The following is a 1,153,433-nucleotide window of genomic DNA, read 5'->3' as shown; positions in this document are numbered from 1 at the left end:
CAGTAACCTTTACCACTGTGGCATGACAGCTCCTGCAAATTCTTGAACACTAAAGGACTAGATTCTATATATCGCGCCTAAGAAATCAATGGCAAAATGAAAAACACCTAGGCGTATACTATAATACGCTTAGTGGCTGTCTGCATAACTAATTTTAGTCACAGTTATGCCAAGTAAAACTTGGTGTAAATGCTGACACCTAAATTAGAGGGGGGGGGGGGGGGGGTATGGGTGTATTCTATAATGCGCATAGATTTTAAAAATGCACATGACTCACCTATTCCACTCCCATGGCCACACCCCTTTTTAACTATGCGACTTAGAATTTACATGCATCATGTTATAGAAGATACTTAGATAGTTCTGCTTGTAAATTCTAATTAATGCAAATTAGTGTCAATAATTGGTTTTTAAGTGGCATTTATCAGCACTAATTGGCTTAAGTTATTAAGTTGTGCATGCAAATCCAGAATGCGACTGGATTTGTGCATGCAACTTAAGTCATGCTACATAGAATCCAGGGGTAAGGGGGCAATTCTATAAAGGGTGCAGAAATTGGCATATTAAAATTAGGGCTGAATTTTGATTACAATTTTAATCGTGATTAATCACCTGATTAAAGGTATGTAATTTAGTTATATTTTTCCCATTGCAGCTCCTTATGACTCTGGGCAAGGCACTGAGCCCTCTATTGCCCAGAGTCACAAGGAGCTGAAGTGGGAAAAAAATAATAAAATAATAACATACCTTTAATCACATGATTAATTGTGATTACAAATTTCATCAAAATTCAACCCTAATAAAAAGTCATGAAAAGATAAAAAAATACAAAAATGCAAATTGAAAAATTAGAAATTAAAGAACCTAAAACTGGCATGCAGAATAGCTATAAATAGCCTTACAGTTTTCAGAGCCTATTTCAGAAAAGCAAACCTAATTAAAATTCAGGTTGCTGAGGCCAAATCTGTAACTGCATCTGGTCACCCAGATACGGTTACAGAATAAATTGTAATTGGCATTAGGTGCTATCAACTTATGCCATTTAAAAAGGCAAGCGTAAATGTTAGCATGCAAATGTTGCACTGTAGCACATTACATAGAGGGGCATAATCGAACGGCGCCGGCCAGATCGATGGGCGGCCATCTTCGGGGCTGGCTCCACGAAGGGGCGGAGCCAAGCATATTTTCGAAACACGCATGGCGCCGGCCAAATCGCTCACCAGGGTTAGATGAGATGGCCGACTCTGATTTTCAGCCATAATGGAAACCGGAGCCGGCCATCTCAAACCCGGCGAAATGTAACGCATTTGGGCATGGGAGGAGCCAGCATTTCTAGTGCACTGGTCCCCCTGACATGCCAGGACAGCAACCGGGCACCCTAGGGGGCACTTAAAAAAATTAATAAAAAAATAAAATTAGCTTCCAGGTGCATAGCACCCTTCCCATGTGTGCTGAGGCCCCCAAATCTCCCCAAAACCCACTGCCCACAACTCTACACTATTACCATAGCCCTAAGGGGTGAAGGGGGCACCTACATGTGGGTACAGTGGGTTTTGGGGGGCTCCCATTTACCAGCACAAGTGTAACAGGTAGGGGGGATGGGCCTGGGTCCACCTGCCTCAAGTGCACTGCACTCACTACAAACTGCTCCAGGGACCTGCATATTGCTGTCAGGGAACTCGGTATGACATTTGAGGCTGGCATACAGGCTGACAAAAAATGTCAGATTTTGTGTGTGTGTGTGTGTGGGAGGGGGTGGGAGGGGGTGGTGACCAGTGGGGGAGTAAAGGGAGGTGATCCCCGCCTCCCTCCAGTGGTCATCTGGTCAGTTGGGGCACTTTTTTGGGACTTGGACCTAGAAAAAAAAGGGTCCAAATAAAACGGACCAAATTCTCCTAACGGCCGGCTTTCTTTTTTCCATTATTGGCTGAAGCCTGCCATCTCAACGCACGCCCCCCTCCCGCCTTTGCTACCATGCTGACACGCCCCCTTTCAACTTTCACCAGCCCCGCGACGGAACGCAGTTGAAGCCGCCCAAAATCGGCTTTCGATTATGCCGATTTGGGCGGATTCAGGAGATCGCCGCCCATCTCCCGAATTGTGTCGGAAGATGGGCGGAGATCACTTTTGAAAATCAGCTGGATAGTATTCTATAAGACACATGTGTGAGGAACCTGCCCTTGCTCCGCCCATGTTTACACCTGCTTGCAGTTGCACAACTATCTCCGTAATTCTCTAAAGATTGTTAAAAATTGTGTGTGCAAATTTGGGTACATGCTCAATTTGTGCACACAATTAACTAACAAGCTAATTAGCACAAATAATTGGCTTTTTAACAAGCAGTTATTGGCACAAATTAAATGTGGTTGAACTTTACGCATGTAAATTTTGGAATGGGATCCATGCCTACATTTTACATGTGATCTGAAAAAGGAGGCACAGAAATGGGAGGTGATCCTAAAATGAATGCATATTATAGAATAATGAGGATATGTGCCTAATGTAGGTGCATACATTTACGCCACTGTTCAGTCAGTGCAAATGGCTATGCCTAAAGTAGATGCGATTCCTGGGCATAAGCACTGTTGTAGGAGTGGAGGAGTAGCCTAGGCCATTATTCTAGGAGTGGAGGAGTAGCCTAGTGGTTAGTACTACAGGCTTTAATCTTGGTGAATTGGGTTCAATTCCCACTGTAGCTCCCTGTGATTCTGGGCAAGTCACAATCCTCCATTGTCCCATGTACAAAATAAGTGCCTCCGTATAATATGTAAACCACTTCAATTTTAACCACAGAAAGGCAGTATATCAAGTCTCTTTCTTTTCTATAAACTGCACCTAACTTTAAGCATGATTTATAAAATAGCGCTTTTTTCAGTACCAGTTTTTTTTGGGCCACCATATATAGAATCTAGCCCTATGTGGGTTGTGTACTAAACTTGTACAATACCACTTAGCACTCAACTGGTATTTACATACATGGATGTTACATTCACACACATGACTGCTATTATTCTAAAATCTTATGCCACAAATTGCACTTACATTTAGGCACTACGTGCCCGATATTCAGCTGCTAGCGGCCAGTGCTTTGACTACCTGTTGCCAGCATTCAACCCAGATAGTCAATGCCAGACAGTTGCCAGCGACCGGCAATGAATATCCACTTTTATTTTTGACCGCTGCAACTTAATCGGTTAAGCTGATATTCAGCGCCAGCCAGTTAATTGCTTAGTGGTTAAAGGTAGGCCTGCTATTTATATGGCCTGTTTTTACCACTAAGCATAGCCGAATTAACGCTGAATATCCATGCCTAACTGACCACGTTGCATGAAATAGCTGGTTAGTGGCTAACCACGAATATTCATTGGGAGATAACCAGTTATCTCTGGTTGAATATCTATGGTTAAGTGCTAAAACGCTATTTGACTGGCCAGGAGCTGGTTAAATAGTTTTAAATATCAGCCAGTAAGTTTATAGAACTAGGGGAAAGTGTATAGCCTATTACTGGGCAGGAAATGGGCATGGATTGCACACTGCATTAAACCCAGATTACAGTACTTTACATATATAATCACTATTGCACTTAGCGCAAGGACGTTTACTATATTTTAATTTTTCAGTGCAGTAACTGTATAGGAAAATGCTGGAAACACTTCCAACAGTGCACAGACTTTTTGTCCATTAATTTTTCCATCCAATGTGCAATGCATGCAAAACTTTTTCAAGTACTTCAGTAAGAGCACTTAAAGGGGGAAGTTATTAATGTGGGTTACCATTAAAACATATTTTTTTGTTACATTTGTACCACGCGCTTTCCCACTCATGGCAGGCTCAATGCGGCTTACATATTGTATACAGGTATTTTGTACTGTTAACTCCATTCTTTAGTAACTAGTTATCATAGCATAAAATGGGACTTATGGTAAAATAGCACATGTTAGTGGTAAAAATAATTATTGATAAATATGCCCTTAAGTGTTTCCAAAGAGACAATTCAGGCCACATACGGCTACATTAATCTTGAATAAAGGCACTCTGAATTAGAAAGAGAAGTGAAAAAGAAAGAAAATGAGCACACAAAAGAAATGAAAATATTACTAATAAAAAAAAAATTAGGGGAAAACATTTTTACTTTCAGCTAAAAGGTACAGAAAGATCATAGCTTGCTCACTTGTTCTCCAGAAGACAGGCCTTTAATTCAAAATTATGGAACTATTCTATATCAAAAGTGGCAAATGGACCTTGAAAGGCATAAAACGGCCCTTTTACAAAGATGCACTGAAAAATGGCCTGCGGTAGTGTAGATGCGTTTTGACTGCTTGCAGAATCATTTTTCAGGGCACCTGTAAAAAAATGCCTTTTTAAAAATTTTTGCTGAAAATGGACATGCAGCAAAATGAAAATTGCTGAGCGTCCATTTTGGGTCTGAGACCTTACCGCCAGCCATTGACCTAGCGTTAAAATCTCACACGGTATCCGGGCGGTATTGACCTACACGCGTCAAATGCCACTTGGCGCGCGCCCAAAACGCACATTCAGAAATAAAAATTATTTTTGGATGCGCGTATCGGATGCACACCAAAAATGAAATTACCGCAAGAGCCACATGGTAGCCAAGCGGTAACTCCATTTTGGCACATGTTGGGTGCACATAGACGCTTACACAGCTTAGTAAAAGGGCCCCCCAAAAAGGTAGAAAAACAGGAAATGGTTTTTGACATCCAATGAGAACTATTGCAACTAACAAAAAGAAGTGTGCCCGGCCTACTTTTACCTATACACTAGATCCTAATGGGCCTAGAAGCAAAGAGCTCTCCAGAGATAAAATGAACACGAGCTAATTTTGGTCTTCAGAGCAGAAGAACGCTAGTGACAGAGCCCAGAATAATATATCAATAAGCCTCTGAAAATAGCATTATCTGATAGAATTATTTAAAAAAAAATCTTGTCTTTATGAACTGCCTCCCATTGATTTTATATTCTTTTAACATGAAAAGAGTGTGATTTACTTTCAGATTGTCACAGCTATAAAATTATAATTGCACTTATATAGTATAATAAAAAGAAATGACTCATCTGATATATTTTCTATTTATACTAACATAGACATGCAGTTTCTAATTCAAGCGCTTCTTATTTGTACCATGCTCAAGGTTATGCATTACTTGACTGATTTTAACCAAAGAAAACTTATGTGACCATCTCTGAAAAGGTGACCAAAGTCTCCAGAAACAAAACACGAGAGTTTAATTAATTTTGTTAGAGCAAACAATTTGTGTAATACAACAGTCTAAACCCCATCCTTTTATGTGGAGAAATAAAAAAGTTACAGAAGTTCAAACATGTAACTTTTTTAGGGCCCTGTTTACCAATCACCGTTATAGGCGCGTTAGTGTTTTTAACTCGTGTTAACCATGTATGCACAGTAACCATGTTCGTGCCTACAATGTCCCTATAGGCGCCTACATGGGTATCACGCGCGCTAAGTGTAGACGCACAAAAAACACTAACGCACCTTAGTAAACAGGTCCCTTAGACTGTTTATGGACCCATGACACGAAAAACTGACCACTCAGCATTTTGGATCTGCTACTTTAGTCACCTTTTTCCCAGAGACAATCATATATTTGGGTGATTTATGAAGCATTTTCCATGTGGAAATCATGTTTTTACATACAGAAAAGAGATCTTATCAAATTGTGCTATTGTATACATGTGTGAGACATAGGAGCAAGGGAAAAGTATCTAGTATCTGTGTGTAAGCATTGCACAGTCTAGGCACATCATCTGGAAAAGGTTTGTTTGTATAGTAATACTTCTCAAATATTTGAATGACTGTATCATATCACCCCTGGAGTATTGTGTTCAATTTTTAAGGCCGCACCTTGCTAAGGACATAAAAAAGCTTGAAGCGGTTCAGAGAAAAGTGACAAAAATGGTATGGGGTTTGCACCACAAGACATATGAGAAGGGATTTGATGATCTGAAGATGTACACCCTGGAGGAAAGGAGAGACAAGGGTGATATGAAACAGTCATTCAAATATTTGATAGGTATTAATATACAAACAAACCTTTTCCAGAGGAGGGAAGTAGTAGAACTAGATGACATGAATTTAGATTGCAGGGGGGGAGACTGAGGAATAACATCAGAAAGTACTTTGTCATGAACAGGGTGCCTGGCTTGCCCTCCTACGGGAGGTGTAGAGATGAAAAAAGTAACAGAAATCAAAAATGCGTGGGGTAAACACAAAGGAATCCTTTATGGAAGTCATGGAACTAAACAAGCTTAGCAGTCATTAAATGGCAACACCAGTAATTGAGAAACAAAGCCAGTGCTGGGCAGACTTCTACGGTCTGTACCCTGATCATGGCTGAACAGATTCAGCTTCAGTAGTCGGAGAACAAGGCCAGTTGAAGCTTTTTCCTCTCAAGTTAAATGCTAATAGTGTTTAAGAGATCACCTGAGTGGTATTCACATTATATTGGGTGGAGGTTGTTTGTGTGTATTTTATATCTAAAATACTCCACTTCCTTCTGTATTTAAGAAAAGCCCATTATTAAGTTCTGGGTAGCACTGTGGGAACATCTGAAACAACTTTTAAACCATGCAATGCCCTGCTCTGAGAAATTGTGCTTGTTGGATTTAGATGATGGCTTGAAAATGCCAAGTGATGTTAAGGTACTGTTTGTTCAGAAATCCTGTTTAATGGCAAAGCTCAGCATATTGTTGCAGTGAATACAATCTGAGCCCCAATCTGTAGTTATGGAGAACCCAAATGCATCGCTTACTTTGTACGGAGCTACTGTCTGTATTGGGTGCTAGTCAAAAAAAGATTAGTTTATTCAGATATGGACCCCATTGTTGGACTCTTTGACTCCCTGATTTCATAGTGGTTTACTACATGCTTTATAGTGTTGACCAGTTTATTTATTTATTTATTTATTTATTTATTGCATTTGTATCCCACATTTTCCCACCTTTTTGCGGGCTCAGTGTGGCTTACAATACATTATGAATAATGGAGATACAGTTTGAGTCTGGGTGGTGAGGGTGGGAAAGAGAGGAGATGGGAATGGTTTATTGGGGAATGTGTTAGGTTATGTCTGCTCATTCCTATGTGATTTTACATCATGAAACTGAATAAAGATGATTTTTCAAAAATGTTTGCTTAAGAAAAACTATAATAGGTCTGTTCAGATTTAGTCAATATCATACAAACTGGAGAGAAAAAAAAAAACCTTGGTTTAAGGCACGCAGAGTTTCTGGTACTCTGTACTTAAAAAGAAATTGTGAAAATAAAGTATATTGTCCATAGTTCTGATTTCTTTTATAATTTAAGACAAAAACCTGTTCAGTATTCATTCAGTAGTTTTTCCTTCTCCCCCTCTCTCTCTTTGTCTCTAAATATATATCCTTTGCTTTATGTTCTACATTATTGCTTCTGATATTGCCGTTTTCTATGCAATTTCAAATGAATGCCAATCCCACATTTATATTAGACATATCTGAGATAATTTTGTAATGCATTTTCTGTGTATGAAACATGTATTATACACAGAAAAGAGATCTTACAAAACTACATGGCCAATTACACACACATAAGGGTGAATGAGCTCACTCATCTCTGTATCTTTTTCCAGATGTAATGGATTTACAGAGCAGTTAAAGTCTATGAAATACATAATACATACCAAAGGACTGCACTGCCGCCATTATGACTCAAGAATTAGAGCAGACAAGTAATAGTTCCATTTTAGATAAATATCTAAAGGCATAGGTTCTTGACACACAGAGGGGCATAATCGAACGGCGCCGGCCAACTATGTGACCAGCGCCGTAAAGGGACTGAGCCAACTGTATTATCGAAAAAGATGGCCGGCCATCTTTTCCTTCGATAATACGGTTGGCGCCAGCTACATCTCAACATTTAGGTCAAATGTTGAGATCGCTGGGTTTAGAGATGGCCGGCTTCGGTTTTTGGCCATAACGAAAACCGGGCCTGGCCATCTCAAACCGGCAAAATGCAAGCCTTTTCGTCATGGGAGGAGCCAGCATTTGTAGTGCACTGGCCCCCCTGACATGCCAGGACACCAACCGGGCACCCTAGGGGGCACTGCAGTGTACTTAAAAAATTGCTCCCAGGTGCATACCTCCCTTTCCTCATGTGCTGAGCCCCCCCAAATCCCCCCAAAACCCACTCTCCACTACTCTACACCACTACCATAGCCCTAAGGGGTGAAGGGAGGCACCTACATGTGGGTACAGTGGGTTTTGGGGGGTTTTGGAGGGTTCAACATATACCACCACAAGTGTAACAGGTGGGGAGGGGCCTGGGTCCACATGCCTGAAGTGCACTGCACCCACTAAAAGTGCTTCATGGACCTGCATACTGCTGTCAAGGAGCTGGGTATGCCATTTGAGGCTGGCATAGAGGCTGGCAAAAAATGTTTTATTTTAATTTTTTTTTGGTGAGAGGGGATTGGTGACCACTGGGGGGGAGTAAGGGGAGATGATCCCCAATTCCCTCCGGTGGTCATCTGGTCAATTGGGGCACTTTTCTGACACTTGGTCCTATAAATAAATGGACAAAGTGCAGCTGGCGAAATGCTCATCTGAGCCGGCCATCTTTTTTCCATTATCGGGCGAAGCCAGCCATCTCGTAACCATGCCCCTGCCCCGCCCACACCCCGCCTTCTATACACTGCCTTGAAGATTGGCCGGCTCCACGATTGAAAGCAGTTGGCGCCGGCCAAAATCGGCTTTCGATTATACTGATTTGGCCAGGTTCAGGAGATCGCCGGCCATCTCCCGATTTGAGTCAGAAGATGGCCGGCGATCGCTTTCAAAAATAAGCTCTATAGTATACCTATCCCTCAGCAGGCGGTAAGTAGTGACTGGTATAAGCCCTTCCTTAGTCTAATGGTTAGGGCAGCAGCCTCAGGACCTGGAGAGAAGGGGCATGGACATGGGAAGGGCATGGGAGGGTGCGAGGCACGTTGTTATAGAATTAGCAGAATCTGTACCTAGTTTACAAGAGGGGATTTACACCGGGTTTTCATTGGTGCAAATGGTCACACCTAAATGTAGTCACAGTTCACTATTCTATAAACTACGCCTAACTGTAAGCATGGTTTATAGAATAGCACTAAAGTGTTATTTTTTTGTGCCCATATTTTAGGTACCATTTATAGAATCTAGTCCTTTTTGCATAAGCTAAGCTTTAGTTCTGAAGATTTTGTTTCCACAATATAAAATTAATACAATTTCAGCAGCCTGAAACATTCAATATCAGGATTTGTTTCAGGCTGAGTATTTTGATTTTCTGGTTATCTTTGGCAGCCTTTAATCCCTATTTGTGTTTGGTTTGAATTCTTTCTTATTCCCATGGATATATATATTCAGTCTAAGGGTGAATCTGAGAATAGTATATGGGTGATAAATAAGTCAATTCAAATTAATATAAGTGGTATCCAATGAGATCAAGACACAAAGTTGTGAGTTGATATATATAAATATAAGTCAGCATCAGCCTGTCTTGAATTTCTCAGTTGTTTGACTTGAATATTTTTGATGCTGTTCAGATTTGCAAGGATTTGCCCATAGTCTGTTTGAACCACTCATTTAATTTCCTTCCATATTTTTGATACTGTTATACATTCTACTTTTGTGAAATTTGATTTTGTTAATTTTGTAATGTCAAACCAAAGTAAATAAATACAGACTTCTGGGGGGGAAAGCTGTATAAGGCAGTGGCAGGGTCATGGGTGGGCCCGGGTGGGCACAGGCCTACCCACTTTGGACTCAGACCCACCCAGCAGTGGCACAACAGCGATGTGACTGGAGGGAATCCCCAAGCCCCATCAGCTGAAGACTCCCAGCATCTCTCTCTGTAGATCAGGGAGGGGGGGTTATAACTCTACTCTCCCGACCCCCCCCCCCCAGTACCTTTAAATCCTTTAGGTCTTTGCTAGCAGCCAGCAGCAACACATTCCCCCTGCTCACACTGGCCCAAGCCTTCCCTCTGATACAACTTCCTGTTTGCAGAAGCTGTATCAGAAGGAAGGTTCGGAGCCACCATGGGCAAGGTGAATGAGTTGCTGCTTGTTGCTGCCAAAATCCTAAAGGATTTGAAGGTACCAGGTGGGAGTTAGGGGAGTGGAGTTAAATGACCCCTGATCACCTAGTGGTAAGGGAGAGATGCCAGTGGTGAGGGTCAGTGTTGTCATGCTCAAATTGGGCTCAGACCTGCTCAAATAGGATGTCTGACTACGCCCTTGGTATAAGGAGGCAAATTATCAACATGAGCTACCATTAAGATGTGTTATTTTACTATTAACCCCAGTTATTAGTAATTAGGACTCATTATATAAAAAGGAAACTCTGCTAAAACAGTTTGAGTTAGTGATAACTATACACCTCTGATTCAAACTGTATTGAAGCTGACTGATATTCTGTGCAACTTTGACCCAGATATTCACAGATCAGAGACTAAATTTGAACTGGATCAAGAGAACTTGGTTCTTCTCTACCATCTACTGACTAAAAAAGGAAATTTGATTTTCTGTATAGGTACTGACATTTCAGAGGAACCAAATATGCAAATATCATTGCTTTTCAACTTCTGATTTCATTATGCATCATTTAATTGCTCTCAGCTTCTGTTGTTAGTGTCTCTATGCGTCTCTGCAGATATGTTACAAACATGGGAATTGATTGAACAATTATTTTGCTTTTATTATTCTATATAATTAGATTAATAAAGGAAAAATGTTGTTTAGTCATCTCTCTGTTTGCCTTTTATGAGGCTCACGTGAACTTAAGAAGGTCTTGCATTTTGCTGATCTACATTGTCTAAAACCAGTTACAATAATAAGGCAGCTCTAGTTTCTTCAGTTATTTTCAGTAGTTTAGATCATTCACCAAAGATTTAGACCTGAAGCTGCCTTATATTCATTCATTCATTCATATGGAGGGGCATAATGGAACAGAAACGCCTATCTCCATGGGCGTTTATCTCCGAGAACGGGTCCGTGAAGGGGTGGGGCGGATCGTATTTTTTAAAAGAAAAAGACGCCCATGTTTTATTCGTCAAGGTGTGAGCTGGGCGTTTTTGCTTTTCAGCGATAATGGAATATGAAATCGCCCAGCTCAAAAACGAATAAATCCAAGGCATTTGTTCGTGGGAGGGGCCAGGATTCATAGTGCACTGGTCCCCCTCACATGCCAGGACACCAACCGGGCACCCTAGGGGGCACTTTTACAAAAACCAAATAAAAGGTAAAAGAGCTCCCAGGTGCATAGCACCCTTCCCTTGGGTGTTGAGCCCCCCAAATCCCCCTCAAAACCCACTGCCCACAAGTCTACATCATTACTATAGCCCTAAGAGGTGAAGGGGGGCACCTACATGTGGGTACAGTGGGTTTGGGGGGGTTGGACGACTAGTAGCATTAAGCAGCACAATTGTAACAGGTAGGGGGGGGGATGGGCCTGGGTCCACCTGCCTGACGTCCACTGCACCCCCTAACAACTGCTCCAGGGACCTGCATACTGCTGCTTGGGAGGAGGGTATGACATTTGAGGGTGAAAGTAAAAAGTTGTGAAACATCATTTGTTGTGGTGGGAGGGGGTTAGTGACCACTGGGGGAGTCAGGGGAGGTCATCCCCGACTCCCTCTGGGGGTCATCTGGTCATTTAGGGCACTTTTGGGGGCCTTATTCGTCAAAAAACAGGGTCCAGGAAAAGTGTCCTAAATTCTAGCTCAAAACTGTTCCATTATTGGCGAAGGGCGCCCATCTCTGTTCGCCCGATAACCACGCCCCAGTTCCGCCTTCGACACGCCTTCGATACGCCCCCGTCAACTTTGTCCGCATCCGCGACGGAGTGCAGTTGAAAGCGTCCAAAGTTCGGCTTTCGATTATACCGCTTTATTTGTTTTTGTGAGAAGAACGCCCATCTCCCGATTTAGGTCGGAACTTGGGCGTTATTCTCGTTCGATTATAAGCTGGTCATTAATCTATCTCATATTAAAATATAATCAATATTCTTTCCTAATTTGAACCCAACATTCCCTTACTAGCTTCCAATGTATTATAATCATATTGGCTATTTCAAAGTAGCTGTTACCTATTATGCCTGGCTCATGTTGGAGTATGCCATTTTTTTCCCTTCAAATGAGATTTATTGTCTCATTACTGTTCCGTTTAAAGCATGTCCTCATGCTCTCCTCAATGTGTGCTTATCCATGGGAATCTCTATTTATTATTTTATTGTTGATTCCAGTAAACTTCTAATCTTTATTCTCACCTCTTTCATAAATCAAACGCTATACTAAAGTGTGAGGTTTAATGTGTGGTAACAACCATTAGTGGAATCCTACACTAATGGCTACAGCATGGTAAAAAGTACCACGTCATACAAATCCCAGGACAAGATCAGGGTAGATTCTGGGCAGAGATCAGGAATGACCTGTTCTTTCAGCTATTATGTGGTACATTACCATATGGTAGCTAACATGACTTGATAGCATGGCTACACAATGCCACCTCAAGAACTGGCAGTCAGGTAGTGTGGCCTCTGTCCCAAGAAGATTAAAAAAAAGTCTTGCAGCTAAGGTCCCCAATCTGGCACTTAGTTACACCCACTTATCCCCTGGCATAAGTGGGTGTACCTAAGAGTATACGAATGTAAGAATAGCCATATTGGGTCAGACCAATGGTCCATCTAGCCCAGTAACCTGCTTCCCATGGAGGCCAATCCAGGTTGCAAGTAACTGGCAGAAACTCAAATAGTAGCAACTTTCCACGCTACCAGTCCCAGGGCAAGCAGTGGCTTCCCTGTGTCTATCTCAATAACAGATTATTGACTTTTCCTCCAGGAACTTATCCAAACCTTTTTTAAACCAGCTATGCTAACTGCTGTTACAACATCCTCTGGCAATGAGTTCCAGAGCTTAACAATTCACTGAGTGAAAAAAATATTTCCTCCTATTTGTTTTAAAAGTATTTCCATGTAACTTCATTGAGTGTCTCCTAGTCTTTGTACTTTTTGAAAGAGTACATATTTAATTCACTTTTACCTGTTCTTTACCATTGAGGATTTTGTAGACCTCTATTTTATCCTCCCTCAGCTGTCTCTTTTCCAAGCTGAAGAGCCCTAACTTCTTTAGCCTTTCCTCATATGAGAGGAGTTCCAGCCCCTTTATCATTTTGGTCACTCTTCTTTGAACCTTTTCCACTATATGTTTTTTGAGATACACACAGTGACCAGAATTGAACGCAATACTGAAGGTGAGGTCACACCATGGAGTGATACAGAGGAACTATTATGTTTTTGGCCTTATTTTGCACCTCTTTCCTAATAATTCCTAGCATTCTGTTTGCTTTTTTGGCTGCCACTACACACTGGGCAGAAGATTTCAACATATTGTCTACAATGACACCTAAATCTTCTTCTTGGGTGCTGACTCCTAAGGTGGACCCTAGCGTCAGGTAACTATGATTTGGATTATTCTTCCCAATGTGCATCAATTTGCATTTGGCCATTTCGATGCCTAGTCTTCCAATTTCTTATGGGCTTCCTGCAGTTTTCTACAGTCTGCATGCGTTTTGACAACTTTGTATAGTTTTGTGTCATCTGCAAATTTAATCATCTCACTGTCATTCCAATTTCCAGATTATCTAATCTAATCTGATCTAAGAATTTGTATACCGCGTTATTCAAAAAGATCCTAGGCGGTTTACAAAAATTAAATAAGTAACGTACTGTTACATAATCAACATTCAAGATATAAAAAGAAAAAAGTTACAATATTACAAAGAAAAATGAATTTAAAAAAACTAGACTTTACAGTGTTACAGAACCTATGTAATTCACAACAAAGGAATAAATAAAACTAGGAAGTGACAGTTACCAGAACAAAGTTATAAAACAAAAGATGTCTCAAAAAGATGAGTCTTCAATCTTTTTTCTAAAAGAATAATAGAAACTCACTAACCTAACTGCTAAAGGTAGATCATTCCAAGCAGAAACAGAAAAAAAAAACAGAAAAAGAGGCTCTCCAGTGCTTGCTATATTTCAGCCCACTAGAAGAAGGAAAAAACCAACAAACATTGATCCTTAGAATGACATATGTTTTCTAAAGAAGAAAAGTAATTCAGTTGAACAGATAAAGGAAAAGGTGCAAGGCCACAGGTTATCTTATAACCAAAACAGAGAAATTTAAACATCATTCTGGCATGTACAGGAAGCCAGTGACGAGTTTTCAACAAAGGAGAAACGTTAAATAGCACCGGTCCCAGTAAAGATCCATGTGGCACTCTGCTATTCACCCTTCTCCATTGAGAAAAATGGCCATTTAACCCTACCCTCTATTTTCCATCCAATAACCAATTCCACAACAGAACATTGCCTCCTATCCCATAACTCTAATTTTCTTAGGAGTAGTGCATTAATACCAAGTAGTATCTTGGTGCCAAGATGCTGTTATAGAACTGGCGTTCAGCCAAGAGGTGTTATGTTATAGAATTGTCCCCTATAGATCTAAATTTTTTTTTGTTACATTTGTACCCCGCACTTTCACACTCATGGCAGGCTCAATGCAGCTTACATGGGGCAACGGAGGGTTAAGTGACTTGCACAGAGTCACAAGGAGCTGCCTGTGCCTGAAGTAGAAATTGAACTCAGTTCCTCAGGACCAAAGTCCACCACCCTAACCACTAGGCCACTCCTCCATTCCACTAAATTAAGCTAGCCCAAAAGGAGGCATCTGGGAGTATGTTTTGCTTGAGGGAGAAAAATAACATATGTAGAGATCATTATATTAATCCATGGAATTTCCTGTTGGTGGTAAAGATGAAGATTGTATCTGACTTCAAGAAAGCATGGGACAAGCACATAGGATCTCCAAGGAAGTAAGAGGGAATAATAAATGGCACGGATGGGCAGAGTGATATGTCATATGGTCTTTGCCATCATTTTTATAGTTGGGTCTGTTAGATACTGTTGTATCTTGCATTAGAAATATTAACTTAGTACTTAATTCTGACAAAGCTACAGCTGGGTGGATTACAGGTCATATTTTGCATTCCTCCTTGGCACTTGTATTCTTTGGTTTGCCAATTCAAGTTGGGTATTGTCATAGATGTTCAAATTTCCTTTACCTAGCAAATTTCTAATGTTGTAAAGTCTAGATTATTTGTGCTGCACAACTTAAGATCTGTTTGGAAATTGAAGATGCTACATTACATACTCTTCTTGATGTTCTCTTGATTTCATGGCTTGATTGTTGCGACATCATCTCTCATCTTAACCTTAAAAGATTACAATCTTTGGAAAAAACTCTGTGGCTCATCTTTTATGTCAGGTCAAAAGTGGGATCATGTTAGAGGGCAAAAAAGGACTTTGAGAAGAAATTAGCGTTGGAAGCAAAAATACATAGTAAAAATTTTTTTAGATACATTAAAAGCAGGAAACCGGCCAAAGAGTCGGTTGGGCCGCTGGACGAAAATGGTGTTAAAGGGGCGATCAGGGAGGACAAAGCCATAGCGGAGAAATTAAATGAATTCTTTGCTTCGGTCTTCACCGAGGAGGATTTGGGGGGGACACCGGTGCCGGAAAGAATATTTGAAGCGGGGGAGTCGGAGAAACTAAACGAATTCTCTGTAACCTTGGAGGATGTAATGGGTCAGTTCAGCAAGCTGAAGAGTAGTAAATCACCGGGACCTGATGGTATTCATCCCAGAGTATTAATAGAACTAAAAAATGAACTTGCGGAGCTACTGTTAGAAATATGCAATCTGTCCCTAAAATCGAGTGTAGTACCGGAAGACTGGAGGGTAGCCAATGTTACTCCGATTTTTAAGAAGGGTTCCAGAGGTGATCCGGGAAATTATAGACCGGTGAGTCTGACGTCGGTGCCGGGCAAGATGGTGGAGGCTATTATTAAGAATAAAATTGCAGAGCATATACAAAAACATGGACTGATGAGACAAAGTCAGCACGGATTTAGTGAAGGGAAGTCTTGCCTCACCAATCTAATGCATTTTTTTGAGGGGGTAAGCAAACATGTGGACAATGGGGAGCCGGTTGATATTGTATATCTGGATTTTCAGAAGGCGTTTGACAAAGTGCCGCACGAAAGACTCCTGAAGAAATTGCAGAGTCATGGAATCGGAGGTAGGGTATTATTATGGATTAAGAACTGGTTGAAAGATAGGAAGCAGAGAGTAGGTTTGCTTGGCCAGTATTCTCAGTGGAGGAGGGTAGTTAGTGGGGTCCCGCAGGGGTCTGTGCTGGGTCCGTTGCTTTTTAATGTATTTATAAATGACCTAGAGATGGGAATAACTAGTGAGGTAATTAAATTCGCCGATGACACAAAATTATTCAGGGTCGTCAAGTCGCAGGAGGAATGTGAACGATTACAGGAGGACCTTGCGAGACTGGGAGATTGGGCGTGCAAGTGGCAGATGAAGTTCAATGTTGACAAGTGCAAAGTGATGCATGTGGGTAAGAGGAACCCGAATTATAGCTACGTCTTGCAAGGTTCCGCGTTAGGAGTTACGGATCAGGAAAGGGATCTGGGTGTCGTCGTCGATGATACACTGAAACCTTCTGCTCAGTGTGCTGCTGCGGCTAGGAAAGCGAATAGAATGTTGGGTGTTATTAGGAAGGGTATGGAGTCCAGGTGTGCGGATGTTATAATGCCGTTGTATCGCTCCATGGTGCGACCGCACCTGGAGTATTGTGTTCAGTACTGGTCTCCGTATCTCAAAAAAGATATAGTAGAATTGGAAAAGGTACAGCGAAGGGCGACGAAAATGATAGTGGGGATGGGACGACTTTCCTATGAAGAGAGGCTGAGAAGGCTAGGGCTTTTTAGCTTGGAGAAGAGACGGCTGAGGGGAGATATGATAGAAGTGTATAAAATAATGAGTGGAATGGATCGGGTGGATGTGAAGCGACTGTTCACGCTATCCAAAAATACTAGGACTAGAGGGCATGAGTTGAAGCTACAGTGTGGTAAATTTAAAACGAATCGGAGAAAATTTTTCTTCACCCAACGTGTAATTAGACTCTGGAATTCGTTGCCGGAGAACGTGGTACGGGCGGTTAGCTTGACGGAGTTTAAAAAGGGGTTAGATAGATTCCTAAAGGACAAGTCCATAGACCGCTATTAAATGGACTTGGAAAAATTCCGCATTTTTAGGTATAACTTGTCTGGAATGTTTTTACGTTTGGGGAGCGTGCCAGGTGCCCTTGACCTGGATTGGCCACTGTCGGTGACAGGATGCTGGGCTAGATGGACCTTTGGTCTTTCCCAGTATGGCACTACTTATGTACTTATGTACTTATGTACTTATTATTTGTTCTCCATTGGTTGTCTGTTCAATCTTGAATCCAATTCAATATTGCAATTTTAACTTTTACAGCTTCACGTTGTAAAATTCCAAATTATCTGGCACCCCTCACCATCCCTTACATTCCTTTCTCATTATATGATCATAGGTTAGTATAACCAGGTCCCTGTCTGACACAGATTGACAGTGTTTTATTCTTTCTAGCTCCAGTTTGGGAAATCATCCCCCCCCCCCCCACCCAATACCTCTTCTTTCTGAACTATCCTACACAACATTTAGCACAATTTGATGAAAACACATTCATTTAGCTTTCGGTGAGCTATCTGAGAACTGGATGTTGGGAATACCTCTCTGTATTTAATTTGAACAGTTTATAATAATGGTGCTTTATTTACTTATTTACCCCCTGTTTACTAAGCCGTGCTAGCAGCTGGCAGAACTCTAATTCCGACACAGCTCATTCATTTTGAATGGGCTGTGTAGATATTGCCACATGGCAGCCGCTAGCACAGATTAGTAAACAGGAGAGTTAGTGTTGAGACTAGTGGGCTCATTTCGAAAGAGAAGGACGACCATCTTTTGACATAAATCGGAAGATAGACGTCCTTCTCCCAGAGACGTCCAAATCGGTATAATCGAAATCCAATTTTGGACGTCTCCAACTGCAGTCCATCACAAGGACGTGCAAATTTCAAGGGGTTGTGTTGGAGGTGTAACGAAGGCGGGACTTGGGCGTGCCTAACACTTGGACGTCTTTGACCCATAATCAAAAAAAGCAAGGACGTCTGTGACAAACACTTGGACGTTTTCACCCGGACATGTTTTTATTACGAATAAGGCATAACAAGGTGCTTGAAATGACCAGATGACCACTGGAGAGAATCGGGGATGACCTCCCATTACTCCCCCAGTGGTCACTAACCCCCTCCCACCCTCAAAAAATATCTTTAAAAATATGTTGTGCCAGCCTCCATACCAGCTTCAGATGTCATAATCAGGTCCATGACAGCGCATGAAGGTCCCTGGAGCAGTTTTAGTGGGTACTGCAGTGCACTTCAGACAGGCGGACCCAGGCCCATACCCCGCCCTACCTGTTACATTTGTGGAGGAAACAGCAAGCTCTCCAAAACCAACCACAAACCCACTGTACCCATATATAGGTGCCCCCCTTCACCCGTATGGGCTACAGTAGTGGTGTACAGTTGTGGGTAGTGGGTTTGGGGGGGGGGGGCTCAGCACACAAGGTAAGGGAGTTATGTTCCTAGGAGCATTTTATGAAATCCACTGCAGTGCCCCCTAGGGTGCCCAGTTGGTGACCTGGCATGTCAGGGGGACCAGTGCACTACAAATGCTTGCTCCTCCCACGTCCAAATGGCTTGCATTAGGACGTTTTTGACATGGCCATCTTTGGTTTCAAAAGTCGCCAAAAGTCAGAAACGTCCATGTCTAGGAACGTCCAAATCTAGGGATATAAAAAGATTTAAGGATTTGGATGTCTCTGACGGTGTTTTTGAAACAAAAGTTGGACGTCCATCTTTTTTTGAAAATACGGTTTTCTCTGCCCCTGGATTTGAACGTTTTGCAAAGATGTCCAAATTGCAACTTGGACATTTCTTCGAAAATGCCCCTCTAGATGACTTTACCAATGATTGTGTGTGCTTTTATGATTGTGCTCATATGCCCTAATTAATAAATGATAAACAATAACTAAATTATACTCTTTCACTTGGGTTTTGAATTCTGGTCAGCATGGAGAACAGAACAATTAGAGGGGGCCTAACTCATATCTGCTGCTTGTTCAAATACCCCCGGATTCTACATAGATCACCCAATTTGGATGCAGAACCCAAATGTGCATGTAAATAAGTCAATTGGGTGCTAACAAACTATTATTTAGGTTAATTGGAGTTAATCACATGCAATCCAAAAGGGAGCATGGCCATGGGAAAGGCAGGGGCAGGTCATGGGTGCTCCAAATATTTAGGTTCCATGTTATTCAATACCAGGGATAGGTGCCCAACTTGTGTATCAGGATTTATACCAGGTTTCATCAGGCTTAAGTCCTCGTACACAAACTTGGGCATGGGGATCAGGCGACCCTCAGGGGGAGGAATGCTGGCTTCGGCCTAACCCCTGGTAAGCCTTCCTCAGCTGAGAGGTGCCCAGCTCTACCACCGGCTGCCTTTCAGGTGCTGTGGAGGACTTGCAGCTCATCTGCATATCCTTTACAGCCTTCTCCGGGGTGACTCCCATGTCCACTCTGATCTACTCAGGGCCTCCGCTCTTGGTGCCCAGCGCTCCCACCAGGCGCTGTGGAGGACTTGCAGCCCTTCTGCATTTCCTCACAGCTATATCTGGGATGACTCCAGTTCCACCCCGATCTTCCCAGGGCCCTCACTCTAAGTGCCAGGGTTTCCAGGTGCTTTTTGGCTAGGATCAGGTGACCCTCAGCAGGGGCGTAGCCACGGGTGGGCCTGGGCGGGCCTGGGCCCACCCATTTTCATCCCAGGCCCACCCAGCAGAAAACCAGCCAGGCAGCCACTATCCCTCCTCCGTTGGTTGTTGCAGCTTCAGCAGCGAATGAAGTTGCAGCATCGGAAGATCCATGGCAGAGGAAATCAGCTGGGGATTCATTCTACTGCAGCGCGGGACCAGTCTCATATCCGCTAACAGCTTTGCAGCGTCCCGACTCCAAGTCCCACCCCTTAAGACACAAATGGCCTGTTTCCGATACAGAGAAACAGGAAGTTTGTGTCTTAAGGGGCGGGACTTGGAGTCGAGACGCTGCAAAGCTGTTAGCGGATTTGAGACTGGTCCCGCGCTGCAGTAGAATGAATCCACAGCTGATTTCCTCTGCCATGGATCTTCCGATGCTGCAACTTCGTTCTCTGCTGAGCTGCTTCGTTCGCTGCTGAAGCTGTATGAGGGAAGGAATGGATGAGATCCTTGCCATGGGGAGGGATGGGTCATAGAGAGGGGGTACTGGGCATAAGGGAAGGAATGGGGGAGATCCTGGCCACACTGGATCACGGGAGGGGGGCAAGAGGAAAGAGAGAAGTGACAGGAAGATGCTGGGAGGGGTGAATGGTGAGGAGAAGAGAGGGAGCAGATGCTGGGCTAGAAGGGTGGAGGGAAAGAGATACTGGGAAAGGTGGCACCATGTGGGGGAGGCCAAGGGGGGCCAACATGAGGAGGATGGTGATTACAGGGGAAAGAAATACAAATGTTAATAGTAATAATGGGGAATAGATTGAAGATGGAAGGGAATGGATGGCTGGGGAAGTAGAGAGATGGGGACTAGGAGAACTAGTGGGTGAAAAGGAAATGGAAATCTGACAGGTATCTGCAAAGTAAAACAAAGGAAAAGGGGTTAGGATAAAATTTGGGTGGACAGAGAGCAGAAAAGAAAAAAAAAGAGAGGAAAGAGCTAAAATGGAAAGCTTAATATGTCAGAGGCAAGTGAAGTGAGGGAATGGAACAAGAGAGGAGAAAAAGACAAATGGACAGAAGCTGCTTGAAGGAGAAATAGCAGAAAGATTGGAAAGTTCAAAAGAGAACCTGGATCAACATGATGGAAAAAGAAAATAACCAGACAACAAAGGTAGAAAAGGCATTTTATTTTGAATCTTAACTGAAATATGATAGCTTGAGAAATGTGCATAGTGGATGTCACTTTATTGTGTTCAGTAGAAAAAGACATATATTTCTATTTTTATTTCTCCACTGTTGCAGTATGGTATCCGGCTAGTTGCCAGCCACCAATTCCTGCTTGGACAGTTCCCTCCTAGGACGTTTCCCCAAGGTGGAAAATTCCCTCCTAGATCTGTTCCCTCCTGGCTAGTTCTTACTGGCATGTAGTTTTGTCTTTTTGTGTTGATGTTTTGCTGGGGGGGGGGGGGGGGGGGGGTTCTTATGCATCATATTTTTTTTATGAGGAGTGTCATTGCGTGTCGTGGATGTGTTGGAAATATTTTGTGTAAGTTTTTATATATAATATTTTATGCTCTGTATTAATTTGGATTTTGGCTTATTTTAATTTTTTTGGTGTGGTGTGGAGTGTTAAAGGTAATATTTGAGTGTGTGTGGAGGGGGAAGGGCATACCCCCCCCCCAAAAAAAAAAAAACACTATCTGGAAGAGGAAAGGCAAAGAGATAAATTTAAGACTGTGATGTTTCATGATTGTTAAGGGTGGGAATTGTACTCCCTGGAGCAGTGGGAATTGTTTAGGTAGTAATTGTCCTAGGTGCGAACTGACCTAGAACCTGCAGTATATGCCAAGGCTCCCAGTTCAATTTTTGTCTACATATTTTTATTTCTAATTTGTGATCACTTGTTCTGTATTTGGTGAGGGTCTGTTGGTGTGATTGCAATGGCAGGTGGGGAGATTGGAGGGGAGAAAGGGAGAAGAGGGAATTGGGGGGGGGGGGAACCTTGTTTATTTTCTGCCCTGGGCCCTAGCATGTCAAACACCAGTCCTGACCTTTGCTGTGGCTGGAGGGGATTCCTAATCCCCATAAGCTGAGGTGCTCCTCTGATGGCAGCCAAAACTTCCTTCTACTAAGCTTAGCAGGCGGCGGTAACTACTACTATTATAAATTATTTCTATAGCGCTACCAGTTGTACGCAGCGCTTCACATCCTCGAGTCACCAATAACTAAGCATGCCTGGGGTGCCAACATCAGTAGCTCAAGCAGCCTGCCAAGCTTGGTAAAATGGAGTTCTTCAGAGGAAATCAGCTGATAGTGCTTGGGGATCCTCATGAGCTAAAGTGTTTCTGTTTCTATTTTGAGTTGGGAGGTGCTGGGGGAGAGGTGGAGAATAGGGGGAGGAAGGAGGCGGAACAGAGAGAAAATTTTGTGCCCACCCACTTTGGGCTCAGGCCCACCCAAAATTGGCTGTCTGGCTACGCCACTGACCCTCAGGGGGAGGAATGCTGGCTTCGGCCTAACCCCTGGTAAGCCTTCCTCAGCTGAGAGGTGCCCAGCTCTACCACTGGCTGCCTTTCAGGTGCTGTGGAGGACTTGCAGCTCATCTGCATATCCTTTACAGCCTTCTCCAGGGTGACTCCCAGGTCCACACTGATTCACTCAGGGCCTCCGCTCTTGGTGCCGCGCACAGGGAATTTTTCTCTTTACATCTATTTTCTCCCAGTCACTACTGACCTCACCCAATTATACCTAATTCTGAATCACGCTATGGCCCCAATACACATTCTCCTCCTTGCCCTGTCCCTTCCTAATCTTTTCCCTCAACCCCTACTTCTCTCCACTACAAGAACTCACTGCCCATCCATCGACTTCATCACCTCACCTTCTCTCCTATCCTCTTCCTCCCTCTTAGCTTTTAATCTTCACCTCTTTCTTCCTTCCATTTTGCCTTCCCCATTCCACCTAAATACCTCTCGCCTTCGACACCTTCATGGCCACACCTCTCCTACTCTCCTCCGCTCTCTTTTACTCCTTCTCTTACACTTAGCTGGTGACATCAATCCCAATCCTGGCCCGCCTCACCAACTATTATCCCAACTCTACAGATCTCACCGTGACCTCTCTAACCTCATCACTATTCCTCTACTCCCCTCCTCTTCTCTGCCCTTCTCTTGCGCCCTTTGGAATGCCCGCTCTATTTGCAAAAAACTCCCATATGTTCATGACCTCTTTATCTCACGTCACCTCCATCTGCTCGCCATAACAGAAACCTGGCTCTGTCCTGATGACTCTCTGCTTCAGTCGCAGCCCTCTGCCATGGCGGTTATCTTTTTTCACATACTCCTCGCCCTGCTGGCCGCGGGGGCGGTGTTGGATTACTTCTCTCTCCCTCCTCCAGATTTCAACCCCTTCTTCCACCTCAATCTCACTGTTTTTTCCTCCTTTGAAGTCCACTCTATCCGCCTTTTCTCTCCTCTGCCTCTTCGAATAGCGGTCATTTTTCGTCCCCCCTGATAAGTCCCTTTCATCCTTTCTCAGTGACTTTGATGCCTGGCTTGCCTTCTTCCATGATCCTTCCTCCCCCTCTCTCATCCTTGATGACTTTAACATTCCTGCTAATGATCCTTCTAACTCTTATATTTCCATGTTACTCGCTTTAACATCCTCCTTTAATCTCCAACTATGCTCCACTTCCCCCACTCATCAAAATGGTCACTGTCTTGATCTTATCTTCTCCTCCAACTGTTCACCCTCTAGTTTCCTTGCCACTGATCTTCCCCTCTCTGATCACCATCTTATAACTTTCACACTTAAATCTCCTCCCTCCCAGTCCCGTCCTATCTTATCTAATTTATCTAGGAATCTTCATGGTATTGACCCTTCATCGCTATCCTCCCATGTTTCAAACCTCCTCTCGACTGTGGAACCATCCATGTCTGTCAACGAGGCTGTTTCTTCTTACAACAATATTCTATCATCTGCCTTAGACACTCTTGCGTACAAAACCCCAACCTTGGCTGCCTTCAAATATTCGCTACCTACGTTCCTGTACCAGCTCCGCCGAACGCCTCTGGAGGAAATCTCGGGCCCTTGCTGATTTCTTACACTTTAAGTTCATGCTGACCTCCTTCCAATCTGCTCTTTTACACGCCAAACAGGATTATTATATCCAACTGACTAACTCTCTTGGCTCTAACCCTCGACTTCTCTTCACCACATTGAACTCTGTCCTCAAGGTGCCCCCTCCTCCAACTCCCCCTTCATTATCTCCTCAGACCTTTGCTGACTTCTTTCACAACAAGGTTCAAAAGATAAACCTTGCATTCTCTACCTCGCCACCTCTCCCTCCACTAGTCCGTTCCCCTCTCTCTCCTTCCCCTCATTCCCTTTCCTCCTTTCCTGACGTTACTATAGAGGAAATTACACTTCTCCTTTCTTCCTCAAAATGTACCACCTGTTCCTCTGATCCCATTCCCACCCACCTTCTTAATGCCATCTCTCCTGCTCTTATTCCTTTTATCTGTCACATTCTCAACCTCTCACTTTCCACTGCGACTGACCCTGCTGCCTTTAAACATGCTGTGGTCACACCTCTCCTTAAGAAGCCTTCACTCGACCCTACTTGTCCCTCTAATTACCAACCCACCTCCCTCCTTCCCTTTCTCTCCAAATTACTTGAGCGTGCTGTTCACCGCCGCTGCCTTGATTTTCTCTCCTCACATGCTATTCTTGACCCACTACAATCTGGTTTTCGCCCTCTCCACTCAACCGAAACTGCGCTTACTAAAGTCTCCAATGACCTATTACTGGCTAAATCCAGAGGTCAATATTCCATCCTCATACTTCTTGATCTTTCCGCTGATTTTGACACTGTCGATCACAGCATACTTCTCGATACCCTGTCCTCACTTGAATGCCAGGGCTCTGTCCTTTCCTGGTTCTCTTCCTACCTCTCCCTCCGCACCTTTAGTGTTCACTCTGGTGGATCCTCTTCTACTTCTATCCCTCTGCCTGTTGGCGTACCTCAGGGTTCTGTTCTTGGTCCCCTCCTCTTTTCTATCTACACGTCTTCCCTTGGTTCATTAATCTCATCCCATGGCTTTTCCTACCATCTCTATGCTGATGACTCCCAAATCTACCTTTCTACCCCTGATATCTCACCTTGCATCCAAACCAAAGTTTCAGCGTGCTTGTCTGACATTGCTGTCTGGATGTCTCAACGCCACCTGAAATTAAATATGACCAAAACCAAGCTTCTCATTTTCCCCCCCAAACCCAACTCCCCGCTCCCCCCGTTTTCTATTTCTGTTGATGGCTCTCTCATTCTCCCTGTCTCCTCAGCTCGAAACCTTGGGGTTATCTTTGACTCTTCTCTCTCCTTCTCAGCTCATATCCAGCAGATCACCAATACCTGTCATTTCTTTCTTTACAACATCCATAAAATCCGCCCCTTTCTTTCTGAGCACTCTACCAAAACCCTCATCCACACCCTTGTCACCTCTCGTTTGGACTACTGCAATCTGCTTCTTGCTGGCCTCCCACTTAGTCACCTCTCCCCTCTCCAGTCGGTTCAAAACTCTGCTGCCCGTCTCGTCTTCCGCCAGGGTCACTTTACTCATACTACCCCTCTCCTCAAGTCGCTTCACTGGCTCCCTATCCGTTTTTGCATCCTGTTCAAACTTCTTCTACTAACCTATAAATGTACTCACTCTGCTGCTCCCCAGTATCTCTCCACACTCGTCCTTCCCTACACCCCTTCCCGTGCACTCCGTTCCCTGGATAAATCCTTCTTATCTGTTCCCTTCTCCGCTACTGCCAACTCCAGACTTCGCTCCTTCGGTCTTGCTGTGCCCTATGCCTGGAATAGACTTCCTGAGCCCCTACATCTTGCCCCATCCTTGACCATCTTTAAATCTAGATTGAAAGCCCACCTCTTTAACATTGCTTTTGACTCGTAACCACTTGTATCCACTCGCCTCCACCTACCCTCCTCTCCTCTTTCCTCTACACATTAATTGATTTGTTTACTTTATTTTTTGTCTACTAGATTGTAAGCTCTTTGAGCAGGGACGGTTTTTCTTCTATGTTTGTGCAGCGCTGCGTACGCTTTGTAGCGCTATAGAAATGCTAAATAGTAGTAGTAGTAGTAGTAGTAGTAGGGGATCCGCTCTAAACACTATTCTCTAATGGGTTCTCAGAAATGAGTGAGTACAGTGCATTCTCAATATTCATGATGGTATGGTCCATAAAAAATATTGTGAACACCGAAACAATGTCCATATGTGAAAAGAGGGGTTAGGGTCCAACTATACCTATGTTTCCATGAAACTGCGGAAAGTGAATAATTATTCCTATGGGAAAAATAGGGTTAGGTTCCTGAATGGGACCGCACTTAACAAAAACCTGTACTGAAACTCATTTTTTTTTTTACTGTGCTTGCTGAGATACCAGATAGAATATACAGTATGTTGCATACAAAATGTTTTATTTGCTATACCATTTACAGTAGTAACAGTTTTAAATAAAGAAATTGCACAGCACACTGTTGGAAAATAAATACTATACAGTACTGCAAGAACAGTAAGCAATTAGTGTACTTATCAACGAATGCTGAATACTGTACCATGGTTATGTCACCATATTTTATGTTTATAACAAATTATTTTCTTGCAGTTTGTATCATTATGAAAACTGTGCTTGAAAAACACAGTTGCAGAACTAGAATGTTACAGTGCAGACTGGTAAATGGACATATACGTACACAGTAAGGAAATAGTACCATTATGAAAACATTGCTTGAAAAAAACAGCTTTACACAACAGTAATCATTTACAGATTAATAAGTGCTGCACTGTGTACTGTATCCCCAGAGATGGACAGACTTGCACCTCCAGAATGATAGTAGATGATGAAGGTGTCGGTACTTGGGGATCAGCTTCTACCAGATCAATCTCAGGTGCCTGGGTTTCGCAACTCGTTGACTGAAAGATTTGTCAGCCTTGTCTTTCCTTCTGAAGTCCATAAGGACTAGATTCTATATATGGCGCCTAAAAAATCTGCATGGAAATAAGCATATTCTATAAAATTTAGTCGTAGTATATAGAATGTGTCTTATCAATACTGCAGCACCTAAATCTACGTGCGTTCATTTATGCCAGTAAAAAACCTGGTGTAAATTCATACACGTAGACTGAGCCATATTCTGTAATTGCGCGCATAACTTTTGGAATGCCCACAGAATGCCCATAAACATGTCCTTTTTCAGCTATGCGCGTTTATTTTGAACTGTGTACTTTGCAATCTAGGCGCAGTTCTTTATAGAATACACTTAGCGATTTTTGCACATAAATTGTAATTATTGCTGATCAGCACTCGTTATTGCTTGTTAAGTGCTGTTAAAAACACTAATTTAGCTTGTTCTGCCAATTAGGTTGCACACTTATCTCAGTGCGAATCTAGGCACCATGAAGGGCAAATGCAGAGCTTGCAAGATACTTAAATTTTAGACTGTGCTCCAGCATGGGATCACATTTGTCCATATCACTGAACATTTTTTTTCCAACGTTGACACCCATTCTGCTATTTTTATTGATGTGAGAGGCATGATTTTTGGAGTCTTAGCCATCTCTTCATTATTATCACTGCCCTGATGCCTTGTTGCACCATCTCATCCAGGTCTTCATTGCTGGGCTCTTTTGCAGTCTCTGCCAAAATTTCCTCAACATCTTCTTGTGTCATGTCCTTGAAGCCTTCTCTGTAGTAGCTTCCATACGCCTTACACCTGTGTCAGGTGCTGGAGTGGGCAACTTAAGTTCAGGGGTAAGTCTCCTATCCCTTTTTTGTCTTGATTAGATTGTAAGCTCTGTCGAGCAGGGACTGTCTCTTACATGTTCAGTATACAGCACTGCATACATCTAGTAGTGCTAAACAAATGATAAGTAGTAGTAGTAGGTTCAAGTCCCACTGGGGCTTTTTGTGATGCAGAGCATATTAGATCCCTCTCCATAAGGCAGGCCTATGGTTGAGCACTTGATGTCAAGGAGGAGCTGCTCTGATTGTGGGCACTGTTGGTCCTTTGAACACTTCTCTCCTCTGTCTCTACCCCCCCCCCCCCCCCCCAATTTAGTCTTCCTTTCCCAGAGCTTGCCTATTAGTGTTTAAACCACAGCAGTTGTCAGTCTTGCATATCAGGCAATCAACACATACTTTAGAGAGAGGAATCACAGACATTTGTATGCTTCTATCTGCAAGCATTATATTTGAAACAAAAATAAAAAGGTTTGCAATTGAGATCAACACATGCTACATGGCTTGCATTTTGGTGCAGCTGGCTATTAGTAGGCAGGAACTTGACCAGCCGGGGGGGGGGGGGGGTGTTGGTTGTGGTAATTGAATATCTCTCAGGCACAGGAGGGCCAGGAGCTTAGGCTGTTGTACTGTAAATTTTGGCTCCCTATGCAGAGACATTGCTGTACACACCAAGGAATGTTCTTCTATGTGCAAAGGTATACATTCACGTTATGCATATGGAGGGAACATCTTGCCATTGCCACAGACATTTTCTCGAAGCGGGGACCAGTTCCACCGTTCACTTTGAACAATTGGTTTTGTTGTCCTCTCTCAATTTTCTACCTTTGGTCCCTGAACCTCTAAGACTAGCCCTGTTTCTGTGTAAGGACCTTTAGTAGCCCTATCAAATTGTGCTGCCCTAGGCGGATACTAATCTACTAGTGATCGGGCCAGCCCTTTAATTTTTAGTTAGAGAGGCAAGTTTGTCATAAAGCAAAAGGGCTGGAGATGAGCTGTATTATAGGAGTATTTATTTTTTCTTGTGTTCTTCTATAGTCTTCTTATTCAAAATGGATTAGGTTTGCACATGTGAAGAGCAATTCAATAATAGGGCAAATATGTGCTAAGTAGGTTAAACAGAGATTTGCATTTACACATTTGGGCTCAAATAATTATTCTAAACAGTAGCACCTATGTTATAGAATTGCCCCATCATCTCAAATAAAACTTTCCTCCAAAGCCAGGGTTTGTTGAAATTTCATGGGCAGACTGGATGGGTCATGTGGCCTTTATCTGCCGTCATGTTTCTATGTTTCATTTTCTCAACTTTACTGCTAATTCACCTCCTTTACCTGCAGAGAAACTTCCTTTGCTAAAAAGTTGACTTACTTGAAAAATGCTCCTCTCTTGGCAGCAAGCGTGCAGTACGTGTATGCTTATAAAATAGGTATATAAGCACATATGAATCCTATCGGTGTTCATTTTTTTCTGCATCCTAACATTAAAAAGATGGTCTGGGTTTTGGTGTTCTTCATTTGTTTTACCTTCACGCTTTCAGGCCTGCCTGCTTCTATGTTTTATTTTAGATTGCAAAGCAGTGGAAAGAGTCAGGCAGCAAGATTTTTGGCAATGAAGATTATAACAGTGGAGAAAATGTAAAGTGAAATATGAGTAAGCTCCACTAATAATAAAAAAAAAGATATATATCTCTGAGGAAGCCTGCTATCCGGGTGAAACGGTACCCGTTGGAGCTTTAAAAAAGATAAGTGCAAGCTGATTATGATTCAATGACTCACGTTATGAAGAAACGTTATTGATAAAGAGTTTAAGAAAATTAAGAAAGTTCAGAAAGTAAAGAAAAATAAAATTAAAAGGGTTTTTTGGACCAATGAATGAGATTCAACCACAGTTAATGCTGATGAATGAGCAATTTGCATAATATCAACAGCGGTGGTGTCTTATGTCCTTTCCCTATAAAAATATGTGTTTACTGGGTTTTTTTTTAATACGACCTCTTTGTTTTTCAGCAAATTAGAGGAAGCCCATTCAATTCCTATTGGCTTCCTCTCATTTGCCGCATGGGAAGTGCTAGCACAGCTTTGTAAAGTGTTTTTTTTTTTTTTCTAAGTGTACTGCTGCAGAATTTTTCATTGTAATTTTATGGAACCAGACTACATAAGCATTTGAGAGCATGTTAAAAAGGGCAGTGCACTGATTGAAGTATAGGCAAGTATTTTTGATTCTTGTCCTTAGATCATACTAGTGTTATATAATAGGAGTGTTTCATGCATTTTTTTCTGCTGTATGTCAGATGACTTCAGGAAAGCAACTTTGCATATCTGAAAAGGAATAATAAGCCTATTGCACAATGTAATGATATACAGGGTACTAAAGTATGCAGTCTCTTAACAGCATTTTTCAAACTCAGGATATAATTATTTATATTCATCTGAGTTGATGAATACATTTTCTACAAGGGAAACGATCTAAGGATTGTTCATTTTGATCATTTTCGTTGTTTTGTTTCAGGAGCAGGCATTGACTATGCACTAAAGTCATTGACTATGTACTGTTTTGAAAAAAGGTGCACTATTTAGAAAAAGGATGCACATTTTCCTGATAGCATATGGGTTCTCGCATTTGCAATGGCACACTATCGGGAAAAGATGCAGACTGTTTCAGAAAAAAATGTGCCCTTTTCCCAAACATAGGAGCCAACTTTTCAGAATTATTGGGGGTGCTCCATCAAAGAATTTGACACCATCAAAGAATTTGTTCAATATTGTGGGTGCTCAAGTACCCAGCACCCACAGAACTGGATCCTATGTTTCCAAATCGTGCACTTTCTTTCAAAAACGTTTCTACAACTATCTGCAAATGAAAAACATTAAATTTCATGGGTTTTTTTCTGCTTATTTTTGAGTTTTTAACAATATGCAATGACATAGGATATGTTGTTGACTTCTCCCATGTCTTTGCAAATGACAGCTCATTCCTAAAGTCCAAGCGTTCTAAGAGGTGTTTTGAACATACCTACATCATTTTGGTTTCATCCCATTATCAACATACATGCGATCAAAGTGTCTCCTGAGGAAGGCCCCTGTGGGCCAAAACACAACTTGTGTCGAGTCCTAGATGCTTAATAAAGTTGCAAGTTTGTACATCATCTGCTGCCCCCTACTTTTTTTATCGCCCTTGTTGTGACTGATTTGTCTGTGTGCCTACAAGGGTTCCTGTTCTTCTGTTTTCCGATTGCAAATGACAGCTCATTCCTAAAGAGATCCTAAGAATTTCTGAAATTGACCACCAAAAGATTTTTTTGGCAGCTATTATAGATAAAGGAGTCAAGTTATACCAATGACAGAGTAGCCTATTGGCTAGAATGGGTTGGAGAATTAGGGAAGACATGTTCAAATTCCACTAACATTCCTTGTGATCTTGAGCAAGTTACTTAGGGGGTCATTTACTAAGCTGTGGTAGCATTTTTAGCTCGCAGTAGAAATCAGTTGACGGAAACGCCCATGGGAGTCTCGGCATTTACCGCCAGCTGATTTCTACTGTGAGCTAAAATTGCTACCATGGCTTAGTAAAAGACCCCCTTAACCCTTTATTGCCTCAGGTACAAACTTGGGGGTCCTTTTACTAAGTGGCGGTAAGCACGAATGTGTGCTTCCCGCACACCAAAATGCATTACTGAAGGGCACGCTCAGGCATCCTACAGAAGTTCTCGGCATCTGCATATGCTTCCCACATGTTTTGGGGGGACAGAGAGTAGGCGTGCCCAGCAGTAATTGGTTAGCTACATTGCTGCACGCCAACCAGTTAGCACTTGGTTAGCTCATAAGCCCTTTCCACCTACTAAATAGGTGTCAGTAAGGATTCACACTAATAGCCATGTGGTGATTGGGAAATTTGTGCCTGGCCATTAATAGAAAAAATGCGTCCATTTTACAGCCATGCTACAAGTGGCTTCAACGAACAGTCAGCACAGGCCACCTTTTAGCACAGGTTACTAAAGGACCCCTTAGATTGTAAGCTCTTCATGGACAGGAAAATCCCTACTGTACCTTAATATAACTCACTTTGAATCACTCAGAAAGACATGAGCAAAATGCAAATATTTTTGGGAAAAAGGTTATATGGACACCAGCAAGAGTTGGTAACTGCATTTTGGGGCCACAAAACAAAAATGTTGTTACCATTCTATGAATTTACTGTTTACAATTTCACAAGTTATGCTAACATAATCCATCCCTGTGAGCTGCAATGTGTAATGCACTTCAGTATATTTTGGAAGGAATTAGGGTAAAAGAAGAGAAGGCAGTGGCTCCTACTACAGCTGTTGGTGCTATCACCACAATTGTGAGTTACTGACAGCTAAATAAACATTGTATTCCTTTAGAGCAGGGTTTCTCAACCCAGTCCTTGGGACACACCCAGTCAGCCAAGTTTTCAGGATGTCCACAATGAATACTACTGGAGTAGCTAAGGGGCCCTTTTACTAGTTCCATCGCTAGCGAGTGCCATTTCTGGTGCTACAGAAAATCAGATCTGATTTTCTAGTACAGGGGTTACCTGGCGGTAATTGGACAGTGTTGCTTGCTGCCCGGTTCCTGCCAGGTTAGTTCAGGATCCCTTACCACCACCTCAATGGATGGTGGTAAGTGCTCCCTCAAAATGACCACATGGCAAGTGCAAACTTACCGCATGGCCATTTCTTTTTTTGGCCTTTTTACCCACTGCGGTAAAAAGGGCCTTGGCGCACATCAAAAATGGCCACCGCCACTTGTTCAGGGCCCCTTTTACCACAGCTTGGTAAAAGGGCCTCTTCGTATCTAAGAATCTTAGATCTTCTTTCACTTGTTTTGTATCAAGTGTTTGGAGCAGTTTACCTAAAGACCTTAGATACTTGATGATCTAGCCAAGGTTTAGGAAACAACTTAAAACATGGTTATTTAAACAAGATCTTGGCTAAGTTATCTGAGCCTTTTGTTATTACTGGAAGTTTCTATTTTATTGTAATTCTCTGGGTTATTCTCTTGATATGTAATCTGGTATGTGCAGAATATAAGTAAATAATGTAATGTAATATGCATGAGATAGGTTTACATATATTGGAAGCAGTGCAGGCAAATTTATGTCATGCATATTTATTGTGGACATCTTGAAAACCGGAATGGCTTGGTGTGTGACAAGGACTGGGTTGAGAATCCCTGCTTTAGAGTTAAATAAATATTTAAAAAGGGAACTTTGAGCAGCAGCTTTAGTAAAACTTAGGGGTTGATATTTAGCGATAGTTGTCCGAGTAGCCGCACCTGCTGTTGGATAATGTTGCTGGATATCACATCTGACCACCTCTGTTCTGTCTGTGTCGTGCTGGGACAGTTCAAAAGTGGAGCTAAGATGGAGCTGAAAGTTATCTGGCTGTCAGCCATGTTCAGCACTGGTATCCACATAACTATTGGGGCAAGTTAGGCCAGAGATATAGTTGTCTGAATTTACTTGGATATCTATCCAAGTAATGTACTGACTTTTGGCACTATCAAGATAGCTCCCATTCACACTTAATATCCTGGTTCATTCTTTGGTTATAACACACATTGATTACCGTAACTCTCTATATCAGGGGTTTAGGGTTAAAGAATTGCGTCGTCTACAAGTTATACAAAACGCATCTATCAGACTGATAGCTAAGATACTGAAATTTGATGTTGTTACATCATGTTACATCCTATCCTAAAAATGCACATTGGTTACCAATAACCCACCATATTAAACTTAAGATTTTATTACTTTTATTCAAAACACTCTCCTTCATTGAACCTCAGTATTTATCACGACTACTGATTCCATACTGCCCTAACAGAACATTAAGATCTACCCAGCAAAATCTCTGTATCGTTCCCAGTTATCACATACTAGTACACTAACATGTTAGAGATACAACATTTTCTGTACAAGGACCACGCCCGTGGAATGCTCTCCCTCAGCTCCTAAGATTACAATCCTCTCTATTTAAATTTAAGACTGACCTCAAAATGTATGTTTTTGAAGATGCCTATCATGATACTTCTGCCCATCCGGGAGGGCTATTTGCTATGGAGTACCTCTATTCTTTTTTTCCATTCCCCTTTTAGTATCATGATTGTACTTCTGCCCTGTTACCCTTTTTATATCCTGTCTTTGTCTTATTGTCCACTGTTTTTCCCCATTTCTCCTTCTCCCTCTTTCATTTTTAGATTGTAAGCTGCCCTGATGGTCTCCAAAAGGTGGGTTAGTAAATACTAAATAAACCTGGAAACTTGGAAACAGCACTAAATACCCAGATATTCAGGGCTGGCATCTGGATACAGTTTGGCACTAAAAATCCAAGTAGAGAAAAACCCATAGTGGCTGGTGTTTTGTAAAAAAAATTACGACTGCCATAGGTTTAATATTACCTCATTTTTTGTAATTGGCACAATTATTTAATTGAGTTTTAGTAGCCATTAATGCTAGAAATAGAAGAATTGGCCATTTAACCCCACGCAGTAAAAATGGCCTTAGTGCACAGAAATGACACATGTAAGTAAATGCTAAGGCCACTTTTTACCGCAGCTTAGTAAAAGGGCCCCTCAAAGTGTTGAATTCCCAGTCCTTGCCAGATACTATGTCAGGGGCTAATGTACCAGGGTTGGAACCAGGGTACTTGATTATAAAGTCCTTGTATAATAAAGCAGAGTGAACCCATCCATATCTTTCCCTTGGAAGCAAGATAAATATTTCCATATTAACATTAATGTCCAATGACCTGTAGTGAGAATTTTTCTCTGAGGTGACTCTCTGAACTCAGGGCTCTATGCAGTACAGTCTGCTGAATTATGAATTAACAACGAAGAAAGTTAATAATATTTTCCACATTTTATAATCACAGTTTAATTTTAAAATATTACTAACTGCCCCACTGGTAGAAGGGAGGAGGAGTCAAGATGGCGGCTCTGGCTCGAGGCTCTGCTGCAGTCTGAGCTGAAATCTCTTTTGCTTTTGCTATATTCCTTCCAGATGCCCCATACAAAGAGAAAAGGGGTAGTAAAGGGTCTACCGCTATCGGCCCGAATACTTACCCCTGGTCAGCAAACACTCCAGCGGTTCGTCACAAGTACCCCAGCGGTAACCGGTGGAAGGGATCCCGCTTATGGAGCTGTCGGAGGAGCTTACTTCACCGCTTTGTCCTGCTATTCTTCGGGAACGTGTGGAGGTCTCAACGGAGCCGGAAGTCGGCGATCAGAGGGCCTCAGAAGGTGGTACACAACCCCAGGAAGTAGAGATTATGAACATGGAGCTTTCTTCTGCTCCCCATGCGGTGACTCTACAAACTATCTGGACTGCTTTACAACAGTTAACGGCAGCAGTAACAAAAACGTCTCAAGAAACGCCTTTAATGGTTAGTAAACTTGACTCTTTAACATCTGCGCTTGAGAATGTTAAAACTGAATCGTCAGCCCAAAAATCTGAGATCTTAACTTTGAAATCTGTAGCGGAAACATAGTAACATATAGTAACATAGTAATATAGTAGATGATGGCAGAAAAAGACCTGCATGGTCCATCTAGTCTGCCCAAGATAAACTCATATCTTGAATTTGTACCTGTCTTTTTCAGGGCACAGACCGTATAAGTCTGCCCAGCAGTATTTCCCGCCTCCCAACCACCAGTCCCGTCTCCCATCACCGGCTCTGGTACAGACCGTATAAGTCTGCCCTATCCTAGCCTCCCAACCACCAACCCCTCTTCTCCCCACCTGCTCCGCCACCCAATTTCAGCTAAGCTTCTGAGGATCCATTTCTGCTGCACAGGATTCCTTTATGCATATCCCACGCATGTTTGAATTCCGTTACCGTTTTCATCTCCACCACCTCCCGTGGGAGGGCATTCCAAGCATCCACCACCCTCTCCGTGATAAAGGATAAAACCAGGACTTCTTTAAAGTTGGAACAGATAGAAAATTATAATAGACGGTTGAACTTGAGGTTTATAAATTTCCCCATTGTATATGGAATTTCACCGATGGATCTTTGGAAAAAATACCTAATTGAAATTTTGGCTTACCCTCAAACTGCGGTTCCACCGATTAACAAAATTTACTATCTACCTGAATCTAAACAAACTAAAGTGACTCTAACAGATAATAACCAGGTTACGAACCTTCAAGATATTTCAGCTTTCCTGGAAGATTCTATGACAGAGGTGTCCACTCGTAGGACGCTCCTAGTAACATTTGTATTCGAACAAGACTCAAATGCCTTATTAAGACTGTTCTTTAAGAATTCACATAAATTATTTTGTGGTCAGAAAATTTGGATCTTCCAGGATGTGACTAGATTAACACAGGAACGAAGGAAAGCTTTCTTAGCCTACAGAGAAGAAGTTAAAGCAATGGGGGCTACATTTTTGTTAGCTTACCCATGCAAATGTTGTATAAAATACTTGGATAACAAATATGTCTTTTTTGAATCAGACCAGCTTAAATTGTTTATTGAAAATAAGAAGTTGTCCAGGTAGGATGTGTTGAGTTACTTAGCGTTAGAATTAAGTTGGGGGTATAGAGCCAGGCCATTTTCTTCTTTATTTGATTCCATCATTTAATCTCCTTTTTTTTCTTTCTCCTCCCCCACTAAGTATGGTGGTCTAAGGAAGCAATTGTCTATTATTATGTTTGTTTAACTTGCCTTTGAGCTTATATAACATTTTTATTTTACTGACAAATAATGTAGTTGGTAAATGTATGGCTGTATTACCATTTATAAGTGAGATCTTGTAAATTTTCAAAAAATAAATAAAGAATTGAAAAAAATATATATATATTACTAACTGTAATCCATTACACTTCTAATATTACAAAATCACTGATGGTTGTCCACACTAATGGTCCCAACACTAATCACTAGCAGGCTTATTTTCGAAAGAGAAGGGCGCCCATCTTTCGACACAAATCAGAAGATGGGTGTCCTTCTCACAGGGTCACCCAAATCAGCATAATTGAAAGTCAATTTTGGGCGTCCTCAACTGCTTTTCGTCTTGGCGATGACCAAAGTTCATTGGGGGGTGTTGGAAGCATAGCGAAGGCGGGACTGGGGCGTGCCTAACACATGGGCGTCCTTGACCGATAATGGAAAAAAGGGCGTCCCTGACAAGCACTTGGGTGACTTTACTTGGTCCATTTTTTGTTACAACCAAGCCTCAAAAAGGTGCCCAAACTGACCAAATGACCACCCGAGGGAATCGGAGATGACCTCCCCTTACTCCCCCAGTGGTCACTAACCTCCTCCCACCCTAAAAAAACTTTTAAAATATTTTTTCCAGCCTCTATGCCAGCCTCAAAAATTATACCCAGCTCCATGACAGCAGTATGCAGGTCCCTGGAGCAGTTTTAGTGGTTACTGCAGTGCACTTCAGGCAGGTGGACCCAGGCCCATCGCCCCCTACCTGTTACACTTGTGGTGGTAAATGTGAGCCCTCCAAAACCCACCAGAAACCCACTGTACCCACATGTAGGTGCCCCCTTCATCCCTAAGGGCTATGGTAGTGGTGTACAGTTGTGGGAGTAGGTTTTGGGGGGTTTGGGGGGCTCAACACACAAGATACCTGGGAGCTTTTTCTGAAGTCCACTGCAGTGACCACTAGGGTTCCCAGTTGGTGTCCTGGCATGTGAGGGGGACCAGTGCACTACGAATACTGGCACCTCCCATGACCAAATGGCTTGGATTTGGTCGTTTCTGAGATGGGCATCCTCGGTTTCCATTATCGCCGAAAACCGGAGACGACCATCTCTAAAGTCGACCTAAATGTGGAGATTTGGGCGTCCCCAACCATATTATCGAAACGAAAGATGGCTGCCCCATCTTGTTTCGATAATATGGGTTTCCCCACCCCTTCGCGGGGACATCCTGCGAGGACGTCCTCAGGAAAGCTTGGGCGCCCCGTTCGATTATACCCCTCTATATGTAACTTAGAATGATCTGATTGATTAAAATGTGTAAAAACAAATTACTGATTGTAATTGTGATTAATCTGAGTCTTAAGTGACAATATTTGCTTTATAAAGTTATACTTAATTTGACTTTATGAGTAAAATGAATAATAAAGCATAAATAATAGCATGAAGAGCAAACCCAAATATTTAATTTTCAATGGAAGATAACATTGTAAATTCTAATAATGGAAGAGGATTGCAATAATTCTTACAGAAATTGTCTGACTATCTTGCAATTAGTTTTTGTGATGAATTGAGCAATAGTAAGTACCTTAAACATTATCCTTTAGGATTAAATTACTATTTTTTAATTTTATAAGCTTATACAGTATATTTAAATCTTGCTTGGTAACAAATTTACACTGAAGAGATATTAAATATTTTACTTAGTAAAAAGTGAACGTAATGAGTTTAGAAAGCAGCACAGCATTTGCCTTTGTTTTAAGTGACATAGAAATTTGGAAAATAAATAAATGGTAATAATTGGTACCCCCCAATCTACTGCAATTCCATGCATGCAGCAAGGGGTACAAAACTCAGCTTCCACTGTTGACTTAGGCGCTGACTCCGTGGGTGCTGTGGGTGCTCGAGCACCCCCAATATTTCACCCACCGGAAGTTCCCTTTGTCCCTTCTCCCTCCCTCCCTTTGAGTTCCAGGCCCCCTCCCTCCAAATTTTAAAAGTCATCATCTTACCTCATTGGGGTTACGGCAGCAGCAGCGGTGAAAAGCGTGCAGGCTCGGCGCTCAGTTCAGTCTTCCCTTCTCTCTCTCTCAGCTCTGGTCCCACCCTCGGAGGGAGGGGGATGACCCTGGAACTCGGAGGGGGCAGGGGATACGACCCTGGAACTCGGAGGGGGGACCCTGGAACTCGGAGGGAGGGAGGGGGACCCTGGAACTCGGAGGGAGGGGGCCTGGAACTAGGAGGGACTGGAACTTGGAGGGAGGGAGGAAGGGACTTATCCTTGTGTCCTTCTGTCTGTCCATTCCTTATCTTTTTTGGTCCTGTCTGTTTGTCCTGATTTAAATTGTAAGCTCTTTAGAGCAGGGGCTCTCTTTCTTCTTCATGTTCAATTGTAAAGCGCTGCGTACGACTAGTAGCGCTATAAAGGTGATTTATAGTAGTAGTAGTAGTAAGGGACTGGAACTCAGAGGGAGGATGGGCCTGGAACTGGGAGGGACTGGACTTCAGAGGGAGGAGGGGCCTGGAACGGAGGGAGGGGGAGGGGATGAGGGAGGGAGAGAGAGGGAGAGGGAGGGGAGAGGGAGGGGGGCAGGGGAGGGAGGGGGAGAGGGTGGGGAGGGGGGAATGCACCACCTGTAAAAAAAAAAAAATTTCAGCACCCACCCCCCCAATCATTTTGAAAAGTTAGCTCCTTTGGCCTGAAGGATTGTGGAACCTGGGAACTGGGTTGAGCAGGCGCATTTCTCTCTGTGGATCTTTTCCTTGCTGAGACCCTCCTTCTTTCATTCTTCTTCATCTGCCTTCTGGTAGATAAGAACAGAAAAGAGTAATGGTGCATCCATGCTTCCGTGCTGCTGGGGCCTGGCTCACATTTGGAGCCACACTGATGCCAATCTATGGTTCAAACTAGAAACCCGAGTTCAGCATAAGCAAGAGGAAACTACACCATTGCAGTGTGTTCTTCTTCCTTACTGGCTAAATTTAGTAAAGGGTGACTGCGCCTTGAATACTGCATGCAATTCTGATCACCGCATCTCAAAAGAGATATATAGAGGGGCATAATCGAACGGGGCGCCCAAGTTTTCATTAGGGCGTCCTCGCAGGACAGCGGGGAAACCTATATTATCGAAACAAGATGGGCGTCCATCTTTTGTTTCGATAATATGGTCGGGGACGCCCAAATCTCAATATTTAGGTCGACCTTAGAGATGATCGACCTAAATGTTGAGATGGTCGACCTTAGAGATGGTCGTCCCCAGTTTTCGGCGATAATGGAAACAGAGGACGCCCATCTCAAAAACGACCAAATCCAAGCCCTTTGGTCGTGGGAAGAGCCAGAATTCATACTGCACTGGTCCCCCTGACATGCCAGGACACCAACCAGGCACCCTAGGGGGCACTGCAGTGGACTCCACAAATTGCTCCCAGGTGCATAGCTCCCTTACCTTGGTTGCTGAGCCCCCAAACCCACTCCCCACAACTGTACAACACTACCATAGCCCTAAGGAATGAAAGGGGGCACCTACATGTGGGTACAGTGGGTTTCGGGTGGGTTTTGGAGGGCTCACATTTACCACCAAAAGTGTAACAGGTAGGGGGGATGGGCCTGGGTCTGCCTGCCTGAAGTGCACTGCACCCACTAAAACTGCTCCACGGACCTGCATACTGCGGTCAGGGAGCTGGGTGTGACATTTGAGGCTGGCATAGAAGCTGGCACAACATTTTTTTAAAGTTTTTTTTAGAGTAGGAGGAGGTTAGTGACCACTGGGGAAGTAAGGGGAGGTCATCCCCAATTCCCTCCGGTGGTCATCTGGTCAGTTCGGGCACCTTTTTGAGGCTTGGTCGCAAGAAAAAATGGACCAAGTAAAGTCGGCCAAGTGCTCATCAGAGGCGCCCTTCTTTTTTCCATTGTTGGCTGAGGACACCCATCTCTTAATCATGCCCCAGCCCCGCCTTCGCTACAGTGCCGACATGCCCCCGTGAACTTTGGTTGTCCCCGCGACAGGAAGCAGTTGAGGACGCCCAAAGTCTTCTTTCGATTATGCCGATTTGGGCGACCCTGAGAGAAGGACGCCCATCTCCCGATTTGTGTCGGAAGATGGGCGCCCTTCTCTTTCGAAAATAAGCCTGATATTGGAATTAGAAAAGGTACAGAGAAGGGCGACGGAAATAATAAAGAGGATGGGATAACTTCCCTATGAGGAAAGGCTGAACTGGCTGGGGCTCTTCAGCTTGGAGAAAACACAAATGAGGGAAGATATGATAGAGGTATATAAAATAATTAGTGGAGTGGAATGGGTAGATGTGAATCACTTGTTTACTCTTTCCAAAAATAGTATGACTAGTGGGCACGCAATGAAGCTACAAGGTAGTAAATTTAAAACGAATCAGAGAAAATATTTCTTCACTCAACATGTAGTTAAATTCTGGAATTCATTGCCAGAGAATGTGGTAAAAACAGTTAGCTTAGCAAGGTTTAAAAAAGGTTTTGATATCTTCCTAAAAGAAAAGTCTGTAAGCCATTATTAAGATGGATTTGGGAAAATCTACTGTTTAATTCTAGGATAAGCAGCATAAAATGAATTGTACTATTTTGGGATCTTGCCAGGTACTTGTGACCTGAATTAGCCACTGTTGTAAACAGGATACTGGGCTTGATGAACCTTCGGTCTGTCACAGTATGGCAACACTTATATTATGTTATGTCATGTTATGTTAAGTGTATGGGAACTTCCTGTTTTATAGAAAACCAAAATGAAACAGCAAATTATAATCTGAAATATGGAGATACAGTACGATTCTTATTATCCAGACTATACTCAGAAGGGGGGGGTGGTCTGGATAATCATAAATCTGGACGATTGGACATACATAGAGCACACCATAGAACATTGCATATTGAACATTTCTTTTTTTATTTTCAACTGTTAATGATGAAAAAAAAAAGCAAACCATGGATTTCTATCTGCCTGCTTCCATGGTGGTGCTTGAAATTTCAAACCTTCCAGTGCTGGCTTTGAAATCAGAATCCCCCTGCAGTTGATGATTGAAAAATATTGCCTTTTTGGCTAATAGTGGCCCAGCAATTGATTGGCCCAATGATCTAGTTTGCAGAAACCAAAGATATAGAGCTCTATCTACCAGTTCAAAAGGTGACCTTTTCATGAATTTTCTGGAACAACTCCCTTCTTCTATTTGGAGAACTAAGACATAGTTTACAGTAGCATCACTTTGTCTTTTTATGTCAGACATTGTAGATGTTCCTATGCCATATTTTTCTGCCAACTTTTTCCTAGATGTCAATTTTTTCTTTTAATGATAAAACGTATCTTTTTCACTTTGACGCCATTTTAAACAGGCCTTTTCTCTGCTGCGTCCCCGTTCTCATTAGTTTTCAGGGCAGGACTTTTCTCTGCTGCATCCCCACTCTCATTGTCAGGAGGAAAAGGAAATGGCAGGGATTTTCTCTGCTGCATCCCTGCTTTCATTGATGTCATTTCCTGAGGGGGAAAGCGCGGACCGTGAGGATGAATCACTGGTAATATACTATACAACATGGTATATTTAAAGGGTGGATGCTGGGGAAATGGAGACAGGGAGGTGACACATTGCTACTGTTCCCACTCTGGCCCAACCGAATGTACTCCATAAAGTCCGGACTAGATAATTGGACATCCGGTTAATCAGCATTCGGATAATCGTGCAGTACTGAATAAGGTTTTAATGATGCCAGACAGTTTAATTTACTAGTGCTGGAAGAGGCTTATAAGGCTTAATTCAAAGGGGCACTGGAAAATCAGTGATTGCATTAAGACCTGATGGTGCCACTGTGTTTAGGGATATAATCCCAGTCTGTTCTTTAACCGTCACAAAATCTGCCTCTGTATTTGTTAATTTACTCCTGGTTAAGGCAGTGATAAATATTAACCAGGATGTAAAATTAATCTACTCATATGCTGATTTTCAGCAAAGAATATTGCAACATTTTTGGAAAAAGAAAATAGATGAATGGCAAGTAGACAATGATGGAATCTATCTACTACAAAGATGTTAGCATCTATGATAAAAGATGACATGTAGAGAGGTTTATGGGCATAGATATATATGTGGCATTATTTGTTTCCAGCAATTCTGAGAAAATCAACCGAATACTGATCTTACTTGTAACCCTAAAAGAATGCTGTTGTGTGTATGAATGCACTTTAAGAAAAGGAAAGGGACTTATATACTGTCTTGCTGTGGTTTTTCCAACTACATTCAAAGCGGTTTACATATTATATACAGGTGCCTGCATTGTGTGGGAAAGCACGGGGTACAAATGTAATAAATAAATAAATACTTATTTGTACTTGGGACAATGGAGGGTTAAGTGATTTGCCCAGGGTCACAAGGAGCTACAGTGGGAAGTGAACTCAGTTCCCCAGGAGCAGAGTCCGCTGCACTAACCACTAGGCTACTCCTCCATTGTAAAGCAATGCATTTGTGTTAAAACATTGCTTCTTCCAAAGTATAACAATTAGATGCAATACTTCACGGAACAGTCTTATAGTGGTACCACCAACAAATTTAGTAACCCATGGCATATACTTCAAAAACATTAACAGAGTTAGAAAATAATTATCTACAAATCAAGAAGGAAGTCCTGCATCTCATAATTGGTTACACAAATTTCCATAATTAAGTATGCATGGCTTAGCAATAATAGAAGAAACTAATCACAAAATACCCACTGCAATTGCCAGCAAGGGATTTGAATATATGAAGGATGCAAAGACTTTTTTTCTACACGGCTACAGAAATATGATTTTAAGCTTAAGTATTGTTTAAGCAAAAAATACTTGTGGTAGAAAATCTTTCAATGGCATTCTAACTTGGAGACAACAGAAACCACTGTTAAATATTTTTTTGTTACATTTGTACCCCACACTTTCCCACTCATGGCAGGCTCAATGTGGCAGGCAATGGAGGGTTAAGTGACTTGCCCAGAGTCACAAGGAGCTGCCTGTGCTGGGAATTGAACTCAGTTCCTCAGTTCCCCAGGACCAAAGTCCACCACCCTTACCACTAGGCCACCCCTCCACTCCTGTGGACACTGCATGTCTTCCTTATTTACAATCATTTTTCTACCAAGAATCAAAGGAAATAGAAAATCATTGTAAAACCAGTGACTAATGTCTATCTCTCAAAAAGGAATACAAGCAATTCACAAGAAATGGGCAGTGGCATCCTTTCCCATACCACACCCATGCCATATGCAAGCACCTGCAGACATTTGTAACTACGTTCAGGAGATCACAGATGTTGGCAGCATGCATTGATGGCATCTTTGTATAAAAGACTATGGGGGCCTTTTAAGAAGATACGTAGGCGCCTACGCGCGAACAATGTGCATCAAATTAGTACTACTCTCTGGCAACCGCATGCCCCAAACGGTAATTCGAATTTTGATGTGCATCCAAAACACGAGGCAGAAAATAATTTCTATTTTCTACCATGCGGCACTAACCAGGCGGTAATTGACAGTGTACACACGCTGATGATTACCGCCCGGTTAATACGTGAGACCTTATTGCTAAGTCAATGGGTGGTCGTAAGGTGTCGGGCCCAAAATAGAGGCATGCTGACTTTTTATTTTGCCACACATCCATTTTCGGCAAAAAAGGTCCTTTTTTGCAGGTGCGCTGAAAAATGGACCTGCACACGTCCAATACATGCACCTACATCAGCGCAGGCCATTTTTTTGGCACGCCTTAGTAAAAGGACCCCTAGATTCAGTAAATGGCTATTCTATAAATGGTGCTGTTTATAGAATAGTGTATAGAGTCAGGATCTAGGTCCAACTTCTAGGGCGAGGATTTACACCAATGGAAACCTGATCCCCCGAATTCTGTAATACTGTGTGCATCTTTAGTGAATGCCACTGACCCATCCATGGTCCTCCCATGGCCATGCCTCCTTTTTAGTTGTGCTCCGAAGAGGCATTTTACAAAGGCATGCTAGCATTTTTAGTGCACGCTAATCATTAGTGCATGCTAAATATTTGAAATTTATGGGTGTTTCTCTAATGTTTAGCACATGCTTACTTTTAGTGCGTGTTAAAAACATTAGTGCACCTTTCTAAAAGGGCCCCTAAGAGATTTACATGCCAATCTTAATAGAATAATTGTTATGATTGGGGTCTGAACCCCTCTCAAACTTACCTCTTTCCTGGGGGTCAGCTTCTTAGCTGGCTTCTGTTTCTTTTCTCTTTCCTTTCTGAGCTGGCTCTGTCTCTCTGTGCTGGCAGCTTCCAGCAGCATGGGGCTAATTGTCTCTTCACTGCAGCTGTGGGTGTAGTCTGAGTTGCTCTAACTCTCTTTGGGTGTACTGGCTTCAAGTGTTTCACGGTTTTGCATTGGTGTGGGTTGGGCCTCTCTGGGTCAGTGTGCTTTTGCCTAGGTCTAGGGAGTGTGACATCATCAGGGAGGGCCTTGATAAGGAAGTGGTGTTGTTTCCTTCAGGGCCTTTGCAACAGTGGTGTTTGCTTTAGGTAGGGTGGTGCAGTGTGCACTTCGGACGTTGTGTCTAGTTTCCCTGCTTGCTTTTGCTAAGGTCCAGGTTAGTGTTAGTGCAGTGTGCACTGGTGACTGTGTGTTTAGCTTTCCTGCTTTCCCCTTGTGGTTCCCCTGCTTTTCCCTCTTGGTTTTGGAAGCATTGCTGTGTGTAGGGCTTTGGAAGCTCTGTTGCTGATAGAAGTACTTCAGGGTTTGGTGTTGTTAGGAACACTGCAGAGTTTGCTGTTAGAAGTACTTCTGGTGTTTGTGCTTTTGGGAGCATTGCAGTCTTTGCTGTTGGTGTTTGGTGATTTAGAATCACTTTTGGCTTATGTGTTAGCTTCCCTGCTTTTCCTTGTGCCTCCCCTGTCTTCCCTTTTAGTGCTAGGAGCTCTTCTGGTTGCTTGCCAGAGTAGTGCTTAGGAAGCACCTTGTTAGTTGTATCTAGCTTGCTAGAGCAGTGCTTAGGTAGCTGGTTAGTTCTGTGTTCAGCTTATTAGTGTAAAGCTCTGCTTGTAGCTTGGTGCTTAGTAGCACCTGTGTTAGGTTTGTATTTAGTACCCTGCTCTGTTAGTTTAGGGCTTAGGAAGTCCCTTTCTTGAGCAGGGCTTAGGAGCTCCTGTTTAGTATAGGGCTTAGGAAGTCCTTTTTGTCAATTTACTGTTAGGAACACTCCTGCTGGTTTAGGGCTTGGGAGCACGTAGATCAGTTTAGGGTTAGGAGCACTTCTGTTTCCAGTCCTGGTCCCTATGTCATCCGGTATCCAGTAAGTCCTGTCGGCTACTCGAACCCAGGAGCTCAACTCTTGGGGGGCTTAGTAGCTAAGTACAGGTGAAGCTGTTGGACCAGTCCAGTGTGCTCCAGTCCCGTGTTCCAGTCCGGGGGACCAGTCCAGGGTGTTCCAGTCTGGTGTGCTCCAGTCCAGTGTGTTCCGGTCCGGTGTGTGTTCCAGTCCTGTGTCCTCCAATCCGGGGGATTCCAGTCCATGTGTTCCGGTTCGCTGGGCAGTGCCTGCAGTCCCTGCCGGTGTGCTTACCCAGTGTTGGTTGGTGGGTTTTGCCTGCTGCTGTCGCTCCTCGTCAGCAGCCCAAGGGCTCACGTTTGCTCCAGAGCCCGGCCCCGCGGGCTCTGAACCTGAGAACCTGACAATAATGCTTAGCAAGATACATATATAAATCCAAATTGTTGCCAATTAACACCAAAAACTGAATGTTAGCACCCAATTATTGGTGCTAAGTGGCTCATTATTCAATTAAATTTCATCCTGAAATTGGGTGCATGCCCAAATGTGTACAGGCAATATTAAGCACCATTTATAGAATCTGGGGGAAACTGTTTAAAAAGGAGAAGAAGGGATGCAATGATTTAAATTAATATTATTAATGTAGGCTTTGAAAGAAATTTAATGGATCAATGCACTAAAGTACATTAAAAATTGCTGTTAGCTGTAGGACACTGACCTCTTGTCAGAAATACTAACATTTATTGTATAGTGGTACAGCATGGTAGTCTGCAAACTAAGCAAAGAAAATATGATAATTTGACATACAGTGACCACCTAGCAATGGATACTCAACCACCTAAGGATAAATATAAAAGTTGGTCAGCAAAGTCACATGAGCAGAGTGTTGTGACAAGAGCGTAAAGTGCTACTGGAGAGAGGTAAAGGAGATGACAGGAACGAAAAGGAGGAAAGGAAGGGGCTTAAAACATAGAGAAGATGAAAGGGGAATGAAGAATAGTCAGCAAAGGAGGAAGCCCCATACTTGCCTTTAAAAAAAGGACTCCAGAGGTGAACCAGGAACTTGCAGGACGGTGAGCCTTACCCAGTGCCAGAGAAAATAGTGAAAACTATTATAAAGAATAAAGTTATGGAATATGTAGACAAACATGGTTTAATTGGACAGAGTCAGCATGGGTTCAGCCACGGGAAATCTTACTTCACCAATTTGCTTCATTTCTTTGAAAGTGGAAATAAACATGCGGATAAAGGGGAGCTGATTGATGTAGTGTATCTAGATTTTCAGAACGTTTTTGACAAGTCTCCTCATGGGATAGGAGACAGTGTCCATTTGTGGATTATAAATTGGTTATTGGACAGAAAACGGAGGGTAGGGTTAAATGGGCAGAAATCCAGTCCAAGGTATGTGCCTGCCTCTCTGACATTGCTACCTGGATGTTTCACTGCCACCTGAAACTCAATATGTCCAAAACTGAACTCCTTATCTTCCCTCCTAAACCAACCTCTCCCCTTCCCCCATTCTCTATTTCTGTCAACAACACGCTCATTCTTCCTGTCTCGTCTACTCGCAACCTTGGGGTCATCTTCGACTCCTCCCTCTCCTTCTCTGCCCATATTCAACAGATTGCTAAAACCTGTTGCTTATTCTTTATAACATCGCCAGAATTCGCCCTTTCCTTTCTGAACACGCTATCAGAACCCTCATCCACACTCTCATCACCCTCGCTTAGACTACTGCAACTTGCTTCTCTCAGGTCTTCCACTCAGCCATCTCTCTCTTCAATCTGTTCAAAACTCTGCCGCACGACTAATATTTTGCCAAAGTCGTTATGCCCATATCAGCCCTCTCCTGAAATCACTTCACTGGCTCCCTATCCGTTTCCGTATACTATTCAATCTCCTCTTGTTGACCTATAAGTGCATTCACTCTTCAGCCCCTCACTACCTCTCCACCCTCATCTCTCCCTACACTCCTTCCCTAGAACTCCGTTCACTAGGCAAATCTCTCCTAATTGCACCCTTCTCCTCCATCGCTAACTCCAGACTCCGCTCCTTCTATCTCGCCGCACTTTATGCATGAAATAGGCTTCCTGAGCCATTACGTCTAGCTCCATCCCTGACTGCCTTCAAATCCGGGCTAAAGGCTAAAGGCCTACCTATTTGATGCTGCTTTCGACTCCTGACTTGTAACTTTTATCTGTCCTTCCCTTATCCTTTTTGGTCCTGTCTGTTTGTCCTGATTTAGATTGTAAGCTCTTTTGAGCAGGGACTGTCTTCTTCATGTTCAATTGTAAAGCGCTGCGTACGACTGGTAGCGCTATAGAAGTGATTTATAGTAGAAGTAAGAGGAGGAGGGTGAATAGTGGAGTGTTGCAGGGATCTGTACTGGGACCGGTGCTATTTAACATATTTATAAATGATCTGGAAATTGGAACAAAAAATTAGGTGATAAAATTTGCAGATGACACAAAACTTTCAAAGTTGTCAAAACACATGCGGATTGATAAATATTGCAGGAAGATCTTAGGAAACTGGAAGCCTGGGCATCTAAATGGCAGATGAAATTTGATATGGACAATAAATTATGAATCGGCCGATACTTCCCAGGCTCTTTCTTCAGGATCACCCCAAGAGGGGAACCAACCAAATTCTCAAAAGGAAAGACTGGGAAAGGATCTGCAATTTGACCAACTGAATCTCTTTCTCCAACTTCTCATGCACCACCTCAGTATGCACCATAATAGATATCGCATTCTTTCATTTGTGCATCAAAGATGTCCCATCAAAAGGAACTGAAAACCTTCAGCAAAACTAGACCACAATAAAGAACTATGCTCCTGATCAGAATAATCTAATAACCAGGGCTGTATCATTTCCAGTTTAATGAGGGAGGGGGCCGTAACTAGGCACATCTGTGGCAGTAAGCCAACCAGTTCATAATTCTTGACCTCTACCCCACATCGTGCATTTGCTGAAATCTACACCCTTTCCTCTCACTCCTCCCAGCATTGAATTGAAAACATGCATGGAACTGCCCTCCAGAAACTCCTAGTCTCCCAAAGCCAGGAAAAGTATTTTCAGGTTTTCCAAGCTCCTGCTCTCCGGATTGAGGCCCCATGAAAGACAAAATATCTCCCAAGGAGGCTCCAGGCCAAAAAAAAAAAAAAAAGACATCCTGACATTTGTCATTTCTGAAAGCCACAAGTCCACAACCCTCCATCCCCAGGCCTGTGACTTATCCTTTGGCAAACTCCTCTTAAAATGCTCATCATAATTGAGCCTTACCCAACCCACATAAGTCCTATAGGTTCTCAAAATCATATCCGAGTAATGCAACAATACAGAGTACAAGGACGGTTTTGCTTCCCCCAAGACACTAGAATAAATATTAACTCCTAATAACCAAATAAAAATTGTATGCGATACCCTCCCTTACCCTTTTTCTTATCATCCTTCCCCTCCTCCTCTTTTTTATGATCACCACCCTTCTATCTTGTTCCAATAATTTAATAAATCAATGTAACACCTTTCCAAAATCCTGTGATGCAACTTAACCAACAGCTGAGAGTCTAAAGGCACAATCTCCCACAATATATACCCTTTCCTTATACCTGGGCCACTCCACTCACACCAGCTCCATCACCAGAAAACGTGCTCACCTAGGAGTCAACATCTCTATATCTTAGATGATTCAGAGTCAGAAGTCACAGAAGAATCCTATACATGCATAACCCCAGCATCACCACCCTAGCACACCTTTTTTTCAAGATCAATTCACTTCACTATATGTTGCAATTAACTCAAAAACTTTTTATCTCTCAAGCGCTTCTTCAGTGAAACACCCTCCTGTGCTTGTGCACCCTTTCCACCTCTCCATACCCACCTTCTACCCCACCACTCAGTTGTAAACTCAACTCCCCCTCACCTCTACCACCTCCACCCCTGCCCCTACCCATACCCTTGCCCATTATATTCACACCCAAAGTCCCAACACACTCACCGGCTTCTGCATGAGAACAAGCTGGTCTGGAAGTCAAAGCAGAAGTTTATTCCAAACGGTCATCCTGGTAAGAGAGACCATTAGTCGACCATTGGGATGAGCCAGCTACTGCTAAAGAAGCTTTCTTTTGCCTCATAGGCCCATGTTCAGGTTGCGCCCTTATTGCAGTTGCTTTCCCATCTGCCTGAGTCTACTGATGGCTTTTTTTTTAACTGATCCTAGCAGGCACTGCTGCAAACTTAGGGACTCTACGTTTTGGAACCATTGCTCAGTATGTAAAAAACGCACAGCCCCCCCACCCCCCCAAATAAAATTATAACTTGCACTTCTCACACCAATAAAGAACTGCCAATGACCATCCCACAACGCACACTCCTGGCGCTTTCTATTGCCAACGCCACAACGCTACTTTCAGTAGGACCCAACTTGAAACAGACTACAACCAATAACAAGTATGTTGTCACCAGATATTGTCACACGGAATTACCCAATCCATTTCCCCATCGATACTTCAGATTAACCAAATTACAACCTCCTCAGTCCCGCTGAACCACCACCACCACCCGAACCAGTCTTCCAGTGCAAATCCCTTCAGAAATAAAAAATCTTAGTTTCCTGTTTTCCCACCTCCAACCAATCTATGTCTCCCCCCAGACACACTCCAATAACAATCTGTACCCAAACCCACAGTCCCTTTAGCAACACTGTTAGCTTTGCCCTTATAATACATTTAGGTTAATTCTTATTCAATTCAGCTTCTCTAATTAGTTCTAATTAATCTTGTTAATATTCCATCATTAGCCCTCTCCACCCTCTTCCCCTTTCCCTAAGCTATTCCTTATTTCCCTAACCACAAATTTTCATTTACTCAAAACTACTATTCCTATCACCCCTTCTCCCCTCCCCCCTCCATAACTGGCCTAATCTCCAACTGGAGTGATGCCAACGTTATTTTGTCCTCGGTAATTCCTCAGGTTTCCTTTATCCTGTCTTTTTTTGAGTGTCCTTTTCTGTTTCTATTAATTTGTTGTGATTGTAATATATCTCTAAGCAGAGGAAAGTCAAGTCCTGACCCCATAACTACATTTGCTAATCTGAAAATTAGAAAAGGAAGTAAATTAATCATTCCAGAATACGGACAAGGTCTGTGGTATATATGGAAAAGAAAGCTACTGCTTTTTGATTGGATTTGTAATAGGAGAATGTCATTGCACGGGAGGTCAAACAAAACAAATGCATTTCTTTCACTACGTGTGTTTAGTTCCTGGTTTCGGGCTCTTTCAATCTTCAGTTCACCTTCATGACAGTAGAATTAGATTTAACCATCCATATCCCAATTAGGTATTGATCAGGAAGTGGTTTAATCTCACCGGTTGCAGTTTCTTTTCAATGGAATAGTGCAGACAGAAGGAAATGTTAGAATATGTGTTGCTGTCATCAATTTGGGTGTCTCTCAGAAAGACTATACAATAGCAAGGAAAATGACACTTAAGTGTTGAAAACGTAAGATCAGAAAGAACTATACTGAGAAAATAGTTAGACATATCCAAAAGGTACAAAATAAAAAGGATTAACTTAAAAGAGGCCATGTGTGTTACAAAAGAGAGAGGGGTCCATCTCCCTTTAAGACTGCAAAAGAGAAAAGAAAAAGTTTACAAATATATATACAGTGGGGGAAATAAGTATTTGATCCCTTGCTGATTTTGTAAGTTTGCCCACTGACAAAGACATGAGCAGCCCATAATTGAAGGGTAGGTTATTGGTAACAGTGAGAGATAGCACATCACAAATTAAATCCGGAAAATCACATTGTGGAAAGTATATGAATTTATTTGCATTCTGCAGAGGGAAATAAGTATTTGATCCCCCACCAACCAGTAAGAGATCTGGCCCCTACAGACCAGGTAGATGCTCCAAATCAACTCGTTACCTGCATGACAGACAGCTGTCGGCAATGGTCACCTGTATGAAAGACACCTGTCCACAGACTCAGTGAATCAGTCAGACTCTAACCTCTACAAAATGGCCAAGAGCAAGGAGCTGTCTAAGGATGTCAGGGACAAGATCATACACCTGCACAAGGCTGGAATGGGCTACAAAACCATCAGTAAGACGCTGGGCGAGAAGGAGACAACTGTTGGTGCCATAGTAAGAAAATGGAAGAAGTACAAAATGACTGTCAATCGACAAAGATCTGGGGCTCCACGCAAAATCTCACCTCGTGGGGTATCCTTGATCATGAGGAAGGTTAGAAATCAGCCTACAACTACAAGGGGGGAACTTGTCAATGATCTCAAGGCAGCTGGGACCACTGTCACCACGAAAACCATTGGTAACACATTACGACATAACTGATTGCAATCCTGCAGTGCCCGCAAGGTCCCCCTGCTCCGGAAGGCACATGTGACGGCCCGTCTGAAGTTTGCCAGTGAACACCTGGATGATGCCGAGAGTGATTGGGAGAAGGTGCTGTGGTCAGATGAGACAAAAATTGAGCTCTTTGGCATGAACTCAACTCGCCGTGTTTGGAGGAAGAGAAATGCTGCCTATGACCCAAAGAACACCGTCCCCACTGTCAAGCATGGAGGTGGAAATGTTATGTTTTGGGGGTGTTTCTCTGCTAAGGGCACAGGACTACTTCACCGCATCAATGGGAGAATGGATGGGGCCATGTACCGTACAATTCTGAGTGACAACCTCCTTCCCTCCGCCAGGGCCTTAAAAATGGGTCGTGGCTGGGTCTTCCAGCACGACAATGACCCAAAACATACAGCCAAGGCAACAAAGGAGTGGCTCAGGAAGAAGCACATTAGGGTCATGGAGTGGCCTAGCCAGTCACCAGACCTTAATCCCATTGAAAACTTATGGAGGGAGCTGAAGCTGCGAGTTGCCAAGCGACAGCCCAGAACTCTTAATGATTTAGAGATGATCTGCAAAGAGGAGTGGACCAAAATTCCTCCTGACATGTGTGCAAACCTCATCATCAACTACAGAAGACGTCTGACCGCTGTGCTTGCCAACAAGGGTTTTGCCACCAAGTATTAGGTCTTGTTTGCCAGAGGGATCAAATACTTATTTCCCTCTGCAGAATGCAAATAAATTCATATACTTTCCAAAATGTGATTTTCCGGATTTAATTTGTGATGTGCTATCTCTCACTGTTACCAATAACCTACCCTTCAATTATGGGCTGCTCATGTCTTTGTCAGTGGGCAAACTTACAAAATCAGCAAGGGATCAAATACTTATTTCCCCCACTGTACAGGGTGAGGCCAAAAAAAAATGTATCCCCTAGAGTTATTTTACAGTTTTCTCAGCAACCGCTTTGAATTTCAATGAGAAATTTTACGTACTTATCTCCCCCCCCCCCCCCCCCATTTACTAAGCTGCACTATCAGATGCCAGTGCGCTAATGCCAACACAGCCCATTCATTTTGAATGGGCTGTGTTGGCACTGATGTGCAGCTTACAAAACAAGGGGGTTAGTCATCTTACTTACATATTAATGTTAAACAACATTTCATTATCTTAACCTATATTGATGTTACTGACATTTTAGTGTTACTACCTAGTGATTTTTGCGAGTTAAAAATGTTTGAGCTGAAAAGTAGACAGCTAAGATGGCCTCTGTTTGAGACTCACCTGCAGGGCACTCTGTTTTCTGTGGCATTCCTTACCAGAGTTGCAGTCTTCTTTTCTCCCAGACATGAAGAGGAAAGGGAAAGACCCGGCACTGTCCTCTGCTCCGGCAGTAACCCTGCACCACATTTCTTTTCCGAAAAGCTGGAGAACACTCAACACCTTTAAGTTTTTGTGCCTCATTTTCAGAGAGGTATGTCTCTTGGAAGAAACAAATATCCATCCTCAGTCATTTGCAGAACAACAAAATTTTCTTGCTTTTAACTAGATTAATAAAACTTTTAACATTTAAATAAATAACATGCAAAGAAGCCATCAAAAAGATTTGCTCGGAGGAGGGAAAGGTGAGTAGTGGAGTGCCTCAGGGATCAGTGCTGGGGCCGATTCTGTTCACTATATTTGTGAGTGACATTGCCAAAGAGTTAGAAGGTAAAGTTTGCCTATTTACGGATGATACTAAGATCTGTAACAGAGTGGACACCCGGGAGGGAGTGGAAAACATGAAAAAGGATCTGAAGAAGCTAGAAGAATGGTCTAAGGTTTGGCAATTAAAATTCAATGCGAAGAAATGCAAAGTGATGCACTTAGGGAATAGAAATCCACGGGAGACGTATGTGTTAGGCGGGGAGAGTCTGATAGGTACGGAGGGAGAGAGGGATCTTGGGGTGATAGTATTTGAGGATTTGAAGGCGACAAAACAGTGTGACAAGGTGGTGGCCGTAGCTAGAAGGTTGTTAGGCTGTATAGAGAGAGGTGTGACCAGCAGAAGAAAGGGGATGTTGATGCCCTGTATAAGTCATTGGTGAGGCCCCACCTGGAGTATTGTGTTCAGTTTTGGAGGCCGTATCTTGTTAAGGATGTAAAAAGAATTGAAGTGGTGCAAAGAAAAGCTACGAGAATGGTATGGAATTTGCGTTACAAGACGTATGAGGAGAGACTTGCTGAACTAAACATGTATACTCTGGAGGAAAGGAGAAACAGGGGTGATATGATACAGACGTTCAAATATTTGAAAGGTATTAATCTGCAAACGAACCTTTTCCGGAGATGGGAAGGTGGTAGAACGAGAGGACATGAAATGAGATTGAAGGGGGGCAGACTCAAGAAAAATGTTAGGAAGTATTTTTTCACGGAGAGAGTAGTGGATGCTTGGAATGCTCTCCCGCGGGAGATGGTGGAAATGAAAATGATAACGGAATTCAAACATGCGTGGGATAAGCATAAAGGAATCCTGTGCAGAAGAAATGGATCCTCAGGAGCTTAGTCAAGATCGGGAGGCAGGACTGGTGGTTGGGAGGCAGGGATAGTGCTGGGCAGATTTATACGGTCTGTGCCACAACCGATGGTGGGAGGCAGGGATAGTGCTGGGCAGACTTATATGGTCTGTGCCAGAGCCGGTGGTGAGAGGCGGGGCTGGTGGTTGGGAGGCGGGGATAGTGCTGGGCAGACTTATACGGTCTGTGCCAGAGCTGGTGGTTGGGAGGCGGGAATATTGCTGGGCAGACTTATACGGTCTGTGCCCTGAAGAACACAGGTACAAATCAAAGTAGGGTATACACAAAAAGTAGCACATATGAGTTATCTTGTTGGGCAGACTGGAAAACTCTTTTTATTGGAAAAAACTAAAAACAAATAACATACAAATCAAAACCAAGCCCCTAGCTATACACGGTCCTCCTATCTATGTACACCCCCTCCCCCTCCTCAATAGTACAGTGGAAACTGTTTATTAGAAAGACCAAAGAAAAAAACCGGACATGCAAATCAAACCCCAGGCTCCTAGCTAGACATGGTCTGCCTATCTATGTACACCCCCTCCTCAATAATACAATGGATCAACCCCCCCCCCCCCCCCCACCCCCCACAACCCCTTCAGACAACTGGCACACAATCCCCTGGGAAGCATGTCCCCTCATGGCGGCTTAAGCCTCACGTGTCTCCACCACCTCGAAGCCACCCCCACCCCTTTTTCCACCCTTTCCCACTTCGCCGCTTCCTGCACCGCCCTTACCACATCCCAGCTGACTACCTCCGCCGGCCGGACCTCCTGGTACAGGGACACCCTGCAGCGCGCCATCCAGAGGCAGTACCGCAATATCACCGAAATCAGAAAGCGTGTTACCGGATCCCCGCGTCCCTCTCCACCCTCTGGGCCATACACCCAGTCCGCATAGCTGTAGTTGCGGAAACTGGGGATCTGCAGCAACGAGGAAACCCGGTCAGAGACCTGGACTGTAAATGGGCACCTCACCAGGAAATGCTCCATCGTCTCTTCAGTTCCAGCACATTCCTCCCGTGGGCACCCTCTATCCCGCACATTGCGATATTTCAAATTTCCTCGGACGTACAGTCTACCGTGAAAGGACAGCCACGCCAGGTCTTTATACTTCACCGGGATGCGGTTCGAAGCAATCAACCGTAACCCCTGCTGCATCCGTGGGGCCGGCGCGTCCCTCAGCGCCAGAGGAGCTGAGAACACCTGCGCCCGTACTCTGTCCATCCAGACCCCCCGTTGTCCTGCCTTCACCTCCCCCACCGTCAGCCCCCACACCCTCACCAATTTCACTAGGGTCTTGCAATAACTCACCCCCCCCGGAGCCCCCCTTCGCAGTGCCATTACCCTCCCCCCCTCCCGCCATAGGTCCCAATATCTCGGCCACCACTGCAGGACACTCCTAGCCCACCCCGGTGGCTCCCGCCCTACCGCCCTCCCCAGATTGAACTGCAGGAACAAAGCGCTGAAAAACAGGACTGGGTTTATCATGCCCACCCCCCCCTCCCTCCTAGGCAGATAGGTAACATTCCGTTTTACCGGATTCGTCCTGTTGCCCCAGAGCAGCCGGAAGAACACCCCATACAAGGCCGTGTACCGGCTCTCCGGCAGCAGGCAGATGTAACTGACGAACAGAAACAAAGGAACTAAGTGTGCCTTGATGAGCTGTACCCGCTCCCCCATGGTCATTTTCCACCCCTTCCATCTATCCACCCTCCCCTTCACTTCTTGGAGACACCTATCCCAGTTGTAGAGCCTATAATCCCCCTTCTCGAAGTATATTCCCAAGACCCGTATACGTTCCACAGCTGTAGGAAACCTACCTCCCAACTCAAATTGCAGCCCCTGATCCCCAACCCACAGGCTATTGGACTTTTGAAAATTGACCTGCGACGCTGTTGCCTGCGAGTATTCCTGGATCAGGTTCTGCAATCTACCTCCCTCCCTCTGGTCCGCTACCCACACTGTAACGTCATCTGCATACGCCACGACCCTTAACTGGTTATTGTCCCCCACCTCCACCCCTTCCAGCCCCTCCGCCCCCCCCTTCTCCAGCCGTCTTATAAAAGGGTCGATGGCGTATGCATACAACAGCGGGCTGAGTGGGCACCCCTGTCGGACCCCTGCCCCTACCTCAAACCCCTGCCCTCTCCACCCGTTAACCAGGGGAAAACACCCCGCATGCCGATAGAGTAGCTGTAATTGCTCTATCCAACCCTTCGGAAACCCATAGCGCTCCAGAATGCTCCATAGGACACCCCACTGCACTCTATCAAACGCTTTTTCCTGGTCGAGTGTTACCAACAGCCTACCATGCCCTCCCACTCTACTGCGTTCTACCCCCTCCCGCACCCACGCTGCAGCTTCCAAGACCCCTCTCCCTTTAACCCCACATGCTTGCGAGGCTGCTAGCAAATCCCCAGACACCTGCCTCATTCTCTGGAATAGCATTCGCGCAAAGATTTTTCGATCCGTATTAAGCAGTGCTATAGGCCGCCAGTTGGCCAGCATCGCCGGGTCCTTCCCCTTACTTAGTAGGATAAGAGCCGCCTCTGTCAAGGAACTAGGCAAGGAACCCTCCAACTGGGCTGCCCCCCATACCCTCACCAGGATCGGCACCAGCTGCTCCTTAAAGGCCTGGTAGAACTCAGTTGTTAGCCCATCCGGCCCCGGCGAGGTCTTCCTGTGGAGCGCCCCGATGGCTTCCTCCACCTCCTGTTCTGTCCACGGGTTCAAGAGGGCCTGAAGCTGGGGTCCCCTGTGACCTATCCCCGGGGTTCCTTCCACATAACACTCCATCTGCTCCATATCAATCTGCTGGGCTGAAAGGAACGCCGCAAAGTGGTCCCTCACTGCCCCCAGAATCCCCTCCTTGGTGTCCTGCAGGACCCCCTGTGCATCCCGCACCCCCTCCATCACCCTGCGCGCCCTCCGCTCCCGGCAGCATGCGAAGGGGTCCGGGCTACACATTTTCCCGAAGTCCCGCTCATACACCAAGGAGGTGTAGCGGTTGTACTGTACCTGCTCCAGGAGTGCTTGGAGATCATGTATTTCTTCCTCCCTCCCCCCTTGTGAAATCAATGTGTCCCTCTTTTTCTTTATTGCCATGCCCAACTTTGTCCTTTCCCTCCCCTCCCTTCTCGCCTGTCTGAGAAAGAATCCCCGCGTTCGTCTTTTCACTGTATCCCACCACTCCCCCAATGACTGAAATGCCCCCTGCACTGACACCTGATCTTCCAAAAACCGGCGGTACTCCTCCCTCACCTGCTCGCTACCTAACCACTTTAAATTTAGTCGCCATAACCCCCTCCCTGGCCTCTGCGCTGCCGCCCCCCCCACCTGAAGGAGGACCATGTGGTGGTCTGAAAAGTCCACGTCCACGGTTCGTGGACCCCCCAGACAAACCCCCTTCTTTACCAGGAATCTATCGATTCTACTTTTACACTGCCCTCGAAAGAACGTGAACCCCTCCTGTTCCTCACAGAAGGCCACATGCGCGTCTACCAGCTCCGCCTCCCGCATGATCCCTGCCAGCCTCACCCCGTCATAGCCCACCTGTACCGATCGTCCCCCACTATCCTTTTTCCGCAATATGGTGTTAAAATCTCCCCCCCAGACTACTTGGCGCGAAGTGTATAGGTAGGGCTTGATCTTCCCAAAGAGGAGCACCCTTTCCTTCTTGCTTTGGGGCCCGTACACATTCACCACCCTCAGTGCTCTATCCTCCCAAATCACATCCACAACAAGACATCTCCCCACCCCCAGCTCCACCACTCGCTGAATATTCACCCGGTGGGACTTAAATAAGATCCCCACCCCACCATACCTCTCCCCCGCCAACCCCCACACCGAGGGACCCCACTTCCAGGCCCGCCTTGCCCGCCTGATCACCTCAATGGACCGCAGCCGAGTCTCCTGGAGCAGGAAGCAATCTGCTTGGACCCTCGCGAACCAGTCATACGCTAAACCCTGCTTCTTCGGAGAGGCGATGCTGGCCACATTCAGCGTGGCAAATGTCAACACTAAGCCTGCCATCCTCATTGCGAGTCACGGGTCTGCTCACTCCCAACTTCTTTCCTTATCTCCTGGGATACCCCCTTCTTACCCTGAAGCAGGTCCTCTGCTATGCGGTCTACATCATCCCCTGCCAGATCCCCCTCCCCCCCCCGCAGCCGTCCTGTCTGCACCTTACCCCCCCCTCCCCCTTTCTTCCTTCCTTTCTTCTTTGCTCTATCCGGACCCACCCCCTGATCCCTCCCTCTCCCCTCTTCACCCCCGCCCCCTACCTCCTCCTCCGAGTCCTCCACCTCCCCCAAGTCCTCCAAGTCCTCCAGATCCTCCTCTAGCTCCACTCTGTCCCCCCAAGCCTGCACTTGGGCCTTCACCACCTGCCCGGCCCCCTCAGCTTTCCTCTTACTCCCCTTTCCCCTCCCTCCCTCCCTTCCCTCTTCCTCCTCCCTCACCCCTCCCCCTCCCCCCAGAGCCTTCCCGCCCTTCTTCCTACCACCAGTACCCTCCTCCAGTGCTTCCTCATATTTCCGTTTGCCCTCTCCAATCCCCCCTGCCGCCCCCTCTTCCTCCATTAACTCCACCTCTTCTCCTTCCCCCTGTTCTTCCTCCTCCCTCCCAACCTCCCTATCCTCCTCCTCCTCCTCCAACACCTGAAATCTGTTCCTCACCCCCTCGTACCTTTCCCAGAATATTTCCATCCCCCTCTGGGTCATGAAGCTCAAGTCATATTCTGGGATGTTGATGGGGTGTATACACGCGTAAAAGTCCTCGGGTATAAACCCCATCCCCATCACCAGCCTCAAGACCCGATCCCTGGAGGGCATTGCCCCCTCCCCTATCCATTTGAGCTGTACCACATTTCGCCGCTTAGGCAGCTGTCCACCCCCTGTCCCCGCTCCCCCCCAACCCCTCCCTGGGCCCTCAAAACCACCCGATCTCCCCCCCTCCCTCCTTCCCCCTCCCTGGACTACTGCCGCAAAGGACTTGGACCCCAGCCCCCACCGCCCCCCCTCCACACTTGTTCCAGCCCTTCCCTCTGCCTCCCCCCCCTTCTGTCCCTCTGCCCCTCCCCTCATCCCTCTCCCTTCCTCAATATCCACCGCCCCCTCCCCCTCCCGTTGTCCCCCGTCCCCTTCCCTCTCAGACAAACATCCAGCAACGTCCATAGTCAGTTCTGCGGCTTGGGCTGCCTCCAACTGATTGTCCTGCCCATCACCACTTCCTGGAACGTCCCTGCTCGTCCCTGCCACTGCAGGCTCCAGCCTCTGGGCTAATCGCCTCCTCTCCTCTGTCTCCTGGCGATACTCTGGCACCTGCCCAGTCAGGTCTGCAGCTGGCGATACCAGACTCCCTGCTCGCTCTGCCCCCGAACTCCCTCCAACCTCCGGCACCAGGGGCGAAGCCTCCGGAACTCCGCCGCTCCCCTTGGCTCCTCGCTCCCAGCCGTCCTGCTGGCAGGTCTGCTCCACCACCCGCTGCACATCTGTTAGACTTGCCATGTCCACTTCTGTAGTCAACGAAAGTCTCTCAACAATCGGGTTACTTCCCTCTTGCTTCTGGTGCAGTCCCTCCTGCGTTCTCCCAATGGCTGGCGCTTCCCGGGGGCATGGCTTGTCTGTTCCTGATTCCGCCACAGGCTGGCTGTTAGCACCCCCCGATTTCACCTCTTGTAATGGACAGCTGGTCAAATGAGCTCCCAGCTGCTGCCCGCTCCTATTCCTCTCTCTCCGACCCCTCTCCTGTAAACCGCCAGCTACTCCATGCTCAGGGAAGACATCCCCTGCTCCCGGACTTCGTGGGCGGGGCTTCTCCAGATGCCATGCTGCTTCGGTTTCCACTTCAGTCATTGCAGACCCGGCCAAAAATACCGGAGTCTGCCTCTGTTGACCCTTTTCCAACAGGGCCTCCTTCACGGCAACTGTCTCTGCTGTTTGCACAACTGCAGGTAAGCCCTCTGAGACTTCGACCACCACCTCTGTAGAAAACAGGCTGCTACCTGCGTCTCCCTCTGCTGCCTCCATTATCTGGAGTTTTGAAAAGTTACTGAGTTCTGTCCTCCCCTCCACAGGTAGGATCTCTACTCCAGCCCCCACCTCAGAGCCATGTCCTGCCGCTGCCTCCTTATCCTCTGGCTGCTGGGTAGGTGCTCTAGACTGTGTTGCCAACTGTCTCATGTATTTTAAAGTGGGGTCACCTCTGAACCCAGACAACTCTTTTGAGTCTAATGCTGCTGAAGACACTGAAGCTTGCTGCAACTGTAGTGTTCCTGAACCCCCAGACTGTGGTATTGAAGCCATCCTTTCTCGGTTAACATAGAGCTCCCTCAAAGGATTCACAGAGCCCTTTTTTAAACAGTTCAACAAGTGTTCTTTTTTCCCCAACAACTTTGATATCCGGGCTTCCTCTTTAACATACATTTGTCTGTGCTCCGCTGGGGCAAATTTACACATAGTTCTTGCCATTTTCAGACGTTTTCCTAGCTCCACTACTTCTTTTTCCACCAGCTTAATTCGTCTTACAATATTTACCACACTACTTGCTGGATCATCAGGGTCATAGCTCACTTCAAGGAACTCCTCATCTGACGATCCACTCTCCTCACTCTCACTCTCAGCTGCCTCCAGCAAAGGCTTCTGGCAAACTTCCATCGCCTCTTCCTTCTCCCTTCCTTGGAAGCGCCCTTCTGGGGCCTGTACTATCTTCCTCCCCCCTCCACTGTCTTCTCGCTTACCTTCCGCAAGCTGGGCCATGGAGGGGGAAATGCTCTGGTGGCCTCCACTGGGCTGCTTCTCCCTTCGGTCCACTGGACTCCTTTCCCTTCTCCCGGTAGTCAAACCAGGGAGAGAGCCACTCCTTTCGGCCTTCTGGTCCCGGGCCCCAGGAGGCCCCATAGCCTGGGACTTTCCTGAGGCCTTCTCCCCAGGGACCCTCCTCATCTTTGGGGAGGGAGCTAGGTCTCACTCCCTTTCCACTGGAAGTCAGCAGAGCTCTCTAAAACACCTCCTTCCTCCTCAGCAGACTGGATGGACCGTGCAGGTCTTTTTCTGCCGTCATCTACTATGTTACTATCCTGCTTATAATCGAACGAGAATAACGCCCAAGTTCCGACCTAAATCGGGAGATGGGCGTTCTTCTCACAAAAACAAATAAAGCGGCATAATCGAAAGGCGAACTTTGGACGCTTTCAACTGCACTCCGTCGCGGATGCGGACAAAGTTGACGGGGGAGTGTCGGAGGCGTGGTGAAGGTGGAACTGGGGCGTGGTTATCACCCGAACAGAGATGGGCGCCCTTCGCCGATAATGGATGCGTTTGTAGCTAGAATTTAGGGCACTTTTCCTGGACCCTGTTTTTTGACGAATAAGGCCCCAAAAAGTGCCCTAAATGACCAGATGACCCCCAGAGGGAGTCGGGGATGACCTCCCCTGACTCCCCCAGTGGTCACTAACCCCCTCCCACCACAACAAATGATGTTTCACAACTTTTTACTTTCACCCTCAAATGTCATACCCTCCTCCCAAGCAGCAGTATGCAGGTCCCTGGAACAGTTGTTAGGGGGTGCAGTGGACGTCAGGCAGGTGGACCAAGGCCCATCCCCCCCCTACCTGTTACAATTGTGCTGCTTAATACTACTAGTCGTCCAACCCCCCCCAAACCCCCTGTACCCACATGTAGGTGCCCCCCTTCACCGCTTAGGGCTATAGTACTGGTGTAGACTTGTGGGCAGTGGGTTTTGAGGGGGATTTGGGGGGCTCAACACCCAAGGGAAGGGTGCTATGCACCTGGGAGCTCTTTTACCTTTTTTTTTGTTTTTGTAAAAGTGCCCCCTAGGGTGCCCGGTTGGTGTCCTGGCATGTGAGGGGGACCAGTGCACTATGAATCCTGGCCCCTCCCACGAACAAATGCCTTGCATTTATTCGTTTTTGAGCTGGGCGATTTCATTTTCCATTATCGGTGAAAAGCAAAAACGCCCAGCTCACACCTTGGCGAATAAAGCATGGGCGTCTATTTTTTTTAAAAAATACGGTTCACTCCGCCCCTTCACGGACCCGTTCTCGGAGATTAACGCCCATGGAGATAGGCGTTTCTGGTCGATTATGCCCCTCCAAGTTATTATGTATGTTACTATGTATATAAATTATTATTTGCAACAACAACAAAAAAAGAAGTACAAAAGTAAAATTCAGCCTGATGACACAAAATTCCAAAAAAATTCCCCTAACATTAATTTTTAAAAAACCCCATTATGCTGCCAATAAAAGAAAACTAAAAGAAAAACCTCCAAATTAGAGGTAACTCATTTAAACAATGAAAGGTGCACATACATGTCTTTGAAGACGCCATATAGGGATTGACTGACCAGAAGCAATTATAAGGTTTAAGAAATAACCACCTAGAGAAAAATAAGATTAAGACAAAAAGAAAAAAATGTTAAGTTCATCAACTTTTTCCGCAAGCAGGGTCATCCAGGAATGCATGCAGCTCTGCATGTTTTTTCAAAATTCCCGATGATATATCAACAAGGGACCTGTTTACTAAGCCACGCTGTAGGTGCATTAGTCTTTTAGCACATGCTAAAAATTAGCGCACGCTAACACTAGATACACCCATATATACCTATGGGTGTCTCTGGAATTAGCACGAGATCATTTTTAGTGCTTGCTAAAAACATTAGCGCACCTTAGTAAACAGGGCCCTAAGTCACTCTCATGTGTGCTTGATAAAATGACCTGTACTGAGCACAGAGAGCTTTTAATTTGGGGCACACATCAAGAAACATTTTCCAGCGGTGAGCTGTAGTTTTAGATACATCTGGAACAAAGAAGATTTTCCTGCCAGCATACATTAGATCATGCTGATATCTCAAGAGCTTCAATACAACAGGTCTCGGTGAAACCGAGTTGCGGATCGAAGGATATTCCAAGAATATTAGGAATGAAGGTCTGAAGAAAACATATCATATTGTCACCTTCTGAAGATTCAGGCAGACCCAGAAGTTGTACATTACTGGGAAAGAGAGCGGTTAGCTAACTCTGCCAGTTCTCATTGTAAAATATCCACTCTGTTTAAAAAGCTCTGCACATTAGTAATTTGCACTTCATGTGCAGCTATTTTATTCTCCGCCAGCTTTACCTCATTTAGGGGATCTTTTACTAAGGAGCGCTTGCGTTTTGAGCTCACGCTAAAAATCAGCTAGTGCTAAATGCTGAGACGCCCAATGGGTGTAAAGCAAACTGAGTTGAAAGAGCAGCCAAATCATTTTTTAATTCTGCTGTGACATTTAAATTAGTCTGAACTCTGAATTAGTTCTCAAAGGGCGTGAATTTCAGAGGGAATCGCCTCACTTGAGCCTGAATCCGGTTTGGCTGGTGCTATTTTTTTCAGAACATGCTGGTTCATATTTAGATCGCTTAAACGCAGTATACACTACAGTGCATTTTTTCCAGCAAAAAAGGTGCCAGTACTCAAATGCCAGGCCACCCTTCAAGAGTGGGGTGATCACTGAGGGACCCACCCTACAATAGCCAGGCCTCCTGCAACCAGTCACAGAATCTATGACAAAATAGAATTGGTGTGTAGAACCTGAGCTCTTTCATTAAAACTTGGGGAATATGGGTCAATTTTAGCAGACAATGGAAAAGGTGCCGGTACTCAGTACCCCCAAGTACCCCCTCAAAAAAAGCCCTGGCACTACTACTACAACTAATACAAATCATTTTTATAGTACTACCAGTCGTACGCAGCGCTTCACAATTGAACATGCAGAAAAGAGAGTCCCTGCTCAAAAGAGCTTACAATCTAAATCAGGATAGACAGACAGGACAAATAACACAACAGCCATGCAGAATTTTCAAGCTGGCATGGCCTCATAAGGATGCCAGGTAGGCATGCCAGCCACCACCCTTCCCCACTTAAGTGTACGGCACAGTCAACAACCACGAAAGTGGAAGAAGGAACTGTAGCACAAGATATCTTCCAAATCACTACAAACATTAATTCTCCCTTGAAGGTTTTAGAACCATTATACTTCAGCAGACCCTTACTCGCCAAATGAACCAAAATAACCAAAAAGGAAGCTATTCATTAGAAAAAAAATTAGATTGGTTGGAGCACTGTTCTCATGCATCCGTCTGTCACAGGTCATGTGACCTCCAAACCCCAATCCGAAATGCTTTTAAAGAAATTATCTGTAAATTATCAAATACAAATTATTCAAAAATGAAATTATTGTTATAAAATTTATGTCACTGTGAGATCATTAACAGTAAGCTGGTCCCCTGGATTTTTTTTCCAAATAATGGTACTTTTACAGTGGAAACATTTTTGAATGCACAAAATCACTGAGAGATCTTGCTGAAGTCTATAACTTCATCATGTTTAGAGATAATCTTATTCTACTCAGCACATAAATGTAGATAGGAACAACAAATAAAGCTGTAAAATTTTATGTGGAAATTCTAAGCGGTTGCTGAGAAACCAGCAAAAAAAAACTCGAGGGGGTTACTTTTTTGCCTCACCCTGTTTATATCATAATATATATTATTGAGCTGCTGTGATGACTTACATTCCTCTATCAAGGCTTATGACAGGTTCATAGTTAGCACAGCAACAAAGCTCAGGAGTGTTGTAATATATATGTGCAAGAAATGACCAAAACCGTTGTCATCACTGTTCTTTTACTGCTCAGCTTCTGAGTATGTGAAAAAAAATCTATTCTGCAACAGTGTCATCATTCTCCATAATGAGCAGTAAGAAATGCAAATATATATATCGATTAATAGAGAGGGCAGTCTAAGCGACAAGTAATTTGTAAAAATGTTACTTAGTTTTACATAGGAAAAGTAATTTGAAAGACGAGTGCAACCTTCCTTTAATGAATAGCAATAATAAATGACTTCTTTGGTGTTCTTGTGACCCTGTCAAGTTGGCAAGGTGGTCTTCCCTTAGTCGATTTTCTATTTCGATCACTTTTGTTATCATGGTCTACAGCTGTAGAAAATAGCACCATCCATTAATTGATTAGCCATTATTTGCATATGTAGTTGGTAAGAAACTGGCAGGTTCATCTCCTTGTGGTTTAAAGGCCATCTGGGAACAAAGATGAGGGACATTTATCATCCTTAGGTTCTCAGTGTTGTTCTCATTTCTTCTCAGTATTGTTGCTAGAGTCATTCACTTGTCAGTGTCACAAAAGGCTCCTGAGCAAAAAGAAATGATTGTTCCTGCGCATAAGCATGAAGCACATGAAAAATGTCTTCAAGGCACCAGTATTTGAGCTTCTTGTTTCACTAGAGACTTGTAAAATAATATATAATATTGTGGGTGCAAGGCGCTCTGGGAGGAGGGGGGATTGCTTCCTTGCCACTGGCTGGGGGAGGGAAGGCGTGGACTTTGTCAGAGGCACAAGAGTGTTCGAGGGGGCTCAAATGTTTTTTTATAACGTTATGTGGAGAGATGCGGGGCAAGATACGTTGAAAACGTCTGCTCAATGTGCTGCTGCGGCTAGGAAAGCAAATAGAATGTTGGGTATCATTAGGAAAGAGATTGAAAACAAAAATAAGGATATTATTCTGCCATTGTATCGCTCCATGGTGCGACCGCACCTCGAGTATTGTGTTCAATTCTGGTCACCGCACCTCAAAAAAGATATAGTGGAATTGGAAAAGGTGCAAAGAAGGGCGACAAAGATGATACAGGGGATGGGACGACTTCCCTATGAGGAAAGGCTGAAGAGGCTGGGGCTCTTCAGCTTGGAGAAGAGGTGGCTGAGGGGAGATGTGATAGAGGTCTATAAGATAATGAGTGGAATGAAACGGGTCGATGTGGAGCGTCTGTTTACGCTTTCCAAAAATACTAGGACAAGGGGGCATGCGATGAAGCTGCAGTGTGGTAAATTTAAAACAAATCAGGGGAAATTTTTCTTCACTCAACGTGTAGTTAAACTCTGGAATTCGCTGCCGGAAAAAGTGGTTAAGGCGGTTAACTTAGCGGACTTCAAAAAATGGTTGGATGGCTTCCTGGAGGAAAAGGCCATAGAATGTTATTGAATGGACGAGGAAATAATGCACTATTTCTAGGAGGGGCGGGACAAATTGCTTGTTCTTTTGGCCTCTGTCGGTGATAGGGTGATGGACTCGATGGACCCTTGGTCTGTCCCAGCATGGCGATGCTTATGTACTTATGTACTTAAGATGGCTGCTGGAAGGAAGCTCTGAGATGCTGTTTCCGTACTGACATGATATTTTTCCTTTGGTTTTCACATTACTTCTTTTTTTTTTTTTTCAATGCCGAAGTGCTGAGGTAAATAATGCATTTATCCTACTGCGCCTGCTATCCTTCCAGTCAGACCGATGGATTGCTTCTTAACTTTGGGAAAGGAATTTGGAGATTTTGCTTCACTGCTGGTTGGGGCAATGGGAGGCGAACTGTCCCGCCTGCTTGAAGCAAATGTCACCTTTAGTCCCAAGCTACGTGTGCTGCCATTGATGCTGGCGCAGAGAGAAGTGAACAGTGCTATGCTATGCTATCTGTTTCATATAACCTGCCAATTCACAAAGGAATTCACAAAGGAATTCAAGGTGGAGTAATAAAAGGAAAGGGAAATGGGACTTGATATACTGCCTTTCTGAGGTTTTGGCAACTACATTCAAAGCTGTACTTATTTTGTGCCAGGGGCAATGGAGGGTTAAGTGACTTGCCCAGAGTCACAAGGAGCTGCAGTGGGAATCCAACTCAGTTCCCCACTGCACTAACCACTAGGCTACTCCTCCACTCAGATAAAAACTGACACAAAACATCAAGATGTAACAGCTATAATCAAACTAAAAACTAAAATAAAAAAATTAAAACAAACTAATTATCATTAGGGAAAAGATATGTTTTTAGAGCTTTTTGAAAGCAAGTAAACTGGATAAAGAACGCAACCCAATAAGTAAACTATTCCAGAGACGAACAGCACAAAACAAAAGAAGATCTAGAAAATAATGCCTTATAATGAATGCCTTTTGTAGACAGAAAAACCAGTAACAAAAAATTAGAAGTCCTCATTAAAAGTGAGTTTTTTAGAAACTTAAAATGATCAAAAAAAAAATTAGCAGAAAAAAAGCCACAAAAGTGTTTGAATACAAGACATATAACTTTAAATTTAATTCTATCTGAAATTGACAGCCAGTGCAATTTAGCCAACAATGAGGAGATACTATCATACTTTGAGCAACGAAATATCAGCCTTGCTGCTGAATTTTGAATCATTTGTAATCTAGACATCTGTTTAACCTTGACCTCACTGGAAGGAATGGGGAAGGTCCCTGAATTGGAGGCTGATCATGGAGAAAATCTGTAGTCCGGGAATCTCAGTGTTATATGAGGCTCAGGGTGCTGATGCACTTCAGCTTCTGGCTTCGAGGGAGGAGCCAATTCAGCACAGATGAACTTTGCAGTTCGGGGAAACACTGACCAAGCTTGCTCTGCCTGCAAAAACTGCAAGTAACACAATGGATTCAAGTTGGGACACCTTGGTGAGGTTGGAAAATTCATTTTGCACTGAGGGGTCCTTTTACTAAGGTGAACTGAAAAATGGCTTGTGGTAGTGTAGGCACAGGTTTTGGGTTCACACTAATCTATTTTTCAGCACACCTGTAAAAAAGTCCTTTTAAAAATTTTTGCCGAAAATGGACGTGCGGCAAAATCAAAATTGCCGTGCGTCCATTTTGGGTCTAAGACCTTACCACCAGCCATTGGCCTACTGGTAAAGGCTCACATGGTAACCGGACAGTAATGACCTACACGCGCCAAATGCCACTTGGTGCACGTACCTGGCACATGCCAGAAAATAAAAAATATTTTTCAGGTGCACATAGCAGACGCGCACCAAAAATAAAATTACTGCAAGGACCACGTGGTAGCCATGTGCTAACTCCAAATGGCAGCAACATTCCATGCTACCAATCCCAGGACACAGTGGCTTCCCCACATCTGCCTCAATAGCAGACTATGGGCCTTTCCTCCAGGAACTTGTCAAAACCGTTTTTAAATCCAGATATGCTAACTGCTGTTACTGCATCCTCCAGTAAAGAGTCCCAGAGCTTTTGTTGAGTGAAAAAAATATTTCCTCTTGTTTTAAAAGTATTTTTATGTAACTTCATTGAGTATCCTCAAGTCTTTGTACTTTTTGAAAGAGTAAAAATCGATTCATTTCTTGGTACACTGAGCTGTGACAAGATGTGATATTTAATAACAGCTTAGTAATTTCCAACCTTAATTGTATATTGAAGGATTGTGAGAATTCAATGATAATATTCTTAGACCTTATTCATAGCACTTTTTATTCATTTCCTTTAAAATCCTTATATAAAATCCAAGTTGCATAAAGGAATACATTTAAAATGTATTTCTTTTCTTGAACATAAAGTGTTAGAATGTCCCCACCCCCTCCCCGGTGATTGGCCTCTAGGTATTTAATTCTTCTATGTAAGTCTAAAGACTGATGTCCCAGATCCTGCCCTCCTGTTTTCCTTTTGAATTTTGCATTCTTTAATAGTGTGCCTGATTAGGATGCAGAGTACAAAGTACAGCCTTCTCAAATATCTGTTTAAAAACCTGGAGTGAAATCTGCTATGTTTTATCTACAAATCTGAAACAGAAACCTAACTTGAAGAAAGCAAAAGGAAAAAGAAGTATCATTATATGATAATTGGGCTAAGAGTTGTGAAAAACGTTTAAGCAGCTATCAAGGCCTAATTAATAAGGACATTACAAAAGGAATTATTCAATAAAATGAATAGTAAGGGGCTGAGTCACTAAAGCTCAGTGACCCATTCTATAGTTAACACAGATTACAATGCACTTTTTAGTGAATCAGCCCCGCAGGAAGTAATGGAGCTAGTGACAATGAATGTGCATGGTAAAAGTCATGCTAATGGTGGTGTAGAATAGAGAATGACATGGGGACAAAGTCTGTCTCCATCCCCACCCCTTCCCTGTGGGTTCTGCCTCCATCCCCACCCCTTCCCTGTGGGTTCTGCCTCCATCCCCACCCCTTCCCTGTGGGTTCTGCCTCCATCCACACCCCTTCCCTGTGGGTTCTGCCTCCATCCACACACCCCTTCCCTGTGGGTTCTGCCTCCATCCACACACCCCTTCCCTGTGGGTTCTGCCTCCATCCACACACCCCTTCCCTGTGGGTTCTGCCTCCATCCACACCCCCCTTCCCTGTGGGTTGTGCCTCCCTCCCCACCCCTTCCCTGTGGGTTCTGCCTCCATCCACACACCCCTTCCCTGTGGGTTCTGCCTCCATCCCCACCCCTTCCCTGTGGGTTCTACCTCCATCCACACCCCTTCCCTGTGGGTTCTGACTCCATCCCCACCCCATCCCTGCCGGTTCTGTCTCCGGCCCTGTCCCGTCCCCGCCCCATCCCTGCCCCATCACCTTGGGCTCTGTCCTCATCTGCAGAAGTCTCAAACACTTATGATTTTATATTCAAATCTTTTTATTAAAGTATAAAAAGGAACAATATGCTGTGCAACTGTTGTTTATAAACCACAAACAGAAAACAATAATGACAATTAGCAGCAATAATAACCCCCCCCCCACCACCACCACCCTCTACCCTACCAACCCCAACAAAAGCTGACTTCTACTACCTCAAGGAATTCTAATCCACCCTGTTAAAATGTCCAAGGGTACAAAATACAACCTGCTCTATATGCCCTAGCAGGGGAAAAATATATCCTGTGAAGCACTGTTGCAATTAATCCATGGATGAATCAGGGGCGTAGCCAGATGGCTAATTTTGGGTGGGCCTGAGCCCAAGGTGGGTGGGCATGGAATTTGCCCTGCCCTGCCCCGCCCCGCCCCCCCCCCCCCTCTGGTTTGCTCTTGCTCCTTTCTCCACCCCTCCCTGCCCACAAACCCCAAATATTAAATACTTGAGCTGGCAGGAATCCCCAAACCCTGCCAGCTGAAGATTTCCTCCTCCTCCTTGAGTAGCCAGCACACTTCCAAACGGCAGCCAGCAGCACTTGCCTCACACTGATGCTGCTGTCCAGGCTGTGCATGCTCAGTGCTTTTGCATGTGTGAAAACTGAGCATATGCAGAAGAGCCGGTCTCATCGCTAGCTCACTGCAAGTGCTGCTGGCTGACATTTGGAAGAGCGCTGGCTGCCCAAGGAGAGAAAATTTTCAGCTGGCAAGGTTTGAGGATCCCCACCAGCCACAGCAAGAGTGTCACAATTTTGGGTGGGCCTGAGTCCAAAGTGGGTGGGCCCTTGCCCACCCAGGCCCACCCGTGGCTACGCCACTGGGATGAATAAGTCATCAACGATCTCAGGATTCAGTCTAGCTCTCCTGTCTTCCACAGTGCAGGATCCCCTATGCAAATTTTACTAGTTGTGGCCAGCATGTTTGCTAGTTTTTGCAAAAAATTTAAATATCATCTGCATCACTCAAACATAAATAACAGCCCAGTTCATTAACAGGCTTCAAAAGTAGAAAATGGAATGGGGACAAAGTCCCCATGGGCTCTGTCCCCGCCCCATCCCTGCGGTTACCGCGGATACCTGTCCCTGTGTCATTCTATAGTGTAGAATACTACACTATAGCAAATCAGTCCCGTCATACTTTCAAATGGGAGAGAATATGCAATGCAAAAAAAATTCCAGGAAGTTGAGTCACAGGAGGCAGGATGCAGCAAGGGGAAAAAGCGCCTTCACTAGGTGAAGGCAGATTGGCTGCAACACTGGTGGCTCTACAGGGAAAGTTTGAGGTTTGTGATCCAAAGGGGAAGGAAAAATGAGAGATGCCAGGCTAGGAGGCAGAATTAAATGGAAAGTCAGTCCGGATGGGTATCAGTTGCCCACCAATGCTTGTTAAGCACTTTAGGTGTGTAAGCTGGAAAAGGGACCCAAATGTGTGTGACTTGGCAAGTCTGCCTTATGTGGTTCTTTCCCACTGGCACAACCCTACAATGGCTGATTTTCTCTGTTTTGCATTAATGGCCATCTGCTAATGTTACCATTTGTGTGCAGCCATTTTTAAAATTTACTATCTAAGCACTTACCAATACCCATTTTGTAGATATTAAGGGCTCGCATGGTATTCCTGTGCTAACCAGTTAGCAGACGCTAATGTAAATGACCAGATGACCACCGGAGGGAATCGAGAATCACCTCCCCTGACTCCCCCAGTGGTCAATAACCCCCTCCCACCCAAAAAACCCACTTGCAAAAACCTTATTTCCCAGCCTCTATGCCACCCTCTAATTCCGTACCCACCTCCATGACAGCAGAATGTGTTTGATCTTCTCACAGCCATTCCCTGGGTCATTCTCTTGGGTGCACTGCAGGGTCACATCAGCATTGCATTGTGGTGGGTGTAGGTTATTGGGCTCTGTGATTTCACTAGTTTGTGTTACAGTCTCACGATCTTGGTAGTTGGTAGGCTCTTCTCCCTTGGTGCTTTTCCCTCTGCTTACTGGGTCAGAGTGTGCCCTGTTTTGTTTCCGGTAGTCCACGAGGTAGTGGCCATTTTTGTAAGTCTGTTTTAGATCCCTTTCATGGTTTAGCCACGTTACAGAACTTAGTTCTTACCTTGAATGTTGCTGAAAGAGGGCATTGTACACCATTCTGCCAGCTCTGAGCTACTGCTAATCTTAGTACCAGGGAGACTTGTTGCCAGTGGGGCACAACCTCTGATCTGCAGTTAACTGTGAGTAAACGCGGTTATTGAAATAAAGGACTTTTTCAGCGAGATTCGTCTTACGGTGTGAACTGCTGTGCCAAGGTTATACAGCAGCAACAAGTCCTGTCCCTGGAGCAGTTTTAGTGGGTAATGCAGTGCACTTCAGGCAGGCGGACCCAGGCCAATCCCCCCCTACCTGTACCACTTGTGGTGGTAAATGGGAGCCCTCTAACCCCCCCAAACCCACTGTACCCACATGTAGGTGCCCCCCTTCACCATTAAGTGCTACGGTAATGGCGTTGAGTTGTGGGGAGTGGGATTTGGGGGAGATTTGGGGGTCTCAGCACCCAAGGTAAAGGAGCTATGCACCTGGGAGGTAATTTAATGTTTTTTCCTATTTTTTAAAAATGCCCCTTAGGGTGCCCGGTTGGTGTCCTGGCATGTGAGGGGGAACCAGTGCACTACGAATCCTGGCCCCTCCCACAACCCAAAGCCTTGGATTTGGTCGTTTTTGAGCTGGGACGCTTTGGTTTCGATTATCGCTGAAAAATGAAAATGCCAAGCTCAAACAAATGCCCACATCTCAAAAACGCCCACATCCAATGCATTTGCCTGGCACAAACCGTATTTGCGAAACTAAAGTTAAACGTCCATCTTTTTCGAAAAAACGATTCGGCCCACCCCTTCACGGAACCGTTCTCGGAGACGGACGTTCTGACACATGGGCGTTTGCGTTCGATTATGCCCCTCCACATGTACTAGTATTCTGTAAAGAAAAATAGGCACTTGTTTTTCTTTATACAATAGGCTTAAAATAGGTGCTATAACCAGTGCCTGTAGGAGGCGCCCTCTTAAATAATTATCCACCACAAGTATTACAAGCATCTTAGAAGAGGTCATGGGAATAGTATTAAAAGAGGAACATATCTGATATAAATTTTCCAGGGCAGGCCACAACATTTCCATCATCACAACTTGCAGTTTCACTAGGGGTTGGAGAGGGGCTAGAGGAGCAAGAGGACTTTCATACTGGATACTACATTCCCCAGTAAATGCTTCTTTATCCCCTCTCAGTACTTCCTGTCTAGGTTTCTGCCTTGTCTCATCTCTCTGTTCCAGCATTAATATAGACACTAGTGCCGATGATGTATCTATTGCATCCGATATTGGCTGGGAAACCTGCACATTCAACCCGGATGTACTTCCAGGTCGCTCCTCAGAGTGTGCTCTCTGTTCATTGAACATTCTGGGAGGGGGTCTAGCCAGGCTCAATGAGACTTCACCATCTATGTCAGAGTCCTTCCTAGCCCTGACTGTGGAACTGTCCAAAGTAGAACATGGTCTGGTGTGGTGAAGAAGCAGCTAATGGGGGAAAAAGGAACACCCTTCGGCTTTCCTTTACGATTAGGCATTTTGATAAAAATAAAAAAGCAAAAAAATGTAAACCCAAATCTAAGAAAAGTGTAAACAGAGCCTCCAGCACAGTGTCTCACTCCAGTGCCTCTTTGTTCCCCTCTTGTTTCCCTCTTTGTTCCCATCTTCAAACATGCTTTGAATATCAACCATTATATAGTATATATAAAAATTAATTCCATGAGGACGTTCTTTAAGAAATGGGGCATAATATGTTGAAGCCATTTCAACAAACCCCCCTGTTCAAGAAGCCACATGGCAATGCCAACACATCCCATTCAAACTGAATGGGCTTTGTCGGCATTACCGCACCGGCAACCTGGCTTTGTAAACAGGGGGATAAGAAATCTCAGTCATTTGGCATTTATATAAAACACTATCACTGTATTTACCACAATTTGGTCATTACAAAATTCAGAAAAACATGTTGAAGCTTTATGCTTACACTTTGGTAATGTATTAGAATATTGATATCATCCTAATCTCTATCATGTTATGAAACCAAAACAAACATTGTAATCTTTGTTTACAAATTTAAATAAATGTTCTATGTTTATAAAAACTGAATAAGTGTAGACAGGTGTGGAATTATGACTTAAGTGGTTACTTGGAATTCATTTCTGGAGAAGGTGGTGGAGACAAAAATGGTAACGGAATTCAGAAAGCACAAGATAAACACAGAGGATCATTAGCAGCAAGAGGATGGTAATGAAGCATTGGTGAAACATTTACAGAGCAGAAATTATCCAAAAATGGCAGTAGTATTGTTGCAAATGCAAGCAAAGAAGGAAACCCCCCTAAACAGCAGCATCAGCCATCCAAGAAGGCTAGTGTTACCAGTATACAGAGCTTGTGGTTGAAATCTAATCTTTAATGAGCATGGGAGGAAGGATTTTTTACAACTGCCCCTCTAACTTTGCTGGATTATTACAATATTTGAGCATAAAAAAGAAGGCCTGAATGTTGAGTTTAAGTATTAGTCTTTTAGGAAGCAGAGTGAAACGAGGCAATTACTGCTGAAATTGAAATGTACATGAGATACGTGGAGGGGCATTCTCGATATGACAACTAAGTCAGACTTTGAACATTTTGTGCTAAATGTCCCGAATCCGAATAGCAAATGTAACCATTTTCAAAAAAGCAAAATGACCATCTTTTTTTTTTTTTTAATATCATTTGCAACAAAGTTTTGTACTCTGTGAGTTTATCTTTTCAGGTGACTTGCGAAAAAAATGCACAAGTACAAAACGTAGAAAATCAAGCCATTGGGATGTAGGAGGAGCCAGCATTTTTAGCAGACTGGTCCCCCAATATCCCAGGAGAGCAACAAGCCACCCTAAGGGGCACTGCTGTAGACATCATATGAATTATCCCAGGTACACATCTCACCATTGCTCCCTTATCTTGTCTGCTGAGCCCTCCAAAACCCACTACCCCAACTGTACACCACTACAATAACCCTTATGGGTAAAGGGGGCACCTACATGTGGGTACAGTGAGTTTTGGAAGGCTCACAGTTTCTACCACAACTGTAACAGGTAGATGAAGGTATGGGCCTGGGTCCACATGTCTACAGTGCACTGCACCCACCACTACACTACTCTAGGGACCTGCATGCTGCTCTAATGGGCCTGAGTATAACATCTGAGGCTGTCATAGAGGCTGGTGAGTACTATTTTCATTCACATTTTTGGTGGGTGGGAGGGGGTCAGTTACCACTGGGGAAGTAAGGGGGGGTCACACTTGAATGCCTCCAGGGTCATTTATGGCACCTTTTTGTGTCTTATTCATTAGAAAAACAGGTCTAGACCAAAACGTTGAAGTTTTCGTCCTAGACGTTTTGGTTTTGTTCCATGATGACTGTAAAACGTCCACGCCCTAAGCCAGCACTAATACCATCTTTATTAACATATATAGAATGCACGTTACACATTTAAATAAGTAGCATACTAGCAAATACCCATATAAGTGCTATTCTGCAAATACACAATTTACATTAGCATAGATTTGCAAGGGGATATACACATGAGCAGAGCATGGGTGTAACATAGATGAGGCTCTCCCTTATGTACACAACTTTCAAAATATTTATAAATTAGACTGAACCCTGCCACATTTAGGTTCCATCGCTTATGCTAGCTTTATGTGTGCCTAAATGTTAGGTGTGCTGATATTGGGATAACTTCTGCTCTGTAAATGTTTCACTAATGCTTCATTACCATCCTCTAGCTGCTAATGATCCTTTGTTTACCTTGTGCTTTCTGAATTCCATTACCATTTATGTCTCCATCATCAAGGTGCCTAGGTTTCCATTAAAGAGTAGACACCTACCACACAGCCTCGGAGCACCCTGTTATAGAATTGCCCCCACAATGTTCTGTAATCCAATATCTTAATATGCAGCATAATCTTCCCATTTTGTAGTACCCATGCAGGAATGACAGATAAAGATAGGAGAGGTGGCTGTCAGGGAGCTGCTCATGCTGACAGTGCTACTAGCCAGGTCCCTATTGCATCCCTCTGCCCCTGCGCCTTTGGTGGTCCCTTTACTCCAACTTCCCCATTAATTTATCACCAAGAAATCAGTGTGATAGAGATTTAAAAAGTCATGAGTGGCACGGAACAGGTTAATATGAAATAGTACTCAACCCTTAAGATAGTTCTAGGACCAGGAGACATTCCATGAAAATGTCAATCAGATTTAAAATAAAGAAAATATTTTTTTTCAGTTAATGCTCAATTAATTTAGAATTTGTTGCTTGAGAACGTAATCGAAGCATTTAGGAAAGTTTGGTCAAATTTCTTGTCACGACCCAAGGTGAGCCTTTTGGGACGCAGCTTAGTTGACAATACCTAGCCCCTGACGGGCGGAGAGTGAGACACCTGTGCAAGGCTGGAGCTTGGAGCAGTGGCATAGGAAGGGGGGGCAGGAGGGGCGGTCCACCTCGGGTGCACGCGCTGGGGGGGTGTTGGCCCCGCTGGTTTCCTGCTCCCTCTGTCCCGGAATAGGTTACTTCCTGTTCCGGAGCAGAGAGAGCAGTGAACCAGCGGAGCCGACGCAGCTCCGAGCGACGTGCACTTGGGGCGGATCGGCCCTCCCGCCCGTCCCCCACAAGTCAGAATCCGCTCCGGAGGGGGGGGCACTGCGGGGGGGGGGGCGGTGTGCGCCATGCTGCACCTGGGGGGGGTGCACAGTGGCGGCCCACCCCGGGTGTCAGCCACCCTCGCTACGGCCCTGGCTTGGAGTCAGGGCTGGAACTGGAAGGCAGGGCTGGAGCAAGGCAAGAAGCAGGTCAGGAGCAAGGCTGGAACACGGAGCAGGGCTAGAATAAGACACAGGCAGCAACAGGAGACAAACTGGAACAAGGCTGCAACACACACTAGACAAATCTAGGACACCTGTTGCAAAGGCACTGGCTGGGAGGCAGGAACTTCCTTAAATACAACCAAACAGGAAGTGATGACATCAGCCAGCACCTTCTTGCAGAGCTATAAAGTGCTGGGTTTCTAGGAAGTAAACAGATCTTTCTTGGCATGGGATTGCTGCTGGAAACCACAGAGAACTGGTTAGGGGCGTGACACTTCTGGAGGACGTGCCTATTAAATATTATTAGACAGAGGCAGGGAGATCCCCTCCTCTTACTTAGAATGACTAGCAAGGATGTCAAATACAGGATGTGGAGTTTGAAGGACAATTGTTCTGACCCAGCATAGCGATTTTGTTTTCTTGCAATCATAAGTGTTTGCATACTAGATATGCAGATGTTATGATTGCTTTGCAGAAAGTGCCAAATTAATGAAATTGTCAAAAGTAACGTTTTCAATGAATACACATGCAACATTTATATAACAGCTAGTCAAATAGTTTCCATTAACTCTTGTGTCTACATATACGACTACAATATTTATTCTTTTAATCTCAAACATCTCTATTGTATCTTTGGACAACTGTTTGTTGTCCCAGGGAAGTCATCAAAGTAAGAGAAATGCAAATAAAGAAGTAAAGCATTCTTGCGATTATAATGAACTGCAAAGGATCTTTCAGTTTCCTTGTATGTATCTATAAAGCTGCACAGATGTTACTGTCTCATTAGAACTCACAGCATATGGAAACAGTCACGATTCGAAAAAAAAACTGTTGTGAGTGTTATATACGATTGTAGTCAAATTTTGTTTTCTCAGATCACAGAAAGGGGGGGGGGGGGGTTGTTATCCTTTCAATAGTGACAGAAAATAATCCTAACTCCCTCCTGTGAATAACTGCAAATGCAAACAATCATATAACTTCATGATAAAATTATACCAATTATGTATAATACAATACTGAAGGGCGACAGGAAATTTTCAAAAAGATATCACAAAGTTGCAAACAAATATCACAGAACAATGGAACAAATACAGCAACCAACTGGTAAATCCCATGTGGGTTAAGCAAGAAGACAAGAAAATAATATGGAAAAGGAAATGCTTTAGATAGATGAAAGGAGAAGAGACAAAGGGAAACTTATAAAATCAATATTTGACAAAAATATGAGTTCAAGTAAATAAGTTAAAAATAATAAAATAAATATTTACAAAACAATACTGGATTGTTTTCTAATAAACTAATAAGAATGAAAGAGGGATTATACTGCAGATGAGCTTTCAAAGTGCATAGCTTTATTTTTACATTTACTTGGTTCTTTATATACTGTCTTTCAGTGGGGACAATCAAAAATTCAAGGCAAGAAAGAGATGATGAGCAGGAAAGAGAAATATTGTAAAAAGTAAGAGCTAATTACTGCCAGTGCCAGTCCCTATGAACTGGTCCATCCTGGAAAGGTCATTATTATTGTTATTATTACTGTGGTCAATATTAAGCCAGCAGTGGGCAGCATTTTTTTTAAAGTGCTGATTGGCACTGGCTAGATGAGCCCCGGGTATTCACTATCGGGTCATGTCCAGGCACCAATATTGAATACTACTAATGAACTATCAGAATGAAATTAACATTTACATAAAAAAGTATTTTAATGTGCTCAGTTCTATCCCTTCTTACCATGGTATCCCCTAGGGAATATGTGGTAGAAACAGAGGAACCATCACTGCACAATAGGTGTTCCTAGAATATTCATAAAGTATGTACATACTCCCACGATAGGCATATCCACCTGCTGTTACAATTGTATAGCTCTATATATCATACAAATGTAAAACACAAAACATACTTTTGCATTACCTATCTGTATAGATGTTTACCTACACATAATTACTCAGTTGTAAAATATACACATTCATAAGGTACAATGCCCCAAACATGCTGTGGATCTTTTTTTTATCAGAGATGGCACATGATTTGCTAGATAAGTTATTCAATTATATAACTTTATACCACTCAACTCAAAAATTAACATGTTCATAACACACACTGATTCCCAATTCCCTTGGAAAACCCTCAAAGATATATAGAGGGGTATAATTGAAAGAGACGCCCAAGTTTTGCTGAGGATGTCCTCGCAAAACATCCCGGTGGAGGGGCGAGGAAACCCGTATTATCGAAACAAGATGGACGTCCATCTTTCATTTCGATAATACGGTCGGGGATGCCCAACTCTTGAAATTTAGTCGTCCTTAGAGATGGTCGTCCTTAGACTTGGTCGTTTCTGATCTTCAGCGATAATGGAAACCAAGGACGCCCATCTCAGAAATGACCAAATGTAAGCCCTTTGGTCGTGGGAGGAGCCAGCATTCGTAGTGCACTGGTCCCCCTCACATGCCAGGACACCAACCGGGCACCCTAGGGGACACTGTAGTGGACTTCACAAATTGCTCCCAGGTACATAGCTCCCTTACCTTGTGTGCTGAGCCCCCCAAAACCCACTACCAAAACCCCCCAAAACTGTCCACCACTACCATAGCCCTTACGGGTGAAGGGGGCACCTACATGTGGGTACAGAGGGTTTGTGGTCGGTTTTGGAGGGCTCACATTTACCACCACAAGTATAACAGGTAGGGGAGCTGGGCCTGAGTCCACCTGCCTGAAGTGTACTGTACCCACTAAAACTGCTCCACGGACCTGCATACTGCTGTGATGGACCTGAGTATGACATTTGAGGCTGACACAAAATATTTTGAAAGATTTTATTTGAGGGTGGGAGGGGGTTAGTGACCACTGGGGGAGTAAGGGGAAGTGATCCCTGATTCTCTCCGGTGTTCATCTGGTCAGTTTGGGCACCTTTTTGTGGCTTGGTCGTAAGAAAAACAGGACCAGGTAAAGTCGTCCAAGTGCTCATCAGGGATGCCCTTTTTTTTCCATCATGGGTCGAGGACGCCCATGTGTTTGGCATGCCCACCTTCTCTATGCCTCCAACACACCCCCGTGAACTTTGGTCATCCCCGCGACTGAAACCAGTTGGGGACGCCCAAAATCGGCTTTCGATTATGCCTATTTGGGCGACCCTATGAGAAGGATGCCCACCTTCAGATTTGTTTCAAAAGATGGGCGCCCTTCTCGTTCAAAAATAAGCCTGATAGTGTACCAACATGCAAATATGTATGTGCACCCCATGTGTTCAAACCTTATACATTCCCCCTTAAGGCATGTCCCCTTGACTTTGGCCGAGTTTCGCCATAGCTTCCTCAGAAGGGGAGCCTATTCCAAAACACGGATTACTCTAACATTGTTCCACTATCCTGCTTATTTTCGAAGGAGAAGGCCGGCCATCTTCTGACACAAATCGGGAGATGGCCGGCCATCTCCTGAAGCCGGCCAAATCGGTATAATCGAAAGCCAATTTTGGCCGGCTTCAACTGCTTTCCATTGCAGGGCTAGCCAAAGTTAAAGTAGGTGTGTCGGCAGGGTACAGAAGGTGGGACAGGGGTGTGGTTAAGAGATGGCTGGCTTCGGCTGACAATGGAAAAAAGAAGGCCTGCTCTGACGATCATTTGGCTGGCTTTACTTGGTCCATTTAATTTTAGGACCAAGCCTCAAAAAAGTGCCCCAAATGACCAGATGACCACCGGAGGGAATCAGGGATCACCTCCCCTTACTCCCCCAGTGGTCACCAACCCCCTCCCATCCAAAGAAATTTTTTAACATTTTTGTGCCAGCCTCAAATGTCATACCCAGCTCCATCACAGCACTATGCAGGTCCTTGGAGCTGTTTTTAGTGGGTACTGCAGTGCACTTCAGGCAGGCGGACCCAAGCCCATCCCCCCCTACCTGTTACACTTGTGGTGGTAAATGGGAGCCCTCCAAAACCCACCAGAAACCCACTGTACCCACATCTAGGTGCCCCCCTTCACCCTTAAGGTCTATGGTTGTGGTGCACAGTTGTGGGTACTGGGTTTTGGGGGGGGGGGGGTTGAGAGGCTCAGCACACAAGGTAAGGGAGCTATGTACCTGGGAGCTTTTTCTGAAGTCCACTGCAGTGCCCCTAGGGTGCCCGGTTGGTGTCCTGGCATATGAGGGGGACCAGTGCGCTACAAATGATGGTTCCACCCATGACCAAATGCATTGGATTTGGTCAGGTTTGAGATGACCGCCATTAGTTTCCATTATCGCCAGAAACCAATGGCAGCCATCTCTAATGCCGGCCCAAATGTTGAGATTGCCGGCCCCGACCATATTATCGATAATGCAGTCAGGTATGCCACTTTACGGGGCCGGCCTTAGAGATGGCCGCCCATATAGATGGTCGGTCCCGTTCGATTATGCCCCTCCACATCAACTATTATAGAACTCAATAATATCATGATTTTAATCCACTATACTCACATAATTCATTAACAAACCAGTTTTGGTCGTATTCCGTGACGGGTACCCCAATTCTTCTCTCAGCGTGTGATGTATCCACCACCACTTCCATTACTGCCTTTTAACCACATCTGAAGATAAACATGTCAATCCACAATTGGTTGCCTGTTAACTCCTCCTCCTCCTGCTCACAATATCTCGATTAAGTCCCCGAGGTTGAATCAAATCCCAAAGGAAAATAAAGCGTTGTTCTTTGTGAAACAAAATGTCACTCAACTAGCCCCCTCTATTGAGAACCACCTGCAACACTGTATATCACAATTCGGCTAATGTATGATGGCATGCTTACCAATGCGCCAATAACGATGCCTCAGCTTTCTTCATTTTTATGTTACTAATGTGCATTCCTATTGGAGTCTTGATTTTACGTGTTGTGTATGTATGCAATAACCATTGTCTGTCCGCATTCGCCGCTCTTTTGCAAAAGTCTGTGTGAGAAAACATTCCTGATTCTGTTAAAAATAAAGCACACTTGTGTGACCAGAAAATAAAACTTGTTTGTATGCTTGTCTGACATATGATGTAAGCTAACTTTTTACAAGAACCCTATCAGGCTTATTTTCGAAAGAGAAGGGTGCCCATCTTTCGACACAAATCAGGAGATGTGCCCAGGGTCGCCCAAATCGGCATAATCGAAAGACGATTTTGGCATCCTCAACTGCTTTCCATCGCGGGGACTACCAGAGTTTACGGGGGCATGTCGGATGCGTAGCGAAGGCGGGACTGGGGAGTGCCTAACACATCGGCGTCCTCGACTGATCATGGAAAAAAGAAGGGTGTCCCTGACGAGCACTTGGGCGACTTTAAAAGATGCCCTAAATTACCAGATGACATACCCTTAATCCCCCAGTGGTCACTGACCTTCTTCCACCCCCCAAAGATGTGAAAGAAACAGTATATATCAGCCTCTATGACAGCTTCAGATGTTATGGTCAATCCTAATAGAGCAGCAAGCAGGTCCCTGGAGTAGTCTAGTGGTTGGTACAGTGCACTGTAAAGAAGGGGACCCATGCCCATATCCCATTGTTACACATGTGGTGGAAAGTGTGAACCATCCAAAACTCACCAAAAGTCTACTGTACCGACTTATAGGTGACACCTGCAGACATAGGAACTATTGTAGTGATGTATGGGGTTTGGTGGGTTTTTCTCCCCATACAATATAAGGGGGTAACAGTGAGATGTGTACCTGGGTCCTTTTATGTGAAGTCCACTGCAGCACCACCTAGGATGCTCCAATACTCTTCTGGTATGTCTGTGGTGCCAGTCTACTAAGAATGCTGGCTCCTCCTACACCCCAATGGCTTGATTGTGTGTGTTTTTCCCTTGGTCTTTTGTTGTTTTTTTTTTTTTTTCAAAAATGGTCACAACAGAAAAATGCACTGATCACAAGACATCTAAAAATATCTAGGAAATGGCCATTTTTGAAACAAAAAGATAGATGTTTTTTAGGTTCAAAATGGCCATGTTCGCTATTGGATTTCTGGACGTTTTCTGCAAAACATCCAAAGTCAGATTTAGATGTCATATCAAAAATGCCCCTCCACATGAGTTAAGTTAGGACAGCTTTTTTGCTGCCCTAACTTCATCCTCAGAACTATCTGGATAGCAGCTGAATATCACTTATCAGTAGATTTAGGTATAATGCCAACATTATATTCAGATTGTGCCGGGTGGTAAGAATTTTCAGTGGTACTATTTGTTTAATGCCACACTAAAAATTCATGGATGGAGTTCAGAGAGGGTGCTTAACCAAATAGTGGTTGCTGCTATCCAGATAAATGCTTTAGACTATTAGGCCATTTATTCTTAACCAGTGATTGCACTTAAGGAGGTCAGTTTCCTTAGCCATTTACCCAGGTAAAATGGTCTGATTAAAAATTGCCCTTCCTGCCAGGTTGAACTGCACATGTGAATAATTTTATTTTTGGTTTGTTAAAAAGAGATGTTATAGCAGTGGCGTAGCCAGACTGCCAATTTTGGGTGGGCCTGAACCCAAAGTAGGTAGGCACAAAATTTTCTCTCTACCCCCCTCCCCCAGCAAAATGTAGTCACACTCAGATACATTTGTCACACAGGGTAAAGTGCTGCTTTTCAGTGCATCAGATTTCAGACAATTTATTTAATAGCCTAATCCTTTTCAGTGAACTTTCAGAGGCCAAAACCTCCTGCCTCAGGTCAGTATAATGCTGTTACGGTATCCTCTCCTGACCTAAGGAAGGAAGTATTGGTCTCTGAAACTTTATTAACACCATATTACTTTATCCTAAATTAAAAATACAATTATTTTCTTTACCTTTGTTGTATGGCCATTTACTTTTTCTCATTGTGTTGCTCCCAGTCTCTAGATTCTGCTTTCCTTCGTTTTCGCTTAACTCTTCTGCCAGGGTTTCCTGGCCATTTGTCATTTTTCTCTCCTTTTTCTTTGCTTTCTTCAATATTTTTCTGCCTCTCTTTCTCTGTCCAGATTTAATTCATTCTTACTATCCATTCTTCATCTACTTATGGCTTTTCATCTTTTTCTCACCCTTGTTCTCCCCATGCCCCTTCCTCTTATTCTCCAGTCTTTCACTACTCTCCTTTTCCATCCAGCAGCTCTCTTCTTTCTCTCCCCATCCTTCCAGTGTCTCCCCTCCCTCTCCCCATCCTTCCAGTAGTCTCCCCTCTTTCTTTCTGCATCCTTCCATCCAGTGTCACCTCTTTCTCCCTACCTTTCCATCCAGCGTCTTCCCTCTTTCTCTCCCCATCCTTCCACCCATCTACCCTCTCTCCTGATCCTTCCATCTAATGTCTCTCTCTCTCTCCCTCCTTCTAACCAGTGTCTATCTCTCTACCCTTTTCTGTTCAGTGTCCCTTCTCTCTCCACATCCTTCCAGTCTTGCCCCTTTCTCTCTGCATCCTTTCATCCATCTCCCCTCTTTCTCTGCCATCCTTCCATCCGTTTTCCCTCTTTCTCTCCCCATCCTTCCGTTTTCCCTCTTTCTCTGCCATCCTTCCGTCTGTTTTCCCTCTTTCTCTTTCTCTCCGATCCTTCCGTTTTCCCTCTTTCCCTGCCATCCTTCCATCTGTATTCCCTCTTTCTCTCCCCATCCTTCCGTTTTCCCTCTTTCTCTGCCATCCTTCCATCTGTTTTCTCTCTTTCTCTCCCGATCCTTCCGTTTTCCCTCTTTCTCTGCCGTCCTCCCATCTGTTTTCCCTCTTTCTCTCCCCATCCTTCCGTTTCCCTCTTTCTCTGCCATCCTCCCATCTGTTTTCCCTCTTTCTCTCCCCATCCTTCTGTTTTCCCTCTTTCTCCCCAGTCCCCATCCTGCATCCGTTTTCCCTCTTTCTCTCCCCATCCTTCCATTTTCCCTCTTTCTCTGCCATCCTCCTGTTTTCCCTCTTTCTCTCCCATCCTTCCGTTTTCCTTCTTTCTCCCCAGTCCCCATCCTGCTATCCGTTTTCCCTCATTCTCCCCAGTCCCCATCCTGCCATCCGATTCAGGCCCACCCGATTCAGGCCCGCCAGCCCCAGCTACAAAAAGAAGAAGCGCTCAGCTGATTGAGCTGAGCGCCGCCACCAACGCTAAAGACGAGAAAAAAATGTTAAAAAAAAAAAAAAGCGCGGCACCGCAAGCAGCCTCGAAGCATTGGCTGCTGGCTCTGCAGGCTCCTCCCGTCTCTTACGTCACTGGCCCTGTTTCGCTCCAGGGGCAGTGACATAAGAGATGGGAGGGGCCTGCAGAGCCAGCAGCCAATGCTTCGAGGCTGACTACGGTGCCTCGCTTTTTTTTTTTTTTACATTTTTTTTCTCGTTGTTAACATTGGCGGCGGCGCTCAGCTCAATCAGCTGAGCGCTTCTTCTTTTTGTAGCGCCGGCCCTGCTGCTCAACAGGAAAAGCAGCAGTGGCCGGCAATGGGAGCAATGGGAGTGGGCGGGCCAGAGCTGAAATTGGGTGGGCCTGGGCTCACCCAGGCCCACCCGTAGCTAAGCCCCTGTGTTATAGTGGAAGAGTTTAGGTCAGGAGAGCAAAATGGTGAATGTAAAACTATAATGCCTCCCCCCACCTCCCCATCCTTCAGGCACCTATACAAATTTTACAGAGCAAAGGTTTTCCTCCATGTGAACTGCAAGTAACTCATCTGATATATAATAAAATGTTAGCTCTATTTATAATAGTCTTGTTCTTATGTCAACTTAAGGCACCATAAAAAAGGTCTTTACATTGTAGAGAATTAGTCACTCACCATGTTCAGTCAAGCAGAACACAGTAGATGACAATTAAATGTGACATACAGTACATGATCAACAAACTTATTTGTGAATTTTTAGGGGAATTTTCTAGCTCCAGGAATACGAACAAGCTCTGATATATAAGTTAAATTTCTAAAAGTCCATGCTTCTTACTGCTTCAGTGTTTATTACATTTTTAGCATATTACATTGAATTCTCAATACTTTCTTCAATATACATATTTATTTATTTATTTGATGCATTTGCATCCCACATTTTCCCACCTCTTTGCAGGCTCAATGTAGCTTATATTATGCCAAAATGGTGGTAACCATTTCCGGAGAGAAGTACATATTATTAATTATTACAGTTAAAGTACAGAAATATGAAGTACATTAGAAGTATTTGGATATACAGTACATTTCAGGAGTTTGAAATCAAGGGTAATGAATAACGTTCATATCTCATCTAAAGTAAAATCCAGTAACAATCTAAAGACAATTTTGAAAGGTCTAGACATATAACTTAGGGGTCCTTCTACTAAGATGCTTTAGGTACTAAAGCACACCTAGGGGGTCTTGTACAAAGGCACGCTTGCGTTTTTAGCTCATGCTAATGATTATTGTGCACTAAACGCTACAGACCCCCATAGGGATATATGAGCATCTCTAGCATTTAGCGCATGCATATTTAACACACGTGCTAAGAACGCTAGTGTGCCTTTGTAAAAGGACCCCTAATGCAGCTAAAAATGGCGCACTGTGGGGTGTGCTCAAGCATTCTGTGCTAACTTCCAAATATGTGCGCACTAACTGTGCCCTAAGGGGCCATTTTACAAAGTCACATTAGGACTACCGTGGCAATGGTGTGTGGCAAATCAGCCCTACAGCTGTCCTACCACAGGAGCCCGGAAGTAGTTCCAGTGAGTGCCATGCGCCATTTCTGGAGTTCAAAAAATATTCTTTTTTAGCCCCGAGTTAGCGTGGGAGTCCTTACCGCCTCCCCAGGAAATGGCCGCACAGCAAGTGCTTAACTTGCTGCATGGTCATTTCTATTTTTATAAAATTCCTTTTACCCACTGTGGTAAAAGGGGGCCTTGGCGACGGCAAACCTGCGCACCGACACCACCAAAGGGGTCCTTTTACTGCAGCTTGGTGAAAGGATCCCTAAATCTTTTGAGGTACATGTCAAGGGGCAAAGAGTGGAGATTTCTATGCTAACCAGTTAGTGAATCTGCATTACTGCTAACTGGTTAGAACAGGGATATCACGTGAGCCCTGATCGCCTTAAAGAAAGGGGTGGCGGTAAGTGCATTTACAAAATGGCCACAAGCTAATAGCAATAATAATGCATGGCCATTAATGCAAACCAATATTAAAAAGGCATTTTTACAACTGCGGTAAAAATGACCTTAGCATGCAAAGAAGACCCGTGTAAGAGCAGGAACCCTTAAAGAGTTAGAAACAAGGGGTTAGATATTCAATGGGTTTTAAGTGGGCAGAGATGGGCTGTTCCAAGATATTTAGTGGCACTGTGTAATTAGTGCCAGTACAGTCTGTGATTTTAGTGAAACTGAGCATGTGCTACACTTTGCGCATGCTCAGTTTCACTAAAACCAAGCATGCATGCGACGTGAGAGGAAGCAGGGCAGGCAATGCACAGACAACAGCGCTAGAGAAAGGCTTCATCTGGCGGGGAGGCACCCTGTTATCTGTGCTGATGGGTAGGCTTCTTCGAATGCTGTCATCGCTCCAATTTCAAAGTCTGTCAGCATAAGTTTTGGACAAGCAGAATGAATCATTTTACCTCTTGCAACAGGCGATTATATGTTGAATGCTGTTTTGTCAGGTTGCAGACAGTATAAACCAGCTGGATTACATCCATCAGCAAATTGAAAGTGAATGGAATATAGTTGGAAAAAACAATGCAGGTACTACCTTGAATGTTCCATCTGCAATCCATAGTGTTGACGAGCCGTCTGTCTAATAGTTCATTTCATCCCAAGAAGAGTATGCAATCAACTCCACGTCCAGAGTCAAATTACATGAACTCCCTGAAACGAGAGGGTACTTTGAAATTAAAATCATTTGAACAAGTAAAGCATCTGCATTTCCTTCCACAAGAATCTTCTGTCTGTGTTGACGAAGTGCATAGCAAAGTATTGATATTTTCAGCGGTGCCATAAGTACATGTGTTGAGAGAGTCTCGGAAACTCTGCCTTGGGTTTCTTTTGGTCCAACACTTGCTTCTTTTATTTCTCTCAAAAAATATGAACGGAAGTAATCTGGGGATAGGAGAGAAAAGAATATGTTTTAGATTGACAATATTCAAATCCAGTCGTCCAGTAGGTGGCATGGAGGCAGGTCATGGGTCAATTTTCAGAGTATGTACCAGCCCCATGTTCCACTATATTCCAAACACTAGGTTCAGTGATTTTCTGGAGAAGTTACTGGGCCTAGAGATGGACTGATTGAATCAATGCTCTGCTAGTCTCAAACTTAGTTGTAATGCATTTAGAAAACCTTATTTGCCTTGCAAATTAAATTGAATGAAATTTGTATGTAAGTAAAATCAAGTTTTACATCCTACGAAAAAAGTAATTTATCCTGAATCTTGCTTAATTTTAATTTTCTTCTGTGATGCAGTGCCAGAGATACTCAGGCAGAAACAGCAACATTAGTAATCCTTCTTATCCAATTCTTCATGACCTGCAGTTGAATCTCTTTTGTTTCTATTTCCATATCTTTGTTGTTTCAGCACTATTGTACAAAAAAACATGCTTAGTTATGCACATCGGGGGCACAAGAGCAGTTTTGTGGTTGGACGGGAGCAAACAAACCAATTCCGGCCTGCCCCGAGCTCTTAATTGTTCATGTTGTGTTAGGCAAAATATTACTGGGATCATGGCCCCAGTGACCCACCCCATTCTGATTCCTCTGATGCAAATATAATAGCCCTTTTAAACATTCCTGACAATCAAAACTGACTTTTTGGGAGAAGAAATGAGCAGACCAGTCACGTACCAGTTCATACACTAAAAAGTTGTTTTATGTAACTTCCTTTAAGTATTGTTGATTGAGTTAAAATTAGATTTCTGTTCAGACTGATTATCTAATGTGATAGAAAAATATACAGCCTTGGAATTAATTTAGATTTCCATGGAAAATTAAACTGCTATAAAAGATCTACCCACTGAGACATTAAGCATATTCTATATATATATATATATATATATATATATATATATATATATATATATATATATATATATATATATATATAACTTTATCTGTTGATGACAGCTGTGATATGGCTGTCAGTTGAAGTGCCTTTTTTGTGAAAGATTAAAACATTCAACAAATGACTAATATTTCCTTTGAAAGCACTCATATAGACTTAGGGAAGTTAATTGGTTTAAACACTGTGCTTTTGTTGGTAATATCTTTATTTGATAAGTCAAAATAAACGTCTATTTTGAGCATGTATTACACAATGAATTATGGGGTCGTTTTACTAAGCCAGGGTAAAAAGTGGCCTGTGGTAGTGTGGGCACATGCTTTTGGTGAGCACTGGGCCATGCTTTGCCGTGGCTGGGGAAAAGGCTTTTTTATATGGGGGTAGTAAATGGCCATGCACTAGAATTACAGGTAGCGTGTGGCTATTTACTGCCTGAGCCCTTGCTAATCCCCATTGACCTATCGGTAAGGGCTCATATGCTACACGTGCGGTACTCATGCAGCATGTGCCAATGTGACCGCGCTGCCGATTACCACCAGGAATGCCCCCCCCACACAGTAGAAAGTAGAAAAATATTTTCTGCTGCAGGAAACAGCGTGCGCCAACTTCGACATTACTGCCGGGTGGGCATGCTAACCAGGCAGTAGTGTCGATTTTGCGTGTGCTACCTGCACGGAAGCCGTACTGCCGCTTTGTAAAAGGGAACCTATATAAGAAGTGAATCTACCTAATACAAAAAAAATCCACCCTGAGCTAAAGTAACCTGCTTTCTAGTGTGCTACTTATATGTATAAGTAGCAAAGTTACTTCTTATAAATGGAAGTAATGGTACTTACGTATGTAAAACCTTAAGTAATCGAGGAAAGGGTGATCCACCTGGGTGGATGAACACTAACTCCCACGAAAACACAACTGTCAAAAGGAAGTGGGAAGTGAACCAATGACTACAGGGAAACGGGATACTGGTATAAAAGGTATCGCTTTATTCACAGACTCTGTGAATAAAGCGCTACCTTTTATACCAGTATCCCGTTTCCCTGAAACCTTAAGTAATACCACTCTGTTTTGTACATTAATAACCTCTTCTGAAGAATGTGCTACCAAAACACATATGGGGCCAAACATTCAATGGAACTTAACGTGCTTAGCAGCAGTCATTAAGGGGACAATTCTATAAAGGGCTGTTTTACTAAGCTGCGGTAAAAAGTGGCCTGGGCTAGTTTTGGTATGTGAAATTGGTGCACAACTGGGCCATGTTTTACCGTGGTGTGAAAAAGACCTTCCTTTAAATGGGACAGTAAATGGACATTCGCTAATATTAAAATTAACGCACAGTTATTTACTGCCTGAACCCTTACTGCCACCTATTTAAAGGGTGGAAAGGGCTCACGTGCTACTCATGCGGTAATCAGGCAACGAGCAGCAATATGGCCGCCCTGCCAATTACCAACAGGAATACCCTGTGGTAGGAGATGGAAAATTATTTTCTACCATGGGAAATTGTGCATGACAACTTCAGAAGTAGCAGCGGATGCCCATGCTACCCTGACGGTAGGAGTACTGCAGTTTAGTAAAAGGGTCCCTAAGTAAGACCTGATAGGAGCCTATTCTACTTCCCTTTATAGAATGCATGTATAGCATGTATGCAAAGAAAACCACCCCAAAGGGGTGGAGGTACACTGGTTCCTACGTAAAAGGTTGCAGAAGCAAGAAGTAGGAAAGGTAGGCTCTTCTAAAAACCAGAGGAGATGTCCATGAAGAAACAATTCTTTATTGCAAGCGAAGTCGCTTGCAATAAAGAATTGTTTCTTCATAGACGTCTCCTCCAGTTTTTAAAAGAGCCTACCTTTCCTACTGTATTGCATGTATAGCATATATAGCTTTACTCATATAGGGGCCCTGTTACTAATCTGCATTAGGTGCCAACATACACATAAAGCAGCTTAAAATGGTTTTCCATGAAATGCACTCAGGCATTTTATTTATTTATTTATTTGTTGTATTTGTATCCCACATTTTCCCACCTATTTGCAGGCTCAATGTGGCTTACAATGTTTCATTATGGCAGTCGCCATTACAGAGTGAAAGGTATCAAATTGGTGTTACATAGAGAACGTAGATGACATGGAGGGGCATAATCGAACGTGAACGCCCATCTCCATAGGCATCTATGTCCGAAAACGGGTATGTGAAGAGGTGGGGCAGACCGTATTTTTGAAAAAAAATGGGCGTCCATCTTTCGTTTCGAAAATATGGTTTGTACGGACCAAAATGCCATGGATTTAGTCGTTTCTGAGCTGGGCGTTTGTTTTTTTTAGCGATAATGGAAACTAAAAATGCCCAGCTCAGAAACATCCTAATCCAAGCCATTTGGTCGTGGGAGGGGCCAGGATTCATAGTACACTCGCCCCCTGACATGCCAGGACACCAACTGGACACCCTAGATGTCAGTGTGGTGGACTTCAGAAAACGCTCCCACATGCATAGCTCCCTTACCAAGGGTGCTGAGCCCCTAACCCCCAACCCCCCTCCCCCAAAACCCACTACCCACAAATGTACAACACTATCATAGCTCTTAGGGGTGAATGAGGCACCTACATGTGGGTACAGTGGGTTTTGGAGGCCTCCCATTTACCAGCACAAGTGTTACAGGTAGGGGGGATGGGCCTGGGTCCGCCTGCCTGAAGTGCACTGCGGTACCCACTAAAAGTGCTCCAGGGACCTGCATACACGCAGGCCTCTAGGACTTGTTGCTGCTGTATAACCTTGGCACACCAGTTGACATCTGAAGACTAATCTCTCCGAAAACGTCCTTTATTAGAATAAGCACGTTTACTCACAGTTAACTGCAGATCAGAGGTTGTGCCCCACTGGCAATGAGTCTCGCTGGCACTGAGATTAGCAGTAGGTCCGAGCTGGCAGAATGTTGTACAATGCCCTCTTTCAGCAACATTCAAGGTAAGAACTAAGTTCTGTAATGTGGCTAACACATGAAAGTGATCTAAAACTGGCTTACAAAAATGGCCACTACTACCTCATGGACTACTGGAAACAAAACAGGGCACACTCTGACCCAGTAAGCAGGGGGAAAAACACCATGGGAGTAGAGCCTACCAACTACCAACATCGTGAGCATTTAACACAAGCTAGTGGAATCACGGAGCTCAATACCCTACACCCACCACAACGCATTGCTGATGTGACTCTTTAGTGCGCATAACAGAAAAAGTGTCACACTCACCCGAGAGCCACATCAGAACCAGGGAAAGGCTGTCAGAGGATAGAACACATTCTGCTGTCATGGAGGTGGGTTCGGCATTTGAGGCTGGCATACAGGCTGCAAAAAAAAGTTTTTAAAGTGGGGGTTTTTTTTGGACGGAGGGGGTTAGTGACTACTGGGGGAGACAAAGGAGGTGATCCCCAATTCCCTCCGATGGTCATCTGGTCAGTTTGGGCCCTTTTTTGGGACTTGGACCTGAAAAAAGAGGGTCCAAATAAAGCGGACCAACTTCTCGTCCAAAACGCCCTTCTTGTTTCGATTATCAGCTAAAGACGCCCCTCAGCAGTTGAAGACGACCAAAATCGGCTTTCAACTATACGATTTGTTCGCCCACGGGAGAAAGATGCCCATCTCCCGATTTGGGTCGAAATATGGGCGTCTTTCTCTTTCGAAAATAAACTGGATAGTAGAGTTAAGCAATTAAGCAAACAGATATTGGAAGAAAACAATTCAGAATATAGGTGAGGTGGTGATATGTTACAATTACAATTATTGATCATTGTGGTATGCCTTGTTGAAGAGATAGATCTTCAAAGATTTACGGAAGTTAATTAGTTCGTAAAGCGGCAGTGCATTCCACAGCTGCGTACTCATATAGGAAAAGCTAGACGCATGTGTTAGACTGTATTTTAGTCCTTTACAGCTGGGGAAGTGAAGGTTGAGGAATGTGCGGGATGATCTTTTAGCATTCCTGGGTGGTAAGTCGACCAGGTCTAACATGTAAGCCAGGGCATCTCTGTGAATAATTTTATGAACTAATGTGCAGACCTTGAACGCGATACATTCTTTAAGTGGAAGCCAGTGTAACTTTTCTCAGGGGTTTTGCACTTTCATATTTTGTTTTCCCAAATATGAGTCTGGCTGCAGTTTTCTGGGCTGTTTGAAGTTTCTTGATAATTTGCTCGTTACAACCAGCGTAGAGTGCATTGCAATAGTCTAGGTGACTCAGCACCATTGACTGTACCAGGTTGCGGAAGATGATCCTTGGGAAGAAGGGTCTTACTCTTTTAAGCTTCCACATTGAATGGAAAATCTTCTTAGTTGTATTCTTCACATGACTTTCTAGTGTAAGAATTTTCAGGGTGTATGAAACGGGAAGGGAAAAGTTTGGTGTGGTTATTGTGGTAAATTTGCTTGTGTTATGTTGTGAAGTAATTATAAGACATTGTGTTTTTTCTGCGTTAAGTTTCAACTGAAATGCATCCGCCCATAAGTGCATGATTTGGAAGCTTTGGTTAATGTCATTGGTGATTTCCTTTAAGTCATGTTTGAACGGGATGTAGATTGTGACGTCATCTGCGTATATATATGGATTGAGGTTTTGGTTGGATAGTAACTTGGCTAGGGGTGTCATCATTAGGTTGAAGAGGGTCGGTGAAAGGGGAGATCCTTGGGGGACTCCACATTCAGGTATCCATGGGGCTGATGTAGTCGAGTTAGATATCACTTGGTATGATCTTGTGGTCAGGAAGCCTCTAAACCAGCTAAGAACATTGCCTCCAACTCTGATGTATTCTAGGATGTTTAGTAATATTCCGTAGTCAACCATATCGAAAGCACTGGGCATGTCGAATTGTAGGAGAAGTATGTTGTTGCTGGTTGCAATAGCTTGTTTAAATTTATTCAGGAGAGTGACTAGTACTGTTTCGGTGCTGTGGTTAGCTGATTGGGAGTTGTGAAGTACTGCAAATTTATTTATGTAATTGGTGAGCTGCTTGTGGTAACTGCCAAATTAGCACGTGCTAATTCAGGCACTAAAAATATCAAGGGGCTGAGAGTGGGGGTTCCTGCATTAAACATTTAGTGCATCGACATTATTGCATGCTCACTGGTTAGTACAAAATTACCAAATGAGTCCTTACTGCCTACAAATAGGTGGCGGTAAGTGTTCATTCAATATTTTTTTTTAATGGTCGTGCACAAAAAAAGAAAAGGTCATCCTTGATGGTTAGTAAAAGAAAACTAAGAAGTGCTCTGTGCATTATAACTGGATCATAAGGATCAATTCAAAACATGCTGGAAAGGCAGGGGCGGCCCAAGACAATCAATACATATGCAGTTAAGTGTGGTTTACAGATTTGCGCTTAGCGCCAAGACCTGCGACTACATTTAGGCAAGACCATTTACACCAATGAAAACCTGGTGTAAATCCCTACGCTTAAATTAGGAATGGATTCAGCTAATTCTATAAAAATGCTCATAAATTTTAGGAATACCCCCTATCCACCATGCCCCTCCTATGGCCATGCCCCCTTTTTGGATTCACACACTCTAATTTACGCACACCTTTTTATAAAATATGCTTCTCTTCAATAGTCCCTTTCCCTTTGTGTCCTTCTGTCTGTCGTACCCTTATCCCTTATTGGTCCTGTCTGTCTGACCTGATTTAGATTGTAAGCTCTTTGAGCAGGGACTGTCTTTTCTTCATGTTCAATTGTGATGCGCTGTATATGACTGGTAGCGCTATAGAAATGATTTATAGTATAGTAGTAGTAGTAAAAAGATGCACGCGTAAATTCTAATTATTGCCAATTAGCGCCTATAATTGCTTGTTATTGCCCTTTATCGGCACTGATTGGCTCGTTAATTAAGTTGTGTGTGCAAATTAGACATGCATCCAAAATTTGCACATGTCACACAAAGCGCCATATATAGAATCTGGGGGTAAAAGGAGAAAGGGGGTGGGGTATAGCCTACCACAATTTTAGCTGTGCATCGCTAAACTAAACTCAGCCATCCAAGGTGGCTTTCTGACTGCTGAAGCCTGGATTTCTAAGCCAAAAGTGAATGGATACAATGGACCCAATATGCAAAGGGGTTTAGCTGGGCAGGAGATGCTCCTGCCTGGTTAAGTCACATTAAGCTGACCGGCTGCCAATATTCAATAGCACTTAATCTGGCAGTGCCACTGAATATCAGATCTAACAGGCCATTGCCTAACTGGCTAGGTTTGGGGCAGTCTAGGGGCATAGCTTGTGCAGAGCTTCAACTTAGCTGCTTAGTGGTGATAATCAGTCCCCTACTTGTCCTAACTTTTTTCCCCTTTTACAAAGTTGATCTAGCGGCTGCCAGTGCAGTAATGCTGACCCAGTCCATTCAAAGTGAATGGGCTGCATCAGCATTACAGCACGGCAGCCACTAGTGCGGCTTTGTAAAAGGTTTTTTTTTCTTTGCTGAGTTAACCAGACACTTGATTGAATATCAGCTGGTGCCAGGTTAACTTCTGAGTGACCACAGATATCCAAATATTCAGTGCCAGAAGCCGGACATGACTCAGCACTGAATACTTCAGCCTGCAGCTGTGAGTGGTTTCCATACTGCTTACTCCTGCAGGCTGAATGTGGGAGCCCACTGTGTTTATTCTCTACTGTGCACTGGCTTAACACAGCTGGACACTTGGTGCCAAATACCAGCCCTTATTGGCATAAATCTACTAGTTGAGACACATCATTGCGTTCAGGATGGCCCCTGTCATGGTTTTCTCAGAGACACAGAACCCTGTGGAAAACACCTGTCTGATTGGTTCAGTCACTGGGAATGAAATGTCACAAATCACAATGATTGTTTACAGAATTCACATAAATAGCATAGATTTTGATCTTACTAATTGCTGGATAGAGAAAAGACTGTAATTGTTCCTGCTCACTCTTTAAGAATTCTGCTTTGCATGAGAAGTTGCATTTTTCTTTCTTGGCCCATTGCCATTTGCATATTTCTATAAGCATTTGCACAGAACATTGAAGGGCATAGGACTCTGAGCTGCCAGCCTTGGTAGCCTGCCTGTAGTTAAAGACCTCAATTAACATTGTGTTTCTGTTCTTATCAGCTCCTCTGCTTATTTTTGCATCAGGAGGAAACCCTCCTGACCGTCTGGAGTTGAGTAGCCTAATGGTTACTGCAGCTCCTTGCGACCCTGGGAAAGTCACTTAACCCTCCATTACTCCAGGTACAAAAAAACATAGGCGGTCTTTTACAAAGTGACGGTAAGCCCAACTCGGGCCTACTGCTTGCTAAAATGAAAATACCGCCGGGCTACCACAGTAACCCAGCGGTATTTCCCACCCCAGCGTGTGACATTTCCAATGCTACAAAAATATTTTTTTTATAGCGCCAGTGTGTACCTGGCAGTAATTGGTCACTGCCGCGCACTACCCTGTTACTGCCGGGCTGGTGCAGGAGCCCTTACCGCCACCTCAATGGGTGGCAGTAGGTGATCCCCCCCTGAAATGGATGCATGTCAAGTGCTTCACTTGCCGCATTGCCATTTCTTTAAAAAAAGAAAGACCTGCCTTATACCCACTGTGGTAAAAGGGGGCTTCGGCGTACGTCAAAAACACATACCGACGCCAGCACAGGCCCTCTTTTGCCGCAGCTTAGTAAAAGGACCCCTTAGATTCTGAGCCCACTAGGCACAGAAAAAATAGCTGTATAAAATACATGTAAACTGCTTTGGCTGTAGCACAGAAAGGCAGTATATCTAAATGCATTACCCTTAGAACTAGAAGAAGTTCCGAACTGTGGAGCTCTTGCTAGCAGATCTTATAATTTCCCAGAATTCAGGGGAGATAGATAGCTAAAGTAATATTTTATTAAAGAATAATTGTTTTCTAGGGCTTTTCTAGGGTTTCTTGTTGTTAGTTGTTCATATGAGAGTTACAAGTAAAAGTATTTCTAGGAAGCTGATTTATTACTGTTAATATTACTATTCTCTGTTTCTCTGTAGCTGCTTCAGGAGAAAATGATCTTGTACTTACGATATAGCATGCTCTCAAAATAGATGTCAGATAGTACACTTGGCGGGTCTTTTACTAAGCCGCAGTAGCGTTTTTAGCTTGCGTTAGAAATCAGCTTGCAGTAAACACCAAGACACCCGTAGGAATATAATGGGCATCTTGGTGTTTACCGCCAGTTGATTTCTATCATGAGCTAAAATGCTACAGTGGCTTAGTAAACAACCCCCTTAGTAAGTTGGCTGTGGTCAAGCTGCATGATCAGAAGTTATGGGATCCTAGCCTCAGGAAATCTGATAATTGGTTCATGATTACATGCATGAGGGGGTTTTCTTTCACTACAACTGGACTGCTCACATACAGTGGGGGAAATAAGTATTTGATCCCTTGCTGATTTTGTAAGTTTGCCCACTGACAAAGACATGAGCAGCCCATAATTGAAGGGTAGGTTATTGGTAACAGTGAGAGATAGCACATCACAAATTAAATCCGGAAAATCACATTGTGGAAAGTATATGAATTTATTTGCATTCTGCAGAGGGAAATAAGTATTTGATCCCCTACCAACCAGTAAGAGATCTGGCCCCTATAGACCAGGTAGATGCTCCAAATCAACTCGTTACCTGCATGACAGACAGCTGTCGGCAATGGTCACCTGTATGAAAGACACCTGTCCACAGACTCAGTGAATCAGTCAGACTCTAACCTCTACAAAATGGCCAAGAGCAAGGAGCTGTCTAAGGATGTCAGGGACAAGATCATACACCTGCACAAGGCTGGAATGGGCTACAAAACCATCAGTAAGACGCTGGGCGAGAAGGAGACAACTGTTGGTGCCATAGTAAAAAAATGGAAGAAGTACAAAATGACTGTCAATCGACAAAGATCTGGGGCTCCACGCAAAATCTCACCTCGTGGGGTATCCTTGATCATGAGGAAGGTTAGAAATCAGCCTACAACTACAAGGGGGGAACTTGTCAATGATCTCAAGGCAGCTGGGACCACTGTCACCACGAAAACCATTGGTAACACATTACGACATAACGGATTGCAATCCTGCAGTGCCCGCAAGGTCCCCCTGCTCCGGAAGGCACATGTGACGGCCAGTCTGAAGTTTGCCAGTGAACACCTGGATGATGCCGAGAGTGATTGGGAGAAGGTGCTGTGGTCAGATGAGACAAAAATTGAGCTCTTTGGCATGAACTCAACTCGCCGTGTTTGGAGGAAGAGAAATGCTGCCTATGACCCAAAGAACACCGTCCCCACTGTCAAGCATGGAGGTGGAAATGTTATGTTTTGGGGGTGTTTCTCTGCTAAGGGCACAGGACTACTTCACCGCATCAATGGGAGAATGGATGGGGCCATGTACCGTACAATTCTGAGTGACAACCTCCTTCCCTCCGCCAGGGCCTTAAAAATGGGTCGTGGCTGGGTCTTCCAGCACGACAATGACCCAAAACATACAGCCAAGGCAACAAAGGAGTGGCTCAGGAAGAAGCACATTAGGGTCATGGAGTGGCCTAGCCAGTCACCAGACCTTAATCCCATTGAAAACTTATGGAGGGAGCTGAAGCTGCGAGTTGCCAAGCGACAGCCCAGAACTCTTAATGATTTAGAGATGATCTGCAAAGAGGAGTGGACCAAAATTCCAACAAGTGCACAAGAGGGTACTTGATATCTTTTTTCAAATTGGTTTTTACGTTTTTACATCTTTTCATCCTTCACACTTATGCAGATAAGCATTCCCATGTAGCGTCTTGTGCGTTTTAAAACAGCGCTCTCAATTTTTTGCACATGAGCTTTACCTATGTATTTGGGTAAATAGTTTTGTATACCCCCCTTTTTTTATATCAAGGTTTTCATTATTTTTTATTTTTTAATTTTTAACACATATATCTCTGGATAGGGTATTTCAAAATATTCATTCGTGATGGAACCGGCTTGACGTCATTTCCTGTTATGACTTTTTCTCGCTGTTCTCTTCTTTTTTTGTTTATTTTTTCGTTGGACCTTTTTCATTTGCCTACTGCTCAGGTTTTAGCTCATAATACGTTTCTCTTTTTTAGCAGCGCACAATCAGCATTCATTTAGATATGATCTTTTTTAGATCCTCACGGGATTGGCGTGACGCAACTTCCGCTGTTTTATTTTAAATCTTCTTTGAGTCCCGCATTTCCGCTTTCGTTTTCCATTTGTGAATTACTGGCTCGATAGGGAAGTCTATGCAGCAGCATCCTGGATTCGGTATGTGGTAATATTTAGTTTGCGATTGAGCCTTTGTAAAAGCACATAGCGTCTTCCCCATAGGTGAGACCTAGTTTTAAGTGGCGTTTTATCAGACCTTGTTTTTCGGTTAGATCGGATGGGTGCGACCTTTTTAACAGTGCCCCTACGAGCACCCTCAGAGATATTATTTCGCGGTTAGAGGGGCGAAGGTTTATACTTGAGTATACATATAACGACGTCTATATGAACCATGCAAGCGTGTATTCGTCTGTATGAACCATGGAAGCGTTTATTTGTTTTAACATTACAGTGACGCTTTGGCACGTTTTAAAATCAGCATATTTATTTTAATTTTTAGTTGTAGGACTTTCCGTCAAAGTCCACTAATGCGCCATTCTTTATTGTATTCTTATAGTCTTGAGATTTTTATGGTATCATCATGCGCCATGTTTTTTCCTTCTATATTTGTGCGGCTTGCATTATTGGAAATGTCTTTGAAGTCACATGCCCGGTTTCCCCTTGTGTGTCTTTTTCCAAATATACAATCTTTAATATATATTTTTTTATATAATTTTCACATATCTCATGTGTTTCCGTTCACATATTTTTAATCCATATATTCTCATTTATCATGTATACAAACATTTTTACATATTTTATTGTTTTTCTGGTTTCGCATATAGATCTGTGGTTTGTCTTCCTCAAAACATTTTCATACGGCTGGTCTTCCTTATACCCATTATATTATGATTTATTAATTCATTTATTGGCAATTCGTATCTATATGTTATGATTTTTTAGGTCTCTGTATTATTGTTATTATTATTTTTTTAAATTGTTTTGTATGTTGCTAAAAATTGTAGAGATGCATATACATTAGCATGTGCTTGTATTATCAACATTTATTACTTATCCCTCCTCTGTTTAAATGTTAGAATAATATAAATGGGATATATCATTTTGTGTTTTATTTTTATATTTATCTGACAAACGTCATATGTAATATACTCTTTTGTATTCTCTTTATTATAGAGTATTTCAATTTGCAGAAAGTTGATCAGTTATTATTTTTATCTACATATTCTCTTTCTTGATTGGAAGCGAATAGGTATGTTCCTTTATGCATGCATTTTCATACCTTATTTTTATGGTTGTTTATACATATATATGTTTTTATTTCAGTGTGTTACACATGAAATTTAAATGTTTGTTTAATGATTTGTATTTATGTTTATTTATTCATAGACCCCTGACGCAGGCCTATACGGCCGAAACACGATTCGTGTCGGGTCGTTGTTTTAATTGTGTTGCAAATAAAGAACTTGTTCCAGAAGACACCACGTGAGAGAGGACTTTTTTGTATCCACTGTTTTCCTTGCTACGTTGTTCTTTCGTGGAGAGAACACCTTCTGTGTGTGTTGGCGTGTTTGATATCGAAGGTACAACATGGCTTTTGAGCCATGGGACGATGTCCTCAGCTTCAGTGGAGAGAGATTACAAAGGTTAATGCAAGACTTTACACCTCTAGAAGGTGAAGAAGATCCTACTGAATCTCTCACAGATATGTGGATGAATATGGTTAAGGTTAATAAATCCATTATACAGAATGAATTGCATTATGCTACTCTGTTACAATATTGTAGAAATAAAAAGATCCCGAGGGGACTGAGAGTTATGAAAGAACCCAGGCTCTTTACTGATGATGAGGACTTCCTCAATCAGTGGTGCTCTATCTTGAACAAATGTTCTCTTGATTTAATGATCCTTATTATAGAAACATCTAAGAAAAGGAACGATACCTTACGTCCTAATGTGACTGAGAAATTAGAAGTTTTGAAAAATACTGATCCCAAATTTGACGAGGTCATTATTGATGTAAATAGGAGGATGGAAAATTTCAGGAGTGAAATTAAGAGGAGTAAGATTAATAAATTACATAGAGATACGGAAGACTATAAGAGGGGTTCAATATACCCATGGTCTAGACCAAAGAAAGACCTTAGACCTAATCAGTCAAGATCTAGGTCACGATTTCAAAACCATTTGGCCTTTAGACAAACTACAGGCTATATACACCAAAAGAATAAAAGATCAGCAGAATCCAATGGTTCACCAAATCATAGAAATAATAAGAGGATTAGGAGCGATTCAGAAGAATGTTTCACTTCACCTTTATCCAGCCCCACTCATGCCCCGGTAGCAGGCCCATCGAATTCTTCATCTTTTTTAGACAAAATATTACCAATGAGGAATTTAGAAGAAAGACAGCCAATAGGGGCCCATGCACAGTTCCCGTACAGGGGCCATTACATGAGAGGCCATTATTATCATCGGGGAAGAGGAAGAGGCCGGCCCAGAGGCAAGAGCTTCACCTATCAGAATCATTACAATCAACAATACTAGATAAAACAGATATTAATGAAGATACCCCTATTGTGAATCTCTCTGATGTCAACCTTACAGTAAATCAGATTCAAGTCCTTAAGAAAGGCTTTTCTTTTGTACCTACAGCTAGGTATGATTCATTTCAAACGAGGGTAGATATGTATCGGTTTTATAGGAAATTACTAATAAAGAAGTTCTTTTCTGGAAATGCAGCAATAGGTAACGATATTTCAGTAGTAAAGGACAAATCAAAATGGATGCCACCTGGCCCTCCTGATCCGGTTGTGTCTACATTTTATAAATGTGTCCTAGCAGACATTGATCGATTAGAGAAAAACAAATATAAGGCACATTATAATCTCACAAAAGATGAGCACACAGCCATGCTAACATTATCACGAAACCATGAGATTGTTTTGAAACCAGCTGACAAGGGAGGAGCAATAGTCATACAAAATAGAGATGATTATGTGAAGGAGGTTAGAAGACAGATTCTAGATAGACAATATTATGTTGAATTAGAAGAGGATCCAACTCCTGTTCTCCAGGAAGAGATACTAGGATTGGTAAATTTTGCCTATGATGCAGGGTATATAACATCGAAAGAGAAAAAATTCCTTACTATTAAATATCCTACAGTTCCAACTATTTACATGCTACCTAAGATCCATAAAAGATTGGATAACCCTCCAGGCCGTCCAATCGTATCTGGCAATGGATCTGTTTTAGAACCTCTCTCTAAATTTGTTGACCACTTTTTAAGACCATTTGTTCCACTAATAGAATCCTATGTTAGAGATTCTTCACATATGATCACTACCTTGGAGAATTTCGATGGTGCACTTGATGACTTGATTTTGGTCACCTTAGATATAGAGGCTCTCTATACCAACATACCACAGTTAGAGGCCCTACTGGTCATCGAAAACACTCTTGGGAGAAGAACTAAAGATAGACGCGTCCCCAATCACTTTATAATTACTTTGGCCACTCTTGCACTAACAAAGAATTATTTTGGGTTTGAGGGGAGTTTTTTCCAACAAATAAAAGGGACAGCCATGGGGTCAGCCATGGCTCCCGATATTGCCAACCTGTATGTTGCGGAGTTTGAACAGAAATTTCTGAAAGAACATCAATATAAAAAGGAAATAAGATTGTACAAACGGTACATAGATGATATTTTCATCTTATGGAAGGGTGATATAGAAAGTTTATTTACCTTTTTTGATTGGCTGAACACTAGGGATCCAAACTTACACTTCCAGATGCATTATCATCATCATGAGATCTCTTTTTTAGACATTATGATTAAAAAAACTCCTTATTCCCTAACAACAACGGTTTACAGGAAGCCAACAGATAAGAATAATTACTTACATTTTACTAGCTTTCATAACCGGTCATTAAAAGAAAATCTACCATATTCACAATTTTTGAGACTACGGAGACTTTGTACAGATTTTTCCGACTTTCAGGACAAATCTAAAAGTATGGCTCATAGGTTCAACAATAGAGGCTATCCTCAAGAATGTGTAAGGAAGAGTTTTAGAAAGGCCATTGGGAAGGATAGACAAGACCTTTTATATGAGAAGACAGACAAATGCAGCCCTGATTTAGTTTGTACATTGAAATTTTCACAATTCTCTGGAGGTATTAAGAAAATTATCAAAAAACACTGGCACATTTTAGAAACAGAAGAGTGCTTTACTGATTTAGTACCAGTGATAGCATATTCACGCAACCGTAACTTGAAAGAATTTCTGGTACCATCCACCCTCCCAGGTTCTAGTTCGACTATAGATGTGGTTAATGGTCATATCCCTTGTGGTAGGTGTTCAGTGTGCAAACATTCTTTGACTTTAACATCATTTTACTGTCAGAATAATCAAAAAAACTATTTTCTTAAACAATTTTCAGATTGTAATACTGTAGGTGTAATTTATATCATCAAATGTCCTTGTGGTCTATTATATGTGGGGAAAACTAAAAGGGCAGTGAAAACAAGAATAATAGAACATAGGAGTTGTTTGACAAGACAGGTGCAAAGTGCCCCATTGGTGCCACACTGGGCTGAGAAGAATCATACCATAGAAGATCTTAGGTTTTTTGTATATAAAAAGATATATATGTCATGGCGGGGAGGCAATATTGACGTTAAGTTGTTAAGGGAAGAACAAAGAACAATATATACTCTAAACACAGTTATACCAAATGGTCTCAACACTGATACGGATTTGAGTTCTTTTTTGTAAGATAGGTTTTAAGATGACAACACAGATCCATATATGCGCATCTGTTTTTTAGACATTTTCTTTTTTTTGGTATTCTGTTTTATGTTGATATAACAACTTTTTAACAGTTTGACTAGTACTCAATCATACTTTTTTGATTTAACTATTATATAGCCATTCCTTTACTATTAATTAATTTATATATATTTTTTTTGCTTGACCCTTTTAGAGTCTAATATGGTGTTATTGGTGCCCCCCCCCCCTTTTTTTAGTACCAGCCGAATTAATGCTATCCTTGTTTAGAAAGTATATCAACAAGTGCACAAGAGGGTACTTGATATCTTTTTTCAAATTGGTTTTTACGTTTTTACATCTTTTCATCCTTCACACTTATGCAGATAAGCATTCCCATGTAGCGTCTTGTGCGTTTTAAAACAGCGCTCTCAATTTTTTGCACATGAGCTTTACCTATGTATTTGGGTAAATAGTTTTGTATACCCCCCTTTTTTTATATCAAGGTTTTCATTATTTTTTATTTTTTAATTTTTAACACATATATCTCTGGATAGGGTATTTCAAAATATTCATTCGTGATGGAACCGGCTTGACGTCATTTCCTGTTATGACTTTTTCTCGCTGTTCTCTTCTTTTTTTGTTTATTTTTTCGTTGGACCTTTTTCATTTGCCTACTGCTCAGGTTTTAGCTCATAATACGTTTTTCTTTTTTAGCAGCGCACAATCAGCATTCATTTAGATATGATCTTTTTTAGATCCTCACGGGATTGGCGTGACGCAACTTCCGCTGTTTTATTTTAAATCTTCTTTGAGTCCCGCATTTCCGCTTTCGTTTTCCATTTGTGAATTACTGGCTCGATAGGGAAGTCTATGCAGCAGCATCCTGGATTCGGTATGTGGTAATATTTAGTTTGCGATTGAGCCTTTGTAAAAGCACATAGCGTCTTCCCCATAGGTGAGACCTAGTTTTAAGTCGCGTTTTATCAGACCTTGTTTTTCGGTTAGATCGGATGGGTGCGACCTTTTTAACAGTGCCCCTACGAGCACCCTCAGAGATATTATTTCGCGGTTAGAGGGGCGAAGGTTTATACTTGAGTATACATATAACGACGTCTATATGAACCATGCAAGCGTGTATTCGTCTGTATGAACCATGGAAGCGTTTATTTGTTTTAACATTACAGTGACGCTTTGGCACGTTTTAAAATCAGCATATTTATTTTAATTTTTAGTTGTAGGACTTTCCGTCAAAGTCCACTAATGCGCCATTCTTTATTGTATTCTTATAGTCTTGAGATTTTTATGGTATCATCATGCGCCATGTTTTTTCCTTCTATATTTGTGCGGCTTGCATTATTGGAAATGTCTTTGAAGTCACATGCCCGGTTTCCCCTTGTGTGTCTTTTTCCAAATATACAATCTTTAATATATATTTTTTTATATAATTTTCACATATCTCATGTGTTTCCGTTCACATATTTTTAATCCATATATTCTCATTTATCATGTATACAAACATTTTTACATATTTTATTGTTTTTCTGGTTTCGCATATAGATCTGTGGTTTGTCTTCCTCAAAACATTTTCATACGGCTGGTCTTCCTTATACCCATTATATTATGATTTATTAATTCATTTATTGGCAATTCGTATCTATATGTTATGATTTTTTAGGTCTCTGTATTATTGTTATTATTATTTTTTTAAATTGTTTTGTATGTTGCTAAAAATTGTAGAGATGCATATACATTAGCATGTGCTTGTATTATCAACATTTATTACTTATCCCTCCTCTGTTTAAATGTTAGAATAATATAAATGGGATATATCATTTTGTGTTTTATTTTTATATTTATCTGACAAACGTCATATGTAATATACTCTTTTGTATTCTCTTTATTATAGAGTATTTCAATTTGCAGAAAGTTGATCAGTTATTATTTTTATCTACATATTCTCTTTCTTGATTGGAAGCGAATAGGTATGTTCCTTTATGCATGCATTTTCATACCTTATTTTTATGGTTGTTTATACATATATATGTTTTTATTTCAGTGTGTTACACATGAAATTTAAATGTTTGTTTAATGATTTGTATTTATGTTTATTTATTCATAGACCCCTGACGCAGGCCTATACGGCCGAAACACGATTCGTGTCGGGTCGTTGTTTTAATTGTGTTGCAAATAAAGAACTTGTTCCAGAAGACACCACGTGAGAGAGGACTTTTTTGTATCCACTGTTTTCCTTGCTACGTTGTTCTTTCGTGGAGAGAACACCTTCTGTGTGTGTTGGCCAAAATTCCTCCTGACATGTGTGAAAACCTCATCATCAACTACAGAAGACGTCTGACCGCTGTGCTTTCCAACAAGGGTTTTGCCACCAAGTATTAGGTCTTGTTTGCCAGAGGGATTAAATACTTATTTCCCTCTGCAGAATGCAAATAAATTCATATACTTTCCACAATGTGATTTTCCGGATTTAATTTGTGATGTGCTATCTCTCACTGTTACCAATAACCTACCCTTCAATTATGGGCTGCTCATGTCTTTGTCAGTGGGCAAACTTACAAAATCAGCAAGGGATCAAATACTTATTTCCCCCACTGTATGTTGGTTTATACTGTTCTGATGATGCTTATGTGGAGTAGAGGAGCAACCAAGTGGTTAGGGCACTGGGCTTGACATCCAAGGGTGCCTGGCTCAAATCTCAGTGCTACTCCTTGTGATCTTGAGTAAGTCACTTAAGTCTCCATTGCCTTAGGTACAAAATTAGATTGTGAACCCTCCAGGAACTCACCTTGTGCTTATTAGCAACATTTCATGCTATCAATCCTAGGGCAAGCAGTGGCTTCTCCAATGTCCATCTCAATCTTTTTTAAACCTAGGCATGCCAGCCACTGTTACAACATCCTCCGGCAATGAGTTCCGCAGCTTAACTATTCTTTGAGTGAAAAAAATATTACCTCCTATTTGCTTTAAAAGTATGTCCATGTAATTTAATTGAGTTTCCCCTGGTTTTTGTACTTTTTGAAAGAATAACAAATTGATTCACTTTGACCCATTCTACACCACTCAGGATTTTGTAGACCTCAATCATATCCCCCTCAGCCATCTCTTTTTCAAGCTGAAAAGCCCTAACCTCTAGCCTTATCTCATATGGGAGAAGTTCCATCCCCTTTAACATTTTGGTCACTCTTCTTTGAACCTTTTCTAATTCCACTATATCTTTTTCTTAAATACAGCGACCAGAAATGAACAAAACACTCAAGATGAAGTCGCACCATGGAGCGATACAGAGGCATTATAATATTCTTGGTCTTATTTTGCATCCCTTTCCTAATAATTTGTAAGATCCTGTTGACATTTTTGACCACCGCTGCACCCTGGGCAAAAAATTTCAACATATTCTCTACAATGACACCTAGGTCTTTTTCTTGAGTGCTGACTCCTAAAATGGACTCTAGCATCAGGTAATGTGCATCACTTTGCGTTTGTCCACATTAAATTTAATCTGCCATTTGGATGCTCAGTTTTCCAGTCTCCAAAGATCTTCCTGCAATTTTCCCCAATCTGAATGTGTTTTGACAACTTTGAATAGTTTTGTGTCATCTGCAAATTTAATCACCTCACTTACTTTCCTTTATAGAATAGGTGCCTATATATAACTGTACTGTTAAAGAATTATCTCTTACAAGTGTAGAGGTGGCCCAATCATTGTGATGGGGGAATTAAGATTGTTTTGCCCCGCTGGATGGCACTGTAACTCTGGAAGGCAGTCATAGGGTACTGGTCCTGTTCACAAGCTGAAGACCATTGGGTAATGGTGGGGAAGCAGCCTTAATACAGCGGTGGACCAGTAGGAAGGAACCTGGAGCCTAGATGCCTTGAAGTGGCACCTGCTAGGGTAGAGCAGAAGAGACACCCAAGTCTCTACAAAATGAGATAAAGAGGGACCAAAGAACCCACCAACATGGTGGAACAAAAAACCACTATGGAACCTCAGAGGAACTAAAGACAGTAGGGTTAGAGATGAATAATCCAACAAACAGGAATAAGTAAAAAAAAAAATATATATATATATATATACATATATATATATTTCCACCACAAAGACTCAACATGGAGCCGTGTTTCAGCATTACCGCCTGTCTCAGGAGTCTGCTAATGTATGTTATGGAGAATAAAAAACTCTTTCTTTTTTAGTAGAAAATGTTACGGGTAGATGTGGTATAACATATTTATTTATTTATTTAGATTTTGCTCACATCGTTTTCAGTAGTAGCTCAAGATGATTTACATTCAGGTACTCTAGATATTTCTCTGTTCCAGGAGGGCTCACAATCTAAGTTTGTACCTGACGCAATACCTGAATGGAAGATAAGCTGTGTAACGTGGAATTGCATAGCTTCTTCTTGCCAAGAAGCTATATGATTCCATGATACACAGTTCTTAAAGAGTTTTTTCTCTATATCACATGTTAGCAGAGACAGGCGGTAACACCAAAACACAGCTCCATGTTGAGTCATTGTATAGAAAAAGAGTGGCCAAGTTTTACAACAGGGTTGAGCATGGATCCTGCTGTTGTGTTCCTCCAATAAAAACTGTGACTTTTTGTATTAAGTGTCTGCCATCTGTAGTAATTATTAGTCTGTAGAGGGGAAACAATGCAAATGAAGGGAGAACATTAGTCCCAGCTGGGTATGCTAGTAATAGATAATTAAACTTGGGGCAAATGTCCTATAGATAGTTTTCATAATTTTGCACACTCTAAAAGCTGGACCACAGTATCTGATTTCAGTGTTCTGTGCATTGAATTTATCTACACTTTCAAGTTCCAAAATGTATCATGCCAATACCTTTTAAGATATATGTATTTATGCATGCAGGTTTTCATTTAAACTTGGGTGTAAAATGCAGGGTAATTACGGTTTCCTAAACCAGACTGAGCCCAAACCAGAAGAGGGTGGTAGACGCTTGGAATGCCCTCCCGCGGGAGGTGGTGGAGATGAAAACCGTAACGGAGTTCAAACATGCGTGGGATATGCATAGAGGAATCCTGTGCAGAAGGAATGGATCCTCAGAAGCTTAGCTGAAATTGGGTGGCGGAGCAGGTGGGGGGAAGAGGGGGTGGTGGTTGGGAGGTGAGGATAGGGGAGGGCAGACTTATACGGTCTGTACCAGAGCCGGTGATGGGAGGCAGGACTGGTGGTTGGGAGGCGGGAAATACTGCTGGGCAGACTTATATGGTCTGTGCCCTGAAAAGGACAGGTACAAATTCAAGGTAAGGTATACACATATGAGTTTGTCTTGGGCAGACTGGATGGACCATGCAGGTCTTTTTCTGCCGTCATCTACTATGTTACTATGTTACTATGTAGACTGAGACTTCAAGTAAGAAGAGGCAAAAGACTGATCTTTTCAAAGCTAGAGCCTACAGTATGGATAAAGCAATTGAATTTAGATGGAAGGGGGTAAATTATGCAATCAAAATGCTTGAATGACTCCTGCGTGGCAGTACAAAGAACTAATACTGAAGCAACTACTCAACTGAATTACAGTTTAAATATAGGCACTAAGTAACCAGAATGTTGATTGTATATAATATATTAAAAAAAAAGAATTGTCACATTTTAGCCATAAATGCATTTCCTTTGACCAGGGGAAATAGCAGCTTTTAAACTGAAACCATAAATTACCAGTTGACTGCACAAAAATGATTCATATAGTTTTCCTTATTCAGTATGACATCATTAATTATGACATCACCCAGTACCACAGCAACACAAATTAATAACAGTTCCTTTCATAAATAATGTATAGTAAGCATATGTCACATTAGTATATTGGGGTTTGTATCCTAACAAATTAGTCATAAATGATTTCAGCGCTTTCTTCAATGCAACTCTATTTTAAAGCCTCAAAGACAAAGAACATAAGAATAGCCATACTGGGTCAGATCAATGGTCCATCTAGCCCAGTATCCTGCTTCCAACAGTGGCCAATCCAGGTGACAAGTACCTGGCAGAAACCCAATTAGTAGCACCATTCCATTTTACCAATTCTGGGGCAAGCAGTGGCTTCCCCCATGCCTATCACAATAACAGACTATGGACTTTTATAAGTACATAAGTATTGCCATACTGGTACAGACCGAAGGACCATCAAGCCCAGCATCCTGCTTCCAATAGTGGCTAATCCAGGTTACAAATACCTGGCAAGATCCCAAAAAAGTACAGAACATTTTATACTGCTTATCCCAGAAATAGTGGATTTTCCCTAAGTCCATTTAATAATGGTCTATTGACTTTTCCTTTAGGAAGCCGTCCAAACCTTTTAAAACCCGCTAGGCTAACAGCCTTTACCACATTCTCTGGCAACGAAGTCCAGAGTTTAATTACACTTTGAGCGAAGAAAAAGTTTCTCCGATTCGTTTTAAATTTACTACTTTGTAGCTTCATTGCATGCCCCCTAGTCCTAGTATTTTTGGAAAGAGTAAACAGATGCTTCACTTCTACCTGTTCCACTCCACTCATTATTTTATAGACCTCTATCATATCTCCTCTCAGCCGTCTTTTCTCCAAGCTGAAGAGCCCTCATAGGGAAGTTGTCCCATCCCGTTTATCATTTTCATCGCCCTTCTCTGCACCTTTTCTAATTTCACTATATCTTTTTTGAGATGCAGTGACCAGAATTGAACACAATATTCAAGGTGCGGTCGCACCACGGAGTGATACAAAGGCATTATAACGTCCTCATTTGATATTCTGTATATATTTTTGAAAATTTCTTTAAATAATGTGCATAGGGCAGTTTTATAAATGTTGTTTATGTGTGAACAATATTTTATATAATTACCTCATAATGTATTGTCTAACCATAACAGGCATGAGATCTAGAATAGGGAGGATAGGTTAGAAAATGAACAGCCATTCATGGGTTTCTGTTTGAAACTCCTGCACATATTACCACCAGGCATGCCCTTGTGCTAGAAAGGCCAGAAGCTGGAACTACCACTGGGCTCCTGAGTGAGCCCAGCGGTAGGGCCAATTTGGTGAGCAGTGACGCAGAAGTATTGCTACCGCTGCTTTGTAAAAGGGGCCCTAAGTGTCACCCTGTATACAGGACAAATACTGGGCACGCCTCCTGCATTTACCCCATAGACTTTGCACTTAGCATGTGCTAGTTTTTGCACCTACTGCCCCAAATATGTTAATATCTATTCTTATGTTACTTTCTAATGCAAATTAATTTGTGTCCTTCTTTCATTAGTTCTTTTATGTTATTACAATGAGCTCATTTTTAGTATTTTTCTAGTAGAAATACTCAAAGCCTTTTCTGCATTATTAGAAAATGACTGAAAATGAAAATGGATGTCTGTCCTTCATGGCAAGAAAGCTTTTCAGAAACTATTCTTCAGTATTTTACTGTCAATTATTTCTTTTAAAGCTTCAACCCAGTGGAACATTTTAAAAAGGAAACAAATTGTATCATTCCACAAAGCTGACTACTTTACATGAACTTCTGAGAAATATTCTGATTGCAAATGGAACTTTTCTGCTTTTTTTGACTGATCAATTTTGAATTTATACTCCTTGTCAGCTCTTTTCTGGTCATGGTTGCAGGACAAACAACTTCTCTCGGTCTTTGTGGTGGAAAAATTTGCATGCCTGCCAACTCAATGAATCACTTATTTGCTAGGCAGTATTAAGATATAACAGTCATGACTTATTCTCAAAATGATTCTCAATTAAGTTTCTCATCTCGGGTTTCCTATATTTGGTTTTCTGGACCAATGACTTTTTAGGATATCCACACAAATATTCCTAAATTACATTTGTTCCTAAAACCATCTTAATTTGCACATTTTGGTTACTTTGAAATTGGGAGGAAAGTCAGGGGATGTGTGCATGGTAAGCTTATTGGGAACAGCAAACAGGAGAAACCTTCATGAAAAGTAAACCAAACCAACAGGAGTAGAGGCTGATGGTACTTGTTAGATTGCATGCATATACACTGCACATGTGCTAGAATGTTATTTTGTGCATAAAATACCAATATTTATGCATGGGTATACAGCATACATAGAAAGTACACAAACACAAAGCAACACTGGGCCAGGGCCGTGCCAACACGGTAAGCGCGGTAAACGCTGCAGGGGGGTGCCTGCCTTCAAGGGCGCCGTGCCGTCGCGTTGTATTTTTTTTTTAAACTTACTCCTCCGCTCCCCTCCATCCCCGATTCCGCGGCGCTTTAAATTTACCTCGCTCCGCCTCCGACATCTGCGCAGCATCAGTGAAAGCGCTGCCTGTCTGACGTCTCTCCACCAGCCCAGCCTTCCCTTCGCTCGTTCGTTCCTTGTGTCCCACCCTCAAGGAAATGATGTCAGAAGAAGGCGGGACACAGAGGGAACGAATGAGCGAAGGGAAGGCTGGGCTGGTGGAGAGACGTCAGACAGGCAGCGTTTTCACTGACGCTGCGCAGACGTTAGGGGGAGGTAAATTTAAAAGTCCGGGGTGGGGTGGGGTGGGGTGGGGGTGGGGTGCGCGCGCCAACTGATAGTCTGCAGGGGGGCGCCAGAGACCCTAGGTGCGGCCCTGCACTGGGCCTTCAGTTTTGAAGGCCCAGTGTTGCTTTGTGGGTATAAGCATATGCAATCCAGTACCTTTTTGTCAATAATCTAGCACTTTATTCATTGTTTAGCACACCTCTTCTCAGCTCTGTCTTTTTAAAATTTTTACCCAGGAAATTCTCTTCATGAAAGCCAGAAAACATTGTGGATCCTTATGCTTGCAGTAAAGTGAAGAAACAAGCATGAAGCTCATCCCTAATACTGCAGATGAATGAGCTAATGTTTTACTCCTCCTCAGACCTTGTAGCATTGTCCTTAGCCTTCTTGTCTTCTGTACATTTCTCTGTATCCGCACAGAATAACTAATAGCTACAGTGGCATGAATTTAAATGTGCTGTGTGCTAAGGTCTGCCCAAGGTTTTGTGTACAGTTAGCTCGTGTGCAAACTCATTTCTACCTAAGGTATATTCCAAATTGTGCACAAAAGCAGAGCTAACCTGAATGCTTACCCATGCACACTATCACATCAGACCCGCTGTTAGCACCTAAAGTCATTGAAGATGTTCAAAATCGGTTTCTATTGAACAAAAATGTAAATAACCTAAAGAACTCATTTTCGAAAGAAAAAAAATGCCTAAAAAGCAGCATTTGGACGGTTTCTCACAAAAACATCCAAATCAGTATATTTGAAACCTGTTTTTTCAGATGTTTTTCTATGCTGTTCGTCTGCAGTGCATCCAAATCTCAAGGGGGTGTGTCAGGGGTGTGTTAAAGGCTGGATTTGGGCATTCCTAAGACTTAAACATTTTTCAGCATAATGGAACAAAACAAAATAAAAACTAAGACGTTTTGAGCTAGACCTGTTTTTATAACGAATAAGATACAAGAAGGTGCCCTAAATGACCAGATGACCACTGGAGGGAACCAGGGGTAACCTCCCAATACCACCCCCAGTGGTCACTGACCCCTCCCACCCACCCCCCAAAAAAGTGAATTAAAATGACTTAGCCTCTATGACAGCCTAAGATGTTACAGCCAGGTCTATTCGAGCATCATGCAGATCCCTGGAGTAGTGTAGTGGTCGCTGCAGTGCACTATGGAGTGAAGGACTCAGGTTCCTATCTCCCTCTACCTGTCACACTTGTGATAGAAGCTGTGACCCCTCCCAAAGTCACCAAAACTCTACTGTGCCCACATATAGATACCCCCTTTATCCATAAGGGCTATTGTAGTGGTGTACAGTGGGGGGGGGGCAGTAGGTTTTGGGTGGGTTTCGGAGAGCTCAGGGGGACAAGATAAGGGAGCAAAGGTGAGATGTATACCTGGGATCATTTTTATGAAGTGCACATAAGTGCCCTCTAGGGTGCCCCATTGCTCTCCTGGGATGTCTGGGATACCAGCCTACTAAAAATGCTGGCTCCTCCTATATCCCAATGGCTTGATTTTCTATGCCTTGTACTTGTTTTTGTTTAAAAAAAAAAATAGACATTTCTCTTTTTTGAAAATGACCCTCTTTCCTATTTTGGATTTGGGATGTTTTTTTGCAAAATGTCCAAAGTCGGACTTAGGCGTTATATCAAAAATGCCCCTCCATGTGTACTTTCTGCAATATTTCAAAGAGTAAAAACTCAAGTTTTTCCTTTAAGAAAAAAAAATAAGTAGATGTGTTAAAACTACACACACTGAGCCAGATTCAGTAAATGGCACCTAAAATTAGGCGGTGTTATGATCCATGCTAAGATAGTATTCTGTAAATGGGGCACTGTTCAGAGCAGTCTTTATACAATACTAGTAAAAAAGGCCCGTTTCTGACACAAATGATACGGGCGCTAGCAAGGATTTCCTCGGAATGTGTATGTTTGAGAGAGAGAGTGTGTGTGAGAGATGGAGTATATGTGTCATAGAGAGAATGAGAGAGAGAGACAGAGACAGCGTGTGTGTGTGTTTGTGTGAGAGACAGTGTGTGTGAGAGATAGAGTGTCTGTGTGTATGAGACTGTGTATGTGTCACAGAGAGATAGAGTGTGATAGACAGGGAGTGTATCAGAGAGAGTGTGTGTGAGAGACAGTGAGTGAGTGTGTGAGTGAGTGTGAGCCTCCGCTCCCCCCCTCGCAGGGCCCCCTCCCCACCCCCACCCCTCTGGTCTCAGGACCCCCTCCCCACCTCCCTCTCCCCTGCCCCGCCTCCAGCCATCCATGTCCAGCGACACTCTTCTCCACCCCATGTCCAGCGGCCCTCCCCTCCCCCCAGCTACCCATGTCCAGCGACCCTCCCCTCCCCCCCCCCCGGTGCATCAAACCCCCTTGCCACCTGCAGCTGCCAGTGGAAACGGTGTCTGGCCACTGCTGCTTCCCCTGTTGAGCAGCAGCGGCCGCTACAAAAAGAAAAGAAGCGATAAATGTTTTTAAACCCAGCCCAAATCATTCACAAATGCCCGAGTCTTACAACACAGTCTCTGCAGCCATAGGCGCCCGGTATTGAAGGCTTGGGGAGGCTAAGCCTCCCCAGCCGCAGCGAGCCGGCTCCTCCCCCTCCCTCAGGATCCGGTCCCGGTCCCTCACGTTACCGACCTGACTCTTCGTCTTCGGAGCTGTCAACGCTAACTCTCCCCCGCTGCGCTAGCGTTGCCGGCGTTCGCACTTTAAAAATGGCCGCCGAGACTTCCAGAGGCAGCCTCGCGAGACTTCTGCTGAAGTCTTGGAGGCCGCCCTGTAAGTCTCGGCGGCCATTTTGAAGCGTGAATGCCGGCAGCGCCAGCGCAGCGGGGGAGAGTTAGCACTGACAGCTCAGAAGAGTCAGGTCGGTGACGTGAGTGGACCGGGTCCGGAGGGAGGAATTCACCGAACAACTCGGGAGGGGGTGGCAGGGGAGAGAAGGGAGTCGCTGGGCATGTGTGGAAGGAGGGGAGAGAAGGGTCGCTGGGTATAATGGGTGCATGCAGGGCAGGGGAGAGGAGGATCATTACTGGACATGGGTGTATGGAGAGCAGGGGAGAGGAGGGTTGCTGTGTATGGGTGTAGGGCAAGGGAGAGGAGGGGAGAGAGAAGAAATGCTGGACATGGATGGAGGGGAGGGAAGAGTGAGGAAGGAGATAAGATAAGGGGAAAGGAAGAGAGGAGAAAAACTGCACATGGATGAAGAAAATAGGCAGAAGCTGAGGACCAGAAATGAAGAAGAAAGGAGGAAAGAAATAAATGGAAAGGAAGCCCTGGAAACGGAGGTAAGAGGACAGATAGCTGCAGAATCAGATACTGGGCCAGCATGATCAGAAAAATAGTCACCAGACAACAAAGGTAGAAAAAAAATCATTTTATTTTCATTATAGTGTTTGGAATATGTCCACTTTGAGAATCAGGTGCTCAACATTAAAAGTTTATATTTATTTACTTATTTATGGCATTTTATCCCACAATTAAACATGAATTAGGGTGTTTTGTGGCTCTACATGAGAATTGTGATGATATGATCTCATATTGTTGACAGTCTGCATTTTCCGTATGGGTGGTATATTGGTGTATTAGGTTCTGCCCAGTGTAATATTTATGGTACAGTAAGGTTCTGAGTGTGTTTTTGCACAAAATTGTGCATAGTGTTTTGCAGTTGAGCGATTGTGGTTAGTATATGCTTTGAGCAACCACTTTATTCTTTGACATATGATACATATCTAATATCTATATTTAATAAAAGGTATTAATTGTGACTTTTATTTTTATTTATTTTTTTCTGTGTGTTATCAGACAGTTATGGATTTAAGCTCCACCCCTGGCTCCACCCCTAACCCCGCCCCCTTTAGCCTCCCCAAACAGTTGAGCCACCGACCGCCTATGTCTGCAGCCGCTCCTCCTCTCGCCTGTCACGTCACTGCACTCCTCCAGGGTCTTACTCTAGGGGCAGTGACGTGGAGGCGAGAGGAGGAGCGGCTGCAGAGACTGCGTTGTAAGACTCGTGCATTTGCGAATGATTTGGGCTGGGTTTAAAAACATTTATTGCTTCTTTTCTTTTTGTAGCGGCCGCTGCTGCTCAATAGACAGCGTTTCTACCATAGGCGTAGTTTGACTGTTTCATTTGGGGGGGGCAAAGAATGGGCGGAGCATATTAGCATATCATTTGCATATATACATATGCAAATTATATGCTAATGTGGAGGAAGGAATTGAATTTACAGGCAAAATATCACAGATGCACATTTCAAAAAGCTGACATTTCAATTAATAAATTATGAATAAAATACTTTTATCTACCTTTGTTGTCTGATCATTTAGTTTTTCTATTCGCTTTGGTCCCAGTGTCTTCTGTTTTATTCAGTGTCTTCTTTCCAGTAGGCTTCCCTCTGCTCCCCACCCCTCGCAGTCCCATCCATCTCTTGCTCCTTCCTTCTGCTCCCCACCCCTCGCAGTCCCATCCATCTCTTGCTCCTTCCCTCTGCTTCCCACCCCACCCAGTCCCATCCATCTCCTGCTCCTTCCCTCTGCTTCCCACCCCTCCCAGTCCCATCCATCTCCTGCTCCTTCCCTCTGCTTCCCACCCCTCCCAGTCCCATCCATCTCTTGCTCCTTCCCTCTGCTCCCCACCCCTCGCAGTCCCATCCATCTCTTGCTCCTTCCCTCTGCTCCCCACCCCTCGCAGTCCCATCCATCTCTTGCTCCTTCCCTCTGCTCCCCACCCCTCGCAGTCCCATCCATCTCTTGCTCCTTCCTTCTGCTCCCCACCCCTCCCAGTCCCATTCATCTCCTGCTCCTTCCCTCTGCTTCCCACCCCTCCCAGCCCCATCCATCTGTTGCTCCTTCCCTCTGCTCCCCACCCCTCCCAGTCCCATCCATCTTCCCTCTGCTCCCCCCCCGCCCCCGCGAGGTCCAAGATGGTGACTCCGTTTACCCCCTCTCTTCCTCCCTCCCTCCGGTGCAGGCAACAGTCTTCAGCTTTTTCAGCGTTCCTGGCAGCGGTAGCGATGTACACGCTGCCTTCGGTCTGCCCCGGAAGTCTTCTCTTCAAGTTCCTGTTCCCACCTATGCGGGAACAGGAACTTGAAGAGAAGGCTTCAGGGCAGAGCCGAAGGCAGCGTGTACAACGCTACCGCTGCCAGGAACGCTGGAAAAGACTGCTGCCTGCGCCGGAGGGAGGAAGAGAGAGGGGTAGACGGACACGCTCCTCTCCGTCCGCTACTCCGCTTGGCTTCCCTGCCCTCTCTGTCTGCGTCCTGCCTTCCTCTGACGTCAGAGGAAGGCGGGACGCAGACAGAGAGAGCAGGGAAGCCAAGCGGATGGAGAGGAGCGCGTGCGTGCATGTGTTTTTTTTTTTTTTAACTAATGGCGCCTCATCGTCGTTTGGGGGGCTCGCCCCCCCCCAGTCTACGCCTATGGTTTCTACTGTCATCTGTGGGTGGCGATGGAGTTTGATGTGCCGGGGGGGGGTGTTGATTTGCTTCAGGAGGGGGGAGGGGATGTTTGATGTGCCGGGGGGATTGGGTGATGCGCCGAGGGGGGGTCTGTGGTGCCGCGCTTGTAGCTTTTTGATGCGCCACACCCTGCCACTTGCTCCGAAGTGGCAGGGAGCGGCGCACTGACAGCTGATTCTCAGGCAGGGGGATGCGTGTTTCCCTACTCCTCCCCCTGCCTGGGAATCAGCTGTTAGTGACGTCATCCTGGCTACGGAGCCTAGCTCAGCAACTCCAGGAGCCACGGACACAGGCAGTCCCACATTAGAACGTTGGTGGTTTGAATTATTATATAGGATTAGCTTGGAACTTCTCTCATCTAACTTTGAGCGCAAGCATTTACACCTAACAAAATCTGATGTAAAAGCTCACCCAACTTATGGCAGTTAGGCGTGCAAATGCAGATATTCTATAACATCTTCAATATTTATAGCAATATATTGATCCCAACTCTGGCCAAAGGTTCACAAATCTTTTAACATATGCTAGAGTCCAAGTTTATATTTTCAGAGCAGATTTAACTATAACCTTCTAACAGTCCTCAACAGTGCAACTCGAGACTGCTAAAGTGTTTATGCAGTTGCAAGAATCAAGCACATAGTTCGTCATTGGTCTCTTTATATTATCAGCATTAAACCTGTATGTTGTTATCTCCTATGTAATATTTCTCAAACTTTAATCCAAACTTTTTAAACTTTAAATAAGATAGCTTAACTTTCCTCCCATATGAGGAAAGGCTAAAGAAGTTAGGACGCTTCAGCTTGGAAAAGAGATGGCTGAGGAGAGATAAGATTGAGGTCTTATAACATCCTGAGTGGTGTAGAATGGGTAAAAGTGAATCCATTTTTCACTCTTTCAAACAGTACAAAGACTAGGAGACACTCAATAAAATGACATGGAAATACTTCTAAAACAAATAGGAGGAAATAGTTTTTCACTCAAAGTTCTAGAACTCATTGCCAGAGGATATGGTAACAGTGGTTAGCGTATCTAGGTTTAAACAAGGCTTCAACTTCACAATATTGTGAGGTGAGAACTAATAGCTGCCTACTAACATCCTAAAAAAATATTGTTCTCAGAAAATAGAAATCATCACATAGTAATACTGTATATAAACTGACAGGGAAGGAAAAAACCTCAAAGAGCTTCTAGGAAACTTCTCCCTTTATAAAGGTTCAACCATTCATCATTGCATAAAAAACCTTCCACTAACAGTTAACTTGTTGTCCATTCATTTAGTAAAGTACAAAAAGCAAGAGCAATCACTAATATAATTTATTTAGTTTTTAAAGTGCTTGAGACTGCTATATTTGAGATGTAAAGTATCCGATCCATCTTCAATTGCCAGAAACCAACATCGACCACCATTTCATCCAACTACATCAGGGTTCAGTGGCAAAATTCTAAATACAAAAAAATATATAACTAATTCAGCTACAGAAACTAAAACAACATAATAATATAGCAATGTCTTCTTTCACATTCCAAATGCTCGATCGATCACTGTAGAAGTCCTGTTACCAGCTAAGATGGTTCCTCCCTTAAATATCCTGACATCAGACACTCTCAGCATGTCTGCCAATCAAAACTTGGCACCATTGTGAAGATCAAAGAAATAAAAACAATAATAAAAACAAAAAACAACAAGATCAAAAAATCAGAAAAAATAGCTTAGCATTTAAACAAAGTTTAAACAAGTTCCTGGAGGAAAAGTCCATAGTCTGTTATTGAGATGGACATGGGGTAAACCACTGATTGCCCTAGAATATGAGGCATGGAATATTGCTGCTAATTGAGTTTCTGACAGGTACGTGTGACCTTGATTGACCACTGTTGGAAGCAGGGTACTGGGCTAGAAGAACCATTGGCCTGACCAAGTTATGCATACCAAAACTTTTAAAAATGGGGTTTGAAAATAGTGCGTTGAACACTTTGGCAAGGAAAACAATCCAAATGCTGATTTGTGCCATTTTTAAATAGTTTTCTCTTTTGAAAATTAGCCCCCAAACAGTGCATTTATCTTTCAATATGTTATGTAAGTGTGCTCTTTCCTCATTCCTCCTAAACATAAATATTTGGGAATGTCTCCTCCCAGTTCAGTTAAAAATGCACACGCAAGGTAAAAGGGGCAGTTTTTGGCCAAGCCATTTTGGCTAGGTCTATGATTCTTAGCCCAGTCTTCTGGACACACCACCTAGCCAGTCAAGATTTTATGCTATCCAAAATGAATATGTATGGGTATGAGAGAGATTTGCATTCAGAGGAGGCAGTGCATGCAAATATGTCTCATACATATGCATTTTGGATATCCCAAACAACCTGAATAGCTCCGTGTGTTCAGGGACTAGGATGACAACACCTGAGCTATATGAATCATCATTTCCGCTATCTGGTTAGTGGCTTTGAAAAGTGTCCTTATTATCTGAGAATGTCATACACATACACACATGCTCACAATTACAAACTGAAATGTACTTGATAATTTTCTCTCCAAAATGTATTGCTTTGTCCAGCTTTCAGGATGACAAAATATCTTCATTTACTTCCATGCTATGATTCACCTAATGCATTCAGTTTGTTCAATGCTATCTAAATGCTACGACATCAAATGCATTTTCCTTTTATTTTAGGTGAAAGTAATACATATTTTATAGTAATGACCAAATAAAAATTATTCCCTAAATTGTTGTCAGTGTCTCTTTCTATTTTCTTTACTTGACGAATTTGTGTGTTGCTATTCCCTCTGATTTGCCTGTTTTCTATTTAGCAGGACATCAAAATGATTGAGTTAAGAGATTCTATCAATTGGCTTTTAAATTAAAAGCAAAAGCAACAATTGCAAAGAAAACTTTGCAGTCATTTTGAAAGAAGCAACATATTCTATCTCTCTGCCTGATATTCAAAGTGATTTTATCAATCTGGAGGGGATCCTGGCTGTTAAATCACTTGAATGAGGTTAATTGCAAATACTCAATGACTTAGTACCGCTATTAGCGTCTGAGCCAAAACACTCTAATTTGTGGGTGTTCTGCAGCGGACTTGGCATTTAAGAGGTTAAGTGCCCTTATTCAACCCTTATCCCCCGGATTCTATATCGTTCACTTGCGTTCTGCGCCAAAATCCAAGCATATTCTATACAACACACATAACTTAATCGGCTTAACAAGCCAATCAGCATTGTTAACAACACTTAATAAGCAATAATGAGCACTAACTGACAATAATTAAAATTTACACACACAAATCACTGAGCGTATTCTGTAATGCACAGCGCAGGTAAAACAGGGCATGGTTATGGGCAGGGAAATGGGCATATCATGGGCATTCCAAAATTTACGCGCACAGTTATAGAATATGCCCTCTGTTCCTAAATCTACACGCTGGGATTTATGCCATGTTTTCGTTGGTGTAAATGGAGGCGCATAGGTTTAGGCAACTACGCATATTCTATATACATGCCTAAATCTAGGTGCTGCTTATAGAATACGCTTAGGCCGAATTGTTTTCTTTGCGGATTTTTTAGGTGACATTTATAGAATCCCTCCTAACTGCATAAGGTAATTGCATTCATTGATCCGCATGAAAAGCAATCCTGTCTTATGTAGCTGAATATTGCAGTTAACCGCATAAGTTTTATTGGTCAACATATAACCCGATATTCAATGCCTTTGCCTGAATGTGGCCCAGCATTGAATATCTGGAAATACAACCGGCAGCGGACATAAAAATACTGACCACTGCCAGTTGATTATCAGCTGCTCCATATCTGGAAATAGTCCAATATCATCTGACGTTGTCTTCTTAAATTTCTTTGGAATGACTGAAAGTCCAGCACCTTTCTGGCATTTATTGTTTTGAAAAGTGATATTAAAAGTTACTAAAATTACTTTCCTTAACCAATTCTCAGTACAAAATCGCATTGACTACTTTGTACTGTTTTGATCTTGCATAATAACTGGGACCTTACAAGCACCTCATTTTCAGACTGTTTATCTGGTTTTCCTTTTCTAACTGTTCAGCACCTTTTCTGGCTCATTTTTCAGAAATGATGCTAGAGATTGAAATATTTATGCAAAGAGATAGCTTGAGGCATCTGTATCCACAGCAAAAGCTCATTATAATGAGCTGATGGAGAGTTTCAGTAGGGCAGCCTCAGAATAGAGAAAAGGAGCAAATGCAGTCTTCCATTGCTAATGAAGAGATGTACATGATAAACCTGCAGTTTGTGAATTGCACCATTGTACAGATTTTCCTAGTTTCCATCACAATAGCTTCCACAATAATGTTGTATTTCATAGACTATATTACTATATGCTATTTCAAGGTAGGGCATTAGTTATTGCTTAGAAAAAAGTTCACATTTCTTATTTCCTCTATTACTGAAATGGATACAATATTTTATGATCATACAAATTAAAAATTAGTCATCTAGGAATAAGGCCAGATTTTTATTTCATTACAATGTCATGTTAATAGCTGCATTGTTTTAACTCACTTTGAACTCAAATAATCCATCCCAAGACATTTAGGGGTGTGGTCATCAAGATGTGTTGATACACTAATCTGTGTTACTTGGCCTTTACCACATGTTAAAGGGCTGTAACGCTGGGTGTGGTGCCCTAACACAGCATTAAACAGGTCACCCCAAGTTGCATAATAATGAGATCCAAAACACACTACAAGCTGCGTTATAGCCAGTAAAATAACTCCAGTTATTTTACTGCTTGGGGGGCATTAGGCCACATGTTAAAGGGGCCAGCACCCTTAAGTTATATCAGTGGCTAGTGTACCCCCCTATCTGTAAGCCTCTGGTAGGCCCCCTCCAAGCAAGGCCTCTCTTCTGCCACCCCCAACTAGACCCCCTAAACCCAAAGCCCACCCCTAGCGACCCTTCTAGCTGAAAATGCCCTTTCCCACAACTGAATATTCTCACCCAAGGCAATAACCCCTACTCTAAGCCCCTCCCTACCCTCCCGAAGGCCTTCCCCCTGGGTCTACTTTACTCAAAACTGTGGTGTCTAGTGGTCTAAGCAGGAATGATCCCCAGTCACTTCTAGCCTGCCAGCGCCTTCCTTCAAAATGGTACTGGCGACCCAAAGTGGTAGTCTCACAGTACTACTGCCAGGGGTCAGGTTACCTCTCTACCCTCATCTCCCCTTACGTTCCTACCCGTAACCTCCGCTCTCAAGACAAATCCCTCCTCTCAGTACCCTTCTCCACCACCGCCAACTCCAGGCTCCGCCCTTTCTGCCTCCCCTCACCCCATGCTTGGAATAAACTCCCTAAGCCCATACGCCAGGCCCCCTCCCTGCCCATCTTCAAATCCTTACTCAAAGCCCACCTCTTCAATGTCGCCTTCAGCACCTAACCACTACACCTCTATTCAGGAAATCTTGACTGCCCCAACTTGACTTTTCGTCCTTTAGATTGTAAGCTCCTTCGAGCAGGGACTGTCCTTCTTTGTTAAACTGTACAGCGCTGCGTAACCCTAGTAGCGCTCTAGAAATGTTAAGTAGTAGTAGTAGATTACCACTAAGAGTCGCCAGCACCATTTGAGGGGGGGGGGCATCTAAGATCACTTGAAAAGACAGAGCTAATTTTATATTAAAGAGAATAATGTAAAGGTGAAAGAAAATTATTAGGAAAAATTCAGCTAGATGAGATGGATCCCAGAAAATATATCCTATAGTCCAAATTACAATTGTGTATTTAGTAGGATAAAGAAAAGTTGTCCAACTTGAAAACTTATAACAGTGCTAGAGTAAGTATTCTTTCTTGCAGTCTGTATTAAACATGAAACATCTGGGAATAAACCAGCCCTGCAGCAGATAAGGTTTTTGAAAGGTTTCTCCAATGAATAGTTTCATAATCAATGCTTTATCTAGTTACAAAACATAAGTAATCAATAATATTGCAGGAAAAGTGGATGCTTCAAGGGATGTTTCCAGTTTCTGAGTTAATGAGAAAGAGTGCCAGGTAGAAACTACAGGAGAAGGAAAATATAATGCTTTTGCAAGAGAAAGGTAATTTTCTCTTAGTACTGACAAATATTTAATCAAATACTCAATTAGTAGGTTTCATACACGAACCCCTGAAAATTTTACCACAAGCATTACAGTGGAAGCAATGTTTTAACTTTCCTAAAATTAACTAAACATTTATGGTTGTATATATGTTTTTTAAAAAGTGGTTTGCAGCAAGCCAGTGTGCCATAAGATGTTTAAACTGTGAGAAGAATTGGACACTAATTGTAAACTTGCCTGCATCCATCTCAGCATGGTTTTAGTTCAATGCACAGTATGGAGACTCTGCTTATTACACTAGTAAAAGAAGTAAGGAGATCTTTAGCAGTTGGTAAGAAAGTTCTCCTTTTACAATTTGATATTTCAGCTGTATTTGATGCCATAGATCATTCTGTGGAGTAAAGTGGAGGAGTGGCCTAGTGGTTAGGGTGGTGGACTTTGGTCCTGAGGAACTGAGTTCAATTCCCACTTCAGGCACAGACAGCTCCTTGTGACTCTGGGCAAGTCACTTAACCCTCCATTGCCCAATGTAAGTTGCATTGAGCCTGCCATGAGTGGGAAAGCTCAGGGTACAAATGTAACAAAATAAAATAGATACTGTTGGAGATTCTACATGGGATGTTGCTACTATTGGATATTCTACATGGAATGTTGCTAGCAACATTCCATGTAGAAGGCTGCACAGGCTTCTGTTTCTGTGAGTCTGACGTCCTGCACATACGTGCAGCACATCAGACTCACTCACAGAAGCAGAAGCCTGTGCGGCCACATTGGTGATCTGCAAGGGCCGACTTCTACATGGAATGTTGCTAGTGGAATAGCAACATTCCATGTAGAATCTCAAATAGTAGCAACAGTGGAGGAGTGGCCTAGTGACTAGGGTGGTGGACTTTGATTTTGAGGAACTGAGTTCGATTCCCACTTCAGGCACAGGCAGCTCCTTGTGACTCTGGGCAAGTCACTTAATCCTCCATTGCCCCATGTAAACCACATTGAGCCTGCCATGAGTGGGAAAGTGCAGGGTACAAATGTAACAAAAAATAAATAAATTCTTTGGAAGGGATTCCAAGATGGCGCTGTGAATAGACACACCTGTGTTTGCTCCTGGAGGCTGCTGTATTTGTGAGTTTCTCTCGGTGCCTCTGTAGCCTCGTTAACCATGGGGAAGCGGAGGGGGAAGGTAAAGGAATTTCCCTCGGTTCCTGTGACCTCCTCGACGATGAAACAATCAACCCTGCAATTTCCCAGGCAGCAACCAGGTCCTCAGGGAACTTCAACCCCCCCACTGCAGCTCTCGGCCCTTCAGAGTCGATTGAGAGTGGAAACGGGGCTTCCTTGAGCCCTGTGGAGCGAATTGCACCTCCCCAGCCTGGAGGAGAGTTGCTGGCTGTTCAAACAGAGACAGACGCCGAAGTGGCTCAGCTGGTCCTGTCTGAGGGTGTGACTGCAGCAACGGAGATAGATTCTCAACTTCGGGAAACATTACTAAAACAGGCTTCAAAGGTATTGCCTCAAGCTATTGTTTCCAAGTTAGCTCGGGCTGATAGTCTACCTCAATCTCCTCCTGTGGCTAGTGGAGTGATTAGACCAGCAATTGTGACGCTGGAGTCACTATGGGATATGGTTTACAATATCCAAACCTCTATGCAAACTACTTTAAAGCAGAATTCTTCTGATATTGAAGTTTTTTCTGAGGCTGCCCTGCTTCAAGCACAAGTGACTGCACAGCAAACCCAGAAATTGGAACGTGTGGATATCAAAATTCAAGAAATGGGATCTATAGAAACAGCTTTGGTTAAAGACAATAATTTCCTACATAAACAACTTGAATACCTTGAAAATCAGACTAAAAGGCTTAACCTTAGGTTTCTTAATTTTCCCAAATCGCCGTTAATTTCTCCTTTGGAGATGGTTAAAAAATATTTGGTGGACATCCTGGGAATGGACAAGGACTCACTCCCTCCCATTACACGGGCTTATTACATCGGGAGTACTGGAGTGGTGGTGGGAAACCCCCCGTAAAATGGGAGGGAGTGAATCTTACCTCATTCCTAGAAAGCTCATTAGAAATAGTTACTCAGAGGTTAACTCTGCTTGTCACTTTCGCGCTGGAGCCTGATAGGAATGCCGTACTACGGCTTTCGTTGAGACACTTAGAAAATCTGTTTTTGGGCTCAAAGGTCCATATCTTTCCAGATCTCTCACGGCCTACACAGATGAGACGAAGGGCCTTTTTGGAACTTTGCCCCAGGGTGGTGGCATTGGGAGAAAATTTTGTTTTGCGATTTCCTTGTTTTTGTAATGTGATGCTTGAGGGTAAACATTTTCAGTTTGTAGATCCAAAACAGTTGAAAGAGTTTATTGATGCAAGAGTTGATGTGAATATAGTAAACCTTCCCTAATTTAGCAGGCTGGGGTCTGAACCAGAGGAAGCATCTATTGATTATTAATTTTTGTATTTTTTTTCTTTTTTAATTTCCTTAATCTTGGAATCAAATTTCTTTAACTTGTGGACAAATGGGCTGTAAAGATATATACTTATCATTTTTGTTTCCTAATGTTAAATAATGCCGATTGCATATTCACTTTATGTGGTGATATATTGGAAAATTTAAATAAAAAAAATAAATAAATAAATTCTTTGTTGTTATATAGGCCAAGTGAATGGGAATCACAGGTACAGTCTTTGACTGGTTTACTGCCTTTTTGAAATCTCAAATGTATAGTGTTCTTAAAAATGGAGAGGAGTCAAATTTCTGGCCATCACTTTGTGGGGTTCCATAAGGATCCCAATTGTCTCCACAATTGTTTAATGTTTATGTGAGCTATTTGGGTAAATATCTGGCAGATCTTAATATATTTTCACTTTCTTATGCTGATGATATATGTGTTTTCTGTCCTGAATAAAATACTTTGCAAGATACGTTTTCTAAAATAAGATATTAAATGAATATGGTGGAGATTTGGACAAAAGCTAATTTTTTTTAAATTCAATAAATAAATCATTATTCTGGTTTAGAGATTTGCAGAAGATTACATCAGTTAATTTTACTTTGTCTTCAGGCAAAACTCTCAAATTTGAGGGTAAATCCAAAGTTTTAGGGGTCATTTTAGGTTCTAGATTGTCCTTTGAGCCCCAAATTAATGAGTTAGCATGGAAGGATTTTTAACATATTTATAAATGACCTAGAGATGGGAGTAACTAGTGAGGTAATTAAATTCACAGAAGACACAAAATTATTCAGGGTCGTCAAGTCGCAGGAGGAGTGTGAAAGATTACAGGAGGATCTCGCGAGACTGGAGGATTGGGCGCCCAAATGGCAGATGAAGTTCAATGTTGACAAGTGCAAAGTGATGCATGTGGGTAAGAGGAACCCGAATTATAGCTATGTCATGCAAGGTTCCGCGCTAGGAGTTACGGACCTAGAAAGGGATCTGGGAGTCATCGTTGATAAGACATTAAAAACGTCTGCCCGGTGTGCTGCCGCGGCTAAGAAAGCACACAGAATGTTGAGTATTATTAGGAAAGGGATGGAAAACAAACACGAGGATGCTATAATGCCGTTGTATCGCTCCATGATGCGACCGCACCTCGAGTATTGTGTCCAATTCTGGTCGCCGCATCTCAAAAAAGATATAAAGGAATTAGAAAAGGTGCAGAGAAGGGCGACAAAAATGATAAAGGGAATGGAATGACTTCCCTATGAGGAAAGGCTGAGAAGGTTAGGGCTCTTCAGCTTGGAGAAAAGGCGGCTGAGGGGTGATATGATAGAAGTCTACAAGATAATGAACGGAGTAGAGCGGACAGATGTGAAGCGTTTGTTTACACTTTCAAACAACAACAAAACCAGGGGACACAAGATGAAGCTAGAATATGGTAGATTTAAAACAAATAGGAGAAAGTTTTTCTTTACTCAGCGTGTAGTTAGACTCTGGAACTCGTTGCCGGAGAATGTAGTGACAGCAGGTGGCCTTACGGAATTTAAAGGGGGTTTGGACAGATTCCTGAGGGAAAAGTCCATTGAACATTAATTATTATTTTTTTTTTTTTTTGGGGGGGGGGGGGGTTGCTGGGTTCTTGAAGCCTGGATTGGCCGCTGTCGGAGACAGGATGCTGGGCTTGATGGACCCTTGGTCTTTTCCCAGTATGGCAGTGCTTATGTACTTAAGTACTTTTATATATTTATGTAAATTAAGAAATATAAGGTCTTCTTTAAATTCTACCAGTTTTTGAATTATTGCTTAAACTATTTTAGCTCCATATTTAGATTATTGCAGCTCTTTGTACTGTGCTGTTAATTTGAATTTGAAGAAAAGGTTGCAATTTTTACAAAACGCATCTGCAAGACTGATTTTTATGCTAGGGAAATTCCATGAAGCTGGCTAACCCACTTTTATATAAATTGCATTGGTTAAAGGTGGAGCACCAGATTTACTTTAAAATGAATTATCTAGGATATAAGTTTTTACGGATTGGGTTCCAAGAATGTGACATGACTTTTAGTTAATCCGCCTTTAAGATTATCTTTAAGAAGTATGTGTAGGTTAACCTTAAATTATCCTACAATGAAGAATATGAAGTGAAAATCAACGTGGGAATGCTCCTTTGTATATCAGAGTGTTAAAGTCTGGAATAGAGTTCATTTTTTATTATTTATCTTTATTATTATTTTATAATATATCACAAAACAATGTGAATATGCAATCGGCATTCATTTTACAGGCAAAATAAAACTAAAATACATTAAGGAAAAAAAGTTTACGGCCTTTCCGTCCACAATTTAAGAGAAAAATGATTCCAAGGTTTCAAGAATCTAATAGCCATTAAGGAAAAATATACAAAGTCCAGTTGCTACCTCTGTTTTCAGACCCCAGCCTGCAATTTAGGGAGGGCATACAACGTTCACATCAACTCTAGCATCTAGAAATTCTTTAAGCTGTTTAGGTTCCACAAATTGAAATTGTTTACCCTCAAACATTACATTACAAATACAAGGAAAACGTAGCACAAAATTTGCTCCCAATGCCATAACTCTGGGTCGCAGTTCTAAAAATGCCCTGCGTCGCATCTGTGTAGGCTTTGAGAGATCAGGAAAAATCCAGACCTTTGAGCCCAAATGGAATAGAGTTCTTGTTCATATTTAATAGATTACCTCATTATATCTACTGTTTCGCAAAGCTCTTAAAATTTATTTGTTTCCGATTCATTGATTTTTTTAATTGTTATGTCATATTTTGAATGTGTTTTATTGTCAGTGATGTAGCTTCCTTCTGATGTGAAGTTAATCTTTTTTGTAATCTGCTTTGCAGTTTGGTTAAAGGCGGAATATAAATGACATAATACAATACAATTATATCTAGAGGAGCTTTATCCTTGATGCAGCTGCGTGAAACGTAATGTTTCGTCGAATTGAAAGGTTCATGTGAGCTTATATTTTCAGCTTTTGGGAGTTTTAATGTGAAAGATGATTGGAAAATGATACAAATATTTTTTTATTAAAAAACATATAAGTGGTTTTATAAAAAAAAATAAAATGTATTAATGAAGGTTTGAAGTGATGGTATTAGAGAGGATACTCATCTGATGTTTATATGATAGAGATTGTGGTAAAATAATATATTTTTATGATTTTAAATATTTGTGGTCATATATATCTTTTGCAGAATTTGTATCATATCCCTCATGCAGAGAGTAGCGAAAACACAGCTGCATCAGGTATCCCCTATTTTTACATTACTTTATGGATATTAAGGGGTGGGGGTAATTGTCAACATGGGTTACCATTAAGATGTTAGTTTACTGTTAACCCCAGTTATTAGTATCTAGGTCTCATTGTATAAAATGGAACCTGTGCTAAAACAGCATGAGTTAGTGGTCTGCACAGAGCCTCGCAGTTGCTAAGACCGGCCCTGGTGGGGGGGGGGGAGGGGGAAGCAGAGAGCAACATGCTGGTAAGTATGCGAATGTGTGGGACAGAAAGAGGTGGCAGTGTGTATTGGGAAGGGAACAAGAGAGAAGGAGGTATAAGAGGTATGTTGTTGGGGCTGCTGAGCCCCACTATGCTCTTGTTTGGCACATTTTCTGAATTCCCTGTTGTAAAATTCACCGCGTGCCACTGAGGTGATATCTAGAGGTGAAAGAATCTTGACATGGACACAAATCACTGATCACGCTGAAGGACAGGGAATCCAATATGGGAAACACCACCCTGGAGCTCATCAAGGAAGCTTTAAGAGAAGATGGAATAGGTCCCCCTCCCCCCATACTTAGTGAAATACCCCAAACTGCTAAATCTGAAGTAACCACAATATGCTCAAAAATCAGTAACTGAGGAAGAGACAGAAGAACTTTTAATTTTATTTTTACATTTAGCTACATGGAAAAATCAAAAGATAGTACGTTAGAAAATCAAACCCTATTTCAACTTATGCTCCAACTCCACTGTGCTCTGCCATGACACCAAAAGACCTTCAAAAGGGCAAAGCATGCCCCTTTGGGCATATCTTTTTGCTTATGTGCTTATGACCATGTGTCACAGGCAATACTGCCTTTTATCTCCATGGCTGAATACTGTTTATGTTTATTTAAAAATGTGATACACTGACTCACCTGTACCAGATCACAATGGTTTACAAAATAAAACCTAAAAAGCTCAAGTAAGAAAAGGAACTTCATAAAAGTAATAGAACAGACCTAGCACCAGTGGCGTTCCTAGCCAGGATGGCACACGGGGCGGATCGCCGATGCGCCCCCCCCCCCCCCCCCCCCCCCCGGTGAAATGACACCCCCCCCCCGGGTGCACGCAGCTGGGGGGGGGTGTGGCGGAACACACCTGTTGGCTCCGAAAAGTTCACTAACTTCGCTCGTTCGCTGCAGCTCCCTCTGCCCCGGAACAGGAAGTAACCTGTTCTGGGGCAGAGGGAGCTGCAGCGAACGAGCGAAGATAGCGAACTCGGAGCCAGGTGTGCATCACGGCACCCCCCAGCAGCATGCACCCGGGGCGGACCGCCCCCACCGCTCCCCCTTGGTACGCCACTGCCTAGCACACACTCCCCAAGACTAAATTCATTCTTCCAAGCATACTATTAATAGGCTAAAACAAAAATTGATAATGCCAGGGGGCTAACGAGAGTGTTAGAATGAAACTCTTCCAGATCCTGTGCATGAAGCGGTAGAAACAGTTAATGCAGCTGGGTTTTAAAAGTTTCAGACAAATTCCTGGAAGAAAAGTCCATAAAGCATTATTAAGGTAGACCCGGTGCATAAATTAGGTGCAGAGCAGGTGCATTCTATAACGGCACTCATAGATTTTAGAAATGCCCCGCCCATGACCATGCCCCCTTTTCAACTCTATGACTTAGGGCCCTGTTTACTAAGCCGTGCTATAGGCGTGCTAGCATTTTTAGCGTGCTCTAAAAATTAGCGCACTAATGCTAAAGACATCCATAAGAATTAATGGGTGTTTCTAGTGTTAGCATGTGCTAATTTTTAGTATGTGCTAAAAACTCTAGCGCACCTTAGTAAACAGGACCCTTGCGCCATGTTGCAGAAAACACTTAGGGGCCATTTTACTAAGCCACGTAAGTGTCTACACATACCCAATGCATGCCAATTTGGAGTTACTGCCCGGCTACCGCATGGCTCTTGTGGTAATTTCATTTTTGGCGCGCATCCGATACGTGCATCCAAAAAATAATTTTTATTTTCTGGCATGTGTCCGCTACTCACGTCAAGTGGCATTTGACACACGTAGGTCATTACCGCCCGGTTAACGCATCAGACCTTACCGCTAAGTCAATGGCTGGTGGTAAGGTCTCAGACCCAAAATAGACACGCATCAATTTTTTATTTTGCCACACGTTCGTTTTTTGGCAAAAAAGTTTAAAAAGCCATTTTTTTGCAGGTACGCTGATGTATCTGCGCACATCCTAAACCTGTGCTTACACTACCGCCAGCCATTTTTAAGTGCACCTTAGTAAAAGGATCCCCTAGCGAGTTATGCGCATAAATCTTAATGTCAATTAGTGCTGATAATTGCTGGTTAATGTCCAATGAACAGTGCTGATTAGCTATTTAACCAATTAAGTTGCGCGCATTTTTAAAGAATACGCGTTGAATTCCATGCGGAAATTGAGGCGCCATATATAGAATCCCGGAATAACTGAATACGGTACTCTTGTTTGTAGAAAAGTCTGTGAAGCACAGCAATCTCTCTTTAAATAAATACCAGACTTGGTAGATACATCTGCATTTGAAATCAATCTTACAGCACTTATTTAGTCAGATTACATACACATGCCTTGTGGGGAAAAGACTTATTGAATGTTTAACTGTCATGTTAAAAGATTTATTGAGCTTTCTATTTTTGCAACGTCTTTTTTCCAAGGTCAGTGCTGTTTTATTTTAGCCCAACATTGAAGGCTGGCAATGTCTTTCACTTGTCAGCACCCAGCTGATATTCATAATCCAAACAATTCGTTGCCTGTCAAGAGAATAAAAGAAACAAGTCACCTCTGATTTCATGATAACAAATGAGAAACGTCACTCAGGTCTGAGGAAAGAAATTACCCAGTGCAATGCAGCTGTACTGGCTTAGATTAAGAGAGTTTCTGGGGCATATTTATCAGTGATGAAAGAAGCTGGAGTGTTGATTTGGGGTTTTCTACAGCAGAATTTTGTATTTACTTAACAGGATGGAATTTGGGTACATGTCAGTTATGCAGAGATGCACTAACTTATTCAGGAATTTCCAGTCAAAAATATATATTAAAAAAAAAAAGGTGACATTTCAGTAGCAGGGTGTGATAAAAAAAATCTTTTAATTTATTCCTGATTAGAAATCTTTATATTTTAATTGTAAGGTGATTTCTATTTGGAATTGAGTTCTACAAACCGAATCCATTTGAAACCATAAAATATGCTATTTTTTAATGTCTTCCATTTGACTTCTAAAAACTAATGACAAGGATTAGTAATTTAGCTGAGCATACACATTTTCAGATCTTTAAGAAATAAATTGGTCCTCTTATGAAGCTGTGGTAAAAAGTGGCCTTAGCACATCCTTGCACAGGTCATACCTGGAAGCTAAGGCAATTTTTAGCAAGGCCATATAAATCCTGATTTTCTTTTCTTTTTTTCCATTAATGGCCTTATACTATTATTGTTAACAGGTTAGCACAGGAACACCCATTCTCCACCCCTGACACGGCCTCTCAAAAATTATATACATTTAGTGCATGGATAGCAAGTGCACATGGCAAGACTTTTAGCATGTCTCGCATTAGGCCATTTTTCCTGCATTAGGCACATGTTAGCACCTAATGCAACTTAGCACAAGGGCCCCAAAAGAAATTACTGTAATTTCCCTTCACTGAAGGATTTTTTGAACTAATTCTCATGGGCACTTAAAATCTTTAAAGGACAATTCTATAATTAGGTGCTTAATGTTAAGTGCCAAGGGCTAGATTCTATATATAGAGCCTAAAAAATGTGCATGGAAAACATTTCCACCTAAGTATATCCATTAAGCAGCACCTAGATTTATGCATGATATATAGAATATGCTTAGTTGATATCCTAGTGCCTAAAACTACATGCCTCCATTTACACTAATGAAAATTTAGTGTAAATCCTGGTGCGTAGATTTAGGCACAGAAGTCCATATTGTATAACAATGTATGTAAATTTTGGAACGGCCACGAATCACCTATTTCCCTGCCCATAACTGTGCCCTTTTTTGCCTACACACATTAGAATTTAGGTACAGTGCGTCACAGAATATGCTTAGCAAGTTATGCATGTAAATTCTAATTATTATCAATTAGTGCTCCCTATTACTTGTTAAGTGCTTTTAACAACACTGATAGGCTTGTTAAACCAATTAAGTTATACGTGTTGTTACAGAATACACTTGAATTTCAGTGCCGAATGCTAGATGCACTATATTGAATCCAGGGGCAAGATAGAATAACAGCACTTATGTATGTCAGAGGTGCCAACAATTGGCAGTTACACATGTGGAGGGGCATTTTCGAACGGGGACACCCATCTCTAAGGGCGCCCATCTCTAAGGACATCCCGGCGAAGGGGCGGGGAATCTCATATTATCGAAACAAGATGGGCATCCATCTTTCATTTTGATAATACAGTCGGGGACACCCAAATCTCAACATTTAGGTCGACCATCTCAGAGATGGTTGTCCCCGGCTTTCGGCCATAATGAAACCGAGGACGCCAATCTCAAAAACGACCAAATCCAAGCCCTTTGGTTGTGGGAGGAGCCAGCATTCGTAGTGCACTGGTCCCCCTCACATGCCAGGACACCAACCGGGCACCCTAGGGGACACTGCAGTGGACTTCACAAATTGCTCCCAGGTATATAGCTCCCTTACCTTGTATGCTGAGCCCCCCAACCCCCCCCCAAAAAAAACCCACTCCCCACAACTGTACAACACTACCATAGCCCTAAGGGGTGAAGGGGGGCACCTACATGTGGGTACAGTGGGTTTCGGGTGGGTTTTGAAAGACTCACATTTACCAGCACAAGTGTAACAGGTAGGGGGGATGGGCCTGGGTCCGCCTGGCTGAAGTGCACTGCTCCCACTAAAACTGCTCCAGGGACCTGCATACTGCTGTGATGGAGCTGGGTATGACATTTGAGGCTGGCATAGAGGCTGGCAAAAAATGTTTTAAACATTTTTTTTTGAGGTGGGGGAGTTAGTGACCACTGGGGGAGTAAGGGGAGGTCATCCCCAATTCCCTCCTGTGGTCATCTGGTCAGTTCGAGCACCTTTTCGAGGCTTGGTCGTGAAAAAAAGGGACCAAGTAAAGTCGGCCAAATGCTCGTCAGAGACGCCCTTCTTTTTTCCATTATCGACCGAGGACGCCCATCTCTTAATCATGCCCCAGTCCCGCCTTCAGTACAGTGCCGACACACCCCCATGAACTTTGGTCATCCCCGTGACAGAAAGCAGTTGAGGGCACCCAAATCGGCTTTCGATTATGCCGATTTGGGCAACCCTGAGAGAAGGATGCCCATTTCCCGATTTGTGTCGGAAGATGGGCGCCCTTCTCTTTCAAAAATTCCCCTGATAATGTACTAATATATGTGCCAAAGTCAGTGAGTGGTCCTTTTACAAAGGCACACTAGTGTTTTTAGCACATGGTAAAATAAGCAAGCAATAAATGCAGTTAGCTAATGATTAGCATGTGCTAAAAATGCTACTGTGTCTTGGTAAAAGACCCCCTCAGTGAATACCTGTGAGGGGAGTGTACATGTGGGCAGAGGATGGACCATGTCACCAAGAGATGCAAGCAACTTATATGGCACACTTAGGCACACTAATTTACACGAGGCCTTGATCTTTCATAAATGAACAGTCCTATAATTTTGGTCTGCCAATGACATTATGCATTAGTATTCTATAATGGCTTAGGCACACTTTGGAGTCTTTGTAGAACTGACAGTAACCAAGTCCCATTGCAGTGTCTGCATTGCCCCATTAATGATTTGCGGGATGCAAATGTTTCTAAATAAATACATATACCAACAAACAACAACATAAACCTATGGAAATAATGGACAATGGATCAATGGTTCAGGTAAAAAGTGTGTAATAGTTCTATTATGTATGATGAAATGTGGACATTTTGTGTTGATCTAGTTTTACAGTTATTCAGGTTCATTCATTGGAATATAAATAGGTATTTGCCATGCTGGAGTTTGCTGTACTGGGTATCCATTTTCTGGTCAGGGGCCATCTACAGACTCACCCCATTGTGAGAGGCAATCTCTTTCCCCAGAATCCTGAGCAGCTTAATTTCATCCTTTGTCCTCTCCCCACTGTGGGACAGTGGCACTAGCCATGTGGCTTGCAGGCTGGAATTCCAGGTTCTGCTTTGGGTACTTTTCCATGTTAATGATGAACCACGCGGACGGGGAGAGCAGGCAGAAGAGGCTGGGCGGGCCTGGAGCAAAAGTGGCTGGCCTTGGGCCCGTCCAGGCCCACTCATGGCTGCGCCCCTGAGGCACGTACAGTTGAGCTATATAAACAGGATAAGCTAGGTAGTACTAAGTTATTGGGATAAATAGATGGATGGCTAAACTGACGGCAATTTTTTTTATGACATGAGGAAGTGGTTTAAATTGCAGGATGTGAATCATTCTAAGCCAAGTGCAGAGTGAGTGGATAGTCAGCCAACACATGTATTCAAGACTTGGGAGAAAAAACAGGCTTTCACCTGCTTCCTGAAATAGATACACTACAATGTGATTTAAGTGGTGAACACAAATAACAAATATGAAGAGAGATATCCTAAAAGGAAATTTCAGAGCACAGTGATACAAAAGCTCATGGGAATTTAAATAGGCAGGTGTTTGGTACACTGAAATACAGCCTCAATAGAGACAAAGAACTGATGTTTCATCATCTAAAGCAAATGTACTTCCAAGCTAGGTATTGTTATATTAATAATATAGGCATGCAAACTTCTTCCTTCACCACATGAGAATGAAATAAATTACACGTTCACCAAAATATAATGGAATAACATTTGGCCACAGCTTTATTATTAACACTTCCAAGAATGTCAAACACAATGTTCTTATGCACATCTTCAAAATACCCTAATCCCAAACCCCTTAATTCTCCCCAAAGGTTTTCCAAACTGAACAATATAAGCCAATCGGCTAGTCGGTATTGACCTAGCTGAAAGCTTCATCATCACCCTGAACTTCCCTTCGACCCTGAGGTCTGTGGTATTGCAGGGCTTCGATCAACTCACTCAAGGTAGTAACACACTCGAGATCCCTAACCATTTCTATCATAAACAAATGCATATCCAAAATGCCCTACAGTAAGATCAGATGCACCCTCACCTTCTACCCCCTGCCCAAAGCTGCGGCTGCACTACCACACCGCCCTTGCTCAAGTACAACTCCAGAACCTAAAGCAACCAAACATTGGGAAGGAGGGTAGGAAAACCTGTAGCCTTCAACTATCCTGCCCACCCACCAAACAAAAAAACACCAAAAACCTTGTGACCCAGAATTCTCAGCGCTTCCTCTCCACATCTCCCTGTGCCACCAATAAAAATTCCAGCTTGTCCTCGCACACTGCCTTGACCCTGCACACCCCTTCCCTCCCCTTTTCACTAACACCCATCCTGACCTTTAATCCCCTGCTTTCCTCCACAAAATAGATCTGTCTAGCTCAGTGAGTTCAGCCATGTCATTATGTCCGTTGCTAAGTCTTCAAGCGTCTTTTATTTTTAGTCCTAACAATGAACAGTGTGCGTGTCATCTTAACATAGTTGCAACTCTGAACAAAGCAGATTACACTTTTTTAAATCATTTTTTTATAGAAGTGCTGTTATCGTCATTCTGTCTGTGCCAATACTAGTAATAAAATGTGGATCTGCATGCAGTATGGCATTCGTAGCTTGCATGTATTTCCCTCTCTGAGTAACTGTTTCATTTACTATACATTGCCTAGCGGCTGGTGTTTCCTAACCCAGAGAGTTTGCAGCTCAAGAAGGAATGTCAGCACAGTCTAAAGACAAGAATCCAATAAGGCTTGTCCACACATTGCTGCACAAGCCTCAATATTTAAAGGTTGAGCTGAGCCAAGGGGTCTGGCTCAGTTCCAATAGTCAAAATATGAGCAGAGATAGGTCAGACAATTCAGCAGAGTTTTTATTATGGAAAACAAGAACAACATGCTCAGATGTGAAAAGAGCAAGTACACAAGAAGTGACATTTTGTATTAGAATATTAAACATTTAACGCCATCAACACATTTTTACGGAGGGAATTCTATAACTGGGCAGCCATATTTATACGCCCCCATACATTCATAAATATCAGCACTTTTGCAGGTATGTGTATAAGTGGCAGCAAAGTGACTAAGAGGTCCTTTTACTAAGCTGCGGTAAAACGTGGCCTGCAGTACTGTGGGTGGGTGTTTTTGGCGCACGCTGGACCATATTTTTTTTCTGCGGCTGGGGAAAAAGATTTTTTTTTAAATGGGGGCAGTAAATGGTCATGCACTAAAATTAAAAGTAGACGTGCCTAAGTACAGAAAATTTGAGAGACTAAGATCATACCGCACATAGCCTAGCTTAGGAGTGAGGTTCATGCCTGTCATGATATGCGCAGAACTAAACCATTTGGAGAAATTGCCCTAAGAGTTCTTTGCTGCATGTTAAGATTATTGAAGGAGTCATTAAGTGCACCTACACTAACCGTGCAAGTGATAAGTACCGTACATTAACTGTAGTGTGCAGTCCATGCCCATTCTCCCTAACACAGCATGCAGTTAGCACGTGAATTAGCTGGCACTAACTTTCATGTCACCATTCTAGAAGTCAATGCACTCATCTGGTAACAGTGCATGCTAATTCAAGCATTAATGTGCTTTAGTAAAAGGGCCCTTAAGTAAATCAACTTTTGATATATTTATCTAACTTAGAAATAGACCCAGAAACTTTGATAGTTGTATTTTTAATAAACTTGCACTTCTCATAGTTGAACTAAAGTCAAATTACAGACTGTTTCTAATTGGAAGGGTGGTCACTTGAATATTAGATCAGTTAATTGCGAAGATAATACGGTAACTGATTTAGGGAGCCTTTCACAAAGCAGCAGTAAGCCCAACGCAGGCTTACCGCATGATAAAACGGAACTATCACCAGCCCCACTTGGCCGCTGGTGGTAGTATGCACCATTTCCAGCACTTTGGGAAATATTTTTTCCTTAGCGTGGCATTATCCCCGTGGTAATTGGGCATCACCGTGCGATTCCCGGTTACTGCCGGGGTTTCTGCGGGAGCCTTTACCGTCACCTCAATGGGTGGCTTTAAGTGCTCCCTGCCGCATGGCCATATGGTAAGGGTTATCTTACTGCATGGTCATTTTTTTGGGGGGGGGGGGGATTTTTACCTGCTGTGGTAAAAAGGGCACTGGCGCATGAGAAAAACAGCCCCCACTGCTACCACAGAGCTCTTTTCCCGCAGCTTAATAAAAGGACCCCTCAATCAGATATCAGTCCTTAGATTTTCTTCTGTCAGAAGAAATGTGGTTATAAGAGCATGGCAGAGTAACATTGTCAGAAATGTGTCCCACCAGTAATTGGATCAGAGTTAAAAAGGGAAGACAGGGGTGTGGCATTGGTGGCAGAGCAATTATGAGGTCAGATTAAGATCAAAGTTAGATAGTTGGAGGGAGTGGAATGCATGTTACATTTTGATAAGGATAATAAGGGAAGTTTTCTGATTGTGGGGCCCTTTCATCAAACTGCAGTAAAAAATGGCTTTAGCACGTGCTTAAGTGAGTCACTTTTACTATATGGGTAAAATGGCCGCTTTTTCTATTTTTTTAATTAATGGCCATGCGCTAATTTTCCCCATTAGTGTGTGGCCATAAGCGCATGAGCACTTATCGACACCTATTTGGTAGGGGTAAGGGCTCACGCGCTAACCATGTGCTGATTGGCTACCGCACAACAATGTAGCTGCATTAACTAATTAACACAGTACCTGCCTACTCTCTGCCCCAGCCCTAAAAAAAATCAAATGTATTTTTTAGCACATTGGGTAGAGCATGCACATGCGAAAAGACCACAGGATGCACTTTTTTTTGCGTAGTAAGCATGCATTAGTGCTTAACACAGCTTAGTAAAGGTGTTCCTATATATGTGCCACTTGATAGGTCTAAATGATATTTGTAAATTGTATTCTGTATGAATTTTTTTTATATGTATATACTGTTTTATGTTTTTACATGTTTTTAATTTTATGTATGTTTAGTTGGAACCCTTTTATAATATTTAAGGTGAGGTATCATTTTTTTAAATAAAATAAACAACTAGTGAGGTATGGGTTAAGGTTATAGATTTATTAGCAGAGTTAAATTTTAAGTTTGAGAAATTTGAATTTTTCTGCTAATTTTAACTTACATGTGAATGACTTTTCATGTTCTATAGCTGAAAATGTTTTGAAACAACTGGATAAAAAAGAACCTCAGCTATTTGTTTTTGTTTACTACACACAATAAAAGACATACTTTGGATTTATTTATTCACAGCATTTGATATACCATCCTTCTGGTTTATGGCCTATCACAGCAGTTCACAATGCTGTCAGCGCATAACTAAAATTTATAACATCAAATTTTAAACATAAAATTGTATAATTCAATATGATAGGCCCCAAAGAGAATAACAATTCTGTTCAACCTTCTAGTGTTATGTTGTCCTTGTTGGATCATTATTTGATTTGTTTTTCTTTGAGAATATATCAGCCTTCTGAGGAGCAAGTAGGTGATGTTGGGTGGAGAAAAGGAAGAGATAACATTGATAATGTTAAATGTAATCAAGCTATGGAGAGGCATCTTAAAAGAATATTATCTCAGGATAAGAAGTTGGAGGAATTGGTAGAAATCTAGGATTTTGCTGAAAGTTTTGAAGAGGCTCCAAGGAAAGAGGTTGTAAAGAAAAATACAAAAGGAAGTGGCTATAGACCATCAGTGGAAGTTTTAGAGCTTGTGGGTGAGATTAAGAGATTAATGGTTGGTGCTGCATGCTTTGATCTTAGGGAACTGAGATCAATTCCCAGTGTAGCTCCTTGTGACACTAGGCAAGTCACTCAGGGGTCCTTTTACAAAGCCACAGTAAAAGTGGCTTGCGGTAGTGTGGGCACGTCTTTTGGGTGCATGCTGGGCCACTTTTTACGGCAGCTGTAAAAAAGGCCAATTTAATGGGTGTGTGCAAAAATTAAAACTAACATATACCTATTTACGCCCTGAACCCTTACCGACAGCCAATGACTTAGCAGTAAGGGCTCATGTGCTTCCCATGTGGTAACCATGCAGCACATGCCAATGTGATCACACTGGTGATTTCTGCCAGGAATGCCCCCCATGGTACAAAAATAGAAAAAATATTTTATACCAAGGGATTCAGCTCATGCCAAACTCAGAATTACCATCAGGCTCATGCACTACCCTATTGGTAGTGCTGATTTGGCATGCTCTATCCGCGTGTCAGACCCCTAGGGACAGAAAAAGTACCTGTATATAGGGCTAGATTCTATATATGGCACCTGAGAATTCCACACAGAAAAAAATACACCTAGGCATATTCTTTAAAGCACACCTATATTTTATGGAATAGGATTACATTTCCGTTTGGTATATAGAATACGCTGAACGCCTCTCCACGTGATCAAATTTAGTTGTGGCCATTTACTCCAGATAGGCATAAATCCCGATGCCTAAATTAGGCACAGAGTAGGTGTATTCTATAACAATGCGCATAGATTTTTTTTTTGAAATGCGCATGCCCCGTTCATAGCCATGCCCCCTTTTCAACTATGCGACTTAGAATTTAAGCACACCATGATACAGAATACACTTAGCGAGTTGTGTGTGCAAATCTTAATTAATGCCAATCAGTGCTGATAATTGCTTCTTAACATCCAATTGACAGCACTGATTAGCTAGTTACGCTTCAATTTCCATACAGAAATTAAGGCACAATGTATAGAATTCTGGGGCTAATGTGTACAGCAGCATATAGAGACATATGTCTCTATGTACAAAATGACACCTACATTTATAAAAGGGTGTCTTTTATAAATTTAAGTGTCATTTTGTACATAGAGACAATGCATTAGCAGTTGAGCTTACTCAAATAAGTGATGTGCAAATAACATTACAACCGCACCGCACAATGAAGCTGTTTAGTTCAGTGAAAAAACACTGACGTTTTTGCTCCTGAGGAAGCTGAAGTCAGCGAAACGGATGGCTCCCTGAGCTTAAGAGCCTTTAAAGCAGCTTTAAAAGATAAGTGCTTGGTTTACCAGAGAGAATATATAATCTCATTTTTAATAATTTAATACTTACACTGACATATTATTGTGTGACATTGGTGAGAGGGTTAAGTTCTATATATATTCTCAATTGCACAAGTTACAAAACTTCTGGGTTTTTGACCGATGATGATAATATAACTGTGATGATCTTCCATCTACTCTGTATTGGGAACTGTGAGAGCCACTGAGGTTCTTTCCCTCATGAAGTAAACTTAATGTAAGTCAATAGATGCTTAAACAGAAATTTGTTCAGGATTCATTTTGGGTTTAGTATTATTATTTTGGGTTTGTTTCCTGTGTTTCCATCAATCTTAGAGAGAGACCCTTTTACCAGTGGCGTTCCGACCCTAGCTGACACCCGGGGCGGATCGCCGATGCGCCCCCCCCCCCCCCCCCGGGTGCAGCGCGACCCCCCCCCCCCTGGTGAAATGACACCTCTTCCCCCCCCAGCGAAATGACACCCCCCCGGTGCACGCCGCTGGGGGGGGTTGCCGCGGAGCGTGCCTGTTGCCCTGTCTCAGTCTGAGTTCGCAATTCGCATGTGTTCACTGCTCCCTCTGAGTCTGCCCCGGAACAGTTCCGGGGCAGACTCAGAGGGAGCAGTGAACACATGCGAATTGCGAACTCGGACTGAGACAGGGCAACAGGCGTGCACCGCAGCACCCCCCCAGCGGCGTGCACCCGGGGCGGACCGTCCCCACCGCCCCCCCCCCTTGGTACGCCACTGCCTTTTACTAAGCTGCAGTAAAAAGTGGCCTTAGTGCATCCTCACATGGGTCATTCCCACATGCTAAGGTTATTTTTACTGCCAGGGTAAAATGGCCAATTTTTCTATTTTGCTTAATAATGGTCACATGCTATTTTATAGACGGTAAGGGCTCAAGCACTAACTACTCTCTAATCAGTTAGTGTGTGGCAATGTAGCTGTGCTGATTAGCGCAGAAAACACTCACTCTCCACCCCCAGACCACCCCAGAGTTAATGTAACTTAGTAAAAGGGCCCCTAAATGAAGACAAGAGGGGCAAGGGATCTCAGCTTTACAAAAGGTGGCAAATCTTAGAAGAATATGGTGCATTCGTTATTTAGAGGAAAATTATGAAGGGAAAATGTTCAGCTTCAACTGTGTTCAAACCTACCTTATGCATTTTGGGGACATCTTGAAAACCCTACTGGATTGACTGATTACCTACCCTGAATTAACAGAGTACTTTATTCCACACTACATTGCATTAACACAATACAGTGATAATGCGTAGTTTTCCATAGCGAATAAAAGAGCATATGTTATCCACTTTCACATTTGAATGACTAATTGGTTAAGAACTCTGTAGCCTGAAGCTATTTATTTATTTATTTTATTTATTTATTTATTAGGATTTATTTACTGCTTTCTTAAAGGAATTAACTCAAGGCAGTGTACAGCAAGAATAAGACAAACATAGGCAGTAAAAGTATTCAAACAACAATACAAGGTATGGCATTGCATGCTGCAGGGTCTCACCATAGTATAGAACCTACAATCACTGCTCTTCTCAATGAGCTGCATGCTTGCCTTGACACTGGTGACATTGTTCTTATAGTGTCTTTGGATCTGTCAGCTGCCTTTAATCTTGTTAATCACACTCTGCTTCTATCTAGTCTGGGGAGACTGGTTTGTATTATTTTTATCTGACCATACTTACTCAGTTTCTTGTCCCACATCTGTCTCTGATGCAACTACTCTACACTGTGGTGTTCCACAGGGCTCAGTTCTGTCTCTACTTCTGTATAATAACTTTCTTAGTCCTCTCGCTACCTTGATACAGGACTTTAACATACAGTTTTTAATGTATGCCAATGATATTTTGCTCATTTTCCCAACTTCTCTGGTTCACCCTGATATTGGTCCATTAAGGACCTGTCTCTTTGCTCTATCACATTGACTGAGCCACTACAAATTAATTTTGAATTCATCCTTAACAGTTGCATGCTGGATCACTGGCCCTCTTTCTCGGCCAACTTTTGTTCCTACACTTTTCAGTCTACCTATCCCTGCAGTTGATCGTTCCATTATCTAGGAGTGTTTATAGACTCCAAATTCTCCTTTGAAAAATTGATTTCCCAAGTGCTAAAGTTGGGTTTTCTGTCCCTTCTCAGACTTTGGTCAATCTCTAGGTTTTTCAGTTTTTCTCTTCTCCATTCACTAGTTCATGCTTTTGTAATCTCAAGATTGGACTACTGTAACAACATCTATGCTGGTATCACCTTCCAGCAATGACATCATTTGCAAACTCTCCAGAATACAGCAGCTCGATTTCTGACTAAGGATAAGAGATTTGACTAAGTTTCTCCCATACTAGCCAAGTTGCATTCACTTCCTGTTAACGTTTGGGTTTGGTTCAAGATTCTTTGTTAGGCACATAAGGCCTGACACCTGGGACTACCTTTATATCTATCTTGTCTTATAATACCATATACTCCAAATCATTTTTTTCACTCTCTGAACACCCACCAATTAGTCCTTCCCTCCCCAAAATGGACTTACACGTGTCCATGAGGCATTCGTCCTTTTATTTTCTTGCCCCTAAATTGTAGAATGACCTCTCTCACTATCTGATCAGAGTTGTCATTCCTAAAGTTTAAAGCCTAGCTGAAAACTCATTTTTTTAATATGTCATTTAAAGCGTCAGGTGAAAGATTAGCCTGATGCATGGTGACTAGTTATTTTGATGTATTAGGGTGTGTATGTTTTATCTGGATTATATACATCTTTCCTATTTTAATGGTGTTCTTTTCTACTTATTATACTCTATTTTACCTGTTGTAAACCACTGTGACCAGTTGTTCAGAAACAGCAGTATATCAAGTACCTAATAAATATAAACATAAACAATGTCAACACAATACATAATAAAAGTTTTGAATGTCAAATATGGAACATATAGATAGATAAGACAGATTAACAGGAGTTAGAAAATAAGGGGCCTGATTTAAAGAAAATTGCATGTGAATCAGAAAGATGCATGAGTATTATCTTAGCTAGGGTAGGAGTGGTTAAACATGCCTTGCTACAGTATGTGCAGCCGATGTCACTCCTTGTGTGTGTGCCTAGCAAGTTAGTTACTTCTGAAGACGGCTTATAATGCAGTGGAGAGAAACTAGGAACGGATCAACCTGTTTGGTTGACCTGTAGTGGCATTTCAACCCTAGGGTGTACATGAGTGTATGTATAAGAAAGGATATGCAGGACAAATAAAAAAAGAGGGGCTTATATAGTTAATAAGAGGATGAGTACAACAATACTGCTGCTAAGGATTGTGATGACCATTTTGAGGCAGACCTGCAATAGGCAGAAACAAGTAGGCATCACTCCTGCCCATAGGGCCCTGTAGACAACAGGAAGATTCATGGTAAGCCTGGGGAGGGGGGCTACAGGGCTGGGGGCTTGCGTCAGGGCTCAATTTGTCTTAGGGAAGGGGAAGGAAGAAGGAGAGAGGAGCCTGCTCCTACTTATGCAGTCCCAGCTGATATTCAGCCGGGGCACACATAAGTGTCTTATGCGAGTTCCAGGTGAATATTAACCGGGTACTACATAAGATCCAGTAGCCAGCACATGCAGAATTAGCGCTGTATATTCATTGCTGGGGCCCAGACATGGCCTGGCACTGAATATCCGGAGCTAATTCTGCCCACGGTGGTCAGACCGCCATGAACTGAATATTGACAGGAATAGAAACAGCACCATAATATAGAGTTCCGGCCATCTGGCTTACTGGAGGATCTACTGAATATCTTTATTCAGGCTGAGGTGAATATCTCCCAAATGACTCTTATTATGGCAGCAATTATTGGATCAATGTAACAAATAATCCAAAAATGTTCATACGCAGAGATCATAAAGCCCCTATCTTGAAACTGTGGTTATTGACTGATCAGTGATCCATAATTTATTTAGCTAGTTGCAATCCCACACAGTGTTTAAGTGAATCATGCTTCACAAATAGATTTGTAGGAATGTATAACTGCTGAGTTGACCTTGTTATCTACACACATAATAACAGTTGTTCTGGCAGGCGTATTGTGTAAGCATAAAACATCTGTCTGTGAATACTATTCCAAGTAGATAGTAAAAAAAAAATGTATATTGCTGTTTATAGGAACACATACTACATAATATATTAGTGTCACTTCCAGCTAACTTCACACACACACACAGCGTCAATGGCCCCTTTAAGAGGTGTCTCTGGAGCATTTGGCAACAGCTTGGTAGCGCGATGCTCCCACACAGTAAGATAGCCCCAGCTTTTAGCTATCAGATGCACATTGCAAGCTGTGGTATAGCAATTACATATTAATAAGCTGTTTTACATGCATCTCATTACTATGGGCCCTGTTTAATAAGCAGCATTGTAGGCACATTAACGTTTTTAATGCACATTAAATATGTATGCGCATTAACCATGTACGTACCTACAATATCCCTATAGGCACCTGCATGGTTAGCGCGTAAGTTAAGTGTAGACGTGCTAAAAACACTAACACACCTTTGTAAATAGGGCCCTATGTACTTTGCAGCGACTTAGAAAATGCTGCATTAGGGCAATACAACTTATCTCAATGTCCTTTAAGTCATTTTAGGGGGCAAATAATGTGGGTTATTGCCCTAATAAAGCTTGATTACAGTCCCCCCCCCCCCCCCAGATGACTTTAGCATGCTTTGTGTGCATAAGCAAACAAAAATGAAGATAATGAAATAAATCAAAAAATAAATAAAACTAAACTTGTTCCTGGATACCTGTAGTGAGGCCATTTTTCAGTAGGAATGTGCATTCATTAGCTTACTTTAGTTTATTAGTGTACTTTTAAAATTTTGTCCTCGCTAGATCAATCTTTCACATGTTTACCTACAAATTAAAGCACATTAAGCTGATTTGCATGCATTAAAAAGTTCTAATATGCTTTTCATGTTTTAATTTAAGAATCTGTGAAATTAATTAAAAAAAGCCTGAAAATCTGGAGAAAAAAACAAAGTGGTCCTTTTACAAAGCTGTGGTAAAATCTGGCCTGTGGTAGTGTGGGCATGTCTTTTAGGCATGCGCTGGTCCATTTTTTTACCGCGGTTGGGAAAAAGGCTATTTTTTTTAATGGGCTGAGCCCTTACCACCACCCATTGGTGGCCTGATTGGTAAGGACTCACATGTTACTGTAACCATGCAGTGTGCGCCAATGTGGACATGCTGACGGCTACCGCCGGGAACACCCCACGGTATAAAATAGAAAATTATTTTCTCCCATGGGATTAGGCACATGCCAAACACAGAATTACTGCCGGGTGTATACACTAACCCGGCGATAGTGCCGATTGGGCACACGCTACAAGTGCATTAGCCCTCCCATACCTTTGTGAAAGGACCCCAAATTGAACTAAAAACGTGCACATGCTAACTACATGCTAAAAATTTATTTTTATTTTGAGGGGCATTTCACATTCCTGCACCAGTTAGTGCATCTACATTAGCATACACTAATTGGTTAGCGCAGGAACACCGCATGAGCCCTTACAGCCTTCAAAACGAGTGGCAGTACATGCTCACATGGTAATTTTTTTTTTAAATGGCCACATGCTAATGGCATGTGGCAACAATAGTGCATGGCCATTAATACAAAAATAGAAAATTGTCCATTTTACTGAAGTGGTAAAAATGGCCTTAGTGCTTAGGAAAGACAAGCTGAGGTCACTTTTTTCTAGCGTAGTAAAAGGGCCCCTAAATTTTCAAAATAGAATTTATCAGATCAATTGTCAGCAGGCCATCTTGAATATATGTTGACATGTCTAGTCTAGTCATTTCAAATTGTTCTTATATTCAGCAGCATCATCCCCTGCATTCTATATATGGTGCCCAGATTTGAATGTCCTAATTTTGACATGCTTCTAAGATACGCATGCAACTTAATTGACCAATGTGCTGTTAACCATAAATAATGAGATGTTAGCAATCAATTATTGCACCAGATAGCTAAAAGCTAATGATGACACCCCTGGCTAAACTACTATCGAACCAGAATCTAAACCCTTACATATACGCCAATGATGTAACGATTTACATCCCATTCAAACAAGATCTAAGAGAAATCTCCCATGAAATCAACCAAAGCCTACATATTATGAACTCCTGGGCAGACGCATTTAAACTGAAACTCAACGCAGAAAAAGCCCAATGCCTAGTACTCACCTCGCAATACAACAAGACTGAATTCACCACCATAAACACACCTAAACTAAGTCTACCAATCTCGGGTACCCTCAAAATTCTTGGAGTCACCATCGACCGACACTTAACACTAGAGAATCACGCAAAAAACATAACTAAAAAGATGTTTCATTCAATGTGGAAATTAAAAAGAATCAGACCATTTTTTTCCACGGAGTGTCTCCGCAACCTGGTACAATCATTGGTACTTAGTCATCTGGACTATTGCAACTCACTTTACGCAGGCTGCAAAGAGCAAATACTTAAAAAACTCCAGACAGCCCAGAACACGGCAGCCAGACTAATATTTGGCAAACCAAAATATGAAAGCACTAAACCCCTACGTGAAAAACTGCACTGGTTCCCACTCAAAGAACGCATCACATTCAAACTCTGTACCCTAGTCCACAAAATCATCCATGGTGACACCCCAGCATATATGGCAGATCTAATAGAACTACCACCCAGAAACGCAAAAAAAATCTTCTCGCTCACTCCTGAACCTTCATCCTCCCAAGTGCAAAGGCTTGAAATACAAATCAATGCATGCATCAACCTTCTCGTATACAAGCACACAGCTCTGGAATGCGCTGCCACGCAACCTGAAAACGGTCTATGAATTGACCAACTTCCGCAAACTACTGAAAACTTACCTCTTTGACAACATATATCATAAAGATCAGCACTATCTCTAATATATCCAGAAATGTTCTCTAATGTCTTCTGCTTTAAACTATCATGTATGTCTTCTGCTTTAAACTATCATGTATTTCACGTATCTCTAATATATCCAGAAATGCTCTTTAATGTCTTTTGCTCTAAAATCATCATGTATTTCACCACCATGTAACCCAAAACCCTCTGTTAAACCAATTGTATGTTCTCTTCTACCTCCAGCACCCTTGAAGAATTGTAAGCCACATTGAGCCTGCAAAGAGGTGGGATAAATGTGGGATACAAATGCAATAAATAAATAAAATAAATAAATCTTACTGTGTGGGAGCATCAGACCACCAAGCTGTTGCCCATTTGCTCCTGGGACACCTCTTAAAAGGGCCATTTGTTGCTGTCAGGCAAACAATGAGCACCCCATCCCTCCAATCAGCCCACCCCCACCTCTCCTACATCCCTTGATCAGATGTCCCACCCCCTGATCATAGATCCCTTCCCCAATCAAGACCTTACCCCCCCCCCCCTTGATCAGAACTTCCACCCTCTGATCTACTGGGTTATTCATGCCTTTAAAACTGTCACTCGTTCTTCCTTCTCCCCTCTGCCACCCATATCATGCATATTTTCTTGCAAATATGATTAACGTGAAAGGGAAATTCAAACATATTATGAATTACCAGAGAAGAAAAGAAGCTTCAAAGGTAGTCTATCAAAACTCAAATTATCTTAACCTTTGCTCTCAAGGGACTTGGCATCAGGGTAACAGCAACAGCAGAGTCTTAAATCAAATCATTTCCTCGTGGATATGAAGAAAGATGTCAGTACTGTACCATTTATGCATTTGGTACAGTATTATTTTCTATAGTAAAATAAACGGAAAAAAAACAAAATGTGTTTAGAGAATCATTCTTTCCTTATAGAACATTCACATTTGTCATTTTTGCCCCACTACAAGTCAGGGCCTATCTACCAACTTGTACTTAGGGTTTGCACCTAATGCTCCTTAACAGCTAATGTTAAGGCACATTAAGTGTAAAACCTCTGACAGAGATACAGAAGTTCAGGCCTCAAGTGCCGCAAACAGGTCAGGTGTTCAGGATAGCCCTGATCAGTGCCGTAGCGAGGGTGCTTGACACCCAGGGTGGGTTGCCGCTGCGCACCCCCCCCCCCCCCCCGGGTGCAGGGCACGGCGCCCCCCCCCCCTCCGGAGCGCTCCCCCCCCGAAACGCACCCTACCTTTCAGCGGGGGGCAGGCGGGAGGGCCGATCCGCCCCCAGTGCACGTCACTGGGAGCTGCGTCGGCTCTGCTGCTTCCCTGCCCCAGAACAGGAAGTAACCTGTTTCAGGGCAGAAAGAGCAGGGAACCAGCGAGCTGACAACCCCCCCCCCCCCAGCGCGTGCACCCGGGGCGGACCGCCCCACCGCCCCCCTTCCTACGCCACTGGCCCTGATAAATATGCATGAGATAGTTCTGCCTGGATAATATCTCCACTGTATGCAAATCTATCTCATGCATATTTAGTGATATCCTGCCAGATTCACGGCCTGAACTCTTGCATCCCTGCTCTAACTGTTTGGGACTTTCCCAGGACTTTGGAGAAGGTAGCAGTGAAAATAACATGGCACATTGGATATTAGTGCATGTTAATGGCACAGCAAGCTACTGCTACGTATTACTACTACTAGTACATTGTAGGCCCCATATAATGGTGATCTTGGGGTCCAGATATTTCACTGTGCTAAGTGAATCCACATTATATGAGGTCTTCAATATATAATAACAAATAAAAAAAAAAGATCCTGCATTATATTGAGCTGTATAATGTGGAGTCTACAATGTAATTATTTCTATAGTGCTACTAGACATTTGCATTTAGAAATTTTACATTTCCCCGTAAACAAAAGGATAAAACAAAAAGCAATAAACACCATTATCTAAAACTAGACAATGAACAGTATAAAATATCAAGGGAAAAAACAATTAATGACAGCCCACATCAGGGGAGAAAAAGAGTCTATGCATCTAATTAACATAAAATTAAAGGGAAATGAAGAAAATGAGTTCTTAAATTCTTGGACTCAATAAAAATTTAAATGAACTCCAAACTAGATATTCTAACTCCTGCTCAGCCTCATGTTCTTGCAGAAATTTTTCCAACTGAGAAATGTAACTAAACATTTACAGGGGAAACGGAGAATGAAACTGGCCCTCGAGCCATTCTTATAGAATCTGAGGGATAGTGATTCCTTATCAGCCCATATTTACCCCTTTGTAATTCATTCTTATATGAAAATTTCACTAGTTAATGCCACAACTATTACAAATAAGGCTGCTGTCATCCATGGTTTAAAATTGTTGATGTTAGCCTTCATTTATTGTGTGTAACAGAAGTATGGTTACTGGATTCAAATGTTTGTGCTGGAAATCAATGTTATCCCAGTTTTATACTTGGATCACATATTGTAGAACAGATAAATGCATGCATGGTAGGTGGAGGGGGGTGGGGATTGTTTTTAAAGAAGAGTTTTCAGTGACTCAGCAGTTATTTCAATTACCTGTGGGAATTGAAGCAGTATTATTAACATCCACTACATAGACTGTGAGTCTGGGTTATTGCTCAGTGGAATCCTAGCTGATGATTTTAATCTTTTAATTGAGACAGTATTATCTGTAAGGTGGATTTGAAGAATTTGCTGCTTTTAAGGGATTTTAACATTCATTCTAGTGAACAGTATTCTACAATTGCTGCTGACTTTTTAAATATCGAATGTTTGAGGTTGGACCAAAATATTTGTGGGGATTCAGATAAATCTAATAATGACATTAGGTCTGATCTTCCACTAACTGCCTTCCAGGTGCTATGGAGAACTTGCAGCCCATCTGCATATCATCACAGCCTTCTCCGGGGTGACTCTCAGGTCCACCCCGATTCACTCAGGGCCTTTGCTTCAGGTGCCAAGTGCTTCCACCAGATGCCTTCCAGGTGTAGTGTAGGACTTGCAGCCCATCTGCATATCCATTTTCACCCTAATCCACTCAGGGCCTTCTCTCCAGGTGCTTACTTTCCACTGCAACTGTTCCTGATGCCTTCATACATGTCAGTTACACCACTCCTCAAAAAACCTTCATTGGACCCTACCTGTCCTTCCAACTATTGCCCAATCTCCCTCCTCCCTTTCCTATCTAAGATACTTGAACATGTTGTTCCCTGCCATTGTCTTGACTTTCTTTCACCCACTTTCTTTCTTAATCCACTTCAATCTGGCTTTTGCCCTCTTAATTCAACTGAAACAGCGCTTCCTAAAGTCTCCAATGACCTGTTCCTGGCCAGAACAAAAGGTCTCTTTTTTATCATCATCCTTCTCAATCTATCTGCTGCTTTTGACACTATTGATCACAGCCTACTCCTTGATATGCTTCTTCACTTGGATTTCAGGGCTCTGTTCTTTCCTGGTTTTCTTCTTATCTCTCCCATCACACTTTTAATGTACACTCTGCTTCTTATCTTTCCCCCTAAACCAACCTCTCCTCTTCCCCCATTCTCCATTTCTATGGATAACACTCTCATCAGCTTGTAACCTTTGGGTCATCTTTGACTCCGCTCTCTCTTTCTCTATACATATTCAACAGACTGATAAAACCTGTTGTTTCTTTCTCTATAATATCACCAAAATTTGTCCTTTGCTTTCTGAGCATACTATCAAAACCCTTATCCACACTCTTCGTCACCTCTCACTTAGACTATTACAACTTGCTTCTCATCGCTTCTCCCATCTCTCTCCCCTTCAATCTGTTCAAAATTCTGCTGCATGACTTATATTCCACCAGTGTCACTATGCTCATATTAGCCCTCTCCTCAAGTCACTTCATTGGTGCCCTATCCATTTCCGCATACAGTTCAAACTCCTCAGTACCTCTCCACTTTTATCTTTCCCTACACTCTTCCCCGGGAACTCCATTCATTAGGAAAATCTCTCTTATCTGTACCCTTCTCCTCCACTGCTAACTCCAGGCTCCATTCCTTTTATTTGCTGCACCACATGCCTGGAATAGACATCCTGAGCCAGTACATCAAGCTCCATCTCCGCCCATCTTCAAATCTAAGCTAAAAGTCCACCTTTTTGATGCTGTTTTTAATTTCTTTCCCCTATTCACTTGTTCAGTACCCGTGTCTGTTTATCTTTCCCACCTTAGTAATTCTCTTCTCCTTTATTTGTCCTGTTTGTCTGTCCTAATTAGATTGTAAGCTCTGTCAAGCAGGGACAGTGTCTTCATGTTCAAGTGTACAGTACTGCATACATCTAGTAGCACTATAGAAATGATAAGTAGTAGTTGTAGTAGGATGTGGTGCCAACTTTGAATATGAGCTAATACAAGTTCCTTAGCCTGATCTTTGATTACTATGGGGTTAATTGCATGTTTATAACAAGGCCCACCCCTTAAAGGAAGGCTGATCACAACCGGGCTGAAGGCCCCTGAAGACAAAGGTGTGGGAAGGTGGGAGTAGGGAATAGAGGGAAGGGAAGGTGAGCGAGGGGTTAAAGTGAAAGGGGGCGGGCAAGGAGGGGAATCATGTGAGGGCTTGTACAGATCTGATGGGATTCATCTGTCAGACGTGGGGTTGGATATCTTTAATTCTGATATACAGGACTACATAGAAGCCATAACCTTAGGGGTTGGTCGCAATCAGGGGTGGGGGGAGCCCACGGCAAACGAGGTGTCGTTGCCGGAGGCAGTGGCATAAGGCTACGTAAGTTATGCAACGACAGTGCTGGGTACGCAGCACCTTAGCGGATAACAATGCAAAGGAGTTAATACACGAGTATGAAAAGAACTGTTGAAAGTTGCAGTACTAAGCAAATTATATGCCTGCATGCTAGCAGGATTAAAAAATCAACCTGGACACGGCTAGTCTCCTGGCTTGGACGGCCAGGGGGCCAAGAGCTTTGGTTCAAAGTTGTAGGTGCATCCTTATATGGGATGCATCAAGTGACATCGGGTGCTATGATAGACAGCACGGAGGAGGAACAGGGTGCTTGGATGGCACTGCCTGTGGTGACATAAGAATGAAGGGCTGTGTACTCAGGCGGTGGTTATGTTTACCAGTGAGTTTCGATTATGTTATGTGTTTTATGGTAAAATGCAATGTTGAAGGCCTGGCTGCGGCCAAAATAAAATTCCACATTCGTAAAGAAAAATGGCTTCTGGTGTAGTCCTGGATATTGTAAACGGGCCCGCAGCTCCAGTATGAGGGAGGAAGCTGCCTCCCATGAATAGCCAGAACTTCACAAAACTGCCACCAGGAAATACTTTAAAACCTTCCTTTATTTTCCAGATTCATAAACAAAACTTCACTCCAGAGTAGAGACTTGCTTCTCAGGCAGGGCTGTTCTGCCTTGCTTAGTACATCAGCCAATTACATATAGACTTTGCCCCCTTCCCTGAGGGGAATGCAATAGTCCTTTGGAAATCCCTGCTTTTTTTGTCCCAGTCAGTAGCAAACAAATAGTACTTGTCCCACAAGCAGGATTTCCCCTCAAGACAAACACTTAATCACCCAGCAGCCTTTACTTTCAGGAGGTTCAATACTTTTGGGACTTCCTCCCACCCAAGGTATTTCAGCCTGCTTCATTACTTTAGTGACCTGTCTTGCCCAAGGATTTTCAGCCTGCACTGCTCCTCTCCTCCTGAACTGAACCCCTCTTCCCACCAGGCAGCCCTCCTTCATAAACAAGCCTTCCAACTTCAGAGGTTCTCAAAAATAATCAGGTTTCAAAACATGTTAGTAATTCATGATTTCTCCAAAGCAAACAGGTCTCCCACAAGAAAAACAGGCTTTAAACCAAAATAAATTCCAAAACCATGTAGGTTTCCAAACCTTCAGGGGCTGCCTTCCTCAGCTCTCAAGCTCCCATTCCATTCTCCTTCCTTCCCCTGCTCAGGCTGATTAATTCCCTCTTCCATCCAATCCTCCTCCTGCTTCTCAGCCCACCCCTCCCTATTACAGGTGGGCAGCATGATATACTGATTGCGGGTCCAGGGGAACTGGCTCCTTCATTCACCCTCCCTCTTGTGGTCAGAGACGGTATATGGCCAGCTTGCCTATCCCCTGGGCTCGCACTGCTAGGACTGGAAATGCATTCTGGGATATGTAGTTCATGGTTTTGCTGCTTCACTCTATACATCGGGGATGTAGCCTTGTCACAATATGGAAGGAGTTATGTCTGACTGAGTGCTGAATACCCGTGTTGAAGAGCTGTAAGTGCTCAGATTTGTCTTATCTGAATAGAGTTGAAGATGAGGGAGGAAGGTATTCTAGGCTGATGCTTAGAACTGCCGCGGTAAGCCAACAACGTAGAAACCATACCGCTGGAACAGTGCAGAAACCTAGCTTGCCAGTGCTCAAAGGAAATAGTATTCAAATTATATGCACACTGTAAAAGCGAAGGCAAGGGGAAATGTGTTTGGCGCATGCGCAGAAGAGTTCTGCAAACCTGAATGTAAAGCACAATTTGGTGTCTGTTTTCTGTGCCTTTTAGTGTAAGCTTATCAAATTTTTTAAAACTTAGAATGCTTATATTTAAACACAGGAAACAGGCGTCAATGTGTGCTTTCACTTTTAGGTTTGCTCTGACATTTGTTTCTCACTACCAGCACTCAGGTGCTTGCAAGGGCTTCCTTCTACTAACCAAATTATATAAAAGCCAGCAGATTTTAAAGAAAGAATCATGAGAAATCCTCTCTTCAAACACCCTAATGCCTGCTGCAAGCTAGCATTATTTTTTTTAGCTGTAAGGTGGCTTTGTTTTATGTACTGTTCTCTGAGCATTGGGAGGGAGGACATAACCTCATTAACATCCGTTTAACTGCATTAGTATGCTACTTGCACTAATCTTTGGCGCACTTATTTCCTGCGCTACAGCCTTTGAGCATTCTGTACTCATGTTTGTTTCTGAGCATCGGCCTGCAAATCCTCAAGTGCTTGATAAGCACGATACTGAGAAAGCACTTATGGGGCAATTTTATATATGGTGCCAAACATTAGGTGCTTCTTCTGAAGCAACTTTTCAGCACAGAAATATGTTCTAACAGATACAAAGCACCGAAATGGAGAAGAAACAACAGATCCGCTATTTATAGAATAGCACCTAAGTATCTACATGTGGATCTGCAAATGGGGGTGTAATGATAGTAGGGACATGGGCAATTCAGGTTCATCCCCTTAAAATGCATGCAGTTATAGAATAGTACGGATTCATGCCCAACTTGTGTACTAGGATTTACACCTGGTTTCATTGGTGAAAATCCTTGTGCCCAAAGTTGATATAGATCCCAGCGGTAGGCACTATTCTATAAAGGGCACCCATCCCAGAATGCTCTTTATAGAATACTGTTCAGCACTGAGGTGTATTTTCTTTTGGCGCTAAATGTTGAGTGCCATTTACTGAATCTCACCCTTGTCTCTGAAATTCCTCTCTTAGATCTGGAGGAGAAGTCTATAGTCTGTTATTGAGATAGACATGAGAGAAGCCATTATTTACCCCCGTGATTGGTAGCATGGAATGTTGCTACTCTTTAGGATTCCGGAATCTTTGGGGTTCTGTGGCCTGGATTAGCCACTGTTGGAAGCGGGATACTGGGCTAGATGGACCATTGGTCTGACCCACTATGGCTATTCTTATGTTCTTAGCCTCTATATATTCAGTTAAAACAGGGTTTCTCAACACAGTCCACAAGACACACCTAGCCAGTCAGATTTTCTGAATGTCCACAATGAATATGCAGGCATTACCACCTTTGCATGCAAATCTATCTCATGCATATTCATTGTGGGCATTCAGAAAATGTGGGTGTGTCCTGAAGACTGGATTGAAAACCCCTGAGTTAAACTGAAGAATAATCATACAACTCCCTAGTTTTCCAGTGCATTGAAGGATCAAATGTTGCTGATAGATTTTGGAGGAAAACCAAAGATAAAACTGAATTGGACTTGTCTAATACTTTATTAAAATCTTCTAAAGCTCAGGTCAGGTCAATGGAATACATAAGTGGTCCCTTCTTTAACGAGGGGAAGGAAGCAGGTGATTCATTTAAGGGTTTTTATAGTGTTTGAGCTCAGTTTATGGAATGCACTTCCTAATGATTTAAGGATATTATCTAATTTAAATATATCGTAGAAGAAGCTGGAAGGTTATTTATTTGCTTGCACATTTAACCTATGAAATGTTTGCTGTCCTTGTCAATGAGATCTGTGCCCGTAGTTTTATGGAAATTATTTATGTTTTCTTGTACCTTGCTTCGAACTGTGCTGGCTAAGTGCTGGTTAGAGAGAAATTCAACAGCACTAACCAGATAGTGCATATTTCATTTTGCTGCATTGACACTGAATGGGTAGTCCTAGGGTGGTCTGGGAGCTGGAAGTCATCTGGTCAGTCATCACATAAAGACCACTAACAGGATAAAGTTAGGGCAGTAAAAAGGCTATCCTAACTTTAGCCAATTAACTATCTGATTAGCAGTCTGTTTATTGCCACTTACTAGGTACCATCACTGTTTCCTCTAAGTTGGGCTGGAGACCTCCAACTACATTGCTACCAGTAGGTGATTTGGTTCATTATTGTGTTTACAATTGCGAGGGACAGGCAGGTTCCCTTAAGTCCTACAGAGCTTGCCTGCTCCTCATTATTGAAAATGTGATGGTGAAACAGCACCCCCCCCCCCCCCAACTGGCAGGACTGTAGTGGAGGACTCACGCTCAGCGTAGAGGGAACAGTAGACAGCACTATCAGGTCAGTCATGAAATCAGATATTTAGCACTGGATGGTATCTGTTAAATATCAGTATAACATTTTCTAAAACAAGCTTTCAAACATATCTTAAATATTTCATAGCAATGGATTTGACAGAACTCTAAAGGCAAACTGTTCCATAGTTTAGGCCCTTGTATTTCAAAAGAACCTTTACAAGTAGTCTATAATCTAACCGTGCTTAGTACATCTAGGAACTCTTGTGAAGATTATCTAAGTTGCCTAGTCAGGTTATATTTCTTCAGTAGGTCCAATAAATATGGTGGACCCTTTATTGAATAGCAAAGCACCTAACAACAAAGAAATGTATGTATGTATGTATGTATATTCTTATAAAAGTTATGTAATTGTAGATGCAACATAGTAACTGACAGCAGATAAAGGACTGAACAGTCCATCTAGTCTTCCCAATTGTCACACTCATTATCAGTTCATGATTAAATCAACAATGAATTTGATGTAAAATACTTGATCCTGGTCTTTCTTTTGCATTTCTGGGACATAGACCATAGAAGTCCACTTGACCCTGTCCTTACGTTCTAACCACTGGAGTTTATATTCAGCACTTGATATACAGCAAGTGATCCCTGAAGCAACTATGTGGTTTATAATTTCTATTACAGGTACTTTGCACTGTCCCAGCTTGTCTGTCATGTCATTTGCGAGACACAGACCGTAAAAGTCTGCCCAGCATTGTCCTCAGGTTTTAGCCACTGAAGTTGCTGTCAAAGCCCTTTCCAGCCCATCCTAAACCAGATTGCCATATACGGAAGAGACCGTATAAGCCAGCTCAGCACCAGCACTAGTTCATCATAGCCATAGTCGCTATCTAAACATCACTCAACACACTGACAAACAGGCAGTGTTCTGCCACCGTATTCTTGACTGCAGGTTGTTTAATTTTTATATGTATATGTTAAACATTGTTATATCTGATTGCATTGTCTGTAACAGTTTGCATTGCTTGTGCCTTTAAGAAAGGCAGGAAGTGCCTTTGGACTACAAATTTTGGTCTTCCTGCAGTGCTCTGTAATAGACTTTTCCTGAGCACATGTCCCAGTTCCCTATGCCTTACTACTACTACTACTACTTGACATTTCTATAGTGCTACTAGGGTTACGCAGCGCTGTACAATTTAACAAAAAAAGGGGGGCAGTCCCTGCTCAAAGGAGCTTACAATCTAAAGGATGAAATGACAAGTTGGGGTAGTCTGGATTTCTTGAATAGTGGTTAGGTGCCGAAGGCGACATTAAAGAGATGGACTTTTAGCAGGGATTTGAAGATGGGCAGGGAAGGGGCCTGGTGTATGGGCTCAGGGAGGTTATTCCAAGCATGGGGTGAGGCAAGGCAGAAAGGGCGGAGCCTGGAGTTGGCGGTGGTGGAGAAGGGTACTGAAAGGAGGGATTTGCCTTGAGAACGGAGGTTACGGGTAGGAACGTAAGGGGAGATGAGGGTAGAGAGGTAGGGAGGGGCTGCAGATCGAGTGCATTTGTAGGTTAGGAGGAGAAATTTGAACTGTATGCGGTACCTGATCGGAAGCCAGTGAAGTGATTTGAGGAGGGGGAGATGTGAGTATATCGGTCCAGGCGGAAGATAAGACGTGCAGCAGAGTTCTGAACGGACTGAAGGGGGATAGGTGGCAAAGTGGGAGGCCAGTGAGGAGTAGGTTGCAGTAGTCGAGGCGAGAGGTAATGAGAGAGTGGATGAGAGTTCGGGTGGTGTGCTCAGAGAGGAAAGGGCGAATTTTGCTAATGTTGTAAAGGAAGAAGCGACAGGTCTTGGCTATCTGCTGGATATGCGCAGAGAAGGAGAGGGAGGAGTCGAAGATGACACCAAGGTTGCGGGCAGATGAGACGGGGACGATGAGGGTGTTGGCAACTGAGATAGAGAGTGGAGGGAGAGGAGAAGAGGGTTTGGGTGGGAAGACAATAAGTTCGGTCTTGGCCATGTTCAGCTTCAGGTGGTGGTTGGACATCCTTGTGGGACTTTTCTTATTGGCTTGCTTTGTCCCTGTTATATAGGCTGGAGCCCTCCCTTCTCTCCTTTTGGGGTTTGAGAGTGTGACTACAGCATAGTTTTCTAAGAACTGTAAGCTGACTTGGCTGTCTCTGTTGCATACTCCTCAGTGTTGAAAGCCACCCCAGCTTATCTGTGCAGTGAGAGACAGAGTGAGCTGGTAGCCAGGGCCGGTCTTAGGCAGAGGCGACCAAGGCAGCCGCATAGGGCCCCGCGCCTAAGGGGGCCCCGCTCAGCGTGCCTCAACTCTGCCTCGTGCCTCCGCTACGACCCGGACTAGGACCGCTTCGAGTCACTCAACCTCTCTCCAGCCATAGGCAGATAAAGCATTCCTGGCATACCTTGTACACTGTGCATTGTGCTGGATCTTTTCTTAATATTTTTCCTTATTTTCTCCTTTGTTATGAGAATTGGAACTACTAATTGTAGTGGACTTGAACTGAATAATTTCTGGGGAGGGGAGGTTTCATGATGATAGCATTGTGCTTATTATTTCAATCAGTTTTTTTGTACAAGTTTAGCTTCATTTGTCTTTATTTGAAATTTCATAAATAAAAAAAAATGTCTAAAAATGGAATAATCTTATCAATGGGGTGGAGCTAGGGTGGGGGCGGGGCTAGGATGGGGCCCCACCAAATTGGTCTGCACAGGGCCCCGCACTTGCTAAGACCGGCCCTGCTGGTAGCGACCAGACTCTTAGTTCTGCAGGGCAGAGACTCTTGTCCAGCACATCTACAACTGTAAGTTATTTTCTTTTGTTTGATTTGCATTAAAGAAGAGTTTGGTTCAAGAGTTCTAAGTCTCCACAGTGATGTTTTATACTCTGGTTAACTGCATGCTAATCTGAGTAGACAGAACCTATCAGGAGAGACAGCAGCACATGCAGCCATTTAAGTTTAGTTTTTTTATACCATTCATTTCCTAATTAGAGATCCTCTGTGTTTATCCCATGCCATTTTGAATTCTGTCACTATTTTTGTCTCTACCACCTCCCACGGGATGGCACTCCAGGTTTCAACCATCCTCTTTGTGAAAAAGAATTTCCTGACATTACTCCTACCGCCCCACAATCTTTATTCATGTCCTTTAGTTTTACTGTTTCCCCTTCTCTAGAAAAGATTTGTTTATATATTAACACCTTTCAAGTATTTAAATGTCCGTATCATATCTTCCTGTCCCTTCTTTCCTTTAGGGTATACATATCAAGGTCTTCCAGTCTCTTCTTATATGTTGTCACACTATTTTGTTACTTTAAGATCCTCGGACACCATCACCCCAAGGTCCCTCTTCCTGTCTGTGCATTTCAGCCTCTCACCTCTTAGGACATACAGCTCCCTCGGATTTCTACTTCCAGAAAGCATCACTATGCACTACTTTGCATTAAATTTTTATTGCCAAACACTGGACCATTCTTCTAACTTTTGCAGATCTTTTTTCATGTTTTCCACTCCCTCCAGGGTGTCCACTCTATTGCAAATTTTGGTGTCATCCACAAAAAGGCAAACCTTATCTTTTAACCCTTCGACAATGTTGCTCACAAATATATTGAACAAAATCAGCCCCAGTACAGATCCTTGAGGCACTGTACTACTCACCTTTCTTTCCTCAGAATGCATTCCTTTGACCACCAGGGTTTGACTATGCACCTGATGCAGGTATTCTACTGTCCAAACATGTTGGGCAACAATTAAATGGTAGGACAACATTGACACATCACCAGATGAAAGGTTTCTCTTTCAATAAAATTATATACATCTATAGTCACTGATTATGTTTCTGCCTCTGTTCTTGGGCCTATGATTTGTTGTCACTGTTTCATGTCTCTTTCTGCTTGTATATCAATAAAGTGTACGAATGTTATCTGGAAACCACAGTTGACTATCAGGCCCTTTTATTTATTACTATATTTCATTTAATTATGAGCAAGAAAGAAAATTAAAAAATGATTCAATAATCAATTAACATTTTTATTAACTTTGAGATTAAAACAAAGGGCATTTGCTCAGTTTTGTATCCTATTTGCAGAATGTTACAGTAGGGCACAGCAGAATAATCATTTTTAAATTACCTGGAAATTGCTGATGGGCATCCTACTGCTGCAAGCTATTTAAAGGCTAGAGCATATGTATAAAAGTAATTTTTCTAAGGGAAGAGAGAAAAGATTAGATAATATATGCATTCTGAAAAGCGATTTCGGGTTAGATTGAATGGTGTTGGGTGATTTTAAATTGAAGCTTGATATTTAGCACTCGGTTTCTGCTTTTGCAAATATTTGGAATATGCTCATTACCAAATGCAGAAGCACAGTTTGTGTTTGCAAAAGAATCGCATGAAATCAACTTCCACAATCAAGTAATATGAGCATAGACCTAAGGCAGCACATTTATGTCTGATAGGGTGCAAAGGCTGTTCTGAGAACCTTGCATTTTTTAAAATCTATTTCTTTGCACTGCATTTTTCATTGGGAGGCGTATGCTTTGATTTTTTTTTTTTATCCTAAAGGTTCCTTCTCTTTCTTTGAACATCCAATGCAATTAGAACCAGACCCCTCTGGGGCTAAAACAGGAGAAGAAAATTTGTCATTTCCTCTTCCTTTGCTCTCTCTAGCCAAGCAGTAACAGTCCTGTGACTGAGAGGCAAGGAGTACAGTTCCCTCAAAATCCTGGTACAAGTGTGCTGTCAAGCCAGCCAGTGGGCATTACTCTTGATCAATGACTGAGGGTCTCTCAACACAGAATTTCTGAGCCTGGAAAATTTCAGGAGTCAAAACCTAGCTGAGGAATCAACCTTGGTTTATCACATTACAGCATGCAGCCTATAGTACTGCAGCTGTGCAAATGGCTGATCTGCAATTGGTTTCCAGAGTATGTCAAGGACCCTAATGGTGGCAATCCTTTATATCTTGAGCCCAGAAAGTGAGAATGAATGATTAGAATGGGACCCCAGAGGGCAAATAGCTAACCTACATTCTCCTCAACGTACATGGCATTGTTTAGCAGAAGTATGGAGATCATTTTTTTTTTTGTTTGAAAAGGTCAAACAAGCAACAGTCTGCTCTTACTTCCAAGCTTACGGACCCTTTTAAGAGACCACATTAAGCGCTAATGAACAGGTAATGTAGGAGAAAAGGCTTGTCACAAGACATGCTAATGCATTTTGTGGTAATTTGCATGTCAGTATACACTAATCACACACTATTTAGAGGTCCTTTTACAAAGCAGCAGGAAGCCCAACACGGGCTTACCACTCGCTAAAAGGCAGCCTGGCAGTAGTTCCCACCCTCAGCGTGTGTCATATCTGGCGCTACAAATTTTTTTTTTATAGCGCCGGTGGTAATCGAGCAGTGCTGCACACTGCCCGGTTACCACCAGGATAGCACAGAAGTCCTTACCGCCACCCCAAAAAATGGCTGCACGGCAAGTGCTTCACTTTCCAAATGGCCATTGCCTGAAAAAACAAAGACTTGCCTTTTACCTGCTGTGTTAAAAGGGGCCTGGATGCGTGTCAAAAACACGCACTGACGCCAGCACGCAGGGCTGCCGAGAGGGGAGGCAGAGGGGACAAAATTTCCCGGGCACGGGCCTCCAAGGGGGGCCTGGTGCCGCAGTCCCCTCCACCCACCACTGGGCTGGGCCCCCCTGAATTCAAATCATAGCGCCTCACCTCGACCTCGCTCCGTGTGAAAGAAGCGCAGCAGCGGCAGTCTGCAGATCGCCTCCCTTCGGGCCTTCCCTCCCTGTGTCCCTCGCGCAAGTTACGTCAGACGAGGGCGGGACATAGGGAGGGAAGGCCCGAAGGGAGGCGATCTGCAGACTGCCACTGCCGCGCTTCTTTCACATGGAGCGAGGTCGAGGTGAGGCGCTATGATTTGAATTCAGGGGGGCGTGGCCCGGTGGTGGGTGGAGGGGAGGCAGCAATGACGACCTCGGGGGGCGGGGCCCCCGGGCCCGGCCCAGTCTCTCGGCTACCCTGCCAGCGCAGGCCCCCTTTAGCTGCAACTTTGTAAAAGGGGCCCTTAATTTTTTAAACTGTCTTTCAGGGGGGAATGTCATGGTCAGGGAATGAGTGTGGAAGTATTATTCAGCTAGCGCGTTCACATTAGTGCATGCTAGAAAATGCAAATAGAAGATTTTATATATAGCGTTGAAAGTTAGGCCCTGAAACATCCACGCTAAGCCCCTGATCTATAAAGGATGCCTGACCTTTACAGAATGCCAGCATAGCGCGCAGGTTGTGCCTAACTTTGGGTGCCCAAAGTTAGGCACAGATCGGCACAATTCTATCTTGGTGCCTAACTTATGGGAATGTTTGAGATCTGCCTATGTCTCTCCCATAGCCATGTCTCCTTTTGGGTTGGACATGGGAAAAGTTAGCCACCAACTCCCAATATTCAGCTAGTTAGTTGCAGTAATTTCATTTTTGGCACGTGTACGATATGTGCATCTGAAAAATTATTTTTATTTCAGATGCGTGTATTGGGTGTGCAAGAAGTGGCATTTGACGCGCATAAGTCATTACTGCCCGGTTACCGTATGAGTCAATGGTTGGCAGTAAGGACTCAGACCCAAAATGGATGCGTGTAAATTTTCATTTTGCCTTACGTCCATTTTCGGCAAAAAATTTTAAAAAGGCATTTTTTAACATTGCACTGAAAAATGATTCTGCACGTGCCCAAAACACGCGTCCACCCTACCACGGGCCATTTTCAGCGCACCTTAGTAAAAGGACCCCTTAAACTGTTAGCTATAGATATAGCAACTGAATAGCAGCTGCTGAATGCAGTGTCCGCCTATGTTCAGCACCATTCGCTGTCTGAATAGTGGCACTGAACCTAAGTGACGTTATAAACACAGGTTTTTCTGCAGTGTTTAATATTGACACAATTACTGTAATTCTGGTAGAGAAAAAAAATCCACTTTTATATTTAGAAGAAAGATAATGCTATACAGGAGCTGTCGAAGTCTGTCTTGTATGCAGAAGAAAAATAAAGGTTATCAGCGGCACTGCGAATCATACTTTCACATCCCAATTTCTTGATCCATGGCAACATCCAAGGTACTTTCCCTCCTAACACTGGAACTCAAGGATGCCCTAGTAGGGCCGTATGTGGAGGATTTCAATGTTATATATTCTTTCCGCCTGAGTGACCCAAGTTAGCACTAACAGAAGTTTAATCAATCAACCTCTTATGATTTACAGCAAATGGCATTTCACTGAAGAGCAGCGAATGCGGTCTTGGATGAAAGGTTTACACTCCATGCTGATGTCGCTTTACAAGCAAATCCCACCAAGAGGGGCATAATCGAACGCGAACGCCTATCTCCATGGGCGTCTATGTCCGAAAACGGGTACATGAAGAGGCGGGACAGACCGTATTTTCGAAAAAATGGACGTTTTTCAGCTGGGCATTTGTTTTTTTTTAGCGATAATGGAAACTAAAAACGCCCAGCTCAAAAACGTCCTAATCCAAGCCATTTGGTCGGGGGAGGGGCCACGATTCGTAGTACACTCGCCCCCCCTGACATGCCAGGACACAAACTGGGCACCCTAGAGGTCATTGCGGTGGACTTCAGACAACACTCCCACATGCATAGCTCCCTTACCATGGGTGCTGAGCCCCCAACCCCCCTCCCCCAAAACCCACTACCCACAAATGTATAACACTACCATAGCTCTTAGGGGTGAAGGGGGCACCTACATGTGGGTACAGTGGGTTTTGGAGGCCTCCCATTTACCAGCACAAGTGTTACAGGTAGGGGGGGATGGGCCTGGGTCCGCCTGGCTGAAGTGCACTGCGGTACCCCCTAGAGTGCCCGGTTGGTGTCCTGGCATGTGAGGGGACCAGTGCACTACAAATGCTGGCTCCTCCCATGACCAAATGCCTTGGATTTGGCCGGGTTTGAGATGGCCGGCATCGGTTTCAATTATCGACGAAAACCGATGCCGGCCATCTCAAACCCAGCCATCTCTGACATTTGACCAGCCCCAACCGTATTATCGAAATGAAAGATGGCTGGCCATCTTTTTCGATAATACAGTTCGGGACCACTCTGCGGCGCCGGCCATATAGATGGCCGCCCATATAGATGGCTGGCGCCATTCGATTATGCCCCTCCACAGGGCAGGATTGGTGCTATATAAATTTAAATGGAGAAGTTATCTATTTAAAGTTAAACAAATTTTCATTAATCCTAAACATATAAATAGGATTAGTGAAAAGTGGCATACAGCTTTAACAGGATAACATCCTTTTAAAGCAGAGGTTCCTAACCCAGTCCTTGGAAAATATCCAGCTCGTTGTTTTTTTAGGATATCCATAATGTATATGGATCACCATGTTAGATAGGATATAGAAATCAAAATTGTTATACCCAGGTCAGCAAGTGTGCAGTTCTGGTAACATTTTAGAAAAGAATCTGCAGACACAGAGTCTTTAGTAAAATACATACAGGAACGCACATGTAAGTACTACCTATATACAGACGGAGCAACCATTTTATAATTGTCAATGTCTCGAACATCAGTGGAGGTGACTAGACATAATATATGTGTAACCCTGGTCTCATCATAGAGTTCCAGGCACCAGCTAGCTCTTCAGGTCAGGTACCCGAACCAGGGCCACAAACACAAGTTTTATTTCACTGAGCAGGGCACAGGCCGGGGCTGGGATTGATCCTGGTAGGCCGTAGGGTTTTAAGTCACACCTTTACTTATTTTTCATCAGTCTGGGAGTAAAATAACTTCACTCTCACTCCAAAGAATCTCTCCACTCCAGGTCTTTGTAACAAAATGCAATAACTTTACTGGAATGCTGCAACAGGCAGATATCCAAACTTCATAGTTCACTTTGGGGCTCATTTTCGAAAGAGAAAATCATCTAAAAAGTGGTATAAAGCAGCATTTGGACGTTTTTCTCACAAAAATGTCCAAATCAGTATTTTCAAAACCTATTTTTCAGACGTTTTGCTACGCTGTTCATCTGCAGTGCGTCCAAATCTCAAGGGGGCGTGTCGGGGTGTTAAGGGCAGGATTTGGGTGTTCCTAAAACTTAGACGTTTTTCAGCTATAATGGAACAAAGCAAAACTTAAACTAAGATATTTTGAGCTACACCTGTTTTTATCACGAATAAGGCACAAAAAGGTGCCCTAAATGACCACTGGAAGGAATTAGGGATGACCCCCCCAATACCACCTCAGTGGTCACTGACCCCCCCCCTTACAAATGTGAATATAAATATGACTTACCAGTCTCTATGACAGCCTCAGATTTTATAGCCAGGTCTATTGGAGCAGCATGCAGGTCCCTGGAGTAGTGTAGTGGTCGGTGCAGTGCACTATAGAATGAGGAACTCGGGTCCTTATCTCCCTCTACCTGTCACACTTGTGGTGGAAAATGTGACCCCTCCAAAGGTCACCAAAACCCTATTGTACCCACATATAGGTGCCCCCTTCACCCATAAGGGTTATTGTAGTGGTGCACAATAGGAGGGAGTAGGTTTTGAGTGGGTTTTGAAGGGCTCAGGGAACAAGATAAGGGAGCAAAGGTGAGATGTGTACCTGGGAGCATTTTTATGAAGTGCACAGAAGTACTCCCTAGGGTGCCCCATTGCTCTTCTGGGATGTCTGGGAGACCAGTCTTCTAAAATGCTGGCTCCTCCTATATCCCAGTGGCTTGATTTTCTACGTTTTGCACTTATTTGTTTTTATTTTGTTTTTTTCGAAAATGGACCAAAACCAAAATGAGCAAAGCACAAAAACTTGTTCGAAACAGTATTTTAAAAAAATTCACGTTTTTCTTTTTCGAAAATGACCTTATTTCCTATTTGCAAAACATCCAAAGTCGGAATTTGCTGAAAGAGGTTTTAGTGCCAATCCAAGACTTTTGGTGTAACAGTTCCAATTACTAAATTAATAGTATCTTTATTAATCCTAGGGTATTTACATGTTTACAGCACCACCAGTCCTCCAATTCCCATCCTTTCTGGCAGAACAATCCAAGTCTGTGCTTTCTGCAGAAAGCTGTCCCACTGAGCTTTTACTCAGCCACCAGACTCACTCAGGATGAGACCTCCCTGTCTGTCCTTTCCTACCAGAGGGGCACATCCACTGGCACCGAACAGGCTCTTTCCTGTTCTGCTCCCTGGCTGGGTTAACCCTTTCTATCCACCCAGAGCACTCCTCACACTCCAGTTAATGCTTTTGTTGACAAAAAAAACCTCCTCTTTATTTAACCTTAGGTTATTAGGCCTGACCAGGAAACCTCCTATCCTCACAGATCCCGGCGGAGGTGAAGGCAACCAACGACCATGTGCTCACTAATTCTATCACTTTTATAACTTGCCAACTCCACCACACCTACGACAACCATTGTTAATTACTCTGAATTACCCCCAATCCATCCATAGGCCCCTGTGGGTCTACCTTACAATCCCTTGTGGTCCAGAGCTACTCATACCCATTCTGGCTCTGCTTTCAAAATGGCTTCCATGACTGGAGCATCACTCCTGCCCTCACTGCACCACTAGACCACCAAGGAATGTAAGATAGCCCTGTGAGTGGGCTACGCTTTACATTATTTTGTTGTTGTTTTGTACTGTGATTGCCAGAAATGTAGCTATGATTTTGCACAATAGTTTACATGATAAATATTGTAGAGTGCTCCAAACATAGGCGCCCGATATAAGAAGCTTGGGGAGGCTAAGCCTCCCCAGCCGCAGGATCGGATCCTGATGACGTGATCAGCTAATCAGCTGTAGTTTCGGTCAGACCCGACCACGACGCAACCACGCCGACACGACACAGTTCCGCCCGCCCGGGACTCACCACTCTGCCCAGCCGCAGGATCAGCTGTTTTGGAACGACACGACGCCGACCCCATCATCAACCGCCCAGTTGAGTTCCACGGTCCTGTGCCTCTGCAGCCAGTGCTTCTTCCTTTTTTCGCCTCGCCGGCCCAGGCAGCCAGAGCCAGTCAGCCTTCCCTACGAGCGCTCGCTCCCGGCGTCCCGTCATGTACTTCCTGTTCCGGAGAGGCAGGAACGCGTGGGAGGGGCCTCACGTAGGGAAGGCTCAGGCTGGTTAAGAAGAAGAGAGTCAGTCCTCAGAGTGTCTGAGACTGAGAGATGTTCCCTCCCCCACTTCCTTCCAGTAGGCGCAGCGCACCTAGTACATTGGATTTCAGCTCAGGAGACAGAGAGGTAGGTGCTGAATTCACTGAAGATTTAAAACAAGTCAAAAAATAAATATTTTGTTTCATGCACATCTCTTTTGTTTAAACATAACTAAATGGGCTATATAATAAAAGCCCCAAATGCTTTTGGTTTTTCCTATTGTGATGACTTAGACTCATAGACTGTGATCTCAACTATTAGGCAGAAAGGTGCTGACTGACTCTGAAGGTGTTAAACAAGTCAAAATAAAAAAATAAATATTTTGTTTCATGCACATCTCTTTTGTTTAAACATATCTAAATGGGTTATAAGCCCCTAATGCTTTGGGGTTTTTTCCTATATTGTTTGTGATGACTTAGGCTGTGATCTCAACTTTTTGGATACAGGAATTTGGCCATCAGTGCCGTAGCAAGGGCGGCTGACACCCGGGGCGGGTTGCAGCACGGTGCACCCCCCCCCCCTCGGCGAGCACCCTCCCCCCTCTGGAGCACATACTTACACAGGGGAGTGGCGAGGGGCGGGCCGATCCACCCCGAGTGCACATCACTGAGAGCTGCGTCTGCTCCGCTGTTTCCCTGCTCTCTCTGCCCTGGAACAGGAAGTAACCTGTTCCGGGGCAGAGGGAGCAGGGAACCAGCGGAGCCGACACCCCCCCCAGCGGCGTGCACCCGGGGCGGACCGCCCCACCGCCCCCTTCCTTCGCCACTGTTGTCTATTATTAACCCTCAGAACATTTCAAGTCCATTTTTGATATTAATTTTGGCCATTTAATAGTGTGGAGTTTTGGTGGGGGGGGGGGGGGGTCTAGATGATGTTGCGCCAGGCCTACTACGCCTTATATAGTCTGATCATCTTGGGCTGGCTGGGTGGTGTTACTGAACCCCGCTTTTTTCTCCACTCTATATGCTGAGATTCACATTTACCTGTGGGTGATGATAATAATTTGTTCCTGTATCCTGTTTTATACACAGGTACTGTGAGACTGTGGCTTTGGAGTTTCAGATTAATTACTTGCAAGCTTGAATGCATCAGTAGTCATAAAGATGACTTATACTGTGCCGTATGGATGGTACATTGGTGTATTAGGGTCTGCCCAGTGTAATATTTATGGTACAGTAAGGTTCTGAGTGTGTTTTTGCACAAATTTGTGCATAGTGTTTTGCAGTTGAGCGATTGTGGTTAGTATATGCTTTGAGCAACCACTTTATTCTTTGACATATGATACATAAAAGGTATTGTGACTATTTTATTTTTACACTTTTTTTTTCTGTGTTTTGTCAGACAATCATGGATGTAAGCTCCACCCCGGGTCCAACCCCTAACCCCACCCCCTTTAGCCTCCCCAAACAGTTGGGCCACCGACCGCCTATGGCTCCAAATAAATGTTTTTTTAATAGAAAATTGTAGCAGGAATTAAAGTATGTCAATGTGGGGTCATAAGATCCTTAGGAATTGGCCTCTCTGTGGAGTTATGATGTCAGCTGTCACTCCGAGTTTGGCGCAAAAATGTCCAATATAAAAGCACTGTGGCTTACAGATTTAGTTAAATTAGCTGTGTCGAAGTGTGTGGAGGCTATTTTGCTTAGAGGGGAAATATGTTTTTTTCATTATTTAAATTATTATATTCTGGCTTGGATATTGGGAATTTAGCAGATGAATGTAGACTGAAAGCTCTGACAATCCCCAGCAGTCCTCACTGTTTCACATTCACATAAACAAACTTGAGTTTTCAGTTTCGATTTCAGCCAGAATCAGGTGGTGAGTTTTTGCTGCAGTTTTGGATTCAGCCAAAAGCTTTGAGACAGCTTCAGTGGCAGTTTCAGTTTCAGCTAAAATTGGAAAAAGCAGTTTTGATTGGCCTGTACAAGGAATAAATGTGCAGAGGTAAGCCTCGTTTAATAGAAAAGTGGCTATAGAATGAGGAGTTACCTAGCAAGACCTCAGAACACTAAAACAGATTTTATGCTGTTTATCATAGAAATAAGCAGCGGATTTTTCCCAAGTCCATCTTAATAATGGCTTATGGACTTTTCTTTTGGGATAGTAGCCAAACTTTTTTTAAACCCTGCTAAGCTAACTACTTTTTCTCACATTCTCTAGCAACAAATTCCAGAGTTTAATTGCATGTTGAGTGAAGAAATACTTTCTCTGGTTTGTTTTAATTTTACTACATAGTAACTTCATTGCATGCCCCCTAGTCCTAGTATTTTTGGAAAGAGTGATTTACGTCTACCATTCCACCTCCTAAGTCTTATTGCTCTTTTGTAAACAGGCCTTTTAACTTCTACAAAAACCTTTCCTTTTGTATTCAATAAAGGTTACATACACCATATAGCTAGAAAACCAGCATCAAACACTTTCATAAATAACAGGCTGTTCAAGAGCACAACTGTTACTCTGCTAATTAGGCCATTCCAAGTCTTGAAATCTACTGATATACAGTCCTGTCAGACTGCTTCACAATTTTACAAAACTTCAAATAAATATATCGCTTTCAATTTATAAGGTAACAGATTGGCCATCCTCATTTATTTTATGTTGGAACTCTCACCAAACACCAAAAGGTCGGTCTAGACTAGAGAGGTGCATTGCTTTTCAAAGGCCACTTGTCGAGATTGATTGTGTCTCTCTGTAAAAACTTTTCAACAGCTAAGAACTACTTTAAGTAATGAATGATGAATTTAACATCTTGAGAATGTGTAACAGAAGACCACACTCAAGAAATACAATTTAACAGAAGAAAAACCTTAAGCCAGTGGCGTAGGAAGGGGGGGGGGCGGTGGGGTGGTCCGCCCCGGGTGCACACCGCTGGGGGGGGGGTGTCGGTTCCGCTAGTTCCCTGCTCCCTCTGCCCCGGAACAGGTTACTTCCTGTTCCGGGGCAGAGAGAGCAGGGAACCAGCGGAGCCGACGCAGCTCCCAGCGACGTGCGCTTGGGGCAGTTCAGCCCTCCCGCCTGTCCCTCGCCGCTTTCCCAGTAAGTACGTGCTCCGGAGGGGGGAGGGTGCGCCGTGCTGCACCCGGGGGGGGGTGCGCAGCAGCGACCCGCCCCGGGTGTCAGCTGCCCTCGCTACACCACCGCCTTAAGCAAACTTGAATTATTTTTATGAATTTTGCTTTAATATTTAAATGCATAGGGTTTTCACATAGATTGTTTTCCAATCTGAATCATCTGTAAAATATACAAGCGTCAGCAACAAGAACATAAGAATAGCCATACTAGGTCAGTCAAATGGTCCACCTAGCCCAGTATCCTGCTTCCAACAATGGCCAATTCAGGTCACAAGTACCTGGCAGAACCCAATTAGTAGCAACATTCCATGCTACCAATCTCAGGCCAGTCAGTGGCTTCCCCATGTCTGTCTCAACAGTAGACTATGGACTTTTCCTCCAGGAACCTGTCCAAACTTTTTAAAACCCAGATACATTAACCACTGTTATCACCTCCTCTGGCAAAGAGTTCTAGAGCTTAACTATTCTTTGAGTGAAAAATATTTCCTTCTATTTGTTTTAAAAATATTTCCATGTAACTTCATTGAGTGTCCCCTAGTCTTTGTAATTTTAGAAAGAGTAAAAAATTGATTCACCTCTACTCGTTCTACACCACTCAGGATTTTGTAGGCCTCAATCATATCTCCCCTCAGCCTTCTGTTTTCCAACATAATAATTGGGTTAGAGGCTTTTTTTTTACTAAAGTGCATTACATTTTGGGCATTTACTGTGCTTAACAGCAAATATTAATGTACAACAAGGGCAAAGGCTCTGCAGTAAGAGTATGCCCAGTATGTCCCCTAGAGTTACCACACAGAAAAGTTCATTACTGCAATTTAAAACTGTTTGCAATTAGTGTGGATACACTTATGGCTATATGGAACCTAAAATATCTGTGCAGAAAACATTCCCAACTAAATGTACTCTATAAGCGGTGCCTAGATTTAGACACGGTATGTAGAATATGCTTAGTCAATATCCCAATACCTAAAACTATGCGCCTCCATTTACACCAACGAAAATGCGGTGTAAATCCCGACACATAGATTTAGGTGCAGAGGGCCATATTCTAAACGTGCATAAATTTCAGAATGCCCACAAAACACCCATTTCCCAGCCCCTTAAATGCACATGTTGGAAGTTAGGCGCAGTGTGTTACAGAATACTCTTAGCGAGTTGTGCGTGTATATTTTAATCATTGCCAATTCGAGCTCATTATTGCTTGTTAAGTTCAGTTATCAACACTAATTAGCTTGTTAAGCCAATTAAGTTATGTGTGTTGTTATAGAATATGTCTGGATTTTGGCATGAATCTCCAGGCGCGCTATATAGAACCCGGGAGTTAATGCCTCCTCTTGAGGAAATATTAAGGCCCAAATTCAGTAAAAGATGCCAAAATTTGAAAATAAAAATCAGTACACAGTGCTGTTCTATAAAAAGCTCTCCAAGTAGATTGTTCTTTATAAAATAACACTTAGAGCACATTCCTGATCCCAAATTTGAGTGCCTATATTTACGCCAGCTGAAACCTGGTGTAAATGCCAGCAACCAATTCTTCGCATTTGGGTGGGAAACGGCAATGTTCTACAACTCCATGTGCAATTTTGGAATGCCCCTACCCTACCCCTGCCTACACCCCCTTTTCAGTTGGACACTAGGAGATTTAGGTGCGCATGGTTATAGAATAGCATGCAGAAAGATGCGTGCGCAAATCTAATTGCAGCCAATTAACCACAATAATTGGTTCACTGAGTAAATCTCTCTTATCTGCACCCTTTTCCTCCACTGCTAACTCCAGACTCCGTTCCTTTTATCTTGCTGCACAATATGCCTGGAATAGACTTCCTGAGCCGGTACGTCAAGCTCCATCGCTGGCCGTCTTCAAATCTAAGCTAAAAGCTCACCTTTTTGGTGCTGCTTTTAACCCCTAACCCTTATTCACTTGTTCAGAACCCTTATTTCATCATCCTCACTTTAATATTCCCTTATCTCTTGTTTGTCCTGCTTGTCTGTCCTAATTAGATTGTAAGCTCTGTCGAGCAGGGACTGTCTCTTCATGTTCAAGTGTACAGTGCTGCGTACGTCTAGTAGCGCTTTAGAAATGATAAGTAGTAGTAGTAGTGACATCAATTTCTTGCTAGTTAATGGCTTGTTAGCAAATTAAATGGCACGTGCATCTTTGATCCACGTGCAAACTTCTGGCTCCAGATTTGGGCTCCATATATATAGAATCCGGGGGTAAGTGCACCCATGCTAAGTTCAGACCTGATAGTGCACAGTAAGAACCAGGCACTAACAGCAATTGCAGTCCATACCCATTCCCCGCCCATAACCTGCCCAATTCCTGCCCTCCAACAGAGTATGCAGTTAAAGGGTAATGCCTCTATGTATGCGCCCCTTGTAAGTGTATAGAATACCGTCATTTTCGCAGGTAAGTGTACATGTATTAAGTAGCAGTAGAACAAGCACAATTCTGTGAAGGCACATGTAAGTGGCATTGCACGTAAATGCAAGAGAAGCATTCACATGGGTAGAATGTAGGGGGCATGAGCGGAGCTTCCATTTACATGCTCAGCTTATATAATGGGGCCAATTCTACTTAATACACATAAAAGGACCCCTAGGAGATTTATCAGCAACGTAAACAAATTTACCAAAATAATAACTAAGGAACATGTTTTGTGGTAATTTTCTATTTTCTATGCACTAGATACATGTTAATAAATGTTTTCAGTTATTTGTAGAAGGAGCGTGTCTGCATTAACCAGCTAGTGTGTTTTGAATAGTGAGCGCTAATGGAAGTCTCGCATGCTAATGGAAAAATTAGCACAGGATCTGTATAATTGTCTATTGCTTATGTTTGATTTATTCTTACTGTACACCGCCTTGAGTGAATTCCTTCAAAAAGGCGGTAAATAAATCCTAATAAATAAATAAATAAATAAGGAAAGAAGAAATATACCCTATTTCATGGCCACATTAAAAATGGGCTTAGCATGTGGGAAAGTCCCACATTAAAATGTGCTAAGCCCATTTTAGTAAAAGTCATTGTGTTGCTGCAGCCAGCAAATATGATGTTTGTGGCTATGGGTCATTCATTTGATATACTGCCTTTCTCTGGTACAACCAAAGCAGCTTACACATTATATAGGGTGAATTCTATATATGGCAGAAAAAAATTAGTGCCGAAAAAGTGCTATTCTATAAGCCACACTTAAAGTTAGGCCCAGGAATTGTGCCTAGCTTTAGGCTTGGTCACCTACTGAAATGTGGTGCAAATGTATGCGCCTACATTAAGTGCATATCTCCGCCCCCCCCCCCCCCCCCCCATTCTATAACGACAAGCATAAATGTTGGAACACCCGCATTCTACCCATGATCCTCCCATGTCCATGCCCCCTTTTAGAACTTGCTTGTAAAATTTAGGCACAGATCCCGCAACTAAATTTGCGAGCATATATCCCAATTAAATCTAATTAGTGCCAATAATTGCTTGTTAAAAAGTCAACTATTGGTGCTAATTACCTCATTATTCAATTAAATTGCGTGTGCAAATCTGGCATGCGTCCAAATTTGCAGATGCAAATTTTAGTGACTTTTATAGAATTAGAGGGTATTTTCTCTGTCCCTTGTCGGCTCACAATCTAAGGGGTCCTTTTACTAAGCTGTGTAAGCATCTACGCACACCCTACACATGCCAAAATGGAGTTACCGCCTGACTACCACGTGGTTCTTATGGTAATTTCATTTTTGGCATGTGTCAGACACGTGCGTCTGAAAAATATTTTTTATTTTTGGGTGCGTGTAACAGACACGCACCAATTGGCATTTGGCGTGTATAGGTCATTACCGCTCAGTTACCACATGAGTCTTTACCGCTAGGTCAATGGCTGGCAGTAAGGTCTCAGGCTCAAAATTGACACGCGGCAATTTTCATTTTGCCACATGTCCATTTTCGGCAAAAATTTTGAAAAGGCCTTTTGTACAGGTGTGCTAAAAAATGGATCGGCCCACACCTACGCTACTGCAAGCCATTTTTCAGCGCGCCTTTGTAAAAAGACCCTAAGTTTTTTTTGTACCTGGTGCAAGAGACGGTTAAGGGTCAGAAGAAACTGCAGTGGGAATCAAGCCCAGTTCTTCTGGTTCTCAGACCGTTCCACTAACATTACGCTACACCTCTATTACAGAAATGCAAAATTAAATTTACCGTGGGATTTACTATCCTGCAATACTGAGGTACTGCAATGTATTCCACAATATAGTTTCCTGCAGTAAAATAGCAGCTTACAGCAGTTTAGCTACTCTGGGCCTTAGTACACTCAAAATCAATTTAGCATGTATTAATCTGTGAATGAATGCATGTACAATCAATCTGCATTCATCAAAAAGTCAAAAGTTAAAAAAAGCTTTTATTAAACTGGATGTGTGAAATGAACCAAATAATTGACTCAGAGCTGGGATATTTTCTGAAAATTCCAAACCAGGTCTGGGTAATTTTTTTTAATGTTTCTGCCTTTGTACATCTCTAGAACACATCAATCAATCCAGAGGATGGACATTCCATTGAAGCTACTTAGTATTTGCCATGATGCACAAAGAATGCAACCTGCAGGTTATTGTAACTTATCATTGATGCCTATCAGACTTATTTTCGAAAGAGAAGGACGCCCATCTTTCAACACAAACCGGAAGATGGGCGTCCTTCTCACAGGGTCGCCCAAATCGATATAATCGAAAGCCGATTTTGGGTGTCCCCAACTGCTTTACGTCGCGGGGACGACCAAAGTTCCCAGGGGCGTGTCAGAGGCGTAGTGAAGGCGGGACTTGGGCATGCCTAACACATGGGCGTCCTGGACCCATAATGAAAAAAAAGGGCGTCCCTGACGAACACTTGGACGACTTTACCTGGTCCTTTTTTTCTTACAACCAAGCCACAAAAAGGTGCCCGAACTGACCAGATGACCACCGGAGGGAATCGGGGATGACCTCCCCTTACTCCCCCAGTGGTCATTAAACCCCTCCCACCCTAAAAAAATTGTTTTAAATATTTTCTGCCAGCCTCAAATATCATACCCAGCTCCATGACAGCAGTGTGCAGGACCCTGGAGCAGTTTTAGTAGGTGCAGTGCACTTCAGGCAGGCGGACCCAGGCCCATCCCCCCCTACCTGTTACACTTGTGGTGGTAAATGTGAGCCCTTCAAACTCCACCACAAATCCACTGTACCCTCATCTAGGTGCCCCCTTCACCCCTAAAGGCTATGGTAGTGGTGTACAGTTGTGGAGAGTGGGTTTTGGGGGGCTCAGCACACAAGGTAAGGGAGCTATGTACTTGGAAGCTCTTTCTGAAGTCCACTGTAGTGCCCTCTAGGGTGCCCGGTTGGTGTCCTGGCATGTCAGGGGGACCAGTGCACTACGAATGCTGGCTCCTCCCATGACCAAAGGGCTTGCATTTGATTGTTTCTGAGATGGGCATCCTTAATTTCCATTATCGCCGAACATCAGAAACGACCAAGTCTAAGGATGACCATCTCTAAGGACGACCTAAATTTCAAGATTTGGGCGTCCCCAACCGTATTATCGAAACGAAAGATGGACGCCCATCTTGTTTTGATAATACGGGTTTCCCTGCCCCTTTGCTGGGAAGTCCTGCGAGGATGTCCTCAGGAAAACATGGGCACCCCTTTCGATTATGCCCCTCCACATGTCCCACTGCCTCTTGTGGGATGAATTCAGGGCTATCTGATTAAACCCTGCCTCAAAGATATCCCTGAGAGACAAATACACTCTAAAAAAATGATTATACATTCTGAAAACAGTTTTTGTTTTCAAGAATGTGAGGTGATCTTTCTCCTGCATTTCCATATACATTAATATTATAATTTCAGTTTGAAACAGATGGATATTTTGATGATACATAATTTAGTAATTTGCTCATCTTTTTATAAGCTGTGCTAGTAATGACAATTTATAATGTTTACAAGAAAGTACTACATGTAGGTTTAGCATTAATAATTGGCATTGCATTAATGAGAACCTGACGAAAAATGGTTTAAAGATAGGGAAACTCTAACCACGTGAATCATAAGTTTAGAAACAAGCAACACTTAAGGAAACAATAAAGCGATGAGCAAAAGTTTTAACATGCTTCTTAGGTTTGGCTAGAGAAATAAACCAAGTAGACACTCATGTGGCTCTTTTACAAAGGTGCACCAAAAACTGACCTGCAGCAATGTGGGCACCTGTTTTTGGTGTGTGCCGGACCCTTATTGTATCGCGTCTGGAAAAAAGGAATTATTTTAATGGGCCAGAAAATGAAGGTGCGGCAAAATGAAAACCAGCATACATTCATTTTCGGCCTGACACCTTACTGCCACACATTGACTTAGCAGTAAAGTCTCACAGGCTACCCGGGCAGTAAGCTTGCAGTGCACGCCAACTGCCATTTACCACTGTGTGTTTTTGGCACACACCAAATTCTCCATTGAGAATACTGACCATTTAATCCAAATAGGACACTACCTCCTATCCCATGACTCTCCAATTTCTTCTGGAGTCTTTCATGAGGTACTTTGTCAAATGTCTTTTGAAAATCCAGATACACAATATCAATCAGTTCGCCTTTATCCATATGTTTCTTCACCTCTTCAATGAAACGTAATAAATTGGTGAGGCAAGATTTCCCTTCACTAAATCCATGTCGGCTTTGTCTCATTAATCCATGCTTTTGAATATGCTCTGTAATTTTGTTCTTTATAATAGTCTCTACCATTTTGCCTGGTACCAACGTCAAGCTCACCGGTCTATAATTTCCAAGATCTCCTCTGGAACCTTTTTTTAAAAATCGGCGTTACATTGGCCACCCTCCAATCTTCTGGTACCAAGCTCAATTTTAAATATAAATTACATATTACTAACAATAGTTCAGCAAGTTCATTTTTCAATTCTATCAGTACTCTGGGATGAATGCCATCTGGTCTAGGAGATTTGCTACTCTTCAGTTTGTCAAATTGCCCCATTACATCCTCCAAGTTTATAGAGATTTCATTCAGTTTCTCCGACTCATCAGCTTTGAATACCATTTCTGGCACTGGTATCTCTCCTAAATCTTCCTCGGTGAAGACTGAAGCAAAGAATTCATTTAATCTCTCCGCTATGGCTTTGTCTTCCCTGATTGCCCCTTTTACCCCTCCGTCATCTAGTGGTCCAACCAATTCTTTTCTTGCCAGCATCTTGCTTTTAATATACATTAAAAAAAATTACTATGTTTTTACCTCCAATGCAATCTTTTTTCAAAAGTCCCTCTTTGCCTTCCTTATCAGCACTTTGCAATTGACTTGACATTCCTTATGCTGTTTCTTATTATTTTCAGTCGGATCCTTCTTCCATTTTCTGAAGGATTTTATTTTAGCTCTAATAGCTTCCTTAACCTTACTTTTTAACCATACCAGCTGTCATTTGGTCTTCCTCCCTCCTTTTTTAATACACGGAATATATTTGGCCTGGGCCTCCAGGATGGTATTTTTGAACAATATCCACGCCTGATGTAAATTTTTGACCCTAGCAGCTACTCCTCTAAGTTTTTTTTCACTGTTCTTCTCATTTTATCATAGTCTTCTTTTTGAAAGTTAAAAGCTAACGTAATTGATTTCCTGTGTATACTTACACCAAAGCTAATATCAAATCTGATCATATTATGATCACTGTTATCAAGCGAGCCCATCACCGATTCTTTTGCTGGCTTCCTGCTTTTAATATACCTAAAAAAATGTTTACTACTATGTGTTTTTGCCTCCAACACAATCTTTTTTTCAAAGTCTCTCTTCACCTTCCTTTTGAAAGTTAAACGCTAACGTAATTGATTTCCTGTGTATACTTACACCAAAGCTAATATCAAATCTAATCATATTATGATCACTGTTATCAAGCGACCCCATCACCAGATCATGTGCTCCACTAAGGACTAGGTCTAGAATTTTTCCTTCTCTTGTCGGCTCCTGTACCAGCTGCTCCATAAAGCAGTCCTTGATTTCGTCAAGGAATTTTACCTCCCTAGCATGCCCTGATGTTACATTTACCCAGTCAATATCGGGGTAATTGAAATCACCCATTATTATTGTGTTGCCCAGTTTGTTAGCCTCCCTAAGCTCTGTAAACATTGCTACATCTATCTGTTCATCCTGGCCAGGTGGACAGTAGTACTCTCCTATCACTATCCTTTTCCCCTTTACAAATGGAATTTCAATCCATAGGGATTCTAAGATGTGTTTGTGTTTTTAGTCTATTTAATTCAAGGCCCTCCTTAACATACAGTGCTACCCCTCCTCCAATTTGATCCACCCTATCACTACGATATAATTTGTACCCTGGTATGACAGTGTCCCACTGGTTATCCTCCTTCCATCGGTCTCAGAGATGCCTATTATATCTAATTTTTCATTTAGTGCAATATATTCTATCTCTCCCATCTTATTTCTTAGGCTCCTGGCATTCGCATATAGACATTTCAAACTATGTTTGTTGTTCCTATTTACATCATGCTCAGTACTTGACAGTATTAATTTGCAACCTTTTGTCTGATTTTTATTTTTATTAAAGGACACCTGATCTACTACAGTCTCTTTTGCAACCTCACTATTGGGATACCCTATATTCCCTGTTGTGGTGATATCTTTGAAAGATACCTTATTCCAAACCATGCGCTTTTGAGCAACTGTTGACCTTCCCCCAGTTTCTAGTTTAAAAGCTGCTCTATCTCCTTTTTAAATGCTGATGCCAGCATCCTGGTCCCACCCTGGTTAAGGTGGAGCCCATCCTTTCGGAATAGGGTCTCCCTTCCCCAGAATGTTGCCCAGTTCCTAACAAATCTAAAACCCTCCTCCATGCACCATTGTCTCATCCACCCATTGAGACTTCGGAGCTCTGCCTGTCTCTTGGGCCCTGTGTGTGGAACGGGTAGCACTTCAGAAAATGCTACCCTAGAGGTTCTGGATTTGAGCTTTCTACCTAAGAGCTTAAATTTGGCTTCCAGAACCTCTCTCCCACATTTTCCATTGTGATTGGTATCCAGCCATAGCAACATGCAAAATGTCATGTGAATTTAATTATGGAATGCAGGGAGGCCAGGAGCTCATTTGCATCCTATAAAATTTCATAAAATTAGGTATTAACTGATGAACCTTTTTCATGTGCTAAGATATGAGGTTCAGTATGATCTAGGGCATAATGCGTTACCATTAGTCTACCTATTCACTCAGTCAGTTAATGTTGTGACTGAGATTTCTTCTTTACACGTTCCCATTAATTGTTTTCTGATACTTTTACCTCAATTGTTTTGTTCTTTGGGCCTACTTGCTACTCCGCGATGCCTATCAGTTTTTATTTTTCCTCTTATACTTTGACACTTTTACTATTCTAGTGATGCATGGCTTCAATAACTGTCAAATCTTCCTTTGATTTTGATTCAATGTTATCTGGATAAATACATTATGCTTTGCTTTAAGTACTCTGGCAGTGGAGTGAGCTACAAATCCTTTTAATAAAGAAAAATAAATAATATAGTAATATCCTTTCTGGTAAACCTTTGAGAAAATATCTCTAGCTTCTTAGCTCAGCATATTACCAACCATGGGTAATGACAATAGTGTATCTGATCAGTTGATTTTTAACAAATAATATCCCTCACAAAAGAGAGGTCTTACCGCCTTCTATTTAGGAGGCAGTAAGGGCTCCTGCATAAACATTTTATAGGTACAGGACTAGATTCTATTTATCACGCCTACAAAATCAGTACCAGAACAAAATACGCCTAGGTGTATTCTATAAACTGCACCTAAATTTAAGCATACTTCATAGAATAAGCCTAAATTTCTGTGTGGTTAATAGAATACGATAAGCACCCATCCACTCAACTAAATTTAGTCACGAGCAGTTACGCCAAGTAAAACTTGGTATAAATGCCAACACCTAAATTAGGCATAGACCGGCTGTATCCTATAACAATGCACATAGATTTTAGAAATGCCTATGACCCGCCCATTCCATACCCATAGCCATACCCCCTTTTCAACTGTGCAACTTAGAATTTACACCCATCATGATATAGAATACGTTTAGACAGTTCCATACGTAAATTCTAATTAATGCCAATTAGTGTCAGTAATTGCTTGTTAAGTGGCAATTATCGGCGCTGATTGGCTTGTTAACTAATTAAATTGCACACTCAAATCTAGAATACGATTTGATTTGAACCCACAACCTAAGTTGCACTGTCCAAGGACAGCGCACCAATGCAAGCATGGAAGATGCCCTAAAAAAGTGTTGCATTAGCATGGAGGAAAGTCCCGCATTAGGACATTTTAAGCCCAGATTTCAACGTACTTTAGTAAAAGGCCCCTATTTGAGTTCATAACATAATATTGCATAAAACTTGTTAATGGTTTCTTCTGATTTTTATGTGATGATGGCATCGTTTAAAAGACAAACATAACAAGCATTAATTGTCATTTAGCATGCATTTGCAATTCTGTTTATTGATTAGTACATCAGCTTCTATGACATCACATAATTTCCAGTTTTTGATGGCGTATCTTGGGATGAGAGTAGAAAAATATTAAGCAACTATGATCTTTTGCTGCGATCTTTATTGTTTTCTGTTGTAATATTGTTGACTTTCTTCTACTTCTGTCTGATCTGAAGTATAGTCATATGAATTAGTTTTATTATGAATGGCTTCAGCAGTAGTATCAAATGTCATACTACTACAATTTTTCACGTTCCCTTTCTTCTATTCACACACACACTGCCTTAACTACGGTACACCCAATTTATCTATGACAACTCCTTACCAGTCTCAACAGGTTTTAATAATTGTATCTCAGTGCCAGGATTTCGTGGGGCAATGACTAGACAATGAAGAACAGAGTCTGCTTGATAAAGTGACATTTGTCATTGAACTACTTTGACTTAAAAATTAATTACGAATTCCCCCTTTCCTTTCTACTGTAAAGCTAGTCAGTGAATGCTTAGCATGCTATTCTGAACTAGTGTAAGGGCCCATCAAAACCTGACAGGAAAATATAGAAACTAATACATTCTTACATTTGTTTCCCAATTTCTTCAGCCATGTCTTAGAAGCACCAAGTTGCTCAATGGCTAAAGTATGTAATGCAGCCAAGAAGTATACTTACTTTCCCCAACAGAAAATGTGCTGACTCAGTCCGTTAAATTCTGGTCACCACAACTCAAAAAAGATATAGTGGAATTAGAAAAGGTACAGAGAATGGTGACGAAAATGATAAAGGGGATGGGACAACTTCCCTATATGGAAAGGCTAAACGGCTAGAGCTCTTCAACTTGGAGAAGATGAGGGGAGATATGATAGAGGTTTATAAAATACTGAGTGGAATGGAACAGGTAGATGCGAATCGCTTGTTTACTCTTTCCAAAAGTACTAGGACTAGGGGGCATGCAATAAAGCTACAAAGTAGTAAATTTAAAATGAATCAGAGAAAATATTTCTTCACTCAACGTGTAATTAAACTCTGGAATTTGTTGCCAGAAAATGTGGTAAAAGCAGTTAGCTTAGCAGGGTTTGTAAAAGGTCTGGATAATTTCCTAAAAGAAAAGTCCATAAGCCATTATTAAGGTGAACTTGGGAAAATCCACTGCATATTCTAGGATAAGCAGCATAAAATCTGTTTTGCTGTTCTGGAATCTTGCCAGGTATGTGTGACCTGGATTGGCCACTGTTGGAAACAGGTTACTGGGCTTGAAGGACCTTCGGTCTATCTCAGTACGGCAATGTATGTTCTTATGTGTAAAACTATCCACACACCCCCTGACTCTATACAGATAGCTAAAAAGTGTGCACACAAATTTAAGGATGTGACAGACATTTATGCACTAAGGGGTCAATATTTAAAGTGATTTAACCAGCCAGAATCAGCTGTACCCACATGTAGGTGCCCCCTCTACACCCCTTAGGGCTATGGTAGTGGTGTACAGTTGTGAGTAGTGGGGTTTTTTTGGGGGGGGAGCTGGGGGGCTCAGCACCAAAGGTAAGGGAGCTATGCACCTGGGAGCAATTTGTGAAGTCCACTGCAGTGCCCCCTAGGGTGCCCGGTTGGTGTCCTGGCATGTGAGGGGGACCAGTGCACTACGAATGCTAGCTCCTCCCACGACCAAAGGGCTTGCATTTGGTCATTTTAGAGATGGGTGTCCTCGGTTTCTATTATCGGTGAAAACCAAGGTTGCCCATCTCTAAGGTCGACCATCTCAACATTTAGGTCAACCGTCTCTTATATGAAGATGTAACCCCTAGTGGGAGAACCAGGGGACTACTGTTAGGGGCCACTGATGCTAGAATGGGCAGGCGTGACTGAAGACCTGCATGAACCACAAGGAACCAGGAAATTTCTAAGTTAGGCCGGGGAGCCATCAGGAAGGGGTGCCTTGGGGGTGTTCAGAGCCTGGAGGTTTCTTCTGGGGTGGGGACACCCCCAGGGGGGTTCTACAACGGAGGTGAGTCTTTCTGGTAGGGGGTTCTGGTTTGCAGTGGCACCATAGGAGGGCCTTGATTCGGGGTTTGGGAAAAACTTGCCACTTTGAGTCTGTCAGGTTGCCGGCCTAGCTTGGCAGCCCAATATCGCTCGGCCAATGGAATACCGCTGTTTGTGAGGTGGCTCACAAGCAGTATTATTCTTTTTGTATGGGAGTCAGCAAATCTACAGTACTATTACCACAAATTGGCAATTCCTATGGTAAATCAACATGCAGTAAAAGCCTACTTTTTACTGCACCTTAATGACTATCCACTTTATAGATTATGAATTGTATTTTATTAAGATTTTTAATATTACATAAGTATGTTTTTGTATTGTACGAAGATTACAGCTTCTCTACCAATTTGGGCAACTTGAGTGTTGCAGAGGCAGTCAATATATAAAACAAACAAATAAAATTACTACCTGTGTAAATGACATTGAAATTTTTCCTTCTCCTATCTACAACCTCCCTACATTGCTTAAAATTAAGTAGAGAGAATTTTCAACTAAGTACACTGTCATGGTTTTTCTCTATTCCCTTTATTCTGTTTTTAAAGCTGTCCTATCAAGGACAGACAGAGCACCATGTGTTATTACATTGGTTTATCTGCTACTGAGGGAACAACAAAATCCTTTGACATAAGGATACAAGTTATAAAACAAGTTTGTTTCAAGGCCAACTACACACCAGTCATAACAGCCAACTTTTACTGTTTTGTTAATTGAATAAAGCAAGAGCAGCCTAAAGAGCAACAGAATAATATTACAATGATAACTCTGGACACCGAAAGGCTTGTAAAAGTCAGTCATTGGATCCAAAGAAAAGTTAAGAGCATCACATACTCTTGCTCTTGACATTCATCATTACAAGAATTCCATCATCATGTTAAACATACCACAATTCAACATATCTTTATTAAAAAACACCTTTTCAGAAATGTATCTTTCTGTTTAAGAAGGTTAAATATTAAAATTGGTTGTATCTAATCAGCTGGTCAAAATTTTAAACCCTTTTTATACTTTGGGCAAGAAAATGGATCTCAAAATAGGGTTCTATGATGTTGTTACAATTGGACTCAGTTTACCCTAAACCTCTTTTAGCATCTCAGTCGCAAATGATATAAAACCGAGAACAACTGTCACATTTTTATGCACATTAAAAGATATTCATTAAAAAAAACAAAGTAGGTATTCAAGCAAGAATCATAAGCAGAAGGTAGGTTAGACTTAGGTGTTACCTTCTCCTCTATCACTAATGCAGAACTTCCTTCTTTCCATCTTGCTATACTGTACACCTAGAACAGACTTCCTGAGTCAGTACGTCATGCTCTGCCTCCAGCTCTATTCAAATCCAGGCTACAAGACCACCTTTTTAAGGCTGCTTTTAACTCTTAATCCTTTATTCACCTATTCAATACCCTTGTTATTTTAATCATTCCACTAATAAATGTAACTCCCTAATCCTTAATTTGTCCTATTTGTTGAGTAGGAACTGTTTATCACATATACTTCTAATAGCGCTATAGAAATGATTAGTAGTAGTAGTAGTTCATATAAAGGCACACTTGCGAACCCGCAGTAGTTGTAATACAGAATACTACTGTGATCAGGAACGTGTGGAGGAGTGGCCTAGTGGTTAGGGTGGTGGACTTTGGTCCTGGGGAACTGAGTTCAATTCCCACTTCAGACACAGGCAGCTCCTTGTGACTCTGGGCAAGTCACTTAACCCTCCATTGCCCCATGTAAGCTGCATTGAGCCTGCCATGAGTGGGAAAGTGCGGGGTACAAATGTAACATAAATAAATAAAATAAACATTCCTGACTGGACATTTTATAAAGAAGCATGTGTCTGTTTTAAAGAGAAGGTTTGCCCTTCCCCTTACTGACACCAAAGTAAAATGGCCTAATGACTCAGAGGCTCCCGTTCTATATTAATGCTGGGAAGGCTGTCAGTTCATACCCTGAAGAAGTAATGCAAGATGCATTTGTGAAACAAGGGCCTTGTTGGAGGCAGAACAGAATCGCAAGATGCTTATTCTGTGTATATAAATGATGTTCAAAGTTCCTGTACGAAGTGAGGATTATGAAAACACCAGAAAAGATAAGTATTATTATTTATTGCATTTGTACCCCACATTTTCCCACCTATTTGCAGGCTCAATGTGGCTTACATAGTACCGTCAAAGGTGTTTGCCTTTATACAACAAATACAAAATTGTATAATGATCATATGATGTATAAGTGGAGGGTTGAAATGGATGATGATTGCGTGTTGTCCTGTGTGATCATAGTCATGCTGTGTTGGTAGCTGAAGAGGGTTATGTGGGGTCGTTGGGGTAGGCCTTTTTGAAGAGGTTGGTTTTTAGTGCTTTCCTGAAGTTCAAGTGGTCGTGGATTGTTTTCACAGCTTTTGGGAGCCCATTCCATAGTTGTGCGCTTATGTAAGAGAAGCCGGCTGCATACGTTGTCTTGTATTTCAGTCCTTTGCAATTTGGGTAGTGTAGGTTTAGGTAGGATCTTGATGATCTGACTTTGTTTATTGGTTTAGGTAGGATCTTGATGATCTGACTTTGTTTCTTATTGGTAGGTCTATGAGGTCTGTCATGTATTCTGGGACTTAATTTTCAGTGGATTGTATCATTGTGGGAAATTTATAGTTAACCCTGAATAGTGATTTGTGATTTTAAAAAAATTCAACATTGAAATTATAAATACTTTCATTTTGAAGATGAACATGTTAACCAGTGGTGGAGGTTTTCTATCCTTGTGATGGAATCAGAAGCACATGGATTGTGCTCCAATAACCCTGAGGCTTTTTCCTCCCCTGTGGTTGATATTGTTACCATGTATTGATCATAGTGATTATTTAGTGAGTGTTGCATTATTTTTAGATTGCATTGTCATTCACTTATTATTTATTGTAGTAAAAAAAAAACTTAAATGGCTGCATTTGTTGTGGATGTTTCGAGTGGTGCATAGATAGTGACCCTGGCTGTGAAGAACTAAGGCCGGTGGTGGGCAGATTTGTATGCTCTGTGTCCCATCTATGGCAATCTGGTTTAGGATGGACAAGAAAGGTCTTGAAAGCAACTGCAGTAGTTGGAGCATGAGGACAGTGTTGGGCAGACTTTTATGGTCTGTATCCCGCAAATGACAAGATAAGTTTGGATAGGCTGGAGTGAACATTGACAACAACTCCAGTAGTTGGTACGTAAGGGCAGTGCTGGGCAGACTTTTGCAGTCTATGTCCCAGAAACACCAAGGAAAGACCATGATCAAGTGTTTTATATCACATTCATTGTTGGTTTGGTCATAAATTTTTAATGAGTGTGACAGTTGGGCAGACAGGATGGACCACTGAGGTCTTTATCTGCCATCATTACTAGGTTAATATGTTACAAATAGCCAGGGGATAATTGGTCTACCTTGTCAGATTTCAGTTACCTCTCACACAATCCCTGGAATCCCTGGAGGCATAGATTGATGCTTCTTACAACACAGGGTGCAAGTGTCTAAGCTTGGGCCACTCCTCTTCCCTAGAAACCCTCAGGTACTGCAGCCAAGTCAGAACCGCCAGTCTCTGAGAGTTATGCATCTCCTACTGTTGTTTTACCAGAGGGCTTTTAACTTCCTGCTCTCTGCTTCAACCCCACCCTCCTGGCTAGACACGCTAACTATGCTATTCCCTGCATTAAGGTAGCTCACTTCCAGCCTCAGTGAGGGAGTGTGATTAAGAAAACTCTGCCTTGTACCACCCACTCCCTCACAGTGAAGAAGAAAGTAAATTGATACATTATTTTTAATATTATCATTTCTAATACACAAAGAGCGAGAATATGAAAAACATGCTTGGTACTTGCAAAATACTATGTGTCAGATATTAATAAGGAATAAATTAAATTTGCTATTTATTCTGATTGATGATGAATGCAGGAACAAATGGTAATCATATAAAATGCATTATGAAGATAGACATCTTATTTTTATAGTGTTTCATTTATTCAGTGAAGATTCAATCTACTAAATATTTTTTTTTAAAAGAGTGTTAAGCTAGTCTTGTCCTGAAAGGGAATGAGTAGCTGCTAAAAAAGATTAGTTCCTTTAATTGTAACATCTCGATTTCTTACAGTTGTCAAAAAATCATTACTCTGGTTCCAACGATTGATAATGTTTTACAGAATCATTTTAAACAGCCAGTTTCTTCTTGCACTTACGCTTAAAAATGCACAGTAGGCTCATAAAAGCCACTACTCACAGCTGTGGAGGTGTCTAATTTAATGGGAGATTTATCAGTTGAAAAGACTTTAAGCAGCTTAACTGACCTCTGCTGCAGAAAGACCTCTTGGCTTTCATTCACTGCACAGCACGGTAGACTCGCAGACAAACAACTGAATAAGACGATAGCCCGAGTCTGAGGTGTCATACCTGCACCATGGTAAAAACAGTAAGAATCCTGACAATATATTGCGTATTATTTGCACGGCCCTGTTTCTAAATGACTGCAGAAATAAGGATCAATGCTAATTTTAAGCACAAATGTGTGCTATTTTGAATGTTTATTAGCAACTATTATTAATTGTAATATTAATCATTCTTACAGGGCCTTAATCTGCTTTCCAGTTGGGAATAACTTGGGCTAGAAACTGGTTAAGTGGGACCCAACAAAGAGAAGGGATAAATAGCATTCACTGTGATAGCAAAATTATGCTGGGTGAAAGTCCTAGGAGTAGATTTCTTATTTCTGGTCACAATAAAATGATATAACAGTTAAAATTACATTATAATATGCCCACATGGGGAAAGATTTTCAAATATTCTCATGTAGTCGCAAGCTCTATGGACAGTCCTAAACAGCATACTTAATGCAAACTTTCCAGGAGAAATAAATTGCTTGCAAGCACAAGATATGCACATTAAGGACCACATTCTATAAATAGCACCGAAAAAATAATGGGCTATTCTATAAACGGCACTGAAAAGAAGACGCTGTTTATAGAATATGCTTAGCACCGGGATTGGCAGAGAACTTAAACCAAGTAAACCCTGATTTAAATTCTTGCATCTAAATTAGGCACAGATCCTCCTTATTCTATAACAGTGTGACCCACCCATATCTGCACCCCTTTTTTTTGAAGCCACACATATAATTTAGGCGCAGATCCACATAACTAAAAATGAATGCGTAAATCTCAATTAAGGCCAATTATTTATTTAGTTATTATTACATTTGTACCCCGCGCTTTTCCACTCAGAGCAGATTCAATACGGCTTACAAAGTAACAGGGATTACAGAGTATTGATGAAGAAAAAATAAGTTAAGTATATCAGAATAATAAAAGAAATAAGTAGGTAGAGATGGGCAAGAGTGAAGGGAGTAGACGAGGTATGAGCAAGGGTAGGTGAGCAATTGGAGGAGGGGTAGAGGAGGAAGAAGGGGGATGGGACAAGGGATAAGCATAGGGAAATTAGGTAGGATAAGTGGACTAGTGCTAATTAGTGAATTAGTGCTAATAATTATTAGCACCCAATTATCAGCGCTAATTGTCTTGTCATTCAGTTAAATTGTACATGCAAATTGGGTGCATGCTCACACTTGCATGTGCAAATTTAAGCACCATCTATAGGATTGCGGGGTAAGGGTGCATTTCTATAAAGTACGTCAACTGTTAGGTGCCAAAATGCTGGGTGCTAAGCAAGAATTCTACAATGGCATCTGAGCACCCAGATTCTGTACTAGTGTAAAAGAGCATTTACAAGCCAATGTCTAAATGCGGCACTCTAGCTGGAGAATGATGCTATTCTATAACATAAATTCATAATTGTGGGAGATGCCCATGATCTGCCATGCCCCCCATCTGAACACCCACTTGCATTTGCACACTCTGCAAGTTGCACACTGAGATTATAGGGGTGAATATTCAGCCAGCAGTGGTCAGCTTTTTTTAAAAGTGCAGACCATAGCCAGCTAAATTAACACTGGATATTCAGTGCTGGGCCAGGTGTCGGCCGTGGCACTGAATGGGGCTAATTTAAATTGCCCTGGCTGCTGCAGCTTATACAGATCCCAGCCGTTATTCAGCCAGGGCCTGCATAAGATAGTTATTTGGCCCCATCTGAATATCAGCTGGGAACCGCATAACTGTGAAAACCCTTTGTGAAGCACTCTGAGCCCACTCTGACTCACAGAAAGAGGCCCTGTCTTCTGTTCCCCCACTCCACAGCCTGTGCACTGAATAATCCCCCTTCCACCTCCACCCCCCCCCCCCAAATGGCCCCCAACCCCAAGGTCTAGATAGGCTCCCCCGGGCTACCTCAGAGGCAAAATCCTCAAACTGGCTCCCTCTGGGCCTACCTCAGCGGCAAAATCTTCAAAATGGCTGCCACAACCTTTTGTAGCAGCCTCTCACTACTACCATGAGAGGTCTCAGCAGCCATTTTTAGGCTTACCACTAGAGGCAAGAGTGAGGGAGATTCGCTTTTGCCTCCATCACTCCCAGTGGACCACCAATGCTCAGAGGTAGGCCTGGAAGCTATCGAGACCGCAGGGGTTGGGCGGAGGCAATTCAGAGGGGTGAGAGGAGGAATATTCAGGTTATGGGCTGGGAGGAAGGGAAACGGGAGAAGGGGCCTTTTTCTGCAGGCCAGAGGGGGCTTGGAGGGCTTCATAAAGACTTTTCGCAGTTATTCGGGTCCTGGCCAACATTCAGTGCCAGGACCCGCATAGTTACCCTGGCCAAGTTAGGACAGCTTTTGAGCCTTTTCATACTTGGCACTTGCTATTTGTGCACTAGGTAAAAAGGATGCGACAAAATAGTGTGCAAACATTTAGAAATCGAGTCTACAGAATTTTTTATTTTTATTTTTTTCTGACTCGTTGAAATGTCTCTGTTTCTCATCAAACCCCACATACTTTGAGCTACATTTAAGAAGGTGTTTTTTCAATAAGGCCATTTTACTTGAGGAAAATTAATGCTCATCGGTGCATTCCTCAAACCTAAGATGTTTCTGGTTTGTGCCAGAACAAGATGTGTGCCAGGGGCACACAACAGGAAACATGCTGTGAACATATAGCTAAATTATATAGAACTTGGCTTATCAGACACACAGACTCGTAAGAGTAACTTGCTTTAATAAACGGAAAGGTTTATTGAGAAAAAAATAATAATAACTCACAACAGGGACAAATCATGTTAGAAACAGCTTTCAGTTTGACAAACTATTCTAATAGGAAACGTTTTAAACACCATAAAATTCAGGTTGACCAGAACTTGCAACTTACAGATAAAATTACCCGGTCTCAGGCTCATGCTGAGGGCTGTGCAAGTGGTGGCCCAAGGAAGATGGGGTGCAAACATCACTCGCTGTCCATTGTTTCCCCTGCCATGGCCGCAGAGCAGTGGGGGGCAGGGGGGGGGGGAGTGGCAGCACTAGGGGAAGTGTCACACAGGGCACAGTTCTGGCTCAGGATGCTCATGCTTTGCCTTTCTGGATGGGCAGCTGGTCTCACTGCTTCAAGGTCTTAGGAGGGGAAGTTATCAAGATGCAGTAAAATACACATTTTTACTGCACCTTGATTTACCACAGGAGTCAGCAACCCGTACTTATAACAGTTCCACAGGTTGCTCACTACCATGATAAATGAACAATGCTATTTGCAAGCTACATCGCAAGCAGCATTATTCCAACGGATCAGATGCATCCGGCTTCAAAGCCACAGCCCGATGCTCCCAGTCCGGAGCTTAAAGGGGCCAGTTCTGTTCCCCCACATCACATCCCCTCACCTCCCAATCAAGCTCCCTTGATCACATTTGTTGGTGTATGTGCATACAAGTGATTTGTGTATACTTTAAATGTTTAGGCATGCAAGGTGACTGAATGGGCACTCACAAATGCACACTCATATTGGATCAGCTAAGTTGAGCACCCAGGCTAGGCACCCAGCACTGAAATTTTATTTATTTTTATTTTTGTTACATTTGTACCCCGCGCTTTCCCACTCATGGCAGGCTCAATGCGGCTTACATGGGGCAATGGAGGGTTGAGTGACTTGCCCAGAGTCACAAGGAGCTGCCTGTGCCTGAAGTGGGAATCAAACTCAGTTCCTCAGTTCCCCAGGACCAAAGTCCACCACCCTAACCACTAGGCCACTCTTCCACGCCAATCATTTCTTTATATCTAAATTCATCCATCTTCCACGTTACTACCTACTACTACTACTACTACTACTACTTAGCATTTCTATAGTGCTACTAGGGTTACGCAGCGCTGTACAAGTTAAAACATGGGGAAGGACAGTCCCTGCTCAAGAGAGCTTACAATCTAAAGGTAACAAACTATGTAGTCAGTGTAGTCAGTGTATCATGAATGGGGAAGGTGGTTAGGCGCCAAAAGCAAGGGAGAAGAGATGGGTTTTGAGTAAGGACTTAAAGATGGGCAGGGAGGGCGCATGGCGTATGGGCTCGGGGAGTCTGTTCCCCCTTTTAAGTGCCTCCATTAAGGAGTCTTGTGATTTAAGGCACCCAAATTTAAAAGATTTGAGGAAAGGGGGGGAGGGTAGATATTAAAATATTTAACTGACCAGAAATGGCTTATGGTCAGCAAAATCACTTGATGGAGCTAACTGGTCATTTCCAGCAGCATTTAACTGAATAGTGCTACTAAAAATGTCTGGTTACCACCCAACTCAAAACTGACTGTTTTGGGGGGCATTTTAGGGGTGGAGTCTACACTTGGCCAGTTAAGTGCCAATATTCAGCATTTAACCAGTCCAGGTATCTGCATAAATAGGAATGCATAAAAGTAAGTCCTATTTTTATGTGGTTTGCCCTAGCCAGTTAAGTGGTGAATATTACACTTAACTGTCTGTTTTTACTGGCTCCATAGACCTGGAAATTCAATGCAAAAGTCCAGACTACTACTACTACTACTATAAATCATTTCTATAGCGCTACTAGTCGTACGCAGCGCTTCACAATTTAATATGAAGAAAAGACAGTCCCTGCTCAAAAGAGCTTACAATCTAAATCAGGACAGACAAACAGGACTAATAAGAGATAACGGTAGGACAGACAGAAAGGACATATGGGGAAAGGGACTAATGAAGAGAGGAAGACAAGATAAAGGTTATGAGCAAGTGACAAGTTAGGAATTAAAAGCAGCATCAAACAGGTAGGCCTTTAGCCCGGATTTGAAGGCAGCCAGGGATGGGGCTTGACGTAAAAGTCCAGACATGGCCTGGCATTGAATTTTCTGGGTTAATGCTGGTGGTGGTTAGCAAAATGCTGATCACCATATCGGGCCCTACATTTTTAAATTCAGAAGTTAACAACTCTAACTCTTACTGAGACCGAGTCAGCACGGCTTTTGTGTGGGGAAATCTTGCCTGACCAATTTACTTCAATTCTTTGAAGGAGTAAACAAACATGTGGACAAAGGGGAGCCAGTTGATATTGTGTATCTGGATTTTCAAAAGGCGTTTGACAAGGTACCTCATAAAAGGCTACAGAGGAAATTGGAGGGTCATGGGATAGGAGGAAAAGTCCTATTGTGGATTAAAAACTGGTTGAAGGATAGGAAACAGAGAGTGGGGTTAAATGGGCAGTATTCACAAAGGAGAAGGGTAGTTAGTGGGGTTCCTCAGGGGTCTGTGCTAGGACCGCTGCTTTTTAATATATTTATAAATCATTTAGAGATGGGAGTAACTAGCGAGGTAATTAAATTTGCTGATGACACAAAGTTATTCAAAGTCGTTAACTCGTGACAGGATTGTGAAAAATTACAGAAGGACCTTACGAGACTGGGAGACTGGGCGGCTAGATGGCAGATGACGTTTAATGTGAGCAAGTGCAAGGTGATGCATGTGGGAAAAAAGAACCTGAATTATAGCTACGTCATGCAAGGTTCCACATTGGGAGTTACGGACAAAGAAAGGGATCTGGGTATCGTCGTCGATAATACACTGAAACCTTCTGCTCAGTGTGCTGCTGCGGCTCAGAAAGCGAATAGAATGTTGGGTATTATTAGGAAAGGTATGGAAAACAGGTATGAGGATGTTATAATGTTGTTATATCGCTCCATGGTGCGACCGCACCTTGAGTATTGTGTTCAATTCTGGTCGCCGCATCTCAAGAAAGATATAGTGGAATTGGAAAAGGTGCAGCGAAGGGCAACTAAAATGACAGCGGGGATGGGACGACTTCCCTATGAAGAAAGACTAAGGAGGCTAGGGCTTTTCAGCCTTGAGAAGAGACGGCTGAGGGGAGACATGATAGAGGTATATAAAATAATGAGTGGAGTGGAACAGGTGGATGTGAAGCATCTGTTCACGCTTTCCAAAAATACTAGGACTAGGGGGCATGCGATGAAACTACAGTGTAGTAAATTTAAAGCAAATCGGAGAAAACGTTTCTTCACCCAACGCGTAATTAAACTCTGGAATTCGTTGCCGGAGAATGTGGTGAAGCCGGTTAGCTTGGCAGAGTTTAAAAAGGGGTTAGACGGTTTCCTAAAGGACAAGTCCATAAACCGCTACTAAATTGACTTGGGGAAAAATCCACAATTCCAGGAATAACATGTATAGAATGTTTGTACATTTGGGAAGCTTGCCAGGTGCCCTTGGCCTGGATTGGCCGCTGTCGTGGACAGGATGCTGGGCTCGATGAACCCTTGGTCTTTTCCCAGTGTGGCATTACTTATGTACTTATGAACTTAACATCAGACTCCTAGATGTGTCTCTATACAAGCAAAAATTCAGCCTATATTTCTTAATGAGATATCCTCAACGTCGTCTGTATACATTTGTCACCTGTATCACTAAAGCTGCTATTGTCAAAGTTATTGATTTCAGTTTAGAGCTGAAGGTGTCAATGTGGGTTACCGTTAAGACATATTTTACCATTAACTCATTATCACAAGTCCCATTTTATGCAATAAAACCTAGTTACTAATAACTGGGATTAGCACAAAAATAACATCTTAACTGTACTTAATACAGTGCTGTACACATTTATTTATTTATTTTATTTCATTTACATCCCGCATTATCCAAATAGATCAGGTTCAATGTGGCTAAGAACCTATTGTGATTAACAGAACAAAAAGTGATGCTTGGGGTAGTATACATTAGATAGTAATAAAATTAAATGAGGATTGAATAATTACAAAATGTAATATGAAAACGAATGCTAGACGCAACAAGGAAACAACGTATAGTCATCCATGTGTAATAGCAATTATAATGGAACTAAGAAATTGAATAATTGTACAATTGGGGGTTTAAATTAATTATGATCATCAGTGAGAAATTGCTTAAACAGAGAGGCTTTAAGGTATTTCCGGCATATCAAATAATTAGGTTCCCATCTGATAAATTTCTACTTACTAAAGAAAATCAAACCAGAGGCCTACCTTTTGCCACCAGTTCATGTTTTTCTTATTCCCATTGCCCTGCTGATATTCATGATGGGTAATTCCATTTTAAATGAAGGATAACAACGATTCTGATGAAATGATTACAGAGGTATCTACTGTATACTCATATACTCGTAGTATATCTAGATGAGCCTGGAGTATGTATACAGTGCTTGGATGACAGTGGGGTGGATGCCAATAATCTGCTGTAAACCTCTGAAATAACTTTATTATCATCAGCTGCAACAATAGCAGACAAGCTCCATTAATCTCTTTCTTCCATTTCCCCTGCCCCATGATGACTTTTCCCCAGGTGCACCTGCTGCTTTAATATCATCTTGACACTCCTCAGTCAAAGGCTCTGAGCATGCTATCTCAGTGTTATGATTACTATCAGATTTATGATAACTACCCTCAGACATCTGTATAGAAAGTGCAGTTAAAGACAAAAACTATATTTTTTGAGAAGCCTATTTATGAAGCTGCATTAATGTGTTCCTGAAAGAGGTTTGCAGCCCAAAAGATTTCATTTTGTTTAGTTTCTCGTGTTGCTTACAAGAATTGGGGGAGGGGGGTTCCTATTTCTGGAGTAATATCATTGGTAGTGTGTACTCTTTCTGCACTATTGGAAGGAGTGCACAACCTTCTGAAACTGTGTGTGCACTATCACCCTGATTCTATAAACGGTGCCTAAAATTGAACACGATCCTGAAATTGAGTTCAAATAGGGAAATGGATTGGGACTTGATATACCGCCTTTCTGTGGTTACAAAGTGGTTTATATATTACATACAGGTACTTATTTTGTACCTGGGACAATGGAGGGTTGAGGGATCCTTTTACTAAGCCACATAAGCGCCTATGCATGCCCAATGCGCATCAATTCTGAGTTACCGCCCGGCTACTATGTGGCCCAGGCGGTAACTTTATTTTTTACACACATCCACTACATGTATCAGAAAATATTTTTATTTTCTGGCGCACAGGCGGTAATCGGCATTTGAATGCGCATTGACCATTACAGCCCGGTTAACGTGTGAGACCTTACCACTAAGTGAATGGCTGGTGGTAAGGTCTCAGACCCAAAACGGATGCGCGCCAATTTTCATTCTGCCCCATGGCCATTTTCAGCTCCCCCAAAAGGCATTTTTATAGGTGCGCTAAAAAAAGATTCTGTGCACAGCCAAAACACACACTACCACAGGCTATTTTTCAGTGCACTTTAATGAAAGGACTCATGAGTGACTTGCCCAGTCACAAGGAGCTGCAGAGGGAATCAAAACCAATTCCCCAGGTTCTCAGGCCACTGCACTCACCCCTAGGCTACTCCTCCACTCCAATAAATTAGTTAATGAGCCATGAACAATCAATAATTGACTGTTGAATGATCAATAATTATTGATGTGAATTGATGCTAATATGGATTTGCATGCAAATCTGGCTCTGTGCAATTCTATAAAGATTCACGTCCAAATCCTCTCGGGCACAATCGAAAAGGGGGTGTGGCAATGAAGGGGCATGGAGAGGTCATAGGCCTGCCAACAAATTAAACGCAGTCTTCCAGAATTTAGGGGCGCATTCCCGAGTTGCACACCAGGATTTAGAGCAGGTTCCAGTTGGCATGTCCTCACGTCCAAAGTTGGATGCCAGACATGGGTGTAGTTTGGGGGGGGTGAGGGAGGGCAGTGCCTCCTCAAACGAGCTGTCACCCCATCCTTCAATCCCCCCAGTCGCTGGCAGCCTCTGCGAGAAAGCATCACGCACACTGCTTCAGACCTGCCCCCGGAAGCCTTTCTTTCTCCTTCAACTTCCTGTTCCCGTGCAGGAAGCAGTGGGAGAGAGAAGGTCCTCCGGGGCAGGTCTAAAGCAGCGTGTGTGCTGCTTTCACTGAGGCTGCTGGTGGCTCGGGGGTTGCAAGATGGAGGAGGATGATACCGGGCAGCACTGGAAGACTTCAGTGTTGTGGTAGCGGTGGTGATGGCAGCGGGGGGGGGGGGTGTGTGGCAGCGGGGGCGGTGGGAGAGAGACACACCCTACCCTTTGCCCCCCCCCAAATGAAACTGTCAAACTACACCCATGATGTCAGAAACGCGCTATGCACTCTCAGGTTTTCTGGATATCCACAATGAATATGTATGAAGGAGATTAGCATATAATGGAGGGAGTGTATGCAAATCAAGTTCATGAATATTCATTGTGGATATCTTGAAAACCTGACTGGCAAGGGGGTACTACAGGACTGGATTTGGGAAATACTGCTTTATAGAATAGTGCTGAGCACAAATGTTTTCCGATGCCTACTTTTCAGAACCATTTACTGAATCTGGCCCTATTTCCGAAGGGTGTGCACTCTTTTGGAGGAGTGCATGCAATTTATGACACATTTTAAAAAACTGATTTTTTTTTTCTAGCTATTTTGTCTAAAAGAAAACTCAACATTAGACAACATGGGAAATGTGACTGACATTTCTCATGCCATTTCAAATGAATGCAATTCCATAGTTTGTGAGTGGTGCACCCTGCTTACTATCTGGAAAAATGCTAAGTTTGTGATTATCACAAGCTGTTGCATGATATTTTTAGGTCCCATATCAGATGCAATGTGGCTACAGTAATGAGCTTAATCATACGCAAAATGCATGCAATTAGTAACACAGTTTCTGGAAACATACTGTGGGCTCCACTAGTGTGAGAAAGACAGCTACACCCCAAGAGAGGTGTTTCCCCATGTATATCGGCTGGCTAGCTCCTTGTGACTCTGGGCAAGACACACAACCCATTGTCCCAGGCACAAAAACTTAAATTGTAAGCCCACTAAGGACACAAAATACCTGCATATAATAAAAATGTACATTGCTTTTGTTGTACCACAGAAAAGCAGTGTATCAAATCCATGACCCTTTGCCCTTATTACTTTTGACGTTGCTCTCTGGAGACAAAATTAAACAGGCTGTAAAATGCCTCAAGACTCCCTGACAAATGTCCTAGTGGTGTGTACTACCAGGTTACCTTTTACTCCCATTCTCTCCATCCAAATTTTAAATATAAAAAAGATACCCTGCAAAAAAGCTCCACTCGACCACTGGAGGTTTCCCCCCTGCTCCTCCTTAACTGATAGTTCCATGGTCCTGAAGGAGAAAAAACAATCCCCTCCTGGCGTGCAAGATTTTGCTTACTGACCCCTGGATCTCCTTTATCCCCTTATACAAGGGTGCTGTATAGTATTAGATTTTTATTACTATTATATATTTTCATAGATTTGCTACAGTACAATATGCTTGATGCAGCCACAGGAGCACTATTACTGATGTAAATCCCACAATTTCATAAATCTCCACCGTGCATCCTTTAATCCTTCCAATTTTGTCCATTCTCTCCCTTGGAATTTGCACTCTGTTATACATATGTTGAAACTATATTACAGTCCACCAGAAATTTATGAAATGACTCAGAGTGCTTGAATTTTACAGGACTAATCTTTAGGCTAAACCACAAATAAATAAATAACAGTATGCTATAATGGGGAAATATTGTAACACCTCAGGCATAATGTTTTCTCAGTGCATTGCATCTAGCGAAACACTGTTTATAAACATTTCTAGTAGAATGATTGCTATTGAGTTCAGTGAATAAACTAAAGGCCCAGTTTACTAAGCTGCGTTATAGGCGCGTTAACATTTTTAACACGCGTTAACCATGTACCCATATTAACCATGTATGTGCCTTCAATATCCCTATAGGCGCCTACATGGTTAGAGCACGCGCTAAGTGTAGGATGCACCTTAGTAAACAGGGCCCTAAGTCACATCCAGTGTTAAAAAATCATAACTCAGATGTCTTGCAAACCTTCAATACACAGAATATAGCTTCTTTACATGGGTTTTGGGTACGAACGATTTGGAATCATATCTTATATTTGAAAGCGCTTCTGTCCACGTTCAGATACCAACCATGATGATGCCACTTTAAAAATCAGAGCAGATCGTTGTGTTGCAGGCAGTTGGAACACAAGTTAACTAAAGTCACCAATGGATATCTTGAAGGTATTCAAAGTATGCAAATATCCTGTGCATATTACCTTGTTACCTATTAAGGGCACCTGCAGCTTCATACACCTTGTACACACAAGTACTGAGAAAACTGGCAATTATATATACATCACATGCTATTCTATAAGGCAACATGTAAGAGCCTTAGCATATAACTGCAAGAGGGCATCTATGTAGATAGGGCATGTCCTGATTCTTGGAGGGTTGTGAACAAATTTTGGATTGTCAACATTGGGTAAAATTCTATAGATAATCTATACCAATGGCCTGTGCAACAATTTCCAAAGAGAAAGAACTAGGAAAACCCAATAAGGGGAGGCCACACACAAACGGGCCGAAGGCCAACAAAGACTAAGGGGAAGGAGCGGATGGGTTAGGATAGGGTCGGGACAAAGAACAACTGCAAGAGAATTAGGTGAGAAAAGGGTTAAAGAGAAAGGGGAGGGAAGAAGAAAGGAGGCGCAAGAGACAGGAAGCATACTGAGGGAGAGTCATTTTGAGACCAGCGAGCATAGGAAGAGCAGCACTGAACTGCAGTTCCAATTTCTTTGCTCTGTCTCACCACGCCTTGCAACGTTCTGTCTGAGTGTGTGCCGAGTGCCCGAGTTCTGCATGCTCATACTTTCACTTTGAATTTTTCTGAGGCTAAATCATTCCTAGGCACATGTACGTCTCCTTTGTTGTACAGGCAATTTATCCCTGAAAAATAATGCATGCATAGGTGAAAATGCAATCTATATGCACAATTTTCCTCTCCTGACCTGTCCTTTCCAATCATTTCCCTATTCCTTTTTAATCTTAACCTTTGTACCTTAGGACAGATTTTAGTTAGTTAGTGAGTATGGGTTTTGCTGTTTGTCCTATGTTCATATGTTTACACCATAGAGACATGAAGCACAATGATCTTGGAATCCGGTTCAGCTCCAATAGCGTTGTTTGTGATTTTGATGAATTACCAAACCTCCTGTTTATTTCCCTCTTTCAAAGCAATCTGTTTTTCCATTATGATTCATGTTAGTATAGCATCATAATTCATATGAATTTTGCAGCTCATCATTGCTTGTAAAGTGCCAAGGGCAAAAGATTTATCCTGAACCCGATGATAACGGGGGGAGGGGAGGGGAAATGGCGGACTTTGGGTGAAGCCCAACTTGCCCAAGCTGCGTACAAGTTGAGTGGGCTGGAGCGGGTCAGCGATAGGTTGTCCACAGGCAATCCTAGGCAATGATTGGCTGGTGACCTTTGGTTTCGCAGTAGGGGGAAGGTTTTGCTAATGAGATCCTTCCTTTCCTTCGGCAGGGTAGAGCTGCGGAGATTTTTAAAGTGGGGCCTCCTGGGAACAGAATTCTTCCTGCTCCTCGGAGGGGTCCTGCTTGCCTTACCACCCTTCCTGTCATCTGGCAGAGTTTGGCTTGTTACAGCTTTGGGGGGAGGGAGGGGTATCTGAGCTAGTAGCAACTTCAAAGGAGGTCCTTTGAAGTACACCTTAACATTTACCCAGCAGTCAATGTTAGGTTTATGCTGGTATTTTGGGCAGACAGGTCTATGCCTTGTTCCTTGCTCTAGCTTGTACAGCAGGGTAAGGGATTTCCTTGTTTGGTTAACTGGTGCTAGGCTCCTAGCTGGGTATAGCAGGAGGTCTATTTATGTTATGTTTGATTATTTAACTTGGGTAACACACGTTTTCTCCAATCGGTGACGCTGTGGCCATGTAATTCCAATAAACATTGTTAGCTTGAACTATGTTATGTGTTTTAATTCATCAAATGTTTTGGTAAGGAGGGTGAATGGTCTCACATCCCCTGTTAAATATGATTATCTGGGCAAAGGTTTGAAATCTATAAAAGGCGTATAAAACCAAATCTCTTCCTTTTAATTTCCTTTCTATTCTATAATGCATAATGACTAATGGCAATGCAAATGGCTTCCTTGTAATATCTCTATAAGATGCATGCAAGAGGGAGGGAAAGATTAGCCTAGATTGTTATTAAAGAAACCTATACTCCTAAAGTCTTGCAAATATGAATTATCCAAGTTCAAATAATAGAAGGCATTACAATCTCAATCAGCCATGGTTTACTGCAGACTGAAAAAATATATTTTCCTTGTATAATTAAATATTTTTAAATACTCCAAGAAAAATGCACTTCATGCTTCTGTATGATTGAATATAATTTAACGTGTGCTGACAAAGTGAGAACCACCCTGGTAGCAGAAGCAGCTTTTTAATGATGCAAATAAATGCTACAGTTTTCTATGCTCTCTATTGATAACAAAAAAATAAAAAAAATAAACAAAATTATCTAACGACAGGTTTCCTAAAAAGCATTAGTTAAAAGTATCTTATTTTAACTGTATTTATTATTTATATGTGACATCTTAAAGTTGGGCTTGAATATTGATACTTTTAAGACACAGTATTCTTCGGTAGAAGCATGATTTTACTGGTTTGTGTAAGATAGAGAGAACAAATTCCTAATTCTTTGCTAGGGATAAACATGCCCTAAATCGTTTATATTATTTCAAGAACAACAATATCGATGCTGAAGGCTGAAAATGGTGGTGAAGGAATGATATGACATTAGAATGTTGAACTTACTAATAAAATGAAAAGATTTTACATAAATTCTAGTGTGTGTCATAATCAAATCAGTGGGATTGTAAAGCTCAATTTACCTCAGTTCAGGCCTTAGGAAAAATCCCAGTAAATAATAAGTTGATATCTTAGGTAAATAATCAGACCTCGAGTATGAGAAGAGCTGCAAGGAAACCACAATGAATCTCAGCAGCCTGAAAATAAATCTCATTTAAATAGGTATTTAGGTTGACAGCCCATCTCCAGCAATGGATGCAAACTTACTTTCTTTTTTTTAAATTATTTTAATGCATTTACAAATTAATTCAAGTACGCTTCTTGAAAACAGAAAATATGACTAGTTATCATGATAAATTCTAACTTGTATAATCAGTTCTATCACACTTATTCAATATCACAATTAAGGAGGCAGTTCACAATTTTAAGGAAATAGTAACGAAAAACTCTACCAATAAGGATTGGAAGGCTGAAAAAGAGATTCCAGGGTTCCTAATTCTAATTATGGAGTAGAAGTAATTAGAATTCTTGGTTGTGACATAGGTGATCCAGCTATCTTAGATTCCAAAAAGGAGCTTAGTTGGTTAGGATCAAAAAATACATACTTAATTGAGTTTAGCTTTAATACACACTTACAGGGAAAGTTTAACCAAAATAAAAAGCCCAGCTGTACAACTTTTGGGCACAGTTTAAGAAACTCTTGTTGTTTTCTTTGGGTTGCCTTAGAGACGTCTGGAAATAGTCTAACCTTACAATTAAAAAAAGATTGTTCTCTATGAAGAAAGAACTGCTTCAAAATCCAGTTTCTATCTGGCTGTAACATGAAAGTCACTATCAGTGCTGCTGTTGTCAGACCCACTATTGTCTTCAAAGTGTTTGAGTTAAATTCATGTCCAAAGTCTCTGTTGGCATTTCCATTCCTACTTCTTGCACTAATTCTTTTTTAACAAAAGGTAACAAATAGTACATTTTTTTATATGGGAGGATATGCCTGTTCTGGGATTTTCAGGATTTCAGTTAGGTATTTTTTAAAAGTTATGAGAGGAGCGATTGAAACCTGCTTAGGAAAATTTATTAATCTCAATGTATTTGAGCGTTGTTGATTTTCCAGGATTTCAATCTTATTCTGAAGATATATATTCTCTTTTATCAAATGAACTTGAATTTGTTGGCAATTTTGTATTATTTTAGAATTGTTTCCAATCTCTTTATCCAATGTGGCAATCTTTTCTTCTATTACAGGTATTTTTTCCATAGAGTTTTAGATTGTTGACTTAAGGAAATAAACTTTTGTGAGAAAGAAGTTTCTAGGCCCACTAAAGCCTCCCAAATAGCGTCTAAAATTATTGTATTAGGTTTTTTAGGCAAAAAGGACTTGCTTAGTAAGCCAAGCTCAGATATAGAATCCTTTGATGGCTGTCTCCACGTTGTCACGCTGTTCCCATCAAGAACGCTCTCTCCTCCGTCACCCACCATTGCCAATGTAGGGATATCCGGCGTTACAGCACTTGAGTTGGCGTCTGTGCCCGTAGATCCATAGGCGGTCGGTGGCTCAAATGTTTGGGGAGGCTAAAGGGGACGGGGTTAGGGGTGGGGCCAGGGGTGGAGCTTAAATCCATAATTGTCTGATAACACACAGAAAAAATAAATAAATAAAAATAAAAGTCACAATTAATACCCTTTATTAAATTTAGATATTAGATATGTATCATATGTCAAAGAATAAAGTGGTTGCTCAAAGCATATTCTAAGCACAATCGCTCAACTGCAAAACACTATGTACAACTTTGTGCAAAAACACACTCAGAACCTTACTGTACCATAAATATTACACTGGGCAGAACCTAATACACCCATATACCACCCATACGGAAAATGCAGACCGTCAACAATATGAAACAAGGGATCATATCATCACAATTCTCATGTAGAGCCACAAAACACCCTAATTAATGTGGGATAAAATGCCATAAATAAGTAAATAAATATAAACTTTTAATGTTGAGCTCCTGATTCTCAAAGTGGACATATTCCAAACACTATAATGAAAATAAAATGATCTTTTCTATTTTTGCTGTCTGGTGACTTTTTCTGATCATGCTGGTCCAGTATCCGATTCTGCTGCTATCTGTCCTCAGTGCAGGTCAGGAAGTCATCCTGGTTAAATATCTCCCTGGCAACCCAGGACACCTCCAGCCAACCCCCCCCCCCCTCCCAGCAGTAAGGTAAACAAACCATAAACCAATTTCTACAACTGATTCACAAGGCTAGAGGGCTTTCACTGCAGCTCCTGCTGTGAGGATGAAGGTAAATCAACAATTTAAACCCCTCAGAGCACAGCAGGGGAGGCTTAGCCTCTCCAAGCCTCTTATACCGGGCGCCTATGCGTAGATCCCATCGCTTCTTGAAGACTAGGGGTTTCCTGGTCCCTTCTCGGTGTATCCACCTGCATAGGAGGAGGATTCCATAGTTCAGGACTAAATGATAGCTCTGCTTCTGACTGGGAGCATAGCAGATCTCTCCCTACACTTCCCAGCAGCGAAGATGATCCTGACACTGCCCCTGGAACAAAGAAGTGGTCCAGCGCCCCTACTACGGGCGAGACTGGCGCTGCGGAGCTAGCGCGTTGTCTGCCCCCCCCCCCCTCCTAGGCATATGGAATAAGGAAAAAAGCTTTAATTCTCCAAAATGGCAGAGGTAAGTTTGGAGTGACTTCTCTCTGCTCTCTTCAAGCCGCCATCTTGCCTCTCTCGATGCAAACTTACTTTCTGATGTTAAAAACAAAAATCTGGAATAGGATGGGGAAAAAATAAGGGATTGTTTACATTGTGATGTCAGCACAAATAATGGCATTAAGTTAAAACATTTGTCTATTCATTATTACCAAAATGTTTCATTTAAATGTGTTCTGAAACATTGATGTACCCCTAATTTATATGAATATGAAACAGAGAAAAATTAGAAAACAATGAGAAGAGAACATGCTCAATCAGAAAACAACAGCTTTGCCAGTAACAATAAAATTAACAAAGGTTCAAGATCCCTTGTGAAAAGAACATTTATTCTAAAAATCAATTCCTACTTATTTTTCACATTTCTCTTTCCAGCTCATGTGCCAACCATGAGATTTCCTGCAGGCATTAATCACATTCAAATTTGCTACCCAAGTAGATCACAAACTTTTGCCCTGGGGACCCGGAAGAAAGCCTTTTATACAGGCCATTTTTCAAAAAAATTCAAATTTATTGAACTGTTTTGCAACAGCTCATTAAGGGGCCCTTTTATTAAAGTACGGTAAAATATTACCACAACATGCGATAAAAGGGCATGTGAAAATAATGTGATAACAACTAACATGGGAAGCAGCATGGAGGAAAAGCATTGGAGGACTGGCAGAGTGCACTTCTAGATAGCTTACAGGTATTTTGATTGGTGTGTGTCAGGTGTGTGTGTGCTGATTGTGGAGTAAGCCCGTTGTGAGTGTGTGAGTTGATACTGTATGCCTGAGTAAGTGAATGACAGTAGAAGGTATGTTGAGGTGTGCAGTGGAGGCTGCTGCTGAGCATAGATGTGAGATAAGTTGGGGAGGGGACTGTAGAGGGAGAAGGGCAGGAGTACACATGTTGTAGACCACAGACATATCTGCTGAAGCAGGTTCTCTGAGAGTGGCAGCAGCCAGTGCATGTAAAGATATGCAGCTCTTCCACATTGGGGAAAAGAGAGGTACAAGTGTGTAGCAAACCACACACTGTCTTCACCAGAAGGAGGGCAAAGGATCAGGTCATCCAGGGAAAATACTGAGGCCAGAAGATATGCTGCATGCTAATGGATGCCTCTGAGTGCATAAGGGGCCTGAACCATACAGCAGCTTTAAAAGAGATGGTAGAGATGGTGCTTGCTCATTGTGTACAGTTCTATGTCTTGGAAGGTCTACACATCTCAACTGATTTTAAATAGGCTCTAAAAGATGGCATAGCCTGTTATGTTATCAGCCTCAGAGTAAATCAATGCTCTGTGAGCCAAGTAACCCACTGCTTCTGTCTCCTAACGACTAAAGTATGCCCCAAGATGGCAGCCAGCAGCGGGCATGACAGAAGTTCTGGTGATGGAGAATGCCTGGCTGACACCATTACGGGATTGACTGACACAGCACCTAGGGCCTGTAAATGTTGCCAGAAGAGCAGGACACAGGCCAGAAAACAGCAGAATAGGCACCTAGTAATGCAGTACAAGTTCAATATACTGCTCATGCAGATATATACAGAGCAGGCCAATTGGCAGTGACACCAGCTTAAATGTAGTGATATGGGCATGCCAGCACTTCCAACACACGTGAACAATGAGTGCCATATATGACCTCTAGGCACAAGCTCAGGCAAAGGTCATGCCATGAAATCAGCAATGTTTATAAGTAGGTCATAGGAAACATCTCACGTAGGTTGCCACTTCATAATGAATGCTATTAGAATTAGGACCACCTGCCCATCCTGCACCTCAGCCTTTAAGGGAATTAGCTCAATGACAGAAGATGACTGCCTATCACTGACCCTCACATGCAGATCTCCAACCAGATTAGTTCCACCCTTGTCAATAAATATAACTTTCAGTCATCATCAATTATTACCATAATTGTAATCCCCATTCTTCACTTTCCCTTGCTCCCAGGACTGTGCTTCTCAACCTGCTAAGGCCTCCTGTAATAACACTCTCTAAGGGTCACCAAACTACAGCAGCCCTTCGATTATGCATTATTTTGGCTGCAGCCTTCTACTGCAGGCATACATTCCACTATATAACATCCTCACCACTATGTACATACCAGACATAGACTGGCAGTCACAGGCACGTTAGCCACATTCCTCCCAATACAGCCACAGTTGACATTCTAGTGGTTACCTGTCTTACACCTTGTTATATATCATGGACAAATTGAGAAAATGAGGAGGTGCTGACAGGGAGTCAAATGAGTAAATGGATAAATACAAAATGTCATCTTGATGAGTCATGACCCTCATGATATAATTGCAGATGGCTGCACTTGTGAGTTAGCAGTGCACAGCAATTCCTTGTTCAAACAATATGGCACAAACCTATAGCAGAAGTGACCCACACAATGCAGGTGTGACATTTTTTGAGTGCCTTACCCTACGAAGGTACCCTTTCTGCAGCCATGAAGATTAGACACCCTTGTAGGAATCTTCTTCCCCATGGACTAGAGCCTTGCCTATATCAGAGCAGCAGGTTTTAAATGCAGCGCTAAAGTACAGTTCATGGCACATAGGGAACCCACCTCACCCCAAGCTCCAGACTGAGGGGAAAGGAGAAGGCTCTGCCAACTAATTTATTTTTACCACTTAGTGCATGATAATTGAGATATCTTTGAGATAGTCTAAATCCCTGATTACTTACTGCACATATATTAATTTGCGTCTTGAACTTATTGTAATTTGTGTTATATTCTGTACATTATTATGTTTAATTCACTTTATTGTTTGCTTGTAAGCCACATTGAACTTAAGTCTATTTCGGGCTAATGTGGGGTATAAATGTCAGAAATAAATAAATTACATAATTGTTAGTGTATGTCCATGCTAACAATTATTGCTTGAGATTAGGAGGTTGGGTAGTTATTAACTGTATCACGGTACTAACCTGCATTATTTGCCTCTTAAAACATATTAAAGGGCTCTAATGCTGTTTTGGTGCCCTAACACAGCATTAATTAAGTTACCTTGTGGCAGTGGCATAGCCATGGGCTCCCTCACCTTGGGCTTGGGCCCCCTCTGAGTTCATGGCTGCATGAAAGGTAATATTTTATTGTGGTAGTGGTGGGGGGGATGGAGAGAATACTAGGTTCCCTCAGTCCACCTTTGGGAACCCCCCCAAAATGGACTTCTGACTACACCCATGCTTCATGGTGTATAGTAATGAAATGCAAAATATGCAAATGCATATAATATGGCTCATTACCATTTAAATACTAAATGCAGCTTGCCATCAACACCAAGGCTCACTGGCATGTTATAGCCAGTAAAATAAACCCAGCAAAAAGCTGAGTTATTTTACTGCATCAGCCTGATGCTCCCAGGTGTATCCTAAAGGACCTGGAAACCATACTAAACAGATGAGACCAGTGTGTCCCCTCCAGCACAAACTCCATCTAGCAGCCCCTTTCCTTAAATCAAGCCCCCCCCCCTGAATAGTGCCCTCCCCAACCTGAAGAGACTCACCTATTGTTGAACCCTGGATGTTCTCCCATACACTGGAAGACTTCCCCAGGTTGTGAACCCTCCCCCATGCCCCCTCTCACTCTCCTGAAGGCACCCTGGGCCCACCTTTATAATATGCCATGTCCTAGTGGTCCAGACAGGAGTGAACCCAGGAGCGAGATATATATATATATAAACATAGAATAGGCAAATTCTCACACAATTTCTTTCCAGTCAATGAATGCGAGCTGCCATATTTTAAATTAATTTCAAACCGCATAATTGTTTTAACAATTGAGAATATAAACAATTAGAATTGTAATTGGTAATTAGGCTATGAAATATTGATATAATACTTTATTTGTAAAGCTAGAATACCAATTCAACATTTAGAGTCAAGCGTGATTCACCAAACATAGCCAATCAAAATTCTATACTGCTGTATCAGTTATAGCACTGGCTGCCTGGTTCCATGAACCAACTTCCTACAGTATGAAGATGCTACATATCCAATCATTCATAGATGTTTACTTTTCTTCCCTCTACGTTCAATCTTTCTGTCATATTTTCTTCTACAGTTTGGATTCAGGCTGTAAGAAATGGTATTTCTGCATTTTAGTACCTTCCAGAGAATACCGTGAATGTAGAAAGAATGAAATGGGGGTAAAGGTAGTATATATTTCTGTGTTCAAGACTGAGCAAAACAAAACATTACTTCATACCAGTGAGCAGGTGCATAAAAAGAAGGTCATACTTTACCATTCAAACTTCAGTGCATTTACAGATTTTTGACATCAGATCTCTAGGCTCTCTATAAAGAATTCGGGGTTAGTGCCTAAATGAGAGAAATCTCTAGACTGGGTTTGTATTTGATATTTTTTTGTAACTAGGGAAATGTAGAATGAGTTAATCCCTTGCAGTTAAAGTTCAGTTTCGAGTTGGGAGATCTATCATGTCACACATATAGTCTGGAACCATCCCATAAATTATTCTGTAAATAAATGTACATGTTTTAAAAATGATTCTAGCTTTAATAGGTAACCAATTTAGGCTAATGAGGAGTTGTGATGCCCTTTCAAACTTAGTGACTTCACAAATCAATTATTAATTGGCAATTATTGGCGCTGATTGACTTGTTAACTAATTAAGTTGCACATGCAAATCCAGAATACGACTGGATTTGTGCATGCAACTTAAGTCACATTATATAGAATCTGTGAATTTAGGTTTAAGACATGCATATCTCATTTTAGTAAAATAGGGACTTAGTCCTTTTACCAAGCTTGCCAGGGCCATTTTTACTGAAATGGGTAAAAAAGCCCTCAGATACATATGGCCATGCAGTAAAAGAACTCTTACCAGGTGGCCATGCAGTGGTGAGCTCTTCCTGCCACTCATTGAGGTGGCAACGTGAGCTCATGCGCTAACCCGGCGGTAACCACCCGATTACTGCCATGCAAGCCATTTCCGGGGGTTTTCCTTTTCCCTGGAAATGGTGCATGCTCAGGGCGGGACTTCCACCACCGGCCGCATTGGACCGGCAGTAGTCCTGGAAGAGAGAGTGGTAAGCCCATGTTGGGCTTACCGCCACTCTGTAAAAAATCCCCTTAGACATTTATACAAGATAAACATTTGTGTGCCAGTTTATGCATGTATCAAATGTGAATAGGGCTTGTAAAATGAAGGTCTTAAAATGGAAAAGCATTAAATGAAAGATTTTTCAATGCTATAAAACTGAAACTAGAGGGTTAAGGTGTATGTATGATGACTAAAGACAGAGAACTGTCCATCAGTTCTCCAAAGATAGCTCATGAAATTATTCATCCTCTGATAAACAATACATTTTACCGTTTTATCCTCTATTTTGATTCTCTCTGTTTCTCTATATCGTCCACTGCACTTGCTTTGTTTTTGCTTGAATATTGGCCGGTGCGTGGTTAGCTTCCAGGTCAGTGGGCTTACTTGAATATTCAGTGCCTGGAACCATAAGCTGAATATTGACCCCATAAGTGCCTATGTGTATGGGTATGAGTCATGCATTTGATATACTGCCTTTCTGTGGTACAACCAAAGCGGTTTAGATATAATGGGCCCTGTTTACTAAACCACGCTGTAGGCGTACTAACATTTTAGCACGCATTAAAAATTAGTGTGTGCTAATGATAGAGACACCCATTATATTCCTACGGGTGTCTCTAGCATTAGCACATGCTAGTTTTTAGCGCACGCTAAAACGTTTGTGTGCCTACAACGTGGCTTAGTAAACAGAGCCCTGTAGGTTGTCTGTATAAAGCAGACTAAAAATAAGCACCTTTTTGGACTTTGTGGATTTGCCCCCTTAACTGATAAGAAATTGATGATACAAATGGCAAAGACAGTCAAAATACAAACAAAAGAATAAGCATAACACATAAATACACACAAACACACAAGAACCAGAAGCAACCACAGAATATTTTGGAAAAGTATATGTTGATGCAGAAATAACTTGGATTTGTATAAACCACATTCATGAGAATCTCTGCAGCAAAATTTCATCCAAGCAGAAAAAATATTTTCCTGTGAGTCACTTACTACAACAATCACATAAATGTGACTCTACGACTGTCTGAATGACCACTGTGACAATTTGCTATGATTTGATTTTCAGATTTTGAAATTGCTAACATGATGGCAAAAAGTGGCAAATTACAAGAGCAAATGCTGTACCAGGGGTTGCAGCTCTTTGCGTACCTGTCAAAGAATTATGCCAAATTGATATCGAACACCTGTGGCAGGTAACTATTTTTACTGCTTTCTTCAATTACAGCTCATACTGGGTATAATAACATACTGTTCTTTGGAAATGTGTTTACCTCTGTAAAACGGTGCATTTTAAATCCCATTTTACCTTTGTATTCTTGTTTAAAAGTTTCATCTCCAAGTATTTATTTTCACGTTGAGTTGCATTTTCTTATTACACCTTTACGCCCTATGTCAGGGTACATTAAAAAAAAAAACAATGCTACATCACCCTTCCTAATGTGACTTTTTCCAGTAGTGTTTGAAAACCAAATTAGACAATTCACAAAACTAATCTTTACCCAGAACATAGCTGGAGTCAAGAGAAAATTCAGCTTTCAATTGCTGTTCATGCAAAAAAAAGGAGATACTTTCAACGGGGCATTCATGAAAAAAAAAAAAGAGAGGATTAAAGTGACAGATGCTGCAATTTGGTGGGTGGAGCATCACGAAAAAAGAATGGATTACCCCCAAATAATTAATTTTTTCCTGCAACCACAACACGCAGGGGCCCTTTTACTAAGCCGCGTAAGCATCTACGCACACCCAACGCGCGCCAAAAATGAAGTTACCGCCCAGCTCCCACGTGGCTTTGCGGTAATTTCATTTTTAGCATGCATCCGATACGCGGGTCTGAAAAATAATTTTTATTTTCGGAAATGCTTATCGGACGTGCGCCAAGTGGCATGTGACGCACGTAGGTCATTACCACCTGGTTACCACATGAGACTTTACCACTAGGTCAATGGTTGGCACTAAGGTCGCAGACCCAAAATGGACACATGGCAATTTTGATTTTGCCGCATGTCCATTTTCATCAAAAATTTTAAAAAGGCTTTTTTTTACAGGCGTGCTGAAACATGGATCGGTGCGTGCCCAAAACACTTGCCTACACTACCGCAAGCCATTTTTCAGCGCACCTTAGTGAAAGGACCCCACAATGTAACAATGAAAGAGTGATTCTAATAAACTCTGGAGTTGATATTCAAAGCGATTTAACCAGCCTGAAATGGTTTCTGGCCAGTTAAATCGCTGGTCTGGGCTAATCGCTAAGGGGTCCTTTTACTAAGGTGCACTGAAAAATGGTCTGCGCTGTTGTAGATGCGTGTATTGGACGCGCGCAAGTCCATTTTTCAAAGCATCTGCAAAAAAGGCCTTTTTTGCCGAAAATGGATGTGCGACAAAATTAAAATTGGTGCACGTCCATTTTAGGCCTGAGACCTTACTGCCACTCATTCACTTAGTGGTAACATCTCATGCGTTAACCAGGCGGTAATCATCAGCATGTATACAATGTCGATTACCACTTGGTTAGCGCCACACGCCGGAAAATTTCCGGTGTGTCTACTGGATGCACATTAAAAATGAAATTACTACCCGGGCCACGCAGTAGCTGGGCAGTAGTTCCGAATTGTAACATGTTGGGCCCCTAACTTTTAATGGCACTTAACTGTTTAGGGCTAGATTCTATACACTGTGCCAAAAAAAACAGCACTTAAAAATCGTTACTCTGTAAGCTGTGCTTAAAGTTAGATGCAGTTTATAGAATATAGCTTACGCCCAGGAATCGTGCCTAACTTTAGATGCAGCCATTTGCACCAAATGAAACGTGGTACAAATGTACGCACCTACCTTAGGCATGTATCCCCTTTATTCTATAACAACACGTGTTAATTTTAGGAACACCCCTGTTATATCCATAACCCTCTCATTTTTCACGCCTTAAATTTTAGGCACAGATCCCATGCCTCAATTTACATGCATAAATGCCAATTAAATCTATTTAGTGCCAATAAATGTTTGTTAAAAAACCAATTATTTGAGCTAATTAGCTCACTGTCCAATTAAATTGCGTGCACAAATTGGGCATGTGCCCAAATTTGGACACGCATTTTTTAGCGACTTTTATAGAATTAGGGGGTTAGGGCCCGATTATATGGTGCTTAAAATTCATACACGTTAGGCAATCACACCTAAGTGTATTCTAAATACTATGCTTAAATCTATGCATGGTATTTTGAATACAGTTAGGCGTATTTCATACGACTAAATCTACATGTGTCAATTTACACCAATGAAAAACTGGTGTAAATCCCTACATGTAGATTTATGTGCACTGGCCCAAATTTTATAACTATGTACATAGCTTTTGGAACACCTACGAAATGCCCATTTCCACACCCCTAAGCATGCCCCTTTTTGCCTGTGCATGTTAGGACTTAGGCGCAGTACATTACAGAATACGCTTAGCAATGTACACACGTAAATTCAAATTTTTGTCAATTAGTGCTCATTATTGCCTAATGCTTAACAGCTTATTAAATCAATTAATCTACATGCGTAGTTATAGGATATACCTAGATTTACCCACGGAACTGCTTGGAACTCTAGGTGCGCTATACAGAATATGGGGGTTAGTGCCAATCTGAAAACTGGGTATTTTGGGGTCAATCTTTGGGCGGAGTCTGTATTAGTTAAGTGCCAATATACAACACTTAACTATTCATAAAGTTAATTCTTTTTTTATGTGGGATAATATCCAGCTACTTAGTTTAAACTTGACAGCTGAATCAGTTTCCCCTACGTTGGCCACCACTTTGCAGTGCCAAACTGCTGCTTCACGGGACAATGACTGACTTTCGAGATCTGCAAAAACGACATAAAAACTGGACATTACCGATATTTTCATTAAAAACATCTCTCACATTAAAGCAAAATACACTTACTGCTCTCTTGTTCATTCAACTTTTACCAAGCACTTTCAAAATGGTGGTTTAGCATTTCTGTGCTTTACTTAAACCCATATCCAGCCAATCAGATGACAGCTGTAATTTTATTGGCTGTAAAATAATCAGACCTTCAAATGTTTATTTTTCTTTATTTTTAAAAATTATTTATGACATGTGCAGGCAGTCAAAAAACTGATTCCACTCAATTTCCAGATTCAACCCTTTAGGCTGTATATAATCCAATTTAAAAATCCATCATTGCTCTTTCCTAAATAGCTGCAGCTGAAATTCTCCACCTCTAGCGTCCACAGAAGCCGTATAAATGTTATTTTTCTTTGTCTCAAGTTTTTATGAACATTTGCTACTGTGTTTTGCTTTATTGGGATTTGCTTATATAAATTGTGTTAGTTTCATAAATAGACTTAAAAAAAAACCAGAAAGTAATCTAAAGACAAATTCACAGTGAGAAGCTTGTTCTGTCTGCTTCAGTCAGCACTGACTTCCATCTTTTTTTTATTTAAAAAAATAATCCTTATCCAGTAATCATCTTATACTATACGCTCATCATTTCATGTTACCAAATATGGAATAGTAAGAAATATCACACTTTACAAGGAATTAATCTTTGCATGATGCACACCTTTTTACAGTTCATGACAAAATGATGATGAATTGTCTTGCTGAAGCACTCATGAAAGGTTAATAACTCATTCAAACATTCATTACATGTCCCCATCAAAGTCATCTTAATTTTGCAAAAGACATCTAAGTTTCTCTATAGGGAAATGTACTTCTAGGTTTTGAATGTAATTCTTTATTAACAAAATGGCAAGTGCAAAGTTGTGTGTCAAAACCCTGACTGATGATGTTCTAAATCGGTTCTTCCACCAAAGCAATAAGACTGCAAATTACTACCTTTTTTAAGGGATGTTCCTTTACAGGCAATTAGTGTGTCAGTTGTCAGTCAGGATTATTTAATTTCCAGTGAAAAGTAAGAAAATAGGCACAGTAAACTGATGAATAGAACATAGTGGTGTTCGTTCGGGAATTCTAATAATACTGGTTTTCTTCTGCTTTTATATTGCCCAGAATTCAAGAAAGTGTAGTTTGGTTCTCTCTAAAGCCGGCTCTACAGTAATAGAAGGTGTCCTTACATTTGTGCCAATATTTCAAATTTGTCATCAGTTAAAAGATTCTTATTGTTTAATCAAAGCATATGGATTTTTTAAATGTAGCTCAGGCAATGGTACTTTATTTACTTGTTGGAAGGAATTTGAAAGTTTGTTCATAGATTACTTGCCAGAAAAGACATAAATTCACTGTGATGTGTATGCCCATCTCACTCCCATTTGGCAGCTTTCTCATTCTACTTGTTTCTTTTCTATCACATCCTCTTGTAGCCCCTCAACTCCACCCTCTGCAATCCTCTTGCTCACTCTCTTCCCACCTTCCATATACCTGTCAGTCTACTCCTTTTTCTCCTTACAATTTTTTGTCCCCTCCTCCTCCCTCTCACAGCTTTTATTTTTTCTCACCTATGTATAGCCCACCTCTCACCTATTTATGGCCATTGCTGCTGCAGCCTCTATTTCTTCCTTCAGACCCCAATACGAAGTAAAGACAGTCCAGTCACCTCTTCCTCCGATTCCTTAATGAGATGAGAGGTGTGGTAGCCGTGTTAGTCCACTCTTAAAAGTTATCAATAGAAATCAAACAAAATAAAACATGGAAAAGAATCCTGAAGGGTAACTTTAAAACAATACAGGAACGTAAGACCTGTGAAGTCAGAATGATTGAATATTTTGACACCCAACAGACAGGACTTAAAAAGGATCTAGGTTTTTTAGCCTATTATAAACCATAAAGTTGAATTTCTCTGTTTATCACTCTCCTCTGAACTATCCATACCCATCCTGTTAGACTATCAATGAAATGAAATGCTTTGATGTACCCATGCATACCTCCTACCCACCCCACCTTGCTAGACTGTCATTGAAATGCTTTGAAGCTTCACTTATATATACTATCAACTAACACATTTGCTTATTGCCGATCTGACGAAGAAGGGCAACCTTCGAAAGCTAATCAAGAAATGAATTAAGTTATGTCCAATAAAAAAGGTATCATCTTATTTTCTTTTCCATGTTTTATTTTGTTTGATTTCTATTGATAACCTTATTGAGATGAAAAACAGCATGACCTCCTCTTCCTTGCAGCCTTGAACAGGGCTGAATACAGTTTAGGTGCAGTTCTACAACTGAACGCTTCCATTTAGACATCCCATTCTGAAAGTTATGCACATAAATGAGAACCCCACCCATGTCTCTCCAATGCTCTGCTCATGTCGTTGTCCCTCTTGCATTTATGTGCTACATAAGTACATAAGTAATGCCACACTGGGAAAATACCAAGGGTCCATCGAGCACAACATCCTGTCCATGACAGCGGCCAATCCAGGCCAAGGGAACCTGGCAAGCTTCCCAAACTTACAAACATTCTATACGTGTTATTCAAACTATAGCAATATAATGAGCGTTAGAGAGCGAGTATAATAGAAACTCAATATAGGAATAAGGGCTCTCATGTATATTTCATATAGGTAAAGTGTCCACCTCAACTTAATGAAATTTAATAATTGAAACCTCAGATATCCAAGTGACCTTTAGAAACTGGTCTCACTTTTAATGGATTTCACATCACAGGTTCTCCTACCATCCTCCGAAAACAACCACAGCATTAAAAAACTCCTATGAGGAGAAAAACGTTGTGGCCAAAAAACGGAGGGCATATCTTAAGACGTGGACGTCTACCTATAGAAACTACAATATAATATAAACTGAGACCTTTCTATTTGATAATAAATGAGTATGACCAAATGGATGAGGAAAAAACAACAACTTAGCTTCAAACTTGGAACCACAGGATACACCCTTTTAGTCCAATGTGGTTCACTAATCCTTAATTGTAGTCCTCGTCCATGGCCGCTCCTTTTCAATAACCCCAACAGGGAGATTCCCTGTTTCGACCCTGCTTCAGGGGAAAAAGTCTTTTTCTTATATCACCAGTGTCGACTGAAAATTGGACAGAATGGCTTTCTAGTTTTAAATAGCATTGATTATCCCGTCATTACGTACTGACAAACACTTCCTTACGCATATTACGTGCTAACGTAATCCAGTGATCTTAACACGCTGTGATATCTTTAATAAAACGCCTCCCATTCTATAGGGCCATTAAGGCCATTAGGTGATGTGGTTTGCAGCTTGAATATCCATATTTGTTCCTTCTGATGAAGGCAACGAGATATATTTCCTCTCCAACCATTGTCCCTCAATTGATCTATCACAAACACCTGCAACTGCTCAAAAGAATGTTGTTGTTGATCACAATGTTTAGCCAAAGGCATATGTCATTTCTTTGCCTTAATAGTGTGTTTATGTTCTGTCAGACGAATTTTCAGCTTACGCTTAGTTTGGCCAATATATCTCAGACCACAGGGGCAAATGATCAGAGATAGATTACCACTTTTGAATTGCAGGTAGTTGAACATTTTATCTGGAGCCATTTATTCTGTATATTATCCCAGAATTTTGTGGTCTCTATCATGTTCTTACAAAATGAACAACTGCCGCATCTTTTATGGCCCATGTGTTGATTTTCAATACTAGACCATACATCTGAATGATATAACATGTCTGAAAAGTTGGCACGTCTTGAATAGGCAATCCTACATCTCTTTTGTGCCAGACTGTCATGGGCAGTTAAAATGTTCCAACGGGTTCGTATAATGTTGGCAATTTTTGTAGACATATCAGTATAATGTAGTACACAAGTTATGTCTGTATTGGGGGATGTAGAGAGTTTTTCTTCCAAAAGTGTCTCCCTATGATTATAAAGAGCCCGTTTATATGCATTTTTAATTACTTTTCTAGGATAGCCTCTTGTTTTTAAATTTTCTTGGAGATGCATCGCTGCCTGTTTATATTTAGCTGACGAATCACAAATATGCCTATAGCGTAAAAATTGAGCATACTGAAGACTATTCCGTGTGTGAATAGGGTGCAGGCTATCATAATTTAATAATGTATTTCTATCTGTAGTTTTTGAAAAAATATCTGTTTCTAATCTTCCATCCTGGAGAGTAACTGCTACGTCTACAAAGGTAATTCTCAGGTTGTTAACTTCATATTGAAATTTGATGGTTGTGTGACAACAATTCAAGGATTCTATAAACTGTTCCAAAAGTTGTTTAACTGCTTTCCAAATCATAAAAAGATCATCTATGAATCGCCACTCCTCTGTCCCCTGCTCCCCCTCCAGCCACCCAGCGATTCTCCTCTCTCCCCTGCCCCCCCTCCAGCCACCCAGCGATTCTCCTCTCTCCCCTGCCTTCCCTCCAGCCACCCAGTGATTCTCCTTTGTCCTCTGGCCCCCCTCCAGCCACCCAGGGATTCTCCATTTTCCCTTGCCCCCCCTTCCAGCCACCCACTGATGTTCTTCTCTCCCCTGCCCCTAACAATAACAGCCAAATCTCTGACCCTCCGCCAACAGTCCAACCTCCGCTGCCGTGCACAGCTCAGCATGCAGGCCCACTGAACGGTAGATCCCACCTCTGGTTAGTCAGCTTTTGCGTCCGCCCTTCCACCTTTGGTTGGTCAGCTTTTGCATGTGACGTACCCGGAAGTACGTGACGTCACTTCATGAGATGGATGCATCCTTCAGAGCGCACGAATGCTTCAGGCTTTAGTGCCACGGAGTCAGCTTCAGAACGTTGGAGGTGCGTTTTATTATATAGGATGACTCTATTTTGAATAGTACAAGTTTTTTTATTATTATTATATGGTTGGAGTGTTTTAGAGATTTTTGTGCCATAAAATAGGCATAGGCATGAATAAGCATCTTTCTGGACATTTCACAAGTGTCTTGTTACAAAATTACCCCTTACGTGAGGAATAAGTAAGCAAGAACAGTGACAAAAGACATTGGTCTGCAGTAGTGTAAATGCATGAGTTGAGTGCACACAGAATCAGTTTTCAGCGCACCTGTAAAAAATGCCTTTTTAAACTTTTTGCGGAAAATGGCATGCGGCAAAATGAAAATTGCCGCGTGTCCATTTTGGGTCTGAGACCTAGCGGTAAAGTCTCACACAGTAACCGGATGGTAATGACCTATGCGCATCACATGCCACTTGGCGCGTGTCTGATACGCACGTTGGAAAATAAAATGGGGGCCAAATTGAGCCAGCAGGCCTCAGCCAAAGATAAATGGATGACTTATCTGCTTATCTTTATGTTTGATATTTAGTGGCCCTATCAGTGGAAAGCTAGTAATGTCCTACTTAAATGGATACACTTAATTGGATAGTTGCCAAAAATTATGGATATCTAATTAAACTGAACCCCCACCTCCAGAATGCCTATAATGCTTCCTTCTTCCAAACAGATAAGGTTTGGTCAGGCATTGAGTTATCTGGTCAAAGGTTATCAATTAGACACTCCCAAATTTTATCCAAAGGATTTATCTAGTTCAGGTTGAAGTTAATTAATGAATCCTTTGGAATATCAACCACCTTTTTGTTTAGTGGTGTCCTTAATGTGAGGTACTTGTTTGTTTAGTAAGACATCTCATGTTATCTGTTTTCTCCATTTAAGATACTGATTGTGTGACAACCTTAAACACTGTTATGTGATTCTTCCTAATGAAAAACACAGGCAGTTAAAATTTATCACCAGAAAAAAGCAAAATTGCAAAATAATTTAGGGGCCCTTTTACTAAGCCGCGTAAGCATCTATGTGCTCCTGAATGCACGCCAGAATGGAGTTACTGCATGGCTCTTGCGGTAATTTCATTTTGGGGCGCGTGTAATGGACACACACCAAGTGGCATTTGGTGCATAGGTCATTACCGCCCGGTTACCGTGTGAGTCTTTACCGCTAGGTAAATGGCTGGCGGTAAGGTCTCGGACCTAAAATAGACATGCGGCAATTTTCATTTTCCCACACGTCCATAAAAGGGCCTTTTTTACAAGAGCGCTAAAAAATGGATTGGTGCACGCCCAAAACCCACGCCTTCACTACCGCAAGCCATTTTTCAGCGTCCCTTAGTAAAAGAGCCCCTTAATTAACAATTGAAACCTGTTGAAGGATTAAAACAAAGTGAAATGCATGCTTACTTATTTTCTCATACCTATACAGAGCAGAAAAAATGAATTGAAAAAGAACTAGTCATGAAAGAGATTTATAATAAATGCCACAGAAGTTCATTGTAATACTTTTTAGAAAGCTAGAGACAATAAAATTATTCAAGGATGATGCAACACAAGGGAACTATAATACATGGAAGAAATATCATTAATGCAACACAAATTATTTTAAAACCAGCAGGCAGCATGCTTGCAATGAAGTAAAAAAAAAACAGGTGGTATTTTTTTTATTAAAATTGATTCAGATCTTCTAATGCTGAAAGCATATCAAATAAAGATCAAGGCTAGTCAAAAGGGAAATGAGACATTTCATAACACAAATATGAGGAATGGCTTAAGCATGTATTTCAATGATTCACCCTAGTTGTTTATTATGAAAGTGAGCATAAAAAACATTAGAACACAAATAAAAAGTACTTTTCTTCGGGTTTAGGTATTAACTGTCATCTTTAATTATTATAATATATAACAATGTAAGTATTATGTATATTAAAGTGCACTGGGAAATGCAGCAGTAATATTGCTGCAAAATGTCACAGCTCAGCAGAAACATGGTTATTTCCAAACATTAAACTGTCATTTTCTCCAAGAACAGCTGTGAAACATCATAAATCTAAATTTAACCCCAGACCAGTTAGTATTTAGTTCTCCTTGCAATGAAGAAAAAAAAGGGGAGGCAGCCAATACTGACCTTTTAGGCAAGAGAGATTTTTATCTGCATCCGGAGCTTGACAAAAAAACATTTTGCAGGCATTTGCTTTATTCTTTGTGCTAACTGTGACTGATTGTTGGGTAGGTTTGCCTTGTTCTCACAGACGGTTGAGTGATAACAGAGAAGGAGGCATTGATAGTCTTCCCTCCTCAGAAATGGATGTTCTACGGCTGTTCCTATTCATTGAATCAGACAACAAATGTGGTCACTTTAGAGACTGTGTGCATTTAAAGCTCTTCATATAGCTTTAAATGGAACTATATGAGAATCAAGGCCTTTGGTGTTCTGAAAATAAAGAGCACCAGAGACTGCGAATACTTCAGTTGCTACCTACACTATACAAACAAGCCCTAGGGGAATTATTGCATTTTTAAAATCTATAGTCATACGATTGTTTGTAAGAATCATGTTAAGTTTTTCCTAACATAGGCAGTCACACGCCTTCTTTCACCCACTAAACATTCAAACCAAATAAAACAACTTAAACTGATTTTTGCTTAAATCGGATGCAGCTTTATTATTAATCACTGAACATTGCGTAAACCACATCACTGAATTGATTATATAACAATACAATAAAACCCCATACCCAGCCAGACGGTAATGTACTGACAAAACAACATCAACTCTAACCCCTCCCCCAAAGTAGGGTTACCATGTTTTGTCCCCCCAAAAGGAGGACACACGCCCCGCCCCCCCTTTCATGCCCTCACTCCTCCCCCTGTCACATTCCCCCCTCCTCCCTGTCACACACCCCGTCACTCCCCCTCCCCTTACCTTACTATTGCCCTGGTAGTCTAGTGACCTCTTTGGGGCAGGAAAGAGCCCCCCTCTTTCCTGCCCGGAGCACTGCCCTGCATGCATCCTTCCTGTTCCTGATCTCGGCGCCGATTCAAAATGGCCGCCGAGAGCTGAAGTCTCACCAGGTCAGTAGTAAGTAAGGGGAGGGGAGGCTAGCAATCTGCCCATTTGTCCAGAAACCCGCCCAGTTGCCCGGACATGTCCTCAAAAAGAGGACATGTCCGGGTAAATCCGGACATATGGTAACCCTACCCCAAAGCAATGGTCTGCTGAACCATCCTACCCCCCCCCCCCAAAGTCCATGGTGGTACCGCACATGAACCCCTCCCCAATTCCCTTACTATAAACTCCACAACTGTTCCACTTCCACAGTTCTACTGCTAATGAAAAGTACTTCCAATCCTCCCACCAAAACCGCTGTTACAAAACACTCCCACCCAACCCACCAAAAACCTCAACTCCCCAGCCCATCAGACACCACATACACAACCCAACCCCCAGCAAAACAAAGTGGGATGTGAAAAACCCCACTCCTACCCGCCTGAGCTGACAAAACCAGCCAGCCTGCTCAAATCCGCCCTTTGTTCCTGTCTGTCCCCGCACACTGATTGGTCCTCCTTTCCTCTAATCCCGCCAATCAAATCTCCTCCCCCGCTGATTTCAACTTCCTGTTGCCAACAAATAATCCCTGCAAGTGGCTCTGCCTGAGTAGGATTTTTATTTCCACTTCTACTCAATTTAGGGCTCTTTTACTAAAGCTTAAGGCACACTAATGGACATTAGATTACGCTGAGTGCCACATGACCCATAGGTATAAAATAGCACGTACAGTATTTAGTGCACACTAATGGCCACTAGCACATGCTAAACTTTAGTAAAAGGGCCCCAAGTTGTTCATTTATCATTTTTGGAAAGGAAGAAGAAACATAGCAGATCACATAACCTTTCCTTTTATTTTTTTTATCTAAATCTTATATAGTAATACCTCGGTTTTCGTTGACTTCGGTTATCGTCGGTTTCAGTTTTCGTCAATTTTTTCCATGAAACATTTGCCTCGCATTTTGCCGGCATGCCCACGTGACCTCGCTGCTAATTTTGTGAAAACAAAGGGCGACACACGCATTCTCCTGCTCAGGAAATAATTGCCTCGGTTTTCGTCAGTTTCGGATTTCGCCGATTGTTTTTGGACGAATTATCGACAAAAACCGAGATATCACTGTACCATAAATCCTGAAATATTAGGAGGAATAATTCTCACACGTATTTAAAAAAACAAAAACTTAGGCTTAAGGGATACTGGAGCCATAACACAGCTGCCGGCGGTAGTTTCACCCCCAGCATGCGCCATTTCTGGCACTACAGAAAATCAGGTTTGATTTTCTAGTGCAGGGATTACCCGGCAGTAATCAGGCAGTGCTGCCCAGTTACAGCTGGGTTAGCACAGGAGCCCTTACTGCCACCTCAATGGGTGGTGGTAAGTGCTCCTCTCCGAAATGTCTGCACAGCAAGTGCGAAGTTACCGCAAGGCCCCTTTTACCACAGCTTAGTTAATGGGCCCCACTATGAATTATAGACCAGTAGCCTCTGTTCCTTTCTTTGTAAAGTTAATGGAGGGACTAATGACAAAACAGTTAGAAGAATATCTGAATGCTTTTGATTCTTTGCAGCATTCTCAATCATGATTTTGCAAAATCATGATTGAGTGACTATTGTATAGAAACAGTAGTCACTCCTCTATAGTGCTGCATACGTCTAGTGTCGCTATAGAAATGATAAGTAGTAGTAGTGATTTCAGAAGTTAGATTTCTTAGGTCTCTGGGGAAATGGCCAATTCTTATGCAGTTTGGTCTATCCAGTCCCTTCGATCTCGTAGGCAATCTTATTTTGTTATCTATTTTAAGTGAGATTGGCATCACTGTAAATGTATGGAACTGGTTCAATGGATTTTTTAACAAGTGATTATTGCCTCTAATTAGACTTAATTGAGATTTACACATAAATTTAGACGCGATCTGAAAAAGGAGGCATGGAAATGAGAGGGTTATGGGTGTAACAGGATGTTCCTAAAAACACACGTCGTTATAGAATAATGAAGATATATTCCTAATGTAGGTGAGTACATTTGTGCTATGCTTCAGATGGTGCAAAGGGCTTTGCCTAAACTTAGGCATGATTCCTGGATGTAAGCACTCTTCTGTAAACTGCATCTAACTTTAAGCGTGACTTATTGAATAGTGTTTTTTGGGGCGCTGATTTTTTTGGTACCATATATAAAATCTAGCCCTTACTGACCAGATTTTGATTGCATTGTATACTATTATTTCCTAGGTATGCATAGAGGGGCAAAACCGAAAGGGGCGCCCAGGTTTTCCTGAGGACGTCCTCGCAGGACGTCCCAGTGAAGGGGCAAGGAAACCCGTATTATCAAAACAAGATGGGCGTCCATCTTTCGTTTTGATAAAACAGTCGGGGACGCCCAAATCTTGACATTTAGGTCGTCCTTAGAGATGGTCGTCCCTAGACTTGATCATTTCTGATTTTCGGCGATAATGGAAACTAAGGACACCCATCTCAGAAATGACCAAATGCAAGCCCTTTGGTCATGGGAGGAGCCAGCATTCGTAGCGCACTGGTCCCCCTGATATGCCAGGACACCAACCGGGCACCCTAGGGGGCACTGCAGTGGACCTCAGAAAACCTCCCAGGTACACAGCTCCCTTACCTTGTGTGCTGAGCCCCCCAAAACCCACTCCCCATAACTGTACAACACTACCATAGCCCTTATGGGTGAAGGGGGCACCTAGATGTGGGTGCAGTGGGTTTCTGTTGGGTTTTGGAGGGCTCACATTTACCACCACAAGTGTAACAGGTAGGGGGGATGGGCTAGGGTCCACCTGCCTGAAGTGTACTGCACCCACTAAAACTTCTCCAGGGACCTGCATGCTACTGCGATGTACCTGAGTATGACATTTCAGGCTGGTATAGAGGCTGACACAAAATATTTTTAAAATTCTTTTTTGAGGGTGGGAGGGGGCTAGTGACCACTGCGGGAGTAAGGGGAGATCATCCCCGATTCCCTCCAGTGGGCATCTGGTCAGTTCGTGCACCTTTTTGTGCCTTGGTCGTAAGAAAAACTGGACCAGGTAAAGTCATCCAAATGCTCGTCAGGGACGCCCTTTTTTTCCATTATGGGTCAAGGATGCCCATGTGTTAGGCACGCCCAAGTCCCGCCTTCGCTACGCCTCCGACATGCACCCGGGAAGTTTAGTCGTCCCCGTGACGGAAAGCAGTTGTGGTCGCCCAAAATTGACTTTCGATTATGCCAATTAGGGAGACCCTGTCAGAAGGACACCCATCTTCCAATTTGTGTCGAAAGATGGGCGTCCTTCTCTTCGAAAATAAGCCTGATAGTCTCTTTTTCTGTAAACTACATAGAACACATTGGGATAGACACAGAATATAAGTAGTATAATGTAATGTACTGTAATATATATTTTGTAGATTTGCAAATTTATGGCCCTTTTACCAAGCTGTAGCAAAAGGGGGCCTGCAGTGGCATTGGCACATGCTTTTGATGCATGCCGAGGCCCCCTTTTACCGCAATGTGTAAAAGGTAGGTTTTTCTTTTTTTGAGAAAATGGCTATGTGACAAGTGAAGCGCTTGCCACATGGCCATTTCAGGGGGAGCCCTTACCATCACCCCTTGAGGTGGCGGTAAGGGCTCTCGCACTAACCCAGCAGTAACCTGGCAGCTTGCGGCACTGCCCAATTACTGCCGAGTACACACTGGCGCTTTAAAAAGAAATACTTTTTGTAGTGCAAGATATGACAGCGCACTGGGGTGGGAACTACCACCAGGCTGCTACGGTAGCCCAGTAGTACTTCCTTTTTAGCGAGCAGTAAGCCCACATTGGGCTTACCACCACTTTGTAAAAGGGGCACTTAGCACTTCACTTTTATGTATCTTGCGAGTGGTTAATTCATAGATCTTATGAATTTTTAATATGGCTCAGAGGGGCATTACCGCAAGGGAATATGATTGCTCTAGATATTAGAAGAAAATAAATTGTATTGTATTCTTTTAAAGAACTGCTCAGGTAATTAGTAAATCCACTGGTACTTTATTTAATCTGTGAACTTTTTAGCACTTGACTAGGCAGGAAGTACCCAAAATGTTTGCACATGCTTTTCTGTGAATACTTTCCCCCTACTAATTGCATAGTTTTGAAAATGCAAACTACACACATTAATGGATTTCCTGCTCTGTCTTCAGCCCTGAGAATGCTTATACTCAATGTAGGTTAAAGTATAAGTATTGGTCTTCAACCTACAGAGAGCCTGGGCAGTTTTCCAAAAGTCTTTTTACACAGTTAAATAGTCATTTATCCGCATGAATGGATTTGAAAATGGCTATTTCTAGTTTTATTCTCCTCCAGGAATTCAAAAAAGAAATAGAGTTGGGTAGGTTGAAATACTGCACCTCTTATATTTTCAGGTACAGAGATGTAGTAAAGTATTATCAAGGGTATTGAAATACTAATAATGTACTTGCTAATACTGCTATCCCCTAGTAAAGCTCTGAAAGGAAAAGGAATCCCAAGTTCTGCCCTCTCAAAGTATCATAGCAGTAGGTATCCAGGTTGTTTGATGTGCCAAGAAAAATCATGATTGCATTAAATAAAGTTAACATTATTGCCACATTTCTCAATTATTTTGTCTTTGCATTGGTCAATGGTGCGACCGCACCTAGAATATTGTGTTCAATTCTGGTCACCACATCTCAAAAAAGATATAGTGAAATTAGAAAAGGTACAGAGAAGGGCGACAAAAATGATAAAGGGGATGGGACGACTTCCCTACGAGGAAAGGCTGAAGCGTCTAGGGCTCTTCAGCTTGGAGAAAAGATGGCTGAGGGGAGATATGATAGAGGTCTATAAAATAATGAGAGGAGTTGAATGGGTAGATGTGAATCGTTTGTTTACTCTTTCCAAAAATACATGCAATGAAGCTACAAAGTAGTACATTTAATATGAATTGGAGAAAATGTTTCTTCACTCAATATGTAATTAAACTCTGGAATTCGTTGCCAGAGAATGTGGTAAAGGCGGTTAGCTTAGCGGGGTTTAAAAAAAGGTCTGGACGGTTTCCTAAACGAAAAGTCCATAGACCATTATTATATTGACTTGGGGAAAATCCACTGCTTATTTCTGGGATAAGCAGCATAAAATGTATTGAACTTTTTCGAGATCTTGCCAGGTATTTGTGACCTGGATTGGCCACTGTTGGAAACAGGTTGCTGGGCTTGATGGACCCTTGGTCTGTCCCAGTGTGGCAATACTTATGTACTATGCTCAGTGCTAGATTTATTAGTGCATTATCATATTAGTACACATTAATGATTCTATATATGGCCCCTGAAAAATCTGCATGGAATAAATTTCCACCTAAGCATATTATATAAGCAGCACCTAGATGTAGACATGCTATATAGAATATGTTTAGTTGATATCCCAGCACCTAGAACTACACAGATCTATTTACACCAAGGGAAACATGGCGAAAATACCAGTATGTAGATTTAGGCGAAGAGAGGTATATTCTATAACACTGTATGTAAATTTTTGAATGCCCCTGAAATGCCCATTTCTCCTCCCATAACCATACCTCTTTTGGGCTCCGAATATTAGAATTTAGGTGCTGTGCATTATAGAATATACTTAGGGTCCTGTTTACAAAGGTGTGCTAGCATTTTTAGTGAAAATCCAAAAATCCATAGGAATATTATGAGCATCTACACAGTGCATGCTAATTTTTAGTGTGCCTTTCTAAACAGGGACCTTAGTGAGCTATACACATAAATTCTAATTATTGCCAATAAGTGCTCATTATTGCTTGTCAAGTGCTGTTAAAAACGCTGATTGTTTTGTTAAGCCAATTAAGTTACACACATTGTTATAGAATACGCTTGAATTTTGGTGCGGAACACTAGGCGTGATACAAAGAATATGAGGGATAATGAATAAATAGGGCCCATCATATAAAATAGTAAATAATGTGCATTAATTCAAATTAAATACATAGGAAGGCAGTAGCGCCTTTCTAATCCCTGCTTGTCTTTAGAAGCAGAGTGACAACCATTTTCATTCAGTCAGATAACATTCCAACACTCAAGGCATTGACAAATTTTGGGTTGATTGATTTCTTTATTTATTTTTAGACCACCTTGCGAAGGGGTCCTTTTACTAAGCTGCGGTAAAAAGTAGCCTTAACGTGCTCTTACACAGGTGTTTTTGTGCATGCTAAGGCTTTTTTTCTATTTTTTGCAAAAAAAGGTCATGTGCTATTGTTGCCATTAGCACATGGCCATTTTGTTTATTACCATGTGAGCACTTATTGCCACCCATTGTGTAGTCAATAAGTACATAAGTACATAAGTAGTGCCATATTGGGAAAGACCAAAGGTCCATCTAGCCCAGCATCCTGTCACCGACAGTGGCCAATCCAGGTCAAGGGCACCTGGCACGCTCCCCAAACGTAAAAACATTCCAGACAAGTTATACCTAAAAATGCGAAATTATTCCAAGTCCATTTAATAGCGGTCTATGGACTTGTCCTTTAGGAATCTATCTAACCCCTTTTTAAACTCCGTCAAGCTAACCGCCCGTACCACGTTCTCTGGCAACGAATTCCAGAGTCTAATTACACGTTGGGTGAAGAAAAATTTTCTCCGATTCGTTTTAAATTTACCACACTGTAGCTTCAACTCATGCCCTCTAGTCCTAGTATTTTTGGATAGCGTGAACAGTCGCTTCACATCCACCCGATCCATTCCACTCATTATTTTATACACTTCTATCATATCTCCCCTCAGCCGTCTCTTCTCCAAGCTGAAAAGCCCTAGCCTTCTCAGCCTCTCTTCGTAGGAAAGTCGTCCCATCCCCACTATCATTTTCGTCGCCCTTCGCTGTACCTTTTCCAATTCTACTATATCTTTTTTGAGATACGGAGACCAGTACTGAACACAATACTCCAGATTCTATATATGCGACTAGCATTCCACATCTAAATCCAAGCATATTTTATTTTTATTTATTTATTTGTTACATTTGTATCCCACATTTTCCCACCTATTTGCAGGCTCAATGTGGCTTACATAGTACCGTAAAGGCGTTCGCCAATTCCGGTATGAACAAATACAGTAATGTTGTGGTAGAATAGGGTTTGTGTGTACAGACACATTAGGGAATTGTAGAGAGGAAGAGAATCGTAGAGAGGAAGAGTTATTATATGTCCATTACGAGCTTTGGTTTCGTTGTGTTGCAGGGTACAGGCATTTAAGTTGGGTCGGTAGGATATGCCTTTTTGAACTGGTTAGTTTTTAATGATTTCCAGAAGTTTAGGTGACCATAAGTTGTTTTCAAGGCTTTTGGTAATGTGTTCCATAGTTGTGTGCTTATGTAGGAAAAGCTGGATGCATAGGTTGATTAAGTCCTTTGTAGCTTGGGTAGTGGAGATTTAGGTATGTTCGTGTTGATCCTGTTGTGTTTCTGGTTGGTAGATCTATGAGGTCTGTCATGTATCCCGGGGCTTCGCCGTAGATAATTTTAAGAACCAGGATGCAGATTTTGAAAGCAATACGTTCTTTGATTGGGAGCCAGTGCAGTTTTTCTCAGAGGGGTTTGGCGCTTTCGAATCGCGTTTTTCCAAATATAAGCCTGGCTGCCGTGTTCTGAGCGGTCTGAAGTTTCTTTATAATTTGTTCTTTGCATCCCGCATAAATTCTGTTGCAGTAGTCTACATGGCTTAGTACCATTGAACGTATCAAGTTGCGAAATGTTTCCCTCAGGAAGAATGGTTTCACGCGTTTGAGTTTCCACATTGAGTGGAACATTTTCTTTGTTGTAGATTTCACTTGGTTCTCTAGTGTGAGGTTATGGTCGATTGTAATACCGAGAATTTTCAGGCTGTCTGAGATAGAGAGGGTATAATCTGGGGTGTTTATGTTTGTGGGTTTGTTCGTATTGTATTGGGATATTCCATAGCAACACACATAACTTAATTGTCTTAACAAACCAATCAACATTGTTAACATCACTTAACAAGTAATAATGAGCACTAATTGGTAATAATTTGAATTTATGCTTATAAATTACTAAGCTTATGCTGTAACTCACTGCGTCTAAATTCTAACGCGCACATCCAAAATGGGGCATGGTTATAGGCAGGGAAATGGGCATTCCCAAATTTGCGTAGATTATTATAGAATATGGCACAGGGTTTTATGCCACATTTTCATTGGTGTAAATGGATGCACATAGCTTTCGGCGCTGGGATATCAACTAAGCGCATTCTTTATACCGCACCTAAATCTTATAGAATATGCTTAGACGAAAATGATTTCTGCTCGGATTTTCAAGGCTCCAAATATAGAATCTTCCCCATTATCCATACACTAACCAGTTAGCGCATGACAATGTAGATATGCTAACTTGTTAGCACAGGAATGCCTACTCTCTCCCAATGACATGATACCTAAAAAAAAATGTATTTAGCACTTTGTTAGCATGCACAGATTTCCAAATTACTGCCTAAGCATGTCCTGTGCAGTGGCGTTCCTGGCCTGCATGGCACCTGGATGGCACCCCGCTAAATTACACCTTCCCTCCCCTCCGGCGAAATGACACCCCCCGGGTGCATGCCGCTAGGGGAGGGTGCCGAGTTGCGCGCCTGCTCCGAGTTCGCTAAACTTCGCTTTGCTGCAGCTACCTCTGCCCCGGAACAGGAAGTAACCTGTTCCGGGGAAGAGGGAGCTGCAGCGAACGAGCGATGAAGTTTAGTGAACTTGGAGCAGGCGTGCAACTCGGCACCCCCCAGCGGCGTGCACCCGGGGCGGACCGCCCCCACCACCCCCCCCCCCCTCGGTACGCCACTGGTCCTGTGGTACACCATTTTTTGATGTGTTAGCACCTAATGCAGCTTAGTAAAAAGACCCTTAAAATTCTGATTGGTGGGCAATAAAACCTGAGAAATAATAAGCTAAGGCAACAGAAGAGAGGGAATCCAAGTTACAAGAAACGAACAAACAATCAAGCAAACAACAAAAGCACAAAGGGCATCTAAGAGTGGGCTGACACTCAAATTTTAATAAAGGACCCGTCACAGGCCGTGTTTCAGCGGAACACCTGAGTTAGGGGTTGTCAATGTCGGTAATAAAATCTGGATAATATCCTCTGTTTTTCAATATCAGCAGCATGGGCATAGACTGGGGGGGCGAGGGGGGGCAATGCCCCCCCAAATGACGACGAGGCACCGCCGCGCCAGTAGTTTAAAAAAAAAAAACCAAGCAGGCACGCGCTCCTCTCCGTCCGCTTGGCTTCCCTGCCCCCTCTGTCTGCGTCCCGCCTTCCTCTGACGTCATTTCCTTTCGGGCTGGACGCAGACAGAGAGGGCAGGGAAGCCAAGCGGATGGAGAGGAGCGTGTCCGTCTACCCCTCTCTTTTCCTCCCTCCGGTGCAGGCAGCAGTCTTTTCCAGCGTTCCTGGCAGCGGTAGCGTTGTACACGCTGCCTTTGGCTCTGCCCCGAAGCCTTCTCTTCAAGTTCCTGTTCCCGCATAGGTGGGAACAGGAACTTGAAGAGAAGGCTTCCGGGGCAGACCGAAGGCAGCGTGTACATCGCTACCGCTGCCAGGAACGCTGGAAAAGACTGCTGCCTGTGCCGGAGGGAGGGAGGAAGAGAGGGGGTAGACGACGATCTTGGACCTCAGGGGGGGGGAAGGGCAGCAGATGGAAGATGGATGGGACTGGGAGGGGTGGGGAGCAGAGGGAAGGAACAAGAGATGGATGTGACTGGGAGCGTTGGGAGCAGAGGGAAGGACCAGGAGATGGATTGGACTGGGAGGGGTAGGGAGCAGAGGAAAGGAACAAGAGATGGATGGGACGGGGAGTGTTGGGAGCAGAGGGAAGGACCAGGAGATGGATTGGACAGGGAGGGGTGGGGAGCAGAGGGAAGGAGCAAGAGATGGATGGGACTGGGAGCGTTGGGAGCAGAGGGAAGGACCAGGAGATGGATTGGACTGGGAGGGGTGGGGAGCAGAGGGAAGGAGCAAGAGATGGATGGGACTGGGAGCGTTGGGAGCAGAGGGAAGGACCAGGGGATGGATGGGACTGGGAGAGTTGGGAGCAGAGGGAAGGACCAGGAGATGGATTGGACTGGGAGGGGTGGGGAGCAGAGGGAAGGAACAAAAGATGGATGGGACTGGGAGCGTTGGGAGCAAAGGGAAGGACCAGGAGATGGATTGGACTGGGAGGGGTGGGGAGCAGAGGGAAGGAGCAAGAGATGGATGGGACTGGGAGCGTTGGGAGCAGAGGGAAGGACCAGGGGATGGATGGGACTGGGAGAGTTGGGAGCAGAGGGAAGGACCAGGAGATGGATTGGACTGGGAGGGGTGGGGAGCAGAGGGAAGGAACAAAAGATGGATGGGACTGGGAGCGTTGGGAGCAGAGGGAAGGAGCAAGAGATGGATGGGACTGGGAGCGTTGGGAGTAGAGGGAAGGACCAGGAGATGGATTGGACTGGGAGGGGTGGGGAGCAGAGGGAAGGAACAAGAGATGGTTGGGACTGGGAGGGGTGGGGAGCAGAGGGAAGGAGCAAGAGATGGATTGGACTGGGAGGGGTGGGGAGCAGAGGGAAGGACCAGGAGATGGATGGGATTGGGACAGGTCAGGCTCAGCAGAGGGAAGGAGCAGAAGATGGATGGGACGGAGGGATGGTGAGCAGAGGGAAGGAACAGAAGATGGATGGGACTCGGAGGGTGGGGAGCAGAGGGAAGGAACAGAAGATGGATGGGACTCGGAGGGTGGGGAGCAGAGGGAAGCCTACTGGAAAGAAGACACTGCATAAAACAGAAGACACTGGAACCAAAGCGAATAGAAAAACTAAATGATCAGACAACAAAGGTAGATACAAGTATTTTATTCAGAATTTATTAATTGAAATATGTCAGCTTTTTGAAATGTGCATCTGTGATATTTTGCCTGTAAATTTCAATTCCTTCCTCCATATGCTAATATGCTCCGCCCATCCTTTGCCCCCCCCAAATGAAACAGTCAAACTACGCCTATGATCAGCAGATGATGCCAACACATATAAAAATAAAAGCAATGTAGCCAATCTTCTCAAATGAGGAAAAACGCTGCCAAGGCTCTAGAAGAAATGAAATGTTTCTCTGTCACAGCAACAAAAAAAACAGCTAGGACAGCTGTCAAAATCACACAAACTGGGCAGACAGCACCTTAGCACTCTCCTTTCAAGCCAAACCATACACAACATATATCCACACTTGACAAGTTATCCCGAGAAAAGAGTGGAATTTATTATGGCAGCAGCATTCTACAACTTATATATGTAAATGCATTCACAGTATCAAGCAATTTCATTCATGTATACATCTTACAGTAATAAGCAATCAAATATATGACTCGATTTCTATCTAGAGCATTTGGGGCAGGTGGCTTAGCCTTTCTAGTCGCTCAGATTCCTCTATTTCTGCCTTAGTTACGGTGTATATTTTCTGCTCCACCTGGGGCATATACTGCTGACATGCTTAGCATCTTCCCCTTCGCAACCGATGACTCTTTCTTGAAACCTTCAGCCTCCCCATTCCGTCCAAGTCTGAGGTAGGAACCACTGATCATCTTTCACTCTGTCACTGGCCCCCATACATACAAGAGGGGAACTGCCCTTAGCCTTAGACATTATCCATGCCACTGCTAACATGGTATAACAACCACTTGACCATTGACCTTGCTCTGGGTCTGAGACATACTGCTGTGTACTCTATCAGGCTAGGAACCACCACCACAGACCCAGACAGCAACACCTCGCTTCTCCCCATCAAACATACTCCTAGCTGTGGCCACTTCTAACTCTGACACTTATGTATGCACTGCAATGAAAACCAATGTATTCATAGCCTGGAATAGGCGGCTCTCCCTATGTATCCAGCTTCATAAGAGGACTTAGCCCTTAACAGGGGCGTAACCTGGCACCCAATTTTGGGTGGGCCTGGGCCCAACATGGGTGGGAAGAAGAACTTCACCCTGTCCCACAAGTGATTTGGTCTCTCCCTCTCTTGCCTGCATGCCACGTGGTCTCTCAAACATCCCTCCTCCCCCGCATATCTTTTAAGTAGCAGATTTTCACCGGCAGCGAGCAGCAACTAATACACACTGCTCATGTTGGCCCCACAGCCTTCCCTCTGACACAGTTTCCTGTTTCTGCATAGGCAGGAATCTATCAGAGGGAAGGCTGTATGACCGGTGCGAACAGCATGTATCAGTCGCTGCTCGCTGCAGGCGAAGATCTGCTATTTACAAGGTATGAAGGGACAGTTGTTGGGAGTTTTTTTTAGCTAGTAGGGCTTGGGGACCCCTGCCAAGACACTTCATAGGTGTGCTGCTACTGGGTGGGCCTGGGCCCACCCGAGCCCACCCTTGGCTACGCCACTGGCCCTTAATGGGTTGATTAAGCATATGCTACTATCCATTGCTCCTGCCTTTATGGACCTCCTTAGGTGGTTGGGTGAAGTATGGCCCTTTGTGCACCAGCCTCTCAGTTTCTGTTTCCTATCTTCCCATCCTAGACAAGCTGGTGCCCTGCTGGTAGAGCATCACCAGATCCTATGCGGATCTGTTTAACTTATGCAAGTCAGTGCACTTAACTCAAGCTCCCCCTAAAAGTGTGCTGCCACAGTACCTGGCTTCCATGTGAGTCTGGATGGTAGAGTGAAGCAGGGTCCTTCGTGTACCAGCCTCCCAGTTTCCATTACCAATCCTCCCATCCTAAAGTAAGCTGCAGCACTGCTGGTATAGCATCTCCAGATGCAACGTGAATCTGTCCAAACTATACGAGTCAGTGTTACAAACTCAAGCACCCCTTGAACTCCCTGTGTGTCTCTTGAAATGAATAATGAATACCTGACAGCAATGGATGCATCAACTCCCGATTCTCAGTGTCCAATCTTACGGATCATCTGTAGGCCCTGAAGTGCCTTAACCTCATATGTGAAACCAAATGTCCTGAGGTAAATGCAATATACAGTGTCGCTGTGTCGAGATAATAAACCAAGGCTGAATGTCTGCTTTTGCCCGGCTCCCTCAGATTACAATCATCCCTAGCAAAGTTTGTGAATTTTAGAGTTTAGATTCTATCCAGGATATCCACCTAAATTTCAGAGCTTCACCTTCCCTTTTGTGTCTTTATGTTTTCTTTCCTATTATTATTGTAGTTCTACCCCCTCCTATAACCTGTGTGTGTGTATCTGTATATCTACTATAATAAAACTCACCCTCAACGTTCTGAGGACACTGACGTCAGTGAAGCCAAGCCCTGACTTCCTTCAAAAAGGTTCGAAGGTTCGTGGTGGTGAAGCCACCAAAATCGGTTCGGGCCCCGCCCTCGAGGGCGGAGCAATGGCAGAACAACGAAGAGGTTGGCAGGCAGGGAGGCGGGGGTGGGTGGGAAATTGCTCCGGGCCCCACCCTCGCGTCAAACGTCATGACGTTGGGGGCGGAGCAATGGCAGAACAACGAAGGGGTTGGCCAGGGAGGGAGGGGGGTGTTGGCGACGAAAACCTTGCTAGCGCCCGTTTCATTTGCTCAGAAACGGGCCTCTTTTACTAGTATATATATATATATTTTTTTTTTTTATTATTATTTATTTATTTATTGGTGTCTTTATTTATTAGTTCTATGTATTAGGTTGCAAACCACCCTGAAGACTGCCGTAAGGCAGGGAAGAGAATTCTAAACAAACTTGGAAATATTTATTAGGATTGTCATTTATTAGAATTTCTTTATTTCTTGCCTAACCACAACCCAAAACCAGGGCAGGCTGAACCTATGTGATAGAATAGACAACCTAGGACTAAGATATTTAACCTTGTAGTAAACATCCTGATATGTGCAACCATTTGCTCTGTATGTGCTGTCTTGGCAAGATTTTACTGCTTTACAATTAGAGTTACTTTGTTTGACTCCTGAAGCAGGTGTGGTTTGTACAGAAACGCAGGACTATGTTGAGTCTTTGGAACTGATCATTGAATAAACCTACTGTTTAGATATACATTTGGTCTACCCCCTACTTCTCTCTTTTTTTGTACATTGTGTGGTTTGTTGTTTGGGGGACACTTACATTTGTTTTGTTTTAAAACTGACCTCCTGTATGCTTCAGGGTCTTATGGGCCAATTTTCAAACTATCTGCTTTATGAACTTTCAACGGTGTGCTCACAAACCCCGACAGGTTGCCTGTTTTGCAATACGTGCTTCGTCAAGGGGGAACCATAACACCAGGCTACTCAGTGTGACGCCTCTGCTTATCGCACACCAGTTTCAATAAGATAAGTGACACATAGCCTTTATATTTACGTATGCAATGCGATAAGCAAAAGTATGTAAAGATTGAGTTATTTGAGCACTGGTAGGTCGGGGGCAGAGTCTGTGATTAGAAATTCACACGGGCAGAGGTTCACCGCGGGAGTGAAGTGAAACCAGCCGTGGCGATTATATGAGACTCACCCCGTACAACATAGTTAGACTCCTAGGATTCCTCTACTATCTTTTTTGTCATGCTTCAATGTAGGCAGTTAGGTATGTAAATACTAGTATTCTATAAAGTGTGCGTACAGGTGCTGGGCGCATCCCTGACCTGTCTATGACCCTCCCAGTTCTATACACTTCTTGAAGTTGCACATTCTACAATTTGAGTGCACAATTTATAGAATACCAACTAAGGTCAGTTATGCACACAGCTACTAGTTAGTACCAATTAAGGCCAATTATAATCTATTATTGCTTATAAACACCAATCAGTGACTCATTACTAAATTAAGTAACCACACAACTGACTTTATTCTATAACTTATGCAACCAGCTTTGCATGCTAAATATAAAATTGGACACACAAGTTTATAGAATTAGGTGGTATGTGAACGTTTTGCATCTGCTTTTTGTGCAAACAGAATGTGTAAGTAAAATAGCACACTCCTGCTTGAAAATGGCATCTGTGTGCATTTATTTGTGATTTATATTTGTTTGCTGTCTTTCTGGGGAAACTTGAGAGGATGATTTCCAACACACTAAAGTACAAAAATTACTAAATAACTCAATACAGCGTATTAGGACAGAACCCTGCCATCTCCGTTCTCCCTTAGATGTGCGGGAGTGCTCCACCTACAGTTCTGCCAGTGGAAGGTGCTGTTTCACTATTACATTTTCAATAGTGGGAGACAGGCAATACCTGTAGGATTCCAGGGAACCTGCCTGACCCTAGCGATTGAAAACACAGTATTGAAGACCCCCACCCCCCAAAAGCAATACAGTTGGAGGACTCACGCACAGCTTAGAAGGAACAGTGCCTCCCATATCTTCTAACCTCTTTAATACCCTCAATCAAAGGCTTGAGTGAAGACCCATGTTTTAGGAACAGCATTATTTCTCAAACTGTCCAGAACATGCCTCCAAGAATGCCTCTGGTAACTATGGCTTGAAAAGTACTCACATTGTCAACTACCACATCTACTTCCAGCTGTATTGAGTGAGGGCAATTTTCAGACACTTACCCCCGGATTCTATATAGCGCACCTAACGTGCATGCAAATACTGTCGTATTCTGTATTTACGCATGCAATTTAATTAGTTAACAAGCTAGTCAGTGCCGATAATTGCCAATTAACAAGCAAGTGACACTAATTGGCATTAATTAGAATTTACGTGCATAACTGTCAAAGCGCATTCTATGATGCGCTGCGTATAAATTCTAAGTCGCATAATTGAAAAGCGGGCATGGCCGTGGACATGAAATGGGCGGGTCATGGGCATTTCTAAAATCTATGCGCGTTGTTATAGAATACACCCAGAGCACGCTTAATTTAGGCATCAGGATTTACACCAAGTTTTACTTGACATAACTGCCCATGACTACATTTAGTCATGTGAACCGGCATTTGGCATATTCTGTATACCGCACAGAAATCTAGGTTTATTTTCAAAAGTATGCCTAAATTAAGGCGCACTTCATAAAATACACTTAGGCGAACTTCATTTTGGCACCAATTGTTTAGGCGTGATATATATAATCTAGTCCTTAGGGGCTTATTTACTAAGCTGTGTTAATGCATAAATGAACATGTACTAACAATTAACATATGGGACCTTTTACAATGCTGTGCTAGGCACTATGGAGCAACAAAAATGACTTAACACAGGAGGTGCTAAAGCGTTCCACATTAGTTTTGTCATCAGCATGCACCAAGTCCTCAGTATTTTCTTTTTTAAATTTTGGGATGGGGCTTGCCAGGGACAGAGAATGGGCACTAACTGAACAATGTAGACTTAACACAGGAGCCCTTACAGCTTCCAGATAGCAGACAGTAAGTGCTCCCGCGTTAATTATTTAAAAGGCACCCACACTAATGGTAATATTAACACATGTAGTACACACCACTGGAGGTGGGACTGTCGCAAGTAACCAAGGCAGACCATGGGTACAAAGTGTACCCAGAAATTTATGTGCCAATGTTAAATCTGACCCAATAAAAAGACCCAACACAGGCCATGTTTTGGCTGGAGTGCCTTCCTCAGGGGTCAAAATACTTCAAATCAATAACTCCACAAAGTTGTGCTCCTATAGTGGACCTCGATTTGGGGGGGTTTCTTCATCTTAATATTAACACATGGCCAGAAATTCTACGATTAGAAAAAAAGGCTATTTTACAGTCATGCTAGACTTGAGCTTAGCACATGAGAAAGACCTGTGTAAGGGCGCACAAAGCCTGTTTACTAGCAAAGCTTAGTAAAAGGGACCCATATTGTCATGGTACTTAACATGTGGTAATTTCTGTGTTAATAGCTAACACAGAATGGGGCAGAGAAAGGATGGAGAATGCACAGCAACTGCACCTTACTGTTAACGCAGAGATGTTTCTTATAAATTAACTATTAATGAGGCAGACATGTGGCACATTTAATCTCACCTCTATAGGCAAAATTAACTGCATCATGTTATCGCTGATGCAGATAACGTGTGGTAATAACATTTCTGTTGCCTGTTAGAAAACAAGTCCTTAGTTTACAAAGTAAATCATTATGGGCTTCTCTTACACAGCTGCACTAGCGATTTCCGGGTGGAAAATGAGAGGAAGCCCATAGGAATTGAATGGGCTTCCTCACTTTTACCGTGCAGGAATCACTATCGTGGCTTTGTAAAAGAGCCCTATATTCTGAAAATTATCTGCAAAATGAGAAATTTGCAGTCTGATAACCATGTAACTCTTCTATTTTTATTCTAATTTTCACAAGGTCCCAGCAAATAAAAAGAATTGGCATAAGGTGGAGCCCCTTGGATAAACATGGTGGAGCCCAACACTCAGCCTTGTGAGGGTTAAGTTCGGAAGAAGGGAGGAGTGGAAAATAGGTAGAATATGCCAAGTGCCGGTCCATATGACTAAATTTAGTCATCCTGTTTGTAGGAGCCTGGGCTTGGCCATTGTCATGAAGGTAAGAAGGGAGCCAATGGCAAAAGAGAGGGAAGGGAAAAGATGCTAAAGGTTCTTTTGGGAGAGGAAGGTGAAGGACCTGTGGCAGCTGTTAGGGGGTAAGTGGACAGTTGCAGCATTGTGATACTTAAGTATTGAGGGATGATTCTGGAATCAACCAGATGGGGGTTGCAGTACAGTTCTGGTCATAGTGGGACAAATGAGGTTTGATAGCAACACTGCCATAAGGTAATGGGGTTGGGATTCTATGACCTTGTTACACTGCAGGCCAGGGGCTTAGCCAGACTTCAGCAGGAGGGGGGTCCAGAGCCCGAGGTGAGGGGGCACATTTTAGCCCCCCAGCCATTATCGACTCCCCTCGCCGCCACTGCCGCCGCCACCCCCTCCCCCCCCCTGCTGCCAACTTTGATGACCCCTGCCGACGACCCTCTCGACCCCCCTCCCGCTGCCAACCCTCCCCCGCCATTGCCTACCTTTACTGGTGGGGGACCCCAATCCCCGCCAGCCGAGGAGGTCTTCTTCTTCCCACGAAGGCTTGGTTCTGTTTCTGACGTCCTGCACATTGTACGTGCAGGACGTCAGACTCACAGAAACAGAACGAAGCCTTCGTGGGAAGAAGAGGACCTCCTCGGCTGGCGGGGATTGGGATCCCCCGCCAGCAAAGGTAGCCCACGGCGATGGTGGGGGAGGGTTGGCGGCGGGAGGGGGGTCAAGAGGGTCGTCGGCAGGGGGGTCCAGGCCCAAATCTACGGGGGCCCAGGCAGTAGGCAATTCCACAGAGTTCAGGGAGCCCCACCGTGTTTGGATTATTACTAACTAGCCGAGTGGCTGAGTATGGATTCAGAGCAGAAAAGGGAAAAGACGATGCATGATGTTTGGTATTTTAAAAGGTGAATTGAGTTGGGATGATGAAGGGAGTAAATGGGTTCGGAGAGATATCGGAATTGTTGTTAATGTTGGGTGTGTTAAAGAAGTCGTAGCTGTTTCTTGCCACTATAAATATGTTGGTGCCTTTTCTTGGTACGGGGAACAGGGTGAAGAGTGGATGCGAGTGCTTATGCTAATATTTGTTTTCTGAGAATTATTATGTTTTATCTCATTTTCCTGCATCTAAACTGCAGATTACAAGAATTTACCTAGAGAATATAGGTAGGTAGCATTATGGTTTACCAAGAAAGCAACTGTTCAACCAAGGAACATCGGACAATAAAGTACATCTCAAACTTTTCATTATATCTATTTGATCTTCCTACTAACTGTTCAGCGGATAAGCTAACTGATGGAATTACTGATTAAAACATTTAAAAGCAATAGGCGGTTAAGTAAATTTGTGCAAGAACTATGGGGCTCTGTAAATGTTGTCTCATGTGGTGGATTGAAATATCATACCTAATATGTCAATATTTATTCATTAATTAAAAACTGTATTCTAAACATGAGGTGTAAAACAATGTGTATTACCATATGACATATTATTATATACCTTGACTATCTAATAGTCTATCTACACATAATGTGAAATCATTGAAAAAGTGATATTGCTTATCATGAAAAGCAAAATTTATCACAGTAAATGTTCCAAGTCTCTTTTCTATGGCATTTAAATTTCCAGAAGGGGAAGGGTGCATTCATATGCAAGGGTAAATCTCACTGATAGAGACAAATATTCTTTAGTTTGTTGTAGTCTGAAAAATGCCATGGAGCAAATACTTCCATATGCTTCAAAATCTCCACAGCTGTGGAAAGCTACAGAACAGATTTGTGCATATTTCTGCTTATAGTTGTAAATATTTATGGTTTTAATATTTTACAAATAAGCACACAACGTGATACTTGCCAGCAAGCCTTCTCTGGAGTATCCCCCACACTTTGGAATGCACCCCTGAAAGGCTGCACTTAACACAAGACTGTATTTCAGGAAGCAGGTGAAAGCTTGGCTCTTCATCCAGGCTTTTAATGGAAGAAGTAACTAACTTACTAGTCATATACACATACAAGGAGTGACACTGGCTGCAGATACAGTAGCAGGACATGTTTGTCCACTCCTACCATTGCTAAGATAATATGCAAGCATCTTTCTGATCTCATCTGCAACTTTCTTTAATTTGGTCTGGAATTTGGCAGCTCAGATGTAATGCTAAAAAAGGCGCTAACACTAGAGACACCCATATATTCCTATGGGTGTCTCTAGCATTAGTGCACGCTAAAAACGCTAGTGCACCTTAGTAAACAAGGCCCACAATTTGTAAAATCCCAGCTAAAGGCATTTATATGCATAACGGCTAATTAGTGCCAATTGTAGCCAATAATTGGTTGTTATACCAATTAGCATCTCAAATGATGAAAATGGTAACGGAATTCAAAAATGCGTGGGATAAACATAATGGAATCCTGTTCAGAAGCAATGGATCCACAGAAGCTTAGTGGAGATTTGGTGGCAGAGCTGGTGGGGGAGGCGGGGCTAGTGGTTAGGAGGCGGGGCTAGTGCTGGGCAGACTTCTACGGTCTGTGCCCTGAAAATGGCAGATAATGGCAGATACAAATCAAAGTCAGGTATACACATAAAGCATAAAATGCTTTGATGCACAGGGAGAGGAAAGGCCAGTAGGGGTGATTTATTTATTTGTTACATTTGTATCCCACATTTTCCCACCTATTTGTAGGCTCAATGTGGCATACATAGTACTGGAGAGGCGTTTTAGATTTGGGAAGATTTTCTGCCAGTCCTCAGTGGATCTTGTTTCATATTGACATAGTAAAAACTGCTCTTTATGTGGTTTTGCCAATAAATCCTTAATTAGCCGGTCTTGCGGAAAATCTCCAAACCAACAATTAAGAATTTTGCACATATGCAGTTAGTCTAGCCTAGCCAGCTCTTCTACTAATGTTTAAAATATAATTGTCTTGATTATAATTAAATTATTCTTAGATAAATACCAATTACATGTTATATTACTCTTAAAACAATGTACCTGTCAAAAGACTACATATAGTATTTACTGTGCTATGATAACATATTGTAAGAAAAGTCTAAACATGAACATTTGCCCTAGGTTTAATGAAATATGCCCATGAGGCCAGTATTCAAAGAAACAGAAAACTGTCTTTACACACTTGAGATATTTCTTCTGGGAATGTTTCAGATTAAATATTTATGCTTTGGACATAGATGAAAACAATGTTTGCAAAGACATGGCCCAGTAATAAAGTAATCTTTTTAGATTCCTAGTGTAAGACTACTGCTGTTTAACTAGGTAATGAAATGAACTTCAAACACTGCCGACGCTTTTGGAGATAAGGAGATTTACATAGAACGTAAAACCATGAAAATTGAAGAATTCTGCAATTTGGATGCAATTTACTCAATTCTAATCTCATATGGTGTGTTTTAGAGCTTAATTAGGAAGTCCAAATATTTTTTAATGGGAACTCAAAAACATTTTTTAAAAAGTTAAGAAATAGGATCTACCACAAAGAACAGTATGAAACTTCATAAAATGTGCTATTTTACTACATACAACTTTACTATGAGATTTACTAACCTGCAGTAAGCTGCAGCTAGAAATATTACATGTTCTTGGCAGCAGCAAAACAAAGATAGTGGGCCCGGTCGGGTCTGCTGTCTTTCAAAGGGCCAGATCAGTGTTTCAATAGCAGTGGGGCCTGTGAGGAGGTTTATAGAACACCCTTAAGAAAAGTCCCTCTCTAACTAGCCTGGGCCACCTTAAGAGCATTGATTCCGCCCCAGGAGAAAGTCAGCCGGGAGGGGCAGAGTTAATACCTGGGAGTTTAAAAGATAGGGCAGGCTGAGGATAAGGAGGCCAGGGAGAGAAGAGTTGAATCCCCAATATATGGCGCTGAAGATAGAGTTCCATAATCGCTACCTAGCTGAGGTAAGCCATTTGTTATTGCCAGACTGAACCTTGTAAGTTTTGAACCTCTGCAAAGAATTTGGCTATGTTTGGAGCGTGCCAACCCCGGCAGTCGCGGACTGTGTTTGGCCTACCGGCAGAGGCTTGCTTGCAACTGAATGTACTGGACTGTAGAAAGTTTCTATCCTATATCTCTGACCCTGTGAAAAGATCAGGCCCGAGGATTCCTTTGAATCAGTGGCGATCCTAGCCGGCATGACACCCGGGGCGGATCGCCGATGCGCCCCCCCCCCAGGTGCAGCGCGCCCCCCCGGTGAAATGACCCCCCCGGGTGCACGCCGCTGGGGGGAGGTTGCCGCGGCGCGCGCCTGTCAGCTGAGTTCGCTGACTTCTCTAACTTCGCTGCAGCTCCCTCTGCCCCAGCCGGAACAGGAAGTAACCTGTTCCGGGGCAGAGGGAACTGCAGCGAAGTTAGCGAACTCAGCTGACAGGCGCGCACCGCGGCACCCCCCCAGCGGCGTGCACCCGGGGCGGACCGCCCCCACCACCCCCTCCCTTGGTACACCACTGCTTTGAATAAATGCTTATTTTTGGTTTCATCCCTTTGTCTGGCTATGCAATTTACCGACCCACTCCCTAACCCTTGCTCTGGGTCTCACAGGGCCCTTTTACTAAAGTATGATACATTTTTGCATTTACATGTTAGATGTAAACCTAGCACATGGTTATTATTGCAATGGTAGTGCATATCTGTTTGGATTGTGTCCAGTGTTCCCCCTGTCGTTACCACAAAGAGTCTAAGAGTATTTTGTTACTTAGACTATGAGCATTTGAACTCATAGTTTTCTAGCTAATTTGAGTTGTCTGGCTTATTTTCTGTTTAGTCTTAATCTTATACCTGATTTTCTCCTTCTCATCTAAAAAGTACTGCCTCCTAATCCCCTTTTAGAAACTATCTCCCACCCTTATGCTCTCCTTGATGGGTAGTGGTGGGGAAGAGAGGGAAGAGCAATCCACAAATGCTTCTGGTACATTGATTCCCCAGCCTTGGCCCCCAACCACAGTCTTATAATACTATTACTAGAGGATCAGACTATCAAAATAAGGGCTCCCTTATTTGGCTCCCTGAACCCTTAGTGGCTGTACTGTGAAAGGACTGCTAGAAGAATGAGGCTGCAGGTGTTGCTATTCTGATTAATAAGACGATCCCTTTTGAGAAATATAAATGTTATAATGATGAGCAGGGCCCCTGGGTAGTTTTACATTTTTATGACCCCATATATCTTGGTCTTATTGTATGCATCCAATATCCATGAGTGCAGTTTCTTTCCGCAACTACTGTGGTTATTGCTGATGCTGATATGTTGTAAGGTTGGTGGTGGTGGGGGTGGGGGGGGGGTTGGACTTCCTCTGTTCCAGTTTCGATCTTCTACACATTTGTCGGACACTTTACCCGGGGGAACGCATATTTACATATGTCTCCTGTGCCCACCTCTCAGGTAGTCATATCTATATAAATAAATCCCACCTTGAATGTTCTGAAGCTCACTCCATCTGTGGCAGTGAAGCCCTGAACTCCTGTCCTCCTGGTAGGCTAGGCTATTCGAACTACTCACCCTCAGTCATAGACCCACATTCAGCCACGCCCATCTGCACCCTAGGCCACGCCCCATCTGCACATAAAAAGCACTCTGAACGTTCTAAACAACACTCTGAGGCTTCAACAGTTCGTATGTTAGAAGCTCTGTAACCACTTTTAAGCACACACCATCTCTGCCCCGCCCTGACTTATCAGATAAAGGAGGAGCGTCACAGCTGCAGCACACTGACCTATCAAACGGAGGAGCGTCACAATGATAGGCGTCATAGCTGCAGCACACTGACCAATCAAACGGTGCACCATGCTGACCTATCAAACGGAGGACCGTCACACCGAGAGGCGTCACATCTGCAGCACACTGAACTATCAAACGGAGGAGCGTCACACCGAGAGGGAAGTGAAATAGAAGAAAGGAGCAGCGACAGAGACCAAGGGGTCACGAGTCACTCATTTTACGACTGCACCGTTGCAAGGCAACGGAATGCAATCACGCCACATGGACCTATCACCGAACTAAACACAAAAAAACAAGGTGCGTTACACGCTAAGGCCTCACTCATTCCCTGCGCCTCCATCGTTCCGAGGCAACGGACTGCAACGACGCATGATGCACCTATCACAGGCAACTGTTACACAACAAAGGTGGAGTGTTCCACGCGAAAGGGGTCACTCATTCTCTGGGTACCACGACACCAACAACGCTGGAAAGACAACATTGCTTTCTTGATGTTTCTTTCCACAAATGTAAGATGGACTTATTTGATCAGTTGCTATGTGTTCTAAGTTTTCTAAAGTTACCCACTCCACTTCTCTTAAAAAAAAAAAAAAACCCACATGCTAGCGCCCATTTCATTTGTTTTGGAAACGGGCCTTTTTTACTAGTAGATTATATTTTGGTATCAGCTGCAATGTTCTCAGGTGGGTGTCTCAGATCATGCTGTAGTGCACCTGACCCTACAAACCCCGAGAAAAGAACATTGCCCTGTGTGGTGGACAGGGCCGGTCTTAGCAAGTGCGGGGCCCTATGCAGACCAATTTGGTGGGGCCCCATCCTAGCCCCGCCCACCCTAGCTCCATCCCCACCCTAGCTCCGCCCCACCCTAGCTCCACCCCATTGATAAGATTATTCCATTTTTAGAACATTTTTTTATTTATGAAATTTCAAATAACGACAAATGAAGCTAAACTTGTACAAAAAAACTGATTGAAATAATAAGCACAATGCTATCATGAAACCTCCCCTCCCCAGAAATTATTCAGTTCAAGTCCACTACAATTAGTAGTTCCAATTCTCATAACAAAGGAGAATAAAGGAAAAATATTAAGAAAAGATCCAGTACTTTCAAATTCCCTTATTACTCTGTAACCCATCAAACCAGACATCAGTTACTAAATAGTTTGAACTGATTGTACCTACTTTATATCAGATTTTGCTACTTCATGATTTCCATTCTCAGATTTTAGCTTAGTAATCTTTTCTTCCTGTGATTGCAGTCTAGCTTCCAAATGATTAATTCGAGGTGTCATATCATTAATTACTGGAAGCAGTGTTTTAGCTAAATCTGCTATTGCCATCCAAATTTTTATCAGGAGAAATATCTGCAGATCTATGTGAAAATAACCCAGATATGTTAGAAACAGCCTCTTCCAAGCCAGAAGATCTTACTTGCTCAGCTTCTCCAGCAACTAATGTTGTTAGGCCAAATTCCTCTCAGGGAGGCAGACATTTCCAACCCTTGCACCGTCCGCAAGCGTCGTTAGATGAGAGAGACACTTCTCCTGATCGCCTGCCTGCATGGAATCCGATTTCGATTTCGCATAAGTGCCCAACTGTTGGCATCAGCAACGATGGCTCACCTCACGTCCTCACCACCTCCGACCAGGCTTCAGCTTTTCCCGCTCAGTGACTCCCGCCCTCGCGTCCGGAAACAGGAAATACATCAGAAGGTGGGACATTGAGCGGGAAGCTGGAGCCTAGAGGTGAGCCGTCACGCTGCAACTGTCTGTCGTCGCCATCGGGGGCGGGGCCATCGCTGCCTGGGCTGGCTTGCTGGCATCGCTCAGTTAGTCGCCGGGGTCCGGGGACTTGGGAGCTGATGGCGGGCTCAGTGGGCCCAAGCCGGGGGTGGGCGCCGCGCCGGTGGTGGTGGGAGCGGAGCGGCCGAGCTGCAGGAATGGGGATCATCTCAGGCGACTAAGGCGAGCAGCGGCGGAGGACGGAGCGGAGGCACAAGCGAGGCAGAGTTGAGGTGCACTGCGCGGGGCCCCCTTAGGCGCGCTGTGCGGGGCCCCCTTAGGCGCGGGGCCCTATGCGGTCGCCTTGGTTGCCTCTGCCTAAGACCGGCCCTGGTGGTGGATGCCTCATTACTTGAAAGATGACCCTGACTTTTTTCAGTTTATATCCCGAAAATGGGAAGAGTATTCTGCTTATAATGCATGGGTTATTCTGGGAGGCGGGGAAGGCGGTACTAAGAGGGGAAATTATATCATTTATAGCCTCACGCCAGAGATGCCTAAATAGACAAATTTTATTGTTGCAGAATCAGCTACGTATTTTAATGTCATGCAATCTTCTTCTTTTTTTTTAGAATTGATCCCTAAGGCAGGCATTATTACGCCGAAACATGGCCTGTGTCAGGTCTTTAATAAAGCACACTTGTTCCATTCTTGACAGCCCTTTGTGCATTTTTCTGGACTGCCTAAATTTGGGTGGTAAACAAATGCACACTGAGCACTATTCTATAAATAGTTCTCCAAGTTGAACACCGTTTATAGAATAACATGTAGCACCGGGATCCTCAGCCAACTTTTAGGTGCGAGAATTTACACCAACTGAACTCTGGTATAAATCACATCTTTACTGAATGCCCCTCCCTTGGCCACACCCCCTTTTCAGTTGCACGCTAAATAATGTATGCGTGCATCTTGATAGAATAGTGCTTAGCAAGATGCACATGTAATTCCAAATTGTTGTCAATTAGCACCAATAATTGATTATTAGCACCCAATTATTGTTAGTAACAGGCCTGTTACTCAATTAAATTGTGTGCACAAATCGGGTGTGAACCCAAATTTTGTGTGCAATTTTAAGCACCATTTTAACATGTGAGACTATACCGCTAGGTCAATGGGTAGCAGTATGGTCTCAGGCCCAAAATGGACGCATACCAATTTTATTGGCCTGGATTGGCCGCTGTCGTGGACAGGATGCTAGGCTCGATGGACCCTTGGTCTTTTCCCAGTGTGGCATCACTTATGTACTTATGTACATCCATTTTCGGCTAAAAAAAGGCCTTTTTTTGCTGGTGCGCTGAAAAATGGACCTGTGCACATCCAATATACGCATCTACACCAGCGCAGTCCACTTTTTGGCGTACCTCAGTAAAAGGACCCCTAACTGTGTGCTAATTCATTTATTAACTTCTTAGCACATTTTTGTGAACTGGCCCCTTTCACTTGTATTCCATACATAGATAACTGGCAAACTTACACGAGTAGTTTACATGATATGAGACAATTTCCGTGCTTTATTTTTAGTTTCCTTCACCAGTTGTTCTGTACAATATGTACTGCTTTGTCATAATAAAAGAAAGTTAAATATAATTCTTTTATATTCATTGTATTTTTCTGATATTGCCAACTTGTTTGGCTGAGAGGACACAGTTACTCATGTAAATATATGCGCTGTGCATACAAGTCTCCAGTTTTAAGTTTTGCATTTCCAAAAGTCAACAAAGGTGAACTGCCCAAGTTTCATACAGTGGTTGTTAGTATACAAAAAGCTAATATTGCACTTAAAAATAGCTTAAAGGTATAAATATATACAGGGCTGCCAGTTACAAATTGTCAGCAATCTGTGGCATCCCATGGTTTTGCCGGGTTGCTGCGGCAACCCATAATCATCTCCAAAGTCAATAGATCCTCTGCAGGTTGCTGGAGCAACTCTTGGCAAATCTGCATGATGGTTGTAAATTGCTAGCAGTTTATAACTTTTCAGCATTAAACATTTTGAATAAATATTGTAAGTATTAAAGTGTGATTTTTTTTCTCTCAAAAGCACAAACAGAAGACAAAAACTTTGGCTGATTCAAATAATAAAATCTAACAAATACAACTGTGTCTTTCAATATTTGTGTAAAAATACTGTATATCGTGTCACAGCTAACCAATATAGATAAAGCTTATTCATTGATAATAATTATTTAAACTATTTATGACACAATTTAAAAGTGTGTCTTGAGGAATACACTATACTACTGATTTGCTGTTGTTACTGTGTCCCCCCTCCCCCCACAATCCCCTCGCTACCAAAAAATCTCCTCCCCAACAGAGCACTGACCAATGAAAATAGCAGGCATTGACATGGATACCTGCCATGAGGCCCCCCCGCCAATGCCACAAGTGTCCCTCCCAATCAGCCACATTTGCAGACTATGTGACTGCCATGGCATGCACTGGCACTATAACTGCACATGAGCCATGAACCCAACCCCAAACATCATAGCCAAACAACCAACAGGGTGCACTGGCTACAAATATGACCGTAGCAACGCCGACCCTATACAGTAGCAATCAGTGCCAACTGCCCCACTCCCTGACACTTCCAGCCAGTTAATCTCTGTCACAGTTTCAAAAACAGTGTGCATAAATTTTGGAATGCCCATGAAATGCCCATTTCCTTGCCCATAACCACACCCCTTTTTGGCTGCTCACATTAGAATTTAGGTGCTCTGTGTTACAGAATGTGCTTAACAAGTTGTGCACATAAATTCTAAATATTACCAATTTTCTACCGTGTGGCGCTTACCCAGTGGTAATTGGCAGTGTACGTGCACTGATGATTACCACCTGGTTAATGTGTGAGACCTTACAGCTAAGTCAATGAGTGGCGGTAAGGTCTCAGGCTGAAAATGGACGTGCGCTGATTTTAATTTTGTTGCAAGTCCATTTTCAATCACAAAAAAGTCCTTTTTTGCAGGCGCACTGAAAAATGGACCTGCGCGCATTCAAAATACGCACCTACACCAGTGCAGGCCATTTTTGGCGCACCTTAATAAAAAGGCCCCTCAGCTTATTGAACGAGGTGTCTGGCACAGTAGTGTAGCTGTGGGTGGGCCATGGTGGGCCTGGGCCTACCCACCTTGGGCTCAGGTCCACCCAAAATTGTGGCACCCTTGTTATGGCTGGCGGGAATCTCCATGCTTCACCAGTTGATAGGTACTGCTCTGGTGGCCCAGAATGTTCTCTGTATGTATTGGCATGTCTGGCTACACCACTGGTGTGGCATAACGTCAAACATCTAAATGCTTCTTATGAGAAGGATCTAATTGAGTTCTCTAGCTTGTGATTCATTAATTTTTCAGTAGTTAAATACTCTGTGAGAATCCTTATAAGAGTCATCATTATTCCTGGTTCAACAAATTGAGTCAAAAGCCACAAGGTGACTTATGACTGGCAAGTTTTAAGCAAAATAGGTCCTGAAGTTTCTCATTCAATTAAAATGATATTAAGTCAAAGTTGACTGTTGAAATGAATTGAACTACTCACTATGGAAGGGTTTCAAATATAATTTAAACCAGTTCACCTCATCTTTAATCTTTGCTTTATTAAGGTTAAAACATGAAGCATTCAGATGTCCCTTTTCCTAACATTTGGTTTCCATTCATCAATGATGTTTGATATTTTTCTGAGGCATCTTCAGAGAAATTTGCTATTTAAGAAAACCTCTTACAAAGGCGCGGTAGGCTCTACACTCGTACAGCACATGTGAAAATGAGACTACCACCAAGCTAGCACCCCCTGGTGGTAAGTTCATATTTGGCACGCACCTATAACGCCGGGACAAATTATTTTTTATTTTTTACCATACAGGGCATTTCCTGCCTTACGGCAGTTAGCGCATGCTGACTAGTCACCATGCATGTATAGCGCGTGAGCCCTACCACTAGATCAATGGATGCCATGAAGGGCACAGGCCATAAATAGGCACATGCTGTTTTCAGTTTTACACACATCCACTTCGTCAGTCCCAAATATTATTTTTCTCCCACCACATTACTTAGCGTAATTTTTCATATCGCAGTTTTCACAAACAATTGTAACTCTTGCCTCAGTAGTGCTTAATTGTCCAACAATAATTTTTGGCAATTCAAACAGCACTCAGTTCTTCATCGCCTTCTATATTTCTATATTGATATATTTAATGCACTTATCTTAGGCATTTTCGAACCAGGGGCTCAAAGCTGTCCGACATGCATGTCTCGCCACTAGGCTGTGTCAAGGACTTTCACACCACTTCCACACCACCATGGTAATTTCTATCACAATAGTCATATTTACCCTTATGCCGTTCTAACGCCAGCTCGACTGATTCACTCAGGGAATTACTCCTGTCAAGATGGCGACGGCGTCTAAACTGAACCCCTTTGAATGATTACCCTCAAGACGTATCTGGAACCCCCGGCTCCCATTGGACAAAATTGGAAACCCTCAAATTAAAGAGCCCCACTCCAATTCTGCATTCAAGCCTACCGGGCTAACTGTATTTAACCAATAGATGTACCACTGCTCCCAATAATTTAAACTCTCTTAACCGATCCCCCTCACTGCCTTGATGTATATGTTCTAATACTCTCCATCGGATATCCTCCACCTTATGATTTTTTCCAACCCAATGTTCAACCAAGGGGGGCTTGAAGATTCTGTGTGACAATACGCGATTTATGCTCAGTCAGACGCACTCTAATCGACCGACTACTCCTACCTTTATAGATTAAATCACATGGGCACTTGATACAATAGATAAAGTTTTTTTTTATCACAATCAGTGATACTCTTAGCTTTCAGAATTTTTTTTTCAGTTTTACAGCAGGCCCCTTTCCTGGCCCATTGAAAAAAAGCCCTTTTACCCAGACGCAGTAAAAACTGACGCAGCACGCACCAAAAACACACACCAACACTACAGCACACCACGTTTTGCTACACCTTAATAAAAGGACCCCTAAGACCACTAAAGAAACATACACATAACTGGGTTTTATGTATCAGTGGTTTAATTTCACAAATTTAACGACAGCAGTTTATTTGCTTGTAACATATTTAGTAGGTGGACTTATCAGCAAGATTCATTTAATTCCCAGATGTTTATAATTGCTACTTCATAGTATTTAGGAATACAGAATAGTAACTTGAGTGGCATGCCTTCACACAGTTTTCAATAATAAATTTCCCAGAAGCCCCAGGAAAGATTTTGAGTTGTTTGATAAAACCTTTTGACTATTTTAAAATTTGTACCCACAGATTCTTTCCTTTATGTATAATGCATAATAACGTTGATCAATGATGTATTTTGCTTTATTGTTTTATTGAAAATGTGTATATTTTTATAAATATGGATGTTTTCCTGTGATCCACTTTGGTGAATGCAAGTTGGAAGGGCAGAATGCAAGAAATCAAAGATTAAAAATCATGTCAGAGCTAAGCATGGGTCAATTATGAGGCCATCCAACATTCTAGTGCATTGGAGACCCACATTTACTAAAATATTGAACATAGGGGCCCATTAAGCTGCATTAGGCACTATTAAACACTTAATGCAGTTTAAAATGGCTTACAGCAGCACATGCTCAGGCATCCTGCTGTAACTGCCAAATCTGCACGTGGTTAATATTTTAATTTTGGGGGAGGGGGCGTGTCTGGGAGGGCCAGAAAGTGGGCATTCCTGTGCTAACTAGTTAGGACCAGATCAATCAGTAAATGGTGGCAAAGTAGAATAGCGCTGCTTGGCATTTAGTGCACGCTAAATCTGTTAGTAAAAGAAGTCCTTAATAACGTGTTAGGGACTAATGCGCACCTAACACAGGAAAAATAGTCTAATGCATAACTTAAAGATTAATTAGATGCTAATTGGCTTTAACAACCAATTACTGACTATAATTGGGGTTAATTGGCACTAACTGACAGTTACATAACTGCTCTTGGGGTCCTTTTACTTTTAGTGCATGCTAAAAATAAGAAAGTGTTAAATGCTAGAGGTGCCCAAATATTCCTAGATTCTCAATGCACTACTCCACATTCAACATCATGAAGGGGGGCCCAACTTCTTTTTTTTAAATACTTACAATTTTACTCTATAGCAGTGAGTAAGAGCAGAAATTTTTGTTGGATCATCAGATACACGTGCACACATCCATTTGGCTAAAAAAAAACCTTGAGCCAGGCATTCAATAGGACAGGCAGGTACTCGTCATCAATCCATGTTTATAATTATAACTTTTAGTCCATCTTTTATTCTCAATATCATATTATAATTTTTAAATTTTTATCAAAAATAGATTTTTATCAAAGTTTTTTTTCATCAAAAATAAGAACTTATTTAATAGGAAAGGTACTTAAAACTGTCTAGCTTATTAGCTCAGCTTTTTCATTTAATTCTAATCACCCAATCAGTATTGGAGACCAATTAAATTAAATTAGTGCCAATAATTGCTTGTTAAAAAGTCAATTATTGACACTAATTAGCTCATTATTCAATTAAACTGTGGACATGAATTGGGTGCATGCCCAAATTTGTGCACACAAGTTTTTGGTGACTTTTATACATTAGGGGATTAATGTGTTTTAGGAACAGAACCCCTATGCCTGCTTCCAAACAGATGTAAATTTCTGTGACTTCAATCTGACCATTATATCTTTCACTTTGTCCCTAGTATTTTATGATGACACATGAGGCACCTAGAGGGGCATAATCGAACGGCGCTGGCCAAATCGATGGCCGGCCATCTTCGGGGCTGGCTCCACGAGGGGGCGGAGCCAAGCGTATTTTTGAAATACGCCTGGTGCCGGCCAAATTGCTCGCCGGGTTTAGAGCAGAATTGCTGGGTTTACATGAGATGGCCGGCTTCGTTTTCCACTTATAATGGAAACCGGGCCCGGCCATCTCAAACCCGGCGAAATGCAAGGCATTTGGTCGTGGTAGGAGCCAGCATTTGTAGTGCACTGGCCCCCCTGACATGCCAGGACACCAACTGGGCACCCTAGGGGGCACTTAAAAAATTAAAAAAAAATTGCTTCCAGGTGCATAGCACCCTTACCTTGGGTGCTGAACCCCCCCCCCCCAAAACCCACTCCGCACAACTCTACACCATTACCATAGCCCTAAGGGGTGAAGTGGGGCACTTACATGTGGGTACAGTGGGTTTTGGGGGATTTTGGAGGGCTCAGCATTAACCACCACAAGTGTAACAGGTAGGGGGGGGGGATGGGCCTGGGTCCACCTGCCTGAAGTGCACTGCACCCACTAAAAACTGCTCCAGGGACCTGCATACTGCTGTCAAGGAGCTGGTTATGACATGTCAGGCTGACATACAGGCTGGCAAAAAGTTGGCTTTTTTTGGGTGGGAGGGGGTTGGTGACCACTGGGGGAGTAAGGGGAGGTGATCCCAGCTTCCCTCTGGTGGTCATCTGGTCAGTTGGGGCACTTTTTTCAGACTTGGTCCTAAAAATAAATGGACCAAGTCCGGCCTGCGAAATGCTTGTTCGAGCCGACCATTTTTTTTTTTCATTATAAAGTGAAGCCAGCCATCCCGTAACCACGCCCCGCCCGCCCCGCCCTGCCCCATCCCGCCTTCACTATCCTTCCAACATGCCCCCTTGAAGTTTGGCTGGCGCCGCGAGGAAAAAGCAGTTCGGGCTGGCCAAAATTGGCTTTCGATAATACCGATTTGGCCGAGATCAGGAGATCGCCGGCGATCTCCCGATTTGTGTCGGAAGATCGCCGGCGATCCCTTTCGAAAATGAGCTGGCTAATGTGTTTTTAGAATTAGGCTAGGAATAAATGCCTACTTGCTCTTCACACATAGGGGACCTGTTATAACATGACCTTCAACGTATTAGAACAGATACTGTTTTCATCAACATTCAGTTTTATTGACTACTTCCATTTATTCATAAATTGTTATATTCCACAAAATGTAATTATTCACCCCCTACTCTTTTCTGTTTCTTAAAGATTTTAAATCTCTGCCACATCTAATTGAGCTGGTTGATGTAGTGTATCTAGATTTTCAGAAAGCTTATGACAAAGTCCCTCATGAGAGTCTCCTGAGAAAGTTTTAAAAAGCCAGGGATAGGAAATAATGATTTATTCTGGATTAGGGTTAAAAGGCCATTTTCCTCAGAGGAGGAAGGTGAATAGCAGAGTGTCGCAGGGATCTGCATTGGGACCGGTGCTATTTAACATATTTATAAATGATCTGGAAATTGGAACAACAAGTGAGATGATTAAATTTGCAGATGACAGAAAACTATTCAACATTGTTATAACACATGGGGATGGTGAAAAATTGCAGGAAGACCTTAGGAAGTTGGAAGAAGGAGCATCCAAATGGCAGATGAATTGTAATGTGGACAAATGCAAAGTGATGCACATTGGGAAGAATAATGCAAATCATAGTTACCTGATGCTAAGGTCCATCTTAGGAGCCAGCACCTAAAAAAAAGATCCAGGTGTCATTGTAGACAATACGCTGAAATCTGCTGCCCAATGTGTGGCGGTGGCCAAAAAAATAAACAGGTTACTAGGAATTATTAAGAAAGGGATGGAAAATAATAAGGAGAATAGTATAATGCCTCAGTATCGTTCCATGGTGCATCCTGGTCGCCACATCTCAAAAGAGATATAGCGGAATTAGAAAAGGTTCAAAGAAGGCCAGCCAAAATGATAAAGGGGATAAAACTCCTTTCATATGAGGACAGGCTAAAGAGGTTAGGGCTCTTTAGCTTGGAAAAGAGATGGCTGAGGGGGGATATAATTGAGGTCCACAAAATTCTGAGTGGTGTAGAATGGGTAAAAGTGAATTGATTTTTTTACTCTTTCAAAAACTACAAAGACTAGAGGACACTCAATTAAGTTACATGGTAACACTTTTAAAACAAATAGGAGAAAATAGTTTTCACTCAATAAATAGTTAAGCACTGTAACTAGTTACCGGAGTCTGTAGTTACAGTGGTTAGCATATTTGGGTTTTAAAAAAAGGTTTGGACAAGTTCCTGGAGGAAACGTCCAGAGTCTGCTATTGAGATAGATATGGGGAAACAATTTCTTGCCCTGGGATTGATAGCATGGAAACTTGCTACAATTTGGGATTCTGCCAGATACTTGTGACCTGGATTGGCCAATGTTGCAAACAGGATAGTGGGATAGATGGCTATTTTTATGGTGAAACACTGTAGATCCTGAAAATCGTCGTGTCTAGACAGTGTTGAGCTATAAAGCTCCCTCAAAACTATAATCATGCCTTCTCTTTTCTTTGTGTCCTTGTCCGTATCTGTTCTCAAAGGGATTACTTTATTTATTTATTTATTTATTTATTTATGTTTTGGCCTTCTCATGTTGTCCTACTTGCAAAACAATAATTCATGACCTTAGGGCAAAATTAACACACGGTAATTGAAAAAGCTGCGTGCCAGCTGTTAGGGACTTACCCAACATGTCCCCTGCAGTTATACATAGAAAAGTACCACATGCTAACTATGTAACCCACCCAGTTCTTTCCCCCTACCATGACATGTATTTACTGCCAGATTCTATATCTCGCGCCTAGCATTTCATGCCTAAATCTAAGTGTATTCCATAACAATGTGCATAACTTAATTGGCTTAACAAGCCAATCAGTGTTGCTAACAGCACTTAACAAGCAATAATGAGCACTAATTAGCAATAATGAGCACACTACCAGAACCCTTATCCACACTCTTATCACCTCTCGCTCAGACTATTGCAACTTGCTTCTCACAGGTCTCCCAATAAGCCATCTCTCTCCCTTTCAATCAGTTCAAATTCTGTTGCATGACTTATATTCTGCCAGTGTCGCTACGCTGATATTAACCCTCTCCTCAAGTTACTTCATTGGCTCACTATCCATTTCCGCATACAGTTCAAACTCCTCTTATTGTCTTACAAGTGCATTCACTCTGCAGTTCCTCAGTACCTCTCCACCCTTATCTCTCCCTACATTCCTCCCTGGGAACTCCATTTACTGGGTAAATCTCTCTTATCCGCACCCTTCTCTTCCACTGCTAACTCCAGACTCTGTTCCTTTTATCTTGCTGCACCTTATGCCTGGAATAGACTTCCTGAGCTGGTACATCAAGCTCCATCTCTTGTTATTTTCAAATCTAGGCTAAAAGTCCACCATTTTGATGCTACTTTTAACTCCTAACCTTTACTCACTTGTTCAGCACCCATGTTTTCATTCCCACCTTAGTAATTCCTTTATCTCTTATTTGTCCTGTTTGTCTGTCCTAATTAGCTTGTAAGCTCTGTCGAGCAGGGGCTGTCTTTTTATGTCCAGTCCAGTGTACAGTGCTGCGTATGTCTAGTAGCACTATAGAAATGAAAATTAGTACTGTTATGTACTATTTGCATTATATTAAAACCAATAAAAAATCTTGGAAAAAAAAGTAGTAGTAGTAATAATTAGAATTTATTCGCATAACTTGCTAAGCATATGCTGTAACTCACTGCACCTAAATTCTGATGCGCACATTTAAAAAGGGGCGTGATTATAGGTGGGGACATGGGTGTTCCCAAATTTACATGTATTGTTATAAAATATGGCCCAGTCCAAGTAAATCTACATGCAGGGATTAATGCCACATTTTTGTTGGTGTAAGAAGATGTGCATAGTTTTAGGCGCTGGGACACATGAACTAATCATATTCTATATACTGTTCCTAAATCTTATAGAATACGCTTAGGCGAAAATGATTTCTGTGAGGATTTTCCAGGCACCATATATAGAATCTTTCCCTTAACGCATGCACTGTCATTCCAGTGTTTTAACAGTTACAGTACTCATGCATTAATAGTTCACGCTAATTCATGCACAAACTGCATTTTAGTCAAATAGTCCATAAAATGTCCCAAAAAGTTGGGTTTGCCTAAAGTAGAAAAACAGTAGTTTCTCACTGTTCTGTTACAATTGTAATTAGTATAATTGTCTGACTCTTAATCAGCATGAATTCAAAAATGAATGGGAAGGGATAAAATAAAGACACACATGTTTCATTGTCTGCATTTTATATGGTAATTTCAGTTTAAAAATATTTTGCAATATATCATGAAGCCAAACAGGCTCTGAACTGAGCCAACAAAGAGATATTAATGGACCTGCTATTTACCAACTGCAAGAACACGTCCTATTTCATAAATGTGTGTTGTTTTGATTTATATCCATATCTATATCTATAGATATAGATATATATCAGTCATAAATATGCCCTTGGAAAATGAAAAGCTGCCTCCATAAAGAGACTGACAAGCAGCCCCTCAGATACTTTCAACGATAATCATCATGCTCAAGCATGTTTTTTTGCCATAAAGGAAAAACCCAGATTTAGCTGGGGAGCTGAACTAGACTCTTCCCCATCTCCTTGTATAGAATTAGGTTAGGTAGGACAGGGGAGTGAACCAGTCAGGTGGGAGAGCTACAACTGAAAGGTGGCAGTTTTACCTCTGTGGTGCTCGCGGCAGTTTGCCTGCCCGCCTGCCCTTCTAGTGTGTTACAAATAGTGAAGTTGGTGATTTTAGATGGGGGAGGGGGTATCAGTGCTACTCTGTGAGCCCTAGTAAGTACTGTCCTAGTGATAATGGGAAGATTTGCATATTGGATTGTGAAGGTCTTCTGGTTCTCTAGCAAAACTGCTACAGAATTATGGGGGCTTACAAGGCAAAGCAGAAGATTATAACCCAAACAACCTAGAGTCACCACAGGAGTTTTGAATGGCCTTGGAATCCCTTGATGTACTTTTGGTGGCTAGGAAACCACCATCTGGCCAGGTGGCAAAGTACAGAAGATGGTATATGATGCATCTTGCTTAATAGTATGGGACCCTTTGCCTACGTGTGTCCAACACGTGTCAATTTGGAATTACTGCCCGGCTACCACGTGCCCCCGCCAGTTTTATATGCATCCGATACGTGTGACAGAAAATATTTTTTATTTTCTACTGTGTGGCGCTAACAGGGTGGTAATCAGCAGTGTATGCACACTGACAATTACTGCCCGGTTAACGCGTGAGGCCTTACTGCTAAGTCAATGGGTGGCAGTAAGGTCTCAGGTCCAAAATGGATGCACATCAATTTTTATTTTGCCGCATGTCCATTTTTGGCCCCCAAAAAAGGACCTTTTGCAGGCTCGATCAAAAATGGACCTGCGCAGATCCAATACATATGCCTACAACAGAGCAAGCCATTTTTCGGTGCACCTTAGTAAAAGGACCCATAATGGGGTGAAATAAATATATTGTATTTCTTTTTACATTGGTAGGAAGGGGCAGATCAGTTCAGAAAGTTCAATTATTATGTTTGTATACATAAAAGGAACCTTTTACTAAGCCATATTAAGCACTAATTTGGGTTTAACATGGCAAAAATGGCCTAATATGAGACACATTAAAACATCCTACGTTAGTTTTCCCATTAGCACACAGTAATTACATGCTAGTTAATCTTATTGCTTTTTCTTTTTTCAGCAAGGGACATGTCACGAGCCGAGAATGGGCATGAAAGCATAATCCAGTTAGCACGCTGATATTATTGCATGTTAACTAGTCTATGCATACTGAGGTCCCCCTTTTACGAAGCTGCGGCAAAAGTTTTTGATGTGCGCCAAGACCCTCCTTTTACCGCAGCGGGTAAAAGGCAGGTCTTTCTTTATTTCAGGAAATAGCCATGCGACAAGTGAAGCACTTGCCACACAGCCATTTCGGGGGGTGCACTTACCGCCACTCATTGAGGTGGCGATAAGGGCTCCCGCGCTAACCCAGCAGTAACCAGGCAGCTCACGGCACTGCCTGATTACCACCGAGTACGTACTGGCACTACAAAAATGAAAATATTTTGAAGTGCTGGATATGACACGCGCTTGAGGGTGGGAACTACCGCTGGGCTGCTGTGGTAGCCCAGCAGTATTTCCCTTTTAGCGAGCAGTAAGTACCCGTTGAAAAAGGGGCCTTTAATGCGGGAGCCCTTAGCATCTCCTAAACAGTAGGTGGTAAGGGCTCATGCATTATTTATTTCCAGTTGCCACATACTATTGATAACAATAGCACATATCCTGAAAAAAAAATTAATTGAAAAATTCCAGTTTGAAAGACACGATAAAAAATGGCTTTACATGGCAGAAATGTGTCACATTACCACACGCTTACTCCCAAATTCTACATATGGCGCTTTAAGTTGTGCACACAAATTTGGCCACATGACCAATTTGCATACACAACTTAATTGATTAACAAGCCAATCAGTGCTGGTAATTGGTACTTAACCAGTTAACAGCACGAATTGGCTTTAATTGGAATTTAGACACACAACTTTCTATAACATGGTTTTCTATAACATGGTGCGTATAAATTCTACTGTGCACAGTTGAAAAGGGTGTGTGACAATGGAATGGGCAGGTTGTGAGTATTTAAAAAAACGATGTGCATTGTTGTAAAATACACCCGATCATATTTAGGCCTGGTTTTTAGGCGTCTGAGACCTTACCGCTAGCCATTGACTTAGCAGTTAGGTCTCACACATTAACCATGCAGTAATCATGACGATTACCACCCAATTTCTGCCGCGTGCCAGAAAAAAAATAATGATTTTCCGGTGCACGTAGCAGATGTGCGGGGGGCCAAGCGGTAGCTGGGCAGTAACTCCAAATTGATGTGCATTGGCTGCTTCCAGTATTAGGCCCAGGCTGCTCCTGCTTAGCTCACCACTCGTCTCCTCCGGGATACAAACATCCACCACACTCCAGCTCACAGGTGCCTCCAGTGAGAGAGAAAGAGAGAGACTCCTCCAGCCTGGCCCCGGAGCGCCTTCCAACACGACAAGATAGTACCTTCATGCTTGCACTTTCCAGGGTATAAGGAGATTTATTGGTGTCCCAGAACACAAAAGTTCACACATGCACAGGTTCAATAGCTTCAATATAAAGCTAACCAAAAAGAAACGATACGTTCCACCAGTCCCTCCTGAGGAGATTTATCTTCAGGTGGGTTCAAAATTCAAACCTTCAGTCCTTCACAGTTTCAACATGACATCATTCCCCACCTTCCCTTATTGCTTCTCCCCTCGTACTGCTCTGAGCCGTTCCCACATGCTCTTCCAAGGGCCTTTGATTGGGAAAAAAAGGCAGCTGCCACAGCTTGCAATTTACCTCCTCTTGGTGTTCGGGCTAGAGCTGCAGTGTCCAAAAGTTCCCCACCACTCTCTCCTCCCAAACTGTCAGGCGCCCACTCCATAAAATCCTCCCCTCCAGATTCTACTAGCTGACTCCCCTCCTCCTGATTAGTATCCACTAGCCAATCATCATGTACCTCCTCTGCACCTGGGGCCTTCCAGTCCTCTTTCCCCTCCTTCTCCAAAAGCCCCTCCCCCCTCCAAGATCTCTGGGAGTTTTAGTCCCCTATCCTCCCCTTCCCAACAAGCCTTTCTCCCTGCCGAGATCTCTGGGAGTTGGAGTCCCCCTTCCCTCTTTCAGCGTCAGTTAATCCCTGCCTTCCAGGAACTCCATCCCCAGGCTACTGGGGTTTCTGGGACCTGTAGTGAAGATTCCCCAGAGGGTGTAGGGCCCTTCTACCACTTCCCCCAACTCCCGCCTCAAGCGCCCCTGGAGGGTTCTCACAGCGGCTTAGTAATAGGGCCTCTTGGTGTTTTGGTTTGTGGAAAGGGTATGTGTGTGAATGCCTATATTAACCAAATTGAAAGGAACCCAGAAACAAAATTTTACAAGGGTGCTTGACTACTCCCCCCCCCCCCTTCAAAAGAACTGTGTAGATATATTAAACGCCTGCCTCTGTTGGGAAACAAGGATTGTCCAGGTCTAGGATGTCATCATTCTTCTTTTGAGGCCATTTAAGATGAATAGGACCCTGGTGGTTTGGAATAATTTACCATCCAGTCACTGGTAACGTTATCAAAATTTTTCCCTCAGGGATTGCAAGATGTTCGACTGCTGAGTACAAGCCCTGATGCTATGCTGTTAAGTGGATGAAAGTGGTAGAATTAGATGAAAGCATTTTCAAACATCATTTAGGTCATGCTGCTATGCAACAAGGATCCCTGTTGAGCCCAGTGTGTTAGCTTGTGGAGATAGAATGCTACATATTTACAGAGTTACCTGCTCAATCATATAACAGTGCAATTGCCTGCATTTAAATGTGAGGAAAAAGCAGTCATCAACAATAGCTTTAAGGTATGTAAAGGCTTGCAGAAATTGTGAAAAGGCATGATGGATTTTGACCTCCTGCCTCTCATGGTAGGAAAAACGCAAAAAAAAAATGTGCCCATAACTGATGTGCCTCTATTGTGCTATGAATATAATAACTCCGAAGGAAATTGAAAGTATTTAGTTTAGAGTAAATGGCCATTTACAAGAGATTCTCACTGCATGTGACCCTTAGGTATATTTTGTTCTTAATGCAGTTTATTGTTAGAGCTGAAGCAAGGGGAGGTGTGTACAGGCTGTCAATTTTGCAAGCAGTATAGCATCAAAAAGCAATCACACAGTAATCTTTAAAAAAAAAAAAGATGAAGAAGAGAAAAAGAAAAATCTCCCAGATTTACAATCCCCCACATTAAGTCAAAGGATGTATTTGCATCTCTGTCTTCTGAAGACATTTGGTCCATATTGGAAATCGCTTTTATGTCAAGAGATATTTCTTTTCTCTTGTCAAAATGCTGTGCAACTTAAATGAATTTATGCATGAATGAAGCTGGAAAACTTTGAAAAATCCAAGCACTCAAAAAACACTTAGAAAAGATAAAATGCACTGTGCAATATGGTATTTCACAGTGAATTAAAGCTTTTCTAAGTGCTTTGGCATGCGTGAATCCTGTTGTTTATTTTTTTCAGATTCTATTTGAAGGTGTTTGGGAGTTTATGTGCATGAGTGCCTGGTAAAATTCTTCCTTTTTTGCCTCAAAAGAAGGGGTCATAATTTGGGGTCCTTGTTTATTTGTTAGTAATCTTCATCATATTTCTACATTAAGGATTACATTCTATAAATGGTGCCTAAAAAAACCATCACCAAAAAAATAACACTTAGCACATTTCTATAAACTGCATTGAAAGGGCCCTGAAGGCATGCTAGCGTTTTTAGCACATGCTAAAATTAGCAAACGCTGAACAGTAGAGACACCCATAGGAAAATATGGGTGTCTTTAGCATTTAATGTGCACTAAAAATGCTAGCGCGTCCTTAACACAGCTTAGTAAACAGGGCCCAAAGTTAAGCGCTGTTTATAAGTACATAAGTATTGCCACACTGAGACAGACCAAAGGACCATCAAGCCCAGCATCCTGTTTCCAACAGTGGCCAATCCAGGTCACAAATACCTGGCAAGATCCCCAAAAAGTACAAAACATTTTATACTGCTTATCCCAGAAATAGTGGAATTTCCCCAAGTCCAACTTAATAATGTTCTATAGACTTTTCCTTTAGGAAGCCATCCAAACCTTTTTAAAACTCTACTAAGCTAACCGCCTTTACCACATTCTCTGGCAAAGAATTCCAGAGTTTAATTATTTTTATTTTTTTTAATTTTTTACATTTGTATCCCACATTTTCCCACCTATTTGCAGGCTCAATGTGGCTTACATAGTACCGTAAAGGTGTTCGCCAATTCAGCATGAACCAATACAGTAATGTTGTGGTAGAATAAGGTTCGTGTGTACAGACACATTAGGGAGAGAATCGTAGAGAGGAAGAGTTATTATATGTCCATTACGAGCTTTGGTTTCGTTATGTTGCAGGGTACAGGCATTTAAGATGGGTCGGTAGGGTATGCCTTTTTTAACAGGTTAGTTTTTAATGATTTCCAGAAGTTTAGGTGATCATAAGTTGTTTTCACGGCTTTTGGTAATGCGTTCCATAGTTGTGTGCTTATGTAGGAAAAGCTGGATGCATAGGTTGATTTGTATATGATTCCTTTGCAGCTTGGGTAATGGATATTTAGGTATGTTCGTGTTGATCCTGTTGTGTTTCTGGTTGGTAGGTCTATGAGGTCTGTCATGTATCCTGGGGCTTCGCCGTAGATAATTTTAAGAACCAGGGTGCAGATTTTGAAAGCAATACGTTCTTTGATTGGGAGCCAGTGCAGTTTTACTCGGAGGGGTTTGGTGCTTTCGAATCACGTTTTTCCAAATATAAGCCTGGCTGCCGTGTTTTGAGCTGTCTGAAGTTTCTTTATAATTTGTTCTTTGCATCCCGCATAAATTCCGTTGCAGTAGTCTACATGGCTTAGTACCATTGATTGTATCAAGTTGCAAAATGTTTCCCTCGGGAAGAATGGTTTCACACGTTTGAGTTTCCACATTGAGTGGAACATTTTCTTTGTTGTAGATTTCACTTGATTCTTTAGTGTGAGGTTACGGTCGATTGTAACACCGAGAATTTTCAGGCTGTTTGAGATAGGGAGGTTTATGTTTGTGGGTCTGTTCGTATTGTATTGGGATGAGAGGATGAGACAGTGTGTTTTTTCTGTGTTGAGTTTTAGTTGAAATGCGTTTGCCCATGAGTCCATGATATTCAAGCTGAGCTTGATTTCGTTGATGATATCTGTCAGATCACATTTGTAAGGAATGTACATTGTGACATTGTCTGCATAGATGAAAGGGTTAAGGCCTTGGTTGAATAAGGATTTGGCTAGTGGGGTCATCATTAGCTTGAAAAGGATCGGTGATAGTGGTGATCCTTGAGCTACTCCGCATTCTGCTTGCCACGGTGGTGATATGTTTGAGTTTGATTTCACTTGATATGTTCTAGTGGTTAGGAAACCCTTGATCCAACTAAGTATGTGTCCGCCAATCCCGAAGTAATCTAGGAGTCTTAGTAGTATTTTATGGATTACCATGTCGAACGCACTGGACATGTCGAATTGGAGGCAGTGGCGTTCCTAGGGCGGCTGACACCCGGGGCGGATCGCCGATATGCCCCCCGGGTGCAGCACCCTCCCCCCCCCCCCGGCGAAATGACCCCCCCCCCCGAGCATTTTTACCTGCTGGGGGGGTGCCGCGCGCCTGTCGGCTTCGCTTGTTCCATGCTCCCTCTGCCCCGGAACAGGAAGTAACCTGTTCCAGGGCAAAGAGAGCACAGAACAAGCGGAGCAGACAGGCATGTGGCACCCCTCCTCCAGCGGCGTGCACCCAGGGTGGACTGCACCCCCCCCTAAGAATGCCACAGATTGGAGGAGAAGTATGCTTTTGCCTGTTGCTATTTCCTGCTTGAATTTGGCTAGGAGGGTAATTAGTACTGTTTCAGTGCTATGGAGGGGGTGAAATCCTGATTGTGATTTATGTAATATTGTGAATTTGTTTACAGTATATAATCAGTAAGTTATTTGGTTACTATGCTTTCCATCAGTTTGACCACCAGTGGGATTGATGCTACTGGGCGGTAGTTAGTGATTTCGTTTGATTTTTTTCTTGGGATCTTTTGGTATTGGGGTGAGTAGGATGTTGCCATTTTCCTTAGGGAAGAGACTTTGTTGAAGCATGTAGTTTAAATGGGATGTAAGGTCTGCTATGAAGTGGTGGGGGGGGGGGCGGATTTTATTAGGTAGCTGGGGCAGGTATCCAATTTACAGTGAGAGTTGCAGAACCTATTAATCGCCTGGGTGAGTGAAGAAAAACTTTCTCTGATTTATTTTAAATTTACTACTTTGTAGCTTTATCGCATGCCTCCTAGTCCTAGTATCTTTCTCCGGACGTAGCCAGCTCTGCAGTTGGAAGGGCCAGGGTTGACCGGGGTGGGGGGGGAGCAACACTTGCCTCTCTCTCCTCCCTCCCTTCGTGCGGGCACGCTAGGCATACCTTTGCTGGCAGCCACCACTCCCAATGTCTTGCTCTGAACAGCATGCTGGCACTTCTCTCACATGCTCGAGAAGTCTCAGCCTCCTGCCCAGAGCTGGAAACAAGGAGTGGGGAGCAGCAGTAGTCTATTTACTTGGCTGGCAGGGCTCAGCATCCCCACCAGCAAAGTAAAAGAGAATTCAGCAGGGGGCCCAAGCCCACATTTTGGGAGCCAGTTGTTAAAGTAGCCATGGAGGGCCTTACTTTAACAACCGGCTCCCAAAATTCTTAAAAACTTAACAACCGGCTCTTGCGAGCCTGTGAGAGCCTGCTCCAGCACACCACTGCCCTCAGCCGACTTTTTTCCAAGATGAAGAGCTCTAGCCGCTTTAGCCTTTCCTCATAGGGAAGTCGCCCCATCCCCTTTATCATTTTCATCACCCTTCTCTGCACCTTTTCTAATTCTACTATCAGGCTTATTTTCGAAAGAAGGGTGCCCATCTTTTGACACAAATTGGGAGATAGGTGTCCTTCTCCCAGGGTCGGCCAAATCAGCATAATCAAAAGCTGATTTTGGGCGCCCTCAACTACTTTCCGTCATGGGATGACCAAAGGTCCCAGGGGCATGTCGGAAGCATAGCGAAGGCGGGACTGGGGCATGCTTAACACATGGGTGTCGTCGGCCAATAATGGAAAAAAGAAGGGTGTCCCTGACGAGCACTTGGCCAACTTTACTTGGTCCAGTTTTTCTTGCGACCAAGCCTCAAAAAGGTGCCCAAACTGACCAGATGACCACCAAAGGGAATTGGGGATGACCTCCCCTTACTCCCCTAGTGGTCACTAACCCCCTCCCACCCTAAAAAATACTTTAAAAATATTTTTTGCCAGCCTAAAATGTCATATCCAGCTCCCTGACAGCAGCAGTATGCAGGTCCCTGGAGCAGTTTTAGTGGGTGCAATGCACTTCAGGCAGGCGGAACCGGACCCATCCCCCCCATCTGTTACACTTGTGGTGGTAAATGTGAGCCCTTCAAAACCCACCAGACACCCACTGTACCCACATGTAGGTGCCCCCCTTCACCTCTTAGGGCTATGGTGTTGTTGTACAGTTGTGGAGAGTTGGTTTTGGGGGGCTCAGCACCCAAGGTAAAGGACCTATGCACCTGGAAGCAATTTGTGAAGTCCACTGCAGTGCCCTCTAGGATGCCCAGTTGGTGTCCTGGCATGTGAGGGAGACCAGTGCACTACGAATGCTGGCTCCTCCCATGACCAAAGGGCTTGCATTTGACCGTTTCTGAGATGGGCGTCCTCGGTTTCCATTGTCACCAAAAACCAGGGACGATCATCTCTAAGGTTGACCTAAATGTTGAGATGTGGGCGTCTCCGACCGTATTATCGAAACGAAAGATGGATGCCCATCTTGTTTCGATAATACAGGTTTCCCCGACCGTTAGCGGGGACGTCCTGCGAGGATGCCCTCAGGAAAACTTGGGCGCCCACTTCTTTTTTGAGATGCGGCGACCAGAATTGAACACAAAATTCGAGGTGCAGTCGCACCAAGGAGCAATACAAAGGCATTATAACGTCCTCATTTTTGTTTTCCATTCCTTTCCTAATAATACCTAACATTCTGTTTGCTTTCTTAGCCGCAGCAGCGGGGGCCATGACTGCATTTAGGCATGACAATTTACACAAGCAAAACTTTGATGTAAATCCCGCATCTAGATTAGTTGCATGTCGTTATTCTATAACGTTGCGTACAAATTGTGGGAATGCTCCTGATCTGCCCACGACCCTCCTGTGGCTGTGCCTCCTTTTTGGACTCCAGTGTAAAATTTATGTATGGATTCCACACCTAAATTTACGTGCATAAATTTTAATTACATCAAATTAGCACCAATAATTGCTTGTTAAGGGGCCCATGAGCGCATGCCATTTCCGGCGCATCAAAAAATATTTTTTATAATTTTTACCATGGTACTAACCCAGCAGTAATTGGGCAGCACCGTCTGCTGCCTGGTTACCACTGGGTTACGCTGCCTGGTTACCACTGGGTTACCGTGGGAGCCCTTACCACCTCCTCAATGGGTGACAAAAGTGCTCCCTGCCACATGGCCATGCGGTAAGAGAAATTTTACCGCACAGCCATTCTTTTAGGGGCATTTTACCCACTGCGGTAAAAAGGGCCCTGGTGCACAGGAAAAATGGCCCCTGCTGCTACTGCAGGGCCCTTTTTACCACAGCTTGGTAAAAGGACCTCTAAATTTTGGTGTCGATAAAAATTGGCGCTAAGGAGGAGATTCTATATATGGCACCTAATGGTTAGTGCAGCCGGCTTTGATCCAGGCAATCTGGGTTTGATTCCCACTGCAGCTTCTTGTGACCTTGGGCAAGTCACTTAACCATCCATTGCCCCAGGTACAAAAAACTTAGATTGTGAGCCCCTAGGGACAGAGAAAGTACCTGTACACAATGTGTACAGCACTGCATACATCAGTACCATTATAGAAATGATTAGTAGTAGTATATTCTATAATCGGCACCTAGATTTAGGTGCAGATTATAGAATATTAGTTGATATTTCAGCGCCGATATCTGCGAGCATCCATTTACGCCAACGAAAACCTGGTGTAAATCTCAGCTCATAGATTTGGGTGCACTGGGCCATATTTTATAACTAGGTGCCTACATTTTGGAACGCCCACAGAACGCCCATTCCTCACCCATAACCACGCCCCATTTGCCTCCACCCATTAGAAGTTCAGCGCACATCATTACAGAATACACTGAGCGAGTTGTGCGCCTAAGTTCTAATCAGTGCCAATTAGTGCTCATTATTGCTTGTTAAGTGCTGTTAACAGTGCTCATTAGCTTGTTAAGCCAATTACGTTACGAGCGGTGTTATAGAATCCGGGGGTAAACGCTAAATGGTGCTCAGTGTTCAGCACCATTTATAGAACGCCTTTGTAGGGTCCTGGCACTGAGTATTGTCGGCACCTGCTGCCCCCTGTACTGTCCTTGAACATCAGCAGTTGGATGGAACCAGGCAATTTAAGTGGACAGGGGCCTCTCCTGCCCTCTTAATCACTTTGAGTATCAGCCAGAAGATGTTTTCCTTAGAACAAAGAGCAGATAAGACACATACCCTCAGAATCTATATTGTGCAACTTAAGTTGTATGTGCAAGACCGGTTGTATTCTGGATTTGCGCATGCAAATTAATTAGTTAAGAAGTCAATCAGCGCTGATAATTTATTTATTTTTATTTATTTATTTATTGTATTTGTACCCCACATTATCCCACCTTTTTGCAGGCTCAATGTGGCTTACAGAGTGGTGTTATGAATTGGTCATTACATGTTCTTATGTACATTACACGTTCTTATATACTGTCACTAACAAGCTGAGGTATGAGGTGATTTAGGTGGAGATGTGTAATTGCCAAATAACAAGCAATTATTGACACTAATTGGCATTAATTAGAATTCCTTTTCACATATATAATCTTAATACTCTGCTATGTGAATAACATATACAATGCACAATAAAAATGTGTCTGGAATAAATCCCCCTTTTTATCTGAGATTCAGGACTAGATACAGTAGTTGCATTTTCACACACTGTAAGCTTTAATATTTTATGTCAGACTCAAAATTATGTTTGAAAGGGAACAACAATGTTTTATTCAAGGCCAGTTTTAAGGTTTAAAAAAAAAAATAAAAACAACAAAATTGTAAGTAATTATAGGCAGAACAAATTTTCTTTTATACCAAATGCAAGCCTTAGGCAAATTAAATAAATCACATATGCCAAAACTACAACATAAATATTACAGAAAATCATTGTTGAATATATGCAACACAGGATTATATTTTAAAATGTATATGTGGCTTTGTTTTTTATTAATGACTTTTTCTATGGTTTACTTTTAAACCTTTTTTTTCTTTACGTTTCATGATGGTTATTTCTTAGTGGTGACTTTAAAGACAGTTTCGTAACCTAGGCATCATATTTCTGCATGTGTTAATGTTCCTAAATGATTAGAATACTAGCATTTATATGTACATATGCACACACACCCATGAAAGTGCTAGAAAGGTACCTAAGAGTTTATTCTGCAAATAGCTTCACTTGCATAGGGCTAGATTTTATATATGGCGCATAAGAAATCAGTACTGAAAAAAAACCACACATAACATTATTCTATAAACCTCATCTAACATTAGGCACAGTTCATAGAATAATCATAACAGCCATCCTGTGACTAAAATTTAGGCGCAGGCATTTACGCCAATTAAAAACTATGGCCCTGTTTACTAAGGCACACTAGCGTTTTTAGTGTGTGTTAAATTCTAGCACACACTAACACTAGAGACACCCATCACACCTACAGCATGGCTTAGTAAATAGGGCCCTAGTGTAAATGCCCACATCAGGGCATATTCTGTAACAGTGCGCATAAATGTCCAGAATGTCCATGACCAGCCCATGCCCCTCCCATGACCATAACCCCTTTTGAGATCCATGCGGTCTGATTTACGTACATCACTTTATAGAATACAAATAGGGCCCTGTTTACTAAGGTGCGCTAGCGTTTTTAGTGTGCGCTAAATATTAGAGACACCCATATATTCCTATGGGTGTCTTTAGCGTTAGCATGTGCTAATTTTTAGCGGTTGCTAAAAACACTAGCACGTATATAGCGCAGCTTAGTAAACAAGGCCCTTAGAGAGTTATGCATGTAAATCCTAATAGTCCCAATTAGTACCAACAATTGCTTGTTAGCATCCAATTATTGGTGCTGATTGGCTTGTTAACCAATTAAATTCCACTCGCAAATCGGTTATGTATGCTGATTTGCACATGGAACTTTAATCATTGTTGATAGAACCTGGGGGATACTATCCATTTGCAAGGGGGATGTATATAGGGGGGAGCATGGGTGGGACATAGGTAGGGATCCCACTTATATGGGTAACTTATAGCAGTGTTTCCCAAGTCAGTCCTGGAGACCCCCTTGTCGGTCAGGTTTCAGTATATCCAAAATGAGTATGCATGAAAGAGATTTGCACACAGTGGAGGCAGTGTATGCAAATCAATCTGTTTCACGCATACCCAGGACCAACTTGGGGAAACACTGACTTAGGGTCCTGTTTACTAAGCCGCACTAGAGGCGTGTTAGCGTTTTTAGCGCATACTAAACATTAGCGTGTGCTAACCATGTAGACACCCATAATATTCCTATAGGCATCTACACAGTTAGTGCACGCTAATTTTTAGCACGTGCTAAAATTGCTAGCTCAGCTTAGTAAACAGGGCGCTTATATAATACTGTAAGTTACCGGCATCTCCGCCCCATTTAGGCATCTGCATTTATCCACAACAATACTTCACTGGGATAAATATGTTCAGTGCAATAGCTCCCTCAATCTATTTATGTATAGGGCTTGAAAAAGGGAAGGAAAAAGCCTCAGACAAAACATGGTCTTAACTTTTTATCATTAATGATTGGCTTAAAAACATTCCACCTTCCCTTTATTTTTATTTATTTTTAAGTTTTTTATGAATTTCATGTCAATATTCAAAAAAATGAAATTCTCTGTACTTAGCTTGTCAGCAAAACGTCAAGGTCTCCCCAATGTTGGCCACCATTTCACAGTTTACATACTGCTGCATCAGGGGATGAGACCATCATATGGTGGTGCTCACAGAGTCAACCTCTCTTAGCAGAGCATATTTTACTGGTATAAATATGTTCAGTCCAAAAGCTTCCTCAATCTATCTATCTGTCTATACACATGAACCTTATTCTACCACAACATTACTGTATTTGTTCATACTGGAATTGGCGAACGCCTTTACTGTACTATGTAAGCCACATTGAGCCTGCAAATAGGTGGGAAAATGTGGGATACAAATGTAACAAAATAAATAAATCTATCTATCTATAGAGATATATACATATATATACACACACACACACGTGTCTTGAAAAAAGGAAGGAAAAAGCCTTAACTTTCAATGCCTGTTAATCATCAATCATGGACTACAAAACCTTCCACCTTCTCTTTATTGGTAAACGGCATTTTTGTTACAAAGAATGTGAATGGTGTTCTTAGCTAAGTCATGGGTGCTGAATTCGAAAATGAAATCAGTTTTTGCCTATCGGGCTCAGTTTTCTTCTAACACGCTACCCTTTTTATAAAAATCCTTGAAAATGCTGCATTTTGGTACCCTGCTGTGCAGGGCCACCGAGAGGGGGGGATGGGGGGACAAAATCCCCTGGGCCCGGGCCTTCAAGGGGGGCCCAGTGCCAGTCCCACCCACCCTCTGACCATCTGCCACCGGGCTGGCCCCCTGTATTTAAAATCACCGCGCAGTGCAACGCTCCCTCTCACCTCCCTGTGAGGCATAACTCCTCCCTTCAGGTCTCCTTCCCTCCCTGTATCCCTCCCTTGGGGGAGCAGCAGCAGCAGCAGTGGCGACCTCGGGGGTCGGGCTACGGCGGGGGCGAGGCGGCCTTGTTCCAGGCCCGGCCAAGTTTCTTGACGCCCTGCTGCTGTGGATTAATTTAATTCAGCAGTTGTAATTGTAAAAACAATTGAAATATACTAGGAATTACAATACAAAACCCTTAGTTTAGAAAGCCACCACCAGGAAATAAGGGAGGTTTGGCAACATTGCCCATGAGTCATGCTCGAACATGTTCAAACACGTTCTGTTGCGTCAGTTGAGAGTTCAGTCAACAATTGCTGTTGGAAGTGACTGCTTGTAGTTCTACGTTTGTGAAGGTTTGTGTTTTGTGTCATTTCAGAAGAAATGCCTCGTACCTGTGCAAATAGCCCAAATTCTTTTTGTTATATCTGTGGAGAGTTTACTCTGAAATCGCAAAAATGAAAACTTAATCCTCTTGAAAAAAAAGTGCTATGAACTATATTTCGGATGTAAGTTTGGTGAACAGGACCGCATATGGGCTCCCCACATTTGCTGTTTGATGTGTGTTACACTCCTGACAGGCTGGTTAAAAGGAAGACGTCGCATGCCCTTTGCTGTTCCCATGATTTGGAGGGAACCAACGGATCACACAACAGACTGTTATTTCTGTCTGACAAAAATAGCAGGAATCACCTCGAAAACAAGGGAAACTGTGCAATATCCTAACTTACCATCTGCTATAAGACCTGTATGTCACAGTGAAGAATTGCCAGTACCAGTGCCTCCTGAGAATTTGATAGTGAGTGACGATGAATACAGTGACGAACATGCAGAAGACAGAGAAGGGGATATGCGTACCGACCCATCATTTCAGGACCTCTGTGAATCAAATGTGCCCCACTTTTTGACACAAGGGGATCTCAACGATCTTGTTCGTGATTTAAATTTGTCGAAGCAACAGGCTGAGCTTTTAGGTTCGAGATTAAAAGGATGGAATCTTCTTTCTTGCGATACGAAAGTGAGTGTTTTTCGTGACCGACATGCTATTTTTTCTGAATATTTCTCCAAGGAAGGTGACATGGTCTTTTGTAATGATATCGAATCTGTTATGGAGACTCTTGGCCATGATTTCAATGTAAATGAGTTGCGCTTGTTCATAGATTCTAGCAAAGTTAGTCTGAAAGCAGTACTTCTTCACAATGGGAACGAATTTCCTTCAGTTCCGATTGCTCATGCAGTTAACCTGAAGGAGACGTATGAGAACTTCAGCCGAGGCAAAGTACCACAGGAAATCAGGAAGGAAATCTTTTTAGGTATGTTTCTTCACTTCTCTTTACTCTTATGTTGCTTATATCTTTGATTTCTTTGTGAACTGACACAGTTTTTTTTGAACTCTTGTAACAGAAGCGTGTCATTTTGCCAGATACATATAATAGCTACATACGCCAACACAAGCATTTACAAAAACCATTATCACATGAAAACTGAGGCTGATACAGAAATTCTGAAATGAGATCTGGATTCAGGGAAGAATTATCTTCCAGAAAATGTATGTTTTGTTCTTGATACAGAAAAAAAGTTTTTTTTTGTAGACCAGTGATTGGTAGCGCAGGATCAACCATTCTCTGCCCATGATGTGCCTCCTCAAAAATATTTGAAATATTTTTAGTATGCACACATTTCGGCGTTACCACAGAATGCCTGAGTACTTCCCGCTTTACTCCATTTTTAGCTGCATAAGGCAGAACATAATATCCACATGCACAAAATTAAATCCAGCTCACATTATGGAGAGAACAGAGATTTTTTAAAAAGGAAAGGAAATATAATATAAAGAGAAATGAAAAAGAGAAAGTGATCACACCAAAAATGAACACAAAACTCCCAAAACACCTCTAATCTTACAAGCTTAAGTGCATGGTAACCATTAGTAAATGACCCACACACATACACACTTCCACCCTCAAGTCTTGTACTCCAAAGGACTCTTAAAACCTCCTTGGATAGGGTTGGCGATCCCATGAGACTACTTACCTACTGGTTTAAGATTTGGCTGGGGAGACCTACTACACCAAAAATTGAAGATGGTCCCTAGCAAATGAAGCTATGGGCACACTTTCTGCTATTTTCTCAGTCCAATAAGAGACCTCACAGGGCAAACATCTTAAGATTCTACTGCTCAAATGCAAGGGTATCAGAACAAAGAGGACCCTTCACCTTTTTCACCCAACTGATATAGATAGTGATAAAATGCATTACAGTAAAAAGCAGCCTAGATAAGAAAGCCTACAGTTTAGGTCTGACTTATCTCAACTAGACTTAGTGGAAGTAAGGCACTTCCAAATAAAGTGCCTTTGACTAATTTAGTGGGATTTTCTGTCAGAGCAACTGAGTCTCATTCCAACAAAAGTAACCTTCCATAGTACTTGTGGAAGAGTTAGCTGAAAAGAGATTGATTGGATTCCTTTAAAACAGATACTGTATCTCATCTTGCAGCTGTGTGAGCAATTGTAAGGATACTTAGACTTTTGAATAGACCAACTTCACATCTGTACATGAGATAAAAGTAATTGTCTGAGTTTTTTGTTTTATAGATTCCTACCGAAAAGTGGCAGAAATCATAGCTGTCATTAGTACATTTCCGTTCCCCGGATGCCTCAATCATCTGTTATAACGTTATGCAACCATTAGCATACATTTGGTTCATTAAGCACCTTAAAATATTTACCTCCCTGTTTACTAGAGCTACTAGACATATGACCTGTGACACAAAATAATGAGAATGCCTCCAATGGTTGCCATATTAAAATTTGCAGGTACCATGAGCTAAAGTCCCATATTAAGCTGCAGTAACAGCAATTGCCCTGGGTGAACTTTTTAAAGAAATATATGTAGGAAGTTCTGAAGATTCCTGATTCTGCTAGGATGTCTGTGTAGCCAGTCTACAAGAATGTTGGTCCCACCATGCATCCCAATAGCTTGTTGTTGTGCATTTTTCCCTTTGACATTTTTTATTTTTGAAAATAGTGCAAAAAGATACACACAGAGGACATATTTGTCTATGTGTTTAGCTATTATTTTACCTGACATTGATGTCAGGCTTACCAAGTTTTAAAAAGGTTTCCAGGGATGATCTAGGAAATTACAGACTGGTAAGCCTGACATCAATGTCAGGTAAAATAATAGCTAAACACATAGACAAATATGGTTTAATGGGACATAGTCAATGTGGATTCTGCGAAGGGATACCTTATCTTATCAATTTACTACATTTTTTGGAAGGTGTAAATAAACATGTGTATAAAGGTGAGCCAATTGATGTGGAAGGGCATTTTCAATATGAAAACGTCCAAAAATCAAGTGGCGAGGATAGGTATTTTTGGACGCTTTTGTTTCAAAAATGGTCATTTACTAGATGTTTATGTCCGCTGTGTGTATCTTTTTGCACTATTTTCAACAATAAAAAATGTCAAAGAGAAAAATGCACAACAACAAGCTATTGGGATGCATGGGGGGACCAGCATTCTTGTAGACTGGCCACACAGACATCCTAGCAGAGCAGTGGGGTGCCCTAAGAGGCACTGCAGTGGACTTTATAAAAGGCCCCAAGTACACATCTCACCGTTGCCCCCTTATATTGTATGGCAAGGCCTCCAAAACCCATCAAAAGGCTGCATTGGTTACCCACTGAGTATAGGGTCCATTTTAAAGTTGCTTCTTTTGATATTTAAGATTCTTATGCAGCAAGTCTCAGAGATATTGGCAGCAAGGCTTCATACATATCAACCAAATCAATCTTTGAGATCAGCAACTCAGAGATTACTTGATGTTCCATTGCATCATGTAATATGTTCTGATGAGTATAGATCTTTTACATTGCTGGCCCAGTTTACTGGCATAAGTTACCAATGCGAATAAGGAATATTACAGATTTCAAAGAATTTTTAAAAAGAGCTCAAGACATTGTTATTTATGCAAGCTTACAGCTGGGTTGGTGAATGATGATTCAATACCTGTCTCGGGATATCGATTTTGAAGATATTTTTAATAATGTTTTTTGTATATCTTAGGTTGTTTTTATATTATGTATGTGATTCACGTAATCCACAGAGAACTTTGGTTCTAGCAGAATAAAAGTTTTTAAATAAGTAAATAGATAATAGCATTAAAAACCTACTGCCACTACAATAGCCCTTATCGCTGCAGGTGTCATCTATATTTGGGTGCATTAGGTTTTTTGATGGATTTTGAAGGCTCGTACTTTCTACCACAGATGTGACACAGTGGTATAGGCTTGGGTTCCCTTCTCTACAGTGCACTATACCAACCACTAGGCTACTCCAAGGACCTGTTGGTGCTCTAATAGGCCTGGCCATAACATGTAAAGCTGTCATAGTGGTTGGTATGTACTGTTTCTTTCACATCTTTGGGGGGTGGAAGAGGGTCAGTGACCACTTGCGAAGTAAGGTGGGGCTATGCCTTAATCCCTCCAGTGGTCATTTCAACATTTAGGGCACCTTTTTTGTGACTTAGTCATGATAGAAACAGGTATAGACCAAAATGTCTAACTTTTAGCCCTGGATGTTTTTGCTTTGTTCAATAATGGGATAACAACATCCAAGTTTTCGGAACACCTCTCACTAAGCGGCTTACATAATGGCAATTGGGTGCATAAATGATCCTATTCTATAACATCATGCCTAATTTCTGGGAACACCCCTGACCCATCTATGCTGTCCATGGCCACACCCCCTTTTGAATGGCATGCTATAAAATTTAGTTGCACTTTTTATAGAATAGGACATAGAGCAGATCCATGTGTAAATCAAACGAGTGCCAATTAACACCATTTATTAATTTCTAATGGCTCATTAATTAGTTTGCTCATGGATATGGGATCTGTGCCAACATTTGGGCACCCAAATTTTGGCAACATATACAGAATCCTTCAGTATATGGGTATGTGCCTTATTTGTCAACATTCAGAAACACTTAATAGTGTCGGGGAGGAGTGAGGGCAGAACAAAGGTGTTCCCTAACTCTAGGAGGATTGGCAATATTAAGTCACTATCTGGATAGCTATGTGATCATTATCCCCCAAATTTTATAAATGGTACTAAATATTGCACATGCAGATTTTGGCATGCACCCAATTTATATGCATATAATGAGCCAATTAGCACCGATAATTGGCCTCAATCAATTATCTATGCAATTATAATAAATTAAAAGTTATACGTGCATATTCACATACAACTGGGTAGATCTGAGGTGTTCCTGTAATTTATTTATTTTATTTATTTGTAGCATTTGTATCCCACATTTTCCCACCATTTTGCAGGCTCAATGTGGCTTACATTTGCCGTAATGGTGGTTGCCATTTCTGGGTAACAGAATTACAAATGGTCTTACGTTAAGGTGGATACATACATAGTGGAATATGATATATATAGAAAAGAGCATGGTATATATATATATATATATATATATATATATATATATATATACACACACCATGTGTATACATACATGGTGAGGAAGAATACATACTGGTAATGTGTAAAGGTTCCTGAGTAATAAATTGGATTGTAACATATATTAGATCATTGACTATAAAGAGATCCTATTCAACATAAGGTTTAGAGTGGATAGGTCTTTCGTTGTCTTTATGGCCTTCGGTAGTGCGTTCCAGAACTGCATGCAGATGTACGAGAAGCTAGTCGCGTATGTGGATTTGTATTTTAGCCCTTTGCAGTTAGGAGAGTGGAGATTGAGGAATGCGCGTGATGATCTTTTTGCATTCCTAGTAGGCAAATCTATAAGGTTCGACATGTAGGTCGGGGCTTCCCCATAGATGATTTTGTGGACCAGGGTGCAAACTTTGAACGCAATTCGTTCTTTTAGTGGGAGCCAGTGTAGTTTTTCTCTTAGGGGTTTGGCACTTTCGTATTTCGCTTTCCCAAATATAAGTCTGGCTGCTGTGTTTTGAGCGGTCTGAAGCTTCTTAATGATTTGTTCTTTGCATCCGCTGTAAATGGCATTGCAGTAGTCTAGATGACTTAGCACCATTGATTGTACTAGGTTGCGGAATATTTCTCTTGGGAAGAAAGGTTTGATTCTTTTAAGTTTCCACATTTTCTTTGCTGTATTTTTCGCATGGTCTTTGAGTGTGACATTTCAGTCAATTGTGACTCCCAGGATTTTCAGGCTGTTTGAGATCAGAAGTGTGCAATCCAGGGTGTTTATGGTATTGGGTTTGTTTGTGTTGTATGGTGAGGACAGGATGAGACATTGTGTTTTTTCTGCGTTTAGCTTTAGTTGGAATGCGTCCGCCCATGAATTCATTATTTGGAGGAAGCTGCAGATGTGTCTGTGGTCTATCTTCCGCCCTGTCCTTTACACATGGAACAATCTGGGTAGCAGATTTGTGGCTTGCAAGGAAGAGTTCTTATGCTACCACTGCCCTGCCAAGGGACAGATTCTGGCGAGGAAGCAGGAGCAGCAGAGGAAAGGAAGGTAAAAGACAGCCCCTGAGCACGTCAAAGGACTTAAAGTTTTAATCCCCCTCCCCCAGCTTTTTTATTTCTTTAAAAGCTTTGCTCACCTCTCTAGTCCCTGCTGTCAATGCTACCGGCTACTCCAGACCTCCCATAAAATGTCTCCTAGTAAAGGTAGGAGGGCCTTTCTGTGCATCACTTGTAAATGGCTGTGCATCCTTCGGAATGCACACTTGAATATTGATCAGTTCATTTAAATGTATTAGCATACCATTCCCGTTGCCTGCTGCCCTGAACCAGTAAACCGGCTGGCCTGGTACATTTAATGCATCTCCCTTGAATTTCCCTTGAATGTCCACACTCCAATATTAAAAAAAAATTTTCAGCATCATTTTTAGTGCCATTGCTCCATTCTAGTCAATACTGAATAGATTTAAACACCTTGGCCAGCATTTAAAAAATACACTGGCTATTGTGTTCAAATGTTGAGCCAATCTTTTAATACAAACTATTGTGAAACAAGCTATTTTCTATGCATATACACATATACATATTCCTATGGTCGAAAAATCCCCAGGTCTGTAAATCCTCATAATTCACCTCACACAGAAACAGGAAGAAATCTGACCTTTTATGCCCTCACACAAATAGAGCAGGGACACAAGGGTAGCTGCAAACTTGCTGTAATGTTTTATGGCAGAGTTGCCACTATGCAACTTGATTTAACACAGCCACAAGTCACAGTTCTATATTAGAACTATGACTTCCTTTTAACCCAGTGTAATGCAGTGTGTGTCATAGAATAATGTGGTGCATATAATGTTAAACTTTCAAATAACCTATGTCACTGGTGTATGACACTGTCCCGGCCTGATAGAGTACTGAACAATGAGAGGGCAAACAGAGTGAAAAGTTACATCTTAATGAGCTTTATTTGTGCGCATTTGTGTGGTACAACTTGGCAAGCACCCAAAAGCTTAAAATTGGAAATAGCTCTTATTGTCAGCCACCATAGCTTCATAGGCTTCGCAAATCATTAAATGAAGATTTTCCTATCCATCTTAGTTCCCTTACTTTTTGTTAGGAATTTCATGAGCTCTGGTTAAATAATGATAATGTTTGCATCCAATTGGGAGAGATTAGGGCTGGAAATGTGCCCACATTTCCATAGGCGCCGACTCCGTGGGTGCTGTGGGTGCTCGAGCACCCCCAATATTTTCACCCGCCGGAAGTCAGAAGTTCCCTTCCCAGCCAGCCCGACCTGCCCAGTGCCCGCCCTCTTCTCCCCCAACAGACCTCCGCCATCGCCTTCCTGTGTGCCACCCAGAATTTAAAAGTCATCTTACCTCGGGGTCCCGGTGGCAACAATGAAAGGTAAGCAGGCTTGGCACTTCAGCCTTCCCTTCTCTCTCAGCTCTGGTCCTGCCCTTGCGGAAACAGGCAATGAGGGCGGGACCAGAGCTGAGAGAGAAGGGAAGGCTGAAGCGCCGAGCCTGTTCGCCTTTCACTGCTGCCACCGGGATCCCGAGGTCAGATGACTTTTAAATTCTGGGCCGCACGCAGGAAGGCGAGGGCGGAGGACTGTTGGGGGAGAAGGGGTCGGACTGGCACTCGGAGGAGAGTGGGGGACTTGGAACTCGGAGGAGAGGGAGGGGGAGAGGAGGGGAGGGGAGAATGCACCACCTGTAAAAAAAAAAAAAAAAATTTCAGCACCCCCAATCATTTTCAAAAGTTGGCTCCTATGCTTATTTCTGTATCAAAAACAAAACATGGAGAGGCTGATTCTCAAAGGCATATATGTGGCTGCTGACAGTGCTAGCGGTAGGAATCCTTTAAATAAAAAGTCACTGGGCCCGATATTCAGACTGCAGGAGTTAGCCGGGCTAACTCCCGTGGTCAGTGGTCAGCCTGGATATTCAATGCTGGGCCATTTACGGTGACCAGCATTGAATATCTGGTTTATTTTTAGTCAATTTAAAGGTAACCGGCTAAGTCAATATTAGACAATAGCTGGTTAGCTTTAAACTGGCTAAAGGTATACCAGCTATTTAAAATAGTCGGATATGAATTGAATATTTGGGGATAGCCAGCTATATCGTGAACCACTTGTTCACTGGTTAGTTCTCTCTCACCTTGACTACTGCAGCGGGATTTACGCAGGCTGCCAGGATCAACTACTGCGAAAGTTCCAGACTGCCCAGAACACTGCTGCAAGACTCATCCTGGGCAAATCGCGCATGGTTCCCGCGCAACCTCTACGTCTCAATCTGCACTGGCTCCCAGTTAGAGAGCGAATCGCTTTCAAGCTCTGCACCTTAACGCATAAAATTATCTACGGTCTAGCTCCGGAATACATGATTCCTCTAATAGACCTCCCACCTAGAAATGCCATCAACACAGCCCGCACCTATCTCCAACTTCATTATCCGTCTTGCCGGCGTGTCAAATACAAGCTTCTTTTTGCCTCTACTTTTCACTACTCCAGCCCGAAGACTTGGAATGCTTTACCTCTGAACCTAAAATCTCAATCTGATCATCACCTTTTCAAGAAGATGTTGAAAACGTTCCTTTTTGAAAAAACTTACTCCATTAGTAATTCTGCTTATTAGTCACCCTAATTGTTGTTAGTGTTCTCTCCTTATTCTGCTGTAAAATTCATATGTTGTACTTCTCTACTTTTGTAATTCATGTAAGCCACATTGTGCCTGCAATTGTGGGAAACTGTGAGGTATAAATGAACCATAAATAAATAAAATAAATATATCGTGAGATATAGCCGGTTATCTGCTATGTGCTAACAGGGAAAATTCAGTGGGGGATACCTGGCTATCCTTCGCTGAATATCGACGGATAGCCAGTTAAGTGTCATTTAACCAGCCAGGTGCCATTCCTGGCCGGTTAAATGGTTTTGAATATCAGGGGGACTGTGATTTAGGGCCCAAATATAGGTGCCGTTAAGTTCCACACTAAGCGCCAATTCTAAAGAAGTCGCTTAACACTAAGCAACCTTTATAGAATAGCATATACCCCGGATTCTACATATGGTACCAGTCCAAGAAGTGCGTCAAACTAAATTGACTAATGAGCTAATTAGTGCTGATAATTGGGTGCTAATTGGGATTTGCACAGACATCTTGCTACATGCTATTCTATAACAATGTGCACCCAAATCCCATAGCATATAACCCAAAAGGGGGGGGGGGCATGGGAGATGCATGAGCAGATCAGGGGCATTACTAATATTTATGTGCAGTGTTATAGAATAATATGTACCCAAATTGTCAGGCTGTGTGTTTATGCAGGTTGTTGAGATATTGTTTCCCTGTTCTGCTGGCTTCTTCAATCTTTTCAATTCTTTTGCCTCTGTGTTAACTGCAATTGTTTCTAATGACCAAGTTTATTTTCTTTTCTGGTATATAATATCTCTTATTCCTCCAATTCTTGTAGGCCTCAGGGAATGGCTACTAGATGGGTAATTAGGTGGAGTTCTTTCTCGGCCTTTATCAAAGCTCTGTCCAGGGATCTCCATTTCGTGTCTATCGTTATTTTTGCTCTGTCCAACTTTACTAATAGCAGTTTACCAGTTTGTTTATATTCCCATGCTGTTCTTTTTGCACGTCAACTGCCAAACCTGTCATATATTTATGTCTTTCTTTTTCTATATCTCTCGCTCAGGGTCATGGCAGCCATTTTGCTTCCAGGAGCCAGACAGGGAAGGAGTGGATGGGACTGCCCCTTTGTCTGTTCATAAAGTATGGGGCTCATTTTTGTAAGAGAAAAGCATCCAAATAGTGTCATAAAGCAGTATTTGGGCACATTTCTTCTCAAAACGTCCAAATGGGTATTTTCAAAACCTATTTTGCAGACGTTTATATATGCAATTCATCTGCAGTGCATCCAAATCTCAAGGGGGAATGTCGGGGGCAGAAACCAAGGTCTGGACTGGGAAGAAAAACTACAAGCAGGTGGCAGCTGCTGCACAGACCTGGCATATTGCGAGATTGTAGTTTCCTTTTCCCCTGTTCTTCTATGTTTTTCTATCAGCACAGTCTCTAACTGTTGGCACTGTTTCCAACTACCCCTTCTTAGTTTGTGCTCTAGCTGTATTTTTTACAACAGTACTAATTTGTTTTATAGTTTTTCCAGAGACTGTCACCGTTTGTTCTGTTTCTTCTTTTCATTTTGTTTTAGTTTTTCCTCTGCCGGGTCCTTGCAGCAGCTGCCTCCTATTTATAGTTTTTTCTTCCCAGTCCGGACAGCGGTTTCTGCTGATTTTGTTCTTTCTCTGTTACAGCACTATTTTTAGTTTTTTAGATTTTGTAGTACCTGGTCTACAGCCCCAGTTGTTGCAAATGGGTAAGTGTGAGTTTACTTTTTTACCCTGTTTCCTATTGTGCTTTCTGCCTTTGTGTAAATGTATTTTATCCAGCTTTTCATCATAGCTTTACTTTGTTAAAGGTGTTTTTTACAACTTTAGTTAATGCTGCTTGTAGCTTGCAGCACCTTTACTGGCCCATTTAATCATAATGCTTGTAGCCCCGCTCTCAGTTTTTAAGTTTATAGTACCAGCTCTTTGCACATGGACAGAATTTGTTCCCTTGTTTTTGTTTTTCCTGACAATATAACTTATTTGTATTTTGTCCTCCCCTTCCTCGTTTTTAATTGAAGTTCGTTTTTCATCATGGTTCTCTTTTTTGTTGTTGTTCCCTTTTTATTTCTAGTTCTCTTTTTATACTCATTTATTTATTTATTTTTATTTTTTTATTTATTTATATATTTTGTTAGAATGAGTCATACTTTGTTGTTATTCTGCTCCTTTTTACCCTTATTTTTAGTGTGCACAGGATGGTTAGAGTTTTAATTATTTTTCCCCTAGGTCACATTTTAGACACTATAGAATGCAGAGAATTTCGTCTTGTGTACTATACAGGTACAGATCTATGCAGTCACACGTAATAACACTGACTCCTATATAGATTTTTTGTTGCTCAATATCAAATATAGTTATCACTGACTCTAGATTTAACCCTCCATTGCCTCAGGTACAAACTTAGATTGTGAGGGGAAGGGAGAGGGGAGGGGAAATGGGACTTGATATACCGCCTTTCTGAGGGTTTGTTTGGTTTTTTTTGCAACTACATTCAAAGCGGTTTTACATATATTCAGGTACTTATTTTGTACCAGGGGCAATGGAGAGTTAAGTGATTTGCCCAGAGTCACAAGGAGCTGCAGTGGGAATTGAACTCAGTTCCCCAGGATCAATGTCCACGGCACTAACAACTAGGCTACTCCTCCACTCCTGAGACAGAGAAATATCCAGAGTACATGAATGTAACTCACCTTGAGCTACTACTGAAAAAGGTGTGAACAAAATCAAAATAAATAAATAAATATCTGTTTATCTCACATATTTTTGTTAGCTTAGTTTTCCCTTGTGTGTTCACATGTGACATGATGTTGGTTTGTGTTCATACATTATGTGCAACTATATCTTTCTAACGTTTTTACATTAGTCTGTATACTCATTTCCACCCAAGATATATATGATTTTATTTCTCAACAATGCTTTTTTGGTTTTATGTATAACTCCCTTTTTTACATCATACAGTTCTTACTTTTGTTTTGATCATTTATGATAATGTACAACTTCATTTGGCACCCTGGTACATACATTGGTTCATTCTATTGATGTTTGTACCAGGGTGCCAAATGTATGATGTTTATGTTGTCATAAAATTTTCTGTAAAGAGTCTTGAACCACATCCTATGATTGTATACGTATTTTGATGTTCGTAAGTTACCTCCTTTATTTCAATTTTCACTTTGTACAACCCATGCAACTATTTAAATATTTGTGTACTGTCATCATTCTTTTGTAATTATATTTATTATTTTTATTATTTGATGCTTTTATAATAGGTAGTTATATGTATGTTTTTTCTGTACTGTCTAGGGACTCTTGAAGCAGGCCCTCATGGCCGAAACACATGGCCCAGCATTGAGTTTTCTGGGATAATACTAATGGCTGATAGGAAAACATGATCATTGCCAGCTGAATATTGGGACTTTTTTAAAAAATGCTCCAGCTGGGTCTCATTCTATCAATGCTGTGGAGAGAATTTTAAGGAGATGGGACCCCCCCCCCCCCCCAAAAAAAAAAGGATTGAGTATCTTATATATTATGATAGTCCAACTTATTTATTTCTAAAGGTGAAGTTGACATGGGGTTGAGCCTTTATAAACTATGTATAACATATGTGCTTGTGTTTCTTCACAGCCTAAGTACCCAATTTTAAAATCACCCTCCTTAGATTTTAAAATATTTTTGATCTTCCTGACTCTGGTATAATTCAATAGTGACTGAATTATTAGCTATTTTCTGACTGAAAAAAATTGCAGTTATTTCTCCTCATAATTTTGTACTGTAGTCACTTTAATTAGAAAACTATTTTGACAAAGAAAATTACATTAAAATGTTCCTAAGAACGAACTTTAAATTAATTACTTAAAAGGGGTAATTTAAGAAAATTAGCTCTGTGCCAGAAAGTTCAAAGAGATAAAGTAAAACATAACAAACACATCTTTTGTTCACTCAAATTGTATTGAAAGTTAGTCATACTTAAAGGGAACTCACGGGAATCTTGGTTTAGCAGATGCAAAGGTGTGAACCCCATGAGATCAGAACTACAAATGAACTTAATTGAGTAGAATACTATTATACCGTGGCTAGGTATGCTCTAGGAGAATATAAGCAAAAATCAGCATACTATTTTTGTCCAATTAAATTCAGGATGGAAATGACATTAGGAATTGTTCCTGTAAAATGATTTAGAATTTTCCCTGTACCTGTAAAAGCTGAGGATCTTAGAATGTCTGATGCCACTTCTGAAATGAGAAGAGGTTTTGGGCAGTGCTAAGAATCTATTGCTTCAGGAAAGAATGTTTCAGGAAGGAACGGTAACAGGGCCAAGATGGTGGCCGCATGAGCTTTCTTTTCGGAATAGGAAACCACAAAGAAAAGCAACTGGCTTGGTGATTGCAGCCCCCAGCTATACCGATGTGAGGTCCCATCAATTCCTTTGTGGCCTGCAGGGTAGAGGTGAATCATCTGGAGAGCTTCTCACTTAGAGTGAAACCTTGTGGAGGAGAGGATTCTCCCTTCCTTGAGAATGAGCAAACTTTATTCCCAGATTGGAGGATCCCTCCTCTGCAACCGTGAGCTCCCTAGTGCCTGAGATTGGTGTGTGGTGTTGGAACGAGGAAGTCCCATGGGATAACCCAAGTAGTTTATAGCAATTGTAAAAATACATTTGAAAACATAAATGGGAGACGTTTGTAGGAGCAGGAAAAGGCATTTTGGAAGGAATGAAAGAAATTAAGAGGCTCTTTTACAAGGGCACGCTGAAAAATGGCCTGCAGTAGTGTAGACACGTTTTTTGGGAATGTGCAGAATCATTTTTCAGTGCACCTGTAAAAAATACCTTTTTTTAAAATTTTTGCTGAAAATGGACGTGCAGCAAAATGAAAATTGCCACGCAGCCATTTCGGGTCTGAGACCTTTCCACTAGCCATTGACCTAGCGGTAAGGTCTGACACAGTAACCGGGCAGTAATGGTCTACGCGCGTAAAATGCCGATTACTGCCCGAGTTACCGCCCACATGCCAGAAAATAAAAATAGTTTCCGGTGTGTGTAGCGAACGTGCATCAAAAATGAAATTACCACAAGGGCCACACGGTAGCCAGACGGTGACTCAAAATTTACATGCATTGGGCGCATGTAGGTGCCCATGCAGTTTAGTAAAAGGGCCCTTAAGAAATGTGAGGAAGAAATGTCATCCTTATTTAATATCATTTGAAATGTGTTCCAGTCAAGTGATTGCTAAACTAATAAGCTTCCCTGGTCTTAACACATATGGGAAGAAGCCTTTATGGCAGATGACAAGGTCAGCCTCTGAGTCTGAAACAGGATCTATTCTAAAGAATCCTACATCTGCACCATTGGTCTTCCTAATAGATGCATCTATTTCAGGGTATGGGACTATTGGATCAGGGAACTGGGGAATTAGCAAGAATGCAAGTAAAAGTGAAAACCTATTTTTTTATCTCAATGGGATATAATTCTTATACGCTTATATACAAACTGGTAGATGATCTGTTCTTTGCTCTAAAAGCTATGATTTATTGCATTGATGAGGAGCATAGGTGAAAACATTTCTTCTAGTTTCAGTGACTGCAAATTCACTTATCTTCCATACTTTTATAATACTGCACCTTTACAGTGGGGGCGTGCTCACAGAAGAGATCTTTTTAGGAACCTTTTGCAAACCTAGACCATGAAATCATTTTTAGCTTTAACTGCAGCATGCTGTAGATCCTGTGGGTGTTTTAATAGCATTTTCCCATTAGTACAGTCTACATTTTCAGCATTCTTTGTGTAAAGAATACCTTATAAACAGTGTGTATCTGTGAGTTACTATCAGCAGAGAAACCAGTAAATGGATTTATATGAAATTTGATATTTGAGAATAATGAACTCAGAGGAGGTAGAAATGCTTAACAAATATCTTGCTTTAGTACTGAATGGCATTGGCATTTCTGCCCATCACAAGTAGAGATACACATTGCCTACCAGTTGCGTGTGGTGACAGAACAGGAGATTCAGTAAATGCGCTAAACAAGAAGAGGGCCTGTACGATACCAATATAACACATCTCTCTTATACATAAACAACAAGTGAGCCTCTACAGCCTTGACATAATAGTTCCCACCCCCAGTGAAGACAGTTGGCCTCATGTGACCCCAACAAACATTATTCAAATTCCTTTCCAATATTCTTGCCCCTGTACTCAACAGCTTCTTCCTCACCCTCTCTCTCTTTCTTATCCCTTCACCTATATTTCCCCTCACTCTAGCCTCCTATCCCTTCATCCACACTCCCTGCTATCCATTTACCTCCTCTCCTCCACCGCTGGAGGGGTGCAGAGAGCAGCCGTGTGCCTGTCGGCTCCGCTGGTTCCCTGCTCCCTCTGCCCCGGAATAGGTTACTTCCTGTTCTGGGGCAGAGGGAGCAGGGAGCCAGTGGAGCCGAAAGCCGCGTGGATGCTCCCAGCAGCTAAGTGTGCGCCGGGGGGGGGGGGGGTCATGCTGCACCCGTGGGGGGGGGGGGCGCATCAGCGATCCACCCCGGGTGGCCGCCGACCTAGGATCGTCACTGCAAGAAGCCAAACCTTGAATGTGTCATAACACCAGAGAAATAGAAAGAGATGCATTTCTCCCTATACTATGGAAAATAGATAGCAGATGTCAGGGATGGTGTTGCCCTTGACTCCCTGGCAAAAGAGGACCCCAAGCCTGCCTGAACCTGAAGAAGGTACAGCCTTGTAGTGAGCTTTAGGGTCCCCTCCCATATTTCTGCCTTGGGTCCCAGCCATGGCAGAAATTTGCCAGTTCTACATTCAAAAAAATGTCATATTCTCATCTCTAAATGGAAAATTAAATTATTTTTCTACCTATTTGTGTCTGATCATTTTATTGTTTTTAGCACTTTGGTCCTAGTTTCCTCTTCTCTCTGTCTTCTCTTAACTCTCTTGCCAGTGTCTCATCCATTTGGTATTTCTTCTCTCTCCTTGTCCATCACCTATCTTGAATGCAGCTAAATGCAGATTTCTTGACTTTTCCTTGTATTAGTTTTGATTTTACTATGAGCGTTCTCCCCTCTTCCTTCCACGGTCTTACCATATTCAAATGCTGCATTTTTACTACATATAGAGGAGTTAGTGGAATCCTAATTTGCTATACCTGAACTTCAAATTCTATTTGCCTAAATAACCTAAAATTACCTTCCTGATTAGTTTACTCAAGCAAATGGAATGCAGGTAAATTAAGAATGAAGTACATTTTTAAAAGGATAAAACATTTTATATTGAATGCCAGAGGCTTTCAAAGAGAAATAAAGTTCACAAAAATACATAAAAGCTATCCCTATAGGTAAAGAGAGCATGAAAGCATATTATACATTTAAGGCAAACAAAGGAAAAGAGACAATATATAAAATATAGAAAGAACTGACATATTGAAAAGGAAATTAGAATAATGCATTGCTAACTAACAATGCCACCTAATGCAAACCTAATGAACAGGTATTGTATAGATAATGTCATTCATTTTTAAGCATATCAAAAATAAAGAGATCCTTTCACTAAAGGGTATTAAGCCCAATGCGTGATTAGCTTACCAAAAAAAGGTTCACCTCAAAACACATTAAAGCATTTTGTGGAAATATGCCCATTAGCACACTCTAATCATGCATTTTTTTGTAATTTGTTCAGGAGGGGGCAAGTTGTGGGTGGGGCCTGGACGCATTATCCAGCCAGTGCATTCTGATTAGCACATGCTAACTGGATAATCAACTTAGAGATGGTATTTTCCACTTAATGGTGAAAATATTGTTCTTAAATAAGAACTCCGCTTTAGGAGCACATGATGTTTCTAATTACAGACACATTGTATCTATACCATTATTCACTAAAACTATGGAGGTCTGGTGACCTCTCAGTTAACATCATATTTGGATGGATTCAATATTTTGCACTTCTCACAATCTGGATTTTGAAAATATCATAGTAAGGAGTCCTTAATTGGGGCTATTTTGGCAAAGGGAAGATCTTTATTAGGAAAAGGTCAGAAAGCTGTATTATCAGGGCTGCCGAGTGGGGGGGGGGGGACTGGGGCACAAAATTCCCCGGGCACGGGCCTCCAAGGGGGGCCCGGGGTCTCTCTTTCTCTCTCCTGCTCCTGATGGGACCCGGGTGATCACGTCCTGACAGGAGCCGGAGAGAGAAAACTGTGGTACAGGGCCCCCCCCCCCCCTTGGAGGCTGGGGAGGCGCAGACACAGCTGGACGTTGGGCAAGGGCCTCTAGATTGGCTGGCGGGGGTTCCCCACAGGTCCTACCAGCAGAAGAGGTCTTCCTCCAGCGCTGCTCTTCACTCTGCCGCATTGACTGCTAAGCAGCTGCTTTTCCCCTCAGGCCACACATGCACAACGTGAGAGAAAAAGCAGCCGCAGGGGCAGCAGCAGCAGCGATCAATAATTTATAATATTCTTTTAAAACTGTAAATACAAATGTGTCCACTTTTTTCTCTTAAAACGCCACACTCATAGGGTATGGTGCAACCATTTTTGTATTTGCTGAACTGCAGGTGCCCAATTATAGAATTATCCTTCATATGTTTCACCAGAAAAAGCATGAGATGCTAATATCAATAATAAAAAGATTGTTCCTCTTATAATAACAATCTATCAAGATTATTAAATCAAAACTATTAAACCAAAAACACCTACGAAAAGAGGAGAAAAAGGACTGCAGATATGATTGCCTTCATAGTGTACAATTTATTTATTTATTTATGAGTGGAGGAGTGGCCTACTGGTTAGGGTGGTAGACTTCGGTCCTGAGGAACTGAGTTTGATTCCCACTTCAGGCACAGGCAGCTCCTTGTGACTCTGGGCAAGTCACTTAACCCTCCATTACCTCATGTAAGCCACATTGAGCCTGCCATGAGTGGGAAAGCACAGGGTACAAATGTAACAAAAATAAAATAAATGTATTTACTTATTTATTAGGATTTATTTTTCTGCCTTTTTGAAGGAATTCACTCAAGGTGGTGTACAGTAAGAATAGATCAAACATGAGCAAAAGGCAATTAGAGAAGTAAAAATATTCAACAACAATACAAAGTATGGCATGGTATACTACTTGCAATGACAACACAAAAATGTACTAGAACATTATAATTGGTAGTGAAGGGTAAGGCAAAGTTGCCCATAACACAAAGCAGTCCACAATGCTCACTAACTGCTCCTTAAAAATTCAACAAAATTAGAAAAGCTTTTATTTTCTAGCCCTGATTAAAATTAATTTGTTTTACTTTACTTTTAAAGCTTGAGGAAAATAAATAAATACAAGGTCTTACCATTCCATCATAATGGTCACCAGGTCTACCTCTACTGAAGGTTAAGTGCCGATGGTCACCACATAAATAGGACCCTGTAAAAGTCAGTCCTATCTTTATACAGTTCGCTATAGCCGGTCAAATGCTAAATATTGCACTTGACTGGCTATGTTTTTGCCGCCCCCTATATACCCAGAAATTCAATGCTGGAGCCCAGACAAGGCAATGGCATTGAATTTCTGGGGATAAAGCCAGCAGTGGTCAGCAAAACGCTGATCACTGGCCGGCTGACTATTGGGTCCTGGCTTTTTATCCCCTTGTACTGCTTCCAGGTCAGGTCCACCCCTGAAAAGGCATGAAAGAGAAATTTCACCATTAGCTTTAAGGGCTTTAGTGACACATGGATCACATGTAAACTCCTTGCAGCACAAATGGATCTTTCAGAATCCCTTATTACAGGAAAATGCACTGAGGGGAGATCAGCTTCACCTTGACCTAAAAGGTAAATACTTTCAGAAAGGAATGAGTGTGTCAGCAGCTTACAGGACCCAAGCAGTACAATATCTATCCCACCCCACCCTGTATGGTAAGTGGTCCAACATCTTCCTCCTCCCCTATATCTCTTCTCCTTCCTTCCTCCTTCCCTATTGCTGCTGTAGTCCAGCATCCCCCTACCCCACAAACACACACTTCCCAGTACCATAGCCCCCAGCTTCTCTCCTTTTTCCTTCACTGGCAGTTCCCGTCATTTACTGAATTTAGTGCCTAATGTGTGTGACTTGGTATGTATAGTTTAATCCCTTGTACTCCTTGTCTGTTGATCCAGCAACTGATCAGAGGGAGGGATAGGGGTATAACTCTCCATGCTATCTTTATCATTCTTTCCTTTGAAAACTACCCTAGATTTGTATAAAATAATACATGTTATTTAACATGTTAATGTATGAATCATTTAATTCTCCATCGCTACCCACCAATGCTACTCTAGAGCAGTCACAGGAAAATGGAGGCTATGTAACAGGAAAGACATAAATTGAATAATGTCTATGTAGGTTTTTATCCTAAAAACCTATTATAACCTTTCTAATCTTCCAGATGCCCTGAGGTTATATGGCATTAAATCCTCTGCCATTTTTGAATTCTGTTGTATGGTTACTACTAAGCTCTAGTACCTGCCCAATAAACATCCCAACTGACTGGATATTACTAGGAACAATACCCAAATTTGAAAATTACTGTGGAAATGTTTCATTCTTTTCAAGGAGTTCACAAGAATCCCTTTTCATTTTCTATAGATACCCTCCTACTACAGGTGGAAAGCTTTCCGTTTTCTTTTGTTTTTGTTGTTTGGTACAATAAAATAGAAGGATTGATCTAGGACAACGATATATTGCGGTTGTGATAAAATAGCTTTAGCACATTCTGGTTCCACTGCAGCTGCATTGTCTTTCACCACATTAAAAAGGTTGAGTATATGAAGACGCTAAATTAGAAAAAGGAAACCTCTCCAGTCTGCAGTCAACAAATATTAAAATACATAAATCTTACCATAACTAGTCCTACTAAACTTCAGAGAAGTCATGTCTTTGCTTCTTTTCTATTTGGGGGGGGGGGGGGGGGTTCCAGTGTCTTAATTAGATCCAACAGTCCATAATTGCAAACATTTAGAACGAAAAGAAACCTTGATTTTGCTTTAACTGAGTAATTGAGAAGTGAATTATTCAATTATTTAAACTGCCCAAAGAAAATAACACTTGGGAGTTTCTTCTTTGTGTCCTTAATTTCAGGAATAATAAATGTCTAATACTGTTCTAATCAGGATCTCTGCATAATGAATATTAAGAGAGTTGGTACCTTATGATGTTCTGTGATCTTCAAGAGGTGCCTATGTTTTACTATATTATACTTCATGTCCTCAAATATATAGAATTACACATACATCACATCTTTTATATACATCTGAATCTTCTTTTGAATACACATTAATTCATTTAAGGATCCCTTGTACTACTGTCTGCTAAGCAGTGGCAAGTAACATTTTAACATGAGCAAGTAATGCATGCAGGGAAGCGGAATCCAAATTATAGCTACATGATGCAGGGTTCCACAGTAGGAGTCACCACTGAAGAAAAGGATTTATGTGCCATTGTTAACAATACATTGAAACCCTCTGCTCAGTATGCCGCAGTGACTAAGAAAGCAAATATAATGTTAAAAATGTTAGAAAAGGAATGGAGAACAAAATTGAGAATATTCTAATTCATTTGTATCGCTCCATGGTAACAGTACACCTCAAATATTGTGTGCAATTCTGGTTACCGCATCTCATAGACGATGTGGTGGAATTAGAAAAGGTACTGAGAAGGGCAATAAAAACAATAAAGGGGTGGGGCAACTTCTGTATGATGAACAGCTAAAGAGGTTAGGGCTCTTCAGCTTGAGAGCTATGATAGAGGTCTATAAAATCCTGAGTGAAGTGAGACAGGTAGATATCAATTGCTTGTTTACTCTTTCCAAGGACTAAGGGGCACACAATAAAGCTACTAAGTAGTAAATTTAAAGCAAATCAGATAAAATATTTCTTCACTCAATGTGCAATTAAGTTCTAGAATTTGTTGCCAGAGAATGTGATAAAATCAAATCAGGTCGTGTATACCGCTAAAATCTCCTCACTATGGTTAAGTGTGGTTTACATAATAGGTGTAACAAAGCAGAAACTGTTAGAGTGAATGCATGAGACAAAATAGTCTTACAGGAAAGTCATAAGAAGAGACAGGCATCATATTGATTATTATGAAACAAAAAGCAAGGTTTAAAAAAAGGTGGACAGGAAAAGTCCGTAAACCATTATTAAGATGAACATGGGAAAATCCACTGCTTGCTCCTGGAATAAGCAGCATAAAATCTGTGACCTGGATACCCATATACTTGTGACCTGGATTGGCCACTGTTTGAAACAGGATACTATGCTTGATGGACCTTTGCTCTGTCTCAGTATAGTGATGCTTAGGTACTTAGCATGTGTACTTAGCATGCTGTTAATGCATGGCTGCAGTAACCATAAGAACAAAAGAAAAGCCATGCTAAGTCAAACCATGGTCCATCAAGCCCAGCATCTTGTCTCTTTCAGAGGCCAATTCAGGTCACATGTGTTTGACAGAATCATTATTGTGCTATTTTGGCAGTTAGGGCTAGATTCTATATATAGCCCCCAAAAAGCGCTATTCCATAAGCCGCGCTTAAAGTTAGACGTGGTTTATAGAATGGCACTTACAACCGGGAATCATGCCTAACTTTAGATATGTTTATTCAGTCAACTGCCAAAACCACCTGGCACTGCCCTACCAGCTTCTTAAATAATAGAGCAAAACAAAAAGTGAAGTAGAGAATATTCACGGAGTAACAATATAATCTTATCAAGTTTTATGAGGTAGAGTCTGATATAGCAAATGCGGCTAATTTCACTTCACTCGCACAGTGAATCTACGCTCGTGTGTGTGTTTTAATCATTGACTCTTCCCCCAACCTACCTATGCTGAAATAACTTTTTCAATTACTCATTAACTCATAATATCGCATAAGTATAGCATCGTGGTTACGTGACACTTATTTTGTCAAACTGGTGACCAGATAAGTGTCACGTAACCACAATGCTATACTTATGCGATATTATGAGTTAATGAGTAATTGAAAAAGTTATTTCAGCATAGGTAGGTTGGGGGAAGAGTCAATGATTAAAACACACACATGGGCGTAGATTCACCGTGGGAGTGAAGTGAAATTAGCCGTGTTTGCTATATGAGATTCTACCTCATACAACTTGATAAGATTATAGAGTTACTCCTTGAATATTCTCTACTACACTTTCTGTTTAACTTTAGGTATGGCCATTTGCACCAACTGAAACGTAGCGCAAATATAGATGCCTAAATTAGGCATGTATCCCCATTATTCTATAACAATGCGCGTTAATGTTAGGAATGCCCCTGGTCTGCCCATGCCACCCAATTTTTCAAATTGCGTGTAAAATTTAGGTGCGTAAACTTCAATTAAATTTAATTAGTGCCAATAATTACTTGTTAAAAAGCCAATTATTGGAGCTAATTATTTAATTAAATTGCATGTGCATGCAATTTTTGGTGACTTTTACAGAATTAGGGGGTTAGTATGCAATGATCCACACTCTAACTGCCTCCTGTTATGGTAGGAAATGGGCTCAAAATAACTTATATATATTGTCACTGTTGCAGATAGCATGGACCTATTCAATAACAAACGATCCCAAAAATGTTCTGGTAATTATTTACCTAAATACACAAACCAGAATCAAAAAATGGCTACTGATAATAAGGTGGCAGCTTGTTATCACAGCTAATAAGCCCTCAAGACCAGCACCGGAAAACCTTTAAATGTTTTTTAAGGGGGATTCTCAGACTATTAACTCACCCAGAACGAGACCCAATAAATCAATCTTGAAATCTCTACGGGTGGTTGAGCTTCTCAATCACTGAATCCCTCCTTTGTTTTTTTCTTAAAGTGCTCTAATCACTACCAAGTGAATATTTTCAAAATAATAAAGAGATACCCAAAGCTTTTAAATCAAAGTGTATACTTAAAACTGATATCAGGCTGACACCTTATAGTTCCAACAGTCCTCAGTTAAAGACTAAATGCTAGACCTCATTATGGTCCTTCTGCTCTATAAAGTTCACAAAAAAAGGACTGAAAAATTGACCACATCTAGGTCTTTAAACTTGAGAAAATATCAAAGAAGGCACTTATCCTCCAGTGTCTCTGTCGTATCAACTCTCCTTAATGCTGAAATAGGTATAATGGCAGAAGTTACTCCATGGCAATCATATATCTACTCTTGTGCATGGACCGTTATTTCTTCAAATACGCGGTCCCAAGCTCAGTGCCATTGCTTCCGTCACTAATTTATTGTCTATCATCAAGAGTCCAACACTGCAGGGTTTCGTGCAAAACTTCCCCAGGAACTCCGAGATAATTGTAAAGCTAGAAGCAGTCAGCAAAAAAGTTGCCTTCAAATTGTGTTTGTTTCAACGAGGATTAAATCCGCTCCCCGGCAGGAAATGACGTCACACAGGGACCTGAGCTATTAATAAAATAAACCAGGTTAAAGCTGCACTTCAAAAACCAATTCAATATAATATAGAAATCAGCAATCAAAATACTGTATTCCATTCTATACAGTCATTTAATCCTTGTGGTATCAAAGTGTTGAGTTCAAAGATCCAATACTGTTCTTTACGTGTAAGTATACACATCACATCCCCTCCTCTCACTGACCTGATGACCTGGTCAATGATCAACCACTTTAATTGTGAAAATTGAAGGTTATTTTGTACACAATGAGCTACTATAGGGGCTGTGAGTACTTGATTCTGTATTCGACTTTTGTGCTCCGTGAGTCGAACTTTAATTTTCCTTGTAGTGCGACCAACATATCATAATCGACAGGGACAAATTATGGCATAAACCACAAATGTAGAATCACATGTGGTATGAGTCCTATGATGATATTTTTTTTATCTGGTCTCATGGGATGTTGCCATTCTCCACCCTGTATTGCTTGATCACAAAACTGACAATGACCACAGATAAAATGTCCTTTATTACTCTGTATGGAACTAGAAGTTGTAAACATTGTATGCACGAATTCATCCCTCAGATTTCTCCCTCAGATAGCATGGAGGCAATTTACCACCTCCAAAACAGTAGACCTGTTTTGTCAATACACTTAAGCGGCACCCAGTCATAAGAGCGCTGACAAAAGAACCCCAACAAAAAAGCCCTGACAAAACAGCCTTGTAACAAAATAACCCTTGACATTTCACACCCTAACAAAATAGCCCTTGACAAAAGGGCTCCTCCCACAAAACAACCCTTGACAAAATAGCCTCTACACAAAACAGCCCCCTAAGAAAAAAATAACACATCACAAAAAAATATAATAAACTACAACTGAAATCTTCACGATAAAGGCTCCTACCAGCATTCAATTGCATAAAGCATATATAAATAAACAAAATTCTATAGCTACAAACTGGTATTCATGATCTGTTCTGCTATTTAAAGAAACTATTCTTCCACCAACATGCTAATTTAAAAAAAACATAAAACCAATATTGTCATCATTTTCATAGTTTTACCAACCTTATCCTGATTGGCAACATAAGATTATTAGGAAAAAAATGCAGTCCCATATTCTGGGCAGCCTGATTGGGCCCTTTTGTTTGGGGGGGGGGGAGGTAATTTGTCAAGGGTTATATTGTGGGCAGGCCATTTTGACAGTGGCTGTTATGTCAGGGACTATTATGTCGGGAGCTTTTTTGTCGGGGCCATTTTGTCGGGGTTATTTTGACCAGGTACCCACTTAAGCATGCAGTAAAGATATTTTCTGTAATGGGAATGCCCTGACAGTTACCACACAGATTTTGAGCATACTGCATGGCAATTTGAGAACTCACTAAGCAGCAAGTGCAGAACATTATCCCACTTCAGTAAAGGGGCAGCTAAGTTCACTCTAGCTTTTCCAGCAAGCTTCAAAGTTCCATTCTTTTATCTCGATAAATTGCTGGTGAACTGTTTAAGTCTGCAAGACTGTCAGAACTGACACATTTCTAACCTTATTTATGGCAAGGAAACACTGCATGTATTATATCCAGCCCTAGAATTTTAAACACCTCTTACAGAAAAATGAGCTAGATCACTACACCAGAAAGCAGGGGCGTAGCCAGACCTCGCCGGGAGGGGAGTCCAGAGCCCAAGGTGGGGGGGCACTGTTTAGCCTCCCCCCCGCCCCCCCCCCCCCCGAGCCACCGCCACATTGGATCCGCCTGCCGGCCTGCCGACGATCCCCTTGAGCCCCCCTCCCGCCACCAACCCTCCCCTGCCGTCGCCGCCCGCCCCGCCGCCGCATCAGATACCTTCTTTGCTGGTGGGGGTCCCCGAACCCCACCAGCCGAAGACAGTATTCTTCAGCGCCGGAGTAGTGCCTTCGTTCAACTAAGTTCCTGGTGTGATCAGCTGTTTCTGACGCCTTACGTCCTGCACCATGCATGTAGTAACATGTAAGTATGATGACAAAATAAGTGCACAAAATTTCTCATTGAAATTCAAAGCAGTTGCTGAGAAAATGGCAAAAAAATCTAGCAAGTTACTGTTTTTTTTGCCTCACCCTGTATAAGTTGCATGTGTAAGTAGAAGACATACACATGTTCTGCCCACATTCCACCACTATGTACACCCCCATGCAGTTATGCGTTAGAGGACTTGCATGTTCCCTGATACAGTAGTGCAAGGCATGCATATGTGCACATGTCCAATTATATAAATGCCATGTCCATCTATCAAAATTGCCACGCATCCATTTGGGGTCTGCAACCTTACTATCAGCCATTGAACTAGCGGTAAAGTCTCACGCGGTAACCGGGCGGTAATGGCCTACACGCACCAAATGCCACTTGGTGCGTGTCCAATACACGCATCCGAAAATTATTTTTTGGCCGCGCATCAAAAATGAAATTATCACAAGAGCTACGCGGTAGCCGGGTGGTAACTCCATTTTGGTGCGTGTAGAGCCTTTTGCAGCTTAGTAAAAGGGCCCCCTAGGGAGCTATTTACTAAACAGTGATAAATTTTGCAGTTTACCATGGCTTAGTGTCCCTTTTACAATAAGTTGTCACAGGGGGTGAGGAGGACTGCATATTACAATTAGTGCATGGCACATACCGCACACTGTCAGTTTTGATGTTAGCACAGTTTTACTTAGCACCTCCTAGATGGGAGGTTCACCAATGCCAAGTTACTCTAGAGGTCCCCAGTTACACCAGCCAGAAACCTGGTGAAACTGTGAGTGCATAACTGGGAGCTCCGCATAGGTTATGTGTGTAACTGGGAGTCCTACCTATATCCCACCCATGCTCCAGCCGCAGTACGACCCCTTGCAATTTTTTGTGTATATATTTGTGTACACATAGGGCCAGATTCTATATATGGCACCTGAAAAATCCATACAAAAAATATATCTGCCTAAGCGTATTCTATAAACTGTGCCTAGATTTAGGCGAGGTACATAGAATATGCCTCGCGCCTAAAATTTAAAGCAACTAAAATATGGCATAAATCCTGGTGCATAGATTTAGGCACAAAAGGCATATAAAAAGAGTAAGACCATTCTTTCCAAGAGCCGTCTTCCGTAATCTGGTACAATCTTTAGTACTCAGTCATCTAGACTACTGCAACTCACTCTACGCTGGCTGCAAGGAGCAAATAATCAAAAAAACTCCAAACAGCCCAGAACACGGCAGCCAGACTCATATTTGGAAAATCAAAATACAAAAGTACAAAACCCCTATGAAAGAAGCTACACTGGCTCCCACTCAAAGAACGTATCACGTTCAAAATATGTACCCTAGTACATAAAATCATCCATGGCGATGCCCCAGCCTACATGTCAGACTTGATAGACCTACCACCCAGGAATGCTAAAAAATCATCTCGCACATTCCTTAATCTTCATTTCCCTAACTGTAAAGGTCTAAAATACAAATTAATGCACGCATCAATCTTTTCCTATATGAGCACGCAATTCTGGAACGCATTGCCACGCAACCTAAAAGCGGCCTATGAACTGACCAACTTCCGTAAACTACTAAAGACACATCTCTTCGACAAGATATACCACAAAGATCAAATCATGTGATACTCTGATACATTTCTAGAAATGTTAATAATGCCTTCTATTATATTACTATCATGTATTCCATTACCATGCAATCCAACTTCCTCTGTAACACAAAATGCCTTTTCTCTTTTTATTTCCATTATCCATGATGTTTTGTAAGCCACATTGCGCCTGCAAAGAGGTGGGAAAATGTGGGATACAAGTGCAATAAATAAAAAATAATAATAAAATATTCTATAACAGCGCCTGTAAATTTTGGAATGCCCATGAAACTCCCATTTCCCTGCCCATAACCACGCCCCTTTTTGCCTGAGCACATTAAAATTTAACCGCAGTGTATTACAGAATATGCTTAGGGAGCTGTGCATGTAAATTCTAATTATTGCCAATTTGTGCTCATTATTGCTTATGAAGTGCTGTTATCAACGCTGATTGGCTTGTTAAACCAATTAAGTTACGTGCGCTATTATAGAATACGCCTGGATTTCAGCGCAGAATGCTAGTCATGCTATATAGAATCTGGGGGATAATTTTGAATTGTAAACCACTCAGAAGGTTATTCCCATGGGAGGTATATCAAATTTTAAATAAAACTTGAAATAAACTTAAAACTTGATAACACTTAAGTGCACCCTTATAGAATAGGGCTTAGGTCACTTGCCGCCTTATTTTTGAAAGAGAAAGACGCCCATATTTTGACCCAAATTGGGAGATGGGCGTCTTTCTCCCGTGGGCACCCAAATCGGTATAATCGAAAGCCAATTTTGGGCATCTTCAACTGCAATCTGTCGTGGAAATGGCCAAAGTTGACGGGGGCATGTCGGAGGCGTGGTGGAGGCGGGACTGGGGCGTGTTTATCGGCCGAGGAGAGATGGGCGCCCTCGGCTGATAATCGAAAAAAAAGGCGTTTTAGCGCGAATTTGGGTCACTTTTATTTTACCCTTTTTTTCACGAACAAGTCCCAAAAAAGTGCCCTAAATGACCAGATGACCACCGGAGGGATTCGGGGATGGCCACCCCTGGCTCCCCCAGTGGTCACTAACCCCCTCCCACCAAAAAAAAAAACAACTTTAACAACTTTTTTTTCCAGCCTGTATGCCAGCCTCAAATGTCATACCTAGCTCCATCACAGCAGTATGCAGGTCCCTGGAGCAGTTGTTAGTGGGTGCAGTGGACTTCAGCCAGGTGGACCCAGGCCCATCCCCCCTACCTGTTACACTTGTGGTGGTAAATGGGAGCCCTCCAAATCACCCCCAAAACCCACTATACCCACATCTAGGTGCCCCCCCCTTCAGCCATAAGTGCCACGGTAATGGTGTAGAGTTGTGGGGAGTGGGTTTGGGGGGGATTTGAGGGGCTCAGCACCCAAGGGAAGGGAGCTATGGACTTCAGAAGTAGTTAACTTTAGTTTTTTAATTGTTGGTGTCCTGGCATGTGAAGGGGACCAGTGCACTACAAATCCTGGCCCCTCTCACGACCCAATGCCTTGGATTTGGTCATTTTTGAGCTGGGCGCCTTTGGTTTCCATTACAGCTGAAAAACGATACCGCCCAGCTCAAATCTGCACATCTTCGATGCATTTGGCTGGCACAAACCGTAGTATCGGAAAAAAGATGGACGCCCATTTTTTCCCAAAATACGGTTTGCCCCGCACCTTCACGTACCCGCTCTCGGAAATAGACGCCCATGGAGATGGGCGTTCGCATTCGATCATGTCCCTCTTGTGCTCATAAGTGCTCATAATTTCACTTACACATGCATAGGGGCACATACTCATGAGTACATAGTTATAGAGTAGGGGATGTCCTCTTACTTTTATTTACTTTCCAAGAAAAAGATCTGTTGCCCTGAAAATATCTCCTTTCAGTCTTGAGCACTACACTACATGTTCCTATATACCTGAAAACTCCCTTCCTTCCCCCCTCCCATCTTGACAAAGTTAGTCTAAGGTCCTAAATATGGGGTCCTTTTACTAAGCCGCCGTAAAAAATGGCTAGCAATAGTGTAGGCACGGGTTTTGGGCACGTGCAGAAATATTTTGGGTCTGCGACCTTACTACAAGCCGTGGTAAACAATTTGGGCGCTAATGACCTACGCACGTCAGATGCCACTTGGTGCACGTCCACTACGCGCATCCGAAAATAAAAATTATTGTGCAGATGCACGTAGCGGACTAGCACAAAAAATGAAATTACCACAAAAGGCATGCGTTTTGGTGCGTGTTGGGCGCAGGTAGAGCCTACCGTGGCTTAGTAAAAGGGGCCCTGTGGAAGCACTTCTGAGTCAGTATCATAGAGAAGGTGATCCTGGTCTGGGTTGAAGTAGTCCAGAGGGTACAGTCTGTTCCAAATGGCATTCAAGGGGGTCCAGACTGGGTGAGAAGTACTTCACTCTGTCTAGCTTGGTAGATTTGAGCCACTTCATAAAAATCTGATATGTATTTCACAATCTGCAGTGCCTTTACTGAACAATCTTTAATGTGAATTGGGTAGAGCTAATGCATTTTGCATCTCATTATATACATTGGGTATTAAAGCCTAATATAATACCACCATGAAAACCAGCATTAAAACTGGTGCCAGTTGGTAAATAGGCCCATGCATCACAGATTATTAAAACCAAACCACTGGTTATTAATTAGATTACTCTCAGTCTGATAGGAAATAAATCAATCTTTGACTGTGTAGCTCTGTTCTGAAGTTTGACTTGGCAATGGCCATGGAAAGCAATATTTTATTGTCTGTCATGGATGTCATCTGTCATCCTGACAAACTTATAAGTTAATCTTTCTTATTGGTGTTTCACAGTTTTCCTAGAAAAGGAAATTGCTATACTATAGCGGCAACTTTGTGCATTGCATGCACGTTTTATTTTCTTGAACAGAACTGAAACTTGTCAATAGCAGCTACATTTTAGATCCCAAAAATTGTATATCTTATAATTATGAATTACTACTGAGAAAGAGTGAATATGAGGGTGTGGGTAGAAGAACAACTCAAGGATATGTTATCTGTTTTATATCAATGGTCTCTCATTAGCTCTTTTCTATTCAACAAAACACACTGTGTTATCATAAAATAATACTGAGCTCCCCGAAACACCATTGAGCATTTCATTGGAAGAAATGTTATTGTTTAGCATCAACTAGAAAAAGGCTAAGGGCTTCTTTTGCAAAGCCGTGCTAGTGATTCCTGCATGGTAAATGAGAGGAAGGCCATAGGAATTGAATGGGTTTCCTCTCATTTAGGGGTCCTTTTACTAAACAGCGGTAAAAAGTGGCCTGTGGTAGTGCAAGCACGTCTCTTGGGTGTGCACTGGGCCACTTTTTACCGCGTCTAGGGAAAGGGGTCTTTTTTTTAAGGGGCTGGAAAGTGGACGTGCGCTAAAATTGAAACCAGTGCATGTCCATTTTCGACCTGAGACCTTACCACCACCCATTGACCTAGTGGTAACGGCTCATGCATTACATGTATGGTGATCAGTTGGCATGCGCCAGCTGCTGATTAATGCAAGAAACACCACACGCAGTAGAAAATAAAAAAATAATTTGTCCTAGCGTTATGGGCGTGTGTCAAATATAAAAATACTGCCAGGGGGCACACTAGCCTGGCACTAGTCTCATTTTGGCACATTCTGCATGCACATAGAGCCAACCGTGCCTTTGTAAAAGTTCCCCTTACTGCACAGAATCACTGGTGCAGCTTTGTAAAAGAAGTCATAAGTATTATTTAATTCTTTAGAAATATATTTCTCAATGCCTGTGAACCTATTGTTTGGTTTCCAATGATCACAAAATGTTTAGCACCTCTATCTTTGGTAAATGAATATAATTATGCCATATCTTTTAAAAATTGCAGTTCAAATGTCCCACATATTATGAGAAATGTTAATAGCCAGAAAATCAATAAGGTCTACTGAAACAGTTTTGTGCAGTCTAGGACTCAACAGTAAATTTTAAAAAACATGGAAAAGTTACAAACCTTTTTATGGAATGGGAAAAAGACCCATATGTCTGTCACTGTTTTGATGACTCCAAGGTTGCAAGGAGGCTTGGGACTACTGAACTTGCGATACTTATCCATTGCCAGTGGGATGAGACATATAAATGACTGGTTTAGGGACAAGGAGTATTTTTCAGTTTCTTCTTTGGAAACTAAGGGGCCCTTTTACTAAGCCGTGTATGCATCTACGCGCACCCAACATGTGCCAAAATGGAGTTACTGCCCGACTACTGCATGGCTCTTGTGGCAATTTCATTTTTGGTGTGCGTCCGACATGTGCATCTGAAAAATATTTTTTATTTTTGGGCGCACGTAACGGAGGCGCGCAGCTCATTACCGCCTGGATTCTTTACCGCTAGGTCAATGGCTGGCGGTAAGATCTCAGACCCAAAATCAAGGTGAGGCAATTTTGATTTTGCCGCACGTCCATTTTCAGCAAAAAAAGTATGCCTTTTTCACAGGTGCGCTGAAAAATTGATTGGCGCGTGCCTAAAACCTGCGCCTACACTACCGCAAGCCATTTTTCAGCACACCTTTGTAAAAGGACCCCTAAGTTGATTCCTAAGATTCACTTTAGTTACCTACTTTATACCACTAGTTGGGGTGTTGCCCCGTGATTTCAAACAGTTTGGGTTGTTTTATAAATCAGTTCTCATAATCTGCCCATTTATTCAATTTATAAATTGTAGATCAACATATAAAGCATATTCCTATATAAATAATTCTATTACTAGGCATGATTTTCCTGTTGTCTAGTAAATGCAATAGCCTTAGCGGGTAAGCCGTTTAGGGTCAGAATGTGTTGGTCAGAATGAATTGGAGCATTTCTTGGTATAAAGTTACATTATATTCTCTGGATTAAATTTCCTATATGAAATATATACCTGAGTAAATAGTCACTTAAATTTTAGTTTTCATCTCAGCATCCAACAAAATTCATTGATTTATTTTTTTTTATTGCACGGTACGAGGTTATCAGACTGTCCTGTAGTTTTTGATTGGCCTGGATTTCTTAGTTCATCAGAATCTTCCTCCTATTCAGAGCACATTATAAGTTAAATGAGGGGACAGGAGGGGAAGAAAGGAAAAGAATGAAAGAAATGTTCCTTTATCAGACAATTTTCTAAGTCATTTACACAAATAAATAGCAATTTATGCATGTAAAATGGCTATTTGGGAACTGCCTTCCCTCAATATAACAAAAAAGGGTCATTTTCAAAGTCATTTTTGCACATAAAACAAGATTTTAGGCACAGACTTAGACTTTGAAAATTGCTCACCACATATGAGAATACTACTAGATCATAACGATTTCTTCCTTCTGCCTTATGGTTAGTGCAGTGGGCTGAGAACCAAGGAAACAGGGTTTGACTCCCACTGCGGCTCCATGTGACCCAGGGAAAGTTACTTACTCCCAAATTCTATAAATGGCACCCAAACCTAGGTGTTCTCTTTGCTCTCCTGATAGGCTCTGTCTACTCAGAGGATTAGCAAGCATTTAACCAGAGTATAGAACATCACTGTGAAGACTCAGAACTCTTGAAACAAACTTTTGGGACTCCCACTGCCCTCACAGTCATTAGTCCATCCTACTGCCTCTGCTGCACCCTGGAAATCTGGCCACCTGATTGACTAGGCAGCTGATCTGCTGCTGGGCCCAGCACTCAGCAAGGGAGTGTGTACTGCCCCTGAGGTACCTGGCCTCACAATTGTCCCACTGGCCTTGGGTGCTGTGGGTCCCATCCTTGGATGCTTGGACGGCAGTTACGTCTCTGCAGCTGAGGCAGGTGCTGTGAAGCTTGGCTGGGCGGTGTGGCCATTGGTGCCACTTGTGGCTGCTGTGGAGGATGTTGCTGAAGGAGTGGTGGCCTCACTAGTTCCAGCTGGAGGCTCAGGTGCTTGCTGTGTGGGCAGTGTGCTCACCAAGGCTGCCCTGTAATACTGGAGATCTCGCTAGATCCCCAAAAGCTTGCCTCCCAGCTCTCCTGCTATGTGGTCTGCAGAAGCTCCTCACATTCCTGTGAAACTTGGAGGCTTTCACGCAGCAGTGAAGTGTAGTGTCTGCTACTGGTAATCTGCCAGCTGCAAATTCTGCCTTAAGTTTGTTGGCCAGACACAGCACCTGCCACCTGTGGCAGTAGGGTCCCTTATGTCCCGGCTGTGGCTCCTCATTAGCCTCATCTGCCTCTATTGGGCCATCTTCAAATGCCATGGGGGGGGGGGGGGGGAGAGCAGGTCTAACACTAAATGCTCCTGTACTTCATCTCCTGCAGGCCACTCCTGGCTGGTGACCTCAGCGTGCTCTCACTTTCCCACGGTGTCCTCCTGTGAGGTCTCAGCTGCCACCAATTCGCCCTCCACCTCCTGATGTGTCTGATGATCTCTATCCATTTTCGTCTCTCAGGTCCTCTTTAGAAAGCAGCACCAATATTCAGAAAACAAATGGAGAATTATAAATGTCCTACTGGTGCCAGTTGCCCTATAACGCTATGTGGTGCATCCAAATAATGTGATTTTTCTCAGAATTTGTGTCTACTTGTTGGAAAAAAAACTCAGAAAACAAAGAATAGAATCTTTATTTTAGCTAGTTACTTATCAGTTCACAAATTCCTACCTAATGACTGACAAACAGGTTGATTGCTGAGAATAATGCCTCTGTAAAGTGGACAAACTAGAAACACCCTAGTAATCACAAAGATGATAATGAACCACTAATAGTTCTAACTATAATAAAAAAAAAAATCTAGCTCAAGCCTGTATATAATGAATTCTTACTTCTATTCTCTAACCTTTAACCTCTTTCTCTAATGCCATCACACTGCTGAGTCTGACTGAATCTAAGGGCACCTATGAGCAATATAGTTTGTTCTGCCAGGGTCATTAAAGCTATGACTGAGCTAATAAAGCATAATTAGATATTTGTTTTCTAGAGCTTTTTCCATCTTGGCTTCACTGAGATGTTAACTTTCTTCCCTGTTTTTATTTCTTTTATATTATAGAGGCCTTATTTAAGTTTGCTTCGAATTATGTTGAAATGTATAAATTAAACAATTTTTAAAGGTAATCAATAGAAATAAAACAAAATAAAACATGGAAAAGAAAATAAGATGATACCTTTTTTATTGGACATAACTTAATACATTTCTTGATTAGCTTTCGAAGGTTGCCCTTCTTCGTCAGATCGGAAATAAGCAAGTGTTGGTAGATGACAGTATAGATTAGTGAAACATCAAAGCATTTCCAATCTGACGAAGAAGGGCAACTTTTGTAAAGCTAACAAAGAAATGTATTAAGTTATGTCCAATAAAAAAGGTATCATCTTATTTTCTTTTCCATGTTTTATTTTGTTTTATTTCTATTGATTACCTTTGAAAGTGGACTAACACGGCTACCACACCTCTCTACTCAACTATTTAAAAAAAATCATAATAGCTCCCCATTTTACTTTATCTGAGTGTAATAAGCATAAGTTTCCATGCATGTGCATTGCTGGGTTTAATGAGATTGATACATAGGGAAATGAAGTATCAAAGATACTGGTGCAGGGTAGGACCAATGTTCCTCATGTATTGCTAATTTTGGCTATTTATTCTTATTCCACCTCACATGCAGCCTCTGCTCTGGGTTTAGATAGCACATGTTATCATTCCCTGGCTGGTCTGAATAATTCTTTGCCTTAACCTTATTTTCAATTTTAGAAATGATAAGTCAAATTGTATCAAAAAAAGGTATGAATTGGTTTTATTTGGGACCAATTTGTATATAGGGTTTCCCCCTCTCAAAAATGTAGGAGAAGCAGTTTTAAAAATACTATTGCTTACTTTCAGTTACCCTTTTACTAAGCTGCGCTAAAAAGTGACCTGTGGTAGTTTTAACCAGTGGCATAGCTATGTGGGGCCATGGTGGCCTGGGTCCCCCCCCCCCAAATTTCTTCTGGGCCCCTGGTTACACTTGTGGTAGTAAATGGGAGCCCTTCAAAACCCACCCGAAACCCACTGTACCCACATTTAGGTGCCCCCCTTCACCCTTTAGAGCTATGGCAGTGTTGTACAGTTGTGGGGCGTGGGTTTTAGGGGGGTTGGGGGGCTCAGCACCCAAGGCAAGGGAGCTATGCATCTGGGAGCAATTTGTGAAGTCCACTGCAGTGCCCCCTAGGGTGCCCGGTTGGTGTCCTGGCATGTGAGGGGGACCAGTGCACTATGAATGCTAGCTCCTCCCACGACCAAATGCCCTTGAGAAGGGCGTCCTCGGTTTCCATTATTGCCGAAAACTGGGGATGACCATCTCTAAGGACGACCTTAGGACGATCACCTCTAAGGTCGACCTAAATGTTGGGATTTGGGCGTCCCCGACCGTATTATCGAAACTAAAGATAGACACCCATCTTGTTTTGATATTATGGGTTTCCCCGCCCCTTTGCCGGGAGTCCTAAGAGATGGGCGCCCTTAGAGATGGTTGTCGCCATTCGATTATGCCCCTCCATATGGTTCCAGAAAAAAGAAGCAAAACCCAGACTGGATCAATGTGTTTTCCTGTTTCTGGAGCCATATGGTAACCCTAGTAAGGACTCATGTGCTAATGCCACACACTAATGGCAAAATTAGCATGGTTGGCGTCCTGTAGCCAGTAAATGTCATATTGCAAGATTGGGGTATATAAGACCATAGTTCTAAGAGCACTTAGTCCCCTGATGAAGCTTGATATAACAATGAAACAGACAGCCCCTTTGGGCACAAGAATCAAGTTAAGTGCCTTTTGTATTGAACTGTAACAACGCATGAAGAAATGGAGAAGTAATTCCAGGATTTACAGTCATTGGGAAAAGTCACAGTGCACAATTTTTATACAATTAAACAAAAATGATAAAAATAATTGAAATAACGGAGAATAATAATAAATTTAAAACTCCACATTTTGAGGGTTTTTGACTAATTTTAAGATTGGAGTCCAGTATGAGCTGGCACTAAGATATTACACTTGCTGCCAAGCCAGGACATCTGAGGTTTTTTCCTCCATTTAGTTATAGTATTTAATAGTTCCAGAGTATGAAAATATAACATCACTTTGGTTTTTGGATGTCACAGGTAGAGATACAAAAATTAGCATGTGGCCATTAATACAAAATTAGGAAAATTGGCCATTTTACCCCATTGGTAAAAATGGCCTTGGTGCGCAGGAATGGCCCACATAAGGGTGTGTTATGACCACTTTTTACTGCTGTTTGGTAAAAGGGCCCCAAAGAAGCAAAGATATTCTCCTGTCTTTATAAATAAACTGTAAATAGGAGCCTTTTTGCCCTATCAATCTAGGTGATGCTTTATAAAATTATCCTTTTAATGCGTAGATTTATGAGAAGAACAGATGTCATTTATTCTACTGAGTGAATTTCTAAAAAAAAAGCTTAATTTGTGCTTCTTGTGTATTAGCTGAAGACAGGATAATATATATACATTTATATATTTTTTAAATGACTCAAATATGATTTGCATATACAGGTCTCATGGTTTGTTGGGCCAAAAGTAATGAGCTCAACAAATCAATTTGTCTTTATTTTATTTGCAGGCCTGAGATGAATTAATCATAATTTAAAAGAAGCTTACACGTCAGTTTCTATCAATCATTAGCAATATGAACTTACTGTTAGGATTTTTGTGGAAATAATGTAAAAGCCATGCATTGAAACTGTAGTAATATACTAGTGATAGCAAGGAATGCAGACTTTCTTTAAAGAAACAAACGAGCCATATTGCAGAGAAACACTTTGGGGCACTTTTAATAAGCTGCGATAAGCACAAGCGCGTGCTTACCACAACTTAAAATGGCGTACCATGGGGTACACTGAGGCATCCTGCAGTTCTTTTGACATGTGGGTGCTGGAAAAAAATGTTTAAAATTTTGTTGAGGGAGCATGTCAGGGGGCAGAGAGTGGGTATAGCTGCACTAATCAGTTGGCGAGACTACATTACCATGCACATACTGATTAGCAGAAGATTAACTCATGAGGCATTACCGCCTATCAAACAGGTGGTGGTAAGAGCTAACTCACTACATTTTGTTAATGGCCATGCACTAATGGCAACATTAGCACATTGTTATTAAAATGAAAAATGAAAAATCAGCCATTTTCTGACCATGACAAAAAATGGCCTTAGCACAAGGGAAAGATCCACATAAGTGTGGACTAAGGCCACGTTTTGCTGCAGCTTAGTAAATGGATCCCCTTCAGAGGCATTTTCGAAAGAGAAGGACGCCCATCTTCCGACACAAATTGGGAGATGGGCGTCCTTCTCTCAGGGTCGCCCAAATCTGCATAATCGAAAGCCGATTTTGGGCGTCCTTAACTGCAGTCCGTCGCGAGGAAGACCAAAGTTCACGGGGACGTGTCAGAGGCGTAGCGAAGGTGGGACTGGGGCGTGCTTAAGAGATGGGCGTCCTCGGCCGATAATGGAAAAAAGAAGGGCGTCCCTGACGAGCATTTGGTCGACTTTACTTGGTTCATTTTTTTTCACGACCAAGCCTCAAAAAGGTGCCCAAACTGATCAGATGACCACCGGAGGGAATCGGGGATGACCTCCCCTTACTCTCCCAGTGGTCACCAACCCCCTCCCACCCTAAAAAAAACTTTAAAAATATTTTTTGCCAGCCTTTATGCCAGCCTCAAATGTCATACCCAGCTCCATGACAGTAGTATGCAGGTCCATGGAGCAGTTTTAGTGGGTGCAGTGCACTTCAGGTAGGTGGACCCAGGCTCATCCCCCCCCTACCTGTTACACTTGTGCTGATAAATGTGAGCCCTTCAAAGCCCGCCCGAAACCCACTGTACCCACATCTAGGTGCCCCCCCCCCTTCACCTCTTAGGGCTATGGTAGTGGTGTACAGTTGTGGGGAGTGGATATTTTGGGGGGGTTGGGGGGCTCAGCACCCAAGGTAAGGGAGCTATGCACCTGGCAGGGACGTATCTGGACTTTTCCGTTAGGGGGGTCCAGAGCCGAGGTGAGGGGGCACATTTTAGCCCCCCCCCCAGCACCGACGCAGACCCCCCCCCACCGCCGACACCATTGCTGACGCCGCCTGCCCACCATTGCCGACACCCCCCCCCCCGCCAGAATCACCTCCAACAACAGTGGGGATTGCTCCAACTCTGACAACCCCTAGATCACTAGAGATTTGAAAAGTAGGCTTGGAGGAGGCCACAGGGTGGGGGCACATTAGAGGACTGCAAGACTCTTGGGGAAGGAGATCAGATTAGGGGAGGTGGTTCTTTGCTCTTGGGGAGATGGGGGATCAGATTGGGGGCTTTGCTTCTGGGAAGAGGGGAATGAAAGATTGGATCTGGGATTCCCTTTGCTCTTGGGGAAGGAGAAGGAGGGATTGGATCAGGGAGCCTTTGTACGTTGAAGGGGATCAGGAAAGAGGGGGCAACAGGATATTTCAGTCCAGCTCCAAGAAATTATCCAGGCACCAACTAATATTCAGTGTTACCAGGATCCAAAATGGTGGTACCAGCTTGGATTCTGGGGTCTTTGCCTTCTAGCAGTGGCGAAAGGCACCCATTATACATCACAAGATAGTGTGCTGTTTACCGAATAGGCCACGAGTGCCTGCTTTCCGGGCATGCTCTGCTCACACCCACGCTCCACCTCAGGCATGCCCTCTTTTCTGGTGTGTTTATATATATATATATATATATATATACCCTATTAGGATTAAGAGTGTATTTATGTGTGCCATGGTACATATGCACACCCAAGAGGCACATTTATAGAATACCACTTACCACATTCCCTTCATTTTGTGTATTTTTATGTGCCCCCACATAGCATCTAGAGTTTATCAAATTGCCTTCTAAAATAAGCTCCTGCTTTTAAAAAATTAACAAAATACGGTGCTGTGTAAACGTCTGTACATGTTTGCCCATTTTTGGATTCTGCTATTTAAAAAATGCAATTCAAAACTCATTAAAGGAGTTTATTTTACTGATCTATGCAATGTGCTCTATACTTTCAGGATGAAAGATCAATTATAGACATATTCAAAATGTAGTTAAGACTTGGCAAAATCTACACCATCTTGCTGTGCAAAGCTGATAAATACTTATTCTAAATGGTACTTGATCATTATTTCTGAAAATTACGACTTCCATTAAGTATTGTATCAAGAGTTATATTGGACAGACTGGTTGGCCCGTACATGTTTTTTTTTCTTCCATCATCTACCATGTTACTTTGTAAGATCTTTTGGTTTCTTAATTCATTTTTGAAAATATCTGTAATTGTTTTTTTACATTGAAAGTTTAGCACACGTCGTATAGATCAGCAAAATAAATTATGTCTTTAATTTATTTTGAATTGTATGTTTCAGACAGCATGATGTGAAAAATTGTGGGAGGGTATGACTTTTATAAGGCATTTCAGTAATTGAAGTTCTTGAGTTTTCAAGATCACACACCTCCCTTCATATCTAAAGAAGTGGCCCGAATTCTCATTTTAAGACAAAATTATTTTTTGTTGGCCTCTCATATGGTTTCATTCAATTAAAAATTTTCTCCAAGACCAATATTGCTGCTAGAACTACAGTCCAAAAAGTATTGTGGAGAAAGTTTAATGAGAACAGTAAAACATTTCCCTGCGTCATGTGACAACAGTCTTCTATAACTAAAGAGACCACAGAACAAATGATTCCTGATTGACTTCCTTTTCAGTGAAATTGCAGATTCCAAAAATGAGATCCTCCATGGCCCACACAGATACATATTTCCTTGTCTATGCTTCTGATTGTTACTGTTATTTAGGATTAGAGACAATACCAAATCAGCTGTATTTAAATGCTTTCAGCTTGATTGTTAGGTAAAAGACTAGAAATACTTGTTAATTACAGTCATGAAACATAACTGAAAACAATTGCATTCATTTGTTGCTTTATTTTTTTTATTTTTTTGCAATTCATACAAATGTTACCAGACAATAAAAAGTAGTTTTAGTCCAAAAAGAGATTAATTTCAGCTATCACCAAGGCATACTAACAGATGAAGAACAAAATAATATTGACTTCTAAAAAAGTATTTGTTTAATAAAAAGATGAGGGGAACAAGAAACATAGGGCCTTGTTTACTAAGATGCGCTAGCGTTTTTAGCACATGCCTAAAATTAGCATGCATTAAACACTAACGACATCCATATATTCCTATGGGTATCTTTAGCATGTGCTAATGTTTAGTGTGTGCTAAAAATGCTAGTGCGCCCTTAGCACTCCTTAGTAAACAGGGCCCATATGATGGATACTCAGCAGGACTTAACCAGGTAGGAACAATTCCTATCCTGTTACTTGGGATTAGAGTATTGTGTCCAGTTTTGGAGGCCTTGTGTTCTGACCTGGTTTTACAGCCTGCTTCACTGACACAGACTACTCAGTAATTACTGTGGATTCTTTTGGATTCGTATTAGGTAAATGAGACTTTTATTAGTGGTTCTAAAATACACAATGATTAAGATATATACAGTGATTAAATTATATACACAATGATTATAACTGAAAAGAAACAATCATTACATCACTGCTCCCTACATCCAAGCAATGCTAGGAGTTTCTAGACCAGGAAAAGAAGCAATAAACAATCATCATTATGCATACATCCATCACTGGCCCTTACATCATTCAGGCTTTTTACATCAGCTAAGAGAAGCCCCTTTTTCAGAGAAGCCAGAGTTTGACCAGAAGTCTGATTCTATGCAATGAGTCCACCCATAAATGAGCTTCTAGCTTCACTGTAAAAGGCCCCCCTTTTTATTAGGCTTAGAACTCATGTTCAGAGCTAAGGAAAATTACAGAATGCTTGAGAATTTTTCTGTTTAGGTAAACAAGCCATACTGTGGGAATGTGGTCAAATGTTTCTCAGTCCAGGTGGCCAGTCTGAACTCGAAACAGGCTCCACCTCTCCCTTCACATACCAAATTAATCAGAGCTGTGTCTTAGCTTCTACATTCCAACTTATTTTCACACAATCAAAGTTAAACAATCATTTTTAAACAGAATTACCCCGAGTGCACTTGTAGGTCAAGGCAGAGTTGAAAAACAATCTTTAAAATTCACTTCTATTACACCTTGTCTTGCTAAGGATGTAAAAAGAGTTGAAGCAATTCAGCGAAAAGCGACAAAAATGGTATGAGACCTGCTGACCTAAACATGTATAACCTGGAGGAAATGAGAAACAGGGGTGATATGATACAGACATTCAAATACATGAAAGATATTAATCCACAAAAAAACTTTCCAGAGATGGGAAGGTAGTAGAACTAGAGGGCATGAATTGAGGTTGAAAGGGGGCTGACTCAGGAAAAATGTTAGGAAGATCTTTCTTTTACTGAGAGGGTGGTAGATACCTGAAATGCATTCCCACGGGATATGGTAGAGATGAAAACTGTAACAGAATTCAAAACTGCATGGGACAAACACAAAGGAATCCTGTTTAGAAGGATTGGATCCAAAGAAGATTAGCGGAGATTAGGTAGGAAAGCCAGTGCTGGGCAGACTTCTATGGTCTGTGCCCTGATCGAGGATGAATAGATTTGGATGGGCTGGTGTGCAGCTTTTCAGGGTTTTTTGACTACAACTTCAGAAATTTTAGAACAAGTCCAGTACCAGGCAGACTTCTACGGTCTATGTCATAAAAATGGCAAGGATAAATCAAGATCAGGTAGACATATGATAATCACATCATACCATATGTAATGAGTTTATCTTGTTGGGCAGACTAGATGGACCATACAGGTCTTTATTTGCCATCATCTACTATGTTACTAGTACGTTACTATGTATCCAGATTAGTCCCATTCACCGTGTCATCCCTGAATTTTAGGCAGCAGTTACCCAGATAGTGCCATGGAAAATCTCATGAAACTGCCTCAATACTCTCTAGGCCAGGGGTGGACAACCTCGGTCCTTGAGGGTCAGCAACCCAGTCAGGTTTTGAGGATTTACCCAAATAAATATACTATCTATTTGCATGCACTGCCTCCATTGTATGCAAATAGATCTCGTGCATATTCATTGGGGAATTTCTGAAAACTAGGTTGGAGCCCTCTAGGACTAATATTGCCCACCCCTGATCTAGGCAGTATTGGGACAATCTGCGGAGCTGAGTCTGGGTGAAGCCAGGAGTTATTGGCAATATTCAGACTAACTGGGTAGCTATAATTCGGGTTCCTCTTTCCCACATGCATCACTTTGCACTTGCTCACATTAAACATCATCTGCCATTTAGATGCCCAGTCACCCAGTCTCATAAGGTCCTCTTGTAATTTTTCACAATACTCTTGCAATTTATCAACTTTGAATAACTTTGTGTTGTCAGCAAATTTATTTATTTCACTAGTTACTCCCATCTGTAGATCATTTATAAAGATGTTAAAAAGCAGTGGTCCCAGCACAAACCCCTGAGGAACCCCACTATCTACCCTTGTCCATTGAGTAAACTGACCATTTAACCCTACCAGTTCTTTTAACCAGTTTTTAATCCACAATAGGACACTACCTCCTATCCCATGACTCTCCAATTTCCTCTGGAGTCTTTCATGAGGTACTTTGTCAAACGCCTTTTGAAATCCAGATACACAATATCGACTGGCTCACCTTTATCCACGTGTTTGTTCACCTCTTTAAAGAAATGTAATAGATTGGTGCGGCAAGATTTCCCTTCGCTAAATCCATGTTGGCTTTGTCTCATTAATCCATGCTTTTGAATATGCTCTGTAATTTTGTTCTTTATAATAGTCTCTACCATTTTGCCTGGCACCAACATCAGGCTAGAGGCGTGTTAGCATTTTTAGCACACATTAAACATTAGCGTGAACTAATCATGTAGACGCCCATAATACCCCTATGGGCGTCTACACGGTTAGCATGCGCTAAAAATGCTAGAGCACCTTAGTAAAAAAGAGCCTGTAATAAAAATGTTCCAGCTGTCCAACCTAATCCCTACAGCCCTCTGCTCTAAGACAATATTGGCAGAGTAGGCTAACAGAAAACTTTATATCAAGAAGATGATGGTTATTGAACTGTAAAAGAAAACATTTTTGCTCTGCAATATGATACATTTAGATATTAGAGAGTACAGTGTTAGCAGAAAAAAAAACAGATTTAAAATGGTTACCTAATTGGTAGAGCTGGCATCTTTCTTATGCAAGATACAGCTTAAAATTACTGAGGTCACTTTTTCAGACTATATTCCTGAGAAATTCCTTCTTTAACCATTCATTATCTTAATAAGGTATCAGTTCTACCCAGCAATTTTTTTGATTATCTATAATTCATCATTTTATATTGTTTTAAATTTATAGTTTAATTCAACCTATCAGAGGATAATTCAACTTGCTCTGATCTTACCAGGGAACTGCATTGCTTTTTTAAATAGCAAAGGAATATAATATATTTTATTCAATGGTGTTACTGCCATTAAACGTGGAAAGTTCAGCAGACTCAAGTTCAAAACTTTTATATAATTCTCAGAGTTCTCAATCTTTCAATATAATATAATCTTATCTTGGATAGAAATAATTTGCAAAGATTTCACCTGCTGCATCTGATCAGACAAACCTTCTACAGCAACTCCTGTAGCAGCAAGATCTTTCTCCAGCTTCAAAATTTTCCCAGAATCTTGGAGAACTGCAGATAGGACCACAGAACAGACTCTGCAAAGTGACTGCAGAACTCGCCAAATGGAGTCCAATGTCACCATCGCTGGTTTGACCAGAGGTCGTAATTGAAAAGCCAAGCTAGCGGCCTGATCTTCCATAACAGCCCCCAAATGAGCTCCAGCTGAAGCTGTACTCAAAGCTGCTGTAGTCTGACCCACGGCATCAACAGTCAGAATCCTGCTCACAGATGCTTGCTCTGGCATCTCATCTGCCCTCACTGATGTCCATTCTAGTCTTGTCTCATTTGGACTACTATATGCCTTGTTTTCAAACCTTCATCTTATTGACCTCAGGTGCTTACAACTAATTCAAAATGCTACTATTAAACAGTTCACTAGTGCTTTAACGTTTGGACATGTCACTCCCTTGTTAAAAACTAAACAGTGGCTGCCAATAGCCTATAGGATTCTGCTGAAATTATTGATGTTAGTTCATAAAGGAAACCTTTTACAAAGCCATGGTAGGGCTACCAGCGACAATGGCATGCAGCACATTGGCCCTACCCCAAGAATACCACAGGAGCCTGGAAGTAGTTCTGGTGTATGCCGCATGCCATTTATGGCACTCAAAGAATAATTATTTTTAGCACCAGGGGCTTACCCGGCAGTAATCAGGCAGTTTGCCATGTGCTGCCCAGTTACCGCCATGTTAGCGCAGGAGCCTTTACCGCCTCCTAAATAGGAGGTGGTAAGAGCTCTCTCAGGAAATGGCCGCATGGCAAGGGCTTAACTTACTGCAAACCTGCACACCAATGCCACCACAGGGATCCTTTTACTGCAGCTTGGTAAAAGGACCCCATAGTGTTACATTCTGGTGAATCTCTTTTTTTGTTCCATTATCTGATTCCCTCTTCATCATCCTGTATCTTGAGGTCAATAGACAAAATCTGTTGGTTACTCCTTCCTATAGGATTGTTTGTTTAGATACCATTCGCCATTCAGTGTTTAGTGTTATCGCTCCCACTCTTTGGAACAATTTCCCTTTGCATCTTAGATTAGAACTTTCTATTTGAAAATTTAAGGCTGGCCTTAAAGCTTTTTCTTTAGCAAGGCCTTTGATTCTTTGAATGCAGTTGCAAAAACCTCAGAAAGGCAGTATATCAAGTCCCATTTCCCTTATATAGTACTTAGATGTTTTCTGCTTGGGTGAATTCCAGTGAGGGTCTGAGGTCTTGGAATGTATAAGAGAAGGTTTATTTATTTCTGTTTTACTTATCGTTCCTCTATCTCTCATCTATCTTATTATTGGTTGTAATTTCGTTTTCCTTTTTATTCAATAGTTTAATGCTGTTTATTTTGTGTCTCTGCTTATGTATTTCCTTTTATTTGCAAATTTTATATTTGAAATAGACAGTTCTCTAGTAGGTGGTCTATCAAATAAATTTGAAACTTGAAACTATTGATTATTTTTGTTTTATCTTGATTTTCAGACTTGAATGACCCCACATTGGAATTTAAGATTTAAAAAAAAATTGTTATTCAAAAGGTCACGGATAAGCATAGTGTACCATTGTCCAAGCCACTAACTAACCAATATGTATCATTCCAGCTTTGACCCTGAGGGCAGCCAAAGGCAAATGCATTTCCAGAATACTGAGAAAATAGAATACGCTTCTGTGATTCTCTGCTGATTGATAAATAAAACAAAAGACGAACGGCTGAAATATGATTAAAGATGGAAAACACTGCAACAAGAATACAAAAATATGTCCAGCTAAAACTAAGTTCACCTGGGAAACATCACCTGCTCACTGCCTGTTTTGACAGTTTGAGAGCTCAGCTAGATAAGAGAGTGAAATAACACCGTAGCTACAACACAGTTTGATCATTGTTAGCAGTTCTCTAAAATGTGCTTCTCCACAGTGAATATGAATGCCATCGAAATAGCCTACTGGGAAGTTTATTTTATGCCAACTGAATGTACAGCAATATTCACACAAAGTTTCTTTAACTATTATTTTACATGGTTGATGAAAATAACACTATTTACTATGCTTAATGTACGATAACAGCATTATTATACGTTTTCCCCAGATTCTATATAATGCGAATTGGGTTGCGTGTGCAAATCAGGTTGTATTCTGATTAGAGCTCACAACTTAATTATATTAACAAGCCAATCAGTACCAATGGTTGCCAGAATACACCCGCTCACCCTCGGATTCTATATAGTGCGCCTAGAGATCCGCGCAGAAGTCTAAGCAGATTCTATAACAAAGCGAATGTTAATTAGCTTAACAAGCTAATTAGCATTGATAAGAGCACTTAACAAGCAATAATGAGCACTAATTGGCAATAATTAGAATTTGCATGCACAACTCGCTAAGCATATTCTGTAATGCATATTCTGCTTTGCGCGCAGGCAAAAAGGGGCATGGTTATGGTGGGGAAATGGGCATTTTGTGAGCGTTCTAAAATTTACGCATGTAGTTATAGAATATAGCCCTCTGCACCTAAGTCTACACGCCGGGATTTATGCCACATTTTTGTTGGTGTAAATGGAGGTGCGTGGTTTTAGACGCCTAAATCTAGGTGCCACTACTTAGTTGATATTGATTTCCATGCTGAGTTTTTTAGGTGCCATATATAGAATCTCCCTCACTGTGCCTATCTTGGGCATAGGCATTTACACCAAGTTTTACTTGGCGTAAATGCCCACAATTAAATTTAGTTGTGTGGATGGGTGCTAGGCATATTCTTTAAACCATGCCTAACTTTAGGCATAGTTTACAGAACACATCTAGGCATAGTTTTTCTGGCGATGATTTTTAAGGCACTTGTATAGAATCTAGCACTATTTTCCACAAAGCCTATTACATACACCCCCAGATACTATACAGGTTGCCCAAAGTTGGGCACCCAAATTGGGGCACATCCCAAATCTGCATGTAAACTAATTAGCCAATTAAGTGCTAACAATCAATAATTAATGTTAACAAGCACTTAATTGGCAGTAATTAGGAGTTACGTACAGATCTGCCATACGTCCTATTCTATAACATACATGCCTAAATTTCATAGTGCACAACTCAAAAGGGGGCATAGCCCTGGAAGGGGCATGGATGAGTCAGGGGCATTCCCAGAAATTAGGCACCATGATATAGAAAAGTTGCATTTTCATGCCTAACTGCCTTCAGTTGGGCTGGAGTATTTATACCGCCTTTGGCAGACGTAAGTGCTCGTACCCAAAGTTAGACATGGAATGCATGCTAAGCTAGTAGTCTGTAAAGGTTGCTCTGAACAGAGTACCCTTTGCTGAATACTAGCTTAATGCAGATCATAGCAGCAACTAACTTTGGCCGCCATTTACTGAATCTGACCCACAATGGTCTTTGCCACATAAAATGCACAATAAGCGAAGGGATCCAAGATGGCACCTGCATAGGATATACCTGCGAGATGCTCCAACTTACCCAGCAATTTTTCTGTTTGTGGATCGGTTATCTTTGCTCAGGATGGGCAAACAAAATGGCAAGGTTCAGGGTGTCCCCCCCCCCCCCGCCACCTCCACAGGGACCCCTGCTTTAGCAGACGATACAGGATTTATTTCGGGCAACCACTTTGTCAAGCCAGTGGTTAGTGCAGCTGGCAGCAGCATGAATGGGGCATTGCTTAGCCTCATCGAACATGCAGCACCCCTTCCACCCAGAAGGAGTGTCATTGAGGTGGAACAATGAGCTGTAGATACTCCTAAGAGGTTTTCTCCACCGTTCCAGTTGGAGGGTCCACCTCTGGCTATCTCCTCTCCTCAGGATGGAGCTATCCTGAAGCAGGGAAGTGTTCAGGAGAAGCTGTCCTTGTTGATAGCTGAACTTCAGAGAGCTACTGTGGGATCTGTTGCTTCCATTGTTGGGGTGCAAGGTTTGAAAAAACCAGCTGCAGTGACCTTAGAGTATCTTTGGGACACTGTCCATGAGGTCAACTCTTCTTTGCAGAGGTTTTCTACTAGTTTCTGATAATTTAAGGACTATTTCTGAAACTGTTATTGCGCATGCTCATGAAGGTAATCAGAGTTTCTGCTAAGCTGGGTGATCTGGATCTCAAAATAAGTGGAGTACAGGAGATAAGTTCTGCTCTTGTGAAATAAAAGCTTAATTTATGCAAAAGGTTGAATATCTGGAGAACCAAGTTTGAAGGCTTAAGGTTTCTAAACTTCCCTAGATCCCCTTTGGTGCCACCTGTAGAAATGGTGAAGAAGTATTTTATGCAAGTCTGTTTAAAGTCCAGCACATTTCAACTCAAGGGAGAGACAGAATTCCTGGAATCTTCGTTGAAAGTGATTACAAAGAGGTCCACAGCAGTAGTGACTTTTGCTTTAGAGCTAGACCACAATAATATATTAAGTTTGTATTTCTGTTATATGAACGAGCTGTTTTAGCTAGAGAAACACAGCATTGGCGTCAGGCCTTCCTTGCCCTTCAGGTGAGGGTGTTAGCCTTTTGAGGTTAAAACTTACAAGTTCCTTGACCATAAACAACTACTGGATTTTTTTTTACAAGCAAAGAAAGAGTTGAAGGTACATGTTCAAACTCCTAAAGATTAGTGTATGCTGTTTAGTCTATAGACACGCTGAGGAGATAGGTCTGGATTGCACTCTATTTTTGTTTCTTTATATTGGTTTTCTTTTTTCTTGATACTTCGATCTATTAGGGTGAAGAATTATTTTTCTGGTGGTTAATTGATAAATTTCCTTTGTACTATTGGATTATTTAACTGGTGATTTATATAACTGTAAGATATTATTAAATTAAAAAAAAGAAAATGCACAATAATGCTGTTATTGAACGTTAAGTGCTAGTAGATAGTGGCCTATGAGGCTTATTTTCAAAGCACTTAGCCTCCCAAAGTTCCATAGAAACCTATGGAACTTAGCCTCCCAAAGTGCTTTGAAAATATGCCTCTATGTCACCCCCAACCATATAACCTTTAAACAAACTTGCATATGTCTATAATCATTCTGCCCAATATTCAAAGCAATTTATCCAGGCAGGAGAGGCTCCTGCCCAGTTAAATCACTTGTGGTAGTCTAACTACTGATACTCAGCAGCACTTAACCAGGCAAGACTATATAGCTAGGGGGTCACTATGGCCATTTTGAGGACATATCTGTTCCTGCCTGTAGGATCCCCTAGAACACCAGGAAGATTCCAGGTAAACCAGGGGGACCTACGATGTTGGGGCTTGGGCTAAGGCTATTGTTTTCAGGGGGAGGGAGGAGATATCAGAGGGGCTGGTGCACCTGACTCTTCTTATGCAGGGCCTGGCTGATATTCAGCTAAAGTTCAAGTAAGCTCTGCAGCCAGCACATTTTGAATTAGCCCCAAATATTCTGTGCCAATGCCCAGACATGGCATGCATTGAATGCCTGGGCCTAATTCTGCCAACGACGGTCAGCATTTAAAAAACTTCAACCATAGCAGGCTGAATGTTGACCATACAGTTGTCATAGGAACAGATCTTAAGATAGTAGCATGTGGAGGGCAATTCTATAAGAGTGTGCCCATATATAGGTACTTAAAACCAATGCAAAATAGCAGAGAATTTCAAACGAGCTAGCTTTGTAAGTTTTCTATGTGAGGTAGAGTCTCATATGTTAACATGGCTAATTCATTTCACTCAACAGTGAATCTTTGCTCGTGTACGTTTTTAATCATAGACTCATCCCCCAACTACCTTTAACTTTTATACTTAATTCATAAACATACTTGCAATTGTAACTCCATTACTACTTTCATAATATATATATTAAGCACACAGCACTTATCTGTGCAGATTGGTGAGCTCTTACACCCCGACAGGTGCCTGTTTCGCTCTGCTTTGTCAAGGGGGAGTATCAACTGTTGACAAAAAAGAAGAAAGTATGGAGTCAAGCCCTGTAACTCTACTTCGCTTCCTCATTCATCAATTCAAAAAATGCTCCTAGCTTACCAACTTACTTACTACAGTGCCTGTGTGTGCCTTCTCGTTTGATCTTCAAAATGGTGATAGCGTTATTTTATCACTGTGCGACCGGAAACAGCTGAATGCTGTTTCCGCTATGGTAACCCAATTAGAAAAAAAAACCCCAATGAACATATGTGTTCAATCCTTTGGGTTCTACTGTGTCAAGTTGGAAAATCCAAAATGTTTCGCGTTGTAATATCTTTCTATTAAAATCCCCTCCTCTAATAGAAGGAAAAACCTGCTCAATAACCATGCATTTAAGGTAATCTACCATATGATTTTTCGCCATGCAATGCTGATCTAGAGGAGCGCTCAAATTCTGGGCTGATATGCGTGATCGGTGTTCAATCATCCTCTCATGTAGAGATCTTGTAGTCTTCCCTATATAAAACTTTTCACAGGGACATCTGATGTAATAAATGACACCTGGCGAACGGCAAGTGGTGTTCCCTCTCAGCTTATATACTTTGCCTTCATGAATTAAGTATAAAAGATAAAGGTAGGTGGGGGATGAGTCTATGAATAAAAACATACACGAGCAAAGATTCACTGTTGAGTGAAATGAATTAGCTGTGTTAACATATGAGACTCTACCTCACGTAGAAAACTTACAAAGCTAACTCGTTTGAAATTCTCTGCTATTTTGCATTGGTTTTGAGTATTTACAAAGAGAGCAGAGGTTGGCCTAAGAAATTTGGCAGCATATATAGGTACTTGGCACTTGATAGGAGTATATGAGGAGAGACTTGCTGACCTGAACGTGTGCACCTTGGAGGAAAGGAGAAACAGGGGTGATATGATACAAACGTTCAAATATTTGAAAGGTATTAATCCGCAAACAAACCTTTTCCGGAAATGGGAAGGCGGTAGAACAAGAGGACATGAAATGAGATTGAAAGGGGGCAGACTCAAGAAAAATGTCAGGAAGTATTTTTTCACGGAGAGAGTGGTGGATGCTTGGAATGCCCCCCCCCCCCCCCTTGGGAGGTGGTGGAGATGAAAACGGTAACGGAATTCAAAAATGTGTGGGATAAACATAAAGGAATCCTGTTCAGAAGGAATAGATCCTCAGAAGCTTAGTGAAAATTGGGTGGCAGAGCTGGGGGGGGGGGGGGGGTTGGTGGTTGGGAGGCGGGGCTAGTGCTGGGCAGACTTCTATGGTCTGTGCCGTGAAAATGGCAGATACTAATCAAGGTCAGGTATACACAAAAAGTAGCACATATGAGTTATCTTGTTGGGCAGACTGGATGGACTGTGCAGGTCTTTCTCTGTCATCATCTACTATGTTACTATCGTTACTATGTTACTATTCTATAAAGGAAAATAGGTGCCTACTTTCCTTTTTAGGATACTAGCATTATTGAGCATAAACATGCATATGCACTTAGATGTGACCATTTAAGATATCACTTTTTAACCAACATAAATTTTGTGAAGCCCTGGACAATTAGAAGCCTATTTCCCACCATGATTATAGATGACTAATTGTGAGCAGTGGCGTACCAAGGGGGGACGGTGGGGGTGGTCCGCCCCGGGTGCACGTCGCTGGGGGGTGCCGCGGCCCGGGCGCGCCTGCTCTGAGTTCGCTGACTTCGCGTGTTCGCTGCAGCTCCCTCTGCCCTGGAACAGGTTACTTCCTGTTCCGGGTCAGAGGGAGCTCCAGCAAACGCGCAAAGTCAGGGAACTCTGAGCAGGCACGCGCTGCGGCACCCCCCCCCAGCGGCGTGCACCTGGGGGGGGTTCCGCGCTGCATCGGGGGGAGTGCTGCACCCGGGGGGGAGGTCCGCGCTGCATCGGGGGGGGGTGCTGCACCCGGGGGGGCGGGGCGCCGCCCCGGGTGTACGCCCCCCCTAGGAACGCCACTGATTGTGAGCCTTTGATACCTGGGGCACCAAAATAACTTAGGGGTAGATATTCACCTGGTGGCAGTAAGAGTTTTTTAGCCACTGCCGGCATTATCCCCAGATAATCAATGCCAGGCCATGTCCAGGCACCGCCATTAAATATCTAGGTTTATGCAGTTGGCTGTTATGCATTTAAGCGAAGTATTCAGCACAACTGCCTAAGTGACACTGCATGAAGATAGAACTGTGTTTTATACAGTCAATTTTGGCTGCTTAACTTAGGCAGTTACGTGATGAATATCAGTACAACTGGAAAAATGCCAACTCTGCCCCCAGATGGCCCACAAAATAGCCAGCTTTCATTTTAACAGTCAGTGCAGATATTCAGCCCACAAGATGGCTGCCGCAACTCTAGAAGCAATTTTGTAAAAGAAACCACAACAGGAATGAGCAAGTGGGCATTACTCCTGCACTTTGGACTTCACTGGACCGTGAGGACTCTACTCAGTAGGCCTGGGGGAGACATAGGGTGGGATGTGATAAGGGGTGAGGCACACTCAGCCCTTTATCATGTTGGTGGTGGGAGGAAGGGGGATCAAGATCATGGGGAGGGAGGGGGCACCTATAAAGCTGATGCCAGAACCCAGAAGTTAACCGGGTGCTGGTCAATATTTAGACCTATGCCTGGTTAGCTTATGGCTAAAGTTAACACAGCCTTTTTGCTGTCCTAACTTCCACTAACTGAACTGTTTAACAATCTGACTACAACTGTAAACCAGTGGCGTAGCCAAGGGTGGGCCCGGGTGTGCCCAGGCCCGCCCAGAAGCAGCACACCTATGATGTGGCTGGCAGGGATTCCCAAGTCCCACCAGCTGAAAACTACCAACATCTGTCCCTTCTGCATACCTTGTAAATAGTAGATCTTCACCTGCAGCATGCAGCGACTGATACATACCGTTCACTCCAGCCCCACAGCCTTATTCCTGCCTATGCGGAAACAGGAAGTTGCATCAGTGGGAAGGCTGTGGGGCCAACATGAGCAGTGTATATTAGTTGCTGCTTGCTGCCGATGAAAATCTGCTATTTAAAAGGTATGCGGGAGAGGGGGATGTTTGAGAGACCATATGGCATGTAGGCGAGAGAAGGAGAGACCAAATCACCTGTGGGACGGGGTGAGGATCTTCTGCCCACCCATCTTGGGCCAAGGCCCACCCAAAATTGGATGTCTGGCTACGCCCCTGCTGCTAACCACTAAAGTTCTGGTTCTTACTAGGCTTTGTCCACACAATGCCCAGCACTAAAACACAGATTTATAAATAACACCAGTGTAAACATAAGCAAAATTCATCACATCATGAGTATAATGAAGATGTTTGAGCAAAATATGATTCTATAATTATTTTGGCCTCTATGTCCCGTTTGTGGCCGTGCCACCCTTCAGACTTACCCTGTTTCTGGGAGTCAGTGTCTGTGCTGGCTTCTGCTTGTCTCTGTGTCTGTGTTTGTCTTAGGTTCTCTCTGGCTCTGTGTGCTGATTGCCCTACTGAACCTCACCTGTGTGGGCTATGCCTCTTCCAAGATGGCTGCCGCCTCTTCGTCTCTGCCAGTATCCAAGATGGCTCCCGCTGTTACTTTCTATGGGATGCCTGCTCTGAGTGTCAAGCCTCTGTTTGGTTGCAAGGTGATTGCTGCACCTGTGGCTCTGGTGTTGATAGGCTTTATTAGTCTCCTGAAGACTAGAGCCTTGGCCTTTGTATCTAATCTCACCTCATCTATATCATCCAAAGGTCCTGGAGTATAGAGTGCTGTACCCAGCGTCAGTGTTTGCTCTGTGTGAGTGTTCTATGTTTGTTTGACTAGCTAGCTTAGGCACCGTGTAGCTTATAGCCTGTGTATAGCTTTGCTAGTGTTTATGTTTGTTCAGACTAGTTAGCTTAGGCACCGTCTGGCTTGTTGCCTGTGCATAGCTTTACTAGTTCTATGTGTTTGTTTCCAAGGTATGACTAGTTAGCTTAGGCACCGTCTGGCTTGTTGCCTGTGCATAGCTTTACTAGTTCTATGTGTTTGTTTCCAAGGTATGACTAGTTAGCTAAGGCACCGTCTGGCTTGTTGCCTGTGCATAGCTTTACTAGTGCTCTATGTTTGTTTCCAAGGTATGACTAGTTAGCTAAGGCACCGTCTGGCTTGTTGCCTGTGCATAGCTTTACTAGTGCGCTATGTTTGTTTCCAAGGTATGACTAGTTAGCTTAGGCACCGTCTGGCTTGTTGCCTGTGCATAGCTTTACTAGTTCTATGTGTTTGTTTCCAAGGTATGACTAGTTAGCTAAGGCACCGTCTGGCTTGTTGCCTGTGCATAGCTTTACTAGTGCTCTATGTTTGTTTCCAAGGTGTGACTAGTTAGCCTAGGCACCGTCTGGCTTGTTGCCTGTGCATAGCTTTACTAGTTCTCTATGTTTGTTTCCAAGATATGAATAGTTAGCTTAGGCACCGTCTGGCTTGTTGCCTGTGCATAGCTGTACTAGTGTTCCATGTTTGTTCCTTGTGTCAGCTAGCCGTCCTGCTAAGCTATTTCCAAGACCATGTTTGTTCCTCGTGTCAGCTAGCCGTCCTGCTAAGCTGTTTCCAAGACCATGTTTGTTCCTCGTGTCAGCTAGCCGTCCTGCTAGCCATTTCCACGTCTGTGTTTGTTTCTAGTGTTAGACTAGCCGCCCTTGCTAGCCACTATTCCAAGATTGTGTTTGTTCCTAGAGTGAGCCTAGCCGCCCTTGCTAGCCACTATTCCAAGACTGTGTTTGTTCTTAGTGTAGACTAGCCAGCTTAGGCCCCGCTGGCGTGTAGCCTGTGTCAAGCCGTGCTAGTCTTCTGTGTTTGGGTCCAGGGCATGACTTGTTAGCTGGGGCACAGCTTAGTTGTTAGCTGGTGTATAGCCTTCCAAGCCTCTTGAGTCTGCTCTGTGTATGTTCTTGTGTATGACTGGGTTGCCCGGGTACAGCGTCTCTATGCGCCTGGGTCCAGCTTACTTGTCATTGTGTTGATTCCTGCTGACTACCAGAACCCGGATAGTTCCTGATTGTCTGCCTTGCCTTCGCCTAGGTGCCAGGGGGCACTCCTGGATCTTCATTCCTGCTGTTCCTGTAAGTCCTACCGGCTGCAAGAACCTGAGGGCTCAACCCGAGGGGGAAGGCAGTCAAGTGTAGGTGAAGCCTAGGTCCAGGGTGTTCCAGTTCCGTGGGTTCCGCTCCAGTGTCTTCCAGTCCAGCGGGTTTCACTCCTGTATGTTCCAGTCCAGTGGGGCCACTCCAGTGTGTCCAGTCCAGTGGGCCCCACTCCAGTGCGCACCAGTCCGGTGCGTTCCAGTTCCGAGTGTTCCGGTGTACAACTCCAGTCCGGAGTTCCGGTTCAGTCTTTCCTGCTTTCTACCTGGAAGGTGATTTTGCCTTAAGGACTCACAAACCCCGCGCTCCCGGGGACGAAGCCTGAAGGTATGCCAAGGTCCTCGAGAGCGCGTCGAGCGCATGAGGCGCGACACTCTACAAGGCATTAATTTTGGCTCTGTATATCCAAAGAGTAAAACCTGAGGCTGCTAGTTACCCAGAATAAACTCTAATCCTTAATCCCTTCTGTATTTAGTACAGTTGATTATGAGATAAACAAATCATTCACTTACAATTGCGTTGAGATGGAGTGGGAATTCTGTACATACAGAGTGAGTCTGTGTCTGTGATCAGTCCCTCTGCTTGAGAGGAAAAACTGGCAGTGCCTGGCTATTTGTATACTGAAATCAATATGCACAGCAGCCACACAAGTTAAAAAAAAATCACTATGGCTTTCTATCCTGGGTGGAAAAAACAAACAGCAGTTTACTGCCTTAGCATCCATAGATTCAGGTCTGTCAACACACTGGATCTGTGACCTAGACACAGCTTCCATCTCTTTCTGTTCTCTCACAGAGAACAATTCTGCTCCTCCCAGTTTTCCCTGAGGCAAGCAGTAACTACAAAGCTCCAAAAGGCATTGAAATAAAACATAGATTTTGATAAAAGCTAATCACAGAGGACTGCAAAAATGCAAGGACCTGATCCATATACACAACTTAATAATATACAGACATGTAATCTGTCAGAAGCACACAGCATAAGCTATCCCATACAATGGGAGAAGATCAATAATGATTCTCATTCACAGTAATTATCATTCTCAGTTAAAAAAAAATCCAATATACCCCTGTAAGAGAATAATTTAGCCAATTTAGTAGTTGATGTGAAAACCCTAAAATTCAGCTTTCAAGATTGTATATCATGGATTTAGGATTGTAATTTTCTGGATTTAGGTATATCAGTATTACCATGGTGGGTATTTTATTTATCATGTGACAGCCGTACAAGATAAGAGATTTATTATTGACTGGATTAACTGGGAGATGAATTTCATTCAATATAAAAGTATTAACTTTGACAGAAAATCTACAGTATCTTGTTAAAGGAGGGTGTTTAATGATCCACAGAAATAATGTACACAGACTTATCTCTCTTGTAGGAATCACAGTAAAACACAGCGTTGGAAGAAGCCCAGTCATCAGTGGCCTCTTAAGAAAATATATCTAGTATTTCACTCTGTACAGTTTTTAAACTTTTCAGTTTGTGTACAATTCTGTGTAAATCTTTATCACCAGCAATATAAAAATTATTCCTTCTGGTTATAAACTGCATATTGCTGCCCAATGAAAACTTGCTAAAAAAACTGTCTGGCCGATATTCATCTGACGGCATTGTGCATCTGGTTGTTTTATTGCCAACTAAAACTTATGTGGTTAAGTGCAATATCCAGCCTTTAACTGAATAAGAAGAACCACATAAAGATAGGACAGGGTTTTTTTTTATGCAGTTCAATTTATGTTATTATCTTAAAGTGGTTAAGGGCTGAATATTGGCACTTAATCACATATGTACTCCCTCCGCCCCCGGAATGCCTACAAGGTAGCTGGTTTCAGCTTGGGCACTAACCAGTTAAGTGCTGCTGAATATTAGTGGTTAGTCCAGGATAAACAATTTAACCAGCCAGGAGCCTCTCCGGGTCATTTAAATTTGAATATCGGACGGTGTGAGCATAGGTGGCAGAATAAGGGAAACCAGTGGTATTGTAATGCTTATGGCACAAAGCAAACCTGTAATATTTGTCACCTTACATAAGAAAACTGAAAATTACTATATATCCTCTATCAACAGGATAAATGTTAACTCTATTTATTAAAAAGATCCTGTGTAAATATACACCAATGTCATTCAGTGCATATGAAACCCTACGATGACCAGCTGCTTTATGGACTCAAAATTGCTTTTATTTAATCATAGAGCCACCTCCAGACTGCACATATACCAATGTGCAAGTGAAAAATGTGTCCAAATATTATTCAATATACAATCTTTATACATTTCTTTTATGTATACACTCCTGGGTTAAACATCTAACTGTCCCGTCTGTGGCCGTGACCACCCTCAGACTTACCCTGTTTCTGGGAGTCAGTGGCTGTGCTGGCTTCTGCATGTCTCTGTGTCTGTCTCTGTCTTAGTTTCTCTCTGGCTCTGTGTGCTGATTGCCTTACTGGACCTCACCTGTGTGGGCTATGCCTCTTCCAAGATGGCTGCCGCCTCCTCCTCTATGCCAGTATCCAAGATGGCTCCTGCTTGTCCTTCCTGTGGGCTCACTTCCTCTGTGTGTCAAGCCTCTGTTTGGAGGGAAGGAACTTCCTGCTTCTATCCTGCTGGTGGTGACTCATCAGTGAGTTCCTTTATAAGGAAGGCCTGTGCTTGCAGTCAGGGCCTTCGCATGGTGTCATTTGTCTGGTGTCATGCCCAGAGGCCGACAGGTTAGTTAGTGTGTTGCTGCGCTGCTTCTAAGCCTGTCTTCTGTGTGGGCTTGCCCTTCTGTCTGGTACCTGTGGGCTTCTTGCCTTTCTGTGTGGGCTTGCCCTTCTGCTTAGTACCTCTGGGCTTCTTGCCCTTCTGTGTGGGCTTGCCCTTCTGCTTAGTACCTGTGGGCTTCTTGCCCTTCTGTGTGGGCTAGTGCCCTTCGGTTCCCAGTACCTGTGGGCTGCTTGCCCTTCTGCGTGGGCTGCTAGCCTTCTACCTTTAGTCTGTGTTTAGAGCCTGCTGTTCAGCCCTGGTTTCCCCGTCTATGTTTACAGCCAGCCCTACTCCCTGCTTGTATATCCTGTGTGCACATCCTGAACCTTGTATATCCTGTGTGCACATCCTGGTTGCTATCCTTCTACCTTTAGACTGTGTTTAGAGCCTGCTGTTCAGCCCTGGTTTCCCTGTCTATGTTTACAGCCAGCCCTACTCCCTGCTTGTATATTCTATGTGCACATCCTGAACCTTGTATATCCTGTGTGCACATTCTGGCTGCTAGTCTTTCTGCCTTCACTGTGGAGGTGCCTCTGCAGCTCAGTCCGGGTTTCCCCATCTGTGTTGGCAGCCTGCCCTACTCCCTGCTTGTATATTCTGTGTGCACATCCTGAACCTTGTATATCCTGTGTGCACATCCTGGTTCCTGCTTGTTCGTCCTGAGTCCTGGTTTTGGCTAGCTAGTGTTATCCGGTTTCCCGCTCTGCCTAGCTACCTTCTGTCCCGTGTGTCTCCCTTGTGCCTTGCTTGTATATCCTGTGTGCTTATCCGGATCCCTGCTTATGTATCCTGATTCCTGTATCTGTCTAGCTAGCGTGTATCTTCTGGGGGATTTATCCTGTTACCTGCCTCGACCTAGCTAGTGGGTTTGCCCAGGGGGCATTCCCAGTCTCCCCTTCTTCCTTGCTTGCATGTCTGCCCTAGTCCCTGCTCCGGATAAGCTTCTGTCTGTCTAGTCTGTCTGGTGTGCCTGGCTTAGCGGATGCGTGCAGCGCTTAGTGCAGTCTAGTATTGTTCCCCTGTATTTCCTAGACCCGAGGTGGGTCCTCTGGGTCTTCAGTTCCGGCCTTGCCCTACAAGTCCTGTCGGCCGCCCGCACGCTAGAGCTCAACTGTAGTGGAAAGGTGGCTAAGTACAGGTGAAGCGGTTCCTGTTCGGCCGGTTCTCTTGTCTACTTCCAGTCCAGCATTCCAGTCCGGTCCTTCCGGACGTCCAGTTCCAAGACGGTCTTGCCTGCCTCTGCTGCTCCGCGGCAGGGGCCCAAGGGCTCACAATTCCCAGTGCTACCTTGAGGACCTGACAGTTGCCAAGGCCCTCGAGCACGCGACACTAACATCTCTCTCTCTTTCTCTCTGTATATATATATATATATATATATATATATATATATATATATATATATATATATATATATACAGTGGTGGAAATAAGTATTTGATCCCTTGCTGATTTTGTAAGTTTGCCCACTGACAAAGACATGAGCAGCCCATAATTGAAGGGTAGGTTATTGGTAACAGTGAGAGATAGCACATCACAAATTAAATCCGGAAAATCACATTGTGGAAAGTATATGAATTTATTTGCATTCTGCAGAGGGAAATAAGTATTTGATCCCCCACCAACCAGTAAGAGATCTGGCCCCTACAGACCAGGTAGATGCTCCAAATCAACTCGTTACCTGCATGACAGACAGCTGTCGGCAATGGTCACCTGTATGAAAGACACCTGTCCACAGACTCAGTGAATCAGTCAGACTCTAACCTCTACAAAATGGCCAAGAGCAAGGAGCTGTCTAAGGATGTCAGGGACAAGATCATACACCTGCACAAGGCTGGAATGGGCTACAAAACCATCAGTAAGACGCTGGGCGAGAAGGAGACAACTGTTGGTGCCATAGTAAGAAAATGGAAGAAGTACAAAATGACTGTCAATCGACAAAGATCTGGGGCTCCACGCAAAATCTCACCTCGTGGGGTATCCTTGATCATGAGGAAGGTTAGAAATCAGCCTACAACTACAAGGGGGGAACTTGTCAATGATCTCAAGGCAGCTGGGACCACTGTCACCACGAAAACCATTGGTAACACATTACGACATAACGGATTGCAATCCTGCAGTGCCCGCAAGGTCCCCCTGCTCCGGAAGGCACATGTGACGGCCCGTCTGAAGTTTGCCAGTGAACACCTGGATGATGCCGAGAGTGATTGGGAGAAGGTGCTGTGGTCAGATGAGACAAAAATTGAGCTCTTTGGCATGAACTCAACTCGCCGTGTTTGGAGGAAGAGAAATGCTGCCTATGACCCAAAGAACACCGTCCCCACTGTCAAGCATGGAGGTGGAAATGTTATGTTTTGGGGGTGTTTCTCTGCTAAGGGCACAGGACTACTTCACCGCATCAATGGGAGAATGGATGGGGCCATGTACCGTACAATTCTGAGTGACAACCTCCTTCCCTCCGCCAGGGCCTTAAAAATGGGTCGTGGCTGGGTCTTCCAGCACGACAATGACCCAAAACATACAGCCAAGGCAACAAAGGAGTGGCTCAGGAAGAAGCACATTAGGGTCATGGAGTGGCCTAGCCAGTCACCAGACCTTAATCCCATTGAAAACTTATGGAGGGAGCTGAAGCTGCGAGTTGCCAAGCGACAGCCCAGAACTCTTAATGATTTAGAGATGATCTGCAAAGAGGAGTGGACCAAAATTCCTCCTGACATGTGTGCAAACCTCATCATCAACTACAGAAGACGTCTGACCGCTGTGCTTGCCAACAAGGGTTTTGCCACCAAGTATTAGGTCTTGTTTGCCAGAGGGATTAAATACTTATTTCCCTCTGCAGAATGCAAATAAATTCATATACTTTCCACAATGTGATTTTCCGGATTTAATTTGTGATGTGCTATCTCTCACTGTTACCAATAACCTACCCTTCAATTATGGGCTGCTCATGTCTTTGTCAGTGGGCAAACTTACAAAATCAGCAAGGGATCAAATACTTATTTCCACCACTGTATATATATATATATATATATATATATATATATAGTATAAAAAACAAAACTTAAAGGGTTACATATGTTTTTGCATGTCAAGTGGTGCTTAGATGGCTTGTCTGAGTTCCACATATAGCAATCCAGTTTATGATGGGCTGGAAAGAGCTTTGATTGAAACTCTAGTAATTTGGAATGTGAGGACAGTGCCAAGCAAACTTTCACAGTCTGTGTCCCGCAAATGACAAGACGGATTCGGATAGGCTATGACAGCAACTCCTGGAACATAAGGACAGAGCTGGGCAAACGTCTCAGTCTATGTCCCAGAAACAACAAAGGAAGACCATGATGAAGTATATAATATCAAATTCATTGTTTATTTTTATTTGTTACATTTGTATCCCACATTTTCCCACCTATTTGCAGGCTCAATATGACTTACATAGTACCGTAAAGGCGATCGCCAATACCGGTATGAACAAATACAGAGTAATGTTTTGGTAAAGTTCATGTTTGACAGACACACTTGGGAATCGCAAGGAGGAAGAGTTATGTCCAGTATGAGCTTCAGTTTCGTTGTGTTGCTGGGTTAAGGCATTTAAGTTGGATCGTTAGGGTATACCTTTTTGAACAGGTTAGTTTTCAGTAATTTCCGGAAGTTTAGGTGGTCATATGTTGTTTTCACAGCGCTTGGTAATGCGTTCCATAGTTGCGTGCTTATATAGGAGAAGCTGAATGCATAGGTTGATTTGTATTTATTTTTTTTAGCGTATGGGAAGCATGTGCATATCCCAAAATTAACACGGGATGCCTCAGTGCACCCCATGGTAAAGCACATTTTTGCTGCAGTAATCATGTGTTAGCGTTTTATCACAGCTTAGTAAAAGGGCCACTATGGGATTTAAATGCATCATGAGATCATTCATATCCTTTATCCAAATAGTGCAAATGCTGTGGCAAACTTACAATATTTTTCACAGGTAAGTATAATGCTCTGATATTGATGTCAATTTTTTGAGTGATTTACATGGGTAAAAATCAGCTATCTGTAAGTAAAAGTAGGTGAAGTGAGTGCAAACCTCTGCATTCTTTGAACCAGTACGGAATTTTCCTCTATCTATTATAATTAGTATTTTGTACATGGTTCCAATGTCTTTGTGAAGGGCACTATATCAAGTGTGAGTAACTTGTTATTTTAAAAATGGATCTGTGTGGTCTTGAAATATTTCACAATATTTCTATGTTATTTGGATAAAGAATATCAAAATCTGCAACACCCCCTTACCTCTCCCAGTAGAAGACATTGTTCTTAATATCATGAAAATACATTAATTAACTGAGGAGATATTCTGCCAGACCAATACAGTAACAACAAGTAGCATCTGTTACAGCAACAAATCATGAATTTTATCATATTTTTCTTTATCATCAACATCCACTGAACAGGGAGAAGTTGGTTTTCACACATGGCTGCTGTAACACAGTATCAAAATGTCATGTAATTCCTGCTCCAATATTCTTTGTATGAGCTGCCTTGTATGGCAGGTTGTATTAAGAAGCAAGGCTACTATCCCACTGCCACGCAATTTGTCCCTATTAAAGGAAGGATTAACTCTATTTAGGGCAGGCTAAAGTACTTTTCTCTCCCTACACAAACAAGCATACACAACTTTTGGAAAGATACCAATGATTGTACCTAAGTCACAGTAAAACCACAGGGAATGTGAGAAAAGAAAAGGTAACAGCAAAGCTTTTTTATCCAATAACAGTAGCATTATGACCAGACCTTCAGGTGCAAGTAGTTTGGTGGTTCTGCACCTGGAGATTTCTTGCAAAGGCAAAACTAAACTCCCATGCAAAAGGGATGAAACACAGCAAGAGGAGCAGGAGACAGGAGCTGAAGTGGTTGGAGATCTACTACATTTCTTTGAAGGGGTGAACAAACGTGGATAAAGGTGAGATGGTTGATATTGTGTATCTGGATTTTCAGAAGGAGTTTGACAAAGTACCTCATGAAAGACTCCAGAGGAAATTGGAGAGTCATGGGATAGGAGGTAGTGTCCTATTATGGATTAAAAACTGGTTAACAGAAAACAGAGAGCAGGGTTAAATGGTCAGTATTCTCAATGGAGAAGGTTAGTTAGTGGGGTTCCACAGGGGTCTGTGCTGGGACTGCTGCTTTTTAACATATTTATAAATGACCGAGAGATGGGAATAACTAGTGAGGTAATTAAATTTGCAGATGACACAAAGTTATTCAAAGTCGTTAAATCACGGGAGGATTTGTGAAAAATTACAAGAGGACCTTACGAGACTGGGCATCTAAATGGCAGGTGACGTTTAATGTGAGCAAGTGCAAAGTGATGCATGTGGGAAAGAGGAACCCGAATTATAGCTACGTCATGCAAGGTTCCACGTTAGGAGTCACAGACCAAGAAAGGGATCTAGGTGTCGTCGTTGATGATAGGTTGAAACTTTTTGCTCAGTGTGCTGCTGCGGCTAAGAAAGCAAACAGAATGTTAGGTATTATTAGGAAAGGAATGGAAAACAAAAATGAGGATGTTATAATGCCTTTGTATCGCTCCATGGTGCGACCGCACCTCAAACATTGTGTTCAATTCTGGTCGTCGCATCTCAAAAAAGATATAGTGGAATTAGAGAAGGTAAAGAGAAGGGCGACAAAAATTATAAAGGGGATGGGACAACTTCCCTATGAGGAAAGGCTAAAGTGGCTAGGGCTCTTCAGCTTGGAGAAAAGGCGACTGAGGGGAGATATGATAGAGGTCTATAAAATAATGAGTGGTGTTGAATGGGTAGAAGTGAAGCGTCTGTTTACGCTTTCCAAAAATACTAGGACTAGTGGGCATGTGATAAAACTACAATGTAGTAAATTTAAAACGAATCAGAGAAAATGTTTCTTCACTCAACGTGTAATTAAACTCTGGAATTTGTTGCCAGAGAATGTGTTAAAGGTGGTTAGCTTAGCAGAGTTCAAAAAAGGTTTGCATGGCTTCCTAAAGGAAAAGTCCATAGACTGTTATTAAATGGACTTGGGAATCTTGCAAGTATTTGTGACTTGGATTGACCACTGTTGGAAACAGGATGCTGGGCTTGATTGACCTTTGGTCTTTCCCAGTATGACAATACTTATGTACTTATTTCCTAAGTGGCAAAAGCTTACCCTATGGCCGTGCTGTCCTGGGACCTAGTAAAATACACTGTTGAGTTGATACAATGTGCTTCGATAGAATGCAGACCTGTGTACCTGGGGCGTAGCACAGACCTCATGGTAGGAGGGGGCCATAGCCCAAGGTGGAGGGGCACATATTAGTCTGCTGCCACGTTGCCTGCCCTGCTCTGTCTTCCCCTTACATCCTGCATGCTCCTTTTAGTGAAATCAGTTTCACTAAAAGGAGCATGCCAGATGTGAGGGGAAGACAGAACAGGGTAGGCAACGTGGTGGCGCCGGAGACCGGCGCTAGACGACGCTTCAGCTGGTGGAGGTTGGGGACCCCAGTCAGCAAAACCAGGTGCCCAGAGAAAATTTGGGGGTCCAGGCCCCCGTTGCCCCACGTAGCTACACCACTGCTGCATACAACGTGGATAGCCTAAGGATCCCAAATTATCGTCCAGCCTCTTCAGATCCTACTGCTTTTATTTAATCTTACTGTAGGCAACTGAGTTAAATCGGCAGTTAACAGCACAGTTCAAAATCGATTGGCTCAATTTGCAATGTTTTGCAGGCCATGTCTATACTTTGTACTTGCCAGTGCATAAACCCAGCTTAATGCTGATCATTATTGTTTGAAAAACTTCCAATACAGCCAAACACTGTTTTAAACAAACACTTTTCCTCACAAATTTGTCACCCATCTCTTCAAAGCAGTGTTCTTTATAACCGTTTCTTTGAATATTTTAAAAACGTGGTTTGGTAAACAGAGTTGACGATGACAGTAAAATAAGAGATCATGTTTAAATGTGACTAGTTACCCGCATTTGCTATCAATAAAACCATTGGCTCTTCCCATTCATGTGCATATTTGTCTTACTGAACAATTCACTAAAGCACTGTGCACATTGCTAACATTTTGATAAACAGTGATTCCTGTGTGATGTGTTGTTTGTACACGTGGCAGAAAGGTTTCCGCCTTACAACGCAGCCTCATGTGCAATGCAGTTGAATTTTTTTGGACCACAAGGATCAAGTTATATCACCTCACCAGTATAGGAGAGAGTCTGTTCCACCCCTGAGCCAAAAAAGAATCACCCGAGAGCTGTCACTGCAAGAAGGGAAAGGGACCATTTTACTGAAGCACATTAAGGGGTTTTGCAGTAGCTTAGCAATTACCGCATGATAACCTGCATTTTAAGTGTTTTTCCTGTTGGGAGGCATGATGTGGAAGCGTTAACCAGGTAGTGTGCTGCATTTACCACACTGACTGACTAACAAGTAGGTTAATGTGGGACAACTTACTGCTTCCACTGTGGCCAGGAACTGCCTGCTAACTGGCACTTTAAGACAGGACCTGCATATCAAAATACTGGTTCCACCCCCCACTGGATGCCATATAAAATTTGCAACCACCACATTATAAAGTCCAGCGTTAAAGCTATGGTAACTGTCAATTTTACTACACTGTATGAAAAGGACCTCCAAAGCGTGGAAAGGAGGTGAAAACAAAGGGCAGAGAGCAATAGAAAATAAAAAGAGTGAAGGAAGGTGTTAGCAAGGGGAGACCACAGGGTACAACAGTGAGAAAAGAGACAATCCAATTGGGGATACCAAGAAGTCTGTAATACTCAATTCATCAACTAGTGTTCATGGCACAGATAAAAAGAATCGACACGGTTGTGCTTCAACAAATAATACGTGGCATCAATAGTCACACAATTCCTTCTTCTACATACTAAGAGCAGGGGGAGACCACCACATCCTGTCATATCACTTATTCTGTAGCCCGCCTGCCATCATTAATAAAACAGAAGAGCATTTGGGCTAAGAGTGGGACAAGCGTACCAGTTTTTTCCCCCTGAAGTACATGAGAAAGTGGGATCTACAATTTGCAAACTGAAATACACCCAAAGATTAAGGTTATACATGGACCAAAGATTTTCAGTTTCTTTTCAGATTTTCCTGATATTTTATCCTTATTTTTAGTTTGATTTTTTTTTTTTACTCATTTCACATATTCATTTTAATTTTTTAAAAATCTACGTGCATCACACATTTTAGGAATGGAGGCAATTTTCAAAGTGGTGGGGCAGTTGCAAGGAGAAATTTCTGGATGGGGCAGTTTAAGGTGTGGTGGAGTAGTGGCGGGGATAGTTTTGGGGGAGTGAAGTAGTTTGTGGGTGGAGGAAAAATTGATGAGGAGTAGTTCTTGAGGTGGGGAAATTCTTAAGATGGTAGGTTAAGTGGGAACTATTTGTGATTGCAAGTAGTTGTGGGGAGTAGTTTTGGGGATGGGGCAGCTTGCGGGAGCAGTTTTGGGGATGGGGCAGTTTGTGGGGTGCTAAGGCAGTTGTGGATCTAGATTTTGGCAGTGGGGAATTTGCAAGTGGTGGGGTAAATACAGGGAGGTTTATTTGGGGGGGGGATAAGGCCACTTTGTGTATGTGAGGTTTTAGGGTCAGGGCAGTTTGGAGTTTGTAGGAGTGGAGAGCAGGGAGAGGCAGTTGGAAAGGTGCAATTCCTTGTTTTACACTGTATATAAGTTTACATACTACAGAAGCAGGAACTCATTCTCTCATTGAAATATATTGGGCCATTTTGGGGAGACTTTATTCTTTGGAACCCCTGGTCCAATTTGACCTATTTTCAATCTATTACAGTATGTGTCATTTTACTGTTTTTCTTTCCACAAGCCAAGTTGTATACCATTCCATTAATTTTTCAGAGAGTTGTTTTGCCTGCAGATAAACAGGCAGACAATCTTGACTCATTTTATATAATTTTTTTCAACTTCTATTAGGTTGGAAAGAATAATAATCAAAATTATGAGGTGCTGGAGCTTTACAACAAAATCAACAAAAGTAGATAGTTTACAATAACTCGTAATAGTTCCTGAAAGGTCGACATTTGATAAGACGTTCTACCTTCTACAACATGTGTAACCTTCTATAATGTAATTTCATGGATATACCCAGACTGTCTTAAGCTCCTTTGAGGGCTGAGGAGGAAGGGTTGGGGGACAGCATTTTTATATATGCTGATCTCTGGCAGCTTAAGTTCATTTCTTTCAATTAAAAAAATTTGGAAAGTCAAATGACTTAAAAACAATGGGACCCTTTTACTAAAGTGCACAAAGCACTGAATGCACAAATTAGTGCTTGTTAACTGCTTCTGCACAAGTTTGCCAACTGTTATCGAGGTGGCATGATAAAACCGAGGAAAATGTAGGCAAAGACTAGGCACATGGCCTATCTAGTCTGCTCATCCATGCCATCTACTCACCCTAACACTCCCTTAGAAATCCTATGTACTTGTCCCAAACTGTCTTGAATTCAGATACTGTTTTCACCTCCACCACTTCCACCAGGAGCTTGTTCCTCAAATTCACCACCATGTGTGTGAAGAAGTATTTCATCAGGTTATTTCTGAGTCTATCCCCTTTCACCTTCATCCTAGGCCCCCTCATTCCCAGAGCTCCCTTTCAATTGAGACTCATCTTCTATGCATTAATGCCACATAGATATTAAAATATTTCTATCATATCTCCCCTCTCCCGCCTTTCTTCCGAAGTATACATATTGAGATCTTAAGTCTGTCCACATATGCTTTAAGATGAAGACCACTGACCATATTAGTAGCCACCCTCTGGACTGATTCCATCCTATTTATATCCTTTTGAAGGTGTGATCTCCAGAATTGTACACAATATTCTAAATGAGGTCTCACCGGAGTCTTATACAGGGGCATCATGACCTCCTTTTTTCCTACTGGCCATTCTTCTCCCTATGCACCCAAGCATCCTTCTAGATTTCTCTGTCACCTTTTCTTCCTTTTTAGCCACCTTAAGGTCATGAAATATGATCACACCCAAGTCCCTCTCCTCTTCCATGCACAAATGTTCTTCACCCCATAAATTGCACAGTTTCTTTGGGTTTTTGCAGACCAAATGCATTACGGTGCATTGTTTGGCACTAAATCTCAGCTGCCCCATTCTGGACCATTCCATTCCTCAAGCTTTGTTAGGTCCTTCCTCATGTTATCCACAGCATCAGGGTGACTATCCTATTGCTGGGTATTGTATCATCCGCAAAGAGGCAAATTTTACCAGACAACCTTTCAGCAACATTGCTTACAAAAATGTTAAAAAGAACTGTCCCAAGACATGAACCTTGTGGCACAACACTGGTAACATCCTTTTCCTCAGAATGAGCTCCATTCACCACTACCCTCTGTTACCTTCCACTCAACCAGTTCCTAACCCACTCAGAGGCATATTTTCAAAGCACTTTGGGAGGCTAAGTTCCATAGGTTTCTATGGAACTTTGGGAGGCTAAGTGCTTTGAAAATGAGCCTCATAGTCAGTTTAAGGCCCATACCAAAGGCACTAGTTTATTTATTATTTGTCTATATGGAACCATAGACGAATAATAAATAAACTGAGTTCCTCCCTTGATCTAACTCTCTGGTCACTCAGACAAAGAAATTTATCAGACTTATCTGACAAGACCTGCCTCTAATGAAACCATGTTGCCTCGGGTCCAGTAATCCATTGGATTCCAAAAACTTTAGTATTCTCTGTTTCAAAAGTGTTTCCATTAATTTACTTACCACAGAAGTCAGACTTAACAGTTTGTAGTTCCCAACCTCTTCCTTACTTCCACTTTTATGGTGTGCGTTTTAATTGCATGTTGTGTTAGGGGGCAGGAATTAGGCAAGCCATGGGTGGAGAATGGGCAAGGACTGCATACTACAGTTAGAGCGCCGTAACTTACCAGGCACTAACCATTATTTCTCACTTAGAGGCCCTTTTACTAAGGTGTGCCTAAAAGTGGCCTGCCCTGGTGTAGGAAGTGCACCGGTCCATTTTCTCAGCATGCCTGGAAAAATGGCACTATTTGTGCCGGAAAATGGACATGTGGCAAAATTAAAACCAGCGCGCGGCCATTTTTGGCCTGAGACCTTACCGCCACCCACTGACTTAGTGGTATGGTCTTATCTGCTAACTGGGTGTTAAGCATTTAACGCACGTAAACTGCCAATTACCGCCAGGTAAGCGCCACACTGTAGAAAATAGAAAATATTTTCTACTGTGTGTCTTGGGATTGCACCAAAAATGGAATTACCGCCAGTGGCACACAGTAGCCGGGCAGTTGTGCCAACTTGATGCCAAGGGCATAGCTACGTGGGACCATGGGGGCATGGGCCCCCGTGGATTTGGCCCTGGCCCCCCGCCACCAACCCCTTCGACCCCCCTCCTGCCGCCAACCCTCCCCCGCTGCCACCGCCTTCGGGTACGGCGCAGCCGCGTTGCTGATCTGCAAGGGCAGGCTTCTGTTTCTGTGAGTCTGACGTCCTGCGGCGGGAAGAGGGGGTCGAAAGGGTTGGCGCTGGGGAGGGTCAAAGGTGATGGTGGCGGCGGGGAGGTCAAACATGGTGAGGGGTCAGTGGCACCGGGGGGGGGGGTTAAAATGTGCCCCTTCACCTCGGGCTCTGGATCCCCCTCCCGCCGAAGTCTGGCTATGCCCCTGCTTGACGCACATTGGATGCGCATATGGACCTTAGTAAAAGGGCCCCATAGTGAAGATCACTTAAGCACCTACTCAATAGGAAGCACTCAATGCAGCCATGCTAATTGCAACCAGGTTAATTGCAACCAGGTTTATGCATGCTAGTGCAGTTTTTAGGGCAGTAACTGCAGAGGACATGCAAGGCATGCGCCCAACAAATAATGCACAACCTTTGCACTTAGCATATTTTTAACTTTTGCTGTTAAGTCACATTAAGTGCAAAAGTTTAGTGCACTTTGGTAAAAGACCTGCAATATGCAAGCAGGCTGCATTTCATGGATAACAGATTTCTTCTCTTAGCTACTGTTACAACTACTACAAATAAATATTTATATAGTCCTGCAGAGAAAAATCACCTTGGGTGGTAAGGGAAGTATTCTGTCATGTTTTTCTACTTTCCAGCGTATTTCTGAAAAACCTTTAACATATTCCACCTGATATTCAACTCTATTTAACCACCCAGAATGGCTGCGGACCTGTTAAATAGTGCTCAACCAGCTATCTGCCACTGAATATCCCTGGTAAGGGGCTGGCAGATAGCCAGTTATATTGGGCGATACAACCAGCTGCTTATTTTTTACGCTGGTTTAGTGGCCATATTTGGCCCTGTGAAAAGGTGGGATATCTTTGGCCAGTTCAAAGATACCCAGCTAAGTTTATATTCAGACTTAGCCGGTTACCTTTAAACCGGTCAAACATAAACCTGATATTCAATGCCAGTCACCAGAAATGGCCTGGCATTGAATATTCAGGCTCAGCACTGACCGCAAGAGTTAGCTCCTCTAACTTCCAGGGTCTGAATATTGGCCCCACTGTAACAGTGTCAACGCAAGATGAGGGCAGTGTCTCCTGCAGGGGAATCTGGCAGTTTATCATGGGTTCAGGTTAGTATCAGCCTTATTTTCGAAAGTGATGGGCGCCCATATTTCGACCCAAATCTGGAGATGGGCGCCCATCTCGCAAAGGCGCCCAAATCAGTATAATTGAAAGCCGATTTTGGGCATTTTCAACTGCATTCCATCATGGGAATGAACAAAGTTGATGGGGGCGTGTCGGAGGCGTGGTGAAGGCGAGACTGGGGCGTGTTTATCGGCTGAGGAGAGATGGGTGCCTTCGGCCAATAATCGAAAAAAAAGGTGTTTTTACCGTTAATTTGGTTCACTTTTTTTGGACCCATTTTTTCACGACTGCCCAGATGACCACCGGAGGGAATCAGGGATGACCTCCCCAGACTCCCCCAGTGGTCACTAACCCCCTCCCACCAAAAAAAAGAACTTTAAAAACTTGTCTTGCCAGCCTGTATGCCAGCCTCAAATGTCATACCCAGCTCCATCACAGCAGTATGCAGGTCCCTGGAGCAGTTGTTAGTGGGTGCAGTGGACTTCACCCAGGTGGACCCAGGCCCATACCCCCACCTGTTACACTTGTGGTGGTAAATGGGAGCCCTCCAAACCGCCCCCAAAACCCACTGCACCCCATATCTAGGTGCCCCCCTTCACCCATAAGGGCTATGGTAATGGTGTAGAGTTGTGGGCAGTGGGTTTTGGGGGGGATTTGGGGGTCTCAGCACCCAAGGGATGGGAGCTATGGACTTGGGAGGTATTTTACTTTTTTTTTAATTGTTACAAGTGCCCCCTAGGGTGGCCGGTTGGTGTCCTGGCATGTGAGGGGGACCAGTGAACTACGAATCCTGGTCCCTCCCACGACCCAATGCCTTGGATTTCTTTGTTTTTGAGCTGGGCACCTTCAGTTTCCATTATCACTGAAAAACGAAACCGCCCATCTCAAATGCGCACAAATCCGATGCATTTGCCGGGCACAAACCATATTATCGATAAAAAGATAGGCGCCCATTTTTTTCAAAAATACGGTCTGACCCGCCCCTTCACGTACCCGTTCTCGGACATAGACGCCCATGGAGATGGGCGTTCGCATTCGATTATGCCCCTCCACGTCTCGCTATTGGTGTTGGGCATGAATTTCAAAGGCTGATTTCCCACTGCACTTTCTACTTTCACCCTTGGTTGAACAGAAGTGAGGCTTATGAGACCATATTGACTATGTGCATTGCAATTTGTGTTTGATCTGTGCCTCCCCACCTTCTTCCCTTTAGACATGCTTGAAGCGATATTCTTGGTGCTGTACTTTTTGAGGTGTCACTGGACAATTTAGCAAAGGTAGCTTTCTAGCTACAAGATTGTACAACTGAAAATATATCCACAATTGACACAAATATGTTGATTCCTGAGGTAGGCATACCATTTGCTGAAACATGGAACCATGTCGAGTCTTTTATAACTGGTCATTGGCAATAAAGATTTTATCTACTCAGCCTTTGGTGTCCCACTTAGATTGGTTGCCCCACGTCCCTTCCCTGCTCCTTGGACAGCATCTTCCTTTATAGGGAACACTTCTTGGTGTGTTTGGCATCACTACAGCAATAACATCTGTTGAGGAAGGTATGTCTATTTGTCTTTTCCAGGGCCAGCCCTGCCACTAAGCAGTATTTAAGGGCAGTAAGTGAGTAGCATCTTTTCTCCTCTTTCTCAACCCTCCATCCTATGTCCAGCATTTCTCCCCTCTGCTCTGCCACCACTGCCTTACCTGTTTCCAAGCCCAAGTTGAAAGTAGATAGAGTACCAGTGCAAGGGCTTTAAATACAGACCTGCACTCATGTGCTGTCACATCTCATTCTCTCTCTCCAATAGAAAATATTGGGGAGAGAGAGTGGGACACGGTCACGCTTGACCATAGGCTTGTACCGGCTCCATGTCTACTTGCAACTTTGGCCAAGGAACAAGTAGAGCAGCAGCAATAGGGAAGAGGAAAGAGATGTGTATGGGAGGGGTAAGGAGTGGAAAGGGGTATGCTGGCCACTTGGGGAGGGTGGGGAAGGGAAGGGAAGATGCTAAAGTGACGGAGGATTAGGAAAAGGGAGATGCTGGACTATGGGGAAAAGGCTAGTGAAGAGGACATGATGGAGTACAGTGGAGTTGTGCCTTGAGCCGCCCCAGTGGAGAGGGTGTATAGCAAAAGGTTTGCCTCGGGCATCAAATATCCTTATGCCAGCCCTTTTCATTGCCCATCTATCCATATGTATGAAGATTTAGTTTCATATATGCACTATAGAAATGATAAGTAGTAGTAGTAGTAGTATTCACCTCTAAAACTAAAACTTCAGCTAGTAAAAGGGAAAATGAGGCTTGCAAAGCAGCAGAAAAAGGGCACAGTTGTATTACCAGTCCAGAGTCAGCATGTGCCACTAAAACGTTCCCATCCCCCTCCCCACTAGTTAAAAAGAGGAGGTTGGACTGCAGCAGTATGCAAAAGTTAACAGTGGCACCTGCTGGAGAACAGGATGGACCCACAGCAGTGTGATGATGACTACAGAACCAGCAGAGCTTCCTAATCCTTGCCAGCAGAAGAAGATGCCAGACCCACTGTGGTGCTATGGAGAATACAGGCTAGATAGAGAAAGGAAGGGGAAACTGGAGAAGGGAAGAAAGAAAATCAGAGAACACAGAATGGAAGGGCTAACACATACACCAAATATTAACATCATCTTTCCCTGGCTCCAACACTCCCCTGCACCCACACACTCTTCTTCCCATGCCCTACACTTCATCCACAGCTACTCCTCCTGCATTCACACTCTACCCAACCAACACCCACTCAATGCAATGCCCACATAAACACATCCACTCAAGGTAACATACCTTTGCAGAGAAGAGCTATGTAGGAAACTGAAATTAATGAACGAGCTGGTGCAAGGTTTCCCTATAAGAGTGTGCTGAGCTGGGGGGGGGGGGGGTCTGGTGGTCCTACTTTGGAGTTTATTGCCATGGCATTCTACCCTTCAGCCCTCCAGTCAGGTCCTTCAGGCCCTCGAAGGCATCACTTACACCCAAATAGATATATCTATCCGTACAATCCAGATTAAACCTCCTTTAGATCTTTAATATAATAAAGTCCTTTTTCAAAAACACACCGCTCATAATACAGATACTTCAGGATCCAATCGTATGTTTATCCCAGAACCTCAGTGATGTTAATCGCTATCCATTTAAAATACAGCGATTTCAATAACATCAAGCACTTCACCGGTTCTTTATTATATTAAAGATCTAAAGGAGGTTTAATCTGGATTGTACGGATAGATATATCTATTTATAAGAATCCAGCTTTAAAAAGATTTATTTTGCCTTAATATTGAGTGGTCCCTTACACCCAAGGCATCCCTACTCTTCCTGAAAATCCTCCACCCCCTGCATGCCTCTCTGGGTCCTAGCTTGTAAATCCCTTGTGGTTTTGACGTTTTCAATGATGTTGTTTTGGCAGAGTGAAGGTGGAGTTTTGATGTAAATTTGTGTATCAGTATTTGTACACTGTTGCTACTATTTGTGGAAGCCTGTTTTATAAAAACACATAGGTCTCCTGCCATAAAAATCAAGTGATTTATGGGTAAAGGAGCATGAATAATTTCCTGTAATCAAACTCAAAATGGGCATCATCACAGAAAAGGTTTATTTTTGTAATGCTGCCTTTTCAGTCAACAATAACCATATACAAACTGCATACAGAAAACTGACTGATGTAGCTACCTACACAGTTCCAGCTTCCATCATTCACATACAAAACAGTCTAAAATACACAGCCAAGCCACTCAGTAGCACTGTATATGCTCCATGTCCCAAAAGAAAGAAACAACCACCTACAGATTCTGAATGACGCCTTGAAGCAAGATAATCTGCAATCCCTGAATCATCTGTAGAAAGACTGCATCTTCCACTGCCAGCATTACACTCAAAAATTCAATGCCAGGCCAAGTCCGGGCACCAGCGTTGAATTTCCAGGTTTGCAGAGCCAGCTAACGCATAGCCGGTTAAGGGGACCTTTTAAAGCTTAGAGGGCACTAAATGCTAAGAAGTCTATTTTATGCCAATGGGTTTCTTATCATTTAGAGCATGGTAAGATTTACTTAAAGGGCTCCTAAGTGAGATTTCAGTACTTAATGGCTATGGGGTACCACATAAAGATAGGACTGACTTTTGAGCGGTCCTATTTATGCAGTTATCCTAACCGATTAAGTGCTGAATATCAGCACTTAAGCCAGTGGTTCCCAAACCTGGTCCTGGCAGCACCCTAGCCAGTCAGGTTTTCAGAATACCCACAATGAATATTCATGAGAGAGATTTGCATGCAGTGGAGGTAGTGCATCCAAGTCTCTCTCATTGTTTATTTATTTATTACATTTGTACCCCACATTTTCCCACCTACAGTGGTGGAAATAAGTATTTGATCCCTTGCTGATTTTGTAAGTTTGCCCACTGACAAAGACATGAGCAGCCCATAATTGAAGGGTAGGTTATTGGTAACAGTGAGAGATAGCACATCACAAATTAAATCCGGAAAATCACATTGTGGAAAGTATATGAATTTATTTGCATTCTGCAGAGGGAAATAAGTATTTGATCCCCCACCAACCAGTAAGAGATCTGGCCCCTACAGACCAGGTAGATGCTCCAAATCAACTCGTTACCTGCATGACAGACAGCTGTCGGCAATGGTCACCTGTATGAAAGACACCTGTCCACAGACTCAGTGAATCAGTCAGACTCTAACCTCTACAAAATGGCCAAGAGCAAGGAGCTGTCTAAGGATGTCAGGGACAAGATCATACACCTGCACAAGGCTGGAATGGGCTACAAAACCATCAGTAAGACGCTGGGCGAGAAGGAGACAACTGTTGGTGCCATAGTAAGAAAATGGAAGAAGTACAAAATGACTGTCAATCGACAAAGATCTGGGGCTCCACGCAAAATCTCACCTCGTGGGGTATCCTTGATCATGAGGAAGGTTAGAAATCAGCCTACAACTACAAGGGGGGAACTTGTCAATGATCTCAAGGCAGCTGGGACCACTGTCACCACGAAAACCATTGGTAACACATTACGACATAACGGATTGCAATCCTGCAGTGCCCGCAAGGTCCCCCTGCTCCGGAAGGCACATGTGACGGCCCGTCTGAAGTTTGCCAGTGAACACCTGGATGATGCCGAGAGTGATTGGGAGAAGGTGCTGTGGTCAGATGAGACAAAAATTGAGCTCTTTGGCATGAACTCAACTCGCCGTGTTTGGAGGAAGAGAAATGCTGCCTATGACCCAAAGAACACCGTCCCCACTGTCAAGCATGGAGGTGGAAATGTTATGTTTTGGGGGTGTTTCTCTGCTAAGGGCACAGGACTACTTCACCGCATCAATGGGAGAATGGATGGGGCCATGTACCGTACAATTCTGAGTGACAACCTCCTTCCCTCCGCCAGGGCCTTAAAAATGGGTCGTGGCTGGGTCTTCCAGCACGACAATGACCCAAAACATACAGCCAAGGCAACAAAGGAGTGGCTCAGGAAGAAGCACATTAGGGTCATGGAGTGGCCTAGCCAGTCACCAGACCTTAATCCCATTGAAAACTTATGGAGGGAGCTGAAGCTGCGAGTTGCCAAGCGACAGCCCAGAACTCTTAATGATTTAGAGATGATCTGCAAAGAGGAGTGGACCAAAATTCCTCCTGACATGTGTGCAAACCTCATCATCAACTACAGAAGACGTCTGACCGCTGTGCTTGCCAACAAGGGTTTTGCCACCAAGTATTAGGTCTTGTTTGCCAGAGGGATTAAATACTTATTTCCCTCTGCAGAATGCAAATAAATTCATATACTTTCCACAATGTGATTTTCCGGATTTAATTTGTGATGTGCTATCTCTCACTGTTACCAATAACCTACCCTTCAATTATGGGCTGCTCATGTCTTTGTCAGTGGGCAAACTTACAAAATCAGCAAGGGATCAAATACTTATTTCCACCACTGTATTTGCAGGCTCAATGTGGCTTACATTGTTCCGTCATGGCAATCGCCATTCCATAATGAGAGATACAACTGATCACTGATACAACTGATTGATCACAACTGTCAATTTTATGCTGTTCCAAATAATTTGCATCATGTGCAGAGTCCCCAAATAACTCTTTTGGAAAATTATATATTATACAGGGTATACCAATCCAAGCATCCATTGATGCCAGCTGGTATCAAACTGTATTGTCAATTTTCACACAAGCTACGCCAAATAAAACACTAGTGTCCGCTGCAGTTGTGCAATAGAAATATTTACGTATTTTTCATTTTTATTGATTTTAACATCCTTTTCAAATTGTATTTGAAAGTAAAGATTCTCTCTCCCAACTTTTGGTTTTCCTGATGTTTAATCATTGTAGAGCGTGTTCTCCCTCTGTTCTGCCTTCTCCCTCCCTCCCCTCCCCCCATCACACACACCTATACTTACCACAGTCTTCATTAACAGTGCACTGTATGAGCCCAATTCATATAAGCTAAGATAAATTATCAGTGGTGCATGGAGTGTTAAAATTCTCCTTTCTGTATTCTAACATTCCTTTGAAAACTTCGGTTTTTGAATGGGCTTGTATAATCCCCCCCCCCCCCCCTCTCCTGTCACATCCCCAATATGTCACTGTTTGCATGTAACAAAAATATACAGGTCAATTTATGATTTACCCTAATTATTTCAACTGTTTATCTAACAAACCCGTGTTAGAAGCTGAATAAGAGGTCCTTTTACTAAGCTGCGAAAAAATGGGCCCTGTGCGGGTGGCCATTTTTCCCGCAGCCAATAAAACCTGAAAAATAAATGGCCACGGGGTGAGATAACTCTCACCGCGTGGCCATGCAGCAGGCAGCCCCACTGAGGTGACGATAACATAGTAACATAGTAAATGACAGCAGAAAAAGACCTGCATGGTCCATCCAGTCTGCCCTACAAGATAAACTCATATGTGCTACTTTTTGTGTATACCTTACCTTGATTTGTACCTGTCCTTTTCAGGGCACAGACCGTGTAAGTCTGCCCAGCACTATCCCCGCCTCCCAACCACCAGCCCCGCGTCCCACCACCGGCTCTGGCGATAAGGGCTCCAGCGCTAACCTGGCGATGTCCGATTACCACCGGGTTACCGCCATGCTAGCCATTTCCTAGGTTTCTCTCCCCCCCCCCCCCCCCCCCGGAAATGGCGCGTGCTCAGGGTGGGACTACTGCTGGTGGCCGAATTGGACTGGCGGTAGTCCCGAAAGCGCAAGCTGACTGGCTGGGGTGCCTCCGAGACCAGGTTGGGGAACCACTGACTTAACCGGCCAAGTGCCGACTCTGCCCCCAGAACTCCCCCAAAATAACCAGTTTTCAGTTTGATGGTAGTGGGTTATTTTCAGCAGCACTAGCTGGTTAAGTGCCACTGAAAATTGGCGGTTAGCCCAGAACAGGTGATTAAATCAGCCAGAAGCCATTTCTGGCCAGTTACATCACTTTGAATATTGGCCCGATGGGGTAATTTTTATATCTGTTGGCCAGTTGCATAAGTCTGTGGGTACCTTTATACAGACATTTTGCAGTAGTTCTCAAAGGCAAAGTGTAAGCATACTCTGTCTTTAGAAACTGTGCTGGGAAATGTGCCCGCAGAGATGTATACCTGCATTATGGAGGTAAATCTATAAGTAGATGTGTTTGTTTAGGCGCCACAATGCTGTGATTGAGAACCTATTCTATAATGGAATCTGGACACTCGGATGCCATCATAGAATGCTTGCATAACCTGGTATTGAGGTGCCTAAAATCTAGGTCCAGCCATAGACCATGTGTGATTGAGAGTGCACAAATGTGGACAAGGTGCACTTAACAGCATTTTGTAAGATGCATATGTTAAGTAGCAGCTCTGCTCATGTCCCACCCCTTTCTCCGCCCCTGTGTACACCCCCCCCACCCCCCCCCCCCCCTTTGCATTTAGGTGCTATGTCATTTACAAAATAGCACTTAGGGATAATATTGACAGACGCGTATGTGCAAACATGTCAGTATTCCATACATTTCACACATTCTCCCAGGCCCAAATTTGGGCACCCAAAATAATTAGTTAATGGGCTCCAATGATTTAATTAGTGCATCTAACAAGTATAAGAACATAAGAATAGCCATACTGGGTCAGACCAATGGTCCATCTAGCCCAGTATCCTGCTTCCAAAAGTGGCCAATCCTGGTCATAAGCACATTAACACAGTGAATCTATCAGTGTGACCTAAACTCTGATAAGATCGTTGTGACTGACATCTGTTGAAGTATATGTGGAAAAGATTGGAATTTAAGTATAGAATGATTGCTGAAGGAGAGAGTGTTTTGAGGTATACAAATGATTTGAAACCCAGAGAGAAACGGAGTTGAAATTCCACTAAAAATTATAGCTGTCTTCTGAGCATCTGATTAGGCCTAATGGAGTAAGAGATTGGTATGAAAGATATTCTACTGTGAAGACTGTGAAACTTAAAATGTAAGAGTGCATGAAAAATCTAAATACATGTTATATTGTTTGTTAGAGGACCAAAAATAGATTAAATACTTTGAGGGTGGATTCTAGTTAGGGTTATGAAGAATTATCATTTCCTTTTGGGGTAGATAGTAAAACAAATAGAAAAGTAAAAGAAGGACACCCCAAAAATGCTCACACATCTTACAGAGTTACATTTTCTTTATTAGTAGGTGCATGACCCAAGGAGCGGAAATACTTACCTGGAGAGATCCTGGAAAAAGATGTCGCTGGGAGCCTCTGAAGAAAGAAGAAAGTACCCAATGCAAGAGAGTTATAGGAAGAGGAAGTGAAACTTGAGAGCTGTGACTGAGCAACAAATCAAAAATGTGTATATAGAAAAGACACAAAGATAGAGACAGAAAAACAGAGACGAAGAGAGAGAAAAAAAATACTCACCTGATGAGATGTTCCAAGTCCTATAGATAAGAGCTAGGCTGTTCTGTAAAACCTCAGAAACAAAAGGTGAACAAACACTTAGAGGGGCATAATTGAACGGCGCCGGCGAAATCGATGGCTGGCCATCTTCGGGGCCGGCGCCGTAAGCAGGCGGAGCCAAGCGTATTTTCAAAATACGCTTGGTGCAGGCAAAATCGCTCGCCGGGTTTAGAATAGCATTGCCGGCGGATCGCCGGGTTTAGATGAGATGGCCGGCTCCGTTTTCCAGCCATAATGGAAACCGGACCCGGCCATCTCAAACCCGGCGAAATGCAAGGCATTTGGGCGTGGGAGGAGCCAGCATTTGTAGTGCACTGGCCCCCCCTCACATGCCAGGACACCAACCGGGCACCCTAGGGGGCACTTCTACAAAATTTAAAAAATTACACAATTAGCTTCCAGGTACATAGTACTCTTCCCTTGGGTGCTGAGCCCCCCAAATCCGCCCCAAAACCCACTGGCCACAACTCTACAGCATTACCATAGCCCTAAGGGGTGAAGGGGGCACCTACATGTGGGTACAGTGGGTTTGGGGGGTTTTGGAGGGCTCCTATTTACCACCACAAGTGTAACAGGTAGGGGGGGGATAGGCCTGGGTCCACCTGCCTGAAGTGCACTGCACCCACTAAAAACTGCTCCAGGGACCTGCATACTGTTGTCAGGGAACTGGGTATGACATTTCAGGCTAGCACAAAAATGTTTTTTAATTTTTTTGTGTGTGTGGGAGGGGGTTGGTGACCACTGGGGGAGTAAGGGGAGGTGATCCCCGCTTCCCTCTGGTGGTCATCTGGTTAGTTGGGGCACTTTTTTGGAACTTGGTCCTAAAAATGAATGGACCAAGTCCGGCCGGCGATATGCTCGTTTGAGCCGGCCTTTTTTTTTCCATTATAAGGGGAAGCCGACCATCTCATAACCACCCCCCACCCCGCCCCCCTTCCCGCCTTCGCTACCCTACCAACACGCCCCCTTGAAGGTTGGCTGGCGCCGCAACAAAAAAGCAATTGTGGCCGGCCAAAATTGGCTTTCAATAATACCGATTTGGCCGGGATCAAGAGATCGCCGGCGATCTCCCGATTTGTGTCGGAAGATCGCCGGCGATCCCTTTCCAAAATAAGCCTGTTTGGGACCTAGAGCTACTGCCGCTTTTTCATGTACCAATCCACCACTACCACCAGCTCATCAACAGAGGGATGATCAGAAGCAAACGCAGGCGCTAGAGGCTAGCACCATACTAGCGCCGGCGTTTGCTAACACCCCATGATCAGAGCCCTCGAGGGCGTGGAACAACACGCGCGAGGGCTCTGAACACAACTAGCATGCAAATGCATGCTAAACAAGGCTAAACATATTCATCTCCAATGGTCAGTGGCCAGCATGCAAAAGATTGGGTCGCAGGTCGTGGCAAACCCTACGCCAGCTCCGAGCTGGCGTTAGGGTTTGCAGATCATTGGGGAGGAATGGTGAGCCCTGTCCAGCATGCATTTGCATGCTGGCAGGCCCCCATTCCCCCAACAACAAGCCTGCCAGCAACAGGGGGCTGGAGGTCCGGCGGACCTCCGGTCCCCCCCCCCCCCCCGCCCCAGGTTCATGGAGGGCTGGAGATCCAGTGGGTCTCCAGCTCCCCTAACTCCCCCAGAAAAAGGTCCCTGGTGACCAACCAACGCCATCCCCCATCGACAGGGGGGCTGGAGGTCTGCTGGACCTCCGGTCCCCCTGACGATTCCCCCCCCCCAGGTTCAGGGAGGGCTGGAGATCCGGTGGGTCTCCAACCCCCCGTAATCCCCCAGCAAGGGGTCCCTGGTGGTCCAGTCCCCCCTACCTTGTGTGTTGGAGGAGGGAGGGTAGCCTGCCTCCCTCCTCTTCCTGCGACATCACAAAATGGTGGTGCCCAGCCCTTCCCAGTGTATTCTGGGATGCACTGGGCGGGGCTATACAACATATAAGGGAGTTTCTCCCTTATATGGTGTATAGCCCCGCCCAGTGCATCCCAAGATACACTGGGCAGGGCTGGGCACTGCCATTTTGCAGCGTCGCAGGAAGAGGAGGGCGGCAGGCTACCCTCCCTCCTCCAACACACAAGGTAGGGGGGACTGGACCACCAGGGATCCCTTGCTGGGGGACTAGGGGGGGCTGGAGACCCACCGGATCTCCAGCCCCCCTGTCGCTGGGGGGGGGGGCTTGGTTGGTCACCCACTAGGGGGGCTGGATCGTCGGGGGGACCAGAGGTCCAGTGGACCTCCAGCCCCTCTGTTGCTGGGGGGGATCATCAGGGGGACAGGAGGTCTGCCGGACCTCCAGCCCCCATTGCTGGGGGCAGGGATAGTTGGGGCCTGGTGGTCCCATGGACCTCCAGCCCCTGTGTTTGACAAGTTTGGTCTTTTGACAGCCCAGACCTGTCAAACTAGTGCAGGAGGATTGTGCTGAGCACATGCTCAGGCACAATTCTCCCACACTTCTACTCCATGATCAGAGATAATGGCGTGCTTAAATTTGCATGCAATTATCTCTGATCATCGGTACGGTAAAGCCACGTGCTGTTCCAGAGCTATTTTAGAGCGCTGTTTGGAACAGTGTGGTGCTTTTGATCATCAGTTTGCAAGGGAGCTTGTGGCAGTGCCGCCCTCAGTGCTCGCCATTTCTGGTGTGACTGTAATTTCTTTTTTTGTCACCGGGTTAACGTAGGAGCCCCTACCACCTCCTTAATAAGTGGCAGTAAGGGCTCTCCCTGGAAATGGCCGCACGGCAAGTGTTTACTTACAACACAGCCATTTCTTTTTTGACTTTTTACCCACGGCAGTAAAAGGGGGCCTTGGCACACAGCAAATCCATGAGCCGATGCTACTGCAGGGCCCCTTTTACCACAGCCTGGTAAAAGGAGCCCTTAAAGTGTCAAACCCTTAATTGAGTTGATTTAAATACACAATTTGTTGAACAGAGCTTAACTGCTAAATTGTTCTAGATACTTATCTGAAGCTGTTCCTGTTACATTGACATCTTGCATCTTGAGGTAGAGGCACTCAAATTGAAAAAATATATGCTTGTTATTAACATTTGTTTATTGTTGCAAAAATTGATACAATTATAACAACTGATCACTAATACTTAATAAAAGTTTCCTTGTAATATTAAATTCTCTGGTTTGTTGTAGGTTATTATAGGAAACCCAAGGCAATAACCACCCATGACATGTAAAGTCAGTTTTCTTAAATTGTAATACCATCGTGCACCACCAGGGAGTATACATTTGAGTGCTGCAGCCGAAGAGAACCTGACCTGCTGAGAAGAAAATGCCAACCTCTCCTGTTAGTTAAAATATGGAAAATAAACTAAAGAACATTTATAGTTAGTCTAAAATAAGTTTTGTTTTTTTCTTAATTTAGTCTGATTCCACAGTATAGGTATCCTGATCAAGGCAGGAACTCAATAAGACTTCACACATATTAAGGCAGGTAGACTTTCTCCTTTTTTTTAAATTTCAGTCAGAGTTAACAGGGAGATAAAAAAAGAATATGTACAGGACAGATGAAGCAAAGAACCAAGAAAGCTGGCACAGAAAAGTAGAGAAAGAAAAAAAAAAATAAAGGACTTTTGGATGTTAAAAAACATTTTAAAGAAAGATACCAACAACACATACACATACTTACCTGACAGGATCTTTCAAAATAAATATTGAAAAGGGTTCCAAGAGAAAACACATTACACAAAGAATCTAATTCTAAATATTAACGTATGAAAACAAGTATAGCTTAAATTTACTTTAATTGAAATTATCTGATCAAAATTCTGTATTTAAAGATTACATTGGATTGTAATTCACCTTATTAATACTATTACCAGAAAAATAGAAATAGCACATTTTTTTAAAAAGAAAACTACACAGATGATCGAACTTCTGAGATTGGAGAGGTGCGGAGTTGCAGATTTAGCCTCAAGGGAGGGACAGAATTTGGAGAAGATCTGGGCGAAATTTTGGGATACCTTACAACTGAAAGCAAAAACTAGACTTTTGAATCCAAGTACATGAGGGCGGGGCAATGAGGGCGGGTGGGGCGGGAGTTAATATGAAAATCTTGATGACAGTTAGTAATACATTGTTTATTTGTTCATCTAGTTTGGATTGTATCACGGTGCTGAATGTCATCAATAAAGTGTTGAAAAATTAAAAAGAAAACTAGACCCAGTATTAGGTCACAGAAAGTCTTACAGGGTTAAACTATATTCAAACTGATTTTCACTTTTTAATTTGTTCTACATTTTTAACAATGCACAATAAATTAAATTTTTTGTACCTTAATTTCAGTATTTATTCCATCCTTACACTATAAAACCAGATTGGAGAATACTGTAACACCACAATTGATTCTCTTTTACTATATACAATGCATTTTAGCTTATTTTTCCTCTGGATTGGTTTCTGCTTCTCCAGACAAGGTTAGTTTCTTTTGTCCTGAGAGGAGACCCATTCCAAGGTATCTTGGCTGGTGAAGACTCAATTATTGATAAAAGTAAAATTAGGATCTTTTTCTCAGCAGAGTGGCCATGAAGGTAGCACAGGAATGTCTCATCAGGAGTTGGAGAGGCTTAAGGTGATATCTACAGCTACTTTAAACTTCTCAGCTCTTTCTCATCACCCAAACTGGCCGACCAAACCCTATGCAGCCATTCCAACATGGTTGATGGAAATGCCACATCAGTGAAGGACCACATGACCAGCCAGGCCCTTAAGCTCCCCATTCTCCCTCTTTCTCCACCCCTTGGAATCATTGAGGATGCAGCTGTGTTCACAGTCCAGACCATGGATGGAGCCATGTAGCCCATTCCCACTTCCTTGACTATTGTGACTTCAGCCCTAATGGACCAACCTTCATGAATACACAGTTATTTGTCATGTCCAGTTTAAGTATCTAAGACTGTACATAAATACTTTCAAGCAAAAAATATATAAATAAAGTATATAAATAAAATAGGCATTCCATACATAAATATAAATACATTCAGGAAAACTGGTTATGCATGTTAATATAAAAACTGACATGTTTCTTGTTATTGTTTGGTACCAAAGAGTAAATAGATGAATCGTGCCCAATATTTTCGAGGATTTTCTGTGGTGCCCCAAACAAAAGTTCCACTTGTGTCTCTTGGACCAAGTGATTGTATAACAAATTGCTACACCAGCATGAGACAAAAACAAAATACATGAATAAAAACATGCTAAATATTGGCAACCAAGGACCTAGAGTACTTTAGGCTTAGCTACATTAGCTACTAATTCTAAATTTTAGAGACCATTAATTTTTTGGTATCACTATAGATAGCCTGAGGTCAAAAAACATATCTGACTCTATGAAGTTCTGAAGAGCAGCTATAAGCCAAATTCATTCATAGTATATTGTTTCTGTTTACAAATCCACCAACTTTTCAGATCTTGCTATCTAAAATAAATGTGTTGTCACTGCAAGTTTCTGAAATAACTTCTCAAAGTGTGTGTGTGTGTGTCTGTGTGTGTGTGTGTGTATATATATATATATATATATATATATATATATATATATATATATATATATATACATATATTATTGTCATCATTTCACTAGCATATAACTTCTGTTTTTTGTGTATTGACTTTCATCAGAGATAATGGAAAAACAGCTCGTATAAATTGCAATGAAATCCTCAGAACACATTTCTGAGCCATTTAAACTGTTAAAAGCAGAACATAAAATTGTAGCACATAGCGGATCCCAAGAGATTAAAATTACAAAAACAAACCCTTCATTAAAAGAAACAAAAATTGTTGCATTGGCTATCAGACCAACCAAAAACATGTACCCCCTAATTCTATAAAAGTTGCCAAAAATTGCGTGCAGAAATTTGGGCATGTGCCCAATTGGCACATGGAATTTAATTGCATGATGAGATCATTAGTGCCAAGAATTGGCTTTTTAACAAGCAATTATTGGCACTAATTATTATTATTATTATTACATTTGTACCCCGCGCTTTCCCACTCAAAGCAGGTTCAATGCGGCTTACATAGTAATAGGGATTACAGGATATTGACAAAGAAAATAAAAGTTAAGTATAGCAGAATAACAAAAGTGATGGGTAGGTAGAGAAGGACAGGGGTAAAGGGAGTAGGAGAGGTATGAACAAGGGTAGAAGAGGCAGGGGGATGGGTTACAGGATAAGCATATGGAGTTTAGGTGAGAAGGATAGTTAAGGTCATTGTCATTAGGTTTAATTGGCATATTCACACTTAAAATTTACATGCAATCTCAAAAAGGGGGTGTGGAAATGGAAGGGTCATGAGCTTAATGGGGTGTTCCTAAAAGTAATGGGGATACATGCCTAATTTAGGTGCAAACATTTGCACAATGTTTCAGTTGCTACAAATGGCTGCACCTAAAGTTAGGTGCGATTACCGGGTATAAGTGCTATTCTATAGACTGTGACTTATAGAATAGTGCTTTTTACAGTGCTGATTTTTTTTGGGTGCCATATATAGAATATATCCCATTTTGTGAATAACATGAGGAGGGATCTATCGAAGCTTGAGGAATAGTCCAGAATTTGGCAGCTAAGATTTAATGTAAAAAAATGCATTAAATATCTTAGCTTTGTGCTGCAAATCTGAGGGAAACGTAAAGTATAGGGCAAGAAGTACTTCTATGCACAAAAGAGGTTTGGGACTTGGGCATGATTGTATCTGATGATCTAAAGACTAAACAAGTATAAGAAGTAACAGTGAAAGCTTAAAGGATGTTTGGGTGAATAGGGAGAGGAATGGCCAGCAAGAAAAAGGAGGTGATGATGCATCTTTATAGGTCTCAATGGATGGTGGTAAGGGTTCCCTGCTGCATGGCCATGTGGTAAGAGCTCTCTTACCGCATGGCCATGTGTGCTGGGGACTTTTTTACCCACTGAGGTAAAAAGGGTCCTGGCACACGGGACAAATGGCCCGTAGCTTGGTAAAAGGGCCCCTGATGTTCCCATTAGCACATGGCCATTATTGCATGAGTCGAGGAAGGGATAATCCACCTAGGTGGATGAACACTAACTCCCACAAAAACACAACAGTCAAAAGTGAGTGGGAAGTGGACCAATGACTCCAGGGAAATGGGATACTAGTGTAAAGGATAGTACTTTATTCACAGACTCGACACAGTACTGTGTTTCGGCCACAGGCCTGCCTCAGGAGTCTTCAGAAGTCCTTAATACTCAAAATGCGATCTCGATATCAGATGGTCTAAGGACTTCTGAAGACTCCTGAGGCAGGCCTGTGGCCGAAACACAGTACTGTGTTGAGTCTGTGAATAAAGTACTATCCTTTACACTAGTATACCGTTACCCTGGAGTCATTGGTCCACTTCCCACTCACTTTTGACCATTATTGCATGAGCCCTTACTGCCACCCATTTTGTAGGTAGTAGGACTCATGTGCTAATTACATACTAATCGGTTAGTGCACATCAATGTAACTACACTAATGGGGTCTTTTACAATGTGCGGTACCATTTTTAGCAAATGCTAAACTCTAGAGACGCCCATAGTAAAAGGCCCTCTAACCGATTAATACAGAAGCCAACTGGTTAGCATGTGGTGACGCGGCTGCACTAACTGATTACAGCTGTGTCCACCTAGCTCCCTCCCAAACATGCTCCAGCACTAAAAAATATTTTCTATTTTTCAGTGCGTGGGTAGCATGTATTGAACACAAAGCATTAGTGCTTCCTGCAGCTTAGTAAAAGGACCCCATAATATATTACAATAGTCTAATTGTAACAGTAACCAGACCAAGACAAATGACCATATTTGTCCACAATAAATCATAATTGGATGTTTTTACAGACAAGTGGGTAACCTACTTTTCATTTAAAAAAAAAAAAAAAAGAGGAGGAGGAAAAGAACCAGGCAGAGCCAATAAGGGGAGGCCACACACAAACGGGATGAAGGCCAACGAAGATTAGGGAAAAAGGGGGAGAGGGGTTACTGGGGGAGAAGGCACAGAACAGCCACAGGTGACTCAAGTAAAGAAAGAGTTAAAAAAAGAAATGGGAGGAACGAAGAAGGGAGGGGTGGCAAGAAAGTTACCGAGAGGCAGTCTTTTGTGACCAGTGAGCAGAGAGAGAGAGCAGCGCTGACCCGGCCCACCCTCCCGAATACCAGGCAGCATTTGTGACAGCCGGGCACGTCACGGTGGTGTCAGCCTACAGCGGGTATACAGTGACAGCGACAGGTACACAGCAGCTTAACATCTAACAGTTATAAGTTATGTGGTAAATCGTTGTTGAAAAATTGTGGTTGGAAAAGTTGAAACGTATGAAAAGAAATATATGCCTGTATGGTAGCACACTTTTTGAGAAAACCTACCGAGACACAGCTTGTCTCCTGGCTTGGATGGCCAGGAAGCCAGGAACATCGGATTGGAAAGGATGGTAGGTGCATCCTTCTACGGGATGCACCGGAAAGACAGCGGGTGCTATGAGAGACAGCACAGAGAGAAGACATAGGGTGCTTGGTTGGGACAACCTGTGAGGCAATAAAGGCAACATTTAAGTGAAGCTGTGTACCCAGGCTGGAGCAAAATGCAGCGAATATGACAAGTAATGAATATGTATGTATTATGTTTAGAAATACAATGTTAGATGTTCCTGGCTGCGGCCTAAATAAATTACAATTTCTGTCGAAAAAGCAGACTCTGGTGTATTAATAAGTAATGCAAGGGGATGGTTAAATCCGAGAGTGTGCCGAGTGCCCGAGTTGAGTCCCTCACGCGAACGTGAGCACAGGAGGAAAGAGTGAGGAGAACTCAGGGAGGATATTCAAAAAGATTTTAATTCTGACAAACATAAAAAGGACCCGACACGGCCGTGTTTCGGCACTAAGGCCTGCCTCAGGGGTCAATATATCTGAATGAAATAAAACATAAAAAATCATATACATAAATGATAAGTAATAAAATGCAAACTAAAATAATTTAGGTTATACATTAATAAATAAACCTTAAAAACGTAAGAACATTTGTACAATATACACAAGTTAAAATGACACTCAAACCAATAATATACTAATAAATATTGTAAAGGGGTTCAAATAATATTCTTATAATATATCAACAGTACTAGATATATATTGAAAAATATGGAAACAATGAAAATAATAGAACACTGAAAACTTGTGAGAACATAAAATGGTGCTCATACAACAAATTTAAAAGGTACTTCTTATACTCTTGGCGATAGGATTGTACAAGAGAAGATGACAAAGTCCTCACTGTGAGAATGTGGTATAGTCTAGATGAAAACATAAATTGTCAGCTGAACGTACTATACTATGGTGATTGAAAGTGACGAGAAGGTGTAACATTTATAGGAGACAACAAATGTAAAATTTATTGGAGAAAACAAGGCAGCTGTTTTAAGGTTGTGTACTATTGTCTATTTATACCACATCCTGTGTGATGATAAAGCTGTGTATTGCATATTTATTTCTAGTAACTGCTAGTGTAAATAAAAAATGAACCCATGTCAGGTCATTTTTATGTTTGTCAAAATTAAAATCTTTTTGAATATCCTCCCTGAGTTCTCCTCACTCTTTTCCTCCCATAACCTACTTTTCATACCTGAGGTGGTTGGCCCAATTGTCCATGTGGCCAATGGGGATAGCTCATTCAGGGCCCCTTTTACTAAGCCCATGTTGGGCTTACCGCTCGCTAAAAAGGAACTACCACCAGGCTACCGCAGCAGCCAAGCGGTAGTTCTCACCCTCAGTGTGCCATCATATCCGGTGCTACAAAAATATATCTATTTTTGTAGCGCCAGTGTGTACCCGGCAGTAATCAAGCCTTGCCGCATGCTGCCCAGTTACCATTGGGTTAGTACAGGAGCCCTTACCGCCACCTCAATGGGTGGCAGTAAGGGTCCCTCTCCCCCCCCCCCCAAAAAAAAATGGCCACACAGCAACAGTGGCATAATCAAAAGAAAAGGACGCCTATCTTCCGACACAAATCGGGAGATGGGGGTCATCCTTCTCTCAGGGTCGCCCAAATCGGCATAATCGAAAGCCTATTTTGGGCGTCCTCAACTACTTTCCATTGCGGGGATGACCAAAGTTCATGGGGATGTGTCGGTAGTGTACCGAAAGTGGGACCGGGGCGTGGTTAAGAGATGGGCGTCCTCGGCCGATAATGGAAAAAAGAAAGGCGTCTCTGACGAGCATTTGGCCGAATTTACTTAGTCCAGTTTTTTTCACGATCAAGCCTTGAAAAGGTGCCCGAACTGTCCAGATGCCCACCGGAGGGAATCGGGGATGAACTCCCCTTACTCCCCCAGTGGTCACCAACCCCCTCCCACCCAAAAAAAATTTTTAAAAACATTTTTCCAGCCTCTATGCCAGCCTCAAATGTCATACCCAGCTCCATCACAGCAATATGCAGGTCCCTGGAGCAGTTTTTAGTGGGTGCAGTGCACTTCAGGCAGGCGGACCCAGGCCCACCCCCCCCCCCCTACCTGTTACACTTGTGGTGGTAAATGTGAGCCCTCCAAAACCCACCATAAACCCACTGTACCCACATGTAGATGCCTCCCTTCACCTCTTAGGGCAATGGTACATAAGTACATAAGTAGTGCCATACTGGGAAAGACCAAAGGTCCATCTAGCCCAGCATCCTGTCACCGACAGTGGCCAATCCAGGTCAAGGGCACCTGGCACGCTCCCCAAACATAAAAACATTCCAGACAAGTTATACCTAAAAATTTATAAGTTATACCATTTAATAGCGGTCTATGGACTTGTCCTTTAGGAATCTATCTAACCCCTTTTTAAACTCCGTCAAGCTAACCGCCCGTACCACGTTCTCCGGCAACGAATTCCAGAGTCTAATTACACGTTGGGTGAAGAAAACTTTTCTCCGATTCGTTTTAAATTTACCACACTGTAGCTTCAACTCATGCCCTCTAGTCCTAGTATTTTTGGATAGCGTGAACAGTCGCTTCACATCCACCCGATCCATTCCACTCATTATTTTATACACTTCTATCATATCTCCCCTCAGCCGTCTCTTCTCCAAGCTGAAAAGCCCTAGCCTTCTCAGCCTCTCTTCATAGGAAAGTCGTCCCATCCCCACTATCATTTTCGTCGCCCTTCGCTGTACCTTTTCCAATTCTACTATATCTTTTTTGAGATACGGAGACCAGTACTGAACACAATACTCCAGGTGCGGTCGCACCATGGAGCGATACAACGGTATTATAACATCCGCACACCTGGACTCCATACCCTTCCTAATAACACCCAACATTCTATTCGCTTTCCTAGCCGCAGCAGCACACTGAGCAGAAGGTTTCAGCGTATCATCGACGACGACACCCAGATCCCTTTCTTGATCCGTAACTCCTAACGCGGAACCTTGCAAGACGTAGCTATAATTCGGGTTCCTCTTACCCACATGCATCACTTTGCACTTGTCAACATTGAACTTCATCTGCCACTTGCACGCCCATTCTCCCAGTCTCGCAAGGTCCTCCTGTAATCGTTCACATTCCTCCTGCGACTTGATGACCTGAATAATTTTGTGTCATCGGCGAATTTAATTACCTCACTAGTTATTCCCATCTCTAGGTCATTTATAAATACATTAAAAAGCAACGGACCCAGCACAGACCCCTGCGGGACCCCACTAACTACCCTCCTCCACTGAGAATACTGGCCACGCAATCCTACTCTCTGCTTCCTATCTTTCAACCAGTTCTTAATCCATAATAATACCCTACCTCCGATTCCATGACTCTGCAATTTCTTCAGGAGTCTTTCGTGCGGCACTTTGTCAAACGCCTTCTGAAAATCCAGATATACAATATCAACCGGCTCCCCATTGTCCACATGTTTGCTTACCCCCTCAAAAAAATGCATTAGATTGGTGAGGCAAGACTTCCCTTCACTAAATCCGTGCTGACTTTGTCTCATCAGTCCATGTTTTTGTATATGCTCTGCAATTTTATTCTTAATAATAGCCTCCACCATCTTGCCCGGCACCGACGTCAGACTCACCGGTCTATAATTTCCCGGATCTCCTCTGGAACCCTTCTTAAAAATCGGAGTAACATTGGCTACCCTCCAGTCTTCCGGTACTACACTCGATTTTAGGGACAGATTGCATATTTCTAACAGTAGCTCCGCAAGTTCATTTTTTAGTTCTATTAATACTCTGGGATGAATACCATCAGGTCCCGGTGATTTACTACTCTTCAGCTTGCTGAACTGACCCATTACATCCTCCAAGGTTACAGAGAATTTGTTTAGTTTCTCCGACTCCCCCGCTTCAAATATTCTTTCCGGCACCGGTGTCCCCCCCAAATCCTCCTCGGTGAAGACCGAAGCAAAGAATTCATTTAATTTCTCCGCTACGGCTTTGTCCTCCTTGATCGCCCCTTTAACACCATTTTCGTCCAGCGGCCCAACCGACTCTTTGGCCGGTTTCCTGCTTTTAATGTATCTAAAAAAATTTTTACTATGTATTTTGCTTCCAACGCTAATTTCTTCTCAAAGTCCTTTTTTGCCCTCCTTATCTCCGCTTTGCATTTGGCTTGGCATTCCTTATGATCTATCCTGTTACTTTCAGTTGGTTCTCTTCTCCACTTTCTGAAGGATTGTTTTTTGGCTCTAATGATTTCCTTTATCTTACTGTTTAGCCACGCCGGCTGACGTTTAGTCTTTTTTCCCTTTTTTCTAATACGTGGAATATATTTGTCCTGAACCTCCAGGATGGTGTTTTTAAACAGCATCCACGCCTGATGCAAGTTTTTACTCTGCGAGCTGCTCCTTTCAGTCTTTTTTTCACCATTTTTCTCATTTTGTCGTAATCACCTTTTCTATAGTTAAACGCTAGCGTACTGATTTCCTAGTTTCACTTCCTTCAATGCCAATATCAAAACCGATCATATTATGATCACTGTTATCAAGCGGCCCTCGTATCGTTACCCCCTGCACTAGATCATGAGCACCACTAAGGACTAAGTCTAGTATTTTTCCTTCTCTTGTCGGCTCCTGAACTAGCTGTTCCATGAAGCTGTCCTTGATTTCATCAAGAAATCCTATGTCCCTTGCGTGTACAGATGTTACATTAACCCAGTCTATATGCGGGTAATTGAAATCCCCCATTATTATTGTGTTGCCCAGTTTGTTTGCGTCCCTGATTTCCTTTAACATTTCCGCATCCGTCTGTTCGTCCTGGCCAGGCGGATGGTAGTACACTCCTATCACTATCCTTTTCCCCTTTGCACATGGAATTTCAATCCACAGTGATTCCAAGGAGTGTTTTGTTTCCTGCAGAATTTTCAATCTATTTGATTCAAGGCTCTCGTTAATATACAATGCTACCCCTCCACCAATCCGATTCACCCTATCACTATGATATAATTTGTACCCCGGTATGACAGTGTCCCACTGGTTTATCCTCCTTCCACCAGGTCTCAGAGATGCCTATTATATCTAATTTTTCATTTAGTGCAATATATTCTAACTCCCCCATCTTATTTCTTAGGCTCCTGGCATTCGCATATAGACATTTCAAACTATGTTTGTTGTTCCTAGTACATCATGCTTAGTACTTGACAGTATTAATTGGCAATCTTTTGTCTGATTTTATTGTTATTTAAAGATACCCGATCTACTACAATCTCTTTTGCAACCTCACTATCAGGATACTCTATCTTCCCTGTTATGGTGATATCTTTGAAAGATACCTTATCCCGAACCATGCTCTTTTGAGCGACTGTCGGCCTTCCCCCCATTTCTAGTTTAAAAGCTGCTCTATCTCCTTCTTAAACGCCGATGCCAGCAGCCTGGTCCCACTCTGGTTAAGATGGAGCCCATCCTTTCGGAATAGGCTCCCCCTTCCCCAGAATGTTGCCCAGTTCCTAACAAATCTAAAGCCCTCCTCCCTGCACCATCGTCTCATCCACGCATTGAGACTCTGGAGCTCTGCCTGTCTCTTGGGCCCTGCGCGTGGCACAGGTAGCATTTCAGAAAAAGCTACCCTGGAGGATCTGGATTTCAGCTTTCTACCTAAGAGCCTAAATTTTGCTTCCAGAACCTCTCTCCCACATTTTCCTATGTCATTAGTACCCACATGTACCAAGACAGCCGTCTCCTCCCCAGCACTATATAAAATCCTATCTAGGTGACGCGTGAGGTCCGCCACCTTCGCACCAGGCAGGCAAGTCACCAGGCGATCCTCACGTCCACCAGCCACCCAGCTATCTATATGCCTAATGATCGAATCACCAAGTACAACAGCTGTCCTAACCTTTCCCTCCCGGGCAACATTTGGAGATATATCCTCGGTGCGAAAGGATAATACATCCCCTGGTGGGCAGGTCCTGGCTACAGGAGTACTTCCTACTTCACCAGGGTGATGCTCTCCTTCTAGGAGACCTCCCTCCTCCAAGGTAGTGATGTACAGTTGTGGGGAGTGGGTTTTGGGGGGGGTTCGGGGGCTCAGCACCAAAGGTAAGGGAGATATGCACCTGGGAGCAATTTGTGAAGTCCACTGCAGTGCCCCCTAGGGTGTCCGGTTGGTGTCCTGGCATGTGAGGGGGACCAGTGCACTATGAATGCTGGCTCCTCCCATGACCAAAGGGCTTGTATTTGGTCGTTTTTGAGATGGGCATCCTCGGTTTCCATTATTGGCAAAAAACGAGGTCGTCCATCTCTAAGGTCGACCATCTCTTAGGTCGACCTAAATGTTGAGATTTGGGCACCCCTGACTGTATTATTGAAACGAAAGATGAACGCCCATCTTGTTTCGATAATATGGGATGCCCCACCCTTTCGTGGGGACGTCCTCAGAGATGGGCGCCCTTAGAGACGGGCGTCCACGTTCAAAAATGCCCCTCCAAGTGTTTTACTTGCCGCACAGCCATTTCTTGCAGAAAAGAAAGAACTACCTTTTACCCATCTGTGGTAAAAGGGTGCCTCCGCACGTATCAAAAACACATGTCGATGCCAGTGCAGACCCTCTATGCCCGCAGCTTGGTAAAAGGGGCACTCAATCACTACAAAAATCTGCAGAATTCATTGGCTTTTAGCTTAGTCCACTTGTCCATAGGTAAATATTTTGATGTCATGATGCATTTGATCCAAAAAGCCATAAATCAGCAAAATTGAGAGTTAGCCCACTTACCAGTAAGACCATCGAAATGATAGTGGTCTTTCCATTTTCCAGCTCCAGTTTGTTCTCTAATGCAATGTTTTGTATCAATAGTGGATACTGAAATATTAACCTTTATTAATCTTCTCTAAATTATGTATTTTTATATTCAAATGTAATGATAAATGATACTGTGCATTAGCTCTTGGCACCTCATATATGCTTTCATTAGACATCTTTGCTGAAATAACACAAATAGATTTAACCCTAAAGACATATTTTTACACATTATAATTACTGTAAATAAGCAATCAGCATACAGAAGTTGTTGGGTAGGGAAAAAAAGCAAGGCTTGGCACATCTGAGAATTCAATTCTTCCTAGCAAAAAATAGAAAAACAATGTTGAAGTAGATAAGAGAGACTTGTACAGTGAATTTTACTTGACTTCTAAATAATTACTTAATGAGTCAGATGTTGGATAATCTTTTTCAGGGGTGTATGGCATAGGGGGGGGGGGGGGGGTCCTTTTACAAATCTCCGGTAAGCACTAGCACAGCTGAAAGGGGCTTTCTGCAGGGTGAGCTGAGGCATCTATGTGCACTATCACAGTTAGAAGGTGCCCTGGCATCTGTTCCCAGGTTCACTCTACTGCCTGGGCAACAATTCCCTGTACTGGAGCCAGCATCAGCCGGGGAGATGCCGTCCTGAAGAAGGAGCTCTGTCTACATTGCACCCTGCCCACCTCTAGTGGTAGGCAGGCCCTCCGTTTCAACTCCAGCTACTATGTCTCCAGGAGCTTCCATGGCATCCAATAAAAGACCATGCCCTTAACTTCAAAATGTCACCTTTTTATTCAGCTCTAATCAAAAGCACAAACCTCCTTCTTTTCACACAGAAGGGTATACACAAATTCCTCTTACAAACAGTACTGGCTCCTTCCATATAATGAGCATTTAACAAAAACACAGTCAAACATTCACCAGCTGAGCTTCCAACACTGGGCAGTTAATCTCAGAACCCTGTAGGTTCTTTAGCCTGAGCATGGCGTATACACAATAAACAACACTCAACATATTTTGCTCCAATATGAATGTGCTAAGCGTAAGCTCCCCTTTTCCCTAGCAACCTTTCCTCTGGGTTTTTTCAGCTTATAACAGGGGTTACTCTTTTAGTACTTCATTTCAGAATCACAAACTTTTCCCCACTCAGGCACTTCCTTACCCAGGGTTTCTCAGTGATTTTCTTGTCCTTCTTACCAGAGCTAAACTTCACTGGTGTCGTGAATTAAGGGGTCCCGAGCCCCCCCCAAGAAGGCTTAAATGACCTTAATCTGACTCCATCTCTGAATAGCCCTAGAACTGGGGCAATCAGGGGGTTGTGAAGTTCTAAGAGGAGTTGCCACTGAAAGAGACGATAGATCTAAGAGACCCGCATTAGTCCGCCTCTCAGCACTGGCAAGGAACAGATACCAGCCTTATGACAAACTGGATTTAGGTTACAAGTTATATAATGCAGCGAGTGATAGCCTGATACAGCAGAAGCATTTATACTTACAGCCTTTCATCATTAAGTTAAGCCCACAAATCATCATTTCGAATAAGGATTTTATTTGTACATCAGGCTTTAATCAGGTACATTCAGCAGACAGATTCTGGGTACAACCGGACAGAGCTTCGCCGTCTGACAGAAGCTTTGGAGAAGACTCTCTCAACTAAGGCAAAATCTCTCCTCTTTTATACTCTATCCTCTCCATAGAAGTGAATGGTGAGATACCTAGCTAATATTTCGCATTTCTGAGAGCATACTTTCCCATGCTGTCTGCTGTCGGATGTGCCCACCTCCTTCCGTTCTCAGCTACTGCTAATTATCAACATGTTTTGGGAAGCGTTGAGATAACAGTTTCACATCTTCCGGCTGCAATACTTTTCATACCATCTCAATACCTTTCATACCATCTCATGAACTCTGTATTACCTCTGTATCATTGTATCATCTGCTTTTTTTTTCAGATTCTATTAACTTGCAGGAAGAGCAAGTCCTTGCTCAGCCAGTCATAGATTTTTAAACCTAGCTGGTATTTTTACAGCCTGAGTCCTAAAATCTGGCCTTCCACCCTTCCGGTGGGCATCTTGCTGTAGTATAATTATACAAGGATTCTGTGTAAGCTCTGAATGAAAGCAGACTTTCCAAAAAGTCCCTTAACTTTCCTTTGCCAGCTTCCTCTGTCCTCTGTCTTCGCTGCAGCACTCTAAGCCCTGCTCCCTCTTTTTGTGCAACCAGAACATTTTTTTTCTACATACTTGATTCCCAACCTTCTTCAGGCTATACTCTCCTCCTACTATGCAAACAGAGCACCACCAAAGGCCAGGTACCAGTGTTGCCAGATGGAAAAAATTGTTCACGCCCAAAACCAGCCCCAAACCAGCCCCAACCCGCACAAAGCCAATTTGCATATGAATGACATCATTAATAAATATCAATGAGGCCATTTGCATACAAATGACATCATTAAGCCTGCCTCCACTGGCCGCGGCCGCGGGAAAACTGAGCCAACCCGCAGCCAATGGCCGTGGGGAAAAAAAAGCCGCCCAAAATCCCGCAACCCGCATGTGGTGTGAAAAAGCCACAGCGGGTCGCGGAAAGGAGCCCAATTGGCCAGGAAACCCGCAGCTCTGCCAGCTTTTCCTGGCTTCCTGCAAACAACACCTGCTTCCTGGGGACAGCTGCTCTTTGAAGTCTCTCCCTTCAACATGCAGGCTGTTTTACATCCCCCAGGGCTCTTTTCCTCTCTGTGCCTCCAGCTTTCTAATATACTGCTGGCTTTCTGCACAGTATCAGCCATGCCCCTCTCTGTCTCTGCAGACCAGTTGAGGACTAGTTGGCCCATATCTACTATAATAAAACTCACCCTCAACACTCAGTCACTCCCTGAAGGGTTCTTCAGTTCATGGTGGTGAAGCCACAACAATGACCATGTCTCTCTGCCCCGCCCTCGCCTGACGGACCAATCAAACACCCTCAACGTTCTGAAACACAAAGAACCATCACAAAACCGTTCCCAGGCAACGCTAGGTGACATAAGATGGACCTATCAGAGGAAACTACTGTATGTGGCAATAAGGGAGGAGCATTCACCAGCAGAACGGCTCATTATTTGTGCAGCACGGAGAGCACAGAACCACCGCTGGAACGAGAGAAGAATATTCCTGCTGTGGGTATGTGCAAAAATAGACCGAGGGTGGGGGGGGGGGGGGGGGAGAAAATTTTAAATGCCTAATGCTGGTACTGAAGAGTGCCGGAGGGCCTATAGCACAGACTATATTTGGGTTCGCTTGACGTGGAGTCGGTGGAGCCGGAGAACAGCGTGCCCCTCAACATCTGGGACGTGGGCAAACAGGAGAAGCTGCGGCCCAGCTGGAAGGATTACCCGCGACCCAGCCAGCAGCAAACAGCGACCAAGGAAGGGGAAGGAGTAGGGAAAGGAGACTGGCTGCCAAACTAACGAAACAACCGCACACCGACGCACCACCTCCATCATTCGAAAGGCATCCACTCTTTTTTCAACAGAAATGCAAACTAATAATAAAAAACAAACAAAGAATACCCAGTTTCTCACGCGGCTGCAGGTAACTCCCCACCCCCTTCCTCTTCCCCTTTTGCCGAAGCGGCCAAGGATGTGCCCAACCATCCCCAGCCTCAGGCAAGCCGTCTCCCACCTCGGGGATTCCCCGAGCACCCAGAAAAAGACGACGCTGCTTCCCGCAGTGCATAAATGTTCCAGCAATCCCCTGCAGCCGGCCTGAAATGGACCGAACATACCGGATCAACCCCCGACGGCCCGAGACCGTGCTCCTCTCCCTTCCGCCAACTTAAAACAACCATCCCCATTCTCAGGCCAGCCGTCTCCCACCTCCAGAATGCCCAGAACCCCAGCCCAATGGAAAAAGACGGCGCTGCTTCCCACAGCACATTTCTCTTCCAGCGTTCCCCTACAGCAGCCCTGAAACGGCCAAAAAATACCGACAGACCAAGAACGTGCTCCTCTACCTTCCGCCCATCTAAAACAACACTGCTGCCTCAGCACAACACAAAAAAAAAAAACCCGAAAAAAAATGCACCACTCAGCAAAGGCTGACCCCCCTACAACCACATTTACATTTCACCAACAGAAAGACCCCCCTCCACAAACCTCTTTGACAGACAAAACCACACACACACAATACAACAGAAACACACCCTCAAAGCCACACACCAATCCATCCCACTTTGCCAGCACAGCACAGCACAGCACATCCCCCAATCCCCCACCCAAAAAACAAAACAAAACAAAAAAGACACGCATCAACAACCTGCACACACACCCCACCCTCACACACTCACACAAACACAAATAACTCTGTGACATATACACACACAAAAAAAAGCCACATGCTAGCGCCCGTTTCATTGGTTTCGGAAACGGGCCTTTTTTACTAGTCTGAGAGAAAGTCCCTTCTACTACAATTCCCAGGATCCTCATCTGTCTTCTCCAAACTGTGTGCCTGAGCAGCTTCCTGGGTTTTGTTTCCTGCTTGCCCCTCCCCCTGGACTTCTAGAGCTGTGACAGCAGGAATTCCTAGGTAAGGACAGTTTTTCTCAGTTTCTTTCGGTTTTCTAGGGGGGGGATAAGGAAAACTGCTGGACTTTTCCTGCCGTCTCCCTCTCCTTTCCCCCTCTTCTCATTCCATGATGGGACTTCCCTGTCACAGCAAACTGCACACAAAAAATTATGTTTTCACCAAGAGAGTGTGTTTAGAGGGCGGAGAGTGGGCGTTTTTACACTAATTAGTCATCGTATTTGCATTCTTATGCACTAACTGATTAGTGTGTGATTACCACGTGAGCCCTTACCACCCATACAGTAAAACAGGTGATGGTAAGGGCTCACACACATCTTTTTAATAATGGCAAAATTAGTGCATGTGTACTAAATAGTACTAACAGAGGGGGAGACACCCAGATTCATAGAAATGTACAATATATAATAGAGGGTTCTCTTTTACAACTTGCACACACACAAAGGTTATAGGAGGAAAAGCCTCAAGAAGCTCCTAGAATTTTTCAACAATCATACAGGAGCGGGACTTCATCGGCAAAAACCTCCTTAGTTGGTTAGAACAGCCTGTAAATCTTTATAACATAATCTGGCTTAGGCAGTCAGGTCTCTACTATTTTCTAACAGGACAATCTAACAGCACAATAATCAATAAAGCAGAACTTAACTTTGGCTGTCAACGGGCGTAGCCAGACTTCGGCGGGAGGGGGGTCCAGAGGTCAAAGTGAGGGGGCACATTTTAGCCCCCCCCCCCCCCCACGGCGCCGCCGCCACCACCAACAACAACTTTGCCCCCCCCCTGCCGACGACCCTCTCGACACCCCCCTCCCGCCGCCAACCCTCTCCCGCCGTCACCTACCTTTGCTGGCGGGGGACCCCAACCCCCGCCAGCAGAGGTCCTCTTCTTCCTTCATTTTGTTTCTGAGTCTGACATCCTGCACGTTGTACGGTGAGTTGGCGGCAGGAGGAGGGATCGAGAGGGTCGTCAGCAGGGGGGTCCAGGGCCAAATCTACGGGGGCCCAGGCCCCCATGGCCCCACATAGCTACGCCCTGCTGTCAAGCCTCTACTCTAGTCGAGAACTCTTCAACCAACCACGATCAATGGTGGCCAGCGTTTCGATTAACTGCTTCAGGATCACAGGCCAGAAGAATTTTCCGTTCAATCCTTGAACTCCTAAATAGGTAGGAAGTATATTTGATTTATACAGTATAGAGCTTAAACCATAAAATAAGCAAATTTACTGATTTGTTATTGGTCAAACTGTCCAGCATTTTCAGTATAGTGAGTATATTTTATTTTCTGGGAATAAATATTCAGCAAACTAAGCAATGATGTAGCACAGCCTGGAAATGGGGAGTTCCCCTGTGAACATACATCTGCCTTATTATCACTTTTCTAAATGAACAATACTGTCTTGTAAGGCAAATTTCATGAAAGAAATAGCAACACTGTGCTGAATTATAATTGCCCTGTGTAATCTTTATTCATTTTTCAACAGGCATTTTTCTCACTCAACTATTCATTAATAGATAGTTTGCTATGTGGAGATAATATTTCTCAAGCCTTAATGCAATTTATCGAGTACAAGAGTGCTTACAGGACAGGGCTGCTAAATAGGCCATTGACCTCCATAGAAATTTATGAAGAAAACTTCATAATGTACCAGTGCCAAGGAAAAGTGATGCATGCCAGCAATGCAAATAAGTCATGTTTGTCTATATAAATGCTAGCTGTATAAGTCAGACACAACAGTTCCAGCAACTTTACATCTCAGTCTACACAGTTGCCAGTGTGATATATTTTCGAGTTGCCATTATGTTTAACCTCTGAGTTATAAAGATGTTAAAGGCTCAGTGTCTACAAGTATTTTGATTTTTTACCCTTCAGGAACTTAGACTACCATGTAACACCTGCAGTTAGCACACATGTCAGCTGCAAATTCTAGCTGAAAGCCACGTTGTGCTTCACGATGACACAAGTGAAGAAAGTTACAAAAAGAGCATATTGTTGCTACAGTCTCGTGTTATCAGTTTTAAAGCTACATATTTTAACACTATGCTTCTCTTTTTTTAAAAAAAAATACTCTGTTAAATTCCTGTGGCTTTCCAGTACCATTGATTCAACTGCATGACAATCATCAACCAATTAAATCAATACAACAAAACAAAATAGAACCAAACTTGATTGAGCCACCTGGTGGCTTAGAGGCAGTGCTGCGTGTTGCCACGTGTAGGTAAAAAGCTTGAGGAGTCCTTTTACTAAGCTGCTATAAAAAGTAGCCTGCGGTAGTCTAGACACCTGTTTTGGGCTCGCGCCGGGCCAGTTGTTAGCACGTCTGCAAAAAAGTGCTTTGTTTTAATGGCATGGGAAAAGGGCATGGGGTAAAACTGAAACCAGCGCGCACCTAAAACAGGCCTGAGCCTGTAATGCCACCCATTGATCTAGCAGTGCAGTAAGGGCTCACGTGCTACATATGCAGTAACCAGTCGGCATGCGCCAACTGCCAATTACTGCCGGAAATGCCGTGCATGGGAGGAAATAAATATAGCAGTTCATATGAATTACCATATATATACTTGCCTATTGGTTGATTTCATGTCTAAATCAAGGGCAGTTTTGGGATTAAAAATAGCCAAAAATGCTGTGACCCATGTATAAGTTAATGCTAGGTCCCACATTGTTCCCTCACTCTCTCTCCCTCCCCTTCTCCTTCAGGTCCAACATCACACTCACACGCTCTCTCTCCCTCTCTCTCTCTCTCTCTCTCTCCCCCTCCCTCCCTCCAGCATTCTTTCCCAAACACATAGCCCACAGCTTCAAAGATTTCGGATCAAATCAGACTTAAAGCCAGAAGGAAACAGCTAAATCATCAGATTTCTAAACTTTGGCAAGTTCATTAAAGCAAAATGTATTTTGTGATAACGTCACATCCAGGATAGTTGGGTTAAGGCAGTGTCAGTTTGAAATACAAGCCCCAGAAGGCATTGCAGGCAAGGAGCCAGGGGGTGAGATGAGGAACCCGGACTGGACTCCTAGCTGCAATAGGGGAAGACATGGGTGTAAGCTGTCAGGATGTGTAGATTGGCTGCCACTAGGGGGAAAGAGAGATAGGAAACCCTGTGTGCAGGAGCTCATCATTAGTCTAATGCTTAACTCAGCTGGTATGGGTATGGGGAAAGCTAGTGGAAGGAGAATGATTGGTTGTGAGAGCAGAAGTAAGGGATTGATTAGGCAGGTGGGAAGGAGTCCCAGGAAAGTTCAGGTCAGGAGGAGAGAAGCAGTTGCAGGCTGAAAATCCTTGGGCAAGAGAGGTCCCTAAAGTACTGAAGCAGGCTGAAATCGCTTGGGTGTGAGGAAGTCCCTAAAGTATTGAAACCTCCTGAAAGTTAAGGCTGCTTTGTGATTTAACTGGGATGATGAGCTGATTGAACTGTTTGTCTTGGGAAGTGAACTACTGTTTATTGTGCACTGGATAAAGAGCCCAGACTGAAGCTGACTGTGAGCCTGTATTGAATCCTGGTAGGTGCTGGTAGCCTACTGCTTAAAGGGGACTATTTGCCACACATTTTCAGGTGGCTTACATGTGCTTAAGATTGCAGGCGAATGCTGCTGTTGGAACTGTATATCAGGTCTACTATAAACCTGCATAGAATAAAAGCCTTAAAATTGAAGTTGCTGGTGGACATTTGTTTTCTTGACTGTACCAGGAGCCTGTGGCTGAAGGAGATTGTTCTATCCTTGGCTGCACCTAGAGGTACCTGATTACAATTTTCATAAATCATTCACTCTTCCTATTCAAGGAGAATGTTTTATCCATGGATCAGTATTTCTCAGCATCTACAAAAAAAAAAAGGGTCAATCAGAATTTCATTCACCAACTCTTTCCATACCATCTTGGCTTAATTTCCTCTCTGAACCCACTGCTTGAACCATTAGCCAATCAAATGTCTCCAGAAGATTGTCAAAATACATTATGAGGAACATACACTAATTTCTAAAAACATTCCTATTGGTAGTTCAGAGAGAATAGGAGAGTTTTAAAGAAATTCCTGAAAATTGTTATGCACACTTCCTTGCAAGCGTATCTTTCTCTCAGTATGTATGCTCAGCACAAACTTTCAACCAGTCAGAAAATTTACAGATTTTAAACAATCACTACTATTTATCACTCTCCAGTCTCACTTGCACACCTCCTCCAAAGCCCACTACCAGACTATTCCTCCTTCACCTTCAGGCAGGTTTGGGGCCTTTAGTGGCATGGGATCCCAGGACAACTTGCCTGGTTGCAACTCCCTAATCTGGATTCTGCTAACAATATCCAGTTAAGGATATTCAGATAAAGATATCTGTATATTTTTAACCTGAAAATAGCCAGTTAAGATATCTGGATATCTTAGGCCTACTATATGGTATGGTATCTTAAGATGATGTAGGCAATACTTTGATATTTTATAATATTTATGTGTATTTTGATATTTATGTCTTACTGTAGTGATTCTCAACCCAATCCTTGGGGCACACCCAGGTAGTCGGGTTTTCAGAACATCCACAATGGCTATGCATGATATAGATTTGCATACCAAGAAGGCAGTGCATGCAAATCTGTCTCATGCATAGTCATTGTGGCTATCATGAAAACCCAACTGGTTGGGTGTGCCCCAAGGATTGGGCTGAGAAATTCGCGTAAGCACTTAGACCTCACATAATTGGTATTACACCACTTCTTCAACCCTAAAAGCAAACATGGTGGTATAATACCAATTATGTGCGTTCCATGTGTTTATGCATTATGAGACTCCAGAAGCAGGCAGGAGGTTCCTGCTGAAACGCTATGTCATTGGCCATTTTTGTTGTGGCATTTGATGTGAATTTCTCCTGTAATCGTTGAGTCCAGATAATGGTGCTTTTTTTGATTGCTCTTTTTTGTACAATATACATTTTTTTTAATTTATCATAATTTCAAAAATTTAATCAAGCAAAAAAATACTTGTACAGAAAAGCATGATATGACAACAGTAATATGCAATTATATCCAATAAAAGAAAAGGACATACATTATCTGTCAATCATAACTCAAGTCCACATTTTTGATCCAAGATATTAAACAATGGACTTTCTAGGGGGGAAAGATGGCATCCTGAAGAGAACGCAGGAAGCGTCTCTCTCTCTCCTACCCCAATCTTTTTCTTAGTGTAAGCATTCTTCCTACCTTCATGCCTAAGAAGAGGGGTAAGCAGCGTGTTGGCCCCACAACACCTACTGCACCGAGAGTCAGACTGATGGACCGCTACACTGTTACTGGACGAATCTCAGGGCAAGATTCCTCACTGCTGGAGGCAGTGGTGGAAGGAAACCCACTTCCCCAGTTTAAGGTCGACATCTCGCTTAGCCCAGATCTTTGGAGTCCACCTCCTATGCCGGCTTTGGACCCGCGGCGTGCACTGGAGCCCCGTGCAATGACGCTCATGGAGGACTCGGCTCAGCGGGGGCAGGTCGCGACAAAGGAGCGCCGGCATTTTCCAGCCAGGAAGCAGAGATACAGGCAGAAGCCAGCTTTAAGCTGGACTCCAAATCGGTAGGAGAGGAACAATCCTGGGAGGGGAAGGAGTTTGAAACTACAGTTCTCAGTAAGTCTTATTTGACTCAAAAACCTCAGAAGATTACTCTTGAAAATATATGAGAAGCCCTTTTGAGTTTGGAAACCTCTTTCTCACAAAAACTGATTTCAGTGAGCAAACGTTCTATGGCTCCATTAGAAAAAATAACTGTGCTTGAAACAAAAGTTAAAACTGTTGAAAAAAATATTGAATCCAATAAGGGTAAAATAGAAAATCTTCAGCAAGCTCAGATGAGTCTCGTGAAGAAAATAAACTTTTGCAATATAAAAATGAAAATTTGGAAAACAAACATAGAGCTAATACTCTACATTTGATAAACTTTCCTAAAAGGCCAGCAATAGCTCTGCTCATTACCTTTAAAAAATACCTACAGGAGATATTGAAGATTCCTGAAAATGCATATCCACCAGTTCTAAGATAAATTATTTGTTACCATATAAAAAGAAAGATACTAATCAACCTATGGTGGAAGGAGGTGATGTCTCTTTTGATACCTTAACTCTTACACAATTGATTGAAGAGGATGAGCAGGGTGTTAAACCGTAAACATTAATAGTAACATTTGTGTTGCAGCCCGATCAAGATTAGGTTCTAAAGCAATTTTTCCGACACAGAGAAAAACTTTTTTTGAACTTCAAGATTAGAGTGTTTCCAGATGTGGCAAGAACAACCCAAAAGTGACGGCAACTTTTTCTTAAGCTTCGCCCTAGGGTATTACAACTAGGAGGTCTTTTTTGGTTAAATTTTCCGTGTAAATGTGTTCTGAAAATTAATTCAGTTAAATATCTATTTTTTGATCCAACACATCTAACCTCCTTTTTAGACTCAAGGACTGTGGTGTCTCCATCCGTGCAACCTGTAATAATAACATCATCTACTCCATAGCAAGTATAAAGGGTCTAGTTTCTCTTCTATTTTTCTTACTCAAGTGAATAGTTTTCATGGACTTGTGCCTTGTCCCCCATGCTATTAGTGGACTAGAGATCAGAAAGATTACTTATTTCCTTTTTATATAATGTTGTAATACGACGAATATATTAATCTTTTTTTCCCTTTTCTGTATCTTTTCTTTTATCAAGAGTATTCTTGATTATTATGTGACAATATAAATATAAAATTTAAAAAAAAACAATAGAAATTCTAATTTAAGGAAAACAATAAAGGAATCACTGGATTCCTGTTAAATTAAAATAAAAAGCTATTATTGGGATCCCCCAATAATCCGTTTAGTTGACAAAAAAGCTGTAAAGTGGGAAGGCTCATAGAAGACATTTTACCGATTGGTATCTGATGACACATTTCCAAGGGTATCGCAAAAAAAAGGTAGCTCCTAACTGAAGAACACCTGGTTTCAGTAACAAAAATTGTTGATGCCTCTAAATATTTGAATTTTCAATCCCAGGAAAGTCTTGTCTTTATTTTTAAAGAACATTTTAAACAACCAGTTCTTATCAGGTGTCAGCACTAGAGTGGCAATCAAAGTTGCCACACAACTAAATCAGTATCTGAAGCAGGGGCATAGTCAGACTTCGGCGGCAGGGGGGTCCAGAGCCCGAGGTGAGGGGGCACATTTTAGCCCCCCCCCCCCCACCATTGTCAACCCCACCGCCACCACCACCACCAACAACTTTCCCCCCACCCCCCCAACCACCCTCTCGAGCCCCCTCCCGCCGCCAACCCGCCATCGCCTACCTTTGCTGGCGGGGGACCCCAACCCCCACCAGAAGAGGTCCTCTTCTTCCCGCAAAAGACTTCCTTCTGTTTCTGAAATCCTGCAAGTACAACGTGCAGGACGTCAGACTCACAGAACGAAGCCTTGCTGATATGCAAGGCTTCGTTCTGTGAGTCTGACGTCATGCATGTTGTACGTGCAGGACGTCAGAAACAGAAGGAAGCCTTTTGCGGGAAGAAGAGGACCTCGGCTGGCAGGGGTTGGGGTCCCCCGCCAGCAAAGGCAGGTGACGACAGGAGGGGTGGTCGAGAGGGTCGTCGGCAAGGGAGTCCAGGGCCAAATCTACGGGGGCCTAGGCCCCCTGGCCCCACGTAGCTACGCCACTGATCTGAGGACTCCGATAAAGCAGAAACATCCAACTCTTGATTATCTTGAGCTTGCTGATTAACTATTGGTTTAGTAGGTAAATAATATACTTGTGAGAAGGGCGGAATACTTTCTTCAGGCACTCCTAATATTTCTTTAATATACTTTTTCGACATATCATGGGGAGAGACTGTAAATTGTTTAGGAAACTTAAGAAATCAGAGATTATTAGTCCTGGAAAAATTCTCAAGAGATTCAGTCTTTATCCTCAAATATGTCAACTCTTTAACAATAGTACATTGAAGAGTTTGTATATGCTGCAATTCCTTTTCTTGTATCTTATTTTGTTGAATTAAAGTTTCCAATCCAGAGTCAGTTTCTTGAAATTTCCTTTCAAAATTAGTCAAATCCTGGGTCAGTTTTACATTTTTTCTAATAAAGTAATGTGATGTAAGGGCACTTTTCACCACAGCAATATAGGGGCCCTTTTACTAAGCTGCGTTAGATGCTAATGCATGGTTAATGCATCTTAAAATGGTATATCACAGATCACGCTCAAGCACGGTAAATGCACACTAAAAAATATTTGTAAATCTTCTTTTGAGGAGGTGTCAGGGGACAGAGAGTGGGCATTCCTGCACTAGTGTAGCTACATTACCAGTCACTAAAAGGTTGCCACAAGAATTGCACATGAGTCCTTACTTCCTACATAATGGGTGGAAGTGAATGTGCAAACACTGAGGGCCCTGTTTACTAAGGTGTGTTAGCGTTTTAAACGCACCTACAATTAGCATGTGCACTAACCATGTAGGGGCCTATAGGGATATTATAGGCACGTACACAGTTAACGTGTGTACATGGTTATCACGTGTTTAAAATGTTAATTTGCCTATAACGCGACTTAGTAAACAGGGCCCTAATTCTTTAATGGCCATGCGCTAATGGCCATTTAGTCAAAAAATAGAAAAAAGGTCATTTTTATAGTTGCGGTAAAAAATGGCCTTAGCAAGTGGGAAAATCCTGTGCAAGGGCGCTAAGGCTGCATTTTTACTACAACTCAGTAAAAGGACTTCATAGTTCAAACATAATGCAGATATACATATAGGAAATAATTTCAAACGTCTGTTTTCACAATTTCTCCCATAATTATTCTGCTCAGTAACTCGCTGCCAGAGGATATGGTAAAAACAGTTAGCGTATCTAGGTATAAAAAAGGTTTGGATGAGTTCCTGGAGGAAAAATCCACAGTCTGCTTGCCCTGGGATTGGTAGCATGTAATGTTTCTACTAATTGTGTTTCTGTCAGGTACTTGTGACCTGGATTGTCCACTAGTGGAAACAGCATACTGGACTAGATGGACCATTGGCCTGACCCAGTATGGCTATTCTTAAGTTTTTATGCTTGTGTCATTTTTAAAGGGATCCGTGGAGGGCGCCCAAGTTTTCCTGAGGGATGTCCTCGGGAAGGGGCGGGGAAACCTGTATTATTGAAACAAGATGGGCGTCCATCTTTCGTTTCGATAATACGTTTGGGGACGCCCAAATCTCAACATTTAGGTCGACCTTAGAGATGGTCGTCCCTAGAGATGGTCGTCCCCGGTTTTCAGCGATAATGGAAACCGAGGACGCCCATCTCAGAAACGACCAAATCCAAGCCATTTGGTCATGGTAGGAGACAGCATTCGTAGTGCACTGGTCCCCCTCACATGCCAGGACACCAACCGGGCACCCTAGGGGGCACTGCAGTGGATTTCACAAATTGCTCCCAGGTGTATAGCTCCCTTACCTTGGGTGCTGAGCCCCCCCCCCCAAAACCCACTCCCCACAACTGTACAACACTACCATAGCCCTAAGGGGTGAAGGGGGCACCTACATGTGGGTACAGTGGATTTGTGGTGGGTTTTGAAGGGCTCACATTTACCAGCACAAGTGTAACAGGTAGAGGGGGGATGAGCCTGGGTCCGCCTACCTGAAGTGCACTGCACCCACTAAAACTGCTCCAGGGACCTGCTGTGATGGAGCTGAGTATGACATTTGAGGCTGGAAAAATATTTTTAAAGTTTTTTTCGGGTGGGACCACTGGGGGAGTAAGGGGAGGTCATCCCTGATTCCCTCTGGTGGTCATCTGGTCAGTTCGGGCACCTTTTTGAGGCTTGGTCGCAAGAAAATATGGACCAAATAAAGTCGGCCAAGTGCTCGTCAGGGACGCCCTTCTTTTTTCCATTATCGGCCAAGGACACCCATGTGTTAAGCACACCCCAGTCCTGCCTTCACTATGCTTCTGACATACCCCCGGGAACTTTGGTCGTCCCCGTGACGGAAAGCAATTGAGGACACCCAAAATCAGCTTTCGATTATGCCGATTTGGGTGACCCTGAGAGAAGGACACCCATCTCCCAATTTGTGTCGAAAGATGGGCGCCCTTCTCTTTCGAAAATAAGCCTGATAGTATCCTAAATCCTATTTCCCTTTGGGGTTATTTTTACACTGCTTGACAATTGTTTGTTTTGTTGTTTTGGTTGATTTTTTTAATCTTTTTTTATACATTTTAATTTCACAAGAAGTAAAATTTTGATCAAATATACCTGAAAAAAATGCTAAACTATGATTGAAATCTGGAAGGTGTTAGTATGTGGTTTCAGTCATCCCAGTGCACATTATTGATTTTTATTCTCTTTCCTTCGGTACTTTTAAAACTACATGGCTAATTTTTATATGAATCCATCTGTACCTTATAACACACTTATACAGTTTATTAATGTGAACTTTCACAAAGATGGCATTTGATTAGTTCAAAGCAAAGAAATGGCAGTGTATGAAACAGTGTGTACCTGTTATCATAACCACTTTCAGAATGTCTATGTATATTTTCTTTTTACATTCTGAAGACTTAACAGTTCTAAATGTGGGAAACACTTTCACATAGGAGTGGCCTAGTGGTTAGGGTGGTGGACTTTGGTCCTGGGGAACTGAGTTCAATTCCCACTTCAGGCACAGGCAGCTCCTTGTGACTCTGGGCAAGTCACTTAACCCTCCATTGCCCCATGTAAGCCGCATTGAGCCTGCCATGAGTGGGAAAGCGCAGGGTACAAATGTAACAAAAATAAAATAGATACTATTGGAGATTCTGTATGGAATTTTGCTACTTTTGGAGATTCTACATGGAATGTTGCTATTCCACTAGCAACATTCCATGTAGAAGGCTGCGCAGGCTTCTGTTTCTGTGAGTCTGACGTCCTGCACGTACGTGCAGGACGTCAGACTCACAGAAGCAGAAGCCTGCGCAGCCACATTGGTGATCTGCAAGGGCCGACTTCTACATGGAATGTTGCTAGTGGAATAGGCACAGGCAGCTCCTTGTGACTCTGGGCATGTCACTTAACCCTCCATTGCCCCATGTAAGCCGCATTGAGCCTGCCATGAGTGGGAAAGCGCAGGGTACAAATGTAACAAAATAAAATACCTGTGGGATACCAGCTTTGTTTGTTTAGATCTTGTTCCATTTGACTTGCATTCACTTCTTTTTGTTATGTTGAATTCCAGTACTTTATTTTTTTGCTCAGCATTTAATAGGCTTATACACTTTCATTGATCTTTGCATGCTTCTAATTGTGATAAACTCTCGCAACAGTTTAAGGCAAGCATATATTTCCCCTGCTATTTCCAGAAGGCACACCACTCATATTTTTAGCAGTTCTGGAAATGGGGAAAAAAATATCCCCCCCACCCCCCTCTTTGACCAACTTAGAATTCATGCATATTTCTTTCAATACTTGCAATTCCCCTTTCTAATGGAAGTTGACAGAATGCAAATGAGTTTCTAAAGGAACCAGCAAAACTGGCAATTTTTCTCATTTAGTCTTCAGATGAGCTGTCTGTCTCCCAGCTGCTGAGCTTCATTAGAATTCTGAAACTAATTTCACTTATCAACACATGATTATTGGTTTGAGGAAGAGATTTTGGTACACCTGAAGAAACAAAAAAAAAAAAAAGCACACACTTTTAAATACAGGTTAGGTCAATAAAAGAAAAACATGACATGTGTTCTGTCAAAAAATGTAAAGGGTCCTTTTACTATGCTGTAATAGGCATTAGTGCATGTTTGCCGCAGGTTAAAAAGGCACTACTGCGGGATGCGCTCAGACTTCCAATGGTAGTTTAGGAATTGGCGTGCGCTTCCCAAATGCTAAAAAGAAGATTTTATTTTTTAGTACAGAGGACGTGATTGGAGGTGGAGAGTAGGCGTACCCTGCACTAATCAGTTAGGGGCCCTTTTACTAAGCTGCATAAGCGTCTACGTGCACCCAACATGCGCCAAAATGGAGTTACCACCTGGTTACCGTGTGGCTCTTGCGGTAATTTCAGTTTTGGTGCGTGTCCGATAGGTGCATCTGAAAAATAATTTTTATTTTCAGACGCGCGTATTGGACGCGCGCCATGTGGTATTTGACGCGTGTAGGTCATTACCGCCCGGTTACCTCATGAGTCTCTACTGATGGATTCAGATCCAAAATGGACGCATGGCAATTTTCATTTTGCTGCACGTCTATTTTTGGAAAAAGTTTTAAAAAGGCCTTTTTTACATGTGCACTGAAAAATGATTCTGCTTGTGCCCAAAATACGCGTCCACACTACCGCAGGCCATTTCTCAGTGAGCCTTTGTAAAAGGGCCCCTTAGTGTGTGGGCATTGGTGCGTGCTGACCAATTAGCACAGGATTGGCATGGGAGCCCCTACCGACTACAAAATAGGTGGCAGTAAGGGACTCCCACGCTAACAGCCATGCATTAATTGGGAACTTAGCACATGGACATTAATGGAAAAGAAAAAAAAAGAAATTGCAGCCATTTTAGAGCCACACTAAACGTGGTCTCAGTGTACAGGAAACTCACATGCTAAAAATAACACAGGTCACTTTTTAGTACAGCTTAGTAAAAGGGCCCCTTTATTGTCTATGGTACAAGTTAACCCCCAAATTTTACTGAAATAACAAGGTCTGTGTTTAAAAGTAAAATTGTCATAAAACTGTCAAAGTCTAGTATAATGGCTTCATTCTCTCGGGACTCATGTGGGCCAAAGACTAATATGAGTAGCAGCCTGCTACTGCAGTGTGTTTTTGGATGGAAAATGGTTATTCTTTATTCTTAAAAATCAGCAAAAAATTTAAAAAAATTGCCATAAACTATATGCCTTTCTTTCAAACAAGGATTTTTTTTGTCAATAGACCTTGACAAAATGAGCTAGGAAGTGATTAAACAATTGCTCAGCTTGAAAAATCTTTTTTTTCTTTATTTTGATATTTCATTCCTGATTTAAATAATGCTGACTAAATTTTCAAGCATTTAGTCCAGACTTAGAACTTAATTTTCAGCTATGGTTGCACAAATTGGAAAGTTTGATGTTAAGAAGGGGTAGTTATCAAGGTACACTGCAGCAACACTACATATTATTTTCCCCTTATGGTGTTTTAAAAAGTAATAAGGATATTACCATAGAGCATGTTAGTGTAAGTTACCATGGGAAACATAAAAATAAGATGAAAAGCATGCAAATGCATGTAAAATATCTCATTATTATGTAAATAGAATAATGCAGCTTGTGGTGAATATCATAAGCTACATTAGTCCAAGAAAATAAATGTAGTCTCAAAGCTGGCCTTATTTTTTCTGATTATGTGCATCAGGCCATTAACATGCATGCACTTGGGTGCCATCTTAAAGAGGCTGAGGCAAACTCTGTTTTCCTGTACCCCAAAGACATCCACTTAAATGCCCCTGTAAAGCAAACCCTTCTCCAAATAGCCCCCTTCCCACAAAAATCCCCTGTAGACCCCCACCGTCCCATAAGCCCCTTGTGCCTACCTCTTCAAATAGGTTCTGTGAAAGGTGCAATCCATAGTTACCTGAATTGGTGCCAGGTTCAAAATGATGCTGGTGACCCCTAGTGGTAATCTCATGGTACTTCTGTTAGGAAGCAATCTGCCACATAGACATAAAAAGCCTTATATGGCAGTTTGACTAAATAGTCAATATTTTTATTACAAGATAAACTATTGTTAAAATTTATTACAAGATAAACTATCTTACTTTTTTTAGGGGTATCCTTCCAGCTATTTGTGACCTACTGTAGATTGGCCACTGTTGGGAATAGGATACTAGGTTTGATGGACTTTGGTCTGAGTCAGTATGATCATTCTTATGTTCTTACAGAATTTATCTTAAACCTCAAAAGAAAGTTTCTCATTCAGAGTTAAATCTATATGATTGCAGCTAGGGCATGATAGTAAACTTGTGAGGGTGACAGTCTCCATCTCCTTCATTGCCACCTGTGCTTTGTAGCATAGGACCCTCTAGGTCAAAAAACCTATGACTGAGGGCTTCGTTGTTGATCATGCAGCAGTCCGTGAAAATGTCACATACTTTGCCTGGAGTGCAGAGCAGTTCTCCACTTAACCTGACCAGATACCTAAAGAGAGATTTCAAAAAGCCAAAGGTCTTCTCTATGACAGCCTTGGTCTGCTTGTGTGTCTTATCATAGCTCTCTTCAGCTGCCCCCCTTGGGGTGGGCTAGGGCATTCATCAACCAGATCTTTAGAAGATACTCTCTGTCATCTTCCGGAGAAAGAGTAGAGAGGATATGAGTGATTGTGTTCTTGATGGTGACACATCACTGTATAGATGGTCCCAGAGGCTTGCATTCTGGTGGGTGCACATTTGTATTGAGGGAAAGAAATGGTTAGTTATTGTGAGGGTGTGGGTGGGTATTGTGAGTTCAACTAGAGGCCCAGCTAGGACAGAATGAAGGCATCTTAGAAGTGGGTATCAAGCATGCACATCTGTTATAGTATTTGAGCATTGCAGACCACCTGCATGTTAAGGGAATGGAAGAACTTTCATTTCCTATAGATGGTCTATTTGTCTGCAAGTGGTCTTATGACTATGTTTGAGTAGTCAATGGCCCTGATCTTGGAGGGAAAATGTGGCAGCTCTTAGTAATCTGTCATAGTTTGATGTTTTTGCTGCTCCTCTTCAGGGAAGACAATATATTGAATGTCTCTTCTGAAAAAAGCCTGTAGAAACTGAGCAGGTTTCAGGTTTATTAAATACTTGCTATCCCACATATAAATAAAATATATCTATGCAGCTTACAGACTAATTATAGGAGAGATAGAGGAGGGAAACGAGGGGGAAAGGATAGCAAGGGAAGGGAGAAACAGAACTCCATTATTGATAGATAGAGGGTACAGCAGACAAGGGAAGGATAAATAAATCTGAGCTGACCAACAGGCATCACCCCGGAGACAGTCCTAGTGTGTTGAAAAGGCATCTTCAAAACAAATGTTGTAAGGTCTGTTTTAAACTGTGTTCCATAGAATGGGGCCTACCACTGAAAAAATCGAGTCTCATGTAGTGTCATACCAAATGTGCTAAAAAGACGGTACCACTAGCAAATGTTGCTGAGATGAACGGAGAACACATTTGGGAATATACGACATTTAGGACCATGCTAAATAAGAGGGAATACCAGAGAATTTAATTTTGAACACCAGTAAAAAGTGATCCTATGTGTAGCCAGGAACCAATGTGCATCCTTGAGAAGTGGTGTAACACGATCAAACTTTTTTGAGCCTGTAATTGATTTTATGGAAGTACTAGTAGAAAAGGCCCGTTTCTGACACAAATGAAACGGGCGCTAGCAAGGTTTTCCTCGGAGTGTGTATGTTTGGGAGAGTGTATGTGAGAGTGACTGTTTGAGAGTCAGAGTGAAAGTGTGAGTGTGTGAGAGAGAGAGTGAGTCTGGGTGTGAGTGTGTTTGTGAGAGAGTGTGTGTGTGAGAATGAGAGTGTGTGCAAGTGTGTATGTGAGACACAGTGTGAGAGAGAGTGTGTGTGTGTGGGCGAGAGAGAGAGTGTGTATGAGACACAGATTCTCTGTGAGAGTGAGTGTATGAGACCAAGCGAGTGTGTGAGTGACTGTGTGGCACATAGAGAGTGAATGTGATACAGTGTGAGACAGAGTGTGTGAGAGTGAGAGTCAGAAAGACATTGTATATGAGAGAGAGAGTGTGAGCCCTGCCCTCCCAATCCATGCCCATCTGTCCCCTGCCCCCTCCATTCATCCTTTTCCAGCAATTCCCCTCTCTCCCTGAGCCCTGCCCTCCCAATCCATGCTCCTCTGTCACCTGTCCCCTCCATTCATCCCTATCCAGCAATTCCCCTCTCTCCCTGAGGCCTGCCCTGCAATCCATATCCATCCATGCCCATCTGTCCCCTCCATTCATCCCTATCCAGCAATTCCCCTCTCTCCCTGAGCCCTGCCCTCCCAATCCATGCCCATCCATGCTCCTCTGTCCCCTGCCCCCTCCATTCATCCCTTTCCAGCAATTCCCCTCTCTCCCTGAGCCCTGCCCTCCCAATCCATGCCCATCCATGTTCCTCTGTCACCTGCCCCCTCCATTCATCCCTATCCAGCAATTCTCCTCTCTCCCTGAGCCCTGCCCTGCAATCCATATCCATCCATGCCCATCTGTCCCCTCCATTCATCCCTATCCAGCAATTCCCCTCTCCCTGAGTCCTGCCCTTCCAATCCATGCCCATCCATGCTCCTCTGTCACCTGGCCCCTCCATTCATCCCTATCCAGCAATTCCCCTCTCTCCCTGAGGCCTGCCTTGCAATCCATATCCATCCATGCCCATCTGTCCCCTCCATTCATCCCTATCCAGCAATTCCCCTCTCTCCCTGAGTCCTGCCCTCCCAATCCATGCTCATCCATGCTCCTCTGTCCCCTGCCCCCTCCATTCATCCCTTTCCAGCAATTCCCCTCTCTCTCAATCCATGCCCATCCATGCTCCTCTGTCCCCTGCCGCCTCCATTCATCCTTTTCCAGCTAGTCCCCTCTCTCCCTTCCATGACCCCCCCCTCGCATCCATGCTCCTCTCTCTCCCATGTCCCAGCCTGGCCCGCCCTCTTCTCCCCCCCCCCTTCGCATCCATGCCCCCCCCCCCTTCGCATCCATGCTGTCGTTTCTCCCCTGCCCTCCCGCTCCCATTGTTCTACTTTACTGGTCACCCTCTTCTCTCCCCCCAACATCCCTTTTTGTTTTTTTTCTTCTTTTTAAATTTACCTCCATGGCGGTTCCGGCAGCGAAGCGTCATGGAAGGAGGCGGCGCTCCCGACATCTAGCTTTTCCTTCGCTGTGTTCCGCCTTCTTTTGACGTCATCCTGACGTCAGAAGAAGGCGGAACACAGCGAAGGGAAGGCTAGACGTCGGGAGCGCCGCCTCCTTCCCTGACGCTTCGCTGCCGGATTTGTTTGGGGTTTTTTTTCCGCCCTCAACGTCATGACGTTTGACGCGAGGGCGGGGCAGAGACGGCTGGCTGGCTTGAAGGCTTCACACCACGAATCCACGAACCCTTCAGCCTGGGAGTGACGTCAGATGGCTTCAGAACGTTGTCCTCAGAACGTTGAGGGTGCGTTTTATTATATTAGATTTTGGATGAACTGCATGCGGCACAGATCTTTTTGCCGCAGCCCCTTATATAGCGAGTTGATGTAATCCAGGGAATTAACTAGTATATTAAGAGCTGATGGATGGAGAGGTGAATGGATAGAGCGGATCAAATAGAGCTTAAAGAAACAGCGTCGGATCAGAGAGGAGAGTTGTGTTTGAAGGTTTAAAGAGTTGTCAATAATAATTCCAAGCAATTTCAAAGAAGAGACAAGGAATAGTGGAGCTTGCTGTGGCCCCAAGGGGTGTACGGAAGAATCCGATGATGAAAAATGTTAGGCCTGTGGTGAATTTCATGTGCACCAGCAGGGTTTGCTCTTTCAATGCAGTAAATTCTAGGTCTGCCTTTAGCTAGTTACACACATGTACTATTGTTTCCTTATCTAAACTGCACACGGGTTCACTTCTTTCTGTTGTTTTTGGTGCTCATTTTCAAAAAAGAAAAAAATTTCTAAAAAGTGGCATAAAACAGCATTTGGATGTTTTTCTTGCCAAAATGTCCAAATCGGTATTTTTGAAACCCATTTTCCAGATGTTTTTCTACGCTGTTCATCAGTGGTGTGTCAAAGGGGATTTGGAAGTTTCCAAGACTTGGAAATTTTTCAGCCATAATGGAACAAAATGTCTAAGACAAAAACTAAGATGTTTTAAGCTACACCTGTTTTTAGAATGAATAAGCCACGAAAAAGTGTCCTAAATGACCAGATGACCACTTGAGGAATAAAGGAATCACTCCCTTACCCCCCCCCCCCCAAAGATGTGAAAGAAACAGTATATACCAGCCTCTATGACAGCTTCAGATGTTATAGCCAGTCCAGGACCCTAGATTAGCCTAGTGGTCGGTTTAGGTTGGCCGCAGAGGTAGTGTCGGGGTACTATTTTCACCCACTTGTAGATTTCAACCTCTTCTTCCACTTCAGTCTCACTGCTTTTCTTCCTTCGAAGTCCATCCATCTATTCACTCCTCTACCTCTCCAAGTAGCAGTCATTTATTGACCCCCCTCGATAAGTCCCTTTCTTCCTTTCTCACTGACTTTGACACCTAGTTTTCCTTCTTTCTCAAACGCTCATCTCCTTCCCCCATTTTTAGGGATTTTAACATTCATGCTAATGATCCCTCTGACTCTTATGCCTTTCAGTTTCTTGCTTTCTTGCGGAAACAGGAAATGAGGGCGGGACCAGAGCTGAGAGAGGGGAAGGGCTGAAGCGCCGAGTCTGCACGCTTTTTACTGCTGCTGCCAGCGTAACCCCGATGAGGTAAGATGACTTTTAAAATTCAGTTCTTTACTTAAAACACACCTTTGCTTCCTGGCTTTCCCAAAAGTGATGGGCATGATGAGGTAGTCGCTTTATGATTGCAGCAGGTCTAACACATTCCAATTGTTCTCCCCTTCCTAGCTCTATTCTGCCTCTTCTTTATTACTCTTCCGTCCAGTCTACTGTAGAGGAGTGGCCTAGTGGTTAGAGCACCAGTCTTGCAATCCAGAGGTGGCTGGTTCAAATCCCGCTGCTGCTCCTTGTGATCTGGGGCAAGTCACCTAACTCTTCCTTGCCTCAGGTACAAACTTAGATTATGAGCCCTCCTGGGCCAGAGAAATATCCAGTGTAACAGAATGTAACTCCCCTTGAGCTACTACTGAAAAAGGTGTGAGCAAAATCTAAATAAATTGTAGTTCTTTTCTATCTGTAATATGATTAGTATGTAAACTTCTCTGATTGCCACCCTGAAAGGTACTGTATCAAGAAATAAACAAAGAATTACTTCCATAGTGACTAAAAATACATGGTTAGCGGAGTTATATATTCATAGGTTGTTGGTGAATATATAACTCCATTTGAAAACTGATCCAAAAGATTTTTATTTTAGAATCCCTTCTAACTTCTAAACACATACTGAATTAATTAATTAATTGAGCTCACAATCTCACTTCTTCTCAAGTATCAAGACCTAAAATTTCTCAGCAAGTCAATACTCACAGATTCCCTGCTCCAATCTCAGCATCCCCTAAGGGTTGAAAGTAACTGAGCTTTTGTTTGCTTATTTATACATGCTTCTAATTACTTCTAATAATATCCTTTGATGATTCACACTGCAATTACCTTGACAATGTGATCTTTTCAACTACTTTCCCTTTCTATTTCTTACAATGCTTTAGCTGACACCTATACAAATCAATATCACAGTTCTTCCTATCTCACAAGAAAAAAAACCTTTGCAAAATCTTCTCTTTAGAGGGTAATTTACCCAGCAAACAATTTATCACTGTGCACATGAAGACTTTTACTCTTAGTGCAATTGTAACTTTCAAGCACATACATCCGGATTCTATTTATCACGTGTGGAGGGGCATAATTGAGCGGGGCGCTCAGGTTTTCCTGAGGGCGTCCTCGCAGGACGTCCCCGAGAAGGGGCGGGGAAACCCGTATTATCGAAACAAGATGGGCGGCCATCTTTCATTTTGATAATACGGTCGGGGACGCCCAAATCTCAACATTTAGGTCGACCTTAGAGATGGTTGTCCCTAGAGATGGTCGTCCCCGATTTTTGGCGATAATGGAAACCGAGGGCGCCCATCTCAGAAACGACCAAATCCAAGCCATTTGGTCATGGGAGGAGCCAGCATTCGTAGTGCACTGGTCCCCCTCACATGCCAGGACACCAGGACACCAACCGGGCACCCTAGGGGGCACTGCAGTGGACTTCAGAAAAAGCTCCCAGATGCATAGCTACCTTACCTTGTGTGTTGAGCCCCCAAAACCCCACTCCCCACAACTGTACACCACTACCATAGCCCTTAGGGATGAAGGGGGGCACCTAGATGTGGGTATAGTGGGTTTGTGGTGGGTTTTGGAGGGGTCACATTTACCACCACAAGTGTAAAGTATAACAGGTAGGGGGATGGGCCTGGGTCCGCCTGCCTGAAGTGCACTGCAGTACCCACTAAAACTGCTCCAGGGACCTGCATACTGCTGTCATGGAGCTGAGTATGATATTTGAGGATGGCATAGAGGCTGTAAAAAAAAATAAAAAAAAATGTTTAGGGTGGGAGGGGGTTAGTGACCACTGTGATTTTTTCCCCTGCTTATTATGTTTAAAATATATTTATGTGAGTTATCTAAATCCTATTTGTGATGTTTGTTTGTTTTTTAATATTGGTAAAATAACATAGGGGTCCTTTTACTAACCCGTATTATGTGGTAACATGCACTTAACACAGCTTAAAATAGCGTAACATGGGACATGGTCAGGTGTCCTGAGGTAACTGGCAAATGTGTGTGCGATAAAAATATTTTTTCTTTGGAGGGAGCTTGTCTGGAGGAGGAAAGTGGGTGTGTCACAGAACACCTAACACCCATCTGGGGTTAACCCTACGGCCACCTGGAGGGTCTGTCCCCAGCACTGCTCAGGCCCACCTGCACCTGGGCATGTGCTCTACACTGGCATACCCTTCCAACCGCCTGCTGGGTTCCTCTTGCCTCTGGGCGAGTCTCCCACCCACAAGTTATACCCCGTTAATTTCTAGGACACTGGGGCCACACAGTTCCTAGAAAGCACGCACAGACCCAAACCACAAACCACCAGGATTCTTAGTCAGTCCAAGACATCAAAACTAATAAACTAATGAGTTTATTATCACAGAAACAGAGCAGTGAATGATATAAAACAGATGCAAAAACAACAAGCAATAAAAGTTAACTATATTATTACAATTCACAGGCTTGAAAAAACCCTGTTTTGCCACAGGGTGTTTCTTCACTAACCAGTTAACACAGATATATTAATGTGCACTAACTGGTTAATGCACAGATATTGCATGAGCCCTTACCACCTACAAAATGAGTGGTGGTAAGTGCTCTTGCGGTATTTTTTTTTAATGGCCACACGCTAATGGCTGCATTAACAAATGACTCAATATTACTTAACTTTTGCTGAGCTGGCGCTATAAGAAACACGGGGGGGAATGTCCTTGAGACAGCCCAGGGTGGGTGAAACGTGCATGTCGGACAGATGATCCCCTAGGTCCGACAAATGTAATAAATTGAAAAGATAAGTAACGTTAAAGTATATATATATGGCTTTTTAAAGTTAAGAAAACAGAAATAAGAAAAAAAGAACCGGTGAAGAGTTTGATGTTGTTGAAATTGCTGTATTTTAAAGGGATAGCGATTAACATCACTGAGGTTCTGGGATAAACATATGAATGGATCCTGAAGTATCTGTGATATAACTATGATAGAGAATGTGCTATGAGTTGTGTTTTTTGAAAAAGGACTTTATTATATCAAAGATCTAAAGGAGATTAAATCTGGATTGCACAGGTAGAAGTATGCATTAGCAAATGGCCATTAATACAAAAAAATATTAAAGCCATTTTTACGGCTATGGTAAAAATGGTCTTAGCATGTAGGAAAACTCATGCAAGGACACACTAACTCCCTGATTCTCTAAAAGTTGCCAAACATTGTGTGTACAAATCTAGGCGTACTCCTCATTTACGTGTACAATTTAATAGAATAACAAGACAATTAGTGCCAATAATTGGCTTTTAAACAAGCAATTATTGACACTAATTAGATTTAATTGGGACTTACAAGCCTAAAATTTACGCACTGCCTGAAAAAAGGGGGGGGGGCAAGGAATGGGAGGGCCATGGATGTCTTGGGGTAAATTGGGGGCATGGTTTTGAGTTATTGGTGCTCCACATACAAAAGTTAAGTGCGGCATTTTCACCAAATTTTCATTGGAAGAAATGGTGGCACATAAATTTACGTGCAACGTTTCCACTTAAGTATTATTCTATAAACACCAAACTTTAGGTGCAGCTTATAGAAACCTGCTTAAGCAGGATTTTTTCAGCACCAGTGTTTTAGGTACCATTTATAGAACTTCACCCCTATTGTGTGAATGTTCTTACATTTGTTATTTTGTGGTAACTATACTTAAGAAAGGACCTATGTTCTTGGACCCTGGAAAACAAATAATATAAATAATTTAAGAAGTTAAATTACTCCTATTACTTCAAATATACTTCCACCTCCCTCTATGAGGTTGATGCATTTACTATTCCTACCAGGATTAGAGGACAGTGAGGACTGATTAGAAGCCAGGTCTGGTGCTAAGTGATCTCTCTTGCCTAAAACTCAGCCCAGCTTTATTCTCCTATAGCAGATGTTTCAAATTATTCATATATTCAGCAGCACACATAAAACTCTCATCTTCAATATTTTTATGCTTCAATATTGTATCTAGCCCATTGAATTCTGCTTATTACATTGTGCAAAACAAAATCTTCATGATTGCATGGGGCCTCCCAATTTTTTTTTTTAAGAACTTGCAATGTAAAAGGCAGATTTTATCAATGGTGAATAATCCACAGTTATAGACCCTAATCTTTTTGTTGCAGCAGGTTTCTGGCCTCCTGCATCTCTGATAGAATTCTGAGAAAAAGAATTAAAAATAAGTTCCTTTCAGGTTTGTCTGACTATGCCAGCCTTCATTAGAAACAACTGTAAAAGTTTGCTCATTGTGGTTTCTCACATTACAGCCTGGAGGTTGTTCAGGTTTGTTTGTTTTTTTCCAAGTTAAAAAAGCAGTAATTCTGAAGAGATTTTTTCTGTTACAGTTTTATTAAGCATTTCAAAATATATAAGCAAGATAAACAAACGTGTTCAGAAAATAGGAAGGAAAAATATAGGGTCCCTTTTACTGAGCAGTGATAAGTACTACTACTACTACTACTACTTAGCATTTCTATAGCGCTGCCAGGGTTACGCAGCGCTGTACAAGTTTAGACAAGGAGAAGGACAGTCCCTGCTCAAGAGAGCTTACAATCTAAAGGTAATAAGCTATGTAGTCAGTGTATGTATCTGGAATGGGGAAGGTGGTTAGGCGCCAAAAGCAAGGGAGAAGAGATGGGCCTTGAGTAAGGACTTGAAAATGGGCAGGGAGGGCGCACGGCGTATGGGCTCAGGAAGTCTGTTCCAGGCATAAGGTGAGGCGAGGCAGAAGGGGCGGAGTCTGGAGTTAGCGGTGGTGGAGAAGGGTACAGTGATTTGTCCTGAGAGCGGAGGTTAAGGGTGGGAACATATGGGGAGAGGAGGGTAGAGAGGTAATGGGGGGCTGCAGATTGAGTGCACTTGAAGGTCAATAGGAGAAGCTTGAATTGTATACGGTAGTGGATCGGGAGCCAGTGAAGCGACTTGAGGAGAGGGGTGATATGAGAGTATCGGTTCACGCAGTAGATAAGACGTGCGGCGGAGTTTTGGACAGATTGAAGGGGGGATAGGTGGCTAAGCGGGAGGCCAGCGAGGAGAAGGTTGCAATAGTCAAGACGAGAGGTAACGAGTGAGTGGACGAGAGTTCGGGTGGTCTGTTCAGAAAGGAATGGGCGAATTTTGCTAATATTATAGAGGAAGAAGCGACAGGTCTTAGCTGTCTGCTGGATATGGGCAGAGAAGGAGAGGGAGGAGTCGAAAATGACTCCGAGATTGCGGGCTGAAGAGACGGGGAGGATGAGGACATTGTCAACAGAGACGGAGAGTGGGGGAAGAGGAGAAGAGGTTTTGGGTGGGAAGAAAAGGAGCTCAGTCTTAGCCATGTTCAGTTTCAGATGCCAGTTGGACATCCAGGCAGCGATGTCGGAGAGGCAGGCCGAAACTTTGGCCTGGGTTTCGACTGTGATGTCGGGAGTGGAGAGGTAAAGCTGGGTGTCGTCAGCATAGAGATGGTACTGGAATCCATGTGATGAGATCAAGGAGCCCAGGGAAGAGGTGTATATCGAGAAAAGAAGCGGTCCAAGGTCAGATCCTTGCGGGACCCCAACAGAGAGCGGGACGGGGGTGGAAGAAGAGCCATTAGAAAATACTCTGAAGGTGCGATGGGAAAGATACGAGGAGAACAGGAAAGGACGGAGCCCTGGAATCCAAATGAGGACAGCGTGTCAAGAAGTAACTTATGATTGACGGTGTCAAAGGCGGAATTAGTATGGAATAGTATGGAATAGTATGGAATAGTGACCTTTGGATTTGGCAAGGAACAGGTCATTGCAGACTTTAGAGAGTGCTGTTTCTGTTGAGTGTAGTGGGTGAAAGCCGGATTGAACACGTGCTTACCAAAAGATAAAATGCACTACTGCAGGATGCACTCAGACGTACCATGATAGTTCTGGGATCGGCACTCGCCAATCCCACACTAAAAATATAAAATATTGTTTGGCATGGGGGGGGGGGGCATGTTTGGGGGCAGAGAATAGACATGTCCTGCACTAATTATTACCTGAATTGGTTTTACTCTATTTACCATTAACTTTCTCTTTGCTTCATGTACAATTTCTCATTCATAATAGATTTTCTAAATGTTATACATCCATAGCTATCCCAGTATGTTTATGATACTGTATTGTAAAATTGGATTCTTACAATAAATTACTTTCTTATGCATTATTCTTTGCTATGTATCCTAAACTGTTTATTGTAAGCCATATTGAACTCAAACTTGTTTGGGATAATGTGAGATATGAATAAATAATTGGTTAGCGCAGGCAAATCACCGTGCATTTCCAATTAGTATGGAGTTAGCACGTGAGCCCTTACCGCCTACGAAATAGGTGGCAATAAGGGCTCACGCGGTAATATCCACATGCTAATTGGGAAATTAGCATGTGGCCATTATTGGGAAAAAAAAAAAGAAACTGCAGCCATATTACAGTTGTGATAAAAATGGCCTCGGTGTGTGGGAAACCCACTTGCTAAAAATAGCGCAGCTTTGTAAAATGGCCCCATAATCTCCAATAGGAAGCTGGTAACATAGTACAATAACAGAAACAAATCCTTTCCAAGGGGCCCTTTTACAAAGGCACAGGTAGCGCGTGCCCAATCAGCATTACCGCCTGGGTAGCACGTGCGCCCGATGGTAATTCTGATTTTGGCGTGCACCGAATCCCACTGTAGAAAATAATTTTCTATTTTCTACCTCACGGGGCATTCCCAGCAGTAATTGGAAGCATGCCCATGTCGGCATGTGCTGAATGGTTATTGGTTGGGTAGCGTATGAGCCCTTAACTGCTAACTCAATAGGTGGTGGTAAGGGCTCAGGTCGTAAATAGGCGCATGCTAGTTTTAGTATTAGCACAGGCCCATTTTCCTGGCCACGGTAAAAAAAAAATGGCCCAGCGCGCGCCTAAAAGACGTGCCCACACTACCACAGGCCACTTTTTACTGTGGCTTGGTAAAAGGACCTGTTAGTCCCCCAATAGCATGGTCCAACGGAAATGCAAAAAAAGGAAATTATTTACCAAAGAAAAAAACCTAAACATGTTGACAGTATTTCTGCCCAAAATATTTCACTTCTAAACAGGTAATGCAGGGAGTCCAAGATGGCCGCCGAATAAGACGGACGCGTTTTTCGTCTCTCTCTTACCTGAACAATATCGTTGATATGCCGAAGAGGAGGGGAAGGGCTGCGGCGACTGCCTCCCAGCAGCCGAGGAATTTACCTTCTCTAGGCTCGATTGAGCCTTTTTTACAGAGAGCCGCAGGCATGGTTTCGCCATCGACGGGCGGCCCGTTCGCTCACCCACTAGCTGGAGAAAGTGGAGTGAACGCTGGGCTGGAAGTTTCGTTGAGCCCGGACGGCAGAGACCCGCCTCCTCAACCAATTGGAAGCAGTTCTCCGACGAGCGCATACTCGACCGCGAAGACCGGAAAGTCAGGTAGCGGAGGGGAACGGGAGGCAATTCTAGCCTCGTCGGAAGGTCTGGGAAGTCTGTTAACTCCCAGCCTAACTGCTCCCACAGAAAGAAGATCTGCTGAGGAGACGGTGGGAACAACGGGGAATGTAAGTCTGATACACATTGAGACAGAAGAGATATTTCCTTTTAAAAAAACCTACCGAAGTAACTTTAGACAATCTTTGGCATCTAATTGTGGAACTTGGTAAGGCTTTATGCCCTCAGACTAAAAAGATGTCAGAAGAAATTGCCTTATTGGATGGGAAACTGAAAGAAGTAGAAATTAAACTTAACTCTGTGGCTTCACAAACTGAAAACTTTGAAAAAGAAATACAACAGATACAAACTGTGCAAACAACAACTGTTAAAGACTTGGTAAACCTAAGGAGAAAATCGGAGTTTCTTGAAAACAGTCTTAAAAATAATAATTTGCGTTTTATAAATTTTCCCTTGCAGCCTCTGGTTTCTCCGAGGGAAATGTTAAGAAACTACTTTAAAGAAGTCCTTGAAATTGGTGAAGATCAATTTCCCCCTATCTCCCAGGTTTTTTATATCCCGGGTAAAAAAGATGAACAACATTTAAATAATCAGGCAATAGATGTCTCTGCATTGATAGAAAGCTCAGATAGTGAAAAACCCACTGCTTCAACCTTGCTTGCCACGGTTGCGCTGACCTCAGACAAGTCATGGATATTAAAAAAAATTTTCCTAAAGAAAGAGAAAACCTTTAGAGGATTACAAACTCGGATATTTCCTGACTTGTCGAGGGACACGCAGAAGCGCAGGCAAAAGTTCTTGCAGTTAAAACAGGAGACGCTCCAATTAGGAGCAACGTTTTATTTAAAATATCCATGTAAATGTTTGGTTAATTATCAGAATGTCAAATATGTGTATTTTGACCCTTCCCAATTATGTTCCTTTTTAACATCCAAGAGAGCTCTATAAGTGAAGTTATACCTGCCTGTAATGCTGAAATCTTGTTTTTGGCTATAGTGTATTTGAAATGTTTAATTTCTTTTCCTTATATCTCCAGTTATTGATAACTTGGACTCATCATTTGTGGACTTTAAAGCATCTAAAAAGGGAGATGTTTTTCTTTATTTTTATTTTTGAGGAAATTTTTTGTAAATTAGTATTCTTTAGCTGCTTTTTTCTGTCAAGTAAATTTACTTGTGATTTATTGAAATAATAATAAACAAATAAAAAAAAAAATAATAAATAAACAGGTAATGCAGTAACATCTGCAAAGGAACCTTATTACCAAGAAATTGCTTAAGCTGAAATGGGTCATAAAATAGATATCTAACATCCTGAAACTTTACCAAACATTTAACTGGGAATCACAAGAAAATATCTCCACCATTTTGTTGACCACGGGGAGCAAAGAGCCATAAAGGCCTTATGCCTTTGTTGAGTCCCTTTACCCACATCAGGAAAACACCACCATTTTTAATCCTTATACAAAATTGCCCTATTTTTGAAAAAACATGCAGAGGATTAAATAAATCTTTGTACACCCAAAGAGTGTTTCTAATAGAAAGGTGTTTCATAGTATGCTGCCTTCTAAGGAGGCGGGTATTGAAAGTTCTGAATATGTTTCAAGGGTAGCCAAAGCAATGAACCACTGAATATTTCCCTCCTGTTTAATCATTACTTCTGCTATTCTCACTTTTATGAAATGCGAGTCTCATCAGAGATAAGAGTGCTGGACACACACAGCATGGTTAGCATCTGCCATCAGCATGAGGGAAGGGTATAATGGCAAAACCCATATTTTACCCACAAACACACTCTGCCTATCTTTGTAAACAACTTCTGCACTTGGGAATATTTTAGCCCTGAGAACACATGCACATTTACAAAATGAAACGCATGCATCTTCTTCAAAATACAATTACAGCCTTTGTATTTAAGTATTGCCATGCTAGGAGGAGGAGGAGGAATAAAAGACTGAAAAGAAGGCTCAGGATAGAGGAATAATGCATGGTAATATGGGCTACTACTAGGGCATCCTGGGTCACAGAGACAAGTTACTTTGGTCGGAGACGTGCCCAGATCTTGAATGGTTAAACTTATATCAGGTAATGTTCAACCCACGTCCAGCCAGAGGCTAAACTAACCCCAGATATTTAATGCCTTAGCATGTGTAGCTTTGAGCATTAGGGTATGTGCACTGACCTTCCCGAAACTACTGAACACTTACTTGTTCAAAAAGACGTACAAAATGGATCCCCCATAACGATCTGACACCTAAACAACACCAGACACAATTATAAGGGAATCTCTTCTAATTTGTCTATTTTAATTTACACCCTAATTAATGAAAATTATATCTTGTCCTGATATCATTATGCTATGTTTTATCTATTTATCCACTTCTTATTCTACATAATTTTCTTAATCGGGCACCAGCTGATATCCTGGAAGATGCCTGGTTAACTTGATGCATTAGGGGATCCTTTTACTAAAGGGAACTACCGCCAGACCAGTAGTTCTGTGTCGAGTGTGCACCATTTCCAGCACTACAGAACTAATTCCATAATTTCTAGTATGGCACTAATCAGGCAGCGCACAGCACTGGGTTACCGCGGGAGCCCTTACTGCCACCTCAATATTGGCGGTAAGTGCTCCCCTCCCCGCATGACTATGAGGTAAGAATAATCTTGCCACACGGCCATGTCTTTTTTAGGGGGGATTTTTTTTACCCACTGCGGGTAAAAATGGCCCTGGCGCATGGCAAAAATTGCCCCTTCCGCTAGCACAGGGCCCTTTTTACCACAGCTTGGTAAAAGGGCCTCAAAGTTGGGACATCCTTTTTGCTGTCCTAACTTTATGTTACGTCTGTGCTTTCCTCGCCCTCTGGTGGCCAGAATGGGTGGCTGCTATGGACCATCACCCGTTCCAGATTTCGGCTCAGTCCGGTCCGGATCTTCCAGGCTGCCAGGTTTGCTTGTGTTGTTTGAGCCTGCACAGCACCCATAGCTGCCTGGGGATTGCAGCAGCTGAGTTCCAGTTGCTGCTGGGCTTATTAGCCATTTTGTTACTCTCAGCCCTTGCCTTTGCATCGTCTTAGGCCCTGGTACGTGGGTGCTTGTGCACTTCTGCCTGAGAGACTTTGTCTGGACCTGATTCTGCGTTTGCTGGTTTCCTGCCTTTTGAACCTTGCCTGATCCTGGACTTTGCTTTGCTTGCCGCCTGCCTTTTGACCCTTTGTCTGGACCTGGACTTTGCTTTACTCGCCGCCTGCCTTTTAAACCTTTGCCTGGACCTGTCTTCTGCTTGCTGGCTGACTGCCTAGAGACCTAGCCTGGATTTGCCGGTACGTCTGTTCTACCTTGCCTCTGGTGTGGGGTGGTTTTGCCTGCTACTGCCTCTCCTCAGCAGTGGTCCAAGGGCTCACAAACCCAGTTCCTGTTTAGTACACGGGACACTTTATGCGCTTACTTAGCTGGTAAGTGCACCCGGTGGAGATGGAAACCGTGGCGGAATTCGGAAGTGGGTGGGATGAACATAGGGGAGCCCTGCTCGGAAGGAATGGATCCTCGGAAGTTTGGCGGAGATTGGGTGGCAGAGCCGGTGGGATGAGGCGGGGCTAGTGGGTGGGAAGCGGGGCTAGTGCTGGGCAGACTTCTGCGGTCCGTGCCCTGAAAATGGCAGATACAAATCAGTCAGGTATACACATAAAGTAGCACATATGAGTTAATCTTGTTGGGCAGACTGGATGGACCGTACAGGTCTTTCTCTGTCGTTGTCTACTAAGTTACTATGAATATTGCTGCAAACTTGCTAAGTGCTACCTTCACTCAAGTTCTGCCCCTGGACCACCCCTAACCTTTTACTGTTATTTGAAAACTTTTACGGCTGTGATTGCCTATGTTTGACCTATTCTTGCTGTACACGGTTTTGAGTGAATTCCTTCAAACAGGCGGCACATAAATCCTAATAAATAAATATCCTAGCTCGTTAGGGAATGGCTGGTACCACCCAGTTAAATGTCGCTAAATATCGATGGCTGAGGTTTAACTAGGCAGGAGCTTTTCCTGCCTGATTTAAATCCTTTTGAATATTGACTCCGTAATATATACCCTGATTAATGCAGCACTATCATTTGTTGTGACTGAAAGCTTAGCACTATTTGATCTATATAAAACAAGATTTTGAAAAGTGTTAGCACGTTCCTATTCTGGGAAATAAGCGACTGCTAGATTGTTAACATGATGGCTGTTGTATATCTAGATTTGTCAAGGTTTTGCAGGATGCCATTAGATAGGGAATGACACGCGGACAAAGTTTGTCCCCATCCCCACCCCGTTCCCGTGGGTTCTGTCTCCGTCCCCATCCCATTCCCGCAGGCCCAGTCTCCATCCCCGCCCCATCCCTGCAGGATCTGTCCCCATCGCAACCCTGTCCCCATGGGTTCTGTCCTCATCTGCAGAAGCCTCGAACACTTATGATTTTATATTTAAATCTTTTTATTAAAGTATAAAAAGGAACACTTTGCTGTGCAACTGTTGTGAATAAAGTACAAATAGAAAACAATAATAACAACGAGCAGCTATAATAACCCTTCTCCCCACCACCACCCTCTACCCTTCCAACCCCAACAATAGCTGATTTCTACTACCCCAAGGAATCCTAATCCTCCCTGTTAAAATGTCCAGGCTACAAAATACAACCCATTCTGTATGCTCTAGGGGGAAGGAATATGCCCTATGAAGCACTGTTATGATTTTTTAATCTGTGGATGAATAAGAAGTCATTAACAATCTCAGGATTCAATCTAGCTCTCCTGTCTCCAACAGTCCTAGATGTTTTCTTAGAAGATGTGCTGGTAGCAGGATGTACAGGATCCCCCATGCAAATTTTGCTAGTTGTGGCCAGCATGTTTGCTTGTTTCTCCAAAAATCAAAATATCGTTGTAGGCGTCACTCAAACATAAATAACAGTCCAGGTCATTAACAGGCTTCAAAGCAGAAAATGACATGGGGACAAAGTTTGTCCCCATCCCCATGTGCTCTATCCCCATCCCTGCCCCAGTCCCTGAGGGATTTGTGCCTGCCCCATCCCCATCCCCGCGGTTACCGCTGGTCCCCGTCCCCGTGTCATTCTCTACCATTAGATAGCCTATAGGCTAGCCACCATAAAAGCAAAGAAAAACGCTCATTGCCTGAACACTTTATTTGCCTTGTACTAAAGCAGACCAAATAAAATAGCATTTCACCAACCGCTCAATGAAAAGAGCTATATAGATTCTGATATGTCCCTCTGGTCATTTTCACTCAGGGTACACAGAAAGAACATGAGGATAAGGGACATAAGACTGAGTATAAAGCAATAATCAGGATGGGTAACTGTAAATACTGTGCAGCCAGGCACTTTGAAAAGGTTAATCGTGCAACTGTGTGCTTTAAATTCAAAGCAGCATTGCAAGTTTAGAGGAAAGAGTATCTGCTTCAGTATGCATAAACTGGCATTGTAAAAATTCAGCCATGACTAGAGAAGGAGCTTTCATAACTATTCTGTTTTCAGGCATAAAGGCAAAGAATAATAATATGGAAAATGGTTCTACATGTGTCACATGTTTCTTCTACAATGGGACTGATAAAATAAAGATTTATGCTTTTCACAAGTGTCTAGTGCCCATACAAAAAAAAAAAACCCCTATAACATACTTATCCTTCAAGTACTCATTATATAGGCATAATAGAGGTCAAATTTCAGTAGCGCATCTACAAAATAATACTAATAAGAGTATTTTCAAAGCACTTAGACTTACAAAGTTATGTGGAGGGTCATTTTGGATATGACGTCTAAATCCAACTTTGCTCAAAACGTCCAGAATCCAAATAATAATAATAATATCTGAAGAGACCCAACACTTGTGGTGGATCACTATAATGGGTCATACTAAATGGGCATGCCAAAAAGATAAGCTCTTTTGAAAGCCCCTTTAAGAGCCATGAGAGATCTACTAAAATGTTGAACTGTCAAGGAAATTGTTAAAAACTTTAAGATAGTTCTGTTTTACAAGACGATTACATGTTATAATGATGAAAAGAGAAGGCAATTGTAGGAAGAGTAACAGAAATGGGAGGTTAAGGTGGGGAGGGAAAAGTTGGTAGTTTTATAAGAACATCTTTTCAATGCATGTTCAGTTTGTTTGAAGGTTTTCTATAGCAACTATGTGGATTTTGGATGTTTTAGCAGTTAATAAAATCTGGCTACCAGAAGAAGGAGGGGGAGTTATTTTATCAGACATTAGTTCAGACTGCTATAAATTTTTTCACGAACCTATTCAAATAAAAAAGGTAGTTAAGTTCATTTGTAAAGAAGAACTAAAAGACGGCAAAGGTATCTATGTAATCAATGGATGATATTGAATATTCACTTTTGAGATTTAGAGAGGTAAGAAAGGTTTACGATTGTATATTCCACACCAGGATGAGATATGTGAGGATAGGAAGATTTATTGGATTTCATTGCAAAGGCTAGATTACGATTTGAAGTTTCATGAGAGGTCAGTGATTTTAATTTATATATGAACAATGAGACTTCTTCATAAGATAGGTATTTTAACTTTTTTTTCTTTTTAATAAAGTTTAGGATGAACAAGTGGTAAAGATTGCTAACCATTGTAAAGGGCATGTTTTAGATTTAGTGATTGGCCCGGCACACTAAAGCAATAAAGTAAAAGCAGGAATAGATGTGATAGATTGAGTCTGGACATTTAGTGGGTTTTCAGATGGAATTTAGAAAAAAGGATAGGAGGCATGGATCTAATCTAATCAAGAGTTTCTAGAGGATATGTTGCTGGGTAGGATTTTATCTTTTTTATTACACAGATATCAGAATTTAGATGTCATGATGGTAAATTGGTAACAGGGGCTGGTTAGTTTTGACAAGGAGGAGGAAGGGAAAATTTTGTTAAGGGTCATGGGTGATATAATGGAGAAAGACAAAGTTAAACATGAAATGGGTGTATAAGAGGGAGGGATATCAGAAAAGTGGTATTATTCAAATTGATGATCAGTAACATGTTGAAACAGATAAAAAAAAAGTTGGATAGAATCAAGGAAGATCTTAAGAAACTAAGGTTGGAGATAGATGGTGGGATAGGTGTGTGACAAGTTGAGCTAAGAAATTTAAAATCATCTTGGCAGAACATTTTGATATGGGCCTTTATGTATAGACTGGTCAAGAATTCTTTCAACTGAAAAGAAACTCAGGAATAAGAGGGCACAAGATGAAGTTAAAAGGGGATACACTCACAAGTAATGTAAGGAAATACTTATTTACAGAAAGAGTGGTGAATTCATGGAATGACCTTCTGGTTGAGTTGGTGGAGAAAGCCAAAAGAGGGTGAAGTAAGGTCGACCAAATGATGAGCAAACTCAGGAGATGTTGCTTGAAAATCATTTTGTTCAAAGCACCAAGACAAGGACCCAACATGTTCTTGTGTTTCAACGGATGGAGCCACCTGCCTCAAGGGTCACACCAGTATTCTCTGTAAGTTAGAGCAACTAGTTGTATGGCTGGTGCAAAGATGCTGGTTTGAACAGTAGTATCAGCAGGATAAAATATGCCTGTAAAACGCAGCGTCCAAGCAACCACCACATATCAGTGGAAATTAAACTGATACACAACACAGTGGCAAGAATGATCATGGGGAAATCGTGGAAGAAAAGGATATCACTAGCACCTCAAGGACTACCTTGGCTTCCAGTCTCAGAAAGTTTCCTCCTGGCTTTGAGATCACTATCTATTCCTTAATTCCAAAAGTGTGAGGCTAACCACTTCCCCAATCCTTAAACTATCTAACCCCATCATCAACCAGCAGCCATTAGAATTCAAAGAATCAGTGAAAATTTTCAGAATTCATTTTGATAGCCACCTCTCTTTCAAAGCTCAAATAAACGTTGTTCTTAAAGCCTCCTTTTTTGCTCTTCATCATAACTGTGCTATTTAGCCTTTCTTCTCACGTTCTGTCATTTGTTCTCTTCTCCTCTGCCTAGTCATCACACATCTTGACTACTGCAATTCATTCATGTGGGTCTACCTCTCTTCTCTACTCTTTTCATTCCTTATACTCCCTTTCATTTTATTTTTTTTCACAGAAGGGATGTCCATTCACCATTAGATCAATGTAAAATTTAGAAATTGCACATTTTCAGGTGTTTTTTTAATATATATAATTGAGTATATTGGCCTCTTTAAGTGTAAATATGATTTGCTATCTTCAGCAGTTGACTCTTCTTTTGACAGAATATGATTGGTCAGTTTTCTGTACTCAAAAAGTCATATTGGTTTTTATCCAATTATTTATGGATTGAAATGGTCAAGATGACCTAAATTCTCTACAGTGGAGACGATCATGTAATCATGATGGCAATAAGAATATTTATTACTGATCTACTGTCAGCATACATTGTATTATAGAAAATCATGAAGGTAAAACAATGCATTTGGGAATAGACAAGTGGATCAAGCATGGGTATTTAGACTAAAGTGGCAGTTCTATAAATTGATGCCAACATGTGGATGCCCTGATACAGTGTGGCTCATGCCAATTCTTTAACAGTATCCGAGTGACCAGATTCCATTATAGAACCAGCGCAAATAGGCATTGGGATGCCACTTATAGCAAGTTAATGAAGTGCATAAATGACATGAGCTACATATGCTTTTTACAGTATTCTATAAGGTGCATGCATCAGTGGGAAACACACTAGTGTCCTGCCCCAGCTTCACCCACATGAATGCCCCCTTGCAGATGCACACAGTGCTACTTACATACACCCTTATAGGGCAAGTGCACATATAAGTGGCAATTAAGGCACCATTCATGCACATGTAGTACCTAACCAGTGGCACACAGTTATAGAATCACCCTTCAAGAATTCTGCATCCTTACTGTCTATGCTGTATGCATTTTGAAACCTAAACAGACTGAATTTAGTCAATGGTTTAGCTTCATAGAGCACATAATGTGCTTATGAAAGCTATGTATAATTGATAAATGCCACACACAATAGTTGGTTACAGTTATTCATCTAGTTAATTAGTTCATTTATCACAAGGATGTTGTCCATTGTGAATAATAAAAAGTATGTTTAGAATGCTGGTTGGATAATTGAAATGCTGTTTAGTAGAGGGTAGAATGTTCAGTATCCTATAGAGAATGCTATAGAATTAATATCATGGAACTGATAATGCTTTACTTGAAATCTACTTCATATAACACAGGCAACCGAGACATTATGATTTCACCTCTTATACTGACCGCCCCTTTTTATAAAATATGAAGCAATACAAAAGTTGTATTTATAGTGTCAGAGTTTATTAACAATTTATGAAAATAACCTGTCTCAAATATGCAACTTAGGTCTGATGGACTTTCAGTCCTTATAAGTATGATGATGTTTATGTTCTTGTGTTTTTGTTTCCAACAGTGGCCAATCCAGGTCACAAGTACTTGGCAAGATCCAAAAGCTTAACATAATGATCTGTTTCCCTGATGGTCTGGGTATCCTACTGCCACTCCTCAGCAATAAGCACCTTTAGCTCACCTAGACCTCAGAAGGCAAACCAACACCACATTAAGGAGGCCTTCCCATCACAGCCCAATAGAAGAGGTTCCACAGCCCAGATGATATCCTCATATTCTAATTCCTGATCCTGATGTAATCATTTCCTAGCCGTACTCTGATATAGGAATCCCAAACAGTTCACACAATAACTACCTGGTGGAAGGCCTACAAGGTAATATGGGCTTGGGTTACCTGCATCAAGACAAATCACAAGTACCTTGCACAGCATTTGAAGAAGGGATCAAAGCAAAAAAAAGGTGCAAATTGTCCAGAGTCATGACATTCTAAGTGAATGTGGCCCTGTCCTATACCTGACTTGCAATGAGGTTCTCAACCAGTGAACTGCCTTTTAGGGTAGTCTTTGATTTAAAACAGCAAAAGCTGGGGGGTGGGGGGGATGAGAAACCTTCTTGTACTACTTGACTGCCGGTAGTTTCCTTACATCTACCCTTTCATTGGCATCCTTATTGGATGAAGCCAAAAGCCAGTACAAACTATGAACCATGCTTGCTGCCATGTTAAAGCTGGTGGGCCAGAAGGTCATCATCCCTGTCTGTCATTTACTTATATGTACACAAACTGCTAATCTCAATATTGAACTCAAACAAGTATCAGAAAACAAGTCTAAGTCCACTGTGGCAAGTACCTTTAATTAAATGAAATGGATAACAAGTATCTGAAGCTAGAGATAGAATTCCATCCAGTAGTTTCAGCCTACAGTACTTTTATTTCATGAATACCTTTGCCCTGTGTTTTGCAAATAATAATTTGAAAGATAATAATCTCTTAGCAGTGGTTTAATCTCCATATCAAATTCTTAATCCCCGATTGTCAAGAATACAGTGGTCACCTCCTTCAAGCAATATGACAATTAGCTGACTTCACAGGAATCAAATATCTTAAGGAGAAATTTCATAGTTAAAAGAAAATATAAGATACTTGAAGGATTATTTTGTCAGGGTCTTTTCAAAACATGGCAGGTTCACCACAGACAAATAACTATGGTGGAAATCTTTAATGCACGTTTTATTGTTTTTAATCTAGTCTTCAAAGGCCACTAAAACAAATGTTTAGGACAATGATACTTGGCATCGATAAAAGAGACTGAACTTTGTGTCCTTTAACGTGATTTAATAAACTTGTCTATGAAAGATGTTTACTCATTTATCTAGTAGCCTCTGCTTTTACAGCCTTCCTATAATTTCCACACACAAAAAAAAAGAACTTCAGATACAAGTAAGATCTGGAATAAATTCAACAATGGAAGGAGGAGATTTAGAAAAATGATGTAATTATAGAAAATGAAGTTAATTGCTTGTGATATGGATCTCTCTGTTGAATGCCAGCGTTTCATGAGATGAAAACCAAATACTTTTACATCATTGCAAGGCAGGAAAGCATTCTGGGCAACAATGAGATTAATCCTTATTAGATACTCATTTTATGTTTAAATTATTTTGAAAATAATTTTGTACTTTATTTGACAATAAATAATACAATATGAACCCAAGAACCACTGTATCACATATTATTCCATGTTACTTAATTTAAAATAAATGCATTTGGGGGTGCTGCTGAGTATTGCAGGAGGTGACAGCTTAGCTACTGAGTGCCCGCTGACTGTTTTCTTCAAGGAATCTACAATATCGCTTGTTTTATACTGCCAAGAATACTTGTCATCGGCATGGTCTCTAGTAAATCTGGAAAACACATAGAATTGAACCCGTTTCACCCAAAAAAGACTCTAATTCCACTACTAGAGAGGCAGAATTGTCAGCCATATTGGAAGAACTAAGAGGTCCTTTTACTAAGTGACCTGCGGTAGTGTGGGCATATGTTTCTTGTGTGTGCCGGGCCATTTTTCACTGTGTCTGGGCCAGAAAATGGGTGTGCATTAAAATTAAAACTAGTGTGTGCCTACTTACGGCCTGAGCCCTTACCGACACCCATTGATCTAGTGCTAAGGACTCACGTGCTATATGCACGGTAGCCATTTGGTGAACACCAACTGCCAATTACTGCCAGAAATGCCGCATGCGGTAGAAAATAAATAAATAATTTCTACCACTGGAATGACCGTGCGCCAAATCTGAAATTACCACCAGAGGCATGCTAGCTTAGCGATAGTCTCATTTTGTCACACACTGCATACGCATAGGCCCTACTGCAGCTTAGTAAAAGGGCCCCTAAGTATGCTTAAAGACATAATGTCTGACACTAAAGATGATATTTACAAAATTAAAAAAGACATCTCAACTATAAAGTCTGAAGTGCTGCAATTTAAAGCCCATTTTGAAACCAATGAGGCTAACCAATCTGTAGTGGAAGACAACATCAAGACCTGAGGATTGAAATTCCACGTGTAAAGGGGAAAAGGATAGTGATAGGAGTGTAGTACCGTCCGCCTGGCCAGGATGAACAGACGGATGTAGAAATGTTATCGAAAATTAGGGAGGCTAACAAACTGGGCAACATGATAATAATGGGCGATTTCAATTACCCCGATATTGACTGGGTAAATGTAACATCGGGACATGCTAGGGAGGTAAACTTCCTTGACGAAATCAAGAATTGCTTTATGGAGCAGCTGGTACAGGAGCCAAGAGAAGGAAAAATTCTAGACGTAGTCCTTAGTGGATCACATTATCTGGTGTGGGAGGTAACGATAACAGATTTGATATTAACTTTGGAGTAAGTATACAAAGGATATCCAATATGTTAGCATTTAACTTTCAAAAAGGAGACTATGATAAAATGAGAAGAACGGTGGTATATTAAAAGCAAGAAACCGGCAAAAGAATCAGTTGGACAGCTAGATGACTGAGTGGTAAAAGGGGCTATCAGGGAAGACAAAGCCATAACAAAGAGATTAAATTAATTCTTTGCTTCGGTCTTCACCGAGGAAGATTTGAGAGTAATACCAGTGCCAGAAATGGTATTCGAAGCTGATGAATGGGAGAAACTGAATGAAATCTCTATAAACCTAGAGGATGTAATGGGGCAATTTGACAAATTGAAGAGTAGCAATTCTCCTGGACCGTATGGTATTCATCCCAGAGTACTGATAGAATTAAAAAATGAACTAGCGGAACTATTGTTTGTAATATGTAAATTATCTTTAAAATCAAGCATGGTACCAGAAGATTGGAGGGTAGCCCATGTAATGCCGATATTTTAAAAAGGTTCCAGAGGGGATCCGGGAAATTATAGACCAGTGAGCCTGACGTAGGTGCCAGGCAAAATGGTAGAGACTATTATACAGAAAAAATTACACAGCATATTCAAAAGCATGGATTAATGAAACAAAACCAACATGGATTTAGTGAAGGGAAATCTTGTCTTACCAATCTATTACATTTCTTTGAAGGGGTGACAAACATGTGGATAAAAGTGAGCTGGTTGATATTTGTATCTGGATTTTCAAAAGCTGTTTGAAAAAGTACCTCTTGAAAGACTCCAGAGGGAATTAGAGAGTCATGGGATAGGAGGTAGTTTCCTATTGTGGATTAAAAACTGGTTAACAGATAGAAAACAGAGAATAGGGTTAAATGGTCAGTATTCTCAATGGAGAAGGGTAGGTAGTGGGGTTCCTCAGGGGTCTGTGGTGGGACCGTTGCTTTTTAACATACTTATAAATGATTTAGAGATGGGAGTTACTAGTGAGGTAATTAAATTTGCTGACGACAGTTATTCAAAGTTGTTTAATTGTGAGAGAATTGTGAAAAATTACAAGAGGACCTTACAAGACTGGGAGACTGAACGTCTAAATGGCAGATGACGTTTAATGTGAGCAAGTGCAAAGTGATGCATGTGGAAAAGAGGAACCCGAATTATAGTTACGTCATGCAAGGTTCCACGTTAGGAGTCACGGACCAAGAAAGGGATCGAGGTGTCGTTGTTGATGATTTATTTATTTATTGCATTTGTATCCCACATTTTCCCGCCTATTTGCAGGCTCAATGTGGCTTACAGAGATCTGTTATGGCAATGCCATTCCAGGGTGTCAGATACAATTGGTGATGCAAAGAGATTAAGGAATGTTAAAGGAGTTCTAAGAAAATAGATATATAAAGATGGCTTTCAAACTGGGGTGGATTGGTGAAGTGGTATAGTTAAGCTATGTGTCCTCTTTATAGGCCTTATTGAAGAGATACGTCTTTAGGGATTTACAAAAGTTGGATATTTTGTCGATTGTTTTCAGGTCGGAAACGTTGAAACCTTCTGCTCTGTGTGCTGCTGGTGCTGCTGCTGCTAAGAAAGCAAATAGAATGTTGGGTATTATTAGGAAAGGAATGGAAAACAAAAATGAGGACGTTATGATGCCTTTGTATCGTTCCATGGTGCAACCGCACCTCGAATATTGTGTTCAATTCTGGTCGCAGCATCTCAAAAACATATAGTGGAATTAGAAAAGGTGCAGAGAAAATGATAAAGGGGATGGAACGACTTCCCTTTGAGGAAAGGCTAAAGTGGCTAGGGCTCTTCATCTTGGAGAAAAGGCGGCTGATGGGAGATATGATAGCGGTCTATAAAATAATGATTGGAGTGGAACGGGTAGATGTGAAGGGTCTGTTTACGCTTTCCAAAAATGCTAGGATTAGGGGGCATGCGATGAAGCTACAATGTAGTACATTTAAAACGAATCAGAGAAAAGTTTTCTTCACTCAACGTGTAATTAAACTCTGGAATTCGTTGCCAGAGAATGTGGTAAAGGTGGTTAGCTTAGCGGGGTTTAAAAAGTGTCTGGACGGCTTCCTAAAGGAAAAGTCCATAGACCATTATTAAATTGACATGGGAAAATCCACTGCTTATTTCTGGGATAAGCATCAAAAAATGTATTGAGCTTTTCTGGGATCTTACCAGGTATTTGTGACCTGGATTGGCCACTGTTGGATACAGGATACTGGGCTTGATGAACCCTTGGTCTGTCCCAGTGTGGCAATATGACCTTACAGAGACAATGTAAATGCATTTCAATTTTGGAGAAGGAATTAGAAGACAGCAACAACCGCTCGAGGAGAAATAACATTAGAGTCTTAGGGCCCTGTTTACTAAGCCATGCTGTAGCAATGCAAATGTTTGGCACATGCTAATGCTAGAGATACCCATAGGAATATAATGGGTGTCTCTTATCATCAGCGCACATTAATTTTTAGCGTGCACTAAAAAGTTAGCACTTACAGCGCGGGTTAGTAAACAGGGCCCTTAGGCATCCTGGAAAATACTGAAGGTACAAATATGGTTCCCAAAATGCTAGATATAAATTTTGAGCACACCTTTGAAAAAGAGCGCGCTCATCATGTTCCATCGCAGAGAGGCCTTCACAACAAATATCCATGGCCTATTATTCTCCACTACAACCACGTGGTCATCATGCAGCGAGCATGCTAGCGACTGAGCCCCGATCAAGATGGAAGATACCATCATACCATTTTTGTCTGATCTAAACAAAAACACCACCAAGGCAAGAAAACAACTACTGACTTTTCAACCAAAATTAAAGAAGCTTAATGCTAGATTTGGAATGTTTTATCCAGCAAGGCTAAGAGTTACTCTGAATAACCGTACAAAAGATTTTACAGACCCAAATGATCTGCCAATTTTCCTCGAGGACTTGTCACTGAGCCCGATAGATGTGGTATAATTTTAATTGCTACATATGATTCTGTTAGTCACATCCAGGAACCTTGTATTGCGTTTATACAGCTAATGCTTCTTAATGACGCAACACCCTGCTTACACATACAGTCTCCTTCTGACATTAATGGTAGATTAATACCGGTTAATCACTACTGTACTGCTGCTTTTTCTCTCTTATATTACATCTAACTGTTAAAGCTGATGTTTTCCTAATAGCTCTTTATCGTGTTTTAATCCTAGTTTAATTGTGGCTAATTTTCAGATTACCGTTTTAGTGATGGCAGTATGCACTACCATGCAGACCTGGATGCATTAATTCTATATAATCTTATTGTCTAGCTCCTGCCTCTCATACAGTTAGTGATGGTTCAGATGTCATTTCTTGCCCCAGTATACCACTGCTTATTTTGTATTTGGCAGATTATTGTGTGTTTTTTTTTCACATAATAATCTGAGCTGTGTTAAGTAAGTGTTGTGAGTTGTTGATGCACATACTATATGAATAATAATCTGAAAGTACAAATCTCTTTGTGGTAATAGTTATCTCCTTTTAAAGATTACTTACGAGTTTAAAAATTGTGGGGCCCTTTTACTAAGCTGCGGTAGGCTCTATGGGCATGCAGCGTGAGCCAAAACGAGACTACCACCAGGCCAGCGCGCCCTCCTGTTGGTAATTTCAGATTTGGCATGGGCCCATAATGCCTGGATGGATTATTTATTTATGTCCTCCTACACGCACAGGTTCCGGCAGTAATTGGCACTTAGCATGTGCCAACCAGTCATCATGCATTTAGCACGTGAGCCTTTACCTCTAAATCATTGGGTGGCGTTAAGGGCTCAGGTCAGTTTTGGGCGTGCACTGGTTTCATTTTTACTGCAGGCCCTTTCCCCATCCCATTAAAAAAACAAACATTTTTTGTAGATGTGGTTCATACTGGCCCGGCATAGGCCACTTTTTACCGCAGCTTAGTAAAAGGACCCCTGTCTCCCTCAGTGTGAAGGGCTTTAATAATCCTATTAAATGAGAAAAAAATATTTACACATTAATCGAAAGATTCCCCAGATATCATTTATTTTTCAGAGACTCATTTATCACAGACTGAATCAATTAAATTGCAAACTAATTGGTCCCACCCACTTCTTTTCGCCCCTGCGCATGGTAAAGAAAATAGGGTGGCCATATTAATTAGAAAAAGAACTGACCTTGTACTGGGTTCCCACATGGCTGATACTGAAGGTCGATGGATTAAAGTTAACATCACAGTGAATGGATCATCCATTACCCTAATCAACATTTATGCTCCTGACTTAGATAACCCAGAATTCTTTATGCAGATAGCTGACTTGATTGCACAAGAAGGACATTCTAAATGCATACTAGGCGGTGACTTCAATTTAATACTTGACCCCAATTTGGACAGAAAGTCCTCTTTCCCCTTCAGAAAACCTAAATCATGGAAGACATTACAGGACCTTGTATCTCAACTTCCACTAATTGATATTTGGAGAGTTCATCATAGAACAGATCGTGAATATACAATTTTCTCTCACCCATACATAATACTTATTCTCAAATAGATTTTTTCCTCATTAGTAATACATTACTGAGTAAGGTTTGCCAGTCTGCAATTGGGGTTATATGCCTTTCGGATTATGCCCCTCTTCACTTAACACTAGCTGGTATAGCTCCAACCTCAAGTAATTCCCATTGGAGGTTCAATGCTTCCTTATTAGATGACCCTGACTTCCCTCCTCTGATAATATCCTCTATCAATGAATTTTTTACACTTAATACACCAAATGACACTAATTGAATCATCCTTTGGGACTCATTCAAAGCTTACATAAGGGGATAATTATCTCATATTTAGCTTCTATTAATTAAAAATACACAAAAAAGAACTAAAAAAAATACATGCATTTGGTTTAATTACTGTCTTTTAAGATATTATAGAAGGCCAAACATTTGCACATTTGTAAACATGTGATTCCAGGCTAATCGGATTAAAAATGTTTCCTTACGTATACGTTTTCTCATCAAGTGTGTTCCTTTGAAGGTGTGATCCAGATGCCATATTTTCTAATGGCAATGGAAAGAAAGTGCAAACATGCACACACATGGAGATGATTATATGAAGGTTTTTAGCAAATAAAGGGGTCCTATTACTAAGGTGCGCTGAAAAAAGGGCTGCAGTAATGTAGATGCGTGCTGTGGCCATGTGCAGAATCATTTTTCAGCGCATCTATAAAAAATGCCATTTATTTTTGGGGATGTGCGCCACAATAAAAATTGGCGTGCTTACATTTTGGGTCTGAGACCTTACCGCCAGCCATTGACTTAGTGGTAAAGTCTCACGCGTTAATCAGGCAGTAATGGTCAATACACGTTCAAATGACGATTACCGCCCGTGTGCCAGAAAATAAAAATATTTTCTGGCTTGTCTAGTGGATGCGCGTAAAAAATGAAATTACCGCCCGGGCCATGCGGTAGCCGGGTGGTAACTCAGAATTGATGCGCATTGGGTGCACGTAGGCATTTATGCAGCTTAGTAAAAGGGTCCCTATAACTTTACCAGTCAGACGCTGAATATCGGTTAAACCGGTTAAGTGTTTAGCAGTCAAAAACACGCGGGATATTCAGTGTCGGTCACTGGAAACGTCCCAGCATTGAATATCCAGGTTTAACGCTGGCAACGGGCAGTCAAGCTCCACAGTAAATTATTTTTGATTGGCACACTCCTTATTCTTGTAGAGAAGTAAACAAGGAATACAGTGCCTCAGTGAAGCAGTAGTCTAGTACAGGGGTTTTTATCTTGGGGCACACCGAGTCAGTTGGGGTTTTCAGGATATCCCCACAATAAGGATATCTTGAAAACACCAACTGACTGGGGCAGGGGTGTAGTCAGACTTCAGCGGTAGGGGGGGTCCAGAGCCGAGGTGAGGGGGCACATTTTACCCCCCACCCCTGCCGCCATTGCCGACACCTCCAACAACTTTGACCCCCCCCTGCTGACAACCCCCCGCCCGCCGTCACTGTCGCCTACCTTTGCTGGTGGGGGACCCCAACCCCCGCCAGCCTAAGTCTTCTTCCTTCGTTTGGTTTCTGTGAGTCTGACGTCCTGCATGTTGTATGTGCAGGACGTCAGACTGAGAAATCAAACGAAGGAAGAAGACTTCAGCTGGCGGGGGTTGGGGTCCCCCACCAGCAAAGGTAGCAGGCGACGGGTTCTTGGCGAGAGGGGGGTTGAGAGGGTCGCCGGCAGGGGGGTCCAGGGTCAAATCTACGGGGGCCCAGGCCCCCGTGGCTCCATAGCAGCTATGCCCCTGGACTGGGGGGCCACTTTACTAAGCCGCATAAGCGCCTATGCACATCCTACTCGCATCAATTTTGAACTGCCGCCGAGCTACTGTGTGGCCCGGGCAGTAATTTCATTTTTTACGCACATCCACTAAGTGTACCAGAAATTTTTCAGCGCGCAGCTCTAACTGGGCAGTAATCAGCATTGTACACACATAGACCATTACCGCCCAGTTAATGCATGAGACTTTACCACTAGGTCAATGGGTAGCAGTAAGGTCTCAGGCCCAAAATGGATGTGCGCCAATGTTTATTTTGCATCATGTACATTTTTGGTCAAGAAAAGACCTATTTTGCAGGTGCACTGAAAAATGGACCTGCATGCATTCAATACATGCGTCTACACTAGCGCAGGCCACTTTTCAGCGCACCTTAGTAAAAAGACCCCTGGGTGTGCCCCAAGGACTAGGTTGAAAACCTATGGTCTAGTAGCTAACACAGTAGGCTTAGGACTAGGAAAATCAAGGTTCAAATCCTGTTTCTCTTACCAATACTCCTTGTGACATTAGGCCAGTGCTTCTCAACCCAGTCCCTGAGGCACGCCTAGTCCCGTCAGGTTTTCAGGATATCCACAACAAATATTTATGAGATAGATTTACATACCAAGGAGGTAGTGCAAGCAAATCTATGTCATGCATATTCATTGTGGATATCCTAAAACCTGATGGGACTAGGTATGCCTCAAGGACTGGGTTGAGAAGCACTGCCTTAGGTAATTCTCTTCTCCCTCCATTGACTCAGGTAGACCAGAAAATAGCTTGTATACCTGCTTGTAATGCTACTTGTGCTCAAATTTGGAAAAGACGAGTAATTAAATCAAAAATCCAAATTAGTGACATGTCTATAGTGACCCCTAATCCTGAATGCCCCAAATTAATGATCATCTGTTCCTGTATCAAATATTTGCTTGTGACTTGGACAATAATATTACCAGAAGACTTGAAAATGGTATTACTGTCCACAAATTTCAAATTTGTTCAAGGAGAGACATTGTCCCTCCTTAAGACCCTCTTCATATGATTTCTGCAATATATGTGAACTTCTCTAACCCTTCCCCACCTATTCAGGAGAACCATACCTCATCGTTAGAAAGACAACAATGGGATTAGCCCCAAGTGAAGGCAACTTAACAATTCTTATTAAAATTTTTTGGCATTTCTTGCTTGTTACCTTCTCTCCTCCTGATAGAATTACAGCAACGTAGTCTACGAGATCCTAAAAGCTGGATAGTGTATTGTTTCTTTAGAAAAATCAGTTTTTGATGTTTTAAACAACTACTCCAATCTTTATCATTCAAGTGAAAAGACCATGAAAAAGTTATTATATGTTAGTGTAATGTATTAGTGTAAGAGAGTAGTATAGTTGCTGTTCAAATTGATTGTGCTATTACTACGACACTCTTACTTCAGTGGTCAACTATAGTATAGGTAATTTGGGGAAGTATTTAAAACCCAGCACTCTTGACATGAAAAGTAATAGCCTTTGATTTAGGAGCTGTGCAGCAATTAACCACAGTCAATTCATACAGTCTATTTAACTTGTTAAATGAACCATAAAGGCCAGATGACAGTGATAAATAGTTCTCTTCATGTTAAGGGTAGACTTTCTGAACCTAGTCCCTCAGTTCAATCTGATACACTGTATGGGGGCTTGCTGGGGTACAACTACAGTTTTCTATTAAATGTTTACTTTTCAGCTCTTTGCAGTCTGCATGGTCCTGTATTCTGACAATTAAGGAAAATAAATACCTGATATTTTTATATTGAAAATCAGGATCCCTTTTTGGGTATAATTAATTAGTTAGTTCGGATATAATTAAGCAACTAGACTTATTAGAAAAACAGGCTCCAGCGTTTTTCCTAAGAGGTACACTTTATATCAGGAAGAGGAGGAGTGGCCTAGTGGTTAAGGTGGTGGACTTTGGTCTGGGGAACTGAGGAACTGAGTTTGATTCCCACTTCAGGCACAGGCAGCTCCTTGTGACTCTGGGCAAGTCACTATTGCCCCATGTAAGCCGCATTCAGCCTGCCATGAGTGGGAAAGCGCGGGGTACAAATGTAGCAAAAATAAAATAGATACTATTGGAGATTCTACATGGAATGTTGCTATTCCACTAGCAACATTCCATGTAGAAGGCTGCGCAGGCTTCTGTTTCTGTGAGTCTGACGTCCTGACGTCAGACTCTTAGATGCAGAAGCCTGCGCGGCCACATGGGTGATCTGCAAGGGCCGACTTCTACATGGAATGCTGCTAGTGGAATAGCAACATTCCATGTAGAATCTCAAATAGTAGCAACAGTGGAGGAGTGGCCTAGTGGTTAGGGTGGTGGACTTTGGTCCTGAGGAACTGAGTTCGATTCCCACTTCAGGCACAGGCAGCTCCTTGTGACTCTGAGCAAGTCACTTAACCCTCCATTGCCCCATGTAAGCCACATTGAGCCTGCCATGAGTGGGACAGCGTGGGGTACAAATGTAACAAAAATAAAATCAGTTAGGTTTCTGTCCTCCTTGTAAGAGCTTCAGATGTAATATACTTTAACTGCCTGTTGTCATAAGCAAGCATATGACCTTAAAATGCTATGTGTATCTCATTCCTCTTTATCAAAGCATATACAAAGCATAGTTACTGTCTGTGAGAGTTGCGATCCTTGTATTACTATGGTATAGTGATATATCAGAGTGTTTATACACTTTCCAGAGGATGAGCCTTGCTCTCTTGTTGTGTATCTCTGTATACAGGCCTTCTAATATCAGCATGTCTTACCCAATGTAACCAATTCTTCAGGACCTGCATTTCTGTTTTTTTACCAGGTATTTTTTTTTTTGGGGGGGGAGGGTTGTTGTTTTTTTGTTTTTATTTTTGTTTTGCTGGATTTGAACCATTTTGTACATGCTCCATTGGCTTGTGCTTCAATTATCAAGCTCTCATCATTGGGTTTAATTTCCTTTCTCCCTAGCCATTCTGTATCAGGTTTTAATCTATGTATGATTAATGTGGTATTTATATTTGCCACTGTTTTTGTGCTTTCCAATTAGATTATCCTTGTTTTCCGGTCTGATTCTATAAAGAGGGTTTTGTGCCAGTTTCCAAATAGGTGGTGGTAAGGGCTCCCGTGGTAATGGCCATGCGCTAATTGGGAAATTAGCATATGGCCATTAATGGGGGATATAGAAAACGTGGCCATTTTACTGCCACACTAAAAGTGGCCGCAGCACACGGTAAACCCAGGCACTGACAGCAGCACCGGCCACTTTTTAGTAAGGCATAGTAAAAGGACCCCTTAGCTAATAGTGTGAAAGGGATTTATATCAAAGATCTCCAGCTACAGCATTCAGATTAAGGGGAGTCACCTGGGATGGATGGTAATGGTTAAAACAATAATGGAATTGAAGAGGACACAGGATAATCATAGAGGGGCCTATTATTTAGAATTTCCATTGAAATCAGAGAACATCAGAATTATTTAGGGCCCAAAATTCTGCCAGCGACGATCAGCATTTTGGTGACCACCATCAGTGTTATCCCTGGAAATTCAATCCTGGACCATGTCCAGGATCCAGCATTGAATTTCTGGTTTATGGAGCCAGCAAAAACATCACCGGTTAAGTGCGATATTCAACGCTTAACCAGCTATGGCAAACCACAGAAAGATAGGACTGAATTTTATGTGGTCCAATTTGTGGTAGCGGAGATGGGACGACTTCTCTATGAAGAAAGACTAAGGAGGCTAGAGCTTTTCAGCTTTTCAGAGACGGCTGAGGGGAGACATGATAGAGGTATATAAAATAATGACTGGAGTGGAACAGGTGGATGTGAAGCGTCTGTTCACGCTTTCCAAAAATACTAGGACTAGGGGGCATGCGATGAAACTACAGTGTAGTAAATTTAAAACAAATTGGAGAAAATTTTTCTTCACCCAATGCGTAATTAAACTCTGGAATTCGTTGCCGGAGAACGTGATGAAGGCGGTTAGCTTGGCAGAGTTAAAAAGGGGTTAGACAGTTTCCTAAAGGACAAGTCCATAAACCACTACTAAATGGACTTTGGAAAAATCCACAATTCCAGGAATAACATGTATAGAATGTTTGTACGTTTGGGAAGCTTGCCAGGTGCCCTTGGCCTGGATTGGCCGCTGTCGGGGACAGGATGCTGGGCTCGATGGACCCTTGGTCTTTTCCCAGTGTGGCATTACTTATGTACTTACTACTAAAAAAGGCCCGTTTCTGTTTTAAAGGAAACGGGCGCTAGCAAGATTTTCCTCGGAGTGTGTATGTTTGAGCGAGAGTGTGTGTGAGAGTGACTGTGTGAGAGAGACTGAATGTGCGAGTGTGTGTGTGTGTGTGACACAGAGAGAGTGAGACTGTGTGCGAGTGTGTGTGTGAGAATGAGAGTATGTGCCAGGGCCCCCCTCCCTCCCAGTTGCAGGGTCGTCGTCCCCCCAGGTCTGTCTCGCAGTTACAGGGGGTTCCCCCCTTCCCCTTTCCCCCCTCCCCAGTTGCAGGGCCCCCTCCCCCCCCAGTTGCAGGATCCCCCCTCCCTCCTTCCAAGTTGCAGGGTATGTTTGTCTCCCCCCTCCTTTTGTCCTCCAAGTTTTAAGGCACTGTCTATCCAGTTGAAAGAGCTTTAGACTTGTTTCAGATGGAACAACATTTTAAAAATGGCAATGTCAAGCAGCTGCAAGTTTTTGCTTGTTTTTCAGTGTATAGCAATGACGGCTGCATAGAGATTAACCAATGGGCTTCATTGCTTACCGTAGACTTGCTTTGCTGACTTCCACTCCTGTCTATTGAACTTGCTGCAGGATCTCATAGATTTGCAACCTTTGTTTTGAGTGAACGGGGATGACGGCTGCGCTGTAGTAGGAGCCGCTGCTCTTTGCCTCCTCCGTCTTGCGAGTCGCCAGTGGACCCTGACCCCCGTCCTGAGCCCTCACCCTCCTCCTGCAGATTCGACACTCGCCGCAGGCACTGGCTTGCCATGTCACCGCCCTCCCTCTTTGTCCTCTCCAATTGAGGGTGGTTAGTGTGCGCAGGTGGTTCGGGAGGTTCGCAGGCAGTGTGCAGTGATTCCTAGGCATGTTTCCCTACTCCTCCCCCTGCCTGGGTCGCTGTTTGCTGCTGGCTGGGTCGCGGTTTCCCTGGGTCGCTCTTTTCTGCTGGCTGGGTGGTGGTTTGTTGCTGGGCGTCGGGCTGGACTCCGAGGCGCAGCCAATCAGTGGCACTTCTTTCATGATGTCACTTTTATCTACTCCACTCCATTAAGTAGACCACCTCTGGCTGGAAGCCACGGTTCCAGGCAGCCTCAGAACGTTGGAGGTGAGAATTATTATATAGGATGTGGTTACTTTGGCTGGTTAAGTGCTGAATATCAGCCTTTAACTGGCCAAGTACTCACTTCGCTCCTGGAACGCCCCCAAAATAGCCTGTTTCGAGTTGGGCACAAACTGAACATTTTCAGCAGCGCTATTTGGTTAAATGCTGATGAATATGACCTGCTAGCCCCAAAATACTACTACTACTAATCATTTCTATAGTACTACCAGATATATGCAGTGCTGTACACATTATCCCCCAGATTCTATATAGTGCGCCTAGAGATTGGTGCCGAAATCGGTGTGGATTCTAGAACAATCTGCACAATTGAACAAGCTAATGAGCGTTACCAGCACTTAACAAGCAATAATGAGCACTAATTGGCACTGATTAGAATTTAGCCACACAATTCACTAAGCGTATTCTGAAACGATATGTGCTGAATTTCTAATGCGTGCAGGCAAAAAGGGATGCAGTTATGGGTGGGGAAATGGGTGTTCCAAAATTTAAGCGCTTAGTTATAGAATATGGCCCAGTGCACCTAAATATACCTACCAAGATTTACACTATGTTTTTGTTGGTGTAAATGGATGCGCATAGATTTAGACGCTGAAATAGTAACTGAGCATATTCTATAATCGGTGCCTAGATTTAGGTGCCGATTATAGAATGCACTTAGTCGGTGCTGATTTCAGCGATGATTTTTTTTTAGGTACCATATATAGAATCTCTCCCTATATGTAGGTACTTTTTCTGTCCCTAGAGGCTCACACTCTGTTTTTGAACCTGGGGCAGTTGAGGGTTAAATGACTTGCCCAAGGTCACAAGGAACTGCAGTGGGAATCGAACCCAGGTTGCCAGATTCAAAATCTGGTGCACTAACCATTAGGCTACTCTGCACTAACCATTAACCAGCCAGTAGACATTTCAGGGTACTTAAATCACTTTGATTATCAACCCCTTAATATTTTGCCAATCTATCAAGACCAGTGGCATTCCTAGGGGGGCTGACACCCGGGGCGGATCGCCGATGCGCCCCGCCCCCACCCCCCGGGTGCAGCGCCCCCCGGAACAGCATGACACCCCCCCCCCCCCGGTGCACGCCGTTGGAGGGGGGGGGTGCCGCGCGCCTGCCGGCTCTTCGTTTTCATGCTCCCTCTGCCCCGGAACTGGAAGTAACCTGTTCCAGGGCAAAGGGAGCATGAAAACGAAGAGCCGACAGGCACGCGGCACCCCCCCCCCCAGCGGCGTGCACCCGCCCCCACCGCCCCCCCTTGGTACGCCACTGATCAAGACTTAGCTTGTCCTTTAAATGGATTTGCATTCTGGTTTCATTTTCTTCAGGTGTTATGTATATACGACGATTTGCTATATAGTTTCACTGGCTACAGACTTTTAAGTGGACATCCCTTTGATTCATTTAAATTGCTGTTTTCTCTCTAGTGAGATTGTTTTAAAAAATTGCTTTTTCCTTTTCCATTTATTATCTATGTAACTTATTTATATGTTGCACTTCTTTCTTAATGTCTTCACACTGCTTTGTATTAACAGTGGTTGTGTACCATTTGAGCAGATTAAAGCCTCCCAAAAAGCAACTTATAAATTTTTTAATTAAATTAGTTGCTAAAAGGAAGGACAATAGAAAGCATAACATAGTGGCATGTATTTAAGTGCCAATGTACCATACCCATATAATTTCAATGAGTGCAGAGGATGGCAGAATGCAAGGCAAAGCAATCAATATGAAATTTTAGAGATAACACAGGCATCCACTGTCTGACAGGCTATGGGGCTCATTTTCAAAGCACTTAGACTCACAAAGTTCCATAGTAACCTGTGTAAGTCTAAGTGCTTTAAAAATATGCCTCCATGACGTTAAAACGTCAGTTGGGTCCTTTTTCATGCTACAATTACTCAAATGACAAGGAGGGTAGTCAATAAGGCATGTAATAGCCCTAATACTAACACACATTAGATTACCGTACCACGTACAGGTCTTTATCTGCCGTCATTTACTATGTTATGTTATATGTGTTACATGTTAATATGAGGTGCCACAGTAATGAGATTCAAAACGTACAAATGCATGCAAAAAACTCATTGCTATGTACATTGAAAAACATGATGAGCGGTGACCATCACAATCAGCTTTTTTCCAGAAATAAGCTGGTAGCGTATTTCTGTCCCAAGAGAGCATCTGACCACAAAGCCATTGCCAAATGCACCAGGGTGCTTCTTAAACGAGCTGGTGCTTGAAGTCAGGAGCTGCCCCTCCCCCTTACCCTCGCAGTGACAACCTGAAGACCCCACTGAATATCTTCCTTCTCTGGGAAGCCCTCCTCCCACGACATCCAACCCCCCCCCCCCCCCGAGAACCTCCCCCCCCCCAGTACACTCAAAGTTCCCCTCCACCCTTCCTTAGGTTCCATGGGCCCACCTTTCTTAATCCCTAGTGTCTAGTGGGCTCGGAGAGGAACAATCCCTATTCGTTTCTGCCCCTTCAGCACGGGTTCAAAATAGTGCTGGTGACCCCTAGCAGTACCGAGCTATGGCAGGTTAATCACTCCCATAATGGAGTGCTGTAAAAGCCTGACTTTTACCCTACATTACTAATTAACCCTCTAAGGGGCCCTTTTACAAAGGTGCATAAGGGCCTAAGCTCATCCAGCCAGCACCAAATTGGCATTACCACCCTGCTACTGCGTGCCCCAGGTGGTAATTCTGAATTTGGCGTGCACTGAAAACACGCAGTAGAAAATATTTTCTATTTTCTACCACGTGGCACTTACCTGACGGTAAATGGCAGTGGGCATGTGCTAAGTCAATGGGTGGCGGTAAGGTCCCAGGCTGACAATGGAGACAATTGTTATTGTGCTCTGCTTTTTACACTGATTCCTTTTTCATTCATCGGTCCTCAAAAACTCATCTTTTTTTTTACCTTTTTATAGTCTCTTTTTTTTAATAATTTGATAAATAACCAACAAAAACTGTGAGGTAATCAATGCAATAATCACACTTATCTTAGTCATAGAAAACCACCCAACGGGGCCCGTTTCACCAGTAATACTTGAAAATGGTATTACTGCCACCATAATCAACAAACACCTACAGTGAGGATAACACATGAGTTAATATATATTTTTTAATGAGCTCATGCAGTGTATCATTAAGTATCCCACAAAAGGATTACTCACTTTTAATGTCCTCTGGAATCGCATCTTACCGCTGGCACGCTGAAACTCAAAATGGCTGCTGAATTTTAAAAAGACATTCACACATGTGCAATGCAAAAACATGATGTCATGAATATTATCATCACTGTGAAGGTTTCTCAATTGATTTGAGTCCATTTCGTATTTGGATTTTGTATTGATATACAGTATTATGGTGATTTATTTCTGTTTCTCGCCCTTTCTTCTGAAATTCTTTTTTATGACAAGTTTGTGATTTAAAGATATAAATGTGTAAATATATTGAAAAATATGTTTATTTTCCTATGTTTTGAAAGTAAGGTACTTATTTGATAAAATCTAGGCTCTTCCTTTCTGTTTTCTGGATTATCTATTTTTTGTATGATATTTCATAAAGACAAAATATTCACCTTTGCCCCAATGACCCACAAATTCACAAGCAAAATTTTCACCTGCTCCAAGGTAGGTGAAAATGTATGCAGATACTCTAAAATACAAAGAAAACAAGGAGTGGGAATGGAGTCAGGTTCTTCAAAACAGACTAGAGACGCTGGATGAGGAGTGTGAACCTTTAATGGATAATGACTCAACAAGATACCATGTTTTGGCACACGAGGTGCCTTCTTCAGCAGTCTCGGTGTACGTGTCAAAAGACTGAATCCTCAATATACAAACTGTAAAAAGATGTGGTCTTTAGAAAGACCTTTGGGGTTGTGGTGAATTCTGCTGCCTGTGTACTCTGTTTGAAAGTTTTGACACATACACCCAGACTCCTGAAGAAGGCACCTTTTATGCCAAAACATGGTACCTTGTTGAGTCATTACCAATCAAAAGTTTACTATCTTGATCCAATGTCTCTGGTCTGTTTTGAAGACCCTGACTCCGTTCCCACTCCTTGTTTTCTTTGTGTGACTCCTCGTGGGATATTGGTGTTCTTTCCACTCCTATGGTTTTCGTTGATACTCTAAAATATTCATGTACTTGGCAACTCCACACCTGTTTCGACTTCGCCCACTAGACAGAACAGCATATTTTTGTCAGCATATATACCTATTTGCAAGTATACAGTTATGTGTGTACAACAACCTTCACTTGCTAAAAACCTTCAGATAATCATCTCCATTTCTGTGTATGTTTGCACTTTCTCTTCATTGCCATTAGAAAATATGGCACCTAGCTCACACCTCTTTTAAACCCCCTGTAAGCTGCCTTATACTTATAAGTAGCACCATTTCTAAAATTGCTACATAAGTGTATATGTTAAGGAGGGGCACTCAGAAAGTTTTCGTTGAGGTGGTTTCTTTTTTATGTGGAAATGAATATCATTAAGACCATGCACTATGCACATATACCCCTGCACACAACTTAATTGAATAACGAGCCAATTAGTGCCAATAATTGGCTTTTTAACAAGCAATTTTTGGCACTTATTAGATTTAACGCCTAAATTTTACCTGCGAGCAAAAACAGGGGTATGGAAATGGAAGGATCATGGGCAGAATGTTATAAAATAAGGATATGCGCCTAAAGGTAGGCACGAGTCTTGGGCATAAATCCTATTCTATAAACCGTGACTAACTTTAAACATAGCTCATAGAATAGCACTTTTTTGGGGGCGCTGATTTTTTAGGTGCCATATATAGAATCCTATATAGGGGGAAATTCAAAGAAGGGTGCCTAAAGTTAGACACCTTGATAGAACATGCTCAGTGTGAATTCTATAATGACATTATAGAATACCAGTGTAAGTGTCCATTACATGCATAAGTGCACATGCTTAACTGATAGTATTTTATAACTTGCCCATGCTCATCCTGGGTATGTTTCTGATCCACTGATACCCCTCCCATGTCCACAAATTTTGCACGTGTGATTTCTAGCATACTGACTAGAGGCCACATTGAGTCTGCAAATAGGTGGGAAAATGTGGGATACAAATGCAATAAATAATAATAATAATGTAAGTGCTAATTGGTGTCAATTAAGGGAATTTATGGCCTATTATTGCTCATGATCAACTATTGGCTCCTTATAATTAAATTAATTTATGCACACAACTGACTATTCTACATCTTGCATGTACTAATTTGCTAAGTGTAAATATGGGCACCTATAAGTACATATGTATTGCCATAGTGGGACAGACCGAAAGTCCATCAAGCCCAGCATCCTGTTTCCAACAGTAGCCAATCCAGGTCACAAGTACCTGACAAGATCCCAAAACAGTACAATATATTTTATGCCGCTTATTCTAGAAATAAGCAGTGGATTTTCCCCAAGTCCATTTTAATAATGGTCTATGGACTTTTCCTTTAGAAAGCCATCCAACCTTTTTTAAACTCCGCTAAGCGAACTGCTTTTACTACATTCTTTGGCAACCAATTCCAGAGTTTAATTACATGTTGAGTGAAGAAATATTTTCTCTGATTCATTTTAAATTTACTACTTTGTAGCTTCATTGCGTGCCCCCTAGTCCTAGTATTTTTGGAAAGAGTAAACAAGAGATTCACATCTATCCGTTCCACTCCACTAATTATTTTATAGACCTTTATCATATCTCCCCTCAGTCATCTTTTCTCCAAGCTGAAGAGCCCTAGCTGCTTTAGTCTTTCCTCATGGCCACCCAGAAAACTTTTTATTGAAACTAACGCTATAAGTTCGGTTTTCTAAGAATTCTTTAAACCAATTATTTACAGAACCTCCAGTACCTATATCTGCTAGCTTTGTGAGTAACAGAGTATGATTTATGGCATTGAATGCCACAAAGATATCAAACTACAGTAGAATTGCCTGACTTCCAGTATTTAGTCGCTCTTTATGTCCCAGCACTATGAGAAGCTCTGAACCCAAATTGAGAAGAATGCACGCAAGAAAATCTATTACTATATTCCTGAAACAGCTGACTCACATATGTTTCTACTAACTTTCTGAAGATAGGTATACCTGCAATGGATTGGTAATTAGAAGGTAATTACAAATCGATATTGTTACTTTTGGGCATTGGTGTAAGAATAAACTCCAAGTGGAGCAGAGACAGCTCGCTGACGCTACAAAGGTCTTTTTCAAGACCAGATTTTCTCATCTACTTTTATCATCATTCACCTGTTGCTGTTTTTTTTTTTTACACATATTATATGAAGACTCCTGAAGCAGGCTAACTGCTGAAACACAGTTCTGTGTCAAGTCTTCACCAATAAATGTTTTACCATCCTTAGAAGTCTCCATGTTTGTTCCTAGTCAGCCTGGTCTACTTCCCACTTTCCATTACTGACTATTCCTTACCATGGGATTTCCTCTGCTTTGGCAGATTTCCACTGTAAGAATAATCTCACCCATATTAACAGGTAATGAGCCGATAGTCAACAGGAAATTGAATTCTGTCATTAACCATTGTATAATTGAAAACAGGACAGTTGAAAATAAGGAAATAGGGAAGTAATCTAAAATACATTGAGAATGCGAACATTTCTTCAGCAAACTGGCAGTAATAGTGATAATTACCAGTGTGAAAGATTCCCAAATTTGATCCATTTTCACTCCATCAGACAATACTGAAGAGGAATCAATTAAGTAATCTGACCTATTTGAGGCAGTGATAATAACATCAGAGCAGATCTTTAATACCTTATTAAGAAAAAAATCTGCAAAGCTTTGAGCTGAGGGAACAGATACACAGGAACCTGAAAACAAATTAGGTACAGTTGTTAAAGATTTTAGTAATGTGAAGAGTTTGTTACTAATAACGTTACCCTTATTAATCAATTTACTATAATAGTTTTTCCTGGTTTCTGCAACTCTTTTTTTTTAAACAGATTTCCATACCAATTTACCTTCTGAATTATTAGTCTTGTGCCATTGTCCTTCATATTTTTGACAATTTTGTTTTACAGTTTTTAGATCTAAATTAAACCATGGCGAGGTTTTATGAATATTAACTTTTTTAAGTTTTGAAGGAGAACTTTTATCCAGGACAGATAAAGTAGCCAAATCCTAACAGATCTTCAAAGAATCAGTACTACTAGAAATATCAAGGCAATTTAGCATCTCTGTCCAGTAACTGTTACTATCAATTTTCCCCTTGGTCGAGATAGTTTTAGTAAATTCAAACTCTTTGTTCATAAAGTACCCTCCTGCTTTTTCCAATTTCTAAGATTGAATCAATATTCTTTTGCACTTTGAACCCATAACACAAAATCTTAAAAGTCTAAAGGGCCCTTTTGCTAAGCCATGTAAGCATCTATGCATGCCCGGCGTGTGCCAAAATGGAGTTACCGCCCGGCTATCACGTAGCTCTTGTCTGATACAAGCGTCTAGAAGTAATTTTTATTTTTGGATGAGCATATTGGACGCAGGAAGGAGAAATTTTAACCAGGACAGATAAAGAAGCCAAATCCCAACAGATCTTCAAAGAGTCAGTACTACTAGAAATATCAAGGCAATTTAGCATCTCTGTCCAGTAACTGTTACTATCAATTTTCCCCTTGGTCGAGATAGTTTTAATATTTGGATGTTTAATTGGTTTCTTAAGGCATAAATTAAAATTAAACTGTAACTGAAAATGTTCCAACCACGGAACTGCAGACCAAATATTAGCCTCTATCAAATAGGCAGAACTGCTAATTAAGAAATCAAGGGTATGTCCCTTTTCATGTGTGAAACCACTGTTAATCAAAGTTAAATCACAGGATTGCAAAAATTCTGTAAAACTAACAATATTAGGGTAATTTAGGTCTTCTAGATGAAGATTCAAATCACCTAAAATAATCAATCTGTCAAATTTACAGGAAGCCTGTGCAATTACATCTAATAAATCCTGCTCTGATTTTGACCCTGGGCCTGGGGGGAGATAAATCAGCAAAATTCCAACTAGATTAGAATTTATTTTTCCTGTGGAATAGTTATAAAAATCCTCTTCAAAGCTGCATAACATAAATTTTAAACTAGTAGAAATCAGCTTGAAAAATTGCTTCTAGATTATAGCTAAACCTCCTCCTTTTTTACCTTTTCTAGCAGAATGTAACATACTATAACCTGGGAAACAAAGATGAGAAATAATTGAGGTATCTTCCTCTAATATCCAAGTTTCAGTAATAAACATAAAGCCTAAATCTAATGTGGAAAGAAGATCCTGAAATATTAAAAGCTTACTATTAAGAGATCTGGCATTTACATAACAGATAGGAACTGGAATCATAGAACAACAATGAAGTTGGATTGAATGTTTAAATAATGGTGTTAAATTTCTATCGGGCTTATTTTCGAAAGCGATCGCCAGCCATCTTCCGACAAAAATCGGGAGATGGCCAGCGATCTCTCAAAAGTGGTGAAATCGGTATAATCGAAAGCTGCTTTTTTGACACCATCGCCGCTTTCCCGTTGCTGAGCCGGCGAAAGTTCAAGGGGTGTGTTGGCGGCGTAGCGAAGGCGGGACATGGGCGGGCAGGGGCGTGGCTACCAGATGGCTGGCTTTCGCAGATAATGGAAAAAAAAAAGCGGCAATAATCAGTATTTCACCGGTTTTACTTGGTCCTTTTATTTTCACGACCAAGCCTCAAAAAGGTGCCCCAACTCACCAGATGACCACCGGAGGGAATGGGGGATGACCTCCCCATACTCCCTCAGTGGTCCCCAACCCCCTCCCACACTAAAAAATAAAAAACTTTTTTGCCAGCTTGTATGCCAGCCTCAAATGTCATACCCAGCTCCCTGACAGCAGTATGCAGGTCCCTGGAACAGTGTTTGTTGGTTGCAGTGGACCTCAGGCAGGTGGGCCCAGGCCCATCCCCCCCCCACCTGTTACACTTGTGGTGGTAAGTGTTGAGCCCTCCAACCCCCCCAACCCACATGTAGGTGCCCCCCTTCACCCATAAGGACTATGGTAGTGGTGTAGAGTTGTGGGGAGTGGGTTTTGGGGAGGATTTGGGGGGCTCAGCTCCCAAGCTAAGGGAGCTATGCACCTGGGAGGTATTTGTATATTTTGTTTTTTAATTTTTAGAAGTGCCCCTTAGGGTGCCCGGTTGGTGTCTTGGCATGTGAGGGGGACCAGTGCACTACAAATGCTGGCTCCTCCCATCTAGCTTATGTTTATAAATTCCTGGGGCCTACTGGAATCAGGACATAAGTGATCCCCATTCTCTCCTGCTCCTACTGGTGCCTGGTTCAAAATGGTAGTCACAAGATGCAGAACACACGTTTGGTGTTAAAGCACTTTAATTCAACAATAATATTCTTACACAAGCCCAATGTGGCAGGGAACACAATGATTTATGAATTTTTGGAAGAATATATATTGTAGGTATCACTGGATGTTCTACCTTCATAAATTCAAACTCTTTGCTCGTAAAGTACCCTCCTGCTTTTTCCAATTTCTAAGATTGAATCAATATTCTTATGCACTTTGAACTCACAACATGAAAGCTTAAAAGTTTAAAGGGCCCTTTTGCTAAGCCATGTAAGCATCTACGCATGCCCGACGTGCGCCAAAATGGAGTTACCGCCCGGCTATCATGTGGCTCTTGCGGTAATTTCATTTTTGGCATGCGTCTGATACAAGTGTCCAAAAATAATGTTTATTTTTGGATAAGCATATTGGATGCACGCCAAGTGGCATTTGACGTGTGCAGGTCATTACCTCCCAGGTACCACGTTAGTCTTTACTGCTAGGTCAATGGCTAGCGGTATGGTCGCAGACCCAAAATGAACGCGCAACAATTTTGATTTTGCCACACGTCCATTTTTGGCAAAAATTTTAAAAGGCCTTTTTTACAGGCGTGCTGAAAAATGGATCAGCACACACCCAAAACCCGCGCCTACATTACCGCAAGCCATTTTTCAGCGCACTTTAGTAAAAGGACCCCTGAGTTAACAGCTGTGCTCTAGAAGTTGCCCATTACATGTCTTTGCTGCCATCTGTGTGGATTTCTGATGTATTGCTTGGTGAGTTGTTTAACCCTTTAATTCTTTGGACTATATTGAGCTTATACTGTTGGCTGTCATTTACGATTATGATTTGTTTTTTATTTATACTATTTTAATATGTGTTTTAATAGTTGCTTTGGAGTGAGCTTGCTACACTTATGTTTTGAGGTTCTATTTTTGTGTGTTAGTGGCGCAATCACTGTCAGTACATTTAATTTTATTGTTATTCCTGGGTTTTGATATATGTAATTTATAATGTATTTTATTTATTTCTAATTATTTGCAGCTGCCCACTGATAGGGCAAAACATTGTTGAATTAAAGTGCTTTAACACCAGATGTATATTCTGCTGCTTTAGACTGCCCTGTGCTGCCTACAGGTTATAGTTTCCTCTATTGTGTTCCACAAGTTCAAAATAGTGCCAGAAACTCCTAGCAGTAGTATCGTAAGACTCAACTTTGGACCAATGATTGGGTCTATTTCAATTTGCAGCTCAAAGACAGTACACTTTATTTTTATTAGCATTTAGGATAATTGTGCATGCAAGTTATAGAAACCACATGCTAATGAATGTACTAAGAATTATTTTTAGCTATAATTGTTAGTGCATGCACAATACAAAAAATAAGGTGATTTTTACTGCACATCTGTGAGGTAAAGATGCTCATTTTTAAAGCACATAGATTTACAAAGTTAGGGAGGGGAGAAAGAGACTAATCGAGGGGTCCCCCACGGGGACCGGAGCACCAGCAACACCCTCGGTTCTGGTAATCAAGGAGAAAGGGAAGCATACACAGAAACACGTCAAGCCATAGCCCACCTCACACAAAGAAGGTGAGGGGGACTGTAATATAAGATACTGTAGGCAGAGACCCTCAGCAGACAGGGAAGGGAAAAGTCCGCAAAACGGAGTGCGGAGCTTAACACACACATACCCAGCACAGAAAGGGACAGTGCTCTGTAATACAGGAGGTAGTACAGCAAAGAAAGGATGAAACAGTCACAAAGGGAAGACTGCAGTAAACAGACAACTGCCAGAAGCAGAGAAGCTCTGCAGACAAAGGGTTAAACCAAGCTCAGCACACACACAGCAACTACAGGCAGGGAACACTGCAGACAAGGGGTTAATCTGGAGTATAATGAAAGAGTAAACAAACAACCCCCCCACAGAGAGAAACAAAAGGGTCCCCAATCTGCTACAAGGGCAGGACCTGCCAAGCAGAAAACAAACAAGGCACAAAGGGAACTCTGAAGGAAGGGGAAGCAAAACAAACAAACTGGAACAGAACGAGGTAGGAACTCACCACACAGCACCACAGTCAAACAGAGAAACCCAGGTGCAGTGAGAGAGGTAATTAGACACACGCAGGCAGCAGCTGGCAGACAGAGACAGAGCAATAGAAATTGCAAGCAAGGAAAGGAGTAATAACTCCAAGCAAGCACAGAGCTAATAGCTCAGACAGAACAAAGGTAAGGCTTCAGCAGAATTGAAGTAACGCCAAAGCAGGGGTTGTAGGGAAAGGTGAGCTTAAGTAGATCATACTGACATCAGGAGTGGTTCCAAGCATTCCCCTGTCTGACAGGCAGAATTCTAACAGAATCATAACAGACGGCAAACTTCTTCAATGTCACAGACGAGCTTTTGCCATCACAGCGTTCTGCAGCACAGAATTTACAACAATCTACGGAAGCCATACAGCTATTCTACACTTGGTTAAGCTATCAGCCACAACACAAGAGATTCAATAAGACCCCTGATGCAGGCATTGTTGCCGAAACACGGCCGTGTCAGGTCGTTACTTTGCTGTTGTTATTAAAGATTTCCTGATTTCCTCTTTTAGCTGTGCTCACTTTTTTGTCCATGGCAATTTTGCACAACAACATGGAAACAACAATATCCCCTTCATTCAATATAGGGGACGTGCAGTTTGGGCATCCGGTTATAGGATAGCACCAGTCATGTGCACAAGTTGACCAGTTAATTGGTGTTAAATTGTCAGTCAGTTGGCAATAAGCACCAATAATTAGCTAATAAGAATTAACTGGCACTAATTTGCAGTTGAGTTACGACCCTATTCAATAAACTTAGCACTTAATTTCTATAGTGCACAACAGTAAAGGGGATATTGATCTGGGAGAGACATGATAGAGGTCTATAAAATAATGAGTGGAGTGGAATGGGTAGACATGAATCGCTTGTTTACTCTTTCCAAAAATATTAGGACTATGAGTCACACAATGAAGTTACTAAGTAAATTTAAAACAAACTGGAGAACATATTTCTTCACTCAACGTGAAAATAAACTATGGAATTCATTGTCAGAGAATGTGGTAAAAGCAGTTAGTTTAGCAGGGTTTAAAAAAAGATTTCGGTAATTTCCTAAAAGTCCACAAGCCATTATTAAGACCGGCTTGGGGGAAATCCACTGCTTATTTCTAGGATAATCTGTTTTACTGTTCTGGGATCATACCAGGTACTTGTGACCTGGATTGGCCACTGCTGGAAAGAGGATACGGGGCTTGATGGACTTTCCATCTGCTCCATTATGACAACGGTTACAAAGTTTATAGAATACTGTAAGTTACATGCATAAGTGCCAACATTTAGGCACATGCATTTACACCAGCTACAGAGATGGCATAACTGTTCATTTCTAAATTTAGGCATTTCGTCGCTGTCAACTATTGCTAGTATTCTATAATGGAATCTGGGCACCCAGGTACCATGATAAAATACTATCTCGGTGTTCATTATTTTAGCACTTCCTTTTATTGAATTACCTCCTTTATGTATTAGAAGAGAGCTAGGTAGAGATTAAAAGACTTCAACATGTTTCTACTTCGTTCTGTGGTAAAAAGACCTGTCAAGAAAGAGGCATTTTATATCAACGTGTGGAAGATATTAGAGAAACATAGAAACATGAAGGCAGATAAGAGCTAAATGGCCCATCCAGTCCGCCCATCAACTGCAACCACTATCTCCTCCTTTCTGTAGAAGATCTCACGCTTTCTTAAATTCATACACAGTCCTCGTCTCCACAACCTCCAGCAGGAAACGATTCCACGCGTCCACCACCCTTTCTGTGAAAAACTATTTCCTTAAATTACTCTTGAGCCTATGACCTCTTAACTTCATCCTGTGCCCTCTCATTCCAGAGTTTTCCTTCATTTGAAAGTGGCTCACCTCCAGTATATTAATGCCACAGAGGTATTTATATGTCTCTATCATATCCCCTCTCTCCCGCCTTTTTTCCAAAGTATACATATCGAGAGCCTTCAGTCTTTGTCCATACACTTTATGAAATAAGACCACTGACCAATTTTGTAACTGCTATCTGGACCGACTCCATCCTGTTTATATCTTTCTGTAGGTGCAGTCTCCAGAATTACACACAGTATTCTAAACGGGGCCTCACCAAAGACTTATACAAGGGCACTATCACCTCTTTTTTTTTCCTGCTGGCCATTCCTCTCCCTATGCGCCCAAGCATCCTTCTGGCTTTGACCATCACCTTTTCTACCTGTTTGGTCACCTTGAGATCATCAGGCACAATCACTCCCAAGTCTTGCTCTTCTTTCATACACAGAAGTACTTCACCCCCTATACTATATCTTTCTCTTGGATTTTTGCAATAATTATTTTGTACAGTAAGGATGAGCATGTTCCAGAGAAGTCATTCTTAAGAGGAATTTTAACATCAGTGGTGACTAGAGAAGAAGTTGCCAGACTGACTGCACATTCATAAAGCCCTAGTATTATAAGCATTTAACTTGATGTGGAGTTTCTTTCTGACTACTGCTAAAGCAGTATTTAACCCATTTGAATTGTCAGAGCTCTTGAAGATAAATCAGGTGTCGCTGCCACGGAACCAGTCAGAGATTTGCTTTATGTTCAAAGACATACTACGGTTAGAATTCACCATTTATCAATATCTGCTTGCAGGTTTAGAAAATGTTGTCTGATAACCAGCTATTAATTGCGGAAGTTGTAGGGGTTTTGCAGCATATTCTATCACATTTGACCTTGTATTTTTCATTGGAAACATAGCAAAGCAAAATGTGTGAATTTGAAGTATTGGCATTTTCTCTGCTGTGTTAGCAATGATGAGGAAAGCAGCTGCAAAAAACATATTAGATATTGATTTCCCTCATACTCTTGAATTAGATTTATACTGTAAACAATACCTGTTCATGGTAACTATCGGCCAAACAGTTTTAACACCTGTTAGCCACGTGTTTCAAGACTATAGGACTGTATTTTTAGAGTTAGAGAGTCATTATTTTGAATTTTTTGATTGACAGTTTCTTTATATGCCATCACTATTCCTTTAACTTGTTCAGTAAAATTTCAGTTCATATCATCTACGCCTATGTTTACTAAGTGGTGCTATGGGCGCGTTAACGGTTTTAACATGTGTAAATGGTTTACGCTTATTAAATGCTAATGCTCCCATAGAATTGTATAGGCGTGGTAGCGTTTAACGTACCTTAACTTTACAGGTGCATTAGAAAGTTAATGCACCTTAGTAAACATACCCCCTAGTGTTAAAATACAAAAATGCATGAACAAATTGGTCAGTGATGTGATCAATAAAGGTAACCGTGACAATGACAAAAAAAAAAGAGAAAAATATCTAGTACATCAACCAGATTATTCTATTTAACAAGAAAAAGAAGCTCTTTTTAGTCATAGTCATATTTATTTGATATGCTGCAAAAGGTATCAAATTTAAGAGTTTTATAAAAATCAATTAAAACAATAAAACAAAGCCTAAGCAATAAATAAATCAATAATAATAATAATGAAAACAAAAGTGCCAAATTCTATAAATGGTGCCTTAAAAATTGGTGCAAAAAAAACCACGCCAGTTACTGTGATTCCATCAACTACACCTAAAGTTAGATGTAGTTTAAAGAATACGCTCACATATCGTTCTTGCAACTAAAATTTAGGGTCACCTAAGGAGTTAGGTGCAGATTGGGTGTATTCCATAATAGTGCGCATATAAAACCCACCCAACACAACCATGGCCACGCCTCTTTTTTGACTGCACACATTCGAATTTATGCGCACCGCATTGTAGAATATGCCTAGAAAGTTTTGGGTGTACATTCTAGTTAAAGCCAATTAGTGCTGCTAATGTTAAATACCAATTATCAGCACTGATTGGCTTGTTAATCATAAGTTGTGTGCATAATTTGGCCATGAAGCAAAATTAGCATGCACAAGTTAAGGCGCCACATATAGAATTTGAGGGAAAGAACAAATGGACCAAAATATAATAGGGACTAAAAGCTATATATATATATAAAATAAAACTAGTGTATCTTAAGGGAAGGGGAAGGGAAATGGGACTTGATATACCGCCTTTCTGATGTTTTTGCAACTACATTCAAAGCGGTTTACATATATTCAGGTACTTATTTTGTACCAGGGGCAATGGAGGGTTAACATGACTTGCCCAGAGTCACAAGGAGCTGCAGCAGGAATCGAACTCAGTTCCCCAGGATCAAAGTCCACCTGCACTAACCACTAGGCTACTCCTCTAGCAGTAAGGTAACAGGAAGGTAAAAGACAGCCCATGCCACAATGCTCCAGTCCAGTATCAGACAGTAACAGCAAAAGAAAATCAGATGGGCCGAGGACTTGATTTACTAAGGGTTTTTTCTTCCATTCTCGGTCTACGAAAAAAAGACCTTGATGAATAGGCCTTCGGTGAATAAGTACCACCTCTTTCCCTTTCTCACACAGGGTCTTATTCACTAAAGGCTTTTCTTCTATTCTGTGCCTGTGGGAAAAGACATGATGAATCAGGTCTTCATTGAATAATAAGTGCCACCTCATCACCTTGCTTCACACAGGACCTTTCTTCCTTTTTGTGTCAATTGATGAAATAAAATGTTGTGAAGCAGGCTCTTTGCATTGCTATTTACGCATGTAAACAAAGTATCAAAACTTGATACACAGTCATTTCATCACTTTTACAGAAAATTGAACATCAATGTATAGATTTTAGAGTCAAACGTTCAGTTCTATACTGGAACTTTTGCCAGGATACAATACAAAGGGGAAGTATTACATTAAGGGCTCTAGTTAATAAGCACAGAATTTTACCATGGGATTCATTAACTATGGTACCTCAGTACTCCAGGTTGGTGAATACTTTTACACTGCTGGAGCCAGGAATATTGGGGAAAATTCTATAACTGTGTGGCTATATATATATAGTGCCCAAAGGCCACTTGATGGGTGCATAGTCTATAATGATAGTGAATGTGTTATATACATCTGTATGTGTTTAGTGTTAGCACTTACACCAGCCACAGCAGTGGGCAGTGGCGTAGCAAGGGCGGGGCGGTGGGGGCAGTCCGCCCCGGGTGTCATCGGGTGCGGGGGTGCTCCGCTCCCGCTGCTCCGCCTTTAAAAATTTTTTTCCAAGCGCCGGAGAGTGGCAGGCAGCGCGCCTCGCGTCTGCCCTGCTAGTAAAGAAGATCTCGCTGACGTTGTTGCTCTTCCCACACTGAGTCCTGCCCGCCCTCGCGGTAATAGGAAGTTGCCTCAGAGGGGGCGGGACTCAATGTGGGAAGGGCGACGACGTCAGTGAGATCTTCTTTACTAGCAAGGCAGACGCGAGGCGCGCTGCCTGCCACTCTCCGGCGCTTGGAAAAAAATTTTAAAGGCAGGACAGGGTAGGAGCAGCAGGAGAACTATCTCAGCTGTCGGGGTCGGGGAGGGGGACTCAGAGGGGAGAAGGGGATTGGGGAGGGGTGGGGCGCTCAGAGGGGTGCTTAAAGGGGATTAGGGAGGGTGGGGGAGCTCAGAAAGGTGCTTAAAGGGGATTAGGGAGGGTAGGAGAGCATCAAGGAGGGGAGAAGGGGATTGGGGAGGGGTGGGGGCGCTCATAGGGGTGCTTAAAGGGGATTAGGGAGGGTGGGAGAGCATCAAGGAGGGGAGAAGGGGATTGGGGTGGGGACCTCAGAGGGGTGCTTAAAGGGGATTAGGGAGGGTAGGAGAGCATCAAGGAGGGAGAAGGGGATTGGGGAGGGGTGGGGGCGCTCATAGGGGTGCTTAAAGGGGATTAGGGAGGGTGGGAGAGCATCAAGGAGGGGAGAAGGGGATTGGGGTGAGGACCTCAGAGGGGTGCTTAAAGGGGATTAGGGAGGGTGGGAGAGCTCAGATGGGTGCTCAGAGAGGGAAGAAGGGGATTGGGGAGGGTGGGGTGCTCAGAGGGGGGAGGGGAGTGCTCAGATGGGAGAAGGGGTCTGAAGCTGGAACTGGGGTCTGACAAGGGGGCAGGAGGGAAAATGGGTCCATGCCTGGGGCAGGTGGGAGAATGGGTCTGGGGCTGAAAGGGGGGGATGCAAGGCATGTGGTGGATGAAGGGGACTGGAACTGGGGGCTGAAAAGAGGGGGCAGAGAGAAAGGGGACAGATCCTGGATGGAAGGGGGCACGTGAGGGAGGGCAGACCCTGGATGGATGGGAGAGGGAGGCCTGGACGGATGGGAGAGGGAGGGCAGAAGGATTGAAGGGGTAGAGAGAAAGGGCAGATGGTGGGTGGAAGGGGAGAGAGAAAGAGGGCAGTCTGGGGGCAAATGGTGGATGGAAGGGGCAGAGATAGAGGGCAGATGTTGATGGAAGGGGGAGAGAGAGATGGCAGACTGGAGCAGATGGCGCATGGAAGGGGCAGAAGTGGATGGAAGGGAGAGAGGGCAGACAGTGGATGGAAGGAGCAGAGAGAGAGGGCAGACACTGGATGGCAGAGAGAGAGCGAAGACAGATGCTGGATAGAAGGAAGGCAGTGAAAAGATGAGGAAAGCAGAAACCAGAGACAACGAACTGTAAATATATATTTTTATTTTTTTTGCTTTAGGATAAAGTAGTATTGTAGCTGTGTTAATAAATGTTTATAATAGAACATGTAAATAAGGTAATCTTTTTATTGGACTAATTTTAATACATTTTACTTTCGGAGAACAAAACCCCCTTCCTCAGGTCAGAATAGGACACTGTAACAGTACTGAGGAAGGAGGTTTTGGCCTCTGAAAGCTAAATGTATTAGTCCAATAAAATGATATTATTTGTTTTATTTCTATTTGTTAATTTGTAACGTGGTGATTGGTATTTGTTAGTTTTTTCAAATTTACATCTGCTGTCTTTATATTTTGCACAGTACTAGAGGACATTTTCTGTTTCTGTGATGTTGCATTGTATGCAGAGTCTGGCATCGGGGGTTCAGTTTAATTTTTGTCTAAATAGAAAGTTTATGATTACTTATTCTATAGTGGATTAGGGTGTATCTATTTGTGAAAAAGACATGGCTTTCGGTTGGCATGGACTGTGCAGGATCGACGATCTGTACTAATCTGTCTGTTTTCGTTTTACAATAGGTGAATTGATGTTCTAGTGCTCACTGTAGTGTTTAAGATGCTTTCCTTTTCCTTGTGTGACTCGTACAAATTACTGCTTATGGTATGGTAGAATTGCTCTATAGGTCCTGAGTGTTTTGTATTCTCGGTATGCCTAGTACTGGATTTCGGGGGGGGGGGGGGGGGTGTTAAAAAATGAACGGCCCCGGGTGTCAACTACCCTAGCTACGCCACTGGTGCTGGGATTTACGCCACATTTTCATTGGAGTAGATGGATGTACACAGTTTTAGGCACTGAGATATCAACTATGCATATTCCATATACAATGCCTAAATCTAGGCGCCGCTTAAAGAGTATGCTTAGTCAGCACTGATTTCCATGCTGATTTTTGGGCGCCATATATAGAATCTCCCCCTATATGCTTTCAAAGATATGTACATAGTTACAGAATAATGTTTAGGTGAACATTTTGCATGTATGCCCATATGTGCACACATGCATGTGTATGTGCTAGTATTCTAAACATTTATGTGCATAATTGGCATACAAATTTTAGTGCCTACATTGTGTGTTCCCAGCTACAGCAATGTAAATATAATAAGCCTGGATTGGAGTCCACCATCTTTTAAAGGGTCGGACTGTTCTTATAAATGAATCCCTGAATCCCCTTTTAAAAGCATACCCCTTCACCCCTGTATCACCCAGCTCTTACAAGGGGTCTCCCTGGAGGATCACGTAGGCACTCATGCCCTGGCAGCTCTTAACCTTAAAATGGTGGCCTCAGTTTCCAAGTGGTAGTCTTATGGAACTTCCACTAGGGGTCAGTCTGCCAATAAAAGACAAACTCAATTACACTTTACCCTACTTTTTCTTGAACCTTAGATGTGAACTTGTATATGTTATTGGCAGCTGTTGGAACTTACTACACTCCAATCCCATTAGACCAAAAGACTTAGAGCCCCCCTTTTACAAAGTGGTGGTAAGCCCAACACGGGCTTAACCCTCGCTAAACAGGAAGTATCGCTGGGCTACCACAGCAGCCTGGCCGTACTTGCCACCGCCAGCGCACCATCATATCCGGGTGTACCCGGTGGTAATCAGGCAGTGCCACGCGCTGCCCGGTTACCACTGGATTAGCATGGGAGCCCTTATTGCCACCTCAATGGATGGCCGTAAGGGCTCCCCCGAAATGGCTATGCGGCAAGTGCTTTACTTGCCGCATGGCCATTTCCTGCAGAAAATAAAGACTACCCTTTTACCAGCTGCGGTAAAAGAGGGCCTTGGTGCACATCAAAAACATTCACCGATGCCAGCATAGGACCCCTTTTGCAGCAGATTGGTAAAAGGGGGCCCTAAGAAACTTCAGTAATGCCATGAATTCAGAACGTCTTCAAAGCAGAACACAAGAACTAAGCATTTTTCATGCTTCAGCTATTTCTAGACAGCTTTTGCATTTTTTTATGGTGGAGGAAGGTAAGATGGGTGGGCATTCCCTCTTTTGTTTAGATTGTGAAAATGTCTTTCATTCTTAAGCTTATTAATTTGTAATAGTGGAAACAGCAGCTGAGACAGGTAAAAAAAAAAAAAAAAGTTTAAATCACTTCTTATGAGCTCAGGGATTTCAAAAACCATAGTAGAAAAGGTATTAAAATTCATGAATGCCAGCATAATATAATTTTGATTTGTGCACTTTTTCAGGGATTGTTGTCAGATTCTATTCCACCGTCGGCAATCATTAACAGCAAATATGACAGATTCACTAATGAAATCGATTTGGTCATGTTATCAGTTTAATTCCAAAAATATAACCCTACGTTATTTATTATCATGTAGGTTATAACGGCTTATAGGCTAAATGTCATCTGTCATCATAGCTGAATGTTCTTTCTGACTCTTGCTAATAATTATCACTTCGGACCTGATTCCCTAAGCTTTAGTCCTATAGAGACAGAAAGGGAAGGACGTCTTAGCGAAGGAGGCAATTACTATCTTTTACTAAAGTACAGTAAGTTTTTGCACGTACCACAAATGCAGCGTGCCCAATCTCCACCTATAACACTCCCAGTTCCTGCCCCCTGCCATCATGTCAGGGTGGTAACAGTTATTGCACTACAGTAACAATATGCATTAATTCACGTTAACTGCTTAATGCACATTAGAAAAAGGATTCTTTAACGCATGGGTTTAGCACAAGCGCTGAGGCCACTTTTAGAACGACAGTAAAATGTTCACATTTTTCTTATTTATTTTTTTTGTAATGTCCAATTAGAGCATGGCCATTACCCCAGGAGCCCTTACTGCCACTTATTTAATAGAAAGTAAGGGCTCCTACGCTTTTCGGGCAGGTCACGGCAATGCGCCCATGCTACCTGATTAGCACAGGGTATGTCTACTCTTCCGTCCATGGGCACTTGTCCCTTGCACCGAGTGGCAGGATGCCTCAGCATGTCCTTTGGCAGTGCTTTTTTAGCATGCGGTAGGCATGTGCTTGGCCTACCGTGGCTTAGTAAAAGGGTCCCAATATTTGCCTCTATGGGACCCTTTTACTATGCTGTGGTAAGCACTAGCGCATGCTTAACACGGCTTATTGTGGGATTCGCTGAGGCATCCTGCCATATTTTCTGAATGTGCGTGCTTTGATTTCCATGTAGAAATTAAGGCACCATATATAGGATCCTGGTGATAGTGCGCTAATCGGTTAGCACAGAGGAGTGGCCTAGTGGTCAGCGTGGTGGATTTGGGTCCTGGGGAACTGGGTTCAATTCCCACTGCAGGCACAGGCAGCTCCTTGTGACTCTGGGTAAGTCACTTAACCCTCCATTGCCCCAGGTACAAATAAGTACCTGTATATAATTGTAAGCCGCATTGAACCTGCTATGAGTTGGAAAGCGCAGGGTACAAATGTAACAAAATAAAATAAAATCATCATGTACTAACCGATTAATACATGATTATTTTATTTATTTAGATTTTGCTCACACCTTTTTCAGTAGTAGCTCAAGGTGAGTTACATTCAGGTACACTGGATATTTCTCTGTCCCAGGAGGGCTCACAATCTAAGTTTGTACCTGGGGCAATGGAGGGTTAAGTGACTTGCCCAAGATCACAAGGAGCAGCAGTGGGGTTTGAACCGGCCACCTCTGTATTGCAAGACCGGTGCTCTAACCACTCCTCCACTAGTGCAAGAGCGCTTAACACCTAGAAAATAGATGTCGGTAAGAGTTGACTTGCTAATGGGGAATTTAGCGCATGGGTATTAATAGAGAAAATGGGGCCATTTTACTACCGTGTTAAAAAGTTTCCTCAATACATGGGAAAGACCTGTGCTGGGGATAGTACTGGCCACGTTTTAGCGCAACTTAGTAAAAGGGCCCCTTGGATTGTTGTGAGTGTGACTTTAAAAACATTTAAAAGCCCTTCAACAAAATTTGTAGTTAGTGCAGTCTAACTTGGGATTTTTCTGTGTAGTACAGTGATACCTCGGTTTTCGTTGATAATCCGTCCGAAAACAATGAAAACTGAAACAGACTAAAACCGAGGCAATTATTTCCATAAGAATCAATGTAAATCCAATTAATTCATTCTAGACACTCCAAAATACAGACCAAAAACACATTTTATACAGAATAAATATAGTCCCATGATGGAGCTAAAGGGAAAGGGTTAACTTATCAGCAAGGGAAACACTTAACAGGGAAAATGAGATTTGAGCACATGTGATTTTATCTTGCGTACGTTGCATTAGATGCACGAGGTGATGCTCACACAACGAGAAACAATGCCACAATGAGCAGGAGAACACGTGGGTTGCCCTTTGTTTTCGCAAAATTAGCAGTGAAAACCGAGGCAACCAATGAAATCCGAGACAAACTTTTCACTGAAAAAAATCAATGAAAACCGAAACCGACGATAACCGAAGTCAATGAAAACCGAGGTTTCACTGTAGCTACAAATTTAATGCGCCACCTAGTGGGGGTGCTCTCGCTATTTTTTTTTATGCAAGTCATGTATTAACATCCAGATTAACTCACGATACCTATTTGCAGCAAATGCAGAAGCATTTACCACGCTCTATTTAGGATGTGGTAAGTGGCCCTGCATTAACTCTGTTGAGCAGTTAGTGCATGTTAAATGCAGCACATAATTTGCCAAACACCTTCCATGCTCATTCTCCACCCATGCCATGCCCCTGACCAGGGCCGGTCTTAGCAATTGTGGGGCCTTGTGCGGACCAGTTCAGTGGGTCCACCCCCTGCCTGCACCTGCCACCATAAGCCATAATTTATCAGAGTTAAAAGGAGGTTTAAAGCTCTCGGAACCCTACCTCACCCCATACCTTGATGTGCATCCACCACATTTCAGTAGAGAATGGCAGACAGCGGCAGCAATTTTCATATCCCATCAGCTGCCGAGCCCAGAGCCTCCCTACTGCTGCATCCCGCCCTTGTGGAAGCAGGAAGTGACATCAAAAGGGGGGGGGGGACACAGCAGTAAGGAGGCTCTGGGCTCGGCAGCTGACAGGATATGAAAATCGCTGCCACTACCTGATGCTCTCCACTGAAATGTGGATGCACATTAAGGTACAGAGCAGGAAGGTGTTCCGAGATAGGAGGACAGACATGCCAGAGATGTGGGGCCCTATGCGATCACCTCTGTCACTCCTGCCTAAGACCGGCCCTGCTCCTGACACAAAAAAACACATATCCCTGGATTCTATATAGCATGACTTAGGCTGTGTGATAAAATCCGGTCATATTCTGGATTTGGCATGCAACTTAATTAGTTAACAAGCCAATCAGTGCATATAATTGCCAATTAACAAGCAATTATTTATACTAATTGGCATTAATTAGAATTTATGTGCACAACTAAGCATATTTTATAACATGATGTGTATACATTCTAAGTCGCAAAGTTGAAAAGAGGGCATGGCAATGGGCATAGAATGGGCAGGTCGTGGCTGTTTCTAATTAAAGTGTGAATAGGAACAATTGGGTTCAGGCAGCAGTTATGGGCCAACGATGAACTGTACAAACTGCAAAGCTGTGTAAACATAGTATAAACCAGTGTTTCCCAAGTCCGGTCCTGGAGTACCCCTTGCCAGTCAGGTTTTCAGAATATCCACAATGAATATACATGAAAGAGATATGCGTAGAATGGAGGCAGTGTATGCAAATCAAGTTCATGCATATTCATTATGGATATCCTGAAAACCTGACTGACAAGAGCTACTCCAGGACTGGACTTGGAAAACACTGATGTAAACAATAGATTTTATCCACCTTTCTTGGATGCAAACAACAACCAGAACCTCAACTAAAATACAATGGCAGAGACTAAGGCAAGAATATATGGTGCTGAAAAGCTCAAACTGTGATGCACATCGTATATGTAAGTGTAATACTAATATGCCTAACAGTTACAGAAGGCACTTCAAGGCCTACCTTTGACATAAAGCTGGGATTTGTTGAAAAACATATAAAAATGATATTCACAGGATGGTCCTCCAATACTTTGTCCTTGCTCTGTGCCCTCTTCAGTCCCTCATACAACCACTGGGGATAGAAGAATGTGAGCCCGTATCCTGGGAGAGAAAGCCTTTATGGGGATTCTAGATTACTGCGCTTAGTGCCTAAGTTCTGGAACCATTTACTGAGGGGCCATTTTATTAAGCTGCGCTAAAAGGAGCCCTGCGCTAGCAGCGGTGGCCATTTTTGCTGCACGATGAGGCCCTTCTTACCTCGGTGAATAAAAAGGCAGAAAAAAAAAGAAATGGTCATGCAGTAAGATTCTACTTACCGGTGCCCATGCGGGTGGGAGCACTTATCACCACCCACTGAGAGGTGGCGGTAAGGACTCCCGCACTAACCTCGCGGTAACCAGGCAGCACACAGTACTGCTCAATTAATGCTGGGTAATCGCTGCGGTAAAAATAGGGACCTGTTTTCCCTACTGCCAGAAACGGTGTGCGCTGGGGGAGGAACTACTGTCGGCACCCATGTTGGGCCAGCAGTAAATCCGAATTGCCATGCAGTAAGCCCACGGTGGGCTTACCACTGCTTAGTTAAAGGGCCCCTGAATGCAGCCTTTAATGCATGTTTAACATCGTGTTTGTTGCTAGTGCACAGCTGTGTTAAAGGGCTTAGTGGTATTTCCACAGTTAAGCAATGGTAAACTGGGCATGATTATATATATATATCATCATGTCTAAAATCAACACCAAAAAGAAATATGCCTAGGTGTATTCTATAAAGTATGACTACATTTAGGCATACTTTATAGAATAAACCTACATTTCTGTGCGGTTCATAGAATACGCAGAGCGCCCATCTGTGCGACTAACTTCAGTTGCGGGCAGTTATGCCAAGTAAAACTGGTGTAATTGCCGATGCCTGAATTACGTGCAGATGGGTGTATTCTATAACAACGTGCATAGATTTTAGAAATAGCCATGACCTGCCCATTCCACGCCCATGGCCACACCCCTTTTCAACTCTGCCTAATTGCACCTTCTCTTTGTTTTCTCATTATATATAAAAACTAAATAAACTGTATATATTGCTTCCCAAATGCTCAAATATTGAAATTTCACTACTCTCAATCGTATTGTATAGTCATCGGGACTCTATTCATGCCCCACCTCAAAACACACCTACACGGAACACATGTAGCATTATGGATGATCTTGCCATCACATGTACTTACAAGCCCATTCTATAATTGGCATATACATGCAAAAAACTTTACAAAAATATGCCTTTTAGGGGTTAACCTTACCACATTTTACATGCTCTTTAGTTTCATTTTACAAATTTGTGAGGAGAATTAGCTACACAATTGGTAGCAAAGCCAATGAACCAGGAGGGTATGTGTGGGTGGTAAGTATGCAGAGAAGCTTGTGCAGTAGACAGGGACTAGCAAAGCTGTGTTTAAACAATGAAATGCTGCAGTGATCTCTTTGAAAGAGGAGAGAAACAGCTCTGAAATAAACAAATGCATAATCTATTTTTGACACTTTCATTTATCCCTATTTCCTCCCAAAGTATACGATAGATCAAAAGGATAAAGCATTACCTGCTACGGATATGAACATTTTAAAACTAACATTAAATTGAAATAAATTAGGGCTTTTTCAGTTTGTGTACCTTTGAACAAATTAAATTAACAAGGAGCCAGAATAAGCCAAAACCTCATTCATGCCTTGCATTTTCAGCAACATTGCGGTCTATGGAGCCAGGCAAAGTAAAACCACTTTGGTGGGGGAAGGGAAAATGAATGAGTGACTTTACCAGACTTGTTGAAACTTTCTGGCAAGTATCCAGACAAGTCTATTCCTACATCACTTCTCCCAAATTCCATGACAGATTAGGTCAGAAGCTCAACAGGATACAAAAAAATGAACACCGGTAACCCATCCGCATTTTCTCTTCTGCATTCACAGAAACATGGTGGCAGAAATACGGTAGCCTCAGAAAGTTACTTTCTTGAAGTCCAAAAAGTCTAAAAATATAGGGCCCGAAATTCAAGATGATTTTAAATCACCTGTCTGGAGCTAACCAGGCATTTTCAGCATCACCTAACCAATTTGGGGGTGTTCCGGGGACAGAAACAACACTTAACTGGCTCTGATATTGACATAAATAGGGATACATAAAACTCAGTCCTATCTTCATGCAGTTCTTTATAACTGGCTATATTTTTGCTGGCTCTGTATACCCAGAAATTCAATACCAGAGCCCAGATATGGCCTGGCATTGAATTTCTGGGTATAATGCCGGTAGCAGACAACAAAACGCCGATCACTGTCAGCTGAATATTGCGCCCATAGAGAGATCATCCAAAAATCAATTATAAAGATCTGAAAGATTAGCAGCACTCATTATGTCTCAGGGTCACAGAACAGTAATTTTAAACATTGATTAGGCTCAGTAGCTCTAGATTTAAGAGACTGCATAGTCAGAAAGAAAAAAAGAGTAAAGGGTTCTAGAGGTAGGTTACACAATTTCAGTCCCAGCGTCACAAAGAAGTAATTTTTTTAAATAAATTTCTCAAATTTCTTTGTCCTAGAGTCAAAGAGAATACAGAGTGCATAGTAAAATAAGAATGAAAAGGAGCCCAAAGTGCAAGAAGTAGGCACATAGTCATCTCCTCCTCCTCATAATAATTTTCAAGGTCCTACTAAACATGCGGAACACTGTATAGACACGTAAGAGAGAAAGTTCGTACTCTATGGAACTTAGTATCTAGCCTGATCAAAATTACAATGCTTGGAAGAGGTAGGCATGGAACTAGTAGCAGAAGCAGAAGAGGGAAATTAGTTGATTCTTCCAAGAGATCTAAGCCAGCATCAGAACTCGTTGAGAAGAACAAAGAGGGTGGTCTTTGCTTCCAAATGATCTACCACCGAGCTGAATACAGATATTTTTTAAGAGGAATGGTTTGACTTAACTTTTGATGAGGCAGCTCAGATTTAATCTAAGGTAAAATTAGGAAAAAGTAACAGTGGTTATATTCCAAATTGATAACGATTAATCTAAACTAATTTACCCATCCCTGAGAATGAATAATTTTAACTCAATGGGGTGAAGTTTGCATGTTTTAAACACCGGGGAGAAAGCAAGGCTATGTCTAGAGTAATTTAATATACAAAGGCAAAAATACACAAATTTTGGCAGAGGAGCAAACAAAGCTACTAGGAAGGCATATCAAAGCTGAGTAATACATCTTTTTCATGTATGCATGTTTGGCTACAATGAAATAAGTTAATTTTGATTCATACAAATTACTGGGCCTGAGAAAAGTCTTTATCTTATGTTACCCTGCTTTTCAGTTGAAACTGAAAATAAACTATAGAAAACATCTGATTTTATGAGGAATTATTGCTGTACTTTGGTTCTCCTTTCTAGCATACTCTTTACTGTTCAATGCAAAATCAATGGAGCATGGTAGAAAAGCAGGGGCCGAAAAAGTGATTATGATTAAGTAGCTATGTTAGTAGTTTGAGATATTAGTTAACTAATCCCCAACCAACCAGCACCATGAGATGCAAAATAAGGAATAATGACTCAGAGAAATCAGCCGGTTGTATCTAAATATTTTGCCATAATAGCAAAACAAAACCACCTGAAAACACATGGTCACAAATTTGGATAAAATTAGGTAACTGACATGTAACCTAAAATCAAATCACTTTCCTTTTATTGTTGTTCAATGGCCTCTGAAGATAATCGTGTACTATTATGTTATAAATTAAAACAATACTACAATCTATCACTTGTGATCCAAATATCAAAGCTCCTTACCAGTCAAATCTCACTGATCTGTGCATTGCCAAAGTGTACAGTATACCACTGTCAAGGGGAACAAAAAAATATCCAGAAAATGTTCTCACCTTTCTTGGTGATGTAATAGGTCAGGGAACAGAAAGCTCAGTTTAAAAAAGGGGGTTTTCTTTATTTTTATAATTTAGCTGTGTCAACACAAAAGTGAATAAAGCAACAAAAATGTAATACCTTCAATCCTTTTCTTTACTAAATAAGTTTACTAAAATTCCCTTCATGGTAAATTCAAAAAGATAAACAATAAAGGAATGGTGTTGTTGCTGGAAGGTTCTATTAGTCAGATGCATTTACCATCATTTATTGCATGACATTTTAACAAGATGTTGATAATCCAAAAGTGAATCAATCCATTCCTCTTTTCAAATGCCTGGGCTTTGTGACACAAGTCAAAAAACATATGACTTAAAGAAAATAAAAGTTAAAAATAAAATGCCTTACTCGACAAAACATATTTAAATCAAGTCAATACTGAAAAAGAACATATAGGACCAGGCCACTATGGGACTGTTCTATAACATAGGAGGCTAAAATGTATGCACTCAGTACAAGTGTAAATGTTTAGAATAATGGCATTTATGTATAATGTACATACATATGTGCATAACTGTCAAAAATTCCATTTAGGTGCTATTTGTAAATACACAACTAACTTACATAGCATGTATTTGCAATGAGGATATACACATGTAAGTTATGCATGGAAATGTTGGTCCCGACTAGGCCCTGCCCATACTCCTCCCTGTGAAAACCCGCTCACATTTATGTGGTAAGCAAGTTGAGTGCAACCCTTATAGAATAACGCAGAGTACTCACCTAACACTTTTGGGTGCAAGTGTGCACTTCTCCACATAAATTTATAGAATTCTACTAACTTAAGTGTGGAAATGACACTTACATGTAGATGCCACGTTAAAGAATGAGGGGGGATAAGCTTACATGTTTGATCCTGATGCCCCAGGTTTTATACAAAAGGGGCTGAATATCAGTGTCTGTAGGCATAAATCATGCATATTTGTAGCCCTGCCCTGGAACACCTTAACCCCATTCTCAAGCCTCTTCATTCTACATACAGTGCTAACCATATGGCATACAGATAGAGCTGTAAGGGAAATTCTATAGATGGGTGCCTACTGTTAGGCATCTGGAAAGCGCACGGTAGGAACGTAGGTCCAGATTCTATAAATGGTGCCCAAAAAATCAGTGCTGATAAAATTCGAGATGAGCATTCTTTATAGAATAGTGCTGACCCAAATTAAGCACTGAATTTGGAACTCAAATTTGAGCACGAGGACTTGCGTCAACCAAAAACTGGTATAAATCCCAGTGTGCAAATGGGACATGGATCCCTGCTATTCTGTAACACTGCGTACATCTTTTGTGAACATTCCTAACCTGTCCATGCCCCTCCCATGGCCACATCCTTTTTGAACTGTACATGATCCAATTTAGGTACCCACTGTTACAGAATAGCATATAGCCAGATAATTAGTGCAGAATAAGGGGCCCTTTTACTAAGGTGTGCCTAAAAGTGGCCTGAGCTGGTGTAAGCGTGTGTTTTGGATGCGCACAGGTCCATTTTCTCAGCGTACCTGGAAAAAAAGGCATTTTTTGTGGCCCAAAATGGACGTGTGGTAAAATTAAAACCAGCGCGCATCCATTTTCGACCTGAGACCTTACCGCCACCCATTGACTTAGCAATAAGGTCTCATGTGCTAACCGGGCGGTAAGCGTCAGCGAGCGTCAACTGCCGATTACCGCCGGGTAAATGTCACGCGGTAGAAAATAGAAAATATTTTCTGCTGCATTTTGGATGCCCGCCAAAAATGGAATTACCGCCCAGGGCATGCGGTAGCCAGGCAGTAGTGCCAATTTGACACACTTTGGACTCACATAGGTGCCTATGCGCCTTTGTAAAAGGGCCCTAAGTGCTTGTTGGCTACAATAATTAAATCATTGGAGCTCATTAATTATTTTGGGCAGCGAAGTTTAGGTGACCTTTATAGAATCTGTAGATTATTGTACAAAGTAAAATAGGCACCTACTTTTCTTTATAGAACGCTAGCATAGCCAGGTATGTGCTTAGACACAAAAAAAGCACCAAAGGTCGCTCGAGCATGGGAAAGTCAAGATGCCGAAGTGCTATGATGCATGCTGTTTCTCTGTGGATACTACGCTTTTAATCTGCTTTGGTTTGCTGTATTTATGGGCATTTGGCTCATTATATTACTTACATAGACCTCTGACGCAGGCACTTTGTCACCGAAACGTGACCTGTGTCGGGTCTGATAACGGACTCTTGACTTTCCCATGCTTGAATGACTCTTGGTGCTTTTTAGTTTCTCCACTGTTGTGTGTGTTTCGACCCTCTCTTCTGCTGTTGCAATCTGCTTAGACACAACTACTTATAGCAGCCATAGAGCTGGTGTTAACACTTAAGTGCTGCAGATATCCATGTAACTTACAGTATTCTGTAAGTTATGTGTATGAGTTTTAGTTCCACCCATAATCTTCCCCAGCTTTGCATGTATACACCTTCCCTTGCAAATATACACTGTCAGCAGTGGCGTACCAAGGGTGGGGCGGTGGGGGCGGTCCGCCCCGGGTGCACGCTGCTGGAGGGTGCAGAGAGCAGCTGCGCGCCTGTCGGCTCCGACGGTTCCCTGCTCCCTCTGCCCTGGAACAGGTTACTTCCTGTTCCGGGGCAGAGGGAGCAGGGAGCCAGTGGAGCAGACAGCCGTGCGGCTGTTCCCAGCAGCTAAGAATGCACCCGGGCGGGTGTCATTGCACCGGGGGGGGGGGGGGTGTCGTGCTGCACCATGGGGGGACAGACGCTGCTGCACCCCGGGGGGGGGGGGGGTGTGCAGCGGCAATCCGCCCCGGGTGGCAGCCGACCTAGGATCGCCACTGACTGGCAGTTAAGTATATACAGTATAATGCTTAAGCAGAATGTTGCATGTGTATATACAGTGGGGGAAATAAGTATTTGATCCCTTGCTGATTTTGTAAGTTTGCCCACTGACAAAGACATGAGCAGCCCATAATTGAAGGGTAGGTTATTGGTAACAGTGAGAGATAGCACATCACAAATTAAATCCGGAAAATCACATTGTGGAAAGTATATGAATTTATTTGCATTCTGCAGAGGGAAATAAGTATTTGATCCCCCACCAACCAGTAAGAGATCTGGCCCCTACAGACCAGGTAGATGCTCCAAATCAACTCGTTACCTGCATGACAGACAGCTGTCGGCAATGGTCACCTGTATGAAAGACACCTGTCCACAGACTCAGTGAATCAGTCAGACTCTAACCTCTACAAAATGGCCAAGAGCAAGGAGCTGTCTAAGGATGTCAGGGACAAGATCATACACCTGCACAAGGCTGGAATGGGCTACAAAACCATCAGTAAGACGCTGGGCGAGAAGGAGACAACTGTTGGTGCCATAGTAAGAAAATGGAAGAAGTACAAAATGACTGTCAATCGACAAAGATCTGGGGCTCCACGCAAAATCTCACCTCGTGGGGTATCCTTGATCATGAGGAAGGTTAGAAATCAGCCTACAACTACAAGGGGGGAACTTGTCAATGATCTCAAGGCAGCTGGGACCACTGTCACCACGAAAACCATTGGTAACACATTACGACATAACGGATTGCAATCCTGCAGTGCCCGCAAGGTCCCCCTGCTCCGGAAGGCACATGTGACGGCCCGTCTGAAGTTTGCCAGTGAACACCTGGATGATGCCGAGAGTGATTGGGAGAAGATGCTGTGGTCAGATGAGACAAAAATTGAGCTCTTTGGCATGAACTCAACTCGCCGTGTTTGGAGGAAGAGAAATGCTGCCTATGACCCAAAGAACACCGTCCCCACTGTCAAGCATGGAGGTGGAAATGTTATGTTTTGGGGGTGTTTCTCTGCTAAGGGCACAGGACTACTTCACCGCATCAATGGGAGAATGGATGGGGCCATGTACCGTACAATTCTGAGTGACAACCTCCTTCCCTCCGCCAGGGCCTTAAAAATGGGTCGTGGCTGGGTCTTCCAGCACGACAATGACCCAAAACATACAGCCAAGGCAACAAAGGAGTGGCTCAGGAAGAAGCACATTATGGTCATGGAGTGGCCTAGCCAGTCACCAGACCTTAATCCCATTGAAAACTTATGGAGGGAGCTGAAGCTGCGAGTTGCCAAGCGACAGCCCAGAACTCTTAATGATTTAGAGATGATCTGCAAAGAGGAGTGGACCAAAATTCCTCCTGACATGTGTGCAAACCTCATCATCAACTACAGAAGACGTCTGACCGCTGTGCTTGCCAACAAGGGTTTTGCCACCAAGTATTAAGTCTTGTTTGCCAGAGGGATTAAATACTTATTTCCCTCTGCAGAATGCAAATAAATTCATATACTTTCCACAATGTGATTTTCCGGATTTAATTTGTGATGTGCTATCTCTCACTGTTACCAATAACCTACCCTTCAATTATGGGCTGCTCATGTCTTTGTCAGTGGGCAAACTTACAAAATCAGCAAGGGATCAAATACTTATTTCCCCCACTGTATGTACATATACATGTAACAAAAGATTAAAGTAATATGCCACTATTCTAAATATTTGTGTGTGGAATGGGCTCATAAATGTTGGCAAGTATATTAGAGAAATTGCCTCTATACATCTAATACTGCTGGCTTTAGTAAGGATAAACTAGCAAGACTCTAAAGGAATAAATTCTCTAAAAGCATGGCGCTGGAATTTAGGCAACGGGATGACACTGCTAAGCATGAATTCTATAATGGCAGTTGTTCATGCAACTGCCATTATAGAATACCAGTTAAAGTCTGCATTTACATGCATAACTTTAGGCGCAAGCACTTATGCCAGCTCAATGGCTGGCGTAAATGCTTGCAGCTAACTGTAGGCAATTAGGTGTATAAATGGTATTCTATAACCAGTGCATGTAACTGCCTGACACGCCCCTGACCCAGCCAGGCCCATGCTCCCCCTCCCTTTGCAATTGCAAACTCTGGAATTTGAGCACACAGCTTCTAGGGTAGTGACTAAAAGCAATTATGCATGGGCTCCAACTATGCCCATTTATAGCCAATAATTGGCAGTTAACTCCAATTAACAGTCAATTGTTGAATTAAGTTATGCATACAACTGACCTTATTGTATAACTTGCGTGTGCAAGTTTATAAAATTAAGGGGACAATATTTATCAGGAGAGCAGGTTGTTGACCACAAAGGAATCTTGAAAGAATGTTAAAACTGAATGACACCAGCAAGGAAGACAAACTCATTTGTGGCTTTTTCTTGTGATCTTACCATATCACTGTATATTGTATCACACTTTATGTAGGATGATACAGCAGCAAAATATTTCCATTATTTCTGCATAATACTCTTTGCTTTTTCTCTTTGTTTTCTTATAATGTAGGGCGGGATTTACTGAACCTATCCAGGAGACACCACAGCCAGTTGTGCTTTTAGGATATATATATACATGAGATAGATTTGCATAGACCGAGCCTCCAGTGTGTATAAATCTGTCTCATGTATATTCATTTAGATGTCCTGGAAAACTGACTGGCTCTGGGGTCCCCAGGACAAGGTTGGGAATCCTTGATGAAGAGGGAGAAGGTGGGTGATTTTTTTTAAAGATGAGATAAAACATAACCCAGTATGATGAGATGGCTGCAAAAGGGAAGAAGATTTTTAAAAATATCTCAACATGAAAATCAATAATTAAAATATTTTACATTTTGTTTTTACCAGTACATAAAGACAAAAAAACTGCCTTTCAACAGTGCAATGGTTGAATGCATTTATGTAATATAAACAACATTGTTCTTTGCTTTTTCTACAGAGTCCTTTCCGTTCATGCTTTACATCCAGAATGTCCCAATGGAAGAAAGCAAACTACACCAGTCACTTCAGAGACAACTGAAGTAATAAAACACAACTTAACTCTGAACCATGATCATAACTGGCTGAGTTACCACGTTAATTGGTAAATAGTTTTTTTCTACAAATATACAACATATAAAAACTGTTAAATATATAACTTTAGGCTTTTCAAAATACATTTAATGATCTCTTTCAAACAAGTGTTACTTTTTTTTCTTTAATTTGCTTTCAGGTGCTAAATGGTGGATCAGATGAGACATACTGTAGGCCACAGATTACCAGACATGCTCTTTTGCAAATACGGTATTATCCAACTTTAACTATCAAAAATGGAACTGTAGAAGAGGCATGTTTTACTGGTTAAAACAGAACATGATTTTTAGTACGAGAAAATGAATCTAAGTACAGCGGAATAAATGTGTCCTTTTGACAGTCTGCAAGTTTCTAAAGTCTTTGTTGTTGTTGATGAGGATGATTGTTCTAGAACATGGGCTCTTACTTTCTCTCCCTGATCCACTAGGACTTTTAGATGTAGTTTTCAAGAGCAGTTTCTTGTGCAAGCTTTTACTCAATGTTCCATAAAGACATCCACTGGGCAGCAATGTCATAGCTTGGCGACTGTTCAATTCATGCCTTCTCTAGAATCCCTTACATTTTTCTAACCCCCAATAACTTTAACAATAATATTATGTCCCTTTTCAACATAGATTTTGTTCTTTGGTCTATTGTGTACCGAACGTTTAAGAAAATAAAAGCGATTCGGATAGTCTAGGGCACGAGAAGAGATTCTCTTTTGCACCTCACTGTCCTCCAGTAGTAAAAACAGTCTTCTTCTAAGGCTGAGTAGGACAAGTACTCTTCAGCAGGGAAGAATCTTCAGATTACAACAAGAAGTCAGTATCAAGTCCAGCAGTGGTGCATAACTTGGATGAAACGTTAACCATGAACTGTATTGCTAATGCCCAAGCATAATCTCTCGGATCTATATTTTTTAGTCCAATGCTCCATAGTATGGTAGAACAGCCTTTAGCTCATAATGTAGAGGAATTATGCTGTCTTTTATGAGATACAGAGAAACAGACATTTGGGTTGATGACGTACAACAGATGATGACTGACAGCAGTGAAAGTCGACTAAGGTGAGTAGCTCACACAGAGCCAATACCACTTCTACGAGGATTCTCTGTTGCTGCATTTGTCAGGAGACCTGTAAAGTAATCAGAACAGATATGTCAGTATCTTTTACAATCTTTTTTTCACTGTCCTATGTTCAAATATGCTAGAATCCACTGTTCCCTCTAAGCTGAGCGGAGTTCTCCACCTACAGTCCTGCCAGTGGGCATGGGGATGGGGGCGTGTGCTGTTTCACTATCAGATTTTCAAAAGTGAGGGACAGGCAAGCTCTCCAGAATTCCAGTAAACCTGCCTGTCCCTAGTGATTGAAAACACAATATTGAAGCACACCCCCACTGGAGGACTCAAAGAAAACATAGCAAACTAGGAAAGACTTTTCTCTACAGTGAATATTTTCACAAGAAAACAATATGCAGACAACCCACAATCTTTAAATATTCTTAAAATTATTCAGCAACCACCATTCTAGATCTAGAGATGAGAATAACTAGTGAGGAAATTAAATGTGCAGATTACACAAAGTTATTCACAGTTGTTAACTCAAAAGAGAATTGTAAAAACTTGCACGAGGACCTTAGGAGACTGGGCATTCAAATGGCAGATGATGTTTAATGTGAGCAAGTGCAAAGTGATGTATGTGGGAAAGAGGAACCCAAACTATAGCTACATGATGCAAGGTTCCACATTAGGAATCACTGCCCAGGAAAAGGATCTAAATGTCATCATTTAGGATATGTTGAAAACCTCTGCTCAGTGTGCAGCGGCATCTAAGAAAGGAAATAGAATGTTAGGAATTATTAAGAAAGGAATGGAAAACAAAAATGAGAATATTATAATGCCTTTGTATCACTCCATGGTGTGACCGTACCTTGAATACTATATACAATTCTAGTCACCGCATCTCAAAAAAGATACAGCAGAATTAGAAAAGGTATAGAGAAGGGTGACAAAATGATAAAGGGGATGGGATGACTTCCCTATGAGGAAAGGCTACAGTGGCTAGGGCTCTTCAGCTTGGAGAAGAGACAGAGGAGATATGATAGAGGTCTATAAAATCCTGAGTGGGGTGGAACGGGTAGATGTGAATCACTTGTTTACTCTTTCCAAAAATACTAGGACTAGGGGACACACAATTAAGCTACTGAGTAGTAAATTCAAAACAAACTGGATCAAGTGATGAGAGCTATTTAGACTTGCTTTTATTATTTGCGTCTGGTTGCAAAGTTGAGGCTTATGCTTGCGGTGTATGATTTTAGGATCCTTGTACAGAGTTTAGTGTTGTCTAGATTTGATTTTTGCAACAGTCTCTATTTGGGGTTTTCACAGAATAAATTTGATGCATTACAAATGACACAGAATGCAGCTGCCAATATGATTGGGCCTATGGGGAAATTTGATTGTCACCAATGCTACAAACATTACATTGGTTACCTGTAAGATATCAAGTGCAATTTAAAGTGTTGGTTCTCATGTTTCAAGGGCTACATGGCGTCTTTCCTTTTTTTTTTCTGACATAATACAATTGCATACATCAGTAAGGTCATTGAGAACATAAAATGATAAGAAAGCAAAAGTACCCGATTTGAGATGTATTCATTATGCAGAAACAACAAAATGTGCATTTTCTGTGATGGGTCCATTGTTATGGAATTTCCTTCCAGGTCTGTTGAGATATTGTACTTCCTTGAAGCAGTTTAAGAAAGATCTAAAGACATATATCTCTTTCTACAGGCTTTTAATGTATGAATTTTGTGGTTTGAATAGTACAGACAAAGTTGTGTCAGGATATGTTTGCTTTATATGATGTGTTTTATATGTTTTTTTATTATGAATGTTTTGATGTAAACCACCTAGTATTTAGGCAGGGTATAAGTTTTATAAACAAATAAATAACATAATTTGATCTAGTTGTTTCTTTTCTGCTTTTCTCTGTTTTTTTTTCCTCTCCCCCCCCCCCCCCCCACCATGTTCAACATCTGCTCTCTATGTCCCTATCCTGCTCTATATTCAGCATTTCCTCGGTGTCCCTATCTTGCCTTGTCCAGCAGCTCTCTCTCTGTGTCCCTATTACTCCCTCTGTGTCCAACATCACCTCTTTGTGCCTCTATACCTCACCCTGTGATTATCTTAATCCCTCTGTGTCCCTATCCCTCACCTTTTCCACTATTGACCCTCCCAGTCCCTATTCCCCCTTCCCATGCCCAGTATTATCTTTCTGTGTCCATATCCCCTATATACTACTACTACTTAACATTTCTAGAGCGCTACTAGGGTTACACAGTGCTGTACAAATTAACAAAGAAGGACGGTCCCTGCTCAAAGGAGCTTACAATCTAAAGGACGTAAAGTTGGGGTAGTCTAGATTTCCTGAGTAGAGGTGTAGTGGTTAGGTGCCAAAAGCGACATTGAAGAGGTGGGCTTTGAGCAAAGATTTGAAGATGGGTAGGGAGGGGGCCTGGCGTATGGGCTCAGGGAGTTTGTTCCAAGCATGGGGTGAGGCGAAGCACAAAGGGCGGAGCCTATAGTTGGCGGTGGTGGAGAAGGGTACTGAAAGGAGGGATTTGTCTTGAGAGCGGAGGTTACGGGTAGGGACGTAAGGGGAGATGAGGGTAGAGAGGTAAGGAGGGGCTGCAGATCGAGTGCATTTGTAGGTTAGTAGTAGTATCAAACACTGTCCCTCTAAGATCTTATCTCCTCCACCCATGTCAAACATTGTCCCGCTGTATCTCTGTTTCTATGCTCCCTGCATGCCCAGCATCTCTTCTCTGTGGACATGAATTCATGTCGAGAGAGGTGGCTGTTATATACATTTTTGGATATTTAAGATAAGTGCAAGACTATTGATATTAATAACCAAAACTATATCCAAAAAATTGACAAAGGTTTATAAAAATGCTTCAAAATGTTTTAAAAAAAGATAGAATCTATGGACCTATAAGGAATTGAACCTGGAGGGCATAACTCGTTTCAATGTTCAAGGGCATCTGAGGATCCATCAGAAGTTATATTGAACTTCCCAAGGGATGGTGTTCTATTGATCCATATGCATGAATCCATCCATAGATTTGGTCATCTCTTGTATACACTATTTAGAATCCCTTCTAGTTCCACAAAAACACTTTCTTCTATACATAGCATATCACCGCTATATATTGTCATCTGAAAGCAAAATAGTTGTATGTGCATTTGATACAAGAGAAGATGAGAAGTGAACTTTAATGTGATTATAAATCACCAATAACATCAAATTTAATTTTTTAACATTGGTATCAAAACATGTTGATATTTCTGCCTTTTCCGGTGTACCTTCACACATTTCAAACTGTCTAAATCTTACAATTCTACCTCTGTTCTTCCTTATTTCACTGAGATAAGTGGAAAAAAAAGTTGCATTGCCTTACTTTGATCTTTTCTTCCATTCATGTCTTTGCCTTACTATTTCCCACAGCTCTTTCAGCTTTAATTTATATTCGCTGTGATCCTTTCTCAATGAACACTTCTACGTTTTAAATGCTAATCTTTTTGTTTTTACATTCTCAGTCACTTCTTTCTGAAATCAAATTGGTCTCTTTATCCTCTGACTTTTATTTACTTTCTAAACATAAAGTTGTGTTCTTTTTTTCTATATATTCTTCTAGTTTAGTCCACTCCTCATCCACTTCCCTCACATCCTACCATGCTGCCAGTATCTCCAAAAAGTAGGTTCCCATTTTACTATAGTCGCTGTTTTTGACACTTGGGCTCTGATGTTTCAATGACTTCTTGACACCTTGGTTGCTGTATCAAACAACAGTATCTGATGATCCTTTGGCTGGAGTGCCTACTCAAATGTTAGAAACATTTTCTTTATATTCAAGAACCAGGTTCAGCATTGCTTCTTTTCTTATGGGTTCCATTTTCATTTGATTGAATAGAGAGGTGTGGTAGCTGTGTTAGTTCACTCTTAAAGGTTATCAATAGAAATCAAACAAAATAAAACATGGAAAAGAAAATAAGATGATAACTTTTTTATTGGACATAACTTAATACATTTCTTGATTAGCTTTCGAAGGTTGCCCTTCTTCCTCAGATCGGAAATAAGCAAATGAGGTAGCAGATAGTATTACTTTGACTGTCTGACAGAGTGGGAGGGTGGGGGTATGCATGGGGACATCAAAGCATTTCATTGAGATTCTAACAGAATGGGTGTTGGTAGGTGAGAGGAGGGTAATAAACAGAGCAATAAACAGAGAAATACAGCTTTATGTTTTATAATGAGTTAGAAAACCCAGATCCTTATTAAGTCCTGTTTGTTGGGTGTCAAAATATTCAATCACAGACATCACATAAAAATAGCCGGTGCCAGTCAGGCCCCCACCCCTGTGGGCCAACACTTCACAAGACCAGAACACTGCACCAGTGATTTCACAGTAAGAATACTGAAAGGTAATTTTAAAACAATACAGGAACGTAAGACCTTTGAAATAAGAATGATTGAATATTTTGACACCCAACAAACAGGACTTAATAAGGATCTGGGTTTTCTAACTCATTATAAAACATAAAGCTGTATTTCTCTGTTTATTACCCTCCTCTCACCTACCAACACCCATTCTGTTAGAATATCAATTAAATGCTTTGATGTCCCCTTGCATACCCCCACCCTCCCACTGTCAGACAGTCAAAGTAATGCTTTTGATGTTTCTCTCATATATACTATCTGCTACCTCATTTGCTTGAAGAAAGCCCACAGAAGGAATTCCAGGATCTCTTTATTTCTGACTGTTCTGCTAACAGGATACTGCAATCCAATCTGACAGATTATAATCTCTCAAATCTTTCTTCATTCATTCCCACCTTTTGGCTATTCTGGTAAATAAGGATGTGCATTTTTTTTTAACAAACATTCTGTCCATTAGCGCACCTTAAGATATTTAGGGGGTCCTTTTACTAAGCTGAGTTAGGTGCCAATACATGCCTAACACAGTATGAAAAGCCTAACTTGGGACATGCTAAAGAGTTCCACGTTAGCCCTGAAATGTGCATGTGCTAATTATGTTTTAGTATTTTTTATGAGAGGGTATGTCAGGTAAGGCCAATTCTTACTGCAGCTTTTTAAAAGGACACCTTCGTGTGTGTAAAATCAATTTAACATACGCTAACCTACGAATTAACTTGATACAATGGATCTGAGCACATCAAAAAGATCTAATGTGAATGAATGCTTGAAATGAATTGGAAAACAAGCACATCCCAAAATCAGGAAAATTCTGAAAATGAACTGAAATTTTTCTTTCCAGGTACTCCTCCACAACTTGTTTCAGTGGTCTGTAGACCACACCAACACACTAATGTATCCTTCCGTAACATTTCATACATTTCAGTGGGATGGATATTCTTTTTGCTGCATTTGTATCCCACATTTCCCCACCTATTTGCAGGCTCAATGTGACTTACATTATGTCGCAATGGCGATCGCCATTAACGGAATGATAAGTACAGAGTGATGTTATAAATTAAGATATTAAAAATCCCAAATAAATTAGAAGTGAATAAAGTATCACGTGAAAAAGCTACTCCTTCTCTCTTCTACTTATCTCAACTCATTCTGAACAGATTATACCCCACAGTATCATCATACCCTACTCATGGTACTCATTGAGTTATATCTCTGTAATGACATCTGTACTGTATGTAGGTCTGTCTCAAACATAAAGACTTGAAAATCAGCACTTTTATTATCTAGATTATGGCATTTGTGCTAATAATTATCAACCTAATTTGTGTTTTTCTCTTCTACACTTTGAATAGTTTTATACTTGCTCCCCTTACCTATCCCATTGTTGATAAGGGTTGCTTTCTTTTGATCCTTGCTTTTGCTTCTCTCTTCAATAGTTTAACATTCCTTGGGGGGGGGGGGGGGGAGAGGGGAGGTGACAGACTGAATCAACTGACTTCCTTCTATCACCCTCTCTTCTACTTTAAATGCCTGTCAATGATGAAGTGCTTCTAAAGTTTGCAGTAAGTTTATTAATTTTTCAAACCATATAAGAGGGCAATCATCTGATTAAACACAACTGACAGCAAACTGCTCAAGAGAGGCAACGTGAAGCTTCCTTCCATGGTTCAATGCATTTTACTGTCATACCCCTAAGCTACAAAGAATAGTGTAAATTGATGACATATAGTATATTCATTTTTGACAGTGCACATCTGCTAATTCCGTGATGAAGCTGCTAGATTCAGATCTCATCCCACTGACTTGCACGTGCACACTGTATAAGTCTGATGAAAGCATTACTTAAAGAAAACAGTGGGAAAGCTTAAGTAAAGAAGAGGTCAGCTGCGTTCAAATATGATGCAGCAACAGGAAAGCAAATCATTGAGCAATACCTCAAGGGTGACCAATCTAAGTCTCTTGAGAAGATCCATTTCCTTTTCTGATTCCTGATTCAACCTCGCCATTAATGCCATATTGACCAAACTACAAGGGGATCCATAATCTAAGTATTTATCTGGGTAACTAAGGCACTTAGGGGCCCTTTTACTAAGCGGCAGTAAGCCCAAACCTGGCCTACCACATGCCAATCTGGAACTATCACTGGGTCCAATGTGGGCACCGGTGGTAGTTTCACCCCAGCACGCATTTCTGGCGCTAGCAGAAATATTTGAAAAATATTCCTACAGGGGGTTACCTGATGGTAATTGGAAAATGCCGTGCACTGCCCGGTTACTGCCGGGTTAGCACAGGAGACTTTACTATCACCTTAATGGGTGCCGGTAAGTACTCCCCCCACCATATAGCTACGTGGTAAGTTCAATCTTAGTCAGGGCTGCCGAGAGACTGGGCCGGGCTGGGCCCCTTTGGCTTCGTCAATTGTCCACCACCAGGCCAGGCCCCCTGAATTCAAATCACAGCGCCTCACTTCGCTCCGCGTGAAAGCGCAGCAGTGGCAGTCTGCATATCGCCTCCCTTCGGGCTTTCCCACCCTGTGTCCCACCCTCACGGAAGTTACATCAGACGAGGGCGGGACACAGGGAGGGAAAGCCTGAAGGGAGGTGATCTGCAGACTGCCGCTGCTGCGCTTTCACATGGAGCGAGGTGGTGAGGTGCTGTGATTTGAATGAAGGGGGCCCGGCCTGGTGGTGGACGATCGACGAAGCCGAGGGCGGGTGGGTGGGACTGCGGCGCCGGGCCCCCCTTGGGTCCCAGGGAATTTTGTTCCCCCTGCCCCCCCTCTCGGTGGCCCTGATCGTAGTGCATGGCCATTTCTTTTTTCAGACATTTTACCCATTGTGGTAAAAAGGGCCTCAACGTGCTGCAGGGCCCTTTTTACCACAGCTCAGTAAAAGGGCCCCTTAGGAAGGAATTTGATAAATAGTTCCAAAAATTCAGCACCAAAAAACAAAAATCCCACGCCTAAGTTTTAGTTGCTGTATTTGGCCTGGTAAAAGCAGGTATAAAGGCTGGCTCCCAACTTAGGTACACTTCTGGTGAATTCTGTAACTCTGCATACAATTTTTGGAATGCCCCACACATGCCCTTGGCCACGTACCCTTTTCATATATGCGCGACTGAAGTTAGGTACTCTCCTTAGCAAATTTTTAAGACTAATTAACATCAATAATTGGTTGCTATCACCCAAGTATCGATGTTTCAAGCTCACTAGTCAATTTATTTGCACACGCATCTCTGATGCCTGCACAAAGTTGGGGGTTAATGGGTGAACTGGTGAGTGTTAACAACTGCAACAGAAAACTAGTAATTGATTTTGCATTATTTTCACAATTACCGCACACTAATTCACACATTAAGTGCATTTTGTATTAGGGGGTGAAACTAGATAGGATATGGATGGAAAAAGGGCACGGAGAGTTTATTGCAGTTAGTACATGACAGCTTCCACATGTTAACCAACAATTTTGCAGTTACCTCCGGATTCTATATAGCATGCCAAAATCCAGGCGTATTCTACAACAACGCACAAAACTTAATATGGCTTAACAAGCCATATTAAAGTTGAACATTTCCTTCTGGTAGTTCTGGCGGTAGTTCCGGGTCGATAACGTACCATTTCTGGGGGGTGGGAACCCCCAGAAATGGTTAGTGAGGTGGTAACCCATTGTGATGGCGGTAAGGGCTCCCCGCCGCATGGCCACTTGGTAAGAGTTTTCTTACTGCATGACCATTTTGTTTTGGGGGCTTTTTACCCACTGCAGTAAAAAGGGCCCTGGTGCACAGGAAAAAAAATCAGCAGATCATTTTCTAAAATCCCATTGGAGTTTGAGCACACCCTGACCTCGACATCTCAGTTTCAATCTCTAAATTCTATATAAATGGGGCTCCACATCAGCCAGCAAACCTTTATCCACACATTTATTAACCCCTTAAAAAAAAATCTAACAGATTGGTATTGCAAGATTTCCCTCTGCGAAATCCTTGTCGGCACTGACCTATTAAGCCATATTTATCATATGTTCTGTAATTTTGTTTTTTTTATAATGGCCTCTACCATTTTGCCTGGTATCAATCGCCAGTACACAGGTGTAAGTTTCCTGGATCCTCTTGGATCTCTTTATAAAACTGGTGATACATTAGTCACATTCCAAACCTCAGGTACCATGGACAATTTTAATGATAGGTTAAAGATTACTACTACAAGGTCTGCAATTTCATTTCTGAGTTCTTTCAGAACCCTAGCAAATATAACTTCTACTACAGGTGATCTGCTGTTGGTACCGCATGTAAATTCTGACTTTGCCCACATTCACCCCTGAACACGTGGGACCATGTAGACTTTAGTACGCGTAAGCCTTGGGCCATTTTAATCACAAAAAAGGCCTTTAAGTACAAAAACATCCTTCACAAAATTACCTCCCACAGGAATAGTTAGCAGATGCTAAACTTGATTGCATGTGAAATCATTTCTAACATGTGAAAACTACCTTGAAAAAGTTTGAATACAAAGATAGGTTAATGCTCATATGAGACTCGATCTTTATATGGGCATAGCTGGGCTCAGGAAACCTACCTACACATCCCACCACCAGCTAGCACAGTTGCATGTTCTGCCTGTCCCAAGGTTTGATTGATTTCAGGCACTCTAGCAGAAATTGAACCCATGTGAGTGAAACTGATCACCACTCAAGCTGAGCTGTTTCAAAGAAGCACCCTTGCACTCTCTCCCCTTATTATCTGCGTAAATTATAGAATGCTAACAATTACGTGCCTGGTTGCTACAGTTATGCATGAAAGTGCTAGCTGCATGCTTAATGGTATTCTATAACACATGTGTGCGCAGCCCACAGCACACAAATGCAAGGGGTGTACACACAGGCGGAGCATGGGCGGGGCCTACACTGATGTGTGTAACTTACACCAAATGCCTTTTTTGGGCTTCTGTATTTTTTTTATTTATTTACTTAGATTTGCTCACACCTTTTTTCAGTAGTAGCTCAAGGTGAGTTACATTCAGGTACACTGGATATTTCTCTGTCCCAGGAGGGCTCACAATCTAAGTTTGTACCTGAGGCAATGGACGGTTAAGTGACTTGCCCAAGATCACAAAGAGCAGCAGCAGCAGGATTTGAACCGGCCACCTCTGGATTACAAGACTGGTGCTCTAACCACTAGGCCACTCCTCCACTCCTGCTATTTACACCTGCTATTGACGTGGTATGTCTACATGTTGGCGCATAATTACCAACTTGCACTAGCATTCTATAATAGAATCTGGGGAGCAAAATGCCGTTATAGAATTAGTGCTTAATAGACTGCATCTTGGCGCCTGACCTTTGGTGCCCTTTAAAGAACTGCCCAGAAACGGCCTGTGAGCAGAAATGCTTACTAGGTGTTTAGATTTGTTTAATATACTGTTTTCAAGGATAATTATTTAATCCAATCACATATAAGCACATAGAGGCCCTTTTACAATGCTGCGGTGTTGTCATGCCAATTCTGGCACTACTGCTGCTCCCAGCGCACGCCATTTCTGGCATGACAGGCATTTTTTTTTCTTACCGCCGGGTTAGCACAGGAGCCCTTACCACTTCCTAAATAGGTGGCGGTAAGGGTTCTCCTGGAAATAGCTGCACAGCAAGTGTGCACTTACTGCACAGTCATTTCCTTTTTTTTTTTTTTGCCTTTTACCTGCTGTGGTCAAAGAGGCCACTGATGCTACCACAGGGCCCCTTTTACACAGCGAAAAATTATGAAAACTGAAGGTACAATTTTATGTTCATGTGGTTATGTTATGTTGAACTATTATTGACAGACTTAGCTGTAATAAATATACATATTTTTTTAAATTGTTTGTTAGTATTAAATTTCTGATGTATTTTTAGATGTATTATTTAGCATGTGTTTAAGTTTTGTGAACAGTTTCAGTGTACACCCCCTGGTGGCGGAGCAAGGTGTTACATAGATGTTAAAAATACTTCATGGTGTTTTCCCAAATAAACTCTACGCCAAACCAGGGAGTTTAACAATAAAAGTAAGTTTAATTTGTAAACATTTATACACATTAGCATATTTACTCATTTTCCTTTTACAGAGCTCTCAGAACATACCAACAACATATCATTCAAGAACATTCTTTGTGCTAACATTTTATTTTCCAATGTTCATCGGATTCTAATCGAGGGCACCAGAATCTGGTAAGTATACGCCATTTCTTTATCTCTCTATTGCTTGAATTTTCACAAGTCTCTCAGTGTTTGGTGTAGGAGCCACTTTACTGATCAATCCCAGGGTCCTCTTCACCCACCTTACTTTAAAAATTCAATAAAGAAATCCATATTCCTGATGTGTGCTCCCACCTAAATGTGTTCTGCCTTGGTAAGTTACGTTGTGTGTGTGTGTGTGTGTATGTCTAGTAGCGCTATAGAAATGATAAATAGTAGTAGTAGTTTGCAAGGTTTTATTTCAAAATAAACAAATAAGAATAAAACCCTACTCTTCTCAACCCACAACGTTAACCCCACAGCACTCCTCTCTAGCTCTCACAGCCTTATCTCAGTTACACCTGTCCTCAGTACACCTATCTCAGTATTCCAGTGTCCAGGAAGTTTCTCATAGTCAAAATTCAATCCAGTCAGTCCATAAATCTGTTTGAACTTTAGTTAACCTTAACCCCATACATCCTTGACCTTTCTAACTTCATTATGTTTCCCTCATAAAACACAGCACAGACACTCACAAGCATCTTCAAACCTTACCGAGCCCACCCAACTTCCTCCTATGGCAGTTTTAGAGCCTGAAACCTCACATGAGTCGTGAGACACTGACAGCAGCCCAAATCACCAACACACCCTTGCCTCACAACAAAAACTCTACCAATTTAAAATGCATTATTTAAAACTTTTTTCCCCTCCTTCAGCTTTTTCCCAAAAATAAATCAATTTTTTAAAAACATACCCAGCATGTGACCGCTGAGCGGCTCTGTCCACGAGCCAGCATCCTCCCACCATCTGCCACCGTTCCCAGCACTTCCAGTGTGCATGTGCGCATAACAATCCCGGGCTGCACCAGAATCTGACCCAAAGAACTTCAAGGAGGCTCTCCGGAGCTCTCCCCTGCACTGTCCCAACATTCCCGCAGCTGTGCTTCTTCACCAGAGCCAGGTAGCACCTGAATTGGGCTGGCTCCATTCAGACCCAAATCCCGTCATTTCTAAGCATGCGCAAAAGCAAATCATGCATGTGCAAAAGAGCGCTGAGCAGGCCCAGCTCAGCCTGCCCCTGTTGCCCCTCACTCTGGCAGCGCATGCACGGGAAACCTCGTATGTGCACAGATGGCACAGATTCCCCAACAACAGGAACCCACAGCTGCCGGCGGCTCAGCACTGCCTGTCACCGCATCTCCCGTGACAGCTGCATCACCTGGACTGACACCCGAAGCTCACCAGCCCTGAACCTAATGGCAAAGTATAAACTTAACCCTGTAGGTTTACATTGTTGTGTTATGTCCAACTTCAAGGAAGGCAGTATACAAATATAAGATAACGTCTATCTTTAGGTATGGTTTTTACTTTTTAGAGGAACTACATTTTAGAGTTTTCATCAGAACAACATTTCTGAGTTTTCCTGGCCAATGAAAGATCAATGAGTCTGCAAGCTATTAGACTATTATGACCTTGATGTTCAATGGTGCATGTCCTCAATTGACATGGTTCACTTACACTTTCTCAAGAGACTCACTGGTTTTTCCTGAAGACGTGATTGTAAAACACATATCAAAGTATTCTATGTAGTGTTGAATGTGAGGTATGTCATAGCCTGCAGGCTCATAGCTTTTTTTAATTGAATAGTTTCATAAAGGATAGCTTTTCAGTTTTGATAATCACACATAGCTGTCTATTTCCATTAAAGTGATTTCTCTCAAATGAAGGAAAGAAAATGGGACTTGATATACTGCCTTTCTGTGGTTACAGTCAAAGCAGTTTACATATTATATACAGGTACTTATTTTGTACCTGGAGCAATGGAGGGCTAAGTGACTTGCCCAGAGTCACAAGGAGCTGTAGTGGAAATTGAACCCCATTCCCCTGGTTTACAGGCCACTGCAGTACCCACTAGGCTACTCCATCACACTAATTGCTTCCTCTCTGAGAAATTCCAGGTATGAATATATAATCAGCATCTGAACTGTGATTTTAGTTGAAAGGATTTTGACCAAGGCAGCAGGTGAGCAGGATATGCATCCATTTTACCAAATACAAAAATGTGTAATCCAAAAGGCAATCAAGTCAATTTCCAAGACTGCTGATTGGGTGAGAAAATTATGTATATACTCATATATAACAGAAAACAGGAGTGGGAGACGAATCAGGCACTTCAAAAACATACCAAGGAGAATCCAAAATATGAATAAAAACTTTTATTGATGACTCTTAATGATGACTTGACATGGTACTATTATATGGTGTAAAGCCCTGGGCAGGGCTGGGTGCCACCATTTTCAAGGCGGCACTGCTGGAAGAGGAGGGAGTGTACCTACTACTACTACTACTATTTAGCATTTCTATAGCGCTACAAGGCATACGCAGCGCTGCACAAACATAGAAGAAAGACAGTCCCTGCTCAAAGAGCTTACAATCTAATAGACAAAAAATAAAGTAAGTACCTCCCTCCTCTAACAAAAGTATGGGGACGGGGAAGAGGGCTGCTAGACCGCCAGGTTGGGGGGAGCTTGATTTGTGGCCCACTGATCACCAGGGCTTCCTTTGGGGGGATGCAAAGCGGGATTAGGGGGATGCAAAGCGGGATTAGGGGGGCTGGAGACTCACTGGATCTCCAGCCCCCCTGAACTTGTGTCAGGGGGGGTTAGGGGGACTGGAGGTCCAGCTCCATGTTGTTGGCTTGGGTGGGGGTTTCTGATGGGGGGCCTCTGCTGTGGGGGGGTTGTATTGGGTGGAATGGGGTGCCTGCAAATGCATGCTGGACAAGGCTCGCCATTCCTCCCCAATGGTCTGCAAACCCTAATGCCAGCTCCAAGCTGGCGTAGGGTTTGCCACGGACAGCATGCCAATGTTTGGTGCGCTGCTTACTGATCACTGGGGAGGAATATGTTTAGCATGCATTTGCATGCTTGTTGCATTCAGAGCCCGCAAGCGAATTGTTTCACGTGCTCGGGGGCTCTGATCCCATGATCAGCAAATGCAGGCACTAGTATGGTGCTAATAGCGTCTAGCACCTGCGTTTGCTTCTGATCATTGGCCCATTATTTATCTGGGCATTGGTCTGAATGTCAGTTGAGCCAAGCCTGACATTGAATATCCAAGTCTAATTCAGCCTATGGCTATCAGCAGCTGTTGTGTGCCCTGATTATTAGGGGTGAATCTTTGACATGCAGATGCTCAAAACTCCAGTGCTGTACTAAACAGTGACAGAAACATACGGCCACAACAGCGCTGCTCGCTGAGCATTTGGGAGCAATAGGGAATTAGCTCATCAGCATGTATTTACATGCTTGTTATGCCATCCCTCGGCGTGCTCGCAATTCCCCACGGTGGGGACCTTTAAGCATGGAGCATCGGCAAATGCCAGTGCTAGTCTGGCACTAATGGCCTCTAGTGCCCGCATTTGCTTCTGAGTATCGGGGCCTAAGATTTTACCCAAGGCAATGGAGGACAAAATAACTTGCCCAAGGTGTGAAGGAGCATCAACAGGATTTGAACCCTGGCTTCCCTGGTTCTTAGCCTGCTGCATATTTCCAGTGGGACTGTGTAACTGGACAATAACATAGCTGTTCCATTGATTGATACACTAGTCTCTTACACTTGGAGAAGGGAGCTAAGATGATTCTTGGTCATGGCAGGTAATTTGTCACCAGACTGGAGCTCTGATATCCTCCTCACCCAATGATTTGCAGACCCAATGGATCCTCACATAGCTTATGCTTCCATTGATTTGTGGCGTGTCATGCAGGAGCATGGAGGATGGGTAGATCTGCTAAAGGATATTAAAAAAGAGCGATACTTCATGTTCCCCTTCTTTGCTGTCTACAAAGGAATGAATGAGGTTGGATTTTTTTCTCTTCCACCAAGCATTTATAATTTTGCAGCATCCTTACATAGTTTGCTAAGGGGCCTTTTGCTAAACCGTGTTAAGTGTTAATGTGCATTTAACATGGGGATAAGGTAAGTTGGCTATCAGTGTGTGCTAATCACATGCTATTTATTTTTGTAAAATATTTTTTGAGAGGGCACATGTCATGGGCTAGGAATAGGAGGCGGTAAGTGCCCCATGTTAATATTTTTGCATGTCTCACAAGCTATTAGAAAAATTAGTGCAGGATCTGGAAAAAGAAAAAAGCCCTATTTCAGGGACGTGCTAAATGGGCTTTGCAAAAATTAACAAAAGTAGAAAAAAACAATTTCCACAGAAATCAACTATATAAACAGGAAAAGGATAAAGGTGACTGTAACAACCCAAAGCTTCTTTAGAGATATTATAACCTATACATGTATATTACTGTGTGTCCTCCCTCTCCTTCATGTTATAATATCTCTACAGAAGCTTAGGGTTGTTGCAATCACCGTTAACCTTTCTCCTGTTTATATAGATTGGGCTTAGCAGAAGGAAATTCCTGTATTAAAATACACTAAGTTCATTTCTTACCACATCTTAGTAAAAGGGCCCCTTATGTTCCTTGGCCAATGCTCTATGCCAGAGCAGTGTTACACCTGTAATGTAGCTTGCTGTGGAGGTCGCAAATGTAACTCTGGGTTACAATGAACAGCACAGCAGCAGGCTTCCAGTCATAATGCAGCCTTAAAATAGTTCAACTCCAGAGATCCATATCTCATTCCAGCTCTCTGCTGCTAGGACTGACCACATCCTTTCTCACTGTGATCCATTCTTGTAGTGTCTGGATCTAGTTTTGTTTTGGTTTTTTTATGAAAGGGGAAGCTGTCAGACTCAATGCTTCACCTGCATGGTGAGGGTCATTGGTCCACTTTAGAGCTGGGAAAGGGGAAAATGTGCAAGAAATTTATGGTGGCGGGTTTTACTGATGTTGAGTGCAACCAGGCGACAAGAGAAGATGGCATGGCTTCAGAGAAGACCTGCAGAAATAGTGAAACATAGGAAGTCCAAGAACAGCCTGAAGAGGATCACCAGGACAGCTGATGAGGAGGCGAGTGATGTGCCTATCTGACCCCCCTTGCCTTATACTTGACCATGTTGAGCCAGCCAAATGTGCAACAGGAACCAAATAGCATGGCTAGGAGTCAACAACAGGTTCATTGTCGGGACCAGCTTCCGATTCAAAACCAATAACTGCTGGCACAGAAGGAGCTCGCATTGACAGACTGTAAGGTACAGCTGAATGACAGGCATTTGGATATCAGTGAGATGGTGGTGAGTGGTCAGGAGGTAATCGCAATTTGGCAGACTAATCCAGCTCGATGCATCCCAGGATGCACTGCGAGGGGTGTGGTAGAGCTATTTTCTAAGACGGCGCTTGCAGAGGCAGGAGTAAATGGGCATTGCTCCTGTCTCTACAAGGTATGCCCTTTAGGGGTCTGAGGGGCCCATGGATCAGGTTGGAGGGGGGGGTAGGTTAGACACCAGGAAATGTCTGGGGAAGGGATCAGGTCAGGGGTAGGAGTGCTGTTAGACACTAGGAAAATTTAATTTTTAAGTTTGGGGGAGGGTGGGTTGGAGGTTTGGGTGCTGCTAGAAACTAGGGAATTGTGGTGGGGGGGGGGGGGGGGGGGGGGGGGGAGGCGCATACAGACCCAACAACATTTTCTTTTTAATGTCTTTCTTCCTGTCAGTACATGAGCCAGTCACCACTCATGCACTGAAAAGAAGAGGGACATTTTTGCAATTTTAATGTAGCAGGAATTTGCATGCTCCTTGATTACTGCATCCCGGTGGTAACCTTTTGCAGAAAGCTTGTGTGAGGGAGTGGATAGTATAATGAAGAGTACTCCCTCACGGATGATGCAGTTCAGCCTCCTTGTAGCAGGGGCACTAATCTGCCAAGGTGGAGGCTGAGGACCTGGCTGAGTCAGAGGAGTGGGGCTCAGATCAGGATGGAGCTAAAAGCCCTGAAGCTAAATAGGTCAGGGAGGCCCCAATACAGAGGTCCTAGGAGGAGAGAAGCTGCCCTGTACTGTAAGGGTTCCCCTTCTGATATGCAGGGATCGTGACCTGGCTGAGGAATGCAACTTTTACTATTTAACTGAGACTTGCAAGTTGTGTTTTAAGGTCTGGCTGGAGCCAGAGCTGGGACTTGGAGAAGAAGCAAGAACTTAAAGGCTATGTTTGGAGCACGGCAGCCCCACCAACCACAGACTATGTTTGTGTCCATCAGCCAGAGGCCTGCTTGAGAATGTGTTTATTGAATGATAGAAGGTTTTCAGCTTATGTTCCTGGCCCTGTGAAGTAACAGGCCTCAGGAATTAGATAAATAAATATTTATTTTTGCTTATATCCTGTTGTCTGTCTGAGTTCTTCCACCGGCCCACCCTCAACCCTCGCTCAGTGTATCACAGCTTGCGTTAGAAGCCATGTGGTCAGCAGCTCTAACACAAAGCTTTCTGTATCAACCCCTCTGTGACCAGAGGCTCAATGAGCTTAAACCTTTTATATATAAGTAATCATACTGGCAAGTGAATTCTCTCTGGGGCCGAGACCAGAGGAGTATGTGCTCAGCATTGTAAAGAGGGAATATTTCCAAGATACATTTCATGCACATAGTTGCATCTAAAACAGTTTCTTTTTTTCCCCCCTGAAACTCAGGAAAAAACACCCCCAGGTTTTGGTTTGAAACATACATGCTGTTCTAGACTTTCTTTGTCAAGAGGAGTGTGGTGTCAATAGATGTAGTGCCAGCCAGCCTCCTAATTTTACCAGTCCTGGCCCTGACCTTCAACCAGCCCACTATAATAAATATATGCTGTAGCCCATCTGAGGTTACATGCACGTACTAAATAAATTATACAAAACAAAATTCACTCAGTGCAGAATTAAGCTCTGGTATTCATTATTGGATGATATAGTACAAGCAATTAAGTGTAGCTGGATTAAAAAAAAAAGTTTGGACACATTCACAGAGAAAAAGTCCATAAACAGTTATTAACTGGGCAGATGTGGGACAAGCTGCTGCTTATTCCAGGGATGCACAGCATGGAATCAGGATCCCGCTAAGTATTTCTAATTTGTATTGGTCAGCCATTGTTGGCCAAATGTGGGCAGAGTGGCAGATCATATTTGCTAATGATGTTGGTGTGTGCTAGTTATTAGGAAATGACCCCCTCAGTGCTGAAACTTATAATGCTCAGACATCTGAAATGGGACCAGCTATTTCAAGTCATAAAAGTGTTATAGGTTAGACCTAATAATTTGAAAGTGATCACATGTGAAAACTTCAATTTCACATCAAGTACAGCAGTCCAGCAGGGTGACCCAGATTTCCATAAAAATGAGGCCATATGAATAATTAAATAAGTACTCTTTATTAAATTCCAAATCAATAACAATTTCACAGATCTAGAGCTCTGCCAATCATTCCCCTGTGCCTCTATACTTTCCTTTGATGAGAAAATTATCTTTTAACTTTCTTCCTTATGAGTAAAATCGAGCAGGTTTTAAAAAATCCCTAGAGCTGAATGCCAACTGTTTAACTTTATATGGATAAGTTTTCTGTATCAAGTTATACCTGCTATTTATTCAGTTCACTTAACTTCATTAACATACAGAGAGTAGCTGAATAATTTATTGGCCCACCTCCTGCTCATTCCAAGTTCTACCCCAATTTGAACCTCATAGTTTGGCTATATACCCCTGGATTCTAAATAGCGTGCCTAGATATCTGTGCCGAAATCCAGGCACATTCTATAAAAATGCATGGAACTTAATTGGCTTAACAAGCTAATTAGCATTGAAAACAGCACTTAACAAGCAATAATAAGCATTCATTGGCAATAATTAGAATTTATGCGCACAACTCCCTTAGCACATTCTGTAACACATTGAACCTAACTTATAACGTTGCGCAGGCAAAAAGGGGTGTGGTGATAGGTGGGAAAATGGGCATTCTGAAATGTACATGTGTAGTTATAGAATATGGCCCTCTGCGGATAAATCTACATGCCAGGATTTACGTCATGTTTTCATTGGTGTAAATGGAGGCACATAGTTTTAGGCGCTGGGATATCAACTAAGTATTCTATATACCGCGCCAAAATTAGGCACCGCTTACAGAATACGCTTAGGTGGAAACGTTTTCTGTGTGTATTTATTAGGCAACAATATAGAATCTGTTCAACAGAGAGCAATTCTAGAATTGGTGCATGAAGTTAGGTGCTAATTCTCTACCTAAATTTTAGCGCAGAAACACAATCCAACAGATACAAGGTGCTGAAATGCAGCTCAAATTGCAGATCAGCGCGGATCCGCGGAAATAACCATATGCATCCAGCTACAGGATAGCACCTACCTGTATCTGCATGCAACTGCAAAGGAGGCAATCCTATGGGAGGGGCATAGGTGGTTCTGGAGCATTCTAAAAAATTGCGTGCAGTATTAAAGAAAACTGCGGATGTGCACCCAACTTGTGTATCAGGATTTACACCTGGTTTCAGTTGGTGTACATCCTGGCGCCCAATGCTATTTTATAAAAAGCGCTCATCCCAGAGTGCTATAAGGCCCTTTTACTAAAGGGTTGCCATGTGGCAACCCGGAACTACCCCTGGCACAACATGGCTGCCGGCAGTAGTTCTGCCTCGAGTGCGCACAGTTTCCGGCACTATGGAAAATAATTCCGTAATCAGTGGCGTTCCTAAGTCGACTGCCACTCGGGGCAGATTGCCGCTGCGCAGCACCTCCACCATCCCCCGCACATCACCTCCACTTGCTGTACTGCTCTTACCTCCTGGGGGTGCTGGAAGCAGTCGTGTGACTGTCGGCTCCGCCGTTTCCCTGTCCCGGAACAGGAAGTAACATCAGATGAAGCAGGGAACCGGTGGAGCTGACAGCCGCGTGGCTGCTCCCTGCACCCCCTTGCAGCGTGTACCCAGAGCAAACCGTCCCACCCTTAGTACACCACTATCCGTAATTTCTAGCACAGCGCAAACCCAGCGGTAACGGCGCTACCCGGTTACTACAGGTTACTGCGGGAGCCCTTACAGCCACTTCAGTGCTTCCCCCTTCGTGGCCTCAAGGTAAGAATAATCTTACCGCATGGCCATGTCTTTTTTAGGGGCTTTTCTACCTGCTGCGATAAAAAGGGCCCTGGTGTGTGGCAAAAATGGCCCCTGCTGCTACCACAGAGCCCTTTTTACTGCAGCTTGGTGCCAATTTTTTTGGCACCCATATTTGAGCATCATTTATAGAATCTAAAAGTAGCTGCCTTGTTGTGGGCAGCGGGAAAGCATGTGAATGGCAGTATTCTAGTCATATATTCACTTAAGTGATCATTTACATCGGCAAATGACCTCTTCTAGAATACCACATAGCAGAAAAGTACACGCCATACTTTGATGGCATGCACGTTGCTGGTGGACATTAGCATAGATGGATTTTGGGCAGAGCATACACTTATGCATGTAAGTTACAAAATGCTATAGTTTACAAGCATTCTGTCTAGCATCCAGGAGTTGGAATTTATACAAGCTATAAGTATGTTTTCTGTCACATGCACTAGTATAAAGAAAAGTAGGTACCGATGTTGACCTTTCAAATATCATTTCATTTATTTCATGCATTTAAAATTTGCTATGCCACCATCTTCTGACTAGCACGTTGAAGCAGTTCACAATTTAATAAAAACATAGAAATATTGAGAAGAGAACTTGATAAAATAAAGGGAAGAAACATCAGATCTTAACAGGCAAAAGAGCACATTAGTAACAGAGGTCATGTCCTATCCTTGACCCTAAAGCTCTAGACCAGGCTCCCCAAAAGCTCTTTGAAAAAAAAATGAGATTTTAAAGATACTTTAAATGTTTTAAATGATAATTCTTCCCTTACGTTTAAAGGCAAAGAATTCCAAAACGCAGGCACTAGCCAAAAAAAAGCAGAATTTCTAGTTGTTTCCAGAAATGCACGTACAGAGGAGAGAAAGATTAAGTGTTGATCGCTGAATGAACAAACAGGGTGAATATGCATATAAGCAACAATCGAAGATGCAAGATATGATGTATAGTAATTATAAAGGCTTTGAATGATAAGCATAATATTTTATCCTGAAGTGTTTTGATACTTTTTTGAAGAATACCTGCATATACAACATTACAGCAATCAATATTTGAAAGTAATAGTCCGTGAAGCTAAACATGAATGCATCTATCATCATAACAATTGTGTAACACCCATAATTGACAAAAAGGGGGAGATTTTATACATGGCGTCTAAGCATATTCTATAATCAGTGCCTAAATGTAGGCTCCGATTATAGAATACGCCTAGTTGATATTTCAGCACCTAAATCTACATGTATCCATTTACACCAATTAAAACATGGCGTAAATCTCAGAGCATAGATTTAGGCGCACTGGTCCATATTTTTAACCAGGTATCTAAATTTCAGAACACCCAAGGAACGCCCATTTACCCATAATCACGCCCCATTTTGCCTGTGCACATTAGATGCACGGTGCACATTGTTACAGAATACACTTAGAGGCATATTTTCAAAGCACTTTGGGAGGCTAAGTTCCATAGGTTTCTATGGAACTTTGGGAGGCTAAGTGCTTTGAAAATGAGCCCCTTAGTGAGTTGTGTGCCTAAATTCTAATCAGTGCTAATTAGTGCTCATTATTGCTTGTTAAGTACTGTTATCAGTGCTCATTTGCTTGTTAAGCTGGTTGAATTGCGCGCGTTGTTAAAGAATCCATGCTGATTTTGGCGCAGATCTCTAGGTGCAGTATATAGAATCCGGGGGAAAATGGCAAAACATTTTTGCATTCCTGAGGAAATCTGGACATCAGGCCCTACAATTTTAAAGAATATTGATTTATGACAAGTGTCCCCAAACAGTTTGGTTTGAGGGCCATGGTAGACCTTTCATATTGCTGACCATGGGGAGGGGGATGGAGATGTTTCACTAACGGGCTCTTTTACAAATGCGTGGGAGGGCTAACGCTTGGGCAGTGCATGCCCAATTGTCACTACCACCGGGGTAGCACATGCACCCGGCGGTAATTCCGATTTTGGCATGGACCCGGTGCACGCGCTACCCTGGCGTTCCCAGTGGTAACCGGCAGCACACCCTTGTTGGCACGTGCTGCATGGTTACCACGTGGATAGCACGTGAACCCTTATTGCAAGGTCAGTGGGTGGGGGTAAGGGCTCAGGCCGTAAATAGGTGCACACTAGTTTTAATATTAGCACAGGCCCATTTCCTAGCTCTTAAAAAAAATGGCTTTTTCCCCAGCCATAGTAAAAAGTGGTCTATCGCATGCCCAAAAAATGTGCCCACACTACCGCAGACCACATTTTAACTGGCTATGTAAAAGGACCCCTAACGGAAGTAAAACTTTTTTCTCCCATCTCCTGTCCTGCATCCCAGTGAGGAATATGTCCTAGGTTAATTTGTTAATTACTATATTTATTGATTTTTAAGAGTTGATTTAAACTTTTGCACAGCTTTCCCTTTAATAAATCTGTCCTGATGATTATAGGGAGCTCCCAAATCCCCCAGGAAGGTTTATCGTCTTGCCTGGCCTGATGTGGCAGATGTGGCTGAGGCTCCATGGTAACAGCCAATGAAGCATTGGAAGACGCCATTGTACAAGTATTGTCATGAGAAGGTGCCCTAGCATATAAGCAACAATCGAAGATGCAAGATATGATGTATAGTAATTATATGATGTATAGTAATTATAAAGGCTTTGAATGATAAGCATAATATTTTATCCTGAAGTGTTTTGATACTTTTTTGAAGAATACCTGCATATACAACATTACAGCAATCAATATTTGAAAGTAATAGTCCGTGAAGCTAAACATGAATGCATCTATCATCATAACAATTGTGTAACACCCATAATTGACAAAAAGGGGGAGATTTTATACATGGCGTCTAAGCATATTCTATAATCAGTGCCTAAATGTAGGCTCCGATTATAGAATACGCCTAGTTGATATTTCAGCACCTAAATCTACATGTATCCATTTACACCAATTAAAACTTAAAGTGCTTCCTCCTATCATTACTCGTGCTCTGGAAGACGCCACTGATTCTATTTATTTATGAACATTTATACCCCACTTTTTTCCACATAAAGCAGACTCAAAGTGGCTTACAATGCACAGATGAATCAATTACAATTACATTAGTTAGGGGAGAAGGAACAGGGTAAGAAGGGAAAGGGAAGACAGCCTAAGATGGTGGAAATCCAGATGCTGAGATGGACCAGAGTGGTTCGAACCACTATGGCCACTGTTGCAAACCCTTGTCAGATAACTCTCATGCAGCAGGATAAACTGGGTTGGGAAAATGTATTGGCAGTTTTGGCTCATGAACCATAGTTTGGGAGCCCCTGATTTAAGTCTCTGTGCATTATACATCCAGGGGAGAATAATCAAATTGCCAATACTTGCAAGAAATAGCAAGAGATTTGCAACAATAATCAGAGCAAGATTATGCATCTAATTTTGCATTGAATATTGACCCTTGCATAAGGCAGTCATTATATTTGTGTCTGCTTTTTGGATAGACATTTATTTGGGAAAATAATACACTCAGGACCCTTTTAGTAAACTGTATAAAGTTCTACCCTTAACCCAAATTCCCACACAATAACTGCAAAGCTTCTGCTTTAATTGTTGGGAGTGCTCCAAGCATATGCCCATGCAGTAACCACAGAAGAAAAACCTTTAACACATTCACAGCAAAGTCTGATAGATCTTAAGCACTTACCACTTCTACTTAAGTGGTATTAATTGATTTGTGATACTATCCGCTGTGGTAACAGTTACCACATGGTTAAGTTACTGTGAATTAACTACAAGAGACAGTCCATGCAGTCATGTGTTAACAGGCAGCTCAAGCTAATTCAAACAATAATTGATTGCCATGCTTTAATGAAAGGCCCTTATAGTTTTGAAAACATGTATTATTTTCCTCCACTGATCTAACTATACCTTGAGAAATGACCAGGTATTTTTATTTATCTATTTATGCCAATTCCGCTCAAGCAACAAACTACAGACAGAGCTTATCAACATATAATACAAAAGGAAAAAAAAAATCAAACAACTCCATCTTAAGTTAGCCTACAAAACACAGATGGGGCTTATTTAGGGGAATAAAAGAAACAGCAACAAATACAGAAGGCGATTGCTAGTCAAACAGTCTAATCACAATTAGGGTGCTGAGGAATCCCCGGATGGCAAAGAAACAGGCAAAGCATCTGCCATCTTAACTGAAGTGAATAAAGATAACTGCCAGGGCTCATAAAAATATATCTATTTCCTTTATACACAATAACACACTTACAAGAAAATTGCAGTAGGAATGTAACAACCCAGCTGTAACAACCAAGGTCTCAGAAAAAGAAATTGTTTCCTTTTTTTTAGTGTCTCACAACACACATCAGGATACTTCCTACTTTTGCAATTCACAAACATCTCAAACCTTCAAATGCATCTTAAAAAGCCAGTCTTCATTAGAGTCCAAGTCCAACACCAACTGAACAATTCCAGTAGGTGTCACAACCTTATCCACTGAGTTCTCCCGGTAACTAGGGGTCCTTTTACAAAGGTGCGCTGAAAAATGGCTTGTGGTAGTGTAGGCTTGGGTTTTGGGCGCATGCTGATCCATTTTTTAGCACACCTGTAAAAAAGGCCCTTTTTTGCCGAAAATGGATGTACCGCAAAATCAAAATTGCCGCGCGTCCATTTTGGGTCTGAAACCTTACCATCAGCCACAGACCTAGTGGTAAAGAATCTGGGTGGTAATTACCTGCACACGTCCGTTACGCGTGCCAGAAAATAAAAAATAAATTGCGGATGTGCGCCAAAATTGAAAGTACCGTAAGGGCCATGCGGTAGCCGGGTGTCAATTCCAATTTGGCATGTGTTCAGCATGTATAGGCGCCTACGCGGCTTAGTAAAAGGGGCCCTTAGTGAGTTCAAGCTATACATAGGTACTTCAAAGGACTGTTTATCAATTGTTTCTCATCTTTTCCCTTCCAGAAGATAATATATTTTGGAGATAGGAGGAAAGAAGGCATCTGACACCTTGACATTTTCCAGAAGGTATCTTTTAAACATCTACATATTGGTGTAACCAAAACTGCCATCTGCATGTTATATTTTCAATCACATCAACCTTCCTGTCAAGACTCAAATTGTCCAAAAGCAGTAAGGTGACATTAGAATCCAATTGTTTCACCTTCTTCTCAGTTTGCAATAACCAAGAATTAAAGTCTATCAATTGTTTTCTAAACTGAGAAGAGTCTCCCAACACCTGGGACATCTGATGGGATAGATGGGGAGGTGTCTCATTTCAGCACAACACTAGTAGACTGAGACAAAGATGAGGAAGCACTCACAGTATGCTGTATTTGTTCCATTTAGTATGGTACTTGCTCATTTACAGCTGGATTCTAAATACCGCGCTCTAATTTCCGCACGGAAATTGAAGCATATTGTATAACAATGTACATAACTTAATTGGTTAACTAGCTAATCAGCACTGTCAACTGGATGTTAACAAGCAATTATCAACACTAATTGGCATTAAGATTTACACGCAGAACTTGCTAAGCGTACAGTAATACCTTGGTTTTCGTTGACTTTGGTTATCGTCGGTTTTGGTTTTTGTTGATTTTTTTCATTTAAAATTTGTCTCGGATTTCATTGGCGTGCCCACGTGACCTCGCTGCTAATTTTGCGAAAACAAAGGGCGACCCACACGTTCTCCTGCTCAGTGTGGCGTTGTTTCTTGTTGTGTGAGCATCACCCCGCGCGTCTAGCCAAACAATTCCATTGCTTACCAGTGTTTTTGTGCTTTTTTTTATTGATTGCGAATGCTAATACTAATTGCCTCGGTTTTTGTCGATTTCTGGTTTCGCCGATTGTTTTCGGATGGATTATCGACAAACACCGAGGTATTACTGTATTCTGAAATGTGGTGCATGTAAATTCTAAGTTGCATAGTTGACAAAGGGGCATGGTCATGGGTGGGGCATTTCAAAAATCTATGCATGCTGTTATAGAATACTCCCACTCTGCGCCTAATTTAGGCATCAGGATTTACACCAAGTAAAACGTGGCGTAAATGGCCATGACTAAATTTGGTCACATGGAAAAGGCGCTCAGTGTAACTCTATACACCACACGGAAATTTAAGCCTACTCTATAAAATTTAGATGTATTTTAAAGAATATGTCTAGGCATATTTTATTTCCATGCACTGTTACAGAATATGCCCGATTTGCACCTAAATAAGCCATGGGCATTTACACTAGGTTTTAGTTGGCCACTATGAGTATTCTATAAACCATACCTAATTTAGGCGAGGTTTATAGAATAACACTAAGTGCATTTTTTGGCATCATATATAGAATCTGGCCCAATTCTATAACAGCATTTGGACAAAATATTTGCAAAGAGGGCACACTTTCCTGGTAGTGCACACAAGCACGCATTACTTCACGCATACATGATAATTCACACATGCACTCACTATCCCCCAGGTTCTATAAAGTGCACTTAGATTTAGGCACTGAAGTCAGCATGGATTCTATAACACTGTGCGTATCTTAATTGGCTTAACAAGCATATGAGCACTGAGAGCACTTAACAAGCAATAATGAGATATAATTAGCACTGATTAGAATTTAGGAGCCGAAATTCTAACGCAAAAAGGAGAATGGATATGAGCAGGGAAATGGGCAATTCATGGGTATTCCAAAATTTAGGTGCCTAGTTATAGAGTATGGCCCAGTGCGCCTATATCTACACACTGAGATTTACATCAGATTTTCATTGGTGTAAATGGATACTATGACAGCAGTGTTTTAAGCCTGTAAAATGTATTGGGTATTTCCTGAAGTGTATTTCTCTAGTTTGGTCAGCAGGTGGTGCATGTTTATGTTTTGAAGCTGCTGCAGAACCAAGGCTGTTTTCTTTGTTTAAGCGTTTTGGAAAGGCAGTCTGCAGTATACTTGTTGTTCTGTGCTCTGATTGGCCCAAGAGCTCAATTTCATTTGGAATGTACTGGCTTTTGCCCCAGTCTTAGAAAGGAAGAAAAGAGAATCTCTTTGCTGAGGCTCTGTGAATAGTTATATGTCCTGATCTTCCCAGGTACTACTCAGATAATATACAAATGTTTAGTTAGTGTTATAATTGATCCATATTTCAATTTACCTGTTATTGTTCTGCTGATTGCACTTTTTCTGTTTTGTGTGGTGCTGATGACCCCTAGCGGTAGTCTCTCATTACTATCACTAAGGGGTCATCCTTCCATATAAGGATGCCCCACAAAACTAAAGCAGCAATATGGAAACTACCATCATGGAGACTTGTTAGCAGGTTGGAGGATAGACTCAAATTGGGATTCAGTGACTCTCCATTCTGGTTTCTCTAATGACTAGCCTCCTAGAAGAAGAGGGAAGACAAAAAGAAATTTCTGTCCTCCATTTCTCCATGTCTGGTTTGTACCATATGTACATTTTCTTTTCACAAAGGTATCGGGAAAGGACTAAGAAGCTCAATGACAAGTCACCCCCCGGGGGATCCCTCAGCATGGGAGATTTCCCAAATTTGTGACTACCCAGTGGGTGAGCTTAGCTGGTCATAACAGCTCTTCCGGATGAAATGTCTGACTTCCTGCAGTACTTGATGGCCAGGGAGGGTAACCACCAAAATCATAGCAATAATCCTATGAATCGTGCCAGTATCTTGAACATTGTCCTTTCCACTCCCTTAGGAATCCTCTCTGACTCGTACATTGTGAGATACTGAGCAATTTTTGAAGAGTTCAAATGTTCTTATTAAATGTCACTGAGAACAGTTATTTGTGATAAGAATTTGTATATCTGGATAAGAATTCCTCAAAATGTATGTGCTGGCTGTGATTTGTTTGGAAAAATAGAGTGATCGGATATATTCATCCCTAAATTTTATGGACTCCATAAACTTTCTGTTTAATATTTAGAATTTGATACAAATTTCTACAGTGCCATCTGCTGTACATCACTTATTTTCAAGCCCTTTGTTTCTAGTTAAGCTAAACCCTTTTAAGTGCATGTTTACTTTAGGGGCCTTTTTACTAAGCTGCATTAACCCCCTAATTCTATAAAAGTTGTCAAAAATTACATGCGCAAATTTGGGAGTGTGCCGAATTTGTGTACGCGATTTAATTGAATAACGAGCCAAATAGTGCAAATAATTGGCTTTTTAACAAGCAATTACACACTAATTAGATTTCATTGGAACTTACACAGATAAATTTAGGTGTGGAATCCATGCACCAGCTTGCAAGAGCCATCTGTTAAGTTTTTAAGAATTTTGGGAGCCAGTTGTTAAAGTAGGCCCCCTGTGGACACTTTAACAACCAGCTTTCCAAAATTTGGGCTCAGGCCCCCTCCTGAACTCCCTTTTACTTTGCTGCTGGGGATGCTGCTCAGAACAAGAAACAAGCAGCGGGGAGTGGCAGCAGTGCATTTATTTGGCTGGTGGGGCTCAGCAGCAAAGTATGCCTAGTATGCAAAGTATGCCTCAGGAAAAGTATGCCTAGCATATCCATGAGGGGGGAAGAGAGAGGAATACATTGCCCCCCCCCCCAGTCCATCCCACCCACCCCCCAAAAAACTGCAGGGCTGGCTACGCCCGTAGAGAGAGCCCATTGTTAAACATTTACCAGCACACCACTGCGTGCGAGTAACAAAAAGGGGCACGGAAATGGGAGGGTCATGGGTGGAACGGGGCATTCCTAACATTTACATGCGTCATTATAGAATAATGGAGACCTGCATCTAATTTAGGTTCAGAGATTTACACCAAGGTTTTATTGGTATAAATGATTGTGCCTAAATGTAATCATTGTTCTCAATACTAAGTGCTATTCTATAAACAGCGCTAACTACTATTTTTTTTCCGCACAGATTTATTTATGTGTCATTTAGAGAATTTAGGGGCCCTTTTACTAAGCCACGTAGGCGCCTATGCGTGCCTAACACACATCAATTTGGAGTTACTACCCGGCTACTGCGTGACCCTTGCAGTAATTTCATTTTTGACGTACGCCCACTACGCGCGCCGGAAAATAAAATGTTTATTTTCCGGCATGCGGCAGAAACCGGGCAGTAATCGCCATTCTACGTGTGTAGATGATTACCGCACAGTTAACGCATGAGACCTTACCGTTATGTCCATGGCTGGTGGTAAGGTCTCAGTCCCAAAAATGGTTGCACGCCAATTTTTATTTTGCCGCACGTCCATTTTCAGCAAAAATTTTAAAAAGGCCTTTTTTTACAAGCGCGCTGAAAATGGATCTGCGCGTGGCCAAAACACGGGCCTACACTAGCACAGCCCATTTTCAGCGCACCTTAGTAAAACGGCCCCTTAGCCCTCAATGCCTAGAACTCATATTCATTGCTTTTCTTTGTTACTGATAAATCTTCCAATTCAGTTGTATGCACAAAGCTCATGAGGTATGAGTCACAATAATCACCTCTAATGGGTAAGATATTCTTAACATCATAGCTTATTCATTCCTCTTTTCTATTTGATGTATTACCATGCCCATTATAGCTCAATCATTTTTATTGTCAACATTGCAAAGCAGAAATAGCTATTTTTTTATTGTAAGCATAAGCAATAATCTCACTCCAGCACAGCTGCCTGTCAATCAGATATCATGCCATAGATGCCCCTAAAAAGCCTGTTCTTTAATTAGAGAAGGAAAAATAGCTGTTTATGACTGTCTATTGAGTGACATCCATTTAGCTGACAGGTGCTTCTTTTCATAAGCACTTTGCACCTCCAGTATAAATAGATGAGATTGCCCTTAAGCTTTATAATTAAAGCGCAATTCAGTCTCTATTTCAAGGCAGTTACCGGATTTATACAGACAATAGTTTGTTTTCTACTAATACTGAATTACAGCATTTATAACACATAGATAAAACGATCAGCCAAATAAGTTGTAGCTGTGACATTTTTATTCTGCTAAATATGTATTTGACTAGTTTTTGAAAGCCATATAACTACCTTCATTTGGTTTAGTGCTTCACAATGTTGAAAACTATCAAAATCATATGAAATTAGATCAATAAAATTACTACTTCCCCATATTTGTTTTTACAATTTGTTTTAATTATTCAAGTTGATTACCATGGAAACTACACTGCTTTATAACATTTGGCAAATGTAATAATTGAACACCCAATGGACTCCTTCTTTCCCTTCCCCAGGTGCTCATATGAAATTAGTTCAATAAAAAAAATACTACCTTCCATATATTTGTTGTCTTTTATTTATTTATGTTTTACTTATTCGAGTTGATTAACTTGAAAACCACACTACTTTATAACACTTGGCAAATGTAGTTAAACCAGATCCCCCAATGGGCTCTTTCTTTCCCTTCCCCAGATGTTCATATAAAATTAGTTCAATAAGAAAAATAATAATTTCCACTTATTTTTTTGTTTTGTTTTGTACTTACTGAAGTTGATTAACATCAAAATCACACTATATAACACTAAGTAAAGGAAGCTGAACCAGTACACACAACAGTCCTTTTCTTTTACCTCCTCAGGTGTCCATGATATCATTACAGAAGGATGTGTATGTCACCGGCACACTAAGGTTTTGTAAGCTGCCCAAGCAGCACTCTGTTTTCCTTATCTTTTCTTTTCTCACTCTTCTTTTTCTTTCCTTTATAAACCTGGTGTTCCTTTACTCTTTTAATGTATTTTTATTGAATATGTACATCACTTTGTTATCTTTTTTGAGGAACGATGATCAATTAAGTTTTAATAAATCAAATCACTCACACAGATCTGCTGAGACTTAAATATTGTTTTGCTTCTCAGGGGCTGATGCAGACAGCTGTGTATTTGAGTGCCGCACTGCAGTTCAGCATAGGGTTTCCTAATGCATGTGTGAAAAAAAAAAAAAAAATTCAGTCCAATGCAGTAACCACATGGGGCAATTTCATAAAGGTCAAGGCTGGTGTTAGACATTCAGGGGCCCTTGTACTAAGCCATAGCAAAAAGTGGCCTGCGGTAGTGCAAGCGTGTCTTTTGGGCACTACAAATGAAACCAGCATGCGTCCATTTTTGGCCTGAGATCTTACCGCCACCCACTGACCTAGTGGTAAGGTCTCACACGCTACCCGGGCGGTAAACATGAAGCATGCGCCAACTGCTGTTTACCAACGGGTAGGAGCCCCATGGTAGAAAATGTGTTTTCGGCACATGCCACATTTTGAATTACCACCCAGGGCATGCGGTAATGCCAATTTTATGCACACTGGATGTGCATGAGCCCTTTCGCACCTTTGGAGCAGAAACCAGAGAGGAGGCCCAAAAGTTGGCTTTCAGCCTATGCCTCTTTAGCTTGAGGCAAGTTTGAGGCCCCCTATAGTATGGGGGTCCAGGACAATTGCCCTGTTTGTCACTCCCTAATGCCGGCCCTGATAAAGGTCATGAAACTTTGGCGCTAAAATGCAACTTAGCAAAAGTTGTATTCTGGCATCTGAATGCTAAGATGCCATTATAGAATAGAGGGTAATTGGCATTTGTGTGCCAACATTTAGGTGCTATCACTTATGCAATATAAAAGGCAGGCATAAGTGTGACCATGTAAATGTTGCATCTGAATATTTACATGCATAAGAGTAGGGCCTGCCTATGCCCCACCCGCATATACCCCCCCCCCCCCCATGCAGTTGTACAGTATCCCTCAGATGCTGTATAGGTGATCCAAATTTGGGCATGATTCTCAGATCTGCATGTAAACTAATTAGCCAATGAAGTGCTATCAAATTATTGGCATCAACAAGCACTTCATTGGCAGTAATTAGGAGTTATATTTGGATCTGCCCTATGCTATATTCTATAACACGAGCACCTAAAGTTCATAGCGTGCAATTCAAAAGGGGGTATGGCCATGGATGGGTCAAGGCCATTCCTAGAAATTAGGCATGATGTTATAGAATACCTGGATTTGAAACACATAACTGCCATCAGTTTGGTGTGGAGTTGAAAAATCATTCTTTGTTCTTTATAATTTAATAAAAATCCAGCATTATGTGACACCTGTCAGTGGTCTGAATTTACTATAGAAGGTATGACATGGACACCTCCTGGCAATAACCGTTCTATATTGGCTCGATCTTGTACAAATTGCAACTCTATGAATATAGTGCATGTTATTATTTGTCCTTGTCAGCTGATGTATGTTGGGCGATCGAGTCGCCCTGTCAAACTTCGACTTAATGAACATAAGTTCCGCATTAAAAATTGTATCATTTCTGCTCCTTTAGTTCAACACGGGATAGAGAAGAACCATCAGATAGAGGATATTAAATGCCGTATTATAGATCAAGTCCAGTTAGGTTGGGAGGGTGGTAATGCTGGATTTTTATTAAATCAGTTTGGTGTGAGCATTTACACCAGCTTTTGGCAGGCATAAGTGCTTGTGCCCAAAGTTAGGTGCAAAAAGTGTGCCATGTTTGGATTCATTGTTGGGATGTTGGATGAGGGAGCAGGGCTTTATTATTCATTTTTGAAGTGTTGGGAGAGGAAGTGGGGAGTTACCATTCACTGCTGGGTTGTCTGATGATCACTGTTAGGGTATCAGCTAAGGAAGCAGGAGTTACTGTTCACTGTTGGGGTGTCGGATGAGGGAGTGGGAACTAACTATTCACTACTGGGGTGTTGGCTGAGGGAATGGAAACTAATTATTCACTGTTGGGGCGTTGGGTGAGGAAGCAGGAGTTACTCTTCACTGTTGGGGTGTCAGGTGAGGGAGTGGGAACTAACTATTCACTGTTGGGGTGTCGGTTGAGGGAGTGGGAACTAACTATTCACTGTTGGGGCATTGGGTGAGGAAGCAGGAGTTACTATTCACTGTTGGGGTCAGTGGCGTAGCCAGACCCAGTATTCTGGGTGGGCCCAGAGCTAACTTAGATGGGCCCATCCACAGCACGGCAACCCCCCCCCCCCCCCAGAGATATAAAACAAATTATGGATTTTTTCAACTACCTCACATCAACATCTCTCCTCCTCCGCTGCGTCCTGGCAGCTGGTCCACCTGTTGCTGAACCCCATCCCTCCCTGGTGTACCTTATAGGCAGGAAATGATGAAAGTGAGGGTGGGACCCAGCCGATGGAAGCCTGCAGGGCCGATGCAGGCAGCAATAACTGAATCACTGCAGGCGCCGGGGACGTCTGTAAGGTACACCAGGGAGGGACGGAGTTCAGTAACCAGGGGGAAGGGCTAATGCTGGGACGCTGCGAAGGACAAGAGATGTTGATGTGGGATGCCGCCGCTCAGTGGGCCTGGGCAGTGACCTTGGTTTCTGAGGGTATTTCCCATTTGTCATTTATTAACAGCCCATACTGTTCATTGAACTTTGGCCCACCCAAGCCCACCCATAGGTACGCCACTGCTTGGGGTGTTGGGTGAGGGATCATGGCAGTGTCACGGAAGGAAATGGAGTTGGGGGGAGGAACTGCCACCACGGCAATGATACCTGCTACTATTCCTTTCCTGGGCCTGAACTGTCCACTCTGCAGACTTCACTTACCTAGGAACCAAATGGTGGAACTCCTTACCACACAAAATAAGAAATATATACAGGAATATACTAAATATATACTAGGAATGGATCCTTAGGAGGTTAGTCGAGATCGGGTGGCAGAGCCGGTGGTGGGAGGCGGGGCTGGTGGTTGGGAGGCGGGGATAGTGCTGGGCAGACTTATACGGTCTGTGCCAGAGCCGGTGGTGGGAGGCGGGACTGGTGGTTGGAAGGCGGGGATAGTGCTGGGCAGACTTATACGGTCTGTGCCAGAGCCGGTGGTTGGGAGGCGGGGATAGTGCTGGGCAGACTTTTACAGTCTGTGCCAGAGCCGGTGGTGGGAGGCAGGGATAGTGCTGGGCAGACTTATACAGTCTGTGCCCTGAAGAGCACAGGTACAAATCAAAGTAGGGTATACACATAAAGTAGCACATATCAGTTATTTTGTTGGGCAGACTGGATGGACCGTGCAGGTCTTTTTCTACTATGTTACTATGTAACCTGTGATACATATTGTGGCAGATGGCATGGGAGCTTTTCCAGTGCTATCTGGCATTGTTTCTAACGTAGGGATTTTGCTGCATTACCTGACTGCTCTGTGCAGTAAGTGGATGGCGGATGCATGGCACGTCCCCTGTATTTACCATACAGGCTTTGTAATTACCACATTATTTTTTTTTTAGTTAATTGAGCAGTAAATGCAAAATCTTACACTCTTTAGTAAAAAGTCTCCAGTTACTAAAGTGCAGTAAAGATTTGCAATTACCTCTGCTTTTGGGTTTGGATTTGACTTTCACTTTCTTTTTCTCAATACTTTAAGTTTACCTTACTGAAGTGTTCATTTCAATATCTGTCTAAATCACATTCTATCCCATGCACTATGTTATTAGCATCTTACATATAAAAACTGTTTTCACAGAAATTGAAAGTGGTGTCAGTTCCAATGTGCAAAAACAGATTTTTTTTTCTTTCTACCAAGCATGATATAAATTTGTCACAGCCCAAAAGCAAACATACCACTTCAAGCTTTCACCTACTGAAGCAGTTTACAGCTGTGATACTTTCTACATAATGTCAATTAATTGGAGCTATGCGGCTGGCACTCATTTATTAGTTGATCTTTTCCCTCGTTTGAGTAATTTTTCTTCAGGCAAATTCACTAGTGCTGCTCTTTTATTCAATATATTAATGTATACCACATATCTCAGATTAGTTGTCTTCATACATACAAAAATTATTACGGCTGCTTCACTGCTGCAATATTTTGCTGTTGTGAGCGCTGTTCCCTCTAAGTTGAGTAGGAGTCCTCCACCTAAACTCCTGACAGTGGGGGGGGGGGGTTCTGTTTCACTATCACATTTTCAATAGTGAGGGGCAGGAATATTCTGCAGGACTCTAGAAAACCAGCCTGTCCCCAACACAATACTGAAGTATCACTCCCAGTGGCGTAGCTACGTGGGGCCATGGGGGCCTGGGCCCCCTCAAATTTCCTCTGGGCCCCTGGTTTTGCTGGCGGGGGTCCCGAACCCATGTCAGCTGAAGCCTTGTCCAGCACCGGTCTCTGGTGCTGCTGCGTTGCCTGCCCTTTCTTCCCCCTCACATCCTGCATGCTCCTTTTAGTGAAATTGAGCATGCTCGGTTTCACTAAAAGGAGCGTACAGGACTTGAGAGGGGAGAGCAGGGCAGGCAACGTGGTGGCACTGATCTCCGGTGCTGGAGAAGGCTTCAGCTGGCAGGGGTTGGAGAACCCCGCCAGCCAAGGTAATTGCTGCAGCAGTGGTTAGGGAGCAACAGAGCAGTGGGGGTGGCAGCGATGTGGCAGGGGGAGGCGGCGAGGCAGCAGACCAAAAGCCCCCCCACCTCAGGCTCTGGCCTCCTCCCACCGCGAGGTCTGGTAACACCCCTGATCACCCCCCAATGGCAGCAATGGTGTTGGAGGACTCCCTATCAGCTTCGAGGGAACAGTGGTTGTGAGCACCTCATCTAAATGTTTGTTACTTAATGGCAGGCTCAAATCATTCCTAAATTGGCTGCCGATAAGTCTTTATTATGAACAGATGAATGAGTATTACTTGAAAGGACAGAGAAGCTGGTAGAGCATTTAGACTAAGGGATTTATTGAGGCATTAGCTTGTATGAACAAATGAATGTTTGGTGAAAATCTAGGATCAGATTTCAAGTCTCAAAGGAGGGTAAATAGGTGAGGTTTCATTGAGGTCATTTTATCCCAGTAATGAATTAAGGTTTTTTCTAAAAAATGCAAAAAATGAGGTACGTGAATTATAGCCATAGAATGTGAGACTCCATGTGGGACCAAACTTCCACAGTGATAGCTAAATTAGTCTGAAATAGCAGTCTTGCCAAGGGAAAAATTCTGCCTTAGGATCCATTTAATTAGCACTTCTGAAAGGGCCCCTGCCCAAACATTTTAACTTGAGGCACATAACTAGTTTCTCTATGTTTTAATCCTGCCCAGATCCCCCCCCCCCCAACAAACACCTGATGTCCTCCTCAGCACATACTCACCCCCTTTACCACATACTCCCCTCCCAATTGCCCCCTTTCCACAAAACCCTTAATGGCCCATCTTTCCACAAATTCCCCAAAGATCCTCCTTAACACCCCTCTCCCATAGCCCCTTTTCTACAAAAGCCCTCATACTGCTTACATTTTCAAATCTCTGGGGTCTACTGGGGATATGGGTAGGAGCAATCCCACTGTTGCTCCTGCCATGGTTAAATGCATAAATGCTATATTGTACAAAAACTGAACTTCCATGGAGGGAGCCATTTATGATGCAAAGCTACAAAATTCTAAATTTTGCATTTGTGAGGTAGTGTTTAATGGTAGAGGAGCACAATTTCACCCTATAACTGCAGATCCTCTCTTCCCCTCTACGATTCCCTAATGTGTCTATACACACAAACCTTATTCTACCACAACATTACTGTATTTGTTCATACCGGAATTGGCGAACGCCTTTACGGTACTATGTAAGTCACATTGAGCCTGCAAATAGGTGGGGAAATGTGGGATACAAATGTAACAAATAAATAAAATAAATAAACAAATATTTAGCTCCCGCGTACCGGTGCCTCAGAGCAGGTATACAATACCAACAACTAGATTTTATGAAGTAAGTAGGTATTTTGCTTTCTAAAATGTAAATACAAACATACTTTTAAGGCCAGAGCAGGCTCCTTTGAAAACTGTATGCCACAGACATAAAAGAAAATGCAAGGAGCAGCTTTTCTAAAACTGTTACTTACATTAGAGACCGACCGAAACAAACTCTGAAAGCTTTTGGCCACTGCAGTCGAACTGATCACCTGAGACCAAAAACTCAGGGCGTCTTTTACTAAGGCACGCTAAACATTAGAGACGCCCATAGGAATGCATTGGCATCTCTAACGTTTAGCGCTCTTACAATTTTAGCGGGCGCCAACAATGTGAGCGCACCTTAGTAAAAGACCCCCATAGCTTGGTTGAAGGCCACTGGAGATTGTCAGAGCTTGCAGTCCGCATCCCTCTGCTAAACCCACAGAATGCAAGCCAGAATAAACTAATTTAAATAATTTGAGACCATAATTTACCTTCAAGCAAAATAGCCTCCACACACACAAGGCCTGCAACTAATGAAAACTGAAAATAAAACCCACAGTGCTTTTACAATGACTGACTGTGAGATACTTGGAGTGACCACTGACGTCATAACTATAGACAGAGTCTAATTCCTACGAAACTTAGCATCCCAAATTTATAGATTTAAATTCCTGTTAACCTTTTGTATCAAAAGCATTTATTTGGAGTACTCTATTTACCATATAAACTACTGTGCAAGAACATAACTGCATTATTTGCTATCACATTACACATAAAGAATTCAGAGTAGGCCCCCTGTACTGCATTACAATCCCTGGTGATCATGTCAGGGAAGGAGTGATGCCCCAATCACAGCGGCCATTTTGAGAGCAGAGACAGAATGGGCAGGAGTAACTGGGGGCCACTCATGCCTCAACTATAGTCAGACTACCAAGGATTGTAAGGGGGATTGTATGGGTGGAAGGGGGAGGCACTTGGGGTAATCAGGTTAGGAAGGGCAATTCCTGTTGGAGGGTGAGGGAGAGAGACAAATGGTACAAAGCACACATTTTTAAGCTTCCATCAAAAACACCTGGTCGTTTTTCAGCCGAAACCAAAAAACATGGCTGAAAATTTAAATAAACTTTTGGCCAAAACAAAAACTAGCCAGAAAAAGGACTTTGGGGCAGTTTTGGCACGGTAACCAAAATTCAGACATAAGAACATAAGCATTGCCATACTGGAACAGACTGAAGATCCATCAAGTCCAGTATCCTGTTTCCAACAGTGGCCAATCCAGGTCACAAATACCTGGCAAGATTCCAGAACAGTAAATAAATTTTATGTTGCATATCCTAGAAGTAAGCAGTGGATTTTCCTCTAGTCCATCTTAATAATCACTTATGGACTTTTCTTTTAGGAAGTTATCCAAACCTTTTATAAACCCTAAGTTAACTGCTTTTACACATTCTCTAGGTAATCAATTGAAATAAAACAAAATAGAAGATGGAAAAGAAAATAAGATGATACCTTTTTTAGTGGACATAACTTAATACATTTCTTGATTAGCTTTCAAAAGTTGCCCTTCTTCGTCAGATCGGAAATAAGCAAATGTTGGTAGATGACAGTATATAGAAGTGAAACATCAAAGCATTTCAGTGACAGTCTAACAGGATGGGGGTGGGTAGGTGAGAGACAGGGAGATATGCATGGAGACAGGAGGGTGTCAAAGCAGTTCAATTTTGTGGTTTATAATGGGCTAGACAACCCAGATCTTTGGGTGTCAAAATATTTAATCATTCTGACTTCAAAGGTCTTACGTTCCTGTATTGTTTTAAAGTTCCCTTTTTAGGATTCTTACCATGAAATCACTGGTATAGTGTTTTGGTTTTGTAAAGTGCTGCCCCACAGGCGTGACATTTTTATTGGTACTAGCATTTTTCATATGGTGTCTATGTAAATTAAATCTCTTCTTTAGCATCTGACTTGTTTCTCCAATGTAGCAGCCTTTGTTGCATTTTTCACACTGAATGATATTTATTTATTTATTTGTTTGTTGCATTTGTATCCCACAATTTCCCACCTTTTTGCAGGCTCAATGTGGCTTACATATTGCCGTTACGGCGTTAGCTGATTCCGGTCTGAACAAATACGTGGTATGAATGAATACAAGGTAATGTTGTGGTAGATAAGGTACATGTAAGGTAGGTGTAGTTGGGGAAACTTAGAGAGGGGCGGGGAGGAAGAGTCAGGTTTCATGGTAGAGGGAGGGATATTGTATAGACTCTGGAGAGGGAGGGGGTAGGTTCCACGAAGCAACTGGTGGTACCCTGGGCTTTCAGACGGCTACTGGCACGTCTGGCCCATGATCACCCCCATCGGAGGGCATAAAGGAACCCAGGCCACCCAGACCCAAATTTTGTACTGGTTCTATTGGCCAGGGGTCTATAAGGAAGTAGAGTGATACTGCAGTTCCTGTCCCAGCTGTCAGAGGGTGGCAGATCGATTTCCTAAGAGAGCACCCCTATGTCCCATGCCACCTATGGGATAGATGGCATGGGACAGATGGCACGTGAAAGATTCCTTAATGTTGAATATTTTTCCTTTGTGAATGACCGTGGGGTCCTGTGAAATATTTTGGCATAGTTTGCAGCTGGATAAATTGCAAGGATGTGTGCCATTCTTTTCTTTTTGAGTCTGTGTTGGGAGCTTACTTCTAATTAGCTTGTGTTTTAAGTTGGGTGGCTGTCGGAAGACCAGCACTGGTGGGGATGGGAATATCTCTTTCAGTAATTCATCCTCCTGGAGTAGAGGCTGCAGATCTTTTATGATTGTTTTGCGCACGAGGGGTTTCTGAATAAATTGAAAAACATCAAGCTCACGTGCTCATCTTCCAATGTGGTATATATCATTCAGTGTAAAAAATGCAATGAAGGCTGCTACATTGGAGAAACAAGTCAGATGCTAAAGAAGAGATTTAATTTACAAAGACACCATATGAAAAATGCTAGTACCAATAAAGATGTCACGCCTGTGGGGCAGCACTTTACAAACACTGTACCAGTGATTTCATGGTAAGAATCCTAAAAGGGAACTTTAAAACAATACAGGAACGTAAGACCTTTGAAGTCAGAATGATTAAATATTTTGACACCCACCAGACAAGACATAACAAAGATCTGGGTTGTCTAGCCCATTACAAACCATAAAATTGAACTGCTTTGACACCCTCCTGTCTCCATGCATATCTTCCTGTCTCTCACCTACCCACCCCCATCCTGTTAGACTGTCACTGAAATGCTTTGATGTTTCACTTCTATATACTGTCATCTACCAACATTTGCTTATTTCCGATCTGATGAAGAAGGGCAACCTTCGAAAGCTAATCAAGAAATGTATTAAGTTATGTCCAATAAAAAAGGTATCATCTTATTTCTTTTCCATGTTTCCATGTTTTATTTAGTTTTATTTCTATTGATTACCTTTAAAAGTGGACTAGCACGGCTACCAAACCTCTCTACACATTCTCTAGAAATGAATTTCACAGTTTAATTACACACTGAGTGAAGAAATATTTTCTCTGATTTGTTTTAAATATTAGATGTGTTGCACCTATTACACCTGCAAATGCCAACCAAATCTTCTAAAATAGCCCCCTTATAGACAATTTTAGGGGCTCTTTTACAAAGCAGCGTTAAGTCCAATGTGGGCTTACTGCACACTAATCTGGAGCTACTGTCGGCCCAACGCGAGAACAGGCAGTAGTTCCAGCCTGGCATGTGCCATTTGCTGATCTATGGAAAATTGGCTTGCATTTTTTAACGCGGTGCTAACCCAGTGTTAGCACTAAAGCCCTTACTGCCACCTCAGTGGGTGGCAGCTGTTAGGTTTTAAAGGCAGAAACTAGGTTCGTGAGCCCTTGGGCTACTGCCGAGGAGTGGCAGGCAAAACCACCCCAAACCAGAGACAAGGCAGAACTCTGACAGAAACAGCTAGACTTCACCTGCACTTGACCGCCCTTCTCCAGGAGTTGAGCCCCTGGGTGCAGGCAGCCGGCAGGACTTACAGGACAGGGCAGGAACTGGATACCAACTAGGCTGAAAAGGGACTGCAGGTCAGAGGGGAATGGAAAATACATGGGAAGCAAGACAGACTACTGGGCTAGGACTCACAGACAGAAAATACAACACTAGGCAGGAAATGGACAAGCTTGAGAGCAAGGACTAAAAGCTGCAAAGCAGCCACTAAGAAAGGAAACACAGACAGGTAAGAGACAGAACTGAAAGCTGCCAGGCAGCCACTAAACAAGAAACACAGACCACCAAGAACTAGACAAAGAAATACAAACAAGAAACAAGACTGGGAAACAAGCAATACAGTACAAGATAAACTACACAAAGACTAGACTAGAGACAAGCAAGACTCTCAGACAATAAACTGGACTAGGCAGAAGTGCACAGAGCACACCAGCATATCAGAGACCTTAGGCAATGCAAAGGCAAACACAGAAGTTTCCAGGTGACTAATAAAGCCCATCAGCTGCTGAAGTTCAGCTGCAGGAATCACAAGGCAGCTACGGGTGCTGTTCAGGCACAAATAAGAGAAGCAAGTCTGGCAGCCTGGAAGATCTGGACCGGACTTGGCTGAAGTCTGGAACGGGTGCTCTTTGAGCAGGGACTGTCCTTCTATGTTAAATTGTACAGCTCTGCGTAACCCTAGTAGTGCTTTTGAAATGTTAAATAGTAGTAGTAGTAGTAGTAGGGTGACAGTTCATAGCAGCCACCGGTTCAGGCCACCAGAGGGTGAGGTGAGCACAGACAATTAAACAGTCACCACCGTGACAGCAGCAAGTGCTCCCCCCTCACATGGCCACACAATATGAACCATGACTATTTTCAGCCTTTTTAACCCGTTACGGTAAAAAGGACCTCAGTGCACAGCAAAATAGCGCAGGGCCCTTTTTAACACAGCTTGTTAAAAGGATCCCATAGAGAGGGGCCCCAGGAGTAAGCTGGGTCAACTTCAGAAGATCCAAGAGCACCTTCAGACAGGAGCTCTTCTGTCTGGTACTCCCTTACACTGCTGATGCTACTTAGACAGACTTTATGTAATTTATTAAAAGAGATGTCACCCTAAATTGTTCTTATTATTGCAACACTAAGGGGCCTTTTTATTAACTTAACACGTGTCGATTACTGCAATGGAGTATATGCTGGTTGCAGGAAACAAATCCTAAGGAAACTACAGACTGCTCAGAATACGGCAGCCAGGCTTATCTATGAAAAATCTAAATTTGAAAGCGCAAAACCTCTCTGGGAAAAACTACACTGGCTACCAATCAAGGAAAGTATCACTTTCAAGATTTGTACCTTTGTTCACAGAATAATACATGGTCTAGCTCCGAGCTATATGTCTGAACTAATCGATTTACCAATTAGAAACACAATTGAGTCAGCCAGAACGTACCTAACTCTTCACTTCCCATGTTGTAAAAGCCTGAAGTATAAATCAACATACGCATCAAGTTTTTCTTACATATGCACACAGCTCTGGAATTCTCTACCAAAATGCCTGAAATCTACGAATAATCATCTAGAATTCTGAAAACACCTAAAAATTCACCTGTTCAAGAAGGCATATCCCACAGTATCTGACAAACACTGAATAATTAAATATGGCATTTTAATCAGGAAACGGACAGTTTTCAACCCCGATGCATGATCACACCCTAACATTTTGTCTGAATCACCCCAACCTATTTACCGATACTTCTTTACTGTATTTGTCATTGTAATAGTACCCCTATACTGTATTTGTTCACACCGGAGTCTGTAACCACCTCTCCGGAACTATGTAAACCACTTTGAGCCTACTACTAAGTGGGAAAAGGTGGGATACAAATGTAACAAATAAATAAATAAACTTTTACTTAAGTTTGTGCACTAGAACACATGATTTTTAATATGAATCAAACTCAAAACTAATGGACCATCACGAAGGACTCTTACCAGTATATTTTGTTGCAGGTTATGCATTAATATTCATATGAACATATGGTACCTAACCCTGGTAAATGCGGAAGCAGTTACCCCGGATTCTATAATATGGTGCTGAAAGATCGGTGCCAAAATTTGGGCACAATTTCACGATGCACATGAAACTAAATTGGTAAATGAACTATCACATATGAATTAATGAACCTTAACAATCAATAATTGCTCTTATTTGGCAATAACTGGCGTACGCATCCTCTTATGCGCTATTTTATGATGCCCTGCACCTAAATCCTCTAGCATGCAATTCAAAAGGGGGCATGGCCAGGGGAGGGGCATGGACATTCCAAAACGTTGCACACACTGCTATAGAATAGTGCCATTTTGCCGCAGATTCTATATAGCGCGCCTAGAGTTCCGCGCAGTTCTTTGCATAAATCCAAGCATATTCTATAACTACGCATGTAGATTAATTGTTTTAACAAGCTGCTAAGCATTAACAGCTCTTAACAAGCAATAATGAGCACTAATTGGCAAAAATTTGAATTTACGAGTGTACATTGCTAAGCGTATTCTGTAATGTGTTGCACCTATATTCTAACGCAGGCAGGCAAAAAGCGGCATTTCGTGGGTATATCACACACATTGTTATAAAATATGGGCCAGTGTGCATAAACTTATGCACAGGGATTTACACCAGCTTTTCATTAGCGTAAATCAATGCGCATAGATTTACATGCATAAACTACGCCTAAGCATATTCTAAATACTGCATGTAGATTTATGCGAGGTATTTAGAATATGCTTAGGTGTAATTGTCTAAGGCGCTATATATAGAATTGGGCCCTTTATGTGCTGAAATGTCAGGAGTTGGTGTCAGCATTTACATCAGGTTTCAGTTGGCGTAAATTCCAGAGCTCAACTTTAGGTGCAGGAATCAGCTCTAAGTACCATTCTATAACCTGCGTTCAAGAATAGTGCTTAGTGCCAATTTTTTCTGGTACCAATTCATGAGCGCCATTCATAGAACTCCCCCCTTAGTGCTTCTTATTTAGGAGAAACACCCAAGAACTGCCCATTCCACACCTATAACAATGCCCAATTTTCAACTATGTGACTTATATTTACATCAAAAACAAAGGGAAGTAGGAATAAACACCAGGATTCCCAAAGACTGGACCACAGCAGTAGTGAAAATGAAGCAAAGTTCATTAAACAATAAAATGACTCGACACAACATTGTGTTTCGGCTAGAAGGCCTACATCAGGAGTCTGTATGTTAAAACAAAAAATGATGAGAATCCAGAAATGGCGATGCTGGATTATGATGGTTTTGAGAAAGACCGTTATTAAGAATCCTTGCTAGATCGCAGATGAGACAGATCTGACTGGATTCTCATCATTTTTTGTTTAAACATACAGACTCCTGATATAGGCCTTCTGGACGAAACACAACGATGTGTCGAGTCATTTTATTGTTTAATAAACTTTGCTTCATTTTCACTACTGCCATGGTCCAGTCTTTGGGAATCCTGGTTTTTATTCCCACTTCCCTTTGCTCTTGAGTTTCTCTGTGGGACTTCTTGAGTTCTCCACGTCTGTGGATTCTCTTTTGTTTTACTTATATTTACATCATCACATTACAGAATATGCTTTGCATGTAGTGTGCATAAATGCTAATTAATGCCAATTAGTGCTGATAATTGGTCACTAACATCCAATTATCAGCACTGATTAGCTTGTTAACTAAATAAGTTATGCACATTGTTATGGAATAAACTTCGATTTCCATGTGGAAAACTCAGCGCGATATATAGAATCCTGGGGTAAATGATTAGTGTTGACTCATTCCAAAGTTAGACTCTTAAAAATGTTCTTGGGTTGAAGTGTATATAAAAGGTAAAGGCGAACCTGGGAAAAATAAGTTCTTTTTGTTAATTTTGCATTTCTTTCACTTCATTTGGCATCTCAGTATCATATTTACTCTTATAAGCTGGTTTTATGCACATAAAATCTAATTTATCAGATCAATCTTAAGCCTCGGCAGCTGGTGTGTGGCTAAAAATAATCTAGATTCTCAACACTGCAGTCGAGATAGCGACTGAAACTGAATAACTGGGTACCAGTCACTGTGACAAGCATCCAGAGAGGAATATTCAGTGCTGTTGTCTGTATAGCTATCCTGATAGTGCTGCTTAATTCTTCTGCTATCTGGATAATTGTCGACTCTGACCCAGCTCCATCAACAGACTGCTCAGCGCTATCCAGATAGTACCAAGTGGTCTGTACTGTTATTCAGTGGCCCTATCTTAATAACGCTGCTGAATTTCATTATCAGCAACACTGATCCAGTTAACCAAATACGTGCTGCTGAATATTGAGCCGTATATGTCAAAGTTTTCTGCATATGAATGAAATCAAACAAAACACAATAAATGCACATTCCTATTCCTTTGTAACTATGTTTCTTGAAGACTTAAGGTGAGAAATAACTGGGACCAGGAGCCCCGGTACTAATCCAGTTCAAAGAAACATAAAAGAGGGATATCAATACTTTTTTCCACAATTGTGGAACGCATTACCAAAAGCAGTAAAAACCACACTCGACCACATGAATTTCCGAAAAGCATTAAAAACAGAACTGTTCAGAAGGGCATACCCCACCGACCCAACATAAAAAACTTGGACATTCGCGATACAACGTAACCAAAGATCGTAACGGACATATCCTAACTCTTCCTTTCCCTCACTAAGTTCTCCCCAATTGTCTTTACCACACATGTATCTCACTCTACCATAATATCACCTTGATATTACTCGCAACTTGTATTTGTTCATACCGGAATCGGTTAACGCCGATTACGGTACTATGTAAGCCACATTGAGCCTGCAAAGAGGTGGGAAAATGTGGGCTACAAATGCAACAAATAAATAAATAAACAAATAAATAAAACAGAGAGAAATGGGATGGGCCAGCAGGGCCATGGCCCAACCAGCCTTTTCTCTTATTCAGCATAAGAAATTAGGGTGCCTGGGAGGGCAAGAGCTGAGATTGGGCTGTTGGCCCTTCCAACCATAATAGTGTTCTGCTATTCCTTCTTGTTGCTGCATAAGCTGCTTCAGATACATGGATTGGGTAGGAGAAAGTAAACTATGGTAAGAAGCAACTTTCATCTCCCTCCCCCCCCCCCCACACACACACATAAACAGGAGAACACATCATTTTCAGAGACATCTGTATACACACTGAGGGACCCTTTTACTAAGCTGCGTAGGTGCCTATCAGGCTTATTTTCGAAAGAGAAGGACGCCCATCTCCTGATTTGTGTCGAAAGATGAGCGTCCTTCTCTTTCGAAAATAAGCCTAATCGCAAGCCGATTTTGGGTGTCCCCAACTGCTTTCCGTCGCGGGGACGACCAAAGTTCCCAGGGGTGTGTCGGAAGCGTAGCGAAGGTGGGTTTTGGGCGTGCCTAACACATGGGTGTCCTCGACCCATAATAAAAAAAAAAAGGGCGTCCCTGACGAGCACTTGGGACGACTTTACTTTGTCCTTTTTTTTCTTACAACCAAGCCACAAAAAGGTGCCCGAACTGACCAGATGACCACCGGAGGGAATTGGGGATGACCTCCCCTTACTCCCCCCAGTGGTCACTAACCCCCTCCCACCCTCAAAAAATGTTTCTAAAATATTTTTTTGCCAACCTCTATGCCAGCCTCAAACATCATACCCAGCTCCATGACAGCAGTATGCAGGTCTCTGGAGCAGTTTTAGTGGGTGCAGTGCACTTCAGGCAGGCGGACCCAGGCCCATCCCCCCCTACCTGTTACACTTGTGGTGGTAAATGTGAGCCCTTCAAAACCCACAACAAACCCACTGTACTCACATCTAGGTGCCCCCCTTCACCCCTTAGGGCTATGGTAGTGGTGTACAGTGGTGGGTAGTGGGTTTTGGGGGGCTCAACACACAAAGTAAGGGAGCTATGTACCTGGGAGTAACTTATGAAGTCCACTGCAGTGCCCCCTAGGGTGTCTGGTTGGTGTCCTGGCATGTCAGGGGGACCAGTGTACTATGAATGCTGGCTCCTCCCACGACCAAGGGGCTTGGATTTGGTCGTTTCTGAGATAGGCGTCCTTAGTTTCCATTATCGCCGAAAATCAGAAACGACCAAGTCTAAGAACAAACATCTTTAGGGACAACCTAAATTTTAAGATTTGGGCGTCCCTGACCGTATTATCAAAATGAAAGATGGACACCCATCTTGTTCCTATGAGGACGTCCCCAGGAAAACTTGGGCGCCCCTTTCAATTAAGCCCCTCTAAGTGTGCCCAACGTGCATCAATTCAGAGTTACCACCCAGCTACTGTGTGGCCTGTGTGGTAATTTCATTTTTTACGTGTGCCTGCTAAGCACGCCAGAAAATATATTTTATTTTCTGGTGCGTGGCGAAAATCAGGCGGTAACTCCAACTTGACATGCGTAGGCCATTACTGCACGGTTAAAGCAAGAGACCTTACTACTGTCGATGGCTGGCAAAATGGGCACGCAGCAATTTTTATTTTGCCGCACGTCCATTTTCGGCAAAAATTATAAAAAGGCAATTTTTGCTAGTGCATTGAAAAATGGATCTGCTTGCACCCAAAACCCATGCCCACACTACCGCAGGCCATTTTTCAGCTCACCTTAGTAAAAGGACCCCTAACTGAACCACTGAAACGGTTCTACAGGATGATGACTGCTCGATGTGTTCTCTAAATCTATTTTCTATCTCTCTTTTTTGTCTTTCCTTTTAAGGTTGCTATCCAAGATGTTTAAAAGAAGGGTTAAGTGAAAACATAACCATCTGAATTTTTGACACCTGTCTTGGTGATATGTTTTATGTTGATTGTTTCCCAAGAAAAAATGGTGCAGGTCCAATCGTTTCAGCTATGCTGGGTTTGTTCCTACCTAGGGAGAAACTGCCAGCAAAGTCCTATTGGTTAGAGACCTGAGGGCAGTTTCAGTTTCAGTCCTCCTTTCTGTTTCCAGCACTCTGCCAAAAATGCTATATGCTGCTTCTAAGATCTTGGAAGAAAGATGCAATGTTATTTCCCAACTGGAAGGAGTCTAATCTGGATGTATAGTTCAATGTTGCAACTTTACAGCAGATAGAATTGACAAATTTCAAATCAGGAAGTGCAGATGGAGAAACATTTATCCCCAATATATGACTGTGAGGATTAGATTTTGTTTTAATAGCCACAGATTTAGCTCTGTTAAAGGGAAATGTGCCATGCAGTAACATTGAGTCCTTGGAGAACTTCTCCTGGTATAGGAACCTAAGATTTATTGACTTTCCTGAAGTCACACATTTCATTAGTACCCCTGTGCCTATAGCTTGTGCATTCTAGCTTTCAAATGTCAGCTTGACCAAGTGAAGGAAGGAATTGATGCATTAGTTTCATTCGATAGTCTCAATGTTTCAGAAGTACAGGAGGCTTCCCAGACGGAGGTAAAAACCAGAATGGCTATAGTTACTTCCTTTTGTTCTTGACCTTGATTTGGTACAATGCTTATTCTTTATAAAAATGCATTTTTTTTAACGGTCAGAAGGTAAATGTTCCCCAAATTTTCTAAAATTACCTAGGATAAGAAAAGACTTTGGTAGTTACATTAGCAAACTGCATTTATGGGCTGGATTTTTTTTTCTACAGTTTCCTTAAATGTATATAATAAAATGTAAGAGTGACAAAGTTTGTCTTCACAATCTATGATCAGTTAAACATTGTCTTTTGGACAAGTCATCAGTTGGCTCCCCTGATCCTTCTTTTCCTTTGCCCCATGTACAGTGACCAGGCGCATTAATACAGGATTCTATGATTACATAGCCTAAGTACAGAGTTTCTTAATTGTTAGCTGTTAATGCAGATCCCAGCAAGCACTAGCAATTAATATGACCGCCATGTTAAATGTTTTCATGTTAACTGCAGCTATTAACAGTTATCTCCCCTCCTTTCCCTAAGAAATTTTTAGATTGTAAGCAGCCTTGATGTTGAATATGATTGGCGAGATACTAAATCCTAAATAAAACTTGGAAATTTGGCAGTGATACATAGGGAACAATCGATACAGAAAGAGGGGTGGGGGTGACCATATGTAGATGAGTTTTAAATCAAAGCTACTGTCTTTTTTTTTTTGGGGGGGGGGGGGAGAGGTATTGAATTCATTGCTATAATAAAATGACTGTGATATGATAGATTTCTTCCCTTTGTGTTCTAGACCTATTACTACTGAATGTTGAGTTATAACAGCTTCTTCAAGACAGAAAAGTTGAACTGCCTAATTTTATAGAATCATATGCTTTGTTCTATTCAAATCATTTATATGGAAACCTATTGCTGATTTATGTATACGAAGTATCTGTGCTGAAATTAATTTCACTGTTACAATGGTTTATTTAACAAATTTAATAAGGTTGAGTGTTGTTACTGGGTTCCAGAGGCATTGGAGTAACTGTGACACTGCAGGCAAATTTCATCTCGAAGAATCCTGATTAATCCAAAGAGCTTGCTAAACTTCTCTGGTCTACCACTCTCTGAAGGAAAGTTCGCTGTTCTGTAGTGGGGAAAGGGAAGGGAAGTGCTTTCATTAGTGAGCATTTAGTTTATTAAGGAGTCTTAAAAATTTTAGTGCACACAAAATCAATGAAAAACCCATTAACCTATGTTTTTAACACATGAACAATTGATTACCTTGTATTAAAATGTTCTAACTAGTGCTATTTTGTTTTTTAACAGGAATCTGAAATGGGCAAAAAAAAAAAATCCTTAAAATTTGAGCCAGCATTTCTAGAATGAACCAAATGATTTGCTTGTGACATCCCTAATGAAGTGCATGCATTTTCAAAACATGAGCTACTGAAGAAAGGACTGTCTGTGCTTCTCAAGGATCATTCGCTGTAACTTCTTTTTCTTTTATGGTTCACTCTTTAATAGATATCTCATTCACATTCCCTGCAAATCTCTTCTCCTTATCGATAATTTACATTTCCTAATGGGAGACCTCAAGAAGCTCAGAGATGTTAATTCAGTTTGTAGTAATCTAAACATTATCCCCAGGATTCTATGTAGCGCGACCGAAATTGCATGCACAAATCCGGTCGTATTCTGGATTTGCGCACACAATTTAGTTACTTAACAGGCCAATCAGCACTAATAATTGTCACTTAACAAGCAATTAATACTAATTGGCATTAATTAGAATTTGCACGCACATCTTGCTAGGCGTATTCTGTAAAGTACTATGCATAAATTCTAATGCACGCTGCCAAAAAGGGGGCATGCCATGGGTGTGGAATCAACAGGCCGTGGGCATCCTGAAAATCTATGAGCACAGTTATAGAATACATCTGCTCCGTGCCTAACTTAGGCGCCAGTATTTACACCAAGTTTTACTTGGCATAAATGGACGTTCCTAGAGTTAGGTGCAGGCATGGCTGCTAGGCATCTAATATAATAAAACGCACCCTCAACGTTCTGAAGCCACGTTCTGTGAAGCCAGAAACTTGAAGCCGGAAGCCTCAGTTCTGTGAAGCCGGAAACTTGAAGCCGGAAGCCTGAAGCCTTGAAGCCTGAAGCCTTGAAGCCATCTGACGTCACTCCCAGGCTGAGGCTGAAGGGTTCAGCCTGCCGTCTCTGCCCCGCCCTCGCGAGAAAACAAACAAATCCGGAAGCGAAACGTCAGGGAAGGAGGCGGCGCTCCCGACGTCTAGCCTTCCCTCCTGTGTTCCGCCTTCAAAACAAGGCGGAACACAGCGAAGAGGGAAAGCTAGACGTCGGGAGCGCCGCCTCCTTCCCTGACGCTTCGCTGCACGAACCGCCACGGAGGTAAAGTTAAAAAGAATAACAAAAAAAAACAGGATGCATGGATGCGAAGGGGGGGGGCATGGATGCGAAGGGGGGGGGGGAGAAGAGGGCGGGCCAGGCTGGGATATGGGAGAGAGCGTAGCATGGATGCGAAGGGGGGGGGGGGGGAACATGGAAGGGCGAGAGGGGACTTGCTGGAAAAGGATGAATGGAGGCGGCAGGGGATAGAGGAGCATGGATGGGCATGGATTGGGAGGGCAGGACTCAGGGAGAGGGGAATTGCTGGATAGGGATGAATGGAGGGGACAGATGGGCATGGATGGATATGGATTGCAGAGCAGGCCTCAGGCAGAGAGGGGAAATGCTGGATAGGGAAAAATGGAGGGGCCAGGTGACAGATGAGCATGGATGGGCATGGATTGCAAGGGCAGGACTCAGGGAGAGGGGAATTGCTGGATAGGGATGAATGGAGGGGACAGATGGGCATGGATGGATATGGATTGCAGAGCAGGCCTCAGGCAGAGAGGGGAAATGCTGGATAGGGAAAAATGGAGGGGCCAGGTGACAGATGGGCATGGATTGCAAGGGCAGGACTCAGGGAGAGGGGAATTGCTGGATAGGGATGAATGGAGGGGACAGATGGGCATGGATGGATATGGATTGCAGAGCAGGCCTCAGGCAGAGAGGGGAAATGCTGGATAGGGAAAAATGGAGGGACCAGGTGACAGAGGAGCATGGATGGGCATGGATTGGAAGGGCAGGACTCAGGGAGAGGGGAATTGCTGGATAGGGATGAATGGAGGGGACAGATGGGCATGGATGGATATGGATTGCAGAGCAGGCCTCAGGCAGAGAGGGGAAATGCTGGATAGGGAAAAATGGAGGGGCCAGGTGACAGATGAGCATGGATGGGCATGGATTGGAAGGGCAGGACTCAGGGAGAGGGGAATTGCTGGATAGGGATGAATGGAGGGGACAGATGGGCATGGATGGATATGGATTGCAGAGCAGGCCTCAGGCAGAGAGGGGAAATGCAGGATAGGGATGAATGGAGTGGGCAGGTGACAGACAAACATGGATGGCCATGGATTGGGAGGGCAGGGCTCAGGGACAGAGGGGAATTGCTGGAAAAGGATGAATGGAGGGGGCAGGGGACAGATGGCCATGGATTGGGAGGGCACGGCTCACACTCTCTCTCTCATATACAATGTCTTTCTGACTCTCACTCTCACACACTCTGTCTCACACTGTATCACATTCACTCTCTATGTGCCACACAGTCACTCACACACTCGCTTGGTCTCATACACTCACTCAAACAGAGAATCTGTGTCTCACACACACTCTCTCTCTCGCCCACACACACACACTCTCACTCACACTGTGTCTCACATATACACTTGCACACACTCTCATTCTCACACACACACTCTCTCACAAACACACTCACACCCAGACTCACGCTCTCTCTCACACAATCACACTTTCACTCTGACTCTCAAACAGACACTCTCACATACACTCTCCCAAACATACACACTCCGAGGAAAACCTTGCTAGCGCCCGTTTCATTTGTGTCAGAAACGGGCCTTTTTTACTAGTATTCTATAAACCGCCTAGGAATATTCTATAAATTGCACCTAAATCTAGTTGCGGTTTACAGACTAAACCTAGGCAGAAACATTTTCATCGCTGATTTTTTAGGCGCCAAATATAGAACCTAGAACTATATGAGGACATGAAAATGTACTTTTACTTTAGGCAGAGATATTTTTGCACTTTTTAAAGGTAATTGAACTATGAAAACTTAGAGAGTGATTTGAAAATGGTCAGCAGATAGGGTTGAGGTCCTGACCCTCCCCCACATACTAGCCTCTATGACAGCTTTAGGTGTTGCGGCCAGTACTATTAAAGCAGCAAGCAGGCCCCTGGAGTAGCCTAGTGGTCAGCGCAGTGGACTGTAGAGGGGACCCAAGCCATATCTCACTTTAGCTGTACACTTGTGGTGGAACTTGTACAAAACCTACTGTATCTATATATAGGTGACACCTACAGGCATAAGGGCTATTGTAGTGGTGTACAGTTGGGTACAGTAGGCTTTTGGTAGGTTTTGGAGAGCTCACCATACAATATAAGGGGTAAATGTGAGATGTGTACCTGGGATCTTTAGTGTGAAGTCCACTGCAGTGCCACCTAGGGTGCCCCACTGCTCTGCTGAGATGTCTGTGTGGCCAAGTTTAAAAAATGTCCTAAAGGATAAATGCACTGGGCACAAAAACATCTAGCAAATAGCCATTTTCGCAACAAAAAGTTGGACATTTTTCTGATTTGAAAATGGCAATGTTTGCTACTGGATTTTTGGACGTTTTTTTGCAAAATGTCCAAAATCGGATTTAGATGTCATATTGAAAATGCCTCTCCACATGGTTTACACTTGCACTAATTCAATCTCAAATATAATGTGATGATTAGATAATGGAGCTTCTGGTTTAGGAAATGATGTGGCCAATGAGGCCTGCCCACAATTCTAGTTTATATCACTTTATTTACATATTCCTGAAATACTTATTCACTGCATTTCAGTGAGTCATGGGGAAAACCCTAACACTTATATGGAAACTTACTACAGTAATTAAAAAAAAAAAATCACCAATGTCTTAGCAAGTTACAAAAATAGCAGGGACATCTGGGTTACAAAAAAGTCAGCATTTATTCAAATGTAAAATAAAAGCCAATGTTTTTTTTTCCATCTACACAATTTTTATTCTGCATTTTTCACTCGCAGATGTCTCTGCTTCTTCTATAATGGAGCAGCATTCACAGGGCACTAGCCACACAGCTTTCTGTTATGCATACTTTATCATCCTTAAAACTGAAATTACCGTCATCTTTTAACTCCCTTGCACAAAAGCTGGCAATGTGAGTCGTTCTGGCTATTGAAGTCTCATCTATAACACATATCACCTTATGGTTTCTTTATATAACCTTTATTCTCAGCAGTCAGGTTGTTAAAATCCATACCTACAAGCACCTTCTACCAGTGGCGTACCAAGTGGGGGCGGTCCGCGGGTGGGGGGGTGCTCCGTCATCTCCTGCCACCACCCTGAGTTTTTTTTAAAAAATCCATTCAGCGAGCGACGCAGGCAGCGCCTCGTGTCTGCCCTGCTGTGTGCTGTCAAAAAAAGAAAATTGCTTCGCCGGCGTCGGGCCTTCTCTCGCTATGTCCCGTCCACTTTTGAGGTAACTTCCTATTTCCTCGAGGGCGGGACATAGTGAGAGAAGGCCCGACGCTGGCGAAGCGATTTTCTTTTTTTGACAGCACACAGCAGGGCAGACATGAGGCGCTGCCTGCGTCGCTCGCTGAATGGATTAAAAAAAAAACGCAGGGTGGTGGCAGGAGAAGAGGGCTCTGTCGCTCTCCACGGAGGAGGGGGGGGCTCAGATGGGAGAAGGAAGTGGGGGAGCTCAGGGGGAGAAGGGAACTGGGGAGGGGTGGGGGAGCTCAGAGGGGTTCCTAGAGGGGAGAAGGGAACTGGGGAGGGGTGGGGGAGCTCAGAGGGGTTCCTAGAGGGGACAAGGGAACTGGGGAGGGGTGGGGGAGCTCAGAGGGGTGCTCACAGGGGAGAAGGGGATTGGGGAGGGGTGGGGTGCTCAGAGGGGAGAAGGGGTCTGAAGCTGGAACTGGGGTCCGACAAGGGGGCAGGAGGGAGAATGGGTCCATGCCTGGGGCAGGTGGGAGAATGGGTCTGGGGCTGAAAAGGGGGGTTGCAAAGCATGTGGTGGATGAAGGGGGCTGGAACTGGGGGCTGAAAAGGAGGGTATTTGGGATAAGGGGGCTAGTGCTAGAACTGTGGGCTGAAACGGGGCAGGGGCTGAAACTGTAGGCTTTAAAGGGGACAGGGAGAACTGGCTGGGGCTGAAGCTCAGGACTGGTGAGAGAAAAGGGCTGGGGTTGAAACTAGGGGCTGAAAAGGGGGGGCAGAGAGAGAGGGGACAACAGACCCTGGAAGGAAGTGGGGAGCATGAGGGAGGGCAGACCCTGGATGGATGGGAGAGGGAGGGCAGACGGATTGAAGGGGCAGAGAGAAAGGTCAGATGGATGGAAGGGGGAGAGAGAAAGAGGGCAGACTGGGGCAAATGGTGGATGGAAGGGAGAGAGAGGGCAGACAGTGGATGGAAGAGACATTAGAGAGGGCAGACACTGGATGGCAGAGAGAGAGCAAAGACAGATGGATGGAAGGAAGACAGTGAAAAGAAGATGAGGAAAGCAGAAACCAGAGACAACAAACTGTAAATATATATTTTTATTATTTTGCTTTAGGATATAGTATTGTAGCTGTGTTGTTTATAAATAGAACATGTAAATAAGGTAATCTTTTTATTGGACTAATTTTAATACATTTTGACTTAACTTTCAGAGAACAAAACCCCCTTCCTCAGGTCAGGATAAGATACTGTAACAGCACTATACTGTACTGACCTGAGGAAGGAGATTTTGGCCTCTGGAAGCTAAATGTATTAGTCCAGTAAAATGGTATTATTTTATTTTCTGTATTTGTTTTATTTCTATTTGTTAATTTGTAAAGTGGTGATTGGTATTTGTTAGTTTTTTCAAATTTATATCTGCTGTCTTTATATTTAGCACAGTACTAGGGGACATTTTCTGTTTCTGTGGTGTTGCATTGTATGCAGATTCTGGCATCGGGGGTTCAGTTTAATTTTTGTCTAAATAGAAAGTTTATGATTACTTATTCTATAGTGGATTAGGGTGTATCTGTGTTTGTGAAAAAGACATGGCTTTCGGTTGGCATTGACTGTGCAGGATCGACGATCTGTACCAATCTGTCTGTTTTCATTTTACAATAGGTGAATTGATGTTCTAGTTCTCACTGTAGTGTTTAAGATGCTTTCCTTTTCCTTGTGTGACTCATAGAAATGACTGCTTATGGTATGGTAGAATTGCTCTATAGGTCCTGAGTGTTTTGTATTCTTGGTATGCCTAGTACTGGATTTGGGGGGGGGGGGGGGTGTTAAAAAATGACCGGCCCCGGGTGTCAACTACCCTAGATACGCCACTGCCTTCTACAACACACTACAGTCTTCAAGTAAACAGGATATCAGCTAATTGAGGTCAAAGGAAACTCATAAATAGCTGAGACTGCTATGCGTACAGGGCTTATTTGTGAACTTGCTTAAAACAGGTGGCATTTGAAGCTTGAGCATGAGGCTTGAAATATGAAGCAAGATTGGTCAGTACCATTTTAAATGTATTACCCTACTAGCTCTCTCCTGCTGGAGCTGATGTGGACAGTGAGTGCAGCATTAGAAACTGATGGGTCCCAAAAACCCTGTCATCACCAGGATTTTTAAGTACAGAACTATGGGCGGGGTAAGAGACTGGAGGCTCAAGCTTACTTTCAAGGGGGAAGGTAACTTGAATAGTTGTACTGTTGCCATAAGAAAAATGTAGCAGTACCTCTATAAGCATAACAATCAACACTGCAGCTGCGGCGGGCGGAATGTGTTTGGCGCACACATTCCACCCGCCAGGAGTGGCCTAGTGGTTAGAGTGGTGGACTTTGGTCCTGGGGAACTGGGTTGGATTCCCACTGCAGGCACAGGCAGCTCCTTGTGACTCTGGGCAAGTCACTTAACCCTCCATTGCCCCAGGTACAAATAAGTACCTAAGCCGCATTGAGCCTGCCATGAGTGGGAAAGCGCAGGGTACAAATAAAAAAAATAAATAAAAACTCCATACCCCTGATTTTTTAAAGGTATTTAAATCCGCAAGCTATCACTATTCCGCTTAAGTGAAATTTGCTAGAAAACTTATTTTTCTAAACAACCGACTGAATCTAATAATCATGCCAAGTCTATCGTCTCTCATCTTATTAGTTCTGTTACTACTGTGCAGTCTCAGAGTCTTCCTGATGTAGATCTATTGGCCTCACGCTTGTTAAATAAAGTTTCTTCCCTACAGGCTTAAGCTTCCACTCCTTCTATATTGCCATTCACTTCTTTACTTGTTACTCAGTTTTCTAGCCATGCTCAACTTTCTTCTGCAGGTTCCTGGTCTTCCTCTTCTCAGCCTTCAATTATGGAATTGTCTAAGGTGGTTTCATCTATGCAGCTCACCATCTCTTTACTAGATCTTCGCCACTCCCCTTGGATAAAAATGATAGGCATGGGCTCCTTTTCCGGGCCCTACATTTGGTCAATCTAAGTCTCTCTTCTAGTTTAGTCCCAGCTTCATGGAAACAAGCAATTGTTAAACATCTATCCACCCCCCCCCCCTTGACCCCTCCCTTCCAGAACACTATTGCCAGGTATCCAATCTCAATATCCTTTCTAAAATTACTGAAAAGTTGTCTTTAATTATTTATTGCAGTTTAGATACAGTCATTTCATTCTCCAACCTAGGCAAATGGGGTTTTGTGCAATGCAAAGCACTGAAACCACAGCTATGGCTTTAAATAGTGAGCTCCATTCATTTCTACATTCTGGATTAGTGGTTCTCCTTGTGTCTTTAGATCTTTCAGTTGCATTTGATTTAGTTGATTACACCTTACTCTTGTCCCGTCTACATTCAATTGGTATTTCAGGTTCTGTGTTGCACTGGTTCTCCTCTTTTCTCACGAATAGACACCTCTCGGTTTCTTCAGGTATATCAGTCTCTACCCCTAAAGCCCTGCACTGTGATGTTCCCCAGGGTTCTGTGCTCGCGCCACTATTGATAATATTTTTCTTAGTCCTTTGGCCATGCTTATTCAAAACTCAAATATTAAATTCTTCATTTACGTGGATGATATCCTCTTGGTTTACCCAGACCACGCTATATCTCCAGACCTCTCTAGGTAACAATCCTGTCATCATCTCCTTTCAACTTGGTTATCCAATCATAAGATGGTACTTAATCTTTCAAAACGACAGCCCATTGGATAACCGGAGCTCTCTCCGCTCTGTTCAACATTCGAATTTCCCCTGTGAGTGTATTTTGCTACCTTGGCATAACTTTTGATTCCAGACTGACATTCACCCACCAAGTTTCCCAGACCATTAAGAAAGGATTCTTTTGGCTCTGTCGTTTGTGTCATATTAGATTTCTTGACCTGTCTTCACTCCATATTCTTTTCCGTGCCTTTGTGATCACTCAAACCGATTACTGTAATTCCGTTTACTGTGGAATTCTTTCTTACCTTCTTTGCTGTCTACAAACACTCCACAACTCAGCTGCATGTTTTTTTGTCATACTAAATGGTAGGATCATGTTTCACCCCTTCTTATCCAATTGCACTGGTTACTGGTTCGTTATATATGCTGGTTTAAAATGTTGTGTCTTGTTCACAAGTTTCAGCACTTGGGTCCTCCCTTCTTATCTCATTTCTGTCATAATTCCCCAATGCTCCCACACATGTGTTATGGTCTTTAGACTCCCAATGTCTGGTCCTTCCATCACCCAAACTTGCCCATTATGAGTCTACTTGTCACTCTGCCTACTTCTTTCTTGCACCCTTCCTTTGGAACAACTTGCCCCCTTATCCGTGAGTAGAGTTGTCATTTCCTAGATTTATGGCTCTTTTTAAAGCACATTTCTTTGAATTGGCTTTTGGTATTCAATTGACTTGGTGGCTGATGGATCCAGTGGTTCTGTAACACTCTCACAGTCAGAAGTGAAAATAGGACTCTCTTTTGGTTTGAATGCTGTGTGTATGCTTTTCTCTGTCCTATAAATTATGGAGGTCTTTTCCACAGATTTTGGTTTTATTATTCGCTAAGACCTGTTACAGAATTGGAAGGTTATCAAGCAGGGGCGTAGCCAGACAACAGATTTTGGGTGGGCCTAAGGAAGAACTGGGTGGGCACCAATTGTTCTCCCTCCCCCAACCACCACCCAAAAAATATCTCAGCTGGTGGGAAAATGCTTCTTTCCACCTTGGCAGTCTGCAGCAGGCATGCTCTGAAAATTGAACATACGCAGGTGCTGGTATCATGGAAAGAAGCATTTTCGTTACCATCAGGAGGAAGTCTTCAGCTGGCTGAGCTTGGGATCCCACCAGCTACCACTAAACGTGTGCTACTGTTGGGTGGGCCCCGGCCCACCCAGGCCCACCTGTGGCTATGCCACTGTTATCAAGTATTAAATAAACATATATAATGAGGTTATATGGATACTATTTCTTAAAGAATTTGCTTGTGTTAAATTTGCTAATAATGGTTTCTCAAATACAAGTTAGACATATTGGGCCAGATTCAATAAATGGTGCACAGATTTAGGCACTGGGAAAACTCCATGCTAAGCACTATTCTATAAAGTGCACTCCAGGCTGAGCACCCTTTATAAAATAGCACTCAGAGCAGATTCCTGAGTCAAAAGTTGCCCAGGTTTCACTGGCGTAAATCCTGATAAGTTGGGCACGTAACCCTGATATTCTATAACACTGCACCTAAATATTTGGAATGCCCCAACCCTCATACCTCTGCCATGGCCAAGCCACCTTGTGGACTGGGGTGAGACACTTTGGACATGCGTGTAGGCAGATGAATGCGTAAATCCAAATTAGTGCCAATTAACTTTGATAAACCTCAATAATTGGTTGTTAGCACCCAATTGACTAATTAGTTTATGCACGCATCTGGGCTCCATGCCCAAATTTGGGTGCCCAGCTCTGGCCGATCTATATAAAATCTGGGGGATTTTGTACAACAAGCTGTGTCAATGAAACATTTAGAAAGTTAGTCTAGGTAAAGCCTTCTAAGCTTCTAGAATAATTCTATTTAATGCAGTATTCAGCATCATTCAGATGTGGCATAGACTGTAAGAGAACAAACAAGAAAGTCTTAATTCCACTCCAGTACAGCTGTGAAGAGGCACTCAGTCACACTGTCAGGGCTCAGATAATCAAAGTCATCATGAGCCTGATTTCCCTTAAGTGCTTTATGTGGATGTAAAAGAAGCATCTGTCATGAATGGCATAAGGCTGACACATTTTGTGCTTGACTTATATAAATATTCAAGGTCACTTTTTTGATGTGATTGTGAGAGGATCATAACTAGAACCATTATCTTTCCATATAATGTGATTTTTTTTTAAATATAACTTTTCCACAAACACAAACAAGATATACATCTTGACATGAATATTCACTTACAAAGAAACATCAGCCCGAGCAATCGCGAGAAACCATAAATTTAGTACAATAGCATAAGCTTATTACTAAAAGCCCACACCATGGAAAAGGGGGGAGGGGGAACTAGATATATAATGATTTAACGACTGCAAAAAGAAAGAAATAGGTCTCAAAAGCAATAAACAGCAGAGGACGTAAGGATACTACTGAGCTACTTCCCACTATATCAGGTCACCTCTACCCCTCACATTATGACCTCTTATACTTCAGAAAAAAAGCCTGTTATTCTGCCACTAATTAGGATAGGCTCCCTATCCGTTTTCGCATCCTGTTCAAACTTCTTCTACTAACCTATAAATGTACTCACTCTGCTGCTCCCCAGTATCTCTCCACACTCGTCCTTCCCTACACCCCTTCCCGTGCACTCCGCTCCATGGATAAATCCTTCTTATCTGTTCCCTTCTCCACTACTGCCAACTCCAGACTTCGCGCCTTCTGTCTCGCTGCACCCTACGCCTGGAATAAACTTCCTGAGCCCCTACGTCTTGCCCCTTCCTTGGCCACCTTTAAATCTAGACTGAAAGCCCACCTCTTTAACATTGCTTTTGACTCGTAACCACTTGTAACCACCTGCCTCCACCTACCCTCCTCCTTCCTGTACACAATAATTGATTTGATTTGCTTACTTTATTTTTTGTCTATTAGATTGTAAGCTCTTTGAGCAGGGACTGTCTTTCCTCTATGTTTGTGCAGCGCTGCATATGCCTTGTAGCGCTATAGAAATGCTAAATAGTAGTAGTAGTAGTAGTAGTAGTAAGATGGATAAGGCACTCAAGTGAATGACAACATCTGATGGTGCTAGGACAAAACTAGTCTCCTAGAACTCAGAATTTAGTGTAAAGTTCTGAGCATGTACCGTCTTCTGCATGCAGCATTTCCTCAGCTGGTTCAAAAGCTATAAAAGATAAAACAACTCTTGGGGAAGTGGGTGGAATTGTGTGCCTTATCAATCCTGCCATCTATGCAGAATGTCTGATACAGATAGACAACATTGGGGTTGATATTCAGCGTGGCATAAGCTGGCAAGAGACTCTCCTGGCTGCTCAACCCATGCTGATCTGGCTGGCCGCCGATATTCATATAACCAGGCATTGATGCTGAATATCGGCTCTAATTGCCCAGGTGGAATCTGGACAATATTGGGGAGGTGTCAAAGAGGAGCTGGTAGTTATACAGGCAGGAGTCCTATTCAGTGCCGGTGACCACAGGGCTAGTGGCCAGAAAGGACTACATAAAAAGGAGTCCTAACTTTGGCCACTTATGGGCTGGGAATATTGCCAGGGCCGCCGAGAGCGGAAGAAAGATTCTCCTGGGCCTGGCCTCCAAGGGGGGGGGGGCAACGCTGGGGTCTGTCTCTCTCCTGTTCCTGACGGGACCCAGGTGATCATGTCCTGACAGGAGCAGGAGGGAGAAAACTCCAGCACCAGGCCCCCCTTAGAGGCTGGGGAGGAGCAGACACGGGGCTTCAGGGCCTCTGGTTTGGCATGAACGACGTGAAGGGAAAAGCAGCCACAGGGCAGGAAATGCAGCGATAACAGCATTGGAGGAAGGCTTCTTCTGGCAGGACTTCGGGAAGTCCACCAGCCAAGATATGTGGAGTTGTGGCAGTGAGCAGGAAGGTGGGGCAAAATGTGCCCCATCCCAACACTTTTGGCTCTTCCTCCCCCCCCCTCCCATTTTTGTATTCTGGCTACACGGTGGTCTGGGGGGGGGGGGGACTCGGCACCGGAGGTCCTGCTTCCAGCCAAGCTTAGTCTCTTGGTGGCCCTTAATATCGCGCATAGATTACTGAAACGTGTTGTACTTGGGGCTTTCATCTAACCTTTTGAATAAGCTACAGCTTATTCACAACATCTCTGTTCGACTGATTTATAAGTTGAAAAAATTTGATGGTGTGTCTTCCCATTTAAAAACTTTGCACTGGCTTCCTGTATGCCAACTAATCTTATTCAAAGCTTTTTGCTTACTGTTTCAGGCAATTTATGGTCTTACTTCTGAATTATTGATTGTGTTACTGAATATGTCCTTATTTGGACATTCATCTCATTTACATTCTTCTTTAAGATTGCTACCCCCCCCCCCCCCATCCTAGAGGAATGTGATTCTTATGTATGTTTAATGTTATATAAGCTTCTTCTATTATTCCTTTGTGGAATGCTTTACCTTTTTGCATATATTTAGAACGTATATATATGATCCTCCAGAAGAAGCTGAAAACTTATCTGTTTGATAAATAACATTTCTTGCTACTTTTATTATACTCTATTTCTTTTATATTTTGTGAATTGAAACCAAATGGGGAAATAGCAGTATACAAATATGTTATTGGTATCGGTATTGGCATGGGATGGGGGTGATTGGGAATATTGGAATCTGGGGGAGGAAGGTGGACCGATAGTCCCCCTTATCCATGACTTGGAACTGAATATCTGGTCCTAATTTAGCTGGTGGAATTCAGTTCTTCAAAATGCGCTGACCGCCGCTGGCTAAATATTGACTGGATTGCTTTTTCTGTTAACATGCAAGATTGAATCAGGAACACAAGTGGGAGGCTGTGGCAGCTGGCAGACAGGCATGGACCCTCACAGATACAGTCAGGGTGTCATGTAAATCAAAAGTTACACTTTATTGTTGATCAAGCAGTCAAAATAGCACAGTCCATTCCTGTCACAGACTTAGGCTCAAACATTGACAACAAACATATTGATACTTAATTCCACAACTCATAATAGTACTATCTTGTCAGGCTTCTTCACACAGTTCAAATTACTCACATATAAACCAAGGAACTTCTTCCACCTTCACAAAACTTTATCCTATGACAGCCAAGCACAGGCCCAGTCACCACCACAAGCCAGCATGGCAACAAAAACCAGATTGATGACTGCAGTGCCTCAACCCTGTGGGACTGCATCCCACACCTACATTGACCACCGTTCTCCTCAGAGATGACAAGATACATATTTGGGGAGCCTCGTTCATCAACTTTCCCACTCTCCACCATATCTCATCTCCCTTCTCTTCACCAGCTGCCTCCCTTACCCTTCCTCAAACTCAGATCCCCACCCCTACCCCAAAATGGAGTGTGCTTTTTTGTTGAAGAGGATCAGCTATTTTATGAGCATCCTTTTGATTTTTCACAGGAGAAACTGGCATTTCTAAATTATTTAAAAGTCTAAAACAGGGGTTCTCAACCCAGTCCTCAGGACACACCCAGCCAGTCAGGTTTTCAGGATATCCATAATGAATACGCACAAGATAAATTTGCATGCACTACCTCCCAATGTATGCAAATCTATTTCATGCATATTCATTGTGGATATCCTGAAAACCTGACTGGTGAGGTGTGTTCCGAGAACTGGGTTGAGAAACCCTGGTCTAAAAGTACAAACAAATTACTGAGCTATGTTACCCTTCACTGAATCATGCTTTTTTTTTTTGCCATCATTTGTAAGTTTTGACTACTAAGCAGGGTATGTTTGCAGAATGATTGAGGGATTAGTGAATAAACAGTTTGCATTTGAGATTTTCTTTTCTGCAAACAGCTAATAAATTTTTAACATACATAAGCTGGGCATAAACTGCAAAGACTCATACAGTACTGACAACACATTTCTGAACAAATATCATCCACATTTGCATTTTTTAGAACATAAAGTCCATGTTTTAATTAAATGTGAAGCAATGAATAAATTTAGCTCTTTTAAGACCTCTACTGGGACTTGAAACCAACATGCTTTCCCTCTATTGGGATTTTAAAATAGACTTATCTACAATATTTATTCTTGACATTTCATCAAAATGTTGCCTTTGAATGAGAGATTATGTTAGGCATTTTAAAAAATGCATAGTTGAATTCCCATACTACCAGTATTAAAAAAAAAGTTGGCTCTTAAAATCCAAGGGCCCTGTTTACTAAGCCACGCTGTAGACGCGCTATCATTTTTCGTGTATGCTAATGCTAGAGACACTCATAGGAATATATGGGTGTCTCTAGCGTTAGCGCATGTTAAATTTTAGTGTGCGCTAAAAACGCTAGTGTGCCTTAGTAAACAGGGCCCCTAGTTAAAGTAATAAACTATAATGTCAAGAAAACAAATTTTAATGTAGAATTATTTGATAGGTTTACTAACCAGAAAGGAAAGGCTGGAGTTCTATCAGTCAGCAAGACATGAAAAGGAACAGCATCAATATCCAAAGCAATGGATAAAGTTACAGGAGTCACATTTAATAAAAGTCAATAAAATCAATGTAAAATCACAGAAGAAAACCCAACATGGCCATGTTTCACTCATAGGCTGTACCAGAGATTTAAAAATGATATACAGCTCTAGACCAAGATACAGACAAATATATCAAAATAACATGTACAGCCACATATAGGTTTAAAGGCTGTAGTAAAAATGGTCTTAGCACATGGGAAAACCCACGTAAGGGTGCACTAAGGCCACTTTTTACCACAGCTTAGTAAAAGTTCCCCAAAGTTCTCTCCTGCGGTCTGCTCCTGCAGGGCCATGGCATTCACAAGTCTGTCTCTCAAAAGGCAGCTTGTCTCTGGCCTGTAGCCTCAGAGTTAAAGTTCTGTCTTTCAAAATTCAAATTCAGCACAATCAATCCAGGCTTAGCACTGACTTCCAAAGGTACACTACACCTACCTGAGTAGAGCTTCTTCAGTTTACACTTCTGCAGTGGAGGCCTCCCTGACTGAGTAGTGCTGAGGGTTTTTATCTTGCCTTGATCACATCCTCTGATCTTCCTGAGTCATCTCCTTCCTTCTCTGTAGCCTCACTTTCAAGGTAACTCTATGATATGCGGATGTTTAAAACACCAGGCAGGGCAGGGTGGCACCTGCAGGAGGAGGAAGGGAGTACTAGTCCCTCCTCCTGCTTTAATGTATGACGGGGTTTGGGGTGGGAACCACCGCTAGACCACCAGGGCTAGCCTTCGGGGGGGGGGGGAGGGGTAGGTCAGCCTGGCAAGTGTCCCACTGGACCATCAGGGCTCTATGTATTTTGTTGGGGGGGGGGGGGGGTTATGTGTTTGTGGCAGTGAGGGACTGGGGGTCCACCAGACCTCCAGGCTTGTGGTTTTGGGTTAGGGGGTCTTTGTTTGAGGGGTCCTGGGGATCCCAGGGATTCCGCAAAGCATGCTAACCAGGATCTCCCCATCCCTCCCCAATGCCCTGGCAAACCCTAACACCAGATCCGAGCTGGCATAGGGTTTGACGCGAGAGCAGCGCCTTTGTTTGGCATGCAACCCACTGAGCACTGGGAAGAAATACTAATGACCCTGTTTAGTATGCATTTACATGCAATTAGTGTTCAGACCCGGCAAGCTCGTTGTTTCAAGCTCTCACCAGTTCTGAATATTCTATAGGAGCAAATGCTTCTGAGCATTGGGGCATGACTACGGGAACTGCTGTTAAGAGCAAGTGATAATTTCCTATAGATTCCATTTTAAAAATCGGTTGTGGGGTAATATCTGTGGTGGTATTAAGCTATGGTATTCACCTAGGGGCTGATATTCAGCCTACGGGTGGCAGCCCACCTAAGCGTCGCAGTTGGCACTGACCAAGGATATTCAATGCTGGGCTGCTTCTGATGATTGGCATTGAATATCTGGGGTGTTTTGGCCAATGCTAACATAACAGGCTAAGCAAATATTCAGCACTGGCTACTTAAGGGCCCCTTTTACCAAGCTGCGGCAAAAGGGGGCTGGCGCTGGCGTCAGCGCGTGTTTTACAAGTGCCGAGATCCCCTTTTACCGCAGCATGTAAAAGGGAAGGTCTCGCTTTCCTGCAGGAAATGGCCAGGCGGCAAGTAAAGCACTTGCCGCATGGCCATTTGGGGGGGCGCCCTTACCACCACCCATTGAGGTGGCAATAAGGGCTCTTGCACTAACCCGGCGGTAACTGGGCAGCACGCAGCACTTCCTGATTACTGCCGGGTACAGTCCAGTGCTACAAAAATAAATTAATTTTTGTAGCCACCGGGCTGCTGCGGTAGCCTGGCAATACTTCCGTTATAGTGAGCGGTAAGCCCGCATTGGGCTTACCATCACTTAGTAAAAGAGCCCTTAGTTAATAGTGGTCAAAATTAGGACTGCTATTTATATGGTCTGATTTGCACACTAAACTTAGCCATTCTGTGCTGAATATTTCCAGTTAACATTTTGGTACTGATCACGAATATTTAGTGGAGATAACTGGCTATCTCACACTGAATATTTGCGGTTAACCGGCTAAACATTATTTAATCGACTAGGAACCGTTCCTGGCTAGTTAAATAGTGCTGAATACCGGGGGGGGGGGGGGGGGGGGATTGGGGTTGCTAGTCTCTATTTCCACCTCGGCAAGGTTATTTGTAGTTACAATTTCCTGTATTTACTTTTGTTTTTCTTGGCTTTGCCTCTATATTTTGGACTTATAACTGTGGGGTGGGTTGTATTTTGTTTTTATTTGTTTAGGATATATTGATCCTTTAGGTAAAAACTTTCCTTGTAATGTGTATGGGCTTTTACTCCTCATTTTATATCCCAATGAAAAGATATCTTGTTGTTAAATTTTGAAAGTGCATTAACAAAAATGTTTATAGCAAAAAGACTAGAAGGAAATGAAAATTTACTAGTAATGGACAATTTACAGATTCATAATACATTGAAACAGTTGAAGAATCTCATAAGATCCCAAAAATCTGTGCCTTATAAATGACTAAAGATTCCATCAGTACCCAGGTAAATGGCTTTGATAATTGACTTCTCAATGGCATCTGAAAAATAAGTTACCACTAAAATAATTGAACTTAGTTTAAAAAAAGAAAGAAAACACACATCCCTCTCTTTTCTGTGTAATATGTTTCTCACTGGCCAATACTTAATTCTCTATTGGATTTAAAGTAATAGATTAAAAGCATTGGATATTGATCCCTGAATTCAAAAGGCTGGTTGCCAATAGACACAACAGTACATAATAAATAAAGAGCTTTCCAACTGTGACCTCTTGACCATGTGGAACAATCATTAAGAATTAAATTATATGACTTAACCCCTTCTTTCCCATAGGCAATATCTTACACACCCATCAACAGGCAAAGCTCTGAGATAAAGCCAAGAATACAAATTGGTTACGGTAGCAGAAAGACAGAAATAAAATAATCACTGAAGAAATAAGATAGCTCATTTTTTGCATACATTTTCCCAACAAAATATCTGTAGATCATATTCAAATAATATTTGAAAATTCAAGGACAAACTTATGACTAGAGCAATGGAGGAACAACTGTAGATGGAAGTGATCCCTGCTCCTTTTCCCCACCCTTCTCCTAATGAAGCCAAATTCAGATGGGGAAAAAAGCTCACCAGGAGAATGGGGTGATCTATACAACTGGATTTCAACAAGCGAGATTGGAAAATGGGCCATAATAGTGTTTTCAGTTGTTAATATATGCTTGGAGGAGAAGGCCACACAAAGTGGAGGTGCACTAAGTCCCTATCCAAGTAAATCGAAGCAGGAAAGGGAGTAGGAGAAGTTGGCTCTTTCCAAACAATGAAGTTATTAAAGCCCACCTTCTACACTATCATGCCTAACACCTTCCTTCTCTCTTCCCTTATTCAACCATTGTACATTATTATTGTATCTGATATCCGGGAATGATTATGTCATAACAAAAACTCTGTAAGCCACATTGAGCCTGCAAATAGGTGGGAAAATGTGGGATACAAATGCAATAAATAAATAAAAATAAATAAAAAGTCTTTATTACAAAACATCAAAAACGACTCTTGAAGAAGGTGCTGAGTCGTTTTTGATGTTTTGTAATAAAGACTTTTTACCTCCTATGCGTCTCCTTCGTTGCTTAGAAAGAGCCAACTTCTCCTACTCCCTTTCCTGCTTCGTAATATCTGCTTGAACTGCGGCAAAAATGAAAGAGATGAGGAGAAAAAGAGAGAGCCTTCGAGAACTGCAAAATTACTCTGATAAGAAGTCTGAAGAAAAGAAAATGGACATAGCGTTATAGCAGAAAAGCATGAGAATGGCATTGATAATAGCAGTGCCAATGCCACATGATTATCCTGGAAAAAATATAGTGTGAATCCCTATCCCACTGGTAATTAATAGTATTATTATATGTAACCAGAAGACTAAAGTCACCAGTACTATCAAATAGTGATGATATATATGGAGAAGCCCTCAAACTAATGACTTACCCATGCCATGATATGATTTGCTAACAAATGTTAATCAGGTAGACTGTCTGCATATCATTCATTGGGAAAAAAACTCCAAATAATAAAGGTGGTCTTTTACAAAGGTGCTTTAGCGCCATTAGTGTGTGCTAAACACTAGAGATGCCTATAGGAATAGGCACACCTAGTCCCTTCAGATTGTCAGGATATCCACAATCAGATTTACATACCAAGGAGGCAGTGCATGCAAATCTAGCCCATGGATATTCATTGTAGATATCCTGAAAACATGATGGGTCTACTCTACATGTGCATCAAGGACTGGGTTGAGAAGCACTGCACTAACCCATCTGGAGACATTATATCGATATTCCCATGGCAATCTTCAGTTCTCACTGATGACACCCAGCTATACCTCTCCACACCTGACATCACCGTGGAGACCCAGGCCAAGGTATCGGCCTGTTTATCCGACATTGCGGCATGGATGTCCAACCGCCACCTGAAGCTGAACATGTCCAAGACCGAGCTGCTCGTCTTTCCTCCTAAACCCACTTCTCCTCTTCCTCCACTCTCTATCTCTGTTGATAACACCCTCATCCTCCCCGTCCCATCTGCCCGCAACCTCGGAGTCATCTTCGACTCCTCCCTATCCTTCTCTGCGCATATTCAACAGACTGCCAAGACCTGTCGCTTCTTCCTCTTCAACATCAGCAAAATTCGCCCTTTCCTCTCTGAGCATACCACCAAAACTATCATCCACGCTCTCATTACCTCTCGCCTTGATTACTGCAACTTACTCCTCACCGGCCTCCCACTCGGCCACCTATCCCCCCTTCAATCCGTTCAGAACGCTGCTGCACGTCTTATATTCCGCCAAAACCGATATACTCATATCACCCCTCTCCTTAAATCACTTCATTGGCTTCCGATCAGATATCGCATACAATTCAAGCTCCTCCTCCTCCTCCTTACCTACAAATGCACTCAGTCTGCGGCTCCTCACTACCTCTCCACCCTCATCTCCCCCTATGTTCCTGCACGCAACCTCCGCTCACAGGACAAAGCCCTTCTTCTCAGTACCCTTCTCCACCACTGCCAACTCCAGGCTCCGTCCATTCTGCCTTGCCTCATCCTACGCCAGGAACAATCTTCCTTTACCCTTACGCCATGCCCCCTCCCTACCCATCTTCAAATCTCTGCTTAAAACTCACCTCTTCAATGCTGCCTTCGGCGCCTAACCGCTCGAGAAATATAAAATGCCCCAATCTATCCACCCTATCAGATTAACTGTTCTCTCGTCCTCTAGATTGTTCACTTGTCTTTAGATTGTTCTCGTCTTTTAGATTGTAAGCTCTTTGAGCAGGGACTGTCCTTCTATGTTTAAATTGTACAGCGCTGCGTAACCCTAGTAGCGCTTTAGAAATGTTCGTTAGTAGTAGTAGTAAGAAGAGCTTACTGCTATATTATCAAAATAATTTGAGACAACCTCGGCATTATTATTAGCAATTAAAGGTTCCAATCAATAATGATATCTAGCAGAAATAGCAGATCTAGTATGTCTTACTGACATCTTATGATTTAAAACAAGAAAAAAAATGCCCATGAGTCCTGTTTTGAATCACAAGCTGCTGGCAAAGGATATGCCAGCTGTTCTTGTGTACTGTGGCTTTCCAAGTAGAAAATTTTAATATTGGAAGGGATAGCTAAATCAAGGTTGAAAAGAGAAAGCTAAAAGCATTACTTTGATTTGCAATCTAACATTTTAGGATGCACGCTGCAGTAAGCTTGACACATTGCTGCAAGTTATAGTTACTTGCACTTGGCCTTCATTACGCATGTGAAATATGCCAGCATTATCCACTGCTACCCTAGCTGAGATAATATTAAACCATCTCCGACATCACGTGCAACTTTCTTTAAGTTAATCACCTTACTTTCTAACTCTTCTTACTCTCTTAATTATCTATGAGACCCTTTTACAAAGCCGCGTAAGCATCTACGTGTGCCCGAGCGCTAAAATGGAGTTACCACCCAGCTACCATGTGGCTCTTGTGGTAATTTCATTTTTCGCACAAGTCTGGCACGCGCGTCCGAAAAATAATTTTTATTTTCAGATGCGCATATCAGACGCTTGCCAAGTGGCATTTGGCACACGTAGGTCATTACCGCCCGGTTACCGTGCGAGTCTTTACTGCTAGGTCAATGGCTGGCATGCTGAAAAATGGATCAGCGTGCGCCCAAAACCTGCGCCTACAGTACCGCAAGCCATTTTTCAGCGCACCTTAGTAAAAGGACCTCTATATGTTCTATCTTTGCTTTACTCCTCACCAGGGGCGTATCTGGAATCCGGCGGTAGAGGGGGCCACAGCCAGAGAGGGGGGGCACATTTTTGCCTCCCTCCCCCCCCCCCGCCGCCGCCGCCGCCGCCGCCTCTCTCCACCCCCTCCCCGCCGTCAACCCTCCCCCGCTGCTTACTTTTGCTGGCGCCGAGGTCCGACCCGCAATCTCCGTTTTTCGTCTTCCTCCGTGGCCATGCTTCCAGGAAGTAACGCTGCAGTGCTGATTCGTTGAATCCAGTTCGACGTCTGACGTCAGATGCCGAACTGGATTCAACGAATCAGCACTGCAGCATTACTTCCTGGAAGCATGGCCACGGAGGAAGACGAAAAACGGAGATTGCGGGTCGGACCTCGGCGCCAGCAAAAGTAAGCAGCGGGGGAGGGTTGACGGCGGGGAAGGGGGCCAGGGTGAAATCTGCGGGGGCCCAGGCCCCTGTGGCCCCACGCAGATACGCCCCTGCTCCTCACTATCAATTAAAATGTTCTATTATGTATTGACATTGTAAGTAGTAAACTATGCCATTCTTTTTACTATTTGAATATTTTTACTGCTGTAATTGCCTATTGCTCATGTTTGATTTATTCTTACTGTAAACCTCCTTGACTGAATTTCCTTCAAAAAGGCGGTAAATAAATCTTAATAAATATATAAATTAATTAATTACACAATGGGAATGTCTAGTCAGATTTAGGAACCATTAATGACCCTGGTGCATCGAGAACACTAGAGAGGAGCATGCTGGGTCACAACAAGGGAAATCAGAGACATTCATGACACAATGCTCAAATGGTTAGGAAGCTAATTTTATTCAAGGATTCAACACGGACCGTGTTTAGGCAAAGTCGCCTTTGTCAGGAATCTACAACATATAAACAAATATAAAAAGAGATACATACATTTAACTATATTTTCAAGGTTAATTTGCTAGATCCATTTTGAAAAATAAATAAACGAGTAGATCTGTGAGTAGCGTTTAAATAAGAGTACCACTGTTTCACAAAGGGGTCCTTTTACTAAGCTGTGGTAAAATGTACATAAGAACATAAGAGTAGCCATACTGGGTCACACCAATGGTCCATCTAACCCAGTATTCTGATGCCAACATTGGCCAAGCCAGGTCACAAGTACCTGGCCGAAACCCAAATCGTGGCAACACTCCATGCTACCAAGCCCAGGGCAAGCAGTTGCTTCCCTGTGTCTGTCTCAATAGCAGACTATGGACATTTCCTCCAGGAACTTGTCCAAACCTTTTTTTAAACCCAGATACGCTAACCGCTGTTACTACATCCTACGGCAAAGAGTTCCAGAGCTTAACTATTTGTTAAGTGCAAAAATATTTCTTCCTTGAGTATCCTCTAGTCTTTGAACTTTTGGAATTAATAAAAAATTGATTTACTTCTACTCGTTCTACACCCTCAGAATTTTGTAGACCTCAATCATATCTCCCTTTATCTGTCTTTTTTCCAAGCTGAAGAGCCTTAACCTCTTTAGCCTTTCCTCATATGAGAGGAGTCCCACCCTCTTTATCATTTTGGCCGCTCTTCTTTGAGCCTTTTCTAATTACGCTATATTTTTTGAGATACAGCGACCAGAACTGAACGCAGTACTCAAGGTGAGGTCACACCATGGAGCGATATAGAGGCATTATAGTATTTTCAGTCTTATTCATCATCCCTTTCCTAATAATTCCTAAGATCCTGTTTTCTTTATTGGCTGCTGCCACATAATGAGCAGAAGATTTCAGCGTATTATCTACAACACCTAGATCTTTCTCCTGAGTGCTGACCCCTAAGGTGGACCCTTGCATTAGGACCACTTTCCCAGCGGTAAACAGCAGTTGGCGAATGCTGAATGCTTATTGTGCGGATAGTGCTTGAGACTTACAACTAGATCAATGGGTGGCTGTAAGGTCTGAGGCCAAAAATGTGTGTGTGCTGCTTTCAATTTTAGCGCCCGTCCATTTTCAGGCCTCTTTAAATATGGCCCTTTTTCCTAGACACGGAAACATATAGCCCAGCATGCGTCCAAAAGACCCACTTGCGCTACCAAAGGCCATTTGTTTTACTGCGGCTTAGTAAAAGGACCCCTAACTGCATGGTAAATGCATCAGGAGTTAGTATAAATGCAATTAATGCTGATTTATTTATCATAGCCTGCTACAGTAAAATTAAAAAAAAAAACAATTAAATATCTTTCTTTCTATATCTATTTCTCCTCCACTCATTATTAGATAACTCCCACCACTGATTTTCTCAACCAGCCTTCTCGACCCCCTCAATCAGAATCATATACACATCACCCCCCCTCAACTAAACTCCTGGAGGAAACGTCCATAAACATTAAGTTCGGAGTGGAGAAATAACCTAGTAGTCTGGCAGTTAGAGTACTGGGTTTGACATCTAGGGACGTGTGGTTCAAATTCCACTGCTCCTCCTTGTGATTTTAGGCAAATCACTTAACTTTCCATTGCTTCAGATATATATTGTAAGCCCTCCAGGGGCAGAGAAATACCCAGTGTACCTAAATGTAACTCACCTTGAGCTACTACTGAAAAAGGTGTGAGCAAAATATAAATAAATAAATAATTCAAGGAAAGCCTAGGGAAAACCACTGCTTATCCCTGACGTTAAGTAGCATGGAATCTTGTTACTTACAACCTGGAATGTCTACTGTTGGAAACAGGATACTGGGTCAGAGAGGCTCTTGGTCTGACCCAGTATAGCAACTCTTATGTTCTTATGCAAACTCCCCAATCTGCCTTCCTCTGAGCTGCTTCAAATCTTTTTATGTCCTCAGCAGGAAATAAAAATTCTGTAAATGACATGGGGAAAGTAAACAAAATGAAAAATGTTAGCCTGCACTTTCCTGGCAGAAAATGCATACAGCACTTTATTAAATAGATCCCATAGGTTTTAAATATCTTGAAGTACTGCGTTTATGTATTTCTTTGCCTATTTTATTGTTACTCCTCCATTGGTGCCTTCACTATTTTCTCGAGAAAGATAGTATTGCAATTTTAATCTATTCCTTTAAGGAAAAGAGAAAAAATATGTGCAAATTAACTGAATAAAAAACACAGATACATTATTCACCTGCAAATTCAAGCATGCAGAACACCTCATCCAATGTCAGAAAGACTCCAACAAACACTGTGATAGGGAGTCAGGCTTTCCAAACCTGGAATAAAGTCACTGCTGATATGTTGTAGCTGACCTCATTCTAAATACATATGTGAAAGTACTTCTCCGGCCATCTATTCTAGCCACCAGTGTCCAAAATATAAGACTAAATGGCATGAGACCTTAAGTCTGAACCAACAGGATGAATCATGGTAATGTCTTCATAAGTAAATTTACACAAGGGCCATTTTACTTTAAAATCATTCTCTAACTCTTCTTCTTCTTGCTGTGCTCCAGAGACTTCTATCATCTAAAATCTTCTTTGCTTAGATACATTTTTTTCTACTATCTGAAGATCTCTGCAATGCTAGTGTAATTTCCCGGATAAGTTGAGTTTGAAATGTCCTCAGGGGATTACGAGACTGCTGTAGAACTCCCCAGAGTCACTGAGAGGAGGGGGAGCAGTCATGGATTGGAGGGGAAGAGCCCAGCACAGGGGGGAGGATCTGTAATGAATGACAATGGGTGTCATAGTTGGGGTGGAGTTAAGAAGTTATAAAAGTGATAAGATTAGTGAGCATGGTTGCCATCACCCTGGCCAAGACCCATGAGGAGAGGGGGTGTCCTGGATAGTTAACCCAGCCAGGGAGCAGAACAGGAAACAGCTTGTTTGGTGCCAGAGGCAGCAACTCGTTGAAGTGCACCTCTGGAGGAAGGACAGACAGGGAGGTCTGATCCTGAGTGGGTCTGGCATCTGGATAGAGCCCAGCGGGACAGCTTGCTGCAGAAAGCGCTGCAAAAACAGCCTTGCTGAAAGAGGTTTTTTTTTTGTGCCAGTTCAAGACTTTTGGTGTAAAAGTTCCAACTACTAAATTAATAGCCTCTTTATTCATCCTAGGGTATTTACATATTTACAGCACCATCAGTCCTTCAATTCCCATCCTTTCTGGCAGAACAATCCAAGGCTGTTCTTGCAGCGCTTTCTGCAGCAAGCTGTCCCGCTGGGCTCTATCCAGATGCCAGACCCACTCAGGATCAGACCTCCCTGTCTGTCCTTCCTCCAGAGGTGCACTTCAACGAGTTGCTGCCTCTGGCAAATTAACTTCACTCTCACTCCAAAGAAACTCTGTACTCCAGGAATTTGTATTTTATGCAAAACAGAACTTACTGGAATGCTGCAACAGGTGGATATCTAAACTTCATACTGTTTGATAAAAAGTATGAAGTTTAGATATCCACCTGTTGCAGCATTCCAGTAAGTTCTGTTTTGCATAAAATACAAATTCCTGGAGTACAGAGTTTCTTTGGAGTGAGAGTGAAGTTAATTTGCTCCCGGACTGAGAAAGAAATAAAGGAAAAGTGAGGATTAATACCCTACAGCCTACAGGGCTCAAGAAAGGCCCTGGCCTGCACCCAGCTCAGTAAGAATAAAACGTTTGTGGTGACCCCGATTCGGGTGCTGACCTGAGGAGCTAACTGGTTCCCGGAACTGAGTGGTGAAACCAGGGTTACATTAGTTTCTTTACTATACCCTTTGAGAAAAATATTCGCTTTCTTCTTTGCTACTTGCTGTTCCATTTGATGAAGGACATTATGGGGTAAATTTAATAAATGGTGCCAAAATTTAGGTGGAAACACCAGAAGAGGAAAGAAATGTTCTGCAGTGCAGAAAGTAGTCCAAAGAAGAGCAGAACACAAGTCTTAGTATGAAAAATAGGCTTTATTTGTGCCACTCTGTAAAAAAGTCCAGACGTGGCCATGTTTTACCTCATTAGAGGCTGGGTCAGGGGCTAAAACAGCTGTGTGGCAAAACATAAAAACATACAATAAATCATAAAACACCAATCCCGAATACTAAAAACTATTAAAACATCTTCATAAGCTCATGTTTTAGCCCCTGTCACAGCCTCTAATGAGGCAAAATGTGGACACGTTGGGACTTTTTATTTTTACAGAGTGGCACAAATAAAGTCCATTTATCATACTAAGATGTGTGTTCTGCTCTTCTTTGGACTGCCAAAATTTAGGCGCCAGGATGCTGTATGCTGAGCATGAATTCTATAACGGTAGATCCTTCAGGCTTTGGCTCTGTCAAGGAGTCTTTGTTGGCTAATGCCTCCATTGCCTAATAGCACTTACCAATTTTTCTTGGGCCTTAAGAGCTCAAGGGATTTTTCACACTGCCTCTACTTCTTTTACCTAGCCTTGAAAAGGTAATGGATGCAATTTCCTTTCCTTTCACTTTCTCAGACACATTAAAAAAAAAAAAATCAGTGTTTCTCTATTGAAAACTACTACAGACTTTCGCTCAGTATTGTCCATACAGTCTCAGAAAACTGTTCTTGCTTTTCACCCATAAACTGTGAGCTTTCCTTCCATGGCAACAGCTACACCAAAAGCACAACAATTCAGCAGAGAATCTTCTGTTGACCTCCTACATGACTCACCATTCTTGTTCCCTTGGAAACAATGATAATCTGCCCTCCTGACTGGTAGTTTTCATGGGAATTATGTGGTACTGCAATTGTGTTCATGATATGTTAAGCCAGTTTCAAAAAAAAGAATTATAATGAGCATTTTACATCAAATTTTGACCCCCATTCGAGAAAGTTACTTTTACTAAACCTTCATGTACCCTATTCAAGCTTTCCAAAATTACTTTAAATAATACTCCAGTCCCACTTAACCAGATTCCAATGACTTTCCCTCCTCTCAAAAGCTTCAAAATTACTAATACACCTCTTTCACCTCATAAAACATTTGCAAAACTACCTTTTCTTCATAATCACACATATCCATATGTGAATTCACCACACACTCTTATATGCTGCTCTGTTCTCTACACTCGACAGAAACGGCACTATCTAAAGTCTGCAATTACCTGTTCCTTGCCAAATCCAAAGGTCACTACTCCATCCTCATCCTCCTCGATCTATCTGCCGCTTTTGACACTGTCAATCACAATTTACTTCTTACCACACTGTCCTCATATGGGTTCCAGGGCTCTGTCCTCTCCTGGTTCTCCTCTTATCTCTCCCACCGTACCTTCAGAGTACATTCTCATGGCTCTTCCTCCACCCCCATCCCGCTCTCTGTTGGAGTTCCTCAAGGATCTGTCCTTGGACCCCTTCTTTTTTCAATCTACACCTCTTCCCTGGGCTCCTTGATCTCATATCATGGTTTCCCGTATCATCTCTATGCTGATGACACCCACCTTTATTTCTCCACACCAGACATCACTGCAGAAACCCAGGCCAAAGTATCGGCCTGCTTGTCCGACATTGCTGCCTGGATGTCCAACCACCACCTGAAGCTGAACATGGCCAAGACCGAGCTTATTGTCTTCCCACCCAAACCCACTTCTCCTCTCCCTCCACTCTCTATCTCAGTTGACAACACCCTCATCGTCCCTGTCTCATCTGCCCACAACCTCGGAGTCATCTTCGACTCCTCCCTCTCCTTCTCTGCGCATATCCAGCAGATAGCCAAGACCTGTCGCTTCTTCCTCTACATCATTAGCAAAATTCGCCCTTTCCTCTCTGAACACACCACCCGAACTCTCATCCACTCACTCATTACCTCTCGCCTTGACTACTGCAACCTACTCCTCACTTGCCTCCCACTTTGCCATCTATCCCCCCTTCAGTCCATTCACAACTCTGCTGCATGTCTTATCTTCCGCCTGGACCGATATACTCACATCACCCCTCTCCTCAAATCACTTCACTGGCTTCTGATCAGGTACCGCATACAGTTCAAGCTTCTCCTACTAACTACAAATGCACTCGATCTGCAGCCCCTCCTTACCTCTCTAGTCTCATTTCCCTTACGTTCCTACCCGTAACCTCCGCTCTCAAGACAAATCCCTCCTTTCAGTACCCTTGTCCACCACCGCCAACTCCAGGCTCCACCCTTTCTGCCTCGCCTCACCCCATGCTTGGAATAAACTCCCTGAGCCTATACGCCAGGCCCCTCCCTGCCCATCTTCAAATCCTTGCTCAAAGCCCACCTCTTCAATGTCGCCTTTGGCACCTAACCACTCTACCTCTATTCAAGAAATCTAGACTGCACCAACTTGTCATTTCGTCCTTTAGATTGTAAGCTCCTTTGAGCAGGGACTGTCCTTTTTGTTCAACTGTACAGCGCTGCGTAACCCTAGTAGCGCTCTAGAAATGTCAAGTAGTAGTAGTAGTAGTAGTAATGTAACACCTCAGGTCACCAGCTGTATCACAGGTACTGTCTTGTTTAAGGCTTCACATTCTTTCACCCCAGAGGTTCTTTTTCCATTCCCCTGGACCTTTCCATGCCTCCTCATGTGACTCCATGCATTTTGGTGCCGTTCTTTACCCTCAAAAACCAGCATACTAAAAATTGGGTATGGCCCCTTTATAAAATTTCCCAGGTCTTCCACTATAGTCTTGCCCTACAGGCTTCCGCTCTACCAGCTGAGCTACTATTGCAAGGCCTTCTTCTCTACCATTCTCAAGTAGTCCACAGCATCTGGCAGTCTTCCCTGGCTCTCCTTCACTCCCCGAGCCTTCCCTGCAAACATATAAACAATTCTGCTCCAAGCCACTGAACGAACTGTGATTCCTTTAAGAATAGCAAGGCCTACAGCTACTTTAAGATCAGGTTCTCTGTCACCCCAGTGCTACACAGATTATCTCCTCCTGCTCTTGGCAGGCCCCAGCAGGTTGTGGTCTGCCAATTTAGGCCTGCCTCCTCCTGCTGTTGGTTAACAGCTCCAAATGTTCAGGCCTGCCTGTCTCGTGGCCTGGCTGTCAGTGCTACTGCTGTTATGACTCAGATCCATGTTTCAGGCCTTTTACCCATAGGCCCCAGCTACATTTTAGTCATGGTTTGTGACATCCTTAATTTTAAGAAAACAAACCTCCCCTCCCCCAAGAATCAGGTCCCAACCGGAATCAACCTCCCTACTGTAATCTTCCACTATAATGGGGATTACTAAACTGATGAGAAACCCCACTCTGTAGTTACTAGGAAGGGGAGGGAAGTGGGTTGGAAAGGAGGAGTGAGAAGTCCATCAAGGTGTGTTTATAGGAAAGTACTGAGGGAAATATTTTTGGTTATGGAATGACAGTAGGGGCGGAGTTTGGAGTTAATAAAAGTTTTTGTTAAGGAGAGCACATGGTCGTTGGCTGCCTCTAATCCTGCCAAGACCCTTGAGGAGAGGGACATGTCCTGGATTGGTTCAATAAACTAAGGCTGGACTAAGTGAAGGTTTCTGCCAGTAATAGCATTAACCATGAAGTGAAGGAGTGCTCTAGGTGGGAAGCAGTGAAACCCAGCCTGGGAGCAGGAACAGGGAAGGAACCTGTTTGGAGCCAAGGCAGTAGCACTGAGAGATACACCTTTGGAAGTGAGTGGACAGACAAGGAGGTCTAATCCATAATGGAGATCGCTTGCTGCACCAGTGCTGCAGGCACAGCTTTAGACTGTTCACCCAAAAGGACGGGTAAATGGACTGGAGGAGTTGTAAATATGTATATACTATAGGAGATTTACAAATGAACTATTGAACTGACACCAAAGTCTTGAAACTGGCACTTAACCTCAATCTGAACAAATTAACTGTTTGGAATATAAACTGATTGTTTGCCTCTAGATGAGAAGTCTGGATGAACTGCTTATTGCAGAGTTTTCAGCAAAGTTCGCAATTGGTTTATAAAACCTGGACTGGAGTAGTTCTTTGTGTACAAATGAAGTTTATTTATTCCCGTACTAACAAAGAAAGGTAAGGAATAAATAAATACCTAGCTTAATACCCTGCGGCCTACTGGAGTAAGTCCGGCACTGGCCTGCACCCAGCTAAGTGAGTAAGAAAATTTAAAACTTGATTTTGTGGCCCTGGTCTTGGGTCTTGCTTACATTAATACATACGTTCAGCCATGCTATACATACAGTGGTGGAAATAAGTATTTGATCCCTTGCTGATTTTGTAAGTTTGCCCACTGACAAAGACATGAGCAGCCCATAATTGAAGGGTAGGTTATTGGTAACAGTGAGAGATAGCACATCACAAATTAAATCCGGAAAATCACATTGTGGAAAGTATATGAATTTATTTGCATTCTGCAGAGGGAAATAAGTATTTAATCCCTCTGGCAAACAAGACCTAATACTTGGTGGCAAAACCCTTGTTGGCAAGCACAGCGGTCAGACGTCTTCTGTAGTTGATGATGAGGTTTGCACACATGTCAGGAGGAATTTTGGTCCACTCCTCTTTGCAGATCATCTCTAAATCATTAAGAGTTCTGGGCTGTCGCTTGGCAACTCGCAGCTTCAGCTCCCTCCATAAGTTTTCAATGGGATTAAGGTCTGGTGACTGGCTAGGCCACTCCATGACCCTAATGTGCTTCTTCCTGAGCCACTCCTTTGTTGCCTTGGCTGTATGTTTTGGGTCATTGTCGTGCTGGAAGACCCAGCCACGACCCATTTTTAAGGCCCTGGCGGAGGGAAGGAGGTTGTCACTCAGAATTGTACGGTACATGGCCCCATCCATTCTCCCATTGATGCGGTGAAGTAGTCCTGTGCCCTTAGCAGAGAAACACCCCCAAAACATAACATTTCCACCTCCATGCTTGACAGTGGGGACGGTGTTCTTTGGGTCATAGGCAGCATTTCTCTTCCTCCAAACACGGCGAGTTGAGTTCATGCCAAAGAGCTCAATTTTTGTCTCATCTGACCACAGCACCTTCTCCCAATCACTCTCGGCATCATCCAGGTGTTCACTGGCAAACTTCAGACGGGCCGTCACATGTGCCTTCCGGAGCAGGGGGACCTTGCGGGCACTGCAGGATTGCAATCCGTTATGTCGTAATGTGTTACCAATGGTTTTCGTGGTGACAGTGGTCCCAGCTGCCTTGAGATCATTGACAAGTTCCCCCCTTGTAGTTGTAGGCTGATTTCTAACCTTCCTCATGATCAAGGATACCCCACGAGGTGAGATTTTGCGTGGAGCCCCAGATCTTTGTCGATTGACAGTCATTTTGTACTTCTTCCATTTTCTTACTATGGCACCAACAGTTGTCTCCTTCTCGCCCAGCGTCTTACTGATGGTTTTGTAGCCCATTCCAGCCTTGTGCAGGTGTATGATCTTGTCCCTGACATCCTTAGACAGCTCCTTGCTCTTGGCCATTTTGTAGAGGTTAGAGTCTGACTGATTCACTGAGTCTGTGGACAGGTGTCTTTCATACAGGTGACCATTGCCGACAGCTGTCTGTCATGCAGGTAACGAGTTGATTTGGAGCATCTACCTGGTCTGTAGGGGCCAGATCTCTTACTGGTTGGTGGGGGATCAAATACTTATTTCCCTCTGCAGAATGCAAATAAATTCATATACTTTCCACAATGTGATTTTCCGGATTTAATTTGTGATGTGCTATCTCTCACTGTTACCAATAACCTACCCTTCAATTATGGGCTGCTCATGTCTTTGTCAGTGGGCAAACTTACAAAATCAGCAAGGGATCAAATACTTATTTCCCCCACTGTATAGAGTCAGATTCTATATAAGATGTGGTGAGTAGCACGCATTAAATTGTACATGCGACCAATTTACGTGCAGTATTCAATTGAGTAACAAGCCAATTAGTCATGATAATTAGCCAATAACAACCAATTATCACCATTTGGCAATAATTGGAATTTGCGTATGCTTCTTTTTAGGCATAATCTAAAAAGAGGCACGCGTAAATTCTGATGAGCATAGCTGAAAAGGGGTCTCAACCATGGGAGGACTGTAGGGGTGTCAGGGACGTCAATCACATTTACGATCATTGTTATAGAATTTGGGGCAATGTGCATACATTTAGGCGTGGACATTTACACCAGGTTTTTAGTGGAGTAAATGGCCATGTCTAAATGTATGCGTTTTCCCACAGCCTATGTGGTATTCTATAAACTATGTCTTATAGAATAGTGCTACATGTATTATTCCAACATGCCTACATTTAAGACGCCTTATAAAGAATCCATGGAATACAGCAGCATTTTAGAAAGGACATACAAATTGGAATTGAGACATCTAGGTTAGGACGTCTCAAGTTCACTGAGTATTTTAGAACAGAATCTGCCAACACAGAGCCGGACATTTAACACTGGTTACAAACAGCAGAAGCATCTAATCCGAATTATAAACATCTAAAATATGAATGGGCCAACACTCGGCACATAAACATTTATGCTATGAAACAGCAACATAAGCATTTATGTGTGCAAGAGCATAAATGTTTATGTCAGCAATTTTAGAAACATATATTTTTCCTGAAGCTGTCCCAGAGCCTTGCCAGTTTTGCTTTCCGGGGACACATCAACCACTGGGGTATTAAAGGGGTGGCCTTCCCTAATCCCTCCAGTAGAACACTGCTCATCAGGAACACTTTACTGAAACCTAGTAGTTCCAAGTAGTCAGTGTTGGGTAAAATCATTTTGACAAAATTTCAAATCAAAATTGCTAAGTACCAAATGAATTTAAAATCAAAATCAGTAAGCCAGTTGTTATTTCAAATCAAAATCAGTCAACAGATGATTTCAAATTGAAAATCATTAGAGCAAGAAACTCCTATTAAATGTAATTATCGCAAGACAGGATTATAGACTAATCTGTCAATACTGATAAGTGTGGATGTGTGAATTACAAATCCATATATGGCAAGACAATATATAAATATGGTTTACAGATCTTGGTAGCTTAGGCTCAAGTTTAGACCACACCACTGTTACTGACCATCATCGTAATAACTTTGTGAATCCTAACATTAAATCAACATCCATCAGCAAATGATTTTTGAATTAATAACTGAAAAGGTTACAAAAAGGAGCACTTTCAATATTTATTTAGATTTTTGCTCACACCTTTTTCAGTAGTAGCTCAAGGTGAGTTACATTCAGGTACTCTGGATATTTCTCTGTCCCAGGAGGGCTCACAATCTAAGTTTGTACCTGAGGCAATGGAGGATTAAGTGACTTGCCCAAGATCACAAGGAGCAGCAGTGGGATTTGAACCGGCCACCTCTGGATTGCAAGATTGGTGCTGTAACCACTAGGCCACTCCTCCACTCCTAAATCTAATTTTGAATGTTTTACTGATCAAACGATCTCAGAAGCCACGCTTTTTCAACCTCACCAAAGAAGAAGTAAAAGCCATTCACTTCTTGGCACGTAACCATTCAACTGTAATTAAGCCAGCTGACAAAGGTGGTGGCATAGTCCTTCTTAATAGAGATGACTCCATAGAAGAGATATATTCTCATCTTGAAGATCGAAGATATTATATTCCCTTACCAGACAATCCTGGTTCATCATTCCAGAAGGAAATTAAAGAAATAGTGGATTTTTCTTTCAAAGCTGGATATCTCACATCTAAGGAGAGTCAGTTTTTACAACTTCAGGTTCCTGTCACACCTATCATATATGCACTACCCAAAGTTCATAAATCATTACTCAAACCACCGGACAGATCAATTATTTCAGCAAACTAATGGCAAGACTAGAACCTCTGTCAGTTTTTGTTGATTTTTTTTCTCAGATCCTATATCCCACTCATTCCATCTTACGTGAAGGATTCTTCACACATGATTCAGATATTACAAGACATCAACACAGATCTTGATGACATCATTATGGTCACCTTGGACATTGATTCTTTATATATTAATGTACCACAATTAGATGTCCTTGCCATCACTGAGAAAGTACTCAAAAGAAGAGACACATATAAGCACATACCTAATTGTCTGATTCTGACCCTTGAAAGTATTGCTCTTACAAACAACTATTTTTGTTTCCAAGGAGTGTTTTACCAACAAATCAAGGGCACAGCTATGGGGTCACCCATGACCTCATATCTCACGAATCTGTATGTCGCACACTTTGAAGAACTCTACCTCAAGGGTCATCTTTACAAAAATCCTACTGTACCCAACTGTACACCACAAAGTAAGATTTGAGTGCAAATGATGTAAGAATAAATCAGGAGCTGACTTGAGGAGATAAGTAGGGCACGTATCAAGCAGACAATGTGAATTTTCATATTTGTGTTATGTGTGATTGACCTGATCAATAGTGATTGGATGAAAAACGGACTAGATTCTGAGAATGAGACAGTAAAGGATCATGTAAATAGAAGAAATAGCCTATAGATGAAGGGGTATTGTTAAGTTCTAGTCTGATTTTAGCTATTTTCTGTTTAAAATAAGTAGCCAAGTGGTTGGCAGTAGGTGTGTGATTGGTTGAATTGGTTATTAGTTGAGTGTTGGCAATAGGTGTGTGATCGGTTGAATTGGTTATTAGTTGAGTGTCCAATAAACTATTAACTAATGAGTAAAGTTTCCTCATGTTGACTACTGTATCACCAATGAATTTGGATTAATAAGAGGTTTTCACTTTGGAGATCATACCTTTGTAGATTTTCAAAAGTTTTTTTCAAGCGATCCATTGATCAGTGCATAAGTACATAAGTACATAAGCATCGCTATGCTGGACAGACCAAGGGTCAATCGAGCCCAGCACCCTGTCACCGACAGCGGCCAAAAGAACAAGCAATTTGTCCCGCCCATCCTAGAAATACTGTATTCCCTCGTCCATTCAATAACATTCTATGGCTTTTTCCTCCAGGATTGGTTCTTAGCCCAAATTCTCTCCTGTCTCCTGCATTTACGTTTCATTTGTAAAAGATCAACATTGAACCAAGGAGAATCTTTTCAGATGAGATTTGACAGTCACAGGACTGCTTTACAAGTATCATTACACTGCTGAATGAAATTCAGGGAAGGGTTTGAGGTAAGTAATGCACTGAATGACTCACAGGACCAGAATTTTAAAAGGTAAATTTTACCTCTAGTTTTAAAGGAATGTAACAAATTTTGGGATTTGGAATTACAATTAATTTCCTTCCAGTGCAATTTTAAACAGAGGCTACTGTGATCTAACCAAGGTATTGGGGTCCAATGAAAATCTGAGATCAAAAACGTAGTTGGGTCTGTAAATTTTGTTGCTAACATATCTAATTGATGACCTTTAACATGAGGACATTCCATTACAGCGAGAATTTCCAAACATTAAGGAATTCTAGGGAATTCTTGGTATATTGGTTGGTAATGTTTTCAAGATGTAAGTTAACATCTCCAACCATAATGATATTATCATTATTAATACATGCATTGGATATGAATTTGGTAAGATCAGCCTCAACTAAGTTACAACAATTAGAAGGATGAAATAACATTAGAAGGCAGATAGGATTAAATAAAGAATCACAAGATGCAGAACAAGTGGCAATTCCAGATTAGGAGATTGGAATTCAGAGATCGTTTTTACCTCAAAAATTTACAGATGATAGTAAAACCACCTCCTCTTATTTTTTAGCTCTAGGGAAATGAATAATGGAATAACTGGTTTGCATACATCGAGAATAAGAGGATCATCGTTTGCGTGTAGACAAGTTTGAGAGATTAAAACAAAAGGAGTCTGGAGAACACAGATGATCAAACTTCTGAGATTGGAGAGGTGTGGAGTTACAGATCTATCCTCGAAAGAGGGAGAGAACCTGGAGAAAATCTGGGCGAAATTTTGGGATACCCTACAACCGATTGCAAATAATAGACTCTTAAACCCAAGAACATGTTGAGACAAGACTGTGTGATTTGAATGCCTGTGATGCTCAGTTTAGAGGGGGGGATGGGGGGGAGTAGGGGGTGGGAGACAGTGGAAGAGGGGGGTAGTAGACATGGCAGAAGGTCATCTCTGTGAACAGAGTTAGCTAACGCAGGAATTGAACATATAAGGAGTTAATACTCCATATCGTTAGATACTATACGGAAAACGGGCACTGGCTAATGTTTATCATTGCAAGTGATATTTGCTGGTGATCATAGATTGTGTGAATAAAGATGATCGAATTGATGCACATGAGGGAGGGTGGGAGGGAGATAACATGGAAAATTTGATGACAGTTCGTAGTACACAGTTTTATTTATCTGCTTTGGATTGTATTTCTGGATATTTGGAATGTAGGATGAGATTTCTGTATTGAATGTCGTCAATAAAGTGTTGAAATATAAAACAAAATCAAATTGAGCATCAATTATCCAATCTTTAATAATTACAGCTGTGTTAACAACTGATCTAGCATTGACATAACCTACAGACAGAAGAAAAATAAGAACAAGTAAAGTTGCTCGACAGTGGGACTTTAATCAAGTGGCGTTTATCACAAAAGGTTTTGGAGTTATTTTAGTATGATGTTTAGTAGAAGGCACAATGTTCAGATCACTGTGATTCAAATAGCTAGGAGCAAAACCAGAGGGCTCCTTTGGTGATAAGTTGGTAACCAATAAGGATAATAATATCTTGTAGAATATATCATTTGGATAGCAAAATAAGAATCAAACCCATTAGTAGAATGAATTAAGTGTCTCGACAGAATGAGAAAAGAAATTAAAAAAAAAAAAGCAGGACTCTTAGCATTCTTTAAGGAATACTTTTAAACAAGCACTCACTGTCTGTGCGAAAGCAAATATGTGATAAGCATAATGAAAACAAAATAAAAAAGAGGCAGTTGTGATTTTATTATTCAGCTAGAATAATGATAACAGACCTAAAAGGTGAGAATATAGAGAAATAGCAATGATGAGAGACCTCTAAATGCCGACAAAGCGCAAATCTCTCTCATGAATATTTATTCTGGGCATCCTGAAAACCAGACTGGCTGGGGTTGCCTCCAGGTATATCAAACAGAAACAGGAAAACATCTCTACGCAATCGACAGATCTCCAAAGTAGAGGATGACACACAGCTCAAACTTGTGAGGAGAACAGTTTTTATTCCAAAGCACCAAATAAAGACCCGACACGAGTTCGTGTTTCGGCTACATCAGGGGTCTAATAAAATTGTTCCGGTATATATTTGTTCTCTTGTAGAGCTATTTTATCAGACCCCTGACGCAGCCAAAACATGAACCCGTGTCTGGTCTTTATTTGGTGCTTTGGAATAAAAACTATTTGTTCTCTTCAAAAGTTTGAGCAGTGTGCCATCCTCTACTTCTTTGGAGTTCTGGGGTGCCTCCAGGACCAAGTTTGGGAACCACTGGCATAAGAATAAGATAAATCACAGATGCCAGCACTCAACTTCTCCTTGCTAATATAAACATCACAGGCTAATTTCATGGGATGCTTCCCACTAGTAAAAACATAGGGGTCTGTTTACGAAGCAGGCCAGCGGTGGCTGCTTACTAAACTGGAGTGATAATGTCTTGCAGTTACCTCATGCCTAAAATTATTGCCTGCAATATAGTGTGTGGAAAAGAAATTGGAACATATGAATATTATTTTTTCTATGATCATTTACTGAGAGTTAATGAGGCTTATTTTCAAAGCACTTAGCCTTCCAAAGTTCCATAGAAACCTATGGAACTTTGGAAGGCTAAGTGCTTTGAAAATATGCCTCAATGTGTGCTAACACCATTAATATGGGTTATTTGCAGCCAACCTCAATGCATAAAATTGGGCCCAGCAGCAAATAATGGCATTAGTGTGGGTTAACTGTCAGTAAATGAACCATTCAAGAAATATGTGTTTGACTTGGGCTCAGAATGGGTAAAACATTTTTTTAATAAATTCCTGTATCTTGTTAGACTGCATTTTCCAACTCAGCTGTGTGTACAGTCTTACATATGCCAATCAGTACATCTCTGGAAAAATATTAATCAGTAAATCTCTGAAAAAATATTCAAAAAGAACATTTACTTAAACACATCCATTTTATATACAGTCATACAACTCACCGGATCTGACTTAATGTAATGCTAGAGAACATTAATCTCAAGGGAGATCTACAGAGACAACAAAAAAAATCAAGATGCTGGCATTTACTTTTCCCCCCGCACGCATAAATGCCTGCTTTAAAGGGCAGGTGACAATGCAGATGTCTGCCTCCACTCAATTTCACCAGCACTGATCCCCCAGGAGCCTCCAACACCCTCCCCCACAAGGCATCCACTCCACCACCACCACCACCACCCTCTGCTCTCAAGGTGTGTCTGACATATCCAATCCTCCCTCACTCCACCAACATAGCTGATCTGTCCCAGTTGCCATCCACCCAAAACAAGAATGTCTATCTGCCCCCCTCCCCCCAGCAATGATACAGCCTCCAAGACCCCAAACCCCTGTCCTTAGGGAATAACGGCTCTTAAACCAGGTGGGCTGTTACCCCAGAATGGTTTATTTATCCAAGTTATCTGTTCAAGTGGCCATTATTTTATTTTTTAAAGCAGTTATATGGCCAGGCCTGTTGCCAACCATCAGGGCTTTGGAGTCGGTGTCAGTCGGAACCAATTTTGGGTGGAGTCGGTAAAAATGTACTGACTCTGACTCCAGCTTTAAAAAAAACCCCATTATAATATGGTAAATGTATTATTTTATACTGGATCTAAAGCTATATTTACCAGTACTTTAGATTCAGAACAAAACATTTAAAGCCTAATATCAGTAAGAGTTGGAGTTAAAGCTGAAGTCGAAGTCGGACAGTAGAAAAACAGCGTTGTTGAAGTTGTAGTTGAAGGTGTATCGATTCCACAGCCCTACTGACCATACAAATGCTCTTAAATATTGACTCATTTATTTCTAGAAAAAATGGATTATGACTTACATATGAAAGGAATAAAAGAAAGCATAAAAGAAAAGAAGAATAAAGGAAAAGGGTGAAAGAAGTAATGAAAGTCGGCACAAAAGAAAAGAATGAGTTAAGAAGATGAATATGGAACAGGATTAAAAAGCACTGTTTACCTCTGTGCTAGTCTGAGGGTCTATAAAAAGTTATATACACACACCAGAAAGGCTTAAAAAAATTACCTGGCAGTACTGTACTTAAAAGAGCTTTGTTTTGGAAAAGGAGACCTCCCAGCACTCCCTAAAAATACAAATAACGAAGGCGTGATGAGAAAAAACACAAATAAACAGCCAACTATTACCTCAACTACTACACAAAAGCTTATCTCACAATATGAGTGTAAGGCACATACTAATTACTAAAATATGCTTTCTTTAAAACAAAGGGGCTCTTTTACTAAAGGGTGTTAAGCCCTTAATGTATGGTTAGAGTGTGAAAACAGACTACTGCACAAGAGCATGTGAAGTAGTTTACCTGTTACTGTGTGTTAAAATGGCATTCCTAACTTTTTTTAGAATTTTCCAATCGGGGGGGGGGGGGGGGGGGGGGGCGTGGCATTGGCAGAGTGGACATAGACGTGTTAATCATTACCGTGAGTTCCTTTGCAGTAGTTGGCTAGTGCAGAGTTAATGCGGGAGCACTTAGGGCCCGATTCTATATATGGCGCCTAAAATTAACGCGTGTTAGGCAATTACACCTAAGCGTAAATACCGTGCATAAATCTACACACGGTATTTAGATTAGGCTTAGGAGTAGTTCGTGCATATAAATCTATGTGCATCCATTTACGCCAATGAAAAGCTGATGTAAATCCCTACGCATAGACTTATACGCAGTGGCCCATATTTTATAACAATGCGGGTAGATTTTGGAATACCCATGAAATGCCCATTTCCACGTCCCTTTTTGCCTGCGCATGTTAGAATTTAGGCGCAGTACATTACAGAATACGCTTAGCAATGTACAGCGTAAATTCTAATTTTTGCCGATTAGTGCTCGCTATTGCTTGTTAAGAGCTGTTAGCAACGCTTAACAGCTTGTTAAAACAATTAATCTACATGCGGAGGTATAGAATACGCCTAGAGTTACGTGCAGAACTGTGTGTAACTCTAGGCATGATATATAGAACCCTGGGGTTAGTGCCTCCAAAATAAGAAGTGGTCCCACGTTAACTTCCTGCAGGTACTGTGTGCTAACTCTTACACTAATGCATGACCTGCAATACAAAATAGAGGGCACACCCCCAAATGTGCCATGTTAAAATCTGTGTTACGGGGCTCTGTTTACTAAGACGCGTGTTTTTAACGTGCCTACAATTAGCGCACGTGCTAACCTATAGGGATACTGTAGGCGCACACATGGTTACTGTGCGTTAAAAACGAATGCACCTACAACGCAGCTTAGTAAACAGGGCCCAAAATGCATTAAGCCCATATTTTACAGGTCTTTGGTAAAAGGGCCCAAAAATATAAGTTTCACTATGCTACAGTAAATCCCTCTGAATCAATCAGGGAGCCAAAGTTCCTAAAACATAGGCCTTGTATCCTGTTTCTTTCCAGCTGCTGACATAGTCAGTTCTCAGTATTTTTGGCATCATTTCATTCAGGCTGCCAAACAGTATTTGGTCTAGCTCAAGGGAAATTCGGCTTTGTCCTGTGGCAGTGTACCTCCTGTTCATGATATGTTGCCCATCTGTGAATTTTACAGAATATAGACCGTAGTACTGCATTGTAGAACATGATAGTATGAATATATTTAACATTTTACAAACATAATTACAGGTCAGATTTATATTATACAAATTTTTCACTCTTCTCATCTCTTTAGGGAAAACAAGTAATAGGATAAATATGTTACCTATGAAAATTAACAAAGGCACAGCAGAGCAACTGGATCCCCTCAGTTTGTATAATGCAGCACGTGCTTCTGTTTTTCTATACTGCAGCAGAACGACTTCCAGGAACGTGAGCTCAAAACAATGTCCTCCAAGTAATGCCAAGTTTCTACTACTCAAATAGAAAAAACACACTTTTGGACTTTCAGGGGCCCTTTTGCTAAGACGCTTAGATGCCTACGTGCATCCAATGCGCGTCAAACTGGAACAACCGCCTGGTTACCGCACGCTACGGGCAGTAATTCCATTTTTAATGCATGTCCAAAACACACGGTAGAAAACATTTTCTATTTTCTACCGCGTGGCGATTACCTGGCGGTAATTGGCAGTTTACGTGCGGTGATGCTTACTGCCCGGTTTGCACGTGAGACCTTACCGCCAAGTCAATGGGTGGCGGTAAGGTCTCAGGTCGAAAATGGACACGCACGGGTTTTAATTTTGCTGCAAGTCCGTTTTCGGACACAAAATAAAAAGCCTTTTTTTTTCAGGTGTGTTGGAAAATGGACCTGTGTGCATCTACACCAGCACAGGCCATTTTTCGGCATGCCATAAATCATCATTGGTACAATTTATATTTTCCATGCTCTTCCTTCAGCTAAACTTCTAGGGAAGTGGCTTGTAAGTCACTCACAGAAGTGGCCTGGACTAACCCCGGAAGTTCAATGCCAGGGCATGCATGGCTTTGAGCACTGAATATCCAGGTACGTATGCTGACACAGAAGTTAACTGACATTCAGACCGGTGCCCAGTCAACTTGACACAAAGTTAGGACTACTTTTCATTAATTATAATTCATGGAAAAAAAATCTTGTATCGGATTCCAGACATTATTTGTTGTTTCAATTTCCTTCCCCTTATAAGGTGGTTTATAAAGCTGAATTGGAATCAACTTTCTCTTATCAAATAGCCAAATGGTAGAATATACTTACCTCTAATGCTGATTGCCAAGCTAATTACTTGTTATTTGGAAAACAACTTAAAACTTGGCTTTTTAACAAATGTTTGAGATCATTGTTGTTGGTTTCCTTGGGTATTGAAATTGTAATTTATGGGAAAATGTCCATATCTTTTCTACAGATTGTGAGCCGCATCGATCCATGTTCTGGTACTTATGGTATATAAGCCTTAATTGCATTGTATTGTATGCGCTACTTAGGGGCCCTTTTACTACCGCAGTAGACCAGTGGTAATTCCACCTCCAGCATGCGCCACTTCCGGCACTACAGAAATTTATTTCCATATTTTTACTGCTGGGGTAGCGCGGGATCCCCTACCGCCACCTTAATGGGTGGCACGAAGTGGTCCCCTCCCCCACACAAAATGGCCGCATCAAGTGCAAACTTACCACATGGCCATTCTTTTTTTGGCCTTTTTACCCTCTGCGGTAAAAGGGTCCTCTGCGTCTGGCGAAAAAACACACGCTGCTGCAAGCGCAGGGCCCCTTTTACCATAGTTTGGAAAAAGGGCCCCTTTGCCAGTTATCGGACTAAATATCATTTCTAAGCGGCTAAATTTCGGCTCTGCCCAAACTCCGCCCCCAGACCACCCCTAATCTAGCCAGTTAGGCAAGGACTGGTTAGCAGAGATATTCAGTTGCACTTCCAGACTAAGCGCCGCTGAATACTGGCAGCCGGCCAGCTCAGGGGGGGTTAAAGAGATATTACTGCCTGGTTAATCCCTTGAACATTGGGCCCCTATTATTTTAACAAATTGCAGCTGACCACCTTCCCTGATGCAGGATTATCGAAACACGACTCATCTAAGTGGTTTATCCCATATCTCTATTTGAAGATGTTTTGCCATTGTGATTTTTAAGTATTGGGATTAAATATTAGAAGTGCACAAAATTGCTGAATCGTGTTCCCTATTACTCAAATAACGCAGACTGCTACTCTGTAGAACACCTCTTGATAAATATTGTGCATTCTTGTGACTACTGAGTAACAGAGCGCACTACTGACGACACAGGTAAAAAAAAGACCCTGACATTTTGGATTTTTTCCCCATTGTTTTGGCTTTAAAACAACACAAGATGACCCAGGAAATATCAATAGCATTTCCCATGTAATTTTCAAATGAATGCATATCCTTTCTGAAAGCTGATGCCCTCCATGACAATGCTATGATATATGGAAGCTGAAAGGAAACAGTAGGGGCTGGAATCAAACTTGTGACTTTTTTGTTTTCCTCTACTGAGGATGTAAATAAAGAAAATGTGATTAACAGCACACAGCAGAGCTAATTGAAGTCAAACTCTTTAAGCTTTTCGCTAGCAATCTGACCTTAAGGGGGGGGGGGGGTGTCAGCTTATGGCTCTTGCTGCTTTTTACTGTAAACTCTCCTTTCTGCCTGCAACAAAATTACTATGTAAGAAATGACTACATTTTCCTGATGTTACTAGTATTTGGCTTGGGGGGGGGGGGGGGGGTGAGGAGCTGGCTGGCAGTCAGCATTTATTTTAAACACTGTCACTGGCTACATTAGCCCCAAATTAGGCCTAAGCGCTTCTATGCGCCGAAACACAGCCCGTGTCGGGTCATTTTTTCAGTTATACCAATAAAGATTGTTGGATTCAAGTCTCCAGTGGTGAATCGTCTTTGTTCAGCCTCTACTTTTATCTGCTGTGATTCGTTATCATAGAAGATTTTTCCTCTTTTGTACTTTGGCTCGCATAAGACAGTTATGAGGGTCCCGGCTGAATATTGGCCAGGATCTGCATAACTTTTGTTTGGTATTTTTTCCCCTCTGAGCCCACTCCTGGCTCCCCAAACCAGCCCGCCTCCTTCTATATAACCTTTCCTCAAACCTGCAACAATACGAGCCCTCTCCCCTCTGGAACATCTCCCCACCTTCCCTGGTCTAGACAGGCCCCTCCCACAGGCCTCCCTCTTAACCTTGGTGGTCCAGTGTGTGCAACGGAGCAGGAGTAAAGCCTACTCGCGCCTGCCCCTTGTGGTTGCCATAGAAAAATGGCTGTCGTGAACTCTCATAGTCCTAGATTAGATAATAGCTGCTAAACGAATAAGTTATTCACAGGTAAATTATCCATTTAGGAACTGAAAAGGATAGTGTTGGCACAGTCACCTAATACCAAATAAAACAACTTCAGCCAATATTATATATGGATCGCGTTATTCAATGGGTGTAGTAGAGAAAAAGCCCTCAGAAACCTCCAGTGATATTCTGGTGGTTTAATGCGAGGTTATGCACAATTTTGTGAAATAACTCACGCAGTGATTCTATCATAGGGCAAAAAACTCCACTCACTGACTATTGTTTAAGTCTTAATCTGCACACAATATGAACAGTGTTTGAGCGATATGTTTAATACTCGCAATTTAAACAGTGTTGAGGCAATATTTTTGTGCTCTAATGTGTTTTTCTACTGCACATAGAATAAAGTAGCACTAAACTAGCACTTAGCTTTGTGATTTAAATCGACACTCTTCTGTGACCGTTCGACGGAGGCCGCCGTTTCACCTAGAAAACTGGCTTCATCAGGAACGGAGTGCTCACAATGATCTAAGAATAAAGAAAAGCACATTAAATATCTTTCAAAGTGCACAAAATCTTTGATAAGCAAAACTTCTAGAAGTCACCCCATGGACGGACATACTCGGGCTAGAGGCAATGATTCAAAAATGGCGCCTCAGCGTTCACGTATAAACAGCTGTTAAATATACTAACGTAAGAATGACGTGTTGAGCATTAGTAAAAATTGAACCAATCAATGGAGCTGTTCAGCCCATTGGGTGCTAAGGTGTCCAATTGAAAGATCCACCTAGCCTCCCTCCTTGCTAGTTTGAGCTTTCGGTCGCCGCCTCTATTAGACGGCGCTATCCAGTCAATAACAAAGCATTGTAAATCTTCAAATTTATGCTTTTGAGTGACACAGTGTTCCACAATGGGTTCTTTTAGTGCAGACCTCCGAATGTTGGATCTGTGCTCTAAGATCCTAACCTTCAGGGGTCGCGTTGTCATGCCAATGTATGTTTTGTTGCAGGGGCAGCATAAGGAATAAACCACATGGTCAGTGGAACAATTTGAAAAATGTACTAATTTATGTACTGTATTGGTGTGTGGATTAACAAAATGTTTGATTTGTTTAGTGATGCTGCAAATTTGACAATGGCCACATTTAAAATGTCCTGTGGTTTTAGGTTTATTGGCTTGAAATGAGATGTCAGCAGGGCTAATCATTTCTTTGATGTTGTTAGTTCTGGCAAACGCTATGCGGAGATCAGTATTTTCAAATGTATGTGTGGATCTCATGATGTCCCATCTATTTTTGATCATTCGAGCGAGAAAAGGGCCATGTTCGTTGTATTGCATGACCATAGTCAGTTTATCATCTTCAACTTTATGTTTCATGGGCTTGGACAGCAAAAGTTGCCTGTCATTATATTTGGCTCTCTGATATGCACGCTTTAAAACGGACTTAGAATAACCTCTGTCCATGAGGTTCTTCTTTAAGTCATCAGCTTGTTTTTTGAAAGTGGCATGTTCTGTGCAAATGCGTCTCAACCTAAGCATTTGTGAGAAAGGGAGACTGTTCTTAAGATGTAAAGGATGACAACTAGAATTATGTAAGAAGGTGTTTCTATCCGTGATTTTCTTGTATACTTTCGTGACAAAAACATCAATAGTATTGTGAACTTCAACAAGAAAGTCGGTGGGTATCTGATGTGGTCTCGGTCTGCTGTCCAAGATTGATTTAATAGTGTACAAAGCTTCGTCTTGTGGTATGGACGTGTATAAAGAACACACGTCCAGGGTGACCATTATGATTTTGTTGTGATCAACCTTGACTTCTTGCAATTTCTGGAGGAAGTGAGTAGTGTCTTTAATATATGAGGGATATTTGGGTACTTCAACACTCAAAAAAGTGTCAACGAAGGTTGACAGGGGTTCAAGGGGTTCGTGGTTATTCTATTTATATAGGATTTTAATCGGTTAGTTGGATTGGGACATCATGAGATCCACACATACATTTGAAAATACTGATCTCCGCATAGCGTTTGCCAGAACTAACAACATCAAAGAAATGATTAGCCCTGCTGACATCTCATTTCAAGCCAATAAACCTAAAACCACAGGACATTTTAAATGTGGCCATTGTCAAATTTGCAGCATCACTAAACAAATCAAACATTTTGTTAATCCACACACCAATACAGTACATAAATTAGTACATTTTTCAAATTGTTCCACTGACCATGTGGTTTATTCCTTATGCTGCCCCTGCAACAAAACATACATTGGCATGACAACGCGACCCCTGAAGGTTAGGATCTTAGAGCACAGATCCAACATTCGGAGGTCTGCACTAAAAGAACCCATTGTGGAACACTGTGTCACTCAAAAGCATAAATTTGAAGATTTACAATGCTTTGTTATTGACTGGATAGCGCCGTCTAATAGAGGCGGCGACCGAAAGCTCAAACTAGCAAGGAGGGAGGCTAGGTGGATCTTTCAATTGGACACCTTAGCACCCAATGGGCTGAACAGCTCCATTGATTGGTTCAATTTTTACTAATGCTCAACACGTCATTCTTACGTTAGTATATTTAACAGCTGTTTATACGTGAACGCTGAGGCGCCATTTTTGAATCATTGCCTCTAGCCCGAGTATGTCCGTCCATGGGGTGACTTCTAGAAGTTTTGCTTATCAAAGATTTTGTGCACTTTGAAAGATATTTAATGTGCTTTTCTTTATTCTTAGATCATTGTGAGCACTCCGTTCCTGATGAAGCCAGTTTTCTAGGTGAAACGGCGGCCTCCGTCGAACGGTCACAGAAGAGTGCCGATTTAAATCACAAAGCTAAGTGCTAGTTTAGTGCTACTTTATTCTATGTGCAGTAGAAAAACACATTAGAGCACAAAAATATTGCCTCAACACTGTTTAAATTGTGAGTATTAAACATATCGCTCAAACACTGTTCATATTGTGTGCAGATTAAGACTTAAACAATAGTCAGTGAGTGGAGTTTTTTGCCCTATGATAGAATCACTGAGTGAGTTATTTCACAAAATTGTGCATAACCTCGCATTAAACCACCAGAATATCACTGGAGGTTTCTGAGGGCTTTTTCTCTACTACACCCATTGAATAACGCGATCCATATATAATATTGGCTGAAGTTGTTTTATTTGGTATTAGGTTACAATTTTCACCTCAGCCACACTGCATTTGTCTTATACAGTTTCCAGTTTGGCACAGTCACCACCAAGCACATATATTCAGCCCCTTTACTTATATCGATAATGATGGTGATTGAGGGAGACGTCAATGTGGACTACCATTAAGATAGATTATTTTACCACAAGTTGTTCTATTTTAGCACAGGGTCCCATTTAATGCAATGAAACCCTGTGCCAAAATAGCATGACTTGTGGTAAAATAACCTGTCTTAAGGGTAGCCCACATTGATAACTTTGCCCATATATGTGCTATGTTAAGCTCCAGTGGCAGCAGTTAGTGACCATGCATTAACCCAAGATGGCGCAAAAGGTAGCAGACTGGACAAGAATAATCCGTCAATATACTCACCAGAACATACAGAATAATAACTAAATGGATTCACTGCAATGCCACACAATTATTGTGGAGAGAACTGCTTTTACAAATCAGGTGATACTGCTTAAACACACCTGCTCATCAGATGATAATGCATAGTAAGCTTTAAATGAAATGAAATTTTTTTTCCTTTTTTTTTTTTAATTGCAGGTTTTGACTCTTTACTGTGACCACACGTATTTTAAAGATTTCCTTTACTGAATCCACTCGAACTCTTTGCTCAAAACACAATAACATAAAAGCACTCGGACACCTTCAGTAATAAAATATGCATCGAAAGTAAAAAGATATCAACTACCAAAAGAATGTTCAAAGAAAAGAAAGAAGGAGACTTAGGGGCCCTTTAACTAAGGTGCGTAGGCGCCTATGCGTGTCCAACACGTGTCAATTTGGAACTAAAGACTGGCTACCGCGTGCCCCGGTTGGTAATTCTATTTTTTACGTGTGTCCGATACGTACGGCAGAAAAGATTTTTTATTTTCTACCGTGTGGCGCTAACCGGTCGGTAATCGGCAGTGTACGTGTGCTGAGGATTACTTCCTGGTTAACACGTGAGACTTTACCGCTAAGTCAATGGGTGGCGGTAAGGTCTCAAGCCCAAAATGGATGTGCACCAATTTTTAATTTTGCCACATGTCCATTTTTGGCCATTAAAACCTGAAGAATGGACCTGCGCGCGTCCAATACACACGACTACAACAGCGAAGGCCATTTTTCAGTAAAAGGACCCTTTAGGAGTTTATTTACTACGCTGCGGTAAGGCCTCAGCACTGTTATGCAGGTCTTTCCCGTGTTCTTAGGCCATTTTTACCGCAGCCATAAAAATGCATTAATGGCCATGCGCTAATGTTGCATTAGTGTGCAGCCATTTTTCAAAATTACTGCAGAAGCACTTACTGCCTCCTATTTTGTAGGTGATAAGGGCTCACGTGGTATTCCAGCGCTAACCAGTTATCTATCCCATGACATGCCTCCTCAAAAAAAATTCAAAATATTTCTTAGTGCACAGTTAGCAAGTGCACATTTCAGAATTACCACAGGATGCCCGAACATGTCTTGCAATACTCCATTTTTAGCTGTGTTAGCTGCGCATTAGCGCCTCATGCTGATTAGTAAAAGGGACCCATGGAGAGCATAATCGAACGGGGCACCCAAGTTTTCCTGAGGGCATCCTCGCAGGATGTCCCCGCGAAGGGGCGGGGAAACCAGTATTATCGAAACAAGATGGACGGCCATCTTTCGTTTCGATAATATGGTCGGGGGCGCCCAAATTTCAACATTTAGGCCGACCTTAGAGATGGTCGTCCCCGATTTTCGGCGATAATGGAAACCGAGGCCGCCCATCTCAGAAACGACCAAATCCAAGCCCTTTGGTCGTGGGAGGAGCCAGCATTCGTAGTGCACTGGTCCCCCTCACATGCCAGGACACCAACCAGACACCCTGGGGGCACTGCAGTGGACTTCAGAAAATGCTCCCAGGTGAATAGACCCCCCCAACCCCCCCCCCCCAAAAAAAAACACATTCCCCACAACTCTACACCACTACCATAGCCTTTAGGAATGAAGGGGGTCACCTAGATGTGGGGACAGTGGGTTTGTGGTGGGTTTTGGAGGACTCACATTTACCATCACAAGTTTAACAGTTAGGGGGGATGGGCCTGGGTCCGCCTGCCTGAAGTGCACTACAGTACCCACTAAAACTGCTCCAGGGACCTGCATACTGCTGTCATGCAGCTGGGTATTATATTTGAGGATGGCATAGAGGCTGGAAAAATAATTTTAAATTTTTTTTTTTGGGTGGGAGGAGGTTAGTAACCACTGGGGGAGTAGGGGGAGGTCATCCCCGATTCCCTCCGGTGGTCATCTGGTCATTTAGATCACATTTTTGTGGCTTGGTCATAAAAAAAAAGGACCAAGTAAAGTCGGCCAAGTGTTCATCAGGGACGCCCTTCTTTTTTCCTATATCAGCCGAGGACGCCCATGTGTTAAGCACGCCCCAGTCCCGCCTTCGCTATGCTTCCAACACGCCCCCGGGAACTTTGGTCGTCCCTGCGATGGAAAGCAGTTGAGGGTGCCCAAAATCGGCTTTCGATTATGCCGATTTGGGCGACCCTGGGAAAAGAACACTCATCTCCCGATTTGTGTTGAAAGATGGGCGCCCTTCTCTTTCAAAAATGAGCCCATTAGTCTTATTCCTCTCATATTATAGACTGAATAAAGTAACATGTATTTGTGTGATATAATGGATTCCTTTCCTACAGTTTCAAACCAGGCCACCTAATCTCAGCAAGTTCATTTGCTAACCTTTTCTTTGTTATTTTTCTTGTGGAAAAAAGGTTTGAGAGATGTGCATTTTCAATGCATTTTCTTCCTACATCCCCCTAACATACACACACACAGTCCTTGAAATGAGCCTGCTACAACAGGCCTTGAATTACTGCTAGAATTTGGCATTTGTGGAGTGAAATACATACCTCTTACAACAATTTCAAAATACCTAGAGTGTTGTTTACAGCAGTCTCTCCAACCAAGCTTTAGAGGTATACTTAGCCAGTCGAGCTTTATGATTACTTCAAAGAATATGCAGTAGACAAATTTGCACACGCTAGGGGGGTCCTTTTAGTAAGGTGCCCCGAAAAATGGCCTACGCTGTTGTAGGCGTGTGTATTGGACGCGCGCAGGCCCATTTTTCAGCGCACCTGCAAAAAAAAGCCTTTTTTGGGGGCCAATAATGGACATGTGGCAAAAATTGGCACATGTCCATTTTGGGCTTCAGACCTTACCACCGCTCACTGACTTAGCGGTAAGGTCTCACGCGTTAACCTGGTAGTAATCGTCAGCGCGCGTACACTGTCGACTTCTGCCCTGTTAGCGCCACGTAGTAGAAAATAACAAATATTTTCTGCCGCATGTAAAAAATGGAATTACCATCTGGGGCACGCGGTAGCCAGGTGGTAGTTCCAAATTGACGCATGTTGGATGCGCGTAGGCACCTATGCACCTTAGTAAAAAGGGCCCCTAGATGTGCAATGTGTACAAACGTACCATATGTATATATTTGTTATGGATAGCCTGACAACCAGACTGATTAGATATACCTTCAGAACTTGGTTAGGAAATACTGCTTTACAGTATTAGCAAGAATGACTGAGTAGACTTTATACAGACTTTCTCCCCATTTTAATATCAACCTTTAGAACAATTGCATCACCTCACTGATAGGTTTGCATGGTAACATAGAGTAGATGATGGCAGATAAAGACCTGTATGGTACATCCAGTCTGCCTAACAAGATAAACTCATAGCATAAGGCATGATGTGATACTTCATATGTATACCTGATCTTGTTTGTCACTGCAGATTTTCAGGGCATAGACGTATGCCCGGCACTGTCCTTGTTCTAAAACTTCTGAAGTTGTCATTGAAGCCCCTGAAAAGCTCCAATGCAACCCATCCAAATCTGTTCAGGTACAGTCAGGGTACAGACCATAGAAGTCTGCCCAGCACTGGCTTTGCTTCACAATTACTGGTGTTCAGAATGTAAGACACAAGGGTAGAAAAACATAACGTTATGTCATTAAGATGGTTAATAAATCCCAATATATAATCAGATTTATAGATAAGAGAGTTTTGAGCTTTGTGGTTTAATTTTCTTTTACTGATTTAAACCACAATTCTGTGGTCTTTTGTTGCCAAAACAAATTGTTCAGGTTGTTAATCAGCCCATGGTGTTGTGTTTATATCTGTCTTTAAACAGTACAAGAGATTTATAATCCAGCTGAAGTTGAGACTCCTGAGGAAGACGCACTGTGTGCTGAGTTGAGTCTAGATACCATTTTACAGATCCCTATGGACTGTATGTTTTTTTATTTGATCTTTGTTTGTCACATTTTTAATAAATATCACTTGGTTGGCACTTCTTTGGCTAGGAAAGCAAATAGAATGTTGGGTATTATTAGGAAAGGTATGGAAAACAGGTGTGAGGGTGTTATAATGCCGTTGTATCGCTCCATGGTGCGACTGCACCTTGAGTATTGTGTTCAATTCTGGTCGCCGCATCTCAAGAAAGATATAGTAGAATTGGAAAAGATGCAGCGAAGGGCGACTAAAATGATAGCGGGGATGGGACGACTTCCCTATGAAGAAAGACTAAGGAGGCTAGGGCTTTTCAGCTTGGAGAAGAGACGGCTGAGGGGAGACATGATAGAGGTATATAAAATAATGAGTGGCATGGAACAGGTGGATGTGAAGCGTCTGTTCACGCTTTCCAAAAATACTAGGACTAGGGGGCATGCGATGAAACTACAGTGTAGTAAATTTAAAACAAATCGGCGAAAATGTTTCTTCACCCAATGCATAATTAAACTGTGGAATTCAATGCCGGAGAACGTGGTGAAGGCGGTTAGCTTTGCAGAGTTTAAAAAGGGGTTAGACGGTTTCCTAAAGAACAAGTCCATAAACCACTACTAAATGGACTTGGGAAAAATCCACAATTCCAGGAATAACTTGCATAGAATGTTTGTACGTTTGGGAAGCTCGCCAGGTGCCCTTGGCCTGGATTGGCCGCTGACGTGGACAGGATGCTGGGCTCGATGGACCCTTGGTCTTTTCCCAGTGTGGCATTACTTATGTACTTATTCCCCTTTTTGTTTTGTTTTTCCTCATATTTGTAGTCCAGTTGTATTTTGAATTACCAGTCGCCTTACTTCCTGTTACTTTAGATCTTAACTCATTGGTTCTATGTATGTGTCCTGTTCATACTTAGCAAACCTTGTCTGGTCTCTCCACATTCCACTATCACATGACCTTCTCTTGTTGGCCCTGGTTTCTGGCTTCATGCTTGCTGGGTATGCTGCTCTGCCATCTGATTGTGTGCAAGGAGAAAGAAAATCTCCATATACCCACCAAATTCTATATATGACACAAAACTGTGTGTGCAAATTTAGGCATACGTAATTTAACTAAACATTGTGCCAATTAGCGTCAATAGTTGGGTGCAAACTATCAATTATTGGTGCTTCTTGGCAACGATTAGAATTTATGCATGATCTTTGTAGTTGGCATTCTATAAAGAGATGTGTGTAACTTTTTCCGTGCAGATCAAAAAGGCAGGGAAGGGCATGGGTGGGTCAGGGGTGTTCCTAAAATGTTTATGCATTGTTATAGAGTAAGGCAGATCTGTGCCTACTTTAGGCACAAGGATTTACACCGGGTTTCAGTTGGTATAAATCCTCGTGCCCAAAATTGGGCACAGATCCTGGCTAAGTGCTATTCTATAAACGATGTGCAGCTCAAGCACTGTTTGCAGAATAGAGCTTACTGCTCAATTTTTTGATGTCCAAATTTGGGGGCCATTTAACAGAATCTATTCCTTTGCCTTTAGTCTGGCAAACAGCAGCATTTTGCCCTTTCTAATGCCCCCCCCCCCCCCACAAAGTCTGCATTGCCTTTTCAGTCATACAACACAATATTATCCAGTTCAATTCATATCCACATCAACTAAATAAATTCATCAGCATTTCTACAACTCAGTAGATGATTTTACAGCCCCTCTTGTCTTGATGTTAAGTTTCATTTGGACATGATGGTTCTGTTGAATAAGTTGGAGTAGGTCTTAACTATATTTAAAAAAAAATAACTGATTCAGTTTTTGGCTTGTTCAATGTACTGAGATAAATTTATAACCAATTTAGAAATAAACAGCATCAATAGCTAATGGCCAAGCATCATAAAGACAACTTCCAACACCAAGACAGAAAGGAATTAAAAAGGAAAGGAATTAAAAATCCAACTCAAATTCAAAAATACAAGCATTATTAAAATAAGGAAGTTTGTTTGTTTATTGTAGCCCCTGACGCAGCCCTTGGTGGGCGAAACACGGCCTGTGTCGGGCAATTTGTTTACATACGGTATCTTCAATAAAATCTTTCTGATGTTATATTGATCTGCTGGCTTCTTTTTCCAAAAAGAAATGTTGAAGAAATAATTTTGTCTGATGTTCACAGAAACAAAGGAATGGAGCAGGATCACCAATGAATGACAGTATCTATAGGAGGGGTGCACAATAGATATTGCATCATTTAGCAAGGATCTATTTGCAACTGGCAAAACAAAAATTAGACAAAACCATGAGGCCAGATAGAATGCAGCCTAGGATTTTAAGGGAGCTCAGAGAGGTTCTGGCTGGTCTATAGAAGGATCTATTCACTTGATGCTTGGAGCTGGGCATGGTCCAATGAGACTGGAGAAGGGCAGATATGTGTCTCCCCATAAAAGTGGGAAAAGAAAGGGAGATGGAAACTACAGAGGCCAGTTAGCCTTCTCTTGACCATGGGAATATTAATGGAAATTCTACCAAAGGAAAATAATGAATCCATAGGGTTGCAGAATTCAAGGCAGTATGGTTTTACCAGTGGGAAATCATGTCAAACAAAGCTTACTGATTTCTTCGATTGGGTAATTAGTAAACTGGATCAAGCAGGATGTTCTGGATGTTGTTTACTTGGATTTTATTGAAGCTTTTGATACAGTTCCAAATAAAAGACTTAGTAATAAGCTGAATAGCCTGGGGGTGAATCTCAAGGTAGTGGACTGGCTTAGAAACTGGATGAGTTATGAACAACAGAGAGCAATGGCAAATGAAAGGAGAGAAAGGTTCCTGAGTGATCAGTACTAGGGACAATTCTGTTCAATATCTTTATGAGAGAGAATGTCAAGGGGTTAGAATGGAAAGTTTGTTCCATAAATTACAGTACATGAAGATCGGCAATACTCCTCAAGGAATTGTCAGAATGAGAAATGATGTGAGTGAGCTTGAAGACTGACTGATTGCCGAGCAGTTAAGATTCAATGTTAAAAAAGTACAGTCATGAATTTAAGGAATAGAAATCAGAAGGAACAGTACATGATATGTGGTGACGTGCTGATGTACCCATACAAGGGAAGAGAGATGGAGAGATGGTGTCTGATTATTTCAAGGTAGTGAAACAGTGTGATAAGGCAGTGGCTGGAGTCAGAAGGTTGCTAGGATGCATAGAGAGGTATAACTGTTTTGCAGTTCTAAAGGCTGTACCTCAAAAAGGATTTAGATAGTTTAAATGCTGTTCAGGAAATGACAAAAAATAGTGTGAACTCTGCACCATATTAAATGAGTCTGAAATATCTATTTATATCCTAAATGAGAGGAAAAACAAGGAGGGGGAGGGGAGGGCATGATAGAGACAACCTCTTTCAATGGAAAAAACAGCTGTAGAACCTGAAGGCTTACGAAGCTCTATAAAAAATATTTCCTGATGTTGTTCTTGAGTATATTTTTGTATAGAAAGATTGGAAGATGCCTGGACTGCCTTCTCAGAGGAACATAACATTTTTATAGCCCGCAAAACCTCGCAGTTCGATGCAGGTTACATACAGAAAACTGGACCATGCAGGAATACAAAACAGCACATAATTTAAAAACTAACAATCATTTCCTACCAAAATTCAAAAACAAATATGTCTTAAGAGGTCATGTAAAATGTCCATAACTTGATGCCCGTACTATTAAATAAGAAATATCTTTGCTCAATTTAGCAGCCTGATAGAATAATAAATTTCTTCCTTACTTTACCCTTTAAAAATGGAAAAGAAAACAAGCTAACTGATCAGGTAGTGTGCGCTAAAATAGACAAAACAACTTTGTCAAATATAAAGGCGCTAAATCATAAGGCACCTTATACATCATGCAGGATAACAAAAACAACGCGAGCAGTCACCGGCAGCCAATGAACTTTGGAATAATCCATTGTTAAATGAACAGAGCTTTTTAAAGAATAGATCAACCTCTATGCAGTGTTTTTAATTGTCTGTAATTTTCACATTAGTGTTTAAAGACATCCTAAGTTAATAATATTACAATAATCTAAAGAGCTAAGCAACAAAGCTTGACCCAACAAACTGAAATTGGTGGACCTTAAAATATTTACGAATAGAACGCAATTTACGCATAAGAAAAAATGTTTTCTGGACTACCTTACTGAAGCTCCAGGAAACCTGCTGAATCCAAAAACACCCCCAGAATCCTTGCAAAGGGAGAGAAAGAATAATTCTGATTAATAACAATGTTGGGTTTCCCTGGCTCCCTGGAGCTTGTAATCCATAATAGCTTCATTTTTTCAGAATTCAATTTCAATCTATGGGCCAACATCCAACATTGCTAAACACCATCTGCAAAGCAGGCAATTCCTTAGAAACTGCTGATTGAACTGGAAGGACAGTTATATCATCTGTGTAACTAAAGGCCACAATCCCGAAACTCTCCAATACAAATCCCAAAGAATGTATATATTAATTAAACAGTAGAGGGGACAATGGAGAATTTGCGGGAAGACAGACGCACTAACAAAAAAATCATGGGATATACACAGAAGGTCCTTGGAGGCAAGATGTGGATGAAGCTCTGGTTAACCTGCATCAAGTGGGAGATAGAACTTCAAAACAGCACTGGTACAATGTTGAGCTTCCTGGAAGCCACTGGAATAGCCTGCACAGCAAAGATAGCAATGATATAGTTACATTGGAGCTACATGAAAGCAGGGAGATGCTTAAACTTGAAACTTCAAGAACTGGAGGCTGAATTTTAACAAGTGTTGATCTTATTAGAAGCAAAAATTAATACACAATGCAGCATGGGGAGCACCTATTCTGTATGGCATCTGGGTGCCTCAAATCAGTAGTGGCCCAAGGCAATTTGCCACCCCCACCCCGCTCGGTCTGGCAGCTCCCTCTTCCCACGTTTACCTTATTTTTTACTTTTCCAAAAGGTGGCAGCAACTCCCATATGCTGCCCTGCCATGGTGCCACCAGCACCAGCCTCTTCGCTCTGCTGCGTCCCACCTCTGAGGAAAAAAGGAGTTATGTCAAGAAGCGGGCCGCCGTAGGGAGAAGAGACGGGTGATGGTGGCAAGGCAGCCTATGGGAACCATTACCGCTGCTACTGCCACCTTTTGGAATAAAAACAGTAAACACTGGGATAAGGGTTGAGGAGGGAAGGGGAGAGTGCCATTCCATGGAGAGTGCTGCCTGAGGCCCCTGCCTCAGTTGGCCTAATGGTAGGACCTCCACTGCCCCAACTGCATTATAGAATACTAGCATTAACCTGCATTGATGCGCCTAAATTTAGGCACAACCATTTATTGCCAGGTCTATGGCTGGCATAAATGGGGGCGTGCCTAAGAGCACCTTGCAATGAGTATAACTTACAGTAAAGTTGTGCAAGTAAATTAGAGATATAATGCCGTTGTATCGCTTCATGGTGCGATTGCACCTCGAATATTGTGTCCAATTCTGGTCGCCGCATCTCAAAAAAGATATAAAGGAATTGGAGAAGGTGCAGAGAAGGGCGACAAAAATGATAAAAGGGATGGAACGACTTCCCTATGAGGAAAGGCTGAGAAGGTTAGGGCTCTTCAGCTTGGAGAAAAGGCGGCTGAGGGGTGATGTGATAGAAGTCTACAAGATAATGAGCGGAGTAGAGCGGACAGATGTGAAGCGTTTGTTTACACTTTCAAACAACAATAGAACCAGGGGATACAAGATGAAGCTAGAATATGGTAGATTTAAAACAAACAGGAGAAAGTTTTTCTTTACTCAGCGTGCAGTTGGACTCTGGAACTCGTAGCCAAAAAATGTAGTGACAGCAGCTGGCCTTATGGAGTTTAAAGGGGGTTTGGACAGATTCCTGAGGGAAAAGTCCATTAAACATCATTAAAAATTTTAAAGAAAAAGTTTTTTTTTTTTTTTTTTGTTGGGGGGGGGGGGGGGGGGTGGGTTTCTGGGTTCTTGAAGCCTGGATTGGCTGCTGTCAGAGACAGGATGCTGGGCTTGATGGACCACTGGTCTTTTCCCAGTATGGCGGTGCTTATGTTCATCTCCCATGCTGCACACGTGTACACCCCCTTACAGTTACATACTAACTCCCAGATTCTATAAATGGCGCTTAAAGTTGCATGCACAATTTAGCTGCGCAATGAATCAATTAGTACTACTACTACTACTACTTAACATTTCTAAAGCGCTACTAGGGTTACGCAGCGCTGTACAATTTACATAGAGGGACAGTCCCTGCTCAAAGAGTTTACAATCTAGAAGACAAGTGAACGGTCAAATTGGGGCAGTCTGGATTTACTGAATGGTAAGAGTTAGGTGCCGAACGCAGCAATGAAGAGGTGGGTTTTAAGCAGAGACTTGAAGATGGGCAGGGAGGGGGCTTGGCGTATGGGCTCAGGAAGGTTGTTCCAAGCATATGGTGAGGCGAGGCAGAATGAGCGGAGCCTGGAGTTGGCGGTGGTGGAGAAGGGTACAGAGAGGAGGGATTTGTCCTGTGAACGGAGGTTTCGGGCGGGAACGTAAGGGGAGTTGAGGGTAGAAAGGTAGTGAGGGACAGCAGACTGTGTGCATTTGTAGGTAAGTAGGAGAAGCTTGAATTGAATGCGGTATCTGACTGGACGCCAGTGAAGTGACCTGAGGAGAGGGGTGATAAGAGTATATCGGTTCTGGTGGAATATAAGACGTGCGGCAGAGTTCTGAACAGATTGAAGGGGGGATAGATGGCTAAGTGGGAGGCCGGTGAGAAGTAAGTTGCAGTAGTCAAGGCGAGAGGTAATGAGAGCATTGACGAGAGTTCGGGTGGTGTGTTCAGAGAGGAAAGGGTGAATTTTGCTGATGTTAAAGAGGAAGAAGCGACAAAATTAGCACCAATAATTGGAAGCTAACAATCAATTAGTGGCGTTAATTGGCAACAATTTGGAGTTGCATGCACATCTTGCTAAGCACTATTCTGTAAAGATGCACACACACATATTATAGTGCATAAAGGGTGTGGCATGGGCAGGTCAGGCACATTCACTAAAGATGTGCATAGTATTATAGAATTTACACGTATTTACACTAGTTTTCAGAATCTATAAATTCTCACTTGCAAAGCTGGGCATGGATCCCAATGCTACGTACTATTCTATAAATTGCGCCCAACCCAGAGCACCATTTATAGTGTAGCACTCAGAGAATAATATTTTCGGTGCCCAAATTTGTGCACCATTTACTGAATCTAGTCTTATATAGAGTGAGTAGTGCACTTGCACACACCTCATAATTCTGTTTAAAAATTATAGTTTAACTTTGATTGTGTGAAAATAAGTTGGAATGTAGAAGATAAGATGCAGCTCTAATTAATTTGGTAGGTGAAGGGAGAGGTGGAGCCTGTTTCAAGTTCAGACTGGCCACCTGGACTGAGAAACATGTGGCCACATTCCCACAGTGTGGCTTGTTTACCTAAACAGAGAAATTCTCAAGCATTCTGTAATTTTCCTTAGCTCTGAACATGAGTTCTAAGCCTAATAAAAAAGGGAGTTTCTATCAGTGAAATTGGCAGCTCGTCTGTGAGTAATGTATGAACTGCACAGAAAACCATGTTTCCTGGTCAAAGAAACTCCTGGCTTTCGCTGTGAACAGGGCACCCCCCCCCCCCCCCAGCTGATGATAAGAGGCTGGATGATGTAATGATCAGTGGATGGACGCATGCATATTATAGTGTATTATTGCTTTTTTTCCTGGTCTAGAAACTCCTAGCATTGCTTGGATATAGAGATTAGGGACCAGTGATGTAATGATTGTTTATAGGTATTGTTTCTTTTCAGTTATAATCATTGTATATAGCTTAATCATTGCATATATATATATATATATATATATATATATATATATATATATATATATATATATATATATATATATATATATATATATATATATATATATATATATATATATAAATCATTTAATATGAATCCAAAAGAATCCACAGTAATTACTGAGTAGTCTGTGTCAGTGAAGCAGGCTGTAAAACCAGGGCAAAGTGGGGGGGGGCCTTGGGGGTCTGTGCCCCCCCTACTTTTGGCATAGACACCTTCCAAACAAGCAGCTTCCCTTAAATAGCTGGCAGGGATGCCAAAGCCCCGCCAAAGAAATTTGTTGCTCAGCTGCTCCCCCTTCTCCTTGCGCTGCTTTAGTACAGAAAACGTTGGTGGTATGTCTCCCGATGTGGACACCAGAATTCTTCATGCATGCTCAGTTTGCGCAAGAACTGAGCATGTGTGAGGAATTTCGGCATTGGTGGCTGGAGGCATGATGCCAACTTCTGTTAATCTATAGATGTTTTCACAATATTGAGACCTTTGAATGTATATTTTTTATGTATTTTTAATTTTTTACCACCTATAATTCTCTGTGTCATCTAACAGATGTCTTTTATAATATTTAGATTTAATTTTGAGGTTCTTATTCATAGATTACTGTCAGCCTTATTTTTGAAACTGATGGGCACCCATATTTTGACCCAAATCGGGAGATGGGTGCCCATCTCGCAAAGGCGCCCAAATCGGTATAATTGAAAGCCGATCTTGGGCGTCTTCAACTGGACTCCATCGCGGGAACGAACAAAGTTGACGGGGGCGTGTCGGAGGCGTAGTGAAGGCGGAACTGGGGCGTGTTTATCGGCCGAGGAGAGATGGCGCCTTTGGCTGATAATTTAAAAATAAAAAAAAAGGGCGGCAGAAGCGAGAATTTGGGTCTCTTTTGCTGGACCCTTTTTTTCATGACCCAAATCCCAAATAAGTGCCCCAACTGGCCAGATGACCACCGGAGGGAATCGGGGATGACCTCCCCTGACTCCCCCAGTGGTCACTAACCCCCTCCCACCACAAAAAAAGAACTTTAAAAACTTTTTTTGACAGCCTGTATGCGAGCCTCAAATGTCATACCCAGCTCCCTGACAGGAGTACGCAGGTCCCTGGAGCAGTTGTTAGTGGGTGCAGTGGACGTCAGGCAGGCAGACCCAGGCCCATCCCCCCCTACCTGTTCCACTTGTGCTGCTTAATGTTGAGCCCTCCAAAAAACCCCAAAACCCACTGTACCCACATGTAGGTGCCCCCTGCACCCCTTAGGGCTATGGTAATGGTGTAGACTTGTGGGCAGTGGGTTTTGGGGGGGATTTGGGGGGCTCAGCACACAAGAGAAGAGTGCTATGCACCTGGGAGCTATTTTAATTTATTTTTTAATTTGTAAAAGTGCCCCCTAGGGTGCCCAGTTGGTGTCCTGGCATGTGAGGGGGACCAGTGCACTACGAATCCTGGCCTCTCCCACGACCCAATGCCTTGGATTTGTTCAATTTTGAGCTAGGCGCCTTCTGTTTTCATTATCGCTGAAAACCGATAGCGCCCAGCTCAAAAACACCCAAATCCTAGGCATTTGCCCCGCACAACCCGTATTATCGAAAAAAAGATGGGCGCCCATCTTTGTTCGAAAATACGGTTTGTCCCGCCCCTTCGCATGGCCGCCCACGGAGATGGGCAACCATGGAGATGGGCACCCACTTTCGATTATGCCCCTCTGTGTCACTTTACAGATGTCTTTTACAATATTGAGTTTTTTTGAATGTATATTTTATTTATGTGATTTCTATGTTCTTATACGTAGACTCCTGAGGCAGGCCAGTGGGCCCAAACACGGCTGTGTCAAGTCATCACTGCTGAGTCACTTTTACTGATCAATAAAGTGTTTTGATCATACAGCATCATCATTTTTTGTCACCTGCGCTGTTTCCTGAGTGGTATTTTTTCTGCAGGTTTTTTTGCTCTTCTGTTTTTACTGCCAACTTCTGTACTGCAGTAGTGTGAGGATTAGGCTTGGCAGGCAGGGCTTCAGCATTCCTGCCAGAAAAGGTATTATTTTTGGCATGCTTGGGGGAGGGGGTGAGAGGGAGGGAGGAGCATTCCCCTCAAGTCTGCCCAGTTGACATCCCCCCTCCAGGCATCCCCCAAATAGGAGGACTGGCTATGCCCCTGCTTTGCAACTATGTATGCTATTCAAAAATACCCTCTATAAATGGAAAGACAAAAAAGGGGCTTGTTTACTAAATGACCTCCAAAAATAGTCAGATCCAAATCAGAAAAGAGTTTTCCAAGCTGAAAGACAAGTGAGTCATGAGATGACGCCACAGGAAAAAAAAATCAAAAGAATGAAAAACAAGTTTACCAGATTGTTGACATTTTCAAAACCTAAAATAAACTGTCAGTGTTAGTTTCATTCTGCGATAATCTGCTAATAAGGCAGTTCTTCAACATTTACAGAAGCAAAACCAAGAAAAAACTTTGATTTTGTAGTTTAGTTTTGATGAGTCTGATGATTTTGTCAGTCATCTTGCATTGTATCCACAACACAATATGTTTGGAACCACTGCCAATTTACAGCTTATCCAATCTACCCATCCCTACCAACTAATAAACTCTACAATCCTTTCTTGTCCCTTACACATCCTTTATGCTTGTTCCATGTTTTCTTGTATTGAGGCAGAGTCATTGTCTTCACCATCTATATTGGGAGGCTGTTTCACCTATTCACCACCCTTTTTGTAAAGGAGTATTTCCTTAGATTATTCCTATGATTATCTCTTTTCACCTTCATTCTACACCTCCTCATTCTGAAGCACTTCTTCAATCGAAAGAGGATTACCTCCTGTGCATTCATTTACACTTCTTTTTATATCTACCCAATTCTGCCTTCAGTGGTGTTCCCTGGTTGGCTGCCACCTGGGACGGATCACCGCTCTGCCCCCCCCCCCCCCCCCGGATGCAGCTTCGTCCCCTCCCCCGGGTGCAGCATCCCCCCGGCACATTACCTCCAAGCTCCCCTCCACCTCCATGGTGCATTGCTCTTACCTGCTGGGGTGCTGGGAGCAGGGAACTGGTGGAGCTGACAGCCGTGCAGCTGCTCCCTGCCCCCCTTCTCCAGCATGCACTTGGGGTGGACCGCCCCCACCACCCCACCCTCGGTACGCCGCTGTCTGCCTTTCTTCGAAAGCATACCTACTGAGATCTTTACAAAGCTGCGGTAAAAAGGACCCTGCGTTAGCAGCAGGTCCCGGCTTTGCCTCGAGCCGAGGCCCTTTTTACTGCAGCACATAAAAAGGCTGAAAAAAGACATGGCCATGTGGTAAGATTGCTCTTACCGCATGGCCATGCGGGAAGGAGCACTTACCGCCACCCACTGAGGTGGCGGTAAGGACTCCCGCACTAACCTCGGTGGTAATGCTACACGCTGGGGATGGAACTGCTGCCGACGCTCGCATTGGGCTGGCAGTAGTTCCGGATTGCCGAGGGCTTACTGCCACTTAGTAAAAGGGCCCCTAAGTATGTTATACCAACACAGCAAAAATCTTTCACCTATGCTGCCACAACAGTCTCAACACAATGTATATTGTAGCTTATATATGATTTTAATTTTGTTTGCTAATTTACTCTTTTACTCTATTATTATTTTTTTTTTTTTTTTGAGGGAGAAAGGACCTCAGAGACCTTTAACAGTGGCCATGTCAGCACCTTTTGTACCAAGACTTTCTTTCAATCATAGGTCAAATTCTCCCACTTGTAATTATTAAGGGTCCCTTTTACGAAGCTGTGGCAGTGCGTGTTTTTGACGTGCACTGAGGCCCCCCTTTACCCCCATTTCAGGAAATGCCCATGCGGCAAGTGAAGCACTTGCCGTGTGCGGCCATTTTGGAAGGAAGCACTTACCGCCACCCACTGAGGTGGCAGTAAGGTCTCCCGTGCTAACTCGGTGGTAACCAGGCAGTGATTACCACCAGTACACACCGGCACTACAAAGATAAAAATATTTTTTGTAGCACCAGATACGACACAATTATTTGTTTTTCTTGAGAATGTAGAACCTTAAAATCTCTGAATTTACTTATTTATTTTATTTCAACAAAAGGTGTGCATTATTCAAGGATTTTTAAGAGTTCCAATGGATTTTGGCTGTTCAGTGCTGAACTCCCTAGCTAGTGATCTAAGATGTTTAAATTCCAACTTTTCTTTTCAACATGCTCCTATAACTTTTTTATTTAAAAAAAAATGTTGTGCTAAGTTTACACTGATTAATCAATTGATTTGTATTTCCTAGTTAATTAGCTGGCTCCTCTATTTGTATTACTACTTTAGTATTCTGCTTTGTACATCATAGGATCCAACAGAATATAAATCCCAGATTATATTAGATTAGATGATTACATTTTGATAAGCAAGCCCCTTAAACTGGAGTTACACAGATATCGTCCTATATTTTATAATGCCACCTCTTCTCTATTTCAGCCATCACAGTAACAGTTCTTGGGTTGCAGTCCTGTATGTAATGAATTGGTGTAAACGTACACGAGTTCATTACATCCATGATTTATGAAGAGTTCTTGCTAATATTTTATAATGACACATATGTGCCTGTGTGTCTTTAAACTAGACCCAAAACAGAGGTCAACTTGGCCTCTCCATCTAGGCAACCAGTTATAAAATTACTCTCCACATGGCCAACGTTGTTGTGCCTTTAAACTGGGACAGGATTTGGGGTCAGCCAGAGAAGGGCTTAAGTTATCCACCAAGTAGTGATCTTCAGTCACTATGGGTATAACTATAGAAAGGCTTTATTGTACGTATATGCACATGTAAAATGAAGTTTATAGCATTTTCTCCATGTAAAAGTACACATAATGACAAGAACATGTAGTTTTATGCAAATTTTGGAGTGGGCCATGTGCAGAGTAATGATTTATGTGTATGTTTATAAATATTTTATACGTGAATATTTACACTTGCTCCAAAGCAGTTGTAAATGTTTATGGGCTTTATTTTCACTGTGATTTCTGCAGCTTCTGAAAAGTAATTTTATAAAGATAAATAAATGCTTATATGTATTAATAAAATTGGTCTCCCAATTTAGGTGAACTGTTACAAAATTACACCCCACGTGGATAATTCAGCCAGTTAACTCTGATCACAGAAATTGCAGGGAAACAAATCGCAATCCAGCGGTATTTGTGTTACTGATCGTTTACGAGGTCCATACCTGCACCCTTGAGATGTTTGTTTTGATAAAGCAGGTTCTGCAGATACAAAACTGCTGAAGCAGGCGCCAAGCACCAAAACACGGGTCCGTTTGGAGTCTGCTTGCATTTTTACTGATACTCTTCAACAAACACTTTCAGCACCGTTTGCGACTCTATGTTTGGATTGGAAGGCTATTCTTGGAGCTCTACTTTTATCTGCTCTGACTGCCACAGCACTCTCCAGTTACTGAGGGGTGGTCGGGGGTAGAGTCAAGAAAGAGCCAAAAGTTAACCAAGCACCACTGATATTCAGCGGATGTACTTGGAGTACTATCCAGCTAACTTAGAATAACAAAAAAGGCTTTTCTAAATTAACTCAGTAGTTATTTAGTTACCACCGTCAAATATCAGTGGTAGCTGGGTAATGCCCCATGGCTGCTTTATGCCTGGATATTCACTGATGGTATCCGGATAGGGGCTGTTACTGATCATCTGCATTTAATTCTGTTGGCAACATCCAGTGTTTACAGAAATTCTGACTGCCGCTGGCTGAACATTGACTGGGTTATTTCTAGACAAAATTGCCAGCTCACATTAAATCTAGTCTTTGCTCCTTTGATAAAGAGGCACATTCCTGGTTTACATAACTTGGCTAAGCTGACATTGTGTCAGTATGATCAGGGTTGCCAGATTAACCAGTTCCAAACCCACCCAAAATGTCACACCCCCGCCCCCGCCGTAATCAACCGCGCCCCCGCCGTCATGAGCTCCACCCCCGCCGTCATCAACCTCGCCTCCGCCATCATCAAATCCGCCTCCACTGTCATTAACCACGCTCCCGCGGGGCGAAAAACCACAGCCGGCCAAGAAAAAAAACCCCGCCTGGCCAAAATAAAAGCTGCAACCCGCAGCGGTCAAAATTTTCCCGCAGCGGGTCACGGAAAGCCGCCCAATTGGGCGGGAAAACCGCCCATCTGGCAACCTTGAGTATGATGAGCAGTTAAGGGTTAAGTGGTAGGGTGTGGGGTAGAGAGGAGTAGAGCTTAGAGACAGAGGTTCAAAGTGGTTCTGATTGGTGGTGGACAAAGTGAGATTCTACCAATCAGAAGGAGTTCGTAGGCAGGAAACTTTAATGAGGGTTTGGGTAGGTTTTTAATTTTAAGTTTGTGAGAGGAGCTTAGGAGGTGAAGCTGTTTTGACCCACTCTCACGTCCCTTTAGGTTGGAAGTGTTAGTGGGGTGGGGGGGGGGGGTTGTCGCAGCAGAAAATGGGAGGCTATACCATGGGCTCTTTGGAGTTTTACCGGCAGAAGACCAGGAGAAATAAAGGGAAGGTGATTCATGTGCGATACCATAATCTTTGGGAGTTGGGCAGTCTTGACAATACTGTAAATCTTACTTGGGGTAGGATGGATTAAGTTACTGCAGTTGTTGGGGATGAAGTTTTGGTTAGGTGGATGCCATTCATTATGGAAAGTTAACTTATGTAAATTGAAGGTGCGTTACATGGGAATTGAGTGATTTGGTGATGTTAAATATAATAAAGCTACAGCCGTTGGGTTTGCCACATGCGCACGTGTCTGTCAATTGTTTGGATATGATTGTTACTGTGACAAGGGAGTGTGAATGCCAAAGTTATGGCTTTCTTCTTTATGGACATGAAAGAACTACTGCTTGCCATATGGTTTTACTCAATAGTGGATTCAAACTAATCATATTGTTCAGACTTATGAAAGAATTACTGCATTGTGAAAAAAAGCACTGTTCTTTATTTACTGACCTAAACATTTCATGTACATTGTAGAAAATGGAATTGTTGGTGGAGTACTTAACAAGACTGCCAATGAATAAACGGGTTCATAAATTCATATTTATTACAATAATTTTGTATTTATTTATTTAAAATAATTCTATGTAATATTCTTTTAAGGAAAATTGAGACTGATGTACTATAATTACTGTAATAAGCAGCGTTTCCTATTATTACAATGTCCACGATTGTTGCTAGGAATAAAGCATTTTTCCTGTCAACCGAAGGTTTATGCCATGCATGTAAAACAGCTCACAAGCATTTCGCTTTGACCACAAGACATGGTAAAATGTGATGATTCTGACTGAGACCTCCTGAAGAGAAATGAAGAGAAATAGGTATGTATGGATAAAACCACAATATCAGCGGTGATTTCTAAGCATGTTCAGTTTCTCCTATCCTTCCCAGCGTTAGCTGACTTTGGAACAGAATGAAGCCCCCTAATTCAGGGCAAAATAAGTGACTGCAATATAAACTAAAAATACTTCCAAAACGTAGGGAAAAAGCCAAATATCACAACTAACATTTTGGTTCGAGCACATCCATAGTTCAGAAGAAATGAAGATACAGCCAGGAGACAAGAGGACATTGTGGTATTGCATCAGAAGCGTAAGAGGAATAGGGGTCCTTTTAAGAAGCTGCAAGAAAAGGGGGCCTGCGCTGGCATTGGCACGTGCTTTTGATGCGTGCCAAGGCCCCCTTTTACCACAGTGGGTAAAAGGCAGGTCTTTATTTTTAAGAAATGGCCATGTGGCAAGCGAAGCACTTGTCACCTGGCCATTTCAGGGGGGGGGGGGGGGAGCTTACCACTACCCGTTAAGGTGGCGGTAAGGGCTCCCATGCTAACCCAGCGTGTGGCACTGCCTGATTACCTCTGGGTACACACTGATGCTACAATGGTAGCTCAGCGGTACTTCCCTTTTAGCAAGCGGTAAGCCTGCGTTGGGCTTACTGCTGCTTTGTAAAAGGACCCCATAATGAGCTTTGCTGCTCTTTACTATATGTACTGTTATATTGCCTGTTTCTAAAAACAGAAAAACTAATTTAATTTCCTTGCACAATTTTTATACACCGCATCTTTTATTAAAGGCTTCTGGCAGAGAAATAATTTCACAGAAAAATAAAAGTTTCAAGTATTATGAAGCTTTCTCTAGGTCTTTACTTCAGCTCTTTGGGACAAAGACCTAATAGCATTTCAAAAAAAAAAATGGTTACTTGTTTATTGCACAGCATGATATATCAGATTTCCTAAATTATTTTTATAATGTAAACCCTTAAGTACTCGATTATACAATAAAATGCAGGGAAGGTGGTAGAACTAGAGGATATGAATTGAGGGTGTAGGGGGTTTGACTCAGGAATAATATCAGGAAGTACATTTTCACAGACAGTGTGGTAGATACCGGGAATGCCCTGCCGTGGGAGGCGGTGGAGATGAAAATGGTGACGGAATTTAAAAATGCATGGGATAAACACAAAGGAATACTTACAGTATAGAAGGGATGGAACCAAACAAACTTAGTGGTGATCAGATGGCAACATCAGTAATTGGGAAGCAAAGCAAGTTCTGGGCAGACTTCTACGATCTGTACCCTGATTGTGGTGGCTAGAAGAGTGGAGTAGTGTAATCAACAGGACGCTTCCAGAAGGAACCACATGGACGATGAAGATTTATAAAAACACTTTAATGACATGAAAATACTCAAATACACATGCCCCCTCTGAAATTTTGTTTTAAAAAAATCAATGCACAGGCAAAATATTGCAAATTTCTTTAACACATTTATGCAGTAGCCTGTTGGCACACGCTAACAGTGCATTAACCCCCAGATTCTATAAAAGGCACCCAAATATCCACACCCAAATTTGGGCGTGATCCAAATGATGTGTGTGCAAGCTAATTGGTTAACTAGCCAATTAACATTGCATGCTATCAATTATTGATGCTAACTGACAGCGTACTATTCTGTACACCTGGGTGCCCAAATCCCATAGTGCATAACCCAAAAGTGGGCATGGCCATGGGAGGAGCATGGGTTGGTCAGGGGCGTTCTCAAAAGATGTGCGCAGAGCTATAGAATTCTGTGGATCCGCGCCCAACTTGCATGCCAGGATTTACACCAGGTTTTGGTGTAAATCCTCACAACTAAAGCTGGGCATGGGAATCTCCACTAGCCTTTTTCCTATAAAGGGTGCTCACCCCAGAGTGCCCTTTATAGAATAGTGTGGTATTTAGAATACGCTTAGGCGTAGTTCATGCAACTAAATCGATGTGCGTCCCTTTACACAAACAAAAAGTTTTTGGAACGCCCACGGAATACCCATTTCCACGCTCCTAACCACACCCATTTGCCTGCATGCGTTAGAATTTATGCACAGTACATTACAGAATACATTTAGCAACGTATGCACATAAATTCTAATTTTTGCCAATTAGTGCTTGTTATTGCTTGTTAAGAGCTAACAGCACTTAACAGCTTGTTAAAACAATTAATCTATACATGTAGTTATAGAATACGCCTAGTTTTTCACGCAGAACCACGCGTAACTCTAGGCGTGTTATATAGAATCTGGGGGTAAGCACTGATTTTTTACTGCTTCTATTTTTCAGTTCCATTTACTGAATCCGGCCCTAAGAGCTTAATGCCCTTTAGTAAAAGGGCCTCTAATTTAGTGAAAAATGTACCTTGAAAAACAGTGCTACCAAAAACTCTAGATCCAGATGTGCCCTTGAGTCAGTTTTGACTCCTCGTGGCCACACAGAGAGGGACCCCTCCCCCCCACACACACCCCGACTTACGGATACAAGGGTGGTTTGTCATTGCCTTTCCTTTTCCAGTGCCACAAGGAACTGCTGTACTACTACTACTACTTATCATTTCTATAGTTCTACTAGATGTAGAAGGTGAAGCAAAAAAAAAAAAAAAAGGCCCCCTAGAGGGTTAAAAAAAATGTTTTTTTTTTTTGGCTGACTTCTCAGCGACCGCTAGGAATTTCTATATGAAATTTCACAGCTTTATTTGTTGTTACTATCTATATTTATGTGCCGAGTGAAATGAGATTCCCCCTGATATTCAGCGCTACTTAACCAGCCAGGAACAACTCCTGGCTGGTTAAGTAGCACTTAATTGGCTATCTGCAAATATTCAGTGGGTCACAGCCGGCTATCTCCTGCTGAATATTCTCAGTCAGCGCTTAGCGGCTAACTAGTTGTAGCGAGCAATATAACTGGCTATCTGTGAATATTCAGGTCACAACTGGCCCACCCAAATAGCAGGCCTGTCTTTGGCTGCTATAAACTTAACCGACAGAATGTTGGCTTGGCTGGTTAAGTTTAAACCAGTCAAAAATAAACCGGATACTCAATGTCGGTCACTGGAAACAGCCCAGTATTGAATATGGTCACCGCCAACCACGGGACATAACTGAACGTCGGCCCCATTATCTTTAAACACACATGTTCAAAAATGTTTGCACTGTAAAACTACCAGTATTTAAAAAAAAACCATGGGAAATCAGCTTACTGTTAAAGAAACAACCACTGAACTCAAGGAAGTACCTCAGATGATCTGGGACAGCCTACCACAGGTAGTGATTGACCTCACACACATCTCTCCTCTCTTCATTTCCATCACACCAAGCTCCTCCCTCTTTCATTTAAAGTTGGGGGTGGACCCTTTTAGCATTCGCATTGACTGCAAAATTCTGACATGTTCATTGTATCGTTTGACTGATGTTAAAAGCGGTTATTTTACAGTATTTTAGCGCGATTACTTTTAATTAGCAAAAATCACTACATAGTAATGCTAAAATGTCAGTAATAACACAGTTTAAGATAAGTAAATGTTGTTTAATAGTAATATGTAAGTATGATGACTAAATAAGCACGTCAAATTTCTTGTTGAAATTCGGAGCTGTTGCTGAGAAAACAGCAAAAACCTCTAGGGCAGTGTTTCCCAAACTGGTCCTGGAGGCACCCCAGCCAGTCAGATTTTCAGGATATCCACAATGAACATTCATGACTGCCTCCACAGCATGCAAATCTATCTCATGAATATTCATTGTGGATATCCTGCAAAACCTGACTGGCTGGGGTGCCTTCCAGGATCAGGTTTAGTCACCACTACTCCAGGTGGTTACTTTTCTTTGCCTCACCCTGAACACAGTGCTGGATTCATTATATGCAGGTACTTTCTCTCTAGTGGGCTCATAATCTAGGGTGTTTTTTTGTACCCGGGGTAATGGAGGGTTGAGCGACTTGCGCAAGGTTACAAGGAGTTGCAGCTCCCTGCACTAACCATTAGGCTACTCCTCCACTCATATTTGGATCTGGGCCCTTCCGGTTTCCATCCCACTGCTCCAACAATTAAGCTACTCCTCTGTTTATTACAAAAAGTATTCAACTATAAACCTGGCTATGTATTTACATTTTAAATGTCACTGTTCCATAATTTTTAACATAGCTATATGGCTTGATCTAAGTTGTTGAATTCCAGCTAAAAAAGAATGAGCAGAAAACTGTGAGCTATTCATCAGTTTATAGCAGAACAGATCTCAATTTTATGAACTGATTCTTTTCTTCTGTTCAGAATTGTGTCTTTGGAAAGTATAGCCCCGTTCCTCATGCAGGAAATATTACCCTGGGGGAATGCTGCATAACATTTTTGAAAATTCTGCAAAATTTTGCGCCGATTATTTGTGGCATTTTTGCATAGAATTTCCCCATCCTAAGGCCTGAAATCTCTTCCTATTTCCCTCTTCAAGCTCCAGCCTCCCCCACCCTCCCCAGTAACACACTTGCTTTTGTCTGACCCTTCCCACTCTCCCCAATGGCACCTTCACATTTCTCTGCCCTCCTCCCACACTCCCCAATGACACATTTACATTTCTCTGCCTCCCTTCATTATAGTCTTGAAGCTGGCACCCCCTTCTCCTACAGATATCCTGTAGCAGGAGGAGGAGGAGGAGGAAGACGAAGAAGAAGTGAACTGCTGCACATCAGGTCACTTCCCCCTCTGCTAGCCTAGACTGGACTGCTTATGTGAACATGGTTGGATTTAGTTATCTGGGTTCTAAATGGTGGATGTCAATACCCAAGGTCACAAGAAGCATTACAAACTATCTCCAGTTCAGGAAAGAACTAAAAACCTACCTTTTCAAGAAATTCTATGCTTAACCATACGCAATGCTGATGTTCTACACCACTTTGTAATTATACCACACCAAAGTAAAATTGCCTAATTGTAAGCCACATGCATCACTGTAACTTTAATCAATTGCAAATTGTAAGCCACTTTGAACCAAACTTGCTTTTGGATAATAGTGGGATACAAGAATGAATAAACAAATAAACAAACAAACAAACTGTGGGACCCCCGCAGTTCACATAAACAAGCAGAACTTTAAGAAACAACAAGAGAGGTAATCAGGATCTGCAGGTAGTCCAAGATGCATAAACAATAGCAGATCATTGGTAGCAAATCGAAACATCTGTTTATTAAAATGAGATTTCACATAAAAGACCTGACATGAATATGATTCGTCCAACCACTAGGAAGCATCGGGGTCAGCAAGATATACGGATAACAACAAACAGTTCCATCCACAAATGGAAAGAACACAGATTTTCAGTTTAAAGTGCTAAAACAAACAAACAAACAAAAAACCCTGGATAATTTTCACAAATGGAAAACAGGCGGGTATCAGCATCAAACACTCTGTGTGCATCCCACCCTAGTCCCACTCAAACCACACCCCCTTGCTAGACGGATATACTGCCAATTTAGGAATTTGAATCCTTGGGTTATAGATGCTTTTTGTAGGTAGATGTTTATGTGCCAGGATTCAAATGTCTAAATCACAAATAGGCCTTCTAAAATACAGTGAATGAGCTGAGCAAATCTGCCACGCTGAGCACTGGTTTGTGTATATGCTGGATTGTAACACTTTATTGAGCACAGCAAATTGTTACATGTGTGAGAACACATATAGCTGACCCCATCATAGGCATATTGCCGAAACACGGTTTATGTCGGGTCTCTGAATAAATTCAGTTTTCTACGTCACTTCTTAACATAGTAAATGATGGTAGATAAAGACCTGTACGGTCCATCCAGTCTGCCCAACAAGATAAACTCATTTTACATGGTATGTGATACTTTATATGTATACCTGAGTTTGATTTGTCCTTGCCATTCTCAGGGCACAGATTGTAGAAGTCTGCCCAGCACTCTTCTTGTACTAAGTTCTGAAGCTAACGGCGAAACCCCTTAAAATTTACACTCCAGCCCATCCCTATCTATTCAGTCACGATCACTGCATAGACTGAAGTCTGCCCAGCACCGGTTTTGTTTCCCAATTACCGGCATCACCACCTAATCTCCACTAAGATTCCACTGATCCATTCCTTCAAAACAGGATTCCTTTGTGTTTATCCGACGCATGTTTGAATTCCATTACCGTTTTCATCTCCACCACCTCCCGCGGGAGGGCATCCCACATATCCACCACCCTCTCCGTGAAAAAAAATACTTCCTGACATTACTCCTGAGTCTGCCCCCCCCCCCCCAACCTCAATTCATGTCCTCTAGTTCTACCACCTTCCAGTCTCCGGAAAAGGTTCGTTTGCGGATTAATACCTTTCAAATATTTGAACGTCTGTACCATGTCACCCCTGTTTCTCCTTTCCTCCAAGGTATACATGTTCAGGTCAGCAAGTCTCTGCTCGTACGGTTTGCAACGCAAATCCCATACCATCTTTGTAGCTTTTCTTTGCATCACTTCCAGTCTTTTTACATCTTTAGCAAGATACGGCCTCCAAAACAGAACACAATCCATCCCCTTTATCATTTGGTCACCCTTTCCTGTATCTTTTCTAGTTCTGCTATTTCTTTTTTGAATTGGAGAGCAGAACTAAACACAATATTCAAAATGCAATCACAGTATAGATCTATGCAAAGGCATTACATTATCCATTTTATGCTCCAATCCTTTCTGAATAAATTCCCAACATGCTGCAGACTGAGCTCAGGATTTTAATGCATTGTCCACAGTCACCAAAATCCTTTCCTGGATACTTACTCCTACTATGGACTTCTTGAGGCCTATTGTGCTACTTTTCTGCTGTGTTTTGTCCACTGTGCTTTTGATTTTCTCTCTCCCAATGCTTCTAAAATATGCAGCATAATGAAGCATGTATTGTTGTACTATCCAAAGTTCGACTGTTGTACTATCCAACGTTTGAAGGATCGGCAAAAATATATTTAAAAGGCTTTCACGCGGTTTTTTTTAACCTCTTTTCAACATTTTTTAGAATGTGTTAAATTGATCATACTGTATTGTAGTTAATCTTTACCAGTAGTGTGGTGATCAGCACACGCTAATCCCACACTAAAAAAACAGTTTTTACTTTTTAGCCCAGAAGGTGTGTCAATGGGCAGAGAGTAGGTGTTCCCTGCGCTAACTGGACAGCGTGGGCAAATTGATGTGTGCTGCCCAATAAGTATGGAGTTTGTGCGGGATCCCTTAGCGCCTACAAAATAGGTGACAGTAAAAGCGCTTACGTTAATAGCCACACGCTAATTGGGAAATTAGTGCATGCCTATTAAAGAAAAATATAGAAATGCAGCCATTTTACCGCTGCGCTAAAAGTGGCTGCAGCAAGTGGGAAACCCAAGCGCTAAAAACAGTGCCGGCCACTTTTTAGCACTGCTTATAAAAAGGGCATAATAAGTTGTATTCAGATTGATTTGTGGTAAAACTTACAGGCCATATTTGTATACTTGTTTCTGCTCTGCCAACACTAGTCCTTAAAATGCGTACGTGAAGATTGTATAAAAGCAGGCACTCATTTTGCATGTCCCTACATTTTTCATGAGGATGTAGCTGTGCAATTTTATAAAAATCGTTTTCTGCACGTAGAACAAGCTTTACATGCAGATAAAGCGTTTCTGCACATTTCTGAGGTTCAAGGAGGTTGGTCTTGTAGTTCAATTATATTCTTCAATAAAAAAAAAAAATAAAAAAAAAATAAAGAAAAGTGGCTCAAGTGTAGACATTCTACTGCAAATGCTTGTTCTTGCCCTGAAACAAGGGGGCATAGGATGAAGGTGAAAGGTGACAGACTCAGAACTAACCTGAGGAAATACTTCTTCGCGTAAAGGGTGGTCAATTCAAGAAAGGTCTCCTGGTGGAAATGAAAACAGTATCTGAATTCAAGAGAGCTTAGGACAAGAACATAGGATCTCTAAGGGAGTGATAGCGAGAGTAAATGGCATGGATGGGCAATACAATTGGATTTATATTCCGCTATCCTACTATATAAATGAAGAATGACCGACGTGCTGCGCATGCGTAGAACAGTACAGCTGTTTTGCGCATGCGCGGCACATCACAAATCTCTTCCAAGTTTCAACGTTGACCGGCGAGCACCAGGTGGGCTGGGATCGTCCGACAGCAGCTCCGAGGCACACTCCAACAGGTACGATGAGCTGCCACCGCCGCTGCTGCTGTGACCCGGGCGCTTTCCTCTGCCACCATCCCCCGGGGCGGCTTTCCTGGGCGGGGGCTCGGCTGCACCCGGCATTGCTCCGACCACTTTCTTGCCCGTTTTAAAGGGCTCAACGGCTTGTAAACCGATAAAAGATCAACGAGGATTACAAATTAACTCGAGGAAAAAACTAGTCCAACAGTAGGGAAAAAATACATAAGATGTAATCATACATAAATCATCTGATTAATTTTGATAGTATAAGATTAAATTATATCAGATAAGTAGAAAATCGGCAAGCCTTTAACAATTTATAAACATGTAAGATTCAACTAATCTCGACTCCAAAGGAAGGGAATTCCACTGTACTATGGCATACTTCACGGTCCTTAGATCTCAAGAAAGGAATCGTCGTACCCACTGTAAATAACTCCAACAGATAATCTGGAACAAATCCATAGAATAATTTGTGAATAAGCAAACAAAGCTTGAATTTACATGTGCTTCTATAGGAAGCCAGTGGAGGGATCACAGCAAAGGGGTGACGTGATCAAACCTATTTCCTCCACTGATCAACCTTGCAGCTGCATTTTGTAAGATCTGCAAACGTTTTAAAGATGAATGTGAACAACCAATATATAATACATTACTGTAATCAAGCTGAGACAGCACCAGCTCCTCTACCACTACCTGGGCAGACTGGATAGGCCATATGGTTTCTACCTACCTACATTTTTCTCTGTTTCAATATTAAATAAAAGTACACACATTCCGCTGGATTCTGTACAGGTTGCCCAAATTAGGCACAGATCCCAGATCCGCATGTAAACTAATTAGCAATAATCAATTATTGGCATTAACAAGCACTTAACTAGAAGTAATTAAGTGTTACGTGTGGATCTGAACAATGTCCTATTCTAAAACATACATGCCTAAATTTCATAGAGCGCAACTCCAAAGGGGCCAGGACAGGGGCATTCTCAGAATGTTAGAGAATATCTGCATTTGTGCATCTAACTGCCGTCAGTTGGGAATGAGCATTTACACCAGTCTTTGGCAAGCGTAAATGTTCGCACCTAAAGTTAAGCTCAAAGGACTAGATTCTATATACCACACCTAAAACTTTGTTACCAAAATGAAATTCACCTAAGCGCATTCTATATAGTACACTTTAATTTAGGTGTACTTTATAAAATAAGCCTAAATTTCCAGTATATAGAATGTTGAGCGGCCATGACAGCACCTAATCCTAGGCCTGGCCATTCACGCCAAGTAAAACTTGGTGTAAATACCGGCACCTAAGTTAGGTGCACCGCAAGTGTATTCTATAACTCTGATGTGCTGTTTTTCAAAACGCCCATGACCCACCCATTCCACGCCCATAGCCAGGACCCCTTTCGAGAAGCGCGCATTAGAATTTATGCGCACCAGTCGCAGAATACGGTTAGCAGGTTGTATGTGTAAATTCTAATTAACACAGTGCTGATAATTGTTGGTTAACATCCAATTATCAGTAGTGATTAGCTTGTTAACTAGTTAATTTATGCACATTGTTATCAAATACGTTTCGATTTCTGCATGGAAATCTTGACGTGATATATAGAATCTGGGGGAAAATGTGAGCTAAGCTAAGTATTATATAAACCATTTTGACTGTAACCATAGAAAGGCAGTATATCAAATCCCATCCCCTTTCCTTTCCACATCAAAATCTCCTTATTCATAAGGATGCCCCTTACTGATAGTACAGCAAGAAGACTGATGAACTTTTGGGAGCAGAGGGGAACCCGCTGCCACTCAAAACCAATTTATTACTGCTACAGACTCCTGGGGAAGCCCCGGGGGAGAGGGGGTCAGGAGCAGAGTGTGACATACCAGGGCAAGCTTTTCAGCTTGGGGGTGGGGCTTTGACATTTGGGGAGAGTATCAGGAGGAGATTAGACATTTGATGAGAGTGTCAGGAGGGGGGAATCAGATATAGGAGGGGGAGAGCTGCCACATCTGTGCTGAGAGCAGATATGCTACCGGACAGCCGATAGCATGGCTGCACTTAGCACTTCCTCTTGAGGTAGTAGAAAGTGCAGCTGAGCTAGTGACAGTTGTGAAACTAGTGTTTGGCAGTGACCCATGAACCAGCTGACGCCAACAGCCACTCCTCTGCTCTGCCCATCACACTCTCCACCTCTGGTACTTGAGGCCCCTAAAATGTCTCATTTACATAGTAGCTAAAATGTATAAATTAACCAGATATGGTTAAATAAATTTTGCAAACATAAAAAAAAACAATCATCATTGAGGTGCTTTTGGACGGAGTTTGACAACCAAATACTTAAAACAAGCCTAGAACTTAGCACTGATCACTGCATTTGTTTCACAGGTTCCTGTTATTTGACTATTTCAGAGAGCAAATACACAAGGGAGTGAAAGGCTATAAAAATACTATGAAATGTACTTGAATATGAATCCCCGTGGGTTGGGGGGGGGGGGGGGGGGTGGAGGAGGGCTTAACAAGCACTTGATATTTCTATGCAGTTAGAGATCAATCAGTCTCCACATGCAACAAGCTGAACTGCTAAGTGCCAACAGCAATCCCGCATAGAGAAGAGATGAAAAATGAGTAACTCCAAATACATGAAGCTTTGCAGCAATAAAACTGCAACACCCTCAATAAGGATATTGCTTGCAGTGGCGTTTCTATACCGGCTGCAACCTGCAGCTGTGTGCCTCCCACCCCCCGGTGCATCACCTCCATTCCCCAGGCGCATTACCTCCTGGGAGTGCAGGGAGCAGTTGCGAGGCTGTTGGCTCCACCGGTTCCCTACCCCAGAACAAGTAACGTCAGAGGGAGCAGGGAACCGGCGGAGCCGACAGCCGTGCACCCCCCTGCAGCATGCAACCGGGGTGGACCGCTCCCACTGTCCCACCCTTGGTACGCCATTGATTGCCTGTTCTGTTTTGTGATACACTATTGTGGCAGAAACACACAACTGGGAAGCAGTCATAAAACACATGTTCTGTGATACACAGAGATAGATAAATGAGATATCGGATTACTTCTAAAGCAGGTTCTTCACTGAAATTTTGGAGAACATAATGATTAAACTTACTGAATGGACACTGTGGTGGCACTACTATAAACTGGCACCTAGAATACAAGTGTAAGCTGGCATTGGTGCCCCCATGTTTAGACGTGTCCTCTTATGCCATGACAATGGTAGGAATAAGCTGATGCGCCGTGCACCAAGTGCAAGATACATGGGGGATGCAACATTTCTAACAATAATTCTTGTGTAATACTGGTTCCCCACAGTCATCTAAGCCATGGTGCACCCACACCCAGGGCCGCCGAGGGGGGGGCAGGGGGACAAAATTCCCCAGGCTCGGCAAGTTTCATCCTGCCTGCCTGCTTACGGGTCTGTCTTTCTCCTGCTCCTGAGTGCCAGGACCTGAATGACTGCATTAATGTGATAACCTAGGTGACCCAGGTTATCGCATTAATGCAATCATCTGGGTCACAGCACACAGGAGCAGGAGACGACAGACTGAGGGAGGAGCAGTCGGACACAGGAAGGTAAGGGGTGTGGGTGGCATGAGTGGGGGGTGGCACGGCCCCAGGTGGGAGGGGGGTCCTGCTCCGAGCCCAGCTGCGTCTCTTGGCAGTCCTGCCCACACCTAAGGCTCCTAGGGCAACAAGAACTACGAGCTTACCATAAGGGACTCTCATTTGAAACCCAGATACATCCCAGAGTGAACCAAAATCAAATGAATGTGTTATAGTGCAAAATTAAATGAATCAATAAGTTCACATCCACTGCTATCATATCAAATCTGGTGTCCTCACCTAAAAATGTATAGACTCCATTACTGAAGTAAATGTTAAAAAGAAAAAATAATAATAATAGCAAAACTTATAACATGCAGTAGCCTTCCAGTTCAGAGCGGTTTACTGCTGTAGACTCTCAGGTAAACCAGAGGCATGGGTTTACCTGTTTGGTATTCACTGAAGAAGGGCTCAGAGTAGGACTGCCGACTATGGACAAAAACAGTAGTAGACCTCAAGAAAATTTCAGAAGGCTGTGATTAGCCAAACTAAAAGTATCAAATTGACGGGGCCCAATGAACTACGACTGAGAGTATTAAGGGCACAAAGTGAACTTCTGGTGGCTCTGCTATCTGACCTTTCAATGCTTCCTTAGAGTCAGGAATGGTTCAGAAGGCCAAGATACAGACAGATAGTTCATTTTTTTAAGTTCATAATTCATTTTTATTTGATATATCGCACATCATATCTGAGCAGTTTACAATCCCAAGTGAAATAAAGGATCAGACATGGAACAGATAAAAGGGTCTAGGTTACAATGCAGAATAATTATTAAAAAGAAGGATTAATCTAACAAAATGTTACACAACTAAAGAAACAATAGGAAGGAAGGACCTAAAGTGAACAGTGAACAATAGGGATGTTGTTGCTAGAATCACCATTAACTCTAGGATTCTATATATATGGTGCCTTAATTTCCATGCAGAAATCGAAGCATATTCTATAAACATGTGTGTAACTTAATTGGTTAACTAGCTAATCAGTGGTTAATTGGAAGTTAACAAGCAATTATCTGCACTAACTGGCATTAAGATTTACACACACAACTCGCTAAGCGTATTCTGTAATGTCGTGTACCTAAATTCTAAATCACATAGTTGAAAAGGGGGCATAGATATGGGCGGGGTGTGGGTGTTTCTAAAATCTATGCGCATTGTTATACTACATATCTGCTCTGTGCCTAATTTAGGCGTCAGGATTTACACCATATAAAGCATGGCGTAAATGGCCACAATTACATTGTGATTTGAACGTCCATGCAATATGCACATCTCAATGCGAGTTTTCAGACATGCATAAGAAGAATAGATCTTCTAAAGTAACCACCTTTATGTCATAAAGCATGTAAGGACAGACTTAAAGATTTAAACGTAAACACTGGGATATATAAGAGAGACATCTAAATACCCCCAAGGAATAAATACAGTCAGTCGAGGCTCTGGAATTAGGAATTGTAAGATGAATGTGAACAGTGGAAGACTCAGTAATAACTAAAGGAATTTGTTCTTTATGACAAGGGTAATGGTCATGTAGAACAATCTCCCAGTGCCAGTGATGGAAACGAGAACAGAACCAACTATCACCAACAGAGAAGAAAGAGTTGTAGATATTGCGCTGTTAGTTTGAATGGGCACACTGAAGAGGCTATCAGGCTTATTTTCAAAAAAGAAGGGCACCCATCTTTCGACACAAATCGGAAGATGGGCATCCTTCTCCCAGGGTCGCCTAAATCGGCATAATCGAAAGTCGATTTTGGGCGTCCCCAACTGCTTTCTGTCGCGGGGACGACCAAAGTTCACGGGGGCGTGTCGGAGGTGTAGCGAAGGCAGGACTTGGGCGTGCCTAACACATGGGCATCCTCAACCGATAATGGAAAAAAAAAGGGCGCCCCTGATGAACACTTGGAGGACTTTACCTGGTCCTTCTTTTCTTACGACCAAGCCACAATAATGTGCCCTAAATGACCAGATGACCGCCGGAGGGAATCGGGGATGACCTCCCCTTACTTTCCCAGTGGTCACTAACCCCCTCCCACCCTCAAAAAAACATTAAAAAATATATTTTTCCAGCCTCTATGCCAGCCTCAAATATCATACCCAGCTCCGTGACAGCAGTATGCAGGTCCCTGGAGCAGTTTTAGTGGGTGCAGTGCACTTCAGGCAGGAGGACCCAGGCCCACCCACCCCTCACCTGTTACACTTGTGGTGATAAATGTGAGCCCTTCAAAACCCACCAGAAACCCACTGTACCTACATCTAGGTGCCCCCCCTTCACCCATAAGGGCTATGGTAGTGGTGTACAGTTGTGGGAGTTGAGTTTTGGGGGGCTCAGCACACAAGGTCAGGGAGCTACGCACCTGGGAGCAATTTATGAAGTCCACTGCAGTGCCCCCTAGGGTGCCCGGTTGGTGTCCTGGCATGTCAGGGGGACCAGTGCATTACGAATGCTGGCTCCTCCCCCCACGACCAAAAGGCTTGGATTTGGTCGTTTCTGAGATGGGCGTCCTCGGTTTCCATTATCGCCGAAAATCGTGGATGACCATCTCTAAGGACGACCTAAATTTTGCGATTTGGCCATCCCCGACCATATTATTGAAATGAAAGAAGGACGCCTATCTTGTTTCGATAATATGGGTTTCCCCGCTCCTTCGCCGGGACATCCTGCGAGTACGTCTTCAGGAAAACTTGGGCGCCCCTTTCAATTATGCCCCTCCACGTGGTCTTTCTCTGCTGTCAAATTCTATATTACATTGACTGCCATATCAATTATTTGTGTACCAATGAAAGCAAAATAGGAAGGTAAATTTGAATATTTCTTTAGAGGGAAATTTTAGAAGAGATTCTTTTTGTGGATAAATAGGTGCTTACCCCATGGCAAAAAGCCGGTTAATAACTGACCTCGTCAGTGCAAGAAAAAATACACATGCTCTCCACAATGATAATTTTTAAAAAAAGGCAATTATTAAGGAGGTAACAAGAGGGAGAGGGGCTGCTCCAAACTGCGAAGTTGGCAAAGGCGGAATGGCAAATATTAATAAATAAATAAAGACACCTATTTAAAAAAATTGGACATTCAAATGGGGGAACCACACAACTTTTTAACCTACATTTGTGTTTCTCAACTTACTCCTAGGGGCACACCCAACCAGTTAGGTTTTCAGGATATTCACAGTGAATATGCATGAGATAGATTTGCATTCCAGGGAGGCAGTGCATGCAAATTTATCTCATGCATATTGGGAGTGCACAGATGGCAAAACACAGAACACAGCTTAGAAAAAGGACCCATATATTCTCAAAATAAACAAAATCCTGCAAAACAAGTATCAGGATGTGAAAGTCAAGTTGCTTGCTGTTTCTAAACTGCACTGTTCTCGCCATCTGGAGGTCCAGTTTGTTGTAATTTCATGGATAGAGCATAGACCTATGTGACTGTGTCAAGGCTTGAAGAATGAGTGGAGTGGAAAGAGTAGACGTGAAGCGTCTGCTTACGCTTTCCAAAAATACTAGGACTAGGGGGCATTCAATGAAGCTACAAAGTAGCAAATTTAAAACGAATCGGAGAAAATGTTTCTTCACTCAACGTGTAATTAAACTCTGCAATTTGTTGCCAGAGAATGTGGTAAAGGTGGTTAGCTTAGCGGGGTTTAAAAAGGGTTTGGATGGCTTCCTAAAGGAAAAGTCCATAGACCATTATTAAAATGGACTTGGGGACACTCCACTACTTATTTCTGAGATAAGCAGCATAAAATGTTTTGTACTTTTTTGGAATCTTGCCAGGTATATGTGACCTGGATTGGCCACTGTTGGATGCTGGGCTTGATGGGCATTTGGTCTGTCCCAGTATGGCAATACTTATGTAGTCATGTAAGGCTGGGGTAAAGACAGTTAAGAAAATATAAAACAGTCAAACAAAAAGCAATCAATAGGGGAATTCTTTTGCCAAATTCTAAGAAAAATTGGCCCTTGAAATAATAAATTTATATTTCATTGGATATGAAGTCTGCACTATGACCTTAGCCTCAACAATTTCATGGATACTGTGAACTCTACCTAGTACTTCATACCAGGTTTGTTTTTAAGTTATATCAGAAGTGAAAGGTAATAGTGATTCAAATACATATAATTAGGACATACCACACAACCCCATGTAGTACAAATTTGCAACTCGAACGTATTTCTTAACATTTAAATTGGAAAACAAATTTTAGTTGAGCTGACATACTCAGACTTTTTATTTCCTGTCTGACTTTCTAGCAACTAAAACACATAAGCATAAATATAATGTGACACGTCAAACACTGATTAGAACATTTCTGCATATAATTACCATATGTAATTTACACAGCACTAGACTGCTAACATCTGCATTGGGAAAACACATTTCACACTGGTTCTTAAAATGTGATGCCTTTTTTCATTGTTGGTGTCAAGCATTACAATGAATATTGTTTTCTCTGTTTTATTGCCAAATTAATAAACAATATAATTAGAAAATGATTAATATGCATGTTAGAGCAACACCAGCTACAACATATAACTTATCTATCACATAACCTATAAACTAAATATACAATGGAGCAAGCTTTCTCTTTCTGAAAAGACTAGCTTAAAATTTCACAAGAACAAGCCATTACGGAAAAAGCTACATTTGAAAAACCTTGCTGGCATTTACCCCCAGATTCTGCATGGGTCACCCAAAGTTAGAAGCTCAATTTTGGGCGTGGATCGCAGATCCATGCACAAAGTAATTGGCTATATTGGCACCAACAATCAATAATTGATGTTAATAAGCACTTAATTAGCAGTAATTAGGGGTTACATGTAGATCTGACCTACACCCTATTCTATAACATGTCTGCCTAAATTTCATAGGGGTCCTTTTACAAAGCCACAGTAAAAAGTGACCTACGGTAGAATGGGAATGTCTTTTAGGAGCACGCTGGGATATTTTTTAATGTGGCTGGGAAAAAGGCAATGTTTAAATGGGCCTGGAAATGTGCCTGCACTAATATTAAAACCAGCGTGCGCCTGAGCCCTTTTCAACACCCACTGATCTAGCGGTAAGGGCTCGCGTGCTACCCACGCGGTAACCACGGCAGAACACGCCAATGTGGGCGAGCTGCCAGTTACCACTGGGAATGCCCCCTGCAGTAGAAAATAGAAAATTATTTTCTACTGCGGGATTTGGTGCATGCCAAAATCAGAATTACCGCCGGGAACACATGCCACCCTGGTGGTAGTGCCAAGTGGGCACGCGCTACCCGTGCATTAGCCATCCTGCTCCTTTGTAAAAGGGCCCCATAGTGCAAAACTCCAAAGGAGGCACGGCCATGGGAAGGACATGGGCGGGTCAGGGCATTCCTAGAATTTAGGCACCGTGTTATAGAAAATGTTTATTTCTGCACTTAACTCCATCCTAGTTATTCCCTCCCTCTCCCCCCCCAATTTGTTGTTTTTCTTAGACCTTTGTCTCTTTGCTCATATTAGCCCTCTCCTCAAGTCACTTCACTGGCTTCCTATCCATTTCGGCATACAGTTCAAACTCCTCTTATTGACCTATAAATGCATTCACTCTGCAGCTCCTCAGTACCTCTCCGCTCTCATCTCTCCCTACATTCCTCCCCGGGAACTCTGTTCACTGGGTAAATCTCTCTTATCTGCACCCTTCTCCTCAACTGCTAACTCTAAACTCTGTTCCTTTTATCTTGCTGCACCATATGCCTGGAATAGACTTCCTGAGCCGGTACGTCAAGCTCCATCTCTGGCCATCTTCAAATCTAAGCTAAAAGCCCACCCTTTTGATGCTGCTTTTAACTCCTAACCCTTATTCACTTGTTCAGAACCCTTATCATCCTCACTTTAATATTCCCTTATCTCTTGTTTGTCCTGTTTGTCTGTCCTAATTAGATTGTAAGCTCTGTCGAGCAGGGACTGTCTCTTCATGTTCAGGTGTACAGCGCTGCATACGTCTAGTAGCGCTATAGAAATGATGAGTAGTAGTAGACTGCTTGGTTTCTTTCCTATCAAGTCATTGTAGTTCCTTTCCTCTTTTTAAGTTTATATTTTCAGATTTATAAACCACCCAGATCTGCCAGTCTGCTAGGGCAGTATAGAAAATTTTGATAAAATAAACATTATTGCCACCAGTTGGGTATGAGAATTTACACCAGCCTTTGGAAGGCATACATGCTTATGACCAAAGTTAGGTGTGAAATGTGCGCTAAGGGGACCTTTCATTAAATGGGGTTACCCGGCGGTAATCTGGCAGCATCACGCACTGCTCAGTTACTAATAATGGGTTAGTGTAGGAGTCCTTACTGCAGCCTCAATGTGTGGAGGCAAGTGCCCCCTCCCCCCCCAAAAAATGGCCATGCAGCAAGTGCAAACTTATCACATGGCCATTTCATTTTTGGCTATTTTCACCTGCTGTGGTAAAAGGGGGCCTGGCGCAAGGCAAAAACGGCCACTGCTGCTAGTGCACGGCCCCTTTTACCACAGCTTAGTAAAACAGCCCCTAAGTTAGTATTCTATAAAGGCCATTCTGTGCCCTTTACAATATACTAGCTTATCATGGATTTTTATTTATTTTTTGTTACATTTGTACCCCGCGCTTTCCCACTCATGGAAGGCTCAATGCAGTGGGCAATGGAGGGTTAAGTGACTTGCCCAGAGTCACAAGGAGCTGCCTGTGCCGGGAATCAAACTCAGTTCCTCAGTTCCCCAGGACCAAGTCCACCACCCTAACCACTAGGCCACTCCTCCACTCCAAGTGCTTAACTGTGGGTGCCATTTATTGAATTTACCCCTTAGAGGGTAATTCTATAACAGGTTGCCTGGTTTAAGAAGGCAAGTAGGTATCTACTTAGGTGCTATCTGTTACCGCCATTTGCAATGCTGTAACCTTAGTGGAAGAACAAGTAATTCTTACACAGTTGTCTCCATGGCATTTATGCTACTCATTTGACACTATTTAATTCATTTATGTTGGGCTAGCGTCTATGTAATAGGACACCTGATGAAGGCTTGTTAGCCGAAACACAGCCCATGTTCGGTTCAACTTCAATCAAGTTGTTGCATTTCTGTCCACTTTGGACTCTGAACACTTATTAATAAACGAATGTGTTTTCAATTGTCCTGCTTCACTTGACTGGCCATTCCCACTATCTTTTGTTTCTGCTGTCATATAAAGACATATGTGAACCTATGTATCTCCATAAAATACTAGCGTTAAGTGGATGAAGTTGCATCGACCTCACAGTTGCAGACCCATACACCTGTTCTCAACCAGTATAAATACCAGCACTTAGATTTTTCATGTGCATGTATAGATTACAGTATTTGTGAACTCCACCTACACTCAGGGCCGCCGAGAGACTGGGCCAGGCCCGGGGCAAGGCCGCCTCCGGGGCCCCGCCCCTGCCGCCCTCGCTACCCTACCCCACGAGGTCACCGCCGCCGCTCCCCCTCCACCCCCCCCAAAGGTTGCCACCGCTCCTCCCCCCCCCCGAGATCGCCGCAGCCACTGCTCCCCCCTCTGTCTGCCACCGGGCCAGGCCCCCTGCATTGAAATCGCAGTCTCACTTCCATGAAAACAGCGCTGCAGGCAGCAGAATGCCTCCCTTCGGCCCTCCTTCCCTCCTTGTGTCCCGCCCTTGCGGAAGTTATGTCAGAAGAGGGTGGGATCCAGGGAGGGAAGGAGGGCCGAAGGGAGGCGTTCTGCTGCCTGCAGCGCTGCTTTCACAGAGGTGAGACTGCGATTTCAATGCAGGCGCAGACAGTCGACGACGGAGGGCGGGTGGGACTGTGGTGCCGGGCCCGGGGAATTTTGTCCCCCCTGCCCCCCCCTCTTGGCGGCTATGCCTACACTCCTCTCAAACTGGCCCTGTGCACGCCTACTGATTAAATATATGCCCTCATGTCATGGCATGTATTTTTACACTGGTTAGTTCTTATGAGGCCAGTTATGCATGTATGTGGCCACACATCCATGAAAATGACTTTATAAAATTTCCCCCTTAGGAGGCAAATTTATAACATAGGTGCTAACATTTATGCACCCATGATGGACTAGATTTTATATATCATGCCTAACAAAATCACTGCCGAAAAAAAATAAGTGGTTTATAGAATATGCCTTGTACCCATCCACGTGACTAAATTTAGTTGTGGGCAGTTACAACAAGTAAATGCCAAAGTGTAAATTAGGCATGGATCAGATGTATTCTATAACATCGTGCATAAATTTTAGAAATGCCCATGACCCGCCTATGCCACACCCATGGCCATGCCTCCTTTTGAGTTATGTGCCTTAGAATTTATGTGCATCATGTTACAGAATATGCTTAGACATTTGTAGTTGTATGTGTAAATTCAAATTAATGCCAATTAGTGTCAATAATTGATTGTTAATTGGCAATTATTGGCACCAATTGGCTTGTTAGCTAAGTAAGCCATGCGCGCAAATACAGAATACAACTGGATTTGCATGTGCAACGTAGGTCACACTATGTAGAATCAGGGGGATTTGTGTAAATATTTAAAATAATGGCATTTACATACATTTTCTGCATGGGCAGGGCTCTTGCTTACACATATACTTATAGAATACAATATGTTACGCACCTTCTCGCTACATTTACCTAACTTCAAGTATACTAGGTTTACAGCTGGTGTAACTGCAAGTGCGTAAATGCAAGGTACACCGATATTGAGTTACGTTGCTATTCTATAACAGATGCAGTTCTGAAACAGTTTCTCATCACATGACATCAGGGTTCCTAAATGGTGGCACCCAGTATAGAACTCTCTTTACTCCCAAATTCTATATATCACGCCTTAATTTCCACACGTAAATCGAAGCATATTCAACAACAATCTGCTAACTTCATTGGTTAACTAGCTAATCTGCGCTGTTAAGTGGATGTTAGCAAGCAATTAGCACTAATTGGCATTAATCAAGATTTATGTGCACAACTCGCTAAGTGTATTCTGTCATGTGGTACACATAAATTCGAAGTCAAATATTTGAAAAGGGGGCGTGTAATGGGTGGGTCGTGGGCTTTTCTAAAATCTATGCACATTATAGAATGCACCCACTCTGCGCCTAATTTAGGTGTCAGAATTTACGCCAAGTAAAAACATGGCCTAAATGGACATGAGCAAATTTAGTCGCGTGGAGAGGCACTCGGCGTATTCTATATACCATGTGGAAATTTAAGCCTATTCTATAAAATTTAGGCGTACTTTAGAGAATATGCCTAGGCGTATTTTCTTATTGCACAAATTTTTCAGGCGCCATATATAGAATCTTATAGAATCTAGCTCTTAAAACTACATTATTCTATGTAACATGTATATGACAATGACTTAGCAGATAAGGGTAGAAACAGACTACTTGGCCTATCTACTCTGGGCATTTATCCCTGCCTGTACTGCTAGCCATAAATTCTAACTGCCTGTAGGATATCAATTCTTTGTCAAGACATCTTTTGACTTCATTGAGTAGCTAATCATGCAAGATCTTCTTTTTCGGTTTACTCCTAGTATCCCTCCTCTCCCGTTTCCAAACACAAGGTCCCACAGCCATCAAACCAGCTATTAACACCAGGACAACTGTTACATGAATATTTGGCCTCATCCTTTGGGCTTTTGGATGACTACCCATCACCAGCAGCTTGCTGCATCCATCCAGTCAACATAAGGAGCGTGCAGCTTGCCAAACAGACCTGGCTGCATGACAATCTGTGTTTCCGCTAGGACATTTAGTAATTACTGTATAAGCAGACTGCCAGACAAATGCAGCTGCTAATTTAGGGGGTGAATTGTCAAACACTCAGCTTTACCTAAAGGCTGTGGATTCCGAGCCAGCAAGTTACAGATTTTGCACCAACTTTCAAAGAGAGAGTATGCATGTACCTTCCCCTTTCAAATTTGCCAAGGGTATAAAGTGCCCAAGAACTTCTGCTGTTCCTTTGTATGTGGCTAGATTTTGCAATGCAAATAAATGTGTAAATTTGAAAATACAATCTACATGTATTATTTTTAAATCATGCCAAAACATGCCCCCCAGGAATGTCTTCCCTGTAATGCTTCTAAAGTGTGCATGTGTTCGACAAGGCTCCCATGCCTCTGTGTATTAAGGGACAATAGTTTGTGGACAGCTTGTTTACAGTGGTAAATTATCATTTACCTGTGTAAATAGTTTACAACATTTCTATTACCCTAGTCTGCAAGACCAACCTGGCTAGAAGCCTGATTTAAAAGAAAACAAACTGCATTCACAGCTTTTCTGTTTAGCGTCTTAAAAACCCTTTGACGGCAACTCCATAAATTCAATGCCGGACAGATTTCTATGGTCTGTGTCCCAAAAATGGCAAAAAATAAAACAGGATGGGCTGGGGTGGGCTTTAAGAACAACTCCAGTAGTTTGGAAGTAAGTTTAATGCTGGGCAGACGTCTATGGCTTGTGTCCCGAAAATGGTAAAGGCAGCTCAGAATTAAGTCTGTGTATCTTATTCCACCTTGTTGGGCAGTTTGGATGGACCTTGCAGGTCTTTACCTGTTGTCATCTACTATATTAATAAATATTTTGGTTTCTATGGGTAATTCTATTTCTCCTGCTGATCCTATTCCAACTTCTCTTGTTAAGCAGATGTTTTCATGACTTACATCGTACCTTCATAGAATGGCGAATCTAAGTTTATTTATTTATTTGCTGCATTTGTATCCCACATTTTCCCACCTACTTGCAGGCTCAATGTGGCTTACATTATATAGCAATGGCATCACCATTAACAGAGTAAGATGTTCAGCATATTGTTACAATTAATGTACAAGAACAACAGGTAGGTAGGGTAAAGAAAATGATAATACATAACATGCAAGTGAGAGTAGGAAAAAGTGTAATGTTCAATAATGATAATATGATAAAATAATCAAATCAGAAGGAATCAATATTGGTTGGTTTTGGTATAGATTAGGAAACAAGTCATTAAGGAGCATTTTTTTGTAAGTCTCTTTGAACAGATAATGATGATTATATACTCTATCTTACTCCTTTATGTCACTATTTCATAGGACAACTGTACTGCAAAATGTTTGGCATGCAGACTTAGCAATTAAGAGCCAACCTACACAATATCAAGCACAATCCATTCCCAAGGAATTAGTAAACTGGTTCTAAGTAAATTAGTAAACTGAACCTAAGTTTACCCAAAGGATGTGGACCTCAGTTATCGGCCTGATCTTGGGTAAAATAATGGTCTCAATCCAGCTCTGGCTGCTCACTACAGGGCTGTTTCAAAATTGATACTGACAGGTAAGATAACTAAATTGATTGTTCAATCTCAGTTGGTGGATTATCTGGATAAAGGCACTGACTAGGTTTTTTTTTTCTTTTGGAAAACTGCTTATGATTTTTCTTTTCATCTTCCTTATGCTTCCTCTTCTCATCTGCTCAAGAATTGTAACTAATTCCATTCACCCACTGTCCTTCAATGTTTTGGCTTGCTACGTGTTTTATATTAGGTAGGTCAACCTTTTTTTTTATTGTAAACTGCCTAGATGTTCTATTGCTATGTAAGTATATCGAATCCTCCCCCATCTCCGAAGAACAATTTCTCCAGTATAAGGTTCAGTTTGGCGTCACGATTCTGTTCTCCCAGATGATTTCTTTTTAAACTTTCTCTTAATATTGCATTCTGAGGAGCTAATAAAAGTAAGCAAAACGTGATGGACATGGCATCTGAGAGCTAAAGCCTGTGATAAAATTTTAAAAAGCCTAAAAAATGTGGAAATTAAATTATTAGGCTACGGTTGGGAATACAACAATGCAAGGTTGAAAGATCAGTCATAAAAATGGGAGTAAGCAGTTTACATAATTTACCTTACTCATGAATTTGTGCATAACGCTACATTTAAATTCCAACCACTATAAACAACCACAAGTACTTTGCTGGGTAAGGAACAAATTACCGTTCTAACTCAGCCAGCATGTCATTTATATTAATGGTAAGGAATGCTAAGTTGCTCTGTGTGTAAGTAAACTCTATTAAAGAAGTCACATCCCTTGGTGAGGCTAGATCCTTAGTAAATTTTACTAGCTAAGCACTGAGCTCCATGTCAGAGTAATTACACCTTTTATTCACTCTGAGCTCTCTCTTAGCTGCTTTATACTCCTTAATTTCCCACTCCAGCTAATTTAGCAGTAAAATCACAGAGGTTTAAAAAAGGTTAGGTGCTGAAGAACTGGCGCATGAATGTTCTTTTAAGCTTCATGCATTGAAATTACATCATGTAAAGGAAGGAATTCATTAAGTAACAATTAGGAAGTGATGGATCATTGGCACAATATATACAGTTTTGGTGCTAAAATTAATCTCCCCTGCAAATCTACAGGATTGTGCATCTTTTCATTTATTCATTGGAAAGATCTACCCTAAAGGTTTGTTATAAAGGAGCCACTTTTCAGTAGGTGGAAGACATAACATTTCTTTAGGCATGCTTTTTTAATAGGGCCATAAAATAAGAGTTATTTATATTTGTACTTTGAAATTGAAAGAGTAGGTGGAATGGAGAAGATTCCTTCCTTATGAAAAGATGATTCTTTTTTAAAATATTTATGCAGCATGCAGAGGTAGTAGCATTGCTGAAAATGTTTGGCACGCTCGGGGTTCAACTTCTTCAATTAAAAGCACATTCTTTCCTTCTTATTGAAAGTCAGTTGTCTGGTACAGCACTGAAGAGCAGCAGCCATGTATTGAACCATCTTAAACTAGGGGACCGATATTAAAAAAAAAGAGCTCAGGTCTTAATTTTATGCTCCTAATGATGTGCCCCATTTTCAGCCAAACTTAGGAGCCAAGGTTTACAGCTGAAAATTCATCTTAATTTAGGGGTCCTTTCACTAAGGTGCACTGAAAAATAGCCTGTGCTGGTATTGGACGCGCGCAGGTCCATTTATCATTGCACCTGCAAAAAAGGCATTTTTTGGAGGGCCAAAAATGGACGTGCGGCAAAATAAAAATTGGTGTGTGTCCATTTTTGGGCCTGAGACCTTACTGCCACCTATTGACTTAGCAGTAAGGTCTCATACGTTAACCGGGTGGTAATCGTCAGAGCGCGTACCCTGTTGATTACCACTCGGTTAGCGTTGCACATCAGAAATTTTCCAGCAAGCATACTGGACACGAGTAAAAAATAAAATTACCGCCCAGAACACACGGTAGTTGGGCAGTAGTGCTGAAATGGCGCGCGTTGGGTGCACGTAGGCAGCTACATGGCTTAGTAAAAGGGCTCCTTAGGAGCTTAAAAGTTGTGCTTATAAATGTAAGCCTAATGCTGAAAATAAAGGTAGAGATCTTGTGGATTGTATCAAACAACTAAAGAAATTTGGTTCCCTCTTGAGGATCCTGATAAAAGCACAACAGGATTAAGCCCCCCTGCAATGCCTACATATAATATTTCTGCACTGTAACAAAGCTGAAAAAAAGAAAATCCTACCATAAATTCCCAAACAAGTGAGATAACCTTAGAATCACACGACAAAAGTACAAGCTCCTCTCCAAGCAATCTTTTACCTACATTTCAGTTCAGGGCCGGTCTTAGGCAGAGGCGACCAAGGCGACCGCATAGGGCCCCGCGCCTAAGGGGGCCCTGCACGGCATGCCTAAGGGGGCCCCGCGCAGCGCGCCCCAACTCTGCCTCGCTCGTGCCTCCGCTCCGACCTCCGCTCCGACCTCCACCGCTGCTCGCCTTAGTCGCCTGAGATGATCCCCATTCCCGCGGCTTGGCCGCTCCGCTCCCGTCACCACCGGCGCAGCGCCCACCCCCGGCTTGGGCCCGCTGAGCCCGCTGTCAGCTCCTGAGTCCCCAGACCCTGGCGACTAACTGAGCGACTAACTGAGCGATGCCAGCGAGCCAGCCCAGGCAGCGACGGCCCCGCCCCCGACGACAGACAGTTGCAGCATGACGGCTCACCTCCAGGCTCCAGCTTCCCGCTCAATGTCCCGCCTTCTGATGTATTTCCTGTTTCCGGACGGGAGTCGCTGAGCGGGAAAAGCTGGAGCCTGGTCAGAGGTGGTGAGGACGTGAGGTGAGCCATCGTTGTTGACGCCAACAGTTGTGCACTTATGCCAAATCGAAATCGGATTCCATGCAGGCAGGAGATCAGGAGAAGTGTCTCTCTCATCTAAGGACGCTTGTGGACAGTGCAAGGGTTGGAAATGTCTGCCTCCCTGAGAGGAATTTGGCCCAACAACATTAGTTGCTGGAGAAGCTGAGCAAGTAAGATCTTCTGGCTTGGAAGAGGCTCTTTCTAACATATCTGGGTTATTTTCACATAGATCTGCAGATATTTCTCCTGATAAAAATTTGGATGGCAATAACAGATTTAGTTAAAACACTGCTTCCAGTAATTAATGATATGGCACCTCGAATTAATCATTTGGAATCTAGACTGCAATCACAGGAAGAAAAGATTACTAAGCTAAAATCTGAGAATTGAAATCATGAAGTAGCAAAATCTGATATAAAGTAGGTCCAATCAGTTCAAACTATTTAGAAACTGATGTGGCTACTTGCCTCTCTGGTTTGATGGGTTACAGAGTAATAGGGGAATTTGAAAGTACTGGATATTTTCTTAATATTTTTCCTTTATTCTCCTTTGTTATGAGAATTGGAACTACTAATTGTAGTGGACTTGAACTGAATAATTTCTGGGGAGGGGAGGTTTCATGATAGCATTGTGCTTATTATTTCAATCAGTTTTTTTGTACAAGTTTAGCTTCATTTGTCTTTATTTGAAATTTCATAAATAAAAAATGTTCTAAAAATGAAATAATCTTATCAATGGGGCGGAGCTAGGGTAGGTGGGGCTAGGATGGGGCCCCACCAAATTGGTCTGCATAGGGCCCCGCACTTGCTAAGACCGGCCCTGTTTCAGTTTCTAGGGGGTGGGGAATGTCTTCCAGTCCAAGTAATCTTTCACAGAGGTATTTAACCACAGTTAAATCTCCTTGTTCAGTTTGTCTTTCCCAGGTTAACTCCCACATCTTAATAACTTCCTCTAGCCCTGCATAATAGAAAACTCCTAAAGGGCAGTTTACAACCCTTCCAGCTCCCTTAGCCTCATACCTCTGGTGCACTTTTTTCTACGGATAGCTTAACTCCAAGTCCTTCTCCCTATGTGCAAATAGAACGCTTCTTAAAAGAGCAATTTGTCTCCCATACTTCTAGTTTTTAACCTTTTCTTTCCAGTTGTTATAACTCTCATGCCTCCTGTGCACTTCCCCAGGGACAGCTTAGCTCCTAGCCCTTTTACTTTTGTGCCAATTGATCATCTCTTAAAGACCAGCTTACTTTTCAGCCTTTCTTGGCTTGTTGTAGACAGTACTTGTCTCCTGGGGCCAGTATCTCTCTTCAAGTTTCCCCTTTCCTCTGCAGGCTGCTTTACATGTCATGGAGCTTCCTAGTATAGAGCTAGCTTTGTGCAGAATCAGCCACATCCTCCTCTGCAGCTGGAGAGCAGCTAAGGGGTTTAATTTGTGCTTGAACCGGGTGGAATGGTTTTCCGGACCTTCCTAAGCATCAGGAAGTGATGTCATTGCCTCATACTCCCATTTTCTCTCCGTATCCCACTCCCCCCAAGCCACTACATATCCTGTTTATCTCTCACCCACTCTCTCTGTCTCTCTTACTCCATTGTCCATCATTCATTATCTTTTGTCCCCTCTCATTGCCCTGCCCACAACTATAATCAGCAAAGATGCATGGGACTGGCTCTGTGTGCATGTTGCTGCCAGCCAGCTTCTACCTTCTTTTGAAAGAGAAAGTTGTATCAGCGGAGGGTATTACATCGCATAATGGTCCATATAGGTTACATTCCCTATTATGGCCTATGCCATTTCAGGTCAATGACCTTTGCTAATTATTTTAATCATTTACAATACCTCCAGCATTTAATGTGCCTTTGGGGTAACAGACAAATAGAGACCACCAGCCCCCATCCTTCTCCTCTGTTGTTTTTATTTCTCTTTTTCCTCTGTCTCTCTCCTCTTCCGGTTCCTTCACCTCCCTCTCCCCTCCTTCCTTTAGTTCTCTTACCTTTCCTATCTTTGTGTGAATGTCGCACTTTCCCATCAAAAATGGAGTTCATTTTCCCTTTTTTCCCCAAAATTTTGTTTTGTAGGGCCTTGTTTACTAAGAAGCGTTATAGGCTTGCGCTAAGTTTAGGTGTGCTAAAAACACTAACGCACCTTAGTAAATAGGGACTGTAGTCTGTACACCGCTTTGCATTGCCCAGTCAGTTACAGCAGTATAAATAACAACGAACTATAAACTATAACCAGCTTAAAAATGTCAAAAGATAAATAATTTATTCAAAATCCATGGATTTTGATTAAATTGGGTCATTCCATGCCAAGTGGTCTAAACCTTCCCAGCATCATGTCTCCAATTTTGTTCAAATTTTATCTGTTGCGCGAGTCAGGTGTTAAATGATGTTTCCCAAAATTTGAGGTCTCTAACTGCAATAGTTGCAGATCTAGACCCCCTTTTCTGAAAGGTTGTCAGTCCATGAGCACGCGACATTTACCAAAATGCCATTTTGGGGTCTAATAAAATCCAAACACATTTATAAGAATGGCTAAAAAATTCAAATCCTGTACAGTTTTTGATGCTAATTCCGATGAAATACATTTTAACATTATGGATGCAAAATCCAGTCAAACAAGTTGACTCAAAGTGTGCATCAAAATTAGTCGCGACTCATAGGAACATATTTGGACCAATATTCAGACTGCAACAACTTCCATGGAAACAAAGATACGGGCTTGAAATTTTGAACAAGCATTATGCTTATGCTGGACATAATACTGCCAGATTTGCAACTAACCAGCATCTATAACCGCCCTGCAGGATCTCTTCAAAGTTGGCACTGTCTGCAGAAATGGTAAAATGTACCAAAGTTCAAAGCCAATTATTAAAAAAGAGTCTGTCTGAATCAGCTTGTGAACAGTATGATCTGAAAGAGAAAATTATGCTCTACAACACTGATATGTTTTTGTTTTGCAATGCCACCATTAAGTAGCCATTTACTCAGGTCAAAGTATGTTATATTTGTACAGCTCCAAAGTAGATGAAAATCAGACAGGTGAACCGTACCTATATCATATGCAACAGCCCTATCAAATGAGTTTTCTCGTAATCCCTGAGGCTAGTTTATTTCTCTCCTGCTGTCCCCCATAAGTGAGATAGTATTCCAGGACATTTTCATTAACTCTTGAATTCCCTCCCCCTCCCCCAAAAAAACCTCATCAAATGATGTCCTGATTTTCTGGAATTTTTTTTTTTTGCAGTCAAGCAATCAATCCAAAAAAAAAAAATCTCAAGCTCTCTCTCTCTCTATATATATATATACACACACACACACATATATATATATATATATATATATATATATATATATATATATATAGAGAGAGAGAGAGAGAGAGAGAGAGAGAGAGAGAGAGAGAGAGAGAGAGAGAGAGAGATAGCTATATAGACATATACATACATACATATATCAGAGGCATAGCCAGGTTTTGATCTCAGGGGGAGCAGACTTTTATAAAATAGGCGCCGGGTGGTGTCAGTTACACAGCAGTGTCTGTGTTGTTGCTCAGGGGCTGTAGCGGGTACTGATTAATACAGGCTGTCTCTGTTGCGTCCTACCTACAAGGAAACAGTAAGTTACATCAAGAGGCAGGACGCAGAAGAGATCCCTTGACAGGCCAGAGCAGGTAACTTGTCTTCTTAACTACAAAGTAAAAATATTCAAATCGTGACCATCACCTCAGGAATAGTACACACGTTCCTTCCACTGCTAGACACCTTGTTTAAATCAGACGGGCGTTTGTGTGTTGATTCTACAGGATGTGAAGAACACTAGTCCTGAACATTTTTATTTTAGGTGACAAGGGCCCTTGCCCCAGAGCCTACTTTCAAATAGGGCTAGACATTTTGTGAAATAACACAAACCCCTGCAAAAAGACACCCAAAACCTATACTGAAAACTTACTACACCATAACAGCCCTAATCCACCTACAAAAAGACAGTGCTATAAATATTACAGTGGGACCTAGAGAAGTGCTTCCCAATTGGTCCTGGAGTACCCCCTTGCCATTCAGGTTATCCACAATGAATCTGCATGAAAAAGATTTGCATGTAATGGAGGCAATATATACAAATCAATGTCATGCATATTTACTGTGGATATCCTGAAATCCTGACTGGCAAAGGGATACTCCAGGACCAACTTGGGAAACACTGCTCTAGAACACAAAACTTGCCACACCATAACAGCCCTAACCCACCTTTGAACAGACAGTGCTATATATATATTACACTGGGCTCTAGAGCACCAATTAACCTACTATTGGGAAACTGGAACAAGCTGCACTGTTACACATTCCTACACAGATGCTACCTGCTAGCAGAATCCTTCACCTCAGGCACACATGCAGAACATGGACAGATCCTCATCTATATAACATAAGTGCAGTCATGCTGGGTCAAACCAATGGTCCATCTAGCCAAGTATCCTGTTTCCAACAGTGGCCAACCCAGGTCACAAGCACCTGGTAGAAACCCAAATTGTGACAATATTCCAATCTAATACAGAATAGGGAGCCACAAAAAAAAAAAAAAAAAAGAAACCACCACCAGTAACAAAAATTGAAATACCCCCTCCTCTCTGCCCAAGGAAGCCAGACTCTATAAATAGTGGAATACCGACTTAAGAAAATGCACTCAGACCCCTGCAGGGTTGCTAATTTGAAGGTATCGGAGATGTGCATTTTCAAATACTGTCATATTCCTAATATCAAATTGAAAATAAAATAACTTTTTCTACTGTTTTCTACTCTGTGACCCTATCTCCTCCCCCTTTCCAGTAGTGCCTTCTCTGTGTCCCTATCGCCTCCTCCTCCTTTTCAGTAGAGCACTTATCTCCCCCCTTTTCAGAAGTGCCCCTGTGTCCCCATTTCTTCTTTCTCCAGCACTGCCTCTTTGTGTTTCAATGCCCCTACCCTCTCCCTGTCCAGTATTGACTCTGTGTCCTTCTCCATCCCTGTCCAGCATTTACTATATCCTTCTCTCTCCCCATGTTAACCTTTTTCCCTGTCTCTTTCAGCGCTCCCCAGTGTTTCATTTGGAGGGGCTGGTTATAGGGACACTCTAGCATTTGTGCAGAGATTTTATTTTTCTCCTGGTCAAGGCCACTAAAACAGATATCATGTTATGAGAATCAGGTGCTCAACATTCAGAGTTTCTCTCTATTTATTACATTAATACCCTACATTAAACATGAATTAGGTTGAAACAAAACAGAATAATCCATTTGTGAACCTAAAAGGTAAACTACAAAATAGATGAAAATGTGATTTCATGTGCCCCAATGAAAGGAGAGTTTAATTCTACCTCCATTTAATTTCAATATATTCTATCTTCCCATGGCAGATTACAACAACAGTTAAGATAATGAACCCATCAGAAAACAGGATATCCTCACTGAAATCTGGATATCTGTATTGCATAGAAGCACAGTGAAGAAAAATCAAACTATACAGTTTATAATTGCAGTTTGTACCAGCTACTATAATTTTTGAAGCTGTTTTAGTGATATTCAATTGTTACTACATCTACATTTCTCCTCCAGCTTTTAAGGCACTGCCTATCCAACTAAAACAACTTTAGACTTGTTACAGACATGGACCAACAATAAAGAAGGACAACATGGATACACAGCTGCTCATACCTTTGTGAATGGCAGTGAAGGCTGAGCGGGGGAGTGTAAACAAACCAAACTGGGTTCCATGCTTACAGTGGACTAGATGGCTCACTTCCACTGCTATTAAGCTTTTTCTAACTTCTCCACCCCCTATCTCCCTCTCTTCAGCCAGCTCTATGCATAGCTATTTTTACTTCCCTGAAGCTTTTTCCTTCCTGCTGCACCGGCGATTCTCAGTCAGCTGTTTGCCAGCCGTCAGGGCCTCTCCTCAGACGCGTCCCACCTCTAGTTGCTTAGAGTAGGCGGGGACGGGTCTGAGGAGAAGCCCCAATGCTGGCAAACAGCTGACTGAGAATCGCTGGTGCAGCAGGAGGGAAAAAGCTTCAGGGAAGTAAAAACGACTATGCGCTGCAGATGGGAGAGAGCGGGCAGGAGAAGAGACAACAGAACAGATGACTCGCGCGGGACGGGGAGAGAAAGTTTTTCCATGTGGCGCATAGGCTCCATTTTTTCAAAATATCTGTTTAGGGGAGCGACCGCTCCCCCTGCGCCCCACCTAGCTACGCCACTGACATATATATATACACACACACACACACATATATATATATATATATATACACACACACACACCTTGTATGATTTTGAAGGGTAGTAAAATCTGTGTTTATCGATGGTTTTGTTTTGTGAAATGTAATTTTTGATACAGTTTTAGCTATATTGCATTTTTACAAGCTTTTAAAATATATATGTTCCTTATCATCCCAATCAGTCCGTTATTACCTCCCCATAACTCTCCCTAGTCAGACCTAGCATCTACACCCTCACAGACCATCATCAGTCTCCCCAGTATCCAACTCTTCAAAATGACTGGGTAGCAATGGTAGCAGCTTCCTACTTTTCTTCTCTGCAACCCCAACTATGTCTTGCTCAGTGCAGCTCCACATGCCTTAAAGGAGGAGAGAGATCTTTCCACATCTGTTGACATCTTCTAGCTGTGACACTGGCAACTGGAAGGATGATATTTTGGAGTTTTCAGTTTTAATCAGAAAACACAAAATCTTCATTGGGGGTATTTTTCCAAGGTTTTCAAGTTATAACCAAGAATCTCTATACTGTACACCTTTTAGGAATTTGAAAGTCTACCATATTTTTACATCCATCCTCTACTCAAGGATGTATATATAAAGCCTAATCTCAACAGTTTTGGTACAGCTCCTGTAAAATATTTGTATCTTTTCTCTAAAAATATGACGTGAACAATAAAAAAAAGATGAAAAACTTACCGTGGTTGTCTTTATTCGTCCACCTGGCTGTGTACAGGTCCAGCCTGATCTATTGATTAATAAATCACAGCCTTCACCTTCTAAACATGGAAGCATTTCACACCACTGTTTTGTTTTTATAATCCGCGCTATGGAAAAGAAAAGGAAAATACATAAATTAAGAAGTGCAAGTCAACAGATTTGTTTGTTAGAAAGCTGGACATTCTCAAGCTACTGATAAGGGTTCTTGTCAACAGATATGGGGATGTAGGCAAAATAACACATCATGAAAGCTTACCAGCAGCTTCTATAACCTATTTAGTCTACTTGGGGGAGGGGGGGGGAACAGAAAAGCAACTAAAAGGAAGACTATTTTAATGTACTTAAATCTATATTTGTATTTACCAATACAGAGGCCTAATTAGTATATTTGCATATTATTTTACTGCAGGAAAAATACCACAAGATACACTAACCTGCCATACTTCAGTTACATGGGTTAATGGATCCTGCAATAATTTTACCTGTATTGCTGAAGCCAGGGACTTTGTGCTATCCTGGACGCAGTAACATGTTATAGAGGGCCCTGACATGGCCAGCATAATAAAAGGAAGACCCCATCTCCCAGAGCCACCCACTTCCTGATGGCCTATGTGGTTAACTAATAATCCTTTCACCAGGTGAGATTGTCACTGTTAAAAATAAATACAGACCCTAGAATTACAATGCCCGCTATGGCTGCTCCATTGCCATCTTTTTTACCCATCTGTGGATCCTGGTAGACCGTCAGTGGGAAGAAATGATCCATAGCTGCTCCTGCCTCAACAAAGCTATTTTACAAAATGATATACCCTGACGCACAGCAGTAGTCTCAAGCCATTTTTGGAAATGGCTTCATCTATGTGTCAAGAGCAATGAGGAATCACACCTGTTTGCCCTGGTAGATGCCAGTGGGTTATGTTGTCATCGGATAGGGATACAATGGCCACAAGTTGATGTATTTCTTTTTTTTAACAAAAAGAGGTAGGGCACAGGGGTCTAGATTTAATTTTAACATTGACAGTCACCAAGGTAGCAGGGGTTTCAGGGGAGAGGGGATTATTACTTGAAAACTTGGGCCATCAGGGAAATAGGTAGCTGGGGGTGGAGGTGGGGTGGGAGATATTATTTACTTCAGTGGCTCTCAGGGAGCACCATCACCAGAGCTACACCTCCAAAAGTATGGTTAACGTTGGTGGAATAACACTGTTTTAAATCTTTAATGCAAGAAACATTATTCATTTTGCATAAGAATGAGATGCTTTGCATGCAGTTACATGTGACACAGCTCATTCAACTTTACCACATGGTAAAATGCTATGCTATTGTGAATAATATGCATTATCACCAATTAACATGCCTTATGTGCAAGAACTGCATATTAATAGGGCAGTAAAATGCATTATTGTCCAAAATAGCTTGGCAAACAGACCTTATAGTTACGTGTCAGTAGAAGGATTGAGCTGCTGTGTTTGAGCTTATGCAATGAAAAATATGGGGTCAATATTTAAAATGATTTAGTTGGGCACTAGAGGCAGTTAAGTGGGCACAAGCCATATTCATTTCCAGTACCCACTAGCTAGGCAGCAACACCGGCCCACATAAAAAGCAGTCCTAACTTTTGCCACTTAACTATGTATGTGCTGGCACTGAATACTGACCGGCATCCGTATAACATCCCAGTTGTCAATCACATGTACCCAGCCCCTCTGGGCTCCCCGATTCTTCCATTCTAATCCCCAAACCTCTCTCCCCTACTGACCCCCACAGAGAGCATTAGAACTCCTTCTCTATTCTGATCTCCTCTCACCCCCCCTATCAAAAGGAAAAGGCCCTTCTGATCCCCTCCTCCTCCTCCACATGGTCCCCACCTCTTATAGTGGTGGTCCAGGGGTCATCAGGACAGGAGAAATCACCACTTGCTCCTGGGCATCATGGGTCTTCCATTAAAATGGCCACAATGACCTCTGGTGGCAGTCTCATGGTACTACTGCTACTACTGTGATGCTGCTGCTAGAGGCTGTGGCAGGCGTTTTGATGGAGGGACCTATAATGGGAAGGAGTGAGTGAGGATTGCACCTGCTCCAACAACCCCTGGACCACTAATAATTTGAAAGGTAGGTCCAGGGGGCCTTAGAGGGGATGGGGCTTGTGAATGGGGGTGTGTCGGGTAGGAAGGGGATCTGATTAGGGGTATGACAATTTTTCAGGAGGGGAAGCTGACCACAAGCTGAATATTGACTGGTATGTGTACATCTGGTTCATTCTGTATATATATTGCTAAGAAAAAATTATGAACCCCAAATGTAATAATGAGAATTACAAGTTCTTATCATGATACGCTTGCTATAAACCAGTCTTTGCTAATGTAACAAAATGGATATAAATAAAATCTAATATTTAAAGAAGGAACAGCAAGACTAATTCAAAACACTTAGATGCCCTTTTATTAAGCAGCGGCAAAAATTGGCCTTAGCGCTCTCTTACATGGGTCATTTCCGTGCACTAAGGCCACTTCTTGCCACAGCTGGAAAATGGCCAGATTTCCAATTTTTCCATTAATGACCACATGCTAATGTTGGCATTAGCACGTCATCCTCTACCTCCACCTATTTTGTAGGTGGTAGGGCCCATGCGCTAAACCTGCACCAATCAGTTAAGGGCATTTTTACAAAGCAGCAGTAAGCCTAACGTGGGCTTACCGCTCGCTAAAAAGGAAATACCGCCGGGCTACCGCAGCAGCTCGGCAGTAGTTCCCACTCCCAGTGTGCCATCATATCCGGTGCTACAAAAATATTACCCGGTTACCGCCAGGTTAGCGTGGGAGCCCTTACCGCCACCTCAACGGGTGGCGGTAAGGGCTCCCTCCAAAATGGCCACGTGGCAAGTGCATGCAACTGTTGGCCATAACATTATTTTACCATGTTAGTTCAAGTCATCGTGGGCTGCATAATAATGAAATGTAAAAGTATGCAAACACATGCAAAGGGCCTCATTACACTCAAATAATGCAGCTGAAAACTACAGTGACTCTATTCAGGAATGGTGATCTTGCTAAAGCCACTCCAACTGGAAACCAGAAAATCATCCACAATGTCACAAAGGCCCCATGACTACGTTCTAAGATCTACAGGCCTCTCTCACTGAAATTGATATGAGAATCAACCATCAAGAATAGCACAATGGGAATGGTGTTCATGAAAGCTAGAAAGAAGTCACTATTATCTATAAAGAACATTATTGCCCATGTGAAGTTTGCCAAAGAGCATTCTGCATGACCCACAAGTCTTCTGCAAAAGTGTTTCGGGACATTGCCTCAAAAAGTATGAACTCTATCCCCACTATTAAGAATTGTGGTAGAGGTATCATGGTGATGGAATGCTTTCCTGCATCAGAGCTTATGTGGCTTACTATCATTAACAGAACCATGAATTTTCCTTTGCATCATAAAGTTTTAAAGAAAATGTGTCAGGCTATATATCTGCGAACTGAAACTGTGCTGTAATTGGGTCATGCCACATGACAGCCCTAAACATTCAAGTAAATCTACTGAAAACCAGCTGATGAAGAGATTTAGTATTTTGGATTAAGTAGTGTGTTTGCAGTTGGTCCACTGGAATGCACAAAAATAAAGATTAATATAACAAAACAAAAAATGATAGCATAATATCTTTTCATTGGATGAATGTCATACATTTCTTGACTAGCTTTAAGGAGCTAAAACCATTTTCCTCAGGTCAGAACAGAATGAACAATAATGGCAATTCTAGAAAATATTTTCAGAATTTATTTTGCTAGTTATTATTGTCCAGGTCAAAGTCCTGACTTAAAGGTTATTGACATGTTGTGGGAATTGGTTAAGTGAGATGCTTATGGAAGGAAGCCATCAAGTGCCACAGGTTTGATCTAATCTGGTATTTATATTCCGCTAAATCCCTCAAAGTCTGAAGCGGATTACAACAGTAGTGGTATATTACAAGAACCAGCAAATAAACTAGGAAGTACAATTTTTAAAAAAAACAAACTAACACAATAATTTCTGAAATTAAAAAATAATGTAAAATGAGAATATAAATTCAAACTTCTAAGACCTCTTGGGAGAGAATTCCAACATTGAACAGCTTGAAACCCAGAAAAGCTTTTAAAGATCCTGGAATAATGGACACCATTTGGTGAAGGAAAATGGATAAGAAGTGAGGTATAGGCTCTTAAAAGTTTTTTGATTTCAGGAAAAGAAAATAATTGAAATATATAATCTGGTCAAAGTCCTTCAAAAAGTTTGAAAATGGTACAAGCCATTTTGAAATAAATTCGGGCCTGCCCAGGAAGCCAATGCAACCGAATTGGGGGCCATCTTACTAAGTGAGGTAGGCCTAACGTGGGTCATCAGTGTGCACTACTCCCGTGGTAAAAAAAAATTTTTTTTAATTTTTTGCCACAGGAAGGTACCTGGGGCAAAGAGTAGGTGTGGCTGCGCTAATTAGGTAGTGAGGGAACATTACTGTGCGCTACCCAATTAGTACGGGAATAGCACAGGAGCCCTTACTGCTTCCTAAATAGGTGGCGATAAGGGCTCCTGGCAGTAATGGCCACTCGCTAATGGGGTAATTAGTGCAATGCCATTACAAAAACCCCACGAATGCGACCATTTTACTGCCAAACTAAAAGTGGCCACAATACGTGGGAAATCCAAACGCTGACAGCAGTGCCAGTCACTTTTTAGCGGGGCTTAGTAAAATGACCATTTAGTTTTCCTGGCAATGTGAAATACTAATCAACAGTTACAGGAAACATTCAGTCTCTTCTCGATAGGGATATCTATGGAAAAATATTTGGTTCATTTTCAAGCCATGCCTACATTTAAGATGCCTTATATAGAATCTGGACCTTACCCCCGGATTCTATATAGTGTGCTTAGATTTAGGCACCAAAAATCGGCACAAATTCTATAACACCACACTTAACAAGCTAATGAGCGCTGATATCAGCGCTTAAGCAATAATGAGCACTAACTGGCACTGATTAGAATTTAGGCAAACAACTCGTTAAGCTTGTTCTGTAGTGATGTGCACCAAATTTCTAATGTACACAGGCAAAAAGGGGCGTGGTTATGGCATTTCATAAGCATTCTGAAATTTAGGTGCCTAGTTATAGAATATGGCCCAGTGTGCCTAAATCTATGCACCAGGATTTCCTCCATGTTTTAGTTGGTTGGATATGCAGATTTAGGTGCTGAAGTATCAACTAAGCGTATTCTATAATCGGCGCCTAAAGCTAGGTGCCAATTATAGAATACACTTAGTCGACACTGATTTCAGCACCGGTTTTTTAGGGGCCATATATAGAATCTCCTCCTAATGTACAGTTAATGCGGGAAATCTTAGAATCTCCTTAATAGGAGGCGGTAAGTGATCCCATGTTAACTGTGAGCAGGTACTGCTTCCTAATGGGAACATTAACACCAGTGCATTTTTTCTAGCAAAAAAGGTGCCGGTACTCAAATGCTAGGCTACCCTTCAGAAGTGGGGTGACCATTGAGGAACCCACCCCATAACAGCCAGCCCCCCTGCAACCAGTCACAGAATCTATGGCAAAACAGAATTGGTGGGTAGAGCCTGAGCTCTTTCATTGAAACTTGGGGTCCATGGGTCAAGTTTAGCAGACAACGGGAAAGCTGCTGGTACTCAGTACCCCCAAGTACCCCCTCAAAAAAAGCCCTGATTAACACACAACCTGAATAAAAGAAATACCATAAATGCCTCTGCTAATTAGATTTGCAACCAACGCATGGTAACATACTGTATTAAGATTAACTGCTAACACGGTTTAACACACTTTAGTAAAGGGGACCCTTAGTGTTTTTTTCATTCATAAATAGTACAAACTCTTTTCACAAAGTGCCCCCTCTTTTCTAGATAGTGTGTGCATGCAATAAACATTACGCATGCACAAACCATCAGGAAATGAGTGCATACTCTTTAGGACATAGCTTCTGTAATGATTAAGTGCCCAGCGCCCCCCCCCCAAAAAAAAAAACAAAAACAAACAAACATTCCCACAATCAACACAGGAATGAGACAAAATGAAAATTATCCAGCTGCCCAAGCCCAGTTGTTAAGAATACTGAGATATTGTATGTGACTTCTTTTTAGGGTAAGGTGATATAGGTTTTATATCCAGGCTGATTTTAATGTTTTAATGTTTGTTCGGTCATGATGTTTTCTGTTTATTGTATTGTATTGTGATTTTAAATTATGTATGTTGAGTTGTGATCCACTTAGAATTGCAAAGATAGTATGGAATAGAAATTTTGAAACAATAAATTAGTTAAATAAACCTTTCTTTAATTTTCTTTTAAAGAAATGAGGCATTTTAAAATATTTTCATTCAAGTTTAAGGACATGTTAAATCTATCTGCTAATCAGCAGTGTCACTAAGCAGGCTGATAAAAAAAAAACGCCATCAATGGATCTGTATATTTTGATAAGTTGGGGTAATCAATGAGTACATTCATAGTAATTTAGGTGTGATATCCCAAAAGGCCCAAGCTTTAATCTTCTCTATGCAACAAGGAATCATCACAAGGCTAGACACCTTTCAGAGCAGGCATAGACATTTTGTTGCATTAAAAAAAATGTGAAGCACCAGCTGGATTTAATTATTTAGATCTCCATACAAAGATACAAAGATAGTTTCAACTGAATTCTAAACAGCACAGGGCTGAATGTAGTGAAGCACGGAAGACTTGTAATGCTGTCGTCTTTTCAAACTGCCCACTTACTCTGTTAACTCAACTGCTGGAGGGTTAGTACTCGCATCTTCCTTGGGATAATTTTTAGTCTCTCAGTTCAATTAGTTCAGTTTCAATGCTGTTATTATAGAAAAAAAAACGTAGTTTCTTAATCAAACACATGTGCACATTTTCGGAGAATACTGGTGATAATTCTTGCCCACTGAGGGGTCGATACAGAAAGTTTGTGTCAGAGCCATGCACAGAAGGCTTCTAATGCAAACATAACGCCAAGTTTTTGCTTGCTAATGAAGCAAACTCAGTATGAGTTTCCATCTGTGAATTTGAAATCACTTCTTTGGGACGTGCATGGTAAGTGCAAGATAAAAGCCTTATCTAATTTTTTGTTTACTGTAAATGGTTCTTAGAGAATCATTTTGGAAGAAGTTAAAAAGGATTATGACTCATATTTTTTTTCCATTTTGCAATGATTATACAATAGTTGACATGGTGATTCATGCTTTTATATACATTTTTCTACATGCAATATAGAAAAGGTGACATTTGAGTTATGCTGCATTGGGGTTTAAATATGATTTTTTGCAAACAAATTATATACACATTGGAACAGCACAAAATGTGCGCAAATCAGGGAGTGCACACAAATTTCTGCACAAAGGGAGGATTCTGCGTAGGTCGCCCAAACTTAGGCACTCAAGGCCCCTTTTACTAAGCTGTAGTAAAAAGTGGCCTGAAGTAGTTTGGGTGCATGAATGTGGCATGTGCTGGGCCAATTTTTACTGTGGCAGGGAAAATAGGTTTTTTTATAGGGCAGTAAATGGCCATGCTCTAAAATCAACCACTTTTGTGACTCGCTGCACCACCATTTGCTTGTCGAAGAGAAGGAATTGTGTATTCCTCAGTGCTTTTTCCCCCAGTGTGTTAACCACCCAAACACTGAATATACCTTTGGAAGACTCCTGAAGAAGGTGCTACGGTGCCGAAACACGACTGTGTTGAGTCAACCATTTGCAATAAATATCATTGTTTAATTAAATTATACGTCTCCTCCATTGTTTGGATAGAGCCTATCTTCCCCACCCCTTCTCTGTTCCCTAAAATCAAAAGTAGCATGCAGCTATTTACTGCCTGAGCCCTTACTGCCAACCACTGACCTAGTGCCTGTGTTTGGTCATCATGTGATTGATCTACATTGTGCAAGTAAAGCTATTTGTCCCATTCATTGAAGGCTCTTGGTGCTTTTTGACTGCGTTCTGTGCTTTGGACCCTCTCTATGCTAGTTTATGGGTACTTTTAATAAAGGGAAAGGGAAGGGAAATGGGACTTGATATACTGCCTTTCTGAGGTTTTTGCAACTACATTCAAAGTGGTTTACATATATTCAGGTACTTATTTTGGACCAGGGGCAATGGAGGGTTAAGTGACTTGCCCAGAGTCACAAGGAGCTGCAGTGGGAATTGAACTCAGTTCCCCAGAATCAAAGTCCACTGCACTAACCACTAGGCTACTCCTCCACTACTCCATCATTGTGATGCTAACTCAGTTCTGAAGGCCCATTGTGCTTTTTATGGTTTGGTTAACAAGCACTTAACAGTCATTAGATGTTATGTATGGATCTGCCCTAAACCCTATTTAATAACATGTGCACTTAATTTTCATAGCATGCAACTCCAAAGGGCCATGGTCATAGGAAGGGCATTCCAAGGATTTAGATGCAGAGTTATAGAATATTTCCATTTCTGCTCTTAACCGACAGTAGTTAGGCTTGGGCATTTACACCAGCCTTTCTCATTTCTAAAAGGCATGGTAGGGGTCAAACACCAAGGTGGAGGAACAAGATCCACTACGAACGTATTTAGTCAGACAAAGGAGTAGCATGATCAACACAACTCTTCCAACAACACCAGGAAGATAGAAAATGTCAAGCACACTCTATGTCATAAAATTGACTTAAGCTAGTATTCTTATAAAAGACAGTTCTGCATGCCTCTGTACTATCCTGAGGTGGTCCAGGTGGAATTAGGACAGACCTGAAAGTTATGTTGGACTGCATAAAATGGATGTCTAACTACTGTTCCCTCTAAGCTAAATGGGAGTCCTCCACCTACAGTTCTGCCAGTAGGGGGTGCTGTTTCATTACCACATTTTCAATAGTGAGAGACAGGCAAGCTTCTGCAAGACTCCAGAGAACCTGCCTGTCCCTAGCAATTAAAAACATAATAATTTCAGCACCACCCCCTACTGGCAGCAATGCAATTGGAGGACTCCTGCTCAGCTTAGAGGAAACAGTGTGGCTAACTATTCCCAGTTAGTTATTTGGGTACAGAACTGAATATCGACTGTAACCAGCCAACTTCCAGGTGCCACCAAACATTCAGATATTCAATGCCAGTATCCAGATAGAGGTTGCCGCTGAATATCAGGGACTAATTTAGTCGTCCTTTTACTAAGCCGCACCCAATGCGTGCCAAATTGGAGTTATCACCCGGTTACAGTGTGGCCCTTGCAGTAATTTCAATTTTGGCAAGCGTCGGCTATGCGCGTCTGAAAAATATTTTTTATTTTCTGGCGTGCGTAGACCATTATCGCTCAGTTACTGCATGAGACCTTACCGCTAGGTCAATGGCTTGCAGTAAGGTCTCAGACCCAAAATGGACGTGCAATTTTCATTTTGCCACACGTCCGTTTTCAGCAAAAAAAAAAAAAGGCATTTTTTGTAGGTGTGCTAAAAATAATTCTGTGCGCGCTGTAGGAGTATTTACCTGAGATCTCACCTTTGCTGGTCTTGGCCTATACAGCCATTCTGTTATAACAATATGGATTACAGCTTGTGGCCTGTATGCATCAGTAACCAGCTTTGTCAAAGGAACATTGCTGCTGAGCACAGCAATATGACGTCATCCAAGGACATATTTTGTGTTGCAAACAAGTCTGCTATCTCCTGGGAAGACTGCAGGAGAGAGTCACACATGGCTCCAGGAGTATGTGAGCAGACGGGGAGGTTTGCTTGCAGTCGATACGAGAACAAAGGCTTGCTTGTTGACCATGAAGCTGGCTGGACATGATTACACCATCTGTGATTGGTCCACAGGTATCATCTGACCCTTGGATACCAAAACGTTTGACTGAAGAGAGAAAGAAGAAGGGAGAACACCAGGAGCCTTGCAGGTGGATAGAAGGCTCTGAATGAGCTAGAGAGTGATTGTCCTAAACACCAGTGAACTGCATACCTTGTAACAAGTTCACAAGGTTCTCTCAGCTACAGTTTACGGCCTTACTTATGACTGTGTAATCTGTGTGCAGAAGACAGAGCTCGGACTTTATTCCAGGACTGAGACTCGCTGAAGCATCAGCTGGAGTCTGACAGGAGGAATCCGCTTCTTCACCACTGGAGGTCTGCCACAGACTGCAGGGTGAGATAACAGGATTTATTACCTATGGTCATGGGGATAATTAGTTCTTTGCTTTGTCTGTGACAGATGGGTTATATCATGACTTATGGTCTATGAATTTAGCTGCTAACGGTATTTTGCATAAGACGTGTGGTGTAACGTCTAATGCTAATCATTAGGATATCAGTATTGTAATTGGTTGTGTACTTACTCATTTAGTGAGTTCATTAGGATAATTATTACATTATCTATATTTTGGGTGATAATCTGTTTTTTATAGCAAGTTTTTGTATTTTGCTTACCATTTTGCTTCAGAACTATTTATATATATATTTCTATACTTAATAAATAATATATATTCCATCTGTGGCATTGTTCCTTTTGTACAACATCTAGTTACTCATTGGGCTATAGAGGTACGCTCCCCTAGGCACGAGTCCAGAATAATTGCTATTTAGTAGTGTTCTGACAGCTAAATACCTCTGGAAACCTACAGCGCCCAAAACATGCATCTACACTATCGCAGGCCATTTTTCAGTGCACCTTAGTAAAAGGACTCCTTAGCTGGCGGCATCCACTGTTTAAACAAACATTGATCACCACCAGCTAAATACTGATCAGAAGGAAACAATTAAAATTACCAAACATGCTATCTCATTGATAAGTACACTATACAAAAACATACATATCTAGCCTTTGCACATTTAAACATATAACTGGTCCTTTTACAAAAGTGTAGTGTGTGCTACAAGACATTAGCACACACTACATGCTGTACATGTCCTATTTTATACCTACGAGCCATGTACTACTACTACTACTACTACTATTTAGCATTTCTATAGCGCTACAAGGCATACGCAGCGCTGCACAAACATGTGACACTTAGCACAAGCTAATGTCCATTAGCACACGATAAACTTTAGTAAAAGGGGATGGGATGTGTACACCTCCTTTCTGTGGTTACAATCAAAGCAGTTTAAATATTACATACAGGTATTTATTTTGCACCTAGGACAATGGAGGGTTCAATGACTTGCCCAGAGTCACAAAGAGCTGCAGAGAGAATCAAACCCAGTTCTCTAGGTTCTCAGGCTGCTGCATTAACTACTAGGCTACTTCTCTACTAAAAGTGCCCTTATGTATCAGAAAGGAAAAAAGTAAGATAGTAGTATATTTCCCACAGCAAAAAAACAAACAAACAAACAAACATGTGCAAAACCAACACTGATGAGTGGACTTTTTGTCTTTGAAAACTCATGTCTCAAAAACTTTCTTAAGGGCCCTTTTATCAAGCCACAGTAAACACTAACATGTACTTACCACAGCAAAAAATGCCTTACTGCAGGGTTTGCTCAGGTGCCCTGCGGTAATTTTGGGATCAGTGTGCGCTTCGGGGTTGTGTAAGCCCTTTATGCCTATTCAATGTAATTCAACTCTGAAATTCATTGCCAGATAATGTGGTAAAAGCAGTTAGCTTAGCAGGCTTTAGAAAGAGTTTGGATAATTTCCTAAACGAGAAGTCCTTAAGACATTATTAAGATGGATTTCTGAAAATTCAGTGCTTATTTCTAAAAAAAGCAGCATAAAATCCAGTTTAACTTTTTTGGGATCTTGCCAGGTATTTGTGACCTGGATTGGCCACTGTTGGAAACAGGACACTGGGCTTGATGGACCTTCAGTCTATCCCAGTATGTTCTTAGGGGCTCTTGTGCTAATAGGAAAATTATACCTATGTTTAATAAGGTGCACTATAGGCGCGTTACTGTTTTTAACACGCGTACATGGTTTACACGTGTTAAATGCTAATGCACCCATAGAAATATATAGGCACATTAGCGTTTAATGCGCCTTAACTTTAAAGGCGCGTTAGAAATGTTAACGCACCTTATTAAACATACCCCTTAGCATGTGGTCATTAATACTGAAAATAGAAAAATCGGCCATTTTACCTCTGCAGAAAAAATGGCCTTTGCGCGTGGTAATGATCCACATAAAGACGCATTAAGGCCACTTTTTACCACAGTTTGGTAAAAGGGCCCATTAGTCTATGATGACATCAGCTGTTATCATTTGTGGTACTTTAGAATAACACAGCTACCCCTGAAATTTTTAAGAGGGTAATTGTAATAAAGGCGTGATAGAGTCATAATCCACATATACTTTATTTTGTTTTTACCTGAAGACATTGCACTAAGTTTCAAAAAAGTAATTTAGCTTCCAAAATTGCCGTTGAAATGACGCTTGCACATATCATGCTGGTACTTTAAGAGATAAGACACAAAAACCACCGGCAAAGTGAAGGAACACAGAAGTCCCAAAAGAAGGTAGGAAGAAGGGATGGCTCTTCAGAAGCAGACCATGGGACAGAAGTCTGTACAATGCAATATTTATTGGTGGTCAATACACTAATACTTTGAAGACTTGACACGGAACTGTGTTTCGGCATTAATGCCTTCCCTCAGGAATCATAACGATTGCAGCAGTGTAAGTTGTGTATGATAGACAAATGTGTTGTATAGTCTGAACAAAATGGACAAAATAGTCTTTAAAAAGATGAAATGTCACCAAAAGGTAAAGCAAATTCACTATCAAGCTTATTTTCGAAAGAAAAGGGCGCCCATCTTCCGACACAAATCGGGAGACAAATCAGCATAATCGAAAGCCGATTTTGGGCGTCCTCAACTGCTTCCCGTCGCGGGGACGACCAAAGTTCATGGGGGTGTGTCAGCACCATAGCGAAGACGGGACTGGGGCATGATTAGGAGATGGGCATCCTTGGCCAATAATGGAAAAAAGAAGGGCGTCCCGACGAGCACTTGGCCGACTTTACCTGGTCCATTTTTTCTTGCGACCAAGCTGTAAAAAGATGCCCGAACTGACCGGATAACCACCGGAGGGAATTGGGAATGACCTCCCCTTACTCCCCCAGTGGTCACTAACCCCCTCCCACCTTAAAAAAAAAACAACATTTTTTTTTGCCAGCCTGAAATGTCATACCCAGCTCCATGACAGCAGTATGCAGGGTCCCTGAGCAGTTTTAGTGGGTGCAGTGCACTTCAGCCAAGCGGACCCAGGCCCATCCCCCCCTACCTGTTACACTTGTGGTGGTCAATGTGAGCCCTCCAAAACCCACCCGAAACCCACTGTACCCACATGTAGGTGCCCCCCTTCACCCCTTAGGGCTATGGTAGTGGTGTACAGTTGTGGGGAGTGGGGTTTGGGGGAGTTGGGGGGCTCAGCACCCAAGGTAAGGGAGCTATGCACATGGGAGCAATTTGTGAAGTCCACTGTCCACTGCAGTGCCCTCTGTGGTACCCGGTTGGTGTCCTGGCATGTCAGGGGGACCAGTGCACTACGAATTCTGGCTTCTCCCACGACCAAAGGGCTTGGATTTGGTTGTTTTTGAGATGGGCGTCCTCGGTTTCCATTATGGCCGAAAACTGGGGATGATCATCTCTAAGGTCGACCATCTCAACGTTTAAGTCGACCATCTCTAAGGTCAACCTAAATGTTGAGATTTGGGTGTCCCAGACCATATTATCGAAACGAAAGATGGACGCCCATCTTGTTTCGATAATAGGGGTTTCCCCCGCCCCTTCGCCGGGACGTCCTTAGTGATGGGCATGCTTAGAGATGGTTGTCCCCGTTCGATTATGCCCCTCCACGGGGTCCTTTTACTAAGCTGTGGGGAAAAAGGGACCTGTGGTAGCTGTTTTTCCCATGCGCCAGGGCTCTTTTTACCACAGCTGGTAAAATGCCCCCCCCCCCCCCAAATGGTTTTGCGGTAAGATAACTTTTACCACATGGCCATGCAGCAAGAAACTTACCTCTACCCACTGAGGTGGCAGTAAGGACTCCCGCAGTAACCCAGCGGTAACGGGCAGTGCGCGGCAATGCCCAATGATTACTGCTAGGTTAGCACCGCACTAGGGAAAACTATTTCCTGGACTGCTTGAAATGGTGTGTGCTGCAGATGGAACTACCACCAGTGGCCACGTTGGGCCAGCAGTAGTCCTGTTTAGCGTGTGGCAAGCCTATATTGGGCTTACCGCCGCTTTGCAAAAGACCCCCTATGCACAGTAGTATTACACTGCTGCAATCGTTAAGACTCCTGAGGCAGGCATTTTTGCTCAAATACGGTGGTTCCCTGTCGAGGCTTCAAAGTGTATATATATCAACAGCTAATAAATATTGCACTGAACAGACTTTTGTGCCATGGTTGACTTTAAGAGATAAAACAAAAACGTACTTTGGACACAAATACATCCAAAATCCACCAAAGGGAATTTGTAAGAGTATGGTAGGATTTGAACCTGCAGCCTCACAAGTTGGGAATTAGAGAACTGCAATTGGGCCACAAAAAAGGCAGCTTAGCTGCAACCTGAACTCCAGAAAACATGACTATGAGAGGGACAATTTTATACAGATGTATAGGCAATCATGCGCCTTTATAAAATAAACTTAAAATAGAAGCCTACTTGGCCTTTCAAACATAACAACCTGTTATGAAATTACTCCCCACATACCTATATACATATTTTATGACATATGCATGCACATTGCAACCCCTGCTATGCCTAAACTATTCCCCATAGGACTTCTGGCCCTACCTAACCCTACCCCACCTTAAACAGACACATTTTGGTCATATAGCAACTCATTCAGCCAAAATTTATCCATTGTCAATCCTGGAAAATTCAAATGAGAGCACTGATGCAGCCAACTCCCCATGCTCACCAGGATAAGTGCTTTTCAAAATCAACCCCCATGGTTTTAAAAACTGAGACTCTGTAATCTTGGAAAGGTTTCATAAATATTTATTGTGTGTGGTGAACTCTGCCTTATGTATGTGGTTTAAAGTGCTATAACCTGCTGAGAAGACATCCATTCGCCTTGTTTCAGTTAAAAAGACATACCTGCTAAGGGGCATGAATACGTTCTCAAACTAAAGTTTCCATTTACAAATCGTCAGTAAATTTTCAGGTGCGACACACCTTAGTGGAACTGTCACATATTCCTGTCTATCTGCATGGTTATTTCCCTTACTGCCAGCGTCTAGAAATACTGGGTTTTTTCATAGTAGCTCTTGCTCAGTTGAATCACTGCCTACTTCCTACTTAGAAGCTTTCATATTCAACATACCATTAACACAGTAGCAAATAAGAGCCTTTTAAGCAAACGTGTTGCAACTTAATTTCACACAATCTATTTCCCAGAAAGGTTTTTTTGTTTTAATGTTATTTATTTTATGCTTCCTTGTTGATTCTTCTTGCTCCATAGAGACACATAAACAGAATGCTGGTGTACACTATAATTCACATTGCACGATCCCAGGCAATAGCTCACAAGCAGGAATGTGAATGGCAGGACCAAACACGCTATTTCATCAAGCGTAATCACATTCAATAGTCAACATCAGCTAATGTAGCAACATAGTAAAGACCTGTATGGTCCATCCGGTCTGCTCCTCAAGGTATATCTAGATGTTATTCCTAGGGGCCCTGCCAGATAACTCTACTACTTTGTACTTATCATTTCTATAGCGCTATAAGGCATACGCAGAGCTGTACACCATACACAGAAGACAGTCCCTGCTCAAAGAGCTTACAATCTAGCAGTGGCGTTCCAAGGGGTGGGGGCGGTCCGCCCCGGGTGCACGCCGCTGGGGGGGGTGCCGAGGCGCACGCCTGTCAGCTGAGTTCGCTAACTTCGCTGCAGCTCCCTCTGCCCCGAAGCAGGTTATTTCCTGTTCCGGCCGGGGCAGAGGGAGCGGCAGCGAAGTTAGCGAACTCAGCTGACAGGCGCGCGCCGCAGCACCCCCCCCCCCAGCGGCGTGCACCTGGGGGGGGGTCATTTCGCCGGGGGGGGGGGCGCATCGGCGATCCGCCCCGGGTGTCATGCCGGCTAGGATCGCCGCTGCAATCTACTACTACTACTACTAAACATTTCTAAAGCGCTACTAGGGTTACGCAGCGCTGTACAACTTAACATGGAAGGACAGTCCCTGCTCGAAGAGCTTACAATCTAAAAAATATAGATAAGACAGGTAAACAGACAGAACAATTAAGGGTAAGGGAATAAAGAGGTGAGGATAAAGGACAGGGTAAGTGAGTTAAAAGTCAAAAGCAGTGGTAAAGAGGTGGGTTTGAGTTTGGACTTGAAAACGGCTAAAGACAGGGCTAGACGTACAGGCTTGGGAAGTGTATTCCAGGCGTGAGGTGCAGCGAGATAAAAGGAACGGAGTCTTGAATTAGAAGTAGAGGAGAAAGGGACGGATAAGAGAGATTTATCGACAGAACGGAGTACTCGAGGGGGAACGTAGGGGGAGACAAGAGTGGAGAGGTACTGGGGAGCTAAGCTTTAGTAAAAGACCCCCCCCCCCCCCCCCCCCCCCAGAGTTGTGTCTGGCACTCTGTGCAGGTTCCACTTCTTCATGATTAAACACTGGCATCTCGCCTTGCCAACCTCATATAAAAGAGTTATATGATGCAATCTTGGAACCCTAAGAATGCCTTCCCCTCCCTCACCGCCAACTACTATCATTTGCTTCCTAATATCAACTTTATGATTTTACCCCCCACCCATAAAGATATGCAGCATTTGCAATCAGCATATTCTTTGAATGTGATATGATATGTGCATTCTTAATTTGTAGCTTTTCCTGCCAGTTCTGGGGCACAGATCATAGAAGTCTGCCCAGTACTGGTTCTACTTCCCAACAACTGCAGTTACCGTCCACCTTGATCCTGATCTGACTTTGCCATTTATGGGATTCAGACCTTAGAAGTCTGCCTGGCCTTGGTCTTACTTGCCAACCTCTGGAGCTGCCATCAAAGCTCAGTCTAGCTGTGTGGTTTCTTTTTGTTGTATTTTAATTTGATTCAATCCTTTTTCTATATAAGAACCCTCTGTGTTTATATCCCATGTATTCTTGAATTCAGTCACCATTTTTGTCTTGACCACCTCCCCCGGGAGGGCATTACAGGCATCCACCACCCTTAGAGGGTCTTTTATGAAGGCGCGCTCACGCTTTTGGCGCGCTAAACGTTAGAGATGCCGATGTAATTCTATGGGTGTCTCTAATGTTTAGTGCGCCCACAATTTTAGTGTGTGCTAAAAACGTGAGCGTACCTTAGTAAAAGACGCCCTTACTGTGTAAAAAGTATTTCTTAATGTTGCCCCTAAGTCTCCCACCCTGCAACCTCAACTCATGACCTCTAGGTCTACTGCTTCCCTATTCTTGAAAAAGATTAGTTTGCATATGAATACCTTTAAAGTATTTCAATGTCTCCGTTTGCTAACTTATAATTAAGTGTTGCTTTTCAAAACAACAGTTGTGTGTTTAGGGACAAATTGTTAATGGTTTAAGCAATCCTTCTATTAATTAAAACAACTATCAAGGATTCTTATTATGAGGTATTCAAGCGCATTCAGTAATAAGGTCTTTTATCCCCTCTAGTGTAAACTGTTTTCACTTTCATTTAATTTTGTTAATATTGTATTCATTTTATCATTTCCAGTATGTGGTGCATAAATTTTGCCTACTGTATGCCTTTTGTGCAATTTCTTGGACTCTTGTCTGTATTCTATTAATGATGATTGCACAGTAATTAAAAAGATGGAAAGGTGATTGCGTAGATCCCTAGTTCTTCATTGCCAAAGGAAATAGGCTGCTGGGTGAAGACTCTTGACTCCTCCCTCCTCACAATTCATATGGAACAGGGGCCACTCCAATAACATGCTCTTAGGCTTGATGCAGGGTTAATGTGGCTTTAACTTTAGTGTGGCATGATGCAGAAAGGGGTTTGCATACAAGCTAACCCTGTGCAGAGTCAGCCAGTGGCGTTCCTAGGGCGGCTGACACCCGGGGCGGATCGCCGATGCGCCCCCCCCCTGGCGAAACGACACTCCCCCCGGGTGCATTTTTACTTGCTGGGGGGGGGGGGGGTGCCGTGCGCCTGTTGGCTTCACTCGTTCCATGCTCCCTCTGCCCCGGAACAGAAAGTAACCTGTTCCGGGACAGAGGGAGCACGGAACAAGCTGCGCCGACAGGTGCGTGGCACCCCCCCCAGCGGCGTGCACCTGGGGCGAACCGCACCCACCGCCCCCCCTAGGAACGCCACTGGAGCCAGCATCTGGATACCAAGATTCCATTACAGAGGAGTAGAGAAAATCAGCATCTATATACCTACAGATAGGTGTGCCCACTTAGCTGCTACTGCCCACAACTTGGCATTTCAACACAAGACATGTAAAACAAAGTGCTGGGAATGCCATCCAATAGCTGCTTCTTTAGTTTTGCAGCTACCACATAGTAATGTCCAGTGTTTTGGCATCATAACTGCACAGTCTAACACACACTTTAATTTTCTAAACATTTATTGCACATGCCCCTGAATTCTATATATGGTGCTATGAGTTGCACACGCAAATTTGAGTGTGTGCCCAAATTTGCATGCACAACCTAAGTGAATAACAACCCAATTAGTGCCGATAATTGGAATTAATTAAAATGTAGATGCATATTTTTAAGTGCCTAGATACGCGTGGATCCAAAAAGGGGCGTAGCCATGTTGAGGATCAAGGGCATTTCTTTATGCACATTGTTATAGAATAAAGGGGATCTGTGCCTAGTTTACGGATTTACACCAAGGTTTTGTTGGTGTAATTGGTCGCACCTAAATGTATTCATAGTTCTTAGCGCTAAGTACTATTCTGCAATCAGTGCCTAACTTTAAGAACCATCTATTTTTTCTGTGATGATTTTTAGGCACCATTTATAGAATTTCCCCATAACACACAAATAAATGTGAATGCCTAAGTTATAGAATTGCCCTTTTGGTGTAGCACAGTCACCAATCTCTATTTCTGATATCTTATTCTGTCTTGTGGTGGGCGCCATGCAGTTATCAGTTTTATCAGCACTGGGGTCCAAAGCCTGCCATTAGACTATGCTACCTCCAGGTAGGTTGGGTCCATATCTAGCATGGGGTCCCTGGACAAGTTTCCTGTTGGCAAACTCCTAAAGCCAGCCCTTGATATTTCCCTCCTCCATCTGGAGGTTTCCATGGAATGTCCAATGTAACACCAACCAGTTACTGGCATTCAGTTTGAGTTTATCTTGGGTTTGTAACTGTTGTCACTTAACTAACTTTAAAACAGTTTAAAGTTACAGTGGACTATTATTACCCTTTTCCTAAAGTTTCCTAATGTCAAGCATTCAAACATACCTCATTTAAACTTAGCAAAAATATTTGTAATAGTACCCTAATCCCATCTCACTAACTTTCCAGGGATTCCTAAGTGCTTCAACAATGCCACCACACTCTATACCCTCAATCATTTCCTACTTCACAAAGTAAGCTGGTGCCCCGGCCGTTGCTCATCTCACTTACTCTTTCTATACTACACAGGAGGACCATAATTAAACAGAGCAGACTTGGGGTGGGTCTCAAGATGGTCAACTGGCTTAATCCTTATGACTTGGAATAAGGTTTCCACCCTAAACAACCCCAGATTACTACAATGCTATTATGATATAGTCATTCCTTAGGATGAGTGCTAAGGACTGGACCAATATTTGATACACTACCCTTCATGCAAGGGGGTACCAGTATGATTAACAATACTGCTTATACTACTACATACATAATCATAAAATACAAGGTAAAAAAATCATAAAATAAGAGAAAATAACAGAAAATGATCCATCCCAACTGGTATTCTTGGGAATGCTAATTTTAAAAAATATGCCTTCACGCCCTTTTTAAACTGTGCTAGGTTAGTCGTTTTCCTTAGATTGAGAGAGGGAGGGTGAATTTATAATGTTTGATTGAGGAAAAATAAAAAAGGCTGATTTTCTTGTGGAGTCTAATCTTTTTCAAGCCAAAGATGGCAATGATAGATGATTACTGTCCTGAGATCACAAGGAACAGTTAGGGGAATAAGCGCCCAATTGTTAAGACAGGTAAAAGGCAATCCAATGTAAAATAAACTTTGGTGCTAATACCAACATTTTAAACTTTATTTGAAAACTAGTAAAAAAGGCCCGTTTCTGGAAGAAATGAAATGGGCGCTAGCAAGGTTTTCCTCGGAGTGTTTATGTTTGAGAGAGTGTGTGTGAGAGTGACTGTGTGAGAGAGTGAATGTGCGAGTGTGTGTGTGACAGAGAGAGAGTGAGACTGGGTGCGAGTGTGTCTGTGAGAGAGAGAGAGTGTGTATGTGAGATTGAGAGTGTGTGCCAGGGGCGCTCCCTCCCTCCCAGTTCCAGGGTCCCCCCTCCCTCCCAGTTCCAGGGTCATTCCCCCCTCCCTCCCTCCGAGTTCCAGGGTCGCCTCCTCCCTCCAAGTTTCAGGGTCCACCCCCCTCCCTCCGAGTTTCAGCGTCCCCCCTCCCTCCCTCTCTCCCTTCATCCGAGTTTCAGAGTCCCTCCCTCCCTCCCTCCCTCCGAGTTTCAGGGTCCCCTCTCCGTCCCTCCCGCCTTCCCTCCCAGTTCCAGGCTCGTCGTCCCTCCCTTCCTCCCTCCCTCCCTTCCATCCAGTTCCAGGCCCCCTCCCTACGAATTTTAAAAGTCATCTTCACTTACCTCGTTGGGGTTATGCCGGCCGCCAGCAGCGGTAAAAGGCGTGTAGGCTCAGCCCTTCTCTCTCTCTCAGCTGTGGTCCCGCCCTCATTTCCTGTTTCCACAAGGGTGGGACCACAGCTGAGAGAGAGAGAGAGAGAAGGGCCGAACCTGCACGCATTTTACCGCTGCTGCCGTCCGCCGTAACCCTGACTTGGTAAGTGAAGATGACTTTTAAAAATCGGAGGGAGGGGGCCTGGAACTGGAAGGGAGGGAAGGAGGAAGGGAGGGACAACGACACCCTCATGCGTGTGACGTCGCGTGTGACGAACCAGGAAGTAAGCTAACGTCACAAAAGGAGATGGATACAGCGTTACAGGCAGCACAAACCCTACAACCCTTCACTGCCACGGAGTCAGCTTCAGAACGTTGAAGGTGCTTTTTATTATAGTAGATATATTTAACTCATCAGTCATCAATGTCCAATATTTCAATGTTTTCAAGACTTGTGATTAAGCTAGAAACAAGTAGGGGATTATTTACAGGGTATTAAGGCCACGCCAATGGATTTGTTCCATTAGACACATTTATTTACAAAGCCGCCTAATTACCTTTGGTACTGAAAACAGCACTGTCTTTTGAAATGAGGAGTGGCCTAATGGCTAGTGCAGCAGGCTTTGAACCTGGGTTCAATTCCCACTGCAGCTCCTTGTGACCTTGGGCAAGTCACTTAACCCTCCATTGCCCCAGGTATAAAAACTTAGGGCTGTGTTTACTAAGCGGCGTTATGGGCGTGCGTTAGTGTTTTTAACATGCGTAAATGGTGTATGCATGTTAAACGTTAACGCGCCCACAGAACTATATAGGCGCGTTAGCTTTTAACACGCCTTAAATTTACAGGCGCATTAAAACCGCTAACGCACCTTAGTAAACATACCCCTTAGATTGAGAGCCCTCTAGGGACAGAGAAAGAACCTGTATATAATGTGTACACCTAGTAGTGCTATAGGAATGATTAGTAGTAGTAAATGAATGCAACTAGTGCCACTTTTCTGCCTAAATGCTAGACTACTTCATTCCAACTGGAAATTAAGCTAGATAATAATGTAATGTAAGGAAATTAATAGCCAAGAAAGGTCCAATCTTCCTACACAATTCAATGAGATATACCTTTAAAAAGACCATTGTGGATTTCAGATTTATCACAACTGAAAAGCAAGGAAGAATTAGATCACATTGGCTTAAACAATTTTTTATCCAAATATTTGAATGATTTAAACAAAGAATTACATTTTTTTGTTTATGTAGTTTGCATAACATACCAACATGGAAATGATAGCGACATAGTAACATGGCAAATGAAGACCAAAATGGTCCATTCCAGTCTGCCCAGTAGCAGGTCCGCCGAGAGAGAAGGCAGGCAGGTGAGACCGGGGACTGCAGCGCCGGCGTCCTGACCCCGGCGACGGGCCCCCCTTGGAGGCCTGGGGAATTTTGCCCCCCACTGCCCCCCCCCCCCTTGGCGGCCCTGCCCAGTAGTGATTTGTCCACATACAGATTTGCATATGGAGCCCAATAACCAGGGCAGCATATATTCTTTGGTCAATCCTAGACAAACAAGTGTGTAAGGCCCTTCACTATAATATAGGCATATCTTAAAACACCCTTGTGGTTCTGAATGCAGAAGATAATGCAGCAGGTCAGATGCAGTAATTCCTGACTGCTTGAAAACAATGCACAGAAATACATAAGGGTGGGGAAATAGGTAGACCTTTGTAGGCAGCTGTGGCTCTTAATATCTTCCCCATTCCTCTTTCTACCAGCAGCTGACTTAGGGGTCCTTTTACTAAGCTGCAGCAAAAGGGGGCCTGAACTGGCATCAGCATGTATTTTTGATGCACACTGAGGGCCCTCTTTTACCCCAGTGGGTAAGACTGGGTTTTTTTAACGAAATGGCTGTGCGGCAAGTGAAGCACTTGCCGTGTGGCCATTTCAGGGGGGGCACTTACTGCCACCCATTGAGGTAGCAGCAAGGGCTCCCACGCTAACCCGGTGGTAACCAGGCAGCGTGCAGCATTGCCCGATTACTGCCGGGTAAACATTGGCAGTACAAAACTAAAAACTTGTTGTAGCGCTGGAAATGGCACACGCTGGGGGTGGGAACTACTGTAGCCTGGAGGTAGTTTCAGTTTAGTGAGCAGTAAGCCTGCATTGGGCTTACCGCTGCTTAGTAAAAGACCTCTCTTTCTCTTTCTTCCAGCTACACCAAAAACCAGACCATGTAGCTGGAAGAATGAGACTCTACGGCTAAGTTTTTAAAACTGGTATTTTTGATAAATCTGTTTAGATTTCACAATTTGCACCTAACTTATCAGGAACGTTTTCGAAGCCCTGCTCTTTCAGCTAATAGCTGTGAGCTTCTTGAGGCTTTTCCCTCCCTATTTACTATTTTTATTGCTTACTGAAGAGAATATAAAGAATCTTTGTATTTATTTTGCAAGGCATTTTTGGATTTTTTTCCTCTTTATTTTTGTAGTCTATATCTAACAATAGCAAGCAGCCATTTCAAGAAATTAACACAAGAGCTCTTACCATTTCCTATTTAGGAGATGCTAAGGGTTCCCATGTTATGAACTTGTTAACCAGTTGGCATGGTGGTGAGGTCAGCCCACTAGCTGATTAGCACATCAACATCCATTCTCTGCCCTGGACAAGCCCACTCCCCCCCCCCCAAATACAAGAAATAAACACATCACCCAAAGTCTGCCCCTGAACAAAGTGCATGCAGTTTCGTCAGTGAGCATACGTGTAATTAAACTCTGGAATTCGTTGCCGGAGAAAGTGGTGAAGGCGGTTAGCTTAGCAGAGTTTAAAAAGGGGTTGGACGGTTTCCTAAAGGACAAGTCCATAAACCGCTACTAAACGGACTTGGAAAACTCCAAAATTCCAGGAATAACATGTATAGAATGTTTGTACGTTTGGGAAGCTTGCCAGGTGCCCTTGGCCTGGATTGGCCGCTGTCGTGGACAGGATGCTGGGCTCGATGGACCCTTGGTCTTTCCCAGTATGGCATTACTTATGTAGGGTAATTTTATACAAGGCATTGTTTTGCACACAGTTCCTCATTCGCATGCAAAAAAACCTTTATGACTTCACCCCCTTGATCAAAATTTTATCTCAAGTAACAGCTTAATCCTCAATGGTTACTGAATCCCATAAAGCTCATAAATGGCAATTAAACTGGCACTCACGTTTGAGCACCCCCCCCCCCGATTCAAGCCAATTCCATAACAGCATCTGGACACCTTGATTCCATTAGAGGGTACTAGCACAAACTGGAACTCGTGTGCCAAATGGCTAGAGTAAATCGGAACAAGTAAATGCAGCAAGCTATATGTGCATCTTATAATAATCTATAAGGTATGTGTTGTGCATGATGCTACTTATGCACCCTTTTATAGATTTATTTATATTATTTGTATCCTAACTTTACCCAAAGCGGGTAACAAAAAACATACATACAATCAATAAAAAAACACTGAAACATAACAAACAACAAAAATCAAAAACAATCAGTACATCAACCCAATTAGCAGAAAAACAATTATTCCAATACATTTAATTATTCTAGAAAGGCTTTTAAAAATAGGGAGGCTGCAAGAACTGTTTAAAATGCTTAACGTTATCACACAATCTTAAATGCCCAGGCAAACCATTCATAGCAAAGGACCAGCAATCAAAAACGCCCTCATCTTTTTATCAACATAGTAATACATCGCTGGAGAAGGCAAACAAAGCTATTTTAATGTCTCAGATCTCAGCAATCATCCTGGCTTGTACATTTTGTAAACATTACAGAAATAATCAGGAACAATCCCATACACGTGCTTATGTATCGACACAAGAGCCTTAAACATAACTAAATGTAATAGGTAAACAATATCATTTTTTTTATACTGGAGTTATATGTTTTGATCTAGACACTCCAGTAATCAAACGTGCCACCACATTCTGGATGACCTGCAGAGCCTGGAAACTGATTATTGTAATTCTTTATATTTGGGTATATCTTCTATCAATTTTCGTTAGTACCAGGCTCTTCACGATCGTCCGGAAATCATGGGCAAGGGCAAGAACGGATTCTTCACGTATGCATGTAATACCTAACTACTGGTGCAGTTGCTTAATTATTCTTATAGTATTCAAATCGTATCTTTTTTCAAGGTCAATTCTATTTGACATACTGCTATACATACACATCAAAGCGGTTTACAATTTTCATCCACAGAATATTTTATTTCTTAGGAATCATATCCCATCAAAACCTTGTCTAAGAATTCTATGTATGAACACTTCTGAAGAAACAGAATCCCCCCCCCCCCCTCACATATGTATGACACTCACCAAATCAGAAACATTACTTCATTGCAAGATCAAAGAAACATGGCGCTGCACATCCACTGAATAATGGAAGGGTCAAAGTAGAACCCATTACTGAATACAGGCTTTTCTACTCTGAAGAAATAAAACCAAAATGAGAGCATGTCAAATAAGGCATATATTCAGAGAAGAGAGAATTAAAGCAGAATGAGACATTCATGCTAAAAGTTAAATGAACTTTTAGGCCTTTCTGCTGAAGCCGTGATTTGGGCAATCTGTTTTTGTAAGTAGCTTTTGCCTATTTGCTTTTGTGATTTGCTTTTCAGTGCCACATTTCTAATTTCTTTGGTATTATTGAACAAGTACTCCTGCTGAGTCTAAAGACCTTTCTTATACTATTTGCACGCTAGAAAATGTCCTTATCCCCAGTGCTCACATTTCAGTTGTAAGAGGCCTCTTTAATCTTTTCCGTTTCCCTCTATTGTGCTCAGCAGCCCTCTGTGGAGCTTTTGAAGTACTGCAGGAACCTGCAAATGCAGAATCTTAAGGCTCAGAAAATGTGTGCTTTTAAAAAGCTAGTTTCTCAAATGGTCAGCGTACCATTTAAACTGGCCCCATTATACTACTTTACTATATCTTGCTACATATTTTGAAGAGTGGGAAATGGTTTTAACCCTTTTTTATTTTATCATGTTGAACTTCCATATATTCTAATTGAATTTACAGGTGTCTGCATTTGACTGAGATGGATCTCCATAGTAATGACTGTTCTGTGCTGCTAGACATACAGCAGGGTTAAAACTGCTAACCAACTAATGCAGGAGGAAAGCTATCAAGGGGTGATAAAGGGCAAGCTTTTAATGCATCTTGATTTACCACAGGAGTCGGCAACCTGCAAAAGAATAGTCCCTCAGGTTGCTGACTACCGTGGTAAAGGAATAATTCTGCTTGTGAGCCACCTCACAAGAAGTATTATTCCAATGGCCTGGGAGTATCGGGCCTAAAATCCATGGCCCAATGCTCCCAGGCCACAGCCTGCAGGGCCTGTGTCCCCCCTCTTCCCAATCACTTCCCCCACCCATTAGTTTGCCTGGTGGTCTAGTGCAGTGTTTCCCCATATCAGTCCTGGAGTACTCCCTTGCCAGTCAGGTTTTCAGGCTATCCACAATGAATATGCCTGAGATTGATTTGCATGCACTGTCTCCATTGTATGCAAATCTCTTTCATGCATATTTCTTGTAGATATCCTGAAAACCTGACTGGCAGGGGGGTAGTCCAGGACCAACTTGGGAAACACTGGTCTAGTGGTCTTCAGGCCTCAGTTGCTCCATCTTAAATGGCACACCTAACTGTAGTCTTCGGAAAAACACGCTTCGAAAGCGCGAAACCCCTCCTAAGAATCTTACATTGGCTTCTTATTAACGCTCGCATAACATTCAAAATATACACAATAGTCCACAGAATCATCTACGGACTCGCACAATTACATGACGGAACTTATCGATCTACCATTAAGAAATGTGACGAGAACAGCAAGAACCTACCTAACCCTTCACTACCCCAATTGCAAAGGTATAAAATATAAATCTTCACATGCCACCAGCCTCTCCCTTATAGGCACACAACTTTGGAACTCACTACCCAAAGACCTGAAACTCACAGAAAACTACCTACAATTCAGAAAAAAAACTACCCCCCCCCCCCCAGCTTTTCAAAAAGTCTTTCCCCCCTGGATCTGCCTAATCCCACACCACCATACATCACGAAAAGTTCAGAAATGGAAAACAATAATATTAACCTCTCTCACAATATGCTAATATATCAAGTTAAGCGTTTATTGTACTTCTGTATTATGTACTAGACTTCTACAAATCTAAATTTTGTAACCGCCTTTTTAGCAATATGTAAGCCAAATTGAACCTGCCATACGGTGGGAAAATGTGGGATACAAATGCAATAAATAAATAAATAAATAAATAAATACATAGAGGGTAATTTGTGTGTTAGTGAAGCTGTATGGTTTTCCTGTCAGTAGTTGATGATGTCATGTTTGTGAGACAGAGCAGGCTGTCAGTAAATGTATCAATTTGTCTTCTGCATGGCAACTAAGACTATAAAGGGAGAGAAGTTTTAGGAGAAGGGAATTGGGAAATATCATCAGACAGTGAGTGAGTGAGTGAGTTCTAACTTAAGAGAGAGCAGATCACACAGAGGGGTGAAGGATTTTGAGAGTTAGCTCTGTGATCTCTGTCAGTGTGGATAAATCAGTTCACAGTTGACAGAGGTTGAAAGGTTTTGAGGTAGTTGTGAGAGGCTGTCAAAGAGGACAGAGAGGAAAGCAGTGAGACTTTTGACAGACTTGAATTCACTGACATTTTGTAGTAGCTCCTGAGGGAAAGGGAAGGGAATCCACTCTTTAATACCATTTTTCCTTGGGTGGAGGCATCAGGGCAACAGAGATATATAATAGGGGAACATACCGAAGGGGGTGTTACATGTGCTAAGCCTCAAAGTGTATGTGGAGGCTTATTGAATTTCTGTTTACAGAGATGGTCAAGAAAAGTTCAAAATAAAGAAACAAGAAAGATGAATAGTTTTAGAAGAGACAGTAATTCTTGCATTCAAAATTACAGCTTCTCCATGAAAGGATATGATCCTGTAAGAAAATAAGGCATTGCAACTGTGGAATAATTCCAGATCCACTTGTCCTGCAGTTTCTATTCACTGCTATAGCACTACCACTGGGGGAAAAAAAACAAGAAAACTGGTCAATATTCAATGAGTTTTGGAACACTAATTGTTGTGAGCAGATCAGAGATCTGATATTCTGTGCTGACACATATCCAGCACAGAATGTCCGAGTCAATGACAGCTCCCAAATAACACACGTTAATTTAATTTATTTAAGTTAATGCGGGATACAGAATAATGGGCTGCAAACCACGAAACCTCATGCAAAATACTCATTATCATGTAAAACAAATAATGCAGCTTGCAATGAACACTGCAAACTGCATTATTCCTGGGAAAATAATGTCAGCTTTATTGTTTCCTGGCCCGGAGTCTGGGCTGCTTCTTAGAGGGGTTGGACAATAATACCTAAACTCCCTCATCCTCTGAAGCCCTCTATCACATAACACTCATCACATACTCCCTGAAGAATTTTCCTGATAAATGTTTATTTATTTATGCTTATGAAAGAAATGTAATATACCACTTAACTTCCATAGAACAAAGCAATTTACAGCAAACATAAATACAATAAAAACATAAGGGACGTATGACACTCAATTAAAGAATCAGTCACATCAATGTAAATCCTTCATCTTCCACTGAGATTGATTTATGCAGAACAGCTAATATATACTCTACTATCTTCTTCTAAGTCAACATCAAACGCTTACTTAAAAAAATAAGGTCTTCAACAAAATCTTAAACCCTGTAAAATTTGCTTCTTTGCGAATATAAGGCCTCTTTTTATCAAGCCGTGCTAGCGGTTCTTGTGTGGCAAAGCCAATCGATCCCATTCAAAGTGAATAGGTTTCATCGTCATTAGCGCACCGGGAGCCGATAGGGCAGCTTGATAAAAGAGGCCCATAATGCGGGAGATGATTCCATAAAGAAAGTTTCAAATTAAAAATGGCTCAGATCATGTTGAGGCCCATTCAGCTTTTTTTTTTTAATGCAGTACAATCATCCTATGATTCTGCAAGGATTTCAAGACTCTAGTCACAATATAAGGAATGGTCAGAATGTAAATAACTTGGCCTCTGACCATAATATGCCTTATGAACCAGAGGGGCTCATTTTTGAAAGAGAAAGACGTCTAAAAAGTGGCATTTGGTCGTTTTTTTCTCTAAAATGTCCAAATTGGTATTTTTTCGAAACCCATTTTCCAGACATTTTTCTATGCTGTTCGTCTGCAAAGCATCTAAATCTCAAGGGGGGGGGGGGGGCCTTAAGGGCGGGATTTGGATGTTCCTAAGAGCTGGACATTTTTCTGCCACAATGGAACAAAACAAAAATGTCCAGGACTAAAATGAAGATGTTTTGAGCTAGAACCTCAACCCCCCACAAAAAAACTCACTACCCCCAACTGTACACCACTACAATAGCCCTTATAGGTGAAAAGGGGCACCTAGATGTGGGTGCAGTGGGTTTCTGGTGGGTTTTGGAGGGCTCGCTGTTTCCTTCACAAACGTAACAGGTAGGGGGGATGGGCCTGGGTCCGCCTGCCTGAAGTGCACTGCACCCACTAAAACTGCTCCAGGGACCTGCATACTGCTGTGATGGACCTGAGTATGATCTCTGAGGCTGGCTTAGAGGCTGGCAATCAATATTTTTAAAGATATTTTGTGGGGGTGGGAGGGGGTTAGTGACCACTGGGGGAGTAAGGGGAGGTCATCCCCGATTCCCTCCGGTGGTCATCTGGTCATTTCTGGCACCTTTTTGTGCCTTGGTCGTAAGAAAAATGTCCCAAGTGTTCGTCAGGGATGTCCATGTTTTTTTCGATTATGGGTCAAAGACGTCCAAGTGTTAGGCATGCCCAAGTCCCGCCTTCGCTACACTTCCGATACGCCCCCTTGAACTTTGTCTGTCCCTGCGACGGAAAGCAGTTGGGGACGTCCAAAATCGGCTTTCGATTATACCGATTTGGTCGACCCTGGAAGAAGGATGTCCATCTTCCGATTTATGTTGAAAGATGGGCGTCCTTCTCTATCGAAAATGAGCCTACTATTCACCCATAAGGTTTATTGTAGTGGTCTACAGTTGAGGGCAGTGGGTTTTGGAGGGCTCAGCAGACAAGATAAGGGAGCAATGGTGATATGTGTACCTGGGAACCTTTATATGAACTCCACAGCAGTGTTCCCTAAGGTGGCCGCTGCTCTCCTGGGATGTCTGTATGGCCAGTGTACTAAGAATGCTGGCTCCTCCTACATCCCAATGGCTTGATTTTGTGCATTTTGCACTTGGTCATTTTTTTTTTTAATGGACCAAAAAGGTAAACACACTGAGCACAAAAACATCTAGCACATGGTCATTTTCGAGAAAACAAATTGATGTTTTGCTGTTTCGAAAATGACTATATTTGCTATTTGGATTCTGGACATTTTGAGCAAAACATTCAAAATTGGATTTAGATGTCATATTGAAAATGCCCCTCAGAGTCAACAATTGAACTCTATAAGTTATGGGCAACTGGGGTTATTTCAAAAACAATGGGGTAATATGATCATATTTTCTACAACTACTCAACAATGTAAGTACAGCATTCTGTATCGCTTGCAAACCTTTAAAGTTAGAGTTTGAACTTCCAGCATATACTACATACCATAATCAGTCCTAGAGACAAATAATGAATGAAGCAATGGATGAAAATTTTGTTCAACAAAATAATGTTTCACTGAACGCAATAACCTCAAAAGCATAAAACTTTTTTTAATAGCTTCAGATATATGATTAGTAAAAGTCAGTAGGGAATCCACTAGAATCCTCAAATATCTAAACCTAAGTACTGAAGGACTCTCCTGAATAATCCCCCTCGCTGTCAGCTTTCTTGCACCCTAACTTTACAATTCCCAGTTGCTCCTGCCCCTGCCAGCGATGGCACCAGAGACTCCTAGTGGTAGTCTTGTGGTACTACCGTTAGTGGTCAAGCTACCATGTAAGGGCCTTTTTGGCAGCTTGACCCCTTGAACGTGGTACCAAATGGCCCCAGGGATTTGTAAAGTTAGGCTCGGGGGTGGAGAGGGCCTTTAGGAAAAAGAGGGGCTGTACAGGGGGCATATATGATGGGAACATCAGTAGAGTATGTGATACAGGGCTCTTTGGGGGGGGGGTATATGATAGCGGTACTCTTTGGGGAGTATGTGTCTGCTGGGGGGAGAACCTCAGGATTAGGGGGGATAAATAATGCTCACCCACTTTAAGATCTGGCCCGATAGCATCGGGCTGCGGCTTACCACCTAATGCTCTTGGACATTTTGGATAGTCCAGCTTGTAAGATTTTTCACAAGCAGCATTATTCATATACCATAGAAGTCACTTATGTGCAGTACTGACTCCCATCGTAAAAGTGCAATTAAAGCTGAACTTTGCTTAACTTTTTCCACACCTTAATAACTAATGTAGCCCATATACATCCCATCATTTGTGTCTATGATAGATCAATCTAGCTCAGTGAGTACAACCTAGTTTGTAATTTTCTGGTTACAATCACTGCTTCCATATGTTCAGGAGGAACAGAAAGGAATTGCTTAAAAGAATGAAATCATCTTAACAAGAAAGAATTTTTACATGCACTAAAATGTTTGAAATGTTATATTTGAACTGTTCTTGATACTTGGGAATATTTTGACATGCTGTACTGTATATCAGAGCTGCCAAATTGCCCAGTTGTAGGAGGGAAATCTTTTGGCTAGATCTGGTTTTGCACTTAACATCCTAAAGCAGTGAGGTACTGTATTTGTAGATTCCGAATCTAACCACTGAAATCAGTGTCGAGGGTCCCATAATGCATCAGAATAGGGTTGCCAAAAATCTAGGATTAGCCTAAGATCTCCCGCAAGGAACTAGGGGGGTCCTCTTACAAAGGTGTGCTGAAAAATGGCCTGCGGTAATGTAGGCACGAGTTTTGGGTGTGCGCGGAATCATTTTTCAGCACACTTGTCAAAAAGGCCTTTTTTTTTTTTTGCTTAAAATGGACATGTGGCAAAATGAAAATTGCCATGGGTCCATTTTGGGTCTGAGACCTTACCGCCAGCCATTGACCTAGCGGTAAAGTCTCACGCGGGAATTGGGCGCTAATGACCTATACGTGGCCAAATGCCACTTGGCGCGTGTCCGATATGCGCGGCAGAAAATAAAAATCATTTTTCAGCTGCGCGCCAAAAATGAAATTACCGCAAGAGCCACGTGGTAGCCGTGCAGTTACTCCACTTTGGCACACATAGAGGCATATTTTAAATTATTAATAGTCTTATTAGGCTATTAATAGGCTTATTAGGCTTAATAGGCTAAGCACTTAGCCTTCCAAAGTTCCATAGAAACCTATGGAACTTTGGAAGGCTAAATGCTTTGAAAATATGCCTCATAGATGCTTATAAGGATTGTAAAAGGTCACCTAGGTGAATTAGAAGCTCTGGCAGATACAAAGAACATGCAAGGGTGTATTAATGCAGGAAGACATTTGCAACTAGTCTGTCCCCAGAACAGGTGCAGTGAATAAGACTATTAATTTAAACCCCTACTCTCTGGGGAAATACAGTTGAGCACATTAGATCTTACATGCTTATAAAAACTGCAGGCCTTAAAGGAGTTTAGATGAGTTGGAAGGATTTTCCATCCAGTCTCCTACTCCTTCTATTACCCGATATCTTACAAATTGGATGATGCATCAATATTTTCTTTTTCCTTATGTCTGGAGCGCTCCTAGATGAAAGTGACCTACATAAGTCCCCAGTACAGTACATCAAATAATCCATTATTTAACAAATCAGTGGAGCACCTCTGCAGAATGAAAGCAACCCAGAGCTTTAATCCTGCTTCGATTAACTTCCTCCTTCACAGAACGCAGACCTTAATTTATATCAATTTGCAGTAATCTTTGCAAGAAAATGCAACTTCACTTACACATTGTGTCTGACAGCAAAATGAATTTCTCAGGCATGCGGGTGCCCTATGATGGCTCCTAATAAAAATTGCCCTCGGTAACAATAGAGAAGGCTGAACACTTTCGGTATGCTTAAGTAATCTCTGCGGTTAGATGCATGATGAGGGTTAATGATGTATGTTCTAAATTCTCTCCTGTAACATATGCAAGTTTCACTTTGATTATCCAAAGGACCTCAAGGACACTTACTGCAACAGGTTCCAGGTTTACCCTGTTTTCAGCCTACAGCTATTATTATTGTGTGCAGAATCATTTGTTTAGAGTTATAAGGTGAACATAACATTTAACAGAGATTATATAAGAAATAGTTCCTGCCCCTTACAGTTTACAATCTAGTAGAGACAAATGTAAAATACATCCATATAAAACAAGACAGTTTGAGTTCATGCGGAAGGGCACGTCCTTTTGAAAATGCCCTTCTGCTTGTTTTTTTTTCTCTGTTTTTGACTGTCTTACTGAGCTAAAAATTTCTATATGTGGGGGGAATTTTATAAACGGACCTCAAAATTAGGTGCCGGAAAAAAATCAGTGCTAAGCACGATTCTATAAAGGGCATGTACCCTTTATAGAAGCACAATTAGCGCTGATTCCTGCACCTGGGCGCCAGATTTCCTGCAGATGAAACCTGGTGTAAATGCTGGCATCCAAGTCAGGCGTGCTGAGGCAGTACTGTGTAACTACACGTCAGTGGCGTTCCTAGGGGGGCTGACACCCGGGGCGGATCGCTGATGCGCCCCGCTCCCTGGGTGCAGCGCGACCCCCCCCCCCCCGGGGAAAGGACCCCCCCCCGCGAAAGAACCCCCCCCGGGTGCACGCCGCTGGGGCGGGGGGGGTGTCGCGTGCACCTGTCCTTCGTTAGTTTCATGCTCCCTCTGCCCCGGAACAGGAAGTAACCTATTCCGGGGCAGAGGGAGCATGGAACGAATGAAGGACTGGCACGTGCGGCACCCCCCCCCCCCAGAAGCGTGCACCCGGGACAGACCGCACCCTCCCCCCCCCCTCCACAGGAATGCCACTGCTACACGTGCACCTTTTTGGAATGCTCCTGACATGCTCATGGCCACGCCCTTTTTGAGATACTACTACTACTTATCATTTCTAAAGCGCTACTAGACGTATGCAGCGCTGTACACTTGAACATGAAGAGACAGTCCCTGCTCGACAAAGCTTACAATCTAATTAGGACAGATAAACAGGACAAACTACAACCACTTTTTCTACTCCAGTAGTTTTAACCTCCTCCTACTAGATACATGCTAGTAGAGTTAGGTGCCATGCCTTACAGAATAGTGTGTAGCCAGATGCGTGTGCAAATTTTAATAAGTGCAAAATTAATTTCAATAATTGGTTGTTAGTTCCCAATTATTGATAGTTAAGGGCTCATTAATTAATATGAATGACGTGCAAACCTGGGCACCATATATAGAATCAGGGGGAATGTCTCTTAAGCTCCTATTTCTTAGGTGATGACTCAATATAGAAGGATATGAAGGATATGGGGTGAGTAATATTGACCCTGGATTTAAAGCTTTAAAGCTGGATATTGTCCGGATGGAGGTTTAGTACCAATGTCTGGAGATTCTAAAATGTGAGTTTATGTATTGCAGGAGAGGTCCTTGAAACAGCCCAGTTGGGGTGAAATGTGCATGTCGGGCAGTTATCCCCCTGGGTTTGACAATAAAACAAGACAAAATAAGATAAGTTAAAGTTTTAAATAACTCTATTAATGGTATTTACACAAAAAAGAACCAGTGAAGAGTTTGATGTTGTTGATATCGCTACAAATGAAAATGGGTAGCGATTAACATCACTGAGGTTCTAGGGAAGCTCTCATGAGACGATTGAAAGATATAAGATTAGAAGGAGCCTTGGCTTTAAAATATTTGGTTATATGAGATGAGAAGTTATATATACCATATACTGGTTTGCAATAATCTATGCTCTCTGGTGTGGGAAGATCCAGTTTAAATGGACTGAAGTGCCTGAATGATTAGTCAATATAGAAACCAGCATCATGTACCCAAACGAGAATTATTTTCCCCTATATGCATCACTTTATACTTGTCCACATGAAATTTAGTCTGCCATTTAGATATAATCTCTCTCTGGTTCATATTCAGCTAGCGGAAGTCGGTGTTTTTTTGAAACACTATCACCAGCTAAATTAGCCCTGGAATTTCCGTGCCAGGCCACATGCAGACACCAGCACTGAATCCAGGGCTAATTTTTTGTGAGCTACCAGTGGAACTTATGTGGGTCCTGGTCAATATTCAGTTTCGGGGCCTGCATAGCTATGCGGTAACCCAATTAGCTATGTAGGTGCCGGGACTGAATAACTGCCGGCACCTGTGTAACCACGGGCTCCTCCCTAACGCTGCCCCCAGTAGTGCCCCTGACATGCCCACTTTTTCTGGTGCCAGTCAAAGGCAATATTCAGCCGCACAGCTGGTTTAGTGTCTCTGAATATCAACAGTTAGGCGGCAACAGGCAATTTAAATGAGCAGGAGCCTCTGCTGCCTGCATAAATCATTTTGGGGCCCTTTTACTAAGCCGCTTAGTTGTCTACGTATGCCCAACGTGTGTCAATTTGGAGTTTACGTCTGACTACTTAGTGGCCTGTGCGATAATTTCATTTTTGATGCACGTCTGCAACTCAAGCCTGAAAATAATTTTTATTTTCTGGCGCACGGTGAAAATCGGGCGGTAACTCTGACTCGACGTGAGTAGGCGATTACCGCACGGTTAATGGGAGAGACCTTACCGCTAAGTCAATAGCTGGCGGTAAGGTCTCAGACCCAAAATGGCCGCATTCCAATTCCATTTTTGGCAAAAATTTTAGAAAGGCATTTTTTACAGGCACGCTGAAAAATGGATCTTCGTGTGCCCAATACACACGCCTACACTAGTGCAGGCCATTTTTCAGCGCACCTTAGTAAAAGGACCCTTTTGCATATCTGCTGGTCTGTATCTCACCATGTCCTCCTGCAACTCGTTATAATTCACTGGCGATTGCACTCTACATCCTGTTTCCTACCTTTTAGGCTGTTCCCAAACCACAATAGGACATTGCCCCCTGTTCCATCACTTTTTAATTTCCTCAGAAGTCTCTCATAGGGGACCTTGCAAAATATTTACAGAAAATCCAGATGTACTATATTGACTAGCTCATCTTTAATGCCATCGACTACTATTTGCAACTCCCATATGTTTCCCTCCTTATTTTATTTCCCTTCTGACTTAATCAGATCATTACAGCAGCAATTTTCAGCTGCAGGTCATGTATAAGGGCTATTGCTGGTGACAAGGGAAGTAATTTTATAAAGCCATTTTCACTCATAAATGGCGCCTTGTTAAATACTGATAGGAATAAAAATATGTGCTATGTCATGATAGCATTTACTTTGCTAGCAGGTGTGTACAGGGGTGGAGATCAAATGGAATATAAGCAGAGCTCACAATTACAGTATAAAATACATTAATCTATATGCATACTTAAACACGATAGGCATGAATATTTCCACTTAATGCTGGTATTTTATTCAAATAAGTAGGTATCTGTTTGCCTTCATAAAATAGTGCATAAAAAGGTATCTACTAACCTGTATACAATTACCTTCGAGGTCAGTGGTTCTCAACATCTTCCTGAAGACACACCCAGACAATCAGGTTTTTAGGATATCCACAATGAATATACATGAGGTAAATTTGCACGTACAACTTCCATTGTATGCAAATCCATCTCATGCATATTGATTGTGCATAGGCAGCAAAACAGCAGATTGATAATAAGAAAAGTCCAAATTTATTCATCACATAAACGCATAAAACACAAATACTTACAAGATTGAAATGGCCATATTTCGCCCTCTCAAGGGCTGCATCAGGGGCTATTAAAAGCTTTCCCCTGTATAGCAGTAGCTCATGGTAAATCTGAGCTGGGACCTGAACCCAGGCTTTCCACCATGTTCTCTTGGATTTTAGAAAAACATTTTTTTTTGGCAGCCTCAAAGGGCAGCAGTGAGTGGGCTTTGCTCCTGTCCCCATCACCCCCACTGGACCACCATGGAAAAAAGGTAGGCCCAAGGGGGCATGTATAGACCGGGGGTGAGTGTTGGGATGTTCTGGGGGAGAGGAGGGGGAAGTGGGGGTTCTCGAAGGCTGGGGAAAGGTGAATGGGAGTAGGGGGCTGTTTGGAGGGGGCAGGAGGGGACTCTGAAGGTTCCAGACTGCTATTCTATAGTTATGTGGGATCCCTGCCGATATTCAGCAAGGACCCACTTAATTGTCTTATGTGGTCCCTGGCAAAACATGATTCGAAAGTGCTAAAAGTTGCACTGGCTCCCAATCAAAGAACGGACCATCTTCAAAATCTGCACCTTGGTACACACAAAGAGGCATATTTTCAAAGCACTTTGGGAGGCTAAGTTCCATAGGTTTCTATGGAACTTTGGGAGGCTAAGTGCTTTGAAAATGAGCTTGAAAATCATCTATGGCGTAGTACCAGGATACATGTCAGACCTAACAGATCTACCAATCAGAAACAGATTCAGATAATCACGGTCATACCTAAACCTACATTATCCAAATTGTAAAGGACTAAAATACAAAACAACTTATGCATCCAGCTTCTCCTACATAAGTGCACAACTCTGGAGCGGACTCCCAAATGCTGTGAGAACAATCCGTGACCACTTAAACTTCAGGAAAGCACTTAAAACTCACCTCTTCAAAAAGGCCTATCCCACCGATCCAACATAAATCCCAGCACCCAGCATAACTAATGATCGTACTGGACAATTTATAATCTTCATTTCCTTCGACTCCTTGATGCCTGATCCACACCTACCTCATCTGACCACAATATAACTTTGTATCTGTTATCAATCGAATTGGCAAACGCCTCTACGGTACTATGTAAGCCACACTGAACCTGCAAATAGGTGGGGAAATGTGGGGTACAAATGTAACAAATATGTCAGGAAGCCAACCCCCCTGAAATTAGCACCAGATATTCAGTGCCTTGTGCTCTCATATGGCCCAGCACTGAATATTTGGGGTTAATTTAGAATCTATTTTTACCTTCTTATTTACTTACATTAAAAAAGAATAAATAGATACATTTGTAAAATTCAAGCTGTATGGTCTCCATATGTCTTAAGGGGTATGGATGGCTTGCGTAGTCCAACTGCAATTGGTTAACGTCTCCTTTGAGGGAGGAGGGTTGAAAATGGCTACTGTGAGGCCGTTGTTGAAAAAAATTACTTTAGATGTATATTTATTATTGTATTTATGACATTTATATTCCACACTATCCCAAGGAATCTTGAGCTCAATGTGGCTTACATTACATAATCAAAATAATTATGGAAGGACTGTATTACTATTGGCGTAGTTGGTTAATTGTGGGTTGAAATGATAATGTAAGGATGGTACCATGAAAGTAATCAAAAAAGTCAGTCAAGAGTTGGATACATTAGTTATAGATCAGCAATAGTAGGAATTAAACATAGGATTGTTAATATGTTGTAAAAATGTATTAAATAGATAGGATTTCAAAGATTTGTGGAATATTACATAATTATGTTGGTGTTTGATAGGTTTAGGTAGTAAGTTCCACCATTTCGTGCCCAGATAAGTGATGTCAGTTGATAGAATAGATTTGTACACAACTTATCCACAGTTTGGGAAATGTAAGATAATCTCTTGCTTCTGGGGCTGCATTGCACAGGGAAAGTGCTTTGAATGGCTGCATGTAGTTTGGGGCTTTTTCCATAAATTATAAGATGAATAAAAGCACATATCTTGAAGAAGACTCTATCTTTTATAGGTAACCAATGAAGCTGAATGAACAGTGGGGTTGCACTGTCAAAACGTGTCATATTATAAATAAGGCAAGCTGCTGTGTTTTGAACTGTTTTAAGTTTTTGATTAACTGAACTTTATAACCAGCATATGTTGCATTGCAGTAATCCAGTGGTGTTAGTACAAGTGATTGTACCGGGAGCCTGAGGGTCAAGGTTCAGAAGTAGTTTTGGAAGCTAAAACGCGTAAGGAGAGTTTTGAAAGTTTATGTTTTCAAAGTATATGTTTTCAAGAATTATAGACTATATTAAGTAATTGAATAGGTGGTGTGTTGACAACTCAAAAGTTATATAGTGAAAGCCAAGATACTAGATCCTCTTCAATTTGGGGTTTTTAAAGGCCCATAATACTGAATCTTTATTATTGCCCATAGTGGACATAATGTGATTCTGTCTAGAGCAGCGTGATAATTATTTACTGTTTTATTATATATATCAGCAACGTGTTATTTTGTTAGATTGGCTTCAGAGTTTTGGTATTTCAGGACTCATGTTACATTGGTTTAGATTCTATTTAAGTACTGATGGCAGGAGAGCCACAGGGCTCCTCTTTATTCAGTACCATTGCATTGGAAGTTGAAATAATTGGAAGAGAATTATAGAATTTATGCAGATGTCAAATTCTTTTTTTCATTTAACACCATTTTTGAGAATGTAGTGAAATGACTGAGCTGTTTTTCAATTGTTTCTCAATGAATGACCAATAATAAGTTGATCTGAATATTGCAAAGGAAGAAGTAATGAATGTTAGAACTGTAACTCAAGGTCTGCCAGATAGAGTAGAGTTAGGTGGCCATCCATTTCCCATTGAACAGCATGTTAAAAGTTTGGGTGCTTTTAGGGGATTCTAGTCTATTTTTTAGTCCGCAGATATGATCAGTGGCGGAAAGTTCTTTATTAAGGTTGTGGCTGCTGAGTTACGTGAAGCCCTATGTATCAGTAGAGGATATTCAGACTGTAGTTCTGGATATGGTTCTGAATAGCCTGGATTATTATAATTTGTTACAGAGCTGCCAAGGGGGCTGGATCGCCGAGAGGGAGATTTTACCCACACCCCCAGCTCTGCCCAGCCATGCCCCCAATACCCTCCCGCTCTACCTCTTGGCTCCAACTCTGACAAACCTCAGATGGCACCAAGAAGCCACTTCACCTTCAGATAGAAGGAGATGGCTTAATAAAACATCACTTCCTGCTGCTGTGGGACCAGTCTCATGATAAGAGTTGTGAGATTTTGCAGCTCTTATCACGAGACTGGTCCTGTGGGAGCAGGAGATGATATGATATCTTATTAACACGTCTCCTGCTGCCGACAGAGGGGGAAACTATTCAGCGGGAGAGCTCTGCACCCCAGCGGTAGTACAGGAGATGAGTACTTCTGCTGTGAAATCATTGCAGATAATACAGAATGCAGCTGCATGACTGATTTCTGGAGTATTGTGTTCAGTTTTGGAGGCCGTACCTTGTGAAGGATGTTAAAAAAATGGAAGCGGTGCAAAGAAAAGCTACGAGAATGGTATGGGATTTGCGTTCCAAGACGTATGAGCAGAGACTTGCTGACCTGAACACGTATACCCTGGAGGAAAGGAGGAACAGGGGTGATATGATACAGACGTTCAAATACTTGAAAGGTATTAATCCGCAAAAAAATATTTTCCGGAGATGGGAAGGCGGTAGAACAAGAGGACATGAAATGAGATTGAAGGGGGGCAGACTCAAAAAAGATGTCAGGAAGTATTTTTTCACGGAGAGGGTGGTGGATGCTTGGAATGCCCTCCTGCGGGCGGTGGTGGAAATGAAAACGGTAACGGAATTCAAACATGCGTGGGATGTGCATAAAGGAATCCTGTGCAGTAGGAATGGATCCTCAGAAGCTTAGCCAAAATTGGGTGGCGGAGCAGGTGGGGGAAGAGAGGTTGGTAGTTGGGAGGCGAGGATAGTGGTCTGTGCCAGAGCCGGAGATGGGAGGCGGGACTGGTGGTTGGGAGGCGGGAAATACTGCTGGGCAGACTTGTACGGTCTGTGCCCTGAAAAAGGCAGGTACAAATCAAGGTAAGGTATACACATATGAGTTTATCTTGTTGGGCAGACTGGATGGACCATGCAGGTCTTTTTCTGCCGTCATCTACTATGTTACTATGTTATACAATTTTTGAAACAGCTACAATGATTACCAGTATAATCAAGAATTCTTTTTTTTTAAAGTTTGTTGTTGATTCATAAAACATTGAAGAGGGTAGCAGACTTTTTTTCGTTAAATGTTCTTCAAGCATATGAACCAGTGAGATCTTCGAGATCAGGAAGAGCTGTGTATATTTCAATTTCTTCTTTGAGCAGAATTCACTATGGGGCAACATGGAGAAGTACTTATTCAGTGATCGGGCCTATTGAATGGAATCACCTTCCTTTTTTTCCAGATATCAACATCAGATACTGTGACATTTAAAAATAGGTTGAAATGTAATCTATTTACAAAGATTAACTGATGCTTGAGCAGGATGTGTTCTTCTCTGTTATTTAGGGACCAATATTCACAGCAAGTTAACTGGCTGAGAACGGCCGCTGACCACTTGTGACTTGGCAGATAATCGGTCGTTGTCAGTGGCATTTAACTGGTTAGTGACGAAAATTATTCCGGTGATGTTGGAGGCATTCAGGGGGTGTTACCAGTTAAGTCTCAATATTCAGAACTTAACTGGCCAGGTTTTGCAGCCAAATAAGGCCGCATAAAAAGCAGGCCTATCTTTGCCTGCTAAGCTATGGCTGATTAGGTCTGAATATTGACTTAACTGGTCATTCACTAGTTGAAATCCCCACTGCTGCTCCTTGTGATCTTGGACAAGTCACTTAACCCTCCATTGCCTCAGATACACATTTATATTGTGAGCCCTCTAGGGACTGAGAAATGCCTAGTGTACCTGAATGTATTGTAACTCACCTTGAGCTACTGAAAAAGGTGTGAGCAAAATCCAAATAGTCGGCATTGAAAAACCTGAATATTCAATGCTGCTCGCCAGAAATGGCCTTATATTGAATATCTGGGTTGAACGCCAGCAGCGGGCAGTCAAAGTGCTGCCCATTGCTGGCTGAATATTGGGGGAGTTTAGAGTTTATGCAGCATATGATAATTAGAGATGGACTTGCTTTGTAGGCAAGTTAGGGACTGATCGGCAGGGGATGGTAGTAGCTGTAGCTGCAATTTTTTTTACTGTATGACGTTTAAACATTATGTGTGATTGATCGTGTGAAACACTTTGGTTAAAGCAGAATATAAATGAATAAACAAGCATATTTTTCTGCACATATCATCATCAAGCAATGGTTCCTGCCAATGTTACTGGCAAAGAGCACCAAGATATGGCTGAACGATCCATTTTTATTGAGCAGCACCTTTAAAAAATACAAATTCAACTAGCATTTAAATCAGGGAGAAGGGACACACTTAGCTTATCTCATTTATGCCAACTGAATGTTGGCTGTATGATACTTCAAATGTGCAGGAGTCCAGACAGAATCTTTTATTATTACAATAAGCCTTGATATTTAAGGCACTATGAAATGCTCAGTCTATTAGTGGTAGTTCAATACAGTATCATGGACAAAACCTAAAACATAATTCATAGAGAAAACAGTCACAGATATTTTAGCATATCATGTAAACAACAATAACCTATGACATCATAATATTTTATGATGCATGACTTTTAAGTGGACAAAGGCAATTAATTCAGATATAGGATGGACGACATAAATGAGCATCAAGGACTGAAAGACAATAAAATAGGGCCCAATATTCAAAATGATTTAAATGGCCAGGAAAGGCTTCTGGCCATTTCAATTGTCTTCCCAAGGCTAACCGGGCATTTTTAGTGGCACTTAATTCCATGGGTGGAATTGGCTCTTAGCTGGTTAAGATCTGATTTTCAGCATGCAGTCCTACCTTTATGTGGATCTTCATAGCCGGTTAAATGGTGAATATTGCACTTAAGGGCCCTTTCACTAAGCCGCATGGAGGGGAATAATCAAACGGCGCCGGTGAAACAGATCGCCGGCGATCTATTTTGGCGGTGGCGCAACAGCTGGCCGGAACCGTATTATCAAAAAGATGGCCGGCCATCTTTTTTTTCCGATAATACGGTTTAGACCGGCCAAATGCCTTGGATGTCGCTGGGTTTGAGATGGCCGGTTTTGTTTTTCAGCGATAATGGGAAAAAATGTCGGCCATCTCCAACCCGGCGACATCCAAGGCATTTGGTCATGGGAGGAGCCAGCATTTGTAGTGCACTTACATGCCAGGACACCAACTGGGCACCCTAGGGGTCAGTGTGGTGGACTTCAGAAACAGCTCCCACATGAATAGCTCCCTAACTGCGGCTGCATGAGTCTCTGATGAAACAGGAAGTTACATCAGAGAGGCAGCCGCAGGAAAGGGAAGAGGCAGGTGTCGGCAGCAGGGCAGCGTATGGGAATCGCTGCTGCTGCTGGGCTTGGAACGTGATGAGGTAAAACACCGTGATGGGAGAGATGCCGCTCCCCGAGATGCCGATCCTGAAGAGTGCTGCCTGAGGCTCCCACCTCAAGTGGCCTAATGGTCGGGCCGCCCCTGTGTACTGTCATTTTTCACACCTAGAGTAACTCAATGTGCAAGGGATTTTTCCTGCTGTTGGAAGAAATATTACAGCGATGTGATTTGGACCTCTACACTGATGAAGTTACCGAAACCTGGCCATGTTGGCAGTGGCTCCGATATTGACATTTTGAAAGCTAAGTATCATATTATACATATAACACTTTAAAATTGGATCTAATGATGAAAAGTCAGCGTATGCAATTGGAAAAGTTATATGCATTTAGCTAACCAAGCTTCTGAGGATCCATAACAAAAATTTTAAAATATATTACAGATTTCTATAAGATTTTTGGGCATTGGTGACAACTGCTAAGTAGTATGCAGATGCTAGGATAGTACTTAAGCGCAAGCATTTATATCACCGAGCTGGAATAAATGCTTGCATCTAAAATTAGGTGTGAACATGCGGACATACACTAGTATTCTAACACAGCAGTTCCACGCAGAACTGCTATTATAAAATTTGCGCTTAGAACGCATCATTCCAGCACCTACATTTCCAGGGCCGTGCCTAGGGTCTCTGGCGCCCCCCTGCAGACTATCAGTTGGTGCCTCCCTGCAGACTATCAGTTGGCGCGCGCGCCCCCCCCGGACCTTTAAATTTACCTTGTTCCGCCTCCGTCTGCGCAGCATCAGTGAAAGTGCTGCCTGACGTCTCTCCACCAGCCTTCCCTTCGCTCGTTCGTTCCCTCTGTGTCCCGCCTTCTTCTGACATCATTTCCTTGAGAGTGGGACACTGAGGGAACGAATGAGCGAAGGGAAGGCTGGTGGACAGACGTCAGATAGGCAGCGCTTTCACTGCCGCTGCGCAGACGTCGGAGGCGGAGCAAGGTAAATTTAAAGCGCCGAGGAATCATGGATGGAGCGGAGGAGTAAGGTTTTTTTTTTAAAAAATACAACGCGACAGCGTGGCGCCCTTGAAGGCAGGCGCCCCCTGCGGCGCTTACCGTGTTGGCACAGCCCTGTACATTTCGACACCATTTGTTGAATTTACCCCTAGATGCACTGCAGGTGAATTAAAAGTAAACTGGGGTTTCCAAACCTGTCTCGGGACCCCTTAGCCAGCTGAGTTTTCAGGATTCCTTCAATCAACATGCAGGAGATCAATTTACACACTTCATTCACCTCCTATATTTAAACTGACCTCATGCTTATTCATTGCATATATCTGAAACTTGACTGGCTATGGTGTATCTTCTACAAGCGTGCGTAACTCTGAAGTACACAGAAATAACAGCTCTTAGGCATTCAGTGAAAAATTCTATTAAATAATAAAAAAAAGAGTTTTTGATCTCTGGAGTGACTTAAGAAAATAAGCAGTCACCCTCCAGCTCTTTCTTCATCTACAGATGTCTGTTATGTACCAGCTTTTTCTATTCTTACAGTGAACCATCTCATCTGTAATCAGCTGTCTTGGGCTGCAACTATCAATTGCTCATCCTTAGGTTTCAATTCACCTCTCCTTAGCCATTCTTGTGTCTGATTTTGATCAACAAATGTTTCCTGGAGTAACACTTTGTATTTTCCACTTACTAATACATTTGCCACTTGTTTTTCCTCATTTGCTGATCCAATATTTTCTTGTCTTTTGCAAATTATGATGCTTTCTTCCCTTTCTTTGCCATTGGCTTCAGGAAGCTTGCCAAGTTTAATAATAGAGATGGACTCTGCAAGTTTCCTTTCAGATTCACAACACCTGTTACATATTTGGATCTGATAATGCTTTTAAGTAAGTCTGGAGGCCTATAATACTGTAATAGCTCTGTAGGTATAATCTATTTCTATGAAGCTTCAGGGGTGGACTGAGAGTGGGCTGGGCCCCTGAGCACTGAGGGTGGTCTGGGCCCCTTGCCCAGTCACTGCCCGACACCTCCTACTACCGTGCTGCTGCCCCCCTACTGCTGCAGCTGATGCCCCCGCTGCCCCGGTCCTACCTGAAGGGCCCTAGTGGTCTAATGGTCTCTGCAGGGGGGAGCATGTCCTTTCCTACCTGATGCTGCTGCTATTCCCCCGCCTGCCGGCACCGCCGTTTTCAAAATAGAGGCCAAGACTTCCCGCAGTAGTCTCATGAGACTTCCGCAGGGAGTCTCAGCTGCCATTTTTAAAGTATGGCGGTGCTGGGCAGGGGGAATAGCAGCAGCACAACAGGCAGGAAAAAACATATTTCCCCTTGCAGAGGCCACTAGATCACCAGCGGCACGCCTTTAAAGGTAGGACTGGGGAGGGCTGTAGTGTGCAGCGGGCATCCGGGCAGAGCCTCTGGGCCCTTGGGCACTGCCCGGTTGCTCAAATGGTCAGTCTGCCCCATTTCTCTTTTAGCTCAGGGAATGTGCAGTTTTGCAAATACCAATTCTTATAAATGACCTTATTGGCATGGGGAAGTTTTCTTCTTCATACATCCAGTTTTTCAAGTTCTTTAAGAAGCTCCTGCCTAGTTAAATTGCCTGTGCAGGGCTATCCAGAGGCACTTAATAGGATAGTCCCACTGAATATCCCCTCTAACAGCCTAAACTGAAACTGACTATGTTGTGGATGGTCTGGCGATGGAGTCGGCACTTACGCAGTTAACTGCCAACATTCAGCACTTAACTCAACAAGGTAACCAGACAAATCAAACTACATAAAACACAGTCCTATCTTTGTCCAGTTTGACTTATCCATTTAAGGATATTGGCCCTTAACTGGATAAGCGCTGGCCAGCCACACATATCTGGACATTCAATGCTGGTGCCCAGACATGGTCAGGCATTGAATATCTGGGCATAAAGCCAGCAGTGGCTAAAGAAACATTCACTCTGCCAGATAAATATTTACTTCTTTGCATTGTAGGTTTCTAGTGCAGGTTGGTGCTGTTCCCCCCCCCCCCCCCCAACACATTTATATTAAATTCCTCTTGCATACACAAACCCCCTTAAAACAGTAAGCAAGAGGAACTGGCAAACTTCATGTCTTACCTTCTGCCTCTGCTTAGTTATCCTTTGCAGTTGGAATCATAACAGAGTCCATAAACCTATAAGACCAGCAAGCCTTGTCTGCAGAGAAAAGCCAACCAGAGGAAGCAGGGACTGGAAAGAAGTGCCTCTCGCTGATTCTTGCCAGCTGGAAGGGAACAGGCTTGGAAGGGGGGGGGGGGATTATGCTAGGGGATAGTAGGATAGAAGGGGTGATGTGATTATTCTAGGCAATGTGATAAAGATAATGTTTGTAGGCTTGTGAGAATTTAAACATGGATTTACACTGTAGGAGCCTAACTTGCAAGCTTAGCTAGGGCCTACAAAGGGCTAATTCTAACCTGTTCACAGCATTATAAATTTCAATCTTTTCATATTTATTCCACCAGTCTGTCACAACCCCCTTAGTAGGAAACTGTGTTTTGTATTGAAAACTGGTGACAGTGTTTTCTAATTTGACATTTTCGGTCAAATACTTTATTTATTTATTTGAATTTGCATTGATTTTGTTCATTGGTGCCTGATGAAAATGTGCGCTTATAACTTTTTCTGTATTAACAAGTTAATAAAGAAGTAATAGCCCAGGAAGCATCTACATTAGAAACACAAAGCAGTGTTAAGTCTGCTTTCTTATCTGGCACATACAAGCAGCCATTCCTTTAATCAACAGAAAGATAACTACTAGTCAGGGATCTTACCAACAATACAGCTGCTCTCACTGGGAATTTCATTATGATAATGTGTATTTCAAACAGGACGAATAATAATAATAATAATAATAATATCACCACACCAAATCAGAAGTAATCCAAACAAATCATTAGAACAGGCTGACAACAATTCCTGAGAATCTCATTTAGCTCTTTGGAAATCTGTGTTGTGTCCCATGCTGCTGTCGCATCATGTTCTTTGAGCACCATAAAACTTTAATTAAAAGCCAAGGATGTTAACCTCAGAGTGTCATGCTGGGTGCAGCATCTATTGCTACACAATACATTGCTGTGTTATTCAGCTAGTGATGACAGGTGTTTGAGTACATGTCCACATGGACACAGACTCTATTTGCATCGGTATAGATCACACTAAAAATATGACTCACGTGCTTTTGGATTACAGACCTCCCCAGCAGAGGAATTTGGAACAGATACAGTATTCCAAAAAGCCATCATGAAAGCAACAGCGATCTACTAGTCTTTGCCACTGAAATTAATGCTGGAATTTGCTAATATTTGCAGTCTTGCCTTGAGGGTTCAAAGCACAATCACAGACTGCAGGAAGCTTTAAAGGGTTTGCACTTGCAGTGGTAAAGGAATGAATGGTGAGATTATGATTTAAAAGAATGCAGTCAAATAACCAGGGCTTGATTTCTGTGGGGGGGGGGGGGGGGGGGGGGGGGGGGGGGCAGCCTGGAATATACTTCTGCCACTTCTTTTCAGCCTCTAGAATGGCATGGGTGTTCTGCTCCAGGGCCGGACTTACAGATAGCCTGTTGGGAAAAGGGGGGATGAGAATTGAGCTCCCTATTTAACTCTTTCTGCTGTACTTGTTACTGGCCTACCCACCCCCTTCCCTGGCTCCACAGTTCTACTTGCTTTTTGTCTATAAATTAAGCCCTGCAAAGAATCTCTGTGCATCATGTACATTTACAGGCAGCAGCCTGCATAGAAGATATGATAGAGCACAACACACATCTTAGTATGATAAATAGGCTTTATTTGTGCCACTCTGTAAAATGTCTCGACATGGACACATTTCGCCTCACTAGAGGATGTGTCAGGGGCTAAAATAGCTGCATGGCGAAACATAAAAACATACAATAAATCATAAAACACCAATCAAGAATACTAAAACATCTTCATAAAACATGAGCTAGGAACAAACCACCAATATCAAAACTTGATTTTCAAGACATAAAGGGAATCGAGTACAATCCCCAAGCTACAGACACTTCTTACAACTTAATCTGTACATCTTGAACGTATGGATCCAAAAAGGTCAAAAGAACCTATAAGAATATAATAACAGCAATACTGGTTGAGACCAATGGTCCATATAGCCCAATATGCTGCTTCCAACAGTGGCCAATCCAGGTCACAAGTACCTAGCAGAAACCCATACACAGTGTTTGGCTATTCTTATATTCTGTATTGCCTTTGCTTTATTTTTGAAAACTGCAATAAAATAATAACCTCTTTCATCTCATTTGACCTTCCTCCTGCTCTTTTAATGGTGGAATACACCTGGTCTAGGCTTCCAAGGTGTTAATTTTTAACAACATCAATACCTGATGTACTCTTAATCTTTATAACTGAGCCTTTTAGGTTTGTTTGTTTTTTTCAAACCATTTTCCATTTTATTATAATTTAGCTTTTGAATGTTAAATGCTAGCACACTAGATTTTCTTAGGTTCTCCCTCTAGTTATTAAGACAAATTTCATCACATTATGATCACTTTTGCCAAGCGGCCCCAACACCATTGTCTCTCATGCCAAATCCTGCACTCCAGTAAGGCCTAGGCCTAACAGTGCATCCTCTTGTCAGTGCCTGAACTAACAGCTCCAAAAAGCAGTCATGTATTTGATTGAAAATTTTGATCTCCCTGACCTATTTATCCAAACACTCCCATACTTTTGACACACCAACACAAACATACTCTTCCCACACATACATACACACTCACATACATACCTTATATTCTCCAACGTGCAAACACATATCCCCCCATGCCTGTCATCCCACACATATATCCCCACAGATAACCAGGCATACGCTCCCACAGCATTTATCCCTCAACCCATTCACCTGCTCGCACATCCACTGCTACCCTGAGAAGACACATTTTATGAGAGCTGTTCCCAGTGAGTCCCCCATGCAGTCTTGGCTGAGTCTGTAAATGCAGAAAGGAGAAATGTGACACTGTGTGACACCAACTGTGAACTGTTTTATTTTGAATATTGTATAATTCAGTGTCTGTTACTGTTTTATTGTTTATTATGTATGTTGATTTGTGGTCTGCCAAGGGCGAACTAGAATTTTTTAAATAAATTAATAAATTGTTTTAGTTACTGTTTCTTATGTTTTTGTATTCTAATCCTGCCAGTACATGCTATTGGTCCATTTCCCACTCCTCTTTTGTGCTAGTACATGCTATCCCCCAGATTCTATACTTGGTGCACAAATTTGTGCATGCAAATTTTGGCGCGTACGCAATTTGAGTAATGAGCCAATTAGTGATGATAATTGGGAGCTAATAGTTAGCGCTAATTGGCAATAATTAGAATTTATGTGCGCATCTTGCTAGGTGCTATTCTTTAAAGACTAGTAAAAAAGGCCCGTTTCTGACACAAATGAAACGGGCGCTAGCAAGGTTTTCCTCGGAGTGTGTATGTTTGGGAGAGTGTATGTGAGAGTGACTGTTTGAGAGTCAGAGTGAAAGTGTGAGTGTGTGTGAGAGAGAGTGAGTCTGGGTGTGAGTGTGTTTGTGAGAGAGTGTGTGTGTGAGAATGAGAGTGTGTGCAAGTGTGTATGTGAGACACAGTGTGAGAGAGAGTGTGTGTGTGTGGGCGAGAGAGAGAGTGTGTGTGAGACACAGATTCTCTGTGAGAGTGAGTGTATGAGACCAAGCGAGTGTGTGAGTGACTGTGTGGCACATAGAGAGTGAATGTGATACAGTGTGAGACAGAGTGTGTGAGAGTGAGTCAGAAAGACATTGTATATCAGAGAGAGAGTGTGAGCCGTGCCCTCCCAATCCATGGCCATCTGTCCCCTGGCCCCTCCATTCATCCTTTTCCAGCAATTCCCCTCTCTCCCTGAGCCCTGCCCTCCCAATCAATGCCCATCCATGCTCCTCTGTCCCCTGCCCCCTCCATTCATCCCTTTCCAGCAATTTCCCCTCTCTCCCTGAGCCCTGCCCTCCCAATCCATGGCCATCCATGTTTCTCTGTCACCTGCCCCCTCCATTCATCCCTATCCAGCATTTTCCCTCTCTGCCTGAGGCCTGCCCTGCAATCCATATCCATCCATGCCCATCTGTTCCCTCCATTCATCCCTATCCAGCATTTCCCCTCTCCCTGAGTCCTGTCTTTCCAATCCATGCTCCTTTGTCACCTGGCCCCTCCATTCATCCCTATCCAGCAATTGCCCTCTCTCCCTGCCTGCCCTGCAAGCCATATCCATCCATGCCCATCTGTCTCCTCTATTCATCCCTAGCCAGCAATTTCCCTCTCTCCCTGAGTCCTGCCCTCCCAATCCATGCTCCTCTGTCCCCTGCCCCCTCCATTCATCCATTTCCAGCAATTCCCCTCTCTCCCTGAGACCTGCCCTCGCAATCCATGCCCATCCATGCTCCTCTGTCCCCTGCCGCCTCCATTCATCCTTTTCCAGCAAGTCCCCTCTCTCCCTTCCATGACCCCCCCCCCCCTCGCATCCATGCTCCTCTCTATCCCATGTCCCAGCCTGGCCCGCCCTCTTCTCCTCCCCCCCTTCGCATCCATGCATCGTTTTGGTTTTTTTTTTCTTCTTTTTCAATTTACCTCCGTGGCGTTTCCGGCAGCGAAGCGTCAGAGAAGGAGGCGGTGCTCCCGACGTGTAGCTTTCCCTTCGCTGTGTTCCGCCTTATTTTGAAGGCGGAACACAGCGAAGGGAAGGCTAGACGTCGGGAGCGCCGCCTCCTTCCCTGACGTTTCGCTTCCGGATTTGTTTGTTTTGTCGCGAGGGCGGGGCAGAGACGGCTGGCTGGCTGGCTTGAAGGGAGGCTTCACACCACGAATCCACGAACCCTACAGCTTCAGTGACGTCAGATGGCTTCAGGGCTTCACAGAACGTTGTCCTCATTAGAACGTTCACGGTGCGTTTTATTATATTAGAAGATGAGTGTGCAAATTCTTGTGCATGGATCCAAAATGCGGGTGTGGCCATGGGAGGCTAGTGCAGGAATTTACACCAGGACTCAGTTAGTATAAATCCTCACGCTTAAAAGTTAGGCGTGGATCCATTTATAGAATAGCACTTGGCACCCATTTTTTTTCGACACCATATATAGAATTTGGTCCTGTAGAAATATTCCCCTTTATGTCATATATAAAAACATAACAATGTGGTTATCTCAATATTAGTGATTTTAAAGACCCCCCCCCCCCCCAGTCATTCCACTTTAAGAGGGTCTTTTACTAAGGAACACTAGCGATTTTAGCGCACACTAAAAACAGGCGCGTGCTAAACGCTAGAGATGCCCATAAGAATATATCAGCGTCTCTAGCGTTTAGTACACACCTATTTTTAGCGCGCTTTAGTAAAAGATCCCCTAAATTAGTAAATATTCTAAGTAACGGTACAACATATAGCTGAAGAAAACTGACCCCTACAGTATACAGGAATAAGTACAAACCCATTAGGAATATGGTCTAGAAGAGGTAAGGATGCAAGAACATGAACACACACTGCTTCCTTCCTAAAACAGAGAAATCAAGCCAAAAGCCAACACACTGTAATATGGGAAGCCATCCAAAAGTGCACTTTCTGCTACTTTTCTGCATAAATATTTATCAACTAGAACAAGGGAATGTGTTTCTCTCTACAAGCAAGGAATTTGCTCAGGAGGTATTCCAGAAGAGAAAGAAAAAAAAAAAAAAAAAACAAGTGCAGCCCTTATAAAATAAAACTGGGTAACAGCACAGAGCCACAGCTAAGAAGCTGAACAAATGGTAGTTGGTTTTTGTTGTCAAGTAGAACTACAGATCCTTCCAGCACATCTCTCTGACCTAAAAAACCACTGTGCGGAGCAAAAGATCATCACGCTACAAGGAGACTCTTGTATGTGCCAAATGGAAACAGGCAGAGGGAGAGCCTATATCCACTCATGAAAGCACAGCACACCTTTTCTGTCTCTCATTCATTTTACTCCAAACACAAGCAGTGCAATGAGCATTACAGAGAATCGCACAAACTGAAATATTTCTTGACAAAAGCAGAGAAAAATACTAAGGGGTCCTTTTTTTTTTACTAAGGTGTGCCAAAAAATGACCTGTGCTGGTGTAGACAGGTGTACTGGGCGCGTGCAAGTCCATTTTTCAGCGCGCCTGCAAAAAAAGGCCTTTTTTGGGGGGGCCGAAAATGGACGTGCGGCAAAATGAAAATTGGTGAGTGTTCATTTTGGGCCTAAGACTTTACCGCCACCCATTGACCTAGTGGTAAAGTCTCACACGTTAACCGGGCAGTAACGGTCTAAATGCGTACAATGCCAATTATTGCCCGGTTAGCGCTATGCACCGGAAAATAAAATATATTTTCCAGTGCACATGGAGGGGCATTTTCAAATGGGGATGCCCATGTCTAAGGGCGCACATCTCAAAGGACGTCCCGGCGAAGGGGCGGGCCATCCCGTATTATCAAAGCAAGATGGGCGTCCATACTTCGTTTCGATAATACGGTCGGGGACGGCCAAATCTCAACATTTAGGTTGACCTTAGAGATGGTCATCCTTAGCTCATCCTTAGAGATGGCTGTCCCTGGTTTTCGGCAATAATGGAAACCGAGGACACCCATCTCAAAAATGACCAAATCCAAGCCATTTGGTTGTGGGAGGAGCCAGCATTTGTAGTGCACTGGTCCCCCTCACATGCCAGGACACCAACCGGGCACCCTAGGGGGCACTGTAGTAGACTTCAGAAAAAGCTCCCAGGTGCATAGCTCCCTTACCTTGTGTGCTGAGCCCCCCAACCCTCCCCAAACCCACTCCCCACAACTGTACACCACTACCATAGCCCTAAGGGGTGAAGGGGGGCACCTACATGTGGGTACAGTGGGTTTCGGGTGAGTTTTGAAGGGCTCCCATTTACCAGCAAAAGTGTAACAGGTAGGGAAGATGGGCCTGGGTCCGACTGCCTGAAGTTCACTGCACCCACTAAAAACTGCTCCAGGGACCTGCATACTGCTGTGATGGGGCTGGGTATGACATTTGAGGCTGGCATAGAGGCTTGGAAAAAAATGTTTTTAATTTTTTTTTGGGTGGGAGAGGGTTGGTGACCACTGAGGGAGTAAGGGGAGGTCATCCCCAATTCCCTCCAGTGGTCATCTGGTCAGTTCAGGCACCTTTTCGAGGACCAAGTAAAGTCGGCCAAATGCTCATCAGGGACGCCCTTCTTTTTTCCATAATCAGCCGAGGACGCCCATCTCTTAAGCACGCCCCAGTCCCCCCTTCGGTACGTGCCGACACGCCCCCTGAACTTTGGTCATCCCCGTGACCGAAAGCAGTTGAGGACGCCCAAAATCAGCTTTCGATTATGCCGATTTGGGCAACCCTGAGAGAAGGACGCCCATTTCCGGATTTGTGTCAGAAGATGGGCGTCCTTCTCTTTCGAAAATGCCCCTGTTAGCGGACGCACATCAGAAATGAAATTACCACCTTGGCCATGTGGTAGCTGGGCGGTACTTCAAAACTGACACTCATAGGACACGTATGTGCCTATGCAGCTTAGTAAAAAGGCCCCTAAGAAGTCTATGAACGGTAAGTTTTGCTTAATTCTTCAATTATATATACACTAGTAAAAAAAACCCGTTTCTGATGCAAATGAAATGGGGGCTAGCAAGGTTTTCTTCAGAGTGTGCATGTGGGAGTGTGTGTGTCCCTGCCCTCTGCCCTCTCTCCCTCCCCCCCTCCCCCCCCCCCCCCCCTCCGAGTCCAGTCCTTCAGTGTTGTTTCCTGCTATTCTGTGTTTTTGTTACAGAGAGAGTGAGGGCATCTCTCTCCCCTCCCCCCTCTGAGTCCTTCACTGTTTCGTGGGATTTCCTGCTGTGCTGTTTTCCTTCACTTATGGGGAAACCGGATATCTCTGGCGCTTCACACTTCCGGCTGGAGGCTTCAGTGGTGCCTTTTATATATATAGATTTTCTGAGTCAAAGGCTGCTTGCGGGAAAAGCTTCAAGAAAATGATACATGCATTTGCTGCTGTGAAAGACTTCTGTACTTCATATAATAACAGGAGATGGGGGGGGGGGGGGGGAGGAAGAGGATCAGATGAAAGAAAGTTGAAAAAGTAATGAGGATGAGTAATTAGTAATCAAGCCTCACATGGGAATGGAAAATACAGGTATGAGATATCCAGTTCCAAGCATCTGAACCTATTTTTCAGTGATAAATTGATTCTGGGTCCACCCTGTGATACTTAAGTATAAAATTCATGGTCTATAGGGTTCTACCCTCTAGTTTGAATTCAGTATTTTTGATGTGCTACAAGAGAATAGCAAATGATTATTAGATGAATGCAAAACTGGTGCATTGAGTATAAATTAACTTCTTGAAAATTCATTCTCAATTCATGTGCAGACTTAATGCTACACACTGTTCACATTCTAAAGCTGAGCTATGGAATCTACTGAAACCTGAGTCACCCCCATGATTACATTCACATAATGGAAGCAACATGGCAATTCATAGCTTTATCTCTGGAGGCTTCGGTGTACATTAAAATTTGTAGCAAAACTCCTGTAAAACATTCTGAATTGTATTTTTTCCTGAAAACAAAATCTTGACCAAAACATTTCAAGATTTCTATATTTTGTGAGCAAAATGATTGCATTCATTTTTGAAGATATTAATTCTGCTAAGTAAATAAACAATTGAGAGATATTGAATCTAGGAAATACAGTACATAGGTAGAATGGATGGTGGACACACTAAGTAGATAGTAGAAGAATATGTATTTAAGATAGATATTGCTTATATGTGGAGTTTTTTGAAGTCACATGATGGCACGCCGAGCTCTTGCCTTATAGCCCGCGGAGGTGGACTGGTGGGGCGGCGACTCTGAGACTTTTTTCTCCACATTATATTATACATCTGTATATTGAGATACATTTGACACATTAGTGATATCGAGGCACTACTGTCCGGGTGGGAGCACCACGAGATTTTACACATTAACTGTGGTCACATAAATGTGACAGGGACACACATAAGAGCCCTACATATGACCTGCCCAACTTCAGCCCCCCTTGATTCACATGCTATGTCTCTTACGCATACTGTTACAGAATGGCATGTAGTTGGTACTTTTGCAGAATGGTCATGTAAATGTGGTCATCTAGGTTATAGAAGTAACCCTTTCACCCTCATCATATGACCTCTTCATTCCAGAAGCTTCTGCATGCCTTCTGTGGTTATCCCTCATGCCCCAACTTTTCTCTAAGGCATACATGCTTTAATCTTTAACTCTGTCCATATATGCTATATGATAAAGACCATAGATCATTTAGCAGCTATCCACTTAACCTATCACCATTCCCTTGCTGGTTTATATGTTTTTGAAGATAAACCAGCCGATATTCAGCCCACAGGAGGCAGATCAGCTAAGTGCCGTGATCAGCGGTGAGCCCAGATATTCAATGCCGGGCTGTTTCCAGTGATCGGTATTGAATATCCGTTTTTTCCCCCCAGCTGACCAGTTAAGCTTATAACAGCCAAAGATAGGCCTGCTGTTTCGGTAGTCCAATTTGGCTGCTAAACTTAGCTGGTGTGGAGGAGTGGCCTAGTGGTTAGGGTGGTGGACTTTGGTCCTGGGGAACTGAGGAACTGAGTTTGATTCCCACTTCAGGCACAGGCAGCTCCTTGTGACTCTGGGCAAGTCACGTAATCCTCCATTGCCCCATGTAAGCCGCATTGAGCCTGCCATGAGTGGGAAAGCGCGGGGTACAAAAGTAACAAAAAAATGTGAATATTCGTGGGTATCCAGTTATATTGTGTGATATAGCCAGGTAGCCGCTATGCACTATCCTCCAGATTCTATATAGAGCGCCTAGAGATCCATGCCAAAATCCAAGCAGATTCAATAACATGGGTAAGCTAACAAGCTAATGAGTGCTGATAACAGCACTTAACAAGCAATAATGAGCACTAATTGGCAATAATTAGAATTTACGCACACAACTCGCTAAGTATATTCTGTAACGAAGTGCACCAAACAAAGGGGCGTGGTTATGGGCAGGGAAGTAGGCATTTTGTGCGCATAGTTATGGAATATGGCCCAGTGCACGTAAATCTACATGCTGGGATTTACGCCACATTTTCATTGGCGTAAATGGATGCATATAGTTTTAGGTGCTTAGATATCAACTACGCATATTTTAACTACTGTGCCTAAATCTAGACACCAATTATAGAATACGCTTAGCACTGATGTCAGCGCCGATTTTGTAGGTGCCATATATAGAATCTCCCCCTATGTGCTAATATTCAGTGGAGATAACCTACTATCTCGCGCTGAATATTAGCGCTTAGCTGGTTAAATAGCGCTGAGTATCGGCAGGACAATCTCTAGAACTGCACAAAGGACTTCAAATGAGGTATTACCAGAGACTTATAAAGAAATATCATCTCCTTTTTTTCTTGGTGGTCATTACTCTCCCTATGCACCTAGGCATCCTTCTGGCTTTTGCTGTTGCTTTAGTCACCTGTTTGACCACCGTAAGTTCATCAGATACTATTACCCCAAATACCGCACTATTTCATGAGCAAATCATCACAATCTATAAGCAGTCCATGGGTATCTTCAGATTGCTTACATATACATCTGGACATTTTTAGGTTTTCTGTGGCATACTTGACTTTAGAAAAGAAAAAAAAAAGAAGCTGAGGACAAAACATAAGATTTTTTTTCTCCAGTTTTACGCAGATGTTTTCTTCAACACACACGCTTCCATATTCTTGGCTGTTATGACTGAAAGATTACTTGGATACGGAATAGCATTTATGGGGGTGGCATTAAGTACATCTGTCAATCATTATATCACTGCTGGACAGTTACTGTTCTGAACATTGAAATAAATTGATGGATGGTTTATATAGTGTTGAACAATTAAGCCCACAAAGCAAATTGCAAAGGATGGCAGTTGACATGCAAAGCATGCAGTATTGTTTCCAAGGTTTCAGAAATCTGGAAGAGTTTGATTGCACAAGATGAAATGCTAAAACTAAGCTAGGAAACTCAAAGCAATGAGAGGCATGAATGGCATACAATGCTTTAAGAGATATAGTGCATTTTTCTCTTCTTAATTCATTCAATCCCCTTTCCAACAAAACTTGTCTTTTATCATGTATTCTTTGCAAGGGTTAGTAGAGCTTTACTTAGACAGAAATAGAAAAATGTGGTCTCTCTACAGAAGAAAGAAAAAAAGAATATCTTAGGGCCCTGCTTACAAAGATATACTAATGTTTTTAGCACATGCTAAAAATTAGCATGCACTAAGTGTATAAATATCCATAATATTCCTATGGATGTGCCAGTGTGTACATCCTCACTGTAGGAAACAAATTCCTTCCTTCCTTAGGACTATTTTAAAACCAGGCAAAGCAAAACTGGACTGCGTGGCTCTCAGGGCCAGGAAGAGGGAGAACTGAGACCCTCTGGACTTGGGGGCAACCCAGAGGAGGGTTTAGGAATTGGACCCATTTCACCCTGATAAGAAAAGGGGCCTGTTAAGAGGACCTATGAGACCAAGAGGCATATTTTCAAAGCACTTAGCCTCCCAAAGTTCCATAGAAACCTATGGAACTTAGCCTCCCAAAGTGCTTTGAAAATATGCCTCCTAGGAAATTGAGTCTGGTCCCTGCAGAGGTCTGGATTTTAGCTTATATGCTGCTAAGCAGTGGATTTGGTTTGCAGTTTAACAAACAGTGCCCTGGGTTTTGTGGATGGGGAACTCAGCTTGTACTTTGGCAAGCAGTGTTCAGATTTGAGCTTACACTTCAGTAAGTGGTTGAAGGTGGTTTTGGCTTGTATTTCATTAAGCAGTCTCTTGTGGCTTCAGTTTGCTCTTTGGCAAATAGTATTTGGTAGGAAACTCTCAACCTATACTGTTGGGTAGATGCTGTGGGTCACAAACATCTACATGGTTAATGTGAACTAAAAACACTAGCATGTTTTTATAAACAGTGCCCTTAGCTTTTACAACATAGCATTAATTGCTTTATATTTCTGGCTCTTCGCCATACTGTTTTTTTTTCCTTAAAGGTTCTTATGGTATCGCTAATCATTTTGCATTTCTTTCAGTTTCCCAGCAGATGGTCAGCAAAAGTCATAAAGAAGTGTTATGTCCGTATAAACAAACATGTCAATATTTAAACTCTGAGGACCACAATTCTATTAAATCCTAAAGATGGGCTGTCGTTTACAGTGACACGGAAAATATCAACAACATATCCTATATCATTGCATGTTGTTAAAACCTGCAAATGAGCAGTACAAACACAAAAAAATGTTTTTCAATTGGCAATAATAGAATGTACTCTTTCTGACAGGCAGTGCACTCTTTTCCCTACCACCATTACTTTTCATTTCAATCACACTACTAGACATATGCAGTATTGTACACAAAATATGTAACCTCCAGCTTCGTACATACTTCACTCTGGACCATGCCCACATCGCCCAAAAACTGACTATTCAGCGGCATTACCCGGTTAGTGTTGTTGAATATCCCACTCGCTGGAACTTATTCAGGGGCCCTTTTACTAAGATGCGTAGACGCCTACCCGCATCCAACAAACGTAAATAAGGAACTACCGCCCAGCTACCACGAGTCCAGGGTGGTAATTCCATTTTTTACATGCGTCTGATACGCATGGCAGAAAATATTTTTTATTTTCTACCGCATGGCGCTAACTGGGCGGTAATCGGCAGTGTACGCATGCTGATGATTACTGCCCGGTTAACGCTTGAAACCTTACCACTATGTCAATGGGTGGTGCTTAAGGTCTCAGGCCCAAAATGCACGCGTGCCAATTTTTATTTTGCTGCACGTCCATTTTCACCCCCCAAAAAAAGGCCTTTTTTGCAGGCGTGCTAAAAAATGGACCTGCGCGCATTCAATAAACGCAGGCCATTTTTCAGCACACCTTAATAAAAGGACCCCTCAGTTAGCAGCACCTGCTAACCAGATAAGTACCTTTGAATATCGGCTACAAAGTACCTATGAAATATCTCTCTCCTACAAATTAGAAAACACAAGTATTTAGGTTCACAACTTCTAAGAGTTGGATCATCCACTACAAATGATTAGACATACGGGGGTAATGTTAAAAAGCGTTTACTGCATTGAAAGCATATTTTGCATATGAAAAAAAGGCTTTTATAAAATTATGTGGGGGTTGTGAGGGAGTGAGTGGTATAGCCAGGGCTTTTTTTGAGGGGGTACTGAGTACCGGCACCTTTTCTATTGTCTGCTAAAATTGACCCATGGACCCCAAGTTTTAATGAAAGAGCTCAGGCTCTACACACCAATTCAGTCTTGTCATAGATTCTGTGACTGGTTGCAGGGAGCCTGGCTATTATGAGGTGGGTCCCTCAGTGATCACCCCACTCCTGAAGGGTGGCCTAGTATTTGAGTACCGGCACCTTTGCTAGTAAAAATGCAGTGGGTCCCTAAAAACACTCTGTTACTGAGGTTGCAGTTTAGCCTACTTAAGGCAGGTGGCGCCAAACCTGTTATGTCAGCGGATGAGTCAGAGGGACAGAGCTCAGGATGGGAAGTGGTTAAGTGCTGTGCAGCAGAGAGGTGCAGGGTGGCCCTGAGTGAAGAAATCCTCCCAGAGTGTTCCCCGTTGGCTGCAGTACCTGGGGAGAGCCTGAGGAAGAGGAGTGGCCCCCAGCAGAGAGTGCTACCCTGAGTTTGCCAGAAGCAGAGGCTTCAATGAGGTAGGACAAGTTAAGAAAGTGTTGACTAAACCCGTGAAGCTGTGTTGGGGACAGGGACCCTGAAACATGAGGGAAAAGTAGCGCACTCTGAATCATAGAGCTTGTTAGGGACAGGGATCGAAAGAAACTATAGTAAAGCTCTAAGTGATTCTTGTTTAGAGTGTCCAGTTTATGGAGAGAACAGACTTGGGAAGTCCTTACTTTGAATTTAATAACGCTATTGTTTTACTTAGAACCATTATGTGTGGCTGTATTCCTGACAGCTCCAGCCCTGGCCCTGGAGTCATGTTATGGCAGGGGTACATATGTACTCAGAAAGAGAGCACAAACACCTACAAAGGATTTAGATTGGGTATAATGTTGGGTATAATGTTTGCATAATAGAGGACTAGATTCAGTAAATGGTGGCCAAATTTGGGTACCAAAAAAAAAAAAAAAATCTCATGGAACACTATTCTATAAATGGTGCTCTGAGTTGTGCATTATTTATACAATAATGCTTAGAGCCGATTTCCGCATCAACCTTTGAATACGAGGATTTACACCAACTGAAACTGGTGTAAATCCTGGCATGTAAGTTAGGCATAGATCCCTCAAATTCTATAATACTGTATGTATCTTTAGTGAACGTCCCTGACCCACTCAAGCCCCTCGCTTTGACCACACCCCTTTTGGGTTGCACACTAAAAGATTTGCGCATGGATCTTTTTAGAATAGCACTTAGCAAGGATGCGTGTGAAAATCCTAATTTAAGCCAATTAACTGCAATAATTGGTTGTTAGCGCCCAATTACTGCTAGTTAATGGCTCGTTACTCAGTTAAGATTCATGCACAATTTGGGTGCCATATATAGAATCCATGGTAGAAGGTATAATTTTAGCTGAGAGCATTTTTGCATTACTTGACATGGTCTGCGGTCCCTATTCTAAGCACATATATTACCTTTAAGAAATAGGCTTACAATACTATTACTACTACTTATCATTTACATAGCGCTACAAGGCACACGCAGCGCTGTACACCATACACAAAGACAGTCCCTGCTCAATAGGTGTCTTCACCCAACTTTCACATTAGCATCCTGTTATTAGCGCATAACTGTAGGTTCCAATTATTTAATAAGGAGTTAAATAATATAAATAGTATCCATGATAAAAAGCACAAATGGAGGATAAGAGGTTTCAAGAAGTTTTGTAACTAAGGGCGCGGGAGGGCCTATGCGTGTACAACACGCGCCAAATCAGCACTACTGCCCAGCTAGCGTGCGAGCCAGGCAGTAATTCTGAATTTAGCGCGTGCTGAATCCCGCAGTACAAAATAATTTTCTATTTTCTACCACAAGCCGCTTACCTGGCGGTAAATAGTGGTTGGCATGTGCTGCATGCTTAACATGCGGGTAGCACGTGAGACCTTGCTGTTAGGTCAATGGGTGGCGGTATGGTCTCAGGCCAAAAATGGACGCTAGTTGGTTGCAATTTTAGTGCGCGTCCATTTTCCGACCCCTTTAAAAAAGGCCCTTTTTTCTAGGTGTAGAAAAAAATGGCCCAGCGAGCGCCCAAAAGATGCGCTTGCACAACCGCAGGCAACTTTTTATTGCGGCTTAGTAAAAGGACCCCTAAGCCATCACTGTTTAAACATGCTGCAGAGATAAGCGCCCTCGCTCCCATTCACAATAGAAACAGGAAGGAATGCATGGGCTGACTCAACTTAGGAGCACATATAGGAACATGGTTGGCAGTATCCTATATAATAATTTGTACCGCCAACGTTCTCTGGCTAGCTGGCTGTCTGGATTCGTAACATCTCCTGACGTCAGCAAGCCTCCAACGTTCCCTTCCCTCTCACTGTCCCGCCCTCACGTAAAGACGTAATGACGTCAGAGGAGGGCGGAACAGTGAGAGGGAAGGGAATGCTGGATGCGAGCTGACATCAGGATGTTACGAACGGAACGGAAGCCAGCCAGCCAGCCAGGCAGAGAACGTTCAGGTACAAATCGCTGGACATGGAGGGGAGGAGAGAATCATAGGACATCGAGGGGACGGGAAGGCAGGGCAGAGGAGAATCAATGGACATGGATGGGATGGGAGGAGAGGAGAGGAGAGAATCACGGGACACGGATGGGAGGGCATGGAAGAGGAGAATCGCTGGACGTGAAGGGCATGGGAGGGGAGGAAAGAATCGCTGGACATGGAGGGGAGGGAAGGGGAGAGAGAAAAAATGCTTACACGAGAGCCTTCCTAGGGCCCGTTTCATTGTTGATGAAACGGGCTTAGTTCCACTAGTTCCTAATAAAATGTTAAGTTTTCCATCAAACTTGCATCTCAAGTGCTGGAAACATAATATATAAAAGTATAATCAAATGCAATGAAAACTGAATATTTTTAATAAATAAATGGTGTTTTGCAATTATATAAGAAACCCCCCCCCCCTGCTTAATACAACCTCCAAGTTAAATCTTAAGACAGATCTGCTTTCTCCTGCAAGGCAGTATAATTTAATGAGCACAACACTAGTAATTAATTATTCTTCTTTAAAATAGTTACAGGGACCAATTTTAAGATGATGGTCCATTTGTTTGTATGGTTAGATGGATTCATTATCTGCCTGCCTCCAATTCTACACGTGCTTAGCAATGAAAAAAATGTGTGGCATTCAGACTTACTGTACCATTGCAGAGCTATTGTAAGCCGCTGGAGGTTTGCTCAATAGAACCAAATTAAAATTAAGGAACAACAGTTGTTTACGTGTTTTCCATATTATTATTCCTTCAGGATTAAGGACTTTGAGCAACAATCTTAAAAAAAAAAAGCCAAACATTCCTTAGCACATTTCTATGGCTTGACAGTAGCAATTTAAACCTTAAGAGAGGAGAGGAAAGGAATTAAAATTTTTTGGAAGCAAGAAAACTTGTTTTTCGTAACTATGAAATCAAAAGATAGATAGAAGACCACTTTTGGAGCCTGGAGTGATATCAAGGCATTCATCAATTTATGATGAGATTAAAATGCTTAAATGTCTGTTTAATAGTTCTCAGTCACAATTATGCTCTACTTCTCAACAATTCCTCAACCTTATATTCAAAAAGGTCAGTAGGGTCATGATAGGATCTATCAGACAAGCGTACCTGCTTCCTCTTTGGCTGAATGATTCAATGAGCCAAGCATATAGATAGGGGTGGTACTGAAATCTTCATTGATCCAGTTTTAAACTTTTAAATATTGATCCTAATTTTATTTAGCAAAATTTTTTTTATATAGTACTATTTATATTTTCAAAAGCGTCCTCACATTCTTTATAGTTTGCATTCATAGGAGAGTAACATGGTATCTCTTTAATTCAAAAAAAGTACTTAGCTTTTTGTCTATAAGCAGCAGTGCATGGTGGAGACCAGTTGTTATGGTTTGTTTAATAGTTCTGGCATGTTTTAAATATTAGACAGAAGACATGCTGGTGTCATTATTCAGAAGAACCAGGGTATGGTAAAACCTTTAAGGTTCACAGGCCACCCTATCTTCTAGATTCCTTATAGGTCGCTCAAATTTGGGTATGGATCCTAGTTCCGCATGTAAACTAATTAGTCAATCAGGTGATGACAATCAATTATTGGAGTTAACAAGCACTTAGGGGTCCTTTTACTAAGACGCACTAAAAGGTGGTCTGCGCTATCTTTAGCACTGCGGCCACCTGTAGCGCATCAGTAAAATGGCTGCGTTTGTGGGGGGTTATGCTAACTTTCCCATTAGCGCGTGGCTATGACTGTGGGAGCCATTTCCGCCACCTATTTAAGAAGCAGTAAGGGCTCCTATGCTATTCCCACACTAAATGGGTAGTGTGTAGTAATTTGACGTCTCTACCCTATTAGCGCAGACATGCCTACTCTCCGTCCATGGGCAAGCCTTCCCTGTGCTGAACAATACAAAAATATTTTTAGCATGGGATTAAGTGTGTGCTAAGCAGAACACTACAGGCGACTACACAGCTTAGTAAAAAGGCCCCTTCACATATTCTATGAGCAGCACCTAGATTTAGGCACACCATGAGGGGCATTTTCGAAAGAGGACGTCCATCTTTCGACATAAATCGGAAGATGGACGTCCGTCTCCCAGAGACGTCCAAATCAGTATAATCGAAACTCGATTTTGGACATCTCCAACTGTAGTCCGTCTCAACAATGTCCAAAGTTCAAGGGGGCGTGTCGGAGGCGTAGCGAAGGCGGGACTTGGGCATGCCTAACACTTGGATGTCTTTGACCCATAATCGAAAAAAGCAAGGACGTCCCTGACGAACACTTGGACGTTTTCACCCTGAGGTGCTTTTTTTTTTATAAATAAGGCACAAAAAGCTGCCCAAAATGACCAGATGACCACCGGAGGGAATCGGGGATGACCTCCCGTTACTCCCCCAGTGGTCACTAATCACCTCTCACCATCAAAAAAATCTTTAAAAATATTTCGTGCCAGCCTCTATGCCAGCCTCAGATTTCATACTCAGGTCCGTAACAGCGCATGAAGGTCCCAGGAGCAGTTTTAGTGGGTACTGCAGTGCACTTCAGACAGGCATACCCAGGCCCATAACCCCCTACCTGTTACATTTGTGGAGGAAACAGCGAGCTCTCCAAAACCCACTGTACCCACATATAGGTGCCCCCCTTCACCCGTAAGGGCTATGGTAGTGGTGTACAGTTGGGGGTAGTGGGTTTTGAGGGGCTCAGCACACAAGGTAAGGGAGCTATGTTCTTGGGAGCATTTTATGAAATCCACTACAGTGCCCCCTAGGGTGCCCGGTTGGTGTCCTGGCATGTCAGGGGGACCATTGCACTACAAATGCTAGCTCCTCCCACGTCCAAATGGCTTGCATTAGGACGCTTTTGACATGGACGTCTTTGGTTTCGAAAATTGCCGAAAGTCAAAGATGTCCAAATTGAGGGACGTCCAAATGTAAGGATGTTCTTGGATTTGGACGTCTTTGACGATATTTTCGAAACGAAAGATGGACGTCCATCTTGTTTCGAAAATACGTTTTTCCCCGCTCCTGGATTTAGACGTTTTACAAAGACGTCCAAATTCAAACATAGACATTTCTTTCGAAATGTCCCTCTATATAGAATACGCTTAGTTGATATCTCAGTGCCTAAAATGACACAGCTCCATTTACACCAATGAAAACATGACTGGTTGGTGACTCCTAACATGGAATCTTGCATCACATAGCTGTAGATTGGGTTCCTCTTTTCCATATGCATCACTTTGCACTTGCTCACATTAAACATCTGCCATTTGGATGCCCAGTCTCCCAAGGTCCTCTTGCAATTTTTCACAATCTTCTTGCTATTTAACAACTTTGAATAACTTTGTGTTGTCAGCAAATTTAATTAACTAGTTATTCCCATATCTAGATCTAGATGGGAAGGCGGTAGAACTAGAGGACATGAAATGAGATTGAAGGGGGCAGACTCAAGAAAAATGTCAGGAAGTATTTTTTCACGGGGAGAGTGGTGAATGCTCTCCCACGGGAGGTGGTGGAGATGAAAACGGCAATGGAATTCAAACATGCGTGGGATAAACATAAAGGAATCCTGTTCAGAAGGAATGGATCCTCGGAAGCTTAGCCGAGATTGGGTGGGAGGCGGGGCTGGTGGTTGGGAGGCGGGGCTAGTGGTGGACAAGACTTCTACGGTCTGTGCCCTGAAAATGGCAGATACAAATCAAGGTAAGGTATACACAAAAAGTAGCACATATGAGTTTATCTTGTTGAGCAGACTGGATGGACCATGCAGATCTTTTTCTGCCGTCATCTACTATGTTACTATGACGTAAATCCCGGTGTGTAGATTTAGGAGTACTGGGTCATATTCTATAACTACGCGTATACATTTTGGAATGCCCATTTCTCCATCAATAACCACACCCCTTTTTGCCTATGCGCGTTAGAAGTTTGGCGCACTGCATTACAGAATGCACTTAGTGAGTTGTGCATCTAAATTTTAATTATTGCCAATTAGTGCTCATTATTGCTTGTTAGAAGCTGTTATCAAAGGTGATTAGCTTGTTAAGCCAATTAAGTTACGTGTTTCGTTATAGAATCTGCCTGGATTTCAGCACAGATCTCTAGGCACACTATATAGAATCTGGGGGTTAGCGCTGAATTTTTTGGTGCCTAAGTTTTGGCACCATTTATTGAATTCCGTACTAAGTGGCCCATGCGCCACGTATACAGAATAGCGCCTAGCCCATACGTGCATATTTGCCTATTAAGGGTATAAATCCTGTGCCTAAGTGATAGCATTCTGTAAGGCTTAATTTAGCTATGCTTTTAGAATTGCCCTTCATGTGCATAAATTGCCCTTCATGTGCATAAGTTACACACACACACTCACACACAAATGCCGTGAATTCTCTGCCTGAAGCAAAGTAGTGCAGTTAAGATCACACTGTACCAGGTACTATCCCCGAGCCCAAGGCATTCATGGAAGAATTTTGGCACACGTTGGTCCACCACCTAGGGGCATATAGGCTTTTCCCAGATAAATGTTAATTCTTACAGCATAATCATGGGTTTCCTTTGATCCCATATATGGGCCAGGCTTATTAAAGCTCTTCTCCCATTCTATTTCTATGAAATAAAGCTTGCTAAAACCAGACCCAAACTGCTGACATGATTCATACATAATATAAAACCTACATCTTGCATTGAAAAAAAAAAAAAGCTTCCTCCAGGAAAATATTTTCAGTGCTATTAGTATAAAATAGACACGCTTTATTTTTCTTATTGAAATATTAAACCCTAAATTCCCTGGATTTAGAGGATATAACATAGTAACATAGTAGATGACGACAGAAAAAGACCTGCATGGTCCATCCAGTCTGCCCAACAAGATAAACTCATATGTGTATACCTTACCTTGATTTGTACCTGCCTTTTTCAGGGCACAGACCGTACAAGTCTGCCCAGCAGTATTTCCCGCCTCCCAACCACCAGTCCCGCCTCCCATCATGTAACTGATGCTCTCAGAACACCAGCAGCCTGCAAATTAATGCTTTCTATTCCGCATTCATAACATAAACACCTTCGGTCCAGGCCTCAGTCAGAGATTTTCCAAAAACCAGTTGAAATTCAAGATCGTCTGGTAGGCCAGCCAGTATGTCTAAAGTGCAGTAATGCAGTCTGTGCTTTCACTGGTTTGGCGCATCAGTGTAAACACATCTAGACGCTTAGCAGGACAGTCTCAGTAGTGCTATGTGGGTGCGATAAAACTGCCCATGCGCATCGTATATTCAAGGAACCCTGCCATATATTGTACTAATAACAACTTCTAATACTAGACTAGACACAAGAAAAATGCCTTCTACCTTATCAGAGACAGAATTATCTTCACAAGCTAATCTTTTAAATGGCAAATTTGACGGGTGCTATAAAAAGGGTATTTATAATGAGAATCAATGGAGCAGACAAGCAGTTTTATAACAGAATGTCTTTGAAATGTGAGGCACAATCCATTTGAAACTTTCAAGAACAATCACCATTGACCAACACTGCATCTTCAAGCTCCCATTTCATTATATGATTTTCATCTGTTCCCTACATTTACTATGGAGAATTCATTCTTTGTCTTCAAATCAAACTTGAAAAATCATTCCAGTAAACTCAGCTTGGCCTGACTAGATTTATGCGAGGCTGTGTATGGATAATAAATTAGGGGTAGATAATTAACTCGTTAATAGCATGTTAATGCCGGCTGATTTTTTTTTAATGCAGACCTGCTCTCTTCCTTCCGGGTTTACCTCAACAGCTTGGGCTCCAGATTCTCTTCTTTCTTGCTGCCTCAAAGTCCTTTTTCTTCCCCTGAATGGCTGGGCTCAGCAACTACTTGAGACGCATTGTGCAGGAAACTGGGGATGTCTCGTAGTTTAGTCCCGCAAGACTTCCCCAACTGGCTGCATGAGGCTGCCCAAGTATCTGCTGAGCCTGACTGAGCAGGGGAAAATAAAGGACTTTGAGGCAGCGATGAAGAACAGAAAATCCAGAGCTTAAGCCCTGCTGTTGAGGTAAATTGCTCAGTGTGTGTGTGTGGGGGGGTGTCTACATTTTAAAAAGCAGGGGGAATGAGAGAATCTGAGTGAAGGCTGGGAAAAGGAGCATGAGAGAATCTGGGTTAAGGCTGGGAAGGGGGGCACGGGAGAAACTGAGTGAAGGCTGATGAAGGGGGCATGAGAGAAAGAACCAAAGAGGGTGCGAGAGATAGAGAGAGATGACAGTGGCCAGTAGGAAAGGGTGAGAGAAATGCCCAAAATGCATGCAGTGAGTAAGTGCGATTAATTGCGTGATTAAAAAATGTTGTAATCACACAATTAATCGCGATTAAAATTCTTGATTGTTGTCCACCCCTACAATAAATTGCACACTCTCAACACACACGTCAGAAAAGAATATGCATGCAAGGTTTTCTTATATACAGTAGTTAATTTAACGAACCAGTTCATAAAAGGTAATAAGTCAATTTAGGCCTATGCAATTATCACACATTTCCCTAAGGTAGTGTTTCCCAAGTCGGTCCCAGCGTACCCCTTGCCAGTCAGGTTATCAGGATATCCACAATGAATATGCATGAAATTGATTTGCATACACTGCCTCCATTACATGCACATTTCGTTCATGCATATTCATTGTGGATATCTTGAAAACCTGACTGCAAGGGGGTACTCCAGGACTGAGTTGGGAAACATTGCTCTAGGGCAGTGCTTCTCAACCCAGTCCTTGAGGCACACCTAGTCCCATCAGGTTTTCAGGATATCCACAATAAATATTATGAATGAGATTTGCATGTAATGGAGGCAGTGTATGCAAATCTATGTCATGCATATTCATTGTGGATAGCTTGAAAACCTGATGGGACTAGGTGTGCCTCAAGGACTGGGTTGAGAAGAATTGCTCTAAGGCCAGGAAAGCGCTGCTTAAAATGTGCAGTCAGTTTCTTTTTACATATACACACTTTTTGCAGCCCTTTTGCCATAAGCTAAGCCCTAATTTAATGTGGCACATTTTGGGGACATTCCCTCTATTTCTCTTTTATTGCAGGTCATGTGTTAATGTAATCATTAGCATATGGCATCTGCAGGACATTAACATGGGACCACTTACCGCCTCCTATTTAGGAGGCACTAAGTGTCCCCGCTGTAACTCTGCATTAGCCAGTTAGCACAAGCTAAGTATATCGCACTAGCTGGCTAACATTTCCATGCCCACCCTCCGCCCCTGACATGCCTTTCTTGAGAAAAATTCAGAAAAATGAAATCGATAGAAATCAAATGTTGATCCAGTTTCTCTTTTGAACTTTCCTATCTTTCTGCTGTTTCTCCTTCAAGCAGCTGCTGTCCATTTGTCTTTTTCTCCTCTCTTGTTCCATTCCCTCACTTCACTTGCCTCTGACATATTAAGCTTTCCATTTTAGCTCTTTCCTCTCTTTTTTTTCTTTTCTGCTCTCTGTCCACCCAAATTTTATCCTATCTAACCCCTTACTTTTCATATATCTGTCAGATTCCTTTTCACCCACTAGTTCTCCTATTCCCCATCTCTCTACTTCCCCAGCCATCCATTCCCTTCCATCTTCAATCTATTCCCCCTTACCATATTTCTTTCCCCTGTAATCACCATCCTCCTTGCGTTCATTTCCTTGCCACCCCCTTGGCCTCTCCCACATGGTTCCACATTTCCCAATGTCTCTCTCCCTCCACCCTTCTAGCCCAGCATCTGCTCCCTCTCTTCGCCCCACCCTTCACCCCCTCCCAGCATCTTCCTGTCATGCTCTCTTTCCTTTTGCCCCCTCTCCTGTGATCCAGTATGGCCAGGTCTCCCCCATTCCTTCCCTCATGCCCAGCACCCCCTCTCTGTGACCTGTCCCTCCCCATGGCAAGGATCTCCCCCCACTCCTTCCCTAATACCCAGCACCCCTCTCTGTGATCTGCCCCTCCCTGTGGCCAGAATTCTAACCCCCCCCCCCCCCCCCAGCATGCCCTCTCTCTGTCCAGTCTCTCCCTGTGTGTAGAATCCTCTCTCATTCCTTTCTTCAAGTCTAACATTCCTTCTCTATAAGCTTTTTCTTCCCCCCCCCCCCACCCAATCTAGCATCTCCTCTTTATTTCTTCACCCTCCGATGTCTTTATTCCCCAACTCTGGTGCCCTTACACGATCTAGGTCATATTTTCAAGCCATTCACCCCTCCCCACTTCCCTTCTCTCTCCCTTCAGCTCTCTTATCTTCCGTTCACTGCAGCAGCTCCTTTCCGATGCAACATTGCTGGACCTTCATTAGTGCTTGCGTCCAGATGACACGAAGATCCGTGGGGAGATGCCATCCATTCCTCATACTGCAGCGTGGGATCAGCCGCATGCCCCCTAACAGCTTTGCAGCGTCCCAACTCCGAGTCCCGCCCCTTACAATACAAACTTCCTGTTTCTCTGTGTCGGAAACAAGACGTTTGTATCTTAAGGGGCGGGACTTGGAGTTGGAACGCTGCGCAGAGCTGTTAGCGGGTAAGTGGCTGGTCCCGCGCTGCAGATCTGCGGATGCTGCCGATTCGTCGCTGCTGAAGCTACAAAAACGGAGGAGGGAGGCTGGTTTTCCGCTCTGGGTGGGCCTGGGATAAAAATGGATGGGCCCAGGCCCGCCCAGGCCCACCCGTGGCTACGCCCCTGCCTTCTACACCAGCACACTATCTCCGTTTAAGTCATCAGCTCATGTGCAGTTTTAAGTAAACAGTGATTACAGATATGAAAGCTGCATTTTCATTGGATTTTATCCTAGCAAAAGTACCTTGGAAATTAATGCAAGCATAAAACATTCAATTGTCTGTATTTCTTTTTTCTCACCAGCTCCTGTCAATAAAATCCTTCTTCACAACTTATTTTGGGCTATATGAAATGAGCAAATAATCTCTAGAAAGATGGCTGCATATTTTAAGTAGCAATGTCCTAGATTTTATGCAGATTGCTATACCAAGGCCTCTATTTTAAAACCAGCATTTACATGTGTAGATTGAATTCACAGGTAAATAGCAATTTCAGAAAGCTCCTATTTATATGTGGAGATAAACAGAAAGCAAAGATTTCAAGGGTATGTGTCTTTTAACGTTAAATGTTTGGTCTTTCGTATATTAGGCTCCTTTTACTAAGCCACGTTAGCAATTTCCACGCAGGAAATGCGACGAAGCCCATAGGAACTGAATGGGCTTTGTCGAATTTGCCATGCCAGAATTGCTAGTGCAGTTTTGTAAAAGGAGCCCATTGGATGGTAGTTCTTTGGAATTATTAATTCAATTTTTTTCACATTTTTTTAATCTCTGTACTCGGATTCATACTAAGATTCCTAGTCTTAAAGGGTCTGTGTTATAGGCATCAACTGGATTCCATGTTTCCCTTCCAGGCTGTTGCTATCTGGAATACTCTTCCTTTAACTATCAGATTAGAGTTAAATTATATGAGATTGTGAAGGAAACCGAAAGCCTTCTTGTTTGATAAAAACTAAATAAGCACTACAAAATGTATCTTCATTTTATGTTGATATAATTCCCAATATTGTTGTTTGGGCTTCTTATGATGTTAACCGCCTTGAATTTCCTGCTGGGATATGTGTGGTGTACAAGTTCTGGATCAGATTAGATATGGTTTGGATGTGCTAAAAATTTGTAAGGGCAATTCTATAAATTTGTGCCTCAGTCTAGACTTCCCCAATGTCATATGCATAGCATCAATTCTATAACAGGATCTTGGTGCTAAGATTCCATTATAGAATACTAGAGTAAGGTTGGCATTGGCATGCCCATGTGTAGACGCATCCTTTTATACAATGTTAATGGTGTGCGTAAGTTGATGTGCCTATCAGGCTTATTTTCGAAAGAGAAGGGCACCCATCTTCCGACACAAATCGGGAGATACGCGTCCTTCTCTCAGGGTCGCCCAAATCGGCATAATCGAAAGCCGATTTTGGGCATCCTCAACTGCTTCCCGTCGTGGGCACGACCAAAGTTCATGGGGGCGTGTCGTAACCGTAGCGAAGGCGGGACTGGGGCGTGATTAGGAGATGGGCGTCCTCGGCCGATAAAGGAAAAAAGAAGGGCGTCCCTGACGAGCACTTGGCCGACTTTACTTGGTCCATTTTTTCTTGTGACCAAGCCGTGAAAAGGTGCCCGAACTGACCAGATGACCACCGGAAGGAATCAGGGAAGACCTCCCCTTACTCCCCCAGTGGTCACCAATCCCCTTCCACCCTAAAAAAACCCCCTTTTTAAATAACCTTTTTAAATATTTTTGCCAGCCTCAAATGTCATACCCAGCTCTCTGACAGCAGTAGGCAAGTCACTGGAGCAGTTTTAGTGGGTGCAGTGCAATTCAGCCAGGTGGACCCAGGCCCACCCACCTCCACCTGTTACACTTGTGGTGGTAAATGTGAGCCCTCCAAAACCCACCCGAAACCCACTGTATCCATATGTAGGTGCCCCCCTTCACCTCTTAGGGCTATGGTAGTGGTGTACAGTTGTGGGGAGTGGGTTCTGGGGGGCTAAGCACCCAAGGTAAGGGAGCTATGCACCTGGGAGCAATTTGTGAAGTCCACTGCAGTGTCCCCTAGGGTGCCCGGTTGGTGTCCTGGCATGTCAGGGGGACCAGTGCACTACGAATTCTGGCTCCTCCCACAACCAAAGGGCTTGGATTCGGTCATTTTTGAGATGGGCGTCCTCGGTTTTCATTATGGCCAAAAACCGGGAACGACCATCTCTAAAGTCGACCATCTCAATATTTAGGTCGACCATCTCTAAGGTCAACCTAAATGTTGAGATTTGAGTGTCCTCGACCGTATTATCGAAACAAGATGGGCCTTTTGAATCCTCTAATATTTAAAATCCAGAAACTGGGAACATAAATAGATATTTCTTGTGATTTGCATGATGGCATTTTCCTCTGACAAACCAAACTTTTGGACTACATAAAAACCTTATGATAAGTGTCTTTATGATCCTGGAAGAGGAGTTAGTTAAGCAGGAAGGAATATTCTATTGTTTGTAAATAGAGAATGCTTATGTGCTAGGTGGAATTTTAATGTTCAAATGGAATTTGTTCCGACATCACATCTGTGCAGTTGAAACAAATGCACAGTTTTATGAGTCAGTATATCAGATTCTGCAATAAGGCTTGACAAAGTCTATAATTAAGCCTACACAAGCCATGAAAATGGAGTACTCTGAGTGTGGAGTTCAGTACTGATTAGATGCATCTACCTCAAGCAGAGTGCATTTGTCACATGTATGTAACCTTCAGAGCAGAAGGTGGTGGAGAAAACGTCAGGCACACTTCTGTTGCTTTAGAGACTGACATAACATTTCTAGAAAATGTGCAGGAATTCAGCCTACATAAAGATGAAGCAGATTTCCAAACACCATAATCATTTCTTCAGAGCAGGAGTGATGGGTGGGAATGCTGTTAATAACATAAAACCGTTCACTCGTTCACTAGAAAATAAGATCTTTGTTTTCAACATTTAAAGATTATAAAAAAATAAAACCCCATAAGCAGATGTGTCAGTCTGTCTACAGTGTATAGCCAGAGTGCAATTTTCAAAGGTTTCACAATGGAGAAACACTTATATATCCACAGGACAAGCTCTGATGAATTTTACCCATCCCACTTGCATTTAAAGGTTCCTACATTGTTCACAGCATTGTTCTACCATCCCACTTACACCTACAAACCTCATTAGAGAAATTCGGATCTGATCTAAAAACATTCCCTTTTAACAGTCACCACACTTAATTTAAGAGACTGTTTCTCACTGTGAGCTTGTGGGACACCTATCTTCCCTTCCCCTTCCTTTTTTCCATCCCCCCTCCATACCCTACCCTTCCCTCTACTATGACTACCTACTATCCTAATTCAGAGTCAATGTGGTCCCCTGTTAACTCTAATGGCATCATTAACGCATGATATGCAATAAAAATAGTGGTAATACAATGGAGGAGTGGCCTAGTGGTTAGAGTGGTGGACTTTGGTCCTGGGGAACTGGGTTCAATTCCCACTGCAGGCACAGGCAGCTCCTTGTGACTCTGGGCAAGTCACTTAACCCTCCATTGCCCCAGGTACAAATAAGTACCTGTGCATAATACGTAAGCCGCATTGAACCTGCTATGAGTGGGAAAGCGCGGGGTACAAATGTAAGAAAAAAAATAAAATAAAAAAAGGTGCTGTGTAAAATTTGCAGCTATGTATGGTACAATTCCAGGTTAAGCCATGGTAACCTCAAATTTTAGCATATTTTAGTAAAACGGCCCCTAAGACTGCTGATGTCTGAGGGGGGCGGGGGGAGAGTTCAATGTGTTGACTGTTTTTTTTTTTTTTTGCAACACTTCTATTTTTACATTTGTAAAGTACTTTGAATAAATTATACAAGGCTTCATTATGACACACTTTGTCCATCATTTTAAAGAGAATCAGATTCTTCTAGCAGTAAAGAAAATGCATGTATATATAAGCAGGCAGCGAAATGACTGATTCTGTGGAAAGATGACTGGCAGGACATCAAATTCAGTCTCCTGCAGACTGCGTGCTACTTTATGGCATATCTAACGTGATCCGTCATAGGGGAACAGTTAACTGCCTCAATCTGCATCAGAAATATGACAAAAAGTAATGGCTATACTGCACAGAATAATGAACATGCACAAGCACTTAAAGCAAACTTCTTCCTTTGTTAAGAGGAAATTGCAAAATGTTCTTTTGACACTTGTAATTAGATTTTAAAACAGATGAAAAGAATCTATTAAAATTATGGTACCATTAAACCAACGTGTGAATATCTGTACTAACAGGAAGCTACCTGACTGGAACACATTGAAGGAGCTTAATAAAAATATGTTCAAAGGAAATGGAACTTACTTTATCAACAATTTTACTTCTACAGCTCGTCCATATTATGTTGGCTCTGCCGTGGATCAGACGCAAAAAAAATTATTTTGAACCAATTTTACCTTGGTAATTAAAGTAGCTGAAAGCTTCCCTCCCATCTGTGAAGGAATGGACTTTATTTTGAAATCCCTAAATCTGGTCACAGTTACACTGTTTGACTGTTGGGGACAGGCTTCCCCTTACTTGAGAGAACTTCATTAGTTGCCTCTCAACGTTAAGATATTTTAAAATTATTTTTTTAAGATTGTTCATGCCCAGGCACCAGCTTATGTGTTGACATTAGTGCTTTCGACTTCCTCGATTTGATCTACAAGGCCTGTGGGGTTAAATATAGAATAAGGACATCAAAGTCAGTACATCAGTAGTGGTGCTATTATGTTACAAGATCTGCCACCATAGAGACTGCTCTAAAACAGTGGCATAGCTACGTGGGGCCTGAGGGGGCCCGGGCCCCCGTAGATTTGGCCCTGGCCCCCTGCCCCACGATCCCCTTCAACCCCCCCTCCCGCCACCAACTCTCCCCTGCCATCGCTGCCCGCCCCGTCGCCGCAAATGATACCTTTTTTGAAGAGAGAGTTCCTTCCGCGCTCGAGTAGCGCCTTTCTTCAACGAAGTTCTGGTGATCAGCTGTTTCGACGCCGGCGACGAAACAGCTGATCACCAGAACTTCGTTGAAGAAAGGCGCTACTCGAGCGCGGAAGGAACTCTCTCTTCAAAAAAGGTATCATTTGCGGCGACGGGGTGGGCAGCGATGGCAGGGGAGAGTTGGTGGCGGGAGGGGGTTTGAAGGGGATCGTGGGCAGGCCGGCAGGGGGGGTCCGATGTGGTGGTGGCGGCGGCGGCTCGGGGGGGGGGCGGCAGGGGGGGGGCTAAACAGTGCCCCCCCCCCCACCTAGGGCTCTGGCCCCCCCTCCTGGCGAGGTCTGGCTATGCCCCTGCTCTAAAATACATGAGAAAATGTGCTGGTTATGTCCAGCATAAACATTAATTTCACAAACTGGAGCACTCAAATTATGAATGGTGTAAAACAAGGGACATGAATGTCATTGGGGCAGGATAGGACCATCCACATTATAAAATAGCCACACAGATTAATGACTGGAGCAGCAAGCTGAGAATCAAAGGATCTTGGTTCAAATCCCACTGTAGACCTTTGTGTTTGTTTTCTTTTTTAAATTGTGAGTCCTCCAGGGACAGAAATTACCTAATGCAGAGGTTCCCAAACCTCCACTGGAGGGATTAAGGGAAGTCACAGCAGATCAGTGGTTCCCAAACATGATCCTGGAGGCACCCAGCCAGTCAGGTTTTCAGGATACCTACAATGAATATTTATGAGAGAGATTTGCATGCACTGCCTTGGGTGTTAAAAAGCCAGATTCAAATCCAAAGTTCACCCAAAAAGTGATTTTTTTTCTTGATCTCCATGCTACCAACCCCGGGGCAAGAAGTGGCTTCCCCCACATCTATCTCAATAACAGACTATGGACTTTTCTTCCAGGAACTTGTCCAAACCTTTTTTAAACCCAGATATGCTAACCGCTCTTACCACATCCTCTGGCAATGAGTTTGAGAGCGTAAGTATTTCCATGCAATTTCATTGAGTGTTCCTTGGTCTTTGCACTTTTTGAAAGAGTGAAAAATCGATTCACTTCTACCTGTTCTACACCACTCAGGATTTTGTAGACCTCAACATTATCGCCCCTCAGCCATCTCTTTTCCAAGCTGAAGAGCCCAAACCTCTTTAGCCTTTCCTCATATGGGAGGCGTTCCATACCCTTTCAGGCTTATTTTCAAAAGAGAAGGGCGTCCATCTTTCGACACAAATCGGGAGATGGGTGTCCTTCTCCCAGGGCCACCCAAATCAACATAATCGAAAGCTAATTTTGGGCGTCCTCAACTGCTTTCCGTCGTGGGAACGACCAAAGTTCCAAGGGGCGTCGGAAGCATAGTGAAGGCGGGACTGGGGTGTGCTTAACACATGGGCGCCCTTGGCCAATAATGGAAAAAAGAAGGGTGTCCCTGACGAGCACTTGGCCGACTTTACTTGGTCCAGTTCTTCTTGCGACCAAGCCTCAAAAAGGTGCCTGACCTGACCAGATGACCACTGGAGGGAATTGGGGATCACCTCCCTTTACTCCCCCAGTGGTCACTAACCCCCTCCCACCCTCAAAAAAAACTTTTTAGATATTTTTTGCCAGCCTCAAATGTCATACCCAGCTCCCTGACAGCAGTTTGTAGGTCCCTGGAGCAGTTTTAGTGGGTACTGCAGAGCACTTCAGGCAGGCAGACCTAGGCCCATCCCCCCCTACCTGTTACACTTGTGGTGGTAAATGTGAGCCCTTCAAAACCCACCACAAGCCCCTTAGAGCTATGGTAGTGTTGTACAATTATGGGGAGTGGTTTTTTATGGGGGGGGGGGGGGCTCAGCACCCAAGGTAAGGGAGATATGCACCTGGGAGCAATTTGTGAAGTCCACTGCAGTGCCCCCTAGGGCCCTCCCATGACCAAATGGCTTGGATTTGGTTGTTTCTGAGATGGGCGTCCTCGGTTTCCATTATCGCTGAAAACCGGGGACGACCATCTCTAAGGTCGACCTAAATGTTGAGATTTGGGCGTTCCCGACCGTATTATCGAAACGAAAGATGGACGCCCATCTTGTTTCGATAATACGGGTTTCCCCGCCCCTTTGTGAGGACGCTCTCGGGAAAACTTGGGCCCCCGTTCGATTATGACCCTAGTGTAATCACATACAGGTGACACCTGCAGCCATAAGAGCTATTGTAGTGGTGTACAGTTAGGAATAGTAAGTTTTTAGTGGAAGTGCTCACCATAGAATATAAGGGGTAAGGGTGAGATGTGTACCTGAGACCTTTTATGTGAAGTCCACTGCAGTGCCCCCCAGTAGCGTAGCCAGCAATTAATTTTTGGGTGGGCTTGGAGGTGGACTGGGTGGGCACAGACCTCTTTCCTCTCCACCGTCCACCCCCCCACCCGCCCGCCACCGCCACCACCACATTTTGTGTCCACCTGCGACCGCCCCACCTGCGACAGCCCCCTGCACTGACCTGAAGTGCGTTCTCCCTCCAATCCAGCACCGGCGATCATAGCCAGCCTTCTACCACGTCCAGTGCGCGCGTCGTCGGAGCTTCTTCTCAGGCGCATCCCGCCTACTCTGCAACTTCCTGCTGGACGTGGTAGAAGGCTGGCTATGATTGCCGGTGCTGGATTGGAGGGAGAATGCGCTTCAGGTCAGTGCAGGGGGCTGTCGCGGGTGGGGCGGGCCTGTAGCAAAAGTGGGTGGGCCTGGGCCCATCCAGGCCCACCCCTGGTGCCCCACTGCTAGCTCCTTCTACATCCCAATGACTTGATTTTGTGCATTTTTCACTTGAACATTTTTTTTGAGAAAATTGTCCAAAAAGATAGAAAACATTAAGTACAAAATGTCTAGAAACATCTAGGAAATGGCCATTTTCCAAATAAAAAGATGGGTGTTTTTTCAGGTTCGAAAAAGGCCAGGTTCACCACTTGATTTTTGGACATTTTCAGCAAAATGTCAAAAATTGGATTTAGATGTCATATTGAAAATGCCCCTCCACATTATGAACTTCTGAAGGAAACTTACTTTGCAACAGTACAAATTTTGACAAGTATTAACAGTGAATCTCAGAGACTGAAATAATCTCCAGCATAGCCTAGCATGGAGGTGAGGTTCTTTCCTGTCATGGTATACACACAATTAACCAATTTGACGATATTACTTCAGACAAAACCCATTATCCCCTCCCCCCCTAAAGAACTGAGACATACTTTACCATGTCTCATCTCACCTTGTCCCCATGCAGGTACGTCCGAGACTGAAAATTGTGGAAGGGGGGTTGTGCCATTTTGTCACTCTATCAGAGGCAATTCTATAAGGAGGGTACCAACATTTAGGCATTAAGAACATGCGTGAAGGACCAGAATATCAAAACATACATGTAAATGCCAATATTCCAGCTATACTCTCTTCTATAACATAGTGCTTAAATGTAATGGTATATACTTTGAAGGGGGGGGGGCATAGACAGGTGGAGTGTGGGCAGGGTACATAGGTACATGCATAAATTATAGCACGCTATATTGTTCGTGTGTGTTTTCTAACAATCTAGTCGCAAGCATTTATACAAGCTCTGTGGCTGGTGTACATGGTTGCACCTAAAACATATGCACTTACATGCATGCATTTCCCTGTCACACTAATATTTTATAAAGGAAATTATGTGCCTATTTTCCTTTACAGAATAGCCTCTATGCCCCCTCCCCCCTTTATAGAATTACCCTTTAAGAACACACTTTTCAATTTGCTTTGATTTGGTTATTTCTACTTACCCAACTTCCTTTATCACTGCAAACACGGGACCACAAGAGGCCTAATCTCAGGAAATTTAGGACAGGCTGACTTATGCAGCGAAGAGTAGTTAAACAACTGCTCTAGGCAACCTAATCTCATTCATGAGCAGAGCCCTTTTTAGACTCATTTGAGTAGTCATGCATTAGTAATTGTGTTAGCTGTGCACTACAATGAATTAACATGGTATTGTACCTATGCACAGCACTGGAATATATGAAAGTTAATAAGATGTTAGCAGGGCCGTGCCAAGGGTCTCTGGTGCCCCCCTGCAGACTATCAGTTGGCGCCCCCCCCCCCCTGGTTTGGCCCAAGAGACAATTTCCTAAGGTCTTCCTGCAATTTTTTACAATCCACATGCATTTTAACAGATTTGAATTTTGTGTCATCTGCAAATGTAATTTCCTCACTCATCATTCCCATTTGCAGATCAGTACAATATAGCACCGGTCCCTTTACAGATCTAGAATAACACAGCTTTAGAATTTCAACAGGACATTTAAATGAACTTTAGTTGGTGCCAGTCAAGTTAGTATTAAGGTGTAAAAGTACCTACATTCAAAAGAGCCTGATTATAGCAGGGTGCCTATGTGGAAAGTAAAAAAAAAAGGTTCATATTTTATTTTAATTTTCTAAAAGCCAGTTTCTCATACATCTGCACACAGCTACTGAAAACAGATCTTTTCAAGAAGGCATACCATAATCATCCATCTTAAACACTAAATAATAACATTACACAGATCTATGATCCCTCCCCATCTTCAAATCCTTGCTTAAAGCCCACCTCTTCAATGTCGCTTTCGGCACCTAACCATTGGACTAACCAGGAAACCCAGATTGCCCCAATTTGGTTGACTGCATTCTTGTCCTTTAGATTGTAAGCTCCTTTGAGCAGGGACTGTCCTTCTTTGTTAACTTGTACAGCTCTGAATAACCCTAGTAGCGCTTTAGAAATGTTAAAGAGTAGAAGTAGTAGTATACAAAACCGAAAGCCTATCACATGATTGATTACCCTCCATTGCTACCTATATTTAAGCACTACCACTTTAAACATCCTTGTCATTACATTTACTCTGAGCCATCATTTTAAAGTCAATTACTTTGGGTTTTTTTTACATAGTTGCTGGATCTTAAGTACTACTAGAACTGGAAATATGACTGTGCTATTGCTATACATATGTCATAATCCATTTTATTACTCATCATCAGCTTATCTCTTCCTTTCCTTGTGCCTTTAGTCTCCCCTCCTTCCTCCCTGATTCTAGCTTGTTCTCTCCCCCCCCCCCCCCAACACACAGAAATTTCCTTGCCTTGTTTTTCCTATGTCTTTTCTGTTCCATCAGCTCTTATTTTCCTTTCCTGCTGCCCTTACTCTCCCCTCCTTCGTTCCTCCCTGATTCTAGCTTGTTCTCTCCACCCCCACCCCCCACAGAAATTTCCTTGCCTGCTGTTGGCTGTTGTCTTTCTTTTCTTCCCCAGCTGGCCTGGTTGGTTCCAGTTGAGTTCCCCCACTCAACCTGCAGCCTCAAATGCACTTTATCTATAAGTAGGCCCACGCCACGCCAGCCAGCCAACAAAGTAATGAAAAGTTAACAACTAACAAGGCAAAACCTTACCAATGCTGTCCACCACAGTCTGACTCAGTCTCAGCAAAAAAACAAAATTAAGGCGGAGCGCCGCGGGAGCGGGAGCAGCGATCAATCATCCAGCAGCGGCGCCGGCTCTCCTCTCTCCTCTCAGCACTGCTGCACTCCAATGCGGCGTCGGCGTCAGCAACACCCTTCCAGGTCCTGGAGAGTTGGACTGCCTGCGAGGCTCCATAGTCCAGGCGCGTGCGTCAGAGCTGGGGCGGTGCTAAACAGATGAATGACGCGCTGCGCACGGGAAGGCAGCAGGGAGCCAGTCAGCCAGACCCAGCAGCGCATGCGCATAGGCGCCAACAATGTGAGAGAGGTTTATATTTTTTAATTTTAGAACACTACTCGGCTGCCGGCGGCGCCCTTGATTGGCAGGCGCCCTCCTGCCATGCTTACTGCGCTTACCGGGTCGGCACGGCCCTGGATGTTAGCATGATTAGGAAGAGTGTGATTGTTACAAGGTGACAGAAGTGTGTCTGCATGTGTGCCGGGGGAGGTATTATACCGTATGGATGGTTAGCTAAAAGCCTCACATTTGAAGAAAAGCATCATATTTCAGAATGCAAATGTCAGGTGGAATAGATATTTGCTAGCTGATTCATGCACAGCTATCACCTCTCAATGTGCAATAATATTAACCCTTTGCAAACATATTAGTGTTAAATAAAAAGGAGTCCAAATTCAAAGCAAGGCTCCTGCCCTGTTAAGTCATCTGTGTGGGGCTATCTGGGAGTATTTTTTTTGTTACATTTGTACCCCGCACTTTCCCACTCATGGCAGGCTCATGCGGCTTACATATTGTATACAGGTACTTATTTGTACCTGGGGCAATGGAGGGTTAAGTGACTTGCCCAGAGTCACAAGGAGCTGCCTGTGCCTGAAGTGGGAATTGAACTCAGCTCTTCAGGACCAAAGTCCACCACCCTAACCACTAGGCCTAGTGGTTAGAGCACTGGTCTTGCAATCCAGAGGTGGCCAGTTCAAATCCCACTGCTGCTCCTCGTGATCTTGGGCAAGTCACTTAACCCTCCATTGCCTCAGATACAAACTTAGATTGGGAGCCCTCCTGGGACAGAGAAATATCCAGAGTACCTGAATGTAATTCACCTTGAGCTACTACTGAAAAAGGTGTGAGCAAAATATAAATAAATACTGCCCGCAAATATCCTATTTAACTGGTTCTCTAGAGCCCTCCTTATTAGTCATCTGCCCTAGGTTTCTCAAATGACATTTCCATAACAGCTTTTGGCTCCTTAACCTTTGTGATTACAGCCTAGATTCTCTCATTCGGACAGAGTTCCAGCCACCCCTCTCCCCCCCCCCCCCCCCAACTCCTAACCTTTCTTTTCTGGATGACTGCTTTTTCTCCATCCCTTACTTAATTTCATAATTGCTTTCACCAGACTCCTCCCCAGCCCAGATTCTCTTAGAACTAAACTTTGCTCAAAAGCAGGAGTGGACTGTCCATACAGGTAACTGGACAGTGCTCCAGAGGGCCCAGAGGCTCTAAGGGGCCCAGTGCCTCTTCTCCCTCCCCCTGTATCATTTTGGTCGCTGTTCTTTGAATCTTTTCTAATTCCGCTCTCTATTATTATTTTTTTTTAGATACAGCGACCAGAACTGAATGCAATACTCAAGGTGAGGTCACACCATGGAGCGATACGGAGGCATTATAGTATGTTCGGTTGTATTTACCATCCCTTTCCTAATAATTTCTAGCATCCTGTTTGCTTTTTTGGCTGCTGCCTGCACACTGAACAGCAAATTTTGTAGTCTCAGGGCCCTGTTTACTAAGCAGCGTTATAGGCGCTCTATCATTTTTAACACACGTTAACCATGTATATGCCTACAATAGCCCTATAGGCACCTACATGGCTAGCGTGCATGTAAACAGGGCCCTCAGTGTGCAAATAATACTTACATGTAGGTACTAAGATTACAGGCAGTTAAAAACCTTTCTCTGTGTTAACTGTAGATGATATGCTATTTCTACTCCCAACAGTTAATGTGTAGTCTTTGCATTTGATGCACTTTGCAGCTAAAGGTCACCAAGTGCAAAACTTTATCACACTTTATTTATTTGTTGCATTTGTATCCCACCATTTTGCAGGTTCAATGTGGCTTACATTACGCCGTAATGGCGGTTGCCATTTCCGGAATGAGAAATACAAAGTAGTGTTATATTAAAGATCATAAATATTAAAGTAAATTATAAAGTAAGTTGGATAAACAGTTCATTTCAGGCATAAGAGATAAAGGGGTAATGTGTTAATGTTCACTAGTGACAAACTGATTGAAGCAATCAGGTGTAGAGAATTCAGATTTATCTGGATCTGATAGAGTTTTGATGTTAGGTCATTTAGATGGTTCATTATTGTATGTCTTCTTGAACTTTAATAAACAGACCCGTTAGTTAGATTTACTAAAGCACAGTACTGGGGGATTGGGAGTACTGCATTCGTGCATGCTAACATCTATAAATGCATATTATTTATTGAGTGATGAATTTTATGCATATGTATTAATCACACACATTAATGGTGTTTGAGCATGCTAAAATAGTAGTACACTTCCAATACAGCCAACCCTTAATGCAATTCTCCTGAGTTAGGGAACCCCCACAATTTTGGCTGGGGTTTGATAATATTGGCTGAGTTGTCCATCTGCCATAGGGACTAGTGGCATTTGATTTGATTATGGTGGGGGTGGGGGTGGAGGAAGGAGAAGGCAGGGAATGATGAGAACAGGACCCAGGAATTAGTCTAAGCTTGTTGGCAACAGAAAGAATATCTGTTGATTGGTGGACGAAGGGGTTGTGATTGGAAAACAGCAGGAGAAGAAAGTGGAGTTAAGCTGAGGGAATATTGCAGGGGATTTTGGCAGGCTGTGAGGTGTTGAGAGGGAGATGGGAAGTTGAGGATTGATGGTGCTGGTGCTGTGGTGAACAATTTTTTCCCTCCCTCTCCCCTTGTCTTCTCCTGTTTTTCTGTTTTCTATATTATTTGTTTGTTTCACATGTGTTTTGGGAGTAATTTGGGGTTGAGGGTGGGGTGGTTGTCACAGCTTGGGCAGGCAAAGTTGGCGCAATCCTTGGGATTCTATATATTGTGCCAAAAAATTCCATAAAAATGCACACAAAGTAATTAGTTAACAAGCTAATTAGAACTAATAATTAGATGTCAGAACTAACAGGCATTAATTAGAATTTAAGCGCATTGCTGTCTAAGTGTGTCCTGTAATGTGGTGCACATAAATTCTACGTCACATAGTTGAAAAGTGGGCATTCATTCCGCTCCTAATTTAGGTGTCGGGATTTACACCAGGTTTTAGTTGGCGTAATTGACCATGACTAAAATAGATCCATTCAGTTGGGGTGTTTGTTATACTTGAATTTAATTGTGAGTGTGTTAAAATTTGATGAAAGCTGCGGCCAAAATTGTGTTCCAATCAGAACTGGTTGCGCAGTTGTATTAATTTATTATGATTAGTTTTGAATGGTTGAATGTTTACGGCAGATGGCAATGTGAATGCCGTTATTATAATTTAGCAAATATGTCGACTTTTTTGTAATGTATTGGCTAATAATTCTGTTGTGTGAGTTTTAGTGCATTGTCTCCTTAGAGTATCATGAATAGGAACCAATATTGGACAGAATGTCACAGCATTCATTTCTGTCCAAATGAAAAAATATATTTCTGTAGGGCTGGAAAATGCCTTTCAGTTCACTATATGCTTATATCAGTAATGAAGTGAACAATTCATGAAATGTGGTTGCACCTGGGGCACAAAAAAACAAACAAAATAGATGTGACAACTGCCAGAGGAAGAGACCTTATAAGTTATATCTTAAATCTTATTTAGTCTAATAAAGGGATTGTCTCACAAATTACTTTTTTTGCACAAATTTTATTTCAACAGGCTAACAAGGTCTTTCTTTATGTACTTTCTGGCAATTGCCAAGAAGTATTTCTCCACATAAAGCAGATATCAGTCCATCTTCATACATTTTCATTACACCCCCTGATACCTTCATTTCTCCCTGTCTCTACTGTTAAACACAGTTGTACTCTTTCTACAGATCTTGACTGCAACGATGCAATTTCATTCTATCATTTTGCATATCTCCTCTGAATAAAACTTTCTCCCCTCAATCCCTACACTTCTTTTCGTATATTTAAGTTCTGGTTATTCATCATTCATGGTGTATGTCCACTCTCTATATTGAGGGCCCTATTTACAAAGGTGCGCCACACGGTTAGCACATGCTAATTTTTAGCATGAGCTAAAAACGCTAGCATGCCCCGAGTCATTCCCTGTCCATCCTGCTTTGCTTGACACTTAAATCCATTGTTATGATGTTGCTGAATAGAAACAGATGAAATTTGGTAATGTTTCATGCCGTAAACTGTCTTCCCAAACTCCTATTTTTTGGCCTAAGGCTTTACCCCACTAATTTTATCTACATTAACAACAAATTCGTGTCACTGACATCTACAGCACTTCACATTCTACTTCAGTGTTTTTGCTTTTTTGCTCGATTATTAGCTCATTTTCCCATCCAAATGTCATGGCAATCAACACATCTTTCTTTCCCATGTCAAACCTCCTCACACTTCAGTTGCACTCACTCTCTCACTTGAAATTTCTTGCCATTTCTGACTTTAAAAATCTTACCTTGAAAAGAAATGGGCGTGAAGTTGAATGCACCATTTATATTTTTTGACCAGACTTACTAACTGCATCTTTTTGAATGTCAGCTGTGAAATCTCACATGTTGCACATTTTTTTTTTTTTTAATAAAAGGTCCATGATGATTCACCTGTAGGGACAAAACGGGCCCTGCATATGGCTCCATGTCCCACTATAAACTTGACTTTCTTGTAACAGGCTTAGGTCAGTGTCAGTTCTTATGCAGAGGTTTATTTGCAGACCTTAGGCACATTACTGACGCATCATCAAAGTCTGAGCAAGGCAAAGTAACTTTCCATAACAACTCTGTTTACAGAGCTGGGGGACTTCATGGTCAGAAGAAATCAATTGTTTGATACTCCGAAGACACAACACTAGAAAACATCAGACTTTGTTATTCTAGTCAGCATGGCACCAAACCAGAGGAAAGGGTATAAGATCCTTTTCTATAAGCATAATAGCTCGCTGGCTGTTATCTTGGGCAGTTCACATGAGAGCTATCAGCTAGCCTGAACCAGCCACATGATGAAGGCTCCTTACTCTGTAGCATTACCTGCTTGCATGCTCTTGTCCGGCTGGACAGAGCTTACCTGCTGACCGACTGGAACCACCTGCTGCTAACTGACCATCCAGAAAGAGTGTCTGCCATCCCAGCTTTGCTGCCTGCTTCTTTCAACAACTCCCTGTCTGGCTTCTGTTCCAAAGTTTGTGAGAGTGGTCAGGTTGGTCTTCTCTCTTTTGTTTTATAGTGCCTACCTAGGGTGTTAGGGAGTCCTAATAATTCAGAACTAGGTAAAATTGTGTCTTATCCTTTACTCCACCTTGACAATTTAGTACTTGACCATCATTTTGGGTAGCTCTGCATAAGTACATTGTCTCTGCCTGACACTGTTTTACTACTACACGATAATAAGCTTACCGCTGCCAATATTTCTAATAAACCAGCTTTTCTATTTTTTCTTATAATATCTGAGCCTTGTGGCTTATTCTATCAGTGTTATCTCGAACTAAGAATTCGGATCTGTAAGAGGGAGGTTGTGATCCATCCAGTCCAGAGTGCTAAATTTCTACTTTCTGTCATCTTTTCACCTTCCCTCATTGCTCACTCTCTACTTGGGGCTGGGTAATTGTGATTAGTCCCCATACACCCTTTGTAAAAAGCCACTCCTCCAGCGTATGCAATCAAATACACATCTACTGTATTTCTCAAGGTCTTATAGGTATTTTGAGAAACTTAGAGCTTTTTTCACTAAAGAGTGTTAAGCCCTAATGCACTTAGGACTCAATTCTATAAACAGTGCCCAAATTTGGGCATCAATAAAAATTTGAACTAAGTGCTATTGTATAACTGGCACTCACAGCTGGGCGCCATTTATAGTATAGCATTTGGCACCGTGATCTGTGCCCAATTTTGGGTGTGAGGATCTCCCTTATTCTAAAAAACTGATTGACAATTCCAGGAACACCCCTGATCAGCCCATGCACCTCCCATGGTTGTGCACCCTTTTTGGATCCATGTGTAAAGTTTATATGTGCATCGAGGTGCCAAAGCAGGGACATAGCCACAGGTAGGCCTGGATCCAGGAGCAGAAGGGAGTGATGGATTCCGGACAGTGGGAGTGAGGGAAGAGAGAGGGAGAAATGCTGGAGAAATGGGGGAGCGAGGAGGAATGAAGAGAGAAGGGACAGGGAGATGTCAGGCTATGAGACTGGAGATGGGGAGAAAGACAGAGCAGTTGTTGGTTCGGTTAAATTTAAACCAGTCAAAGATATACCAGCTATTCCCATGGCCAAGTTTGATGCTGACCGGGGATATTCAGTGGGAGATAGTCGGCTATTTCCCACTGAGTATCAGTGGATAAGTGGTGCCACTCCTGATTGATTAAATGGTTTTGAATATTGGGGGGGGGGGGGGGGGGGGTATATACACATCCAATCTCAAAATCTTCATAAACAGAATTTCCTAGTAGCTTTAGCAGATATATTTTCACACATTTTGCAATCCATTCTCCATAATTCTCAAACCATTTTCTAACTCCCATGATTTTCATCTTCTAAATCTCTTTTCACTTCAGCAATGATTTTGACTTTGTCCTGTAGCAGTATTACAGTATCTTCCAACCCAGAAGCCATTTCCACTATAATGTCTTTACTTGGACCATTATTCTCTGTCATTAAGGGACCTTCAGGATCTGCAGCTCTTTCTAGGAAAGTGAGATTTCAGTTTCAGGTGTCTTGCTAGAAGCTATTTTCTCCTCCTTTGCCATTTTAATTCTACAGTAAGAGGTATAGCAAAATTGCTTCAGCGTTGTCCAATTTACCACTCTCCATGACAGTTTTATCATAGGATAAGAATTTGGAAGAGAATTTTACTCACAAGCTTTACTGATATTTGGATCGTTCCTTATCTATTGGCAGCAATCTTTGTAACTCCTACCTTCATCCGTCTAAAAGGTGCTATCACCAGTGCACTTTCCTGATCAGGCATGCCTATAACTCATACTGGCATCTTTTAATCATGTATAAAACCATCTGGCCCCAATGTGCTGGTATAAGGTGCCATTTGCTGCAAGAAAGAAAGCTTTGGCTGTAATTATATTTCTACAATGAAACAGTGGCCTAGAATGCCTCATTCTTAATGAATAGCAGAAAAATATTGAGAGACAGGTCTTTCTTCATTTGAATATTTGAAATACTGAATTTCCTTCCTCTTTCCTCCAAGTCAATGGCACTACAACTCTGCGGCATCATTGTCAATCATCTCTTAATGACTTCCTAGCTCATATTTATTTGTTTTATTTATTTATAACATCTTATAAACTACCAAATCTGACCAAAGGCATTCAAGACAACATGTATTATCCATATACAGTAAATATCTTTCATCATGCATTTGGATTCAAAAGTTCAGTTTTCAGTGCGAGGTTGATATAACTAGCTCCGTTTCCGTATATAAAAGGCATCATAGTTCACAGTCTGATTTTTAGCAGACTTGTTATACGTGGAAGGCTTTTGCTTTTTGATTTCTGCAACAATATTGAACAAAATAAATCTTTTCACATAAGAAAGATCATGATGTGAAAGTAATAAGAAGTCCAGAACATTTGATCAGTCTCTAGCCCTGGAGGCAGAAATTGACATATCAAGTCTGATTTCCTGGGTACCATTACTGATTGTGCTCTCCTACATATCTACATGACATTGGCAATCCAGTATATGTAAATCTATCACATGCATATTTATTTATTGCATTTGTATCCCACATTTTCCCACCTATTTGCAGGCTCAATGTGGCTTACAATGTTCTGTTATGGCATTCGCCATTCCAGGATAAGGATACAATAGGTATTACATAGAAACATGGATGTCATAATTGAATTGAGCAGACAGATATAGTGAGAAATCATTCAGAATATAGGTAGAGTGGTGATATGTTACAGTTTTAATTATTGATCATTGTTGTAAGCCTTGTTGAAGAGATATGTCTTTAGAGATTTACGAAAGTTAGTTCGTTCAAAGATTGTTTTTAAGATGAGTGGCAGTGCATTCCACAACTGCATACTCATGTAGGAAGAGTTGGACGCGTGTGTTAGTCTGTATTTTAGTCCTTTGCGGCTAGGGAAGTGAAGATTGAGGAATGTGCGAGATGATCTTTTAGCATTCCTGGGTGGCAGATCGATGAGATCTGACATATAGGCCGGGGCGGCGTCTCCGTGAATGATTTTATGGACTAGGGTGCATACCTTGAACGTAATACGTTCTTTGAGAGGGAGCCAATGTAGTTTTTCTCTTAAGGGTTTTGCACTTTCGTATTTTGTTTTTCATTCTGGCTAGTCTGAAAAATAAACTCATTAAGTGTGACTCCAGGATTCAGTTGGGAAATACCATATTAAACCATCAACAATTATATAGCATAGAAGAAAAAGAGCAGAGAAATTACCTTCAATACTTGTCAGAAAACAGCTTAATATATTAGTGGCTCTTTAATTAAGGAGTTGTACTTGCTGTCACAATTAGAGATATGTGACAATTATAATTACAATTTGTTTGAGCTGTTTTGATTTTAGTAAGAATGATGGCATACAACTCTTTTAAATAGTTTGCCATTGAACTCGAACCATGTGACTTCATCCAGGTTTGTGTGCAACTGAATTTTTGGGTTTACCTCAGATCCACAGTTTCGGAAATTTTCTCAGTGAACCTACAGAAAACTGACGGGTCATTTTACTAAGCTGGGGGAAAAGGTGGCCTTCGCGCACCCTTACAGGGGGTTTTCTCATGCACTAAGGACATTTTTACCACAGCAATAAAATGACTGATTTTCCATTTGTTCAATTAATGACCGTGCACTAATCTTTGGTATAGCAGAGAGAGGGAGCGAAGCACAAACAGAAAGCAGAAGAACAAAAAAAAGCACCAAGGGCCTTCAAAAAAAGGGTAGAATCTTTAATCATATATGTCGATAAAACAAATCTAGAGTGGAACCGACACGGTCCGTGTTTCGGCACACAGCGCCTGCGTCAGGGGTCCCGATGGATTGCAAAGGGACATGCAGCAATGTTGTGATACTCAATGCTGTAATAAAGAGCAATATAATGTAACGCCGGTTTTGTCAGTTTGACTCCGTGATTGAAGGAGTGCATTTGTTCAATAGAGTTTTTCTCTGCTTCACTGTGTGCAAAGGGACCACACGGCATTGAATTATATTGCTCTTTATTACAGCATTCAGTATCACAACATTACTGTATGTCCCTTTGCAATCCATCGGGACCCCTGATGCAGGCGCTGTGCGCTGAAACACGGACCGTGTCGGGTCCACTCTATATTTGTTTCATTGACATATATGATTAAAGATTCTACCCTTTTTTTGAAGGCCCTTGGTGCTTTTATTGTTCTGTTTTCATGCACTAATCTTGCCGTGAACATTTAGCAGCACCTAGGGCCCTGTTTACTAAGGTGCACTAGTGTTTTTAGCATGCGCTAACACTAAAGACACCCATAGGAATATATGTCTCTAGTGTTAGCGCGTGCCAAAAATGCTAGTGCACCTACAGTGTGGCTTAGTAAACAGAGCCACTATTTTGTAGGTGGTAAGGGCTCACTCACTAATGGTTAATGTACGGTAATGTAGCTGAATAGCACAGAAATGCTCACTCTCTGTCCCCAGACATGCCTTCTCGGTGACAAAATTAAAAATATTTTTTAACGCACAGAGATCTGGGACTTACCAAAGGATTCCTGAGCACATTCTGTGGTAAGCCTTTTTAAGCCGCTGTAAATATTAGTGCTTACCGCAACTTAGTAAAAGGCCCCTAAATGTACTTCTCTTGCCACCCCTATCCTATAACTAACCACAAGACCCCCACCTCTGTCTACTTTTGGATCTAGTGATCCTCCATTCCTCCCTGTCAGGAATACAACAAAGGAAAAACCACAAAAGTGGAGAAACTGGATCCGCTATGGGAAGAAAAGGAAAAAAAACCCAAAAAAGTAGCCTGATCAACACGACACTTCCAAAAACACCAGGCAGGCGAGTGCTAAAAAGTGATTCTTTATTAATAAAAAAGTCTCGACATGGAGCTGTGTTTCGGAGAACAACGCCTGCCTCAGAAGTCTATATTGTATAAGCCGAATCACTGAATCTACATGGACACGAAAAACAAATCAAGCCTTTATAAAGGCTAGTGCTAGGTGAGTATGCCGAGCACTGAGCAGAAATAATCAATGAAACTGAAGGAAAAAATCAAACACAAACTGTGCCAAACAGTAGAGCGCTTCCCTGGTGTTTTTGAAAGTGCCGTGTTGATCACGCTACTGCCTGTCAGGAATGCCAGGATTCAACACTGTCAAGCTGAGAGTGTGCCACAACTTCACAGCTTTCATCCACATCCTAGAGCCTTTGAGTGGAGGCTGTCGAAGGTGGTCTCTGCCCCCAGAGGAAATCTGTTGGTACAATAAGGGGTGTATCCATCATATTTAAGGAAGTCAGCTCAGCAAACCCTCAATGATTTGCTGGCTTAAGAAGTAGTCTGATGGGCCTGTCATGTACCTGGCTTGTATCCAGCTCTGTTCATTGTTATTGCCTGCTTACAGTCATAAGTAAAAAGGGAACAAGAGAACTTGCGATGTTGAGAAAAGAAAAATACCGCTGAAGCAAAAAGAGAGAAAAAGGAGACGGAGGCATCAGATTTATATCATTAGCCAGGCTATTAGGTCTCCCATAGCGCACAGCTATCACAAATCCTTGAGCCTACTGCATAGCATTAATCACTTGCCAAGCAAGACCAAAACCTCAAGGAACTTCAAAAACAAATTTTTATTAATACTTTATTAGTAAAACTAGGAAATTATGTGAGAAAATATAGAAAAGAATCTCATAGCAATCTTCTAGCAGTGGACTTTGATCCTGGGGAACTGAGTTCGATTCCCACTGCAGCTCCTTGTGACTCTGGGCAAGTCACTTAACCATCCATTGCCCTGGTACAAAATAAGTACCTGAATATATGTAAACCGCTTTGAATGTAGTTGCAAAAACCTCAGAAAGGCGGTATATCAAGTCCCATTTCCCTTTCTAATAAAGCTTACAACAAATTAAAGACTATATAAATGGCGACTAACCTGCATTAACAGACTCAACGCTGATCAAAAGAATTCTCCACTGCCCGATGCTAAAACATGTATGGAGCACAGCATTTCAGTAAAATGACCTGCTTCCGGGGATAGTGGGAGTCGTACACACCAAAATGTCTCCAGCAAACCACACCAACAAAAAGATAGCTTGGCTACTGATAAAAATCTGATGCCTCCGTTTCCTTTTTACCTCTTTTTGCTTCAGCTGTATTTTTCTTTTCCTAACATCGCAAGTTCTCTTGTTCCCTTTTTACTTGTGTCTGTTTCTGTGGAACATTAGATGTCATTCCTCACTGAGGATTATTTCCCTTTATTTTTCATTGATGGTGACTGCCTGCTTACAGAGCAGGACCAAGGGTATCTAACACTGAACCTTCAGCCATTACTACCCCCCCCCCCCCCTCAGTGAATGAGAAGATCAAGACCCTTCCTCCATTCCCAACACATTCCCTTTTTTCCTTCCCTACTCTTCCATAGCCCAGCATCTCTCCCCTTTCCTACCTCCACCCCCCATGGTGTCCAGTACATGCCAACTTTTTTGTTTATGTTTTTTGTTGCTTAAATTCGTTTGTTGAGATTTTGCATTCCTGTAATTGAAGGGAAATAAATATTTTGAAAGGTGCTATTTTTCAAATGGAAAATGATTTGCAGACATTTCTGCTTTTTTTTTGTCGCAAATTTGCTCCAAAGATTTACCCTGAACCAGCTGCTAAATCTTCAAAAGACAGAGTATCCTGTTTTTCCAACAAAGAAAGGTGAAAATAACAAGGATTGTATCACATTTACATTGTTTATGCATGCGATTGTTCATAACAAGTTCTCAAAGTAATAAAAAAAATGTATCCCAATGGAGGAGATCTCTCTTCCTGCCATATTGTCACTGGCTTTGATCTGCAGCATTGCCATAAACTAGTCGTGAAAACATAAGAGCTTTTGATTTACTGACTTTCAGTATCACACGTAATGTCATGGCAATAAATACGAAAGCAAGAAGGACTACATGCTGCATAATAGTGCAAACCTCTTATTTCCCTAGAAAACAAGAAGAAGGGTGAGATTTAAGATAATTCTTCATTGAAATATTAATGCAAAGGTTTCTTAAGCTGAGATATACAGTGAGATAAAGTATTCATTTCACTGGTATTAGCTCTGTTTGCTGAAGGGAGTCATGGTCCCAAAAGGAAGGCAGATCATTAACGACTACAACCAAGCACAACCTTCCTATTAGTATGCACAATCATATGTTACATGTGGTAAACAGAGCAGACTGAAAAGCAAGCCTATTCTAATGTCCCAACCTAATCTTACCAACCTCCACTCCCAATTCTGTTCTGAATTAGATAACGACCCCATCTCCCCATTCCCCCTCTACTCATCCCATCCTTCTCTTCTCCATCTCCCCTTTATTTTATCCCTCCTTACCCCATTTCTCCCAAATTTATACTATCCTATCCTGTCTACCCTCTCTTATACTAATCATACATTATCAAGATCAACTTATCATAGACTATCAAGTTCTATTATATGACTTTGTATTTCAAATTACTATGTAAGCCGCATTGAGCCTGCATTGTGTGGGAAAGCGCAGGGTACAAATGTAATAAATAATAATGGGTACAAAATACAAAGGGGCTCTTTTACCAAGCTCCAGTAACTCAATAATAAAATTAAAAATGTTTTGAAGTGACACTAGTAATCAAATTAACACGGATACATGATCTAAACATTTGTTCAAGAAGGTACTCGGTGATAAATTTTGGACACTTGTGTCTACTATATGTTAAGTTGAGCTGAATACCTTTTTTTTTCTGTTCTGTATCACCAACGTTCAAAAAAGACTTCTATAAATTAAAAAAAAAAAGTGGCCTTAGCATGCCCTTGTGCGAATCTTTCCTCCACACTAAGGCTATTTTCACTGGCACCATTTTCTTTTAGAGAACGCCATTCAGAAGTGCTATGAGGCAGGATAGTTTTGGTCTTTCCATTGGCTTGAAACCCTTTTTTTTTTGTTCCCGGTGATTAACACTCACATACTGACACGACCCCTGATGCAGGCGCTGTATGTTGAAACACGGCCCATGTCGGGTCAAAGAATAAAGGATCAGTGTTTAGGCCAACTTTGAGGGCCCTTGGTGCTGTTTTTCTTCTTGCAAATGCTACTCTTGCCATTAGGACGTGACCACTACTACTATTTAGCATTTCTATAGCGCTACAAGGCGTACGCAGCGCTGCACAAACATAGAAGAAAGACCACTGAAAAAGATTAGCACATGAGCACTTAGCAACACTTATTTTGGACTTGGGGAAAATCCACTATTTCTGGGATAAGCAGTATAGAATGTTTTGTACTTTTTTGGGATCTTGCCAGGTATTTGTGACCTGGATTAGCCACTGTTGGAAACAGGATGCTGGGCTTGATGGACCTTTGGTTTGTCCCAGTATGGCAATGCTTATGTACTTTGTAATCCCACACTATACCAGTCAGCATGTGGCAATGTAGCTGTGTTGATTAGCACAAAAACACCCACTCTGCTCCCAGACACGCCCCATCTGTGAAAAAATAAAAATTATTTTTAGTGCATAGTTTGTGCATGCACATTGGGCTTTTACAAAAGGATGCCTCAGCACGACCCGTGGTAAGCCCTATTAAGCAGCCGTAAACACGTGCCAATGCTTACTGCAGCTTAATAAAAGGAGATTAAAAAACATACAAAAAAAAAAATCTAATGAAATATAAAAAGAGCCAGCCTGGATTGAAAGAGTACCAAATTTACATATTTAGAACTTGGGTTTATTTGTAGAACTAGGAGCTAATACAATGGCAAGTCCAATACATTGGTACAGTTCTGCATGTGTACAGTAGACTATATGCAGTGGTGTGCTAGTAAATTTTTAACAAGGGGCTCTCTCTCCAGGCATAGCCAGCCCTGAAATTTTTTTTTTTTTTTTTTTTGGGGGGGGGGGGGGGGCGGGGAGCTGGTCCATTTTCTGCAAAAATTTTAAAAGCCATTTTTTGTAGGTGTCTTAAAAAATAATTCTGCGCGTGCCCAAAACATAGTAACATAGTAGATGATGGCAGAAAAAGACCTGCACGGTCCATCCAGTCTGCCCAACAAGATAAACTTATATGTGCTACTTTTTGTGTATACCTTACCTTGATTTATATCTGCCATTGTCAGGGCACATGCCGTATAAGTCTGCCCGGCCTCCACCCACTGGCTCTGTCACCCAATCTCGGCTAAGCTTCTGAGAATCCCTTCCTTCTGAACAGGATTCCTTTATGTTTATCCCACGCATGTTTGAATTCAGTTACCGTTTTCATCTCCACCACCTCCCCCTGGGAGGGCATTCTATACTACCGCAGACCACTTTTCAGTGCACCATAGTAAAAGGGCCCCTTGGTTTTAATTTTATCTTTTTGATAATTTTTAACAGTAGTTACTATTTATGTTGAGTTTTAATTATTTATTTATACTTTTATTGCTTCATTTTGCATTTCATTGCTGTACTGTATTTATTAATGTGTTTTTATTTATCTTTATGTTAGATAAGGCTCCTGTTGAAGGCATGTCTGCTGAGATACGGCCATGTTGAGCCTTTCGTCAATTGTCTCACATCATTTTTGAGGCAATAAAGACCTGATTATTTGGATTAGCTTTGGTTTCCTCTTTTTTGTTCCCTGATCTGTGGCCTGATGGAATTTTGTGAGCACCAGTGTGATTTCATCCAGTGCTATGGCCAAGATGCAGGAGAGTTCAGAGGAAGGAGAGTGAACTCCCCTGCTTGAGGCCAATAGCTTGAGTCTGGATGGTCAAAGTCCGCCAGTGGATTGGACTTCCTGACCCCAGAGCCACCGAGAGACTAGGCCGGGCCCGGGGCAAGGCCGCCCCGCCTCTGCCCCCCCCCCCTCCGCCACTGCCGCCCCCCATTGTTCCCCCTGCTGCTCCCCCCGTCACTGCAGTCCCCAGTCTCACCTGCCTGCCTCCATGGCTCCGGGCCCCCTGCATTCAAAGCGGCAGTCGCAGATTGCCTCTCTTCTGGCCTTCCCTCCCTGTGTCCCGTCCTCGTCTGATGTAACTTCCGGTTTCTGCGAAGGCCCAAAGGGAGGCGATCTGTGATTGCCGCTTCGAATGCAGGGGGCCCGGAGCCGAGGAGGCAGGCAGGTGAGACCGGGAACTGCAGTGCTGGCGCCTTGGCCCCGGCGCCGGACCACCCTTGGAGGTCTGCGCCCGGGGAATTTTGCCCCCCCACGCCCCCCCTCTCGGCGGCCCTGCCTGACCCAAAGCAAGTCACTGTTGTGGTTGTTGTCCATTCTACTGCTGGCCTGCCTCATGATGGGGAAAGCTTCTCAGGGCTTCTGATGACTGAACCCAGGATTGAATGAGATCCAAACAGAGCTGGTAAAATTGCATAACTGTGGAAATATTCTGATATACCATACAGTAGCTGAGGGGTCCATTTACTAAGGTGCGCCAAAAAGTGGCCTGCGCTGGTGTAGCTGCGTGTATTGGACGAACACAGGTCCATTTTTCAGCGCACTTGCAAAAAAGGCCTTTTTTTGATGAAAATTTATATGTGGCAAAATAAAAATTGGTGCAAGTCCATTTTGGGCCTGAGACCTTACCGCCACCCATTGACCTAGCGGTGAGGTCTCGCGCGTTAACCAGACAGTAGTGGTCTACACACATACAATACTGATTACCACCAGGTTAGCACCGTGCACTGGAAAATAAAATATATTTTCCAGTGCACTTAGTGGACGCACATAAAAAATGAAATTACTGTCTGGGCCTCATGGTAGCCGGGCGGTAGTTCAGAATTGCCATGCGTAGGACACACGTAGGCACCTACCTGGCTTAGTAAAAGGGCCCCTAAGTTGGATACTTTCTCTCAGAAAATGTCTGTCAAGTCATAGTGAGTTCGGTAGAAAATCACCAAAATTTAGAACAGAAGGTTTCTTCGGTAGAAAAAAAAAGACACAATCAATTTGATTGGACTAAAACGTTTTTGGAGCAACTGATGGCTATTATAAAAGATAGTGAGAAGAACTGAGAACAAGGAAAATTTGGTGTGGCGTGAAACTTTGTGCTTCATAAAATTTTTCAAACGTACCATTTATTGTTCCTCAGCTGACTCAAGCAATATCTTCTTGAGATCTTAACCATTCCTGAGTAGTCATGCCCACCAATCTTAAGTGCTTATTATTTGCTAACTTTTGTGAAAAAAGAGGAAGTGCAACCTGTGCCTTCAAGTTCTGAGGTTTATTTAGAATAATTGAACTTGACCCAGTCATTAGAAAAAGGAAGATGAAAGAGTTATGCCATCAACCCTGATGGTTAATTTTGTATTGGAACCTGATAGAAATTGAGTCTTATGTTTTGTTTTTTTTAAATCATGAGGCTATTTACATAAATTAGAAAGTTAGGACACTCCCAGATGAAGCCTGGACTATGCAAAAACAGGAGGCAGCAATTCTTGGTTTTAAGATCTCAGGTGGCCCAAACTGGGAGCTTTTTTTTTTGGTCAAACAATCCTTTTAAACGTGTGATGAAATTTAATTCTGTTGAATATGTATTCCGTGAACCAGCTCATTTAATTACTTTTTGAGTTCCAGGCCAGTGGGGAATGTTCCCTTAGCCTCAGAACCACTGATAATATCTACTCTGTAATTTGATAATATTGTGCTGTTTGGCTATCTATAGCATCTAATTTTGTTGTCTGACAAATGTTTCCTGGGATTGTGCCTCGGTAATTATTTCTTTTATCCTTATTTCTCTTATGACTTTTTCTAGCTCCCTTTCTGTTACAAATATGGAATGATATGTAATGAATGATATATATAAAGAAAGTATGTGTCTACATCTAACAAATGAACCCAGAAAATGTGTGTATAGAGAGCTGGTGTAAAGGGAAGCCTAGAAATTACTTTGAGTCAGTTTCAAAATGGAAGCACACACTATTGATGTATGTGTAGAGAATGACACCAGGACGGGGAACCGCAGTAACCGCAGGGATGGGGACGGAGACAGAGCCCACAGGGATGGGGGCAAACTTTGTCCTCATGTCATTTTCTAGTTGGAAGGGTAGAGGGTAGTGGTGGGAAGGAGGGTTATTATAGCTGCTCATTGTTATTATTGTTTTCTATTTGTAATTTATATACAACAGTTGGACAGCATATTGTTCCTTTTTATACTTTTATGATTTTATATTTAAATCTTTCTATTAGTGTTCAAGGCTTCTGTAGATCAGGACAGAGCCCACGGGGACAGAACCTGCGGGGGCGGGGATGGAGACAGGGCAGGGACGGAGACAGGGCCTGCGGGGATGGAATGGAGATGGAGACAGAATCCATGGGGATGGGGCGGGGACGGGGACAAACTTTGTCCCCGTGTCATTCTCTATGTATGTGCTCAGTTATAAAATTACTCCATTAATGGCTATTGAGTGTAAAGAGACAGTATTAAGGGGGTCTTTTACTAAGCCGCGTAGGCACGTATAACCAGCATTGTAAGTGTGCTGACGATTACCACCCAGTTAACGCGTGAGACTTTACCACTAGGTCAGTGGGTGGCGGTAAGGTCTCAGGCCCAAAATGGACGCATGACAATTTGTATTTTGCCGCACGTCCATTTTCGGCTTAAAAAAAGACCTTTTTTGCACCAGCAAGCTGCTCAGAGCCAGAAACAAGCAGTGGGGAGCAGCAGCAGTCCATTTATTTGACTTGTGGGGCTCGGCCTCCCTGCCAGCAAAGGTACGCCTAATGTTATTTTATCATCCTCACTTTAATATTCCCTTATCTCTTATTTGTCCTGTTTGTCTGTCCTAATTAGATTGTAAGTTCTGTCGAGCAGGGACTGTCTCTTCATGTTCAAGTGTACAGCACTGCGTATGTCTAGTAGCGCTTTAGAAATGATAAGAAGTAGTAGTAGTAGTAGGTGCGCTGAAAAATGGACTTGCTTGCATCCAGTACATGAATCTACACCAGCACAGGCCATGTTCTGGCACACCTTAGTAAAAGGACCCCCTAAGTTACCAATGATGACAGCTCAGATCTTATCGCTTCTTTCTGAGATGTTGATTACCAAACTGGCATGGAAGGAAAGACAGGACAGGTACATGAACCATGTGCCCATGTCTCACTAAGGAAAAGAACTTACAAGCACATCTGGATAAATTGCCTATACATTTAACATCTTATGAACTCCGGAAGGAAGCTCTCTTTGGGCCAATGCAAGCACTGCGGCAAGCATTAGCAGTAAATTTGAGAGCCTGAGATCATACTCCACATGCCCTGGCTTAGGAGTGAGGTTCATTACTATCATGGTATGTGCAAAAGTAACCCATTTCGAGATACTGCCCTGGAAAAGAACAATGGGGCTGATATTCAGACCACAGGAGCTAGACCAGTGATTGGCACTGAGCCCAGATACTCAATGCCAGGCCATTTCCGGGGACTGGCATTGAATATCTGGTTTATTTTTGACTGGTTTAAAAATAACCGGCTAAGTCGATATTCAGACTTAGCCGGTTATCTTTAAACTGGACAAAGATATCCCATGTTGTCACACGGCCAAATATGGCTGCTAAACTGGCTTTAAAAAAAAAAAATCGGTAGATAGCTAGTTATATCGCCCAATATAATCGGTTATCTGCTAGCCGCTTACCGGGGATATTCAGCTGAATATCAGCGGATAGCCAGTTAAGAACTATTTAACCCATCAGCATTCATTCTGGCTGGCTAAATAGCACTGAATATCGGATGGGGGGGGGGGGGGGGATAAGTCTCCAGTTTCCATAAGGGTATAACATGCTAAAACCTAGGGGCCCTTTAACTAGGCTACATTAGGTTATAACATGCACCTAACGCAACTTAAAATTGCATAGCATGGGATGCAGTCAGGTGTCCTGTAGTAAGTGACAATTTAATGTGCTTTAATCCATGCGCTAAAAATATTTTCTGTTTTTTTTCCTTTTGGAGGGGTTTATTAGGAGGGTGTTCCTGCAATAATCAGCACAGCTACATTACCGCACACTAACTGGTTACCGCAGGATTACCGTCTGAGCCCTTACTGGTGGTGGCAGTAAGTGCTCACATGGTAATCATTTTTTGCAATGCGCTAATGGCAACATTAGTGTACGGCTATTAAAACAAAATGGGAAAAATTGGCCATTTTACGGCTGCAGCAAAAATGGCCTTAGCATGCAGGAAAACCTGTGCAATTGCCCCCTAAAGCCACTTTTGTCACAGCTTATTAAAAAGATCCCTTAAAAACCTGCACATTATGAAGGAAGAACAATTTTAAAAAAAATCACATCAAGATATACATATCAGCCTTAATAAGAAATAAAAAAAAGGGACCTTTGATTTATTTTTAACCAAGAAGGAGAAGAAAGGAACGCACTAAAAAGGCAATACCATGAGTGGAGAAAGCCAAAGATGAATCTTCTGATGCCGAGGTACAAACAGTAAAGAATACATCAGAACTCATATATCCAATGTTGAAGTGCTTACTTCTAATATATTCCTTATTGTTTGACTCTCAGGGTCAAATGACTCTCCATTGGCTTTCTCTGCTGACATTTCTATCTTGTTTTCATCTTACCCAACTATGCAACTTATATTTCTCTACAGGGAATAAAGACTTCATGTCACCTGAATGTATTAACTTACATTACCAGTTTCAATTTATTTCACTTTGTTTCATTAATTGCCTGTTCCTCTAGAGTTTTCATCTCTTCTTTAATCAGTTTGAACCTAATCTGCAATCTACATATCCAAACTCTTGCTTCTGGGTCCCGTAGGGAAATTACCCACTAACGTTTCAAAACTAGCTCTGGCCCCAACTGCAGTCTTTCACTGCTCCCTACAGAAACTTCTGGAAGGGAGCAGGGAAGCCACGTGCAGTTGAAAAGAAATAAAAAATAATCATTTCATTAAAAATTGCCTTGACAAGGTACTTTCTAGACACTCTGTTTTGTAATTTCTTATAATAAAAAGTAGGACAGATATTATTAAAAAGTCTCAGAGAATCCTACTAACCTCAACATCTAATGTTCCCAAGTGTAGAAGAAAGGTGTTATTGCGTCAAAGAGAAAAACCATAGGGACCTTTTTTTTAATAAACAACTATTGCTTGTTTAAAAATTATAATGCATTTAGGGGCCTATTTAGAAAAGTTTGTTAAAATTCAAGTCATTAAAGTATGTCAATGGTCAATTGTTAAAACCTTTCAATATTATTCAGCCAGTTTTTTTTTAAACACTGGCCATGGTGTTTTAAAAAAAAACCCTGTATATTCAGCATCTCAGCTCATATAGGTGTCCTTTTACTAAAGCTTGGCATGCGCGAATAGAATTAGTGTGCGCTAAACGCTAAGAAGTCCATTTTATACTAATAGGATTCTTAGCATTCAACATGCGCTAATTCCATTAGTATGCACTGAGCTTCAGTAAAAGGACTCCATAGTTAGTGCTATTGAATATTAGGGATGTGCATTCATTTGAAATGACATGAAAAATACCAACGACCCTTCACAAGTTATTTCATGTTGGTTTTAATCCAAAACAGCAAAAAAAAATCAATGTGGTAAGTGCAAAAGTAACCGTACTTTAGTAAAAGGGCCTGTTAAACTACAAAGCTAATCAGGTTGAAGCTGGATATCACCGGGCTATCTGTTGAGTTCAGTAGAACTCCTATGTTTCACTCTTTCCATGCCCGCAGGAAAGAACTGGCCTGCAGGGCCCTTGTTTGACCTGTGGAGGTCCTTCTTGGTAGTCATAAGTGTTAGTAATCTAACCAGGTGTATTAACCTGTTGAAGCAACTCAAAAGCTTACCTATTCCTCCTGAGGTGGTCTGGAAGGTTAAAGCAAATTCCCTTCACTAATACAAACTGCAATAACTACATAAATATTAATGAGCTGCTTAGCATAAATTTGAATCCCACACTGCCTATTTAATTTTCTGTACTACACCTGCAAATTTCATGATGCTGTAACTTTACATTGACCATCATTCATTGACCATCTGCGTTACCCAACATAGTAAATATAACCCTTAACTAATAATGAATTAAGATATTTGACCAATAAGTTCGGAACCTTTCCTTGCCCTTCTTCTCCTAACAATCAGTTTCTTATTACCAACTGGATGACACTTTGATGGCTTACTCCTGTTGAGGTTAAGCTATATAATGACTAGAAGAGAATCAACTATCCTCATTCATGGTTCTAAATTGGTGCTTCTCCTTACTGTATTAATTTCACAGTCACAGATGATGCACTGATGACTTATTAGGAGCTTTAAGTCAAACAACCTTTAATGCTTCAAAGGAGAAGAGGTGGTCAGATGGTAAAGCATTTAAATGTGATCCAAAGCAGCAATCAACTTGTATGATGCAAGGTCAAATCTCTTTTTCTACTCATGTTCTATGAGAACTTTAGTTAGACACTTTAATTTATGTGCAGAATAAAAATGAATGCTAAGTAAATAGTATTGTTCCTTTGCTCTTCGGAAGTTTTAACGTGGTGCTGGCTTCAGAAATGTGCTGTCAGGCCATGTACCACCGAGGTGCCTGCATAGGTATTGCTGCAAATTACATTAAAAAATAAAATGAGACCCTGTCTAAATAAAAGACACTGCACAATAAAAATGCAAAGTATTGCTAGTATTATTATTTATCATCAAACTTTGAGTGCTGCCTTATGAACGTCATTTTTTAATTATCTTTGCCTGGCGGTTATTCTGTGCTGTTTTAGGCTTATAGCTGAATGAGCACCTAACCCTTATGGAAATAAAGCAACTTGAGATTCCATTTGATTCCTAGAGCTCAGCACTATTTTTATCATGCTACCTTCTTCCCACCTCTCTCCTCCTTCCTCACATATACATATAACTCTACCCAGCCTATCTATTGAAGTGAGAGCTCTCTGGCTATAAGAAGAACATAAGAATAAAGCATTGCCATACTGAGACAGACTGAAGGTCCATCAAGTCCAGTGTCCTGTTTCCAATAGTCGCAAGATCCCAAAGAGTAAAACAGATTTTATGATGCTTATCCCAGGAATAAGCGGTGGAGTTTTCCAAATCCATCTTATTTATGATAGGAGAAAAGAAAAGAAAAACTTTAGGATGCTATACAATCCTCCTTTTCAGGCAAGTCCTTTCCTGGAAATTTTCAGACAGTATGACAGGAAGAAGGTTTTTGCTTGTTAAATTTTCCTGACAAACATGTCTACTGAGCCATTCTGAGGAAACTCATGTCCCCACAAAACTAAGACTCTTACCTAAACCCCCTGGTTCTTCTCTGTCCTCTGTACGGAAGATTTGGTATTTTCATACCAATGCTAATGTCTCTTTACTTTTCTTCTGGTGGCATGAAGTCTTCCTGCCAATTATGCTGCCATTTTACCCCTCTGCTTGTCTTCCTGCCACTATTGGTGCTGTTTGGCCCTTTCCCAGTCCCTTTGAGGCTTTTATATCACTGTCTCTGCTGCTTTGCTTTTCTCCCTTGGGGTCTGCATGCAACTATTAGTGCCTTATACCCCTCATTTGGCGCAAGAGGGTCCTCATGGACCTCTTGATGTCTTTGGAGAAATGTTCCTCTCCAGTAGATGGCTCCCACCAAGTTTCATTGAACACACATAGAAAACCTCACTATTAGACTTCAATTTGACATTTATATTTCAGAAAGCATACTCCCAAGACACACAACAATATGAAAATATAATCATTACAAAACATAAGACAAGAAAATCACAATGTAAACATAAAGCAAACAGCTTAATACAATCATCAACCTAAAAACACAGTAAAATAACCAAGAATAAATATTTAAAAAAAAAAAACAACAACTAAAAATCAACATTATCATTCATGGTTCAACTGTTTGGAGGTGTTTTAAATTTGAAAGGGAGAGAACAACAGATTTGAAGCCAGATGCACTAAACCTAACGAGCCCACAACTTGCGTTTTAAACTGGTTCCAGCCAGTTTAAAACGCAAGTAGTTTATCGGGGGCATGCACTAAGGGCATTTTCCCTCCCACGGTAGCAGGCAACGAAAACGGAATGCAAATTATTCAAAAGCTATTATAATGAGCTGCACTACCGTTGTAGCCCATTATAATGAGATGCACTACCGTGTTTCCGATTCCCTTACCGTAGGAACCCTAACGGGAGGTCTGCACCTCTCGTTAGGGCTCCTGTGAGGGAATCGGAAAGGAAAAGGGCCCCCCAAAAAAGGTACGCCACTTACCCCTCCACAGCAAAACATTTCTATTTTCCTGGTTGCCGGAGAATCAGGACGTCCCTTTCGATTATGCACCTCTTCAGCCAATCAGAGCGCGTTGCGCTGACAACAGCCAGCTAAACCCGCTTTGATTGGCTGAAGAGACCAGGAAGAGGTGCATAATCGAAAGGGACATCCTGATTCTCCGACTGGTTGTCTATGACTATACTTCAAGCCTTACAGTTAGTACACAATTCTGCTGCAAGTTTGATGTTATTACTCCAGCAACGATTGAGTTACATTGGTTACTCATAGAGTACCATATTCAATATAAGGCATTGTGATGATTTTTAAACTTCATTATGGATTGTCTTCTGCAGCCCTTTCAGTCAAATCGTCCTGTTAGGCAGTGTCTGCAGAACTCTTAATGTGATACTATCTGTTAAAAAGGAGAGAAAGGAAATCATACAGGAGAGGGTGTGTTTACATTATAGGGAGTAATTCACAAAGAAGGTGCTAACATTTATGCAGCAAATATGTGCATAAATGGCCAGAATACCGGCATATATGTGTACAGATATGCATAAATTCAGGAAATCTGGCTAGACAATAATGAGGGGGATAATCGAACTGGGCGCCCATCTTTAAGGATGGCTCGGCGAAGGGAAGGGGCATCCCGTATTATCGAAACAAGATGGGCGTCCATCTTTCGTTTCGATAATATGGTCGGGGATGCCCAAATCTCAAAATTTTGGTCGACCATTTTGACATTTAGGTCGACCTTAGAGATGGCCGACCTCGGTTTTCGCCGATAATTGAAACCGAGGTCGGCCATCTCAAAAATGTCCAAATCCAAGCCATTTGGTTGTGTGAGGAGTCACCATTCATAGTGCACTGGTCCCCTCTCACATGCCAGGACACCAACTGGGCACCTTAAGGGTCACTGCAGTGGACTTCACAAATTGAAGCCTAAATGCATACATGTATATATACCCAGTTATGCTAGTTTTCTATAAAAGAAAGTAGGTGCCTACTTTCCTTCATAGAATAGCCTTCAATTAGGAGGTCTCTGGGTGCCTACATGTAGATGCCCCTTAATAGAATTCCTCTCTCCGTGTCCTGAGTTTATAGAATTCTTTACCAGATGACATGAGAGCCTGTAGAGATGTATTTGAATCTCAGAAGTTGAAGATCTTTTTATTTTTGCATGAATGCAATTTACGTTGGGTGGTATTAAGATATTATTATAATAAGACAACATTTTATTGTTATGTTTTATATGCGTTGTCTCTCCTACACTAATATATATGTTTGTTTCCTGCCTAGAACCAGGGCGATTATGTGAGTCATAAAAAACGTATGATTTAAAATATAAGGAAATAAAAAGAAAAAACATCATAAAACTAGTTAACAAACAACTGCCTTAAAAAACCAAGGGTCAAGTATTCAAAAACAAATATCTATATCATGGTTGCCATTATAGACTATATTCTATATATCGTGCCAACATTTCCGCATGGAAATCAAAGCGTATTCTAAAAAATATGATTTAATTTAGGTGTACTTTATAGAATAAGCCAAGTGCTGATCCAAGCGACTAAATTTAGTCACGGACAATTACGCCAAGTAAAACCTTGTGTAAATCTCGCGCTTAAATTAGGCCCAGAGCAAGTGTATTTTATAAAAACATGCATAGATTTCAGAAACACCCATGACCCGCCCATAACCACGCCCACTTTTCAACTATGAGATATACTTATATGCACCATGTTACAGAATACGCTTAGCAAGTAGTGCACGTGAATTCAAATTAATGCCAATTAGTGCTGAAAGTTAACTTCCAATTATCAGCACTAGTGTGTTAACTAATTAAGGGGTATGTTTACTAAGGTGCATTAGCACCTTTAAGGCATGTTAAACACTAATGCACATATATTTGCATTAGTGTTTAATGTGCATAAACAATTTACGTGCGTTAAAAATGCTAACACGCCCATAGCGCACCTTAGTAAACATAGGGGTTTAGTTATGTGCATTATTATGGAATATGCTTCAATTTCTGCATGGAAATCTCAGTATGATATATATAATACCCTATGAATCCACCTATTCATCACCAGTTCCTGTGACAACAGCAATGACTCAGACCACGCCTCCTCCTATTTTCCCTATGCTTATCCTGACCCTATCCCTGATTATCTCAATCTAATACTAACACCACCTCCTACCTCCTCTACCCTCTCTCCCTTATAATATTACCTATCCACACATCCCATTACTCTGCTAAGCTTAGCCTGTTTTTTCTCATCATTATACTTGTAATTCTACTGCTATGTAAGCCGCATTGAACCTGCTATGAGTGGGAAAGTGCGGGGTACAAATGTAACAAATAAATAAATAAATAAATAAAATAATCCAGGGGTATGTGGATACAGTCCTACTGGGGCATCGGTTCAAATGATAATTACTCGGGTGTACATTATAACATTTTTTAACAACGATTATTATTTTTTTTTATTTTCTAGTGCTATCGGTTCAGATATTGTAAGTGTGACCATTTGTATGTTGCTGGCTTGAAAAGTATGCTCTGATCACAATTAGTTTTCTGTTACAAATGGATGCTGTGTCAGTTGAAAATTTCAGTTTTGAGTATGCTGTTTAGTTTTTTAATTATCAGTGTCTGATTAGTTATTTTCTAATTTGCCGTTTTTATATTATTGGGCATATGAATATTTATGCATTACATTTACATTTCATGAATTTGTTTTTATTAAGAACCCCCTGATGAAGACTGTATTTGTCGAAACGCAGACTGTGTTGGGTTTGGTGTGTCAGCAATTTTTGTTTACAGAATAAAACTTTGGCCTTCCTGGACATTGTGGCTGGCTATTTTCACATCTTTTGGCAGTTTTTTGTGGTTACTGTGGAATTCTTGTGTTCTTTGATATTTGCACAGCCCAGAGTTATCGGTGGATATTAAGTAGCACTAAATGGATAGCGTTGCTGCATATCCTTCCAGATCCCCTCAGCACTAACTGGGGCAGAGGAAGACTATCTGGAGACTAGTGATATTCAACTCACCATGCAAATAATACTCTGGGAGGAAGTTAGGGTTCAAATAATTGCTGTCCAAACTTTATCTGGATAATTATTTGGATAACAGAATATCACCTCCGTCTGGATGGCAGCAGCATTCACCATAGTATTTCATACAGTATTTGAGCTCATTCATAATTCGGGAAGGAATACTATTCAGTCATGATGTGTTGCTCTTTAGTTTATAAATTTAATCTATTACAGCTTTTGAATTTACAGTGATATGTTTTAGTTGCAATGAATCATTAAGATCGAAGATTTCGATTTTGAGCTTGACCCTAAAACCCTCCACAGCAGCAGTTCCCAAACCTGGTCCTGGAGGCACCCCAGCCAGTCTGGTTTTCAGGATATCCGCAATGAATATGCATGAGAGAGATCTGCATGCAATTGAGGTAGTGCATGCAAATTACTCTCATAAATATTCATTGTGGATATTTTGAAAACCTGACTGGCTGGGGTGCCTCCAGGACCAGGTTTGGGAACCACTGCTCCACAGCAAAGAATAAAGCAAAGAAATTGATTGGTGTTCATTTCCTTATTTTCCCTGATCATTCTGTTTATCTCTTGGTCATCTAGCAGTCCAGCTTACTCCGTTATGGACTTTATGCTTCACACACCAATTGCTGACACACCAATCCCAACACGGTCTGCGTTTCGACAAATACAGTCTTCATCAGGGGGTTCTTAATAAAAACAAATTCATGAAATTTGCTTCAGATATACTGTAAAGGATTTTAATATTAGTTCTTTCATCTACAGCAAGCTTCTTTTCAAAATCTCTCTTGGCTTGCACTATTACAATTTTACTTCTACCCATCAGAGCCTGCTTTCCATTTTCTGAAAGGTGCTCTTTTGGGTTTTAGCACCTCTTCCATTCAGTAGCAACACAGATGACTAACTGAAGACTAGGAGACATCAGTACTATTTTGGATCCCAGTACAGACCCAGGTGGGAGCAGAGGAGGATTGTTCCTTCCTGAGTATATCAGTCCAGGGGTCTGGGGGGGGGGGGAGGGGAGGACAGGGCTCTGAAGGGCAGGGTTGTTCTTAGGGGTGCACGTTTACAAAAAGGAGATGGGATTAGACAGGGGTGGGAGTCTGATCTTGGGAGTCAGAAGGGGGGATCAGAAAAAAATGATATTGGAACAGGGGATTGGGAAGGTTATGTGGTATTGGGGGAGGGGATCAGAAGAGGTATGTGATGCTGTAGTAGAAGATCATTTAACATTTAAACTGTGCTAATTCCTGTGATAGCTGATTAATGTAGCTTAGTTAAAGAACCCCTTAGCCAGCTAAACATAGCTCACTATGGGCTCCTTTTACAAAGCTGCGGTAGTGATTACTGGTATGGCAAAGGCAACAAAGACCATTCAGTTCCTACGAGCTTTGTCGCATTTGCCATGTGGGAACCACTACCGTGGCTTTGTAAAAGGAGCCCTATGTGTCCACTCAGGAGCTTACTAAAATATTGCTAAATAACCCCTTCCAAAAGCTTACCTGTAGGCTGTACCTCCTTCAGTTTCAGGCAAATTTGGGGCCCCCTGTGGAGAGCCCCAAATCAGCAAAAAAGTAATGCAATCTTCAGACTCAAAACATTCTGTAGTCCTCGAAAGCAACTGACTGTGGCATCATGGATAGGTATTATTAACAGGTTACAACATCCTTCATTGAAACGTTTATGTAAATACGATAATCTGCTTTATTACTTTGTGGTAATCCAAGGAAGTATTGGTGCTTATGTCATAAAACCTGCCCTCAGAGATGCCACTTTTCACTCAAGGAACACATCTGGTTTGGCTTCAAATGGGGTTTGATCTACTACGCTCAAGAATCTTGTTTTTAGAATGAACTGCTTTCAAGTTTTACATACTGATAAATCTACATCTGCTAGTCTAGCTCTCATTCTCAATTTTAACTGTTTTGCAGATGAATCAATGCAGATCAGGCTCACTCTCACTTTCATTTTCATTAATCTTTTAATGTTTTAGCCCTCGGTTGTTGCAGAATTTATTTGAAAAGCTGGAAAGCCGAGTTAATGAAGAAAACAAGGTAATGATATATCATAGCAAATATAATCAGCATTTTGATAACCCAATCAAAGGTTATGTGTGTGTGTGCACGTATGTGTATAAACATATGTCATGTCTCTCAAAAATACTGTCCAAATATGCAATATTTTGAAATCAACGCCATAAAAATATTACAAAGGAGTACTTACTGTACTGTGCTTCTCAACCATCCACTAGAGGCACACCTAACCACTCAGATTTTCAGAGTTACCACAGTGAGGGCTCCTTTTACTTAAGCCCAACGCTGGTTTACCGCTCGCTATACAGGAATTGTTGCCGGGCTACCGTAGCAGCTCAGTGGTACTCCCCACCCCTAGCGCGCAGTCATTTCCGGTGGTACAAAAATGTATTTGTTTTTGTAGCGCCAGAGCGTACCCGGCGGTAATCGGGCAGTGCCGTGCGCTGCCCTGTTACTGCCTTTTTAACGCGGGAGCCCTTACCACCACCTCCACTGGTGACGGTAAGGGCTTCCTCCTGAAATGGCTTCACAGCAAGTGCTTTACTTGTCGCACTGGCTATTTCCTACAGGAAGGCGAGACTTCCCTTTTACCAGCTGCAGTAAAAGAGGGCCTCGGCGTGCATGTAAAACACGCACCGACGCCACCGTGCCCCCCCCCCTTTTGCCGCAGCTTGGTAAAAGGGGCCCTGAATATGCACATAATGAAGAACATTGTATATGAGGACTGGGAAAGAAAGAGTTATAACTTATACATTTAAAATAAATGCAAGAAATTGTCTGAAGTGAGCTATTGATAAATGCTGGCTTAGCTGAACTTGGGGACGGCCAGGGAGTAAAAATAGAGATGTTTACTACTATTATATTGACAAAAGAAAGGCCATTTGATAAGAGAGGTTAAAAGAAAGTCTGAACTGACCAGTATTTGTGATAGATGTCTTCCGAAAGATAAAGCATATTCTGTTTAAAAACAGGTAATAACTGTTATTCTGTTATTACAGGTAGTTGAGAAATGCTATGTAATAGGTTTCCCATTAACCTATATCCTTATACTTTAGACTTTTAGCATAGTTGCTTAGATTAAGTTCAGCCCTCTAAAAAAGGTGAGTTATGCTGATGCTATGGAATTCTGTATAAATGAATCAATTACCTCATATGTCTTTAAGGGTATAAATGTAAGCACTAGAGAGCAGCCTCTCCTTGTCTTCCTATTGCAATAAGATATATTGTGCAGCTCTAATAAAGAGACCAATTGTACTGATCCTGCGTGGGACAATGTATTTTATTTTCCAAAGATTTATATACCTTCAACATATGTGAATCTATCTCATGCATATACACTGTGGTAATCCTGAAAACCCAACTGGCTAGGTGTACCGCCAGGAGAGGGTTGAGCAGCACTGCTATAAGACACAGGAAATATAGATCACTAGGATAAGACAGTCTGGCACAGGAATATAGTGGAAGGACATTACACATGCACGGTGATCAAAATAAATAAAATAACGCGACAAATACTTCAAAACGTTTGGGGCTAGTTAAAAAGAAAAAAACTGAACTCCACAAAACGTATCTGTTTTCTCTTCCTCTGTCCAAGCACATTTTTCTAATGCATAATGGCAGGAATACAGCTATTTAGTAATACAAAAAAAAAATGCCTTTTTCTATTGAGTGAAAGATAAAATGGTAGATACATAATTAAGTAATTAGGCTATTGTAATTAAATATAAGAGGAATAATCATTAGTTACAACGTAGTCAATGTGTTTGTTATCTGGAGGGCCCGCTTCAACACAGCAGTGGGAACAGAAGCCATCTGTACATACAGTTTTTGAGGAATGTTGCTATACTATCTTTGAGTTGCTTGCTAGAATACAAAGAGAGGCATAATCGAACGGGGCACCCAAGTTTTCCTAAGGCGTCCTCGCAGGATGTCCCCGCGAAGGGGAGGGGAAACCCGTATTATCGAAACAAGATGGGCGTCCATCTTTCGTTTCGATAATATGGTCGGGGACGCCAAAATTGCAACATTTAGGTCGACCTTAGAGATGGTCGACATACATGTTGAAATAGTCGAACTTAGAGATGGTCGTCCCCAATTTTTGGCCATAATGGAAACCGAGGACGCCCATCTCAAAAACGACCAAATCCAACTCATTTGGTCGTGAGAGGAGCCAGCATTCGTAGTGCACTGGTCCCCCTAACATGCCAGGACAGCAACCGGGCACCCTAAGGGGCACTGCAGTGGACTAGCTGATGCACTAACTGAACGGAAACAGCCTTTCCCTTACCGATCCCTTAGCGATTCAGAAAGGAACGGGCATGCATGAAGGAAATCGCATGCAAATGAGCTTCTCACTGTTAGCTCATTTGCACATGATTTCCTTCCTAAGGAGGGGAAGCCAGTGCAGAGCAGCCAAGCATTATGCGTGGCTGCTCTGCGCATGCCAAAGACGGCTTCATACACGCAGACAAGCTGCGTGCATAATAGCTGTCTACAACCTTAAAAAAGTCCAGGTGAAAATGTCCAAGTTCTCGTCAGGGCCGTCTTTTTTTTTTTTTGGGGGGGGGGGGGGGGAGTATAGGTGAAGGATGTCCAAGTGTTAAGTGCCTTTGCTATGCTTCCGTCCCTGTAATGGGCAGTTGAGGATCTCCAAAATGTGGATGTTTCTGTGAGAAGGATGTCCATGCCTTTGCTATGCCTCTGACACCCTCTTTATTTATTTGGATTTTGAATCACAAGTAGCAGCAGTGGGATTTGAACTGGCCACCTCTGGATTGCAAGATCAGTGTTCTAACCACTAGAGGCCACTCCTTCACTGTACTCCACTAGGCCACTCCTCCACTCCCTTGAAATTTGGCCATCCATGTGGGGGGGGGGGAGGGCAGTTCAGGACATCCAAAATGTTTGAAAGAAGGACGTCCACGCCTTCGCTATGCCTCCGCTGACACACACACACACACACACCCAGGGACCTGCATACTGCTGCGATGGACCTGAGTATGATATTTGAGGCTGGCAAAAAAAGTTTTTAAAGTTTTTTTTTTAGGGTGGGAGGGGGTTAGTCACCACTCGGGGGGTCAGTCAGGGGAGGTCATCCCCGATTCCCTCTGGTGGTCATCTGGTCAGTTCTGGCACCTTTTTGAGGCTTGGTCATAAGAAAAAATGGACCAAGTAAAGTCAGCCAAGTGCTTGTCAGGGACGCCCTTCTTTTTTCCACTATCACTCGAGGACGCCCGTCTGTTAGGCACGCCCCAGTCCCGCCTTCGCTACGCCTCCGACACGCCCCCAGGAACTTTGGTCGTCCCCGTGATGGGAAGCGGTTGTGGACGCCCAAAATTGGCTTTCAATTATGCCGATTTGGGCGACCCTGAGAGAAGGACGCCCATCTCCCGATTTGTGTTGAAAGATGGGCGCCCTTCTCTTTCGAAAATAAGCCTGAAAGTGCGTGTCTTTTAGTTTCTTTTTATAGGTCATTATCTACTCCCCCTCTCCCACTTCCTGCATGTCACTGCCATGGTTTTTGTCTATGATTTTTTTTTTGTACTTTTTATTTATGTACTTTCAAATACTTCATATTGTACAAAGCATAACATTTCAAATCACACTGTATCACAAAAAAAAATAGGAAAAACTATTTCCTATCAGGAAAGGAAAGATACAATGATATTAGTTCCCAGTTATGGGGAACAGATTAACAATAACAGGAATAGTTATAGCGGAAATTATTATAATGAAACTAAAGATACGGATGAGGCTTAGTCAGAGATGAGCATACATGCTTGGAGTCCATTTCGGGCATAAGAGAGACAAACGCTGAAAGCTGTACAGGATTATAAAAAATATATTGAGCCCCCTGCAGAGTTAGAATACATTTACACGGATAGCGGAGAACAAATGAGACCTCCGTCTGCAATGCCTGAGGCCTCATCAACAGTTACCCAAGAAACATCAGGAAACGTACAAATCATGCAGTTCATAAACAACACATCTTGGTTCTTAAAAAATAATTTCATAAGCCATTCTCTATCTGAATCCAATACTAATTGAACCAAAAAAGTTGCGGAAGTAACTACCACAGCATCTGATCTCTCAAGGAAATTAGTTAAGTCCAAACTGTCCATAGACACTCCAGATGGTTGAGGGGGAAGAAGATATATTATCTTCCAAGTGCTAAGAAGAACTTGGAGCATGAAGGAATGAAGGTCAAAGGAACTTTTAATGATTCAAGGAGGTATCTCTTAAACATATCATGTGAAAAAATAAAAAAAGGACTTTAGAGGCCGACCAGATTTCAGTTTTGGGTTCAGTTATTTTATTTATTTATTTATTTTTATTTTAAACCGGAAGTTTATTTAATGAATCCAACAAATATACATTGTACAAAACAGTGCAAATTAACAATATCAAACAGTTAGATTCATCTGCATCGGGGGTCCTACTGAAGTAGGACCCCCTCCATTCAAGATAGAACCCAGTTGTATTTTTGTTTAAAGGAGTGCAAAGAAAACAATATGTATAAAATGCTTTGAATAGCCAACCTACCCCTACCCACCCAAAACCCCCATCGTATTTTATTTATTTTTGTTACATTTGTACCCCGCGCTTTCCCACTCATGGCAGGCTGAATGCGGCTTACATGGGGCAATGGAGGGTTAAGTGACTTGCCCAGAGTCACAAGGAGCTGCCTGTGCCTGAAGTGGGAATCAAACTCAGTTACTCAGGACCAAAGTCCACCACCCTAACCACTAGGCCACTCCTCCACTAGTTATGGTGCCGAAACTGGTTCAAAATCCTTTTCTGCTCAGTTTCAGTTAAAAGGCTATGGTCGTGACTTTTGATATGGCCTGTGCTCACATAAGTGTAAGCTTCTCCACAAATCTGTCCCCAGACTATCCTCTACTTCCTGGTTTTGGAATGGTTGGTTGGTTAGAGCTGATAGTCAGTGGCACTGCCTGCTCAGCATGGTTTAAGCAGGAGGAACCTCTCCTGTTCATTTAAACCATGCTGATTACTGACCGCATAGCTTTTACATTTAGATCAGTGGTTCCCAAACGTGGTCCTGGAGGCATCCCAGTCAGTCAGGTTTTCAGGGTATCCACAATGAATAGTCAAGAGAGAGATTTGCACGCAGTGGAGGCAGTGCATGCAGATCTGTCATGAATATTCATTGTGGACATCCTGAAACCTGACTGGCCGGAGTGCCTCCAGGACTAGTTTTGGGAACCACTGATATAGATGGTTATAAAGAGCAATGTTATTTTAAAGCAAAATAGTGTAGCTTTTGAAAATAATATACTGTCCTTGTATACAGTATCTATCTATCTATATCTATCTATATATACATCTATTTATCTCTATATATATATATATATATATATATATAACATCTTTATCCGTATCTATCTATATCTATAATTATTTATTTTTGGAATGATTCATTATTCTTGGTGGGGCTTTCACATCACACTGTGATTCAGTTTTGCAATTATGAACCAATGAATAATACATGGAGACAATTAACCTGAATTTGTAACTAGAGGAAACAGAAAACTAGTATAATAGGTCTTTTACAAAGCATGTATTGTTTTAATCAAATGCCTCTAAAGTTTTCATCTCTAAACTGAAGATCCTGCAGTGCTATTTTACTTCCTCCCCCTCCCCTCTCCCCCCAAAACAAAATGGGTAGGTGATCCTTGTGCAATTCAGGCACAGCTTTCAAGAGGCCTCACCATTATAACATTTCTGTGTGCCCTTCCACAAAATCTTGAAGCCCTGTAGTCCACTGAATTGAAATAAAGAGGTTGTTTGTGACAAACCTTTGCAGTTACCGTTTAGCAAGTGCAGAAATGATCAGGCAGTGACTGGAAAGTCTTTGCGTTAACTGTAGGTGTCATGCTCAGCATCTGCTCATGCAGTTAATACAGAGACAATACTCTTATCGAGCATGTAGAGGGCAATTCAGATTTAGACCTCTAGAGAGCACCTACTTTCCTTTCTATAATACTAGCAGAACTGGGTATATATCCCAATATGTGGTTAAGCATGAGTACTTATGCCAGCTATAAAACTGGTGTAAATGCATGTGCTTAAATGCTCGAAGATAAGCCACATAACTTGTGGTATATTCTTTTTTGCTATGTGCATGTGTGAGACCCAACAACACTCCGCCCAGAGTGCATGCAGTGAAAGCCGACTAACATGATAGCGGGGATGGGACGACTTCTCTATGAAGAAAGACTAAGGAGGCTAGGGCTTTTTAGCTTGGAGAAGAGACGGCTGAGGGGAGACATGATAGAGGTATATAAAATAATGAGTGGAGTGGAACAGGTGGTTGTGAAGCATCTGTTCACGCTTTCCAAAAATACTAGGACTAGGGGGCATGTGATGAAACTACAGTGTAGTAAATTTAAACAAATCGGAGAAAATTTTTCTTTACCCAATGCTTAATTAAACTCTGGAATTCGTTGCTGGAGAATGTGGTGAAGGCGGTTAACTTAGCAGAGTTTAAAAAGAGGTTAGTCGGTTTCCTAAAGGACAAGTCCATAAACCACTACTAAATGAACTTGGGAAAAATCCACAATTCCAGGAATAACATGTATAGAATGTCTGTACATTTGGGAAGCTTGCCAGGTGCCCTTGGCCTGGATTGGCCGCTGTCGTGGACAGGATGCTGGGCTCGAGGGGCCCTTGGTCTTTTCCCAGTGTGGCATTACTTATGTACTTAGACTCCACTTGTGTGTACACCCAAATATGCACTATGTAAGATATGCATATATTAACAGAATATTGTATAAGCAGATTTTCAGCATTTACAGGAATGTGCACACATACACGTGTATATGCCAGTACTTTAATCATTTACGTGCCTAATTCACTATGGGGTCCTTTTACTAAGGTGCGCTGAAAAATGGCCTGTTATCAAGTGTAGGTGCGGGTTTTGGGTGCGCGCAGATCCATTTTTCAGTTAACCTGCAAAAAATGCCTTTTTTAAATTTTTGCCGAAAATAGACGGTCTGCAAATTAAAAATTGCTGCGCATCCATTTTGAGTCTGAGACCTTACCGCCAGCCATTGACTTAGCGGTAAGGTCTCTCGCGTTAACTGTGCAGTAATCGCCTACATGTGTCAAGTCAGAGTTACCGCCCAACTTTCACTGCACGTGTAAAAAATGAAATTACCATATGGGCCACGCAGTAACTCTAAATTAGCACGCGTAGGCGCCTACGCGGCTTAGTAAAAGGGCCCCTATGTAAATGTTGGTGCCTTCCTTATAGAATTACCACCTCAGAGCATTATAAATAATGTCATCATTTGAGTTGGTATCAAGTGATGTATGCTATCTGCTGCATTAATAGCTAATGTATGGTAACGTAAGATGTTCTATAAATGATGCCCAAATTTAGGCACCAGGAAAAATGCATGCTAAGGGCCTTATTCTATAAAGGTTATGCTCCTAAATTTATGGTCCTAAAATTTATGCTCCTAAATTACTAGAATAATCTATTTTGGAGCATAGAATATGCTTGTAATTTAGGAGCATAACCTTTATAGCGTAAGGCCCTAAGTGGTATTCTACAATGGGTGCTCTGGGCATTTACAGTTGATTCTCGCACCCAACTTTGGGTGCCGGTATTTCTGCCTGCTGAAACCTGGAGCTGTATAAATTTGGGAATGCCCCTGACCTGCCCATGTTCCGTCCATGGCCACGCCCATTTGGGGTTACACACAGAACATTTTGGGCATGCAGCTTTATAGAACAGTGCTTAGGCAGATCAGCATGCAAATGCAAATTGGTGCCAATTAACACCAATATATGGTGTTAGTAGCTCGTTAACCAATTACTTTGCACATGCATCTGACCAGTGCACCCAAATTTAGACGACCTTTATAGAATCTGCGGGTTACTGTGTACTAACTGCAAAGTGCTATCTACACCCATTCCCTGTCCTGGTTCCTTGCTACGGTATGTAGTAAATGCAACAATTAATGTGCACTATTGAGCCACTATATTATATGTCAACATTGATTCCTGTTCTGAATGCAGCTCAGAAAAGGCCATCAAAGAAAGTTTGATGCAGTGGTATTCACTCACAGTGCCTGAGGGCTGCCAACAGGTCAGGTTTATATACAAGGGATAAGAGTGGGAAATGTGGAGGGGCATTTTCGAAAGGGACGTCCATGTTTTGATGAGGACGCCCTCGCAAAACGTCCCCATCTAGGGGCGGGGAAACCCGTATTTTCAAAACAAGATGGACATCCATCTTTCGTTTCGATAATACGGTCAGGGACGTCCAAAATCCTTAAATTTGGTCGTCCCTAGACTTGGTCGTTTCTGATTTTCAGCGATAATCGAAACCAAGGACGTCCATCTCAGAAACAACCAAATGCAAGCCATTTTGGTCATGGGAGGAGCCTGCATTTGTAGTGCACTGGTCCCCCTGACATACCAGGACGCCAACCAGGCACCCTAGGGGGCACTGCAATGGACTTCAGAAATAGCTCCCAGGTACATAGCTCCCTTACCTTGTGTGCTAAGCCCCCCAACCCCCCCCCCCAAAAAACCCACTACTCACCACTGTACACCACTACCATAGCCCTTATGCCCTTATGGGTGAAGGGGGGCACCTAGATGTGGGTACAGTGGGTTTGTGGTGGGTTTTGGAGGGCTTGCTGTTTCATCCACAAATGTAACAGGTAGAGGGGGTATGGGCCTGGGTCCGCCTGCCTGAAGTGCACTGCACCCAGTAAAACTGCTCCAGGGACCTGCATACTGCAGTTATGGACCTGAGTATGACATCTGAGGCTGGCATAGAGGCTGGCAATCAATATTTTTAAAGATAATTTTTGAGGGTGGGGGGGTTAGTGACCACTGGGGGAGTAAGGGGAGGTCATCCCTGATTCTCTCCGGTGGTCATCTGGTCATTTCAGGCACCTTTTTGTGCCTTGGTCGTAAGAAAAACATGACCAGGTAAAGCTGTCCAAGTGTTCGTCAGGGATGTCCTTGTTGCTCTCGAAAATGGGTTGAGGACATCCAAGTGCTAGGCATGCCCAAGTCCCGCCTTCGCTACTCCTCCGATACGCCCCTTGAACTTTGGCCATCCCTGTGATAGAAAGCAGTTGGGGATGTCCAAAATCGGCTTTTGACTATACCGATTTGGACGACCCTCTTGGGAGGGAAATAGTAAAAGAGGACAAACAGCAGAAGTGAAAATGGTGCTTCTCCCTAAAATTCTTCTTTATGCTTTGCAGACACTGTCTACTTGGGTTAACCAGGCGGAGGATAGACAATATAAAAGTATAATTTGGAGGTTCATATGAAGGGTTAGAGTAGCCTGGATTGGGTATGCATATTAGTAACAGATAGAGGAAAAAGGGGTCTAGGGCCCCCAGACTTGCGCTTCTATGCTGCTTTACTGAGTAAGAGATTCATGAAGGCTACTCCATGAAAAGAAAACTGTCACCATTGGGTTTCTTGCAAGAGAAGAGTCTCCAAAACTGGACACAGTACTCCAAGAGGGTGCCTCACCAATGGCTTCTACAGGGGACATTAACACCTTCTTTATTCTGCTGGCTATACCCCTCTTTATGCAGCCTAGCATCCTTCTGCCCTTAGCCACTGCCTTGTCACATTGGTGGTGAAGGCTAAAAGGGGGGGGGGGGGTTATGCTGAGGGGTGTAAGAACCTTTATATGTACTAAGGTATGCAATTTCTAGTACTAACATACTATATATGTAAGGAACAATGAATTTGCCATGTAAACATACCTTTGGGACACAAAAAGAATGTTCTAAACCTCCTTTGCCCATGTTATTTTCCTAACAGTCATTCATTAACTTGCCATTTCATGCTTTATTGCTTTAGTATTAAGTTATTTTATTACATCCTGTCATTACAGCATTTTTTCTTCTAATCTATAGTTTTAAGCTATGTAATTTATTTTTCTTCAGATGCTTATAAAAAAATAGTTTGGCAGAAATGTTTCTCAGGCTTCTTGACCTGAAAAAAATAAATAAGTACAGTCGATATAAACTAGACACCTTTCTGTTGGAAATGATGTCTTATATAGAAGGAGAGGGCTTCTCTGTTATGGCCTGTGAGGGAGTCTATAGTACACTGCCCATGTCCCTTAAGAACAGTCCCTCACAGAGTCAGGACACCTTAAGCCCTAAAATAATCCTGTCCAAACAGGAAGTGACATGGGAGGGGTGGAGTCAGGAGGACAGCTGCCAGAAAGTATAAAAGGTGGGGCCAGCATTGGGTTAAGGAGGCCCAGGGAAGGGAGAAGCGGGCCCACAGTGTATGTCTTCACTACCTATGTGTAGCTTCCATAACCTGGCTCAGGTACGCCAAACCTTACTTTGAATAATCATGAGAATCCTGTTCTTAAGGCCTGGTGGGAGCCAGACCACCATTTGTGGAATCCGAGGAAGAGACTGTATAAAATATGCCGTAATAAACTACCTCGCCAAACCACCCAGATATGAAAGGTCACCTTCTATACTTACCCACCTAACACTTTCCTTTTTCTCTTCCCGTTCTTAATCTTTGTGCATTACTAATTGTATCTGACATCCTGGAATGACAATGTCATAACAAAACTCTGTAAGCCACATTGAGCCTGCAAATAGGTGGGAAAATGTGGGATACAAATGCAATAAATAAATAAAGAATGCTGGCTCCTCCTACGTTCCAATGGCTTGATTTTGTGCGTGCTCCACTTGGACATTCTTTTTTCCCCGAAAATGGACCATAAAGATAAATGCACAGAGCACAAAAACATCTAGCAAGTGGCCATTATCAGGAAAAAAAAGAAAAGATAGACGTTTTGCTGTTTCAAAAATGGCTATACTTGCTATTCGGATTCTGATATTTTGAGTAAAATGTCCAAAGCTCGACTTAGATGTCATATCAAAAATGCCCTCCTATATCTCTTCCCATAAGGGTAGTAATAACAAATGAAGATACTATAAAATAGTACAACAATAAAAATACAACAAACAGCAAAGGCCCTGTTTACTAAGGTGCGCTAGCGTTTTTAGCATGCACTAATGCTAGGGACACCCATACGTTCCTATGGGTGTCTCTAGCATTATTTCGCACTAATTTTTAGCATGCGCTAAAAACGCTTGTGGGCCAACAGCATGGCTTAGTAAACAGGGCCCTAAATGAATAAAGGTAAATATAATCAAACAGCATAAAAAGTAAATCATAATTATATTAATATAAAGCATAATAAATAAATAACAGTATAAATCTTACATTATTGGGTTAAATATGGATCACAATACAAGTAACATGGATCTGCTATACAATTAAAAAAGAAATTAAAAGACTCCACAAAAATCTCAGCAGACACCTTCCTCCTATGCCCTGATATTCATATACATCAGAATATCAAAAACTGCCAGTTGGGCAAGGTTAAGTATCAACCCATTGTCTATGAAACAAACTTTATAATTGGAGTTGCATAGAAGAAAAATTAAAGGCAGCTTCATGGAACAGTATGTGCAGAAAATGTCCAACTGCTCATAGACTAGATACATGTTTAAAAATAAGAAAGGTAAAAAAATGCCATAAAAAGATAACAATAATAAGCCATCACAAAACATCTCAAAACAAAACCTACTATGAAAAGTACAAACAGGGCATGCACATCCCCAAAACAAATGCATAAACTAATTAATCACATCACAGAAAAGACTGCGGAACAAACATATCCTAATGATAGAAAATTATCACACCTCTAGACAAATTCAAATAATGTTGCAGCAAGTTTGTATTCAGGTCTTTTTTTGTGCTACCTTTCATCTGTATAACGTCACCACAAATTTTAATATTTATTGATGCTAGTGATGCAGGTTTGCGTCCATGCTGTCTCGTTCTCAAGGAAGCTTGTCTTGTTGGCCATAGATACGAGAAGTTTCTCCTGCCTTTTTATGCATGTATAGATTTAAGAATTATCACACCTCTAGACAAATTCTAGAGGTGTGATAATTCTAAGATCTATACATGCATAAAAAATGTTATTGTACTAAAGAACAGATTTGTGTGTTCATAAGGATTGTGTCATATATTGTCCTTTTTCCCATGAAGTATTTATACTATAAATTTACTAAGCAGCACTAAAAAGTGGCCAGTGGTAGTTTTAACATGTGGGTTTCCCACTCGCTCCAGCCACTTTTTAGATTGGCTCTAAAATGTCTGAATGCCTATTTTTGCCATTAATGGCCATGCGCTAATTTCCATATTGGCGCACGGATATCACCACCTGAGCCCTTACTGCCACCTATTTAGAAGACGGTAAGGGCTCATGTGCTACTCGTGCTACTTACCGCGGGGCACGCCTACTCCCAGCATGGGAAATGGCACATGGGAAAAGCAGAACTACTGCTGTGTGCTACCTGCCGTGTGCTACCTGCACGGTAGCCCTACTGTATCTTTTTTAAAGGGCCCCTTAGGGGTCCTTTTACTAAAGTGCATTGAAAAATGGCCTGCACTGTGGTAGGTGCGTGTATTGGATGCGCACAGGTCCATTTTTCAGCGTGCCTGCAAAAAAGGCCTTTTTTTCTTGGCCTAAAATGGACGTGCCGCAAAATAAAAACTGACGCATATCTATTTTGTGCCTGAGACCTTACCGCCACCCACTGACTTTGCGGTAAGGTCTCACGTGTTAACCGGGCAGTAATCGTCAGTTCGCGTACACCGCCTACCAACCGGTTAGTGCCGCGTGGTAGAAAATAAAAAATATTTTCTGGCAAGCGTATCGGACATACGTAAAAAATTAAATTACCACCTGCGGCATGCGGTAGCCAGGCAGTAGTTCCAAATAGATGCACGTAGGCGCCTATGCAGCTTAGTAAAAGTGCCCCTTTGTACTTACTATTTCACCATCCCCCGGATTCTATATAAAAGCGCCTAGCGCTCCGTGCCAAAATCCAAGTGGATTCTATAACAGTGCACGTAACTTAATTGGCTTAACAAGCCAATTAGCGTTGTTAACAAGCAATAATGAGCACTAATTGACAATAACTAGAATTCACGCACACAAATCGCTAAGCGTATTCTATAATGCAGCATGCCTAAATTTTAATGTGAGCAAGCATAAAGGGGATGTGCTTATGGGCATTCCAAAATGTATGCGCGTAGTTAGAAAATGTGGCCCAGTGTGCTTATATCTATGTTTCAGTATTCACACCATGTTTTCGTTGGTGTAAATGGATGTGCATAGTTTTAGGCACTAGGATGCCAACTAAGTGTATTCTATATACCGTGCCTAAATCTAAGCACCACTTATAAAATATGCTCAAGTGGAAATGTTTTCTGCACAGATTTTTTAGGTGCTATATACAGAATCCCCCTTCATGTACTTTGCTACCAATGGCCATGCCTTTGCTCTGCCCCATCATGCCCACTTACCAAGTTAAGTGGGATTTTTGCCACACTGGCTGCTTTTAATGTGCATTAGAAGTTAGCACAGGTCCATGCTAACATCCAGTGGCGTAGCAAGGGCGGGGCAGTGGGGGCGGTCTGCCCCGGGTGCACGCTGCTGGAGGGTGCAGAGAGCAGCTGCGCGCCTGTTGGCTTTGTGGGTTCCCTGCTCCCTCTGCCCCGGAACAGGTTACTTCCTGTTCCGGGAAGAGGGAGCAGGGAGCCAGTGGAACCGACAGGCGTGCAGCTGCTCTCTGCACCCTCCAGCAGCCAAGAATGCACCCGGGGGGAAGGGGGCATGATGCGCTGGGGAGGGGGTGTCATTGCGCTGGGGGGTGTCGTGCTGCACCCTGGGGGGACGGACGCCGCTGCACCCGGGGTGGGGGGGGGGTGGGCAGCAGCAATCCGCCCCGGGTGGCAGCCGACCTAGGATCGCCACTGCTAACATACGCTATCACACTGGGTGAATTACATCCCGAGTGTAATGTATTTCATCTGTTTCAGCTTGATCTTGGTCATAAGAACATAAGAATAAGCCATACTTGGTAAGACCAATTGTCCATCTAGCCCAGTATCCTGTTTCCAACAGTGGCCGATCCAGGCCACAAGTACCCAGCAGAAATCCAATTAGTAGAAACATTCCATGCTACCAGTGCCAGGGCAAGAAGTGGCTTCCCCCATGTCTATCTCAATAGTAGGCTACGGACTTTTCCTCCAGGAACTTGTCCAAACCTTTTTAAAACCCAGATACGCTAACTGCTGTTACCATATCCTCCAGCAATGAGTTCCAGAGCTTATCTATTCTTTGAGTGAAAAAATATTTTCTCCTATTTATTTTAAAAGTACATCACACTTTGTATTCAAATCAACAGCAAGACTTCCTGAGCAGTTTGGTCTTTCTTGGTTGCTCTGACAGTGCACCACTGTGGACTCTCTGGACAAGGAATACATTACAATAAGATTTATGATATTTACAGTACATTTTGGGCCAGGAGAAACCGCTGCTATAAAGGATAAAAACCACATTCAGCACACTTTCCTTTCCTATTCCCATTTCTCATTACATGCATTCTCTGACAATTAATCAAGGTGAAAATGGTAATCAGTCTTGTCTAATGGCAGTCAAAGTTTAATCTGGAAGCAGAGAGAAGTGCACCAACATCAGATCAGCATCAGTTTTGTAGGCTCGTACGTAGGTAACAGGATCAGGCTTTCAGTGAAGTATTGGTATAATTCTAGTACTTAATTACTATGCAGTAACTAATCTAAATTCTACTCTTCTTTTTTTCAGTAGAACTGCCATCATATTTTTCTGTTTTTACTTGGTTGCCTGGCAGATTACACCTGTCTAATCATTCTCCACTTGTCTGCCAGATGGTTCACCTCTCATGAGTCCTTGTTCAGGACATCTAACCATCTGGTTTTTTGGCACTTGTGCATTCTTGTTTCCATTTTTGTTTAAGGCCACCCAAATGCAGAACAGCAGCAAAGGATGATTCTTATCCGAGTGAATGCATGTACCATTTTCTATAGTTTTATCATCTTCCTCTGTTCTGGGTAGCATTGTGGATTACTCTACTATTGGCTGTGCCATTTCTCAAGCTTCTAAACTGAGAAGTTCCATATAATGGTCTAATAATTACAGATTATGCAAACTTCACTTCAGGTATGTTGCTCATTGGGACAGTAAAGAGTTTAAGATTCCTGAAAATGGCAGAATACTTATTTTAAGCATTCTCGTAATTATGCTTTATTTTAAACACATGTAATAAGTTAGTGCGGGTATTAACATATGTTAACCGTTAGTGCGAGCTCGTGCTAACATCTAGTGTGCGTTAAAACGGCTTGTACAGTAAAAGTCCGATTCTAACTGCTTGGCAGATTACAGTCAGTGTGCAGTAGATAGTGCACATTGACTGTCAAATGCGTCGTTAATGTGGGTTGACAACGTCGCAGTGCACACTAACCCCTGGATTCTATATAGCGCATAGAGTTACGTGCGGTTCCATGTGTAAATCTAGGCATATTCTATAACTACGCATGTAGATTATTGTTTTAACAAGCTGTTAAGCGTTAACAGCTCTTAACAAGCAATAACGAGCACTAATTGGCAAAAATGAGAATTTATGCACGTACATTGCTAAGCGTATTCTGTAATGTACTGTGCCTACGTCAGAGGAGGGCGGGCCCAGGAAGAAAGAAGGGACGTCTGAGGAGGCCTTCTGACTCGCCGATCAGCTGTTCTTGCCCGTGCAGCAGAGGTGAGAGGCGCTGCACGGGCCGGTAAGGCAAAGGGGGGGTCGTTGGACGGGGGGAGCGGCAGCCACGACCAAAGGGGGGCGGCGGGGGCGGGGCACGGGACCGGAGCATGGCAGGACGCGGAGCTAGTGTGGGAGAATACAGGAAGGGAGGAGGGCCGGCCCGGGGCTGCTGAAATTGGAGATTTTTCGTGCGGGGGGGGGGGGGGGGGGGGGGGAAGCGGGGAGCAGCGGGGGGGGGGGGGGGCAAGGCGTCCATATGGGATGCTCATGACGAGTACCTTTGCCCCCTCCCGATCCTTTTTTTTTTTTTTTTGGTGCTGAGGGAGAGGGGAGCAGCGGGGACCTGGGGCATCAATAACGGACGCCCCTGACGCATTTTCGCCCCCCCCCCAGTTATTTTTTTTATTGGATTTGTTAACTTCTAGCAGACAGACAGCCCTAACGAGAGGTACAGACTCTCGTTAGATTTCACGGTGTTCTCCTGCGTTAAACGAATCAGAAAAGGTTAGTGCATTTCATTTCAATGGGATTTGTAGAAGAATTGCTCATCTGCATTCAGTTTTCGTTAGCTGCTACTGTCGTCGGAAAATAGGCTTTAGTGCATGGAAAGGATAGGAAATTCTTCCTTGAGGGCTCATTTAACGATGAAAAACGTTTAGTGCATCTGGGCCTCAGACTGAAAAGCCCATCTAGCTATCTAATCTGACAAAAGAAGCCCACCTACTCTCAAAGACTCTTGTAATCCTGTCAGATGCCTTATGGATGTGTATCTACCAGCAGATGTCCAGACAGAGAGTCTTATGATGTCATTAAACATGTGACCAGTTACCATGCTCCATCTCAAAACTAGATGGAACCAGTTTTCAGCTATCCCTGAGTTTTCATTGGATCGAATACACCCCACCTGACTTCAGCCTATGGTCCAACAAGAGATTATAAAAAGCCTGGAAAATGCCCAGTTCGCTCTTGCCTCTTGTTCTCCTGCTTCTTCGCTCTGCCTCCTGCCCTTGCTAGACTACACACACATCCCTGACAAGACTTTCTCCAGGCTCCAGCAACAACTCTGCAACAAAAAGACTTCTTTTCTAGCAAGGATCTCCTTCATCACTCCAACCAGCAGCCTCCATCAAAGTGAGTTACCATTATCCAGCTTAATTTATAATTCAGATTTGCTATCTTGAAAGCACATTTCCCCTTGTGAAAGATCCTTAAAAACTGCCTCTCTCTTGTAACATTATTACATTACCTGTATTGTAAATAAACATTTTAAAGTTAAATATATGGTCTTTATGTTCTGAGCACGTCCTCAAACCTTATAGTGCAGGTTAATGTAATTCAACAAATATAGTATTTAATTCCCCCTTTTCTTACATATTCTTATTCTTATCACATTACCTTATATTTAATTGGTGGAGAATAGAATATAGAATACAATATATTATATATTATTATTTGTACATTTTTTCAGTTCCATTATGGCAGAAAAATGTCCTAAGTGTTAGGAAGGTCCAGATCCCACCCTTAACACACCCCTGAAATACCCCCTTGTGATTTGAATGCACTTCTGATGGACTTCATAGAAAAATGTCTAAAAATTGGTTTTGAAAATACCAATTTGGACGTTTTTGTCAGAAAAACATCCAAATGCAGATTTATGAAAGTCCACCTCTTTAACATTGCTTTTGACTCGTAACCACTTGTAACCACTCGCCTCCACCTACCCTCCTCTCCTCCTTCCTGTACACATTAATTGATTTGATTACTTTATTTTTTTTTGTCTATTAGATTGTAAGCTCTTTGAGCAGGGACTGTCTTTCTTCTATGTTTGTGCAGCGCTGCATACGCCTTGTAGCGCTATAGAAATGCCAAATAGTAGTAGTAGTACTAGTTTTTGGACATTTGTCTCTTTTGAAAATGAGCCCCATAGTATCATAGTAAATGATGGCAGAAGACCTGACTGGTCCACCTTTCATTGGCATTTCTGGGACTAACACCACAGAAGTCTACCCAGCCCTGTCCGTACGTTCCAACTACTGGAGTTTCTGTTGAAGCCCACTCCAGCCTATCTTTCTTGTCATTTGTGGGACACAGACCATAAAAGTCTGTCTAGCATTATCCTCAGGTTCCAGCCACTGAAGTTGCTGTTGAAGCCCTTCCCAGCCTATCCTAAACTGGATTGCCATATATACGGGACACAGACTGTACAAGTCTGCCCGGCACAGCCCTAGTTCATCACAGCTGAAGTCATCATCTCCTCTCCCATGCTCCTCCCCATTTATGAGCTAAGGCCGATGCGCAAGTTATATAGAATACCGCTGAGAGTGAAGCTATCACACGCCTAACTGTGAGCTGCAGGTGTCCTTATAAAGCACTAGTAAAAATTGGCATCAGCACACCTAAACGTAAGCATGTGCAAGTAAGTTACGCATGTAAATATTGGATACTCCCACTCCTTGCACATGCCCATCCCTCATTTATGACCTAAGGCAGTTATAACAGTAACAGATGTATGCGGCAGTATTCTATAACTCACATACTCAATTGGCGCCTAACTTTAGGTGACCAGTTATAGAATGAGGATCTTTATTTATTTTCTTAATGACGTAGCAGTTTCATTCTATTCATCTGGGCTTCTAGTTGGGAAACTGGGACTGGAATCTGACACCATGAGCCTTCTTTTTGAACTAGTGGGGCTATATACCCTTTCCGTTTTCTATCCTGTCCCAATTCACTCAGCCCTTTAATTGCAATGACAGTCCTTTGGTAGGGTCCATCCACCAGAGTTTCTTTTGGATTCTTAAATGTTTTGCCCTCCTTCGGCCCTTAGGATGAGCAGTCTTCTGATGGGCATAGAGGAGTTTTGAGGGTTTTTTTGTCTTTACATCCACTTTTTCGAGATTTCTATGAGGCCTGCTATGATTCTAATGCTTCCGTATGAGAGTGACATATGTAAGCTAATTGATGGTTGTTCCTTAATCTTTACTGTTAAAGCACTTTTCAATATCAATTTCAGTCTCTTACAATGCTCGTAGTGATTTATGTTGGATTTTACACCTTCTTCTCTCCTAGTTATTTTATAAACACCAAGCTGCTTCATTTCCTTCACATTAGTCTTCATTCAGAGAGCTGATTTCAGTCTTGCTAGTTTTCTTTTAAGAAAGTTCATGTTAACGTATTTATTCAGGCCAAATGTAATTTCAAAAAGAAACCCTTCACTACTCAGAGCTCTTCGGAGTGACAGATCACAGGAGCTGTAAAGTTTCAAATCCTCTACAAATGTTAGGTGCAATATTATCTGTGGATTGTTACTGTCTTTGGGATTACGGCTGAAAGAGTGCCAAGGAGTTAATAAGAGTATTCAGTGGATTCTGTGCCCAGGCAGAACAAGAGTGGTGAAAAGCAATCTCCCTGAATTTTCTCACACCTTTTCAGAAGTAGCTCAAAGCAAGTTGCATTTGTATAGGCTTTTGGAGTTTCTCACACCTTTTCAATGGCAGCTCAAGGAGAGTTGCAGTAAGACAAAGTTTGCTAGTGTGTTATTTCCCATTAATGCTGTTGATGTGTGTTATTAGTATTGAGGTTCCAAATGGAACCTACAGTAAATAACATGTTAAATACATATTAGTGTGCAGTAGCACCTCTTAGTGTATCTAGCTGTGTCTGTACCTGAGGCAGTGGAGGATTGAGGGCTCCTTTTACAAAGCAGCGGTAAGCTTGCCTTATTTGCTGCCCGGCCACTCCCTGCTGGAAAGGAAGACCGGCCCTTTTACCGCCTGCAGTAAAAGGGGGCCTCGGCACGCATGTAAAACATGTAAAACACGTGCTGACGCCAACACCAGCCCTCTTTTGCCGCAGCTTGGTAAAAGGGGGCTGAAGTGACTTGCCCAAGGTTACAAGTAGAATCAGTGGGGGCAGAATGATTTGAACCCTGGCCTCCCTACTTTACAGCCCCTGGCTCTACCCATTCCTTTTCAGTGGCAGCTCAAATTAAGTTGCATTCAGTACAGTAGGCTATTCCCTGTCTTCAGAGGGCTTTTAATTTCAATTTACATCTGAGGTAACAGTTGACTGTGAAAGGACACCAGTGAGATGTGAAACTTGGCATCCTTATGGGCAGATGATTGAAAGCCCCGCGCTGTTCCAAACAGCGATCTAAAAATAGCGCTGGAACTGCACGGGGCTTTACTGCCCCTATAATCAGAGATAATAGCATGCAAATTTAAGCACGCTATTCACTCTGATCATAGGGTAAAAGTGCGGGAGGATTGTGCCTGAGCATGTACTCGGGCACAATCCCCCGCACTTGTTTGACAGGTCTAGGCTGTCAAAAGCCCAGACCTGTCAAACACAGGGGCTGGAGGTCCATGGGACCATCAGACACCCAAGTACCCCACCCCATCAAGCGACATGGGGGGGGGGGGGGGCTGGAGGTCCAGCAGACTTCCAGTCCTCCCAACCCCCTGATAGAAGTTCGGGGGAGATGGAGATCCAGTGGTTCTCCAGTCCCCCTAACCTCCCCCTGGCATCCCCTCCCATGAATGGAGCCCTGGTGGCCCCGTGGGCCATGAGTCAATCCCCTCCCCACCCTATCCTTGGTGGTCTTAGCGGCCCTTCCCCACCCCTCTACCTTTGGCGCTACCTCAAAAAAGGCGGCACCCAGCCCTGCCCAGTGTATCCTGGGATGCGCGAGGTGGGGCTTCACACTATATAAGGGAGTTTCTCAGCCTGCTATTCAACCAAATTGTCAGTGTTGTTCAAAGTTAGGTCATAGTACTTAAGTGAAAGTAAAAATAAATATATATATTTTAATACTTATGCAAAAGCAAAAGTACAGAACAAAATAAAACATTTATTTAAGTTAAAGTAGAAATGTTATTGCCTAATATAATACTTTTTGAGTAAAAGTAAAAGTATTACAAATATAATGGATGCAACTATTGTTAATATTTTTATCCCAATAACTGCATTGCTCTACAATTCAATCCACTTTGCTTTTAGTAAAACTAACTTTTGAAAATGACTGTCACTCATGCAAGTGCACTTGTGAGTCATTAATCCAGCACACCTAAAAAGGTTCAACAACTACACTAGCAGAAAATATACTGTTCAGTCTGATAAAAAGTTCCTTCAAATCAGACCAGACTGCAGAACTACTGATGCCTTTTGACTGAGTCTGCAAGTATCAATCAAGAGAATCTCTGTCTGAAACACTTAACTTCCCTATAGCAAAGAATACTTTATCATCATGATTGTCATTATCATTTGCATTAGTATCTGTCAGGTTCTCAGGTTCAGAGCCCGCGGGGCCGGGCTCTGGAGCAAACGTGAGCCCTTGGGCTGCTGACGAGGAGTGACAGCAGCAGGCAAAACCCACCAACCAACGCTGGGCAAGCACACCGACACCGGCAGGGACTGCAGGCACCGCCCAGCGAGCCGGAACACATGGACTGGAATCCCCCGGACTGGAGGACACAGGACTGGAACACTGGACTGCGGCGCCAGGTCCCCTTGGAGGCCCAGGCCCCGGGAATTTTGGCCCCCCTGTCCCCCCCTCTCGGCGGCCCTGGATTCAACTCATCACTGTTCTATATGGCTGGAGACCAGAACCAAATCAAGAAACACTTGCAACTCCATTGTTCTCTTAGGCTATATTCAATGAACAGCAAAATTTAAGAGGAGACAATCCACTGTTTGCATGACAAAGTTTGCAATAGCAAACTCCTGTTTTAGGTTTTGCTGTTTCATTTGGTTTACAAAAGAAATCATCATTTACATCTTGCTTATGCATTGATTTTTTTTACTTTTAACTGTAAGATAAAAGTGGTAAACATTGATGAAATTATTACTTCAGTAAAAATAAAGCTAACAAATGTTTCCTGACCTTCTTTACAAGTAAAAGAGACAAAACTTTTACTTGTAATTAATTACATTTACTTTGCAACTATTCAACATTGCAGATTGTCCATCTGCATAATTCAGATGGTGAGCAGTGTGCCACATTTTCATAACGAACTTCATGTACTTGATGAATCCAATGTTTACTTTGTACAAAGGAATTTACTATTCAAGTATGGAATGGCATTAAAAGCTTTCTTATGCTGTATTAAGATTTGAGGTTTTTTCTCACAACTTGCTAAAGTGGCTTTATTCGGCATTATTTGGTTCCATCAACTTGATATCATTAGCATTCATATAATCATATATTCTATTGTAGTGAACAGCTCATAGATTGTAAGTTAGAAAGTTTATGTATTCAATTATTTCTCAGATGTATATATAGCACTTCTTTCCCTTGAAAGCTGCGACCGGAAAGAACAGCAGATTACACATGAAGAGAGGATCAAGGTTCAATTCTTTTACTAAAGGAAGCAACTTTAAGATCTCACAAAAAATGGCCGACATGGTTACGTTTTGCCCACTAAGGGGTGCAATCAGGGGACATTGTTAAACTAACACAATAAATAAATAATACATAGATAAATACCACATTAAAAAATAGTGTCTCAAATGTATAAAAACCAAGGGCCCTGTTTACTAAGCCGCACTAGAAGCACACTAGCGTTTTTACCGCACACTAATCATTAGTGTGTGCTAACTGTGTAGTTGCCCATAATGTTCCTAAGGGTATCTACACGGTTAGCAGATCTTAAAGTTAGTTGACCACATATAAATCAAATAATCTTGGCTTAGCGTGTTCTAATACAGGGCTTTCCCGCACAGGAAACCCAGATTCAGATTCACTGTCCTCATAAATGCTTTTCAGAATTTTGCAGCCTAGCATACTATGAGACATGTGGGAAATATACCACAGCGTGAAATCCAGAAAGGTACAGGATGGCTTGAACAATGAACTAGTTCCATTTTCGACTGGACACTGTATACTAGGGTCTGCATTGAGTCATAGTGGATAATGCCATCTGACATGACATTGGAGCAAGTAGGCGGGGGTAGGAGAGGGAGGAAGGGATATCTGATGTGAGGGGATCAGAACAAGAAGAGGGATTTGAGAATCAGAGTGGAAGGAAGGAGGTGAACTGAATGTTTCTTCTGTTTTCTGAAAGTGAGGGACTTTGTTCTCTCGTGCAAACTGTGAATCCTGCTCTGCTGCATTAATACTTAGTTGCAGATTATGATCATAAATTTAATTTCTCTCAAAAAATGGGCAATAAATTCTATTTATAATGGCATCTATTTAAACAATAGTTTGGTAATGACAAAAGATGCTATTACTACATTAATGGTTGAACCTGTATGTTTTAAATGTATTTATATATGTATCAAAGAGTGGCACCGCTACGCCATATCCAGATCTTGGTATATCACGTGCTACACCGCATTCATGGTACAGGTTAAATATATGGGCTTCTTAGGGATCTACAGTTCATGTTTAAAACCCAAGATTTTAATCTTTTTTTTTTCCACCCACCAGTTTTCGTTCTGCCCTTTCTGCGTGGAACCAGGAAGAGAAGATAGCATCTTGATGCTTTGCTCACGGCTACCTAGTGTATTTTTCCCTCCTATTTTATACATCTTTCCAATTTTCTTAGTGCTGTCATTACAACTGCTCTCAGCTGGGGACCCAATACTAGGGCTTCTTTCCAGGGCATAACCATGCGTAGACCTGTGAAGGTCATGGTGCCTCCACTTTGTGGTCAGGCCAACCTTGTCAGCAGCAGTAGCCAAGAGAGTAGAACCGGAGGTAGTGTTAGCATCTACAATGCCTTGTGGCCACACACATTAACCTTGGACCCCATCAAAAATCAGGTATGGTTATGGTTATGCCAGTGCACCTTTAGGAGCTATGCAATCATGGGCCTAGAATCCATACTTTAGATATCACTATTGAATAGAAAGTATAACGCCTTCCTCCCTTGGTGGCTGTGCTGAGTTTGTAGCAGCATCTCCAGTCTTAAACAACACAGGGTGTACATAACCTGATTCCCTCAGCACTATGGTAGAGATTGCCAGGAGCCAGGCTCTAAAACACATCAATGGAAGCAGCCATGCCACTAACTGAAGGGGAAAGATGTATATGGGCCTTGGGGCTTAAAGATGTCCTCTTCTAGTACGGGTTAATTTCTCCTCTCAACATCAGCAATAAAGATACTCCCAGAACTTTCAGGCTTGCCAGAAGTCCCAATAAACTAAGGGGTTCTTAAGGTCATTAAGCCCTTAATGTGGTTGTTAGAGAAGGAAAACAGACTTGGAGAAAAGACGGCTGAGGGGAGATATGATAGAGGTCTATAAAATAATGAGTGGAATGGAAAGGGTAGACGTGAAGCGTCTGTTTACTCTTCCCAAAATTACTAGGACTAGGGGGCATTCAATGAAGCTACAAAGTAGTAAATTTAAGACGAATCAGAGAAAATCTTTCTTCACTCAATGTGTAATTAAACTCTGGAATTCGTTGCTACAGAATGTGGTAAAGGCAGTCAGCTTAGCAGGGTTTAAAAAAGGTTTGGATGGCTTCCTAAAGGAAAAGTCCATAGACTATTATTAAAATGGACTTGGGGAAAATCCACTGCTTATTTCTGGGATAAGCAGCATAAAATGTTTTGTACTTTTTTGGGATCTTGCCAGGTATTTGTGACCTAGATTGGCCACTGTTGGAAACAGGATGCTGGGCTTGATTGACCTTTTGTCTGTCCCAGTATGACAATACTTATGTACTACAAAATACATTACAGCATGATGCAATATTTTGCCTATTTTTGGTCATTAATTATTTTTAAGTAATATTTTTGTAGAGGGGCATGTTATGGGCAAGGGGTGGGCATTCCTATGCTATCCAACTAGCACGTTCTGATTAGCACGCACTAACCAGATAACACAGAATTAAACAGGAGGTGGTATGTGTTTCTGCATTAATTTTTTGCAGTTTTTGTATAGTAATGACAACATTAATGCACAATCTACAAATAAAAAAATATTTTAGAAAAGTCTTAAAAAGTGCTGTATTAAATCTGGGCTTGGCATGAGGGGAAGTCCCATGTTAGAACACATTAAGCCCAGATTTACTAAACCACTGTGTTAAAAGGGCCCCTAAATTCATGTTTTTCTTTCCTTTTGACTGTGTTAAACTGGTAATGACAGTAAAAGCCACAGAGCACAGAGCAACAGGGAAACATGTCACAACATTCTGCTATCTTGGACCACTGCCTGCCTGCCAATATTTTTTTTAGGAGACTTTACATTCCTCACTGGCTTTCCTTTTGGAATAAGAAATGCAGACTCACAATGGAAGAATAATGAATTGGTTGCATGCTTGTTTTGCGGGAGATTGTCAAAAAAAAAAAGAACATTTTTTGTGTAAAGGGATTTTCTTGTGATATATTTATAGGAAACCCTCAGTCTGGACTCTAAAGAACAATTTATTTTAGCTTTCTAAACCATAGGAGTGGCATATCTGAAAATCAATAGAGTTTTCGTGCAGCATTTCAGCTCTGTGATACTGGAGTCCCTTACTATAGTCTTTCCTCAACCCAAAAGAAGAATCTGGCCATTAATAAACAAATGAAATGTAAAGAGACATTGTTAATCACCACTGATTGTATTTGACAAATTGAAGCTTATTGCTCTGGAGCCCACCTGCTCCCTCAGTCACTTGAAAACCAGGTACTTTATCACAAATGAACCTAATACATTAATTAGGACAGCAGGATGAAATTAGAAGCAGCGCTTATAATTTAAAGGCGGCAGAAACAAATCCTTGAAGTCAAGAGTGAGGCAGTGCACTATTAAACACTGGTGTTTTGATATCTTCAGAAACAAACTGATCCATACGAGTTGACTTTCTATTCTAGACTACAAGGAATGGGAAATACGCATATAATGAGCATTGCCTTCAGCAGATAATTTGAGGTGTCACTATATTGACTTCAAGAATCTCCTGCTGCCCTTTTTTTTTTTTGCTTTTTTTCATTATTTATTGAATGTCTTGTCCATGTATCGGCTTTGTTCTGTCATACAGCAAAACAGGCTCATGTTTGTCTCAATAAACAGGATAAAGCAGTTCTGTGCTGCCCTTATAAACCAAGGGGTCCTTTTACTAAGGTGCGCTGAAACATTGACTGCGGTAGTGTAGATGCGTGTTTTGGGCGTGCGCAGAATCATTTTTTAGCGCACCTGTAAAAAATGTCTTTTTAACATTTTTGCCAAAAATTGCTGCGCATCCATTTTGGGTCTGAGACCTTACTGCAAGCCATTGACCTAGCGATAAGGTCTCGCACGGTAAGGTCTCATGCGGTAACTGGGCAGTAATGATCTACGCGCGTCAAATGCCACGCATCAGAAAATAAAAAAATATTTTTCAGACATGAATAGTGGCCAAGCGCCAAAATTGAAATTACCGCAAGGGCCACATGGTAACCGGGCGGTGACTCTAATTTGGCACACACTGGGCACACGTAGGCACCTAGGCGGCTTAGTAAAAGGACTCCAAATTTCCAAGGATTAATCTGAAAATAGGAATAATTAAGGGGCCCTTTTACTAAGCCGCGTAGGCGCCTACGTGTGCCAAATTGGAATTGCCATCCAGTTACTGCATGGCCCTTGTGGTAATTTCAATTTTGGTACGCGTCCGCTATGCGCGTCCAAAAAATATTTTTTTATTTTCTGGCGTGCATAGACCATTACTGCCCAGTTACCATGTGAGACCTTACCGCTGGGTCAATGGCTTGCGGTAAGATCTCAGACCCAAAATGGACGCGCAGCAATTTTCATTTTGCCACACGTCCATATTCGGCAAAATTTTTTAAAAAGGCATTTTTACAGATGCGCTAAAAAATGATTCTGCGCGCGCCCAAAACACGGGTCTACACTACCGCAGGCCATTTTTTCAGCGCAGATTAGTAAAAGGACCCCTAAGGAATCAAATTCCTGGAAACATCAAAAACATTGTACTAATAACTTCAGCTCTCAAAGAAACATATTTAAACACACTGTATAAGAAGTAAAAAAAAATAATAACAAAAGTGTTTCATTCGAAGTTGTGAATTTTTTTTATTTGTTTTGCAGACCTGGAGTATAGGTATCACAGAGTCCATAGATGACTCCTTTTCATTTTGATTGCTGAACCCTGATAAAGCAGTGATAAATTGCCAGTCTGCCAAGCAGCAAACCTCAGTAATAGGACTGCAGTAATAACCAATATTATCAGCAAATCAGAAGCAGAGTTCATCATTCTCTGTCAAGATACATGGCAATATGTTAACATCCTAGATGCCATCAGTTATGCAGACCATTCCATTTTTTTCCTAAGGACAAAACATTTATCCTACATCTACTAACAGTACAAGAGTCCTCTGATGGTATCCAATGAGGGAGGTCCATGATCCAAGCAGAATGATGAACTGCATTTAATTCTAGTTGCATTTCAACTCTATAAAGTGTTGCTCTTCACTCTGAAAACCTTCCTTCCTTTGTTAATTCACAGTACATCCCACTGTGCACTTTAACATGCTTACAAACAGGGGCGTAGCCAGACTTCGGCGGGAGGGGGGTCCAGAGCCCGAGGTGAGGAGGCACATTTTAGCCCCCCCCCTAGCGCCGCCGCCCCCCCCCCCCCACTTTTGACCCCCCCCCCCGGCGCTGCCGCTGCCCCTCCCCGTCCCTTTCGACCCCCCTCCCGCCGCCGACAACCCTCTCCTGCCAGGTACCTTTGCTGATGGGGGTCCCCAACCCCCACCAGCCGAAATCCCCTTCAGATCCGGTCTCCGAGTCCGGTGCATTCGCTGATGTGGATTCTGTTTCTGTGAGTCCTGACGTCCTGCATTTACAGTGGGGGAAATAAGTATTTGATCCCTTGCTGATTTTGTAAGTTTGCCCACTGACAAAGACATGAGCAGCCCATAATTGAAGGGTAGGTTATTGGTAACAGTGAGAGATAGCACATCACAAATTAAATCCGGAAAATCACATTGTGGAAAGTATATGAATTTATTTGCATTCTGCAGAGGGAAATAAGTATTTAATCCCTCTGGCAAACAAGACCTAATACTTGGTGGCAAAACCCTTGTTGGCAAGCACAGCGGTCAGACGTCTTCTGTAGTTGATGATGAGGTTTGCACACATGTCAGGAGGAATTTTGGTCCACTCCTCTTTGCAGATCATCTCTAAATCATTAAGAGTTCTGGGCTGTCGCTTGGCAACTCGCATCTTCAGCTCCCTCCATAAGTTTTCAATGGGATTAAGGTCTGGTGACTGGCTAGGCCACTCCATGACCCTAATGTGCTTCTTCCTGAGCCACTCCTTTGTTGCCTTGGCTGTATGTTTTGGGTCATTGTCGTGCTGGAAGACCCAGCCACGACCCATTTTTAAGGCCCTGGCGGAGGGAAGGAGGTTGTCACTCAGAATTGTACGGTACATGGCCCCATCCATTCTCCCATTGATGCGGTGAAGTAGTCCTGTGCCCTTAGCAGAGAAACACCCCCAAAACATAACATTTCCACCTCCATGCTTGACAGTGGGGACGGTGTTCTTTGGGTCATAGGCAGCATTTCTCTTCCTCCAAACACGGCGAGTTGAGTTCATGCCAAAGAGCTCAATTTTTGTCTCATCTGACCACAGCACCTTCTCCCAATCACTCTCGGCATCATCCAGGTGTTCACTGGCAAACTTCAGACGGGCCGTCACATGTGCCTTCCGGAGCAGGGGGACCTTGCGGGCACTGCAGGATTGCAATCCGTTATGTCGTAATGTGTTACCAATGGTTTTCGTGGTGACAGTGGTCCCAGCTGCCTTGAGATCATTGACAAGTTCCCCCCTTGTAGTTGTAGGCTGATTTCTAACCTTCCTCATGATCAAGGATACCCCACGAGGTGAGATTTTGCGTGGAGCCCCAGATCTTTGTCGATTGACAGTCATTTTGTACTTCTTCCATTTTCTTACTATGGCACCAACAGTTGTCTCCTTCTCGCCCAGCGTCTTACTGATGGTTTTGTAGCCCATTCCAGCCTTGTGCAGGTGTATGATCTTGTCCCTGACATCCTTAGACAGCTCCTTGCTCTTGGCCATTTTGTAGAGGTTAGAGTCTGACTGATTCACTGAGTCTGTGGACAGGTGTCTTTCATACAGGTGACCATTGCCGACAGCTGTCTGTCATGCAGGTAACGAGTTGATTTGGAGCATCTACCTGGTCTGTAGGGGCCAGATATCTTACTGGTTGGTGGGGGATCAAATACTTATTTCCCTCTGCAGAATGCAAATAAATTCATATACTTTCCACAATGTGATTTTCCGGATTTAATTTGTGATGTGCTATCTCTCACTGTTACCAATAACCTACCCTTCAATTATGGGCTGCTCATGTCTTTGTCAGTGGGCAAACTTACAAAATCAGCAAGGGATCAAATACTTATTTCCCCCACTGTACGTGCAGGACGTCAGGACTCACAGAAACAGAATCCAGATCAGCATCGCGCCGGAGACCAGCACTGAAGAGGACTTCGGTTGGCAGGGGTTGGGGACCCCTGCCAGCAAAGGTACCTGACGGCATTGGCGGGGGAGGGTTAGCGGTGGCAGGAGGGGGGTCGAAAGGGACGGGGAGGGGCGGCGGCGGCAGGGGGTGAAAGCAGGGGGGGCAGGGTTAAATCTGTGGGGGCCCATGTCCCCGTGGCCCCACCTAGCTACACCTCTGCATGGCATAAGTGGATGTGCCTAAATGTTGACTTGTAATTGCTATAACCAACAAGGTGGAGAAGCAAGATCTGCTACGAACAGGACAAAAGTCAAAAAAAGAAGAGGAGTAGCGTGATCAATAAGCTTCTTCCAAAACTCCCAGTAGATATAACGATTGAGTAAGAGTCTTTAATCATCTTAACATAGGTCTCGACACAGCACCATGTTTCTGCAAAGTGCCTGCATCAGGAGTTTGTACAGTGGTGAAGTACAATGAAAATATGCTAAAGGAGGATAGCACAGGATCGAGTCTTTAGAAAGACTAGTGATACTGGTACACCATTAAAGATCGTGACGACAGCAGAAGTACAACCCCCATTGAATGTTGCTGGATAGTCAGCTACGTGTCGTTTTAGCAGCCAAATTGTTTTATACATCAGCCCCAGAGTCATAGAATTACCCCCAAACCCCAGGTACCGCCAATATTTGGGTACCAATCCAAGATGTGCACCCAACTAAACTGGCTAACCACACCAATTAGTGCCAATAATTGGGTGCTGACACTAATTGGTATTAATTTGGATTTGCGTGCACATTTTGCTACGTGCTATTTTATAACAATGTGCACCCAAATCCCGTAGCATGCAGCCTGGAAGGGGGCGTGACCATGGGAGAAGCACGGACGGGTTAGGAGTGTTCCTAAAATTTGTATACAGTGTTAAAGAATACTGGGGATGCGCGCCCAAATCAGTTACCAGGATTTACACCCGGATTCAGCAGGCGTTAAGTCCTGGCGCTGAAATTTGGGTGTTCCAATAAACCTTCATTTACTGAATTACTACTGTGGTCCTGTCTTTGGATATCCTGGTTCTCATTCCCACTTTCCTCTCATTTTGAGCTTCTCCGTGGGATCTCTTGAGTTCTCCATGCACGTGGATTCTCTTTGGATCTGCTGAAATTTGGGTGTCAAAATCGGCATGCAATGCTATTCTGTAATGGGCGCTCATCTTTCAGTGCCCTTTTTAGAACAGTGTTGAGCGCTGATGTTTTTTGTTGTTGTTCGCGCCAATTATTAAGCACCATTTACTGAATCTAGCCCTTGGTGCGTGAATTAGCACATGCTATCATTCCAATGTCATACCACTTACTGTAGCCATGCATTAACAGCACATGCTAACTCACATGCTGCTTAGCACACTTTAATATAAAGGCTCCAAATATTTATTTTATTTATTTATTACATTTGTACCCCACATTTTCCCAACTATTTGCAGGCTCAATGTGGCTTACATAGTACCGTCAAGGCATTCGTAAGTCGGTTGATAACAAATACAAGGTTATATTGTGGTCGAATGAGGCAGATGTGTAACAAGCACTTGCGGGTCAAAGGAGTGAAGATTGTATGTTGTCCAGTACAGTCATTGGTTATGCTGTGTTGCTGGGTGTGGGGATTTACGGTGGGTCTGTGGGGTAAGCCTTTTTGAAGAGGTTGGTTTTTAGTGATTTTCTGAAGTTTAGGTGGTCATGGATTCTTTTCACGGCTTTTGGGAGTCCATTCCATAGTTGTGCGCTTATATAGGAGAAGCAGGATGTTGTTGTTTTGTATTTAAGTCTTTTACAATTTGGGTAATGTAGGTTTAGGTATGATTGTGATGATCCGATTCTGTTTCTGGTTGGTAGATCTATGAGATCTGTCATGTATCCTGGGACTACGCCGTAGATTATTTTGTGGACCCAAGTGCACATTTTGAAGATGATCTGTTCTTTGATTGGGAGCCAATGCAGCTTTGCTCGGAAAGATTTAGCACTTTCGAATCGTGTTTTACCAAATATCAGTCTGGCTGCTGTGTTTTGGGCGGTCTGGAGTTTTTTTGTGAGTTGCTCTTTGCATCCCGCATAGATTCCGTTGCAGTAATCTGCATGGCTTAGGACCATTGATTGTATTAGGTTTATTTATTAGGGTTTATTTACTGCCTTTTTTAAAGAATTCACTCAAGGCGGTATACAGTAAGAATAAATCAAACATGAGCAATAGGCAATTACAGCAGTAAAAATATTCAAATAACAACACAAAGTATGGCATAGTGTACTACTTACAATGTCAACACAATACATAATAGAACACTTTAATTGACAGTGAAGGGTAAATAATGCATGAGAGGAAGCATGTTTCAATGGAGAACAATTTCTAGAACAGTTGCATTGAAAAATGTACAAATAATATCTAATATAATATTTATAATATTATATATTCTATTATTCTGTTCTTCTATATTCTATTCTCCACCAATTAAATATAAGGTTATATGATAAGAATAAGATTATGTAAGAAAAGGGGGGATTAAATACTATATTTGTTGAATTACATTAACCTGCTCTGTAAGGTTTAAGGACATGTGCTCAGAAAATAAAGACCATATATTTAACTTTAAAATGTGTATTTACAATACAGGCAATGTAATAATGTTACAAGAGAGAGGCAGTTTTTAAGAATCTTTCACAAGGGGAAATGTGCTCTTCAAGATTAAAAAGTCTGAATTATAAATTAAGCTGGATAATGGTAACTCACTTTCATGGAGGCTGCTGGTTGGAGTGATGAAGGAGATCCTCCCTGCTAAAGAAGTTGTTGCTGGAGCCTGGAGAAAGTTTTATTTTAGATGTGTGTGAAATCCAGCAGAGAGGCAAGAGGCAGAGCGAAGAAGCAAGAGAACAAGAGAGAGAACTGGGCATTTTCCAGGCTTTTTATGATTTCTTGTTGGACCATAGGCTGAAGTCAGGTGGGGTGTACTTGATCCAATGAAAACTCAGGGAAAGCTGAGAACTGGCTTTATGTAGCTTTGAGATGGAGCATGGTAACTGGTCACATGTATAATGACATTGTAAGACTTTCTGTCTGGACATCTGCTGTGATATACATCCAGAAGGCATTTGATAGGATTAAAAGAGTTTTTGTCTGAGAGTAGATAGGCTTTTTAGGTGGAGTTTTGCTGTCTTTTGTTAACTCCAGTGTCTGTGATTGCTGTCCATCTTCAGAGCTTTTTTTGTTCTTTGGAGATGTGTTGATGGGCTTAGGTATCCACCTAGCTAGTTTTTGTTATCAGCAGTTTCCAGGGGGAAGGTGAAAGTAAAGTCTTTGCATCTGTATATATTTTATATTTGTATCTGATCCAGCAAAATCAATAACTAACAATTAAACTCATATAATGCTACAGCATGTTGTAATGCCAGAAGGGGATGAATCATGAGTAACACAGGGAAGTACTTATTCATAGAAAAGATGAATAGATACAGGGAACAGTCTCTTAATGAGGACAAAATATGGTACCAAATGTTAAGAAAAGAAAGGAGCAGAAATCCAGAGGATCCTTAGTGATAAGAAAGCAAGCTAAATCTCAATATCAAGGGGACTGTAGGCAGGAAAATTATAATAGATGTGCATGGAGAGCTTTAATCTACCATCAGTCTCTACTTCTACTTATTTTAATGAAGGTTTAGGAAACTGAATACACAAAAAATAATAATTATCAAAAGTGCAGCCAAAACTAGTGTTCCTTCAGTAGTGCAGTTCACAGGCTCTATTTCCTCTATTGCTACAGACATAGAACAAAAAACCCAAGATAAGTTATCTCCAGTATGCACTGAAATCTTGCAAATAAGGAGAATGGTTGCAGAACTGTAAAGGATTGAAAAACTGCTTCACTTAGGATGCCTGCTAAGTCAGATCCCTTGAATCTGTGCATTATCTGCATACCTCATTACTATTTGTACCAGGGACAAAAAGGGGGTCATTAGCCCCTGATTCTGTAAATGGTGCCCAAATTTGGGTGCTCACAATCGCACGTAATACTGAGATCTGTACATAAAGGAATTAATGAGCCTTTAATCAATAATTGGCCAATAATCAATTATTGATGTTAATTAGCTCTAGTTTGGATTTGCTTGTGGATCTGGGTGCCGGAATATGTGCTAAGCACTATTCTATAAAGAGTGCCCTTTACAGAACAGCACTGAGCACAAATTCTTCCCAGCGCCATTTGCTGAATCCAAGCCTATGGGAACAATTTTATAAACTAGGCACTCACACTTGTGCACATATATGCAGAAGATTGAGAAGGAACATGGGGTCATCTATTGCTGAGAATCCAGCAGTGAATGTGGTAAAAGCAGTTAGCTTAGCAGGGTTTAAAAAAGGTTTGGATAATGATTAAGATGGACTTGGGAAAATCCACTGCTTATTCTAGGATAAGCAACATAAAATTTGTTCTGTTGTTCTGGGATCTTGCCAGGTACTTGTCACCTGAATTGGCCACTGTTGGAAACAGGATACCGGGCTTGATGGACCTTCAGACTGTCACAGTATGGCAACACTTATGTTCTTAATGGTGAAGGAGGTTCCTTACTGTGGATTTCAAGGAAGGTAGTGCTCCAAGAGTTGCTGTTTATGTCCTTGGTACTATTGAATTTCACTCTGCAGCTCCTCAGTACCTCTCCACTCTTATCTCTCCCTACACTCTTCCTTGGGAACTCCAATCATCTCTCTTATCTGTACCATTCTCCTCCACTGCCAACTCCAGACTCCGTTCCTTTTATCTTGCTGCACCATGCACCTGGAATAGACTTTCATAGTCAGTACATCAAGCTCCATCTCTGGCCATCTTCAAATCTAGGCTAAAAGCCCACCTTTTTGAGGCTGCTTTTAACTCCTATTCCCTTGTTCAGTACCCATGTCAGTAACAGCAGTAGTGAATTTCAAATAGCTAAACCTGGAATCTATTTGGTTAACACTAAATGGGTAAGCTCCTGTCAGAGCAGTTGAATATCTATTTGATCAGCCTATTATGTTATCTGCTGCTGGTATAAGCTCAAAAAACTGAGTTGGTCAGATATAAGGAAAGACTGGACTTGTTTAATCTGAAGGTAGACAAGGCTGCTTATTTTAGAATCAATATTTATGTTTTAGACCTTCAAAAACTGCCACTTAGATGTCTATATCATACGGACGTCTAAATCCTGATTTTATAAAGCCAGCATATGAATGTCTAAAGTTGAAGAATGTTCATCTGGCAAGGAGGGGGCAGGGGGGATGCTCTGGGCTTGTTTTGACAGGACTTGTGTGGGCTTTAAAAAAATCAATGTTCATTCCCCATTGCAGAAGGAGAAGGAACATTAATGTCCAAAAAGATAGATGTTGGGAGTTAGACCGGTTACCTAGGAGGTCTAGAGGGCCCTTTTTGGAAGGATCGGTTACTTTGTCCTTACACTGCGTTAAATGCAAAACAGAGTTAAGTGAAAAGCCCATGTGATAAATTCAGAGAGCATGCCCACTATCTGCCCTACATGTAACTCACAGGGCATTTACTGCACCCACTCCATCTAGAAACCCCATAAACCAGTGGTTCCCAAACCTGATCCTGGAGGCACCCCAGCCAGTCAGATTTTCAGGATAACCACAACATATTAATGAGAGTACTCGACAAGATTGGGATTGGAGGAAATATACTCAAATGGCTTGAAGGTTTCCTAACCACAAGAACATATCAAGTAAATTCAAAATCAAGCATATCATCATCTTGGAAAGCTGACTGTGGAGTACCACAAGGATCACCACTATCGCCGATCCTCTTCAAATTAATGATGACCCCATTAGCAAAGACCTTATCCAACCATGGCCTTAACCCTTTCATCTATGCAGACGATGTTACTATATATATTCCTTACAAATCCAACCTGACAGAAATCACCAATGAAATCAAGACCGGCCTAAACATCATAGATGCATGGGCAAAGGCATTTCAACTTAAACTCAACAATGAAAAAACCCACTGTCTCATCCTCTCATCCCAATACAGCACGGACAACCCCACAACTATCAGCACCCCAGATCACACCCTCCCAGTCTCAGACAGCCTGAAAATCCTCAGTGTAACATTGGACCGCTACCTAACGCTAGAGCGCCAAGTAAAATCCACAACGAAAATAATGTTCTTCACAAGGTGGAAACTAAAACTTGTGAAACTATTCTTCCCGAGGAAAGTATTCCGCAACCTAATACAATTGATGGTGCTAAGCCATGCTGACTATTGCAATGGAATTTATGCGTGATGCAAAGAACATATCTCTAGGAAACTTCAGACTCCTCAAAATACGGCAGCAAGACTCATCTTCGGAAAAACACGATTTGAAAGTGCAACACCCCTACACGAAAAACTACACTGGCTCCCAATCAAGTAAATGCATCACCTTCAAAATCTGCACTATGGTTCACAAAATCATCTACGGTGAAGCACTGGGATATATGACAGACTTGTTTGACCTACCAATAAGAAACGCAACTGCATCAGCTCGCAAATACCTAAATCTCAACTTTCCAAGCTGCAAAGGACTAAAATACAAATCTACCTACGCAGCCAACTTTTCCTACATCAGCACACAACTGTGGAACACTTTACCAAAAGCCGTGAAAACCACGTACACAATCACCTCCAATTCAGGAAAAGACTAAAAACTCATCTGTTTCAAAAGGCATATCCTCCCACCCCAACATAAAAACATGTACTTCGCGACACCACAACATTACAGTTCGTTATGATCACCAATAAATCCATCTGCTCCTGACTTCCATCTTGTGGTCCCACCACATGATCCTTATATGGCTCCCACCACATAAACCTTTTCCTACCACTACTTAACCTTGTATTTGTAACTGTTTACTCCGGAGTCTACCAACACCTATCCGGCAACATGTAAGCGACATTGAGCCTGCGAATAGGTGGAAAAATGTGGGGTACAAATGTAACAAATAAATAAATATTCATGAGAGAGATTTACATGCACTGCCTCCAGTTCATGCAAATTTCTCTCATAAATATTCATAGTGGATATCCTGAAAACCTGATCGGCTGGGGTCCCTCCAGGACCAGGTTTGGGAAACCTAATAGATGAGGTAGTACACCCCCCCAAATAATGTCCCCCATTCCCTGACAGCCTCCCCCAGCAGATCCAAATCTCCCTCTCAAACCCTTCTCCAAAAGTTCTTGATCCCCCTCCCTCCCCCCATGAGTGCTGATCCTCCTCCCAACCACCTCTACTGAGTTCCGGAAGAAAACACCACCCTGGGCACAACAACCATGCTCCCCCCTCAAAATTCCATCCTGGGCTGTACAAAACTTATTTCAGCATTTCCAGGTGGCAAAAATCCCCCTCCATTGCTGCCCAGGATGGCACCAGGATTCAAGGTTAAAAAAAAAATCAGGTTGACTTCTACAACCTTGCTGACTGAGTAATCTTCTCAAGTTATCTCAAGCCAAATTCTCAGCCAAACCTAATCAGCTATGTTTATGGTTGCAAATTTTCTTAACTTTAACTGTCCAGGTAGACGGCTGCTATATCTATGGCAAGAGTTACCTAACTATATTTAGTTACTTCTGTAAATTCATGCAAGTCAGCTACATGGAAACCTGCTCCAGCAATGTTTTTCTGTATTCTGGTGAAATTTTGTTAAAGTGTAGAGATTCGACTAGCTATTTTATTCAAGTCAGCCAGTTAAATCTTTTGAAAATCCACCTTGGTATCTTTACTCAGGGGTCCTTCAACTAAGATGCGCTGAAAAAATGGCCTGCAGTAGTGTAGACGCGTGTTTTGGGCGGGCGCACAATTATTTTTTCAGCGCACCTACAAAAAAATGCCTTTTTAAAAATTTTTGCTGAAAATGGACGTGCAGCAAAAAAGAAAATTGCCGCGTGCCCATTTTAGGTCTGAGACCTTACCGCAAGCCACTGACCTAGCGGTAAGGTCTCACGCGGTAACCGAGCAGTAATGGTCTACGCACGTAGCTGCCGTGCGCCAGAAAATAAAAAAAATATTCTTCGGGTGTGCGAAGCGGACGCACGCCAAAATTAAAATTACCGCAAGGGTCACACAGTAACTGGGCGATGACTCCAATTTGGTGCGCGTTGGGCGCAAGCAGGCGCCTACGCAGCTTAGTAAATGGGCCCCTAAATGCTGTATCTCATGCAAAGATGAATACGTTCTAGAATAGCATTTGATGAATCTACAGTGATGGACACAAGAATACAACTTTTTGGAAGTTAATTCTTGATAATATAAAACTATGGGCTCCACTTAAAACAGAGCTTGAAATTAGTGGTGCGCTAAATGCGATGGAAGTCCATTCAATTCCTATGGGCTTTGTCACATTTGGCGTGCAGTAATCACTACTGCAGCTTTGTAAAAGGAGCCATATGACAATTAACACTAGCATACATAGTAACATAGCAGATGACAGCAGAAAAAGACCTGTACGGTCCATCCAGTCTGCTGAGGAGGAAGGAGGTGTTTTAGAGAGCTCTGCTGACTTCCAGTGGAAAGGGAGTGAGACCTAGCTCCCTCCCCAAAGATGAGGAGGGTCCCTGGGGAGAAGGCCTCAGGAAAGTCCCAGGCTATGGGGCCTCCTGGGGCCCGGGACCAGAAGGCCGAAAGGAGTGGCTCTCTCCCTGGTTTGACTACCGGGAGAAGGGAAAGGAGTCCAGTGGACCGAAGGGAGAAGCAGCCCAGTGGAGGCCACCAGAGCATTTCCCCCTCCATGGCCCAGCTTGCGGAAGGTAAGCGAGAAGACAGTGGAGGGGGGAGGAAGATAGTACAGGCCCCAGAAGGGCGCTTCCAAGGAAGGGAGAAGGAAGAGGCGATGGAAGTTTGCCAGAAGCCTTTGCTGGAGGCAGCTGAGAGTGAGAGTGAGGAGAGTGGATCGTCAGATGAGGAGTTCCTTGAAGTGAGCTATGACCCTGATGATCCAGCAAGTAGTGTGGTAAATATTGTAAGACGAATTAAGCTGGTGGAAAAAGAAGTAGTGGAGCTAGGAAAACGTCTGAAAATGGCAAGAACTATGTGTAAATTTGCCCCAGCGGAGCACAGACAAATGTATGTTAAAGAGGAAGCCCGGATATCAAAGTTGTTGGGGAAAAAAGAACACTTGTTGAACTGTTTAAAAAAGGGCTCTGTGAATCCTTTGAGGGAGCTCTATGTTAACCGAGAAAGGATGGCTTCAATACCACAGTCTGGGGGTTCAGGAACACTACAGTTGCAGCAAGCTTCAGTGTCTTCAGCAGCATTAGACTCAAAAGAGTTGTCTGGGTTCAGAGGTGACCCCACTTTAAAATACATGAGACAGTTGGCAACACAGTCTAGAGCACTTACCCAGCAGCCAGAGGATAAGGAGGCAGCGGCAGGACATGGCTCTGAGGTGGGGGCTGGAGTAGAGATCCTACCTGTGGAGGGGAGGACAGAACTCAGTAACTTTTCAAAACTCCAGATAATGGAGGCAGCAGAGGGAGACGCAGGTAGCAGCCTGTTTTCTACAGAGGTGGTGGTCGAAGTCTCAGAGGGCTTACCTGCAGTTGTGCAAACAGCAGAGACAGTTGCCGTGAAGGAGGCCCTGTTGGAAAAGGGTCAGCAGAGGCAGACTCCGGTATTTTTGGCCGGGTCTGCAATGACTGAAGTGGAAACCGAAGCAGCATGGCATCTGGAGAAGCCCCGCCCACGAAGTCCGGGAGCAGGGGAGGTCTTCCCTGAGCATGGAGTAGCTGGCGGTTTACAGGAGAGGGGTCGGAGAGAGAGGAATAGGAGCGGGCAGCAGCTGGGAGCTCATTTGACCAGCTGTCCATTACAAGAGGTGAAATCGGGGGGTGCTAACAGCCAGCCTGTGGCGGAATCAGGAACAGACAAGCCATGCCCCCGGGAAGCGCCAGCCATTGGGAGAACGCAGGAGGGACTGCACCAGAAGCAAGGGGGAAGTAACCCGATTGTTGAGAGACTTTCGTTGACTACAGAAGTGGACATGGCAAGTCTAACAGATGTGCAGCGGGTGGTGGAGCAGACCTGCCAGCAGGACGGCTGGGAGCGAGGAGCCAAGGGGAGCGGCGGAGTTCCGGAGGCTTCGCCCCTGGTGCCGGAGGTTGGAGGGAGTTCGGGGGCAGAGCGAGCAGGGAGTCTGGTATCGCCAGCTGCAGACCTGACTGGGCAGGTGCCAGAGTATCGCCAGGAGACAGAGGAGAGGAGGCGATTAGCCCAGAGGCTGGAGCCTGCAGTGGCAGGGACGAGCAGGGACGTTCCAGGAAGGGGTGATGGGCAGGACAATCAGTTGGAGGCAGCCCAAGCCGCAGAACTGACTATGGACGTTGCTGGATGTTTGTCTGAGAGGGAAGGGGACGGGGGACAACGGGAGGGGGAGGGGGCGGTGGATATTGAGGAAGGGAGAGGGATGAGGGGAGGGGCAGAGGGACAGAAGGGGGGGGAGGCAGAGGGAAGGGCTGGAACAAGTGTGGAGGGGGGGCGGTGGGGGCTGGGGTCCAAGTCCTTTGCGGCAGTAGTCCAGGGAGGGGGAAGGAGGGAGGGGGGGAGATCGGGTGGTTTTGAGGGCCCAGGGAGGGGTTGGGGGGGAGCGGGGACAGGGGGTGGACAGCTGCCTAAGCGGCGAAATGTGGTACAGCTCAAATGGATAGGGGAGGGGGCAATGCCCTCCAGGGATCGGGTCTTGAGGCTGGTGATGGGGATGGGGTTTATACCCGAGGACTTTTACGCGTGTATACACCCCATCAACATCCCAGAATATGACTTGAGCTTCATGACCCAGAGGGGGATGGAAATATTCTGGGAAAGGTACGAGGGGGTGAGGGGAAAGGGGGAGTGGCGGGACCTCAGGGCCATTCCAGTCAGCAAGCCGGACCTGGTGCAGATCACCCTGCTCGTGAGAAATGAGTCTATCTCTGGGGCAGATTTAGCCTACTGGCTACAGAGGTACGCGGAGCTGAGATCCCCACTTACAAAGTTACCGGATCCAAGCAGGGTTTGGGCAGGAGGTTGGGGAGCCCTGGTCAAATTGAGACAGGAGAGCCATGTGGTCCAGCACATTCCTTCGGCTGCCTTTATCGGTCGTGACAGGATACTGTGCTTTTACAAGGGGCAGCCGCGGCAGTGCTTCAGATGTGGTTCGTTTAGGCACTTCAGCATGTCATGCCCAGTGGTAAAGTGTGGAAGATGCGGGGATCAGCATGCCACAGAGGACTGCACCGCGATCAGGTGCAACCTCTGCGGCGGGTTAGGCCATGCATATCGGAACTGCCCTAGGGCGGCCCATAACGAGTGGGATATGTGGGGGAAGGGACGGGGAGGGGGGGTAATGGAGGAGGGGATAGGGCAGGGGGTGATAGGCAGGGAGGGGCAAGGGGGGGAGAAGGAGGGGATGCAGGAGGGGGGGGCGGCAGGGGGCTGGGTCAGGAGTGGAGCAGGGGGGAGAGGGGGAGTGGGTACAAGTGCCACAGAGGAAAGGGAAGTTTCGGAGGGGGGGGAAAGTAGGGGTGGGCAGGGAGGGGTCGCTGCAGGGGAAGAGGGGGGGAACAGATTTCAGGTGTTGGAGGAGGAGGAGGAGGATAGGGAGGTTGGGAGGGAGGAGGAAGAACAGGGGGAAGGAGAAGAGGTGGAGTTAATGGAGGAAGAGGGGGCGGCAGGGGGGATTGGAGAGGGCAAACGGAAATATGAGGAAGCACTGGAGGAGGGTACTGGTGGTAGGAAGAAGGGCGGGAAGGCTCTGGGGGGAGGGGGAGGGGTGAGGGAGGAGGAAGAGGGAAGGGAGGGAGGGAGGGGAAAGGGGAGTAAGAGGAAAGCTGAGGGGGCCGGGCAGGTGGTGAAGGCCCAAGTGCAGGCTTGGGGGGACAGAGTGGAGCTAGAGGAGGATCTGGAGGACTTGGAGGACTTGGGGGAGGTGGAGGACTCGGAGGAGGAGGTAGGGGGCGGGGGGTGAAGAGGGGAGAGGGAGGGATCAGGGGGTGGGTCCGGATAGAGCAAAGAAGAAAGGAAGGAAGAAAGGGGGAGGGGGGGGTAAGGTGCAGACAGGACGGCTGCGGGGGGGGGGAGGGGGATCTGGCAGGGGATGATGTAGACCGCATAGCAGAGGACCTGCTTCAGGGTAAGAAGGGGGTATCCCAGGAGATAAGGAAAGAAGTTGGGAGTGAGCAGACCCGTGACTCGCAATGAGGATGGCAGGCTTAGTGTTGACATTTGCCACGCTGAATGTGGCCAGCATCGCCTCTCCGAAGAAGCAGGGTTTAGCGTATGACTGGTTCGCGAGGGTCCAAGCAGATTGCTTCCTGCTCCAGGAGACTCGGCTGCGGTCCATTGAGGTGATCAGGCGGGCAAGGCGGGCCTGGAAGTGGGGTCCCTCGGTGTGGGGGTTGGCGGGGGAGAGGTATGGTGGGGTGGGGATCTTATTTAAGTCCCACCGGGTGAATATTCAGCGAGTGGTGGAGCTGGGGGTGGGGAGATGTCTTGTTGTGGATGCGATTTGGGAGGATAGAGCACTGAGGGTGGTGAATGTGTACGGGCCCCAAAGCAAGAAGGAAAGGGTGCTCCTCTTTGGGAAGATCAAGCCCTACCTATACACTTCGCGCCAAGTAGTCTGGGGGGGAGATTTTAACACCATATTGCGGAAAAAGGATAGTGGGGGACGATCGGTACAGGTGGGCTATGACGGGGTGAGGCTGGCAGGGATCATGCGGGAGGCGGAGCTGGTAGACGCGCATGTGGCCTTCTGTGAGGAACAGGAGGGGTTCACGTTCTTTCGAGGGCAGTGTAAAAGTAGAATCGATAGATTCCTGGTAAAGAAGGGGGTTTGTCTGGGGGGTCCACGAACCGTGGACGTGGACTTTTCAGACCACCACATGGTCCTCCTTCAGGTGGGGGGGGGCGGCAGCGCAGAGGCCAGGGAGGGGGTTATGGCGACTAAATTTAAAGTGGTTAGGTAGCGAGCAGGTGCGGGAGGAGTACCGCCGGTTTTTGGAAGATCAGGTGTCAGTGCAGGGGGCATTTCAGTCATTGGGGGAGTGGTGGGATACAGTGAAAAGACGAACGCGGGGATTCTTTCTCAGACAGGCGAGAAGGGAGGGGAGGGAAAGGACAAAGTTGGGCATGGCAATAAAGAAAAAGAGGGACACATTGATTTCACAAGGGGGGAGGGAGGAAGAAATACATGATCTCCAAGCACTCCTGGAGCAGGTACAGTACAACCGCTACACCTCCTTGGTGTATGAGCGGGACTTCGGGAAAATGTGTAGCCCGGACCCCTTCGCATGCTGCCGGGAGCGGAGGGCGCGCAGGGTGGTGGAGGGGGTGCGGGATGCACAGGGGGTCCTGCAGGACACCAAGGAGGGGATTCTGGGGGCAGTGAGGGACCACTTTGCGGCGTTCCTTTCAGCCCAGCAGATTGATATGGAGCAGATGGAGTGTTATGTGGAAGGAACCCCGGGGATAGGTCACGGGGGACCCCAGCTTCAGGCCCTCTTGAACCCGTGGACAGAACAGGAGGTGGAGGAAGCCATCGGGGCGCTCCACAGGAAGACCTCGCCGGGGCCGGATGGGCTAACAACTGAGTTCTACCAGGCCTTTAAGGAGCAGCTGGTGCCGATCCTGGTGAGGGTATGGGGGGCAGCCCAGTTGGAGGGTTCCTTGCCTAGTTCCTTGACAGAGGCGGCTCTTATCCTACTAAGTAAGGGGAAGGACCCGGCGATGCTGGCCAACTGGCGGCCTATAGCACTGCTTAATACGGATCGAAAAATCTTTGCGCGAATGCTATTCCAGAGAATGAGGCAGGTGTCTGGGGATTTGCTAGCAGCCTCGCAAGCATGTGGGGTTAAAGGGAGAGGGGTCTTGGAAGCTGCAGCGTGGGTGCGGGAGGGGGTAGAACGCAGTAGAGTGGGAGGGCATGGTAGGCTGTTGGTAACACTCGACCAGGAAAAAGCGTTTGATAGAGTGCAGTGGGGTGTCCTATGGAGCATTCTGGAGCGCTATGGGTTTCCGAAGGGTTGGATAGAGCAATTACAGCTACTCTATCGGCATGCGGGGTGTTTTCCCCTGGTTAACGGGTGGAGAGGGCAGGGGTTTGAGGTAGGGGCAGGGGTCCGACAGGGGTGCCCACTCAGCCCGCTGTTGTATGCATACGCCATCGACCCTTTTATAAGACGGCTGGAGAAGGGGGGGGCGGAGGGGCTGGAAGGGGTGGAGGTGGGGGACAATAACCAGTTAAGGGTCGTGGCGTATGCAGATGACGTTACAGTGTGGGTAGCGGACCAGAGGGAGGGAGGTAGATTGCAGAACCTGATCCAGGAATACTCGCAGGCAACAGCGTCGCAGGTCAATTTTCAAAAGTCCAATAGCCTGTGGGTTGGGGATCAGGGGCTGCAATTTGAGTTGGGAGGTAGGTTTCCTACAGCTGTGGAACGTATACAGGTCTTGGGAATATACTTCGAGAAGGGGGATTATAGGCTCTACAACTGGGATAGGTGTCTCCAAGAAGTGAAGGGGAGGGTGGATAGATGGAAGGGGTGGAAAATGACCATGGGGGAGCGGGTACAGCTCATCAAGGCACACTTAGTTCCTTTGTTTCTGTTCGTCAGTTACATCTGCCTGCTGCCGGAGAGCCGGTACACGGCCTTGTATGGGGTGTTCTTCCGGCTGCTCTGGGGCAACAGGACGAATCCGGTAAAACGGAATGTTACCTATCTGCCTAGGAGGGAGGGGGGGGTGGGCATGATAAACCCAGTCCTGTTTTTCAGCGCTTTGTTCCTGCAGTTCAATCTGGGGAGGGCGGTAGGGCGGGAGCCACCGGGGTGGGCTAGGAGTGTCCTGCAGTGGTGGCCGAGATATTGGGACCTATGGCGGGAGGGGGGGAGGGTAGTGGCACTGCGAAGGGGGGCTCCGGGGGGGGTGAGTTATTGCAAGACCCTAGTGAAATTGGTGAGGGTGTGGGGGCTGACGGTGGGGGAGGTGAAGGCAGGACAACGGGGGGTCTGGACGGACAGAGTACGGGCGCAGGTGTTCTCAGATCCTCTGGCACTGAGGGACGCGCCGGCCCCACGGATGCAGCAGGGGTTACGGTTGTTTGCTTCGAACCGCATCCCGGTGAAGTATAAAGACCTGGCGTGGCTGTCCTTTCACGGTAGACTGTACGTCCGAGGAAATTTGAAATATCGCAATGTGCGGGATAGAGGGTGCCCACGGGAGGAATGTGCTGGAACTGAAGAGACGATGGAGCATTTCCTGGTGAGGTGCCCATTTACAGTCCAGGTCTCTGACCGGGTTTCCTCGTTGCTGCAGATCCCCAGTTTCCGCAACTACAGCTATGCGGACTGGGTGTATGGCCCAGAGGGTGGAGAGGGACGCGGGGATCCGGTAACACGCTTTCTGATTTCGGTGATATTGCGGTACTGCCTCTGGATGGCGCGCTGCAGGGTGTCCCTGTACCAGGAGGTCCGGCCGGCGGAGGTAGTCAGCTGGGATGTGGTAAGGGCGGTGCAGGAAGCGGCGAAGTGGGAAAGGGTGGAAAAAGGGGTGGGGGTGGCTTCGAGGTGGTGGAGACACGTGAGGCTTAAGCCGCCATGAGGGGACATGCTTCCCAGGGGATTGTGTGCCAGTTGTCTGAAGGGGTTGTGGGGGGTCGGGGGGGGGGGGGGTTGATCCATTGTATTATTGAGGAGGGGGTGTACATAGATAGGCAGACCATGTCTAGCTAGGAGCCTGGGGTTTGATTTGCATGTCCGGTTTTTTTCTTTGGTCTTTCTAATAAACAGTTTCCACTGTACTATTGAGGAGGGGGAGGGGGTGTACATAGATAGGAGGACCGTGTATAGCTAGGGGCTTGTTTTTGATTTGTATGTTATTTGTTTTTAGTTTTTTCCAATAAAAAGAGTTTTCCAGTCTGCCCAACAAGATAAACTCATATGTGCTACTTTTTGTGTATACCTTACCTTGATTTGTACCTGTGCTTTTCAGGGCACAGACCGTATAAGCCTGCCCAGCACCATCCCTGCCTCCCGCCACCGGCTCTGCCACCCAATCTCAGCTAAGCTCCTTAGGATCCACTCCTTCTGAACATACCATGTTGTTTTGTTATTTGTTACATTTATATCCCACATTTCCCCACCTATTTGTAGGATCAATTTGGCTTACATAGTACCGGAGAGGCATTACAGACTCTGATGTAAACAAATACAAAGTGATGTTGTGGTAAGATAAGGTTCATGTGGCACAGCCACACTAGGGAATTGTACAACGGAAGAGTTGTGTTATGTCCATTACGTTCTTTAGCTTTGTTGTATTGCAGAGATCAGGCATTTATGATGGATCGGTAGGGTATGCCTTTTTAAACAGGTTAGTTTTTAGTGTTTTCCGGAAGTTTAGGTGGTCGTTCATAGTTGTCAAGGCTTTTGGTAATGCGTTCCACAGTTGTGTGCTTACATAGAAAAAACTGGACGCCTAAGTTGATTTGTATTTGAGTCCTTTGCAGCTTGGGTAGTGCAGATTTAGGTACGTTCGTGTTGATTCGGATGTGTTTCTAAAAACAGTCAATATTTTAATTTTCTTTTCATTTGTGATGTTGGGATTCAGCGAGAGCTCCATTTCCTAAAACATGCCTTGTGCCTCAGGCTGTGCCTCAGGCTGTACCTGGAGGCAAAGCCAATTATGTCTTGTAAATGCCAACTAACCCAAGCAAGGGTTCTGGCACTTACATACAGTAAGATAATAATATAATAACATAATGAGTGGCATTTTGAATTCAGCTTGACTACAATTATTCTTTGCCTGTATTTTTCTACTTTTGATTCCTCCAAAATAGTTTCTTGCACATTTTTGTCAGCCTCTTCTATAGAATGAATCATAAACATATCTTCACCTAAGCTAATTCGCATTCATAACTAATGATCATTGTAAAGGTTAAATGACTTGAAGCATTCTTAAATTATCTCTAAATTTTCAAGGAATTATATGGTGAAACACAAATTTGATCACTAATCCAGGGGCCCTTTTACTAAAGGGTTGCCGCACGACAACACGGAACTACCACCAGCCCAACACGGCTGCTGGCAGTGGTAGTTCTGCCTTAAGCGAATACCATTTCTGGCACTACGGAAAATAATTCTGTAATTTCTAGCACGGCACTAACCCGGCGGTAATCGGGCTGGTTACCACAGGAGTCCTTACCGCCACCATAATGGGTGGCAATAAGTGCTCCCCCCCAAAAAAATGGCCATGAGGAAAGAATAATCATACCGCAAGGTCATTCTTTTTTAGGGGCTTTTTACCTGCTGTGCTAGAAAGGGACCTGGTGTGCAGCAAAAACGGCACTACCGTAGAGCCCTTTTTACTGCAGCTTCGTAAAAGGACCCCTCAGTATTAAAAAGACCTTTGAGAAAAAAAAAGGTTCTTCTACGAAGCTGCAGTAAGCACTAATGTATGCTTACCATAGCAAAAAATGCTTTACTGCAGGGCGTGCTCAGGCGCCCTGTGGTAATTTTTGCATTTGCACATGCTCAGATGACCAACTGGCTGGAAGGAAATCGCATGCAAATAAGCTAACAGCGAGCAGCCCATTTGCAAGCGATTTCCTTCATGTATGTCCGTTGTTTTCAAAATTGGTAAGCAGCCACCGGGGATCGGTAAGGGAAGGGCTCAGCGTGGAGTTAGTGCATCTGGGCCTCAGTTCCCTATAACAGCTTTACAGCAAAGAACCACCACCTGCTGGCCAAATAGGAGAAATACACTTCAGAACATAATCAATGCAGGAAAATATCCAATACATTTTAGAGGCTTAAAATACACTGTTTCCCCATATGCGACAAATAGCACACGCTGGGGCTGGAACTACCGCCAGCACCTGCGTTGGCCCAGCAGTCGTTAAAGATTAGCGTGCGGTAAGTCCGCATTGGGCTTACTGCTGCTTTGTAAAAGGGCCCTTAACTGATTAACACATGCTTAGCACGTCAGCCATTACCGCCCTCATAATGAGCAGCCGTAGGAGGTCACGCACTCATGGGAAAAATGGTCTTAGCACCAGGGGCGTAGCCAGACTTCGGCGGGAGGGGGATCCAGAGCCCAAGGTGAGGGAGCACATTTTAGCACCCCCCCCCCGGTGCCTCCGACCCCCCCCCCCCGCCATTGCCGACCGCTGCTGCCACCACTACCACCAACAACTCTGACCCCCCCTGCCGACGACCCTCTCGACCCCCCCTCCCGCCGCCAATCCTCCCCCGCCATCGCCGTCTGCTACCTCTGCTGGTGGGGGACCCCAACCCTTGCCAGCCGAGGTCCTCTTCTTCCTTCGTTCTGTTTCTGACTCTGATATCCCCCGCCAGCAAAGGTAGCAGACGGCGATGGCGGGTTAACGGTGGGAGGGGGGTCAAGAGGGTCGTCGGCAGGGGGGTCCAGGGCCAAATAGCTACGCCCCTGCTTAGTGCACGGGAAGACCCACGTAAGGATGAGCTAAGGCACTTAGGGCATCTTTTACTAAGGCGCGCTTAGGATTTTAGCACGCTAAACAACAGAGACGCTACTACTATTTCTACTACTTATCACTTCTATAGAGCTACAAGGCATACGCAGCGCTGTACACCATACATGAGATGTTAGAGACGCCCATAGGAATGCATTGGCGTCTCTAACGTTTAGCGTGCTCACAATTTTAGCGTGCGCCAAAAAAGTGAGCACGCCTTAGTAAGAGACCCTCTAAGTTTGGTAAAGGGTCCCAAAGCTTCATAACAGTTTTTTGTGATGGCCTGAAATAGTTACAATCTTTATTATCCATCCCTGCTAGTTAGATTTATCTTTCCTTTCATAGCACCTAAAATATAGTTTAGTTCTCTGCTTGAAGACAGGTATGCAAAAAAATATATCTTCGCAAAGACAAATTAAAGAGGAAGTAAAGTAGTTGTAATTAGTACTCTGAAAGGAATGTATTGCAAATGCTCAGCTCACTGAGTACCATTATTGTTATAAACCAAGCAAAATATCACAGGTGCCATTTTCAGTCCTCTCTTTGAAAGTACTAATTGCTTCCGTTCACTGCAACACAGATATGGCAATACACTGCACTAGACAGATTAGGGCTGCTTTCAACCAGACTGAAGGCACAAACGCACTGTCAATATTTCACAGAGATGATGTTCAGTCACCAGAGCAAGGCTACATATCCCGTTGCTCTAGAATTCCTAAAATGCTGGGATTTTTTTTTTCTTTTCTAACTACTGTCCTGAGGGGCTTGTAACTGAATCAACATTCACTAACCCTCCTGTTTACAAAGCTGTGCGGCACTGCCGACACAGCCCATTCAAAGTGAATGAGCGGAGCCGACAGCTGTGCAGCTGCTCCCTGAAACCCCTCCTGTCGCGTGCACCCGGGGCCGACCGCATCCATCGTCCCACCCTCAGTATACCACTGGTGCCGAATATCGACTTAACCAGCTATGTGCTAGCCAGCTTTGCAAAAAACGAATATTCCATGCTTAAGCCCGAGCTCAGCCTAGCATTGAATATCCAGGAATAACGCTGGCGGTGCTCAGCAAAACGCTGCCGATGGCTGAATATTGACCCCTATAATTTTAAGCTGTTTGACAGGATGTTAAACTTTCTGTGTGAATGTTTAAGTCTATCCTATAATCCAGGTGTCCCCTAATCCAGTCCTTGAGGTCCAGTACCCAGCCTAGTTTTCAGGATTTCCTCAGGAATATGTATGAAATCTATTTTCATTCTCTGCTTCCACTGCATGCAAAATGATCTCATACATATTCACTGTGGAAATCCTGAACCCCAGACTCAGTTGTGGACCTCGAGGACTGGATTTGAGGGCACCCTACCATAATCTATGGAGTTCTTTTCTTTTTATGTTTTAGATTTGTAAACCTCCACAATCACTTACGAATTGGCAGTATAGGAAATTTTTATGAAACAATAAATGATAAACAATATAAAAATTTATGAATTGCTATATGGTCAGTGGTTTTCAACCCAGTCCTCAAGACACACCTAGCCAGTCAGGTTTTCAGGATACCCAGAATGAATATGCATGAGTTAAATCTGAATACAATGGAGAAAGTGAATGCAAATTTATCTCATGCTTATTCATTGCTGATATCCTGAAAACCTGACTGGTTGGGTGTGTCCCAAGGACTGGGCTGAGAACCCCTGCCAAATACAATAGTTGTATTCTTCCACTTACTAATTGATAACTGAGGGGCCCTTTTACAAAGGCGTGGGGGGGGGGCTAATGTATAGGTAGCACGCGCCTAATCGGCATTACTGCCCGGTAGCACGTGTGCCCAGCAGTAATTCCAAGTTTGGCGTACACCAAATCCTATGGTAGAAAATATTTTTCTATTTTCTACCATGGGGGGTGCGTGCTGCATGGTTACCATATTGAGCCCTTACCGCTAGTTTTAAATTTTGCGCATGCCCATTTCCCGGCCCATTAAAAAATGGCCTTTTCCCTAGTCATGGTAAAAAGTGGCTCAGCACACAACCAAAAGACGCGCTTACACTACCACAGGCCACTTTTATTTACTGCGGCTTTGTAAAAGGACCCCTGAGAGTTTTGAGTCAAACCAAGTGGATAAAAATTTGAGCTTTCAAATCATGTGTGTTGGGCAGACTGGATGGATCTTCAGGTCTTTATCTGCCGTAATTTACTACGTTACTATGTATGCATGTGTCTCTTCTATGTTAGGAAGCGATTTGAATGAAAATGTTATCCCGTGGGAATTGTCGGTTTAGGAGCTACCGATGACACTGATCCACAGCTAATGTGACACCGTAGAAGCTGGCTTGGCTATTGGGCTCCATCCTATTGCTTCAAACAGGATCTGGTATCTTGGACAAAGACATTCCTGCCAGGGACCAGTCTAATCTCTCCCCACTACTTTTCCTTCACCCTATTACCTGCTCTGTCTAACAACCACAAATTCAGATTTCACCAAGAAACACTGAAATGTTTTCTATGTAGGGACATAGGTGCAACTCTTCACAGTGATTGGGGATGCTAAACACAACACAAATTACACATCCCTGAACACACTGAAGGAGCTTGTTCAATATTGGAGGTGCTCAGCAGCCATTGTGCCCACAGACCTGGCACCTTTGTGTAGGGAAAGCAGACTCTTAACACCATTTAGATAACCACTGCTGCACTCAGCACAGATTAAAATCGAGTCTCTTAAGCAGTATTAAAACTAATCCATATCCACTCACACCACACTGAAGGCTTAAACGGACTTTCTCATGGGAACAAAGTTCAAACGATTCTGAATAAAGAAAATTATGAAAAGAAAGAAGTACACCGTAAAGCCTGAAAAGCATATATAATTATTATCATTTTTGGGAACCCAAAGAAAGTACCATCAGCTTTACAATACAATAGAAATGTAGTATTTCCTGCAGATGATCTCTTTTTCAAATGACTCCATATTCAGGCTTAGAGTTGCTTCAGTGAAGACGACGGCATAATAGCAGGCAAATATGTTTCACTTGAAGTAAGAATCAATACGACCGCACTACAGTCTGGGAACTAATGATAAAAGGGCCAAAAAGCATGAAATTGTAGAAAAGAGCCCTTTTTGAGAACAACTCAACACAAGAAGAATTGAATTTAATAGCTGGTGGATATCTCATAGAAAATAGGAAAGGTCTTTGAAGATAGTAACTGTATGCTTTATTTTCCCCGACATAAGTATGGTTATTGTTAATAGAACTCTCAAAAGCTACTAGTTACCTGTACTTATGCAATCATTTGGTTAGGGCTTAATCATGGGCTGCAGAAGAGAATATGAATAATTCTTCTGTATTGTGACCACAGACAGTAATCAAATGCTAGGTTTTTAAAAGCTAGACCTGTTTCCCCACTGTTTTAATGATTTTCTACAAAGTCATCTTTTTCCATGGAAGATTACTTACTCTGATTATCAGATATGAGTATTTATTTACTGTTTTGAGAATGCTTAACACTTAAAAACTTACAAGTCAATTTCAGCCCTTGATGGTCAGCGTTTGTTTTAAAGCACCGACTGCCACAGACTGATTTGGTCTCCAATATTCTGTGTCAGGCCTAGTACACTTTAAGTAAACAGGCCTCTGGATTCTATATAGCGAGCCTACAGATTTGTGCCAAAATCCAAGTGTATTCTATAACAACGTGTGTAACTTAATTGACTTAACAAGCTAATCAGGGTTCATAACAGCTCTAACAAGCAATAATGAGCACTACTTGGCAATAATTACAATTTACATGCACAACTCGCTAAGCGCATTCTGTAATGCTGTGTGCCTAACTTCTAAAGCACACAGACAAAAAGGGCAAGGTTATGGGTGGGGAAATTTTGAGGGTGTTCTGAAACTTATGCATGTATTTATAAGAATATGTCCCAGTGTGCATTAATCTACATGCCAGGATTTATGCCGTGTTTTCATTGGTGCAAATGGAGACACGTACTTTTAGGAAAAGGGAAATGGGAATTGACATACCACCTTTCTGAGGTTTTTGCAACTACATTCAAAGCGGTTTACATATATTCAGGTACTTATTTTGTACCAGGAGCAATGGAGTGTTAGGTGACTTGCCCAGAGTCACAAGGAGCTGCAGTGGGAATTGAACTCAGTTCCCCAGGATTAAAGTCCACTGCACTAACCACTAGGCTACTCCTCCACTTCCTTTTAGGTGCTGAGATATCAACTAAGGGTATTCTACATACCATGCCTAAATCTAGGCACCGCTTATAGAATACACTTAGTGGTCATTGATTTCCATGCTGATTTTTTAGGCGCTAAATTTATAGAATCTCCCCCATGGTGTCTAAAATCCTGCTTAAGCAGTATTCTATAAGCTGTGCCTAAAGTTCCACATAGTTTAAAGAATTAACCCTTAAGTGGACAGGTTACATGTAAATATAAGCACTGTTATTTGCGCCAACAACAATACGGTGCAAATGCCTGTGCCCAAATTTACACACAGAGCACTGTTATTCTACAATTACGCGTGTAACTCAAAACCACACCCATGATCTGCCCCGAAACAGCCATGACCCTCCCATTTCTGCAAACCCTTTTTCAGGCCAAGCTTACATTTTAACTTTACATATGCCAGTCTCAATTAAAGAAGGGTGAAAAATCGCTGCTAAAGTTAAGTAGTATTAACCAGGGGCGTAGCCAGCCTTCCGTGGGAGAGGGGTCCAGAGCCCGGGGGGAGGGGGCACATTTTAGCCCTCCCCACGGCGCCGCCCCCCCACCGCCGACATTGCCGCCTCCCCCCTCCCGCCGCGAACCCGCCGCCGCTGCCGCCTACCTTTACTTTTGCTGGCGGGGGATCCCACTCCCCGCCAGCCGACGTCTTCTTCTTAGTCGCTTCCTGCTCTTCAATTTGTTTGCTGACGTCCTGCACGTTGTACATGCAGGACGTCAGACTCAGAGAACAGAACTGAGTTCTCTGAGTCTGACGTCCTGCACGTACAATTACGTGCAGGACGTCAGCAAACAAATTGAAGAGCAGGAAGTACTGAGAAGACGTCGGCTGGCGGGGAGTGGGATCCCCCGCCAGCAAAAGTAAAGGTAGGCAGCGGCGGGGGCGGGTTCGCCGGGAGGGGGGTCCTGGGGTGAATCTGCGGGGGCCCCGGCCCCCTCAGGCCCCACGTAGCTACGCCACTGGTATTAACACGCATCTCAAAAGTCAAAGCTATAAGCTTTTTAGAATATGATTGTTAAGGATTGCATAAAAAAAGTTCAAAAAAGAAAAAGTATTCAAGAGCTGCGGGTAGATCAATGACGATGTATATAGCGCCATGAGCACATGGGACGCTGTTCCCAAATGGTATATGCTGTCAGTTACTCTGATGATCCCCGTTAGTAAAGTAACAAAGTTAATGTGAAGATTTAAAGGTTTGTGCTTCTGGACTGTGTGAATTACAAGAGTTAGGATTGTTTGGGACAGAATTGAGTGTATTTCAGAGTCCCCACACCAGTAATGTGAGGTCCTCCTAAGTAGATTCATATAATCCTATGCGCATCTCTAGCATGTAGCACGTCCTAATCATTATCACATGCTAAAAACGCTAGTGTGCCATAGTAAAAGACCCCTCTCTACCACCTTAGTTTAGTGATCAAATCAGACCGCATAAAAATCTGTGCTGAAAATCACACTTAACAGCATAAGAGACAGCTGGATGCATTAACCTGGATTTTCAATGTCAGTGCACGGACACGGTCTGGCACTGAATATCCAGGAATAATGCCAGTGGTGATTTTAAAAAATGCTCACTGCTGAATTTCGACTCCTAAGTTTGCATCTGAGGCAATGGAGTGACTTGTCCCGGATCACAAGAAGCTGAAGCAGGATTTGAAGTGGGCTTCCCTGGTTATCAGAGTGATGCTCTAACTACCAGGCTACACCTCCTAAATTAAGGAGTCGCGAATAAAACAGAGATTGTCATACTGCCTCTGTATTACTGTATGTTGCAACTGCACCTGGAGTATTAGGTGCAATGCTGGATGGCACATCTCAAAAATGATCTGTCTTACATACATCATAATTTCAACTTGTTGAGGTGATAACAAGACGTGCAAACCTGCAGGAAAATGATCACTTTTATAACACTACTGGATATATATGCAATGCTGTATGTGGTAATAAGTACTTATAACAAACTGGAAATGGCAAACATATAGGTTCTTAAAAAAATCGTAGACACATAAGCTGCATCACATAAAGAACCTAAACACATCCACTAGATTTCAAAATTAAAAGGGGAAAAAGGACCTCAGATCTCAACCAGTGTTATGACTACGCATTATACCGTAGCTACTTTATCACTCAGGGCTTCAACTCGATCATCGGTCCAAAAAAAAATCCCAAAACAACTTAAGGTAATCTTAACTTCAAACACAGTCTCTGTTGTGAATTCAAATCTTCTTTCTTTATTTTCTTTCTTTGTTTTAACTTTTTTTTCTCTTTCTTTTCTACTTAAAACAACAGCGTGAGGTTGAAATCTTGTGCACTTATCTGAAATATGAGATCCTGACAGGCATCCGTTTCACTGAACCTACTTCATCAGAGGATCTTTAATTATTCATAATTGCGGGACTGTCGCTCTTCATCCTCCCCCACCTTTTGGTTTTTTTTTTTTTTTGGACCGATGATTGAGTTGAAGACCTGAGTGATGAAAGCAGCTACGGTATAATGAGTAGTCATAACACTGGGTCAGTGCCGTAGCGAGGGCTAATGGCACCCGGGGCGGGTCGCCACTGCGCACCCCCCCCCCCGGGAGCAGCACGGCGTGACCCCCCCTCTGCGGCACACCCCCCCCTCTGCGGCGCACCCCCCCCCGGTCCTTTTCCCCTTTTAATTTTGAAATCTAGTGGATGTGTTTAGGTTCTTTATGTGATGGAATAAGCACTCAAATGTAGTCTGTTTCAAAGAGCCTATAATCTAAGGCAGTGGTTCCCAAACCGGATGCTGGAGGCACTCCAGCCGATCAGGTTTTTACGATATCCACAATGAATATTCATGAGATAGATTTGAACGCAGTGGATGTAGTGCATGCAAATCTCTCTCATGAATATTCATTGTGGATATCCTGTAAATCTGACTGGTTGGGGTGCCTCCAAGTTTGGGAACCAGTGATATTTAGATTGTGAGCTCTTTGAGCAGGGACTGTCTTTATGTGTATGGTGTACAGCGCTGCGTATGCCTTGTAGCGCTATAGAAGTGTTAAGTAGTAGTAGTAGTAATAATATAAGGTCTGTTTTTACATGCAGAAAATGGCTTTTCTAAAACTGTGTGTCCGAATGTGTGTGCAACTAACCCCCAAATTTTATAAATGGTGCCTTAAGTTGTGCACGCTAATTTGTCCGCATGGCCAAATTGCATGCACAACTTAATTAACAAACCAATCAGTGCTGATAACTGCTACTTAACTAATTAGCAGCACTAATTGTCTTTAATTAGAATTAATACGCACAACATTCTAGGCGTATTCTATAATGCAGTCCACATAAATTCTAATGTGTGCAGTTGGAAAGGGGGTGTGGCCATGGGCGTAAAATGGGCGGGTTGTGGGCGTTTTAAAAAAACTATGCGCACTATTACATAATATACCCAATATGTGCTTAACTTAGTAGTAGTAGTAGTAGGTATTTAGGCCTGGTTTTATGCGGCCTAAATGGCTGTGCCTAAATTTTAGTCACAAGACTGGCACATGAACACATTTTATAAACTTTATAGAATCAAATTAACCGCGTGGTTTTTCGGCACCGATTTTTAAGATGCCATATATAGAATTCCCCCTCTAAGTATGTGGATGAAAATATACCCCTATTTATGTGTGACCTCTATGTAGGGCTTCCTGGGGGTATAGTTGGGTGGACTGGAGTCAGAGTTGTGATGCACGAGTATATTTTACAAAGTACACATGTACCCATTGTAGACTGCATGTCCGAATGTATACCTTCAGGGCTGCTGTAAATTTGTGCATCGGCATTTCGGCACTACTGGGGCTGTTTCTGGCAGCCAACTTTTTGGACTTCTCATATGTTCTAAAATGAAGCCCTAAATAAGCATCTGAGGTAGAGAATGACACGGGGACGGGGAACCGCAGTAACCGCGGGGATGGGGACAGGGAGAGAGCTCGCGGGGACGGGGCGGGGACAGATCCCACGGGGACGGGGCAGGGATGGGGACAGAGCCCACGGGGACAGGGGATAAACTTTGTCCCTATGTCATTTTCTACTTTGAAGCCTGTTAATAAACTGGACTGTTATTTATGTTTAAGTGATGCCTACAAAGATATTTTGATTTTTTTTTGGAAAAACAAGCAAACATACTGGCCACAACTAGCAAAATTTGCATGTGAGATCCTGTACATCCTGTTACCAGCACATCTTCTAAGAAGACAACTTCTATTCCAGGAAGGACTGTGGAAAACAGGAGAGCTACAGTGGGGGAAATAAGTATTTGATCCCTTGCTGATTTTGTAAGTTTGCCCACTGACAAAGACATGAGCAGCCCATAATTGAAGGGTAGGTTATTGGTAACAGTGAGAGATAGCACATCACAAATTAAATCCGGAAAATCACATTGTGGAAAGTATATGAATTTATTTGCATTCTGCAGAGGGAAATAAGTATTTGATCCCCCACCAACCAGTAAGAGATCTGGCCCCTACAGACCAGGTAGATGCTCCAAATCAACTCGTTACCTGCATGACAGACAGCTGTCGGCAATGGTCACCTGTATGAAAGACACCTGTCCACAGACTCAGTGAATCAGTCAGACTCTAACCTCTACAAAATGGCCAAGAGCAAGGAGCTGTCTAAGGATGTCAGGGACAAGATCATACACCTGCACAAGGCTGGAATGGGCTACAAAACCATCAGTAAGACGCTGGGCGAGAAGGAGACAACTGTTGGTGCCATAGTAAGAAAATGGAAGAAGTACAAAATGACTGTCAATCGACAAAGATCTGGGGCTCCACGCAAAATCTCACCTCGTGGGGTATCCTTGATCATGAGGAAGGTTAGAAATCAGCCTACAACTACAAGGGGGGAACTTGTCAATGATCTCAAGGCAGCTGGGACCACTGTCACCACAAAAACCATTGGTAACACATTACGACATAACGGATTGCAATCCTGCAGTGCCCGCAAGGTCCCCCTGCTCCGGAAGGCACATGTGACGGCCCGTCTGAAGTTTGCCAGTGAACACCTGGATGATGCCGAGAGTGATTGGGAGAAGGTGCTGTGGTCAGATGAGACAAAAATTGAGCTCTTTGGCATGAACTCAACTCGCCGTGTTTGGAGGAAGAGAAATGCTGCCTATGACCCAAAGAACACCGTCCCCACTGTCAAGCATGGAGGTGGAAATGTTATGTTTTGGGGGTGTTTCTCTGCTAAGGGCACAGGACTACTTCACCGCATCAATGGGAGAATGGATGGGGCCATGTACCGTACAATTCTGAGTGACAACCTCCTTCCCTCCGCCAGGGCCTTAAAAATGGGTCGTGGCTGGGTCTTCCAGCACGACAATGACCCAAAACATACAGCCAAGGCAACAAAGGAGTGGCTCAGGAAGAAGCACATTAGGGTCATGGAGTGGCCTAGCCAGTCACCAGACCTTAGTCCCATTGAAAACTTATGGAGGGAGCTGAAGCTGCGAGTTGCCAAGCGACAGCCCAGAACTCTTAATGATTTAGAGATGATCTGCAAAGAGGAGTGGACCAAAATTCCTCCTGACATGTGTGCAAACCTCATCATCAACTACAGAAGACGTCTGACCGCTGTGCTTGCCAACAAGGGTTTTGCCACCAAGTATTAGGTCTTGTTTGCCAGAGGGATTAAATACTTATTTCCCTCTGCAGAATGCAAATAAATTCATATACTTTCCACAATGTGATTTTCCGGATTTAATTTGTGATGTGCTATCTCTCACTGTTACCAATAACCTACCCTTCAATTATGGGCTGCTCATGTCTTTGTCAGTGGGCAAACTTACAAAATCAGCAAGGGATCAAATACTTATTTCCCCCACTGTAGATTGAATCCTGAGATTGTTGATGATTTCTTATTTATCCACAGATTTAAAAAAACTTAACAGTGCTTCATAGGGCATATTTTCCCCTCTAGGGCATATAGAACAGGTTGCATTTTATACCCCTGGACATTTTAACAGTGTGAATTAGGATTCCTCGGTGTAGTAGAAATCACCTATTGTTGGGGTTGGAAGGGTAGAGGGTGGTAGTGGGAAAGAGAGTTATTATAGCTGCTCATTGTTATTATTGTTCTCTATTTGTAATTTATACACAACAATTGCACAGCATATTGTTCCTTTTTATATTTTAATAAGATTTAAATGTAAATTCATAAGTGTTCGAGGCTTCTGCAGATGAGGACAGAGCCCACGGGGACAGGGCAGGGACGGGAACAGAACCTGTGGGGACGGGGGGCGGGGATGGAGACAAACTTTGTCCCCGTGTCATTCTCTGAGGCTTTTTATTTAGATTTTGCTCACACTTTTTTGAGTAGTAGCTCAACGTGAGTTACATACAGCTACACTGGGTATTTCCCTGTCTCTGGAGGGCAATCTAAAGTTGTACGTGAAGTAATGGAGGGGTTAAGTGACTTGCCCAAGATCGCCAGGAGCAGCAGTGGGATTTGAACTGGGCACTGCTAGATATCAAGTCCAGTGCTCCAACCACCAGGGCTAGTCCTCTACACTACTGCAGCTAAAGCCACTTATCCAACGTCACGAGGGTCTCTATGGATAAAATGGGATTTTAAACCCTACATTTTTAGGAAGTCTTTGACTATAGCAAAGGCTAATACGCTTCATTTACATCCAGTAAACACACATTGCCCAAGTCTGCAGGAAACAAAAAAGACTCATAAGGCCGCCACTGTTCCACAAGGTGTTTTATCATGCTGTCTGTCGTAGACTGAACGTTATGGATCAGTTTACCCCTAAGGTTTCTCATTCTGATGAAAGCAATCAAAGGCTTTCAATGAACGCTCTTAGACTTCTAGTTCTTAAAGATTACTTTCTTAGTACAGCCTGCCTGGGGTATATTTTAAACTATTAATTTATTTATTTAGCCATAGGTTTACCCACCTTCCCCGTGCTGACTGAAGACTAGCTAGTATTTAATAAAACACCTGGCTTGTAGAAGGCTCTCTTAAATGTCCTGTCAGTTACTACGGGGGTGAGGGGGGGGGGGGGGGGGGCAACCTCCCAATATGAATAACTGTTCCATATCAGGATCCTTACTGCAGTACTCAAATTTTAAAGAACAAATCCCTTTTAGTCAGGTTGATTTGGAATGGATTATGCAGAATTGATTTTCTTCTCTGGAGGCTGTATTAAGAGATTAAACACTTGAATCCTAGAACAAAGGGCTTTTCGAGAAGTGTGAAAGCAGCCTTTTGTTTATGGACTTTGCCACAAGAAAAAAAAAAATGCCACCACATATAGGAAGCAAATTACAAGGAAGGATTTGAAATACAGGGAAATCTTTCAATAAAAGTAAAGCTACAAATTTGTACAGTTTGGAATCCAAGACGGCTATTCATAGGCAAGGTAAGTTTTCATTCTTAGAGGCCTACATGCTGTAAGAGCAATTATGACAGCAATTCTATAATCGGTCGCCTACCGAGGGTGCGTGGTAGGAACCTATTCTATTAAAGAATCTAGACGCCTAGCATCTGTTATGGAATACTTTTGTAACACTACCCTTTAGGTGCTTGCAATTATGCTAGACAGAGCTAGAAAAAGTGTGAGAACCTAGAGCCCCGATGCTCAGCAGCAAACGCGGGTGCTAGAGGCCATTAGCACCCGCGTTAGTATGCGCAAAATGCTCAGAGGCTCTAGTGCGGGAAACAATGACTGCGCCAAAGGTTAGTACAAATAGCATGCTAATGTAGTCAATGTGGTTCCCCTCACATGCCAGGCACCAATCGAGCACCCTAGAGGGCACTACAGTGGACTTCAAAAATTGGTCCCAGGTGCATAGCTCCCTTACCTTGGGTGCTGAGCCCCCCAAACCCACTCTCCACAACTGTACACCATTACCATAGCCCTAAGGGGTGAAGGAGGGCACCTACTTGTGGGTGCAGTGGGTTTTGAGGGGGGGGGGGTTGGAGGGCTCCCATTTACCACCACAAGTGTAACAGGTAGGGGGGGATGGGCTTGGGTCCACCTGCCTGAAGTGCACTGCACCCACAAAAAACTGCTCCAGGGACCTGCATACTGCTGTCAGGGAGCTGGGTATGACATTTCAGGCTGGCATAGAGGCTGGCAAAAAAATGTTTTTTAATTTTTATTTTTTGGATCTGGTCAATTGGGGCACTTTTTTGAAGCTTGGTCCTAAAAATAAATGGACCAAGTGAAGCCAGCCAAATGCTCGTCCGAGCCGGCCTTCTTTTTTCCATTATCGGCCGAAGCCAGCCATGTCTTAACCACACCCCCGTCCCGCCTTCCATACCCTGCCGACACGCCCCCTTGAACTTTCACCGACTCTGTGACGGAAAGCAGTTGGAGCTGGCCAAAATCGGCTTTCGATTATACCGATTTGGCCGGGTTTAGGAGATGGCCAGCCATCTCCTGATTTGTGTCGGAAGATGGCCGGCGATATCCTTCGAAAATAAGCAGAAAAGGTTCTGTTGAAAATCCATGAAAGTTCAATATACTTCTGGAGTCCACCAAGGAGATCCATGTAAAACACCTTTTTATACTTTACTTGGATCTCTTTGGTAGACTCCAGTATATCGAACTTTCTTGGATTTTCATCAGTACCTTTGTTACTTGTATTAATAACCTGAAACAAGGTAACATCGATCTAATATCACAAGACTCCTGAGGCAGGCACTTTGGCATCGAAACACAGCAGCTGTGTCGAGTCATTTGGTGTTTTCCAATAAAGGTTTGGAATTACATACATCTCCCTCGTTTGTTTGGAAAGAGTCAGCTTGTCCTACTCCCTTTCTCTCATCTGATTGACTTTTGTAAGAATCTAGTGCACCTCCACTTTTTATGGTTTTTCTTCCTACACAGTTCAAGGGAACACCCAGCACTGACATCATTCGTAGTTAAGCATTGTGTGTACCTTGTCCTCCCTCTTAGCTTATCTGGGAGTAGGAACAGACCTTTGGATGTATAGTAGAATATGATTAGAACTCTGGAGCACATAGATCTAGTTTCTTTTGAAGCAGACCTTGAAAAACAATGTTCTCCTTCTATGTATGACATCAACTTTGATATCCAAACTATGGACTATTGCAACTCTTAAGGTTTTTTTTTTCTTTTTGACTAAAAATAAACCATCTGATGCAGTAACTGAGTCCAGTTTTAAATAACTTACTGTGACTGCATTTAAATTAGTGAAGCTCTAGAGAATGAATATTACTATTGACTGTGTGGTAATGATATCCATATGGAAATTACAAATCTGTAGGGAAAGTGTCAACAGGCAATGGCCAAGCAGAAAGAAGACGCAAAAGGAGAATTTAGAAAGTAAATCTGGAGTACAACAGCATTATTACATTTCTTAATTATGCACAAGATCTGAAAAGGAAAGCAGAAAGTTTTGAGAATATTGATGAGAAATCTCTTTGTCTTGATTGACTTTGATCCTCAGGTCATTCATACTGCTGTATCAATATTTAATAGACATGAGATCAACCCCTATGAAAGATAAGAACTTTGATTCAGCATCTGCCTCTGGGAGCTTTCAGTGTTCAATGTCTGAGATTTTTAAAATATTTAAATTTACATGGCTATTATTTAGGGGTCTATTTTCTAAACTACATTAACACTAATGCAAGCACTTATAAGTGTTCATATAAATGTTAAAACATTTTTCAGAATTATGCAAACTTTGCCAATTAAATTCAAAATATGCTGATTACTATATAAGTTTGTGCTAACCAATTCATGTAATTTAATATCTTACAAAAATCCATGTTCATGCATTTGTTAACACAAAAAGTTCATTACAATGTAAGAAATTCAGTTAAATTTCTTCGAGAACTCAGCAGGCTAACCTGTCTGACAGTATCTTAGTCCCAAAAACAAAGAGTCATCTGCATAGGAAGTTACCTCAAGAAAGCATTGGAGAAGCACATAGGATCTGTAAGGGAGAGGAAGGGATATTACATCATATGGGGATGGCAGATTGGATAGGCCATATGGTATTGATCTACTGTCAGTTTCTACGTTTCTTAGAGCAGAAGCAGGCAACCCCTTTCCATGATCAATATCTCCTCTTTTTGCCATGGGTGGAGGAGTAGCCTAGTGGTTAGTGCAGCGGACTTTGATCCTGGGGAACTGGGCAAGTCACTTAACCCTCCATTGCCCCAGGTACAAATAAGTGCCTGTATATATTATGGAAACTGCTTTGAATGTAGTTACAAAAACCACAGAAAGGTAGTATATCAAGTCCCATTTCCCTCCCTTGTTTTCCTTTTGTATACTATTCCACAGTACATGGCTGCAAACCCAAATGTTCAGAAATGGTCTTGTAACCTTGTCCAGCCAGATTAGCATCAATTACTTTTTGTTAGTTGTTGTTAGCCCTTCGAAAGTTTCACTACTTTTATGATGAAGGCCAAACTCAAAAACCTCTGACCCTTTAAATGGGGCGAGATGCCTAAACTCAGTCATGTGTATTTACCTCCAGATTCAGTATAGGTCATCCAACTTTGGGCACAGATCATAGATCTGCATGTAAACTAATTAGTCAATTAGGTGATAATTATTGGCATTAATGAGCACTTAATTGGCAGTAACAAGGAGTTACGCATGGATTTGCCTAAATTTCACAGTGTGCATCTCAAAAGGTGGCATGGCCACGGAAGGGGCATGGGCGGGGTATTCCTAGAAATTAGAAACAATGTTATAGAATACTTACATTTCCACACCTAACTGCCATCAGTTCTGTTCTTTAGACAATTAGACCCCCCCTCTCTCTCTGTAATCCAATATTTGGGTGGTCCCTAGAGTCTGTTACAGCTCTGAACATTGGTGGTATGCACCCTAACCCCTGACACAGTCCTTCAACAAAACTTGGTGAGTTGGGCTCTAGGGATCACCCAAATATTGGATTACAAAGAGACAGCCTAATGCCTAAAGTACAAAGGAGCCAATTAAAGATAAGTACTGTGCTTTTTGAATATATACCAGTATTAAAAGTTATAAATTGTCGCACTGTTTCACTATAATATCACAGCACAGTTCACTAATTGCACTGGGAATCCATATAGCACCAACAAAATATGGCTGCTTAGATGACAGAGATTATATATGAAAGTCCCTCCCTTATCACATATGATTCTTGAATTTTTAATTTATCAGTAAGGATTGCTTGGTACACTGGTTAAATTGCGCTGGGCACATTTGAAATGGATATTCATCAGCACTTCACCGGATAGTACCATTGAATGTTCCCTCTGACTGTTGCAGCAATCATGATCTAGAACAGAGTTGAGTCTAGCCAGGAGTTATATTAGCACTGGAGATATTCAATACTTGTGGTCGTATAGCTAACCGGGCAAGGAGAGCTGCATAAATACAACCGAATATTGGCTGTACATGCATAACGTCTTGCCTCTAGCAGCAATACACAGCAGAGGAGGTCCAGAGAAGGAGAAGACAATCATAGGTTTGCCACATGCAGCTTTATTGTATAATGACCCAACGGCCAAGTTTCGACTCTGTGCCTTCATCAGGGATCAACAGACTGTTCTATATAAGAAGAAGCAGATGACACTTCTTTTCAGACCGCTCACGCCACAGATTTCCGCAGAGCAACAAAAAATCATTGTTCAAAGTATGCCAAAAAACTGTTATTCATTCAAAATATAAATACTGTGGAAATCTTTTGCACAACAGCTCTGACATGAAGTGTCATATACTTGCTGCTTTTTCTTGTACAGAAGAGACTATTGACCCCTGATGAAGGCACAGAGTCGAAAATTGGCCAAAGTCGGGTATATACAATAAAACTGAATGTGGCAAACGTATAATTGTCTTCTCCTTCTCTGAACCACCTCTGCTGTCTGTTGTCAATTGTGCTGATACTGGGGAATGTTTTCTCCTGTTCTTTTGCATCACTTCCTGGTTCTGCCAGCGACCAAGATTTTCAATGCTGTTATCTGAATACAGCCTGGCACTGAATATCCAAGTCTAATTTAGCCGGTAGTCATCACTTTAAAAACACCACCACTGGTTTAAGACTAACCCATGAAAATTGTTTAATTTATATCTTTTGTATTACTTAAGAAGTCTGGTTTCTAATGAACAAGGGTATCATGAAAATAGTTGTAATTCTCAGGCCTGATATTCAGCTAGCAGCGATTAGAGTTTTGCTGACCGCCATCGGCATTAAACCAGGAAATTCAGTGCCGGGCCATGCCTAGGCTCTGTTATTGAATTTCTAGGTTTCTGGAATCGGCTGATGTATAGCCAATTAAGCGTAAAATTCAATACGTAACCGGCTATGGGTTACTACATAAAGATAAGACTGACTTTTATGCAATCCTGCTTATGTGGTTAACTTGGATAAATACTGAATATCTGCACTTAACCGGCCAAGTGCCAACTCCGCCCCAGAACGTCCCCAGTGAAACCAGTTTTCAGTTCAGCACTAACAGGTTATTTTCAGTGCCACTGAGTGGTTAAATGCTGCTGAAAAAGATCAAATAGCCGCTTACAAGCGAGTTAACCGGTTGGTGGCCGTTCCTGGCCAGTTAACTCACTTTGAATATCGGCCAGAGGGACAGCCTTCCAGCCTCCTTGCCAGCAAAGTACCTGGGTTACATAGCCCAATAGCTGTATCATGGTGATCATCAGAGCACTGTGTGCTAGGACTGTGGAGGTGTCAGGACCACTGCCCTGTTTGGATTAGAGGGTCTGGGGACCTGCTCTATTTCCCTTCTGTTCTGCTCCATAACTAAAGGGGACAGAAGGAGAAAGACTGACCCTTTGCTATGAACTTTAATAAGGCATTTGTGGGTCAATGCTCAAAATGTAACACCAGTGCTAGAGGCAATTAGTGCCAGACTAGTACTGACATTAGTGAGCGCAGAATGCTTAGAGGGCTCTAGCACGGGAGACAATGATTGCCCCAAAGATTAGTGCAAACAGCATGCAAATGTAGTCAAATGAGGTCATTTCCTATTCCTTCACAATGCTCAGAGGTGCAGCACACAGTATAAAGCTGCTTTTACCGCTGAAATCAAATGCCAGCTCAGAGCAGGCATTAGGGTGTTTGAAGAGGCGATCTCTCATGATTCTTTCTTTAAAATCTGCCAGGTTTGATTTCTTTTGGAAGTGGAAGAAGCCTGTGCAAGCTTGTAAGTGCCAGTACTATGAAATAAATGTCCAAGGAAACCTTAAAGTGGAAGCACACATTGTCACCTGTTTCCTGCGCTTAAATGTAAGCCTTTCTAAATTAAAAAAAATTTAAAAATCGAAAAGCTTATATTTAAAGGTTCAGAAAACAGGTGCTAAGGTGTACCTTGTGGTGCAAGCGCATAAGAGCTGAGCTTACCACTAAATTCTTCTGTGCATGTGCCAAGCATGCCCCCCCCCCCCCCCCCCCCCCCGATTTGCTTTTACAGTTTGAATACCATTTCTTTGAACATTGGCAAGCTAGTTTGCTGCGCTGTTCCGGTGGTATGGATTCTGCGCTGTTGGCTTTACCACGGGAGTTCTGAGCATCCACCTGTGATCCAAGGATATCTAAGGCTGATGAGATAACACCCTGCAGGATTTTCCTAAAAGAACCTCTAATGAAATAATATCTGACTGCAGAGCCACTGTGTCTCAACTTTGCTGCCTGCTAATCTGCAAGTGATAATTACTTGATAGCAGCACTGATAATCTTGTCAGATAGATAGAGTACATCTAAGTTGCACCCTGCAGTGAGAGAAACAAGTAACTTTATGAATTGTGTTGACTTCTGCTACCTCATGGCTGAAGTTAGGAGTGAGTACAGCATTTCTAAAGAAATACTAGGGAGGGGAGAAGGAGAGATTTGCAGTGCTACATGTTATGCTTTGTCGCTGTTAAATGTTGAACAGCCTTATAGACATTTAGTAACGGTTCTGGTTCAGATAAAAGTATATTGATGTCTGTTAAGTTATTTTTTGCAGAGAACTTTAAAAGTCTAAGAGGCAGATGCAGCAACCAAACGTAAAAAAAATCAAAATCGTTAAAGTCCCTAACGATTTTTAAAAAACGAAGAATGCACCAAAAAAAAAAGTCACACATGCTCAGATCGGTATTCAAACGTACAATGTATCAAAGAATCACAATACACATCGGTAATCGGCCCCTAAATCATGCGCAGAGCAGCCAAGCGTTTTGCTGGCTGCTCTGCGCATGCTGCAAACGTAAAAACAAACAAAAAAAAAGCCACAACACATACACGTGGCTACCCGGTCAGCAAAATCCAAAAACAAAGGATCGGGAGGGGGCAAGGGCGCTCATCAGGAGCGTCCTGTATGGACGGCCTTGCCCCCCCCCCCCCCCCCGCTGCTCCCCACTTTCCGCCGCTCCCCCCCCCCCCCCCCCGAAAAAGCAAAATGCTAGCTGGCTGCCCCGGTCCCCCCTCCCTTCCTGTTCCTGTGTTCTGCAGAGCTAACTCCGCCTCCCGTCATTCTTTCGCCCCGTGCCCCGCCCCCGCTGCCCCCCTGAGGTCGACTACGCCGCTCCCCCCCCTCCACCGAGACCTCCCTCCCTATTAACGACCCGAGCAGCGCCTCTCACCTCTTTCAGAAGCGCTGCACGGGCAGGAAGATCTATTGTGTTGGTTGTAGAGTCTCCATGACGTCTCTTCTTCCCTGGCCCAGGCCCCGCCTCCTTCTGTCCTCCATTTGTTCCATGCTTCTTCTCTGCCCCGGAACAGGAAGTAACCTGTTCCGGGGCAAAGAAGCATGGAACGAACGGAGGACAGGCGAGCGCGGCATCCCCCCAGCGGCGTGCACCCGGGGCGGACCACACCCACCGCACCCCCCTAGGAACGCCACTGCAAAAAAGGTGCCCACTGAATGGTATTCCCTTCCTATCCTACTAGTTTCATGATACCCAGAGGTGTCCCCTTCCCACCAAACAAACATAAAATGCAACTGGGAAAACCAAAAACATCATACCCAAAACCCAATCACCATGCATCCAGATAAACTCTCCACCAAGTCAACTCCACTCCCAAAACCAAAACAGGACGAAAACAGACAAGCAGGGGAATGTGCTATCAAAACATGCTAATAGTCTGTTTTTGTAGCTGTACTTTTGTTGCACTGGAATCACAGAGTAATGTTTGAATGTTTTAATTTTTATGCATGAAGTATCGTAAACTACTGAGATAAGGCTGTCATGGGTGAGTGGTATATTAAATGTTTCTTTTTTTCTTTTTAAATAAAGGAAGGAAAAGCTTTGAAAGAAGCTTAAAAGGCTTGGCAATTTATAAAAGGAAGAGAGAGATGACTAAACCTGCATTTCTATTGAAAACGCTGTAAAAAAAAAAAAAAAACACAGCAGTAGCAGCAGCCACAGGATCCAAAGCAATAAAGTGCCCCCTAGCCCAGAAGCACAATTCTTCTCACATACCTTATCAAGACATAAAGCAGCAGTTTTCAAACTGAGATTCACCTTAGAGAGATAAATAAATCCCAGAAATACTGGGGCCCTCCAAGCTCTGAAGTCTCCCCAAGAGGGAACGAAATTCAGATAACCCACATTTACCTGCATCACAGAGAAATAAATGATCTGACTTGTTATTTTGTTCATCTAAGTCTGGCTTCGCTTGTTTAGTTTTATATTTGTAAAACCTTTTTTCCACAGTAAAAAAGGCAGAAGAAAAGCAAGAGCCTAAAGATGATGTCAATGTATACATTTAGTTATGCAAAACAGCAGGTTGGCATGCTCCCCGCCAGGCATGCGGGCGAGGGAAAAGGAATGAGGAATTTATAGAGGAGGCCATGGGTAGGGCAGACTCACTTGCACATGGATTTTCTATCACTTCAGCAGTTCAGGCCTATCCTTCCCTAACAACCAAGCAGATGACAAGTCCTGGGCTGCCAACTTCCCATGCCCCATTGAGCGTCCCAGAAAGCAAATGTCATGCATTTGTATAATTACTGATTATATATCATGCAAACTATGGGGCCCTTTTAACCAAGCTGCGGTAAAAAGTGACCTTAGCGTGTCTTTACATGGGTCATTCCTGCAGGCTAGGACCATTTTTACCACTGGTGTAAAATGGCCGACTTTTCAATTTTCATTATTAATGGCCATGCGCTAATTTTCCCATTAGCATGCGAGCCCCTACTGCTGCCTATTTTGTAGGCAGTAAGGGCTCATGTGCGAACCACATGCTAATCGGTTAGCACGCAACAATGTAGATGCATTAAATGATTAGCATAAAGCACACCCACTCTCTACCCTCAGACCCGCCCCAGCGCTAAAAAATAAATTCTATTCATTAGTGCTTGGGTATCATGAAACAATCCCAAAATTACTGCAGGAAGCCTGAGCAAACCCCATGGTAAGGCATTTATACTGCAGCTTTGTAAAAGAATCCCTATGAAACTGTCACCCAAATATGACCATTGTCATACATCTTGTAACACTGACATATGTTACTGGCCCAAAAGTTGCTTTGTGAGGGTGCACCCCCTTATCTGGTACTGTTAATTGTTCCTTATGTTTCAGCTAGATCATTGGAGTCCCTCTCAGCCCAGCCTGGTATCTATGCAGACCTGTGTTTTTGTTTTTCAGTGGCTCTGATGCTGCGGAATGGTTTGCCCTTAAGGGCTGAGCTGTCATTTAAGAAATTTGAAAAAGCCATTGAAGACCTATCTTTTTCAGCTCACTTTTGGGGATGAGGTTGGGGGCTGTGGTGGGAGTGGGTTAAGGTTACCTGGTTGAGGGTGGTGCCTGCCTTGGTTACTTGAATTCTATTACAAGTTGCTTGTTCATTTCTATCAAAAAATGGAGGTTTTTTTTTTCTTCTCTGGCATTTGGTTGAATTTGATATTATGTACACCACTGAGATCTGTTTTGGATCATGTGGTAGATCAAGGTTTTGTAAACATAAAAAAAAATTGTTGATCTCTGTCAGAATGCTCTGGATACAAGTGATTTTCCCCCCTAAGACACCCAGCTGTTTAGTTGTGTATCAAGACTACTGTTTTCATATTTTGATTTAATTATTCAACCTGATTCATCTGATTGCATAGTTGCTTAATAGGTTTCAGTAATATTAGGAGGCAGTATGAATTAATTATCTGGGGTTTTTTTTGCCAGAGGACTGAAGCTCTACTGAAGGAGACTTTTCTTTTTGATGCTTTTCATGGAAAGCTTCATGGGTTTTTCTCTTCTCATATGCCTGAAGAGCTATTGTTATGTTTTTTTGTATCACTGCAGTCATTTAAAATATGGTATCTCTAGATCTGTGCAAACCAAAAAGTAGGGTAGATAAGCTCTTCCAAAGGACACAAGGGAGACGCAGTGATTAAGTATGTGATGTTTTATTCATACACATTTTTTGTCAATGCTGTTTCATAAATTAATTTTTTTAAAATAAATATGTTTATTTATATGTATCTCTCTTAGACTCCTGAAGCAGGTGCCTATATGCCGAAACGCAGTTGCAGTGTTGAGTCTTTTAATGTGCTTCCAATAAAATATCACGTACTGAATCACTGCGTGTCTCTTGTGTCCTTTGGAAGACCCTACCTACCCTACTTTTTGGTTTGTGTGTATTATGGTCAGAGGGATTGAGCGTTCCTCCAGATTGTGGTTGATCTTTTCTTATCTCTATATCTGTGATCATGCCACAACCATAGGCCGAGATGCCCCAGAAGCCAAGTGGGCAGTACGGCTGCAAGGGTGTGAGGGAAGTGGGAATGCAAAAATTGGATCCCATCCATTGTCTTGGGGGCAATTTCTCCAAATGGGTTAGTTTTGTACATACCATGACAGGAATGAATCTCCTTCCTAAAGTGTATGTGGAGTATGGTCACAGTCTCTCAAATTTAGTGCTAACCCTCACCATAAAACTTGCATTGTGCCAATGAGAGCTTCCCTTTGCAATTCGTAAGATGCAACATGTATGGCAACCTATCCAGGGGAATTTGGAAATTGATCAAGCCTGTGGCATCCAAAACATTGGGATATATTTCTGTATCCTTGTGCCACATTTTCTTGGTACTTGATGATCTTCTCTCTCTCTCCACACAATTCACAGAATAATCGCTTGGTACTGACACCTCTATGATTAATGCCATTCTGGTGTTTTTCTTTTTTACCTGTTTATCTGATTTTCATGCATCTAGCTTTTTATCGATCAGGATAGGGATGTCCTAGGTTATGATAGCTTCTTCTTCTTCCACAATTCTTTTAGGTCATGATTCCAATGATTTTCCAGTACAGTGATGTAGTAATATTTACACAGTTTCCAGTAAATGAGACATGCCACCTTGTCTCCCTTGTGGTGGTTCAGGCATAGTAGGTGGGAGGACAGAGGAGATAGGGGCCATGTTGCACAGGGCACAATTCCAGCTCAGGACTCTAAACTCCTGAGATAATACATTATAAAAATGAAATAATTTCATCCCTCTTCCTGAGCAATAAACGAGAAAGTTGCTACCAACATGCTGTTGTATTTTTGTGGGGGGTAGGAGTGAATGTTATGCAGTTTTGTCTTCCATCTCTTCCTGGATATGAAGCATGAATCAGATAATGCTTAAAGACAGAAAAAAATGGCACTCATTCAAGATACCTGCCAGACAACAAAGAAAGTAACAGGTGCAACGCAGGAAGGCAGTTAGCGCATACAGCTACATCGCCAATAGGGAATATCTCTTTACTACCAGGGAAAAAAAAACCCTAGGGAATACATGCACAAATCCACTGTTGAAATGCCTTATCTGTAAGGTAACAGATCTTTGGAGATGCTTCTGCATGCTCTAGGTAGTCAGGGAAAAAAGAAAAGAGGAAGAAATTCCAATATAAGAGGGCAACAGATATCTTAAAGCATGAAGAATGAATGTAAGAGCAGGACACATAGAAAAGAAGATTCATACAATTTAAGGAAAAAAAAACAACAACAACAAACATGACAGACTATTAAAAAAACTTGGAGACAATTCTGTAATAGTGTTGCCTACATATAGGTGCCAATATTGAATTGGAGCCTATTTTATAGAGGAATATCGGCGCCAGCTTTCCTTTATAGATTGGAGTGGAGTAGCCGCCTAATAGTTCATTCCTAATAGTTCCTCATGACCTGGGTTCAATTCCCACTGCAGCTCCTTGTGATCCTGGACAATGATCCCAGGTACCAAAAACATACCCCCCTGTTTACTAAACTGTGCTAGTGGCTGTTGTGAACTAATGCCAACACAGCCTATTCCCTATTGGTGATGTAGCTGTATAAGCTAATTGCCTTCCTACTACTACTACTACTTATCATTTCTAAAGCGCTACTAGACGTACACAGCGCTGTACACTTGAACATGAAGAGACAGTCCCTGCTCGACAGAGCTTACAATCTAATTAGGACAGACAAACAGGACAAACAAGAGATAAGGGAATATTAAAGTGAGGATGATAAAATAAGGGTTCTGAACAAGTGAATAAGGGTTAGGAGTTAAAAGCAGCATCAAAAAGGTGGGCTTTTAGGTTAGATTTGAAGACGGCCAGAGATGGAGCTTGACGTACCGGCTCAGGAAGTCTATTCCAGGCATATGGTGCAGCAAGATAAAAGGAACGGAGTCTGGAGTTAGCAGTGGAGGAGAAGGGTGCAGATACGAGAGATTTACCCAGTGAATGGAGTTCCCGGGGAGGAATGTAGGGAGAGATGAGAGTGGAGAGGTACTGAGGAGCTGCAGAGTGAATGCACTTACATGTCAATAAGAGGAGTTTGAACTGTATGCGGAAACGGATAGGAAGCCATTGAAGTGACTTGAGGAGAGGGCTAATATGAGCATAACGACACTGGCGGAATATTAGTCGTGCACCAGAATTTTGAACAGATTGAAGAGGAGAGAGATGGCTAAGTGGGAGACCAGTGAGAAGCAAGTTGCAATAGTCTAAGCGAGAGGTGATAAGAGTGTGGATAAGGGTTCTGGTAGTGTGCTCAGAAAGGAAAGGGCGAATTTTGCTGAAATTATAGAGAAAGAAACGACAGGTTTTAGCAGTCTGCTGAATATGTGCAGAGAAGGAGAAGGAGGAGTTGAAGATGACCCCAAGTTACGAGTTGATGAGACAGGAAGTATGAGAGTGTTATCCACAGAAATAGAGAATGGGGGAGGAGGAGAGGTTGGTTTAGGGGAAAAGATAAGAAGCTCAATCTTGGACATGTTTAGTTTCAGATGGCGCTGAGACATCCAGGCAGCAATGTCAGACAGGCAGGCTGATACTTTGGCCTGGATTTCAGATGAGATTTCTGGTGTGGAGAGGTAGATCTGGGAGTCATCAGTGTAAAGATGATACTGAAAACCATGGGATGAGATCAGAGTACCAAGGGAAGGAGTATAGATGGCGAAAAGAAGAGGTCCCAGGGCAGATCCCTGAGGTACACCAACTGACAGTGGGATAGAAGTAGAGGAGGATCCACTAGAGTATACATAAAGGTACGCTGGGAGAGATAAGAAGAAAACCAGGAAAGAACAGAGCCCTGAAATCCAAGTGAGGACAGCATATCAAGGAGTAGGCTGTGATCAACAGTATCAAAAGCAGCAGATAGATCGAGAAAGATGAGGATAGAATAGAGACCTTTGGATCTGGCCAGAAACAGATCATTGGAGACTTTAGCAAGCACTGTTTCAGTTGAATGAAGGGGGTGAAAGCCAGATTGAAGTGGATCAAGAATAGCTTGAGATGAAAGAAAGTCAAGGCAACGGCGGTGAACAGTATGTTGCACCTGTCATTTTGAATGGGCTGGGTCGGCATTGGCATGTAGCTTAGTAAACAAGGGGGTAAGATTGTGAGCCCTCTAGGAACAGAGAATGTACCAGCATATAATGTGTATAGTGCTGCATACATCTAGTAGCGCTACAGAAATGATTAGTAGTATAGAATACTAGCATGACAGGTAAAATATGTGCCTAAAGTTTAAATGCACGTAATTATGCTAACCATTAAGCTGGTGTAAATGTCAACACTTAAATGCTGGAGTTGCACATGTAACATACAAGGGCCCTGTTACTAAGCTGCGATGAGCACTAATGCATGGTAAAAAGCAGTACTGCGAGGAGCACTCAGGCACCTCATGGTGGTTTTGGGATCAGCACATGCTAACCACACGCTAAAAAATATTTTTTTAGCCAGGGGTGTGTCTAGGGGCAGACAGTAGGGGTTTACTGGGCTAATCAGTTAGCGCAGCAACATGGCTGTGTGCTAATTAGGAAGGAAAACAACCAAAGCAGATACGTGGATAAAAAACAATATGTTAAAATAAAATTGGAAAGCCTGACACAGGCCGTGTTTCGCCCAACTGGGCTGCATCAGGGGCTAACAGACATCTGTCTGATCATATAAATCCTGAAAAATCAAAAACCTATTTGTTGAACTCACAAATATAAGATGGAATGAGAAGCTGATTAAACCAAAGAAACTTCGAAATTGAAAATCATTACAATGCTGAGACTCGACATCAATCCAAACAATAAATTCCATCTGATTCTTCAGGATTTATATGATCAGACAGATATCTGTTAGCCCCTGATGCAGCCCAGATGGGCGAAACACGGCCTGTGTCAGGCTTTCCAATTTTATTTTAACATATTGTTTTTTATCAACGTATCTGCTTTGGTTGTTATCCATCTTGGAGTTTGCAGATCGGTTACTCTGTTGTTTTCTTCTGTGCTAATTAGTGCAGGAGCCCTTACCAGCTAGAAAATAGGTGTTGTAAGTGCTCACGCACTAATGGGGAAATTAGCGCATGGCCATTAATGGGAATAATGGAAAATGGGGCCAATTTACTGCCATGCTAAAAGTGGCCTCGGTGTGCAGGCAAGAGCTGCGCTGGAGACTGTGCTATAAAGTGGCCTGCACTGTTTAGTAAAAAGGCCCCTTAGTATTTTATAAGTTACACATGCAATTTCTGCCCATGCTCTGTCTAGACATAGTGAGTGAGTGACGGCAGAAAAAGACCTGCACGGTCCATCCAGTCTGCCGAACAAGACAAACCCATATGTGATACTCTATATGTATATCCAACCCCGATCTGTATCTTCCATTTTCAGGGCACAGACCATAGAAGTCTGCCCAGCACTAGCCCCGCCTCCCAACCACTAGCCCCACCTCCTAACCACTGGTGCTGCCACCTAATCTCTGCTAAGCTTCTGAGGATCCATGTGTAGACGCCACCCATGTGTATGCCTACATATAAAATACAAGCTATGTAAGATATGTACATAGTTGCAGAATAGCGTTTAGGGGGAGTTTTGGCACGCAAGTGTTTATCTGCACAAATACGCACATATATGCTTTTATTCTAATCATTTATGCACATATTTGGGGCTAGATTCTATATATGGTGCAAAAAAAAAAATCAGTGCCGAAAAAAGTGCTATTCTATAAGCCACGCTTAAAGTTAGGCTCAGTTTATAGAATAGCACTTACATCTGAGAACTGTACCTAACTTTAGGTGCGGCCATTTGCACCAACTGGAAAATCATGTAAAATGAACAAGCAGACATTAGGCACTTATCCCTGCTTTCTGTAACAATGTGCATTAATTTTAGGAATGCCCCCTTTATGCCCATGACCCTCCCATTTCCACATCCACTTCTTCAGATTGCACGTAAATGCCAATTAAATATCATTAGTGCTAATAATTGCTTGTTAAAAAGTCAATTACTGATGCTAATTGTCTCCTTATTCAATTAAGTTGCACACGCAAATTGGCCAAGTACCCAAATTTGTGTGCACAATTTTGGGCAACGTATATAGAAATTAGGGGGTTGGTGTGAAAATGTTAGCGCTCGCTTATAGAATTATCCTTTATCAAGGCAATTCTACAAAGGGTGTGCAGCTACATAACAATTATGCATGTATTAGCAATTACTATAAATTCTGTTACATGGGCCAGAGCATAAATGCACTCATCAAAAAAGTCTTCATAAAATTAATGATAAAATAGCTCTCATATTAGGCATTTATGACAGCAATTTGTTATACTTGTGCTGTATCTCTCTATGTGACTAAATTTCATCACAGAGCTATCAATGTGCAATGTGATTGTGATAAGTGCAATTCCAATATGTGAAAAACACAAAGTGAAATTCATTATCTCACAGATATAATTCAAAAATTGCACAAGCCACAAACCTATCTTCTAGTTGGCTCTCAATTGTGTGCGCTGAAATTTCCACTGTCCCCAGAGCCTGACTCGAGTTTCTTCTGTGTGACTGCTTTGGGGGCTGAGGACTGACCGCAGCTTGCAGAGATCATGCATGAATGTCATTAGAATAATGGCATATATATGCATGTGTGTGCACATAAGCATGAATGTGCCAAAACTGCTTATGTGCCATTCTGTAAATACGTATATATCTTACAAAGTTCATACTTTACAGGTAGGTTTACACAGGCAAAGTCCAGGCAGACCATGAGCAGGGTTGCCAACTAGTAGGGCGGGGTTTTGAACTGCTTGCTGGCAGCTTCTGACAATCATTGGTTGCAACGTTTTGGGCGGTTTGGGGTTTTTATTTTTGGGCAGCTGCTAAACTTGTTCCTTCTGGCTCTGTCTCTATTGTCACGCTATTGGTCAAATTTGGAGCTGGAATGATGCTTGGTTCATGTCAAGCCTCATTCTGGCTTCAAATTTGACCAATAGGAGGGTGAGGTGTGTGATGAGGTGATCGGCTGATGAGAAATCATCACGTGTCATCGCTCTGGAGGAGGACCATAGCAGCAGCACGTAGTGGAGGAGAAAGTGCAGCAGTTGAAGCAGAGCAACCATGTGACAAGAGGAGAGCAGGCAGAGCAGGTTGGGCTGAGAACTTTCTTCCCCATCTGGCAAAAAGCTGACCATGACCAGGACTCGCATGCTTGCAAACTATACACGAACCTTCAGCACAAACGCATTCAGATGCACTCATCGACTATATGGTTGGCATATGTCCTCACATCTTATAGGTGCATATTTACACTGTTAAACTAGTATTCTATAGTGGAAAGGAGGCATTAGTATTCCTTTTGTTTAGTTTAGATTGCCTTATTTGCTTTTAAGTACAAAGAAGGTATCATGCAAATAAAGAATGGCATCTCCAGTCCTTTAGAGCAGGGTTGTCCAATCTCGCTCCTCGAGGGCCGCAATCCAGTTAGGTTTTCAGGATTTCCCCAATGAATATGCATGAAATCTATTTGCATGCACTGCCTCCATTTTATTTATTTATTTATAGCATTTATATCCCACATTTTCCCACCCACGGGCAGGCCCAATGTGGCTTACAGTAATTTACAGAACTCATACTACAACAAACAGTCAACGGCATTGTAGTGAAAGAGGCTAGAGAGTAATAGCAGAGGTGGGAAAATGCGGAAAGAGAAATTGAATTCAATAGGAAGATATGCGGGGTGGGTCTTGAGCGTAAGCTTTTCCAAATAAGAAGGTCTTAAGATATTTTTTGAAGGTCGGATGATCAGGGGTAATTTTCACAAATTTAGGTAGACCATTCCACAGTTGTGCACTAATATAGGAAAAGGTGGAGGTGTAGGTGGTTTTATACTTGAGACCACTGTAGATTGGGTAATGCAGGTTTAAGTACAAGCGAGCTGATCTGTGAAAGTTTCGAGGTGGTAAGCTGACAAGGGTGTCCATATATGCAGGGGCTTCACCATAGAGAATTTTATGCACCAGAGCACAAATTTTAAATGTTATTCGGTCCTTGACAGGGAGCCAGTGCAGTTTCTCACGCAGTGGTCTTGAACTTTCAAACCTCGATTTACCATAAATAAGCCTAGCAGCTGTGTTCTGGGCAGTTTGTAATTTTTCAGAAGCATGTCTTTGCACCCTGCATATATCCCATTACAGTAATCAAGGCGGCTAAGGACTAGTGACTGAGTTAACTAAGAAATACTTCCCTAGGGAAATAAGGTTTTATGCGTTTTAGCTTCCAAAGAGAGAAGAACGTTTGTCTGGTGGTAGAGTTCGTTTGCTGCTCCAGAGCTAAGTATCTATCAACAATTACACCTAATATATGCAAATATGCAAATAGATCTCAAGTATATTCATTGGAGAAATCCTGAAAACCCAACCTGGCGAAGGTTAAGGTTGGACACCCCTGCTTTAGAGAATAGGCTTCTACCAGGCACTCAATTATGGAACTGCTCTCAATATGCCTTTTTATTATACGACACTCGGGGCCATGCACTCCACAGAAATAAACAATGCCACAATGCATGTTCACATAGGAACAAAAGAAAGAGACATAAGGAAATACACACTCTGAGAAACTTGAACTTGAAACACTCAATAGCAAAACTTGTCCGAGAGCAGAGAACAGCTTAGAGGGGAGGAGAAGCAAGAACGGGGGGCGGGGGGGGGGGGGGGGAATTAGAGAAGGTACAGAGAAGGGCAACTAAAATGATAAAGGGGATGGGACAACTTCCCTATGAAGAAAGGCTAAAGCGGCTAGGGCTCTTCAGCTTGGAGGAAAGGCGGATGAGGGGAGATATGATAGAGGTCTATAAAATAATGAGTGGAGTGGAACCAGTAGATGTGAAGCGTCTGTTTACACTTTCCAAAAATACTAGGACTAGGGGGGGCATGCGATGAAGTTACAAAGTAGTAAATTTAAAACGAATCAGAGAAAATGTTTCTTCACTCAACGTGTAATTAAACTCTGGAATTCACTGCCAGAGAATGTGGTAAAGGCGGTTAGCTTAGTGGAGTTTAAAAAAGGTTTGGACAGCTTCCTAAAGGAAAAGTCCATAGACCATTATTAAATAGACTTGAGGAAAATCCACTATTTCTGGGATAAGCAGTATAAAATGTTTTGTACTTTTTTGGGATCTTGCCAGGTATTTGTGACCTGGATTGGCCACTGTTGGAAACAGGATGCTGGGCTTGATGGACCTTTTGTCTTTCCCAGTATGACAGTACTTATGTACTTATGGCTCAAGAATGATTAATGTGATTTCCCTGCCTTTCCACAATGGACCAATGTTCACAGAGCAATTCATCTGGTCTGTAGAAGGGATAATGATGCTTACACACCTGAAAGTGCATTCTACGTTTCATATCAGGGTAGGTCCGTGTTTTTCATTTTGCGCCCATTTACCCCATTCATTCTACTCATCTTTCCAGTCAGCCTCAGCCCCTTCTTTGAAAAGTGGAAATATTTATATTCTCTGGCTTGCATAATAGCTATTTGCCTCAGCCACTTTTGCAGCCTCAGAATGGGTGAAGTGATCTCATTGTCTGGTTGTTAGATAAGAGAGTAAACAAAGAGGATTTTCTGCTGCTTGATTTTCTATTTCTGCATGACGCATAAAAAATGATTCCAGTCGGAAATAATGGCAGCTATAGAGATTTGGCAGTGCTACAGCTTGGACCCATGCCAACCTGAAGCTGGCACAAATATATTTGGGTCTGAGGAATTATTGGCATGCCTGTGGGTGGAGTGGAGGACATTAATGGAGTATCTATGGCCATGCCTTCACTTTCACATGCTGAGTATTGGTTTTCAATGTATGCCAATTATTTTGCTTTTGATTAATCTTCCTATTCCACCCCCTCTCCCAAATTCATCTCAGATCAGCTGTTGCTTTTTTTTTTTTTTTTGCATCATTTATCCTCAGAAGCTTCCAATGTTGAATTAGAAAAAAAATAATAATAAAAAATATATATATATATGAAACAAAACATATATTTCTCATTACCTCCATGATTATAATATTGTTGAAAAGAAATAAGTTTTATCAGGCAAGTGTCACTGGGATATAAGTAACTGTGGTAAGGGATTGTTTACACTCCATAGGATTGCTCAGTAGACTGACAAGTACACTCTTCACTAAGCTGAGGTTGAGCAGAGCTGAGGGACTCAACATAAAAACAGTGTCATATTTACATTTATCAGAGGGAGAGTCAATCAAAACTGACTGGCACTCCCTATGAGTAATGTAAATTTGGTTTTTAGTGATATGTGTGTGTAAAATCAATGCACCTAAGCCTTGGAGAAACAATAGAGGAAAAGTATTGCTCCCTGGGATGAAACTAGAACATGTAAGAAATTCAAGTAAATGATATATTAGAGATGGAAGATTTCATGGCGTAAAGATCATTTATTTGGATTTAGCTCATGCCTTTTTCAGTAGTGGATCAAGATTAGTCATATTCAGGTACAATAGGTGTTTTCTTTCCCCTAGACAGCTTATATCCTAATTTTGTACTTGAGGCCATGGATGGTTAAGTGGCTTGCCCAAGGAGCAAGCAACAGCAGTGGGATTTGCATCAGGTTTCCCTGGTTATCAGCCTGGTGTTCTAACCACTAGGCCTACTCCTCCATTGGTAGTTCTACTAATCACAGTAGTCAAAATTGGATTTGGTATCCAGTTTCTGGGTGCAGCTAAGCTGGCTCTAGCTAAAGCTTGGAGGCAGAAGGAGGTTCCTAAACTTCAGGTGGTAGAAGATAGACTGCACCACGTCTACCAAATGTCGAAACTGACAGCTATCCGAAAAGGCCATCTACAAAAATTTCAAAAAATTTGGAATCCATATGAACGATGGAAAGGGATTTAAAGATGCTCAATGATGTTCTGACCCAGGGGGGTGGGAGGGTGGGGACATAGGGGATAACAAACCCAACTGCTGTAAGAATTGAGAAATGGTATCATTGTATAACAGTTTTGGTTTTGTTTTTTGCAAGAATGAAGCATATATTTGTAACTGTTTATAATGAATAAAAAGAAATTAAAAAAAAATTGGACTTGGGAGGTACTACAGCTTTTAGTCTCATACACTCCTCTCTACCTTTTACATTGGCAACCTCATGGAGGTACTACAGCTTTTAGTCTTATACACTCTGCTACCTTTCACATCCAGACCAGCAACCTCATGTTGGTGACATCTGAACTCTTTCTGTTCCTCTTTAGAAAGCCCCCATTACTGAGACCTCCAGTACTGACACACTCATAGCACCTCTATCTCATAGAGGCTGACTCAGATGTTATCAGTGGTGTTCTTCAAGCACAAAGGTTACAATGCTATCTTTGTCCCAACTAGAAGTGGACTCAGGGCCTGTAGCTGCAGTCTCGTCTACTTCCCTCCAGCCACCTTTTGCTGCTGACATCTCTAAGGCAGTTCCCACTATCTGGCCTTTCAGGATTCCAACTTCCTACAGACCTTACTGCCAGGGGTGTAAACTCTGACAACAGTAGCAGGTGTCATAAACTGGAATGTTTAAAAATATAATGAGTTGTAGGATCCCCCTTCTGCAGCTAAAGGTTGACCTATATATAACATCCTCAATATCCTTTTTCACTGCTCTTAGTGTACCTTTTCCTCTCATTCCTTGTTCATTTACATACCTGTGAATACTATTCTCAATGAGCTTACAAATTAATTGAGTGGTGGGCTTACCATGTCTGATGTTTTTCTTTACTAGTTGGAGTGAAAACCTTATACAGAGGCAGTGCTACTATGCTTGAGGTCAAAACAAATCCAAAAGACACTTAACCATTTCTGGAATAGATCTGCCAAAGCTGTGCTTCAGGACTAAAAAATGGGAGATGAGCAATTCATTATGTGAAAGTCAGTGTAATCCTCTGTTAAATTAGCATTACTGAAGAGAGTAAATCCTTGTGGAGAGTCACAGAGGGGAGTGACTGGGAGAACTCTGGGTGAGAGGAAGCCCAGCCCAAGGTGAGTAGTTTGGGAATAAAATGCAGAGAGAATGCCCTGGGATTGAAGAGTGACAGGGAGAGAGGAGGTTAGGAGAAGATAAAGCTGAGGTTATGCCCTTTAGGGGGGGGGGGTGTCTTTTGCCTTTTTGTTCTTTGGGGTTTGGTCTTTAGTTGCCTGCAAGTCTTAGGTTGCCTGTTGGGCCCCTGCCACTGACCTGGAAGACTAAAGAAATTGTGGCTCAGCAAAACCACAGTTGTAACAGAGGAGAGATATGGGTGGGCAGAGGAGAGACCCAGCCTAAGAGCATGGGATAGGAGCTAGGGAGTGCCCATCCCAGGACCAGGGTGAGCCAATGCAAAGGTTACCTTGGAGGGAGGTCAGGCCAGGAGGAGCACAGCCTTTGGGACAATATTTTCTAGGTTAGGCATTGACAGGAGCCATGTGAATATGTATATAGCCCCTGAAAGAAAGTGCCTCTGTAAATATACCTGAAGAGAATAGTTGGAAAGGTGTTCCCTCTGAGAATAACAGAAGTCTGGGACTGAATTGTGCTGGAGTAGATTAAAGTTAAAGTCTGCCTGCTGCAGAGGTTGCAATAAAAGTTAATTTTGTTATTAAACTCTTTGGAGTGCCGTGTGGTTCCTAGACTGAAGAGCTGAGTGGAACCTGGAACTGGAAAACTTTCTCCTAAACCCCTAGATCACTATTCCGGACAATTGACCCACCCCCAGCTCAAATGTAAGTTCACTGGAAATAAGGTGTGTGGTGAGAGTGGCCCGCATGAAAGTGAAGCCTGGGAGATTTGAAGTGAATGAGGTATTGAACATTCTTTTGTGGCCCAGGTCTGCAGCTAGAACCGGGTGACACCCGGGTTACACCAGCAACAATTGGATTAACTTCCATGTGCTGCAAGGAATCATGGGAAGTTCTATGCAGTGTGTGTCTGTAAGCTGTGACCTGGAATAGCAGCAAAAGGGAAGCATCCATGTTTGTTGGGACTAAAAGCACCTATGAGGCTGCTTGCTGAGGTAAAGATGATACACAGGAGAGAGAAGATACTAGCTTCCCAGCAGAAAGGACAAAATCAGAGGATTTTCAGCTACTCCAGAGCTGATGTACAGTGTCAAGAAGAGAGAGTTAAAAAAAACAGGCAATCTCAAGAAAGAGAGAAATCCCTCCAAACAGTCAAAGGTGCATATACAGGAACTGAGAGAGATTTCTTGAAGAAATATTTGAGTTGAAAGGACCAGAGCAACACTGAGCAAGTCAGCCAGAGAAGGAAAGAAATTATCATCTCTCTAAAGAATGCTCTGTGAGGTTTTATAGAAGTGATAAAGACAGACTGAATTGTTAGGGGAAAATTTCCTAACACAGCATCCTTAAGTGCTTAGGAAACATTCTATTAGAGAAAATAAAAGTCAAGCATTCAGCCAGTGGCCACCAACAGACTTGGAGTAGCACTAGCGTGTTTTTTGTCTAAATTGTTTCAGCTGTCTGACCATAAGCTGTTCCGAGTTTTCTCTCTATTTTTATTATCCCTTAAGATGTACTTCATTTAATAGGTTTGGGATTGTAACCATGGAGGTCAATATTCAGTGTAGTTTTTAACCATAGAGGCTCCTGCACAGCTAAACCACACCGACTAGGCCAGAAGCAGTGCCAGGGCAGAGGTGGAAGTTATCCAGACATAGTCAATATTCAGTGGCAGTACTCAGATAACCACTGATAGCTGCCCCAGAACCGGATATTCAGTGCTGGTACCCAGATAGAGCTGGCACTGAAATCTGAATCTAATTCAGTCAGTGGCTGCCAGAATTTTAAAAAATAAATCAAAATACAACTGTCGTTGGATGAATTATTGCTTCATATATTTATAGAACAATATCCTGGCCAGGTTTCCATTGCTTGAGAAATACCTGAAATTAACGTATATTTAGTTGTTTGCCTAGTATCTAACCTAACTTTATTTTTAATGAAATGTTTTGGTTTTCTATTTGGTTACTTACAAATAATATTGTATGCTGTTTTTCTTATTGTTTACCTAGTAGCTGCCGAATAAAGTTGAGGTTTTTTTTAGCACTGCCTGATGATTTCTATTATCGCAGTGGACTCAGGAGGTACTTTGCATTAACCTGAGGGGCATAACTCAGGGACATTTGGGCAACTAAATCCTCCGGTCAGGATCAATAGCCTCCCAAGCCTTAGCAAATACAAATCCTAGAACGCTAATCCTAGGATCTGGCGCACTCGGCAGAAGAGACCTCCAGGGTCTTGAAGATGTAGGGACCATGCCTCTGTTAGTGGGTGCCCCTGGCTGGTGAAGAGGACACCAACTTCATACCTATCAAATGCTGAGAACTACTTCATGTGTCTCTTCTCAAATCAGTCAACTTATCATTCCTACAGTATCAGTATTATTTTTATTGTTACCACTCCTAGAATCTTGGAACATCACACCAAGTTTTTCTCTCTATCATTTTTCCTCTTACTTTTCTATCCATCCTCTTTCCACCTCAATGTTCCTTTCCATACTTCCTTGCCTTTCCTTTATTCCCTTATTACTCAACAATATGCCCTTCATCTGATTCTGAACTCATCACTATCATTGTCTCCACCACTTGTAACATTACCATACATTTTTCTGCCTATATCAAATTTTTGTTCATCCTCCTTCCCCAGCATACTCATATTACTTGGATCTGATCTCATGATTTGTTTTATAGTCGCATTCTTCTTTTCCTATTTCATTTTCACTCACACCCACATTCTCTCCTGGTTGATATCAATATGTTTGTTTTTATTTTTCTCTTTTTTTCCCTTTTCTCTATTCCCTACCTCACTCATATTTCAATCCATCACCTCAGTCTCCTATACATCTGGATCACCTCTGTAATCCTCGGCCTGTTTAATATCAACACCCACTTTCTGTGGAAGATTTCGCTACTACTTTCTCTGAGAAGATTTCCCATCTAACAGAGCATCTCCCCTCCACATCCTTACGCGCTCTCCACCTTCTCTGCCTCAGTCAACTACACTAGACAAAATTGCTACAGGCTTTCTTAATTCTTTTAACCTACCATCTCTGAACCATGTGGCTAAGACAATGTCATCCTTAAGACTATCCGCTTCTCATACTGACCCTCTACTTGCCTTCCCCCTAGATCATTTTCTGCATCCTCTTTTGTCCTTCCTCAAGTCCTCTGTAAACACATGCATATCTACCGGGGTCATTTCTACATCATAGAGACAGAACCTGGTATGCCCACACATCAAGGATGCTGAAGTGGATACAAAGCTAATAATGCTAAAATAAATACATAATTAAAATAACAAAAATGATATAACTTAATATTTTGGAAAGATAATCAACTGCTTTGGCAAGGGATTAGCATGAAACAAAAAATGCTAGATAACTTCAAGGGTCCATTAAAAAAATATATACTGACTTGAATAAGTAATGCTATCTTAAGTTTTCAAAGACTGCAGATATATAATTGGAATATTCTATACAAATGTTATTATTGATTTAACGGTTTTAAAGTGTGTATTTTATGTCACCTGTGAAAGTGGGAGTCCCCCTGTCCCGCCCATGCTCTGCCCTGTGTATGCACCCTTAAAATACAAGTTCTGTAAGTTAAGTGGGTATTTGTAAAATAGTGTATAGGTGCCATACTAGCATTTGCTCTCATCAAGACCCTGGTTCTATATATGGCGCCTAAATTTGGGTGCGATTCTGGGGTGTAGGACAGATTTATTTATTTGGATTCTGCTCACACATTTTTCAGTAGTAGATCAAGGTGAGTTACATTTAGGTACACTGGGTATTCCCCTGTCCCTGGAGGGCTCACAATCTAAGGGTCCTGTTTACTAAACCGTACCGTAGGCGTGCAAACTTTTTAGCGTGCACTAAAAAGTTAGTGTGCCTTAGTAAAGAGGGCCCTAAATTTGTATCTGAGGGTTAAGTGACTTGCCCAAGATTACAAGGGATTTGAACTGGGCACCTCTGGATGTCAAGACCAGTGATCTAATCACTAGGACACTCCTCCACTTAACAAGCTGTTAATAAGCAACAATTACTGACATTGTATGCATATGCCTGCATGCTTTTCTAAAACTCTTGGTGCCCAAATCCCATAGTGTGCAACTGAATAGGGGGCATGGCCATGGGAGGAACATGGGCATGTCAGGGACGTTCAGAAAAGTTGCACGTCTTGTTACAGATTAATGAGTCAGCACCCCTAACTTAGGCGCCAGCACTTACACCGGGTTTCAGTAGGGCATAAATTAGAACATGGGATTTGCCCTTTATAGAACCCGCTCAGCGCCAACCTTTTCCAGCATCCATTTTTGAGTGCCACTTATAGAATCCAGCCCTAAGTGCACACTTTTGCACCTAAATGCTAATATTCTACTCATTTACCTGAATAATGCATGAGTAAATGTGAGTGACTAGGTTATAGAATTGCCCTATGTATAATTTTTGTCCCTGCCCCTCTACTTCAAACCTCACCTTTCAATCTATACATAGGCTCTATGCACAGAATCTGAGTAGCATGGTCTGTGCATCAAAAGGCCCATTTCACATAGAATGTGGAAATTGGAATTGAGAAATCCAGGTTACGAGCATTAAGAATAGCCATACTGGGCCAGACCAACGGTGCATCTAGCCCAGTATCCTGCTTCCAACAGAGTCCAATCCAGCTCACAAGAACCTGGCAGAAACCAAAATAGTAGCAACATTCCATGCTACCAATCCCAGGGCAAGCAGTGGCTTCTACCATGCTGGGTTTTGGTGGTATTTTAGAAAGTGCTCTGTCCATGCAAATCCTTTTCAAAAATACCTGCAGGAGCGCACATAAATCTGCCAACATGTCCAGCAGGAGAAGTCGTTCTAGAAATGAACACGTGGATAAGGTGACTGGCACAACTCAAGTAGCTTCCATGTGGAAGTGGCATCTCCCCCACACAGAAGTGAGGATTTCACGTGTAACTGTCTCATTTTACAAACTTACATGTGCTGTCAATTAAGCAGTGAGGCTGCAATTTTAATTTGTTCTCATTTTGGAGGCAGAAATAAACGGGAGAGGGGCGGGGTGTAAAAGAACGCAGCCTTTAATCCCTCATGTAAGGCTCTGGCTGAAAAAAGTATGTTAGAAAAAAAAATCTGCGCATGGCTCTTATTTGGTGAAAACCTGATGGGGATATTTTTCATACTCTTCACATAAACTTGTATTCCCATTGTTAAATGGGAAATAAACATAGATTTTTGCCCCACTCGGGCCCCTCCCCCTCTATAACTCATGATGTGGATCGTCTTTTTAAGTATCAGGCTCAAGAGTTTCAGCCTAGAGGGAAATGAAGAGGCAATGGCTGTTCTTTCTTAGCAAGTCGGCCAAACAAGTTCAAGATTTTCTAACTTTAAGTTTGAACAAGCCTGTTAACAATAATTGTATACTAGTGAAAATGAGTTTGAGATAGTCCTACAGGATTCTAGCTCCTTGGCCACAGAAAACTTATTCCTACAAACAAGATTACAAATATTCGAGAACATTATGAGATGAAGGAATTTTGTCTCATTCATTTTACAGAAGGCAAATTGGCATCTCCTTTTTATATGTTTAAAAAATTTCAGTGTCTTGGAATATGTACTGTTCCTGTTTGAAGAACACAAAATCGCCACCCCCTTAAGAAAATGGAGGAAGAGGGAGCTTAGGTGATTGATGTACCCGCTTCAAATGACACCATGGAATTAAGTGGGTTTCCAAAATCATCACATTTATAACCCCCAAATATATTTCTTAACTACAAAGAAAGCACAAATAGGTCCATAGTTTGGAAGCAGTTTTATACGTTTTAGGTGCTAGCGAACATGTAAAAATGTCAGTGGCATGTACAACTGGCAAAGTAGGTACAACTGATAGACGTAAACTGCAACATACAGAGATTTCACACATTTGGAAAGGGGGCATGCTCTGGACATGTTCTTGATACATTTTTATGCAGCTGGTATACTTTTTTTACTGTTGCGCTTTTTAATTTTTTATATCTTTTAGAGAACCATAGATAAGGGCAAAGTCTATACAGAGCTCTGATGGTGAGAACATTAAGAAGCCAACTCACTAGGGGTTGCCAATAATTGTTCTGCATGCCCAACTGGTTGGGCATGCAGGGTAAATAATGTACCTGCTAACAATTTAATGAATGAATAATAAAATATAGTATTGTGGTGCATTCCAATAACCTAAATGAGATATAAATGAGGGCATAATTAACGTCTATAAATTGCCAACCTATTCAATAAAGCATGCAACAGATAACCATGTGCTCTGGCCAAAAATGCATCACCCACTCTCAGTCAAACCATGGGCAGTGACTGACCAACTATAAAAGCCTGCTGCTGGTTGGAGGTGGTTTTGAGAGAATTTCTAGAGATGTCCTGGTTGCTGCAGCAAAAAGACATGGGCAGAGAGGAGCAGGAAGACGACAGGGACAGAAAAGAAGAAAGAGGAGATGAAGACAAGGAATACGAGACGATAGAAAAGGAGAAAGAGGAGAAAAGGAAAAATTAGGTAGTAAAAGAGGACAGGGAAATGGAGAGTGATCAGAGGAGAGTAACAAGGGTGCATCCTCATATTTTCTGTCCCAAGACAACCTGGTAATGTCATTAATGCCACCCATTTCTCTCTTAAATTCCAGTCCTGGTTGAGCAACTTGCACTGACTGCTCAGGTCATCTTCGGGTGTGTACTGAATTTTTTCAGCACACAAGGTTGAATGCATTTTTAGAATTCCCTCCTTTACTTCTCTGCTGCAGATAATGTACATTGATCTTTGGAAAAAGACCCTTGTGGAGGGGCATTTTTGAAAGGGACGTCCAAGTTGCGATTTGGACGTCCTTGCAAAACAGCAAAATCCAGGGGCGAGGAAACCCGTATTTTCAAAACAAGATGGATGTCCATCTTTAATTTCAAAAAAACCATCAGGGCTGTCCAAATCCTTAAATTCAGATGTCCCTAGATTTGGTCGTACCTAGACATGGATGTTTCTGACTTTTGGCGATTTTCGAAACCAAAGATGTCCAAGTCAAAAACGGCCAAATGCAAACCATTTGGTCATGGGAGGAGCCAGCATTTCTAGTGCACTGGTCCCCCTGACATGCCAGGACAGCAACTGGGCACCCTAGGGGGGCACTGCAGTGGACTCCACAAATTGCTCCCAGGAACATAGCTCCCTTGCCTTGTGTGCTGAGCCCCCCAAAACCCAATACCCACAACTGTACACCACTACCATAGCCCTTACAGGTGAAGGGGGGCACCTATATAGGGGTACCTGCATGCGCTGTCATGGACCTGAGTATGACATCTGAGGCTGGCATACAGGCTGGCACGACATATTTTGAAAGATGTTTTGATGGTGGGAGGGGGTTAGTGACCACTGGGGGAGTAACGGGAGGTCATCCCCGATTCTCTCCGGTGGTCATCTGGTCATTTCGGGCACCTTTTTGTGCCTTAGTCGTAAGAAAAATAGGTCCGGGTGAAAATGTCCAAGTGTTCATCAGGGACGTCCTTGTTTTTTTTGATTATGGGTCAAGGACGTCCAAGTGTTAGGCACGCCCAAGTCCCGCCTTTGCTACGCCTCCGACACACACCCTTGAACTTTGGTCATCCTTGCGACGGCGTGCAGTTGGAGACGTCCTAAATTGGGTTTCGATTATACCGATTTCGACGTCCCTGGGAGAAGGACGTCCATCTTCTGATTTATGTGAAAAGATGGACGTTCTCTTTTGAAAATGAGCCCCTTAGTGTGCACATATCAGTTGGAAGCACTCTAGTTCATAGGTTAACAAGTTATTGAGTTTGCTCCCAGTAAATTTTTTAAATGCATGTTGATGAATGCACATCCCCATTATCTATGCCAACACAATAACAAAGGGCAACAAAGGAATGCATTCCAATCAGCGATGTATATGACATAGAAAATAAAAATAGTGACCTTTTAATTGTAAAGTAATGCTTTCAACAGTCTGAGCTGTATTGATGTCACCCATGAAATTTCAGGAGCATGTACATTTCATCTGCAACTTCAAAATGGCTGTAGAACACATGTAAAGTGAAGGTGATTTTGTTCCTGTTTCACACACTGTGCAATTTTAGCACACATTCAGTCACATATACAAGCAACCGGACATTACTGAAAAGATAAAACGCATGTAGACTTCACATCATATCCTGCTAATGTAGGGGTCCTTTTACTAAACCACATAGAGGGGCATAATCGAATGGCGCCGGCCATCTATATGGCCGGCCATCTTCAGGGCCGGCTCTGCAAAGGAGGCGGTGCCAACCGTATTATCGAAAAAGATGGCCGGCCATCTTTTCTTTCAATAATACGGTTGGGGCCGACTAAATCTCAACATTTAGGTCAAATGTTGAGATCGCTGGGTTTACAGATGGCCGGCTTCAAAAAAGTGGAAAAAAAATTCAAGTGCTCATCAGGGACGTCCTTTTTTTTTTTTTTTTTTTTTTTGAGTGAAAGGACGTCCCAGATGTGCACTTTTTTGGACGGCCACCTCTGGATTACAAGACCGGTGCTCTAACCACTTGGCCACAGCTCCACTTACTTGGATGTCCCTCCCTTTTGATTATGCCCCTTCAGGTCTCTCTCAGCCAATCACAGACAGCTAAATGTGCTGTGATTGGCTGAGAGAGACCCCTGTCTGTGACTGGCTGAGAGAGATCTGAAGGGGCATAATCAAAAGGGAGGGACATCCAAGTAAGTGGAGCTGTGGCCAAGTGGTTAGAGTACTGGTATTGTAATCCAGAGGTGGCCGGTTCAAATCCCACCAGTATTACTGAAAAAGCTGAGCAAAAATAGTTTTGATTTAGGACGTCCCTGACGAGCACTTGGATTTTTTTTTTTTTGGGGTGGGAGGGGATTGGTGAGCAATGGGGGAGTAAGGGGAGGTCATCCCCGATTCCCTCCGATGGTCATTTGGTCAGTTGGGGTTCCTTTTTGAAGTTTGGTCGTGAAAAAAAGGGACCAAGTAAAGCCAGCGAAATGCTGGTCAAGCCTGGCTTTTTTCCCCATTATCGGGTGAAGCCGGCCATCTAGTGAGCACGCTCCTGTCCCGCCCCCGTCCCAGCTTCACTACCCTACCGACACGCCCCCTTGAAATTTCGCCGGCTCCGCAACAAAAAACAGTTGAAGCCAGCCAAAATCAGCTTTCGATTATACCGATTTGGCCGGTTTCAGGAGATCGCTGGCCATCTTCCGATTTGTGACGGAAGATGGCCGGCGATCACTTTCAAAAATGAGCTAGATAAGCACCTACTCGAGGCCAATGCACGCCAATTCTGACCTACACCTGGTCCGGGTGGTAATTTCATTTTTGACGCATGTCTGATAAGTCAAAGGCTAGCAGTAAGGTCTCATGCTCAAAATGGACGTGCGTCAATTTTCATTTTGTTGTACGTGCATTTTCGGCACAAAATAAAGGTGTTTCTTACAGGTAGGCTGAAAAATGATTCTGCGCGCTGCAAAAACATGCACCTACACTACCGCAGGCCATTTTTCAGCACACCTTAGTAAAAGGACCCCTTAATGAAGGTGCTTCTTCACTATTGGAAATAAGAAAATTGATAGAAATTGAAGATAGCAACAGTGTCAAAAGCTGAGAAAATATATGTGCACCATAAGAAATATGTTAGACTATATTTTTTTAGCACTTATTCCTTTGAAAGTGATAAATATATTAATTTAAAATCAATAACAAACCTCAAAAATAGAGGAGTACTTTATCTAATATGGTATTATTCAACACTTAGGCTCAGTCATCAGATACCAAAACACACATGCAGCAAACTTTACTTACCTAGGCACACAACTCTGGAACGCACTACCAAAAAATATAAGAAGCATAACCAACCATTTAAAATTCCAGAAACATCCAAAAACCTTTTTCTTCACAAATCACTTCCAAGAAGAAGCCATGCCAACAAACAATCAAATCAAATAATTCTTAACCGAATAACCCGATGCCATGCTCTTTAGGAACTCATTTTATATTCTCTAACGTTAAACTGACTTTGACTATTAAAAGTTCCCAAAAGGAACAACCTACCAAACGTAAAATCCATTCCATCTTTCACCAATATTTCTTATCAATGTAACTTTCTCATAGATGTAATCACTCAATATGTCTCTCAGACATAAATGAATCTCACTCTATCCATACACTGTCAGACACAATCTGTACCTTTACACCTCTACTATAAGTTACATTGAAGTAACTAATTGTATAATATGGGGTATAAATGACACAATAAATAAATAACTGCCCTCAGTGTTCCATAGGACAGTTTGTGAGTCTTGCACATTATTCCTATTTTTATTATAAGGTCAGCATTCAGTCTGCGGCAGTAACTGGCATGTAAGCCCCGCTCACAGCCATGGGCTGAGTTAACCCTGGATATTCAATACCAGGGCATATCCAGCCTCTGGCACTTAATATTCATGTTAGTGCAGCAACCCAGAAACTAACCAGATACCAGCCAATATTCAGACTGGTGCACGGCTAACTTGGTGGATAAAGTTAACCTGTTAGCAGACTGAATATTCCTACTAATTGGGTAAGAGTTGGCTCTACCCCTGGACTAGCACTATCCTACTCGGGAGACAGTGAAGGTGACACAATGAGACGATGATGCTGCATGGTCTAAAAGAATTATTGAACAGCACTACAACTTGATTCGACACGGCCGTGTTTCGGCTCAGTGGCCTGCCTCAGAAGTCTTATGTATAGACTCTTGCAGCAAGCCACTGGGCTGAAACACAGTCATGTCAAGTCAAATTGTAGTGCTGTTCAATAAATCTTCTAGACCATACAGCATCATCATCTCATTGTTGTCATATCTGCTGTCTCCCGAATGTGTTTCCTTCTGCATTTGTGTCTAGCACTATCCTAGCCAGTTGGTGTTTTGGCAGTCATAAGGGATATTCAGTGGCACTATCTAGTTCAGTGCCACTGAATATGCGAGAATGGCCAACTCAGTGGGGTTTAACTAGGCAGGAGCCAGCTCAAGGGATAGTGGTGCCCTAAGCCAACCTGCTTTGGCAGCACCACCCCCCAATCGCATCACTTCCAGCACCCCCGCCTTCCCCACCCAGTGGGGTCAAACTCCCCCCTCCTATTTTAATGAATCCTAAACTATCCAGTCTATCTTCCCCCTCCTCATGGGTCCGGCCCTGCTATCTTACCTCTCTCACTCCCCTGTGGTCATGTAAAGCAGCAGCATGACAGGCTGCCTTCGGCCAGGACCTGGGTCTTCCTTCTGCTGTATCCTGCCCACAGGAAAGTGCATCAGAGGAGGCAGGATATGGTAGAAGGAAGACCCAGGGCTGAGGGCAGTCTGTCATGCTGCTGCTACTAGCGACTGTCAAACATTACAATACCACAGAGGTAAGGGAGCAGTTCTGGACCCACAGGTGAGGGGAAGAGAGAACGGGAGAGACTGGACCGGTGGGGAGGGGAGAAAAGGCTTAACCTGTAGACCAGAGGCTGATTATATTGGCGCCCTAAATCACCAGTGCCCTGGGACAGAGCTGCACCTGTTCCAATGGTTAAGCCGGCCCTGCTCTCCTGCCTGGTTAAACCCTTTTCAATATTGATCCTATAAATCACCCCTCACACTTCTCTTTTACAGGCTATACAAATTCACATTATGCAATCTAACCTCCTAAGTTTTGTTATCTAAACCTCAACAGATCTCTGATGCATTCCACTGGACTATCTGTACCATCTCCATATCCTCCTTGAAGTGTGGGGTTCAATTACATTACGCTTCAATATCCAGTCTAGAATGCTTTCTTATCCTCTCATCTGCTGCATCATATTTTGAATAATATTGAATTGGAAAAGACTGGATCTGTAATGAAATATACCAGGCTTTCTTTACTAAAACATTGTTAAAGCATAAGCAATAATAATGAATTTTACCTGAAATAGCCACTATTCTTTTTGATATTAAATCTAGCAAATATACTAGCTACAGTCAGATAGCAACGGTTTGCCAGTTTATAATACAGAACCTTGTTCTTTAAATAAAAACCATATATTCTGCCCCCAACCTTCTCTCTATTTAGTTGTCTACAATACTATTAATAAACAATGAACAGCATAACAGGAGACATTCATGATTCTATCATTTCTAGAATAAAATACTTTCCTAAACAAGAGGGCAACACCAGATGGAAAGAAAATATACATTTATCTGCCATGCCCTTATCCAGGGGCAGACTGACTATTCGGGCAACCAGGCAGTACCTGAGGGCCTAGTGGCTCTGCCCAGTTGCCCTCCACCACCACAGCACATTGCAGCCCTCTCCGGACCCACTTTGAATGGCCGGGTAGTCTAGTGGCCTCTGCAGGGCAGGAAAGAATCCCACTCTTTCCCGTCTGCTGCCGTTACTCTGAATGGCAGCACCAGCGCTGGTGTGTTTTAAAAAGGGCTGCCAAGATTTCCGAGACCCACGAGATTACCACAGTGTCCTGCTTATAATCGAAATAGAAAAACGCCTATATTGTGACCCAAATCGGGAGATAGATATTTATCTCACAAAAACGAATAAAGCGGTATAATCGAAAGCCGAATTTGGACGTTTTCAACTGCACTCCGTCGCGGATGCGGACAAAGTTGATGGGGGCGTGTCGAAGGCGGAACTGGGGCGTGGTTATCGGCCGATCAGAGATGGGTGCCTTTCGACAATAATGGAAAAAAATATGCGTTTTAGCGAGAATTTAGGGCACTTTTCCTGGACCCTGTTTTTCCACAAATAAGGCCCCAAAAAGTGCCCTAAATGACCAGATGACCACTGGAGGGAATCGGGGATGACCTCCCCTGACTCCCCCAGTGGTCACAAACCCCCTCCCACCACAAAATATGCCGTTTCACAACTTTTTATTTTCACCCTCAAATGTCATACCCACCTCCCTGGCAGCAGTATGCAGGTCACTGGAGCAGTTATTAGGGGGTGCAGTGGACTTCAGGCAGGTGGACCCAGGCCCATCCCCCCCCACCTGTTACACTTGTGCTGGTAAATGGGAGCCCTCCAAACCGCCGCCCAAACCCACTGTACCCACATGTAGGTGCCCCCCTTCACCTCTTAGGGCTATAGTAATGGTGTAGACTTGTGGGCAGTGGGTTTTGAGGGGGATTTGGGGGGCTCAACACCCAAGGGAAGGGTGCTATGCACCTGGGAGCTGTTTTACCTTTTTTTTTTTTTTTTTTTTTTGTAAAAGTGCCCCCTAGGGTGCCCGGTTGGTGTCCTGGCATGTGAGGGGGACCAGTGCACTACGAATCCTGGCCCCTCCCACGAATAAATGTCTAGGAGTTATTCGTTTTTGAGCTGGGCGCTTTCGGTTTCCATTATCGCTGAAAATACGGTTCGGTCCGCCCCTTCACGGACCCGTTCTCGGAGATAAACGCCCATGGAGATAGACGTTTCTGTTCGATTATGCCCCTCTAAGTCTCTCAGCAGCCATTTTGAAAAATACAGCGGCACCGCCGCAACCGGGTACTGTAGTGATAAGCAGGCAGGAAAGAGTGAGGTTCTTTCCTGCCCCCGAAGTAGCCACTAGACACCAGGCCCTTCAAAGTTGGTCCGGGAGAGTGGCAGCAGTGGTGTGGGAAGGGGGTGGCAGCGTAGTGGTGGGGCAGTAGCCGGGAGGAGGCCCCAATGACCCTTACTGCCCGGAGGGTCTCCAATTATCCTTACTGCCTAGGGACCCCAACCATTGTCAGTCCGCCCCTTCCCTTGTCCCACCAAAAGCACACCCAGACCACACATCCCTTGCCATTTGCATACATTTGCGTTTGAGAGTTACATATCCCAGACTTTGTGAAATGGGAGGTTAGATGTTTATGCAAGATAAATAATTAAGTGCCACTTTATGCATGTCTCAAATGTGAATGGGCTTGTAAAATAAAACCCTCAATGCCTAGGCTTTGCAATTACCAAACATACATTTTTTTACCATTATAAAAAAAAGAAACACCTGATCATCACATATCTTAAAATCCAAATATTAAATGTGAATTCAGACAAAAAATAAAGTCACGTAGTAAGAAAAAAGCCTTAAAACCTATTATTCCCCATTTCATAAGGGGACTAAACATGTATGTCCTAAAACAAGCTTTTTCTGTCGGGGCCACATTTTATATTTTGTAACCTCTCGAGGGCCAAAACATGTACATTACGTCATATAGTGGCAAAATATACAAGTGCATCATTACCTCACCAGCTTTTACCCGTTCTCGCCCATGTAACCCTCCCCCCAGCCTTCACCCAATTTCTTTTCCCTCACCTGGCTTCGGCAAAAGAAAACAGGATTCCTGCTTCCCCCCCATGACTTGGCTCTCTGCAAGCTTGAGCCACAGAGAGCTGAGTTGTGATGTGGAAGCTTCCAAGGGCCAGATAAAAAAGCACGTGCTGGCCCATGGGCCGTAGGTTGGGCAAGGCTGTCCTAAAAGATCAATATCAGAGTTACATCTGCTCCAAAGCACGTTTAGGATTTCATGAACAGCACTCCACTGGAGGCATTAGGGGAGCTTGACCCCTTCATCTCCCAGTGGATTTTGTTCCCCACCCCCCAAAATTTCAAATTGGAAAGTGAAACCAATCTCTATATCTGCATTAGAATAATACATGGTTACGTTTCTTTTGTTGTAGAGATAAATGAGTATGTTATGCATGTAAATGAGTGCATTGCCCAGAGTCTGCTCAACTGTAAAATATGCACTAAGAATTGTGCATAGGTATGTCTCTGGTTTGTACATGTTTAGGGAAGGAAAGGCGCTAGTTATGCATCTATTGAGCAAAGAATTATTCACAAGATGTAACACTTAGCTTTAAAGCCTTTTGAACAGGATTGTGTCAATATTTAGCTAATGTCACTATCCTATATTCACCAGTTCACCTCCTTCGAACTCACAATGATTGTCGTTTGGTCTTTCCCACTCCCAAGACGTTCTGGAATCTATCAGGAAGTCAGTCTCAGTCTCTCTCTCTCTCTCTCTCTCTCGGGCCTGGCTCTTTTGCCAAGCCTACAATTCTATATAGGGTTGTTTGCTGCTAACATCACTGTTTCCTCTAGTCTCTCTGCTTTTCCTAGCTTTTCCATGCTCTCTTTTCTCCCATATCCACATCTGACTTTAGCCTTGCCTCCCCTTCTATTCTTTCCTATGATTTTATGTTTGATTGTGATGGAATGATGAGTGGAGGAGTGGCCTAGTGGTTAGGGTGGTGGACTTTGGTCCTGGGGAACTGAGGAACTGAGTTTGATTTCCACTTCAGGCACAGGCAGCTCCTTGTGACTCTGGGCAAGTCACTTAACCCTCCATTACCCCAAGTAAGCCACATTGAGCCTGCCATGAGTGGGAAAAGCACAGGGTACAAATGTAACAAAAAAAAAATATTCATAGTTCCTCTTTCCAATTTCTGATGTTTTTCTAATTTTTATCACTGTAAACTGCCTAAATCTACCAGTTTGTTAAAGCGGTATAGTAAATTTCTTTTAATAAATTAATAAATGTTCAGAATATAGCATATATGTGCACATACATATGCTACATTTATGTGTGTATGTACATATTCTTGGCCCCTAAATGTTGGAACTCTCATAGAATCACACCCCCCCCCCCCCCCCCAATAAGTAAGTACTAGTGCTGTTCAAAAAACAATGCCAAAAGTTTTATTTCCTTCATGTTAAAATAAAAATTTACTTTCAGGAGGGATTAGTCCAATTAGCCTTAAGGTGGCACTTTTCAGAAAAGGAAACTTTGCTTTCCAAAGAAAATAATCTATCAACAGTCTACACAATATTCAGTGGCATTTACCCAAAGGCTGCCATTATTTGGATAAGTGCCATAGTTGGACTTTTCCACAGATATTCCCTTGAATTATCCAAACAGTACCACAAGATATCCTTTCAAACTGCCTTGGCAGTTCTGAGATAGTACTGGAAAGGCCCAAGGATGGAGCAGGGAAAAAAACTCAGAATTATCCAGTTAACGGTTATATTCAGTCTGCTAATCAGGTAATTATCTGGTGAAAGTTCCAGCAGCAGCACTGAATACCCAGATTTAATTCAGCAACAGAGTCTGACTGAATATTGACCCAAGTAAGTTTGGCTGGTTTTGCTAGCCTCCATTGTAGTCTGTAATAGGCAAATATCATATATTTATAAAAACACATACAACATTTTGGGACCTGTTTACTAAGGAGCATTAGCGTTTTTATCGTGTCTACAATTAGTGCATGTGCTAACTGTGTAGGTGCCTATAGTGATATTGTAGGCACATACACAGTTAATGTGTGTACATGGTTAATGCACGTTACAAATGCTAACGCACCTATAACGTGGCTTAATAAACAGGGCCCTTTATTTGGCATAGATATATTACATGCCAGTGCAGGGAATAGGAAGGAACAGGATCCCAGCCCTCATCAGATTACATTCCAACAAAAAGCATCAGTAAAAACAAAAACAAACATAAAAAACCCTGACAAATTATACAAAAACAGTAATATAAAAATGTATACATGCAGTCTTACATAAAACACAAATGCAACTACACAAAAGCGAGTTTTTGGCATATAAACATAGCTGATTCAATACCCTCCAGAAGGAGTTGTGCAATGAATAACTTGCAATATGAACAACAATTTTCTTGGGTTGTCAATCCTTTTGTAAAATGGCTTGAAAATACCTAATGAATGTCGTTAACTATTTGAAAAAAAGAAATAAAGGTAAACAAGATGATTACTCATTCCAAAGACAAAGTAAACATATCCCTTGCCTCTTACCATCCACGCAGGCTGGCCTTGCTCTTGTTGTACCCGCAATCTGTCCTTTTTTACATGCACAGCGAGCGGTTTGTCGAGCTATAGTCCTTCGGGGCTGACTGCTATCTCTGTCCAATGTAACAATCTCACATGTGCCTGCAGCCAGTTGACCTGGAAAAAGAATCAGCAATAGGTAGCACTGTAACTGAATGCTCTACACACAATCAATTACAGTCAAATAGAGTCATGGCCCAATGTCATGGCAGATACTCCACAACCATTGCAAAATGAACCGATGGATGGAATAAAATTGAGGTGACATATCATTTTTCTTTGTGGTGACCATATCAAAATACCACTGCCTGGAACTGTCAGAAAAGGGTTGCTTTTCCATAACAGCAGGCGAGCTAAGGTCAAGCAGGGTAGTTTTATATGTTGCTCAGTGTAAAACAATATCCTGTTTCGGTAGGCTTCATTGTGATTCTGAGCTTATGCGCTGCCATATCTTAACGAGCTTAAAAGCAAAGAATACAAGTTTGAATAAAGCGCATGACTAAGAAGAGTGCTCTAGCTCATTTTTATTGAAGATTCCTTTTTGCAAAGCCACAAGTACATTTTTATTTAGAAAACTTTCTTTTTTTCTATATGTTCAGGGTTCCACCAGTTTGATATAACAATATTAAAAATAATGATGATGATAACATTTAAAAGCAAATAAATGTGATACAAAAGGAGGGCAATTCTATAGAGGGGAGCCTTAACCTTGGACCTCGCATTGATTCCATCATCCAACATCAGCAATTTAATAAAAACAATACTATGAATTTTGGAAGTAACTTAGCTGATTTTATTTTAATTATTATTGTGAACAATTCAAACAGAATTCATCAAGTAAACATTTAACACACCCAATGGAAGACAGCCTAATAATACCCATATCACCCTCACTCCCAAGGCTTGTCAGTAGCGACCTAGCCCCATCACTCCCCCATAACTTTCCCAGCACACAGCAATCCAGAATCAAGCAAGCTCTGCGGTAACGCCAGGGTTACACCTTGATCGATGCAGTATTGCATCCGAGCATTCACATATCTCAAATCCAAGTATTACATCCATTGGTCCTCACCCAATTTGGCTGCCTGGCTTGCTTTACCCTCGCACAGGTGCGACTCCTACCTCCCTACTCCCCTACCCCACCCTACCCAAGAGAACCCCCTCCCCCCCAAAAAAATAACCTTGAATCACTTACACACTCAAAATTCTCCAGGGAAGGTAAGGAGAGAAAAGTTTTTAAATAAATCCTCCCCAAACTCCTACCACCTCAGAAATCACTCCAAACATCCATTTACCTCCCAAATCTTGCCGAAATCTCCCGCTCACACTACACACGCATCACCAATCAGACCCCTCCAAACTTCCTTGAACCCTTTAGCATCACACCTGCCTTGCTCGTAATCATTAACTTCTACATCCCACCCTAACCTATCCAACTCATAAATTACTTAATCATTTCATATCACTTCTAACTCAATTCTAAACCTACTAATCCTCCACAACTAAACCCCCTGTTTAATTCAGTCGTCTTCTCATATTTAGGTGCCTAGAAGGCATCTATTAAGAGCCTGTTCTAGAAAAGGAAAGTAGGTGACTACATTTCTATATACAATACTAGTGTAACCTGGTGTATATGTGTGTGTTTGGATGTGAATATTTATGAGCATTTTATAATTGAGTATAAAGCTCAAGTATTTTTAATTATTTATATGAGCAATTGTGCATCTTGCCCAGACTCTGCCTACCTTCAAACTACACACTTAGGCACCATTTTATAGAACAGCATATAGGTGGAATATTGGCCTTAACACTTGACCCCGATTCTGTAAAGGTTGCCAAAACTGCATGGGCAAATTTAGGCATGTTCCTGATTTCTGTGTGCAATTTAATTGAATAGCAAACCAATAAGTGCCAATAATTGGCAATAATTAGATTTAATTGGGACCAACGCACGTAAAGTTAGGTGTGCAATCTGTGCCTAAAATTTACATGAGGTCTAAAATAGGAGGCATGAAAACAGGAGTGTCATGGCCGTTTCAGGGTGGAATGGGGGTGTGGCTTCAAGTTACACATGTAATTATAGAATAATGGTGCTCTGCGTGTAAATTTAAGCATGGGCATTTCCACCACTTTTTGGTTGGTGCAAATGGCTGCACCTAAATTTACGCACAACTTTCCGCTTAAGCGTGTATTCTATAAACTGCACCAAACTTTAGGAATGGCTTATATAGAGTACCATTTAAGTGTTTTTGTTTCGGCACTGAATTTTTAGGCACCATGTATAGAATTTACCCATGAATGTGCACACAAATGCCAGTAATTCTGTTCATTTATGTGCATTCTTGGTGCCTAAATGGCAGTACCCATTTGATAGAAGTACCTCCGTCATAAGTGGAAAATAAAACCCATGTGATCCCTTAGAACAGAGGTAGGCAATTCCAGTCCTCGAGAGCCGCAGGCAGATCAGGTTTTCAGGATATCCACAATGAATATGCAGGAGATAGATTTGCATACCAAGGAGGCAGTGCTTGCAAATCTATCTCCTGCATATTCATTGTGGATATCCTGAAAACCTGACCTGCCTGCGGCTCTCGAGGACCGGAGTTGACTACCCCTGCCTTAGAACACCCATTTAGGCCATCTAAAACCAGGCGTAAACACCTGCGCCTAAGTTAGGCACAGATCAGGTGTATTCTATAATAGTGCACAAAGTTTTTTGAAACGCTCACAACCTGCCCATAGCCACATCCCTTTTCAACTGTGTGCATTAGAACTTACGTGCACCGTGTTATAGAATACGCCTAGAAAGTTGTGCATATAAATTCTAATTATTGCCAATTAGTGCCGCTAATTTCTTGTTAGCATCTAATTATCAGCACTTAAATCATCATATATAGAATTTGGAGGTTAGCGCGTAAATGGTTGGAGCATGAGCAGTCCGTGGGCAGACTGTACTCATTGCACGGTGCCCTTAGGTGAACCAACTTATGACAGCCATTGACCTGTCATAAGTGGGCAAAGCAATGCAATTTGTACTAGTCTTCTATAATGGCTTAGGCACACTTAAGTGTAGTTATACAACTGTTGAATCACAGTAGACTGCTGCCTACTGGGTAAAGTACAACTTTAATCTCAAGCTTTTCAGTAGCCTTTTGTAAAGGTTCCATCTGTTAAAGCAGGAAGGTGCTGTGTTTTTGTCTGCAAAAGGTCTCTTAAAGTTAGATTGATTCTTGAATTAGCACATAATGAGTTCTAATGACTTTGCTATGTGTTGCTGGCCATTACTATTTTACTTAGGTTTCTGTTTAGCTTTGTAAGAATGATCTTTCTAATGGTTCCTTTTATAGCAAAGTGGTGCTTTTTTATCTGTTACTCTGTAGGAGGGCTCCTAAGTTTACATCAGTCCTCTAATTGGTATGTATGTGTTTTTTTTTATAGTTTTATTTTGTGTTGCTGGTAAGTATTGATTCACTCATGGCACTGCATGATTTTATAGTATGTAAGAGATTATTCATTTATTGTTTTATTTGGTTGTTTATTTATTTGTGGACATTTTATACTTTTTGTATAGTTGTAACTCCCTGAGAAAGGCATATTGCTGAAATACGGTCTGTGTTGGGTCTGGACTGTCTACGCAACTTTTATTGGAGAATAAACATTTTAAATCTTGAAGATATTGGACTTCTGGTTGTCCTTGGAACTTTCTCCTTCCAATCTGTGCTCGTTTGTCTGATTGTTGTGGAAAAATTCAACCCCCTTTTTTGGATTGATTAATAGTATGTTTGTCCCTGTATTGAATCAGTTCAGAAAATATGAGTAACTGGAGTGTATATGTTGTTCACCAATATAGTGTCAGTTCACTAATACTTAATGCTTTGTGATACATATTTATTTAACAAAAGTTACAAAGCAAAACTTATAGTCTGCCCATCTAAGTGGGTTACAATAAAACACACAAATCAAATAATTAATAACATGTATTAGCCTTATAAAAGTTGCCCCTCAGCGATTCAAAACAGACCTCACGAGACACCTAAATTACATGCTACAAAATGGCCTCTTCCCTAAGGATAAAGGAAACATTCTACTTACCCCTTTACCTAAAGATGCAAAGAAAAATACAAATGACCTAACCAACTATTGCCCAGTGGCATCTATCCCACTAATAACCAAACTCATAGAAGGCGTAGTGACGAAACAACTCACGGACTACCTAAATAAGCACTCAATTCTACACGAGTCTCAATCAGGATTCCGTTCGAATCACAGTACTGAAACTGTACTAGTGACTTTAATGAACTCATTTAAACAAACAATCGCTGCTGGCAGTAACATACTCCTCCTACAATTTGACATGTCCAGTTCCTTCGACATGGTCAACCACGGAATATTACTAAATATTCTTGAATACTTTGGAGTTGGAGGTAACGTTCTCAACTGGTTCAGAGGATTCCTGACTACAAGATCATATCAAGTAATAGCGAACAAATATATTTCAACCCCATGGACACCTGAATGTGGAGTACCCCAAGGATCCCCCCTCTCACCAACCCTCTTCAACCTAATGATGATACCCTTAGCCAAGTTACTAGCCAACCATAACCTCAACCCCTAAATATATGCAGATGATGTCACGATCTACATCCCGTTCAAACACGATGTAAAGGAAATCACCAACGAGATCAATCAAAGCCTCCAAATCATGCACTCCTAGGCTGATGCATTCCAGCTAAAACTCAACGCAGAAAAAACACAATGTCTTAAACTCCCTCACAACATAACACAAGAACTTTACCACCATATCCACACCAAACTTTTCTTTTCCAGTCTCAAACAATCTTAAAATTTTGGGAGTTACCATTGACCGAAACCTCACACTCGAAACCCACGTGAAGAATACAACAAAAAAAGATGTTCCACTCCATGTGGAAACTCAAACGAGTAAAACCTTTCTTTCCGAGATCCATTTTCCGTAACCTGGTACAATCAATGGTGCTAAGTCACCTAGAGTACTGCAATGCACTATACGCAGGCTGCAAAGAACAGACTATCAAGAAACTTCAAACAGCCCAGAATACTGCAGCCAGACTCATATTTGGCAAAGCAAAATATGAAAGTGCAAAACCCTTAAGAGAAAGACTTCACTGGCTCCCACTCAAAGACCGGATCGCGTTCAAGATCTGCACGATTGTTCACAAAATCATCCACGGAGATGCCCTGAGCTACATGCTAGACCTCGTGGACCTGCCTCTCAGAAATGCTAAAAAATCAGCCCACAAATTCCTTAATCTGCACTTCACCAACTGCAAAGGACTAAGTACAAGCTAACTCATGCGACTAGCTTCTCCTACATGAGCACGCAATTATGGAATGCACTACCAACCGACTTGAAAACGATTAATGAAATAACTAACTTTCGTAAATCACTGAAAACCTATCTCTTCAACATGGCCTACAATGAGAATCCGTAGCTTATTATAACACCTTACCACTTCACCCTATTCTGATAGTCATCTTTCTATAACTTTGTTCAGCTCTTTTCTCCTCATCCATGATCTTGTTGTAACACGGATTGTACCTGTCACCTGGAATGGCGTTGCCATAACAGGTTTTTGTAAGCCACATTGAGCCTGCAAACAGGTGGGGAAAAATGTGGGATACAAATGCAATAAATAAATAATAATAAATATACAATAATATCAGAGACACCCCCAATAAAACAAAAAACCTAATCCTCTCCGCACCTAAAACCAGCAAATAAATAAATCAAATAAATAAAACATGATTAGCTCATAATCTAAACCCTGATAAGAGACAAATTACCCCACAGACAAATGCACTCGTAAATCCGTATTAGCAATTAACGTGTTAACACAGGCATCTTTGCTTCACGCCAAAATTTGAATCCCCAAATTTGGGTGACATATATAGATCCGGGGCAAGTGCTCACACATGTTCTAGAATAATTAGCACAGAACTGGGAAGCTTATTCTAGAAAGTATGCCTAAATTAAGGCATACTTTATAGAACACACAGGCAAATTTCATATCAGTGCTGATTTTTTTGGTATGATATATAGAATCTAATCCTTCATGCACAATTTATAGAATACCACTTAAGTGTTTTTTTTTTCGTGCCAAATATTTAGGCACCATTTATAGAATCTAGCCCTCTTGTGGGTAATCCCTATCCCCCTCCCCCTAACACCCAAACCCCCTCCCACATGCCTTTTTGGAAGCCCAGTACAAACATTTCACTGCTGTTTTGGGCTGAACTGCTGTTCTATGCAGGTTACCCCAGGGCTTCACTTCTATCCTCTTAGATAAGGGGTGGGGGGAGGGGGAGTTGTCTCTGTTCTACAGAATTCATGAGCAGCATCAAAATAAATATTTGGGTCAAACTGAGCAACATTTCTCTTTCCTAACGGCATTTACTCCTGTGCATACAGTTTTCCATTCCTCTGCACTTCATAGAACAGTAGCCTCAATGTCACTTTAAAATTAACATCTGTTTCTTGTCAAGCGGCTAGGTTAATGCTAACAAGGCACAGTGATAAATGTCAGTAAAATGACAGCAGTTGAGGCCTTTTTTTGCATAATCCTTATAAACTGTGTAAAATACATAAAATAGGACACTGAAAATGGGGAAGACAATTTTTTTTACTGTTTTGTACATTTTGAAGAGCAAAAAGGCAGATTATAAGCACGGTAACAAAATGAATTTCCAAAATAACATGGAGGGGAATAATCGAATGGCACCGGCGAAATAGATTGACGGCGATCTATTTTGACGGCACCGCAAACAGCTGGCTGAACCGTATTATCGAAAAAGATGGCCGGCCATCTTTTCTTTCGATAATACGGTTTGGCCCGGCCAAATGCCAGAGTTCACCAGGTTTGAGATGGCCGGTTTTGTTTTTCAGCGATAAAGGAAACAAAAAGCGGTCATCTCAACCCCGGCTAAATCCAAGGCATTTGCTTGTGGGAGGAGTCAGCATTTGTAGTGCACTGGTCCCCCTAACATGCCAGGACACCAACCGGGCACCCTAGGGGGCACTTCTAAAAAAAAATATATATATATATATATATATACACACACAAATACCTCCTAGGTGCATAGCTCCCTTACCTTGGGTGCTGAGCCCCCCAAATCCCCTCTAAAACCCACTTCCCACAACTCTACACCACTACCATAGCCCTTATGGGTGACGGGGGCCCCTACATGTGGGTAGAGTGGGTTTTGGGGGGGTTTGGAGGGTTCTACACTTACCACCACAAGTGTAACAGGTAGGGGGGGATGGGCCTGGTCCGCCTGCCTGAAGTCCACTGAAACCAACAAAAATTGTTCCAGGGACCTGCATACTGCTGTCAGGGAGTGAAAATAAAAGGACCAAGTAAAACCGGCGAAATACTCATTAACGCTGCTTTTTTTTTTCAATATCCGCTGAAGCCGGCCATCTGGTAGCCACGCCTATGCCCGCCCATGTCCCGCTTTCGCTACACCGCCGACACGCCCCCTTGAACTTCCGCCGGCTCGGCGACGGGAAAGCGACGAAGGTGTCAAAAAAGCACCTTTCGATTATACCAATTTCGCCGCTTTTGAGAGATCGCCGGCCATCTCCCAATTTATGTTGAAAGATGGCCGGCGATCACTTTCGAAAATGAGCTGGATAGCCATGTTAAAATGAAATAATGTGCTTCAAATGCTGTGTTCAGAAACTTTCCTCTAGTCTCCAGTGCACACAGTCTTACCAATAATGTGTGTAGTTAATCACATTATCTCCCTAATTCTATGAAGTTGTGTCCCCAATTTTTCAACTAGCACGCAAAGTTGCATATGCAATTTTTAGCACAAAAGGCCTTCAAGATGGGAGTAAACAATAAGGCTTTGAATAAAAGCTTTATTGTTTAGTTTAGTCTTGAACGCCCTTTGTGCTGTTTTATGCTGTGTACTTTGACCCTCTCTTTGTTGTGCTGTTACGTGCATTACTGAGGAGCCCTTTTACTAAGGTACATCAAAAAATGGCCAGCTCTGGTAGGCACGTATATTGGACGCGCGCATGTCCATTTTTATGCACGCCTGCAAAAAAGGATTTTTTTTGTGGCCAAAAATGGACATACGGCAAAATTAAAATGAGCGCACATCCATTTTGGGCTTGAGACCTTACCACCACCCATTGACTTATTTATTTATTTTAGATCATTTATACCCCGCTTTTTGCCACTAAAGCAGCCCCAGAGCAGCTTACAATGAACTAATGAAAAGAATTACAATGACAGTTGGAGGCAGAAGGGTGGGAAGGGAAGATAAATACAAAATATAAAGAAATAAATAAGCAGCAGGTAGGGGAAGGAAGAGAAAGTAAAGAGAAATGAGAAATGAGTCCAGAATCAGATCTTGACTCGCCGAGACACAGAACATCAGATCTTGCAACCAGGAGTAAACAACTGGGAAGGCAAAAAGATGAAGTCCCATCATGGCTAGGAGCCATTCTCCAACTTCTCCAATCAGACAGACAAATAATGAAGGCGGAGGTAGTGCAGTGCAGGAGGCAGTCTCAAACTACGAATGGCCGAGAAGCTTGTCAGCAGGAAAGAGCTCTTCAGCTATTAGTCCATTGTAGAGGAGGCGGTACAGGTCAAAGGTTGAAATGAAGAGGGCTCAACCAATTCGGGATACCAGAGGCGATCGGAAGCCAGGCGACCCCCACTTAGCGGTAAGATCTCACGTGTTAACTGGACGGTAATTGTCAGCACGCATACACTACTAATTATCGCCCAGTTAGGACCAGGCATAGCTAGGTGGGGCCACGGGAGCCTGCCCCCCCCCCATTTTCTCTGGGCCCCTGGATGGCTGGCGGGGGTCCCCACCCCTACCAGCTGAAGATTTTGTACAGCGCTGGTCTGCAGTAGCACCGCCGCACTGCCTGCCCTGCTCTCTCTTCCCCTCACATCAGGCAAGATCCCCTTAGTGAAATTGAGCATGCTCAGTTCCACTAAAAGGAGCATGCTGGACATGAGGGGAACAGAGAGCAGGGCAGGCAATGTGGCAGTGCCGGAGACCAGCGCTGGACGAAGTCTTCAGCTGGCAGGGGTTGGGGACCTCTGCCAGCCAACGTATATGCGGCGGCAGTGGGCAGTGGATGGAGGCAGCAAGGCGGCAGAGGGAGGGTGGAAAACAGAAGGGGCAGCGGTAGTGGAGGGGGCGGCAGTGGGGCACTGACCAAAATGTGCCCCCCACCTTGGACTCTGGCCCCCTCCCACCTCAAGGTCTGGCTAAGCCCCTGGTTAGCGCCACATAGTAGAAAGTATTTTCTGCCGTGCATTTTTGACACACGTCAAAAATAGAATTACCACCTGGGGCACGTGGTAGCTGGGCGGTAGTTCTAATTTGATGCATGTTGGATGTGCGTAGGTGCCTATGGGCCTTAGTTAAAGGGCCCCTTAATAAGCTAACAAGCTGCTAATTGGCATTAATGGCCAACTCGCTATAACTGGTGTTAATTGTTGCTAATTGGCAGTGGGGGAAATTCTATATATGGTGCCTTAAAAATCGGAGCTGTAAAACCACACAGCGTGATTCTATAGTACTGCGAGAGGTCACCTCAACTATTTTACCGAGGCGCCGCAAGGGGCAGGAGTGAGGGAGCCGTGCTCCTGCCCCCAACGACCCTGCTGGACCAGCAGGGAGCTTACCTTCACTGTCGGGGGAGGCAGGGGGGTCTTGAGGGGGGAGTGGTCTTAATGAGTGGAGGGTAGGGAAAGAGGGAAAGAAGAGGGTGGGATGGAGCTCAGGGGTTTTGTTTTTAAACAACAACAAAAAAAAGTAATGCGTGCCAGAGCAGCCCAATATTCATCCGGGGGCGCATAACTCTTATGCAGCCCCGGCTGAATATCAGCCAGGCCTGCAAAACCTCTGGCAACTTCCCTGCCCCAAATTATCCCCCGATATTCAGTAGCGGCCCCAGGACATGGCCTGGCACTGAATATCGGGGGATAACTTAGCTGGAGACGATCAGCATTTTAAAAAACGATGGCCGCTGTCAGCTGAATATTGGGAGGAGGGGGAGATTTTTATGGTTTGGTAGTGGACATTTGCAATAGCCCAATTATGTGCAGTCTGTGTGTACTTTTTCACACATGGATAGGTGAACAGTTTTCAAATATGTTCTAAAGAAAACACTCTCCTTATTTTGGTACCTGGTAATCAAGATTTGAAAGTTCGAGACCACTACACGAGCAGCTGCATTGGCTTCATGTGAAGGACCGCATCGCTTTCAAGATCTGCGCAATGGTGCACAAAATCATCTATGGAAAAGTCCCTTCCTATATGGACACTCTCATTAACCTGCCGCCCAGGAATTCCCGAAGGTCGGCCCGCTCGTACCTCAATCTCCACTACCCGGCTCCTCGTGGCCTCAAATATAAGACAATTTATGGTTCCTCCTTCCCTTATCTCAGCACTCAACTGTGGAATGGGCTTCCGTGAGAGGTCAAATTCACTCCTGATCACCCGACCTTTAAGAAGCTACTCAAGTCCTTCCTTTTTGGCAGAGCATTTGCTGTGAGCCCTTCTGGAGCCACACACCATTTTAACCCACGTCTCTCTCTCTCTCTCTCTCTATGATAACTTAACACCTCTCCTCTCTTCCTTTTCCTCCTCAGTTACTTCTTTCTCCCTCTTGTGACCTTGTATTTTGTACTATTGTTTGATTTTTAACTGTTGTACGCCACATTGAGCCTGCCCTTGGGTGGGAATACTGTGGGATATAAATGTCATAAATAATAATTTATTTATTTATTTATTTTGACATTTATACCCCACATCCTGGACAGTTCAATGTGGCTAACAGTAAATAAACAACAGATAATGTTTATAATGCCATAAACCAACTATCAAATATAGACCATTGATGGCCAGTTGCAATCTAAGACACTCCCATCAATGGACAGAAACCTCTCAAAAAAGAGAGTTTTCAGTCTTTTACGAAATACCAAGCAATCAGGCTAACCTTTGAATGCCATTGGCAGTGAATTCCACCACTCAGCACCCCAGTATCTAAAGTCAGTACAAATTATATAGAAGATATAAATTCAGCATGAAATACAAATGCATATAAATATGCAGAGTAAATTCTACATTCTTTGTTTTATTTTACTAAGAGGTCATTCCTATGTGCTTGAGTCTTCCTTTTTAATAAACAAGAAATCTTTGATCCCCCCTCAGAAATAAAATTCTATTTCAGAAATTGTGCTTTTATTAAACATTTTATTGATGGAATACTCCAGACGAATGCTACGAAGTTGAAAACTGCACTCATTGTTTGCTCAGGCATGAGCTCAAATGAAGACAAACATGGAATCATCCTGAAAAAAAAAATACAACTCGAACTTGATCCAAAGGGATGGATTTTTACTAAGGGTGTTACAATAGCTTCCATGTTCATCCAGAAACTTAATTCTGAACTGTACATGCCGGCTTACATCATAGTCTCACTGAATATTTTTCTATGCACCACCAATTTTGATGCCTAGCAACGCAGACTCCATTGTCACTACAAAAGCATAAATGTAGAAGTTATTAAAAATATTTCTCAGCTAGATTCAGACATTGCATATCCTAGAACAAAGCACAAAGCTTGTTTCCTTTCTACAATGCTGTTATGTTTCATTTGAAATATAATCTGGCTTTGGACTATTAAATGTGCTTTATCGGTGCAATTTCTATCAAACACTGCATTGCTCCTGTCTTCTTGCTTTTATTGGTCTTTCAATAGCATATGATTTTTCAATCCAACTGAACACTTCTCAGGTAGTTCAAGTCGATTTCCTTTAGCCTCATGATTACAACTGCATTTTCGGCTTCTGCATATGATTGAAGTTAAACGTGTTGTAATGTACAATTTTGTTGAATAAAGATCACATCATTGCAGAAATTCAGTATGTTTAAGCGTTTTCCTGGTAACAGGCACACTGATGTTGAATTAGCACAACAGGAAACTAGACAGCAGTAATCACAGTCATCAAAACTTTAACTTTAATGACTGTCCTGTTCACAAATGGCAAATTTATAAAATTACCCTCATAAAGGGGATGATTTAGCTTAACAGAGTGCCATGGGTGGGCATCTACAGAGGCACCTAGGTAGGCACTATTTTATAACTGAAAGTAGAGGGTTACTTTTCTTTATGAAATCAAGTCACCTAACAGGTACCCTCAATGCAGGCATAAATATTTACACCAGCCCTAGAGCTGTTAGTTAAAGTCTGTTCATATATTTTACAAATACACATGTAAATAATAATGTAGAGGGTGAGCAAAAGGAGCGAAAGGAGCAAGGATTCAAGGACCAAGGAATAAGTAACAGAGCTGTCTTGTTTTAGTGGTGAGGTATAGGGCACCTTCCCACCCCTGGGAAGGAGGAGAAAGGATTCACTCAGGGTATCTGCTATGACATCAAGGCATCCTGCAACTTCTAACTATAGCAGGCAGGAGGAGAAAAGATCTGCTTAACATCTGCGTTGCCCCCTTTTACTGCAGCTTTGTAAAATCACCTGTCGCTTAGACTATTGCAACTTGCTTCTCACAGGTCTCCCACTTAGCCATCTCTCTCTCCTCTTCAATCTGTTCAAAATTCTGCTGCACGACTAATATTCTGCCAGTGTCGTTATGCTCATATTAGCCCTCTCCTCAAGTCACTTCAATGGCTTCCTATCTGTTTCCGCATACAGTTCAAACTCCTCTTATTGACCTATCAGTGCATTCACTCTGCAGCTCCTCAGTACCTCTTAACATCTGCGTTGCCCCCTTTTACTGCAGCTTTGTAAAATCACCTCTCGCTTAGACTATTGCAACTTGCTTCTCACAGGTCTCCCACTTAGTCGTGCAGCAGAATTTTGAACAGATTGAAGAGGAGAGAGAGATGGCTAATATTCCGCCAGTGTCGTTATGCTCATATTAGCCCTCTCCTCAAGTCACTTCAATGGCTTCCTATCTGTTTCCGCATACAGTTCAAACTCCTCTTATTGACCTATAAGTGCTTTCACTCTGCAGCTCCTCAGTACCTCTCCACTCTCATCTCTCCCTACATTCCTCCCCGGGAACTCCGTTCACTGGGCAAATCTCTCTTATCTGCACCCTTCTTCTCCACTGCTAACTCCAGACTCCGTTCCTTTTATCTTGCTGCACCATATGCCTGGAATAGACTTCCTGAGCCGGTACGTCAAGCTCCATCTCTGGCCGTCTTCAAATCTAAGCTAAAAGACCACCTTTTTGATGCTGCTTTTAACTCCTAACCCTTATTCATTTGTTCAGAAACCTTATTTTACCATCCTCACTTTAATATTCCTTTATCTCTTGTTTGTCCTGTTTGTCTGTCCTAATTAGATTGTAAGCTCTGTCGAGCAGGGACTGTCTCTTCATGTTCAAGTGTACAGCACTGTATACGTCTAGTAGCACTATAGAAATGATAAGTAGTAGTAGTAGCTGCGTCAGTGCATGTTTTTGATGTGCACCGAGGCCCCCTTTTACCACAGCAGGTAAAAGGCAGGTCTTTCTTTTTTTAAAGAAATGGCCATGCAGCAAGTGAACCACTTGCCGCACGCCCATTTCGGGGGGGGGGGGGGGGGGGAGCCCTTACCGCCACCCATTGAGGTGGTGGTAAGGGCTCCCGCGCTAATCCAGCACATGGCACTACCTGATTACTGCCAGATACACACCGGTGTGTTAGGCTTACCGCCACTTTGTAAAAGACCCCTTAGTTGACTTTTGATAAGTTAACCTCTGCTTAAGTGTAACAACAAGTGAACTGTGCAAGCTAAGCCAAGCCCTCACCAAACCGGTGAGTGGGTTTGAGTAATAAACAGAATAAAGAGAAGCTGCTGGTAATTTCTGTGCTTGATTAGAAGAGAGGAGAAAGCAGATCTGTTGAACCAGTTTCGACCTCCTGCACTCTTGTGAGGCAGATCCTCTCCCATGATCTGTTGAATAGAATGCCCAGATACTCCAATATCTGCGATGGAGTTAGTCTGCTCTTCTCAAAATTGATTACCCAACCCAATGACTGCAGAAGACAGACAACTTTGTCCGTCGCCACCATGTTGTCCAAATAAGACAATGTATGAATGAGGAAGGCACTGAGATACGGGTAAACTCTGATGAAAGGTGCCATCCTTCTTTGGGACAATGAAGTAGATGGAGTATGTTTGGCCTGGGGAAATGGAACAATGGCCTGGAACACCAGAAGAAGGACTTCCTAACCGCACGAAAGGAGATTGGCATGCCTGAAAGCGGGACTTCTGACCATATTGTTGATGACTAGACTGGTACCATTTGCTGTCTCAAAAAAAGAGAGCCCCCTGAAGACAGACAACCAGAGGCTTTCGTCTTATCCTCAGGTAACCACTGTGGCTTTGATTTCCCCATTTCTTTCACCAAGTTACTGAGATCTTCTCCAAATAGCCACTTGACTCAAAAGGGCAGTTAACTAGATATGATTTTGACTCTGCATCCACTGCCCAATACAGCAACCAGAGTTGTCGATGAGCCATGACAGCCAAATACATAATGTGGGCCGTAACCTATAACATATCATAAATAATATCTGCCAAGTAGGCCAACCCCGCTTCAAGCTGGGCTTTATGGTGCCCGTCTTGTGTTGCTGACTGCTGATGTCACTTCAGGCATGCTGTAGCCACAAACGTGCTGCACACTGTCACCTGAAGGCCCAAAGAGGCCACTTCAATGGTCTTTTAGGGCACTAGTCACGGCCATAACCAGGGAGCCCACCCTGGGAAGCTGTAATTTATCTTTCTCCTCCGGAACTAACTGGGACTCATCAGACGCAGGCGGGAAGAGCCATGGCTCACCTCTTTCCACTCTCAGCCACGTGTCTGCTGAGACCCATTCTGAGGTAATCAGCTCCTGAATGTCTGGATGCATCAGGAAGGCCTAGAAGGACCTCTATGCCCCCTCATGATCAACAAAAATGATGGAACTCCTGATGCCAAAGCAGTAGGCTCCTCAATGGAAAGCACCTCCAGTGCCTCAGAAATAAGAGTAATGAGCTCATCTTTGTGAAACAACTTCAATGCTTTCAGATCATTCCCCTCCTCAGGAGTGAACTCTCCCTCCTCTAACGACTCCTTCAATGATGACTCCTCTGGATATACCGATGCCACATCAGATAAGGAAGGAGTTGCAGAAAAATGCCTCATCTGCCCACTCCTGGAAGTCTAAATGAGATCTCTCAGGAGCCAGAGGGGCAGCAGGGCAAGAAACAAAAGCATCTTGCAGCAACATTAACTGTTCTTGCTTCCGTAAATAGGTCTGGTATAAGAACAATATAAACTCTGGAGAAAACAAAGTTCCATATGCAGCTGAATACTCTGTCTGGTCCTGAAGTTGTAAAATGGTGGCTGTGCTCCATGCATGACCAGCCAGAGGTTGCTCCTCACTGCCAGTCGGCGCTGACAAAATGGCACCTGTTCCTACATCAAACAACTCACTGGTTCAGCTGGAGAGCCTTAGACCCCGGCATATTCGGATGCTGTGCTGAATCTGAAGATGTGCTGCTGCCAATTGTTTCCTCCACTTCCCTCAGGGTTCCTGGCTTCCAAGCACTGCAACACCCCAATGCTGGCCGGTGGGTCCCAAAGAGAAAATCACTTAAGTACCTCTGCAAGAGTTGCCATTCACCCTGACTGTCACAAGCACAGCACAACATATGCGATGAGTCAGAATCCCTCCCTTTCACCAAGTAGAACTTGCAGCCCTCCAAGCAGTTCTGAGTCAAACTTTAGTTGGACTTATCAATGCTGGCTGCTTCCTCAAGTTCATAGCCTCCAGACGTCTTACCACAGATGAGAAAGACTGAGGAATGATACTCTGTCCTACATTCTCCAGCAAGCCTCTTTCCTTCTTTTTCTTTTCTTTTTTTTAAGGTTTTTGTGTTGGGAAAGGAGCGCTTCACAGGAAACAGGGGAGAGGGAAGAAGTAAAATTTGTGAGGCACCACAGACAGGGATCTGAAGATCTCCACATATGACCCTGCAGACTCAAGCCACCTGCAAAGCTCAACTGGGGACCAGCTGACCAACTGGAACAGGAGCAAATCACTCAGAACCAGAGGCTGAAAAGTGTATCCTTCTACCCGCTGGAGATAGAAAATACTGAGGAGCTGGACAGGATGCCAAGAGAGAGATGTCTCAGCTCAGTGTTCAGTTCTCTATCTCTACCTGCTGGTTGAGGGACACAACTATCCCCACAGGTTCTGTAATGGTGGGAAACTATGTAATGAAAGCAATGTTATTCCTGGAAAAAAATATCACCAGCATACAGCTGGCAATATTTTTCCATCATGGGAGCACTGAGCCCCAAAACTGCAGCCCAATGTTCCTGGGCTGCTTCTTAAATGGACCTGATTTATTTATTTATTGCACTTGTATCCCACATTTCCCTACCTATTTGCAGGCTCAATGTGGCTTACATAGGTCTGTTATGGAATTGCCATTCCAGGGTGTCAGATACAAGTAGTAGTGCAAGGGAATAAGGATGGGGAAGAGGTTCTAAGAGAATGGATATAGAAGGGTGACTTTCAGACTTCGGTGGATTGGTGAGGTGGTATAGTTAAGCTATAGGTCTTCTTTGTAGGCTTTATTGAAGAGCTACATCTTCAGGGATTTGCGAAAGTTAGTTATTTTGTCGATTGTTTTCAGGTCAGTTGGTAGTGCGTTCCACAATTGCGTACTCATGTAAGAGAAGGAGGTCGCGTGTATAAGCTTGTATGAGTCCTTTATAGCTAGGGAAGTGTAGATTAAGAAATTTTCGGGATGATCTTTTGGCATTTATGGGAGGCAGGTCTATGAGGTTTTGCATGTAGGTCGGGGCGTCTCCATGGATGATTTTGTGTACAATCGTGCAGATCTTGAACGTGGTCCATTCCTTAAGTGGGAGCCAGTGAAGTTTCTCTCTTAAGGGTTTTGCACTTTCGTATTTTGGTTTTCCAAATACGAGTCTGGCGGCTGTATTTTGGGCTGTTTGGAGTTTCTTGATGGTTTGTTCTTTGCAGCCAGCGTATAGTGCGTTGCAATAATCCAGGTGACTTAGCACCAATGATTGCACCAGGATGCAAAAGATGGATCGTGGGAAAAAGGGTTTTACTCTTTTGAGTTTCCACATGGAGTAAAACATTTTTTTCATTGTATTCTTCACGTGGGTTTCGAGTGTGAGGTTTCGGTCAATGGTAACTCCGAGAATTTTTAGATTGTTTGAGACGGGCAGTGAGAAGTTTGGTGTGGTTATAGTGGTGAAGTTTGCTTGTATTATGCTGTGAGGTGAGTACAAGACATTGTGTTTTTTTCTGCGTTAAGTTTTAATTGGAAAGCATCCACCCAGGAGTGCATGATTGAAGTATCCCCTCCCCCCCCAAGTTTCCGCCTTTGCTATCACACCTCCTCCAGGCCGCCACACCCTCCAAACTGAGGTCTTTCCGCTCAGGTGCCTCTCCTTGAAATACCTCTCTCCCTGGTTCAAAAACGGTGCACAGACAGTAATGCATTCATATGTCTTATCTATTAGACTTAATACCATGTTCTTCAAAAATGCTCTTTTCAATATGGGAAGCCATAATCTTGAAAATACACTGAATTCTTAACAGTTTTAGCTTGATTTGTTTGATGCATTCCAGCACTAGCACATGTCATGTATTATTATCTGTATTAATAGTCTGTATCACAGTAAAGAAGAGGTATGGTAATTCTGAATTCACCAACTTAATGGCACCTAGATGGGGTAAACTATTGCTTCTTATTACCACAACTCATTAGCTCCAGAATCTGTGCAGCAACAGACATTGGGACTGATGTAAAAACCTGCATACAGGATGGTGTATACTAAAACTCCAAAGACTGCATGCTATTTTTCACAAATATGAAACAGCACATGCATTTGTAAAAAAAATAGTTCACATTATCTGGAGGTTTTGCATGTGCTAGGTTCCTCAGGTGATTCTGTTCACAAATTTTATGCAAAAATCACCTAATGGGCTGTAATATCATGCAAATAAGCCCATTAGGGAAAATAGCTCAAAGCAGTTATGTTATTGTAGTTATACTTTTTTTTTTCTTTTGCAAAAAAATGCCTATGATTTCCACAAGGCCAATTTACATTTTTTAAGGGAACTTGCAGATTCATCCACTGAACCCACTGACAGGTAATACGCAAAAAGAAGCTATAATCTAGGCTTATCGAAGTGTAGCCTTTGAGGACTGAAAACAGGCCATATTTTCAGGATATCTGTAATGAATTTACATGAACAGATTTGCAGACAATGGGTGTAGTAAGCAAGGAAATCTCCCTCGTGCTTATTCATTAGGGACATTTGAGAATCTTGCTTGTTCTCAGTCCTTGAGAACTGTGCTTGGACAAGTCTACCGTAATTCAACTGCATCTCCAGCAATTCTTGGACATCTTTAATTCAATTTTTAATAATTTAGCAGCAATCCTGTATGAAAATTTAAGGGAATTATGATGGGGCCCCTATGATCATCTTAGTTCAATGCTATAATACTAACTATTTAAAAAATACAGATTCCTTTATTTTAAATATTTTATACTTCATTTTTACAGTTTTAACTTGTATTTCATAGCTATTTCAATATTGCACATAACGTATGCATATAATATGAAGAAGGCTTTTATGTCCTTTGTCACATGTGATAATGTTCTCCCATCATATCAATACAATGCTTGTCATACTGAAAATTAAAACTAGCTTAATAAAAACGTAAGAAGCTCAAAGCATCTGCTTCAGAGACGCTGAAGGTTCCATATAAAGTCATTTCATAAGCAAAAGCTTTTCCTTCTATAGCAACTGTAAATCATGGATAATGAGGGCAAGGGTGGGAGAAGACATTAGCTAAGATTCCAAGGCTCTTTATTGTATCTGACAACAATGCTTGAGGAACCCAAAGGTTATTCTGTCAATATTACCAAAAGAAGACAGACTGCATTTGCATAATTCTGTCATTCGTTTTTCCTCTTTTAAATTTTGTCAAGTTATTTTGGAGCACAGGAAGGAAAAGGATGAATAAAAATGTCAGTTTTGCCATATTAATGTTCTTTTCTACAAATCACAACTTCTATACACATTTAATGAGTCATTCAATTTTATCTAATGAAAGATTTTTTTTATACGTTGTATTTATTCATATTATACAATAACAAGCAAGCGCATACAATCACTGAAATTGGAAACATCTGCAAAAGAAATGTAACTTTATGATATTCCATAAGCAAATAAAATCAGTATAGATGAATCCAATTAACCCTCAATATAGATGGAGAATATACTTACAAAATAACATATTGGAGGATACAAAAGAAAAACACCAAGATGTCAAATAAAAACATAAGAAGATCCATACTGGGTCAGACCAATGGTCCATATAACCCAGTATCCTGCTTCCAATAGTGGTTAATCAAGATCACAAGTATGTGGCAGAATCCCAAAGAGTAGGAAAAAGTCATGCTACCAATCCAAGGTATAAGAAGTGGCTTTCCCCATGTTTAGCTTAATAGTAAATTATGCACTTTTCCTCCAGGAACTTGCCCATACCTTTTTTTGTTAAACCTAGATACACTAACCGCTGTTACCATATCCTCCAGTATCAAGTTCCAGAGCTTAACTATTCATTCCATGAAAAAATATTTTCTCCTATTCGTTTTAAAAGTATTACCATGTAACTTCATGGAGTGTCCCTTAGTCTTTGTACTTTTTTAAAAAAGTAAACAATCAATTCACATCCACCAGCTTGGCCACTGTTGGAAATAGGATACTGGGCTGGACAGACCACTGGTCTGATCCAGTATGGCTACTCTTATGTGCTTATGGGCTGTGCCCTGAAAATGGCAAGGACACATCAAGATCAAGTATATGTATCATACCTTATACTATGAGTTTATCTTGTTGGACAAACTACTATGTTCTTCCATGGACAGATGGCTAGCTCAGTCTAAAGCAGGGGTTTTCAGCACAATCCTTGGGACACACCAGGCAATCTGGTTTGCAGGTTTCCACAAAGAATATGCATGAAAACGATTTGCATAGAACAAAGCAAATCTCTCTCCTCATGCACATTGATTGAGGAGAGACTAAAAACATGATTGGCTGGGTGTGTCCCAAGGACTGGGTTGAGAACCCCTGTGCTAACACCATTAGCATGCACTGTTAATAGATGATCCCTAACAAGTATAAACATTTTTTTCTAAAATAGTCGTTGATATGTGTATGCAGATTTATACATATAAATCTGATTTTTCTATCATTGTAACCACTTCTTCTCTGAGTGTTATTTATTTATTGGAATTTATTAACCGCCTTTATGAAGAGATCCAACTAAGGCGGTAAACAGCAGGTACAGTTTAACAGAAAACTTACAATTTTGTTAACAGCATAACAATAGTAAAATAACAAAGAATAAACCTAAACACAATAAAGGAGGTAAACTTGAAAACAGTAAATTGAAATGTAATAATAGAACTACCATGAAACAGTATCAAAATATACACATTTAACAGTACTGGAATTCAAATACCAGAGATATAATAAAACGTTAGCATAATACTAACGATACACCAAATAAGCATGCATTAGAACACTGAATATATAGATATGATGCTAATGATTTTCTACAATATGGCTTACCAAATAGCTGAGGGGCCAAGAACAGATATATGATGGGAATAAGATGCATGGTACAGAGTAAGTTGGGATAATTTGATGGTTTAAGCTCTGTTTCACGTTCCAACTGTCCATTCTTACATTCCCTTTCAGTCTCAGATGACTGTTGTCCACCATGTTTCTGACTGAGCATTTATAAGAGCTTAGTTGTAGGTGGAATTGAATTAACTAACACTTCTAACACCTTCAAACAATATCTTTCTACATCTCTAGGGGAGTAGTATTGGATGAAAAGGGAAATTCAAAAGTCATATTAAATTGTCACTGTTGGTCTTCAAGGGCCTCCATCTACCTTAACATGAGTTCTTCAGATATCCTTAAAAGAAGCACTCACACTTCTCAGGGAATTAATCTGCTACTCCACTGGGACATAAATGATTTTGAACTCTGTAATAATTCCCCAAAGCGAACTTGCTAGTTCTTTAACACTATTAGTCACTGACCTTTCCAGCCTAGCTGTTGCATTCCAGATAGATTCTAATGTGAACTCTTTAGATTTTACCAGGGCTGACTCATGATTATCAACGGCCTTAAGGGACTGCAACAGTGCAATATCAGAAGACTAATGCCTGCGTGGAGGAAGGAGTAACTTTGTACATGTAGGTATCAGTAATTGTCCATGCATATGCTCTACCCATTCTCCATGCCCACATACATCAAAGTATGTGCTATATTTAATAAGCAGCCATTTTCTTCCCCATATTTATTTATTTGTTACATTTGTATCCCACATTTTCCCACATATTTGTAGGCTCAATGTGGCTTACATAGTTCTGGGAGGCAGATCAAATTGAGTTTCAGACAGGTTTCTATTCGTTTTTTTCTTATATAAGAGCTCTTCTAGCTGTTATAAAGGAGGACAATTGGTCAGGATCAAAATATACATATTTCACTGACTGGTAGGAAATTAAACATTTACATGGGTATTTAAGATAAAAAGTTGCTCCCATTTGGAGTACCTCCTGTTTCATTTGCAAAAAAATTTTCCGTCGCCTTTGCGTTTCCCTCGCTAGATCTGGAAAAACACGAGTTTGCAAACCACGAAAAGTTTTATCTTTCTTCTGAAAGAATTTTTTTTTAAATCCAGAACTTGTCAGAGGGTAGGTACACTACTGTAGCCAACAAAGTAGTAGCTGTTATTTGCTCTGTATCTGACATTTCGAGCAAAGCTGAAACATCAAGTGGTTGATCATTTTGAATATTATTCCTTTGTTGATTGTCCAAAACCCTCACAGGAATATAAAAGACCTGTGAAAAGGGTGGTATATCTTTGTCTTCTATTCTAATATTTCTTTAAAGTAATTTTTCAACATTTCTCTAGGTGAAATTAAAGGTTGTCGCGGGAAATTAATAAAACGGAGATTATTACTTCTAGAGGTGTTCTCCAACATTTCTGATTTTCTCCTCAAATTGATCAAATCTTTAAGCATTGTTGATTACAAAGTCTGTGACTCTGAGGAGACTTTTTCCTGTTTCATCATGTCTTCTTTAACAGCTTTCACCTCATTTTCTATTTTTTTTAATTTCCCATCTAACATCACAACTTCATTGGATATTTTTCTCATTTGGGGGCATAAAGTCTTCCCCATTTCTGCAATTAACAGCCACAGATTATCTAAAGTCACTTCTTGTGGTTTTTGAAAAAGTTTTGCAAATGCTAAAGCCTCACTCTCTTCCTGTGAAATATGTCTCTCACCTCCCAACGTCTCTCTCGTCTCCTCCTGCATGTGGGATATCAGGGAGCTAGTTGTAAAAACTCCTATCTTCTCTGTTAAGGCTACAACTGCTTCCTGTCCATGTCCGCCCTGAAGCACTTCAGTATTCAGGGCTGAGGAGGCTGCCAACAAAGAGCTGCTTCCCACAGGCTGTGGGGGAGGGGCCCTTCTGTCGGGGCTCAGGGAGACTTCCAGTTCAGGGTTCAGCCCTAGGTCTCCTGTCCCGGGCTGAACCAGTGAACCGCTCACCGACGAGGTAACTGCCGAAATTTGAGCTCTCTGAAGGTAAGAATCAATCAAGCCTGATGAGACTAAAGGTCTTTGCTGCTGGGATGCAGTAGCAGCTGCTCTGCCTCGTCTCTTCGGCATTCTCAGGAAATAACTTTAGTTTAAAGTGAAAACCACAGGAGCTCAGAAAAACAGGTCTGACTCAGTCAGCGGCCATCTTGGACTCAGCCCTGGTAAAATCTAAAGAGTTCACATTAGAATCTATCTGGAATACAACAGCTAGGCTGGAAAGGTCAGTAACTAATAGTGTTAAAGAACTAGCAAGTTCGCTTTGGGGAATTATTACAGAGTTCAAAATCATTTATGTCCCAGTGGAGTAGCAGATTAATTCCCTGAGAAGTGTGAGTGCTTCTTTTAAGGATATCTGAAGAACTCATGTTAAGGTAGATGGAGGCCCTTGAAGACCAACAGTGACAATTTAATATGACTTTTGAATTTCCCTTTTCATCCAATACTACTCCCCTAGAGATGTAGAAAGATATTGTTTGAAGGTGTTAGAAGTGTTAGTTTTTAGTAACTTCCGGAAGACAAGGTGGTCGTACATCGTTTTCAAGGCTTTTGGTAATGTGTTCCAGAGTTGTGTGCTTATGTAGGAGAAGCTGGATGCGTAAATTGATTTGTATTTGAGGCCTTTGCAGCTTGGGTAGTGTAGATTTAGGTATGTTCGAGTTGATTTGGATGTGTTTCTAGTTGGTAAGTCAATCAAGTCTGTCATTTATCCAGGGGCTTCACCGTAGATTATTTTGTGGACCATGGTGCAGATTTTGAAGGTAATGCGTTCTTTGATTGGGAGCCAGTGTAGTTTTTCGCAGAGTGGTTTTGCGCTTTCATATCGCGTTTTTCCAAATATAAGCCTAGCTGCATCTTTATAAACATATAAGGCATCTTTATAAACATACTTTTTGAAGGTCTAATAGCATCTTGTTCTTACAGACACTTTGACAGAATAAGAGAGGTTTAAGACATCATGATCAGGTCCCAGACACTGACAGCAGATAGAGTTATATCATTTTAAATAATTTTTTTAGTAGGTGGGCTCAGAAAAAGTAGAAGAGAGAACAATTTCTAGGTGTGACTGTTTCTCAAGAGACAGATGTCACACATCCAGACAGCAGCACAGATGGAAGACTGATGGGCTGTGCGAGCTAGCAGCTATATGGAAATTCTGTGCATGCTCAGGAAAATGTTCTAGAATCTTCTAAGCACTTAGCTGTTCGATCTCAGTGCCAGCCAAGTGGCTGCCCATTTTATTTGTCAAGAGAAACAATGCAACACCAAAATTGGTCTCTCTCACTTAATTTTTTTTCAACAGTTAAAAAAGGAGAATGTAAACTGTAAAAGAAAACGTTAAAGTGCATTAATTGTTAATATGCAGATAACACAGAGAAGTTAAAAGCACCTCAAGAGGTGTTGCTAACTTCAATGCATATTATCTGCCTTGCAGTAAACAAAAAAATAGTGATTATCTCTGTGCAACTGCACTGCAGTAAAATACTGGGAACACCCTAACTCTGATGTATAGCTTTTACATTTATAACTGCATAGTAACTGCAAAACCTTATATACTTCAGAAAAATAGGGGCCTTATCATATTATTGTGTAATGTACTATTGGTCCATGCACAGGATATTTCTTCTTTTCTTCCTGAATATGAAACACAGAAATATAGAACATGATGGCAGATAAAGATGGTTTGGCCTATCCAATCTGCCCATCCATACCAACTACTAAACCATACCATCCCCTTCGCTCCATGGGAATCCTATATGCTTGTCCCATACTTTACTGAATTGAAGTACAGTTTTCATCTATACCACCTCCACTGGGAGGCCGTTTCACTCATCCACCACCCTTTCCATACAGAATTTGTTAGAAAAGGGAAAGGGAAATGAGACTTGAGTGGAGGAGTGGCCTAGTGGTTAGGGTGGTGGACTTTGGTCCTGGGGAACTGAGGAACTGAGTTTGATTCCCACTTCAGGCACAGGCAGCTCCTTGTGACTCTGGGCAAGTCACTTAACCCTCCATTGCCCCTTTTGAGCAGGGACTGTCCTTTTTTGTTAAACTGTACAGCGCTGCGTAACCCTAGTAGCACTCTAGAAATGTTAAGTAGTAGTAGGTACAAATAAGTACCTGTATACAATATGTAAGCTGCATTGAGCCTGCCATGAGGGTGAAAGCGCGGGGTACAAATGTAACAAAAAATAAAAAAATATACTGCCTTTCTGAGGTTTTTGTAACTACATTCAAAGCAGTTTACATATATTCAGATACTTATTTTGTACCAGGGGCAATGGAGGGTTAAGTGACTTGCCCAGAGTCACAAGGCACTGCAGTGGGAATTGAACTCAGCTCCCCAGAATCAAAGTCCACTGCACTAACCACTAGGCTACTGATACACCCAAGTTAGGATGTCCACAATTTCTTGGGTATTTTACAAAAGTCTCAATGAACATAGTGCCTTTTCCAAAATAAATATGAGGCTGTATGTATTTCATGTAATACATGAACTGCACAGCATATTCAGCAAGAACAGACATATTAGAAGTCCAGAAAAAAGCAGCATCCCACAGGATTTTGCAAGTAGAAGTGCAGACATTTACTCTGCAAGTGAAGCATTTGCAACCTCACATATACAAGTGTTGCATTTTACAAAACTGGCCACACAGGATGAACCAATTAGGAAGCCAAGCAAAACTGCATTAATTTTATACATTTGCACATGGTTTTACTCCAGACAGTGGTGTTCCTAGGGGGGCTGACACCCGGGGCGGATCGCTGATGCGCCCCGCCCCCCGGGTGCAGTGCCCCCCCCAGAACAGCGCGATGCCCCCCTGGCAAAAGAACCCCTGATCCCCCGGCGAAAGACCCCCCCCCCCCCGGGTGCATGCCGCTGGTGGGGGCTGCCGCGCGCCTGCTGGCTCTTCGTTTTCATGCTCCCTCTGCCCCAGAACAGGAAGTAACCTGTTCCGGGGCAAAGGGAGCATGAAAACGAAGAGCCAACAGGCGCGCGGCACCCCCCCCCCCAGCGGCGTGCACCCGGGGCGGACCGCCCCCACCCCCCCCCCCCCCCCCCCCTTGGTACGCCACTGACTCCAGATCAAAACAAGCACCTAGTAGACACATTTGCCTTGGACTAAGGGAAATACCAATATCCATGGTTCCTAGTCTGTGCATGTATTCCTGTTGTAAGGTCAGAAATACATGCATAGTTTTGGTACTCTCTCAAACCACGCATCTCACAGACTGCATATGAATATAGCAGCTTTCTAAAATACAAATTTAAACACGTAAACTTCTCTACACATGTAGAAACCACACACCTTTAAAAGTAACCTCCTAAATGTCCTCATACCCAAACTTAAGCAAACATATTATCACGCTCTGGAACACATGCCCTGAAAGAGTTTGCTAAATACAAGACTATCTCAACTTCAGAACACATGGCAAAGATTTGCTTTTCTCCCAAGCCTTTAACAGAAGAAGTAACTAACTAGGTAGTCACACACACCAGTTGCATATACTGTAGCAAGACTTTCTTACCACTCCTACTCTATTATTTTCTGGTACTTCATGAGTAAATATCCCCTAAGTTATTCTCCTGTAACACCTGTTACTCTATCTCATCTGCCAATGGGGATCATTTTCAAAAGAGAAAAACGCCCCAAAAATGTCATAAAGCAACATTTGGATGAATTTCTTCTCAAAACGTTCAAATCAGTATTTTCATCTGCAATACATCCAAATCACAAGGGAACATGTTGGGGAAGTTTCAAAGGCGGACTTACGGTGCGTCTAACACTTAAGACACACCGTATGTCCGCCTTTAAAACTTCCCCAACATTTTAAAGCCAAAATGGAAGAAAATTAAAATGTCTAGGGTGAAAACTTCAATGTTTTGGTCTAGTTCTGTTTTTATACCAAATAAGGCACAAAAAAGTGCCCTAAATAACCAGATGACCACTTGAGGAAATCAGGGATGACCTCCCCCCCTTACTCCCTTAGTGGTCACTGACCCCCTCCCCCATTGGAGCCGACTCTGTGGGTGCTGTGGGTGCTTGAGCACCCTCAATATTGAGAAAATTCCTTGTATGTGTTCAAGGAGGGGTTATTTTCATTGGGCTTAGCACCCCCAATAACTTTGAAAAGTTGGCTCCTATGCCTCCCACCCCAAAAAATGTGAATAAAAATGGTACTCACCAGCCTCTATGATAGGCTCAGATGTTATTTCTAGGTCCACTAGAGCAGCATGCAGTTCCCTGGAGTACTGTAGTCATGGGTGCAGTGCACTGAGGACAGGTGGACCCTGGCCCATACCTCCTCCTATCTTACACCTGTGACAGAAACGGTGAGCCCTCCAAAATTCATCAGAAACCCACTATACCCACATATAGGTGCCCCCTTCACCTATAAGGGCTATTGTAATAGTGTACAGTTGGGGGTAGTGGGTTTTGGAGGGCTCAGCAGACAAGATAAGGGAGCAATGGTGAGATGTGTACCTGGGAGCATTTATATGAAGCCCACAGCAGTGCCCACTAGGTGCTCTGTTGCTCTCCTGGGATGTCTGGGGTCCAGTCTGCTAAAATCGTTGGCCTCCCTCCTACTTCCCAAATGGCTTGGCATTCTCTGTTTTTCACTTGAACGTTTTTTTTTTTTTTTCCAAACATGGTCTGAAGAAATAGACCTACAGAGCACAAAACCTTGTTACAAATGGTATTTTTGATTTAAAAAAAAAAAAAAATAGATGTTTTGTGGTTTTGAAAATGGTCGTGTTTTGTAATTGGATTTGGGACATTTAGTGCAAAATGTCCGAAGTCTGACATAGATGTCAAATCAAAAATGTCCCTCTATGTGTTCCACTTCCACTTCCACCCTTTGCTGTCTATTATAATGGTTTTATGGATATAGTGCTGCCATTGCAAGTAGTATACTATTTATTTATTGCATTTGTATCCCACATTTTCCCACCTCTTTGCAGGCTCAATGTGGCTTACAATATATCATGACTAGTGGAGACATATAAGAAAATGTACATTTAGCATTATAGAAGGATCTTGGGTAACATGATAATGATGAAACATACTAGTTAACAAGCAAATAATGTAAGGCAGTTCTGGATATTTGCATAGGAGTTCATATTTGTTGATCTTTGTTGTATGCCTTGTTAAGATGGGTCTTTAGTAGTTTGCGGAAGTTAGTTAGTTCATAGAGTGTTTTTAAGTTGCGCGGCAACACGTTCCAGAATTGTGTGCTCAGGTAGGAAAAGGTTGATGTATGCCTTAATTTATATTTTAAACCTTTACCATTATATGTACTGTTATTTGAATATTTTTTCTGCTACTACCATTTAGAGAAAAGCTATACATCAATGAGAGACTATACATCAATGATGAACAAAAACAACAAAAAAGCTGATCCTTTTTTATCAGACTAACTTAATGCTGTTCTACATTATTGAAATACTCAAGAAAAATGTCAGGAAGTATTTCTTCACGGAGAGAGTGGTAGATGCTTGGAATGCTCTCCCGCGGGAGGTGGTGGAAATTCAAACATGCGTGGGATAAACATAAAGGAATTCTGTTCAGAAGGAATGGATCCTCAGGAGCTTAGCTGAGATTGGGTGGCAGAGCCAGTGGTGGGAGGCGGGGCTGGTGGTTGGGAGGCGGGGATAGTGCTGGGCAGACTTATAAGGTCTGTGCCGGGGCTGGTGGTTGGGAGGCGGGGAAAATGCTGGGCAGACTTATACGGTCTGTGCCAGAGCCGGTGGTGGGAGGCAGGGCTGGTGATTGGGAGGCGGGGATAGTGCTGGGCAGACTTGTACGGTCTGTGCCCTGAAGAGGACAGGTACAAATCAAGGTAGGGTATACACAAAAAGTAGCACATATGAGTTTATCTTGTTGGGCAGACTGGATGGACCGTGCAGGTCTTTTTCTGCCGTCATCTACTATTATTGAAATATACTCATAATTTTGATGGTTTAAATCCTAGTGTTTGAGTAAAAATGGTAGTTTGTAATAATATGTTCATCCCTAAATGATCAACTCTAAAGGGATTAAATATGTGAAATTATATGCATCTGTATTACTGAATGTTCAGCCTTGGTGCACAGCTCTGAAAAATAATGGCATGCAACTGGAATTAAATATTCTGGAAGCAACTAAGGCAGAGTTGAACTAATAGAATTACTATGAGCCCCATTTTCAGAATATATTTCTCTCTCCTCTTTGCATCAAAACTTTAAAAACCCTAACAGAGCCTGTTCTTCTATGGTATCCCCAGTCTATGAGAATGATTTTCTCATTTCATCATGTTGCACACTTGCTGCTAACATGTGTTTGAATGATAAGAGATGTTTCTTGCACAATTAGGTTATAAGAGGAAATATAGAAGGAATGATGCCTGCATAAAATTGTACAGTAAAATATGTAAGAAAAAGGCTGATTATGAAACAAAGAAAAATTCATGGCAACCAGCCTAATAAAAAAAAAAGAAAGAAAGAAAGAAAGAAAGAAAGAAAGAAAGAAAGAAAGAAAGAAAGAAAGAAAGAAAGAAAGAAAGAAAGAAGATGGTGCTGGAATATTATTGACTAGCTCCTCAAGAGGTTTATTTATTCAATCCATTTGTGTTAAACACATAGCATTAAAATCAACAGGAAATCCAACAAAATTCTAATGTGGGAATAATACATTTAAATTCATGCATGGCAAGAAAACCTCATTATCAATCATTAGTATTAATTAGAGAACATTTCCAGAGATTTCTTGTCTTGATTGGTTGCATTTCAATTCAGTGTGTGTGTGTGTGTGTGTGTGTGAGGGGGGGGGGGGGGGGTCTATAAAAAAAAAACATAAAGAAGCTTTCATTTTGTTTTTTTCACTGGCAGCATCAACCATGCAAACAATTATGTTCCTCACAAGTGAGAAAAATCACTCAACGTCTGTTGCATGACTTTGAAAAACGGGGAAATCAGAAGGCCAAATTGCACAGTTGAAAGCAATTGCTGCTTAATAATGTTTTGCCAAAGTAGGTTGTCAAACAAAGCTGAACAGATAACGAGAACTGCTGAAAAATTAGAATCTTCTGGCAATGGAACCCTGGTAGGTTGTCATACGTTAGCTAAATAGAACTAGGCCAGTTTATAGAGAAAGCCTTATCTTTAAAAAAATAAATAAACCAAATGATCAAATCTTGCTGAAATAATGTTTTTTTAAAGCATATGCCAAGGAGAAGCAATAGGTGTATGACTGGCATATAAAATGAAATATTTGCTTTCTCTTAAACACTGAAAAATGTTGAGCCTCTTGTAGAGAACTATCTTGGTGCGGAATTCTATTAACACAAAAGAAGATGAACAGAGCTTGTCACGGGAATCTGTTAATTATCATTCTGAAAAAGGAATGCTTTATCAATGAAAGGAAACAGAAGTATGGTAGAAAATTAAATATGTGAGAATACCAGTCTTAAAGTGAATGGGATTATAAGCCAATTGGTTATCGGTACTATATTACAAACATGACAACCATTTGTACTTTAACATATAACCCCAAAAGGTGTAGGATGAGCACCCCCAGCATGCACCACTTCCAGTGTGCTGCCTGGTTACCGCTGGGTTGGCATGGGAGCCCTTACCACCACCTCAATGGGTGGTGGTAAGTGCTCCCCCTGAAATCGCCACGCACGGCCATTTCTTAAAAAAAAATAAACAGCCTTTTACTCACTGCGGTAAAAGGGGGCCTCAACATCAATCAAAAACATGTGCTGACACCAGCACAGGCCCCCTTTTACTGCAGCTTGGTAAAAGGACCCCTGAGTGTACTTAGCACATAGGAGTGGAAGAGTGGCCTAATGGTTTGAGCACCGGTCTTGTAATCTAGAGGTGGCTGGTTCAAATCCCACTGCTGCTCCTTGTGATCTTGGGAAGTCACTTAACCCTCCATTGTCTCAGGTACAAACTTAGATTGTGAGCCCTCCTGGGACAGAGAAATATTCAGAGTACCTGAATGTAATGCACCTTGAGCTACTACTGAAAAAGGTGTGAGCAAAATCTAAATAAATATTTGAGATTCTACATGGAATGTTGCTGTTGCTACTATGGGAGATTCTGGAATGTTGCTACTAGTTGAGATTCTATGAATGTTGCTATTCCACTAGCAACATTCCATATAGAAGCCTGCCCTTGCAGATCAGCAACACGGCCGCGCAGGCTTCTGTTTCTGTGAGTCTGACGTCCTGCACGTACGTGCAGGACGTCAGACTCACAGAAACAGAAGCCTGCGCGGCCGCATTGCTGATCTGCATGGGCACGCTTCTATATGGAATGCTGCTAGTGGAGGAGTAGCCTAGTGGTTAGAGCACTGGTCTTGCAATCCAGAGGTGGCCAGTTCAAATCCCACTACTGCTCCTTGTGGTCTTGGGCAAGTCACTTAACCCTCCATTGCCTCAGGTACAAACATAGATTGTGAGCCCTCCTGGGACAGAGAAATATCCAGAGGACCTGAATGTAACTCACCTTGAGCTACTACTGAAAAAGGTGTGAGCAAAATCTAAATAAATAAATAGCCTCTACTACATTAAAACTTTGGGCCCAATACACATCTTCTCCGTTTCTATTTTACTCAAATTACAGACCAGAAACAAATCTGGTCTGCAGTTAACTGCGGGGAGACACTATAATTTAGAATTAGTTGAAAGTAAACCAACAAAGAAGTTGCCTAGAGTTATGATAATTTTAAGGTATGGAGGAACAGCCTAGTGGTAACAGCAGGCTGTCAACTAGACAGACCAGGGTTCCCTTCCCATTGACACTCCTTGTGACCTTGGTCAAACCCCTTAACCCTCCACTGCCTCCGGTACAGTTTTAGATTGTAAGCCCTGTGGGGACAGGGAAATTCCTACAGTACCTGAATGTAACTCACGTTGAACAACCACTGGAAGTATGCAAGCTAAATGCTAAGATAGTGTAAGTTTGTGGGCTTCCTAGAAAAGTCAGTATTTGAAAGCATTTATCTGGCTAACATTGGGAATAAATGTTTGTTTTTAAATTTCCTGAGCTGCTACATGAATTGAGGCATTGAGATATGGCACGGCAGGGGCCGTTTTGAAAATCTGGCTAGATGGCAATGTTATTCATCTCCAAAATATATGTTCTCTCAATCAATATAAAATGAAAGGAAAAAGCCAGACAGAGCTCCGGGTATAACTCCCTTATAAAGCTTAATAATTTCATCATTGGCATAAAAAAACCTTCCTTTTACAAAAACTATTTATTGAAAACACAGCCTACTTTTCAAATCACTTAAATAGGGTGCAAATGCGAAGGGAGGTACGCATGGGCCAGGCTCCCAGGGGTGGGGTACTGTTTTTTCACCAGTACTCTAAGCTACACATATGCTTGCTGCCAGCGACATAGCTAAACCTCAACGTTTGTGGGATCCGAAGCCCAAAGTGAGGGGGGGGGCACAGTTTGGCCTGCCTCCCTGCCTCAACCCCCGCCCCACCACAACCCCACGTACCTTGGCTGGCGGGGGTCCCCAACCCCCACCAGCTGAAGCCTTTCTCCAGCGCTGTTCTCTGCGCATTGCCTGCCCTCCTTCCTCTCACATTGTGTGCATGTTCAGTTTTAGTGAATCTAAACATGCGTGACAATTTGGGGGGGGGGCCCAGGCCCCCAAAGCCCCCCCATAGCTACATCACTGCTTTCTGCATTTATACGCTCATACTTACACCAATCCATAGCTGGTGTAGCTGCAGGTGACTGTTAGGTGCACCAATACCATTTTACACTAGTGTTTCTATAACAGCCTCTGGGTGCCTTTATAAAATTCACCCCATATCAAGCAGCCTTGGGGGATGCCTAAATTAATACTACGAATCATTTCTATAGTGCTACTGGACATGTGCAGTGCTATACACATTACATGCAGGTACTTTATCTGTCCTTAAAGGTCTCACAATCTACGTTTTTGTACCTGGGGCAACGGAGGGTGAATTGACTCGCCCAAGGTCACAAGGAGCTACAGTGGGAATGGAGCCCAGGTTGCCAGGATCAAAGCTTGCTGCACTAACCAATAGACCACTCCTCCAATTGTAGCACTGGTCTCTATGGGAGGAATTCAGTAAATATCATCCATTATTAGTCACTGGGATGATCTGCACTAAGGTAGTATTCTATAAAGAGCGCTGAGCACTCATTATAGAATACTAGTGGAACCATGCCCATTTCCTCAAAAATGAAACGGGCCCTAGGAAGGCTGTCATGCAAGCTTTTTTTTCTCTCTCCCCTGCCCTCCCCTCCATGTCTAGCGATTCTCCTCTTCCCTGCCCTCCCATCCGTGTCCCGCGATTCTCTCCTCTACTGTCCTCCCATCCCATCCATGTCCATCAATTCTCCTCTGCCCTGCCCTTCCCTCCCCTTTCTCCCTCCCTCCCCTTGATGTCCCGCGATTCTCTCCTCCTCCCCTCGATTTGTACCTGAACGTTCTCTGGCTGGCTGGCGCTGGCTTCCGTTCCGTTCGCAACATCCCTCCTGACGTCAGCTCGCCTCCAGCGTTCCCTTTCTTCTCACTGTTCCGCCCTCTAATGTCATTACGTCTTGATGCAAGGGCGGGTCAGTGAGGGGGAATGGAACGCTGGAGGCTGGCTGACGTCAGGAGATGTTAAGAACCCAGGCAGCCAGGAGATGTTACGAACGCAGGCAGCCAGACATGGAACGCTGGAGGTGCAAATTATTATATAGGGCTAGTGTAGTGTGCATTTCACGCCTAACTTTGGGTGCAAGCATTTACGCCTGCCAAAACCTAGTTTAAACGCTAGTGCTCACTTTATGACAGTTCACTGCACAATTGACAATCTACTATAATAAAACTCACCCTCAACGTTCTGAGGACACTGACGTCAGTGAAGCCAAGCCCTGACTTCCTTCAAAAAGGTTCGAAGGTTCGTGGTGGTGAAGCCACCAAAATCGCTCCGGGCCCCGCCCTCGAGGGCGGAGCAATGGCAGAACAATGAAGGGGTTGGCAGGGAGTGAGGCAGGGAGGCGGGGGGTGGGAATCACTCCGGGCCCCACCCTCGCGTCAAACGTCATGACGTTGGGGGCGGAGCAATGGAAGAATAACGAAGGGGTTGGCCAGGGAGGGAGGGGGGGTGTTGGCGACGAACACCTTGCTAGTGCCCGTTTCATTTGATCTGAAACGGGCCTCTTTTACTAGTATTCTATAAATTGTGCCTAACTTTTGTGAACAGTCCATGATCCACCCAAGCCCCTCCCATGGCTACTAGAACTAAAAATACAGGGGTAAATCAAAATATAAACACAAGAACCATAAACAATAACTCAAAACTTTTTGTTACTGGTAATACATTTATAGAATGTGCAAAATGTTTATTCATACTGTTATAAACAATTACATTTAAAATCCACTGTCAAACTAAGGAGATGAAGTGAGGGAATCTGATCCACTTTTGACAAGATTGATATGGCTGGGAACCCTACTTTGTCCCAGGTGCACTCTGTTCCTCCTCAGGAAGTCAAGTGGTGAAATATGGATCTATAAAGAGGACAGAATTTAACCTGAGGATTTTATTACTGATAACAGAAGATTTGGTGTTTGGCGTTTGAAAGAGGAGGGGATGGTATCCCTCATGGGCTTTATCATATAGACCTGATCATGGAGATTTGCTTTTGGATATCCCTGACAAAATGGTATTTTGGCTTGTTTCAAGCTACATCAAGATATTGAATTTGGAAGAACAAACAGTTTGCTTCACTGAGGGGTCTTTTTACTAAGGTGCACTGAAAAATGACCTGCGGTATTGTAGACGCGTGTTTTGGGCACGTGCAGAATTATTTTTTAGCACACCTACAAAAATGAAAATTGCAGTAAAATGAAAATTGTCACACATCCACTTTGGGTCTGAGACCTTACCGCAAGCCATTGGCCTAGCGGTAAGGTCTCACACGGTAACCGGGTGGTAATGGTCTACGCACATCAAATCCCACTTGACGAACGTAGCTGCCACGCGTCAGAAAATTAAAAATATTTTTCAGACTCACGCAGTGGATGCGCGCCAAAATTGAAATTACCACAAGGTAACTCCAATTTGGCACGCGTTGGCACATACACGGCTTATTAAAAGGGCCCCTGATTTGGGAACATTTTTGTTGACCGTGACATTGCTGTTATAGACTGTGGTTAGATCTTAAGAGATCGATTTATGTGATTATCTTTAGGGCATCAGATTCCCTCACTTCATCTCCTCCCATGGCTACGCCACTTTGGAGTCGCACGTTGAAAAATTCAGGCATATATGTTATAGAAAAGGGTGCATGGCAGATCCGGGCCTAAATCCTAATCAATGCCAATCAACACCAGTAATTGCTATCACCTTATTAACTAGGTGGGTACAGATCTGGCATCTGTACCCACATTTAAACACCCAACTTTAGGTGGCCTATATAGAAACTGGGGGTATATGTCTGCACTAGGATTGCTGAAAACTGCGATTAGCTCGAGTTAACTGCAGTAGGGCCCAAAGGAATAACATGGGAACTGCCGCAGATAATTCAAGCTAATCTTTAGTAAAAGACCCCCATAATGATCTGAAGGTCTTGGATACCACAGTGTTAATTTGGTCTTCTCCTGTTAACTGTTGATCTATAACGATTCCGGGAATTTTCAGAGATGTTTCCAGTGGGTAGATTACTTGATTGATGGTGAAGCTAGACTGGGTTGGGAAATTTTGGGGATTCTGGATTATAAATTATAAGATGATACCTCTATTGCAAATTGATGGAATCAAAGCTAAACGGAAATGACTTTCACACTTCCAAAAAAAAAAAAATAGAGGGAGCTATCATAGGTACAACCCTGAACAGAACAACAGGTAAAACTCTAGGCACCTTACTGGGCAGCCCAGATGGAGCAAACTGGCCTTTCTTAATCTACCCTCATTTGCAATTTTACTATGTTATCTCTCTCCCTGCAGGTTGTCTGAGACCTCCACCAACACCCTGGCTGCCTCACCAATGATGGGAGATTTTTTCACTGACATCTCAGGTTCTACAGATTGCCCGGGGGAATCTTGGGATAAAGAAGGAAGATGAGAGACCAGGGAAACAGTGCCATTTTAACTGTATTTGCCATGAACTCTAACCCATTACCTTTCCCATACAGAAGTATATTAAAAAATCATTTGATAACGTTAATGCCAGTCATAATGAAAAAAGAAATATATATGGCACTGGCTCTTTAAAAAGAATTTCAACACCAAAAACATGCAAAAATCTATTATTGTGGTAGAAGGCATTTTGAACACATCTCTGGTTTTTAAAGTAAGTCTAGAACTGTGTTCACCTTGGTTGGCTATCTTTGTTAGCGAAATTGTTAAATTATGGTGTAGACTATACTTAGCACTGCCTACCTTTAAAAAGGTGCTTAATTAAGGCCAGCTGTTGAAAGTAACAAATTGCTATATTGTAATAAACAGTAAGATTTGCCACTTAGAATCTCTTGTGAATGAAGGTCAACTATTGTTGAATGGAATAAGTATTCATAACGGTAATTTGAATGTGAATGAAAGTCACTGGGCATTAAGTTTTCCCCAGTTTCTACGCCTATAGCCCTGACTCTCTTGACCAGAGTAGCATTCAAGTTCTCTATAAAACCATTTAGTACTGTTCCACAATGTCCTAAGTTGTGACCGTATCAGAGAGCAGGTATGCATTAAAATCTTATCGTTTTATTTGTTGCATTTGTAACCTACACTTTCCCACCTATTTGCAGGGTCAATAGTATCTCACAGTTAGTATCGTTAGTATCTCGTTTTTAATGCATTTAAACTTTCAGTTTTTGGCAATTGCATATGAAATCTTCATAACCACTCTCCAGTGAATTTATTAATACTTAGGAAACTATGCACTAAAGGGGCAGCTATGCAAAGAAAATCTGGCATGCATGCAAAACAGAGTCAAAAACATTAGCAGGCATTTTGCAGTTGTACATTTTTTTTCTTTATGAAGTAAACTTATTGCTCTCTATGGCAACAAGCTACAGATTGAAAGAAGGTCATGCTGGTACAAATAAGACCAAAAAGAAAGCCTCCAACAAAATGGGTTATATATCTGTTATCGGTTTTAAATGTTACATGTAGAAGCTTCACACAGAATCTCAATATATTGATAACTAATTCTATTTAATCTAGATTTCTATTACATGTTTAAAAGATGATTTATCAAACTGAGGCAAAGGCCTTTGTTCAGACTGTAGAGACTCTTGATATGCATGTAGAGGTAATACTTATTATAGGAAAAGAAATGAGTAATCGAAGTGGGAAGTCATTGTAACATAGCAGACTCTCTTCCCCCAGTTTCCACTCATCCTTTTTACATTACATTTCACTTACAAAAAAAAATTCATGACGTCTGGCCGTTTAAGTCAAGCACAGGAAAAAAAAATGCACAGAAATAGAATTAACTGGAAAAGAAAAATTTATTTTCAGGTTATTTTTTAATTTTTCCCAGATTTTCTCAGATTTATTTTTCTGTCTGCTTCATAAAACAAATGTTAGTGGGCACTGGAACTTTTCAGTTATCATTAATCAACTTAACAAGCATTAATTTGTAGGCTCTCCAGCATTAAATTGATTAAGGAGTCCTTTTACAAAGTTGCGGTAGAAACTGGCCTTAGCATGCCCTTACGTGGATCTTTCCTATGTGCTACAGCCGTTTCTACTGCAGCCGGAAAATGGCCAATTTTCCATTTTCCAAATTAAAGGCTATGCACTAATGATGTCATTAACATGCGGCCATTAACAAAAATTAGCATGTGAGCCCTTACCGCCACCTATTTTGTACGTGGTAAAAGCTCACATGCTAATCCTGCGCTAATTAGCGCACTGTACTTATCTTAAAAGGATATCCAGTGTTGTACCCCATGTAAACCACCCAATGCTCGCAAACTTCAAAAGCGCTTCAGAGGTACGCCTGCTTCCAGGGTTATAAATAGCAAGATGTCATGCACCAATAAACTGCGCTTCAAGCGAGCCAAAATTAATTTATATCGGGCAAAAAACATGTTCACTGGTCCCCCTCACATGCCAGGACAGCAACTGGGCACTGCAGTGGACTTCAGAAATTGCTCCTAGGTACACAACTCCCTTACCTTGTGTGCTGAGCCCCCCCAAACCCCCAAAAACTCACTCCCCACAACTGTACACCACTACCATAGCCCTAAGGGGTGAAGGGGGCATCTACATGTGGGTTTCTGGTGGGTTTTGAAGGGCTGTGAACACAAAAAGTGAGGACAAGTTGAGGAGGAAATCCAAAAAAACTTTATTAGTAATAAAATAATGACCCGACACGGCCTTGTTTCGGCATCAAAGCCTGCATCAGGGGTCAAACAAATCTTTTTAGGTTGTCATTCGATAAAAAACCAAGGAAAATATGGCTTTAGGACTTCCTTAGAACACAAGAATTGAGAGGTCAACAGTGAAGCGCCTCGACAGCAATACACATAAATGACATTGCCTGTAAGTGGCAATGTGATTCATCTGTAATTATCCAAGGATTTGCTACAATTTTTACCACAGGTTAGAAAAGAGGTGTTTTTATTGTTAAAATAAATGGTATTCAAGAGTATAAGGTTAATTTCTTTCTTTCTTTCTTTCTTTGGATTAGCATAAACAAATGCTCTTTATATGACTCAGATTTGAGAATATCTTGAATATGATTGATAGATGTCATCTTTTAATTAGATTATTCTATTTCATTCAGTGTTGCATAATGCCAACCAGAATTTATTTGAGAACCTGATTATAGTTCACATAATTTCAGGTTTTAGAAAGCTAGCTCTTATTTGCTATTTTTAATACATTGGGTATGATTATAAAGGGGGGGATTTTAAATAGCTTGCATGATTTGAAATATACATCAACATTTGTATTCAACATTATTGCAATTTTCAAAGAGATGTTGCTCCCCACTGAAAATTAGCTAAAAAAGTACACATGGGAGGTCTTCTACTAGAGATTAGCAAATTTTATCTATAACAGAACTCATTTTATTCTTGTAGGCCCTGCTGCAGATAACATGTACTAACCTTTCGTAAAAGACCCTCATGGTAAAAGGGGCCATGTTTTTTTCATCCACTATAGGCTAGATTCAATAAATGGTTCACAAAGTTAGACGCCTGGATAATCCATGCTAAGTTATTATTCTGTAAGGGGTGCTCTATGTGGAGTATCCTTTATAGAATACTTGCTTGGGGCACATTTCAGAAGAGATTCTATATATGGTGCCTAAAAAAAAATTGGTGCTGAAATCAGTGCCAACTAAGCATATTCTATAATTGGAACCTAGATTTAGGAGCCGATTATAGAACATGCTTAGTTGATATTTCAGCGACAATATTTGTGTGCATCCATTTATGCCAATGAAAACCTGGTGCAAATCTCAGGCGCCCATTTCCCCACCCATAACCACTCCCCTTTTTGCCTCCACAAGTTAGAAGTTCGGCGCACATCATTACAGAATTCGCTTGGCGAGTTGTGCGCCTACATTCTAATCAGTGCCAATTAGTGCTCATTATTGCTTGTTAAGTGCTGTTATCAGTGCTCATTAGCTTGTTAAGCCAATTAAGTTACATGCGGTGTTACAGAATCCATGCTGATTTCGGCACCTAAATCTAAGCACACTATATAAATTCCGGGGGTTCACATCTAACTTTGGGTGCAAGCATTTTCGCCTGCCAAAGGATGGTGTAAATGATGGCATCAAATTGATGGCAGTTAGACGTCTAAATTCAGGTATTCTATAACATTGTGCCTAATTTCTGAGAATGCTCCTCCCATGGCCACACCCCCTTTGGGGTAGTGCATTATGTGGTCTTTTACAAAGGCATGCTAGTGCTAATGATGAGAACATGCTAAATGCTAAAGATACCCACAGGAATATATGGGTATCTCTAACGTTTCGTGCCCGCTTATTTTAAGTGTGTGCTAAACACTCTAGCATGAAGATCCACACACAACTCCTAATTACCTCCAATTAAGTGCATGTTAATGCCAATAACTGATTGTTAGAACCTAATTGGCCAATTAGTGTATGCACAGATCTGAGATTCACACCCAAGTCTGGGCACCCAAATCGGGGCAACCTATAGAGAATCTTGCAGTATTCGTGTGGGAGACCTGAAGGGGGTAAAGTAGCACATATACTTTTGAGCAGTTTGGACTACTGCAATATTGCATACCTGGGTTTCCCAGCTTTGTGTGTTCAATCTTTGCAGACTTGCATGGATTGTCAAAATTTGAACATATTACACCTTATTTGACTTCACTGCATTGGCTGCCTGTAACCTATAGATTAAATACATATTGCTATAGAAATGATAAGTAGTAGTAGTTACTACTTGCCCACATACATTTGTACCAGGACTCTTTGTATTTGTGTTCGGGATTGCAAGCTTGTTCCACCTCGCACACTGCGCTCTACAACTATCTGTAGAATTATGGTACTTAACTTTCGTGCTTTTCGTCTTGAAAGCACGAGAAAGAGGATTTTTTTTTTTTTTTACTGTTGCTGGTCCTTTGGAGTGGAATACATTGCATTGGAGATTCAGCAAGAGGGAAATGTGACTGCTTTCAAGCGTTTGCTAAAGCATTACCTGTTATGTTTGGCATATGGATTGTCCTGACTGGATTGACAGCCCTGGGTTTTGTGAATAATGTTTTCTATTGTTTTTGTCATTGTATTTACGGTTATGTATGTTTTTGTTTGTTCTCCACTCTGGAGAACAAACCGTATCTTACTAAAGATGTAAAAAGACTGGAAGCGGTGCAAAGAAAAGCTACAAAAATGGTATGGGATTTGCGTTGCGAGCTGTACGAGGAGAGACTTGCCAACCTGAACATGTATGCCTTGGAGGAATGGAGAAACAGGGGTGACATGAAACAGACGTTCACATATTTGAAAGGTATTAATCTGCAAATAACCCTTTTCCGGAGACAGGAAGGCAGAATAACTAGAGGACATGAATTGAGGTTGAAGGGAGGCAGTCTCAAGAGTAATGTCAGGAAGTATTTTTTCATGGAAAGGGTGGTGGATACATGGAATGCACTCCCGCGGGAGGTGGTAGAGATGAAAACGGTAATGGAATTCAAACATGCGTGGGATAAATACAAAGGAATCCTGTTTAGAAGGGATGGATCTATGGAGTCTTAGCAGAGATTGAATGGCAACACTGGTAATTGGGAAGCAAAACCGCAGACTTCTACGGTCTGTGCCCTGATAGTGACTGAATAGATATGGATGGGCTGGAGTGCATAGGAGCCAACGTTTCAAAATTATTGGGGGTGCTAAGCCCAGTGGAAATAACCCCTCCCTGGACACATTCAATGAATATTCTCTATATTGGCGGTGCTCAAGCACCCAGAGTCGGCTCCAATGGTGGAGTGTAAATTTTAAGGGGCTTCGACGTTAACGTCAGAAAGTTTAGTACAAGAAAAGTGCCGGGCAGACTTCTACAGTATGTGTCCTGAAAGTGGCAAAGAAAAATCAAACTCGGGTATACATATAAAGTATCGCATACCATGTATAGTGAGTTTATCTTGTCGGGCAGACTGGATGGACCGTACAGGTCCTTTATCTGCCGTCATTTACAATGTTACTGTGATAAGGGTGGATTATAAATAATAATCTAAGTCTAAAATGTCAAGTGCATGTCCTGTTTAACTTTCTTGACCTACAATGCCCTGGGGAATATCTCCTTTTAACCTGCTAAAAATAGTTCCATTGCAAATGCCAATGTATCATTTTAGCTATGAGGACAAAGGCACTTTTTATCCACACCATTTTACCTGGATAAATGACTTTTGAAAATTGTCTTGAAAATTCTTTTGGTAAAGTATTTTAAGTGAAAATGAAGGCAACAAGATGAAATAGCACTAGTTTTGAGGAAAAGATGAAAAGGATCAACAGCAAATTGATAACAGAAAATAAATCAAATACAGGGCCCCTACCGCTGCCCACCCCATCTTATTCTTTTTTACCCCTCATCCAAACTTCATACATAAAGAATGTTATTTTTGATAAGAATGCCCCACAATGAAAAATAAATTCAAGAAGATTAAAATATTTAGGGGCCCTTTTACTGAGCCCAGTAGGCTCCTATGCGCACCCTTCACGCGTCAATTTGATGTTACCACCTGGCTACCGCGTGGCCCTTGTGGTAATTTCATTTTTGACATATGTCCGCTACGTGCGCCTGAAAATTATTTTTATATTCTGGCGGGCGGCAGAAACTGGGTGGTAATTGTCATTCTACGCACTGAGGCGATTACCGCACGGTTAACGCATGAGATCTTACCGCTAAGTCAAAGGTCTCAGACCTAAAATGGGCGCGTGCCAATTTTTTTTTTTTTTGCCTCACATCCATTTTCGGCAAAAATGTTTAAAAAGCCTTTTTTTAATAGGCGTGCTGAAAAATTGATCTGCGTGTGCCCAAAACACGCGCCTACACTAGCGCAGCACATTTTTCATTGTACCTAAGTAAAAGGGCCCCTTAAGTTGTTGTCTTCATTTTAATATGATAAGATTGTTTCGATATCCTATTGAATTTGCATGATTTTTTTTCCTCATCACTTAAAGAAAAATGGCAAGAATTCTGTTCATATTATTGTGAATAAGGACAAGCAATATATATAACCCTTTCCTACTGAATGAAGTACAGAAACTCTATGATGAAGGAGAATATTGTCTTCTGAGATATTTCTCTCAAGCTTGAACAGAACAGATTTGGGTCCACTTCATTGTTCGATCATGAATCAAAAAGATGATGTCAGCTTCCACTGGAGAGCAGAGTATCACTTACTAAAGATGCAAAAAAAAAAAATATATATATATAGACAAGGAATTATTAAAATAGACCTAGGGTCCTGTTTACTAAGATGCGCTAGCGTTTTTAACGCGCCTACAATTAGCTTGTGTGCTGTGTAGGTGCCTAAAGGCATATTGTAGGTCCGTACACAGTTAACACGTGTACATAGTTAACGCACATTAAAAACGCTAATGCGCCTATAATGCAGCTTAGTAAACAGGGCCCCTTGTGTTCATTGAAGAATACGAGCTGTTATTGTTTCTGTTAGTCTTTGAATTCCTATTTTGTTAAATTTGACAATTGCTCAAGTTGTAAGACATACTGTAAAAAGGTTTAATATTAGTATAGCCCCTAGAGGCCAACCAATTTCAGTTATGGCCCCAAATCCTTTCCTGACTGGTTTCATTTTCGGCCGCAAGGTTATTTTCATTTCAGCCAAAAACTGACCACATGCTTTTGGTGGAAACTGAAAATTTGTGTTTTCTTCCATTTGTCTTCCTCCCTGAAAGACAGCGTACTGCCTCTGGACTGGGGTATTTTCAATTTTCCCTCCATATTGGGGTGTCATCTCACATTTGCCTCACTGGTAAGGAAAGCCCTCTCCATTCTGGAAAACACTCTAGACAGCACAAAAAGGTCACTCTGGGCCTCTACACTATAAGCCTTATTTGGCACAAGGTAGTAAAGCAAAATCCAGTGAACAACGTTTTGTTGCAAATAAAGTGCAGACTTGGATGTTTAATTTAGAATCCTTAGCTATTCACGTGGAAAAAAAGTGGTTTTCTATATGTGAAATAGCATATACTACTACTACTACTTAACATTTCTAAAGCGCTACTAGGGTTACGCAGCGCTGTACAATTTAACATAGAAGGACAGTCCCTGCTCAAAGAGCTTACAATCTAAAGGACAAGTGAACAGTCAGTCCGATAGATGCAGTCAAATTGGGGCAGTCTAGATTACCTGAAAGGTAAGAGTTAGGTGCCGAAAGCAGCATTGAAGAGGTGGGCTTTAAGCATATGCATTTTTAAGGTGATTTTAGAAAGATGTTACTTATATCTGTATACAGCAACAAGCAGATATCTATGAGTAGTTACATGAAGCATGGTCAGAGCATGTTATCTGCGACACAACCTATAGGAATAAAATGGGTCTTGTGGCAAGTAACATTCGCTAATCCTTAGTAAAAGACCCTCTTTGTTTCATGTATTTAAAACAGTGGTTCCCAAACCTGGTCCTGGAGGCACCCAGTCAATCAGATTTTCAGGATATCCACAATGAATATTCATGAGAGAGATTTACACGCAGTAGAGGCAATGCATGCAAACCTCTCTCATGAATATTCATTATGAATATACTGAAAATCTGACTGGCTGGGGGTGCCTCCAGGACAGGTTTGGGAACCACTGATTTAAAACAAAACAAAAAAAAAAGCGCATTTGATTTTTAAAAAATGAACAAGAAACAAGACAAAATGAACCATGTCTTAGTTACTCCCTCACCCCTATCTTCCTGGCTATACCCAAGGAACCAGACACAGAGAAACGGAAATACAAAAGGCACTGGTCAACTTGAGGCTGGCTCCATTTTTTTTTGTTAGATATTAGAGCATTCACATAAGATTACTGCTGACCTGTGAAGAGTTCATGGGGGTCCCGGATGTGGTAAACGGATCATGTGGTTTGAGAAGGCATAAGGCAGTGTTCTTCGATACAAGGCCCAGGGGGCCAATGGTGACCCCTGGAGACCTCTGGGGAAGTCCTCATTGTCATTCTGGCTTTTTTTCTGCTATACTCTGCCTCTCTACCCAAGCTCATGACAGAAAGGGGGAAGTAGATGGAAGGAAGAGCCACATGCTTGAAAGACAAGGCATTTCTCAATAAACAAAGAGAATGTATTTGGAAACGCCCACTTCCTTGATGATACACCCAATAAAATGTTTGAAGGCAGGTCGGGAGGGTGGATGTCATTGACACATACTGATCAGTGGTGTCAAGGCCTTGCGTGGGAAGATATTTGGTGGCTCTCCTTCAGCTCATTTGGATCCAAAATACCCCCACCTTAAAAATTAGTGAAGACCACTGGGATAGGGAGAGCCTGGGATGGACTTCTATTGTGTTTACTTCACGATGGTGGCAGAGCCTAATGTTTTAATCGATAAGAAATGAAATCAAATACAATGTTGTTTATTTTTTCATAAAACTGAGATGAAATGAACGTGTATCTCTACTTTTTACATGACCTAGAAAGGAAGAAAAGCTTTAGCGAATCAGGCTTAACAGATGGTATCCCGTACTTTCATCATCCTTAAGTAGTTTTGACATGGTAGGTTGTTACCACACAGAGCAACATGCCCCAAGGAATACGACAAAGACATTTCTAATCCATATGCATGTCTGAGCCGTGGCAGCCTGTGCTGCTGATTACCCCATTGACCCTCTCAAGTGATATTCTGATTGAAAAGTGCACAGTTATTTGAAGACAGGAAATCTGAAAGTCTTACAGCATTACATACTACAATACTCCTTCAGTGAGCTTTTTACTTTAAGCCTCGCCGTACCACTGCCAACTGTATAAAACATTTCTCAAGCTGCTTATTCTGTTCAAATTGATATTTAATTTCAAATGTAGTTAAAATGTATTTCTGCCTTCAAACGATGGTACAGTATTGGCTGTGGCCCATAATCTAGAAGGAATTATGCTGCTTGCTTATTCTGTTTGGTCTTCGATTGTAAGGAAGTTAATATTGAACACTTTTCCATAACTAGGTCAGGTAGACACTAGCTGGAGAAGTAATGTGCTTCTTGCTAGTGTCAGGAAAGAGCCTATTGCAAAATTGCTCAAGTGTAATTTTATTTTAGAAAGGAGAATCACATATTTGAGTTTTCTGTTCTCTTATACCTTTGGTCCTGATGATATAACAATTTTCCTGGATGCATTTCAGCATCTATAGTAATGCAGTTAGATCTCATCTACTTAAGAGTACAGCTGACACAGTATAGATATTGGACCTCGTAATCATATTTACAAGTTAACAGTGCCATTTGATTGCATGCCTCAACCCCGCTGATTTGAAGCAAGTTATACTTTACAAATATTTTTAAAAAATCTAAAGAACCAAAACATATGCTAAAAGAGAGAAAATACACATGGTTAACTCCTATAAAATCTGTGGCACATTCAGTTTCAGAGATAGTGAACTTCCTCCCCCTTTTTCCAAACACAAGGGAAGATTGAGGGGCCTTGTTTACAACAGAGCGCTAGTGTTTTTAGTGCGGCTAAAAATTAGCTCACTCTAACCATGTAGATGACCAAGGGCATCTACATGGTTAGCGAACGCTAATTTTTAGCGCGTGCTAAAAACAGTAGCATGCCTTTGTAAACAGGGCCCTGAGTTTTGATCTTCATGTCTTTGGGGCCCTTCTAGCAAGCTGCATCAGGTACATACACATCTAATGCAGCTTCAAATAGCATACTGGGGGACATGCTCAGGCATCCTTCAGTAACTGCCAAATGTGTGCGCGCTAAATAAAGATTTTCATTTTTGAAGGGGTGTTGCAGGGGTGGAAAGCAGGTGTTCTTGTGCTAACTAGTTAGCGCAGCTACATTACCGCACAAAATGGGTGGCAGAGAGTGAAAATGCAGCAATTGTTCAAAATAGCTGCAGGATAACGGCAATATTAGCACATGCTAAAAAGTTTTCAAAATGTGGAAAATTATGCACCAACCTAATAAATTCCCTTGATAAAAAACACTTATAGGGCCCTGTTTACTAAGGTGCGCTAGTGTTTTTAGCTCATGCTAAATATTCCTTAGTAAACAGGGCTCATAGTATTTCATTCACACCTCTTACAAGCTTATATATTATTTTTGATTTTTAAAATATTCTTTTACATTTTTTAAAGGAGGAAAAAAAGACTTCAGCACTCAAAGGTTACCGCTGTTGAAAAATGACTTTTTTCCTCCTTTAACAAACTTTTTTTTTAAGAATTTTTAAAAATCAAAAATAGTATATAAGAATTTGTTAAACATATATTGAAGTTTGTAAGAGGAGTGAATAAAATACTATAAAGGCCCTATTTACTAAGGTGCGCTAGTGTAGTTAGCGCACATTACAAATTAGCACACGCTAATGCTAGAGACACCCATATATTCCTAAGGGTGTCTCTACCATTAGCGCACGATAATTTTTAGCGCTCACTAAAAACGCTAGCACACATATCCGATAGACCAATTTGTTAAGTCAAGAAACTAGGAGCCCTGTTTACTAAGGCACATCAGTGTTTTTAGCATGCCTACACTTAGTGCATTCGATAACCATGATAACCTATAGGGATATTGTAGGCACATACATGGTTAACGCGCGTTAAAAACGTCAACGTGCCTATAATGCTGCTTAGTAAACAGGGCCCTAGAAGTGAAGGATCTACCAGGTCAAACGCTACTGATAGAGTGAAAGAACGAAAACAATATCACCACCATCTAGTAAAGAATGAAATTTGCCAAGAAAAGCTGTAATGGTAATCTCAGTTCTGTAGTGTGTGTGGAAGCCAGTTTGGTGTGGGTGAAGTATGGATAGTTGATCACAATGAGAGGCCAGCTGGTCAAAAACTACTATTTTCAGAAGTTTAGAGATAAAGCAAAGGTTTGAGATGAGGTGGTAATTTTCTGGAAGGGAAGGATCAGTTTCTTAAGAATTGGCCTGGATAAGGACATAACCCAAAAGTATGCTCTGGGAGATCATTTGTAGACATAGTGGTAGAAGACCATGAGTAGGTAGTTTAAGCCAGTGAGATGGAAGGGGAGCAAGTAGTGATGTTCACAGAATGAAAATAGTCTGTCTGATGTGTTAAGGTCGGAAGAAAGAAAGAATTCCAGGTGGATAAAGGGGCTGTCCTTGAGCTAGTGGATGAGTTAAGAAGTGCTCCCTGCAAGGAGTTGACCATGGTCACATAGAAGAATCTAGTAAAAGCGCTGGTAGAAATACAGACTGTACATTAGCTTTCTTTTGTTTAAGTTGTGCCATGTTGGAAAATTGCTTCTTTGCAGGGTTATTTGGATCAGTAATAAGGTTAGAGAAATATATTTTTTTGCAGATTCTAAATGGAAGTTGTATGCCTTGCTGTGGGATTTAAAAGTTTGCAGACAAGACTCAGAGCGATATTTACACTTTGATGCTTTAGCAGACATAGCTCTGCATAATATCACGGTTCCTATCGCTATGAAAGATTTTGTACTGCTGTAGGATCAGCGGCTGCAGGGGAAAAGAAAGGACCTCAAATCACATTCCAACAGTGACTCATCATCAAGGGAAAGTGAAGTACAAGTTTCAGGGAAAAGGGAAGAAAGATGCATCATGGTAAGCAAACTGTAGAAGGAAAGCAGAAATAGGCCAGGCATTATGAGTTGATAAATCAGAAGCCACAATGGGGAACGATAGAGAACCCAACAAGAGGAAATGGTCAGTTCACCATAAAGTAGGCAACCAGAGCACATAATAAGATCAGGAGTGTGGCCAGTTAAGTGAGTGCAAAAATAGACCATTTCAGTAAGACCAATACCCAACAGAAAAGATAGAAATAAGGCAGAACGTGGATCAGCAAGGAGATCAATGTGGCCATTGAAAACTCCCATGATAAGGAGATTAGGATATCTGATAGTAGTATCCGCTAATGACTGAAGCAGTAGTTGCTAATGTTGGGATGAAATAGAGGGGGGGGGGGGGCAGTAACAGACCAAGATAACAAAAGATTTGTTTTTATAGTCACTTTCAGTGCAAGTAGTTCTGAATATTGAAAAGTTTTGAGAGGGATTTCAAGTACCGACAGTGAAAATGGCAAACAGATGGCCACACCCCCCTCTATTTCTCCAACATTGGGCAGAAAAGGTAAGCGGTATAGCCTGATGGAAGCGATTGATAGAGATAAGCTTCTTCCCCATCCCTGAGCTATATTTCAGTAATGCACAGTAAACTGATCTTGAAGTCACTGAAAAAACCATGAATGAAAATGGATTTCATCATCAATGAAAATGTTATTTCTTGGGTAACTGCTATAAAAGTCAGTGTCTCTTTTCTTAATTGTATATCTAATGCCTATGTTTACCAAAGTGCACTATAGGCGCGTTAGTGGTTTTAATGCATGTTAATGGTTTATGCGCATTAAACGCTAACACGCCCATAGAAATGTATAGGTGTGTTAGCGTTTAACACGCCTTAACTTTAAAGGCGTGTTAAAATGCTAACGCACCTTAGTAAACATACCCCTAAGTGTTAAATAATGGATACAGGAGCAGCAAATCCACCGAGGTGGAAAAGAACAGCAGTATCCCAGGGAAAGTCTCAGGAGAAAGGAAGGAGTGGGTACGGAACCAGGCTCTTCAAAACACTGACCAAAGACATCCAATATTTCAAATATAAATTTATTGAGGAACGACTCTACAAGGTACCCTGTTTCGGCACATAAAGTGCTTTCTTCAGGAGTCTTGGTACTCTGTGTCAGAGATTAAGTTAACAGGACTTATACTGGAATAGATTCTCTGGTGAATCATGTATTGGTCTTGAAAAAGACCCTTAGTGCGCTGTTGAAAATGTGGCTGCTAGACACCACTAGCTGAATCGTAGAAAACCCCCCCAATAAACTTCATATTTGAAACATTGGACATCTTCGGTCTGTTTTTTGAAGAGCCTGGTTCCATTCCCACTCCCTTCTGAAACAATGGATATATAAATTTACAGAGAAACAAAAGGGCCCTATTACTTAAATACGCAGTAAGCCCAGATTTAACTTTAGTGTTTAAAGCTTTTTAAAAACAATTTTCCGTTAGCACAAAGGACTTGTAAAAGAGTTAACATGGGAGCACTTACTTACTGCCTCTTACTTAGGAGGCACTAAGGGGTCCTTTTACCAAGCTGCAGTAAAAGGGTGTTTTTGATGCGCGCTGAGGCACCCGTTTATCGCAGCGAGTAAAAAACTGTCTTTTTTTTTTTAAAGGAACGGCCATGCAGCAAGTGAACCACTTGCGGTTTGGCCATTTCGGGGGGAGCACTTACCACCACCCATTGAGGTGACGGTAAGGGCTCCGACGCTAACCCAGTGGTAATCTGACAGCGGCACAACAAAAATAAAAATATTTTTGTAGCGCCAGAACTAGCGCGCACTGGGAGTGGGAACTACCACTGAGCTGCTGCTATAGTTCCTGATTAACGAGCAGTAAGCTCGCATTGGGCTTACCCCTGGCTTCGTAAAAGACCCCTTAAGAGCTCCTGGATTAAGTCTGCTTTGTTCAGTTAGCACTCGCTAATGCAAAGGGGCTAGCTGGATAATGCTTCCACAACCATTCCCCATCCACTGACATCTTCCAAAGATATATTTAAATAATACATGATTAACATGCACAAACTAACAATCCAAATGCGTGTTATGGCTTAACTTTAAGTAACTATATAAATGATGTGCTTAATAAAATATACTTTAACATAGGCTTGCTTCACCTATGGCCATGGTCAAACATGTCTGACTATTTTCAGAACTTGCATTTATCAGGTTTTACCTTTTTCAGTGATCTATCAAAAGGACCATGAGACCTGAATTGCTGACTGTTCATGCATCACTAATTAGAGATTATTTTTTGCCTGACATTTACTTCATGATCCTTTGGTCTTCTGGGAATAACTAGTTTCTAATTAGAGAAAACTGTAAAATAATCTGAGGCTCTCCCAACCACATACAAACATTTTAAATACCCTCCACTGGACTATCATTCACTTACATGCTTACTATAAATGCTCCTTGAACTCCAAGAGCTAAGAAATACAAAACTAAAAAAACTAAAACAAATCCATTGCCGCATTCAGAATTCCAATTGAATAACTGGACTGGACAAGAAAATAATTTTAAGACCATTGCTATACTTCCCAAAAGGGCATAGCCAGACCTCAGCAAGAGGGGGATCCAGAGCCCAAGGTGGGGGGGGGGGGCACAGTTTAGCCCGCCGACCCCCCACCACCACCACTTTGGACCCCTCTCCCGCCACCGTCAACCTTCCCCAGTTGCCGCCACCAGGTGCCTTTGCTGGCAGGGGACCCAACCCCCGCCAGCTAAAGCCTTCGCTGATCATCTGTTTCTGACTCCTGACATCCTGCGTGCACGTCCTGTATGTAGCCCTGTGCAGGACGTGCATGCAGGATGTCAGGAGTCAGAAACAGATCATCAGCGAAGGCGCCAGAGTCGACCGGCGCTGAAGAAGACTTCGGCTGGCGGGGGTTGGGGACCCCCACCAGCTAAGGTACCTGGCACCAGCGGGGGGGGGGGCAGCGGGGGGGAATCAAAAGTGGCAGGGGAGGGTCGGTGGCAGGGAGGGGGGAAAACTGGCAGGGGAGAGTTGGTGCCGGGGGGAGGGGTCAAAAGTAGAGGGGGCTAGGGCTTAACTGTGGGGGGCCATGCCCCGTGGCCCCACCTAGCTATGCCCCTGTAGTAACAAAGTAACAGACTATGACGGCAGATAAAGACTTATACGGTCCATCCTGTCTGCCCAACAAGATAAACTCATTATACATGGTATGTGATACTTTATATGTATTAGTTAACAATACTACTAAATAGGGACACGTTAGAGCTACTGGAGTTACTCAATATTATTGATTGCACAAACACTCCAGCTTGTTTTAATAGCAAATATCTTTATTGAAAAAATATATGTGCTTTTACCCTGAGCACTTACCCTATTTAAAAACAATAATACTCACTCACTCATTCCCCATTCACTCGTAGTACCTGACTAAAATCACTCCAAGTTATCTTACTAAAATATACAAACAATGATGTTACACATAGTTATTACATTCTCCCAAGGTTTGAAATTACTTGTAGTTTCCTCTTGGATTTCTTGTCCCGGCTTTCCACTCGGGTACTTTATATATTTTGACTCTGAAGATATCACAAACAAATCAATTTATGATAGTCTATGAAGCAATCCACCATATAGTGTGATATAAAGTCTTTAAATCCTCCACAGGTACACTCCTGGATTTCTCATCAGCTGTTCCTTATACGAATGCCGGTTCCCCAATGCAGGACCGCATTTCGCTCACTTCATCAGGAGGAACCACCACCACATCTGAAACAACGCAAACCCATTGCCACTCCTCTATACTCAAATTCTTATATCTCACTAAATCACAATATACCCTCAATAATTCCACTTACTTTATTCAATTCAATTCTGCTGCACACCAGAATGAGACATCTCAGCTCAGGAGCCAACACCCGCAGCACTGAAACTGACTGAGGAGGCTAGAACGCCATCTTTAAATGCTTACACCATATATCGCCCCACCTACTTATCTTAAAGAGGCAATGCCTCAAACCCATTCTACCTCCTGATGAGGTTTGGAATGAATTTAATCACATGATAGAGCAGCTTAAGTGTGTGATCTTGACACAGATCCCTTTAAGTAACAGTAAGGGGGGTAATATTAGTTTTCGTTTATTATCTATTGAGCAACGGTATATATACATGTGGGGAACAGTGGCTCCTGCAGGGCTTAATCTTACTGCATGGCTACGCAGCAGGGAGCTTTTACCGCCACCCAGGTCTCCCGCGGTAACCCGCCGGTAACTGGGCAACGCACAACGATGCCCGATTAGCACCAGGTTAGCGACACGCTACAAAAAATAAATTTCCCGGAAGCAGGAAACGACGCACGCTTGAGCCAGAACTACCGCCGGCAGCCATGTTGGACTGGCGGTAGTTCTGGGATAGCGTGCGGTAAGCATGCATTGGGCTTAACACCGCTTTGTGAAAGAGCCCCATAGCATTTAATAGGCTGTAACAGTTAATGCAGGCACCAGTGCCTTTCCAGTCAACACATTATTATTTTTTTAATTATTATTATTTGTTGCATTTGTATCCCACATTTCCCCACATTTTTGCAGGCTCAATGTGGCTTACATATTACCGTTAGCGGCGTTAGCCGATTCCGATCTGAACACACATACATGCTATTTTTAGCAAGAAAAGCTAATGTACAACATGGAGGAAAATGGGTGAGGGTTGTAAATATTTCATCTGCTGCACTAATATTCTAAAAAGGAAAGTAGATGCCTACTTTTCTTTAAAGAAAAGGAACCACATAGGTGACTTCTGGTGCCTCTATATAAGTGCACTGCTATAGAATAACCCCCATAGTGTTAAAAAAATTCCATATCCATATATTAAAAACTGGAATATACAAAATACCTATCCTATAGAACTTTCAAGTGAATTGTGCATATACAATTTCCTCCATAATAGTGATAAGCAAACTGTTAACCACAACAGCACCCTTCCCATACACCCCCAATCACAACTCTGAGAATCCTCCAGCAAACCTAGTCCCTGACAAACTAACCCTGCCTGTCCTAGGAAAACCACGCCCATTTACAGGATAAACTCGCCGTTCCACCCAGGCCTATCATCACCCCACTTTCCAATCCCCCCAGGGACTCACCCAGGGATCATCATTGGTGACCTCTGGCGGAAATCTCGGGCCCTTGCTGATTTCTTACACTTTAAGTTCATGCTGACCTCCTTCCAATCTGCTCTTTTATGTGCCAAACAGGATTATTATATCCAACTGATCAACTCTCTTGGCTCTAATCCTCGACTTCTCTTCACCACATTGAACTCTCTCCTCAAGGTGCCCCTCCCCCAACTCCCCCTTCATTATCTCCTCAGACCCTTGCTGAATTCTTTCACAACAAGGTTCAAAAGATAAACCTTGCTTTCTCTACCTCACCACCTCCCCCTCCACTAGTCCATTCCCCTCTCTCTCCTTCCCTCATTCCCTTTCCTCCTTTCCTGAAGTTACTATTGAGGAAACTACACTTCTCCTTTCTTCCTCAAAATGTACCACCTGTTCCTCTGATCCCATTCCCACCCACCTTCTTAATGCCATCTCTCCTGCTCTTATTCCTTTTATCTGTCACATTCTCAACCTCTCACTTTCCACTGCGACTGTCCCTGCTGCCTTTAAACATGCTGTGTTCACACCTCTCCTTAAGAAGCCTTCACTCGACCCTACTTGTCCCTCTAATTACCGACCCATCTCCCTCCTTCCTTTTCTCTCCAAATTACTTGAGCGTGCTGTTCACCGCCGCTGCCTTGATTTTCTGTCCTCACATGCTATTCTTGACCCACTACAATCTGGTTTTCGCCCTCTCCACTCAACCGAAACTGCGCTTACTAAAGTCTCCAATGACCTATTACAGGCTAAATCCAGAGGTCTCTATTCCATCCTCATTCTTCTTGATCTTTCCGCTGCTTTTGACACTGTCGATCATAGCATACTCCTCGATACCCTGTCCTCACTTGGATTCCAGGGCTCTGTCCTTTCCCGGTTCTCTTCCTACCTCTCCCTCCGCACCTTCAGTGTTCACTCTGGTGGATCCTCTTCTACTTCTATCCCTCTGCCTGTCGGCGTACCTCAGGGTTCTGTTCTTGGTCCCCTCCTCTTTTCTATCTACACTTCTTCCCTTGGTTCATTAATCTCATCCCATGGCTTTTCCTACCAACTCTATGCTGATGACTCCCAAATCTACCTTTCTACCCCTGATATCTCACCTTGCATCCAAACCAAAGTTTCAGCGTGCTTGTCTGACATTGCTGTCTGGATGTCTCAACGCCACCTGAAATTAAATATGTCCAAAACCGAACTTCTCATTTTCCCCCCAAACCCACCTCCCCGCTCCCCCCGTTTTCTATTTCTGTTGATGGCTCTCTCATTCTCCCTGTCTCCTCAGCTCGAAACCTTGGGGTCATCTTTGACTCTTCTTTCTCCTTCTCTGCTCATATCCAGCAGATTGCCAAGACCTGTCATTTCTTTCTTTACAACATCCGTAAAATCCGCCCCTTTCTTTCCGAGCACTCTACCAAAACCCTCATCCACACCCTTGTCACCTCTCGTTTAGACTACTGCAATCTGCTTCTTGCTGGCCTCCCACTTAGTCACCTCTCCCCTCTCCAGTCGGTTCAAAACTCTGCTGCCTGTCTTGTCTTCGCTTTACTCATACTACCCCTCTCCTCAAGACCCTTCACTGGCTCCCTATCCGTTTTCGCATCCTGTTCAAACTTCTTATACTAACCTATAAATGTACTCACTCTGCTGCTCCCCAGTATCTCTCCACACTCGTCCTTCCCTACACCCCATCCCGTGCACTCCGCTCCATGGATAAATCCTTCTTATCTGTCCCCTTCTCCACTACTGCCAACTCCAGACTTCGCGCCTTCTGTCTCGCTGCACCCTACACCTGGAATAAACTTCCTGAGCCCCTACGTCTTGCCCCATCCTTGGCCACCTTTAAATCTAGACTGAAAGCACACCTCTTTAACATTGCTTTTGACTCGTAACCACTTGTAACCACTCGCCTCCACCTACCCTCCTCTCTTCCTTCCCGTTCACATTAATTGATTTGCTTACTTTATTTATTTTTTGTCTATTAGATTGTAAGCTCTTTGAGCAGGGACTGTCTTTCTTCTATGTTTGTGCAGTGCTGCGTACGCCTTGTAGCACTATAGAAATGCTAAATAGTAGTAGTAGTAGTAATCATACCACACTGAACCTCTTTCTGCTGCTGCCTGGATCAGTGCTACTAAAGACCCCTTATGTACAAAAAAGTGGGATTTTTTTTTTTCCTTTACGCTGGCAACCCATTTACGAGCAAATCTTTCTATCACAGAAAATGTCTTTATGAAGACTCCTGATGCAGGCCTAGCAGCCGAAACACAGCGTTTGTGTCGAGTCTTTTTATCAATAAATGTTTGTTTTTAGAAGAATTCATCTCTCCAGTCTTTGGTTTCTGTGGTCAAATGTCCCACTTTTTCGTACATTCCGTGTTCTCCATGGGGAGTTCAAGTTCTCCGCCTTTGGCGGATTATCCTGCTAAAGACCCCTGGCATGGCAGTCTCACGGTACTACTGCTAGGGGTCATTCCTTCTATACAAGGCCTTAATCCAATGGCAGCAGCTAGAATTATGTTTCTTGAGTTATCTAGGGGTTAATAACTTATATAAGGATAATAGAAGGATCTCTTGTGAGATAAGAATATTGTTTATGAGAGTATACGTGATCAGCAGTGATGACAAATATTCAGCAGATATTTAAAGGCTCCTTTTACAAAGCAGCACTACCAATTAGCAATGCGCTGAATGCAAAGAATGCCATTCAATTCCCATGAGCTTCTTCGCATTCAGCGCACACAAATCGGTAGCGCCACTTTGTAAAAGGAGCCCTAAATGTGGCTTTATAAATGTACGGCTAGACAAAATTGCTCAATCATCATTATGCTTACTTTTAAAAATGAAAACTAATGTTATTTCTTTTCAGCAATAGCAAATATCAAATGAATAAAACTACACAGCTTAATAAGTAGATAAATATCACCACTTGTGTCATTTTGAAATAGTTGCACAGTTTATTTTTTAATTCATACGCAAGGAAAAATGTACGGAGAAATGGTTTCAGGAAAATTATGATCAAATACACACACATTCCACAAGAGACAGTGTTGATTAAGAAATGTTTAGTCAACTTTATACTAGCAACTAAGATGGTTATTGCTGCTATGTGGAAACAGATAGATCCCCTGACTATTGACAGTTAATACAAAAAACTGCATTAGATAAGAAACTTGAGTGTCCAGAAGCCAAGGCTAAAGGACGTAGAACTCCATTCCAGCAAACCTGGGGCCCTGTTTACTAAGGTGCACTAGCATTTTTAGAATGTGCTAACGCTAGAGACACCCATAGGAATATATGTGTCTCTCTAGCATTAGCACGAGCTAATGTTTAACGTGTGCTAAAAATGTTAGCGTGCCTACAGCGGGGTTTATCAAACAGGGCTCTTGGAAACCACCTTTCTTGAAATAACATGGTGTTGTGGCCAGACCCAATATGCTGACCTCTTGATGGACTCAATGCACCCCACACCCAATAGATCAATGAACTAGTATAGCCACAGCAAAATTGAAAGTTGTAGTTTGATTATACTTTATTTACATTTTCTATACCACCTTTACTGACTGGAAGGTCAAAGCGGTTTACAAAAGCGTCAGGAAAAGAACTGCAGAGTAAGTATAAAACTAAAATGGCATCATTCATACTTAAGTACAGGTTTTTTCTGTTCTAGGCGTACTTTTTATTTGTCCATCTCGCAAATTGATTGGAAACTAGAAATACACGTAAAAACATATTGATCTGACACCTGAACATAAGTACATAAGTATTGCCATACTGGGAAAGACCAAAGGTCCATCGAGCCCAGCATCCTGTTTCCAACAGTGGCCAATCCAGGTCACAAATAACTGTTGCGATCCTCAAATATTAGATACTGGAATAAGCTGGAAATTTGGTTATGCCATGGTTAATGTTGCAACTTGGAACAAATAAGATGTGTGAAAAAATAAATAAATAAAGGAAAATAGTTACTGAAAGATTTGCAGTAGGGGGCAACAGATTTCTAACATTTAAAAACTGAGGGGTCCTTTTACAAAGGCGTGCTGAAAAATGGCTTGTGGTAGTGTAGGTGTAGGTTTTGGGCGCGCGCAGATCCATTTTTTAGTGCCTGTAAAAAAGGCCTTTTTCTTTTTTTGCCAAAAATGGACGTGCGGCAAAATCAAAATTGCCACGCATCCACTTTGGGTCTGAGACCTTACCGCCAGCCACTGACCTAGCGGTAAAGAATCTAGGCAGTAATGACCTGCGCGTGTCCATTACACGCGCCCAAAAATAAAACATATTTTTCAGACGCGCGTATTGGACACACACCAAAAATGAAATTACCGCAAGAGCCACGTGGTAGTCGGGTGGTAGCTACATTTTGGCGCACATTGGGCGTGCGTAGACGCTTACTCGGCTTAGTAAAAGGGCCCCTCGGTATATGCTTTGCTTCAGTATAGTTTTATTTGGTTGTTGAAACAATCATAGCACAGTATCCCAAATGCAACTATAGAAACTGCTCACTAAACCGCAGTAAGCATTGATCACATGAATTATTATGCGGTAACTGTTATTGCATGGCTGCGAGATTTAACGAATGTTAAATCGCATGGTAACTGCTTACTGGGAAATTGACATGGATAGCTCCTTGCAGTTAATAAGTTATTGTGTGCTATCACTGATAGCACAGATACACTTACTACCTTCTGAATAAGAAGGGGTTAACTGCTTTTCTGCTATCAAATTGTAGTTTTCCCCCTAATTCTATAAAAGTTGCTAAAAATTGTGCACACAAATTTAAGGGTGTGTCCACTTTGCACGCACAAATTAACTAATGAGCTAATTAGCACCAATAATTGGCTTTTTAATAATCTAATTATTGGCATTAATTAGATTAAATTGGGATATATGCTCATAAATTTAGGCAAATTTTATGCTTAAGTTTAAAAAGGGGATGCGGAAATGGGAAGGTCATGGGCAGAATGGGGGCATTCATAATATTTACGTATATTGCAAAAGAATGAGGGAGGATACACACCTAATGAAGGTGCGTACAATCATACCACGTTTCAGTTGGTGCAAATGGCCGCGCCTAAAGTTAGACAAGATTTCCAGGCATAAGCACTATTCTATAAACCACTCCTAACTTTAAGCATGGCTTTTAGAATAGCACTTTTTTGGTGCAATTTGTTTTTACACCATAGCCTTCACACCTTACTGAAGCATGTCAAAATATTCCCTAAACAAATGCAACCTCCAGCAGCTTCAACAACCTCCTCACCCATCCGACACCCCCCCCCCCCCCCCCCCGCCATCTCTTACCTGGATTTCCCTACAACATTCCCTCTAAGTTGCATGTGAGTTCTCTATCAATGATCTTTCAGCTGGGGGGGGGGGGGGTCATTTTGTTTTTTCAATCATGACAAAAGCTGTCCCTCGTGATTGAAATGCAATATTAAAGCATCAACCTCCAGCAGCAGAAAAGTGGACAGATGTCTCCCATGCTGCTTGGAGGGAATGTTGTTTCCCCACTGTCTACGAAGGCAGCAGTGATCCCTGGACACTCCTGCCCCATCAGCATCCTGGCACCTCCAACTTGCAGTAGTCTCACAGTACTACCACTAGGGGTAAAGAAGGATGCTATGGAGAGACAGACCAGGTGGTTAGGACAAGAATTAACTTACACAGGCACCACAATAAATACTACAAAGATACCCAAGGTGACACCTCTTTGGAATTACATTTTGCAAGACCAAAGCATTGCATCAATGACTTTATGGTCAGAATACTAAAATGAAATTGTAAGCAATCCAGGAATGTAAGAACTTTGAAGTTAAAATGATGAAATATTTTGGCACACACCAGACAAGACTTAGGAAACCCAATCTTTCTTATCACATTATAAACCATAAAAGCATATTTCTTTGTCACCCTCTGATCAGTCATTCATCTTTTCTTCCTGTTTCTCACCCACCACCACCACCACCTCCACCATTACCCATGAGACTTTCATTGGAATGCTCCTATGTTTCACTTATATAATCTGATATTTGTCATCTTTTGCTCATTTTTTGATCCTAAGAACATATTGCCTGTGAAAGCTTGTCAAAATGCACTTAGTCCAATAAAAAAAAAAGGTATCATCTTATCTTTTTGTTTGTTTTATTTCTATTCATTACCTTTAAAGGGGGACAAACTCAGCTCCTCGACATTTTTTTCCAAATACATACCTTAAAGAGAAACTGAAATGTGAAAAGGAAAATCTTAGATATCAATTATATCATAAACTAGTATAAAAGGCACGTTTCGGTAGGCAATGAAACGGGCACTAGCAAGGTAATCCCCCCCCCCCAGCAGCGTCCTTCCTGTCTCCCCTGCCCCCCCCTGCAGCCACCCAGCTGGTCTCAGGACCCCCTCCCCACCAACCCTCCTCTGCCCCTTGCAGCCACGCATGTGCAGCGGCCCTCCTCTCTCCCCTGCTCCCCCTGCAGCCACCCATGTCCAGCGACACTCCTCTCCCCCTGCCCCCCCTGCAGCCACCCATGTCCAGCAACCCTCCTCTCCCCCTGCAGCTACCCATGTCCAGCGACCCTCCTCTCCCCTGCCCCCCTGCAGCCACCCATGTCCAACAACCCTCCTCTCCTTTCCCCTTGCCCCCCCGTAGTCACCCATATCCAGTGACCCACCTCTCTCCCCTGCCCCCCCTGCAGCCACCCATGTCCAGCGACCCTCCTCTCCCCCTGCCCCCCTGCAGCATCCCTTCTGTCTCCCCTGCAGCCACCCATCTGGTCTCAGGACCCCCTCCCCACCTCCCTCTTCCCTGCCCCCCTTGCAGCCATCCATGTCCAGCGACCCTCCTCTCCCCCTGCAGCCACCCATATCCAGCGACTCTCCCCTCCCCCGCCCCCTCCAGCCACCCATGTCCAGCGACCCTCCCCTCCCCCCTCGGTGCATCACCCAAACCCCTACCCCCCCTCAGGCACATCAACCCCCTCGCCACCCGCAGCCGCCAATACTAACACTGTCCGGCCGCTGCTGCGTCTCCTGTTGAGCAGCAGCAGCGGGTACAAAAAGAAAAAAGCGAAAAAAAGATTTTAAACCTGAAACACGGCTCCGTAGACAGCCATCTGGCATTGGCTGTCATCTCTGCAGCTGCTCCTCCTCTCCCCTCTGACGTCGCTGCGCTCCTCCGGGGTCTTCCTGCAGGGGCAGTGATGTGGAGGGGAGAGGAGGAGCGGCTGCAGTGACGACAGCCAATGCCAGATGGCTGTCTACGGAGCCGCGTTTCAGGTTAAAAATCTTTTTTTGGCTTTTTTCTTTTTGTACCGGCCGCTGCTGCTCCACAGGAGAAGCAGCAGCGGACGGACAGCGTTAGTATTGGCAGCTGCGGGTGGCGAGGGAGTTGATGTGCCCGAGAGGAGGGGGGGTAGGGGCTTTGGTGATGCGCCGGGGGAGGGGCTTGGGTGATGCGTCGAGGGGGGGTAGGGGCTTGGGTGTTGCGCGGAGGGGGGGCACTGACAGCTGTTTCCCAGGCAGGGGGAGGAGTAGGGAAACACGCGGAGCGTGTTTCCCTACTCCTCCCCTTGCCTTGGAATCAGCTGTCAGTGACATCACTGATGTCAGTGCATTCTAAACTGCCTAGCAGACCACCTCCGAGGGAGCCACGGTCCCAGGCACATTAGAACGTTGGAGGTGAGAATTATTATATAGGATATCAGTAGCTGACTGATCATTCCCAATGGCAGTATACTAGAAATATAACTTCATTTTTTTTTTTACAATCACAAATTCTTAAAAATGATGTAGTACAAGGCTGTGTGGGAGAGTATGCATTTGCTCAGGAGACACAGGTGTGATAGTGAGTATAGTCTACTATTGAAATAGACATGGGAAAAACACTGTTTGTCCTAGGATTGGTAGCATGAATGTTGCCACTATTTGGATTTCTGGCAAGTACTTGTGACCTGGCTTGGCCACTGTTGGAAACAGGATACTGGGCTAGATGGACCATTGGTCTGATCCAGTATGGCTATTCTTATGTTATGTTTTTAGGTATACATTTCTGGGGTTGTGCATGGGAGGAAGGGCCAGATTCAGTAAATGGTGTCCAAAGTCAGGCACCATTAAGTTCTGCGCTAAATGCCAATTCAACAAAGGTTAACCTTTAAAGGACAGTGCTTAGAGCGAATTCCTATGCCCAATTTTGGACATGAAGACTTACGCCTGCTAACCCTGGTGCAAATTCTTGTGCCCAACTGATGGCAGTTGAGCTGGGAACTCCAAGTATTCTCTAACATCGAAACTAATTTCTGGGAGTGCCCCTGACCTTCCCATGCCCCTCCCATGGCCATGCCTTTTTTTTTTTTTGAACTGCACACTTAAAAATTTAGGCACAGATGTTATAAAATACTTACTAGGCCAGATGTGCACACAAATCCAAAATCATATGTATTAACTCCAATTATTGATGGTTAACACCTTGTTAACTCATCAATTTGCAGATGCATCTATCCTCCACACTTAAATTTGGGCGACCTAGATAGAATCGGGGGGGGGGTGGGAGGAGTGTGAGGACACACAGGGTAAAAAGTCTAAAAAGGCACCCATTTTTAAGCCTATTTTATAAAGGCAATAGAGGTACCAGCCCCTGCAGTGCCCAAAGACTGAGATGTGTGTGTGTGCGTGTGCATGCACTAATTTGGCCATGCAGCCAAATTGTACGCACAATTTAATTAACAAGCCAATCAGAGCTGATAATTGGTACTTAACTAATTAGCGGCACTAACTGGCTTTAATTACAATGCATGCGCAAAACTTTCTAGGCATATTCTATAATGTGGTGCACGTAAACTCTAATGTGCACAGCCAAAAAGGGGGCGTGGCATGTGTGGGTTGTGGGTGTTCCAAAAAACTATGCACACTATTACAGAATACATTGATCTGCACCTAAGTTAAATGCCGGTATTTAGGCCAGGTTTTAGGAGGCCTAAATGGGTGTACCTAAATTTTAGTCACAAGGACGGCACTTTATAGAATAGCGTTAAGCGCGTGGTTTTTCGGCACCAATTTTTAAGGCACCATTTATAGAATTTGGCCCTAGGCATCTATGCACTGTAGGTGGATTTCCAAAATATATGTGCACATCATCCTCTGCTGTACCCAAACTATTCACCCACGAACGCTTACATGTGATGAGTGCATAAGCACAAGCCATCTCGTCACCGCATAAAAGCATGTACACTGTCACACATTTTTATAAAAGACTTTTCTGCAAGTAAAACAGGCAGACAGAAACCCCTTTATAAAATCAGCCCTTTCAATGCAGATATGAGTTAACCTGAAAATTAACTGGAAAAGCAGAATAGGGAACTAGAAAAATCGTGCTGAAAGACCAAAGGTCTTCGACAGCTCTAATTAATTTGTCTGGGTTCAGAAATATGTCTCTGGTCATCATAAAATCTTTGTCTTAAGCCTTGGAAATGATTTAAGGTGTTCTAAGCTTTGGAATGTAGATTACTGGTAGTAACAGGATGCTTGCCATTTTAAATAATAATGTCCAGGGGGCATTTTTGAAAGGACATACACAAACATAAATACAATAAGAGGCCCTTTTACAAAGGTGCGCTGAAAAATTGCCTGCGATAGTGTAGATGCGTGTTTTAGGCACGCGCAGAATCATTTTTCAGCGCACCTGTAAAAAATGCCTTTTTTTTAATTTTTGCTGAAAATGGTCGTGCAGCAAAATGAAAATTGCCACGCATCCATTTTGTGTCTGAGACCTTACCACCAGCCATAGTGGTAAAGTCTCACGCGGTAACCGGGGCATAATGACCTATGCGCGTCAAATGTCAGTTTGCGTGCATCCAATACGTGTGTCCGAAAATAAAAATTATTTTTCAGATGCGCGTATCAGACACACGACAAAAATGAAATTACCATAAGAGCCACGCTGTAGCCGGGTGTTAACTCCATTTTGGCACACGTTGTATGCCCCTAAATGAGGAGAAATTGGAAATGGCAAATTGAAACCTAATAAGACCAACATGAAACAGTATTAGAAATATACACATTTAATAGCAATATAGAAAAATCATATATTATAACTGCCAATACAATATAAATGATATAATGGCATGGAAGAACAATCACATAACAAAGATATAATATGACGTCAGCATAATACCAATGAAACACCTAATAAGCATGTACTCAAGCAGTCAAATAACAGATATGAAGCTAATGCTTTTCCTACAATACAGTTCACTATGTAGATGAGGGCCTAAGTGCAGATATATAGATGGGACAAGGCAGATAATACAGAGTGAATTGGGATAAATAGATGGGTGGCTAAACTTAAGGCAGTTAAACAAGATATGAATAATAAATATTGTTATCATAACTGAGAGCCTTGGTTCAAGGCCTGAGACTTGGGTGTGACTGATCTGTTGTGACATTCTGATGCAGTAGAATGAGGAACGGGCGTAAGCGGAAAAACAGAGTACCATTGTTTAGCAACATTGTGGTCACAGATGTTTTGGTGAAAATAGAACAAGATGGCTCCTCAGGAAGATGACTTGGTCTTCCAGTAAAAGCTAGTCTATTATTAAGCTTTTCCAGTAAATACTAATCAACTCATTAGCAAAGCCAATCAGTGTTAACCATTATATTAGACTATCCAATAGATGGGATTGTTGTCAGATTGTCTATGTATGACCTGTTATGTTAATGAGCATATATAAGTGATTGTACTTCCTGCTTCAATGGAGAGAGACAGCCACATCTGGTACCTTTTGTACAAGCCGGGCTGCTCTCTCACATGAGAAACCAATCAATTGTATCTGAATTGGCAAGTAATCCAATTGCTTTCTCATAAATACCCTTGAGTCTTTTATATCTACTAATTGGCTTTGGCTGGTAAAATAAAACATTAGAGACTCAGACCCAGAGAACACCTATGTGTAGCTGTGGTACTATACTCCCATAACCAATTGATTGTACATGTTGCTTGTATATTCTTTGGAGTCTCAGATATAGAAGTAATTTCATGTAGCAATGTTCTGTATTCCCAGTGATATATCACTGATCTGCTAATCGTACAAATACTTGATGAGGTATCTAATAAAGAGCAAACTGATGCAGCCTTGGGTCATTTATTTATTCCTAGATATTTGTGTGTGGACCACTATATTAGGAGGGATAAATACACCCAGAAAAACAATAACTAGCCTAAGTTACAGGGTGTGCAGCAAGCTAGTAATGCTCCTTAGAGGTCTCAAAGGTGTGTAGAGGGCTGACTTATTCTTTAAATACTTTGGCCCATTTTGTCTGAGGACCTTGAAAATCAGAATTTTAAATTTATTCCTAAGTAGAGGAGTGTGGTAGCCGTGTTAGTCTACTCTTAAGGTTATCAATAGAAATCAAACAAAATAAAACATGGAAAAGAAAATAAGATGATACCTTTTTTATTGGACATAACTTAATATTATGTTATGTCCAATAAAAAAGGTATCATCTTATTTTCTTTTCCATGTTTTATTTTGTTTGATTTCTATTGATAAATTTATTCCTGTAAGGTACTGGTAGCTAGTGTAGTTTTTGCACGAAGGGTGTGATGTGGTCACACTTCTTACAGCCTTCTATCCGTCATGTTGCAGCATTCTGAATTAGTTGGAATTGATGCAAACTCTTTTTTTGGTTTGACCAATATACAGGGCACATTACAGTAGTCTAATTGTAATGTTATCATGGCATGGACCACTGTGGTCAGACTCATCTTTTCAATATATGGAGAGAGATTTTGTAACTGATGTTTGACCAGTTAAAACTAATATATTATGAGCAAAAAAAGAATCACAGATTCTAATTTTATGTTTTATTCCTAACTGGTTATGTTTTGAAGGATTGTGGATATTGGTTGTAGATCATCCAGAATCGTAGATGGTACAGGATAGAAGATTTTTAAAATAAATTATTTTCTTACTGGAATAGTTTGGGTTGGGATTCTATTTACAAGGAACTAGTGCAAAGAAGACTTCCATAACATTCAACGGGTATTCCAGAATGAATTTGAGAAGCTGCAAAGAGCAAAGAGAAGCAACCAATAAACCATATGACACTATATTCAGGTTTTGAGTATGGATATACAGTGGTGGAAATAAGTATTTGATCCCTTGCTGATTTTGTAAGTTTGCCCACTGACAAAGACATGAGCAGCCCATAATTGAAGGGTAGGTTATTGGTAACAGTGAGAGATAGCACATCACAAATTAAATCCGGAAAATCACATTGTGGAAAGTATATGAATTTATTTGCATTCTGCAGAGGAAAATAAGTATTTAATCCCTCTGGCAAACAAGACCTAATACTTGGTGGCAAAACCCTTGTTGGCAAGCACAGCGGTCAGACGTCTTCTGTAGTTGATGATGAGGTTTGCACACATGTCAGGAGGAATTTTGGTCCACTCCTCTTTGCAGATCATCTCTAAATCATTAAGAGTTCTGGGCTGTCGCTTGGCAACTCGCAGCTTCAGCTCCCTCCATAAGTTTTCAATGGGATTAAGGTCTGGTGACTGGCTAGGCCACTCCATGACCCTAATGTGCTTCTTCCTGAGCCACTCCTTTGTTGCCTTGGCTGTATGTTTTGGGTCATTGTCGTGCTGGAAGACCCAGCCACGACCCATTTTTAAGGCCCTGGCGGAGGGAAGGAGGTTGTCACTCAGAATTGTACGGTACATGGCCCCATCCATTCTCCCATTGATGCGGTGAAGTAGTCCTGTGCCCTTAGCAGAGAAACACCCCCAAAACATAACATTTCCACCTCCATGCTTGACAGTGGGGACGGTGTTCTTTGGGTCATAGGCAGCATTTCTCTTCCTCCAAACACGGCGAGTTGAGTTCATGCCAAAGAGCTCAATTTTTGTCTCATCTGACCACAGCACCTTCTCCCAATCACTCTCGGCATCATCCAGGTGTTCACTGGCAAACTTCAGACGGGCCGTCACATGTGCCTTCCGGAGCAGGGGGACCTTGCGGGCACTGCAGGATTGCAATCCGTTATGTCGTAATGTGTTACCAATGGTTTTCGTGGTGACAGTGGTCCCAGCTGCCTTGAGATCATTGACAAGTTCCCCCCTTGTAGTTGTAGGCTGATTTCTAACCTTCCTCATGATCAAGGATGCCCCACGAGGTGAGATTTTGCGTGGAGCCCCAGATCTTTGTCGATTGACAGTCATTTTGTACTTCTTCCATTTTCTTACTATGGCACCAACAGTTGTCTCCTTCTCGCCCAGCGTCTTACTGATGGTTTTGTAGCCCATTCCAGCCTTGTGCAGGTGTATGATCTTGTCCCTGACATCCTTAGACAGCTCCTTGCTCTTGGCCATTTTGTAGAGGTTAGAGTCTGACTGATTCACTGAGTCTGTGGACAGGTGTCTTTCATACAGGTGACCATTGCCGACAGCTGTCTGTCATGCAGGTAACGAGTTGATTTGGAGCATCTACCTGGTCTGTAGGGGCCAGATCTCTTACTGGTTGGTGGGGGATCAAATACTTATTTCCCTCTGCAGAATGCAAATAAATTCATATACTTTCCACAATGTGATTTTCCGGATTTAATTTGTGATGTGCTATCTCTCACTGTTACCAATAACCTACCCTTCAATTATGGGCTGCTCATGTCTTTGTCAGTGGGCAAACTTACAAAATCAGCAAGGGATCAAATACTTATTTCCACCACTGTATATATTTTGGAAGGGGGTGGTATGTTGAGTAGTTGTGCATTTACCATTGTAATTTATGTATTTTATTTTATGTAGGGTATGGGTATATAGGGGTTTATATATATACACAAGGGAATATATGTGGGGATGTGACTTGATAAGTGTGCTGTTTTGTTTATTTGTCTATCTCTGTTTTTCTGTGTCATTCTAGGGTAACCAGCTGGAGAAGACAGCTTTTGAAATAAAACAGTCACCAGCAGTTCAGTCTCTAATCACCTTTCACAATGAAGCAATGGGATTTACTATCTGGGAGGTTTCATGCTGTAAAAATACTGACTCAATGTTTTTGGTGTTTCGACTTTGTTAGGATGATCCCATTTTCTTCCAGCAAGCCGAGGGGTCCTTTTACAAAGCCATGGTAAAAAGCGGCCTGCAGTAGTGAGGGCACATCTTTTGGGCACACGGTGGGCCATTTTTTTTTACTGCGGCTGGGAAAAAGCCCATTTTTTAATGGACCGGAAAATGGGCGTGCACAAAAATTAAAACTAACGTGCGACTATTTATGGCCTGAGCCCTTGCCACCAGCCATTGACTTAGCGGTAAGGGCTCACACGCTACCCCTGTGGTAGCTATGCAGCATGCACCAACATGGCCCTGCTGCTAATTAATGCTGGGAACACCCCCTGTGGTAAAAATTACCACTGGGCAAATGTGCTACCCCGGTGGTAGTGCCGATTTGGCAAACGCTGCCCGCACATTAGCCCTTCCGTGACTTTATAAAAGGGCCTCCAAGTTTGTTGCCTTTCCTTTAGGAATGTTTTAGTTTTTTGGGATATTTTTAATAGACATTTCCTGATTTTAGGGTGATTATTTTTTGGTTCACATATTCACTTTATGCACATGCAAATCAATCACGCATTCATACGCTCATAAAATCGTTCACAACTCTCTGGAAGTTAAAACGCATCAGACCCTACTTTACTGCAGGAACCTTAAGACTATTAGTACAATCTCTAATCCTCTTCCAACTGGATTACTGTAATGCCATCTATGCAGGGATTAAGGAGAGTCTCTTTAAAAGACTTCAAACAGTACAAAACACAGCTGCCCGTTTCATCTTCAATCTTCCATACTTAGAATGAGCCACTCCCTTATTAATGAAACTTCATTGGCTTCCCATCAATGCCAGAGCATCATTCAAGCTGTGCACCTTCATTTACCAAATCCTGCAAGGGATGTTTCCAGATTACATGAATCATTTAATAGAAATATCTTCACATAAAGCCTCACTTGATGCCAGAGACCCCTTTTTACTCCGTTCACCAAATTTTACAAATTTAACACATAAATCTGTTATTTCTACTGATTTCACGTATATTGGAACCAAATGTTGGAACGCTATTCCTATATCTAGTAGATCTCATTCAGATTACCTACAATTCCATAAATTATTGAAATCCCTTTTCTTTTCAAATTCATTTCAAAATCCATCTCACTAGACCACTTTAATAAACAATAAAATTCTAGTTCCTTATTCTATTGCGACTCAGGAGTTATAAACTTAGCGGTTCACTTATCAATTAGATAAATTCCTACAAATTGTCCATATTTCTCTTATCACTGTAGAATATTATTTTCTATAATGTTGTAATCATTACTCTGTATCTTTAACTACAATATGTAAGCCACATTGAACTCAAACCTACTTTAGGGATAATGTGGGATATAAATGTCATAATAATAATAATAATAAGTTTATGCATAATCGATTTAGTATGCACTTTTTTAGATGCCATAGAGGGGCATAATCGAACGTCGCTGGCGACCTATTTTGGTGGCGGTGCAACAGCTGCCCGGAACCGTATTATTTGAAAAAAATGGCCGGCCATCTTTCTTTTCGATAATACGGTCTTTAAATTGTAAGCTCTCTTGAGCAGGGACGGTCCTTCCCCATGTTTTAACTTGTACAGCGCTGCGTAACCCTAGTAGCGCTATAGAAATGCTAAGTAGTAGTAGTAGTTTAGGCCGGCCAAATGTCAGAGTTCGCCGGGTTTGAGATCACCGGTTTTGTTTTTCAACGATAATGGAAAAAAATGCCGGCCATCCCGAACCCGGCAAAATCCAAGGCATTTGGTCTTGGGAGGAGCCAGCATTTGTAGTGCACTGGTCCCCCTGACATGCCAGGACACCAACCGGGCACCCTAGGGGGCACTTCTAAAAAATTTAAAAAAAAATACAAATAGCTCCCAGGTGCATAACTCCCTTACCTTGGGTGCTGAGACCCCCAAATCCCCCCCAAACCCACTCCCCACAACTCTACACCATTACCATAGCCCTTATGGCTGAAGGGGGGCACCTACATGTGGGTACAGTGGGTTTTGGGGGGATTTGGAGGGCTCAACACTTAGCACCACAAGAGTAACAGGTAGGGGGGGGGGGATGGACCTGGGTCTGCCTGCCTGAAGTGCACTGCACCCATTAAAAACTGCTCCAGGGACCTGCATTCTGCTGTCCAGGAGCTAGGTATGACATTTGAGGCTGGCCTAGAGGCTGGCAAAAAAGTGTTTTATTTTAATTTTTTTTTAGTGTGGAAGGGGGTTGGTGACCACTGGGGGAGTATGGGGAGGTCATCCCCCATTCCCTCTGGTGGTCATCTGGTCAATTGGGGCACATTTTTGAGGCTTGGTCGTGAAAATTAAAGGACCAAGTAAACCCGGCGAAATACTGCTTAACGCCGCTGTTTTTTTTTCCATTATCCGCGAAAGCCGGCCATCTGGTAGCCACGCCCATGCCCGCCCATGCCACGCCTTCGCTTCGCCGCCGACACGCCCCCTTGCACTTTTGCCGGTGCGGCGACGGGAAAGCGGCGATGGTGTCAAAAACGTGGCTTTTGATTATACCGATTTCGCCACTTTTGCGAAATCGCCGGCCATCTCCCAATTTATGTCGGAAGATGGCCGGCAATCACTTTCGAAAATAAGCGTGATAGGGGTTCATTTTGAAAGCACTTAGACATACAAAGTTCCATAGGAATACGCCTCCAAATGAACTAAATGTGCACAAACAAATGCACGACTACTATACTTTTTTGAATAAGTAGTTAGCTTGCCCCCAGATAGACAGATATGTCCTAGTTTTTACATAATTCTTTCTAACATTTGATATATTGGAAGACAAAACAAACATGTATACTAATAAAATTCATATTTAGTAAAGTAAAATACATGTTAGAATGGCAAATGCTTAACTTAATCAACTGCTTAAATATGGAGTCCAAAATAATAATGTTATTAATTAAAGCATTTTCAGTGCTTTTAAAAATCAAGTCCTCATTTACTAAGCTGTATTACAGCAATGGCCATTTTGAGGATGATGCTGGACTGGGCAGGAGTGACTGGACATCACTACTGCCTAAAAACACCCTGGACCAACAACTTCTCAGATGTAGACCTTTTATGGGATTTAGGGTCCTGTGGGAGGTGGGAAGAGCCAGGGGACTTGCATCTTTTGGGAGTGGGCTGGGCTTGAGCTGGGGTCTGGAGGCAGGAAGGACCACTAAGGCCTTTAGGGGGTGGGCAGTACACCAGAGTGGACCTGCTCTGACGGCCAAGGAGCATCAGGATGCCCTAACACGACTTGCAGTGTATCGCGTTAGGTTATTTACATAGTAATGAGATGTAAAATATGCATGTAACCCATGAATAGCACTGTGGTAAATTTGGTCAAGCTGTGTTAGGGCCCTTTAAGTTGCATTAAGGGGCAAACAACGTGACAAATCTTTAACACGGCTTCATAACTAAAGACCATGTTATTTGGAACTGCTTATCCCACTGCCTCTGCATGTATCTCCACTGTTGGAAGCGCATCGATCTAGAGGTATTTTGGACACATTCCCCTTCCCTCTTCCCTCCAGGTTTCCCTAATCCTTCCGTCCATTCCTACTCTTCCCCAATATCTCTTGTAGGTTTTTCTGCTGTATTAGCTTCATTTTACTGAATTGGCGTCTGCCTCTGTGGTCCGTTGTAAGCCACATTGAGCCTGACACTGTTGGGGAAACTGTGGGGTACAAATGAGATAAATAAATAAATACCCCCCCCCCCCATTCTACTTCTGCAAATCTCTTTTTGGGGTCATCGTGAGGCTGAACCTTCAAACCAGATGGCCCTTCTGTGTTGAACTGGTACTGAAAACATATTCAGTCAGTGTGCATTATTAGTGCTCCTGAAAGAGCTGACTATGTTGCAAAGAATATTATACATTCGCTTCTTTACGTTTGAAAATATACTGGCATAATATTTTCAATATCTGTGATAAAAGAAAAAAAAATAAGAAAAAAACCAGGAAGTACTAAGTATTTTCTAAATTTAACTTATAAGCAACACATTTTAAGTTAGCAGTCCCAAGAGAGATAAGACTAGGCCTACTGTTGCTAAGCAAGGCTTTGTCATTTATCTCAAGCCTTAGCCGAGTACAAGCAATAATCACTACTGCCTGGAATACATTGGAATGAGAGTACATGGGACCATTCATGGCACTTCATCAGCATGCAGGAGGCACACAGAGTGACTGCAATGATTGAATACAGGCTCAGACTACTGGCTTTAATCTCCATCTCATTCATTCTGCCTTTACTTTTGGCACAGCTGTATGATAAACACTCTGACATGCTTTCTTGTGCACACTTTTATGGAATCCCGTGACTGTATATATGTCACGTACATACATTCTAAAAACCCTGCAAGACAACAAGGTGAAGGGTTTCAAAAGTAGACAGATGTATTTACAGTATCTACGAAGGCTATTTGTATTTTAACAGGACGGAAAGAAGGCGCTTTAATTTCGTGTCTGGAGATGCCATAAACCAAGCATGTCAGGGAAGACAAATTATAATACATATGACACTTTGTTTTATATATAAATCTCTACAATTTACAAGATTTATGTGGTGGACCTAGGAGGATTGTTTTGTTATGTCATTTGTCTAAAATCAAGCTCAAGGTGCTCTCTGAGAAATGATTATTAAAGTGTTGGATTTAGGAGCCTGTTTACAAAACCATATTAAGGTTTTGCACTTGGTGTGTATTAGCCAAAGTTAAGGCATGTTTATTGAATTTCATTTAAAATTTTATCATCTGCCTTTCACCCTTCAGGACATACAAGCTTAAGCACAATTAAAAACATAAAAAACAAACACTACAGTCTTAAAAACAAACTAACAAAAAAATACAGTAGCAACATTATAACAAATACACGTACATTTACTTTACAATGCAAAGCACAAGGAAAATGCCCAACGTATGAACTAAGACTAAGAAATCACTATTGTAAGTGGCTCAAACACAGCATCACCGACTCATACAAAATTCTGTGTTTCACTAAGGTAGAAAATGTAGGAGGTATTTCTGGCACTCAGGGGAGCCATGCCACCAATAATGGGTGATAGTTGCTTCTGCTCTTTAAAGACACAGCCATTAACATAAAAAGCAGTCATCTTTACCTCTGAAGTTGTAGTTAATTATCTCACATTATTTACTATTTTAGCATTAAGGGGGTAATCCTATCACTCAGCATCTACATTTAGGCACCCAGAGGAGACTATTCTAAAACATCATCCGGGTGCCCAGATTTCATTATAAAATACCAGTGGAACCCAGTATTACTATGCCTTATATTCAGGTGCTTACAGTTACACCAGCCCTAGACCTGGCACAACTGCAGTCACATGAATGCAGCAAGGCAGTGACAGCCAGGAATTTTTAACAGGGGTGCATCTCCCCCTCCCCCCAGTAACGTAAAATGATCTCTGCTCCAGTCTTTACCCAGGCAGTGGCAGTGGCACTATCAGGCTGTCTGCAGCCTGCAACGCAACTTTCTCTCTTAACTGTCCCGCCCCTCACAAAACAGGAAGTTGCATCAGAAGGGGTGGAACAGTTCAGAGAGAAAGTGCCCATGCAGGCCACAGGCAGCCTATGAGTGCTGCTGCCCGGGCATAGACTAGAGCAGAGATCATTTAAAGGCACAGGTGAGGGGTGGCGGGCCAGATCTGACAGGGGTTGCATACGCAACACACGTACCTTGAATAAATATGCCACTGCAGCAAGGGCATACACAATTTAAGTTACACATGCAAGAGGCAGCCCTGACCACTGCCTGCACATAATTATGCCCCCATTGCATTTACAGGCTATGCCACTTAAGCACCCCCCAGAGTAGCACTTCAGTGCCCTGCAAGCATTTACATAGGTAGGTATACATATATGCACATAAGTGCAAATATTATGGATGTTAATATACATGCCCAGGTACAGAACTGCCCTTCTAAAGTACATTAACAACACCTATGCTAATTGCAAGGCACACTCCCTGCTTCAGTCCCATTTCCTAATTTGAATTTCTTCATTTTGGGCTAGATTTACTTAAGAGGTCCTATTTACCAAGGTGTGCTAACAGATTTAGTGCACACTAAATGATAAAATGCACATACGAACATAATGGGTATCTTATCATATAGCACAAACTAATCATTAGTGCACCTTAATAAAAGGACCCTAAGCGGGGCATAATCGAACGGGGCGCCCAAGTTTTCCTGAGGGCGTCCTTGCAGGACGTCCCGCGAAGGGGCGGGGAAACCTGTATTATCAAATCAAGATGGGCGGCCATCTTTCGTTTCAATAATACGGTCGGGGACGCCCAAATCTCAACATTTAGGTCGACCTTGGAGATGGCTGTCCCCGGTTTTTGGTGATAATGGAAACCGAGGACGTCCATCTCAGAAATGACCAAATCCAAGCCCTTTGGTCATGGGAGGAGCCAGCATTCGTAGTGCACTGGTCCCCCTCACATGCCAGGACACCAACCAGGCACCCTAGGGGGCACTGCAGTGGACTTCATAAATTGCTCCCAGGTGCATAGCTCCCTTACCTTGGGTGCTGAGCCCCCCAAAACCCATTCCCCACAACTATACAACACTACCATAGCCCTAAGGGGTGAAGGGGGGCACCTTCATGTGGGTACAGTGGGTTTCGGATGGGTTTTGGAGGGCTCACATTTACCACCATAAGTGTAACAGATGGGGGGGATGGGCCTGGGTCCGCCTGCCTGAAGTGCTCTGCAGTACCCACTAAAACTGCTCCAGGGACCTGCATACTGCTGTCATGGAGCTGGGTATGACATTTGAGGCTGGCAAAAAAAAATTTAAATTTTTTTTGAGGCTGGGAGGGGGTTAGTGACCACTGGGGAAGTAAGGGGAGGTCATCCCCGATTCCCCCCGGTGGTCATCTGGTCAGTTCGAGCACCTTTTTGAGGCTTGGTTGCAACAAAAAATGGACCAAGTCGGCCAAGTGCTCGTCACGGACGCCCTTCTTTTTTCCATTATCGGCCGAGGACGCCCATGTGTTAAGTACGCCCCAGTCCCGCCTTTCGCTATGCTTCTGACACGCCCCCGGGAACTTTGGTCATCCCCACGACGGAAAGCAGTTGAGGACACCCAAAATTGGCTTTCGATTATGTCGATTTGGGCGACCCTAGAAGAATGACACCCATCTCCCGATTTGTGTCGAAAGATGGGCGCCCTTCTCGTTTGAAAATAAGGCTGTAATTGCGTTACTGTGTATGCAAGTGATAATCCCATTAATGTACATTATTAGTAAATAGGACCCATTGCATAAAAGGGGCCTGCAGTAAACAGTGTACGTGTGCTCTAATGCTGTAGCAGTAGCACAATTTTAGTACACCTAGCACATGAAGTGTACTTCAGTAACAAAGGCACCAAGATTTAGATGCCAAGGACACATGTAAACAACCTGAATAGCAGCATTTACACACATACATGCGTAATTGTTAACATTCCAGCCACATGCTAGTTTGGAAAAAGAATGCAATAGTGAAAACATTACAAAAGGGCATTCACATGGGTGGAATTTGGTGAACGCATGGGTGGGGCACATCTTTAAGTACATAGATTATAGAATTCTATAATCTATGCACACTCTTTAGTGATCTAGGCACAACCGTTTATGAGTGTAACATCTCAAGATGCATCAATAATCAAGGCATGACCACTTTCAGTAGCCATAGAAATGGTGTAGTCTATAAAGAAAACTTAAAAATGCTGAAAACACTAATAAAATAAAAAGGAGGGTTATGCTACTATTCTATAATGGAATCTGGGTGCCTGGATGCCATCAAACATATAAACGGCGAGTGACCGTACTCACTCGCAAATGCGCAGTAGAGACCTTCTCTGCCCCGCCCCCGCGTCAATACGTGATGACGGGGGGTGGAACACAGAGGGTCTCTACTGTGCATTTCTGAGGGAGGGGCACCGCCGTCTAACGCTTCCCCCACCCGAGTCGCCGCCGCCACCCACCTTCTACCCGGTCGGGCCCTCGCTCCACTATTGAAACAGCGAGGGTCCGGGAACGCAGCACTGAGCTCTGCTGAGCTGCCGACATCGCCCTTCCTTCTTCTTCTCTGCCTCTGTCCCGCCCTCGACGACGTTACGTCACACGAGGGTGGGACAGGCAGAGAGAAGAAGAAGGAAGGCCGACGTCAGCAGCTCAGCAGAGCTCAGTGCTGCGTTCCCGGACCCTCGCTGTTTCAATAGCGGAGTGAGGGCCCGGCCGGGTGGAAGGTGGGTGGTGACGGCTCGGGGGGGGGGGGGCAGCGGCAAACTCGGCGGCGGGGGCGGGCCTTTCAAACCCCCTTCCTATAATAGCCCGTTTTTACGGGCTCAAAGCCTAGTTATAGAATAGACATTCCCCATGTGGCATCAGGGTGCATACATGGAAGCGCCCACTTATCCAATTGCCACCTAGGTGCTTCATGCTGCTTAACATACCCATTAATAACATTGGGCATTTATTTTCTGGCCAATACTCAACAGGTAATGGTCAGTGTTGTTTTTTTGAGCAACATCTAGGTAACAGCACTGAATATCCAGGGCTAAATGGTCGTGTTCTGGCCGCCATCTGGGACCTGCACAAGACACATGGGTCCTGGCCGAATATTGGCCAGGATCCATATAAGGAATCTTCCCATTCCGCTCCTCCTGATAACCCAACAGCTCTGCTACCCCAACTATTGCCCATCAACCACCCACTCTCCCAAGCAAGGTGCCCCTCCACCTGTAGATTCCCCCCCCCCCCCCCCATGCTTATCTGTCTATCCCTAATGGTATAGTGGGGGTCAACAGGGCAGGAGCAAACCTCAGTCACTGCTGCCCATCGCTGCTCTTGCATGCTGCATCAGTATTATGAGATTGTTGCTAGAGGTCACGGTAGCCAGGTAGTAGTAAATGGGGTTTGCTTCTGCCCCAAAGATCCCCCCTAGACCACCAGGGATAGAAAGGTAGGGCTAAGAGGGCATACAGGGGCTGAGGGGTGGAAGGAACCTAGCTGAGGGAGTTATGCTCTTGGAGAGGGGGGAAGGAGGGAGGCAGAATCAGAATAGGGGGCCCAATAATCTTCTGGGGGACTGTTGGAGCTGGGGAGGCCAAATGACCTTCCAGAAGGGAGGAAGGGAATCTGATTTGAGGGGCTGGTGGGATAGTAGCCCACAGGACTTCAGGAGTCTACCAAGCAATTATCTGGGCCAATATTCAGTGCTTTTGCCCAGATACCTAACTAGGCAAAGATAGGACTGCATTTTATGTGGTTTTATCTGCCCAGTTAGCTATCTGAGCGTGGCACTGAATAATGCTGGTGCCTAGATAAGTGCCGGGTCCACCCAGACTCTCCACCCAAACTGACCCAATACTACCCAGAGTGCAAGAGCAGTCGGTGCTGGTATTAAGAAGCACAAGCTGGTTGCATGCCACTGAATATCAGTGGATAGCCAGGCAAAGGTGATTTAACGGGGCAGGAGACTCCCCTGCCTGGTTAAATTGCTTTGAATACTGAGCCCTTAGTTTTTAAGTCTGCCTTAGCAGACAATATGAATTAAAGCCCACATTAAATACTAAATACTGTGCAACCCCCACTTGGTTAAGGTGGTCTGGGCGGGTGCCTAGATTATGCCCAGATGCCCATTATATTCCTATGGGTGTCCTGGCATTTACCGTCAGCTGATTTCTAACATGAGCTAAAACCGCTAATGTGGCTTAGTAAAAGATCCCCTAAACGAAATGTGTACCGCATAGAGAATTCAAAACAGCACAAATTGCTGTTAAAATTCTCGTGATGTTACAACTGTTTAGTAAATAGCCCCTTTAAGTTACTGGTTAGCCCTAGGTCAAGTGAAAACTGTAGGATACTGTTTTCTAAGAAAAAACTGAACTATCCTACAGGAAAACTTTTGTAGCTTTATGAAAAATTTCATATCTGCTGTCTTTTGTATTCGTTAATCATACATAAGTACATAAGTATTGCCATACTGGGACAGACCAAAGGTCCATCAAGCCCAGCATCCTGTTTCTAACAGTGGCCAATCCAGGTCACAAATACAGTAGTACCTCGGTTTTCGTTGACATCAGTTTTCGTCGATTTCGGATTTCATTGATTTATTTCGATGAGAAATTTGTCTCGGTTTTCGTTGGTTGCCTCAGATTTCGTCGAAAAAGAAGGGCGTCCATCTCCCAATTTGTATCGGAAGATGGACGTCCTTCTCCCGATTTTGGGCGTCATCGTTAATTGCCACGGTTTTCATCGGTTTCGGATTTCGCCGATTGTTTTCGGACGGATTATCGACGAAAAACAAGGTTTCACTGTACCTGGCAAGATCCCCAAAAAAGTACAAAACATTTTATACTGCTTTTCCCAGAAATAGTGGATTTTCCCAAAGTCCAATTTAATAACGGTCTATGGACTTTTCCTTTAGGAAGCAGGCCAAACCTTTTTTAAACTCTGCTAAGCTAACTACCTTTACCACATTCTCTGGCAACGAATTCCAGCGTTTAATTACATTTTGAATGAAGAAAGATTTTCTCTAATTCGTTTTAAATTTACTACTTTGTAGCTTCATCTCATGCCCCCTAGTCCTAGTATTTTTGGAAAGCATAAACAGATGTTTCACATAGTGGAGCAGGCTGTTTGTTTCTTAGGGCCCTGTTTACTAAGGTGCGTTAGTGTTTTTACAACGCCTACACTTAGCACGCACACTAACCATGTAGGCGCCTATAGGGATATTGTAGGCATGTACATGGTTAATGCGTGTACTTGGTTAACGCGCATTAAAAACGTTAATGCGCCTATAATGCTGCTTTGTAAACAAGCCCCATAGTATTAAAAGCTCAGAAACAGTGCAAATCAGATTTCAAGATTTTGATGGGTAGTTTCTGGTAGTTTTTATCAGCCTGCATTATATACAACATGATTCTAAAAGGCTCAAAAATTAGGATCTCAAGAAGCGCACACATCATCCAAGCAAGAATGATTGAGTGCCAAGCTCCATCTCGAACAGATGCAAAATAGAGCAGAGAAAAAAAAAATAGACACTCCATAAATCAAAAGACTGGCAAGACATGTTCTAAAACTTACAAGAAAGATCTCTACTAAATTTGACCTTTCCACCACTCATAAGGATTTTTACTGTTCTTTTGACTTGCAGAATGCCTGTCATTTTTCAGCAGATTTGTATCTTTATCCTATGCACTTACACATCTTTATTACAATGAATTTAGGAAAGTTTAGAAGGACTTTCAATATTTTGAGCTGTCAGAATTATCCATCCTCTGTCTTGTGCACACCTTTCTTCACAGTCTTATTACATACACTACATATATAACTCATATGTATAGGGCCACTACTTTATTAACACTGACAAGAAACCACAAAATCTCAGCCAAAGCAACGTTCAAAAAAAGAATAAAGCCTCAAGAGCTAGAACTCATTATCATTGGCTCAAAAAAAAAAAAAAAAACTCCTGTTATACATAAGAACATAGTGTTGTCATACTGGGACAGACCAAAGGTCCATCAAGTCCAACATCCTGTTTCCAACAGTGGTCAATCCAGGTAACAAGTACCTGGCAAGATCCCAAAACAGTACAATACATTTTGTGCTGCTTATCCTAGAAATAAGCAGTGGATTTTCCCCAAGCCAGTTTTAATAATGGCTTATGGACTTTTCTTTTAGGAAGATATCCAAGCCTTTTTTAAACCCCGCTAAGCTAAGTGCTTTTACTATATTCTCTGGCAACAAATTCCAGAGTTTAATCACACATTGAGTAAAGAAATATTTTTCTCCAATTCATTTTAAATTTACTTCTTTGTAGCTTCATTGCATGCCCCCTAGTCCTAGTATTTTTGGAAAGAGTAAACAAGCGATTCACATCTACCCATTCCACTCATTATTTTATAGACCTCTATCATATCTCCCCTCAGCCACCTTTTCACCAAGCTGAAGACCTCTAGCTGCTTTAGCCTTTCCTCATAGGACAGTCGTTCCATCCCCTTTATCCTCCTATTTGTCGCACTTCTCTGTACCTTTTCTAATTCAAATATATATTTTTTTGAGATGTGGTGACCAGAACAGCACACAGTATTCGAGGTGCGGTCGCACCATGGAGCGATACAAAGGCATTACAGTGTCCTCAATTTTGTTTTCCATTCCTTTCCTAAATATTACTTAGTAAATATTACTTAGCTTTTTACTCGCTACTTCATCTTCACCTTCCTCCATATATCAGAAAGAGACCCATGACCAAAAGTGGCCATTTTTGCACTGCTTCATCAGGGTTTATGGATCGCAAATTCTTAACAGTGCCAGCATCAATCCAACTGTGTGCGACTTGAGAACTTTTGTCTGAGATTTTGTGGCACACAATATAAGTTCTCTACTTGGCGTGTGTATTTACTGGAAACTTAATACCTCAGTCAGCCAAACAGTAAAAAAATACTTCCCTCCAGTGTTTATGTTTGTCTTATGTTTTATTAACGTTTGATAAACTGCTGATCTTTTTCAGATCAGCAGTTTACAGTTAAAATAATATAAAAAAGAAAATAGAAAATGAACTCCATATAATTACAAGAAAGCCCAGCACAAATACAAGTCCTCACCAGAGTATGAGATCTAAACCCATGTCTAATCTTAATTATGTTTAAATCATTTTTATTGGTAACAGACTGCATAATTCGTACAGGCAATTCTATATGTTTAGTACCAACATTTTAACACTGTAACTCTTCACCCCTTCCCCTCCCTCTCCCCCCTTCTCCACCCCATCTTAATGGAAAACATACACAACAATTGTCATGTTCTTTCTATTACATGTTCAATAACTGACTTCTAGATTCAGAGGTCAACGTTGTCAGAAACGGGCTCCATCTGTCCATAAAATGTTCCAATTCTGTATGAGGTTGCTCCTTTGTCTGTATCCTTTCCAGTCTCATGAGATTTATCATTTGAGTTCGCCATGTCTGAATCGAGGGTCCTGTGATCTCTAGCCAGTCTATTAGAATAGCTTTCTTTGCCATCATAGTAGCTCTCTTCACGAAGGCTACATATCCCTTAGGCCCAGGTTTACTGAGTTCTGGTTTGCCAAACAATAATAGAGGGGTACACCTCCATTTAGCCTTCCATAAGCTCTCAATTTGTCTAAGTAGGTTGGTCCAGAAGCGAGTGACTCTTGGACAGCTCCAGAACATATGTCCTAATGTCGCTCCACTTCCTTTACATTTTGGGCAAGCTCCATCTGTAGACAATCCCATGTGGAATGCCCTGCGTGGGGGTACATAAAGTCTCAGAGCAAATCGATATTGGAGCTCCCAGTGTGCAGCCCATGATGACATGCGTCGTAGCGAGAGAACGTGCTCCATGAACACATTAGTTGGTATCTGTATTGGTAGATCTTTTCCACAGTCTCTGGCATACTTAGCATAGTCTAATTCAGATTTGGTGTCTTTAATATGTCTATGATAATAATGCAATGGTACTTTCTGTTGTGAATTCAAGGACAATGCTGAGGCAAGCTCCTCTTGTACGTTCTCTGCAAGGTCTTCCCAAGGCAAACTTGAGATATAATGACGTATTTGCCAATAATGAAAATAGTCATTGGGTCCCAATATTTGTAATCCTCTAATCTTAATTATATCAGAATTTATCAGTGCACTGCCCACCCCATTCCTGCCCATCCCAAGGGGACCAGATATTCAAACTATTTAACCATCCAGGAACAGCTCCTGGCTGGTTAACGTTGAATCTCGGCTTAACCAGTTAAGTTGCTGCGGTCGAAAATTAAACCAGATATTCAATGCCCGTCACCGGAAACGGCCCAGCATTGAATATCGGAGAGAGGGGTGTATGTTTAAACAGCACACAGAGGTAACAAAAACTTGCACAGATTGTGGTCTCTTCCTTCACTGCAGTGGCTTTCCAAACTCTGAGTGACTGAGCACACTCAAGTAAAAGTGTACCTCAAACAGGCTGCCTAGGAGGCCTATCATGGGCCAAAGGTATGCTGGGTAGTCTAGATGGCCATCCCCCTTCAATGTCACAGCTGGCCTGAAGAATTTTCTCATAATGTGGTGGTATCTGAATGATGCAGCATGTCAGCAAGCCAGAAGTCACCTCCCCCATGATGCATAACAGTGAAGGTGCTGGATTTAATGGAATTTAAATTAATTTAAAATGAGACTGGTAAGCTTGTGTCTATCAAAATAAGTTGCTACAAGGACTGAGAAGAGAATGAGTGGAGAATGAGTGGAGGAGTGGCCTAGTGGTTAGGGTGGTGGACTTTGGTCCTGGGGAACTGAGGAACTGAGTTTGATTCCCGGCACAGGCAGCTCTTTGTGACTCTGGGCAAGTCACTTAACCCTCCATTGCCCACCGCATTGAGCCTGCCATGAGTGGGAAAGCGCGGGGTACAAATGTAACAAACAAAAAAAAAATGCTGGCAAAGCCCTAGCCTGGTGCCCTAGGCAGGCACTTATCTTGTCCACAGTCCGATAGCCCTGCTGCCCACCTCAGGAAGAAGTCTTCTGTCCTCTGTTAGGACTTGCACCCGGTGTGATGTTTTTGTTCTCCTCTGCTGCATTACGGTTGTCAACTCTGGGGGGGGGGGGGGGGGGGGGGGGAATAGGCATCTACTCCCATGCTGACCTTATCTCTTCCTTTATTTCCAACTCTCCCGATCACCCTGTCTGCAGACCTTTCTTCTTCGAGCATAAGCCAGCTCAAATCCATATTTTGGTGAAGTCTTCAGCAGCAACTTGCTCAGAAGGCACTAAAGCTGATGTCTAAATCAGTCCTGGCTATGCTCCTACATCCCACACCTTTTACATCAGTAGGACAGTCTTGACAAATCCTATCCAACCATATCGGGTTATCAGTTATTTCAGAAAAAAAAAAAAAAGAAAAGAAATGAAAACCAATCAATTGAGCTCAATGTGTTTTGGTTTTGCCATAGACAGCATACGACTGCAGACAACAACACTTGCTCTTATTTTTAAAGTGTCAAGTTTCTCAAGTCTGTCAACACCAGCATCCATGTCATTTTGAGTTGACTTCTATGTGAATTCCATGAGATGAAACAGCATAAAATCCTAGGAAAGTTACAAATGCAACACATCACCAAAAACAGTCACAGTTCTTGTTTTAAGCAAAGCAGACTGTGGAATATTTATTGACATTTTATAAGCCCACCCTTTCAGAAATTAAAGAACAAGTATTGTTTGTCGGCTCGTGTGCTCTTTCCAGCTAGATGAACACGTGTCAAGCTCATTTGGTTGAATGTATTTTTTCATGAACTGATCTACAGGCGTATTTATTGAATTTGTTAAATCAAATGAGGAATAGGCAAGATAAAGGAGAAAGGATGTGGGAGAGAAGGCTGGCAAAAAGTCGAAATCTGAAATGGGTTCTTTGCCTCAGTATTTACAGAGCAGGATGGTGACAGACTGAAGGTGGAACATGGTACGAACAAAGGTGAAATGATTTGAAACTAGATTACAAGTTGAAAGGTACCTGTATCTCTTACATAAATGACAGATGATAAGGTCATGGAACTCAATGGTGTACATACTAAGAGACTCAGATCTCAAGAATGTGCTCACTTCACTCCTTAAAATTATACTGAACTTGTCCCTTAAAATGGGGAAGTTCAAATGGACTTGCAGAAAGTGGCTGCAGTCATGCTACTCGAAAGTAAGAATCAGGAAAAAGCAGGGAACTACAGATTTAGATTAATTTCAGTACTGTTCTATTCTGGAAGTCACACCTTTCTTAAGGCACTCAGAGAATGAATGTAGTTTAGGGAAGAGCTGCGGTGATTCAAAGAAAGCAACAAGAAATCTATATGGGATTCACTGAAGGAAAGAAGTACTATGGAACCTTCTACCTTTCTCTTTACGGAAACAGACTTCCCTATTAACTTTTTAAACTGACCTTAAGACGTACCTATTCAAAGACGCTTTTAATTAATTTTTCTTCCTTAGTCCAGCACTTGGTTACACTTTGAAAGAATTGAAGCATACCTATTGTTTCTTCCCTCCCCCCCTTTGTTTACTTGAATTTATGGATTTCTTCCTTCCTTACCTCATTGTCAATTGTTTGTTTGTATACACATACTATTGCTTTCTCTGTATTTGATTACATTGTAAGCCACCTAGACGGTTGTCCGACTGGCAGATTAGTAAATTGAAATAAACTTGAAACTTGACATGCATAACTGACAGTATTCTATAAGTTGTGTGCCATTGGAAGACAAGCCATGGCCAGTCCATTCTGGGCCTAGGTATGTGCCCCCTGAAGTTATGCACTATTGCATTTAGGTGCTACCTTATAGCAGTGGCGTACCAAGGGCGGGGCGATGGGTGCATGCTGCTGTCGGGTGCACGCTGCTGTCGGCTCCGCTGGTTAACTGATCCCTCTGCCCAGGTACTTCCTGTTCCAGGGCAGAGGGAGCAGGGAGCCAGTGGAGCCGACAGGCGCGCGGCTGCTCTCTGCACCCTCCAGCAGCCAAGAATGCACCGGGGGGGGGGCTTGATGCGCCGGGGGGGTGGTGTCGTGCTGCACCCTGGGGGGATGGACGCCGCTGCACCCGGGGGGGAGGGGTGCACAGCGGCGATCCGCCCCGGGTGGCAGCCGACCTAGGATTGCCAAGGATTGCCTAGGATTCTATAACGGTATCTTGGTGCACAGATGCCATTACAGAATTGACACCTAGTGTTTGCCATTGGAATGCCTAAATAAAGGCACCAATTTATAGACTTGCCTCCTAAAACCTTTTAATGTGCCCCAACGCAACATGCAAATTTGTAGATTAGTGTGCATTAAATCAATTTAGTATGCACTAAATATTTTAAGATACACTAATGAACCAAATGTACACTAACAAATGCACATCCTTAGTGCTATTACTGTCTCAGGCTTAAAGGCCGTAACTCTAAAATCAATGTTTTCAATGTATATCCATTGTTTTTAGACCCCTGATGTAGGCTTTACGCTGAAACACAGTGCAGTGTTGGGTCTCGAAGAATAAAGGTTTTATTTGTTATATTCCTTGTCCTTCTGTTTCTTTGTGGAAGAGATAGAAGGGGCCATGGATTATAGATGAAGTGTGGGGCTTGTAAGAACTGAAGTTAAAGGTGGAAAAGCCTGGAATGACTTGACAATGCAGTAGGGGAAGATCAACACTTTAAATGAGCTCCAAACATTCTTGAGGTAATGATAAGAATAGGGTTCAGAGGTTGGATGAAAGACATGAGGGGGGGGGGAGACAGAGTTAGTCCCTTTTTAAATGGAAGATCATATTGCTTATCTCTGCAAAGTGGCAAAGAACCAGAGAAGAAGGCAAAAAGGAAAACTGGGTGTACTATTGTCACCTACTGTACTATTACTGATATTATCTATAATATATTGTTGTAAGTAGCTAACAGTTATTGCTTAACATACATGTAAAGTGCATGCCTGTGATTTCCACACGTAAAGGTAGGGTTAATTAGCACTTATGTACAAAAGTGTACTAGCCACTATTCTGCAAGAGCACAAGTACTATACTGCATAAATGAAAGGAGATATATATGTGGGCAGAGCTTGAGCAGGACATGGGTGCGTTTCCCTCATACATGCTCAACTTATAGAATACTATCAGCTGTGCATGTTGCTTACAACATTTAGGTGCACCCATCAGCCAATTAACATACCTCTGGTCTTGGAGGAGCCTGAGCACAAAGTGGGGGGGGGGAGGGGTGACAAACTTTTCCCACATCCCCTGGCTCTTTGCCCCAGTCCCTGACCCACATACCTAAGCTGGATGAGGTTCCCAAGCACAACCAGGAGAAGCACTCTTCCACCCGTGGCCTGCACTTTTCTCTGAGCATCCCCCTGAATCTATAAAATTGCATGCTTAGCTTTGCGACCAACACGCAATATTCTAAGTGCAAATTATAGAATAGCTAAAGTTACAAGTGTGACTTAATTTAATAATGAACTGCTTATTGGTGTTAAGCAATAATTGGCTTTAATTGTTAATTGGTGCTAATTGCCACTAATTAGCAATTACACCAATAACTTTCCTTAGGATTCTAGAACTTGTGCGCACAAAATCCATAGCATCTAATTGCAAAAGGGGCATGGGCCTGGGAGGAGCTTGGACGGGTCAGGGGAATGCCTAATTTTGAGAATTACCCCTTCTATGCCTATATCTAGGCACCATTTTATAGAATTGCCCCCAAAGTGTCACCATTGCATAATGCCTATAGCTCCTTTCTATTATTTAAACTCTGCAGCGAGCAACCCCAGCCTCAGCTGACAAAGAACAGAAGACCAGAGCCAAGAATCACACTCACCACTGTTCATTATACCAGCCCAGAACAATTTTAAAGTCATATTTTGTTTTACTTGAGCTTTTATTTCAACTTATCATGGTTTTCTTCAGCACTGTTCATTGCTAATAAATCTACAATAGCCCTTCCACAGCTCTGCCAAATATTAGCTGACTGTGTTCTTATTTTATTCCCTCCCTTCCAGTTCTGGCCTTCTCTGATCACAATCCTGCTTACCTATGCAATATTTTTGTAGCATTGTGTTTGTGCCATGTGGACTCATATTGAAAAGGAGCCTACTATAATGCGAGACAGGACCATCAAGTACATATCACTTGAGATCTTATGCAGATTTCAAGTTCACTAGAGATCAAGTCTCAGGTCAGTGAATTAACCTACTGTGAAACTAATTGTTTTTTAATGAAAATGTCAATGATATCTCCAAGTCAGCTACATAAAAATGATTAAAGCCTGTTGGTACTAGAATGGAATAGATATTGCTTTAAAGACGGGCCCATTTTTAGATAATGGTTTGAGCTAGCTAGGCTTTAATTGCTTTATTATTGTGATAAGAATTTTGAAATGTAAACTATAGTTTAAATTAAAAGTAATAATGGCAAAAATTATATTTCTCCTTGTGGAGAGACTTCTAATTGCCTTGGCTTTTAAGGTGTGTTCTTTATAAATGTTATCATAAATTAAAAATTTTTGGGGTCGATATTCAAAGCAAATTAAATGGTCAGGAGAGGCTCCTGCCCATTTAAATCACATTTGGGGCTAACCAGGGATATTCAGTGCCACTTAACCAGACACCACCGCTGTATATCCCCTCTAAAAGCCCATGCCAAAACCGGTTAGTTTGTAGCAGGGGCGTAGCCACGGGTGGGCCTGGGTGGGCCCAGGCCCACCCAGTTTTGGTTCAGGCCCACCCAGCAGTGGAGGCAGCGGAGCGGAGGGAGCAGGCTGAGCTCCGATCCCGCATCTGCCTCCCCAGCCCGCCACTGCCCCGCCGCCGCCCGCCGTACCTTTAAATATTACAGTTTTGCTGGAGTCGCGGGCAGCCGGCATTGAAGACATCGGCAGGCTTACGCCGGTTCCAGCAGCCTTCCCTTCCCTCGTTGCAAGTCGGATGATGGCTCCGCCCTCTTCTGACGTATTTCCTGTTTCTACGAGGGCGGAGCCATCATCCGACTTGCAACGAGGGAAGGGAAGGCTGCTGGAACCGGCGTAAGCCTGCCGATGTCTTCAATGCCGGCTGCCCGCGGCTCCAGCAAAACTATAATATTTAAAGGTACGGCGGGGGGGGGGGGGGCGGAAGGAAACAGGGCAGACAGGAGAGGAGGGTTGCTGCACATGGTGGAAGAAGGGGAGAGGAGGGTTGCTGGATGGAGGGAAGGGGAGAGGAGGGTTGCTGGACATGGTGGAAGAAGGGGAGAGGAGGGTTGCGGGATGGAGGGAAGGGGAGAGGAGGGTTGCTGGACATGGTGGAAGAAGGGGAGAGGAGAGGGCAGGGGAGAGGAGGGTTGCTGGATGGAGGGAAGGGGAGAGGAGGGTTGCTGGACATGGTGGAAGAAGGGGAGAGGAGGGTTGCTGGATGGAGGGAAGGGGAGAGGAGGGTTGCTGGACATGGTGGAAGAAGGGGAGAGGAGAGGGCAGGGGAGAGGAGGGTTGCTGGATGGAGGGAAGGGGAGAGGAGGGTTGCTGGACATGGTGGAAGAAGGGGAGAGGAGGGTTGCTGGATGGAGGGAAGGGGAGAGGAGGGTTGCTGGACATGGTGGAAGAAGGGGAGAGGAGAGGGCAGGGGAGAGGAGGGTTGCTGGATGAAGGGAAGGGGAGAGGAGGGTTGCTGGACATGGTGGAAGAAGGGGAGAGGAAGGTTGCTGGATGGAGGGAAGGGGAGAGGAGGGTTGCTGGACATGGATGGAAGAGAGAAAAGGGAGAGAGAAGAAATGCTGGACATGGATGGAGGGAATGGAAGAATGAGGAAGGAGATGAGATGAGGGAAAAGGAAGAGAGGAGAAAAACTGCACATGGATGAAGAAAATAGGCAGAAGCTGGATCCACTAGACAGTCAAGTCTGCAGAGGACCCAGCTTTTACTTATGGATATAGAGCAAGAAATGAAGAAGAAAGGAGGAAAGTAAAGAAATAAATGGAAAGGAAGCCCTGGAAACGGAGTTAAGAGGACAGATAGCAGCAGAATCGGATACTGGGCCAGCCTGATCAGAAAAACAGTCACCAGACAACAAAGGTAGAAAAAAATCATTTTATTTTCATTATAGTGTTTGGAATATGTCCACTTTGAGAATCAGGTGCTCAACATTAAAAGTTTATATTTATTTACTTATTTATGGCATTTTATCCCACATTAAACATGAATTAAATTGGAACCTGGGATCATTTAATTTTTTTTTCCTGGAGACAGTAATGCATTGCCTCCCCCCCCAGGCTCTCTCCCCGGCTATAGCCAGCTCTGCAATTTTGAGGGGAGGTGGACGGGCGCAGAGGTGGACCGGGGAGAGAGCCTGTTGTTAAACATTTACCAGCACACCACTGTCTAGTGCCCACCCATCCAACCGGTTGGCCCACCCAAAAATTGACTTCTGGCTACGCCACTGGTTTGTAGGCGGTCTGGGGACAAAGTTAGTAAGGATCGGTAAGTGCTCACACGTTTTCTTATGGCAGAAGAGAGAAAAGTCAAGGTATACAGAACCAAAATGAATGCAAAAAAAAAAAAAAAAACACTTTGTGGAAGTCTATAGAGCGTTATCATTCCCCCTGCTGGATACTCCCTCACGATGCCAGGGCCGCCTTAAGATCCATAGTCTCTCCCAAGAGGGAAGTGACATGGGAGGGGTGGAGCCAGGAAGAGAGGAACTAGGAAGCATAAAGCTCAGGGCACAGCTAGGTCAGGGAGGCCCAGGGTAAGGAAAAAGTGAATCCCCTTCACTAGGTACATCTTACTACTATGACCTGGCTGAGGTAAGCCAAACTTTCAACTGGATATTTGTGAACCCGGTTCTGAGGCCTGGCTGGCCCAGAGAGACTGAGAAACAAACTTTACAGACTGTATTTGGGGCATGGCAGTCACAGGCCAAGGATTGTTATTGGGTCTTGTCAACCACAAGCCATTGTCAAGCCTTTTCCCTCTGAGTTAAAGAGACTTTACCTATTTGACCCTGTGAAGCCTCAGGTTTAAGTGAATAAAGTGAATATACCTTAATTTTGCAACCTTATCCGGCTGTGTTATTGGGAGGCCTACCCTTAACCCTCGCTCACAATATCACAAACACAATAAGCCTTCAAGGACAGGTTGGCATCTAAATATTTATTGAAGGACCTGACATGGACCATGTTTTGGCAGAATGCCTGCATCATGCATTTAATGTGTTAGAATCTATCCTATATAATAATTTGTACCTCCAACATTCTACGTCTGGATGCCTGGGTTCGTAACATCCATTCCCACTCACTGCCCCGCCCTCGCGTCAAAACGTAATGATGTCAGAAGGCGGAACAATGAGGGGGAAGGGAACACTGGAGGCGAGATGATGTCAGGAGGAGAAAATCGTGGGACCAAGGGGGGGAGGGCAGGGCAGAGGAGAATTGATGGACATGGATGGGATGGGAGGACAGTCATAGGCGCCCCATATAAGAGGCTTAGGGAGGCTAAGTCTCCCCAGCCCAACCGTGACCTTCCCCTGGCTGCTGCCCCCCCAAACGCTCCTTCCCGCCTTCAGCTCCCCAATTGACAGCCCTCCTCTCCATTCCTCCCCCCTTGCGCATGTTTAACCTTTTTACTTTCAGGCGCGATGGCAGTGAAGAGGACAACACAGCAAGCTCACCTCCAGCTTCTCCCTTCCCTCACAGTGTCCCGCCTTCTGCGATGATGCATTTTCTGTTTCTGCAAGGGCGGGACACTGTGTGAGGGAAGGGAAAAGCTGTGTTGTTCTCTTCACTGCCATCGCTGTGCCTGCAAGAAAAAGGGTTAAACGCGTGGGGGAGGGGGGAAGGAACGGAGAGGAGGGCTGTCAGGGAGCTGAGGGAGGGAGGGCATGGAGATTCACTGGACATGGATGGGAGGGCAGGGGAGAGAAGAGATGGCTGAATTGGAGAGGAGGGCAGGGGGAGAAGAGATCGCTGGACAGAGAGGAGGGGAGGGCTGGGGAGAGAAAAGATTGCTGGACAGAACAGGAGGCAGGGGAGAGAGGAGAATTGCTGGACATGGATGGATGGAGGGGAGGGCAGGGGAGAGAGGAGAATTGCTGGACATGGATAAATGGAGGGGGCAGGGGAGAGAGCAAATTTGCTGGATATGGATGGATGGAGGAGAGGGCAAGGGAAAATGGAGAGTTGCTGGACATGGATGGATGGTGGAGAGGGCAGGGGAGAATGGAGAGTTGCTGGACATGGATGGATGGAGGGGAGGGCAGGGGAGAGAGGAGAATTGCTGGACATGGATGAATGGGGGCAGGGGAGAGAGGAAATTTGCTGGATATGGGTGGATTGAGGAGAGGGCAAGGGAAAATGGAGAGTTCCTGGACGTGGATGGAGGGGAGGGCAGGGGAGAGAATTGCTGAACATGGATGAATGAATGGAGGGGGAAGGGGAGAGAGGAAATTTGCTGGATATGGGTGGATGGAGGAAAGGGCAGGGCAGAATGGAGAGCTGCTGGACATGGATGGATGGAGGGGAGGGAAACCAAACAAAGCGAACAGTGGATCCAAAAAATTCCTCTCGCAGATGGTGTTTCTGGAACAAAGTCTTTATTCAAATCAGTAAATGGGTCGCTTTTTACTGATTTGAATAAATACTTTGTTCAAGAAACACCATCTGAGAGAGGAATTTTTTGGATCCACTGTTCGCTTTGTTTGGTTTTCATTTCTCTTGTGGATAGGTCACCTCCTGTAGGTGTTGGCTTCGTTGGAGGGTAGGGAAGTCAGGAAGGAGATGCACATGGATGGAGGGGAGGGAAGAGAGGAGAAATGCTGGACATGGATTGAGGGGAGGGAAGAGAGAAGAAATGCTAGACATGGATGGAGTTGAAGGGCCCTGAGCCAATACTGGATGGGTTGTGCCCCTTCAGTATCCTTTATTACCTTGTTATTTAATATGTTATCTATATGTTTCTATCCTATTTTTTACACTATTTAACTGTATTTTTAATGAACTGTAATATACCCTATGGAACTTGTAAGCCACATTGAGCCTGCAACTAGTGGGAAAATGTGGGGTATAAATGTGTTAAATAAATAAATATGCCACTTACCCAATATATATACCTTTTAGTTATAAAATTTCTACTGCTCTCAAACACAAAAGATGACAAGAAGTGCACTGGTTTTAATTTTGCCACACGTCCATTTTCGGCCAGAAAAAAAAAAAGTTTTCCAGGCGCGCTGAAAAAATGACCTGCTCGCACCCAAACACGCACCTACAACAATGCAGGCCACTTTTCAGCGTGCCTTAGTAAAAGGGCCCCAGAACCCTCCATTACCCCAGGTACAAAATAAGTACCTGTATATAATATGAGAAGCAATGACCTGTGTTATAATGAGCAGAGTAAGACTTGGCTACGTTTACTCAGTTTTTTTTTCTAAGTTCCACTTTGTTCTCTTTATTTTAAATTTTCTCATAAACACTGAATCAGCAAGTCCATAGCTCTGTTATGAAACAGTAAAAGCACATTATAGCTACTTTATATACCAAATTAAGTTTAATGATCAGGAAAAATTAATCTGTATGATTGGTTTCAAGTAATTCAAACCAGCATAAATCATAATACCATCATTCAAAAATCCTAAATAGATCATTTAAAAATCTAGCAGAAGATATTGTATAACATCAGTTAGAAACAGTTCTTGGAGTATAAATGATTTAACTGACCAATAGCTATGATTACACTTATGACTTTTATATTCAGTAATAACCGCAAAAAAGTTCTAAGAGGATAACAAATGCGATTGCTAGATAAATGATCCAGGAGCTACAAAATAAAGTAATAATTAACACTCGGTAGAACTTCCTGATAATACTATCTTGAAAGAACATGCTTACAAAACAGAACTGTTTTAATGACTTTTTTGAACAAGTTATAACTGGATAAAAGTAAGACTTCTCTACATATGAGATGATGCATATACTGGGGTGTCATACCATGTAGAATCTTAAGTGTCAAACAATATAACTGATAAAACACTCTTGCAACTATAGGAAGCCGGGTCTACTAAGCCGCACTGTAGGTGCGCAAACTTTTTAGTGTGCGCTAAAATTTAGTGCACGCTAACCATGTAGATGCCCATAGGAATATTATGGGCATCTACATGGTTAGCGTGTGTTAATGCTTAGTGCGTGCTAAAAATGCTAGCTTGTCTCTAGCACGGCTTAGTAAACAGGGCCCACAGAAAGGAGTTACTCTATCTGATTTTTTAAGATTAAAAATCAACTTAGCAGCTACATTTTGAAGCATCGGACGAATACAAACAGAATACAAATAATGAGCATTGTATTCAGTAGTATTTAGTACAGTAGGGTCTTGGATTATTTGTATTCGAATTTGAATCACTACAGCCCTAGTAGTTACTCACCCAGGTGCCTACCAAGGTGTACACTAAGGTGCAGGGCACGCCCCTTAGGCGTGCCCCTTCAGCGGTGCACCAGAGGGTCACGCCTCACTCTCGGTGTGTTTAAGTTCCCCTGAATTGGCTGCATAAGCTGATGTCAGCATAAGGAGCAGGGCTACTGCCACACCGCCAATGCAGGAATCAGCTGAGAAATCCCCCCAGGGAGTTTGCAGTTAATGTACTTTATTAATGCTAGGAATAAGGCTGAAAAAGAAGTAATCAATAACACAACTGAGAACTTTCTGAATTAGGAAAAACTCCAGTCCTGATTCAAGACTGATTGATAGTTACTTGTTTTGTACTAAGATGATGAATGAAGAATTACTTTCAAAGGTTTGTCACAAATGTATTTGGCAATCCCTGTAAATGTATTTTTACTGTCAACCATCTTGCCAATATTTATTCAAGTAATAATAGTAATCTACTTTTTAAGACCAATCTAACAAATGTCATATACTGAAATAAGTGACAATTGCTTGACATTTTTAAATAATTTCAGCACTAATTTACAGTAGACTTCCTCGGGATTTACCAAAGTAAAGAGTACATGTGGAGGGGCATAATCGAACGGGGCGCCCCAGTTTTCCTGAGGGCGTCCTCACAGGACATCCCCGCGAAGGGGCGGGGAAACCCGTATTATCAAAACAAGATGGGTGGCCATCTTTCGTTTTGATAATAAGGTCGGGGACGCCCAAATCTCAACATTTAGGTCGACCTTGGAGATGGTCGTCCCTAGAGATGGTCATCCCCCGATTTTTGGCGATAATGGAAACCGAGGACGCCCATCTCAGAAACGACCAAATCCAAGTCATTTGGTTGTGGGAGGAGCCAGCATTCGTAGTAAACTGGTCCCCCTCACATACCAGGACACCAACCGGGCACCCTAGGGGGCACTGCAGTGGACTTCAGAAAAAGCTCCCAGGTGCATAGCTCCCTTACCTTATATGCTGAGCTCACATTTACCACCACAAGTTTAACAGGTAGGGGGGGATGGGCCTGGGTCCGCCTGCCTGAAGTGCACTGCAGTACCCACAAAAACTGCTCCAGGGACCTGCATACTGCTGTCATGGAGCTGGGTATGATATCTGAGGCTGGCATAGAGGATGGAAAAATATTTTAACATTTTCTTTTAGGGTGGGAGGGGGTTAGTGACCACTGGGGGAGTAGGGGGAGGTCATCCCCGATTCCCTCCGGTGCTCATTTGGTCATTTAGGGCACATTTTTGTGGCTTGGTCGTAAAGAAAAAAAAAGGACCAAGTAAAGTCGGCCAAGTGTTCGTCAGGGACGCCCTTCTTTTTTCCATTATCGGCCGAGGACGCCAATGTGTTAAGCATGCCCCAGTCCCGCCTGCGCTATGCTTCTGACACGCCCCCGTGAACTCTGGTCATCCCTGTGATGGAAAGCAGTTGAGGACGCCCCAAATCAGCTTTTGATTATGCCGATTTGTGCGACCCTGGGAGAAGAACGCCCATCTCCCGATTTGTGTCGAAAGATGGGCGCCCCTCTCTTTTGAAAATAAGCCTGATGTTGAACTTACTATGATCGGATCTTTGTTTTAACGACTATGACAAAGTGTAGGGTTTGAGCTAAAAGATGAGAATAGCCTCTTCTTGCCTCTTAACTGATTTTAAGAACTAGCTCTATATAGCAAGTTAATGCCCTGCCACCTAACTCCACTGGGAACCTGATTTTATAGGGGATAGTTCTATAAGACATTTATATATATGTGAAAAAGTGTTTTACATTTGCAAAGCTAATTATAGAATTGCCTGGGGTAAAAGTTCATGCCACCAATTCACGTGTACTTTAACACAATATCAGGGAATTCTATATATGGTGCTACTTCTGCGCTGAATCTTAGGTGCAGAAAAGCGCTCTAATGGATGCAAGGTGCTGAAATGGAACAGAAATAACAGCTTTGCACAAAAACATACTTACATGCCCATTTAGAGAATAGCACCTTAGTGTTTCTGCACAGATGTGCAAAGGGGATGTGGACATGGGAAGGTCAGGGGTGTTCCCTTAAAATGCATGCTGTGTTATAGAATAGTGCGGATCTGCACCCAAATTGAGCACCAGAATTTACACCTGGTTTCAGTTGGTGTAACTCCTCATGCCCAAAGTTGAATACAAATCCCGGTGCTCTGCGCTTTCTATACAGGGCGCCAATCCCAGACACTTATTATAGAATACCATTCAGTGCTAATTTTTTTTTGCATCAAATTTTGAGCAACATTTACTGAATCCACCACCAAGAAGAGTAATGTTACAAACCATTTTCACATATAAAACTCTGATTTGCACATGCAGATGAACTCTTATAAAATTAGGCCACGCCAAAAAGTAAACACTGTGTAAGCTAGTGCATAATAATAAAACTTTATTTCTAATCCGCTGTATCTGAAACATTCCAAGTAGGAAACAAAAACTACATACAATATAAGGTACAACAATACAAACCAAACAACATAAAATACAATAAATAACTCAACACGCTGAGGTTACTCTGGATAGTTTAAGGTCTTTAATAACTGACCTGGGTAAAGCTTTGTGCCCCCTGGTCCAGAAATTGAGTCAAGATCTGTCTGTTTTGGAGGGGAAGGTGAAGGAAACAGATGCCGGATTGAAAACTTTAACTCAGCAAGTAAAGACACAAGAGAAAGAATATCAGAATATTCAAGCCCTTCAAACTAACATAGTGAAAGATTTATCTAATTTGAGAAGGAAAACTGAATCACTTGAAAATTTCATTAAGGGAAGGGAAATGGGATTTGATATACCGCCTTTCTGAGGTTTTTGCAACTACATTCAAAGTGGTTTACATATATTCAGGTACTTATTTAGTACCAGGGGCAATGGAGGGTTAAGTGACTTGCCCAGAGTCACAAGGAGCTGCAGAGGGAATCGAACTCAGTTCCCCAGGATCAAAGTCCACTGCACTAACCACTAGGCTACTCCTCCACTAAGAGTAATAACCTCCGTTTTATTAACTTTCCAAAACAATGTGTAAGTTACTCCTTGTGACATGCTTAAAAGACATATTAAGGGATATTATGGGGTTGCTGAAGAGAGTATTCCACCTTTTTCTCAAATTCATTATTTACATACTAAACCTGTAGCTGATCAGCAACCTTGAGATATTTCACCTTTGAATCTTTCTGCTCTTTTGGAGTCTTCAGATACTGAATCAGTTACAGTGTCCACCCTGGTGGCTACTGTGGTGTTGGTGCCTGATGAGAATGTACTTTAAAAATGAGGAGAAGACCTTTCTAGGACTTAGAATTCAAATCTTTCCAGACATTTCCAGAGATACACAGAAGAGAAGTCAGCAATTTCTTTCATTGAAACCAGGAGTTCTTCAGTTAGGGGCTACTTTCTTTCTGCGTTAACCCTGGAAATGTGTAATTAGGTACCAATTGGTTAAATATGTCTTTTTTGAACCTTCTCATCTTACTGCTTTTTTGGCAACTAAACGGATCACTGGGGGGTAATATAGGCTCAGTGATAGACTCTCTTTTGATTATTGGAATCCTATAACATGTTAGGTCAATTTACCTCGTTTCTATTTTAGTTTAAATCTAATTTTTCATTTGTTTGTAATCTTGTATCTTATAATGTGGACTTCAGTATGATTTTCAAATATAACTTTTTCTTCTGTTTTATTTAATATCTGTAATATTGTTAGTCATACTTTTCTGTACAGGTATTTTTGTTTGGTTTCTAACTTTAAAATTATTGCTAAATAAAAATTAAAACAAAACAAACTCAGCACTAATACAGTCATCCACTACAGTTCACATGCTCAGGGGAAATGTGATTTATGCATGTTTTTTTAAAATATGCAAATACATTTACACCTGCTTTCAAGCAGGTGTACTGTTTGTGCCTTCAGTCTTGCCATGATTTCTGCAGATTTGTGCTAGTATTTTATAAAAACACATAGAGGGGCATAATCGAACGAAAACGTCTATCTCCGTGGGCGTTTATCTCCGAGAACAGGTCCGTGAAGGGGCGGACCGAACCGTATTTTCGCAAAAAATAGACGTCCATGTTTTATTCGACAATTTGTGAGCTGGGCGTTTTTGTTTTTCAGCGATAATGGAAAATGAAAGCGCCCAGCTCAAAAACGAATAAATCCAAGGCATTTGTTCGTGGGAGAGGCCAGGATTCGTAGTGCACTGGTCCCCCTCACATGCCAGGACACCAACCGGGCACCCTAGGGGGCACTTTTACAAAAACAAAAAAAAAAAGGTAAAAGAGCTCCCAGGTGCATAGCACCCTTCCCTTGTGTGTTGAGCCCCCCAAATCCCCCTCAAAACCCACTGCCCACAAGTCTACACCATTACTATAGCCCTAAGGGGTGAAGGGGGGCACCTACATGTGGGTACAGTGGGTTTGGGGGGGGGGGTTGGACGACTAAGCATTAAGCAGCACAATTGTAACAGGTAGGGGGGGATGGGCCTGGGTCCACCTGCCTGAAGTCCACTGAACCCCCTAACAACTGCTCCAGGGACCTGCATACTGCTGCCAGGGAGGTGGGTATGACATTTGAGGGTGAAAATAAAAAGTTGTCAAACATCATTTTTTTTGTGGTGGGAGGGGGTTACTGACCACTGGGGGAGTTAGGGGAAGTCATCCCCGATTCCCTCTGGGGGTAATCTGGTCATTTAGGGCACTTTTTGAGGCCTTATTCATGAAAAAACAGGGTCCAGGAAAAGTGCCCTAAATTCTAGCTACAAACGCATACTTTTTTCCATTATCGGCGAAGGGCGCCGATCTCTGTTCGGGTGATAACCATGCCCCAGTCCCGCCTTCACCACGCCTCCGACATGCCCCCGTCAACTTTGTACGCTTCCGCGATGGAGTGCAGTTGAAAACGTCCAAGTTCAGCTTTCGATTATACCGCGTTATTCGTTTTTGTGAAATAAACGTCCATCTCCCGATTTAGGTCGGAACTTGGGCGTTTTTCTCATTCGATTATAAGCAGGATAGGCACCTATGTGCCCTTATAAAATAGGCAAAAGAAAAATGCTTTCTCCACCTCTATCTTTAATATGCATAAAAATTCCTGGGGTATTTATATTAAACTATATTCAATTATTGCATTATTCTATTTGTTATATACCTCATTCCTTAATAAAGTTTGACCCCAAATGGTAAAGAAATGTAACAACATGAAAGTGATTTTATAAAAATTAGATATAATTTACACAAGTATAAACCAAGGGCCCTGTTTACTAAGCTGCGCTATCGTGCACTAAATGCTAGAGAAGCCCATAGGAATATATGGGTGTCTCTAGCATTTAGCGCACGCTAAAAACACTAGCACATCTTAGTAAACAGGGCCCTAAGCAAACACATATAAATAGTAATTTTAGAAAAGGTGCTGCTTTGTAAATCTAAGTGTTTTGAAAATACATGTGTTCTGCCCCCATTTGCATGGAGGCAAGCTGTTTGAATATATGTTAAGCATTGTCTGTAACAGATTCATTGCCTATACTTTTAATTTAAGGTTGTACTCTTGAACTACAAATCCACGTAATCTTATAGTTCTCTATAATAGGCTCTTCCTGAGCACATGTCCCAGATCTCTGTGTCTTATGGATCTCTTCCTGTTGGCTTGCCTTGTTAGAACATAAGAACAGCCATACTGGGTCAGACATAAGAATGATGTGTAAACAAATGAATGAAGTCAGACATAACTAGAACATAAAAATAACATATGAAATTTAGAATATCACAGAATAAAAGTAAAATATCAGTTCTTTAAATGGACACTAATCAGAATTTGGAGCAAGCACACATTTCCCTAAGACACAGAATAAGTGCCACCTGTCTATTTAACCCAAAGTGATTATATGACCTGGGTTGAGGAGCCGGTCGCTTCCCTCAGGAGCAGTGCTCAACAGTGTTCCAAACCTGATCAGTCAGTAAAATTATGTGATGAGAGTAGTTATCTCATGAAAGTTGTACTTGTAGATGGATGAGGGGAGATCAGTCCAGATGAGCTCAGCTAATGCCTTTTTGTTATCAGCACAGTCTCAGATAGTTTGATAAGATTGTGACAGATGATTGGCTGGTGCCCTTTGTTGTGACTAAAGTGACTACAGGAATGCCTTGTGACATTATTTCTGGATGATTTTTCCTGAATTTAGGTTCCAGTTGGTCTGGGGGTTGACATGACTCAGGTCCCTGTCATGACTGTCTGAATTCCTTTGTCCTTGCAAAAGCCAAATAAAATTCCAGGTATTTCCTCCCAAAGTGCATTCATTGGCAAAACTTAAAGCAAAGTTCATGCTTTATGGGAGCATTAGCACCACACGTTTGAATTCGGTAGATCAGATTTGCATTTAGTCAACTCTGCAATACACCAGTAATTATGACAGGGACTAATCTCCAGTAGGGTATGCAGCTAAAAGTGCACACTGTGAGGAGGAGATATGTAATTTTATAATGATACATTGTTGATATATTAGGGTGGAATTTAGGTAGAGCACAGGTAAAGTTATGAAGTATGAATGTAGATGATTAAATATGCACCTATGCGTGTACTTTACCCGCTTACTTTTATACCTGTTTCTGAGTAGCTGTAAATGTACAAATCAGAAATCCTTGTTCAAAATGGCATTTTGTAAAACAAATATATATATATTTTTGTCAAAAATTGTTACATTTGCTATTTGGATTTGAGACTTTTAGCATAAAATGTCCAATGTTCAATTTAGACATCATATCGAAAATGCTGCTCCACAGGTTTTTTTTTTTTTTTAAATAGCCTCACAATGGGTGACTGGTCTCCCAACCTAGGTGACCTGTTATTAAAATTATTAAAAGTATTGCTGGGCATTTTTTTGAACATTGTATTCATTGGCACATACTTGTCCAGCTAGAAGGAATTGGTATTCTTATTTTTAAAAAAAGTGTTTCTTTTAAAATTTGATCTATAATAAGATCATAATAGCTTACATGCATTACCAGAAAAAATATTGTCAAGGCAATTTCTAGGCACATAAATGTTCTTCTCAGTACCATGTAGAATTCGTTCCCAACATATGAGGCAGATTTATACATTCAAATTAAAATACACTAAATTATGCATGTACTGCATAGCAAATACAGAAAAGAGAACGTGGTCTATCAATGCAAAGTAAATGCACTTTGATTTTTAACTCTCGATTATGCTTTTTAACCTTTATTTGCTACTATTATGTAGTTTGTTGAGAAATCTAAACATCACTGTTAAAATGTACCGTATGCAGATTATATTTTATTAATTGTTCTATTTTTGGTCTTGAAAGGATCAAAAAATACAGGGATTCTTGGGAATTTTTTTTGAGATTATGAACTGGTTTTCATCCAGTGAACTAGCTATCAATGTAAATAAGACAAAGGCACACATAGCAACCAATATTTCAGACTATTCTATGAAAATATTTTAAAGACTATACAAAAACAATAGAAGAAAGTAGAAGGAACTATGAATAGCCTTGTACAAGTTGTTGGTAAGGCCCCATCTGGAGTATAGTGTTGTTATGGAGGCCAACCTCTAATCTACAAAAAGTGCAAAAAAAAATACACGAACAAATTTGGGTACCCAATTTGGGTTCGAATTTTAATTGAACAACAAGCTAGTATCAATAATTGACATTTTAACAATTATTGGCACTAATTAAATTCAATTAACATGTATGCACGTAAATATAAGTACAGGATCCGTTCCTAAATTTCACGTGCAAGTTGAAAATGGGGTGCAGAAATGGAAGGGCCATAGGGGTGGATCGGGGGCATGACTTTTAGTTATATAAGTAATCTATCTATCTATAAAGCAGACGTGTGTTTGTTTGTTTGTTTGTCCATGTCCGAACTCCTCCGGCTCCCAAAGAGCTATGGAAACCTGGCATGCAGAGTCCACACAATGTTACCGAGGTTATTGTGTAGTTTGAAGTGATTCGGTTCATGGGAGCACTCAGGGGAGGGGGAGCAAACCTCCATCCATTAAATAAATAGGCTGCAGGTCAGAAAGTTCTTTATTGCTGTTGCTAAGCGACAAACTGTTTGGGACGGGGTGAGGGCTCAGAGACTGGTGGGGAGAAACACGGACAGCAGCAGTGTGCTGCGGCGACCAAAAAAGCAAACAGGATGCTAGGAATTATTATGAAAGGGACGGTGAGTAAGACCAAAAATGCTGTAGTGCCTTTGTATTATTACACGGTGTGTCCGCACCTTGAGTATTACATTTAGTTCTGGTCGCCGTATCTCAAAAAAGATACGGCGGAATTAGAAAAGGTTCAAAAAAGAGCAACCATAATGATAAAGGGGATGGAACTTCTCTCATATGAGGAAAGGCTAAAGAGGTTAGGGCTCTTCAGCTTGGAAAAGAGATGTATGAGGGAAGATATGATTGAGGTCTACAAAATCCTGTGTAGAACGAGTAGAAGTAAATCGACTTTTTACTCGTTCCAAAAGTACAAAGACTAGGAGACACTTGAGGAAGTTACATGGAAATACTTGTAAAACAAATAGGAGGAAATATTTTTTTCACTCAACGAATAGTTAAGGTCTGGAACTCTTTGCCGGAGGATGTGGTAACAGTGGTTAGCGTATTTGGGTTTAAAAAAGGTTTCAAGAAATTCCTGGAGGAAAAGTCCATAGTCTGCTTTGAGAGAGACATGGGAAGCAACTGCTTGCCCTGGGATTTGTGGTATGGAGTGTTGCTACAATTTGAGTTTCTGCCAGGTACTTGTGACCTGGCTTGGCCACTGTTTGGAAAGCAGGATACTGGGCTGATGGACCCTTGGTCTGACCCAGTATGGCTACTTTTATGTTTTTATGTTATGTTCCTATTATTTGGTGTAGTCTAGTTTGATCTTTGTTTATGTTAATGATGTTATTTTGACCATAAATACTTATAATCAAACTTGATGTATATTTTGAAAAAAAATCTATTTGGACAGCACCATAGAACATAACCTTTCAGATAACTAGGACCCATACAATAAAGTATTTTGAACACGAAAAGAATTGAAATTCAATTCTTGCTTCAATGGGAAGCCAATGAAGTTGTATCAAAAATGGGGAGGCATGCTCATGTAAAATTTGGCAGCAGAATTTTGAATAATTTGATGTCTCAGTAATTGTTCATTCAGTAGGACCCAAACAGACACCACCACCATAGTTATGCACACCTTGCCACATTTTTGTGCTGTGATTATGCCACGCCTATGGTTGGTGTAACTACATGCATATAAATGTTAGGTGCGCCAATGCCAGGTTTTAAGGAATTAAGATACTCAGATGCCATTATCGAAAAAGCTCTCACCATGTAGGCTTGGGGAGGGTCATTACCATGATCTGGAAATTCAAACCACCTCTAAATTGGTGGGGCATCTGGACAATCTCAAACAAGTTTTTGCATTACAGAAATTATCACAAATAGCCTAGAATTCACTCTGTCTTATTATGTGTTCTGACAGAACTAATGTCAAGTTAATTTGTTCTGTATTTAACAGATGAATATTACTGCTCTGTGTGAAGTGAAGGTCTCAGTAGTTCCACGTAATGAGAACTTGAGGAGCAATAATGTGTAATACTTTTAGGTAATATGGCACATCTAACGTGCTACTTATATTACACAGATAACATCTTATTGTACAAGTGCATAAGAAAGATCCTGATTTAAATTGGCTTTAATAAACACAGGCCTAACAGTGTTTTTTTCATTTGTTGCAACAGATTTTTTATGTGCAATTACTGCATTTAATTATGATTTCCAGGGAAAATTTGGATTCTCCAATTGCTATTGCTGAGAACTAGGGGTCTTTTGCATTCCACGAGCCACAAGTGATAGACTGGTTGTGGGATTTTATCCTACAATATTCCACACTTATCTCTATAAAGTGGTAAGTGGTTCTTGCAAAGTAGATCGAACATCCAATAAAAAATGTGGATTGGGATCATATGAGGGTGACCACTGATAAATGTTTGCATCATGTTCCAAATAAATTAATAATGGAATGCTGCTTGCCCATACATTAAATGATTTGATAAATGTAGGATGAGATGCTAATCAGAATCTGATCAACTGATATGTCTTTATGGTGAAAAAAAAATTGTTCATCTACCATACTAATGTGTATATACAAAATACCTGCTTGTATTGAGTCAAATAGGCGCTCCTTGTTCTAGAACTAAGGCATGTATTGTTTTGCATCAGTGTGCCAAAACGTAGGTGCATGTGCATTCACGACAGGTCTATGAATCACATAAATGTTAGCACCTAAACGTGACATTTATATGCTTAACTCATAGTGGTCCTGTCATAAAACGCCTAGCCACCTGCCTGGGGTTACCCTGTGGCCACTTAGGGTCTATCCCCAGCACAGCTCAGGTCCACCTGTACCTGCTGTTATGCTCTACACTAGCACCCTCTTCCCACTGACTGGGTCCCAACCGCATCTGGGTGAGTCTCCAGCCCTCCAATGATTTCTAGGTTACTGGGGCCACACTCCCAGTGGTTCCACAGTTCCCAGAAAGAACTCATAGACCCAACAAACAAACCACCAGGATTCTTTATCAGGCCAGACAGGCAGAATGAACAAACAAATGTGTTTATTTTCACACTGGAAAAATGAACAAAAAGTGTGCAATTGGCAAACAATAATGTGTAAGAAGTGGGAGTACGACCAAGGATACCAGAAACTGGAAGATGTTCTTAAATAAAAAACTTTATTAAAGGTTTGAGTCTTCAAACCTTTAATAAAGTTTTTTATTTAAGAACATCTTCCAGTTTCTGGTATCCTTGGTCGTACTCCCACTTCTTACACATTATTGTTTTTACCGTGGGGTGCTTGAGTTTTCCGCTTGCTGGTGGATCTTCTCTCACAATTGGCAAACAATAACAGATAACTGAAACATGCATCAATTAGAATACTAACTAAACATCTATATACTATCTAAACAGTACCTGGGAAGGTCAGGATATATAGCTATTCACAGAGCCTCAGCAAAGAGATCTGTCTCTCTTTCCTCCCGGGCTGAAACTGAAGCAACAGCCAGCATCTGCTGGGTAATTTCAAACTCCAGGCCAATCAGAGCCCAGCATAGTCAAGTTTCAAATAAAAACTGGTTACATCACTACAGGCACTTCCTATTACCTGTGTGCCAATTAAAAGAAAGCAAAGTCAGTTCTCTGTAACAGCATTAAGCATAAACATGCACCATCTGCTGGACAAACAGGAGAAATACTCTTCAGACATATTTAAGACAGGAAAATATCCAATACATTTTACAGGCTTAAAACACACTGTTTCATCACAGGTCCTTTTACCAAGCTGGGCTTAGCACTAACGCGTACTTAACGCAGCTTAAAAGGGCTTACTGTGTGGCACTATGAGGTGTCCCATGGTAAAATCATGACATGCGCACACTATCCACATGGTAAGATATATATTTTATGTTTGGGCTGAGGTGGCATGTCTAGGGGTGGAAGTGGGTGTGGCTGCGCAAATTAGTTAGCGCAGCCACACTGCTATACGCTGATTAGCATGTGATTAACAGGTGAGCCCTTACCACCTACAAAACGTGTGGCGGTAAGGGCCCACACACTAAGAGCCACATGCTAATGACAACAATAGCACATGGTCATTAATGCTGAAAATAGAAAACCGTTCATTTTCCAGCTGTGGAAAAAGTGGCCTTAGCGCAAAGGAAAGACCTGTGTAAGGGTGAGCTAAGGCAACTCTTTGCCACAGTTTTGTAAAAGAGCCCCATAGTATTCTATAAGTTAAGGTGCATATATGTCGGTGACGCCCATGCCCCTTCATTGCATGAGGCTTGTGTTAACTATTGAGAGGATACAGGGAAGGAGTCCAAGCTGAGGAGATAACAGCTCTGCAGGAGAGGTAGGCGATTTGATGGAAAGTAATATCTTCTCAAGAAAGGAAAATTGGAGGCTTGCCAAGAACTCAGGAGGCTAAATGTAGATGATTTTATGTGAACTGTATGCTGTGGAGGAGCTTGCCTGCCTTAGTGGAATACACATTTCCCTAAATAAATAATCATGTTAAGATCATCATGTGATTATCATGGGACCATTACTTCAGACAATGAAATTCTAGTACTCACAGACAAACCACAGCTGGTATTTTCAAGTGCTTAGAACGCATTACTTACCTGTTTTCATAAACACTGACACTGAAACTTACTGAGAAATTAGTTTAAATTAGATCAGAAATGAAAAGGACAAAGTACACTGTGGCCAGTGGAACACCAAACCAGAAGGTTATCAAAAGCAAACGTCAGCAGAGGCATACAAGCTGAACTGAATAAAAGGAATTAAGAAAAATACTTAGACTATAAAAGTATACCTTGTTCTACTGTAAAAGTCAGTCAGCTTTCAATAAGAACACCAAATCTAACTTGAAATATTGGAGATAAATACATGAGATGAACTTAGGGGAAAAAAAGAGAATCCGCCTGATATTCAAAAGTATTTACCCAGCCATTATCAGCATCTGGCCGGTTATACCCCATAACTGACTATTTGTGAATTTTCAGCAGGACATGACCAGTCATATGACTCACTGAAAATTCGTGGTTAGCCAGTTATATCACGCAATATAACCAGCTATCCGCCGATTTTCCACGTAACTTTAGCAGACATATTTGGCCACATGATTACCAGGCCCATCTTTGACCGATTCAAACTGAACCAGCCAGTGTTGAATATCGGCTTGGCTAGTTACGTTTGAACTGGCCTACAGTAAACTGGATTTTCAATGTCAGTCACTGGAAACAGCCCTGCATTGAATGTCCAAACTCAGCGCCGACTGTAGGAGTTAGTGGGCTACGCCCACGGCCTGAATATCAGGCCCAACATTTTGCAAGAGGATCAAACATTTCTCAACATAAAAACTGAAACAAAAAGCTGGTGACTGAACATCCAAAAGGCAGAAGTATAATGTGGACAAGCACAAAGCGATACGCTTAGGGAAGAAGAACTCAAACTACAGGTTAACAATACTGCATTCCACAGGGGATCCTAGCATCATCGTGGACAATATATTGAAATCCTCTGCTCAGTGTGAGGTGTTAGCTGAAAAGGCAAAGAGAATATTAGGAATAAGAAAAAATGGAGAATAAAACAGAGATAATGCCTCTACGGTGTGACTACACCTCGAATATTGTGTGCAGTTCTGGTCACCAAACCTTTTCAAAAAAGATTTAGTGGAATTAAAATAGATACAGAGGATGTCAAAATGAGAAAGGGGTTGAAAGGACTCGCTCATGAAGAAAGACTAATGCCCCTATATGTAGATTCTGTTGGAACGGAGATATCCACTGCTCCTGGACTAATTTGCCAGTGAAGGAGAGAAACAGTGATGAGAGGAATTTGTTTCTTGTATCTGAGAATGCGGCAAAGATTGAATAGCCCCATTTTCTGGAAGCCCATATTTATAGAGAAGTTCTTCTCCTCTTGCAAGTTCTCCTCCAAATCCCTTCCCTCTTCTGATCATGTGGAAGCCTCACTTTTTCTTGGCGGCATCTATACAGCCACCTGGTCCCCAGTTACATATCCTTAGGGATGGGCTGTCATTTGCAATGACAGGAAATATCAACAACATATCTCATGAAACAAAGCCAATAAAAGCATAAACTCTTTGCAAAGAAGGTACACTTTTAACAACATTGCTCCTGTAACAACAAAATGGCCAAGAAACGCCAAATAAAACAAAAAATTCCCATAAACAACAGGGGACAAAATGTTCCAGCTGCCCTTTCCTACATATCATGCAGCCACCTCTTCCAGGATATCTCAGTGATTGGTAAGCCATAAGCGTTAAGAGCAGCAACATAGCTGGAGAGAAAATTGAACGTGGAAGAGGGCTGTTTTACCTTCCCCTTTGCCTCTGCCTCCTGACCTAAATACAGTTTTCCTGGCTTTCCCTCTTGTGCATAATGGTATTCATACAATGAAAACTTCCAGCATTCATAGTAATACATATATGGTCAACGTAGAATAGTGTATTAGTGTTATTAAATCATGTTACTGTAATATACTGTGTGCTGTGGTGAAATGCTTAGGTTTTAAAGACGAGGACATGAGTGAGATGCCTAAAGGATTCAGTTTGGCTACTGCTGTTCTCCTAATCTGTTCTAATTTGTTCATGATGCTTTAGGACTAGTTGCTGGGAGACTGACTGTAATCCTAGGGTAGAGAGGTGGCCACTGTGCTCTTTGAACAAGTCTGCCCTTGAATGGGTGGAGGAGTGGCCTAGTGGCTAGAGCACCCATCTTGCAATCCAAAGGTGGCCAGTTCAAATCCCACTGCTGCTCCTTGTGATCTTGGGCAAGTCACTTAACCCTCCATTACCTCAGGTATAAACTTAGATTGTGAGCCCTCCTGGGACAGAGAAATATCCAGTGTACTTGAATGCAACTAACCTTGAGTTACTACTGAAAAAGGTGTGAGCAAAATGGAAATAAAATAAAAAATAAATACATTAGTGTAAGGTCCTGTGTGGTTAGCAGGTTGATAGGCCCAGAAAGAACCATCCCCTGTGGGTACGAGGAGAGAAGAACAGGCCAGGATTGAGGAATAACAAAATAACGACACACTTAGGGCCCAAATGTTTAGGAGGGGGCCTTCTCCAATGTGTTTATTCAATAGCATCCAAGACAAAAATTTGCCCTCATACAGCAGGTGCTCTCAGAGGGAAGTAGGGGGAGGGGAACCAGAGTTGCTGCTGTTTGTACAGGTTTGTCTATTTCCCCCACCACTGTATACTATCCTTCAATCAGCTGGCAACATCAGTGAGCAGCACTTCTTATCTGCTGCTTTTTCCCCTCCTTGCTTTTCATCTGCAGTGAGAACCACATTAACACATAAAAAGAGCCAATTACAGAGTTCTTAGAAAGGCAATTTTCAAAAACTGTTGGACAGATAAAAAGTCTGCAGGTACTGTTATCTACACATTCTGCTCCAATTCTTACAGGAAAAGCATGCACTTTGCCTTTAGAAGCTGAAGAAAAACATACCCACAGAGATTTTCATAAGCTTTTTCTCTGGATACTATATCGAGTATAAGTGACATGCAGAGATATGAAAAATAAAAGCTAAGGGGAGAAGAGAATTCAGAAGCAGGACTGAATCGTCTTTGCTGTGCATTACCTGGAAGGGCTGGGATGGACCCTAACTTTGTCAAGAGCGGTGCTGCGCTGATGACATTAGCATGAAAACATGCTGTCACTGTAGACCTTTTGGCGTTTTCACGGCTTCCTTGCATGACTGTTCTTTCTTCACCAAGCCAGTTTGCGTCTTTACTGCCGCTGCCATCCTCCATGGTTTATCAGCATCATTAGTCTTTCTAAAAGACTCAATCCTGTTTATTTTCCACCAAAATAGCCTTACCACACGCAGGCTCCTGATGCAGTCACTTTGCCGAAACATGGTGCCGTGTTGAGTTCTACTTAGTACTGAATAAAGACTTTATTTCTTCATTACGCTTCCTTGGTTTGTTGGAAAAGTTCTGTTGATCACGCTACTCCCTTGTTTCCCAGTAAACTTTCAACAACAGATCCTCTGCAGAGTCTTAAAGTCTGACTGCAGGAAAGTTTCAACAAGCCTGTTGGGTGTGTTTTGGGTGGGACTAAGGAAGGCCCAAAAGTAGAACATCCAACAGCAATTTTCAAATGGGAAGAAACATCCATGTATGAAAAGGCTGTTTTTATCTACACTTGTTTCAGTCATGTCCAAGTTGCAAAAAGGTGCTCTGATTAAGCAGCTGACCACTGGAGGAATTAAAGAATGACCCCTCCTTAATCCCCCAGTGGTTGCTGTCCCTCTCCCTCTCCCACAAAAGTTAAACAAGAAAGGAAAACCAAGATCAACGTCAGCAACAGGTATTATGGGCATTCAAAATAAAGCACGTTAGAAGAGTAGCCTAGTGGTTAGTGTAGTAGACTGTGAACCAAGAGATTCAGGTTCAACTCCCAATGTAACTCTTTTTATTTTTCCGGGGCACCCTCCAGGAACAGAAAAATACGTACTGTATCTAAAGATAGAACTTTTACATCTGTTGTTTTGGGAACAGCAAGTAACAGCACTAATGTATTTTTGTGTACTGGCGAGAAGAGACTAGTGAAAATAAGTTGATCACATGTATAGAAAATATTGCTATTTCATTTGGTTTAATCAATTCAAGTCCAAGTAAAACTTTATTGGTTCAAGTTGACAACAGATGTGGACTAAGAGGCACTTTTACTAAAGCTCAGTGTGCTCTAAATGCAAAGAAGCCCATTTTATACCAAAAGGCTTCTTAGCATTTAGAGCATGCTAAGCTTTAATAAAAAGGCACCTAAGTTATTCATAGAACATAAAGTCTGGTGTTGTGCTTGTTTCGGCCTGCCAGGTTATATCTGAGCTTAGCCCTGGTCCATAACAGATTATTTGTGTGCCCTTTCTTTGTGTAACATAAAACAAAAGGGAGCTTACACTGGTAAAGTTATTCAATAAAAAAAAATCCTATAACGTGATAAAATTTAACAAAATAATTCAATAAAAAATAAAAACTTCAGCTATCATGTTCACTAAGAAATAGGTAAGATCTCAAAGCCTTTCTAAAGCCAAGAATATTTTTCACCTCTTCTAGAAGTGTGTTCCATTTTGTTTTGCATATGAGTGTACCCATTTGGCTTATGTTTAATTTGCACCACAGAAAAATGCATATGTCAGAAGTACATTATACTATGGTGCTCATTTTCAAGCCAGATGGACATCTCAAAATGCCTAGAAAAAAGTCCATCTGCTAAAAACATCTAAATCCCGATATTAGAAAGTCAAAATTTGGACATTTCACACTGCAGTTCATCTAAATGGCAAGGGAACATGCTGTGGGTGTGCTTTGGGTGGGACTAAGGAAAGCCTAAAAGTAGGACATCCAACAGCGATTTTCAAATGGGAAGAAACATCCCTGTCTAAAAAGGATGTTTTTTTTTTTTTATCTAGACCTGTTTTAGTCATGTCTAAAATACAAAATAGTGCTCTGATAGAGCAGCTGACCACTGAATGGATTAAAGCATGACTCCTCCTCCTTAATCCCCCAGTGGTTGCTGTCCCCCTCCTTCTCCCATGAAAGGAAAACAAAGATCTATGGCCCAGATGCATTAAAGACATTGGTAATTCCCGTTCCCTACCGATTCCATAGCGAATCGGTAGGGAACGGGAATGCATCAACGATAGGGAATGCAAATGAGCTACTCGATGTAGCTCACTTGCATTCTCTAGTCCTTCGGTACCTGAGTCGGAGAATCGGGAACTTCCCTTTAGATTAGGCTCCTCTTCCTGGTCTCTTCAGCCAATCAAAGCGGGCTTAGCTGGCTGTGTCAGCGAAACGCGCTCTGATTGGCTGAAGAGACCAGGAAGAGGAGCCTAATCTAAAGGGACGTCCCGATTCTCCGGCAACCAGGAAAATAGAAAACTTTCGCTGTGGAGGGATAAGTGGCGCGGCGAAGACTAAATAGAAGGAGGAAAAAAAACACGAGCGCAGGCAGAGCAAAAAACTGCGAAAAAAAAGATGTCTCTCACAAGCGCAGGGAGAGTACGTCCTTAAAGGACGCCCCTCACATGCGCTCCCTGCTTTTTTTTTTTTTCTTTTTTACCTTTTTTGGGGGCCCTTTTCCTTTCCGATTCCCTCACAGGAGCCCTAACAAGAGGTCAGACATCTCGTTAGGGTTCCTACGGTAAGGGAATCGGAAAAACGGTAGTGCATCTGATTATAATGGGCTGCAACAGTAGTGCAGCTCATTATAATAGCTTTTCAATCATTTGCATTCCGTTTTCGTTGCCTGCTACCGTGGCAGGGAAAATGCCCTTAGTGCATGCCCGGGGTGAACTACTTGCGTTTTAAACTGGCTGGAACCAGTTTAAAACGCAAGTTGTGGGCTCGTTAGGTTTTGTGCATCTGGGCCCATGTCAGCTACAGGTATTATGGGCATTCTGACAACAGAAGAGTAGCCTAATGCTTAGTGTACTGGACTGTGAACCACGGGACACAAGTTCAGATCCCACTGTAGCTATTTTTTTTTGAGGGGGGAGGGGACTCTCCAGGAACAGAAAAATACTTACTGTATCTAAAGATATAAAACACCTGCAAGCCTGAAAGCTATTGAAGTAGTGTGTATTCCTGTTCCCGAAGGAATAACATTTAAAGAAAAAAAAAGTTACAGTGGGATTTGAACCTGTGTCCCTTGGTTTACAGTCTAACCACTAGGCCACCTCTGTTCTATAAGGCTGTCTCTGTAGCCATTTTAATAAGAATTGTGTTTCCTGTTCCGGTTTGTAAAATGGTTGTTCAGGATGGACGTCTCCAGTGTAACTACATCCTTCTCACCTATTTTCAAACCGGAAATCTGGCTTTCTTTCCTGTTCAAAAATTGCTGTGAGATGGACTTTTTAAAATGTATTTATTTTTTTGACATTATGAGCAGGACGTCCCGATTCTCACTTGGACATTCTTTTGAAAAATGCCCCTCCACATTTCACACATGGAATGCCTGGAAAAGTCTTCCCTGTGATGAAAGGAGTAATCTGCTTTTTTCATATTTGACTGCATAAAACCAAGAGCTTAGCCACAGCAAAATGCTACCTGCAAAACAACTCAGCTATACTTGAAAAACTCAGGTCTCTACACCTGACATGAACAGATACAGCTGCTCTTTTTTTTTTTTTTTCATTTTACTGCAGGAATAAGTCTGGGGTCACTGTACTGCTTTCTCTCAGACAATCTTCTTTTTCCTTTCTTTTTCTTTTCACAGTTTCAACTCCATAGCAACCCAAAGGGTTTTGTTTTTCTTTTCCTATTTCTGCCTCACATCTCTTTAAGCTTCCAGATCTCACTTTCAGTTCCTGACCATTTTATTGGCAGGATCATTAGACTGGCCTATCTTAGTTGAAGACATCTTCTTGCCGCAGTGATGAATGTCTCTAGTATTCCGTATGTTTTGTGACGTTCCGCACTCGCAAGCCCTACATTTAATCAGTGTGACATGAGCCAATGTTTTTATTCTTGGTTGCACAGTTCAAAGTAGGGAAACAACAAAATGGGGCTCCAAAAGGCTGTTTTATCACAGATGACAGCCTGCATTATACTCACACTGAAAGCAACATCTTTACACTTTCAAATGTAGTGCAGTTTACCCATTTCAAAGATCATACCATTCAGTTAAAGGAAACAGTCTATAATAAATAGCACTGTATACATATGGATGTTTCTTTCTATAATTACTTGGTTCAATTCTTTAAATCTAGTGGCACTGCTAAAATAAATACACAGACACAAAAAAAAACATTTTCAGGATAGAGGAGTGTTAGGGATCTGGACAGCCAAAAATAATTTTGTGAGTTGCTCCGTTTAAATAAATTTCTCTCTGTTTTGAGGCATTTTTTTTTTCATGTTCATTTCACCTATTGATTCTCTGTGAACACACTGTCTCCCCAGATTCTACATATGGTGCTCAAAATTGTGCGCACAAATTTGAGGGTGTGCCCAATGTGCGTGCACAGTTTGAGTAACGAGTTAATTAGCGCCAATAATTGAGCACTATCAATCAATTACTGGCGTTAACTGGCAACAATTTGGATTTATGCATGTTCCTTGCTTAGTACTATTCTATACAGATGCCTCCGTAAATCTTTCAGCGTGCAACTGAAAAGGGGGTGTGGCCAGGGGGAGGAACATGGACGGGTCAGGGGCAGGGTCACTAAAGATCGAACACTGTTACAGAATTCGGAGGATCCGTGCTGAGGATTTATGGCAGGTTTCAGTTGGTGTAAATCCTCGTGCCCAAAGTTGGGAGTGGATCCCGGCGCTACGCATTATTCTAAAAATGACACCCAACTCAGAGGCACCATTTACAGAATAGCGATCAGTGCTCTTTTTTTCAGCGCCCAAACTTGGGTGCCATTTACAGAATCTAGTCCTGAATGCACACCAGAACTTTAAAGCACACAAATTGTGTACATGTTAACTGATAGAGCTTCAAGTGTAAAAGCGAGGGTACACCATTTACAGGTTTAGGTGGCCTAATGAATTGAATGTGCACTCATGAATGCACATCCCTAAGGGGTATATGGTGGTGGTAGAGGAAGATATTTGGTACAACAGGATGTTTGCACTTAACCCCTGCAGGGATCTGAATTATGCTGGAGCTTCTATGTTAATGAAGGCATTGGTAAAAGTTGTCATAATTCATAGTCTGTTAGTACAGGCAGGGAAGCACTCATTTACTACTACTAATTTCTATAGCACTAAACATATGCAGCACTATACACATTATAGGCAGATACTTTCTCTGTCCCTAGAGGGCTCACAATCTAAGTTTGTTATACCTGGGGCAATGGAGGGTTAAGTGACTTACCCAAGGTCATAAGGCGCTGCAGTGGGAATTGAACCCAGGTTGCCAGGATCAAAGCCCACTGCACTAACTATTAGGCTACTCCCAAAGTACTTAGGGGTCTATACAATTACCCACATAAAGGGTGATAAGTCCTAACACATGCTAAGCTCATGAAAAACAGGCTACCACAAAACACTAACATATTTGGTGGTAATTTGCACGATTCTGCATGCTAATTGTGCATTATTCATTTTTATATATCTACTTTTGGGAAGGGCGTGGAAGTGCTAACATGGGAGCCTGATCATTTTTTAAAAGTCCCATGCACTGATAGAAAAATTAGCATGGGACCTGCAAAAGAAAAAAAAAACATTTTTAAAAGTCCTAATTACTGCAAGATCTGGGCTTAGTGCACAGGAAAAGGCCGTGTTAAAATGCATTAAGCCCAGATCTTAACATGTTTCAGTAAAAGGTGCCCAAAGACTTTGGTAATAATATGCATTTCCCACTTTTTTTTTGCTGATATAGAGCTCCTTTAATTATGGTGTGCTAACAGATTCAGTGCATGCTAATGATTAGCGCTCGCTAAATGCTAAGAAGCCCATTTTATTCCTATAGGTTTCTTAACATTTAGCGCATGCTAATCATTAGCACATACTAAATGGAGTCTGCTCGAAGAGTCCATTATCAGAGGCATTAACTTAGGAGCACAGTTCAGGGGTTCCAACATAGTGAAATGTCTTCCAGGATCTTCAGCTACAAGATGTACAGACCAAATACTGAAAGTGATCCGAGAAGAGAACGAGGCTGATGTAATTCACCTGGGGACAAATGACCTGGCCAATAATAGCAAGTTTACAGCACAGAGAGCATTCCAGACGTTTGGTGAGGGACTGAAATCTTTGGGTCGGACTGTGGTTTTTTCTGAAGTAATTCCTACGTTGGGGAGGGGAAAGGAAAGACTACGCAAAACAGAGGAATTCAATAAGTGGCTTGAGTCTTGGTGTAAAGAAGAAGGTTTTACATACAAAGGAGCATGGGGTAATACATGGAAAAATAACAGGATGGACTGTAATGATGGGCTACATCTTTCTGTGATGGGAAAAAGGATCCTTGGGGAGAAATTCAGACAGTATTTTTTCTAGACATTTAAACTAGAGGGTGGGGGTGACAAAAGGAAACAGGGGATTTTGGAAAGTCACCCCCAGAATAAACATGATGGCAGAGGGAAAGGTCATGTAAATATAAAAAACCACCCAAACTCACTAAGCACATGGAAAGCTATTTGTAAAAAGGTTCAAGACTTGCAAGCCCTGATGTTTAAAGAAAAACTTGGATATTGTTGCTATTATGGAGACGTGGTTCAATGATTCTCATGAATGGGATGTGACCGTACCGGGCTATAATCTTTTTAGGAAGGATAGAGAGGGCCGAAGAAGTGGAGGAGTAGCTCTGTATGTGAGAGAGAATATCAGAGTGGCTGAAATGCGGGGAACCTGGGGAAAAGAAGCAGCTTTATGGATCGTCCGGGAAAGAGAAGACGGAACCTGTATCAACACTGGAGTTATCTACAGACCTCCTGCACAAACGGAGAAGTTAGACAAGGATCTGATAGAAGATATTCAAAAGATTGGTATGAAAGGGGAGGTGCTACTGTTGGGAGATTTCAATTTGTCTGACGTGGATTGGAACGTCCCGTCTGCGAAATTGAAAAGAAGTAGGGAGATTGTGGATGCCTGTCAAAGTACCTTGCTCAGACAAATGGTGATGGAACCCACGAGGGAAGGGTCGATGCTGGATCTAGTGCTCACTAATGGAGGTAGTGTTTCCAATATCCGGGTGGGTGCCCACCTATGTAATAGTGATCATCACACTGTATGGTTTGATATAAGGGCAAAGGTGGAGTGTGGATGCACAAAACTCAAAGTACTGGATTTCAGACATACTGATTTTGATAAAATAGGGGAATACCTGCAGAAGGAGCTGTTGGCGTGGGAAGACATAGGAGAAGTGGAAAAACAGTGGTCTAAGCTAAAGGCTGCTATAAATATGGCAACTGATCTTTTTGTGAGGAAAGTAAACAAAAACAAGAGAAGCAGGAAGCCTATATGGTTCTCCAAACAAGTAGTTGAAAAAACAGAGAGCAAAAGAGGCTTTGTTCAAGAAATACAAAAGAATGCAACGAGAGGATCACGGAAAAGATTCTCAGATTAAACTGAAAGAAGGAAACAGGGAAATACGGCTAGCGAAAGTGTGAGCGGAAGAAAAAATGGCTAAATATGTAAAGAGAGGTGACAATACTTTTTTCAGATATATTGGAGAAAGGAGTAGAGATAGGAATGGAATTGCGAGACTGAAAGATAATGAGAACGGCTATGTGGAGAGTGATGAAGATAAAGCGAACATGCTACACAATTATTTCTCTTCGGTGTTCACGAAGGAAAATCCTGGAGAAGGACCTTGGTTGGCTGCCAAGGGAACATCTGGGAATGGAGTGGATACTGCACCGTTTACGGAAGAAAGAGTTTATAAACAGCTGGAGAATCTGAAGGTGAACAAAGCTATGGGGCCGGATGGGATACATCCCAGGATACTGAAGGAGCTCAGAGAGGTCCTGGCGGGACCTCTTAAAGATTTATTTAATAGATCTTTAAAGATGGGAGAGGTTCCACGAGATTGGAGACGAGCGGATGTGGTCCCTCTTCACAAAAGTGGAGACAGGGAAGAAGTGGGAAACTACAAACCGGTAAGTCTCACGTCAGTGGTAGGAAAAATAATGGAGTCGCTGCTGAAAGAAAGAATAGTTAACTTTCTAGAAACCGATGGGTTACAGGACCCGAGGCACCATGGCTTTACCAAAGGAAAATCCTGCCAAATGAATCTTCTTGACTTTTTTGACTGGGTGACCAAAGAACTGGATGAGGGACGTGCGCTAGATGTAATCTACTTGGACTTCAGCAAAGCCTTTGATACGGTCCCCCACAGAAGACGCGTAATTAAGCTGAAAGGGTTGAACTTAGGACCGAAAGTGGTGAACTAGTTAAGGAACTGGTTGACCGACAGGTGGCAGAGGGTGGTGGTAAACAGAATCCGCTCGGAGGAAAGGAAGGTAAGCAGTGGAGTTCCTCAGGGGTTGGTGCTGGGGCCTATTCTGTTTAATATATTTGTGGGAGATATTGCTGAAGGGTTGGAAGGAAAGATGTGCCTTTTTGCGGATGACACAAAAATAGCCAATAGAGTGGATACCCTGGAGGGAGTAGAAATGATGAGAAGGGATCTCCAAACGTCAGAAGAATGGTGGAGGGTCTGGCAGTTAAAATTTAATTAACACTCACAGTACTCAAACTTCAACTCTTTAATCAAATTTACATATACAGTAAAATTTATTCAGTTGCATTATGTGGATATGTACAAACGTCCAAGATATCTCAAAGAAACCTCAGTATTCCTTGTCTACTAGTTCACCAACCGCTCACAATCGCTCATAACACTCATATATATCCAATCATTCTTATCATTCCTTTTAAGCAGTGTGCTCTGAACTATTGCATACAGAAATCAAAATTTCATGACACTGCGGTATTTAATAAACATTTGAGATAACCCTCACTCTTCACACCATACGTTAGACTTGCTGACCTGAACATGTATACCTTGGAGGAAAGGAGAAACAGGGGTGATATGATACAGACGTTCAAATATTTGAAAGGTATTAATCCGCAAACTAACCTTTTCCGGAGATGGGAAGGCGGTAGAACTAGAGGACATGAATTGAGGTTGAGGGGGGGCAGACTCAGGACTAATATCAGGAAGTATTTTTTCACGGAGAGGGTGGTGGATATGTGGAATGCCCTCCTGCGGGAGGTGGTGGAGATGAAAACTGTAATGGAATTCAAACATGCATGGGATAAACACAAAGGAATCCTGTTTAGAAGGAATGGTTCCGTGGAATCTTAGCGGAGATTAGGTGGCGACGCCGATAATTGGGAAACAAAACTGGAGCTGGGCAGACTTCTACGGTCTACGCCCTGATCCTGACTGAATAGACAGGGATGGGCTGTAGTTTAAATTTTAAGGGGCTTCCATGTTAGCTTCAGAACTTAGTACAAGAACAGTACTGGGCAGACTTCTACGGTCTGTGCCCTGAGAAAGGCAAGGACAAATCAAACTTGAGTATACATATAAAGTATCACATACCATGTAAAATGAGTTTATCATGTTGGGCAGACTGGATGGACCGTACAGGTCTTTATCTGCCATCATTTACTATGTAAATCCATTAATAAAAGGAGCCCATAATGAACTGGGTTTTTAATGCCTAATTTGCTTTAATCAGTGGAGCTCTTACAAATGAGCAGTATTTAACCTGCAGTAAGTGCAAAGGCTGAGGTAGTTGCTGCTCATTTACACCTGCAAATGCTGCCTACCCCTTCTAAAATGACCATATGCATCTTATATGTTTCAGGTTTTTTGAATACTAGAATGTTTTATAATAAAGAAAAAATAAAACTTAGGTTCTGCACTAATGCATTTTTAAACTAGAATACATGGAGGGGCATAATTGAACGAAAACGCCTATCTCCATGGGCGTTTATCTCCAAGAACGGGTCTGTGAAGGGGCGGACCGAACCGTATTTTGGGAAAAAATAGACGCCCATGTTTTATTCAACAATGTGTGAGCTGGGCGTTTTTGTTTTTCAGCGATAACGGAAAATGAAAGCGCCCAGCTCAAAAACGAATAAATCCAAGGCATTTGTTCGTGGGAGGGGCCAGGATTCGTAGTGCACTAGTCCCCCTCACATGCCAGGACACCAACCGGGCACCCTAGGGGGCACTTTTACAAAAACAAACAAAAAGGTAAAAGAGCTCCCAGGTGCATAGCACCCTTCCCTTGTGTGTTGAGCCCCCCAAATCCCCCTCAAAACCCACTGCCCACAAGTCTACACCATTACTATAGCCCTAAGGGGTGAAGGGGGGCACCTACATGTGGGTACAGTGGGTTTGGGGGGGTTGGACGACTAATAAGCATTAAGCAGCACAATTGTAACAGGTAGGGGGGATGGGCCTGGGTCCACCTGCCTGAAGTCCACTGCACCCCCTAACAACTCCTCCAGTGACCTGCATACTGCTGTCAGGGAGCTGGGTATGACATTTGAGGGTGAAAATAAAAAGTTGAGAAACTTCATTTTTTGTGGTGGGAGGGGGTTAGTGACCACTGGGGGAGTCAGGGGAGGTCATCCCCGATTCCCTCCAGTGGTCATTTAGGGCACTTTTTGGGGCCTTATTCGTGAAAAAACAGGGTCCAGGAAAAGTGTCCTAAATTCTAGCTAAAAACGCATACTTTTTTCCCATTATTGGTGAAATGCGCCCATCTCTGTTCGGCAGATAACCACGCCCCAGTTCCGCCTTCGCCACACCTCTGACACGCCCCATCAACTTTGTCCGCATCCGCGACGGATTGCAGTTGAAAACGTCCAAAAATCGGCTTTCGATTATACCGCTTTATTCGTTTTTGTGAGATAAATGTCCATCTCCCGATTTAGGTCGGAACTTGGGCGTTTTTCTCATTCGATTATAAGCAGGATAGAGGCATATTTTCAAAGCACTTTGGGAGGCTAAGTTCCATAGGTTTCTATGGAACTTTGGGAGGCTAAGTGCTTTGAAAATGAGCCTGATAATAAGTTAAATGTAGAAATATGGTCAACAAATCTTCTATAATATTGGCACTTGCACCACTACTACTACTACTACTATTTAGCATTTCTATAGCGCTACAAGGCATACGCAGCGCTGCACAACTTTGCAAATAGCTCACAGAAACTAAAGAAAAGGAAAGGGGAAGGGACTTGATATACTGCCTTTTTGTGGTTACAGTCAAAGTGACTTACATATTATATATAGGTACTTATTTTGTATCTGGGGCAATGGAGGGTTAGGTGACTTGCCCAGAGTCACAAGAGGGTACGATGAGAAATGAATCTGTTCACCAGGATCAAAGCCTGCTCCACTAATCACTAGGTTAAACCTTAGCAGCCTCCTGTCTCACCTCCACTTAGCTAGCTGGTTGATGAACTACTATTATTACTATTTAACATTTCTAGAGCGCTACAAAGTGTACGCAGCGCTGTACAAACACAGAAGAAAGACAGTCCCTGCTCAAAGAGCTTACAATCTAATAGACAAAAAGTAAAGCATTTAAATTTAAAATATTTAAGCAGTCAAGCACAAGAGAACAGTCACAGAAGGACAGAAGATGTTGAAGGGTGGTCAGTGTGATTCTTGAGTCAACAAGGTACATATTAACATAACATTAGCACATCTACCGTATTTTTCGGACTATAAGACGCACCGGACCATAAGACGCACCTAGGTTTTAGAGGAGGGAAATAGGAAAAAAAAAATTTTCCTTTTTCCCTCCTCTAAAACCTAGGTGCTCCGGTGCGTCTTGTCCGAATCCCTCCCTCCGAGTTCGGGATCGCCCTCCCCCCGGCCCTGTCACCACTTCTCCCTACTCACGTCACGCGATCTTCCCTGGTGGTCTAGTGATGTCGGGGCAGGAAAGAGCCCCCTCTTTCCTGCCCAGCGCGCTGCTCTCCGTCCTCCTGTATGCTGCCTGACGGTCTCGGCGAGATTCAAAATGGCCGCCAAGAATTGAAGAGGGGGCTCTTTCCTGCCCCGACGTCACTAGACCACCAGGGAAGATCGCGTGAGTAGAGAGAAGTGGTGACAGGGCCGGGGGGAAGGGCGATCCTGAACTCGGAGGGAGGGAGGGCGGGCGGGCAGGCAGGCGATCCCGAACTCGGAGGGAGGGAAATCTCTACCTTCGGACTATAAGACACACCCCCCATTTTCCTCCCAAATTTGGGGGGAAAAAAGTGCGTCTTATAGTCTAATGCACACAAGAAAACCTAATTCTGGTCTTCTCATAACCCTTTTCTCCCCCCCCCCCCCCCCCCAAATGTGAAGGCACATTCCAGTCTAACCAGCCCTTCTTCTGCTCAGCTGCAGCCATCCTATCCCCCACATCCTACTCCATACCATAAAACAACAACCCTCCCTCCTGCATCACCGCACCTGTCAGCATACCACCAAAATGATTCCTTCCCAGCCACAAGACTCTTCACCACAGCCTGACCCAACTCCACCTCCACCCTGCTGTGGTCCAATTAAATCCCTCTAAAATCCTATGAATCCCTACCTGCATCTCAATCCCCCATTCCCCACCTCCCAGTCACTATAGGGATCTTTTACTAAGCGGCGGTAAGTCCAACGCAGGCTTACCACTCACTAAACCGGAACTACCACTGGGCTACCGAAGTAGTCCAGCAGTAGTTCCCACCCCCAGCGCGTGCCATTTCTGGTGTTACAAAAATATTTTGTAGCACCGGTGTTTACCGCCGGGTTAGCATGGGAGCCCTTACGGCCACCTCGACGGGTGGCAGTAAGTGCCCCCCCCCCCAAAATGGCCGCGCAAGTGCTTCACTTGCTGCATGGTCATTTCTTAAAAAGAAAAAACCAGCATTTTACCCGCTGCGGTAAAAGGGGGCCTCAACGCGCATCAAAAACACATGCTGACACCAGAACAGGCCCCCTTTGCCGCATCTTAGTAAAAGGACCCCATGTATCTTAACCACCCCACAGCCACCCACCCTCCTCATCAAAGCTCGGACTGGGGAGTTCAGCCATGTCATCTACTCTAAGTATTAGACTGAGGGCACCCTTACATAAACAGAAGTAACAAAAGGAATGTACTGCAAAGCAAAAAGATTCAAATGTTCTTATAAAGCATCACAAATAATTTAAAATAAGACATACAAATTCAGTTTTTCTCTTTTTTAGTACTTCTCCCATGTCTCAGTGTAACGGAGTACAGATTCTTTTCAAGCTACCTTTGGACACTTTTCACTGTATTTAACTTGCTTCTGTATTCTCCTAATATTTTTTTTAATCTTCCCAAAACTCAGTTCCTATCAAATTTAAGGAACTATTTCCTGCAAAAGATCTACCATTTGCACTTCCATTGTGAAGTTCCTAGCTCTGCTATTTTTAATGCACATGCCCTACAGTATTCCCCTTCATCTTTACTTCTCCTCCCTGTTGTCTCTTTTCAAACAGACTCTCTTGACTGTCATTCATGTCAAACTACCTCTCCTTCAGATCCTATTCCCACTTTTCTTCTCTGAAGTGGTAAGTCTATATTCCTTTTGTTCTTTCTCATTTTAACACTTCTACTAGTGTTCTACCTGATCTTTTTAAGTCGGTCACTGAAGAAAAACCTTCTTTAAATCATAATTTCCTCTAATTCCCTCTTTCGTTTTCTTTCTAAAGAACTAGGCCATGCTGTCAACAAAAAGGGTTAAACTTTTCTTTTATCTACTGATGTTATCGATCTCTGACGGTCTGGCTTCAAACTCAGATTCTCCACAGTATCTACTCTCTTGTAACTACTGAACCATCCTGCACATGTTCTCACTCTCCTCCTGCACTTCCATTCCTGTCTCCTAGATCATTGACCAGCACCGTTTTCTAGACACTTGCATATCACTTCTCTTGTCCACTGTTTCTTTAGTCTGGTTCTCTACCAAATCACCCATTTAGCATCCTACTCAATGATTCCTTTTCGTTCCATATTTGTTGACTGTGGATGATACCCAAAGTTCTGTACTGGGCCTATTACTCCTCCCTGGGTGCCATAATCATCTCTTTTGGAAATTCCTACTACTTTCGTTGATGATATCCAACGTCTGACTTATTTACTGATCACTCTCCCTCAGTGATGTATCGCATGCTGACCCCCTCAATAACTGAAGCTATATATTTTCCAGCTTTCGCTCATGTTTCCCCTTTCTCTTGGGATTTTTTTTCATCATTTGATTCTGTACTTTTTTTCATTCTCTAACTTGGATAAATATTTTGGTGTGCTACTGGATCCTACTATTTCCCTCATTACCCACAGTTTGTTACTGTATTCCACTCTACCCTGAATTTTCAGCTTCATGTTTCAAACTTCATTCCTCTATTACATTTGATGCTTGTCGTGTACATATACTTTTCCGCTGTAATATGAACTGCAAGAGGCCATTTTTCTGCTTTATCTACTTCTGCACTATGAGAGAAATTCTATAAATACCACCTAAAGTAAGGTGCTAATTCCATGCCCAAATTTCAGCACAGAAATGCATTCCAGTGGATGCAAGGTGCCAAAATAGGCCTGAAATGGCAGATCAGCATGAAAATACATTTACACGCCCAATTATAGGACAGAATCTAAGTGTATCTGCAGCAATTGCAAAGGGCATGTTCCCGTGAGATGTTCATGGGTGGGTCAGGGGCATTCCAAAAAATTGTGCACGGTAATATAGGATACCATGGATGCATGGCCAACTTTTACACCAGGATTGACACCTGGCTTCAGTTGGTGTAAGTCCTCGCACTCAAAGTTGGGCGCGAAATTTGGTTCTCAGTGCTATTCTATGAAAAAGGCTCGTCCCGGAGTGCCCTTTATAGAAAAAGGTGGGATAATGTGGGATACAAATGTAAAAATAATAATAATAATAATAGCATTGGGTGCCATTTACTGAATCTGGCCCCACGGGACTAATTTTTTTAAAGGAAATTTTGTGCTTATATGCTAGTCGATGTGTAAAATGCCACATAAAATTACCCTCTGCATACAAGTAATGTTCATACTTTATTGTAGGAGCAGTTTGTGGGCGGAGCACAAAGTCATAGCTTATGCGCATTCTTTTTAAAACATGCACAAGCAGCAGCAAATGTCTGTAGCTTCACTTTAGCTCTGATTTTCACGGGGTAATTTAATAAAGACGTATAGGTGTTCTTTATATAAAAAAAAACTCAAAACAGGTACCTACTTGTCCTCCCGATCAAGGTGACCTGTTATGATATTCCCGTTGAAATTCTTCAGTAATTCAATGTACATTTAATCATTCACCTCCCTCACCATTCTCATGCCATTTCTCTAGCTTGCTCGGGTTTCACTCTGTTATTGTGACATGCTAGAACTAATCTTCACTTTCAAATGCATCTACAGCTACCTCATGAATATCACTAAAAGCACCGCAACTACAATAAATACAACTATTGTTAACGCTTTTATTCCAACAATTATATTGCTCTACAATTCAATCCACTTTGCTTTTAGTAAAACTAAATTTTTGGAAATGACTGTCACTCATGTGAGTGCGATTGCGAGTCATTAATCATGCATAGCTAAAAGGTTCAACAACTGCACTAGCAAAAAAGTGGATTCTTCAGTCTGATAAAAACTTCCTTCATATCAGGCCAGGTTGCAATATTACTGATGTCTTCTGACTGGGTTTGCAGGTTATGATCAAGGGAATCTCAAACACTTGACTGCCATACAGCAAAGAGTACTTTATTATCCTTATTGTCATTATCATCCACATTAGAAGCGTTATCTTTGTTATCATTGTCATGCTGTCCGGTTACGGAAAAGTTGGAATCACCGTGTTGGAATCACAGTTTTTCACCTGATGGAAAACTGAATATCTTCAAGAACTGATACATGAATGTGTGCAAACCCTTGAGTCTTGAGGCCAGAAAAGCAAAATTCCTCTCTAAAGACTTATCAATCCAGTGGACAGTCACCCCAATGTAAAATTTCCCATGGGATGACGAGCAGTCTGTTGAAGTAGAGGCATATGACTGTTCCACAAGAATTGTTACCTGCTTCAACTTCATCTCCATTATTCTATTTGGCTGGAGACCAGTAACCAGTTCAACAAACACAGGCAACTCCATTGTTCTTATAAGCTATATTCACTGAACAACAAAATTTAAGATGAGACGATCCACCGTTTGCGTGATGAGGTTTGCAATAGCAAAATCCCATTCCCAGTTTTGCTGTTTCATTTGATTTACTGAGAAATTGTCATTTAAATCTCCTTTCTGATTAACGTTTTACGTTTAACTGCAAGTATCAGATGTAACTGAGTAAAAATAGTAAAAACTTGGGTGAAATTATTACTTCAGTAAAAGTAACAAAACATTTAAGTAGAGTAAGTAGTTACGTGTACTTTGTTACTATACAACACTGAATATGTGCCAGCTGACCTTCTTCATGGCATGGCAAATCTTAAGGTATCCTCATTATCCTATGCAAATAAGCAGGTGGCCCCCTCATTCCCTATCTCTCTCTCTCTCTCTCTCTCAGCAATGTCCTTATAGAATAAACATCTGCCTGATATCTTCAAGACCCACCACTCATACAATCTTTAGTAAAACAACAAAAAAAAAGATAAAATCCCATGTATTCAAATAGCTTTTTCCCTGATGCATAATTTCCTTAGTCTTTTAGTCTTGATCTTTCTGGTTCAACATCACTGGCTTCCCCTTCCCCAGAAAATTCAGTTGAAACTCCTTGCTCTGACTCACAAAGTCCTCCTCACTGGTATCCATTGTACCTCTAGTCTCTTGTTACTCCCTATAGGCCACAGACTCAGCACCATCTGTGTATTCTCTGTTTCTTGCTCACAGCCGCTGTCCACTTGGCAGTCTGCCATTTTACTACAGTGCCCCAGTTCTCTGGAATTCACTTCCATTGGAACTCAGGATAGTGGACCCCCACGAAGAGTTCAAAGCCCAATTAAAAACATACCTTTTCCACCAAGCTTTTGGCCAGCTTCTTAGGGTCGATGCTGGTGGTGGGTTAAGCATGCATTCCCCCCCCCCCCCCTTTTCTGTACCCTTGTCTGGCTCTGGCTATGCTTTCTTCTCTGTTCTGTCCATTAGTTTGTAGTTCCTTTCTTTCTTTCTTTTTTTTTTTTTTTCCATTATTTGATTTTTGACCACTTCAACTCTGGTCCTGAAAGGTGGTATATTAAGTCCTCAATAAAAAAAATGTTCACATTGCTCTTTGCCTCGTACCACTGTTCTTGTTGTTATACCTGCACTATATAAACAGCACATTAATAATAAATTAGCCTATGCGTTTTTCCAGAAATACAGTAGAAAGCAAAATAAACATTCACTCAGTGAAAACTTCATCCTTTAGAAAGTCAATCAAGATTAAAATGATATAAAACTAGAAACTATTAGGGCTGCACTTTAGTATGATTAATGTGTCAATCACAGCATCAGACAAGATTTAAAAAATTAATCGAGATTAATGACTGATTGCCCCTCCCTCTCTCCCTGCCCCCCCACATGCCCGATCCAGCATCTCTTCCTCCCTTCCTGGACTGCCGTAAGCTCTCCTCTCCCCTTCCGATTTACACTGTTATTTAAGTTTTTGCCCTTCAGCGGCAGTGTATTGAAATACTGCCTCGGCCTGCATTGGGCCTTTCCTTCTGACCCAGCGCCCCCTTCTGAAAACCTGAAGTTGTGTCAGAAGGAAAGGCCCGATGAAGGCTGAGGCAGCATTTCAATACGCTGCCGCTGCAGGGTGAAGACTTAAGTAACAAGGTAAACCGAGAGGGGAGAGCTGATGGTGGTCTGGGAGAGATGGCGGGTGTGTGAGCAAGTGAGTGAGTGAGGGAAGGAGAACGAGGGAGAATGTGGGAGGGAGGGAGAACATAGGCAGGATGGGAGGCACATTTCAGATAGAGAGAGAGAATGGGTAAAGGCACGGGGGCACATGAGAGCATGTGTGAAGTCCCCTTCCAAAGCTACAATACCTGTTCAATGGCCGGTGGGGTAGCTGAAGCCCTGCCAGCTGAAGAAATCAGCTGCCTGAGTCACTCCCTTCCTTGTTGTACTGCCTCAGGAGTGAGGAAGTCAACAGGGTGCCACCAGTCACCAACTCTTGCACTCCCCAAGCATGCTCAGTTCATGCATAAACTAGCATGTGTGAAGTCCCCTTCCAAAGCTACAATACCTGTTCAATGGCCGGTGGGGTAGCTGAAGCCCTGCCAGCTGAAGAAATCAGCTGCCCGAGTCACTCCCTTCCTTGTTGTACTGCCTCAGGAGTGAGGAAGTCAACAGGGTGCCACCAGTCACCAACTCTTGCACTCCCCAAGCATGCTCAGTTCATGCATAAACTAAACATGCTCGGAGAGTGTCTACATCGGCAGCTGGAGGAACCCCGCTGACTTCATCACTCCTGAACCAGCAAAAGGAGGAAGGGGGATGCTTTGGCAGTGGATTTCTTTGACTGGCTTCGACAGTGGATTTCTTCGACTAGATATCTTACTTTTACTTGTGGGGATTCTGAATCCAGTGTCTGTGGGGGGAGGAGAGGAAATGCATGCACCCCTCCCTATGAACAGCTGCCAATGCCCCAACCTTAATCGCCATTAAAAAAATAATCAAAATGCAGCCCTAGAAAATATACATGCTACAGTATCAAGGCATGGTTTACTATTCTTTGCCAGCTTAGTTCTCTATAAATACATTTTCTTCAAGCCTCTGCGTGTAATTTTTGATATGTATATATTTACCTTGGAACATGGTTAGATCAAGAATCTCCATCACTGATGACACCAAATCTAGAAAAAGAATTATGCCACATCACTTGCCATAACAGATGAGGGGAATTGAAAGTTGAAAAACAAATGTACATCACAGGGTTTTTTTTTCCCCTTCCCCCAAATTTATGTCATGTGTGAAATAATCTAATTCACTTAGCATTAGATAATACAGTACAGCTTGCCAATGAATTATCGGTACCATAAATACACTCGTAGAAACAGTTATACATTGGACTTACACCAACAATAGTTATATTCAGGTATTTGCTCCTTGTTTGTGTCTTTATTGATTTCTAAAACATTAATATGCACATGCACTTCTCCACAGTTGGTTCCTCTTTCAGAGCGTTCTTTTCAGAAATGATTTATGCGACTGCATTAAGCAAAGTCATCATCTTATCACTATTAATTCTATGGTAATTCCAACTACCTTTTCCATCATTACTGCCAATATGATGATCAAAAGACATGACTGTAAGCCTACAATTGTGCTCGACATATTTTGGTTGATAATGATTACTGCTGTGTTGTACTTCAAGGAATTGTTCAATGTACTCTTACTCCCTATTCAGGCAAAATAAGAAGGCAAAAGAAATCTTCCTTATATAGCTAATCATTCTATGAAACAGCATGAAAAAAAGTTTTTAAAAAATCAGCTATGTGGAGGGGCATTTTCGATATGACGTCTAAGTCCGACTTTAGACGTTTTGCAAAATAAATGTCCAAAATCTGAATAAGAAATAAGCTCATTTTCCAAAAAGAAAAACGTCTATCTTTTGTTTTAGAAAATACTGTTTCTAACAAGGTTTTGTGCTTTGGACGTTTTGTTTTTTGGTTCATTTTCAAAACAAAAACGTCCCAAGTGAAAAACATAGAAAATCAAGCCACTGGGATGTAGATGGGGCCAGCATTTTTAGTAGACATCCCAGAAGATAAACGGGGCACCTTAGGGGGCACTACAGTGGACTTCAAAAACATGCTACCAGGTACACATCTCACCATTGCTCCCTTATCTTGTCTGCTGAACCCATCCAAAACCCACTGCCCACAGCTGTACACAATAGCCCTTATGGGTGAACAGGCACCTATATATGGGTTTCTGGTGAGTTCTGGAGGGCTCACAGTTTCCACCACAAATGTGACAGGTAGAAGGAGATAAGGACCAGAGTCCCCCACCCCATGGTGCACTGCTCTGACCATTACACTACTCCAGGGACCTGCATGCTGCTCTAATAGACCTGGCTCTAACATCTGAAGTTGCTATAGAGGTTGCTAAATCATATTTGTATTCACATTTGTGGGGGGTGATAGGGAGTCAGTGACCACTGGGGGGTATTGGGGGGGGGTCACTCCTGATTCCCTCCAGTGGTCATCTGGTCATTTAGGGCACATTTTTGTGCCTTATTCGTTATAAAAACAGGTCTAGCTCAAAATGTCTTAGTTTTAGTCCTGGACGGTTTTGTTTTGTTACATTATGGCTGAAAAATGTCCACGTGTTAGGAACGCCCAGATCCCGCCTTTAACACGCCCCTGACACACACCCTTGTGATTTGAATGCACTTCTGATGGACTTCATAGAAAAAACGTCTAAAAATTGGTTTTGAAAATACCAATTTGGATGGTTTTGTGAGAAAAACGTCCAACTGCAGATTTATGCCACTTTTTGGACGTTTTTCTCTTTTGAAAATGAGCTCCATAGACTACAACAAACATTTTGTTCGAATGTATGAAACAGATCCTAAGAATAGTCATAGTAATGCCATGATAGATTTGTTTATTTACTCAAATTTGAATATTCCACTCAATTATACTAATGTGACAAAAAGCACTTAACAGCAATGTGAAAACTGTATAAAATACTATAATATTTAGATATCATGTAAGCATGTACAATAAATAATTAAGCATAAAAACAATATAAAAAAGAAATCTAAAAGAACAGTAAAAACAAGAAATATGAAAACCAAAATGGGGTCTATTTAAGAAATTGCAATAAAATTGGGCATTGATGCCTGATTTTAATTCAATCGAGTTCCAGATTCATGCTAACAGCTAACACACGATAAAACAGTCAGTGCTGTAAAAAGCAATTCGATAGTGCAGTCGCCCTTAATGCTGTTTAAGAGCAGCCCTGCCATCAGCAATCCAATAGCGTGGCAACAGTTGGAAGAAGTGCCACAGTGGTGAACCTCCCCTCCTCCAATATCACCCCCTGATCTAACCCTCCCCCCTCCAAAAATATTGTTATTTCAACCACCCTCTGACATCCCCCATTCCAGTTCTTCTCCTTATATTGAAGGATGGCTGCTAGTAGTACTATCATGAGAATACTGTTAGGGGTCACTGGCACCATTTTGGACCTGATGCAGTCCCAGGACAGAAGCAGAGACTACTCCCACCCTAGGCCACTGGACCACCATAAAGATTCTCCAGATAGATCCTAGGGAGTCTAGGGGTAGGGACTGTGTTCAAACACAGGACTGAGGGGGGGGATCAGAATAAGATGGATATCAGGGAGATAGGAACGGGGGGGGGGGGGGAGATGTTAGGGGGTTGACACTTGAGGGGGGATCAGAATGAGGGAATATTGGATGGGTTTGAGATTCCTGGTGGGGAAGGGAATTAGATCAGGGAGGAGATGTCAGGGGAGAGATACACCGCTATGGTACTGTTGCAGGAATTACCACTATTGTTAGCAGAATCTGTGGTACTTCAGGAGTCAAACAGCACACACCAGAATGAGGGAGAAATCTTCTTTATTTGCCAGCAAACAAAGTAGAACATCAGCACTAAGTCTCTTCTTCTCTTTCTCAGCTCTCTGGATCTTATGGCTTCTGTCTCAGCTCCTTCTCTTCTTCTTAGCTCTCTCCTTCTAACGTAAGCTGCTTCTGCTCCCAGTTATATACAGTTTTAAACCCCTCTAGCCCCCCTTACTTTCCAGATGGTAAAGAATAGATTGATTACCCTGCCTTGAACTAATCATTACTTACACATTTACTCCAAAATATCAGTTACATAGGTTTGATATTTCCTAAACTGACCTATGACCTGGGGCCTCTCACACTAGACATTGTGGCACCTATCTCTTGGCATTTTATTATTCACATAATCAGTTTCCCAATCAACTTCATACTAACTGGGTTCTGGCATTCATTAAGGGGTCAAGGGGCCAATCTTGCTTAATAGCACACAGATATAGTTTGTTATTACTTTCAGGACCAGTCCTACACTTAGCTATTCATCAAGGAACAAAGTTGACTTTTCCTGACCTCTTTCACCTAGCTAGGACTGTGGATAATTCAAACCAGATGATCTATTTAAACTTGCAGAAATATCACTTGAAAGGTCAGACAAAGTTGAATTGAAAAGATATTCTACATAGAAATAGAACTTATTAATTACACAGAATAAAACATATTCTAAAATAAGCAGAAATCAGAATTCCTTATAAGACAAAATCTAACTCATCTAGAATTATTTAAATCTACTCTATTTTCTTCTAACCAACATTAGCCTAATCTTTTTAAAACTATCTTCTAACACTGTTTGCTTGTTGATCCCTCGAGATTATCCACTATGCCCAATGGCCTCCAGATGTGGTAAATAATTACTTCTCTCTGACCTTTTAAACTCTAGTCTAGCAAAAGCTAGACATTCTTGAGCAATTGAAACCAGATGGCATTCCTCCATCACTTGCAGAACTGAACCAAACTTAATATGACTTCTTTTGCCCAAGCTGCCTCAGTACTACATTAATTAAATCTAACTAGATCGAAACTGAATTACATGGGGTGGCAAATAGTGCAGAAGCACTCATGCTATATGCCAATGAACGTAAAGCATTGCAGGCCACTCTCAAATAAATATATAAAGAACTGCCATGGTGATGCACTCCTCAACATCTCCCCTCTGTCCCGTCTGCTGTCCATCTGATCCCCCTGACATCTCCCGCATCCAGTCCCATCTCTGTTGTGATAACCCCCCTCCCCTGATACTTCCATGGTACACTCCCACTTCTGATGGCATAAATCTCCTCCTTAACACACCATCTTTAAGTTCTCTCAAATCTCAAACTCCATCCCCTATACATAAGACACTAGTCCCGGAATCAGACCCTCCCCCCAGCTCTCTGACTCCTCTACACGAACACTATGGTGGTCCAGTGGACCAGGGCACGAGCAGTCCCCCTCTGCTCCTACGTCAGGACTGTGCTAGGTCCAAAATGGTGCCCATAACCCCTATAACTAGTCTCATAGTACTACTATCAGGGGGCATTTGCATTTACTGTGTGATAGTTTGAGGAAATACTGCATGGTAACTGAAAAACTTAGCCATACTGTAGTAAAAGGATCTCAGTCTCCCACTGAAAAAAACAGCTATAAAATACACAAGATTTTTGCAATAATATGGACTTTCAAAAATGCCCCTAGGTCTTTTTTACATTCTACTCCTTCTCCACATCTGCAGGGACTTAGGGCCCCTTTTACAAAGGCACACTAGTGTTTTTAGCATATGCTAAAAATAAGTGTGCACTAAATGCTAGAGACGCCCATATATTTCTATGGGTGTCTGTAGCTAGCGCATGCTAATCATTAGTGCGTGCTAAAAACACTAGCGCACCTTTGTAAAAGACCTCCCTTTAGGTACTTAAATATTACACAAAAGTATTTTATGGCAGGACCATACTGAGGGCTGTACAAGCAGTATGGTCTCATATGGCCCAAGGGAGGCAGAGGCACCAAAATTGTTCCCTGTCCATTGTCTCTTCTTTTTGGCATGGCATAGTGGGTGGGGCATGGGGGCCAAATTGCATGTTGTACAAGGCGTGATTCTGGCACGGTATAATATTGACATATCTTACACATTCTGTATCATTTTACTAGTCCACCTCTAGATTCTCTGTAAATCTTTCTATACCCTCTATAACCTCTATAAATATAGCCTCTAGATTTGGTCATAATATTCCACATAAGGTTTATACAAGGCTATTACTAGCTCCTTGATATATCTTTTTGTTGTTTGTGTTTTTGTTCTTGTTAGGGGGGGGGGGTTGGGGGGGTCATTGTTTTTATTTTTATGTCTGCTTCTGTTGTTTTTGTTTTGTTTTTATTGGTTTTCAGTTCTCTCTATTTATCAGTAGAAAATAAGACTTTTCCTCAGTGTTTCCTCTGATTTAAACCTTTACTTTCAGTGCTTGAGTGTAAATATACTTTAATTTTTTTTTTCAGAATGCTAAGGAATGAATACGACTTTTATTATACAAGAAAGTATTATTCATATTTACATGAAATATATGTGGACTCTTTCTTTCTTCATTCGCAATCACTGGGAAAAAAAGGTACTAGTGAAGATTCTGCATGCATATCTAGAGTATAAAATAAATATTTCATATCAAACATTGTTACTAGCATGTATTATTCAACACCTACAATTTTAAAATAGAAAACAATGGAACTAAATTTGCATTTTAAAAATTCTCATTTTAAATAATATTGTTCTTGAGCACGACTCATTGCTTTTAAAAATCATAGTTTATATATCTGAATGCCAGTGGAAAAAAAAGAGACTAGCCTAGTAAAAAAAACTTTGATTAAACTCATAATGTCATTATCATATATGGATTTCATGCTCTCCATTTATTTTTTATCAGAAATGGATGTTACAATCTACCAGCTGACCCCAAAGTAACTTATGATAAAATAATTTTTTAGTATAATACCTAACAATAAAGTAGCAAACTATAATATTCATTTCAGTCCAAATGGATACATCCATTTTCTAATTTATTCACTAATAGGATGTCCCTGACATGGAAAAGATGCTTGAAGCCATATTATCTATATTTGTCTATGTCAACCTTACTGAGATGAAAAAGACTAATAAGATCGGCCTACTGTAGTGGTTCCTTTGATTCTCCTTCCAATCCTCCCTATTCTTCGCTAAACAGGACTATTACACCCAACAGGACTATTACACCCAAATCACTCCTTTAGGTACCCTTCTCCACCACCGCCAACTCTAGGCTTCGCCCTTTCTGCCTCGCCTCACCCCATGCTTGGAACAAACTCCCTGAACCCATACGCCGGGCCCCCTCCCTACCCATCTTCAAATCATTGCTCAAAGCCCACCTCTTCAATGTCGCCTTCGGCACCTAATCACTACACCTCTTCTCAGGAAATCTCAACTACCCCAACTTGACATTTCGTCCTTTAGATTGTAAGCTCTTCTGAGCAGGGACCGTCCTTATTTGTTAATTTGTACAGCGCTGCATAACCCTAGTAGCGCTCTAGAAATGTTAAGTAGTAGTAGTAGATTCAAAGTATTTCTTCAAATGCCTTGCCAGATTGGGTTTGCAGAATTTCCACAATAAATATTCATGGGATCTATTTGCATACAATGGAGGCAGTGCATGCAAATAGATCTTATGCATATTAATTGGGGGAAATCCTGAAAACCTGGCTGGACTGTGGCCCTCGAAGACCAAGGTTGGACACCCCTGGCCTAATACAACCGTATAGGTTGGAGATGATGTTTGAACTAGCCCAGGGGTAGGCAACTCCGGTCCTCGAGAGCCGCAGGCAGGTCAGGTTTTCAGGATATCCACAATGAATATGCAGGAGATAGATTTGCAAGCACTGCCTCCATGGTATGCAAATCTATCTCATGCATATTCATTGTGGATATCCTGAAAACCTGACCTGCCTGCGGCTCTCGAGGACCGGAGTTGCCTACCCCTGAACTAGCCAAATAAATGGAGATGGTCGGGGCATGTCAAACCAGCTGCAGCAGGAATATGGGGCCTTTTTACTACATGCACTTACCAGTTTTACAACAAAACCGAACATGTGGTATGTGAAAAGCCTTTGCAGCAAATGCAGGAGGCAATACCCAGCATCTGCCCTGCATTTACCGCAAAGAGAAGAGAGTACACACAGCGCCAGACAGCAAGGGAGCATCCACACTGTCCGGCACTATCCCCTGGATTCTATATATGGCGCCCAAATTGGGTGCTGACACAAGATGTGCACCCAAATACATTGGCTAAACAAGGTCAATTAGTGCCAATAATTGGGTGCTGATTGATACTAATTGGCATCCATTTGGATTTGCACACACATTTTGATATGTTCTATTCTATAACAATGTGTGCCCAAATCCCATAGGGGGTCTTTTACAAAGCCGTGCTAACGTTTTTAGCTTGCGGTAAAAATCAGTTGACAATAAACACTGAGACACCCATTATCCCCCAGATTCATATTCTATATAGCGCGCCTAGAGATCCATGCTGAAATTCAAGCATATTCTATAACAACCGGCTTAACAAGCTAATCGGTGTTGATAATAGCTCTTAACAAGCAGTAATGAGCACTAATTGGCAGTAATTAAAATTTATGTTCACAACTCGCTAAGCGCATTCTGTAACACAACACAATCACCGTTAAGGACTGCAAACTTCCAATTTCAAATAGCCTGAGAATCCTTGGAGTTGTGCTGGATAACCATTTACGCCTGGACAATCAAGTGCATATCATCACAAAGAGAATGTTCTATGCAATGTGGAGGCTGAAGCGTATCAGGAATTTCATACCACGGGAACTTTTCCGTACTCTTGTTCACTGGCTGGTCCTATCCCATATAGACTACTGCAGCGGGTTCTATGCCGGTTGCCAGGACTATATTCTGAAAAGGCTTCAGATGGCTCAAAACACGGCTGCAAGACTTATCCTGGGGAAATCTCGCTTTGTTCCTGCTCAGCCACTCCGTTTTCAATTACACTGGCTGCCTGTCAAAGACCGTATTACATTTAAAATCTGTTCACTTACACACAAGATAATACATGGAGAAGCCACTGAATACATGCTTAACCTAATCGATCTGCCATCTAGAAATGCCCTGAGATCTGCAAGGACCTACCTCAATCTTCATTACCCCACCTGCAGGCATGTAAAATACAAGACTCTCTATGCTTCGTCCTTCCCCTACATCAGTCCACAATCCTGGAATGTTCTGCCAAGGCAGCTTAAGGAGCTCAGAGACCATCAACAGTTCAAGAAGTCCGTAAAAACCTTCTTATTCGCCAAGGCTTATTCCCCTGGCTCCTCCACTGTTTAACCTCTCTCCCTTGTTGGCTCTTCACCCCTGTCATTTACCTGTGTCATTCCGTGTACCTTCCCCTCCTATCACATTCTGTTTCTGCCATCTCTGTGTTGAATTGTATCCTTTTGACTTAATGTAAGCCACATTGCGCCTGCTTATGTGGGAAAATGTGGGGTAAAATGCACCAATTAAATAAATAAATGCAGTACGCCTAAGCTAATGCACGCAGGCAAAAAGGGGCATGGTTACAGGCGGGGAAATGGGCATTTCATGGGTGGTTAAAATTTAGGCACGTAGGTATAGAATATGGCCAAGTGTGCCTAAATTTACCTGCTCGGAGTCACACCGTGTTTTCGTTGGTGTAAATAGAGGCACATAGTTTTAGGTGCTGAGATATTAACTAAGCATATTCTATATACTGCGCCTAAATCTAGGCGCCGCTTACAGAATATGCTTAGTTGGCATTGATTTCTGTACCGATTCTTTTAGGCGCTATATATATATATATATATATATATATATATATGCCTCTATTCCTATGGGTGCCTCAGCATTTACAGTGAGCTAAAAACGTTAGCACGGCTTTGTAATAGGCCCCCATAGTGTGCAACCCAAAACGGGGTGTGGCCATGGGAGTTGCATGGGTGGGTCAGGGGCATTCGTAAAATTTGTGTGCAGTGTTACAGAATACCGGGGATGTATGCCCAAATTGAGTGCTGGGAATTACACCTGGTTTCAGCAGGCGTTAAGTCCTGGTGCACAAATTTGGGTGCTGAAATCAGCACTCAAAGCTATTCTATAATGGGTGCTCATCCTTGAGTGCCCAATATAGAATAGCATTGAGAGTCAATTGTTTTCAGTGCTGATTTTTGAGCACCATTTATAGAACTTTCCCCCTATATGTAACATAACTTCCTTCCACTTCTCTTTGCCCGAACCCCTCCCTGAAATCAAATAAATCCCTAACCCCCTCCGTAACAGCAAGCCTCACCCAAAAATCTAAATAAATGCATGCGGCCTTCTAAGTTTGGCAGGCCCTTCATTCCTGCCAGATTACTGCCAAAGTAAGCTCCTTTACAATTTTCAATCGTACAAATGAACGCTGTCCAGCAGAGTCCATTTATGTCAGTCTCCTGTTCAAATAGAACTTTAAATAGCAAACTTTTGACAGATCCAAGGTGAGACAATTTTCTGCAGCTTTGACCCAGGTAGTGTGTGACATGGGTTTAAAATTATTCAAAGCACAGACTGTTAAAAAGTCACAGACTTCTTTAGAAATTTATGAATGGCTCAGTGAAAAATCAATGCAGGATTCTGTGCGGGTTTGCAGAATGCCAACAGCAAACTAATTTCGAAAGAGAGTCTGCACAGTAAGTAGGCAAATAGGATATGAAAATGATGACATTTAGAAGTGAAAGATCTATGTCTCAAAACAAAATAAAAACAGTCTGTACAAGTAAAGCATATGGAGAGAGACTGAAAGATCTCAATGGGTCCCTTTTACCAAACAGCGGTAATGGGGACCCTACAGGGGCATCGGGGTGTGGGTCTGCTGCACGCCAAGGCCCCCCTTTACCGCTACCAGTAAAATATGTTTTTTTTTTCCTGGAAGGAAATGGCCATATGCTAAGTCAAAGAAATGGCATGCGGCTATTTCCTGATGGAGCCCGTACCGTCTCCTATTTAGGAGGTAGTAGGGGCTCTGGCAGCAGCCTGGTGGTAACTGGGTAGCATTACCACCGAGCACTTCCCCCCCCCCCCCCCCCCCCCACTAGAAAATATAAAAGAATTTTCTAGCGCTGTAATCTTCATGCGGCGGAAGCTGGAACTACCACTGGACTCCCGTGTGAGCCTGGTGGTAGGGCTGATTTGGTGCATGGCGACGTGATGGTACAGCTACTGCCACTTTGTAATACGGCCCCAATATTTGGTAGAAAGGTGGGATTGAGGAGGTTTATATCTCACAAGAGCTGGCACACTTTCAATTGAAAGGAAGCTCTAAGAAATGGGACACAGAATGAAAGTGAAAAAGGACAGATTCAGGAAGGGTGGCGTTGGAGGAACAGTATCAGGATTCTTTAAAGCATGGGACAAGCATAAAGAATCTGTAAGGGAAAGGATTATAGAACTTATTAGTTGGTATAGATGGGCAGACTGGGTAGGCCGTACAGTCTTGATCTGCTGTCAATTTCTCTGCTTCTATGAAATAAATGAGTATTTTTAGTAGGCTTTAGGACTGTGCATTTATTTCAAACATTTTCCATGTTTCCCCGTCACTGGCAAACAGTTTCATTAATTTCATGTGCCATCAATGGTGAGCACTCTTATACAGACTTTCAAAAGAGTGCGCACTGTTCACAAAGCATGTGCACTACAAAATGAAGCGTGCACTCTTTCTGAAAGAATGCATACTTTTTGCAAATAGAGTGGCACGCTCAGTGGTGTGCTGGAGCAGGCTCTCACAGGTTCTCCCGAGAGCTGTTTGTTAAGTTTTTAAGAATTTTGGGAGCCGGTTCTCCATGGCTACTTTAACAAATGGATCCCAAAATGTGGGCTTGGGCCCCTCCTGAATTCTCTTTTACTTTGCTGACGAGAGAGAGCCCCCTGTTAACAATTTACCAGCACACCCCTGGGCACGCTTCATGAATAGTGCACTCACTGTAAACAGTGTACACCCATAATGATAAAATGAAAACTCCACCCATTCCACACCAAAAAAAAAATATCAAACAACCATTTCTGAAAAGGCATGGGAGACAACACAATACAAAAATTTTCTAGCTACACACCTCTAGTAGGATCTTGTAAATTTCATTTCTTTCTCTTGTTAGATCATGCGTGTTAGACCATGTAAAGGATGTTAAACGAATGCTAGAGCACCTTCAACAGAGTTTTTACTGCACCCTGATTTACCACGGGAGTCAGCAACCTGCAGTATAACAGTCCTGAAGGCTGCTGACTACAGTAGTAATGAAATAATACTGTTTGTGAGTCACCTTGCAAGCAGCATTATTCCAGTGGCCTTGGAGTATTTATTGGGTCTCAAAGCCACAGCCTGTTGTTCTCAGACCACAGCCTAAAGGGACCAGTGCTGTTCCCAGCCTCCTGATCAAACCCCTCCACCCCAAAGGGCCCCTCCCATTATCTTATTGGGCCTGGTGGTCCAGTGGTTGGGCAGGAGCAATCCTTGGTTGCTCCTATCCTACCAGTGCCAGTTCCAAAATGGAGTGCAAAACACCTCAATCTGACTTCTGATACAAGCCTGACCCTTTGATCACATCACCCCTCTTCTCTGTCAGCACCATTGGCTCACCATACATTTTATTTCAAGAGGTCCTTTTATTTAAAGTCAACAATAACACAATAGAAAGTAGAATTGTTATACAATAGCTGTGCCTACCATCTAATACAAAATATGCAAAGGAAGACATTTTAACAAGCCACCAATTTGACCTTCATTTCTCAGTATTTTGCAAATTAAATCCTTAATTTATATCCCCCTCATTCCCCCCAGAACCCACCTCCCACATAACTGGGTAAGAGTTTTGATTCTTCAGCCCACAGCTCTTCCATCTGGCACAAATATTGCAATCATGAAAACCACAACTGAAGGGAGGGGATGCCGGCTTTTTCAATATTGAGCCAAAGTGATTTTAGAAACTGCAAAAGTTCTGAGAGTCAGTCACAGTACAATTAGAAATGAGTGATTCAGTAGACAATTCTAGGATCCCAGGGAGTCTGAAGACCCAACAATATGAGTAGCCTAATGGTTAGTGCAGTGGTCTGAGAACCAGGGGAACTAGTTTCAATTCCCACTGTGGTTCCTTGTGAATCTGGCCAAGTCACTTAACCCTCCATTGCCCCAGGTACAAAATAAGTACCTGTATATAATATGTAAACTGCTTTGATTGCAACCACAGAAAGACAGTATATCAAATCCTATCTCCATCTCCATACATACTATATATTGTATAGCTTTCCAATATGATTAAGATGTAGGACAAAGCCACCAGATATGATCCATAGTCCCCCCTCTGTAGTGTCTCCAATGCAGTGGGGAAAGCTTCAGAGAGCTTATGGAGGCAAACAGATGTAAGGTACCTCATATTTATAGAATACAACTTCACCCTAAAGGCTCTTTCATCTTGGATCACCTTCCTATCTCTCCTCCTTCATCTCCCTCTACCAGTGGCGTAGCCAGAAGACAATTTTTGGGTGGGCCAGCGGGTTGGATGGGTGGGCACTACAACCCCCCCCCCCCCACACACACACACGGTCCAGCACATTTAAAGTTATCGGCGCTGCCTCCACTCACCGTCTCCCACCGTGGCGCTGCCTCCTCTCCTGCACTTCATGATCTCCGTCTCCCAACCCCGCAGCAGCGCTCTATCGGTGCTGCCTGCCTGACAGCTGACAGACGCGGCGCGACGATGTCCTGCTCCGGGACCTTCCCTCTGCCGCGTGCAATCCGCCCTGCGTAAACAGGAAGTTGAATCAGTGCGGCAGAGGGAAGGCCCCGGAGCAGGAGGACGTCGCGCTGCGTCTGTCAGCTGTCAGGCAGGCAGCACTGATAGCAAATTGAAAGCGCTGCCGTGAGGGTGGAAGACAGAGACTGTGAAGTGCAGGAGAGGAGGCAGCGCTACGGTGGGGGTGGGAGAAGGTGAGGATGGGCCTGAGACAAAACTGGGTGGGCCTGGGCCCATCCAGGCCCACCCGTAGCTACGCCCCTGCTCTCTACCACCCAGTTATGGCTCTTCAATTTGCTTGGGAAACCGTTTAGCTGTTTCTTTCTTGCTCCTACTCTTTGGAACAGTCTCCTGCTTCCTCTACAGACTGAATTGTCCTACCCCAAGATTCAGTCGACTCTAAAGACTGCTTGTTGTCACAAGCCTTCCAGGTATCAGCAGGATCCTGAGGGCTTGAACCAGAGGCAACTGACCTCTAGCTGAGTCTCTTCTTTCCTTTCCAGCTCTCTACTGTTACTCTCTTGTCGGTCATCATACTTCCTTTCTTCCTCTTATATTTAGATTGTCAACTGTTTTGTTTGTGTCCTCATAAAGGGGATATACACTAAGAGACTAATAAACAAACATTATAGCAACAGAGATGTAGTCATGTCCATTTGAGTAGCAACAATAATACAAAAGGTAGGAGTCTATAAGATGTCACCAGCCTTTCTGTCAGTTTTACCGTATGGTAGGTTACATTGGCCTTCCCACATTATGGACCTCTTTTACAAAGCTGTGCTACCGATTCTTGGTGTGGCAAATGAGAGGAAGCCCATTCAATGATGCGACCGCACCTCGAGTATTGTGTTCAATTCTGGTCACTGCATCTCAAAAAAGATATAGCGGAATTAGAATAGGTGCAGAGAAGGGCAATGAAAAGGATAAAGGGGTTGGGACGACTTCCCTATGCGGAAAGGCTAAAGTGGCTAGGGCTCTTCAGCTTGGAGAAAAGGCGGCCGAGGGGAGATATGATAGAGGTCTATAAAATAATGAGTGGAGTTCAACTGGTAGATGTGAAGCATCTGTTTTCACTTTCCAAAAATATTAGGACTAGGGGGCATGCAATGAAGCTACAATGTAGTAAATTTAAAATGAATCGGAGAAAATGTTTCTTCACTCAACATGTAATTAAACTCTGGAATTCGTTGCTAGAGAATGTGGTAAAGGTGGTTAGCTTAGCGGAGTTTTAAAACGGTTTGGACGGCTTCCTAAAGGAAAAGTCCATAGACCTTTATTAAATGGACTTGGGGAAAATCCACTATTTCTGGGATAAGCAGTATAAAATGTTTTGTACTTTTTGGGGGTCTTGCCAGGTATTTGTGACCTGGATTGGCCACTGTTGGAAACAGGATGCTGGGCTTCATGGACCTTTGGTTTTTCCCAGTATGGCACTACTTATGTACTTAATTCCTATGGGCTTCATCTCATTTGCCGAGCGGGAATCGCTAGCACGGCTTTGTAAAAGAAGCCTTATACTATTACATACCTATTACGTTTTTGATAATGATAATACAACACAGAGAGGGTTCAAAGTACAAAACAAAGTTCAACTGTGTCCCGATTCTGAAGGCTCTTGGTGCTTTTTGTTTTTATAATGGTACTCATTCTAGCAAGACAAGGAAGACAAAGATGAAGGCAAAGCAAGAGGAGAAGATGGTCCTCACAGACAGACAGAAGTAGAAGTATAGTGAAGTCCAATGAACAAAAAAGCAAAAAAAAAAACAAAAACAAAAGAGTCCTAAAAATATAGAATTGTTGCTTTAATTTTATTCAACAAATAAGGAACAGTACAATGAGACTCACAACTGAAGAACAACACCTGACATGGCCGTGGTTTTCGCCTGAGTGCCTGCATCAGGCAATAAATTAAGATATTTTTTTCATGAAATTGCAAAGGTCAACAAATATTAAATATCTTTCATTCAAATGTTTTTCCACTAGCATTTGTTTTCCTAAAAATTTTCTCTTTCTATTTTGTTCTCGATTGTTTTCCATTTTTCATATTTCTTCCAACCACAGCTGCTATATTTAATCGCTGGTACTTGTTTTTCATTTATCAGCTAGTTATTTCACTGCAGAGGAACCAGCCTTCACACTCATAAGAATATGCAGGTGTGATTTCTGGATTTTTTTTTTTATACAATTGGCTTTACTTCCCTTTCTCCAGCTGAACACTAGGAGCCAACCCAAAGATCTGTCAATGGCAGAGTTCAACTTAGATCACCTAAGAGCTCCTCCAGTGCTGTTCTGTATGCAGAACAATCAGCTGAGCTCACTTCAGAACATCTGGTGACTGAAAAGGAACAAGTGAAATCTGGTTTTCCTGTATAATAGAAATAAGATGATCTTGGTAACCACATATTACCAACATTATCTAAATTTTGAAATCATATTATCTCAGAAAGACAATGCTAATGTTGTAAGGATACAGAAAACAAGAGACTTTCTATTGAAAAATCCCATAAATTACCTGCCCCAAACTGGTGTTTTCCACATTAGCTGATTAATGCCAGGGTTTAGGGAAAGCAAACAGTTAATACATTGCCTTATCTGTTAGCATAAATCAATGTTGTTAGCATGTGGGGACCCCAACATCTGGGTTTTGGTTCACACCTTTTTCGCATTAATTCAAGAAGTTACATTCAGGTACAGTACATTTATGTTTGTTTATCGCCAGACTTGATATACCACAATTAAATATACTAACAAAGTGGTTTACATTAATTTAGGACAACGAGAAAAAGAAAGTGCTTAATAAGTGCCTCACTGGACTACCAAACCTAGCCCCAACTGCTTGATCAAACACCAAACATCTTTCAAAAAAGTAGGTTTTTTAACAGCTACCTTAAATTTAGGGAATGTTGCCTTAAGTCAAATGTAACTTGGAAGAGAGTTCCAAAGTAAGGGGTCCTTTTACTAATCCGCGTAAGCCTCTACGTGTGCCCAAAGTGCGTCAAAATGGAGTTACCGCCCGACTACCATTTGGCTCTTGCGGTAATTTCATTTTTGGCACGCATCCGATACTCGTGTATGAAAAATATTTTTTATTTTCAGACACGCGCAACAGACGCACGCCAAGTGGCATTTGGTGCATGTAGGTCATTACCGCCCTGTTATCACGTGAGTCTATACCGCTAGGTCAATGGCTGGCCGTAAGATCTCAGAACCAAAATGGACGCGCAGCAATTTTCATTTTGACGCACATCCATTTTCAGCAAAAACAAATTAAAAAAAGGCCTTTTTCACAGGCGCACTGAAAGAGGGATCAGTGCACGCCCAAAATCCGTGCCTACACTATCTCAAGCCATTTTTCAACGTGTCTTTGTAAAAGGACCCCTAAAAGTTAACAGGATATAGAATGCTGACTCATGAGTGAACGTAAGTAGGCATAAGACGGTGGGGGAGCTACCAACATATTAGCACTATTAAAATGGAGTGACTGGATGGAAGTGACAGGAATTAGAACATTATGTAACACAGCAGGAAGATGCAAATGTGACCTCAAAGATCATAGTGGAGATTTTAAATTTTATCCTATAAAACTTATAGGCAGCCAGCATTATTGGATATAAAGAGGAGAAACATAGTGACTGGCCCTGGCTCCAGTAAGAATCTCTCTATTCCCTAAGCATTTGAGTCTAATTTATACCTCAAGCAATGGAGGGTTAAGTGACTGCCCATGATCCCAAGTTAAGTGTAAAGGGTCATGGATTTGACATACTGTCTTCTCTGTGGTTCACATACATATAATATTCAGGTACTTTCTCTGTCCCTAGTGGGCTCACAATCTAAGGGGTCCTTTTACTAAGCCGCGATAGCGTTTTTAGCTCGTGGTAGAAATCAGCTGGCGGTAAATGCTGAGATGCCCACAGAAATATAATGGGTGTCTCAGCATTTACTGCCGGCTGATTTTTATCGCGAGCTGCAAACGCTACCGTGGCTTAGCAAAAGACCCCCTATGTTTTTGTATCTGGGGAAATGGAGGGTTGAGTAAATTGCCCAGGGTCACAGGGAGCTGCAGTGGGAATCGAACCCAGGTCCCTAGGGCTGTCAATGGGATTTAAACCTAGTTCCCCTGGTTCTAAGTCTCCTACTTGAACCATCAGGCTACTCCTCAAAACAGCTAATATGGTTTAGTAAACAAGGGCTTTATCTATTGCAAAATAATCCTGGTGTTTCAGAATCTTCAAAACAAAATTTGCAATTATTTGTCTCTTAATCTTAGTAGTACTAGATGCTTCATAAAGTCCATTATAAAAGACAATAGCCATGTTACCTATTATATAAGTAGGCTACATGACAACATTGGCACTCAACAGTATAAAACATGATGCAGACCAAAATGAAACATAACCACCATATTTCAGATTTAATTCTAGAAAGAGACAGAGACATCTGAAAGGAAGGGATATTCTGCAAATGCAAATCGGGGGGGGGGGGGGGGGGGGGGGGGGGGGGGGAGGGAGAAACCAACAAAACAAAACATTATAAAAGATTCTCAAAGATGTTCTGTGGAGATTTCTCAGAACGCATCTACAATTTCCACTGATGAAACCTCAACTAAATTACAGAGATCACAAAACCTCATAAAAGTGAATTAACTGGTCCCCAAATTGCTTAGTAACGCAACCCCCCCCCCCCCCACACACACACACACACATAGAACAGTAATTCTAAGGAGACTGCTATAAGCCAAGTTTCAAGACCAATTCCTCTAAGTAAATTAGGGATGAGAATGAAGCTTTCGGAATATTTGAAATTCAAAATGAGAGAATGTAGCAAACTCTCTCTGTATCATAAGAAATAAACAAAAAAAATCTTCCAAACCTCCTTCAGTTCTTCTATATATCGTGAGTGAAAACAAACGAGGCAAAGCTATTTATTTTCACTAGTGTGGCCCAGGGGTGTAGCCAGACTTCGGCGGGAGGGGGGTCCAGAGCCTGAGCTGAGGGGGCACATTTTAGCCCCCCCCCCCAGCGCCGCCGACCCCCTCTGCTGCCATTGCTGATACCCCCCACCATTGCCGACACCCCCCGCCGCCGCCAGCACCACCGACAACTTTGACCCCCCCCCCCCCTGCTGACGACCCTCTCGACCCCCCCGCCCGCTGTTGCCTACCTTTGTTGGCGGGGGACCCCAATCCCCGCCAGCTGAAGTCTTCTTCCTTCGTTTGGTTTCGGAGTCTGACGTCCTGCACGACGTCAGACTCAGAAACCAAACGAAGGAAGAATTTGGCTGGCGGGGGTTGGGATCCCCCGCCAGCAAAGGTAGCAGACGGCGGTTTGGCGGCGGGAAGGGGGGTTGAGAGGGTCGTAGGCAGGGGGGGGGGTCCAGGGTCAAATCTACAGGGCCCAGGCCCCCGTGGCCCCATAGTAGCTACGCCCCTGGTGTGGCCAATATCTTTTTCAATTTAATTATGGAAGAAAAATGGCTAATATTAGGAAGCTATTAAATTCTCCCTAATTTTGTAATGAATGAGACACAAAGATTTGGTAGCAGCAGGAACTTTAGAATGGAGGCATTTTTCTAGATAATAAAATGATTTTAAGTTAAAAAATAGATGTACAGTGCAGAAATGAGCTCCTGTAATTTAAAGCCTACATAATAGTTATCGAATTGGTAAAAAGAACAAAACCTGAAATTAGGAAGAAATTCAAGATGATAATTACTGTATATCATATGTATATCATAAGGCGACGAAACAGTGCGACAAGGCGGTGGCCGTAGCTAGAAGATTGCTAGGCTGTATAGAGAGAGGAGTGACCAGCAGAAGAAAGGAGGTTTTAATGCCCCTGTATAAGACGTTGGTGAGGCCCCACCTGGAGTATTGTGTTCAGTTTTGGAGGCCGTACCTTGCGAAGGATGTTAAAAAAATGGAAGCGGTGCAAAGAAAAGCTACAAGGATGGTATGGGATTTGCGTTCCAAGACATATGAAGAGAGACTTGCTGACCTGAACATGTATACCCTGGAGGAAAGGAGGAACAGGGGTGATATGATACAGACGTTCAAATATTTGAAAGGTATTAATCCGCAAACGAATCTTTTCCGGAGATGGGAAGGCGGTAGAACGAGAGGACATGAAATGAGATTGAAGGGGGGCAGACTCAGGAAAGATGTCAGGAAGTATTTTTTCACAGAGAGGGTGGTGGACGCTTGGAATGCCCTCCCGCGGGAGGTGGTGGAGATGAAAACGGTAACGGAATTCAAACATGCGTGGAATATGCATAAAGGAATCCTGTGCAGAAGGAATGGATCCTCAGAAGCTTAGCTGAATTTGGGTGGCGGAGCAGGTGGGGGGAAGAGGGGTTGGTGGTTGGGAGGCTAGGATAGGGGAGGGCAGACTTATACGGTCTGTACCAGAGCCGGTGATGGGAGGCGGGACTGGTGGTTGGGAGGCGGGAAATACTGCTGGGCAGACTTATACGGTCTATGCCCTGAAAAAGACAGGTACAAATTCAAGGTAAGATATAAATTCAAGGTAAGGTATACACATATGAGTTTATCTTGGGCAGACTGGATGGACCATGCAGGTCTTTTTCTGCTGTCATCTACTATGTTACTATATGTGTGTGTGTGTGTGCGCACGCAATCATGTGCATGGATATGGTATAGATATATTTTTAGTCTGATTAGATGCCATAAAATAATTTTAATACACAATCTCATAATGCTTTTAAACAAATAATACTCATCTATCTTCTTCAGTCTATAATATAGTTTACAATTTAATAATTTATATTCCACCTGTATCTAGGTGGATCATGCTTGATACGTGCATAATCACTGCACCCCTTTTTGCCTGAACACATTAGAAGATCGGTGCACATCGTTACAGAATACGCTTAGCGACTTGCGCACCTAAATTCTAATCAGTGTTAAACGTGTTACGTTACACGCATTGTTATAGAATCTGCGCCGATTTCAGCAACGATCTCTGGGTGTAGTATACAGAATCCGGGGGATAGCGGTTAACCAGCTATCCGTGAATATTCAGTGTTTCGCTGGTTAAGTTTAGCAGCCAAATCAGACCACCTAAATTAGCAGTCCTATCTTTGGCTGCTATAAACTTAACTGGCCAGACCTGAATATTATTAACTTGGCTAGATAAATTTAAGCCAGCCCAACCCCCCCCTCCCCCCCCGATTTTCAATCGGCTGGGCTGTGTCTTCTTCTGCTTTGAGCAGACTAGGAACCTTCTTACATCCCCTGCCCCCAATGCCAGTCCTGAACACCACAACCACGCAAGACCTTTCTTATGATGTAAGGCAACAAAAGGATTTGTTTGGTCTCTAAAGCTCATGCATTGCAACACTGGCTTTTGCTGAATTAATTAAAACATATCAAAATCTATAAGGGTTTCAGTTTCTGCAAGACTAATGCAGCTACTCAAACTAAACACAAATAAATCAAGGAAAGAGCAAGAGCTCAGAAAGATTTTCTCCAAGGCATAAATGCTTAAAATATCTAAGTAAAGCTGCTCTGAACCTTATAAAAAGGAATCAATCATTTGCAGGTTAAAATAGGATAAAACCATGCAAAATTTGAAAAGCATTATTCCAGTGTTTTTCTGGATAAAAATATGCTCCACTCTATTGGCAGGCAGTATAGTTCTGTGGTTGCTAAGCTGGTGTGACTGTTGCTATGAAACAGGAAGAACAACTCAGTGAGGAAAGGAACAGGCAGAAAGCAGATTAATTTATGCAGCTCTTCTACAGGAAAGATTTCAGGACAGTGCATGGGCGACAGTGCCTGAATCTCCGAATCAAACTTTGTACTGCATAACCACAATAATAATCCTTATGTCTCATCCTAATTCAGCAGCTCATGTTTAAGGCTAGTGATGCAGAAATGAGGCCTGAAATATTTAGACTTAGTAGAAGGGTAGATATTCGAAGTGAATTAAACAGAAACACCTACTGGCTGGATTAACTGGGCACAGTCAGTGGCACTGAAAATGCCCTTTTTAGCGTCTAAGCCGAAACTGGTTATTTTGTGGGCATTCTCAGGGCGGAGCTGGCACTTGGCCAGATAAGTGCTGATATTCAGCACTTAAGAAGCTAGGGCAGGGGTGGATAACCACGGTCCTTGAGGGCCACAATCCAGTCAGGTTTTCAAGATTTCCACAATGAATATGCATGAGATCTGTCTGAATACAATGGAGGCAGTATATGCAAATCAATCTTATGCGTATTCATTGTGGAAATCCTGAAAACCCAACTGGGTTGTGGCCTTCAAGGACTGTAGTTGTCCACCCTTAGGCTAGGATAACCACTTAAATATAGCCACGTAAAACACAATACTATCTTTATGCAGTTCACTATAGTGATTAGGTGCTGAATATCGCACTTAGGGGCCCACACAGTAGGCCTAACGCAGGTCTATCGTACTACTATGAGATGCGCTGAAGCATCTTGTGGTAGTTTTCCACTTAGCGCACGCTAATCCCACACTGAAAAATATATTTTTTTATTTTCCAGCGCAGGAGGCGTGCCCATGGGCAAGGAGTAGGTGTGCCTGTGCTAAGCGGACAGGGAAGACACGTTACCGCACACTAGAATGGGAGCCCTTACTGCCTTCTAAAATAGGTGGCGGTAAGGGCTCCTGTGGTAATGACCACACGCTAATTGGGAAATTAGCGTGTGGCCATTACAAAAAAACCACAGCTATTTTACTGGTGCGCTAAAGGTGGCCTCAGCATGTGGGAAACCCACATGTTAAAGGTAGCGCAGACCACCTTTTAGCATGCCTTAGTAAAAGGACCCCTTAACTGGCAATGTTTTTGTCACCTGCGTACATCTGCAAATTCAATGCCGGAGCCCAGACATAACCCGGTTGAATATCTACCTCATTTCCAAATTTTCTGCCTTTTTGGAATCAGTTTACTTAACAAAGTTGACAGTTTTTACGATGTCTGTTTACTGGTAAATCATTTTTTCTTTATGTCATGGGAAAAGTTACTTAAACATCAAGAACTTCTTCTCCGATTCAGGTGCCAAGGCTAAAAAAATAAATCTTAACCTGAACCCCAAGGACCATCAAGCCAAATACCCTAGCTCTATTTTACTTCGTTAGTTGTACTTCATAATATATATATGGCATCTTAATTTTGTCAGAAATGTAGGTTTACTGTGCAGTTTACTCATCCTTTGTTTGCTGTTTTAAGAATACTTTGTTCTATAAAGTGTCCATTAGACTTTTATATAGCCAGTATGCTGGTTACAGTAAATCGAAAGACCTTTTGGCCTATGCATAACTACACTTTATTATAACCATAAGGCATGACAAGATTCTACAAATGTTTTCATCCCCCAAATTGGTTTTATCCAAGTGGAAAGTTGTTCCTGTCCTCTGATCCACTGTAGGAGCCTAAGAACATAAGTATTGCCATAGAGGGACAGATCGAAGGCCCATCAAACCCAGTATCCTGTTTCCAACAGTGGTCAATCCAGGTCACAAGTACCTGGCAAGATCCCAGAACAGCAAAACAGATTTTATGCTGCTTATCCTAGAATATGCAATGGATTTTCCCAAGTCCATCATAATAATGGTTTATGGACTTTTCTTTTAGGAAATTAGCCAAATCTTTTTTTAAACCTTGCTATGCTAACTGCTTTTTCCCCACATTCTCTGGCAACGAATTCCAGAGTTTAATTACTTGTTGAGTGAAGAAATATTTTCTCCAATTCGTATTGAATTTACTACTTAGTAGCTTCTTTGTGTGCCCTCTAGTCCTAATATTTTTGGAAAGAATAAACAAGCAATTCACATCTACCTGTTCAACTCCACTCACTATTTTATAGACCTCTATCATATCTCCCCTCAGCTGTCTCTTCTCCAAGCTGAAAAGCCCTAGCCGCTTTAGCCTTTCTTTGTAGGGAAGTCATCCCCCATCCCATTTATCATTTTCGTCACCCTTCTCTGTACCTTTTCTAATTCCACAATAACTTTTTTGAGATGTGGTGACCAGAACCGCACCTTGGAGCGATACAAAGGCATTATAACATTCTCAGTTTTGTTTTCCATTTCTTTCCTAGCCGCCAGTGCACATTAAGCAGAGGGTTTCAACGTATCATCAATGATGACACCTAGATCCTATTAGGGATCAACTTTTGTGAAACCGTTCCATTAGGGCATAGCAGAGAATGGCATTTTTTGCTGTAGTTTTGGAAGAAGTTAGCTTTTTTTCACCATGTGTGTGTGTGTGTGTGTGTGTGTGCGCGCGCACACATATATACATATATACACACACCTGCAACATTTTGGGTGAAGTGGGGGAGGGAGTTTTACTTATTTTGACCAAGCGGAAAACAGTCAAAAACAGTCTCAACTATGTGTGCACCAACATTTCCTAGAAAAAGCTACTTGACACAGGAAAGGTGGCCATATCAACCTGAGATTTCGTCGAAAAGTCATTATAACAGCAAACTGAAAAAGTGGACAGGAGGTTAAGGAGGGTTGCCTTGTCTGTGTACAGCCTTTGTGCATTTTAAAATGCATAACATACATTTTTTTTCTGTTTAAGCTCTAATGGGGTAATTAACATAGGTAACTGCATATGCTAACAGCATTTTTAATTTTTCATAGTCCTTACAAAAGAGTTAACACACCTGACTGCATTGGTTTCTATGTCAAAGTGGCAATCAAGGTGGGATTTGTGATTTTCATCGTTTTTCTCTCAGGCATATATTTAAACAGTGGGGTAAAGATCCTTTTCAGAAACAGCCCAGTCAACTAACTCAAAACTGACTACTATGGCTGCTAATACAGCTGCTTCTATTTCTATATCTGCTGGGGAAAAAAAAAAACATCTACACCCTCATCTAGTACTCGGTCTGGTGACAAACACATAATAGTAAATGTTCTTTTGATTATTCTCTTCAAAATTCAAAAATTTATTATCAACGAACTTTCCCAACAAAATTCAAATTTGTGACCAACAGACTTTAATTTCCTGCCTTCCTGAGGAAACCATCCACCTCAGACCCCAGTCAATCAGATTTGAGAACCCACTAAATATAAAAACAAACTGCAGACCTCACATGATACACTAAAGAAAGCTACAGTACGATGGCTGAAACATCAGTTCCACTTACTCAGATGTGGCAAGATCCAGACAACTGCAACAATCTTGTTTTTGATTCTTTGCTGAAAGACATTTGATATGTAGAAGACTTTAAAAAGGCATTACTGTTATTCAGGGTTACCATATTTGCCACAACAAAAAAAGAGGACAAAATAAAATACAGCCCCATCCCCACTACCCCACTCCACCCCTTGACACGTCCCTATCCCACCCCCGCCCATGCACCGTACAGTCACCTTGACCCCCCCCCCCCCCCAAAAGAAAGTCAGATTCTACAAACAGTGAAAATACTGGTAAAGTAACAGAAACGCATTTTCTTCCGTACTCTAAATACAAAATGAAAAATGTACATTTCTGAGCATTTCATGAGCATGTGAGCAGCATATCCCCTTCAATGAACAACATACCCCCTTCGCCTCTTTTCTCCATCCCCTTCTATGTATTTCCTTCATTTCCCTCCCTCCCCCCATGTACGTCCTCTTCCCCAATCTTTTATCCAGCCTCCCTCCACCCACCTTTTTTTACAGCTCTCTCCCTCCCTCGCTCCACCCACATGATTCCATCCATATTCTCTCCCCTCCCGTCATGTAACTTATTGTGCCCTGGTGGTCTAGTGGCCTCTTCGGGACACAGTGCTGCCGCCACTGGCACTGCTTCAAAATGGCTGCCAAGACTTCAAGCTGTGACCTCGCAAGACCTCTGCAGAAGTCTCGTGAGGCCACCACTTGAAGTCTTGGCAGTCATTTTGAAGCGGCGCTGGCAGAAAGCAGGTCAGTAGCAGTGCTGGGCAGGAAAGAGTGGGGTTCTTTTCTGCCCCAAAGAGACCACTGGACCACAAGAGCACATTAAGGTACGTAAGTGGAGGGCAAGAGTAGGCTGGAAAAACCCACCCGGACGCCCCGCAGTGCCCTCAAAAAGAGGACATACCCGGACATATGGTAACCCTACTACTATTTCAACCACTAAGGCTCATTTTGTCTTTGCAGATACTAACAGTTACTTAAAGGACTCAGGAGTTGATGCACTTATGTCCCCAGAAAGAACCGTCTGCTATTTCCACCCCAGTAAAAATTATCAAGGTGAAAATAGGGGGCGATTCACGAAAGAAATCCTATGTAAATGAGCTTTACGGACTTTTACAGTGCAGCTCAGTAGGGAAGACTGCTAGAGCGTGTGCAGAATAGACAATCGCTAAGCATGGCTGCTCTGTGCATGCTCATTCAGAGTGTGCTACAAATGGTTTTCATACACGCATACAAGCTGCGTGCATGAAAGCCAGGTGTAGCTTTTTTTTCTTTTTTTCAAAACTGCTGTGGTAAGATGTTAAGCAGCAAGTCTGTGAAGGGCAGAACATAGAAAAAGGATTCTGCTCAGGGGTGTGCTTCTGGGGCTAGGAGCAGGGAGCTCCCCCCTCCAGGAATGCTGTTGGTGCAGCGGCCAGCTCAGGTGCTTGCACCTTGGCTGAGGGAGCTGAAAGTTTGTCTGCCTTGGTGTTTGTTCACTGGACTGGCTCTTCTAAGGATTTCTGTTTCCAGTTGAGTAAAAACTTGCAGTTTCGGCAGTCTCCAGCTGCACCTGTCCGCCAATCTTTCCAGCTCTCAGGAGCTTCTCCAGTTGCTTCTTCTGTTGCACAGGCTGCAGCGGAATGTCATGTCAGGGCTCCGGCCTGGTTTTCAGCCTTCTCTGCCTCCCCCCTGCCTGTTGTCGGTGGCTCCGCTGAAGTTACTGTAATGCAACGGGCACAACAGACCTCCCGTTAAATTTTCATCGGTAAAGGTAGGCAGGCCAGGCCATTCTCTGCATCATTCCTAAACAGGTGTGCATCCCTCAGAATGCACATCTGAATAATGATTTGCCCATTAAAATAAATTAGCATGCTATTCCTGTTGTCTGCTGCTGTGAACATTAAAAAGCCTGCAAAACCCCTCTGTACATCTCCAGCTGAATAACGTGCTTGCTAAACTGGCTGGAAACAGTCAAAAACGCACATTGCTGGCCCAGTAAATTTAATGCATCTCGCCTCAGGGAAAATAAAATTTAAAACCATCCTTATGAACTAGCAGGAAAAGAAAATCATATGCTATGAGCATTACTGTTATCTTAGAACATCTTTAATTTATCTGTACATTTAGTTACCTCACTTCTTATGCTGGAACATTTTGTAAAAATTAGATTTTAGTGAGAGTAATTTTATACTGGCCTAATGGTTGGTACAGTGGTGTTACAACCTGGGGAACTGGGTTCGATAACTACTGCAGCTCCTTGTGACTCTGGGCAAGTCACTTAATCCTCCATTACCCCAAGTACAAAATAAATACCTGTATATAATATGTAAACTGCTTTGATTGTAACCTCAGAAAGGTGGTATACCAAATCCCATCCCCTTTCCCTGCTAGTGCTGCCAGTGTTGCTCATTGTACTGTTTCTTGATTCCTAATCTATTTCTGCTTCTCTACGATGAGTTCCTTGTAATGCTGACACTTACTGACACTTGAATTTCAGTTCTGTCTGTGCCATGTGTCTGATTTCTCAGACCCTCAACCACAAAAAAGCATAATAGAAAAAAATTCAAACGTTCCAAATGATCCAGCCCAAAGGGGTTCCAGATCTATCCCCAAATCTGCTTTTTTTGTTGTTTTACTTTTCAAGTTGAGTGAAGTCATGGTCCCTGCTCAAAAATGGCACCTAGTGGCATGATCCATGATTACAGGGTTCCAGCAGAGGCCCTGTTACTTTGAGTGGGCCTGAGCCATAGGAGCCAACGTTTCAAAATTATTAGGGGTGCTAAGCCCAGTGGAAATAACCCCTCCCTGGACACATTCAATGAATATTCTCTATATTGGGGGTGCTCAAGCACCCACAGCACCCACAGAGTCGGCTCTTATGGCCTGAGCCCAAAGTAGGTGAGCATGAATTTTTCTCTCTGTATCCCTCCCCCTGCTCTCTGTTCCCCTGGTGCCCACCCCAACTCAAAATATAAATACCTTAGCTGGCAAGTAGCTCTATGCCCTACCAGCTGAAGACCTCTTACAAAGGCAACCAGAACTCCCTTTTACCAGTTGTCCTTACATTTAGTGAAGGAGCAAAAGGGAAAAGTCCCAACCCTCACTAAAAATGAATTCCAAAGTCCACAAACTCACAGGGGTCAAATTTAGGAAACAGCCACTACAGTAACCTCCCAAGAGCAGTGACGATCCTTGGTTGGCTACCACCCAGGGCGGATTACCGCTGTGCACCCCCCCCCCCCCCAGTGCAGCGACGTTCCCCCCCCCCTGGGTACAGCACAACACACACCCCCAGCGTATCACCCAAGCCCCCCTTCTGGGTGCATTCTTAACTGCTGGGGAGCAGCCACGTGGCTGTCAGCTCCGCTGGTTCCCTGCTCCCTCTGCTCCGCAACAGGAAGTAACCTATTCCAGGGCACAGGGAGCAGGGAACCAGTGGGGCCGACAGCTGTGCGGCTGCTTTCTGCACCCCTCCAGCAGCGTGCACCCGGGGCAGACCGCCCCCACCACCTTGCCCTCGGTACGCCACTGCCCAAGAGGATTCTATAGCTCAATTGTACACTCCTCTCATCTGCTCTGACCCTTCTGCAGGCACACAGGATCCCAGTGGACCCCTACAGAAATAAATACCAAAGAAACAACTAGTGCCAGATTTGTGAAAATGAAGGAAGGAAGGAAAAAAAATACAAAACAGGATCTCGGTGCTCTTTTATATATAACACTATGAACTAAACCATACAGTATGAATATATTCCACTGTGAATTTAAACCTAATAAACCATAAGAAAGAATAATTTCTCACAGTATAACACCAGAGATATTTCTGAAACAGGATTCAGGTTCAACCAGTATTACACTGCATTAATGCTAAGAACCCTTCACAAAGAGAGAAAACAATTCTATCATTATAAGTGGCCATCTGTTAGCTACAGTGAAGGCACAAGTGAGAAAACTCCAAATTGTCTAATCATATTGTGCAATTTGAGCTTTTCCCATACAAATGCTTTTTATTGTGGCTAAAGCACGGCTAGATTAAGGGGAAATAAGAATTTTAAAAAAATAGCATATGCAGCTCAAAGGAACAATCCAGAGAAAAGAATCCTTTTCAATAAGGACTTTCTAAAAGAATCTGATGTCGGCTCTAGTAAAACTATTACCCTCCACCCCCCCCCCTATTTTTTTTACAAAGCCACACAGCAATACCGGCATTACCACATTTTGATAATTGTCCCAGGCATATATATCCTTATATCCAATGCAGCAACAAGATTATTCACATTTCAAAAATCCCATCATATACTTCTCTGTTTTACAAAATTGTATAGCAACTTTTCAGCATTTTAATATTGTTCTTATAAGGATCATCAGAGTTCACAGCATCAACGTAGCTTTAGACTTTCCAGAGCAACGATGTGCAAATCTTCATCGCTCCATCACATTTACTTTTCAATTCAACCTTCAACTTAGTAATTCACTCTTCACCTTGGTAACTGGTTCTCTGTTAAATTCTACCAAATTTTGTAGATTTTACTTTAAAAACAGTCCAAAAATATAATAAATGCTACTAAACTTGCAGCTATTTTCAAATCCGTGAGAACCTAGCGCAGCTTTGTAAAAAAAAAAAAAAAAGGGGGGGGGTTAACATCATTCCATAAATATAGATGATGATCTTTACGTGCCTTATCTAGCAAGTATCTCAAAGCCTAAAGGGATTCTAAGATCATGTTGCTAAAATCAAATTATCTTTTCCTATAGAATTATTGTTTTGATTAGGAATGCAAATATTATGGGAGTCAGTTTATGCGGCAAAAAAAGAAAAATAAAACAAATAAAGCTGAATGAAATGAGGTCATGTGGCACAGACATAATTAGGTATCAAATTTAGGGGTCCTTTTACTAAGCTGTGTTAGGTACTAGCGTGTTCCTAACACAGCACAAAATGGCCTTACGTGGGACTCACTAAAGCGTCACATGTAAATGGGTGTGTCAGGGGTGGAGGCTGGGCATTCCTGTGCTAACCAGTTAACAAATCTACAATACTGCTCACTAACTGGCTAGCACACAGATAATGCAAGAGTCCTTACTGCCTACAAAAAAGGTGGTGCTAAGTGCTCCTGTGGTAATTTTTTTAAAATGGCCGCACACTAATGGCAACATAAGCAAACAATTCAAAAATGTTTTCAGGGTTCAACCACTGTACAAATTCTGATGATTTAAAGAAAAATATCAGGGTTGGCATATGCAATGGCACAAGTGTGTGTTACTAGGGGAAAAGCCTCGAGAAACTCCTCATATATGCAAACTCATTGCTTTAATCGGAGTTGGACTTCCTCATCATCGGCTCAAAAACCCCGGATGTTATAACTTCAACAATAAAGCTTTTCAACTTAGCTTTTCTTGTGTGGTCTTGAACTTCACGTCTAGACTGTAGACATTGGCTGTGAACGTTGGCTGTGATCTACGGCGGCCAGCGTTTCGAATCCTCTCTGCATCAGGATCACACGCCAAATTATCTCCGCTCAGTTTAATCGGAGTTGGACTTCCTCATCATTGGCTCAAAAACCCCAGATGTTATAACTTCAACAATAAAGCTTTCCAACTTAGCTCTTTACAATTTTCAACAATAAAGCTTTTCAACTTAGCTTTTCTTGTGTGGTCTTGAACTTCACGTCTAGACTTTAGACACTGACTGTGAACATTGGCTGTGAACTACAGCGGCCAGCGTTTCGAATCCTCTCTACATTAGGATCACACGCCAAATTTAAGGCGGCCAGCGTTTCGAATCCTCTCTACATCAGGATCACACGCCAAATTATCTCCGCTCAGTTTTGCGACCGCCAGCAAAACTGAGCGGAGATAATTTGGCGTGTGATCCTGATGCAGAGAGGATTCGAAACGCTGGCCGCCGTAGATCACAGCCAACGTTCACAGCCAATGTCTACAGTCTAGACGTGAAGTTCAAGACCACACAAGAAAAGCTAAGTTGAAAAGCTTTATTGTTGAAGTTATAACATCCGGGGTTTTTGAGCCGATGATGAGGAAGTCCAACTCCAATTAAAGCAATGAGTTTGCATATATGAGGAGTTTCTCGAGGCTTTTCCCCTAGTAACACACACTTGTGCCATTGCATATGCCAACCCTGATATTTTTCTTTAAAACATTAGTACACAGCCATTAATGGAAAAAAAATAGAAAATAGGGAGGGGGGGTTTACGGCTGTGATAAAAATGGCCTTAGCGCATGGGAAAGACCAGCATAATGGCACAGTAAGGCTAACTTTTCATGCAGCTTTGTAAAAGGACCCCTTAGTTAAGTAAATCTGAACTAAACTAGAAAATGCAACTACTATAAATAGGTATTTATTTGCTAGGGGTCTCTTTTACCAAGCCATGCTAGCAGTTCCCACGTGGCAATGCCGATGAAGCCCATTCAAAGTGAATGGGCTTTGTCGGCATTACCGCACCAGGGACCGCTAGTGCGGTTTGATTTTTTATCAAACCGCACTAGCTACCCTAAATGTTTGTCAGTTTTTACATATGGCTTGTTGGCAGGAAGGTCATGAGCTCAGGAAGCAAGTTAAGATTTAAATATCCCTTTCAAAATTAGTTTTTTCAAAATCTTATCTACAGGCTTTTGCAAAGTATTTATGTAGTACAAGAAGCACTCTGTGTATGTAGATCACTGGACTGACAAAAAATTATTTAGAAACAAGGAATATAAAACTATTCCATGTAAAGAGGTTGGTTAGTTTGTTTTTTTTAAACGATATACCATCTGCTTATTACAAAAAGGCAGAGGTGAAGTAGTGCCAACTTTCTTTGGTTGACAGTAGTAGCACAGCATAGCAGCATATTAGCATAGCGGTTTCCTGGTTTAAAACACTAGACTACCATAACTACTGAGGTCCAAGAGAAGAGTCCAAACACTTCCAAGTAATAACCATCACTGAAAATCAACGGTCTCAGCCTTAAGCAAATGAAGGATACTAAGTGGAATTTCTACTCATCCCTCTTTCAATCTAATACCAATCCTACAAAGACATTTTATAAAATTGTAATGTCCTTGACTCTTCCCCTCCTATTTGGCACTGTGGTCCATCTCTTTTGGCTGACATATTTCCCATGTTTTGTTTTGTTTTTTCAACAACAAAAAAAAGTGGAAGAGAGTTGGTTTTAAAAAATGAACTTACACCAACCAGCATCCTACTGAGTACCTCTACTTTGGTCTTCGGCTGTATTCCTTTTTATTTCATTAAAAGATCCCAAGGTAGGCCTCTCCTTGGATACTACATCTATTCAATTGTAAAACTGAGCCTTGATACCAGTCAAGTTCCCAACATTTGGAAAGTAGCAGTTAGCTACCCAATCTTTAAAAAAAACAACAACAACCAAACAAAAAAACCCTTGATATGTCATCACCGGCAAACTATCAGCCTGTTTCTAACAAACCATTATGTCCAAAATTGTTGAAACTGCAATAAGTTCTTCACCTTTGCACTTTTACTGAGAAGACTAAGGGGGGAATTCATCAAGTTGCATTAAAGCCTTAACGTGCGTTAAAGGAATTAGCGTGCACTAAATGCTAAAAGCCCATTTTATACCTATGGGCTTTTAGCGCATGGTAGTTCTCTTAACATGCATTAAGGTGCATTAAGGCCATAACGTTGCTTGATGAATTTTCCCCCTAACTTTCTACATTCATGCCAATCTGATTTTAGACAAGGCCATAACACTGAAACCCTACTAGTGTATTAATGAGCGAGGTCTGCCCTTCTTTACACTCATCGTTATGGCACTTGATTTCTCTCTGACTTTTTATTTGACTAATCTTCCAATTCTCCTGCCACACCTGGCCACTGCCAGTATTAATGGAAAGGTGTTGACATAGATTGCCAATTTTCATCAATCCAGACTAAGGTTTCTGACAACTTTGAAGTGTCTGACTAGTTCCCCCTTAACTGTAGAGTGCCACAGGGATCGATATTTAATACTTTTCTCTTTCCTTTGGCCACACTAGTACAATCTTTAGGGATCAGCAGCTTTTATTTTCCTTGTGACCTACTTTGATCAGCTCTCCATTGATAAGATTGCTCTTAACCAGTGCCTTAAAGCAGTAAAGCAATGGTTTAAAGAAAACCATTTAAAGCTCACTCCATGTAAATTGTGTGCCTTATACATTATGGATAGTTTGCCATTCTTGTGTTGTAATCTCAGTTTACTTAGTGTATCAATTTGGATTCTCTTCTTCAATTTGGCAGTCAAAATTGATCGGTATTTAAATCATGCAACTATGCCCTTAGAAAAGTTTGTTGCTCAGTTCTAATATTTCAATACTTCTGCTCTTCATGCCCTCAATCACTCACTAGTTTCACATAAGGCTGAATTTCTGAAGTAGGCTGTGAAAACTGAATGCTGTGTTAGATTCTTTAATGTATAATTTGTCAACTTGCATTTGTTTTTCTTTAATTTATTCAGGGCTATATTTTGATTCAAATTTGTAATTGTGATTAAAAGTACGTTCCCCCCCTCCCCCACTGCAGCTCCTTGTGACTCTGGGCAATGGATGGTTAAGTGACTTACCCAGAGTCACAAGGAACTGCAGTGGGAAAACAAATAAATAACATACCTTTAATCATGTGATTAATCACAATTACAATTTTTAACAAATGCAGCCCTAGTTTCAAGCCAAATTGATCACTGCAATCTCTCTACAACAGTCTAAATTTTTCTCTCTAAAAAAATTCTTCAGAACATATTTACTCACTCATATATTGATGACATTTTTATGATTTGGACAGAAGAAGGACTCTGAAACAATTTTATAAAATTATTTTATTACATCCTATCCTTCAATCAAATTCAAAATTGGCTACGCCATAGAAAAAGTTAACTTTCTAGACAGCACAGTTGCTATCAACGACTATATAAAAACATCTGTATACAATAAACCAACTGAAAGGTGTAGCAGCTATCTCCACAATTCCAGCTTCTACCCTTCACATACAAAAAGTCTATGATACACTGCTGAGCCACACAATACCATCATACATGCTAGGACCCAAAAGACAGGAGAAACACCTCGTGGGAAGTCACAGCCGCCATTTTGCAGGGCAGCAGACAGGGACAGGAGCAACTCTGGATAGTTCTGCCCCAAAGATACCACTAGACCACCAGGGCTTTACAAGGTCATATTTCTGGGACACCAGAGACCAGCGGCTGAGAAGAGATTACTGTAATGGCTGCATATGAGCCCTTGCCCAATGGCACCACTTCCACTGCCGCCATCATTGACACCAGAACCTGGACATAGTCCCAGACCCTGGGCCTGCACTGATTGAGGAGAAGACAAATTTTTTGAACCAGCTTCAACCTCCTGCACTCTGTGAGGAAGATCCTCTCCCTTGCTGTGTTGAATAGAATTCTCAGATAATCCATCGATGAAATTACATAGTAACATAGTAGATGACGGCAGAAAAAGACCTGCATGGTCCATCCAGTCTGCCCAACAAGATAACTCATATTTGCTGCTTTTTGTGTATACCCTACTTTGATTTGTACCTGTGCTCTTCAGGGCACAGACCGTATAAGTCTGCCCAGCACTATCCCCGCCTCCCAACCACCAGCCCTGTCTCCCAACCACCGGCTCTGGCACAGACCGTACAAGTCTGCCCAGCACTATCCCCGCCTCCCAACCACCAGCCCTGTCTCCCGACCACCGGGTCTGGCACAGACCGTATAAGTCTGCCCAGCACTATCCTCACCTCCCAACCACCAGCCCTGTCTCCCAACCACCGGCTCTGGCACAGACCGTACAAGTCTGTCCAGCACTATCCCTGCCTCCCAACCACCAGTCCCACTTCCCACCACCGGCTCTGGCACAGACCGTATAAGTCTGCCCAGCACTATCCCCGCCTCCCAACCACCAGCCCCACCTGAATTAGTCTGCTCTTTTCAAAACTGATCACCCAACCTGACTGCAGAAAACAGATAACTTTGTCCATTGATGCCATGTTGTCCGAAGAGGAAAATGCCTGAATGAGCCAGTCATCAAGATACAGGTGAACTCTGATTCCCTGGCACCAAAGGAAGGACTCTAACCCCACCATAACCTTGGTAAATGTTCTTGGAGCAATGGCGAGACTGAAGGGAAAAACCCTGAACTGGAAGTGATGGCCTGGCAGCAAAACACATAGAAACCTCTGATGCATCGGCCATATGAGTAAATGCAAGTACGCCTCCTTGAGATCAAGGGGTGAGAAATTCTCCCACTTGAACCAAGATTATGACTGCTGCTAAGTGTCTCCATGCAAAGTGGAAGATAAATGGAGGAGCTCTGAAATTAAAGCACTGGCGTCCCTGACGAAGACATTATTGAAACAGAAATTTCTGTAGGACGTGACAAACTTCAGGAAATCTTGTCAGAGAATTTTGAAAGAACTTTACACTCAGATAAGTTGGTTCCTTTTCACAGGATTTTCCAGTGCATTTACAAGATATTTGCACTTGTTACAACTGAATAGGTTCAAAAGTTGAGCCATCTGAGTTGTTTTTGTTAGTTCAGAGGCGTACTCTCCTTATGTATCATTTTGGACATATGCCAAAAGTGGGTATTACAATTTTTCATTATTTATTCACTTTAGGTTTGTAGTGGTGTATTCACACAAAACAATTGGGGTAACACCTTGAAGAGAGTATATTATGATGTATAGAGCCTGGTAGTGAGCCGCTTTTGAGGTTAGACTCAATGAATATTGGCTCAGTTGTGGATACAGCCTATACTGAACTCTCAGTGTACCCCTTCACAAATTATTAATTAAAAATTCTATATCATGTGGTTTACGCTTCTGGCATATGCCCTTGGATCCCTTGTTATGGGATATGGATATATATATATATATATATATATTAGGGGATTGACTCTTGGTCCATGCAAAGTGGGGCACTCGGAGGCAATAGACTAAGGTCATTATCATCATTCAGAACTGTTGTGGCCTTACCTGGATCATTAACACCAACCAGCACTAGTCAGTTCTATATGTGAAAAATATTTAATTTCAGTAACTTTTCTGAAGGAAGTAGCTAACTATGTTCATGAACAAAACTACTGATTAGACTGCACTCCAGCATACTATTTTCATGAAAATCAACCCTGGTGCTTTAATTCTTAAAACATTCTGGTGGTGATGTGTCAGACCTCATTAATAACTTCTAAATGACATGACCTATATAAGATTAAACAGATAATGGAAGGAATGAATAATAAAATTTTCCAACGCTTATTTACTGAACTGCATAGAATATTCATTAAAGTCTTTTCCCCATTAGGTGCTAGGGCAAAAATAATTTTAAAAAGATAATGTAAAGAGTATGCTACATTAGGTTAAATTTAGTAGAATGAGGGGAGGACTTGAAAAGGTGAGGAAACTTAGTCACTAAATAATTAAACTGTGAAGAATCACTATGGTTCACCCTGTTTCATACTTGCACTTGGGAACTGCAGTTATCTCTGGTCAAACCCAGCATGGCATTTCATTTTTTTATTACATCAGATTTCTCTTTGTCAAACACATTCGAAGTGAGGTACATTATATATGTCCTCAATCCATGTGGTCTTATGTTCTTCTATCTACTACTCTTTTTGTATTGCATATAAAGGTTGCATAAATGTAGACTCATGGGAAGAAAATAAGTAGATCAGGAGAACTGATATGCAATACATTTCAAGAAAACTCGATAAGAGATACAAACATCTAAAAAAAAAAAATTAATTATAACTTTACTTCTAAATTAGCTCCTTATGTCATCTCATGGTGTTTCCATGGTTACTTAATTTTAGCAAATGTTATATCTTTATAACTATTTCACTAATGAACATTTTCTTTTTTTAAAAGGCAATGCTAGTCTGTATAGGGTCAGGCATTTCTGAAGTTGTGCATACCATGCCTTAATATTTGTCACACTATACTGTAGCTTAATTTTCAATAATTAAGCTAACTGTTAAAAAGAAGTATATAATCATGCATATATAATTTTTTCCTAGAGTTTTACATTTTTCTGGGCATGAGCAATAGGGAATGAATTTACAACTCGGGATCCTGCCTGCTACTCATGCCAGGATTGGCCAGAGAGATGCTGAGCTTGAAGGACCTTTGGTCTGACTCAGGAAAATACATCTTAAGTTCTTATGCAGATTGGGTATGGCTATTGACACACGGATGCATCAGCTTATTAACCACCTTTTTAAAGATATTCACCCAAGATGATGCACCTGTGCACCCTGTCCTCCTTATGGGGGTCTTTTACTAAGATGCACTAATGACATATTCCTATGGGCATCTCCAGCATTTAGCGTGGCCTAATCATTAGCACTCACTAAAAACGCTAGCGTGCCTTAGTAAAAGACCCCCTATGTTTCCCATTTGCAGTAGAAGGCAGAGATCCCCAGCAGCAGAAGTGGGAGGGTTAAGCAGGCATGACACAGAACACCTCCACACCACCCCTGTCATCTTCTCCTCATCATTCACCTGGCCCTCTAGATGGATCCCAGGGAGGGTACAGAGCAGCTGGGCCATTGTGTTATGCTTTTCCACATTTGCACTCACCTGCAGGCTCTTCATCCTGTGGCAAAAATGGGACCCCCAGGGAAGGCAAAGTGCAACATCCCTGTCCAGTATCTTTCTAAAGAAAAGTTTGTTTATATTTGCACAGCTCCAATTAAGAAGACAGTAGGGGGTCAGTGTCACTTGCAGAGGGGGGGGGGGGGAGGAGGAGGCACAGATGATGGGGTGGGGGGAAGGAAAGAGTGGAGGAAGCATCATTTTTGGCCTATTTGGACCAAGAGGAAGAGCGCTGCTGCAGCTGCATACCAAGCTATATGATATGAGATTGAGAGAGTGAAGGAGGGGTGAGAAAGCGTTTGCGTAAGATAGAAAGTAGGGTTGAGAGATAGGAAAGTAAAGGTGAAGACAAAGAAAGAAGTTGATAGGACAGGGAAAGAATGGTAGACACAACTAGGAAGTTGAAGGAGAAAGAGTGGTGTGGAGAGAGACGAATGAGAGAGACTAGTAGAAAGAGGGAGATGAGATTGAGAGAAAGTATGCTCTGGATTTCTCTGTGCTGGGGGTGTATGGTGCTGTGTGAAGGGCCACATGTTCTGTACAGAGTTGATGGGATCATTCGGGGCAAAGGTGACACAGCAGTAAGGACGTGCATTTATTTAAAATGACATGAAATGCCAACAATATTTTTCATGTTCTTTCATGTCATTTTAAAACTAATATGGCAAGAACTACTACTACTACTACTATTTAGCATTTCTATAGTGCTACAAGGCGTATGCAGCGCTGCTCAAACATAGAAGAAAGACAGTCCCTGCTCAAAGAGCTTACAATCTAATAGACAAAAAATAAAGTAAGCAACAAATTGTTTTCTTTCCCGTGTTATTAATAGTGTGTATTATTACTCAATAACACTTACATTAGTTCTCAATGTAAGTGTGCACAATTAAGCAATAAGTGATGGGACAATGGATTTAGCTTATGCCTTTTTTAGTTGTAGCTCAAGGCACTTTACACAGGGCACAACTGAGCAAAAATGCACACTATCCCCCGGATTCTGTATATAGGGCTAGATTCTAAATATGGTGCCTGAAAAATATGCGCAGAAAAAAAATTATGCCTAAGCGTATTCTCTAAGTACTGATAATTGCTTGTTGATGTCCAATTAACAGCACCGAATAACTAGTTAACCATGTTGTGTGCATTGTTATAGAATACGCTTCAGTTTCCGCACAGATATTCAGGCGCCATATACAGAATCCGGGGGATGGGTACCTAACATTAGGCACTATTTCTGCGTTGAGTTTTCAGAACGGAAAAGCGTTGTAATGGATGTAAGGAAACCGAAATGGGGCAGAAATGGCAGATCCGCAAAGGGGGTGTATTGATGGGAGGGACATGTGTGGGTCAGGAGTATTCCCTTCACATGTGCATAGAGTTATAGAACAGTATGGGCCCACACTCAACTTGTGCACTGGAATTTACACCTGGTTTCAGTTGGTGTAACCCTTGCACTTAAGATGTGAGCAGATCCCAGTGCTATGCGTTATTGTATAATCAGTGGCCATCACAGAGTGTCCTTTATTATTGTTCATCGCCAATTTTTTTTGTTGCCAAATTTTCTGCATCATTGGCTGAATCCAGTCCTATTTGAGTAATAGAGCATACTATTTCAGCAACAATGCTCCTGAAATGAAAAAAACAAAAAACAAAAATAACAGGAAATAAAAAATCCAGTATACAACATGGTAAACTAAATTAAAAAAAAAAAAAACTCATTTTTGGCCTCCACACCCCTACTTAGCAGGGTTTTGGGGCATCAACAGGCTCTTCCAGTGAGCTCCACCAAGTGAACATAAGAATAGCCATATCGAGTTAGACCAATGGTCCATCTAGCCCAGTATCCCATTTCCAACAGTAGCCAATCCAGGTCACATGTACCTGGCAGAAACCCAATTAGTAGCAACATTCCAGAACCCCAAATACTACCAAGATTCCGGAACCCCAAAGAGTAGTAGCCCCAGAGCAAGCAGTGGCTTCTGCCATATCCATCTCAATAACAGACTATGGACTTTTCCTCCAGGAACTTGTCCAACCCTTTTTTAAAACCCAGATATGCTAACCGTCGTTACCACATCGTCTGGCAATGATGATGTCAGCTGGTGTATTAGTTATGGTAATGGACAGAGAATGGAGGTTCATCAATGCATTGGAACTGCACAGAGAACATTTATTCACAGTAGCCATAATTAGTCTTATATAAAACATTATCATAATATTTGCCACAAGTGTAATCATGGAAGAAAACATTTTGAAAATATTCTCTGCATTAGACTGCAGACTATGATCTACTATTCAATCAATAAATTATTTGCAAGGACCCGAATAAAAGTATTCTGTGGGAATAGGAGGCACAGCCCAACTATACCTTCAACATATGTGCTCACGAATATTAGGAGGGGCCGGGATTTTAGTCAACGGGTCAGGATTTGGTGAACGGGTGACCTTGTTGTGTTGGAACCCTCATTATGAGCTGGGGGTTTTGGGGTGTTGAATGAGGGGTCATGATTGTGGATCAGGGTGCTGTGATGTGTCGAGGGAAGAACAAGCAATGGGTAGCGCTGCCGCAGGTACTTGTCATGCTGTTTGTTAATGGCTACACGTTACATGCCCCTATGCAGGCCAACACCAAATAAAACAAAAACTAAACACCGTCACAAAACGTAAAATTCTTTCCCAGCTATAAATGCCGTAAGTCAGATCATGTAATAGCATACTTATTAATTATTAGAATTATGAAAAGGAAAATGCTTTGCTTTTCACAAATGCAAGTTAACAGCTTGTGTATAGTTAATGAAGTGTAATAAAATATTAAAGTAATAACATTCTAGCTCCATATAAGATATAACTTCGCAGTCATTCACAGCTATCGCTTGCCACTAAGGGAAAAAATCATGACAGTTCTTAATAGGTTGGAAGTCCCTTCATTATTTGTCACTATATTCAGATCTAAATCTATTATTCAATATCATTTCAGACAAGATAAGCATCACTTAAAAACAATGCAATATTTACAGTTGCCAACTGCAAAATATATTACAAAGAAAAAGCATTAGTGCAGCAACAACTTGGATCATGCTTAACTATCCAGCTAGGGCTAAAGAACCACAGGTCAACAGTCAGGCCCTGCATGCAGTGCATTGGTATTTCATATAGAGAGACAATGCTTGAAAATCAGGAGCTTCTTCAGGAGCATTAGAATTATGCAATCCTTTGTTACCTGGATAATCAAGAAGTCCACCTATTTGGTTAATAAGCATCCCTACAACTGAGGTATTTGAGGAGGTTTGAGCAAGTAGAAGGCAACTTCCTAACAATGCAGATCTCTCCTTTATTGAGAGATCTACACTGCAGTGGCGTAGCCAGACCTGACATTTTGGGTGGGCCCAGAGCTAATATGGGTGGGCACTATATATATATATATATACAGCAATACACATCCCATTGGAAAAGCCAGACTCATAGATCCCCATACAAACCACATGCCAGCAGAAACTCTCATCTGCTCGTGGTCACATGCAGACCACAGACCAACCCTCAATTACAGAATAAAGGACCAAAAATTATAAATTTATTGATTTTCTAAATTTTTATGCCACATTATCTCTGCAATTCTAAACAGATCACAATTCAACACACATTAATTTTAAAACATATTACAAAAACATAAAGACCTTCCTTACCCTATCTCATCCATCCCAGCAGCCTGGCATCAGCTTTTCCCTTCAATACTCTCTACCCATCCCCGTCACTCAGCATCAGCCCTTCCCGTCTCTACCTTACCCCCCCCCCCCCCCAGGGTTACCATATGGCTCCAGAAAAAGGAGGACGGATTGAGCCAGCCGGGTTTTACTTCCATTGCTTTCAAGCAATGGAAGTAAAACCCGACTGGCTCAATTACTTCCATTGAAGTCAATGGAAGTAAAACCCGGCTGGCTCAATCCGTCCTCCTTTTTCTGGAGTCATATGGTAACCCTACCCCCCCCCCACCACCACCATCCGTAGCCCAGTACCAATCCTTCCTTTCCCCACCATCCACCCCATAGCTAAACATCAGCTCTATCCTTCACCCCACTCCTCCCTGTAGCCTAGCATCAGCCCTGTCCTACTCCCTACCCACCCCCTATGGAATTAAATTAAAAAAGACTTTTTTTCATGCCCACCTCTGCACGCACCGGTCCACCCAGAGAAAACCGCCGGCGCCTACACTTTTTTTTTTTAATTTTAAACTAAGCACTGCAGAGACCATCCCCACCCAAAAACCCACCAAAATGAGAGAAAGACAACTTTTTTAAAATTAAGCTAGCTCGGCACTATTAAAATTTATTGTTGGGGAATTTTTAGGTGGGGATGGGCTCCTCATTGCCCTAGGGCGGCACTGGCAGTGAAAAGTGACGTCTACCCCCCCCCCCCCTCAGCCAGAAGCTCACCAGACCACACCACAGCCATCATTTTGATTACAAAAGAGTAATCAAAATGTTGGCAGGTCATGGTGGTGGGCTTCTGGGTGGGGGTGGGCTCTTCACTGCAGGGCAAAAACAAGTATATTTTAATAATTAAATATATACATTTTTTGCCCTAGGCAGTGAAGTGCTTACCCCACCCAGAAATTCCACAACAATAAATTTTAATAATGCCCAAGCCCCAGCTAGCTTAATTAAAAAAAAAAGTACACGATGATGTTAAAATTATATGATGTAAAAAACAAAAAAAGCATTTACAATTGTATTACCTGCTGCTGGGCTGGGCTGGCAACTGCTGCTGCTTGGCAGTAAAGTTACTGGATTCTGGAATCTGGAATTATCTTCTCGAGTCAATTCCCACGTTTTTCAAGGCAGGGCCAGGCTGAGGCTCGCACTAATAAATCAATACTATAGTAGTCAACCCCCTTCGTGCACGTGCAGCACAACATTGCAGCTATGCTGCCCTCAGATGCCACAAGGCTGAGCGAGCTGACGACGGATGGTCGGAGCGAGAGCGAGGCTGATGATGAGCAGCCCACCGCCGCGCACATCCATGTCCGCAAAGGATGGATGGGAAGAAGAGAACACGACGCGCCAGAGATCATCAGCTGAGCCGGCCCTCCCTGCCCTTAGCCGAGCGGGTGCCCGCGACGTGGGGTAGCGCTTAAGCTAGGCTGCTCAGCTCCAGCCTCCACTGCTGCAGTCTGTCAGAGTGAGTATGTGCGCTTGCTTGGGTGGCATGGTGGGGCGGGCCTGAGCCGAAATCGGGCTGGAAGGTTTCAGGAATCAGCTGAGCCACAGCGCGAGTGGGTGGGTGCCGTCTCTGTCAGTCTGTCTGCCGTACGCTAGGAGGCTGCTGCTGCTGCTGCTGCTGCTGCATTGTGCGTGCGCTTGGGTGGGCGGGCCTGGGCCGAACTTGGGTGGGCCTGGGCCCACCCAGGCCCACCCGTAGCTACGCCCCTGCTACACTGGTTACCTGTGGAGGCTCTGGTGGAATTCAAGGTAGCCTGTTGAGTACATAAAATAATTTCTGGCTGCTGTCCATTATACCTTGTTGATTTACTAACCTTCCCTTCTTTGAAACTGACTTAAAGCTCTAGCACTACATTCAAGCTGAGTTTTCTTTCAGTTAAGAATAGCAAGCTAATAAGGTTTCATGATAGCTCCTTCCGTTATTTGTCTAGTGAGATCTGGAATATGTTACCTTTGCAAATTTAGTTTTTACCTAATTACTTTCAATTTCAAAAAGTTTCAAAAATGTTTCTTTTTAATCAATTTTACAAATCAAGTTAGTGAGTTTGTTAATCTTTGTATTCTGGCTCTTGTCTTAAGTCAATTGCCTTTAGGAAGTTAGTTGTTATGTTACCCGCTTTGATTCCAAAGTTGATATAAGTGGGATACAAGTGCCCAAATAGTATAGTACATATCAATTAACATTTGAACTGTCAATAGTAGTGATGTTCAAGGGCCCTAACTTTTGGGTTGTTTTCAATTCATTTGGCTTCCCTTCCCATTTTCAGACATTTTTGAAGTTTGTTTTACTCATTCATAGTAATAACATTTTCTTTATAACATGTGATAAAACATTTCTACAGCAAAAAAGAGGGTCCACAGTATACCAATCAAACAGAAACAGAAGCCTTGCAGATCAGCAACGTGGCCGCGCCAGAGAAGAGGACTTCGGCTGGCGAAGGTTGGGGACCCCAGCCAGCAAAGGTACCCAACAGCAGGGGAGGGTTGGCGGCAGGAGGGGGGGGGCCGAAGGGGTTGGCGGCAGGGGGGCCAGGGCCAAATCTACCGGGGCCCATGCCCCCGTGGCCCCACATAGCTACGCCCCTGTTTCCCACCCATAACCCTCCCATTTCCTGCCCCATTGCAAGATATGCAGTTAGCATGTAAATGAGTGCATGCTGTCAAGCCAGTGTGGTGACTGCTACTGCAACCATGCAAATTCACTTGGTAACCGCATATGTCATCCTTGTGAAAAGACCCTACATTTTTTAAGGCATACTAACAAACCAAGGTGGTCTTTTACTAAAGATTACTGTATGCTATCTGCAGCAGGGTCCATAAGAATAAAAAGTGTTCTAGGCAGATAACATGAAGACTTATTTTCCCTCATTTCTGAAGGTTATTAATCGGAGCATTTCAAATGGTGGAGCTTATAAAAGTTGTTTTATTGTGTATATTTTAAAATTTGTGGCTTTTTATATGTTACAATGTATGTTTTATCTGTACCTTGCCAAGGATTGCAGATTGTGCGGGATAAATAAAATCTTTAGTAAAAGACCTCCAAAATATGTTTTAATGAATACACAACCCTAGTTAATGGAGAAAGCACTGCTTTGTACTGTCATCCCTTCAGGAATAATACATTTCATCTCTTCTCTAAAAGTGAAGACACCAATATTCAGAACCAAATAGTTCTCTTCATTTTCTCGCTTCTTGGAAAATGGCCATCTTTCATTAGCTAATAGATCAACACACATCTGTCATAGAGGACTAAAGTGCACGACATAGATCAAGAAAGAAAGAAAGAAAGAAAGAAAGAAAGAAAGAAAGAAAGAGACATTAAGGGGTCCTTTTAATAAGCTGCGGGAAAAAGGGCCCTGTGGTAGAGGCAGGGGCTGTTTTTCCCACGAGCCAGGGCCTTTTCACTGCCGCCAGTAAAATGCCCCCCAAAAATGGGCACGTGGTAAGATAACTCCTACTGTGTGACAATGCAGCAGGGAGCACTTACCATCACCCACTGAAGTGGCAGTAAGGGGTTCTATGGTAACCCAACGATAACCGGGCAGCGCAAGGCGATGCCTGATTACCACCAGGTTAGTGCGGCGCTAGGGAAAAAAATTTCACGGAATGCTGGAAATGGCACATGCTCCAGCTGGAACTATTGGCAGTGGCCACATTGAGCTGGCTGCAGGGGCGTAGCCAGACTTCGGCGGGGGGGGGGGGGGGGGGGGGGATCCAGAGCCTGAGGTGAGGGGGCACATTTTAGCTGCCACCACCACCACGTTTGAACCCCCCCCCCCCCCCGCACCAACCCTTTCGACCTCCCCTTCCCGCCGCTGCCAAGCCTCCCCCGCCGCCACCATCGGGTACCTTTGCTGGTGGGGGTCCCCAACCCTTCCAGCCGAAGTCCTCTTCTCCGGCGCGGCCGCGTTGCTGAACTGCAAGACTTCTGTTTCTGTGAGTCTGACGTCCTGCATATACAACGTGCAGGATGTCAGACTCACAGAAACAGAAGCCTTGCAGATCAGCAATGCGGCCGCCGGGATTGGGGACCCCCGCCAGTAAAGGTACCCAGCGGCGGCAGCGGGGGAGGGTTGGCGGCGGGAGTGGGGTCAAAGGGGTTTGACGGCAGGGGGCCAGGGCCAAATCTACGGGGGGCCCATGCCCCTGTGGTCCCATGTAGCTAAGCCCCTGGCCGGCGGTAGTTCCGTTTTAATGTGCAGCAAGCCCACATTGGGCTTACCGCCACTTTGTAAAAGACCCCCTAAAACACCTTACTCCAGCCATAAAATCCATCACCTGACTCACAATAACACTCTCTAAATGTGTGTATCAAACAAAATGCTACTGAGCTGTGGCTGCATGATCAAAATATATCACAGGTCAACCAACAAAAATTAGCATAGTGTATTTCAATCTCTACATTAGGTTTAAATTTGTTATGTACGAGCTGCAGGAGAAAAACACTGTTTATACATATAGTAATCCAACACTACTTTTCCTGCTGCTGTTTGTACATAAGAAGCTTGGCAGGGAGTCACAAAGCACTGCTTTCTTGCTTAAATTCATGTGATTTATAACCACGTAGAAAAACAACAAGAGATTGTATGATGTCAGGCAGACTTTCAATGATTTTCTTTTTATCATACCCATGCAGCAAAAATGTTCCAAATGACTTGAAAAGAAACTCAATAAAGTTTTTTCTTTATCTAGCAGAGATAGTGCTTCGATGACTAGAAATGATCATCTTTTTATTACACAGCGATCCAAGAAACTTTGCACCTGCAAGGAACCGGTAGTGGGAAGGCCTAGATTAACCATTTGCCATTTGTACTGAGCTCCTTATTTTTTTTTTTTTTTTTTTTTTTGCAAAAACAGATTTTAGATTCAGCTCAAGGCAAGTTGCAGCATGAAGCACGTACAACTTATAGTATTCTATAAGTTGTGCACATAAGCAGGAGGCATAGACATATCCCATCTATACTCTGCCCAAATGTATGCCCCCTTACAATTGTTCACTATGGGGTCCTTTTACTAAGGTGTGCTAATGGATTTAGTGCATGCCTTAGCATTTAGCATGCGCTAATCATTACAGTGCACTAAATTCATGCCACTTACGCATGTCCTTACAGTGGAAGTGGCCTAGTGGTTAGGGTGGTGGACTTTGGTCCTGGGGAACTGAGTTCGATTCCCACTTCAGGCACAGGCAGCTCCTTGTGACTCTGGGCAAGTCACTTAACCCTCCATTGCCCCATGTAAGCCGCATTGAGCCTGCCATGAGTGGGAAAGCGCGGGGTACAAATGTAACAAAAATAAATGAAATAAATAGGGCACTTGCATAGATAAGTGGCACTGTTTGCTGCATTTATGTGTGCAAGGTGCATGTAACTGCAGGGGTGCAATTATAGAATTACCTTTCACAGGGTTAAGTGAGTCGCCCAAGATCAGGAGTGACGGAGGGATCTGAGCCTCCGCTACACTGGTTCTCAGCCTGTTGCGCCAACCATTAAGCTAGTCCTACAAACTCTGCGGCATTTTCGTGATACCTTCATTTGCCCTACTGCTGGCTGCACTGAAGGTATACAGATTGTTTTCGTGGTTCCGTGAATTGCAACAAAAGAAGTTTAAATGGAATAGAAAAGCTTATGTCAACAGCATACGCTTATATGACGCATTCCTCATTAACTGGTCCAAGAATCTGCTTGAAATGTTTTTCATTTGAAATTCAAATGAATTCCAGTAAATCAGGCTGAAACCTAAATGGAATTCACAACGGGGTATAGAGAAGTTAATTGAGGACAACACTGTCCATGCTAATGCTAAAATATTACAGCCCTAATAAATAGAAATTGGATTGCTAAGTGTAAGTCATTCATGCTAGAATTACAGTAAGGCCATTCAAAATATTCCCTAATATCTATGTCCCAGAAACCATTTAACAGACCTTCTTATCAAGATTTCTTTTCTCTAGTGCAATGTTAAGGTCAGTGGTTACTAAGCTGTAGTAAAATAATGCTTTTTACAGAAGCAAATGTTTACTGCACAATTCACTAACTTGCACAGTTAAATTTATTTTTTGCAAAGCTGCGGCTGGGAACATCATGCCTTCCTAGCCACAGCAAAGCAAAGATAGTGTGCCCAGCTTATGGTCTGCTATCATTTAAGGAACCACTCAATTCCCCCTGCTATCCATTCCCACCTCTGGCATCCATTACACCACTATTTCCCCTTCTGGCATCCATTGTCCCTCAGCAGGCCCCACCCATACCCCATCCCGATTCTCCCTGGCACCTATCTGGGACTACCCTGACTAATGGCTGGGTAGAAGTAATCCCCAGTCTCTCCTGCCCTGTTGGGTTGTGGATCCAAAATGGTGCCTCTCGACCCTAAGCAGTAATCTTGCGTTACAACCAAAACTACCAACTAAGGAATCATTGCCAAATAAAAACTTCTGCTAGGAGTAGGGAGGCAGCATTCTGAAGCCAGCAGTCAACAGGGTAGAAAGAACCAAGATCACTTCTGCCCAGTCAATAATCAGCAGGGAAACCCCTGGTGGATACCGAGGAAATTGAGGGTAGGTGGGGGAGGGGGGAGTTAGGGGATAGATGCCAATATTTCAAGTTGATTGGGGTGCCAAATGACCCATCTTGGACACAAGTGAAGGAACTTACTCAATAATGGAGATGCTCAGCACCCAGAGAGCTGGCACCTATGGATTAGGAGTCCTTTCAGCAGGGTCATCTATACCATATGGGGAAAAATAGAATACGTGGGAGTGGATAAAGGGGCTAGTCAGAGAGATTGTGTGTGTGGGGGGGGGGGGGGGTGGGTATTTGTTTTTAGACAATGGACTCTTTAGGAGGCTACCCGGTAACATCAGATGATGTCAGTGGCTTGAACCTCCTGGGGAGGAAAGATAATGCCAGCTATCTTTCCACGAATAACGTAGTTTGCAGCTGCCTTGCATGTATTTGAATGCTTTGCTTCTTATTATCATAGAGCTCGCACTGTACTCTGAAACTGTGTTGTAATGGCAAATGATGCACAATTTTACCATTTAAATCACCATATTTGGCTAAAGTTGTGTATTATTCCCTTATCATACCTTAGTAACTAGCCTTCTAAGTTTCAAAGGCATCCTCTTTATAAAAAAAGTGTGCTATTTGTATTTCCTCCGAGAAAAATATTAAATCAAAATGGAATGAATTGTTATTAAAAAGGAAATATTCAATTCTAATCAATAAGGGCCCTGTTTACTAAGTCGCGCTGTAGGCGCGCTAATACTAGAGACACCCATAGGAATATATGTAGCTTGGCAGAACAATGCCAGTAAAAAATAGTGGAGGGCTTCCGCATTTATCATCATGATTTACAAATGTATTTTCATCCGTTGATTTAACTGTAGGACTAGAACAAGCCAACGCTGGAAGACATTTCCTAAAATATCATTCTGACAACAAATAAAATTTCTTGCTAATAAACAGTTCACTAAGAAGTTTTGGGGCCTATATACTAACCTACATTAGCCGTGGACCTAGGCTAACAGTTAATCCATATGCTAATTTCTGCATTCAACAGCTAACATGGAAAAAGGTCACATTGTGGCAAAGAATGGGCAAGACTGCTACTTACAGTCGGTAAGGAGGTCATCACCATGTGTTAACTGTTAGCCAAACAGGACTAGATTCTATATAACTTGCCTAAAAAAAAAAAGAATCGGCGCTAAAATGAAATACGCCTAAATTTCCACGCGCTTTATAGAATATGCCGAGCACTGGTCCGCATGACTAAATTTAGTCATGGGCAGTTACACCAAGTAAAACTTGGTTTAAATGCTGATGCCTAAATTTGGCGCAGACTGGGTGTATATTCTGTAACAATGCGCATAGTTTTTAGGAATGCCCATGACCCGCCCATTCCACACCCATGGCCGTACCTCCTATTCAACTATAAGACTTACAACTTACGTGCATCACGTTATAGAATACGCTTAGACAGCTATGCGTGTAAATTCTAATTAATGCCAATTAGTGTCCATAATTGCTTGTTAATTGGAAATTATCAGCGTTGTCTGGCTTGTTAACTAATTAAGTTGCATGCGCAAATCCAGAATACGACTGGATTTGAACACACAACTTAAGTCGCGCTATATAGAATCTGGGGGATAATGCAGAAAAGTTAATACCACCTCAAGAGCTGTAACTAAATGAATGGCATCGTCTGCCACTGCAGTTAACATTCAGCAGAGGCTTCTTCTGTGTTAACTACATGAAAGCCTTCCCAAAAATGCTGGGCATTCTCCCAATATTTAACGCAGAGGGTTTGCAGTTTATGTTTGTTGATTTTGGTAATGACCTCCAGTAACTGCAAAACCTTACCAAACTGTAATAAGGGCTCTAATATTTAAGAATAGGCAGTCAAAGGTGCATCCTATATCCCAGGCATGCCTTTGCACATAAAGACAATAAGCCAATTTGGCAGGCAATAAGCATCCTTGAGTATGCATGACTACATTTTGAATACCATATATCAGGGCTACTTAATTCCAGTCCTCAAGGTCCATAGGCAGGACAGGTTTTCAGGATATATACAATGAATATGCATGAGAGAGATTCGCATGCACTGCCTCCTTGGTATGCATTGTGGATTTCCTGAAAACCTGGCCTGCCTATGGACCTCAAGGACCGGAACTGAGTAGCCATATATATTCATGTATAAGTCGAGGGGTCGAGGGCAGTTTTAGAAATAAAAATGTTCAAAAATGCTATGACCCATGTTTAAGTTGAGACTGGGTCCCACATTGCTCTCCCTCTCCCTCCCCTCCACCACTGGGTCCAACATTGCTTTCTCGCTTTCTCCATCCCCTCCAGTATCTCCCCTGCCTTTCCCAACCCACCCACCCCCTTCCCACAGCTTCACAAATTTCAACAGCAGTTTAGAACTGACTGCTTCTTTCTGGCTTTAAACTAGAAATCATCGGATTTCAGTATGTGAAGATTATATATTTATCCCTCACTGATAAGTCTTCACTTCAGTTTTATTCACCACTCTCTCTCACACTAAACTTTGGCAAGTTCACTAATGCAAAATCTTTTAGAAAATATTTTCACTAAACACTCATCCTTCCTATCCAAGGAGGATGTTTTAATCAGGAATCATTATTTCTCAGCACCCACATATACTCCTGGTTTTCTTTTACACCCCCCCCCCCCCCCCAAAAAAAAAAAAAAAAATTCACTCACCAACTCTTTCCACACCAACCTTCACATGCTGAACACAAACGTTTACAGATTTTAAACAACTCTTACTATTTATTTTTGTCACTCCCTAGTCTCACTTGCACACCTCCTCCAAACCTCTTCTCTTTAATTTGAACACTGTTCAAGCTCATTCTGAATTACGAATTCTTCAAGGACCAGGGCCATATATAGCACCGGCTCTATCCTCTAAAGCAATTTCAGCAAGCCATGAAGCTAACAATAGTGCTATGGTAATAATGAGAATAATTCATAGATAAGATGCCCCTAGTTTACTGATGGGATTTTGAAGACATACGAGCATATTACACTTCTTAAGTGTACTGGGAGTGAGGGTTAAAGACAGGTGCTATCAGAGCAAGCCATATGTCAAAACTGTTTTGTGTACAGTGATGTGAAAAAGTTTCTGTCCTCCCAATTCATGATTTCCTCTACTACTATACTACTACTATAAATCACTTCTATAGCGCTACCAGTTGTACGCAGGGCTTTACAATTCAACATGAAGAAGAAAGACAGTCCCTGCTCAAAAGAGCTTACAATCTAAATCAGGACAAACAGACAGGACCAAAAAGGATAAGGGAAGGACAGACAGAAGGACACATAAGGATAAGATAAAAGTTACAAGTCAGGAGTCGAAAGCAGCATCAAACAGGTAGGCCTTTAGCCCAGATTTGAAGGCAGCCAGGGATGGAGCTAGACGTAATGGCTCAGGAAGCCTATTCCAGGCATAAGGTGTGGCGAGATAGAAGGAGCGGAGTCTGGAGTTAGTGATGGAGGAGAAGGGCGCAACTAGGAGAGATTTGCCTAGCGAACGGAGTTCTAGGGAAGGAGTGTAGGGAGAGATGAGGGTGGAGATTATTGAATGGTTTCTGATCTTTAAACAAAATGTAATATTAGGCAAAGGGAACCTGAATAAACACAACACAGTTTTTAAATTATTACATTTATTTAAGGAACAAATTTATCCAACACCTAAATCACCCATGTGAAAGTAACTGCCCCCTGTTAATCTACCAATTTATCAAATGTAACTGATAATTAGATTCAGCTGATTAAACACAGCAAGGTTTGATTTTAGCCAGCCCTGTTGAATCTAAACCTCAGTAGATATTAAACCTTCCTATGAGAACAAAGTAGTTACCACAATGTTTCTGCAAGAACACTACGCCACAATGAAAGGACATTCCAGAAGAGAGGAGAAAAAAAAGCAGTTGAAATATATCAGTCTGGAAAGGATTAAAAAGCCACTTCTAAAGCTCTGGGACTCCACTGAACCACAGTGAAAGCCCCATTATCTCCAAATGGAGAACACCGGGAACAGTAGTAAATCTTCCAATAAGTGGCCATCCTTAAAAATTACTCCAAGGATTTATTTATTTTATTTTTATTACATTTGTACCCCACGCTTTCCCACTCATGGCAGGCTCAATGCGGCTTACATGGGGCAATGGAGGGTTAAGTGACTTGCTCAGAGTCACAAGGAGCTGCCTGTGCCTGAAGTGGGAATCAAACTCAGTTCCCCAGAACCAGAGTCCATCACCCTAACCACTAGGCCACTCCTCCAAGGATGAAGCAACAACTCACCTAAGAAGTCACAAAACATCCCAAAAGAACATCCAAAGAACTGAACGCCTCTCTAGCCTTAACCAAGGTCAGTATATATGATTCTACAATAAGAAAGAGAACGGGGGGAAAATGGGACTTATGGGACAATAGCAAGGAAGAAACCACTGATATCCAAGAGTAACATCAGCGCTTGTCTCATATTTGCAGAAATAAATCTGGGGATAATGTTCTACGCACAGACAAGTCAAAGGTGGAATTCTTTGGACAACATAACTCCCACTATGTTTGGTGTAAAGCAACTACAGCATTAAGAACCTCATACCAACAGTCAAACATGGTACTGGCATTGTGATAGTGTGGGGATGGTTGGCTGTTTCTGACCCTGGCAAACCTGCCATTATTGAAGGAACCATGAATTCTGCAGTGCACCAGGAAATTCTTACAGAGAACGTCCAGTCATCGGTCCATGAGCTGCAGCGAAGCATAATTAGGATGTGTGGCAGGATAATCATTCTAAACACAAAAGCAAGTCTACATTTGAGGAAATAAAATTAAAGTTTTTGACTGCACGAGTCAAATTCCTGACGAACCCAATAGAGATGCTGTAGCAGAACCTGAAACAAGCAGTTCATGCATAAAAATCTATGACTGTGGCTAAAATAGAGCAGTTGTGCAAACAAGAGTGGGCTAAAATTCCCGTATAGTGATATGAAAGACTGATATCAAATTAAAGGAAATGTTTGCTTCCAATTACTGCTGCTAAAAGGCAGTGCAACCTTTTAAGTTTTTAAAGCTGTGAAGTTTAGGGGGCAGTTAATTTTTCATGAGTAATATAGGCCTTGGATTTCGTTCCTTAAATAAATGATGTAATAATTTAAAAACTGTATTGTGTGTTTAGTCGGGTCTCTTTGTCTAAATATTACATTTTGTTGAAAGATCAGAAATCATTCAGGAAGTCTTTTACTAAAGCTTAGCTCAAATTATCTGCAGAAAGGCCCATAGGCAGATAATTCAAGTTAAGCTTTACTAAAAGGCCCCCTCAGTGTGCAATATATATAATAATAGGAGAAATCATGGGGGGGGGGAACTTTCATATCACTGTAAATAGTGGAGCATAGACATTTTAGTCTGAGAGCCACAAATAAGTCTGGGCCTTTGGATAATTAAAATATTAAAATTATCCTCGTTTCAGATCAAATATATCTGATCAACATTCAGGGAAATTGATCTATGTGGGCTACCACTAAGACTTTATTTTACTGTTAACCCTCGTTATTAGTAACTAGGTCTAATTACAGAAAATAGGACCTGTGCTAAAATAGCACGAGTATATGGTACAATAACCCATCTTAAAGGTAGCCCAAAGATACAACGGAACAACAAAAGGTACAGAGAAGGGCAATGAAGATGATAAAGAGGATGGGATCACTTCCCTATGAGGAAAGGCTGAAGAGGCTAGGGCTGAAGGGAGGTATGAGAGAGGTCTATAAAATACTGAGTGGAGTGGAATGGGTAGAAGTGAATCGTTTGTTTACTCTTTCCAAAAATACTAGGACTAGGGGGCAAGCAATGAAACTACAAAGAAGTAAATTTAAAACAAATCAGAGAAAATATTTCTTCACTCAATATGTAATTAAATTCTGGAATTCATTGCCACAGAATGTGGTAAAAGCAGCAGCGTATAAAAAACTTTTGAATAATTTCCTAAAAGAAAAGTCCATTAGCCATTATTATGATGGACTTGGGGAAAATCAACTGCTTATTTCTTCTAGGATAAGCAGCATAAAATCTGTTTTACTGTTTTGGGATCTTGCCAGGTACTTGTGACCTGGATTGGCCATTGCTGGAAATAGGATACTGGGTTTGATGGACCTTTGGTCTGTCCCAGTATGATAACGCTTATTTTCTTAAGATAAGAATGCCCCTTACAGAGCAGTTATATAAAGCATTTTTTTGCACATGTAGGCCTGTATAAAATTTGCAAGTTGTCTACTATAAAATTAGTCCTTCTGTGAAAATATGCACTGTGACAAGCAAATATAAACTTGTTGGGAACCCACGTAGACACCTGTTCGAGCGGAGTATGGGTGGTGTATGGAAGGAGTCACAAAGTAAGTGCACAGGTTATAAAACAATGGTAATTTAATATTCAAAGTCCATATCTAATATTATAAATGTGATTAGTAATTTAGGGGCCCTTTACAGGGCGATGGTAAGCCCAACGCATGCTTACCGCACGCAAATCTGGTACTACCACTGGCCCAACATGGGCACCAGTGGTTGTTCCAGCCCCGGCGTACGCCATTTGCCGCACTAGGGCATCCTTTTACTAAGGTACGCTGAAAAATGGCTTGCGGATTTTGGGAGAACCGATCCATTTTTCAGAACGCCTGTAAAAAAGGCATTTTTTAAATTTTTGCCAAAAACGGATGCACTGCAAAATCAAAACTGCCGTGCATTTATTTTGGGTCTGCGTTACCGCCAGCCATTGACCTAGCATTAAAGTCTCACGCAGTAATCGGATGGTAATGACCTATGTGCGTCCAAAAATAAAAATTATTTATCAGATGTGTGCCAAAAATGAAATTACCGCAAGAGCCACGCAGTGGCCGGGCGGTAACCCCATTTTGGCCCATGTTGGGCACGCGTAGACGCTTATGCAACTTAGTAAAAGGGCCCCTAGGGAAAATAGCTAGCTATTTTTTTAGGATGGCACTAACCTAGCAGTAATCGGGCAGCGCAGTGTAATACTCAGTTACTGTGGAAGCCTTTAACGCCACCGCAATTGGTGTTAAGTGCTCCCCCCCCCTGCATGGCCATGCGGTAAATGAAATCTTACCGCATGGCCATGCCATTTTTTGGCCTTTTTACCTGCTGCGGTAAAAAGGACTGCAGCGCATGGCAAAAACGGCCCACACTGATAGCACAGGGTCCTTTTTACCGCAGCTTGGTAAAAGGACATCTAAGTATCCAAACTATTAATTTTAATTTTAACAGGGCCTCAGTGGTGATACGCTGTGAACTTCAACATTTCTTTACACCAAGATTTACTTCCCTTCATCGTCATCAATCCTTCAAAAAATATTCTCACTTTTAACTTATTAATAAATAGTATAGTAGTCATCTGGTTCATTTGTAGGTTTGGGGGATCAATTTTCCGGCATGACTCACGTTTCGCTGCTGCTGTATTGAGGGAAAAACCCGTTTCACTTAGCCTGACCTATCTTGCCAACTCTCCTTTCCTCAGTTCTTGACACAGCAGCAGTGACACATGAGTCATGTCGGAAGATTGATCCCCCGAGCCGACAAATGAACCAGATGCGTACCGTAGTATTTATTAATAAGTTAAAAGTGAAAATATTGTTGAAGGACCGACGACGATGAAGGGGAGTAAATCTCAGTGAAAAGAAATGTTGAAGTTCACCAAGTATCACCGCTGAGGCCCTGTTAAAATTAATAGTTTGGACACTAAATTACTACTGACATTCATAATACGAGATCTGGACTTTGAATCTTAAATTACCATTGTTATAAGATTTGAGGTCCAGGTAAAACTGAGAGTTGCTGTAGAAGAGAGGGTTGTTCAGACAGGTTACAAAATATACCCCATAGTCTTGTATGTCAGCTGCAAACATTTTTACCAGTTCCTGAGCAGGTGTAAATGTCCGTGGTCACATTTCAGCTGCAATTTTGTCTGCTTTTATGTTGATATGTTATAAGAATACATATGCGCCTTTTTAAAAAAATCGGCTTATAGGCATCTAATTGGCCTCCCAACCTAGGTGAGCTGATGTAAAATTACCCTTTTACTGTCAATGTCCTTTTTGAGGTCTTTGGGGGGCAAAGACTGAAAATGTCTGCTCTAGAATAGTAAGTCAGGTCTTCAGGATATCCACAGTGAAGGTGCCTTGGCTATGTATGTTCAGCAAAATTCAGAAAGGATTGAGGGGTCCTTTTACTAAGGTGCGCTGAAAATGACGTGGGTTTTCGGCATGCGCCGATCCATTTTTCTGCTTGCCTGTAAAAAATGGCCTTTTAAAAATTTTTGCTGAAAATGGACGTGTGGCAAAATCAAAATTGCCGTGTGTCCATTTTGGGTCTGTGACCTTACCGCCAGCCATTGACCTAGCGGTAAAGTCCCACACGGTAACCAGACAGTAATGACCTACGCGTGTAAAACAGCACTTAGTGCGCGCCCAAAAATAAAAATTATTTTTGGGCCACATGTATCAGATGTGTGCAAAAAATGAAATTACCGCAAGTGCCACACAGTAGCCAAGCGGTAACTCCATTTTGGAGCATGTAGACGCTTAACCAGCTTCGTAAAAGGGACCCTGAGGAAGCTGCCTTACTTATTCGTTACACTGATATATAACATGCAATGGATGAAAAATGATAGTGCTCAATTTACCCTCAACAGTTTGAATCATGAAAAATGTTTCTCACTGTGCAGGCCATAATAAAACACTTTTTAAAAATTAGAGCTTTATGTGCCACATTCATACATTCAACTATTAGTAGTAAACCTGTGTATTGTTCTTATGTCCTTTCACTGAAACATTCTCTAAGAACTATTCCCTGTGCTTTCAACACAGCCCAATAAGAGCAGTTTTAATCAGTTCTGTTGGCACTAATTTATTGCCTCCAGATTCTTGCTAATTACGATTTCTAATCACTGTTTCAATCTTCTTGCTAACATCTCTGTCACCTATGGTGGTTCATACCTACTGATTCCCTTCCGGCACAGAGCAGTGGATCAGGTTAGCATTGATTAGACTGGGAAAATACAATGAACTCTTACAGTAATGGAAACATTCTGCATCTTGTTTACAATTCCAGGCATCAAGATGTCCAATCTCAGTGAAAATTAGTGTAGGGGTGTTCCAAAGCACTAAGTTTAAACTGATAAAATTCAAAAAGACATTGTAACATTCTGTAGCACTACTAAGGTGTTATTTTTAAAAGATATGGGTTCAACGCCTATGCTGTTTACAACACTAATACTGGTCCCAGCCCTGCAGATTAGAAATTGTTTGGGAGAGCAGAATAGATAGGACATTTACAAAACAATGTCAAGATGGACAGTATTGTAGGGCGACCCCCTAATCTTTAAAACAGAAACATTTTCAAAGCTGAGAAATTATTTTTAAAGCATGGAAACCAAATTTGCCTCTAAGAAATAGCTGGAACACACGAATAGAGAGAGGGCATTTTAAAATTGTAAATTGCATTAGTCTGCCTGCCGGAATTGGCGATCGCCATCACAGTACTATGTAAGCCACATTGAGCCTGCAAATAGGTGGTAAAATGTGGGATACAAATACAAAAGTAACAAAAATACAATGGGAACAAAAAGGTCTATTGTAGTGTTTAACAGTTGGGGGTAGGGGATTTTGAAGAGCTCAACAGACAAGATAAAAGAGTAATGGTGAAATGTGTACCTGGAAGCATTTATATGAAGTCCACAGCTGTGTCCCTTAGGGTGCCCCATTGCTCTCCTGGGATGTCTGGGGGACCAGTCTGCTAAAAATGCTGGCCCCTCCTACATCCCAATGGTTTGATTTTCTATGTTTTTCACTTATATTGTTTTTGGGGGTTTTTTTCAAAAAATGGCCTGAAAAGATAAATGCAAGCCCAAAACCTTCTTATAAACGATATTTAAAAAAAAAAAAAGTAGACTTTTGCGGTTTTGAAAATGGCCATATTTCCTATTCAGATTTTTGACATTTAGCACAAAACATCCAAAGTCTGACTTAAGACGTCATATCAAAAATGCCCCTCCACGTGTCCATACTGTTATGTTCAAAGGTCATTAGGGCCTGAGGCACGTGCTAAAATATGAACACGCTCACTTCTACTAAGTTTTGTTGTTTTTATTATATTTGAAACACCACAAATGCAAAACTTGCCATTCTCCAATAGTGCCTGGCACCCAAACTTCAAATGCAAATAGGCCAATAAAAATAGATTGTTAACAGGCAAGTGAATTGATTGTTTATTTTATATAATAACCAGCAAACCACAAATAGCTGGTCTATCAAAAATCTCAACAAAATATGCTTTTAAAATATGGAAAAACAGGCAGACATTCAAAATTTCTGCTCACAGTAGCACGACAATGTCTAACTTGACTGGGACCTTCATGCCATGGCAACAAGAAGGATGCATTTCTTTTGCCAACTTTACTCTTGAAAATCATCTTTGATGAGAATATAAAAAAACATTTTTGCCCTTTAGTAAGTTGAAACCTATCTGTATCAGGCTTATGAATGTTTCACAGTAATTCATATTTTATTGGGAGGTAGGTCCCTTATTATATTTCACCTGCAGGTGAATACACCTATGCTAAGCATTGACTATCTGCATAATCCTTTTGGGGTTAAATGTAGCCAACATTCTTGCCTACGTTTGACACAAAAAAATCACATTGTTTTGATGTGTGCCAGCATGAAAAATTATCTCATTTCAATTTCTTAAAACCACACATGGTAATGATCTCACTTAGTGTAATTATATGTCACTCAAAAACCTTTACAATACTTTATAAAACAGAAACAAACTACTCTTGAAAAAGCCTTCACAAATTGTCTGCACAAATAGTTCTTCCATTCATGAGAACGTCAAAGAAATAAAATCTGTCAATCCAGAATTTCTACATCTTAAAATTAATGAACTACATAAGAAGATTTGAAGATTTAAAGAGAGTTTCAACAATGCTAACACAAGACAGCGAAGTTCTGCATATCAGCAGTCAAGTACAATGATTGTTAACAGGTGGTAAATAATATAGCTATCATTTGTCAGTGAAGAAAGTGGGTTATGTCTGCATCTTTTCTATGCTTTGGAACAGAAGGAACTGGGAGTGCTGGTAATACATTAAGGAGTAGGATAAGGCAGTCATTTCAAACGAATGCCGTTTGTTCTAAAGAGTGAGCTCTATCCCCCTGATTCTATGAAAGTCACTGAAAATTACATGTGCAAATTTAGGCGTATTTCCGATTTGCATGCACAATTTAATAAAAGAACAAGCCAATTAGTGCCAATAACAAGTGACTATTGGCACTAATTAGATTTAATTGGAACGAACACACATAAAGTTAGGCACGGGATCTGCGACTAAAATTAATGCACGGCCCAAAAAAGGGGGGCAGAAATGGGAGGATCATGGGCATTTCAGGGCAGTAAGCTATAGAATTTGTGTCAGTTATGCACTTAACTGCGAGTAGTTGGGTACCAACATTTCCACCAGCGCTTGACATGCCATAAGTGCTCATGCCTAGAGTTAGGAGTCAAAATGCAATACTGCCATCATAGAATTGGCACTTAAAGCCCGCATTTTTGGCACCTAAGTTTTAGTGCCCTAAACTAAACTGGGCCCATAGGGCTAGATTCTATAAATGATGCTAAAATCTAAGTACACCACATCTAGCGCCCCTCCCACATCCAACTGTTTTGTCACCCAGTCAAAGAAGTCAATCAGATTTGCCTGACAAGACCTAACTCTAGTGAAACCATGCTCTCTCGGGTCCTGCAGTCCATTCGATTCGAGAAACCTCACAATCCTCCGCTTTAAAAGCATTTCCATTAGTTTACTCTCCAGTTAATGCCAGAGGCGTATCTGGACTCCGGCGGTAGGGGGGGGCTAGAGCCAGAGGGAGGGGGCACATTTTAGCCCCCTCCCCCCCGCTGCCACCACCGACCCCCCCCCAGCCACCGACTCTCTCCACCCCCCTCCCGCTGCCAACCCTCCCCCGCTGCCGTCGCTTACCTTTGCTGGCGGGGACCCCAACCCCCCGCCAGCCGAGGTCCTCTCTTAACAAAGCTTCCTGTTCTTCTGAGTCTGACGTCCTGCACGTACAACTCACAGGACATCAGACTCAGTTTCAAATTCTGAGTCTGACGTCCTGCACGTTGTACGTGCAGGACGTCAGACTCAGACGAACAGGAAGCTTTGCAACTTGCAGCCTGCTGCAACGGAAGTGAGGACCTCGGCTGGCGGTGGTTGGGGTCCCCCGCCAGCAAAGATCGACTACGGATTGGCGGCGGTAGGGGGGTCCAGGCCAAAATCTGCGGAGGCCCAGACCCCTGTGGCCCCACGCAGATACGCCCCTGGTTAGTGCATGAATTAGCACATGCTGTTAGAACATGAGCATGGTAACTGTTACTGTGCTGGAATGACAGAGCATGTTAATTCATGTACATTTATAAAGGTGAGAAATGGGTGTGGACTGCCCATTACAATTGGTGAACAGACACTGTGCGCCGACATTTCTACGGACAGTAAGGGTACACTTAGCACCTCAAAAGGAAGTGGAGGTTGACAGGACTGCAAAGAGAAAAATGATTTTTTTGGTGGCATACTGGCTTGTTGTGCTATTAAGTATGAAACTGTGGTTGAATAGATTCAATTAAAATCAGTTGGCAAGATCTGGAAACCACATGAAATAGAACAGGAGGGTAGGTAAGAAAATGTACGGAAGTGGCCTTTTGTACTGAATGTTCATGTAGTATCTAGTAAGACACAATACTGTTAACTCCCACATCTCCCATCTGGTAAGAAATGTACAGGCCTGTAAGAGCTACTTATGCTCTTCTTTTTCTATTGGATGGGACTATATTCCCTGACATTTATATATGAAACAGTGTTCTATAATCCCCCTATTGTTACTTGTATGATGGTTGGGCTTAATTATTATGTTGTCTATTAAGCAAACTTCAACAATGATATTGAATTGGAAAAAAAGGAAGTAGTAAGAGCATCTATGCTAATGCTATGTGTTAATTTTTGCATTTAACATGTGGAACATGCAACACTTTATGTCACTTCAACAAACAGACCCCTTAATACGACTTAGTAGCTCAGAAGTTCAGAACTTACAGTTTACCAGTAGCACTGGACTTTAAAATATCTCCAACATCTCCCTCATGGCCCCATCAATATTTTGCCCAACCCAGCACCAGCAACTAGAGAGCTTGGGGGAGGAACAACTAGAGAGCTTGGGGGAGGAACACATTGGGGGGGGGTTTGGCTCCTTCAACAAAAAGATGTTTCACTGGCCCTGCCATGCATCAGGCTTTTGAGGCTACAAGAGGCCTTGAGTTTCCAGAAGGCCAGTGAAATGAAGAAAAAACTCCCAACTTTCTACATTACATAAGGAAATCCCAAAATTTCAAGAGAAGGTCCATAGACAGGACATTGGAAATCACCAAAAGGGCCAGTGAGGGGGTCCTCATTGGAATTTTCAAGCATGCTGTACTATTATAAATTTAATTTGGCTGGTAGAGCCTGCAAATCCCACAAACCTTCCAGCCATTGCTGTTGCTATGCATTTCCTCTGTGGGCTGGATTCAGCTGCAAGCAGAAACAGTTTGTTCAGCTCGCAAAAATGAGCTCCACGGGCCACATCGAGTCAGTGGGCTGTAGTTTGGGGACCCCCACATTATGTTAAAAAGTCAATTTTCAAAGGCATGTAGCTGATTAACTAAGCAGTTACTTGGCCAGATTCCACTGGTTGACAACTGCTTCATTCAAAGTAATTCTCATATCTTCCAAAGCATACATACATACAAGTACCCTGCAGGGCATTTTCAAAGCAAAATAAAGTAGAAAGTTTGTCTTTAAAAATTGCCTACAATATTGTGGTATTAGAAATTGTTCATAATTGCAAGACGGCTTGGCTAGGTCCCTGCGTCTACTGATAAGATAGATCACACAGAACCCTAAATACATGTCATCCTAGATAAGAGATGGTGGCAGGGGGCCAGAACTTAGAGGATCTTTCTGGATGTTCTGCAGGTGCCTGCACAGATTGGTAGATTCCTTCAGAGGTATTGATGAAGGGGTAAGGAGCTTATCTGAAAGGATGAAAAGGCACAAACACTTTGAGCTCACTGTTGCTATGCTGGCCCAGGATCAACACCCTCTCACCCACTCTTGATTTCATTCTATAGCCAAGATTTTGTGTTCTGTTCTTGTTTCAGCTTGAGGCTGGACAGAAGCTTATCTCAGTTATTTTATGCCAACTGGAGTCATGCACCTTGCTGTGGCACATCGCATGAAGATATTGTCTGAGATACCTTGGCAAAATTTGAGGATTATCTCACCAGGAGACAGTGGTTCAGGTTTGACTGATCTCAGCTGGGACACGGTGGAGAACTGGATTTTTGGTAGTGCTTCACCAATGGGTGCTTAAAGCCTGGTTTAGGCAAAGGAAGCCAGTTTCACTGGGACATGGGCGAGAGGCCTCTTAAGCCCTTAGTTTAAGAGATTGCCCAGATAATAAAGCTATTTTTCTAAATTTAGATTGATGACTATGTACAAAGTTAAGCTCCAGGGCCAGTGCTTAACTTTAAACCATGGATGTCCCAGCTGAAAATCACATCCAATATTTTACATATACGGCTAAAACTTGGATTGGATTATGACTCATTTAGATGAGTTGAAGAGCACAAAACACTAACCTCCTAATTCTACAAATCTGAATGCACAATTTTACGCTTAGTATGCATATTTACATGCGCAAGTTAAAGAGTACTGTCAGTTATGTGTGTAACTTAATTTAATAATTAGCTGCTAATTGACATTACCAATTATTGGCTACAGTTGTTTATTGGCGCTAATTAGCAGTTACATACATAACTTCCCTTAGTCGGGATTCTTTACACTGCATGTACAACTGCAAAGGAGGTGTGGACCTGGGAGGGGCATGGGCCGGCTGAGGCACATCTTATAGGATACCACCATTTAAGCCCCAAACTGCCTACATTTAGGAGCGAGTATTTATATCAGCCATTGAGCTAGCCTAAATGCAGAGGCTCCATTCATTTATTTGCTAAGCTAAGAGGCTTTTGAATTTTGCTACAAAAATATTCAATAAAAAATTGTGGCACCAATAAGGAATTTGCAATGCTGCACTAAAAAGCTGGTTTTTGGCAGCACTTGCATTCTGACATCTGAGGATCCCCTTTTCAAAAAAATACTATTTAAGTGTTAATATGTGCACATAATTACAAGTTTGATGACAATGGAAATTTATATTCTAAGATTATTTGCTGGGAACTGTATGCACCTAAAGTTAGGAATGCAGATGCAGCCTTACACTAGTATTCTATAATGGTGATTGAGCACATTATCCCCTGGATTCTATCTATGGCAACTAAAGTTGCGCGCGCAAATCAGATCATAGTGTAGATTTGCGAGCGCAACTTAATTGGTTAATAAGCGAATCAGCGTCAATAATTGGCTGCCACCAACCAATTAATGGTGCTAATTGGCCGTAATTGGAATTTACGCACAATCATTCTATAACGATCTGTGCATAAATCCTAGGATGTACTTTTTGGGAGGGGGGATTAAAGGGCATTTTGGGGGCATTCCTACAACTTACGTGTATTCTTACAGAATATGCCCAATCCGCGCCTAATTTAGGCACCAACATTTACGCCTACTTTCAGTGTGAGGCACAGATTAGCTGCCTAGATGCTATTCTATAAAGTGTGGATACCCTTTATAGAATACCGCTCAATGCATAACTTTTTCATGCCGATGTTTCGGTGGGATTTACTGAATCTAGCCTCATATGCGTTTTTACAATAACTTCCCTGCATGCTATATGCGTGAGTGTGCTATACCAGGGTTTTTTTTAAACATTTTGCCCCAAATCTGGCTTCTTTCTCCCTTCCTCCCCTCTCTCTCCTCTCCACATGAGTCCTGAATCTCTCCCTCTCCCCTCCACACAGTCCTCCATACCTCTAGTACTAGCCATGATCCAAACGAGCAGCTTTCTATTTATTTATTTATTTATTGCATTTATACCCCACTCTTTCCCGCTTGGTAGCAGGTTCTACCAGCATCGGGGCCTTGGCTCTGGCACAAAAAAACAAAAAGTTGCCCCCAAGATCCCTGCAGACATACCCCTCAACCTTCTGATCTCATTTTCACATACCCCCATCCCCAATACTTTGTGACACTCCTTATCCCCCCTTATCCTACTGGATGCTTCTGTATCAATGGTACTAACAATTCACATGAGAGCAAGACATCAATTCAGAAACATACCATCTTGCCTACCGAGGTAGTCACTAAATTGTGCTAAAGCAATAACGCATGGTATTTGCCCGTTAACTCATGTTAAATGACAATAATGTTTGTCATAATCAAGAGGGTACCCAAGCCCCAGCTCCAGAACCAGAATTAAAAACCCCTTCCCAGATGAAGGCAGACTTTCCTGAATGGGACAAAGGAATAGGGAAATCCAGGGATAGCGTAGGACTGGAATGGAAGGGAAGATCTCAGGTGCAGAAGTTTTTCTGTGGGACGGCTAATGAAGGGAGGAGCTCTGGGGGGAGGAAGGGACCTCCCTAGATGCACAAACAGTATGTTTCAGGAATAGAGAGGTGGAGCTCCTGTATATTCCTGAGAGGCTAGAGGAACCCACCCCTATGGAGACAGGAATTCCTGAAACCCCTGTTGAAGAGCAAATGACTAAGCCTGCATGGGGACTGCACTGATTTGGAAGCTGAGTTTGAGCCCCAAGGTATGGAGATGTGAAAGTGGGTTAGAGTTTAAGCCATTCTGTTGAAGGAAGTCTTATATGCTATTTTACCAGTGTTGGACAGATATAGGGTGGGGAGATAATTTTAGTTTAACCAACTGGCACTATCCCAAGAGGAAGGTCTGTCAGGGACTCTTTGGAGTTTCATCAGTGGATTCACCATTTTGGTATTAAGGGCTATGCTTCATTAACATTGTTACATTGGGGGGCGTTTATGGAGGGAGGGGGTCTCATTATTGTACACAAGCTAAAATAGTGACACTTTTATATCATTGGCTTATTTTATTTATTTATTTGTTACATTTGTATCCCACATTTTCCCACTCAATGTGGCTTACATAGTTCCATAAAGATGTATCTCTCTGGACAATTTCTGAAGATCTGATTTTGTTTAATGATATCCAATTTTATTTTTTGTTGAATGTTTTATTGTAATTTTATACTTTGATTGCAACATCCTAGATATTTAACTAGTTATTCATTTATAATCCATTAAGAACCTTACAGGTATTTCACAGTATATACGTTTCTGTATTATATTATATAATGCTTAAACAGATAGACAGACAGATAAACTGATAGATATTTGGATTTTGCTCACACCTTTTTCAGTAGTAGCTCAAGGTGAGTTACATTCAGGTACACTGGGTATTTCCCTGTCTCACAATCTAAGGGCCCTGTTTACTAAGCCATGCTGTAGGCACACTAACTTTTAAGCACGCTAACGATACAGACACCCATTATATTCCTATGGGTGTCTCTAGTGTTAGCATATGCTAATTTTTAGCGTGTACTAAAAAGTTAGTGCGTCTACAACACGGCTTAGTAAGTAGAGCCCTAAGTTTGTACCTGAGGAAATGGAAGGTAAAGTGATTTCCCTGAGATCACAAGGAGCAACAGTGGGACTTGAACTGGCCACCTCTGGATGTCAAGATCGGTGCTCTAACCACTAGGCATATATATACATATACATACACTCATTAAATCTAGGGTAACATACTATAATCATATTGAGTATGACAGAACCTTATATACGAGTTATAGTTGTATTCAATATCCCTGAAGGCAGCAAAATGTCTGTAATGTGATTTTCTTTTCACAAATGGAATCTGGATATAGCAAGAACATGTGTTAAATCCCATGATTACTTAGTTCAGGGGTATAACCAACCTTTTTTGTATTAATTTTAAGCAATATGTAGGAGAAATTAGAAAGGGGAGGTAAATTGGATGTATTTACTTGGAGTTAGAAGAATTTATTCCAAGTATGATTAAAATATTGCCGATATTTTCATTCCTTTCATGAATCAATAGACTTTTTGGTATATCAGAATGCTGCTTTCAAATACAGTCTTGGCTGTCTTCCATTACACATTATGCTGCTATTCATTAGCTGATTTATCAAAAGAGTAATCAATGTTTGTCACAACATAAATAGATAACCTCATTGAGCTACAGAAGTTGCTATGCTTGCATATCTGTGAAAGAACTTCCATATCCTCCGAAGATACAGAAGGTCACATTAAGATTGGCATCTATTGTTTTCATCTTTGGGTATACATCTTTTTTTGATTTCTTTAGAAGAAAGTGTTCTATGATTTTTTTTTTTTTTTGTAAAGTACTGAAGGTCTTGGGGTTTTTGTTTGTTTTTTGTTTTCTTTTTTGCTGGTAATGTATTAGGGAAAACGTATTAATTCTTTAGTGACAAAATATGGCTTTTAAATACATGGATATTATTGAATGTATTCTACATTTTGTGACTTGGAAACCTGAAAAAAAAATCAGGATGAAATCCATATTCTTTAAACAATAAAGCACGGGTTCCTAAACCTGGTCCACAATGAATATTCATGAGAGAGATCTGCATACACTGCCTCTACTGAATGCAAATCTATTTCATGAATATTTATTGTGGATATATTGACATCCTGACTGGCAGGGGTGCCTCCAGGACCAGGTTTGGGAACCCCTGCAATAAGCTTTCATTTAGAATCTAGCCACTGTACCAGTTTTGAAAAATCAGGACTCTTTATAGATTGATATATTTTTTTATTGAAACAACATAGAAATGATCCAAGGCTGACATTAAATTCAAACGTTTAAGACCTCATAGACCTGTAGTGATATATACTGACATGCCTGTTTGTGTGCATGTGGCCTGCAATTACCCTGAGGCCTATGAACCAATCTCTGCATCATAACCATCCTGTCATGGATTCCTAATGCACTGTATTATCTGACATTGCCAAGGACACCTTGCTGTGAAAAAGACACTGAATTGGCCTTTGTTCATAATTCTCTCTCTAATCATGAGGCCTGGGACCTTACATAAGATATTTCTGAGGTCCGTGTCCTTGGTTAGCAGCACTGTATGCACACTGGACTACACCGGTCTGATACTATAGTCCATCCTGAACTATACTTTGTTCATCATCATTTCAGCCATTGCTCATAACCTTTTATACATGGACACCTGTATTTGATTGGTTCTGAGGGAATTCATGTGACCAACTCCTCCCATCATCCAATCAGAGAATTGTTTTATGAGTGATTTGATGTCTGGCATATAAAAAAGGTTTGGACAAGTTCCTGGAAGAAAAGTCCATAGTCTACTGTCAAGACAGACATGGAGAAGTCACTGCTTGCCCTAGGATTGGTAGCATGGAATGTTGCTACTATTTGAGTTTCTGTCAGGTACTTGTGACCTGGCTATGGGAAGGTAAGCCAGGCTATGTCATCACACAGAGACGTGAGGAGAGAGAGAGGGAGAGAGAGACGTGAGGAGAGAGAGGGAGAGAGAGAGAGAGAGAGAGAGAGAGACGTGAGGAGAGAGAGAGAGAGAGTGACATGAGGAGAGAGAGAGGAGAGAGAGAGAGAGACATGAGGAGAGAGAGAGAGAGAGAGAGACATGAGGAGAGAGGGAGAGAGAGACGTGAGGAAGGAGAGAGACGTGAGGAGAGAGAGACGTGAGGAGAGAGAGACGTGAGGAGAGAGAGAGAGAGAGAGAAAGAGACTTTTTAACATAAGCTTAGTTAAGCTATGCCAAGATGTGCAGAGCAGAAATGTGAGACTAAAGACCAGGGGCGTATCTGGACTCTGGCGGTAGGGGGGGCCAGAGCCAGAGGGAGGGGGCACATTTTAGCCACCTCCCAATGACCCCCCCCCACCGCCACCATTGCCAGAACCCCCCCGCCATTGCCAGATCCCCCCACCAACGACTCTCCACCCTCCCCCCCTGCCGTTGCTTACTTTTGCTGGCGGGGGACCCCACCCCCCCCCCCCCCCCCGCCAGCCGAGGTCCGCTTGCCGCCTTTAAAGATATTTCTTCAGCTGGTGGGGGACCCCAACCCCCCGCCAGCCGACCCGACGTCTTTAAAGTTCTTCTTCGGCCTCCGTGGCCGTGCTGTAGTTCATAGCTGTTCAATCCAGTTCGGAGTCTGACGTCCCAGCACGCTGTCCTGCACGTACAAAACGTGCTGGGACGTCAGACTCCGAACTGGATTGAACAGCTATGAACTACAGCACGGCCACGGAGGCCGAAGAAGAACTTTAAAGACGTCGGGTCGGCTGGCGGGGGGTTGGGGTCCCCCACCAGCTGAAGAAATATCTTTAAAGGCGGCAAGCGGACCTCGGCTGGCGGGGGGGGGGGGGGGGGGGGGGTCCCCCGCCAGCAAAAGTAAGCAACGGCAGGGGGGGAGGGTGGAGAGTCGTTGGTGGGGGGATCTGGCAATGGCGGGGGGGTTCTGGCAATGGTGGCGGTGGGGGGGGGTCATTGGGAGGTGGCTAAAATGTGCCCCCTCCCTCTGGCAAAGGTAAGCAATGGCGGGGGGGGGGGAGGGTTGACGGCAGTAGGGAGTCCAGGGCGAAATCTGCGGGGGCCCAGGCCCCTGTGGCCCCACGCAGATATGCCCCTGCTAAAGACTATAGCTGAGAGAATTTGGACTTTTAGACACTTTTCTCTAATGAATGCTACTCTGTCATTCAAGATGTAGTTCACTATTGCATGAGCACTCAGTGCTCATAAATGTACCCGAACTACAAGCTTGAGCCATACTGAATTACAGTTATGTGCTAAAGCACTTACATACTACTTTACAGAATAGCATGAAGTGAACTTATGTACCTAAGTGCTGATTCTCTGTGCACTAACAGGCATAAGGTGTGTCTAACTGCATACAACTAATGTCCTTAAAATTGATAGAATATTATAAATTATCCCCCAGATTCTATATAGCGTGACTTAAATTTCACACACAAATCCAGTCATATTCTGGATTTGAATACGCAACTTAGCTAACAAGTGAATTGGCGCCCATAATTGCCACTTAACAAGCAATTATTGATACTAATTGGCATTAATTTGAATTTACGCACACAACTATTTAAACATATTCTGTAACGTGATGCACATAAATTCTAAGTCACGTAGTTGAAAAGGGGGTGTGGCCAAGACCGTGCAATGGGCAGGTCATGGGCGTTTCTAGAATCTATGCATGTTCTAGAATATACCCAGTCAGTGCCTAATTTAGGCATCAGCAATTACACCAGGTTTTACTTGGCAAAACTGACCATGACTAAATTTAGACACTCAGACAGGCGCTCAGCATATTCTATAACTGGTGCAGAAATGTAGGCATATTCTATAAAGTATACCTAAATTTAAGCGTATTCTATAAAGTACACCTAAATTTAGGCGTATTTTTTGTGCTGATTTTTCAGGTACCATATATAGAATCTAGTCCTGTGTTCAGATCTCTGGTATTTATGGCTGGTATAAGTGCTCACACCTAATTTCCTTTATAGAATAGATATCATAAAGGTGCTCTCTGGGTCCACTTTTATACATCACCCATCTAAATGCTTAGCATACTCTAGTAAACATGTCCCTTTGTTTTGTAACACATTTGAAACTCAAGTTGTAATACAATCATTTGCCTTACTCTAACAGTCAAGTACTTTTACTGTTTGAAAAATATTCAAATAAGTTCTGAAGCAGAAAAGTGTTTTATTTAGTATATTAGTACCTGTGAGTCTCGCCCAGTCTAAAAATATTACAGTGATTATGGCAGCTGTTATAAATATGTAAGATTATCACAACTTTTACATAAAGTACATAAGCATCACCATATTGAGACAAACCGAAAGTCCTTCAAGCCAAATATCTTGTTTCCAACATTGGGCAATCCAGTTCACAAGTACCTGGAAGATCCCAAAAGAGTAAACCAGATTCGATGATGCTTAACACAGGAATAAGCAATGGATTTCCCCAAGTTCATCTTAATAATGGCTTATGGACTTTTCTTTTAGGAGCTGTATAGTGGTGAGCATAGCTGCCCTCCAAGCAGTAGGCTGGGAATCGAACCCTGGTCAACGCAGAATATTTTTTCAGTGGTCGGTACCGGTGTTGATTCTGTTTAATATATTTGTGTGAGAGACATTGCTGAAGTGTTAGAGGGAAAAGTTTGCATTTTTGCGGATGACACAAAGATAGCCAATAGAGTGGATACCCCGGAAGGAGTTGAAACCACGAGAAGAGATCTCCAAAAATGGTTAAAGGTTAATGCTAAGAAGTGCACAGTGATGCACTTGGCATGCAGAAATTCAAAGGAGATGTACCAGATAGGAGAGAGATTGATAAGCACAGCTCAGAAGGGTGATGGTGTCCTAGGATCTCAAGGTGATGAAACAGTATGAAAAGTTGGTGGCCGCAACCAGAAGGATGCTAGGCTGCATAGAGAAGGGTATAACCAGCAGAAGAAAGGAGGCGTTGACGCCCCTGTAGAAGTTGTCAGTGAGGCCCCACTTGGAGTATTGTGTTCAGTTCTGGAGGCTGTAAGGATGCAGAGGGATGTAAAAAGACTTGAAGCTGTTCAGAGAAAAATCAACCAAAATGGTACGGGGTTTTAGTTGAAAGATGTATGATGAGAGACTTGAGGACCTGAACATGTATACCCTGGAGGAAATGAGAGACAGAGGTGATATTATACAGATGGTCAAATATTTGAAAGGTATTAATTTACAAACAAACCTTTTCCATAGACAGTAAGGTGGTAGAACTAGAGGACATGAATTGAGGTTGCAGGGGAGCCGACTCAGGAATAATGTCAGAAAGTACTTTTTCACAGAGAGGTTGGTAGATACCTGGAATGCCCTCCTGTGGGAGGTGGTGGAGATGAAAATAGTAATGGAATGCAAAAATGCGTGGGATAAACACAAAGGAATCCTGCATAGAAGACATGGAACCAAACAAGGTTAGGGGTGATTAGATGGCAACACCAGTAATTGGGAAGCAAAGCCAGTGCTGGGCAGACTTCTACGGTTTGTGCCCTGATCGTGGCAGGACAGATTCAGCTTCTGTAACTGAAGAACAAGGCCAGTGCCAAGCAGACTTCTACATTCTGTGCCCTGAAAATGGCAAGGACAAATTAGGATCAAGTACATGTATCATACCTTATACTACGAGTTTATCTTGTTGGGCAGACTGGATGGACCATACAGGTCTTTATCTGCCATCAGCTACTATGTTACTATATTACTATGTAACTATACTAAACCTTATTTAAACCCTGCTAAGTTAACTACTTTTACTACATTCTCTGGCAATGAACTTCAGCACAATTACACACTGAGGGGTCATTTTACTAAGCTGTGAGAAAAAGGGCCCTGCAGTAGTGGCAGGGGCCATTTATCCTACGCACCAGGGTCATTTTTACTGCAGCAGATAAAAAGCACCCCCCCCCCCCAAAAAAAATGGCCATGCGGCACGATAACTCCTACTGCATGGCCATGCGGCAGGAAGAACTTACCGCCACCCATTGAGGGGGCAGTAAGGGCTCTCACAGTAACCCAGTGATACCCGATTACTGCCGGGTTAGCACCACGCTATAAAAAACATTTTCATGGCGCACCACACTCAAGCTGGAACTACCGGCGGCGGCCGCATTGTACTGGTGGTAGTCCTGAGTTAGCATTACCGACACTTTGAAGAAATATTTTCTTCAGGTTGTTTTAAATTTACTACTTTGTAGCTTCATTGCATGCCCCCCTAGTCCTACTATTCCTGGAAAGAGTAAACAAGCAAGTCACATCTACCCATTCCGCTCCACTCAGGATTTTATAGTCCTCTATCATATCTCCTCCTCAGCCATCTCCTCTCCAGGCTGAAAAGCTCTAGCCTATAGGGAAATTGTACCCTTTATTATTTTTGTTGCCCTTCTCGGTACCCTTTCTAATCCCGCTATATCTTTTTGGAGATGTGGTGACCAGAATTTTAATTTTGGTTGATCTAGAATTACTTAAAAATTTAGACCAAAGGTTCTCAACCTAGTCCTCGCGATGCACCCAATCAGTCAGGTTTTTAGGATATCCACCATGAATATGCATGATATAAATTTGCATACACTACTTCCATTGTATGCAAATCTTTCTCATTCACACTGTGGGTGCCCTGAAAAGCTGACTGGCTAATCGTATCCTGAGGACTGGATTGAGAACCACTGTTTGAGACTAGAGGACTCGTACAAAAGATATCAATATATTCTGAATAAATATTTACAGATATCAACACAATATTGTTATAGAAAACATTTTTTTTTTTGGTGGAGAAAAAGGCTACTTCATTTGGGCTGACAATCACTCAAAATATATTGTTGTATCCGGTAACTCCTGCATTCCAAATGATACAAAAAAAAAAATGTATAAATAATTAATTAACCCACTTAGTATAAGAACAAAAAAACAGTCATACTGGATCACACCAATGGTCCATCTAGCCCAGTATCCTGCTTCCAACTGTGATCAATCCAGGTCACAAGCACCTGGCAGAAACCCAAACAGTAAAAACATTCCATGCTACCAATTCCTAACATTATACCCTAGGATCGTATTAGTGAAATCGGCAAGAGACATCTTCTATGTTAAGAGCAGAGATTCCAAACGCGTTTCCAAATTCTGTTTTTCAACCATCCCTAAGAAACACTGGTCAAATTATAGCAAGAAATCATGGCCCATTAGCTACTGAAAGTGACTTCTGAGATGCCATAATACCTATAACTTTCATGTTCAGTTATTAATACTAGTTCATTAATTCTGGATGCTTGCAGTGGACGCAGTTGCTGGTTATAACCTTGATATCAAGTCCACATCTCCTATGTACAAAGTGCCATAATCTATAAAGTGCTGGCAAGCCATGGTCATGCTGCGGCAACCTGCTGCAACTGTACTGAAATCAGTTGGGATTGTTGCAGGTTTCTGAGCTTGCCGGCAGCTTAAAACTGTCAACCCTACACAAACATACGTATAGATAGACCGACCGATAATATGAACTGCAGTGAATTAATGACGCTAGGGTTTTCTGTAACACAGAATATCACAACACTCTAAACGGTACTATCATAATTAAAATGAACTAAATAGCAACTTATTTTTAACAGGATGATTGAGAGATCTTTACTTCAGCAAAAACATGCTTAGTACTAGTGAACCCCCCCCCCCCTAAAGGAAGGGGATTTTGAGACACAGAAAGAGAGAAAGAAATCTCTGGTCAAAGTGATTTTGAAATGCAGATTGTATTCTCTCTGGCTCAGGTAAATTGTTTGAGAGAAAGAGAGATTTCTAGCATTCTGGCTGCTCACAGCAGTCCTCTGGAAAAAGAAAACATTTTGATACACTCTGTGAGCTGGGTGAACAGCCCAATATGTAAATTGCTCATTGGGAGAAAAGGCAGACAAATTATCAAACATTTACAACACTTTAGGGAGGATAATCCATTAAAGTTGATAAATAAATTTGGTGATAATAAAGCCCACACACTAAATAAAGATAACTAAAGCTGGCTAGGGCATTATAGAATATAGAAATCTCCTCCCAGAATAGTCTAGCCGTGACCTCCTTGGGTTTCAGACCCATTAGTTATACAGTGATATAGATTCTATATAGCATTTATCTCTCTCTCTCGGCCTTTTGGCTGAGAAAGAAGACTGCTCTTCATGGAGCAAACCCTGGAACTGCAGGCCACTGTCTCTAAAGGGCTAGAATCAGAGAGAGCTAGACTCACATAAGAGCTAAGAGCTGTGTACCTGGCAGCGAAGGGACCCCTGGAAGCTCCTCCTGAAGATAGCAGACCACCCCACCAGGAAGAAAAGGGAGCCTAGTGGCAGAACAGTCCTTATGAATAGGCTCAGGGTAAGGTGGAAGACTTCTGAGGGCACAATTGGTGCCCGAGATCCAGCATAAAAGCGGCCCTTGGGTGCAAGCTCATGGCAGGATGGTCCTTGGGAGCAAGCCCAGGACAAGGCGGAAAGCCTTCATGGACAAAATCAGTGCTCAAGGCCCAGTGGCAGAAAGAATTCCGTAAGCGCATGCGGTATTCGGAACCTAGTAGACTCAGAGGCTCCAAGGAACGCAACTGGCGCTCAGAGCCCGGCAGAGACTCCTGGGAGCGCAACAGGCACCCAGAGTGCTTTAATTTTATACTGTATGATGTATTTTTGAACCTTCTAATGTTATAGTCCTCTATATGATGTGGCTCAGATACACTAGTATAGAGTGGTATATCAAACTAATGAATCTAATCCAATCGGCGCTCAGAGCCCGACAAAGACTCCTGGGAGCGCAATCAGTGCTCGGAGTCCTGCAGAGATGGAGGCTGCAGGGAGCACAATTGGCACTCACAGACTGACAGCAGAGACTGGTTAAAGCCAGACTGACTCAGCTTCTCACTGGACATCCAGTAGCCACCGGTCTAGAGTGCTCTACAAGAGAGTGAGATCTTGGGTACTTGGTGAGGTTGGACAAGGGGAAGACTCAGTGAAGGAACAAATGGGACATAGATAATACTACCACTCTGATAAAATGACTTAATAAAGGGACAGGTGTTTAAAGCTGCCACACTGGTAGCGAGACTAACTAGTTCCAAGAGTACTGTTTAATGGTTGGGTAGTAGGTTGCTTATTGAATACCATTCACTCAGAAGGCTTAATAAGGTAATTACCAAACTACTTCTCATTAGCAAAAGTCTTACTGCTTTTACATAAGTTGTAAATAGTTCAATAAACTTTTTTAACATTTCAGCCAGCCTTGTTCACAGTGGTGTTTATGAATTTACAGGGGGGAAAGGAGGGAAATCCCAAATCACTTACGCCTTTCATGCCCAGGTGGAAGCACCAAGTGTCAACTACCCCAGGGCCTGACAGAGCTTACCTATGGGAGACTCCAGCCAGGTCTGCCCCGGACCCAGGAGCGCTTGCTTTGCACTGCTTTATACAAACTGCATTCCCCCCCCCCCCCCCCAATATTCAAAATTATTAGCAAGAACACCATGAATTACTCTATTTTTTCAACTGTATTGCCTGAATACAGGAAGTCAAATGCATTGCCTATTTAAGGGCCTATTTTATCAAACTGCATTAGCGGTCCCCAATGCATTATCAAGTGGTGACCTCGCAAGACTTCTGCGGAGGTTTTGCAAGGCAGCCGCTTGAACTCTCGGCAGTCATTTTGAAGCGGCACCGGGAGCGAAATGTCTGCTGCAGGAAAGAGGGGGCTCTTTCCTGCCCCAAAGAGGCCACTAGACCACCAGGGCACGACAATAAGGTACAGGAGGGGAGGATAGGACACCCTGAGGCCTGCCCCTCTGCAAGCCAGCCTGCCAGCCCGCAAACCTGGACAAAAAGATAGGCTGGCAAAACCCACCCGGACGCCCCGCGGTGTCCTCAAAAACAAAAGGACATGTCTGGGTAAAACAAGACATGTGGAGGGGTATAATCGAAAGGGACGCCCAAGTTTTGCTGAGGACGTCCTCGCAAAACGTCCCGTGGAGGGGCGGGGAAACCCATATTATCAAAACATGATGGACGTCCATCTTTCGTATCGATAATACAGTCGGGGACGCCCAAATCTTGACATTTAGGTCGCCCTTAGAGATGGTCGTCCCTAGACTTGGTCGTTTCTGATTTTCGGCAATAATGGAAACTAAGGACGCCCATCTCAGAAACGACCAAATGCAAGCCCTTTGGACATGGGAGGAGCCAGCATTCGTAGTGCACTGGTCCCCCTGATAGGCCAGTACACCAACCGGGCACCCTAGGGAGCACTGCAGTGGACTTCATAAATTGCTCCCAGGTACATAGCTCCCTTACCTTGTGGGCTGAGCCCCCAACCCCCCCCCCCAAAAAAAAAACCCCACTCCCCATGACTGTACACCACTACCATATCCCTAACGGGTGAAGGGGGGCACACGTTTACCACCACAAGTGTAACAGGTAGGGGGGGGATGGACCTGGGTCCGCTTGCCTGAATTAAACTGCACCAGGGACCTGCATACTGCTGTGATGGACCTGAGTATGACATTTGAGGCTTGCATAGAGGCTGACACAAAATATTTTGAAAGATGTTTTTTGAGGGTGGGAGGGGGTTAGTAACCACTAAGGGAGTAAGGGGAAGTGATCCTCAATTCTCTCCAGTGGTCACCTCATCAGTTTGGGCACCTTTTTGTGGCTTGGTCATAAGAAAAACAGGACCAGGTAAAGCAGTCCAAGTGCTTGTTAAGGACGTCCTTTTTTTCCATTATAGGTCGAGGACGTCCATGTGTTAGGCACGCCCAAGTCCCGCCTTCGCTACACCTCCGACACGCCCCCATGAACTTTGGTCATCCCCACGACGGAAAGCAGTTGGGGACACCCAAAATCGGCTTTCGATTATGCCGATTTGGGTGACCCTCTGAGGAGGCGGCCCATCTTCCGATTTGTGTCGAAAGATGGGCATCCTTCTCTTTCGAAAAGGAGCCTGATGGTATCCCTAAATAGAAATATCTGATAAAATCTGGGGCATTGTCATTGATAATGAGTTGAACTTCTAACTATATATATCCAGTGTAGTAAAAATAAATGCTTCTTTGTCCCATACTAAGTTTGATCTATCTGTATTGTTCTGGATGTCAAAGGAATTCACATCCTTTTACATGCCTTCATTACCAATCGGCTTAATTACCGTAACACATTTCTAAGGCCTCAAGATCTCCTATATCCAACAATTGCAATCAATTGAGAACATAACGGTAAACCAAACACTTCAACCAAATCACTTCCTTACTAAAGAAAAGCACTGATTACCAGTCTCATTTAGGACCGCATTTAAAATCCTTATGTATATTCTGGTCCTGCTGCCAACCTCACCAGTCTCTTAATCCCTTATATAGCTGTATGATCATTACCATCTCTATAACAGAATTTACTAGTGCTCCTTCATATACTAATACATGGTTTGTGGCAGCTAGATGTACTGCCTTTGCTGTAAGGCCTCTTCAATTATGGAATGAGTTCTCCTTTCACCTATGGCTAGAACCTTTTCATAAAAAAATATTCAAGACTAATTTAAAAAAACATATTCGTTCTGACTGGGTTTTTTTATTCTGACCTTCAACCAGGAGACCATCCATACAATTAGCAAACTAGATACAAAGCAGAAATGATCTGCTTGTGAGTGCCCACTGTTCACCTTCCTGATCCTCTTGGGGGAGGGGGGAGTAGTTGTTAATGGGTGTAATGGCAATAATGCATGTTATTTGCCCTTTAACTCACATTAAACAATAACATCTATTATATTACCATAATAAAGGTTAGTTTAAGTTAAAATAGAATACAAAATAATGAGATGCAAAGCATGCAAAATATCTCATTATTATGTAAATTGAATAATGCTATTCTGATGAACATTGTAAGCCGTGTTATTCCAGGGAAAATAATGCCAGCTTAAAGCTGACATTTTTCTTGCACAGCAGCATCAGTTCCTAACACAAAGTCCAATGCTCCCAGGAGCCAACTTAGGAGGTCTTTTACTAAGGCGCGCTGGTGTTTTTAGCGCGCGTTAAAAATAGGTGCACGCTAAAGATGCCCACAGGAATACACTGGCGTCTTTAACGTTTAGCGCGTGCCTCTTTTTAATGTGTGCTAAAAACGCCAGAGCAACTTAGTAAAAGACCCCATTAAAGAGGCCAAAGACAGACTCCAAAGGCAACCCCCCTCCCCGAAGAAACTCCATGAACACAACCCTGTCCAAAAACCTCCCCTAAATACCTCCACTATCCGGTAACCCCCCCCCCCCCCCCCCTCAGGTCCATCTCTCCAAATCTGTAGTGTCTAGTGGGATCCAGAAAAAGAGCAATCTCCAGTTGCTCCTGCTTCTGCCCTTGTATGGCAGCTTGAACCCTAGCAGTAGTACTGCAAAACTACTACTAGGGGTTGCCAGTACCACTCTGAACCCAGTGCTGGCAGTGACAAGAGCGACCGAAGATCACTTCTGTACCAGAACCCACTAGACGCCAGGGATTTGGAGAGGAAGGCCCACAGAGGGTGGAGATCTTCAGGGTTTTTTTTTTTTATTTGTACCCCGTGCTTTTCCACTCATGGCAGGCTCAATGTGGCTTAGGTACTTATTTGTACCTGGGGCAATGGAGGGTTAAGTGACTTGCCCAGAGTCACAAGGAGCTGCCTGTGCCTACAGTGGGAATCGAACCCAGTTCCCCAGGACCAAAGTCCACCACTCTAACCACTAGGCCACTCCTCCACTCTAGTTGGGTCCTTTGGTAAGAAGGAAAAGTTCTTCAGAGAGGGTTAGTGTTTTCAAGGGCGTCTTCAGAGGGGACTGTGTTCAGGGAGGGGGGGGAGTGGAGCAATGTCTATTTAGCTCCTTTAACATACCACCTGGGTGTATCAGGCCGTGGATTTGTGGTCCGATGTTCCCAGGCAGTACGAACCGCAGCTTGGGAGATTGTCACATATGAATTACACAGCTTGTGATCAGTCATTAATCTGCGGAACAGACGGACATACCACAGGTTAGTCACTCCCACAGTTAATTAAGGTGCTGTAAAAGACCAGCTTGCATTGTACCCTAGTAACTACCCCTCTCAGTCCCTAGTGTCCCGGTATGCCACTGTAGGTCTGGTAAACTGGATTGAGGAAGTCTTGGTGATGTGCAGGCTGAATGAACTACCTTTTTGCCTGTTTCCCTTCTTTTTTGTTTTTCTGTTAGGTGATTACTGTTCTATCTTTCAGTTTTATTGAAGCTTAATGACTGTAAAATGCTTAGATTGTAAAAATGATTTGTTGTATATCAAATAAAATTAAACCTTAATCCTTACATGAGACCTTAATTCACAGGAAACAGTAGAAAGTATGAATACACAGCACAGCTATGCGTTAATTAGAAAAGGTTCATATGTATGCAAAATAAAAAATATAAAAAGTTAATAAAATATCTCATCTCATTTGCTAGCTATGTCTTGTTCTCACTGTCTTATCAGAAGCACTGCACAGCAAAGAACAATCCCTGCATAAAAAAAACATGTGTCTGTTTTTAGCTACGCTGAAGCTTCATTCTCTATTCCAGCCCTCCTGGGGCAAGATACTGTAATAGCTCAAAATTGTGCTATACAGAATGACTTAGAGGAAGAGTATAGAAAAGAAGAGAATAAGAAAAGACCCTGCTGCTAACATTGGGGGATGGGGGGGGGGGAGGGAGCACAATAACTTTTATATTTCAGACCATGAATGCTCAGAGTGGAGGAGTAGCCTAATGGTTAGAGAAGTGGTTCAAATCCCACTGCAACTCCTTGTGACCTTAAGAAAGTCTCTTAACCCATCATCACCTCAGGTGCAAATTCAGACTGTGAGCCCTCCACGGACAGAAAAATACCTACTGTACCAGAACGTAAACTGCTTCAATAGCTTTGAGCCTTGCAAGTGGTATAAAAAAATAAGGGGTCCTTTTACAAAGGCACACTGAAAAATGCCTAGCGGTAGTGTAGGCGCGGGTTTTGGGTGCACGCCAATCCATTTTTAGCGCGCCTGTAAAAATGGATGTGCGGCAAAATGAAAATTGCCGTGCATCCATTTTGGGTCTGAGATCTTACCACCAGCCATTGACCTAGCGGTAAAGACTCACGCGGTAACCGGGCAATAATGACCTACATGTGCCGCATGCCAAAAATGAAATTACCACAAGAGCCACGCGGTAGTCGGGCGGTAACTGCATTTTGGTGTGAGTTGGGCGCAGGTAGACGCTTATGCAGCTTAGTAAAAGGACCTCTAAGAGTTCTGTGCTGTGTTTCACACAGTTCTGTCATGGGTGTCATAATGAAAGGTCACATTTTAAATGGCAAGGAGGTTATTCAAAAGCAGTAGAGGTTTCTCTTATCAAAGGTATCTCCATCTTTATCAAGGCAAATACTTGGGGTAACAGCTTGCAGATTTTATTTTTAAATATTCATGGTCTCCGCAGGCTTGAGCTTCGAAGCCAGTGGTGAGGTCGACACTGGCTAGTCACTCATTTCTTGTATTAGTAGGTGTAGCGAATGTTATCCATCATGGACTAAATTCTATAAACGGTGCCTAAAAAAATAGGTGCCGTTTATGCAATAGTGCTTGGCGCTGGGAACCATGATTACATTTAGGTGTGAAATCAGGGGCATAGCCAGACCGGCGGGAGGGGGGTCCAGAGCCCGAGGTGAGGGGACACATTTTAGCCCCCTCCCGCCGCTGCTGACCCCCCCCCCCACTGCCACCACCACCAACTTTGACCCCCCCCCCCCGCTGATGACCCTCTCGACCCCTCCTGCCGCCAACCCGCCGTCACCGTCACCTACCTTTGCTGGCAGGGGACCCCAACCCCCGCCAGCCGAGGGTCTCTTCTTCCGGCGCAAGGCTTCGCTCTGTTTCTGAGTCTGATGTCCTGCACGTACAATAATGGGTTGGCGGCGGAAGGGGGGGGTGAGAGGATTGTCGGCAGGGGGGGTCCAGGGCCAAATCTATAGGGGCCCAGGCCCCCGTGGCCCCATGTAGCTACGCCACTGGGTGTGATCATTTACATCAAAACCCTGGTGTAAATCCCTGTGCCTAAATTAGATGCGGATCCCCACAACACACATAATTTGTGGGAATGCCACAGATCCCCCCATGGCCGTGACCCTTTTTTGGACATGTGTGTAAAATTTATATGCGGTTCCAGCATCTACATTTATGCGCGTAAATTTTAATTAAATCCAATTACTTGTTAAGAAGCCAATTATCAGTGCTAATTGACTCCTTATTCAATTACATTATGCAAGCAGATTCACATGTGCAAGTTTTAGTGACTTCTATAGAATTTGGGGACGTGTATCTCATCTGATAAGCATTTTTCAGGTAGCTTTTACTTTAGTATTTTTTTTAGGAATTTTGGTTAGGTGAAGCAGTGGTTGTATTCACTAAGAGGTCAAAGAGTTCTAGATCACACAATGAGCAAAACCATTTCACAGGCAGGACGATTCACATTAAAGTAATTGCTTGAAGATGGACAATAAACAGTGCTGGAATATAAGTTATCCAATGACTTGCCCAGTACAAAATGCCCAAATCTTTTCAGTTAATAGATTTGTAGAGAAACTGGGGAGGCTGGGGTGTATCTCGTCAAGGCTCATTTTTTCTACACTGGGGCTGCCACTAACAGTGCAGGGATGGGCCTCTGATGTCATTGTTCAGCATATTGATGCAGGGGCGTAGCCACGGGTGGGCCTGGGCCCACCCACTTTGGGCTCAGGCCCACCCAGCGACGATGCAGAGCGACGACAAAAGAATTAATTCCCCGCCGGCACGCAGGCCTTCTTTCCCCTCCCTCCCCTTCGGGCAGCGCCGCTGTCTATCGCTACAGCTGAGCAAAGCTGCAGCGCACCGGGTTCGTATCCGTCCTGCCGCTACTTCTGCCCTCTGGCTCCGTGATCTTTGTTTGCTTATCTGCAGCGGTTCCGGATCTGTGCGCTCCCAGGGCTGTCTGTGTATGCTGCCTGCGACTGCTTCCTCTGCGCTGGGCCCCGCCTCTTCAGAAGAGTAGGCGGGGCCAGCGCAGAGGAAGCAGTCGCAGGCAGCATACAGACAGGCCTGGGAGCGCGCGGATCCGGAACCGCTGCAGAAGAGCAAACAAAGATCACAACGGAGCCGGAGGGCGGAAGTAGCGGCAGGACGGAGACGGACCCGGTGCGGTGCAGCTTTGCTCAGCTGTAGGGATAGACTGCGGCGCTGCCCGAAGGGGAGGGGAAAGAAGGCCTGCAGCCAGGTGCCAGACTGTTGCTGGGGAAAGGGAGGGAAAAACGTATGTGTGTGTGGTGGTGGTGTGTGGGTGGGGGGTCGGGGAGAGACAGGAGCACTGTTGGGATGAGGGAGTGAGACAGGGTAGAGCTGGGGAGGGACGGAGAGATGCTGCAAGGGGAAAGAGAATGAGAATTGTTGGATATGGGTGGGATGGGGAGAGGGAGAGAAAAAAACATTTTGGACATGGAAGTGGAAGGGAGAGGTGAGAGGGGAAATGTTGAACATGGCAGTGAGGGAAAGGAAGGATGGAGAGATGATGATGGTGGGGGGTGGGGGGGCAGAGAGAGAGATGTCAAACCAGGGGCTCAAGGCAGGGAGAGGGAGAAAAGTTGGACATGAAGGTGGAGAAGAGGAGAGGAAAGGAGAGATGCACAAGTGAGGGAGGGGAGAAAGAGGGAAGATGGATCCAGGGAGAGAAGATAGACAGTGGATGGTAGGGAAGAGAAAGGGAAAATGCTGGACAATGGGGGAGGGAAGAGAGAAAATTTTGTGCCCACCCACTTTGTGCTCAGGCCCACCCAAAATTGGCTGTCTGGCTACGCCACTGTATTGATGCAAGTCTAGGACATTTGTTGATTACATAGTAAAATACTAAATGACGGCAGATAAAGACCTGAACGGTCCATCCAGTCTGCCCAACAAGATACATACCGTGTAAAATGAGTTTAATACTTTAGATGTATACCCGAGTTTGATTTGTCCCTGCCTTTCTCAGGGCACCCAGCACTGTTCCTGTACTAGAAGTTCTGAAGCTAAGGTCGAAGCCCCCTAAAATTTACACTCCAGCCCATCCATATCTATTCAGTCAAGATCAGGACACAGACCGTAGAAGTCCGCCCTGCACCGCTTTTATGTCAGCCTTAGGCAATGCAAATTGTAGGGGTGTTTATATTAATGCTCTGTTGGTTTTTTCTTAGAACTGCTTGGAGAATGAACTAGTAGGATTGCTTGGCATTAATTTATGCCTTGACACATGGTTATCAACTAGGTTTGGCTACATAAATCAGTTATGTATGGTGGTTCGGTCCACAGGGAATATGCTGGAATCAGTTGCTTGCTCCCTGGATGGTTTTATCGTGCATTTGGGTGGAAACAATCTGGACACAGGGCCAGATTTAAGGTTTTGCCACCCACAGGCAAAACCAGACAGATCAGAGAGAGTGGGGGCAAGGGGGCAAAGTTTGGAGATCCAGAAAAGAAACAGAGGAGGCCATAGTGCCACAGTGGTACGACTTTAAAGTAGAACATGAACATGGTCTTACAGTAGACAGGAACAGGTTCCTCTTTGACATTTTCAAAATTGGCATGCTAGGAAATTGCTTCTTTTGCCTAGGTCTAAATCTGAGCCAGTCTGGGAGGGTAGTCTTGTCTGCAGTAAATCAGTGTTTATAGTAAGATTTGGTATGCTTTTGCTACAGTAGCCAAGTCTTCAAATTTGTCAGTCTGACCTTATAACTTTGCTGAAATGAAAGATGCATTCCTTCTGGAACGTAGCCTCAAAATAATTAATCAAAAGTAAGGGCCCTGTTTACTAAGGTGTGCTAGCGTTTTTAGCATGTGCTAAAAACAAGCACGTGCCAACCGTGTAGATGCCCATAGGAATATTATGGACATCTACATCGTTAGAACGCTAATGCTTAGCGTGCACTAAAAACGCTAATGCACTTCTAGCATTTTATTATGATAACTAGGAAAAAATGCCCGTTTCTGAGCGCAATGAAACGGGCGCTAGCAAGGGGCCCCCTCCCTCCGTCCCTCCGAGCTACTTGCCTTGTTCGCTGTGGCGTTTCCGTTTGGGCCCTCGAGTGTCATAGCTCCGCCCTCGACGTCATGACGTTTTGACGTGAGGGCGGTGCAGACACTCCAGGGCACACCGGATTTCTCGGGCACCTCAACTTCCGTGGAGGCTTCAGAACGTTGGGGTTGCCTTTTATATAGAGAGATGATTAAGCTAAATTAGTTTCCCAATTTTTTAGTAACATAACTGGATTTTTTGTTTTAAATTTCAAATTGTAATTGCCCTATCTCTTATAATATGAACCGCATAGAACTTGCTGTAAAGAAGCAATAAGTGTAATGTAAAGTAATAGAATATGGGTCTTTCCTGCACATGAAGTCCATTTCTGGCAAAGGCCATAAATCGGCGTTTTTTTTTTTTTTTAATTATTGCTCATGCGCTGTTAGCAGTAGCCTATGCCTAATTTATGGGACCACAAACTATGGGCCCTGTTTATTAAGGCGCATTAGCGTTTTTCACATGCCTACAATTAGCGAGCGCATAATCCATGTAGGCATCTATAGGGATATTGTAGGCGCATAAACATTTAACGCGCGTACACGGTTAACGCGTGTTAAAAATGCTAACGCGCCTATAACGTGGCTTAGTAACCAGGGCCCTATGAATTGAATGACAATGCTAACATCAAATAGTTTAAACTTTGTGTCTCATTCACTTTATCTAAACAAATATTGTTTTAAACAACATTGACCTCAAATCTCCTAATAGGGAATAACACACTATGGGGCTCATTTTCAAAGCACTTAAGACTTACAAAGTTCCATAGTAATCTATGGAACTTTGCAAGTGTTAAGTGCTTTGAAAATATGTCTCTAAGTATTACAAAAACCACTATCATAAATGGGAGCAAGTATTATCATAGATCTATTAAAAGAAATTAACGCAGGGCTTTAAACCTATTTAGAAAGCGCTAAGGGCTCCCACGTTAGGTCAGCACTATTTAGTTAGCATGTACTAATTAGTGGAATAGCACTTCCACGCCCATTCTCTGCCAACATGCCCCTCTCCCCATATTTTTTTTAATAAATACCATGCACTTATTTATTTATTTATTTATTTGTTGCCTGTCAAGCTCATTTTCAAAGCACTTAGCCTCCCAAAGTTCCATAGAAACCTATGGAACTTAGCCTCCCAAAGTGCTTTGAAAATATGCCTCTATGTACCCCACATTTTCCCACCTATTTGCAGGCTCAATGTGGCTTACACAGCACCGTCAAAGGCGTTTGCCCAGTTGGTGGATAACAAATACAAAGTTGTATAGTGATCGCATGAGGTATAAGTGAAGGGTCAGAATAGATGAAGATTGTGTGCACAAATGGCAAAACTAATGCAGAAGTTTTTAGCAGGTCCCACGTTAGGCCATGTTTGCTACATTAGCAACTAATGCAGATTAGTAAAAGGGCTCTTGAGTTAGTTAACCATTCTAATGCCTTTGCAGATGTTTTCCAGCATTGTCCCTCTTTGGTAATAGATATGGTAAATATAGTGAAAAGAGTGAATTAGTGTCTATCCAGCTTATTTTCGAAGAAGATCGTTGGCTATCTTCCGACACAAATTGGGAGATGGCCAGCCATTTCTCAAGGTCGGCGAAATCGGCATAATCGAAAGCCGATTTTGGCCAGCCTCAACTGCAATCCGTCACGGAGCCGGCGAATTTCAAGGGGGTGTGTCGGCAGGGTACAGAAAGCGGGACAGGGGTCGTGCTTAAGAGATGGCCGGCTTCGCCCGATAATTTAAAAAAGAAAGCCCTGACGAGCATTTGGCCAACTTTACTTGGTCCCTTTTTTTTCACGACCAAGCCTCGACAAGGTGCCCCAACTGACCAGATGACCACCGAAGGGAATCGGGCATGACTTCCCCTTACTCCCCCATTGGTCACCAACCCCCTCACACCCCCCAAAAAAATATTTAAAAACATTTTTTTTGCCAGGCTCAAATGTCATACCCAGCTCCCTGACAGCAGTATGCAGGTCCCTGGAGCAGTTTTTAGTGGGTGCAGTGCACGTCAGGCAGGTGGACAAATCCCCCTACTTGTTGTGGTAAATGGAAGCCCTCCAAACACCCCCCAAAACCCACTGAACCCACATGTAGGTACCCCCCTCACCCCTTAGGGCTATGATAATGGTGTAGCATTGTGGGGAGTGGTGGGGAGTGGGTTTTTGGGGGGATCTGGGGGGCTCAGCACCCAAGGTACGGGAGCTGTGCACCTGGGAGCTATTTAAAATTTTTTTTTTAATTTTTAGAAGTGCCCCCTAGGGTGCCCGGTTGGTGTGCTGGCATGTGAGAGGGCCCAGTGCACTACAAATGCTGGCTCCTCCCATGACCAAATGCCTTGGATTTTGCCGGGTTTGAGATGGCCAGCCTCGGTTTCCATTATCAGCGAAAACCGAGGCCAGCCACCTCAAACCCGGCCATCTCTGACATTTGGGCGGCCCCAACCGTATTATCAAAACGAAAGATGGCCGGCCACCTCGTTCGAAAATACGATCGGCCCTGCCCCTTCACAGCGCCGTCCTCAGAGATGGACACCCTTAGAGATGGGCATCCCCAGTCGAAAATGCCCCTCCACATGGCATACAGACCTGGATGACCAAGAATAAAGAAACTCTCAACCCAAGATTCTTTTCATGGAAAGACTTTCCTCAGAATTTTAGCCTACTCAAGAAATAGTTATTCCTTCCATAGAGCTTCAGAGTAACACCTGGCTTTATATGGACTTATATACCCCCAGATTCTATATATATCTTTTTTGAGATACAGCGACCAGAACTGATTGCAATACTCAAGGTGCGGAAGCACCATGGAGCGATACAAAGGCATTATAGTATTTTCGGTCTTATTCACCATCCCTCTCCTAATGACAAAATGATAAAGGGGATGGAACTCCTCTCGCACGAGGAAAGGCTAAAGAGGATAGGGCTCTTCAGCTTGGAAAAGAGACAGATGAGGGGAGATATGATTGAGGTCTACAAAACCCTGAGTGGTGTAGAACAAGTAGAAGTAAATCGATTTTTTACTTGTTACAAAAGCACAAAGACTAGGGGACACTTGAGGAAATTACATGGAAATTCTTTTAAAACAAATGGAAATATTTTTTCACTCAACGAATAGTTAAGCTCTGGAACTCTTTGCCGGAGGATATGGTAACATCGGTTAGTGTATCTGGGTTTAAAAAAGGTTTGGTCAAATTCCTGGAGGAAAAGTCCATAGTCTGCTTGCCCTGGGATTTGTAGTATGGAGTGTTGCCACAATTTGGGTTTCTGCCAGGTACTTGTGACCTGGCTTGGCCACTGTTTGGAAAACAGGATACTGGGGCTAGATGGACCACTGGTCTGACCCAGTATGGCTACTCTTATGTTTTATATATGGCGACTAAAGTTGCACACACATAGCCAATTTGAATGCACAACTTAACTGAGTAATGAGCCAATCAGTTCCCATAACTGGCTGCTAACAACCTTATTAGCATTAATTGGGAGTTTTGCGCACATTGTATTCTATAATGCTATGCGTGGAACTCCTAAACTGTGTCATTTCAAGATGGCGTGGACATGGACATTCCCAGAATTTATGCGCATTGTTACAGAATAAACTTGATCGGCAGCTAATTTATGTGCTGGCATTTAACACTTGCTTTCAGCGCCGATTTTTCAGCGCCTTTTACAGAATTTAATCCATGCTGTATATCAAACACATACAATTTTTTTCTTTATCTTTGATCATTTGCTAAGCTGTTACTTAGATGAAACACAGAAAAACAGAGCGGGGTTCACACTCTCCACAGCAATCGAACACAACAAAAAAATGGGGTGGCGACTGATCTCTTGACATTGGGCCCTCTCCACCCCATTTTTTTGTTGTACTTAGATGAAACAAACATGGTAATATTGTTTGCAGGTTTAATTATTGTCCATCTACAGAAAGTGTGAAAAAAGTTGAAGGATTCCATGTTAAGCAAAAATAAAAAATAAGAGCCACCCTATAATTAAACTTACAGAAATTCATAATATTGCTATTTGCCTATTTTTGCACTTTGCTTTCACTTAATAAAGCTCTAAGGGAGATATCATAAACAGAAGTTTTAATTTAGAGAGCGTGAAATTTAACTGTGGTTGCAGACAGCCTGGGTTCTTAAAGGATTAAAGCAAAGCATTTTATAATATCACAAAGAGGGGCATAATCGAACGGGGCGCCCAAGTTTTCCTGAGGCCGTCCCTGTGAGGGGGGGGAGGCAGTTCAGGACATCCAAAATGTTTGAAAGAAGGACGTCCACGCCTTCGCTATGCCTCCGCTGACACACACACATACATCCCCCCCAGGGACCTGCATACTGCTGCGATGGACCTGAGTATGATATTTGAGGCTGGCACAAAAAGCTTTTAAAGTTGTTTTTTTCAGGGTGGGAGGGGGTTAGTCACCACTGGTGGAGTAGGGGGAGGTCATCCCCGATTCCCTCCGGCGGTCATCTGGTCAGTTCGGGCACCTTTATGAGGCTTGGTCGTAAGAAAAAATGGACCAAGTAAAGTCGACCAAATGCTCGTCACGGACACCCTTCCTTTTTTCCATTATCGCTCGAGGATGCCCATCTGTTAGGCACACCCCAGTCCCACCTTCGCTGCGCCTCCGACACCCCCCCCCCCTGTGAACTTTGATCATCCCCGCGACGGGAAGCAGTTGGGGACGCCAAAAATCGGCTTCCAACTATGTCAATTTGGGCGACCCTGACAGAATGACACCCATCTCCCGATTTGACAGATGGGCACCCTTCTCTTTCGAAAATAACCCTGAGAGACATTAATTAAACAGTACATAGATAAGTTCAAAACTGGTGGAATTTCAGGCCAAGAAACCTTTCTAGATATCCTTCTAAATATTTCTGTAGATACATTTATCAAATGTCACAGATTTGCTTGCTGAGGCTTATAAATCATATTTATATTCATGAACGTTTACCTCAAGCAACGTTATTATCCCACTATATAGCAATCTAATTTGTCCTCTCCTTCCTTTAAACTAAAACTGAAACTCATTTCATTAAATCAGAATATTTTATTTCCCTTATTGTAATGAACTAAATAGTACTGAAGATATAATAAAATGACCTTGAGACTTTTCAGTATAATTTTTGTTCATGTGACCTATACTGCAAAGTATAAGTTAGAAGAAGCTGGTTCTAGTGCAGTCATGAAATAACTGCCCAGGGAGAGTGAACTATCACCTTGAACTTGTTATTGTGGTATTCTTTCTTAATTGCAAGTATTTATAGGGAATATTCAGAACATTTATAAAGTTAATATTCACAATAAAATGCATAAATAATGCAGGGGGGGGGTTCAACTCCCCCCCCTCAGTCTGTGTAATTGATGTCCATACAAGATTATTGCATGGACAAAGGAGTGCAGAGGCAAGGGAGTAGCGTGATCAACAGGACACTTCCAAACAAGTCCAAGGAAGACGAGAGATGGCAAAATATTCTTTAATAGTAGATAAGACTCGACACAGCACCATGTTTCAGCAAACACCGCCTGCCTCAGGAGTCTGTACTTGGTAAACGCCAGTTGATGGAGTTCAAGAAAGTGAACCAAATAAAGGGCTAGGTTTACTAAGCAGTGCTATGGGTGAGTTAGCGTTTTTAACGTGCGTAAATGGTTTACGCGGGTTAAATGCTAACACGCCTTAAATTTACAGGTGCATTAAGAAAGCTAATGCACCTTAGTAAACATACCTTTAAAAAGGCTGTTGGAGACCCCCGCCAGCAAAGGTATATGGGGTTGTTGTGGGGTGGATTTTGCAGCAGGGAGGAGGGCCAAGCTGTGCCCCCCCACTTTGAGCTCAATCAGTGCTGATAACAGCACTTAACAAGCAATAATGGGCACTAATTGGCAATAATTAGAATTCACACTCACAAGTCGCTAAGCGTATTCTGTAATGAACTGCGCCTCAATTCTATTGTGTGCAGTTCAAAGGGGGTGTGGCTATGGACGTTTCATGGGAATTCTAAAATTTATGTGCACAGTTATAGAATATGGCCCAGTGCATGTAAATCTATGCGCAGGGATTTAGGCCATGTTTTCATTAGCCTAGTTGGACGCAAATTGTTTTAGGCACTAGGATTTCTGCCTAAGCGTAGCCTAGTGGTTAGTGCAGCGGACTTTGATCCTGGGGAACTGAGTTCAATTCCCACTGCAGCTCCTTGTGACTATGGGCAAGTCACTTAACCCTCCATTGTCCCAGGTACAAAATAAGTGCCTGTATAAACCGCTTTGAATGTAGTTGCAAAATACCACAGAAAGACAGTATATCAAGTCCCATTTCCCTTTCCCTATATATTGCACCTAAATCTAGGCACCACTTATAGAATATGCTTAGGCGGAAATCTTTACCACACGGATTTTTTAAACACCATATATATATAGAATCTGGCCCTTTGTGCTTAGCACACATCATCTCAGCACCTAATTTTAGGAGATCTATACAGAACTACCCCCAATGATAATTGTTACCTTTAGGTTAACCTTGTTTTAAGATAAGGATTGCTTTCCCACCTAATCATGAGGATTAAATATGCATATAGACTACAGTTCATGATTGTTGGGAAGCTACTTTTCCAGGAGGGGGCTACAGAAGAATTATCTGTGCAACTTTGTAAATGTTTTATTTTTTTTTTTTTTTTACTTTTTTCTTGTCTTTTTTTCCTGTTTACTTTTCTTCTTCTTCTTTTTTTTGTCTTTCTTTACTTTTTGTGTGACTGATAACAGCTTCTCACTCTGCCCTTCTGGATATAATGTATGTAAATGGTCTAAACCTAGGCTTAAGCCTATCACACAGCCAAGTGTTAGCACTAACTGTTGATAGGGATGAGGAGGGAGCCTGAGAGAGGGAGGGAGTTATTTGATTCTGTGAGTTCTGAGATATGACTAGTATCCTTGCTATATACTTCAAAGATAATTAGCTACTGTATGAGGTTTGTTGTTTTTTTTTTTAATTAGGTTGTATGGCTGGTTGAACTCTACTTACGATAAAGGGCAAATTATGATTTCTAGCTCATATTACTGATTAATGGTATGGATACCATTAATCAGTATTACTGCAAAGTGGAATAATACCTCATATTACCATTTTTATTACTGTAGAATAAGGATGTTTAGAACAGGAAAGATGTTGATTGTCTTCTATTATGAGCTATTTCACCGTACTCTTGATATTAAGGGCAATATATCCTTTTGTGTTTTTTCTTGAATAGTTTCTGTTGTTTCATTGTAGTTTCTGCTGTTATTTCAATGAGATTTCAAAATGAAAAAAGTAATAAATTTAAGACGCGCTAGCATTTTTAGCACGCATCAATGCTAGAGACACCCATATATTCCTATAGGTGTCTCTCAGTAGCGTAGCTAGGTGGGGCCACAGGGGCCTGGGCCCCCCATATTTGCTCTGGGAACCTGGTTGGCAGGTTGGGGTCCCTAACCCCCACCATATGAAGACTTTGTCCAGCACTGGTCTGCGGTGGTGCCGTCACTTTGCCTGCCCTGCTCTCTCTTCCCCTCACATCGGGCACGCTCCTTTTAGTGAAATTGCTCAGTTTCAAAAAAAGGAGCGTGTTGGACGTGAGGGGAAGAGAGAGAGCAGGGCAGGCAAGGTGGTGGTGCCAGCAGGGCCGTGCCTAGGGTCTCTGGCGCCCCCCTGCAGACTATCAGTTGGCGCCCCTACCCCCCGTGAAAATGATCACGCCCCCCCCCCCCCCCCCGGTGAAAATGATCGCTCACCACTTGCCACACTGACAGGAATTGTCAGCAATATTCTTAGAAACAAATTGCTATACATTGCAAAATAAGATAGCAGATGTAAATTCTCAAAGTGGACATATTCCAAACGCTATTTAGACAAAAATTAAACTGAACCCCCAAGATGCCAGACTCTGCATACAATGCAACACCACAGAAACAGAAAATGTCCCCTAGTACTGTGCAAAATATAAAGACTGCAGATGTAAATTTGAAAAAAACTAACAAGAACCAATCACCACTTTACAAATTAACAAATAGAAATAAAACAAATATAGAAAATAAAATAATACCATTTTATTGGACTAATACATTTAGCTTTCAGAGGCCAAAACATCCTTCCTCAGGTCAATACAGTATAGTGCTGTTACAGTATCCTATCCTGACCTGAGGAAGGGGGTTTTGTTCTCCGAAAGTTAGTCAAAATGTATTAAAATTAGTCCAATAAAAAGATTACCTATTATAAACATTTATTAACACAGCTACAATACTACTGTATCCTAAAGCAAAAAAATAAAAGTAAATATTTTATTTACAGTTTGTTGTCTCTGGTTTCTGCTTTCCTCATCTTCTTTTCACTGTCTTCCTTCCTTCCATCCAGCATCTGTCTTTGTTCTCTCTCTGCCATCCAGTGTCTGCCCTCTCTGCTGTCCCCTTCATCCAATGTCTGCCCTCTCTCCCTGCTCCTTCCATCTACATCTGCCCTCTATCTCTGCCCCTTCCATCCACCATCTGCCCCTGTCTGCCCTCTCTCTCCCCCTTCCATTCACTGTCTACCCTTTCTATCGCTTCTATCCACTGTCTGCCCTTTCTCTCTGTCCGCTCAATCCACCATTTGCCCTCCCTCTCCCATCCATCAAGGTCCCTCTCACTCCCCCTTCCATCTAGGATCTGTCCCCTCTCTCTGCCCCTTTTTTTCAGCCCCCAGTTCCAGCCCCACTATCCCACCAGTCCCCAGTTTCAGCCCTAGCCCTTTTCTCCCACCAGTCTTGAGCTTCGGCCCCCAGCCACTTCTCCCTGTCCCCTTTTCAGCCCCCAGTTTCAAACGCAGCCCTTTTCTCTCACTAGTCCCGAGCTTCAGCCCCAGCCACTTCTCCCTGTCTTCTTTTCAGCCCCCAGTCCCCACAGTTTCAGCTCTGTCCCTTTTCAGCCCCCAGTCCCAGTACTAGCCCCCTTATCCCACCTACCCTCCTTTTCAGCCCCCAGTTCCAGCTCCCTTCATCCACATGCCTTGCATTAGGGCCTCCCCTTTCAGCCCCAGACCCCATCTGGGCTCCCCTCCCCATCCCCTTCTCCCATCTGGGCACCCACCCCATCCCCTTCTGCCATCTGGGCCCCCCCCCCCATCCCCTTCTGCCATCTGGGCACCCCACCCCAACCCCTTCTGCCATCTGGGCTCCCCTCCCCATCCCCTTCTGTCATCTGGGCTCCCCTCCCCATCCCCTTCTGTCATCTGGGCTCCCCTCCCCATCCCCTTCTGTCATCTGGGCACCCCTCCCCATCCCTTTCTGTCATCTGGGCTCCCCATCCCCTTCTCCCATCTGGGCACCCCATCCCCTTCTCCCATCTGGGCTCCCCACCCCATCCCCTTCTGCCATCTGGGCTCCCCTCCCCATCCCCTTCTGCCATCTGGGCTCCCCTCCCCATCCCCTTCTGTCATCTGGGCACCCCTCCCCATCCCCTTCTGCCATCTGGGCTCCCCACCCCATCCCCTTCTGTCATCTGGGCTCCCCTCCCCATCCCCTTCTGCCATCTGGGCTCCCCACCCCATCCCCTTCTGTCATCTGGGCTCCCCTCCCATCCCCTTCTGTCATCTGGGCTCCCCATCCCCTTCTGTCATCTGGGCTCCCCATCCCTCCCCTCCCCTCCCCTCCCCATCCCCTTCTGTCATCTGGGCTCCCCATCCCCTTCTGTCATCTGGGCTCCCCATCCCTCCCCTCCCCTCCCCATCCCCATCTGCCATCTGGGCACCCCTGATCCGACCCGACTACCAGCTCTGTCGAGATGACAGCGGGTGGGGGGGGGGGGTGCTCCGCTCCCGCTGCTCCCACCCTACCTTCTTTTAAAAAATAAATCAGTAAAGCGGCGTGGCAGGCAGCGCAGCTTCGCGTCTGCCCTGCTTGTAAAACAAGTAGATCTCTTCGTCGGGCCTTCGCTCACTGGGTCCCACCCTCCTCTGAGGTAACTTCCTATTTCCTCGAGGGCGGGACCCAGTGAGCGAAGGCCCGACGAGGAGATCTACTTGTTTTACAAGCAGGGCAGACGTGAAGTTGCGCTGCCTGCCACGCCGCTTTACTGATTTATTTTTTAAAAGAAGGTAGGGTGGGAGCAGCGGGAGCGGAGCACCTCCCACCCGCTGACACCCGGGGCGGACCGCCCCCACCGCGCTCTTGGTTCCCTCAGTGTCCGCCTTCTTCTGATGTCAGAAGAAGGCGGGACACTGAGGGAACCAATGAGTGCAAGGGAAGGGAGACGTCGGCAGCGCTTTCACCGACGCTGCTGCAGCCTGCGACCGAGGTAATTTAAAGTCCTCGGCGGCGCGGGGCGAGGGTAAGCACCGCGGTGGCGCCCTCCAGAGGTGGGCGCCCCCCTGCGGCGCTTACCTCGCTTACCGCATCGGCACGGCCCTGGGTGCCAGAGACCAGCGCTGGCCAAAGTCTTCAGCTGGTGGGGGTTGGGGATCCCACCAGCCAAGATGTTACAGTGGCGGCAGGGGGGGGCAGCACTGGGGCAACAACCAAAATGTGCCCCCCACCTTGGGCTCTTGCCCCCTTCAACCTTGAGGTCTGGCTACGCCCCTTGTGTCTCTAGTGTTAGTGCACCTACAGCGTGGCTTAGTAAACAGGGTCCTCAGTCTTGACCACTTTTGTTTACTTTTCTTGAAAGAGCAGCATTCAAACAAGCAATTTCCTATCACCTAAATCTAGGTGTTCTCTTATAGAATTATCCTGGCTCTGATTTTTCCTAAATTAAAAAAAGCCAAGGACTTCATGAATGGCTCATTAATGCTGGCACTAGAGAGATAATACAGCTGTTTACAAGAGAAAACATACCTACACAACATGGTAGTAATGCTGTTAACTTTAGAAATAAGAGACGGTTTCGAGAAACTCAGTAAAACTGCATTCGGTTAAATGGTGCTTTGATTTGTCTATTATCATTTTGCCAAGGATTGCAACACAGCAGCTTAAATTAAAAAGAGTGAAACTCAAGAGCAGCCAACCTATAGCAAGGAATTAGTCCGGGAACAAAAGTTCGTTAGAGGGGAATATTTAGTGCCGGCAAATACCACAGTACAAGGCTGAAAAGGGAAACCGTGGAAGAAAAGAAAACAAGAAGCTGCAAAGGCAAGGTTTTGGTTCTTGACATTTAAAAAGAGATGAGAAAGTCAACAAATGGCTGAGAAGTGTGGGGGAGGGGAGGGAGGATGAGCCAGGATCAGGCATATATCTTACACTTCTCTCTTGCAGAGGAAGAAACTAAAGAAAGATTGAGATTCAAAGAATTATGTTAAAGGAGAATCTATAACATCCTTCTTGCAGTGTATCACACAGATTTCTTGTCTACTCTGTGCCTTGTCATATGATCTTATTTGGGGAGGGGGACCAGCACTGTAGACTAAGCCTTGATGGTTGGCGCTTTTTCTCACAAGTTGCCAAGTTTGCACATCATCACATAGAGGATAATTTTATAACACAGCGCCTAGGTTAAGTAGGCACCTTCTTGGACGTGATTTTAGAAAGACACTAGGGGGCCCTTTTACTGAGCCATGGTAAAAAGTGGTCTGCGGCTGCGTAGGCGCGTGGATTAGGCACGTGCTGGGCCAGTTTTTACCGCGTCTGAAAAGAAGGTTTTTTTTAAACTTGACGGGAAAAGGGCATGCAGTAAAACAAACCAGTGCGCGTCAAAAACCAGCCTGAGCCCTTAATGCCACCCATAGATCTAGCGGTAAGGGCTGTCGCGCGGTGACTGGTCGGCGCGCACCAACTGCCGATTACAGCCAAAAACGGTGCGTGTGGGAGGAAATAAATAAATAATGCATCCAGGCATTATGGGCGCATGCCAAATCTGAAATTACCGCCAGGGGTGCACACTGGCCTGGCGGTAGTTTCATTTGGGCATGTGCTACACGTACATAGAGCCTACCACGGCTTAGTAAAAGAGCCCTTAGAAGGGATATTCTACAGCCTGGATGCTCACATTTACATATGTGTTACACAGATCCTTTATAATAATTTGCATCTCCAACGTTTCATGTCTGGCTGCTTGGGTTCGTAACATCTCCTGACGTCAGCCAGACTCCAGAATTCCATTCCCCCTCACTGCCCTGCCCTCGCGTCAAGACGTAATGACATCAGAGGGCGGAACAGTGAGAGGGAAGGGAACGTTGGAGGCGAGCTGACATCAGGAGGGATGTTACGAACGGAACGGAAGCCAGCGCCAGCCAGCCAGAGAACATTCAGGTACAAATCGAAGGGAGGAGAGAATTGCAGGACATCGAGGGAAGGGAGGGAAAGACAGTAGATCAGAGAATCATGGGACACGGATGGGAGGGCAGGGAAGAGGAGAATCGCTGGACATGGAGGGAAGGGGAGGGGAAAATTGCTGGGGAGGGCAGGGGAGAGAGAAAAAGAAAGCTCACATGACAGCCTTCCTAGGGCCTGTTTCATTGTTGAGGAAACGGGCATGGTTCCACTAGTGTTTACATAACTAGCATCTACATGCGTATGTGTACCTAAGAGCTATTCAGCAATTCCCAGTTAACTTACATAGCATATATTTGCAAGGGGGTGTACACAGGGGCGAGGTGTGGGCAGGACACAGGCCTGGCTCCCACTTAGGTGCATTACTTACAAGTACACTGTAGGCTACCCATGCCTCTGACCATAGGAGCCAACTTTTCAAAATTATTGGGGGTGCTAAGCCCAATGAAAATAACCCCCCCTGGACACTTACAAGGAATTTTCTCAATATTGGGGGTGCTCAAGCACCCACAGAGTCGGCTCCAATGCCTCTGACACACTTACACCAGCTGTACAGCTGCTATAGGTACAAGGTGCCTAAAGTTTAGTGTAACCAGATTATCAATATGCCTAATATCCTAAAATATAATTTAAGGGTCATTTTACTAAGGTGCGCTGAAAAGTGGCCTGCTCTGGCGTAGACATGCATTGGACATGCGCAGGTTCATTTTTCAGCGCACTTGCCGAAAATGGACTTGCAACAAAATGAAAATTGGCGTGCGTCCATTTTGGGCCTGAGACATTACCACCACCCACTGACTTAACGATAAGGTCTCGCGCATTAACTGCGCAGTAACCATCAGCATGCGTAGAATGCCAATTTCCGCCCGGTTAGCACCGTGTGCCAGAACGTTTCCGGCGCATGCAGTGGGCGCATGTAAAAAAATTAAATTACTGCCCAGGCCTATGCGGTAGCCCGGCAGTAGTTCCGAACTGGTGTGCACTGGGCATGCATAGGCGCCTACGCGGCTTTGTAAAAAGACCCCTTAGGCACCTAAGTTCCTTGACAGAACAGGCTCCTACTACACCCTCCAGCCACCTACTTGGAGGAACCCAGCTACAGCGGTGTCTTGGGGGGGCAATTCTATGAACCCGATATTCAGCCAGCGACAGGCAGCACATTTGTTGTCCATCGCTGGCGTTAAAACCAGATGTTCAATGCTGGGCCGTAACTGGCAACCAGCACTGAATATCTAGGTTATGTTTTAGGCACTAAAATGTTAACCAGCAATGCCAGTGGTTCCCAACCCTGGTCCTGGAGGTACCCCAGACAGTCAGGTTTTCAGAATATCCACAATGACTATTCATGAGAGATTTGCATGCATTGGAGGCAGTGCATGCAAATCTCTCATGAACAGTCATTGTGGATATTCTGAAAACCTGACTGGCTGGGGTACCTCCAGGACCAGATTTGGGAACCACTGGGCTATGCCAATATTCAGCGCTAACAGGTTAATTTTTTTGTGGGCAAAAATAGGCCTGCTATTTAAGAGGCCTATTTTGACTTCTCAACATAGCCAGATAGGTGCTAAATATCTGTGCCTAACCAGCTATGTCACGTGATATAGCTGGTTAGTAGCTAACCACTAACCAGGATAATAAGTTATCGCCCACTGAATATCCATGGTTAGGTGCTTAAACCTTATTTAACCAGCCAGGAGCCATCTCTAGCTGGTTAAACAATTTTGACTCTCGGGGGTATATCTTTATAAAATACCAACGTGACAGAAATTATATCTTAAAAAACAGGTGTAAATGTTCATGCATAAAGTTCACAAGTACACATTTTGACTACGGTATTTTGTACTGGACATGGGAACTTGCAAACTCTGCCCATATCACACCCCTGTTTATGCCTACCAGCAATGTACACACCTTCTTAACATGCTCAGACATTTAAGCCACTACTTCCCAGCCTGCAGAAAGCACATCCTCTTGGTCACCCATTAATTGCACCTGTCTGAGGGAAAAGCCCCACAAAGGAGTGGAGGAGTAGCTTTGATTGTAACCACAAAAAGGCAGAAGATCAAATCTCAGTCCCTTTTTCTTTCCCAACAGCATTTAGGAGTTTAAGTCATTATAGAATTTGGTGCATCAAAGTGGTTTTGCACTAGTAAGATATGAAAGATACCAGGTCAATGTCTGGTTTAAGTGGGCATATCTAAGGGGTCCTTTTATGAAGCTGTGGTAAAAGGGGGGCCTGTGCTGGCATCGGCACGTGCTTATGATGCCCACCGAGGCCCCCTTTTAACGCAACGGGTAAAAGGCAGGGGTTTTTTTTTAAATGAAATGGCCTTGCGGCTTCCCATACCCGTTACTGAGGTGGCAGTAAGGGCTCCCGCCTACCCCGACGGTAACCGGGCAGCACGTGGCACTGTACGATTACCGCCAGGTACATACCAGTGCTACAAAAATAAAAACATTTTTGTTGAACCGGAAATGGTGCATGCGTTGGGCTTATCGTCGCTTTGTAAAAGGAGCCCTAAGTGAACTACAGGCAATGCGAGCAACTTACATAAGTTGCACATGTCACTGGCACACCCATGAACTGTCAATGCGCACACCAGGAAAGTCTTGATAGATAAAGGTATTTGCACTTCCACTCCACCCGTACCTATAAAGGATTAACAAAAGTAGAGACTCATAACACTTGCATTTGGCAAATAACAGGCCGCAGCATTATAAACTCAACTGGCAAAACTGTTTCTATTCCACAAAACTTAAGTATCATAAGCAGACATTTTACAAAGTTAAACGTAATGCGGGCCATCTATCTATTGGACGGTACCAAACTAATTGACCTCCCCTTTACAAGTACTTAACAACTGCAAATAGCAAACTCTTAAATGGTAAGGTTCGCGGTACCGCAGAACCCAGCCTTTAACCCCAAAGGATCATGACAGTACTATACATGACCCCATCCATTCACTTTCCCCTTAGTTTAAGTGAATTAAATATCAAACCTAATACCTCTATTCATCATGGAATGACATTTGAAACTCAGCTGCGACATAAACCTCCCAATTCCGCCCCCCCCCCCCCCAAAAGATCTTATTACATAAGTACATTTTCTCAGGGCCGCTAAGAGAGGGGACAAGATTCCCCTGGGCCCAGCCTCCAAGGGACCGACATGGCTTCCGTGGCAGGCAGAAGGTTCTGCTCCACATAGGCGGAAGGGAACGCGGCAGTAAGAAGGACCTGTGGTGGCAGAGCCACGTTAAAGTGATAATCCGGGTCCCGGCACACAGGAGCAGAACAGAGATAGAACGAGGGAGAGAGCAGATGCAGTAAGTGGCTGGGGGAAGGCTGCGGCAGCAGGGGGCAGCAGCGGCAGTTGCCTGGTGGGGTGGTGGTGCGGCGGTGATGGAGATGATGACTGCTCTGCCCCAGGCCAGGATTTTGTCTCTTGGTGGCCCTGTATTTTCTTCCCATCAGCTCTTGCAGTATTCATTTTTTTCCTAACATTTATGGAGGTTTGTTTTCATTAAGAAAGTTCTAACTTTATTTCAAGGGCTGCGACGGCTTTAAATTCAGGTTGAACCAGACATAACAATTCCTGCCTGTAATCTTCTGTAGATATTGGAAAATGTTCTAATGTTTTCATTTTAGTGTCTTTTCATCCTACAACTGGCTAGAATATGTTAAACTCCTTTGTATCAGGATCAGACAGGCATGGGACTGCAATTATATATCACAATACCCTTTTCTTGGTTCACAACTCTATTCATCTCTCCAAAACACTGAGAGATAGATTGGATGTAGGGGAATGGATTAGCCACAGGATGACCTGCATTTCCACACAAAAGCCGAAGTGTGGAAAAATGGCACCCTGTGTCACCCATTCTTCACTTCCTGTAAAAAAAAAAATGTATTCATGAAAATGGCCATTTAAACAGCTCTCTCCCACTCATCTCGGAACAAGTGCTAATTGTTCCCTGCTTTCATGAAGACTGTACAGCCAATGTATTACTGCCATCAAGTTCACTTGATGCTGTAAACTGCATAAAAATAGGATTTAATTACAAGAAAATGATTAACTTTAAATTGGTTTGGTTGTGACATGAGCTCATCGTCTCAACCTCAGAACAAGTCTGCTAAATGCCCGCACTGACAAAAATGTGATGGCACTCAAATGTCGTTCTTATCACAGTAATTGCATTTTTTTTCCTCATACACGCACCAAAAAAAGTCATTTATATAATCCATTCTCTTCTTCTGATGAAATTACTAAGTAAACAGGTCTTTATTTCTGCTATTAAGATTAAAAGGGAACTGATTGCAATTACTGCAGGGAGCACATTTTCTAGGCATACCGCTAAACATCCTACGTCCACACAGGCAAGCTAGTAGGAAAACAAAGTGAGCCAACTATGTGGTAAGGATCTCTGAAGGCATCCGTATGTGGGCGTTTTTTTTTCTTTTCATGCATCTGGAGAAAAATGTAAAAAGCCCTTAACTAGTCCTCTCTCTCATGCTTACTGTAATAAATATCCCTACAGATCATCTTAGCCAGGTTTTTTCAAATGTTTAAAGTTTCTAGGAAAACAAAGAAAAACCCCAACTTTGATGAATACAGTGAACCGAGAAAACTGTATTGTGATAAATAATTGCAGTCCCGTGCCTGTCTGATCCTGATACAAAGGCGCTTAATATATTCTAGCCAATTACACAATGAAAAGACACTACAATGAAAACATTAAACATTTTCCAATATCTAAAAAGTATTACAGGCAGAAATTGTTCTGTTTCTATGGAGTTAACATTCAGTGTGCCTTTTACTAAGCCGCGTAAGCGTCTACGCACGCCCAACACGCACCAAAATGGGAGTTCCCGCACGGCTACTGCGTGGCTCTTGTGGTAATTTCATTTTTGCCGTACGTCCGATATGAGCGGCCAAAAAATAATTTTTATTTTCTGCCGCACGTATCGGACGCGTGCCAAGTGGCATTTGACGCGCATAGGCCATTACCGCCCAGTTACTGTGTGAGACTTTACCACTAGGTCAATGGCTGGCAGTAAGGTCCATTTTTGGCAAAACTTTTTTAAAGGCATGCTGAAAAATGGATCGTCGTGCGCCCAAAACCCACACCTACACTACTTCAAGCCATTTTCAGCGCACCTTAGTAAAAGGACCCATCAGAGTTATATGTTCACTGGCCACGGTGGATCTATATCTCCACTATCCAGAGCTCCTATACAGCTGCCATTGGGACAAAACAATCCATCTATATGGCCAATACTATCTCTCAAAACATTAATGCAAGTGTCACAACCTCCCGTTTATTCTTGATATTTTGACTTACCAAAGGAAATAACTTCAGCTGCTCGGCTCTCAATGGTGTAATTACCAATATGGATGCCGGGCGAGCTTCCTCATTAATCTTAAAATACCTCCTAAAGTTAAATAATAATTTCTATATTTTCTTTTTTTTTTTTTTACTTTTCAATATCAAATTTAACTTTTCACTGTAATCTAGGACTTGATTATACAAGGGCACTTATCTTAATTTGGTAAGGTATCATGCGGTTCGCTCAATAGAGAGCCTCCGTTTCACGTACAGCTTCTATTGGTAAAAACACCGGAGACAAGCATTTGAAGTCTTTTTCCTCCGTTAAGTCAAAATATCAAGAATAAACAGGAGATTGTGACGCTTGCATTAGCATTTTGAAGTATTTTCATAGGCAAATTGAAACAGTTACGTTGATTTAATTATCCACTGACCAATATTATCTGTGTAATTTACGGGAAAAACAGATTAAGAGTGGAACAAAAATGTATCCGTATTTTCATCCGCTATCTGGCAAAGCTGTATGTTTATTTCAGGCCTGCTATTAGGTATCTGAACTGAATTGCGACAACAGCGGTATGACTGCATTACACCTACATGTACAGTCAGCAGCACTGAACATAGCGGAGTTTTTTTAAATCTGTATTAATGGGCTCTTGTACTAAACTGCATTAAGCACTAACACATGCTTAACATAGGAAGAAAAGCTCTTTTGTATTTTTAGAAGTGGACGGGCATGGAAGCGTTGTCCAGCTGGTGTGTTCACAATAGTGCGAACTAACTGGATAACATAGACTTAATACAGGAGCACTTCGCACCTCCTAAATATTTTGCAGGTCTTGAGTGCTAATTAAAAAATTGGCACAGGATCTGCAAAAGAAAAAAAGCCCTATTTTGAGGCAACGTTAGAAATGGGCTTATTGCATAGGAAAGCCCCAAGCTAGAAATGCGCTAAGCCCATTTCTTAACATTTTTAGTAAATGGCACCCTCAAAACATCTGTGCCAGCCTTTAAATTAACATGGTTGCTGCTACCACTGAAAGTCGACCCCTTTCTTACCTGCAGGGATGTGTATTCCTTAGCATGCACTATGTTCATCTGGGCACCTTAACAAAAAGTGTGCAGAAAACCAATTTTATAAACCATATGAATTAACATATGTATAGTCAATTTTGAACATGTTAAAACATTCTAGTGTGTGTTTAGAAATGCGTACAGACACCAGTGCATGAAAAACTGATACAGGTGTAAAAATAGAGGAAAAGTCACAACAACCCCCCCCCCCTCCAAAAAAAAAAACCCAACACAAAAGTTCTATTTGTGCAATTACTTTTCTATTAATCATGGACATCCGGCCATAGCAATTTCCAAAGCAGATACTTTACAGGTCCTTTTACTAAGCTGCAGTAAGCATTAGCCCGTGCTTAGTGCAGGTTAAAAAGGAAGAATAGGCGCGCTAATCGGTTAGCGCGTGGGTACTGGCACATGCTGACCGATTAGCACAGGTTTTGAGCGGAGCCCCTACCACCTACAAAATAGGTGACTATAATGGCTCCTCCATGTGCTGAAGCCATGTAAAAAACAGTTATATTTGATAACTGTTGAACAGCTATATACGCCCTGATCTCCCCATGTACTTTCTAGGAATTAAGCAAATGTTTAGTGTTACAATTGATCCAGATTTCAGTTACCTGTTATTGGTTGCTGGTTGCATTTCTTTTGGTTCATTGTTCAATTTTTCAAAGAGAATAAAAAAAATTGTCTGTTTGCCCTGCCTGACTGGACTGATAAATAATACTGGTGGTTTGTGTGTTGGGTCTGTGAGTGCTTTCTGAGACTGTGGAACCACTGGGAGTGTAGCCCCAGTAACCTAGAAATCACTAGGGATCATTTGAGAGTGGGAGACTCGCCCAGAGGTGGTTGTGACCCAGTCGGTGGGAGGAGGGTGCTAGTATAGAGCACAAGCAGTAGGTGCAGGCGGACCTAAGATGTGCTGGGAATAGACCCTCTAAGTGGCCGTGGGGTAACCCCCGGTGGGTGGCTAGGCATTTCGTGACATGCAGCCCTGGTCCTTTTAAGGTACAGTCCTGAAGCAGTAGGTTATGTGTTAACTGTCCAATGCTCCCAGGCAAAACAAATATGAAACAGCATTAATTTTCCACGAATAACGCAGCAGTCCATGATGTCTTATACTAACATTCATTATGGTAAAATGATACATGATTTTGGCATTTAACTGACATGAAGAAGGAAATAATGCATAATATTTGCCTAATGTACATTGGTAACTGCTTCCCTAAGTCATCATCTGCTATAATTTAGTGATGCTGGTAGGGTGAGAAGCCAGTTCTAGTTCAGTGCCCCTGACATATGTCTGTGAGACCTATAACTCTGACAGTAAAGATATTACATCAGACACTGTCAGATCTCATTTGTTATTCAATAACTCCATCATCTGATTCCAATCCCCACCCACTGTCAACTAATGACATTTTGGATCTACCCAGCTAAACTAGTGTAACTTGCTCCTTTGTCTCTTAAGTCTGTGACAACTTTAGAATGTAAATCTTGTACGGTGAACCTGTTCTAGCTCTGCCAAGCCAACAAGATGTCCAAGAATTACAGCAACAGGTGCTCTGTTCTGAAAACTGTCCCTAACACTTGTTTTTGTAAAGAATGTAAAGACATAACATCACACATTCCAGTACCCCTCCCTCACCATCAAACACATACAGACATCTCATAAGATTTTCAGTATTAGAATGCTCTACTGTGGTTCAAGACTAATTTACCACGGTTTTGTTCCCATTCTGTGCCTATGGAAAAAAAAACTTGGGTGAATCAGGCTCTGTCACTCATTAGTATTTACAAAATACGACTTCAGGTTTGAATGATTTTTATAACCCCTAAACACGTATAATTTAATTCTGCTGCAGTGGACTAACAAGGATTATACCAAGAACAGCTGCTACTTTCAGATCTAAACATCTGACACACAGATGCGGCCAATAGCGTCAAGCATTATTGTGACTGAAGTTCATGTTCTTCATGCAAGGGACAACAGATTTGCCCTTAAAACTCAACCATGGCTTCCAGATATATGAAAACAAAAGGTTGCTCAACCTTCTTCTGTCCAACCCTTTCCAAAAACATATAAATATTAAAATTAGTATTCATGTGTTGCCATACCACCTTCCAAATCATAAGTACATAAGTAATGCCACAATGGGAAAGACCAAGGGTCTATCGAGCCCAGCATCCTGTCCACGACAGCGGCCAATCCAGGCCAAGGGCACCTGGCGAGCTTCCCAAACGTACAAACATTCTATACATGTTATTCACACTTTTATAGGTCCAAATTAACAGTGGGAGCTTATAAATTACTAAACCAATAATGTGCTCGGCACTGATAATACTCAAATTACTAGAGCAGTAGTAGAATCGCCAACTGAATGATCCAAACCTCAGTGGTGACTCATTTCACACGAACACCACAGGCTTGTGATTCAACTGAATCGTCATTGGTTTGGCACTCATTAATGTCCACTGTTTAATTCACTCAAAAAACTTTTTTATTATTTAAAATGTCACTTTTTATAAATTTGATTTTCTTTTATATCAACCAAAAATGTAAAAACTACTGTAAGTACACATCTCAGCTCAGTAGTCGATAAGTATGTGGTGGATCATACAGCCGACATGAGCCATGTTTCACAACGTGCTGTGTCGAGGCAGGTCTTGGGAGTACAATGGCATCAATGTTCCATATATATTGATGTTCCATATACATTGATGTCACTGTGCTCACAGGACCTGCCTCAACACAGCACATTGTGAAACATGGCCTATGTCGGGTGTATGGTCCTCCACATACTTATCGACTACTGAGCTGAGATGTGTACTTACAGTAGTTTTTACATTTTTGGTTGAAATAAAAGAAAATCAAATTTATAAAAAGCACTTACAGTAGTTTTCAAGTTCTTGGTTGAAATAAAAGAACAAAATAGTGATACAGTTTAAATAATGAAAAAGTTTTTTGAGTGAATTAAATAGTGGACTTTAACGATTGCCACACCGATGACAATTCAGGTGAATCACGAGCCTGTGGTGTTCGTGTGAAATGAGTCACCTCCAGGTCATTCGGTTGGCGATTCTACTACCGCTCTAGTAATTTGAGTATTATCAGCACCGATACCACCTTCCTAAAATCACACGGAAACCATTTGTAGGAGTCAATGCAAAGTAAGGTGGAGGTATGTCACAGTTTCGCATGTTTCATTATATTTTGAGTTACTGACTTACGTTATTAAAAAAATAAAATCAAATTTGTTCAAAAGGTGTTATCACTTTGCTACAATTCTCTAGTCCTATTTTAAGTTCTGAAAATACCACACATGACATCTTAGAGATCTGTTTCATATTATTATTGGAACCAGATATACAAAATTCACTTCATAGAGTCAACTGCTTTAAGCACCTATGAGAGTGTTAGGTTTACCATAGCAGAAACTAGCGGATTTTGATTCCATTTGCCATATATATATATATATATATATATGGTTTTTTGCAAGGGATACAATTGCAGCATCCTTAGATTGATATTGCATTGTAATATGTTGTCATAAAATAATGCCTATGTTTAACAGAATTGTTTGATGTATTTTAAAAAGTAGATAGTTATACATACATATACTGCATATGAAAATAATAGCTCTCCAGAACCATCTAAATATACTTGCTAATTATCTTGCACAGGACATCATTTGTATCACAAGTATGACAATCAGAGAAACCAGTGTGTGTTATGGAAAAATACTATCTGCTTTTATCAGAGTTTATTGGCAGTCCGTCTGGTTGTGTTCTGATAGACTGTAAATTTTTCTCTACAGTAATTGGAAAAGGGATGGTGCCTGCTATATTTGACTACTTGGCTGGGATTTAGGAAACATTAGACAGCGTAAGCCACATATTTCATGTGTAATGCTTACTAGTATACCCCACCATAAATCGTGAGAATATTTAAATAGATCATTTCTGAACCAGAAACCTGAATCAATGTTGAGAGAAAAGCCTAAAACCGCAAGACCACTCCATCAGGTAATTCTAGTCCAAGAACAATCTGTTACGCCCACTCTAACAGTGCATGCAATGGCCATAATGAATCTCAATAACATGTATTAAAATACTGCAAGAGTGTGTTACATCAGTCTTTCACCTAGGCAACCACTTGGCTTGGATCACATAAATAAAAAAAAAAGATGAACTTGTGAAGCAGCTATCCTAAAACAGAGAATAGGTTTCAAATCACTTCAAATAGAATGGTTAAGCAACTGTGACTATTGTTAAATGTACACTTTTCAGTAAAAAAAAAAAAAAAAAGGTTTCAATCTGTATTCTCCTCAAATGCCAACATTCACGTTACTCTGGTAAACTAAAATATACCAACGCAATGACAGCAAATGCTTCCTATGCACAGAATGCTGGTGGAATAGTATACCATGTCTTTAAACTTTGCAAATTTTGATAATAAAACTACTGCCCTGAGCACCTGTTGAACTGGAAAAATAAATAAATAAATAAATAAATAAATAAAAAGGTGTGTTCTTGATTAATGCTGAAGTCACAAACTTATGCTGCACATAAACAGGATTTTTATTAACCTCAATCCTTTATCCGCTAGATTCTACATATGGCAGTCAAAGTTGTATGTGTCGATTAAATGATTAATGAGCCAATCAGCGCCATGGCTAACAACCAAACATTGGCATTAACTGGGAGTTGCGTGCTCATCGTATTCTATAACACTGTGTGCTGAACTCCTACAGCGTGTAATTTCAAGTGGGTGTGGACAGGGGTGATCTCAGAATTTAAGCACATTGTTACAGAATAGACTCATACATCTGCGTTCAGCTGCTGTAATTGTCAGCACCTAAAGTTAGGAGTTGTTTATGCACTTCTATTAAATTTAGCACCTCAATTTTTCACTACCAATTTTTCTGTGCTATTTATAGAAGCTACTCCTATGTATGTGAAAAAAAAATGGATCAGGTCTACTGTAGAAAGAAATCTACCTGCAGCAAAATGTGTGATCACAGGTGCACATTTGCAAATAGGTAGGCAACAGACCACAAAGTGTCTTCAGATGTGGAAAATTCATGTCATAAAAATTCTAATTAAAAAAAAGTGTAAATAAGGTTCTGTTCTTTTAAAGTTTTACACTTGGTTTGATTTAGCACAAATCTTTTTTTTAAATAAGACATGTTTTTTTATTATTATTGCTTACAGAAATAAGCGTACCAAAACCATTGTTCTGAAGCTCAGTGCAACAGTACAGCATTACTGAATAAACAGCAGCCTTGACCAGACACTACAGCTGTGCAACTCATCACTCAGCCTAACCAGTTAATGCCACTGAATTAATAAAATGGGGAAAAATAAATTCCCCAAATCCCAATTAAATACATTCCAAATGCTTGACAAATATTTTTAAGATTCCAGTTTTCATAAACATCTGGAAAGCATAAAGTACTTACAAAAATTAAACTAACAGGATATGAATGGAACAAGTGAAAAAAATAATCAATCTCCTTCCTAAATCTGGTACCTCTCTGGCATCATTAATTGTGTCAATAGCTGCATTAAGCAGTTAAAATCTATCCCTAGACATTCTACCAAAACCCTGCTGTATTATAGGTATGTGCAATTTGTCATTTGTTTTAGAAAAATTCTGAGTGGACTTCAGTTGGCATGCATAAAAGATACCTCTAACAAGAAGAAAAAAAAAGGATTAAAAAAAAAATCATAACAATATACCTTTCAGCTGAAATCTAGGAACACTCAACTGTTGCAACCTTAGAACTCGAATCTGCAAATGATTCTGCTGTTGATATTTAACTAAAAGGCATGGATTAAAATCCCAAAACGCCAAAGTATACGACAGATCACTACTGACAACTTCAGGCAATACAGTTCAGGTATGAGGGTAGCTGTGAAAGTCAAGTTTTTTTTGTTCGTGTGTATGTTTGGCAAATACTTACTTTAAAACTCTAGTTTTCTTGATAACTTGTTTCTTTTTCAAGAATGCATTCGTTTTATAAGAGAAAAAAAAACCAATAGACAAGAAATGGTGAACGGTATTTCACTTGCCGGTGGTGGTTTTCAGGCCAGAGAAGTAGTGCTAAAGGGGGAAAGGTGCAAGGCCTAAACTGAGCAGCAGAGCACAATCAGGATTCCCTACCCTTTCCGTAGAACTTTAGTGCCATCTATTGAAAACTTATTGAATAAAGAGAGGACCGAGACACCTATTAACCTGATATAAAAACAAAATATTTTCTTATTCTTTTAATTTTAATCTTGCTAAAGATTTCGAAATCTCCTCCAAGCTGAAAATACAGACACCCAATGTGCAAAAATTCACAATGAAGTACAGGGAAGCTTTGCTACATCTATTATGCATCTGCAAATGATAATTATGCAGTCATCCAAGCTTATGCAGTCATCCAAGCTTTCAAGTACACTAATGTATCTTGCTTTCATCTTTAAAAAATGCTAGTTGTGAGAATGCTTTAACATGATACAGGTAAAATATTATTTAGAATGTGCACATATACGTACACATATCAAACGGATTTTAAGATTAAAGTATAATTACCTTCTTTAAGGAACTGTGAGTGGATAACAAATACAAGAAAACAGCAAATTGCTGCTCCTGCTAGTGCCCATAACGCTTTCAAGAGCTGCATCTCCGTCTGAAAACTCAGTAAATACCAAGAAAGTAACACAATGATTTTCCACCAGGGCGATGCATCAACGTTTCCCTTTCCACCAGATTGGCTCTCAAACAACACACTCCAAAAAAAAAAAAAAAAAAAGGCAGCTCAGTGCTGGCTTAAAAGAAAGTCCCGGGCACCATTCTCTGCTTGGGAGATGGAGACAGGAAGCTGGGAACGATCCATGAATCAGCTTTCTGTTCCAGCATCGGGACTCTAAGCAGGATTGCGCAATTATCCTCCACCGGCAGCTTTTTTTTTCCCTCTCTTCGCTCTCCCAATTAATCTGGCTCGGTCTGTTAATCTCAGCCCGAGGTGGGGGCTCCGGAAAAGCAAGGGCTGAAAACGCCTGTGGCTTCGCTTCCAGTGGATCCGTCACCAGTTTGGCTGTCTGTTGCTTGTCTGGGTTTCTTTGCAGCAAATTCTCCAAGGCTCGGAACGTGAAGCTGGGCAGGAGCTGCCACTGCCGTGCCGTTTTTCCTCCTCCTGCTGCTGCTGCGACTCCCCCCGCCCCTTGCTCTTGCTACAGCAGTGTATTGCAGAGCTCTCAGCTCCTGTGGCCCGGGCTCTAGCTCCCTGCGTGCCTGTGGATGCAGGCACAGGAGAGGCGATCCGACCAATGGCAGGAGAGGAGGACCTGCTGGGGGGCGTGGACAACCAGAACTCCACGAGGATAGATAGTAGAAGGTACCGAAAACTAGGATGAAGAAGTGGTCTAGAGTGCGTGGGTGTCGAATTGTGTTTCTTGTGTATTGAGGGGAGGAGAATTTGAGAACTTTTATTATTAGAGGCAAGAGATTCTAAAGTTATGCAAAGGAGTGGTTGGGGCCATGGGAGCTGGCTTTGTGGGTGCTTGAGCACCACCAATATTGAGAGGATTCCTTGTATGTGTCCAGGGAGTGGTTATTTCCATTGGGCTTTGCAACCCCAATAATTCTGAAAAGTTGGCTCCTATGGTTGGGGTTCTCTCTTTAAAAAAAAAAAAGTGCTTCTCATCCTTCTCCTGGAGGCATACCTGGCCAGTTGGGTTCTCAGGATTTCTGCAACGAATATGCATTAAATAAATCTATATATAACAGAGACTCATACATGCAAATCTATTCATCCATGTTGATTGTGGTAATCCTGGAAACCTGATTGGCTAGGTGTGCTTTCAGAAGAGGGTTGAGAAGCATTGCTCTGAAGGACATTTAGAGTAACTGGAGGCAGGGGCAGGTGGAATTTGGAACTCAAGAGGGTGAGAAGGTTAACCACAATCAGATGGGGAATGGCATCTGTACCCAAGAGGACTGACGGTGTTCACCTGTGCTTACCGCTGCCTGTACCAGAACCAGTATGAAGCACCCACTGCCAGCTAGACTGAGCCAGCATCCCAGAGATGTGAGGGTGCATCGCAGAGGAACCAAAGAGCTTCTTGGTTTGTGGAGGACTAAGATGGTGAGTAGCCCACATCCTCTGCTAGTGTCATTGCTTGTTGTGGGATACAGATAGCTGATAAAGTTTGTTGGATCCTTCCAGGGTGAACCCTCCTTTTTTACAGAGAAACATAGAAAAAGAAGGTAGATAAAGACCATATGGCCTATCCAGTCTGCATAGTGGGGGAGTAACCTAATGGTTAGTGCAGTGAGCTTTGGATCCTGGTAAACTCAGTTTAATTCCCACTGCGGATCCTTGTGACCTTGGGCAAGTCATTGAACCCTTTGCTGCCCCCATGTACAAAACCTAGATTGTGAGGGTCAGAGAAAGTACCTGCATATAAGGTATACAGGCATCTAGTAGCACTTTAGGAATGATTAGTAGTAGCAGTATCTACCAGGGCTGTAACAAATATTCATATTCAGTTTAGCCCCAAATACATTATTTGTATTTGGCCAAATAGTGATTTAAATTCAAATACAATTGATTCAGGGCTTCACTGTGCTAAATCCTACTGAAATAAACACTTGATCTCTGATTTCACATCGCTTCATTATGTGTTATGCTAAAACTCAGTGCCCATTATTCATGTTGGGTATTCATATTTGGCCAAATAATAGTTTTCATTATTCGTATTTGGCCAAATAGTAAAATATGCTATATGGTACGACACAAGTATCTACTATCCCTTCCTCTCCCCTAGGGATCCTACATAGTTGTCTCAAGCTTTCTTGAATTCAGATACAGTCTTCATCTCCACCACCTCTACATGGAGGCCGTTCCATGATCCCCACCCTTTCCGTGAAGAAGTATTTCCTCAGGTTACTGCTGAGTCTACTCTTTCACTTTCATCCTATGCCCCCTTGTTCCAGAGAATCCTTTCAATCAAAAAAAGGCTTGTCTCCTGTGCATTTATGAGAGAGATTTTAAAACCTCCATGGTATATCTCCCCACTCCCACTTTTCTTCCTCATCACCACAGAACCCACAGCAGGAAAAGAGAGGTGAGCGAAAATGTGTAACATGAATTCTTTGAAAGCACTGACTCAGTTTGCTGATTTGTCTGCACTCAGGGTGCTTTGGTTCCTCACTTGTCCAACTTTAACGAAATGCTGCAGGAATGCAATTGTGCATTCTTTAGAGCACAGTCTGTTCATTAGTCTGCAAACTAGATTGATTTAACGTGGACTAACCGACACTAAGTTCATTAGTGCAAGTTTAGAAAACTATAGCTTGCATTAAATTCCCATTAAAACAAATATGTGGAACAAACAGAAATAAACACCTAAAATCATGATTTAAAAAAACAAAACAAGTAGCTTTGCATACCTACCTCCTTAATGTATGTATGTATATGTGTGCACATGCACTTCCTGATTTACTTCATCAGAATTTCTGGCACATCCTGTTTCACTTCTTTGAAAACCCAATCTCATGACCTAAGGAATCTTCTCACCCCCCTCAATCTTTAATTCCAGGGGGTGGTATTTACTGGGTGAGGTTCCACATCTCAGATTTCTCAAACTTTTCACTCCCCTCCTCCCCTCTTTGTTGGATTAAATTAGTGCTGACAGATATATACACATACCAATTAACCAGGGCCGGCATTAGGAGATGACAAACAGGGCATTTGCCATGGGCCCCCATGCCACAAGGGGCCCCCAAGCCTGCCTAAAGCTGAAGGAAGCACAGCTTGCAGGTCAGCTCTGGGGCCTCCTTTCAGGGCCCCTGCTTATCTAACACCAGCCCTGCCAGTAATGCCCCATCTGCTTCTTTCTGAGAAGTTCCGAGAGAAGAGGACATTTCTGTGGTAAGTGAATGCTATTTTGATTTCTGCTTTGGGAACTTAAAGATTGGGATTTAAAGGAGGAATTGTAGGTTAGTGTTAGGCAAAATAAACATATAAAAAGCAATTTTATCAACTAATCTCCATAGTCTTTCCACTTAGTTTTAAAAACTTTGTACCACAGCATTAACAGATAGAATCTAGCAGGCACTGCAGGATCTAGTTTAGTATTAAGGGGGAATAAAAAGAGAGAGAGAAGGGGAAAAGCAAGCAGGACCTAGTTTAGTATTAAGGGGGGAATAAAAAGAGAGAGAGAGAAAAGCAAGCATCATTAACTAGTTGCCAAAGAGGGCCATAATCGAATGGGGATGAACGTCTCTAAGGGCGCCCATCTCTAAGGACATCCTGGTAAAGGAGCGGGGAAACCACTATTATCGAAACAAGATGGGCGTCCATCTTTCCTTTCGATAATACGGCCGGGGATGCCCAAATCTCAACATTTAGGTTGACCTAAATGTTGAGATGGTCGATCTTAGGTCGTCCCCGGTTTTCGGCGATAATGGAAACTGAGGACGCCCATCTCAAAAACGACCAAATCCAAGGCATTTGGTCATGGGAGGAGCCAGCATTCGTAGTGCACGGGTCCCCCTCACATGCTAGGACAACAACCAGGCACCCTAGGGGGCACTGCAGTGGACTTCACAAATTGCTCCCAGGTGCATTGCTCCCTTAGCTTTGGTGCTGAGCCCCCCAAACCCCACTCCCCACAACTGCACACCACTACCATAGCCCTAAAGGGTGAAGGGGGGCACCTACATGTGGGTACAGTGGGTTTTGGGTGGGTTTTGGAGGGCTCACATTTACCACCACAAGTGTAACAGGTAGGGGGGGATGGGCCTGGGTCCGCCTGCTTGAAGTGCACTGCACCCACTAAAACTGCTCCAGGGACCTGTATACTGCTGTTATGGAGCTGGGTATGACATTTGAGGCTGGCATAGAGGTTGGCAAAAAATAAAAAAATATTTTTTTAGGGTGGGAGGGGGTTGGTGACCACTGGGGGAGTAAGGGGAGGTCATCCCCGATTCCCTCCAGTGGTCATCTGGTCAGTTTGGGCACCTTTTTGAGGCTTGGTTGTGAAAAAAAAATGGACCAAGTAAAGTCGACCAAATGCTCATCAGGGACGCCCTTCTTTTTTCCATTATCGGCCTCCGACACCCATCTCTTAAGCATGCCCTAGTCCCGCCTTCGCTACGCCTCCGACACGCCCCCGTGAACTTTGGTCATCCCCGCGACAGACTGCAGTTGAGGATGCCCAAAATTGGCTTTCGATTATGCCAATTTGGGCGACCCTTTCGATTATGCCGATTTGTGTTGGAAGATGGGCGCCCTTCTCTTTTGAAAATGCCCCTGATATGTACAAACCCTTTTCCCATAGTTTTAATCTGAAACCTTTTCTAGAGGTAGAAACTAAACAGCCAAAAATTCTTGTTCTAAAAGGCAGTTATATTCTTTCCTTGGCTGCTGGAGAGGTAGCTCACCCAGGGACCTCAATTAAGTGTTAATTAAGGTGTGGGGAAGTAGAATACTTGCATAGGTTGCTGAGGCAGCTTCAAACAGCCTGTTTAAAAAAGGCCCCTTAGATTCAAAACTATATAAAAAGGAAAGGTCCCACTGAACTTTCTTTCTGAGAAGTTCCGAGAGAAGAGGACATTTCTGTGGTAAGTGAACGCTATTTTGCTTTGTGCTTTGGGAACTTAAAGATTGGGGTTTAAAGGAGGAATTGTAGGTTAGTGTGAGGCAAAATAAAAATATAAAAAGCAATATTATCAACTAATCTCCATAGTCTTTTCCACTTAGTTTTAAAAACTTTGTACCACAGCATTAACAGATAGAATCTAGCAGGCACTGCAGGATCTAGTTTAGTCTTCCCACCCCTAGGACAACTCTTCATTTATAGTTATTGTAATTAGGGTAACAAGCAAGGTGTGCTCTTACAGAGTTTTAAATACATTTCATTACCATCTAAGAAGGAAACACTAAATAAATCATACAATATACTATATAAACTAAAAGACACTTTTATATAAGGCTAATATCCTTAATACTGCAGCAAGTTTTAAATTATTGAAAAACTCAAAAACACTAAGATGGAGTCAGCAGTCCAGCAGCGAGAGGGGTGCTATCCAGTCTTTTGCATTGAGTGTCACACGTATGATTATCTCCCAGTTGGTAAGATGTCATATGTGTGTGCCCGATGCAAAGAGCTCCTAGCTCTCAGAGAAGGTGTCCATTCTCTTGAGGCTAGAGTAGCAGACTTGGTGGAGCTGAGGGAGACAGAGAGGTACATAGAGGAGACCTAACGGGATGTTGTAGAGAAGTCCCACCTCCAGTCTGGTAGCCCCTGTGCTACCTTGGAGGAGGGAGGTCTCCTAGAAGGACAGCATCACCCTGGTGAAGTATGAAGTACTCCTGTAGCCAGAACCTGCCCACCAGGGGATGTACTATCCTCTCGCACCGATGATATGTCTTCAAGTGCTGCCCGGGTTAGGTTAGGACAGCTGTTGTAGTTGGTGATTCAACCATTACGCATATAGATAGCTGGGTGGCTGGTGGACATGAGGATTGCCTGGTGACTTGCCTGGCTGGTGCGAAGGTGGCGGACCTCACGCGTCACCTACATAGGATTTTAGATAGTGCTGGGGAGGAGCTGGCTGTCTTGGTACATGTGAGGTAGAACTAACAATCCAAAAACTTCACACTCTTCAAGATACTGAATAAACTTTAATGTATTAAGAACAGGTACTTTTAAACATGGAAGTTGTTACACTGTATGCAGCACTGCAAGTTTCTTTCACTGTCCTTGAAATATGGTGTCAGCAGCAGCTCAACAGGCTAGTTTTCTACCCCACTACTTAGACAGAGCTTAGGGTTACCATATTTGCTGGGACAAAGAAGAGGACAGAAGATATAATTCAGCCATGTCCCCGTCACACCCTACCCCACCCCGTCACATCCCTGCCCTAACCCCTGCCCCGCAGTGTCACCTTGACCCCCCCCCCCCAAGAAAGCCAGATTCCCTCCCTCTCCATGTATGTCCCCGCCCCAATCTTTTTCCCAGCCTCCCTCTACCCACCTTTTTTTTACAACTCCCTCCTTCCACTCACATGACTCCATTCACATCCCTCCCCTCCCGTACCTTATTGTCATGCCCTTGTGATCTAGTGGCCTCCTTGGGGCAGGAAAGAGACCCATTTTTCCTGCCCGGCACTGCTGTAGACCTTTCGCTAACGGTGCCACTTCAAAATGGCTGCCGAGAGTTCAAGTGGTGATCTCGCAAGACTCGACTTCTGTGGAAGTCTCGTGAGGCCACCGCTTGAACTCTCAGCAGCCATTTTGAAGCAGCACTGGGAGCGAGAGGTCTGTGGCAGCACCGGGCAGGAAAGAGGTTCTTTCTTGCCCCAAATAGGCCACTAGACCACCAGGGTACAACGATAAAGTACAGGAGGGGAGGGGAGGACAGGATATCCTGAGGCCCACCCGTCCAGAAACCCGAACAAACAGAAAGACTGTCAAAACCCGTCCGGATTCCCCACGGTGTCCTCAAAAAGAGAATATGTCCGGGTAAAACCAGACATATGGTAACCCTAACTGAGCTCCATAAGAGATCACTGCCACCAGTACAACAGGGATCAGCCTATGCGGACCCCAGACTGAGTTAGCAAGAGGAGGCATTGCATCTTCATAGCTTGATCCCAAATCTTTTCTTTGAGAAGTCTGCTTCCCCAGAAAGAAATAATATTTGTAATCATTTTTCTTTCACCTACCAAGTTAAAAACATTTTCTGATATAGCCATATAGAGCCCAACCAAACCCAGGATCTTCTATTTCTGCTGAAACCGAATCTTCGGCTGAAATTGGCCACTCAGTTTCAGTAGAAACCAAAGCCAAAAACAAAACCAGCCAGGCCCCACTGCCACTGCACACAGCCACCTTCTCCTGCTGCCACTGCCGCAAACAGCCTCATTTCCCCCTCATCCAACACCACCCACTGCCACACACAGCCTCCCATCCCCCCCTCCCGGACCCACCTGTCAGCCAGCTTCCCCCCACCCCACCCCCACCCCAGACCTACCTTAAGCACACAAGTGGTCTAGTGATCTAACTGGGGCAACAGTGATTCACAATAACTTTCAGCCTGGCCTTTCCCTGTGCCCAAATGGCTGCTACAACTTTCAGCAAGACTGTCACTGAAGGTCATGGCAGCCATCTTCAGATTGGAGCCAGTATAGGCATTTTCAGCCGAAACCCGAACCTGGATTTTGAGACAATTTTGCTACCAAAACCAATACCAAAATTTGGTCAGTTTCTATAGCCATAATTCGATATCTAAATAGGCCTTTTCCATGTATATTAAAGGCTGAGGATATAAATATATAAGTACAGCCTTAAAAGCACTTATAAGAGCAATTCTTTATAGGTATTTATGGGTGTACGTATGTCAGACCCATCCCCTCTCCCCCCTGCCTGTACCAATCTTTGCCTGGGCAGAGGGAACGGCAGCAGCAGAGTAGCGAGGCCGGCTGACACCCGGGGCGGGTCGCCGCGGTGCACCCCCCCTCTGCGCACGCCCCCCCCCCCCCCGGAGTGCATCATTACCACCTGCGCTCCACCCTGCCGAGTGCACGTCGTCTCTGGGAGCTGCGTCGGCTCCGTTGGTTCCCTGCTTTCTCTGCCCTGGAACAGGAAGTAACCTGTTCCGCGGCAGAGAAAGCAGGTAACCAGCAGCGCCAACACCCCCCAGCGTGTGCACCCGGGGCGGACCGCCCCACCGCCCCCCCCTTCCTACGCCACTGAACGGCAGTCATAGGCTGCCTGTGGCCTGCACTGGGACTTCCTTTCTGAACTGTCCCACCCCTTTTGACGCAACTTCCTGTTTTGTGAAGGGCAGATGGTTCAGAGAGAAAGTTCAGATGCAGGCCGTAGGTAGTCTAAGAGTGCCGCTGCCGCTACCCTAGGGTTACCATATGTCCGGTTTTACCTGGACATGTCCTCTTTTTGAGGATATGGCCGGGCAACCGAGCAGGTTTTGCCCGCCTGCCCGTTTGTCCGGTTTTCCGGACAAACGGGCAGGCGGGCGGGCCTAGTGGTGTCCTATCCTCCACTCCCCTTACCTTACTATACTGCCCTGGTGGTCTAGTGACCTCTTCGGAGCAGGAAAGAGCCCCCTCTTTCCTGCCCCCAGTGCCTGCATACTGTTCCTTGCTGATGGTCCCGGCGCTGATTCAAAATGGCCACCGAGAGTTGAAGTCTCGCGAGGCTGCTTCAATTCTTGGCGGCCATTTTGAATCAGCGCCAGGACTGGAGTCAGCAAGGAACAGTATGCAGGTGCTCCGGGCAGGAAAGAGGGACCTCTTTCCTGCCCCGAAGAGGTCACTAGACCACCAGGGCAGTATAGTAATGTAAGGGGAGGGGAGGATAGGACACCCTTAGGGGTGTGTGATGGGGAGGTGGTGTGAAAGGGGCAGGGTGGTATGTGACACTGGGCGGGGTGGGGTGTGGGCAGGCAGGGGCGGGGCATGTGTCCTCTTTTTGGGGGGAGCAAATATGGTAACCCTACACTACCCAGGGAAAGAATGCAACAGAGATGTTTTAAGGTACCGGGGAGTGCGGGGGGGGGGGGGGGCAAGCAGGAGACCCTCCCCCTGTAGAAAGAATTCCTGGCTACTCTACTGCCTATACCATCTCCACTCTTGTGTCTGCATTTTACTATTTATTGTCCCCTTGTAGGCTTCCTTCCTGCTCCATACAGATACACTGGAGATACACGAGTCACTTATATATATATAGTATTCAATAAGTTGCATGTGTAAATGTGAGTTCCACCCACACTCTGCCCGGAGTCTGCCAGTGGGTATACCCACCTGTAAAATACACACAGTGCAAGGAATGTACATATTTACAGAACACAGCATAGGTGGATTTTGGCATTTATGAACGTATGTGCACAGATATGCATGTATATGCTAGTATTCACATCATTTATGTTCATATTGGGTGCAGAACTGGCTCTCTCATAATGGGGAAATAAGCACACCGATTGTGCAGAATATTTGGGAGGAATGGAGTGTGACAGAGCTACAGCCAGTGTACTGACAGAACTGCAATAGTTTCTCAGCCTTTTCAAGAAAAACAGTGAATCTGTGACTAAATGTGTTTGCAATCATTTACACCTGTAAATACAATAAACTGTGAAAATTGCAAAAAGAACACTAAAGGGAAGGGGGAGAGAAATAAACACATTGTATCAACAAAACAAACAGTTTAAATTAACATGCAAAAGAACAATTTGAAAAAAAGAGGATTTGAAGTGCAATGCCCTGCTGTGAACGTATTCTAGGATGAATTGAGTGATAGGTAGTAATTTGTTCTTGTGGCAAAACATAGGCACATTTTTTTATATAATATATAAATGAAACTGTTCTTAATTTATGGCAATAGCTGTTTGGTCAGTCAGAAGGAGAGTTTTATGTGTGTACCTTAGAATATAAACCGAACCAATTTGCAAGTGGCATTGCTCGAAACTTGTTTACATGAAAGCTCATGTCTTTAGAAACCAAGTTTCTTTTCATCTGTGTTATTTTTGGTTTGTTTGTTTTTTGTCATAAAAGTCAGTACAGCTCTGCTCATTAACTTTCTGAAGTGTGCACTGGTATGTGAACAAAACCAGGTTTTACAATGGCATTTACAAAACTGTCAAAAATATACTAAAGGTACACAAAATTTCTGCTGAAAGAGGATTGACATTATGGGATCCGCCTTTCTTGTTTGTTGCTATTCTTCACAGTTAGTTAATCCCATTAAACACTACAAAGGACTGTTAGATCATACAGGGGCTCATTTCTGAAACAGAAAAATGTCCAAAAAGCGGCACAAAGCAGCATTTGGACATTTTATTTGCCAAAACGGCCAAATCTCTATTTTCTAAACCCATTTCTAAGACGTTTTTCTGTGCAGTTCATTGGCTGTGCGTCTAAATTCCAAGGGGGTGTGCTGGGGGTGGGATTTAGGCGTTCTTAACACTTGGATGTTTTTCTGCCATAATGGAACAAAAATGTTCAGGGCTACAATTTAGACATTTTGATCTAGACCTGTTTTTATGATGACTAAGAAACAAAATGGTGCCCTAGATGACCATATGGCAACTGAAGGGATTAAGACATGACCCCCTTACCTCATCCCCGGTGGTCACTGACCCCTTCCCACCTGCCAAAGATGTGAAAGAAACAGTACAAACCAGCCTCTATGACAGCTTCAAATGATATGGCCAGTAACAGCAAGCAGGTCCCTGGAGTAGCTTAATGGTCAGTACAATGTAATGTGGAGAAGGGAACCCAGGCCCATATCCCACTGTAACTGTTACACTTGTGGTGGAAAGTATGAGCCATCCAAAACTCACCAAAAACCTACTGTAACTACATATAGGTGCCATTTGCAGGCATAAGGGCTATTGTAGTGGTGTACAGTTGGGTACGGTAGGTTTTTGGTGTGCTTTGGAGGGTCTAACGTATCTCACACTTAACTCCAAGAGGAACGTGGCCAGGGAAGGGGCATGGCAGGGGCCTAGCTAGACCTCAAAAAGGGAGGGTGTCCAGAAACCAAAGTGAGAGGGCATGTTTTGGCCCACCTCCCCATCACTCCCCCCCCCCTCCACTGCAACACCACATACCTTGACTGGCAGGGGTCTCTAACCCCTGCCAGCTTAAGCGTTTCTCCAGCGATGCTGTCCATATATTGCCTGTCCTGCTTCCCCTCACTTTGTGCATGCTCAGTTTTAATGAATATTACCAGTTAGCATCTAGCGGAAAACCGGTAATATCACGTGATACAATTCGCTATCCACTGATATTCAACACATTGCCAGCTAAGTTTGGTGGCCAAATTAGACCACCGAAACAGCATGCCTATCTTTGGCCAGTTTAAACTTAACCAGCCAGTGCTGAATATCGGGTTAGCCAGTTAAATTTAAACCAGCCAAAAAACACTTGGATATTCAGTGCTGGTCACCGGAAATGGCTTGGCATTGAATATCTCGGCTGACCACCAACCACGAGAGGCAGCCTGGCTACCTCCTGCAGTCTAAATATTGGGCCCTATATATATATCGAGGGCTCTTAACCCAGCCCCCTGGACACACCTAATCAGTCAGGGTTTCATGATACCCACAGTAAGTATTTATGGCTCATTTGCCCTCCCCTTGTTCCTTCCCTCCTTCTCACCCAGTACTTCCCTCACCCTTAACTGTCTTGTGTGTCTGTATTACTTAGATTGTAAGCTCTATTGAGCAGGGACTGTCTCTTTGTGTCAGGTGTTCAGAGCTGCGTGCATCTGGTAGCGCTATACAAATGCTAATAATAATAATAATAAAAGGTAGTGCATGTAAATTTATCTCACGCATGTTTATATTGTGCATATCCTGAAAACCTGAGTGGCTGGGTATGTCCCGAGTCTGGGTTAAGAACCCCTGATCTGTATCTTAAGTCTGTATCTATATCTATAGATAAATAGATATAAACATGGTATCTATATAAAGTATATTATAATGTTAAAATGAGTTCATATATTCTGCATTCAAAAATACAGACGTGCAATGTGTTCTATATATATTGAGCTTTCAGCAAATAAAACTATGCCAGTCTTGATTGTTTGCATTTATACTCAAGCTGAAAACAAAAAAGTGATGCAGACTACTTCCACTGTGTCTTATTGAAACCATGAATAAAAAATGAAATGTTATAATGATGGCATCTATTAATGATGAAACCATTTGCCGTGTCTCTCTCAAACACACATAGCAGTGCATCTAGTTATTGTCTTTCAAGAAACAATTGCTGCTTCTTAAGCTGAAACTAAATCTCTAGTGCCACCCAAGGTTGAATCCGTGAACAGCTTAACATAAGAACACAAGCATTGCCATACTGGGACAGACCGAAGGTCCATCAAGCCCCGTATCCTGTTTCCAACAGTGGCCAATCCAGGTCACAAAAACCTGGCAAGATCCCGAAATAGTAAAACAGATTTTATGCTGCGTATCCTAGAAATAAGTAGTGGATTTTCCCAAGTCCATCTTAGTATTGATTTATGGACTTTTCTTTTAGGAAATTAGCCAAACCTTTTTTAAACCCTGCTAAGCTAACTGCTTTTACCACAATTTCTAGCAATGAATTCCAGAGTTTAATTACACATTGAGTGAAGAAGTATTTTCTCTGATTTGTTTTAAATTTACTTCTTTGTAGTTTCATTGCTTGCCCCCTAGTCCTAGTATTTTTGGAAAGAGTAAACAAACGATTCACTTCTACCCATTCCACTCCACTCCACTCAGTATTTTATAGACCTCTCTCATAGCTCCCTTCAGCCCTAGCCTCTTCAGCCTTTCCTTATAGGGAAGTCATCCCATCCCCTTTATCATCTTCATTGCCCTTCTCTGTACCTTTTGTTGTTCCGTTGTATCTTTTTTGAGATATGGTGACATGGGCAACCTTTAAGATGGGTTATTGTACCATATACTCGTACTATTTTAGCACAGGTCCTATTTTCTGTAATTAGAACTAGTTACTAATAACGAGGGTTAACAGTAAAATGAAGTCTTAGTGGTAGCCCACATTGATCAATTTTCCCTAAATGTTGAACAGATATATTTCATCACCCTTTTTTGTACCTTTCCAAATTCTGCTATATCTTTTTTGAGATGCGGTGACCAGAATTGCACGCAGTGTTTGAGGTGCACTTGCACCATGGAGTGATAGAAAGGCATTATAACATTCTCATTTTTGTTTTCCACTCCTTTCCTAATAGTTTCTAACATTCTACTTGCTTTCTTAGCTGCCACTATACACTGAGCAGATGGCTTCAACGTATCGACACCTAGATCCTTTTCCTGGGCGGTAAATCCTAATGTGCAGCTTTGCATCATGTAGCTATAGTTTGGGTTCCCCTTTCCCACATGCATCACTTTGCACTAGCTCACATTAAACATCATTTACCATTTGGGTGCCCAGTTTGATGATGCTTCCTTAAGGAAGAATGAAAAAAAAAGGGCTATGTAGTAAACAAGTATCTGTCAAAAGTAAAGAAAATAAAATCAAGAAACAAGCACATTCTCAGAAGTCCAGTTCTTGGGCACTGTTTACAAAGGCATGCTAGCATTTTTAGCACACGCTAACCGTGTAGGGCCCTTGGTGTTGTCCTACTTGCTTGTTATAATGGACATAACTTAATACATTTCTTGATTAGCTTTCGAAGGTTGCCCTTCTTCGTCAGATCGGAAATAACCATAAAGCTGTATTTCTCTGTTGATCACCCTCCCCTCACCTATCCACACCTATCCTGTTAGAATATCAATGATATGCTTTGATGTCCCCATGCATACCTCCTACCCACCCCCATCCTCCCACCCTGTCATAGTAATGCTTGAATGTTTTCACTTATATACACCGTCAGCTAGCACATTTGCTTATTTCCGATCTGATGAAGAAGGGCAACCTTCGACAGCTAATCAAGAAATGTATTAAGTTATGTCCAATAAAAAAGGTATCATCTTATTTTCTTTTCCGTGTTTTATTTTGTTTGATTTCTATTGATAACCTTAAGAGTGGACTAACATGGCTACCACACTCCTTTGCTTGTTATAGAAATCAAGAATGACCATACTCACTTAATCTCTGAATGGTTCTCATTTGGCACTAAACCTCTTCTAAATTCCTGATGTCCCCCCCCCCCCCCCATTGAAAAAAAGTTCCATCTGCTTTTATGTGCATCCACTCAAGAATACTGCAGACAGTGTTTCATCTTTAATATTGATCAGTAAACTATACATCGATCATTATCCCTGTGACACTATTGTCTTTATTATGGCTATACTGCTGTAGACTAGTACCTGAAAGTGTGTTAAATGTGTGTGCCTGGGATAGGTAGGAAATTGAAATATTGGAATTGGCAAGGCCATGATTAATTGGGTATTGAAGAGTATTGCCTCAAGGTGAAAGGTAGTGATGAGATTAGCAAGAGGGAAGCTGTTCTGTTGATGTAAGCATGTACAGCTGGCATCAATCCTGAAGAGATGCCACAGGAACCGAGGTATTTATCAATAATGCTGTCCTATCAAAGTAAGTGGATGAAACGGTATCCGAGTCTTTGACCCTCCCACAATGAAAAATTAATTTGCTTTGCCATAAGAAAATTGTTCTTATCCTTTTCAGGAGATAAGCAATGCAAGTTTTGTCTGCTGAGTGGAAACATGTTTTACTCATAAGGATGACAAGGCGAGGTATTGTGAACTGAATTAGAGCGTGTATTACAAAGTATCGCAGAAATTTAAGAATATGATCGATGACTGCTACTACTGCAGTTTGCTTGTAGGTGAGATTTATATTCTAACTTTAGAAATATATCCTTAAACTACTCAACGTCTGTATTTCTTCTGCTCTCCACTGAATTATATAGAGGACATAGCAATTCTTTCTTTGGGTTTTATCTTTTCTTAATCATGCTGATAACAATGGAAGTAATTATATGAGGAACTTGGGCATTTAGAAAGAGCATTTTACACAATTAGCCCTTTTACTGAAGTTGCATTAGGCGCTAATGCACACCTAATGCAGCTTAAAATGGCATACTGCAGAACAGGCTCAGGCATTCTGCAGTAACTGCCAAATGTGTGCATGTTAACTGCACAGTAAAAAATAATTTGAAGGGGCGTCTCTGGGCAGCAGGGGCATAGCCAGACTTCGGTGGGAGGGGGGTCCAGAGCCTGAGGTGAAGGGGCACAATTAACCCCCCCCCACCATTGCTGACCCCTCTCGACCCCCCCTCCTGCCGCCAACCCTCCCCTGCCTACCTTTGCTGATGGGGGACCCCAACCCCCGCCAGCCGAGGTCCTCTTCTTCCGGCGCAAGGCTTCATTCTGTTTCTTTGAGTCTGATCTCCTGTACGTTGTATGTGCAGGACGTCAGACTCACAGAAACAGAATGAAGCCTTGCAGATCAGCCAGCAACGCGGCCGCGCAGGAGAAGAGGACTTCGGCTGGCGGGGTTTGGGGTCCCCCGCCAGCAAAGGTACCCGATGGTGACGGTGATGACGGGGGAGGGTTGGCGGCGGGAGGGGGGTCGAGAGGGTCATCAGATGGGGGTCCAGGGCCAAATCTACATGGGCCCAGGCCCCCGTGGCCCCACGTAGCTATTCCACTGGTGGGCAGAGAGTAGGCATTGCTGTGCTAATTAGTATAGTTATATCAACATGCACTAACTGGTTAGCACACGGGTAGCGTGGGAGCCCTAATGTTCCACATAAGAAGTGTATGTAATAAATTATCAATAAAAAATGTGTGTGACAATGAAATCTACCAACTTTAGCTCCCAATATTCAATGTCGGTGCCCGGTCATGGCCCAGCACTTAATACTGGGGGCTAATCACCGCTAAATATCGGCTGGTATATCTACATCTACAAAATGGGTGGCAGTGAGAGCACACGTGGTAATTTTCAAAATGGCTGCGAGGAGAGTATAAGGCAATGAGTTTTCTCAGTATTGAGTTTTAATTTGAATGAGTTAGCCCAAGCAAGCATGGTGTGCAATCCATGGAGGTGATAAACTTGTGTTGGATTTAACATGGTAGATTCTTGAGGTTAAAAAGCCTATAATCAGGTGCTAATTATAGAATACACTTAGTCAGCATTGATTTCAGCGCCGATATTTTTTAGGCATTATATATAGAATATATAGAATATTTTTTAGGCAGTGATTTTGTTCTTCCTCCTGAAGCAGCTATGCGAAACAAGGGGGCCCTTTGTCGGGGTACTGGAATTATGCTGCCAGCGACTGTTGAAAATGATATTCATCGCATTTGAAGGAATGACTCGTGATGCAAGATAAGCAGGGCCGCTGCCACCCCCAGTCGCTACTGCTGTCACCTCCCTCTCCTGCTCTCAGGCCACCGGCGCCTCAGTCCCCACCTGCCTACCCTCAGCTCCCTCAACAGCCCCCTTCTGTCTGCCACCAGGCCCCCTGCATAAAAATAAATCTCTAAATCAGCAGCACCAGCGAGCAGCGCCTCGCGTCTGTGTGAAAGTGTCAGATTGCCTCGGGCCTTCCCTCACTGTGCCCCACCCCTGTGGAAATAGGAAGTTATATCGGACGAGGAAGGGAAAAAAGAGCTATTCTGTAAGCTGTGCCTAACATTCAGGGCCCTGTTTACTAAGCCATGGTGTAGGTGTGCTAACATTTTAGCACATGCTAATGCTAGAGATACCCATATATTCCTAAGGGTGTCTCTAGCGTTAGTGCACGCTAAATTTTAGCGTAAGCTAGGTGCGATTTAGTAAAAAGAGCACTTGGTGTGGTTTATAGAATAGCACTTACACCCGGGACTCACGACTACCGTTAGGCATGGCCATTTGCACCAGCTGAAGCGTGGTGCAAATGTATGCACTTCAATTGGTCATGTATCCCCTGTATTCTGTAACAGGCGTAAATGCTAGGAATGCCCCAATTTCTGCGCCTCTTTTTTTTCTCATGCCTCAATTTACACACGTAAGTTCTAATCAAATGTAATTGATTTTTAAAAGCCAAGTATTGGCACTAGTTAGTTCATTATTCAATTAAATTGGGTGCACACCCAAATTTGTGCACGCAATTGTTGGCGACTTTTATAGAATTAGAGGGTATATGCAGGTACTTTCTATATCCCTAGTGGGTTCATAATCTACATTTTTTATTTTTAACTGTGGCAATGGAGGGTTAAGAGACTTGCCCAGGATCACAAGGAGCTGCAGTTGGAATTTAACCCAGTTCCCCAGGATCTCAGTCCATTGCAAACTTTGGCAGGTCATTTGCACCTGCCTCGAAGCAAGTGTACATGCCTCCACCTACTTTCCTGAAGGGTAATTTTATAGACACATATCACCATATGTTGCCTGTATAAAATACCCTTACAACCAACCAAAACCTTGCAATTGGGAAAATAGGGGAGAAAGGGACCATCAGATACATAGGGGACACTATTATAAAGTGCTTTTGGGCACCCTGATGCAGCACAGGGAATGCCAATTCTTCAAAGGAATCAAGGCACTCTGAATGCTAGTGAGCCCAAAAGGAAGGTGCACCCATTCATGCAAAGTCATTGGCAGATGTAAGTGGGCGTGTCAAAATGCGCCACTCAATGAATGTATCTGATAGTGTTCTATAAGATGCGTGCATTGATGTTGGGTGTCTTGCGGGCTCATTTTCAAAAGTGAAGGACGTCCATCTTTTGACATAAATTGGAAGATGGATGTCCTTCTCCCAGGGACATCCAAATCGGTATAATCGAAGCTCGATTTAGGACATCTTCAACTGCACTCTGTCGCAAGGATGGCCAAAGTTCAAGTGTCGGAGGCGTAGTGAAGGTGGGCTTCGGTGTGCCTAACACTTGGACGTCCTTGACCCATAATCGAAAAAAACAAGGACATCTCTGACGAGCACTTGGACGTTTTCACCCGGACCTGTTTTTCTTACAACTAAGGCACAAAAAGGTGCCAAAAATTACCAGATGACCACCGGAGGGAATAGGGGATGACCTCCCCTTACTCCCCCAGGGGTCACCAACCCCCTCCCACCCTCAAAAAACATCTTTCAAAATATTTTGTGCCTGCCTCTATGCCAGTTTCAGATGTCATACTCAGCTCCATCACAGCAGTATGTAGGTCCCTGGAGCAGTTTTAGTGGGTGCAGTGCACTTCAGACAGGCAGACCCAGCCCCATCCCCCCTACCTGTTACGTTTGTGGAGGAAACAGCAAGCCCTCCAAAACCCACCACAAACCCACTGTACCCACATTTAGGTGCCCCCTTCACCCGTAAGCGCTATGGTAGTGGTGTACAGTTGTGTGTAGTGGATTTTGGGGGGCTCAGCACACAAGGTAAGGGAGCTATGTTCCTGGGAGCAATTTATGAAGTCCACTGCAGTGCCCCTAGGGTGCCTGGTTGGTGTCCTGGCATGTCAGGGGGACCATGCTGGCTCCTCCCCATGACCAAATGACTTGCATTTGGTCGTTATTGATATGGACATCTTTGGTTTCGAAAATCGCCAAAAATCAGAAACGTCCATGTCTAACAACATCTAAATTCAAGGATTTGGACATCCCTGGCGGTATTTTCGAAACAAAAGATGGACATCCATCTGGTTTTGAAAATACGGGTTTCCCCGCCCCTGGATTTGGACGTTTTGCAATGATGTCCAAATCGCAAATTGGACGTCCCTTTCGAAAATGCCTCTCCATGTGTACCTGCCCATGCTCCCACCCCTTTGCTGGTGTTCACTAAGGCACTTATGTGCTACTTTACATTAGCGGATCATGCATTAGCATGCATAACTGCCAATATAAATATCCCCCTGTACACACAAGGCATGCATACCTGTTCCACTCCATTTCTAGGATTGCCTCAATAGGCTTTCACAAGCTAGCTCTCCTAGAACTTTCAGAAGATCTTGCTGTATCAATCAATCTTTTAGCAATAAGTCCCATTGTTTTTGTTTCAATTTTTAGTCCTTGCAAGGAAAACTCCTCTTCAAAATTAATTTGTATGTTTTGTGGAAGGCACGATGCCTAAAAAATATTGACACTGAAATCAGTGCCGACTAAGTGTATTCTATAATCAGCACCTGATTATAGGCTTTTTAACCTCAAGAACCTACCAAGTTAAATCCAACACAAGTTTATCACCTCCATGGAAAGCAGACTGTGGTGTGCCTCAGGGCTCACCTCTTTCCCCAACGCTCTTTCCAAACTTGGTCTCAACCCGTTTATCTATGCGGGTGACATCACAATCTATATTCCTTTTAGAAAAGACTTAAGCGAAATAGCCAATGAAATCAGCCTTGGATTGCACACCATGCTTGCTTGGGTTAACTCTTTTAAATTAAAACTCAATACTGAGACAACGCATTGCCTTATACTCTCCTCTCTCTCTCTATAACAAGTTCAAACCCTCCACCTTAATCACTCCTGAGCTTGCCCTACCAATCTCTGAGACTCTAAAAATGCTAGGAGTAATTGTTGATAGAAACTTCAGAAACACTGAAGCAACAAACAAACTCCACCACCAAAAAGTATTCTTCTCTCTTTGGAAACTAAAACGTATAAAACCTTATTTCCCTAGAGAAGTATTTCGAAATTTAGTTCAATCACTACTTTTAAGCCACCTTGATTACTGCAATGGAATATATGCAGGGTGCAAAGAAATGCTTCAAAACAAATTACAAACTGCCCAGAATACAGCTGCTAGGCTGATCTATGGAAAATCAAGGTTTGAAAGTTCAAGACCACTACTTGAGAAACTGCACTGACTTCCTGTCAAGGACCGAATAACTTTTAAAATTTGCACCCTGGTGCATAAAATCCTCTATGGTGAAGCTCCAGCTTACTGTATATGGATACCCTTATCAACTTGCCACTTAGGAATTCTCACAGATCATCTTGTTCGTACTTAAATCTCCACTACCCAACATGTTGTGGCCTCAAGTATAAAACCACTTACACATCCACCTTTCCCTATATTAGCACTCATTTGTGGAATGGATTACCTAAATCTGTAAAGACTACTCATGATCATCCGACCTTCAGAAAATGGCTCAAGACCAACTTATTTGGAAAAGCTTACGCTAAAGTCCCGCCTAGCATCCATAACTCCTGAACTGTAACTATCATAACGACATATTGAACTCTATTACCCTTTCTCCTTTTCCTCTCCTCTGTAGTTACTAACCTCTTCAACTTCAATGTACTTGATTTTTTTGTTGCCGGATTGATGTATGCCTTTTCAGATTGATGTAAGCCACATTGAGCCTGCCCGTGGGTGGGAAAATGTGGGATATAAATGCTATAAATAAATAAATAAATTTAGTTGATATATCAGTACCTAAAACTATGTGCATCCATTTATACCAGTGAAAATGTGGCATAAATCCCGGAGCGTAGATTTACGTGTACTGAGCCATATTCTATTACTACATGCACAAATGTCAAAACCTCCAAGAAATGCCCATTTCCCCGCCCCTTTTTGCCTGCACGTGTTAGAAGTTTGGTGCACTTTGTTACAGAATACACTTAGCGAGTTGTGCGCATAAATTCTATTCAGTGCCAATTAGTGCTGATTGTTACTTAAGTGCTGTTATCCATGCTCATTAGCTTGTTAAGCTAGGCACATTGTTACAGAACCTGCTTGGATTTTGGTGCTGATCTCTAGGCGTGCTACATAGAATCTGGGGGTATATCCAAATATAAATCTTCTTAAAATGTCAGTGGATCTCACCAACTCTCAGAATGCTAAAATTGCCCTGAAAATCCATAGCATATCTCAGATGGTAAAAATTCTTCATTCTAACAGTTTTTGTTCAGCATCACAAAAAGCTATGACCGGGTTGCCCTGTTGCTTATTCATATACACTGGATGACAGGAGCATTTAGGGCAAAGTTCAAATTACTTATACTTACTCACAGAGCTTTTTTACACTGGGTGTTCAGGCTGCCTGTTTGATATGATGATTTCATATACTTCATACACTTTGTTCATAGGGTCACAAATTGCTCTATGTGCCTGATCCGTCTCAGGCTCGGTTAGAATGCACACAGCAGATGGACAAGATTAGTTTTGTAGTAGACCCTAGGCAGACAAGTATAATGGACCTCCCCAGCCCCCCAAACACACACACACACAGAAATATATATTCTAATACATAAATGGGGCCCTGTGTAGTTTTAATTGCAGAGGAAAAATGAAAGAAGAGGAAGTAGTAGACAAGAAGTGCTGCTCACTTCCTCCTCCTGCCAAATGGAGGACAATACATAGGGGTGGGGAGAATATTTATACATGCTATCATGATATATTTCAATCACACTAAACAGACCCCTGTGGGCAGATGTGGCTCTGGACACCAACCCACCCTGACTCTATTTTTTGTCAGCAACTGACTTCTACGGTCTGTGTCCTGATCGTGACTGAATAGATAGGGATGGGCTGGAGTGTAAATTTTAAGGGGCTTCGACGTTAGCTTCAGAACTTTTAGTACAGGAACAGTGCTAAGGCAGGGACAAATCAAACTCGGGTATACATCTAAAGTATTAAACTCATTTTACATGGTATGTATCTTGTTGGGCAGACTGGATGGACCGTTCAGGTCTTTATCTGCCGTCATTTACTAAATCTGTGTGGGAGCTATCAAATTATTTATTTATTTACAAAGCTTCATATACTACCAATCTCAGAAGAGCAGCTAAGCGGTTTACAAATAAAATCTTAGTACATCTGAGAAGGCCCCTCCTTAACATTTGAATGCTAGGCATATGCCTAGTTTGCCTGTGCCTTAATCCTGCACTGTACAGCAGTCTGCTTCTACTGTTCATCCCTCTTACTTTGGAATCCTATTTTGTCAAAATTCAAGGTTCATGTGAAGATATAAGTATTTTCTCAGGTTGTGTTTTGCTTGACTTTCCTCTCAGTTCGTGACTGTTTCTGTTTGGTTCTTGTAACTTTACCCTGTCCACTCTGTCTGTGCTAAATTTTATTTTGGGAAATGTAAACTTCTTTGAATGGCAGTATATGAACAGTTTACAATACGGGGGAAATTCTGTATATATAGCACCAAAAATTAGACACTGAAAAGATCAGCACTGAGACCCTATTCTATAATGGGTGCCTGATCTTTATAGAATACCAGCAAAACACTCAGGTTGTGCCTAACTTTGATTACCGGACTTACGCCTGATAGAAACAGCCCAAAGTTAGGCAAGGATCGACACTATTCCATAACTTGGTGCCTATGACCCACCTATACCCCATCCCCTTTTGGGCTGTGCACGGGAAAAGTTAGGTGTCATGTGCTGGAATAGCGCGCAAGGGAGATTTGCCAAATGCTATCCATGCCCACTCTCCACCCATGCCATGCCCCCTGACACAAAAAAACCCCACTTAGGCTATGGGGATTACCATTTGGTAACTGCTAAATTACCGCAAAGCCCCTTAACAAGGTTCTGTGTGGTAAACCACATGTTAAATGTTTCATGTGATTTAGTAAAAAGGCACCAAAATATTTTTGGTTCATTCAGCTTTTTTCTCTCAATTTTCCTGGAAACAAGTGGAGGAGTGGCCTAGTGGTTAGGGTGGTGGACTTTGGTCCTGGGGAACTGAGTTCAATTCCCACTTCAGGCACAGGCAGCTCCTTGTGACTCTGGGCAAGTCACTTAACCCTCCATTGCCCCATGTAAGCCGCATTGAGCCTGCCATGAGTGGGAAAGCGCGGGGTACAAATGTAACAAAAATAAAATAGATACTATTGGAGATTCTACATGGAATGTTGCTACTACTGGAGATTCTACATGGAATGTTGCTACTATTGGAGATTCTACATGGAATGTTGCTATTCCACTAGCAACATTCCATGTAGAAGGCTGCGCAGGCTTCTGTTTCTGTGAGTCTGACGTCCTGCACGTACGTGCAGGACGTCAGACTCACAGAAGCAGAAGCCTGCGCGGCCACATTGGTGATCTGCAAGGGCCGACTTCTACATGGAATGTTGCTAGTGGAATAGCAACATTCCATGTAGAATCTCAAATAGTAGCAACCGTGGAGGAGTGGCCTAGTGGTTAGGGTGGTGGACCTTGGTCCTGGGGAACTGAGTTCAATTCCCACTTCAGGCACAGGCAGCTCCTTGTGACTCTGGGCAAGTCACTTAACCCTCCATTGCCCCATGTAAGCCGCATTGAGCCTGCCATGAGTGGGAAAGCGCGGGGTACAAATGTAACAAAAAAAAAAATCAAATCATAGAAAAAAACAAACAAACAAAGGCGTCACTATTCAGAATGATTTAACTGGTCAGGATTGGCTCCTGCCTGATTGCATCACAGTGAGCAGGGCTGACTTAAGGCATGAGCCAGGTAAGGGCACCAAAGGGCAAGGGTACCAAAAGCCTGCCGCTCCAGCTCAGCCAACAGCAGTGAGAAGGCGTTGCTCTGCTTTCCTTGCCCTGCTGTCCCCACACAATTACAGGCTTAAATACAAGAACAGGAACTTCCTGTTCTGAGAAATAGGAAGTACCTGTTCTCACATTTAAACCTGCAATAAGCAAATGAAGATTAAGGCAAGTCATGAGGAATGACTCATGAGAAAAAGTTGCCGATGATGGCTCGGGAGATTGAAATAGTTTCATGTGCTGCCTAAAATTTGAAATTGCTATAAGTTATTATTGATGAATATTGGTTGAGAGCTATGCATGCATATTGGACTAGATTCAGTAAATGGTGCCAAAACAATCTGTGCATTTATGACATTTATAGAATAGTACTTAGAGGCAGTTTCTATGCCAAACTTTGGACACGAGGATTTACACCAACTACTACTATTACTACTACTACTTATCATTTCTATAGCACTACTAGGCATCAGCAGAGCTGTACACTGGACATGAAGAGACAGTCCCTGCTCGACACAGCTTACAATCTAATTATGACAAGCAGGACAAGTAAAAATAAGGAAATTACTAAGGTGGGAATGATAAAACATGGGTACTAAACAAGTGAGTAAGGGTTAGGAGTAAGCTCTATTGAGCAGGGACTGTCTCTGTTTGTCAGGTGTTCAGCACTGCATGCGTCTGGTAGCGCTATACAAATGCTAATAATAATAATAGTTAAAAGCAGCATCAAAAAGGTGGGCTTTTAGTTTAGATTTGAAGACAGAGATGGAGCTTGACGTACCGGCTCAGAAAGTCTATTCCAGGCATATGGTGCAGCAAGATAAAAGGAATGGAGTTTGGAGTTAGCAGTGGAGGAGAAGGGTTTAGATAAGAGAGTTTTACCTAGTGAACAGAGTTCCCAGAGAGGAGTGTAGGGAGAGATAAGAGTGGAGAGGTACTGAGGAGTTGCAGAGTGAATGAACTTGTAAGTCAATAAGAGGAGTTTGAACTGTATGCAGAAATGGATAGGGAGCCAATGAAGTTACTTGAGTAGAGGGCTAATATGAGCATAGCGACACTGGCGGAAACCTGGTATAAATCATGGCACGTAACATATTCAGTAATACTGCGCACATCTTTATTGAATGCTCCTGACCAACCCATGGCAATGCCCCCTTTTGAGTGTGCACTATATGATTTCCAGGCCAATTTTTATAGACACATGATAGCAGATACGGGTCAAATGGCCCATCAAGTCTGCCCATCCTCAGTAACCACTAACTCTTCCTTTTCCTAAGGAATCCTACATGCCTGTCCCATGCTTTCTTAAATTCAGACACAGTCTTTGTCTCCATGACCTCCACTAGGAGGCCATTCCATGCATCCACCACTCTTTCCATGGAAAAAATATTTTCTTAGATTCCTCCTAAGCCTATTTCCGCTTAACTTCATCCTATGCCCGTTCATTCCAGAGTTTTCCTTAACTTGAAAAAGGCTCACCTCCTCTACGTTAATTCCATTGAGGTATTTAAACATCTCTATCATATCCCCTCTCTCCTGCCTCTCTTCCACTGTATACATGTTGAGGTTCATAACCCTGTCCTAATATGTTTTATGACAGAGACCGCTGACCAATTCTGTAGCCGCCCTCTGGACCGACTCCATCCTGTTTATATCCTTCTGTAGGTGCAGTCTCCAGAATTGCACACAGTACTCTAAATGGGGCCTCACCAGAGACTTATACAAGGGCACTATCACCCTGCTGGTCAACCCGCTCCTTATGCACCCGAGCATCCTTCTGGCTTTGACCATCGCCTTTTCTACCTGTTTGGCCACCTTAAGATCATCAGCGCATAGCAAGATGAGCATGCAAATCCCAAACTGTTACCAATTAACACCTATAATTGATAGTACCCAATTATTGATGCTATTTGGCTTGTTAGCCAATTAAATTGCGTGCGCATCTCAGGATAATGTGCAACTTTGAACACTATTTATAAAATCTGGGGGATTCTGTATATTGGTGAGCATACCAGAAACATTTCAGAAATAGCATTTTTTAAACTTTATTTGTATAGATTTTTAAAAAAATTTAAATCATTTCAACTTTGTACAATGATTTCCCATGCTACAAACCTACATTTCAGTGGGCTACATTGTTGCTTTACAATGGAATGAGGTAAAAGAGTTTGTATCCACTTGCTTTCAGGGTACAATTAGTGTGGATGTTGTGTCTGAATTTCGAAAACAGTTGGAACTAGTAACAAACTGTACTGGACACATGGCTTCTGCGCCCAAGAGTCGTTTTTTTTTTTAGCCAAAAGCTACAGTGCACTAGGGCAGAGATTTAAAAAAAAAAATGCTTATTTGCACTCATTAGAACTGAATAACAAAACTTGTATTGGATAAACTGGACACCAGATATGGTCTGCTGAATACAAAAAATCCTTTGTGGCAGCAGAATGGGTAAAATACCTGCAGGGTAAGGTTGAATCAAATAGCAATACTTGAATATTAAGTCAAACACTGAGCATCTGGAATATCTGAAACTCAACTGTAAAGTCAAATGGGTAAAGGCTGAATAAATATGAAACAGATGCTAAACTGTTGAGGTTCAAAAAGAAGCATGATAAGAAAGGATCTACTTAATTAACGTTGACTGACCTATGATGTTGTGCACACTGGCTAGCTGCAGATAATTTACTTTATTGCACAGCAAAATTATTAAGCAGATGGGTAAAGAAAAAAATGTTGAGGCATAGAATACATTGGAAGAAATTCATGTCATTATTTTGTCAGTATTTTGCAAGGTCTGTAAGCGGACCCTTGTCTTTCCCAATGAGCACAGAATAAGAAAAAAAAAAGCCTTACTGAATCAGTCCTATAAATCTAAACTTAAATAGCCAAATTGAACATTCCAGTAAAAAGAAAATAAAGAAAGCATTTTTTAAAATCGTTTAATCTGTATTACCCTTAGCACTAAACTGAAAAATCCTTATTAAAATAGTTAAGGAAATGTTTTGAGAAAAGCCTGCCAAAATGTTGTTTTTTTTTGCCTCATTGTAATTCAGCTCTGATTGAATTCATTTCAAGTTTTGTCCACTTGGACTTTAAATCACTATTTAGCAACAGAACAGGATAATACAATATAGAATGATGATCTGAGACACGGGATTTCAGGACAAACTGATTAATAATGACCTGGTGAGCCATTAATTGGAACCGTAGCTTGCAAAAATTCCATTTCCTGGAGTCTTAATTTGTTCATTGAGCTGAAACACTAAAGTAGAGTCCCTTGGTGAAAACCCACTATCCTCATGCTGGTCATGTTAATAAGACAAGAAGCATTTTATGGAATCTCACACATTATTAACAGACCAGTGCTGTAATCACTTGATTACATTCATACAGCTTAAGAATTCTTTTGCTTTGCTTTTCAAAGAAGAGGCTGAGATAAACTTTGGGGAAATCCTAAATCTTAATGAAGTCCAAATAATGGGAAGTTTCTGTAGATAAACAGTAAAACGACTTCACACTATTATGACATTTTTTGAGGCACCTACAATGCAGTTCTTCAACCCATGAAGCATATAAACAGGTATCTATTATTTTCCTATATACTATAGCCATGAAAATATTAATCTCCATTAGGAGTTCTTTTACTAAAGAATGCTAATGGATTTAAGGGGATATTCTATATATACTGCCTTAAAAATCAATGCTGTAAAACCACTCGATCAGTGTGCTTCTATAAACTATGCCTAAAGATAGGTGGTTTATAGAATACGCTCATGCGCAATTCTTACGACTAAAATTTAGATGAATCCATTTAGGTGCATCCATTAAAACCGGGCTTTAATACCTGCTCCTAACTTAGACGCAGACCGAGTGTATGCTATAATGTGCATAGTTTTTTGAAACGCTCACAACCCGCCCATTCCATGCTCATAGCTATGCCCCCTTTTTGACTGCGTGTATTAAAATTTACGTGCACCATGTTATAGATAGGAATATGACTAGAAAGTTGTTCTAATTAAAGCCAATTAGTGCTGCTAATTGGTTGTTAAGTACCAATTAGTGGCGCTGATTGGCTTGTTAATTAAGTTCTACATGCAATTTGGCTGTGCGGCCAAATTAGTGCACGCAACTTAAGGCACCATATAGAGAATTTGGGGGTTAGTGCATGCTAATGATTAGCTAAGGGGGAGATTCTATATATGGTGCCTAAAAAAATCAGTGCCGACGAAGCAAAACATGGTATAAATGGCCGCGACTAAATTTGGACACATGGAGAGGCGCTTGGCGTTGTTCTATATACCACGCAGAAATTTACACCTATTCTATACAATTTAGGTGTGCTTTACAGAATATACCTAGGCGTATTTTTTTTCCGCATGGAATTTTCAGGTGTCGAATGTAGAATCTAGCCCAAAGCGCCCTAGTGCATATTTCATACCTAATTTTAGGCACCAGCAGTTATGCCTGCCAAAAGCTGGGTGTAAATGCTGGTGCCCAACTAATGGCACCTATATTCTGGGATTGCCCTGAGCAGTGGCGTAGCCAAGGGTGGGCCCAGGCCCACCCACTTTGGGCTCAGGCCCATCCAGTAGCAGCACACCTATGATGTGGCTGGCAGGCATTCCTCCCAAGCCCCACCAGCCGAAAACTCCCAACAACTATCCCTCCTGCATACCTTGTAAATAGATCTTCACCTGCAGCAAGTAGCGACTGATTCATGCTGTAGGGCCAACATGAGCAGTGTGTATTAGTTGCTGCTCGCTGCCGGTGAAAATCTATTTAAAAGGTATGCAGGGCGGGGGGGGGGGGGGGGATGTTTGAGAGACCATATGGTATGCAAGCGAGAGAGGGAGAGACCAAGTCACTTGTGGGACAAGGCGGAGTTCTTCTGCCCACCCATCTTGGGCTCAGGCCCACCCAAAATTGGGGGTCTGGCTACTCCCCTGCCCCTGAGTCACACATGCCCCCTCAGCCACACCCCCTTTGAAGTTGTAAATGATGAAATTTAGGCATGCATGTTATAAAAGGGGGGCCATAGGGCAGATCCACATGCGTTCAAGATTTGCACGATTGTTCACAAAATCATACATGCAGACATCCTAATCTACACGCTAAACCTTGTGGACTTGCCTCCCAGAAACGCTGTAAGATCATCCCGCAAATTTCTCAATCTGCACTTCCCTAGCTGTAAAGGACTAAAATACAAGCTGACACACGCCACCACCTTCTCCTACTTGAGCACGCAGCTGTGGAATGCTCTACCTACAGATCTGAAAGCTACTGACGAAATAACTAACTTCCGCAAATCTCTGAAAACACATCTCTTCCAAAAGACCTACAAAGAAAATACATAGCCTGCAAAACTACCTCAACAATCCACACAGTTATCACAGTTCACCTCTAACCTACCTAACACTTTCCGTCTATCTTCCCTTACCTAATCTTCAAACATTAATAACTGTATCTGTTATCATGAAATGACTATGTCTATCTTCTCTTACCTAACCTTCAAACATTAAGATGTTATCACGAAATGATTATGTCATAACCACACTCTGTAAGCCACATTGAGCCTGCAAATAGGTGGGAAAATGTGGGATACAAATGCAATAAATAAATAAATTACTGCCAATTAACCCTAATAATTGATTGTTAACTCCTGATTAGCTAATTAGTTTACACATACAGATCTGATTGACCTGTAGAGAATCTGAGTTGTCTATCACTAACTACCTTGCAAATATAATTTATTTGTATAAGATGTATAATGCTTTTATTGATTGCTGCATTTGATCAATAACTGATAACTATCTTCACTCAACAGATACAAAAATCAGTGATTAGCCTAGTAGAAATTCCATTACTCAGAACAATTGTTCTAGCAATATGAATTAAACATAATTAACTAATGATTTTCAAGTAAATTAATAATAACATCTGTACCAATCTGCACCTAAGAAATAGCATGTATGAGTAATCCCCCATCATAACGGGGATTACTAAAGAACATGGGAGAACTTTCCAGAGTTCCTGAGAGAAGGGTTCTGAGGTTGTGGGTGGTAAAGGATCTAGCCCAAGGGGTGGATTCCTGGGTAAATTGCAGAGGAAGATGTTTCTGGTTGTTGAGTGACAATGGAAGAGGGGTTAGGCGTTAATAAATAATGTTGGGGAGTGCATGGGGTCTTTGGTTGCCTGTACCCCCGCTGGGACCCTTGGAGGAGAGAGGGAGTCCTGGATGGTTCAAGAAACTAAGGCTGACCACAGAGGTGATTTCTGCAAGTTCCAGCATTAACTGGGAGAAATGGAGGAGTGCTCCAGGTGGACAATAGAGGATTCCAGCCTACGAGCAGGAACACTGAAGAGCTGTTCAGGGCCAAAGGTAGTAGCCCGGAGAGGTACACTTTTGGAGGAGAGGAGGTAGACAGGCAGGGGGGTCTGATCCACAAGAAGATCTGCTTGTTGCACAAGTGCTGCATGCACAGCCTTAGACTGTTACACCCAGAAGGGATGGGTAAGTACAGGAGGAGCTGTAAATATATACATACTGTAGGATTATAAATTACCTTTGAAGACGATAAACCAGATCCCTAAGTTTGGCTTTGGATTTATAGTTTGCATCTGTTATCAAGCTGGATTACAAATTGAGGGGCCCTTTTACTAAGGCGTGCCGAAAAATGGCCTGAGCTGGTGTAGGTGCGTGTTTTGGATGCACACAGGTCCATTTTTCAGCGCGCCTACAAAAAAAGGCCTTTTTTTGTGGTCCAAAATGGACGTGCAGCAAAATTAAAACCAGCACGCATCCATTTTTGGCATGAGACCTTACTTCCACACACTGACTTAGCGGTAAGGTCTCATGTGTTAACTGGACGGTAATCGTCAGCACGCGTACACTTCCGATTACCGCCGGGTAAGAACCACACGGTAGAAACTTTCTACCACATGATTTGGACATGCATCAAAAATGGATTTACTGCCCAGGGCATGTGGTAGCCGGGCGGTACTTCCAACTTGATGCACATTCTATGCGCATAGGCACCTATGTGCCTTAGTAAAAGGGCCCCAGACTGTTTGAAAGAGGATTTGAACTGCCTATTGCAGAATCTTCAGTAAAGTTTGGTTTGTTTGAATACACTCTAGACTGGAGTCTTTTCTTCGAGTAAGAGTGAAACTTATTTACTTCCAGACTGGTAAAGGAAAGAGAACAGAGTAAAGAGAAATAAAGACCCAGCTCAAAGCCCTACAACCTTCCAGCCTACACTCAATTCAGTGAGTTAGGGGTTAGAGAGAAATCATCCTCCCTGTCTGTGTAAACTTTGTGGCCCTGATCCCGGATGCCCCTGACCCACGACGAGTTGGCTGGTGCTCGGAACATTTGTGGTGAGACCAGAGTTACACATGTATTCCATTAAGAAAGAATAACCATCTGCAGGTCAATATTAATGCATTATCTTGTTCTATATTGTTTCATGCAGAATGTTGTGTAGTATGTTAGTTTGTGATAAGTCCTTGTAGAAGAGCATAATTATCTTTAAAGCACAAAATCTCAGACAGAATTCAGATGCAACTTTGAAATTTATGAAAAAGGAAGAACCATTTTATGGGTGGTGGTGATGGAGGGCACTGACAGTTTCCTCCTGTCCCTTAATGGGCTTCCAGCTCAACTGAGGTTGGGATGTGGTATCATATACCTCCTTTCAAAACCATCCAGGGATATTTTCCTTATTGCATCCCCTCCCAACTCACTTAGGCCAGTCTTTAGAGCAGGTATGTGAAACTGAAGACTAATGATGGGCTGCTAAGGCAGCTGCACATTCATGGAATTCATTGATGGGCTGCACTAAAATATTTGGCCACCCTATTCTTCCCATTGCAATTACTTAAGAGCCAAATTTACATTATGTAATTAATCAGATGTTAAATTAGAATGCACATTAGATACTACCTTATGGGTTGCAGGCCACATGTTTGACACACCTGCTTTAAAGCATGTCTTCTGCCAAGGACCATATACCAGGGATCCTTTTGGAACCCTGCAACCAGGGGCTATAAATCCAGCAACTAGATGCTGCTTTTCCACGGTGACTGGTTTGAACACTGCTTCCATAGCGTTCCCAGCACTGGAGAGAGCCATGGAATTGAAGACCTGATCCAGGATTTATACATGGGTCCTCTGCTGAACCAGCTCAGGAATCAGTTTTCAAATAGATTACAATGCTTGATAGCCACAATAGTGATGACCATTTGTTTTAAGCAGTTTCTGTCACCCCTGTGTATACATCTATCACTTTCCACAGGACAGAACCATGTATGTTTCCATGAGCAGGGATGGCTTAAAGCAATCTGAGGAGAGAGATGATAGGGCACCTCACCCCAAAGCACCCCAGAACACCAGCCAGGTAGTTTTCCTAAAGAGAAGCAAGAAAGAAACTTATATTCTCAAGCTATGTAATTATATATAAAAACAAATCATGCAATTGCTGTTCATCCTCAACAAAAATGAGGCAGTTTAATTATGTAGCCTTGGACTCTAATATAAAAGAATACTGACTCCTGACATTGCACAATGTACTGTCAATGCTGTTAACGTAAACACGTGAAGGCAGAAAGAACGTATAAATCGGAATTGAGATAAATGAAAGGAGGCAATGATCTGCATAAAAGCCAAGCAGCTAAAACAAGGAGCAGACCAACAATTTGAAGACTAATGCAATTGATTAAAAATAGACACCCAACGTGGTCACATTTGGCCCAAAGGCTGCGTCAGGGGTAAAGCTGCAGTACATACATCATAAAAAGAGTAAAGCATAACATTAGAACATAAATTATATAAGCCAAAATATAGCACCATAAAAAGACAACTATATACAAAAATGAAATCATGCAATTTAACTCATTTCATGAATAAAAAAAAACTATATGGCAATCATAAAAGACTACATAAATAGGTGCATAAATAAAACATAGTGACAAATAAATTAATTTGTATTATTATTAAAAACAACCCGAGGCTGCAAGCATAAGTGCATCATCTCAGGCAACATTGACTGGTGTACAAAACATATAAAGGTGAATGAACAAGTAGAAAACAGCACCAAAGAGGACACATACCTAAAAGGGAAAATAGGTGGAAAAATGTGGGATACAAATGCAATAAATAAATAAATAAATATTCTAGCACTCTCAGCTCTCCCAGTTGCTTAAAAGAAGGATACTGTTTGGGGTCATTTTCCTTGGTTAAACTGTTTGTGTGCCATATCAATTTAAAAGCTATAGTTTTTGTACATCCAGGCTCCGGGGACAGATATGAGCTGCGACAATACTCCGATTACAAGACTGAACATGAGGTATACAGTGTCATCTGCCCATGTAAACTGTTATATATTGGCAAAATGAAAAGGGCTCTAAATAAATGTATTTTTGAGCACAGAAGTGCTGTAAAGAGGAATAGATGTTAAAAACCACTTGTAGATCTGAAACAGAACAACCTGCAACGTTAATAGCAACGGTTGCTTTAATACCGGACAAACAGTGGCTTTTTCAATTGTTTTTCAAGAACAGAGATAAATTATTTCTGGGCTTGAAAATTAATATGTTTCCTGATATTGCAAAAGAAACCCAGGAGTGCCGAAAACAATTTTTGTTACTAAAACCTGCGGTTCTCCAGTTAGGAGGCATTTTTTATCTGAGGTTTCCTTGCAAATGTTTCATACGATACGAATCACGTAAATATGTCTTTAAGGACCCTCTGCAATTGACATCTTTCATAACTTGTAAAAGAACTGGAGGTTCAAGTTAATTACAATTCTCTGCCCCCTCTAGGTGCAACACAACCTTTAGTTAATTTCCTTTATTTATACTTTTTCCTGTTTCTTTTTGAAAATCTTGGATCCATATTATAGTGGACTTGAGTGTTGAACAATGTTTATGAATGCGTTCTTTTGTGATTTCTAGATAATTTTGTAATTGTATTAACACTTTCTTGATCAAGTGTGTCACTTGAAAATGTTAAAATTTGTAAAATAAAATATATTTTTTAAAAACCCACTTATAGAACATATGCAAGATAAGAAACACAAGTTTGATGAGTTAAAGTTCATTGTATTGCACAAAATATTTCAACATTAGAGAAGGTGGAGATATTGACAGATTGCTACTGCAAGCGGATACGATACTGTGGCACCGAAAGATCTCAATCAGGAATCAGACATATCTATGTTTTTATAGTCACCAAAGAGGACACTTTTAAGTTATGACCGCATATTTAATGCACCTTTTTATGTGCCGTTTGTGGTTTTTATACTTGAGTGTTTACGATTTTAACTGATATCTCAATATGGCTTTTGTCTTAATGATTGTGGGCCAGATTCTGGATATGGCATCTTAAATATAGGTGTGTAAGAATAACGTGCATAGTGCTGTTCTATAAACCGAAGCTACAGTAAGACGTGGTTTATAGAATAGTACATAAGCCAGGGGAACGTGCCTACATTTAGGCGCAAAACTAAATATGTGGTCTTAGAATAATATATAAGGAAACCCAGCTAATAACACATAAGGTTCCTTTTAATTATTTTGAATATTTTTTGTGGAGCATTAGAATAATGAGTGAAACCGATCCTTCAAGTGTGAGGCAGAATGCTTATACAGAAAACAAAATCCTCATTGGTCCACTTTTTTTGCATATATAAAAGAATTCAAATATAGAAACCCTTCAAATTCAAATTTCAAATAGTGCATCCAATTTCTAATACTCTTATATATAAAAGAGCACTTATCTTAACTGAAGAAGGTTTATTGCTTTGTTCCAGTAGAAATTGCTGATAGCTGTACTCCTATCCATCGGTCCGACATAGCACTTTTTTTTTGCTACCATAGCTGCTTCAGGGAATTCATTTTCACTAGAGACTCTGCACTTTTGTCTTGTATTAAAGAGCCAGCCACTGAAAACATGGTGTAAATGCCTGCGCCTAAATGCACGCATGTTCCCCCAAATTCTAGAACAATGCACTTAAATTTGATTGATGCCCCCAACACACCCATGCTCCTCCCATGGACATGACCCATTTTCAGCTACACACATTGGAATTTACATGCACGTTCTGTATCGAATATGCCTAAAAAGAAGCACATATAAATTCCAATTATTGCCAATTGGTGATGATAATTGTTATCAGCCAATTATCATCACTAATTGGCTCATTAATGAATTGAGTAGCACATGTAAATTGGCCACGTGTACAATGTAATGCACACTACTTGCCGCTCCTTATATAGAATCTGGCTCTCTATATACATTTATATGAGAAATGTTTGTATTATTATTTATGTGGTTAGTATATATATATATTATGTGCATTGTATGATTTATTTATGTGATTATGTTCCTATTCTTGTATTTTTTATTGGCTTTTGGCATTTTTTATCTGTTTTGGAATGGTTTGTCAGCTTATATAGCATATTTACTTGGTTCTATGCTGCACAGCACTCTCCCGTTCCAATTACGTCATTTGTATCATTGGAACACATCCAGGATGGCCACTGGAACGCATAGATTTTAGCGTTTGTTTTAGCATTTTTATAGCGATTTCAAAGTGTTTGAGGAAAAAAATATAAAAAATTATCAATTCCAGGTGAGCAGAGCTGGCTGCATCTAGTTTCACCCTTGGTTTTGTATTTTGAAATAGTTGAAACGATCAATTTTTAAAAAAACATTGCAGTACTCTTAAGATGCATCTTAGCATTGCCAGAGAAACACTGTTGTTCATTTTTAGTTTTAATTTTGTAGTTTTATCTCTAGAATATTTGGTTTACAGAGGTTTTATTGAAAACCCCCCTTTTAAAATCTCTTTCTTTCTTTTATGACCTTTGACCCCAGCAGTATTGAATAATGCTAATGGGTTTTCAACAGCATGGTGGCAGATTCGCTGTTTCTGCCTGTGTGGTGGAAATGCTGCTGCTCTGAAGGAAAAGTGCTGTGTTGTGAGTAGTTCTATTTGCTGAGCATTTTGTGCTTTTATACTCCACATCTCACCTGTATCTCTATCCACCTCCCCCCAATGTCTAGGATCTACCCTTTTTGCCCCAGTCCCCTCCTCTGTCCAGCATCTCCCTTTTCTACTCCCTTATCCCATGTCCAGCATCTCCATTCTCTGTCCCTGTCTCCTCTTTCATGGCCAGCATCTCCCCTTTGTCTTCCCAATTCTCACATTCTAGTTCCTGCATCTTCTCTGTCTCTCTATTCTCCTATGTCAAGCATCCCCCTTTTTCTTATATCTGGCACCCCCCCTTTGTGCCCCTACCCTTCCCTCTAATCCTTTATATCACCTCTGTCACCTTACCCCCTTCTGTGTCTACCATCCCTCCCCATCAAACCAGCACAACACTTTCTTTCCTCCTCTCCTTACCCCATCACTGTTCAGCATCTCCCTTCTCTTCTTGCTTGCTACTGCCACTTTCACTGCTGCTGTTTCCTGGGATATGTGACAGTGACGACAATTTTAGAACCAGCAGCATAAGTGGATGTGGTGAGTTTAGAAAGGAAAAATATACATATATTTTCCCTCTTAAAATTACCACTTATAGGTGGAATCAGCAGCAGCATTTTGCAGAGTATATATGCCCAAAACTCTACCTAATTCTATCCCTGGGAATGTCAACTTTATATACATATAAAAATATACAGGAGATCCCTTCCTTCACGTGCTTGTGTATATATATATATATATATATATATATATATATATTCTGCCATAATTTTAATTGTCAGTTTTCTACCTGTAAATCCAGGTTTTACCTGTAGAAAGCTTTTCTCAAATTAATTTCCATACGTTTAAATGGCTGAGTTTAAATTAGATATTAATTAATGTGGTTTGCAGTATATTTTTTCAACAGAGAAGGATTTCCCACCCAATATCAACATATCAAAATATATTATTTTCTTTATAGTTTAACTCATGATATTTTTGTGAACCATCAGACTTCATTAACAGAGTCAAACAATATTTAGCTTAATCTGTTGATCAGAAGTGAATCTGCAGAGAGTATACTCTGTTAATGAAGTCTGAAGGAATGAAAGTTGGAGTAATTCTTTTGAATTGATTGAGATAAGAATTGGAAGTGCATATGAAACTAAAGATGAAGTTATAGTGAAAGTTCATATGAAGATTTGATATAATACAAATATATATTTTTTTAATGGACTTGTTCATAAATGTGGTGAAGTTACAGAAAATGTTTGTTCCGTGAAACTCACCTTCTGATGATCCACAAAAATATTATGAGTTAAACTAAAAAGAAAAAAAATATAGGTTGAGATGATATTGAGCTTAAATTAGCACATTTTATTACATTCAGCTGATCTCAAGGGAGAGCTGTAAAAATATAATTCTTATTTCAATTCAAATGTTTATCATGTCCCACAGTTACATGAATTACATAGGGCTAGAGAGGAGGTAAAGATGGGGAGAAGACAATAGGAAATAATGAGATATGTACAAGGGGAAAAGTATGACATAATGAAGAAATGTCAACAGATAAAAAGTATACCAGCAACGAGAGACATGGAAAATCTAGAAGAGCTACAAAGGAGGAAGCAAGATCACATGACATGATAGATATATGGAGAACATTTCATTTACACGTGTCATTTGAAATGCCATTTATGATATCACAGTAGTGATAAAGAGCCTCAGTGGCCTAGTGGTTAGTGGAGGAGTGGCCTAGTGGTTAGGGTGGTGGACTTTGGTCCTGGGGAACTGAGGAACTGAGTTTGATTCCCACTTCAGGCACAGGCAGCTCCTTGTGACTCTGGGCAAGTCACTTAACCCTCCATTGCCCCATGTAAGCCGCATTGAGCCTGCCATGAGTGGGAAAGCGCGGGGTACAAATGTAAAAAAAAAATCAAATCATAGAAAAAACAAACAAACAAAGGCGTCACTATTCAGAATGATTTAACTGGTCAGGATTGGCTCCTGCCTGATTGCATCACAGTGAGCAGGGCTGACTTAAGGCATGAGCCAGGTAAGGGCGCCAAAGGGCAAGGGTACCAAAAGCCTGCCGCTCCAGCTCAGCCAACAGCAGTGAGAAGGTGTTGCCTGCCATGAGTGGGAAAGCACGGGGTACAAATGTTACAAAAAAAACCTCTAAGGGCAGTGGTGTGCTGGAGCAAGCTCTCACAGGCTCTCGAGAGCCGTTTGTTAAGTTTTTAAGAATTTTGGGAGCCGGTTCTCCATGGCTACTTTAACAAATGGATCCCAAAATGTGGGCTTGGGCCCCTCCTGAATTCTCTTTTACTTTGCTGGCGAGAGAGAGCCCCCTGTTAACAATTTACCAGCACACCCCTGTCTAAGGGCCCCTTTTACTAAAGGGTTGCTGAGCGACAACAGGCTTGCCCTGCGGAAACCCCGAACTATCACCAGCCCAACATGGGTGCCTGCGATAGTTCTGCTCCCAACGTGTTTCATTTCCAGTGCCAGCAGAAATATTGAAAAACTATTTCCGCAAGGGGTTACACGACAGTGATCGGGCAGCATCATGCACTGCATGGGAGCCCTTACTGCTACATCAGTGGATGGCGATAAGTGATCCTCCCCCCTCCTCAAAATGGCCACGTAGGAGGGGCAAACTTTCCATACGTCCATTTCATTACCGCAGCTTAGTAAAAGGGCCCCTAAATTCCTGACCTTTGTTCCTTTATGCTAGAACCATAACATTATTACAAAGTAGATTGCAGAAATGAATAATATCATCTGTATATGAATTTGCTAAATGCAATCAAATCCATTAAAACTTGCTGTCATGGTTAGGAATGAGAAGAGTGCTTTAACATGTAATTTCTTGTTATTAAAATGTTTTTAATTGAAATGACATTAAATAAGGTGGTTGATGTGATTATCACCGAGCATGCATAAAATGTTATCAGAAATAGCTGCTAACACTCTAGGAAATGAAAGAGACACACGATGACAGCTCTCCGCTCTCCGAAGTACTATGCAACAAGACAGCTTATTTCTCAGCTGGGCATTTGCAAATTGTTTGGTTCTCCAATAAGAACAATACAACAGAGTGTACCCAAGGCCAGTGCTAGGGTATGCTCTAGGCAAATCTTCAACCTTGCACCTCCACTCAATTAACTTCAAGGTACATAGGCAACCCCCTGAGATTATGATAAATTCAACAATCATGATCACGTCAATGCTGTAGAAGTCAGAACTGAGACGTCCCGGTCAGAATGTCTCCTGTTTCGCTAGTATTTTAGAGCAGAATCTGCTGACATAGAGGCTGTTCTATAATACAGAGAAATGGACATGTATACACCAAGTGTAGGCAGCATAAACATCCATTAAAAAACATTAAAACATATAGCACATCAATGTTTAAAGCCATCATATAACTACTACTACTACTATTTAGCATTTCTATAGCGCTACAAGGCGTACGCAGCGCTGCACAAACATAGAAGAAAGACAGTCCCTGCTCAAAGAGCTTACAATCTAATAGACAAAAAAATAAATAAAGTAAGCAAATCAAATCAATTAACGTGAACGGGAAGGAAGAGAGGAGGGTAGGTGGAGGCGAGTGGTTACAAGTGGTTACGAGTCAAAAGCAATGTTAAAGAGGTGGGCTTTCAGTCTAGATTTAAAGGTGGCCAAGGATGGGGCAAGACGTAGGGGCTCAGGAAGTTTATTCCAGGCGTAGGGTGCAGCGAGACAGAAGGCGCAAAGCCTGGAGTTGGCAGTAGTGGAGAAGGGAACAGATAAGAAGGATTTATCCATGGAGCGGAGTGCACGGGAAGGGGTATAGGGAAGGACGAGTGTGGAGAGATACTGGGGAGCAGCAGAGTGAGTACAAGTAGAAGAAGTTTGAACAGGATGCGAAAACGGATAGGGAGCCAGTGAAGGGTCTTGAGGAGAGGGGTAGTATGAGTAAAGCGACCCTGGCGGAAGACGAGACGGGCAGCAGAGTTTTGAACCAACTGGAGGGGGGAGAGGTGACTAAGTGGGAGGCCAGCAAGAAGCAGATTGCAGTAGTCTAAACGAGAGGTGACAAGGGTGTGGCAATGGCAACATAACCGGTTATCTTTGCAATCTTAGAAACATAATTGGTTATTATCCTGATACTGGCACACTAACTGATTTGCTTGCCAGTATGGCATTTGAAAAAAAAAAAAAACCACTGGGGGATTAAGGGGGCAACCCCCCCCCCCCCCCATCTCTCTGCTCAATAGCAGCTGTTTACCAAATCTTAAAAGTGATTGGTAGCAGGTGTAAGTCTCAACATCAATCCTTTAGGATGTAAATGTTTAGTCCTCTTCTGAAATAAATGTCTATGAACTTGCTCTTGTCCTGCCCAAAACACTCTCAGACCACTCTCCCTTGCCATCTGCATGCACTTGGGTTTAATATGTGCATATCCTGGCTTTATGAAATGGGGACTTCTGTTTCTGGAAGATAAATGTTTAAATGCTGATTTATACACAGATCAAAAGTGAATAGGGCTTGTTTCTAGCGTACCTAGTGCAGAGTGGTGGGGGCAGCTCGCCCTGGGTGCTGGCAGTGAAGGGGTGCGTGAAGCAGGCGCGCACTATCGGCTCTGCTGCCCCAGAACAGAAAGTTGATGTCTGAGGGGGAAGGGGACCGGCAGAGCTAACAGTGTGCACCTGCTCTGTGCACCCCTTACTTGGAGGAAGGGGTGTACGCTGCCTAGGGAGTGCTCTGCCCTGGGTACCATATCAGATAGGTACACCACTGGGGCTTGTAAAAGCAGGGCCATAGTTAGTGTCAGTCACAGCTGAACATGTATATTCAACATCACTATTTCTGCTGATAGTGAATACTGACTTAACGTGGATTATTTGAACACTGTAGCCAGTGTTTAAAACAAGTACTGACCACAGTATTTGACTTATAACCTTTGTCCAAAAATAACCTGAGCAGACCATAAAGCATTAATATGGTAGTATTTGGAGGAAGTCTGAATTCCAGATGGTCAGATTTACATTGCGTGTCCAAGAGGCCTAATCTCACTCTACTCATAAAACCACAAATTCTAACTTCTTTCAGCTCAGTTTCATATTAAGTTGGATAAGGTTTTCTCATATGTGCTTTTTTCCATTTCACTAGCTGACATCTCTGTGCTTGAAGGTATCTCTTTATGTCTTTACCTGAAAGAAAATCATTATGATTTGCTGCAACTCTGTCCTCTGTGCATATGAAATGTAAAACCCAGCATGGATCCAAATTATTCCACAATTTTTCTTTTCTGGAAATGGATATGGGCAAAAAAGTATATTATACTACTGATTAATGAGGAAATATGAATTAATTTTAGGCAGGGATGGCGTGTAAGTGCACTCGACCATCTTCTCATTATTAAAAATTATATGAAACAGACATACAGGACAGCAAAGTGTCCACAAGTCATCTACTTATTTCTAACAAAATAGCTAATAATAAAATGATTGGTTTTTTTTTAATGTCCTTACTATTTAATTTTTCAACCTAGGTACAGTAAATAGAGGATATTTAGCAAAAGATGATACATGAAGGGCTAGATTCTATACATCGTGCTGAGATTTCCACCCAGAAATCGAAGTGTATTCTATACGCTTTAATTTAGGGGTACTTTATAGAATACGCTGAGCGCTGGTCCATATGACTAAATTTAGTCACGGTCAATTACGTCAACTTAAACCTGGTGTAAACCCAATGCCTAAATTAGGCACGGAGCGGGTGTATTCTATAACAACGTACATAGTTTTTAGAAATGCCCATGATCTGCCCATTCGACGCCTACAACTACACCCAGTTGTTTCTTGAAATTGATGTTTATATATGGTCACATGTTATTGCGTTTCTTTTTCATTGTCCTATGAAACTTATAAAGATGATTTCTCAAAAAAGTGTCGTTTTGGGTTAAGAGATCACAGAAAGAAAATGTGTCAGATGTTTATGTATATTGTTTATCATATTAAGCTTTTAAATGGTTTATGAGTTAATTTTAGTGTGAAAGTATCTTTATTGAGCTTTCATCAGAATTAATGCAAGACTGAACAAAGTCTCAATAAAACAGAAAATATTACAAAACCCCTCCCAAAAGATCCCCTCCCCAAAACAGACTAAAGAAAACACTGTGGGAAGCTAAAGTTCCAAATTATTCAATACTGCTGATTGAATTCGTGTACTAAGGGTGTCTAGAAAAGGAGTTCATAATTTAAGAAAGCATCTTTTATGCATACGAGGAGCTGCTGTGCGAATCCACTGTAACATAATACAGTGTTTGGCAATCAAAAAAGGCTTTATGTAAAAAGAAACCCGAAACCCAGGTTCCTTCAGAAATCATGATGACATCATTGAGCAGCCAACTCTGAGGTATGATCTGCCAAGAATATCATAGGAGTTAATTTTAATGTATGGCCTTTGATTTATTTATTTTCTTATGTTTTTTAAAGGTTTTATGTTTTTTTATGAGCTTTCCACATTTTTAAAGCATTTCTGAGCCATTACCATTTACCTACAGCTTCTCTCAGCCCAGATGATGTCATTCACATCATTAGAACGCATACAAAATGGCCACCTGGAACCAGTGGCGTAGCCAGACAGCCGAGTTAGGGTGGGCCCAAGGCCAAAGTGGGTGGGCCAAAAATTTCAACTCCACTCCTCCCCCTACCTGTGCCCCCCCCCAAAGTAAACAAAATACCTGTGCTGGCAGGGATCCTCAAGCCCCGCCAGCTTAAGACTTCCTCCCTGCCGAAGAACCTTACCTCTTGGGTGGCCAGTGGCAGTGTCCACGAGCCACAGCTGTCAGCCACTGGCTCTATCCTTGCGTGCTCATGTGCAAATCTTGCCTGCCCTTAATTCTTCTCCCCAGGATCTGCTTCGCTGCATCGCTCCATCGCTCCCTGCATTCTTCTACTCGCCTGTCACGCAGTACTGCCATTCACACAGGCAGCTGCGCTCCCCTTTGCCGCATCCATCCAGTCCTCTCTGATGCACTTGTTAGGACCGGATGGACGCGGTAGGGGGGAGCGCAGCTGCCTGTGTGAATGGCAGCGCTGCGTGACAGGCGAGAAGAATGCAGGGAGCGATGGAGCGATGCAGCGAAGTGGAGCCTAGGAAGAAGAATTAAGGACAGGCAGGCAGGCTACACTGAATGCTGCCTCCCGGACGGCCGTAACCGGCAGAGCCACAGAAGAAAAGGCAGTGACAGCGTCAGCGAGCAAGGATGGGCGGGCCTGGAGGGAAAGTGGCTGGGCCTGGACCCGTCCAGGCCCACCCGTGGCTATGCCCCTGCCTGGAACACATATGTAAGATCTTGAGCTATTTTTAGCATTTTTGGACAATTTTAGCAGTGTATTTTGTTAAAAAAAAAAAAAAAGCAATTCCAGGAGGCCAGACAGTGCTGTATTGATCCTTATCCTTGGTTTTGTGAAATTCATATTTTTCAAAACTGATCCATTTAAAAAAATAATGGCATAAATTGACATTTTTATTATAATTTGCATATAGTCTGCCATTCCATGTGGTCTTTGTAGTAAGCTGCGGTATGCATTGATGCATGCTTACTGCAGGTTAAAATACACTACCAGGGAACGTGCTCAGGCATCCCATGGTAAATTTTGAATTTATAATTTATTTTTTAGCGCAGGGGGCATGCATTGGGGCAGAGAGTGGGCACAGCTATACTAATTGGTTAGTGTGTGAGCACTGCCGCATGCTGATTAGCACATGATTAGCGCATGAGCCCCTACTGCCTACAAAATAGGTATCGGTAAGTGATCATGCGCTAATGGCCATGTGCTAATAAGAAAATTAGCATGTGGCCATTATTGAATAAATAGGCAAATCAACTATTTCACGGCAGCACTAAAAGTGGCCTTCACAGTGGGAAAGACCTACGCTGGGGATAGCGCAGGCCACTTTTTAGCGCTGCTTAGTAAAAGAGCCCCTTAAGAGCTGTCCAGCTTTTGTATATACAGTTTTTGGGGTTTAATGTGATTTTTTGTTTGTTTTTTCTCCTTTATTTTGGAGTGGAGAACCTTTGACCACCAGTGCACTGCACATAAGCTTTGAAGCCAACAGCATGCTTGTTTTTCAATTAACTGAAGGAGGAAGAGTGCTGCTTCAGAGAAAGGCATCTGCAGCTGTTTCTGTAATTATGTCTCAAATATTTCTTCACCTTATTTTCCACTCTACTTGGGCTTAATTGCTTATTAGTATTTGTGTTATTGTTTTTAGGTTTTGCTTATACTTTTAAACTAGTAGGTGCCTATGTGCAGTTGCACCATTATAACTCTACCTTGCTGTGGACTGACCTGACCAGGGATATGCAGGACACCCTTGCGAAGGCCTTGACCTTGGGGGAGCAGCAGGATGTGCCTTTGACCTTTTACCACCGCTATCTCCAGGACACCACTGCAGACATTATTTATTTATGATATTTATAACCCACATTTTCCCGTACAATTTTGAGTTCAATGTGGCTAACAAGCTAAAAAGAAGCCATTACAAAATATGACACAAAATACATAAACCCACACATACCAATAAGGAAAGAATTGTAAATATATAAAGAATTCAATAATAAAGCATAATGGGGAGAATGGAAGGGGGAGATTAGGCACCAGGATCAATTGACAGAATTTGAAAAGGAAAGTGTTAGCTGTGAATTAGACTCGAGACCTGTCCTGCTCGGTGATATCTCAGCTACTACAGGATTATATACTTCACCTCCATTAACAAGTGGAGAATGTGCGGCATAAAGAAACAGTGCAGCTTTATATTTCTTTAAAGCTTGCCTCGCTACCGGAGGGCACTATCCTAAGTGTGCAACTGGGAATGCAAGCTTAGGTCATATGTTCTGGCACTATCCTAAGGTCCAGCTGTTTTGGCAGGCTCTGCTTCGGACATGGTTACCTTCCAACCCCTCATCCTGTTTGGTCACTGTGTGCTGAATGATCTTGTGCCTCGGGGGTTTAAACACTTTCTGCACTTCTGTCTCCTGATTTGCATTAAATCTATCCTGCAACCTTGTTGCAGCTCCATTTAGTGCTGGAAAGCATATTTGATTGAGCAACTGCACATGAACAGTATGCGGGTATCTGATATCAACAACCTGGGCGCCATCAGGCCCGCAGCCCTCTGTTGAACTTTTAACCTTTCCTTGGTCACCTTCCTGCAAGGCCCTTTTACTGCTTCCCTCTAGACAAGTCCGCAGGAGCCACTCTTTTTTTTGGGGGGGGAGGGGGGGAGGATGGGTTTAATGCTGTGTTGATACTGTTGTAAATTGTACTCTTGTTTTGTTATGTATCTTTCAATAATAAAAAAAGATTTACACACCCATATATGCAAATCTTAAGGGACCCTTTTACAAAGCGCTGGTATGCCCAATGTGGGCTTACTGCTCGCTAAAAAGAAAGTACCGCTGGGCTACCGCAGCAGCCCGGCGGTAGTTCCCACCCCCAGTGTGCCATCATATCTGGCACTACAAAAATATTTTTACTTTTGTAGTGGTGGTGTGTACCCGGCAGTAATCGGGCGTGCTGTGGGCTGCCCAGTTACCGCCAGGTTAGTGCGGGAGCCCTTACTGCCACCTCAATGGGTGGTGGTGAGGGCTCTCCCCCCCCCCCCCCCCCGAAACGGCTGTGCAGCAAATGCTTCACTTGCTGCACAGCCATTTCCTCAAGAAAAGAAAGACCTACCCTTTACCCACTTCGGTAAAATGGGGCCTCTGTGCACGTCAAAAACACAGCACAGACCCCCCCCCTTTGCCGCAGCTTGGTAAAAGGGGTCCCAAGTATCCTAATAAAAAAGATTATTTTTCATAAACCAGTGGGGAAGGACTATGTTGGATCCCCTATAGGTATGTGTCCTTTTAAACATTGGTGCAATAGAGAGCTGTTTGTAATAGTAGTACATACTTTGAACATGATTCATTTACAATTCACATTAGAATCTATTACATACATTTTGAACCGTTGATAGCCCTTTGAATTTTGGTTTCTTTTATATTAGTGTTTCTGTCTCTTTTGACTATTTTACCATTATCAATCTGTATTTGGAAAGCTTTTGATGTGTAGTAAGCATTGATTTTAATGTTTTATTTATCATTATTTGATTTAATTGGTATATATTTTTATGTTTGTTATTTATTGGATTGGTTTTAATTTGATTTATGTCTTAAGTAGTAGTTGGCCCATGACGCAGTTTGTGTGCAGGTGAAACGTGATCATGTCAGGCATTTTTGATTAATAAAACTTCTTATCTCTACTATCTGCTGGTCTGCTTCATCTGTTAGATCAATGGATGGTGCAGAGCTCTAAGTGCCTGGAGACAACTGAAAACTAAGATTTTAGACCTTTCATTGGAGCAAATTAAAAAGCAATCAGAGGACTAGGGGTATGTATGGCCAAAAACAACACAAAAAAGTAGTATGTGTTGTTAAAAAACATTTTTCCTGATTTTCAGGTATTTTCCATTCTTTTGATATATGAATGCAGACTTTTTTTAAGCATGTAAATTATTTGCATGTGCGTTAATTTCACCACTGCTTTTGGCCCCTAGCCACTACTCATTTGCCCTCCCCCCTTGTTCCTTCTCACCCAGTACTTCCCTCACCCCTTATTTGTCTTGTCTGTCTGTATTTTAGATTGTAAGCTCTATTGAGTAGGGACTGTCTCTCTGTGTCAGGTGTTCAGCGCTGCGTGCGTCTGGTAGCGCTATACAAATGCTAATAATAATAAATAATAATAATAATAGGTATACACACATCAGTGTGTTTTTTCTAGCGAAAAAGGTGCCGGTACTCAAATGCCAGGCCACCCTTCAGGGGTGGGGTGATCACTGATGGATCCACCCCACAATAGCCAGGCCCCCTGAAACTAATCACAGAATCTATGACAAGGCAGAATTGGTGTGTAGAGCCTGAGCTCTTTCATTAAAACTTGGGGACCATGGGTCAATTTTAGCAGACAATGGAAAAGGTGCTGGTACTCAGTACCCCCTCAAAAAAAGCCCTGACACACAAACAAGTGTTTTCTGCATACTTATAAGTTTTAGACACCCAAATGAACTGAAGGGGTGCTTACAAATGCACCCTTTACTTAGCATATGCTAAGCGTCAGGCCTCACATAGGCCCTTTCTTCAGAATAATAGTGGCAATGATCCTGTAGATATGCTCTCCTAAATCATGTATTTACAGCAAGGCCAACTTTCGGCAAACACACTTTCTGAATTACTATAAAAATTGAGTGCAGCAATTTTCCTCTTGAGTTTTTAAGAGGAGGACTGCTGTACTAAACAGAGAGAGACAGAGAGAGGTTTTGGACTCTAGCTGTGCAAGTGCTACCACAAGCAAAGTGTTCCACCTCTCTCTATTTTAGTTTCATCCATTTTGAGAATCACAATAATACCAAGTTTCTCCTCTCTTCTCCTGAAAGATGTTTCAAAGTATACAGACAAGCTGGTGTATGTGATCTTCTGCCACAGAAATAGCTATAAGCATTTCTTATTTAGTATGAAAAATGCTGGCAACCTCTCTGGAGAGTTATTATGTTATAACAATTTGGTACCTTCTGTAATCTCCTTTCCAATGGATACCACCAAGTCTAGATTTACCAGAACAGTTTAGTTTAAAGCAAACTGTGTGCCTTCAGTTCATATTTGCAAGAGGCAGCTGACATAAATTAATGGTTAAGCTGTTGTGACCTTCATCAGACCTAAAAAGCCTCATTTACATTCTAATTAACATTATCATTACATTCTTGTTTTTTTAAACTGCACAATCCTCTCCTGCTTAGGTCTTTAGAAACCTCTACAGGGGCATTACTTGCTGGCATAATAATTATAAAAATGTGAATATATACGCTTTCTCTCTCTCTCTCTAAATAGTACATTTGAAACAAATCAGAAAAAAATATTTCTTCATGCAATGTGCAATTAATCTCTGGTATGTATTGCCAGAGAATGTGGTAAAAGCAGTTAGCTTAGCAAGGTTTAAAAAGAGGTTTGGATGAATTCCTACAAGACAAGTCCATAAGCCATTATTAAGATGGACTTGGGAACATCCATTGCTTATTCCTGGGATAAGCAGCATAAAAATTTGTTTTACTCCTTTGGGATCTTGCCAGGTACTTGTGACCTGGATTAGCCACTGATAGAAACAAGATAATGGGCTTGATGAACCTTCAGTCTGTCCTAGTACGGCGATGCTTATGTTCTCTGTCTTTCTCTCTCTCTCTAACATGCTTTAGTTCATGGATGTGGCATACTAAAGGTTATATAGAACCGGATTCCGTAAATCATGCCGAAAAGTAGGTGCCAGCAAAAATTTACACTCAGCGCTATTCTATTAAGGGTACTCTATGCTGAGCACTTTTTATAGAATAGCACTTACCCCCAAATTCTATATATGGTGCCTTAAATTGGACACACTAATTTGGCCGCATGGCCAAATTATGCTCAAAACTTAATTGATTAACAAGTCAATCACCGCTGATAATTGGTACTTAACAACCAATTAGTGGCACTAATTGGCTTTCATTAGAATTTATGTTCATACCTTTCTACACAGTAACATAGTACATGATGGCAGATATAGACCTGTACGGTCCATCCAGTCTGCCCAACAAGATAAACTCATTATACATGGCATGCGATACTTTATATGTATATCTGAGTTTGATTTGTCCTTGCCATTTTCAGGGCACAGACTGTAGAATTCTGCCCAGCACTGTTCTTGTACTAAAATTAACGTCAAAGCCCCTTAAAATTTACACTCCAGCCCATCAATATCTATTAGTCACGATCAGAGCATATTCTACAACGCGGTGTGTGTAAATTCTAATGCACACTATCAAAAAGGGGGCATGGTAATGGGCATGGAATGGGCGGGTTGTGGGCACTTCAAAAAGCTATACACACTATTATAGAATACACCTGATCTGCACCTAACTTAGGTGTAGGTATTTAGGCCTGGTTTAGGTGGCCTAAATGGGTAGGCGCAAGAATGGCATTTGATCATATTCTATAAACTAAGCCTAACTTTAAGTGTAATTTATAGAATCACGCTAACCGTATGGTTTTACGGTGCTCAAGGGCGGGACCACAGGAACAGCTGAAACAGAAGTGAAAGAAAAGGCTGATGGAAGCGGCGTCCCTGCGTGTAGGAGGTAAAAACTTTTAAGCAGCCAGCTCTTATGAAGGGGAGGGCCAGAGAGGGGTGGAGTGGGAGGGGGGTCCTGAAACGAAAGGGGGGGGTCAAGAACGACATGGGGGGTCATGAAACTACAAAGAGGGGTCCTGAAATGACAGAGGGCGGAAGGAGGTCCTGAAACAACATGGGGGGAGGGGATTATTGGAAATCCACTGGAAGGGGAGGGGTGGTTCCTGGAACTGGAAGGGGAGAGGGGTCCTGGAACTCGGAGGGGGGGAGAGGCAGAGCGGGAAGGGAAGAGGTGGGGATGGGAAGAAGGGGGAGGGGGGGTGTTTGCGGCGCCATTATCGTCAACGGAGCTTCTTCAGCAGCACTACCAGTAATTCTCACCCCCAACGTGCTTTCTTGCCTGGGACCGTGGCTAGGGTCACGTCATAATGCGGCCAGTGACGTCAGTCTGATCTACGGAGCCTTCCTGACCAACTCCGAGGGAGCCACGGTCCCAGGCAGGTCAGAACGTTGGAGGTGAGAATTATTATATAGGAAGTCTATTGAAAATAACATATGACCAGCACTAAAACGTTTGCTCAAGGAATGCATGGTCAGGGACTATGTGTGTTTATATACGTACGTCTAGTAGCACTTTAGAAATGATAAGTAGTAGTAGTACATAGGAGTAAATATTCAGCTGGTAGTGATCAGTAATTTTTTTTAGCCATCACCAGCTTTATACTAGGTCATGTCTGGGCACCAGCAATGAATATGTGCAGCTGGCCAGCACTTATCCAGTCACAACTGAATAAGTGAAATTGGACAAAGATAGAACTGTGTTCTATCTGGTCTCATTTAGGGCATACGATGAAGTTAAGAGGGAATAGGCTTAGGAGTAATCTAAGAAAGTATTACTTCACGGAAAGGGTGGTGGAAGCATGGAATGGCCTCCCGGTGGAGGTTGTGGAGTCGAGGACTATGTCAGAATTTAAAAAGGCATGGGATAAGCACGTGGGATCACTTGGGAAAAGGAAGAGTTAGGGGTTACAGAAGATGGGCAGACTGGAAGGGCCATTTGGCCTTTATCTGCCATCATGTTTCTGTTTCTACCTTATACGGTTAAGTGCTTAGCATTAGGTTACTCCTCCACATAGATGTCTGTGCTTCTTTTGCCCCGTTTATAATTGAGATGTTTCAGATTATAAAATAGGTGTTCGTGCTGAATGAGACCAGCACTTGGACGTCTATTTCTCTGTTCTAAAACACATGAGACTTAGAAGTACACTTGGACATCCATATTCTGAGTTGGATGTCCTTTCTAAAATCAAGTTTCAAGTTTATTTTATTCTTACTATACCGCCAATCGAGTACTTCTGAGTTGTGTACAAAATATTAACGTATATAAAAGAAAAGGTAATTTATGAAATATAACTAAAAAGAGAAAAAGAACTCCATTAATAATTGGAAAGTATAAGAAATAAGATAAACTCCACCATCTTACTATGTTACATTAATATGCATGTAAATGACTCCAACTGTGTTCCACAAACAACCACAGCAAAGGTGCCAAAAGATAAACAGACAACACTGTAAACTCCAATTCTTTATTGCATCCACTGACTCAACATGGGTCTGTATTTCGGCCAAAGGCCTGTCTCAGGAGTCTCTACTGGATGTGTCTGACAGTGTCAAAGATTTTCAGCATATAATAACTATTAGAAATGGGTACTTGATTAGTGAATCAAAGCATAGAAACAGGTACTACCTCATATATAATACCTTGGCTGCCGCACAGCCAAATCAATGTGAGTATCTCTAGCTCTCTGTTCTTTGTCCAACTGTTCTCCACCACCCTAAACACACCTACTCTAAATTCGTGTACACATACATGTCTAATTCATCAGGCATTGTATTCAAGTTGTGTTCCGCAATATGTGATTCAGGAGTATCAACCATCCAGATCTTTGTGATCTGAGAATGGGAAATTTTTGGCATATGTTAAAGAACATTCTTGGCTATATGTCAATGCATGGAAATCAGCTTTTTCAATGGCAGGATCTCAAATTTGGAATAGATTGTCAGGTTACTTGAGATTGTGTAGTACGGGTTCAATTTGTTAAATTATTGAAGACTTACGTATTTGAACAGGCATGGAATTAATATTATTTGCTAAGCAGTTGGAACACTGTATTACTTTCAGGCTCATTTTCAAAAGAGAAGGACGCCCACCTTTTGACACAAATCGAAAGATGGGTTTCCTTCTCCCAGGGTCATCCAAATCGGTATAATTGAAAGCCGATTTTGGACGTCCCCAACTGCTTTCCATTGCAGGAATGACCAAAGTTCAAGGGGGCGTATTGGAGGCGTAGCGAAGGCGGGACTTGGGCGTGCCTAACACATGGACGTCCTCGACCCATAATGGAAAAAAAAGGGCGTCCATGACCAGCACTTGGACGACTTTACTTGGTCATGTTTTTCTTACGACCAAGCCACAAAAAGGTGGCTGAAATGATCAGCTGACCAAAGGAGAGAATCAGGGATGACCTCCACTTACTCCCCCAGTGATCACTAACCCCCTCCCACCCTCAAAAAAATATCTTTAAAAATATTTGTGCCAGCCTCGGATGTCATACTCAGCTCCATCACAGCAGTATGCAGGTACATGGAGCAGTTTTAGTGGGTGCAGTGCACTTCAGGCAGGCGGACCCAGACCCATCCTCCTCCCTACCTGTTACGTTTGTGGAGGAATCAGCGAGTCCTCCAAAACCCACCATCCTCCAAAACCCACCAGAAACCCACTGTACCCACATCTAGGTGCCCCCCTTCACCCATAAGGGCTATGGTAGTGGTGTACAGTTGTGGGTAGTGGGTTTTATGGGGGTTTTGGGGGGCTCAGCACACAAGGTAAGGGAGCTATGCTCCTGGGAGCATTTCATGAAGTCCCCTAGGGTGCCCGGTGTGTGTCCTGGTATGTGAGGGGAACCAGTGCACTATAAATGCTGGCTCCTCCCATGACCAAAGGGCTTGCATTTGGTCATTTCTGAGATGGGTGTCCTTGGTTTCCATTATCGCCGATAATCAGAAACGACCAAGTCTAGGGGCAACCATCTCTAAGGACGACCAAAATTTCAAGATTTGGGCATCCTCGACTGTATTATAGAAATGAAAGATGGATGACCATCTTGTTTCGATAATACGGGTTTCCCCGTCCCTCCATCAGGACATTTTGCGAGGACGTCCTCAACAAAACTCGGGCATCCCTTTCGATCATGCCCCTCTTTGTCTAAGTATGTATTGGTTTTATTTTGATTGTGCATGTTGATTTTGTTACCTGTCTTGTTGTAGGCGGGCTAGAAATTTTTAAATAAATAATTAAATAAATAAATAATAAAATAAATAAATTCACTTTTATAGATGAAGTAATTTTAGGAGACCTTTTATGCATGAAAATCTCTTATAAAGGCACTTCCAAAATGCATGTTTAATTGTTGTGTTTCTTTAAAACATCATTTATTTTCAGAAGAAGGAAGTCCAAGCTATACACTATGGATCTCATTTGTAAAAAGGTTCTCCCAATAGATGTCAAACCCATGATAAATAAGATTTTAAGTACATTTAAAAAGAATATTTTTTTACTAAGTTCTCATAACAAAAAGATCAAAGATAGGGTCAATTACCACTAAACACTTCCTTAAGATTTCTTTTCAGCTGTCAGTTAATTTGATAAATTAAACCTTGACAAAATCAATATACTGAGTAAGATCAGTTAATCTACATTAGAACATATTGCAAATATTTTAAGCGCCCTCTGCTACACAAAAAGTGCTGATACAGTGCTTCAAACGATAGACCTAATTATGCACATATTACACACACTCAATAAATCCTGGAGGAGGATGTAATGCTTGACAGAAGAGATGAATGTTCAATGCAGGGGAATGTGCATATGCCCTGGGAATAGATTTGCAGAGTATGAATGGCAGCCTGATGGGTCAGTGCTATAACACAGGAGACAATGCTTCACGAGTAGACTTGGGAATAATGTCTCACAGAACAGCGAAGCCAGGAGTATTGCAAAGCGTGCATTCCACATCCATTATCAACACTCCCCAATGACCACTTAAGTGAATGGCAGTACTGGTTTTCAAGGTGGCTGTTCCATGCCAAATATACACAATAATGACACATCAATTTTCAAGCCAATATAACAAGCTACCCTTTTCTGTGGAAAATAAAATTCTGGGAATGCAAAATTGTATTATTTTCTGATAACCCTGCTGCAAAATACATTGACAGGCTTTGACGCAACGGGTCACTAATATATAACATAAAGGGAGATGAATATCAGAGTCCATGGTTATCTGAAAGGTAGTTATATCACCCACATCGTCACAACCCTAGCCTTTCAAAGAATTAGAAGGGTCTGTATTACAAGAAATTCACACAATCTATGACATTGTAGAATACGCACTGGTACAATACTTGCTGTGTGTGTCCAGAGCAGCTTATGAAAACATGCTGTTCAGTTATATGTTTATATTACATCCAATTTCCAAAAAACCAGGATATTATAAAAGTGGCACTATTTGGCTCATACATGAATATTGATGTATTGTAAGCAATGGAGGCATTCAATACAAGGTTTTGGTACTAATTTTCCCGGTATTGAGTAAGGTAGCTCCATGGTACTAACGGCTGAAAAAGGAATCACAATTGTTCTTTTAGTAGTTTTTTTAAATGCTGACATCTATTATACCTTGCATATCATACTTCTGCTTGAAGAGGATTGTTTGGGCTTTTGAGTGGGACTGCTGGAATCAAACTTATTTGGGATCTGTGCAAATTATCACTTTGGGGCCCACTTACTAAGCCGCGTAAGCGTCTACGCGGGCCCATGTGCCAAAATGGAGTTACCGCGCTGCTACCGCTTGGCTCTTGCGGTAATTTCATTTGTGGTGTGCATCCGATACGTGCGGCCGAAAAATAATTTTTATTTTCTGCCGCGCGTATCGGATGTGCGTCAAGTGGCATTTGGCGCACGTAGGTCATTACCGCAGGTTACCGCATGAGACTTTACTGCTAGGTCAATGGCTGGCGGTAAGGTCTCAGACCCAAAATGGACGCACAGCAATTTTCATTTTGCTGCACATCCATTTTCAGCAAAAGTTTTAAAAAGGCCTTTTTTACAGGTGTGCTGAAAAATGATTCTGCACACGCCCAAAACCCACGCCTACACTACCACAGGCCATTTTTCAGCGCACCTTAGTAAAAGGACCCCTTTGTTTGAGCATGTTTACTGTTACAGAGCTATTATTGTGGACTATATTTTTTTTTATGTATGTTGGTTGTGCTTCGCTCTGGATAGGGGCAGATTGGAAATAAAAATTCTAATGTGAAAAAATTATATACTCCAGCACGTTATTTGAGATCTGATAGTGAAAGGTGGATATCTGTACCAGCCTTGAATTGAATTTGTTATGCAGAGATATCAGCATGTGTCTTTTCTGTTGCAGGGAATAGACTCCCAGGGCACATTTGCTTTTGTACAACATTGCAACAATTTAAGAAAGTTTTGAAAATGCTTATATGAAAGCTATATGTGTTCTCAGATAGAAGTTTATTCTCACATAATAAGGTTTTGGTTGCAGGCTTTTCAACAAGCAGCTTTTGTTTTCTCTTGTGATGTCTTTTGGTTTTTAATGTTTGAGTTTTAATTTTTGTTTGTGAGTGGATAATTTTATGTATATTTCTTCTGTAAGGTAAGGGGCCCTTTTACAGAAGTGCGGTAGGGTTACCGAGGGAGTAGCATGTACCCAGCCCTACTGCTGGGGCAGCGCAAGAGACCAGCGGTAGTTCCTAAGTTGCTGTGCGCAATTTCCCATGGCAGAAAATAATTTTCTATTTCCTACCACAGGGTGTTCCCAACAGTAATCGGCAGTGCAGCCACATTGCCACATGCTGCCCGATTAGTGCGGGGTTAGCGCATGAGCCCTTACCACCTGCTAAATAGGTAGCAATAAGGGCTCAGGCAGTAAATAGCAGCACGCTAATTTTAATATTAGCTCACAGCCATGTACTGCCCCATTTTAAAAAAAGGCCTTTTTCCCGCTGTGGTAAAAAGTGGCTGTGTGAGCCAATTTCACATGCCAAAACTAGTGCAGGCCACTTTTTACTGCAGCTTAGTAAAAGGGCCCCTAAATGTTCTATTCATTTTATCATTTATGTTGTCTTTCTCTGAACTTGTATTACTTTTTGAGATGTGGTGAACAGAACTGTACACATTACTCAAAGTGTGGTTGCACCAGGGACTCCTGGATGGGATCACTTGACTCATGAGCATCTTCTCACATTGGGATTATTCTCTATATCTCAGGAAGATCTCTCATTATCCAAGATGTTCCCTTATCTACACTATCATATTTTTCAGGAATTTTATAGTAATTAGAAAGCAAAGGCATGTTTAAAGAAGAGCCCTTATTATCATAGCAAAACACATTGCATTGAGATTACTAGATCTGAACCATGATCCATTTGTTTGAGTCCTACTAGGTAACAATCAATTATGAATTGGATCATTTGGATCTAGCTAATTTATTTACATCTCAAACCAGCATATGTCACTTCCAAAAAGAGGATGCACATCTGGCTAGAAATATGAGAAACATAACACTTTAATGACATGTGACAGTTATGCACATTGTTATAGAATACGCTTGGAGTTTGGCGCGGATCTCTAGGCATGCTATAAATAATCCAGGGGACTGTGGGTGGTGTGGAGCGGTATTTTAGAAAGGACATACAAAACAGAATTGAGATGTACACATCAGGGTGTCTCCAGTTCTGTTAACGTTTTAGAACAGGAATAGAATTTTATACACCAGTTACATGCAGTAAGAGCATTCATTTTAGAACATTCATGGCACATACATATGTATGTTCTGAAATGGAAACATACACATTTGTGCCAAAATATATATACATTTATGCCAGCTATTTTAGAAACATACATGTATATTTTCCCAAAACTGTTGCAGAGACCAATTTTGCTTTCTGTGGAGGGGGGGGGGGGGGTGTAGGGATGCCCCAGGAATCAGGTGCCAATCCCTACATCAATCTGTTTGGACACAGACATGCATTCCCATTCTGAAACAGGGAATACATGTTGTTTTTTTTTTAGTCCTGACCTTGTCCAGCCCAAACACACCACAAGCACAGAAGCAACACCTTCCATGGATACAGTACAGCAAACATAAAACAGTGAAGGTGACCAAACCAAAACCTCGCACAAATGGTGTCCAAAGAACTTTATTCAGTGTTCACAAAAGACCCTCGGTCTTCACAAAGACCTGACATGCCTCGTGTTTTGGCTAAAAATGGCCTGCCTCAGTGGTCTAGATGTTTAGTTGTGTAGAAATTGTTCTCCAGAAATGACGTGTTTCGGCCAAAAATGGCCTGCCTCAGGGGTCTACAGAAATAAATATAAACATATATAAAATGTATACCTATGAAACAAAATATAAAATAAATACAATATAATATGGTACACCTAAGACATCCAAGAGTAAAATAAAATAAAACTACAAGACATGAATTCCTAACTAGATGTTCAATTTTGTATAAATTGTTTTCCAAAGAAACCACCAAAAAACATGCCCAGACCACACCACCTTGCCAGATGCATGTTTCTGATTTTTAGATGTGCATATTCCAACTTTCTAAAACCAGGATTTAGACATGAATGTAATATACACATCCAAATGCTGGTTTACACACATCCAAAACACAAATAGCACTTCTAAAATAGGTGCCGTGGAGGGGCATATTTGAAAGGGACGCCCACGTTTTTCTGATGATGTCCTCGCAAAACGTCCTGGTGGAGGGGCGGGGAAACCTGTATTATCGAAACAAGATGGACGTCCATCTTTCATTTCTATAAGACAGTCGGGGACACCCAAATCTTGACAATTAGGTCACCTTAGTGATGGTCGTCCCTAGACTTCGTCATTTCTGATTTTCGGCAATAATGGAAACCAAGGACACCCATCTCAGAAACGACCAAATGCAAGCCCTTTGGTCATGGGAGGAGCCAGCATTTGTAGTGCACTGATCCCCCTGACATGCCAGGACACCAACCTGGCACCCTAGGGGGCATTGAAGTGGACTTCATAAATTGCTCCCAGGTACATAGCTCCCTTACTTTGTGTGCTGAGCCCCACAAAAACCCACTACCCACAACTGTACACCACTACCATAGCCCTTATGGGTGAAGGGGGGCACCAAGATGTGGGTACAGTGGGTTTCTGGTGGGTTTTGGAGGATGTTGGGTTTTGGAGGGTAATTCTATAAAGTAGTTAACATTTATATGCTGATTATATACATAAATGTATAGAATAATGATATATATGGGCTTATGCACATACACGTCTAAATGAATAAATTCTGCATATTCTGTAAATACACACATATTTTACATAGAGGGGCATAATCGAAAGGGGCGCCCAAGTTTTCCTGAGGGCGTCCTCACAGGACGTCCCCGCGAAGGGGCGGGGAAACCCGTACTATTGAAACAAGATGGGCAGCCATCATTTGTTTCGAAAATACGGTTGGGGACGCCCAAATCTCAACATTTAGGTCAACCTTAGAGATGGTCATCCCTAGAGATGGTCGCCCCCGTTTTTGGGGATAATGAAAACCAAGGACGCCCATCTCAGAAATGACCAAATTCAAGCCCTTTGGTCGTGGGAGGATCCAGCATTCATAGTGCACTGGTCCCCCTGACATGCCAGGACACCAACCGGGCACCCTAGGGGGCACTGCAGTGGACTTCAGAAAAAGCTCCCAGGTGCATAGCTCTCTTACCTTGTGTGCTGAGCCCCTCAAAACCCACTCCCCACAACTGTGCACCACTACCATAGCCCTTAGGGATGAAGGGGGGCACCTACATGTGGGTACAGTGGGTTTTGGAGGGCTCACATTTACCACCACAAGTGTAATAGGTGTGGAGGGGGGAAGGGCCTGGGTCCACCTGTCTGAAGTGCACTGCACCCACTAAAACTGCTCCAGGGACCTGCATATTGTTGTGATGGACCTGAGTATGACATTTGAGGCTGGCACAAAATATTTTGAAAGATGTTTTTTTGAGGGTGGGAGGGGGTTAGTGACCACTGGAGGAGTAAGGGGAGGTGATCCCCAATTCTCTCCAGTGGTCATCTGGTCAGTTTGGGCACCTTTTTGTGGCTTGGTCTTAAGAAAAACAGGACCAGGTAAAGTCGTCCAAGTGCTCATCAGGCATGCCCTTTTTTTCCCATTATGGGTTGAGGACGCCCATGTGTTAGGTACACCCAAGTCCCGCCTTTGCTACGCCACTGATATGCCCCCGTGAACTTTGGTCATCCCCGCGACGGAAAGCAGTTGGGGACGCCCAAAATCGGCTTTCAATTATGCCAATTTGGGTGACCCTGAGAGAAGGACGCCCATCTTCCGATTTGTGTCGAAAGATGGGCGTCCTTCTCTTTCAAAAATGAGCCTGATAGTGTTTGTACCAGGCTTGTCCAAGTTTGATTCTTGAGGGGCACGAACAGGCCAGGTTTTCATGATAGCTCTAATGAATATACAAGAGAGATCTGAAAGCCCACTATCTCCGTTGTATGCAAAGCTCTCTCATGCATATTCATAAGGGTTATCATGAAACCTGTTTACAGCTCTCAAGAATTAAATTGCCTGGAAAACAAAAGAGATAAGGTCACTGTGATGGTGATATTTATATACTAAATCCTACTTATAAATGGTTCACTAAGGCCCTTATTTACTGCAAAAAACAGTTAATATGCCACTTTAAAGGTTAGTACGCATTACCTGTTGTAGTAAATACCTAACTCAGAATTTCAGAACAGTGTCTCCCAATTAGTTCTGTTGTCTGCATCACACCACATCAGTCATGGGAATAGCAGACTCAGTTCACCACACTATACTGCTGCTAAACTTACAATATACCACAATGATACCTATTACTGGAATTACTTACACCGTTATCCTATATCAAAAAAGCTAATAAAAGATGGAGGAAAAAGACCTCAGACTTAAGCAGTAGCTTGCCAAAAGCACAGTCATAGGTTAAAAAAAAAGCCCTCCATTCTATTCAAATATCTAGAAATTTCTCATCAGGTAGAAGGTAACCACCGGGAATATGTTGGAAAGAACTGCAAAATGTCAATTCAAATGATACACTTATCTTGGCACAATTCTCTGTAATCCTCACGTCTAAATACTTCCTAGTGTGCTTCACTTCAACGTCAAGAATAATTATAAATCCCAAGTGCAGTGACAGTACTGAACCTCACTCCTCAGCCAGAGTATGTGGAGTATGATCTCAGTCTTTCAAATTTACTGCTAATGCTCACTGTAGTACTTGCATCATGCCAAAGAGAGCTTCTCTCTGGAGCTCGTAAAATGGAACATATATAGGCATTGAATAAAAGTGTGCTTGAAAATTCCAGGTAAACGAACCTATGGCAACCAATACAATGGGAAATATTTCTATATCTTTCTTGGTCTCTGCCTGCATTGCTTGGTACTTGAAGATCTTTTCTTTCTCCACTCAATGCACAAATTAATTACTTGGCACTGACACCTCTGTTATTAATGCTGTTCTCATGCATTTGTCCTTTAACAAGTTGCCTGACTTTCTTGCATCAAGCTTTTTATTGGCTGGCTTTTGAATGTCCTTAGGTGCGAACTCAGATTGCAGGCCCTCTGAGAATGGGGATATATCTACAGTTGTAAAGCAGATTGTGAACCAGGGAAGACATGGTTCAAATCCAGTTTCTCCCACTGATGCTCTTTGAGACCTTGGGCAAGTCGCTTCACCCTCCTTTGCCTGCACAAGGATGTTTGAAATATTGTATGTTTAAAATATTGTGGGCATGTTTCCTTTAGAAAAAAATTAATTTTCTCTAAAAGCGGTTTTCCAATCGCTCCTCTCATTAACAACATTTTCTTAGTAGAGGAGAAATAGATTTCTAACAAATTCACCAGCTTGTACTTTTGAAATCCAGGTTGGATTTTATTTTAAGGTATATTAAGTTTGCTTCCATTGTACTTAATAACACAGGTACATCAGACATGCGGCCTGCAGGTAAGTTCTGTGCAGTTTGCATCACAGAATCTAATATGAATTCTAAATTTAACATCTGCTTAATTACATAATGTAAATTAGGCTCCTAAGTAATTATAATGGAGAGAATAGGAAAGACAAATATTTTAGTGTGACCCATTGATGAACGCACGGCTGCTGTAGCAACCCATCATTAGTCATGAGTTTGACATACCTGCAATAACACTTAAAAGACTTGTAAGAATAGTACTAGGATTGTTATATTTTAAATTTATAGCCCTTCAAGATGAATTTCTCAAAAAATTAGAAAATACTTCTTTATGAGTGTTAGTCCATCTATCTTTCCATTTGCCCATAGGTGTCTGTTTGCTTATCAAGAAACAGATGCACAGGGAGTCTAAAATGACAGATCAAGAGAAGTGAGCTGCAAGGTGGTAGGGAGTTCCCAAGATCCAGCAGCATAGGAATTAGAGAGATGAAGGGACAGAAGGAGTGGGGAACCCGGCCCACCACTGGCACTGGAGGAAAGTAAACCAGCATGGCAGAATAAATGGTCTGCTGAGGAGGACTCAATCCACGCTGTCAATGGAAAAAGTGAGGCCTCATGCTACAGCTCTCATAGTGATCCAGCTGAAGACAAGGCAGCACCTACAGCATGGCTTAATGCAGATGGAAGCTGCATTGGGGAGGACTACCGGACCCTCGACGCTGCTGGCGTCGGCATTTAAAAAGGAGTTAGAGCAGCTTTTAAACTAGAAATGGGGGGAAGGCCGACAGTCGCTCAAAAGTGCATGGTTCGGGAAAAGGTATCTTGCAAAGATACCTCACAAACAGGGAAGATAGGGTTTCTGGATAGTGAGGTTGCACAACAGACCGTGGTAGGCCAGGTGCCCTTAAATACAACTAAAGATCAGACAAAAGATGTCAAATCAATAGTGTCAGGTACTAAGCATCATGCAAATAAGAACAACAAACATACTCTGAAATGTCTATATGCAAATGCTAGGAGTCTAAGAAATAAGATGGGAGAGTTGGAATATATTGCACTAAATGAAAAATTGGATATAATAGGCATTACTGAGACCTGGTGGAAGGAGGATAACCAGTGGGACACTGTCATACCGGGGTACAAAGTATATCGTAATGATAGGGTGGACCGGACTGGTGGAGGGGTAGCATTGTATATTAACGAGAGCCTTGACTCAGATAGATTACAAATTCAGCAGGACACAAATCACACCTTCGAATCATTGTGGGTTGAAATTCCATGTATAAAAGGAAAAAAAACTACCGTCCACCTCGCCAGGATGAGCAGGTAGACACAGAAATGATAAAAGAAATCAGAGACGCGAACAAAATGGGCAATGTGATAATAATGGGTGACTTCAATTATCCAAATATAGACTGGGTAAATGTAACATCGGGACATGCTACAGAGATACAATTCCTTGATGAAATCAAGGACAGCTTTATGGAGCAACTGGTGCAGGAGCCGACGAGAGAAGGAAAAATTCTAGACTTGGTCCTTAGTGGAGCGCATGATCTGGTGAGGGACGTTATGGTACTGAGGCCGCTTGATAACAGTGACCATAATATGATCAGTTTTGACATCGACCTTGAAGTAACTGTACACAGAAAGTCAAATACGTTAGCGTTTAACTTTAAAAAAGGAGACTATGATAAAATGAGAAGAACGGTAAAAAAAAACTTAGGGGGGCAACTGAGAGAGTAAAAACTGTACAACAGGCGTGGACGCTGTTCAAAAATACCATCCTGGAGGCCCAGGCCATACATATTCCGCGAATTAGAAAAGAAAGACGGAAGTCCAAAAGACACCCGGCCTGGTTGAAAAGTGAGGTGAAGGAAGCTATTAGGGCTAAAAGAAAATGGAAGAAGGAACCATCTGAAAATAACAAGAAACAGCATAAGGAGTGTCAAAGCAAATGCAAGGCACAGATTAAGAAGGCCAAGAGGGAGTACGAAAAAAAGATAGCATTAGAGGCATATTAAAAGCAGGAAGCCGGCAAAAGAATCGGTTGGGCCGCTGGATGACCGAGGGGTAAAAGGGGCGATCAAGGAAGACAAAGACGTAGCGGAGAGACTGAATGAATTCTTTGCTTCGGTCTTCACCGAGGAAGATTTGGGTGGGATACCGGTGTCGGAAATGGTATTTCAAGCGGACGAGTCAGAGAAACTTACTGACTTCACGGTAAACCTGGAGGACGTAATGGGGCAGTTCGGCAAACTGAAGAGTAGCAAATCTCCTGGACCGGATGGTATTCATCCTAGAGTACTGATAGAACTGAAAAACGAGCTTGTGGAGCTACTGCTAGTGATATGCAACTTATCCTTAAAATCGAGCGCTGTACCGGAAGATTGGAGGGTGGCCAATGTAACGCCCATTTTTTAAAAAGGCTCCAGGGGAGATCCGGGAAATTATAGACCGGTGAGTCTGACGTCGGTGCCAGGGAAAATGGTAGAGGCTATTATTAAAAACAAAATTACAGAGCACATCCGAGGACATGGATTACTGAGACCAAGTCAGCACGGCTTTTGTGTGGGGAAATCTTGCCTGACCAATTTACTTCAATTCTTTGAAGGAGTGAACAAACATGTGGACAAAGGGGAGTCGATTGATATTGTGTATCTGGATTTTCAAAAGGTGTTTGACAAGGTACCTCATGAAAGGCTACAGAGGAAATTGGAGGGTCATGGGATAGGAGGAAATGTCCTATTGTGGATTAAAAACTGGTTGAAGGATAGGAAACAGAGAGTGGGGTTAAATGGGCAGTATTCACAATGGAGAAGGGTAGTTAGTGGGGTTCCTCAGGGGTCCGTGCTAGGACCGCTGCTTTTTAATATATTTATAAATGATTTAGAGATGGGAGTAACTAGCGAGGTAATTAAATTTGCTGATGACACAAAGTTATTCAAAGTCGTTAAATCGCAACAGGATTGTGAAAAATTACAAGAGGACCTTACGAGACTGGGAGACTGGGCGGCTAAATGGCAGATGATGTTTAATGTGAGCAAGTGCAAGGTGATGCATGTGGGAAAAAAGAACCCGAATTATAGCTACGTCATGCAAGGTTCCACATTAGGAGTTACGGACCAAGAAAGGGATCTGGGTGTCGTCGTCGATAACACACTGAAACCTTCTGCTCAGTGTGCTGCTGCGGCTAAGAAAGCGAATAGAATGTTGGGTATTATTAGGAAAGGTATGGAAAACAGGTGTGAGGATGTTATAATGTCATTGTATCGCTCCATTGTGCGACCGCACCTTGAGTATTGTGTTCAATTCTGGTCGCCGCATCTCAAGAAAGATATAGTAGAATTGGAAAAGGTGCAGCGAAGGGCGACTAAAATGATAGCGGGGATGGGACGACTTCCCTATGAAGAAAGACTAAGGAGGCTAGGGCTATTCAGCTTGGAGAAGAGACGGCTGAGGGGAGACATGATAGAGGTATATAAAATAATGAGTGGAGTGGAACAGGTGGATGTGAAGCGTCTGTTCACGCTTTCCAAAAATACTAGGACTAGGGGGCATGCGATGAAACTACAGTGTAGTAAATTTAAAACAAATTGGAGAAAATTTTTCTTCACCCAAGGTGTAATTAAACTCTGGAATTCGTTGCCGGAGAAAGTGGTGAAGGCGGTTAGCTTAGCAGAGTTTAAAAAGGGGTTGGACGGTTTCCTAAAGGACAAGTCCATAAACCACTACTAAACGGACTTGGAAAAATCCAAAATTCCAGGAATACCATGTATAGAATGTTTGTACGTTTGGGAAGCTTGCCAGGTGCCCTTGGCTTGGATTGGCCGCTGTCGTGGACAGGATGCTGGGCTCGATGGACCCTTGGTCTTTTCCCAGTATGGCATTACTTATGTACTAAAGAGGTGGCAGCAAGACCCAATTAGTAGTATGAACTATAGAGGGGGAACTTAGGAAATTACAAGGAAGAAACAATGAGTGGGGGAGGGGCTAATGGAAGGGGTATAGTGAAGAGGTGGTGCTTGCAGGCACTATACAAGAAACAATAACAGTGTGAAAGGAGATAAAAGGGTTATACAGAAGGGAATGGGTGATTTTTATGAGGAGAGAGGAGGAGCTTCCAGGAGATAGAGGGGACAGATAAGCAGACAAAGGGACAAGGGGAAGGGGAAGGAGATGGGAGGAGACTTGAAAAGGAGAATGAAGGATCCAATGAGTGGAGGAGTGGCCTAGTGGTTAGGGTGGTGGACTTTGGTCCTGGGGAACTGAGGAACTGAGTTCAATTCCCACTTCAGGCACAGGCAGCTCCTTGTGACTCTGGGCAAGTCACTTAACCCTCCATTGCCCCATGTAAGCCGCATTGAGCCTGCCATGAGTGGGAAAGCGCGGGGTACAAATGTAACTAAAATAAAAAATAAATGAGGTGGGAGAGGAAAAGAGAGGAGTGATGGGGAGACAGAAAAAAAGTGGGAAGGATGCTGAAAGGAAAACCGAAGGAAGGGAGTCATAAGTCAAGGGCAAAGATGGGGAAAGAGCAGAGAAATGGAGGAGGGGGGAAGTGAAGTTTGGAAGGCAGAATTGTGGAAAGAATAACAGTTAAATGGCACGTCCTACACTGGGTTTCAAAAATTTGTGCATAATTCTGTCAAAACTAGACCAATTTCAATAAAATCTGGGATATATCATTCTGAATACATTTACAAGAATTCAATAATCAGGAAAGCAAGCAATCTGCAAGAACCAATATGATACACAAAAAGGGCAGCTCATGTGAAGTACATCTGTAAGAAATACTTATTTACCACAACATTCAATCAATACCTAATAGCCTCAACTGACTGAGTCAGGGGCTTATAAGGATCAAATAGATAAAACATGCCCAAAAATCTACAAGAACGTTTGAAGGAAATTGATAACATATATGTCTCCTCTCAAGAATTTAAATTACCCCCTCCCCGATATTCAGCACGAGTTAGCTGGCTAGGAATGGACACCAACCGGTTAACTTGCAGCTCGATGGGTAACCACTCATTTTCAGCAGCAGTTAACCAGTTATTGCTGCAGAAAAATGCCTGGTTAGCACTGAAAATAAAGCCGGCGATGTTGGGGATGTTCCAGGGGCGTGCCCAGTTAAGTCCTGATGTTTGGAACTTAACCGGCCAGGCTTAGCGACCAAATAAGGCTGCATAAAAAGCAGGCCTATCTTTGCCCGCTAAGCCATGGCCGGTTAAGTCTGAATATTGACTTAACTGGTCATACGCTATCTGGCATTGAAAAACCTGGATATTCAATTCCAGTCACTGGAAACGGCTCTGCATTGAATACCAAGGTTGAACACTAGTAGCAGGCAGTCAAAGTGCTGCCCACCACCAGCTGAATATCAGGGGGATAATTTATAGAATGCTATAAATTACTAACATCACTTGGCGCATCTCGGCATGCCAAATTATGCCTGCCATTGACATGGTATAAGAGGGCATGCTTACACATGGGTGAACCAACGCTGACCTTATGCTAGTATTCTGTAATGGATTTTGGCACCAAGATGCCATTATAGAATTGTCGCTGAATGCATGGCATTAGGGCACCTAGACTGAAGTGCCAATTTATAGAATTGCCCTTTATGTCTTTGATCTCACTGCCAGGGTGATTTAGAAATGCATCTCAATTTTTCAGGATAATCTGAACACAAGATCAAACAAGTCCCTTTGTAATCAATTATTACTCTCCTGCATGAAAATGAGAAAGCATAATTTTTAGGTCATGCCCAATGCTATTCAGTTCTCCAGATAACACAGCTCACCTTGCTTAAATGACCTTCTTTAAATCTGTCCTGCGGGAACTATATCGGTTCAGCTAAATGAGTGTTAATACAGTATATGCCAAACTACCAGAAAGGGTGGGCACTGCAGAGGCAAACAGCCATCTACTGTAGTCCTTCAGTTATGAATTATAGCTCTTGAAAACACTGTTCAATATGTTAATATCTGTGCTGTAGTATAACCATAAATATACAGCATAGTTACAGGTGCAAATACCATATTTCAAGAAAGAAGGAATACACAACAGAGCTGCCAGCTGAGATGCAACTATTTTCATGCAAAAGAAGAGTATTAAAAAGAAATGATGCCTAAGAAAGATTTCCATGTTTGATTTGATGTATTATTATGATTATTTTTTATTGTGCACTTACAGGGACACTGCCAACACAAATAAAATAGGAATGAGTGGCTTTTGTTTACAAAAATGGGACGACAAAAAATGAATGTACTCAGATACAGAGACTCAGACATGGCTCGTCAGGAATGGGCTTTGCGGGATAGACCTGTCAATTTATTTCAATATGTTCATCTCTGTTGCTGTGCCTAAGAGACAGATAGAAGTTAAAACAGAAAACTCAAACAGAGGCGTAATGATATGTTTTCTCAGAAGAGACATTGAAATTGAAAGCAATGTCAGAAACTTTAATTATGTTTAATTTATAATACAAACCGTTCAGTGATTGGAACACTCTTGTAAGCATTGTCTTTATTTTCATCAGATTCTATAGTGCAGCAGCAAACATATCTAGGTATTACCTTTGACTACGCTCTTTTTGCAGTCACTCCAAATTTTCACATCTTTCATGAAGGTATGGCCAGGGCATTGCTGAACTGTGGATTCTGGACACCTGCAGCCCTTCTCTACATGGCTGCCTCCAAAGTTAATTTCCTCATGCACAATGCTCCTAACCATCTACTATAATAAAACTCACCCTCAACGTTCTGAAGACAACATTCTGAAGTCACTCAGTCAGTCACTGAAGGGTTCATGGATTCATGGTGGTGAAGCCTCAACACTGACCATGTCTCTCTGCCCCGCCCTCGCATGACGGACCAATCAGAAAAAACACCCTCAACATTCTGAAACACAAAGGACCATCACAACACCGTTCCCAGGCAACACTAGGCAACGTAAGACGGACCAATCAGAGGAAACTACGTGACAATAAGGGAGGAGCATTCCCCAGCAGAATGGCTCATTATCTGTGCAGCACGGAGAGCACAGAACCACCGCTGGAACGAGAGAAGAATATTCCTGCTGTGGGTATGTGCAAAAATTTACATTTACATTTCACATTTACATTTCACCAACAGAAAGACCCCCCTCCACAAACCTCCTTGACAGACAAAACCACACACACACAATACAACACAACAGAAACACACCCTCAAAGCCACACACCAATCCAACCCACTTTGCCAGCACAACACAGCACATCCCCCAACCCCCAAGCAAAAAACAAAACAAAAAAGACACACATCAACAACCTGTACACACACCGCACCCTCACACCCTCACACACACACACACACACACACACACAAAATAACTCTGTGACACATACACACACACACACACACACACACACACACACAAAAACCACATGCTAGCGCCCGTTTCATTGGTTTCGGAAACGGGCCTTTTTTACTAGTCTACTATAATAATTTCTAATCCAATGTTCTGAAGCTGACTGCCAGGAAGTTGAAACCTGGTTCATAATGTCTGAAGCCTTCCGGTGAGGTCACCATGTTGCCTGGGAAACCGCAACGCATCTCAAGCACGGGTCTGACGAGTTCACACCACCATCTCCATCCCCTAAACTTCATTGAAAAGGAAAAAAACCCAAAAGAATCCAGCAAGAGCGGCCAGAAAGAGAGGAAACAGAAAGCTAATGAGACAGAGAAGGGGAGAGAAGGAGCCGGCAATACTCCCAGGATCAGCTCGCACGGGATTTGAGCAGAGCCCACAATTTAGCCATGGGAAATGTAGGAGGGGGCTTCGGGAGACGGGGAGGATTGCTGACGGTCGCTACGAGCCGACTGAGGTGCGAGACATCAACTGTGGAAATACGAGCGCGCGATCCAGCTCGGACACAGTAGTAACTGTAGGGTCCTGGCGACTTCATATCTGAGACAGGGAAAGCGAGGACCTCTTCCTGGCGGGATAGCTGGTGTTGCGTTTTGAATGGAGCAAAAGTGATTTCCTTACTCTTCTTCGGGATACTCATCTGAAGAGGTTTCGGCGGTGGTGGACTGGAGCATCCAACTCTTGTGAACACAAGCATGGGTAAGAGAGACATTGTAGACCCAGTTGTTTGCAGTTTGCGGTTGCGTTGAACTCGGAGGAGAGGGGGGACGTGGACCTCGGAAGGGAGTGTGTCCTGCAACTTGAAGGGGGGGGGGGGGCGTCCTGCAGCTTGAAGAGGAGGGGGGCCTGGAACTCGGAGGAGATGGAGGTAGGGAGGGGGGCTGGAACTCAGACGACAGAGAGGGACAGAGGGAGGAAGGGAAGGGGCCATGGAGGGGAGGGGGGATGGAACTTGGACGACAGACCAGTGGCGTAGCCAGACAGCCAATTTTGGGTGGGCCTGAGCCTAAAGTGGGTGGGCACAAAATGATATCTGCCCCGCCATACCTCCACCTCAAAATAAAAATACTTTAGCTAATGAGGATCCTCAAGCTCTGTTAGCTGAAGACTTTCTCCGAAGGCAATTAATACCAATCGGTCCACCACTTTTCTCTCTTCCCTGCCTCCAGTCCCCGGTCTGGCACCTCTCCCTAGCTCCCACCCCATTGACAATTAATACCTTTAATTAAATTTAGATATTAGATATGTATCAAATGTCAAAGAATTTTAGATATTAGATATGTGTCATATGTCAAAGAATAAAGTGGTTGCTCAAAGCATAAACTAACCACAATCGCTCAACTGCAAAACACTATGCACAAATTTGTGCAAAAACACACTCAGAACCTTACTGTATCATAAATATTACACTGGGCAGACCCTAATACACCAATATACCGATACGGAAAATGCAGACCGTCAACAATATGAAACAAGGGATCATATCACAATTCTCATGTAGAGCCACTAAACACCTTTTTAGGGTGGATAGTGTTCACAATGAGCTCCTTTTATTAACGACCATATATAGATCCTTCAAGAGGTAGTGTGTCATGATTTAGGCTCTACACCATTTCTGATGTTTTGGTGCCACCTCAGTAAGGCCAACACACAATCTCTCCACTGCAAAACACTATACACAAACTTGTGCAAAAACACACTCATAACCTTACCAAACCATAACAGCACTAATTCCAAGGACAGGACGAGCTACAACCTTATGCGTGGAAAGGCAGCACTATAATTACACCGGGCTCTAAAACACCAGTACACAACCTAGTGAAACAAAACAAAAAAGGCTGCAAATACTACACGCTAGCAGAATACTGCACCTTGATCACACATGAAAAACACATGACACAACAGTGTAGCGCTCTAGAAATGTTAAATAGTAGTAGTAGTAATATGAAGGCAAATTTCTGAACTGGAAAGTTACCTCAAGAAGTCAGACTCAGCATGCAGCAATACTAGAAAAATTGAAACTTACATGCAAAATATCACAGATGCACATTTCCAAAAGCTGACATATTCCAATTAATAAATTCTGAATTAAAAAATGTTTTCTACCTTTGTTGTCTGATCATTTCGTTTTTCTATTCGCTTTGGTCCCAGTGTCTTCTGTTTTATGCAGTGTCTTCTTTCTATTTGATATTTTTTCACTCACCATGTCCACCATCCTCCTGTGTCCTTGTTCTTTCCCCTTGCCCTCCCCTCTCCTCATCCATGTCCAGCAATTTCCTCTCTCCCCTCCATCCATCCATCCATGTCCTGATGTCCAGCAATTTCCTGTCTCCCCTCCCCTCCAACGATCTGTTCTCTCCCCACCCCGCCCTCCTCTTCATGTCCAGTGATCTGTTCTCTCCCTCTCCCTCCCCCTGCCGTGATGGCCAGCGATTCTCCCTGCCCTCCCTCAGCTCCCCTCTCCCTCCCCCTGCCCTCCCATCCCATCCATGGCCAGCCATTCTCCCTGCCCTCCCTCAGTTCCCCAACAGCCCTCCGAGTCCTCTCCGTTCCCCCCTCCCCTCCCATCCACGGTCAGCGATTCTTCCTGCCCTCCCTCAGCTCCCCAACAGCCCTCTGAGTCCTCTCTGTTCCCCCCTCCCCTCCCATCCATGGCCAGCAATTCTCCCTGCCCTCCCTCAGCTCCCCAACAGCCCGAGTCCTCTCCATCCACCCCCCCCCCCCACGTGCACACGAGTGTGTTGAACCTGTCCTTTTTCTTTCAGTAGCAGCGAGCGACGTGAAGGCACTGCAAGTTTGCCAGCTTCAAGTTCTCCCTTCCCTGTCTTCATACAGTGTCCGACCCGCCTTCGCGGAAACAGGAAATACGTCACCGTAAAGGCGGGATGGACACTGTGTGAAGAGGAAAGGGAGAACTTGAAGCAGTGTCTTCACGTCGCTCGCTGCTACTGAAAAGAAAAAGGACAGGTTCAACGCTCTTGCGTGGGGGGGACGGAACGGAGAGGGGGGGGAACGGAATGGAGGAGGAGCTGAGGAGGGCTGCCTGTCGGGCCGAGGGAAGGAGGCGTGCCACGCAGGGCCTCTTAGAGCGTGAGGCCCTGTCACCTGCACCGCCCTAAGACCGGCTCGACTCGGGGTGCACCATTCCTGGGTGGGCCTTGGGCTTAAGTGGGTGGGCCTGGGCCCACCCAGGCCCACCCGTGGCTACGCCCCTGCGACAGACAGGGAGAGAGGGAGGGAGAGAGGGAGGTAGGGAGGGGGGCGTGGAACCTTGCTAGAGCCTGTTTCATTCCTCTATGAAACGGGCCTCTTTTACTAGTATAACACTAAAAGCCAGTGGGAATACTGGTTGAGATTTAGCCAATCAAAAGCCAGAGAGGATAAAGATTTCATTTCTTCAGTTAGAGATGGAAGTGCAGGAGACCAGAAGCACTGCCTGTGATTTTGGCCAGTTAGGCTTGACGTTTCTCTCAGGGATAATGTCTCCAAGTGGTTAGTTTTGCACATTCCAAGATAGGCATGAACCTCACTCCTAAGCCACAGAATGTGGAGTATGATCTCAGTCTTTCAAATTTACTCCTAACACTTTCCATAGAACTTGCATTGTGGCAAAAAGAGCTTCCCTCTTGAGTTCATAAGATGTATAGGCAACCTATCCAGGTGTGCTTGGAAATTATTTTTGATCGAGCCTGTGGCACCCGAAATGATGGGAAATATTTCTAGCTCTTTCTGCTACATGTTTTTGTTCTTGGACTGCATTTATTGATACTTAAGGACGTTCTCTCTAAACTGTGTGAGAGTCCTTCACCTATACTCCTGCCAATGGGGGGGTGCTGTTTCAACATCACATTTTCAATAGCAAGGGACTGGCAAGTTCTGCAGAACTCCAGAGGATCTGCCTGCCCCTATCAATTGACAGCACAATATTGAAGCACCACCACCCCCCACTGGCGACAATGCAGTTGGAGCCACTCCTGCACACCTTAAAAGGAACATTGTTTGAAGATCTTCTCTCTCTCCATGCAATTCACAGAGTAATCATTTGGGACTGACATGTCTATGATGAATGCCATTCTGGTGTTTTTTTTTCTTTTTTATCACTCTGTTGGGTTTTCTTGCATCCAACTGTTTATCATTCAGGATGAGGACATCCCAGGTTATCATAACTTCTTTACTTTCCACAATTCACCTAGGGTAATGGTCCCAATGCTTTCCCGGTACAGTGATATTGTAATTCCTCAGTGAGCACTTCAGCTAGGCTGTGCAGTGTGAGATAAACAGATGGCTTGGGACAAGACTAGCTGCAACAAACGAAGACTCAGAGCATCATTTATTTGTAGAGCCCTTACTGAGGTGGCTGTTGTGATTGTTACTGATGCTTTGCTGCAAAATCTGTGTGATCTCTAACTAGAGCGCTGTTGGAAACTACAAGCTTCATGGAGTGGAGTATAGAACACAACTCTGGATAGGGCATAGGAAATGTGAGCAACCCTGTGAGACCCTTAGAGTTCTGCTCCCTTAAGGAATGCCGATATCTCTGGTGGCACTACCTCAATAATGGACTTTGACTTTTGCATACCCCACAGCTTCTTAAACAATGGTGGAAGGAGACACCTCTTGGAGGGATACTGTGCAGGTCTGAATTTCTTGTCTTGGCTCCTGCTTCTCTGGCCACTGTACCATATGTTTAGGGGCAGAGAATCTCTAGCAAACATAGGCACTGCACCCAGAAAAGCAGGGAGTATAGACTGGCTAGCATACCACTACATCCTGCATGGAAGAATTAAGTGGAGAACAGAGGAGAGCTTAGAGAAGGGACAGAAAATCTAACTCTGAGAAGCAAGAGGGAACAAGGAGAAGTTTATGGGATCAACCACAATAAAAAGACTTACAAACAAGCATCTCATCTGAGGAACAGCACCTACAGAAAAGAAGTCTGCAACTAAAGAATTTTTAAGCGTCTCTAAGGAGCTGAAAACTCTAAAGAAGCTGAGACTGTAAGCCTTAGAAACTATTTTTCTTTGACTCTGCCTATAACATAGTTCAGGTTCAGACTTTTCCAATGTTTCTATTTTTATTTTGGTGTCTTTTATTTGACAGATGATCAATTGATGTTCTTACAGATTTTTATGTTTTTATATTTATATACATTTATATTGATTGTTTGTAGACCCCTGATGAAGGTTATCCAAAACTTGGCCAGGTTGGATCTAGTTTCCACTAAAGTTACATTTGAGTGAACTTTTGCTGTCTCGTCCTTCCTTGGATCACTGCTGTTGTTTGTAAGTCTGAATGGATACTGTAGCAGGTTGTCTCTAGTTTTGTTTCTGCTGTGTTAGTTAGCACCATGGGGGAGTGGAGCATTTAAATTTTATGTGCCAATGGCCTGCCAGAACAAACTGGTCTTGGCCCTAACCTTCCTAGAAAAGTTAATATATTTTTTTAAAGTAACCCATCTGAGATGAACAAGGGTTACACGCACAAAAGAAAAAATGTTTGCATCATTCTCAGATAAATTGGTGAGTCCTCTGGCATTACTCAAGTGTTATATACCAAATTAAAGAGATGAGAATTGAAAAATACATAAAACCAATGAAAAACTTTCTCAGTATTACAAATAGCACATTTTGACCTCAAATAGGTGGAGAAAAAGACTTCATTTATTAAATACCACTGTGTAACCACACTTAAAATGGTACTGTCACGTCTGTCCTTATAAAACAGAAAACAAAATTTCAAATAGTGAATATTGCATTTATAAAAAGTCATTGACAACTGACGACACTAAGCAGTCAATGTTCAAAGTGATTTAACTGGCAAGAAGCAGTTCCTCACTGGTTAAATCGCTTCTGTTGTGATGTATTATTTTACTACTAGTGCTATTTTAGCATAGGTCATATTTTATGTAATGAGACCTTGGGGTCCTTTTACTAAAATACACAAAAATTTGCAGTTAATGCACCTTAAACACAGGATTTTATTGCATGGTAGATGCAAATTTTTTGCAGTACCTTTTGGGTGCATTCCCACTATTTTTAGTGCAGGTCATGCATTAATGTTCCCATTAGCGCTTGGTACCTGCTGAGAGTTGATACGGTACAAAAACTGCACAGAGAGGGTCCAAAGTACAGAGCACAGTCCAAGTAACAAAAAGAAGCACCAGAAGCATCAATTTGTCTTTAGCGACCCGACACTGCCTTGGGTGAATCTCTTCTTAAAGGTGGTTAATAAATCCCAATAAATACATAAATAACAAATAAATCAAATAAAGGAAAAGGATTTGTGCTCCTATTTATGAACATTTAAATGATCATTAGAAAAAACAGGAATTCAGCCGAATGAAAGACCTACACCTGACATTTTCTTTTCCTAAGTGCTAAATTATGCTTAGCTTTCCTCTGAAGTAAACAATGCTCATTAGGACATCTAAAGGTGTTTTGCTATTATTTTAAATCTTAAGTAATTGGTAATAGCTTTACTTCTAGTTCAAAGGCAGGTTTCATGGTGAGTCATATCTGTAATTGTGCTTGCTTTCTCTTTGCTGTTAAAGGAATTAGTCTACCAGAAAGGTACAGCACTTCAGTACGGATGCTGCATCATTTTTAATTTTCATTTCCATTCCATTTAGTAGACCCTCATACATAACTACTTACTACTACTACTTATCATTTCTACAGCGCTACAAGACGTACATAGCACTGTACACTTGAACATGAAGAGGCAGTCCCTGCTTGACAGAGCTTACAATCTAATTAGGACAGAGAAACAGGACAAATAAGGAATAACTAAGGTGGGAATGATAAAATACAGATACTTAACAAGTGAGTAAGGGTTAGGAGTTAAAAGCAGCATCAAAAAGGTGGGCCTTTAGCCTAGATCTGAAAACGGCCAGAGGTAGAGCTTGACGTACCGGCTCAGGGAGTCTATAAAATAAATAAAATAGCTCATAATGATGTATAAAGGTAAAATCAATGAAAAAATAAACATAGAGACCCTTCTAATCCTCCTTAATCTCTCCCCCATCCTGAACCATTATATAATATGATTGGGTTCTGTTATTCATTGCATTTAGTTATTATAACTAAAACATGGCACAAATTGATTAGAATCTGTAATCTTGTCATCTGGACTATATTTGTGGGAAGTAATTTTACAATTACTTTTTTCCTGCATAATAACATTTTATAAAATATTTTAAAATAAAATTATCCCAGGGTTTACATGCCTAAAGGTACATGTGGTGTCAAGCATTTTCACGTGACCCACAAGTAGGTGGACTTTGAGGGAAGAGTAGTTTGCATGCATACCTTAGATGCCAATATTTACACCTGTTCCCAAGTGGTGTTTTATGAATTAATCCAAGTATTGATTTCTGCAGGTTTACCCCTAGTACTTTATAAAGACACATAGGTGCCTATGACATATTTGAAATTTCTGGAGAGAACTTTTGAATGAGACAGGATTTGTTGAAGGTGTACTGACAATTGGGTTAGTTCATTCCAGTGCATTTTATCTAGCAAAAAAGGTGCCGGTACTCAAATACTAGGCCACCCTTCAGGGGTGGGGTGATCACTGAAAGACCCAACCCACAATAGCCAGGGACCCTGCAACCAGTCACAGAATCTATGACAAGGAAGAATTGGTGTATAGAGCCTGAGCTCTTTCATTAAAACTTACAATCCATGGGTCAATTTTAGCAGACAATGAAAAAGGTGCCGGTACTCAGTACCCCCTCAAAAAAAGCCTGGTTCATTCTGAACCTTTAGTATGGAGCTGGGAGGAAGGATCACAGACATATGTAAATTATTGAACTTACTGTGGAAAGAGGGATCGCTAATTGCGATCATTTGTACAAGTAAAATGATCATAACTACTAAAGGTAAAGGATCAGAGTATGTTTAAAGAAAAGCACTCTCAGTGTGCCTTCAGCAAACAAATATTCATTCAAAACCTCTCTCCAGAGGGGTTTCACTCTCCCCCTCCCAAATCCCTTACTACAAGATATCATTTTTTAATAATTACTTTTTTTACACCAGAGTTTCGAAGAGTCCTTCACTTTCTAACTCCCTCCCTCCTTTCAATAATAATTATAGGAGTTCTCTTCTAATATACAGCGAGGAATAACTTGATAGAATCCATCTCCACAGAACAGGTACACTGTCAACATTACAATATTTTTAGTATCTATTTTTCCACAATATGCCAACCTTGTTCACAATTCAAAAAATGTTAATACAAGCCCAGTGGTGTGCCTCCAAAATTATATATCACACCATCTTGTGAGTATCTCTGGATTTGAGGTCTGATCTGGGCAGGAGTCCCACTTGGGCAGGCTCCATTGGCCCTTTGAGTGTGTGATGCCTGGTTCCTCTACCTGGGGCAGAAAGGTGTTAGTAGGTGAGATTTATCTCCCTTTTCCAAAGGAAAATCCAATCAAATGCCACTGTGACTTTAGCTCTCTACAGATTTCAGTCCTCTGGGACCTGTACTGACAAGTTTTCCACTTTAGAGGAATCCTCTATTAACTCCTTTAGAACCTCAGCCCTTTTTTGGCCAAGACCTGTAACTGCAGCCTTGTTCAGCCCTGAGAAAAACTCTCAGAGATGAAGAGAGAGATCATTTCCCTATAGCCTAACTCCTTTTGAATTCTAACCCTCTGTAGGATAAGAACTTTAATTGCAGCATTTCAACTAAACGCTGATCCAATCCCCTTTTACTATTTCCTGGGCCACCTCAACTGCCCTCTTATCTCTCAGGGAGAAGTGTTTGTCTTGCCACCAAAAACTGATTCCATTACTCCTGAAAAATATGTGCTGTTCTTTAAATATACTCTGATCTTTTAGCAGTTATAATCATTTTGCATGTACAAATGATCACAAATAGTGATCCTTCTTTATACTGTAAGTTTAATCATTTGCATATGGTCATGACCCTTCCTCCCAGCCCCACACTGAGATTTCAAAATGTAGTGCGACATTTGCCCTGTCTCAGAAGAGAAACAGGAGAACAAAAATGTTCTACAGAAAACAGAAACAGCAAAAGGCAGAGGCGGCCAGGGGGATAATGATGTCACTGGACACTCAAATTAATAATTTATTAATGACCCGGCACAAGTACCTGCATCAGGGTTCCTTGATTTTCAATGTGAATAAATTCAAACCCCGGGGGGGGGGGGGGGGGGGTAGGTTTTCACAAACTTCAAGTCTCTCATATAAGTAATTAATTCAACAAAGGTACTGCTACACCGTTCAAAATGGTATTAAAACAGAAATGTTTTACAAGCTCACACATTTGTGGTCACTGCAAAATGAAACAAAATTCAACATAAAACAAAAATCATCCATATACCATTTCTGAAACAAAATGAATGGAAACCCTTGGTAAAACAAACATGATCCTAAACAGCAGTGACAGGACTCAATCAGGGTTCAAAGAAGGTATTTAGGTAACCTACACAGAACTGGGAAATTATCCCATCATCGACGGCTAAATTATTCCCCGATATTCATTGCCAGGCCATGACCGGGCACCGGCACTGAATATCGGGGGATAATTTGGGGTGGATAGGCTGCGAGAGGTTATGCAGGCCCGGCTGATATTCAGCAGGGACTACATAAGAGTTGTGCGGCCCTAGCTGAATATCGGGCCGCTTTGGTCTGCATAAGGTTGTTTTTTTTTTTTTTTAATAAAGCCCCAAGCCTCCTCCCATCCTAATGTGCCTTTCTTTCCCTCCTTCCCTCTCCCTTGCACATTAAGACCCACCTGTCCTAAGGGCAAGGTGTGAATGTTTGCCGAATCTTTTACAGCAAACGCTTACAGGTGTTACAAAGCCCGTAAGCGTTTGCTGTAGAAGGTTTGGCATAGGTGAGTCTGCCGACAGAAACATTTGCACCTTGCCCTTGCATTTCACCAGCGTTGATCCCACAGTGAACCGTTCCAAAACCAGATGCTGAGGAGCGATGCTAACAAGCTTCTGCAGTGTCCCAGGGGTGCTTTTAGTTCACCCTTACACCATTATTTTCTATTTTTTGTATTAATGGCCACTAGCATATGGCCATTATTTAAAATTACTGCATGAACACTTGCCACCACCCATTTTGTACATGTTATAGGCTCACACAGTATGCCTGTGTTAGTTAGTTCACAGTGTAAGTGGGAAACTAGAGCAAAAGGAGAAACTTCCCTAGGTCTACCCCCTTTCTCTCATTATAATAGGTACACTCTATCATTGGAAGCATGATCACCCTGGTATGTATAAGCTGTTTTTAGTAGGCATATAAGCAGACAGTTTGGGTATAGTCCTTACTACCTTAGTTAGGGTGAATACCTGGGACCCTGTGTAGGATGGTAGTAGTCCATTGGAGAACACTATGTGGGAGGTGGCAGGGGAGGACTAACCCTTTCCAGAAAGGAAGAAGAGATCATTTCAATATGTTCAGGAGGACTGAGGAAAAAGAAACATAAGGGAGACTGAACTGAACATTAATTAGCATCTTAATTTGCATAAGAAGGAAACCTAGGAGTGTGGATTTACTTCATGCTCTAAGAGAAGGGAACCTTTGGCCTTTAGGAACCTGGAGGGGAGTACTGAAATCCCTCTGACTTAGCTGGGGCAAAATGGAAGGGTGTACTGAAAGTGTGGGAATCTCACCCTGAAGGAGGATGGGATTCTCAAAGAGGACCTAGCAGCAGAGAGGCCAGAGTAAATTTCTTATGTCTATGGAGTGGAAAGGCTTGCTGGTAAGTTGACTGTTGAATCAGGCTATAATTTTAGGTAGATAATGAATGGATTATTGATTCAGTTTGTATTTTTAGGCAGGTGTTCTAACTACATTCATCTATTCTCTCGTAAACAGACTGTTGAATAAGCCTACACTTTATGGATTATTGACTCAACCTATATCTTTAGCTAGGTGATATGGCTATACTCATTCATATTTTCTAAGCAGATTTATCACATATTTCAAATATTTTCTCTCTACTCTCTTTGGCAAGGATCATATTCCTATTCCCTCTTCCCAGAGCTTCAGACACTGTTCATTTCTAGAACTTACAGACCAAAATATAATAGCAGTTCTATGTACAGAAAGGCCCTATGAGCTACTCTACCACCTACATGCACAAACCTTAGCAGCTCATCAATCAGTTCCTGCCCAGCCCCTAGGGCCACATTTGTATGTCCTGCTTCCTGCCCTCAGACTGAAAATCCCAACAGGAAATCAGTGAACCCAAAGGCATGCATTCATATCAACCCACTGTGTGCCAGCCCACCTGCTTAAGCTTTAGAGGTTATAGAGTAAGTGGCTGGCATGGGGAGCTGAGTTAGCACTGACTCTAGTGCCTTCTGCAAAAAATGGAAATTGGAACCTCATTTGGTGGTAACAGCTTTGGCACAATGCCCCCTCCTTTATTAGCAGTGACTTCAGCACAGCATCCCTCTTACTGTCTTACCAAACATCCCCTTCTTTCTCTTTCCAGCATCATTATCCTCCACTCCCATCTTTCTCTGGCCTACATGATGTGGAAGGACATGGAGGCTTAGTAGCTGAACCAAGAGGGAAACCAAACCAAGAAACATATATAGCTGGAGGGCAGTGAACACCTTATCCCCTTCCAAACTGCACCCATCCATCCTGTAATCTTTTCCTTCTGCTGCCATGCTATTTCTTTGGGACGATACAGCATAACGAGTCCACTTAATTCAACACCACTGTCTCCCATAAGATTTCGCAAGGGAATTACTTATTTTTGTGAAAAAAGGGAGATGGTGTTACTCTCTGTTCCCCTTTCAATTTGAGACTGAATCATAGGTCTCTGTATTTTAGAGCTGCCAAAGAGAAGCCATTTGAAAGATATTTTTCAGACTATGGCATCAAATACTAGCACAATCCCCTCCTGCTTCCCCATGGTCTTCCAATAAAATAGTATAGTAATTATCCAGGGCTGTAGAAGAAGGGCAAAATATAGCTACTGCCTTGATCCAGCCCACCTGGCACAGAAATCTTTACTAAAAACAAAAAATTTTCCAACCTTTTGTGTCTGTAGTTTAACTTCCGCCTTTGTCTCTTCTTGATCTTGGGTTTCTCTCTGTCATCAAGTTCCTTCTTTTAAGGATTCGCTTTAAGTTTTCCTCCCATGTCATCATTATTTCTCTTTCTTCCATATATATTTGCCTCTCCATGGTTTCTCTCTACAGCTTCTCTCATCTCACTTTCTTCAAGTTTTACTCTCTCCTCCATTTCTCACTCTTTTTTCACCTTCATGTCTGATCTCTCCACAATGACCCCCCCCCCCCCTTCCCATAGCTGTCTTTCTCCAGTCCCCACCAGTTACTCCATCTGGTCTACAGATTGTGTTCCCCCTGCCTGCTCTTCCTCCTCTCTCCCATATCATGTCTCCTTCTGCTTAGCAACCTTCTCCCACACAGCCCATGCTCTCTGCCTGAATTCCTCTCATCCACACATCCTGTTTATACCCCTCCCCCAGAGCTTCACTATCAGTACCTATCCCCATCACCCAGCCTCTCTTCCCTTTACAGCTCCTTTCTGCATCTTGCAGCATTTCCAGGGCTTTTTTTGAGGGGGTACTGAGTACCGGCACCTTTTTCATTGTCTGCTAAAATTGACCCATGGATTGCAAGTTTTAATGAAAGAGCTCAAGCTCTAGACACTAATTCTTCCATGTCATAGATTCTGTGACTGGTTGCAGGGGCCCTGGCTATTGTGGGGTGGGTCCTTCGGTGATCACCCCACCCCTGAAAGGGTGGCCTAGCATTTGAGTACCGGCACCTTTTTTGCTAGATAAAATGCACTGAGTATTTCAGAGCAATATTGTCTCCCTTAACCAGTGGCTCCTTTCCATTCCCTTCACCCCTTCTTTGCTCCTTTTATTTATCTCCCAGTACCTCTGTCTTTTTTTTTTTTTTTTTTTACCTTAACTGCTAAGTATTACTTTTGGCAACATAGATAAAATTGTCAGGCCAATAAAGTTTTCTAAATGAATCTGTCTGTTCCTTTTGTCAGTCAGTATCTGTTTGCTGTACTTGCTGTAGCCTAGCAGCTGCCAATGGGGAAGGCAACTCCCTCCTCTCCTGCAGTCTATTGGACAGGCTGCAGGGGGAGGCAGAATCCAGCTAACAGGCTGCAGGAGGAGGCGGGAGCAGTAGCTAGGGTGCAGAGGCACTTCCTTCCTACCTACGTTTTCCTGTGTAACTTCAGTATGGAGCTTGCTGTCTAAGGTCTATAGACTTAGGGGGAAATATTGGGGGTTCTCAGGTACCCACAGAGCTGGTACCTATGAACAGAATGATCAGACAAAGGTACAAAATATTTATTTTTTAATTTTTAGAAAATAAAAAATGTCACTTTGAAAATGTGCTTTACTTATATTTTGTTCTGTACAGGAGGAATTGCATTTCTGCTTCTCTTTCTTCAGTATTCCACTGTTAAGAATCTGGTGTCTCTTGGGATTTTCATTTAATTTTTTGCATATTTTTCTAATTTGCAGTCTGTTATTGTTACTAGGCGATAGTCTACTTTCCATGTGTAACTGAGGAGGGATTCTGTTAACATGCAGGTTGTGTGTAAGAATCTGTAGCAGTCTGGCTTGTCTTTTCCCAAATGGAGGTGTACTGCTTACTTATCATAAGTAGGGCTGGCATGGTTTGAATTCTTGTACTTTGTTCTGGTATGGTATGGTAAACTCCAAGTGTCCATTTGCAGGATTCTGTGTAATTACATACAATGTCTGACAGTGGAGAGAGAGAAGGAGAGTGTATTGGGGAGAGGAAGAGAGAGTGCATAGGCAGTGGAATGGGTGGGATACAGGGCCACGATCCTACTAATATTTTGCTCCACAATTCATCTGCACGGGATGGGGATGGGGAGGGGAGGCAGGGACAGAGCTTGGTTTGCTTGACCCTTCCAAGTAGAAATATTTCATCACAAGTGTCAGGATGAAGTATGCAAAAGGAGAGATAGGGAGAGGATGTTCCAGAGGGGTTGGATGGGGAGAATGTGTGTCAGGAGGAGAAAGGGAAAGGAGAGAGAGATGGGGGGGAGGGGGAGGGAGTATGTGCTGGGGAGATAGAAGATGAAAGGCAGGAAAGATAGGAGCGGAGGGTGTGAGGAGTGAGAAAGAGAGAGAAAGAGAAGGTGGAGAGAAGAGATGGAAAAAAACAAGAGGAGAAGAAGGGTGCGGAAGGAAGAAAAAAAGAATTCATGAGAGAAGAGCAGGGAGGAGAGATGAGTGGGAAGGGCCAGAAGGAAGGAGGAAAAGTGTGATATAGAGGAGAGATGCAAGGATGGGGGGATAGGAAAAGAGGTAAAGAAAGAGTTGGGTAGGAGGAATGTGTATGGAAAGGTGAGGAGTGTGTGCAGGAAGGGGAGAGGTAATTTGAAGAGTATAGGTGGGATAAAAGGAAACAAGAAAAACGTGAAAACAAAAGAAATGGAGGGGAGGAAGAAAGCAAATCAAGGGGGGGGGAAATTCTTCCTCCATCAGTAATCTCAACTTTTAATGCCTTGCCCCCCCCCCCCAACTATGCCTATGCTAATAACCCAGGTTAACAGTAAAATAACCCATCTTAATGGTAGCCCATTTTGATAACTCCACCTCCCCCCATTTTCTAAAATCATCTTTACTTTTTGGAAATTATGTTATGAAAAATGGCTGAAGAAGGCAACAGAATACTGCAAAAGGCCAGGCAGTCCTCTTAACAACAGCAGCCACTGGGAATGGAGCAAGTGAAGATTGCTCTTGTCCACTTTGTTGCCTGGACCTGAGTCAGTGTAGAGGGTGGAAGAGTAGTATGGGGGCCTGATCCTCACATACACAAATTTTAAGGGAAGGGGTAATTTTACCATTCATGCCCCAAGTCAGGGCTGGTGTGGTTTGATGGGGTGTCTAGACTACCAGGATGACAGACCCTCTAAGGGGATGTCCAGGGTTCTCTAAATCAGGCTATGAGGCCATTTAAAATGTTGTGCACTCCGTGGGCTAACTTTTATAAAAGAACTTTTGTGTATTGCTGCAGTTGGCAGCACACATAAAATTTCTTGCAAAATTTACATAGGGAGGCTGATGAACCAGCAGCTCAGCCCATTTGTAAATTTCGTAAAAATGGGTACTAACCCATGGATAATTTTGAAGGTTATTATTGAGGCCAGTAGTTGCCAAAGATAACTCTGCTTTCTCTTCTATTCCAGTGCATTAACATGGCTGTATCTTAAAATTGTGCTGATGCAATAGACAGCAGTTTCAAATATGTATGCTAATGTACAGTGGCATGCTGTGCCTACAGTGAGTCACACTTTTGACCTAGAATATTTTAATCTTTTTGTGTATTTAGTGCTACTGTACTTTTTGCTTGTTTTACATATTTTGATTAATACTTTTTGCAGTTATTTGATTTAGGCAGCCCAGGAAAGAAAGAATATAAAAATAGCAAATAAATGCTACATTTGAAACTGCATAAACTACTGCTTGTAAAATAAGAAAAAGTAAGATAATAAAATAGAGGATGATTTTGAGTTTTAGAATACTTGTTTATGATTTATTTCGGTACTCTAAGGGCCTAAAATTATATCAAATATGGCAGGTATAGATTACTCTAACACTGAGAGTATTGGGGAGGAGCTTTCCAAGATGGCTGCTGGTTGAGCTGCTCTGCACAATGCTGTCGGCCTACCTATGGTGAAAAATCGAAGACCCAGGTGTTCCCTGTGGAGCCCAGAGCAATGTCTGCTTCGACTGGCCCAATAGACCCCTTTCTGGTTTGCGGTCTGAGAGTTGAATACTCAGAGCAATGTTAGGATGGTGGAGGTGGGCAGTATGGCAGAGACTTGCCCTACCCCCTTCGAAGCTATTTTATCTACCAAGGAGCCGAGCCTGCCATTACAGCCACTACCCCCGACGATGTTTGGTGAAGATGTTGGACACAATAGTACTGTAAACCTGCACTAGAGCTGGGCGGAGAGAGAGAACCTGCAGCTCTGGGATTGCAGGGAGGTCCATTGTTGGTGCCGTCAACTCTGCAGAGTTAAGTTAGTGGAAGGTGTTCAGTCCTCTGGAATTGTAGGTACTGGGAGTAATTCTTTATTAATGGCAGGAAACACGACCAAAATAGCTCCATTGCTGTGACCAGAGGTCTTTAATTTGAAAATTAATTTCTGCCCTCTAGGTAACTCCAGGAACTCGGATACAAAATTTTTCTTCACACTTTGAACAGATGGTAACTGAATCATCAGTTTTGAAAGTGAAAGGGTCTGAGTTGCAAAATAAGTCTGAATCTTTTGGAATAAGGCTGAAGGTATTAGAAACCCAAGGGCACACTTTGATGAGAAATACTGTGAATTTATGTGCTAAAGTTGAAAATGCTGTCAGGTGTCAGAATCTCTGATTGATTTTCTTAAAATACTTTCTGTATCTGCACAAGATATAGTTAATAGATACCTTTCTGAGATACTGAAAGTTCCCAAATTTCAGAGATACTGAAAGTTCCCAAATCTTCTTTTTCTTCTATCTCCAAAGTATATCACCTTCATGCTGGAAACAAACAGCCTTCTTCAAACCAGCATTTTGGTGCTTTTATTTATTTATGTTACATTTGTATCCCACATTTTCCCACCTATTTGCAGGCTCAATGTGGCTTACATAGTACCGTAAAGGCGTTCGCCAAGTCCAGTAGAGAAACAAATACATGGTGATCTTGTGGTCGATTAAGGTTCAGGCACAATGGGGATCGAAGAGAGGAGAGATTATATAGTGTCCATTACAAGCTTTGGTTTTGCTGTGTTACAGAGTGTAGGCATTTATGTTGGGTCGGTAGGGTATGCCTTTTTGAACAGGTTGGTTTTTAGTGATTCCCTGAAGTTTAGATGGTCGTAGGTTGTTTTCACAGCTTTTGGCAGTGAGTTCCATAGTTGTGTGCTTATATAGGAGAAGCTGGATGCTTAGGTTGCTTTGTATTTGAGTCCGTTGTTTAAACTTTATTAATTTCCCAGATTGATTGGGAAATGGGTGTGTGCTAAAATCAAAACTAGCCCATTGATCTAGTGGTAAGGGCTCACATGCTACACACGCGGTAACCATTCAGTACACACCAGCTGCCGATTACCGTCGGAAATGCCACACACGGTAGAAATGTATTTTTTAATTTCTGGCGCTGGAATGAGTGCACACCAACTGCCAGTTACCACTGGAAACGCCATGCACGGTAGAAAATAAAAAAATTAATTTCTACCGCTGGAATGAGCGCATGCCAAATCTGAAATTACCGCCAGGGGAGGCACACTAGCCTGGCGGTAATCTCATTTACCACAGCTTAGTTAAAGAGGCCCTCATTGCCTTCTACTTGAGGGGTATGTATAACAGTAACAAAGGGGCCCTTTTACTAATCTGCGGTAGGGCCTATGTGCAGTGCATGCCAAAACGAGACTACCACCAGACTAGTGTGCCCCCTGGTGGTAATTTTGGGTTTGGTGTTGGTAATTTTGGATTTGGTGTGCGCTCATTCTGTTTGTAGAAATGATTTTTTATTGTCTACCACATGCGGCGTTTCTAGCAATAATTGGCAGTTGGCGTGTGCTGAATGGTTACCGTGCATGTAGCACATGAGCCCTTAACCGCTAGCCCAGGCGTAAATAGGTGCACGAGATGCCCATTTCCCGGCCCCTTAAAAAAATGCCCTTTTTTCCCCAGATGGAGTAAAAAAAATAGCCCGGTGTGTTGGTGTGTGCCAAAAACATAAACCCACACTACTGCAGGCCAAGTTATACCGCGGCTTGAAAAGGACCCCAAAGTGAAGTAAATTACCATGCACTAATGCAATGCATATTCCTTGTCCATTCTCTACCCACAACCCACCATGCCATTAGCATGTGAATTAACTGTTGCACCAGCAAGATAACGATTACCAATTCTGTGTCCTAGTAGTTACCTCCTACTAATTCACATGACTACAGCCTACTGCACATTAATAAAAGGACCTCTTAGGTACTATTTATGCATATTATACCCATGATCTATTCAGAAACCAGCAGGAAATCATTTTGGAAGTGAAGTAGGTTGTACTCAATAGAATCTTTCAAACTAGCCAACTATGTAGCTAAGTCATTTACGACTCTTTCAAACATGGCTACTCTGAGATTTATGGGCATGAGTCAGCAGTGCTCATTGAAATAAGAGGAATGATATTTCTTGGTACTCAAAAGACTGTCTAAAAGGCTGAAAGATCCCAGCTGGTATTTATGAACATTTCAGTCCTCATAGGTTCCACTACAGTGCGCTCAATGTTCTGTGATAGCTGTGCAGGTTAATTGCAAACTTGTCATTGAATTTTGTGACTAATCTTTTATGGAATAATGCACTTTTACACAAAGAGAATCCATTGTTCCCTTCAAAATCTTCTGGCTTCCTCTTACATTAATTTAACATACTATTATTTAATTATCATTTAATTTGAACTGTATGTTTTTCACAAATTTATTGTGTGCTTATTTTTTTTTTTTTTTGAGCAGAGTGATACTTGCAGGTTTTCTGAACATTCTTAAAACTGAAATCTGTGGATTGTTAAATTTTATTTTCACTTGTTATTCCAGGTCTTCACCTGTTAGACAGGGCCGTGCCTAGGGTCTCTGGTGCCCCCCTGCAGACTATCAGTTGGCGCCCCCACCCCCTCCGTCTAGCAAAGCAGGAACAGAAGGGAGCAGGCAAGTAAGCTGGACCTCAGGAAAAAAATAGCACTGTATGTATCCCTCATTGATAAGGCTCTGACTCTAAAGTTTAGCAATTTCATTAAAGCAAAATGTATTTTCATAACACTTCAAAGATTTCCAACTCAAAATAGGAATGCTAATTCAAAATGTGAGCAAAGTCCTCTTAGTTTCCAAAGATTCTTTTTCTAATCTCCTTTGCACCAAAGGATATAATTCAGATCAAACATTTGTCTCTGATCAACTATCTCAGATCAAATATTTATTTCAGATTAAATATTAAGGTTTCCTTGCTTACAGTCACTTAAATCTACCTAGCCTTTATATAGCTTATAGGATTTAAACACTCTTAAACTGAAATTCACCCTTTTCTATTCTTCATAAACTTCAAGTAATCCTGAAATATTCAGATCCTTTTTCACTAGAGAAATCTCAAACTTCAATCTCCACCAACCTCTTTTCATTCATATTTTCTCATTTACCACATAATCTGGCAGTCTTTTATAATTTCAGTCAACACACACAGGAACTCACAGCTGCATGTCTCTCTTGGCCAAACCGACAGTCAGTTGCTGTCTCACTCTGTTCCCTTCCGGGCAGATTTCTAACAAAAGCTGATCATCCAATCAGAGAGCTCTATTTGAATGCAGATTAACATACAGACACTGTAATGGGAATTTTTAGTGAAAAACACTAGATAAACCCTTCGTTTTTGGACCAAACTTCACACTTTTGATCAGAGCCATGCCCTAACATTAAGGCTGTAAACACTTCCATCATTTTTTATTCATAAATATGCAAATGAGAACCTCCCAAAAACGGACTAATTTGCATACGATTTAAACAAATCTGAGCACATGACAACCAAGTACAGAGTCCCAGCACCTGAATTCTGCAATTAGATTTAATACAAATACTTTTAAAACTTATTTTTAGCACTTTTAAAATTTCAGGTTGTCTTTAATTTGAATGCGGTTCAAGCTCTGAAGCTCACCCTGAGTGAGGAATTAGCCACAAACCACAGCATATATAGCAATTTGGTTGCATTCTTTAAAATAACTTGAAGAGCCTGCCTGCCTCAGTGAATAATGCTGTTGCTTTCACTTCCGGTTTTAGGGCAGGGGCGATCGCAACTTCAGCTAAAAGATTTTGCAAGTGAGTGGAAGGCAGGGACCGCAGGGCAGCAGCGCCCCTCGAAGGCAGGCGCCCCCCTGCATTGCTTACCTGGCTTACCGCATTGGCACGGCCCTGCTGTTAGAGGTACCAGGCATTAATGACTGCCGAGATAGATGTTTGAATAAGAAGAGACCTCTTTGTATCTTGCCAGCTGAGGTAGACTGGCTCTGCGCCTGAAGTGACTGTATTTTTCATCAGGATTGTCGCAGTTCAGGAAAGGTTAGCCCCTTGGGCTGCAGCTGAGTTGGTGCTACCTGGTCATACCGATGGTTAGACAGGCTCAGACTGGTGGCAGGCACAGGAAAAGACACAATAGGTAACCAAAGTCTAGACTAACAGAAGACAAGGCTGGAGAAGGCAGGGCTGGAACTGGAAGGCAGGAAGCAGGGCAGGAGCGGGACTGGACACAAGGCAAGAACAAGCTGAGGCAATGTTGGAGACAACAGGAACAAACAAACAAGGCAGGAACAGGATGAGGCAAGGCTGGAGACACGTCAGGAACAACTGAGGCAGAGCTGGAGTGCAAGACACATGCTAGACACCACTGGGACCGCAGCTTTTTTAACATATTTATAAATGACCTAGAAATGGGAGTAACTAGTGAGGTAATTAAATTTGCTGATGACTCAAAGTTATTCAAAGTCATTAAATCGAGGGAGGATTGTGAAAAATTACAAGAGGACCTTACGAGACTGGGCGTCTAAATGGCAGATGACGTTTAGTGTGAGCAAGTGCAAAGTGATACATGTGGGAAAGAGGAACCCAAATTATAGCTACATTATTCGAGGTTCCACGTTAGGAGTCACGAACCAAGAAAGGGATCTAGGTGTTGTCGTTGATGATACGTTGAAACCTTCTGCTCAGTGTGCTGCTGCGGCTAAGAAAGCAAATAGAATGTTAGGTATTATTAGGAAAGGAATGGAAAACAAAAATGAGGATGTTATAATGCCTTTGTATCGCTCCATGGTGCGACCGCATCTCGAATATTGTGTTCAATTCTGGTCACCGCATCTCAAAAAAGATATAGTGGAATTAGAAAAGGTGCAGAGAAGGGCGATGAAAATGATAAAGGGGATGGGACGACTTCCCTATGAGGAAGGGCTAAAGCGGTAGGGCTCTTCAGCTTGGAAAAAAGGCAGCTGAGGGGAGATATGATAGAGGTCTATAAAATAATGAGTGGAGTTGAACGGGTAGATGTGAAGCGTCTGTTTACTCTTTCGAAATATACTAGGACTAGGGGGCATGCGATGAAGCTACAATGTAGTAAATTTAAAATGAATCAGAGAAATATTTTCTTCACTCAACGTGTAATTAAACTTTGGAATCCGTTGCCAGAGAATGTGGTAAAGGCAGTTAGCTTAGCGGAGTTTAAAAAAGGTTTGGACGGCTTCCTAAACGAAAAGTCCATAGACCATTATAAAATTGGCTTGGGGAAAATCCACTATTTCTGGGATAAGCAGCATAAAATGTTTTGTGCTTTTTTGGGATCTTGCCAGGTATTTGTGACCTGGATTGGCCACTGTTGGAAACAGGATGCTGGGCTTGATGGACCTTTGGTCTTTCCCAGTATGGCAATACCTATATACTTATGTAGGAGACCTGTGTTGCAAAGACAAAACCTGAGGCTCCTGTGGTTCCTTATAAGGGCCCTCACTAATGATGTCACAATCTCTGGTGCCCTGGAATGAGGCTTGGAACACACTGAAAGAGGCAGTAAGAGCACCATAATGAGACTAGAATACTGAAAACATCAGAGTGAGGCTTGGAGCACAGTCGGAGAAACCGGCCGCAGAGGCATCAGTGCTGGGGAGTTGGTCTGGAGAAGCCATGGAGCTCAACCACCGGAAGGAAAGATGAGTCAGGATGTGAGGGCATAGCCATGGCCATGACAAGGATCTCTTTTGCAGTAGATGTGATGTCTGGGCAATGAGTAATTTAAACTTGCCAGAAAGTGAAACAGTAGCAGTGGCTAATAAAGTGCATGTAAAGGATGGCTAGAGAGCACTGTTTTGTTTTTTTTTGGGGGGGGGGAGGGTTGGTGTTGGCATGCTTTGCATCTTACCCATTTTGAGAAATTTCTTGCTTGTTCTATGCCTTGCTTTTAAACTAGCTATTGTTTTCTTTTATTGTTTTGTTATTTTATTTTATTTTATGTTATTGTTTTGCTTGCATTCACAGTTAGCTCTATCATTTCCCTATATTCTATGAACAATTATCCCCTGAATTCTACATATGGCACCCAGATTTGCATGCACAGACTTTATTCTATAACTATACTCGCAAATTTTTGGAATGCCTGTGACACACCTATACTCTTCCCATGGGCGACATTCCCTTTTTGAGTTATGCACTATTGAAGATGGACGCTGTACCTTATAGGATAGTGCAAGATGGTTCACAAATTTTAATGGGTGCCAATTAATATCAGTAATTGGTTATTAGCACCCAATTATTAACATTAGCCAATTAATTTACATTTGCATCGTGGGGGTGCTCCCAAATTTGGGCTCACAAATCTAGATATCCAAGTAGAGGGAGTCCAAAGCTCAGACTAAAAAGCATGATGAGCCTGCAGAGTTGGGAAACGTAAATGGGTAAGTTTATTGAAGGACCCAACACAGGCCACGTTTCGGCAAATGCAGGAGTCACAAGTGTAACAGAGAAAGTGTCAAACCTTTGTTCCTGCTTCTCAATAGCCAAAAAGCAATATGAACTTAAAATTAAACTCAGACGTGAAAAGCAAACTATCCAACTGTCAAAAAAGTAGGATATCTGAAGATACTACCAGCAATAGCCAAAAAACACATGCCTATAAAACACTGACCACCGTCGGCTGAATATTGACCCCTAAATTTTCTCAGATGTTCAATGTAAATTTCATATTTTGTGCATGTTAAATAATTTACAACTCACATGGCTTTGTTACAGATTCCTGAACACTCTGCTTAGAATTTCTACCTTTTTCTGCAAAATGGGTCCCTCAGCTGCCAAGGAAAATGATGTCCTTGGTTGTAGCAATATTAGAGCAATGTAGTAATCAGAGAAAAATGGAAAATTTGGGTACTGTTTGTGCCATAGCATGTGTTTTGGTTTTCTACCAGGACTTCCATGCAAATAAACACAATAGAAGAATGAAATATCTAGGACATTTCACAAATACCTACGTTTTTGTGAAATCTAATCTGTGGTGTTCTACTTTGTGCTAATAATAATTGAGGTGCTCTGCATAATTTTGCATCATAGTCACTTGTTAACTTTAAAACAAATTGCACAAGCCTAAGCATATTTGTGAAATTAGTTTTGCAAAGTCCTCTTTCTGTTTTGAAAGGGAAAACAACATGCATTATTCCAAATAATGCACACAGGGCCCCTTTTGCAAAACAGCAGTAAGCCCAACGCACGCTTACCGCTTGATAAACAGGAAGTACCGCTGGGCTACCGTAGCAGCCCGGCGGTACTAGTACGCCATCCTATCCGGTGCTACAAAAAGCGCCGGAATGTACCCAGCGGTAATCGGGCAGTGGCGCACACTGCCTGATTACCGCTGGGTTACTGTGGGAGCAGTTATCACCACTTCAGTGGGTGGTGGTAAGGGCTCCCCCCCCCCCTCCCGAAATGGCAGCATGGCAAGTACTTTACTTGCCGCATTGCCATTTCCTGCAGAAAAGAAAGACTACCCTTTTACCAGCTGTGGTAAATGGGGGCGGTTGGAACGTAGGCCCCCTTTTGCCGCAGCTTGATAAAAGGTGCCCACAGTTTACCTTTCTGGATGCAAAGTGATATTTTTGAAATGTTGCCCCCGTTAGTTTATCATTTTTGTATTCTGCTACAAAAATGGTCAGTAAAAATACCCCTGTTCATCTACTACTACTACAAATCATTTCTATAGCGCTACCAGTCGTACGCAGCGCTTCACAATTGAACATCTCTCAGGGTTCCACTGTAATTTGGTTCAGACCTCTGTAGTGTATTTTATGCATGAATTCAACAATTATCAGTGGCATTTGCTTTTAAATCTTGAAGGCTACAGATGGGTTGGGTGTTCAGGCCTTCCTATTGAAAATGCACATGATCCATTTGAATACATCTGAGATAGATTTGCTTGCACACTATTTTTGCATGCTCATTAGGATGTCCTGTTTGTGATCCTTCAGAACCATTAGTGAAAATCACTGAGCTAAACAATAATACAACATTAACAGGCCAGTAATCAATATTAATTGTCCTTTGTCTTTTTGTTACCAGAGCAGTTGTTCCAGCTGATGCACAGTGGACTGCAAGGAACAAGAATAGACTGATTATTACTAAGGGGTCCTTTTACTAAGGTGCGCTAAATGCCATGCAGCCCATTGTATACCTATGGGCTGCATGGCACTTAACGCACACTAATTCATTAGCATGCGCTAAATCCATTAGTACACCTTAGTAAAAGGCCTCCTAAATTGGCAGCTAAATCCCTATTTGTCTGAGGACTGATTCAAAACTCAGGTTCTTGGTGCATAACTTTCGTATAAAGGGAATTTATATGCAGCAAAAGTCAGCTTGAAGGCCACACTGACTGGTTTAGCTTTTTTTCCAGTAACTAAATCCCCTCTAGAGATATTGGTTGGAGACTGTACTCTTCAGGAAACAAAGTTTGCATGGCTTCTTATGTATTTTTTAGAAGCACAAAACTAGAATATCTCCTTAGGGCCCTATTTGTTTAAGCATTTCTTCCAGACTCTGTCTATTGTTAAAGTCCTTAGCAAAGGATCACCACCGTTCCCCCCCCCCCCCCAAATCCTGTATAGCCTTAAACATAGACCTGACTGCAGAAAACCCTTGCAAGCAGTCAAAGCCCTCATAGCCTTGCTGTGTGCAAAAGAAAGGCTTGCTCATATTTTAAAGGATGCAGGCATACTGGCAGCATAGTATTGAATTTCAATATCTTGTGGCTGTCTCATCCTGCAGACAAGAAAAAAAATTACAGAAACAGAAATGTGGGCAATTGAAACCAATGTTCTAGAAAACAAAGTAATGGGAGAGCTCTAGGTCAGCCATGAAATTCTAAAACATAACAAGAAATTACAGTTCAAATAAAAACAATCAAACATAAAACTACTAAAAGAATATAAAAGATGAATACTGATTTTGTTGAAACTGCTACAAAGCAAAGAAATCTGCCTGTGATTAAGGAGGTGGGTGGGGGTGGGGGGGAAGAGTTATCAACACGTGCTGCTGTTAAGGTGTGTTATTTTACTGTTAATCAGTTATTAGTAACTAGTTTTCATGGTATAAAATGGGACCTGTGCTAAAGTAGCATGTTAGTGGTAAAATAATGTCTTAACGGTAGCCCATGTTGATAACTATGCTCCTAAATACTTAAGCAGATCTTACATTACTGCTGCACAATATTACCTTAGGAGTAGCATGGATAATGATACTGTCTTCAGCAAAATGGGGGTAATTCTATAAAGTAGTTAACATTTATATGCTGATTATATACATAAATATATAGACTAATGGTATATATGGGCTTATGCACATACACGTCTAAATGCATAAATTCTGCATATTCTGTAAATACACACATATTTTACATAGAGGGGCATAATCGAAATGGGCTCCCAAGTTTTCCTGAGGGCGTCCTCACAGGATGTCCCCGCGAAGGGGCGGGAAAACCCGTATTATTAAAACAAGATGGGCAGCCATCTTTTGTTTCGATAATACGGTTGGGGACACCCAAATCTCAACATTTAGGTCAACCTTAGAGATGGTAATCCCTAGAGATGGTCGGCCCCAATTTTCGGCAATAATGAAAACCGAGGACGCCCATCTCAGAAACTACCAAATCCAAGCCCTTTGGTCGTGGGAGGAGCCAGCATTCGTAGTGCACTGGTCCCCCTGACATGCCAGGACACCAACCGGTGCATAGCTCCCTTACCTTGTGTGCTGAGCCCCCCAAAACCCACTCCCCACAACTGTACACCACTGCCATAGCCCTTAGGGATGAAGGGGGGCACCTACATGTGGGTACAGTGGGTTTTGGAGGGCTCACATTTACCACCACAAATTTAACAGGTAGGGGGGGGGATGGGCCTGGGTCCGTCTGCCTGAAGTGCACTGCAGTACCCACTAAAACTGCTCCAGGGACCTGCATACTGCTGTCATGGAGCTGGGTATGATATTTGAGGCTGCATTAGAGGCCGGAAAAATGTTTTTAAAATTTTTTTTCAGGTGGGAGGGGGTTAGTGACCACTGAGGGAGTAGGGGGAGGTCATCCCCGATTCCCTCTGGTGGTCATCTGGTCATTTAGGGCACATTTTTGTGGCTTGGTCATAAAAAAAAGGACTAAGTAAAGTCGGCCAAGTGTTCGTCAGGGATGCCCTTCTTTTTGCCATTATCGGCCAAGGATGCCCATGTGTTAAGCACGCCCCAGTCCCACCTTCGCTATGCTTCCGACACACCTTCTGTGAACTTTGGTCATCCTCGCGATGGAAAGCAGTTGAGGGCGCCCAAAATCGGCTTTTGATTATGCCGATTTGGGCGACCCTGTGAGAAGGACGCCCATCTCCCGATTTGTGTCGAAAGATGGGCGCCCTTCTCTTTCGAAAATAAGCCTGATAGTGTATATTTTGCAGTTAGGTGCACACATAGTTGGAGTCTAGGCTAAGTATGGGCGGAGCTCACACTTAAACATGGAATCTATAGAATATTATAAGTTATGCACATATCTCCAGCATTTAGGCACAAACACTTAACACCAGCTCTATAGCTGGCATAAGCACTCAGGTCTAAATTATAGGTACGCATTTCACCTCTTTAGGTTTTCAGGATACCCACAATGAATATGCAAGAGAAAGATTTGCATACAGTAGAGGTGAGGTATGGAAATTTGTCTCAATCATATTCATTGTGAATATCTTGAAAACCTGTGTGGGTCCTGGGGACTTGGTTGAGAACCCCTGCTATAAAAGAAAGTGGGTACCTCCTTTCCTTTATAGATACCTAAGGGGTCATTTTCCTAAGGTACACTAATGGATTTACCGTGTGCTAATACTCTAAATTATAGAAGCCCATTGTATGAATCAACTGGATGCGGTGATTGGGGTTATGGAGTTGGGAGAGATAGTGGAAGCTGCAGATTTGGATGTGAAGTGGAATGAGTTTGAGTTGATTAATGCTCAGTTGGTAGAGAGACTGGTTTCTTCTCATACTCCAATACAATCCTTAGTGGATCCTTGTTCGTCGGCTATATTGCGGTTGATGGCAGGTAAAATTGCACCAATGTTGTTGCGAATTGTAAATAAGTCCTTGGAAGAAGGTTGTCTACCAGGAGTGTGTAAACAGGCAGCTGTGCGGCCTTTGTTGAAAGGTGAAACCTTAGATTTTTCTATGATGTCTAATTATAGACCAATGTCTGTTGGCCCTCTTTTAGGGAAAGTGGTGGAAAAAGTTGTGTGCAGTTAGAGAAGTTCGTGGAGCATAATGATTGCCTAGACAGTTTTCAGTATGGTTTCAGAAGATTTCATGGAATGGAGAGATTGTTGCTGTCCACTGTAGATGTGCTGAGACAGGGGTTAGATAAGAATACGTGCTTCTGTTTTATATCATTAGGTGTTTCCTCTGCTTTTGACTCAGTTGATATGGCAATGTTGTTATTTAGGTTGAGACAGTTGGGGATAGAGGGAAAGTTTTAGATTGGTTTTCTTCATACTTATCTAGTCATAGTATGCAAGTACGGAGTGGAGGGACAGTGTCAGATGTTGTTGTGATTCGGAGGGGAATACCACAGGGGTTGGTGCTTTCTGCCCTTTTGTTTAATATTTATCTAGCACTGTTGTGTCAGGTGCTTAAAAAACTTGGGTGTTGAATATTGATTATACGCTATGCAGTTTTTTTTCCTGATAACGGTATGGGGTGTTGGTTTCTCAGACCAAGTTTCAGCATACTTGATGGCCGTTCAAGAGTGGATGAGGGTGAATAGATTGGCTTTGAATTTGCAGAAATCGGAGAGAATGATTGCGGGACGAAAGAAGGATGAAAGATGGCCTTAGGCAGTGGAGGTGTGTGGTGTGGACATGATGATTTAGACTGAGATGAAATTGTTGGGGGTGTTATTGGATGCACATCTTGCTATGGAATCTCAGATTAATCATGTGATTTGTGCATCGTTTACCCAATTACGTTTGTTATATTATTTGAAGCCAGTGTTAACTTCTTCTGATTTTCGCTCTGTTGTTCAAAGCATGGTGATATCGAGGATAGATTACTGTAATTCTCTGTACTGGGGGTATCTGCTGCAAGAATTAAAGCATTGCAGAAAGTGCATGGTGGGATCATATTTCTCCCGCTTTGAAGCATCTACATTGGTTGCCTGTGCAATATAGGATTCATTTTAAGATTTTATATTCATCAGACTGCGTATGGTAAAGTAGCATGGTATTTTCAATCATTAATTAAGCTGTTTGTATCTGCTAGGGGATTGAGATCTGATTTTACAAAAAACCTGACAACAGACTAAATAATGAGTACGCATTATGCTCTTACGAGAGTGACAGCCTTTTTAGTTGCAAGTCCTATGATGTGGAATATTCTGCCCGTTTATTTGCATTACTGTATTAATGTAGGGCACTTCAAAAAGTTTCTGAAGACAGACTTATTTGTTTAATCCTTTTAATATTTTGCAGCTGGATTTTTATAGTGTTATCTCTTATTCCTTTTGGGCAGTGGTTATTGTAATTGTCTGTGTTATGTGTTGTAATTGTGAATATTTTATTGTTACCCACATAGTTTTAAGCAGGATATAAGTTTTATAAATAAATAAATAACATAAATAAATATTCCTATGGGCATCTTATCATTTAACACACCTTAGTAAAAGGACCCTGTTATAGAATTACCCCCCCGAATGCCAGTTTTTGACATATTAAAAAATAATATGCTTTTTCTATATGTATCATTAATCAGTTAAAAAAATATAGTCAAGTACTCGTCACAGCAAATATTATGCAAAATGGTATATATTTGGCTCTTAACAGTGTGTTACATGTCTGATTAAAATTCCCCAAAACTTGTAAAATAGATTGGTTTCAGCAAGATCACACATGGGATTGCAAGTAAATTGGTTTTTTGACGTAGAAATCAGTGTCACAAAGATCTTGACAAATAAAAGCACATCCCATACTATGTTCTGAAAGGGCGTATAGAAGGAAACTGCTACGGTGTCAAATATAATTAACACTGTTTATTTCTATTTGGCACTGGTGTTGCTTGAGATAAATTGAAATCAATCTTCTCTGCAGTAGTTTTCACTCTGCAGTCAAGAGCTCCACCTTGTGTGATGTTAATAAGAATGTAATTAGCTTTTGGCAGAAAACATTTAAAAATCTAATTGGCAGAAGACAGTGAGAAAATCAAATACTAAAAAGCTGTAAAATGATAAATGAGAATATTAATGTGTGTGTTTGGGTGTCTATATTTCTATACTTTCCTGCATGGGTGTATATGCAATTGTGCAATCTATCTGTGTTTATACACACATGTATTTTGTTGCACATATGCTGCCTGTAGCCTGCTCCCAAGCTTTTCCTCTGACCTGTCTCACCCATGCAGAAACAGAAAGTGATGTCAGAGGAGATGGAACTGGCCAGAAGGAAAGCTTCAGAGCAGGCTGCAGGCAATATATGTGCAACACTGCCAGGGACCAACACAAGACCACTCTTCAAGGTAGACCAGTGTGTGGGGGAATTAAAGGTGGGGGGCAGATGCTGTCAAATATAATTAACACTTTATTTCTATATTGCACTCTTGTTGCTTGAGATAAATTGAAATCAATCTTCTCTGTAGTAGTTTTCAGTCTGCAGTCAAGAGCTCCATCTTGTGTGATGTTAATAAGAATGTAATTCACTTTTGGCAGAAAACATTTAAAAATCTAACTGGCAGAAAACTGTGAGAAAATCAAATGCTAAAAAGCTGTAAAATGATAAATGAGAATATTAATGTGTGTGTTTGGGTGTCTATATATCTATACTTGCCTGTATGGATGTACATGCACTTGTGCAATCTATATTTATTTGTTACATTTGTACCCCACATTTTCCCACCTCTTTGTAGGTTCACACTCATACACACACATATTTTGTTGCATATATGATGCTTGTAGCCTTCTCCCAAGCTTGTCTTCCACTTATTAATACTGTATATTATACTCACATGTTGCACTTAGATGTACCTATTTATGTCTACTATTGACCTGGCGTACCTAACTTTAGGTTTGCCAATATGTGCTTACGCTAGTATTCTTGAATGGAATCTGGGCATCCAGATGCCATTATAGAATAAGCGGTCCCCATGCAGCACTGGGGCACTTAAAAAGGAGCAGCTGGTTATAGAATCACCCCCTATATATACAGTTGAATAAGACATGTGGAACTGGTCTTAAGTTCAAGGTGTGTGGCAAGCTAGTCTAGATGCTAAGAGAGTGGATAGTGGTATGTTGTTTATTGTATTGATTTTATGATATGAAATAGTATTTTATTCATGATATTTATGTCACAGAAACATAGAAACATTACAGCAGATAAAGGCCAAATGGCCCATCCAGTTTGCCCATCTGCACCATTCACTCTCTCCTCCTCTCCCTAAGCTATTATACATGCTTGTCCCATGCTTTCTTGAATTCATATACTGTCTTTGTCTCCACCACCTCCACCAGGAGGCAATTCCATGTATTCACCACCCTTTCTGTAAAGTATTTCCTTAGTATTTCAATTGTACATTAATGCCACTGGGTTATTTAAATGTCTGTATCATATCCCCTCTCTCCTACCCTGTTTCCAGAGTATACATATTAAGGTCTATAAGTATGTCCCCATAGGCTTTATGATGCAGACCACTGACAATTTTGTAGCCACTCTCTGAACCGACTCCATTCTGTTTATATCTTTTTAAGGTGTGGTTTCCAGCTTTAATGCTACTGTGAAGGGCAGAAATCAAGAAATAAATCAAAATGGAAATAAGGAATAGCAGGAGAACGCATGTAGATGTGTATGACATTGACAAGTACTTACATTCTTTAGCAACTGAGTGGAGATGACCAGTTGGCTGACCCTTACTATGGTGGCATCACCCATGGTGGAGACGACTTGGCTCAATGGGCCTTCTTGGTCATGATCACTTGCAGAGGTCCCTCCATTTCTTAGGATGTCCTCCTAGTCTTGATTGTGGCATTGATTTTATAACATATGGCCCTCCATATTTTCTGCTTTTGATAGGAATTCACTTTGGTAGATGTGGAGTCATAGAATACTTTGTTCTGTTTCAATACTTCACTAGGAACTCTATCTCCCCGAGGCAGAATTTGTGGTTGACAACCATTCTGGGTATAAATGCCAAGAGTGCATGCACACAGATAGAATAAACACATTTCCACCTATTTGGGGCTAATAAGGTGCATATATACGCAGTACAACCATCATCCTTGCAATAATTCTAAGTACAATGTGTTCATAATAATAGTATTTTTGCTGTACTATTACTGTCCTTTCCACCATTTCAGTTTGTTATATTGACTGCTTTTTTGCTGTACAGTGTTGACAACATTTTCATCTACATTGATATTACTTTGTTCCTTTCCACAGCTATATTGATTAACTGATGTAAGCCACATTGAACTCAAATTTCCTTGGGATAATGTGGAATATAAATGCCATAAATAAACAAAATAAAATCTCATTGCACTTATTTTTCAAATATTCTTATTTCTAAAATGAGGAAAAATTTGGGCAGGACATTTGTCTGTGCCCACTTTTATCCTATTGTAGGTATGTGTCTGCCCCTGCTGGTTCTGTTCCTAATTGCCTCATCAGTGGCAGGTACCTGCTATCTTTTCTAATTGCTTCAGCTACTTTACTTGTTTAAAAGCAGCTCTGTCAGCCTTTAGTCTTGTGCAGAGTGTTTGTTAACCCTAGAATGTGAATATGACTTGGGTTTTGGTACCTAGTTTAGATTAATTCTCTGCAGCAAAGTATAGCTTGAACTGAAGATCTTCAGGGTCATAATCCACCTTCTCAACAATAATGAAAGAGCCTTCTCAAGAGTCAATATTGTGACCAGGTAACTGGATCCCAGTCTGTGGAAGTGAGGAAGGTGTCCTATTCCCCCCCCCCCCCAAAAAAAAAAAAAAAACTCAGAGGCTTAAGTTGGAAAAGAGGGCAGGCACTAGGCAAAGGAAGAACAAAGTTTTACCCGAAGGAGTGGCAGCTATAATCGTTAGATAATATAGCAGGAGAAAGAAACTGGTATATGCCTTGGGGGTAGCTGAACAAGTGCTTATGGAAGCAGGCACAATTGTGGGAGATGTTTTCTCTAGCCCTATCCTCTAATAGATGAGCTAAAAGTACTGAAACAATCAGGGGAATCCAGCCAAGAAAGGGGGGGCATTGGAGCTGGTGCTGTGGGTGCTTGAGCACCCCCAATATTGAGAAAATTCCTTCAATGTGTCCATGGAGGGGGTACTTTCATTGGACTTAGCACACCAATAATTTTGAAAAGTTGGCTCCTATGGGGAAGGGGGCTGTCTAGGAGCTAAGGAGCTGTCCAAGGCTTATTTTAAAAGCCCAAGAGCAGGAGAGGCAGGAGTGTCAGGCTGTAATCCCCAGAGCTAGAGGTCCCTAAAGAAACTGCCAACCCAGGAACATGGCATGGGCTGCAAATTCCCCAGGCAAAAGTCCCTAAAACAAAGAAACGCCAGACATTGAGACTTAAGCATATTTTCACTGTTCAGTGGTTTGTTTTCTAAAAGTTTGTCTGGAAGTCCCATTGTGAGGAAGCTGACAAAAATTGCAAAAGGATGGGGCCTTCACCCTTTTTGTCAGTTCCCAGGAAGGCAAAGCTATCTAAACACATGGTGCAAGGGTATCTAAAGGAAGAATGCGTTTATTAGACAGACATTGCTCTGTTTGGTTTTGAAACTAAGCTATGGATGATAAAGAAAGAAAACTGTGGAAAACTCCAAGGAATTAAACTTGCAGCCTTGTTTAGGGACTAGGGACGCTGCAGCTGGGGACTAATCAGTCCAACGGTGTACTTTGACTGGTAAAGCCGCAGCAGAATTTTTTTTTTTTGGGGGGGGGGGGTGCGGGGACTTTCTGAACTAAGACCGTTGAAAGACTACACATGATATCTGCTGTCCAGCAATGGCAAGATAATCCTGAGTTGAGTGAAGATAGCAAATACTATTCCAGCCTGAATGGTAATATCTTATGTTGTTAGCTTGTGGGCTCAGGAGATTGTTTAAAATCCCCAGAGAGCATGCTGTATTGTCATTACCTGGAAGCAGCAATAACCAGAGGTAGAAAGCTTTATGTTTTGTTCTCACTAGGTGTTCTCCACTCCAGAAGTTCAAGTTGGAAGTTTATGAACAGATATAATATAAGCACATATTTAAAGAACAGCTATGCAGTGGTACTAATTTTCTCTGAATATTTGGTGCTTCACCTCCTGAAAATTCTGTCCAGCTCCTTTCATATCCCAGTACCACCACCAGGGGGTGACAATATTCAGCATTGTTTAAAAGCCAGGGGTATAGCCAGAAGTCAGTTTTTTGGGGGGTCCCAAAGATTCTCTTCCCTTTTCCCCTCCCTCCCATAGCCACAGCTGCCACTGCAATAAAATATTACCATTACTGACATGGATGCCAAGTCCTGTCTGCTGAAGACATCTCCTGCTTGAGTCACGCCTGTGCTGAACAAGCAGCACTGAATTTAGCAGGCACGCTTCGGCCACTAATGTCGGCTTTCCCGTACATGTTCAGTTCTGGTCTAACTGAGCATGCGCGGGAGAACCAGCATTGGTGCCCAAACAACACCTGTTGAATTAAGTGCTGCTCGTTCAGCACAGGCATACTCAGGCAGGAGACGTCTTTGACTGGTGGGGCTTGGCATCCCTTCCTGCCATGAAAGCAGAAAAGGCCTGAGCTGAAGGTGTGGGGGCCCGGGCCCCAGAGGCCCCCTGAGGCCATGCTATTGGTTTAAGCAGGCACGAGAGGCTCCTGTCTGTTTAAACCATGCTTAGCAGGCTATGAGTTGGTATTTAGTGGCACTTAACTGGACAGTGCCACTCAACAGTACCTCTGTCCACCACAGCACTGTCTGAGAGTTATAAGCCACCATTGATACTCACTGCCAGTGCCGGCATAGCTAACCAGGCAAACCACACAATAAATTCAGTCCTAATGTTACCTGGTTTAGCTATGTGAGTATGGCATGAATATTGACCATATTCATATAATTTCTGGGTTCTGTCTATGACCTGGATATTCAGTCGCCCAGCACTGAATATCCAGGTCTAAATTAGCCAGTGGCAGTCAGCACTTAAAGGAATGCTAACTGCTGCAGGCTGAATATTGACTCATACGTTTCTAAGGAACAATATTCTTTCCAGGCTAAGGAGCAATATTCTTTTCAAGCTATTAGTTTTGAAGCTCTGTCTTTCTACAACCTATTAACCCTATGTCAAAGCTAAGGCTATTATGGTGCTGAACGCTTGCAGTTTGGGCCTAATGCCAGCCACAGCAGATTTATAAGGTTCAGCAAACCATCCTTGATGCTTGTCTAGCTTAGCTGCACTACTGTTTGAGCAAATGCTGAGATACACTGTATTGTGAAACACACTCAAAAAATAAAAAAGTATATCAAATCACTCTCACAATCTTCAAGTATCAAATTAAAAAAAAAAAGGAGCAGTGCTCTACCACACTGGCCAACAACAAACTCATAAAATATGAGAAGGAACTACCTCACAGAAGAACACAAGAGGAGTATCAGATTCAGAACGTCATTGATAAAGATTCACAAACAAGGACCATTCTGGAGGATCTAGAGGAAAGAAAATTAGCAGGTAAGACCTAATTTCACCTTACAGAGCCTCTTACGGGATATCCATTTATTTGTTTATTTTAAAAACTTGTAGCCCGCTTAAACCAAGTGGCTAACAAAAAAGTGCATACACAATAATAATAATAATCATAAACATACAAACTACAAATGTGCTGTAATCCCCCCAATAAGTCTCTCAAAATCAGTAGCTGCTACTACCATCAACAAAGAACAAAAAAGTGAGTTTTTAATAACTTCCTAAACGGGTTGTCCAAGCATGAGAAGAGAGAGAGAGAGATGGCAAAAAATCGTGGCACACTAGATGCGTTCCCTTGATAAAGCAATAAAGTGAAATGGGACTCTGTTGGGAATCAACAGAGAAGTGCCATGTTGTTTTATGGCTGTGATAAAATTTATGGTTGACAGTTATCAACATCTATTTGTTGTTTTAAGAAACAAAAGCAAGAATAGAATAAGAAGTGTAACATAATAAAGTAAAAAAAAATTTGAATTTTGATATGGAGGTTTTTTCTGGCCAATGCTGAAGGCAATGTCTATGACAGTACTAAAAGTCTTTCAAATTTTTCATTGAGTACAATAGACCTTTGAGGCCTTTTTCCTCCATTTTCAAAGTTTATTGCAGTTTAGCATTAGGATTTGAATGCAAACCACAGTAGTGCTGATTGAGATATTCATATAGTCTGTGGAGAAGTCCGATTACATGGAAATGATATCTTACACTGCCAGTCCTCCAAGGTGGACCCTTGGGCACTCATTCTATATTCTAAAGTTTTTGATTTTTTTTTTTTCAGCAGAGCTGTAGAATTCCAGAAGAAGAAATGGTAGTTGAAGCTACATAATGGAAGTACAAGTAAGCAAGCTTTGATGTGTCTTGCTGCTCCTGTGTTATAGTTCTGGAAAGCATGATCTGTCTGTGTTCCGAGCATATTTACATGAATCCCTCTCTGGGTAGGTCTCTATACAAACAATGGGGAACTGTTGTCTGTATGTGGAAACTGTCTGACTGCCAATCAATTTTTTGATTATTTACCAATTTATTGCTGCTTGTAGTGCGCAGCTGTTTCACTGATTTTTCCCTACATTTCATAGTAATTTTCCATATTATATATACATCCTTTGTGGTGCAGTGTGTAAGTTTTCTAGTGAGTGATACTTTAAATTTGTAGTTTCGCCCCATTGCATGTAGGGACTGGTAGTACAGATTTGTCAATGGGACTGTGTAACCTAATACAGAGAACACCTTCAAGCATGGACAGGAGTAAAAGGTCATGGATTTGATATACTGTCTTTTTGTGGTACAACCAAAGCACTTTTCATTTATTATATACAGATACTTTCTGTATCCATAGTGGGCTCACAATCTAAACTTTTGTACCTAGGGCAATGGAGAGTTAAGTGGCTTGCCCAGAGTCTCAAGGAGCCACATTGGAAACTGAACCCAGTCCCCCAGGTTCTCAGCTTGGACACTATCCATCCCTCTTCTGTATTCTGTAGGATTGTCATAGGTTATGAGAGGAGAGGCATTTTAAGGCTTTTGTAATAGGATAGTATATTTATGATAGTACTGTGAAACACTGGAGATTTTATCAGAGGTTATGGCTAGAGGGTGACTGAAACCAGGTGTTTTTTTTGTTTTTTCAGCCAAAACCGAATCTGCAACCGAAATTCACTGCACAGTTTTGACTAAAACTGAAACCGGTATGGCATGCCCCCCACAAATCAAAAGCATGCTGCATGTCCCCCTCAGCCCCTGACAGAAAGCAGGCTTCCAAACCCCTGACCAAAAACGCCACCTTCCCACCACCCATAGACCCTCTCCAGGTCTACTTGGAGCAGGAGCGACCTCCAGTCCCTCCTGCCCATGCTGGCATGGTATTGAAAAGGGCTACGGTAATTGGAACCAGCATGGGCATACAGGAGAATAGGGTGCACTATTGATGATGTTGCCCCAAATTGAAAGAAAATATTAAAAACCTGAAGAAAATAAAGATCATATGAATGACACAAAAAACGGGGGGGGGGGGGGATAAAAAAAATTTTCCTACGGGCCCCTGAAATGCACTATGGGAGACTTCTGTGTGAATGCACTTAGGGGCCCTTTTACTAAGGGCCTACCATGAACTACAAGGGCACTATCACGGGACATCCTGAGGCATCCCATGGTAGTTTCCCGCTCAGTCTGTGCTAATTCCACAGCGTGGGAGGTGTGCCCGTGGGCGGGCATGCCTGTGCTAATTGGGTAGCGCGGGCACATTACTGCACACTACCTGATTAGTGTGGGAGTCCTTACGACTATTAGTGCATGGCCATTACAAAAAAGTATGGCATGGCAGCCATTTTACTGCCACAGTAAAAGTGGCTACAGCTCGCGGATAACCCACACACTGACATGTTTTAACACGGCTTGGTAAAAGGACCCCTTAAAGAACTGGGGAAAAATCTCAAATGTCTTGTTTGTACAAGTTCTAGCTGGTATGATTTCTTTACAGCTATTAGTTTCTTTGAAGTTGATGGAAATTATATTGTTGGAAAAAAAACTCCAGGAGATTTCGGTCTCAAAACTGTATAAGCAAACTAACTTGCAAACTTTTCACACATTTTTCATATTTTTATTTTGCATAAAACAAACCTTCATGGTGATCCTTCCTATCACTCTAGCTTTCCAGTTACCTCAAGCCTCAGGTATGCCCCAGCGACAACTGGAACACCAAATGCAAAAATATAGATAGTAACAGAGACATTAATAGGTATTAATTAACTAATTTATTTGTTTTTTCAGTTCCCATCTCCTCCGGGTCAATTGCAACAGGCCTCTACTGGGGCTGAAGAGTGTCATAACTCTTCATTTACATCTTCCTGGTGATTTTTCTCATCTCTCTCTCTCTCTTTTGCCAAGCTCTGCCATCATGCCAATAGTCCTCATGACCCTAAACTATGTTTTCTGCCAAAACATGGTATGCATGCCACTGTGTGATGGCTGAAACTCCCTCTTCCATCCCCAAGACATTGAATTCAATATAAACAACAACAGTGTTGTACTTTCCAAACACGAACCTGTCAATCACTAATGCCCCGTACACCCAGTGACCAGCTGGACTGTAGAGTTCAGGGGAAAAAATGTTTGCTTAGTATATCAGACCCTATTTATCTACTTTGTTATAGAATTTTTTTCCCTCTTCCAGAAGCTTTCTTTCTGCTGAACTGCTTAGTATCAAGATTCTGTTGTTCTGTTAATACAGAGATTAAATTGTGTTAAATACAATCCTCAGTGAATACACTAGAATGCAATTCAAAGAGTAGAGCCCGGAGAATGATTTGCAGAATCAATATCAATAATATAATACAGGGAGAATTAAATAACAAAATAATGATGACAGCTGAATTACACTTCCCTGACTTTATTGTTCTTGTATCAAAATTCCCTAACTCTTGGTTTGCTGCATGTACTTTTGTTGTAGCATATATTAACATCAAAAGAAAACATGGATGCTAAACAGGAGAATCTAAATTCATAACATCTATTAATAGCTTCCATACAGTTGTCTGCTAACTAATGCAAGTCTTCAATTTTTGATACCTTCTGTTGCATATTGGTTGCTACAGTGCTTAAGAAACAGGACTGCCAATACCACAAGGCATTATTGTCATGGTGTGTACAAAACTAACTCATTTGGAGACATTCCCCCCATAAGACATCATTAGAATGTAATTTGTATGATCAAAAGTCTTCTAGAATCTTGGTCACTTGGCAGTTCTGGGTTTCACCTAGGAATAAGTAACAAAACGTTTCTTAAGCATGCATTATCCAATAGATTTCATGATACTAATTTTCATATTATGACAACACTGGGAACCAAAAAAAAAGAAAAAAGAAAAACAATGACAGTGAGAACAGAAAATGGAGATCAGTAGTTCATGCACAGACCTGGAAATTCGGGTTTGATTCCCACATCCACCACTTAACGGACAATTTCATAACAGGATTGCCTACAGTTGCATGCCACTTGAGCATGGAAATGCAGGGGTCAATATTCAGCCAGTGGCGCTCAACGTTCTGCTCACCGCTTCTGGCATGATGCATGTAAATTCAATGCCGGGCCACCCGTGCTTCGGCACTGAATTTCTGGGTTTGCCGAACCGGCTAAAGTGTGTTTAGTGTGCGCTAAATGCTAGAGACGCCCATAGGAGTATATGGGTGTCTCTAGCGTTTAGCACACCCTTATATTTAGCGTACGCTAAAAATGCTACTGCGCCTTAGTAAAAGGACCCCAAAGATAGGACTGATTTTTATGTGGCCCTGTTTATGCGGTTACCTTGGCTGGTTAAGTGCTGAATACTGGCCAAGTGATGACTCTGCTCCTGGAACGCCCCCAAAATAGCTGGTTTCAAGTTCGATGCTATGGACATTTTCAGTGGCACTAACCCGGTTAAGTGCTGCTGAAAATGATTGGTTAGGTGGCAATTGAATTGAATTGTGCATGCAAATCCACAATAGGCCCGGATTTGCATGCACAATTTTGGTTGCGCCATATAGAATCCGGGGGAAAACATTCAGAGTCCAACTTAACACATCATATCGAAAATGCCCCTCTACATGAACTGCATGGGCGCTCATGGATGTGCACTAAGATTCAAAATACAGCATAAAGTGCACTAAATATTAGTGGTGTCCTCCCATTGTCTCATTCTGTATGTCTGTCTCTTCTCCTTTGCCTCTATCATCCCTTTTATATTCTTTTTCAGATTCCATCACTTTATCTCTGGATGTTTTAGCCCCACCATCCCTCTCACAGTTTTACAGTTTCCCCTCTTTGTGCTGTTGCTGGCCCTTACTTCACCCCCCCCCCCCCCCCCCCCCACACACACACACTTAGAGCCAACCTTTTATGTTTGTTATGATTATTAGATTCTTCATATACCACCTTTTTGTGATACAACCGTAGTGGTTTACATAATACATATAGGTCCTTTCTCTATCACCTAGTGGGCTCAGAATCTAAGTTAGGTATCTGATACCCTGGGTAAAACTTTCAGTTGCACACCCCCACTTGCTGGACTACAGAGGGTAGGTCCTTGAGCTGCTCCAGACATCTCCCCATCCTTTTCCTAATTCTCCATGGTTCAGCATCCTACTTCCCTTCCTCCCAAGTGGCTAGTATCTCCTTTTCACTTCCTACTCCTCATTCAGTGTTTTTTCTCTCCCCCTCCTCCCCGCTTCATTATTCCTGCCACTGCCCTACCTTTGAGCGTCCCAAAAAACAACAGGGCAGATGATCTGCAAACTCCAAGACGGAAGAAAAAAAGAGCAGAGCAGTGATAGATGTATACAAACGTTATTAGTCAGTTCGCATAGAAAACAATGCCCGAGACAGGCAGGGTTGCGTCAGTGGCTACTCAGTGATCCTCTCTATAAAGCCTTTATTAAGGAGCCATAAACATTCCAACAATCGTTACTGTGCCAGGAGGAAAATGCCAGTGCTGGATCTCATGATAGCGGCTGAGAGCCACTGGGAGCGCTATCATGAGAGCCGGCACTGGCATTTTCCTCCTGGCACAGTAACGATTGTTGGAATGTTTATGGCTCCTTAATAAAGGCTTTATAGAAAGGATCACTGAGTAGCCCCTGACACAGCCCTGCTGGGCGAAACACGGCCTGTGTCGGGCATTGTTTTCTATGCGAATTGACTAATAAAGTTTGTATACATCTATCACTGATCTGCTCTTTTTTCTTTCGTACTGCCCTACCTTTTTCAGGACTTGTGCTGAAATTGACAGGAGGCTTGGCTCCAGTGTTAGGCTTTAACAGAGAGAGAGACCTGTGCTCAAGTGGTGCCATCTACCTGAGTTCCACACAGGAACTCCTCTCAGGGGAACACAAGATAGCAGTGCTTGAGCGCAGACCTGTGTTTAAAGGCCAACATCAGCACTGAGTCTGTGTTCAACTTAGGCCCAAGACCTGGAAAAGCAGGTCAGCAGGAGCAGGGAAGAGAGGGGGTGATGCTGGACAGTGGACAGGGGCGGTAGAATAGGGAAGTAAGAGAAGATGCTACTCTCTTGCCACCACCCCTCCACAAATTCTGCCGCCCTAGGCAGGTACTTGTCCACCTAATAAGAAGGCTATCCCTATCCCTCCCCCCCACTACCATACCTTCAATTGCTCTCCATCCAGTCAGCCCTCTTGTGCTTCTCTCTCTCTCTCTCTCTCTCTCTCTCTCTCTCTCTCTCACACACACACACACACACACTTCTGCAGAACAGAAGAATCAGCAGATAACAATATAACAATGCAGGATTATCAAAGTGCTGCCATGGTGCTTCACTACTTTCTTTTCTTCTTCACCCACATATACTTCTGGTGATCTGAAAGCATGCACTACAGAGGTAAATGAGGAAACAGGACATGCTGGGAAAAGGCAGTAGCATTTTTATTGTTCTACACTGCTTCTGTCTTCTCTTCCACACAATGGGGTCCACCAGCTAGCAATGAGTTTAGGTCAATCCTACGTGGCTGTAGGATTCAACCAGCTATAGCATCTCCAAGTTTTCTGCAGAAACTAAAAAGATGTGTTCCATCTTCTGCAACAGAGCTTTCACCTTCCTCAGTCTTTTGTGCCTTATGGAATGGAGTCCACCAATCATTGAAGGCAAATGAAAAATGATGTCCACACCTGACTTTGCTCTGACTATGATAGACATAAATTGTCTGCATAAGCTGCAAGTGGGATTCTTTCTCATAACAATGGAATTTAATAGGAAGGCATGGTTTACTCCTACTGTGCAACAGTGCAGCTCTATTCAACAGGTACAGCCCAAGTACTCTGGGTCTCTTGTGGCATCACCGAGGAGCTGATGATCAAAACACTGGCGCTATTCTGAATAGTATCATTAAAATACCGCCGGAACAGCGTAGAAGAACGCCCTAATGTTCAAAACTAATGAGACGCAAATATAGGTGTGCTCATAGCTTTGAGCATTAGGGAGTTCAGCAGGAAGATTGTGCTTGGCACAGAAAAGTTCAGTGGTAAGCTGTTCTCTTGTGCGCATGCACCTGGTAAAACCCAAACGTGAAGCACACATTGGCATCTGTTTTCTGCAGCCTAAATATAAGTGTTTAAAAATGTTTTTGATGCTTATATTTAGGTGCACATAACAGATGCCAATATGTGCTGCTTCTTTTTTTTTTTTTTTTTTGTAATCATGGCTGCTTTAAATTTAGATGCAGGACAAGAAGGCCAAGGCATGCTTCACGTTCGGGTCTGCTATTTCTCATAACCAGCACTCATGTGCTTCCTTCTGCTTCCAAAAGCAGTCAAAACCGATAGAGTTTGCAGAAAGAATCATGAGAGAAGCATGAGAATCATGGGACATCCTCTCTTCCAACACACTAATGCCTGCTCGAACCTGGCGTTATTTTTTACAGCGGGTAAGGCACCTTTATTTCGGGTGCTCTTTTCTGATCATTGGGGAAGAATACAAAATGACCTCATTTAACTGAGCTTGACTACATTCGCACGCTGTCTGCACTAAGGCCTGGTGCGCTCGATGTTTGCTGCACTAGATCCCTCTGATCATTCTGTGCTGGTAAATGCAGGCGCTAGTATGGCGCTAATGGCCTCTGGCGCCTGCATTTATTTTTGATCATCGGGGCCTGAATCCCTTAAAGCCACCGACAACAAGCCATTTCAATCTACTTTACCAGTTACATTTGGAACAGTAAAAACTTTCCCCCTTTTCTTCATGTTACAGTTCATAATATAATAAATCTTTTCCAAGCATATATTTATTGTCCCATAGCAGCCTAGCAGGCTTGTCAGACTCTTTCTGCTGGGCAATTATTTCCAAATAAATGCCTATTTCAGCAGGTATTAATACCTAATTTCATGATTTCTTAATTAAAATGAATGACCTACCTCAGAGCATGCCTGAATGGTGTAGGATTTGCTAGCAGTACCCAATGTGAAACTA

At 42.5% G+C, this 1,153,433-nt stretch overlaps 1 protein-coding gene across 2 annotated transcripts; it reads right to left on the bottom strand.

The window, feature by feature from the left end:
- Nucleotides 1–454,094: 454,094 nt before the first annotated feature.
- TAFA5 (TAFA chemokine like family member 5) lies at nucleotides 454,095–1,044,426 on the bottom strand. Of its 2 annotated transcripts, XM_030217058.1 has the most exons (6): nucleotides 1,043,735–1,044,426; nucleotides 936,157–936,204; nucleotides 810,191–810,340; nucleotides 603,281–603,408; nucleotides 543,125–543,182; nucleotides 454,095–455,382 (listed from the first exon to the last, which is right to left on the bottom strand). In XM_030217058.1, the coding sequence occupies exons 1-6, from the start codon at nucleotides 1,043,823–1,043,825 to the stop codon at nucleotides 455,324–455,326; spliced, it is 534 nt and encodes a 177-aa protein (XP_030072918.1). In that variant the 5' UTR covers nucleotides 1,043,826–1,044,426; the 3' UTR covers nucleotides 454,095–455,323. The 2 variants fall into 2 exon arrangements, with proteins under 2 accessions (XP_030072918.1, XP_030072919.1); XM_030217059.1 differs by lacking the exon at nucleotides 543,125–543,182 and having other exon boundaries at nucleotides 455,330–455,382.
- Nucleotides 1,044,427–1,153,433: the final 109,007 nt, after the last annotated feature.

This window comes from Microcaecilia unicolor, chromosome 10, assembly GCF_901765095.1.
Source record: "Microcaecilia unicolor chromosome 10, aMicUni1.1, whole genome shotgun sequence".
Lineage (NCBI taxonomy): Eukaryota > Metazoa > Chordata > Amphibia > Gymnophiona > Siphonopidae > Microcaecilia > Microcaecilia unicolor.
This window is presented reverse-complemented; position numbering and strand designations above follow the sequence as displayed.

Excerpts from the sequence above, each read along its gene's own strand:
- TAFA5 (XM_030217058.1), bottom strand. The coding sequence starts at position 1,043,825 with ATGCAGCTCTTGAAAGCGTTATGGGCACTAGCAGGAGCAGCAATTTGC. Across the intron at positions 936,205-1,043,734 it reads CTCACAGTTCCTTAAAGAAG|ATTTGGTGTCATCAGTGATG; the intron begins GTAATTATACTT and ends TTCTTTTTCTAG. Across the intron at positions 543,183-603,280 it reads GACGAATAAAGACAACCACG|GGAGTGCTGGGAGGTCTCCT; the intron begins GTAAGTTTTTCA and ends TTGTATTTTTAG.